Raw genomic sequence first — 1,059,324 nt, 5'->3', positions numbered from 1 at the left:
TTTGGTAAAAACATTTGATTTTATGCAAGCTACAGCTGTATAGATTCCTGTTTCTTGTATTCATCACACCTGTCTGCAACCATTCAGGTGTACGAGAGGTGTCAATTTTTTTGTTCTAAAACATCTGAGTTGACAGCAAATGAGTGTTTGTGGAGCCTACAGTAACAACAATGTGAAGCTGAATGCTGTGCCAAGTCCTTATCTGAAGAGTTCAGATGCAAAAGCCTCTAAGTGCCATCTGAAATTTTCTTCTAGAATGATAATTTTTATCAAGCTTGTATATTTAAGTTCAGTAATTTCACTTAAATGATAATTAATAGGTAATTTTCATTGCCATTTAAGTGAAATTACTGAAATGAAATATACAAGCTTGATAAAAATGATAATTCTAGAAGAAAATTTTAGATGGCACTTAGAGGCTTTTGCATCTTCATCTTAGAATTCTGTGCAGATATTCTGTATATCAACACATAACTTCAAAATATAAATTTTAAATGAGCAAACCAAAAACTTGTGATTTTTCCAGTGTTAATCTACTCAAGAAAAATATGGTGCTTTAATACTAACACACTGGTAAGCTTCGCATTTAAATACAATTTCAAATGTTAGGGCTGTTTGACATAATATAGGCAGAATACAGGAAAAGTGGGATATTTATGCTTTTATTTCTTTTTCTCCATTTTTTCTTTCTATAGTATAGTGGAGGTCTTTACTACCTTCCAAAGGTAGTGTTTTAGGGTTGGAAAGAATTTTTTTTTTTATATAGGTTATGCTCTCCAAGGTTGTATTTATTATCCAATTTTATATATAATATATATATAAATATTATTACAATTGAAAATAACTGTTTTCTATTTTAATATATTTAATATTTTTATTTGACTTCAAAGCTGAATTTTCAGTAGCCATTACTCCAGTCTTAATTGTCACATGCTCCTTCAGAAATCATAATCATATGCTGATTTGGTGCTCAAGAAACATTTCTTATCATCATCAACGTTGAAAACAGTTGTGCTGATTAATATTTTAGTGTAAACCGTTATTCTTTTGTTTTTGGTCTTTTTGTAAATCTACCCGAGGCGAACTTTCGTTTAAAAGCATAATTAGAATGGAAACGCCACTTTTGCCTTTTGAATGTTAGTGCTTGGGGCACTACAATGATAGTATCAAAAATCGCTATTTTTAAAACACTAAGAAGGCTCGACACAACATGAAACTTTGCTCAAAGTATCACTAGGGGCTCTACACATGCACTCGAGCATTGAGAACATTGTTTGTGTACACAAAGTTTACTTAAAAGAAAGGTTTTGAACAACTCACTGTCTGTGTTCGCCAGCATTTTGACAGTCAAAAATAGTCGATGAAGTGCCCCAAGCACTCCCATTCAAAAGACAATTTGACCGAAAATGAAAATACGGTCAAACTTAAAAGTGGCGTTTCCATTCTAATCATGCTTTTAAACGAAAGTTTGCCTCGGGTAGATTAACAAAAAGACCCTAGGTTGCATTTTGGTGAGAGTTACCCTTTAATTTTACTTATTATATATTAGCTAACACGCACGCACGCACGCACACACACACACACACACACACACACACTACGTGTAATACAATAGAGACACAATCTACATACTTTTTAAGTGTGTAGTCTTTGAGTTAAATAAAAGAAAGGAAAAAGGATGAGGCCAGCCAAATCATGCTCCCATGTTTATTTTTTATGTTGTTGTTTCTTCCAAAATTGCATTTCCCTGAACAACTTAAACTGCTCTCTAACTGGCTGTTAGACAGTGTGCATTTAATATGCTGTGGACCGAGAACCAGATTTCAAGAATTTTGTTGCATTACATATGGCTCATAATGTTGCCACGACAACCCATCTGCTTCTATTAAACACATATTTCCCTCTATCATGTTTCATACCTCAACTCGTTATATATATATAATAATCTAAATATACAGTACATAATGTATTCATGTGTTTTACATGTGACTTCGCCCCTACCTTCTCTGCATACGATTACATTTCTAGACTATTTTGAGTGTCAGGTTTATTTTTAATGTTCCAGTGCTCTCTCACTGAAAAGCATTTTCTATATTTAATAAATGGCACACTGCTAGCAACAACACTGACAGATGGGACACGGGCTGACAAGATTTGCAAACATTACATGTTATAGCATGCGTTTCTATTTCTAAGGCATGGCCTCCACGTTAACCAGGCACGTGTTACCTAATTCCAACCTCTTGACTAAACTTGATGATAATAATGTTTGGTCAAGCATTTAACTAATAAATACATTTTAGAAATTATTTTAAATTTTTAATATATATATACATATATATATATATATAATTTCCAAATTAATTGTTGGGCAGGACTTGATTATAATTGGAGATGGATTTGGTGATTAAAAGTGGACGTTACTTGCCTACATTTTAGAAATTATTTTAAATTTTTAATATATATATACATATATATATATATAATTTCCAAATTAATTGTTGGGCAGGACTTGATTATAATTGGAGATGGATTTGGTGATTAAAAGTGGACGTTACTTGCCTACTTGATGTCAATGAGAAATCAGTTATTCCATTTTGATACATTTATTTTCGATTTCACATTAACTATATAGTTTTACATTAGAATAAATAAATGTCTAGTATTATGCCATCCTACTTTGCCTGTTCTCATCGCCCTCTAGTCAACACAGGGAGCTGCTAAGGCTTGCATTTCATTTCTTAAGCTGTTCAGAACTTTTCAAGGGTACAATGCAGTCAGGATGAGTTATTGCTGAGAGAAACCACAAACCCTCTCTCTCTTTCTCGCTCGCTAATGGAGGAGCAAAGGAGAACAGCACAGGGGCATGTCTAACTGGCTACAGCAGACTCAGTTAACTGGAGGTCAGGAGGCTTTACTCTCACCGTCCACTTCAAAAATGACTGTTGTCACACTACACTCAGACACACCAATCAACATCCATCTACTTTGAGTAAGTGTTGCAGATCACTTGTAGACATTGCTGATTGAAAAAAGTGCGGATGGCGACTTTTTACAGAACCACCTTAAAGTGATAGTTCACCCTAGAATGAAAAGTAAGTCATCTTTTACTCACCCTGGCGTTGTTCCAATGCCCTATGTCCTTCTTTATTTTTTCGGACCACAAAAGAAAAATGTCCTGCACACGCTCCTCCATCTAATGGCGATGAATGGCAACCAGGCTCAAACTGTACAAAAAAGACACAAAAGTATCATACAATGAGACGTGTGCCATATATAAAAAGTGTTCAGGACGCATTTATACAGTGGGTACGGAAAGTATTCAGACCCCCTTACATTTTTCACTCTTTGTTATATTGCAGTCATTTGCTAAAATCATTTAAGTTCTTTTTTTTTTTCTCATTATTGTACACACAGCACCCCATATTGACAGAAAAACACAGAATTGTTGACATTTTTGCACATTTATTAAAAAAGAAAAACTGAAATATCACATGGTCCTAAGTATTCAGACCCTTTGCTGTGACACTCATATATTTAACTCATATGCTGTCCATTTCTTCTGATCATCCTTGAGATGGTTCTACACGTTCATTTGAGTCCAGCTGTGTTTGATTATACTGATTGGACTTGATTAGGAAAGCCACACACCTGTCTATATAAGACCTTACAGCTCACAGTGCATGTCAGAGCAAATGAGAATCATGAGGTCAAAGGAACTGCCTGAAGAGCTCAGAGACAGAATTGTGGCAAGGCACATATCTGGCCAAGGTTACAAAAAAATGTCTGCTGCACTTAAGGTTCCTAAGAGCACAGTGGCCTCCATAATCCTTAAATGGAAGACGTTTGGGACGACCAGAACCCTTCCTAGAGCTGGCCGTCCGGCCAAACTGAGCTATCGGGGGAGAAGAGCCTTGGTGAGAGAAGTAAAGAAGAACCCAAAGATCACTGTGGCTGAGCTCCAGAGATGCAGTCGGGAGATGGGAGAAAGTTGTAGTAACTCAACCATCACTGCAGCCATCCACCAGTCGGGGCTTTATGGCAGAGTGGCCCGACGGAAGCCTCTCCTCAGTGCAAGACACATGAAAGCACACCTGAAGGACTCCAAGATGGTGATAAATAAGATTCTCTGGTCTGATGAGACCAAGATAGAACCTTTTGGCCTTAATTCTAAGCGGTATGTGTGGAGAAAACCAGGCACTGCTCATCACCTGTCCAATACAGTCTCAACAGTGAAGAATGGTGGTGGCAGCATCATGCTGTGAGGGTGTTTTTCAGCTGCAGGGACAGGACGACTGGTTGCAATCGAGGGAAAGATGAATGCGGCCAAGTACAGGGATATCCTGGACGAAAACCTTCTCCAGAGTGCTCTGGAGCTCAGACTGGGCAGAAGGTTCACCTTCCAACAAGACAATGACCCTAAGCACACAGCTAAAATAACGAAGGAGTGGCTTCACAACAACTCCGTGACTGTTCTTGAATGGCCCAGCCAGAGCCCTGACTTAAACCCAATTGAGCATCTCTGGAGAGACCTGAAAATGGCTGTCCACCAACGTTTACCATCCAACCTGACAGAACTGGAGAGGATCTGCAAGGAGGAATGGCAGAGGATACACAAATCCAGGTGTGAAAAACTTGTTGCATCTTTCCCAAAAAGACTCATGGCTGTATTAGATCAAAAGGGTGCTTCTACTAAATACTGAGCAAAGGGTCTGAATACTTAGGACCATGTGATATTTCAGTTTTTCTTTTTTAATAAATGTGCAAAAATTTAAACAATTCTGTGTTTTTCTGTCAATATGGGGTGCTGTGTGTACAATAATGAGGAAAAAAAATGACAAATGATTTTAGCAAATGGCTGCAATATAACAAAGAGTGAAAAATTTAAGGGGGTCTGAATACTTTCCATACCCACTGTAGGGTTTTGCGAGAAAGAAACCGCATTATTAATTCAAAATACTGAGCTCGGCCGTTACTTTGTGCGTGTTCCTGAGAGTGCGTGTGAGCCGACAGCGGCCTCTCACACATAACTCGCATTGTTGTCATGACAACCAGAATATTCACCCCACAGAACACAACACAGTTATACCAAAGTCCCTTTAAGACAAGTCATTTCACTCGGTGGCCATCTTTGAAACGCCTCGCTGGCATGCAACTGTAGCTCCTATCTCTTTGAATAGGGAAACATCAAATTCTCTAAAACTTTTCGCCAAGCTTACGATTCAATTTCATTCTTGAAATCACCAATGAAATCTGACAACAACTGTCTCATAAATTTTGTTTCTAAACATGACAAAAAACTGCATTTTTCAGGCTGGACCAAGTTAATGTGCATCCGCAGTCCTAAGCGGGTGTCTCAGAACACTATAGGAACCGGAGCTTCTAATGGCAGCTGCAGTGACGCAATGACTTTACCAATCAGCGATTGGCTCTTTTCTTTTTTGGGACTTATTCCATATATATTGCATGTTGCACTTTCTCCCATTCATAGTAATAAGAGTGCATCATCTTTCTGTGTATCAAGTCTTTGGTTATACACAATGTACTGACAGTAGCTTCTGTCTGTACCACTGCCTCAGTCTCTTCCATCTCTCTAAGCTCGATTTCAGAATTTCTCTGGTTCATACAGATACGGCTGAGCCAGGCCCGGTTCCAGAATCAAATCACTAAGGGGGCTCTAGTAAAGTGCAAAACAGGAAGTCGTTCAAAGCAGACTCAATGAGCGTTTCCCGGCGGGTCATCGACACTCCCCCTTCACAACGTTTCTCCCCGATCTCCACGGTGAGGCATAACCTCCACTGTCTCAAATCATTCGAATGTGAAGGGACTGCATGAACATGGTTATGAAAAGATGCCCCGGGTTGTAGAGGTCTCTCATCTAGCCGTGCCAGATGTCATCTAGGCTGGTGGACAAGGCCTATGTGGCAGCAGGTAAGGCTAGTGGAGCCCTATTTACTAGTTTCAGGAGTAAATATATAGGCTGTAATCTGTGTTTACGCAGCTTTTTTGAAAATGGCGGGTGGTGGTGTTTCGCTTGCGTTCGGCCAATCAGCGCACACTAACGTCACTGGTAGTACTTATAGTGCTGGTTTAGACCCAACTCTGAAGTAGGAGCTAAATTAGTTCCTCCAAAAGGTTCCTAGTTCCTGCGGTGCGAACACGCCAAAAAACGGGTACTTACGCCAATAGTTCTAGGAACTACGAAAAGGTTCCTCTGGTGCGAAAGCCCCTTATGGTTCTACTATGGCTGCCACAGAGAGGCATCTGTGGTTGAACCTCTCGAGGTTAAAGGAGAAATCCTTCCTCCTTGATTCCCCAGTCTCGCCCTCTGGCCCTTGGATCTTAGGGATCTTAGGGATATCATTATGGACCGCAGGTCTGAAGACCTCTCTTAGGTTTCCTGCACCCCCCAAAAAATACAGCAAAAACAGTAATATTGTGAATTATTATAAAACAACTTTTTTATGTAACAAGTTTTATGTTTTAATATTTATTATGTAATTTAATTTAATGTAATTCATTCCGGTGTAGGACTTTTTAAGGTACTTTGATAAATAAAATACAGTTTTATTAAAATTATTAAAGTCTTTACTGTCACTTTTTGTCAATTTAATGCATCCTTGCTGAATAACAGTAAGGATAAATTAATTTCTTTCAATTAAAATCTTAAAAAAAAAGAAAATCTGACTAAAAAAAAAACTTTTAAAGTGTACATATATGGATACTGTTTTAGACTAGAATAATACTAGAATAATACAGCTGTAATTTTTGGGGGCCAGGGGTTTGAAGATTTTCATGGTGTGTTCTGTTTGTCTTGTCTGTGATTTACCTGTAGGAATGCAGCAATGCTGGGTTTGGCAGTTTCATTCGGAGATAGCAGGGCAGGCCACAATCCTGGACTCAATGAAGCTGGCAACTTTACAAATTTCTTCATAATCAGCATTTAAATGTTTCTCAAACACAGAACCTTTGGAACACAGCTGGGAGAGAGAAAGGAGTGATAAATTAATTGAGAAATATAACTGAATAAATAAAATCTTGCTTTTCACAGGTAATTTTTTTCAAAGTGATTTTTTTACAGATTTTATTTGCGAGTAGTGCTACAGGTTATAATATTTTTATAAGATAGTTGATACATTTTCAAATTAAATGTAAGAAATATAATGAAAGAGAGTCACATCACTGTCACATTTCAAGAATCTGCTCGATGCACTTCTGTGACCTGAGCTCAGATAATTTAAACATGAATGCAATGCACAAAGCCAAATACAAAGAATTTTACCTTGAACCCTGAATTGTTTTTTTAAGTACTGTCAGCTCAACAATAAACATACAGCTTCACTTTACAACAAAGCATGTATAAATATTCTCCTGGTGGCCTTTACCTCATTTAACCTCATGTATTGTGCGACGACAAATCGTATTAATCTCAGTGGATAGAAATGAAAAAAGAAAGAACACCTGTGATGTTTAAAGTCCCTGTAAAGTCAAAATTAAGTATGTGTTCTGAGTTTGTCATACCACCGAAAAATGTGTTATTAGCCACTCAGCCCAATTTCAATGATTAAAAAAGCCGCCAAGTAAATAAAACAAGCTATCAAAATCTCGAAAAAATGAGCAGCAGTCAGTCTCAGCTCTCAAACGCTGGGGGCGTGTCCGCTGGCTGCGCTGAAACCACGCCCACTCGCGGGAAATATGACTCGCGCACAGCTCGTGCATGTCGGCGCGACGGGAGGATGAAGGCCGAAGCGGACAGCGGGAGATAGTCGGTTCGGCCCCATTCACCAGTAACAGCGGATTATCAGTGAATTCCAGTTGTCTCCAACGAAAGTAAACTATCCTGATCTCTACAGAGGCGGGTGTGGTGGTGATCATCAGCTCTCCATCAAGGTAACGTTAGCTCTTCACAAGATAAATCCACCTCTTCTTGATATGATCATTTTTCGGAAATTTAAATAAGGACACCGATCTGTTTTCTAAGTGATTGCATCCAGGGAATACGCATTTACATGACGAAGGCATAGCCAGAGCCGTGGGCATAGTAGCTAGCAAACTGTAGGCTGTCTGATTGTAACTCGCGATTGAGCGATAGGCTTAGTGACTCCGTGCGTCATCAAGTAGGGGCCCAATCAAGCTCAGGGGGTCGCAGTGCGTCATCGAGCCCCCGTTTTAGCCCCGCCCAAAAAATCCGGCTCACAGCAAGGGTGAAAAACTGTTAAACGGTCTAACTCCACAATTTAGTACTTCACAGTTCTCAGTCTTTGTAACATGTTTTAGCAATACATTTCTAGCACTTATAATGTGTTTAGAATTTTTTTGTAGAATTGCCTTTACAGGGACTTTAAGACTCTGCAGATCCACATAAACGCATTTAGAGTCTGGTAATGTGGGATCCAGGTAACAGCAATAACAGGTCAGAATTATGATAAGAGCCTTTGAGCTCCAACAGTTTGTAAACATTAATTAAAGCTCTGCTCCGTGCCTCATAATATCTTCAATAACCTTTTGTTAAGGTGACATAGAGAGCAGCCGAGTCAGACGTCATTTGATTAATAATTTTTTAATTTATTTAACTGTGCATCTGTATTTCCCATATTTTTTTTACATTTAGATTAGACCTACCTTTGCTGCCATCTAACATTTAATTAAATCATTTAATCAATTAATAACACTATTATATTTTAATATCGGACTTCCCTGGTCAATTCAACAAGACTAACTACAGTGAGAGTACAATGGTATCAGATGGGAATGTTACAGTACTTTGATAAATACCATGGTACTGAATGATTACCTTATTTAAATTACCATTGTACTCTCACGGTTATTTCTTTTGTTCAGGCTTAGTTTTTAGGCATTTGAAAAGCATAAGATATTAAATGAATGCATTAATCGTCCTGCCTTATTTGATACCTTAAATCGTGTGTTTTGTTGAAACTAGGTGTGCTATCACTTTTTTAAGCAATCTTAAGATTATGCTTGCAATCAACCCGAACATCCAAGCAGATCCATATAGCAAACATGATTTCAAGCACCTTAGGATCCCCATAACATGTGCATTTTCCAGAAATGTCAGTGTGTTAAATGAACATATAAAGGCCTGTAGGTCGGGAAGCCGGTGGTAAAATTTAAATATCGAGTACCTCTAGTGCATCAGTGAAACGGCTGGCTGCAGTGGCATAATTCTTCAGTTGGTAGGACGAGTTGGCGTCCTGTAAAGCTACATCGAGCCATTTGTCAATTTGAGGCAGAAAGCTGAGATTAGGTCCACTCGGAGGCCCTCCTATTTCAGCCGCTTGACACATTAATTGTGTGGGGGTGCAGGCCAGGGACTTGTGGGTAATGTCCTGTTCGTCACCGAACACTAACTTTGTCTCAGCCTCCATCAGGTCTCTTAGAGAAATGCGAGGGGGTGCAGAAAGGGGGCTTCGTTTATTATTTGCCTCCGCACAGTCGTCCAGCAATCCATCTTTTCTTCAGGTGTCATTCTTCTTGCTCCTCTTTGGGGCACCGCTGTCTGTCCTTTTCTCTTTTCTCTTGTTTTGGCCCTTTTCCTCAGGCTGCTTTGACCAGATGGTGGCAGGCATTGGGTGTTCTGTGTTCTCGGGGAAAAAACGTCTGCTGTAGTCCCTGGAGCCCTGGGCTTCCAGTCGAATTTGCCATGATGTGCCTGAAAGAGTTTTAAAATTAATGCTATGCTTTTCATGGCTCAAAGCAGTCAAAGAAGCAATCACAGAAAAATTTGGAAATAATGGACACCTGAGACGCAGGACATCCCATTCATATGGGTTACGCCCCATGAATTCAAACAGCCCAGGAAATATGCGTTTTACATCCCAATGAAGGCCTGCTCTCCGCATACAGATAGAGTTCAGACAAGTTCTCAATTCTCCAAGCGGGCTGAAACTTTAATACATTCGCTGCTATTATTCTTCTGTAAGAGCGCTGCTGTTAGTGTACTGTTGGAGAAGTCACTTAAATAATGTAGAGGGCTGGGGTGCTGATTCACTGCCGCTCTTGAGATGTGCTTAGGAAAAGGTCACTGTGACATATACACCTGTTGGCAACAGGCCGAGCTCCTGCTTTAAGAGTAGACTGCAAATTCTACCATCTTTATGTACGTGTGTTACTACAGTGTGGGGAGAAAGAGAGTTTTGTTCTTTATAAATACATTTTTGGTACAATAGGCCAAAATAATTTAAGAGATGTGGGCACTAGATAATGATTCACAGTAGTGCCCACTAGGTGGCAATGAATAAGTTGATATAATTATGAAATAATTTTTAAACACAGTAACTATTGATGCATCCACTATATGTGATGCCTTGACTGGAGGAAAAAAAAATTGGACAAAAAGACAAAGGTAAGCCTACAAGACGGTGTGCTTAACGGCTTCACGAGGGAAAGAACTACGATCCCCTGAAGCCAATGACATATCGAAATTAAAATGATGGATAAATATAAATCTATTGATTTAAACATGCTGAGTATGTAGAAACAATTTAAACATGCTGCATATGGAAATAATTTATTTTATGTTTAGCCTATTACAAAAGATGCATTTGATACACACAAATATTTTAATATTACATAAAAAAATATTATTTTAACTTTATTTTGCACATTGCTTCTGTTCCTTCTTCCTTCCATTGAAAAATGGCTTAAAGGGATAGTTCACTTTGAAATTAAATTTTGGTATGTTTCAGCTTACCTCAAGGGCATCCAAGATGTATGTGTCTTTTTTTCCGCAGTAGTTTCAATTTTGATATTTTTAGGTCAAACCGTTCTTGTCTGTCAGTCATATAATGCAGGTCGATGGTCACTGTCTCAAAGAGCATGCACAGAGTCCAAATTAAAACAATTCCCCATCGTCCAAATTAAACAATTCCCCATCGTAAGTACACATTGATGGCCCAAGACACGAAACGAGCCGTTTGTGTGAGAAAACGAACAGTATTTGTATAGTTTTTACCTCTTGTACACAGCTGTTCGTTTTCTCACACAAACGGCTCGTTTCGTGTCTTGGGCCATCAATGTGTACTTACGATGGGGAATTGTTTAATTTGGACGATGGGGAATTGTTTTAATTTGGACTCTGTGCATGCTCTTTGAGACAGTGACCATAGACCTGCATTATATGACTGACAGACAAGAACGGTTTGACCTAAAAATATCAAAATTGAAACTACTGCGGAAAAAAAGACATCTACATCTTGGATGCCCTTGAGGTAAGCTAAAACATACCAAAATTTTATTTCAAAGTGAACTATCCCTTTAACCTGCATCTAATAAAGTGTTTACCTAATAGAGTCAGGTTATTTATCAAAAGGTTCTTATCCTGAAATAATTCTCCAACTTATATTTATGAACAAATATCGAAGTAGTTTGAGAGTGTAGAGAGACTCTATTACATCATTCACAGTGCTTCATGGGAGTGGGTGGACACTAAATAGTTCTTTTGCCATGATTTGTTTGTTCGATTTTCTGATTGGTGGAGTATTTATTTATTTATTTTTTAGATGAATCCTGAGTAAAGTAGTTTTTCTACCAGGAATTTCACTAGTAAACATAAGTTGACATTATGTGGGCTGATGGCAAATATCATTAATTAACAACCTTGTACATCACAGTTGGTCTGTTTTTTTTTTTGGTTTTAAGTAATCATTAAAAATCACTTCCTGTAGAGAAAATGAATGGGATTTTTACATCCGGAACCCCACTGTTGCTCTCTGTAACTCATGATAAATTCTGTGCTTTGATTGGTTGAAATAATTAGCCAAATTGACAGTCAGATATATGTGTAGTGTCAACATTTGAATCAGTTCTTGCCCAAAAACTGATGTCCGCACTGTTTAAAATTAAGCTTGTTATTGAAGATGGTTGTCAACTTCAGGCATTTCTCATTACTGATAATGCGTTGAATACAACTCTATCTACGATCACTGACAGCTTGCCGACAGATGCGGAGTGCTGTCTCAAAGGATTGTCTGCCAGTTGCTTAAAACAACATTCATTTATATTATAGCCTAATATATACATTACATTACATGTACAGTATAGTATTCTAGACTAATATATTGACATATTTAGGGCCTAATAATTTGCTAGCTTCCTACTGCTGTCTTTTCAGTTAATTTCTCTCAGCTACGAAATATGACTCTATGTTTATAGTTTAATGTGATGTCAAAAGAACAGGTACCTTGGTACCAGGTTGATACTAAATAATGAGAGTCTTACAGCAGTACCGGTTTTACAGACTCATTTCGTCTCTTGCGCGCTGTCGGATTGATTTCAAATGCTCACATGCTCATTTGTGAGCATTCTCTGTGAAGAGCAATACTAAAAAGCCACGCACTTTGTTTACCAACTTTAAAATTAGGTTACTTTACATATAGTTACTGTTTGCCTGTCTTTTTTTAAGCAATTTTTACTCCTACTTTATTGGAAAATTATTTTTAATTTTATACTTATTATTTTTAATTTGATTTAATATTTAACTTTTTAATAGTTAAAATAGTTAAAGGAAGTGTGATATAGAGTATGTTATTTTTTTTATGTACAGTTGAACAGACTTTCAGCTGTTTGCAATGAACAAATCAAACACAAGTAATTGAAATAGCTCTACACAACAAATGTTTCAAGTGGTTTCTCCAAATTAAACTGAAACTTTTAATGATTTCTGTGGTCTCAAAATTATTCAACCCCCTGAATAGAACCCCCTCACAATAGCACAAATCTGCGAAACAGGTGTTGTCTCTATCACACCTGTTGCAACTAATCAAGGGCTTCATTAGTTGCACCAGGTGTGCTTGAGCTAGAACACATAAAATATCAGAACTGGCTAGGTTTGTTGAGTGTCACGTTTGACAAGTCAAAAGAATGGTCCAAAAAGTTAAGAGAAGATATCATCACCCTTCACAAACAAGGAACAGTATACAAAAATAAGTAAAAACACTAAATGTTCCTAGACACACCGTTGGAAGTATAGTTTGCAAGTTCAAAGTTAAAGGAACAGTGGTTACACTACCTGGACGGGGCAGCAAAAGGAAGCTATCAACGACTGCAACCAGATTTCTGAGAGGGCAGGCCCACTACAGACCCCAAAACACAAGAAAAGTGCTCAAAATCATATTAATAAACCACAGAAATTTTGGGATTTTGTTCTGTGGAGCGATGAAACAAACCTGGAACTTTTCGGTCCAGGCTGGAATGTTTGTTATTGTTTTGGTCTGTGATACTGCATGTTGCCAATTTGCTAATTGTCATTGTCCATTGCGCTCGTTCCTGTTGCGTGTGCTCAAACTGACAACCCGTGTGAGCGCCGTCCAGTCTGAGGAGCAGGTGGCGGGAGAAACGACGATCTCCGATATTTTGAATTCGACTGTCTTTCTTACATACTGCACCTTTAAAGAAGGTGGTTGCAGCACGCAAACCCAAGAATAATACTGAACTGGAGGCCATTGCTCATGAGGAATGGGCTAAGATTCCTCAGAAACGCTGCCAGAAGCTGGTGTCTGGTTATACATCTCGTTTGCAGCAGGTCATAACAGCAACAGGGTGTTCTACTACTAAAGATGCTTGCCATGAAGGGGTTGAATAATTTTGAGTCATGAAAAGTTGCATTTTCAGTTGAATTTGGGGTAACCACTTGAAACATTTGCTGTGTTGAGCTTCAATACTTTTGTTTGATTTGTTCATTGCAAAAGCTGAAAGTCTGTAAATTTTGCCAATAAACCTGATTTGCAACAGGGGTTGAATAATTTCGATTACAACTGTAGTATTGAAACTGGTATCAACTATGGACTCTTTTATTATCAGTATTATTTATTGTGCTTCTGTACTTATGTCAAAAAGTACATATACATCTGACAATATATAAAATTATGCAAAATTACACATGAGCATTTTGGCAGATTGCAGATGGTTATTTCTCATTCTTTATTCATTAGAGTGACACCTGTAGTCTGTTATACTCAATTAAATATGTCAGTGTCAAACGATTGCCTGTATTGGTTTTATTTCATTTTTATTTAATCTTTCTTTCTCTTATATAACCTAGACATATGCCAATGGAGTAAAAGCTAAATAGTAATCAATTTAATAATAATTGCTCACAGATTCTCTCTACAGTTGTTCACCGGGTGTGAACTCACTATATAGCTATTTATAACATATCCTAATCATTAATCATTTCTTTTCTCCCCCAGCAGCCAGACAAATAGCTATATGCTCTTGTTTTGCTGTGCTAAATCTTCATAAGACTGTCTGTTTCGATTAACCTTGACAATGAGCATCGCTCAAACAGCATGTCAATTGCTGGTAAGGTGACGATGAGGTAATGTTTTCTTCTGACAATAAAATACTTGTCTCTCATACTCCGTGAGGAGGACAGCAGTCCCTATTGGAATGTCAACTTTATAAAATAAGACTGTGTGTGTATGGGCTTCAGAGAGAGTGTGAGTGTGAGTGTGTGTGTGTGTGTGTGTGTGTGTGTGTGTGTGTGTGTGTGTGTGTGTGTGTGTGTGTGTGTGTGTGTGTGTGTGTGTGTGTGTGTGTGTGTGTGTGTGTGTGTCTGTCTGTCTGTCTGTCTGTCTGTCTGTCTGTCTGTCTGTCTGTCTGTCTGTCTGTCTGTCTGTCTGTCTGTCTGTCTGTCTGTCTGTCTGTCTGTCTGTCTGTCTGTCTGTCTGTCTGTCTGTCTGTCTGTCTGTCTGTCTGTCTGTCTGTCTGTCTGTCTGTCTGTCTGTCTGTCTGTCTGTCTGTCTGTCTGTCTGTCTGTCTGTCTGTCTGTCTGTCTGTCTGTCTGTCTGTCTGTCTGTCTGTCTGTCTGTCTGTCTGTCTGTCTGTCTGTCTGTCTGTCTGTTTGTTTGTTTGTTTGTTTGTTTGTTTGACAGCCTGGGGGAAATAAACTGTGTCTGCGGATGCGCCAGAAGACGATAAACCTAGAAGGGACTTCATATGTGCAAAAGGAAAGAAAGAAGAAGAAAGAAAAAAAACAGTAAGAGTGAAAGTGCTAAAAAAAAATTACAAATATCTAATGCTTTTCTATGTCAGAGTTTACTGGGTGTTCAACAGAGCCCAAAGCTCATTGGATTTCTGCTGTCAATGAAAAAGAAGAGGTGAAATCTTTTTAAAATTCAGTTTAAAACAATACGATTTTGACAAAACGTTTGTACCATTTTCAAGAAAATCTTAAATGCAATGACTCCAAAAATAATGAAGTAAAAAAAAAAAGAAGGTTATTTTCATAGTGTATGTGAGTTTCCACATTTTAATCTTAATTTAAAAAAGAAGTTTTAAAATATTTTCATGTTTTTTTTGTGTGTGTGCAAATATTATTAATTCATAAATGAGGCTAATTAGTTTTTTGCCTCACATGACATTTTACAACCTATTATGACCTTGTCTTAAAAAGTTCAAATTTGTAATATTAGTTTCTGCACGTTGGTTGGAGCAATTTATTTTTTTCTCCAGGGTAAGGCTAAGAAGATGCGCTTCCCCTTTAAAAACACATTGAAATTGATTTCCATGAAATAGTTTCAAGTTACATGTCGTCGCACAAACTAAACACTGCAGCATATATGCTCCTGATAAACTAATTTGTTTTTAAAGAGTCTGCGTTCACAAAACACTCTTCATTTTACCAGAAAAACAAGCATACTGTATGCATGATTTGGCAAGGCGGAAAGCGCAGAAAGAGCACTCCCTTTATAGTCACTAAAAAGCTGTCACTCATCTTAGTTCATTGCGACATCACAAAGTTCAGTTATAATCAATAAAGCTGACTGCACAATGAATCTCTTATTTACATAATTGTTATAATGAGAGAGGATTTCAGGATTTATTTTTGTTCAGTGCACATAAACACCTCTGATTGGCCATTGCATTCAAGAAATCAACAGATATATTTGTGATTGGCTATTGACCAATGCAAAAACATGTTGTAAATAGAAACCTTTGATATTCTTCAGAGCGCAAACACAGATATGCACTGGACTGTTTGCCAATATGCTATTTACGGAGAAAAGCTGCCCATATGTCACGATCAGCCACGCACTACATTTCCCATAATTCACTGCCTGGACTCATCTTCACTGATTGCATTCACCTGTGTCTCGTCACCTTGTTAGTCTCCCTAGCCTATTTGTACCCTGTTCACTCATTCACTCTCCGCAAAGTTTTGTATGTTGTTACACTGCACTCCTTTCCCGTTTCCCGTTTCCCGTTTCCCGTTTCCCGTTTCCCGTTTCCCGTTTCCCGTTTCCCGTTTCCCGTGACCCCTACCTGTGTTTCCTGGTTTGTTTGTTTGTTCGTTTGGACTCTTTACCTGTGTTTTCGACCATTGCCTGTTTCTTGGATTACGTGTCTGGATTAACCCTAATAAAGCTGCATTTGGATCTCAACGTCTTGTCTCTGAGCAGTTGCGTAACAGAATAACTGCTGATCAGTTTTTCCTTTCTAAAAGCTAATTCCATAGTGTCAAGTCCGTGGTCAGTGGAAGGCTAAAGCCCAAAGTATACGTCCACGCACCGTCTCCTTGACGTAATTTTCGTCACCAGGAGGGCCGCACACCCTTGACCCTCAGCCACAAACTATTATGCAAGTAAACATTTCATATTTTATTTATTTTATTTTATTAGCCCAGAGAAAGTAAGGTTAAGATGCAGTTCACTGTTATACAGATGAATAGTTGCGAGTTGTCTGTTGCGGTATAAATTGGGTTTAGTTTATATCTAGAATGTCCAGCATTGATTTTCCAACATGTCTGAGTTGCTGCAATTGTGTACATTATCCATCACACACACACACACACACACACACACACACACACACACACGTGCGCAATAAGACAAAGCCAGCACCTTTGAATTTATTGGGTTCTCCTGCAATAAACTCTACGGACATCAGTGCACGTTGTCTCAGCGTCTGGCCTGGACAATCAGCACTGGATGACAAACACACTCTCTCCTTTTCACCCTTGATGCATATAAATAGCTGCTTATTCGTTTATCCATCATGTACCACTTCTGCTTTTCTCGGCAGACAGTGATTCCACCCGGCGTCGTCAACAATTTACGAAGACCACAGACCTGAGTTATTAGTCTTCCACTAAAGGACGTCTTGAATAGCTTCAATGTGACCACAGTGAAGTGGAACATTTGTAAGAAATACTCTCATTGAGCAGCTCAGCCCTCTTCTCTCTCTCTCAGCACATTTTTTTCTTATTTTTAAGAACATGCAGCATTTCTCAGGAAGGCTTCTATTACAAACAGTCTTGCTGTCATGCACCACACTTTAAGGAAAAGCACGGAGATACTGCACCACTGTTTTCACGGACCGCTTTAATATCCCCCATCTCTCACTGTTAATGAGATGTCTCATCCATATTAATCCAGATTATTTCTGGAACCTTGAGAGCCTGTTTACTCTTGGCTGGTTCAAAGTGAAAAATGTAATAGAGAGGCAGTGCAGGGGAGTAAAAAATAAAAAGAAGAAAAACATGAATAAATAGATTGTTTTGTGACTGAAATAAGGCTTTAAAGTAAGCACCTCTTAAGAAAGACATGATATGATTTGGGAAGTCTTGACACTGTCACCATTGTGTCCACCAGTGAGTTTCGAGATATTTTTCTCATTTGGCTTTTGTAATCGGATGATTTGTTCGTTGAATGCACAGGCTGACAGGATTCTGTTCTTGTTTCCGTACTAGGCTACGGCCCAATGATGTGAAGCGCTTTAGAATTTGCATTAGTTTAACAGGCCAATTGTCATAATATATTGACAGAGAGAGTTAGTTGCTCTATCAAAGCATTCTTGCCATTGTGTGTCTCTGGTGCTTTTAATTAAAGTGTTCTCGCCTCTTTAAAATCATAAAATAAATAAATGAAAGAAGTGGAGGGGAGAAAGGAAAAATGTTAAGAATATTTCCTGAGAAAGAAATGTACAAGAACTGATCAATTATGTAACTATCTGGACTGGAGGTCATTGCTGCACACAATGGTTAAAAGTGAAGCTCACAAACCCTAAGGGAGTTATGAGGTCTTCTACTGATGCGCGCTGTGTGTGTGTGTGATTGTGGATGGAAAATGAAAAGCAACATCCATGGAATTAGCTCTATGTTTTTAAAGAAATTGCATTAGCTCATTCAAACTCTGACTATTATCTCTTTCTTATGTTTACTCTCATTCAGGCCTGAAGGCTAAAATCCACTGGGCTGAGCTACACATTACACTTGTGGACTCTCATTATGCCACTGGAATCTCATAGGCCCGGCTTTAATCATAAACCTTAACTATAAACCTTACACCATGCCAATGCTTAATCTCATCCATATGTCAGCTCATTTATAAGCGGATAAATCAGAGCAGGATAAGTATCTGCTCCCCAGATTAATAGACCTTGGTGAGGAATAAAAGTGGATTAGAAAATGTTTTAGGGCCACGCTGAGAGACCCACAATCCTCCACTCCATATATTTTCTCTGCAGGGAAAGACTTGGTTAAATCTTCAAATTTAAAGACGGAATAAATAAATGAATTATTTAATGAAGGGAATAGAAATCTTCAGATTTTGATTTATCTCTAATTCTTCAAGGGATAGTTTATCGGAGAAAAGAAAAAGAGAATAAGTTGTCATTATTTGCATTGCATTTTTTTTCCGAATTATTTTATTTTTCCTTCCTCATGTCATTCCCAAATTTGACATTACTATATTTTTACTCTCACAAAATGGAGAATTAATGTCAAATTTAGGTCATTATTCACTGATAATCTTCTCTTCCAGTGAACTTTTAGTGATTCCTCCAGTTAACTGGAGAATCGCTGGAACTGGATCATTGAGTCAGTGAGTTGAACTTGAAAATATAATTCAGTCTGATTTGTGAACTAATCATTCAGACCAGTTTTGCAAACTGGATCATGTTCATTAATCTCAAAATAATGATTTGCTCTCAAATTGGACATCACTACTTCTCTCATGAATGTTTAATAAAGATTCCGGGTGGAAATCAAGAATTTCAATGGTCATCAAACAATATTTGGAATACAGAGCAGAAGTAATATAATAACTACTTTCAATAAACTTTTATGGTGACCGTGCATCATATTTTAAACACTTAAGCTCCAGTTTCATTTCAGCACTTCATATATAACTTTTTCATTTTAATTAAATGTTTTTTTTTTATTAATCTCATTTTCATATTTAATTTTTTTTTTTATTAATTAAAAAGCTCGTAAACATACTTTATCAATATGGGGAAAAAATAATTAACCTGTTAAATTGTCTCATGCAATTATTTAAAGTCCCCCTGTGGTGAAAATCAAGTTTTTAATGTTGTTTATATGTCTATGTGGTGTTTTTAATATGCTTTGAGACAAACCATGTGCAAATTCATAAGTCAACACCATTGCTGAGTATTTTCTCTCTAAAACTGCAGTGAACCAAAGACAGTCTCAAAAACGCGGTTTGAAATCGTTGGTGTTTCTGACGTCACAAACTACCTTATAATCAATCACGTCAATGTGTGATCATCAACAAGTGGATCTCTGAGCTGGTGTGAGTGAGTGGAGGTGGGGCTAATTTGCATATTCATAGAACCGTGTATAATAAATTAGGCAAGGGTGAAGAGTTACATTCAAGCTATTTTAAGGCATGAATAAGGGAAAAAAATTTAAATATGTAATTTTGGTGATCAAAGATAAGTTTTAAGGGAGACAATGATTGACTACAGGGGGACTTTAAAGGGGTGGTTGATTATGATTTCACTTTTTTAATTTAGTTAGAGTGTAATTTGTTGTTTGAGCGTAAACAACATCTGCAAAGTTACAACACTCAAAGTTCAAAGCAAAGGGAGATATTTGCTTTTAAATAAATAGTTTTTTAAGGACTACAACAAATGGCTGGTAGGGACTACAGGACATTCCTCCCGGGTTAGTTACATCACTAACCCTAATATTTACATAAACCCCGCCCCCTGAACACGATTTATAGATTATCATGACAGAATATGCTACTCGATGACTAGAAGATAACTACACATAAACTACATCAATTCATCAACTAACCATTCAGAAATATCCTGTTGCATTCTACATGTTGTCACTTCTTCTTGAGTCTCTCCATAATTGTCTGAATCCGGTTTGAACATTGACTTTGATGACTTTCATTGACATTGAATTTTTCAGTGCATGTCTGTGTGAGGTACAAGGACACAAACTGTTGAAGCTCCGCCCCCTGTGCTGGGAGCAGCAGCTCATTTGCATTTAAAGGGACAGACACAAAAACGGTGTGTTTTTTCTCACCCTCAAAAAGTGGCAATTTTAACACACTGTAAAAAAACAAAACATCCCCAAGTCAAAAATTTCAAGTGACCGATAACATCTAAATTTTTCAATTAGTCTGACGTATTATTTCTCATTGAGCCAATGTTAACAGACTATTGCAACAAGAATTTCACTTGGGCCAATTGAAAAATGTAGATGTTATCGGTCACTTGAAATTTTTGATATGGGATGGTTAGAATTTTTTTACAGTGCATGCTGTATAAAAATATCTGTGGGGTATTTTGAGCTAAAACTTCACATACACACTCTGAGGACATCAAAGACTTATTTTACATCTTGTGAAAAGGGCATTATACCACCCCTTTAAGGCATTTCTCCTTATATAGCAACTTTTTGGCTATATTTTTAAAAGGGGTTTTAAAATTGACTCAAGAACCCAATGGTTCTATATAAAACCCCATTGAACCTTTTTTCTAAGAGTGTATGGAAAAGAGTGACCAGTTATTTTTTTTATTTTTTTATTTTTTTGTGTTCTATAGAAGTTCATTTTTATGGAATTAAAATCCTACACAATACATTAATTACATTTACAATGTTCACACACTGGTTTCTTCACAGATAGTCAGGAGTATTTCATCAGTGATCAGCTCTATAGGGACTGTTTTAAAGCTTGAATGCACCCTTTGCATTTTTGCATCTATAACAATCTTCCTGCAGTGCCTCTGGTGGAACTGTGACTACAAGCTAAATCCTCCAAGAGACTGAGTTGGCATTTCAAACCTCTTAATGTGCAAATGTGCATGAAAGAAACTTCAGTGCAACCTCAGAGGAGTAGAGTAAACAGGCACTGAGAGACAGATGGACATTAAAGACAGACAGAGTCTCGGACAGATGGAGGTAAAAAGCGCAGTCACAATCACTTCTATGAAGTGGATGAGTTTCAAACTTTTTTGTATATATATTAGGGCAGTGTTTTTTGTGGGTCAGCGGGGCTGCGACCAAAATATGGGTGCAGGTCTGCTAATATTTAAATGTAGTTCAAATTAGTTAATTTATTTTTTAATGTCATATTTGTTATTATACAGAGCATAAATAAGCCAAATATCTCTTACTATGCTTTCGCTTGAAAAGCTTTTGCTAGAGAATGCAAACATTTTGTGCGAACATGCAAAGTTTCTTAGGGGAATGCAAAAGTTTGAGAGTGATTGAAATATATTTTTTCCTCCCATTTAAATATTTCCCCTCCTCATGCATGTCCCTTTAGGCGCTCCGTACTCATATGCTTCTCAACTTACAAGATAGGAGTAAATGATTTGCTTATTTGTTGTTATTGATATCAAAGGTCATGCATTCAATCAAACTCTACAGAAATTTGGTGCAAATCTGTCTGTTTATAGAAGCTTGTCAAATTACACAAATGCGAACATGGTTTGCATAACATACCCTCAAACCATAAAATAAAGAAAAGAAAAAGAAAATATAAACCACAATAAAATAAAAGTTTGGTACCGTGTTGGGTCATTACTGTACTTTTAATGTCCTGAAGCAAAATCGGTCGTGAGCTACTATCTAAGTTTGTGTGTGTGGAATTACTTAGTGCAACAATGCGCCATAAGGGCCAAATATAGCCTTGAGAAGTTGGCTAAGGTTCAGATGTGGGCAGGGTGGAAGTGGTGAAAATATTTCTCAACTTTTGGCCCTGACTATATTATAGATGGCCAGCGCATACATATTCCAAAGGTCTTGATGAGATGGAATCGATCTCTGTGGGTTATGGCGGAGGTTGACAGCATTTTTCAAATTCCAAATTGTGCTCATATACAATAGGTGGAATTTGATAGCCGATAATTCAGCAACCGCTCTTTTAGAATGGAATAATCAAGTCTGTTCTGTTCTGTTCCTGGATTTGTCACAGGATTTGTTTCCAGCAGAGCAGTAGTAAACAGGGGAGAGGAAAGTAGGTGGCGAAAAAAGACAGGGCACTTCATAGAGAAAGAGAGCGAGCGAGATAAAGGGAAGGAAAATGTGTTTGAAGGGAGAGACAAAGTGAGAGAATGATCGAGTGAAAGACAAGAGGACAAAAAGAGTTCAAGAGAGAGAGGCACTGCAAGAGCGCTCTGATTGTGATGTCAGAGTGGATGGGGCATTCATCATCCTCTCTGTAGATTGGGGAGGGTGCCACAGAGGGACTGACAGCTCTGATGCTTCTGTCAGAGTTATAGATAGAGCTGTAGGCCGCCGAGTCTACACTGGTGCGGTGAACACCGCTCGCTCTGGGCCTCCTGAGGGAAGCTAATTACTGGCATGTTAAATGACTCTATAGACCAATTCACTAGTGCAATAATGGATTGGGGTGTGGTGTGTTCTCGATTGGGACTCTTCCATCATTGCTGAGGATTATAGAGGAAATTGCTTATTTGGGTCTGTGAAACTATAGTGTCATCTAAGGTTACAGAGAGGTCGTTACTATATTTGATCATGCTAATGGTACTAAGGTAAAATGAAATTTAACACATGCTTTTCTCTCGTTAGTTGAGATAACTGGATAAAACTGGAGAGTGGACAGGAAAAGCAAAGGAAAATGCTGCTGGTTTTGTAGCTCATTTCTTCCTGTTGCATCCGGTGTTTGGGTGCTTCTTTGAAACTGGCTTGTTAAACTACAAGCTACTCTAAAGTAGTTACAATTTTTACAGTTTGCATCTCACAATTCAGACTTTTTTCTTCAACATTATGATATAAACTCACAATTATGAGTTATAAAGTCAGAAATGCAAGATATAAACTCGAAACTCAGAGTTATAAAGTCAAAATTGTGAGACATAAATGAGAATTATACAGAATTCTGAGATGTAACGTCTCTCAAACTTGCAATTCTGAGAAAAAAAGTTTATATCTTGAAATTCTGATGTTAGAATTCACAGTTTATATTACAATTCTGAGGGGGAAAAGTCAGAAGTGGGAAATGTGAACTTGCAATTGGAAGTAAAAAGACAAAATTGCAAGTTTATGTTTAGCATTTCTGACTATTTTTCAGAATTGACTTTATATTTATACTTTATATCTTGAAATTGTCACATAGTAGTGATATAAACTCGCAATACATGTTATAAAGTCAAAACTGTGAGATATAAACTCAAAATTGTAAGTTATAAAGTTAAAATTGTGAGTTTATGTTTAGCAATCCTGACTATTTTTCACAAATTTATATTTTGACTTTATATCTTGAAATTGTCACATAGTGGTGATATAAACTCGCAATTACGAGTTATAAAGTCAAAATTGCAAGATATAAAGTTAGAATTGCGAAATATAAACTTGTAATTCAGAATTGTAAGATATAACATCTCTCATATCAACTTTTGTCTCGGAATAGCAAGCTTATATCTCGCATTTGCGAGTTTATATCTCACAATTCTGAGGAAAAAAGTCAGAACTGCTAGATTGCTAGATTGCAATTGTAAAACAATTTCGAGAATTTATTTATCAGAATTGTGACTTTATATTCTGACTATTCACAGAATTGTGAGATATAAACTCGCAGTTATGAGTTATGAAGTCTGAAATGGGGAATATAAATTCACAATTGCTCTTTTTTCTGGAATGCATATACTGTAAATAATGAGGGTGTTTAAATTGATTAGTGACACCATTAAATTAAAACAGATAAAATTATATATCTGCTTAAATGTGCAATAGGTGATTCTCTTCAGATTTTTTTTTTTTATACTGGTTGAAAGTCTCCTCATATCCTGATAGCAATCACTATATTAAGCGGTCTAAATGTATTTTTTTAAATATATATTATCTGTGGAAGGCGTAGGACCATAAAATGTTTGTTCAATCATTGCATTAGGTCCGAATGAAATGATAACGTGTTTCCTGTCAGTCCACTTGTGTTCGCATACCACTGCGCAGCCTGTTCATGCAGACATCATTTGTCATCAGCACGTTTCACGTACGCTGTGCAGACAGAGCGAGAATGGCAGGCAAACAGTGTTTTATGTTCGTAAAATTTTCTCACCGGTGAATGACACATGATGTAATCCAATAACGTTGTCTCTGGTCGACTCGCTTCTGGTCTGTGCGCATTCATGTGTTTTGGAGGAGGCGTGGCTGGACAGCGATTTGCAGGAAGGTGGGATCATATGCTTTCAATGCTAGCAGGCTAAAGTTAGCATTTCCCAAATCACCTTTTGCACCTTTAATATCTGTAAACACTTTATTTGGATGGCACCACGTACATTCTACTGACTATAAGTAACTTTGCAACTATGTAAACTTATTATATTAACCCAAACCCTAACCCTCTAATACTCTAATGAGAGTTAGTTGACGTGTAGTTGCAGTTACTTATAGTTAGTAGAATGTATATATTGGACTCGAAATAAAGTGTAGCCAAAATATTTTTTGTCTCATCACAATCAAGCACATTTTCCTCAACATTTCACTTTATTGTAATGCATTTGTTACTTGTTTACTTGTTCCTTTTATTCTCATTATATTCTCATGATAAATTTTTTTTAATTAATTTACTTTACTAGTGATTTTTTAAATTGTATTTGTTTATTTATTCTTTTGCATCACACACAACTGTTGAATAAATATATCTTTTTAAAATAAACTTCAACTATTTAATTTAATTTAATTCATATTGTTCTTTGATATTGGGTTGATATATGACCTAGACAGGCTCTTGACAGGTTTTGTGAGACTCACCTCAGTCACGCATCTGCTTATCAGGAGTGACTGGGTTGATATGGAACTGGATTGACGTTGCTGTCTACAGGTTATGCATGCCCATAATGCAGTGAACATTTGGCTGACTGACAGCGTTGAGTCTCAGACACACTATCAGTCCCTCTGTTAGACCTCCTGCATTCAGTTTTCTATTGATGCTTGCTGTTACACCTAAAGGTTCCGGCTGTGCTGTGTTCGGTATTCAGTACTACTACCGTTGGTGCTCTTAAGTTCACTTCAAGTAGTGTCTTCATGTCTAAAGAAGCTTTAATTGTGATTCATGCATTTATATATTTATATACATAGTGCCATGTTGGTATTCAGGTCCTCTCAGGCATTAAATCACACTGTCTGTCATTTCTCCCTTGCATGGTTTAACAACCAAAACAGAGCGATGAGATTCTGATTGGCCCTTATGCCTCGCGTTCATTTTAATGAAACTCACACCATTGTGCAGCCATGAGCAGTCGAAAGACATATTTCACCGCAGCACTCTGCTCTCACAATTCACTTATTTCTAACTGCTTTACACCAGACAGATGGGTACATAAATTTCCGCACGCAGCAAATATAAATACCAATAACAATAAATGCTGCTTTAAAAATGAAGGACTTCGCGAGAACGCGCACGTCACGTGGCTCGAGAGATGAGTAGCAGCTGTACAGTCACGCACGCTGCGTGTTGATTTCTGACTGACATGCGCGAGAATCAATAACTTAACAGCGCAGTTGAACAACAATCTGTTTTCATCTCACCTTTCAAATTCGCTCATAGTTGTGTTCTAAAACTTTCTTTTTGCTTAAACTCCATTAGGATAACACTGTCAAATAGGGCTTGCCAACTGTATATCCTTAAATAAAACTTCAACAACCCATTTGCCAAACAACGTAGTTACTGCTGTGTGTGGGTTGTAATCTGCGGATCAGAAAACATGCCGGCCAAGTTGTTGCCTTTAATATTTCTAGATAAAATAAAAATGTGACATTCCATGCCTTGACCTTTATAAAGTAGCTTTGGAGTTTACATAAGCATGTACAGTATGAGAAACCATCTGCTTTTCTTCCCATTGCTGGATGTTATTCTACTGAACAGCTCACAGACTACAGTGACCCTGTTACATCTGTAATGAGGTGATCTCAGCTATAAATGATGGTGTGATTATTTATTTACCTGGAAAATAGCCCTCATGTATATGTTTAAAAGCGATTCAGCCATCTTTGAAAAGCTCTGTATGCCTTTAGGGGAAAAGAAACAATAAGTAATGGCATAGTGGGAGTAAATAAATACAGCATTCAATCAATGAATATGGTTGTGTGTGTGAAGGTCAGATACTATGATGGCTGTTGCAATGAATGAATTAATGAATGAATGGAAGAGTAATGAAATAAGATAGTAAAAAGGGGTCTTGAAGGTCATGAAGATGCTTGAAGCTAAATTATTGAAAGTATTTCAGATTCCTTGTACACGTAGACATCACTTGACACACACACACACACACACACACACACACACACACACACACACACACACACACACACACACACACACACACTAACTTAAACACGGTAGCCAAAACTATTATTTAACATTACTGAACCAACCTACATAAATCAATTTATGCCACCAAAACTAATTTTTATGAGTTAAACCAGAAATAGATAGCTTTTAAGGTAATCATGGCAGGTTACCACTTTTTACAGTCCAGTCACAAACCATTCAGTGTTTTCTATGAGACTAAAAACCCTTGAATGATCAGCTCACGATAGCTGATTGCTCTTTGATCTTTATGAAGATGGACCACACACTTTTGACCCATATCAGTCAGCTGTTTAAATTGATTTCATCAACCAAACTCAATAGACAATTGATTAACCTTTTTGCACAGTACCACCGACTCTATTACTGGACAGCGTGGAGACAGAAGAATAAGAACTCACGTACATCTAGCCACTGAACAACTAATATTGGATAATTTGTTCAGAACAGCCGATATCTTATTTTCAGTCTTGATTACACTATTGATTCAAAGCACCCTATATTACACATTTATGCATCAATGTCATAGTTAACCTTCTAATGGGACTGCAATACATTAAGTGACAGGTTAGTACTTTTTCTCACTTACTGATACTAAATTGTAGCTCTCTAACCATAGAAATATATGCATAGATTCCTCATTAGTGGCTGTACCTATGGCCGAGTAAGGCGTTTGCCATATTGGAACGGTCAAAGACAGTACGTGAACACTCCAGAGCAAGTTGACCGTATTTCCACAACCGTATTTATACGCATGTTTGAATATCTACATCTGCAATATAGACTTCAGCAGATAATTTTCATAGGATTTAGTTTATCATTAACATGATACAACAAGACGAAGGCGTAAAATAGGAACATTAAATAGGAACCATAGTTTAAAAACCTGCGATATTGAGTTAAAACATAAAAACACAAACCAACACATTCTCACCTGTGAAAGGTTATCCCATTTCTTTGGAAATTTTAATCTCGGCAGTTTTTGCGCAATGCTGTGGCATCTTGGAAAACGCATTGATTTTTACTTTGAGATATTTTGACCGTTCCAAGATGGCAGATGCGTCGACATGTATGGAAGCGTTTGAAAGTAGCATCTACAGATTTAGCTGTTGTCATTCAGGAAAATAGTTGATCATTGTGGGCAGTGATATAGAATATTTGCTAATTTGTTTGATTTTCAAACAAGTGTTGCATGTTGAAATAATTTTATAGAATTTTCTATTTCTACTTTTTATTTTAGCATCTTTATTTATTTGAAAAATACATTTTATTTAGGCCCTATGTAATGCATTCATTCATTAAATATTATTATTTATTATTTATTCTTTTTTTTTTAACCCATTGCAGTGTTTTAAAACGAGTGAATTATTTAAAAAGTTCATCATTGGCTGTCAAGTTAATGGTAAAAATGCACTTCCACTATACTATAAATGCACTAACAATACAGTATTAACCTAGCCCTAAACACCTTGTGCGTCACTCCCTCATCTACGCAGAGGTTTCCGCAGAACCCCTTACAGTTCTTGGAAGGAGAGAAAGACGCTGTGTTTCTTCATGGTCGCTCATCTGAAGCGTCTTTTTTATTATAAATTGCAAACTCAATGCATCATTTATTCTCTCATATCCGGCTACGGACTATAGAAACAACACTGAGTGCCTGCTATCGTCAGATGTGCGCTATATCAAATCCGGACACCGTCAAAATCATCGACCGCTGGAGCACTGAAACTTTAGAGAGAAAAGATGGTTTGAACTGAGACTTGGCTAACGTCTCGAGACTCCACAGAGCTTCAGTGAGGACATGTGAACTCGCCCTCGTGAACGTTTCACGGAATTCTGATCCTCTCATCCTCTCCTTTCGTGCCGAAGCTCATTTGAATCAACATCACGCGATTGTCAACATCGTGTGGCCAACGTTTGGGATTTTTGTCGCGCTCACCGAATTTCTTTCAAATACTCTTAAGGATTTAATGGGCCACGAATATGTCCTATTGCAAGCTGACCAACATCGTTCTGTCTTAACTAAAAACTGAGGTAGGTTTGCCATTGATATGTTTTAGCATTTATGCCGCGTTTTAAAAGAGAAAAGTGTGCTGTTGAAGTTATTGTTGAGTAATTCAGTCAAATAATGTATGAATGCATCTGTGTCAGCATCATTTGAATTCCCGGATCTCTCGTGCTGGATGAAAACAATTATCCAGGATTGTTTATTAGGAACGGAAATCGTAAGCAATTGAACGATTCTGATACATTAGAAACGACTGCGGTTCCATTAGTTTTAGTACTTTTGAGGAAGACTTATTTGGGATAAAATAAATGCTTATTGCATTTATTGTCCTCAACAGTTTGTTGTCAAATGATGAGATAATTTCAGATTTAAACTGAGTTATGAACATTTTAAACGACTTTTCACTTTTTGTGGCTTTTTAGATAGCATTAATGCAATCCAATAACTTTACCATCACATCGTCAATATTGCTATATCGACATTGATTTATAACAAGCTTAAGTAAAACATACCACAGTATCAGTCTTCGATTTATGACTCGCGCTTAGGTTGATACAGTAACTGTGACCGATTCATATGTGGGTTTGATTCCCTTAAAAGAACCATCTCAAGGACTCATTCGTTCAGGAATCTGACTGCACTGCTCTTACTAAAGAGAACCGACTCATAAGAGTCGCATTGTTCGTTTGGAAACAGGACTGCACTGTTTGCACTGTATGTTTTCTGAATAGGGCAGGAAACACTTTCAGAGTACGTCTGTGCTTTCAGTTAAAGCAAGCTATTTGTATGGGGGGGTTTTTCTCTCTGGAGAATTCATATTGAAAAGGGTTAACTTTACTAACTTTCGCTGTTGTTGCGGCCGAAAACTGGCGGCCTCTGTCCATGGTGCTGAAGTACATTAACCACTGTAGAAATAGCGGGCGTGGACTTGCAAGCTATAACCTACTTAGCTTTCTTCTTCAAGCGAGGACAGTTAGGATATTACTGACACAGGTGAATCTGCTCCTCACAGCAGACCTCTGAGGATTTCCTTTCCTTCACCACCCACCCCTCGAGTTCTACTCCTGTAGATGGCAGTGTAAATCAAATATTTACGCTCAATTTGACGAGTCGTCGTGATAAGTTCCTGTCAGGTCGCTTGTGAAGCGAACCATCATTGTGGACTAATACGCAAAATTGCTCTTTCTGGCACGTTGAGAACCGCAATCATGTTATTTTATCCTTCAGTAGCGCGGGATCTTTCTCACAAAGAAATTATTTATCTACAGAGCACCTTGAAAGCATCGGGCTATAGTGCTAGATGTAGTTTCCACTTGCACAGGCATGTTGATGGTTATTTCTCCGCTTCTATTATTGACTAATGAAAGGTGGAGCGAAGATATATTACTCTATGTACTGCACATATTGTATTTGTTCTATTTCCAGCAAAAGAATGACTCACTTAATCACTAAGGATTTACTTCTCCTCTTGTTGTTTTAAACATGTAAAAAAAAAAAAAAAAAAAAAAAAATTGTTATTAGAAAAAGTCATAGTAGTCATTTCACTTATGTAATTTCTTCTTTTTAGAAAAGTGTTCTGTCTTTGTTTGTCTGTGTTTGGTGCTCTGGAGCTATGTTAATTCGCTCATGGTTCTGACCCCAGTGCCCTCCTCGCCTGAGGTTTCAGAGATCAAAGCCTGAGCAGCAGACAGCTCCTCCTCCACTTTTGACTAATAACGTCTGAGAGCACTTGTTTCATGCAGAACATCAGCATCATCAGATAAATGATCCCAGAGTGAACAGCTGGGCTGCCTTAATATCTATTACCACCAGTCACTGGGTCAGGCCTTCTGGATGCCACTGTGTCCCAGTTGCCCTGTGCAAATATAACTTTGTCCTCGAGACTTAAAAAACACAGAGTTTTCTCATCACAACTTCTGTGCCTTGGTTACCAGTATCTCTATCTATCTATCTATCTATCTATCTATCTATCTATCTATCTATCTATCTATCTATCTATCTATCTATCTATCTATCTATCTATCTATCTATCTATCTATCTATCTGTCTGTCTGTCTGTCTGTCTGATTGTCTATCTATCTATCTATCTATCTATCTCTATCTATATCTATCTATCTATCTATCTATCTATCTATCTATCTATCTATCTATCTATCTATCTATCTGTCTGTCTGTCTGTCTGTCTGATTGTATATCTATCTATCTATCTATCTATCTATCTATCTATCTATCTATCTATCTATCTATTTTGAATTAATCCATCCATCCATCCATCCATCCATCCATCCATCCATCCATCCATCCATCCATCATTCCCTGTGAGAAGAAATTAATTCATTACCATAGTGCTTAAATGCCCTAATTCGACTTTGACTATGTTCGTGCATGTGTGGGTATTTCATATGGTCTTTGTATTATTATTATTATTACTATTACTATTATTGCTGTTCAATTAATCATAAATCATTCATGTATTATGTAAAATATATCATTCATGAATTATGTACTGCCAGCAATATTGTTTTTTTTAATACATTTTTTAGAGCTTTCTTTAACTTTTACTTGTGTTGCGAAGAAAGGCACAGATGGGAAGGTAGGGAGAAACGGAGTTGCAGAAATGCATGTGAAAGTTTGTGATAATACAGTGATAAATTAAGCCAGTGCACTTGTTTTCCGGTTACTGGGTGAAGGTCCATGCAAGTACGGTGCAAAAGTAGCAGGTGGTCATCGGATAAGAAGTGGTCATTCTGTAATGGTTCCATTGTGGGCATGCGATGTATACATTCATGAATACAGCTTCACTGGAGGACAAATGAGATGGTCTTTTCAGTGAATGGTGCTTGTCTCTGTATTAGTAGGTGCTCTTGCAGGCTTTTGTCTCTGCTAGTGAGTTGCCCAAAGGCAAAGCACGCTAAACTAAACAGCATCTTGTTTGTCTCGGAAAGGGTCATTGCTTTTTGTCTCAGTTAAACAACAATTACATTTGCCGTCCAGAATGCAGTATGCTGATTACAGCACAGCTGTTTCATACAGAGACACTCATGCTTGTTCCACGCATCGTCCTGTGTCTTAACTCATGCGAATCTCTTCCCAATCTTTAAGAAGACATCAACAGAAGATCTGCGAGGGACATGGTAGGCGAACGTGTTTCTTAGAGACAAGGCTGGAGTGTGAATGTCATCTTTCCGGTCTCTCTTTCTCTCATAGTGGCATGAAAGTGTCCTGCCCACTCACCATGGCTGACTAATAGTGAGTGGCTGCCAGTCTGTTGGACAGGTTGTGCCCAGTCACTGAAACATTTAATAGCTCATATTCCTTTTCGCTGTGACGGCCCACACAGCACATGTTAGAGAGCTCTTATCAGCACGACCGCTGGTAAATACAAGCGAGACGAAAACAAATGACCACGGGCCAGTTGTGCAGGTACTTTGGTGAGTAAGGGCACAGTGAGAAATGGGCACAAAAAGGTTGATATTTTTAGTTTGTGGCATTCATAACTTGGTTGTTTCTGAGTGAGTCTAATGGGACTTCCCACTTCCTTTTTTTGAAGCTAAAAATATTACAATAAATTAAATGTAATATTTTAGTTTTTTCTTTGAGGTGAAATACCATATCAGATCAATTATATTTGAAGCATATACAAAATTATTATTATTATTGAAGATGTTTACTGTATAATCAAATTGTATTTGGTTTTACGAAATGATAAAAATAAATAATAATAATAATTAATTAATTAATTAATTAATTAATTAATTAATAATTGATAATTTCTGAGTGATTCTAATGGGAATTTCAATATCATTATTCAGTATATTATTCATTATTATTATTATTACATATTAATATTAATAATAATAATTATTATTATTTTATCCATTTCATCCAACCATTTGATGAACCATTTCATCGTTCCTTTTATGAAGACAATTTAATTTATTTTATGAGGTTTATTTGGGGGTAAAATACCATATCAGACCAATTGCATAGACACTGATGATGATGATGATGATGATGATGATGATGATGATGAAGATGATGATAATGATGATGATGTTGATTATTATCATTATTGTTGTTGTTGCTGTTGTTATATATTTGTGACATCCATAACTTGGCATTTTCTGAGTGATTCTAAGTGGACTTTCCTTTTATGAAGACCATCATATTTAATTACATTAATTAATTAATTAATTAATTAATTAATTCATGATATGGTGATATGGTATTGTGGGGGTAAAATACCACAATACCATATCAGATAAATTGCATATAGACAGCTTATTATTATTATTATTATTATTGAGAGTATTTTTATTATTATTTATTATTATTAGAAATCAAAAGAAAAAAAAATCTAATTAAAAGGTGTTACATGTTTAAATAAACCTTGAGCTCTCTTTAGTTTTGTGAAAGTGTCTCCTTTAGGGACACCAGTTAAATTGTTTCCTCCAGTAAACAGTTTAAACGAGATGACCGTCATCTATTTGCTGACAGATTTTTTGGGTCCTCCACCATTAGGAAGACACGAAGGCCAGCTGGAGCTCATTACAAGTTGCAGACAGGCTGGATAAACTCCTCGATCGCCTGTGGGAATCTAGCGCTCTCCAAGGACGAAGGGAATTTACATCTTTGTGCACTGTAATTGGTGTCGTGTCTCGTTATGCTGGTTGTGCTTTTTGGATTTTTCCAAATTTAGTATCCCTCCATAGGTTCAAGAACATTACAGGCGCATTAGCGTAGATACACACACACGGCCCTCCTCCGTTACTCCTGGCATGAACCATAGCAATTAGCGCATTACTAAAATCACCATCAGGGGTATTGAATGAGGTGAGAGAATTGCCCCCTCTGAGCTCTGACTGAATTATGTAACATTACTCTGATGACATTTGGCAATGGCATTTGGCAGCAGTGAGCAAACTGAACAGGAAAAGCTGCATTCGAGGATCTTCAGTTGAAATAGACACTAATGTTGTATGCTGGATTTATACAGATTTAGATTTTTCTCACTTTCAAAAGTAATAGCACGCCTCTCTTCAACAGAGGCGTGCAGAGCATGATTTCAGCTCTCATTCATGTGCAACCTGTGCGGGATGAGTTGCATGCTGGAATTTAATATTTGGGTTTTGGGATTTGTTCAAATCCCCAAGCCTATGTACAGTATGAGCAATAGTAAAAGGAATGGTTGACTTGGCAAACGCAGCTAATTACAATATTTATCAAGTGAGATGAAAAAGAACAGTTTCGGTTCTTGGGAGGGAAAGCGAGTGAAAATATTTTGTTAAAGTGATTATTGAGTTCCTGCCTAAATTATTAATTATATCCATCTGCACTGACATTTCAGCAGCGGTGTGGATATCTGAAGAAAGATTTATTGTAAACATAATTTCTCCTTTGCAGATACGCAGAAACATGCAATTTCTTGCAACCCTACGTGACTGCTTAAGCACTGACTAACATCCACTGAAGACGTTATTTGACTGTATGTTTTATTTTTTTTATTTTTTTTAAGAAAGCTGTTTGCTCAAGCCATAATGTCTGGTTACACTATGTAATGTAAAGTGTAGAATATCTGCTATATTAACAAAAAAAAAAAAAAAAATTCCTAGTCCACATTGACGCTGAAATTCTACAGTAGATTAAATGGTGCAACACAATCATATCCAATTTTTTTCCAACATTATATTTATCTGTATTTTAGTTGGCTTTTGTACATATTTTGTTTTATTTACTGTATGTACATACAATGTATTAATATTGGCTACTGACAACTAAACATAAAAACACAGAAGAGAATAAAACAAATCAATTATTAAACTAATTACAATTTAAAGAAATTAATTTAATATATAATCAAAATTCTTTTTTACAGTGTATGTTGAGTAATATTTGTACGTTGATTAATAATATACATGATTAATAATACTATTTTTATTACAATAATGTTTACTTTATGTTTTTATGCGATATCAACAGCATACAAATAGACCAAGTCACATGATTTTCTGTTATTATTTTATTGATTTATTTTGGAAGTCATTGTTTTGATATAAGATAAAAATAGCACCAAACCATTTTCTTATAAAGCATTCAGGACATTTTACTGATGTGACATAAAAAAAAAAAAAGTTAGTAAAGGTCCATTACAGAAAAGGAAATTTCACTAACTCAAAAAATAGTAAAACTATATCTCGGTTGCACTTTATTTTACACTATGTGCTCTTACATGTACTTACAGTGTACTTACCTAAGAAAGTACTGGTTAATATAAGGTAACTATGGGTTAAGGTTAGGTTTTGGTGCAGGTTTAGGGTGTCATTGTTACATATCTTAGTTAATATAGTAATAACTATTAATTATGTGTAATTGCATGCAACTAACCATACAGTAAAAAATACACGTAGTTTCTTAATATTACTCAGTACTTAAATGTATAATTACAGTGTAACAAAGACAACTTAAAATAAAGTGTAACCGTTATTTCCCGGTTATTAACTATAAGTACACAGTATGTACATGGGAAACAGGACTGTAAAATAAAGTGCTACCAAAGTCATTGAACGTTCAATTTCAAAGTTTATGATCTTTAAATTAAAATCTTGAGATTAAACTCATGTATGCTTCCAAATGTTTGTGGGAACGTTAGAGCATGTAATGCGTAAGTGTGTGATTTATTTGCTCTTCTAGGATGTTGACATTGTTGCTGGTCTTTGCTGCCAAAAGGACAGTGACGGCTGAACGTAGTGTCCAGTGCTGTACCAGAGCGTTGTCCCCCAGCTTCAGCCCCCTCCTCATGGTTGTGTGTGTGTTGGACTGTTGACTGTATTGAAGAGACATTGAGAAATCTTGACCTTTCTGCCTTGAATCCATGCATTCCGTCAAGCAGACCGGCTCTTAAAAGCAGAGCTGGCCACTACACTAGATTAAACGCATGGCTCGGGAGTAATATGTTGCTGGGTGCACGTATACATGGGTCGTAGATCTTTTCACTGGACCACTGTCAAGGTTACTTCTCGTCTTCAGCCGGTACACCACTGCAGACGTCACACAGCCTGTCCCACACCGACTATGTTGGGAGTAGGATCTTAAACCCCACTATAATTTCACCATCACCATGTTCCTTTAGTTTTTATTGTGCATTTTAAATTTAAAGTAGATCTAAAGGGGTCAAATAATGCATTTCTTTTACTTATGGGGAGTTTACTTATAATGTCATGGTTGTTTTGTGACTATTTTGCACTTTCTATTGACCTTGAAGCAGAGGTGTAAAGAGTACCTGAAAACCTTAAATGCTTAAGTAAAATACAGATACCTTCCTGCAAAAATGACTCCATTACAAGTTACAAGTCACCAATTCCAGTACGACTTGAGTAAAAGTCTTAGTATCTGATTTTAACAGTACTTAAAGGAATAGTTCACTTACAAATGAAATTTCTGTCATCATTTACTCACCCTCAAGTTGTTTCAAGTTAATTGGACCCCATTGACTTCCATAATAGGAAAAAAAAATACTATGGAAGTCAATGGGGTCCATCAACTGTCCACCGACATTCTTCAAAATATCTTTATGTTCAGCAGAAGAAAGAAATGTATACAGGTTTGAAACAACTTGAGGGTGAGTAAATGACAGAATTTTCATTTTTAAGTGAACTATTTCTTATAGTATAATTTATTCATAATGTAGGCTCAAATATGCAATAGTCCTCAACACTTAAGAGACAAGGAGAGCATTCACATCAATCTCCGAGGAGAGCAAGCTCATGTTTTTTTTTCCTAAAGTCGAAATAAAACTGAACACCTCAATATAGCAATCGAAACAACGACACAAGCCTCTTAAACGTCTCTACAAACACTCAAGTCTCTGTTAAGCTCAAGTGCTCAAAAAGGACATTAATAAACCAATATCTTTTATAAAGCTCTCTTCAATATAATGGATGAATAAAATAATGGTAACTAAAGCCTAAAAAGTCAAAGTCAACCTCATCACCGGCTGCAGTCATTTCCTCATATATGAAACACCTGCAATTCTAAAATGCTAATGCACTCGCATTCATGTAAAGTAGCCTTGTTGAAAAGTTTTGGTGAGTAAGGGCAAAATCATCCAGTAGGCAATGACATGTAAATATGGGTGTATGGGTGGTCATGAGTTTATATGCTCAAAAATAAACCTCTTTCTGACTTCGACAAGTTGGTGTACGTTCACAATGAGTCATTTTTGGAGTTTGATAAAGTTATCTAATATACTTGAGATTAAATAAATAATAATTATTATTTCTTATTATATGGCTCCTTTATCTTTTTTACTGAGTATAAATCTGAAAAGGATGCAGGTGCAAGATAGCCTGGAAATCCAGACCTAAATCTAAAAGATTAATGGTCTGGTGTCGGTCAATGAAAATCGGCCAGCTCGAGGGGCGGCACCAAGCATGCATTTGAAAATCTCACTGCACGCAATTGGATAACACTATGACCAATCACAACAATAAATCCCATACGCTTAGCTACCAGCGGAGCTAGCTGGTAGATTAGACTCTTACCGTATCCGGTCGGCAAAACAGCAAAAACGTCCTTCTTTCAAAGGAACGATTCGAGCGGCGTCTTCTGTTCCTCTTTTGGGAAAAAGCCAAGTCTAACTCGTTCATTGTAGCGGCCAAAGCCGTTTCAAACCACTGCTATTCATCCATAGGCATCTTGCAATGTTTACTAATGACTTCGACGTCACAGCGCTGTCGTCATCTGTTTAGCTCGCCTCTGGCCCGCCTATATCAGATAACCCGATGTGATTGGTGCAGCTCAGATCGAGGGGCATATTTAATGAGCTCCATTGCTCGACACCAGAGTAACTCGCTGAGCAAATCCAACTTGTGCTCTCGCGAGAACTCTGGTTTACCAGGGTAGGTGCAAGATGCAATATTCCTCAGTTGTTACTGTATATCTTGTCTCAGTAATCTTAAGCAGGTTCCAGGGATACTAATTTAAATTTTTATTATATTAATATAAAATATTTTATTTTAAGAAAGCACTATAAATTTAAATAAATATATTATACATTTATATTTGTAAATTAATAAGAATATATGCGCTAGGTGTGAGTGTCAGGGTCACGTTATGTTTCATTGTGTTGTTGTTCATGTATTTCCTGTGTTTCCATTCAGTTTAGCTCCCTGTTTTTCTAATTAGGTTCACCTGTTTCTCATTTATTTCCCTCGTTTACTCTTGTTTATAAATTCTCCCTTTTCTGTTCAGTCCTTTGCCCGTTCTCGTGTTTGTTTAAATAGCTTGTTTTCCCCTGGCTATTATTTTTTTATTAAACGCTCTGATTTTGGATATTCTTCATCCTGAGATAAGGAGTTTATTTTTCACCCATTTTTGTAATTGACTTTATATGATATCAATTATACTATATAATGTAATTATATGTAATATTTTTTATTTATAATATAATATTATTTCATTGTATATTATATGATTTTCTTGATTAAAAAAAATTAAGGAAAATTAGATTTTCGCATTACACGTCTCCTTTATGTTTATTATTGTTAGAAAGCACTTAAGGAACCTGGTGTATAGATAACAGGCTAAATGTACAACATAAGACAACACAATATATCCAAAAGTATGTGTACGCCCCCTTCCAATTAATTCAGACAATTCTTAATACTAGAAAATTGTGTCCTTCTTACAATTTTTTTGCAGCATGCTAATATCCCTCTGCACAATGTTCATAAAGTGATGATTATGATATGGTTAGGAAACACTTGACTGATCTGCATAAAGTCCAGCCCTGAATTCCACCGATCACCTTTAGAATGAATTGGAACAATGAGCCAGACCCCATCAGCCAACATCAGGGCCCACTGCACTGATGCTCATGTGTCTGAATGAGACCAAAATACTTACGTTCTTGTTTCAATGTTTAGTGAAAAAACCTTCCAATAGGAGTGGAAAGTATTAATACCCATGGGTTTGAAATTAAATGTTTAACATACCCGTACCAGTGCGCTCAGGAGTCCACATACACTTACAGTGTATAAACTCTCAATCTATCTTATGATGAATGTACAGACCTAATTTCTCTCTAATATAAAGCAACTAAGGGTGTAGGAATGGGTAATGAAGAATATTATCATGTAGCTTAGCTTTTTAGTGTCCCCTTTTTGTATAATGAACACTAATGGGCTTAGACTAAGAGCAAAGAGTTATCAGTCCAGTTAAGGAATGAGCTCAGAGCTGGAAATGTAATTATTTTAATTGTTTACTTTCTAACCTCCTTTCCTAAGCAAAAAGCCAAAGTAGCAAGCATTAATCTGTTCTCTCCCCAGCCACAGCCTACATGTGTTCTTTTTCATTGTTTTACTTGTCTTTTTATTCTTTCTCTCGGTAACTTTCTCCTGTACTGCTTGTGTCAGAATCATTTTTCTTTGAGGTTATGTTTAGAATAGCAACTTTCATACTCTTTCATACTATTTCTACAGTATGTACTGTGCATAGTAGTTTAATTAGATTTTATTACACTTGCCAGAATGTACATTTTATATATAGAAAACATATTCTGTGCAGTGTGGTATCCCACAATGCTAACTTGACCTTCAATTGCCAGTACGCAATCTTCCTTTTTAACTCAACATGAAATAAAAATGGACAATAATTACTTAATTAAATGGTTTGTTCTCCTAAAAATTAAAAGCCATTTACTGAATCTCATGTTGTTCCAAACCTGTATGACTTTCTTCCGTATAACATAAAAGAAGATTTTTTAAAGATTTTTCAATTTTTCTAAGTGAATGGGGTCCAACCCAATATTGGACCCCAATGACTTTCATGGCATGGAGAGAAAAAAAAACAGGCGTTTTTCAAAATATCTTATTTTGTGTGTTCCATAAAAGAAAGAAAGCCAAAGTACAAAGCGCGAGTTAATTTTAAGAATTCTCAGACACATTCCTGGTCTATTCTTAAATGTAAAACGTTTTACATAATGTTTTACTGAGAAATTTGTCAAAGTACAGAAGTAAAATGGATTGCAAGTGCTGTGTCATGTTGACTCAAAGACATTTTTACACAAAGTTAGATTAAAAACATGAAATTATGTTTTTATCTCTCAGATGATGACTATCAAATATATCTAAATATATATATAATTCATATAAATATTTATAGAAATTATGTTTTTTATGCATTATGCATAGCTCATGTTTAGTTCTGGTTCTCTGGTTCTGGTTCTCTTTTGCTCTCTCTTCCGTCCTCATGTCTCTCACTGGTTCTCTTTCTCTCTGTTATTGAAGGCTTCTCGCAGCTGTAGGTTACTCCATCACTCGTGGGTTTTCGCTTTTGTAAGAAAGCAGCAGTTTAGCATTTTATTGAGCTGCAGAATTAAAAGTATCATTACCGGCTTCGGTATATCTTAGTCGACTGTAGTTAAACAAAACTGTCTGTTGGGGCCTCCATTAAGCCAGTGGCCTGTAAGTCAATAGAACTGCTTTCCTGCCCTGAATCCAAAGCTACGCTCATTCACAAGCAGTACCTCCAAAAAGCATTTCTCTATTGCCTACACAGTTAACACTACTGGCAAAAATCCCGACCTCCTATAAAAGGCCAACTGCCTGCAAGGTACAGCAATCATATCCTGACTGTATTTCAGGGTAAGAACGTTGAGGCCATATTTATTCCCAGTCACCAAGCAACACAGAATCAGCCCTTAAAATAGAGCAATAGCAGTACAATACTTGGGCTTCTCACAGGTTGAAAATGAGTCTATACATCCTATTATACAACAGTAATTCCCAATTAAGGGAACTACAGGTTATAAACATAAATAATTTCATTTTATGAAATTTCAAAAGTTGATTTTTAATACATCCCAAACTGTTTAAAGGTTTGGGGTCAGAAATATACATACATATATATATATATATATATATATATACTGCCGTAGCTGAAAACTGAGGCCATCTTCGTCCCGGAGCCAGAGAGAGTGTGACCAGGTGCGTGACCTGGAAACAACGTCCTGTGAGGAGGGTATTTTAGTGGAGTATGAGGGCATGGGATGGAGCCCTGCCCATACTCCTGCTGCTGAAGATATAGCTGTGCCAGATTCCTATTTGGTTTGAGGAATTGAAAGCGATAATTCGAAGTCCGATAGAGTTTGTATAGATGTGTTGGTGCAGAACATGACTGGAGGAAACCAAATCATCACTCAAGATGGATTTTGTTTCGTGTAGATCAATACTTAATTCCTTAAAGCAACAGTTCACCAAAAAATTAACATTCTGCCATCCTTTACTCAGTCTCTGTGTGTTTCTTATTTCATACCAAATATACGAAGGTGAATGAAGTGTAAGCATGAGACTTGAGTTTGAAAAGATATAAAAAGGAGTAAACAATCTCAGAATTGTCATTTTTGTGTTACTATCACTTTAATTGTCTTGATCGAATTAAGGATGATTTAGACTTACTATCATACAGTTTCTAGTTTCTATAGTATCGTAGTTTCAGTCTGACGCAGTTATCATTTTCACGTCCTGGCCACGTTGTTTAAATAGCAAATGCATTTGCAACTGACATTTAAAGGGAATGGGAGATGACTCTGATTGGTTTAACGCACGTAAATCCCAAAACACACCTATTACTCATTATGAGAATAGGGACAACCCTATTAGACCATGTGCCTGGCGCCGACCACCAAACTAGAAAAAGTGTATTTGGACACGCCCTTAGTGCACTTGCGCTGTGCACTTTAGACCATGCACTTAGATCGTTAAAATAGGGCCCTTAGTGTCCTTATTGTTATTCTATATAATAATTAATAATGGATAAAAGGACTGTATGGTTTTCCTCCGGCTTTCAGGCAATGGCTAGAGGAAAGGATTTGTTATAGATCACAGATTAAGTTGGCTTAATTTGCATGTGGTCTGTTCTATGACACATTATTTGGAGTAAATCAGCAGCAGCGAGTGGATCCGTCCCTTATTAGCTACGCGAATCCACTCTCTCATTGTGACCCCTGAACATCTACATACCACCGCAATTAAAGCGCTTAAATCAAAGCAGCTTCATGTTAAATAACAACACAGAATAGGAGCCGATCACTTCATCTCCCAGATTATGGGGTCCAAGAACCTAAATGACTGCTTTACTCTGGGCTTTTCATACCTTTAAAAAAGACACACACTCCCCCTGAAATTGGCTGCCATGGTTCTCTCGGCTTTCATAAACAAAATTAGCACCTTCTTTTACTGAGTGCACCAAAAAAAAAAAAAAAAAAAAAAAAATGCACTGCTTCAATAAGAGCAGTCTGGATTTTTGTTTGATAGACGAGCCTTGTTGTTTGTGGGCTGTCATTACCGCTATCACGTTATGCTTACTGTATTCATTTCCCAACTCTCAAGTGTCAAAAATCTCAATGCTTATTAAAGAACAAAAGACTCCTGAACAGCTTTCAAATTCCTACATTGTCATAAAATCATTGTTTTAGCCTCATTGTACAAACACTCAAAAATGCTAGAATGACCTGCTCATTATCATTTTGACCGTGTTGTTGTTCAAATATCACAGTCAATATGTCAAACCGTGCCACAGATCTAGAGGAATATTACCAAGACTTTTGTTCAATGTTTTGCCATCCTGAATGTCAAGAACACAAACACTCTTAAAGCAGATAAGGGTTCTTTGAGAGTGCCAGGAAGTGGTGTGGTTGGGCTTGGCTTTATGGCGCCATTAGTATTCTGCATCTATACAGTAATCCTCATGTTTGTCGTGATATCCTTCTGAGTGCTTTCTGTTCAACACTGACCCATAGTTTACTTGTCCTTGCAAAAATTACCCTGGAGGCTGACAAAATGCACTGAGAAGCTTTTTTTAAAAACTCCCCTGCCAGCAGTCCTCATCAACAGTGCATCACATTATTGACAAGGGGCCTTGTTTTGAAACTTACAAAGTGACAACTTTATTTATGATATTATGACGTTTTTTTTTAAAGCTGCAGTCCGTAGCTTTTTTGGGTTGAAAATTATCCAAAATAAATTTTTGAGCAAATACATAACCAGCCAGTGTTCAAAACTATCTACTTGCCTTAGCTCGATTCAAAATGGTAAGCTTGTAATAATGATTTTAATTCCAGTGGTACTGGTGGATTTCCGCGGGAAATTCGAGCATGTCTTTGCGTCATTACGTCACATCTGTACACATAAAGAAGGTGTCTCGGCTAGTAGGCTATATTGCCTGTGAGGATGTTGGTGGTGGATATTTATAGCCATTTCTCACAGCACTTGATATATTTAAACTTAGCAATTTGATGGCGGACCAGAAAGATTCAAAAGACAATCACCAGTGACAACTGGAGATTCACCTGTTGTAAAACGCAAAAGACTTGTAGTCACGCAATTCTGATGTTGTTAACATTAAAGGGGTCATATAATGCCATTTTTGTACAAGCTAATATGATTCTTTAGGGTCTAAATTAAAAGTTTGTAATATACTTTAATTAAAAATTCTCATTAGTATTGTAAGAAAACACTAATTTTACCTGGTCAAAAACAGCTCTGTTTTCAGCACGCCGTTTCAGTGCATGTGTCTTTAAATGATAATGAGCTTTGCTCACCCCGCCCCTCTGTTCTGTGGGTACACCGTATTAGACATTCTCTGACCGTATCTAACACAATAACCACGTGTTATTCGTTATAAACGTGGGATTATGAATTATATTGAGAACGTCGTACATAGAAAACATGCCGTAATGTACCCTGAGTGTAAACCTTAGACGCATTCATCGTGAAGCCTGCAGCAAGGTTTGCAAATTTCGCAAAGATTAATATAAATACTAATATAAAGGTTAATAAAACATTACACTCACATCTTCTGGAGGTTCAGCAGGAACACGTTGGTACCGATCCGTTTTTTCTCGTTTGTGAAGCTGTCTGGTGTGAAATGATTCGCGCAAACATGAAAGCACAGATCGTGGGGAATCCCCGTGAGGGAATCCCCGCGTCAATCCTTTGGGCATATTGCTTCAAAAACAAAACTCAGCCACTGCTTCTTCAACGGCTCGGATTTAGGAACATCCAAATGACTGCTGTGTTCCTTATTACATCTAAGAACAGAACACCACAATCGCTTAGACGCCATTCTACTCCAGCATATCAACAATGGCGGACTACAATGACGACGGCTGTCACAGCTTGCTCAGGGCGGGTCTTGTGTTGAAACACGGCTGTCAATCACAATAGCGGGAGGGGCGTACGATCTTATGACGTCACAATATCGAACGGCTTGATTTCAGAGATGGTCAAACATATAAGGAGATTAAAACAAAACCACTGGATGGATTTTTATCATGATAGGATGGTTGTGTACAGGCACTGCCAACAGACATTTCAGTGCAATCAACTTGTAAAAGTGCATGTACCATTATATGACCCCTTTAACAATTTGAGAACAACGTATAATTTGCACGGTTTGACGTGATATGATAAGCGATCGTTAGATTTAATCAGCGTGATTTACTGCAATGCTTTTTTCCCCTTAGTTGGTCAGAACAAAACTGGATGTTACTTACTTGTTCAGACGACATTTTCCGGTGAAAATTCTTATGTTGGTCATACTTCCAAAAAGTAGAATCTGTGATTGCGAATGACAGTGTCCACACCACCAGGTGATTGACAGCCGCACATTCTCCTCAAAACATTGGATTCCTCCGCGCCATGCCGAGGCACGTAAAGTTCATAATTCCGCGAATAAGTGCAGTTGCAGATTTCGAACAGAGATGGCGACAAAGAGGAAAAACTGCAGACTGCAGCTTTAACAAATGTATTTAAAGCATATATCTAATGTGAGACCAAGGATCAACGTTAGGTGAGTTAAGAATAGGCTCGGTCTACTTCACATCTCAATGGATGCGACTGAGTCTCATGTTTCATATTAAAGATGCACTGTTTTTCAATTTTATGTCACAAATTAAGAAATTACAGTCACTATAAGATTGTTTGATTAAAACAGAGGTAAAAAATAGAAGCTTAAGCCTTAGACCTTTTAAATGATCTATAGTTTGTCAAGTTAATTACTTTATTTTACATTAAAACTAACAGTAACTTTGAACTAATGTAAACAAAGAATGCTTCAGTGCGCCGGAGCCCTTTCGCTGGTAAATGTCATAATATATATGTATATAATACTGACCTCAAACTTTTGAATGGTAGTGTATGAATATGAAATTAGCTGTATTTTCACAATACTTTCACAATTTTTCACTATTATTTCTCTACAGCCCATATTTGATTTGACCACCTGTCTATTTCAGAAAAACCTGCTCCTAAATGGCACGCCAGTTGGACGGTTGTCAATCAAGTGTCCACTCCTGTCTAAATGGGCTCCTGAATCGACACCGACTCGCTGATGCCTTTATCTAAGCATGCGTATTTACATTTGAATATTTTGGGCCAAGATTTACATACACATGTGGCAGACGGAGTGCTGCTGTGCTCACCAGCTGCACAATCGTTCATTCCTTGACTGCGAAACGCTACCTACGATAAACTACTTTGATGTGGTATTTGGCAGGTCTGCTCACTGTGTGAAACGTCTGGTCTATTGATTTATGACCTGAATGTAAACAGAGCGTCCTGCGGAGCGCTGCCCTCCCCGCGCGCAGCTGAGCAAAAGCCGCGATGGGTTCTGGAGCCGGCGTGAGTCAAGAGCACCTTGTGAGCTTTTCTCTAAAAATAAAGCAAATGCACGCTTGCACATAAAAAAAAACATCATCCCCCTTCTGGGCCAGATTGGTCACTCGCAGACAAAATGAATCAATCGAATGTATGCATGAGACGTCAACCGAATCTCCCTAAATGTCTCTCAGGAAGTTCCTGTTTTGGACAGAGAGGACTAGGAAAGGGCATTTTTCTTTTGTACAGGTCTTTCATTCGGCTCTCCTGGATTCTGTCTTTCTCTCTCGGTAGACATGGAGCCTTTCATGTCTGTGTGGCGGCTGAGGAGTGAACTCTTCATCGGTTCTGACTGGGCTCTTCAGGGGCGCTGATGTTTGTTTGCTCTCTTCTCGTCGGGGGGGAATGAGCGTATGTGGCGGCTCTCCAGTGAGAGGGATCGTGGGTGCTGCCAGCACCCTGAGGGCAAGCAATGATTCACTCCCAGCTTTCTGCTGTGTCCAGACTTCTGAGGCACAGGTCTGGGGCAAGATGAATACTAATATCCTGTGCTTGCCGAACATTCAACTATAAAGCAGGGAACCGTTGCTACTCACAACACATACGGCACAGTCATAAAAATGAATAGCACACTTGCATTTTTAGGGTAATGGGATTTATGTGCGTTATATTTTATATTCTGTATGTGCACATGAATGGACATTAATTATCTGGTATTTTAATAATTATGGGGTTCATCATTGCTGCTGCATGCAGAGCCGCCTTAACCTAATGTTAGGCCCCGGGGCTGAGAGGTTTTGTAGGCCCCCCATCCCCTCAATTTAAAGAGTCTCATTTAAAAAAAGTGTAATAGCCTATCTATAGGTAATCTACATCACAAAATGCATTAGTTTCTTTCGAGACCTACAACAGTGATTTTTTTAAATATTGTTTTTCATTTTAATATTGTTATTAACATATCACTGAGCACATAAACACACAAGACACTTTATTTAACAACCACACAGCAACTAAATTTTAACTTTATGCAAATGAGAAGCGATTTTCGCGAGCGACGACCAATAGGAAAGAAGCCTTTCAGTGGAGCTCAGCTCCCGTCACCGTCTCGAGTGAAATTGCATGTGAATCGGCAAGACCGAAGAGTTCAAGGGCGATTTCACTGTTTTATATGATTTGACTGTAACTAACCACAAACATGGATATAATAAAATGATGCATGGAAAAGAAACTGTCGACAGTCTCAGTGAGTTTAATTCATACATTTATAGTTCGAGTGTTGTAGTTTTATGATGCAAGTTTAGCACTGCTGCAGTTCATTTTACAGTGCATTATGTTGACTATTAGGGACAAGAAAATGTATTAGCCTATTTGTCAAATTCGGATGACGTTTTAGTAATTGATGACAGTATGAGTGAGTTTAATTTGTAGATTGATCGATCGTTAATCTAGTAAAGGATTTAATCCCTGAACACTGCTGTGTGTAATATAAAAACACTCTCCCAACAGCATACTGTTTCTTTTGAGCCTAATTCCTAGTCAAATTAAAATGATATAGTTGTATAATATCACTTGTGGTGGTGTTTTGTATAGATGTGGCCAGACGAGCAGTCTCGCCTCATTCGCGCCGCGGGACCTCTAGACGCGCGTAAACGCGTCTTTACAACACTGAAATCACTCGCGCCAGACGCTCTATTCGCGTTTGGTGTGAACGCACCTTAACAATAACATTAGCGACAGCACTACCAACGCCCACAAGCGACTAGCGACATACAGCGACAAAAATCTGACAAGTTAAAACAATATGACCTTTTCAGCTCATCATGAACCTGAACATGGGAGGCCCCTGAACTTGGGAGGCCCCTGGGCTTCAGCCCAGGTAAGCCCGTGCATTAAGGCGGCCTTGGCTGCATGACATTACATAATTATTGTTTTAGCTATTAAAATGCTAGTATAAAGAAAAAAACAAAACAAAATATACATGCCAAAAAACAACGTGACATATTTGAGAATGAAAATGAGATTTGAACACTAATATTTAGTTAATTTTGCTTTGTTTCTTATGTAATGCAACGTAGCTTCTTTTTTCTTTTTTTTGACAGCCCCTGATCATTATATGCTTTAAACGGATAGTTCACCCAAAAATGAAAATTTTGTCATAATATATATTATATATATACTGTATATATGAAGAGTTCAGATGCAAAAGTGCCTCTAAGTGCCATCTCAAATTTCTTCTAGAATGATCATTTTTATCAAGCTCGTATATTTAAGTTCAATAATTTCACTTAAATAGCAATGCAAATTACCTATTAATTGTCATTTAAGTGAAATGACTAAACTTAAATATACGAGCTTGATAAAAATGATCATTCTAGAAGAAAATTTGAGATGGCACTTAGAGGCTTTTGCATCTGAACTCTTCATATATATATATATAATACTGACCCCAAACTTTTGAATGGTAGTGTATGAATATGAAATTAGAAGTATTTTCACAATACTTCCACAATTTTTCACTATTGTTTCTCTACAGCCCGTATTTGATTTGACCACCTGTTATTCCGCTGTCTATTTCAGAAAAACCTGCTCCGAAATGGCACGCCAGTTGGACGGTTGTCAATCAAGTGTCCATTCCTGTATAAATGGGCTCCTGAATCGACACCGACTCGCTGATGCCTTTATCTAAGCATGCGTATTTTTGATTATTTTGGTACTTTCATTCCATACCTTTCATTCCACACCTTTTCATTTCATGTCATTCCAAACCTGTATGAGTTTCTTCTGATGAACACAAAAGAAGATCTTTTGAAGAATGTTGGTAACCAAACAGTTGATGGACTTCTATAGTAGGAAAAAATATATAATACTATGGCAAAGTCAATGGCTACCATCAACTGTTTGGTATATATATAATCAGTGTCAGAGTCACTGATTTAAATTATAATGAATTCAATATTATAATTTCTGTTGGGGGACCATCAAAATAAAGTGTTAGCAGATGTTAAGCCGACAGACTACTAATACTCTAATGAGAGTTTGTTATGCAGGTGGAACGTTTACTTATAGAATGTCTAATGTCTAAAGGGGACATTCAATATACTGTGTTTACATATAACATAATATAATATAATAAAGTGTTATAAATATACTCCACAGGTGTACTGTATATGGCTATTGTCCTCACTAATTCTGTGCAGTTATTTTATTGGCTAACAAGACTAGGCCTATATGCTACCATTTCCACAAAGCAGCTGGTCACATTATAGTTTGGTTTTTAAAGTTGAGTTGAAGGTCTCAGAAAGATGTCCTTCTAAACATGAGGGACAGTCAACACCACAGAGAATTTAACGGCTGTCATGCTCAATAGCGAATAAAATAACCTCGTGTCAACACCCCTGCCACTGCACAATATTAAGATTTAATTTACGCAAAATTGGTTTCACACCAAAATATAATCTCATTAAGCAGGCAAATAAATTACATTCAGACAGCATTGCGTTCTTTGTGTAGTTGACTTTCAAACTTGATATTTTTTAAGCATTCACAGAGGTCTAAGCACATGGGAGCACTTGTTTATATATTGTTTTCCTCTGTTCATCAATGTGTCAGATTACAGGTAGGGCAGGTTGATAGGAAGAGGAGTGTTCAGTCAATAACACGATTATTTTTTGCTGTTTGCGCTTGCAAAATCACTCAGAGTTCAGGGCCTTTGTACGGTTTAGGTTGTTGTTGTTTTTCATGTGTGTGCGAGCAAACGATAGTGGTAAAGGATTTGCATTTTTGAGCACAACTCTTGGCAGGTTAGTCAGAGCAGATGCATGCGCGGGAATGAAATTGGGGGGAAAATTTTGTTAAGTGATTTGCACCAAAGTGTTCTGAGCAGTTCTGAGCTAAATTACCAGGATTGCATTTGTCGGTCATTGGGATGTCAGATTCAAGCAGCCTCTCTCAACCCGTTAGGGACAGCGAGAGGAATAGAGACGATGAATTAAAGAGATAAATAGTTCAGCAAAAAAAAACTAAACAATGTCATTATTTACTCATTCTCATGTTGTTCCAAACCTATTTGATGCTGTTTTTTTTTTGTTTTGTTTTTTGGGAGAGAAATGTTATGCTTCTTTTTTTTTTCTATGACAAAATTTGATAGTGTCTGTAAAGCTAAAAAAAAGTACCAAAAGCACCATAAAACTTCCATGCAACTCATGTGCGATATTCCAAGTCTTCTGAATTCTACAATTTTTGTGTGAGAATTTTAATTACTTTTGGATAATCTTTTTTTTCTCTATTTCTGTCACGTCACCTTTTGACTTGCTTAGTTGGGGACACTTAATAAATGGCAATATTATTGACTTGAATGCTCTGACACTATTGGATGAGAACTAAGCTGGATGGTTTTCCCCAGAGCTGGTTTATAGCTGAATTGAACTCATTCCATAATTGATGAACTTTACACAGTAATTGAACGGAACTGAATCAACACTGAACTGAATACAACTGAATAATGACTGTTTATTGTCATTTTAGAGCTGCTTTACAGCAGAATTGAATTCTGTTTGCATCATTGAATCGCTATTTTCCAATTTATCCCTGTAAAACTGCTTTAAAAATGTTTTGTATTGTATAAAGCGCTATACAGTATAAATAAAGGCGACATGATTTTGGCTTAATCTGAAAGGGTTCACCCAAAAATGAAAATTACTCACCCTAATGTTATTCCAAACCAGTAAGACTTTCGTTCATCTTTATTTGCAGAATTTGTATCTCCAACGTGCGTTCACGAGAGCATCATGACGCATATGTGACCCTGTATCACAAAATCAATCTTATGTTGCACGGGTATATTTATGGCAATAGCCAACAAAACATTGTATGGGTCAAAATTATAGATTTTTCTTTTATGCCAAAAATCATTATGCCTAAATATTGTCCTATCCTAACAAACCATACATCAATGGGAAGATTATGTATTCAGCTTTCAGATGATGTATAAATCTCAATTTAAAAAAAAATACCCATAAGACTGGTTTTGTGGTCCAGGGTCACATATGTGTTGTGCTGACGCGAGAGCAGACGTTGTTTCATTAACATGCATTGGAGATTGATATTTTGTAAATAAAGCGGTAAATTATGGGGGTTTTTTTGCACAAAAAGTGCTTACTCACGTTGCATCATAAAATTGAGGTTAAACCTCTGGAGTCACGCGGATTACTTTAATGATATCTTTACTAGGGCTTAAAAGTGTCACTTGTGTAGCTGGCAGTGGCGGGACAGAAAGATCAGATTTCATTAAAAAGATCTTCACTTGTGTTCCAAAGATAAACGAAAGTCTTACGGGTTTGGAACTTTTTGGGGGGTGAACTAACGCTTTAATGTTAAATCAAGAACTTGATCATTGAGTCAGTTTTTCGAATATGGTTTTTCGAATATTCCCTTTCATGCAGTGTGAAACATAGCTTTTTTTTATGTAAATATTCTGCAAAGTTGTAAAGTCTAAAGTGCACGATAGATAAAGTTATTATCTCCCAAAAGAAAGAATCGACTCTGAACCGCCAATACGAGTTGTTTTTTATTTGAATCCTTCTACTTTACTAGATGATACATTTGCATAATGCCCGCCTATATTGTACGTTTTCCTTCCGCGAACAACTTGACCAGCCCACAACACATCATTTTACTGACCTCTGCTTCTCAAATCTCGGAGTTCAATGCGAGATTCGCAAAATGCTTGCTCTAGAAAGATGCGTCAGTACCCAGTTTGTTTGGACCAACTTGCTCCTCAGAATCACAACCTTTTTCAATGACGTCGATTTTACCATATCAATCCGAGTGCGAGTCCAATGATGAAACATTGGAAGAACTAGTTATTCAACCCGAACATAGCATCGCAAGGACGACTCGAGCAGGACGTTTCTCAGTGATACGCTACTCAGTTTGACATACATTATGAGATGTTGCAGCTGTAATTCCTCACCATCAGCATTAAAAAGTGTTTGTCCATCAACAAAACGATGTGTATATTTCTAATTTATTGCGGTGCACATGCGGGAACTGTATTAACTGTATCAATAACAGCGCATAACTTATATTAGCTTAGCACTAACATGAATGACTGATGTAACAAACGTTTGTAAAAAATTATCTTGTTCCATCCTTTATCTTTACTCAAAGTAGAATGAACGACAGACAATCTGCATTAATAGACACAGTTTTAGGTAAAAGTGGCTCACAGTTGCTTAGCAGAAGTAATTCAGTAAGACAGCAATAACGTGAGTTAGCCGGTTAGCCGGAAACGTACACAATTATAGTTCAGAGTCGATTCTTTCTTTTGGGAGACAATAACTTTATTTATCATGCACTTTCGACTTTACAACATTGCAGAACATTCACATTCACAAACAGCTATGTTACACGCTGCATGAAAGGGAATATTCGAAAAACCATAATAGGGCACTTAAAAATCAAAAAAGTAACAGCATTCAATTTTGGATCAAGTGTGAATAAATGCATAAAAATACATAAAAGGTCTTTTTTTTTAGATGATCTGTTCTTTTAAGAAAAAATGAAAATCTAGTGAACAGGGTAAAAATAACAAGCCCAGTTGGATTGTGTGAATAAAATGATCATTAACAGACTTGTTTGTTGTGCGATTGGATCAAGGCAGATTAATACAGCGATAGCGATAGTGGCTGGCTATTTATACATTTCTTTTTGCTGAATAGAACAGTGAAGATTTGTGGCATTACACATGCCAACGTGTGACAGCGGCAGAGCTTTACAACCCCAGAGGCTCCAAAACAAACAGTCAGACACAGCAAAAGCAAGTAAACACACCAGCTGAGATGCTGCCTCTCTCCTTCTAATCAGACAAGCGAAAAGTTCCGCTTTGATTTCCCATCATGTCCCTTTAAATGCCTTCTTTGCAGGTGTCCTGAATGTCCTGAAGGCCTCACTTTAAACACACATTTTGTCAAAATTACTCGTCATTTGCAGTGATCACTGTGAGGTCAAACTGCCAACTGACTCGTGTTAGGTTTTGGTCCTGTTTCTATTTGACTTCTCTATGTCACTTTGACAGAATTGTGAAAAAGTATGATACATGATCTGTATGTACCGTTTTGCCCTGTAAAAAGTGAACAGTTGACTTAACTTAAAAAAGGTGAGGAAACCCGTTACCTTCAAATTATCAAGTAAATAAACGTCATGCGTAATTGAAAAAAATAAGTTACGTGGAATTGTCAAGTACACATAACTTAATTTTTTCAATTATGCATGAAGTTTATTACTTAATAATTTGAAGGTAGCGGGTTTCCTCCCTTTTTTTAAGTTTTAGTCAACTGATCACTTATTACAGTGGCTAGCATTATATCATCATTTACAAGTCCCGTTAAACAGTACTTTTACCAAATAGTGAATTTAGTTGTTGTTGTTGTTTTGTAAAAGCTAGAAAAAAATCTTAATAAACCTAAACTTTTGAATGGTAGTGTATCGTAGCAAATTTCAGTCAGATAGGCTAATTTGTGTGAAATTGGGCAGGCGAAAGTTGGTCATATCAGTTTTTTTTCCCCTTCACGGTAGGTCAGGAGTGGCTGATTCGAAGACAAGTTTTCTCACAGATCTTCAAAGTCTTAAGATGGTACAGATGATTTCTAATGGAAGTTTTTCTTCTCTCTATCCTTTTAAGTTTTAATTTAAGTTTTAAACAGTTCCTCATTTGCATCGACTGCAGAGTTTGATTTGCTGGAGAATTTCACAGGGAGTATCAGTGAAGTGCCGAGAACATGTGAGGATGGGGCTGAGAAAAGACAACACTCTTGCATCTTACCTCCAAATTACACTGTCAGGGGGTCTTTTTTCTCTCGAAAAGTCACGTTCAAATCTAAATGTAGAATTGAGAAAATGTGAGTGATAAGTGAGATCAGTGGGTTCTACTGTTGACCTTGCTCCCTCAACTGTGATGTAGAGTATCAGATTAATATGGTCGTGTGACATGTTTAATGTGCTGTGCTGATAAGCTGTATGGTAATGACACTATGGTTGATGGAGCAGACAGGAAGTGCAGTGCAATTTGTTCTGCCCTATGTTTTCGTTATTCAGTTCAGTGTAAGGCCAAAACAGGATCTGACATGTAACAAACTGTAAATGGACTAATTACACATTCACAGAGGCATTACATTTTAAGAAAAAACATAATAAATTTTTTTTAAAAAAAACATGAAAACAATTCCTCAAGCACCTGTAACATTTAATATCACATTGTGGGCATTTGCGGAGATACTGAAAATGCAGAAATATATTACATTTAATCTGTACTTTTTGTTATGTATGTATATATATACTGTATATATATATATATATATATATATATATACATACAGTATGTACATAATGTCTCTCTCTCTCTCTGTGTGTGTGTGTGTGTGTGTGTGTGTGTGTGTGTGTGTGTGTGTGTGTATGTGTGTGTGTGTGTGTGTGTGTGTGTGTGTGTTGAAAACAATCATGTTGCTTATGTGTTTTTGTGGATTCTGTGAAAAAAAAAGTCTTTGCTTAATAGAAAGTTCAAAAGAACAGTATTATTATATTATTACAGAGTTTACATCTCGCAATTCTGACTTTATAACTCGCAATTGCAAGTTTATATCACGCAATTCAGTCAGAATTGCGAGATGTAAATTCGCAATTGTGAGATACAAACTCATAATTACCTTATTATTTTTTTATTCTGTGGCGGAAACAAGCTTCCATAGTTTAATGCATCCTTGCAGAATAAAAGTATTATTTTATATATATAAGTATAATTTTGCAGTTTGCTGAGAGGACGCTGGCGTGTATGTCGCCGCTTCTCATGCTCACAAACAAAAAATCGCTAAACTACAGCTATTCTGCGATTATTCTTCTGTTATTTCAAGCTCCTGCTACAATGGACAGGCTATTTTATCAATCTTGGCTACTTTCTGATGATTCTAAAACTGCTAACAGCAACTGCTAACAGCAGTAATTCATCTCGGTCAATGGCAGTAATTTTTACCTCTGGTAATGGCTTGATTACCTTTGGTGTTCTCTGTTGAAGTTCGGACGTGTTACTTTCTGGTGGATGGTTTTGTGGCTTGTAAGTTGAGCTAACGCTAGCGGCAAGCTAGTGGTCTCCTGGCCATCATGGCTTTCCTCAGATATTGCGTTATGGAACTCAAGAATCTCAACTCTCACATCGTACCGAGTACTGCCAGCCTTGAGGTGATTAAATCTCTCCATCTTTTACGCCGCCCTCGCTATGTGCACAGGGCTGCGCGACATAAGTTTGTTTACATGGAGACATCACAAGCTATTCCTGTTCTTCGGTCTCTCACTACTCAGCAACGACGTCATCAGAACGAGCCGCGCCTACACTTCTTCAACCTACGGCCCATAGAACGGGCTGTTGATGACGTCATCTCTCATTCTAATGCTTCTGTTCTGATGTCTGTCTCATTTATGCTACTGAACACTCGCTCACTGAATAACAAAGCACCACTCATTCATGACATTATAATTGACAAGAAACTTGATTTTCTTTGTCTAACTGAGACCTGGCAGAATCAAATGGATTTTCTTGCACTTAACCAAGCTACCCCCCAAGGCTATAGATACATTCAAAGGCCTCGTAGTTCTGGACGTGGTGGGGGACTGGCTGTCATACATCATGCTGATTTCAAGATACAAGAAATTCCAGAACATGCCAATTCATTTGAGTGCATTCATTTTGCTCTATCTGGGTCTCTGCAGCTACAAGTGGTTCTTATCTATCGCCCGCCTAAAGCATCCACTAGCTTCCTGCCTGAGCTCTCTGATCTTCTTGCTCTGATCTGCCCAACCTCTCCAGCAACCATCTTACTTGGAGACTTTAACATTCATGTTGACTCCAAAAATGCCTATGCAACAGACTTTTTGTCATTATTGGACTGCTTTAATTTTACACAAAATGTAATTGGCCCCACACATACTAAAGGTCATACACTGGACTTGGTATGTTCCTCTGGTATAACCCCAACCCATCTACAAACTATGGACCTGGCTGTTTCTGATCATTATGCAGTCATGTTCTCTGTTACTGTTCACAGCACAAACAGGAAGTGTGCGAAAAGGATCATTACATATCGAAACATCAAACAAGTATCCATTCAAAACTTATCAAACATCCTTGAAGGCCATCTGATCAGCTATCCTTCAAACTGTACAGTCGATGACTTGGTTAATGACTATAACCTGGCCTTGTTGCGTAGTCTGGATTCTGTTGCCCCTCTCATCACTCGATCTGTCTCCTTCTCCTGCCCTGCTCCCTGGTTTACTGCTGAACTCCGCCTTATGAAGGCCACAGGACGGAGGCTGGAGAGGTATCATAAAAAAACTGGCCTCACTGTCCACCGGGAAGCCTACAACGACCATGTTAAGAGCTACAAAGATGCTCTGTCCAAGGCCAAAAACGACTATTTTTCTACACTCATCGGCAACCAACAAAATCAACCTAAACAACTCTTTTCCACCATTAATCGCCTACTCTGCCCACCTGACACGCTTCTGCCATCTGACGTTCCTGGCTTATGCTCCAGATTCCAGGATTACTTCCAGGGAAAGGTAGAATCTATCCACCAGCAATTGCAGCAGTCCAGCTCTTTGCATTCAACGACACTACCGCTGCTTGACACAAACCTCACTACTGCCTTCACGCTGGAGGACTCCCTTTCATCTTTCTCCATGCTAAACACAGCTCAAGTTCTTGAGCTGGTGTCAAAGGCAAAGGCTACAACCAGCAAACAGGATCCAATGCCGACTGCACTGGTTAAGGCATGTCTTCCAACTCTGGCTCCCACCCTTGTCAACATCATCAACACCTCGTTGTTTTCCGGTGTGGTCCCCACCAGCTTTAAAATTGCTGCAGTGATCCCTACACTTAAAAAGCCTGGCCTGAACCAAGATGATCCAAGCCACTACCGCCCAATCTCTAACTTACCATTCATCAGCAAGTTATTGGAAAGGGTCGTGGCTTCCCAACTTAACGATCATATGCTACAACACAACCTCTACGAGCCATTTCAATCTGGTTTCAAAACACAGCACAGTACGGAAACTGCCTTAATTAAAATCACAAATGATCTGCTCATGGCAGCTGATTCTGGGAATGTCTGCATCTTAATACTTCTTGACCTCTCTGCTGCCTTTGATACGGTCTCCCATTCCATTCTTCTCACTCGACTTTTAAATCTCATTGGCCTCACTGGTACTGTGTATTCCTGGTTTAAATCCTATCTCACCAACAGGCAACAATACATCACCATTAAGGATATTTGTTCAGAACTGGCGCCAGTCTCACATGGCGTGCCACAAGGATCGGTGCTTGGCCCACTACTATTCAATGTCTATTTGTTACCTCTTGGGTCGATCATCCGGAAGCATGGATTACATTTCCATTGTTATGCTGATGATACCCAGCTCTACATCAGTACTAAGCCTTCCACTCCTCTTCCACCATTGACACTTATCAACTGCCTGAAGGACATAAAGCTCTGGCTGGACAGTAATTTCCTCAAACTCAACAAAGACAAAACTGAACTCATGGTGTTTGCTCCACAGTCACTTCTTAAAAAAGTTGATGACTTTATACTGGATGTGGATGGCTGTTCAATATCAGCATCTTCCCAAATACGCAACCTGGGCGTCATCATGGACTCCACTCTCTCCTACCTGCAACACATCAAAAACATAACTAAAACAGCATTTTTCCATCTCAAGAACATTTCTAGACTCCGACAATGCCTCTCCAACTCTGTAGCTGAGACCCTCATCCACTCTTTCATCACTACCAGACTCGATTACTGCAATGGTATCCTGCTTGGTCTGCCCAGCAAAGCTACTGACAGACTCCAGTACGTACAGAACTCTGCTGCTAGGATGCTTACCCACACTAAACTCGGATCTCACATCACTCCAATCTTGAAGAAGCTTCATTGGCTCCCAGTTAAATCACGGATCAAATATAAAATCCTCCTCCTGACGTACAAATCGCTCCATGGACTTGCACCCCAGTATCTCTCTGATCTACTCCACCCCTACAATCAAGCTCGGTCTCTGCGGTCCTCAGACAAGGACCTGCTCGCTGTCCCTAAATCCAGGCTACGGACGTTTGGTGATAGAGCGTTCTGTGTGGGTGCACCATCACTCTGGAACAAACTTCCTCATGCCATCCGCTCTGCACCTACCCTGGCAACTTTCAAAGAACAGCTTAAAACACACCTCTTCGCTGAGGCATATGGGCTATAGCTGCCCTGGTTTTACTCCCCTTTATTACCCCCCCCCCCCCCCCCCCCCCCCCTTTGCTGTTTGTTAAGCGTCCTTGGGCTTTGTGAAAGGCGCTATATAAATTAAAGTTATTATTATTATTATTATTATTATTAACTTCTTTAAAAAAAAACTAAAAAACGTACTGACCCCTGACTTGGAACGGTTGTGTATATTGTATATCATTTTTTATAATAGTCGACATTGACAGATTTATAATTGCTGATATCAGTCGCAGTGGTTGTGTTCACCTGGAGCAGTTACGGTGTCTTCACTTTGTCATATATCAGCATGTGTTCAACTGTGCATTCACATGCCATCAATCCGTTCCAAGCATTAAAAACATGAGCCATCCCAGCGGCTCACTTAACATGCACCTCACATCTTGCGGTTAACCACAACTGTTACGAAGCAACCCAACACTGTGACAAATCAACAACAGACAGGCGCCCAGCTAATTGAGTGGGAGAATTTGGTGCAAAACATAGTTTGCCTTGGGTCACAACTGAAAATTGAGGCAGCAGCAGGAAGAGAGAATGAAGGGAAAAACAAGAAGAGAAAAACAGAATAGAGAAATAAACAGAAGGCTAAATTAAAAGAGAAAGATGTCAAGGACAAACAGATGGGTTGCCACATCGGGGTAAAGTTGATTAGATCACATGGAGAAGATTCTCGGCCAGATATGTGAAATGAAGTCTGAGCTGCTCAATGCCTAAAAACAAATCCATATATGACTGGCAGGGGACCTCCACCACCTCCGTAACGCCCTTAAATACTGAAACCTCATTACTTCATTATCCGAGTGAGTCATGGAGCAGAAAAACATCATGGTTGGTCTCCTACTGAGATACGAGTCTCAGAATGCATTTAGGAAATTACAGTAAAGCAATAACAGCATTTGCGAAATCCGCTTGATTATTAACGGTTTATTAACACTTAATAACACATTAATAACACGTTAAGTAATGGATAATATACATCCAGCTGGTTATCACAAAATAAACTCAGACAGGATGATCAGGATCTTGTATTACCCTGATGGGCTTTATTTTGTGATAACCAGCTGAATGTACATTATCCTGCTTATTACATGGCTACTTGCCCCATAAGTAAAAGATAAGTCACCAAATATTGATTTGAGTTGAAATATTTTATTAGCTGATTAAACGCAAAGCTTCTGCAAAAGAAAACAGGTCTTAGCAAGCAGATTTGAGCCTAGAGGAACCAAAAAGTTAAACAAGATGGACATATAAGCGATACTATCACTTATTACACACTTATTACACGGCTCTGTGGAATACTTGATTCTGATTGGTCAATAGCACCATCCAGCGGTAAATTATTCCCAGATAACACCCGCTCAAAACAGATAACGCAGGCTCATCCAGGTTACTGAAGTCCTGCTAGGAACGGTTTTTCTTCTTGGAACTTTAACGTTTAGCGTTAGCGTTTGATGAGCTAATAAAATATTAAAACTCAGTCGAATCAATATGTTGTGTACAGTTATTTAATTATGCCATCCAGGATCGTGGACTCGCTCTCTCTTGTTTCATACAAGCACAGCTGCTGTCATTTTGTGACTATTTTTTTGTACACTATCATGAACAGGACTCACAACAGTGGTTACAGGTAACAATACTTGACCAAGACACATGGCAAACAAGAGGGCTTAAATACACACAAGACTAATGACTAGACAAGGGACACCTGTGAACAACGAAACAATGAACCAATGACAACATGACACATCAGACAAGGGAACACATGTTAGGATCACATGACTTACAAGGGTCACATGACAGACAAGGAAACATGACATGACAGAAACATGACAAGAACAAACCCCATTCGTGACAGTTGGATTATGAGATACAAACAGGTACGATTTTTAATCTGAAATCAATCTTATCCCCATAATTATTTATGTGGTGAAATGCTGTGTAATTAGTGATATAAATGACTGTTTACCGTATCTCTTAAATGTCCATTTAGTTTGAACTTGCCGCTGCAACTGCTCTCAATAAAATAGTTCAACTATTTTCAATATTTCATGTCTAATTATTTACTTATGTGGCAAGTAGCCGTGTAATAAGCGGCTTATTCAGGCTTATTCAGGCTGATCAAGACCTCTCCGCTTCACGTCGGTGTCCTCATCACGTGTCAGGGGTTATTTTGAGAGAACCACCGGCTGGATGTACATTATCCCTTACTTATAACACAGCTTTTCACTATACACTCTCAGAAAAAAGGTACAAAAGCTGTCACTGTGGTGGTATATTTTCAAAAGGTACACCTTTTACCTAAAGAGTGCAGATTAGTCCCTCAAAGGTACATATTGGTACCAAAAAAGTGTACATATTAGTACCTAAATGGTACATATTAGAACCCTTTTGAAGGGTATCCCAGTGACAGCTTTTGTACTTTTCTTTCTGAGTGTATAAATAATGATGGGGACATGGAATATTGATTTGAGAAGAAACCTGTTTATTATTTTTCCATTACAGTGTACAAAACAATCATTCTAGTAACAAGACAAACTCTTCAACAATATTCCCACAGGCCTATTATTAATACTGACGTTCTCTGGTTTAATTTTACAATAAATACAGTTGATAACTGAGGTGCACCAGCTGCATTTGAATGAAAGGAGAGAGAGTGTGTCCGTTGAGTAATATAAGATATATGAAATAAGCACCAGCCTAAAATACCCAGATGAGTGGTCTTTATGCAGTGTTGCTACTGTTTATCTGGGAATAACTGACCTCAGAATGTTGCGACTGACCAATCAGAATCAAGCATTTCAGAGAGCCGTGTAATACCACATACAGTGATGATTGAACTCCATTGGTTGACACATTTAAAAAAAAAAAAATCCAGCTGCAAAAGTAGAGGTTAACGAATCAAAAAGTAGTTTAGATGGTTTGCAATCTCAATTTCTACAGTGGTATATAATTTATTTGGTCTATAATTCCAAATTGAGGTTGGGAGTATGAAGCAGTACTCGTCTAGATGAGTGAAAAGGGTTAAATTGCAGACTCAGGATTTAGTATTTAATCTCGGGCACTGAGACTGAACTCAGCAGGCTAGCTGGCTCTGTCTTCACTGCGACAGGGCTGGGTGATTTGGACCAATCTGAGCTCAGTGATTCTCCAACAAGACAGACACTGAGGAGCAACCGGGCATGAACTGACCATCACATTAAGCCAAGCGAGGTACGGTTTGGAAATGTCAGTCTCCTCACTTGGGGACTGATGGGAAGTTGGAATGCAATAAAGTGTGGTGGTGTGTGTGAGATAGAGAAGTAGGATGAGTGGGCATTGCCAAAAGTAGCCACCGGGGCTCTGCGATCATCCAGACGGCTGGAGTTCCCTTCTGAAAGTGTCAGGAGAAGGACTTCGACAGTTCGGAGCTTTATTGAAATGGATCTCGGAGGATGGGGTGAGGGGTTAGAGGGGAACACTGTGTTTTCTGATAGAAGAACAAGATGGAAAGTCTTCCACTAGCAGCAATTTTAAACAAGACATGAAAAGACATGCAGGCGAGGTTTGGACTGCCTGTGGACCCCCAACATGTAGGAACAAGGTGCACTGTATCTCAAAGTCTGTGGTGAAAGTAGCCTATTATTTAGAAAGTGCAGTGAGGCAAGGTGAAGTGTTAGAGAATACATTACTTTTGAATGGGTTTGCACAGCAGAAACTAAATGAAATTTCGGGATAGAAAGAAACTTTACTTTTTTTTACCAAGGCATTGACCCTGGAATCGAATACTTGACGTCAGGAATCGGATACTTTATATAAAATAAAAATGTTGATTCCTCTTATCGATTCCTTTGTGAGCATTTCAATATGACTTTAAACGAGACTAAATGTGAATGATATCTAAGTTGCATTTTTACCTTATTGGAATCAACATTAGGAATCGATTAGAATCCGAATTGATAAGCAGAATCGAAATCGGAATTGGAATCGTTCAAATTCAAACGATATCTAACCCTATTTCTGAAGGATCATGTGACACTTAAGATAGGAGTAATGATGCTGTAAAATTCAGCTTTGCCATCACAGGACTGAATTGCACTTTAAAATATTCAAATAAAAAAGTTAAGTTGTAACAATATTTCACAACTTACTCATTTTACTGTATTTTTCAGCCGTCATGAGCATAAGAGACTAATGTAAAAATATCGCTGATCACATTTGTCACATCTTACGCTTTTATTCACAAAATAAAAGCCTGAACTTTCAAAAAAATTTAACATTAGCAACTGAGTGATTATTTTTGTTAAAATTTATAGAAATTTCACACAAATAGTAAAAAAAAAAAAAAGAAGTAATCGGGGCACTTTGAAGAATGCACAGATCTTTGTTTGCGACTTTTGTCTGTATGACCATTTGATTCAAATCTTTAATCCAAAAAAGACGCTGAACTTGATTCTGCACATTCGGAATGCATTGTTCTATGTGCAGTACCTCCGCATAGGCGTGCTCCTATTGACTCAGGCAAAGATATTCTTCCCTAGGTCTGAGAGGGCATTAGGGGCTGCGGTAGACGGCACCGGTGGCTATGAGCAGCATATGATCTAATTTGTTTCTGATAGTGCTGCATTAACCGCAAAGCCTCTGATCTTATTGCATAGGCTCTCTGCTGCTCAATAGTGCAGTCAAGGCCAGTCCCTTCCTAAATGGAGACCGAACTCTCTAGCTTCCAGTGGAGCCGGACGCGCTTGCAAATGGCACGCATAAATCATGCATCCCACACCGCAAAGCACCTGTTAATAATGGACCTGTTAAAAATGCATGTGGTGAGGTACAGCCCATCCTCCGGGCGCATGCGGTGGGAATGGGAGGTTGCGCGGGGTAAAAAAGCAAATAGGTGCATTCCTCTCTCGCTTTCATCGGCGGCATTGCCGTAAGTGATGAATAAATGTCTCGTCCTTTCAAAGCAGTGGCTTAAAAGGCTGTTGGGATGCATAAACAGCAGTGAAGTTGTCATTAATTTACTTCCCCCCGACAGCAAATGACACGACAGGCCACGGCTGTGTGTTATTGTATCTCACGCCTGAACAGAGTGATACTAAGTGAGTCATTTAGACTTCTGCTTCATCTACCCAGCACGAGGGGGCGGCTCCCTCGCTGACCATTAAAGGCAGCACATCAATTGCGAATAATGAGTAAGACTAACATGAGGGTTGTAATAGCAGATCCCTGGGTCCCAGGCCTGCGTGAGTTGTGTAACGGTGCGGTGGGTTCATAATCCGTAGTAATACAGGAAGGTGAGGAGGTCCAGCGAAAGACAAGCAAGGGATTCAAAGCTTCTTCTTTTTTTTTTGGGACTGATATACATGTACCTTACAATTTAATATCACACTCAAAATGAATACTTATGATTGGTTGATTTGTTTGATCAATCAGTTGATTTATTTGATAAAAAAAAAAAATCAGGATTCCTTGATGAATGGAAAGTTCAGAGGAATAACATTTGTTTGAAATAAAAATCTTTTGTGACATTATAAATGTCTTTACTGTCACTTTTGATCAATTAAATGCATCCTTGCTGAATTAAATTATTATATATATATTTTTTTTAAATCTTACTTACCACATACATTTGAATGGTAGTGTATCATTTCGTTCCCACAATAATATAAAGCAGCTCAAACTGTTTTAACATTGATAAGATTAAGAAATGTTTCTTGATTAGCATATTATGTGTCAGCATATTATTATTATAAATCAGCATATTATGTGATCATGTGACACTGAAGACTGGAGTAATGATGCTGAAAATTCATTTGTGCATTTTAAAATGTTTTCAAACAGAGACAGTTCTTTTCAATTGTAATAATATTTCACAATATTACTGTTATTATTTCATTTTTGATCTAATAAATAAATGCAGCTTTGGTGAGCATAAGATACTTCTTTCAAAACAATTTAAACATTAACAAATTTTTATGCTGTACATTGTTATGCCAAAATTGATTGATTTTCATTTTATAATATATATATATATATATATATATATATATATATATATATATATATATATATATATATATATATATATCAATATATATATTAAACAGTTAAACTGCTGGATTATTATTTTGCATATATATATATATATGAAATAGTAATACCACAGCAGTTTAACTGTTTAATATATACATACAGTATATATATGTATATAAGTGTATATATATTGGACAAGACTCCCAACAAGCCTCTCTCACATCTACATAAAAGCAATGTCTTAGTCATAACATCTGCTACACAGCTGCAAGGACATGTGTCTTTTTATCCTTGATAGGATCAGTCTTATAGGAAAGTTTTCCTCAAAATCTGTCTTCACTATTAGGTGAGGAATCCAAAATTATGGTTGAGGCTCTAGTCATGTGTCCTCTCTCACATCTAGATAAAAGCAACGTCTTAATAAAATAGAGTCGGCCATAACAGCTACAAAGGACAAGTGTCCACATTCCTTTCTTCTCTTATAGAATCAGCCTTATGAGGAACGTTCTTTTTCAGACCATTTGGTAAGGAAGCTGAAATTATGGTTGAGGCTCTATTCATATTTAAATATTTGTGCCCATTATGTTGACCAACTATTGAAGATTTGATCGGAAATAGAGCATGATCCCTCCCTTATATTTTTTCCTGTGCTCTTGAAGTAATTGGATCTCAGCATGATAGAAAAGAAAACAAAAGAGAAAATTGGCAAGATTTTTGTTTTGTTTCTGCAAACCATGTCTCCATGGTACACTCGGCATTCACTTATTTAGTTTTTTTTTTTATATATTTTTTTTCTATAAAGAGGCTTGAGGTTTTCAAAATCAAAATCTTGTTTTCCCCCAAGCAGCACATCAAAGGAAGACATGAGAGAACAGTATCTAAATTGGCCCCTAAAAAAAAGCAGTGAGAGGGTTTTGAATAGCTGTCGTCTTGAACAGAACACACTGTACTGTAAGTTCACAGACCAGACACACATTATGAAGTCTATGAAATTCAACCCTGTGTTTATGTAGTAGTCTAAGGTTACAGTATATATACCAGGGATGTGTGCCCTTCAGAATCAACTGATAATGCCCTTTAAATTTCAGTTTAATTATTGAATTTGAATCGAGGTACCAAATACGATGCAGAATTTGAATTTGAATTTGAATGTAAGGAAGTAGAATTAGAAATAGAAGCAGAAAGTGCCTCTATTATGCTTTTTTCTGGATATTACCATCCATATATGTGACCCTGGACCACAAAACCAGTCATAAGTCGCACGGGTATATTTGTGGCAATAGCCAACAAAACATTGTATGTGTCAAAATTATTGATTTTTCTTTTATACCAAAAATCATTAGGAGATTAAGTGAAGATCATGATCCATGAAGATATTTTGTAAATTTCCTACCTTAAATATATTAAAAAAAAATTTTTGTGAGTGGATGCAGCAAAATCGCCAACAGAAATGGACAACTTTAAAGGCGATATTCTCAATGTTTTGATTTTTTTGCACCCTCAGATTACAGATTAGTTGTATCTCCGTTGTCCTATCCTGACAAACCATACATCAATGGAAAGCTTATTTATTCAGCTTTCAGATGATGTATAAATCTCAAAAAAAAAAAAAAGACCCATAAGACTGGTTTTGTGGTCCATGGTCACATATTGTGTTATATAAAGCTCTAAAAACTTCCAAAGATCAAATTGCATGATAAATGGAGTTATTGCCTCCCAAAAGAATGAACCAATTTTGAACTGCCTGAAATGAGTCGTCAGTAATTCCATTCTTACGTTCTGCTTGAAGCTACATAGGTTTGTAACACATTTGACCTGCTTTCAAAAACTGCAGTAGTAGCTGAGGCCTGAGTTTGGTTTGTGTTAATGTGTCTCAGCACCCGGTGACCCCGCTGTGTGACTTTACGTGGTCTTCCGCTTCGTGGCTGAGAGGCTGCTGTTCCTAAACGGTTCCACTCTCCAATAACACCACTTACAGTTGACCGTGGAACATCTAGCAGGGATGAAATCTTCACTGCTTATTGCAAAGGTGGCATCGTATCACAGTACCACTCTTGAATTCACTGAGCTCTTCAGAATGACCCATTTTTTCGCTCGATGGTGTTTTAAGCCCCCAATGGCTCCTTAGAGGCAGCTAACCCTACCCTCAACCTTAAACCTACCCATCCCCTCACTGCCTGGAAGGCGCCGTTGGGGGCTTAAAACACCAAACACCCATTTTTCCCCCCTAATGTTTGTAAATGCAGACTGCATGACTAGGTGCTTGATTTTATGCACTTGTGGCAATGGATCTGATTGAAACACCTCAATTAAATAATTAAGATACGTGTTCCAATACTTTTATTCAAATAGTGTAGCATAATTGGGGACTTTAAAATGAAATTCAAAGAAATGTATGTAATTTTTAACCAGATGATCCATCCATCTATCTATCTATCCATCCATCCATCCATTGGACAGACAGACAGACAGACAGACAGACAGACAGACAGACAGACAGACAGACAGACAGACAGACAGACAGACAGACAGACAGACAGACGGAAGGACTGATGGATGGGTGGATATTTGGATGGACGGACGGACAGATACACATTGAATTAAACAAAATGTTGAAATATAGAAAGACTGAAATAGTATTTCTTGTAAAACATACTCAGGAACACTTTACAATAAGGTTCATTAGTTAACATTAGTTAATGTATTAACTAACATGAACATTTGTTACAGTATTTATACATCTTTGTTAATGTTTGTTAGTAAAAATCCAGCTGTTCTTTGTTTGTTCATGTTAGTTCCCAGTGCATTTACTAATGTTAACAAATACAACCTTTGATATTAATTACATATTAGTAAATGTTGAAATTAACATTAAGTATGGTTCATTCTTAGTTAATGTTAACTAAAGTAGTTAACTAATGTTAACTAATGAACCTTATTGTAAAGTGTTACCACATAGGCTAATATTTTTTACAGTGTAGCTGCACTATAAGTGAACATTTTAATGCCGCTCAAAGTAACAAAAGAAATCTTGTTATTTGCCCGTGTAATGAGCACTGAAGGTGTCTTATGAACCTTTAAACTTTTGTTTACCACCAATTTAGAAGTGCTGAGGTGAAATAAATCCTCTGGAAAGAACAATTGGAATAAATCAACAAAAGATATGCCGGATCTTAAAGCTACATGTGGGCTGCTTATTCTGAAGCCAACAGCATGTGCTTTCAGCAGATTAATCATGAGAGTGCACAGCCCGGACCCCTTCAAACATCAGCAAAGCTTCTTTTTAATGTTATTTGTAGCTGCATATATGTCTAATAGTTGTCTTATGTAATCGCTAAAGTGTCAGCATGCCTCAGCAGTTAGCCTTGGGTTCTCGTCGTCATCCAGTAGCACAAATCTAGTTCTGACAGGAGGAGGGAACACTGCCTGGTGGGAATTATCACACCTCACTGGTGTGGCTTGCTCCTCTTTCTGAGAGCTTAGTCAGACTATCCTCACATGAAGAAAAAACTAAACAAAAAAACAACACACAGACCTGACATGACCTGCACCCGACATCTAAATCCTAATCCTTTTTGCTGGGATTGTGCAGTATGCATTATTTAGCGCTACAGGGTCATTTAATCAGTATGAGTCTCACTTCAAGCTTCAGTGGATTGCAAAACGTAGTCGTTCACGGTTCTGTAAAAAAAAAAAAAGAAAAAAAAATCTTAGGTAAAAACAGTGGCATTAGCAAAAATAAATACTGTAGAGGAAAAGTAGTCAAGGGATTTTCTTTTTTTTTCTTCTTCTTCTTTTTTTTGTTGTTTTGTTGCAGATTAAGGTTGTTTATGAGGAAAACCTCATTTTGACAAGAATCAAAATGTTCTGCGCTTTTATTTATTTTATGATTATTATTTTTCTATATATTTTTTTATGAAGAAAAAGGGCAAACGTTTTGGAAGGGGTAAATTTAAATCTCGAAAGATGCTTATGAAAAGGTAACCGGAGACTGAGGATAAAATAAATAAATTAAAAACAAATTATAGTGAAACCACATATGTGACCCTGGACCACAAAATCAGTCTTATGTGTAATTTTTTATTGAGATTTATACATCATCTGAAAGCTGAATACATAATCTTTCCATTGATATTAGGTTTGTTAGGATATGACAATATTTGGCCTAGATACAACCATTTGAAAATCTGGAAACTGAGGGTGCAGAAAAATCGAAATATTGAGAAAATCTCCTTTAAAGTTGTCCATTTCTATAGGCGATTGTGCTGCATCCACTCACAAAAATATATATTTTTTATATATCTAAGGTGGGAAATTTACAGAATATCTTCATGGATCATGATCTTTACTTAATATCCTGATGATTTTTGGCATAAAAGAAAAATCGATAATTTTGACCCATACAATGTTTTGTTGGCTATTGCCACAAATATACCCGTGCGACTTAAGACTGGTTTTGTCTTTTATTGACAAATATTATGTATTTATGTATTCATTCATTAATTTAGGTTCATGGTTTATTCTGAATGTATTTTTAACATTAGCAACAACAACAACAACACTAAAAATAATAATAATAATAATACAATATTAGCCAATATTCAAGATTTTGATATTGGTTGGTGTTATAATTGTTGGTGGTGATTTGGCTTCTAAATGTTTCATTTTATGAAACTCCAGTAGAGTGTCTAAATGTTTTCATTGTTCTTAACTCATGCATCAAGTGGCGTTTGGGAAATACTTTTGCAGAGTTTAAAATAAGGGCTTTTTAATAAAATAAGGGCTTGTAAAAGACACTTAATTATACACCAATTTTAAGGGCCAGATCAACAGGCCATTAAAAATGTCACTTAGCAAATTTAGAAAGAGACACTATTAACATAGCCATCAACATAAACTTGAAATATCATGAAGGGGCAGTGTACTTTCTTTTCCAGTCTGAGGAAAGCAATAAATCGTTTCTTAATGGATTTTTATTTTTTTTGGCTAATTGTGCAAACTCTTGTTATCAAAAGCTAGTCAATTGTTTTTTGAAGGAACTATTAAAGTTTCACATGGGGTGTTTTTTTCAGCTGTTGGAAAGATAGAAAAAGAAGGAAAAAAACAACCAAAGGGCTTCAAAACCATTTAAATGGTTCACTTGAATGGTTCATTTTAGTGGTGTGAGCAAGTGGCTTCGATTTCCTCAGCGCTTTGTCTGTTCTCTCGTGCTTTTAGACTTTAGGGTGATTGCAATTTAGCTTCAATTGTTACCTTAGCCCTGGTCTAGACTGGCGCATTTAATATTAGGCTTTGTCAAATTGCAGAATTACAAGTAATGCCAAGTGTGCTTAATCAATGGATATTTTTCCCTTTTTTTCGGTTTTACCCTTTGGGCAAAAAAACCTGTTGTAGCAAATTAGCTCAAAAAGGAAATCTGAATAATTAATTATAACTTGTGATAATTCGTTATAAATATTTGGACCAGTTAATTAATTTGATATAGCTGAATTAAAATTACCGTCAATTATTCTGTTCGTCCAGCGAACACTCAGTATTGATCGTCTACCAATTCTCAGAAAGGATATTTTTGGTGGCCACATAAAAATAACTTAGCATTCAGTTGTGATTGCACCGTTAAAGGGACGTTGATTTACAAGCAGTGACCAGAATCAAACTCACATGAATAATAATGTGTGCAAAAGTTTTATTTAACTTAATCATGAACACAAAACTAATCTAAACAAACACATACACACAATCTTGCATACATGGGTGAAATGGAAAGTGAAAGTAAGAGGAAATGAAAACAGAAACAGGAAAATGAAGCTATGGAAAAGAGTCATTTAACCATCTGAACAGAACTATCATTTTCTTATTGCAAAGCAAATTGTTAACAAGGGGTCTACAGCTTATACTTAACCTCGGTTTAGTTAGGTAAATGTACGCTACTTGCAATGCCTTAGCCGTTGAACGAGCGTCCCGTTGCAGTCTCAGGAGAAAGTCTTGATGGTTCAGTAAGTCGATGGTTTTGAAGTTGCAATCAATTTCTTCCGTGTTGCATAAAGAAATGATGATGATCTTGCGATGTTAGCCTGACTCACTCGTTGTCGAGGAAGTAACAATAGTTGAAGCCTCTCCGGCTGTGCACCGGGGGAAAGGTCCTGTGGTCAGACTGGATGTCTTCAGTCTTTTCACACAAACAGCAACCAGAAGAAGGAGAAGGAAGAAGAGGGGAGGTCACTCCAACAGCGCTCTTTTACTTCTGTTGAGGTCACACCTCCAGTGGGTCAGTGAGCCAATGGAAACCTAAACTTTCAGTGGGAAAGTTTACAAACCTTTGTCTTTGAGCATGCTGGTTTGCCTGTGTAACAGGATGGGGTATTGAAGGAGAAACTGCAGATTCTTGTCATTTATATGTTGCATAGGTATCAACATATAACATAAATGATCATTCAGATCATTAAAATAGAAATTCATAGATACCAAACATGGTATAGGTGAGGTTACATGAACTAGTGATTCCATCATAAAACATGCATAAAACAGTATACAATACAAAATAAACCATACAAGTAATTATCATACACACAATGTCCTGGAGATATGCATGGTCATTCATAGAAGGTTTGCCTATGAATTAATGGAAATTAGTCCCTTTCTATGGTCCTTATGTGTCTTTCCTATGGCCTGTGCCTTCCACATTTACGTCGTAAACCAGTCTTATCACGCTGGCGTGCCTTGCTGCCATGGTAACTAGGGGCCTATTCTATCTTTTTTTTTGGGGGGGGGGGGGCACCTTGTCACAGGCACCTTGTCACAGGCACCTTGACACAGGCACCTTGACAACTTGTTTTGTGGTTGTGTGAAGAGGGTTTCTGGGTTATTCATTAAATATAATGAATAATTGTGTGTCTGATTGGCCCTGCCACTTAACTGTTGCAAAGCAGTAAATCCACCATTACTGGCATAAATAAATATTTTGTATGTGATTATTTTGCAGTATTCATGCTATATCAGCACACCATTAGTAATTCTGAGCATATGTGCAGATATGAGCATATGTGCATTTAATATCACTCATTTTGAAAAGAAAAACATACTATATGATTAGTGACATTCAGATTTTCAAATTTTTTCATTCTTTAACACTTTTTAAAATTGAGAGACCCTCTTCCTAAAATATAAGAAGTTATATATATATTTTTTTAAAGACCAGTTTATATTGTGTGAGAAATTGAAGCATGATATTTAAAACAATGGCTTTTATATTGTCATTATACTAAAGCTAAAGCAATATATTTAATAATTACTTTGTATTAAGTTAAAGTATCCTTTTTATCCTTGCTATTAGTGTGTTTTTTTTTTGTTTTGTTTTTTTTAATGGTTTTAATTAATTTCAAATTAGTGAATCACTTTTGTAATGATGAGTAAATATTGTTTCAGAGCAGCTTAAAACAGCTGTAATTGCGGGGGTAGTTGTGAACACTCACTAACGTGGGATGTGACCTCACCTCAAAGAGGAACTTGGCAGGAGTGTCTGTGGAAAAAGCCACAGATGTATAATTGGCATACTGTAGTTCACTGTCCATTTGGCATGTTAATCAGCCACGGTTCCTCTGTCCACTTCATTCTGTCATGTCAGCCATACGGGCTGACTGCAATGGTCAATTACTTGGTATCCCCTGCAGTGCATTGAGAATGGCGGTGTAATAAGTCACATGCTTCATTTGGGCATTTAATGAAGGCTGACTGAAAAACAACTGAGTTTAGATCAATTACGTTTAGAATGGCATATACAGCTTCTTGCTCTTTAATTGAAGCTTGAGTTTAGTCTGACATTTATTGTAAGTGAGTGTATTTGCAGTAGATGTACATATGTGATGTATTAGGTGTGTATATGTATCTGTATCTAATGCAATGACAAAATTAGCTGTAAATCTATAGAACTGATTTTGGGTGAGGCTTAAGCCAGAAGTCTGACTGTGAAAACTGAAAGTCAATATTTAGAGTTTTCCATTTATAGTTTCCAATAATAATAATAGTAATAATTTATTAAACAATTAATTAATTATTCTTTTTATTACAACATTTATTTAAAATGTGTCACAGACTGCATTTCCATTCATCCATCCTGGCAAGTAACCATGCACACCTGGAACTCATCTAGCCTTCATCACTAGCACTACTATGGAGCACACACAACTCCCTCCGTGAGGTTTTGTCTGATGCTACTGACTACTTGCCTTGCTATTTACCTGCTTAATGTTCCTGACTACCTTGCTTTCAGTCATCCCTCATCTTAACGTCGTTCCCTTGTGTGTCTGTGCTCCAACGAATTTGTGAGACAAAGACTCAAGGTTAACAGTACAAGTCTATCTCATCTGCTAATGATCTCAAGTATCATCTCTTACCTGTTTATGCCTTGTTTTCCTGCCATATCTGCAAATAAACCTACCTGTTTGAGTTTTACCTCAGCTCTGGTCATTGCATCCAAGACTGAGCGTGACAAAAGGTCAGACCAAACAAGATGAGGACAGGAGGATTTTCAAATCATCTTCTCCTCTTCCTTTCACAAGATGACCATCCCCTGGAAGAATATGTGGAGAAGTTCCTCGAGCTCTGCCACCTGGTGTCCTGGAGCGATGGCACTCTAAAGAGCTGTTTTTGGAGTGGGCTGGATAAACACCTGCTTTTAGCCAGCAGAAGCTTCCACCTGCATGCTTGCACAGTACATGGATTATATGCTGTGGCTGTGTGGCTCGCCATTCACAGTTAGAGATATTGAAGATGAGGACATCATCACTCAGCCACAGTGTCCGTCCTGGAGCTCAAGCCTGAAATAGTGTTTGTCCTGGAGCTTGAAGATGCACTCACCATGAGCATGAACCATAAGCCAGAGCCAACCGCAGACCCAGAGCCGAAGCCTGCCAAATCTGACCAGGTGTGTGAGCCAGTATTGATGTTAATCCCTGAGGGAGTGCTGGTGTCGGAGTTTGCCATCGTGGAGTGGAGTTCCATTCATCCTAATACCCCTGAAGTCTGTAACTCCTCATGTGAACTCCTTGATTCCCTGACTCCCTCCTCCATTTAAGCCTTGTTGCCACCATTGGTTCAGTCCAGTCCCAAGTCGTCTTCGTTGCCATTGGCGCTGCCCAGTTCCAAGTAATCCAAGTCGTCGCTGGTCAAGCTCAGCTCTAAGCTGTCGCTGGTCAAGCCCAGCTCCAAGTCTTTGTTGCCCATCCTCAAGTCTCCTTCATTTCCCTCTCCCTCCTCCGCTGCCAAAGACACCAGGTCCTCTGCCCCGCTTCCGCTGTCTCCCTTCAGCCCTTCGGCTCGTCCAGTGGTTCCACTGTGGTGCTTGTATCTGCCTTGGGCAACCCAGTGGTTAACTCCCCCTTGGTGTGTGGATCCCTCAGCTCCACCTCTAGACTTCGAGCCCCGGGCTCCACCTTGGCTCAACGCTCCCTCGTCTACACTGTGGTCCGTCATCCCTCAAGCTTCGCAAGGCTCCACCGCTCCTTTGGTTTTCTGTGACTCCACCTTTGTCCTCACTCTCACTGGCTCCACCCCATCTCCGCCTCAGTCCCGCAAGCCTGCGGTTACGCCTCAACCCTCCAGTCCATTGGTGTCACCCCGGATGTTCGGCTCTGCCTGGATCTCCACCTCTATCAACTCCACTTTAGTCTGGCAGGCTCCTAGCTCCTCCTTGGCTCTTCCCTTTAATCGGTTCTACTGTGGTCCTTTGTCTTGATAACACTCTTGATCACATTATGGCCCCTCACTCCTTCAACTCTTCCCTGGATCCTTCCTCCCTCCACTCCCCTTTAGACTGTTCTGTCAGCCCTCTCCTGTTTAGTGACAAAATTAAGTTAAAACGCTAAATATATAAGGTAGGTTTAAAACATCAACATAGACATTGAAAAGGTCTATGAACTTTTTAACAAATGTACAAATAATTGTATGAATAAGAAAATTATATCAAATCTGTATTGTTTTATACATTATATTAATTGTTTAATTATATTATACTTATTATTATATGAATAAAACTGCATTTTTATATACTTTATTACTCATAAAATTATTTCTTATTTTATTACAACCTTTATTTAAAATAAAGCAAAAAAAAAAAAAAAAAAATTGAATGAGTGAGTGAGTGAGGCAATGAAAAGGGTAGGTTTAAAACATTAACAGACATTGAAAAAAAGTTGAAAATATGTATGCACGTAAATACTCTTGACCATGTCATATTTTCAATCATAACATTCACACATTCACCATTGCATTGTAATTCCAAATGTTTGTTTTTTTAAATCTTTTTGTTAGAATTCATTATTCTTTTTGTCAATATTTGTTCCTTTTTGAAGTTCGGCTTCATGCACATCCCTATGATGCATGGCTGTGTGTGAGAGAGAATGTGTAACTGAGAAAGAGAAAGCAAAGAGAGTGGCATCAATAGCCATTTTGTTGCCATATTCTTTGTAGCTTTGAATTCTTCAGAGCATTTATATGGAACGTCACAATGCAATGTTCCTTTATGTGTCACAGCACACAGGTCTAGTCGAAACCTCATCTCTTGCTCTCTTTCTTCCCTAGAATGCATGCTGCGATGGAATGATGAATTAGAAGGCACCTATATAACTACACCTGCTCACCCGCTCCATATATCATAGCTTTCTGGTGCGGTTACAGGAAGCGTCTTATCTGCCTTCCATGTAGTTCTCTCTCCCCATAAAGTATTCTTACACTGCTCTGCATAGCTGCCCACTCACCTCCTCACCATTGATTTTTTTTTTGGGGCTGTGTTCACCTGCCTCGGAGTGCCAGAGTAATGCATTGATTCAGCAGCACTCTCCTAGTGGAAAGGCCATGGAGTATCTATGGCAACAGCGAACCCAAAGCTCTTCATAGCAGTGACAATTTTCTTCAGCTTTAGTTCCTCCTCTGGCTCTCCGTGTCTCTTTCCCCGTGTATTTCTGCGTCCCGTCCAATATGTCAGCTGGCTCTCCCGTCTCCCGGTCTCGCTGCCAAATTCTCAGCCTCGTGGGATTTAATGGGCTCATCAAATGCCAGGATACCTGTTGCTGTCTGCTCACAAAACCTACCGCCATCATTAAGATCAAACGACGGTTCCACCCGGAGGGGTCACAATGCTGAACATTAAGAAGGTAAAAGAGGTCTTTGATGAGAACACCCCCTCCAAACTCGTTCCCTTAAAGCAATATCCAGTTGGCTGGTGGTCGAGGCATAATAGGCTATGGAGTGGATGTGAAAAGTCTGTAAAAAAGTTGTAATTAGATCTTTCAGGGCTCCAGAGAGATGGGCAGGATGATGGAAATCAAAACTTGGGTTAGGCGCGTATATCTCCTCCCCATTACGGCCACGTTTCATGAGGTATACTTCCATTAAAGACATGAATCTACCTGTAAATGATCAAATGAAGAAAGATTAGAGCTCTTACGCATTGTAGCACCTGCTCACCAATCCATTTACTCAGACCAATTACGCCCATAAAAAGTCGAGGAATCTAATAGAAAAGTACGGTTCCCTTGTTCTTCCTGGCTCCAGGAGCCATTACAAGAATGGAGGTTGTTAGATATTTATCACATTTCACAACACAGAGCAAGAGATCTTTGGCTAAAAGGCATCTTTCTGAAGGCAAAATCCATTCGAGATGTCGAGTGCTCAGGTTATTCTATCCGTACGTTGTTGATTTTTCACCGAGTTTAAACTCATTATGCTACCCGAGGGGAGCTCGGAGCACTGTGCGGTTGATAAATTCAACCTCTTCTCCAAGGCTTTTCTCTCCATCTCCTACGCGCCACTCTGGCAGGTGGAAGGAAAACGCGCAAAGTTCTGGGGCCGAGCAGTTTTTCCTGCCCTACGCTGTCAGAAAACGAGCAAGAGATCTTTTTTTACATCAAAAAAGTGTGTTTTGGAATACAAATGAAGCGGCCACGCCATCCAGAGATGGTTTACCTCTGGCCTGCAAGGACGGAATGTGATTTCAAAGTCGTTTGCGATTTTTTTTTTTTTAAAGACAGCCTGCAGAGAATTCCAGAACCAGACGGATCTGCTTGACCTTGCGTCGGATGAGAAAAACACAAGCTCCGCTGCGCTTCCTGTCGCATTTTGTCCAGAAATGTATTCATCAAATGTAAAAATGAGCTGAACTCCTCCCACTGCCTGCTCACTTTCACAGCGCTGACATATTGGGATATCAGCCGGGCCGTGCGCAGCGGATACAGGTGGCAAACGCTCATTGATCAGTTGGTTCACCAGGGTCAGAGAAATCTAGAGGGGCCAATGCAAAAAGCTCTCTTATTACTCACTATTCTTATGAGTCAGGGTAATTTAGCTCTGAAAACATAACACAACAAGTGCCAAATTACGGGTGCATGTATAGGCTGGTTTGTGTGAGAGAGAGTAACATTTTATTTTATTTTATTTTATTTTATAATGTATATTTAATAATATTACATACATTTCAGAGTGATCATTTAAAAATTATTTTAAATATATTATATATATATATATATATAATACATATTTAATAATAATAGATTTAATTATCTGCAATGACAAACATTATTTATTTGTTAAAATAATAAATATAAACAATATTTTCAGGTTAGCAAATAATTTTTAATCACTGTAATATTTAATATATTATATTTATATGTAGTTTCAAAGCAATTACTTAGTTTGATTTTTTAAATATAATAATGATGACAATAATAATAATTATTAATATATAAAAAATCGAATTATTTATGTAATTGCTTTGAAACTACAAAAATATAATGTATTAAATATTACAGTGATTAAAAATATTTGCAAACCTAAACATATTGTAACAATAATAATAATAATATTAATAATATACGATATTCAGTCAACACATATCACTCTCGACAATAAAGTCGAAATGACTAAGGAAACATTTGCTAATATAAACATATTGTAATAATAATAATAATAATAATTATTATTATTATTGTTATTTATTAATACTATTAATTATTTATTATTTAATTAATAATAAAAAAAATATAATTTTTTTCCTTTTGTAACTTGGGTTGAACACCCATTGCAGCCAAGTAATCTAAAAATGTTTAAACTGATTATTTACTTAAAGTACATTAAATATCAAAAAAAATATTAAGACGTTAAGACGAAAATAAAAAAAACGTTTCAGCATTAATTTGTTGATAAAAGTTGTTCCTTAAAATCACTGCAGCATTCACAGTGCTGCTTCATTTCATGTTGAGTGAATTCATTGAGGATATATCATACAAAACATCTTGGTGAGGGTTACCATTTCAGCACCACGGACAGGGCCAGAAAGAGGCAGCCCAACTGTGCTGTTTTGCTGGTGCCAGGAGCCTGCTAGGAGCCAGTCGACCCCTGTGTGACAGCATAAACAAGATTTAGTAGGAGCTCAATATATGCCATGCTGCCAGTGTCTCTCCACCAGTCATGTGTAATTAAAAAAGTCTCTCTGTGTGCTGAAGGATCTATGCTTTTCTAAAATAACTGGGTAGTGAGGAAGTCTTATCGTCATATAACTTTCTGATCAGCACTTCTATTAGAGGCTTCTTCATTTGAAATAATATTGCAGGTGTGGCAGGATGATAGGTTTTACAGTAGCTTTTGTGAAATGCTTTGATTTTTGTGTAAAATAAATCATCTTTAAAGCAGTATTACACCCTGTTTCCTTAGCCATTTCGACTTGGAGTATATAGTCGTGAGTGAGATGTGTTGACTGAATATCACCATAGAGTTCGCCCCTGATTCAGTCTCAGTGTTTAGCCAAGGGAGCTGAGAGCTGCAGCTTCAGAAACCTGTTTATGGTCGCAAAGGACGCTTTTAATTTCAGAACTCTCTTCTCTCCCAGATTCATTACAGTTTGATGATATCAGATGATTGGCCCCCACTCCAAAAACAATAGGCTGCTGACTCCCCGTGGCATCAGATCCAAATCTGATGTCTCACTCCTGCAGAAATCGATATGAGTCACTTTGCTGGAACATGTCTGACTCTAACCCATATTCTTTTTGAACAAGAAAGATGCTCTCTGGTTTCATTCAGAGTTACGATGAAAGGCACTGAGTGGAAAACTATTCCAGAAAAACTCAAAATCCGGCTCACTGTTCCTTAGGATTCATTTGCACTTCTTTTACTACAGACTATATCCAACAACCACTGAGCCCTGATACAGAGCGGACACTTTTTCAAGTTTTAACAGCTCGCTTCTGGTCTCCTATCTGACTATTCCGGCAAATAAACAAGACTGCCCCACCTTTTGGCTGCCTATGGATCACCCTATCTCTGCCAGCCTGACTCTTATTGGTTTCATACATTTTAATAAGATGCCAGCGTTGCGTTTTCCCGTGTTAAATGTGTCAGATCCTCTTTCTGTCTTATCATTTTCTTATTTAAATCTGACATGGCTGAATGCGCAGCGCTATACAGAGAGGCAACAGTCTTTAAGGTGATTTATCACGCAGCAAAAGCAAACTCAGCCAAAGGAAGGTGAGGACAACAGAACAAAAGACACACGTCAACAGTCTGAATGGAGAGATTTCTTTCACTCTGCAGTACGACTCTCTTGCAAGTACAATGTGACTCGACTGCTGCACATTCAGCTGCCATTTTTCAAAACGGCTCTCAGCCTTTTGCAGTTGATGCACCAGGTGGTTTTGGAAGGATATTTGGTTATATGACAGCTACCATGGCGGGGTGACTACATCCCCCACCCACCTTCATCCTCATACAACCCTGGACACACACGGGACAGGCTTTATGCAGTGCTGGAAGCAAACAGTAATCACAAATGGAAGCATTATCATTTTGATTAATGCCACGGTGGATTACAACTTGACCCTTTCACTAATCACCCAGTCTGTGTCTGTGTACCCGTGCCTTTGCCCCAGGCCTACCATCCACAGTACCCGTTAGAGAGCGCCAGGTTGTGGTCGGATTCTTCAATATTGATGACAATATTTCTTCAATATTTCAGATTTTTTTTTTGTTGTGTGTGTGTGTGTGTGTGTGTGTGTGTGTGTGTGTGTGTGTGTGTGTGTGTGTGTGTGTGTGTGTGTGTGTATATATATATATATAAAGTCAAGATATACAAACATTTCTATTTCATCAGCAACCAAATCACCCTATTATAATGATTTTTCTGAAGGATCATGTGACACTGAAGACTAGAGTAATGATACTGAAAATGTAGCTTAGCCATCACAAGAATAAATAATATTACACAATATATGAAAATAGAAAAAATATATATATTTTAAATTGTAATAATATTTAACTATGTTATTGCATTTTTTATCAAATGCTGCCTTGATGAGCATTAGAGATTTCATTCAAGAACATTTGAAATATCTAATCGACCCCAACCTGAATTTGACATGAAAAAATAAAAATGCCACTGGATAGCAATTTAAAGCCATTAACCATTATTACATGACCAGTTAGCACATTAACAGCCCTAAAATGCCAAAACTATAACTAAAATAAAAATCTGAAATTAGAAAATAGTGAAAACGGTAACACTTTACAATAAGTTTCATTAATGCATCAACTAACATGAACTAACAATGAGCAATACATTTGTTACGGTATTTATTAATCTTTGTTAATGTTAGTAAATAAAAATCCAGCTGTTCATTGTTTGTAAATGTTGTTCACAGTGCATTAACTAATGTTAACAAATACAACCTTTAATTTTAATAAAGTTTTAGTAAATGTTGAAATGAATATTAACTAAGATTAATAAATGCTGAAGAAGTAGTGTTCCTTCTTAGTTCATGTTAACTAAAGTAGTTAACTAATGTTAACTAATGAACCTTATTGTAAAGTGTTACCGTGAAAACTAAAGACAAGATAAATAACAAAACCAAGATGAATTGAAATATAAAACAGAAGCTACAATACAAAAGCCCGGCTCACAGCAGATATACCACCTGTAAGTTACCGCAATTAGCATTTGCTCAGCAGCAGGTACAGTTACAGAGTGCCTATTAGTGTGTGGTGTTTGTTATTTATAGCCTGCCCCCCTTTACTCCCTCCTACTCTAAAGAAATGTTCTCACCGAGGGATGAAAAGAGGAAGTCGCAGGGAAAAAGTGAGGGACTGCAGTGACCCCTGGGTGCCGGGAGCAGGGCCGCTTCTCAAAGCCTGCCGGAGGCGTATTGGTTATTACACCAGCGTCTGCCTGGCATGCCACACTACACTCGGGGGCGATGCCGGCACATGCTGTAGCCTTTCATCTGAAGCCTCTCTGCGTCTCCCCAAACATCTGGCCGCACGTTTGTCCTACATCTCGCCTGGAAAACGAACAATTTGCTTGCCAGTGGCTGCCTTTGAGTGACGGCAAAGACAACATATGGCGGGAAGATCTAACAAGCCTATTTAATGTGCTCACTACTGTACAGAACCCCAGCAGAGATGTGCCTTTGAAAGACAGTTCGGACTGTCATCGCAACAAGCTGTCATCTACAATAACTGTGGTGGTCGATACAGTAGCATGTGTCATTACTACGGCCACCGTGATTTCAAGTGAGATTTGTGAATTGTGGCATTTCTTCTATGGGCTTGAATTGTCCAAGTGAGGAGAGCGAGAGCTGTAATTGACATTGTTTGGAGCTCTTAGATGTTTGAAGTTGAGGTGGTTTCGCTGAATGTTAAGCTTTCATCATGCTTCCGTTCAAATGCTTTTAGTTGCTGTGGATGGAATGAATCACCGCAGAGGTCAGGTCAGTGATTCACTTTTAATGACTGCAGTGTGTTAATGTGAAAAGTGCATTAAAAACATTCAAAGGCTCATCCTGCACAAAATAGAGCATGTCAATTTACACGTGCTGTGTTTTTGAAAGGATATGAGACGGGATGACATGGAGTAAGATTAGCAAAGACGATTCTCGCCTTTGTGAAGAATTTTTTTTAAAGGAATTTCACAGTTTATTTACAAGCATGTCATGTGATAAGATGTGACAGTCTATACTTTTTTAATAGTTGTAATTTATTTGATTTTTCATAGAATTTTTTTATTTATTTGATTTTTCACTTTCAGAAGTGTATGAAATGAAATAGGTGCCGGAACCAATTTCTCATGTGCCGGATATGGGTTATCTCGGTATCATGAACAATTCGGCATGCCTGTTCAGTTTGCCTAGGACCCCAGGGAGTAGCTATTTGTAATGCCTAATAAAAAAATTATAAAAAAACAAAAAAATTTAATAATAATTATAGGCCTATACGTATATATATATATATAATTGCAACATTTACGTAGGGTATGGGATGTTTATTTATATTTATTTATATATATTTATATATTTAATATCCTGATTGGGTGCTGAATAATCATTTCTTATTATTATCATAGTTGAAAACAGTTGTGCTTCTTAATATTTTTGTGGAAACCGTGCTACGTTTTTTGTTCATTTGAAATTGAAATCACACAATGTAAAAGTCTGTCACTTTTGATCAATTAAATGCCTCCTTGCTGAATAAAGGTATTCATTTCTAATCAAGCACTATAAACAGACTACCCGTTAAAAATGCTTACAGCCAATGGAATGCTTTTGAGTCCAAGGGAGGACTGATTCGACTGGTGGACCAATTTGCAGTGGCATCAATTTTATATTTAACTCTCTCAAAGGGATATTGAGGGCATTAGTACAGTAAATTGCCTCTCATCAAGTGATTCAGAACATGCCATGGCTTGTGTGGAACCTGCCCAGCTGTGATGCTGCAATCACATGATTTAGATGACAGTTGGGGTCTTCCTACTGGTAATAGATGCCACAGCATTAATATTTCTTCATGCAGCAGCTACTGTTGCATCTAGTAGTTGGATTGCATCACAAAATGTTAAAAGTGTGTTCAACGAAGCCTAAAGTGAGTGAATGTAATTTTTTTGGTTTTGCTGCACAAGCAATGAAAGAGAATATTAAATAACTTTTTATTTCATTGGATATGAGTGTGGAAAGTATTTGTTGGGCAATAAGACAGCCAAAAAATAAGTAATAATGTTGAAAGTTATGTCAGGCTGAGCCGACAAATAGAAGAAATCTGGATTCTGAAAATGTAATTATGATAAGGTAATGCACTTTTTATTGTAAAATTATTCAAATTGTTACACTTATTTATCAGATTGTGTGCCTTATGAGAGATGAGCATAGATGAATGAAGAGAGTATAGGCTCTCAGTGGGACAGTAAGCGCTGGCTTAGGGTTTCATTACACTGCAGGGGAGGGTCAGTTGTTTCTACTGATATAGACATAGACCTGTTTGCTGGAACACTGACATATTCCCAAGAGACCTATTAGTAAAAGCCCATTTCTGTGAGTATAGTGAGACTGTGGAAAGGATGTTTAACCAATTAGAAATGTGCTAGAGGAGTAAAATGAGGAGTAAAATCACAGTCATGTGACCATTCTATATATATATATATATATATATATATATATATATATACTGTATAAGTACACTCCATTCTCAAAATGTATTTAATAGTACAATTCCATCAAATTGAATTGCATAATCCTTACATAATTTAATTGAATACATTGAACAATCCTTAATCAATTATTCAATTAAATTACGTAAGGATTATTCAACACATTACTGGAATTTTACTATTATTATTATTATTATTTTACTTTTATTTTTTTGTGTATAATTTCATGCCAATAAAAAAAAAGAAAATCATGATTGACCAGTAGGCTACGTTACACTAAAGAGTTTATCGATAAGTAGTACATTTCTAATTCACTTTAATTTGAAGCAGATGAATATGGAAATATTATATCAAAGTTTGAGACTCATTATGATAAAAAAAAACACACAAAAAAAAAACAGTTACAGACATTTAAAAAAAAAAATATATATATATATATATTATATAATATACACAACACTCCCTGATCTCTGCTAGTTACCAACTGAGCATCTAAATGTCAGCATTCTTCATCAGATTAGATAAAAATCACAACCTATGAGACTGAAATACCATTAATGTGGTTTAAACAGAAGCACTTGGGAAAGATTTTCTTATGTCCCTTTAAAAAATATCTCCAGCAAGAGCGTTGCAGTTCCTTTACCTGCCGCAAGGGGCGTCTTTGCTCCACTTTTGGGCGCTCACACATTCAGTTCCTCTCCGTACTGAGGGCAAGTGGAGATATCGGCATTTTATCAACCCGCGAACCCACAATCGTGAGGAACGAGGGTAAAAAACCCCTCTCTGGTCTTTTACCTTCATTGCGACACCTAAAGACTGCACCGGGATGTGTTTTTTTTTTTTCCTGATGAGACGACGGATTGTGGATTAACATCAGTCTTAAAACTGCATTAGGGAAATCATGCTGTTTTACTCTGCGAAATAGTTGGACCGAATCATGTCGCTGTCACAAATGTTTCTTGCTTGAGCTTTCCCTTCGTTTGGATTGTATTTTTTCCCCTCCTCCTGCCTTCATTAGTGGGAGACGCACTCTGGAAATGTAGGAAATGGCAAAGAGTGTTGGAAATAGAGCTTCATGGTAATTATGTGGATCGTTTTATCTATCTCGCGAGCTTCTTGTGTTGTTTGTTTGTAAACGAGACTGTCGTGTTTTGTTCATTATATAATGGAAAATATAATTATTCTAACATGGAAGAGGAGAAAGGGAAACTTGTGCATTTGGCTGGATTGTGGGATATTAGGAAATAAAACTGCTCTAAATGTGAAATTATACAGAACAGTTACCTTATAATGCTCATAAACCGTGATCATCAGAAAGAAATGGACTGGGCTTGAGACGTGCTGTAACTTAAATAAGAATTTTAATACAATCTGCAACCCTTAAGGATCAATTGGCAAGAGTCAGGTGTATTTAAAGTGTAGCCTACACTAATGTGCTCTCCCGTCAACTTGTATATGAAAATTAATCTGTTTTGATTAAGGTGATTCTCATTTTACCCCCCTTAATTATAATTAATCCGACAAATTAGTCGAGCTTATATTAATTGACTGATAATGAGGTCTTGAAGGAACCTCTGACTCAGACAGCTTTGACGTCGTGAGTTTGTATGGAAACGCGCAAGTGCATCGCCTATTTGGGGATTATTTATTTTTTGGGTTATTCGATGCGTATCATTCCAGTGATGGAATGGCATTTTTGGATATCATTGTGCAATAATACTGCACGATCGAGAGTAGAGGGGGTGATTTGGTGGGCAACTTGTGCAGATCTCAGGCGTAATGATAGAAATGCCGGCGTGATGATCAAGCAAACTTGCCATTCATGGTAGACACGACTGCGTTTGTATCAACGGCTGAAAAATCGCCTTATTCGACGCTAGATGTTTGGACGAGACACGTTGAAGTTCGAACGCTTTTTAAACATTTCTGTATTTTAAATAGTGCACTCAAAAATGAAAAATATCATCATTTACTCTCATGTTGTACCAAATTAATGTGACTTACATTCTTCTGTGAAACTGGAAATAAAATGTTAGTCAGAATGAGTCTAGTCGCCATTCACTTTCATTGCGTCTTTTCTGCATACAATGAAAGTGAATGGTGACTAAATCTGTCATTCAGTTAAACGTCTTTTCTGTTTTACGGAAGAAAGTCATAAGAGTTTGAGACAACGTGAGGGTGAGTACATGCTAATGATTTTCGTTTCGTTGAGGTGAACTGTTCCTTTCAACGTTAGATAGCCTACCAAAATTATTTCATGATACCCCAGCGTCAAAACTGGACGACTTATCTCTTTTTTAGACCAGTGCTTCACATAAAACTTGTCAGTTGTCGAGCCATTTTGGTGAGTTCGGTTTAGCTATAAAATATTTCGAAGTAAAGACGTCGTCTTCGTATTCGAATATGGTGAAATATCGCTTTAGGGAAATACATGTCTTAAAATAAAGGGCGTCCATATTGTCATGCATAGTTATAGTGTCAAAAAACTAACCGTGCAGTGGGAAGCTTTTTTTGTATTTCTCCTGCCTGTCTGAAAACCAGGTACCAAATGTGTACAGGGGAGGGAGCCAGTCCATAAATAATGTAGGTTTTGACTCTTCCTGCTAATATTGCTTCATGGCTTCTGATAAATGAAGACAGCCGCCCCCAAGGCCCATTTGTGTCTTCACACGAACACGTTTTATGTACTCCGCCATCCTCAAAGTTTTTCTTATCCCTTTGCTACAAATTCTGTGTAAAGACGCAATGCCACATTCAAAGCAAAGTAAGCTCTGAGGGTCTGATGCTGCTTTGATGAAATGCAGCATCAGTGCAGCCTAAAACTTTTCTGATGTCATAACAACAAAGTTGATATTTGATCATTTTTATTAGCCTATTTCATATTTCTGTTCTTTGCATGTTTCTATATGCATACTATATTTTTTACGCATTTCTGAAAATGTATTTTCTGCATAAATCCATTAATGGTGTCATAAAATAGCGTGTAAATGCTTTTTTTTTTTTTTTTTGGTGTATGCAGATGTGCTGCCTTTGCAGCGTAAAGATGGCACATATCTTTTAAGTACTTTAAATGGATCATTCACCCAACAAATGTAAATTCTGTCATCATTTACTCACCCTTATGGTGTTCCAAACCTGTACGAGTTTCTTTCTTCTGCTGAACGCAAAAAAAGATATTTAAAAAACTGTTGGTGACTAAACAGTTGATGTTAGCCACTGACTTCCATAGTAGGGAAAATCAATACTATGGAAGTCAATGGCTAACGTCAACTGTCTGGTGACATTCTTCAAAATATCTTCTTTTGTGTTCAACAGAAGAAAGAAACTCATACAGGTTTGGAACAATGTAAGGGTAAATGATGGCAGAATTGTAATTTTTGGGTGAACTATCCCTTTAAGCTTAGTTGCTGTCAAGATGCTTAATGGTGTCACACTAAAGTTTACACCGAGATTGGTTTGGAAAGTCTTTCCATTTACTGAGTTGACATTAAACCTTTGTCGGTTACATGGTGATTAATTACCAGGGCTTTGTTCTGCCTTTATTGATGCTCTTCATTATGTGATATGAGGATCACTTCATAATCAGCAGGCAGAGCGTACGTCACTGTTCGAAAGCTTAAAGGGGAAAGTGATGTGTGAGAGTGTGTGTATGCTGAGTGGTTGTCTCCATAATATTCTTACATTTTTCAATGGCCATCTGGGAGTTGTGTTGGTTTATGGTCTGAAAGTAAAATTGAGTCGTGATCGTGATGTCAACTGTCCGATTTAATTTCTTATATTGTACGTTATGTATAGATATTGAAGGTCTGCTATTATAAACGCTGTGATTTCCCACTGAGATTTATAATCATCTAAGACTGAATAGTAGCTTTTCAGAGAATATCATAATTGCTATTGTATGCCTAGTTGTTTTGACAGAAGCCACCACCACAGTTAGAACTCCCTCTCTCTTTAAAGAGAGATGCAGCAAGATTGTATATGGCAGATAATGTGACGACATTGTCTGGTCACACTGTGTTTTTGCTCTTTACTTTTAAAGGTGCACTAAGTAAAAAACAATTTTATACCTAAAGGAATAAGCAGTACGTATGACAAATATGTTTAGAGAATGTAATACTTGCATTAGATGAAGACTCCAGTCATATCTGTGTATTTAGAAAAAATATATATAGCCTATACTCCACATAACGGTGGTTCATTTTCATGATGACTATACTGTTAAAGAATGAATGTCCAGTAACCTACATTCATGTATATTGTTTATTATTGATGTTTGTTTGTTTGTATATATATATATAAGTCATAGATTATGTAATGCAGTGTATAGTTTAGTAAGGGGTGTATTTAATTGAAATTAATTTAAGTAAAGATTTATTAGTAGTGTTCTTAGCATTAATTTGTGGACCCAATATCAATGGACGAATAAAGATTAAGTAAATATTGATAAATATTTGTTTTAAACCAATTTCCAGTCTATTTTTCATGGTAAGATCACATGACCAGCTGAACTTTATCTCTGTTTTAGTCCATATTCAACTCTTCAGACCATCTTATTCAACAATGATGCTTCTCAGATGCTTCCAAATCCTGCTGAACTCTCAACCACATTGGCACGCGTAGAATATTAATTCACAAATCGTGGGCCATTAAATGTGATTAAGGCGATGTGATTTGTCTCCTTGCATACATCCTGAGTGGAGCATGGCACCCGCTGTCTTTTAATCTGCTTTATTGTGCAGACGAATGCCTTTCTTTGACTGTCTTCGTGCTTGTTTTGTTTTTTTCTACTGCAAGAAAACGATTATTTTGCTGTAATCATTTAGACATGGCTGACATCGCTGTTCGCAGCAAGCTGGAGTGAAACGACAATGGTTGCCCTTTGAAGGATACGCAGTGCTGTGTGTTTCACATATCTGTGCTGTCAGGTTCAGGATTTGCATTGCATTTGATGAGGAAGGCATTAGGCCCGCTAAAGCCTTGTTCACCTTTCATTATTCCCTCGTGCCTTGATCCTTCGGCACAATGCAGTTTACCAACTTTTTATAGATGTAAACTTGCGTAGTGCTGCTAATCTGATCATTTGACATGTGTGCGCTCAAATAATTTGTTAAAAATGGCTATCAGGTGGTTGAGACGTTAAAGTCTAAAAGCGATTGTGAGCAACAAAACAGCATTTTCAAGTTCACACAAAAAATTTAAATTGTCATAAATTACTTATCCTCATGTTAATCCAAACCCATAAGACTTTCGCTCATTTTGGAAACACAAATAAATATATTTATTAGAAGATATCTGTCTCTCCATTGAAAGTCAATTTCACCAAAACTCTGACACTTCAAAAAGTTTATAAAGACATTGTGAATGGGGCTGCACACAATATATAGTTTTAGCGTTGATATCGTGATGTGCGCATTTGTGATAGTCACATCTCAGGATGTGCGATGTATAGTATAGTAGTTGATCTGTACGGACCAGGTACCACGGTTTGAAATGCGTGATTCTTTGATTAATTGCATAGTTTAACCATCAGAGCGAAAGTTTTTATCTTTTGAATCTTTTACATGTGTTTTAGGTCTGGTCAGTTTAAACATTCAAGTGATTTTAAACTATTCGAGCGCAAGAAGAGGCAAAAGAGAATTCCATTCAGAACTTTTGCATGGGCACAGACAGGACACGGAACACTGAATTTCGTTCTCTTCCATGTCTATTTGTGCTTGAATGGACCCATGATTATCATTATATCAAAATATCGCAATGTCCCAAAATCTTGCAGCCCTAATCATGATAGTGTCAAAATATGAACTGAGCGGTTTAATCCAAGTCTTCTGAAGAGACAGTATCACTTTATTAGATGAACACGTTTAAATTATGCTTTGATTTGCATATAAACATAGATCAACACACATACTTGGAGCCCATCGAATATGCTAAACGGAAGCTCAGACGTGCTTGTGTGACTTTTTATTTGTGTTTTGAAGATGAAGTCTTATGGGTTTGGAACAACATAAGAGTGAGTATTTGATGTCATAATTTTAATTAAAGCTGCAGTCGGCAAGTCTGGCAGATTGAGTGGCCTTAGCCCAAATTTTGAATGTTTACAACTCTCATGCCCCTCTCCCACTACCACCGAGCAATCTCCCATCGAGTTCGTGCTCGTCTGTGCGTGTGCACCAGATTTTCTGTGAACGCGTCCGTCTCTTCAGCATCAATCAACACCATGGACTCGGAGGTAGGCTGCCCTGGCTAATCTACCCATAGATAGCAATAACCGAGGAATTGGAAGCTTGTTAGTAGATTTTCTCTCCGCCATCACGCTTCGCACAATCCAACACACCTGCGAACTTCAGGCGTGTGCATGTGATATTGTAACGTGCGCGGGGAGGGGGGATCTGTGGCGTGTGCACAAACTGTGATTGACAGTCAGATCTCACACAGCCCTGCGCTGATTGGACCAGAAGAACCGGGAGCGAGTGGATTTTTGCAAAACAAATAACAGGCTCCAGGCGGAGGTAGAAGCGCGGGTTTTTTTCTAAAACCGGCTGATTTATGTTGTTCTGTCAGAGCATAGTGTCGGTTTCAGTGAATATGATCAAAAAAATCTTGCCGACTGCAGCTTTAACTAACCTGTTAAGGGCCACAATTGACCCTTCGCAGGGAGTTTGATTGACAGGCGATCTGACCAATCATAATCCGCCATCCGCCGAAGCCGCCATTTTGGTCCGACAAAGCAGTCAGGAGAGTTAGTAGGTTAACGTCGGTGGATTTGAACTTGAAAAACGGTGTGTACTGACGTCTTTCCACAGTTGAAACAACATTCCTTCTGATGTTCATTCATGTTTATTTGACGCTATAAATGAACTAGAAAGAAGAGATGATCGGTTCACGAGCAGCTTTAACTGAGGCACTACAGCGATCTGTCACGACACATTAAAGAGCCACAAAACGGTATTTTTTGTTTAAATTTCTTTAAAAAATGACCAAATTTGAAAGTTGAGACTTTGTTTCATATCAAAAGTAACCTGCTCTGTCCTGTCTGTCACTGCGTTGTCAGTGTCCTCTCTGCTCCGCAATGTATTTTTCACTGTGTTTGAACATGGTGTGGCGTGAGAGCGGTGTGGCTTGTCGGACATAGCAGCAGTAACTAAAGGGAGAGTTGTCTTTTCGAACGGTCAATTATGTGGTTTGTAAAGAAACAAAGATACTTTTCGTTTAAAGACTGTTGAAAGTGCACTGCATGTAACAGACTCTCAAAAGCCACAATCCTGAGAATCCATTAGCAATATTCTGTTCATGACATTGTTCCACTTATGGGCTTTGTTTTATGGCAGACAGTTATTATGAGGCACAATGGGTTGCAATGTCTCTCTCTCTGATCCCCTTTTCAGAACGCACTTGGTTTGATCCATTAGAAATGCAGCTTTCATCATGGCTGAAGTGTTCTTCTGTTCTCCCGTGGTTAGCTCCGCCTTGTCCAAGAGCCTTGACCTTTCTCTGTCTGTGTGTGCGCAAACTGGCCGCCATTTTCATGGTCCCTTAAGACTGCAACTTTTTTCTTCGGTGGGAAAGACATTCTCTCGAAGGCAGTGGAAGTCAAGCACAGAGTGTTCTGAGTGCAGAAAGTGCCAGACAAAGTTAAACTGTCTAAATGGACTGGTGCGTCTGTTCCGGAGAAGAACACAGTTCTGGGAAGCAATTGGCTCCCACCCCCTGTCGTTATAGCAGTCAAAATTCCACTTCCCACCTCTCCATCGGCAGTGGAGTGTGAGGACGGTTTGGATCGATGGGCGCCTTGTCATTCTAAAGGTGTGATAGGTAGGCAGCCGTGTGTCCTCTCCCTCCCTCCGTCTCTGCCAGCTAAAGCCGGTGTTTACACTTGGACACCTGTCTACTCTTCACACTCGCTTCAGACAAAGGATTCAACGTAGGCTGTGAAACGCTTGCCAAATCCCAAAACAAACCTTTTGTGAAGACTACATTTGCACAAACACTGCATGTGTTGCTATTAAGCGTCTTTGTTTCATTCTAGTCTTTGTTAAATCAGGGTTCAGGCAGGTCAAGGTTGGATCTGTCCCCCCACCACACACACACATTTGAATGCTTCTTGATGTTTATCTTCGCCACATGCTCATTGACCAGAGGCTAATGTGACATTTCTGTGAGATGAAGACCTAAATGTCCCACATGCAATAATCAGGCTAAATCTGTCAAGCACTTTATGGGTTTTGCGGATTGCTTTTCAAAGCCTGCATTCAACGCTCCTCATATTAAGGACGATAAAGATACAGTTGGTTTTTCACGTCCGTGTTTTACAGGCTTTGTAATTTCGCTACCTTCCTAATAAATCTCCCAATTATTACTTTGATGACAACGAGTGTAATTGAATCTTCTACACGCAGCTTATTTGACTAGGTGCTGCATGCTCCCTCCCTTTTTTCAGGACCTGTTAATGTAGCTTATGTAATGTAGAGAACGTCATAGAAAGCAGGTCATCGAAATATAATGCAATCGGCATATTTCATCTGTTAATCCAACACTCGCAGCATTTAGATTCATGATCCTGATGCCTGTGCAAAAGTGCATGTGGGAGGAGATGTTTGCTTAGAGACAGCAAGAGCTTTTTTTGTTTTTTACACATCACAGTGGTAAACTGGAGAACTTGCACAGCAGATATCACTAAAATGGCAGTATGGTGAATGTTATTAATATCTGCAAACATGACTTTACAAACCTAAACCTTTTTAAAGCGTGGAAAAAATGTGTATAAATATGTATGTGTGTAATAGTATGCTGTTGTATCAAAAGTAAAAATTAATTATTATATATATATATATATATATATATATATATATATATATATATATATATATATATATATATTAGCACGTTTTTTGCTTATATCACCACCGCTAATTCAACATTTCCACACAATTATGTATATATTACACTACTGTTCAAATGTTTGAGGTCAGTAAGATATTTAAAATACAAATAGATATTTCTATTTCAAATAGATGCTGTTCTTTTGAAACTTTCATTCATCAAAAAATAAAACACATTTCCACAAAAATACATTTCCAGCACAACTGTTTTCCACATTGATAATAATAAGAATGTTTCTTCAGTGCCATATCACAATGATTTCTGAAGTATCATATGACACTGAACACTGGAGTAATGAGGCTGAAAATGTAAAAAAAAAATTATTGTAATAATATTTCACAATATTACTGTTTTTAACTGTAGCTGTTCTGTACTGTACTAAAGCATAAGAGACTTCTTTTAAAAACCGACCCTACATTTTTGACTGGTTGCGTAAATATAATTATAAAAAAAGAAATCTTTGCAAAACACATTTGTTGCCAATAAAGTGGATTAATTTGGACACATTTTAGATCATCCCAATTGTTGTAAGATCATGAGATTTAGCCATACCGTAAACCAACTATTGTTTTTAGTTTGCACAGTTGTTGGAACCTCTTTACTGTCACATGGTATTACCGCAAATTGAACAGTATTTCTACCTAGAATGCACTTTGTGTTGGTCACTGGTGCCGGATATGCCCAGAACTTCCTTATCTCGAAAAAAAAAAAACTCTTGTTTAGAGTTGCCTGAACAACATTAAAGTCTACGTCTTATTTATATAAATGGGATGTGTACGCATGTTCGTATATGTGAAGAAGTGAGTGAGTATATTTGTGTTGGATGTGCAGATATGCCTCTAGCTGTTGTCACTGTGATTTTGCCAAGTGAGACATGTTCCTGGGTCAACATATTTTGTTGATCCTGGAACAACATTCCTGTCCGAAAATGTTGTCCCTACCCTTAAACCTAACCCTACCCATAACTTATCCTTAATATCAGAGGGAAATAATAGGTGAATAACACTGACGTAGAATCACCTGGTTGTAATGCTAAACTTGACATAAACTGTAAACTTGTCCCTCTAGCTGTACCGTTGTTATGAATAATGCAAAGGCCCAGTGGTGGTCGTACACCTCAGCATTTCTGCCGGCATTCGCTCTTGCAGGTGCTGGGAATGAGTTATGCGTAATTGTGTATGTTTTTGTGACAGCATAGGCTGTGTGTGCACATTTGCATATACAGTATGTGCGTTTGTGTGAGTCTCACAGAATAGATTTAAAATATTCTCATGACTAAGTCGTCATTGAAAGCGGTCCACTTGAGTAAGATCAGCTCTGCTGCAGCAGTCTCTTTCTTTCTGTCTTTCACTTGGATTGACGGCTGCTTACACGTTGTCATCTGAGGACAAGAAGTTCTTCTCCTCGTTTCAAATCGGCGTTTGCTTTCTGTCAATGCGTCTTCACATGCAGCTCTCTGCAGTCTCGGGAGATGGACGTGTTCTCATTGCGCACTATTTTAACGTGCATTTATTTATGTACGGTCTCATCGGAATATTAAAGCAATAGTTCACTCAAAAATGACAATTCATTATTTACTCACCCCTTGTCGTTCTAAACCTGTATGTTGTTTATGTAGAATGTACACATTCACAGTATTTATGAATCTTGGCATGGATTCCATAGAATCCAACGGAGGATTTTGCAGTATTTTAAAATGATCATTTATTAAATTAGTGTGTTTGAGATGAGCTATTTTAAGGTCATACAATTTTAAGGAGGCTAAAGGCATAGTTCACCCAAAAATGGAAAATTCTGTCATGATTTACTCACCCTTATGTCGTACCAAACTTTTGTGACTTTTTCTTTCTTCCATAATGTCCATTATGTCCATAAACGATGGAAGTTAGGAACCAAAATTGCACCAACACTCTTCAAAATATTCGTTTTTCACTTCAGATAAGAAGCATGAAAACATAAAGTGAAGAAGAAAAGATTGTTGTAAAGAGAAGTGTTTTACAGAACAAACAGCATTATGGTTTGGAGTGACATGAGAGTGAGTAAATAATGACAGAAACGGTTTCACTTTATTTTGATGGTCCCTTTAACACATTCTGTTGACTATAAGCAACGTTATTTTACTAGCTCTCATTAGAGTGTTAGTAAAGTATTAGTAGACTGGTAGGGTTAGGGTTAGAATAAGTTTACATGTAGTTGCAAAGTTAGTGATAGTCAGTAGAATATCTGTTGAAGGACCATCATAATAAAGAGTTAGCAGATATTAAGCAGACAGTCTACTAATAGTCTAATGAGTTAGTTGACGTGTAGTTGCAAAGTTACATTTTTGGATGAATTATTCATTTAAGCTTTGCAGATTTTTAATTGGTTATCTAAAATTCAATTTTCCCACACCATATTCATTGTGAGTGTTAAAAAAAGACCTGATGTCAACTGTCACTTTGTTGTACCACTCCTAAAAATGTGTGAGTGGCATTACTGACTGGACTGATGATATGATGGATCACTCTGTCATGCAAATTATGGTTAATTTTAAGTGAGTCTTTGATGGCAGCTCTAATAAACTCAGGGTCTTCTCAATCAGACTTTAGATTTCCCAAACTCCATATTCGCCAGTGCGACCATTCTGACCTGCAAGCTAAGCATATCCACACATAATCATATAAGCTTTGGCCTATAAATTTCTCTCAAAGTCTTATTGCGGTTGAGATGAGATCATTAAGGTGAGTGTGAGCTTGTGCGGGCCTTAAGCAAACACTGATGAAATGGCCTCAGATTTGACCGACTGCTGCAGTAACTCACTTTTCTGGCCTGTGTTCACAACTTCTGACGGCATTCGCTAAAATAATCAGCCATTTGTTTTCCACTTCGAACCACCTTTGTAATTGAGAACCATGCTCCATTATTCTCAGATGCCAGTATGATGGAAGTTGACACTAAGAAAGTTGAGAATATTGTCTCCTCAACATAGAATGTTTGTCATGTGTTCCTCATGTGGGAGGTAGATGTGTATTTGAACTAAAATGCATTATTGTTGCATATAAAGCATCCATCCATCCATCCATCCATCCATCCATCCATCCATCCATCCATCCATCCATCCATCCATCCATCCATCCATCCATCCATCCATCCATCCATCCATCCATCCATCCATCCATCCATCCATCCATCCATCCATCCATCCATCCATCCATCCATCCATCCATCCATCCATCCATCCATCCATCCATCCATCCATCCATCCATCCATCCATCCATCCATCCATCCATCCATCCAGTGTATTTTGATTAAAATGCATTATTGTCTCCATCCATCCATCCAGGTGGTAGATGTGTATTTTGTTTAAAATGCATTATTGTCTCCATCCATCCATCCATCCATCCATCCATCAAAATGCTAATTTTATAAATATACAAATATACATTAATGTTCAAATTAAGTTTTTTTTTTTAAGAAGCTTTTACTTATCAAGGCAAAATTTTTATCAGCCATAGGCAGCCGAGTGTCACATGGACTTATTGTATTCGCTTGTCAGAGAAAGGTTTAACGACAGTATGAACGGAAGGCAACATCTATGGACTTTTAAGGTAATCGGCAAACCTAGCTAGTTCTTTTTATTGTTGCCATTTTATTTATTTTTTTAAATATCTAAATGTTTGTGAGAAAGAAAAAAAAACATTCAAATTTAGTATTTTTTACCACAAAAACACGTTCAGCTGACATTTTGCCTTGTGCATTTGATTTAACAGCAAGGTTTTAACTGAACTATGCATGTGCATTTTATACACTTACATTATGTTCTTGTTCCGTACATTCAATAATTGTACGTTCTTAAATGCGTGAGGTTTTCTAGCGCTTTTCAACTGCTCATGTTGTACATGAAGATAAATTAAACTCTCCCTAATTTGCTCCTTGATATTTCTGCCCATTTTCATTCGTGTGATTTTCAGCCTCTGCTTTTCTGCTACAGACTGAAGCACCTCCTGAGTGTATAACATGCCGCGCCGTTACTTTCACTAATAAAAGAAAAATAGCCTTTTACAATTCTCTAGTGCTATTTTTTTTTATTGGTTGGGGCATTCCACAGACCTACATTAAAACTTTTCAACACACAGTCTTGTACAGAGATTACAGAGATTCTCTTAGTCTCAGATTGTTTTAAAACAATGACCAAATTGTAAAAAAAAAAAAAAAAAAAAAAAAAAAGATTATCAAGATCTGTGCCTAAATTCTGATTGGGTGGACATTTTCCCATGCCCAGATCCGGTCCGACTGTAACTGAGATTCACGGACCCTTGCTTTAAGAGCTCTCGGTCTTTAACTGGACAACTCACAGCAGGAGCTACAAGATAAGCACTTCAAGCAGAAAGAAATACAAAAGACAAAACAGACTAAAAAAAAGAACTTCAAGAGAATAAACAATCAAAGAATTGAGACAAAAATATCACACCCACTGGGGAAATATGTAAGAATGTTTTTGCTTTATATGAAATAATATAAAACTAAGTAGCATTTATTCCAAAGAAAGACAGCAAAACATTTCCCAAACAAATATTTGTGGTGGGTTTTAAGTGATGAAAGAAGAAGATTTAGATTAATGTATTTTAAATTGAGATGTTTTTGCCAGATTGTATTTATGTATATTTGACCACATGATAAATGTGTCCTTAATACTTAGAGGTATTCATTAAGACAAATTTGCATATGTAGTTGTTCATATCTATCAAAACTTTGGGTGATGTCATGAGAATGAGTAGATGTACCTATAAGAGAACAAGCAAAGGCATACCATACGAAAGGTTGAAGTAGAAATTCAAGACTGTGTATATTCTATGGAGATATACAGTGTCTGTGCTGTGGATTCTTTATTTGTCTGCAAGGGAACACTGTATTAAGATCCCAACTGAGATTGTTACGTACTGTCTCAGAGGAGGCATATGTCTATCTCTCAATTCAGTTCCTCAGGCCCTCTTTCTATCCTTTGAGACAAACCTGACCTCATTACAAACACACACTCTCTCCTTCTCTCTCTCTCTCTATCTGTCTGTCTATCTGTCTGTCTGTCTTTTACTTAATAGTTCACGTCACTTAATTTTGTGAAATAAAATTTGACGTGTCTATCCGTGTTATATACAAAAATATAAATACAATGAGCACATGAGCATGGGAAGAAGGTCGTCTGGTCCGATGAGTCCCATTTACATGGGGAAGTGATGGCACCAGGATGCACGGGGGACGACGACAAGCTGGTTGAGGGAGTGTGATGCTCTGGCCAATGTTCTGCTGGAAAAACTGGCCATTCATGTGGACATACATTTGCCACGTGCCACCTACCTAAACATTGTTGCAGACCAGGTACACCCTTTCATGACAACGGTGTTCCCTTTTGGAAGTGGCCTCTTTCAGCAGGATAATGCGCCCTGCCACACAGCACACATTGTTCAGGAATGGTTTGAGGAATATGATGAAGAGTTCAAGTTGTTGGCCTTGCCTCCAAATTCCCCAGATATCAATCCAATTGAGCATCCATGGGATGTGCTGGACAAACAAGTTTGATCCATGGCGGCTCCACCTCGCAACCTACAGGACTTGAAGAATCTGCTGCTAACGTATTGCTGTCAGATACCACAGGGTACCTTCAGGGGTCTAGTAGAGTCCATGCCTCGGCGGGTTGCCAGCACAAGGAGGACCAATAGCAGACATGGAATAAAGACTTGTAGTGTGGTGTTGGAGTTCTCTCTCTCTCTCTCTCTCTGCTCTATTGTAGAAATCTCCTAGGCGATTTTATAGGCTCATTAACAATACAGTACACAATCAATGCAGTGGATTTCTCATCTTGCGTCTGTGTTTATCCGTTCATCTAATTATGCGATGGAACAGACTGTTTTGCATCTTTTTGAAGCCTGTCATTGATAGGCTACCGTCAATAGGAGCAATTTGTTTTGAAATATGAAGTGAGGGGAGTAGAAATGTCAACTGGGCCAAAGTGAGATTGACTAATCATGGATAAATAAAACACTTGAGTTAACACATTCAGTTTTGCAGAGTGGGGTTTGTTTTTGGCATGTTTCTCTGCAAGACTGAACTCGAGTGCAACTTACAAGAACCATGTGATATAGGATGAAACCAAACATTCAGTATTGTATTTGACAGTTTTAAAATTGGTCAATGAAAAATATGAATGTTTTATGTATTGTCTGTTTTAATTATTATTTAATTTTTTACAGAACTTGTGTATATGCACAGCTTATGTATGTATGTATGTATGTATGTGTGTGTGTGTTACACTTAATACTATAGTAATAACAGCAAATAATGGATAATTAAAAGCAACTAACCCTAACCCAAAACTCAATTATATAATAAGTACATATTGTTAATTAATATTACTCAGTACTTCTTTGTATAATTACACTGTAACAAGGGCACCTTAAAATAAATTGCAACCCACATTTTATTAAAAGATAAATTAGTTGTAAATAGACATTACTAACTGACTATAAGTTGTTGAAAAAGTAGGAGACCATTGTGATCTATTTCTAGTTACAGCCCTGCTCCTAAAACCATACAATGGAATGTCTGAAAACCTTTTGAATTTAATAAAATGCTGGCAGTTTCTGGTTCACCATTAACAAAATGCACAATGGCAGAGTTATTACCGAAATCGGTCCATTTCATTACAGTAGATTAGACCTCGGGGCCAAATATTGTGATCAGACAGAACGGAGGCTCTTTAAGCATTGTCTGTGGACGCCATTACATGGCGGGTTGAAGAAAGGTCAGTTCCAGCTATTCCATTCAGCCATGTCTGCTCCCTGTCTGTCTGTGTGGCACTCAGACCGGATATGCTGACTCTTCCACGGCTAGTCATCATGAATGATCTGGTTGTTGGAGGGAATTGGGCAGAGGAGGCTGTGTGTGGTGGTACAGTAGTACTCAAGACAAATGCCCCATTATAGTGGAACATAAACCCTATTGTAGAACCATGGAAGCAGAAGTGCTTTACTCATTTACTGCGCTGAGCGAAAGCCTGTTCTGAATCCGCTCGTCACAGCGTCCACTGGGGAAGACTCGCCCACGGTTATAAATGAACCCTCTATTCCTTATTAAGACTTGTGTTCTGGGGGGATCTAAATATAGTTTTTGCACATTTGCAAGGTTGTCTCAGAAGTGAGGATGATGTACTAAATGGATGTGCAGGGTTTTGTTGTGCTGTTCTTCGATATTCTATTTCCTCTTGACTTATTTTATCACTACACTTTGTTGAGTTCTTGATGTAATATATCTGAATCTTTGCAGTAATGGGAATGAAAAGCTATTGTCTAATCCAACGATGATCACGACAAACAACAGGACATTTTGTTGATTCATTGGTTCATCAATGACATGACGTGTGTGTGTGTGTTTGTGTGTGTGTCCACCAAATCACAGTGATGTGGTGCTACCAACATGGACAAAAAACCCATAACAGGAAATAGTTCAACCTCTTTATGACAAGACAACTTCAGATTGTAACATTTATTTCTGAATAAATAATTTACAATATTTGCAAAAAAAAAGTTTTACCATTTATGATGTATGACGTGTGAGATTTCCCCCTGACTAAGTGTTTTTCAATATTGTGTCTTTAGTACTGCTTTATTATATGACCACTTCAGCCTGTGAGTGTATTGGAGAAGTATTTGATTTGCCGTTGGCTGAGATTCCTCTTAACTGACTCTGGGTCTGTATAATAGATGCTGTGTCATGCCAGTGAGCTGTGATCCTAGAACATTCTGCTTGATAACAGGCACACAAGATCACAGACGCCAATAAAGCTCCGTTCTCCCATCTGCCTCACCACTAATTTTTTTTTTCTTTTTTTCAGCAGGATATAGACCAACCACTGCACCGGGCTTGATTTATCTGTGGACAACCTGCTGCAAATGCCTCCCCCAGCCCTGCCCCGCACGTAGCCAGGATGGAAAGCTACGTTGTCAATAGGATGGGACCTGACGAATAGCTGGCTTTCTGATAAAGATGTTGCTTGGATCCGTTTTTAAATCCATGTGGGAATACTTGCCATGCAAAGAGGCTTTGAGATTTTTGACAGCTTCGCTCTTGGAACATCTGGCATCTTGGGTTTGATCGTTTCTTTTGTGCGAGTGGATATAAACTAGTGTCGCCGCTGTTAGTGGGACTAGTGTGAAGAGGATTGAACATGCCCTTCCAACGACCAAACCGCCTGGGTGGCGTCTGGAGGGCCATGTGTCCGCGGCTAGGCCTCAGTGCTAGCCTGGACCTGCCATTTTTGTGTTGGATATTAGGCTTAACCCTGCACGCCCATCTCACTGCCTCACAAAAACTGGACGAGACGGACCCCGTTGTCACTATGACTTACGGCAAACTGCGGGGATTCAAAAAAGAACTCAACAATGAGATCCTGGGGCCTGTCATCCAGTTCCTGGGCGTTCCCTACGCAGCACCCCCAACAGGCGAAAGGCGCTTCCAACCTCCTGAGCCCCCTATTTCGTGGTCAGATATCCGTAACGCTACTCAGTTTGCTCCCGTTTGTCCCCAAACCCTGCTGGAGGGCAGGCTACCCGACGTTATGTTGCCAGTTTGGTTCACCAACAGTATTGAAGTGGTGTCGTCCTACGTACAGGACCAGAGCGAGGACTGCTTATTCTTAAACATATACGTGCCAACGGAGGATGGTGAGTTTATGTGCAGGCAGGACGGAGAGACCTGTCTTTGTCATCTCACTGTGTCAGTTTCCTCTGTGCAGAATGTAGTGAGTGCAGCGAAAAAAAGAAGCATGATCTCTGCATGTCCGATGCATGCCACTGCTTAATGTGTGAATGTGTGTGTGTGTGAGTGAGGCTGTATGTGTGTCCTAACCTTCCCACCATCCCCTGCACATGCAAATCTTTCTGTGTGCTGCAGCACGTCCATTTTAGGTGGTTGGTTTTCTTTTTACCCCCCTTTACTTGTTAGTCAAACACAGCTTTAGTGTTAACAGCCCATAATGTTTCAAAATGAACTATAAAAGGGGAGCATTTTTTTGCAGTACTTATGATGGTGATGATGATTTAAGTTAGAGAACTTCTCGTTAAAATCTTCTCTTCCTCTTTCAGTCTAGTTTTGCTGTTGCATGCACCTGATGTCCATAATGGACTCCCATGTTATTTTTTAGTCTTCTATTCATTTTGCAGTAAAAAGAATATCCAAGGAATGTGCCAGAAAACCCGGCAAGAAAATTTGTAGAAAAGGAGGTATGTATCCACCGACATAAATCCCAAAAGAGAACAGGCAAAGATCTCCCCCCTCTCTACAGCACCAGTCCAGGTCTCGACTCTCTGAGGTCGCGTGTCAGAGAAGAAACCATAATTGATTCCCACCATGAAGAGTCAACTGGGGAGACCGAGCCGTCTCTTAAATCAGATGGGCACACTTTAAACTTGCAGAGTCTAATCTCAATTAAAAGAGATGCTATCTGGATTTCATTGGCTTACACTGGCTGTATTGATCACAGCTTCATCAAGATAATGTCTCTAGCTCCCCCACCCTGACGTACCCTACCTTGGCCCCTTCCGAGCATTGGGTTTGTTGACAGCTCGCTTTATATAAAGTATCCCGTTAATACGCCCTCCCTGCCGACAAGAGTAATCATAAAACGTTCCAGCTGGAGAACATTATCCTATCTTCTGCTGGTCTGACATGGCAAAAATCAATGAATGTATAAATACAATACATTTCCCCCAAAACCTCCTGTTTGGCATACTGTGGTTAACTGGATAGTTCAAAAAACTAAACTAAAAAACCTGTCATCATTTTATTGACTTTCTTTCATATATTTTGAAGAACTTTTTTGGTCCATACACTGAAAGTCAGTGGGGTCCAAAACCACCAACTATATTTAGAATGACATGAGAGTGAGTAAATAATGACAGAATTTTCTTTTTTGGGTGAACTATCCCTTTAAGGTGATCCATCTGGCATTTCAATGATTATTCAAAGCAGATGAAGGTTGAATTATGTTGCAAATCAAATCAACATTGATATTCTGACATTGTTTCAACTTAGTTACTTTTTCTATCTTGTTAAATTTCAGTGTTGTTTTGACAGTTGATTTTCAATCATTGTTTCAATTTTAACACTGAACCAATGACTGACATTATTTTAACCACATTTAAATGTCAGTGATTTTCAGTCACTGAAAATCTGGCTTGGGAACTAATTTCCATCTGCGTTAATCTACAGGCCAAACCAAAGCAAATCCAACACCTATCCATTAAGAAATTAAAAAATTAAATAAATAGCAGCTAAAGAATTCAGTCCATTTGCACACATCTAAGTAGGTGAAGGCCAGTGAGGGCACAGATAGCATCTTGCTCTGGGTTTAATATGAATGTTTTTAAAATGTTGTAAACATGCTGCCATTGTGTTATCGCTGATGTTTGCAGTTGAAGCTATGTTTCCAGCATGCTGTGTAATAAGACCCACCATCATCGCAACTGGGATTGCTTTAACGGCAAAGAACAGTTGTCTCTTCTGCCTGCAAAAATAATGGAGGCAATTTTTAGTAAAATTGCTACGTTAGATGGAGTGGCTTTGAGAGGCGCGAGTGAGGAATTTGCTCAGATTGAGAATTTCTGGGTAAATGATGTAAAAGCCCTTCTCTTTTGCTATGAATATCACACTTGATTCATGTCTTGATTCATTGTTTATGTGCCGTTAGATCAATCCTTCGCTCTAGTTGTGTGTACTGAGAAATAATTGTCAATGATACGTCGTTTTGTGAACAAATTTCAATTCCATTTAGGATTCCCACAGGCTGTTTCGGAAAATGTGTGCTTTGTGCTTTCTCGTGGGGGGAAATGCAGTGATGAGATTTCATTTTGGGACCCCTGACTCATGCTTTAATTGGATTAGAAATTCACACCTCTACATTTAATACTTTTAATTGAAACCTTTGATACCTAATTGCATTTACGCTTCTGATAGATAAGAACGGCGTTTATTGGTTTTCAGCAGCACGGTGTTGTCTCGATATCTTTGTGTAATTAAATACCTTAAAACGGCGTGAACGGACACAGCGGCATTGCTAACTCAAGGATGTTACTGTCAAGGACGATCTCAACGTAACATTTAATCGGTGCCTTTTTTATTCAAGGTTTTTACCGCATAGCAGACTGTCGCATAAATCAAAATGTTTGTTGATAAAAAGACAACAGATTAAGCCACGGTAAGCTATTAAAAATTAATTCAGAGCTTGTAACAGGGGCTTCTGTTAATGAAAATTTAATAGTGTTGGTTTTCGTTTCTAGTGTGACACTGTCAGATGATATTTAGCTGCGTCACAAGAATTGAGTGTCCGTCAATAAGCTCTCTCGCTCTCTTTCTGTCCCAGTTTTGTAATGGTTGATGGTGGTCCTAAGGGAAGTGCAATGCTTGCTTCGCGCTAAGACAGGAATGGATTTGCAGCCTCAGTGCTTCGCATTCATATTTTTTTCTGCCTCCTCTCTGCACCCTCCTTTGAGATGGTCTGTAAAACCGAGTTGAAATTCCCTGTATCTTGGCTGGGTGGATGGCGCGCGGAGGAGCCAGGGTTAGTGGCGAGGGTGGAGATGAGCGCAGACGTCTGTTTGTATTGAGGCCGGGGGTGGTGCTCGCAGAAACTCTGAGAGAAACTTGATCGTCTTGGCAGGGCGTAGAGTTAGAGGTGTGAGAAAGCGAGGCTGAGTTTGTGTCTGTAAGTAAGAGGTTTGTCACACTTGTTTTGGAGGCTTGCAGTAGATGGCGGAGCGTGGGCGGAAAGAGCCGCAGTGTGACAGAGCAACAGGATTCCTCTGGTTCAGGGTTGTCCAACTCTCAAAGGATATCAGATTGGAATCATACATACATGCGGTGATCAGAATAACCTGGGCTGCGCTATAACTCGCTGTGACTTAAATCAAAATTCTCTCTGTGGGATATGCGATGTTTCGAAAGTCAGTCTATTGAGAAAGGTGTAGAGTTCGGTATATAATAATGTAGTTTTGAAAGTCTTTTATAGGAACATTTATCTTTATATAGGCTATGGTGTATTGCAATCCTGGGGCTTAATCAAGTATCAAGTAATGATTTTAGATAAAGTCAAGTCAAGTCAAGTTTATTTGTATAGCGCTTTTCACAATACAGATTGTATCAAAGCAGCTTCACAGTATTAAATTAAAATAATACAACAAAGTTGTTTTTTTCAAGAGGAATTTATTGATTGATAAAATTAAATTAAATATCCCCAAAATATCCCCAACTGAGCAAGCCAAAGGCAACAGTGGCAAGGAACCGAAAAACTCCATCAAGTGACCTAATGGTGTCCTAAAACTCCATCAGGGGACCTAATGGAGAGAAAAAAACCTTGGGAGAACCCAGGCTCAGTCGGGGGCCAGTCCTCCTCTGGCATTTATGAGCTAGAGGACGGATTGTAGTTTGATCTGTAGGATTATATGAATGCCTGGCTGAAGAGATGCGACTTTAATCTAGTTTTAAACTGGGAGAGCGAGTCTGAGCAACGAACAGTATCAGGAAGACTATTCCAGAGTTTTGGAGCCAAATGTGAAAATGCTCTCCCTCCTTTGGTGGTTCTGGATATCCTAGGTATGACCAAAAGCCTTGAATTTAGTGATCTTAAAGAGCGCGATGGATTATAGGGTGATAGAAGATCCGTTAAATAGACTGGAGCTAAGCCGTTTAGGGCTTTATAAGTCAGTAGCAATACCTTGTAATTAATACGGAACTTTATAGGTAACCAATGCAGTGATGATAAAATCGGTGTTATATGATCATATTTTCTTGATCTCATAAGAACTCTAGCGGCGGTATTTTGGACTAACTGTAGCTTGTTTATTGAGGATGCAGGACAACCAGCTAATAAAGCATTACAGTAATCCAGTCTCGAGGTCATGAATGCATGAACTAACTTTTCTGCATCAGAAACTGATAGCATATTACGTAGCTTAGCAATGTTTCTAAGGTGGAAAAAGGCTGTTTTTGTAACATATGAAATATGATTTTCAAAAGACAGGTTGCAATCGAGTATAACACCCAGGTCTTTTACTGTAGAGGATAAAGTAACAGGACATCCTATGATGTTAAAGTTGTATTGTGTGAGGTTTTGTGGGCGTTTTTTTGAACCGATAAGTATTACCTCTGTCTTGTCTGGATTTAATAAAAGAAAATTACGCATCATCCAATATTTTATATCTTTACATAAAGATGTCTATGTTCTATTCTAGCAGAAAACACCTTACATTATGGGTATTATAGGTAGTTACTAGGTATTATGGGTAGTTACAAAAGCCCCAACACCTAGGTCCTAATAGGTGAAACCAGACAAGAAATGTCCAGGTCAAATTTTACTCTAAAAAACGAATGAAAATCTGCATATTTTGGTTAAACGAATAAAAATTTCAAGATTCTTTGATTATTTTGTTGTGACATTATTTGGGCACATTTAATCTTCTCTCAATATTTTTAATGAAGAAAAACAAAAAAACATTTAGCAATATTTTGCATATTTTTCATTTTCTCATTTTTTTATTCATATTCATAACACTTATTTATAGTGACTTACAGTGAGCTACAGCACATGCAAAATCTGTTAATTTAAATGTTGGTACTTTAACAAATTCCATAATAAAATAATAATTTGTATTTTATATATTTAATTTATATATGCATTTTCCAACACACACACACACACACACATCACATGCCATATTATATATACAGTATATGAGATTCACCTTCATAAATATGAGTCTGATTAACGCCCTTTCCTAAACAAACCACATGAAATTAGGTATTGTATCATTCGTCTCTGTAAAACAAAAGGTTAGCAAACACTACTAATTAACAATTTAGTAAGAAGTAATTTGTTGTCTGTATACATGATGTTTTAAAACCGTTATGGGTGGGTGCAAAAATTCCTCTTATTTATCCCTGTTCTAACTTACCATGCATTTTAATAGGCTTTCTTTAGCAGTCCCAGTGTTCTGACTCACAAATCTATTTGTTCAGAGTCTATTTGAATATTGAATGTGTGTGTAGGCGTGGAACAGAGTAATATTACTGTAGGTTATGCTTTTCACCGTTGTTTCAGAATAATTTTCTGCTCACTGTGCTTTTGTATGAACTTCCTGTGTGACATGAGGGCCATGTTGTGTAGGTGATAATGTCTCAGTTTGAATCAATAATGAGGGAACCGTTTCACCATGACTGATGAATACTAACAACAGACTGTTGGATCATTTTGTATCAGAGAAAATCCAAATCTAATCACTGATTCAGTCTCACTCACTCACACACACTCATCCTCAGCCTTTACCAAATAATTTTCAAAAAACAATCAATAGTCTATTGTAGTCTTAAAGGGGTAATGAACTGCATAAAAAAAAAGGTTATCTGATGTCCATAAGATTTTAACATCAAAAAACATCCTAATTTAGAAGTAGTACGGATATTTAGGATATGTTCTATCCTGTTTTTGACCCTCTCTTTCGAACACTTTGTTTTGATTTCGTTTGACAATGTGAAATATTTTTGTGTATTACATATGCTTTATAAGCCTTAGTTGTGGCAAATAAAGTTTAAGTACTTGGAGTTACTACAGTTATAATTGATAAAGGATGCCAATCCTCGGTTCTCGGTAAGAACTCTGTGTTTAGTGTAAAAGGAATTATGAATGAATGTACCATCGTTTGTTACACTGTCGTTCTTATAGGCTATTCGTAGTTCATCCAATTTGGTAAAGTAAAAAATGTATACATTTTTATTAGCAGTGTCGTGTTTTAAATAAAATGAAACGTGGTAATGTCCTACTGATGACGAAACAGAAGATGTCGCTCACTGAACCTTTTATTCAGGATTACAGCGAATGGCTTAGATCAGAACAATAACAAAACAGTGCTCTCTATATACGTGCTTTTTTCCATATCCGATAATCCAATGCATTAATTATCACAGCTATTCAGTTTGACTGAGGCACTACAGTATAAATACAATCTCAGTACATATCAATCTATATCAGACAAAGCAATAGTGACATGGTAAAAACATTGTTACTCACACTTGTGTGTTTTGACATTACTGTCAGATCCAATGTAGTTGGCACTGCATCATCTTTTATTTTCACTCTCTCCGCAGTTAATGAAGCGAACAAACGAACAGTGTAAATCTTACTGTAACTTTGTTAAAAATAAAGTTCATCCACGCTTTCTTAATGTTAGGATCACAAGGATGTAGTGATGGGAAGTCCGGTTCTTTTCCGCGAACCGGTTCTTTCGGACAGTTTGTTTCAATGAACCGGTTCAAAAAAACGGTTCACCAGTTCTTTTACGTCCACACGTAATGAGGTCAATTCTATCATCCCGGCGGATAAAAATACATTCAAATAAAGGCATTTGTAATCATAACTTCAGTTAAATAATAGTAATCATCGTCATAATCATCTTGGAAAAGTTTCTTACATTTACGTTTTGCTAATGAACCCTACAGGCGATGAGCAAATGCGGATGTTTCACATGTCTTAAAGATATAAAGTGAATAAACTGGTCTATTTTATTTTATTTGTTATTAAATAAACGTACATTTCGCAGAATTCGGCCCCTCATTTAAGTCCTCAGTTTACCTGTGCTCATATATCAGCACAGCATGCAGTTGGCCAAAAGAAAGTTTGGTTCAGAGACGGTGCTATATCACACATGCGCAGTATCTCCAGCTCATTGGTTCTCCGTATCGAACGTGTCCGAAAGAAACAGTTGTCGGTTCTGGTGATTGATGGTGCCTTCACGTGCTATGGAAAAGATGATATTTTCCACTTGTGAACTGGTATTTACCAGTGTGTTGTGTTCAAGTGCTTTTGTTGTCGTAATGTAGGTAAAAAAAAATGGACTCACAGATCCAGACCTGTTATTTGGCTAAAACAATTTTAGATAGCTTAAGTCAGTAAATCATGGTGTCGCTGGCGTACACTACAGACAAAATACATTCACGTGAGTAAATTGCCTGACCGCTCATTACTAGGAGGCTCCTATTGACTGCTAGCTAGCATCTGCTCTGGGTAGGTAACAACAAACCAAACTGACACTGAGTGTTAACGCATTATATTACAATTTTTAATGACACAATATTGTATAGGCTACAAAAACTATCCGCTAACAGTAGCAAAAAAACGTTTAGTTGTGTGCAATGCTTATTCATGACTCTTGCGTTGCTCTCCGCCATTTTGAAAAGGTCAAAGGTTATCTCATCTCGGCAACTCGTGCATCAAAATATTCTACGAGTTGCCCAGTGGAAAATACCACATGAGGGGGTGTTCATGTGCATTTTCCACGTCGGCTTTTGGTATTTACCATAATTACCATAGCACGTGAAGGCACCATGAGAACAGCTCCACCTGGAGCTGAATCTCAGTTCAGTGGAATGTTGGAGTTACTAGAGTAACATATACTCCGGGATATTGTTTATTTCGAGTCGGAGGAACTGTGTCAGGCATGTCCAAAAGTGAGTAACCTTAGTAACTTGTGGATCAGCGCTGACGCAAGACGCGAACTGTTTTGAACGATTCAGTCCGATTTAGTGTACTGGTTCGACCGGTTCACTAAAAAGAACCGGTTCAAAAGAACGATTCGTTCACGAACCGGACATCACTACAAGGATGGCAATGCAAAGACTGTTTTTCATCAACTTGGCACTTTAATAACGTCTTGTAATCCTTAGAAACATCTCTATCGTTTTGTTGCTGGAGTAATCCTGTGTTTGTGACTCTCGTATTTATTCTCTCGTAAATTGGTGGGCGGGGCTAAAGAGGCAATGATGTAGAAGTTGATCTTCTGTAGAGGTGGTCTTTCTTTGCACTATGATGTAATAATGTGACAAAATCTGAAACGAGTGGTTTTCTGAGCTTGGTTTCATTTAAAGCTGTTTTTTTTTTGTTTTGTTTTTTTTACTAACAAGAAAGTTTTGAGTTCTGAAACGTACGGGATATTTATATAGTACAATGGATAGTACAATGATATGTCTCTTATATGTCAAAAGGTCAAGGAAGATTTAATTTCTCAATTCATGACCCCTAGAAACTGCCCTCACCAGAGGTCTGGGAAACCAGTCTGTCATCTGACAATACAGATTTACATCTGAGAGAGAACGGACAAAGCAGAGAAAAATAATTCCCCTTTTTTATGGGCTAGAATAGATTTTCATGCTTGACATTATTTTTCACATATTTTACATGGTTGCAGAACCTCTCTTCCCAGTCTGTTTAGTTCCTGTCTCTATGAAGCCCTCGCCCACCCCCCTCTTGTAAAGCGTAATGTATTCTGATTGGTCTGCTGGACCAGTGTGTTGATTGGTCAACTGTTTCAAGTTGTTTTAAGCAACCATCAAAGATGCAAATACAACCTGAGTGCACCTGATTTATAATGAGTTCAAGTCTCAGTTTCACTCAAAGTCAGTGGTAGACCATAAAAAACTCATAAACCTCCCCATGGACATATGAGATATACTATTAGTGTTTTTTAATTCTAAAGAGGCTAAACTAAATAAAGACATGGATGTAATAATGCAGTAAAAGCAAACTATTTTCCACTCCAGAGCTGAGACAGATATTTGTTCCAACCTGGCACTCTCTAAATTTAGATTTCCAGTAGATTTGGGATTTCTGGTTGTATTAGTGGGATTAGTATAATTTAGTTCTTGGCTGTTTTGCTGATTTATGACTCGTCCCTCGTCCTAATTTTGCGTACTCGGTTTTTAAATTCCCACCCGCCCCCAGAAAATGTCACTCTGTCCTTTAAGTTTTGGCATAAAAGTATTGCTTATGTAAGGGAAAATCTCATAAAACTATAAGGAAAAAAATAACTATTTCAAGCAATGGCGTTGTGTTCTTCAGCTTTTAAGCCATTGGTCTGAACTGTAAAATTCCTGTGCTAAGTGTAGTGCCAAGTTGCGTTAATTACAGTTTATGCTAAAATGGAGCGTATTAGAGGAAACAGACTGGCGTGTGGCACCTGGCGCTGTTCCCAGATCAGCTCAAAGCATTTTCTCATAACGTAGATGACAACAACTGAACCTTGTGGAGAGGAAAAAGCAGAGAGGAAGGGAAGGGACAGACTGTCGCAGATGGTGCGTGTGCAGGGGAGATTGTCTAAATGCTTCTTTCACCTTGAGATGACAATGAGAGGCTCGCGTTTGACCTAGAGTCTGGCGTTTGTTGAATTCACAAACAAATCACATACATACTGTCTTGAGCAAAAGAATGCAGTTTTTTAAATATGCTTTTGGACAATTGAGTTTTTTCCTACAGTATATATACAGAGGTGGGTAGAGTAGCCAAAATCTGTACTCAAGTACATGTACAAAGTACTTATGGAAATATTTACTCAAATAAAAGTAAAAGTAACAATGGTAATAGTTACTTGAGTAATGGCTTCATTACAGTAGCGTACTCAGCCAAAAATCCCAATTCAGCTGTATTGAACCTGTACTATAAAACACAAAAAGGTTAATAATAATTATAATTATAATAAATGTAGATCAGCTTTGTCATAATATACAACTTAAATGCTGTGCATATGTTTTGGATTGCTTGTTCTCCGTGTTCCCTCTGGATGCGGGCGAGTGGAACAGTGAGTTCCAGCGGGTCTGATTGGGTCGCACAGTTTCAAAAGCCAAGGTTGATCTGCTGGTTTTGTTCCACAGTGCACTGCGTTTTGCAAAAGCTGACCGTAAAAGTCTCTTATATGCATCACTTCCAGCTTCTGCTGCTGAAGCATCAACAGTAGCAACAAGATTAAGTAGATGGCATGCACATTTTTGATATCTGGGAAGTTGGTATTCCAGGCCACAGTCCCCATTTAAAATACCAGAAAGCTCTTGTTACTCCATCTCTGATTCACTTTCGTCAGATTCATCATCAAGTATGAAGTCTCCCTCCTCCTGTGCATCATCTTCTTTCTCCTCCCCATATATTCGAAAGGCCTTCAGAAAGTTTGAGCCAATATCTGTAGTCGTCCTTGTAATTTTCCCTCTGCTTTTGTACTCTACATGTATTTCCTCTAAAGCTGCAGCAATTACATCGAATGTGTGTGATCCTGTCATCCGTCTGCAAGCCAAGGCTGCTGAACATCTCTTGAAAGATGTACTGTCTATCCAGTGGCAGGTCACCCCCAAGTAACTGCGCCGCCTGGCTGACCAGCAGTCTGCAGTAACCGAGCTTACTCCGAGCATGTTTGAAAATATGTCTAGATTGCTTCTTTCCTTTTATCTGCAGCACTTTTTCTGAAAACTAGTTAATGTTAATGGCTATTGACGACAAAACCCTTTGGGAAAAAATAATAGAAAGCTACAGTATTGTGTTATATATGAAACTATGTTGTCAGCATTTTCAAAGGTGATACTGGAAATTGTTGTTGTGGCACTTTGTCACTGTTGTGCTTGTTTTGAGCTTCAAATCTGAAGTTTCACAACAATGTTTTTATTAATTGCCACCAGCCTACACAGACTGTGAGAGTTAGCAGCTTGAGGTCCCAGAACAGGGCACTATTATGTTGTAATTAAATAAAATGAATGCAAAACAAAACAAAAAGATACTTTTGAAACAAATGTTTGGTCTAAAAGTGTGCCAGTTGCCAACTACATTGTGCACTCCCGTTGTAAAGATATGTTCCAAAGCATAACCGGAATTATGTTGCACTCTAAGATACCTTATGCATCTGCAAAAAACGCCTACTGTTAGGACCCTTATAATATTTTGCATTCTGACATCATTTCATCCCAAATTCTCATTACTTTAATGCATCTGGTATTTCTTTATGATCATTTTTAATACTGTAATTACTGTTTATTACTTTCGTATTTATGTATTTACATTTATTTATTGTGATTTTATCAATTGCAACTTACAATGAAAAAAAATCACACACAAAATCAATGAATTGTATTTACTTTTAAGCAAGTACAACAAATTCAACCATGATGTAATATTCTTTTTGAAACCGAAAAGCTTAATTAAAAAAAGGTGGCAAACACATTTTGTGTTCCCATTGTGAGGAGATCGAGAACAAAACAGTCTTCATTTAATCGACTAGGAACACTCAGGATATCGCAGGGGAACATATAAACACAACCATGTAAATTTAGACACAAATGAGACTGAACACATAACTGAGGAAAGTTAAGGGCTTAAATACATTGGAAGAGTAATCAAGATAAAACAGATCAGGTGTGTAAATTAATTAGGAACAATGGAAACTCAGAGTATGTTTACATGACAACGATATGCTTAAAACAGATACGTTTTTCCTTTGAGTTTTTTGTGTAACGGAGGCCAGCTAGTAGTCGCTGTGCGAGTAAACCTCACTCCTCTGATCTCAATAGGCGCTCTAGCGACAGACGTTAGGGGCTGCAGTCTTTAGCCTCCTTGTTTAGAGCGCCTGACCCTCATGCCGGAGACCCGGGTTCAAGGTCCGCACAGAGCGGGGTGAGTAGGACCTGGGTGGAGGGGTCACATTGGTGCCGTGACCTGGGTGGGAGGGAGGTTTAGGTGGGTGAATGTAATGGATGCCAGCTAGTAGTCGCTGTGAGAGTAAACCTCACTCCTCTGATCTCAATAGGAACTCTAGCGACAGATGCTAGGGGCTGCAGTCTTTAGCCTCCTTGTTAGAGTGCCTGACTCTCACGCCGGAGACCCGGGTGAGTAGGACCTGGGTGGAGGGGTTACATTGGTGCCGTGACCCGGATGGGAGTGAGGTTTAGAGGGGTGAGTGTAACAGAGGCCAGCTAGTAGTTGCTGTGCTGCTTAACAACCATAGTACGATGCGTCGTTGAAAAAGTCAACTAGTTAATCACAGCTGTTTCCCGAAACCGTGATGTCCCAATTTTGTCGTTCAACCACACTGGTTAATGATGTCTCACAGGTGGTGGAGTAATAACTTTTTTAATTGATCCGTTTGAGATCTAATTAATACTAGATTTAGTAATTTTTTTGCTATAAATTATGGACATGGAATCTGAGGACTAATTCTTACTTTTCTTATGGACTAGAGCATGTACGCACATGCACTCTTTTCAGAAACTAAAAGACTTAAATTACATTTGTATGTATTTGAAATAAAATATATAGATTGTACTGAATGTCAGCTTGTGTATTTTGTTTAAGATAAGGATTTATTAAGTCCACGTCATGCAAACAAGAAACTATGCTTCTAACCACTGGCCGAGTGCTGTCGTTCCAACCACACAACCTTGCGATGCTGATTGCGAACGTTCATTGGATCTATGGTTTCGGGAAACAGAGACTCGTTGCACTATGCTGATGACAACGGAACTTGTAACCATAGTTGGCTAACAATGCTTTTTGGAAACGCAGCCCACAACAGGGAAAACAGAGCCAAAACACAATTAAACCAAACCACACATAACAAAGATACCTTATTCTTAGTCAATTTCAGTCAGTATCGCTCGCATGTTTCAAGTATAAAACAATTCCAGAATGAACTGCAACAAGCTTAGGGAAGAAAAAGAGTAGAAAGATATGTTGGTAATGTATATACATTTTTTTTTGTGCTGAACAATATCAATAAAAATAGTTCAGTCTATTTAAGAAAAAATTTTACCCAATATTTGTGTGTATTGTATGTTTTTATGCATTTAACGCTTAATTAATTGTTCTGTTAACTTAACAACATTCTAACGTAAAATTTTATTGGAATCCATTGTGAGTTTCAGTAGCTTATGCACGCGGACACCAAAACATTTTGAAATATTACCTGAGAATGTTTGTTTTAGGGGTCGTTTACACTAGGGCAAGGCGATGTGGCCAAAACAATTGTATCTTGGTATTGGTATCTCGTTTGTTTTATTTATTTTTCACATCCTACCCAATGTTTTCCTACAAACAATGTTCATATTGAAGGCTATGAAAAAAAAAAATGAAAAAAATAGTGAATGTAACCATGTAGGCTCTGGTATATTGTGTGCAAAACTATTCTAACCAAAATGTATAACATTGTAACTTTACAATCATAGCATCTGATGGAGCAAAAAAAAAAATCTAAATCAATCTAAAAACAAAAATAATGATTTTATTTTTAAAATTCACTACAATAAAAATTAAAATAAATACAATCAAAAGCACAGACTAATTATCTTACATTTGATTACCCCATTACAGTAGTCCCCTTAGGGACCCCCACTACTGTACCCCATTACAGTAGTTCCAGAAGAGATCAGATGTGCTCCTACAGTGGTCACATTCAAATCCAGACTCAAAACACTTCTGTTTAGCTGTGCATTGACTGTTTGTACTGTACTGTATTTTATTTTATTTTTCTAAACTGTCTAAACTGTTTTAATTATTCTAATTTCTTTTTATTATCTTAATTTCTTCTATGTAAAGCACTTTGAATTGCCATTGTGTATGAAATGTGCTATATAAATAAACTTGCCTTGCCTTGCCTTAGAGTAACTGCTATCATAAAAATACACTTACTTGTAGGTTTTTAAAATTCTACATATGGCACATTTATTGTCCAACAACAAATATTTTATCAATATGTATTTTTTAGTCAGAATTATTGTGCTCCTATTCTATTGCACTGTCTGTTTGGCGCATGGCTGAGCTTGCTCACGGAAATATGTGAAGTTTAGCGGAGATTCACTCCTGACAGAAAAATGGAAATATTTGCATGAGCTTCTAACATTTACAAATGGAGAATATACCTGTGAAATGTAAGTTTTGCACCGATGAAAGCACTTCATCTCTAACACATTAAACATCGCAAGTATCTATCTGTCAGCACATGTCAGAGCATCTGACGGAGCAAAGCCGCTTTTAAACTATACGTGTTAAATCTTACCAGATATTTTAAAGCCCTTAATATAAAGCATGGCTCATGCTTAGGTCAAATTGGAATGATGCACTTTCCCTGTGCTGTGTAGAAAGGAGTTGAAAACAATAGAGGACGTTTCAGCCTCGAATAAAAAACCCGTTAAAAGTTGTAAAGAGTACAAAATTGAACAAAACAATATAAATGCAAAATTAGAATTCATGAATATGTAACGGTATCCAGCCTTTTAGTAGTTTTCACAGACCAGTGTGAATGGGGATCGTTTTGACAATGTTGTCGTCTGTACGTGAAACTGGAGATCTAAAGAGTCGTGTATGTGCTAATTGGAAAAAAAATTGCCTATGGACACCAGATCGAGACAGAATCTAACCTCGACCGGGACTGAAAAATCTGCGTAGAGCTCTTCCTACAGGCTTTTGCCGGTGGGAATGGGACAAAACCTGAACGTTTCAGGCAGGAGTGGGATAAAATAACACCTTGCATGCAACATTCTTCATTCCTTCAAGAAGACATATTTATTTGTATAAATTATATATAGATAAGTCCTATTAATGTTATTCAGTCAATAAAATTGAGTGATTTTTCTCTTTTTCATTTGTTGTTTGATTAACATTACTGACTGACAGCAGCAGGTTATTAGACTGCTGTCACTTTAAGGCTGAATGCAAGGATCCAATACACTGATACAAATCCAATTTTCTCCCAACTGTCTAGACACAGCCGACTGTGTTTACGTGAATACTCACCAAAACTACATAATTATGTGTGTATATGTCTATTCAAGCGAGAAAAGATGTGAAAGAGAGCTCTATTCAGTACTCGTGCGCTGTGGTCTTTGCACACAGAAAACTGGACTGAAACGGTCACGCTTTTTCATATTTATCCATATGTCTGCACTTGTCTCTCAGACGTTTACATTTTTGAACATTTTATGAGACATGCAGCAAGTGTGTGCCAGCTTATGTCCCGCCGGGAAGATCAGCATGTTACAATTCAAATCAGTTCTGACTGGATCTCATCCCAAATCGTCCCTGCCTAACGTTTTCGTCAGTCATAGTTTTTGTCATTCATAACTGGTTTAGTTATCGTCTCGTTTTCGTCAGTGAAAAAGTGTCGTTGACGAAAATTATGACGAAATTAACAATGTGTCTAAATAGAATAGACAGCAATGCAGCTCACTAGATTTTGGGACTGAGCTAAACAAACCATTATCAGTCTGAATCTGAATTGAAGAATGTCTAAGCGCTTTCCACATCCCTAAACCTTTCATTATTGGTTTTGAAGTTAAGGCCAGTAATTAGTTTCACTGATCCTAGGAAGTGTAACTAATCAGACCAGGCCCGTGCCAGTCAAGTAGAACAGTAGTTATGTGCCTGTGCTCTTCCAGGCTGCAAAACCCAAAGTCAGTTCATCCCAACACAATCAATGACCGTCTTTGTGTTTGCTGTCACCGCCATGACTGCCGCGGACACTTCTGGACCTCTAATTAGAGCGGAGACATCAATAACTCATCACTCCCTTCATTAAACATATCGGCGGGCACGCGGGCGTCTCGGGGCGGTGTCACGGCAGCGTTTTGCTGCTTCAGTAGTTTGCCACGTTCTCCGCCGTCCGTCTGCGGTGTATGTCATTACTGAAGAGGTCATTTTAATCACAGAGAGAGATCATAACAAGCAGAAAGAGGCAAAAGTAACACACGTCCTGCAGTCGGCTCCTAATGCCCAGACACACAGAGAGCCTTTGAATAATGAATGAACAGGAAATCGCATTAACAGGCCACAAAAAATTAGGGATGGGCCGGGAAATCGAGTACAAATCAATGTTCTTGAAGCTACTTTGAAACTCTAGTTTGTCAAGTTACTCAAAGATGCTACTAAATTGCAGCAATTTGAGGACAATATTGATGCTGTTTTAAAATATATAACTATCAAAAGTTATATTTTTTTTGTCAGAGTAGCGCTTATCTGGCATAATAACAATTATAAATAATTTGGGTGATGAAGTGTTTAGATTTAGGGCCAGATACTAAACAGGGCAAATTCCAAAAGATTTCCGATTGGATTTTTATTTTTTATAATTATGTAAAATATTTAACAAATAATGTATATAACTGAATTAAAAACAGAGAACACATGAGCACGATTTAATACAGAAATACTTTATTATTTTTCTATTAAATATTATTTTTTATTTTTTTATATTATTAATAATTTTTGTTGCTGCAAAAAAGTCTGAGTAAATCAGTTATTTTTTGTTTTATTTTATATTATATTATTTTTTGATGCAAAAAAGTATTAAGGGGGTATTTCTTTCTTTTTCTTTCTTTCTTTCTTTCTTTCTTTCTTTCTTTCTTTCTTTCTTTCTTTCTTTCTTTCTTTCTTTCTTTCTTTCTTTCTTTCTTTCTTTCTTTCTTTCTTTCCCCAGTTTATTTTTTTAAATACAAGTCTTGAGCGAACAGCTGTTCTTCTTTCTTTTGTTTCTTTGTGAGATTTTTGTTGTGTTTGATCATGACCTCAGTTCACTCAGCTGCAATATTACAAAACATTGGAGTGTTGAGTTTATTATTTATTTATTTGTAAAAAAAAAAAAAAAAAAGCTGGTTTTGAAAACAGCTGAGGTACTGTCACACTACTGAACAATGTAATTAGGTTAGTAGTGCTGCTACTTTACTCCCCATTATGTAAATAAAAAATGCAAAAGGAGTGAGTGCAAGAGGAAAAAAACTAGGCAGAAATAGTGATGGCACACAGAAACAGAGAGAAAAGAGTAATGTGTGGCTTGAGCTTGTGAGTGGAGGGTCAGCTAAACAGTGTTGGAGACTGAGAGGGACTTCACCTTGAATATTAATGACGGTTTAAGCCCATCAATTCTTCACTGTGGCAGTTCTTGTAAGTGCAGACCGCTGCGGCCACTCCATCTACAGCCCTTTGCAATTATTTCTGTGTGACAGGATACACTGTCATTTAGAGCAAAATTAGATGCATGGGCACATCTAGTTTTAAACCAAATAAGTTTAATGCTGATTTTTAATGCTGATTTTGCTGAGGAAACTGTACCCCCTAAAGCGCTGTGAAAACTACAACCTACTTCCAACTCCTAATTAAACCTTCTGAATGATGTCATTTTGCCTTATACATATTGAGCTGATGATACTTCTTGTTATTTTTAAAGTGCAAATCATCTTTCAAAATTAATGTGTGATGTTACACAGAGCAGGGATAAAAATGGGTGAGAGAAAGAGAGAGAGATGTGTTAGATCTCAGAGGTGTATAGTCGTGACAAACAACAGTCTGTAAACGAGCTCGTTTTGTGTCCCTCACCATGTGTCATGAACAGCGATGGGAGTTGTTGTGAACCACAGGATAAAGGGATTATGGCTGGGCAAAAGAGCTGAAAAACATGTTTATATTTTTCAACCTTTTAGCATTATTTTATATATATATAAATGGTTTAAATATATATAGTTTATTTAATTGTATTATTATTATTATATATTTTTATCTTATTTTGTTCTAGTAAATAAAATCCTGACAGATATTTTGTTTATTGTTATGTCACCCAGCCATATTGAGCATGGCATTTCAATAAAGCTTGCTTGAGGGTAAAATATGGCCAAGATTAAGCTCTCATATACTGTTTTACATCATAAGAAATCCAAATGAATGAGCCTTATTCATTATATGAATATATCCTGTCTGATAACGTGATGCGCTCTGTGTGTGAAATTTCCGCTAAATTAGCTGTTAATAATTATACACCAGATTCATATCCAGCCAGATGCCTCTGTAGTGCCATCTGAGGGTGCAAAATGCAATTAATAACGTTATCGATCTCATTATGTGGCAAAATATTAGCTGATCTACAAGAACTACAAGAAAAGAAAAGAAAAAAAACCTTTACAGATGATTGACATTCACTGATGAGATCTTTTAGCCAAAAGCAAGCTCTGCACATTTCCAATTCCACCTACACATTTTTATTTATTTATAAGAAATAGATGTATATGAAATTTGTGCAAGACATTATGTAACCCTGACCATCACAACAATAGAATGTAAATCTTGCTCTCTGGGCAAATACTGTACAATAAATATAGCTATAACTATGGGAGCCAATTTCCACCACATAAGAAAAAGAATCATGCTTTGGTGAATCATACATATTTCATGTATGATTATGATAAAAACTCTTAAAATCCCCCTGTAGTCAATAATTGTATTCATTAAAACTCATTTTGGATCACCAAAATGACATATTCAAAAGTTTTTCCCTTGAAAAAACAATTCTTCATGCATTAAAATAGCTTAATTTAGTATACGCGGTTCTATGAATATACAAATAAATCCCGCCTCCACTCACTCACACCAGCTCAGAGGTTGATGTGATTGGTTACAAGGTAGTTTGTGACGTCAGAAACACCAGCAAATTCAAACCGCGTTTTTGAGACTGTCTTTGGTTCACTGCAGTTTTAAGGAGAAAAAACTCAGCAATGGTGTTGACTGATGAATTTGCACAAGGTTTGTCTTAAAGCATATTAAAAAAAAAACATCACATGGACATAAAAAACAACATTAAAAGCTTGATTTTCACCACAAGGGGACTTTAAGTATGAGATTGAAAGTTGAAACGAAGAGATACCGAGTTTTTGACAGCATTTTGACGTAAAAAGTCAAAAGTATGACACATTAGGCCGATCTTATAATTTTGACATGTCAATTTTGACTTTTAATCTTATAATTTTCTCACAAATATAAATATACTGTATGTGTAAAAAAAATGCTTTCCATAATGTAACAGTATTGGCATATTCTCTCATCTTACACAAAATCACCTTTTGAAGTTTAAAAAAGAACAACATAAATGTGCCATTTGAAACTATTTGAGGTCAGTGTTACTGCAAATATTGACTGTTCAGTTCTCGTTCATTTACATCACACTGCAGATTCTCTTGGAATGTAATCACAAGCTTCATATTCAGACAACGCCTTGCAGTTCCTGCTGATTTCCATTCAGTATTTATCATGCAACATGGTGCAGTATGACAGTCAGCAACGTGGAAACAAGGACACAGAGAGACAGGGAAAAAAAGAAATAAGGGAGGGAGAGCCACTTTGAGGGGGAACGTGGTGCGCCGAGACTCTGCTCTGGGAGTCGGGTGTGACAAGCTCCCTTCCACTGTTATCCCTTTGTTTTAAGAGCGCTCCAATGGAGCAGCGGCGTGTCTCGACCATGCGGTTTGGACCCCCTCCGCAGTCCTCTAGCCCCATGCTGCCTCTGCTTCTGCACAAGAAGACGCAGCAGTGATGAAAGGCTAGCATAGACTAGGTCTCATGCCACCAGAGCTCTTGACAGATTGTAGCTGCAGGCTTCCACAGCCAAAACAGCAGTGTGTCACCATCAATATTAATATAATCAGAAGACACGTGGTAAGGCAAGATCTAAAAATAATAATAAAGCCATTTGTGTTTTTGGTCAAAAAGAGAAGGGATTTAATTACAATTCCAAAAAATATGGAAATGTATTTGACTTTAGTACAGAGGAATTGAGGTGGGTTCCTCTCACTGTGGTCCCATAAGACCATAAAAGCCCTCAACAGGAAGTTGCTTCCTTTCAGCTTCCTTTCGATCTCCGCCAATAAAGCAGTGTTTTCTCTGTTGAATATGTTGACGGTCCCATGGATGTGGAGTTTTTTCATGTCAGACTGACTTTTTTTCTTTCTTCCTGAAATGAGATGCAGCGTTTTGTTGTTGCCGGTTTGTAGGTGTTCACAGCAGTGAGGAGCGGTCATGAGAATTGTTATCCACGTTAGATTTATCTCAAGGGACGTTAATGGTAGGTTTCAACTAGGTTTTTTTAATGTTTTTTGTACATTTCTTTAGAAAATGTGAGCGGTTCCTGGTGGTTTTGGTTTTGTTATGCATTTGCTGTAGTGATCTGGGGGATTGCTATATTGTTGTTTTGTGTTTGCTAGCATGTGATAAGGTGTAATTGTGTGATATAAAGTCGCAATGACGAGAAGTGACAGTTTTGAGAATTTTTTATGTGATCTGTATATTGTCACAATTTTGAGATACTAGTCTTCATAGTCTATATAGCCAATTTTTATATACAAAATTCATGTACAGTATAACTTTGATAAAAAGGTTTTGATCCACTTCAAATGTTGACTACTGTATGTTGTTGCAATTTTGATATGCTAAATATGTCAATTTTGGGAGTTAAAAAGTCACAAATGTTAAACATATAATTACAAGTACAAGAAATAAAGTCACAATTTTGAGATATGTTTGGAATTTTGATATACTGTACTGTGCCGAACATATAGTCACAATTTTAACATACTGTATCATTTTGAGATACTGTATAGACTCTATCTTACATGTTCACAGCTGCGCGTCGGTGTATCTATTAGCATTAGCAAGTCCATATTTGCTCTGCAGCAGCAGCGGCACAGCAGATCTAGTCCGGCAAGACCAAATGCATTAACATTTCCATTTTCAACAACATGCTCAAACTATTTTGAGAGTTGTCATGATTGAAATAGTCACAATTTTGAGATATAAAGTTGCAAATATAGAAATAAAGGTGTAATTTTGAAATTGTCACTATATGTAGTCGCAATTGTGAGACATACATGCACAATTGTGATAGTCGCAATGGTGAGAAAATAAAGTCAAAGTTACATGTTAAATTATGATAAATAAAGTTACAATTACCTTTTTAATTTCAATAATAACATACCAAACTTAGTAATCTTCAAAAACAAAATAACTCCACAAACAAGTCAACAGTCAATACACCCACAGAGATACAAATGAAAAATTAGTCCCAAGACATGATGGACACTATTTTTAAAAATTATATGATATATGATCACGATAACTCGGGTGGAATGGGTTACCCTGTATGCATGGCCTGGGAAGCTTCCAGAAAGCTGTTTATTTTTGTAATTTGGGCATCATGTTGTGCCCCATCACTGTGAGAAAGGCCACCTGATCCTTGATCAGCAGAGCTGGAACAGACACAGGATCCATCTGTCCACCTGTGCAGCTAGAAAGAACAAAACACACAAGGGTCAGACCAGGTACTTTATCACAGTATCAAGCCAGAGATTCTAGATGGATTTTTTTTAGCTCTAATGAGAAAGAAAAAATACATGAATGAAAGTGATGCATAGAATTTAAGGCTCCTATCAATTCACATGATTGATAGGTCATACATACAATAATCTTCCAGTCTTTATTTTATTTGACTTTCACACACCATTTGGACTTTGTTTTTCAGTTTCATCATTCAGTTCAATATCCTTAAATATTAAGGATCTGTTAAAACACCTTGTTTGCCAGTGTGGTGTTCCTTTGTTTCTATTCATTGCGGTCGGGATTCATCTATGGTTGGATTGCTGTTCTCTTTTTGTGGATATACCTATGGATTTATTAAAGACTGCCTGTTTATCGTCATCTTCTCGTTCGTGTGCATTTACAACACAGCGGTGTGACTTTTATGTTACGGTATGTCATGTTATGTTATGTTGTGTATCAAACATTTTTCTATAGAGTTTCTCCTCTACAAGACACAATATTTATATCTAATGAGTAGAAAAATAAGAAATGCTGTCAAGACTTTTTTCAGTTTGTCAAGCTAATGACGTGCAGTGAATGTAAACAACAATCCGGGGGCTGTTGGCAATCTTTGCCAGTTAAGAGGTTATTACAGAAGTAAATATTTTCAGATTTAAGTATATATTATAACAATATAAACGGGGATTTTGCCATTTATAATACTGCTGTTTTCTCACACAGTATAAATGAATCTGTTCTGTATACATAAAAAAATATAATGCTGTCTTTATATAATATTTAAGGGTCGTTGGCAACAAAAACACTGATGTAAGACATTATGCTAGAGCCGTTCACAGGCTTTCCACACTAAATCTGTCAGTGATCTGAACCGTTGCTTCTGATTAACCAGCACTCTGGCATTTAGGAAACCCCTCATGACAAGCTTGGCTAATTCTGCTCCTCCTTCCTCCTAAAAAACAGTAAAAAAGAGAATGGTCACATCCCATAACAGTCTCTCCAACCTTTTCTACCCCTGTCTGCGAATTTGAAATACGCCCCGAGTCGCCAGCCATCAACATTTTGTGGAGCCGTAATTTGAGTCATTGTGGTTTTGGCTTGAGCCTGCGAGTGTTGTCAGTGTGTTGTGACTGTTTCTCTTTTTGTGCTGTCTCTTGGATTGTGTGTCTTATCAGTCCCTGACCACAGAGACGTGAACTTAATTGTGCCGGGCTCTCTTTGTTTCCGATTCCGGAAAAGCCGTGAAAGGATTTGTTAATTGGTATTTTTCCTGATAAAAGCAACATCTAAAATTCTCAAATCTTCCCAGATGCTAACAGCTTACATTTCAAATATGTATTCGCAGGAAGCGGTCTCAGGCTGATAGAACGTGAAAGGGTGGGAAACGGGGGAAAACGCAGATTATAGCAGTATTACATTTGCCACCGTGTGATGATTTCCAAAATTGCCAGCCACAGACGAGCTGGAGGCTTTAACACGTCCTCCTGCTTGTTTGCTTTTCGTAGATGCCAACTTCATGGAGCAGTGTTTGTAAAGCTGTGGACTAAATATGCACACTGAAAAGTTTAAATGGTTCTGCACTAATGCACCCCGGTGTAAAAGCTTTAGAAACGTTGCCGCGTTCAACATGTAAAAATATCACTGTCGCTCAGTAGGTTATCATCAAAAGCAATTTACTGTAAAGGGTGTTATTTTATTCCAAATGTTTCTTGTGAAGGAAAGCTCATTCTCAGAATCAGAATCAGAATCAGAATCAGAATGAGCTTTATTCGCCAAGTGTGCACAAACACACAAGGAATTTTTTGTGGTTTTTACAGGAGCTCTTGGTACATACATACATATATGACATTAGAACAGGCATTTAAATGAGAACATAAATAAATAGAATAAACAATAATAATAGTTCTAGTATACATCTGAAACAGAAGACTTATGTACAGATTTGTGCATTGTGTGTACAGCTCTATAAATAAAATTTGTATATGTATTTACACAAAAAAAACCTCTTGCTTCTCTCTCAAGTACTGAATGAGTTATACAGCAGGTGTTAATGGCTGTTTTAGCTGTTTAAGCTGGAGATAGCATGGGGGAAAAAACTGTTTTTGTGCCTAGATGTTCTAGTGCGCAGAGATCTGTAACGTCTGCCTGACGGCAGAAGTGCAAACAGGTTTTGGCCGGGGTGGGAGGGGTCTGTGATGATGTTCCCTGCCCGTTTCTTCACTCTGGCATTGTACAAGTCCTGAAGGTTGGGGAGGTGTACACCAATGATCCTTTCAGCTGTCCTAACAGTCCGTTGTAGTCTTCTTATATCTGATTTGCTGGCTGACCCAAACCAGACAGTTATAGAAGTGCACAGAACCGACTCAATAACAGCTGAGTAAAACTGAGTCATCTGCGCTTGTGGTAGGTTGAACTTTTTCAGTTGACGAAGGAAGTACAACCTCTGTTGGGCCTTTTTGACAATGGAGTCAATGTGATTGTCCCACTTCAGGTCCTGAGAGATGGTAGTGCCCAGGAACCTGAATGACTCCACTGCTGTCACAGTGCTGTCCATGATGGTGAGAGGGGGGAGTGCAGGGGGGTTTCTCCTAAAGTCCACTATCATCTCCACAGTTTTGAGCGTGTTCAGCTCCAGGTTGTTATGACTGCACCAGACAGCCAGCTGTTCAACCTCTTGTCTGTAAGCAGACTCGTCACCGTCCTGGATGAGGCCAATGACTGTGGTGTCGTCTGCAAACTTCAGGAGCTTGACGGAGGAGTCTTTGGAGGTGCAGTCATTTGTGTAGAGAGAGAAAAGCAGTGGGGAGAGAACGCACCCCTGGGGGGCACCAGTGCTGATGGTAAGGGTCCGAGATGTGACTTTTCCCAGCCTCACTAGCTGCTGCCGGTCTGTCAGGAAGCTGATGATCCACTGACAGATGGAGGAGGGCACCGAGAGCTGGGTTAGTTTATTCAGGAGGGTATACGGGACGATGGTGTTGAAAGCGGAGCTGAAGTCCACAAACAGGATCCTTGCATAAGTCCCTGGTTTGTCCAGATGTTGGAGGATGTAGTGCAGTCCCATGTTGACTGCATCATCCACAGACCTGTTTGCTCGATAAGCAAACTGCAGGGGGTCCAGCAAGGGTCCAGTGAGGTCCTTCAGGTAGGCCAGCACCAGTCTCTCAAATGACTTCATGACCACAGATGTCAAAGCAACAGGTCTGTAATCGTTAAGTCCAGAGATTTTAGGTTTCTTGGGTACCGGGATAATGGTGGAGTGTTTGAAGCAGGAGGGGACTTCACACAGCTCCAGTGATCTGTTGAAAATCAGTGTGAAGATGGATGACAGCTGGACAGCGCAGGCTTTTAGACAGGCTGGTGAGACACCGTCTGGGCCTTTGGCTTTCCTTATCTTCTGTTTCCTGAAGACTCTGCATACATCCCCCTCACTGATCTGAGGTGCAGGCTGAGAAGCAGTAGGGGGGAGGGAGGGGGGTGTTGATGGTTGTGTGTAGAGACGGTCAGAGCGGGTGTGGGGTGTGAGAGCAGGCTTTTCAAATCTACTGTAAAATACATTGAGATCGTCGGCCAGTCGTTGATTCTCAACAGTGTTGGGGGATGGTGTCTTGTAGCTGGTGATGGCTTTCAGGCCTTTCCACACTGATGCAGGGTCGTTAGCTGAAAACTGGCTTTTCAGCTTTTCAGAGAAGCTCCTCTTAGCTTCTCTGATCTCCTTTGTCAGTGTGTATTTGGCCTGTTTGTACAAGGCTCTGTCCCCACTCCTGTAGGCATCCTCTTTGGCCTGACGAAGATGTTTTAGTTTTGCAGTGAACCATGGCTTATCGTTGTTATATGTTATAAAAGTCCTAGTGGGGACACACATGTCCTCACAGAAGCTGATGTAAGATGTCACAGTGTCAGTGAGCTCATCCAGATCAGTGGCTGCAGCCTCAAAAACACTCCAATCAGTGCAGTCAAAACAACCTTGTAAGACCTGCTCTGTTTCGCTGGTCCATCTCTTTACAGTTCTTACAACTGGCTTAGCAGATTTAAGTTTCTGCTTGTAGGCTGGGAGAAGATGAACCAAACAATGATCAGAGAGTCCCAAAGCTGCTCTGGGGACAGAGTGGTATGCGTCCTTTAAAGCAGTGTAGCAATGGTCCAGTATGTTAGTGTCCCTGGTGGGGCAGGTGATGTGCTGTCTGAATTTAGGCAGTTCACGGGTGAGATTAGCTTTATTAAAATCGCCGAGAATGATAGTGAAAGAGTCCGGGTAACTTTGCTCCGTGTGTGTGATCTGATCAGCCAGCTGTTGCAATGCCGCGCTCACACACGCATCAGGGGGAATGTACACACTCACCAGAATAAATGAGGAAAACTCCCGCGGCGAATAAAAAGGCTTACAGTTAATGAAGAGAGCTTCCAAATTAGGGCAGCACATCTTCGTCAATACTGTCACATCTGAACACCAGCCTTCGTTGATATAAAAACATAATCCACCGCCTCTCGTTTTCCCAGTTAACTCGGCGACGCGATCCGCTCTGAACAGCTGGAAGCCCGTTAGATTTAGCGCACTGTCCGGTATGGAACCGTTCAGCCATGTTTCTGTGAAGCAAAGAGCAGCCGAGTTTGAAAAGTCCTTGTTTGTGCGGGTGAGGAGTAGTAGTTCGTCTGTTTTATTTGCTAGAGAGCGGAGATTTGACAAGTGAATGCTCGGCAGCGGAGTCCTGAATCCGCGCTGTCGAAACTTCACGAGCGCGCCCGCGCGTTTCCCTCGTTTGCGTCTTTTGAAGCGCTTGTACAGGATCGCAGCTCCGCCAACTAGGATGTCAAATAAAATGTCGGAATGCTCAAAAGTCGGCAAAATTTCGTTTGGTGTGTTGTTCCTGATGTCTAGGAGTTCGTTCCTAGTTAAACTGACGGGGAAAAGGTTACATAAAACAGGACAAACAAACAAAAACAGTAAAAGTACTGAGGAGCTCAAAACCGAAGCAGCCATCCGCGGCGCCATTTTGTTCTCCATGTGGTCTGGACAAAGATAGCATAATGGAAGCTGCTTAGTACTTCAACTTAAACACATTTCAGTTAGTTGCCAAGGCAGAGTCAATTGTATTTTATTTTATTCCAGCTTTATCTAAATCAACAGAAATTTTATAACAATAACAATACCCCCCCTGATTATGATATTGACCCCCATTAGGCGCTTCACGTCTGATGTGTGACACACTTAACAAAGTGCAGTAAACGGTAAAACAACTGCGCTACAAATTAGTGTGTTTATTAGTACGTTAATCAATTAAAGTAATTTGAAAAGAAGTACAACCAGCAGCATAATGAACTGTTTTTGCACAACTAAGTGATAACTGCTGACACTGAAAGCCTCACACATTCAAGTTTAAAATGGCCACACCCGCTCTTATGTTATAAATAAGGTGGAAAAATAGTTTTTAAAATATGAATCATTTCAGTGGCTCTAGTCTTTGCATCTGTTTGAAATTTGAATCAGGTCTCCTCTGTTGAAGTAGAATTGGCTAGATGGCAATGTCACAAAACTACGATATTGCAGGAATATATAATATATTGACCATGAGGCAGCACAGCTTATTTTTTATTAAAGAAAAGAAAGAAATTTGGCGTTAAAAAAAAGACTGTCAGCATTTACTAAAGACATGCAGTGAAAAATTTGATTTGAAAACAATGATTTAAATGAATCATGAAATGTGATTTACTAAGGTTTGCGCTAGTCAATTTACTGGTATTTGCAGTATTATTTACTGCCCAAAAAATCATGTCTTAAACCAGACGCTAATTTGTGCTGCTCTTGGTAGATTGCGTTGGTCATTATGGAAATGATCCGGCTGCGTCTGTGTTCCTTCATTTGCGCGTCGTCAGTAGATCACGCACAGAACTTTCCACTCCCATCTGCACTTTTTTTGGAATTGCGCTAATTTGCCCTGTTTAGTAAATCTGGAGTGAATGAAAACGAGTGAGCGAATTCAGACACTGAGTGTGCCGGAAGTGCTGCGTAGTTTGTACTTTCTGTTTAATAATTATTTTGAAACTCAGCAAACTGGCAATTCCAGTAGTAAGATGAAAAGATTTATCTTGAGCTCTGTCTTGGAAACTATGTATAAACCTTAATTACACAATTTATTAATCAATTAAAAAGGAATTTATACCTGTATGATACTACACTGTACCCACATTGTACCAGCAGTTTGGAAAATGGATAGATGGATGATTCAGCTGCGGTGTATTATGGGTATTCTCTAGCCATTGAGCATACATCAGTTGTACACTTATCGCGGGTCATTGTGGGATTGAATGAGTGCACTCGATAACGTCCACTAGAGTTTTGGCCACCACTACAAATGGCTGTCCCCTCAAATAGTGCACTATTTAAGGGTATAGGGTGCGATTTTAGCACATAGCCCTAGACTCTTTAGAACTAGAAAAACTAATTGGCTGCCTACCTAGACATAATTTTTGGGCACCATAGTAAGGAGCCTTCATAGTGGAACTACCTGGAAACTAATTAACTCTTTATTCTCACATGACTGGGTCAGTTGTAGTTGTTGCAAGTACAGATTTAAGATTTACTTGAGAGAGTGTACGTATGTGCAAGTATGCACTATAAACTATATGTATCAGGGACATAACAGAATGTCTGCACCCTTTAGAAATTTCCATGATTGTCCCTTTTACATTTTAGGAAACAATCATTGTATTTGGAGAGCTTAGTTTTGCGTGGCAGCATTGTGATGTAAACATTTGAGCCTGCCCCACAAAATGGTGGCTTTAAGACCACACGAAAACCACTGGCAACCGCTTGAATCAGTAGTCGACTGACTGAATGAACGTTTAATCTGCCAACTTATCTGCTTTTCAGCCAATCATTGGGACTACTGGGCGAACATTGCATCACCTTAATATACAAGAGCCCATGATTACATACTTATTTAGAATCATTGTTTCTGCTCATCGCTCAGATCTTTACTAGTATAAGTAATGCAACAGATTTGTGGATATTGTAAAAAAATATCTACTGTCTCAGACGTCACTGACATTACAGGCCTTCCTGTGTGACCTGCTTGACTATAGTCCCCGGGGTCCCCGGGGGGTTGGCACACATGATAGCGTTTGTCGTCGTGTTTAGTATTTAAGAGCTGAGAGGAGAATAAATGGAGATTGATGTTTTGATGGATAGTCATTGACTTCTCACCTTTCTCCCAACATCTCAGATGTGCAGAAGCGTGGAGAGATGGCAGAGGAAATTTGCAAAGCTATTACCTGAGTGTCTTTCTAAATCATATGCCTCCGAGAGGAGACACTGCAGTAATACCTGCCATTTACTGGCCAAATTATCTATTATATTCCTGCCTGATGGGTAGCCGAGGTCAAACTCACTTCGGATGTTTTTAGGGGGGTGGGAGTGGGTTGTGGTGAGGGTCATTTTTAGACCAAATGGACCTCTGTGTTTGTCTTTTGGATGTGCTGTACAGCTTTTTGGACTAAGAAAATGTCATAATCATGGACTTTCTGAATTCATTTCCTTGGGAAAATGTGCATTTTACTGTGAAACTGACTGGCATCCAGAATTTTTTTCTTCTCTTTTTTACTGACATTGACATTATTTATGAAGAACTTGTTGAAGAAATGTGTCAAAACTTAACATCACAATGCTAGGATGTTCTGAGTGGTTGCTAGGCTGTTCAGGGTAGTTGCTTACTGGCCCAAGTAAAAATCTCACACTTCCCAGGTTTCTGTGATATTCTGCAGGTTCTTCTAAGTGTAAGTTTCTTTTTGTCTGCATTATCATCCTGCAGGCAAAAATAGTAATATCGCAAAATAGTTAATTTTGCTTTAAATAAGGTTTTTATGATATCTATATCTACATCATCATCTATTTCAATATCACAAAAGAAATACCCGAATACACTGATCTAATATACTGATACATGAGCACTTTCTTTCTGTTTACTGTTTACCTTTACTTGAGACATAAATGACTGTGTTTACAAGGATGGCCATTTTGACACACAAGTATGTGTATTTGACCGTTCAAACCCAATAAAGCTGCAAAAAGAACATTCGTACTTAGTACTGCAAAAAGAAAGTTCAGTTCTTACGCGCTGTATGAGCAATGACTTTATGAGCGCGTGTCTCTTAGACAGTGCTCAGAAATGATTTCTCTTGCACTGCTTATTTCACTTCAACTGTTAAAATCACTTGTTTTTAAACAGCAATGCATAAAAACGATTGCAAATGTTAAGTTGTAAAACCTTACGAATGTGAGCGGAGAGGACCAGCCTGCCGCATACCACATCCTGCAGGGATACCTCCTTATATAATAAGGCTTCTAAGCCGCCATACGCCTGTCCTGGTCTACAAGCACCACAGAGGAAACGTGCACCAAAGGCACCCCTCCCACTTGAGACTCCCACTTCGAAGGTCCCTTCTGACCGGAATCTCAGAGGGAGTCAGCTCGGCCAGAACTAGTAGTACACTTATTCCTGCTACTAGTAGTAGACTTATTCCATCCCGGCGGACCTTCTTAATTGGGTAATTGGGGAGAAAGGTATGGACGTAGCCTCGGCCATGTCTATACCACAACGTCCAGCCCCAAGGAAGCTGGGTGTGTGAAGGAGAAATAAAGTGGACAGTGCGTCGTATCCTGAGACGCGAACAGATCCACCTGTGCCTAGCCATAAACCCCCCAAATGTGCTCCACCATCCGGTGTGGAGCCTCCATTCCCCGGGCCTCAGCCCCTGCTTCAACAGGATGTCTGCTCCTACATTCTGATGCCCCAGAATATAAACTGCTCTCAGGGAGAGCACCCTAGGGACCACAAGATAATCTGGTGCACCAGTTTGCATAGAGGACGTGAACGCAGATCCCCTTGATGATTTATATAGGAGACCACCGATGTGTTGTCTGACTGGAGAAGCACATGATGGCCCCTCAGGTCTGAGAAGAAGTGTCTCAACACATTGAAGACTGCCATCATCTCCAGACAATTTATGTGCCACGAAAGATGATGACTCCTCCAGAGACCCTAAGCTGAGCGGCCTTCCATCACCACTCCCCAGCCAGTGAGGGAAGCATCTGTTGAGAGCGCAACTCGATGGAAAAGAGCTCCTAACACTGGACCCTGGGATAGGAACCAAGGTTTCCTCCATATAACCAAGGAGCGGAGATACCGCCACGTGATCTTCATCAAACGAAGTGGATTTCCCCTCGGGGAGAATCCTTTGGTCCTGAGCCACCACTGCAAAGGTCTCATGTACAGCAGGCCAAAGGGTATCACATTGGATGCCACTGCCATGAGGCCTAACAATCTCTGAAACTGTTTCACAGTGCGTGACTGGCCTAGCTTTAACTCTTCCGTGGCTGTGAGGATAGCAGCTACACGAGCGGATGATAGAACAACTCGCATCGTGACTGAATCCCAAACCACACCTAGGAAAGTGGTTCTCTGTAGTGGAGAAAGCACACTCTTCTTGGCATTGAGTCTCAACCCCAATTTCTGCATGTGTGCGAGGACGACATCTCGATGCCGAACCGCCAACCTCCCCACCCGTAATGAAACCATTTACTGACACTCTATACTGTACAGTGTACAAGGAATTTGTTAATGGCTGGGGCTGCTCCGCCCAGCATCCCCCCATTTATGCCTTACCCACCAGCACCAAAGTGGCCTGGAGGGTAATGCCGAGTCTTAAGGGGAGCCTAAAGCTGTGACAGGACTGTTAGCTCGCAAGCGTCTGTTTTGCCTTTGGCTTCGGCCCATAACCAAGCTCTTTCAGCAACCCTTTATTAAATATATATTTTGAGAACTGAAAAACCGAGCTGAAAGGGTTTGATCCGGGATCTCAAATTTTATTAGTGGAGATCGGGAAAAACTGGAAGGCCCTGAAATGGAAGTTAAAAACTCTAAAAACTCGTGATCCCAGAGAGAGAGTGCTGGATCCCCCGGGTGAAGGCAGAGAAAAAGGCGGAGCCCGTCTCTAACCCCTCCGTGAGATCCATTTGTGAACCCCACAATTCCAGCTTCCGTGCTGCCTCGGCAACAACGGGGCCGGTACTGCGAGGAACGCAAGCCTGAACACCCTCCTCAAAGAGTGACAGGCGGGAACAGAGCGTGTAAAGTGAAAGTAACTCACAATGCTCATAGTCAGTGCCCTCAAGCTCTGATAGAGCATGCTCCGTTTCAAACAAACAACACATAAATCCCCACCCGTAATGAAACGAGGACAGGGAGGAACACATGATCTAAAGTTTGTTTGTTCACCATAATATCTATGTTTGTGACAGATATAGTGACAGACAATAATAAATAAGACAGACAGTATGAAGCGCTTGCTGAGGCACAGAAGCTAATGCCGGTCAGACCGGATGTGCTTTTATCCTTCCCTGGTTGTGACGTCATCCGCCCGGGACGCTTACTCTCGCCATTGGACTAGTTGGACTAGAAATGAACTCTTAGAATAAACAGAATGCTTTGGTGCATTGCTGTGGATGCTGATGTAGTTATCTTTATAGTTATCGTTGTTGGTGTGAACGAGCCTTTAGCGTTATCAGTTTGTTCAGATCCCTAACCCTGAGCGATCATAATAACAATTCTTGCCTCAGCAAATGGTGCTAAATATACAATTATTTACTTACAGTATGTAAACACTACCAGGCTTAGACAGAAAATGCTAAGTCTTACAATCATAAAGGATTAATGCTGTTAGATTTAATATCCTTTGATTTAGTATTAAATTACAGCAGAGTTATGTCTCATAGTTCTTTTTCCACTTTCAGAGGCAAAGAAATTCTTGGCAGAGAGTTTAAGTGTGTGTAATTAAGGAGGCCTTGACACTCTAACACCACCACATCTGTCTCGTGGTGCTGGTTGCTAGGTTGAGCCACTTTTAATGACTTTTAGGTATTCATGCATTAAAAGGTAATTAGCTGATCTCCAGTGATCATCCCAGTCAAGAGTCAATTAGTTAAGGTTTTTGTTAATGTGAAGAAGAATACTGAGATAGTATAGACATGATGACAGATATTAATTACCCAGCAGCGATAGCTAAGAAACTAGAATACATCACCATGAGTGCTAGTGCAGATACACAGGGTCATATTAAAGTGAATGTGACCTAGCGGTTTGTGTGCTAACCTTTTGTCTTTAGTGTATGTTAATTCTACGGTATCTGAACCGGTTTAACACTACTGTCTTTAATAAGAAGTTTCACAATTCTTTGACCTTAATGTGGACCTTGGATGCATCCAGATATTCTTACAATATCATGCAGAGCTATTCTGTCCTTTTATATAAGTCTGTTAAAAAGACATAAAATAAGTAAATTAAAACTGAATTATATCCAACTGTTATTAATTTAGAGCTCTGCGACACTCCAAGTGAAGGCAGATGGGCATCATAGTCATTAAATCTTTACAGCTTATTGAGTTTAGAAACAGTGACAGGAAAGATAAACTTCTAGCGTGTGGTTTACTCATAAATACCATTTGACGTGTGTGGGAGGAATGTGAATAGTTTCTGAATTTTTGGTCCTCCATCTTAGCCATGAGTAGAAACACATTTTACCTTGTTAAAGTGTGCCACATTTATTTGTGTCTACAACTAAGTGGTTCTGAAAATGGGGCCTTATTACGAAAGGGACGTGGACAAATGGAGGGTTGGAGCTGGGAAGATGAGAGCAGGTGGCTTATTCGTCACACCGTTGTAAGACAAGGGTGAGGCAGAGTGATCCGGCCTTTGCATTCACACCTCTGAGAGTGGCCAGTTTTGTCGAAAAATGCCAAGCTGTGTCTTATGCCCTGGGAAGGAGAAAATGGGAGACTGCCGTGCAGGGAAGTGTACCAACAGCACGTTCCAAAGCCAGTCCAAGAATTCCATATGGCTATACATTTCACAGCCATGTCAGGCGTTTCCCTGCCAAGCGTCAATGCAAAAACTCCTGTCATATTAGGTCAAAGCAGTCTGAAGGTTAGCGAGATGCTAAATGCAAGTTAGGCAGGCAATCTGGCAACATCTCTTGCCAAATAGAAAAAGGCCACTCAAGGTGTGCGATGGGATAGCTTTACGGTCTGTGTTTTCCGGTGGTCTAACCAATAAGTTCTATAATGGGAGCATGTGCGCTATACCCAGCAACACTCTCTTTAACATTTACAAGGTTTTAGGATTTAATGAGGAAAGGGGCGTAAAGGCTCTCTGTTTAATTTGTTGGCCTTTAAATGGACTGCAGGGTTGTCTTATGACTATTTGCTAAGAAGGGGGAGGTGGGAGGGGGGATGGGGGTGTAAGAGGGTTTATTGGTATCTATGCTGTATTGACAGACAGGATGGAACGGCCTATTGGCCAGTCCATGTGCTTTTTCATTATTGTTTTGGATAAGGTAGTACTTTGGCTTTTGACCAGTGCTTTTTATATTTTGTTAAGCCCATCACAAATCCAAAAGGACTTAACATTATGACAGTGTCCTTCAAAGGATACCACTTACTTATTCTTTGATGTCATTACAAGCAGTGCAGTATATTTACTCTTTATTTTCCAGCTCTAGTTTTTATGGATGCATTTTAGAAGGAAAATGGCTTGTTAGTTCCAAAAGGGGAATTAACTTTGAAGTCGGCATTAAATCGAAATTGACTATTTACTTTCTTAATACATGTTCCTATTTGACTCAGTAATGCATGGTGTTTCAAAAATCCCATCCATCCATCCACCCAATCCATCCATCCATCCATCCATCCACCAATTATATTGGTATATTTGTTGTTGGACTTTTTTTCTTCTTTTTTTGTGTGCAATTGTGTTAAAACTATCCAGCCACAAATCATATACTAAAGAGTAAAATCTCGCCTGAGAAATGGCGGATTATAACAGTTGTCGTTGCAGGATTGATCAGAAACATTTTAAGGCAGGGCTCAGCATTTGCTCCTCATCTGAAACAACTTACAATTTCATCTGACATCACCAAGCCCTCTCATTTTTCCCCTTCAACCACCTGTCATTGAGAGATCACTTTTCACCATCCAATCAATTACATATTCATATCATCATTGTTTTTTCCTCTCTTGAATATCTTGTTTTACTTCAATAAACCACAATATGAGAGTAAAATGGCTTGCTAGCACTGTTTCATGACATTTTTAATGCTTTTTGAAATATTTGTAATGCTAACAGTCAGCTCACTGCCCATATCACGGCTCAGTGAAGAATGTAGAATCCAGGCATTAGCAAAAGTGTAATTGGACATATATTCCCCAATTTAGTGTCTCTCTACTTTCTGTAGAATAGAATGAATAACCATTTAGGGATGTTTACCCTCAGGGGTCCTGTGGCCATTTGTAACCTCTCTCGAGGTTAGCTAAAGAAGTTTATTACCATTAAGCAGTAGATATAGCTTTGTGTTTCTGCTCAATGGACAGTCATGAACCCTGGATGCTTTGGGTCTTTAGATGCAATTTGCACAGTGTATCGAGCCTCACGGAATATATGAGGCAAACGGTTTAAATTTAGAACCTGTTTTTTATCTCCTCTGTCTAATTAGGTGCAGTGGAGACTAATTGTTAATGGCATGGCTGTTATTGCTCTGGGTTTCTTTTTATTCTAAATGGAACAGACTGCTTTTGTGGGGTATAATTAGGTTTTATAGCTCAAATTCTAGCCAGGCCTTCTTTTTGTGAGAGTTCTCACAATTTTTTCTACCCACTGCCATTTTAAAAGCAATTAGCAGAAGTCCGGCTTTTGTTCCTCAAAGCACTGATTCAGGCTTCTCTTCATCTCTGATGGAGAAAACCACAGTTCTTTGTAGATGGCCGATTTCCTCAGATCATTGGATTGATATTAGTAGAATGAGCTACAGGAGGCACTTTCCGGCAGTATTGGGTACATCTTCTAATCTTACCGCCGACGGAGGTCCGCGAGAATTCCACATGCACTTGATCATTATATCATTACAAGTGATAGTACCGTCTAACTCAGTCTGAGTTGGAAAATACTGAAAATACTATAATGTGCTCTCAGCATAGGCTGAAATCATATATTTAAAGTCTGGCTGTTCTGTTGAGCTAGTGTTTATTCGTTGAATTATTCATTCTGGAGTCATTCTTTCTCCTTGACAAGTCTCCACCACATTTACACCCCCACAGGTCTCCCTGCATTCACATTTGGGTGCTGTCCAAAATGTTGTTTCCGGATTTAGTGTAAAAATGGGGTCGCTCTGAACCAGAAATGAACCTTGCGCATTGTGTCAGATGAATAATTTATCGCGCAGACCCATATATGCTTATAGGTCATTAGATGCAGTGAGATTGCTTATCATTTCTACCTGCAGGGCAGCGCAACATCAGTAATGCACATGCATAATTCTGGATCAGAGTGTAATTGGCTGTATGAGAGGCTGAGCTGTATCCTTCTCACAATCTCTACATTTTTAAGCTCGGTTTAATGAATGTTACATCAGAGGTCACATTCATATTTTGCAAACTTATCTTTAACTTTCAACAATATTCACACACAGATCGTAGGGTCTTGATTTTCATGATGGTTCACGTCAAGTCAAAATTCACCAGTGGGTGTTCATAAATGAAACATTGAATTAGTGGTCCTCCAATTTGGGTTGAAAATACAGGGTGGCTAATATAGTAATATAGTAGAAGAGTATTTATTTATTGTTTTAGATTTTAAAAAATGCTACTTATAAAGAGAACTTTTAAGAAGATATTTAAGATTCTGCACTATTTAGATCGCTAATCAAAAATAAAGGGTCATAGTAAAAAAAATAAAAAAAAGTCATACTTTACTCACCCTCATGATGTTCCGAACCCGTAAGACATTCGTTCATCTTCGAAACACAAATGAAGACATTTTAAATGAAATCTGAGAGATCGTAAAACTAATCCATATGAATCAGGCAGTTTAGTCCAAGTTTTCTGAAGAGATAAAGCTAAATTAACAGATTTAATTTAGGCTTTTATTCACATATAAACATTGATCAGCAAACAAAAACAGAAGCACAACCGTACTTGATTGATGCACAAAAACAAATCTCATTGGTTCTTGCAGAAGCTCAAATATGCTGTGTAACACACACATCAAGCAAACATGATTGAGCTTCCGTTTACCAAAACTGATTTGTGAGTTGATGAATGTTTATACGTGAAAAAAAGCCTAAATTCAATCTGTTCATCATATAAAGTGATCAATCCATTCAATTAAAAAAAAAATTTGACTAAACTGGGCTGCGTTTCCCAAAAGCATCGTAACTTAAGTAGCACTTAAAAATCATTGTAGATCTACGAGTGCTCTGGAGTTATCGTAAATCCCCAAGTGCATCGTAAGAAGACAGAATTATGAGGTCACCTCCAGGACAACCGGCAGATTACACCTTTAACTTTATTCAAATGCGATGTGATTATAATATAAGGTTTTGATTGTACTTTATTGTACACTTTATTACTATTTTTTTATTTATTTTTTATTTTTTATTAATCTATAAATTAAATAATTAAAAAGGTCGGAAAACAAAACAAAAAAATTGAAATAATTTAATCTAATAATTTTAATCAAAATTAAATGAATGAACAAAAAAATAAATAAAATAAATCCTTTAAATCTGTTTAAAAAAATACATCTTTGTTTCGCTCTATCTCCTCTAAAAGGACATTAATTTCATCTTTTCTGTATCTTTTCTTTTTCTTTTTTTTTCAGCAATTTTGTCAGTGCCTCCGCCTGTAGGTAGGTGCTCTATATAGTTTTGTCTTGATTGCTAATCCACAACAGATGACGATTATTAGGTTAAACGTTCAGAATACGATTCCATATAAGGTTATATTTCAGCACTTCGCAAATGGACAGCGACTCTTAAGTAGCACGTAGAACGCGTTCTCGCGCGTTCATGTTAAGTGCATTTTTGGGAAACGCGCGTGGAATTGCGGCGAGCGTTCGTAACCTTGCACGTAGAGAGCGCTCTTAAGAGCTAAGATACATCGTTATCGGGAAACTCAGCCCTGCTCAATTCATATGGATTCATTTTACAATCTCTTTACAGTATATACTTTTTGAAGCGTCAAAGTGATAGTTGCAGAAACTGTCAATGGAGGGACAGAAATCTTCATTTGTGTTTCAGGTCTTACAGGTTTGGAACAACATGAGGGTGAGTAAATGATGACAGAATTTTTTTTGTTTTTTTTGTGAACTATCCCACTAAGCAAATTTGAAATATTGACCATGTGGTCACAAATGGTTATATACTATATAGCAAAAATGATGTCAAGAGGGGATAGTTGTTTTTAATGATGCTACAAGTTTGATTAAACCATCAAAACACATGGAAATATTTACATTTAAAAAAAAAAAAGTAAATATGAGGGAAGAATAAAACATTAAACTTGTTCAAGGTATTTATCTGACAAAATTATTTGGCAAAAAAGGCAAACTACAGCTAGGTTTTATTTGACTACGCAGGAAAATGCATAGAAAAACAAAAAGCTCACAGAGGAAAAAAAAAGCATAGATTGACTACAACATAATCAGTTACTAATATGTCGTTGGTTCTTTCTTGTTTGTGCATGTGCTCATTATTTCTTTGACTGACAGCTTGGCCAAAAATTATGTCCGCACAATTTGGCATGTTTCACTGCTTTATCACAAATAAAACAATTGACTCCGCGCAACCACAAACGCAATATGCATACAAAATCTATAACAATTTTTTATTTTTATAATATTTGGTGAGGGTGTCAATTATCCTAGTCCGGACATCACTTTTGGCCTCTACTGTATATACAGTATCTATACATAGCCACAATAATTCACCATGATTTCATTGATTTGGCCTAGTAAATAAAAAGTTCTTTATAAGGAATTAAAGTGGATTTGAAAGCTAATTCCAGTTAACAGTCTATAAAACGTATTCAGCGAATACCCACAATCCAAGATCATTCATCAGTTAAATTAAACTACACGGGTGGTATTCCTGGACATTGTGCTCTATATTCTGTGAGTGTTTGTACACCATAATTACACCCATAATAAAATGTCATTAAGCTGTTTCATTAAACATTAAATTGGGAAACAGCCTCGCAATTTCTCTTGGGTCAGAATACAAGGACGATTCGGCTTTCAGGAACCTGAGCACGGGCTTATTGCTTGTGTGGGCACGTTGGCATTTAAGTAAAATTGATCACATACCTTGAAATTCCCCTGTCAAGATCATCTGCCTTTGTCATCGTTTCTCACTTGTCAGTTCTTTTATTGACGTAATTAATTCATCTATTGATGGACTCCTTTGCCTGGAGGTTTCGACTTAAAAAACAACAACAGTTTTAGTCTTTTAATGAAGCAATTGTTTGGATGATTGTTTATAATTATTGAGTAGCTTGTGATTTTTTTTTTTTCTCACTCTAATTAATTGATCCTAACAAACCTGAATAAGTGAGACTTTAATTGAATTTGACAGGGTTTGACTGGTTGCTCTCAGCAATGGATTACAGTAATGGTAAATTGCTTGATAAATAATAGAGTTTGTCAGGTGAGGAGCACAATAGTTCAAGTCAAATATAATCACACATACACACACATTATCCTGTGCATATTCATCAGTTTTTATTAGCTGATTGTCATGAACCTGGACTCTTATTTTGAAATTTTTGTTTAGTTCCTGTTTCCCTGCTCCTTTCAGTTTAGTTGACTAATTATCTCCTTGTTTGTTTTGATGGTTAGGTATAATTATCACATGTCAGTCATTTGGTTTGTCTGATATTTAAATTCCCTGTTTTGTGCAGTCCCTTGTCGGTTATCTCGAATTAGGTGTCGTGTTACTCCCGTGTTTTCCAGTAAAGACTATTTGAAGTGTCTCTAGTTGTTTGTATTCCTTATTTTCTCGATAAGAACGTCACACTGAGAGTTGTTGCTGTTTTTTTGTTTGTTTTTTCCACCTGAAGTGGCTTTCTTGCACACCATGGGTGCTGTTGATAGTGAGTCTATTTCCAACCGATTATGTTTTTTGTATAAAGAGTGCTCTTAAAGGGGCTTTGAGAACATAACACGGTAATACATTGTCAAAATTCAGAGTATTTGCTATTCACCTCAGCTATAGACTTTTCAGTAAATAAAATGTTATATTTAACTGAAGCTGGTTTGAGTGAGAGATGCAATGTGACAAAGTTAATGCTCACATAGAAACCCAAGGGATACATAGAAAAGCACCATCTCTGTGCTCACCGGAGCTTTTGTATTTACCAAATTATTTTGTATTTGTAGGTCCACATTATTCTGTATGCTGTGCTCTTGATCCATGGCAAATTTCCTGATAGGATAAATCTTTTCTTTAAAAAAAAAAAAGAAAAAAAAAAGCTCATGCAGGTTCAGAAAGCGGGAGAATGAATGAATTGGATATGTAATTGGATATGAAAGTCATGACTACAATGCCAACATAAGACTGAAGCGGCCTCTTCCCCCGGGTCAAGTATGGCCTTATGACTGGCATCAGCATTGTTTTGAGAGCCAGCGTACAGAATGCTGATATCACCGCTGAGTTCAACTCGAACTAACTAAAAAGAGGTCCATTACTGATTTAGCTACATTTTTCTATAACATTAAATTTTTTTAACCCAAGAAACAGTACATTTTCTAAAAAGTAGCATGTACCATGACAACAAATTACATCACATTTCATAGTGTACTGTGCAGACAGCTTTACCACTGAATGAGCTGAGGTCATAATCAAATGCGCTCACCAAGAAAGTATGTAGCATTGAAGCGGTGTTATATATTTGTATACTATTATAGTATTTATTAATATTTTTAATTACTTTTTTGTATTGTCAGTTTTCATTTCCATTATTTATATATATATATATTTTTTTTTTAGCTTTCATATTTTTTCAGTTTTAGTGAATTTAACTTTTTTTTTTTTTTTTATATATATATATTCAGCTTTATTTCAATTAACTAAAGGGACTTTTAAAAGTTTTAGTTAGTTAATAAAGTAGTTAGTTAATAAACTACATGGCCTGCCCTGTTGGAAAGTCTGATTCATTTATAGTAACAAAAATGTATTAGTTATTAAATTGCATCAGGTGTTTTTGTTTTTATAACAAAATGTAACAGCTGTTCATCACTGGTTTCGATTTATTCATATTGCAGATTTTGTTTTACATTTTATTTTAAATGTTGATTTATATGTTAACATTTAATGCTTTCACTATTATTAAGATTTATTAATTCAAAATCCCCTGTTTTTGAGTCAGATGAATATTGCTCTGATTAAATATTCTATTCTATTATCTGATATTACTTATTATTTGACAGCTATATTTTTAAGTAATGAGGTATTCAAATTTGCATATGAATTAATATTACTATTTAGAACATTTCTATGCAATTACAGGTTTATTTTTTATCATTATCAACATTATTACAATCAACTGTGATGTTCTTCAGGGCTTCCTGTTTGGACCAATTTTGTTAGCAATTTATATGTTACCTCTTGGATCCGTAATGCGGAAACATCATAATTGGAAAAGCTTGTAGAAGTCCTCCAAGCATGCTTAGCTGATATAAAAAATCAGATGCACGGCAAACCCTAACGCTCAAAATAATTGATTTGAGCAGGGCAAACTTAAATTAAACAAATTTGTTCAATCAAATAACTTTTTAGAGTAGCCTATTTAGAACTTTCTTTTTCTTTTGAGTTCACAAAACAGACACATTTTAATCTGAATTGTTTCATTGTTTCGAGTTTTATGAACTTGTTTCTTTTCATTTAGACAAACTTAACTTTAGCTGAAACTGGGCTGGGATTTCTATTTCACAGCATGCTTTGCCATAGCACTCAAAAGGGAGAATAAATGTTACATTTAAGGGTTATGTTTTGTGTGTGTGTGTGTGTGTGTGTGTGTGTGTGTGTGTGTGTGTGTGTGTGTGTGTGTGTGTGTGTGTGTGTGTGTGTGTGTGTGTGTGTGTGTGTGTGTGTGTGTGTGTGTGTGTGTGTGTGTGTGTGTGTGTGTGTGTGTGTGTGTGTATGTGCAATATTAATATCAAGTGAGAGATATAGCAGTGTTTAATGTTTTGCTATGCTAATTTAGAAGAGTTTCAGTAATGGGTTTTTTGGGGGGTTAGTATCATGGTGATGAGTAGCGCATGATTATGTTAAATTTTCTGTATTGCCATTCTCATTCAGCAATTGTTATGCTATGCTAATGCTACCAAAGCATTGTGTTACCAATTAGCAAGTTAGCATTTATTGAATTAGCTAGTAAAATATAAACAAGTTTTTACTACTAAAAATATTTAAGTTGAGATTACATGATAATTTTAAAGTCCCCCTGTTGCCAATAATTCTATCCTTAAAAAACTCATCTTTGATCACCATATGAAAAAAAAATATTTCTTCATGCTTTAAAATAGCTTTAATGTAACTCTACACCCTTTCCTCATTTAGTATACGTGGTTCCACTCACTTACACCAACTCAGAGATCCACTCGTTGATGATCACACGTTGACCTGATTGGTTACAAGGTAGTTTGTGACGTCAGAAACACCAGCAATTTCAAAGCTCGATTTTGTCTTTAGATCACTGCAGATTTAAGGAGAAAATACTCTGCAATGGTGCTGACTTATGAATATGCACATGGTTTGCATATTAAAAAACACCACATAGACACATAAACAACATCAAAAGCTTGATTTTCACCTCAGGGGGACAAGTTAAATGTATGAGTTAGTTTACTCAAATATTTCAAGAGTAATTAAAATGTTTGAGTACAAAATGAAAATCTGCAAGTTCTGCTTTCTTAAACTTTGAATTTCTTAACTTGAATATTTTGATGAAACTGATTGATTAATTATTTTTATTTATTTTTTGGCCAACTTATTTACAGTGTGGTTTGCAATTTTCTGCAAATAAATACTGATAAACTGAAATTGTGATAATTGTTCTGGGCTCTAATACAAGTCAGATTGAGTCAGCTCTTAATAGAGTTCCTTAATTTGTATCAGGTAGTGATAAATTTGTGTTTATTTTGACACTTATTTGAATTTTGAATATCACTTTAAAGGGGTGGTATAATGTAAAATAAGTCTTTGATGTCCCCAGAATGTGTACGTGAAGTTTTAGCTCAAAATACCCCACAGATATTTTTATATAGCATGTTAAAATTGTCAATTTTTTAGGGTGAGCAAAAACGCACCGTTTTGTGTCTGTCCCTTTAAATGCAAATGAGCTGCTGCTCCCGGCACAGAGGGCGGAGCTTCAAAAGCTCTTGTCCTTTTACCTCACACAGACATGCACTGAAAATTAAAAAAACTTTTAGCCTTTTATGTTCAAACCTGATTCAGACAATGATGGAGTGACTCAAGAAGAAGTGACAACATGTAGAAGCAACAGGACATTTCTGAATGGTTAGTTGATGAATTTATGTAGCTTATGTGTAGTTATCTTCTAGTCATTGATTAGCATATTCTGTCTTGATAATCTATAAATCGTGTTCAGGGGGCGGGGTTTATGTAAATTTTAGGGTTGGTGATGTCACTAACCCTGGAGGAATGTTGTGTAGTCCCTACCAGTTTGTTGTAGTCCTTAAAAAGCAATTTCTTTAAAAGCAAATATCTCCCTTTGCTTTGAACTTTGAGCATTGTAACTTTGCAGATGTTGTTTACGCTCAAACAGCAACATCACACACAAGCTAAAGTTAGAAAAGGGAAATCATAATCAACCGCCCCTTTGAGAAGTTGGTGCAGACATTTTTTTATATCAGTTTAGAAATATTTGCAAGATGAGAGATTTTAAGAGATTTTAATTAGATTAGAACTGTTTTAGAATTGTAAATGTTTAATTTCATTATTTCAAAAAAGGAACTTTACTGTATTTAACTACTTTTTGTTAGCATTTAGCATCTAACACTGCAGCTACAAACTTTTTGACTTTGACTGTAGTTTAACTACCTTAAATTATGTGAAGCATGCTGCAGTTTTAACGAAGTTTCCTCAACACTGTCCAGGAGGCCTTGGTGAAAAGTCACAAGCAATGAGTATCTCTAAAAGATTATGTAATAAGAAGCTTGAAAAGGTGACCTTAACAGCAAACCCTGAAGGCTGACATGCCAAAACAGCTCAAACAAATTCTCGTCTTTGTGACGAATCATAGCCCAGATCTCCTTCAATCTGACACACTGGCTCACCAGCATCTGAGGAACCTTTTGTGACTGTGTGGCATTAGACGATTTGGCTGATACACTAGCTAGTTCGTTGTAAAGCTCAAACAGGACTGATGATAAAGTTTTTTACGCTAGCGGAGCAGAGAAGGACAAAATCAACATTTCTAAGTTCCCTCATCACACACAAAGACGGCTTAATGGCTGTATTTGTCTTTCATAGCGTAGAACATCAGTATGGGATTCATTAAAATAATTACCCAGCTAGATGCAATGAGAAGTAATGACTGATGAGTAGGCAATATTTCCATAACACCTAACTGAGCTGCGGTGTGTTTAAGAAAGTCATTTTTCATCTGGAAGAACTTAAAATCTTAATTATATCATAGAGTGGGCTGGAAGCATAGAGCATATGTAGATGACATTGAGACTGTAGGTGGATGGAAATGAACCTAATCCATTATGTTAAACAAATGTTACAGTATACTCTCATTTGTGAATATGATTTATATTATGTGTACACATCTGTATAGGTGAAAGTGGGGTTATTTGCCAGTCCAAGCCAATCTTTGCAGTTTAATGTTAACATACCAGATACTTTCCTTTATTTATTTACTCTCAGCACAATATCCATCCATCCATCCATAATTGTTATAAATATTTAAATAATTTAAAATAAAATTATGAATGTGCATTAACACTAGAAGTGCCAAAATTCCATAACTACTAGAACTGCCGCAAGCGGTCATTTTGACCGCTAGATTCAAAACTCTATATCTTTAATGATAAATACCCAATTGAGAGATTAATGCATTTATTGTATTAGGATGTCTTTTAAAAACAAAACAACACCAAACTGTACATTTAAACAAGTTTAATTATACATCTATCAATAATAATATCAGTAGATGTCCTGAACAAAATGAGTAGCCTGTTTTCATGTTTACACTCGATCGCGTCCGCGCCCGCCGACACACAAACACACACACGCACACACATACACACACACACCATATTCCATTGCAATCTTGACATCGCAGCCCGTTCATTACAGCCATAATAAAATATAATAATAAAATAGCCTAGTCAACCTAACATATAAAAATTCCACTGCTCGATATAGTCAGTAGCCTAGGCTACAATTCGTACCATTTTGCGCATGTGAAGGATGATTTTTTCCGTCGATTTTGGAACACGAGTGAAGTACAAAGCCTATAATAAAGAATAGTTTACCATCCAAATACATCGCATGTTGAAACATTTTAATTCTAATTAGAGAGTTACGTGAGCGGCGCTTACTTTCACTTTCGCTTGAAAGTAGCCAAACCGATTTCATTTTGGCTTGTTTATGGATTATTTATTTGTTATTGTTCTGTTCTGAATATCATTACATTTAAATGATTTGTTGTAGAATATGTTTTGTGTATTTTTTACCACTTTTTATTGTTGTGTATATTGGTATATGTATAATAATACCGCGAAATTCAGTGCGGTCAATATGACCGTCTATGGCCGAAATAGGTAAATATGTTCATTTGTTTTTTTGCCTTATGTGTAATTTATATGAAAAGCATTTTAAATGAAAATACAGACACTTTTAGGAAAAGTCAGGTACCAGCAGGATTTTATTTATTTTTTCAACAAAGTTATTGCAGATATAAAATTCAAAACGGTCAAAATGACCGCCATGGCAGTTCTAGTGTTAAGAAAGTATATATATATATATATATATATATATATATATATATATATATATATATATATATATATATATATATATATATATATATATATAATGAAGACTTCAGATGCAAAAGCGTCTAAGTACCATCTGAAATTTTCTTCTAGAATGATCATTTTTATCAAGTTTCCATGTTTAAGTTCAGTTATTTCACTTTAATGGCAATGAAGATTACCTATTAATTGTCATTAAAGTGAAATTACTGAACTTAAAGGTATAGCGGAGGATCTTTCCAAATTTTAGATAAGACCCGCCCTCTCCACTTTTTGAAAAGTTTGATTGATTCACCAGAATGATTGACAATTAGGAGGACCAATAGTTTAGACTACCCACCAGGAAGTAAAACATCCTCCGCTATACCTTTAAATATACAAGCTTGATAAAAATACTCATTTTAGAAGGATATTTCAGATGGCACTTAGAGGCTTTTGCATCTGAAGTCTTCACACACACATATATATATTTCTTGTTGACTATAAAGCTTTTTCCCTCGACCCTGTAGAAGATAAAGCGGTTTGGAGAATGGAAGGAGGGATGGATAGATAGATGTAACGCTTTTGAATGTGTGTATTATCTGAAAGAACAAATTTTTTGACTGCGTATGTGCTGTGTTTATGATAAGCATTTTTAAAATGGACGGAAATAGGTAGTGTTGAATTGTGGGAAATGCAGCTGTCTGAGATGGTCTAAATATGTCAGACACTTTTATTGTTTTTTGACCGGTCTCACCGCTGTATTTGTTGTGGTTTTCTTGACGCATCTTTTCAGTTACTCTCTCTCTTTCTTATAAAAGTCTGTTGCATCAGTGTGAACCAATTGATACACAACAAGCTTAGTTTAACAACCTTGCTCGTTTGGGCTTTTTGGGACAAAAACAGCTTGTAGCTTTTTTCTTTCACAGTTTTACCCTGCTGCCAGCGTTCGGCTTCATATCTTTGGACTGACAAGGCTGGTTAGGTGAAACTCATGTTCTTTCAGTTTGCAGTAACAGTTTTGGCCATTGCAACTAATGCTTTGTATACATAAGGTTGAGAGTTGATCCCAAAAATAAAATGTTATGCCGAATGTTAAGAAAAAAAAAAAAAAACCTGGAATAGCTGTCAATTTATTTCTTTTCAAACTACTACACATATACTACAAGAGCTACAAGGAATTGATTCATCCCATTTACTTGATTTTTTTAATTCAGTTTACCAAAAGACTTTTGATTCGACTGGTTCATTCAGTGACTCTTACTTGTAGGTTACATCATTACACCAGTAGGTGACAACGAATGAGTACTATGAGTGATTCTTTCAATCATTCTCTCAGCTGATTTGTTCAAAAACACAAATAATTCATTGCCAAATCATAAATTAATAAAACAAAACAAATTTTTTTAAAGGACGGCTACTATCTTGATAGTCTCGTATACCCAGACCTTCAGAATGACAGACTCCATCACAGCTTTCATTGGCCAAGGACCGCCCAAGAGGACGCCTGACTGACATGTAAAGCAACCAGCCACAGTTCGTTTTGTTCAGCGTCATGTTTAGGGGTATGCAAATGTACAGCTAGTCTCCCTACAATAACAGTCCAGTGTGTAAAAGTCTTGGACATATTTTAAAGAGTCCATGGCATGAACTTCACATGCTTCACGTACTTTCGTAAAATCTACCGTTTAGTTGATCATGATAAGCACTCATTGTCATGGTTGTAAACACAACAACTTTTTTCATCCATAAGGGGGTTTGGCATCACGATGGGTTTATTTCCAGACCGTTAAAGAACGCGACACACACGTCTTCCGGAAATCCTGTAGAATTTAACTAATCAGATGACGACTTTGAAACTCCTGAAGTGCTTCCAATTTTGTGTTCCATATATATCAGGTAACAGTCCATGGACGTTACTTCTGAGGCTGAAACTATACTATCTTAAAGGGATACTCCACTTTAAAACGAAAATGATGTCATTATATACTCACCCTCATGTTGTTTCAATCCTTTATGAATTTCTTTCTTCTGATGAATAGAAAGGAAGATATTTAGAAGAATATCAGTAACCAGACAGTTTCTGGTCTCATTGATTTCCATAGTATATTTTTTTCCTACTATGGAAGTCAATGAGACCAGAAACTGTCTGGTTACTGACATTCTTCTAAATATCTTCCTTTCTGTTCAGCAGAAGAAAGAAATTCGTACAGGTTTGAAACAACATGAGGTTGAGTATAATGACAGAATTTTCATTTTAAAGTGGAGTATCCCTTTAATAATTAAGTATTTATTAAAATATCTCTCTTCACCTCCCCATTTTAAGAATCAAGAAAATTAGTCCAGAATCGATGGAATCAAAAAGCCATTGTCTTACTAAATCAAAAGACTCCTCAGAATTCGTCACTCACACTCATGTCATTCCAAACCTGAATGACTTTCCTTCATCTGTAGAACACAGAAGGAGATATTTCTCATGTCTCAGTTTTTTGTATACAATGATAATCAATGGGGTCCAATTTATTTTTGACTGACTTCCATTATATGGACAAAAACTGGTGACATTTCTTTTGTATTCCATTAAATACAATGTGTTTATATGATGATTTCATTGTCATCTGTATAAGATAATGTGCTAAATTGCTCATTTGTAGGTCGTAAAAAGACATCTAGCTGCTATAAGGCCTAACTAATTGTATATGCATCATCTCTGTATCAAATGTGTGTTTGAAAATAAGAAGCTTAAAAAAGAGCACAATACTTTTCACACATCTGAGTTATCATCATGTCCATACTTATACAGAAACAAATACGTGTCCCTTTCTACTCCGGACCAATTCATATCCTGCACATCCAACTTCACCAATGCTGCCGTTTGGTCAGTGCCTTGTTGCCATGCCAACGGAGTTAGAAATAGGCTTGAGGCACTTATCTTAGTTTTAACAAATGTTCATGCCTTCGTTTTGACAAATAGACATCTCATGATGGAGAGAGCATGATCCGGGACCTCTTCTTAAAAAACCTTTATATAACATTTTTTTACTTGATCTGTATTTTATCTGTTTACTTAACATAGAAGACACAGCACAGAAAAGTGGAAAGTTCTTTCTTAACTAGCTAACTTCAATCTGATTGGCTGACTTTACAAAAATTTGGGAGAAGATTAGATAGATAGATAATAGTAACCATTGACAAGTAAGACATGTTCCTATATCAATATAGTTTGTTGACATCACTGTCTGAAAATGTAGTCCTACCTCTATCCCTAACCTTACCCATAACTTTTCCCCTAAAATCAGAGGGAAATGAAAGGCGAATAACACTGATAGGAGCACCTAAACCCTGGTTGTAAGACTAAACGACATAAACTGTAAACTTGTCCCTCAAATCTGATTGGTTGATTGAAATGTTGCTCCTTGAACATGTTGTACTTGGCGAAATCACATATATGTATTGTTCATGAAAATTACGGTTAGATTCGTGACTGAACGCCTTAGTATTTTTCCTTATTGAAATTGTCTTTTCGTCACGTTTGGCATCGCCGACAATTAATCAAAAAAATTCACCACCCAAATCAGCTCTTTGCTCCTCTATTTAGACTGTTGGCTCTGCCACCGCGTGTGGATTGTTTTGAAATTGCATTAACCGAATTACAATTTCCATAATTTGCTTTATCAGACACTTCCAATTTGAGTAGCCGTGGCATAATTTGCATGGCAATGGCGTTGGGCACTCACTTATAATGTTTAATATTGGCCTTAATATACTTCTTATTAAACTTTGAATTGCTCTGGGTATGTGCTGCAATTTATTCTGGTTTGAGACCTCTTTGTCTGCCAGACTCTGTGAGAGGGCTGAGGGCCGAACGGCTAGGAAGAGATTAGCATTTAATGGCAATTTCAGGCTCATTTTGAGTTAATATCTCTTGTCTTTGGTTCTGCTTATGATGGGATTGGATAAATCAGGAACTGAGGAAAGGCGTAATGGCTGTCTGAATGCACAGATTTGAATGCAGAAACACACACCTTATAATTATAAGGCTGATACTTGAGTGACTCATGTCATGTTAAGGGTTTCAGGATCTTTTATGTTTAGACGGCTGCTTTTTCAAGGCAGTAGCATATGCCACAGACCTGTCACAAAGGATAAAGATGACAAATGTCACTCTGATTACTTTCTCTGGCATTTTTTTATTTTTGTATAATGGTTGCAAAACAATACCAAGGAGAGTTGAGGTTCTGTTCCATTGAAGACCAGTCAGTAGCCGATTGACTATATGGCAGATTTCAATTAGCCATTTAAATGAACGGGAATTCTAGCAGTTAGCTTTATGCTTCCTGTTGTACTTTATGCGTATCTTATGCTTTGTCACCAGAGAAAAGATGGGAGGAAGTGCACTTCAGCAGCGGCACATGAACATAGAGATTGAATAAGTTTGACATTGCCCTTCAGGTCCAATGGGAGCCAATCTACATTAAATTGCTTAAGATTTCTAAGCAGTTCAATTTGGCAAGAGGTCACGGAGCGGTAGAGACTCTGGTCTCCAGAGAGAGCGGTCCATAGCAGCTAATTGGGAATTTCAGTGAAAACAATCCTCTTGTGGTTTAGAGAAGGAGACTTGTTAGCCTGTGGACAAGAAGGAGCTCAGCGTACCCATTGAATGAATCTCAGGAAATCTGTCTAGGTTACAGTCACATTAAGTACACATTAAATTAGTCAAAAGAGACAGGAAAGACCTTTATAAAGTAAAAAAAAAATAGTAAAAAAAAATATATATAAATACATATATATATCCTTTAAACTTTCTATTTATCAAAGAATCCTAAAAAAAAAAAAAAATTATTTCCACAAAAATATTAAGCAGAACAACAGTTTTTAGCTTTGATAACATTAAATATATATATATATATATATACAAAAAAAAAACATATATATTGCAATTATAATAACATTTCACAATATATTTACTGCATCTGATAATTTTTTTTATCTATAATATATATATATATATATATATATATATATATATATATATACTGATGCAAGGCTGTCGATAGATTGAAATTTGGCATACATCATTTATTTTGTGTAACATTTATTTTGTCATCATTTGCTATATGTAGCAAAGTAATCATTTCTGCAAGCTTTTTCCAAGGTAAATGTAGGTGCATTTTAAAGGACACTTGGAGACTCCAAAAGGACACCTAATAACCAAATGATATAAAAAGTCCATATAATTCATTCATTTATGCACATGTGAAAAAAAGAAAGAAAAAAAACATTACAGAACAAAGCTTTTCAGTGTACAGTGCAACAGCAAAGAGCTGGTTTAGAGCTTTTTAGAGCTTTTTGTAGACATGTCAAGTTGCAATACTGAACAGGATCACATGGAGATGGCAAAACAAAAAACTAAACCATGACATTTATTATGTGTTTATTTGAGGATTGTTTTAAGTTCACTTAAATTAAAAGTTGTTATATTTTTGAAGCCTAATAAATGTATAAAAAAAAGAAAAGAAAGAAAAGATAGCTTTCAATTACACTGTAATGTTGAATGACTATAATTGATGTTTAAAATTGGGGGGAAAATGATTTTCCTCGAGACATCAGTAGCTGTATTAATAACAGTGATACTGGCCTTCATTCATAAAAGGATGCCATTTAACAAGTATTTTTAACACTTTATGTTGTTGTTTCTACATTCATTTGGAGATTAACTGTGAAATGATTACATTATAAAATATATAAAAAAAGTGTTTTTAATCGCAATAAATCACAGAAAAAACGTGTGATTAATCTAGTTAATTTTTTAATCGATTGACAGCACACACACACACACACACACACACACACACACACACACACACACACACACACACACACACACACACACACACACACACACACACACACACACACACATATATATATATATATCAAACAAGAAATGTCTTAATATGGGCTTTATTTTATTCATGTCTCATTACATTACATTACAATTACATTTTGGGGTGAGATATGGCCTAGACTTGTTTTCATTAGATTCACACAAGTATTCTTTTTTTCACCTCTGTGTTAGTGTCAGCAGTGTTGTGTGTGAAGGTGTGCAGTAGTGTGATAATTGTGTGACAGTCATCAGTGCAGACAGTGTGTGTTAGCAGCAGGGAGATGGTCAGAAAGCTAGCTAGCTCAGCTACTCTCTCAGACAAATGGAGAGAACCCTGCAACCAAACCCTGATTCCTCCCACCAATCACTGTCTCACATGGTCAGTATACTAAAGCTCAGCCTGAGGGAAGACACAGACACACACACACACACACACACACACACACACACACACACACACACACAAACGCCCTCTGCTCACCCATTTGCTTGGTGTTTTCTTTTGGCCTTTTTAATCTTCTTTCATTCTCTTGACGAAAGTCACATCAAAACCCGTTTTATACAGTTCTTCTTTCTTAACTAGGCTATCTTTCTCATTTTCCATTCTGCCCTCTGACATTTTCCTTTCTGTTTGTTTTCTGATTTCTCTTAAATAGCCAGAGTCATGTAATGGTGTTATGATAAACACATAAAAACTGACGCAAGCGGCAGATGGGTTTTAGTGCTTAGGTAACTAGTTTTGGTGTCCATCTACCTGCTCTTTTCCTGACCTGGTACATTTACCAAAAAGGAAAGTAAAAGAGGTTATTGAGTGGGCAGGTGAAGTGTGCTACTATGGCAACCGTGAACTTACCTGTTCTTCTGTGTGGGAGGTGTATGGAACCATTGTTGCACACTCTCTTGGGGAGATTTGCACAGGGTTCTCTTATGTTCAGGGAAATCTACACTATACTGTCAAACAAAAGCACCGTCCTATGGATGAGATGTTAAAACGAGGTCCTGACTCTCTGTGGTCATAAAAAAAGAAATCCTGGATGTCTTTTGAAAAAGTGTTGGGGTGTATCCCCAGAATCCTGGCCAAATTTGCCCATTGGCCTCAGTCCATCATCATGGCCTCCTAATCATCCCCATATATACTGACTGACTTCATCACTCCGTCTTCTCTACACTGATAAGCTGGTGTGTGTGGGACGTTCTGACGCAATATGGCTGCCGTTGCATCATCCAGGTGGATGCTGCACATTGGTGGTGGTTGAGGAGATCCCTTCCATACTGTACATAAAGCGCTATACATAAAGCTCTTCCATACTATACATAAAGCGCTTTGAGTGCAGAGAACAGCGCTATATAAATGTAACAAATTAATATTAGTATATCATATTAAATGTATTATGACAATAATTTGACATAACTATGCAGTAGTAGTGATTAATAATTATTTTAAATGTTTTTTTTTATTGTAATACTACTAATAATAAACATTTAGAAAATGTTATTGATAATATTAAAATGTTAAAATTGTAATTGTTAAAAATAAATGTTTTTAAACATGAAAAATAATTTTAGCATACGTTTTTGTTTGTGTCGATCAAACTGAACGAACGGATAATTGAATGAATGAATGATGAATGAATAAATGAATAAATAGTAGTAGTAACAAAAATAAATAATTATTATTATTATTATTAATGATAATAAACATTTAGAAAATGTTATTGATAATAATAAAATGTTCAAGGAGGCGTAGCACCAAACACTAGTCCCAAACAGATGAATGTAATAACTTCTTTGCGGTGCGTAGATCCAAAAGAACTAAAAAATCTGAAAAAAGATCCGCACACATATTAAAATGTAAAAATTTGTATTGTTTGAAATTAATGTTTTTAAACATTAAAAAATTATTTTAGCATACCTTTTGGTTTTTTGTCCATCAAGCTCTACAACAAACAAATCAATAAATGATTGATGAATGAATGAATGAATGAATGTATGAATGAATAGTAGCCTAGTAGTATTAGCAAAAATATATTTTCATTAATAATAATAATAATAATAAACATTTATAAAATGTTATTGATAGTAGTACAACATGTAAAAATAAATGTTTTTAAACATTAAATATAACCTTTTGGTTTGTGTCCATCAAATCCACAAACAAATAGTAGTAATAGAATTAACAACAATATCATTATTATATAATGTATTATTTATTTAGTAAGTTTGAGGGACACAAACCAAAAGACATGCTAAGATTATTCATAACTAATGCTAATTGAGGTTGATGCAGCAATTTCTGGTAGATATGGTGAAGTGCAACTCCAAAACATGTCTTATTTTCTTAGATTGGGCGCTTGTGTTGATGGATTAGTTATTGTCATCTACAGCCTAAATTTGTTAAATTGTTTGTAATCAGTCCAGATGTGAAATCATACATGGTTGATGTGAACCAATGCGATTAAGATTCTAGCACATCACATTCAGAGTGTGCCACATTGAAATGCATTGAGATGGATTTTTTTTTGCTGGTATTTTCGTGTAGCTGCGGGCTCCTCACTGCCCCGCTGTAGTTCCACCCCCTCACCGGTACAAACCCTTAGAAATTATGATCACTTGTTGGGTATCCACCCCACAATCTATAGCTCCGCATATGCTTAACGATTTCCTGCCAGCTTTTTAATGTATCTATAGGACAGGTCGATTCCTCCGTGGGAAGAATTCTATATTTTCTTGTGATGAACTACTTAATCATTTGCTTCGGCCACTTGAGTGAGAAAATCTATTTTCATTTTCCTTTTGTCTTTTATTGGTCTGCTCTTTTCAAGTCATCAAAAAGATGAGGTTAGAGGTGAGCAGATAAATGGCCAGCCTTCAGTTTGGCATACTTTGATACTAATTAAAGCTTTCTGGGCCTAATTTACTAGTTCATTAGCCTTCACTGGTGTAGCACTGTGTGGGCGGTTACCTGCGCAAATTGCCAATGAAAGTCAAGACTGCAGGATCTTTATGGGAGGAGCCTTTTTTTCCCCCTTTATGGTTTCTTCCATCCAATTATCACATTCACTGGCTTTCTAAGCCTTTCACATACTGTCTTAAAGGGACAGTTCACCCAAATATCATCATTTTCAACATCTACTGACTCATGTTCTGAAACTGTTTAGCTTGGAGTGAAGATATTCTGAAAAGTCTCTAATATTGTCTCGATATTTGGACCCCACTGACTTGACATTGTATGGACAAAAACAGTTGAAACCTTGAAAGCTTAAAAGTTGAAACCTTCCTCTAAATATATATATCAACATAATATAATCGGCAACTGGTTTTCTGAATCTCAATCTATTGGGCTTGTGTTGTCATTTCTACTTGTGCGTCTGAGAGAGAGATTTGCGAGAGCCCAGAGAGGATAGGACAAGACTTAACATATTTTTCTATTAAATCTGTCTGATTCCCTCTGCAACAAGTCTATGTACATGTGTCAGTAAGAACTCATTCTCGTCAGCTGCTTTTAATCCCCGAACAAATGCTGGAACGACTAGAAAGCAGAAGCTCCTGGCCCATAATGCAACATCACTTAGTCATCAAAGCTTGTATCTTTCAACTGTGGTTTTACTATTACATTTTATACTGAATGTTTATTGCTATCTATTTAAAAGCACAAGCCACTTCGTTTGGGTTTACTACATCCTAATTCATATAAAAGTTATTTATTTTTGCAGGAAGTTTGGTCATGCTTTTGTTAGAAAAAGCTTCCTACATTTTTATGATAAATTATGATAATTTTTATAAATAATTAAAAATTATTATTATTATTATTATTATTATTAAATGTTAAAGGTACACTATGTAAACTTTTTTTTTTTTTTTTTAATTAACAACATTTAAATGAGTCAATACATTATCAATCCTTCTTCCAAAATATGCTTTTTAGACTGGAAACATGTTTTTTCTTGGTAAATTGCGTACATACGTCTCTCACCCATCCGTGTCTCATCTTAAATAGAGAAAAGCTGCTCTGGCTACGACAGAGAAATCAGTCACGATGAGCGAGAAAGGTTGACATGGAGCTAAATCTTGAACCTCTGGAGAATCACCTGTTTTAAATAAAACATCAAAAAGAGATGAGTCTGCTGGCAAAAAGAGGACGTGACAGAGCTCGTAATAAAACAAGAATCAACATTGGCTTGGCTTTTCGGATAGATGGCGAGAACTGAGGGATTTGAAATGTTTGTAAAGGCGACACAGAGATAGTGTTTTTATTACTGTCCCAAATGGGTGAGTAAGGTATTTTATTGAACATGTAAATTGTCATATGTAGATCTCTAACATGGTTCATTGTAAAGCATTATATATTTTGAAGGGTCATTTCATTATGGTTGTTGTAGCGCTGTGCTGGAATTTGTTTTCGAGGAAGTACTGTGTCTATTAATGGGTACACTGTAGCTATAGTAATGTCCCAGCTAGTCGGCTTAAAATCCTTTCCATCTATACATTTTAAGCTTAGTAGTGAATGTTTTATGAACAGTAGGATAATCTCTCTCTCTCTCTCTCTCTCTCTCTCTCTCTCTCTCTCTCTCTTTCTTTTAAGGTGTGTTCACGCCATACATGTCATAATTACTGCAAGTATGTGATTTCCACTTGTAAAAAGCATTCACATCCTTGTAGAGCTCGTAATTACAGATTGTAAGATGGGGATTGTTTGAGAGCTCCTACTTGTACCATGTGACTGCTGTACCACCTGATCACTGCAGATTCATTTAGGAATTGACAGTGATGCCTAGAAATGCATAATTCGAACAGCTCCGAATATGACGTCACATGTTGTCATCTAAAGACTACGTTAATTACGACATGGCGTGAATGCAGCATATGTAATGAATAAAACATATTCATCCACACAGTCACAAAGAGCCGAATCACAACCAAAACAATGTTCTTCCACAAGAACTATAGGAAAAATTTGACATAGTGTAGCATAATAGCACTATAATAAAATACATTATTTTACCTTGTTTTGTGTAACTGTTCACTGAGATTGCAACTAATATTGTTATACTTACTCTCAGAATTTGAACAATTTATTTGATAATTTATTTAAATGCATATAAGAGCTGATTAGATAGGTCTGGTTAGAGAAAGCTCACGATGTTCTGAAGTTGGCAAATTAGTAAATGTCTGGTCTACATAAACCGAAAGAGCTTCACATTGACCCGAAGCAGAGAAAGATCATTCAGAGAGACTGAGGTGCCCATTTCAGCACAGAAACCAATCTCTAGAGGTTCTCATTGATCAGTTGTTGAGCTGCTTGAGCTGTGCAAAACATGCATGGAAACTTCTCTACAGGTGCTATCAATTCGCTTTGATTTTTCTTCGCTTTTTCGTGGACTTGTTCCTACATGGGAGAAATCTGGCTGTTGCAGTTTGTCATTTTGTTAAAACTTTTAGAAGGAATGGATTTCTGACTTCACAGACAGAGAGACATCCGTTAAACTCACGGTGCCGTGTTCTTTTCTTTTCTTTAAACTGACCAGCAAAAGATTCAGATCAAAATCACCTCAGAGAATTTTACTCTTTTACTAATTCACTTGTCTCTCTGGAAAAAAAAATGAAAGTTCACTAATAACCTTCTGTTCCTACTTATTCATTTTAGTTGCCTGGGAAATTGCCTGTCTTTTAAGATGATCATGATTTTAAACATCGCTTTGATAAAGCAGAATTTAATTCGGAGAGGGAGAGGGTTTTGACAAAACCCTGCCATTCTCAAACGTGACAGAAACTCTTGACTGTTTTCTATGAAGCCATCAAAGTTGATTGAGCGATATTAATCTGTGTGTGTGTGTAAGTGTGCAAAAAGAGAGATCTTAACATCGCAAATAACAAATGACAAACAAATCCTATAACAGTACCCCATAATTGCAATGCATGCTGGAATACATTCTTTGTTCAGACAACTTTTTATTTTTTTCTAACTATCATAGTTCATTGGTGGAATAATTCTATTTTTTACCACTGGTTTCTCTTAGGACCACAATATTTTAATGATCTTGAGAAAGAGGATGTTTTCACCCCTTCATATTCATGAAAACATTTGAATACAGCGTGTTTTCCTGGCGATTTTATCTGCTGGCCCTTCGTGAGTTAGCCATGCACGCAAAAAGAGCTGGAAAATGAATTATTGATTAAAAGCAAAATTTGTAATTTGCTGGTTGGTATCAAAGGCGCCCCTGGGCGCACGCGGATGGTAGCGGCGGCGTTTGAGTTCATTTGTGCGGAGAGACGCTCTATAATTCTGCTGACATGCTGCGGTTGATGAGGGGCCGGGCTTAAAGGATGTTGATGGCGGCCTCGGCGCGAAGAATGCTCTTCACTCCTTTCATCCCTGCTGCTCGCTAATGCAGCACTTTGAAATTGAAATGATGGGGAAATATAATACAGTGGCAAATTAGCCCGTTTGCTGTCCCGCTCACACTGGAACCTCTTTGAACAAGCCTCACAAATACACACACATTCAACACCCACTAAAACCACATCCCTCGGGCATTAAAACCTTCCGCCAGCATTTTCTAAAAGCCCGTGTTTTCATCTTCTTCTTTTTTTTTTTCTTTTTTTTTTTGTTGGTACAGGCAGGGCCCACCATAGTGCCAGCTTAGCATTAATCATCAGTGCCAGGCTCTTTTAGCCACACTGTCCGTCTCGCTCATGTTCTGTCTGCTCTCTAAACCTATTAACACATATACCACATCACTGTTCACTAAAAAGATGTCAGCTGCCATGTGTATCGCAGTAATGAGATCAGGGGCCAGTTTGCCTCAAACTACTGACAGTTTAAACTTTGCTGCTAGTCTGTGTTTGAAGCCTGCTTGCATTTCTCGGTTGTAGTTATCTGTACCAGATATTAATGCACGATAAATTCAGAGGCATGGGCATATTGGGAAGATCTAGCTTTTTTATCCAATTCGGATCCAAGTTTCAGTAGTAAATGTCGTTTAACTCTTTCCCCGCCAGTGTTTATATATATATACGCCAGCCACTACCAGCGTTTTTGATAATTTTAACTAAATTGTTCATGGTCCCCAGAATATTTTTGAAATTGCAATATGTCAAAGTAAAAAAAAAAAAGTAAAAAAAAAATTTATTCGGGCTTCGTGCATTCCTTTTTTATCAATTCTTGAATGTGGAAAGTTTCATTAAAAAAGCAACGTTTTGAGCAAAAAGCTGAGAAAATAAAGTTTTTTTTCAAAGACTACAGTACATCCAGATCGGATTGAGAATGATGATCAAAACATAGATGGAGTAGATCGAGTCCATCAACACCCCTAATGCTTGAACAGTCCTATAGCTCGTCCTGGGTCGACATTTCATTCTATAACGTTTGTCAGTTTTGATTTAGATGCTACTTTAATGTTGGTGATACATATGCATATGATTACATCGCTTTTTTTCTGCATCTTCCTCACACGTGTTTTGATCAGGAGATTCAATACTTTTTCAGAAGATGCGTAATAGCGCCCCCTACTGTATAACAGTGAAAACAGGGAAAGCTCGATAAATTTCATCAATGACGGGGAAGCGTTTTCTCTCAAATGACTGAAATTTCCGTCAATGGCGACAGAGATGGAAACGTAAAAAAAAAGATAAACTTATCTTAAAAATTAGGATTTCTTAAATTATTTTTATTGATATTATTACAATGATAGCATTCTTTCACTCTCCAAACATATATTTATGTGAAATTGTGTCTTCTTGTGTTTAAAAAGTGATTCATATGCATGGATATGCAGTTATGTGTTTTTAAATGTATGTAAACACAAAGGTATTTACATGGATACAGTATGGCTTATGGAACATTAAGGACTAATCGGATGCAGATTTCATGTAGGGTGTATGAATTGGATTACTTTGGAATTGGAATTCTGAGATCACCAAAAAAGGAAGAGCAGAGACTGTTGTTTTGAATGGAAGTCAATAGAGGAGATGCTTTTGTGCGGAAATAGCACTTCACTTATTAAGTTGACTGCCTCGTTGCTATTTTTCAGCATGTTCAGCCACAATGTATTTATATGAGATAGCTAGCCTATATTTAGAGTTTTCCACCAAAACTAGCTGCTTTATAAGATTAGTCACAATTTTGCATCAGGTAGGTTTCATTTATGGCACTTAACTCAGATCTTTAGGCTACTGACTACTATTCACATATAAACATTGATCAGCGGACATAAATAGAAGCTCAACCGAACCTGCATGACGTGTGAGAACAAACCTAAATGGTTCTTGCGGAAGCTGAAACGTGCTGCGTAACACACAAAAATGAACCTCATTGGTTCTTGCAGAAGCTCAAACGTGCTACGTAACACATGAGGATGAACCTCATTGGTTCTTGCAGAAGCTCAAACGTGCTGCGTAACACATGAGAATGAACCTCATTGGTTCTTGCAGAAGCTCAAACGTGCTGCGTAACACATGAGGATGAACCTCATTGGTTCTTGCAGAAGCTCAAACGTGCTGCGTAACACATGAGAATGAACCTCATTGGTTCTTGCAGAAGCTCAAACGTGCTGCGTAACACACGAGAATGAACCTCATTGGTTCTTGCAGAAGCTCAAACGTGCTGCGTAACACACGAGAATGAACCTCATTGGTTCTTGCAGAAGCTGAAACGTGCTGCGTAACACATGAGGATGAACCTCATTGGTTCTTGCAGAAGCTGAAACGTGCTACGTAACACATGAGGATGAACCTCATTGGTTCTTGCAGAAGCTCAAACGTGCTGCATAACACATGAGAATGAACCTCATTGGTTCTTGCAGAAGCTCAAACGTGCTGCGTAACACATGAGGATGAACCTCATTGGTTCTTGCAGAAGCTCAAACGTGCTGCGTAACACATGAGAATGAACCTCATTGGTTCTTGCAGAAGCTCAAACGTGCTGCGTAACACATGAGGATGAACCTCATTGGTTCTTGCAGAAGCTCAAACGTGCTGCGTGACACACCTCATTGGTTCTCGCACGTCAAGTCAACATGCTTATTCTTCTGTTTACCACAACTGATGTGTGAGTTGATTAATGTTTATATGCTAAAAAAAGCAATTCAATCTGTTCATCATATAAAGCGATCAAGTCTCTTCAGAAAAATTTGGACTGAACCACTCAATACATATGGATTAGTTTTACAATATCTTTATGTAGTTCTGTAGCTGTAAATGGAGGGACAGAAATCTCTCATATTTCATCAAAAATATCTTCTTTTGTGTTCCAAAGATGAACGAAAATCTAACGAGTTTGGAACTACATGAGGGTGAGTAATTAATGACAGAATTTTCATTTTTGGATGAACTATCCCTTTAAAGGTGGTACCTAATGAGCAAACAAACTGTATATTTCTCCCATTCCTTCTGCTTCCCTTTTTTTCCTCCTACTCGTCCTCTCTCTCTCTGAACATGAAAATCTGTATTACTGGCTGAAATGCAGCATAGACTATTTCGAATCAGCAATCATTTGCCCCCCTACCAGACAGAAAGTGCAAGATAGCTAAAGTAGGAGACTTGATGAGGTGTGAGACAAAGAAAGAAAGCAAGAAAGTGAAACCAGAAGATGACCATCTATGATGCACCGGAGGAATCCCGCTGTTAACATCCAGACAGCAAAAGAACGCAATTAATTCCGCTATATCGCATAACTGCCAGAGAGGTCTATGCCATTTGTAAGATAAAAAGTCTGCATACTGTGCAGTATCTTCCATTAACAGGTGAAGTTGGGCAACTGAAATCTGATTCAGTAATATAGCACTGATGAGATCTTTGACCATGCAGTCATAAATGATTCTGTAATATTTATTGGTGTAAGAGTGGTTTGGTTACACTGATATTTTACTGTAGGGAACAGATTATTTGTTTTTCAGTGGAAAACTTCAAACCGTCTCAGTGACAGGAGCTTCAAATAAAATTTGAATATGACAGTGTTAGTGTTCTCTCTGTGTGCGCTCATAGAATGAATAATAGCTTCAATGCCGTTCAGCTCTTCAGGAAAGGCCTTCAAGCTTTCTTTATTCTCCCATAATCCTCTGGGGCGAGTGTCAAGGGTACATCTGAATACCCTTAATCAAATTGTGCCACCTTTTCCCCCTCTCCTCTCTCCCTGTTGACTCTAGGTCACTTTTTTTCTGACTCGCTGGACCTGTGATGATGAATTAATTCTGTATGATGATATTTTATTACTTTATCCCCCTTTTCTCCAAATTTATATGCATCAGTCACCCAGAGGCTAGTTCGCATGAAGTCACCTCTCTTGTCTGAAAGACATAGTCCAATGTTTGAAACTTTTGACTTTCAATAGACTCTATGGACAATCCTTTCCGCATATAGCCTTAGTGGCCACTGCAACTCCAAGGGCAGTATAGTGTATCGAAATTGTGAGAAAATTAAGCACAAAATTAAATCTTGTGCAAGTGCCCAGGGCAAAGTAATTTTGATATGATTCACCTTTACACTAAAGGTGTTTAAAGCTTGTGAAACTCATTACTTGCATGATATGTTATATACAGTAATATACAATTATATGTATGGTATTGTGATCAACAGTTATTAAAAATAAAACACAAAGAGTTTGCTACCCCCACAGTTTTAACACCATGGGCTTCTGGGCATGATGGGTCTGTTACAAACCAAAAAGGGTCCAAAATGAAGACTCTGCAAGAGCCAAATGCAAGTAAAATTGGCTTTGCCATGTAGATTCCTTTTTTTTTTTTTTTTTTTTTATTAGCATTTATTGAGAACTGCAACAATACAAGTTTTTTAATCACAATGTATGAACAGTAATACGACCCTCATGTACAGTAATTGACATAAGTGATTCAAATTAGCCAGAACTCCATATGGTAATCTGCATGTAGTGATTGTTCATGACATTTCACTTCCTCTCTAGAGTTCTCAAGAACAAAGAATAGAATAGAGTACATATGTGAGCTGTTTGCCTGTCTCTTATATGTACCTTCTAAGACATCATGACTTAAATGGAACCTCGTAATGGACTGGTTTGGCTCTCTCTTCATTGGTAACAGCTTTATTATTGGCAAATCACAAGCAGCACACGAGACACCAGAGAGAGACTACATAGCAGTAAGTTAATGGCTCAAAACACAAAAATAGATGTACAATTGGGTAAAGCAGTGCATTTCTCATTAGATGTAACTACATCAGAATGAAACTGTGTTTCAGTAGTCAGAATATATTTACAATCGACATTTCCCTGGTAATAAATGTTTAATTCTGGGTTTGCCTTATTGGCAAATGCAAATGCCATAGATTTCGGCAACAACATCTTATGAGTCACCATTATGCTGCCTAGTGTTTGGATCAGCCTTGTCCTTGAAAATACATCTATGAAACAGAGCAAATATTTATCACCACATGGACCATGACTCTGCCATTACCAATTGCACCCGTAATGTTATACAGGGTCAATCCCTTCGGAGCAACCTGGGGATAAATGCCACAATCAAGGGCACAATAATTACCGTTTTGAACCTGCCACCCTAGCAGACTCTATCTTTAACCACCATGATATACCACCCTAATGGATCACTACAGCGATGACGTATTTTTGTAGGCTATCATGGATGTTGGGGTGGTGGTGGCGCAATGGATAAGACACATGCCTTTGGTGTGAGAGACCCGGGTTCGAATCGACTGTGAGACACCAATGTGTCCCTGAGCAAGACACTTAACCCCTAGTTGCTCCAGAGGCGTGCGACCTCTGACATAATTAGCAATGGTAAGTCGCTTTGGATAAAAGCGTCAGCTAAATGAATAAATGTAAATGTAAATGTTGACCACCCTGGTTCCCTCGACAAACAAAAAACCCAATAGGATTTTTCCATTGGCTTTTATATTATTGCACTAACTAAGATCTGTGACCAACAAAAGATTATGATTCTTACACGTTTTGTTCGTCATGATAATCTTCACAAATGTGCACAGCTTTTGAAGCTTTTGAAGCCTAAATACAATCACCAGAAGTAAAAAGCTAAACGAAGGCTATAAACGAACTACACCTCGGTCGCATGATTTCAACGGCACCAACATTAAGCTTCTGACAGCTCTTTCAGACTTTAGTTTAAAACATTTTCCCTGAAAGTTTGGGTTTGAAAGTGAACAAGTGCACTGTAAAAAAAAAAGTTGATGCCTTAAATATCCAAGCTGATTGTACTTAAAAATTTAAGTCATTTCAACTTAAATTACATTAAACCGACTTGAAAAAATTGTTGAATCTTGTACAACTGAAATACAAAAGTTGAAAATTGCTTAAATTATATTGATGAGTTAAAGCAATGTAAAAACATATGTTGTCATAACTTATTGATAATATTTTTTTTTTTACAACATGAGTTGATTTACCTGTAGGTTACCTGTTTAATGTGGTGACGTTTAATATACCGACAACCTCTGTAGTTCCGTTTAGTCACTTGTTAGCAAACCAGCTTTTTCAAGACAAACAAAAGCTTAAAAAAAAAAAAAAAAAAAAAACTGTTGTACTTTATATCATAGAATAAATCTTGAAAATATCTTGAGCTTGTATAACCATAGTCCTTATTTCAGGTAGGCTATTTAACCAAAAACCTATTTTAAAAACCCATTGACTTCAGGACAATGGAACTGCAAGTGCTAAAATGCTAATTCGTTTTTGGGTTTCGGCCTACAAAAATACGTCATCCCTGTTGGCAATAGGTTTGCTTGAGCATCCCAGCAGAAGGCTTTATTGGCATAGGATTAAATTAGTCATATATATTTGCATATATATTATAAGGGGATTGATTAGTATATTTAACATAAACAACGCTCATCTAACAAATACCCAGCTAAAGCCAAGCATGCATTACATTTCCTCATAGGGAAGTTACCTCTAAGTTCTGTCCTGTAGACTCCTCTTTACTCCCTGATGGGTAGCCGGCTCATTACGAGCTTTGTCATCTCAACTGTTATGACTTTGACAGCTCCTAATGAAATCTTTCCTCACAAATGTTACCTGCGTTTAAGTCCTGTCACTCTCCCTCTCTAATGAGCAGCACCTCACAATCTGAGGCCGCAGTGACATTTTGGTCCCCCCTGCTCTCAGCGGGGGCTCTCGGAGAAAATCATCCCCCGCTCATGGCCTGGATATTGAAATTTCCGTCAGTAGTTTCAGCTCATTGTGACCAAGTGGCAACTCTTCACAGAACGGCAGCCATGTCGAAGGGAACAAATGTTCACGAGGGCTTCTTGTGCAGGAATGTCATACGCCCACCATGTATTTCATTGTCTCGGAGGGGGAGGCATCATTCATAATGCGGTGTTATTGAAGGTTGGAATTATATTTTGACAACGGATTGAACTTTGATGCTGCTTTTCCTTGTCTTTTGGCTGAATTAGAAAACGGAGTGAAAGAAACAGGGAAAAATGGGGGGGAAGTGTAAAGACTGTCAACATGCTGCTGTCGTGTTGAACAGTGTTGCTGTGCGGCTGGGGTGGATGCTTCTTTGACACGGTCGCCACATGGGAAGTCGACGCATGCATGCCTGACAGTGCCTGCTAGAAACACAACTCAATCCCTCGCAGAGAAACCCGCTTCGCTTCTGCTAACGCAATAATATAAGCCGTCAGTGTAGGTGGATGGGTGGATAAAGAAACACATCATTGCATTTAGCAGATTCACTTTGTTTGTTCACTTTCGTTGTTATTTGTACTTTCCACGAATAGACTACAAAATAAGGTTCTATAATTTATCCAAAATAAATTCTTGAAGTTTTTTTTTTTTTTTTTTTACAAATTGTCAGTGAAGTGAGGTGCTTTGATGTCAGAAAGCAATGATTGTCAGCCTCAGGAAGAACAAATTATTACACGATTTTCTGTTTGTTTTGTACAAGATTGGAGCAACCTTGTTACTAAAATTTGGGCCAGTAAAATTCTGATTTGCATGCATTTTAGGTTTCTGTCAATATACATTACATAACAATATTGAAATTAAAATTGAATAATTAAATTTTTTATAATAGGCTATGTATAAATTTACATTCATGCATATATATATATATATATATATATATAAAGAACAAACAAAGCAAATCTGCTTATATGTATATATATATATATATATATATATATATATATATATACTTATACATATTACAAATCAGCAATAAGGCTCAACACAAGGCCAGTGTGTGTTGAGAACAAGGCAGGGTGAGACCGAGTCAAGAGCAAGACCAGACCAGTTGTACTCCCCTTATTCATTTAAAATATCCACTATTACTGCCTGAGAAATGTCTTTTATTTAATCAATAAAAACAATTAGAAATAAAACACTAAATAGAGCTGTTACCAATCAAACGAAAACACTAAAAACAAAATTTGTCTTTGCATTGCAGATGTGGCACAGAAGTTGTATCTGAATTGTTACAATAACAACTGGATAAATAATGATGAATAAAATCAATATGTTTGCAATCGCACTCATATTTGTGAAAACGGCTCTCTTTGTTTTGTGATAGACTATTGCTTAATTATGTTATAATATTTTTTTTTTAAATAAACAAGAGATCATACAAGGTCTATTTTAAAAAATATATCTCAAATTTTGTGGGCATATATATTCATTTTGGTGACATCCCCCATATATTTCTGACCTGACACAACCGTAACAAAATAAATCACATTAGAAATTAGTTATTGATTGCATTTAAAGCAGGAAGCTTTACATCCAATCACATGAATGATGTTAACAAATAAATCAGACAGTGCACTGGCAATTTAGTAATGTCCCCGCAGTTGTGGTCTTAACTAGACCGGGTAAACCCAGCCTGATCTGCCAGCGATTTGATTTCGCCCTGCAGCTCAGGCTGGAAACCTTTACATTTATCTCTGCTGCTTCCTTTACAAATTTGCGGGAACCAATCACAAACTGGCTTATCCACCTGGCGCGCTATTGGCGGGTTTAATCCAATCCAATTATAGAGCCCAATTCCTTTTAACTTCTCGACGATGCTCAATGGCTTCTTTTTAGCATACAAATCGCTTGAGTGGGTGTAAATACCACTAACTTTCATGTATTTTTTATTTATTTTTTTCATAACTTCTGCAAAAATCGCTTGATTCCATTGCTGCTTCTGCAGATCGCTGATCAACACGTTTGGTTACACATTTCCTGCCTGGAGTTTTCGCGTCGCTCTGCAAAGTACGTCAGCCGGATCGTTGGTCTGATTGGTTGAAGGACTATCCAATTGCGTACAGATAGTGATGTAGTACTCGAGTCCGGTCTTGAGACCGGTTTCTGCTTTCTCGGACTCGACTCGGACTTGTTCCTTCAAAGACTCGGTCTTGACTCAGACTCGACCCTTCAAAGACTCGGTCTTGACTCGGACTCGGCATAGGCGGTCTCGTCCCCAACTATGATTAAAAAAGTCAGGGTGGGCTTGACGTGTTGATGACAGAGCAGCACTGTTGAAGCAGTTTAGAAAAATAGGCAGAAGATGATGCATGTGGTAGGGATTTTTTTAATGATAGTAAAAGCATAGTCCATATTAAGACGTTAAGACTGCTCCTCTAAACAATTGATAATCTAGCTTAGTCTGTAGACCTAACTGTTGAATATTAACTGGGGTGATATTAAATCATGAATATGAAAACTGACATGTTTTTATGGTCTTGGTCTCGACTCCTAAAGACTCGGTCTCGACTCGGACTTGCTTCCTCGAAGACTCGGTCTTGACTCGGACTCGACTGAATTTGAAAACCAACGGACTCGGTCTTGACTCGGACTCGACCCTTCAAAGACTCGGTCTTGACTCGGACTCGGCATAGGCGGTCTCGTCCCCATCACTACGTACAGAGTCATTTGAACTATGCCCGTTGATCACGCCTCTTGTGCAGTAAAAAATACATAGCAGACTCCTAGCAGTCTGGTGATAGCCAGACTAGGTCTTGACCGGTCTTGAGACAAAATTCAGAGACTGAGACAAGGCTGAGTACAAATGCGGGACCAAGACCATCAAAAAATGAGGTCTCGAGACCGGTCTCGAGTACTACAACACTATAGTTTTGTTTAAGTTAATAAATCCGGTCCTATGAGGACCACTGCCCTGCAGAGTTTAGTTCCAACCCTAATCAAACACACCTGAACAAGCTAACAAGTCTTCAGTGTGAAGACTGAACAAGCTGAAAAAGTCTTCAGTGTTACTAGAAAATTGGAGATAGATGACTTTGATCAGGGTCTGAACTAAACTATGCAGGACAGGGCCGGATGTGAGAAACCCTGTTCTAAAATAACAATAAAATATATTTATATATATATTTATATACAGACCCTTTCCAAAAAATTAGAATATCATGGAAAAGTTTATTTATTTCCATAATTCCATTCAAAACGTTAAACTTCCATAGATTATAGATTAAGGGACCACAACTTAAACGATTTCAATTATTTAGTTGTTTATTTGTTCATAATTTGGGCTTCCAGCTCATAAAACCCACGAAAACAGGATTTCAAAAAAATTGAATATTACATGAAATCACACAGTACATTCTGTCATTGAACCAGGTTTTGGTTCTTTTGGCAGTGTGGGCAGGTGCAAATCCTGGGCAGCATCTCCATAAAGCTTGTCTGCTGAAGGAAGCATGAAGTGCTCTGAAAATGTCCTGGTAGACGGCTGCGTTGAGTGGACAGCACAGTGGACCAACACCAGCCGATGACATGGCTCCCCAAACCAACACCGACTGTGGAAACTTCACACTGGACTTCAAGCATCTTGGATTGTGTGCCTCTCCATTCTTCCTCCAGACTCTGGGACCTTGGTTTCCAAATGAGATGCACAATTTGCTCTCATCAGAAAAGAGGACTTTGGTCCACTGTGCTTTATTAAATCCAGAGTCAACGCAGCCGTCTACCAGGACATTTTCAGAGCACTTCATGCTTCCTTCATTTTCCAGCAGGATTTGCACCTGCCCACACTGCCAAAAGAACCAAAACCTGGTTCAATGACCATGGTATCACTGTGTAATTACTGTGTGATTTCATGTAATATTCTAATTTTTTGAAATCCTGTTTTCGTGGGTTTTATGAGCTGGAAGCCCAAATTATGTACAAATAAACAACTAAATACTTGAAATCGTTTAAGTTGTGGGCCCTGAATCTTTAATGTTTAAAGTTTAATGTTTTGAATGGAATTATGGAAATAAATAAACTTTTCCATGATATTCAAATTTTTTGGAAAGGGTCTGTATATATATATATATATGTATGAATATATATTCAAACTAAAACTATAAACATAAACAAAAAATATAAAACAAATGACCAAACACAACAACTAAAAACTTTAAATAAAAATGTAATTAAAAACAGAAAAAAAGAAAGAAAAAAATTCGAATTTATAAGTATAATAATATCATTATGTTTTTGATAGATAGATAGATAGATAGATAGATAGATAGACCTTCTGACCAACTGGTCTTTCTCTCTCTCTCTCTCTCTCTCTCTCTCTCTCTCTTTCTCTCTCAAGTATATGGGAGCGGCTGCTAAAGCTTTTAGCTACATGATGCATGTTTTCAAGCCTGGGGCTTGTTTTGCCGGGATTTGTGAGAATCCTTGTACAGGGATCGGGGAAAGCACTCGTATCACTTTGTGCCCTGGTATACATCCCCAAGTGTGGCTAGAGGATGTTTTCCTTTGAGAGAGTCCTCAGCCTGCTCTTCTGTCTGTGCTGTAGGAAAACAGATGAGAAACAAAGAGAATCTAGATCCAAGCTTGTGTGTTTCATGACATCAATAGCAAGAACCTTCAAAAACTTTGAAAGAACAACTCATGGAAGAACAGCAAAACAGGGCAGCTTGTCTCGTGTAACAATCACCAGTGAGAGTGCCCGGGATTACCATCAGAGGGCACTCCAACCCGGACAATCACCACACATCCACAGACTCCATTCCCCATAATCCTTTGCCCAGACTATCATCCATTATCACATTAACCTGTGTCTCATTATCTTGTTTACTCACCCTATATAAGCCTGGTTCTTTCTGTCATTCCCTGCAAAGTCTTGTTTAGTGTCTCTACTGCATTTCTGAGCGTGTTTGTATCCTGTTTCTCCCGTGTCCTGGTTCTCTTGATTCTCTGCCTTTTCCCTCGGATTTATCTCTTTGCCTCAGCCCTGGTCTGTTATTGTATGACCCTTGCCTGTTATCTGGATTACATCTTTGGATTACCCTGTTCAATAAATACTGCATTTGGATCCTCAACCTTTGCGTCTCAGAGCAGTACGTGACATCTAGCATATGTTTGTTTACCCTAGTTTTTTTTTTTTTTTTGTGGACCGTTTCAGTGGAGATATTTTCATTTCACACAGACTTGAGTGAATCTCACAAAAGTATACATCATACTATTTTCTTTAAAATATGCACTCATTAATCATTATCAAAAACATTAAACGTGCATTAAGAAAGTAGTCAATTTAGACTCTTTGAAGAAAATTAAGCCTTATATTTTGCATGACAAACATATGTCCCTGTTTTCATTAATGTAAACAAAATGTAATCCTTAAATAATATAATTGAAACATATTGTAACATTATATATTATTGTAACATAAATAATGTAACGTTATGTAAAATATATGTAATATATTACATAAATAATATATATATATATATATATATATATATATATATAAGTATTTATTCATTATGTTTTATCTAAATAAATAATTGCATTGAGAATCTAATCACAATTTAAAAAAAATAAATTACAAAGACAATTTTTTTTAAATAACATTTCAGGGAATTTATTGAGAATTTGGTGCAGAAATGTGTTTAATAGTCATAAACATCCTTAAATCAGGCTTTAATTCATGTAAAAATGCAAACAGCCTGTATCTTCTTTTTTCCTTTTGATTTTATAGTGATGTTTTTGTGAGATTTCCTCTACTTAAACGTAAAAAAAAAAAAAAAAAAAAAAGTATATTCTTTCTGTATTTTCTATTATTTATTCAGAAAAAAAAAAAGAAGAAAAAAAACCTTGTCTTTCCCAGGCCCTTCGGTGAGTAAACTACCCGGGCTCATCGAGTTAAATGTGTTCCCAGCAAAGCATTCATACATCATACTAAGATCTCAACTGAGTGTGTGATTATACTCATCAGTGCTTATTGCGTTCTGCCATGCAGGGCACAGTCAAGGCTCATGATACTAATACACTTTTAAGCCATCCTCTTCAGTAACATTTACACTGGAATCGACATTGAGACGGTCTCGTCAGATACAAGTGACTCCATATGGCTCTAAATGCACGCAGATGTCAATGGGCTCAATCTCAACTCAGTCCACCTCCAATCATCGATTACTCAGTCAGCATCCCGGAGTCCCGGCGGTCGGGTGTATCCTACCGGAGCACTGCATTAAAGAGTGGCCGGGCATGAAGTAGCAGTTTATCAGTCAGAGGTGAATAGCAATCGATGCGGGCGTAAGGACGGATATGGAAATGCTTTTGTAGGCAGAGCTCGCGAGTCAGTGGCAGTTGAACGATGATAAATCAATCTAGCGTGTTATGACAGGGAAAGAGCGCATGATTGTGGAGTCTGTTTGTGTGCGTCGCTTCCTAGTGGACACACGATCGGTTTGCAGTAGCTGTGGTCACACAGTGGATTTGCAGCGAACCCTGATGCCTTTGATCAGCAGACTGGAACCTGGTGGAAAGAGAAAGAAAAAAGAGAAAGAAAGAGACTGAGGTGAACCCAGCTGTAGAGGTCACACCGACGGTTCCAGCAGGGGCCGTAACCCCTCTCAGGGATGAAGTGACAAGCTGGTGAAGGGAATAAATGCCTCAAAACATTTCCAGGCTTCTAGAGAACAGAGACACAGTGTGGTTTAAGTAAAAGCTCGGCTCATAATGGATCGATTTGATGATATATAAATACAGACCTCCTGTTATTACAGAACGAGAAGGGCTTTTACATGGGGAGTTGATTGCGTTTTTAAAAAACGAGAATCCATTTTGCAGAAAACTTAGCTTTTAAACCTTCATTCAAACATAAATGCAGATACGGGGAACGGCGCTTTATTGGTATTCCTCTAACATTCCGCTAACTTGAAGTATTAAACTTTGGAAATTAATTTGGCCCAAAACACTTAACGTGCAGATTCAATTTTTATGAAGAACTAAAGCCCAAAGCCTTTTTAAGGGAACTTTTGTTCCCTTAAGACTACTAATATTTCCTTCAAGAAATGTAAATGTAGTAAATGAAAGGCATTTTATAGTTGATGTTATTCTGTGGAGTCTTATTTTGACAGCTTTTAGCTGTCTGATGGAAACATTAGGTTCACTAAGTAGCTTTTTTATTAGTGTGACATGCGAGGTCGAATGACCTGATTCATCGCACTAAATATGTATATTTGTGTTTAGCCACCGTTTTTGTATGCAAATACAGTTTTCTTTCCCCCCAAAGAAAATCTGAGTGAAGAGCCCAACATATTAATAATGCTTTTTATTCAAAACAGAAGCTGTCATTTTCAACTAATTTCTGAATTTACAAAGGTCGTAGCCAAGACCAGAAAACATACTGAGCGCACTGTCCTCTCCTTCCCTTAAAATTAATTTGACCCAAATATAACGTACAAATTCCACTTTATGAATAACTAAAGCCCAAAACCTTTGCTTACAACTGTTTTTGCTCCCTTTTTGTTTTGTTTGTTTGTTTTTGGAATAGTTCACCGACAAATGAAACTTCTGTCATCATTTACTCACCCTCAAGTTGTTTCAAACCTGCATGAGTTTCTTTCGTCTACTGAAAACTAAAGAAGATATTTTGAAGAATGTCAGTAACCAAACAGTTGATGGGCCATATTAACTTCCATAGTATTTTTTCCCCCACACTATAGAAGTCAATGGGGTCCATCAGCTGTTACTGGTTACCCATATTCTTAAAAATATCTTCTTTTGTTTTCAACAGAAGGTTGATGCGGGTTTGGAACAACTTGAGGGTGAGTAAGTGAAGACAAAATGTTCATTTTTCGCCGAGCGATCCCTTTAAGAGTACTAGTATTTCCTTTAGGAAATGTACATCCAGTAAATGAAAGGCATTTTATTGTCGATATTCTTCTGTGGAGTCTCATTTTGACAGCTTTTGCCCATCTGATGTAAACACTAAGTTTCCATAGTAGGATTTTGAGATTTAGAGAAAGTCAGTCTTCGCCAAACATGTTTTGTTCTGATGGCAAGATTAACTCTAAGCCAGGCCTTGGTCAAGCCTGATCTCTGCCTTTGCCTGTCTGCTTGCTCTATTCACCCCTGGTCCTCATGTCAGCTAGAGTCTGGGCGGCGCTCGAATTCTCCACCCTATATAATGAAGACTGCTCTCAAAGCAATTATCTACTGATACAAATCATTCTCTGTAATAAGCTGCAGAACTGTGAAGCTGCAAGACAGGGATATTGAGGTCATTTTCATTATAGTTGGTGTTATTGTGTGAGCTTATTTGTGCAAGTTGTGTTGTCAGACAAGGATTTAGTCTAGTTTCTTTTTTCTTTGCAGGGCTGCTTATGGTGATAAAAATCACTTAAAATGACTTCATAGTCATCAATGATGCTTTTCCTAACTAACTTTTACTAACCTAAAAGTGTATTTTTATATTTAATTCTAAGAAATGTATGCGTCTGGGTCAACTTCAGTGAAAGTAATTATAATACATTACAATATGCATTCAAATTAACCTTAATTTAAATGTTATTGTTGTTATCATTACTGAATCTACTTCTGAAGGTTACATTTATTGCATATTGTAACATGGACACATGGGGTTGTGGAATCTGTCATTAAATAGCCATTAAAACAAGTTAGTGAAACAGCAAACATAAGTATACAAACTTTTTTGTTTTGTCCAACAAATATTCCACTTAATCATATTTTAGAAAAATATTAAATACAATGAAAACTTGCCCCAAACTGATATTTATCTTCGATTTTCACTGAATTTGCCGCAATGTTTTGTTTGAATGCAAAAAAATTCACTAATCACTTATGATGGTATCGAATGCATTATTTAATCTAATCAAATGTTTCACCTTGTCTCACCACCTTCTCCATTCTTTTTTTAATTTAATTTTTTTATGTAACACAGGACATCAAATGATCCGATTTGTTGGACTGAACATTTACCTCTTGTGTTTCGCTACAGTTTTTGTATGCAAATTCACAGTGTTTATTTTTTTTTCCAGAGACAATCTGAGTGGAAGAGTCCCAAATAATAACACAGCTTTTTATTCAAAACAGCAGCTGTCTTTTTCAACCAATATCTGGAGTTACAAAGGTCGTAGCCCAGACCAGAAAACATAGTGATTCACCAAAATAAAATGGACGCAATGCAGCGCACGGCCCTCTCTCTTCCCCTGTGTGGTCCATTAGAATGTGTGGGTCATGAGTTTTGGCCCCAGCTGTCTGATTAAATGGACAGATTGACTTTTGGCTGAGAGAGCTGCTTCATCCCCCAATCCTCCTGCCTCTCTCTCTCTCTCACACACACACACACACCATACACACCCCTGCATGAGCAACTGAAACCTTTGGCTCGGTGCTGGCTTATTTTAAATGCGCTTCCTGCATGCACAAGTCCATCCGTGTTTGTTGTACGTCTGTGCGTGTGAGTGTTTCCTGCATTGTCTGAAACAATATTACTGAAAATAATAAGCCAGAAAACCATATTTATCTTCACCGGCCTCTGACTTGCGTTGTTATTTTTGCGTTGTTTATTTCTGCTGTGCTTCTCTGTGTTATTTTGCTGATAAAAAAGCAAACAGTGAGCATGTAGATATCTAACCCCTTCATGGATATGATGCTCTTTAATTAATTCATTAATTATTTTTGTCTTATGGTAGTTGCAAACCTGGTACAGTAATTTCACAATTAGATATTTCCTTTAAGAATCAATTAAGTGTGTAAAATACCAAGTTATGATCTGTATAATGACCCGCAGATCACATCTGGTGTAAAATAACAACGCAGTGCATCGGCTGTTGAATGTGTTTGGAAAATTCTGTGTATTATTTCCATGCAAAAACTAGGGAAACATGTTTGAACATTTTTGATTGTCAAAAACCAGAGTTGTTAACCCTGTTGAAAACAACACTTGCCCCCTTGATAAGTAGGCAAGATATATTTTTAAACTTGAAATAAATATCTCATTTTGAGTTGTTACATAAATAAGTAAGGCCCAAAGCTTCTTTTCTATCTTACACCTTTGTAGTTCTACAAATGTTTATTTCATTTCAGGTTTAGCTTATATCTTCCCTTCTGAATTTTTTTTGGTTAAATACGGTATCGTTTTTAAAACCAAGGATTTCAGTACGAGTTCTTTGTGTCTTTGAAGCACTTTTTGAAGGCTTGTTTGCTCTTGTATTTTCTCTCTGCTCCATCTTTTCCATTCTTGATCCTAGGTCCTCTTTCAAAGAAACAGAATGATGATTTAGCTGATAATGACGGTGCTGAGGATGAAGGTATTTTTTTGATGCCAAACTGATATGCATGACAAGGAACCCTCCGGTTTTTTCTTCTTTGTTTTTCTTAAATTTCTTGTCCTTTTTTGAGAGTGGAGATTTTTTTCTTGCTCGTTTTTTGCTGGATGTGTTTTGTCGTTTTTGCTTGATGTGACCTGTCTCCCGTCATTCCAGATACACATAATTGTAAATAACCCTTCATAGGCTCTTGCTTGAATATTTTTTATTATCATTTCCTTTTAATTTTATATGTTGCATCTCACCTAAACAAACCAGAAACAAGCAAACAAAAAAAACTAATTATCCTAATATTAATTCTTAGCACTTTTTTGCATGATTTTTCAATCCTTCTGCCTTTAAAAAAAGATATTCTGAGGTAACCCCCTGGTTTAAAAAAAAATAAAAAAAATCCCAGATTGGTAATCTTCCGAAATTTAACCGGAAGCCCCCTTCAAAAATTTCCTACGCAACATTGTATGTTCCTGGAATCCGAAACGCCATGTCTGCATTTCCATCAGACTGTGCATCAATAGTCATTACTGTCCAGCCGTTGAGACGACTTTTAATTGTCCGATGTTTAGTGGACGTGCAAAAATCTATACAGATGCACAACAAATTAACACATCGATTAAATGCCTGGGCTGCAGACTGTAAAAGAGGTACAAAATCTAATGATAATAATCCCTGAGTGACTGTATGTGATAAAAGCATTTCCTTTCGTGTTCTTGTCAGAACTGAAGCGCAGTGAAGACTGTCTCCTGTATAATCAAATGAAATAAGAACCAATTAGAGCAGGCTAAAACCAGGAAAGAGCCTGCTCGCTTTGATCTGCACATCAAAAGATTACAGCAACACAAATATACAGTGAGAATCCCGCAGAGTATCTCACATGAACTCTCTTGAAAACCGACCGAATAATCCTCTTAAGCATGCCCGACGATATACTGGGGAAACACTCATCGCCGACATCAGACTCGGACTTGGTGTCTTCAGAGGCCTGGTTTGAATTTCTCTCTGGACACTCACAGCCACCCATCTTCTTATTGGAGAATGCCGAACATCAAGCTACAATGGAAAAGTCCTCTTAAAACCAAGAGCTTCCCAAAAACTGCAACAACTGTGAATCTATTAGGACGTCTCCAGTGATCGACAGTTCCTTTGATGGTAACAACAGTGTGTGCACGTGGAAAGCTCCCAATTCTTCTTTGCGAGGATATACTCAAACTCGTAATGTGGCAAGCTTCCAGCCTTAACCTTTTTTGCTGTACGTACAGTTAGGCTACATCAATCTGTTTTGAAGCCTTATCTTGTTAGTTACTCAATATAGTTAGCTACTACTAAAAGTATGAATGAATGCACTATTGAACTTGAATGGATAATTGAGCAGATCTACTCTAAACAAAACAAACTATAATTTACAGTATATAAAACAGTCATGAACCACAGCTAAACTCGCTAACTTAATATTTAGCTATATAAGACCTAAATCAATAAATCGCTTTTGAATGCTACATATGTGACAGAACAGTTTAGAAGAATATATTTGATTGTTACCACGGGCCATTCAACAATACAACGTGACGTTAATGATTTAGCATTTTGCTATGCTAATTGTTTTTGTTGTGTTTTAGCTTGCGCTAGCTTGTTTACTAAAATACATCATGCTAACATGAAACATGTAACTGTGGCTTCGCTAGTAAGTAAAATGTTAGTGGCGTCGCTAGTTTCAATAATTTACTTGTTAACAGAATTCAAACATTCACTAAAAGGACTTTAAACAGAGAAACACAAACCCAGTGTGTCAGAACACTCCAAGGTTATTGTAAACTGACAAAGTCTGCTTTCATCACAGTTCTTAGCTCTTTGCAAATCAGGTGACGGTTAAAGCAAACTGAATCTGAAGATCTCCGAATCAGACAGTAGTTAAACAAGCAAAATCTTTACTCTTGACAGCCTACTTAAAAACAGCTTGATTTAAATTACCACAGTTGTATCATGCTTCACTTGAAAATGCCTCAGTAGTGCTTTTCAATCGAATGTACGAGTGAATTCATGATAAAATGTACCCAAACGAGCGTACATATAAGTAAATACGTTTATTTAAATTCCTGAGGCCTATCTGCGCATGCTTTTTGCTAAGTGGAAAGGGGCCGCCGTTTGGCTCTCAGACAGCTGTAGCTGATAGGGCTGAGAGGAGACACAGAGCGCACATTAATTATGTAGACATAACGCTACCTTATTACTGCACACTGCTTATACCAGCTACCGTGGCATCGGCGACAGTTCTCGCCAACCAGCTCCTCTGATTTTATTTCATAGATCCAGTAATTGGCTTGATCACATCAGTGGCCCACTCACAGATATTAATATCCATTCTAATTAGTTTACATTTTTGTTTTTGATATAAAAGCTGCATACGGGTCGTATCCCAGGATCATCAATCATATAACAACTTCAAATGCCAAGGGATTCTCCAGATATGACTATTTGCTAGAGATTTACTAAAGCAAACTATCACCAAAATCAATAGCCACTTTTGACAAATTCATTAATCTGGTGCTTTAGTATGCAGCGTACAACGTTTATTGACTTCGGTAAGCAATCGGTAGCAAAAGGCCCAAGAGACAATGGTCTTAGATTGTGCCAGATCGAAAATCCGAAGAAATAGGATTTACAAAATGAAAAGTCTTACACAGCTAACCTTAAATTTGAAGTAACCAGCTTTTAGTTTCACAAAAATTGGCATTCCAAACTCCCTTTTCTGTGGAACACATAATTACATAATTTGAACAATTTTGTCCATTAAATGGAGGTCATTGCGGTCCAAAACAACATTGGACCCCATTGACTTTCATTGTATGAACGAAACAAAAAAAAAGTATTCAAAAATACATAGCTTTGTGTTTGCAAGTCAACATTTCAACAGTGACAGAAAACTCTGTTCATGTTATCGTTTAGGAGTGACGTTTTAGAGAAAGGCCACGGTACACTGCACTTATTGTTGACATTTGACGTATGACATTATAAAAGACTGAGGAAAATACAAAAGAACTGGTGTGTGCATACACGCATGAACTCTGGCCTGTGGATGAAGAGTATTTCAGTCTGAATGAAGACTGGGATCAATGGAGTATTCATTTCTCTGAGGAATCACTTCCTGTCTTTCCCTCCTGCTGGACACTGAGAGACTCACTGGGCTAGTTTACATTCTTCCGTGGCTCATGGGTCATTCAGTTCATTATCAAACAGATTATAAGATATTAAAACCTAGTTAATGCTTAATTTAAATACAATCTTAAGGGCAACTGAATCTTGAGATTAATTTTTTTAATTTTTAATTTTTTTAATGAACACAGCTTAACAAAGCACTCAATTCATTCACAAAGTCACAACACTGGCAGGAAGAGAAAAGACGTTAACAGGAAGTGGTGAGACAAGATATGATGAGAAAAGAGAAGAGACATTATATGGCCTGATAATGAAGAACCATTGAGTCCAAATCTGACATCTGAGGATAACAGAAGATATGCTACAGTAAGGAACCCAGCGAGACAAGATGAGACGAGACAAGACAAGACAAGACAAAAACTGTTGTGAGCAAATCTCACTTTTAGCATTTTCAAAAGAACAAAAGGTGTGAGGTGAGACGAAATGAGAGAAGATGAGACATTACATCTCTGATTAAAAGGAGGAGAAATGGGAAGGGAAGCTGAGAGAAGGGGAGACGATGAGATGGGACGAGAAAAGAAAAGAGATGAGAAAGACATTAGGTCACCTGAATAAGAAGAACACTGTTCTTTGAGCATTTGGCAAGAAGAGACAAGACGGGCAGGAATGGGCATAGCAAGATGAGACAATATAAGACATTACATTGCCTAAAAAAAGAAAGATTTTGTGCAAATCCTACTTTTCAAGAGGTGAAAAAGTGGGATGGGACAGGAAAGGAAGGGATGAGAAACACTTTGGAAAGAGAAGAACAAAATAGATTGGACAGGATGAGGTGAGAGGACATGAGAGACGACGAGATGAGACAAGAAATGACTTTGCCTGATGATGAAGAAGAATGACTGGGGACAGGTGAGAGAAAATGAGATTGGAGGAGTTGAGACCAGACGAGACAACAAAGAGACATAAAGACACACGTGTGTTTTGTTTTGAGCATTTCGCAAGAGGAAAAAAAGAAGAAACGGAAGGGGTGAGATGAGAAGAGAAGGCAATGAGAATCACCTGATACAGATAAAAACATCTCACTTTGAGCATTTTACAAGAGGAAACGAGAAATGCCAAGAATGAGTTAACTGAGACAAGAAGAGAAATGAGAAATTGCGTTGACTGATAAAAAAGAACTATTGTGTGCACATTTGGCAAGAGATGGTCTTGTTTAGGGGCCTTAAGAAAATTGTTTTGGAAAATGATTGCTTTTTTCATTTGCTTTTTTTCACTTGTTACGAGACCTCCCGGAAGCAGGTCCCTGCCTGCCCAATAAAATAACCGAGATTTATGTGAAGGCTTTGCAACCATGATGAAATGGCACTCTCCCTCAAGCAAGACGAAAGTTATCATCTGCATCGCATTTGTGTTTTGAAAATACCTCCCTCTCGGACAGAGACCATTTGCCAAAAGTGGATTACTTTGCCTAAGCCATGTATGGAAATTTAAAAAGCGTGCAATTTCCATTGCTAAAGGAAAAATGGGATCTGAGATGATGAGGTGAAGCGCAGGCGGATCCTATTCAGAGAGCGCGGACAAGGTCCCCTTACTTTAAGTTTGCCCACCTTCTTTCTTAGTTATGTTTGAATCTTTAGTTAATTCAAAGGATTACTTCAGAAATTAAAATGCCCATTTTAATTTCCACGTTTTATTGCTGGCAGGCCCTTCAAGAAAAACAAAACAAAAAAAGGCAATCATATAAAATTAAAAAGTGATGTGCATTTTTCGATCACCAGGAACATGACATTCATATTGCCTAGGAAATTTCTAAAATCAAGTCTAAAAAATAAAGCCAATTTGAGCAAAATGGGAGCCCTCAGCTCTGAATGCATTTCCAGCTGTCTACAGTAATTTGTCATTTAATTGTTTCTATCCTCCTTTTTCCAGACATTCGTGAAAGTGGGAGCCCCAAACCGGTGATGGTTTTCATTCACGGAGGATCATACATGGAAGGAACGGGAAATATGTTCGATGGAAGCATCTTGGCCAGTTACGGCAACGTCATCGTCATAACCGTAAACTATCGGCTTGGTGTGCTTGGTAAGCCATTCAATTTTTGCTTAACTTTACCCATCATGCTTCAAGGTTTCCTGGTCGGTGCCCCATACGATATCCTCGGAATGGCTTGTTCTAGCTTTGTTTCTCTCCACAGAGGTACAATTTTCCTCCAGTGAAAGATGATTTAGTTGCTTGTGAATAGCCTCAAGCTCATAAGCATAAAACGGGTGAAGTGGCAATGCTTTCCACAGCGGCACGCATGCATGAAAACTTATTATAGAAAAGTTTGCTGTAGTTGTACATGATTTAAGGTGATAGTAAATACTGGAACTATCAAAACTTTATGACCTTCCAGTTTCAATTGCAATACAACAACTCTAGCCTGTGTGCGTCTCTCTCTGTCTCTTTCCCCATTGCTATGCCTCTCCCTCTGTCAGTTATCATTTTTCAATGCAACAGATTTGTGGAGAGAGATAAAATTGTGTATTTTTTTTACTTAATGATTGAGATTGCCTCGAGCAAATGGTGCTGGATTCATTAATAAGCTTTGGAGAGTTTTTTCAAAATGAGGTGCTTTCCATATTCCAGTTGTCTAGATATGAAGCATCGGTTATTAAGGAAAGTTAAGTGTTATTTTAGTTACGTACAAATGCAGTTTAGCACAGAAATATTCTGATGAAGTATATTTTGCTGCTGCTGCTGCTTTTTTCAGATTGCTTCATCAGTATTTGTCTGCGAGGTTCTTATGCAAATGTATCATTGTGTTCATGACAGATCCGTCAGTGTTTTCATTACATACAAATTCCTCAGTGATTGACAGTTATTATTTCAGATTAAAATGATGGAAATCATAGATGAACCCATATGATTCACTGTGCTTAACATCTTATGCAGAAATGCATCTGTCTCCAGAGTTAATGCACAATGACTAGAACAAATCCACAAAAACCTTTGTTGCTTTTGCAAACATTCTTTTCTAATCTTTGATGGTAGCAATTCACTTCTATAAAGACATGACACTGATCATCTTAACACCCATCTGTGCTTTTAAGGGTCATTTGACTGCAACTTAGCAACAGTTTTCAGTCTGATCAACATCCTAAATATGAAAATAGTGCATGTTCAATCCTCCGGTTATTGGAGGAAAATGTGTCAATTGTGATGCTGGGTCAGTTTGATCTTCAGTGGTAATAGCACGTTATGCAATGGATGTCTGTCAAAGTGATGACTTGTCAATTGAATAAGAGTCATAGGTCACTACAACTCATGTACTTATTAATTTGTGGGGCGTTTGTTCAAATAGACTTGTTAAAGACACATTAGCAGCTGCTGCCAGTCTTACAAAGGGTTTTTATTGCCAGTTTAATTAAGTTGTTCACATCTGCACAGTATAAAGGCCCGTTCACACCAAGGACGATAATGATAAAGATATAGTTCTAAAAATCATTCTCAATATTAAATAATAGCAGAGTTCACACCACAGCTACAGTATATCGATAATGGCAGTGGTGTAGTCTAGTTTTTTGTAGTGAGTATACTGTAATTCACCCCCCCCCCCACCCCCACCCCACACACACACACACACACACACACACACACACACACACACACCCCGCCTCATACTCGCCCGTCCCAGAGCGTCACCCCATAAGCACCACCACACTCACTAATGCATACAGTATGCATCGACATGTAATTGAGAGCATTATGAAATACTAAGTGTTATCAACATGTCAATTTATTATAAGAAACACAACTCAGCCAGTTAAGAGCTACATTTAGCCTTAGATGTTACATGAATATGGTCCCTGAACCACAGGTTTTATCAGCTGACAATAAAAAAATAAAAACATTATACAAATACAAATTTGCTTTTAGAAATGGTGTTTTTGAAAAAAAAATGGTGTTATTGTTTTGGCAAGTTTACTGTTGAAAAACTTTGTGATATTCCCTTAAAATAACGTTTTAATAGATTGTATTATTAGTATTATTATTTAAAAATACATTTTATGTGCAATTTCTTTCTAATTTCTTTGAGTTGGACCGAACTTTTATTTTGGTGGGTTGTACACATTTGAGTTTCTGTGTGTTTTAATAACCTATTATTATTATTATTATTATTATTATTAGGCCTACTTGAAGTATACTCTACTGTGCAATAGTAAAATATTTCTGTTATAACTTCTTCACGTTATACCGAACTTTTATTTTGACAGGTTGTCGTAAAGACATTGCAGTTTCTGTGTGTATATGAAACGAATGAATGACGATAGTTTTATTATATGAAATGGTGAAATTCTCGTGAAGTGACTTTCATGAAGTGCACATATGTAGCCTACGTCATGTCTCAATTCACCACGAGCGTGAGTCACGCGTGCTTCAGTATGTATGTGTGTGTTTGTGTGTGGAGCACACATTGAGCGCTCATTCATTCCCAGAGACGCGTAGAACTATTGCAGTCTCTTTTAACTTTAATATTCACAGACACTAGTCCATATCGAGATTTGATTCATTGTACAGCCCTACTTTTGATTTATTCATTCAAAAATAGCTAAATTCTGTGACTGGATTCCGCGATTCTATCCGTGTCGCTTCGCAAACACAGACGAGGTGAATTTATGAATGAAAGTGTGAAAGTTCTGACACAAAACGAAGTTGCGTATCCTCACGCTTTTTTTAAGTGGGTATACGGAAATCCTTGGCCTTTTCTAGTGGGTATACGGCGTATACCTGCGTATCACGTAGACTACACCACTGGATAATGGCACAGAGAAACGATATCGTTGGAATCACTTTCAGGATGATTTTATCCAGCTGATGAACGATAAAAACATTGACAGCCAATCAGAATCCATCCTAATGAGCTTGAGTATTTAAAGCGGCAGACAAGCACGCACTTAGAAACAGAGCTAATAGAGTTATCTTTATAGTTATCTTTGTAGTTATCGTTCTTGGTGTGAACGGGCCTTAAGTCACCATTTTGACCAGTATTAGGGTGCTGGCAGATGCTCATATGCTGGTGGCATGAGGCATCTGTTAGTGTGAGTCGTTAGTCTATGCGTCATAAAAATATTCAAGAATGAATGCATGGATTCTGAAATTAGCATCAGTTATTTGCATCAGAATCTTCACAGCATATCTCTCCGTTGGTAAATGAGGCTCAGAGTTATCTTTCTCCCTTAATGATTCAGTTCGCAGCCATCTTCCCTCAGTCGCCCTTAGCTTTTTTTTTAACAAATCCACTGCTGATTATTGGCTATTTTTTTTCCTAGCTAAGGCGCACAGATCCATTAGGGGGTTTAAGCATGTGCCCGCATGCCACAACCCTTAATTTATTGTTGCTATGTTTTTCTCATGGTTGTCTGGGGTTCGGCTAAGCTCCGGAGCGGCCTCTGGGAAAGGTGCTGTAATGGTGAGAGGGCCTAATGGATTATAGAACTGCACACAGTCTGAGTGTCATTATCAGAACTGTTGTAGATTTATGGAGCGAGTCGCTCTCGTCATGCCCCCCTGAATAAAACCGCTCTGCGACAGCTAATCAGCTGGCATAAGGGCCTGTTTCACCGAGTGCCACCATCATATTTTTTATTTATTTTTTTGGTAGTGCTGGTGTCCCAATCCTCTTTAGCAACTATCCTTAACCTTAAAAAGCGCCATACCTATTAGGAAAATATTACTGTTTCCAGAGTGAATGTGCAGTTACATTAGCAAAATGTAGGCGATATTTAAAGTGAAATATGAATTTTTGCTGAGCAATGATAAGTTCAATTCAATTCAATTAAATATTCTGTATAATGCTTGTTTCATAGTAACAATTTAGGAAGTATTCTGTAACTAGCCAAAGATGAGTGTATCAAATAAAATGTCCTTATGGCAGCAATGTAACATTCATGTATTCAGTTAAAGGAATAGTTCACTTCAAAATTCTGTCATCATTTACTCACCCTTAAGTTGTTTCAAACATATATACATTTCTTTCTTCTGCTGAACACAAAAGAAGATATTTTGAAGAATGTTGGTAACCAGACAGTTGATTGACCCCATTGACTTCCATAGTAGGAAAAAAATATACTATGGAAGTCAATGGGGTCCATCAACTGTTAGGTTACCGACTTTCAAATTATCTTCTTTTGCGTTTAGCAGAAGAAACTAATTCCTACAGGTTTGAATAAATGATGACAGAATTTTCATTTTGAAGTGAATTAATCCTTTAAGCAGACACAACAGAGATGTTAGGCAGCAATTGCAATTTGCGTATATAATGATTTCAATATAAGGATAATTTTACAATATAAGGATAATATTTGACAGTTTTTTTATGTTGATCCAAAGTTGGTGTCATCTAAAGTCTTCATACGTTCATACGTGACCTTTTGCAACCCTTTTGCGAAATCTAGTAAATAAGATCAGATTTTCACAGAAACCTGCTAAAAAACTACTTAAATGGGTCCAAGTGGCTAGTTGGTCTTCCAGTGCCTAAAACCCTTCTAAAGCCAGCTATGGTCAGATAAAACCACCAAACTAGCTTAGGCTGGTTTATGGTATTATTTTTTATCAGGGAAATTACCCCTAAACTTTTTTTATTGGGAACAAAAAGATAATATTAAGACCACATAATGTCATAATTTTTGAAGGAGCGTCGCTCTCTGCTCGCGAATGACTCACTGAGTTACAGTAAAACTGTTAACCAGATCTAAATTGATTTGAGTCATCAGCACTCGTTAGTCAGTAAGTATGTGTGTGGTTGGTTGGTTGGCTGCTGCGCTGGTGTAAAGCAGATGCAGTCGCCGGCGGAGGTGTGTGTGCTCACGTGCCGGTTAGTTTGGTTGTTTACTTCTTTGTCAAGACTTCACCGCATTGCTCACCCTGTAATAATTGGTTTGCTGTTTTGCATCATGCTTATTAATTTTCTTCTCCCTTGAAACAAATACCCATGATGTTTCAGTTTCATTAGTCTTTTGCTTTCTCCAACCTCCACCTCTCTTGCTTTCTCTCCACGTTTTTTTGCCTTCAGCATCTTCTATCACCTACTCTCTCTCTCTCTCTCTCTCTCTCTCTCTCTCTCTCTCTCTCTCTCTCTCTCTCTCTCTCTCTCGTCCCCCTCAGTCATATGCTTGCTTAAGTGTAAGCCCGCCACAGGGTCTTTAAGGAAGCATGTATGATGTCTGACCCTATTCAGGAAGCAGTGTGTCTGGGGAGATGCTTCATTGGAGGGTGTTTATTAATCTTAACAAGCATTTAACAGCTCTGCAGGATCGTCCCTCGTCCATTATTTTGCCTCTCCAATGCTTGCTGCTAGTACTGGCTGTTGTTGAATCGGGTGGTCAGATCTTTTATTTTTATAATTTTTTTTATATATTTTTCTTCTTCCTCCTCTTTTTTGTAAAATAATTTGTAAAGCTTAGACTTATGATGCTTTCATACTAGCACTTTTTGTGCGCAAAAGTGGGATTTGATTGATGTCAGAGTTCGGTTCGTTTGGATGATGTGAACGCTGTTTTCCAAACTCGGGTGGGTGCCATCTACTGTGCCTGAATTCATGTGAACTCCGGTACGGTTCACTACTGATATGAACACAATCGTACTAAATCGCGGAAGAGATACGCTTTTAGTGACGTATGATTTCAAAAACTGTGTTTTTGAGTGTTCATACTCACTTTCCTGATAAGCGTGACTGATGCACTTCAAGCAGAGAGAATGTATATCTTGTTTCTGCTGGATTCCCGCATTATTGGAAATATTCTCAGTACATTTGCAGCAGATAGATGCAAGTGGCAATATGTGCTGATGCTTTGAATAGAAATCCAAAGGTTTAAAAAACAAAATATAAAAGTGAGGTGAGCAACTCAATGCAGGGCCTAAAGCTAACTTTTTGTCACACCTGCCAATGGCCGGTGACTTCAGAAAATGTTTGAAACAGGCAGTAATGACACCAAATTTTTAGATAACAGTGTAAATTCACAATTCTGTATTCCAATTTCAATATCGCAGTTAAAAGTACTGGCCTAACTAATATAAATTCAAAATATTATTAAAGACGAGTAAAAAAAAAAAGAAGAAAAAAAAGAACAAATAATCAAATTACAAGCAATAGCACAAATAAATACATCAAAACAAAGATACAAATGAAATAAACAGTGCTTATCAGGTTTTTCTGGTAGGTCTAACAGTAATTATCAATAAGTAATCAAATGTAAAATAACACTGCATGTAGTCTTCACTGTACGTATTAGATGTGTTTTGTTTTTTTTGTCAAGAGCAGTAAGAGAAGTTTTTCACATGTCACATTTGTTCATGTTCTCACAACATTGCATTGTTAGGATTCATAAAAATGTTACCAGCTAACTGTGGATTGACACCGTGTCATATACTGGCATTTGGTGCTAGGTGAGTGTTAATTTTAGGCTCTGACGCTATGCATTTGGCCACCTTCTCCTGTGTCATCGTTTCCAAGCAACAAGGGTAAACAGCTGCTGCTTTGAGGATGCAAGTGTACCGTGGTTCGGACCCAAATAATATAATGTGAACACAATCCAGAGGGGGAAGGGGGAGGGGGGAGCAATCAAACATGGGTTCGGACCAGGCAATCGAACCAAGTGTGAAAGCTACCTTACATAGACAGTGTATGATATGTGTTTGTTGTAATTTGTCGTGCTTTAGTCTCATTGGTCGTGACGGGTGGATGCATTGGTAGAGGGCAAAAAGGCAAGCGGCAGAGTACAGAGGACATCTGCCATCAGAGAGGCTTTGCCCTGTGAGCGCCGCTAACCGAAAGGATTAGTTCAGCCTGCAAGAGTGCAGCAGATGTCCATGTGGGCCCACTCACTCACGGCTCCTCCTCCTCTTCTCCAAAGTCTCTCTCTCACTTCCTTTTGCTGTCTCTCTTTCTTGTATCCTGATTTTGGCCTGGTTCCACTGACATGTGGATTGCCCCAGGCTAGACTCAATGTAGATATTAATAACTAGTCAAATTTGGTGTGCTGTTGAATCTACAATGGAATTGCATAAGAATGGAATCTTCATGATTTCATGCATTCCTGGACTTAAAGCATTTCCTCTCTGTGGAGTATCATAATCCCTAGGGATCTCGGGAAGATACAAGGCTGGATTTACACTAGAACTTTTAGTGTAGATGAGAGTCCATTGACATCAGACTTATGTTTGTTTCTGAATGATGTGCACCAGCAAACCATACACTGAGTTAAAGCAATGAGTTAAAGCAATGTAAAAACATATGATGTCATAACTTATTGATCATATAATTGTACTTTGAATGTCAAAGGTTCAGATTCGTTGCACCATTCAGAAAGATTCAAATTGCTCAATTTAAATTGAGGTAGCGAAGAGAATGCAGAATGTTGACTTTACAAAGCCTTGTTTGAAAGTTTTGAAATAAGTTATAAAAGTTTTATAGTTTGGAGGTTCATGAATTAAGAATATCAATATTTTATAAGAATTTTCTTTGCTGATTAAAAGTATTAATTTCTTTAAAAAAAAAAAGTAACTTAAAACTTAAAACAGCCCAAACTTTTGACCGGTAGCGTTTAGGACCCAAAGTAGAATGCAAAATGGAATTGTACTGTAAGGTGGAGCGGACAGGAATTAAGCTCTGGACCACACAATAAAATCAAGAGTAGCTTGGGAAGGGAGTTTCATTTTTGAGGGTGAAATAACTACCTGTTGCCTTGGTGTTTTATTTACTGGATCAGGGAGAGAAATTGAACTCAAACCGAGTTGCATTTGAAGCTCCAGTAATTTACGACCCAGAGCTAGCTAGAGTCGTCTCTAGCGTCTGGGACTTGTTGTCAGGATGACCACCCTCACTCCCAGCTACACTGCAGGGTCTATTAGGCAAGAGGGTACCAGCAGATGGATGCGTCCATGTGCCTCCATCCATCTCTGCCATGGAGCCAGAGATTAGCCGGGTCCGCTCGTGGGCTTTTCGGCAGGGAACAACTGCCACTGCGGATGATCAAGGTGCTCGCCGGGATTCACGCAGCGCTGTAGCTTCTGCCGGGGGAAAACAGATGGACATGTTTAACACCTTAGAAATGAACTACGCTGCAGGACCAAAGCCAGGGAACCCTCTGAGCCATGATGGATTGCGTGTAAAACTCTGAGGGTGGAACAGATCTTTGGTTTGGTGCTTAGGTTTTTACCTCCCTATGCATTACATTCAATTACAATCCCCATGGAGATTCCCTAGAAATGCTTTCCCCTTCCACCTACTGTAACTGGTTTGGCACATTTATGTTTATGGGATAGTTCATCCAACGGGATTGTTCACCTTCTTACTTCTGTGGAACACAAAAGAAGATATTTTGAGAAATGTCTGTGTACTGTGGAAATCAATGGTATCCAATTAGGGCTATTAATGGTCAAATAATCACAGTTATTTTGCTCAAAAACTATAATTGCGGTTATCAACTGTTTTCATTTGAGAAATTTAGAATTAGTTAAAATTAGAATCATTGCATTTTCAGGTAAGCACACATTAAGAAAACATCAACTCCTACGCAAGTTTTATTTGACCTTTTTTCTCTTAATTATTCACTGCTAAAACTGGTTAATTACAATATTACAATAATTCAAAGTTATGTTCATGTTTTTCTTTTAAAACAACTAAAATAATGTGTATTCTTGCACAGAGGATGCAAAAGTGCATTTATTCCACAACAATGTAATCAAGATTCATGTTTGGATAAATTGCAAATATGTCAGGCAGTTATGCTTAAATAAATGAGAGAAGCAGAAATCATGATCACAATTAAAATACAATTAAACGTGCAGCTCTGGGTCCAATGCCCATTTGTTTTAAGCCTATTGACTTTCATTAGATAAAAACTTGAAAGATTCAAAATATCTTCTGTGTTCCACATAAGAAATAAAGCCATACCGACTTGAAACAACATGAGTAAATGATGATAGAATGTTAATTTTTGGGTGAACTATCCCTCTATCAGTGGTATTCTTTTGGGTGGTGTAAACCAAATGTTCCCGTAGGTCCTGTTGCCTTGCAGGCAATGTTTCTTGCCAATGTGGCTCTCCATATTGATTTACCAGTCTTTTAACTCAAATACTCAGTTTAGAGGTCAGAACAGGGCACACTTTTGGAAAAGAATGTTTTTTTTGCTGATTTTCTGTCAGCAATTTCAGCCGGACTTTTATCAGTAAGGGCAAGACAGGACAAGGCACGTTTGTAGGGAGCAGTCGGGGTCGTGACTATCTTGGGGTTTTGATATTCTCTGTCCTATGTTCTCTGGAAGTAAGAGATAAGTGAAATAAGCCTTTTCTACTTAAAAAGGTCTGCACATAGATCTAGGGCCCGTGTGTACAGTCACTTGTACGCCTAACATCTCATGTTGAGATTGTAAATAGGACTTTAGATGATCCCTCTGCGATTTTGAAATACCTTGAGGTTTGATGCTCTTTCCATCTTGTCTGTTTATGGATCTTGTGTGGACTGAAACATGCTCGATTACCAGGATTAAGATCACCACATACTAACACATACACATAGAACCTTGAAGTAATTCATTCTGGTCCTTGTAACTTGCCTCAATCCTTCACTGAGATTCATTTATGATTTGGTTGCTGAGGAGATCCACAGCTGTAAATTTCCCCCAAATGCAGTTAATCAGAGGTTAGCCTGTAGCCCGAACAGATAAAGATTTATATCTCTAGTCACCAGCCCCAAGCTTCTTGGCTCTTGTAATTTCGTTTATTCTCTTTGGCCTCAACACAATCTTATTTACTCCACTGGTTTCTGAGCTACCTGCTTTTTGCGTGTTTGAAATCTCCAATTCTAAAATCTTGTGAAGTTGTATTTGGTTCAGGACACCCCTATTGCCTCCGTTGGTGCTCAGGGCCCCCTCATGGCGTTGTGAGCCAATTATATTATGGCTAGTGTATCTAGAATGATTTTTTCCTCCTCATACAAGCTGCTTCAAAGCAAGGAAAGTTTTTAGAACTTAGCTACATTCTGATTTTAGATTGAATTGCTTTAAAATATAATTTGGCCTAACCATCCAGTAAAAGTGTGTGTAAACAATCATTATTTTCTAAATTTATATATATATATTTTTAATATATTGTTATATTGTAATAATTTCACATTTAAACTCCAAATTAATATAGAAACAAAATAAAGACAGTACCCTATATTTTAAATATTTGTTTAAGAAGGCATCACCAATACCAATACTGCTACCTCTATGATTTTTTTTTCTTTTCTCAATTGTAGACATTAAATATAGCCGTTCAGCATTGCAGTATAATTTAAAGCTATCAATTTTAGCATTTAATAGGCTTTACATGCATACAACAACTTTTAATTTGAGTGAACTTAAAACAATCTTTACATAAACCCATTATAATAAATGCCACATTTACCTGTGCACCTCAATCTTTTCTATTGACCCTGTCAGACCGTTCGTTGTTTTTGACCCATGTTACCTTGTAAACAGTGCTTTAAGATTTTCAGCTATAGGTCTAACAGGTAAGATATATACAGAAATGTAATAAAGTTATCAAACACCTCACAGTCTTCACTGCATAAATTATAAATGAAATATAGACTAATCCTTTTTAAAGCTACAAAAGTTATTCAGTCAAGTGCAACAATCGCGCTTGAATGATTTAAAAGCATTTGTATGAATAAGAGTGTGATCATATAACAATTGCTTTGTCCCACTGACCTAAATAAAGGTAAAAGTATTGAAGACAGGGCTAAATTGCCTACAACATCATTGTCTGTCTCCATCAACAGTAGTGTTTTACCACTGATACAAACACTCTACATGATGTCAAGTCAAGTCAAGTTTATTTGTATAGCGCTTTTCACAATACAGATTGTATCTAAGCAGCTTCACAGTATTAAATTAAAATAATACAACAAAGTTTGTTTCAAGAGGAATTTATTGATTGATAAAATTAAATTAAATATCCCCAAAATATCCCCAACTGAGCAAGCCAAAGGCAACAGTGGCAAGGAACCGAAAAACTCCATCGAGTGACCTAATGGTGTCCTAAAACTCCATCAGGTGACCTAATGGAGAGAAAAAAAACCTTGGGAGAACCAAGAGTTCGGGGAGAAGGTCGGGGGCCAGTTCTCCTCTGGCATTTATGAGCTACAGGCTGGATTGTAGTTTGAACTGTAAGATTATATGAATGCCTGGCTGAAGAGATGCGACTTTAATCTAGTTTTAAACTGGGAGAGCGAGTCTGAGCAACGAACAGTATCAGGAAGACTATTCCAGAGTTTTGGAGCCAAATGTGAAAACGCTCTCCCTCCTTTGGTGGTTCTGGATATCCTAGGTATGACCAAAAGCCTTGAATTTAGTGATCTTAAAGAGCGCGATGGATTATAGGGCGATAGAAGATCCGTTAAATAGACTGGAGCTAAGCCGTTTAGGGCTTTATAAGTCAGTAGCAATACCTTGTAATTAATACGGAACTTTATAGGTAACCAATGCAGTGATGATAAAATCGGTGTTATATGATCATATTTTCTTGATCTCGTAAGAACTCTAGCGGCGGCATTTTGGACTAACTGTAGCTTGTTTATTGAGGATGCAGGACAACCAGCTAATAAAGCATTACAGTAATCCAGTCTCGAGATGTCATCACTTGTGTGTGGGCCCTAAGATCTGTGTTGTGATGCAGGTTTAAAACATACAGGGCTGGTTTCCTACATCAGCTGAGCTTGTCATCAGTAAACCATGAATCTTTTACCCTATAGAGACATGCGGGTAATGTCTGCAGTGCGCTGTGAATCCAATGACCCATGAGCGTTATTATTGCCCTTGAGTCCCTGCGTTCGCTTTTCTCTCTATTACAAATATTTTGACTGCTGTCCTTGAGTAACGTGTTATTTTAGTAAAGGCATCCAGCATTGTCTTAATACCTCAGAAAATCCAGAAATCCCTTTGAAGGTCAATCTCTTTTCCCCTTGCGGCACAGTGATTATTAGTCAGCCCTGCTAGGGAAAAATTGTGCTATGAAGGATTATGGCAGGAGAGCTGTGGGGTGAATCAAGAATGGTGCCAACTACCCCACTAGTGGCAAATATATAAATAAATAAGTATAGAATAACGGAGCGGTAAGCTGAAAGTTCAATATACAAAATGTTAAAACTGACGACGCAGGTGTTTTAGGCGCTACAGCTGCTTTACATTCTGCCCTGCTGGTTCTAATTACAAGACTCATCAAGAATAGGAACGTTGGATCATTGATATTAATCTCTACGATTATTACTCATTCTCTTTCCCTGTATCCGCACAGGAACGTGTCGCTATGGTGCAGGGACATCAACATCCATCTTCATTCCTGCAGCCGTGCGAATCTGTAGCACAGCTTGCAAAGTTACGGGTGGAAATACCTGTTCAAGTTTTTACCAAGAGGGGGATTTATAAAAAAAATATATTATACTGCCCATACAGGCCTATAAGTGCCCTTTCTGGATCAAGGGGGGAGAAGAGATGTGCATTTGAAAACCAAGAGTGCATTTTATGGCCCGTTTGAGAGTCATATTCTCATATGTATAGTAACTGTCCCCTTTAAAGACGACTGACTTTGGATAGAGAGAGTGTTCTACTGCAGTACTGAGCTGCATGTATGTATACATTTACATCAATTTATAGCCTTCATTAGCTATCATACAACATATTTTGCTTTTGCTCAGTCTTAGTTTTTCCTATTACAAGTCCTCAGGGTGCAGTGTTTATGAAAAATTAATAAAGTGCTTAATGGAGGCGGGTTACCTTGTGGTGCTGTTTGGTGCAGTGCCTCTCGAAATAACATTTAGACCAGTGTGAAACCAAGCTGCCATCCTGTATGTCAGAAATGACTTAAGATTCAGTAGTGACACACAAAGATTTGATTAATTTTGATTAACAGGGCAAGTGCTTTTAATTGTGATAATGTTTCTTGAGCACCAAATCAGCATATTAGAATGATTTCCGGAGGATCATGTGACACTGAAGACTGGAGTAATGATGCTGAAAATTCAGTGCCATCACAGGTATTAATTGCATAAAATTCCTGCAAAAGAGACTTCTTTCTAAAACACTAAGATACCTAACCTCCCCTAAACTTCTGAATCACAGTGTAAAACATAAGACTGTTGAAAATGCATAATTTATCATGTGATAGGAATTTTCCAAGCTAATAAAAAAAAGATTCTTCAAATATTTGAGAAAATGTATAATAAGACAAATGGTAAAGAAAGTAACAATTAACTTGTTAAATGGATATTCACAATTATGACCAATGACACAGCAACACATTTCCGGGTTTCAAAGACAAGGTTTAAGACTAGTCCCAGAATAAAATGTGTTTGAGCTGTTTTAACTGAAAGCAACTTGCAGTGACATATCTTAAAACGTGTCAGTGCCATTGTTTTGTCTCAAGATGCACACCAGTAATGTTTTTTCTAAGGCACATTTATAACAATACCCCAATTGAACTACGGCCTAATCCTGGCTTAATTTAAGCCTTGTCTGTGAAACCGGGTAATTTGGTATTATTTTAAAGTCATCATAATTCAATCAATCAATCAATCAATCAATCAATCAATCGAATTGACTTTTTTTTTTTTTTGTTATTAGTACATCACAATTGATATCCCTAATAAGTCTTAATAAGACTAATAAGTCTCCCCAGTGTCACTCATTGAGAGTGGATGAAGGATTTCTCAAGGACAGAGCCTTGACTCTGCTGAGACTCCACATGGGATTGTTTGTGGCAAACGTTTCTGCTACAGAGGGTAAAGAAGCTGTTGGCTGGCAGGACATCAGCCCTGGCCAGTGGACAGATGTTAAGGCTCTCCACAGATTTCCCAGCATCCTTGTTTGCATTTCTCCAACACATAGAGGGCAGAGAGCTCAAGTACTTTCCCCATGCTGCTTGTTTCAGCAGCTTGCCTCTTTTTATCGCACGGAAGCATCTCTTTATCGTGCGTACTTTGTTCTGCCAGTCTTTTCAGAGATTGGCAATCACAATTTCTTAAAATGTAGATAGTTATTTTGTGCCAATGCACGATCACAATGACATCGGTATCCTGCCGTACTCCTGATCCAGCATCGCTTTGTCAATCATTCTGCCAGTCATCCTCGATTCTGAGAGAACAGGAGTAAAACGCTGCTGTTAGGACATACTGCGTCTTTTTTGAGGTTAATACATGACAAGACAGCACGGAAATTTCTTCCTGCCTACAGACGAGCCGTTTAGCTGTCTGCCAGTCATAATTTTATTTGTCAAACATATTATTTTCTTGCCAAAGCGCAATGGTGATGTCGGAGATGGCATCAGTGATGTCTTTTGTACGCGGAGACAATGTGCAGAGACAACCCATAGGCTCACGGTGACATATCCTTGATTATTTTCATGTGCCAGAGCTTGAAACAGTCATGTTGCATTCTGTTTATGCAGTGCTACGCATTCAAAAACAACTTGCTCCGTAATTTGTCACCCATCAGTGTTTTTTCTGTTTGTGCATTCTGCTCTGATCGTTGACACATGAATAGCGGTTCTTCAAGAAGGAACAAAAAGCGAAATTCAGCCAATGTGAGCAAAACAAAACCTACATTTTCCGACAAGCCTGAATTCACGGTGTTATTCCCAATGACTGGCAGCTGTCCCGACTCAAGAAGCCAATGTAGGTGTGGGACTTTATGTATGTTTCATGCTTTGCACGCAATTCACATGGCATTTTATTAATTTTCGGTAATCCGTTTATGTGCATCTTCCCAGTATGCCTGTGTTTAAACCTCTTGAGGCAAATCCACAGCTGGAAATTTTCAGGTTGATTGGGTTAATCAGGTTAATCAGATTGTTATACTTGAACACCCTTGAACAAGTTGTTCATTTATTCATAGTTTACCAACATGATTTACTATATTGGTCTTGTTCCTCTGTAAACATCACATGAGTGAAATGGTTACACATTCAATTAACTATTTGCAACTACATGGCAACTAACTCTCATTAGAGCAGTGTTAGGGTTAGTAGAATAAGTCAACATGTACTTTCAAAGTTACATTTAGTCAGTATAATGTCTAAAGTGGACTTTCGAAATAAATTGTTACTGTGAAACTATGGTTATTTTATTCTTTATAATGGTATTTCCCTCTGTTCTGTACTCATCTGTATTAGATGCGAGTTCTGGCAGCACTACTGTGGTGAAAATGTTGCACACCTGACTAGGGACTGATCTCATTCCATCATGGGATCATTTTAGGCACTAAATGCTAAACAGTTACCTATGCATGAAGCTCCTAGGGATCTTTATTATGCAAATCCAAGGCATTAAGATTGAATCATACAGCTTTTGTTCCCTTTTTAATGTAATTTTCAGCTAAACAGACTCTATTCAGTAGGCACACTTGCATCACCATATTATTTATTTATTATTTTTTGTGTATATCATTTAGAGGTATTTTTTATGCAAGCTTGAGGGTTCTGTTCAAATTTTAATGCATATTACCTTCTGGAATAATTGTGCGATTAACAAATTTACTGAACTGAGGAGTATAACCAATGAAGCAAGAGTTGTTTTGGCATAGATATGCTTCTGCAATTCATTGTCATTAACCGGATTCATCAGAGGGAAGGCAAGCAGAACAGCTCTGATTTTTTTTTTTTTTTCTAGTGGGAAGAAATCAAACTCCATATGATCCCAGACACAGAGAAGCAATAACACTGGGAAACTGTGGGCAGCAATGCAGTGAACTTTGTGGAGCGTTCTCCTTGCCTCTCCTCTATCTTGTGCATTTCATCAGTCAGGCCCTCTTGGTTTATGTGTTTTTTAATGTAATTTCTCCACACAAATTTAACCGTGAAAGATTGTTTTCATTAGCATCTGACAATAACTGGGATATTTAAACAGATGACCGGGTTTCAATTTCATACCCTTGTCACTGAGACAGAATTGTACTATGGTGCCAAATCAAGCGATTTAAACTTTTCATTAGCATCTTGGAACAGGTGATGAAGAGCCCTGTTCGTGAAGAGAGATGCGATGTGTTTTTACATAAATAAGACACATACGAAAAGCAAGTGTAAATTGGCCATATGTTACAGACCACGAAAATAAGTAAATATGAATGTGAAAAGATCTATATCTATATCTGTGATATATTCTGAGCATTGCCCAGTGTTAGGAGTAGAATGTAATGAGGCAACCTGAAAATCTCTAAATCTTACAGGTTTGGCAGATTAATTGGGTGTATCATGAAGAGGAAAAAGAGGAAGGGTTACAGATTGTTACTACAGTATATTGGTTATTGGTAATTATTCATATTTAGAAATGCTATTGGTCCATATGGGATGTTTTGGCCAGTATTTGAGTTACAGCAGGAGTTGAATTTTATCGTACACATTCAATCACAACATAGTATTCCCATATTAATATCAATAAATACAAAATTGGATAATGGATATTTAATAGTGCATTCTAATTTATCCTATTTGTATATTTAATTGGCTTTATATTTATATTAATTGCCTATTATTGCCTATATTGTTGCCTAATTAACACATTTATACTAAAATAACAAATCTCTAAACCAATTTCAAAATAGATGTCCATTTTTCATAATGTACATTATAATGTTGAGAAGTCTAGATTACATTAATAGAATATAAAACAATAGATTTTTTTGTGATTTTAGTTTTTTTTCTAATTTATTTAGACATAGTAGTATACAATTTAAATATTTTATATTTATATTTATATTAAATATTTAAATGAAAATTAAAATCCCAATGACATTTTGCAAGTTCATTGATCTAATCGATTATTATAATATTATTCAAACCTGGTTCACATAATGTTTTATGCATGTGGGAAATAATTAATAGATGCATCAATTTATGCACATATCGCAATCTCCACATATATCCCAGTTATTGAAACACCTGCATGTGATTTCTACATTTGTGCTTGATGACAAATTAAGGGCAGGGAAGGTGTGACAAGTTTGTGATTCCTTTTCACGGGCTGGATTTTGAATGCTGATGGCTTTAAGCATGATGGATAGAGTTGTAATGAATGAAAGGTGAATTAGAGGCATGGTCTTCCCGTCATAACCCAGCGAGACTAATCAACGGCTCCGCGTCTCTCTTTCCAAGCCCTTCATTCCAACTCGAAGAATGTAATCCAAGGATAGATGTGCCTCAATTACATTGGAATAGATCAAATTTCACACCCATTCATTTGCTAGCAATGCGGTGCATGATAAACATTGTATTGCTTCATTAATAACCAGACGTCACCCTCATTAGACCCCTTTTGAGCTTGACTAACAGGAGGAATCATTAGTCAAAACTAATATTAACAGGTACATCCGATTTTCATACCTCCCACCTTATTAACAGAGAGCCTACCCAAGTGGCCATTAATCACCCGCTGCTAAATAAGCCATGCACGAATGCACGCACGGGCAGACCTGCTGTCATATTGCCTGACAACGTTTCAAATCAAACAGAAGCAGCAGAGAACACAAATTCTGATATATTTACATGCATTCTTGTGGTCGCAGATGAAGTCTTGATATTTACTGTCAAATTCTCTCTAGTGTTTGCATGCCGACTCCAGACATCGGGAAGCAGAGGATTGAGGAACATCTTCCTCTCCTCCATCAGGCCAGCGGGTCCAGTGCGGGCCTGCTGACATGGCACAGCCAGATCCCTTACCAGCCAAAAAGAGCTTTTCTGTGACCATTTGGGGCTTCAAATGGGCAGAAGCAGGGGCTGGATGATTGACAGGTGGGCACTAGGGCTTAATTCCAGAGGAATAACTCCAAAAGCCTGAGTAAACAGCCCGCTGTATTAGGGAGTCCAGTGGAGATGAGCCACCGAGGCGGTGCTGGCCACCCCATAATCCCCTGCAAGTACATCCAACATTGCTCTTTTAATTTAGTTTACACCCAAGTGAGTTTAGCTGTCTGCTGATGGTGAGTGGATCATTATATTCAGACACAGGGCCCAGTGGTCTCATTCTAAAGTGATCCGGTTCACTGGAGCTCACTTAAGCGTTCAGGCGTAAGAGAAATACGCACCTCTTTTGAGTAAAATATTATTTCTTTATTGATCTTAACATGATGTTGTCTTGAGTGAAACTTCATCAGTGGCACAACTGTGTCATACTTGCTTGATTAAAAATCATTTAGCACAATTTTTTGCCAACTGAAAGTTTACTGAAAACACAAAGAAAGGGATTTGTTTAATTTCACAGTTATTCATATTCATTGTGACGTATATGCAAGTGAAAACGACTATATATATATATATATATATATATACATACACACACATATATATATATATATATATATATATATATATATATATATATAGTCGTTTTCACTTGCATATACTTGCATATTCATATTCATTGTGACGTATATGCAAGTGAAAACGACTATATATATATATATATATATATATATATAAAAAAAAAAAACGTATTACAAAATGCTTCAAAATAAATTCAGTTTAATAAATACCAAAAAACACATTAAGAAACCTTTAAAAAAAATGATTTACAAAGACGGATAGTCTCTGGCACAAAAGTAGACTTAGTAACATTAGTCATACACTTAATACTTCTGAAACGCTTACCTGAAGACATTATCTCAAAGTGTCTTCAAGGGGTGCATGCTATCGCCCATAATACTCCAGGCTTTCCTTATCACTTGCCGCTCATAAAACTCAGTTAAACTCCGCAGAGGCACGCTGGTAATTTTGAGAATACTCTCAATAAAAGTGCTATGGAAGGATTTCAGTATAAATCTTTTTATGAGTTCAGTTTCATTAGAACATCGATTCTTTGATGAGCCTTCGTGGTCTGCTGAAACTTAAGTGTAGTATCACAAAAAGGGTTAGGGTTTTCATTTGCATTTTCCCTAAAATGTATTAATTGTTTTAGAGATATTTAGTTGCAACTCTGCTCCATTGCACCAAGTAATAAACTCATGAAGTGCGTGACTATCATCATACTCCAAACTTGATAGCAGGGATAGAAGAACTATGTCATCTGCATATTTAACAACATGACAATTATCCCGAGAATTTCAGCACTCATCTGTATAAAGTATTAAGAGAACTGATGACAGTACACAACCTTCAGGAAATCCAATAGATGCATAAAGTGTATCCGATAAAACAAACATTTCTTCTATTTTATTTCTATAGTAAAGTTTGTCACATCTGATGGCTCTTTTAAAACCTCCTTGCTTATTAGGTTTTTTCCCTCACTGATCCCAGATAAAAATACAGTAAGACTTAGGAATAATAGCGTCAAGACAAAGGGTGTAGATAATATCCTTTTAAAACTTTGTCCATAGGACATTGATTAAAATCCCCCAAAATGGATTTAGAAGAATCTGGGGATGTAGCGTCCAGTTTGTGCAGAGTGTCTATCAATACATCTGTTGCTGCATCCATTTAGCCCAAGGATGTATATACACAAGAAAGTATAATTGAGGGAACTCACGTGGTAGATAGAACGGGCAGGGAGAAAGAACAAGCATTTTAATCTCTGAAGTACATATTTTATCCCGCCTTGTCACGTTGTTACACCAGCTCTCCTTAATGTACACACACACTCCACCTCCATGTCTTTTTTCCAGTAACGTCTTTATCTCTATCTAATCGTACACGGGAAATCTGCTTACCCACAGACTGTCTTCATCCACAGAGTTATCCAACCATGTTTCAACACTAACATGTGCGCATTCCTGTACTTATGTAGCAAAGTCACATTCACCTGCAACTCATCCATCTTATGATGAAGTGAGCGAACATTGCTCAGTATAATATTTGGCAGCGGGTTAAATCTTTGATTCACTTTTATCTTATGATTTACTCCTCCACGCTTACCCTGTTTCCTTTTGGGGGTTTTTCCGAAGGCCAGGCTTTTTCAACCCTTAAATGCATGAATGTTTCACCAATCATTATCACATATTCGGGTCTTTAGCGTCTCAGATCTATGTCTGACACGGATGGATTTCTATACCTGTCGCAATAATATAAAACTCCTAATATTAGAGTAACAATTACAGAAGTATATTTTGTTACCTTTTGGTTGGAATCTTGGAAGGGTTGAGTTTGAACAGATGTTTTACACCATCATCACTGTCCTTGTCAGAGCTCATTTCCCAGTACATTTGGCATCTGGCTCATATTTGAGATCTCAAACAAATTCTCAAAACTATTTTCAACATCTTCAAAATCAACATTTTGAATGCTTCCTCACCATGTTCACCATCAAGTTTCAGTGACACTAAGATTTGATTGCGTTCAGTATTGCTCTGCAGTAAATCGCTGAGCCATTTCAAGTTTTGATGATACTTCCTATTCTTTTGTTTTCTGCCTGCATTAACTATAAGTGAAACATCACTTTATCATTGTGTACCGCCTAGTGGAATAAAGGTGAATTGCACTTATTCAGTCATCAAAGATTCAATTACTGTTGTACAGAAAAAATATACTCACACTCTTACACACCTTGTGTCGTAAGCGACCCTATACAATTTTTACAAAAAATGAATGGGATTTTTGAGGAGTAGGAAGGTTCTAAAGACCTGAGGTATGCGTTTAAGGGTTAAGAATCTGCAATATATCCACAATCCTATAAGAACTTCTTCATAACTCTGCAGGAATGTCCCACGCAGGATCAACTGAGTGCAAACTCAGAATAAACTCCCTAGTAAGCATTGAGGCGTTCACTTGACTTTGTTGCATGAAAGTGCACGCCGCTCCTCCCAATAAGAAAAGCAGTGACAAAAGTCTTTGAGGATTAAACATATTCGTATACTCACGCAAAACAAACCCAAAACGACTTTAAAATAAAACATCTTGCAGATACGTCTTATGTTAAAAAACTAAACGCTTAAACAAGACAAAAACAAAGAAATAAATGCTCATATAAGACGCCTCACAGCCCTGCCGGCTCGCCACAAGATGGTTTGCCTTGTAGGATTGACTACCCTGGGGTGGGTTTCCCGAAGCCAACTATGGTTGCAAGTTCCGCCGTTACCAACGCAAATCAACAGAACTTCCAACCATAATTGGCAAACACACCCCAGCTCATGGCATTAGGATCATTCTAACTGTATCTCATTATCCAACTTTTAGCCCTCTGTACATGGAATGACAACAGTCAAATTGCAGAATAGAAGTCCTGATTATCTAAGAATACCCTTTTCTGTCTCCCGCACAATGATGTTGGCTTTCTAAGAGGTCGTTTGGTGTGCATTTGTGTATGTCTGTCTAGTTTTCCTCTCTTCATCATTACTGGTCTGCCATTAAACAGAGGACGCCAGTGAGCACATTAGCATCTGCCTGACTCAGCCGACCCCGTGGAGGACTGGAGGCGAGGGGAGGGACGGGACGTACTCTAAATTTGTGCTCTTGACTTGAAGAGATTGTTCGTGCAATTATCGGAGGACCTTTTCGGGGTAAATCAATACAAATGTAACAACCCCGGGTTTGCAGTGCAATGCCGTGACCTACTTGATGAATGATTTCACCAGTCTCTTCCATAAGTGACTTCACTGGAGAGAGACCAAGAGTAGATCATCCTCTTCAGAAGACATCTTCAGGAAAATACCCATGTCAGCTTCATGAATGTTTATTTTCAATTACAGTACTCGTGCAATGGTTTGAGTGAACAGATGGCTGTCATAGTCAAACAAAAACTTTAAGCTTCACTTGCTCAGCATGATTTCCCCACCTTGTTACTACTCAGTTCTACTGTCAAAACTTTGAAGGAACCATTTTATATTAGGATGCTAATTAGCCTGAAGGTGCGGTCACGTTAGTGAAATTTTATGAAAATTTGCAAACAAAAAAGGGTCCATTGTCTATGGCCAGTAGTGTAGAGATGTTTGAAGCAGAGCTTACACAGAAGTCACTTTCAAACCAAGCAACTTTCTGTTGATCAACACAGTGAATTTACGTGACCAACGTGAACACTTTGCGAAATCTGACATCGCCCTCGCACAAAATTCCCAATTACGTAGATTTATATTGAAATAACTAGATATTTTTACGCAAAAATTCGGCAAACAACAGTAAATGTGACCATCGAAATGTCATATGTCATTTAAATTTTACATTTTATTTTGGTTAATCATGCAGCCATTGTGTTATGTAATTTAAAGACATTATTTAAAAAGATAATGAAAATTACAATTCTGTCATCATTTGCTCACCCTCAAACCCTTAAGACTTAATTTTGTCTTCTGCAAAAAAAAGGAAAACATGTAGAAGATATTTTGAAGAAGTTTCCGGGTATGTGTATATGTATATATATATATATATATATATATATGTATACAGTATATATATATATATATATACAGTATATATATATATACACACACAGTTTATATATATATATATATATATATATATATTTATATATATACACAGTTTATATATGTATGTATACTGAACAAATATGATTTTATGACACTTTTAAGACATTTATATAGTTGGGAGATTTTCACCCTCATGTGAAATTCCAGATCACGTGAATTATTATTGAAATTACTTCTTATTGAAAGGATTTTGAATGCTAAAATTCCCTGATGCTAAATGTGACTAAACCTTAGTATTGTGGCCTGCTGTGTGGTCTGTCATGTGACCACTCCCCCTAAAATATGACTTTTTTTAACCAATCAGTGCACATAACAATGTTAACCAGGGCCACTCACACCCACCACAGTGCAAGCTGAGTGCTTGGCATTTCCCATTACTTAGCGTAATTATGCGTGCTAATTATTTCCCCATTATGATTACACAGTGGGATGGCTCTTATCAAAATAAAAGTGTCGTTTTCCCCCCCAAATAGTTGCGTTAGCTGTTTCTTCCCCTGTTCATTGTGATAGTGACAGCAGTACTTATGTGGTTTGTACTGATATGGCTTTTTTTCCCCACTCGTTTCTATCCCTCCTTTTTCTCTCTCTGACAGTGGTGCTCCAGGCCAGGTTACTGAGTGTAACCGTAGCAACTGACTTTGTGAATCCTGTTATAGGCTATGTGGCTAGCGTTTATGGTGAAGGCGATTGTCTGCCTGCCCCTCCTCGCTGATTTTAATTCCTATTATAAGGAACCATGTATTCATGGGGCTTTGGGGTTATTATACAACCCTCAATAGACTGCAGAATATGGTGGTTATACTCACTTCTGCCCCTTCACTTTCTGGAGTAGCTGGAGGATTTTTGATTATTATAAATATTATGGTGTTTTAAGTGTTAACGGTTGAAATTAGAGTAAATATTTATGTTCAAATTATGTTAATACATATTACATTACCAGTATACCAGTGTGTGATAGTTATACTGTATGCTTAAAAAATAGCTAATTACTTTTTCAAAAGGGTAACTTGACTGTAGTTGATATACCATTATTAGTAGCTTGTAATTTGTTGAATAGCCTCCCCAACATTGCTACACATTACTAGTCTCAGCCTCAGATGCCACACACACGGTTCCAGAAATGCATATGGCACACAAAATTGGAAACACTTAAGGAGTTTTGAAGTCGTAATTTTATTGTGGAATTCTACAGGATGTCCGGGAGACGTGTGTGTCGCGTTCTTAGCGGTCCGCCTTGAAACTAAGCCGACATGGTGCCAAACCCCCTCATGGAAGAAGAAAGCCATCCTGTTTACAACTGTGACAATCAACGCTTATCAGAATCAGCTAAACGCTGGATTTTCAAAAGAATGTGAAGTTCGCTGCTCCATTGTTGCAGTAAACTTGCACAACGTTCTTGAATGAATCATTTATTAGATGCACGCCGGTCTGTTATCGTAGGGACATCGACTTTTTCACACCCCTAAACATGACGCGGGAACAAAACGAACTGTGATCGGTTGCTTTAGGCTACATATCAGTCAGGCATCTTGGGCGGTCCTTGGCCAATGAAAGCTGTGATGGAGTCCAGACCTTCTGAAGGTCTGGCTACGCGAGACTAACACAATACTGAACAGTGAGATTGACAGTAAGTGTGATTTCCTCTTGGTAAGGTGAATCAGTTTGATTTGGTTTATATTGACCTTCAACATTCATGTTACCCCTGTTCTTGGCCCTGAGTTGAGGATATCACATGAGAGGAAAAAGGCGAGAAGGGGGCAGGAGCCAGCTGGCTGGCTGAGCTCATTAAGTGGGTCGGCAAGATGTTTCAGTCAACTTCTTCTGACATCAAACCCCTACAATGTCAACTAAGCACCTGCCTCATACATATTGGGCCTTTTATCATAAAATGACAGATAGCAGTCTAGGAACTCTCAAGGCCCATTCACAACAAGTCTAATGGAACTAAATGATGTGACAAATATCCACATAAAAACAATTCACACCAAATCCTTTTTTTTTTTTTTTTTTTATTACTTGTTTTTGTTTTTCATGCCCTGAATTCAGACGTGATAGGAATAGTCCTTATTTTCATGTGCATACAAAGATCTGAATAAAAAAGTATTCTGTTTTAAGGAGCCAGTTTTATTTTCAGTTCTGGTAGTTTTGTTCAAAAGTTCTTTGTTTATGTCGGTGTCAGACTCACATTTACTCCCTTGTGCTTTGGCTTTTGTCACTTGTTGGCAGTAAAGTAGCTGCGTGATTGTTTTTGTTGTTGTTTTTCGGGTTTTTTGCGGCAAGGCAGACATCACAGAGTGAGTTCCAGATATGTTGGACATGCAGGACAGATTACCAGACTGATGAGAATGGGTCTCGTACCAAAGTGCTTTGAGCGGAGAGGGAACATGTCTGTCAGTTAGTTCCCTTCGGACATAGTCGGGTCGGATTGCCAAAAGGCACAGTTTGACTGCAGACCCAACACACCTATCCCGAGTTCCCGACAAACCTGGAAATAATAGCTTTTATGGCTGTAATGGCCTTTATCTTCTAGTCCATTTGGTATTTTGAGCACAGTAAGCCAACAAGACCCAAACCACTTTGGTTGTGCATGTTGATTTAGATTATTTTCTCCCTGTAAACACACAAAATATACATGATTTTGTGGATTACACATTGAATCTCACAGCTCAACAGTAAAGGATTTGCTTTGCTGGCTTGGTTTGGCCAGCAATTGACTTTTTTTCTTGCCTTGCCATCATTTTCCCTCACCCCAACAAAACTTTGTATTTTTGTAGTTGCTAGAGAAATATATATATATTCAAAACATTTTATTGAATGTTTATTATTTTATTTATTTTTATTATGTATATATAAATCAGGTTGCTTATTTATTTATTTATTTGTTTATTTATTTATTTTAATTAAATGTTGTTTTATTAAACGTATATATGTTGCTTATATTATGTATTTATATATTTATTTTAAATAAAACATTTATCAAGAAATTGATTTTAAATAACACAAATATTATATAAATATTTGATAAAATTTAATTTAAATTTGATAATTGTTTTTAAGTTTCCATATATATATATATATATAGATAGATAGATAGATATAGATATATATAGATATAGATACTTTTTTTAGTATTATTATTTTTATTTGCTTCAGTTCTCGCTGTATTGATCACTGCCTGTAACCTGTAAAGGTAGAGTTGACTTGCAACAGTGATGTAGCCTAGAATTGCCCTCCATGAGAGCCGGATGACATTCGCCATCTATCAACATCACCAACCCCAGCAAGAGACTGAAACATGTGTGTTTGTGTGACAGGTCTTTCACATTGATTAAGCTTTAGGTCCATACAATAGAAACCAACCTTGTGCTCTTTGACACTCTACCCACCATACATCTGCCAGAGATACAGTAGTAAAAGAAGAAAGAGCTATATTCATAACCTTTATTGCATTAAGTACATTTAGAAACTCTTTCCTGGATGAATGTGGAGTGGATCAGAGATGGTAAGCGGCTCTGTGTTGCATTTAACTAGAACTGCAGTTGAAGGTATTGACTTCCACATGGAGGTCAATCGAAGTTCATAAGCCCAAGCTGTATTTACGACAATCTATAAAAACAAGAATTTAGGATCCGAGCGAACTCCAATCAAATTAATTGACACTAGACTCTCTCTCCTTCCCATTTGAATTCTATTGGCTTCTGGTCTAATTTAGATTATTTTACAACCATCAAAATGGTCAATACATCAATTTTCATAATCTTATTTTATTTGTGTTTTACATATGAACTCTGACCCCTTGTTCTTTAGCCTCTCAAGATCAAACAGTGCTCTGTGTGTTCTTTTAGCTCTGGGATGTTTGCTTGGATTGTCTTCCTCTGTGTGTCATCCACAGGGGTCACAAGTTGGGTTGTCTTGTTTCTATGACAACAGTTTTTGACCAGACCCCCTTATGTCACTCTAGAGAGCATTTTGTCTCTTAACAGATCCTTATGATTGACTTTCCATGAATACCCACAAATCCTATAGTTGCAGTTGGCACCCTGATTGATATATCAGGCCCATATAGGCCATCTTTTTTTTATTTTTCTGTATATTGGTATAAACTGATGTTGGTTATTGTATTAATATTATTATTTCTGGAATACTTTCATAGACATCTTTTATATATGGGACTTTTATTGATTATATATACACTACCATTCAAAAGTGTAGTGTCCTGTAAGATTTTTTTTAAATCTCTAATGTTCACAAAGGCTGCATTTATTTGATCAAATTGATCATTTTATCTTATTATTAATTTTGAAAACAGTTGTGTTTTCATATTTAAATATTTTTACTTAAATATTTTTGTGGAAAATTATACATTTTTGTCAAGATTCTTTGATGAATAGAATGTACAAATCTTCAATGTATTTACTGTCACTATTGATCACTTTAATGAATACTTGCTGAATAATATATAAATACATACATACATACATGCATACATTTAATTAATTAGTTATGGGGGGAAAAAAGATTATAAAATGATTACCCTCATGGTCATTAAAGCCTAAAAGTTTGTGTGTAATAAATTATGTGTTGAATATTTTTTTTCTCCCTAAAGCTACTTTTTGTAATGTATATTTGATGCCTTTCTCTTATAATACAATCATTTCTTTAAATTATGTTTTTGGAGGTAATTTCTCAGTCTAATTTGCGATTAATTAGATTAATTAATTGCCACATCATGTACAGCCCTAATAGATAGATAGATGTAGCTGTCTGTTATAATCTAACATCTAGTTTTGTTGTGTCAAATGTTCTAAAATGGGATTCACAAGGCCTCTGGGCTTGTTTTCCATCTCATTGTGAAATCAAAGTGTCTAATATACATCAGTAAGTTGCTAAATGTTTTCCGGTGTGTCTAATTCTTTACTTCAACACCTTAGGTGGAAAAAAGCGAGGTGTCATCACAGTGTAAGTTAAGGTGATTATGAGGGCTAATTTTCCGTGCCTCACATTAGGCAGACTTGTACATCAGTTAAGCTCAGAAGCCCCTGTAATCCCTCTCGGTTTGGCCTGAAACTCCAGCGTTCGCAATGAGCTTTAGAGGTGACTTCGTTCTCTGGAGGCGGTAGTTGAGGGTTTGAAAGGGTAGAGGCCAGTTCTGTTTAAAAAGTCTGCCGTCGCCCCACAGGAGACGCTAGTGGGCCTCAGCACCCTCCTGCTGGAGTCTAACACCTGAACCGAACCACTAACCTCTATAACCTCAGAGCACCAGGGCCTGTGGGACACCCTTAACCTAAGTTTATCCTAACAAATGTAAAGCACCGCTGTTTAAACGAGAAAGAAAAACTGAGTATAGGCTCATTAATCTCCTCAGCTTTTCTTTTGTCTGTCCCTTTGCCTCTTTTTCCCTTTTGGCAATGTCATGGCTGTGTTCTTCCCCATGGGTCTCCATTCTGGGAAAACTCTGTGACAGTTTTGTATGTGTTTCAGCGAGTGTGAAAGTGTGCCAGTCTCATGCTTAGAGTCCCTTTGATCCCATTCCAGTGTTATTTTAATATCATTTAAATACTATTGTAATTTCTATTAATATTTTGAATTTCATTTTATTTGAATATTTTCTGTTTTCATTTTAATTTTAGTTTGTTTTATGTAATTTTATTGTGTTTCTAATCATTTTTTGATTTTTTTTTTATATAGTTACAGTTGTGGTCAGAATTATTGGCACCCCTGGTAAAAATGATCAAAGATGGCTGTAAAAAATAAATCTGCATTGTTTATCCTTTTGATATTATTTGAAATAATTTGTAAAAATCTAACCTGTCATTGAAGTAAAAGAATTGAAAGTGGGGGGGTGGGGGGGTGGTCACATTATGAAATATATGTTTTTCTCCAAAACACGTTAGCCACAATTACTGTATATTTCAGTTAATGTTTATTTTAAGTACACTGAAAATATTTTTCGAAGTTGTAAATAAAAAATATTATTTGATTTATTTTACAAGAAAATACTATTTCAGTCTTTCTACTTCAACATTTCACACTTAATCCAATGTGTTACCGTTTCTTTGTAATAATTTGTGAAATTTACTAGCAATTTCTGAGTGAAAATTGTCTCCACCAATTTTATTTTGTTTTTCACTGTAATGATTTTAAAAAAATGGTTTTAGTTAACAATAATAACCCTGTCCAATCCCTGACTTTATAGCCATACTAGGTCACAGATGTGTGTTATTTGGACACTTACTTAAAATATATAAAATCTTCTCAGATCCGGTAGAATGTTTCGGATTCCAATTTCCAGATTAAGTATCGAGCTAAACAGAAACCCTGTCACGGAGAGCAAGCTGTCTATATTTGTTTAGCTCTTGGCAAATAAAATTCGGAGATTTCCCCTTGTAATTGCCCCTCGCACATGTCTTTGTTATGATATCCACGCACACAGAGACTGGCATTTTTGTCTAAGCCGCCCAACCGCATTGATCTTTACGTTTTATTGTGGCAGATTGAAGTCTATCTGTTTTTTTCAGTGCCATTTAGATCAATACTTTCACCCTTTAGTATGCTCTCTGTGTAACCTCTCAGAACTGACAGGTTGACATCAATTCCCCATGACAGATGACAAAATTCTGCCATGCTGCATTCGTCTTCCGCTACACTCAGGAAGGGACATTTTAGGTAATGGGCTCAAATAAACCCTCTCCGAGTGCTGTGAGGATGATTCTGTCGGAAAAAGGTGTCTGCCGCCACCATTTAAGCAGGAATGATTCATAGATGGAGGGTTGAGCTCAAGTAAACCATCGTAGGGAATAGCTGCAGTATCAATCCACAGCCGTGGCGACAAATCCCCCACTTTCATCCCTGTGAATGGAGGACTTATTTTTCCCAGGCAGCTTAGGGAAGTATTGTTCAAGGAGGTTACTGTATTATCATGTATGGAGCTTGCAGCATCCGTGCCCTCTGTGTTTTTATGGAGAAGAGACGCTGCGTTTGGCCGCAATGGGAACTGTGTGATTAAATCCCGATTTAGGGATTGGGGTGAAATCCACGTGGAGGATTTTTGCAGATTTCCGGCCACACTCTCATTCACTAATATAACGGTCTCGAGTTGATACAGGAAGGCCTTGTGCAGTGCTACGGGCCTCTTGAAATCCCATGTGGAGGTTTTTGGAAGAGTACAGGAAATGTGTTTGTACTGTAGGCTATGTAAAGGCAAAATGTTTTTGTTTTTTAATGACAAGCAAGACTAGTAACTGGTTTGGAACACATAGGCATCATCACTATGCAGGAGACTCAAGTCATCATTGATTCTTTTGCTGTTAGCATGTTGCTAAGCTAACGCCAGATACTCTTAACAAATATGTACTTAAAAATAATACTCCACAGACAAATATTGCATAAAATAATACATTTTTAATCACTCTGAGTTTTTTTTTTTATAAAAATTTTTCTCACTTTGGTCTCAGTCTCGGATTTGTTTCTTCTCTGAGCTTTTAAGTACCCTTAAATCAGTATGAAATGAAAATTACTATACTTTTCACTTTATTTATTTTCTAAATGCATTTTATTGACATTATTCTGAGCAATTCATCCATTCATTTTAATTTTGACCTCGTTTAACCCTTAGACGACGTAAAGTACATGAATCTGATCAAACTTTATGAGTTTTATCGAGTTGATGTGGGCGTTGACAGGTTTGCATGGATCACCTCAGATCATTTGATCATCGTTTCAATAGCGCGCGCTCTCCGTAGGCGTGTTCACATTAGCAGAAAATTTGTTGCCATGAGAACGAATGACATCTCTCTCTTTTCATACAGATTACATAAACAAAGAATATTTGTTTTTGTTTTTGTTGTGCGACTAGTATTCGCTGAGTTTTGTTTAAGTTGTGCTCCAGAAAAAAAGTTCACGGAGACGAAGAGGCAGAAAGTACACCCTGTTTATTTTCTTTATTTTACAAAAGCACAATGTTTTGTTTCGATTGTAAGTGGACACATAAAAAAAGACATTTTACAGTTTATTGTTTTCATATTTCTTTAGTCTGTATGACCATAATTGACAGAGTATTTTAAGTCTATTTTTCTGTTATGTGAAAAAAATCCAGCAAAACGCGCTGGCGCATTTGTCGACCCCAGAGGGTTAATCATAACTCGATCTTTCAGTGAAAAGACATACTTTTCTCTCTTTTTATGTGTGTTGGACACATTTCTTATAAGCCAACTCTATCCAATGGACATGACCAATAGATAGAACCAATTCCCTGCCCTACATTTGTTGGTTACACTTTATTTCGATTGTCCACTTTGGACATATTACTAACTCTATGGCCGCATTTTTATTACATGGTTCAAGTAACCCAATTCTGATTTTAATTTTTTTCTCCCATGTGGCATAGATCGGATATGAAAGCAGGAACGTGTAAACGGGAAAAAAAAGCACATGGATTCCAATATTCTCTGATCGGTTTCAGGCCTCATTCATATGTGGAAATAAATCTGATATGAATCGGAAATGTGTATTTGCATCTGCAATGTAAGCAGACAGATTGGATATTCTTCTCAATGGGAGTCATTGAAAAGGCGACGGTGGCGAATTACGTCAACTCAGATGGACACAAACCGCGATCACAAGACTCTTTTGAATGGCACAATGGAGGACGAAGACCCAACCCACTTAAGAGAGCAGTGTTTTGCTGACCTTTAAATATGGTGCGGGAAGCAAAAGCTTGTATTATCATTTCATCTGTGTCCAATGCAATTTGTGCATTTTTACTTTTCAGCCAAAGCTGTTAGGTAAGGGCTAGTAGAATAATTGTCATGTACTGTAGTTGCAAAGTTACTTATAGTCTGAAAGATGTATTTTGGGGGATCATCAAAATAAAGTGTTTGCAGATTTTAAATTCATACATTGAGCAAAGTTACTTGCAGTTAGTAGAATGTCTAAAGTTGACTATCGTGTAATAGTGTTACTATAACGTGTAATAATCCGTTTCACTCTGATGTATGTCACAATATGAAACAAAAGATCGGTAGTTACTTCCAATACATCACGACTTAAAAGCATATGTCTATTCTATTCTCTCTTTTTTATGCTTTTGAGAGATTTTTCCTGCGCACTTTTTTTGTCTCTCTCCAAGTCTTAACAATTTTCTTTCTGTTCCTAATTGCCTTTGTTTCTGTTAAAGCCATTAACTCTATAAATGGCACGTTGTAAATTTATGCCATGTAATTAGCTTCTACAAGATGCTATTTGGAATTTTTCATTCTCGTAGTAGTATTAATGCACTGAGGGTTTATTGCAATTTATTATGAGGCAAACAGTGTTTCTTACCTCATATTTTAAACATATATAATAAAAAAGTCATGTTCTGATGTAGTGTTTCTATTGTTTATATTAGCAAAGCATTGTAAAATGAATTTAATAGCTTGTAGAGTACGACAGCGAGTAGTTATTAGCTTTTACTAAAGCATTAACATAATGTGACACATCAATAACAATTAGGGAATTGTTATTCTCGCACTGCGTCAGAACGCTATGGGGAATGCCTCGAATCTAATCACGGCAATCCTATTGGCCGGCGACAGCCTATGACATCATCACTAGTGCGACCCGGAAGTATATAAGGGGAGCCTGGAGAACATGTCAACAGCTTTTTCGTCTTCAGGGACTGTTTTGTTTGTACACTTCAACCTGAAAACTTCAAAAAGGTAATCATGGCTTGTGAAAAACGCTTCAGGAAGTGTGTGCATCCGTGTCTTAGATATTGATACTTGATGACACACAACTTGTGTGTTTATGGTTTGGGCTCAGAGCATGCACTCTGTTCCTGAGGGATCTGCTTGTGCCTCTGTGAGTTTTTTCCCTTGAGAAAACGCCACTCTCGTCTACTCTCTTCTCGAGGGAAGCGGGACGGGCATCTGTACCAGGCGATTCAGGTCCCACTCGCACTTTGGGAGAGCAGAGACTGGAATCGTGGGGTTTTTCAGATGGAGCTCACTGAGGAGGTTGAGAGAATTGTTAGCTGTAGGCCTTACGGTAGTCATCCGCGATAGTCCGGTAGCGTAAGATTGTACTCCCCTTGCTTTAAAGGGTTGATAGCACTTCTGCTGAGTACACTGCCTGTTGGCAATGTGAAATAAGTATAACCAGGCCCACAGAGATGTCTGTAAGAGCACCTGACTTCTGTGACTAGCTCTGCTAACAGTCCCGCTATCAAGTAGTTAGGCCTTGACAGGCCCCCTTGAAAGTGGATCCCCAACAAGTTGGATGCTTAGCATTGCAAAGGCAAAACCTAGCCCAGAGCCTGGTCAATACTTATCAGGTTTTGAGTATAGTGTTCCAGAATCTGAGGATCATTCTGTATGAATACTTAGCTCCCTTAGTTTGGTCGGAAGGTCGAAGGACTCTCACGAGGCCTCCCTGTTAGATCAGCCCTAGAGCTGGAGGCGCTCCCCTATTAGGGTCCCTTTCAGAGTGCCTAGGCTCCACATGGCTTTGAAGCACTGTGTGGATCCAGGATTTGGTAGAGTTACTCCCCTCATTCGCAAGGGTTAGAAAGCGCTGTGCTGAGTTTTACTCTTCAGGATGCCCGTCTCTAAGATCCGGTCTGTGAGCGATCACTGCCACTATCTGCAGTCCTCCCTATCGGATGCCTCCACAAGTGAGGCAAAATATGTTACAGACTCTGTTTAGGAAACAGACAGGTTGTTGGCAAGACTAGGTCAATAAATTAGACCAGGTCAGCCTCCCTGGTGGCATGTGGGGTTGACTTCATGTCCCCCTCAGAAAGTGATTGGACGGGTCTCCTGTGGACCCCCTGGCCATATTCCCTTAAAGGAACCCCTTCCATGGAAGTTGTTGGTTCCAAAGCCTTTGAGCAGCCTTGGTAGGCCTTCATTGTATCGGAGGCCCCTTTGAGGCTTATAGCTTGGGCAGTGGCCATAGGGAATATATGTGACCCGAAGGGGGAGTGTTTTTGGCCTTTCAGTGAAACTGCTGTGTTTTGAAGTTTTTTGTCACAGCCATGCACTCCTCTCAGCATGGCAGCATGGGTAGATCGTTCCCTATAGCGTTTTGACGCAGTGCGAGTTCCCTTTAGAAAGGGAACAAGACACTGCATCTTTTCGCCATGCCTCGGGGATGCCTGCTGAACAGTCCCATCAGATGATAAGTTGTTGACTTCCGGGTTGCACTAGTGATGATGTCATAGGCTGTCGCCGGCCAATAGGATTTCAGTGATTAGATAAGCGTTTCAGACACCGGTTCATGCGGAGATGTTCCCCATAGAGTTCTGACGCAGTGTCTCGTTCCCTGTTCTCAGGGAACATAGGTGACAGTCGTAACCTGAGACGTTCTTCTTTTTTTGGTTCCAGCCTTTGTGGTTATATTAATGAGTTCCAGCAAGTTGTTATGGGGTCATTATTTTTTACTGATTTATTTTTGTTTGTGTGTGAAGAATATGATAATTAGGTTTCTATTTTTTTTTTTTTATCCTTTATGAGGTAATTCTTAACTGGGTCACCTGTCTGATATTCAACTTCGTTGAAATAATAATATAACAGGATTGTTGGTTTCTTCCTCTGCTTAGTGTGTCTGAAGTGGGTCACAAAAGTTATATGCTGAACATTCTAGCTTAGTGTGCCCTGAAAACGAACTGTGCTGTCTGTGTTGGATGCATTATGCTTGTTATATGGAAATCAATGTTCTCCTGTTGCTGACAATGTTTCATGGATACATTTCTTTCTCCCCCTCCACTCATATTGCTGCTTTTTATTGATTTCTGTTATTGCTATATTTTATGTTGTCATATCAATCCATCTCAGCCTTTAATAACATAGAGATTATATTCACATTAGTGATCAGACTATAATAAAATTGTGTTTGCAACCCTCCAATTTTTTTTTTACATATATTAAATGCTTTTTTAAAAAAGTGCACACTTTTGTAATTTGACTTGTAGTGGCACGTTTGAATATGCAGAAGTGGGCAATAAAATATTCGTGATTTTAACTGTGTACCTCTCCGCAGTTAAAATCACAATATAAAAGAGCACAAAAGCCCATGTTGAAAAAGCTCAGGTGGAGATTTCTTTCAAACGCAAATTTAATTTGTGAATATTGTTTGTGTTCTCAAATGAAATTGAGTCAAAAGGATGTTATTCACAAGAGTGTCATGTCGAGCTCATGATTGCAGTACAAATGGGCTTTTGTTTTGTAAGGATGGATTGGATTGGATTTACCAATAACAAATCTTCACTAATAAAATGCCACTCTGTTTTTACTAGTTATATTCAAGTTCAGTTAGCCCTGCATTAACGCTGGTGAATAACACTGAATCCATCCAGTTTTGTTTCTCATTGTGGCACTGAAACTCAGGCTTTGTCAAAGACCCAATGTTTTTGGGAAATGTCCCCTTAGTGGCAGAACAATTGTATGCGAAGCGCAGAACATAGTTCATACAGAGCTTGTGATAGCTGTGCAGATGCATTCCCAGTAGCATTGTATGTTTGGAATCAGCCCTACTGTGTCATTAGAGTGCTATTAAAGAGCTTTTGCATTCATACAGTTAAAGAGAGCCGCATGCAATTACACCTGGACTATTGCTAAAAGCAGCACAAGGGTCTCAACATGCATCACCGATGTCCCCGGTGCTAATGAATTGAATTACAGACCTGTGCCTTTATCAGGGGGACTAAATTGCTGATCTCTCTGGAGAGCCAGGGCACTTGACTGGCCATATTTTAATGATTTCCATTGAGAATGGCCAGACGTACCCCCAGTAACTATTAAACCCCTACTCAAAGCATGTCTGCATGCAATGGAGGACCCCGGGGTATGAATTTTGAATACTGTTATTTCAGATCAAACAGCAGGGTTGCAGCTCGGTTAGAACCTGGATGGGAGAACTCTTGGGGAAACCAGTTTGCTGCTGTAAGAAGTGTTAGTGAGGCCAGTAGGGGGTGCTCACCCTATGGTCTGAGTGGGTCATACCGCTCCAGAATAGTGACGGGGACACTATTCATGGGTTTCATCAGGTCCCTTTCCACAGGTGTATAAAATCAAGCACCTAGATTATGAATGCAGACTGCATTGTGCTTGATTAATACACCTGTGGAAAGGGACCGGATGAAATCCATGAATACCATAGCAAGCACCATCCTTCGGATGAGACCGAGGTCCTGACTCTCTGTGGTCATTACAAATCCCATGGCACTTCTCTTATAAAGTGTAGAGGTGTGACCCTGGTGTCCTGGCCAAATTCCCTCCATTGGCCTTCATCAGGCATGGCCTCCTAATCATCCCCATCCTTTAAATTTGGCTCTATCACTTTCTCTTCTCTGCACCTATAGCTGGTGTGTGGTGAGCACACTGGCGGCATTGTTCTGTGGCTGCCATTGGATCATCCAAGTGGTACATAAAGTGCTATATAAAGGCCTCATTCATTCCTTCATTCATTTACATTGTTGGGACCTAACGCATTACAAGTAACTGAGTTACATAATCAGATTACTTTTTTCAGTTACTTAAAGGAGAACTTGGTAACTTTTTTAACTTAATAAAACTGTCTAGAAATCATTTGGATGGTTAAACAACCTGTTCTGGTGATATTGGTGACTTTCCCCGCTCCCCCCAGCGTTCCCAGGTGGAAAACCAACCTTGCAACTTGCAACACTACCGTCCCGGCAAGTTAGAAATTGGAAGTCTCGTGAGAAGCAAGAATTAGAACGAGAACGAGCGCGAAACACAAATTGCTTTACGGCAATTCGACATAAACACACACGCATGTATGATGTATTACCAGATTACCCACCTCGGTAGACATAGCTCCACGCGATACAGTTGGCTAGCTCCGATCAAAACAATGAGCACATGAGCAGCGGTAGAGAGGGGGAGGAGGCCGCCGCAAATTAGTTTTTTACGACTGTGTTGTGAAATATACGCCCCCCCCCACAGCTGTAGGGGGAGCTCGTGGGGAAAACATGCGACAACAAAAGGGAAAATCAGCGAAGAAGTGACTAGAGTTCGCTAGAGTTACCGAGTTCTCCTTTAATCAGTTACTTTTTTGAGTAAGTAACGCAAGTTACTTTGTTTTTCCATTTATTGACTGACAGCTCTCCTGTCCCTATGTTGAGAGAAATAGTAAGTGCAGAGGCGTTGTGTGCGTTGTGTTATTTTCATTCATTCATTCATCACGTTTGAAAATAATGTACCAACTACACTAAACCATAAACATACCCGATATTGTTAAAGTTCCTCTGTGGTGAAAATCCAGCTTTTATTGTTGTTTATACGTATGTCTATGTGGTGTTTTTAATATGCTTTATGACACACCGTGAGCAAATTCATGTCAGCACCATTGCTGAGTATTTTCTCCTTAAAACTGGAGTGAATCAAAGAGTCTCAAAAACACAGTTTGAAATCGCTGGTGTTTCTGACGTCACAAACTACCTTGTAACCAATCACGTCAACATGTGATCGTCAACGAGTGGATCTCTGAGCTGGAGTGAGTGAGTGGAGGCAGGGCTTATTTGCATATTCATAGAACCGCGTATACTAAATGAGGCAAGGGTGTAGAGTTACATTCAAGATTTTTAAGGCATGACGTGTTTTTTTTGTTTTTTTTTAAGAAAAAAACTTTTAAATATGTCATTTTTGTGATCAAAGATGAGTTTTAAGGGATACAATTATTGACTACGGGGGGACTTTAACAAGAGCAAACGTGACATAATAACGCATTTGCTGATGCAACCATGCCATTTTAGCTTGCTTCTACAAGTTTCTGACATATTTTGGTCGTGTCTCATGTTTCATGGGACTCGTAACTGTTTGCACCGCATCGCAAGTGCAATGCTGTATCAGGTGAGCTACTGAGCAAGTTTACTGCATCAGAAAAGCTATACATATGAAGCTGGTTATGTGATGCACACGTCAAAATGTAAATGTAAATCATGCACTATGGTAAAAAGTGTTTTCCGGTCATAATATATAATATTGTGCAAGGAACTTCGTGAAAATAAGTCGATAATATGCCCCTGTAATAATAATTTTGTATGATAAGGATTAAAAGTGCTTGCTGTTTTACTACATCTAGTGTTCATTTCAGCTGAAAACTGCAGTGATTTATATGCATTGGTATGTTTTAGTTTTTTTTGTGTTTTGCAAAAATGTGTTGGATAATTTTGTCCATTTATAATGGTTGCAACAACATCTACCAGCAGAGGCTAACTAGCCCATGGCTATAAAACAGTTAGAGGTACTGTAAAGAAAACAACTTCATGGACTGCTACTGATCATTCTATAGAGACATAACCAGTTTTTACACACAAACGCCTGGGTGCCCTTCAATATGATAATTCCTGTCCCGGAGCAATCTATTTTCCTGCTTTACAGTGCGATAGATATAAAACAGGACAACAAGAGGAGCAACACAGTTATAGTTTATGATCTGCTTATGGCCAATCCTGCTTGAAGAAGGTTTTTATTTTTTTATTTTTTTTTACACTAGAATTAACGTTAGTATAATTTTTTTTTTTTTTATCCTCATAGCATGCCTCATCAAGTTAAAGGTAATAATGAGTACCATAATACTGAGAGAAACTGAGCCTGCAGTCAATCATATTCTCCATCTGTAGTAAAGAATATTGTATTATACAGTACTAAGAACAATTGATTAGAAATGTTACGTTTTTCTTTCCACAGGTCAATCAATCTAATGTCTAATCTATTTTTTTAAATACCAGATTTAACTATCTATTGAGCCATCAACCTCATTAAGGCTGGTTTTCAGTGAGTAATAACTAAAAATTCCACTTGTTCCTCACATAAAGCTATTATATGGCTTCAGAAGATTTAGACTACAGCACTATACATGAAAGCCTGCATTAAAGAGGACCTGAATGTAGTGTATTATTGGAATATCTTTTCTAGCTAATCAAAGAAGCTTTCTTTAACCAGTTAGCGCTTCGCTTATAATGGTTTCAAAAGTGTAGTGTTTTCAAAAATGTATTTTTCGGTACATATCAAAACGATTTCAGTACTCAGCAGTGCTTTCTCTCTGACAAGTTGACAAACAACATTGCATTTTACTTAGATAAGTATATAGTCTGTTAGCATTTTGTGTTTCAGAGCAAAGTACGCCACTACTGTGTTCTTACACTCAAACAGCCCCACTTATGCATGCTGTGAGTTTAATGTGTATTTGGGAACTCAACAGGCACCTGTTACTTTTATAATTCCACATTCCCATAATTTCCGACATTTTTGAGGACAGATGATTACAGCATTTCACTAGATTTGTATTGAGAACCATTTGTAAACATGTTGTCAGACATTTAAAGGTCTCCCAGCAGTTTTCCTCTAAAATAAAATCTTGCAAGTGAAGTCATAAGTATAGTCACAATATATAAATGATAGTGCAGTTGTTTGACAATATGTCTCTTAGAAATAAAATAATACTACTACTACTACTACTAATAATAATAATAATAATAATAATTATTATTATTATTATTGTTATTATCATCATCATTTAATCCCAATCAGAACAAGCCTGCAGAATCTCAGATAATTTGACAATGGCCAAATATGACTATGGATATTGTTTAAAATGCATGGCCTTCATTTTATAAAAAAAAAAATCCCGTGGTATAGAAAATAGTATCAAATGTTGGTAATTTTCAAGGTATTGTATCAAAGTTAGAAATGTTAGTATTGTGACAACACTAATGTGATGTGTAGCATGCAATTTAAAAGTTATACATTAACATATTTCCATGGTTAAAAATAAATACACCATAAAGCAATTTTCAATTGTTAATATATGGCCACGATATACTCCTCCCAATATGTTATGTGATCCAATCAAGAAAAAAAAAAAGATTACATATATTTATTTGTGTTCCACAGAAGAAAGAGTCATTTGGTTTAGAATGACATGAGAATGAGTAAATGATGATAGAATTTTCATTTTCAGATTTCATTTCTTTGAAGGTGTCCCTCTCTCTTTCTTTTCTCAGACACTCAAAGGCTGAACGCATTGACAGGACACTTTGTCTTTATTGATTGAGCGGAGATCCAAATCTCTGGTCTGAGTCCTACCGGTGCCTGCAATATCCGACAAGAGAGAAAACAATTCGTAAATGTACGATATTTAGCTAAAATAACTGTCCGTGAAGCAGCAAAGGCACAGTGGCATTATTTATTTGAGCTTTCTCTATCTCTCTCTTTCATTTCCGTTCTCTTAATGCATATTTCAGCTGTGTGTAACCATTGGTTACGACTCTAATAAGGATTCCTCTGTTTGCCCGAAGCTTTGACACCCTGAAAGTTTGCATGTGTGGCTCTGAACTCAGCACTTCACATATCTTACTGTGTAATTCCTGCTGTCAAATGGGTTGTTGCCGAGACGATGGTGCAGTGGCGGAGGGTTGAAGATTACCAGTGTTGACACTTGTGTCACTGTGATTAGTGAAGAATTAGCCGAACCGCACAACAGGGGAGAACTGGACACAACCGGACCCGAGGCTCATCAGCCATCTCCAGAGAGAGAGAAAAAACGTCTCGAGAAAATAGATGAATAACGTTTCTCCCCTTAGTCTCACTGCTTTGTAGAGTTCGCCATTGTGTCGAAACAGCGAAGTTGTGTGTTCGACTGTACAAAGAGGTCTGGTTTGTAATTGCAGTCTGTATTTCACTGATCCCAGGCCAATGTGTATCCACTGGTTCTCTGAATTGTGTGTCATCGTTGAGAAAGAGAGCTTTGTAGGCCTGTAACCAATAGCAGTGGCGTGTTTGTCCTGTTGAATGTGAATCAGAGAGGGCAGACTCGTGCCCTCGGCGTAGACGGTGGCTTTAAAGTGACAGACAAAGCCCTGGGTTATACACGTCAGACGTGCTGAGCCCGGGGTTACACGCATGACCTCACCACTCAATGTGACATTTACAGAGTGTTGCTGTCATATGAGAAAAGTGTGAGGTGCAGGACATGCTATCTGAAACAGGTATTTCACACATCAGTCAAGACTATAGGTCTATTAGGCGTGGGGGGGTGGGGGAATCGATTCTTAGATGCATCGTGATGTGGATGTGGACGATTCTGAATCGATTCACAAATGTAAAAAATCGATTTTCTAAATGTTTTTTTTTACTAACAACGTCATATTGACGGAACGCAAAAGGCGGAACTCTGAAGTGCGGAAGTGCAGTGCCAGTCTATGGCGTGCGCATAACAGAGACGCATGATGGCTCCGAACGGCACCCTCTCTGTTAAAAGCTAACGTATGGAAAATTGGCATAATTTCATTGTGGATTATTTAGTAGTTTTGTATGAGAGCTGCTTTCTGTATTGTTTAGTTTTCACGTCAATATGCTGAAAACAGATCTGTTATACGTACAGTACGTTATATGTAGGTTTACTGTACTGCCCTCCACAGTCACAGTGTGTATCAGTGCGATGCCAGTCACAAAAAGTTACATTTTGACTGTTTTCTCCGCAGATGGTCATTTACTTTTTTTGTAAAAGCTCATTTTGATTGTGGTATACAGCAACAATTTCAAGTCAAAAGTCTTAGACTCTTTATTATTTATTTGTGTATAAGAGCAGCTTTGTATGTTACTTATTATTCATGCGTAAGTCCACAAGCATTATTTTTGTATGAGTGCTGCTGGTACATCATTCTATATTTTTTGGGATGAAAGCTGTTTGTGATTTTGCTAAAGCAAAATGATTTTTGTTTTGTTCTGTTTTTTGTCTGAAGGGTTATATTGCTCATTGCACATAACAGGAGGATGTTGGGGGGGTTAGAGATTCAGAATATGCTGAAGTTTGTATTCATTTACTACAAATATGCTGTCAGTACAGGCACACATTTCTTTTCCTGTTGGTTCTTTGCAATGTTTGGACATATGCTGGCAAATGTTACCTTACAGTTGACTTGGCAAATCACTTCCATTTGTTTTATTAATAAAATATATTGGAAGTAAATTCTTTATCCTTATCATTATAAATACTTTGCTTTAAAAGTACCAAGTAGTCACACACACACACACACACACACACACACACACACACACACACACACACACACACACACACACACACACATAAAATAAAATAAAAAGATGCTTTGATAATCGTTTTAGCATCGCATTGCAACCCTCTGAAATGTAATCGAAACGAATCGTGAGATACCTAGAGATTCCCACCCCTAAGGTCTATACACTACACTATTCACTAAGTTTTTGATTGTTTTTAAAAATAAAAATAAAAATAAAAATTGAAATCTCATGCTCACCAAGGCTGCATTTATTTGATCATGACATACAGTAAAATAGTACTATTATTAAAATATTATTGCAACTGAAAAAAACACAAGGTTTAAAATGTCACATGATCCTTCAGAACTCATTCTAATATGCTGAGTATGTGCTCAATTGATATCAGTTATTCTTTGTGCTCAATTATTAATAATGGTTCTTCTTATTGTCAGTTTTGAAAAGTTTGTCCTTGCTTAATATTTTGTGGAAACCAAAATAAAAAAAATATATATTCAGGGTTCTTAAAGTTCAAAAGAACAGCGTTTAATTAAAATATAAATCTTTATTTTCTTCTTCTTCTTTTTAAAATATATTATAAATTAACCTTTACTCTTACTTTTGATCAGTTTAATGCATCCTTGCTAAATAAAAGTGTTAATCGTACCCCAAACTGTTGAATGTTAGTGTGTCATGGTTTAAAAATCATATAAAATAAATAAAAATCAACATTGGCAATAATAAGAAATGTTTCCTAAGCACCAAATCAGCATATTAGAATGATTTCTGAAGGATCAAGAAAAATTCAGCTTTGTCGTCACAGGAAAAAATTACATCACTCACATCTTGTTCCCTTCTCAGGGAACTGGGTTAAATAATGTACGTAACCCCAAGACGTTATTTTTGTTATAAGATTTCACAGCATTACCGTTTTTACTGTATTTTTGATTAAATAAATGCTTCTTTGGTAAGCATAAGACACTTCTTTCACAAACATTAAAAAGTCGGTAACAATTTATTTTAGGGTCCAATTTTCACTATTAACTAGTTGCTAGCATGCATATTACTAGGATATTGGCTTTTTATTAGTACTTATAAAGCACATATTAATGCCTTATTCTGCATGACCATATTATACATCCCTTAATCCTACCCAATACCTAAACGTAACAACTAATTTACTAACTAATAAGCAGCAATTAGGGGTTCATTGAGGCAAAAGTCATAGATAATAGTTTGTTAATAGAGAGAATTGGACCCTAATCTAAAGTGTGACCAACAATTCTTAATTATTTGTATTTGATTTTATTGATAGGAAAGAGAGATAAGTACCAAATGTGGCGGGGAAAGAAGGAAAGAACAGGATTAGTAAAGTTGCAAGCCAGACTCGAACCTGCATTGCCAATATTAGCACTATAGATCAATATTAACCACTAAGCATTTGTCTTGCCTACTGAACTATATTGCATTCTACACTAGATAAATAGTCATTAATTATGAAGGCATGAAATAAAATACCATCACATGCAGACTGAACCCATTTGATGGCTGCCCCATAGAGTGATGTATCTAATGAAAGTGTGCAGGCTGAGCTTCAGGTCCATGCTGTGACAGCCGGGAGGACAGAAGACGGATTGGTCGGTTTAAGACTCGACAGCGCTGATGCACTGCAGGGATTTTTGAGCCTTGGCCCCACCATGCTGAATACTCCATGAATTCATAACTCCCAGCTATATACACCAGGACACGTTCTTTATTAAAAACCAGCACTGCTTCATTCTCTATTCACATGCTCACACCAGATGACTTGCCTACCCAGGTCATAAACATTTTGTAATCAACTCCAGGGTCAGGAGATGTTATATTTGCTGTCTTTTCCCAACGTTTTATCTGGTTAATTATTGTTTGGAGATTTGGTTGCTGCTTCAATGTGGGTTATAAGCAGGTTCACTTGAGGGTTTTTTCAACTTCAACCAGTAAGATTAGCGGTGTTAGGGAAAGTTACTTTTAAAAGTTATGTGTTACAATATTGGGTTAATTTATATAAAAAAGTAACTAATTTACTTTTTATGGAAAATAATGCGTTACGTTTCTTTTGCCTTACTTTTTCTCACGTGGTTATATTATAAAAAGTTATATTTTTGGCAAATGTAAATAATTAATAATTTTAATAATTCGTTACATTTATATAGCGCTTTTTCTGAGACCTCAAAGCGCTTTACATAGAAGGGGGGAATCTCCTCAACCACCACCAATGTGCAGCATCCACTTGGATGATGCGACGGCAGCCATATTGCGCCAGAACGCTCACAACACACCAGCTTACTGGTGGAGAGGAGACAGAGCGATGAAGCCAATCAGTATATGAGGATGATTAGGAGGCCATGATAGACAGAGGCCAAGGGGCAAATTTGGCCAGGATGCCGGGGTTACACCCCTACTCTTTTTCGAAGGACATCCTGGGATTTTAATGACCACAGAGAGTCAGGACCTCGGTTTAACGTCTCATCCGAAGGACGGTGCTCTTTTGGCAGTATAGTGTCCCCGTCACTATACTGGGGCATTAGGACCCACACAGACCACAGGGTGAGCGCCCCCTGCTGGCCTCACTAACACCTCTTCCAGGTGGAAGAGGCCCTTTCACACCAAAAGTTAAATGAATAAGCCTCAAGTGGAGGTGCAAATTCTCGTCTGTATGGTTAATTTATTGAAATTAAATAGTATATGTGTTATCATATTGTGCTATTATGTTTTTGTGCAAGTGAGATCAGTAAATACTGTACATGATCGCATTTAGTCTAGAACTACAATAACCATCATTAATACACAACGCAAACAACGCCTCTGCACTTACTCCTGATTTAGGAGAGTTGTTAGTCCAAAAATGGAAAAACAAAGTAACTTAGATGTTTTGTTGTAAATTTAAAAGTTATGTGTTGCTTAGTTACTTAAAAAAAAAGTAATCTGATTACATAACTTGCGTTACCCCCAACACTGGAGATTAGATATCACTGAAAATGGGAAAATAGTAAGATGTGTTAGTCTGTTTAAAATATATTTAGTTTTACATGTTTATAAATATAAAGGGGATGGAAAGGCGTAGTGCCAAACACTAGTCCCACACAGATGAATGAAATAACTTATTGTGGTGCATGGATCCAAAAAAACTCAAAAATCTGAAAAAAGATTTGCACAAGAAAATTGGCCAAAAAGCTCACAAGATTTTATTGTCAAGAGGCCAAAAATAAAGTGCAAAAAAGTGCATGGTGCGCAAAACGGTTTCATCAGTGCCATGTGTTTCCAAGCATACACCTGCGGTCATTTACAAACGTATTACCGTAATCAATGTAATATACCGGAATCTGACTTCATCCCATAGAACATTTTTTACATAAATAGTTTGCTTTTCGGCCAATTTTCTTGTGTGGCTCTTTTTTTCAGATGTTTATATATATATATACAGTATATATAGCAAATTTGCAGCTGAACAAAAATTTTTGAGTGAAATTTTGAATAATAAAAAAAACAGTAACTTAATAAATTTGTGAAAGTTTCTCTAGGGGTTCTGCACTCACAGATCGCATGTGGACATGGTCACGGGTGAGTTTTTATCAGCACTGTGCTGCTTATCTCACCAATATTTATGCACAGTCCTATGGACCGTTAAACCAAATGCCCACCATCTGTGCATGGCAATTACAATGCTATATAGAGTCACAGAGATAGTTTTGCGTTATAAAAACATAGCTCTAAATAGGCATGTTTTATTACATGGCTCGAACACCTCCTGTCACTTAATGTTGTGGGACTGAAATGGAGGACAGGGAAGTCAGCCAAGCCAAAGGGATGCAATTCCACCCACGGCTTTGCACCTTTGTCATGTTTCACAAATCATTGAACGCCGTTCTCCGAGCAGGTGGCTGAGTCCTCACCTGTTGTTCACACTACAAGCTACGGCTTGATAAGTAACCAGATATAAATAACCAGATCTGCCTCAAGACAAGCATGAGGGCCCTAATTAAACACCGTAAAGCAGTTAAACTATGCTTATAGCAGGCATAATGTGCCTCTTCAAGCTGCCAAGTACCTGGGAGATCGTCGCAGGAACTAGATCCAAATATGGAAGGCTGGAAAAGCTCGGAGCAGGCACCTAGCAGGACGACTGTGTGAGCAGAATGCTACGCTCCGACAGGCTAATTTATCATTGTCCTGTTGCCAGGGCAACTCGGAATCATGTGATCCCCGGGCAGTGTACTGGTAACTAGTAGAGAGTGACTCTGGTTTGAAGAGAGGCTTCCTGTGAGTAGAGAGGCGAACTGACATTTCTTATAATAATCAAGCGTCCCGGGCGTTGAAGGAAAACGACAGCCCGGATTCTCCTTCTGTTTGTCTTTCTCTCTTTCGTGTTGTGATAGTTGCACAAAACACCCATGCCTTCCTCCTAATTCCGCTTATCGAAATGAGTCTGGAGTTGTTTGTTTGCTTCTGTGTGCGATTTGTTTGTCTGTCCGCGCGTGTGTGTTTGCCTGTCGGCCGCTGATGAATTTAAATGACGTTCGCGAGAGCGCTGCCGCCGAGCAACACTTTCTCTTTGTGACACGCTGGCTGGCTGCCGCGTACATGCTCGCGGGGCTCTGTGTCTAATGATGGAAGGGCTGGGGAGCAGCCAGGATTCCTGTGGATCTGTGGTGTAGGAGAGCACCCCACTCCCTCCGTTACCCCTGCTGACAGGCCCTGTGAGATGAGCTCAGCTCATTTGCAGGATTTACAGAATTTCTATTGCAGACAGACTGCAGGAGTGGCAGCGCTCGACCAGATTTCTCAGAAAGCAGCCTGCTGTCTTTTCGCTTTCCTGGCCTCTCTATCACTCCAGCCTCGCTCTCTACTAACGTAGATCGGTCTTTCTTCGACAATGGGCACTTTTAGTCCTGGCAAGGGATTAAAGTGCCTTCAGATATGCTTTTCAAATTCATAGCTTAGTAATTTGTCTAATAACAACAGTGCATATACTGAATTTTTGGATTATAATGGTGGTACTTGACTGTACTTGATCCTACATTTTTCCAAAAACAACAAAAAAACCCGGAAAAACATGTATTTGAAAAGTATTATAATAATGGTCCTTTACTTATCCTTTTATACTGGCTGATCTGTAAATCTTTTTACTATCCTTTACATGCAATCTGCAAACAATCACATCATTACCACTTGGCACAAGCTGATTGGCCTCTGCTGATCCTGCAGCCAATGAGATTGCTTCAACAGTCTGGTTCAGTGTTTGCTGTAGGCTAGTCCTGAAGTGCTCTAGAAATCCTCCACCTCCCCCAGCTCCACCTGCCTAGAACAGCTACGGGATTTATGTAAGTCTATTTATGCAGAAGCATATCTTACATGCTCACAGCACTGTATCTGTGTATGTATTGCTGCAGCATAACAGATTAAGTCCATCAAGACCAAATGCATTAACATTGCCATATTCAATAACATGCTAAAACTATTCAGAGGGGTGTCATGAATATATATATATATATGTATATGTGTGTGTGTGGCTGTCAACTCTAACACATTAACTCAAGTGATAAATTAAAATGTGGTAAAATAATTCAACACAAATAACACAATTAAATCTCTGAAGCATGTGAAATTGCATCATTAACGTAATTTAAATCACATAGTTCTTAGAAGTTGGGAGTTTATCACACTGAGCACTTACAATGGCGCATACACCTATAACCCTGGTTGGCGGAAATTTCTATTCTATTCTATAATGTCTGGGGTCTAGTCTGTTTGGTGTCTATCACGATCATCACAAAACCAAGCATATATATATATATATATATATATATATATATATGTTTAATCTGGATTTTCATATTCTAAGATACATAAAAGCCATTTGAAAAGGAGGAACCTGCCTGCATTAAACCTGGATTATTACAGCAGAAGGACCAGTGCACGGCCTTTTAGTCTCTTTCTAAACCCCGTGTGTAAGTTGCATACATACACACACTCTCCTCCTCCTCTTCGTTCTCCACCTTCCAGCAGCGAGGCGCACGGTGAGATCGCAGCCCTCTTTGACCTGACGTAGAACATAAGTGGCTTTCTCAACAGAGCCCAAAACAGACTGTTTTCCTCCTCTGCAGGTCTGTAATCCGGAGGGGTGTCGAAGAGCCTCAAAGAGCATTATTCATCTCTGTGTGCATAATGCTACGCAGGAAGAGATTTTATAAGGGCTCGCCCGGGGGAAACAAAGAATGTTATGCTCCTGCTCCACTGGAGTAAATCTGGTCAAATCAGCGAAAAGCCTCATAAAATAAACCTTTTACACATTGATCTAACAAAATGAATCCAGCATTACACAGTTTATAATGTCCAATATAATTACAGTGACGTGCAAGTTCTGAATGGTGACACTTTATTACATGTGTGATAATGTTAAACAGGATCTAAGACAGAAGAAGAGAGGAAACAGATAGATTAAGGAAATTAAGTAGTATTTAGGTTTTAATCTGTTTTAATATTAAAAAAGTTCAGTTCCACGCACTGACAATATTATACCACACTTTTGTGCTATGTAAATGTTTTAGGTTATTAAACATTATAGGAACTTGTAGGTTTCTATATACTGTACGTATATGCCTTTTCCACTGTTCCTCCACATTCTCTATTTTTAAGATACAGGAAGGAGATTTTCTTCTGAAGCAAGTGCACTCTACAAAAAAAATATGGAAAGTAGGTCATCTTTTTTAAGCGTCATTTAATTAGATCAGCAACATGGCTTTTGTGCATGAAGTTCACACCAGGGTCACACTTTTGGTGTTTGACTACTAGAGAGATTTTGTCAACTTTGTTACTATGGATCAAGAATTATTTTATTTTATTTGATTATTTTTAGTCAATTTCTAAAAGCAGTAAAAAGTACTTTGTACTTAAATACTACGTTTGATAAAAAATCATATTTACATTCAGGGCTCGACATTAACATATTTTGCTCACCAGCCACTATAGTTTTAGTTTAGTTTTATTTTCACTGGCCACAAAATTATGTTTTGTATAATTAAAGTTGACTAGGGTGTGCTAAAACTTACTTACTTACTAGATTTACCCTTTTTAATGTAAATTACCACTATACACACCCAAATCAAGACTACATGAAATGTGTAACACTACAGGTCATTATCAGATATTTAGCTCTGTTGAAGTTGTGTGATAAGCTCCTTTTTTTTAATGAAAATATGCAGTCTATTAAGACATAAAACAAGTAGCTTCTTATTGCATAAATATACTGTAAGTGGTGCAGGGGTGTATAAGATTCATTTAAAAAAGGGGAAAGAACTAAACCAAAAAAACCTTGACAAAGAAACACTGTCTGTTTAAATATTTATTAGCAACAGCAGTAATAACAATAATAAAAATAATTAAAAAAAATCTATCACTATGTTGGAGTGAATCAGCCGTCTCACCAACGGACATCTCATGGTCCTTTATAGTCTCAACTTTATGATTGGTTGTCCCAACCACAAAAGTGACCCCCTTCACCTTTTCAATGCTGTACGTCCTACAATCTTGGCTGGGTCATATAACAGCCATTATCAACCTGACTTCCACTTTTTGTTGAACTTTCTTTTCTTTTTCTTTGTTTCCTCTTCCTTTTTATCATCAGGATCTCTCTTGTCTGTTGTTTACTCTCCGGGTTTTGTAACGCTTTTATGTGCCGCATAGCTCCCCAGGATCACTGTTCCACAAGAACGTCTTTGTTACAGTGTCATGTGACAATAGCGCATGAGGGAAAGGCAGTAGAAGTCGCAAATGGACCATTGAGCAAACACTGAGTGCAGGTAGAGCTCATGGGAGTTGTAGTGTCAGTTGCAATTCATTTATTATCTCGGACGCCTTTTGAGAAGACAATTCATCCCGCCAAATTCACCCACATTTGGCAGGTTGGCGGGAGTTAATGTCAAGCTCTGTTTACATTGCTTAAAGGTTCATGTTGCATATCCTGAAGCACAATACTATAGCCAGTGGAGGGTGTATTCTGTATGCTAGAGTGTATTGTTCATTAGCCAGAAAGCTTCATTATATATGTTTGTTTTTATCTGTTTAAGAGGCTGATCTCTCTCTCTCCCCCGTTCTTTCTCTTTGTCTCTCTATCTCTCATTCACTGTGGGGTGTAATTGGATGTTTTAATTGGGTTAGATTCTACAGCTGCAGTTCAAAGCTGCGGGTGTAATCTGGGTTTATGCTGGTCTGACATTAATCAGTTTTGCATGGGCATCCTGGGAGAAGCCGGGCTCCTCCAATACTGTGCCAGTGTTGAGATGCTCTGTGGAGCTCTATTGGCTGCACAGACCTGGACACGGAAAGAGGATAGAGAGACGAGAGAAAAAGAAAAAAAAAACAATCCGAAAAAAGAAAAGCCATACAAAGGAAATGAGGAGAAAAAGCCATTCAAAGCTCCTTCAATTAGCAGATGGTTTATGAGGCTGCACTAGAGCATGATGGATTGGGCCACTGGAGTGGTTTGGATAGTACAGCATGTCCCACATTAGAGCTCAAGTACTTCTTCTCCTGTATTTGGACAGTGTAACCTACTGTAACACAACATATATGTACAGGAAATAGCACTTGCATAAAATGCACATTTTTATTTTTAAACAACTACTATTGTCAACCTACAGGTTTCATTTGCAATTGTTAATATTGTTTTTACAAAAATAGTTTTTACATTTTATTTTATACATCTTATTTTGATTTGTAAATGCATTTTGTTTTACATAAAAATAATAAGTGTTATATATATATATATATATATATATACAGTATATATATATATATATATATATATATATATACTTTAAACAACTACTATGGTCAATTTACAGTTTTTCCAATGCAATTTCAAGTATTAAACTATAGGCAAAAGTTTTTTTTTTTTCGTTTGCTAAAATAAATTTGCGTGACGGCCCTTTCTAGAAAAGTCAATTTTGTTGGCAATGACTGAAATTAATCTGGCACTTGAGCAGCCAGATTTTTCAAACCTAAGATAGTGTAACACATTTGCACTGTGAATTGATTTACAGCTGGTGGTGCTTTTCTGATTTAAATAAAATCCATTTATAGGGTTTTTATGACAACAGCCCACACTATTAGTCTGTTTGACATTCTAAAAGTGTTTCTTTTTTGAAGACTGATATCAGAGAATATGTTAATGCTGTCCCTTTTTTTAGTCTGCCTTCCCCTTTATCTCTGCTGAGGATGACCTTTAGTTAGTTCCTACCCTTTCATAAAACATAAATATAAAAAGAAATAACAGCGTTTTCATACTGTCTCGCCCGGCCGAGTGGAAACCTCGGCCAATTAAGTGGCAGTGGGTGGGCAACCGGTGGACTTTGTGATAGTTCACTCTAGTCTGACAAATAGAAAGAAAAAGGGAAACCCGAAAGAAAACGTCCGAGCTGTAGAATTCATTTTCAGACTGATTAGTACGCAAGCTTTTTTTTTTTTCTCGAAGTCACAAAAGCGGTTTTGCGGACTCTGGACCTGATATGCATAAATTGCTATCGCCGCTGCATCTTCCTCTTAACCGTGAGTGACAGTGGGCCTAATCATATTCAATGGAAATGAAGTCCAGGAAGTTCGATCACGGGTCACAGAAAAAGGTTTTCCTGTTATCAGCGTGCAGAATCAGCATGCTAAATGCTAGCAGACAAGCTGTTTCCGAGCATTGTGGCAATAACAAGAGGCTCCACGCAGCCAGAAAGAAATCGGAGTCTCTATGCGACAGTGGGCCTGTAATTTGTAAGCTCCTTTTCACCTCAGTTAATTAAAAGCCATACAACAGAGAATGCCTGCACTTTACCGTAAAGCAGGTTGCTGGAATTAGATGAATAAGAGATGAGGGTTGACATACAGCCTCTTCAATTTCACACAACACAAATAGCTTTGGGTTAGCTGTAATTATCTGCGGATGTGTCCATTAAGGTTGGGGATGAAGTTTTAATCTGATGTTATTATGCAGAAAGGATGAAATCATAATGCCTTGGCTGCTCGGGGTCTCAGCACAGTGTCTAGAAAAGCCTTTGAGGTGCTCTGAGTCCCGCAGGTGTTTATCCTTGGATGGAACTCAGGTGTGAGCTAAAAGCAAGATTCATTAGTGTAATAAGTTTGTGTAGCACACAATAAATTACACAGATTTGATTGTGACCTCTCCATATTTAAAGGCGTGCGGAATCGATATGGACGGCCGAGAACAGCTTTCATTTTCATTAAGGAGCACTTTTGGAGGCTATGGCCGATCAGCAGGGGAAATGACAGCGAATGCAAACTTATTTTGAAAGACAAGAGGGTCAGTTTAATTACTGTTCGTCGGCTTTGTAATTACTTTGATACTCCTAAGTTGAACGTATGCACTTGGTGTTTCCAACTGACAACTTTGTAGGTTCTTTAATTATCTATTTTATAGACATTATCAGTTCAATTGCCATAATGGATTGTGTATATGTCCTTCAGAGCTATAACATTAGTAACTTATTGGCTCAAGATCAGGGATGGTAATCCAAAGTTTGTTGCTTCAATTGTTAGATGGCTGTATGTGAATTTGGAATTACGAGGATTGAATCGTTGAGAAAGTTACGTATTGCCAAGTTAGTCTCGATGGACTGTTCTTTTAAAAAGTTGCTTTTATTGACTATTTTCACTTAGCCAGACTAAAAGTGCAATCTATCCATCCATCCGTCCTTTCTGGTAGGCTTCAGGCAAATTCAGAGGTTAGTTCTTCAGTTGTTCTGTTTGTGTCAGTGTGGTACCTTGTAAACATGATTTTGTTTCCTGTACAACTGAACGACCAAATTTTCAACACTCTCAAATTTCTTGTGTAGGTTTAAAATACTGGTGTGTTACTACCCCAAATGTTCAATGTTATTAAAAATGCATATTATGTATTTTTTTATGTCAGGCTGTTAGCTTAGCAACATGCTAACTTGAAATAAACAACAAGTTCGAGTCAGGAGATATTAGAATTGTTCCAAATCACTCATTTCAGAGTTCACGGTTCAAGAAGTATTGTTCTATTATTATTATTTTAAATATGGATTTAAAAAAAAGTCTTTGTTAAAGTGTTAAGCCATGAACCAAACCAACCAACCAACCAACCAACGACGAGGTGAATCACAACATTACAAACATTGATTGGAATCTAAAAAGTATTTGAAAATCAGACCAAAAGACAAATGTACAAGACTGAATACTTAGCAACTTTAATGATGGAAAGAATATAGTTTTTCACCAGGATTTCTGCTGTTAAAAAGGATTATTTAAAAAATAGGTTGAAATAATGCATGCTGATGGCTTCAACAAAAGCATATACCATCGATTAACAACCTCCTACCTCACAGTAGGTCTGTCTTTAACGGTTTATAAGTAATCATTAAAAATATGTTCCCCTATGGAGAAAATAAATGGATTTTTTTTTAACTTCCGGAACCTGACTGTTGCACTCTATTTCAGTTAGGATCCAGTCTTGGAAGGCAGCACCCTATGTATTCAGTGAAAAGCTAACTAGGATTTGGAAAATTGCTAATATAATATCTCAAAATAAGAAGAAAATAAATCATGAAAAGGTCTGTCTCAAAAAAATCAATACCGTAGGTGGCCTTGAGTTGGAAATCTAAGTTAATGTTCTGTTGGGTTTCTTTTGTGATTTGAAAAACATATTCCATGCAGGTTAGTAATTTTCAGAATCTTTTTAAAAAACTGTAATTAACTTTATCATCACAGAATGAGTGATCGTGAGCGTAAATGCCCACTGTTAGCTGTTTCTCAGAGCTTGGCCAAAACTTCCTCTGATCTAGAAATGAGCAGCACAACAAGGGACATAATGACATTAAAAGGAGCCGCCTAACTGGCATATCAATTACTCGAAGATCCGGTGCCCATGCTAGACACCAGATAATAAATTGGGAATCCCTGCTGTTAAAGAACATTGGAAAGAGACCTATAAAGAACGTATGTCATCAATGTGGCATGAATAGCAGACAGCCCTGAAATACCAAGAGGGTGGCATCTCATGATCAGAAGTCAGCGAGAGTTAGCGATTTCAAGGAATTTTACAAAATAAGCAATACAAAAGAAAGTCATAAACCAAACTTCCAGTTTGATTTCCACAGAAAAGGAATACGTTCTCTCCAGGGGCACCTCTATATTTCCATCTCTGTCCTTTTGTCTCCATCTCATTTGTTTTTATATCGGCCGAACGCAGAGGAGAGTGATGCATTAATATCGATGGAGGGGTACATTCATCTCCATGAAGAACATAGTGACGATAATAAATTATCGTCAGTGCCTTGACTGACTTATTCTGACAGCTATTCTATTCAGCAGAACCGGACTCAATGCATCAGACACCGCCCCAGGTATATTATAATAAGAGAGATCCAATACGTCTATGGCTATATCGGCTAGATAGGTATTGACAGCTCTTTGCTCCAGGGGTGACCATCATAATTATTCCGCACAGTCTTGACCGTGACATCCCACGTTATGGGAATAAGCATTTTATTATGACAGTAATACACATCTCATTTCCAGCTGCAGTATAAAAGGGGTCCCGGTTGCATCATCATTGCTGAATTTGAGACATTTCGGCCGTGCTGTGCCTTAAAGGACGATATGGTAGAATGGCTAGGGTGATGTCTGCTTCCATTAAGGCTTATTTTTGGTTCTGTGAAAGGAAGACTTTTCTAAAAGGAAGAATTTAAAACCTGCCTCGGACAATTTCAGCTTTTCCCTGTGTTGAAAGGTCAATTTCAAATGGACGGCTGCGAAAATAAAGGCTTCTCTGTCTCTGTCGGTGGAATTTGTTTCGCACAGGCACGAGGAGTGAGACTAAATGGGGTTTTATTTAAATACACTGCCCTCACTTGACATGCTAGCTCTTCTCTCAGTCAGAGACTTCAATGTTATTAAACTCTTCAGCGGGTCATCGTCGCTTCAGTCTCATGTGGTCCAGGCTCTGGTAATTTCAGACAAATAATGTCTGTTAAAGGAGTTACTGTAGGTTCTTTCTAGGCAAATTAGTCCACCGTTGAAGACTTGCCACACTTTAGAAGACTGGCTAGTGTGACATCGAGATATTGATGAGTTGTAAGAAACAGTGAGCTGTGAATTTCGTACAAAACATCAAGCAATTTTTGCAGTGGCTCTCAAGTACGCATAGATGTCCTGACCACATATGTAAAAGAGGTTGCATGCACTCTATTTTTATGCTTTACGCTGTTAGCTTAACAACATGCTAATTTAATTTTCTATGACCTGCAAATTAAGTTAAACACGATCTGCGAGGGAGTTGTTACCAATGCAGCACATGCTAAATCACTCACTTATACGTTTCCATTTCAATTAGGATTCTGCCTAAGAACACAGCTGCCTATGTTAGCTCACTAGCTGCTAATAAAAAGAGTCGAAACCACCAAAGTAATAAGGAAATGCTGTTTTGCATATTGTAAAATCCTTCTGATAACAAGCATCTCTTCCTCATTCTATCTCTCGTTGCACATATCTCTTTCTCCAATCCCTCTTGGGCTTAGTTTTGGCAATCTAGCTTAAAGAAATGTTGAAAGGGAATGTCCGGGTCTGCTGGCCCAGAAAAAAAAAAGAGGTCATCTGCTTTTTTATTCATGTATGAATAGCTTGTCTCAGCTTGTATGTCAGTAGTTAAAGAAGTCTCCTCCTGCACCGGATATATTTGCCCATTCAATTGACTTTTCAAATTGACTTTCATTTTCCCCGAGAACACACATCAACTGACCGCTGATGAGCAGCTATGGCCAAACACAGTTCATTCCTCAGACTCCGACCTGCAAAATGGAGGGCAGTGCGGAGGTGATTTTTTTTTCTTCTTCTCTGTGTGTCCTGGTAAAGTGTCAGAGATGATGAATGCAGTGAGGCCTCTCGGCGGGAAATTCCACTTTTTCTGTAATTGTCATGCAGTAGCTTGGAGCGACGTCTCCTAATGCGGTAACCAGTCTCAACTCAGGCACTGAGCTTGGCTCTCATTCTAACCTCTGACACACGGTCTACAGACCAGGACGATAGCCAGCCTCATTTATTTTCCTTTTGGTTCTAACTTCTGTATTTTAATCTCCTATGCTCTCTAGCTTAATCTTTCTTGCATCATTGTTGCCTCTGTGAATACTCAGCTTGGATTTAATCAATCACCCAAAAATAAATAAATATACATACATACATAAATGTATGAAATGTATAAAGTTACTCTTCATTTTTGGGGGAACTATTTCTTTAAGATGGTGTTTGGAAGAGCATCAATCACTATATACTGGAAAAATGGGAAATATGCATTTTTTTATTTTTTTATTTTTTTGTGACAATTTAGTGATGGCAATTATAAAACGTCTTGCTGGGTATAATAGTGTTTTAATGAAAACGGTTTGATTAAAAGCTAAAGCAATGCAAATTGCTGTATTTATTTAGATGTGCTTGGCACAGTATATGTGCATACATTTTCTACTTTTTATTAATACCAGTAGAAATAGGATAATAAGTTATTTAAGACCATTTCTTAATATCTCAAAAAATAATCCTAATATTCAGTATTTACTTTATTTATTGACATTCCTTTTTTTATTGCGTATAATTTATCAGTGACCATATTTTCTAAAAGAAAATCATTATTTCATGATTTATTAAATGTATTTTTCATACTTATTACTTTTTAATTTAACATCAAAACAGCATTTTATAAAATCTATTAACTTGCTCCAATTAAGGTCTTTATAGTGTATAGTTTAATTTAGCTTGACATGATATGGTTCAACCCAGGCTTATTGGAAATGTACAATTCTGGCTACATTTCTGCAAAACCTAAAATAAGTTATAAGTTATATAATTGTTCCCCCTCTACTGTAGATGCGAGTTTATTAAACAGTCCAGTTTAATAAAAAACCATTTGCCTGTGGGTCCATTTTTGCTAAATATTGCATTGCTTGTATAGCAAATTTTACAGCAGTGTAAAAATCCAATGAAATGTCCAATGACTGGCGCTAAATATCGTGTGCAATTCTCTCAGAAACAATTAAACGTGACTGTGGCAATATTTTATTACTTTGGTTAATTGCACCTATCACGGCATGGTCATGGCATCAATCCCTACCCTAAACCTAACCGATAATGTGAGCAGAAGCAAATGTGAGATAAAAATGCAAGCTACCATGTCATTTCAGATTTATTTTTCTGAGCTTTGAGCTCTTTTATGGAGTGTCAAATCTCATGTTTCACAGGACATGTACATGAGCACTCTGCATCGTAATCAGAAAAGCTCAATCAGAAAAGCCATACATATGGAGCTGGTTGGCTGAAATGGTTATGTGATGTAAACGTCAAAATGTATTAGGTTGTGAATCATGAGCTATGTGTTTTGAGGTCACAACATAGTATTGTTCGAGGAACCACACAGAAATAAGTCCATATTAATCCTTTTTACATGTAAGTTAGAAATATTCTAGCTGAGGCGCCGACTGTATTTTTGAATGTATCACCTTTATTCATTATTTTCATGGTGACCCGTCAAGCTTGTATGTGATATGTGACTCTGAAGCTAATGTGACTTAATCTAGGCGTTCTCATTCACACTCCTTTTTGACCTTGTGCAACAGCCATATGGTGAATACTGTTTTAAGTTTTTAAAGAGTTTTAAAAAGAAAAAAGAAAAAACAAAGCAAGAAAAGCAAATGTAACTTTTTTAGGCCTATCAATTATTATTATTATTATTAAATCATATTAATTGCATTACGTGGTATGGCAATTAATTAATCAAATTAACCAAATGGATTAATTTATGAATGTTTTTTTTTTTTTTCAGATTCAATTTAGATTACTTTTCCATCATCACACACTTAAAGATTTCAATAGAATAGAAGTCAATACAATTCAAATCTCAAAATGAATATGCATTTTTTCATGCAGTACATTATATTATTGTACTTTATATTGATGTTTACTTGATTTTAGTTTTCAGCGTTTTATTTTTTTACAAAATAGTATAGAATTTGAATATCTGCCTTTTATCGACCATAAAAATATATTATTGTTACTGGAGTTTTAGTAACAGTGCAATATTTTTTTTCAATAGTTTCTTTTCGTACATATGCAGATGGATGTCCACTGCATCGCATCTCATTGTTTTTCACCATCTGACGCAATGAGTGCCAGGTTTTATTTTTTTTTCTTAATGGTGTAAAGTGTTATAAAGAGTTCAACGGGAAAATCAAGTCGCGTGACACACTGCTTTTAAAAAAATAAAAATAATAATTAGATTTTTCGGTTACACTTTACAATAAGGTTCATTAGTTAACATTAGTTAACTACATTAGTTAGCATGAACTAATAATGAACTGCAATTATATAGCATTTATTAATCTTTGTCAATGTTCATTTCAAAATGTACTAATATTTTATTAAAATCGTATTAGTTAATGCACTGTGAAGTAACGAACAAACAATGAACTGCTGTATTTTTATCAACCAAATATTAACAAAGGTGAACAAATACAGAAACAAATGTATTGCTCATATTCTTTGCAGCAGAGTCACATATTTCCAATAAGCTTGGGTTGATATTTTTGGCCTTTTTGACATTTATAATAGATAGGACTTACAGAAGAGTAGACATAGGTCAGGAAAAAAAAGGGGTGCAAGCTTAAAAAATGTTGGAGCACATGCATTGAACACTAGACCCCGGCTTTGACAGTTATTCTGCTTTGATTTGCATTGCGCTCTAGGTGTTCTCTATGCTTTTCCAAGTCACTCTCTCTGATAAATTGCCATGTTCATGAAAAGTACACTTGCTTATGAGTCACTTTTACTAAAAGAAAAGAAAAGAAAAGTGTCTGCTAAGGACGTCAGTGTTAATGTGTAGTTGCGGCACAATATTTCTGTTTTTGAGCGTGTGTGGACAGTGGCATCTGGAGCCGTCAAACTGTGCAGAGTGAATAAGCCACTGTTTGGGTGCTCGGGATACGCTGGAGAGCCAGGAGCATACGGGCCAGCATCTGCGGGGTCTCCATTAGCAGGACCCTCGCTCCAACGTTATTCCGCCAGCCCATTTTAAAAGCAAATTAGCTGCTGCCTTCAGACGTGACCACCCTTTTCCCCTCCCACCCAGCGGGTATTCATAGACCGAAATGTCAAAGCATTTAAGACAAAGAAAGGGGTTCGTCCATTAAGGCCATCAGCTGGAATGGTGATTTGGTGTTTAGCTTGTATCAGTGGCACTGGCACTAGGTCCCAATACTGAGTGCTACGCTCATGCCCTTATAAAACCCCTGGCTTGGGAGCAGATGACAGGCTTATTTACCACTTTGGGAAATAAGAGGTATTGAGAGGTATTGATTCATGCGGTTATTACAGATTTAATTGCATATAATTGGTCCCATTTTGGTCGTACGCAGGGGCAGCTTGTTTGTGTGTGACTGAGAGCGCACAAGCGTGTTTGTTTGCTTGAGTCCTGTGTGACATTTACCCAGATAACCAGCAGAGGGAGTTGGACTCGGCTGAGCCTTGCGGTCTCTGCGCCCACTCAAACACTGATCTGAGAGCAGAACAGAGGGCACTGAACATTCCCCACAAGAGCGGGTGCCGTCTGCAGCATCAGAAAGAAGCATCACAGTTCAACTCCCCTTCTCTGATTGTTTTGAAATCTGTGCATGACTTTGATTTGCATGAGCGTTGTGTTTTCAGAATGACTAGCATATGTGTATGCAATTAAGCTAATAGGCGTTCTCATTCACGCTCCTGTTTGACCTTGCACAACAACCATATGGCGAATAATTTTACCTTTTTTAAGGGTAGTTTTAAAATAGGGGGAAAAAAGCAAGAAAAAAGAATGGAACTTTTTTATGCCTCGCTTTTTTAAATTTATTTTTTTTAGTTCAACAAAAAGATAATTTTTCAGATAATTTTCCATAATAAGGAAAAAAATATACATAATAACCAAAAAAGGTGTAGGCTGATGCCTATGCTTATCATGCCTACCCTTTATACATAATTATTTAATGAGCGTCATTTGTCTCTCTGGATTTGATTCATACAAAATAAACAAATGGTTACATAAGACAATTTCCAAATATTACATACATGATTACAAAGGTACACATATCAGATATTATTGCAATAGTATATGACATACACAGATTATTCATATTGAGTTATAGAATTATTTATCACCTTGTTTTTAAACATTTTCTTGAATTTACAGAGTGAAGTACACCATTTTACATCTATTTTTTTGTATTAGTTCTTGCCCTTACTTTTTAAACATATACATTCTTCGTAGTTTGACTTTCTCTTATTTCGAACAGCCTCTGAGTACAATTTGGAAGTAAATTATTATTATTTATCTGACAATAAATATCAAAATATATTTATTTACGGATATTTAATGGTGCATATTTTTTTCCAGATTTAATTTAGATTACTTTTTCAACCATCTAACACTCACTTAAAGAAGTTAATATTTAAAAAATCTAAGAATGCAATAGCACTGTTAACTGTAATCTGTAGCAAATTTCAGAATGAATAATCATTGTTCATGCAGTACATAACATTGTTTTACATTATATCGATTTTTACTTGTCATTTAAAAGTGTCATTTAGTGTTTTATTTATCATTTATTTAGATAAAATAATATAGAATTTGAATATCTGCCTTTTATCGACCATAAAATAATAATCAGTTTATACTGGCCAGAATTTTAGCAACATTGCAATACATTTTTTAATGGTTTCTCTTCGTACATATGCTAATGGTTGTCCTTTGCATCACCTCTCTGTGTTTATCAGCATCTGATGCAATGAGTAAAAAAAAAAATTAATGATGTGAAGTGTTATAAAGAGTTCGACGCGATAAATCAAAACCCTTGCATTTTGTATGTGACCCCAACTATTTTTGAATGCAGTGTTTGCAAGTAAGTCTGCTTGGAAAGTGTGGTTTGGTGCCTTTTTGCTGCATGGGTTGCGTTTAACGTACGGGTCGGGGGACATGATTAATACGGTTCATTTTTATCACATTATTTTATTGTAATTAATCACACTAAATAGATGTTAAATTGACAGCCCTAAACTTTAAATATGCCAAGTTTATTGTAGCGTTATGAATAACGCATGACAGCTGTTTGTGATATCTGTGTGCGGTAGTGTGTCTAGAGGTGAGAGCGAGAGAAGAGAAACCATCTTTAATTTATGACAGGTCTTCCACTCCCCCTTCAGCCCTCTCAAGCCGTACGTTAGGACTCGCTCTCTTCTCTAATGCTCCTATCTATAGCATTCCCAGCCCTCGCTAGCTTTGTTTAACTGATCTCTGAGACTGAAATGGATGGAGGAGAAAAAAAAGAACAAGAGCAGTGTTGCATTTCTCCATTTTTGCTTTTATCTAAAAAGCCCTCCATGCATATGTCCATGGGACCTTGTGTCATCATTTATGTAAACGGCTTCTCGCAGGCACGTAAGAGACAGTGAGAGTGCACTGATAGGGCGAAGTATTGGAAAAGAGAGAAAGACCAAGAGCCTCCTCGTATTTGATGGCTATTTATGCATTTTCCTTGCCAATAAGTTTCGATTGTTTCTGTAATATTCAACAGGATTCTAAATCCTGATCCTATTTACTTTGTCCTCATTCACACACACCATCTCCTTTAATTCATGAGAAATCACTTTTGTGCAAATTCCCGGAAGAGATCTCTCCAGCTGGAGAATAGTTTCCTCTTTAGGATTCCACCCATGTTTCAAGGGGTTTTCACTCTGTATAGTGTCTCTCACGCTCCTTCACGTACTGTATGTTCCCTTTCTAAAATCGCATTGGCTTGATTATCTGTAGTTTAAGCTCACTAATATAATCTCTCATGATATAGCATAATTCTCTGGAATCAATGAGGTGGAACTAATCTGGATTTGATCAAATATGTGGATGTGTGTGCCGGGGGAAAATAATGGTTTATGTATTTGATGTATTACTCTTTCTTTTTCTCTCTCTATACAAATCTCAAAAGACTAAACACAGCCTGGGCTTATGTACCCCATAGTCGCCTACACGATTTGACAATTTTAACACCTTTTTGAAGTGTGTGTGTGTGTGTTCTTTTGTGTGATGTTAAAGGGATACTTTAATAGATTTCATTGTCATGCAGCAGAACACTAAAGAACAGACAAAAGTATATTACAGAAAACTATGATTGTTGTCTTTTTGGAAAATAAGTTTCATTCAATTAGACGGAAGTTTTGCGATTTTTTAGAAGTCCACCTTAAAAATGTCCTAATGTTCTGAAAAATCCAAACGTCATGATGTTTCTTTTGTCCGGGAGAATGACAGGTCTGTTCGCGACTGTCGCATGAGTGCTGAGCTTTTCCCGCGATGAATGCCGCTAGTTGAGAAATGTGCGTCAAATCAGGGTCATTCAAAATGTGTTTTTTTTTCTTCCCTTTTCTATTCTCACCTTTAAAGAAGGACAATAAAAAGAGAACACAGTGATTGCTCACTCACTCTAGTAAAAACATCTCTCTTACTTGGATTTTCAAAGGTGCACACTACAAAGAAATTACAAAAATAGCAAGAGAAAGAAAGCACGTTTGGGTTGTTGCTGAAGTGATGATTCAAATGTTGCAGGTTATGATATTCAAACCTTTTAATGGCATTCCTCCTTATCCTGCCTGAACAGTAATCATGTAATTGTTACTTTACTGATTCATTCATTTCTAGAATACATATCAGCCTCTAGGATCAGAAGAACAATACAAGGATAGACACCAAAAATATAGAAAAATGTAAAGGGCATTTTAGTCATTTTGTCAATTTTGTATCATTAATCTGCGTACAGATGCGTCAAACTCGTTGTTTTTTCAGCATCTGCCGTCATGAGCAGCACATTTTTCAAGATGCCTTATGGAGTTAATAAAAGTTCAATTCATTTTTGCTCCGACATTTTTGGGTTTAGATTTGAATAATTTTGGCTCAGTATGAAATTATACATTTGTTAAATTATTATCAATCATTACTGTTACTCTGGTGGTTGTAAGGTAACTTACATTTTTACTGTATTTTTACCGTAACGATCATAAATGTAAAGCAACAAGAGTGTCCTGTCCTGACAACAAGTGACTTGCATATAAAAAATTTAAAGGGACCTCAAGTCATTCTATATGCAACTTTTTTTTCTTTTTTTTTTTTGCTTTAATGAGATTATTTAAAAACAAATAAGTAATAGCCTGGTGTACAATCGATTAACAATGTATTTTCCATGAGCTCTCTGTGTGCCGTAAACAAGCTCTCTGAGCGTAGTCACACCAGAGGATTGTGTTGAAGAGTGTTTTAAGACGTCTGGTGCTATTATTTGTAGTTCAGAAGGACATCCAAGACACTTGAGGCTTTTCAGGATGAAGTTGTTAATGTAGAAGTTAGCGGGAAGAAGACGGTTGAAGGGGAATGAGTGTCCTCTTAGTTTTGTCTTTGGGACGAAGCACAATACTTGCTCAAATCAATATATCATGCTGTAGTGGTAATTAAGAGGCTGAATCTGCCCTCGAGGGGCTTACAGACAGTATGGAGTCCATTTTGAAGCCTTTCTTTCCAGTCTCATGATAGACTCAAGCGGGAAGCAGTTGCTAAGAAACAGTAAGTGTGGTTGGAGGTATTAGTTCTTTCTTTATTTTTCTGTCTTTGCTTTTTACTTTCTTTCCTTATGACAAGTTCTTTTAAAAGCGAAAGAAAAATCGATGACTTGTAACAGATGTCAGACCTTTTTTTTTTCTTCTTTTTTTTTGGTTGTTGGGATGATTATGAGATGTTTGCTCGTTTTCTCGAGTAGCTGTGTAGATTTAGGGGATTTTAGAAGAATAGGTTATGGTTACGATGAAGAGTTCTTTAAAGAGTTATGTATAGTCTGAGAGTGTATATGAAGAGGTCAGATGCAAAAGCCTCTAAGTGCCATCTGAAATTTTCTTCTAGAATGATCATTTTGATCAAGCTTGTATATTTAAGTTCAGTAATTTCACTTAAACTATAATTAATAGGTAATTTTCATTGTCATTTAAGTGAAATTACTGAACCTAAATACACAGGCTTGATAAAAATGATCATTCTAGAAGAAAATTTCAGATGGCACTTAGAGGCTTTTGCATCTGAACTCTTCATATACACTTGTATTACCAGTGGTGGAAATGGCTGAGATTCGCTTTCAAAAAATAAAATAATTACCTTTCAGATGTATTTCATCTTCGATAATCTATAATAGCATTAAACATATTTCATGTTTCTGTAAACAATGTTCTCTTGTTTATCTACAAACTTTTAATAACTGTGTGTGGCACAAACACTATTTTATTTGTGCGCTGAATGACACACTGTTTGGAGTTGTGTGCACTGAAAACTCACACAGTGTGCGAGTGCCGAATTAAGTTTTCTTTCACATCTTTTTGCACTTGAATATTTAAATTAAAAATGAAATATTTTAATGAAGGCTTAAAAACATGTGCAAATGATTGTGTGATGATGCAGCACTGGTTCGATCGGGACGGTGACAGTTCTGTCAAATGTCCCGTATGTCTTTCAGTTGGCCTGGGCCATTGGCCAGTTTTTGCTGAAAAGCCCTGAGATTAAACCTGGATAAATTCAGATACATACGCTTTATCCATATAAAATGTTTCGTTATCACATCTGTTAAAGTAACGATTTAGTTTTCTGAAATGTAATGCCAAGGTATTATAACAAATAGTTATAAATCTACACTAATTAATAATAATAATTAAAAATCACAGTTATGTTCAGTTAGTTTCACTTCCTGGGACTTTTAGTTTGTTTATCGTCTGTTTCCTGTTTTCTTTGTTCTAGTTTTCCCGCCCGTCATCTGTTACCTTTCATTTAATTATCACAGCTGATCATTATTGAGTTTGTTATCATTGAGTATTTAAGTTCCTCATTTCATTTCTGTCTTTGTCCGGTATTGTTGGTGTTTGCTTGGCACTCTGTCTCAAGTTCTTTGCGTTTGTTAATTAACCTTGTTACTATTTTGAAAATCTTAACCTGCCTTCATCTCTGGACTTTAAATGTGACACAATGTTAATATCTGTGGGAACGTGTCATCACAGTGTAGGAAAAAGGTCAGGTAAAGCAGTTGGACATATGTATCTGACTTTATATAAAGAGCTAGGCAATGATAGTTACGTTTGCTACAAAATAAAAAAATCAGGCAGTTGACATTTGTTCACCCAAAAAATGAAAATTATGTCATCATTTACGTGCCCTAATGTTGCTCCAAACCACTATGACTTCCTTTCTTCTGCAGAAGACAAAAATAAAATATTGTAAGAGAAAATCACTAATCAGGATCAATAGAGATGCATTTAAGAGTTGCATATGGCTTCGTTCATTCATCATACCATGATGGTAGTTGAAGTTCAGATAATGGATCCTTGCTTGTAACTCAATATTTCATGCATCTTGTCTTTTTAAATGAAATGTGAAATATAGGCCTAGGCCACAAGGCTTTACATGTTTAGATGATGAGAGCCTGAGAGGGAGCTTAAAGGGTTGGTTTTGTGTTTGACCCTGTACGAGTTTATTTGACCATGTCAGTCTCCAGGTCCAGCTGTTCAGAAAGAGAGCGAGCTTTGACAAACCGTTATTGTATAGTGCACAGTTGTCGCTTTCTTTACCTCCAGTCTCGGTTAGATTTACCAGCGGAGAGAAAGCAAGAAAGCAAGCAGCAGTACACGACAAGCCTCCTTATAGATGTAGCGAAGGTGCTTTTAGTGTCAGCTCTCCCAGATAAGACAGAGTGCCAGAGTGTGTTTGCTGCTGGAGTGTCAGGCCACTGGCTGAAGCTCAGCTTCCTTTGAGTGTCATTCTTAATCCTGAACTGAGCCAAACACCCACCGGGCCAAAATGGCGGTCTGATTGGGCAGAGGGAGCTCACCCATGAGGCGGGAGGAAGCACTGAGAGAAAATCTCTCTCTCCAGCTGCAGACTGAACACAGGCTCCTGGATTTGGGTCACAGAATATCAGCGGTAGCCAGGAAGAGGAAAAAAAGGAAAACTTTAATCAATGATTTAATGGTAATCTGGTGCTCAGGTTGTATGAGGATAGCCGTCTGTGTAGATGAAAGAGAGAGAGAGATCCAGCAAAGACACTGAGATGATTACGTGTTATTTATTTATTTATTTTTGTGCAGGTTCATTCCACTAATAGGGTACTATATATATATATATATATAGTAGTGGTTTTATTTTCTATTAAATCTTTATGAATTATGTGATTTTAATAGTTTATTAATATAGTGTATAGTGTATTTATATTGGGAACATGCTATTATGACACCATAGCTAATTGATAACATAGGATTTGTGCCTCTAATGCTTTAAAAAATAACTGTGGAAAGTGCTGACAGCTGTCTTTTTTTTGAACAGCTCAGATGGCATTTGAAAGAGTACAAGATGAGCTGTTATCGAAGATGATATTTGTTAGAAATGCAGGTGCATTCATACGGGGCTCATTTTTGAGCTTTTTAATAGTTTTTTGTCAGTATTCAACATTTAAATGTTCATTCGTATGTAAATGTGTTTCTATAACGTTATGATTGATAATTAATAATTAATAACAATGTAAAAAAATAAATAAAAATATATATATATATATATATATATATATATATATATATATATATGTTTGGTTCTGTTGTTTGGTGCTATCAGGTTGACTGATAAAAGGATATTAGACAATATTTATCTCCTTAAAACTACAGTGAAAATCGTTGGTGTTTCTGATGTCACAAACTACCTTGTAACCAATCATGTCAACGTATGATCATCAACGAGTGGATCTCTGAGCTGGTGTGAGTGAGTGGAGGCGGGGCTAATCTGAATATTCATAGAACATCGTATATTAAATGAGGAAAGGGTGTAGAGTAATATTTAAGCTATTTTAAGGCATGAAGAAATTTTTTTAATTAAATATTTAATATTTAATTTTGGTTATCAAAGGTGAGTTTTAAGGGATAAAATGATTGACTACAGGGACACTTTAAAAAGATGATTAGTGAAGTTGTCTGAAGTCCAATGTCACATATCAAGCATTTTCTATGTTTGCATATTATATAGTATTTTGTATTATTTATGTGTTAGTGTAGAGCCCTTTTAGTTACTTACTATAGGCCATAACTCTAGTCTTGTCTTCATCTGTCTTTACCTCTCGTCCTAAACCAGCTGTCATTAATGGACTCCGCCATGAGTTCCTGTCATTCGTCTCTTGACACATTCACTATATCCTGGGCCCGATGCTGTGAATAGCACGTTATGAAACCGGTCATTAGCGTGAGAAATAGGTCTCAACTTAAAGGTATAGCGGAGGATCTTTCCAAATTTGAGATAAGACCCGCCCTCTCCACTTTTTGAAAAGTTTGATTGATTCACCAGAATTATTGACAATTAGGAGGACCAATAGTATAGGTTACCCACCAGGAAGTAAAACATCCTCCGCTATACCTTTAAGCTTGTGACACATCACAATCTTGCGTAGTCTTGCATTAGCTGATACTCCATAACACTGTGGATGTTTCTCAGTGCTAAACAGGAACTCATACACTTTCAGAAATACCTGTTAATGAGGCGGCCCTTTCAAAAGGTACACCGTTGTACCAAAATAGTGCATATTAGTATACAGTCATGCTCAGAATTAATCATACCCCTGGTAAATATGATCAAAAATGGCTGTAAAAAAATAAATCTGCATTGTTTATCCTTTTGATCTTTCATTAAAAAAACTGGCAAAGATTTATCCTTTCATTGAAGTAAAAGAATTGAAAGTGGGAGGGAAATCACATTATGAAATAAATGTTTTTCTCCAAAACACGTTGGCCACAATTATTGGTACCCCTAGAATTTTTTATGAATACAATATCTCTGAAGTATATTCCCATTAATATTAACTTTTTTTTTTTTTTGCACACCAGGGTGACTAGGAACATGAAATTGTCCAGCTATGACTTCTTGTTTCTCAGGAGTTTAAATATGAGGAAACACAAAGGCCAAATTCCCTTAATCATACATCACAATGAGTAAAACCAAAGAATATAGTTCTGATGTGCAGCAAAAGATTGTTGAGCATCACAACATAGAAAGTGGCTGTAAGAAAATAGCTAAAGAATTGAAAATCCCCATTTTGAACATCAGGGCAATAATTAAGAAGTTATAATCAACTAAAGATGTTACGAATCTGCCAGGAAGAGGACGTGTGTCTATATTGTCTTAATGGACGGTGAGGATGAAAGTTTGAGTGTTCAAAGACTCTTCAATAATCACAGATGGAGAATTGCAGAGATTAGTTGAGTCTTGGGGTCAGAAAGCCTAAAAAAATAAAAAAATAATCAAACAACCCCTACATCCCCACATGTTGTTTGGGAGGTTTTCAAGAAAAATGCTCCTCGCTCATCCAAGAACATATTATATAGGTTGTTTCTGGCACTGCAAAGGGATCAATGAGTGATTTTGATTAATAGATTCCGAGCTTAAATATGTGTGTACTGGTGTCGTCGCCTTTTCAAATGGAAAATTACAGAAACATCTCCCAGCTGTTAAACTGTGAAATAGGTTTATCTAGTAACTTATTCATGCACATTTGCATTTCTTCTCTCTTGAAATTAATTTCTCGCAGCAAATAAAGGCAATTAAAGCGGGAGAGTTTAGGAAAAATGAGGGGTTTTCCTTTATCGGGTAGTCTGCGTGAGCACGAGCCGTTTCCTCGTGCGAGAATAGATAAGCGGGTCTTATTTGCAGTTGTTGTTTCTGGATCTCATGTAAGAAAAGCCTGGAGGTGGTGTTTTAAGAAGCGCTCCGTCTGACAGGCATGTACACACACTCTCGCATGTACCCAGAACGACAATGTGTTGCAGACGTGTACGATGGTAGAGGCTACAGGGGATAATCAACCTGGATGGGTGATTAAACATGGCGTCACTCCTCTGTGAAAGATGTGGCCCAGTGGCAGATGTCTGGCCCTTTGCCAGGGCACGCGAGGTTGGATGGCATCGTTAACACGTGCCACGCTAAAAATAGTCTTGTTAGGCCCACGTTTTCATCACTGAAATGACATCTCTGTGACTGGGAATATCACTCATTTCCTGAGACCGGATCATCAGCGCTGCATTTAAAGTAGAGAATTATGCACCCGGTGTGAGTTTTATCTGGTTTTAGATCACGTTGTTGTTCTGGACATTTTAGTTTTTGGTCATTTTTGTCGTTTCTCATGTTTGAATCATTGATGTAATTAAATGACAGTGTTCTTCTCTCACAGTATCATTTCATTCTCCTTGTTTCCTAGGGAACTGTTTCTAAGGTTACAAGTTTACATATTTTTTTTATCTTGCTACAAGGGGATGTTGACAAAAAAAAGTGACAAAAAGTGCTTTTTTTTAGGCTGAAACACCTGTTCCTAAAAGATTGTTGAAGATCTGTGTGTCTTTATATTGCCATCAGGTTTTTTGGATCAAAATACATCTAGAAGTTGATATTAATCTTGATTGCTGTTGTAATTAGACACACATTTACACTACTGTTACTTATGCTCACAAAGGCTGCACTGATTAAATCAAACATGCAGAAAAAGAGGAACATTGTTAACTATTATTGCAATTAAAAAAAAAATCTGTTTAATGTAATTTAGTTATTTGATGAATTTTCAGCACCCATTACTCCAATCTTCAGTGTCACATGATCATTCAGAAAGAACAGCATTTATCTGAAATAAAAAATATTGGTCACACTTTAGATTAGGGTCCAATTCTCACTATTAACTTATTATTGACTATGATTTTTGTCTCAATAAACTCTAATTACTGCTTATTAATAGTTAGTGAGGTAGTTGTTAGGTATTGGATGAATTAGGAATGTAGAATATGGTCATGCAGAATAAGGCATTAATATGTGCTAATAAAAGTACTAATAAAAAAACAATATTACTATGCATGCTCACTAGCAACTAGTTAATAGTGAGAATCGGACCCTAAACTGAAGGGTTACCAAAATATTTCGTAATATTTACTGTCACTTTTGATCAGTTTGGCAGTTTGGCATCAGATAGTCCTTGCTAAATGAAACTATTAATTTCTTTGAAAGGAAAAAAACAACATTGGAAATGCCTGACAGCTTGGAGAGTAACGACAGCTTTTTTTTGGTTTTTTTGCTAGGTGTTTAATTAGATATACTATAGTTTAAATGGTATGGTTCAATCTCTACCAATTAACATGTTTCTGCCGTCACATCACACCTCCTAGTGGCATTTTACTCGATTAAACTCAGAAATGTACTGTTTCTTGACACAGTCATGGATAGATCTTTGACGAGACAGATGTCCAATAAATGTCGCCAACTTTTCTGTTCATTCCCTTGTTTTCTCCCTTCTTCCCCATATTGAAGCCTCTCTGAAATGTTAGCGCATTTGAAATGTGATCCTAATATCTCTCAACATGTGTCAGGTTAATAAATAGCTTTGGAGGAAAGAGCAAGAGGGGTGGTCTCTTCTTCAGCGTACATTAATCTTCCACCCCAAACTGCTTATTTTCACCGTCATAAGGGAACAACAGACCTCCCCGCTCTCTCTGCACTTCGGGGTTGGTTATTGAAAAATAAGTGGCTTGGCAGTTTCTCGCCTGATGTGACTCAAGTGAGCCATCTCGCCATTGATCGGTCGGTTTGCGAGCATGCTTTCCAATCTCTCTTTCAGAGTGTACTGTGTCCCTTTCTCTGATACACCTGTAGGCAAAAAAAAAAAAAAAAACATTTGTGAAGGAGATCAATTAGTCTCACTTGAAGCTAATGGAAATCCATTGTCAGCTTAGAGGGTGCTTTTTTGTAGCGAGAGGACATCAAGAATGGGCAGACGCTTCCTTTTGTGCCGTTATGCCTGTAGTCTAGACCCCTTCTGCTCATATCCTCAGGTGACTGTCAGAATGTGTTATGTTAAATCAACACTTTGCCTCAAATGCTGTTTGATGGCTGGTATGGAATGAATAATTCTCCATGTGGAGGCCTGGGTACATATATAACAGCTGGATCTCTTCCATGAATCCCAGCACTGCTTAAATGACTCTAAGCAACAGTCCCAAAGTGCCTTTAGTGCTTGTTTTATCATATTAGGTTTATTTCAACAGTTAATGTTGGGTTGGTTATTTTTTCATGTTGTATTTATGTCATTTTTATTGATTTATACTGTATAATAAGTGCAGGGAATATTTTGCAGAAAAGGGGCGAAAATGACGCAAGCCGGACTTGAATTCAATTTCCCCATATGAGCACCAAGGCCGCTAAGCCACAGCTCCAATGTGAGTGTTTTAAAACTCAGGGTAATTATTGATAATTTCTCCCCAAATTGTTATTTTACTGACGATCTTTGAAAAAACGTCTGCATGACTATGTTCAGATATGTCTGTGGTATCCCAGAAATCAATGAGTGATCAAACGGCCTCTTTGTTCAGCCATAGCTCTTCAACTGTTCCATTCCTTCTTCTTTTTTTTTTCTTTTTCACACGGCCCATCTCGGTTTTTATTTCACATCAAAATGTAATTCAGAGCCCCTTTCATGCTCAAATGGTTGTTTGCGTAACTGCCTGTGCTTTGGAAAATTGAGATTTCCATTTGTAATACACGGGCCTTTCATGGATGAAGAGAATAAGCACTCGGTGCTACGGCAGGAACCATCACACCTCTCTTTGAGTTTCCCCATATATGATTCCATTTAAGATCAGAGACAAAAGGAATTCTGAAGAGGTAAAACATGATCGTTTGACAGGCACGAATGATAAATGATTTTATCAAGGGATACGCCGACCATCCATAAAAAAAAAACAAGAGAATAAAGTCATTGTTGGTGCTCGCAGTAGGCGCCGCTTTTTTCAAAATGTGAAGTTAACCAAGAAAAAAAGAACAAATTCTGATTGAAGTCATCTGATGAGATTAGAGCTTGGCTGAATGGTCATCACAGGGGGGATAGCAGATGCCGCCCACGCAATTTCTCTTTCATTTTTTAAAGACGCAGCATTCTGTGGTGCCGCAAATGAGGCTTCGTTCATACTAGATTGACCTTTTGCCTTGTTGTGACAGGGAAATTGAAATTGACTTTAAGATTCATTTAACCCAGGGCTATTTATTTTTTATTGCGCACTCCTTTCTCACACTTCTTTGATCTTTATCTGTTGTTAGACTGCCGTCGCTGCTCAGAAAAATCTATTTCGTCTGCCACAAATGACTCCGGCAAGCCCTTCTAATTAGACGCTCTACACATCTGATGTGTGGTCTGACTAGCCTTTATGAGTAGTGACCAGGGACTTCCGTGCGTTTTGTTTCAGGTTAACTGAGCAGTATTTTGTCGATTAGGCAAAAAACTTTAGATTCCCTCTTGGCGCTTCTGGTTTTTAGGGGAAATTGTAATGATGCCTTGATGCTTTTTTTTCCCCAGAGGTCATTGCTGGGTGTCAGTCCAGGAGCAGCTCAATGGTTGGATATGAAAAGAAGCGCATTGTTATCTTAATCATATTTTTTCCTCAGATGTTTCCTGTTTCCAAAGCGTCCCTCATCTCCTGCTGCAGCCCCAAGCGTTACAACACAAAGGCAATTTGTTCATATTTATTCCGACCTATACGTCAAATTCTCTTTGCAAAGGGACTTAATTGAATGAACTTTCATAAAAGAAAGCCATTACTGTGTCTGAGTCTCGAGATGTCCATATAAATTTGTAAAGGCTTAATTTTGTATTAGCAGGCAAGGCGGCTTTCACCCACACAAATGCTAATTTTAATGGTGAAGCTCAGTTTAAAAGTCTATGAATGTGTTCTGGTACAATTGCTTCTCTTCCAAATCACAATCGCACATATTGCCATCTTTTCCCTGGCTGTATTTCAGCTCTATGGCAGTCCCAGTCTGTTACACTTCAAATGAAAAAACAAAGCAGTGTGTTCATGATTTATAATGGCTGCTTTCCCTCTTCATCACCAGCATTCATTTGAATTCACTGGAAATTCTATTAGTCTGCTGGGGGAGGGAAATAGTGTCTTGAAAGACTTCTTGTGGATTGAGGATCTGCACATTTTAATAGGTCCAAAAAGCATTAGGAGACTAATTTCATTAACATTGTCAGTGCATAATCACCCCGTCGATAGATAAAGGACCAAGCCAATCGGCCTTTGCTAATCTGGCTCAGAAATAATGAGCAGGTGATGAGGAAGATCTGCCGTATGCTGGAAGCAATGTAGAAGAGCCACTTTGGCGGACAATACGTTATAGAGTCATGTAGAAATGATTAGCAAACTGTCACCTTATCCTGTTAATTGTACTGGAGAACATACAGTAAATCCTGTAAATGTGCTCCATGGATTCAAGGGAGGAAATATATTACTGTGTAAAGGGACCATTCGTATGTGAAAAAAACACACACACACACACAAAAAACTGCTTATTCCTCTTAGCTGGTCTTCCAGCCTGGTCAGGCTGGTACAGAGCACTGCTGTGATAGAGAGCACGCATTTTTCAAGACAAGTAAATGCCGTAAATAACCTACAAGAGGGTATTACTGATGTACTTGATGTCGTAGAATAATACATACAACTGTATTTAGCTTGTTAACAACATACCTTATTTAAGGCCAATGGAACTTTTGATCTATTTATCTATCCATACATTCGTCCATACATCATGTCAGATATTTATGGAATATACAGTACATGCATGTCTGACAGATTTTGATCATGTGAACACCATGTGAATGCTCACGCGACGAAAGAATGTAAGTTATAAAGATGAAAGTTATAAAGAGTTTGACAGTTTCACACATATGCCAATTTGCTTAAATCAATAGGAAATTTAAATCTGATGTGAATAAGAAACTAACTGTTCAAAGATACAAATTATTGTTTTATGAGAAAAAATTATCTTTCAAGAATTGTACCAAAGCGGTTGAGAATGCACATTTGCAAATGAATGGCTATTTAGATTTGAACCAATTAGTGATGAACAAAAGCGACCTGTGCCAGTATTTGAATTTTAGCCAATCATATCAGAGATAATTTGCATTAGCTTTAAAGGTACAACAGCATGTTTAATGCTAAGGGTCAAAAAGAGAGTTGAAAACTTGGGTCTTATAAACTGAGGGTACGTTTACACGACAACGATATGCTTAAAACAGAAAAGTTTTTCCTTTGAGTTTTTTGCACGTAAAGACGACCATTGTCAAAGCGATCCCCATTCACATGGATCCGCGAAAACGACTGAAAACGCTGTACTCTGCTGCCAGGCCATTATATGGTGATGAAACACCATAGACTGAACACGTAATACGCATGTGCACGACGTCGTCTTCAGAGATTCACGTTTTTGTTTTGTTTTGTTCGTTTTCAGGGACCCAAAATGCCGTTGTTGTGTAAATGAACTGCCAAAACGCATTAAAAAAAAAACCTTAAATTATGTTATGTTGAACCCTTCAGGGGTAAAAATAAGCCTGTGGCCAATATGATACAGTTCTTTTTTTCTTTTTTTGCTTAATGAAGGAACGTGCATGGTGGACAGAGAGGAATAAAAAGACAGTTGATCAGCGGTGGCTTAATCACAGCGATTCACCTCTATCAGCTCTCAAGGTGCCATTAAATAAGTCACCCATTTACTTTTAATTATTATGTAATCAGCCACGCCTGACGTGCACGAAGCTTTAATTAAGTTATTAATTAGTTGAGTAATGTGATTTTTCTCTGGTACAGAAACCCAAGTCACCCGCTCATTTCATAAATGAAGGTGTAATTAACGCGTTAGCCAGGATATACTTTTACGCGGATGCTTGGGAGATGGAAAACGACACGTGTGGCATCTTAGTCAGAACAGCTGTGGCCGAGCAGCACATTTCAATGTAAATATCAAATCATTTCAATGCAAATATTATGCGTCAGAAATGCAGGGCAATGTTGTTATATTGTGTGTTTATGTATGTGTGAAGTATCCGTGCTTTGGTACCGCACATAATTGGTGCTTGTACTAATTTACTATCGAGTTTAAGTGCTGTATGGTAGAATTGTTTTAAAGTTCAAGAGGTTTGTTGTCGTTTGTGACCAATATACCATAGTGCTATCTAATTCATATCAAGTACTCCCAGTGGACTTAACACAACAAAATGAACAACTTTAAACAAAGTAAATAAAGTATAGATAAGCAATGAAATGGTCAGTGAAACCAAAGCAATGCCAAACTATGCATACATACACTTATTTAAAAAACATTACAAAATCTATACACCTCAAACTTTTGAACAATAATATATATACGATTTTGTTATGTTTTTGAAATAAACATTTTATGCTCGCCAATCATTTGTTTGATCAAAAATGCAGTGAAAACTGTAATCACTCTAATGTTAATTTGGTGCTTAGGAAAAAAAAAATATTATTATCACTGTTGAAAACATGTTGCTTTGATCAGGAACTACGATACAATGTCTTTCGGGATTTTCTGATGAAATGAAAGTTTAAAAGAACTGCATATTAAATCTGTATTAAATATGCTATAATGTAATGGTTTAAATAGCATATTGGTTTTTTTTGGGGTTTTTTTGTATGAAAATAGTATATAAAAAATTAATGCAGGATTTAAAATGTTTTACAAGACATGAGGGCACAAATTTGGTAGAAAAAGTGACCTTTCTTTGACCTTTTTTATTTTTTTTACATCGTATATTAAGTCACGAGAGGGAGTCGTTTGCCGGGCACTGCGTTGGCTCAGTACAGAGTAGGTTGGTATTCAGTAGGAATGGTCGTGATTCAGTGTGTTTTCCTTAGTTATTGAATTTCAATTTATCATCTTCATGGTAAATGATTGTGTTTGTGGAGGTTGCACAAACTCCAGCCTGTCAGGACATCGAGTTCACTGGTGAAGAGATGGGACTTCACTTCTGCTTCGAAAAACGCGGTAGTGTGAAGCGTTCACTGTAGAGCGGAGAAGTTCAACATATAGCACATACAGGTTCAGACAGCAAGCCTCAAAGACTGGTTGATCAAAGCTTATTAGTTTCTGTTATTGGTAAGTATCAATACTTCTAGATGACCAATACTAGCTTTGCTATTGCCTGATACATGATAATAATCTGTAGAATATTGTGATCTGAGCATAGTGTTACATATCGTCAGCTAACGTGTAAATATCTATAAGCATAACACTGGTCTCTCACCAAGACACCAGCCCTGTTATCCACTGGTTCTCTTCACACCACAACTCAATTTGTCTCCTCTGACCGTTGTTCTGTCAAATCCTGACTCTCTTGGCTGCATAGCAGGCTCATAATGGCATGGCTGTGGTCCGTCATACAAGTAAACATTTACAATTTCCTCAGCGTCCGAACTTTCATTGCGATCCTTTGTTTTCCTATTGTTTAAATTGGCCGCACTCCCTCCCGTTACATCACTTCCTGGTTTGCCGTTTTTCAGATGCGAAAGAAAATTTCTCACAAAAACGACTCCAGAAGCCTTAATAGCGTATTTATATGTATATATTTTAAGAAAATCGAATCCTACATTATTTTTCTACACATTGACTCTAACCTGCAATATGCCTTTTAAGCACCAAATGCAGAAGACACTGATTTTGCCATATTTTGATATTGCACCTCACTGTTTTTTGCCTCTTATTAGCATTAAATCCACTGTTGATCCCACAATCCCCACATGAAGTGCAAGATACATTATATACTTATATTGTGTATTTATAACGTCGCTGCTTTTGCAGTTGTCTGCATTATATTGTGGAATACTTTGTTCTGGGCAGATGTTTTTGATTTTCTGGCCTGTTTTGATGATTGTCTGCTCAGGTGGCTGAATGTGTTCTGAATCAAACCAGATCGTCATCAGCTAGTTAAAGCTGATTAGTAGAAGGATACACAGCTGCTCCAGGCATGATAACTGTAAAAACATCACACTTGTGGTTGAGTCTTGCTGAAGGGTAGAGCTTTGAATCCGTATTGTACTAGGTAGAATCACCTTCGAGTGTCGCTCTGGAGCGACAAATACAAATAACAAATGCCAGACTGAAGTAAAAAAGATTTGAAGTAGGGTATGATTCAGAAAACTTTTTAGTGCTTACAGATACTTCTGTCTGGCCGCCATTCAAACCTCAAACAAGAGTCAAGGTCACGGATATAATAGTGTTTGCAGAGAGCAGAGGGCATTTATCATCAAAACACAATGCTCTGTTCATGATCGCAGAGACGTAGATTAAAAGCTCACAGAGAAGTGGACAAACAGCTTTATCCAGCAGTAAAAATTCTGAAATGTTATTTCTGTTATCACTTTCTTTCTCTGAATGTCCTTTCCACACACACTAACGTATTCGATCAGAGAATAATGGGACGCATCTGAACTGAATGAGGAACTTGGAGCGTGAATGATCAGTTTAAGTTCATTCTCTACCACTCTGCACTTTCTGCTGACTCTGTGTGTCAAAAATCTGTGTGTTGTTGACCTTATTGAAAGGCCATTTGCACCGCATTACACTTATTCAACAAGTGTACTCAAATCTCTCTCTCAACCTGACAAAAAGAAATGCGATCCGTTCACTTTGCAAGAAACTTAAAAACACTACTCACTCAACTCTATATTCTACAAGCTTTGTTCAAGGTAAATTTTGGTGTCTTTCCAAAACAGGACACTTCAAGACTCCAAAAGACCCTTTGGTGAATCGTGGTTTGTTTTTAAAATCATTCGTACGTACATTTCACGCACAAATTTGTTCGTACGCATGCTTAGTGAATGAGACCCGTTATCCTGATTGAAGGATTGGAATAGAAATTTCCGCCTACCAGGGTTATACTGTAGGTGCATGTGTGTGTATATATATATATATACAGTATATATGGATGTATGAATATTTTCTGAGTATCACTTTGTCAGTTTATATTTTATTTTATAAGTTTTATTTTTTATCTGTAGTTGTATCAAAGATGCTTTCATCAACAGTTTCTCTCAGGTACTTTTTATACAAGTTAATTTGAGGATCATGCCATAGACAACTTGCATATTAAGTCCATTCAAGCTGCAACTGCTCTGATTGTTGAAGAGTCTGTCATGGCCTTGACCTGTTTATTAGCGTAAGTGGCTCTGAATCCGTCCTATGAGTCATTAGACAGGTAGACGGACAAGTAATGAAGCCCTGCTGTGAATGTGTCTGGAACGGTAATACTGAGCAATAGAAATAAAGAGGAAGTTTGAAACTCCTTATATCTCAAGACATATTTCATAAATCAGTGGTTTTTCATTCATTAGCATTATTCATTTTGTGGGCCTCTCTCTGCAATGCTCTCTGCTCCAAGCTGCAATTCTTTAGATTTATGATAATAAAAGAGATTTCTGATGGACGCTGTCCTGTCATGGATAAAAGATGCTACTGTCTGGATTTGGAGAGTCAGAATGTGATTACAAATTCTTAGTGTAAGAAAATCTAGTATTAGATATAAGCACACTGAGTTGTTTCCCTGAAATAAATGAAGCCTTTAGCCTCAGACTAAATCCTGTCTAAAGATGATTCCCTTTTTGATCCATCTGATTTCATTTTCAGAGATTTGAAAGTCAGCCCATTTCCCAACTGTCAGCATCCAATACTACATGTTGATTGCTCAATACAGCATTTCAGTTTATATTATATTATATTATATTATATTATATTATATTATATTATATTATATTATATTATATTATATTATATTATATTATATTTAGCTAAAGTTAATTTGGAAAAAGTCCATTTGATTTATTTATGTATTTCCATCAAGGTTTTGGACCCCACTAACTTTCACTGTATGGAGAAAAATAGTAAATTTTATTTGTTTGTTTGATTGTTTTTATTATTTAAGTTTAAATTATACAGGTTTAGAATGAGGGCTATGACAGAATTTTCAGTTTGAAGTTAACTGTCCCTCTGAAGGTAAAATATGTCATTTGTGGACTACTAGCTTCACAAGTCATTTTAAATCCGAGTCTAAATCCTGACCAAATGTAACGTGTGGCTGAATCTATAAGCCGAGGTCTCTCGATTGGAGTCAGCTTAGCATGCCGGGTCCAGAAGTCGGGGCTCCAGCGACATGTTCAACAATGAAAGTTCTTGTTTGCTTATTCTGGTCTGGTTTCAGCCCTGGTGCCATGTTGTAAGTTTTGGTGGTCCGGTAGGGCCTGGCTTAGAGTTGCTTGCGCTCAGAGTGCACCATTCAGCTCAGAGTAGCATTATCGGCCTGACCCGCTGTTTTAAAAACATGCTGTTTTAAAAATTTCCAGGAATTGGCCTGTGCTTATTGTTGGTGTGCAGAAGGAGTCTTGAGTAAATGCTTTTCCCCTCTGCAACATGCTTTGATTAATTGGCCGAGGCCCAGACTGCTGTTTAATCCTGCTGGGCTTCTCCTTCTACTTCTGGAATTGATTCAGAATGGGCGCACTGTGAGGCTGCAAGGCATTGTGGGAAACATTTCCTTTTGTGAAATAAAAAACGTTTTAATTTTCAACATAACATGTGCATAATGGACTTAAATCTGAGATTCAGCTCTGTGTTTTATTTTAGTTTTAACTGAAGCGTGTAATGCTTTATCTGGTCATATAAAAGCTGTCGGCTCAACTAGTTTGGTTTGCCAGAAAAAGTGTAAACACTGTGGCTCTATAAAGAGTTTGAGTGGCCTACACAAAAATATTGGCTAAAGCCATGGGAATGAAGTATAAATCATTTTAATTTCATAATGTGACATTTGCAAGTGAAACATGTACAACCACAACAACAGCAAAATGTAAGACATATATATCATATACTCAAGCCATTCGTGGACTCGCTAATTAATAATAACACTATAAATTCCCTTGTTAGATGTGTACCATAAAGCTTACATCATCAAATATTGGTACAGTAATACAAATGCAACTGTCCATCATTTATTTATTTGCCAAACAACTGTAATTTTATTTAAATCTGTTCCAGATACGGAGGGTTTCGGGTAAGCGAATCCACAGCAGCTTTGGCGCCTACGCTCTGTTGTTATGTATCGTCATAATTTTCCCACGTTCTCATTGGTTTGCTTGCATATGGGGGATTTCATGCGCAGGAAAAAGCTGTCCGTGAATCGTTCGCCCCAGCGGAAAAATATGTTGTTGCTGTTAGATCTCGATCAACAAAAATCACATCATATTTGATTCAAAACTAACTAGACTAAATCAAATAAAAAAAATATTACAAAAATAGTCATAACTGAAATTATTCATTTTCTCCATAGGGAAATTCAACTTTTTTTATGAAAACTTAGTGTTAAAGACAGACATAGCCTACTGTAAGTAGATCTACTGTAACTATCCGAGATTGTTTATCGATAGTCTATGCGTTTGTTAGTCAACAGTTTAGATTATTTCAACTTGCTTAGATTTGCTTATAATACTTACTATCATAGGTGGCTACTAATATGTATTATATTATACTTATTTTTAATTCTTAATAAATAAATAAAAATACTTCCAAGTTCCAGCATACATTTAAATTGACACGAGCCATGGTTTTTACTGTTGTGTGGTGTCCTAAGCTAATGTGCTGGTGTTTAAAGGTGAAGTATGTAGTTTCTGTGACACTAGTGACACCTAACAGAATTACAAAAATATGGCATATTTTTTCAAACGCCCCTTTCACGTGTTGTGCCTCCCTCAACTCAAACATCACAAATACAGCTCATATGGGTGCTTGTGTCGACATGTCTCAACAGGTAAATGTAGGCTCTTCCAATAAAAGGTCCAGCATATTAGGAATACTTTTAGCTGTTTTGCTATGCGTCATAAGAATCCCATCCAACGTGCCCGCACATTTTTTGAAATGACGCACCACCCAGCATACCCGGTTAACAAAGTAACCGTTCGCCATTGATTATACATTACTTTCTAAATATGCATTCCGAGACTTATTGTGGATGGTTTCCCCCATAAAAATAAATAGGTAAGTTAGTATTAGTTCATTAATACTTCATATATATCATATATACTCGGAATGCATATTTAGAAAGTAAATAGTGTCCATGTAAAATAGCTTGGAAACCTTAAGCACCTCATGATGACCATCTAAATAATAAGATACAAATGCCATGATAATCGAACTACTTCAGAATGTCACATCTGCTGAGTCTAGCCACCGTACAAACCCCTCCTCTGGCCTGATTTGCTGTGTCCTGCTTGCTTTTGAGAAGGACAGAGTGATAGTGCTGTCAGAATTACAAGCATGCTGAAGTGCTGTATCTGGTGTAGATGCGGGCGGCCTTGACTATACGGGACTCTGCGTGTGGATTACAGGGCAAATAAGATTAAGACTCTTCCACAGCGAGCTGGTCAAACGCTTTCTGCCTGTTCTGATCATCCGCTCCACAGCCTCTCTCATCCAGCTGTACAGACAAAACCTCCTTCACCTGTGGATGTGGAGACCGCATTCAGCCCGGCTAAAAGATCTTCCTCACCTGTGGCTTCTGAGGGGTGTGTGTGTGTGTGTATGTGTGTAATATACTCTTTCGTTTAGACTTGCTTTAAGACTGTACACCATAGACAGCATTTTAAGGCATCATAAGCAGTAGCATAGTGCAAAAAAAGTTACATTTAATTAAATAGAACCGTTTTATCCAGTGCAAAAACAGTGTTAAAAATATATATGATATTAATTAGTTAATTTTGTCTATTCTATTCTATTAATATGCTTCTGCGCTCAGGTCCTTGCATTTGTAGTGCTTTCAAAATAAAAGTCACGTCTGGCCAAACAAAAATACATATACCGACAAATGCAGATAATAAAAAAATAAATAAAATGAAGCCAATTATTGGCTGATATACTTGCCTTGGCGATATATTGGTAAACCACTAGTCAACTTATGAAAGTCGCCATGTTTGTTATTATGCTTATTCAAGACTATCGCTTTGGTTATTCATTTATACAGACAGTATTTGAGCTGTTCCTTTAAATTATTTTATTCAAGCATCATACCTGTTAGTAAATTCAGTTGTCGATCCCAAACATTATATGAGTAATGTTTTTGAACAGAGCTTATATAACCTCGTTGCATTTCCCAGTTGTCTGTTAACATAGATGGTTTTGGATTGACTCGTGCGCTTAAAAATTAAGCTAGTATGTATTGCACACATCTCTCTCAGACATCGCTGAGGAACCGCAGGTAGATATTTGGTTGGTTCCCTCCTGCCATGAAACAGCCTTGTGGGACTCCGGCAGCCTGCTGCTGTCCTGAGGGCAGAAAGATGTCAGAATATTCAAGAACTAGGAGAGAGACAACTGCTTCACCTGCCTTCCTTCACACACACACACACACACACACACACGCACACACACACACACACAGACACGCACACATACACACACACACTTATTTGCCAGAAAAATCTGACTGTTAAGATAAACTAGCTGCCAACAACACACACATACACCTATTCAGGATATTCAGTGGCACGGGACATCTGCATATGTTTATACATAACAAAGAGTTTAGTACAATAGCTCAAATCACTTATAAACTAGAGGACAGATGAGGGGGCGGAGTCAGCATTAGAAGTAGAAACAATAGGATGAATTACCCGTCATTCCGTCCCCTCGTATGTCGGTACATTTATTTAGCAGAGCGGTGTTTCGTTCCTCCTTGCATCTCGTAATTTATTGGAGAGGATGGTACGCCATTTGTCTGAAAGCTTTTTATGACGAGCAGACCTTGTTATGCTGGAGCGCCATCCATTTTGTGCTATGTGTGTTATATAGACCCTTGGGTTGCGAAAGGGGGAATCTCTGCATTATTTATGCAATGACATTTCTAAGATGCAGAGCAATGGGTTTTGTATGTATTTTCATTATTCTGGGGGGGGGGGGGGGGTTGTATTGGTAGGTGTCAGTGACACAGTTTGCGTCAGGTTACCACGGCAATAAAAAAAAAAAAAAAACATATGCCTTCCAAATGCATCTCCATATTTATCCCTCTTTTGCCGCAGTCACAAAAGGAGGGCTTTTATTGAGATGAAGTCTCCACCTCACTTGAGGTGATATTACCGAGCGGTACCTGTCTGCTGATGGATGGCTCTATTGCCTCTGTGTGCTTGTTGAAGTTCGATTGTGATTTTAAAGACTTTCCTTTTAGTCTTCCACTTAAGCCAGGAGGTATCAGCCATTTACCAAAAGATGAAGTGCTACATGCTTGCAAACTGCTTGCTCAGAGGAAGAGAACGTGAGAGGGATGAGAGGACAAGAACTTTGGTCTGTTATTGAATAATTAATCAGAGACTTGAAGGCATCAGGTTGAGAGTTTTGGCAACAAATCACACCAGTCTGCATTTGCATGTCACTATAATGCATTGAAAGCAGTTTTAGGGCTTTTTTATTTTTTTATTTATTTACCCATTTAATGGGGAATTTTTTGACATTATAGTCATCAGAAAGAGAAATGATCTGAGTCAGGCCCCATTGCCCAGCATGAGCGCATGACCTCACGTTTTTAATGTGACTTTTAGAATGTTGCATAAATAAGTGTTGGATGGAAATACCAAGATTCACATCTAATTTCCAAAATGTGTTTAAAATGTATCTAAAAAGTAATATCATTATGGTCATTTTTTTTCACCCTTTTTTTTTTTTTTTTTTTTTTTTTTTGCATAGGATAAGTGTTTGTACAATGAGGATTCCTCTTTAACTTCTCTTTGCATTTGCATCATGTTTGAAATCTTAACAGATCATTAATAGTAACATGGTAATACCATGGTACTTTTATATGGTACTCCAATATATCATAGCTTTTTATTTGATGTAATTTTATGTAATGTATAATTTTAAACTACTTTAAATAATAAATAAATAATTTGTTAAATTTTAAATAATACTTTCATTTCCATGTGCACTTTGCAGTAATTTTGCTGGAAATTACCATTGTATTCTCTTTAACACACTATTAAACAGTAATGTCGTAATTATAGGCAAGGTCACACTTTAGATTAGGGTCCAATTTTCACTATTAACTAAATATAAACTAAACATTTTTGTCTCAATAAAATCCTAATGACTGATTATTAATATTTAGTAAGGTAGTTGCTAAGTCTAGGTATTGGGTAGGATTAAGGAATGTAGAATATGGTAATTAATAAGTATGTGCTTTAAAAGTACTAATTAACAGCCAATGCAAGCTAATAATCTACAAATGCCATTACCTTTTACCTTGAACCATGGTAGCATCATGTTATTGTTTTTTTTTTTTTTTTTTTTTTTTTTTTTGACTGGTGTTCCATGTAAAATACAATGACATATGAATATTATAATTGTTCATAACCTTAGTAAACATCTAATCACTGTCTGAAATGTCTGAATGATTTAATCCCTTTGTAGCTTCACACTTTTTTGTGTTTTAGTGCTAAGCGACCAAGCAGTCAAGCTTTGTCCTTTCTGCAGCTCTAAATGTTGGATTTGAGTGTGCCACCTTTCCAAATATACGTTGCCTTAAAGCCTCTGCTGCTGTTGGGAAGTGGGGTGAAATACCAGGGTGCCCTTGTGTCAGAAAGAAAGAGAGAGAGCTGGGGAGAGAGAAAGCACTCTCGAACATTTACAACTGTCCTGCAAATCTCATTGCCGGGCCCTGTTGCTGAGGTATGATTTTATTGCGGCCCCCACCGGCGTGGAGATAGAGGTGATAACCTCATCTCTCCTGCCTGAGCACTGAGCTGCAAACTCTCTGATTCCTGCCATAAATTGCATTTGTGTCCCGTGTGTGCGTTTGTGCTTGTGGGTGTGTGTTTCTTAGGATATCTGCGGAACGGACAGAGGGTTTCTGCCGTTCCTCATCCACTGGGTCAACAAGAAAAACTCAACCAACACATAGGCCTCGCATCATGTTGCTTTATCTGAATAATAATTATATATGTTGTGAATGAGTGTAAGTGTTTGCACTCTTGCATATTTTCATCTAGAGGTTTCTGAAGCTTGAGTTTGCGGTAGAAGAGGTTTTGGTTTTGTTTACTAGCTGGCAAGTGGACTGAGTGGGTGGGTATCAAATGGTTCAGCAAAGTGCTCCAACTTTAAACTACTACAGAGAGTGGATGTGAATTTTATAGTTGTTTTTTTGGCAAACAAATGTTTGTACTAGATTTGTCTAGAATAATTCCTCTTTGACTGATACTGTGGCAGTACAGTGATGGGATCAGATGGTAATACCACGATCATTTAATATGGTACTTTAAGGTACTTCAAACATAATTTACATTGTTCAAAAGTTTGGAGTTGGTATTTCTGGTTACACTTTATTTTAAGGTGTCATTGTTACGGTGCAATTATATATTTAAGTACTGAGTAATATTAATTAACTACATGTACAGTACCTACTATAGGGTTATGGTAGGATTAGGGTTTGGTTGAGGGTTAGTTGCATGTAATTATGCATAATTTACTGTTATTACTATGGTAAGTACATGTAACATATGTAACAAGGACACTGTAAAATAAAGTGTTACAATTTTTTTTGCTTACAGTAGCGAGGCTGTATTCATTTGCTATTTAAAAAAAAATATTTGTTACAATAAAAAAGTGATATTGTGAAATTTTACTACATTTTAAAATAACTGGTTTCTATTTTAATGTATTTTAAATTGTAATTTACTCCTGTGACGGCAAAGCTGACATGAATCTTGAAAACAGTTGTGCTGCTTAATATTTTTGTGGAACCTGTGAAAGATTTATTTGAAATGGAATTTTTTTTGTAACATTATACATTTCTTTATTGTCACTTTACTATCAATTTAATGCCACCTTGCCAATATACTGTATATATAAATTATTTATTTGGGGAACAACTGACCACACACTGACCACACAATTTTGTACATTAGTGTACTTTAGTAATTAAGTGAATTTAATTATATAACAATTAAATTAAATAGCAGTAAGTTAAACTAAAGTAAAATACTTTAGTTAATTTAATACTTGAAATATGTATTATTATTATTAATACTGTTGATAAAAATGCATGCCGCCCTTTTCTGCCCTTAAACGTGCCTTACAGCTGTGTTCTGTTTCCAAGCCAGTTTTTAGAGTGCCATGCAGAGTTTATACTGAAGCATTACCTACATTTTTAAGGTTTGATTGCATTTTTGGGCAGGACAAGCTGCTTGACCTGCCAGTTACTGTTTGTCATCCCTGCTCACTTTAAACAGCTAATTCCTTCCACTTCCCGGTCACCTTCTGCGTCTGTGAGCTAGGTGATCTGGGGAGTAATAGACTTGGCCGGGGATGGCAGCTCCTCTTCCTGCCCAGTTTGCTGTGTGGCTTGGCTGCGTTCTTGGACACAGTGTGTATATCGCCCAGATTGTGTTTGGTTTGAGTGCTTGTCTCCAGGGTCCATGCTTTCATTGGTGTTATAAGGGGTCCATGTGTAGGAAACGGCCCACCTTCTCACACCGGCCCTCTGATGTGTACCTAATTAGACTTGGCATGGGATGGAGCCACATATTTCCACTCCTAAGTACCTTTGAAGGTCCTCACAAAGCCAGTCTGGACCACACCGGGCTGTTCTGGGAGAGGCTTTTCGGTGAATTTGGCACATGGCTGCCTATCTTTGGTTCCTTTTATGTGCCATGGACTCCCTTCCCAACTAATGTTGCAAAACGAAAAGTTTTTAGGTTCTGTCTGTGAGGCGAGGACAACAACACTGCCTGTTCGGAGAGTTTTATGCGCTTGGGGCTGGATGGACTGCGTCTGTTAAGCAAGCCATTTATCAGTTGATCACTTCTGAACGCCTAGACGAGCACATGCCTCCACTTTCCCTAGATAGAGGGATAATTAATGAGGAAGATGCACTGTGAAACGGCGAGGGGGCTTTTGTTATCACGAGCTTGATGCAGCTGTTCTCTTATGTGGAAACTTAGTGCAAGCAAAGCTTTACTGACTTCTGTTTTCTTCTCTTTCTGTCGGCTTCACTGTTACGTAAGGCCTACCTGCCAGCACCCAATCAGCTGTGTTATAAATGAAGTTGTTCTGTCAGTGAGACAGACTGCCCCGTTCTTTTTCTCTCTCTCTCTCTCTCTCTCTCTCTCTCTCTCTCTCTCTCTCTACACTTTTTTTCCCCTCTCCACTGGCTTCCATTTTCCAATTTCCATTTTAGCTCAATGCTGCTTTGTCCTGGTTTGTACAGTGGCAGATGGAAAGAACACCATCAGGTCTGCTTATCCAGAGATGGGACACAGGACAACTTCCAGTTCTATTGAAACCCACTTTGTAGATTAGACCACTTTTGTTGTGCCTTCATACAGTATAGTCACGATGTTCTTGGCATGTCACTGCAACGTACTGGCCATTTGTAGTGCATGACATCATTATAGATGCTATAATAATCTTCATCTGATGTTTAGGCAGCATTTAGGATATAGGACTTGAGGTAGCCCACCTCTGATATATTAAGAAATATTAATGTTTTCGCATTTGTTATCGTTTGTGTCAGTTAGGCCTTTTGTCTTTGGGATTGCATGACTCTTTTGTTTTACACTGGAAAGATTAAGGTTAAGCTGAGGACATTCTTTATACTCATTCACAGAGGAGCTGAGAACTCGGGGGAGGCCATTCTGAAACAATCGATCGGCAGAAACGTTGCATTTCTGTAGAGGTGCAGTTGGACACAAGGTCAGAGATATTATCAGACATGGCAAAGAAATGGAAGTGGATTTGACTCTGTCATCGCAAGATTCATGTACACTCTCATGTACAATAAATGTTTCACTAAATATGTCAGAATATCTTCCCTAGCATTAAAATAAGTATGTCTCAAGAAAGTGTGGGCATTTTAATTTCTTGTTTATCATAATTCTTTATTTCCATCTTTGCAGTGACTCACACCCTTGAAAACAAAAGTAGCTTCTATGAAAAGCACACTCCTTTGACAGTCCGGAGATAAACCTACATGAAGCATCTAAATCTGGCTGGATTCTTGTCCAGGATCCCATGGTGAAGGCTTGTGTCTTAATCCATCTCCTGAGCACTTTGCCGGAGGGGTTCACAAAAAAGGATGACAGAGGTTATGTGATCAGAGTCATATTGAGACCCAACCGTGGATATGACAGCCTCCTTTGGGTGCTCTGGATTGGAGATTTCTTTGAAAATAGCTTCCTCTGTATTTTCTGAAATATTGGGACCCATCCTTTGAAAATCTGCTTTGAGTAAAGAAGGTTTATAGACGTCCTCCAGTCACCAAAAATTTAAAGGGATAGTTCACCCAAAAATAGAAATTCTATCATCACTTACTTGCATTAAGATTAATCCAAACTGTCTGACTTTCTTTTTTCCTCGGTGGAACTCATAAAGAGACATTTTGATTATTGTTTTCCATGATCTTGAACATTAAACTTTCAGAAAGAACGCAAAATCACTATAAAAGTGAAAATCATGCATGTAGTCCATAAGATCAAATGGATGCTTGTTTCCTCCACGAAATAAAAAAAATGTGCGCGTTTATATCTCGCAATTCTGACTTTTTTCTTTCTCAATTGCAGGATTATATGCCACAATTCTGACTTTTTTCTCTGAATTGTGAGATATAAACTCACATTTTTTTGTTTCTCAGAATTGCGAATTTATGTCACAATTCTGAGGGAAAAAGTCAGAATTGTGACATATAAACATGCAATTCTAAAAATATTTCTCAATTACTCGTTATAAAGTCAGAATCAAAAACTTGCAATTACCTTTTTTATTATTATTATTCTATGGCAGAAACAATTTTCCATAAATACAACAGTTTTGTGTGAAAAACAAAATGGAATTTAAATAATTATTCACTGAATCTTGACACTTGACCATGTTCATGTTGATGAGATAAATTAACAATGTCCGATTCATAAACGAATCATTATTTTGTGTCTTATTTTTTTTAAATGAATAATCTCATCTGTTTTTTCGTTTATAAATAAGAATTATCTGGTTTCTCACACAAACTGTTATGTTTTCTTATTACAAGGAGAAAGCTGTATTGAAGATTGACATTATATGTTTTGGAGTGTTACTGCGGGAGAAAACGTCCTTTGCTTCATTAAAGTTGTCTGTACAATTAACAGCTTCCACTTGCTCGTGCAATGACCTCCTCGAGGAAGTGACAGACGAGCGATTGCACACTCACCCTACAGATGTGTGGAATCAGGGGTCAGGTTGGGAATCTCTAATGTGCTGTCATATTCTTCGACAGAAGGACACAGCAGCGACATGTTGGGGAGAGGCTGTGTGCTTTTTAAGATCTGAGGCTGATCATCCTCTTGTTCTTAAATAATATTTTTTTCCTCACAAACACTCCAGATCAAACTCTCATTATCTTCACAGGATGATAATTAGCGCCCCTCATGATGCAAACTAAGTTACTGAAGCTTAACTATATATAGATTTCTCACACAAAACTTAAACATTCTATTTGTAAGCTATTTGTAAGTTACAAGATGTTGGTTTCTGAACATTTTTCTCTTTTAATTTGATATACACTATTGTTAAAAAGTATGAGGTCTGTAAGATTTTGAAATGTTTCTTTGTTTCTTTGTTTTCTTATTATTAATGCTCAGCAAGGCTGCATTTTTTTTAAATCAAAAAGTAAAACAGTTCTTTTAAATTGTAATCCCTTCCATTTAATTTACGGTTTACTATTTTAATATATTTAACGCTATCTTACGAACAATTCGAACGAATTCGTACGAGTGAGTATGAGGTGGCTAATTCGTACGAATTTGCATGATTTGTCCAAACCCCAGTGATGGGTAGATTTAGGGGCGGGTTCAGGGGTAGGTCTTTCGTACGAATTCATACGAATTGGGCAACTCGTAAAATATGTAAGATTTAGCAAAAAAACAAACGAGTGAGGTCAAATTAATTCCTACGAATTAGCTACCCCGTAAAATACGTATGAATTGCCGTGAGATCGGGTTGATATATTCCTCATTTGTCCAGTCTTAAGTGTCACATGATCCAGAAATAATTTGAATATGCTAATTCGCCGCTCAAGAAACATTTCTTATTAGTATAAATGTTGAAAACAGTTGTGCTGCTTAATGTTTTTGTGGAAACCATGATTTTCTTTGATAAATAGACAGTTCAAAAGATCTGAATCAAATCAATTCATCCTTGCTGAATAAAGTAGCCTACTTGACAACGTTTTGCCATTGCTATACATAGTATAATGCAAATGAATCAGGAAATTATTGTAGAAAGAGAAATGTTGAAAGCCAGACTTGAAGTGTTGTCCACAAGAGCACCAATGCAGTATCCACAAGCTAGATAGTTCAAACGCAGTTTGATATCTGAGTTCTGTTAGATCTTTTTTTTTTTTTTTTTTTTTATCCAAACCAATCCCTAACATATGAGCCAGCAGAAATCAGCTTGATAAAGTTCCTTCCGGGCACGAGCATGCCATCTTGCTCGACTGTACGTTTTGGAAATCACAGCTGAGCTTCCAAGGAGGCTCGTGTGGCAGTTTTCCAACTTTTAAAACAATGCATCTGGTAATAAGCTGCGAACAGAGACTGTCCTGAGTGCTTTCGGCCTGCTTTAATCCACTTAGTAACTTCCCACTCTGTCTGATGTGCATTCGGGTGTTAGAGTTCACCTGTGACCCCCCAGCTACTCACCTTTATGTTATCAGCTTAAAGACGCCTCTTGTAGTGTGTTGGAGGGCTGTTCTGTGCTGCTTGAGTCTCGAGACTAATCAGCTGATTGTATTGTGCTGGAGGTGGAGTGTTGCTTCTGTGCTGACAAGCTGTTAGGGCTGAGAGCTCTGCACCTAATGGACAGCTAATATCATGAGTGAATGGTAAAAGTGGAGACTGATCCTACGGCAGATGGAAAATCAATAGTCTATTAGAGTCGACAGGGCAGGACGTAGGGAAGGAAGGGGAAGGGATGAGGAAGACCGCTGCTCGGGCCGAGTCTTCTTTAGGCCTACCTGTCTGATTCTCTGCTTCGTTTAATTTTTTTCTCTCTCCTGACCTGTACTGGAGACCAGTACATCTGTCAGAGCTCTCTGAGATGAAATAGATATAGAGAAATGGAAAGAGCGTTAAACTGGGAATGTTCTTCATCAAAGAAGTATTGGTGGTTGCTTCTCAGCCTGGATGATGCAGTGGATGAAACTTTGTTGGAGATATTTGCTGAAGAAATTGAATTGTGTTTGGTTCTCTGGACCAGATTTTAACTCATGGTCATCAAATCAACCTGTGGTCAGTAGCATAAACAGCTTAGACTAGTTTTAAAACTTAGTCATAAAAAGATAGATTGGTCTAATTTGAATCAGAAGAGTAAGAATGATTACCCTAACTAACTTCTAGATGGTCAAACTGGTTGTTAAGTTGTTATTTTTAACATAAATGCTATGTTAATGCAACTGGCCACTGGTTAAACTTTGATACATTTTTAAACAAAAGTTTCAATTCAGTGACTAAAATGTAACCTTTAAGTTAAAAAACGACTTTCCTTGAACCTTAAATACGTGAGTTTACACAACTTAATATTTATTTTCATGGAGGTTTTTTACAAGTATTTTAATACATACATGCATATTTCTTTACTTGCATATTTATGCACTTGCATATTTCTGTACATTGATTTCTGCATATAGTTTTACAAACCATAATTTCTTAGTGCAATTCTTAAATCAATTATTTATTTATTACTTTTTTTCAAGAATGTCATCCTTTAATAAGGCATTTTTTTCCTCAAATCAGGACATTTGTATCACCTTATCATTTTTTGACTTTGCCCAAATGAAAATCATTTACATCAAAATGAAATTTAATTCAGACCTTAAAAACATGTTCATCATAGAACATGTATATTCAAGTGATTATATAAATGAATTCTAATTTTAACATACACTACCATTTAAATGTTTGGAGCCAATAAGATTTTAGTAAGAAATCAGTTAATAAAAGAATACTTTTATTCAAGGATGCATTAAATTGACCAAAAGTGGCAGTAAAAACTTTTACATTGTAACAAAAATATTTCAATTTCAATGAAATGTTGTTCTTTTGAACTTTAAATTCATCAAAGAATCCTGGAAAAAAAGTATCACAGAATTATTACATTTATTTTGTGTTTCCACAAAAATATTAAGCGATTAAGTGATAATATTAATAAGAAATTGTTCTTGAGCACCAAATCAGCATTAGTATAATTTCTGAAGGACTGGAATAACAATGCTTTGCCATTACAGCAATAAATCACAATGTTTATATATATATATATATATATATATATATATATATATATGTTTTTGGGGGGGGAATAATATTTCACAATATTACAATATTTTCTTAAGATACTTGTTTCAAAAAAACACATTAACAAAAAAACGGAACTTTTGAACAGATGTATTTTTCTTGAATTAATTTGTGAAAGTGTTGGGGTAGTGATAAGTTTTGGAATATGTTAGATCTTACTAAATGTTGTTCCAAGTCTAAATAATGCTCCTTTCATAAGCACTGACAATATGTTCCCAGGCTTTATGGTCATAACTCCTGTTCATCTGCCAAGTTTTGCTTAGACTTTTGTTGCATAGAGGTTGAAATGAGGACATCGCAGGAAAAATTCTCTGAATGTGACACCATCTGGCTCGCATTAAGAAACCTCTGAGGGTCTTATTCCTCGTGGAATACAGAAAAAGCACTCAGGCTCGAGAAGAAACCTCGCTCGCTGACAGATGCCTGCACATTCTCACCTTTTTCATGTGAAGATATATGAACATAAAAATGTTTGCTGCATTCCCTGGTTGGAGGTCTCACTCGTGCACTAATGTTCTTCCATAATCAGCATACAAATTTGACCTTGTCGCATCGGTTTCTGCTGAACGTTGTAGAACCTCCTCAGGCAAGATGATCCTTCACCTTTGTGACTCACTGTAGTAAAGTAAAGGTAAAGGCAACCGACCCGTGTCACACGCGCCGACAAGCTCGGGCTCAGGCGTGACCTGGAAATACTTTCGCGTGGTAAACTCTGGAAATAAGAATGTCTGCATGCATCTGTGACAAGCAACCGCTGGTGTTACATAACCGCTCTCTCCGTATCTCAGAATTGAATAGCATACCTCAGTCTCACCTCAGTTACGTGAGCAAATTAGAAACCTCTCATATGCATTAATCGCCTAATCTCTGCCATCTTTCCCTGTTGAGATACGATTTACTCTCAGCTGCTGAGCATTTGCATATGCATATGTAAAATGGCAGTCATGCATATGGTGATTTTAGAGTTTCTGCTCCTCTGAACATAAGTGTTGGTTCCTGTCGAGTTACAGTACACAGAGGTCTGGTCAACCAAGGATGTTAATGCTGGAAGGCAAAGGTACAACGTGTGATTCAGTGGTTGCCACGGCAACTCTGTGAACATGACTCTTGTTTGATCTCATGCAAAACTTTCTTCATTTACTGAATATTATTACTTGCAGTACTTTTGTTGGTGTTTTTATCTTAGTTATATTGCTGCTACAATTGATTTAAAGGTACTTCTTTTTTAAACACCAGCTAATTGGCACACAGTTGTTTTGTGTGTCACTGGCAGTAATTGGAGAGCTGCTGGTTTGAAACATGTTCCTGTACACCTGTGCACTATGTTCAGAAAATAGAAAATGTACCCCTCAGCCAGGTATGAAATTTCTTGGTAGGGTTGCACCAGCCAGTTGTATGTTCTTACTTAAATTTATCTTGCATTAGGGGGGTTTTAACTGCTAGTTTGTAACTAAGAACTAGTTTGTTCTTATTTTATTTGCATCACTTGTTCTTTAATGGATAGTTCTGCCTTCATGTACCCGCCTTCATGTCGTTCCAAACCTGTACGACACAAATGAAGATATTTTGAAAGACTGAAAATGTCCTTAAAAAAATGTCCTTTTTTTTGTCCTTGCAATGAATGTCAATTGACCCCATTTAGTTTTCAAATGTTTTCTTTTGTGTTCCGCAAAAAAGCAAGTAACTCATAGAGTGTGGAACGACATGCGGGTGAGCAAATGATGACGAATTCAATTTTTTTAATGAACTATACTTTTAAGGTAGCTATATTCATATGATGATGTTTACCTTTATTAATCTAATAAGCAGCCTTAAAATATAAATAAAAAGTGTGATGGTTCTTATTTATTTTGCCTTATAACTGTCAGCAGTAAAATTTTATATTTTTATTTACATACAATTAAGGAGCTATATCTAAAATCAATTAGGAGCAATACATTAAAAACTGATAAAGGAAATATATGTAAATTATGTAATGAAAAATTGACAATATTATGATTAACGCCGAAAAGGGATGTTTATATTGTGCTTCTTTGTGTGTGTGGTCAGTTATTCGCATAATTCTCTCTCTTTTAAAATCAAAACTAGTGTAAATGTCAAAATCATCATGTTTACATGTTTGAATTCTGTCTGTTGAAACGAGCTCACTGGTGTAATTCAGTTCACATTTGGTTTATACATACAATTACATGTCAGCAATGTTTTATGTGGATAGTGTGTAAATTGTAAGATATTTGCCTTACTTTTGCTTATTCAAACCGCCTTGGACATGATTTTGCCAATACTTTTACCAGTAGCGTTACAGCAGACCCACATTTGCAATATGAATGTTTTACTTCTACTATAGAAAGCCTCATTTTCCCCAGACACCAGGAGCTGGAGGAGGTGACATTTATGCCACAGATGAAATGCATGTCACTTGTTCACAGCGATGTGCCTTCCTAATACAAGATTAATAGCAGCCATAAAAGCTTATATCACATCCCATTCTCCATCCCCCATCATTATAAAAAAATATATAAAAAAAAAACCCGAGCACACCCAGGCCATCTTGGAAGGAATTTTATATCTTCTTTTCGTTCTTTTAGCCATCTTTCCAGCTCCCACGCTCAAGAGTGTCTGCTCAGTTTGCATGCATATATCTGGCTATGCTCCAGAGATGTTTGAATACAGGTTCTGTGGCAATGCTGCCAACACCTGGCCCTCTACCTGTCAGGCCTGCACAGTGAAGCTTGTGTTGAAATATTAAGCATTGCCCCCGGCTCCTCCTTTGCGCTCTGAGCCATCTCCGGCTCCTCGAAGATGAGAGCGAGAGGAGGAAAGCATTAGGTTTTTGAACGGGTCTTACGCCAGCTAGTGCCACCTGCTCACCTTTCTCTAGGGCCTGAACTCGGAAAAAAAACTCGAAACAGTTCGGCAGTGTTGCGTTTTTGAGTGGAACCGCTTTTGATCGAATCTTCGCAGGGCTGAAATGATGCATACTGAATGTTCTCTTGCAGGCTGTAATATTTAATGCTGCTTTAAGGCGGAATGTTTTCATGATAATAACATGAATGAAACATTTCAGCTTAAGGGTGAGTCTCTGAAATGGATCTGCACCAAATGTTCGTTCATAAAGTCACAGAGCATCGGTCTCCTTTGTCGGCTTTCAGTTTCTTTTTCATCTTTTCGTAATCACACGTTCCTTCTAAAGCAATTGTGTTTTGATCAAACAGCCGCCTTTCGGACTTCTACGAGCCCCAGAGAAGCTAAAAACTCATTTTATCCTTCAAAGAAATAAAGTTCAACACTGCGCTCATAACATGGTGTTTTATTGTGCAAAAGTGCTTCTTGAGGACGTGACTTTCGGCTAGCTGTTCTGTTTATGGTGGATATTACAGCCGGTTAGGACGGCTTTATGTGGTTCAAATCCTCTTCCTTCATGCTCGAGTTCCTCCAGGCGAACCGTCACAGCATGGGCCGTCACTTCACAGCATTAAACACAGTCTCATATGGCGCAATGGCTCAATTTCAAACAAGAAGACCCTTGAATTAATACCCAGGCCAGGATTGGATAAATATGTTGGCCAATTTTGCATAAATATTTTATATAAATTAACTTGCCTTGCCTAAAGACAACAAATGACAATAACACAACTTGATCTATGATTGTGATATTTACTTATATTGCAATTTTTGTATTTTAATATAATTTTCCAATGGCTTTTTTTTTCTTTCTTTTTTTTGCAAAAACGTTGTTCTCCCTAAAATGTGTACATGTGGAAACTGGTTTTGCTCCCTGCATAAAAATTTCAGTGATTTTTCAGTCATTATCAACTGTAATGAGCCTGGAAGTATAGGAAGTGCAGACAGCGGGACAGTCTGATGGGAAAGTACAAGGATGAAAAAGCTAAATAGAGAGAGAATGTATCAGAGTTATCAAGCAATAGACTGTAAATATCCGGATGAAAAGTGTTTTTTTTTTTGTTTGTTTATATTTTCCTTTCCGAGAAAATAAAGACATTGGCCTCTTAAAAGAGGTGTCGCTCTTACAATTAGTACCCTCGCATCTTGCAGAGCGAATGAGAGCATTTAAATGAAAAAGGTAAGGAAAAAATTGTGAGGGCATTTCACATGGAGATTTTCTTAGAGAATTATTGATGCCTTGCTTCAGAGAGTGTTGAGAGTAAATAAGACCAAAACACATGGCAGCTGTAGGGTAATTAAAACCCAGCCGATTGGATGGGCACAGCAAAACATGGCGATGATAAAACATGAGCGATAGGGTGAGGAACAGGCCTGAAAAACATGTCTTTCCCTAAAACAAGCCCAGACCAGTCTTCTTATTTGTTCATTTCTATGTGTTGTTGTTGTTCAGAGCAAGAATTGTTGTTCAATTAAATTTGTGCAGTGTTGTGCCAAATTCAAATGTAGGGATTACCTTTTTGAGTATCTCAGATGATTTCCCCTTAATTTCCCAACTGTGGGGAATTTTATGTTGTTTGTCTTGTTCACCTATTTCACTGTAACTTAATGTAAAAAAAAATTTGTTACTTTCATTTTGGCTTTACATTTTTTATCTCTCTTTTTTAATGCTATTATACTGACTTTTCTTTTTTGTTTGTGTTTATTTATTTAATTTTTTGTTTGGATATTTGTTTGCTGTAGGACTGGGTAAAAATATTGAAGTAATCACAGCATTTGTTTAAGCAAATCGATTATGATTCTTAAAATCCCATGATCAATCATGATATATTAAATCTTTTTTAGTAGCTGAGTGAATTCTTTGTAATGTGCCTCCCCGAAGCAGCTCTAATTTAAGTGATCATTTGTTCATATCATTGGGTAAATTTTTGAGGTGTTGAAATAATGGTAGGGTCCAAGTTGTATATTAAATATAAATTGAATGTATTATTTTATATTGCATTTATATTGAATTTATATTATAGGCATATTGAGAATAGCAGAGGGCCTAAAACAGACCCTTGGGGCACTCCATACTTTACTGGCGGTAACTTCTCCATTTACATGAACAAAATGTCAGGGCCCGGTTTCCCAATAACGTTGTCTCTTAGCGCGCTACGAAGACTCGTAAGGTATAACTTAACTAAAGGTATACCATTACTAGGCGTGTTCCCCAAACTATACCTTAGAAAGCTGCTTAAGATATACCTTCTTACGTGCGACGTTACCAGGTGCTGTCTGTGGCGATGGTGCTGAATCTGTTGATATCGATGACTCGAGAATCAATTATTCTCTCGTGCAGGGGCTGTTTCACTGTTATATGCTAGAAAGTGGTGTTCTTTATAAAAGAAGCACTTCAGAAATAGTTGAAATTACATTTATTAGGACTATTGGATATTATTAAAAAAATTATCCAAACTATAATAGCCTATAATAGCATAGCCTACATATTTTAAAATTGTAACATATATTGCTGCCACAATAACCATTTCAAAAAATTTTACGTGCTTTAATCTCTTTCCCATTTTTGTTCGCTGAGGTGGAGCTGCGATGAAATATTGTTCTTGTAAATACTTTCCAGCATTTCAGTAATACAAGTTTACATCTTATGTACGGTGCTCGGCAGTGATCAAAAAGGATTTAAACAGTGAATTTTGAATCTCTTCTTGTAAACTCAGAGATGTGGATTCAGACGGCAATTAAATTAGCACACGACCTGTTTGTCAAAAAACAGTAGGTACTAATCTGGCCAGGGATTTTTACGCGGGTTGGGTGAGAAAAAACACTGATATTATGGATTCGGACGACACTAAAATCACCGACTTACCCCTGTAAATGTTTAAAATACCGGACGAGCCCATGAGAAACAATATTAGCGTCCGAATAGAACTTAACAGCCTATGCTTTCACTGGCCTTTAAAAGCGCTCTTTTATTAAATTAATAATATAATATATAATAATAATATAATTAAAATTCTAACAACAATCAGTGTGATTGACAATTTTATTACTTGCATGAAAACACTTGAATTAGCCTAAATGAACTGTTTGTGTGTATTAAAACTTGAGAATTATTTTCATATAGACCTGCAACAGTGATAAGGTAAAGCTAAGAGTGGTCCAGACCAACCTTACGAAAGTGTGACTTACAGAAGATATACTTAGCTTACGAACGTGTCGGGAATCGTGCCATAACGTTAAGAGAGAGGTTAAGGAATAGGTTAAGAACTACTTAGCGATAAGAACGTTTTGGGGAACCGGGCCCAGATGGATAAACCATCTTAATGCCTGTCCCTGAATACCAGGGTAATTCTGTAATCTATATAAGTGTATGTCATAATATATGGTTTTGAATGCAGCACTACGATCAAGTAAAACTAGTAGTGAGATGCAGAATCTAGACTGAAATGTTTCATAGATACCATTTTATCATAGATATAATTATTTTTACAATTATTATTATTTGCCCTATAATGTAATATTTAATTGAAATATCACAAATGCGTTGTTTTCAAATTGAATCCAGTCATTGAGCCTCGTTTTCGGTTGTAAATCATATTCCTTCCTTTTCATCTCAGGAATTCAAAAACCTCTTAACTCTTTAAAGCAGACACTCAAAACAAAAGGTTCCTTTAGAAATAAGCACAGCTACTCAATATACAGCAGTTGTTTCTTGTAAGGGTCTCTTTATATGTTGACGATCTTACATATAGTTCCATTTAGGCACTCTAGCTGCACACTTGCCGGTCGTCCTTGAATTCTGATCCAGGATGAACGCTTACAGAGCCCTGCATGACTTGACGATGTGCATGTATCTTACCAGTGAATGGAGACGAGAATGATGCAGGGGCTCAAGTGGCTCTTCTTCATAAGATTTGTTCTAATGTGTTTAGACCCAACACTACTACTATTAATAATTGAGAATCAGTAATAACGTCTCGGTTACATATGGTAACCCTCGTTCCCTGAGGGAGGGAACGGAGACGTACGTCGTAGTGACCGAACGATAGGGAACTAGTACTAGCATATTAAATTGATATCTGAAGGATCATGTGACACTGAAGACTGCCATCACAGGAATAAATTACATTTTAATATATTTTCAAATATGAACTGAACAAAAAATTAACTTTTATTTTAAATTGTAATAATATTTTACAAAAGAACTTTTTTTTTACTGTATTTATTTAAAAAATAGCCTTGGTGAGCTCAATAAACTTAAAAAAACATTAAAGAATCTTAATTATTCCAAACATTTGATTATTCCAGCTATTGATATATAGCCAGCTAACCGTATACATACTGGGAACTATATTCTCAGAAGGCGAAGCACTGCTACTTGGGCGGAGTGATTTGCTCGCAGCACCTGAGAAGCCCCGTGGTGAGGAGCAGAGAGTTTGCTCAGAGTTGGAGTAAATCACTCCGCAGAAGTAGCAGTGCTCCGCCTTCTGAGAATATAGTTAGAAGATGGCTGTGTCTCATGTGACCTTGTTATTTGTACACGCTGTGACTATACAAATCACAACATGTAAATAGGAAAATGTTGGCGTTATTTTGTCACTTATTGGGAGCAGTTTGCTAGCTGGAGCTGTTTACCTCCAGTCTTTGTGCTAAGCTAGGCTAGCGTTGTCAGATAGAGTTACGGCACGCACGGAGATGAAAAGGGTATGTATGGACTTATCTAACTCTGGGGGATACGGTGAATAAGCTAAAGTCCCAAAAGGTCAGCGTGTTCCTTTAATATTACTCTGTACTTATATCCATAATTACACAATTGGTCTGTTTTTGTGGCATTATGGATGTTTCATTTAACTTTAGTCACTCAGACAGTCAGAAAGTGTTTCTTGACCAGAATAAGTTTCCAGACTTTAAGGAGGATCAGACTTCATGCCAATAGTCAGAAGTTTAGTTATACAATGTCCTTTTTTTGTCATTTGATACCTTTAATGAGAATATTTCTTATTATCTCAGTAGTTTATTATCATTTATCACGCTATGATGATATATTATTTTTTATTTTTTTAATGATGACTCAATCTTTCATTAATATTCGTCTGCTCTGACATTTCTAACGGACACATTTTGCAATTGAAAAGTTTCCCCTGCATTCTCCTGGTTTACATGCAGTGCGTATTGAGCAGTGTTGTATTGTGTGAGAGTTGAGGCAGTGTGCTGGGGAAAGCCGGTCAGTCAGCTTTAATGAATCTGTGGCCGGTGCCAGAGCAGTTGTGTGGAGATGAAATTGCATTGGCCTTTCTGGATTCTGAGTTAATTGGCTGATTGTGGCACTCTCTGCCTGTTCTTAATTTATGACTCTCTGCATGCAAGTAGAACTGAGGAGCTGCTCTTGACCTTCTGGAATGAAAGCTGCCGCTATTTGAACGTGTGTATGTGTGTGTGCATAACGGAGCAGGTGAGGGGGACCCAAAGCCGGCGCCAGACCACAACTAACAGGGGGACAAGCGGCTCCCAATGGGAGGGCACCCAATCAGCATCATTAACTTGCAAAAACAAGGCATAAAATCTACCACATCAGTGCAAGCACACACTCATACAACTGCCGGCTCATTTTCCATACAAGTGAACAAGAATAACACAAACTAATCAATATTACCACAGTCACAACAAAAACAACAGGTTGACAGGTATATGATGTAATATACTGTAATGCTCCTTTCTAATAACCAAGAATGGCATTTAGACTTGCATAAAGTAAACAAAACACATAACTTTTTAAAAAGCTGAAGGTGGCAAGTGCGAACATTAAACCTAAAACCATTCGGTGGTGCATTTTCAAGTAAGATCCCTCTCAAAGTAGTCGGCTAGTAGTGAAAGCAGCGGCAATCCACCTGTCACTCAAGTGGCCACGACCCTTAATTATGCAGAACTTTAAGGCTTAATATAATTTAAAACGAAAGAGTTATAAAAATAAATAAAAAATCACAAAAAGACAAAGGACAAAATTAACTATTTTTACCAAGCTGTAAACATATTTTTTTCTGCTGTAAAGTTGGGCATATTAACATGGGGGTCTATGAGATTGACTCTCTTTTGGAGCCTGTCTCTAGCGGCCTGTCAATGAATTGCAGTTTAAGTCACTTCCGTGTTGGATTCAAGACAGAGACTGGAAAGGTTGCCGCTTGGTAAAAACATTGCACAGAAAGGAGAAAAAATTCTCACTGGTTTGCTGTAGAAGCGCCGAAAGTCAGAGCATGTTTGACCGCAATCAGTACACTAGGCATTGTTTGCAGAGCTTTGTAGTGCTTGGAGAGAATGAATCTTGTGTTCCAATTTCCCCTATCTGTATTCGATTCCTTTTGCAACCTCAAAAAGGGTTTTGATTTACCAATCAACAATTGGTGATTGTGTCAGGTCCATGACATGAGACTAGTCTCATTGTCTTCATAGGTGCAGATGTGTGTTACATTCACCAAATCTGATCCATTTCTCCAACCACTGAATCCAGTGCTGTAGTAGTCTCTTGAGTTCTGTTTCTATGTCATCCTGTCCTTGACTCGTTGTTTTTTTCACCAAGTAATCGATCCATATTCTTGTTTGCTGTGCGTCTTCGCTAGGGTTGTGGATCTCGACAGTGTATTGGCAGCAGCTGTGGCTTTCTCCCACACTTTTGTAAATCCCTCATCACAAGAAAGTTTCTGCACACACTCTTTTGCACTGGCCACAATACACAAACCCGTTCAAAGGTCAGTGTCCCCTCTCTGGAGAAGCTTATTTGGTGGATACAACAATGCGAGCACTTCATGCACAAGGTTTGCAATGAACAGGAAGTAGGGTGCAGTAATCTCTCTCAGCAGGCCAACAGCTTCCATTCGTAGCTCTGGATCATGGCCTCTTACAGAATCAATTTCAGTCAGAAGAAATTTGATCTCATTGATATTTTCTGAACGACGGACATGGAAACTAAATGGCCTGTCCACCTTTTTTCAAGAAGACATTTGAGGCACTCACCCTTGTAGTGCACAGCTATTGTGGACTTCTTCCAATATTTGTACAACACATGTTAAAAAAACAATCCATCAAGGCTGCCTCCGCTGACATTGTGTGGACTAAAACCAAATGAAATTGATGGTTAAGGCAGTGAACATAAGGGATGTCGTTACGTTTTTCCTGTAACAGCTTCTGGACTCCACCAACCTTTCCTGACATCAGGGATGCACCATTATATACTTGCTAAGGATCTTTGATGGGTTAAGACCAGCTTCTATGGTTAACAGGCGCTCTGCTACTTCATAGGACTCGTTCTCTTTCACAAAACAAATGACAATTGAAATATATTCGCAGCCTTTGGGGTTGCATACCATCTACCTTTAATGTGTAATAGGAGTTTCCTACTTCTTCCACGATAGCTTCAGTCACCACATAACTTAGTAACCTTATGAGCTCATTTTGAATATCATGACAGCTATTAGTGGTATTTTGAGGAAGTGTTTTCACTGCATCAGTGAAACACTGCAACAATGGATCCTTTTTGATTGAATAATCCGGCAAAGAAAAGAAAAGGCCTTCCTCCCTCCGCCATGTTGTCAAAAGCATCCAGTTTCCCCCTTAAAGGTCGCTGATTTTCCACAAGAAAGCCAACAATGTCTATTATGAAGGACACTTAGTACATGTTCTTTTGCAGCTGGTCTGCGTTTAGGAGAGTTGAGATCTCTTTTCCAGTGCTTGCACGTCTTTCTCGCTCCTTCCACATTGTGTATGAAGAAATATGCTCTTTAGAAGTTTTGTGTTTGTGAATTCCTCGGCCTGTTTTACTGGCATTTTTCCCGTTTTCCAGTAAAAAAGAGAAAATCTCCAGCGAGTGCCAGTTTTGTGGGTGAAAATGCTTTGTTCATGCCAGAGGTCAGAGGAGAATAACCAGACTGGTTCGAGCTGATAGAAAGGAAACAATAACTCAAATAACCACTTGTTACAACCAAGGTATGCAGAAGAGCATCTCTGAGCGCAAAACACGTCGAACTTTGAAACAGATGAGCTACAGCAACAGAAGCCCACTCCAGGTGCCACTCTTGTCAGCTAAGAACGAGCAACTGAGGCTACAGTTCACATGGGCTCACCAAAATTGGACATTGGAAGACTGGAAAAACGTTGGCTGTTGTGATAAGTGTCGATTTCTGCTGAAACATTCAGATGGTAGGGTTAGGATTTGACGTAAACAACATGAAAGCATGGATCCATCCTGCCTTGTATGAATGGTTCAGTCTGCTTGGTGTAATGGTGTGGGGAATATTTTCTTGGCACACTTCCTTAGTACCAATTGAGCATCATTCAAAAGCCACAGCCTTGAGTATTGTTGCTGACTATGTCTATCCCTTAATGACCACAGTGTACTCATCTTCTGATGGCTACTTCCAGTAGGATAACATGCCATGTCACAAAGCTCAAATCATCTCACAATGCTTTCATGACCATTACAATGAGTTCACTCTACTCTAATGGCCTTCATGGTCAGCAGATCTCAATCCAATAGAGCACCTTTGAGACGTGGTTGAACAGGAGATTCGCATCATGGATGTGTTGCCGACAACTCTGCAGCAACCGCGTGATGCTATCATGTCAATATGGACAATTTTTGGAGCTGCAATTTTAGTGTGCTGACATTATTTTTCATTGTTTATTTATGAACTTTTCGTCCATGTTGGGAAAACACACTCTTTCTGTACAACTTAATTACAGCAAGAAACCACAACTAATATTATAAGTGGACTTCGGGTTCCTTCAAACATGCATGCATAAACCGAAGTGTGGTTTAAAGGTCAGCTTGGCTAAACTAAGCCGTTCTGTCATAGTTGACTAATCCTGCGTTACGTGATAAAGCATACATCGGCCTCACAGGTCATGCTCAAAGCCTAATGTGTCCTCTTCACCTATGAGCTGTCTCCTCCAAGCTAGACGTCCTTCTCCGGGAAGGTTGTCGTTTGACAGCCCAGGACCGGCAACCTAATCATACGGCTCTGTGTGAGAAATAAAGCGTCTGGCAGATCCCAAAGAAACCCCTGACAGTCTGCTTTTTCCTCTAGTTCTCCACATTATTACATCTTCTGCTTTCAAGCCTGCCGTCTGTCCCTCTCACCCCCACAGTCCCTCCCTTGTCCTCCTTGTCTTTTTCTCATTCCCTCTCTCAGGAGGAATGTTGTCTGGCAAAATAATCATTTATTGTGTGTGTATTTCTCTTTTGTTTGCTCTCTTTCTCTCCGCCTCTCTCCATCTCCTTCCACACTGTGCTGACGTTTTATCCACACACACACACTCGGCTCCCTCATAACAGGCAAGAATGTCACTGCCGCTTGAATTCTTGCCTTGTGGGTGACTCACTTCTCTCTCCCAGTCCCAATTAACCTTTCAGAGCAGGAAACGCTAAAAAACTCTGAGAAGTCCACCAAAATTATCTGTTAATCTGTTGCTTTTGTTTGCCAAGATGATTTATAATGACTTGGTGGGCACTAGCTCTTTTCTTCCAGTTAGGTCAAAATATGTGTGTGTTGAACTGTCATGCTTGGTCATGTCACAGAAATTGTGCTTTCCCCCCAAAACACACTGATGTGGGTAGAAAGGGTGTATAATGTATCAGGATAGGAGCAAATATTTACTTAGAGGGTCACTGAAAACATATTAGAGTTAGACCCCATGTCTGTGCGATGCTATGCTACACGTCACAACAAAACTAGATATTTGGTGAATATTCTAAACTGGAAATGAGTGTCTTCAGTTGTTGGATGTTCCTTTTCTTTTAACATGCTTTAGTGCTAATGCAGCCACTTTTCTAAGGCTGTTTTAGAAATATTTATGTTAATTTTAATTGTGCAAATTAATTTGGATTTTATTGTTATATATTTTTTCAACTTGTGCTTTTTCTGGTCTACCAATTTAAATGATTTTAATGTAATTTTTAAATGAAATTTTTAATTGCCTTCACACCCTTTGACGAGTGCCGCCGATTGAATAATCACTACCTCTTAATTAATGGGTAATATTGTGGAAATATTGCACTCAAAATATCATTGTCGAGATCATCCATCACAGTTGTCACGTGAGCCTAATTTGTCTAGCCATTAGGATCTATTCATGTTAATGGGTAAAGCCTTGCTTAAACTTCTCAAATAGCTCTATTAGATGGTCCAAAGCTTAGATGTAATGGCAGGAAACTCAGCACGCCGCCTTGCATGTTTTATGCCTTTTGTTTATTAGCATTAAATGAACGGACCAGATAGTTTGGCCACAGCTGGACGTAATTACTCAATTAGAGTATTTCCACTGTTTTGAACGTATGACCTCCGAGAAAAGATTATATGAAGAGACACGATTTGCTGAAGAACTCTAACTGGGATTTGAGATATTACACAATAGAAAATTTTTATTTTGGCTTATTATCCATGGCCTGTTGTGCCATTTTTGTTCTGTATACTCTGTTTTTTTAATTGTTTTTTTTGGGGGGGGGTGAGTATTTTTTCTTGACAGTGTTTTATTTTGTCCCTATGGTACAACATTTTCAATTAAGCTGACCACATTAGACTGAGCATTTTCTACTTTGCAAAAAGGCTAATAATGTTTATTCGCAGCAGTAAGGCATTCCCACCTGGCTGTGTTTTGTTTTCGTGCGTAGGTTGTCAAGGACATGTAACGGTTTGGACGTCCTGCCACAAATTTGTCGCCTTCAACAGCAGCAGGTGTTCAGCGGAAGAATTTAAAGCTGCTGTCTTGCTGTGCGTGAGTGTGTGGTTCTGCATCCGTCCGCTGTGTTTGCTTGTTGCCATGTTCCCCCATAGGAAGTGCAGTTGTGAACCATGAACTAAATTTGCCGACTAAAGGAAACATGGGCAATGGGAGCACTGAACATTACAGTGTGGTTGTAAATTGGAATGGTTTGCTGTGAAAGCGCCATGCTGTTGGTCAGCTGGTGAAGAAAAGGACATCTCTCCTGGCTCGCTGGAATGGTTGAGATGCATCTGTGCTCTTTGTTCCAGGGACTGAGAGCCTTTTTATGCAGCTTCCTGTTTGTTTAGTGGGTTTATTACAGAATGGTAAACATGACAGGCCTATATCTGAAACAGTGTTTGTTGCAATCGGCCTGTCAGACTTTACTTTGTTGCCCAAATATCTCTTATTTTTTAAAGGTTACTAGAATTCATGGCAAACTGCGACTGATAAAGGACCATGGTACCAAAAAGTGTTGTTATTATATTATATTATATTATATTATATTATATTATATTATATTATATTATATTATATTATATTATATTATATATTATAAAACACCTTTGTTAGTTTGTTGATCCATGAGATTCATGAAATGTGGGAAAAAAATATTATAATATATATTTTGACATTTGACATTATATATCTTTTTATTTTTTATGAATCAAATTTAGAAGGGATGTTTAGCAAAAAGTACACACTCTATATGGTGATGATTTTACAGCACTAATATATATACATATATATAATATATGTGTGTGTGATGTTTTCAACCTGTGTTCCCCAGTTTTGTTCCATGTTTTGCAATCCATTGTTATGTTTAATGATGTTTAATGATGATTAGTCTCCCCAGCTGTTTTTTTTTTATTAGCCACGCCCCCCAAGCTTGTCTGTCTGTGTATTTAAGCGCTGTGTTTAGTTCAGTCTTTGTCAGTTCTCATTGTTGCACTATAGTCTGAGTCTGAGTCTGTAGCTTAGCTCACAATAGTATATTCATATACAAAACACATATTATGCATCTAAATACAATCAAAATGTATAAGTTTATTGTATTGTATAGCTATAAATTGACTATTAAAAGATTTTAAGCTTTTAAGATTTTTGGTTCCTCAAAGAACCTTTTAGTAAACAGTTCTTAAAAGAACCAATTTTTTAAGAATCAAAATAACCTTTTTCCACTATAAAGAACCTTTTGTGCAATGGAAAGGAACCGTTCCATGGATGTTAAAGGTTCTGAATGGAACCATGCCAATAAAGAACCTTTATTTTTAAGAGTGTACTATAGCTGTCATGCAATATGAAAGTAAATTTTGATTTGGTTAACTGTATGTGTTAATCCACGGTAGTAAACACTCCTGAGGTAAATAAAGTAAAATGACAACACTTTTACTTTGCCATAATTATCCATACAAATAGAATATGCAAATGTAACATTCGTCGCCATAATGCCATAAATACTCTAGTTTGTATAATAATAACAACATTGGCCAATACTCAAACTCATATGTAAACTCCCCATCGCAGAGCTGTTGAAAAACTCTTCCAACGGCTCACTCTATTGTTAGTTCTGACTGGTGACGTGGTGCACAATGATAGTTGGGTAATTTTCCCTCTCCACTTCCTGTGAAGTGATGTATCAATATTCCCTTAATCCCTATGCGTTTGCAGTGCCCTTTGAACTGAACATGTTCGCTCCCTTCATCTCACTTAAGATGGCTGAATACCATGTGGTAGTCCACTTTGCAGTCCACTTTCGGTAGAATGGAACGCATCTATTGTGTTTTCTACATACTCTATGTATGCTTATATTTCGCAACTTCCGGCAGCATGATATTCTCCTTAACATAATTATGCATTGAGTTTAATATCCCTGGATTAATCATCATTGTATTTGTCGATGTATGTGTCTGACCTACACATTCTCCTTTGTAATTGGACCCCAATGTCTAAAGTTAATTAAATTGTCTGTGTACTTAAGACTGACTCATCTATAGACTGACAGTCGGTCTGTGCATTCACTGCCTCTGACCTTTCCTCCACTCAGAACATTCTTTATGATACCGGCTAGAATCAGCACTTCATGCATTTTCATATTTGCACATCAGAACAGGATGTGAGATTGCATGGGTTGAGGGAGGCTAAGTCAATGCTGCCGTGCCAGTTTGTAAGAGCATATGGGAGACAATTAGCTCACTGGTGTTCTCTTTCACTCTCTCGCTCCTTTAAATCAACATGCTGTGGCGTTTCCTCTACACAAAACTTTGGCTGGCACCAAGCCGCCGAGGCCACCATTCAAAGGCACGGTCGCCATAGTCACTCGGCATCCATTCTGTGAACTTGAATGAAAGGGAGGTCAGCGGGATTTTCTAAGGCCATAAACACGAAGAACTCGGAAACCGCTGTTCAGAAATGTTCAATTAGGACTTTGTAAACTTAAATATGTTTGTGCACATTAAAGCATTTTTATTTTTAGTAGTGGTGATGATTTTGATTAATAATTTTCATCGAAAACAAATAATGTTTACCAGTGATGATAATATTTATAATATTAGGGATTTTGCTGCTCTCAATCTCATGTAGGCTATTATTCAACATGAAATGCAATAAAAAAATAAATAAAAAAAAATGTATTCATGTCTGTGAGAGAAAACTCTCTCCAAGCACAAAAGCCTTTTCATCATCAACTTCCTCACGCTATACCTGAATCGACTGCCTCTCCTCTAGTAGCTAGCCCTCGATAAGGAATATGTCATTTTAACTTCTCTGCGTTTCTAGCATTCATACTAATCATAAAATCATATGGGATAAGATAGAAAGTAGAAGAGGGGATTCTGCCAATCCCAAGGCTTTTTTTCCATGAATAGGAATGTTAGTTCTTTGAACCCACCTTTATCCATTATGGATTCAGAGTGCTCATGGATTACATTTTATTTCCTCATAAACACAGTAATCTTTTCACGTATAGCCTGGAGAGAATTATTACCCTAAAGTTGTTTGCTCTCTGCTCTTTCCCCTCTTTTTCAAAAAAAAAAAAAAAAAAAAAAGGTTTCTAAATCTTATAATGGTAAATGATAATTGAAGGCAATTCAAAGCCTTTCCCACAGTAACTATGGGCAATTGTTTTGCAGGATGTTGGCATCCTCAACACTTTGGCTAAACAGCCAGTATCTGTTCTTAATAAGCTGATCAAAACCAAAGCAGCCTGTCTGGGCGTCACAGGAAGCCTCTGAAAGTATATATAAGCCTGAAATTGGCACCATTTTTTGTACGTTTTTTCATAACAGAGGGCATTAATGGCCAGTGGGATTCCAGCGAAGGCCAAGCAGGGGGCTTGATAGATCTTGAAGGCCTGGCTTGCCTGTTTTTGGCGTCAGATCATGTTGCTTGCTTAGTCTGTGTGGTTTTGTGAACCTGAAAATGTGCCCCAGGAATAAAGCCTGTCCTCAGACCCTTCATCTGCATTTCACCAACGGCCCAGCTACCTCAAAGATTTACTGACCTTTCTTTGTGTCATTTTTCATCCATCAAGACGTTTTAAGGTGACATCGTCCTTTCCCCACAGCTGGTTTTGTATCATTCCTGGATGCATCTAGGGGTTGGGGCAGTTGTCCCGGAGAGTGAGATTTGTTTATAGACATGTTGTGTGATGCTTTTTTGGTGAGGAGTCCCCTGTGAGCACTCGGAACTGCCACATCATTGAAAGATGCCAGTCTCCCAGCTGTACTTCTCGTATCGGCTCACCATATGACTGTCAGCATTCTCATTCCGACAAAGATTTGGTCACGCTCAATGAAAGCCATGAGCTGAATCTAACAGTCAATGTTAATGGTCCCCTCATGACCCACCCCAGCACACATTCACCCGGTCATCCTGCTGTTTTACAGCACCAGTAAAAATACAGGCCAACTAATGAGGCATCTGCTTTTGTAAAATGATGTCTCTGTGGTTTAGGATTTTATGTTTGTATGCTTTTTAAATGAGCTTGTGTGAATAAAGATGAGGCAGTTAATCCGTTCACAACATTTAATGCAGAGTGCATGTCTTTCCATGTACATTTTGACTAATTATTGAAATTCTTTATTATAAATAAAATTATATAAATAAATAATATATATTTATATATAAATAAATATTTGTATTATTTTTTAATTATTTTTTTTAATTATTTTTTTTATTTTACTTTATATTTTATTTTATATTTCATATTTGTGACCCTGGACCACAAAACCAGTCACATGGGTAAATTTTTTAAAACTGAGATTTATACATCATCTGAAAGCTGAATAAATAAGCTTTCTATTGATGCATGGTTTGTTAGGATAGGACATATTTGGCCGAGATACAACTATTTTAAAATCTGGAATCTGAGGGTGCAAAAATATCGAAACATTGAGAAAATCACCTTTAAAGTTGTCCATTTATGTTCGAGATTGTGTTTCATTCACTCGCAAAAATAAATGTTTGATATATTTACGGTAGGCAATTTACAAAATATCTTCCAGAAATATGATCTTTACTTAATATCCTAATGATTTTTGGCATAAAAGAAAAATAGACAATTTTGACCCATGCAATGTATTGTTGGCTATTGCCACAAATATACCTGTGCGACTTATGACTGGTTTTGTGATCTAGGGCCACATTTAATTTAATTTAATTTCAATTCTTTTTTCTTTTTTTTCTTTTTTCTTTTTTTATGAACTACCCATACACATCAGACATACAGCATATGGGGATTTGTCTTTTTGAGTAAAAAAAAATGATCCGTTCCGATCTCAGACTGCATTTTACAGTATTTCTTTCAGTGAGTTATAAAGAGCTGGCCGACTGCGGCGCTCTGCGTGTGCATCTGTATGATGTGCAGAGGTGTGTCTCTGTGTGTGTTTGTCTGAGGTAATAAAGCCTAGATCTGCTGTTGTCGGGGTCTGAGAGCTGAGCCTTCAATGCGAGTTGTTTGTGTATCTCACATATTAGGACAGGTTTGACAGGCGGTCCCAGAAGAAGGTCTCTGTCTCTGTTTAAATTTTCAAGAGCCTGCTTGATTTGTGCATTTCCAAGCCTGCCTGAAGTCTTTTAGATGGGCGCCTTTGAAGCAACAGAATCCATCAGAATCCATCCATTTTTGCAATACTAATACAATCAAACGGGAATGGCTGCCTTATGATTCATTTATGATGCAAGAGCAACACAAATGTGAATTTGTGATGCATCTTCAAAGAGTGGCAGGAGAAAGCATGCTTAATTGATAGATGTTGTTTTTTACTCTGCGACTGTTCTTTCAGGCAGTGATTTTTCAGGCGGTTCATTTTGTAGTGCGTCTGTTTGCTGTTTATATCTTTATACATTAGTATCGACTGTTTTCAGGTTTGTGTTTTCTCTGGATTGCTTGAAAGAAGATTTGTAGCCATTTAAGATGAGTTTCCTCGGCCAGTGAGATCAGAATATATTGTAGATGTTTATTATTAAAATGATATTTTTTCTTTGTAGAGGCATTTGATTGTCAGACCAAAGTAGTTAACTTGTCAAAGTCTTTAGTGGCAACTTGTGACTTTGGCTGTTTAGGTATTCGCTGCCAATACCTACTGATACTTGTTTGGCATGAATAAGTCTTCCGTTGATGTTGTTTTCTGATAGAGATTTGTTTTGGCAGTGATGTGCTTTTATTTTGCCCTTATCAGTTCCAGATCTATGGGCAAACTGTCTCTGTTCGTTGCGTGCATTGACAGAGATAAGAGAGTAACAGAAATCGTTTGTGAAGAGGATTTGTCGGTTATGGGTGTTGTAATTCAGCATCCATTACGTTAATGACTCTAGAAGTGCAATACAGAAGTCATTTCTCATTTATCAGTCATCCTTTCGTGTCTGTTACACATTTATTGATTTTTGTTTTTGTTACAAATAGAGTCATTCTATAGAGATGTGTTGGATGCTGTTGAACAACAATTTTCATTGATGTAATGGTTGATACATCAGCAATGGCCTGCTGTGTATTGAAGTGCTTCTTACTTGGAAAAGAAAACTGTACTGAGGTTCTTCTTTCAGTTTTTTTAGTTTCACTGATGTATCGCTTCAATAGCATTACATTCATTTTCGTTCTTATTTGTTAATTTACGTAAAAATACATTAAAAATGCAATTCTTACATACAATGACTTGAATACACTTCTTTGATGAGCATGTTTTTATGATTTATTTTCTTTCTCTTAAGCCGGAGTAAAGAGTGTCTCAAGGTCATGTCTCTTAAAATATTTGATAATTTGACCTTTTTTTGATAATGCAAGGTTAGTTCTTGATTTTCATGGTTTTGTCATTTAATATTAAAATAAGAAAACAGTTAACATTTTTTTTTAAATGTGTTTTAAACTAGGTTATTTTATGTCTGAGAAAAGAGTGTGTCAATGTCAACAAGTCTCTAAAAAATTATTTGACCTTTTTATGTTAAAGCAAGGTTAGTTTTAGTTACTTAATGATTTCCATGATTTTATAATTTAATATTAAAATAAAATAAAAACTTTTTATCTCAATTTTTTTTTTTTTTTTTTTAAACTGTATATAATAGAAAATATGTTATTACTTTATACTTGATGGTTACACAACATGACATTTTTAGAATTTCTAATTAAATGAAACTTTTCTTGAAAAAGGCAAAACATTTTTACAAAGACCTAAGAACTTGGTACTAGTTTTTATTTTATTTTTATTTTTTTAATTGTTGCATTTTTGGGGGGGTATAAAATACATTCTCTATAGAGGACAGTCCTGAGACAGGAGGGCAAAAAGACAAAGATAATCAGGAGGCGTCTGTGGCACAGCAGTGATGGGTCGATAGTCATATCCAACTCATGAGTGAAGGACTGTGGGGCATTAGGACCCAGTGACACTCCGTGACATTTAATCTGGGAGGGTGTCAGAATGCACTTGCACTCTTTTTCGGCGCTTCACTGGCCGCAGGTTCAGGCACGGCCAAGAGAGTTCTGATTGGCTGGAGCGACTCAGGTACAGGCTTGAGCCGCTGCAGCTGTCAAACATGGTTAACCGCTGTGCCCCCTGAGATAGCATTCAATACTGTTCCCTTAACGTCTTGCATGCCCTCTCTGACACCTCATCTCATGTTTTTCTGCTCTTTCACCAAAAGCATCTGACAGAACTGACAGACAGGAGTCTCTCCACAAACGCCGCTTTGCCAAACTGTGGGGGATGATGTCTGGAGTTCTGGCATGTCCTGCATGGTTGTGTGTACAAATAACCAGGGATCATCGTTCTGGTCTGCTGACATATCTAGGCTGGTTAGTTTTTTGTTTTTGTTTTTAACGCTGATGCAATCCTCTAGTTTAATAATCTATGTCTGATTTAATCCCTTAAGTGCAAAAATGTGTAGTTTTTAAACTATTAACAGGAGTTGCGAAGATTGCCTGGAATACTTGATACTTGATTCTGATTGGTCAACCATAGCATTCTGCAGTCACTTGACGCTAAACTTTCGCTGCGTCTGAAATCGCGTACTGAGTAGGTACTTCGTTTGAATTTGAATTTACTTTGCGACCGTTAAAAAGTATGCTCCATATTAAATGAATATGGGTAGTATGAGTCAATTTCGGACATACTACATCTGCCATTTTGTTACTGTCATATGACATTCACTTCCATTCATAAATCTCCTCGTGGGATAGTAAAGTGTCCATCGAATGCGCACTTCAGAATCTCAGCGGAAGTAGTTGTTCATCCAAGGACTTTTCGCCTACTGTTTTTGAACACTATGTATTCGGACAAACTACTCTTTTGGCATATTGTTTTTTGCATACTATATACACTGAACAAAATTATAAACGCAACACTTTTGTTTTTGCCCCCATTTTTCATGAGCTGAACTCAAAGATCTAAGACTTTTTCTATGTACACAAAAGGCCTATTTCTCTCAAATAGTGTTCACAAATCTGTCTAAATCTGTGTTAGTGAGCACTTCTCCTTTGCCGAGATAATCAATCCACCTCACAGGTGTGGCATATCAGGATGCTGATTAGACAGCATGATTATTGCACAGGTGTGCCTTAGGCTGGCCACAATAAAAGGCCACTCTAAAATGTGCAGTTTTATCACACAGCACAATGCCACAGATGTCGTAAGATTTGAGGGAGCGTGCAATTGGCATTGATGGTTCATTTCTCTACCATAAGCCGTCTCCAAAGGCATTTCAGAGCCTTCCCCACAGTCTGGTTCTGCAGAGACTGTAAACTTGAGGATGCAGGCATAGTTTTGTGGCTGACTGTCCCATTATTATGAAAGATAGTAGTGTAGTCTGAGATCAAAGCTGGTTTTGTTTGGTTTCACTGCAGTCTGGCAAGATGATCAAGTCAACATAATAAGATCAAAAACATGTTGAGGTTACTGCTATAAGTGAGCAGAGGAGATTTGGGTGCTAAAACACGTCCCTTAGGACACCCAGATCCTAATCTGAGTATGAATGCTTCGGTTTTTTTGACTCAAAACTAAACATTTCTGATTGTTTGTAATTACAAAATATATTTATGGAGATGTTCTCAGTATCCAAGCTATGTTTAATGGCTCAAGGTGACAAAGTCGTCCACATTATGTTACATGAACTCCCATTTTGTTCATTTTATTTTATTTTATTAATTTTTGGGCTCAGAGAGGATGCATTAATCTCCAATGTTATAGATTTCCATGAAATATTTTCAAGACAAGATTGCAACAACCTACACGTCCCAGCATAAACGCTCCAAACAAATGATTTGTTATTAAAACGTCTGTACGTTCACAAACCTTGGGCTCAGAGAGGATGCACGTTCTGTACTTTCACAAACCTTGGGCTCAAAGAGGATGCATTAATCTCCAATGTTATAGATTTCCATGAAATATTTTCAAGACAAGATTGCAACTACCTACACGTCCCAGCATAAACGCTCCAAACAAATTATTTGTTAGTAAAACGTCTGTACGTTCACAAACCACTGTTGAGGGTGCTTCTGAAACGAGTGAGGGTATTTGTCTCGTCCTTTGCTATGTGGTTATCACTGTCAGTCATCGCAATTTCGAGAGTGAATCCTGCATGGGTGGGCCTATGTTTTAAAGTGTGTGGCTGCTTGTCAAGCATGGAAACCAAAATTGTATTCAAATTCGGAATATATTATATTAATTATCATGTCGCCTAGACAGCGTGCAAATAGCGCTCTCTTTACAATCTCTAAAAATCTGTCTCTCATTCATCGAGATCTCACAAAGTTCCTTTATATTAATTATTGAAGCTGGCTACACAATGAATCTCTTATTTACATGTTTACAGTTTGTTAGAGAGGATTTGCGCGCGTGCAGAACTCAGCACTAGACAAAAAATTGTAACTGGATTCTAACTCAAACACAATGTGGTTGAGTGCCATTGCGTTCAAGAAATCAACAAACATGTCTGTGATTGCTCACCGCTGTGAACACACGTTGTAAAGAGAGCAAATACATATACGCACTGGATTGTTTTCCAGCTCTTTTTCGCTAATATGCTATTTTTACGAAGAAAACAGTTGGTTTGGGCAGTCATGGGCAGCTTTTCTCTCTAAAAGCAATCAGAAGCAACAGCAGGCAGTGGTTTGAGTGAGACAAAAATCACAGGCTAGTATCTAGTCCGTCTCCCTCGGTCCAGAGTATCCTCTGTGCCTCGGTTAAACAGCACCCATAACTGCAAAAACGTTAAGAGGCATCATGATTTTCTTCCTTTTACTTGTTTATTCCGTGTCTAAAATGGAAAAAAGAAACTTGGAAAAGCCCATTTATTCTTGGTTTTGTTTGCTCAGTGTCAATTTTGGACCCTAGATGCGAGTCAGACTCCAACTCCTGCTTGATTGCCGCTACACAACTTATTGGAACACATTTCTCCAACCTCTAAGTAACTGCCTTTTTTTTTTTCCTGAAGTGAGCTGATATGTTGTGTTGACAGACAAAGATCGTCACAAATGCAGTTTTTTTAAACACATGGTGTTTGGCTCAGCGGTGAGCCGCTTTGACTGCAGACGGCACGGTCACCACTGCAGAAGTGAGATGACATTTTCAAAGCTGTGCGTTTGTTACGGGAGGGAGTGGGCTATGGGACTCGTCTCCACATCATCCCCTTCTTCGTCTGGGCTCATTAGTGAGACCTTGCCTCCAGGTTCCATGCAGGATTCTGAGGTCATGTATGGGTGTTTCTTCTGCTACGGCCACTGGGGTAGATTTTTTATTAAAACTAACAGATTTCAACTTTTGTTTTGAAAGGCGAAGATCACATAAAAACTTTCTCTATATTTTGATGGTCCCTTTAACACATTCTTTTGACAACAAGTAATGTTGCACCTTACATGTCTACTAGCTCTCATTAGAGTGTTAGTAGAGTATTAGTAGACTGGTAGGCAGTGCCGGCCCGAGCCTTTTGGGGGCCCTAAGCAGAATTTGATTTGGGGGCCCCCTCCCACCACACAGAGTCACCTGTGCTTGACGATTATTGACACAATGTCACGCTATAATGTTACATTATAAATTAATACAATGAGGTTATGTATTAATACAAAATAAATACTTAATAAAAAATAGATACTTAAAAAAGTTTTAACTTTTTCTTTACTCTTTTACTAACTCTTGGAAACTTCTGAAAACAAACTGTCACAAAACATACTAAAAAAATTATTTGCAAAATATCCTCCAACGTTTTGCAACACTTTGCAGTTTGAATGATGTCTTGTATGACCATGACGGAGTATGTTTTTTTATGTTTCCACTGTTCGATCGCGCCCGCGACTCACACACACACACACACAAACATATTCCAGCTTTGTAATCTTCCACTGTGATGTTTCCAAGCACATTTTTGCGCGTGTGAACAGGATGATTTTTTCCGTCGATATTGGAACGTGAGTGAAGTACAAAGCCTATGATAAAGAATAGTTTACCATCCAAATCCATCGCGAACGTTGAAACATTTTGATTCTAATGAGAGAGATACGTGAGCCCAACGCTGCTTACTTTCACTTTCGCTTTAAATTATTTCGTTTTGGCTTGTTTATAGTTATTTTTTTATTCTTGTTCTGTTCTGAATATCATTACATTTAAAGGATAAATCATTGATCAAATCAAATTTTTGTGATATGGCTTAACATTACCGTGATTTTGCGCACAAATTGTCTATGCACGCGAGGTTATGCGCATCAAACACTGGCAGACTCAGCAGCAGTTGTAGGCAGGTATATTGATCATGAAATCAGAATTTTCTTGTCTTGAATTATTAATCCTTTCATTCATTTATGTCACTTGTTTAAGTTAAAAAAAAACTCAATTGGGCGAGGGGGCCCCAAGCAGCCGCTTAGTTCGCTTATGCCTCGGGCCGGCCCTGCTGATAGGGTTAGAATAAGTTGACAGGTGCAAAGTTACTTATAGTCAGTAGAATGTCTGTTGAAGGACCATCACAATAAAGAGTTAGTGATGAGAGCTAGTTGACATGTAGTTGCGAAGTTAGGCTATTTAAAGTCAACAGAATCTTCAAAAGGGACCATCAAAATAGTGTTACCACTTTTTTTCGTGCTTTCATCATATATTTTTGCTACTTTTTAAATGCCTTTTATGAATTTTACCTTTGTTTCCACAGACTCTGTTATCTTGGAATTCATGCACTTTTGGATACTGATAGTAGAGAAATTACATGAACTACTCAGTTTGGAAAGTCTTTCAAAGAGTTTACAACTCCAGAAGTTGAAGAAACACCCATATGTCTCTATCGCTGAATAGGGGAGGCTTTTAATAATTATCGACATAAAGAGAAATAATCTTAATAAAAAAATATCTGGATGTACTCTGTTAGATAAGAGTGCTTTCCACCTGGAAGACAGCACTCAACTGCACTCTCTTGCTCTCACACATGTCAGAGGAGAGGAATATTTCCAGGATGTGCACTGGAGAGGAGCAAGAAGGAAAAAAGATGGAGGGCTATCTTTAGACTCTCACTTCTTATGAAAAGGTTTTATTCTCCCGCTCGCACTCACTCACTTTCCCCATCCTGCTAGGAGTGTGTGTATGTGTGTGTGTTAAACCCGCAGAAGGCTGTTATCTGTATGCAAATGTTGTTCTTTTCTATGGAAAGGGAGCTGGTTAACAATTCAGATCAGGTTTTGAAGCAATGCAACTACCAAGAAGCACATTTCAAAGAAAGCCGTGCTGCATTTTGGGGCTTTCATGTATGTTGCATGGCAGTATTTTAAGAACAATTATTGCATCCTGTTGATGTTTGAACTTAGAGATTGTGCTCTGCAATACGTACACAGAGCTATTTTGTTTTGCCACCTGTGAGGCATATGAATGACATTCAGATTCAAAATAACTACTATACAAATGGATTATATTAAAGCAAATGAAAACTCTGTCATTATTTACTCACATTTGCATGCTGTTGTTATTTATTTTAAAAAATTTTCAGAGGAACACAAAAGGAGAATCTCTGAAGTGTCTTTTGTCCACACAATAATCAATACATGAAAATAATAGCATACAGGAATTATTGCTTCAAAATTTACATTTATGGACCTTTAAGAAACATGGTACGTTGTAATTATACATCATTTTCAACAATTATCATTAGCATCATCTTCAGTGCTAATAAAAACCTGCTCGAATTTCAACTAGTTTCTTGCTGCGGAGACTGGTCAGAGATTAAATGTGCAAAAACACGTCACAAATAAAACCTCATCAAAGCGTTCCAATTACCGAAAAGGGTAAAAACTGGCTTGACAGATAATGTAACAGTTGAATAACGTGTTGTGTGATTGTGGTACTGTCATTAAACTCTTTTCTTCTATAATTTAACTCAAACAAGCTCTTGAGAAAGGTGTCCACAATAGCAAGGTCTTCAAAACTGCTTGAAAATCTAGCTTTTAATGTTGTTTATATGTCTATGTGGTGTTTTTAATATGCTTTAAGATGAACCCTGTACAAATGCATCATTAATTTAGTAATTTGCTTATTCATAGAACCACGTATACTAAATGAGGCAAGGGTGTAGAGTTACATTCAAGCTATTTTATTAAGGCATGCAGAATTTTTTTTTCTTCAAGGAAAAAATATTTACAAATGTAATTTTGGTGATCAAAGATGAGTTTGAAGGGATACAATTATCCCTTATTATATATCCCTTATTACAATTATTAGCTACAGGGGGACTTTAAGCACCTGGCGACCAACAGTGGCTCATAATAGTACCTGATACTTTTAAAAACCTGATTAAAAAGTCCCCAAATGTGTATTTTCATCCTTGCTGGATGCATGGGGGCTGTTTAATCCCTTCAAAACCTGAACTTGTTCCACAGAGGGGTTTTTTTTTTTTCTTACCTTGTAAAGGTTTTATTTTGAAAATGTGTAATTTATGAGGTTTCATGTTTATTCAAAGCCATATTTTATTTAGCCTTTAAATTCCATTCACTTGTCTACATAAAATAACAACTCAATCCATACAGACTGCAGGTTGGTGCGGTTTGTGGTGTTGGCTGGAAATTCACAACAGTTGTTTGGCCCTGTCAGAAGATGCTGTGCATCCCTTAAGCAAAGTTAGCGAGGTGGAATAAGTGAAGTGCAAGTATTTACATTAGCCTTCATTAAGCTCCCCATGCTACTCAGCAAGCACCTAATGTAATTAGCACACTACTGAACCCTTAAACGGCACTCCCACATCAGACCATAGGCTCTACATGCCAACGAATGTTACGTCATGTTATGTTACGTGCTATGTCTGAATTATTGGTAGCACTTTATTTTACAGTCCTGTTTCACATACTGTATACATACTGTATTCTTATTGTAGTAATTACAATAACTGCGTAATAACTAGGTACCAGTCCTGAATATACCCCTAATCCTAAACCTAATCTTAACCCATGTAGTTACCTTATATTATTCAGTACTTTCTTGGGAAGTACAGTGTAAGTACATTGAAAGTGTATGTACTGTAAAATAAAGTGCAACCAAATTATTTTATATTAAGTGCAACATCTTTCTTATGTTATGTCTGAGTTCTGTTTGTTTTTGTCATGTTTTATTATGTTATGTTTACTGTACGTTACTTGATGTGGTTTATGTAGTTACTTTATCTTGATTACATTATGTATAGATTATGTTTGAGTTTTGTTATGTTATGTTATGTTATGTTATGTTATGTTATGTTATGTTATGTTATGTTATGTTATGTTATGTTATGTTATGTTGTTATGTTACAATGTTATGTTATGTGTCATGTCATGTTATGTTCCATTACCTTATGTTATGTTATGTTATGTTATGTTATGTTATGTTATGTTATGTTATGTTATGTTATGTTATGTTATGTTATGTTACAATGTTATGTTATGTGTCATGTCATGTTATGTTCCATTACCTTATGTTATGTTATGTTATGTTATGTTATGTTATGTTATGTTATGTTATGTTATGTTATGTTATGTTATGTTATGTTACGTTACGTTACATTATGTTACGTTGTTACGTCATGTTACGTTATGTGTTGTATTATGTGCTACTGGATTATGTTACTTCTGGGTTATGTTACTTTATATTCGTTTATTTACTGCATCTGTGCTACAGCTAGTTTATGTCTGAGTTGTGTTGTATAATAGTATGTGAATTTACATTTTATGATACTTTGCGACATCTTAATTGCATTAATATGTCTGAGGTATGTCATGTCATGTTATATGTTGGTTTGTTATGTTATGATTCATTATACTTTTTATTCTTTTACAATGTGTTACGTGATGTTACGCTACATTTTGTGACTAAAATGTTTATTGAACTGAAATTTCAGTATGTTCATCCAAGTCAGCTAACAGTGGGCCTTACCTATAGAAGTAATTTCGTTTACTCAAACTCATCCTCCTTGGAGAGGAGGAAAATAAAAGGAGATGGATTTTTTTTCTAGAAGAAAGTGGGTTACTTTAATGTAATATCCCTATGAAAAAATAAATAAACGTTTGAATAAAATTCTGTGTATTTCGCCTGGAGCAGCGGTTTTCAGGTTTCGGATTCTGCATATCAAAGCAATGAAGACGGGAATAGGTCTGTCAAGTCAAATTCAGTCGGGATCCTGGAGTGGTTACTGTTGTTAGCCTGTGCCAACCTTTAGTGTATTAATCTCCTTTGACAGAGACAATGCTCAGAGCCTGTAATTCATACCATCTGTGGTCACTGTACATTACTTCTTAATTATCAGCATGCAGTACAGCTAATTACCACTTGAGGCAGTGGTCTTGCCATCATTTTAGTGACTGTAACCTTTTCAAATCAACTTCTGGCAGTTCATTTCATCGCCTCTTGCAGTTTTGAAACTTGCGTTCTCAGGTGCCAGCCCGTGGTATGGGAGCAGATGGCATCTGCTTTTAGTCTTGAAGTCCTTGAAATGGATGATAATTCTGTGATAGGAAGGGAAAGTACGAAGGTGTTGTCACACTGTAAATATTTTTAGGGACACAAATACAACAGGAGGGCCAATTTGTCTCACAGCCGGGTGAGTAGAGACAGAACAGACAAATAAAGCGCCATCGGTCTGGCTGCGACATTTCTTTTTTTTTGGAGAGAGACCGAACTGGCAAATGTTCTGATAATGCAACATCTCTGGGACTGATCCTATTGCTGCAGCCTCTCTTTATTTCTAACCCTGAAAGGAATGTACAGTAATGCCTTTTTCTTTTTTTGTCACTTCTCGCATTGCTTTGGGGGATCCAGTTTTCCTTCTTTTATTTCGTTGATCTTGTTCTCTTTTACCTTTTCTGGCCTTCTCAAGTCAAAACCGAGATTAATTTAACATCTCAAACCTTCTGCTAGGGTTCCAAAAGGAATTAATTTAAGTACATGGCACTTGGAACTAAGCCGCTCTGTTGCTTTTTCATCTATAGTTCTGATTCCACTTTGTGGGCAAAGCGATAGCATTCTGATTCCATTTTTATTTATCTTTTTGGACCATTCCCAATATAGCTTGCACTATAGGGCTTCAGGTTCTTGTAATACACACATTGATGTGTTTGAAAACTTTGCAAAATGACCCTCTTTCACTTTTTTGATGTTTTAAAGATGTTACTTTACAGTATTTAAATTTCCTGATTTCTGTTATGAGACGGAGTGGATTACACCCTATTAGCATATCTATGAGAGGGTGGTTATCATAGACCAACAACATCCAAGGTTTAACACTGTATTTGAGTGTTGTTATACTTGTTATACAGGAATAGCTTAAATTTTTTTTTTCACTTTTTATTAAGTGAGTTGTGCTTCACTTTTGCTGTTTAAATTTTATGATCATCTGAGGAAGGAACTGTGAAGTCATCAGAACTTTGTATTTTGAGAGGATGGATGATATATTCCATGCTCCATTGGATATTCTATCCAATTTATATAAAATTAGATTTTTTCCCAAATCATTTACAATCTGCTTTCAATCTTAAATAACCAAGAGTATTGTGCATTCCTAGTAATATTGTTGTATTTCCCAATCCTGCTAGCAGAAACGTTCTCAGAACTTTAGCTAACATTGTGGCAAGGTTATCTTAAAGTTATGAATAAACGTTTTTCCAATAATTAAAGGCAGGGCATTTGATTTTTTTGTTTTGCTGGTTGAAAGTCTCTTCCCATCCTGATAGCAATCACTAAGATATATATATATATATATATATATATATATATATATATATATATATATATATATATATATATATATATATATATATATGTATATATATATATATATATATGTATATGTATATATATATATATATATATATATGTGTGTGTGTTGATGTTAATGTTAATGTTTTTTTAGTGATGTTTTGGACATTCAGAGAACATTCGGAAAATAATGTTAATGGGAACGTCATAACTTAATGGGAACGTTAGCAAAACGTTCTTAGAACATATTTTTGTTAGCTGGGAAGGTGCCATGGACAGTGTTCCACTGACCCTGAATCTCATTGAAATGAGCCAATAACGCTTATACAGCAAATCCAGAGCAATCCTCTCGTTGACTACGGTGATAAAAATCCATGATTATTGCCGGTCTCATTAAAGCGCATTGTTGTGAATCTGTTTTCTCCACATTGTACCAAATACACGTCCATTCACAAGCCCTGGCTATTCACTGTCCGAGCCGAGGGAGGCCCTTTTGTTCCCCGTGATTGGATTGCACCTCTCTGCATGTATGAGGATGGAAAGCAGGCCGCCGCCTGCCTGTGTTAGCAGCCAAATGTGCTCACGGCTCTGCGCCGCAGGCATGAGCACCTGACAGCCTGCCATTTGATTGCTAATCATTTTCGAGCCTGTGCCTGGTCTTTTTGATTTGCTCTGCACACTGCCTTGGCTAAATGGAATCAATTAAATGTGTGCTTGTATTCGACGGCCACTTCCAGGAGATCAACTTCTTGATGTAGCAACACAACTAGATTAATTAAATCCAATAAAGAACTCAATTAACAAAAGGAAGGTAGCTGAGGAAGGGTCAGATGGATTTGTGTGTGTGTGTGTGTGTGTGTGTGTGTGTGTGTGTGTGTGTGTGTGTGTGTGTGTGTGTGTGTGTGTGTGTGTGTGTGTGTGTGTGTGTGTGTGTGTGTGTGTGTGTGTGTGTGTGTGTGTGTGTGTGTGTGTGTGTACGTGTGTGCGCTTTTCGGACTGTTTTGTTTCTAGTCGTCTGCGACTGTAAATGAGCTTTCTGTAGAACACTTGTTGTGTGGCTTTATTATTTTTCATGTGTTCTGGGACTGCGAGGGCAATTACAAGACTCAAACAGTCGTCTATTCACTGAACATACACACAATCAGTTTTCCACAAGCACCCTCAGGATGTACATATATTCCCAGGATAAGCTACTGTAGTGAAGTAGTTAGTGACTAGTTTTCCATTAAAACGCACCACTGGGTTAGTTCTGTGTAATCAAAATTTTTTCGCTGACATTTGTAATATATTGCTACAAACTATTTTAATTTGAATGCACTTAAGTGGAAGTCAAGGGGTAAAACAACAGTTGTATTTTCAAGTGACCCAAGAGAGCTGCGGTTCCACTCGCTGACCAAACCTAGGAAGATCAAACCATAGCAAACTTTTTAAAGAAATATATAAAAAAATACAAGCAGGGTTAATGTGAAACCACAGCAGTGTAATGTTGATTAATTTAGTTTATACTTAACTACACAGCTAACATACGGTACAATAATAATAAACATAGTGAGTTGCCTTGTTGTCTAGTGCCTACATAGGCAACTACCCTCTAAGGCAGCATCCTAACTGAAACAAAACCTTGCAGATGACTTGATTTGGAAAGGTTTTTCATGTTGCAATGTACTCTGTATGTCATTCAAATAGCAATCCTCACACGAAGCACACATGAGTGTCTACTCACCACTGAGTTCAGTGGAGTTTGCTGTTAGCATGTTGCTAAGCTAACATAACAATGAACTATAATAATAGCATACAGGAGTATTGGGTAAAATACTGCACTTCTAATCAGATTGAACTTTTTTTTTTTTTTTTTTTTTTATCTTGTTTTAGTTTGAATGGGTTTATAATTGCCATTCATCTATGGAAGTAAAATAATGACAAATGTTTTTGAAACCAAAAAGTTTGTTGAATTGCACTACTTGAAAAAATATGCATTGCATTAACCCTGCTTGCATTTTAATGCATTGTATTTTTAGGTCTTGTATTTTTATGGGCTGAAATTCAACATGGTTGATTTTTTTTTTTTTTTTTTTTTTTTTTTTTTTATGTGAATATTTCATTTCAACACATTTCACGCACGTTTTCATTATTAAAAATCCAATAATTCATTCTGTTTAAAATTACATCCTATAATAATCGACAGACAATTTTCGGTCCATTTTATTTCGCTTCACAAATTCGCTTCAGTGGTTCAAATTCGACAAAAAAATTCAACATTTGAGACATCTGGGAACAGCAGGAATATCAGTAGATTTTTTTATATTTAATCAAATAAACTGACAAATCATGTGTAAATATTGCTATTTTTTCTGTGGGCCTTACCGCATTATCTCATATTTATTTTAATATCAACTATCTAAAAAGTGTGCATCATGCCCATTGACTGTAAAAAAGATGGACGACGCCCCTTCACTCTCTTCCATTCGTGAAAAGTGAATCCGCCAAAGTCCTAATATGGCACTGAAATCTTGCGCAGATTTTGGACCTGCTTCTGCGCAATAGAGAATGCGGGACCCGAGTCTGCGCAGTGGTGAACAAAGCCGCGATATCAAGGTCCCGCCCTCACTCCCGCAGAAACGGTTAGTAGCCTACAAAGTTTACTGTGTTAAAAAACAGTTATGGACATGTAGAAATTAAAGTTGAAGCTCCAATCTCCTCCTGAAAATCAAAAAGAAAGTCCATTGGTGCCTCAGTGACTACTTCGCTCAGAGAAGCTGTCAGTCACACAGATGTCAATCATGACATCACATTCACATTCAATCAGCGTGATAAAAACTACCTAAAATGACAGCAAAAAAAATTATTTGAAGTGTAATTTGATTGTTTAGTTTCCATCGCGTCCATTAGATTTCATGGGGAGGCAGGCTTTATGAGCTATACTGGGACCAGCCACCGGGGGGCGATCGAGACGATTTGGCTTTACTTTTCAGCACTTGTGTGGCACGTTTGATCATGCCTGACACCTACATGAACAATTTACAGTTGCTTTTATGACTGCAAGTCATTCCCTTCAAATGCTATTGAAGTTAGAAATGTGTACCAATGTTGTATGTAACTTTAGAGACGGTCCCTTAAATGTGCGAATATCGAATATCCAGTGTCAAGACAACTTTATGCCAGTATTTCACTGGGAATCGCTTAGCGTGAAACTTTGCGCGTTACGTTCATATTCTGAGTCCGCTTGCCTGTTCCTATATCTAGTATAGCTTACATCCCCAATAAGGTGAAAGTTTGGTCTTTTATATCACTGTATTAGTCCATTAACTGTCCTGACCGCAGGGGAATCCTGGAGAATGAATCCCCAGTTCTGCAGCACAGCGAAAAAGTTAAGAAAACTAAACAAACGAGAGAAATATATGTCTACTACTTCAGATTGAACGTTTTATCTGTACATCAGCATCGGAAAATAACATCATAATCTCGTTCACGATAGAGAAAGCTGTAAAGACTTTGTGTCTTTATCAGATTTTCCATATATATATATATACTTGCCCTGATAATCATCACAAATACCTACCTCTTGCTCCATTTCTGTAAATCCGCTTTCATGAATGAATGAGTCTCTCACCCGTTGCTCTATAGTTTTCTTCGTCAACAGCCGCTCGCACCCCCTGCTGGTGAGGTCGACTAACAGCTATGGAGATTATCAATCGGCAATCCACTGATATTCCTGCCCTTCCCGGATGTCAAATTTTCTGTCGAATTTGAACCACTGAATTTGTGGAAGCGAATTTGTAAGGCAAAATAAAATGGACCGAAAATTGCCTGTCGAATATTAGGCTATAGGTTGTATTTTTAAAAAGAATGAATATTTTGGAAGTGAAATCTGAAAGGTGAATATGGATTATTGAATTTTTAATAATGAAAACATGTGTGAAATGTTTTGAATCGAAATATTCACAGCTAAAATATATGACCATGTTGAATTTCAGCCCATAAAAATGCAAGCCCTAAAAATACAATGCATTAAAATGCAAGCAGGGTTAATGCAATACATACTTTTTCAAGTAGTGCAATTCAAAAAGCTTTTTTGTTTCAAAAACATTTGTCATTTATTTAACTTCCATATTCATCTTACTTCATCCTCTAGCTTAGATTTTTTCAGAGTTTGTCACATGTGCATTTTGGGATTGCCTACTCTGCAAAGGATAAATGTAATGACTTAGAATTTGACCAAATAAAGGTATATATCTATAGTCCACTAAAATGCAAACTACATAGGGTGTTCTCTAGGTTTTGGAACAGAGCTTGAACTCCGTAAATTCTGTTTATTTGATATAAAAAAATTTTTTTTATTTTTTTTATTTTATATAGGCCCAAAATAGTCTATAAAATGATTCTCATTCAACCAAAAAATATTGACTGAGCTGTCTTCCAGCGGAGGAGGAGCCAACTGTGATATACAAGAAATAAACAACTATTAAAAACTGTTTACATAAGCTCTCCGGAACAAGTGTGATAACATTTCATGGATGTTAAAAAAAAGCTGTTTTTTTTCTCTCCTCGTTTCAGAAATTTGTCAATTTCTCTGACATATTTTCAACTGCATTTTGCTTTTGAATATTTCAATAGCTTTCTATCCTTTTATGGGTTTAGAGTTGCACAGCAATGCATACATACACTGATTCGATTATTTTTTGTTTCTGCAGGTTTTTTGAGCACAGGAGACCAGGCAGCCAAGGGAAACTATGGACTTCTTGATCAAATCCAGGCCCTGCGCTGGACGAGTGAAAACATTGCATTCTTTGGGGGTGACCCTTTACGCATTACTGTTTTTGGATCTGGGGCAGGGGCCTCATTTGTCAACCTGCTGACTCTTTCCCATTATTCTGAAGGTAACCGTTGGAGCAATTCAACCAAAGGTACAATTCAGAGGTTTTAACTTTTGACCATTTTTGTCTGCATGCTAAAGCTGTTTGTGTCATGTACTCATATAAAAGGTATTGTCTGTTGAAATGGCTAAAGTTCATCTTCATGTGTTTTTTAAAAATCTGTGTATTCATTTAAAAATTTAGAAAGCTGTGACAACCGATAGCTATTTATTTAGAGTATTTCATTAACTGGTCAAATAATAATAATAAAAAAAAAAAAACACTGATCACTTAGCCTGGAAATCCAGACCTAAATCTAAAAGATTAATGGTCTGGTGTCGATCAATGAAAATCGGCCAGCTCGAGGGGCGGCACCAAGCATGCATTTGAAAATCTCACAGCACGCAATTGGATAACACTACGACCAATCACAACAATAAACCCCATACGCTTAGCTACCAGCGGAGCTAACTGGTAGATTAGACTCTTCTGGTCGGCAAAACAGCAAAAACACCCTTCTTGCTAAGGAACGATTCGAGCGCCGTCTTCTGTTCCTCTTTTGGGAAAAAAACAAGTCTAACTCGTTCATTGTAGCGGCCAAAGCCGTTTCAAACCACTGCTATTCATCCATAGGCATCTTGCAATGTTTACTGATGACTTCGACGTCACAGCGCTGTCGTCATCTGTTTAGCTCGCCTCTGGCCCGCCTATATCAGATAACCCGATGTGATTGGTGCAGCTCAGATCGAGGGGCATATTTAATGAGCTCCATTGATCGACACCAGAGTAACTCGCTGAGCAAATTCAACTTGTGCTCTCGCGAGAACTCTGGTTTACCAGGGTACTGATCACTGGGGCTGGACTATATATACAGAATGTTCACATTAATATATATACATATATGATATCACTTGTTTATGGAAATTATATTTCCCTGGGTCGTTTCATGTTCCCATCTTTATTTAGTTGAGTCCATACAAATCACCAGGCACGCCATGAGCACACTGTCCAAATACACCATTTACCTTCCATTGGCACAAAAAGGGTAAATACATTAATTCCATTTGGAGTCTCTCTGCTTGGAAGATTGCTTTGTGAAGAGGTCTCCTGGCACAGACCTGCTTTAAGGTTGTCACTATCATTCAAATGAACCCAGAGACACTTTTGGAAGAGACTTTAGTGTGCCATGCGATTGCTTTGCCCTGAGGCAAACCGTGCACTGCTTAATCTTGAATAATTTTTATATATTTCACATATTTTCCTTTTCTTTTTAAATTTTAGCAGTGTATCCATTCACAAATATATTTGTCTGTTCATCCAAAATTGTCACCGTTTCATTGAATTGCGAACTGAAACATCCCCTTATCTCCATTTCATTTCCATGTGTGTTTTTATAGTTTTTGTCTTCTTTAGTAAGAACATGTTTTTACTCATAACTGCACTGTTAAGACTGAGATCCCAGGGGTTGTCATGGTAACAGAGTAACTCAATTTTCCTCTCTCTTGCTCTTTCTATCTGTCTTTCTCACAAGCACACACTTTCTCTCTTGCTCACTCACTTGCTTTTTTTGTCTTTACGTTTGTGCATGATATCTGCTTCTCTTCAATGGTATGGGTCAATTCTTGATGTCTATTGGTGAAAGGGGTTTACAGAGTTCAAACAGCTATTTACTGTTAATGCGCTGTAATCAAAATTCTTGAAATAGTCACAATTCCCCATTTAAATTACACATCAAAATAAAATATTGATCAGCTCTGTGTACAATTCAGGTTCATCAGCATTAGCATGTTGACTTGCATGGCCTCTTTTCCCAAACCATTTAAGATTTGCATAAAAACAGTTGTTTTTGTGTGTTTATTTGCTCCAGATTGCATTCGGAGGAGCACATCATGTGAAAATAGCCTACTGTGGGGTCCAAAAGTCTGAGAGCACATTGAAAAACTGCAATTTTTTCCATATAAACCTGAAATTAAAGCTTAATGTTTAAGTTTAAGATTTAGAAGGATAAAAAATAAAGTGATTATTTTTATTTTATTTAATATTCCTTGTCTTATATATATACAAAAACAAGGAATATATATATATATATATATATATATATATATATATATTTAATTTAGTTTCATTTAAAATTCTTAACTATTTCTTGACTATGTAAAATGTTATTTAAAAGTTTTCAATAATATAATTTGTAAAGAAAAATGTTGTTTTAAATGGATATAAACAAGTGGTCATTAGTGGTCTCAGACGTTTGGACCCTGTGGTGTGCAGTGATTGTTCTCTTTGTGATTATGTTTTGTTTTTCCTGTACAGGTCTTTTCCAAAGGGCCATAGCCCAAAGTGGCACAGCCTTGTCCAGCTGGGCTGTAAGCTTTCAGCCGGCCAAGTATGCCCGCATGCTAGCCAAGAAGGTGGGGTGCAACCTCAAAGATACAGTGGATATGGTAGAGTGCCTACAGAAAAAACACTACAAAGAACTATTGGAGCAGGACATCCAGCCTGCCCGCTACCACATCGCTTTTGGGCCCGTCATTGATGGTGATGTAATTCCCGATGACCCTCAGATCCTTATGGAGCAAGGGGAGTTCCTCAACTACGACATTATGCTTGGCGTCAACCAAGGCGAGGGGTTGAAGTTTGTGGAACCCATTGTGGACAATGAGAACGGTGTTCAAGCCAACGATTTTGACTATGCCGTGTCAAGTTTTGTGGATGATTTATATGGTTACCCTGAGGGGAAGGACATCCTTCGTGAGACCATTAAGTTTATGTACACTGACTGGTCTGACCGCCACAACGCGGAGACCAGAAGAAAGAGCCTGCTGGCACTCTTCACGGATCATCAGTGGGTGGCACCAGCTGTGGCCACAGCAGACCTCCACTCCAGCTTTGGCTCGCCTACTTATTTCTATGCCTTCTATCATCACTGCCAGACGGAGCAGGTCCCACCCTGGGCTGATGCGGCACATGGCGATGAGATCCCGTATGTTTTCGGGCTGCCCATGATTGGTCCAACTGAGCTCTTCCCCTGCAACTTCTCCAAAAATGATGTGATGCTTAGTGCAGTGGTAATGACCTACTGGACCAACTTTGCCAAGACTGGGTAAGTCTCTAGGCAACAGTGCATTATTTCTGATCAATTATCCTTGAAGCCAACAATACAGCTATTAATTAGGATTTTGAAGTGATTTTGAATGCAAGTTTGTTTTGTTGTAAGACCACCATCGCAAACATCTCATAATTCAGGAACTGAATTTGCTATTAAGGTACAATACCTTGTTGTTACCAGGAAACAGCGCTACATGGTTCCTAAGGTTTAATCATTGCTTAATTGTTTGCTAATGCATTCTCACTCACAAATACTTGTTAAGATTCCCAAGGTTTTGCTACATTAAATTTATGCAACTGCTTTTTACGCAACAGCAATTTAGTTTGCTTCAATTTAGGTGTAATGCAGTGAATAAAGTAATGCTGATGATCACTTAGAGTGAGTTTAGTGTTTATATGACATTGCGGCCTAGACATATAATCATCTCATGGGAGGACAACAAATCAATTTGTGTGCAAATGTGTAATTTCTTCTCTCATATATATTCTCGTTAATTTTAAAAGCAGGTGCCGTTGTCAGGAAACCCTAATGAGCACTGAGAGAATATAAGGGGTCTCTAGGCACTCCCCTAAGACTTGACTGTAATGGTTTGTGTGATATTTGTCTTATGGAGTAAATTTCCATGTGCAATTCTGAAAGAGGAATTGTAGAAATTATCTTTTGTGTGGGGAGTACTGAAATCTTCCTTTTACCTTTCAGTGACCCCAACCAGCCAGTTCCACAGGACACCAAGTTCATCCACACCAAACCCAATCGCTTTGAGGAGGTGGCCTGGATGCGTTACAACCAAAAGGACCAACTATATTTGCACATTGGCTTGAAGCCCCGTGTCAAGGAACATTACCGTGCCAATAAAGTCAACTTATGGCTGGAGCTGGTGCCTCATCTCCATAGCCTCAATGAGGTCACCCAGATCATTTCCACCACCACCAAGTTGCCTCCACCCGAGGTCACTCCACGTACACCAAAGAAGATCCCAGTTAACACCAAGAGGCCCTACCCTACGCCGTTTCCCACCGAAACACAGGACAGCCACAACCAGAACCAGAACCAACCTTTCCTAGTGGACCAACGGGACTACTCCACCGAACTAAGTGTCACCATTGCCGTTGGTGCTTCGTTGCTCTTCCTCAACATTTTGGCTTTTGCCGCACTCTACTACAAGAAGGACAAGCGAAGGCATGAGGTCCACCGGCGTTGCAGCCCGCAGAGGACCACAGCCAATGAGCTACCCCATACGCAAGAAGAGGAGATCATGTCTCTACAAATGAAACACAGCGATTTGGAGCGGGAGTGCCGGGAGGCTATGCACCCGCACGAGGTGGTCCTGAGAACTGCCTGCCCGCCCGATTACACGCTTGCCATGCGCCGTTCACCGGACGACATCCCTCTCATGACCCCCAACACCATAACTATGATACCCAACAGCATGCCAGGCCTCACCTCCTTACACCCCTTCAACAGTTACTCCAGTGGACAGAATAACACCCTGCCCCATCCACACCCTCATTCACACTCCACCACTAGAGTATAGCCACACACACGTTCTCACACACAAACACGAACATACACACACACATACACTCCCGCAGATGTGGAGTACGAGTGTGACAATGGACGGAGGTGATGGCACTGAGTTGAGGAATATCTTTACTCCAGGTATTCGGAGGAACAGGAAATAACAATGCTTTTGTTCCTAGAGATCAAAACTATCATTTTATATTAAAGGCGTGAACAAAAAAGACAAAAAAAAACCTTTCTGATGTAATGAAAAACAAACAGAGATGATTTTTTACCCTTATATTGTGACAAAACCAGGGCCATTTCCTGGAAACAACTGTCAGTCTGGGATTCTTTGAGGAATGGTTTGATTCGGTTACCCGGAGAGGAAACGACGGAAGCACAGAAGAGATGACGTGTGGGAGGGCCTTTGTAAACAAAAGGAAACATATTGTTTTCCCGGGGCGCTGGATTGTAGATTACTCTCTTCAGAGCAGACGGGAGATGCTGCTTACCTAATTTAGGCATGCGTTCTCCTTCTGGTGGAGAATGTGGAATACTACGGGGAAAAAGGAGAGAATGAGAAATCCTCAAGAATATGCACAATAGAGACATTCACAGAATGTCTTTGAATTCTTTTTGTCAATTTATTTTTGGGGGAACAATTTTATTGTATAGGACCTATTTACATATCTAGATATGTACACAAAGCACCCATGCTCTTTAAGCCCTGGCTGGGGGCGCTGATACTGAGGAATCTGCCTCAAGAGCGTAGCGGGGAATTTATTGGCTTCCTGGCAGATACAGCTTCATCACACAAGTGCTGTCTATACTGAAACTGGTGGACTCAAAGGGAGGCTGGATATTTTTAGCACGACACGCATGACAATTTATCTGCTTGGTGGCTGTTCTGCTGATTAAGTCATTATTTAAAAAAAAAAAAAAAAAATCATTTTCTTCCCCGTTTGGATTTGTTTAAGGAAATACTGCTCTGATTGGCTAACGGGAGGAATTGGAATATGCTGACGGGGGCGGACATTGTGGGTTCTGGAGATGGTGACGGGAAGGGGTGGGGATACGCTAACTAGATTGCATTTGCAAATAGCTTGAGTGAACCTGGTTATAAGGACTAGTTTTGTACATGTGTGTTGGTAAAACTTTTTAATAGTGGTGAATCACTTGCTGTTTGAGCTCCCATGTGTGGGACATTAATGTACTTTTTGATTTGCTCATTGGTCTCAGTTATAATACACTGTTTTAATTTTTTTTAAGTTGCTAATAGTCAAACCACCCTACCTTAGAAAATTTCTTACTTGTAATGTTTGATTCTCATTTCTTTATTTTCGGTGCTTTATGAGGCAGTCCCCCATGCAGCTTTGAACAACCAGTGACCGACGCAGGGATTTATTCTGTACAACTTGGAGACTTGCGTTGGTATCCCCTCATCCAGAACTTTCTGTGAATCCCCTGAACGATCATCTTGAATGAATCCCTCACTGGAGACAGGAGGGCCCCTGATGAAAGAGTGTATTAGGGGGGCTTCTGATGTTACGAAGCCCTTGATCATACTGCTTAAAGCTAGCTATAGAAAGAAAGAAAAGAGAAAGACAAATGGAGAAACTTGCAAAGAAAGCAAAACTTTTGTCAGTTCTTACCCAGAGATAAGTGCTCAAAGTCATTAGCCTTTGTGCTAAAAGCCAGTTTCACCTGTAAATCTCTCAGTAATTGCTAGTTTTATCCATCCTTGATTATTTTACTTTTCTCAAAGCCTTGTTACGTAACATGCTATATGCTAATTATCAATGCCAATGAATCCCTGACTAAAGACAGGACACCTGATGAGAGAGTCTGTTACGGGGCCTTCTGATATTAAGAGGCCATTGAAGCTAGCTAGAGAAAGATAATCAATAAACATTCATGATTCATTTTCTCAGAGCCTTGTTACATTACATACTACATGCTAAAATGGCCTGGGGTGCTAACCCATTGTTCCCTTTCTAGTCACTTCAGTGTGACAGTTCCTGTGGTGACAGTTTAGATTTCTTGTGAATCCTTTTTACTCATGGTACATTTGATTGAACTCCAACATCAGTGAAAGGGAAACTCCTACTCTTTTTTTTTCTCAGCATGTTGCGTATAAATATAGAAAAACAGAAATAGATTGGTGATTTGGTTCTCCCAGATCAAGTCCTCCTCTTTGCTTTTGTGCAAACTCTCTTGGTCACCTACTCCATGCTAATGCTGTGTCCTAACCAGATGCGACACAATAAAGTGACAAACGGTAGAAACTATCCTTTTTGTGTGTTGTAAATCAGAGTTTATGTCCTTGACCATGACAGGACATTTTGACGTTGACTTTTAAAATACTGCTCTACATAGCTGAATATTAAAGATCAAATATGTTCTGATTGGCTGTGTTTGCTTTCAAACAACAAAATTACATGGAGATGGAAATGGAGTAATGACCAAAGCGAATACATTAGATGTCATTTTACTAGCAGCACAGCCTTTCACATATTAAGGTAATTAATTAATAGTTGGTGTGGAAAACATTGGGATAAAACACAGAGTGAATACCTGGGCCCTGGTGAATAGCTAGAGGCAGAGAACGAGGGAAGCCAAGGAAGGGAACAAGATTGAAAGAATCGTGCTGCTCTTTTCCTGATCAGCCAACTTGTGACACACTCTGTCCCCAACAACATGTTCCCATTCAGGACACAATCTCCTCTGGGCTTATCCTCTCTGTTCTGCCTTCACCCATGACAACCAGTACAAACAGGCCAGAGAGAGCATCACTTTTCTGTCTCCCAATCCAAATCTGCAGGTATGCATATGCAAAGTCAGCCTGCCCATGTGTACCCCTGCAAAGGAAGCTCCTTTGAACGATATTACAATTTAATGAACCGTACACCGGTGGGGTGCGCGGCGGATTCATCTTGTGCATGCACATTTACCAAGGAGAGAGATGGGATTCATCTGTAATTGGGAAGATCCACCGCTCAGTATGTTTCTTCACACACATGCACATATGTTCATATACACACATGCCAGGACAAGCCTTGTAACTGAATGTAATGCAAGACTGAGGGCCATTTTCTTACAAACAGCAACCAAATTTCATTGTGTTTATTTTCTACTGGCTGACCTTGAAAGAAGATCAAAATGGCTGTTGAGAACTACAGAGGGTTGTTGTGATGTAGATTATTTGTCATTTGTCTTTCTTTCTGGTTAAATAGGATTTAATCTTCTGGAGCACAATAAATGATTTTATCAAGCTCAACTTACATTGGTCTTTCTTTACCACTCGTTTGCCTAAATGGTTGTATCATGTCCAGACTTTTGCCAGTCAACACTCAGATATAAGATCTTGGGTTAATTCACTAATGCTGAAAATGTGATTGCAGACATGAGCATTTGGTCAATGTGGTAGCTAACATACCTCCGTTACTCCAGGGGGCGGTAGTTACTTTCAAATGTTACATTCAAACCATGTGTGGTGTTTGATATTCAGGTAAATTGCTCTAAACATTTTTAATTCAACTAACTTGCTTTGTAATATTCTCATAAAACAGTTGCTCCGCACTGACAGTAGTGAAATCTGCAAAAGAAAACAGTAGTGAAATCTGTAAAAGAAGACAGTAGTGAAATCTGTAAAAGAAGATAGTTACGCTAATACCATTGCTGAAGCCTTTGGGTATAGCTAAGCATCTGTATTCAAATGCTTGCATAGCATACAGCGACATTCATTTGCATGCACTGTCTGCTTTGTTTTTGCACTTGCATGCAAACCATGCAAACATAGTAAATAAAAAAGTGCTGGATGCAATTTATATCTACTGTTTAATTCACCACCTTTGGGGCCACAGGCTTCCATAATCTTCCATACTTTACTAATAACATAAATATTGCAAGATAAAGTTGAGTTTTATGATTATTGCAAGATAAAGTTGAGTTTTATGAATAAGGCCACATCAATAATAGGCCTAATTCACATAGAAAAGAGCAATGTTTGCACAGAACAGAATGACAATGACAATTTAAATACGGCGCATCACATTTATTGTTCCGCCTGGTTAAACTAGATTATGAGTGATTAGTAAATAAGATTCAGGTTGTTGCACTGAAATACCATGCATAAATGTGGCACAACCGTTTATTCGCCCCATGCAAACACAATCGTGGAAGACAGTCACCCACTAAAGAACTGTTACATTGGCACAGTTACCCTGTCTAGTTAATGTTGCCTAAAACTTACATACCGGTCAAAATCCTTATCCAGTTGTACTGCATGAGCAAATCCTTTTACTTCAGAAATCTTACCAAAGAATTCAGTCTGTTTGACTATATCTCGGTTTACTAAGGAGGGAAATTCAGGACATTTATTTTCTTCATTTCCTTGTTTCATGTTCAGATCTCTGGTGTAACAATAAGGTGTCTTTTTCTTGCAGGTATGCATATTGCAGGTATGCACAAGAGTTTTTTGCATTTTAAAGCAAAATGATTCTTTGAATGATTATACAGTATACTGTAAGCTTTCATTTAGGTAACATGGGGTGTTTTTTCATTGTGTTAAAATGTTTCCAGTTTCATTCTAGTAAATTCTTACATATTTTACATAAACCTCTACTCTAAGGCTGCTTTGCCACCTGCCTCATTTAGTTCGGTTGAATCGCACTAGAGTTCGCTGTCCCTGTTTGGTGTGGTTCGCTTGGGCAGGTGTGCATACAGCAATCGCAATCGGGTGCGCACCAAAAGCTGACCAAACAAGCGTACCGAGACCTCCTTGAAGAGGTGGTTTCGGTACGCTATCAAACGAACACTGGAGCGGTTCGTTTGTGGTGGGAACGTGACCTGACCTCGAACAGACCCAACTGCCTAAAGAACTGCGCATTTTTGGACTAAACCAACTGCCGTAGTCATTCTTGAAATCCATAGTTTGCCTAAAGTGGTGTATACAAACTATGTAGTATATGATGACCAGGGATACAGTCAGCTACAAATCTGCTGGCTTTTCCTCCTCTCTTTGTTTACTTCCTGGAGTTCTGTTGGAATTTTCCTTCACGTTAATTCTGACCAGACGGAGAGCAGTTTAGGAAATACGTTCAAAGACACATCTGGCCAACGAGTGATGTGGATGTTGTCACGTGACTGCATTTTGGTACGTTTCACCAACTCATCAACTGATTCGGACCAGAGCAATCAGTGTGGTGTGAAAAGGAACCAAAACGGCTGAAAAATGCTACAATGTATAATTTTTTGCCCTTGGTCCGGACCAAATTAACCGGACTACAGATGTGAAAGCACTCTAAAAGTTACCAACTTCAGAATTAAAAAGGTACACTCTTTCAGAATTCATAATAACTATTCAATAGATACTGAGAGATGTTAGAAGCTTTTTATACAAACCTGGACACACAATGTTGAGCATCTACATGAATTTAATGAATTGAAAGAGATTTATAGCCTTGATTATTGGAGTTTACAGAGAAATAGTTGGGGCTTTAGGGACATTTTGAATACAAGGTTGAATTGATTTGCCTTTCTTCTTTATTATTATGCAGCGTTGCATCAGTCCACCAATCAACTGATCTGAAATGTTCAAATACACTGATTAGAGACTCTTCCATAGGCATTTTTACATTCGTGAAATTCTCTGTGGTTAGAAGATATTAAATTCAAATTATTAACAGGCGATAGCCTTGAAAATTACTGACAACTCTGCGAATTTGAAGTACTATTGAGATAGGAACGAGTTCATCATGCCATAAATGACTTTAATTCAAAAAGTTTGTGGCGAAGGGCACTCACATGACCTTTTAGAGTAATTTCAACCCTTGTTCGACAGCACTTTGCCATTTCCCATTATAATGTACTTTTCAAACATCAAACAGTTTACCTCTGATAACCGCTTTAATTTCCTCGTTCTGTTTGATCAGCCGTTTCTCTTTAATTTTTACATTCTATTTTCATCTACGTCAGCTCCGTCCCTTCATCAGTATCAAAGACGCTGAAAATGTCATCCATGCATTTGTACATCACGTCTTGATTACTGTAATGCCCTTTTCATTGGTCTATCTGCTAGCTCCATTTCCAGACTGCAATACATTCAAAACTCTGCTGCTAGAATACTTACCCACACCAAGCGTTCTGGCCCATAACACCCCAATTTTGTACGATCTTCACTGGCTTCCAGTGGCTTATCGTATTAAAATTCAAAATCCTCCTGCTCACTTTTAAATCACTCTGCAATGCTTGGCTCCCCCCTATCTTTGTAACCTGCTCCACCCCTACGCCCCGACTCGCTCTCTACGATCCTCTGACTCGTTGTCCCTCGGCATCGCCTAGCTTCAATGGGGGGGGCAGATCATTCAGTGCACCCAAACTATGGAACTCTCTCCCCCGATCACTCTGTTGTGTTAATACTATTTCTGAATTTAAAACTATGCTCAAAACTCACTTATTTTCTAAATGTTACCATTCTTAAGTTGTATTACATTTCGTTGTGTGTGATTGTATTCTGTTGTACAGTTTGCTGCCCCATCTACATAATTCTCCTTTACTGTACTTTTCCTCTCATCTAGGCCTACCTACTGTTGTTTTGTTTGTTATCATTGTCCATTGCCATTATTGTTGCTTGTTCATTGTAAAGCGTCCTTCAGCCCTGGAAAGGTGCTATATAAATAAAACATATTATTATTATTATTATTATTCTAATTTTCTCTGTCTCCAAGTGTTTTATGACCTTTGATAATCACAGTGTATTTAAACAAGGTTGTCTGGACGGCTCTCTCCTGATTAACACATCATCACATTGTTTTGTTAGGATATAATTACAAATGTTCACGGCCGTGAAACTGGAGGATGTCAAGTATTCAGATTGAAGAACTTCTTGTTAGCTTTTCTAAAATAATAACCAAAAAGCTTAACCCAAATATTTTTGCCTCACAAAAAAAGAAAAGAAAAAAAGCCCTTGTCAGCCCTTTGCGTTTGCTTGGACCACCACACGCATTTCTCATTCCGTTAATAAATATTATCATGTTTTTTACTTGTTTATCCATCTATCCGTCTAGTCATGACCTTGATGAAATGTCACTCCAAACCAGGAAAGTCTGGTCATTTTGTTTCAGTGAATCTGATAGGACTCTTTTCATTTGGTTTGTAACTTGCTGTAAAACATAAGTATTGTGATTATATGTCTGATATATATTCAGTTAAGTTAGATTAATTAAAAGGGACAAAACTGGAGCCTCTTTCATCCAAATCTCATGAGTTTGTAAAAAACAACAAAAAACAACAACAACAACATTGTCTTTCATGTCCATGGTGGGTAGGCCACAAGTATTTAAAACTAAACTAAAAGTATGTGCTTGTCACCTGTAATAATTAGTATGAGTGGTAAATTAAAGCACAGTGATGAATGCACACAATAGTATCTCTGGCTTTCGAGTGCCAACCGTGTGCTTCTGAATCATTCATAAGAGCCTCTGTTCATCTGCAGTTTGTTAAATTTAATTAGAATTTACATGTTCACTGTAATCTCCAGCAGAATTGCTTTGGATCCCAAGGTAAGGAAATTAAAGCAAAGAGCAAATTCAATATTTTTTTTTCTTGGTGAAGTACAGGTATTTCTTTTCATCTACAATTGCATAAGAACATAAGCATGACAGCTCTCAGTGATCAAAGAGAGCTCTTGAGGTGCATGATAATATGAGCATTGACGGTTATGACGTCTACACATTACCTCTTTTGCCAGAAAACCAAACACTGTTGTTGAGATGAAAGAAACGGCACAGTCGGCAAAATGTATGTGCTTTGTTTGATCCGGCCCTTTAAATTATTACAGGAAGTTCATAATACAGTGGTTAAAGGTTGAATTTAACATTGTTATAATATTCATTTCAGTGTGAAAACACTGAGGTCAGTGTCAAAATGTTGCATTTATTGTACAGCATGTATACTTTAATATCTAGAAACAGCTTCACAGTATATTAAAAAAAATTGTTGTTTAATGTTTCTCAATGTATAAAATATATTTTGTCAGGTTGCATTAAATATGCTTCAAGTGGTAATGTCTACTGTATATTAGTGGTTCTCAACCAGGGGACCGGGGCCCACTAGGGGGCCTCAGCAAACTTCCAAGGGGACCACAGGACGACTTAAAAGTATTTATAGTAAAAAAAATAAAAAAAAATAATAATATATATATATATATATAAATTAAGATGAAAAATGAGGGTTAATATGGTAAATGAATGCTCCTAATTCATGTTAATAACACAAATTTACATGAAAACCAATAATCTGTATGGTCTTATGATTTTAAGTAAGAACTAAATTTTATATATACATATATGTATTTCACATTTTTGTTATATTTCCTCATTTCCCATATTTGTTATTTTTACACACACACACTCACACACTCAAAGTCACAAGTTTTCCCTTGGTTTCGAACAGTACATTTTGTTCAAATGTTAGATGTTAGAGTTACAAAAAGTTTGATATACAGTTTACTTTTTTATTAATTAAAAAAATCACACTCTCCAGTGTGTACCTGTTTCATACTATGACAAGATCCACCTGTCAAGACTTAATATACTCCCAATGTGTCAAGCTGCCAAGGAATCTGACAGCAGCATATAATAATTATGAATTTAATAATTTACCCACTTTAAAGGAACTGTGTTACATGGATGGCACCATAACTAATCAGCTCTATGTGTCTACCTCTGGCACTTCCTGTCTTCAATGCTGTAATTTGAGAGGATCAGGTGATTGGACGGCCCATCAGATATTCAGATAAAGGATGTCATCTTGTCACCCAGAGTTGGAGGCCTGCAGGGGTCTGTGTTGTCAGGTAAAATCCACCCTCAATCTCTTCCTCCCCTGCAGCAGATTATGTCTGTTCTGTGCTGCACTACATGATGGACTGCTTCCGTCAGGATGTGTTTCCAAATGGAAATGTCTCACTTTTCTTTTTTTTTCATGCATTTTTCATTCTCTTTGTTGCTCAAAAATCTAAATATATTTTCCCATGATGAATTCACAGATAAGCTGTTATACATAATATGCAGTACGTATATGTTGTACATATGTATTCATGGATTTCATCAGGTCCCTTTCCACAGGTGTATTAATCAAGCACAATGCAGTCTGCATTCATAATCTAGGTGCTTGATTTTATACACCTGTGGAAAGGGACCTGATGAAACCCATGAATAGGAATAATTGAATTATTAGAAAAAAGAATGCCCACCCTTGGCCGTTACACCTCGGCTGGGATTATTTTTCAATAATTCAATGGCCCAAAGTCAATTATTCCGCTTATACAGCAGTTACCACACCTCAAAACATTCTTCAGATCACGTATTTCAAGACTTTTGTCAGGTTTTTGTCCTTAAAATGCACTTGTGTGTGGGACTAATTTCTTACGCATCTCATCCCAAGCCTCCGTTGCTAATTCCAAAATGTCATTTTAGAGCTAGTAACACTTGAGTCGTTGTTAGCGGACAAATGCAGTTATTATTAGAGGGAGAGATTAGGCGTATCTGAATTACCTCAGTCTGTGAATCTCTAATAATAGCGAAAAGGGAGTTTGTGCTTTCCGTAGGCTACATAATAAAAATGTAATTTTGATTTTTGTCATTTTCATTCTATTGTTTACTATATGGCGAAGTGATATGGAACTGTAATGCGGTCAAGACCTGCCTGAAACTACTTTAGCCGTGTTTCCATGAAAATAATTGCACACCTTAGAACGTTCGTCAATGGACAATCAAATTCAACCATTCAACAGCCCCGTAGTATAATAAAATAAAACTGATGTTAAAATCCGTTTCTAAATAAATTAAAAATAACACTAAACTAAAACCAGTCATTTATTTATTTTTACATTTATTATTTTTAAATTAAGCACCACAACATTATAACGTACAGTATGAACAGCTGATATTCATTTTGAATCTGCAAAAGATTACTGTACATTTAAAAATATTATTAAATTATTGGTAACACAATACAATAAGGTGCTGTTAGTTAACATTATATAGCCGCGTTTCCACCGAAATTACCCGGAACAATTTGTCCCAGGAACTTTTTTCCCAGGAACTTTTTTTGCCCCAGACCGGTTGCTTTCTGCGTTTACACCGCGGTCTAAAGTACCGGGAAGGTAAACTGCGCGCAACTGCTCCTCCCAGTCTGCGACGGACAGTAATCAGTTTTGAGCGCCACATTTATAATAAGTATGGAGGAGATTCAAACTGTGCTGCAGTTATGTATTGGTTTACTAACAAGGTAATACACAAAACAAAATACGAGCACTGATACTAAAGCGTGTTCAGAAAGCTCGTATGCGTATAAAATTAGACATTAACGTATCAGTTATTGTGAGATGCCTGGGACGAATGCGCAAAAATGTCCTCTTTCGCAAATACGCTTAAAAAAAAGCCTTAACCCCGTCTATCAATCATAAATAGTGACAGTCTTGTAAATAGTTGTTTGTTACTAACCTCAAGTTACTAACTATTTCAATCCTGTTATAGTAAATTTGTAACATGGTTTGGAGTGCCTTGCAATAGATGACAATGTGTAAACATATGACTTAATAATAAAAGCTGTGGCAGAAAAGAGACGAGCACTGAAAGCGTGTTCAGTAGCTCGTAATGCTAACGTTAGATATAAAATGTGTATGTTATCAGCTATTGCGGACATTGAACGTGAGATGGCTGGGACGAACGCGCAGAAAGTTTCCTCTTCCACAAATACCCTTAATAAAGCCTGAAACTCGTCGCCAGTCCACCAGTTTTTTAAATTAAATTCCATATTTGCAGACAGACAACTCTTACTGCATGAAGCCACGACACGAACCACAATAGATTTTTTTAAAAGGGAGGTTAAAAATAAATAAATTCTGCGTGGAGTCATCCAACCAAAATGCGGCGTGAACACAACCAATCAGCTTGTGCAGCGCACAGGTCCCACCCCTGAAAGTTCCTGAACTTTGAAAAAGTACTACCTCATGAGCAGGGACTATCGGAGGGGGAAATATTTACCCGGAACTTCATTTAGACCCTGGTTCCTGCGGTGTAAACGCATCGAGTAAAAAACTACTTTACTTAAGACACGCAGTGAAAAATTAGAGCTGAATATTTTTGTGGCTGACCTTATTGCATTTGTAGGAGTTACCCTTTCAGACGCAAAATTTATGAGAGGAGAGTATTTCAAATGATTCATGCAAGGTGATTTACTAAGGTTTGCACGAGTCAATTGAATGGTATTTGCGCTCAAAAAATCATGTCTTAAACCAGATGTTAATTTTTGCTGCTCTTGGTAGATTTCGTTGGTCATGATGATTCGGATGCATCTGTGTTCTTTATTTTGAAGTAGATCACGAGCAGAACTTTCCACTCCGATCTGGACTTATTTGGAATTGCGCTCTCATGATAATTTGGCCTATTTAGTAAATCTGGCCCTTAGTGAGCATTGGATGATGGCAAAGATAACCTAAATGAAAAATTAGAAGGGAATTTGCATGAACAATTAAATATTCAATATCAACCAATATAATGAACTGAAACAAATCTCTAACATCAATGAGTCTGTTGCCCATTAGTTACAGGAATGTTGGATTGTGATGGATTGTGGATCCATTGCACTGGATTCTGGTATTGTGGCATTCATTCATAGGATACCAGAAGAAGAAGAAGAAGAAGCTGCTCTCCAGATAATAAAAGATGTAATGGTCTATCCAGGTCAATGTGTCAGCCTGGAGACTCCACTAGAAGACTCATTGTTTTCCATTAAACAGGGTAACAAGACAAGACCCATCCCTCACTCTAAATTTAATCTCAGATGGCATCTGTTACAACTCTTCCTTGGACCAGGAATGCTGAGGACATCCTATCTGCAATCTTTGTGAAAGACGTTTCAAGACCGAAGGTTGAAAGATCAGGTATCAGCGAGGGGATAAGAGATGATTTACACATGACTGGGGCAATACATTTATTGAGGTGAGCCTGTGCTTTTGGAAGAAGACAATATTTATTGCCAGCATATTGCACCAGCAAATTTCTTTGACAAAAGGTTGAGAAAAGTGAATGGTGCAATGGAGAACAGAAGCTTTGAATACATGTGTACTAAATTAATTTATTTAAATGCAAAGGCCATAACTTTTGATTTGACAGTGTTTTAGACATATTACATAATTAAAATGAAAATACGGATGGACATACAGACGAACAATACAAAGCAGAGGAAAATCTGCAAAGTTACACAGTTGTTGAAATGGATGGACGGGACGGGACGAGACAGGATGAGAATGTTAGATTGATAGATAGATAGATAGATAGATAGACAGACAGATAGATAAAAATCCACACACCTCTGTAATCTACCACTGGATCCACCTACCTGTTTGTCTTTGTTAATACCGTAATACCATTGAGCTGATCAGGGATTAGAGCGCATTCACCTGGGCTGGGCTGATGGGAAATGGGTATTTGAGGCTAAGCTGTGAACAAAACAGTGTGTTGCATCCAGCCCTGATGCTTGAACGTAAGCCTGCATGCTGATACTTCAGCAATTTCCTCCCCATAAAAAACAATGTTTTGTTCTTAACTTGACATGCCTGGACTTATTATAGGAAATATTTATATTAACAGAGACAGATGAAGGGAAAAGGCAATATGAGTGAATAAAAGCTTTATGGTGTAGTAAGATTTGGAAATTTGGAAAGGGACACACATTTATATATAACTTGCACAGAGCCAAGCTTTAATGAATGGTAAACACTTTAAAGCATTGGCTTCATTGTAATATGGCTAATAGAGAACAGCATCTGTTCCATTTAATATAAAGGACATTATTCAAAAAGAAATGGAAAGAATGGAAAAGAAGACAAATTTGGTTTTAAAGACAGATTTTAATCATTGTTCTTTAATATTTTGGGTTAAATTCAACTGAGCTTTTGTTGCAGTATACACTAAAGGTCAAGGTCACACAGAGAAGATTTCACAAGAGCTATGTACTGTTACGTTTTATAAAAAAAAAAAAAAAACAACACTGTCCCAAAATGGGGGTAACATGATATTTCATTGCAAGAGGCTTTGAACTATAGTAAGAACACACATGTGGCATTTGCACTTCGAGTCTAAGAGCCCCACCTCTTATGTACACAGCAGACTTATTCACAGGTGAGTGACGTCATCTGGGCTCTTTCTTAATTTTGTCAGTCAGTATTGTCCCTACTTAAATACCTAACATTCTTACCCCCTTAAAAAAAATGTAAACACACCACCCACCCATTTCACTTTTCTCTTATTTTTTATTTACACATCTCATTAAAACATTACATACACAAATTGTAATCATCATCATGTCTCATGTCCTGAGACATTCAATCTCAAATCATATCATTCCCTATGCTCCTAACCCCTATAATCTTTAAAATGTACAGGCATCCTAGATAAGGTATCTGCCATAACATTATCTCTACTAGCCACATGCTGTATGACTAAGTTATATGTCTGAAAAAAAGAGACTCCAACGGAACATACATTGATGAGATGTCTGAAACTTAGCAAGACAAATCAAGGGGTTATGATCTGTACACACCACCAGGTCTCCCAGTGCACTAGATACATAAACTTGAGGCGAACAGCCAAAACAGAGCCTCTTTCTCAATGGTGGAATACGATCTCTGAGGTTTTTTCAGCTTCCTGGAAAAATATGCAAGGTCTATCAATACCAGACTCATGGCACGCTGTCATGGCACATCCCAAACACCTGCATTAACTCTCGATGAGTCTGTGGACTGGGGAGATCCAAAATGGCTTGACTATGTATCACCTTTCCCTGACCTACTTCATGTCCCAAATAAGTAACCTAGCCCTTTTCCATCTCACATTTTGGTAGATTGATAACCAGTCAAGCTTCATGAAGTTGAGGCACTATATACTGTAGCCACATTTGAGAGGCCAGCAGTTATTGGATTCATTAGTCATTGAAAGGTGGCAGGTGCATTTTTCCTTCCAGAAGGGAGAACCTTAAAACAGTTTGGGGTGTCAGGTGTCACAAAGACGGAGACTTCTTTCGCCCACTCTGATAAAGGAACCTGCGAATACCCTTTTAACCTCGGCATTGCCAATCCGATCAATGGAGTCCTCTAGTCATGGTATAGGAAAAGCATCAGTTTTTGTGGCCTGATTAACTTTCTTATAATCAATAATTCAAAACCCCATCACGCCAGTATATGCCTTCTGTTAAATCTTTATTCTCTGCCTAAAAGACAGCATTTTCTCACAACAAAGTTAACCCTGGGTCCTTCCTCTAAGCCTCAACAAGAGCATCTCTACTGAAATTATTGCAACTCGCCTCACAAAATAAGTGGGAGAACAAGATATTACCCAGGCTTATGGGACTCCTTTCAGGCTGATGGGCCCCATCTACTGCCACTAGCACAAGCAGTTCCTGCTTATAATGATGTAAAAATTGTCATTTTGCGTCATTCTAAGCAGGAAGTCCCATATATGTTTGTAGAGGGGTTGAGACTACAAACACTCGTTCCTCATTTTTCCAGGGGGTGGGACCCACTCACGCTACAGACCTATTACAGATCAGTGGGTGGGACTTCATTGCAGAAACTAAAATCAATATCCGCCATCTTGTTTGGAAGCTAAGCTAACTGGCGCTGTGGAGCCAGATGTGAAGTTACGACAATGGCGGAAGGTACTCAATACGATATGGAAGAAGAGGATTTCGAAAGTCTGATGCTTGAATCAGATGTTCGTGGCTATCTTTACGAGCGCAATATAGCGAAGAGCAGCTGAGGCTGATGGAGGAACAGGAGGCGGCTGCTGCGGCTTCTGCAGCCGAGGCAGAAGACTTTCCTGTCGCGGACGAGGAGCCCGGACTGGCTCGAGCTGGCACGGACAGGTGGTGCCTGTGCTCTCACTGTGCGCCTACAGACACAGAGATAGAGTCCGTCTGCTGCAAAGAATTTCAAATGATGCCAATTTCTCCTGGACGAAATCTCTGAATCAGACGAGGACACAGACGTTTGTGTTGTGAAAATGAGTGGATATGGCTTGCGGAGCTGTGCAATGTGGTGCGTTGTGGGAATTGTTGTCTTCCACATAAATGCGCCCTAAAGTTACTTTCTGTCTTTCGTCTGTCAAGAAGGCTCCAAATTCGAAATTTTTGTTAAATTTCGACTACATACATGACCCACCATGACGTTTAATGTTCCCATGGGTGAAATGCTCCTTTAAGTATCAGTGACTGAGCTGCCCCAGTGTCTCTAAGAAAAGTCACAGGGACTTCCGGCTCACCTTCAGCAATGGAAACAATACCCTCAGAGATTAAACTCTTAGAAACAGATGATTCTGCCCTTTAGAGTCTACACACATCCACTGTTCTAAAGACTGCAGATGCTAGCACGCCTCTTGAGGCCAGGGGAGCCAGGTTTACATGCAGATCTCCTAATGGCCTACAGTACATCCATTACACTCACCCCCCTAAACCTCACTCCCATCCAGGTCACGGCACCAAATGTAACCGGTCCTACTTGACCCGCTCCGAGCGGTTTTCGAACCAGGCTCTCCGGGTGAGCTGACAAGGATTCTAAAGACCGCAGCCTCTAGCATCAGTCGTTACACACACAGCTCTTACTGGCCTATGTCCGTTACACCTAGCCGTTTCAGCAGTCACATCAGGTACAACAAAATACAACAAAAGCGCATTAATTAACTCAACTTCATCAATTTCATAGCACTGTACTATTTGCAGAAACTGGGCTTTCTTAAGTCTGGGTTCTGCCTCGGGGACGATCCTATGCTATGTCCGTACTGCTGGCGTTTTGAGGTCAGTTCTTCAAACCAAACAAACAAACCAATCAACTAAATAAACATCAGGTGAAAATGATAATCAAACAATGAGTAACCTATGAAACTAACTTGAAGTAGGAAAAATTAACAAAGGAAACAGGAAACAGAGCAAAAACCAACTCATAATATAACTCAAACCTTATAAAACAGGTCAAAACCCTGACAAGTACTAAATTATGAAGTATAAAAAATATTGGTGTGCTAGCTACTTAGGTGGAGACAGACTGAGGGAGAAAAACACTTTTTTATGCTTAGATGTTCTAGTAATGCATTACACCCAAATAAATGGGAGAAATTTTGAATAAAATGTGAAAAGTAGCCTGTTCTATTTATAATTTTTGTGTAGTATTTGCAGTTTTTCTCTTAATTTGTCCTTAATTATGATGTTAACAAACAAATTGATGGGTATTCTTTCTAACCCACCATAAATCCCCAACATTCCACCTGCATCTCAATTTACCAATATGTGCTAAACTTTTTGTCACTAAATACAGATGATTTTAGAGCAGCATATTACCTTGTTCTTAATTGCAATCAGTAAATAATTGTTCTAGAAGGTGTCAGTGTAACTCTTGAGGGTAAGAATTATGACACGTTGTGTAGCATGTGTAATCATAACACATTTCAATCAGTCTTTCTCAAGCCACCTTAATCAGCAGTTTAACTAGAACCTTGGGGCCCTACAGCCATAAATCAGGAGCCACCAGGAACCTTAATTCCACACGTAGAAGCAGTAGATTATCTGACCTCCACGTGGTCTTATAAAAGATCCAATGTCACCCGCTCTTTCACTGAGTGAGAGGGAATGAGTTTGGTTGCAGTAATTTCTTGAAAGTTGACAAGTTTATTGTGTTGTGATCTTGTGTGGCCTGACAGATGAAATGACACAGAGGCTGTAAAGCACCCCTGTGGAGGCTTTCTGCTCACCTTGTTAAGGTCGGGCTGAACGAGAATAAGCTGCATCTTCAGGTGCGGCCGCCCCGCAACCTCCCATGTTCTCTAACCTTTGACAAATCATCAAGTGTGACATATGGTGAATCCTGTCTAGAGATAAAATGAATGCTTTTATGAGCATGCTTTTCTAATTACTGTTGTACATTCGGCTTTGATGAAAGTGAGACGGTTGTACTTCATATAAAAATCACAGTTTTTATAAGCAAAGGAATGTCAATTCTTGCTAGATAAGAAATATTTGATTTGTGGTTTAGCATGAAATGCACATAATATATTGATGGAAATGTCCGTCATTTGTGAGACAACGCTTCCCAGCCATTGACCAAATTGTCCGGCTTTCCGTATTTTCACTTTTATACAGTAGGGGGTGCTTTTACAAATCTTCTGAAAGATTACTGAATCTCCTGATCAAAACACATGCGAAGAAGATGCAAAAACAAGCGATATCATATGTAATCATCGGTATACATTATGTAAAATAACGCAATGACCAACATTAAACAGCATATATATCAAAACTGCCTAATGTTACTGAATGAAATGTCGACCCAGGACGAGCTATGGGACTGTGAAGCTTTGTGGGTGTTGATGGACTCAATCTAGTCCATGTTTTGATTATCCTTCTGAATCCGAAATGGATGTAGTCTTTGACAAAAATGATTTTTTTTATGAAACTTACTTACCCACATTCAATTGTTGATAAAAAAGAAAAGAAAATGCATTAAAGGTACAATATGTAAATATGTATATTTAGACAAACTTCGACTTGACAGAGACACCGGTCTTGCATGTGCTTTAGTAGACAGGTCAGAAAATGTACATAAAACTAATTAATGTAATATAGCTCAACATAATGAAATGTTAGATTATGATCAGTAAGCTATTCTAATGTTGATCTAGCTTACTGCTAGTCTCATACAGCCAACAAACTAACACATAGAATAACATTATAACTTTCAACACACTCAAATGCAGTTCAGTGTGATAGTTTAGAGCAAGTGAAACAGTGCTGCGTTACCTCACAATTTTAAATGAATGGAATGAAGTTTCATGTTCAGATATTCATACAACAAAATATTCTGGGGGCCATGATTTTTTGGTGAAAATGATGAAAACCGCTGGCAGTGGCTGGCAACTTTTTAAAAAATACAGGGCCGGCCCGAGGCATAAGCGAACTAAGCGGCTGCTTGGGGCCCCCTCGCCACTAAGGGGCCCCCAATCGAGTTTGTTTTATTTATTTATTTATTATTTTTTTACATATTAATTAACTTAAACAAGTGACATAAATGAATGAAAGGATTAATAATTCAAGACAAGAAAATTCTGATTTCATGATCAATATACCTGCCTACAACTGCTGCTGTGTCGGCCAGTGTTTGAGTCATGCGCATAACCTCGCGCAAGGGCGTAGGTTTGGCCTCAGCTTTGGTGGGGACATCCCCCTCCCCCTCCCCCTGCCCCTGGAATGAGTTTTCTATATGTAATTAAATAATGAACAAATGAATAAAATACACACGTATCATAGTATGCATTCAACACAACAAATCCATTATTATTATCTATTATTATTATTATTATCCATGATTACAGTATTCCATTAATACTAAAATTGTATCTACTATTCTATATCAAATTCTATTGATATATTTTATTCTTAAATATTAAATTCTTAGGCTACACTCACTCACAAATACATTACATAAATAGAATGTAGAAAGGAAAAATGTCTCAGATCCACTGTTTATGTTGACTGCAAGATTCTAAGTTAAGGTCAGCTAATTAACATTCAGTGACTTGCTAACGTAGCATTCTATCATGATAGCGTGACTTCTATGAGTCTATCAGTGCTGCACAGCCTAATCAATACTCTTAACCTTAGTTGAAAGATTGCTGCTGCTAGGTTTAACTGTAACAACATGGTAACACATACTATCACCAATCAATACTATTTTCCACAGTCGAATCTGCATTTGAAAGCCTGGTCAGTCACTACTACTGCTAGTTTATTTGTGTGGCTAGTTATTTTGCCTACTTACACTCTGATTTATGAAAAACCTTCGTATGTTATGGCGGCAAATCAATGCCAATAATAAACGAGCGCACAACTGATGCGGGCGCGCGCGGTAAATGACATACGCGAGAGGATAACAGATCTACACGCGAAGAAACGGGAACTCGCGAGCTCATTCAAACCCTGCGCGCGCGCATGACATCATCTCTGCACGCAATACAAGCCCTCGCGTGCGCGCATGATCATTCCCCACGCGCTCGCGCTTGATCTGCTCTCGCCTGCTGCTTTTGCTCGCTCGAACACTTTTATTTTTGGCAGTCGAGGGGCGGGACTTACTGTTTTAATAACCTCAAATGTCATTGGTTACTTTTCCCCTTTTCCAGAAGTCAGTTGCGATTGGACGCCTGTCCAATGACTCGTAATTCACTTGACTTGAGACATGAGACATCACTTCATTTGTTTTATTTATTGTGTGTAATGTGATTTAATGCATTGTTAATATAGAATAGATTCTTACCAGATACTTTATTAACAGAAAGTATTATTGCATTGTGTTGTTAAGAGATATTTAGGCTACAGACTATGACGCATTTCCATGGTTATTAGCATTGCAAATTGACCCAAATTTGTATAAATTTTTACATTTTATATTTATAACACTGTGATTTGTGATATTGGCATTAAAATATCTAAAATAAATTGGAGAAAAATGGGAATATAAAGTCATACAGGTGAAACTCGAAAAATTTGAATAAGTTCATGTGCAAAAGTTTATTTATTTCAGTAATTCAACTTACAAGGTGAAACTAATATATAGACTTGTTACATGCAAAGTGAGATATTTCAAGCCTTTATTTGTTATAATTTTGATGATTATGGCTTACAGTTTATGAAAACCTTTTCACAATATTCTAATTTTGAATTTGTTTCTATTTTTGAACTTTTGCTCGATGTTCTAACTTTTCGAGTTTCACCTGTATTTGCTGTATATCACCACTACATTACCACTATACTCTCATTCACCACTATTTACGTTTACCCAACCAAAATTATATTGGTTCTGAGAACCTCAGAAATGTAAAACGTGTCCATTAAATAGTTGCAAATATAACAAGGGCTTTGGGTGAAAGATACATTACTTGTTTATCAATATTCAAGAGTTGTTGTGTAAGCTTTTGTTATCATCCTGTGTATTACTATTATGTCAATTTTGAGTGGTTTATTATATTTTCTATTAAATGTAAAAGGGATTCTGGCTTCTCAAGTTAAGATACAGTACACAGCATAAATGATTACACCCCTCTGAAACCCAAACAAATTCAGATTTTTTTCTTTATCTAGGGCTTTTTTTTTTTTTGAAGATATGTTATGTTCAGATGGGGTGTAATCATTTATACGGTGTACTGTACTTGCCTCATACTTTCTCTTATTAGGTTATTAGCTTACAAAAAGTTAGATGGTTAAGATCACTATATAATATTTTAATATCTAATTTGCTGGGTTTAATTTTGTTCCTCTATATTTTGTAGCAAATTCTGAAAAGGCATTTGTAAGCTAATTCATGCTGTGTACTGTATCTTAACTTTGAGAAGCCAGAACCCCTTTTGCATTTAATAGAAAACATAATTAACCACTTATATTACCTAAAAATTTATAAAAGATTTGGTCAATTTGCAATGCTAATAACCATGGAAATGCGTCATAGTCTGTAGCCTAAATATCTTTTAACGACACAATGCAATACGACTTTCTGTTAATAAAGTATCTGGTAAGAATCTATTCTATATTAACAATGCATTAAATCACATTACACACAATAAATAAAACAAATGAAGTGATGTCTCATGTCTCAAGTCAAGTGAATTACGAGTCATTGGACAGGCGTCCAATCGCAACTGACTTCTGGAAAAGGGGAAAAGTAACCAATGACATTTGAGGTTATTAAAACAGTAAGTCCCGCCCCTCGACTGCCAAAAATAAAAGTGTTCGAGCGAGCAAAAGCAGATAGTATGGAAGCAGATTAGTCTCAAATATAATTCACGCAAAAAACATGATTCACAAATGCGTAGACAATTTCACATGCATGAAACCTAATTCACGTGCACACAAAAAAAATCCACGTGCGTGAAAAAAAAATATATTCACAAAAAGCAATTCACATGCGCAAAATAAAATTATATACTCATAAAATACATTTCACAAATGCAAAACACAATTCGTAGATATACAACTGTGCACAAAAACCTTTGAATGTTTAAAATGTACGAGTGTATCCTTGCATTTGAATGTGCAAATCGTCATTCACGTACGAATCGCCTTAGATATGTGTGTGTGTGTTTTTGAGACTTTCCTGGCAGCATAACACTCGTAACACAGAGCAGTCGTACTCTTTAGCCAATCAGATTTAAGCTTATCAATCGACCAATCAGTATCACGTGAGGGCGGGCCTACCTACATGTTACGTCATCAGCTTTCGACCAGTTCATGGCTGAGCAGAGGTAAGTGCAGTTAATCGTTCATTTCTGTGTTAACTGAAGTTAATAAAGTTTGAGATCAGTTGAAGCAATAGTTTATTAACTGCTGTTTAGTCCACATGTGAATATAAACATTTATTTTTAGTATTGATGGATTTTCATGTCCTGTCCACCACACATTCAACCTATGATAATGTATGTAATGACGTGCATATATAGGAGACATGTTTTGATCTGCATATATTATGTAGTTTTATTGTTTCAGATTTCCAAGACAGATGATGTATGAAGTTGCAGACAACCAGTACTGTGATCTTACCATTTCTACTGTAATTCTTTGAAAACAGTCATGTTGCAAGCCATCCATTTTGACAGTTGTTTCAACAAGTGGTTGAAAGTGATGCATTGTTACTGTATTAATTTGTCTCCTGCGGACTATATGTACACACTTTAGGAATAAAGCCTTGCTATGCATGCATTATTAAATGTTCTTGTAAGAATTAAAAGATTCAGACATAGTTCAATTTGATGTGCACGTTTTATTAATTTGAAAGTTTCTGAATCCTTTGGGAATAAAATATATCAAATGACTTGATCATGATTAATGTTCCTGTTACATATGAAGATCATGAACTGACAGTCTAAACTGTGAAGCACAATATTCAGTACAGAGAAATATACGTCTCTTCAGGAGTTGTGAGATCCAGTCAGAGTGTACTTTGCTTTTAGAGTATATAAATATAAGTGCAATACATCAAGTGAAAAGTTAAAAAATGAATTGTGTTCAGTCCGGTCATCAGTAGACCTCTCTGTTAGGACATATAAGATTTTGTCCTGATATTTAAAGTACTAAAACCCTATAGTACAAGAGTTGCAGACAAGAGGACGTGGGGAATTAAGTGATGGTATTTGAATAGAGTTTACTGAGTAATCTTAGTCGCATAATCTTAATTGCCTCTCTATGATAAGTACCTTTGTCTCATCAGCATAAAATCAGATTTGTCTATTTTACTATAGGCAAAGTAAAATTAATGCTTCACAATATTGTCCTGAGACCTTAAGATGACAATAAAAAACCTTATTTAAAAACCTTGCGATGACAATACAGCACAAAACATAAGGAAATGCATGTTGAATATATTGCTAACACTCTACAATAAGGTACAATAACTTAGTTAACATTAGTTCATGTATTAAATAACCATGAGCAATACATTTGTTGCTGTGTTTGTTAATCTTTATTAACGTTAGTTAAACATACAGCTGTTCATTGTTAGTTTACAGTGCATTTACTAATGTTAACAAGATTTTAATGAAGTATTAGTAAATGTTAACATTAATAAAAAATAATAAAGGCTGTTCACGTGCAGTTCATTATTAGTTCATGTTAACTAATGAAACGTTTTAATAAACTGTTACCAATTAAGACATAAATAAAAAATAAAAAATAAAGTATAAAAGAGAATTAAGAAACAACATGAATTAAGATGTTCGTGACTGCTATCCAGATGTCACACCAAAGGTGAGTAATCCTGATAAAATGCAGGGAAACAAGTGTTAATAATAATTTAACATCATACACAAATGGCAAAAACACCGGGTGCTCATTAAAATAAGTCTATTCACTATTTAAAGAACAATCTCGATGGGTATTGACCACAGATGATTGTTTTGCAATCATTAGCGTGATTGTAGCTGTACTGTGAGAGCTGTCTGTACCTTCATACAACAAAACAAGCATCATTCTTCTTCATTTTTGACACGATATGGGACATCTGATTACAACAACACTTGCTTACATCAGTTAATAGTTCATAAACTATTGCTTCAACTGATCTCAAACTTTATTAACTTCAGTTAACAGAAATGAACGATTAACTGCAATTACCTCTGCTCAACCATGAACTGGTCGAAAGCTGATGACGTAACATGTAGGTAGGCCCGCCCTCACGTGATACTGATTGGTCGATTGATAAGCTTAAATCTGATTGGCTAAAGAGTACGACTGCTCTGTGTTACGAGTGTTATGCTGCCAGCAAAGTCTCAAAAACACACACACACATATCTAAGGCGATTCGTACGTGAATGACGATTTGCACATTCAAATGCAAGAATACACTCGTACATTTTAAACATTCAAAGGTTTTTGTGCACAGTTGTATATCTACAAATTGTGTTTTGCATTTGTGAAATGTATTTTATGAGTATATAATTTTATTTTGCGCATGTGAATTGCTTTTTGTGAATATATATTTTTTTTACGCACGTGGATTTTTTTTTTGTGCACGTGAATTAGGTTTCATGCATGTGAAATTGTCTACGCATTTGTGAATCATGTTTTTTGCGTGAATTATATTTGAGACTAATCTGCTTCCATAGTAGGCGAGAGCAGATCAAGCGCGAGCGCGTGGGGAATGATCATGCGCGCACGCTAGGGCTTGTATTGCGTGCAGAGATGATGTCATGCGCGCGCGCAGGGTTTGAATGAGCTCGCGAGTTCCCGTTTCTTCGCGTGTAGATCTGTTATCCTCTCGCGTATGTCATTTACCGCGCGCGCCCGCATCAGTTGTGCGCTCGTTTATTATTGGCATTGATTTGCCGCCATAGTATGTCCCCTTTCTTCTTCTTGGGTGGCATAGCTGATCTATCTACAAAGTACAAAAAACGGCAAAAAACGGAATATTAAAATGTTTTACTCTAGCCTTTGTATGTGGCAGAGAGACAGCCCTGGTAACTTACCGTCGACGCGCGCGCGCGCACACACACACACACACACACACACACACACACACACACACACACACACACCACCCGCTCGCTGCCAGTGCAAGCACAAAAGTAGTCCCGGCCCGCGCGTGTAGCCTGTCAGATACACCGCCGCCAATCAAATTACGGCGTTTCTTCTACTGTCGTTGTTTTGGCCGTTGTTGGCATCGATCCAAATAGCAGCGCAAAGATCCAAATAGCAGTTCAAAGGAGCTTGCTAAATATTGGTGGGGACAAATTTGTCACCTCAAAATATTGATTGGGACTAGTACCTAGCGTCCCCCCCTAAACCTACGCCCATCCTCGCGTGCATAAATAAGACAATTTGTGCGCAAAGTCACGGTAATGTTAAGCCATGTCACAAAAATTTGATTTGATCAATGATTTATCCTTTAAATGTAATGATATTCAGAACAGAAGAAGAATTAAAAAAATAACTATAAACAAGCCAAAACTAAATAATTTAAAGCGAAAGTGAAAGTTAGCGGCGTTGGGCTCACGTATCTCTCTCATTAGAATCAAAATGTTTCAACATTCGCGATGGATTTGGATGGTAAACTATTCTTTATCATAGGCTTTGTACTTCACTTACGTTCCAATATCGACAGAAAAAATCATCCTCTTAACACGCGCAAAAATGTGCTTGGAAACATCACAGTGGAAGATTACAATGCTGGAACATGTTATGTTGTGTGTGTGTGTGTGTGTGTGTGAGGCGCGGGCGCGATCGAACAGTGGAAACATAAAAACATACTCCGTCATGTTCAAGACATCATTCAAACTGCAAAGTGTTGCAAAACGTTGGAGGATATTTTGCAAATAATTTTTTTATATGTTTTGCGACAGTTTGTTTTCAGAAGTTTCAAAGAGTTAGTAAAAGAGTAAAGAAAAAGTTAAAACTTTAAGTATCTATTTTTTTATTAAGTATTTATTTTGTATTAATACATAACATCATTGTATTAATTTATAATGTAACATTATAGCGTGACATTGTGTCAATAATCGTCAAGCACATGTGACTCTGCGTGGTGGGAGGGGGCCCCCAAATAAAATTCTGCTTAGGGCCCCCAAAAGGCTTGGGCCGGCACTGAAAAAATAGCTGGCGGGTGGAGTTTAGTATGCTAGATCTTTTTTTATTTAGGCTTTTGTATGTCCAAAACAAATTTTTCTGCAAAAATAATGCATTTCTCATGTGAAAACAATAGATTTAAAGTGTAAGTTCACAGATTTTTAATCCACTGTGTATTGTTGCAATCATTACAAACGGTAATGTAAATATTGCAATATGTAAAGTATTGCAATATTTAGCCTACTCTTTCTCTGTGTTACCTAGACAGAGAAATTCTTATTTATTTATAAGCAAAAGTCTGCCAGATGACGCAAAACATGTCTTTTGGCAATATCAACCCTGGTTATCCACAACTTTCCCCAACTCTGACCTTTCCCCTGATCGCTATGGCAACGTAGAACAAGCCGGTAATGAACTTCCGGTTTACGTTAGCCTGAAGATACTGCTATCAGAGAGCCTCAACAAGCCCAAACAACTTGCTTGGGTAATGACGAGTAGAGCTTAGATCGGGCCCAAAAAATCAAGCCCAACCCTACCGGAGCCCATTGTGTCCGAGCCCGGCCCGGCCCGGCCCGGCCCGACACATCAACTGTAATTATGAGCCCGAGCCCGAGCCCGATATAGACCCAACCATTTTTAATACGTGGGCCGTTATAACCAGGGGCGGCGCCAGATAATTTTTTAACATGTGCTGAGGGGGTGCTCAAAAGTTATGTATAAATACTTTTAATAAATGAGCAAAAATTGGCCACTTAAAATTTGATATTCAATTATTTTAATGATCACAATTACAAAAAAGTATACATTTTATTAAATTGAACAAGCACAACATTCGGCATTCAATCAAATATTATTAAAGATTTATTATTATTAATAATGTTATTTCAACACAATATCTCGTTATTTCGACATAATATGTGTGCCGAGTGTGCGTGCAACAAGCAAGATGTGCATTTGTAAATCCGGTGACACGCGTGCATTGATTTTTATTAATAAACTAGTCTTTTCTGTCAGTGTCTGCTGAAAAGATGAAGTTGACGATCGCCATCTCCGTAGTGAACGCACCTATAGCCAAGAGAGAAATGCACATCTTGGATTACATAATCGGAGAGTAGCCTATTTCTTTTCATTTTGAAATGTTTCATTTAAAGACATTTAAAGCTTTCTTTAGATAGGCTATATTTCTCATGTCTGAGTTTCGGTTAATTTATGATGAAATGCGCTCCTGTTCACGTGCAATGCAAGTGACCGCGCCGGCGCCTCCATGTCATGATTTATATTGTCTGCTATATTTTATTTAAAATTTTATGAAAAATGTATTAAAATTAAGATACAATTTATACAAAACGAAATTCACTTTAAAGAAAGGTTTTCTACAAAACAAAACTTAATGAAGAAAATTAAGTTTAATCATGTCTGACCCATTAACAAAATCATGTCTGACCCACTCTATGTCTCCCGATGCATCCTATCATGGTCTTCACTTTTCATAATCAACATAGATGGAAAAAATTACATAATATTTGAACAAATATAAAACTAAATTCTCTTATTTAATGGCTACAACAAATATAGTAGGCCTACATACTCTCTATTTGTACAAATTGCTGCACATTCAAGTTAATTCTTGAATTAATTTTCAAATTATTGAAAACAATAAACATACCACTTAAAAAATAAAAGTACTTAAAAGTACTGCTGTTTTTTTCTAAGTACAAGAAACACTCTTTCTGCGTGGGTCCGTGTATGTTGGAAACAGGTCCCATTCATAAAATCCTTCAGTTTTCGCGTGTTGTTTGTGCACACGACAACGGTACAAGTTGAGCCACAAGGAGCCATTGCTTAATCTGTCAGCATTACTACTTGTCAGTAATCAGTTTCACCCATTTGTACCGCGATGCGAGTATCGCTTGTGTTAAGCGTTAGGCTAAACCGGAACTGAGATACCGTCAACAGGAAGTATCGAGTGTCATGGCGACGCCCATTAAGACTCGCAGGAAAGTTGTGGATATCAAGGGTTAATTAACAGAATTGTAAGAGTTAGGTTTATCACTGAAAATTGTCTTGTACTTTGTCTACTCTTTAAACAATATTATGAGAAAAATAAAAAATAAAAAATAAAATACTGACAAAAACCTTCTTACCGGCACACAACAGCGTTTTACTTCAGGGGGTTGGGAGGTACGGTGCTCACCACTACTTTTTTTCCTAATTAACCAATGGAAAAACAGTTTCTTTTAGTTGTTTTTTTTCCCTTCCATTTGGCCTCAAACACTGTGATTGTAGTGATTCAGTTTAAAATAGAGACTACAAAACACAGAGGTTTTTCCGGTTCCCTTTCAAGGGAACTCCCGTTGCGTCGAAAAGCTGACGCTATGGGAACGCTTTGCGTGATGACGTCTTGAAGCACATGTAAAATCAGTCCAATGGTGTGGCGGAACGTCAGAGGCGGGTGACGTCACGTACCAGGAAGCTATAAAAGCCGGCCCGAAACAGAAAACGAAAGCTTTCTGAGTCTTCAGTTGCGCTCTGTGTTGAATCTGTCCTTGTTATTTGGTGTTGTCTGTCTATATTATATATATATATTCAGTATGGCGAGCAAGCAGCAGTTTAGAGTGTGTGTCCATCCCTGCCCGCGTTATTTAACGGGAGGTGATACTCACACTCTTTGTGTTGTTTGTTTGGGTGAGGAGCATGCCCAGTCAGCACTCGAGGGTGGTGACTGTGTGCATTGCGACGCGCTTCCATTGCGCACGCTCCGATCCCGCTTGGCTCGGTTCAATCCCGATCGCGTTCCCCAGGGCTCGGGTCCCGCCGCGGCTGAGGCTCGGCGGCGATCTCAGACCTGGGGTTCGCAAATGGATCTGTCAGTGGATGTTGAGACGGGCTCTGCCTTATCTCAGCATCAATCTGACAGATCCAGTGCCTCTAATCAGGGTGTGGAAGCACGCATTGCGGTTTCTTCCCCCCCGATAGAGGCACCAATACTGCAACTGTCCAGCTCTGAGGAGTTGGATGTTGTGAGTATTGAAGCTGAGTCTGAGGATTCGCCACCTCAGTCTCATGCGTTTGAGGAACTGCTCGATGTTATTACTAGAGCAGTTGACAGACTATCTATTGAGTGGCCAGAGGATAGGCAGGACGTTCGTTCGAAAAGTAAGCTCGACGAACGCTTCCTGCCATCTCGTACACAGCCTCAGCGAAGAAGCCTTCCGTTTTTCCCCGATCTCCACACCGAGGTGTCGAAATCGTGGGGAAAACCGGTTTCATACAGAGTGTATGCACCACAAACATCCCACTATTCTTCCATTCACAAATATAAAGAATATGGTTATGGGGAGATGCCGAAGGTGGAGGAGACGCTTGCGAGCTATCTCTCTCCAGCAACGGCATCTTCCCTGAAAGCTCCTTCACTTCCCTCTAAGCCAGTAAAATTCACATCATCTCTGGTTCATAAATCGTATGCAGCCGCTGGTCAAGCTGCAGCGTGTCTGCATATGATGTCTATTATGCAAGCCTATCAGGCAGAATTATTGGGGGATTTAGAGGAGGGCGGGGGAATTGGTCCTGACACAGTGGCTGAACTACGCAGAGCCACAGATCTGTCTCTCAGGGCCACCAAGGAGACCGCTAAATCAATCGGGCGGTCTATGGCAGCCCTGGTGGCCACTGAGAGGCATCTGTGGCTCAATTTGAGCGATATAAAAGAGAAAGAAAAGCACGTTCTCTTAGATGCTCCGGTTTCCACTGTTGGTTTATTTGGTGATGCAGTAATCAGTGCGGTAGCTAAATCTCAGGAAGCTGCTAAACAGGCAGCTGCATTACAAAAACTTCTCCCCCGCCGTTCTTTCATTGAGGCTGCTGAGCGGGAGCAGCCTCACTCCTCTAAAAAGAGCGCTGAACATCGTGCCACTCAAAAACAGAGTGTGTCCTCTCGTGCTCCCCCACAAAAATCTCGGGGACACGGAGGGCGCTCTCAAACCCAGCAGTCTTCGAGGGGTAAAGCGGATCTGCGGACCGTTATTACCGCCAAGAAGGCTGCTGGGAAAAAGTCCTGATGTCTGAGGGCTCAGGACAAATGAGGGTAGTCCCCCCGAAGCAGAGCGGTTAACACCTCTTTTCACGGTGCCCGTCTCTCTTCGGTGCCCTCAGGGGACCGTTCTGCCAACCCTGCCACCTCTGGTGTTACAGGGCGCAGCGGTCTCCGGCGAGCACATATCTCAAGGTCCACCCGGAAACGTAGTGGCCTCGGGATGCCCGCCCCCTCTGAGGAGGGTGCTAGAGCAGTCTGTTTGGTCGTTCCCTGCCGGTGCGCCGTTACAGGGCGACGAACCGACTACTCAACAGCAGGAGAAAAATACGGTGCCGTCTCTCTTCGGTGCCCTCAGGGGACCGTTCTGCCAACCCTGCCGCCTCCGGTGTTACAGGGCGCAGCGGTCTCCGGCGAGCACATATCTCAAGGTCCACCCGGAAACGTAGTGGCCTCGGGATGCCCGCCCCCTCTGAGGAGGGTGCTGGAGCAGTCTGTTTGGTCGTTCCCTGCCGGTGCGCCGTTACAGGGCGACGAACCGACTACTCAACAGCAACAAAATCCAGAAACCAGTCTCGAGAGACTGGTACCTCTAGTAGAATCTTTGACAGCGTGGAAGCTACTGTCAAATGTTTCTCGTTGGGTCCTGCAGACCGTGGAAAAAGGGTATTAGATACAATTCTATTAACGCCCACCGCGGTTTATGGGGGTCCTGCCCACAGTGGTGGGCCCCGAGCAGGTTCTGGTTATGGAACAGGAAGTAAACACTCTGTTAGAGAAAGGGGCCATAGAATTTGTACCCCCCTCCAACAGGGAAACCGGGTTTTACAACCGGTACTTCATAGTTCCAAAAAAGGACGGGGGATTGCGTCCCATTTTAGATCTTCGAGTTCTGTACGAGTACATGCAGCTCAAGTTCAAAATGTTAACCTTGAGACAAATCGTGCCACAGATCAGGTCCGAGGACTGGTTTGTCACGATAGACCTCAAGGACGCATATTTCCATCCGTCCGTGTCATTGGAAGTTCCTGAGGTTTGCTTTCGGGGGCAAAGCATACCAATATCGAGTTCTTCCATTCGGCCTGGCTTTATCACCCCGCACTTTCACCAAATGCGTGGATGCAGCTCTGGCGCCTTTGCGCCTCCGGGGTATTCGCATCACGAACTACATCGACGATTGGTTGATTTTAGCTCAGTCGCATTAGATGGCGGTTCAACATCGAGATGTTGTTCTCGCCCATATGAAAGAGTTGGGGTTACGGCTGAACGCCAAGAAGAGTGTGCTTTCTCCATTTTAGAGGACCACTTTTTTAGGCGTGGTTTGGGATTCAGTGTCGATGCAGGCGCGCCTGTCATCGCCACGCTTCGATTCCATCCTGGCAGCTGTGAGAAGTGTAAAGCTAGGCCAGCTACTCACTGTCAAACAGTTCCAGAGACTGTTGGGTCTCATGGCAGCAGCTTCCAACGGGATACCTTTTGGACTGCTGCACATGAGGCCCCTGCAGTGGTGGCTCAGGACCAGAGGGTTTTTCCCCGAGGGGCAACCCATTTCGCACAATCAAGGTCACGCGGTGATGCCTACGTGCCTTGGTTATGTGGAAGAAACCTTGGTTCCTGTCCCAGGGCCCAGTGCTGGGAGCTCCTTGTCGTCGCAAACTGCTAACGACGGATGCTTCCCTCACGGGTTGGGGAGCGATCCTGAGGGTCGCTCATCTCAAGGTCTGTGGGAAGACCATCATCGTTCCTGGCATTCTATAGCCTAGAGATGTTAGCTGTCTTCCGGGCTCTGAGGAGCTTTATCACAGGTCTCAGGGGACACCATGTGTAGTACATACGGACAACACGTCGGTAGTCGCCTATATCAAGGGGGTTTGCGCTGGCATGCCATATCCTCTTGTGGTCCCAGGGGAAGTTGCTGTCACTCAAGGCAGCCTACATCCCCGGGGTCCAGAATATAGGAGCAGACACTCTGTCGAGACAGGGGCCGAGGCCCGGGGAATGGTGGCTCCACCCCCGAGGTGGTGGAGCTGATATGGAAATTATAAGTGGATCTGTTTGCGTCTCGAGAGACGTCTCACTGTCCACTTTGGTTCTCCTTCACGCATCCAGCTCCTCTGGGACTGGATGCTATGGTACAGACGTGGCCGAGGCTACGTCTGTACGCCTTTCCCCCAGTTGCTCTGCTCCCGGGAGTTCTGGAAAGAGTTCGCAGGGACCGGGTTTGCCTGCTTTTTATAGCCCCGCGCTGGCCGGGCAGAGTATGGTTTCCCGATCTTGTGTCCCTCCTCGACGGGCATCCTCTGGAGTTACCCGTCAGGAGGGACCTTCTGTCCCAGGCAGAGGGCTCGATATTTCACCCTCGGCCAGAACTGTGGAACCTGTGGGCTTGGCCTCTGAGGGGGCCCAGCTCATAGAGTCAGGTCTCTCAACCGAGGTTGTTGAGACCATTCTACAGTCCAGAGCTCCCTCCACGAGGAAACTTTATGCCCTGAAGTGGAGAGTATTCACTTCTTGGTGTAGTGACCGTCGGTTGGACCCAGTCCACTGCCCAATTGGTACAGTGCTGGAGTTCCTGCAGGAACGGTTCACTGCAGGTCTGACCCCGTCCACTTTAAAGGTCTATGTGGCGGCCATAGGTGCTTACCACAGTCCTTTGGGTGGAATGTCTGTGGGGAAAGACCCCTTGGTTTCTCGTTTCCTTCGTGGCACTTGGAGGTCCTCCTCCCTTTCGAAATCGGACCAGGAGGCGAATAATTTGCTTTGCCCTGTTCGGGCGTTAGACGCGTATGTCCACAGAGCTGCCCTGTGGCGTAAAAGTGACTTTTTCTCCCCTAACAAGGGAGGTCCAGTGTCTAAGCAAAGGATGAGCAAGTGGGTGGTTGAGACTATCTCACTGGCTTATGAGGCGGCTGGACAGCCTTCTCCTTTGGCTGTCCGGTCGCTCTCTACTAGGAGTATGGCGGCCTCTAAGGCCCTTATATCAGGAGTATCGTTACAGGACGTCTGTGATGCGGCAGGCTGGTCCTCACCGCACACCTTCGTCAGGTTCTACTCTCTGGATTTAGACTCTACTCTAGGGTCTCATGTTTTGTCTTCTTAGTGCTGCTCACATGATTACACACAGGACAGACATTTGTAGCTATGGAGGCGTTGGTATAGACGTTCCCATAGCGTCAGCTTTTCGACGCAACGGGAGTTCCCTTGAAAGGGAACGCCTCGGTTACGACTGTAACCTCGGTTCCCTGAAGAGGGAACGAGCGTTGCGTCGCCTTGCCATATCTCCTTCATGCCTGTCAGCGCGACTTCAGACTTTACGAAGCTTTCGTTTTCTGTTTCGGGCCGGCTTTTATAGCTTCCTGGTACGTGACGTCACCCGCCTCTGACGTTCCGCCACACCATTGGACTGATTTTACATGTGCTTCAAGACGTCATCACGCAAAGCGTTCCCATAGCGTCAGCTTTTCGACGCAACGCTCGTTCCCTCTTCAGGGAACCGAGGTTACAGTCGTAACCGAGGCGTTTTCTGTTGTGGTGTTCTCTCCATATTTACAATTTTTTGCAGCCTTTAGCTACTGCCTACAATGTACTGGATCCTCCTCTTGAAACCAAAAATAACTCACTTTCACTATTTGAATTGTTATGTTGCACCCGGGAACAACACAAATTGACATTATTGTGACTAAAAGTTTGCCAAGAAGTATTTCCTGTTGGTCGGGTCAATCCAATAGGAGCAGACTGGGAGTGGCCTTGGACAGTGAATTAAATTATATATTAATGTGATTATAGACAAGCGTATAACATAAACATTACTGTGTTCTGTGTATGAATTTGTTTGATTGACGGATGGTGGCCAACAGGGTACGTTTATATCTCTAATGCAAGCCTATGGTGTTTTTATGAGGCTGAGAGCCGTTATACTAAACTGAATGTACTTTGTCTGAAAAGGGGTGGGAGGTAATGGGCCGGTGCGAGCCCCTGATGGAAATATTTCAGAATAATGGCTTTTAAGGGGAAGATTTACAGTGTGCCAAAATGGATCAGATATTTGGCACAAATACTTTTCCTCAATCAATGTCAGCACTTTTCTCCATGGCATGTCCATTGAGCAATAAAAACAGTGAAAAAATTATCATTTTCAGGAATAATATTTCTATATTTCTACACTTTGTTTAAAAGATTATAATGCAAGAGCAACTCGCTGTAGATGCTGACTCAGATACTTGAGTACCAGCCAGAACACTGTCCACTAATCTCATAAATTCTTTTGCTTTTACAATTCCATAACAAGGCTATTACTCTTAAAGGTGTGAGAAAAGATCATCCAAATCTATCTATCTATCTATCTATCTATCTATCTATCTATCTATCTATCTATCTATCTATCTATCTATCTATCTATCTATCTATCTATCTATCTATCTATCTATCTATCTATCTATCTATCTATCTATCTATCTATCTATCTATCTATCTATCTATCTGTTTACTTTAAGTAAATAATGTTACATGTTATTTATACACTAATAATACCAATAACTTATAAAAAGCAAGTGTCTGGTTAGGAATATCCCACATTAATAAAATTAATCTTGTTTACAAAAATGATGGACCATTGTAATCCAAACCAAATACTTTAACATATCTTTTTTATTATTATTGCTTTGGTGTAATTTTCACATGGTGGATATTTTCAAAACTCTTAGTACAGAAATCCAAACTGATCACACTTGCAAAACATCATTCTATCAAAACCTGATCTCATTTTGTTAAAGTTATGCACATTTTTAGTCCACATAATCAGTGTTTCAATATTTGTTATATGAAATTACAACATTTGGTTTAATCACTGAAACACAATAGTTTGATCTTTTTCCATTTTTCAATGTATCAATCAGTTCATTTAATAGAAAACAATGCAAGATCCATGTTTCAAATCAACCTTGTTGCTGAACTAATTGCAGTAATACAGGCTATAGATGTCACATCAGGAAATACACTTATATTACCTAACTTATGTAACATTAAATCCATAATGTTTGTAATAGTATTTATTCAGTATGTTATCAAAAGGTGATGACGTATAAAATGGTCATTAGGTTTTGTGCTAGAACAGTTTGCTGATAATACAGTAAATGTTCTCACTGTGCCAAATAACTGAATCTTTGTAGTTGACCTTTATAAGGGTGAGTGACAGTAATGTGGCAGTTTCTAACATGGTAATTTGTTTACAATATCACATGGCATACTGTAATGTAAAATGTTGTATTTGATGCCATCTGTCTCCTTCTTCTGATCTCCTCTGATCAATCTGATGTAACACAGTCACTGACTGTTTCCTCTCCCTTGTACTTTATCCGATTCTATGTTCACATATTGCAAATATCTCTGTCATACACACAAAGTGGTTATATCGAAGATAAATCGCCTATAATGTAAAAAAGAATTCATTACAATTGGTGATCCTTATCGGAAATGGCAAACACAGTAGAAACTAAAGCTATAGAATCTGTACCGTAGATATACCAAATGATTCACTGATTAACCATTAATATCAATTGGATTAAATAATAGACATGTGAATTAAACTGAACGAGAAAAGATGCAAGTGAAAAGTTTGAAAGCATTATGCGTTTCTGTGAATGAAACATTTATACACATGAAACACTTATTTTGTGGATATTTTGTGATTTTGTGTATTGTACTTACACAATTGAAAACATGCTGAAATGTTTGAAAAAAGAGCAATTTTGATGATCTGTTGTGATATTACTATGAGTTTTGAAAATGTACCACACACAAGTGTTTCATAATGTGAGTTTACTTGTTCAACCTTACAGTACCTCTGGTTATAGGGTTTGTTGTAGTTTGCTCTCCCAATTTTAAAAAGTGAGAACCTTAACTATAAAACAATATTCCTTATATGTCAGATCAAGTCATTTATATAGCACTAGTTTGTACAGTGCAGCTTTTTTTCAAAGCAGCTTCACAGGAACACAACACAATCAATAATCTAAACTTCATCAAATACGTGACAAATAAAAATTCTGCTGTATAGCAGCTCAATAGTGTCATTATTCAGCTCAAGTCAGTTCAGTGTTGTAATTATCGTACCGCACCAACATACCATTGAGATACAATGCAAGACATCATTCACTTTTTCGATAAACACATAATTTATTTGATGTAATGCAGATTGGATTTCAGCAGTGATTCAAGGGTTCAAATGATCTTAATCACTGATTTATTTACTTTGATAATGTCATTAAAGATGCATGCAATATAGTTTTTGTTTATGTTGCGCTTGCCATTATGACAGTTGTCTTGGACTGGAGATAGCATCAGTTATTTCAGTTATTGATTCCATTATTAAAGGTGCACTAAGCGATGTTGGGTGACGTCACTTCTTGTTGACATTCGAAGTATTGTCACATAAAACAGAGGCTAGCTCGACCCTCCCTTCCGTGCTTCCTGAAACAGAAACGGAAACATTTCCGATGTAAATTCGTGACTTTGTGCGTTCGTCCTTCTTTGCTATTTGTTCATCGGAATGTCGTCTCTTTGGTCGTGTGTCGGCCATATCAAAATTCAAGAGAATATAATTCTAACGTTAGCCGTTGTCTAGGACATCTCTCCTCTAGCTAACTTCCCTCTTCATGCTTCTCTCTCCTCCACTCCCCACACTTCATGTGCACGTGCACTAACCCCCCAACCCCCAAATCATTATTGTTGGTTATTGGCTGGAACACTGTTTGTTATGTTTCGTGGTGCAGGTTGGCCCAGTTTGTTTTTGTTGCCGTTTGTGGAGCCTGGGCTGTCTACAGAGACCGTGTTTTTTTACAGTGTGTTCAGGGGACAGGTAGCTAGCGGATAGTGAGGAGATGTTTGCTGTATGTGACAAAAAATGTTTCAGCCTAAAAAACATGTGACATCGCTTAGAGCACCTTTTACTGCTATTTGCAGTCATCATCACATGTGACTTCGCACGTTTAATAAGCCACTCGAGTATTGATTGAGGAGATTTTATAAACATGCCTAAGAAGGTCATGCCTAAGAACAACCTTTACCTGTGGGAAATTCGCTGTAAAGAACAGCCTCTCATGGCTTATTGCATAAGTAAAAGCATCTCAAAAATAACGACTGCATTTTATCAGCCAAAGTGCAGAAGGCGAATGGAATGGAGGGGCCCAGACAGTGTGCAATGAGAAGAGAGGGCATACGACTCAAGGCTGGGCACTTAGACATAAATAATTGACAGGACAGAGTCAGTGTCACTGTTTTGCTGCTTGGAAAGAGAAGAAGCCTGTCAGTTGTGACAGTGAGGTAAAAAGAGTGATAGAGGGGTCAGAGCAGAGTCTCCAGAGAACCACTGGCTAGCCTGAATGTGCTTTACACACATATTTTAGAGACAATGGAGTACCAATTTGTCTCATTGTGGTTTTAATAGTGAGTCCTTAACAGAGTTTTAGATCGATAAATTATTCCTTAAAATCACCATGAAATCCAAACCGACAATTCTTTTTTTTATTTTTTTATATTGCAGTATTTTTATCTGTGCAAAAATTGAGAAACCATTTTTACATGGATATACGTCACAATAGGAAATAAAAGACTATCACAACTTCCGCTTCATGCTGACTGAATATACAGTATAGTCCAAAAGTCTGATATGACTAATACAAATATTTCTATTTAATTTAATACATTTTTGACATTACAAATTGTATCATCAAATCTTTGTACAATTACATTTACACAATCACATATTTGCTTTAAATAAATATTTAAATATCTAACAATTAAATTAGATTAATTCAAAAATGCTTCACAGCATAAAATGAATGCCAGAAGTGCAGAGCAAATTGCTTTTCCATTCACCAAACTGCATAATAAATAGGCTACTTGAATTTTGTTTTCAAAGTTCGTGTTTAATTCATTTTAATTGAATACTTCACATTTATTTTGAATGTATAATGCGTTCACAAATTAAGAATAATTTAATGGACATTTGACATACGCATAAAAACAGAAAAGAAAAAATTCAGGCACATTTACATGTATCAATATCTATAAGAACAAAGACTTTAGAGTTCGGAACAAAACATTACCAGGTACAAATTGAAGATGTAGAAGGTACAACCAAATCTTTTTAAACCATCTGATTCATTCTTTTAGGTTTCCTCAGTTTGTTCTTCATATAACATCCTCCATACCACAGCTTGAAGCATAGTGTTGTACGGACAGGTTTTTGGCCTCTTCCCCAAGTTCTTTAGCTTATGGATGGTCGCTCCAATGGTCAGGCGAATCAGTACACGAAGTCTGGCTGCTCTGACCTCGCCAGAGGGGTAGCAGGAGAGAGCTGACCTCAGACTCTCACGCCACATGCCGCCTGCAAGTAAATCCACTTCACGTTCAACTAGAAAGGTAAAGAGAGGAGGGAAGTGTTTACCACTGTCCAGAGAGAACTTGAAGACAAATTGATCAAACCCTGAGCTACTATTCATTACAGCTGTGTTTCTCTACCTTTTTGAACCACCACAACCCTATCCATATAATGTTTTATTGCTAGTCTATATATAGTGCTGGTGGAAAATACGGATTTCTCGATTTTAATTGTGTTGATTAAAAATCAAACAATAGGCCTTAATTCAACATTATTTGTAGCTATAAGTTTTGTGCATTGTTACTTTTATTTGAAACAAAGTAAAAAATGTAAACAATAAATACCGTTTTGGTGCTCTTTATTGTGACGTCATAGGTAGCTGTAGCATAGTTCAAGTGAAGTGGCAGCGCGCATGTAAACCGATAATCTCTTCTTCTTTAGTTAAGATATTACATGAAATAAACATGAATGAACATCAGAAGGTATGTTTAGATATAGCCTACAGCAGAGCTTACCAAAATGTATCATATCTCATTTAATCGCTCAGTCAGTATTTTAACCGCAGAAGGACATCAATAAAACTGCTGGTAAACAATGTCACGTAACATTAACCTCAGAAAAGCCATCCAGTGTCCATAGAACGATAGTTAGCTAGAAAAATTAACTAGAGAGGAACATTTTGTTAAATAGGCTATATTTTTTTATTTAACCTGTTTGTCAGTAGGCATATTTGCTTACGTAAGCCTTATACGGCCTTATATTTAACCCCTTGAAACTTTACTACAATGACAATGGATAGAGAATATGCCTCTCAAGATATAACAAAATCCGACAGCACTGATTGGATATTAGCTATAAGTAAAACTACTGCCCTATTTTGAAAAATAAACTTTGGAGGCAGGCTCATTTGTTTGTGAGAATATTAGACATATGTATACGATCATAGGCCTATACAGTTTTACAACAAAGTGTGCTCAGATTGCATCACTTCTTGAAGAACAATGATGAAGCGCAGATCGTTCAGGTGAAATCTGAGGTAAACAATGGACAATATATCAATATTTCACAGATTTAACGCTTTTGTGGACAAAAAGTGCTGTTGTTTTTCAAAGGACGCAATTGTCATAGCCATTTTACCCAAGTGTGACGGATTGCAATCGCTAATATAATAATTATGAAGGTATAATTTGAATATTATTATTTAAATAAATAATTGTTTACTTTAGGGCTGTCGATTCCTCGATTAAAATTGAGTATTCAGTTTTTTTTTTTTTTAAATCCTCAATAAAGTTACACAGCGACATACCGGAAGTGATGCAATCTATGAGCCGCATTATAAGACCGTTTTCTAGGCTGCACGATGTATTAAAACCATTCGATAAGCATAGTGATATTATGAATTCACAAAGACTGTGGTTCAATTAAATAAACATATGTCCAGCGGGTTTAATATGCGCTTTAATTATTTACATGCCGTTACGTTGTTCACTGATCCACGTCATCACCTGTTATCATTTACATGCGTGGAGTGAACTGTCCATCTCTGGATGCTGTGTGTTTGGTTTGATTATAACGTTTCATCTGGGAACGCAATGTGCGATATTTCATCAGATTTGTAAGGTAAGTAATTTATAAACCTACGCAAATGCAGGAGAATATATCAACATGTTTTCAAATATGCGAACTTTTCATCGCGATTTCAGAATAAAAGTTTAAACCCTCACTCTAAGTTTGCATGTTTTGATGTCCACAAAACTATCCACATATTCTTGTTCAAGAAATTACAGTGGCTGTAGCATTGCTTTCATAAAGGAGTGACCAAATATGAAAGATTAATCAAACATTTTAATTAAAGGGCGTTTGACCAATATTAAACACAATCTGCTGTAAAGTGCAACAACACCATGCCGTTGGCGCCCTCTTTAGGCATTTGTTATAAAATATAGTGTACATAAGAAGATTGTTCATGCAAGTTACAGTATATTAGGCCTATGTATTTTCACAGTGTTGTTCTATAAAACCTTATGTTTATTTGCTTTTGATACTTTATTTGAACCTAATTGTTATTATTGCCTCACTGTTATGTATTTTAAAGACTGTTCATTTGCTTGGGTCCATTTTTATTACCAAAATAATCGCCCAATTACCAAAATAATAGTTAGTGACAGCTCTAATTTACTTATCAATAACCATGGATTTTTTTAAGGTTTTAAATTGTGTTTCTTATAACGTTAAACAAAAAATATAAGAATTCTCACACCGATCTGATTGAAATGCATTGGAATACATCACATATGGTTGGCGTTTCGCATACGGCGTAGTCGACAAGTTCAAATTTTTTACCGCATCCAAAGCTCAAATCAAATCTGAAAATTCCGCATCTGCACATGGTCTGACATACGTCATAAAGGATGTCTTTTTTCAGAACAGTAACCATTATATAATGGACTGTTATTCCTAGTGAAACATAAATTGTTGTAATTTCTTAATGATTTAGGAATGTAGTGGTCAGTTTACTGAAATGAAGCAGCCTCAGTGGTACAGAGGTCACGTGATACAGGTATGAGCTCTCCGAAAATTCCCATCTTACAAGCTGTAATTACGAGCTTTACAAGGATCTGAACTCTTTTTACAAGTTGAAATCTCGTAATTATGGCAATTACAACATGGCGTGAACGGTGAAATGATGAAAGGTTAATCTGCAGTTGTCAGGTGGTACAGCGGATGTGGTACAAGTCGTAGCTCTCAGAAAATTATGAGTTTTAATAACTAATTCTACAAGCACGTGAAGGCTTTTTACAGTTCAAAATCATTACGGTAATTACGACATGGTGTGAACGCACCTAATATGATCCCAGAGCTTCCCAGTGGTAAATATGGCTTGAGAGTGCGTTCATGTCCAATATTTCACTATAGGAAACTCGTATTTACGAAAATTCCGATAACATGTGAAGGCAGCATATCTGCTATTATGTTCCTTACTAGAAGAGAGACTCTCTTCTTGACCCACAAATCAGATTACATATCAAGCAAACCTGACAACTGAGTTGAAATGCTAATCAGACAGAGATGGATAGTAAATGTGACGGGTTCTTTGGCATAATGCTAGTGCGCTCCACCGCAGGACTTTAAAAAACAGCCATCTGTTTTTATTTATGCCAGCACATCACAGCGACTTAAGAGAAAAAGGGAGATGTTTCCAAAAGATGCAGTATACCTACTCTTTAATCCTTTTTTTGAGTGTGCTCCACTGAAGTGTAAAGAATAAAAGCGAGAAAAAAAAGTTCAAAACCTCTAAGCACTACTGATTTACATTGAAGACCCCATTAAATTAAAACAAGTCTTATAGCCTCAAAGCTAATATGCTAATATCTATATGCTAGAGCACTCCTATACATTGATAAAATGAATTTATAGCAGATCCACTACCATCCAAAAGTTTGGGGTCAGTTTGGGGACGCATTAAATTGATCAAAAGTGTAATTAAGCAGCACAACTATTTTTTTTTTAATAATAATATGATAATAATAATAAATGTTTCTTGCGCAGCAAATAAGCATTAGAATGATTTCTGAAAGGATCATGTGACACTGAAGGCTGGAGGAATGATGCTGAAAATTCAGCTTTGCCATCACATAAATTACATTTTAAAATACTAAAACAGTAAATAATAGTTATTTTGATTTGCAATAGTATTTCATAATATTACAGTTTTTATTGTAATTTTGAATGAAATAAGTGCAGCCTTGGTGAGCATAAGAGACTTCTTTCAAAAACATTTAAAGTCGTACCCCAAACTTTTTAACGATAGTGTATAATTACAGTAAAATAGGCTTTTCTGGGATTTTTTTTTTTTAATGACTTGTACGTTCTTCTGTTAAGGTTATTCTAATCCATGGAAAAAAGAAAGTCATACAGGGTTTGGAATTACATGAGGGTGAGTAAATGATGAGAGAATTAATTGGCAGAATCATTTTTTGAGTGAACTTTTCTTCTTAGATCAAGTTAATTCCAGAGTCATTCAACTTTTACTGTTTGATATATAGGCCTATATATTTCTGTGCTTACAGACTACTGTCTTTATAAGGAAGTCCCTTGTGGAGGACAAGGGTGAGTAGTCTGTGTGAACTCAATGAACTTGTCTCAATTCTCCTGTGAACAACTTTACGCCATATGCGGCTGGAAGGGTTTATTCAAAACACTAATGAACAGGGGTGTTTTACTTTCAGTTCTTAAGATGGATGGATATATGGACAGAAATACGATGAGGGTTGCATAGGTGATTATTCAGTCACTGGATCTTTTTAATCTCTTCTTTATTTTGTCTCATTTGTAAACCCTTTAGATAAACAGTGTAATGTGTTTACAGCTTACATTTTAAATCTGTGATTTAGAAATTGTAATTTTCCTTAAACATTCAGATAAATAAAAAAATATATAAAACTGCTTAATTCAACTTTGGTTTTAATTATTTGCTATTAGTTGTATGATTACCAGACACAGCTGCCAGTATTATTCCAGAAATAAAAGGCATTCCTCATTTAAATTTAAAACAAATATTTTTCTTTAAGACCCCATTAAGAACAAGTTGGCCTACAGTATTTCTTAATGTTATTAGGATTACATTGTGTAAGTTAATGTGGTTATGATTTCTCTCAAAGTTATATCACATTGTTTTGAAATTAAGTAAGCTTCTATACTTACTAAATACATATTTCTACTAAAACTTCTGCACCTAAAACAGTGCAGTGATTGTTACATCTACGTTACTAAATGAATTGCTATAGTACATTTTTAAAATAGGTCAATTACACAGTGAGTAGATATTAAACAGTATGTGTGTATATAAACACTGAGTATAACGTTTTTCGGTTACACTTTATTTTAATGTGTTCCTGTTACAGTGTAATTATACATTTAAGTACTGAGCAATATTAAGTACATGTACCTACTATAGGGTTAGGATTTGGTTTTGGTTTTATGAAATTATTATATAATAGTTATTACTATAGTAAATACATGTAACTTGTAACAAGGACACATTCAAATAAAGTGTTACCAGTTTTTTATATTAAATAAATGTTTCCAGTTTACAGCTTTTGTATTTAAAGGCTGGAAATAAATAATACATAATAATATATTGAAGTTATTGTGTCTGTATGCTTGAAATAACAAACTCGGTTGTGTCAAATCCGTCTGACTTTTTGCATCAAGTTTTTAAATCAAATATACTTTGCAAATGTTCGATTTGATATTCGCATATCTATTTCTGTTCATCAGCGCAAACTATTTAAGACTCTTGTTTCACATTAAATACGGGACGGTGAGAAAAGTGTCAGCAATGCTGTCTGGATTTAGTTTTTTATAGGGTTAACGTTTACCAAATTACTTGTGTGTGAGATTGAAAGTGAAGGGCGTGCTCCTGGCTGAGGGAAAAGTGTGTGAGCCTGGCCCTAATGCGGAATCTCATTAAGGCAACTGTCAGGATTCTTCTATTTTACTCTCACCTCTCCTATTCCGTAAGAGCCTGAGTGTCGTTTCGAGTGAGTCTGCCGCCAAAGAGGCATTTACAAATAAATGAAAAATGTCACAATTGATTTTACTCTTCGCAGACTACAGCGTGTCAGCTTTGTCACAAACTGTCTTTGTTGTTCTCTGTCTTCCAGGTTCAGCACCCGCACGTGGTCGATAGTTACTGACTGGTTCGGGCCCTTTCCTGCCTCGGCTCCGGTAAGCCCTCAGACAATGACCTTTTATTTGTGTTGCTTTTATGTGTTGGTGTCTCATCCTCTGGCTGAAAATACCTCACTGATCAGCGTTCAGGAGGGGACGGCGGGGCAGGAAGCATGGAAGCGGGGGGAAATAAAACAGGAAAATGGCGTGGCATGCTGATAGGAGTGAAAGCGTAGTACGGTTTTTAACCCTTGTGGTGAAGCATGTCTCCGGAAATGTCGAAGCAACGTTGCTCGCTGTTAGGTGCACCAGTTATATCCTAAAATCCATGCGATTTTCATTTGTGTGACGGAATTCTTGAATGGCCGTGTCGGTACCTGCTGGTTGCAGAGAATCACACTGCTTCAATGAGTGGTGGAATTTTCCCTTTGTGACAACATGCGATACGATTGCTAAGCTTTTCCGTCAATCCAAGCATATTAAATCCTCACGCAGCTGTTGGCGACCAATCGATATGATCTGTTGCAAGACAATTTCATCTCAAAAACATGTTAGTACGAGACAATTTTAAAAGATCCGCACGTGCCGGTACTGCTTATTGTTTGTCTACCCCCGATTTATGTCTCTAATACAATATTCAACACATTAAATAACAAATCGATGGGATTTTGGGTTCGCTCTAGAATTTTCCAGTGCGTTATTTTTCGCGTTACAGAAAAACAGCGAAATAAGCGAACATTTGAAACTATTCTCTCTGGTTTTACGCTGTCATAACCGCAAAATCCTAATAAAACATATTTTATGGGCTAGAATTTGTCCATTTTCCATACTGTCTCCAGTCGCCATTTTTAAATATTCTGCCATATAACTGGTATGCGTGGTTTTAAATGTAACCAAAATAATTATTCATGACACATATATCAGCACAAAACATTTTACACCACACAATTCCCTTACAGCCAGTCGACAACACTGGCATTATCCGTTTTTGCTGAGCGCAAAGCATTTCGCCTTTTTCTTTTGTTCATTATTATCCAGCGTATATATCTATTATCATTTACTGTGGCATCTTATGACCAGCTGTCATGGTTATATCTTGCGCTGTGGCTCCAGAGGTACTATATTTCAGTCTTGTTCTTAATGAGACGACAGACAATAAAAAAGCTTGACTTGAACTGATAAATTCGACATGCTAGTCTTGTCAGGGCTTAATAGTCAGTTCAACACTTGTCACATGACATCAAGAGCGACACATCACACAGACACAATCTACTTTCCTTCTAACCTGAGACAGCGTTCTAAAAGGGTTCAAAAGATCCCTTTAAACCGAACATAACAATGGTAAATTGTGGATATTCAAACTCGCACAATGCCAGTGGGATGCAATCATTTACAAGTAGTACTATTTCGTTACATACCTATATGTTCAAGCCAGGACCACCAGGCTCTAAGTTCCTTAGTGTGAAAAATAGCAACCACTCGGGACACTTACTTCCCTGCTCTGACCCTTGTTAGACAGGGGAACTGGACAAAAGCTGTTAAAAAAAGACCTGCGGTGTTTGAGTGAAGAGTGGAAATGGTGCGTTGCATTCACCGGGGTAACCATGGAACACAGCCAAGCACTCTTAAAAGGAGACAGCATGGGACACCTGTTGTGACCTTTTCCTGCCTGCCGAGCCACAGCAGAAGGCTGAATAGGGTATAGTGAATTAGAGGCTAATTCCCTCCGCATTTCAAAGATGGAGTTTGTGAAGGGTTTGTGGAAGAGGCTTTTGGCCAAAATTAGGTCCATCACAGAGCATTTTACAACAGCTTGTCTCGCCCAATCCGTAGGCAGTCCGTATAAAATTTTATAAGCCTGACTGTTCCTTTGTCAAAGGAACATTTCAGAGATTGTTTTGAGAGATTTTAAGATGCATGCACAAACCATTCTGAAGCTCTTGATTTATATTTGACAGCTGTGGTCCTGAAGGTAATACCTCCCTTAACCTGAGCTACTTTGAACTTCTGTTCTGTTTCATAAAGTTCAGACTTAGGATGCTTTCAAATCTCAGGATGCAACATATTTTCAGTGTTACATCAGATACCTTACATTGTTTTGACTTTTAAAGGAATTGTTCACCCAAAAATGACATTTCTGTGATTATTTACCTGCTGATCCAACCCCGTATGACCCTCTTTCTTCTGTAGAATATTTAAAAAAGCACCATAAAATATCATACAAGTGGTTTAGACTCATGCAATATATTCTAAGTCTTCTAAAACCATACATTAGCTTTGTGTGACAAAAAATAATGTCTGTTACTTAATCTTAACATCCACTCGAACTGTCCTTGGCATGGTCATAAGAGTTCATGAGAGAAGTAGCGACGTCAAATTGTATCACTCTGTCTCACTCATCGAAACACATCTTTTCAATGAATGAATGGTTCGTTCATAAATCAGACTGATCTGGTTCATATGTTCAACTCACTGACATAATTATCCTGTTTTATGATTTAATGGGCATTTATAGAGTTATGTCCTTTTTTTTTAAGCTTAAGTGCTCTAGTCCCCATTCTCTGTAATTGCATGGTAAAGTAATATTAAAAAACTCCACCTGCCACTGGTTGAGCCAATGCTATTCGGTGGGTCGCTCAGTTAAACATTGGAATTATACCAGTATATTTCTGCTGAAATTACATGCTTCACCTTTAACTAATCAAATTAGCTAAAGATCTCAGTATAAACTCTCTCATTGGATATAAACTACCCTTTCTAATGAGATTCATTGGTACAACAGCAGAGATTTTGACATATACACTAGCACAGTCTCATTTTAAAGTGTTGACAGCATTGTACATTTTTAACCATCACATTCAACCATGTTTACCTGCACATTAATGATTTCCTCTGGGTGCTGATGGTTGTGGAACAATCTTTAATTTTGTTCTGCTGATACAGTACATTTTGATAGCTGTGAAGTAACAAGACCACTTCAACGACTGAGGGTCATATACACACAACCAGTCAAAAGTGTCAACACATCTATTTACTCCTAATCACTTCATTATTATTATTATTTTCCACTATATTTACATTAATATGCCTCATAATCCTAATTCTGCTTCTTCCCATTTTTTTTCTGCAAGGAATGCAACACCAATTTATTGTATTTTGTAGATTTGTAATTTGTAGATTATCTCATCGAGGTAATATATTTTGGTGTTGTAAAAAATTTTTTAAAGAAATTTTAAAGCACAAGTTAAAGAAAATCTCTCGCTTTGACACTGATAGAGTATCTGCCATTCACAATCTGCCAGTATTTGCTTTCTGAATTGTAGTTGGATGTTTTCGTTCCATTTGCAAACAGAGTTGTTGTTGGTGTTTTCTTTATTACATCTGTTCATCTGTACATCTTGTGCTGCCTTTCAAACACTTGCTACAGGAAATGCAAATCTAGTTTGTTGAGCTTGTTTCAACAACAAAGCAGAAATATTAACTAATTAGCAGATATGTGAAATATAACACCTGTCTGTGTTGAAGCAACACTTCGCAGCTCATATGTTAAAGGGTATAGTAAATGAAATTGTACTGTGGTGTGGTGGTACTAGTGATTAAGATTTTCCGGTATCCAAATATTTCTAATTGCATTTACCATTATAACTTTAGAACTCTTCAGGCAACAGTTTGAGCACCACGTGGATATATTTTTACAAAGCTTTCTTTTTTTTTGTCTGTGTATGACAAGTAGAGGTATCTGTGCAATAGTCTTTGTGACAAATGCTAGCTTTGCATTATAATTCACTTGACATTTGAAGTGATGAACAGGGACCGTCAGTTTACAGGTGGAATCGCCAGACACCACTCCTGCGGCCCCTTATCAAGCCCAGCACAACAAATAATACAGCAGCTTCTGACATAAATGACAGAAGTGACTTTTCACTGCCTCTTTGACGACCAAGTTGTATATAGAAAGTGTTGGATAAGTCATACTAGACAGACTCATGGGCATTTATTTAAGGGTAAAGAAGCACCAAAATGCCCATACTATAGTACCAGCAACTTGTCTATAAAACATATACTTTTGGCCTGCCCAATTTGTATTGATATGAGACAGCGCTTTTTTATCAGGACAAACTTTTAAGGACTTATTTATGGATCTTGATAAACTTAAAATTTTTAGCACAATTACATTTAAATAATTTTGTATTGAATTGTACATGTACTTATTTTTGTTTGTTTTTTGTCTTAAGTTGAATTTTATAAAATTTTTGTTTTCATTATACTGTATGTATGATATTATGTTGTTTAATGTTTAATTTTTTATATGGATCTGCCATGTATTTGGCGGGGATGTTGATATGGCAATAATCTTAAATACTACTATTACTGCCACTTTGCTTAGATATCTAATCTTAATTTAGTTTTCAATTTCTTTAACTCAGAGGTTTTATACTCAAACTTTGATATAATATTCCAATATCGATCAGTTACAAATATTAAAGTTTCCCTTTAGTCAATAATGTTATCTTAAAACTCATCTTTGGTCTCCAAAATGAAATATTTAAAAGTTTTTTTCATGTGAAAAGAATTTCTTCATGCCTTAAAATAGCTTGAATGAAAATCTACACCCTTGCTTAATTTAGTATACACGAATTAATTGATATGCTAATTAGCTCCGCCTCCCCTCACTCACGCCAGCTCAGAGATTCACTCAACCAACTTACTGAGGTGAACACTGCACAATGGAATAACTCTTTACAATAACGGTTATTAATACGATTAGCGTGTTGCTTGACTACATTGTCAAACAGCTAATAATGTGTTGCTAATGTTACACAAACAATGTTCCCGTTTGCCATCTCAGAGAAAGACAGCTGCCTTTTAACAATCAGCATCCTTAGAAACGCTTTGAACAAATCAGAGCGTCAGTGGAGAAAGGCATGTACTTCATCATAACATCGTAATATACATCATACTTGCTACATTATATTGCTAAATCTACCCGATTTTTCATATCAACAGAAAAATATACCGGGATATATACCTTGTCTTGAGACGCCACTGCTTCAGAGCGGTCAGTTAATGATATGCTAAAGCGTGCCGGCATGTTGTGATTGGTTACAAGGTAGTTTTTGACTTTAGAAACACCAGTGATTTCAATCCACACTTTTGAGACTGTCTTTAGATCACTGCAGTTTTAAAGAGAAAATGCTCAACAATGGTAATGACATGAATTTGCACATGGTTAGTCTTAAAGCATATTAAAAACACCCTATAGAAATATAAACAACATTAAAAACTTTAAGACCTATAACATGAGCAATAATGTTGTTCCAAATATGGCCAAATAAGGTAATGCAAGCTTATATTTACATCACATCTTGACTACAAAGGTGTTTTTTAAAACAGTCCAATAAGTTGAAATTAAATAATTTACATTTTAGATACATTGCCTGTTACTTTTGTCTATTTTTTGCTCCACCAACGAAAATAGTTCTAAACAAGTATAGGAAAAAAAAGAAAAGAAAAAAATATCTCTGTGACACATCTCCGGAAAAAGTAACCGTGAAGAAAAAGTAAACATGTTTGAGTTTGTAGCATGAAGAGTAGGAAAGCAGAGAGAAAAACAACAAAATATGACGTGTGTGTGTGTGGTGCATCCAACGATGAATCATATATAGCTTTGATCCTAACCTCAGCAAATTAGGCCGTTATAAACCACTGTTATAAGAGTGAAGGACTTTTCAAGGACTTTCAAGTGCGTCACACAATTTTTTCCTGCACTTCGAAACTTACAATTTTTAATTTGTCAACTTTCAAAGGTTGTCCCCATTTGTAAACACTAAAAGTTTCACGATGTGGAGGAAAACTAACACTTTGTGAAAACTAACACTTGGTGGATTCTCACAAACGGTAACGGAAACAACTCTGATTGGTCATTATTATCAACAGAAATGCCTGTGATTGGCTTCAATACTCAACACTACATAATCACGTAAATTTGCAGTGCCATTGAACTCACGTTGCACGAATAATTGAATAGTTTTTTCTTTTATTAAACAATTACAAATTATATGTTAGATGTAGTAATATAACTCCGTAAATCCTGCAATAAACATTGTAGAGAGGTTAGTTGATGTGGCAAGCAGGACGAGGCCGAGAGCCGTGAGAACGGAGCAAGGCCAGTGGTGCGATTGCTCGTCTTGCTTGCAAACATTTATTATTTCGCAATTGCATTGACCTGACCAGGCAGCCAAGGAAAGGCAGTTGCCATACTTTGCCATATCCAATTGATGCCCCTGATGTCAATCCTGTCACAGTTAGCATCCTCATACAGTATGCACACACCACATTTTATTTGGAGAGAAAGCAGCACGTTGATCTGCTAGTCGTGGCTCTCTCATGTTGAGAAATATGTTCATGTTTTTTGCATAATGATACATTTAATAGTTATGGCCAAACGTTTCTGTTTTGCTATTCCTCTCTTTAAAACAGTTCAGATTGTTGCTGATTTAGTATAACACAGATAACATTACATTTTCATGTTTCATTTTACATTTTCATCAGTTTAGATATTGATTATTAATAAATCAAACCCCTTTCAGGGCACCTGTACTTAGCCAATGGTCTTGAACCTCCCCTGTGTTTGTAGTGTTTGTGATTTTGAACCGAGCACAGTGAGTTGTGGGCAGTATTAGCTGTTAGAGTGTGCACGAATCCACAATTCGAAAACCTACCGGAAATAGTAGATAGTAAATAGAACATCTGAGGACTTTTGGCATACTCTTTTCAACATACTTTGCTTTGGTACACACTTATTCTAATCTTTCATGCTTTTTAGAAAGAATAGAATGCACAGTAGGATGCAGGGACAGTTTGTTTGAGTCGACACAACGATTTTTGAATGAACTGTTCAGTTACTCACTTATCGCCACCTACTGGCGTGAAGTTGTGGTTACCATTTACCGTTGCTCTGTGAATTTTTGTGGGCAAAATCCAGTCAATTCATAGTAATAAACTCAGCAAAAAAAGAAACGTCCTCTGACTTTCAACTGTTTTTACTTTCAGTAAACTTAATGTGTGTAAATATTTGTATGAACACTAAAAGAGTCAACACCATAAGACATAAACTAAAAATGTTTCACAGACATGTGACTAACAGAAATAGAATAATGTGTCCCTGAATGAAGGGAGGCTCAAAATCAAAAGTACCAGTCAGTATCTGGTGTGGCCACCAGCTGCTTGAAGTACTGCAGTGCATCTCCTCCTCATGGACTGGACCAGATTTGTCAGTTCTTGCTGTGAGATGTTACCCCACTCTTCCACCAAGGCACTTGCAAGTTCCTGGACATTCCCTGGGGGGAATGGCCCTAGCCCTCACCCTGCGATCCAACAGGTCCCAGACGTGCTCAATGGGATTGAGATCCGGGCTCTTCTCTGGCCATGGCAGAACACTGACATTGCTGTCATGCAGAAACTCACGCACAGAACGAGCAGTATGGCTGGTGGCATTGTCCTGCTGGAGGATCATGTCCGGATGAGCATGCATAAAGGGTACCACATGAGGGAGGAGGATGTCTTCCCTGTACCGCAAGGCATTGAGATTGCCTGCAATGACAACAAGCTCAGTCCGATGGTGATGTGATATACCGCCCCAGACCATGACGGACCCCCCACCTCCAAATCGATCCCGCTCCAGGGTACAGGCCTCGGTGTAATGCTCATTCCTTCGACGATAAACACGAATCCGTCCATCACCCCTGGTGAGACAAAACCGTGACTCACCAGTGAAGAGCACTTTTTGCCACTCCTGTCTGGTTCAGCGAAGGTGGGTTTGTGCCCATAGGCGGCGTTGTTGCTGGTGATGTCTGGTAAGGACCTGCCTTACAACAGGCCTACAAGCCCTCAGTCCAGCCTCTCTCAGCCTATTGCGGACAGTCTGAGCACTGATGGAGGGATTGTGTGTTCCTGGTGTGACTCGGGCAGTTGTTGTGGCCATCCTGTACCTGTCACGCAGGTGTGATATTCGGATGTACCGATCCTGTGCAGGTGTTGTTACACGTGGTCTTCCACTGCGAGGATGATCAGCTGTCCTTCCTGTCTCCCTGTAGCGCTGTCTTAGGCGTCTCACAGTGCGGACATGGCAATTTATTGCCCTAGCCACATCAGCGGTCCTCATCAGCGGTCCTCATGCTGCAGCATGCCTAATGCACGTTCACGCAGATGAGCAGGGACCCTGGGCATCTTTCTTTGGGTGTTTTTCACAGTCGGTAGACAAGTCTCTTTAGTGTCCTGCGTTTTTAGAACTGTGACCTTAAATGCCTACTCTCTGTAAGCTGTTAAGGTCTTAACGACCATTCCACAGGTGCATGTTAATTAATCGATTATGGTTAATTGAACATGCATGGAAAACATTGTTTAAACCCTTTACAATGAAGATCTGTAAGGTTATTTGGATTTTTACATGCAATGTGGAATTTCTCATGAGGGCAGAAGTTTTCCCCACGCAGATTTCGCAACAAGTTTGAAAGTGAATGGTGCTCCTCCATGCATCGCTTTACTATTATTGAAACCTTTTCACATTTCTGAGATTCTCAGAAGCTGAAGGCATCATAGTTTGGGTAAACTTATATAGTGGTGAACAGGAACTACAACAAATATATTTTTTGCATTCCCATTTGCCAAAATCCACAATAGCGTTGCTATGACTTTCCAAAAGAGGAATAGGACAATATATATATATATATATATATATATATATAAAATAGGGATGCACCGATACCACTTTTTCCAGAATCGATCCGATACCAAAAATTCTGAGTATCGACCGATACCGATCCGATACCAGCGCAGTTTTCTTTTTAATCAAGTACAATTTCTATAACTCTGTGTTGAACTGATAATCACTATTTTGTGTGTTAAACACAATCTACTTAATACAGACAACTTCATTATAAAGAAAAACAACAACAACAAAAAAATATATGATCATAATCTGACATAAATGATATTATAAACTAGATTAGTGGATAATTCAGCAGTAAAATTTAGTCTAGAAAAATCACGAGTGAAAAAAATGTTTAGTGGGGAACAAATTAGAGACATTAAGTGTAACTAAATCTGGTAAAACGATACACATTGCTCTTTGTATCGTTGTAAAATACATTCATGAAAAACAAGATAACAAAAATCAAAAATATAAATAATTGTATATATAGCCTACTATAAAATGGAGACATTTTTTTAAATGTATAGCACAGCTGTTTAATGAGGTAGCAACATATGATAGATAGGACAGAACAAGAAAGGCTATTAATAATCTTTCATTGCGTCCCTGTATTATGAAATGAAAGGCTCCAATACAGTGCGGCCCACAGCGCTTATGCGCATCCCGAGCGCAGAATGATGCGCTTGAAGCAACATGAGTCACAGCGCGCAGCGCGTCGAGTCCGCCTTGAAAAGTTTAAAGCACAAAGAAAATACATTGATGCGTAGTGTATTATACAGTATCTATCTATGCAGTTGTCTATTCAGCATTTTCTTTTAACAGTTTTAAATTTCAGTTACTGTGCGCGTGAAGAACAAATAGTGCTCTGACTTTACTTCAGTGTGATCCTAACAGACACCCGGTATAAAGTAACATGATTAAGGTACAGCAATAAAATCCAGCAAGATAAAGTTGTTTTATGCGAAACATAGACCTTTATCTACAGATCAAGTATAACAATAGTAACACTGAATCATCTTGGAGAGAGTTTCATCGTGTTAAGTGTCATAACCGAACGCGACGCGCTGGAATGCTGAATGAAGAATGATTGACAGCCGCAGCTGAGGGAAACGTTTACATGAGCTTGAATTTAACGACTTAAATATTAATTTCTATCTCACATTATACTATATAATGACTTCAGAACACTTATAATATTATGCACGAAAACTTATGGTGCTTTATAATGTTTGTGTGCCTTTTGTGGGGCTTAACAATAACACTGAATAGTATACGCACAATATCGGCCTCGTCTGACCGATACCCGATCCGGCAAAAATTGCAGTATCGGAGCCGATACCGATACTGAGTATCGGATCGGCGCATCCCTAATATAATATATATATATATATATATATATATATATATATATATATATATAAATATAATATAATATATATATATATATATTATAGAGAGAGAGAGAGAGAGAGAGAGAGAGAGAGAGATTACATTTGTCAGAAGAGATGTCAAATTTGTCCGTCACTTCCACAGCCGTTGTATTAAAAACACTAGCAGCATTAACCAGTTTTCTGTAATTTGAATACAGAAATGCATCATCACAGTCTGTGAAAAGGGTCCATATTTTTTTTATTTTTTTTTTTTTTCGTTTATGTGACCGCACCTTGATGAAAATCTACAGAAAGGGTCACTTAAGAGCACACTTAGAATGGCGCTCGACCAGTCAAATTTAAAAACCGCAGCTAGCCTAACTGTTGTTAAAATCAATTAAAATCAGCACAAATCAAATAGTGTTATTTTGTCTTGCTTTAGATTATTTGTCTCTTTTATTTTTAAACAGACTTCACTGTCACCGCACATTCCTAAATGAATGATAGCAATGCTAATTTTCAATTGGTTAAACTGATGTGTTACAACAATCCCCAGTCTACCTTACAATCTTTCATACTTAGCTCCTCAGATTAGATACAGGCTGTTGAGGGACATAGGTGATTAGATGCATTCCTGGAGTTGATGTACTGTATAACAGTAAATAACTGGGTAATAATAAGAACTAACCCTGAACCTAACCCTAAACCTAACCTTAACCAATGTAGTTACTTTATATTAACTAGTACTTTCTTAGGTATGTACACCGCAAGTACACGCAAGTGCACATACTGTAAAATAAAGTGCAGCCTACTTGTCCTCATATATAGAAGGTTCTGATCAGAAATGCTTGATAAGCAGGGCTTACAACTATAGTGTTTGAGTTGCATCCTTGAAAGCCCTCAGAGATAGTGTGTGTTTGTGCACTGCAGCTGTTAATAATGGCTTAGTTCCACATTAGACTGTTGCATTGCAACCTGTTCAGAGATTGATCGCTTAATTAATGAGCACAGGCTGATGATAGACTAACAAGGGCTAATTAATGTGACAGCACCTTATTTTTCCAATATTGCAATAAAGGCCAGCTGTCAATGATGATTAAATGACTGAAATAAGTTTGTGAATGAGAAATAGTGACTAGTTTTCCTTTCAAACTATTTTTACTCCATTGAATCTGTCCATGTCTAACCATATACCTTTAGTGGGGCATGTGATCAAAATGGGTACCATTTTAGACCGGCCACTTTATTTGGTACATCCTGGTAGTACCGTGTTGGACCAAATTTTTCCTTCAAAACTTGCAAGGTGCTAGAAACATTCCTCAGAGATTCTGGTCCATATTGACATGATCAAAAATACAAAAAAGTCTGCACATCCAAAACCCAAATTTGGCTCAGGTGCAGGACAAGAAGATAACAATAAATAAACAACATGGTAGCGTCATGCAGTTTCTGTAGATTTGTTGGCTGCATATCCACGATTTGAATCTCCCGTTTTACCACACTACAAAAGGTGTTCTTTTGGATTGAGATCTGGTGACTGTAGGCCATTAGAGTACAGTGAACTCGTTGTCCAGTTCAAGAAACCAGTTTGAAATGATTTGAGCTTTGTGACATGGTACGCTATCCTGCTGGAAGTAGCCATCAGAAGATACACTGTGGTCATAAAGGAATGAACATGGTCAGCAGCAATACTCAGGTAGGCTGTTGCGTTTAAATGATGCTCATTTGGTGCTAAGGGGCCCAAAGTGTGCCAAGAAAATATCCCTCACACCATTACACCACCAGCAGCCTGAACCGTTGATACAAGGCCGGATTGATTCATCTTCTCATGTAGTTTATGCCAAATTCTGACCCTATTTGAATGTTGCAGCAGAAATTGAGACTCATCAGACCAGGCAACGTTTTTCCAGGCTTCTATTGTCTAATTTTGGTGAGCCTGTGCAAATTGTAGTCTCAGGGCGTTTTTCCACTGGGTTCGTTTGCTGCGGTCCGAACCCGAGTGCGCTAGTTCCCGGCGCCCCCTGCAGCGTTGGTCTGGTTTCACACTCAATTAGTTGTATCGAACCCAGGCCAGGTGCGTTTGCAGTGATCTTACGTCATCGCAAACGCACACGGAAAACGCATGGAGAATACAACTCGACTGAGCATAGCTGTAATTTGTCTGTTTTTTTGGTGCTATTATGCACAACATAGTGAGAGACAACTACGTTTATGTTCATTACATGGTGTAATTCAGCACATATCCAGGGGACGCCGTGTTTCTGCTGCTCGCAGAAGATTTTTTTTTATGTATGGTTTGTTTTATGTATGGTTTGTATGTATGGTTATTGTATGGTTTGTTCTTCCCAAATTTGAATGAGGCACCTCACCTCTTCAGTGTCCCACAACGTTCCCCTGCCACTCATGGTTGTCGTGTGTGAGGAAACAATGATATCGACAGTGATACGCATGCGCGGGATACTATACTTCCTGAACAAGCGCGCACCCGAGTCCGTGTTGCTTGCACATTAACGCGAACCGCGCCACGGTTCGGGAGCAACCGAGCTCAGACCACCTCCTCCAGGTAGTCCCGGGTTCGGTACTCTAGTGCGCACCCGGGTCCGATGACAGCGTTCACATTAGCGATTTTTCATGCGAACCGTGCCCCGGTCCGCACTAAACTGCCAGTGTGAAAGCGCCCTCAGTGTCATGTTCTTAGCCGAGAGGAGTGGTCTTCTTCTGCATACCTTGGTTGTAACAAGTGTTTTATCGAGTTATTGTTGCCTTTCGATCAGCTCGAACCAGTCTGACCATTCTCCACTGACCTCTGGCATCAACAAGGCCCACAGAACTGGCGCTCACTGTAGATTTTCTCTTTTTTGGACCATTCTCTGTAAACCCCAGAGATGGTTGTGCATGAAAATCCCAGAAGATCAGCAGTTTTTGAAATACTCAGACAAGCCCGTCTGGTAACAACAACCATGCCATGTTCAAAATTACTTAAATCACCTTTCTTCCCCGTTCTGATGCTCAGTTTGAAGTTCAGCAGATCGTCTTGACCATGTCTACATGCCTAAATGCATTGAGATACTTGCGTTAACGAGCAGTTGAACAGGTGTACCTAATAAAGTGGCAGGTGAGCATATTTGTATTAAGTAACATTAACAAAGATTAATAAAGCTGTAAAAATATATTGCTTATAGTTAGTGCATGTTAATAAATGTATTAACCAATGTAAAACATTTTTTTTTTTTTTATAATTGACCTTTTTGCAAAGTGTTACCATATAAACTACACACAACTAGACCCACTTACGGTATTTCCGTATTTCTTAAGATACTGTACAACACTTATGTAAAACTGTGCTGTTTTGTAAGTGTATTTCCTCTGTGTGTCATGTTTTCTAAACGTTATCATGCTGACAGTAACTCTCTATACTGGTGTTTGAGTGACAGGAATTGTATTGTCCTGCTGATGCATCATTCTGTAGACCAGAGATGTAAGAATCAGTAGTACAAGTGAGATTGGGGCATTCAGTTCCGTCAATACATCAAGAGCTTCCTTTATGAATAAAGCCAATGATTAGATGCTAAGAGGATTGGCTGCCCATGATTGTTGTGTAGGACAAGCAACCGCTTTTCAGGGGAAAACGAGTGTAAGATAAAGGAGAGAAAGAAACAGTGCAGCTATTGGGGCTGTTTAGACTGTGATTAAAAAGATTATCTTCTAGCACTTTTTATTGTCACCCCAAACCCCGCTCTCTAAAAACACCCCTTGCTTTAGGCAAACACTTAAACCTATATCAGCAATCCAACGAGCAACTTCCTGCCCTTATAACGCTTATTATTTTAAAACCTCCAAATATATAAAAAGAAAAACTTTTCAAGAATTATTTTTATTTCTTTCATGTATTTTTGTTTGAAATTGTTCTTTATTAGAAAGGAATATAGTATATAAGCAGATGAAGTTTATTTTTCAAGTATCTAAAATATAGTTATGAGTCACAGCAGGCCTTTTCCCCTGCTACTTAAAACTAAAATGTTTACTCGTACTGATTTGTTATTACTCACACCAGAACTGACAGACAAAGTGGGGGGAAAAAAAGAAAGGAAAAAAATATATATATAGTACGACACTTAAGGCTATGATTCTACCGTGTTTATATATGATATATAATTTAAATACAATTATTCAGTATACAAGAAATTAATGTAACATATTTTACAAAATATTGTTGATTACTCTGTGTATTTTGCTTCACTTACAGAAATATTTCCAAACCAAGCCACAGAAGAACATACTGTTGCATCTCCAAAATACATTTTTCAGTCCTGAATGAACAAATCAGATGAACGAATGATTCAATGACTCACTTATTTTGAAAGAATTGGTTGAATTAATTAATCAATGACTCACTCATAATGTTGGTCACTTGTCGCCACGCAACAGGCATAATGATGTAACAGAAAAAACATCACTGGTCTATTACTAGTAAAATGGCAGACTGTCTGGATGCCCAAAAACAGACTAGCAGAATGATACAATGATTGTCACATACATGCTGATTACATTTACATTAAATTAGACAATATCAAAAATCCTTCTAACTAAACCGTCTTTTCTAAACAGGCCGAATTCAATCCGACTGGTTTATTTCACTCAGTGCTTACTGTTAGTGGAATCATACAAAAGTATCCCATTGATCGGTCTTTCTGTATTTGTGGCTACTTTTCAAAGAAGCTCTGTTTGAGCGAGTTATTTTTTTTTTTACTCTTTCATTCTACATCTAAACATGCCTTAATGCATCTTTTGCAGAGCTGTAGAGATGGCTGTCCATGATAGAGGTATTGATCGAGAAAGATGCAGGACAGAAGAGATGTTCTCGTGGGGCTTTTTAATGGAAACACATTGTGATGAATCACAAGCTTCCATCTCATGACTGATAATGTTGCTTACCATTTACAAGTCACTCTCCCCAGATAGCGCCCAGGATTATTGTATTATTGAATTGCACATCCTTTCTCCTCAGAAAGGGAGAAAAGAAGCGGAAATATGTGTTATTGACGTCAACAGGTTAAAGGGAAATCAAGAGAGCATGGAATGATGGCATAAATGATGGCAGAATGTGTTCTGTAACGTGTGTGTGTGTGTGTGTGTGTGTGGTTTGAGATCTGTTTTTCTCATTTAGACATTTGCAGAAATCTTTCATCAAATGGATTTGAGGTCTGATTCATTTGGGAGCAGATGGTAGTAGGGACATGAAAATGTATTTCTAAGTTGAAGCATGTTGTGCATAATAAAACTGATAATAGGATTTAACTGTAAAGGTCAACTCTTACAGCGTTCTCTGCAGATTAAAGCTTCTTGATAATGTTGTACGTTATTTAGTTTTATTATGGACCAACGCCTGTTTATAAACCAGCACAAAGTTAGTAACTTAGGCCTAGTAAATTAATCTTATTGTTATGGTGGCTGTCAAGCCCAAACACCAAATTTTGCAGATAAGTTCAGGAGTTATTTGATAACACTTTACAAAAAGGTCTCATTTATTAACATTAATGTATTAATTAACATGAATTAACAATGAGTAACACATTTGTTACAATATTTATTAATCTTTGTTAACGTTAGTTAATAAATATACAGCTGATCATTGTTTATGTTATTTCACAATGTATTAACAAATACCATTTTGGTTTATATTTTAATGCACTGGGAACTAACATGAACAATGATCAGCTGCATATTTATTAACTGACGTTAACAAAGATTAATAAATATTGTAACAAATGTATTACTCATTTGGTTGTTTTATATGTACTAAATGTTGAAATTAACATTAACTGAGATTAATAAATGCGGTAGACGTATTGTTCATGTTAAATAATGTAGTTAACTAATGAAACCATATTCTAAAGGTTTTTTTTTTAAACATGAATACTATTCAGTTTTCTAATGTAGGTCAAATGAGTCTTATAATTATTAAGAATATAATTATAAAAAATATATAACATTGTTTTAAAGTAGATATATTTATACCAACACATATAATCTTTGATATAGATTACATTGGCTTTTCAATAGTAAAACAGTATTCAAATTTTTGGTTTTGGGGAACGTACAATTTAGATGTATCTAATGATTCGGGAAACCTGAGACAAAATAGCTATATAGCTTTTGTACTGATTTAGGTAATTGTTTAAACTTGGCATTGTAGACTACAAATACTGTTTTGTCTTATGACAGATCGCTTGCAGTGCTCTCATTTGTAAGTCACTTTGGATAATAGCGTCGACTAAATGTATAAATGTAATACTTCAAATGTTTCATATCTATCAATTATTTAGAATGTATTACTCCACTGTTTTGAAATGTCAGGTATCCTACAATTTTTCATTGTTATTGACATTTAGAGGAGTACTGAGGAGTTTGGTGATTTTATTTGAGTGATGTTGTCAATTGTTGAAGAAGAACACAATGGATGTGAAGAACATTTCAGAGACCTAATACAGCTCAGTTTATAATTCCCACAGAGACTCATTATAAAGCCAAGACTGAGGGAAGTGATTAATTCAGAGGGTTTTGATATTAGTTTTGAGGGGGCAGGCAGTCTATTGGAGCGTGAAAGCAAGATCTGTGAGTGGAGGATGGAAGGGAAAGGACTGAGGTGACAGGGCAGGCCGTTGTTTTAAGTTACCTCTACAGTCACCACTGAACTACAAAGTGAATCCATACTGCTCTGAATTCATGCCATCCTTCTTATCTTCAAGCCATCTCTGAAACGGAAGGCTGCCTCAGAAAAGAATGCTGGCTCTTTATTCTTTATTCTGGCTCTTTATTCCTCTCTAGAATTTTATGTTTTAAATATGTGAGTTGGTAGTTCCAACTTCTTTTTCTTTCAAATACAGTCTTTTAGTTGTTCTATATAGGTTCAGTTTTAAAATTCTCTTTTTAATGTGCTGTCAAACACAGGGCTCCTGATAGTTCAAAAGTAGGTCCTGTTACTTAAATAGTAACAGGTTTTATTTTGGGGGTACTGGGTGGGAAACTAGTTGTTGTAGTCCATGGGGCAGACTATCTTGGAGCCCTCACTAGCTCTACTGCGCCCCACGAATTTCCAATGTAAATTTGTGGTTAAAAATGGAACTGCAGAGCACTTCTCATAGAGAGCCATTGGGGCAGATTTCTGGCTGCCTCGCTTATTTTCACGTGACCTTATATAAACCTCGCTCCAGACCAAGATGATATCAGCCCGCTTCAGCTATGTGTCTGCATCAGGGTAGTAACTAGTTGGCATGTCTGTTATTCTGGAGTAGCATATCAAATTGATGAAAGAATAAACCCTTCAGTTTAAACAAGCTTATTTGAATAGCTTTTATATACAGTAGTTCTGTTGTGTTTGTTTTAGGTTTGTTCTGAGAATAGACATGACTGTTTTCCTCACTGGAATTCCTAACTTGCAACATTCTAAAACAACATTCAGATGCAATATATACATTAAGACAATTCTTAGATTGCATTCTATGTGTTTGTCATGTGTACTAAAGTAGGCTATGTCAATCATCATTAGAGCGCCACCCGCAGGATGAATAACGCAAGGACATTAGAATTTGCCAAAAGTGTGTCTGATGTGTTCAGTGATTAGAATATAAATCTTACAAAATGTTTATCATAAACTAGCGCTAAGACCCAGAGTCTGCACTACCTAAATTTATGGCCAGGAGCCGCTACTGAGTTTGAGCATTATTCACTACATACATAATCATTTAAAGGATATCTTCACTTATTCGATGGGGGTATTTGTTGCCATGGTTATGGTTTTAGCATGTTTAGAGTTATGCATTGTGGTTACCCTGGATTTCCCATTATTTCATTCTCTGGAAACAGTATGGATATGTGATTAGAATGATAGATATATTCATCAATGGGGTGAGTCAAGTGCAATAACCCCAGTCATGCAAATGCAGAACCTCAGATGGAGGCATTGACAGTGGTGAAAGAGAAAGGCTACACTTGCCTACTGATAAAGCGCTTGACAAATGCAGTTTTCATTACTTGGTTGATATATTTGTCAATGGATCATAGTTTCTTTTAAATAGCTAATAAGCTTTAGTTTACATCATAGCTGTGATGCTAGTCAATGATAGGTGGCATGTATAGTGGGAGGTAATGCTGTTATTAGAGCACATTTGATTGGACCGAAATAAGTGTCAAAACTGTGAGGCAATCAATATATTTCCATTAAAACATTACTCTTCAAACACTATTTCTGTATTTCTGTATATTCACTATTTCAGAAAGTTCCAAACAAGTGCCGCTAGGGTGCTAAATGGATCCGTTGTATGTGAGTATCTGGCATTTCTAGGGGCTTTCACTCAAACAGCCTTTAGAGACATTTTGAGAAATACTGATAAATCAGTTCTGACAAGGTCACTGTGATTTTGCCATAAGTAAGCACAAGAAAGACATGTTTTGGATCAACATATTTTGTTCAACATTTCTGTCCAAAAATGAAGTCCTAACCATATCCTTACCCCTAAACCTAACCCTACCAATAAGTTACCCCTAAAATCAGGTGTATTTGCTGCCTTTTACTGCTAAGAGGCGCTACAATCAGAGACTTTGAAAAGTGTCAGTTTATTCTCTCTATTGCGTAATCTGCCGTGGCTCATTGAGAACTGGTAGCAGATAAATTCAAGTGAAACATTGTAGTTAAACGAATTCATAATCCCCAATACTGAAATCACAGTACAAATTTAGAACTGAAACAAATGTAGGCTTCTATTTTTGCAGCAAATTTAAGCAAAGTAGGCTAAACGTTAACATTGCGTTAACATTGTGTGCCCAGTTTTTCTGTTGGCTAATTTAGAAAGGCTATGCATGTCAAGGTTATGTGTCTTATACTTCGTGTTATTTTACTTTTTTAGTAGGCCTAGATTTATGAACTGAAACATAGCGAATAAATTAAACAAAATTATCGTAAAATTAAAACATTGCCAGGACTCGCTGTTAACCGATGTTAGTTGGCAGCATTTGTGTTTTAGCATAATTAAGAATTAAATAGGCGTAAAGTAGGTTGTTATGATTAGAAGAATTTTCTTTAATAAATGCTGAAAATATTTCAACATAATACATTGCAGTAGAAAAATGTCACATCAGTGAGGCTTTGCGTAAGCATAAGAGGTTAAGCTCAAGCTCATAAGACAGCGTTCAGGCAATAGATGTGTGGTCAAAGCTTTAACATGTGCGTCGCGGAGCTGCAAGCAATCTGAGTACCCGGCCAAAGCAACGAAAGAAAATTTTCAAAACAGATCCATACATTGAACAAATCAGAAACAAGACTGATTTTGTTGACTTCTAAAAAAACAAATAGTATTGCTTTCAATATAAAAAATGAAAATGTAAAAGAACAGTCGGGACAGTTTATTTATTTAAAACAAGTCGGGTTTAGCGTTTCCATATGCGATGCAAAATGAGAAATACAGAATCTTATTCTTGCGACATTTTTAATTTGTATTGCCAGAGAAATTGCAGCGTTGCTGTGTACAATTAAAAGAGTACAAAATGAAAATGGTAGCCTAGAAATCAACATAAATTAATATGGGCCGTTTTTCTTTGCCTCTCTCTGGAGGACGCGCTGGATCTCTTTTTAGCAAGTTTCTTTTGTCTCCCTCACTGCACGCGCCGTGTCTCTATTGAAATTAAATGTTTCAGGGTAGAAACACATCATACAGCTGAAAATACTGTAAATGTCGCTGCGTGTGTCATCCACACCAATTACAAAAAACAACTGTAACAAATGATTTAGCCTTTTTTGCTTCAAAGAAAAATAATGCCTTGTTGAATTCACCTTAGGCTACAATAAAACTAGGTTGATTGCGAATTAAAGCGTTCTGTATCGTTTAGTTGGCATGAACGCGTTTCGTCAACAGTTCATGTTTAGATAATGCCAGATTGTTGACAATCATACACATTGCTCAAGCATTCTAAAACTCTACAAAACCGGTTGAAACAACTGGATTGAACACTTCAATTGATTTTTATAATGAAAAACCTTTAAATACTTTAGCTACAATATTTATAATTAAGATAGGGCCTATTTGGACACATCGAGAGATTTATTCTGAAAGGAATTTTGCCTTTGCCTGTACTGTATCATCAGGCTGGCTATCCAACACTCTCCACATGAAAGACGGGACATTAACACCTTTATTGTCCTGCACCCCCACGATAAAGCCACTGAACTGCCCCTCCAAACCCCCCACAGGCTCTGAGAGAAGCGTCTGAGACAAAGAGAAGTCGTAATTCTTAGACATTAGCATTATTAAAGTGTTGATAATGAAGGAATTAAATCATTTAGGCAACATGTAGTTATATTTCTGTCATAAAAAAGTTTATTAACTAAATATTTCATTATTTCAATTGGCTGGAATTAAAACGCTAGGCCTACTTCGGTTTAGGCCAGCTTTTTCCAAGCAAAACGAAATACAAAGTTCAAACTGTTCAAATGTTCATTCGTTGTCGTGAAAAAAAAATTTCAACGTAATATTAAATTCCACAGGAATCTTTGGATCCTTAAAACCAGGGTGTGATTTGTGAATTAAGCAGAGGGTGGTTATTTTTATTTATTCAAATAAATCTCGAACCACAGTGGGTAGGCTATTTCGTGCTGCTGTTAAACTAAATAACATTTATAGAATAATTATGAACTTAAATGAAACAATATCGCAACATTTCGACAAAGAAATGATTTCATCCGTTTTTACATTTGAATTCAGGGCGATTCACGTTTAATTAGAGTGAGATTTTCACTGTCCTTTCCTCATTGGGACGCGCTCAAACACATTATAGCTAAACAAGTTTGAGTAGATCCTCTGTTTCTCTCGGTTTCATATGGATTACATAATCAGATAACATTTATTAAATATTTAGACATTTAAAGCTTTAGACATATTTCTTATTGTGAATGAGTGGAGACAAGTGGATTTCGGTTAATCGGAAGTTCCCAGAGACAGAGACCATAGAAAATGTTTTGCGGCTAACCTATTGTGAGTGTCCAAGAATAAAAGTTTAGAGTTTTGAATGATGTAGGCTACTCTTATCTGTAAGATAAAAAAATGGCTGAGTATATTAAGTTCTTTTAGCTGTTATGAGAAAAAGAAATATACCAGAAGGAAATCCCCGTCTCCCCTGGCAAATCGCACCTTGCTTACAACCATGTTTTTAAAAACTCTTTCTGTATAGGGAACCCCATAATTTTTTTTTTTTTCTATTTTTAACAGAACTGCTTTTGAAATTACGATTGGAATTATTATACAAATGTAAATTCAGTCATTCTGTTGGATAATATTTGTTCCTTAGTGTGAAATGGAAATGCATGGTGGTCATTTTATTTTATAAATATAAGCAAAAAAAACAACAACAAAAAAAAACGAAATGGTGTAACAGAGTTTTAGAACTAGACAAATCTCTTTGCATTAATAATAATAATAAAATTAAAAAATACTGTAGCACGTTTGTTCGGGATTTGAACCCGTGTCATCTAAATCATTGAAACCGAAGTTCTACCACTCGACCACGATTTTACTAGAATGCCCACAAGTGCGGTTATCCATCAGTCAGTGTGTGCACGTACACGAGAGAAAAGCGCTCTTCATTCGTCTCATTCCTCAATAGAATAGTAAAAAATAATACGTGTCCTTGCACCTAATTTATTTTCACTGACTGCGAGATAGGCCCATGATGGTCTTTTGGTGTATTTTTTTATTTTTTGGGGGTTTGTTATCGCGCTGCTCCCCCGATGAATAGGCTTCTGTTGCCCACCGACATCTCCAATATGAAATATAAGCTATATTGTTGTCGTCTCTATTTTTAACTTTTGATTCTATTTGTCTGTTCTAAAAGTTTTTTCTATTGTTTAAAATGTACTAATACATATTTACTATACATGCAGACTGGTGCATAGATATATACACACTAGATGTCAACTTATCTACTGCAGTTCATTGGAACGAATGTCTTTAAGGCGACATCTAGTGTATATATCTATGCACCAGTCTGCGTACACGTCAGATCAGATCACTTCGACATGGCTGCGTATAAGAGGTAAAAACGATATAAATACTGTTCGTTTTCTCACACAAACCGCTCGTTTCGTGTCTTAGGCCATCAATGTGTACTTACGATGGGGAATTGTTTAATTTGGACGACGGGGAATTCTTTTAATTTGGACTCTGTGCTTGTGTTTTGAGATAATGACCATAGACCTGCATTATATGACTGACAGACAAGAACGGTTTGACCTAAAAATATCAAAATTGAAACTACTGTGGAAAAAAAGACACCTACATCTTGGATGCCCTTGAGGTAAGCTAAAACATACCAAAAATTAATTTCAAAGTGAACTATCCCTTTAAACCTTTAAAATGGAGTTTAGGAAGCTGTATGTAACCACAGTCGTTAGCTTTGGTTAACTATTGAAGCCTTTTCTCTTGTCAAAAGTCTCAACGCGACCGCCGACTTTGTTTGCGTGCAGATAAATTTTCGCCTATTTTAGACAGCCTAATATTTTGGTATTGCATCACTCATATCTCTTAAACGTTTAAAATGGAGTTTAGGAAGATGTATGTAACCACAATCATTAGATTTGAATGGCTCTTAAAGGAGAAGTTCACTTTTAAAAAAACTTTTGCTGATAATTTACTCACCCCCATGTCATCCAAGATGTCCATGTCTTTCTTTCTTCAGTCGAAAAGAAATTAAGGTTTTTGATGAAAACATTCCAGGATTTTTTCACATATTATGGATTCCATTGGGACCCAAACGGTTCAAGGTCCAAATGACAGTTTCATTGCCGCTTCAAAGGGCTTTAAACGATACCAGACGATGAATAAGGGTCTTATCTAGCGAAACGATCGGTCATTTCAAAAATAAAATAAAAAGTTGACGTTTTATAAGCACAAATGTTCGGCTTGCTCTGTTCTGTGATGCGCGTTCGTGACGTCACGTAATACGCAATTACGTTGAAAAGGTCACGCTTGAAAAATTGAAGAAAATGTTCTTTTTGGCTTTTTAATATTAAAACACTCAGGATGCGCACACGAAATGGGCATTTTAAACGATAAACTGACACAAATACATTTGAAAATGTTTATATGGTCCTCCTTCCGCACATTTGTAAACACATCAAACTTGACCTTTTCAACGTAATTGCGTATTACGTGACGTCACGAACGCGCATCACAGAACAGAGCAAGGCGAACATTTGTGCTTATAAAACGTCAACTTTTTATTTTATTTTTGAAATGACCGATCGTTTCGCTAGATAAGACCCTTATTCATCGTCTGGTATCGTTTAAAGCCCTTTGAAGCGGCAATGAAACTGTCATTTGGACCTTGAACCGTTTGGGTCCCAATGGAATCCATAATATGTGGAAAAATCCTGGAATGTTTTCATCAAAAACCTTAATTTCTTTTCGACTGAAGAAAGAAAGACATGGACATCTTGGATGACATGGGGGTGAGTAAATTATCAGCAAAAGTTTTTTCAAAAGTGAACTTCTCCTTTAAAGCCTTATCTTTTGTCAAAAGGCTCAATGCGACCGCAGACTTTGATGAACACTGCTGACAGCAGCGATGTCTGTGTCCGTAAGTTACCATTCTATCAGTGACAGCGTAACCTCGTATCTCCCTGCTCCCAAGTCATAAATCTCGTATCTCCGATTAAACTTGATTTTGGGGAAATGTTGTGTTAATGTTGGTATACAACAGTATATGATAGCAATATAAGTAATAATACCAACTTTAACGATACAATGTTTAATAACTCAAAAAATATGCAGGGTTTTTTTATTTCCTGAAAAATAATGGTTTTGGAGATACGAGGATTCCGCCCGACAGCGACGATATAGCCTACAAACAGAGATATATAATAGTTCACTGTTCGTTCAAATAACAGTCTATGGGCCCTATTTTAACGATCTGAAACGCAAGTGTCAAAGCGCAAAGCGCAAGTAACTTTGTGGGCGGGTCTCGGCGCTGTTGCTATTTTCCCGGCGGGATAAATGACTCTTGCGCCAGGCGCAAATCTAAAATGGGTTGGTCTGAAGTAGCTTCATTATTCATAGGTGTGGTTTGGGCGTAACGTGAAATAAACCAATCAGAGCGTCATCTCACATTCCCTTTAAGAGCAGATGCGCTTTTTCCATAGCGGATTGCTATTGTAACGGCGGATTTGCCAGGCGCGCGCCAGCAGCGGTTCACAGCCAAGGAGAGCAACGCTCTCGTCACGGCCGTAAAAGAGAGAAGTTACATTGAAATGGAGAAACCCACCCAAATTAACTTCGGTTAATTTGGGTAAATGTGTAAGCTAGATGTATGCTTTTATAATAAATTGTTTATCTATCTATCTATCTATCTATCTATCTATCTATCTATCTATCTATCTATCTATCTATCTATCTATCTATCTATCTATCTATCTATCTATCTATCTATCTATCTATCTATCTATCGTAATAATGTATGATTTGCAAAAATGAAAACTGCTGCTTCTGTGTAGATGAGAGAATCAAAGTGCGCGTTGTGCACACGCTACATTGATTATGGCCAAGCATACGCCCTTAAAATAGCCTATGAATAACATGCGCAACGCGCCACTGACTTTAAACTATTTTTTCCTGGTTAGTGGCGCAATTGTTTTCTAAACCTGCAAAATAGCAAGAAGGAACGTTTGCACCGGAACACGCCTCCTCTTTGCGCTGATCCGCCCCCGGGAGCGCAAGTGTATTTCTTAGTTAACCGACGTGCTTCTGTGGAGGGAAAAGTCCGCTTTGCGCGGGTGCAAAATAGGAATGATACATGCGTCGGTGTACAAAGTCACTTGCGCTGGGTGCAAGATAGGGCCCAAAATGTATTGTTTGTTTAAACAACATTAACCAAATTTTCTTTTTTTATTTAATAATACAATTATTACTATAACATGCAGTTGCAGCTGTACCAAACATTAGGTTGTTTCATTATTGTACAGCAAAAGTCAATAGCGTTTTTATTTTATTAATTTTTTATGTTTGTTGTAGGCTTATTTGGAAATTACCATAGTTGTAGTATTACATTTACATTTATGCATTTGGCAGACGCTTTTATCCAAAGCGACTTACATTTATACATAGGTATGTGCAATCCCCTGGGATCGAACCCACAACCTTGCGTTGTTAACGCAATGCTCTTACCACTGAGCTACAGGAAAGCCTGTATTTCATCCTTAGGCTACTGTTAATTGACATTCTCCCCACTTACGTTTCAAAATGCGGCAATTGCAACTGTTTTGCAAAATGTCCCTTTGCGCCGACTGGTTTATTTTTGCCGCGTCGGTAATAGGCATTCTGGTTGACTACCTACTGTATAATTATTCTCTGGGACATTAATAAAGCAAATCTCTCTTGTGAACTGCCAAAATACAAACAGCACGTTACATGTCCTACCAGAGATAGTAACATACTAAACCTCTGTTACACCTCAATTAAGGATGCATATCACTCTGTTTCACGTGCAGCTTTAGGGCTCTCTTTTCACTGTCTGGTTCATCTTATACCGGCCTACAGGCAGAAACTTAAATCATCTAAACCTGTAGTAAAGACTGTAAAAAGATGGACCAACGAAACATAGTGGGCCTGTTTCAACTGCACTGACGTGAGTGTTTTTAAAGCTGCTGCCACCGATCTGGGGCCTCATTTATAAAACTTTGCGTAGGATTTGCGTCAGAAGTGGCGTACGGATGAAACATAGGACGTGCGTACGCACAGAAATATTCGGATTTATAAAACCGTGCGCACGCACATCCTACGCAGTTTTCCCTTAATAAATCACAATCAATTCTAAATGTAGCGCAGCTTTTGCGGCTTCATGTCACGCCCGTAGATGCCCATAAATAGTCCGTGAAACGCCCACAAGTTAATATTCATTGATTGCGAAATCATGGCAAACACAGAGAGGAAATAAAAAAAAAACGTAACTTCACTCAATGTGAAGTAGAAGTTATCGTTGGCGAGGTGGAAAAGAGGAGTAAAATGTTGTTTGGAGGGCACAGTGTGGGCATTACTAATGCCAAAAAGGCACTTGAGTGGCAAAAGGTTGCAGACGGCGTAAATGCTGCAGCCTCACAACCTCGACCGTGGCCGAAATAAAGAAGAAATGGTCGGACATCAAAGTTGAGGCAAAAAAGCGTCTAGTGCATCGCCAGAGTTGAGGCATACGTCATACGTTATTTTATCAAAAATAAAACAAACTAAAGGCATATGCATGAATACCATGATTCCGTAGCTGATGAAGAAATGTTTTACTATGAAAACAACTTTCCCCAGTGGACAATTAATACATCTATCTATTTATCTATCTATATATCTCCCTAATTATCTATCTATCTATCTAATTGCATCTATCTGCTCCGCCAGATGGACACATTGACGAGAATATCAGTTTTGTACATTATTTCGTTCTGTTTACTATATTATTTATGAGGATGAATTGCACAACATGCCAATATTATTGCAGAACATATTTCACTTTTCTTTTTGCAAATATGTGTTAATTAGCATTTCTGTTGTAATTTTCGTTTGATTTTGTTTGTTTTACACTTTGATCGATCAAACGGGTGTTCGTGTAGGCTGTTAATTGTAAGACTTGCTTTGTAAAGTCTTCATGTTATTTATGAGAGGCAGTATTGTCATTTTTTTTACACAACGGTCTAAAGTTTCACACACTTTCACGTGTTTCTTCCGTCTGCCGACGGTGTCGCCATTTCTCATTTCACCCGTTTTTGTGCGTACGCCTGGGTCAGAGCTTGCGTGAAGGACCGCACATTTTCCCGTCAAGTTTGCTTTTTATAAATACCAATTATTGCGTAGAGAGCGGCGTACGCCTTCTTTTGTGCGTACGCAACGTTTATAAATGATGCCCCTGGACGAGACGTAACATCAGTTTCTGTGAGAATATGTGCATTCCTACCAGGACTTATTTAACCAACAAAAATGACACACCATGGTTCACAGACAAATTTAGAGAGATTTGTCAGGCCAACGAAGATGCCTAGAGGAATTTGGACAGAGTCTTGTATAATCAGGCCAAAAACACACTGACAAAGGAGATCAGAGTGGCTAAGAGAAGCTACTCTAAAAAGCTGAAAAAACTGTTTTCAGCCAACGACCCTGCATCAGTGTGGAAAGGCCTGAAAGACATCACCAATTACAAGGCACCATCCCCCAGCACTGTGTCGAATCAACAAATGGCCGATGACCTGAATGAGTTTTATTGCACCAGGCCCAGATGCCGTTTCACCAGCCTGTCTGAAATCCTGTGCTGACCAGCTGGCCCCTATCTTCACAAAGATCTTCAACAGATCACTGGAGCTATGCAAAGTCCCTTCCTGCTTTAAATGCTCCACCATCATCCCCCAAAGACAACAGAGCAGTACTTGTAAAAGACTGCAAACACTAGGGTTGTATCCTTTTTTTGTCTTTTTTTTGTTTTGATCTGAGTCTGCAATTGTTGTTCCTTCTTTCCCTATTTCTTAATTCCTGCGACACCTAAAGAACAGTGAGGTAAGGATGGACTAGTGGATGGGGAAGGCCTATGATGGAGTCTTCACCGCAGGGTGGCCCCTGAAGCCTGTTCTTCCCTGGGCTCCTCACTGGTCCGTGTCCTATCCTATCCCTGTAGGTGGGGGGAACAACTTTACAGTGTGACACATGAGTCCAGGTTTTCCTTCCCTGACACAACACTGCAGCTGCTGTAATCAACATCACTTGATGTGGTCCGTGCCACTTAGGTTCTAATGGCTTGTTTCTGAATGACTTTATCATGACCCATTGACCTGGGATGATTGCGTGTCCACCTTCTGGTTGAGTCTGCCAACACGACGCAACTCTCTCTTTGGCACTCTGTACTGCCTTTGTGAGGTTTTCACAGTAAGTGATCAGGGCATTTGAGGCAATGTGCACATCAGTATTTCTAAGATCAATCACACCTGGCATCTGCATTGGGCGTCCAGTAATAATCTCATGAGGGATCAGTCCTACTGATCTGTTAGGTGACGCTCTCATACTACACAGTACTGCTGGCAGCACTTCGACCCATCGTACTCCTTCCTGATGCATTTTGCTTAGCCTGGTTTTGATTGTTCTGTTTGCTCGTTCAACCTGTCCTGATGCTTGTGGCCTGTATGGGCAGTGAAGATTCCACTTAATCTTCAACATTCTAGACACTTCCTTGACTACCTGTCCTGTGAAGTGTGTACCTTGATCTGAGTCAATGCAATCTGGTAATCCCCATCTGGGGATGAAATCAGTGATAAGACATTTAGCAGTATGTGCAGCTGTAGCTTGCCCTGTTGGATAAGCTTCTATCCATCTTGAGAACTTGTCAATTACTACCAAAACGTCAGTTTTTCCCTTACAAGGAGGCAAGGTTATGTAGTCAACTTGCAGGTGACGAAATGGTCCTCGTGGAGCTGGGGTATGTGTTGCTTGCTGTAATTGCTGCTGGCACATCATTATTTTTCTGACATGTAACGCATCTCTTTACTGTTTCGGTGGCTACCTTTCTGAATTTTGGATTCCACCATTGATTTGAGAACCTGTGATTCATCGTTGGTGGACCACTGTGACCCAAATTGTGCATTTGTTGAGCCAAATATGGCAGCAGTGATTCGGAAGCGACATACTTTTCCCTTTGGTCCAGCAGTCGGATGAATCCACGGTGGCTCCTTTGTCTAACCATGTCCATGCTTCATATAGAGCAGTGGTTCCCAAACTTTTAACAGGCATGTACCCCCTGAGATATTATAGATCTTCCGGAGTACCCCCAACACCACCAGTTGTTAACAAAAAATGTTTTATATATTTTTGTATATATTTATTTTTATCAATTTTGTCGAGAATAGTGAATAGAATCATAAACACATGATACAAATCTCATCAAAAGTCAACATATGATACAAATGTGCTGAATATAATGATTTTAAAAAGATAGGCACCCAATCTCACACACAATAGGCCTACAACACATATCCAACATCTCATTAAAGCTATTGTTAACTTTTCACATACTGATAAGTATTGCTTTTCACATATGATAACATTGTATATTTTCTTAACTTCTCTGCTGTAAAATAATAATAAAAAAGAGAACACATTAACAATAGTAAACTAAATAGTAAACAGTAAACTAAATTGTAGTAAACCACACAGAATAGGCCTACCACCTCTCCATCCACATCACCAGTTTAATCAATGTGAGGGATGTGCCTGGATGTTCTTAAATAATGCAGCGATGTTAGGCCGAATTGGGGACAGTTTCAGTCTTAGATCATTTTCCACAAACAGTCTGTACCTATACTTGGTCTTAAGAAATAGAACAGACGCCTATTTTTCACGCGACACGCAAGCGTGTTGGAAGCGTTTCCAGGCAAAATAGAGTAGGAAAAGATGTATGTTATATGTTGACGGCAAAATAGGCTATAGAATATATTTCGTTCTGTATTGACAGGTGCAGTATTTGAAAATCGATAATATTTTTTACATTACATTTATATTTGCATTTATGTCAAACCCTAGACACTTTCAAACATCAAAATGACATGATGTATTAATATGTATTCGTGTCAAAATGACATATAAACATCTTTTCCTATTCTATTTTGCCTGAAACGCTTCCAACACGCTTGCGTGTCGCGTGGAAAATAGGCGTCGGTTCTATTTCTAGCACGCACGCGTTTGAGACGCGCGTGTCACGCAGGCAGTGTGCAAGCTCTAACCTTTTAACGGGAGCCGGAATAAAAACGGACACGCCACGCAGCTGAGATCGACACTCACGCCACGCATCCAGTGTGTCTCCGGCCTTACCCCTCATTTACACTGCACACGTGTGCGGTGCATTACGTCTGCGACAAGGTTTTATTCCGTCCTCCACGCGGTGCCAACTCACACCAGGAGCATTTCAGAAGCGGAGCGACTGGATGCGCGAGACCACGTGATTTGCCTGTCCGACGTGGTTTTTCTTGATTTTTGGGTTTCTACCATACAGTCTATGGTTTCTACCAAGGATATTGGTGTGTAATACGTTTGGGAGTGTGCACAGGGTGTTTATTTTGAATTTGACAATGTTTTTTTTACTTTTATTTTGTATACCCGGTGCGACTTGGACGCGAGTCCGTCAAAAATAGACCTGGCGCCTATATTTAGCGAAGCGGCGCGGAGAGCCACTTCTGGGAAGCTTCTGAAACGCGCCGCGTCGCGGCCGGTGTAAACACAAGCATTGACTAGAATGGGCGCGATCAGCTCCGGTAGCCGTGTCGCAGCCGTAATGCGCCGCAGATGTGTGCAGTGTAAATGAGGGGTTCGATCTTTTTTCGCGTACCCCCTGAAATCAGTCCACGTACCCCTGGGGGTACGCGTACCCCAGTTTGACAACCGTGGATATAGAGGAACGAATTTGTACAGATCAATGATTGATTCAGGAGGCAGAATTGTCTTCTGTGCTGTACTAACTGAACACACTTGTACAGTTGCATAGGAACAAGCCTGTTTAGCCGCTACATCAGCAAGAGCATTGCCTTTAGCTTCCGTAGTATTAGTTGTGAGATGTGCTTTCACTTTGATCACCGCTAATTTCTTTGGAAGTTTCATGGCAAACATTAGATCTTTCACTAATCACTGGGGGATCCAGCAGAAGTTAGAAACTGTCTGCTTTGCCAAATGACACCAAAATCATGAATTACCCCAAAAGTATGCCTGGAATCTGTGTAGATATTTGCAACCGATCCTGAAGCTAGCATGCATGCTCTAGTTAAGGCTACTTGTTCAGCTTGAGCTGAAAAATTATCTGGAAGGCGACCTGAAGGTGGAAGTTACTGCATAACCTGCTCGTCTGTTACCTTCAATGACTTGAGCTGAACCATCAACAAACAACTCATATTCTGCATTCTCTATGGGAGTTTCTGTTACTTCACTCGTAGGTGTGTATGGAAGCATAACACAATCGTGAGTCATTTCTCCTTCATCCTCTAACACAACTTCAGTCACTGCAGACATCATACATGAGGACGGGTTCATGACTGGCTCACACTGTAAAACAATGTTCGGGGCTGTGAGGGTTGTTAACCAATTTCCCCAACAAGAGGAGATGACAGAAGTGACTTTTACTTGATTCATTAGTGCTGACACTGCATCAGGGCATTTTACGTTTATAATCTGTCCTAACACCATTACTGATTAAGCCTGAAGAGCTAGATGAACTGCCTGCACTGCTTTAAGACATGGGCCCATACCTTGAGCGACTATGTCAAGTTTACCAGAATAATAATGAATTGGCCGTAAACAGCCCCCATGATCTTGCATTAGACATGCAGTCATAGGCTATGTTCACACTTAGCGTCTTTTTTCAAACTGCCAGCGTCTGTTCTACATTATAACCCTATGGAGTAAACCGTTTTTTCAAAAAAGTCCTGAGCGCTTTTTTAGACGCCACCGCCGGCGTCTTTTTCTGCAGCTCAGAGCGTCTTTTTAAGTTGAAAAAAGTTCAACTTTTCTGAAAAGAACGCCCTACGTCAAGCGCCTTTTTGACAGCTGACCAATGACAAGCGAGTAGCGAGACCTGTCGTTTCCATAACAACAAGAACAACTGTCTGTCGTGCACCCACAAACGTCTTTGTGAACCGACATTCTCCTCCCCGGTAACTTCAAAAGCCAACGCAAGAGCCAACTTTCTCGACATTTTTTGCATCACACAGCACTAGGCTACTGTTGCAGCTCTTGTTATAGCAGCCCGGTCTCACCCCAAAACGTCATATACTGACGCGTCTTGACCATGCGTCAACATACGACGAAAAGGGTACCCCTTTAACGTCAATATGAGACGCAGACAGAAGCGCACCAGCAGCGCCTCCTAGCGGTACCCTAACGCATACCTAAACCTACCCATAACCCGAATCGTCACATATGGACGTTATGGGGGTACCCTTTTCGTCGTATGTTGACGCATGGTCAAGACGCGTCAGTATATGCGCCAGCCACAAAAGACGCGCTCGGCTGCTATTAGTAACCGAACGCTGCCAGCGTTTTTTTTTGCTAAAAAAACGCCGTTGTCAACTTTTTCTTGTCAAAAAAGACGCTAAGTGTGAACATAGCCTTAAAGTCTAAGTGTTCATGGACATAAAGCACAAAGGGTCTATCAAATTGTGCAATTCCTAATGTTGGTGCTTGACATAGTGCTCTCTTCAAATCATTGAAAGCTTTGAGATGAAGTTCTTCCATACAAACTGTATCGGAATCTTTACCATGGCCTTTCAACAAGTCATAGAGCGGCTGAGCAATCGAGGCATAGTCTTCAATCCAAGGTCTACAGTAACCTGCTGTTCCTAAAAATGATTGGAGTGTTTTAATGGTAGTAGGCGGAGGTATGGAAGCGGCTCAATCCTGTGTAATGGATCTATTTCCTGCACCAATTGTTTGACCCAGAATCATGACTTGTTTTTTAGCAATTTGAGCTTTGTGATAGCTGTGTTTGTGTGCTCTTATTTGCAAATAGTCCAACAATGCTGCCAATTCAGTTTTCTGTACCTCATGATCTGTTGAGACAATCAAAATATCATCGACATATTGAATCATAGTGGACTGTTTGACTGGACATTCTGGGTCACACGAATCACGTCTTACAGCCTGATGGTACTGTATATGGTCGAGGAATTCTGAAATCCCTGTGGCAACCGTGTCCACTGGTATTGCTCATAGTCAACTGTGAAAGCTAACCATGTCTGGCTGTCAGAGTGTAAGGGTACAGAAAAGAATCCATTAGACATATCGATTACTGAAAAAAACTTACAATCTAATGGTAAGCCATTACAAATTGTAGATGGATCTGCTACTAGGGGGGTGATTTAATCAATATGTTTATTGGCAACTCTGTAGTCTATGGTGAGTCTCCATGTTCCATTGGATTTCTTGATGGGCCATATGGGTGAGTTACAGGAACTGTTGGTTTTAACTAGCACTCCTTGCTTCAGCAACTTTTCTACAATAGGTTTGATTCCCTGAATAGCTTCCTTACTGATCGGATATTGTTTGGTAACCGGAGGTGGAGTTCCTGTCAATTTGACTGTTTCTATGCCTGTCAAAACCCCGCAATCATCCTTGTCTTTAACCCAAATTGGAAGATTCTGTAAGAAAGCATACTCTGGAGGGGTTGCATTATTGGCAGAAACTTGTGCTGAGGACATTTTTATGCCAGCAGATTTTGAGGACATGTCTAAAGTTATTTACCTGTAAATAAGTAAATTGTACAAGCACTTAGCAATTTTGTAGTCAGAGTTTTCAGGCCTAATTGTACCTCTATGGGCGGGGTTTCATACAAAACAGAATTTTCACCTATTACGCCAGTTAAACAAAGTTTAGTTTTCTTGTACGGGAGGTTTGAGCCTTTAGCCAATTTTGTAGGAATTACTGTAATTTCTGCACCTTTATCAAGCAAAAAATCAATCTCTTTCTCTTGTATGCTACCTTTCACAAAAAATATTTTGTTATTGTGATGGAAAGGTAGCTACTCACAGCCCCAACAATTAGTTTTTTTTCCTGTTCTTGTTGTGCTCTTAGAAGAGCCTGAGTGAGATGTCCTAAAGTTTCAGTGTACACTGGCAGAACTACTTCAGGGTTGTAGGCGGGCTGAGAAGAAGCAGAATTATGCATAGTATTTCTTGCAACATCTTCCAATACTCTTTCTTCCAATGTCCTAATTTTCCACAGTAGTTGCATTTGCCTTCTCTTTTAGGCCATCTATTGTCTTGATTCATTGTGTTAAACATAGCTGCTGCTACTCTCACTTTGGCCTTAACATCAGCATCTCTTTCCCATGTTGCTAACCTGTCTAGGTTACTTCTGAGAGTTCTGTTAGACCAAGTAAGATCCAGGAATGGCAGGGCTCTTCTGTACTCGGCTACAAGGCCATCTGACCAGATGCGGACTAGGGGTCCCTTGTCATCTAGCACACTTTCAGGATCATCAACTATTCCACTGTAAGTTACGGCTGATTGACGAAACCTTTCAGTGTATTCACTCACAATTTCTTCTTTCCTTTGCACACAGTTAGTGATTCTGGACCAGTCTATTTTGGGTCCCATGATATTCTTTAGAATTTTCAAAACACTTTCTCTCAAATCGCCTCTACTGGCATTTTGTAGTTCAGAAGTAACAGCAGACTAAAAACTGTTGAATTCAGATTCAGTTAGAAGTTGTGACATCAGCTGTGTGACTTCTGCTAACGACATGTTTTTGCTGATCAATGCTCTTCTAAATTCAGAAAAAATTGTGCGTGCTGAGGGTAAGCTCTGGGATAGTCTCTCTATATCTTTAGGTCCTAGCGCTTTAGCAACAGTTTGTATTTGGACATCAGAAGAGTTGGGAGGAACACTTTCAGTTCCCTCAATTCCCTGAGATCTTCTCCTAGCGCCACATACCTTTACTGAGTCTACAGGGTCATCAGTTACTGATTGGATGGCTACATCTGTTTCAAAGAAAGCTTGTAAGTCAGGATAATGTTATCAGACTTACTAACTTCTTCCACATCAGTTTTTACTGCAGCTTTGTTGCGGTTTAATTTCTTAGTCAAAGAGGATACTCTAGCACGGAGCTCTTTGTTCTGTTTCTCTAGCTCTGAGTTACGCTGAGACTGATTTGTAGCTAGTGCTAAACCAAATTCTCTGTGGCAGCAGATAATGCCTTTCACATTGTTCTTGCGAACACTTGTTCCTAGTACCTTTTTACACTCATCTACCGACCAAGTCTTGTCTGGATGAATCTTTTTAGTTAGTTCTTGTCTAACTCTCTCAGTGACTATTAGGCTCATTTGTACTCCTAACAGTGATTTGAATTCGCTATCTGAGTCGCAAGACCACCTTTTTCAGTTGTGGGGATCAGTCTAGCATTTTTTCTAAACATTTTGTGAGTTTCTTTGTTACCACACAATCAAAAACACTAAAACGTCTCTGATCAACAGAGGGTAGACTTGTTAACACAGATCAACTATTGTTAACCTTCCTTGGCAGAGCAAAGGATAACACAAATTACTAGCACTTTACGCTAATCTTCCCTTCTGAAACAGAGGGTAACCAATTCTTCTCTCCCGAAACAGAGGATAACAATATATTATCACGTGATGCTAATCTTCCCTGCCTGAACAGAGTATAACCAATTCTTCCCTGCCGAAACAGAGTATAACCAATATTAGCACGTAATGCTAATCTTCCCTGCCTGAACAGAGGATAACCAAATCTTCCCTGCTGAAACAGAGGATAACCAATATTAACACGTAATGCTAATCTTCCTTGCCTGAATAGAGGATAACCAATTCTTCCCTGCTGAAATAGAGCATAACAAATACTAGCACGTAATGCTAATCTTCCCTGTCTGAACAGAGGATAACTTTAATCTCTAAAAGAACATTTTGAGGATAACTTAGTTAACCAAACCCTACAGCTGTCAGTTAACTCTTCTCTGACGGTGCGGAGGATAACAAATTTGTACTGGTCTTAAAGGTTATTTTGGATAGAGTGGCACTCACTAACCCTTGATTGTACAGAAAGATTCAGTCTGGAACGCAGTCAGATCTTTGTTGAGCTTGAAGTTTCAATCTGGATTCAGGTGAGGAGCTCGATCCGGGTCACGGCACCAGAACTGTTGTAAACTTTTTCTTTGTCGAAGCAGAGACCAATAGACGTTGGGATATCTTTCAAGCAGAAGTTACTCTTTATTGAGAACTCGCTGTGCGTCGCTGTAGTCATCAAACCCCCAATTTCCACCGGCTGCGTTACGGCTCCGGCACGGCGGCGGAGTCAATAGGTTTCCATTAAAGTCAATGAGTGTATTTCCACTGAATGCGGTACAGCTGCGTTCCGACTCCGGCAATCCGCAGCCCTCCGTAGCAGATACGCAGAGCTTCTATTTTTGCCGGATGCCGGAGCGCTCCGCAGCACTACAGGGCAGAGTACGCAGGACAGGAAGTCGAGTGACAAAACAGAACAGCCAGAAACGAAATAAAAGATCCGTTTAATTTTCAAAATAAAATACACCGCGTTCATATTTCCCTACACTACACCTTGAAAACGTCATAATGGGCGGAGACAGGCTTGTTGAAGTTTTAACATCAAATCTGTGTGTGAATCAAAATCCACAGAAAAGAGAGATCGGTAGGTAATTCAGAAAAGAGTTCTATCCTATACTCCTCCGGATGGAAAACTGTTCCTGGTTTGGTAGTTCTGTTTATAGAAACTACATATCGCGCGATCAGACCAGAATTCGCGAGATTACATGGGGCCTCGTGACGTCAGCTGTCAGTCATGACCGCAGCCGTTGCGCAACAAATCCGGACCTGGTGGGTATTGACGGACGACGGAACACGGAGCTGTCACGCAGCGGAGCCGTTCCGCAGCCGTTACGCATCTGGTGGAAATTAGGGGTTAGTCTGACTATAGCTCAGCACAGTAGAGTTTATACCTTTCAAGGGGGAGGGATTACATAGAGGTGGAGACAATTTGAACAAAGCATGCAAATGCATTACAGGAGTCAGCCGGTTACCGGAAAAATCCCCAGCACTGATCTCATCAGCATAACAGTGTCATTCAAATGCATAGATGCTAATCCAATCAGCCTGACAGTATCGCCCATACCTTCACATTATCATAGAGACAAATGCACAGCTGTGCACTGAGCTTAACTTGGGACACTGCCCCAATGGTCAGGAGGTGCATAAAGACAAAAGGTTAATGTCAGACACCTGGTTTGCTTGACTTAATCTTCTTTGAATTTCATCATCTATACCTCAAATGTAAAACAATGTACATAACTTTCTCAGTTTATATACTATTGTATTGGAACCTAGATTTAACATTTTATAAATTTGTAGTCCAACAAGTACACAAACAAGTTATTTTTTTCTCTTGGTGAAAATATTTTTCCAATATTTTTTGCTTTGTTCATAATATATCACATCTAGGCTTGCTGTATTGATAGTTTCTTGTGTCTCTGGCTCTTCATGTGTGAAGTGAGTGTTGTGCCAGATGCTAATCTCACTAACCTACTTGTCCACATGTCTATAAGTGTAAGCATCTTGAAACATCGATTGGTGCTGCGATCCCATCACAGCAGATTATCAGTGTAACAAGTGACTGCGGTGGTGATGTGCTCCCACCCGCTCTTCCTGCTGAGAGCATTAACCGTGATACAAACATGCTAATGGCAGCAGCTTGAGGTAAATACTAAAGAAAACCATGCACTTCCTTAATACCTGATGTGAGGTACTAGTGCAGGTAAAACAAATTATTGACATATTAATTTGCCACCTAAATGAACAGGAATGTAGGGCTTTATGAATTTACTGCTGAAAAAAACAAAAAACATCTTAAACCAGCTTCAGCTAGTTTGTTGGCCTTATCCGGTCTCCAAGCTAGCAAAGGCTGGTCTGTTGGCTGGTTTTAGAGGGGTTTTGGGCTTTCTTTTATGCCTAGTTAAACACTACCATGTCCTGGTCCTTGGCCACCTGAATTATTGCTTAGGGGCCACAGAATGCATTTTTTTTATTAATTTTTTTTATTCCACTGAGCTACTTTCTATTGTTTTTCAATGTATTTAACCTCTGCGCTAGCATCTCGTCCATGACACAGCATTCTAAAAACTTGGCGCTCAACTTTACAAAAAGTAAGAAAAATATTAAACCACTTCTCTAGACCTTGCACTTTTTGTCTTTCCACTGATCTGCGTCTCTCTTCTCTTGTTGCCCCTCGAATAAAAATTACAACCAAAAGCCGCACAATATGACATCGTATCAGTATTTTATTTTCCGAGTTGTGTTGCGGTAAAAAATAGCAATAGGTAGCACCAGTAGCTCTTCGAGTGCAGCCATTTGACGCCATCGATGCAGAATGCATTGCACACCTAAAATAGCGCCCCCCTTTGTCCAAAGTATGTATAAAACAATGTGAATTTTTAAAATAATGTAAATCTTTCATGTGTTTTCTACTACTTATTTGAGTAAGAGACATAATTTACATTATATTAAGCCCTACAAGCCTTAATACCAGGGGTTCACTTTAAAGTGCTTATGTTGTTGATGTTAAAGTTAACTTTATATTTTGAAAGCTTTTGCATTGTTTGAAGAAGATCTTATATACATAATTTTATGCTTTGACAGTAGCAGTTTATATAATGGTAAACATTGTTCTCATTGTGGTATGGCTTTTAATTACACATTGTTCAAGTAATTAATGTTGTAAAACATGTTTTTACATTTTTATAGAATATGCTAGTTATGCCATTCTGGATAATAGATCATACATTGTAATACTGTGATACCAGAGGGCACTCATCCCAACTCCTGGCCTTTTCCATTATGCCTTGTGTTTTCATTCTCACTTTGCATAGTCTTGTTTTGTGTTACACTGCTATTACACAGCGCCTTCATCCTGGTTTCCTTGGTCTTGGTCTTCTGCCCATTGTCCTGGATATCCTTGTTTGCCTGTGTTTTTGGACTCTATCGTACATTTGGATGGTTTACTCTGTGGTATTGACCTTATGCCTATTATATGGATTACGATTCTGGATTGTTCCAATTAAGCTGCATTTGGATCTTCAACCCAAGTCTCTGAGCAGTTCGTAACAGATACTGTTTAAACTCAAATAATATGAAATGTTTGCAATTCTTAAAATTAATTCTTAATTCTTTCTTTGTTTACATGGCATGAGAATCCATTTTATCCAAATATCTGCTCTAATCCTGGAAGTTTATTCTACGGAACATTTTCATTGTATTCACTTATGAGGATTTTTTCATACACAAGACAAAAGTGGATAAAAAGTCATGAAAAATGATAAATCCAAATGCCCTTTTCTACTGTCCACTTTGTATCCTCTGTTGCATAGATGAGACAGCAGAAAACATTCTTCTCCTGCTCCTTTTTGTGTGGTAAGCTCTTAATCATAATTACGGGGCTTTGGTGAATTCAGTTTTTGTGTTCTTTCAGTGGCCTACAGACACAGCCAGAAATAAGAGTCTCAGTCTCTAAGCTGCTATTGATTTATTTTCAATGAGTTAGTGTTATACAAAGTCCTAGAGGGTGAGGACGATGAGGAGGAGACCCAGGTGATGTTATTATCAGGTGTATCTAAACATTAAAAGAAGTTGGTGAATATGAGCCAAGTACCCATCACTTAGAAACCATGGGAAGTAACAGGAGACTGATGTAGCATCCCTATTCAACCGGCCTCTGAGATTCCCATCAGGATTTGAACAATGGGCCCACAACAACTGGCCTGAATGTTGGGCCTGCTAGTCTTTTTTTACCCAGCACTCTGTGAATGTGTAACATAATAGGGGTATGCATGTATGTTGGGATCTTTGGTGTGGTAATTCAGTTATGTTATTCACGTTGAGAGCATCTTTAAGGTGTATGCGCAGTGAGTGATGCCATTTTTCCAGGGAATCTGATGGATATTGAAAACGGGTTGTGTAAACCGAAACCTCTTCACTTTATTAAACCATAGACCGGAGTAACCCATCAGTCTGATGCATGTTTCAGAGGCTGAGCAGTCCTCAGATGGGCTGAGGAGAGGAACGGGTGCCATCGCACACTCATTAGACCCAAGAGCCGCTCTGTGGACCCTCTTGTTAAAGCCTTCACGCCTGGCCTGTTTATGTGGGTGGCGAAAAGATTTGCATTCTGCAGATCAAAAGATTTCCATATTCCTCTTAAAATGCAGTTTAGACTCAGACACTCGAGGAAAAAAAAAAAACGTTTCTCTCTATAATGAGCAACGCCGTGTGTGGACCAGAAAGTCAACTTTGCAATTCATAATTGTAGCTGCCCACTGAAGACGATCGGAAGAGTTTTGTCTCACTTTTGTGAGCGTGCACTACTCAACCATGAACATTTATTTAAATACAAAGCCATACACAGATACTTTGCCCTACAATGAAAATTCTGTCATAATTTACTTACCCTCATCTCAAAAAAGAAAAGGAAAATAAATACATATTTTGGTCCACATATTAAAAGTCAGCGAGGTCCCAAACAGCACTGGGCCCTCTGACTTTCAATGTACAGCTATAACATTACATGAGGGTGAGCAAATGAAGACAGAATTCAAAACATGATTCCAGCTAGGGGATGTCAATTTTCACAAATTCCCATGATCGATCGTCTTTAAATTAACAATCAATTAGTCGATTAATCGTTAGCCTTAATACTGCAATATGCTGCAATAACGCCGCCTCAGATGCGTTCTATTCAGAATGTGTACTCCTGTTGTGGCAACTAAACCCAATGAATTCCCAATGATTTAATAAAATTGTGTTCTAATATGACAGTCCCAATCATAGTTAGTCGTGCATTGCTGTTTGAGCTGCGCGGGCTGAAGCGCTGAATGAACACTGGCAAACTGGAGCACTTTGCTAGCGGGTTATTTAACTCAAAGAATATGATATCCTATATGACATTAAACAGATATACAAAATAAACATAATATTACAAATTATATGTTCACAAAATGATGTAAATGCACTATTGAACTTTAAAATAAGTTACGTGCCACAAGTCATGTTGTGGTTTCGCTCTATCTGGAGCAACGCGATGAAACAGCAACTAAACCCAAATAATTCACAATGTTTTATTTCAATATTGTTCTCTTTATAATGTTATGTAATATGACAGTCCCAATCATTGTCATTATTAGTCGTGCATTGCTGTTTGAGCTGGGCGCGCTGAAGATAATCAACACACGCTTTACTACAGCGTTAATTCTCAAACCAAATGCATCCTATATGAGATCAATCAGATATAGATAGGCCTACACAAAATACACACAATATTAAAACTTAGCCTACATATGCACAAAACAAAAGGCTGGCAAACTTATAGTCATGATGGTGTAAAATGGTCCCAAACATAACTCTGGCGCGCTCGCTTAACATGTTTCGGGGTTGAGCAGCACGCACACGCATGAACCTGCTTAATCGCTGATCGATTACGTTTTATTGATTAAATGTATTATCGACAATTAATCGATCGTCGATTGATTGTTAACATCCCTAAATCCAGCTAACAGGGAACGTTCTCAGAACTTTGGCTAACGTTCTGTCAAGGTTTCTTAAAGTTATGAACAAACCGTCTTCCAGAAATATTCTGGTCTATAATAATGTTCTCAAAATGTTAACATAAAATACATTCTTTATATGTCGTTCAAGGAACTGTTTTCTGAAACGTTTTTAGTTGGATGTTTGTGTAAAATTTTTTAAAGGTTACTACTTCAGTAGTTTCAGAATGTAGCTAAAGTACATTCGAAAGTAACGTTGCCATAATGTCTGCAAAAAGATCAAATTGAATGTTCCCTTAACTTTTGCCTAACATTTTTTTTTTACTTAATGTGAGTGTTAGCAAAATGTTCTTAGAACATATTTTTGTTACCTGGGAAGTGTTGTGGAAATTCTTGTTGTGTAGTTGACCTAGGCCTCTTTTAGCTATCAGTAATGTCAAATTACAGGGCTTGATAATGGTGCGTTTCGTTTGTCATTTTCAGCAAATGAAAGTGCATCACATTAATTAAGCAGTCTAGTTATTTTGAAAAAAGCGACTGTGGTTAAATCACATTATTTGTTGACCTTATCCATTAATCATTTATAAAATCACATCCAATTTTTATGACGACAAAAACAAACAAAACAAACAAAAAATTTGTGTTTTCTAATATCTAATTGTCATTGTTCTATCAGAGCCATTTGTCATCTTTTGTGCTGCATCAGCCTTATGAAAGTAAATTTGAGGACTAAACAAAGCAGAACGTGGATGATTCATGCTGTCGGGCCATTCTCTGCGAGTTCCTTGCGAGTTCCACTCCTCATTGGCTTCATTGTCGTATCTGCTTACAAGGCAAAGATAAAGTCAGAATGGGGTTTCTATTCCCTTTAGGGGAAAAGAAGTTCTAGGCTTATAGTTTTTCCTTGTCTTCTCGTCTTAAAATTGACATTTAAAGTCGCAATTACTTCAAAGACGGTCTAAAATCTGAACAATAAAAAGCTCCGGCATTGTTGCGTCCCAGGAGGTGTAACTGAATCATTTCTTTGGATCAAGTAATTGTTCTAACATGCAACTAAGTACATTTTCAGGCCAGTGTGTCCAGTTTCAGCAGGTGCATGCGGCACAGCGGGGCGGAGGAGGCGCCAAACAGGTTGGATGAGTACAGGTGAGCCAGGAAGCAGCTTATGCTAATTTGTTAACATGAGAAGAAATCCTCCTTAGAGCCGCACTTGCGAGAGGGAGACAAAGCTACATGGGAACCTATTAGATAACCAATTCTCCTGTCAGCCGCCTCACAGGGGGAGAGCGAGCGAGCGAGCGAGTGAGGGATAGAGAGTGTACCTGCGATGGTGGACACACAGGGATTCCATTCAAACCCAGCCCTGCAAGGTAAATGTTTATATTGCCAACCCTCTTATTCTCCATAATGAGCACGATGTTGGTTTTCTCACTGCCCTGTTTTGAATTGGTGCTTCGGCAGGTGCAACAGGCTCCCTAAGTTGTCTGTTAGACTCACTCAGAGAACCGTTTCCGGTGGTTTTGGCGAAGTAGCCTCCTGGGTTTCCTTATGTGTTGTTCATGATGAGATACATGAATCAAGAGAGCAGTTGTATTTCAGTGTCTTTTTTGCTGCAGAAGCATTATAGGTGGACGGTGTTTGAGTAAGCTGAGTTTGCACATAGTTTAACTTACAATATGATGTGATTCAGCTTATCATTTTGGGTTTAATGTGAAAAGCAAATATCTTTTTATTTGCTTAATGTCTCCATAAGTCTTCTGTCAACACAAACCTCATGTTGGATGTTGGTTTTAGTTAAAAGAGAGAGGAAAGATAAAACATGACTAATAAAGTTTCAATAGTTTCTATCTATTCACACATAATTTATTTAGTGTAAATCTGATGCAGAAATTTGTTAGTTATAAATATTGACTCTCTTTCTGTACTGTATATTTTTATATTTCCAGGCCTATTAGCAGTGGGTGCGTTTTGGTATGTGAGTTTGTGTAATACCACCGTATTATGTATGTGTGTACTTCAATATTTATCACTCCTAGTGTGATCACTCCAACATGTATAGGCATGCAGATGTCTGTTTGTGCAGAGAGTGTTAGCATTCCCGTCTCAGTGGCAGTGGCTTGGCTGGCAGTGAAATTAGTAATATATACAGTTCAAAAGACTGGGGTTGGATATTATTATTATTAGTAGTAGTAGTATTATTAGTATTGTTGGGTTTCTATTATTATTATCTTTTAAACAAAATTAATACTTTTATTTAGCAAGAGTATGCATTGAATCTTTTAAGTGACAGTACATACATTTATAATGTTACAAATGCTTCTTTTTTTTTCTATTCAAAAAAGTATCCTGAACAAATTAATGTATCACAGTTTTCTCAAAAATACAAAGCAGCACAACTGTTTTCAACATGAATAATAATAAATGTTTCTGGAGCAGCAAATCAGCATGTTAGATTTCTGAAGAAACACGTGACACTGAAGATATAAAGTAATGGCTGTTGAAAATTCAGCTTTGCCATTACACAAATTAATTGCATTTTTAAATAATTAAAGTAGAGTTAATTTTTATGTTGTAATAATTTTCCTACATTATTTCTGTTTTAATGTATTTTTAATCGAATAAATTCAGCTTTGGAGAGCAGCAGGTGTGCACATAACTTTTTTGGTCTGGTTCTCAATGGAGCACCTGAAGATGCTGCTTGGTACTCACACTTTGCGCGGCACACTAATCCTACAAGCTGTCGTCATCACTTTCCTCCTGACTGCTCTCCTCACTACCTTCTTTACTCTCGAACATGGTAGATGATGATGTTTTTGTTTTTTTTATTAACATTAATGACACAGACAACAGCAGGAATATTAGGCTGCTGTCACTTTAAGACCGGCTGTGTGCGCAGATAACTGCGCGAGTCCCGATTTTCACCTCTTCTTCCGCATTTAAAATCATTTGAATGTGTAAATTGGCAAGACAAAACACATCCAAATGATAAACTTTCACTCTATGATGGTTACACTTAGCAGTTAATCCGCGAATCACATGCGTGCCGAACCGTTGGGCCTTGTCCGTACGGATCATGGGTCAGCTGCGATCGGTTGCACCCCTCCCGTAAGTAAATGTGTTTCTGTCCCCAAAAATGTTGGTACTCAAAAGCACTTCCCTCCACGTTTTCTGGTGCGCATCATTTATTTTTACCTCGCATTTGAACCAGTTATGTGCACCCCTGAGCACAAGAGATTTCTTTCAAAAGCATAGCAAATTCTTAGCTATCCCAAGCTTTTGAATGGTAGTGAATTGTTGCTTGATTTTTTTATTTCCTGAGATTATTTAGCAAATTTTTATTGAACACCAATGGAGAAAGATGCTTTTTGGCAACATAATGGTAGTTACGGTATCTAATAGCAGAGGGTAATTGCTAATGCTAAACAGCCAAACTCTGAATCCAGGCCTTTTAATCTCAGAGGTGGACAAAAGCGTAAATGTGTGTGTGTGTGCGGTCTTGGCTTTGCTTTTTATAGGTCATGTCACCTTGTCCACGCTTGTTATTTTGATGAAACACACTCCTCTTCATGTCTAGCCCTAAAGGTCAATGGTCAAAAGGTGTACACCTGATCGGTTTTAGCAATCATATTAATTTCCTGTGTAACTGTATCCCAAAGAAGAGACATAAGGGATGACTCTTCAGATATGAATCATCTGCTTATCTATATTTAGTACCCTGTTTTGTTTGTTGTGTCGAATATAAGGAATAGACACACAGCTGGTGGTGGGGAAGCATTGACCCATCCTTGCCCATGCCTTCTACATGCTGACACACTGCTAAAAAGACCACATCATCCCCACCATACACATCACCCCTCTTTTGTTCACCCCTTCCTTTTGAAACTTGATCTTTTGAATTTCAAAGGCAGAGAGGAAACCAATGCTCCATCCTGGTATCTATACTCTTGTGGGACGTCCTTTGTTATCTGTCCTCAGAATGGTTGTTCATTGGCCATTGATAAGCACACCTCAGGACACCTTTGGTTTACAAAGGGGTACATAAATATACCTTATTTCTTCTGCATGTGTTTCAACTCAGTCAGCACATGGAACAAAAAGATTGGACGTCTACGTGGGCTACAGTAGGTGCAACATGGTGACCTTCTTAGTTCCTCAAAAAAGATAGGTAGATATAGACTTTCTTGTTTTACGCACAGAGAGATTGAGAGTCATTCTTTGAATGGAGGTATTTTCCATTTTCCTTTTTTTATTAAATTTAAATAAATTACATTTAATTACATTTAGATTGGGATTAGATGTGTAAGAAATTAGTCCTACACACAAGAGCGTTTTAAGGGCAAAAAACTGACAAATGTCTTGAGATACATTATCTGAACAATGTTTTCAGGTGTGGTAACCGCAGTATAAGCAGAATAATTGAATTATACGCTTTGCATCGTGGCCTCTGGCATTACCACCTCGGGTGTGCATTATTATTTTTAATAATTCAACGGCCCGTCGTCAACTATTCCTTACTTAACGTAACTTGCAAAACACTTAAATAGCAGACATTTATGTTTAGTGCACTTAAGAAATGTATACAATACATATTGTACACAAAACTGTTCTTAGCTTTATTTTGGGATCTGACGTGTGTTCAGCACAGTATTTGTTCTGTCTGGTTCCGCTCAGTGTGTCCATCTCTGTTAGAGATCATTTTTAGAGTTGTGCATTATCACCACAATAGTCCACCAAAACAATGTGACTCAATTCACACCGTGTCACCTCACATTTCCCGCTCCACTCTCTTCCGGAGAATCAAACAGGGAGAAACATCCTGTTCAGGCCGGTTGTACTTGGGACAGGCCTGGCAGGACAAATGAGATGGTGTCTACTATTTCAATGGAGCAGCTGTAAATGGTTGTTTGTTACGTTACAGTTAAGCTCTTAGCATGAATCTTCTGCGTGACACTTCACAACTGTCGTCTTGAGTGCCTGATTTATTCATGATATTGCTTCAACCGTCGGAAAGAAAAATAATGTACCTCCCCTCAACTTTTTTTTGCGGATGAAAAACCCTCCATGGGTTCGTAACGGATTTGTCAGGTCTGTAATGGATTTTGAAGGCAGAAAAAGTTACCATGAGACGTGGAGGCAAAAAGCAAACAATCTTTCAGCCGTGCGAGTGTGAGGAACATCTTCCTCATCCATAAAAGAAAAGTTAAACTGCTTTTAGCTGTGTTCTTCCTATTTTTTTTATTTTTTTGTGCAACCCTGTGCACAATACAACAATTTAAATAGATATGAATGCAAAGAGTGCTTCAATAGGCGTAATCCGCTCAGACTTAGTCTGTGTTCATAGAACCTACCTGTGTTATCGTCTGAAGCACGAAGGTCATTTTCCTCTTATGGATGTCAGCGAGGAGCACAAAGATATTTTAATGAATAGTCATTTAAATGCCTGAGCTCACCCATTCAGAGGAAGCCAATGAACGATTTGGCTCTGCTCAATTTGTCAGCTAAATAAATGTAACTGAGAGCATTCCACTAAAAAAAAAATCTCTAAATGTTTTGACTGTACAGAATGTACACTCTGCTTTTCATCTCTGGCTGTTGAATTGGGTAATTTCCCCTTGGCAGATTAAGTTAATTTATAATTACTACTTTATTTGACTTTCTTACTCAGTGTGACCCGGTTCATCCTCAAGCATCAAACAGGTTATGGCTCAAGTGTGCAAGTGACCCTCCAATGGTTCAGGATGTGCAATAGCTACCCTTTCTAAGAGTCTTTTATTTCTGCGTTTTTGGTTTTATTTTACAAAAGCGGTTGAAATATGATCACAAAACAAACACTACTGATCAGACAAAAAACAATAAATGATAATTTATTCAATAAAGTATATTTTTAAATTAATTTTATTTTCAAATGAAGAATAATATATTTAACACCAGAAAATAAATTTATTTTTTATTTTATTTTAAAGTAAATGTTGACTTTTTCAATATGGTGCTGCCTCTTCTTACTGTAAAATTTGTCCGTTGACCCCCCCCCCCCCCAAAAAAAGAAATAAAAACGTTTTGTATTTTCAGCAAGTTTTTCTCAATGATAACACTAATGACAGGAATTATTTACTTGAATTATGACTTATTTTGGTTTACTTTAACACTTATTAGACATTGCTCTAATGCATAATCCCTAAAAACAATAGAATTACTAAATAAATGTCAAACTGATACGGTGGGCAGGTGAAGGATGGATCTCAATGCAGCAGTATACTTTTATTCAGCAAACCAAACAAAACAAAGACAGAACTCCAAAGCAGAGAAAAATGTAACAGCTTTGCTGCACACCAATATACACAGACAATATAAGGAGCCAATGGAGGGGGCCACAGCTGACATATACCCCGACAACGCTAGAGGTCTGAAGGTCCACTAGAGGTCTGAAAGTCTGGACTAGAAGACCAAGGTGGAGTCGAAGGGATGAAGGACATGGGCGGCGTTGCAAGCATGGAGGACCAAGGTGGAACCAGAGAGTTGGGAGACCAAGGTGGAACTGGGGACTCGGAAGACCAAAGCAGAGCTGGTGGGAGTAAGGATGAAGGAGGAGTCAGTGACAAATAGGAGCCTGCTGGAGGTAAAGCTAGATGCCTGTAAGTCCGTGGCAACCAAGGTGATGGCTGACCAAGGCGGAGCCAGAGCTGAGGAAACAAGAACTAACATTAGGAAAACAAGGAGATACAAACTAAAAGTCCATGGAACTGAAACTGAAACTGAAACAGAGCTTAAACATTACACACAAAAACACAGCAGAAAGTGTTTTTTACAGCATCAAATTAAAACAATTTTTTTTAGAAATTGAATTATACCATTAGATGGAGCCACTGTTTGCCACATGACTGAAAATTCAAGGAACATTTTTGTCACTGTACTTTGACAATTACTCACTTGAAATATTGTATTTGCTAGTAGACATTTTGCTTATGGGCACTCTTTTAAACCAACCAACTGAGCTATAAATGCCATGTGACAGGAAAATGATGTCATGAAAATGCTGGTTGGCTGGTGGCCACAATAACTGCACCACAAGAAAACTCACTGTCCAAATCTGTCAGAATTTGTATCATTTAAGTGCCCATCAATAAAGCAATATGCTTTTGGCAGCATGATAGTGTAGTTATGACATTTAGCAGCAGAGGCTATACTTCACAAACACCCATTTAATGTGCGCACAAAAAACTTGGCAGTCCATTGTTGTTACACACATATATTTGTGGATGTGCTTCTGCCTGGATGGAACAATTCTGGAGATGGCAATTAAGCTTTGACTTTCTATGACTTTCCATTTATGAAAGTGTCAGGAGAGACTGCATTACCGGCTATGACATGCTTGATTGCTAATAGAGCTTGGGGTTTTGGGGTTGTCAGAAAGCAGATTTGCCATTTTGGCTTATAGGAACCGACCCTGAAAGAGATTCAACTCCTAACAAAACAGAAGGAGCCTTCATTAAGTATGTCATGATGAGGAGATTTTATGATTGATGCTGCATGGATAGTACAAGCACACCATGTATCTCTATTATGATACCATCTTCTCAGGAAATCTCAGTATACAGAGACTTCCTAATTGAAGCAGCCGATGGCCATTAGTCAGACTCAGAGATGAAGCTGTAGGACGATGTTACAAAATATTTCAGAACCTGCTGATATCAGAGGAAAAGGAACAGTAAGATTTTAAGTGCTTTTCCTCACACAGAGCTCTTATTTAGTTTCCGGATACTTGGAATCTAGAACATTTGTATTGCATATGTACTTGTACATATTGCATTGTATGGACTACAGTTGAAATTTTTACTTGAAATTAATCTTTTGTTGTTGTTGTTGTTGTTGTTATATTGTGATCCTTTTTGGAGGTTGATCACCACCAACAATATCAGAATGAGTTTTAGATTGCAAGGTTGTCAGATTATATACAAAGACTAAGTTCATAAATATTATCTTGTGATGAAGTTACTCATCTCCAGTCATGCTACTTAAATAATATTCATGATCCAAATTATAATATGTATGAATTGATGATGTGTGCGAGTGTTTTTTTTTAAATTATTTGGCCTTGTACACATTTCACTGTGTTTGACATACAGTATCAAACTAGTTTTACCGTTGCTCTGATATGTTTATAATTCGTTTTAATTAGGTCTGCACGATTAATTGAAATTAAACCCAAATCATGATTTGGCTTAGTGCGATTTTTTTTAAATTAAATAAATAAATGCACTGTGTGTTAGTGAAGAGCGGCTCTGTGATCAGTTGTAAATGCTGCTGTCTCTGAAAGCACTGCGACGTCTTACAAAACTTGTTATGCGAAGCATTCATAAACCTTTTGACCAACAAAAGACAACATTTAATAACATGTTTACTCCAAACTCACTACATAACGTCTGTCAACTGTTTGAAATTTCTTGCTGAAGAGGAGAATCTAAAGCTGATGAGCAGCTGATAATCATTGAATGAGGCAGACAATAGACCCTTTTACTGTTTGTACACAATGATGCCGTATGCGCGCGCACATTGGCAACGGAAGTATGGCGAGAATCAACAGCGTGTCAAGCTACGCGAGCGGATTAAACAACAGACGCAAGCATTTTTTATTATGTCCTCGCTCCAATCAACACGTTTAATCGCCTGCAGCCACTCTTCTGAAACGGCCGTGATCCTGTCGGAATAATATACAACTTAAGCCCCTTGGTGGAATATCGATTAGGGCAACCGTAAAGGCAACAACCAGACATTTTGATGCTGGGAAACTGTTTTGATAAACTTTCGGAGTTGCTAACACGTTAGAGCCAGTGGGGAGAAACACCACTTCCGTTGCCAAAATGCGCGCGCAGCTATTTGATCACGTGGGCTGTAAAAGGGTCTATATATCATTTTTATAGTATTCTATACAGTGATCAAGGTTCGATGTCGATTAGCATTGGATTATAAATATACTTTATTATGAAAATACCCGAGAAGGCTCGAAGAACCCAAATACACCATATACAGTATTGAGGCAGTCGTGTGTTTCTTTAATCAGTCAAAGTATTACTTCTTTTTATTCAGCTATAGCTTTATTAGGGATGCTTGGAACGTCGTTGTATTACTTCTGTGAGGCATATTTGGAGTTTCTGTACAAGGGTGCACTCCGGCGTCCAGTATAATTGAAACAAACGCTCAGAAATGCTTACTCCATCCTATTTTAGGTCAAATCATAACAATACGAAACTGATATTTAAAAATTGTAACATTAAGATTTAATTTAAAATAAAAAATGTTGTCAAAAATTAATGAATTGGCCATTCAACAATATCTTCTAAATGTACGTTCATAAAGGCCAGGTGGAGTGCTTTTTACTGAATTCATGGGCACAAATGAATATGTGGCATATTTTAGCATTAAAGTTTGTCCTTAAACATGGGCTAAATATTCTTTGAAAAAAATATGTTTTAACATCAAATGATTACCAAGAGAAAGAATAATGACTGGTTTTATTTATTTGTTTGCAGTGTAGAAAGTTCCTGCGTTTGTTCAGGAAATACCAGTCACACACTATTGCTGATGGTTACACACCTAATGCTCTTTTATCAGGTGACCTTTTCTCTTGCTGCTCTATTGTGAGGTGAAAGCCTTAACCAGATAGTCTTATTTATCCCCCCTTTGTAGTGGATGAGCTCTTGTTTGGTGAACTCCACAGCATCCCTCCCAGGAACCCTCTTTCAGCCTATAATTATCATCCTAGGTATTTTTTCCTGACTGATTTTTGTAATGATTTTTTTTCTGAGCTATTGGGCTGACTAATATTTGAGTTCAGCAGCTGAGACCTATCCTCAGATCACATACAATTAAAAGTAACCATTTTCTTTGTAATTAAAGTAATTTATTAATCTATCTATCTAGCTATAAATTACAGGAACGTCTTTCTGTCTGTCTGTCTGTCTGTCTCTGTGTGTGTGTCTGTTATTTGCATATCTCTTGAACCGTTAGTCCGATGGATTTCAAACTTGACAGGTATCTTGCTACGGGCACGAGTAAGTGCAGTGCCAAGTTTGACGTTGTTTGGATTAGAAATGCAAAAGATATCGGTAAATATACACTCACCTAAAGGATTATTAGGAACACCTGTTCAATTTCTCATTAATGCAATTATCTAATCAACCAATCACATGGCAGTTGCTTCAATGCATTTAGGTGTGTGGTCCTGGTCAAGACAATCTCCTGAACTCCAAACTGAATGTCAGAATGGGAAAGAAAGGTGATTTAAGCAATTTTGAGCGTGGCATGGTTGTTGGTGCCAGACGGGCCGGTCTGAGTATTTCACAATCTGCTCAGTTACTGGGATTTTCATGCACAACCATTTCTAGGGTTTACAAAGAATGGTGTGAAAAGGGAAAAACATCCAGTATGCGGCAGTCCTGTGGGCGAAAATGCCTTGTTGATGTTTCAGAGGTCAGAGGAGAATGGGCCGAATGATTCAAGCTGATAGAAGAGCAACTTTGACTGAAATAACCACTCGTTACAACCGAGGTATGCAGCAAAGCATTTGTGAATCCACAACACGCACAACCTTGAGGCGGATGGGCTACAACAGCAGAAGACCCCACCGGGTACCACTCATCTCCACTACAAATAGGAAAAAGAGGCTACAATTTGCACAAGCTCACCAAAATTGGACAGTTGAAGACTGGAAAAATGTTGCCTGGTCTGATGAGTCTCGATTTCTGTTGAGACATTCAGATGGTAGAGTCAGAATTTGGCGTAAACAGAATGAGAACATGGATCCATCATGCCTTGTTACCACTGTGCAGGCTGGTGGTGGTGGTGTAATGGTGTGGGGGATGTTTTCTTGGCACACTTTAGGCCCCTTAGTGCCAATTGGGCATCGTTTAAATGCCACGGCCTACCTGAGCATTGTTTCTGACCATGTCCATCCCTTTATGACCACCATGCACCCATCCTCAGATGGCTACTTCCAGCAGGATAATGCACCATGTCACAAAGCTCGAATCATTTCAAATTGGTTTCTTGAACATGACAATGAGTTCACTGTACTAAAATGGCCCCCACAGTCACCAGATCTCAACCCAATAGAGCATCTTTGGGATGTGGTGGAACGGGAGCTTCGTGCCCTGGATGTGCATCCCACAAATCTCCATCAACTGCAAGATGCTATCCTATCAATATGGGCCAACATTTCTAAAGAATGCTTTCAGCACCTTGTTGAATCAATGCCACGTAGAATTAAGGCAGTTCTGAAGGCGAAAGGGGGTCAAACACAGTATTAGTATGGTGTTCCTAATAATCCTTTAGGTGAGTGTATATCGGTAAAAGAGGACACATTGGGTTTTGCCACACTAGCCGCTGGCCACTCCCCCTCTCACTCTGAGAGACAGAGGGTCGATGAAAGCAGCGGAGCTTAAGTAGCGTTTTCTCAGAGTTCACTGTGTAGCCTGCTCCCTGAATCATCTCTATTATTCATTTGTGGATGTTAACTGAATCTGTAAGGGGCCGATCACACCTGACGCATTTTTTTGCAGTGAGAGGCGCCTATTTTCAATTGCGTTTTTGAAGTAAAAAAAAAGCAACTCCGAGCGGAAAAAGCGCCCGACGTCATTGCGTTTTTTTCCACTGTCCAATTGAATGAATGGAGAGGCAGGCCTTTCGTTTTAGTGATGAAAGCTACAGTTGCTTGAATGCCCGGAGAGTGCGATGATGGAGGATTAACTTGTGGTGCTCTCGTGGATTACCAGGAGCTTAACAACTTCACGAACCGTAACTACCACAATGTTAACAGAAAGTAAATAAAGTTAATAAAAGGCTGATTTGGCGTGTTCTTGACTGACAGGACAGCTGTTACAGTGGTTGCCGAGCAACATAAAAAACACAGCGCACTGCTCGTTCTGTGTGATGGTAAGTGCTGTGCACCTCGCGTTTTCGAACCTGAAAAACGCGTTAGGTGTGATCGGGGCTTAAGTCAGCTACACTGTTTACTTCTGAAAATTATATTTTATTCTGGTGTGCTTAACGTTATCGCTACTGTGTAATAGTAGCCTATGCTATTCACCAACTAAACATATTCTATGCAATGCGTTCAGTCTCTTTCACGGCTATCATTTGTAGTAGCCTATTCACAAACTGTTTGCTTAAGCGTAGCGTTTTCTCGGAGTTAACTGTGTAGCCTGCTCCCTCAACCATGTAGTTCAATTTTCCATATTTATTGTATGTCATTATTATGTCAGTATCAGTATTTGCTTTCTACCATGCACAAATAAAAATGTCACTGAACTTTTGCTGTGTAATTGTAACAATGAGCACTCAAACATACCAAACCAACAATTACTAAAAACATACACAAAAACTGATTTTGGACGGGCACTGCACTAGGATTTGTCAATGTAGAACAGTGTCTGATCTGCCTTCTTTCAGTTGTTTGCTTGTAAATGGTGAAAAAGCAGTTCAATAAAAATGTACCCTGAGGATCAATGGAGAGGCATTAGCAGAGAAATACACTGCTGGATGTGCCACAGTTTTATATTTATTGTATTACAACACTGGATTTCTGAAGCCTTGTTTATACTTTCACCTGGCTCCGCACCATGAGCCTTCGCTGACTGTGCGCGCTCCCTCTCCAAATGGTTGAGGCGTTTATACTTGACCTACTCGCCATCGTATCATTGCATTCGGTTCAGTTCGAAGTGTCATATTCATTAAAAACTATTTCATACATTTTCATAAATGCATAAATAAACATACGAAGAGTTCAGATGCAAAAGCCTCTAAGTGCCATCTGAAAATTTCTTCTAGAATGATCATTTTTATCAAGCTCGTATATTTAAGTTCAATAATTTAACTTAAATGGCAATGCAAATGACCTATTAATTGTCATTTAAGTGAAATTACTTAACTTAAGTATACAAGCTTTATAAAAATGATCATTCTAAAAGAAAATTTCAGATGGCACTTAGAGGCTTTTGCATCTGAACTCTTCATACATAAACATGAATGGCAAGTGATATATATATATATATATATATATATATATATATATATATATATATATATATATATATATATATATATATATATATGCATATATATAAATGCATGTGATTGACTGCCCTAATATATATGTGCCCTAATACACACAGCAGCTATTATGATTTTTAATTTCATCCCATTTTAATGAAATTTATTTAATTTCAAATGCCTATAATAGAGCCAGATATTTGCTGGACGTCCTCACAATATTCCATAAAGCAGAGAGCAAACACGACCAACCTATATTAATGGTGGTAGAAAAGACGTAAAATGTTCACTAATTCCTTTGGGGCTTTACCTTTGCTTTTATCAGATCTTTGTTCACAGTCTGACATTATCAGAAGTGATTATCCCCTGCCGTCCAGAATGAATAGTCCAAATGATTTGATTTAACCTGTTGTGGAAGGCGCTTTTATATAATTATGCATAATGTCATGACTTTAAAAAAAAATCATTTGTGAGCTGCTTTAGTAAGAAAGCATCTTCTAAGAGCATACATGGGAACTATATGTATATAATAAAACTGAGTATGAGTTTTATTAAGTAATTATATTTATATTAAAAATCGAGTCCTTTTGTGGTCTTCGAAGATGAAATGTGTCTTTTATTTCAAAGGAATGAGGAAGGCTCTGGCCTTGGCACAAATAATTGAAGGTGACCATTATAGCCACAGTCTTTTCTCATATCAGCCTGTTTAATGGAAATATGGGTCATCTCACTCAATTTTCCAGCCTCTCTGTTCTCACCCTCCTCTCGGAAATGCGTTTTCACACTCCAATCTTGAAGGACATTGGGTGAAATATGTGTCATGTATAACTCAACAGGCAGAATTTGAACTGAATTTAGTAGTGAGTGCAACAACCTAGTGAGCAGCGTCCATAGACATGATTTTAAGGCATTGAAATCGCGCTCAACTTTGTTGTATTGTAATATTTCTTTTGAAAACAGAATGAAACTTCCATCAAGCAATGAGTATGTGATCTCCAATTAGTGTCTCACAACAACAGTTGCTTCAGAAACAAAAAAATCTCTGCGGGGGTTATTTTTGTATCAAGAAACTGTAATTTTTTTTTTATTAAAGTGTTTAATTAGTTTTTATTTTTATATTTTCATTTTCATTTTATTTTGTGTTTTTTGTCATTTTTATTAGGTTGTGTTTTCAAAGAAATGTCTATAGTTGTTATAATTTTTTGTCTCATTTTTAGGTTACTTTAATACATCATGAGAAATGTTGCCTTGGCAACTAGCGGAAATACAATAGTTTTATGGATTTTTAATATGATTTTTTTTTCAGTTAACCTTTTATTCCAAGTAAAACATATTTATGGTTTAAGTTTGTTATAATAATTAACACTAGTATAACCCTGTCTTCCAAATGTACTATATGCCTGTGGCACAAATTATCTTCAGCTTTTTTAAATTTATTATTTCACTTATGTATAAGAGAGGCATTTAACAGTTGTCTTGATTTTATTAGCTTTAATATCTAACCAAATGTTCTATTCTTCCACAAGCTCTTTTCTTGCTCAATAATGGATCGCTTAACTTGACATGGATGTCATGTAGATATTGAAGACAACCAGCCCATCTAAATTGTTCAGCTCCTGCTTGCATGTTTTATTTAAAGTAACTTATTGAACTCAACGGTTTTCTGTCATGTGATGATTTGTGAGCTGTCAGCTGTTATTGTCTTTGTGTGCCTTGTACGTTTCAAGTAAAAGCCAGTTTATTGTATTGTTTGGCACCAAGAATAGACATCAGCCCATAATTAAAGATGACATTGATTTTCAGCACCATTTTCACATGTCAGTTTTGGAATTTGTAGATTGTCCCTAGATCTGCAGCCTCAGTTTGTCAATGCTCCCTAGTCTTAGAGCTTCAGAGCAATGGTGAATAATGCTTTTGAATGTGTGCATTGAACTGACAGACCAAAAAGTCTAATTCATTTATGAGAATTTAAATGACGCCACCAGCACTCAAATTCAGCAGAGCTGTTCATTCATGGTGCCAATTTGTAGGCCAACACGGTTCACTGGGGGCTTTAGATTTAGAAAAGTTGGTTTAGACTACAACTACCACAAGGATGTTTTTTTGTTTTTTACTTCACTTCACACTTCAATTTACTTCACTTCACAATGCACTCAAAGTTTCTAAACAGGGTTTTCGCAGTGATGCCATAGAAGAACCATTATGGGTTCCCCAAAGACCCTTTTGGTGGACAGTTTTTATAAGAACCTTAGTTCTTAGTGTGAGGAACACTTTAATAATCTAAAGAACCCTTTTATGTTATTTTTTATTTATTTTTTAAATTGTGCAATGGAAAGGTTCCATGGATGTTAAAGGTTCTTCATGGGACCATAAGCCGCTTTTCCACCATTGGGCCAACCGTTGGCATGTAATACAAATGTGTCAGTCGTTGCCTTGGTATCTCAATAGTCTGCAGATGGTATGAGATGTAAATAACGACCGCATTATGGAGGATGATCAGGTGTTTTTTTATTATTATGAAGTTGTGTTTACTTTGCTCCAATAGCACGGCCAGCAACAGAGTAACTGGTAGCCATTCAGCGGACAACTGACCAATCCTGATTGGCGACGCCACACTCTACTAATTCAGGAGACCTTTTGCCACAACTTACTTAAATGCATGGTTACAAGTTAATAATTCTAATTTATTGATTAAATTAAACTTTTTAAATTACAAGTTCAGTTGACGTGGTAATGTTGATCATGACAGTAACTTAATATTGTGTGTAACTTAAACTCAAATATCTGTGTTAATCAATTTTTGTTAAAAATGAAGTTAAATTGACAATTAAATTATCTTTATATCTTTGAAAATTGGGCAGTGGATTTCTAGTTCCCAGCATGCTCTACATAGGACTGGGTAAGGGGAATAAATGTTGAAATAAAGTTTTATTTTATTTGTTTTTTAGTGAAGGGAAAGATCTGTTAGTGTTTAATACTGTAATGTTTGACAATAAGAAGAGTTTCTGTTATGTTGATGTTTTTGTGCTGAAGACTATAGACGACATGAAGGTAAACATATTAACACTATAAGCAATGACTAATAACTATAATACATTATTCATTAAAGGGTTAGTTCACCCAAAAATGAAAATTATCCCAAAATTGACATATCCTCAAGCCATCCTAGGAGTATATGACTTTCTTCTTTCAGCCAAACACAATCAGAATTACTGTATATTACAAATATCCTGGCTCTTCCAAGCTTTATAATGGGAGTGAATAGTAACTTAGATTTTGAAGCCCAAAAAAGCGCATTCATCCATCATAAAAGTAATCCATATGGCTCCGGGGGGTTAGTAAAGGCCTTCTGAAGTAAAGCGATGCATTTTTGTAAGAAACATATCCATATTTATAATGGCCGTATGTGACGCGTTCTAAATATCTGAAATATAGTGCTGCTGAATGTCACATTCCAGAAAGCCGTGTAAGAAAGATGCAGGGATGAAAATGTCAGGTCCTACAGTTATCACAGGTGACCTCTGACTCTAATCTGCTGGCTGTCAGATATCTTTATTCTTCATTTAGGTCTTGAGAAAAAACAGCTTTGAAACTTCAGCCCCATGCAAACTTTCCATTTGAGCAGGGGGACCGAGATGATTGACAGTCTCTGTGTGGGGAAATGTGTCTCTTCGCATATTTTGAGCAGGATCCCTTAAAATTCAGGAAAAGGACAGGGCTTATCTTTCCCTAACACCTGTGCGTGGCCTACTTTACTATTCAGGGTTTCACACCTAAATATGTGACAATGCTATTTGTTGTGCTTTAAGAGCTTGCTAAAGAGGTCAGATAGAAACAGCTTTTGGCATTGTGTCGGGCTTTTTATTTTTTAAATTTTATTTTATTTGTAACCATTTTCCTCTCCTGAAAGAAGACTGCTTATCTTAACCCACTGGCTTTTTACGCACATTATGCATCACCTCCTCTTCTGGCACGCTGCTTTTTAAATGCTGTGCAGGGTTGAGGGTCACAGCTCCTGGTGTAATACATCGGAATATGCACTTAATTGAAGGGCAACGCGTCAAACACAAGGTCTGTTTCAAGCTGTCTGATGCATCATTTCTCATGAAAACTTGAGAGGAATTTAGCTTGGTCAGTCTTGGTGAGCATAGCAAAAGTCAGTAACACTTTAGAATAATGGTCTGTCATTAATAAGTGACTATGCAGGAAGTAATGCAGGACTAATGAGTATTACTACATTAACACTTCAGCTTCTACTATTTACTAAAATAGAAACAAGCTTAACTAATCAGTAAGTAATATCAAATTTAGGAGATAGTTCCTTATTAGGTAATCAATGATTACTTAATGAGATTAGCCTCATTAATAACTATTTACTAACTGACAAATTATTAAGAACATTATCGTGTGTCTGAGACGTAATCAGTCATAATTTTTACTCTGAATATAGTCATCAAATGCGTCACTGATTCTTCAAGACAATCTTCAAGAACTACTAGTGATCTGGACCATTATCACTAGTTATGACCTTATTAGTGGTTATGCCATTATTATGACCACGCTGAGAGTAAAGAAAGACACTTGCTAACGTCTCAGACACGTTAATGTTGTGATTAGTAATTAATTAGTAATTCTTTATAATTTGTCATAATTACCTATTAGTTGTTGATGCCAATCTAATTAAGGAATTATTGATTACCTAATAAGGAACTATCTTAGTCCTGAATTCAATATTAATTACTGATTAGTTAAGCATGTTTCCATATTATATAATAGTAGTAACTGAAGTGTTAATGTAGTACTACTCATTAGTCCTGCATTACTTTCTGCATAGTTACTTATTAATGATGGACCATTATTCTAGTGTTACCCAAACTTCTTAAAAAATAAATAAAATTAAAACTTTTGAATGGCAGTGTACAGAAAATAAGTAAGTACATAAATAAATAGATATATTTAATCCTTCGAAAAGATAAGCTATTTGTATTTTCATATTTTTCAACATTTTTGCACTGATTTTTGAGCATTTTAGGGTTCAATAAACTACAGTTTTAGGGGTTTGGGTTAATTTGGTGTTTTAGTTCAGCACTGTAGGGCGTTAGAGCTCCTGTAATCTTATGCATTTAAGTCCTATAACATGCAATCTACATGGCACTTTTGAATGCACGTTCCTCCGATGTAATGTAATTAAGATGGTCATTAATGCAGGATTTGAAATGTTATCGGGAAACCCAGCCTAAAGCAGTATCTGAAACATGGCAGTGTTATTTTATCTGCACCTCATATCAGTTTGATGAGTTATTTGTGCGGTTATCAACACCATTAGTGAAGTGAAGTGTCTGTAACATGCTCATGTAACATGCAGTTCAATGGCCCAATGAATTCTTAATATGTCAGCTGGAAAATCAAATGAATACTGTGCAAAGAAACGGAAGACAGTTGGTGATACACAGTTTATGAATACAGTACATAAGTGATTTAATTATTTGTGTTAGGCCTTATAGCATCTTGGCCATGATTACAGTGTGTAATCCTGGCTTGATGCAGTTGATGGGGTGATTGAGTTGAGAGACGGCGCCATCCTTCTCTTTTTGAAAGCCCTTTTTTCTCTCTTCCTCTGCTGTCCACATCACCCCTCCTACTCTCTCCATCCCTTATCGGGTCACCACAATCTCTTTTTATGACTTGAAAGTGACTAGGTCAAGCATGAGGTCTAATCTAAATTTAATTCACTCCATCACAGTTGGAGATTATAGTATGGGAAGAGGGGGGCTGAATACATGCCTCTCATCCTTGGCCGCTCTCTTGTTCAGCCTTTCTTTCAGTCATTGTCCTTGTAGGCCACGTATCAAACCCTGGCTCTGCCAAAAATGGCATGCTCAATCACTTGTGCTGCACTTGGGCTAACTGTTTAGCGCTGTTCCGCGATCTATTGCTCTTTTTGGTGTGTTGCTCTTTGGCAAATGAAAGGGGTTAAAGCTCTCCACTCAGGCTTGGCAGCTCCTTGTGGAAAGCTGTTACATGGGCCTTTAACTTTTAAAACATGTCATGTTAGAACATGGTTTTATGGGTTTGACTTGGATATCTGACATTAAATGCTGTCTGGGGATAATTCAAGCATTGATGTGTACAAAATGACAGTAAAAAGTAATATGTTTTTTTTCCTCCCTGCTCATTTTAATGGCCGCTGGAAGGATGTCCTTTGCACTTACCTGATACTTCACTCCAGGATAGAGAGGAAGTGAAGATATTGCAGCGTTTTTATTGAGAGGATGACAAATAAAGGGGTCCTGAAAAGTTAGACTCTGAAACAATGTTTAAAAAATTATTTCATTGCATTTTATTATACACAAAATAGACTGAATAATGGACAAAATATCTAACCAAGTGGTTTCGGTTCAAAATAAAGACACTCAATTAAGGCTATACTTTTTTTTTTTTTTTTTTAAGTTGCTTGTGCGAATTTAAGAGGAACTGACTTTATACTTCCACAGAAATGAAAAAGAAAATTAAAGTTTGTTAGAAAGGGTTTTGCATCGTTTGTTTGATGTTTTGTTATATAGCAATTCAATTTATACATTTTACAGACCCCCTAAAGGGTCATGGTGGTGGAAAAAGTATGGGATGGGAGGGGGAAAAAATTCAAAGCTTTTGCGTTCTCTTGCAAAACATTTGCGTTCTCTCTCAAAACATTTGCGTTCTCTCGCAAAACTTTTGCGTTCTCTCTCAAAACATTTGTGTTCTCTCGCAAAACCTTTGCGTTCTCTCTTAAAACTTGTTGTGAGCTCGGACAAACACTTCCTGTTTCATGTCCCGCTGGCAGTGTTTCAGGTTGCTCCGTATGTTAACAATAGAGCGGTTCATAGAGTTTGAACTTGGACTTAAGTAGGCTATAAAGAAATACGGCCAGTGCTTAGTTGGCATTATATTCACAGATTTCAACTTCCCGGATCATTGGGAAGCATAACAAACATTGTTAAAACACAAATGACACATCTTTCCAATCATAGTAACATAGAAAACTAATTACGACCTCATTTTAATCATATAAATTGATCTATATGAGAAGTCTATGAGATGCCGAAAAGCGTCACTACAAAAAAAGTCATTAACTTCTCAATGTTACGCACTGTGTCACCAAATTCAGTTTGCACATCCATGGTCTCCTACTGGTCATACTACAACACTTTGTTTGATATAATGTGCTTTTGCATTATTTTTATGACTTTTTATTATGAAAAATATTCGAGAACGCAAAGAGTTTTGCGAGAGAACACAAAAGCTTTGAAAATGATCTTTTTCTCCCTTCCCATATTTATTTCATCACCATGTCCCTTTAGGGGCTCCAGACATTTTAAATTGTCTTAAGTGTCCAAATGCATTGATTTGATAAAAAAAATACAGTAAAACAGAAATATTGTTAAATATTATTACATTTAAAAAATAACTGACTTATTTTAATATATTTCAAAGTGTATCTTGCTCCTGTGCTGGCAAAGCTGAATTTTCATCATCATTACAGTCTTCAGTGTCACAGGATCCTTCAGAAATCATTCTAATATGCTGATTTGGGGTTCAATAAATATTTCTGATTATTATCTGTTGTTCTGCTTATATATTTTTGCAGAAACTGTGATTGACAGATTATTTGGTGTATATAATGTTCAGATTTTGCAGGTGCTATAATTTGACCTAAAATATAATTCCCTTTTATCACAGATGTTTCAGAGTGTTCATTGAAATTAAATCAATGTAGGCCTACACAAACAGTTGTTTTTGATCATTTTTGGCTGGTAGGAAGCATCACCTAGAATGATCTGCTTTTGATATCTGAAAATAGGATTATGAGAAAATCAAGGCTGTGTAACTCATTGCAGACTCATGCCAATTATCTACAGGAAATAGTTTATGCTAATAATAAATATCCAGCTAGGAAAAAAGGGTCAGTGGAAATGGCTTGTGGGCTATGTAAGAGATGAAATTGTTGGATGTATGTATCAGAACATCTAATCACATCTTTTTAAGAGAAAAATAAACGACAAAAGAGGTCATTTGTCTGAATGGAAAATTGAGTTGAAGTAATTGCACTCTCCTAATACTTTAGCCTAATATCTCTAAAGTCTAATATCCACTATGGCTGGTAAATAGACAGAGTATTGACCCTTGTTCAAGGGTTAGCACCTACTGGTCTTCCACAGCACTCAGCCATGTAATTGGTTTATAACTCCTGCGCAGGTGCAAATTAGCAGCGGTAACCTTAAACAAGGGCAGGGGGAGGAACGTAGGCAGAGACACACTCAGGAAATAATTCTGCCCTCTCTTACACGCTGCTCAATGTAATTTAGCCTGTGTGCATCAACTGTAAAACAGTTCCTAAAGAAATTGTTTTAGTTTTAGTTTTATTCTGACATTTTTTGTTGTGTGTGTATTAACTAGCGACCCACACACTCGCATACACGCACGCACGCACGCACACGCACACACACAAACAGATAGCTAATACATTTAGTGCATGTGCATTGCAAAATGTTTAGTTTTCAACGTTGTGTGGCTTTAGTGACGATGCAATAGATTGACCAAAAATCAGTTTGAAACCATCCTGTAGGCAAGGCAAGGCAAGTGTATTTATATAGCATATTTCATACACAATGGCAATTCAAAGTGCTTTAAATAGAAGAAATAAAAATAATAAAAATAAATAAGAATAATTAATACAGTTTAGAAAAATAAAATGAAATACAGTACAGTACAAACAGTCGGACGAACAGTGGCACAGTGCTCATTCATTAAATGCACAGCTAAACAGCTGTAGTCTCAATTAAATTGTTAATTAAAGTAAATGTTAGATTTGTTAACATTTATGAAGAAGCACAATTTGTGAGAAGCAGGAGGTTGCACGCCAACACACTGTAGATGAATAGACCTCGGAAAAACTTTTTTCTTTTTTGTGCGTTTTCTTTTTTACAGCTTTGTAAGCTTTTTTTTTTTGTGTGTGTGTGTGTGTGTGTTTTTTGCATCCCAGCACTAAAGAATTAGTGTTACGTCTTTTGTTTGGCACCCCGTAAATCATTATAATTTCTATGTAAATCAGTTATTAGCTTTATAAACAAAGAACAAAGAGTGTAATTACTTAATTACTGGGAAGAGGATCTAAAGTACATGTGTCTGAAAACCTCTGCGGTTTCATCACTCGCTTAATTTCGGGCATAATGTACATGTCGCACTACTTCAATTACAGAGGAGCAATGCACGATGAGGTGGAGCGATAGAACTTCCCTTCCTCTGCTTTCATCCTTCTTTCGTCAGACTCGTGAACATTAATGCACCGAGGAGCCGTGCTGCTAAGTACCCTGCAGGGAGTGCTGCAAATATGACATTGGTGGCAGTCGTGTTGGTAAGCAGCCACGCACACACTCTGCATCAACAATACGCTGTTGATAGTGATTAGGCTAGCTGGCGCCGGGCTGTAATATGCCCTGGGAAAGCATTAATCTTGTGGGTTCCTGCCCTTTCCCTAAAGAGCTCTGATCAAAGCATGACGCCGGGGCTCAAGGACGGTGGAGGACTTTGAGGGAGGGTGGGGACAGGAGGCAGGTAGCACCAGATGGAAAGTTCAGACCCTGCTTGTTTCACCGAAATGTCAGAACTGTAAAAAAGGTTTTATAAACCATCAATCATGCGCAGCCGCCACTCTAGAAATTGTCAAGAGGCAACAGATATAAGACCCCTCTGGTGAATTGTGGAGGTAATTACTGAAGCTTGGCTTAGGTGACTTCCTGTTTTGGGAAGTCACCTAAGAATATATTTTTTAATGAAATATTGCAGTATTTATTCTAAATGAGTTGTCTGTGCATTATTTAAATTTTTTTTTTTTTTTTTTTTTACATACCCTCATAATCTTCAAATTCCGTGTCATTGCGACTTTAACCCCTTAACCGCTTGGCTCTTTTTTTATCGCCTTTTTTTAATATCATACATTTTAGTAATCACCATAAGTTTGGTGTCATTCGAAAGCTTACAAACTCAAAATTTAGCCAGTGAAAACTGTTTTGAAATTGGATACTGCGTTGCCATGGAAACGGTGCTTTCAATTATTTTAGTAGCTCCTCCTCTAGTGGGCGGTGCATGTTTCATATTACAACATTTATATTTAGTACTTTATAATCAAAACCTTTTCTAATCTTGACAAAACACAAATTGTCGGAAAGGTTCCATATTTTGTGATAGAAGTGATATTTGGACAAAAAAGTATTAATTTGTTAACGGAAAATTAAAACTGGAAGATCTTCACGGCAAACCGTCCAAAAAAAAGCTTGGTTTAACTTTAAGAATTTCCGACAGAAATATATCTCTACTGTGTACTACTTCTCAAATGAATAATAATAGGTTTTTATGTATATTATACTTTTATTTAAGGTGACAGTTACATTGTACTTCCTCAAATAAGCACTGAGTAATATTAATTAAAATACTTATATGTACTTATAGAGTTATGGTTAGGGTTTGGGTTAGGGTTAGTTATTTGTAATTATGCATAATTTACTGTTATTACAATAGTAACTTCATGTAGTAAGGTGTAACTACGTCACCTTAAAACCCAATATTATTATTTCTAAGGAATATCATAGAACCAAGATATTTTTCATCCATGTTTTAAATTTATACGGTTTGGTTTTGCAGCATTTTATTTGACAAAAAATACAATACAAATTGTTATTTATAAAATTGTAATCATAAAAAAACAGAATGTCATAGGTAAGAAATGTGTTAGGTAATGCAGGGTCCAAAGATGAGACAGTTTAGAGTTTAGAGCAGAGAAATACACTCGCATATTCAAAATAAAAAATAAAAAATATTTGCAACAACTATGTTAACAGTAATAATAAGACATTTCTGTTGTAAGAACAGCTAATCAGCTGATGCTGTGTTGTCATGGGAACATTTCCAGGTGAAGATAATGAGGAAATTACGTTGTCTTTCATTGCTCCCTTAGCCAAGTGTGTTACAAACGCCCACACAATGGCACTCAAGTGTCCTGCTCACTCCAAAGTCCCCACTTCAAGGGCTCTACCCTTCGAAGGGAGTAGGACATAGGGATGCTCACTTCCGTTTGTAATTTGCCCCATGTCTGATGCTCCTCTTGTTTTATGTGTCATGTTATGATTGGTTGATCGTCTTTATCGTTCACAGATGTTTCTTGTTAGTCATTAGTCTTGTATAAATAGCCCTCATGTTTCCATTGTACCTTGTCTAGCTTTGTTTGTGTAACTGCTTAGTCTTGTTCAAGTTCATGTTTGTTTATTGCCAAGCCATGTTCATGTTTAGTTTTCAACTTTACATTTAGGTGTTAAGTTTCTGTTTTTTGCCAATAACATTTGGGTTCATCACAACTCGCCTACAGTGGATTTATGTTTCAACCTCATAGTAAAGTGCATGGATGCACCCTTCAGACAATAGCTGCTGTCATGCTACAACAAAATTTAGTTAAGTTAGTGGTATTGCTACTAGTTAGCATCTCCCTAACAACAAACCAGCCCAAGGACAGCAGTTTAGAAGAGCGAAGGAGCAGAGGAAAGATTTCCCTCACAATGACTTGTGTGTGTCTGCCATAATTTCGTGCACAAGTGCGCTTGTGTCAGTATATTTCTTTTATGTTCCTTATCTTGCGGGTGATGCTCATTTGCGTATGTGCCAAGCAGGGAAATTGGCTCTTTTCCTGTAGGCACAATATGTTCCAATCTTTTCTGCTGCTGCTTCTGCCATATATACCGCATCAGGGCAATTTACTATTGCATCAGTGAAGGAAATGATAGAGAACTCTGTGTACCTTTGTGACTAAGTGAATGGCTTTACTGTTTGTGGAATATTTATTTCACCGCAGTACAAATTTTTATATGACATGCAAAGTGTCCTGCCCACTTGCTTCAGAGGCAAAATATTTTACCTTGACTTTGCAAAACTGTGGCACTATCATCTTTTATTAGAAGCTTGTGCTTAGGTTGATTAAGAAGGAGATCATAGTATGCGATTTATGATTCTGAATTAGACGCCGAGGCTATGGGTCTGATTTAACATTCAGAGGAGGTGGCGGCTGCTTGTAAAAGATAAAATATTCTCGCTCTCCCCAGCTGTTTATTGGGATGGTCCATGGTTTATTGAAATTGTGGAACCCGTGTTTATGCACCTACCGTCCCCTTCATTTCTCCAATGTATTAGATTGGTAACAGGTCGCTCCGTTTCTAGCTTGCAAACCACTGTGTACATTCATAGAGTGGTCCCAGAAAGTATTTAGACGCACTTAAAATGCATGAATTTCTAAATTTATACAACAAACTCTCATTTTTGTAAATAAAAACAGCACAAGCACACTTTTCAAGTAAAACAGTTTGTCGGGGTTTAAATGATAAAACAATAGTTCAAAAAAATAAAATAAAAAAAATCTCTAAAGAAGAATTCAATATGTCACCTTTGCTAAATCTAAGTCGGTGTTATGGGGATCTTATATTGTTTTGTAATTATTACTCTATTCAAAAATACATCAAATATGTTTCTAAGATATATTAATGCAAGAATATTTAAGGTTTAATTCACACACACTGTAAAAAATTTCTAACCCTCCCAAATCAAAAATTTCAAGTGACCGATAACATCTACATTTTTCAATTGGCCCAAGTGAAATTCTTGTTGCAATAGTCTGTTAGCATTGGCTCAATGAGAAATAATACGTCAGACTAATTGAAAAATTTTGATGTTATCGGTCACTTTAAATTTTTGACTTGGGGATGTATTTTTTTATATAGTAATATATATATTACTGTACTAAAACATTAAAAAACATTTTTTTGCAGATATTTTAGTAAACATGATAAGTTCACATACTTGTTTCTTTGAAAAACAATGTTACTGCCAGTTATGCTACCTTGAAATGTGCTTTTGAAATGTGGGAATGTCTGTTTTTGTTTTGGTCTGTGTGATCCCGCCCACTGCCAATTTATCCAATATTATTTCAAACACAGTGTATTGCAGCAATAGAAAACTAGAAAGCAAAAAAAAAAAAACTGGGTCAGAGATCACAGATTCTACCGACCTAAAAAAACTCAGCATCCATATTAAAAGCTCTTTGACCAGAGACATATTAAAATGCTGACAAATCCCCTCATCGCCTTCCATTGTTAATTGCTCCCATTCCTGTTGTCTGTCCTTAATTTGGCAACCTGCGGGGGGGGGGGGGGGTGTGGAAAACAACTGTGGATGGGGTGTATCCCCAGAATCCTGGCCAAATTTGCCCATTGGCCTCAGTCCATCATCATGGCCTCCTAATCATCGTCTTCTCTCCACCAATAAGCTGGTGTGTGTGGTGGGCATTCTGACGCAATATGGCTGCGGTTGCATCATCCGGCTGGATTTGTAATCCCCTTCCATGTAAAGCGCTTTCAGTGTTGAGAAAAGTGCTATGTAAGTGTTACTAATTATTATTATTAACTCTCTCCAATATTTTGAATTTGGACTGCAGTCTCAACCACTAGTTAATATTACATATCCAAATATTACAAATCCAAATACTTTGTAGTGCCCTTGGTATAGGCATACTTTATATATAGCATTGGATAGGCAAGCACACTATATTTGGTATTCACATGTAGCTCACTCATAGCATTTACATATTAAGTTTATTCACGCTCATTAATTACTTTCAGTGACTTTGGTTCTGCCACAAGCATGTTTCATGCACAGCAGGTGCACTGCCCTTGTGCGAGTTAGAGGAAGTCAACCCTCATAATGACCTTCATGAATCAGACAGAGGTGGCATCGTTAAAACTGCAGGCACATGGTTGCAAGAATCACCCGGCAACTCGCTCTGAGACGAGCTGACGATGTTATTCAAGGGGGCCAAATGCTAGGCAACACTTGAGAACTGTTGCTATGTTTCTTACAGAACAGCTACAGTGAAATGTTACTGCACCTCCACATTATTACTCCAATAATGAGTCACTTCCAAACCAGTCAGGCCATGTTGTTTTGATAGAGCTGTCATATCAGTATATCATATCAAGCTATATAATAATAATAACCTACATAACACAATAACCTACAACTTATTCATTTCCATCATTTTAAATGTTCATTTCTGAGGAGCGTCATTATAGGAATTCGATTTACAGCTTGACAGATAATAGACTTAAAGAAAACTTTGAAATAAAGTGATGACAATATTCTGTCTCTTAAAAATAAAACTTGCATATTCTTGCTGATGTCTGTGGGGAAAAAAAGAGCTAACAACGCCCACTAGTTGACTATCATCTTTTTTTTTTGTTTTTTTAAAACAACATAAAGTGACAAAGTATATAAACTGCCTCAGGATTAATGTCAGAAAAGATTTCAGAATTGAATTGTTTGTTATGTCTGTCTTAAAAGAACAGTTGAAAACTGGGTCATCGTCCATGCAGGTTATTCCAAACTTAATGCATTAAATCTGTGAAAAGTGACAGTAAAGACATGCATAATGTTACAAAAGATTTAGTTGAATGTTCTATTCACAAAAGAATCCAGAAAAAAAATTTATTAGTTACTTTAAATTTGTAACACTATTTCGCAATATTACTGTTTTACGGTGTTTTTGCTCACATAAATGCAGCGTTGGTGAGCTTGAGACTTTTTTCAACATTCAAAAAAATTGTTGGTTACACTTTATTTTAAGGTGTCATTTGTTACAGTGTATTTATGTATTTAAGTACTGAGTAATTATAATTAACTACATGTACTTACTATAGGGTTAGGTTTTGGTTGAGGGTTAATTGCATGTAATTATGCATAATTTACTGTTATTACTACGGTAAGTACATGTAACACATAACAAAGACACTGTCAAATAAAGTGTTATAAAAAATTATATATATATAAAGGGCTGGGAATCGATAAAAAAAATGTATCTAATTAATTGCACAATTTGCTGTAAATAATTGCAATTAATTGCATTTCCCCCAAGCTTGTAATCATCACTATTTAAATTTAGATTCACCTAAATAAATTAAACACAGGGAAAAAAAGGAACAGAAAATAGCCCTATATTAAAATAATATTAAACATCAGTGTATCAATATATTATTCTTTTTCAATATCAATCAACATAATCAATTTAACAGATTTTTATTTTTATTTAAATTTTTTACTAATTATCAAAATAAAATATAGTCCTACAAAGCTATTATTACCAGAGCATGTGATAAGAGCAGGTCATTTTACCATTGTTGCCCAGCATGACTATCAGCTCAGCAAACAGAAGTCTACTACTGAGAAATTTCACGTTATTTGAGCGGACTTTGCTTTTCCAGTGCGTGATCGGTACATGATTGGAGCGTTTGTGCCGTTAACGACAGAGCAGAACGCGCAGCGCAAACACGGAGCGGAACATTGAGCAGAGAGCGCAGCGCGCCGTCACACACACACACACACACACACACACACACACACACACGGAACGGAGAGCGCAGCACACACACGGAGTGGAAAAGACCCGCTCATGAAAGCTGCGCGAAAATGAAACCTGATCGCCGAACACGGAGGGGCGGGACGGCATATTTTTGGCCTTTTCAATAGCAGCCGCAACAGGAAATCAAAAAAGTGCTGCGTTAATTGCGTTAAACATCTTAAATTAATCGCAAAGATTAACGCGTTAATTCCCCCAGCCCTTATATATATATATATACACACACACATATATGTATATGTATATGTATATGTATTTGGATTTGAACACAATGATAAATGAGATTTTAGAGCTTTGGTAGAGGACACTATTAACAGTGAACACTAAACAGATGTTGTGTGAAAAAGAGCTTTTTAAATGTTCTCCTTTGTGTAAAGTTTTGTGTTATTTGTGCAAATAACATTTGTATTTGTAGCAACATGAGGGTGAATAAATTATTAGAAAAGTTTTATTTCTGGTTTGTTTTGGTTACTCAAAACAAGATTTTTTATTCTTATGATAAAAGGCCGAGGGGGCTACTTTGGAGACCTTGTGGAACTTTGTACCAAGACCTCCATGAATGTGCCTTAATGAGTATCAGAGCAGACTTCCGTAGCTAATGATCCTCCAATTTCAAAGATCATTTGTCACCATTGCAAAGATAACTACTTTATTTTTAGATTCGGTGCATGCATGTACCTCTGGTTCTCTTTTTCTCTTACACTCTTATGGGTATAAACTGTGCCATCTTGTGAAAAAATAAGTGGTTGGAGAGGGGGCGTACCCAGCAGCCTCACAATATTCAATATCAATATTTAATAGCTCTCCATTTTGTGTCTCGGGGGTATAGACACACTCCTGGATGGATATGTGTTGGAGAGTGGCTGTGAGTGTGTACAATAAAGACCAAGAGACCATTAGAAAGAAACAAAGAGAAATAGAGAGCAAGAGTGTCGTTGTCTGTGGTTTTGCAGATACGTGACCTTCTTGTTTTCAAAGGAAGGATTAGGCTTTGCTTTCACACAAACACTTACCTGATGAGCCTTAGAAACTTGACCTTGCAGGAGCTTCAATACAAACAGTACAAACTGAAGAGTGGGGGTAGTCATCATTGAATGTAAATTGGCTACTTCTAAATGTGTTTTCATTTGACCTTTATTTCTTGAATACACAGTTCTTTCTTTATAATTTATTATTATTATTATTATTATTTATGTATTTATTGGGGAGTGGTGATGTAACAGACTCAATTCTGTTATCATGTTTTTTTTTGTTTTTTTTTACTACACAGCAAAAGGGGTTGCTAGTATACTCAAGTGTAAAGTTGGTACATAGCAGAGGAAGACAAATTTGTTTGGACAAAGGAAAGCATGGCTTGCCTGCTGCATCGACTTAATTCAAGATGTCCTGATTGAGAAACTTTTAGTTTCCTGCTCAATCAAAGTAGGATATTTATTTGTGTTTTTTTTGTACAGTGTAATTCCATGTTTGCTTTCTGTTATTTTATGTGTTTTCATAACTATTGCATTTGTGTTTACTATCATGCTATTTTGCTAATGTTTATAGAAGGACTGCGTAAGACATGTTTATGGACTTCTTACTGTGTAATTCTTGGAATTAGAGATCAAGTGGATTCCTGTTCATGGTCTTTGTTGGCTTCGCTTGTGAATCCTGTTGAATTTGACATACAAGGATTAAGATCAACTTCTTTCTTTGTGTTTTTTTGATGGATTATGGTGGATTCTTTTTTTCTCTCTCTTTTTTGCATTTCTCTACGTGAACGGATTTTTGCTTTATCTCGATTACGAGGGAAACTTTCTTTCAATGATGGACTAGCTCAAACTAAGGCTATGTTTACACGGAAACGATCTGAATAGAAAACGCAAAAGTGGCGTTGCGTTATCACTTTTTATTCTGCGTTTAGACAAGCGTTATGGGGGGGAAATCTGCGTGCATATGGTGACGCAAAAGTGTGTGGAATTCGATGTAGTATGCACTCCAGGTGGCTGGGTGGCAATGTGAAGCACTGCCACACAACAACACCAAGTCTGCGTGCCTGCATACAACCTAGCAGTCTAGCAGACTTTAGCGTTTTTACCCTTTAGACGGGAACGCGACTGTGGAGCGTTTTTAAGATTTCCACTCTGGAGGGTGGTTTTACTTTTTTGCGTTTTTAAGCCCCAAAAACGCTGTCGCCGTCTAAACGAAAGGCTCATCTGAATTCCCCCGGGTGCGTTCTCGTGTAAACAGGGCCTAAGTTTATTGCATTCCTCATACTCCCAATATAACTCATTATTTAAACTAGGTCTATTCTTTCATTGTTTCAAAGATTATTTTTATTTTTTTTATATTTTTTATATCCATTGCTGGTTGCTTATATAAACTATCCATCATGCTTAATTGTTTTGGGCCAAACTAAGTTAGAGATTTGGGTAACACTTTACAATAAGGTTACATTAGTTAACTACTTCAGTTAACATTAACTAAGAATGAACAATACTTCTACAACATGTATGAATCTTAGGTAATGTCAATTTCAATAATACATTAGTAAAATATATTTTTTTATTTCTTCACATTAGTTAATGCACTGTGAACTAACAATAAAGGACTGTATTTTTATATATATGTTATGGTTTAGAAGGAGAGAACCCAATCGCAGACCATTTGCAGACATCTCTAGGGTTTATTACAGAAAAAACAGGGAAAACAAAACCCACGAGGGGGCAAAACAAGACAGGATTGACAAACAAGACTAGACTAAGACTGACAGAAAACTGAACAATAAACTAACAGCTAAGACAGGATCAAAACACTTCACAAGACTTCTCAACAGGTTACTCACAAATGAATCTTCACATAAAGATTGGCAATGAACCGGCACAGGACAGCAAACACAAGGGGATTAAATAGGGAGAAACTAATGAGGGAAACAGGTGACGGCGATGATACAATAATGATAACAAGATGAGATAACAAGGGGGCGGGGTTACATGACGAGACAACGCAAGCACACAGCCAAACAAATGGCCATGTGCTTACACACAAAACATGGGCCTGTCATGATCCTGCCTCAAGACCAGGGAAAATCAGAGACAAGAAGGCAGAATCATGACAATATATGCAGTTTTACTAACTGCATGTTTGAGCTGTTTTAACTGAAAGCAAATAGCACTGACATATCTTAAAATATGTCACTGTCATTGTTTTGTCTCAAGATTCACACGAGTAATGTTGTTGATTTTTGGGGGGGATTTTTTTCTAAGGCACATTTATAAAAGCTACTTAAATGCCCTAATTGAAAAACGGCCTAATCCTGGCTTGATCTAAGCCCTGTCTGTGAAACCAGGCCTTATTTAGGATTAAAATCATAGTACTGTTACGGATCTATGAGAGAGAACTCAAGCGCAGAATGAGTGTTAACGGGTTTTGTTGAAAGACAGTTGACAAGACGAGATGTTGGGTGAGGAGGTGATAACAGTCCAAACAGTAGGCAGGGAACAAAGCACAATGACAGGCAAGCTGAGAGGGTGGCAGTTGATACCAGCCCAAGGTGAACACACTGGTGTTCTGAGGTAGATGTGCAGCACAAGGCCGACGGAGGCAGCAAGAGTCAGACAGGATAATACAGCACACGTAGATGGACTCGCAGGGCATGATCAGTCACTGCAACGGTCTTGCTGCTTGGTAGAGAGAGGAAGCAGCCAGCTTGCAGGACTGGAACAAACAGGGAACACAACAAACACAAGACAAGGTATCCACTATCCACAACTGGAACCATGAGCAATAAGTAACAGGTAGCACAACACACTCAATCATAACAAACTGGCTAAACATGAGGGCAAGAGAACACATATAAAGGGAGCTGAGAACAAGAGGAACAGGGTAGGGTTGCACCAGCCGTTCGTAAGTTCTTTCTTAAATTGGAACGTTAAATCCACACTAGAGGCTTAGTAACTACTAGCTAGTTTGTATCTTACTCTGTACTTTATTCCGTTGCACCATTTGTTCGTAAGGCAGAACGTAGCTAGTAGGTCGTAAGCTCTCTGTAAAGTAATGCGTAGTCGCATAATATGACGTTTAGCCTCGATGATCCAATAGCAGCCTTCAAATGCGTGAGCAGATGTTGTGTTGAAATGCCGTGAATTTCAGTTTATCCTTCATTCTTTTGCCTCACGTTACTAAAGGTAAAAAATAAGTTTCCATTAAATACTATACTTGATCATGAATAGCATAAGTGTTTTTATATGTAAATAACATTCAGAAACTGTATTTGAAATTAAATTAATAAGGATCAATAAATAAATATTGATACAAAAAAACAATGATATTTGACATGCACAACATGGACCGATGCACACAGCGTCGTGCTGTTTAGGATGGGTTTGTGTTAAAGATGGCCGCTAACAAGGTAATCTTTTCACATAATGTTCTCTCTCTCTTAAAGTTTAAGCGAGTGTAAATGTCAGCATTATCATATATGTCTAAAGAATTGAATATCAGGTAAAAGAAGAGCTTATTGATGCAGTTTAATCTGTCTGATATTTTATTCCAACCGTTACTCCTGATCGGAGGCTGCCGTAAATATTTAGTTTATACGTAGAGTTACGCTTCAACTAAGTTTAATGGTGCAACGCAAAAATATTTAGAAGTGCGTAAGTCGTAATTTAGTGTCCATTTACGTCAAAACTAGGCTAAGTTGTAACTTACACACAGCTGGTGCAACTGGCCCCAGGTGAGCACATTCAGACAAGAAACAGGTGAACACACTCAGGCAAACGAGGACTTAACAAGGGAGCAGAGAACATGAGGAACAGGTGACAACACTCAGGCAAACGAGGACTCAACTAGCCAAGGGGGCGTGGTACAGGGAAACAATGAGGCAGGAACAGAGGAGCACATTGCCAACACAAACAAAGACAGAGCCATATGTTCAAGCACAACACAAACATAGAGACATGAAACAAAGACAACACAGACAAAGCTGCCAGGGCAGAACCCTGACAAGTACACTAAAAATATATATACGGTACAGTTTTGTTATTGTTACCCAAATCATTAAAGGAACACTCCACCGTTTTTTTAAATAGGGATTATTCACCATCTTCCCTACATTTAGATTGGTGGGCAAACGCATTTCTGTCTCAGTGCATGCATTGTTTAGTTTGGCAACGGAGCCGCTAGCTTAGCTTAGCATAATGAATGGAATCCTTTGTTGCCAGCTAGCTTGTTGTGAGTAATCAAAAAGAAATGACTTCTTGTGGCCTGCGTATTCACAACGAGTACAAATAGCAATGCAGATTAAGACTAGGCGATTTCCTAGGCAGATATTGACATGGGACTATATTGGGGTTAAGCTTAGGCGAAGCACTGCTACTTGGGTGCAGAGATATCACGCAACACCTGAAATCCCCCCACGTTGAGCCTGGTCATCAATGGCAGTAACTTGTCCCACTCGCCACAGCACAGACACTCTATTTCAGTCGGCATAGGTTGGCATATTCCCCCACACTCACCCCACCAATTCGTGTTGGCTCTCATCCTCACGTCCTCAGGCTGTTGAGCGATCGCAACCTCCTCCTCCTGTATTTCTATTTCCAAAGCACGCAGCTCATCTTCTGAAAACTCTGGTTCATAGAGGTATGGTTCTGGATCTTGACTGTCTGAGAAGTCACCCTTCTTCGTCTCTCACAAAATCCGCCATGTTCATTGCCATTCACTATGTCTACTGTAGGAAAAATAGACAAGTTGGGGGATTGCGCCCAAGTAGCAGTGCTTCGCCTGTGCTTCACCACAATATCACCCCATGTCAGTATCTGCCTAGGAAATCGCCTAGTCTTAATCTGCATTGCTATTTGTACTCGTTGTGAATACGCAGGCCACAAGAAGTAATAAGGTTTTTATTTTATTTATTTGTTATCACTTTTTTGCTCACGACATGCTAGCTGGCAGCAAAGGATTCCATTCATTATGCTAAGCTAAGCTATCGGCGGCGCTGCCAAACTAAAATAATGCATGCACTGAGACAAACATGCGTTTGCCCACCTATCTAAAATAAAGGAAAGACGGTGAATAAGCCCTATTTCAAAAAACGGTGGAGTGTTCCTTTAACTATTAAAGTTTTTTTTTTTTTTTTTTTTTTTTTTTGGTTGTTTAAAAAACGCTTAAAAAAATATATATACAAAATACAAATATTGGATGACAATTTAATGAAAATTATAAATGATGAGAAATAAAATAACAGAAATAAAATAAGTTTTAGTTGAGGTACTAAAATTACTAAAACTTAAAGTGAAATAAACATAAATAAAAACTAAATAGAAATGGAACTAAAACTAATAAAATATGACAAAAGCACAAAACAAAGCTTGAACTAAAATTAAAATGAAAACGGAATATTTCAAAATATTAATAAATACTAGAATATTATATAAACACTAAAATAAGTTTAAAGGTGCTATATGTAACTTTTCTTCTAAAATGAATCCTTTTTTTTATTGCCTGTGTGTGAAGGGGTTGTAATCACACATTACAATGATCCACTTGTCGTGTTTTGCTATTACCTCTGAAGGCCAGTATTCCTATTTCTATGTGAAGTCTCCGGGTCGGATTTTCTGCGAAATCCATCGGATGTGACGTGCATGCGCGCTCCCGAGCCTCTCTCCTTTTTATATACAGTCTATGCGACGGCACTGCAGCTAACGACATGGAGTCTGATAACACCCAAAAACGACCTGCCTCCAGCACAATACAGACTCCAACACAAACTCCCAAAAAATATAAAAAACTAAAACAAATTTTATCTGCTGAAGCTCGTCAGGCAAACGTCAATCGGATCGACTCAGGACGAAAACACGGATCAACATCGGCAGAGCGTTTGATTTATGGAGAGACCTCCGCTTTGTTTTAGGTATAGAAACAGACCCTGAGTTGGCTTTCATCCTTTTGGACAGGTAAGCTAACATTACTTCAAAGCATGTAGTGAGTGCGCGCTCTTGAGTTCGAGCATGCACACGAGCACGAGTGCTCTTGTTGCAATCTGAAACATCACCGCTAGAGGCCGCTGGAACCTACATACAGCACCTTTAAAATATGTATATATTACGCTATCAGACACATACTGTCCTCAATTGCTTCACTACATAGTGAATGTCACAGTTGGTTATACTAGATAAAGAGTGATTAAAATGAATCACACATAACAAATATATATATACACTCACCTAAAGGATTATTAGGAACACCATACTAATACTGTGTTTGACCCCCTTTCGCCTTCAGAACTGCCTTAATTCTACGTGGCATTGATTCAACAAGGTGCTGAAAGCATTCTTTAGAAATGTTGGCCCATATTGATAGGATAGCATCTTGCAGTTGATGGAGATTTGTGGGATGCACATCCAGGGCATGAAGCTCCCGTTCCACTACATCCCAAAGATGCTCTATTGGGTTGAGATCTGGTGACTGTGGGGGCCATTTTAGTACAGTGAACTCATTGTCATGTTCAAGAAACCAATTTGAAATGATTCGAGCTTTGTGACATGGTGCATTATCCTGCTGGAAGTAGCCATCAGAGGATGGGTACATGGTGGTCATAAAGGGATGGACATGGTCAGAAACAATGCTCAGGTAGGCCGTGGCATTTAAACGATGCCCAATTGGCACTAAGGGGCCTAAAGTGTGCCAAAAAAACATTCCCCACACCATTGCACCACCACCACCAGCCTGCACAGTGGTAACAAGGCATGATGGATCCATGTTCTCATTCTGTTTACGCCAAATTCTGACTCTACCATCTGAATGTCTCAACAGAAATCGAGACTCATCAGACCAGGCAACATTTTTCCAGTCTTCAACTGTCCAATTTTGGTGAGCTCGTGCAAATTGTAGCCTCTTTTTCCTATTTGTAGTGGAGATGAGTGGTACCCGGTGGGGTCTTCTGCTGTTGTAGCCCATCCGCCTCAAGGTTGTGCGTGTTGTGGATTCACAAATGCTTTGCTGCATACCTCGGTTGTAACGAGTGGTTATTTCAGTCAAAGTTGCTCTTCTATCAGCTTTAATCAGTCGGCCCATTCTCCTCTGACCTCTAGCATCAACAAGGCATTTTCGCCCACAGGACTGCCGCATACTGGATGTTTTTCCCTTTTCACACCATTCTTTGTAAACCCTAGAAATGGTTGTGCGTGAAAATCCCAGTAACTGAGCAGATTGTGAAATACTCAGACCGGCCCGTCTGGCACCAACAACCATGCCACGCTCAAAATTGCTTAAATCACCTTTCTTTCCCATTCCGACATTCAGTTTGGAGTTCAGGAGATTGTCTTGACCAGGACCTAGTGATGTTACATATGACACTGAAGCTTCGATGCGCGTATCACACAAGCGAAACAATTTCTAGTGAAGCCCCGTATCGGGGTGTGTATTGGTTTACTAGAGTCACGTGATCGATGACAAACGAAGCCTCACTTTCTCTCCAGTCACGTGCGCGTTTCGCTTTGGGTGTCAGAAGGCTCGAACTCCAGATCGTATGTAACGAGTCGTTGCCTCAGTCTGGTTCATGTGTTTGTGAGGAGAGTGCTGTAGCCTACTTTGAAAGTTAAACAATATATTACATTTAAATAAGCAAAATTAATTTTTCGATACTTAGGCTATTATTTTTTGTTGTTGTGTCTTTTTGTTTTTGTAAAATCTTTGCACTTTTTGGTGATTTTAGATAATTTGGTGTTGGTATTGGGGTTTAGGGTGGGATTAAGGGAGAGGGGTGTTGGTGTTTGGTGAAGGGTTTGTATTTAGAGCAATGGCAACATCCAAAAATATAAAAATAATTAAAACTTTATCAACTTTCTGTCATTCCATACAGTTGATTAAGCACTATCAGTAACAAGTGTCATAAGCACATTTAATAACAGATGATCCTATCAGACAATGTCCTTATTCATTGTGTGTGTGTGTGTGTGTGTGTGTGTGTGTGTGTGTGTGTGTGTGTGTGTGTGTGTGTGTGTGTGTGTGTGTGTGTAGAGAGAGAGAGAGAGAGAGAAATATATATAGAGAGAGCCTACATTAGATCTTATTGAATCATATAAGCTCATTTTATATTTTAATTGTCACACTTTAATGGGTAAAATAATTTATTTAATGAACAAATCAAACACAAACATGTAAGGTTTTTATTTGTACACATAACATTGAAACTATGGAGTGTGTTGTGGTTGCTTCATCTGCCAGAGCTTCTAACACAGGCTTCTGGCTGCTTTATTTTAAATAACCACCAGATGGCGCTGCTCTCGGCGCTGTTCTCGACACTCTCGAAGCTTTGAATCTTTTCCCGGAACAGTCAGGGGAAAGCCTCAGTGATTCATGAGACTTCATTTCCCCATCCCTACCAGGACCACACCCCTAAATGCATTGAAGCAACTGCCATGTGATTGGTTGATTAGATAATTGCATTAATAAGAAATTGCACAGGTGTTCCTAATAATCCTTTAGGTGAGTGTGTATATGTATGTATGGATGTATGTATGTATGTATATATATATATATATATATATATATATATATATATTAGAGGTGGGCATAGATTAATTTTTTTAATCTAGATTAATCTAGATTAATTTTGAAATTAATCTAGATTAATCTAGATTAAAATGGGTCATTTGAATTCTGCCGAAGGCATTCAGAATATGTGTGCTACCCAAATAATGACTATAAAAGTAAGTCTTTGAGAACGGGTTTCTCAAGCCAGGTGGCGCATTAGACCAGGGGCTCATCTCCTGTTTCCAAAATGCATCACAAACTGCTTGAGAAAGCTGTTCTACTCATAGACTGTAAAAGGTTACTACTGTACTGTTACCATCCGTAGGCAACATTAGGTAGGCCTATGTTATTATCAACTACTATAGGCTATCAATTAGGGATGGGCGATATGGCCTAAAATCTATATTGTGATATACATTGCAGCCTCTTGCGATAACGATATACAGTATATTATAATAAAACCATTTCAGAACAGATTACACAGACCCATGCTAAACAACTGCTAAATGTTTTTTTTTTTTTAAAGGGTGTATGTAGTTTTGAGAACATATATTGTGCAAAACTGTAAGTATACAACATCATTTTGCAGATAAATAAAATGTAAGTACACTAGCTGCAGAGACTTAAGTAGGTCTAATGTTTATTATGGCTTGGAGCTTATGAAACCCCAAATTTAAAATGAGAATATTGTCTAACTGATGTCTTTTCAGTTAAAAAGAAACACAACAACGATTCTTAAAATCGAGATTATGTGCTACACCACTAAGATATATTGGAATGGGAATAATACGCGCGCGCTGGTATTCAGTGATATCATGTTTCGTTTTGAATTTGAGGTGGTCGAACGGATTAGTCGTGTGTTAACTTACCGAACTGTTACCCCACACACTCTGTATTTAGTTTGCTGCTGCTCGTCTGACGGCTTAAACCCGAACCAAGTCCAAATAATGGATGTTGCACCGATCTTTTTCACCAGCTTTCACTTTCAGCCGTGTTTACTTAAGATGACGACGAATATGCGTTGCAGCCGGGTTTACCTCGCGGCCGCGGGTAGATTGCGTCATCATAGCTTGTGTAGTATAGAGCCCAGTGTTGCCAGATTTTGCGAGACAAATAAGCAACCAGGCCAGTGAAAACAAGCCCAAAACAAGCGACTTTTTCAATGGAGCCCCCCTAGGTTCCAGGAAGAGAAAAATAAATAAACTGTGTGCCGTTGGGACTGATTTTAAACTGTGGCTACAGATTGTCAATTTACATCCATGTGGACAGATTGGTTAACTGTGCGCAGTTTTGCAAAACTGTACACATAGTACAGTTTATTTGTTTTTCTGTTTATTTATTATGTTCTGTGAACATACACGGAGCAATGACATGGTTAATTAATGTGGTGCATTTTGATGTCTTTGTCGCAAGTTGAGCAAATTATTGATGAAAATTACTTTTCTGTGCTAGCATGTTGTACGAGGTCCGCTACATACTCTGCAGAGTGCTTTTGTCATCCCCCACGACAGGTTGAATCCATTCTTTTACGTTACTCCTTTCTCTTTATCCCAGTCTTTGTTATATTATACACTCCGTGAACCCGTGAACACTCAGTGTTAATTGTTTATTAATTCTAAGAAATGTACATTTCCGGGGCATGGGAAATGTCTTTATTACTTTACAGTACTACTAAGAGCAAGTTGTCAAGATCTATAATTAGGGACTCCAGATATGAGCTTGAAACACGGACAACTTTACGTGTGACATGAACGAGACTTTAACACGCAAACTACCCTAACATACACATACATACAGTTTACCAACGGAAAGAGAGCTGAAGCAGTATACAGGAAAGCTAGTTATAGCTTTCGCTCACTTTGTCCCGGGCATCTGTTCCTCCAAAAACTCTCCTACAGTCCATTCACCATCAGTCGCGGCTCGCGCGTATTTTCATTTAAACGTCACTCACTGATGTTTTCCTAATCATAAAAAAAAAACAGATTGCCCTGCTCTGCCTCTGATTGGCTAGTACTCGTTGCCATCTGGGTCAGAGCCAATTAGAAGCAGGATGTGGGTGGGAAAAAACTCTTTCTCCTGTGTGTATGGGAAAGGGGAGGGACAGAGGGAACAGGCAAGACAAACTCCTACGTTTAACATATAGACAATATCTGCTTGACAACTTATTATGAAGCTGGGAACAAGCCCAAATAAGCAACTACACTTTAGAAACAAGCCCAAAAAAACGCAACCCGCGACTACCAATATTTGTAAGCGACTTTACAGAAAAACAAGCCCAAAGTCGCTTATAATAAGCGGACTTGGCAACACTGATAGAGCCATCTCCCAACCCAACTTGGAGAATAGATTAACGGCGATATTTTTTTTATCGTGCGATAAGAGTCTCGCGTTAACGCAGCACGTTAACGCCGATAACGGCCCACCACTAATATATATATAATTCTTGAACTCTCTAATTCTGAATTTTTTGGGAAATCTTAAAATCTTAAGATTTTCACGCATAGTGGTCACTACAGTGGACAGCTATTAAAAAAGCATTTTCTTGAATTTGCACGGGTTTTTATGGCAAAGTTGCACATCAATCTCTTCATTGGACCCTGGTGCATCATCCTATAAATTGCAATCAAGTGGCAAGCCTTTGTGTTTCGATTTTTTCCCCCTCCAAACCAAGATGGCCAAGGGTCAGTCAGACATGCCAAGTTGCTCCAGAATATCCACCCATTCCTTCTATCCTAGGAGACTCTTGTAGGTAAAAAAAATATTGCAGCATAAAGCAATATCTAATGAGTCATATCACAGTAAAATTTTCCAAGTTTTGATTTTAGATTGAGAGAAAACTCTGATTAATCACATGTCCACTGTAGTGGACGTCATGCATGCAATGGCTATATTTCAGATACAATTCATAATTATAATGTGAATATTGTTTTTGAAATTTAAAACTTAAAAACTTAATATGCATTGACTTTTTCTACTGTAAATAAATGTATTTGTATTATTAGAATGTAATTTTCATTGACATCGAAAAAAGTCATGTGATTACATAATGTATGACACTTGTAATGCATTACTTTACTTGTTAGATCAAAAAGTAATCTGATTTTATAATGCATGTTATTGTAATGCATTTTTTACTCATAACATCAAAAAGTAATCTGATTACATAATGCATGTTACTTGTAATGCGTTTCCTTTCTCATAACATCAAAAAGTAATCTGATTATGTAATGTGCGTTATTGTAATGTGTTTTTTTACTCATAACATCAAAAAGTAATCTGATTACGTAATGCATGTTACTTGTAATGCGTTTCTTTACTCGTTACATCAAAAAGTAATCTGATTAGGTAATGCATATTACTTGTAGTTAATTACTTGTTAGATCAAAAAGTAATCTGATTAGGTAATGCATGTTACTTGTAACACATTACTTTACTTGTAACATCAAAAAAGTAATCTGAATGCGTTATGCATGTTACTTGTAATGCGTTACCCCCAACACTGATCATTTCAGATGAGATTGAAAAAACGTATCGCTAGGTTTTCTCAGAGGAGGGCTATGATAGAAATGTGCATGTCCATCTTGAACATAATCAGAATTATCAGCTAATAAGGGTAAATCTCCATACTCTGGTGCACTGGAGGGAGCATCTGAGTGGTTTCCACAGTTGTACCTTGACAGGCTGTAGAAAATTCTGATGGAATCACGTCCTCATGTTCTGATATCAAAGATACGCAAAGTGCAACTTGTATGAAGTTGTATGAAGCCATTGCAATATTTTGCATTTATATTTTTTGTATATATTTTATAGTTTTCACATTATTTGATATAATTGCATTGATTAGTTTGTTAAATTCACATACTTTATCTGTTTGATTATTGTCTTATATTTAATACAGTATATCTTCAGTTTAAACCAACCGCATGCTGTCCACTCAAGTGGACATCTGAAGATCTCTTTGAAAAATTTGTAAAAAAATAAAATAAAAATCAATTCTTGTTTTTCATGCCCTAAGAGCAATAAAAACACATAGGAAAAAAAATCCTGACTGAGGGTATCATAATTCATGCATGAAAGGGTTAATACTCTTTTTATCTTTATCATCTTAATAAATGAACATTAAGATAAAATAAAAAAAAATCTGATTTTAATCTGATTTCAAAGCACATAATGGATGTGGTTTTGATCTGAATTTAAAAAAATCTAATTTCAGAGAAAGATCAAATCAATAAAAAAAAAATCAAGATAAGATATATTTTATGTGTTTTGAACTCCAAAAAGTAAATGCACATGAGTCATACTAGCATAAAATTAAACTAATCTTAATTAAATTAAATTAAATTAAAGTTAGGCCTGCGAATAAGTTGTTACATCCTGTCTATTCTCCTGCCTAAAATGATCTGTTTTGCTTGTGTGTGTGTGTGTGTGTGTGTGTGTGTGTGTGTGTGTGTGTGTGTGTGTGTGTGTGTGTGTGTGTGTGTGTGTGCAGTACACATGGAGACCTACACTCTGTGACATTGTTAAAGATCACTGGAGTCTCTTTACAAGTGCTGCATTTTTCTGCTACTTGTTCAAATGTTACTTTCAGAAATATGTAATTTATGCCTGTAAACCAATAAATGTATTCAGTGAATTTTCACCTGAGTATTTCAGAGGAGTTGTTTGGGTGCTGCAGGGCTCAGTGAGTCAGGTATTAGGATGGCGGATGCTTTAGAACAAAATGACACCATAGCAAACACTTCCTGCAGCAGCGGAATGTTGCAGCAAAGTTATTATCGGTAATGGGCAAGACCATGGCTAAAACTTCTGAGACGTTCCCCGGGGATGTAATGTGAGAACAGTGAGCCTAACTTTCTGCTTTCAACTTGATTGTGCATAATGCAATTAGCTTGATCGTTTTAGTGAATCACTTTGTTCCAATAAACTGTAACATATATCATATTTGACTTGCCATGTTATTAGTCTTAGACTCAGACGACACGCCCACAGACTGCACACGGTCTGTTCACTGACTGACCAAAAACTGGACACCACTTTCTTGCTCTGGCAATCTCTAGTCTGATTGGCTGACCTTATCCATCTTCCGTACATAAGTCAGCAAAGTCGAATTTACAAGGTACCTTGTTGATTTGCCTAAGTTTGCTAGATAAATGGCATCAAATCCTTGAAAGAAATAGGCGCTTAGTAGCAAGTAAAGAAGGTAACCACAAGAAGAACGGTATGTTCTGCTTTGTTTTTGTCTGTGCTAAAGTATTTTTGAATGATCAGAAATTTGAATTGCAAAGTCATACACATTTTATTTCTTCATAGAGACTGCAGCACAATTACTTCATTTTTAATGTTTATTATGCACAATATTTATCTGTTTATTATTATTATTGGTTACACTTTATTTCGATGGTCCCCCAACAGACATTCTAATGACTTTAAGTAACTTTGCAACTACAGTACATGTTAACTAATTCTCATTAAAACAGTAGTAGACTATTTAGGTTCGGGTTAGGTGTTTGTTTGGGTTAGTAGAATAAGTTGACATGTATGAGAAAATAAATAAATTATAATAAATTATAATAATAGGGCTATAGCAGCCTGGTTGCTGACTGAAGCTAAGAAGGGTTGACCCTTGTGATGGTGACACTATACTGTCAAAATCACCATCCTTTGGATGAGATGTTAAACTGAGGTCCTGACTCTGTGGTCATTAAAATCCCAGAATGTCCTTCGAAAAAAGAAAAGGGGTGTAGCATCCTGCATCCCAGCATCCTGGCCAAATTTGCCCATTCGTTGACTTCATCACTCCGTCTTCTCTCCACCAATAAGCTGGTGTGTGTGGTGGGCATTCTGACGCAATATGGCTGCCGTCGCATCTTCCAGGTGGATGCTGCGTGGTGGTGGTTGAAGAGATCCCCCCTTCCATGTAAAGCGCATTGAGTGTCGAGAAAAGTGCAACATAAATGTAATGGATTAATATTAGTTTAAACGTATGACATATTTTATAATCTATTTCAGATAATCTTGTCCCAAATTTCCATATCTACATGGTTCTTTTTCAGGAAAAAAGAAAAGAAAAAAATGCTGTGTGGACCAAAGCTTGACAGTTTTTCAAAGACAATGTCCTATTTGATGAGTGTTACACGTCATAATTTTGACCGTTCCACTTCGCAAATTCGCCTTCAGGCATCATGCACAGGAAGTTCATGTGCCGTCAATTTGCTGTGATGTACTGATGAGTGCTTACTCACTCGTAACATCTGCACATGCTCACTCACATCTCAACGTCCCAGCATCTCCTTAATGCCACTCAAGGCAAATGACTTAATCATTCCATTACCTTTTGCTGCTGTTAGTCTCTTTAGCAAACCAGGAAGATGGCTGAGATGTTCGGAAGGTCTCCTGGTAGGCCATATTGCAAAAACTATGGTGGGTAACTGGCTTGAGGTTTGGTTGTGATGCATAGAAGAGTCAATGGCTTCCAGTAAATGACTATTTCTCTCCCTCTGCCCCACCTCACCTCCAATGATTGACGGAGAGGTGGAATTAGAGTGCTTTGAGAGATTGGTGTGTGTGGCTTGCCTAGAAGCATCTACATAATTGTGTGTGTGCGTGTTTAGTACATGGTTACTTTAGCATCTGATCTGAGCATGCTCCGTGAATCAGGGGCCTGAAAGCAGTTTGTGAAGGCTCACATCGGCTGAGTTACCAGGCCGTGCACTACGTGTCTCCACCATGATTTATGGTCCCCAATTCAGTCAATAACGGCCTGGCCGGAGATGCAAAGCTCCTTGAGATTAGATTGCTCTGCTGTGGCCTGCACATAGGGGTCTGTATTAAGAGGTGTCAGCACATTGGGCGATGCGCCGTGTGCTCGCCATTACGTCCTGAAGAATTTGAAGTTGACGGCTTCGGTGCATCAGGTGCAAGAGTCAGTCTGCTTTAGTCTGTTGGGTCCATGCATTCTCTAATGTGGGTGAATCTTCTTTCTTTTCTTTTTTTTAAGTCCCCCTGTAGTCAATACTTTTAATCCCCTAAGATTCATATTTGATCACCAAAGTGACATATTTAAATGTTTTTTTTTTTTTTGAAAACAATTCTGCATGACTTAAAATAGAAATCCCCAATGTTAAAATCAAGATTCGGCCAATTTTGTGCCAAAATTTTGTGACCCACCAAATTCTGTGACCCTAATAGGTGCTGTATTGAGCTAATCCGACCTACTCCTAATCCTATCCCTACCATCACTACAGTGCCCACAAGGGCCACATAAATCAGCACTACACCGGGACTCGAACTCGGGTCGCCCCGAAGCACATCTGCACTCATGGCCGCGGGAAGTAGGGGTGCTGAGGGTGCTGCAGCACCCCCTGACGACAGCTGTTTCACTACATTGGAATTTAAGATGACATGACTTTAAATAACTTTTTGTTTTTCGCCATGTTTTTTAAGAACACTTTCTACCTTTATAAAATTACTCTAAAGATTATTTCGTTTTTATATGTTGTCGAATAGGGTTTTATGACTCTAAAAGAAATTAATATATCATTAATATACCATCATCTCAGATCTGATTTGACACTCTTTTAATGCATGTTCACTCAGACGTCGGTGAAAAAACGAAATATAGATGTATTGATTAAAGCATTCATCGGCATTAGGGGCTTTTCACACAGAACGTGTTTTTCCATTCCACTCTGCTACTTTTCCATTGTTTTTCAGTGTGAACGCACTACATCTGACACAGCTTTCTCAAAATGCAGCACCAACTAAAACATGCCTCGAGACCTTGCGTTTTTCCCTAGTTCCACTGCCCGCGTTTGGCGTCTTGCGTTTTCGCTTTGAAAGTTTATGCTTTCTGTGTGAACCGGCACTCCTGAGTATCATAAGGTAATATGCAGATTTGTGTGCTGTGATTTTTAAAATGTATCATGAGTTCTGAGCATTCTCACATAACTCTATCCTCATTCATGTTCATCTTTTTGTTTGGGCTGTTTAATATTAGGATTTTGTTTTAAAATCCTCTACCATAGCACCGCCGCGCAATGTCAAGCCCCGCCCATTAAGCCCCGCCCCCAGCACCCCCCTGATAAAATATGTTCCTGCGGCTATGTCTGCACTACATATTGAGGCACTGCCTACAAAGCCACCGGCTCCGACAATTAGAAGATATTTAAATAAATGTTATAATTATAATAAAAAAATACTTAATTTAATACAAGGCATGTTTATTAAATGATAACTACGAAGGAAACAGAATTACATTTAAAACGGTCTTTTAATTTCTCCCTCTCACTCTCCCTCCCCGCCCAATTCCGTTTTTTTTAATCCAAATACAGATACGAATAATTTTGATATTGTAACATACAGATATGGCTTTGCTGCACACCCCTAATAAACCTTGTATAATTCATAAAATGTCGTGTATTTTCAGAAATGGAAATATAACACCAACAGTCTAAATTTTTAATGCCACAACATTCATATTTTTCTAGTTTTCTTTACCTGTTTTAGAAAGAGACACTGAAGCTTAGCATATATAGTTGCTAAAAAAAGAAAAATTTATAAAAATAGATAAATCAACATGTACAAAGAAAAAAAAGAAGAATTTTATATATAGTGTATATTAGCATTTTATACATAGTGTATATAGTATTTTAATTTATTGCTATTGAAATCACGCTGTCCTCATTTTCATTTGTAAAGTTCACATTTAATTATACTGGCTTCACAGGATCACAATTGCGTTGTAATTTTTGATATGTTCATTAAAACATCACTTTATCCTTGGGTTTAATAACTCTCATTACTTCCTATAGCAGAGCAAATGCCACAGAGACATTGACCTCAAAAATGCATGTCAGTTCATGTCCCCAGAATTAATGATCAAAATGAAACTGTCATCCACAAATAATCAAAGCTTGTTTTACAGTGAATGTGTCATTGTTATGTGTCTGTGGCACTTGTGCTAATCTGGACAATGTCGCACTCATTGTTGTAATGGTTCTGTAATTGCTTTAATCTCTTATGTGAAGCAACATTCGGTATAGTAAAACTCGAGGTTCAGTTGTCGCTGCTGGCATTACGAATACTGAACACATGTGAGGAGGTGATAAGAACCCTGGTAGCCTGGTTATAGCAGCTGTTACCTAGATAATTAAATTGGTGGTGACATGTTGAGGTGTACACCACACTGTCCTCCCTCTTTCTGTCTAATGATGGTTAAATCTAATTTACTGAGCAGGGATATACGCTTAGATACTTAGTGTAAACCTCCAGGAAGTTTGTGAATGTTATGACAGGCAACAAAGTTTTTAAAACGCGTCCTGTGACTGTCAGGCTGCCGTTAGGGAATAATTTATTTTGTGGTGGCGGTGGCATGTTTATCGAATTTCAATAGCAGTGTTTGCGGCTGTGAATCTCGGCTCTGAAGGTATTGTTTAGTTGTTTCTGTCAAAATATAATGATTTTGAGACTGGTTTAAAATAGTTCAGAGTTTTTACTGCCTATCAGGTAAGTATGTTCTAATATGTTATAATGCGGTAAAACTGATTTTATTAGTATTTTATATGATGTTTAATGTTTTATTATTTTGAAAATATTTGTGTGTGTGTGCGCACGCGCATGTTTAGTTGTTAGTGTGTGTGTGTGTGTTGTGTGTGTGTGTGTGTGTGTGTGTGTGTGCGTGTGTGTGTGTGTGCGTGTTTGTGTTTGTGTGTGTGTACCTAGTAAACCCTATGTTGTGAGGACAAAATATCCCCACTATACCAGTAATGTTTCATATTATTTGGTCCCCATGACGAAAAACGTAAAAATAATTACGCAGATTGAATGTCCTCATAATGATAATACTACCTGTGTGTGTGTGTGTGTGTGTGTGTGTGTGTGTGTGTGTGTGTGTGTGTGTGTGGTAAACCCTTAGTTGTGGGGACAAAATGTCATCACAAGGGTGGAAATAGACATTTTTGGTCCACATTAGGAGAAAAAAACCGTCTAAAATCATTCTAAATGATGTTTTTTTAGGGGGTAGAGTACACAGATTGTACAGTATAAAAATCATGTGTTTAAAATGTTTCTTAAGCATGAAAGCGGCATATTACAATGATTTCTAAAGGATCATGAGACACTGAAGACTGCTGAATATTCAGCTGTTCCATTTCAGAAATAAATGGCATTTTAATATTTTTAATATTTCACGATATTACTGTATTACTGTTTTTACTGTAATTTTATTAAATAAATGCAGCCTTGGTGAGCATGAGACTTATTTCAGAAACATGAATAAATCTTATCCCCAAATGTTTAAATTGTAGTGTATGTGTATCTACTGTATCATATTTAAGTATACATTTATGTATAAATAATGAGTTCAGTAAGTTCCCCGACACTGCTTGTTACGTACATTTGAAGCTTAACTGCGGTTATAAAAGCTTAAAATGTTCATGTAGAGGTTTCCCTTTGCCTCCATTGCTGTCAATGTATGTTATCATCACTGGCACTGGCTGTCTGTTTGTGAACCCAACCCTGAAACCAAGCTCCCACCATCCTCCTGACTCTTCTTCCATTAATGTTGGAAGTTCATTACCCTGATCTGTCTGTCAGGTGGGAAAGGAGGGGGCGGAAGGAAGAGAGAAAGAAAGAGGGGGGAAGAAAGGGAGTAGTGAAAGTATTGCAACTAGTGAAAAAAAAAAAAAATCCCATATGCAGGGGTCATTCTAGGGCAAGTGGATGTATGGGGCTTAGACTAGACAACATTGGTTATAAATCCGGAGTCATCCATTGTTGTAACATTAGATTATGATAGACGTTTAAATAAATGTTTGAAGTATGCAATATTTCAATATTCTGAAATAGGGGAGGCTGGGGCTATTCGTCATATACAGTTGTTACAAGGACTATATCTCAGTAACTAGGGCACATTTATGGAATGTTTTATGTTGATTTCAAAGCCCTCGTTCAAAAGTCTCTTTATTTTGTAGTCCAAACAAAGTGTCATTGATTTTTTATATTGGGCAAGTTGTTGCATGTGTTTTATATTTTGTAATTATACATATTGTGTGTGTGTGATGTGTGTGTGTGTGTGTGTATACGTATACATATACATATACATACTGTATACACACACACACACACACACACACACATTACATGTGAGGAATTTCGAGGTCAGGGCAACTCCTTGAACTGCTCATCATGTTCCTCAATGCGGTTACAGTGCGTTTTGGCAGGGTGCATTATCCTGCTGAAAGAGGCCATTTAGAGGGAACACCCTTGTCCTGACGGGGTGTACCTGGTCTGCAACAATGTTTAGGTAGGTGGCATGTGTCAAATATATGTCCACATAAATGGCCAGACCCAGGGTTTCGCACACTACCTCAACCGGCTTGTCGTCGTCCCATAGTGCATCCTGATGCCATCACTTCCCCACCTAAACGGCACATACTTACACAGCCGTCCACATGATGTAAAAGAAATCCGGACTCATCGGACAAGGCGACCTTCTTCCACTTCTCCACGGTCAAGTTCCGACGCTCGTGTGCCCATTGTAAGTGCTTTCGACGGTGGACAGGGGTCATCATAAGCACTCTGATTGGTCTGTGGCTACTCAGCCCCATACACGGCAGGGTGCGATGTACTGTGTGTTGTGACACATTCCTCCCTTAGCCATCATTACAATTTTCTGTGACTTGTGCCACAGTAGACCTTCTTTTGGCAAGGATCAGACGGGAAAGCCTTTTTTGCCCTTGTGCATCAATGAGCCTTGGGCGCCCAAGACCGTCGTCGGTTTATCCCTCCTCTGACCACTATTTGTAAATTAAACCCCAAAGCCTTGCCGTTTCAGAGATACTCTGACTCAGGCGGCTTGCCATAACAATTTGGCCCTCGTCAAAGTTGTTCTGATCTTTATTCCTGCCCATTTCTCCTGCATCCAACATGTTGGTTACAAGAACTAATTGCTTTTTTGCCATTTAATCTACCCAGACCTTATTATGTGGACTTGTTAGGAGAGGATCAATGATATTCGCTTCACCTGTGACTAGTCATAATGTTTTTGCTCATCAGTATGTACAGTATGTGTGTGCATGCGCTTCATTGTGTTTAACTGCATTTCCTCATAGAATAAGAAATTCACCAGACTTTGTTGATGACAAAAGATAGGTTTAGTTACTAGAGTATGTCTGAAGTATACAGCATAATTACAATTTCGGTGAAGATAATTACCAAGCATGAACATGCAAGTAATGAATACAAATGCAAGAAAAGAAGAAGAGGGGAAAAAAGCTTTCCCAAAAATTTGAAATCCCACCATTATTTAATGGTTATATACAAAAACAAGAAAAACACTTCACTGGAATTATTTTTTATTTTATTTTTTTTTGATGAAACAACATTACATTTGCTTTTGAGTGTTTTCCACATGGGTGGCAGTAATTGTAGCCCTTTTATTTATGGGTCACGCTGACCTTTAGCCAAGGCGAAATCCATGCTGCCGTGCACTTCAGACATACTTTCAGCTCAGTCAAGTATTATGATCATGTGTCTGGAGAGTCGTGTGCATTTCTGGGGTTGCCCATCCACACTGCTTACTTATTCATACTGTCTATCACACATGAACTCACAAGTATGTGTAATTTTTAGCTTGAAGATGCACGGGGTTTTAAAACCTAGAGAGCCTCTTTGTGCTTAAATGCAACTCAGGAAGCTTGTCTAGAGATTGCATGCTAGAGCATGCGGCCAGTAAAGCATGAAGAGTACACTTAGTCCATCTAAAAAACAGAAATTATTCAAGATGTCCTTCAGTGGTTGGCAAATTTAACACCAGGAACTGCAAGGGATCTGTAAAAGATCTACTTGGTTTTCCTCCGATGCAAAAGCTGCTGTTTTTATTTGGGAGGATGTACTCTAGCATGTTTCCTTGTCAGGTCGAGTGTTTATCTGGAATTATGCACTCGCTTGGGATGACAGATCATGTTTTGCGGCTCGGGGGTGCGGGATTGCTTGGTTGTGCTTGTGGCGTGTCTTTACTGTGCGGGTCACTTAAACGCAAGCAAATTGATTTCTTTTCCTCGCCCCCTTCCGTTAAGCCTCAACTCCGGTGCAGGCACTTCTCGCCAGGAAACCTCTGTTTGACAGCACAACATAAACCTACATCAGTCTTACATCTCATGTGGGCATTATCCCCTAAGCCTGTCATTTTACCAAAGTGTCACATGGACTGTTGACAGCAGTCAAGAGTTGGATGCGTGAAGCGCTAATAAATCAGACCTCTCAGTGCTACATATGAGAGAGAGGAGCGTTATGGGTAAAACATAAATCAGAAAATGATATCATAGAGAGGACCCCTGCAGACCCTAATGATTGTGTGTCAAGGTCAGTAATCTTAAAATATCAGATAATTTACATCAGGTTCTAAAAATGTCATGTAACTCACCAAGAACCTAATGATATTTATTCATTCATAATTCATAATATATGGATTAGACAAACAATATGTAATGTTTGTAATATATAATATTTATAAAAAACAATCTTTTATCTTGGGAAATATATTGAGAAAACTTCAAAATAATTATCCCTGTTTTTATCTTTAACTAAAAAAATAACAAACAAAAAAAGTAAACTTAATTGAAATAAAATTAAATACAATATAATATAAAAAATAAAAGATAATAAAATAAAAAAATGTTTTACATGAAAAACTAAACAAAAATTGGAAATATTGCCTTAGCAACTAACTGAAATGAGTTTGTTGAAGTACTAAAATTAAAAGTGAATTAAAATGAGTTACAACTATTTAAAACTATTCAACTTTAAATAGGTTTTACTTTATTTAAAAAATAAAAAAAAAGTCAAAAGCCCATGAATTTACAGAAATGTACATGAAATACAAGCTATAATAACTGTAAAACGTCTCAGGTTATGAATGTATCCTTGTTTCCCTGAGTAGGAAAACGAGACACTGCATCCTAGGACTCTAATGGGGAATGCCTCTGTCATGACTGGTGTCTGAAGCACATCAAAACACAACAATAACATTGGCTGGGAACAACCTATGACGTCACTACTAGTGTGACCAGAGTATAAAAGGGTGCCTGTACACGTTATCCACTTCTTGTCTGAAAGAAAATAACAATAAATACTGTTTCATACGAGTTGTATTAACTCACACTACTCAGACTGCTATGCTGCACCTTAGGGCAGGGCGGAGATGATTGTCCCAATTGACATTACGATTTATTCATGTTTATGTCCCAGAGCATGCTCCTCACCAAGCAAATCACGCTCAGATTTTGTGTATCATCAGATGTTAAATAGTGCTGGCACGGATGTGCACACTTCCTGAAAGCTTTCGCTGCCATTACTGCCTTCGACACATCACAAACAAACGGCTCCTGAAGGCAAGAGGATGATGTGTACTACTACCCTTTTATGCTCTGGTGGCACCAGTAGTGACGTCATAGGCTATCACCAGCCAATGTTATTGTTGTGTTTTGACACGTGTTTCAGACACCGCTCATGCCGGAGGCATTCCCCATTTCGACGTGCCGACATGATTGGGATCCCTATGGAAAATGCCACGGTTGCTGCCACCTCCAGCGGTCTCTCAGACCCCCAAGTGACTGGGGCGGAAGACCTGCGTAGAGAGAGTTGTACTGCTGTTCTGTATAACCCACACAGTAAGACTCTTTGGAAAACACTGGGAAAGCGTGCCCCTTCCAGGGGAGAGGTACGCTGCAGAAGCCACATCCTGCCCGAAGGGAGGTAACATGTGGAGTTACATATATGGACTGGGGAAGCACACGGGAAGAAACCGGCTCTACATGCAGGCTATAGAATCTAGCGAACGTGTTTGGTGTTGCCCAGCCCACAGCTCTACAGATATCTGCCAGCGAGGGTACGTCTCGGGCAACGCAACACTCCCGGAAGGAGGTAACGCAGCCGAGTCTTCATCCCCAGAGAACTGAAGCTTCCCCTCCGATGCTGCGACCGACATCTGGTCATCAGCGGGAGCCCCGAAGGAAACGACTGGTCATCCATGCGAAGGACCAGCGCGCTCCACCGGCTGCTGCGTTTGTGAGGCGTGAGGGGCCCACGGAGATTGGCTTGGTGGGGAAGCCCTCACGGTGATCCTCAGGTCACCCTGGCTAAGCGCTGAAGTAGCCCTATTCTTGGGACCAGAATAGGAACTAGATCGGGGCATAGGCGAGGGGACTGCGCCTTCCTTGAGGAAAGCAAGTCTCGACCTTAACGTGGCAATAGTCGGGTTTCCGCAGTGAGAACATTAGCTATTTACAAAAGCAGCCTCAGTGTGCTGAATGCCATAGCATGAGAGGCATCTATTGTGACCGCCAGCTAGCGCCAGGGAACGACCGCACCCAGAAACGCACATGACATCCTGAAAAGGACGCAGTGTCACACCTGTGTTGCTCTTTTAGTATAAGTAAAACTCTTTTAAAAGTTTTGAGACACCCAGGGATGGCCGCGGTGTAACAGCAGGAATGAACGAGGAATGAGCCTGCTATACACTCTCAAAAGGGGAAACGCCCACCGAACTGACAGAAAAAAATGCTGTGAAAACAGCAGTTTTTGAGCTTCAGAGTGCTTGCGGCCACCGCTGATCGCGCCATCACACCAACACTGGAACAGAGTCTTCAATCTGCAGAGTCTCTTGCAGCACTCGTGGAGAAGTGTACACCACTCAGCTCCTAAGTGAAAGACAAAGGTGCGTGCATCCACTTCCGTATTTATACCCGCGCTACAGGGCGGGACACGAGATGCAAAGCTTGCATGCCAATATGCATTGGATCGTTCTGTAGACACTCGAAGAATAATAGGGTTCCCGTAGTGATCTCGATTACGTTGGCACGTCGACGTACCATTGAACGTGACCGACTGAAAGGGAACAGAAGGCTTAAATACACAGAGGATGGCAATCAACAGAACAGGTGTGAGCTAATCAGAAGCCATAGTGAGAAATGACTGAGAACTCAGGCGTCGCATCCAAAATCATCTGAGTAGGTACTACATTTGATTTTGAATTTACTTCACAACCATTAAAATAGTATGTTCTAGTATGAATATGGGTAGTATGAATGAAATTCAGCCATACTACATCCGCTATGTTGTTACTGTCATGTGGCCTACCAGTGACAGTTGCTTCACTTCACTGGCATTCATATATCCTCTCCCGTGGCCTCATGGGATAGTAAAGTGTCCATCAAATGCACACTTCAGAATCTTGGTGGTAGTAGTAGGCCATCCGGGTACTTTTCTTTCACTGTTTTTGGAATACTATGTATTCGGATATCATACACTTTTAGCATACTCTTTTTCGCATACTATATAGTAGGAAGCAATGGCAAATGACAGTGACAATGAAATACAATGACTATAAAGTAAACAGGGCTGCGTTTCCCAAAAGCATCATATGCAACTGTTCTGCGATCAATTTAGGCTAATGATGCTTTTGGGAAGACAATGAAACTGAACGTGACAGAGACAATGATATTTTTCTAACTAAATTTAAACTTCAAAAAGTCATTTGAAACCAACAGGAATATAAAGAGTATATTTCTAAGAACTTGGCACATTTGATTTAAACTACATTTTAAAAAGCTTTTCCTTTTCTTTATTGTAGACACTATTCACTAGAGACTTTACTGAGATGTGATGTGAAAGGCAACTAGGGGAATTTTTTTAAAATGTATTTCTATTTTTAGATACTGCAGAAAATAAATGTATAGTCTTCTATAATATGACGTTGTTAGCATAATGTAAATATGTTGCTTGCCAAAAATATATTTTAGAATACAGTTAAATGACTGTCAATGGAGAATGTTGCTTTTAGAATGTTACATCTGCCAACAGGTACTAACGGGCAATGTTATTAATCTAATTCCTAAATGGGATGATAAGATCAGAAGTCAGGCTTGTATTAATGCATTCTAGTCCATGATGTCACTGATATTATATTACAGTTAAATGCTGTAGTTGTGTGGCACTGTAATCTGAGGCCATAAGTCTATGTAATGATGGTTTGATTGTCCCCGATGTCATGCTAATCATTAGTATACTTCTGCAGGGACCATGACTTTCGCATGGCTCTCCATCCCACAGGACACACTCATGCACATTAAGTGGAATAATTAGCACCCCACATGTATCTTTTGCCGAGGTTGCACTGAATCACAGCGATTTCTCCCAAAATATTTATAATTCACGAGCTCGTTCACGGTTATGTGGCAAAGCCGAGCCATATGGAGACGCATTATAATCCACCTTGTGGAGCCATCAAAATGACAATATGGGGGTGATTTGCACATGGCAAGGATTAATATCCACGAGAGCACAGAGCCATCAATACAGAATGCAGTTTACCCACTTAATCGCAGACCCCTGGGTGAGAGGCAACATATTGGGATCTTGAGGACGGCAATTAAAATTTTAATTTCTTCCTCTAACTGGTTTGTCTTCATTAGTGAGGCTTGGAGTGATGGTGACTGTAGACCTAAAACCATGTTGGCCAGTGGCACCAGAACAAGTTTTTGAGTGGAGAGGCCAGAGGACAGGCAGCTTCTGATGTCACTGTATGGAGGAGGCTAAACTCATGAATATTAATTAGTTTGTGATGACGTTGCAGATGTTTCACTCATTTGGATATATTTTGATATATCATGCTAGATTTACATCAGCACAGATTGTAAAATGTATTGTTTTTGGTTCTGTCATGTTTGCCTGTGTGCTCTGTCATTTAATGCAGTTTCCCAGTGTGTCTGATTGTTGTATTCAGTTCACCTGTTGTCTAAATAATTATCTTAATAGTTTCTCGTTTAGGATAGTATTTATGCTCCTTGTGTTCCTGCAGTCTTTGTCCTGTCTACGTCTATGTTAAGGTGTTGTGTGATCCGTTTCCCAGAGTGTTCCTCAGAGTTTTGAATTAAATACAGTTTCCTGATTTATTTGTCTTTGTGCGCTTCTTATATACAACAACTGGTGACACCATTATTGTTACATTACTTTTTTTATTGTTAATTAATAATTAATCAGGGATCAATTCTGTTAAACAACAATTACAGAAAGTCACAATTTAAATATAAGTTGGTGAAGTTTGGTTGAGTGGGTTTAAAGTGGAGGCGGCTGAAAGCAGTTCCTGTGCCCCTAATGTTGACCTCTACTACTGAAAACTTGGTTCTTTTGTTTGTTGACCTTTTTAGGAAAATGTTTGGATCAGTCATCTCTGAATTTAGTTACCCTAACTAAATGCAACCTTTCTCTCCCCAACAACACAAACTAGTTTATAGTTTTTATGTAATTACAATTTAAGTTTATCTGTCTTTTACTGACATTTTGTATCTGGGTAGGGGGAGCACAAGATTATCCGCAAATGTTTTATGCTGTCAGGATGAAACGTGTAGAATATCACAAAAATGACTAGGAATCGAATTGCTCTGCATCTCACTTACAATCATTGTCAGTTCCACTTTAGATAGATTCGCTATCCAGAATCAATTCCCCTCTCCACTGGCATGCGGATTGGGTTGAGAAATGCAATCAAATTACAAGTAAGTGCTCAAGGAATGTGCCACAGACCTTTCAAAGCTACAGCTAAAATAAATAAGGTATGACATACAATGAAATTTTTAGGTTTAATGGTGAAGTAGGAAATCAGTTGCTCATGTATTTAGGGAAGATTCTAGGATTACAATCTTAGGAAATATGGCTTGGAGGATTTCTTATTTTATTCTTATTTAATTTTTCTTCTTAATTGTCTTTCTTGCTTAATTAAATCTTACTTTACTTTTGATTGATTGATTGATTGATTGATTTACAAATTTAAATCTGACATGTTTGTTAGCACATGTTGGTTGAATTTTATTTTGGGATTGTATTGAATGAAATGAAATTCCCCAAAATAGAAAGTCTAACTGTGGCAGTAGTTATTAGTGACTCGATTTATAATATATATATATATATATATATATACTGTTGTTTAAACGTACAGTATGGAATTTTTCGCCACTAGGGGTCGCTAACCTATTTACAATAACAAAGGCGTAGTTTGATGACGCAACATTTGCTAAGAATTATGGATCTTGTCGTCAACGTCAAGCCGACCGATCTAATCTATGGATCTAATAGTGTTTATGGATGCCTGAATACATCGACGCTTTTATCATGACTGTGATATGAAGCAGTTCGGGATTGCTAAGAGACAGCTATCAGCTCCACACGCGACGTGATATGGACATTTTATTCTACTGAACTAATGTTACACGCGAGTGCAGAATTACTACTCACAGTCACAGGTCAGTTTATTAGACAAATTAAACTTGTGAGGTAACGCAGCGTTCTTTCACTTGGTCTAACATTACACTATCACACTAAACTGCATTTGAATGTGTTGAAATGTATGTGTTAGTTTGTCTGTATGAGACTAGCAGTAAGCTAGATCAACATTAGAATAACATACAGATCATATTCTAACATTTCATCATGTTGAGCTATATAACATTGATTAGTTTTATGTAAATGTGCTCACCTGTTTAATAAAGTACATGTAGAAGCGGTCGAAGTCTCGGACGTGGAGCTCTCGTTTATATACTGTCTATGGGAGCTCTAGGCCTCTCGAAAACACCGCGCTGATATTGATTCTCGTTTAGTTCTCCTTTTGTATCCAAAGTCTGCTTGCCATGGTCCATAATGTTTGAACGAAACAACAACAGCGTGCAAATAGACATTGCGAACTACCGTCAGTCGCTTTGGTTACTATCAGAGGGCTCTGAGTCTGGTGGTTCATAGCTCTGGTTGCCATGGCAGTACGAGCGGAAACCAGGGACAACGCGGATATGACGCCATTGACGGCGACAAAACGGAAATAAAGAAACGGGACGTTTCTCGAATTAAATTACAAATTTCTCCTGGTTTGAAAGTTGTTGGAAACAGTCGGGATAATGTAAGTACACAACTAAAAAAATATATATAACATAGATATAGTGATTTTTGCCATTTTTAAAGCAAAAAAGTTACATATTGTGGCTTTAACTGTGTATATATATATAATTATTTTTCCCACCACTGTTTGCACTTCTGTCATTCGTATTATAAAATCACAATGTCAGTTTTTCGTAGAGTTGCAGACCCCAGCTTGTTCATGGAGTGATATGGACAGTGGGTGTTCTGGGCAAATTATCAGATTCAGCAAGTCATTAGGGTACGAGTTAATACACCACAATATGCAAACTTGCATACATTTGCTTATTGGTTATTAAAAACTCAGACGCTTGTAATAGCACTAAAGTATATATGAATCAGTTCCATTGAATTCTGTCACATTCTTTGGCATTATAACATTAATTTGCAAACTGTCTCAAAGTAAGGAGGGGGTGGTGGGGTTTGTGAAATAAACAGTTGTATGTTGATTTTTCCCTGGCAAAACCTGATAATGACTCTGCATGATTAATGCTTGTAATTTACTCCTTGTCGCAAAGAGTCTACTTCAGCACCCTACCACCAAAAGCATCTAAGATTGGAAATCCCTAACAAGTAGAATAGATGAAAGGCCAAATGCTCAAAGCAATTAAGAGATACTGCCAATTGTGGATGTTTACGGTCCGCAGGTAATGCAAATTTATCAATTTGGCTATTTAAATTAATTTACAGTGTTAATTTCCCGTCTGCTCTTCTGGAGTGATGATATGTGTCCATTCTTTATGCAAAAGTCTATTATATGTCAGAGCACTGTCTGAAAGAGACTTTTTTGGGGGGAGTTTCAAAGATCCAGGCCTTTCATTTGACACTATCACTAAGTTTTGAGTGAGGAAAACAAGATGAGTTAAACACTCAAGTGTCTGAGGCAATTGCATTTGTCGCGGGGTCTCTGGGGTTTTCCATCTGGCTGTGCTTGGGTAGGACTTACGAAAAATTCACAAAATGGCAAATATAGGAAATGGATGGGAGCGATTGGCCGGGGACATGGTAGGGAGAGATTGTAACAGTTTTTATGGCATTTCATCAACATTCGGTTCAGCTGGGGTGTTTTTTATTTTATTTTTATTTATTTTTTGAACAGGGAACAAAAACAACATGTTATATCTGAATGCGTTTGTATCATCATTTTAAATGTACTGCTCAAATCATTTAATTAATATATGGGTTGTGACATACATGCTATATGAAACAAATAAAAAATTGCCTTGGGAGCTTGTTGCTTTGCGTTCTCCTGTTATCCAATTAGCGGTCTCTGTTTATGCACATTTCACATTGATCTCTTTCTTGATCTTCAACTTCTATGTTCTCCTTTCTTCACCTGTCACACCAGTGTGGTCTCATTAGTATTTAGGTGTTTCACATAAAGTGATGTTCTAACACATAGATGATATAATATTGAGTTTATTTTTATTGTATTGGGTCAGTTTGATTGAATGCTTCTTTTAGAAATTCTAGTTTAAACATGTGCAAGTTCTTTGAAATGTACTCTTTATACTTATGTTGGTTTTATATGGCTCTGAATGAAATAAAATAAAACATCTACATCTTAATCATTATTTTAAATATATCAGTCAGTAAATCAGTAAAAACAAACAAACAAAATTATTAATAAATAATTCAAGGTAAAAAATGTATTATATCGCAAATTACTTATATTAACATCATTCATAATGTATTCACTCTTTTGGAAGAGTAGCACTGATACAAAGCAGTGTTGATAACGTTTTTTATTTTTTTAAACAAGAATAAAAGATTATGCAACACAACATAAGAATGTTTTCTGTTCAAGAGTTTAATTATTTTAATGAATAATTTGTTTCTTCATTGTGACATTAAGACGTTGTATCACCTTGACATTTTACCAAGCAATCAATTAATCAATCAATTAATCAGAAATTAAAAACATACTCCTCATAGAAGATGTGTATTCAAGTCATTGTATAAATTAATTTTTTTAAGAAAATTAATGACAAAAAAGAGCATCATGTAGATGTAGCCTAATTTACCCAATTTTATTTATAATAAATACGATTAATTAAAGGTATAGCGGAGGATCTTTCCAAATTTTAGATAAGACCCGCCCTCTCCACTTTTTGAAAAGTATGATTGATTCACCAGAATGATTGACAATTAGGAGGACCAATAGTATAGGTTACCCACCAGGAAGTAAAACATCCTCCGCTATATACATTGTCATATTAAACCGTTTACTAATTGAACTAGTTAATTAGGATTTGTAAAGATTTTTATATCTGGAGTTGTAAATATGTAAATGGGTTTTTCTTGTACTGTATGCTATCATTACATTGATATTGTGTGATTCAGTGACTGCCAAAATGTATATGTACACTTCACGTATGAATACCTTGGTCACAGCTCATTGGGCTCTTTGCAGTGGGATTCTGTAGGGTTTCATTAAGACCATAAAAGTTGAATTCTATAAGAGACGCTGATGCTAAGAACAGTCGTCAGTCACACCCTGTGGGGTTTTGGCTGCCACACCGCAGATGAGGGGATGATTCATGATTGACTAGCACAAGAGGAAAAGAGTTATTTATCAAGAGCTAGGCGCAGAGCGCAGCCAGAATGCAAATGGACTGTTAATTGAGTGTTGGATAGATTTGAGTAATGGGTGGAGATTTTCAGTCATCAGTGCACATCACCACTAAAGCGTAGAATGAATCTAGAAACATAGACATGCTGAAACACTGAACAAAAAACAAAAAAAACCTGTTTGAGTGCTCAAGAACATAAAATATCTTGCACTGAAAAAGTGAGGTTTTTGGAGAACAATAGCCTTTGTTGGTGGAATTCATTTATTTAATTATTTGTAATAATAAGTATCACAAATGTCTTGACAGAACTTAAAATGTCAAGTTTCCATGATTCTACAATAGTGCGTTGAGTGAAACTATCCCCCATGTGTGAACAGGACCTTTTCAAAAACACTGGTAAATTGGTTCAGGCAATTTACCAGTAAGGGAAATTGTAACATTACCAGTAAATTACCAGTATGATGCTTTGGGCCAATTATAAAGTTATTATGGAGATGAAGTGATCACTCTGTGCTGTTTACAGTAAGGTTTTCAATAGTTTTATATTTAAATATGCGCTAGATTATCATCTTTGACTGTTGTGCCGTCAACATTCTCGCAGCTTTTTCAAAGTGTCGTGCTCGAGACCCAGCCTTCTTCTCCATTCATCAGCGCTGCGGCTCTGCGTTCTGTTTGATAATCCCCTTTCAAAAAAATTGAACAGATAGTGAAACAACTAAAGTGCTTCTCCTCGCACAGACAGATGAAGACAACGGTGCACTGTTTAAAGATCATTTCTGATGACTGACAACACAGAATTTACCAGTATTTTGCTGCTTATGTGTGAATGGTCTCTTAATGGTAAAAAGCCTGAACGGCGTTGCTTGTGTGAAGAGCCAACCCGATCTCACGGGAAAACGTACAAATTCTACGAGGTGGCTTATTCGTACGAATTCATACGACCTGACTCGTACGAATTAGTAGATTTTTGCAAAATCGTACATATTTGACGAATTTGCCAATTCGTATGAATTCATACGAATGACCTACCCCTGACCCCGCCCCTAAACCTACCCATCACGTGGGTTTAGACAAATCGTACAAATTCGTACGAGTGAGGTCGTACGAATTAGTACGAATTAGCCAACTTTTTATCATTCGTACGAATTCGTACGAATTGGTCGTGAGATAGCGTTGGAAGAGCATATTTGTGTATTTACCGGTGAAGTCAATCTGGTAATTTTACGGTATTTACCAGGATTGCTGTGTGAAAGGGGCTATTGTTGCATTGTAGTTTGTCTTTCCTCTTTTGTTTAATTGCATGTTCTGCTCTATAGAATTAGGCCCAGTTGCATTGTAATATCTCATCTGGCAGCATCTGAATATAACCATCTCTTTTTGACCACGTTCACAGCTATTCTCTTCTACACAGGAATGTCAGTTCTCCATTTCCATCTACATGATGAGAACTCAAAGCTCTTCTTTCTTAAGCAGCTGGTCTAGAGGGATTTAAATGCGTATGACTCTGTTTAACATGCTGAGCATTTGCATTCAGAGAGAGGGGATGTGGTGGCTCTGAACTGAACATGAACTGTAAAAAAAAAAAAACTTTTAAAAACAAGTGATTAAGATTGAAAATGTGTTTTATGGAATATTTAATTAAAATCTTGTACATTTTAATAATGTAATACATTATTTTATGTCACATTACATTATTTATTATTTATCTATCTATGAATGATTAATATGATTAATAATACTGGCTAATAACAATAATACTAATAATAGACAAGAAAGCGTAATGGCAGAACAGATGCTGTTTATTCATGTCATGGAACATCTGGCAAACTCTTTTGTGCCCCTCAGAGGAGACTAATGAACTCATTAGGTCTGCATCATTAAAGGAAGGACTGGGAAATATTAGAAAAGTCATGCAAACCTGATGATTTCTCTTAATTATGCAGCACCATTCCATTAAACGATTTCCTTTATTGGCCACTGGAGGAGCAAACGAGCTGGAATCTTTCAGTAGTGTTACTGCACACCGTGGCATGTCATAAAGCGTTCAGATGGAGACTTTGAAAGACACAAACACATCCACACATCAAACTCTCTTTCTAAATGGCTGTAATGATAATGAGTAATGAAACTGATGGAGTAGGTTGTAAACACAAACACTAGAGTGGAATATGATGATGCATGGACAGAAAGCATTCAGTTCTTATGTAAATGAGCATGTAAGTCATTTTTTGAATGCATCAGGATCCCGAGCAATGCTTAGTATTCAACGTACATGAGAATCCTTATGCTAACCATTGATATTCTGCCAAATAATTTAAACAAATTGGAATCAATGCAAAAAAGGCATTTTCACTACAGTAATGTGATAAACACAAGCGTTGACAGCCTGTCAATTCAGATTAGCAGCGGTAATCTGGCCAACTACGTTTGCTGAAAGGTAACTGCCGTTGTTCTCAGAGTGATCATTTCCCATTACGTAATATTGAGTTAGCTGGATGAGTGTAAACAAAACAAATAGAACTACTGAGATTTACTTCATGTTGCAATGCATCGCTTTAGGTCTGCACTTCTTCACTGTGGCATTAGCGACATCTGGTAAAGTGCTAGAACAACATGATTTTCACAAGAAGAACATGTTCCTGGATCAATTTTATGTTTTATTCCTGGAATATAGTTGCCGTCAACCCAATCATAGCCCTGTTCTGATATCAGTACAATGAGAGATCAGTGATTAGCGGATAGGCATGCTGTTCTAGAAACAACAAAAGTGGATGATCCAGGAACATTTGTGTCTTATTTGAGTAAATGATGTTCAGCTTAAGGCCTATAGATGAAAAGAAAGTGGACTGGTATTGAACAATGCTTCACAGCAGTGATTCTCATATAGTTTATCTTCAGGACCTGGGTTTTTCATTGTACATCAATTAGAAACCCAACATACTCAACATAATGACCTTGGTCAGTTATGGAGCCAGATTTACTAAACGGCAAATTAGCATGAGACTGTAATCTCATAAAAGTGTTGATGGGAGTGGAAAGGTCTGGAGGTGATGGTGATCTACCGACGATGTGCATATTAAAGAACACAGACGCAGCAGCTCATTTCCATTATGACCAACACAATTTACCAAGAGCAGTGCAAATTATCGCAGGGTCACAAACAAACAGAGCCAATGATAATCAGGTGTGGGTAATCAACTAAAAAACACAGGCGCAAAAAGTTAAAAATATTGTGGCCTTGTAAGCGATATGTTTAAATAACGTATTCCTCTGGCATTTAAAAAAATAAATAATAATGAACATGACTGTAGAAAATTATCTTCCTTCTACCATGTGCTCTCTATTCTCTGAGCCTCCTTCTAGCAGCAACTATTGCAGCCATGTCCAAAATGGGTAAAGACATGTTTTTTTTAGGGTGGTAAATAATGTCACAAATACCAGTAAATTGACCACCACAAAGCTTTGTAAATCATTTGCATGATTTATACTCTCTAAAATACTCTCCTTCCATAAACTTTGCGTCTGAAATGGAAACTCCTATAAAGGCATATGCAATTAGGTCAGCCGGAAAAATAACTGTGCGCGCCTTTTCATCTGTTTTCATCTGTGCGCGCCTTTTCTGTTTTTTTTACTCTGTCTCTTTATTAAATCCTGACAGTATTTTTCTTTCTTTTATATAAGGAGGGTTTGCACTGGCACAAACTGTTAGTGAAAGCCCATTATGTGTTTTGTCATTGGATAATAGTAATACAGTATGTGAATTTATTTTATGTTGTAATTTTCAAGGTTTTTCAAAGATTATATTTGTCAATTGGGGGATATTCTGGACACAGTAATCAATTTAGATTTGTATGGTAACAAATTGTATTTTGAAGTGAAAAGCTAAGCTAAAGTGAAACACTTGGGGTAAATTATTTAATTTAATAATTATTATAATTAATGTAGTTATTATATAATAATTCCACTAATTAGATCTTCATGGATCATCATAACCTATAGACTACCTGAGTGGAATCATTAAATCTGAATTTATAATGTAGTATGACAATTATTTCAATAAAAAAATATAGTTAATAGTAAAATGTATTTATTTAAAAAACAACAACAACATAAAAACATATAGTTTACTTAGCATCACACGAGGCACCAGTTATGTAGGTTTTCTCACATGTGTTGCCAAAATGTGGTTTGTGTTTTGGTAACACATCACCTATGTGAGCGTGAGAGTGTCAGATGATTTTTACCTTCTCTTATTGCTAGCAAAACTATGAACAACGATAATCAACAACTAAATGGATATCATGAATGATAAAGGAATAAAGTGCATAAGATGCATAACACACAAGTATTTAAATTGTTTGTTGGCAGAGTTAAGTTATCTTATGGAAAGGTTAACTATTGTTTCTTTTGAATGATAAATCTTATAATGCATCAAACAAATAAATGAGAGATTATTTGTTATTAACTAGCATAAGCTATATAACTCATAATATAAATTAGAAAACCATATACTGATAATATAAAACAATGTCAAAGTCTCTGGAAAGAGGTTTGGTTAAGTGATATTTACGGTCCACGTGGTCAAGTGAGCAGTCCGATGGTAACTAATAAAAAGTGCTATGGGATGCTGTTCTCATGGACCACCAAACTGGTCCTAAAATCTGGAACATGCAGATGAGGTCCTGACATAAATACAGAAGTTCCTTAACAATCTGGAGCAAGCAGACGAAGGTACCTTGAAGTTAAGGTTTACTCGCCGGAACTTAACCTTGTTGCAAATGTATCTGTATGTCTTCTGCCTCTCTGGGTCAGAGACTCCGAATTTGGTCGATTACTTTTTGTCTCTCTGGCATGGAGACTCAGCATCTGTTATTGTCTCTCTGGACAAAGACTCTGAACATAGTGTTTGTTAAAGTCTCTGGATACTCAGAATGTGGTTGTATCTGTTCCTTCACAAGCTGTAGACTCAGAGCACGAAATCTGTTAATGTATTTTCCTTTACAGAGACTGCGAATGTTGTATCTGTTAATGTCTCACTGAACAAGAAGTGTCTGTTGAAAGGGTACATTTATCGCTTCCCGATGAGGAGATTGAAATTTGGCGCTTCTCCATTCCAGTGCTGTGATTGGCTGCTGGCATCAAATGGGGCACACACTCTTTCCCCAGTTGAACTCATTTGCATAATCTAAAGGACACAGTTGGAACAGTGTTTTTGAAGTTCTACCAATCCAGAATACTTCCCAAACCACCACAAGAATATCATTGGCTATGTTCTGAACACATGATGGAAAAAGATTGAACTGTCATGCATTCATTCATTCATTTGTATGTTAACATCTGAAGATGTTGTACTACAAATAGTTGTCACTAAGAATACTTATTTCACTGAATAAGTATAAAATGGATGTGTTGTAGTTTACAACCATTTTAATGGTTTCCAAATATAGTTATGAATGGATTTGAATGGATTATCATGGTCTATCTTTGCTTCAGCCACTGCATCCAAATGGTCCTAAGGAAATTGTTTGGTGTTCTGGCCCTAAACCTTAACAATTAGTCTCAAGATGGGTGAAGGGCATAAACTGCTTGTGGACCAATGAGAATTCATGTACTTCACCGGGCTTGATACTAGGGGTCTTCTTCTTGCCCTTTAAGAGGTATCTTGACAGTCTTTCTAGCATCCTTATCTGATGGCCTTGGACATTTGTTTGTGCTAGTCCACCAAGATCTAAAAATTAAGCAAGGATTCACACTTATTACACCTTTTATATATATATATTAAAACATAACATCATATGTATCTCATATACTGCAACAAAAATAAGGTGACAGTTGATTGCAATGGCTGTTTGAACACAAGGCCTTTGACATCAACAACTACATGCTGAAAAGCCTATTTATTTTTCTGGCCTCCTAACCATAGACGATTATTCAATGCATATAAATTCCATTTTATTATTTGCATTTAAGAGCCAGGAAATTCCTCTTTGGTAATGTAGAAATATTAACAGGAATTGTTCTACTTTGCTCGAAAGGAAAGATGTTCACTACATAATGAATGAAGTGATTCCCTTTCCCGTCAGATCTGTCGACTCCTTATTGCTAACCTTGACTTAACACTTGGCTCAGAGTTAAGAGCTTTCTTTATCTGCACGGTGAAGTTTGGTGGCTTAGCACAGCGAAGAGAATCAATTCTTTGCAAGATTTGGCAATAACTAAATTAGCGAATAGGTTCCAGCAGGTGTGAGAGAAAATAACTGCATGCGATTAAAGTGTCCAAATCAAGGTCAAGTCTGTCGTGAGACCAGCCCCAGGCGTGGTAATAATGATTTAAATGCTAAAGATTTCCCATATGAAGAAGTACATACAGAATGTGTTACATGTGGCCCTGTGCGTTGGACCCAAGATGACTTTCTGAAGTTTCATTTTGGGCCAATTGGTTATCATGACACTTATATTCTGAGTTTTATAAGTTAAAGGGCTAGTTCATCCAAAATTTAAAATTCTGTCATTAATTACTCACCCTCATGTCATTCCAAACCCATAGACTTTCGTTCGTCTTAGGAACACAAATTAAGATCTTTTTAAATAAAATCTGAGAGATTTCTGTCCCTCCATTCCAGTCTATGCAACTACCACTTTCAAGCCCCAGAAAGGTAGTAAAGACATCATTAAAGTAATCCATGTGACTCCAGTGGTTTAACCTCAATTGTATAAAGTGACACGAGTGCAACATCATTTTCCACTTTATTTACAAAGTATTAATCTTTAATGCGCATTCACAAGAGCACCACGAGGGTTGCGTGTTGTGTTGACACGAGCAGACATGGCACATCAGAGATTAACATTTTAAAAAAACATATTTTTGATTCAAAAGCTTTGAGATTTACGTTGAGCTTACAAAAGCAGTAATGTGAAGCTTATAATATTATAAAAACATTAAATCAGCAGTTAAAATGTGTGTTATTTGAGTTGTAAAGTTGTTCCTGTCATCTGCAGAGTCTTTCAGGATTTTAGGCATTGCATTTTTGTATTGTCCATTCTGCTTTGGGCTCGAGCGTTTAAAGCAACATATGACATGAGCTGCAGCATATGCTTAAAATGAGAATAAACATTCGCTGGTGATGCTATAGTTATCGTTATCTTTAGTTATCTTGGTGTGAACAGGCCTTAACTTAACTTTTTTTGAAGAAAGGGAGGGAGTTAAAGACTGTAAAAATAGTACTGTAAAAATCTGTTAATTTGTAAAGTTCCCTCACTATATATGGTGAAACATATATAAATTTAACAGGACATTTAAATACTGTTACGTTTTTGAAAGTGAAAAAGAAAGAGTACAAATTTTATTTTCAGAATTCCCTGTGAGACACTTCCCATTTAAAAGGTTTTCTTTGAAATAATCTTAAAATATTTTGTTCACTGTAAAGTTCTGGCGGCTCCTGTTTTTATTTACTTAGCCTACTTATTTTATTTACTTATTTTTCAGTGTAATCAACATGCTGTCAATTAAGCTTAACTTGTATTGAAACCAAAATGTTCTTTTAAAAGAGCAGTCTGTGATTCGCAAAATAAGGCCTGGGGTTTTGAAGACTTCTTCTCTCAGGTATCTATTTAGCTCTTTATATCTTCAAAGTTGGATATTAAACTATAATCCTCAGCTTTATAAAACACAGCTGATAGAGCTAATGTGATTTTTGGAGATTGTGGTTGGGGAAATATTTGCATGGAATTCAAATTATGGACTTGTTTTTATAGCCAGACAGAACATCTGTCTAAGAAGTAAGTGAGATACTAGAATGTGTTATTTGATGAGAGCTTCATCCCAAATATAAAATTTCCCCCCTCTATATCCTCTTTCATCACACATTAATTGGTATCTCATTCCCCCATATTGCACAGATGTCATTGTCTTTGCTAGTCATCATTTGGCTAATACTTCTGAAATACACACATGCGTGCACGCATGGCTCAGCCGTCTACCCATTGTCATGGCAACAGCTGCTGAAAGGCTGAAAAGGAGATATGACAGGTTCCTTATCAGCACAGTGAAATATTAAAGCTACCAAAGATCTGATCCACCCCCCCCCCCCCCCCTGTTCCCCATCCCCCATCCCCCAAAACACTTTCTTCCTGATCCATTTTTCATAAACACTTTCTTCTTTCTCTGCTCCTTACTTCAGTGACGTCTTACATTGATTTAAAGCAGGATTGCATTTGTCCTCTGTCTGTCTCTTTCTCAGTTTGGCCTCTTTTTCCTTCTGCATAAATTTGTTGTCTCAGTCGTGTCCCACTGTGTATTGTCTGCCCATCTTGATGGATGAATTCTGTTCCTGATTACGTATTTGTTTCCAGTCAACATCATTTACCTTCCCTAAACACTTGTGCTTTTTTTTGTTGTTGTTGTTTGTTTGATCAGCAGAAGCTCTGGGTGGATTTTTGAAGCTCTGGGTGAACACTGAAACTGTGGAGAAAATGATAAAGAAAACAAATGACTGAATCAGTTTCAGTCAAACCGATCGTGTGGCATGTAGACATTTATAACTCGCATATAGTGTGGCCTAGAAGTGACCACACTGAAAATGTGTTTTTTTACCTGGAAATACACCGTTTTTTGAATTTTGAAAAATATTTAGGATTTAATTTTTTAAATTTTTTTAATTCTTTTTTTTACTTAACTTTAGTTATTCATTTGGGTAAATGACGCATATGCCTAGTCTAAAGTAAAGGAACAATCTTTTAAAATCTAGTCACATGTGCTATGCTCTTAGAAATGTACACTTTGTATTCAGGTTGGTTTAATGTGGTTTTAAGAAACTTTTATGTATTTATAAAAAAAAAAATCAATTTAAAGATATTAAATAAAATGTTACAATTTGAAATATGCTGTGTAAACATACAGTAACATACATTTTCTCTATAGTGGGTGGGGGGTGGATAACATAATCACCCTGATGTTTTTGTCTTAATATCAAAATAAACCACATCAAAAATAATTTTTTAAATGCGCTTTTAAATAAAAAATTATAATTGACTCTCATACATACAGCATTCAATCCACTATGGTAAGTTGTTCAACAAGCCAATACTCACATCTGTTAGCAAATACGCTTGTCAATCCCAAACAGTGACAGTGTGAACATAGCCGAAGTGCCGCTCTAACACTTATAATCTCCTGACAGACTCACAGCCTCACAGGTAACACGTTAACATGAAACAGAACTAAGCGACAGTGTCTGTGTTTAGCTCCAGCAACACTTCCCTTCACACGTACCATCTATCAACAGATCCAGCCTCACAAGGTTTCTCACAATCAAATGCCACGCACCGCTCATTATTCCCCCATATTAGCTGAAGAGAGGTCTCAATCTCGCTGTATTGTGTCTTTTAGTGCAGCTAGTCTTCTGTGAATAAAGTCAGTGGAGTTTAACAGTGACTGATGGTTGCCAAGTGAATGGTCTGTCTAAAGGGACGGTAAACACAGACGAGCTCCCATGATGCACTGTGGTGCTCTCATTGCAGTGAAATTGAGAATAAACGTGTTGAGGCAGATGACAAAGACCCAGGATGATTTAGAGACTTACCTAAATATTCTGTGTACCGTGCTTCTCTGAAATGGGATAAAATCTCCCCTTGAAAGCAGGAAAGAGAATATATACTTGTCATCTTTTTCATTTTACCTGTTTACTTGTACTTTCTTTTTGTGGAAGTAGACATTATTACAAATCAAACATATTTGAAGATATTAGGTTGTTTCCAGTAGGAAGAAAAAATGCTCAGAAAGAAACACAAGGTAACGTGACATTCTCAGTGTACAGTGATGTGACATAACTGCCAGATTCAAGCTGTGCTTTCGTGCTATGGCTATCGCTGAGCCAAAGACAGCTTGTCATATATCACAACCATTCAGTGTTTTTAACCACATAATGTTTATTTTAGGTTTCAGACATTTAAATACATTTAATTTATAGCAAAACAATACATTTATAGTTTGTAAAATACACAATGGTGTCTATGCAGCAGCAATAACAATCCATTAAAATATATTTGCCGACGTGTTTTATTCATATCAGATACACAGTGTAACTATCTATATAGTTGACTCTTCTTCTCCCAGTTTACCGGCCACTTACTTTGATGTATTTCGGGAGAAATTGTTGAATTCACGTGCCGGCTCAACATCGTGATGTCTGTCAGCCATCGTAATGGACGATGTCATCGTTTATTGGCCCAACCCTAATGTTCTGCTGGAAAAACCATGGATCCAGCCATCCTTGTGGATGTAAATTTGACACATGCCACTTACCTAAACATTGTTGCAGACCAGGTACATCCCTTCAGGACAATGGTGTTCCCTCTCAATGGCCTCTTTCAGCAGGAGAATGCACCCTGCCAAACCGCATGCATTGTGCTTGAGGAACATGATGAAGAATTCAAGGTGTTGCCCTGGCCTCCAAATTTCTCACATGTCAATCCAATTGAGCATCCATGGGATGTGCTGGACCAACAAGTTTGATCCATGGCGGCCCCACCTCGCAACTTACAGCAGAGTCCTGCAACGGGTCGGGTACCCGCATAAAAGTGGCTAAAACGGGTGGATTGTGACATTCCTAAAATTCACGGGCGGCGATGCGGGCGGATAATGAACTCCTTGTGGGCGGGTAGCGGATGAAAAATATGTGCAATATTTGTATGTCTAAATTACCATTACACATACGCAAATATGTGTTTTAGTCAGGCCATCCTTAAAAATATTCTTGTTTGCCGTAACCCGACCGACCCTGTCATTTTAGGACTTACCCAATAAAAAATGTTTCCCCCTTTTAGTCCGACCGACTTGCCGGTTGCTAAACTTGGGTTAAGACCAAGTTTTTTTTTATTTTTGTTTTTTTTACTCTTCAAACAACTAATACAATGCAATAAAATGATATTAATTATATTTTAGTAAGTATATAAATTGCCCATATATAGGCCTACATACAAACGTAGGATACGTTCTTTTTTTTTAATAAAAACCCATGGCGTCATCTATGATTGTAAGGGCTGTAGGCTATATGCGAAATGAAACCGAAATCGCCACACTCTGGGCCACGAACCTATAGTTAAAACTTTCACAGTGATCTCAAACCGGCATTTAAAACACCAAATATTAAGAATTGGCATATCAAGCAAAATAATGTTCGACGATTGATCGAAAATCGTATCTCTCCCCCCACATGCTCACCGGCAACGCTCCGACATTAACTGTAGGCTAATAGGCCTATGTGTTGTTGTAACCCAGTCATTAAAAAACGATTTAGTTTCATATTCATGTTTAAATAAAATAATATATTTTTTTAAATATCATGTTGATTATATGAAAAGTGAAAAGCATGAATAAGATAAGATGATTCCGAATATCGGGAGACAAATTGAGTGGGCAGACATGATTTTGACCACTTCATTAAGTTTGTTTTTGTGGAAAACCTTTCTTTAAAGTGAATTTCGTTTTGTATTAATTGTATCTTAATTTTAATCAATGTTTCATCAACTAATTTCCTGGATTTAATAAATAAGAGGTAAATATAGCAGGCAATATAATCAGGACACGGAGGCGCCGGCGCGTGGAGCTCATCGCTTAAATGAACCGAAACTCAGCGTGTAAGGTACTTGCCTCACAGACCTGAGAAATAGAAATCATGAAATGTGTACTTTTAAACAAAACAATTCAAAACGAAAGAAAACAGACTGCTCTCTGCTTATGTAGGCTAATCCGTATGAAATGTGAATTTCTCTCTGGTGCGTTCACTACTGCGAAGATCGCGAGTCAGCATCGTCAACTTCATCTTTGACACAGAAAACACGTGTTTATTAATAAACAATTGTAATGTCTCCTTGATATATTTGACATATTAATAATCATTACTTTTCCCAGTTCTTTGTGACAGCTTTTAGGTGCGTTATTGGTAGCGCACCCTTAGGCTACATGTTACATGAACGCGTCACCAACGCTCAATAGATTTTAGCTTGTGTGTGATTTATCGCGGGCAGGGGCCGGGTAACGGGCCAAATATTAACGGGCCTGGGCGGGTGCGGATTTAATTTTGATATTATCACGGGTGACGGGTCGGATCTGGTGCTGAACTTTGCGGATACGGGTGGGGGCGGGTCTCCAAAAATGGACCCGTGCAGGACTCTGACTTACAGGACTTGAAGAATCTGCTGCCATCGTCACAGTGATGTGGGCACAATTCCACTGCTCTGCTTGTCCATTGTTTTTCTATGTGAACATGCACTAGGCGGACATTTTTGACAATTGTACTCGCATATCACGTCTTTTGCAGCATCTCGCACAGTCTTAAAATACAAGCCCTCAAGTTCAAAAACTATTCATTCCAATGCTGTGCATCTTGCATTTTTTAAAGGAAAAACACTGTTCTGTGTGAATGGCCTTTTACACCCTTACATTTGAACACATTGTTGTTGTTTTGTTTTTTTTACGTTGTGAGAATGCTGGACCATGAACTATTGTTTTCTTTTTTTGTACTTGCTTTAAATGCCACACTCATTCATTTTCCGATTAATCATACATTTGTTCTGTCTTATAAATTTACCCTGTTTTGCAGTGCTGTGTTCCTATTACAATTTACCACATCCAATATCTTTTAATTGAATTTTCCTACACATAATTTTAGGTCTTACTTTTAAAAGCAACGCTAATAAAAGGCGGATAAACGAAAAGGGAAAAGTATTGAAAAATGTCTCAAATAGCCCATCTGTCCCTTTAGTTCGCTTCGGCCCCCCTGGACAGTAAATTGATTGTTTGCAGTTAGAAGTTCCCTGGTTTGAACCAGTGGTCCCTGTCTTCTGCATGAGTCAGCAAAACGCTATTGAGTGAGCAGTTACTTTTGTCTATAAAGTTAATAAGGGGAATATTTAAATCACAGCAGCAGAGGCGCCAAGATATTTGTTCGTGATTGGTAATAAACCGGGTGCAGTGTTGATGCGTGATTAACAACATGTATTTAATGGCGGCTGTATTACAAGACATGAACCACCACAGAAGCTTGTTATATCCTCTTTTTTTTCTTTTTTTTTTCTTGTAAATGCTGCACTTGACTTATCACTGCTAAATGTCAAGTACATGCCACTACTAGATCTGAGGAATGAGATATAGGACTTAAAGATGTTTATCTGTTCACACAGAGCTGATATTGCTAAATACATTTGGTTTTCAGAGACTTGACACTTCAGAAAGCACTAAAATTGTCATAAAAAATGAAGCTGAAAACCAACGAAAAAAAAAAAGAATCCAATAACTATACTGTTAAAAAAAGGTTATTCAGTCCAACCTGTAAGAGTGAATTTTTTTTCAGTAGAAAACAAGATACATATTTGTTATAAATAATTGTTTTTGCCTTTCAATAGTCACTGTGGTCTAAAAAGCTACATTTTTGGTTTAAGTCAGCCAGCATTTTTTTTTTTTTTTTTTTTACTTCTCAACTTCTTTTAGCATCAAGCCATGGTTGAATATCAGACGTGAGGTCTCAGCTGTAGGCAGACAACCGTGAAAGTCTCTTAGCCATGGCTGCTTCAGTCAGGTATTATAAACATCACGCTCCACTTTTCCCATACCTGGGGCGTACACCTCAGATCGCAATCTACCCCCAGACCGCAGCACTGCGGTACAGTATACGCTGGCCTTTCTGCTGCCGACTGCCATGTACACCATTTCAAACCTCCTACTGCTGCCACGCTGAGTTCTGGTCTCTCTCAGTGACCCATTTGAGCTTTGCAGCCTGGTGATAGCGAACCAATTTGTAAGCCCCCCTCATGTGTCACAGCATCTCTTTTGAGACATGTAGATTACCTTCACAAGTACATTTTAGAGGGCTTTTTTCCCTCATCTAAATCCACAATTCCCGGCCTTTGTTTTGCATAGAACAGGGGTCACCAAACTTTTTTCTCTGGGGGCCACATTATCGTTCCTGACTGTGATGGGGGGGCCAGGTCAGCTATATACCATAGAATTGTATGACCCAGACCAAAATGACCACCAGCAGGCCTCATTGTGTAGTAGAGATTACTAGTCTGGCACAGCCATCCCCACTACTATATCCACACTACTATATCAACACTTGATTCCTGGCACATATTTGTTTATCTTTACTAGTGGTTTGCAAAAGTAGTAATCGAGTCTTGACACTTTGTTTTATTTAAGTTATTCTTCACTTTAAAAATAATCATTGGTCCACTGTTCTTTGAAAACTCTGCACTCTCTATTAGGGGTGGAACGGTACACAGAAGTCGCGGTTCGGTTCATACCTCGGTTCAGACCTCACGGTTTGGTACGAGTTCGGTACAATGGAGGGAAAAGCAAAACAAAAATGCAGAAGGCTTGTGCATGTCTCAGGCTGTACCACCAAAGGAAAATAAATTACTTAAGCCTTGTATTTTTTTAAATAAGTTTTATTAATAAAGTAAAGGCATAGAACCAGTTTATTTGTAGTGCACTGACAATAGTTTTATATAATTAGTTTATTAATTAAATTAATACAAAGACAAAAAGACCTTGAGATATGTTTGGTAATTGTACCTGAATGAATTGAAAATTAATTTGCTACATTTCAGATTAATATATTTGTTTTCTTTAAAATTTTAATTAACAGTAACTTAAACACTTTGCAGTTTGAATGATGTCCTGTAAAAACTAAACGACGGAGTATGTTTTTATGTTTCCACTGTTCAATCACGCCCGCGCCTCACTCACACACAAATATCAGTAAACACTGCGACTTTTCGATCGCACCCACACCTCTCTCTCAACATATTCCAGCATTGCAATCTTTACATCGCAGCCTGCTTCAGAGCTTCAGTAGTGGGGGGCAGAGGGGCTGGGGGGCCAGTCAAAAGGGGGTGGCGGGCCTGAGTCGGCCCGTGGGCCTTAGTTTGGTGACCCATGGCATAGAACATGTATGTATACTGTAGTTTGCATACACAAGTATTTGTACTTTAAGCAGTTTAAAATGCACTTAAAGTTTGACAATGGGTCATGGTACTTTTTGTTAAATTCTGAAATTTAAATATATTGATTAGTTAATATTAGTTAATAATTGTTCTTTTTGTGTGTGTGTGTGTGTGTGTGTGTGTGTGTGTGTGTGTGTGTGTGTGTGTGTGTGTGTGTGTGTGTGTGTGTGTGTGTGTGTGTGTGCGTGTGTGCGTGTGCGTGTGTGCGCGCGTGTATGCGTGTGCCGTGTGTGCGTGTGCGTGTGTGAAGAGGTCCACTATATATATATATATATATATTTTTTTTTTTTTTTTTTTTTTTTTTACATGACATATGGCATCTATTACCTAAAGCATCTGCGACCTGATCACAAATAGATTAAGCAATATGCAGTAGTTTTGATACCAGAATTAGAAAAAAAAAATGATTAGCCTAAAATCTATATTGCGAAATATTTTTACGACTTTTAACTACCCTTTCATTGTAGATTTCCCACCTTATGAATTCCAACACAAATGTATTTATTTGTTTATTTATTTCACTCTTTGGAGGCCTTTGTTTGGGCACAATTAAATTTAATGAATCATTTATTAGTAAGTGTTCCATTGACAATTTGAGGGGTTACAATTCTAGACAAAGGGTAGGCATCTATGTATATGCTTTCCCTTTGTGTAGAATTTTGCTTGAGAAATTAACTGTATGAAAGTTAAGGAGCCATGAAATTAAATACTATGGTTCCCTCTCTATGTTCACAGCTCATTGAGACAGATGCTCTGTATTTTCAAACGAAAACCCAAAGCTTTAGGTCTGAAATGATAATATAACACTGTTAGATTTGGCCATATGATATTACGATGGGTTTTACACCAGGTTAATGCAAGATGACATTTTTTCAAACATCCAGTAATTACGGCTCTTGTTCATGCCATCATTATTACTACTGTAATAAAAATGGTCATTGTTGGGGGTAACGCATAATGTGAGTTACGTAATCAGATTACTTTTTTAAGTAAGTAGTAAAGTAGCACTACTTTTAAATATACAACAAAATATCTGAGTTACTGTTTCAAATAAGTAATGCAAGTTACTTTGTTTTCCCACTTGACTGACACCTCTCCTGTCCCAATGTTGAGAGAAATTGGAAGTAAGGTTCAGAGGCATTGTGTGCACTGTGTGTGCAAACTCAGAATATTAACCAGTGTCTTTGCTGCTGACCTCCGATGATCCAATTCAATCATACTGTACCAATGAGCAAACATGCCTTTAGATAAACGTCACATTTGTCTTTCATTGTGAGTGTTGAACTATCTTCTCCCGTGGCACAGAATGGCAGCACAGTTGAAAGTTTTGTTTGAATTGTACAGTCATGAATTTGTCATTTCCTTCGCCGGAAACTTGTTCAATTCACTTTTGGTGTTTAAGGCGTAATATTCTAACGCATTAATTTTAAAAGTAGCTTTCCCCAACACTGATTATGGTTACCTTTGACCCCTCGTATATTACTCAGCAGCAATGCCCTAACGTCTACACCTTTTTTATATGACAGAAACATATTATTGTCAGGATTATGCTTTGTTTCATTGTTTGTTCCTGTCATCCTAAATTGACTTATAGGGGCCTTTTACATGACAGTGTTTTCAACTAAAAACGGAAAACTTTTTATGCGTTTTGGCCGTTCATTTCCTCAACAACAGCGTTTGGTGGCCTGAAAATGCAAACTTTTGAAAACAAGTGCAAGTTTTTGAAAACGATACCGTTATCGTCTCAGTGTAAACTAAAAAAACGTGAATCTTTGAAAACAGTGATGGCATGCACATGCATATTGTGTGCATAGTCTATAGGCATGCACATTTGAATGAGTAGTGCACAGGCACATAGTCTTTCTTTACAAAGGGACATCGCCAACTACTTGTCTGGCATGTATAATACAGCGTTTTTAGTCGTATTCGCGGATCCGTGTGAACGGGGAAAGTTTTGATCGTTTCAAACATACTCTTAGTTTCCAAGTCTGTACCAGTTTCATTCAGTTCACCTCTTGTCAATTTATTTATTTATTAGTTCCTTTGTTTAGTTCTGCTATAAGTTTTGTTCAGTTCTTTGTCCTGTCTCGTCAATATTAGTGGACGTGTTTGCCTTTTTTCCTGTGTTTTCCCTGCATGGAATTTTGGATCAAAGACTGTTCCCTTGAATTATTCATGTTTTGTGCTTTATTGTACTACAGCTACAAGTGATAACTATTTAATGTTGTAATTTTTTTAGAATTATTCAAATAATCTCAAGTAATCTCTATAAACACAATTTAGCTGTACATTAGAACAATGTAAAAGCTATGATATTCATCACTTCCACATTAATCACAGTGTAGAGGTTAATTATAAAACAGCCGCATTGATACGTCGAACAAGAAGCTCTCGGTAGCAGAGATGAAATATTTATTAATCTGTTAATCAATTGCATTAGATTCAAGCTCATTTTCAAACGCACTAATTGTTTTTCATTGCTTGCAGTTGAGAGAAGTGAGCTTTTTGTAGCGCTAATTCAATTTATTCCCATCCGCAGCTGATGATTAATGGAGCGAGGTGGCTAAAATCTATCACACATGCAGAGGTGATTATTGCATTATGTACTTCTGAATAAACGCAAGGTCAGTGGAGCCCCATGGCAGCTCTTTATTCCCACTGCCGTCTTTCATTTGCACAACATGGGTTTATTGCCACTCCAGCATCTTGTTTAGTCCTTGGGGGAATTAAGAAAAAAGATAGAGATTAAGGATTTGTCAGGATTAATTAATAGAGTAGATATGGTGCCTCACTGATTTTTTTAAAGAATATATCTCGTGTGGAAATGAGAATAAGAAAATATTCCTCAAAGTTTTGTAGTTAGTGAAAATCGAAAGTAAAATAAGAAATCTTATTTTACAGACACAGAGCCCCTAGCGGGAAAGGCCACTTGAGGTGACCCCACTGCCGCATTTCAAAGAGAACCTTGAAACAGATAGGAAAACTTCCCTTTGCTCGGGACTGAAGACAAGAAGAGAATTTCCTGTTCCAGGGTTATTTTTTTATAGCTTCAGCAGATCTTTTTAGTTTTCAATTTTCTTTTTAAAGGTGCTCTCAGTATATTTTGTTCATTCAAAAAGTTTTACATGACAAGATGAATATTACTTTTGAAAGATATATTTAAAATGATATACTCTCATGAGATGAACAGTAAAGTCAGATCGGCAGCTTAATAAAAGCTGTTTTACTTTACATGTGAGGTCTCCTTGTGAGGGCGGCCATTTTGAGATCACATGACTTGCCCTGATCTTTGACACCCATGTTGACGGCACTTTGTCAGAATAGATTAAATTCGGCTAATTTCCAAGCAGATATCTACAGTATAATGACATTTTGAAAACTTTTGATTTTTCATGATGCTACATCTACACCCCTACGTGACAAGATAAGTCCAAGAAGCCATAATAACCAGCGCAACTTAAAAGTACTGAGTGCATCTTGAATTTTGACTAGTCTAGCAAATATTTTACAGGTGGGAAAGAAATATGTACTAAAGGTTATGTTGTCAGGTTACGTGCAGTATGACACCCATGCAAACATTTCCCTCAGAAGAAGATAAATACTCCAAGGGGGTTCGTGCGCAGGAAGTGGCTGCAAGGGGATTATTTGCTGAGAGAGCTCTCTCTTTCTCCCTCGGGGGAAATGCTTCATTCCTGCAGCAAAATGAATGGCCAGAGAATATAGATTTCTCTAAATGATCCAACACTCTTCACCCAGAGAGGAGCTATCAGCTCTCACTGCACCTGACACTGGAGCTTCAAATCATGGCTTTCCAAGCAGAAGGACTATCCTCATGATTAAAGACATGTTTAGTGGTCTGAAATATGACCGTCCCCTGTATCATTCTCGATCTCTAAGAGTATGAATAGAGAACTGTGACACAAGAGGCTTTAGAGGAGTGATAAAGAAAAGCCGTACGTTCCCTACAGGGCCCTCTCATACCACAAAGTATTTGTCATTGTTTCGTAATACAGGGTAGTTTTGCAAATAACAAAACCTATTGATGGTTCTTGGGAGTATAGTGCTGTAAACCTTGTTTTTAAGTGAAATACTCAGCGGACTGGTCTTTTTTCCAGGAAACCGTATGAAAATGGTGACCATGTTGTTGCTTTGTAGCAACCGGGCTGGTCTTGCTAGTTTTAAGTAGTCAACTGTTTTCCAATCCTGCTCCTGGAGAATTTACCCCCAACACACTTGCCTTTTAATTTGTTTATGTAATTCTAAAGACCTTGCTTGTTCAGTAGAGCCCTTTGATGCAGAATTTTATTTTATTTATTTTTAGCAAAAGATGAAAGGAATTGTTCAAATGTCATTTGATTACATTTTACATGATTAATTAAATTGTTAAAGTTGTATGCATTAATTTGATTGCCACAATTTCTTTATAATAATTTTGGTCACACTTTAGATTACTGTGAATTGAACCCTAAACTAAAGTGTTACCATAATTTTGTATTAAATCATAAAACAGAGAATCCAGAAAAATTCAAACACAGAATTTCTGAAAAATAAAACGCATCTCATAGGGCCATATTTTTCTTTACATTTTCATATATATATTTTTTTTAAGTTTTAGGAATTCAATTCAAACATCTGTTTGGGTCATTACAATTAAAATTAAATAAAAAACTGAATACAGAAAAAAAAAAGGTTGAAACAGAAAACATGTGAACTTCAGAATCAGTATCTGCCTCTTATGTGAGTGCCTGTTGACTCTGAGCCATTTTTCCACTCTGCAGGGCCGATACTTTGTATTTATACCCTAACGATGGCATAATCCATTTAAGAGTTTGTCTTGGGTCATTATTACCTGCTGCAGAGCCATCTGTTGGCAAGGTCTGAGGGAGATGGCTGCCAGGTAGCTGGAACCCTGAATTGGATTGAAACACAGGGGTCTGTAACGCAGGGCAAGAGTAGAAAGGGGGTAGAGGAGGGTGCCCACTAACCAGATGGTCAGGGACTCCAGCCTCCTCACATTGCCAAATGGCCCTGAACATATTTAAGAGTACATTTTCAAAATATAAATAAAGAGTCTATTTAAAGCAGGAGCTTTTTATAGATAGGTTGCAACTCTTGTGGTAAAAAAAGCAGAGCTCAGAAAAAAAGTAAAAAAAAAACAGAGAAAATCCTATATTGTACTACTGTTTAGAAACTTAAAATAACACTTTTTACTATACACATAGATTTTCTACCATTTGTAGGGAACTACTATGATCTTTTAGTGGGAGATAAAGTACAAATCAGTTGAGGACAACTCATTTGAGTCTGAGTACAGGCTGAGACTTGTGTTATAGCCAGATATGACAGCTCCACAGCAACACGCATCATCGCAGATGAGTATGAGTTTGCCACAAGTAAATAATTAGACACGAAATATTGATCTGAGTTGAAATATTTTATTAGGTCTTTAAACGCAAAGCTTCCGCGTTATTTAAATAACATGGCCCGTTATAAGATTTCTAGCAGAGGTTGTCAGGTTTTGATTTGTTATCGGTTGGTCTTTGATCGAATCCATGATGCCATGTATCTGTATGTAGGAGGTTGCAAAAAGTATTTAAAAGGGGGCAAATAATTGTTCCCAACGTTTTTTGGAGAAAAACATTTATTTCATAATGTGATTTTCCCCCCACTTTCAATTATTTTACTTCAATGAAAGGTTAGATTTTTTTGCATTTAAACTTTTTTTTTTTACAGCCATTGTTGATCATATTTACCAAGGGGGCAAATAATTCTGACCAGCACTGTGTATATGTATATGTATGTATGTATGAATATATATTTAATGCCAAGATATTTATTTATTTTGTAAGTAGCTGTGTATAAGTGCACTTATTTAAACAAATAAAATAAAATAAATTAGAAAATAGCATAAAATAAAGTTAAAGTTAAGATGCTTGAGAGACATTAATGTGTTGGGCCATTGATGTTGTTGCTCCGTTTAGCCTCATACAATTCTGGGACATGTACTGTATACTCTGACGGGAAGACACACGAACTTGTCCGATCTCTTCATCAGACCCATGGAATTCCATTCTCCAGTGAGCGCCGTGAGATGACGGCCAATTACACCTGCCCAACACATCACAGTTGAGTCAACAGCCTGTGTGTCATGTCCATCATGTTTGTGTATACTTCTGTCTTTGTGCTTGATTGCCCGGGTGTATGATATATTTTTGTTGTAAAAAAAGCCCTATAGAGGTTGGTCTTGCTGAATCAAAAAGCTCCTTCATTACTTCTGTATGTTTTGCCAGTGACGTTTGACAGGCTCTGTGTCCATCTATCAGTGTGATACAGATGGGAAAGACCTTATTTGCAACAAAAGGTGACTTCTGTTTGTGTCAGGGTAGGAAGATAATGACTGATCTGTGTACACAGGAACAGCGGCGTGGTTTTGTCTATATATAGACACTCTCTCAGTGGCTCCGAGTGACTTTAACGAAGAGGATCTTGATAAGACTCGAATAATTGGGGAATGCAGGCTAAGAAAGTGATGTTCTCTTTGATCAGTGGTCTATCTATGATCATTAATAAATATTCAGAGATGATATCAATTGTCGAATTGGACTCGATTGGGCGAGAGGAAAGGAAGCCACGTTTGTCTTCTATAAATGCCTTCACATCAAACCTGGTTAGACAAATCCACACTTGAACCAAATTTATGTGACAAACCAGGCTGGATGACAAATTAGCCATCCATCCTTCGCTATTGAGTCTCGAAAAATCCAGTGCTATCTGACTATAGGTTGTTATCAACTAATAAGGCTTTTGAGAATAATAAGCAATATATGGACTATAGCTATATCTCAGAGATGCATACAGTACGTGTAAGCAATTTGTAAGAATGAAGCCCCCAGCCAGTGTCCATTTGTCATGTATGGTAAAGATCAAACACTTTCTGACTGAGCCGGGAATACGACCTTCAGATTAAATGGGATTCAAGGTCGCCATTTCATTGTTTGGTCAAACATGCTTGAGTTTGTCATTCCGCAAATTGTTGCATAAGGAGGTTTGTGCTATGACTAGAGATACTGTCACATTCAAAGATCACTTTACTTGATTGTAGATCTGTCATAATCTTTCAGTGTTTGGTCAAATTACATAGAAATATTTATACATGCATATATCATTTATTCTCTGTAATGTATTAATTATTTATTATCATTATTTGCTTATTTTTTTAATTATGAATTTTTTTATTAAATGAATTGGATTTATTTGTCTTTTTTTCTCTGTAATATCAGGGTACAGCTCCGCAAAATAAATAACTGTATTTACGTTTTTTTTAATGATCATTTAAAGAGAGTCTTCAAGTTCACGTTTTTCATGTCTAGCAACATTTCAGCACAGAATCAATAATATGCTCTTTTAAAACACTGTGTATCATAACATGAACACAATTAATCCTGTAGGAGTCAGTGGCTTCCTAAAAAGTAAGGTTAACAAACATGCGTATACATGCTTTGCATCTCTATCGACGCACTGGATTTGAGCACTTAAAACAAGACAGTCGACAGCTTTTGGAAAGGATTTTTATTAATTTTTTCTTAGTTTACATTGTATATTTCTTAGACTTGATAAATTATTCTGTTTACCAATTGCACATTACCAGATAAACACTTACTAAATCTTTCCTTTTAAGTTGTGTGCACAAGCTGTCATTTCTAAGGGCTAATTCTTAGCCCTAGCCAGATGAGGTGTTTAAAAAAACAGCTCTCATCCTTTTGTGCCCCTTGATACTAATTAACTAAACAATGGCTTTTTACTGTTTGTTTTTCAAGGAACACTTGGCGACGGCAATATCCTATAAAACCCTAAGCCCATAAATGCGTCTTTTCAAATTCCCAGTTTAAGTCTATGTTTCTAATAGGTACCAATGGGAGAAAGTGGAAAAACTTTGAGTCTCTGGATCACCTGGTCTTAGAGGTTGTGCTTTATGTTCCAGTTTACAGTGCTATTGATTTCACACCTACAAAACAGGATGTTTGGTCTTTCTGCCGTCGCCATTAGCAGAGTGCCTCTATGGAGGACAACCATTCCTCCTTTCTGCATTTCAGAGAATTTTAATGAATGATTGTTAGTCTAATTCTGGCTTTAATGGTTTGAGTGCTAGCCATAATCCATTTGAAATAGTACAAGCTGGATTGCCTGCCTTTTTTTAGCAAATGTGTCTGATCCAGCATTTCAGCCTATACTGGCAGATACAATATCTCTGTGTTTAGTTTAGTGTGATAGATGTCCTCAATAACGCTGATGCTACTTTCGAGCCATTCAAAAGAATTCTCCCTGTCTGTTTCTTCTTCTTCTTATGGAACGTAATAGACTTGGGTAATTGATTAGATGCTTGGGGGCCGATGTGTTTTCGCAATAAGTGATTTGGCTTTTTGATTTGGCTTTATCTTCATTGTTTTAGTATCCGTCTCACCTGTGTGCATTCATCTGAATACACAAATGACACCTTATTCACATATTCACCGCTGGGCAGCATTAGTTTTACTGGTGCTATCCCTCGTTTTAAAGAATATTGCAGAATAACGCAACGGCATCTATTTTATCTTATGGTATGCCATTTTAGAGCGATCCCATTACCATTTCTAAGCATTCTTGTAACATTTGCACATACATTTTCACACAATTGGATGGACAGTGAACTCATCTCGGGTTACTAAATGTAACCTGAGTTCCCTGAGAAGGGGAACGAGACACTGCGTCCAATGGGGAATACCTCCTGCATGACAGGTGTCTGAAGCATGTGTCAAAACACGACAATTACATTGGCCCGGCGACAGCCTATGACGTCACTACTGGTGCGACCAGAGTATAAAAAGGCACCTGTAGTACACGTCATCCTCTTTCTTGTCTTCAGGAGCCGTTTCTGACACGTGCTTCAGAAACCAGTCATGCTGGAGGCATTCCCCATTAGCGTCCTAGTATGCAGTGTGAGTTCCCATTCAAAAGGGAAACAATATCAGAAGGTTTGACAGCATTTAACATGCAATTGTTTTTGTGTATATACAACATTCAAAGTTTACAAAACTTCTGACATGAGGGTAGCACTGAACAAGTTCAGTATGTTGAATATGTTGAGACATGTTTTCTTAATCAACAGAATGCAACCATTATAAAAGTAATGAATGTGTTAAATGTGTTTAATAAATAGATGCTGTTAAAAATATTAAATTAATCTAATTTATTAATAAATTAACATAATCCTGTAAATTCCCTGATTAAAAATTCAATGAACTTTTAGTATTGTACAGCTCTAAAGTTATACATAAAGTGTTCACATTTTAGATAGTTTAAATTGTATCTTTCAGCGTCTATGCAAAGTATGATGATGGTTGTGTGTTAGAACCATATTTTGTGTAGAAACACATATGAATATAGACCATGTCTGCCAGGAGGAGCTGTTTTGATGAGCTGTCTATTCTAGTATATACTAGCAAATTCCCCTCAGTACTACAAATAATATCTAATTTATCTCCATTTTTCTCTCTCTTTCAATTTCCTCTTTGAAAACATAAAACATGCATAAGTGTTGTTTTAACAGAAATTGCTGGAGGAGGTCAACAGTAAAGCAATATTTAACATTCACCTTGCAGTTCAGAGGGAAAAAAAACAATCTGCCCCTATATCACTGTGGACTTGTCTGACCTCTTGGAAATGCCTGTATATTTTAGAATTTAATGTGAATGAGGCCTGTGAGACATGTAGCATGTACCCCTGAGGATGCATATTTTATTCATATGTCATGAAAATAGTGCTTTTCAATGCTGTCAAGGGCCCGGTGATGCTTTTGGTGGCATGGCCTATTTCTGCCACAGGCTTATGTTGTGTTTCACCTTGTATGAATTCAGAATGATTTTTGTAGGATAATGACGACACGTCTCTGTAAGTTTCGTCTAGCTCTGGGAACCTGTAGAATTGAAATCCATCAGCTCTGACATGATAAAAGCCATCGTCCTTATAAAAACTGTCCGAATTTTAAATCTGGGGTTTCTATGAACAAACTCTGTTAATCTAGTCTGGTACTTTACTTTATTTCCAAGAAATTCCTTTGATCCAACTATTTTGTAAAATAAGTGTTTTGTGAGGTATGTTTGAGGATGGAGAATGTCTGTTTTCATTAGCTGCAAACTTATTCTTTTTTGGACTTGTGTTGTTGGCCCGATGCAACATGACTGACAGCTAGTTTCATGCCTTCTAACTAAGGTAACTGACAAGGTCATGTCAGAAGTGAAGACAGGTAAGCGAGACAACACTGTGAGATGTCTCTCTTCTCATTTCCTGCTCGTTTTTCTGTACTTTCCCTCGTCTTCACCCCCTGTGAAGACAAAAGAACATGATAATAAACACTGAGCGCAAAGACATCTGTATTTTTTTTTATTATATTTTCTGTGCCACTGCAGTTTACTTTTGTTATGTTTAATTAGTGCGGATACAATATCTATTTCTTATAATTACCAGCACTACAGAGCAAAACATCATAGTCTTAATGAGTATCTTTGTCTTGTTTACCAGTAAAATCTGTCTAAACATCCATAAAACAAGATGAATTTACTTGAGAAGCAAAACTATGTAAGATGATATGGCTTGTTTTCAGAGAACAGATATTTGCACTTCTTTTAAGCATAAACAAGATTTTTTTGGACTCGTTCAAAGTTTGATAATCCTGTCAAATGATCTATTGTTTGTTTGTTTTTTATCTAGAATAAAAGAGAAATATAATCATTAATAATATGAATTAAAATGATTTGTTGTCATATTAGATTTAGATTAAATCCGTGCTAATATGATTTTCTTACAATATTATCTACATGTGCACATAGAAAGTGGCGTAAAGCTATTATTTTAGATCTAATAAGTCTAATGCATAATTGATAGCGAATTCAGCAATTGGTTTAAAATTACATTTGACAGATGTATCGATTTTTGGCTGTTCCTCGCTTCTAGTGCAGCAGATCATTTTAACTCGATGTACAGTGTGCTCTGTGCAGGCAATTTGCTGTAGGTCTAACAGCTTGTGACATCCATGAGGTGCCCATGGTATATTAGGGCTTTGTAATGGAGAGGACACCATCCATGCTGGAGAAATCTTGTGGGAGTAAGGCCAAGAAACTTCTGGCATCTTCTGATAGGTGCCATTACTCTTGCTTTTCCCTGCATGCTCTCTCGGCTGCCCCAAGCAGTACCTGGGCCTTCCACCACTGGGGGTGACATGATCTACTCAGCCTGTCTTTACCTATTCCAGGGAAACATAAATGCTGTTTTGACGGGTTTCATAAATATTGATAAGATAAATCCAGAAACACAAGGTGTTTGCTATCCACTGGCTGTAGTTCAGTGAGTAACAGTGTTGGTCCTAGCATAAATCAAACTCTAACAAATAAAATGAGGGCCTGGACAAAACAATGTGGTTATGGTCCTGTTGTGAATCCAGCTGAAATGCACTTAAGTAAGGGAACTGTTAAGCAATTATTAGTCAATGACACTCGTTGTATCATCAATATTGCAATGGGTGTATGATATATAAGAGTGTCCATGATGAATAAAAAGGAGAATGTTTTTTTTTTTTTTATTGTAGATTAAAACATGCACCAAGTTCTTAGAAATGTATGTATTCATGTTGGTTTCATATGTTTTTTTAAAAGTGTAAATTTAATGACAATAAAAAAAAAAACAATCTATCTATCAATCAATATACTGTATGTGATTGGATGGATGGACGGAGATCCGTCCGTCCGTCCGTCCGTCCATCCATCCATCCAATAAACCTGACATTTTTCACTTTATGCTCCTGCTTCCACCTCACAATTATATAATAATAAATCACAGAAATAGCATTTTTGACCTGGCTCAAAAAATTTGCATCATGTCATTGAGTACGTTTACATGCAGCCAATAACCCGTTCAAAACCATATTAGCAATAACCCGGTCGCGCACGGCCATGTAAACACCGGCAAAAACCCGAATATGCTCATATCCCGGTTTTTAAAAACCCGGATATTATCCCTGGGGTACCCCTTTTCTAACCCGAATATTTGGTCATGTAAACGTGTATCAGCATATCCCCATCAAAAGGAACATTGATTTGTGTTCTGCGCATGTTCTATTCGCAAGGAATCTTGGTATTTTGAGTAGAGACGGCGCATACAAAAACCCGCGTGCAGTATACCGGAAGTAAACAAGAAGTAGAGGTAAACATGGCGAGAAGCAGCACAGCACCACACTTTTGGAGCGAGGAGGAAATCGCAAACAAAGGCGATCGCTAGCTGCCCCGAACTATTCATTATCCGCGTGCTGCTGCTGTTGTTGTTGCCTTTGGATACAGGAAGAAGAATCGGAAATGACGCACATTGCGTCTTAACGTTGTCCGTACGTCCAGACGCTAACCGTGCGTCGCCGTTTACATCGGGATATTGCCAATTGATTACAAATTCCATGTATACAGGAGTAACTCTCTCTACTCACGCATGTAAACGGGTTATTCTGAATGTTTTAGAAACCCAAATAGTGACCTTAACCCGACCATAACCCGATATTTGACAGCATGTAAACGTAGTCATTGACACATTAGGTGCATGTTTAGATTGGAAGCAGAGCATGTGAAGAAGCATCTTTTCCACTTTCATAGTAACATCAATCACTGAGGAAAAGCCATAGACGGTGCATTCCCCTCTACTTTAATTGATGGCTCTGTTGGGTAGTCGAAAGGCGTTAAATTACTGATGTTTCTGGTGATTGAACGTCAGCTGTCAGTCTGTGAGCAAAGAGCCGGAGGCACGGGTGTAGGAGGTGTGCAGAGGAGATGAGGGTTAGCGCTGTCCTGAGAGTTTGACAACCCATATCATTGCCCGGGTCAGAGTGTAAATGAAGCTCCGGTGTGGATTGCTCCTCTTGAACGGCGGCCTAGAATAATGGAAGTTTTGTGGAGCACTGAAGATTAATGTTGAGAGACAACAACACATCATTTCCACCTTCTCTCATTCTGTGAGGCCTATTTAAAAGTGAACGCATACAGACAAAATCATTCCCTTCATTCCTATAAAAGATTGAGAACAGAAAAATTCTGTACTGCAAATGATATAAAAAGACAGGGGTAGTGCAAATGCTCAAAGTGAATGTGCAAAATGTGTTGCAAAATCCTTGGCGGTGCCATTTTCGACGAAACGTGTATAGAATGGTAATGTTTAGTAGTTGCGGAGTTATTTCCCTCTATCAGAACAGATTTCTCCCCACCTCTAAATGACTATTTTAAGTGTGACTATCAAAGGGTTCTCCAGCTCCCTTCGCTTTGCCTAGTGCCGACAGCAGATATTTCTCTCTGTAATTTTTTAAAGGCAACCTATTTCAGGGACTCAGTTTGACTGGATAATGGCCCTGTGTGCAGTCTGGAATTTCTGAGCGGTTTGGAGTTTTGTCATTATCGATTGGGCTGTTTTGAGTGTGATGGCGTTGTCTGTTAAAGGGATAGTTAAATTTGATGGTACATAGAGACAATGGATTCTCTTTTATGAATTTGAGCCAACCAAGTCATCACCCTTAATGACCTTTTTTTAGCAGCAACAGTCAAACTGTGAGCTTGTACATCCCTCCCTGAGAGAGTTCTGTGTCTGTGTAAAGAGTGATGTGTGTCCAACTGGCACAAAACACTGGCTAATAATAATCATGGCAGCAGAGTTTAGTGTGCTTTGGAAATCTGGGATATTTATGGTTTTATTTAAAGAAAATACTTGTTTTCTGCAAGATACATTGAATTGATCAAAAGTGACAGTAAATACTTTTACATTGTTAGAATAAATAAATAAGATGTTGTTCTTTTGAAATTACTTTCATCAAATAATTTAGAAAATCCATTTCCATGGTTGCCATCACAGGAATAAAGTACATTTTGAAATATATTAAAGTAGAAAACAGTTTAAATTTTATTAATAGTCATTTTGCTGTGTGTGGTCCTGGTAAACCCTACATTTTGGGGACCAATTTATATATATATATATATATACAGTATATATACATTTTGTTGATGATGATTTTTATTTTTTATTTGGTCCCCATGAGAAAAACTTTTTATCTCACAACTGCACGTTTACATCCCGCAGTTCTGACTTTTTTTCTCGCAATTGCTACATTTACATTTAGTCATTTAGCAGACACCTTTGTCCAAAGCGACTTACAAATGAGGACTAAATTAAGCGAGTCATCGTGAAGAGGCAAAAACAACGCAAGAAGTTCTCAAAATACAAAGTTCAGGCATTGCTCAGAGTAGCATAAGCCAGACAAGGGAGGATTAAAGGAAAAGGAAATATTTTTTTTATGAGGTTAAGTGCATTGAGTTTTCAGTTGTCTTTTGAATGTTGTCAGGGATTCTGTATTCCGGATAAGGGTGGGGAGATCATTCCACCAGCATGGAACCGTGAATGAGAATGTTTCTGGAGAGTGATTTTGTGGCTCTCTGTGATGGAACCACAAGCCGTCGCTCGTTGACCGACCATAGGCTTCTGGTAGGGAAGTAGACTCGTAGGAGTGAGTGAAAGTAGGAGGGAGCTGACCCTGTGGTAGAGCTTTAAGCAAGCGTCAATGCCTTGAACTTGATGCGAGCAGCGAGTGGTAACCAGTGCAGAGAGATGAACAGAGGAATGGTGTGGGCCCTTTTTGGCTCGTTGAAGACAAGACGGGCTGCAGCATTCTGAATCATTTGTAGAGGTTTAGTTTCACATGATGGAAGTCTAGCCAGAAGAGCATTTCAGTAATCAAGCCTAGAAATGACCAGGGCCTGGACGAGAAGTTGTGTTGCATGCTCAGTTAGGAAAGGCCTGATCTTCCTGATGTTGTGCAGTGCAAACCTGCATGATCGAGCTGTCTTTGAAATGTGGTCTGTGAAGGTCAGCTGGTCATCAAATATTACTCCAAGATTTCTGACCGACCTAGATGGGGTGATTGATGATGAATCTAGCTGGATAGTGAAGTCGTGCTTTAGAGACGGATTGGCAGGGAGGCAGAGAAGCTCAGTCTTTGCCAGATTGAGCTGCAGGTGATGATCCTTCATCCATGCCGAGATGTCCGCCAGACTGATTGAGATCTGTGCAGCTACTGTGGGATCATCTGGTTGAAATGAGAGGAAGAGCTGTGTGTCATCAGCATAGCAATGGTAAGAGAAACCATGTGCATGTATGATGTGTCCCAGTGATGTGGTGTAGATGGAGAAGAGGAGGGGTCCAGTAACTGAACCCTGAGGAACCCCTGTGGTCAGTTGATGAGCTTTGGATGTCTCACCTCTCCATGCGACCCTGAAGGACCTACCTGTGAGATAGGACTCAAACCAGTGGAGGGAAGTTCCTGATGCCCAGTGATGAGAGGGTAGACAGAAGGATCTGATGATTCACAGTGTTGAAGGCAGCAGACAGATCCAGGAGAATAAGAACTGATGATTTGGAAGCAGCTTTTGTGATCCATAGGGCTTCTGTGACCGACAGTAATGCAGTCTCGGTTGAATGCCCTTTCTTGAAGCCATATTGGTTGACATCCAGCTGGTTGTCAGAGACAGGGAAGATTATACTTGGTTGAAAGCAACTCGTTCAAGTGTTTTTGCAGTGAATGGTAGGGGAGAGACAGGTCTGTAATTCTCTACAAGTGATGTGTTTAATGTTGTTTTTTTAAGCAGTGGAGTTACCCGAGCCTGCTTGAATGCTGTAGGGAAAATGCCAGTATGGAGGGATGCGTTGATGTGTTGAAGTGTGGGAGAGATGGCTTGTAGAAGGTGTGAGGTGATGGGGTCTAGAGGGCAGGTGGTAGGATAACTGGAGAGGAGAAATTTAGATACTTCTTCCTCGGTTAGTGGAGAAAAGGAGGAGAGAAAGTTTTTTGGCTGTGGGAGAGGTTGGTCTGGGCTGCTGTGTGTGTGGAGCTGAGAAATTACTGCTGATAGTTGTTGTTTTGTTGGTGAAGAAGTTAGCAAAATCATCAGCCGTTAAAGAGGAGGTGGGTGGTGGTGGAGGTGGACAGAGCAGGGAGTTGAATGTCTTGAAAAGTGATCATGTGTTAGAGGCGCTGTTGATCTTGTTGTGGAAATATGAAGATTTCGCGGCATGAACATCAACAGAAAAGGAAGAGAGCAGAGATTGATACAATCTCAGGTCAGATGTGTCTTTTGATTTGCGCCATTTCCTCTCCGCTGCCCTGAGTTCGGTCCGGTGTTCACGAAGATCCTCAGATAACCATGGGTTAGAGGGAGTAGCGCGTGCTGGCCTGGAGGAGAGAGCGCAGATATTGTCTTAAGAAGAAGTTAAAATGGAGCATAAGGTATCCGTTGCGGTATTCACATCCAGAGATGAGAATTGTGAGGGTGAGGGAAGAGAAGATGACACAGCAGAGGAAAGATGGGAGGGAGAATGTGAGCACAGGTTTCGTCTGAAAGTAACTGGTAGGGGGGTTGGTGGTACACGGGTAGTGAGTTGTAGATTAAAAGTAATGAGGAAATGATCTGAAACGGGGAGAGGTTTCACCAAAATGTTGTCTGTGATGCAGTTGCGTGTGTAAATCAGGTTCAGTTGGTTGCCTGATTTGTGAGTACCTGTGGTGATGAGCCGTTTGAGATCGAATGAGGCTAGGAGAAAGTCTATTGCATACGGCATACTGTTGCAATCTGGATCTTAATGGGAGTGGTAAGTGTAATAGCATGATATTCAAACGAGTTGTTATTGCAAAGAGAAGAGAGAGTTGAGTATTTCCAATTGTTAGAAATGAGAAGACCTGTACCCCCACCCCTCCCAGACTGGCGAGGGGTGTGAGAGAAAGATACATTTTTAGATAGAGCAGCAATAAATAAATTGCTAGTTTATTTCTTGCAATTCTGGCGACTTTTCTCAGAATTGTGAGATATAAACTTGCAATTCTGAGAAAAAAAGTCAGAATTGCGGGATGTAAACTCACTATTGTGAGATACAAAATCCTAATTTACAAAATTGTTCTACATCCTTCCCAATGTTGTCCACCGCATCTCCAAACATGTGCAATTTGAAGGCAATGGAAAGAAATATAGTCAATATCTGTGTAGGCTATATGCAATAAAAACATCATGTGTAATAAAGGGGTTCCCAATTTAAACTGATTGCTTATTTGAAAGTAGAAGTTAAAATCACTAAAATAATCATGATAATAAAGAACAACAAAAGCACAAACTAGTAAGAGGTACAGGAACACAAACTCATGTGAACATGTTCCATTTATTCTTTATTCATTTACAATAGTCCCTTTACTGTTACTGCTGTCATAAAAACGGATTTCCTTGTGTTACATGTAGAATTTTAAACTTATATTCTATGTTGGTTACACTTTATTTTGATGGTCCACTTTAGACATTCTACTAACTATAAGTAACTTTGCAACTATATGTCTACTAACTCTGATTTGAGTATTAGTGGACTGTATTAGATTATTAGGTTAGGGTTAGGGTTAGTAGATAAGTTGACTTGTAGTTACTTAATATTTTGCAAAGTTACTTACAGTCAGTAAAATGGGGAGCATCAAAATAAAGTGTTAGCAGATATTATGAACACAGTCTTCTAATACTCTAATGAGAGTTAGTATCAAGTTACTTAAAGTTAGTAGAATGTCTACAGTGTATCATCAAAATAAAGTTTTACCCTAAAGTTAAAGAAAAATACAAATAAAATAATGCTATTGGCGCCATTTGTCTGATGTGTTGAAGTCTAAGTTTAATGGAGAACCACTTGTCGTCAGTACAAGCCTGTTTGCAAAATGAAATTGTATGCGTGACTGTCTAACATTTAAAAATAATGCAAGTTATGCACTGAGGAAAACGCGTCTCAAAAATGATTAAATAGCACACAAACACATTCGTGAAAGAACATGACAGGGCAAGCAACATTACACTATTTGCTTCTGTTTGTTTTGTCATTCTCATTTTTAGGCTGCTTGGTTTTTGCTCTTTTCCTCCACTCTTTTCCAGATGTGGTTTTTTTTTTCCATAGAAATGCTTTATTCACTTGTAAAGTGACGTGAATGGATGTTTTTCATGCATAGTAAACAGATGCGATTAACCAATAATCAAAATCATTGCCGATTTATTTTCATTATCAATTTTATCAATTAGTTATTGCAGCCCTAGTATAGCCAAGAATTAAAGGTGTCAACACAGAAATTACATGTAAAAATAAACTAATTCCATTTATATCTGTGTATGTTTCTAATGTCTCTACAGTAACAGATATGGCGTATAGGAAAGTGCGTGCTGGCCACGGTTCTCTCCGTGTGCGGGATCTGGAGAGTGTGGAGCTTCACACAGCTTCCCTGGAACTGGAATGGGACATGGAGAAGGAGCTGGAGGAACCAGGCCTGGACCGTTTCCAGCTGGAGTGTGTGGAGCATCAACCTGTGAGCAGCTCTTCTGGCGGGGGCATGGACCCAGACCTGGAACCAATTCAACCCTCCGTTTCCCCTCACGGACGTTTTGAGCGTCTCCAGGAGGACCCTAATTACGTCTCTCGTTTCAGCCGAGCGGTACCCAAGGGCCAGAGATGGAATGGGACCTGCCTGGCTAAATACCTGCTAGCAGGGCTGGGTGTGTTTGCTCTGGGGCTGCTCATTGGACGATATGCCTTCAGCAGGGAGCAAGTGAAGGTAGAGCCAAGTGCAGACACAGATGTGCTGGAGAAGATTGTTCAGGGAATCACAGCAGAGAAAATACAAGCACTGCAGAGGTAAATGTTCCGTACTTTCCATCTATTGTCAACACACAGGTTTTTTTTTTTTTTTTTTTGAATGAAAGTGGAAAAATACAGTGGATCTTTTTACAGTAATAAATAAATAAAGGAAATAAAGGTTTTGCAGAAGGAATTAAGGAAAGGATTTGCACTATAGTTTGCTCAGCAACAACAGATGACAACAGATTTAATATCAACATCATAATATATGAACATATGAGGGTGTTCCCCTGGCTATGGGCTTTTTAAGCACTGAGATGTGTTTTACAGAAGTTTCATTTCACTGATTAAATTGTCTACTAATATCCAACAGTGGATACAGTATACTTGCTCCACAGGACAATTCAGTTATTTTTTTATTATTATTATTATTATTATTATTATTATTATTATCTTGGTAATTTGAAGCAACAAGTAGACCAGTAATAATAATAAAAAAAATATCTTTCACAAAATTTTACATTAAGCTTTTTAATATATTTGGATTATCCTTATATATCTATCTATCTATCTATATATATATATATCTATATATACACTGTAAAAAATGTCTAACCTCTCCAAGTCTGGTAACATTGGCTCAATGAGAAATAATACGTCAGACTAATTGAAACATTTTGATGTAACCAGTCACTAGAAATTTTTGACTTGGGGATGTAATTATTATTATTTTTTTGTGTATATCTCTCTCTCTCTCTCTCTCTCTCTCTCTCTCTCTCTCTCTCTCTCTCTCTCTCTCTCTCTCTCTCTCTCTCTCTCTCTATATATATATATATATATATATATATATATATATATATATATCAGGGCTCTACACTAACTTTTTGAACAAGGAGCACTGGTGCGCCTAAATAAAAAAATGTAGGAGCACAGACAAATATTTGGGGGCACAGTCATTTTTGTTGTATAAGTTTATCATTATAGTTTTATTATTAGAATTATTCAACAATTAAATTTACAATGCTCATTGTAAGGTTAAGAACATCAGACCAAAACTTTCAAACAAAAGATTTTCATTAAATTTTTATCGTCATGTAGATTTCATTTATCATTGTATGTAGGCCCTATGTTTCACATTTTATTTGAAATGAAGATCATGTCTGAGTCACTTGGCCAAGCTTTGTAGCCTGGTCGTCTTGACCTCTTTCCAGCAGACAGCCAATTTTCAGCACATTTTGTAGGATCAAACAGTTCCAGGGAGGGCCCCTCTGTGCTGATCCGAATTAGTAGGGCCCTATAAAATCCATTTAATTTTTTCCCAAATTCCGTTTTATTTTTTCCCAAATTCCGTTTTTTCCGTTTTAATTTTGGCAAATTCTGTTTTTTCCGTTTTAATTTTGGGGAATTCAGTTTTTTTTTTACCTTTTACTGTAATTTTAGTCGTAAAAAGAGTGTTTTTAATGTTAATGATTAAAATTTACACAAATAAAATAGGAATGACCCTAAATTTATTGAGGTAACAAATAAAATTCTAATTTTAAGAGATGTTAAATGTGGTTTGGTTTGTTTACATTAGTGAATGTATTAGGCTAACTAACATGAACCACGAGCAATACATTTGTTACTGTATTTATTAATCTTTGTTAATCTTAGTTAACCCTAACCCTGTATTTTTAATGTTACTTCACACAGTGCATTAAGCTAACTAATGTTAACAAATACAACTTTTCTTTTAAATAATGTAGGCTACTAAATGGTGAAATTAACATTAATAAAGATTAATAAATGCTGTAGAAGTGCAGTTTATTAATAGTTAATGTTAACTGATCTAGTTAACTAGAGTTTAATAAATGGAACCTTATTGTAAAGTGTTACCGATTTTGTTATACACCGAACCGATTCAGTGTTGGACAGATCAGTTGTTTTAACCATTCATTAAAGTGAATCGGTTTAAAGGAGTCATTAGTTCGCGAATCGGACGTATCATTCATTAGCAGACTTGTACGCGTTGTGTGATTATTCCGGCAGTTTTAGGACATCGCACAAGATTTGTCAACACAGAAAACATTTCATCATTGGATAGGTTTTGTTTAGTTTATTGAAAGTGTTTTTTATGTCAGCTGAATGGGCGGAACGCTTTTCAGAGAAGAAGGAAAGGTAAAAAAAATTTTTTTTTTGCACAATTCACACACAGCGGTAGCCTAATTCAGGGAAAAAAATATCCGAATGCTCCACGTGAAACCTCGTTCTTCCGATCTTTTACCATTGTGTCAATTGATTTAGATAAATAAGCGCGAGGGAGTGAGAGAGAGCAAGACAGTTTGAAGACGCGCGCGCGACCGGGCCTTTCTCTCTGCTCGTTCTTTCAGTAATATACGATTTTCCTCAGACATACGTTTTTCACACAAAAACAGAATTTTATTCCAAATATGTAAAATTCCGCGTTGACACTAGATTCCGCGTTAATTTGCCAATTCCGCGATTCCGTCCGCGATTCCGTGATCGCGGAAATTATAGGGCCCTAAAATAGTTCGTGTGTGGGCACTGTAGTTTTTTTTTATGAGGCTACAGGCTAGCTACTGAAGATTTAGGCCTAAATAACTGATCTCCCGGTAATATAGTGTCCTACTCTGCCCCTCCTCATGATGATATATTTGCAGCTGTTTCTATAGAAAAATGCTGTGTCACTCGCACGAGTGGGCCCAAATATTTTTTGACGTTCGCACGCCGAAATATTTACTCGCATGTGCGAGTGAAATGGGAGCACTGTAGAGCCCTGTATATATATATATTATATTATATTATATTATATTATATTATATATATATATATATATATATATATATATATATATATATATATATATATACACATATATATATATATACATATATATATATATATATATATATATATATATATATATATATATATATACAAATATATTATATTATATATTTTTTTATAATATTTATATATATATATATATATATATATATATATACATACACACACACACACACACACACACACACACACACACACACACACACACAGGATACGTGGATTATATATAAATACACATACACACACCACCATACACACATTACACCCATTATTGGCTGATAAGAGAAGATATTTTCAGGGAGCTGAATTCTATAAAGTTTTACGGGGGGATCAAGATATTTTAATAGACATTCAGAGGGTGAGGTGAGGAATCAGACAGAAACTTCAAGGGCGTTCCAGCCAGTGAGGAGAAGTGAACCATACTGAGGAAGCAGATGCAGGGACAGTGTTTCAGTGGGACAGGCTCTTTGGGACCTTCATCTTTAAAAAAAGAAGTCCTACAGCCAAAGTTGTGCACAGCTTATTCCCACTAGTGACAAAGCTGCCTTGTTCACTCTGAGCCCAGCTGTGTAGTCTCTGACAGGCAGACTAAAGTCGCAAGCAGGTACTGATGTTAAAATTAAATGCAGACAAACCTCAAGCGATAACACATTGTTTTTGGAGCACGGATCATGGCGAGCATGTATATTCGTGTCAAAAAAGATAACTCGGTTTCCTCTGAACCAAAACCGCCTGACTCCTGAAACAGGCTTTGCGGTAGTGTCAATTTATAATTTATTTTGTCACATTTATATTTCAGACTGCAGCGCCAACAGCTCATCTCAGATCCTTTTTCGAATGGGGAAGAGCAGACGATATTACAATGCGGCGAGGCTGCAAAGACGAGAAGTCTAAACATTTTGATGGCTTTATTTACCCCACATTCATGCAGCCTCTTAATATTCACACTGCAGCTTGAAGAAATAAGAATATGTGTGAGGATAATTTAATTATTTACTATTTAGATGAAGCAGAAATTGTTTCAATGGACTGTGGAAAATGGTTGCCCTATAGGAGGAAGCTCTGTGGCGTGAAGAGATTAAAGAAGATTGTTGAATTATACTCCAAATCTCACTGTAAATCTCTTTGTCCCTCGTGTTAAGCTGAGGTCTCTCTTCAGCCTGCCTGAAATGGAGTCCTGGGAAAGTCTTTGCTAACTGCTTCAATACACATTCTAATAAGCTTGTTGGAAAATATATACACTCACCTAAAGGATTATTAGGAACACCATACTAATACTGTGTTTGACCCCCTTTCGCCTTCAGAACTGCCTTAATTCTACGTGGCATTGATTCAACAAGGTGCTGAAAGCATTCTTTAGAAATGTTGGCCCATATTGATAGGATAGCATCTTGCAGTTGATGGAGATTTGTGGGATGCACATCCAGGGCACGAAGCTCCCGTTCCACCACATGCCAAAGATGCTCTATTGCAGCAGGGATGGGCAACTTCGGTCCTGGAGGGCCACTGTCCTACAGAGTTTAGCTTCAGCTAGGGGTGCAACGGATCAAAAAACTCACGGTTCGGATCGTTTCTCGGATCAGAGTCACGGATCGGATCATTTTTCGGATCAGCAAAAAAAAATAAAAAAATGTATTAACACTTTTAAATTATTAAATTAAAATATATAAAATCAACTTAAAGTGCACAAGGCATAATATCTTCTTTTTAACATAATTAATGAAAAACAACTTAAAGTGCAACATAAAAAGGCATCTCCTTCCTTTAAACATGGACCAATGCTTTATGTGTTTCCACTGTCATATAGGGCTGTCAAAATTGCTCAAAAATGACGTTCGAATATTCCCTCTAAAAAACACATATTCGAATTATTCGAACATCTGGTTGCGCATTTTGTCAATGACGTGCATTAGGCCTATGTCAATAACAGGACAAATTAATACAAAGAGACATAACTACTTGTATATGTAGTTCATTTAAGTTTAAACATATTTGACAACGTATTACCTTGCTCGCTCGCACTCGCAGGCACTCTTTCTCTCTCTCTCTCGCCGTCACCCATGCTGCGTTCACACCAAACGCGAATAGAGCGTCTGGCGCGAGTGATTTCAATGTGAAGTCAATGTAAAGACGCGTTTACGCACGTCTGGAGGTTTTGCGGCGCGAATGAGGCGTCACGCTCTCTGCGGTTCATAACGCTCGCCATGACCACGCTGTGTGTGGACTGAACATGCGCACAACTTTTTTTTCATAAATCAATCCGCGGATCACGTGAGTGCCGAACCGAAGATATTGATCCGAACGGATCACGGATCAATGATGATCCGTTGCACCACTGGCTTCAGCCCTAATCAAACACACCTGAACAAGCTAATCAAGGTCCTCAGGATTACTAGAAAATTACAGGCAGGTGATTTTTTCAGGGTTGGAGCTAAACTCTGTAGGACAGTGGCCCTCCAGGACCGAAGTTGCCCATCCCTGCTCTATTGGGTTGAGATCTGGTGACTGTGGGGGCCATTTTAGTACAGTGAACTCATTATCATGTTCAAGAAACCAATTTGAAATGATTCGAGCTTTGTGACATGGTGCATTATCCTGCTGGAAGTAGCAATCAGAGGATGGGTACATGGTGGTCATAAAGGGATGGACATGGTCAGAAACAATGCTCAGGTAGGCCGTGGCATTTAAACGATGCCCAATTGGCACTAAGGGGCCTAAAGTGTGCCAAGAAAACATCCCCCACACTATTACACCACCACCACCAGCCTGCACAGTGGTAACAAGGCATGATGGATCCATGTTCTCATTCTGTTTACGCCAAATTCTGACTCTACCATCTGAATGTCTCAACAGAAATCGAGACTCATCAGACCAGGCAACATTTTTCCAGTCTTCAACTGTCCAATTTTGGTGAGCTCGTGCAAATTGTAGCCTCTTTTTCCTATTTGTAGTGGAGATGAGTGGTACCCGGTGGGGTCTTCTGCTGTTGTAGCCCATCCGCCTCAAGGTTGTGCGTGTTGTGGCTTCACAAATGCTTTGCTGCATACCTCGGTTGTAACAAGTGGTTATTTCAGTCAAAGTTGCTCTTCTATCAGCTTGAATCAGTCGGCAGAAAAGGTTTAAAGGAACACTCCACCCATTTGCATTAAGCTTTGCAATGTTAGAAACCCAGTCATACTATTGAATGGTCGTGCAACATTTTCTCATTTTCCCCTGAGACGAGAGAAATCTGTATTTACCTCTTTGTACTTCCTCCTACAATGACGCAAAAATCGTAATTTTGCATCATTGTAGGAGGAAGTGTAAGAGGGGGGGGATTTCTGTTAAGACTACAATCACTAGTCCCCAGCCCACCCTTTCAAACCCGCCCATAGGGGGTTGGACCTAATGCGCTAACAGACCTATCACAGATCAGTGCCAGTGCGTTTGATTTCACCGGCAGAAACCTGCATGTCCGGCCGTCGAGATCGTCCAAAATCTCCGGGATTTGGCTTTGCTTTCTACGGTCGCCATTCATTGATTACATGCACACCTTTTGTTTCAATCTAACTGAATTCATTCCGATTGGTGAATCTGAATGTAGTGTTAACATGAACGCTAAACAAGTGATCGGTTGTTGTGCGTTTTACCATTGCTAAGAAAATACCCGCTCCTCCGTGAGAGATAGCCCACAAGACCGGTGCGTCTCACAGGCGCTCATCAGTAATCACGCCACCGGCTTTTGCGTTCTACAGTCGCCACTCATCATGTTTACTGTGGCGAGCAGGACGAGGCTAGGGCCGCGGGAGAAAGACGCGAGGCCGGTGGCGTGATCGGTTGATGTGCGTTTTACCATTGCTAAGAAAATACCTGCTTCTCCGTGAGAGATACGAGACCAGTGCCTCACAGGTGTCGGTCATCAGTAATCACGCCACCGGCCTCGCGTCGTTCCCCCGCGGCCCTCAGCCTCGTCCTGCTTGCCACAGTAAACACAATGAATGGCGACTGTAGAACGCAAAAGCCGAATCCCGGACATTTTGTGCGATGCGATCTCAAAAACCCGGGCAGACTCACGGAGACTAGTAACTTAGCTTAGCTTTATTGTTTACAACTGCTCTCTAACCGGTAGGCGTGGCTTGGGAGTGGCCTCGTAGAGCAGCGAAGCAAGTGCATTCTGGGAGATGTTGTCTTTCATCCACATGAGCCAAAAATACATTTTCTGGCTTTTCTCAGTCTAGAAAGCTCCAAATTCAAAAATAATTTCACATTTCTTCTACATAAATGACCCAATTTAAATACACATTCATCTTTCCAGAGGTGGAGTATCCCTTTAACTCTAGTCCCAGACTAAAATGCATGTCGAGCTGTTTTAACTGAAAGCATAAAAAGCATCTTAAAATATGTCAGTGCCATTGTTTCATCTCAAGATCCACTTTAATGTTTTTTTTCTAAGACTTGTATGAAACCAGGCCAATATGTCATTTAAAAATACGAAACAAAATATTTTCATATATATACAGTGTATATTATTTTTTTATATGAATATGTATTTTATTTAGTTCATTAAAAAAAAAAACCCATCTGAGCACTTTAACCAGCATCTGTATAAATTCACTCTAACATGTCTAAAGTGACAAAATATTATTTATTTATTTTTTACAACAATTAGAATATTATATTAATATAATATTATAGTTTATCAATTGTCAGACAATTAAACTGACAATTATGTGCGGCAAATTTGTGTAATTTCCGTCTGCAAATCAACACCACCTTTAATTGCGTGTCAACATGTTTCATTCTCACAATTTTATTATTGTGTGACAAAAGTATGAATGATTACATGTTTTCTGCTGCATAATGATTGCATGTAAAATGGGAATGTAATAAGAGAATATTTCTGACATACATTTGTCAGAACTTTAGCCTGCAGTTGCATATCCTAAGATTCAGCCACGCTATAGTCTTTTTGATGTGCCACCCCATGATTTTTAATTATTGTCCCCATCTGGCCGCCCCATAAAACATTTCCTGGAGGTGCCACTGAGAGACACACTCTAACTTGTATAGCCATTGTGCTGGAACTGAAAATCATCCCTTTTAAGTCACATTCAATTATGGTGAAGCAGAAATTCTGTACTCATGCCATTTGTTTTTCCCAAAAAATATGCTCTGCCAAAGCCTCCATTTTCTTTTGGCTTGTGACCGTGTTTATTTCTTCGATTCTGGCCTAATTTACACATCAAAGGTGAGTGCGGGGGAAGAACAGTTCCAGTAAAACAAGATTAGCCTAAAATCCCATGAAGAAGAAGTGTGTTTCCCACTGTTCGGGTCTCTCTAATGGTGCTCTTTATCTCCTGTTGACACTCACTCTTAATTGCTGGACGTAATTGATAGAGCCGGACTCTGGATACGCATTCTTATCCAGGACTGCTTAGATCTAGGGTCCTAGAGGTAGGTCAGATTTAGGAGCGTGCCATTGAGGGAGTCCAGCTGAATCTCTGTGATACCGCCTTCATCTTGGGTCAGGTTCATCATTTTAATCCCAACCCCAGTCATTAGGGATAAAAGCAAGTTGACTGGAAGAGCATTGTAGGTAGAGATGTCCCAATATCCATACCTGTGGTCTTTGCAACTGACCACTTGTCTACTTGGCCGTATTTGGTGCAAATTTGGGGTAAACACTGTTTATTATCTGATGGGACACACTTACAACATAGTGTTGCTTTTACACGTGGTTGTTTTCAATACTTTGCACTTTAAAATAAACTTCTAAATGAGGATTTTTTAGTCCTTATGCAACAGATGACACAATGTAATTGTTGTGCTAAAATGTAAAAACATTTTAGAAATTATACACATTTCTGAACGAATAAAATGTGCAATACTAAGTTTTACTACCAAATTTATATTAAGTGGCTTTAAGTACTATGTACTTGCATTGAAATTAATAATTTTATTCTTTCTTCAATTTTGTAATGACTTTAGTAATAGATAAAAGACAATCATTTATCCAGTCATATAAAAAAGTGATTTTTCCCCACATATTTTAATCACTGGCCCTTGAATTTATTTGTACTGCAGCTTCTATGCATGATTTAGCACATATACTCTTGTTGGAGGACAGTGAAAACCCTAATACAGGCACTAGAGAATAGAATCTGTTTTGGGTCTCAGCCAAATTGAATTTATATATGCAATCATCCTTTAATCAATGCAACTTAAGTCATATTAACATTGCTGGTGGGATGCCAGTCACTGATGAAACAGAACAAAGGGCTGCTTTTAGAAATCATTATATCACTCTAAAATGTGGAATAGACACTCTACAAAACTATGGTTGAGGTCACGAGGGCATGTTAAAAAGATGTTTCGCATCTTAATGAAATTTATACAGAAACTTTGAGAAAATGTGATTGTAAGATAAACTAACCATCAACTGATGACCTTAATAATGTGTATTTCTTTAAAAGGGAATGTTTATTTCTGATATACTCTACAATTCAGTTTTTTTTTTTTTTTTTTACCCTTTAATACTATTATTCAACAAAGACACGATAAACTTCAAACTATAAACCTTCAAACTAAAATTTGCCAACTTGCTGGTACTTTTTTTGTGAATTGTTTTATTTTTATTTGCAGCTAAAGAAGCATAAATGAAAATCCCATCACAACTGACCTATGACACAATCCATTAAACTGTTTTATATAAAAAGTATGTGCATTTGCACTGCAATAAACAACAACTTGAATATTCATGCTGCAGAACAATTCACAATTCAACAGATAATGCCTAGTTTTACTGGATCGTGGGTGATTAGAAAATAAAAAAAATGAAATGAAGTGTTGTTTTGTGAACTCTTTTGAGTTCAGCTGGCTTTTGAGTATGCTACTCATGAGCCTTTTTTTTGTTTTGTAATTGTGATAAAAAATGCGTTATAATCTCACTTTATCATCACTTGAAATATAATACACACAGATACACATATAGCCACAGGTGTGAAAAAAATATATATTTATCATAATTAATCATAACCTCCAGCCTCCACAGAGCGGTTATCACCTTTCCTCCATATGATAAAATTCTCCCCTCAGAATGACTTTCATAAAGTGAGATAAACTGCCCTCATCTGTAAGGAAAATATGGAACACCTCTCATTCTAACACAGACTAGAAACCTCAAGAAATAACGCACACTATAACACCCATGACATTATGATTGAATGCTTTTGAATAAATAGCGCCACACACCATCTTGGGAATATTGTGCCCAACTTTAAGAATTGCTGCCGCCTGCATTACTTCTGTCGGGAAACACCATGGGAATTGAATAATGATACAATTGGGTGTCAACATGTCCCGAACAATGCTATTATTGTGTGACAGAAGTATCAATGCATGTTTGCTGTTGCGAATGATTGCGTGTAAAGAGGAAATGCAATAAGGGAACATGTAGATATAGCCGGTGTGGATTTCACAAGCAGTGTGTATGTGTATCAGGCTGGATGATTGTGCTGCAACATTATCTTGTTTATATAAGAGTATGTCTTTGTTTTCCTTGCATTTCGCTGACTCTGCAATAGGCCTTTCTCTGAAGGCTAAGTCCCATCATTACGATGTGTATGCAGCGGTAGAACAAAATTGATATTCCCTGAGGAGGAAATCAATATTAATAACAGTGCGCTACAACAGCCATCTAATAAGTAGCACTGTAACCTCTTCCCATTGTCACTTCTCGGGAAAATAGGATGCTGGTCTCCCTGTGTTAAAGGTGGAGTTAAATTCAAATGGACAGCTGAATTATGCTTCATGGTTGTGGCTCTCACTCGTTTTAACCTAGCAGGTTTGATCCTTTCCTAAGTGTAGTCAGCTGTGAAATAACAGTGGACTACTACGTTTTCATGTCTTGGTCGTCTTCTGGGTGCTTTCTGCCTCTTTTACAAACCTCTGAAGGGCAAGAAGTCTTGATGACTGTTCAGGAGTTCTCGACATTGTCCCGGTTTTTATCAGACAGGGCGCAAGGATTGATTTACCAAAGTAGGTACCTGTTGGTCCTGGAACAACATTCCTATCAAACATTTTTTATTTCAAGTTTGTGTTAAAGGATTAGTTCACTTCAGAATGAACATTTCCTGATGATTTACTCACCCCCACGTCATCCAAGATTTTCATGTCTTTCTTTCTTCAGTCGAAAAGAAATGAAGGTTTTTGATGAAAACAGTCCAGGGCTGGGTTTCCCGAAACCTTCTTAACACTACGTCGTTCTTAAGTTACACCTTAAGCCGTACCTTTTCGTTAATACGTGTTTCCCGAAACGTTCTTAGTTAGTATACCTTCTGTAAGTCATACGTTCGGAAGGTTGGTCTGGACCACTCTTAGCTTTACCTTATCACTGTTGCAGGTCAATACGAATATCATTCTGAAGTTTTAATACACCCAGATGGTGTTCAATTTAGGCTAATTCAAGTGTTTTCATGCAAAGAATAAAATTGTCATTATATGGATTGTTGTTAGATTTTTTATTATATTATCCAAAGGTACATCAGCTGGCGAACCATTAAAGGCTTAAAAGCCTATTTAAAGGGAATGATTGTGGTGGGGAGTTTGCTCAAACTATGGCAGCGATACCGCGAATAGTTGTTCTAAAAGACGGCGCCGTCCGCGGAGCGCTTTTAAAGGCCAGTGAAAGCATACTGTCAGTTAAGTCCTATTCGGACGCTAATTGTTTTTCATTAGCCCGTACGGTATTTTAAACATTTACAGGGGTAAGTTATTTTATTGCCGTCCGAATCCATAATGTCAGTGTTTTTTCTCACCCAACCCGCGTAAAAATCCCTGGCCAAATTGTTTTTTGACAAACAGGTCGTGTGGGAATTTAATTGCCGTCTGAATCCACATCTCTGAGTTTACAAGAAGAGATTCAAAATTCACTGTTTAAATCCTTTTTGATCACTACTGAGCACCGTATGTAAGATGTACACTTTTATTACTGAAATGCTGGAAAGTATTTACAAGAACACTATTTCATCGCAGCTCCACTTCAGCGAACAAAAATGGGAAAGAGATTAAAGCACGTAAAATTTTTGAAATGGTTATTTTGGCAGCAATATATGATACAATTTTAAAATATGTAGGCTAGGCTATTATAGGCTATTATAGTTTGGATTATTTTTTATAATATCCAGTGAGTCCTAATAAATGCAGTTTCAGCTATTTCTGAAGTGCTTCTTTTATAAAGAACACCACTTTCTCACATAAACAGCCTCTGCACGAGAGAATAATTGATTCTCGAGTCATCGATATCAACCAATTCAACACTATCGCCACAGACAGCACCTGGTAACGTCGCACGTAAGAAGGTATATCTTAAGCAGCTTCCTAAGTTATGGTTCGGGGAACACGCCTAGTAATGGTTAACCTTTAGTTAAGTTTTACCTTTAGAGTCTTCGTAGCGCGCTAAGAGACAACGTTATCGGGAAACCCAGCCTTGGATTTTCTCCATATAGTGGACTTTAATGGGGTACAACAGTTTGTTCCAAATTTCTGTTTCAATGCAGCTTCAAAAGGCTCTACACGATCCCAGCGAGGAATAAGAGAATCTAGCAAAATGATCTGTCATTTTCGATAAAAAAAACACACAAAAAAACGTTTATATACGTTTTAACCACAAATGCTCTTCTTCCACTAGCTCTGCGATGCGCCACGCATTACGTAATCACGTTGGAAAGGTCACGCATGACATAGGCAAAAAAGGCGGAAAAAGTTTTCTCCTCTAACTTCAAAATCGTCCGACATCGTTGTTTTACCTTTTATTTATTCATTTATTTTTGTAAATGGCGTCTGACTTAGTCTTTGCACGTTCACTTTGTAAACACTAGGTCGGTTCTTCCGCCCACTGTATGTCATGCGTGACCTTTCCAACGTGATTACGTAATGCGTGGCGCATCGCAGAGCTAGTGCTAGACGAGCATTTGTGGTTAAAAAGTATGGAAATGTTTTTTGTTTTTTACAAAATGGCAGAACGTTTTGCTAAGACCCTTAATCCCGACTGGGATCATGTAGAGCCCTTTGAAGCTGCATTGAAACTGCAATTTAGACTTTCAACCCGTTGGTCCCCATAGTCCACTATATGGAGTAAATTACTAGAATGTTTTCCTCAAAAACCGTAATCACTTTTTTGACGGAAGAAAGAAAGACATGAACATCTTGGGGTGAGTAAATTATCAGGACATTTTTATTCTGAAGTGTACTAATCCTTTAAGGGTTGAAATGTTGTTCCAGGACCAAGATTATTTCATAGGTCCTTATTGCAGCTCAGTCTAACCAAGAACTGCACAATTAGACAGTAAGAGAACATCTGGCATTAATATTTATGTGTATCTGTCACTCTTCGTAATTTAATTTCTACATTTAACACAAAATGTACCTACTCACTCTTTTACTGTGTGATTGAAGTTAACAAAATGCTTTCCAGTCTACACATTTAGATTTAATACGCTACTTTCATGAATGGAGTTAGACATTAAATAATTACATTAAATCATCATCCAGAAGTTAAAAAAATATGGTGACAATATGGATGTTCTTATGGTGTCGTACACCGTGCACATCCTGTCCCGATCGCAATGACTGTTAAATGCGCGGGTATTCAAAGACCTTGGGTGTCTCTGTCTCTATCAGCAAAAAAAAATTTTTTTTTTTAAAAATGCCTGAGAACTGACACTGAAGTTTGATAATGTCCTAATATTAGTGCACATTAGGCTTATATCTTTCTTGCTTCTAACAATAAATTGGGGGATTGGGGAGAAATTAATTGCAATGGTGGCGTGTCAGTTCAGTCAAACGGTTAAAAATAGCTGGAAATATGTAAAGGTTTATAGGCACTCTGATTCTTTCCAGTATAAGTGTTTCGTTTGATTATGTTGGATTATTCACACAGAAATCTACACAGAATCCTGGTTTAAATGGAAAAACACAACTTTTTTTCACAAAGAAAACAAAGCAATATACAGCCACTAACCTTGCAAACTTACTCAAAATGCTCATTATATGAGCCCAGTTTCTTCTTAACACAATAAATACACTATGACTAGTCAAATATCCGGGTAATCGTTCTGCGATAATTATTCAAAAAGTAAAAAATACTACTCGATTTTGCTTTACTCCTTGTGTGAAGCCAGACAATCAGAGGTGGCAATTTTTTAGCCAGAGCTTGGCTTTGTTTCTTCTTCACCTTCAAAATGTGTCAGATGAACTGTGGGCTGAGACAGTGCTGATGGTGTGAGTTCAGGGGACTGTTAACCACAGCAACAGAAAGCTTTTTCATTTTTAACACTAATCAAAGTATATTTGACGGGCAAAAACACAACATGGCTGAATATGCTGCTTTAATAGGAAAAGTCATTTTTTTGAGGGATGGAACATTTGGACCAATTTGTAAAATTGCTTTGAAAGAATCAAAATCTTTTTTCAGTCATACACAAATAACCTGAGAAAACAGAAATGATTGGTTAGTGACTTTCTGCACTTATTAAATTAGACGATAAGCCCACCCTCTCACATTTCCTCACATCTCTGGCACAACAGTGCAGTTGATTTCCTTCATATCTTGATGGCTGGCAGCCTGGCAGGAGAACAGCTATTTTAAGTAATGAACTTTTTAAAATTTTATCTCTGGAGCAGCAGTGCGAATGAGCCTCAGCGTGAGGCCTAAACCAAAGCGTTTCTAGTCCCCCCCAAAAAACGTTTAAAGTAAATTTTTGTGACATGTCTGGAGTGTGTGAGGAGGTGTAATAGTGCAATGTGGGCCATCAGAAGTCACAGACACTCTCAACCACCCTCTGCTTGTAAGACACATGACATTTAACACTGATTTATCTGAGGATTACCAAAGTGACTCTCTCCAGGTCGTGGGAGTTATTAAGGAGGAAGGTGACACACAGGTTCCAAATGGATGCCACATGCAGGCAAATGTCCCATAATTCATGTTGGCCTCCACAAGTTCTGCATGCTACATAAATGTAAACCAATGAAGTCTGAGGGGAAAATTCACTAAACATCCCTTTTGTATCAGTTATAGGCTCATATATACTCATTGCAAAGTTCTTTTTCGGTCTTCGCTTAGAGGTAGAGAGAAGTTTGAAATACCTTTGAAGTGGTATACTGCATCCCGGAGCCGCTCATGCTACTGGGAGCTGCGTTTAGTTGAAAATGTAAATATGTGCTGCACGTTTTTTTTCTCAAATAACGCCACACCAGTTCTTCGATTTAGCTTGAAGTATATCGGAGCCTTAATTCATGGCACACGTTAAAAACTGTCTTATTCACTACTTCACTCCAGCTTAACCAGGCGGTATCTACTCATAACTATGTGCCAATTCAGTCATTGTCATTTATTTCAGCACATACATGCCTTCTTTGTATGTAAATTTCGCTCATTATAGATTGTGCCTTATTCACAATACAATACAAAACAAAACATGACTGAGGGGCCATTTACACAACACCGTTTTCAACTAAAAACGTTTTATGTGTTTTGGCCTTTCATTTACATGACAACAGCGTTTTGGGGGCCTGAAAACGCAAAACTTTTTTGAAAACGGGTTTCAAATTGAATTTTTCTTTTCTTTTTTTTATTACCGTTATTGTCTCCATGTAAACTATAAAACGCGAATTTGTGAAAACAATGACGTCATGCGTATTATGTGTTCAGTCTATTGGCGCAAAGTGTTTCTTTACAAAGTGACATCGCCAACTACTGGCCTGGTATAATAGAGCATTTTTAGTTGTTTTCGCAGATCCGTGTGAACGGGGGTCATTTTGATATCGTTGTCGTCTGAATGCGAAAAATGCTTCCGTATTTAGGACATCGTTGTGTAACACATAAAAATGAACAGTAAACAGTGCAAATCAAACAAGATCACAACTCACAGAAATCTCAAACCCAAAACAGACATTACACTGTGAGATTGATTTTATGGGATTTTCAGGAGAAGAAAAAATTGATATTTCTCTTAAGGTTTAGCATCCAGCATTTTGTTCATGAAAATATATAGTTGTATAGGTTCCCGCAAGGGAATCATAATCCGGGGTCCGTGGCATGAAAAACATTTATATAAATCCTTGGCTTAAACAATAAGGCTGGGCAATAGCAAGGTCATGGGTTTGATTTGTAGGGAATGCATGAAATGTGCCATTACCTGATTTTTTATGAATCGTGTACAAAAACGAAGCAAAAAAATGCTGCTATCTTCAGGTGCATGCTTTCAAAGTGCAAGTTTTTTTAAACTATTCCGTTATTGCCTTTGTGTAAACTACAAAAATAAGAATTTGTGAAAACGGTGACGTCATGCGCATTACGTTTTCAGTCTATAGGCGAGTAGTGTTTACAGTGACATCGCCAACTACTGGCCTGGGATGCATAATACAGCATTTTAAATAATTTTCGCGGATCCATGGGAACGGGGATCGCTTTGACAACGTTGTCATCTGTACACACAAAAAAAAACGTAAAAAAAAACTAAAGGATTTTTAGGACATCGTTGTTGTGTAAACATAACCTCAGTCTTTGTGAATTTCCTCCAGACTGTCAGAACTTATTTGGGTTGCAACCCCAGTGTTGTAGGTTTATCAGAATAATTTAACCAAAACTGACATATAGACGACCTAGACCCACTATCACCCTAACTAAATGTATGTCCTTTTGTGCTCCTTGTCCCTTTTCCACCCACAAGAATATCTAAGATTTTTTTGTGGTTTTCCTGCAATCAGAAAAAGCGATGAGATATGCAATGTTCTGATAAGGGGAGCCTCTCAAGATCAGCCCGGGGCAATGTCATCACTATACTTACCTCTTTATTTAGCTGTGGCCACAGATCTAAGATATAGAGAAGAACAGTTGAATGTTTTCAACATCATGAAGTTATCTTTTTCTCTTTTATGACCTTCATATTAAATTAATGCCAGTTTGACACTTGTATCACACAACACATTTCCTGTCTATTCCAAATTGTTGTTGAATTTGATTGTTGGAATGTTGCCATTGAGCCATTGAACCATCAATAAGCCATTGAACCATCAATGAGCCATTGACATTTCTCAACAAATTATTTGTTGTTATTTGTGTGAATTAAACAGATTTTATTAGGAAGCCTTGACCCTCAGGCTCTGTAAAAACCTCAAAGTGCAATGGAAATGGAACTCGCTGAGATATCTTTTTTGATCCTACTGTGAAAACACACTCTTGTGGTAATTGCAGTTTGTTTAGTGAGAGCGATTCAATTGTCCTTGACTAAATGTGGATGTTTGTGAGTGGAGGTTTTTCAAAAATAACTTTTTGGAATTGCACCAGTTCTCTTGCTGTGAAACATCTGTTTACGCAGGTGTTCGTCTGTGTGTGTGGGGGTGGGTTTGAATGTGTGTGTCTGTGTAATGCAAGTTAGGAGTATAAATCTTGGTTGAAGAGTGTAGCATTTGTCAGCGTATGTAATGACAGACCATATCTGAGAACCAGAGAGACATTCTGCCTGGTTCTGCGTCCGTGTTTGTTTGAATCAGACATGCAGAACAAGAGCCTTTAGACTCATAAATGCCATTTTATCACAGTTGATGAAACATATGATAGCCACCAACTATGAATTTGGTTGTAATCTAGCCTCTTCTAATGTACTGAATGTACGATTTTCACATGGTGGACGATAAAACAGATAAAAAAAAACTAAAAAAACACTTACAATGAAGGAGGGGCCCAAGACTATAATACAGATAAATTAAATGTATGTATAAGCTGTCAATTAAATATTGATTTATTTGCATTTAATTAATCAACATTTCATTGACTGCAATTGAAACTTGCCCAGACAGAAACATTGTGTCGGCCCAGATCCGGCCCACATCTGGTACGCGTTGAATCCACATGTATCAGGTGTGGCCCGGATCTGGGCCGACACTATGTTGCCGTCTGGGTGAAGTACATATTCACAAGATTATTTGTAAGATTGTTTTCAAGATGATTTGTTATTGATGTTATTAAAAAAAAGTAAAGCCAAATAGCTTAGTCCCTCACACAATACCATAACTAATATTCTAAGTAAACCTGGGGACCACAGCATCCTCACATCAAACAGCAATCTCTTATGATGAAAGATGGCAGCGAGCTGGTTGTGTAGTTCTGATCACACACAAGCTGAGCAACTGCCATTGAGAGGAACAGAAATGCCAATGAATAACTTTCTCCAGGTATTGTCGAGCTCTTCTCTAAAGTTTGGGGCTTGCAGGTAGCTTGCTTGAGTGTTGTTGACTGGTCTGTTTGTGGACCAGTGTGAGCAGTTGGTTTTAGGCTATTTAAGAGATTCTGTGGGGGATTTTCTTTCAAAGCCACCTGCGGGACACATCACTTCAACTCAGCTGTCTGCTGGCCCACGGCTCTGACCTTTTGTCTGATGCCTGTCTGTCTTGTCAAGTCGTAACAGTGTTAGAGAACAGGGGCTATGTATGGTTTGACCTGACAGAAACGAAGGCACGTGTGTGTGCGTGTGTGTGTGTGTGTGTGTGTGTGTGTGTGTGTGTGTGGGTTTGTGTGTGTGCCTCCATGAATGACGGTATACCTTGGAGGAGGGACTCTGATGTAAAATCTGCAGCTTTTAATTTTTAACACTCAGACTGAATCAGCAGACCAGACACACTTTCTTGCGAAATAATGCATACATAAAGAAAGCAGTTAATTATCTGGATTCCAGCTGGTCACTAGAAGTTTGATCAGCCACCATGTTCCATAAACCAGCTTGTCCTACTGGATTTTCCGCCAGGGAAAAGACAGCTGGGGTTTCCTTTAATTTCTCCCATTGGTAGTGTGAAAATTAAATGGATACGCTATGTTACTGTCTGTCATTCGAATAAAACCTGGCCTTTTTCTTTGATAAACAAATACATTTAAAAAGAGCAATTTGTTTTACTATGCAGCGTCAGCAGCTCGTCTACAAATGTAACAAATTCAGGTTAAAATGAAACATGCAGAACGTCAAAATTAACAAATAATTGATGACCTAGACTTACATTTAATTTACCACTGCCACATGAGCACATCCAGTTAAGCAAGTCAGCAAAAAATTGAGTTAAGATAAGTGATAAGCCATTAGAAATATAATATAATATAATAAGATTAACAGTAAGAAATAGATATAGTGGTAGAGCTTAGAAACGCAGCTTCTATTGCATTTCATTGGTGCACATTTTCACTGGATTTGCTGATGTTAATTCAAATGTTTAAAATACACTAAAAGCACTTAAAGGCTGAACTGTGTGCCTGGTCATCCTGAAATATTTATGCACATTCACAATACTCAGTTATAATATGACTAGGTACAAGCTAAATTTGTGCATAATGATGTGTGACACTTTTACAACATTTTAGCAGTTAATGCAGTCAAGCAGCTTGTTATACACATACTTTTGTTTATACACATACACATGTTTAGAGTTTTGTTTTTGGTCATAATTTGGTTAGTTGTCTCCTTGCATCGACGGTTCACTCTATAGTGATTTTTTTTTTTTTTTTTATGCACCATCAAAACATCACTTTTGTGCCCTATTTTAAATGTATGTCTTGTGCCTTATTCAACTTGTCTTAGATGATTGCACTTTACTCAAGGTTAACATTTTTGCTTTTTTTTGGGGGGGGGGGGGGGGGGGGGTCTTATAATGCATTTTAGCAGGTAATGCAATCAAAGTGTCATCTGACTGTACTGTACATAATAAATGCATGTTTATGAATTATAAAAGTGAATTTATAAAAGTGAATTTTGCATAATAGGTCCACTTTAAATCTCAAATCAGGAAGCATCACTCTACTGACTTTTGTCTTGCACTATCAAAACGTCCCTTTTGTGCCAATTTTCAGATGTGCATCTGGTGCCTTATTCAAAATGTCTCAGCCCAGACTGACAGATACGTCAAATTAAACGTGAATTTAGGCTACTTTAGTTTTTTACACATTGTCATGTTAATTATTATCAAATGCATTTTGTTTTATTGACCACAATATTATCATTGATATTTGTTTGAGAGAGGCATACAGAGGGAGCAGATGAAGACACCAGGACAGCATCATTTCACAAACAGAATCACAAAACTATTAGGCAGAACAACATTGATAATAATAAGAAATATTTTTTTCAACATTGATAATAATCAGAAATGTTTCTTGAGCAGCAAATCAGCACATTAGAATGATTTCTGAAGGATCATGTGACTGAAAATTCAGCTTTGCCATAGACAAGAATAAATTACATAAAAAAAACATGATATTAAAATATTTTTAATATTATTTTATATATTAAAATAGTAATTTAATATATACAAATATATATAAAAATATTTATTTTAAGCTGTAATCTTATCTATAAATACAGGAACATCTGTCTGTCTGTGTGTGTCTGTTATTCGCATATCTCTCGAACCGTTAGTCCGATGGATTTCACACTTGACAGGTGTCTTGCTACGGGCACGAGTAAGTGAACTGCCAAGTTTGATGTTGTTTGGATTAGAAATGCAAAAGATATCGGTAAAAGAAGCACACATTGAAGATGTTTAGATGATGTTTAGAAACTTGTGGTTTAAAAATAAACATTCAGACATTAGAGGATTGTGGTTTAAAAATAAACAATCTGCCATAAACACTCTGCCAGCTAAACATTAAGCAGCTACAGTGTTACTTCTGAATATTATATTTTATTCACTGCAATCATTTGCTGTATATTCACAAACTGTTTGCTCAAGCGTTCACTGTGCAGCCTGCTCCCTGAATCGTCACGCTTATTCTTTTGTGGATGTTCACCATCTCTTTCACGGCCATCATTTTTGTGGATGTCAACTGAACCTGTGAGTCAGCTAAGTTATGCTGTTTACTTCTGAATATTATATTTCATTCTGGTGTGCTTAACGTTATCGCTACTGTTTAATAGTATGCTATTCTCTCTTTCACGGCCATCATTTGTAGTAGCCGATTCACAAACTGTTTGTTCAAGCATAGCCTGGTCTCAATGCTAAGTTATTACTGTGTCATGCGCACTGAAGTTAGCCTGTAACTACTGTACCTGTATGTGATGTTGAATATGTATATGTTAAATAGTTGCCCTGCCTATTCAACAGGATAGCTCTTGTAGGCTATGCAGGCTTAAACAAGCTTAACTCTCCTCTTACCAATCGTGACGGCAAATCCCCATCTTTCCAGTGTAAGCCATCCTTACTTTTCATCATTGAAACAACCAGGTTAGCTGTTTATGTGTTCTCCTTTGTTGTGCTTAACGTTGTTTTATCGGTCGTTAACTGGATAGTAGTCAACAAGTCAAACATATTCTGATGATCTCAATGCTAAAACTGGCTATTATGCTCTTAACTATTAACTGATTTTGCACGGGCACTGCACTAGTATTCATAAATACTGTGTGTGTGTGTGTGTGTGTGTGTTTGCTGCTACTGTAGCCATTCAAATAGTTGAGATATTCATAAATACTGTGTGTGTGTGTTTGCTGCTACTGTAGCCATTCAAATAGTTGAGATATTCATAAATACTGTGTGTGTGTGTGTGTGTGTGTGTGTGTGTGTGTTTGCTGCTTCAGTAGCCATTCAAATAGTTGAGATATTCATAAATACTGTGTGTGTGTGTTTGCTGCTTCAGTAGCCATTCAAATAGTTCAGATATTCATAAATACTGTTGTGTGTGTGTGTGTCTGTGTGTGTCTGTGTGTGTTTGCTGCTTCAGTAGCCATTCAAATAGTTGAGATATTCATAAATACTGTGTGTGTGTGTTTGCTGCTTCTGTAGCCATTCAAATAGTTGAGATATTCATAAATACTGTGTGTGTGTGTGTGTGTGTGTGTGTGTGTGTGTGTTTGCTGCTTCAGTAGCCATTCAAATAGTTGAGATATTCATAAATACTGTGTGTGTGTGTTTGCTGCTTCAGTAGCCATTCAAATAGTTCAGATATTCATAAATACTGTGTGTGTGTGTGTGTGTGTGTGTGTGTGTGTGTGTCTGTGTGTGTCTGTGTGTGTTTGCTGCTTCAGTAGCCATTCAAATAGTTGAGATATTCATAAATACTTTGTGTGTGTTTGCTGCTACTGTAGCCATTAAAATAGTTCAGATATTCATAAATACTGTGTGTGTGTTTGCTGCTTCTGATTCAAATAGTTGAGATATTCATAAATACTGTGTGTGTGTGTTTGCTGCTTCTGATTCAAATAGTTGAGATATTCATAAATACTGTGTGTGTGTGTTTGCTGCTACAGTAGCCATTCAAATAGTTGAGATATTCATAAATACTGTGTGTGTGTGTTTGCTGCTACAGTAGCCATTCAAATAGTTGAGATATTCATAAATACTGTGTGTGTGTGTTTGCTGCTTCTGTAGCCATTCAAATAGTTCAGATATTCATAAATACTGTGTGTGTGTGTGTGTTTGCTGCTTCTGATTCAAATAGTTGAGATATTCATAAATACTGTGTGTGTGTGTTTGCTGCTTCTGATTCAAATAGTTGAGATATTCATAAATACTGTGTGTGTGTGTTTGCTGCTACAGTAGCCATTCAAATAGTTGAGATATTCATAAATACTGTGTGTGTGTGTGTTTGCTGCTTCTGTAGCCATTCAAATAGTTGAGAGTTATAAATGTTCTGACATCATAGAAGAGCTTCATCTCTAAACTGCAGCTCTGACTCTGTTCTGCTGTTTGTGTGTTATATTGTAGTGAACAGATCGAAAGGCTTTCGGGACTTTCTGCAGATATCGACAACAAATATTGAATTGACTTGCAACAATCGGTGTCCATTATGCCGCTGTTCAGCACTATGTGTAGACAACTGTTCGAGTGTTTCACACACTTCTTGCCTCAGAGAGCGGCGCAAGAACCAGAGAAACTTCCGGAGGAGTGTGAGGCCTTCACTGTCAACGACCGACGCCGCAAGGTAACGTTACCTGAGAAGAGCCAGCATGAAGAAAGAGAGGAGGAAAGAGGAGTAGGAAGACATAAAGATGAGGCCGAAACAGACAAAGAGACACTTGAAAAGATGAAGATGAAGAAGAAGAAGAACAGACGTGTGCATCAGAAAAAAAGAGAGAAGCCCAGTCTGGAAAAGCTGATGGATGGAGGAACTGAGCTTAGAGAAGCTGCAGCAAAGAAAAGGAAGGAGAGAAAGACAACGGTTCTTCTTGTGGAGGTCAAACCTCTGAATCCAGTGAGTTCTTCCCACTTGATGCCAATAGAGGGAGAAATCCCGATGTTTCCCAGTGTCTCCGAACACGTCGCTCTTCCAGCTGCTCGCTTCAAACTCCTGCCGCCAGTGACAAAGCCACACACTCATCCTCAGAAACCAGTTCCCGCATCCGAGGAGGAGTTTTCCCTGATTCAAGCGGTTCACGATGAAGCTGTTTCCCTCAAACACTCCTCATCCCGAGTGTGTCCTTTAAAACGTGTTCCTCCACGTCAAACTCCTGCACCGGATGAGCTATTTTCCCTGCAACGCTTTTCATCCCGAGTGTGTTCTTCCGAACGTCCTCGCTGCCGGAAGCCTCATCCGTTCCCTTCTTCCCCGTCTCCACAACTCGTGCTGGTGAACATCGAGGATGAGAAGAACGAGTACGTGGATTTCACCGGGAAAACCTTCCGGGAGAAAAGGAAGGAGAGAAAACGGAAGACAACGGTTCTTCTCGTGGAGGTCAAACCTCTGGATCCAGTGAGATCTTCCCACTTGAAGCCAATAGAGGGAGAAATCCCGATGTTTCCCAGTGTCTCTGAACATGTAGCTCTTCCAGTGCCGCCAGTGACAAAACCACACACTCATCCTCAGAAACCAGTTCCCGCATCCGAGGAGGAGTTTTCCCTGATTCAAGCGGTTCACGATGAAGCTGTTTCCCTCAAACGGTCCTCATCCCGAGTGTGTCCTTTAAAACGTGTTCCTCCACGTCCAACTCCTGCACCGGATGAGCTATTTTCCCTGCAACGCTTTTCATCCCGAGTGTGTTCTTCCGAACGTCCTCTCTGCCGGAAGCCTCATCCGTTCCCTTCTTCCCCGTCTCCACAACTCGTGCTGATGAACATCGAGGATGAGGAGAACGAGTACGTGGATTTCACCGGGAAAACCTTCCAGGACTCACTCAAACGCTCCCGAACGCCGGAGGCCGAAGTGAAACCGGTAAAGATGTTTGCTTGGATGGAGAAAGAGGAGGAGAGAGAGCTGCAGGAAGAAGAGTGGGCGAGCGAAGTGGTGGAGATCCAGGGATTTGAGGAAGACGAGGATGATCCCAGTGAAATGGGAGACTTCAAGGTCATACAAGGCCATTCCTTTCCTGACATTCCCAAGAATGAGATCCAGCGCGATGTGAACGTCCAGGAAAAGTGCACAAGAAAACTCCCATTTTTTCTGTTCACCTGCAAGAGAAAGGAGGAGAAGAAAACAATCAAGGAGAAGGAGCGAAGAGAGAAAGAGTTGCTGCTCGAACGCTACAGGAATGATCCGAAACTGAAGCACTTGTGGATTAACAAGCACAACCACAACTACAGCTCCTCCTGATGAAGATCATCATCATCATCATCATCCCTTTAAAGGACAAGTTCGGTATTTTACACTTAAAGCCCTGTTTTCAGATCGTTTCTGATGAAATACAACGGTTAAGATTGAAATTTGGACAAATGCTGCTGGCCCGAGAATTTTCGGTTCCCCCCACCTCCACAATGGCTGCATAGGTGCACTGGAATAATCCCTCCTAAAACGCATTAAACTTTCGTTTACAAAGACGTGAAACTCACCGAGTGGTCAGGGGTGTTCACTGATATGCTCACACAAAAATCGCTGCAAAAGATGCTTTCCAACAGGTTTTATCGTAGTTTTTGTCCAACTCCATTGACTTGTATTGGATGAAAAACTACAATAAAACCTGTTGGAAAGCATCTTTTGCAGCGATTTTTGTGTGAGCATATCAGTGAACACCCCTGACCACTCGGTGAGTTTCACGTCTTTGTAAACGAAAGTTTAATGCGTTTTAGGAGGGATTATTCCAGTGCACCTATGCAACCATTGTGGAGGTGGGGGGGTGCTACCACAGAAACCGAAAATTCTCGGGCCAGCAGCATTTGTCCAAAGTTCAATCTTAACCATTGTATTTCATCAGAAACGATCTGAAAACAGGGCTTTAAGTGTAAAATACCGAACTTGTCCTTTAACCCGTGTAAATAAAACATCCTCTTCATTTATTACCTGTGTAAATAAAACATCCTCTTCATTTATTACCTGTGTAAATAAAAAAAATTGCAAACTAAAAATGTAAAGATCCATGACTTTTCTTGACTATTGAAACATAAAACGCGTGTATTATGAAGTGAATCAATTTGAACTAATTTGAATGGAACTGTTTAACTAGGAAGGGATTCATTCAATTCAGTTCATAACAGTGAAGTTCACAGGTCAGTAACAGATCAATATATTGACATATACAGTATATATATATATCTTCATCAAGGTTGCATTTATTTGATCAAAAATACAGAAAAAAACTGTAATATTATGAAATATTACTACAATTTAAAAAAATTGTTTTCCATTTTAATATACTTATAACCTTTGATACTTTTTTAGGATTCTGAGTTTAAAAAGTTTAAAATAGAACAGCATTTATTTAATAATAGAAATATTTTGTACCAATATACACTACTGTTTATTTAAAAAAAATAATAATAATAATACTTTTATTCAGCAAGGATGTGTTAAATTGATAAAAAGTAAGTAAAAGAATCCTGAAAATAGTATCACAGGTTGCAAAAAAACATTAAGCAGCGCAACTGTTTCCAACATAGATAATAAATCAGCATATTATAATGATTTCTGAAGGATCGACACTGAAGACTGGAGTAATGATGCTGAAAAAGCAACTTTGCATCACAGAAATAAATTATATTTTAAAGTATATTAAAATAGAAAACCATTATTTTATATTGAAATGTGTAAGCTGTAATTTGAATCTTCTTCAAAAACATAAAAAAAAAATAGTAATGTGACCAAATTTTTTGACCGGTAGGCTACTGTACATACTATAAGGCTATATACTATTACTGCATAATTATCAACATTTTGAAAATACAAGTCCTTTCACGTCACCATTTCGCGTGTTGTTGTCAGCCTACACTTCACATAATAGGCTTGAAGGCTTGGGCTTCATTAACCAACTATGATAGTTTGATCAAATGGTAAACAGTGTATCAATATAGACTAAATACAAGTGACTTGAATACTTACCATTAATTCTACTCTTGGTGCTGGTTTTGTGCAGTGTTTTGTACTCAATTAACATCCATTGTTTCAACGACGCAGATTTAGAATTTCAGATCGCTTCATAAATGCCCTGTCCATGTAATTTGCAAACAATTTACAAACAGACATCAGTGAATTATGTAATATTTTAAAATATGTAATATGTGGATTATTAATTGAATCGACGCATACCCTTGATTATTGAAAAGAAAAGTTTAAAAATGGTTTGGTTTATTTTTTTTTCCTTCCGTCGGGCCATACTCACTGAACAAACCATTTGGCTCGAGAGCATCGGTTCGGTGATCGGTTTGGCAACGACACCCCAGACCAGGGCCGGATCTACCATATGGGCAATCTGGGCACGTGCCCAGGGGCCCTTGCGCAGAGAGGGGCCCTCCGTGATCGGAGTTTTTTTTTTTTTTTTTTTTTTTTTGCCACGTTCGCTGCTACATAAAAATAGTATACACAAGGCCTCGATCTTGATAATTATCCAATCAGAATTTTAAAAAAGTGTATATTACATTATATGATCTCTTATTCATGCAAATGCTTTTAAACAATTCATGTGCGACAAGACAAAAGTCTGACTGTGACACACACACACACACACACAGACACAGAAAGACGCGCGCGCGCCGTCTTCATAACATAAGAGCTGTCTTATGATGAACGTCAAGAGTTGTGAAAGAATAAGGCGCGTGCGAGAGCCGCGTCTCCGTCAGCTGGTCTTAAAGAGACAGCAGCCAATAAAGCTTTCTGTCAGTAAAGTTAATCAAAGAACAAAAATAACAGAGAAAATGACTCACTGCTGTTGGCTAAAGGTTTTTTTTTTTTTTTTTTTTTTGCTATAATAAGGATTAGTCTATATTTAATTTATAATTTATGCAGTGCAGTTTGACAATTTCGTTATATGTCCTAGGTCTACCTGTTTGACAGGCACAGGTAAATATGACATTTATTTTTTACTCTTGTATTATTGAGACAAATAACAATATTGAATTTATTTTAATTTGAAAACAGTGCATTTAGTTGTTTCTAGTTTGAGTTGAGAAATGGGCTGCAAATTTCAGCATTATCACTAATCTGTGTGTGCATTTTACTTGAGAAATAAGCAAGTTAACTCATGAAACCATTTGTTTACTATATCGCAATATTGACCTCAATAATCACAATATGACATTTTCCCCAAATCGTGCAGCCCTACTTTTCAGAAATTTTTTTTTCGTATCATTGTCTTGTGAACTAGTCATTCAGCTTTTGATCAATAGTGATTGGCATGTTAAATCCCACACCTGGTGGGCCACCTGTGTGTGTTCCTTTGGAGGGTGTGGTTGTCAGGTAGGGGAGGGGGCCCATGAGCTTCAGTGCCCAGGGGCCCCTGGGGGTACTAATCCAGCCTTGCTCAGAGGATTGCACTTTAAACAAGATTTGATGGTTGCAAATAACCCTTTCATAACTTTTTTTTTTTTTTTTTTAAACGCTTGATAATATCTGAAGATTGTCAAGCTTTTGAAAGAATCCTCCATTCTAAGGTAAGAATGTCACAGGAGCAATGTTTTGGTGGTCCAAGATAAAGGTCGCTACAGTGACATTTATCTTATGAAATCAGTGTCCATTACTTCCCTGAAGTTGACAGCCCTACTCGCATCACCCCATTAAATCCTCACTGGGAGATTGAGAGATGTCTGGTTCAGAAAATGGACACATTGGATTTACAGTTCTCTACTGATTACCCTCTTTGGGATTACAGCTGCCTGGGGGAAACACAGGTTAAAGGTCATCCTAATTGAATCATCACTCCCTGTCCCCAGTGAGTCAGCTACATGGTTTTGGTGGTATAGTCTTAATTAGGTGGACACAACAAGGTTGCTGAAGAAGAGTAGGATCTTCGCTCTCTTCTATTTTTTTTTATCAAACCAAGCTTCCGTTGTGCCACAGAGCAGGGCGTAGGTGCCCTTACGGAGATGACAGAAACAAGGGACCGGTGGACCTCCGCCAGCAACAAACAGATTGTGTATCCATTTTTCATTGCTCCTCTATGTCAGCCGAATCGCTGGCTTGTCATATTAACAGTTGCCGAGCCACTGCACCCAGCCAACGTGCTCTAGGCCAACACGCATTTATTACATTCACATAACAGCAGTCCGCTAGTATTAACAAACTCAAGGCGTTTCACTTTCTTTTTTTTCTTTTTCTTCATTTCTAATCCACAGATGTCAATTGTCCCTTTATTTAGCAATTCTGATTTACGTGCAATGCTTGTGGGGTGAGAAAGTGTTTTATTTCCTAGTACATTTAGGATATTTAATAAAATTAGATGATTTGAATTCCATTATTTTCCATGGCAATTGTTATATTTTTCTTGTTTTCCTTATAACGTCAAAATAGAGGGAGATAGCAAACTGTTTGCACACTAAAAATGGTGGTAAATTTGTTCTACAGAGAAATCTCAGGCATGCCATAAAAGCTGTTTATTTATCATTCAACAGTCTCGTGGCAGGGTGCATGTCTTAATCTTTATTAAAGTTCTGTGGAGCGGCTGAGTTCTGCTAATTAGATCTCACAAAGATGCAATGTAATAATTTCATTTTCTGTTTGCAGGAAAGCTTCATGTTAAGGGTTTGTATAAGCCAGTCCTCAAGGGCACATTCTGAGGATCTAATTAATGGTTATTTATCCTAGATGGATTATAGTTATTAATTGGTATTTTAGTCAGCACAGAATTCTGACTTAACATGTTGTAAAACACATGTTGCTTTTAAATATACATGTTCTCAGAAACTTATGCCCATGTTCCTTGTGTATGCAGCATCTCTAGTGCCCCGCATTAGGCTTGTGAGCTTCAATTTGAACTGTATTATGTGGTAAACTCACTAGAGGGCACTATGGTGAATCCTGCAAGGGATATTTTCTACTGCAGATGTGTGCTAGCCAGGGAAATGCTTATAAGTGATACTTGTGCAATTCATGTTTTCGTGAGTGCTGGTTTTTGGAAAGAAAGAGATAGATTTAGTGATTTGGATCAAATTCTCTATATGCTGTTTTGGAATGGAGATTTAGAGAGAGAGATTCGGATATCCCCAGAGCCACTGCTGTGAGATGCGGCAGGACAGAGTCTGATTGTGTTCCGTACCTGGGAGACATGAGGAAGAGTATAGGCATTGTCTTGAGAAGATGCGGTCTTATATCGGAGCCTGAAGGATGTAAAATGCTACTTGAGAGGTTATTTTAGGTTGGTTTTTTTTTTGGTTTTTTTTACACGGATTCGCTCACACAAAAACACACTTGGACAACTCTTAAGCCAATTGGAACAAATACATGCTATGAATTAAAGAAATAGTTCACCCAAAACATCTTGTTCCAAACCTTTCTTCTGTGGAACACAAAAGGAAATATTTAGAAAAATGTGCTAGTTGCTCTTTTCAATGCAATACAGTGAATTTGGGACCGGAGCTCTCAAAAAAATGTCATGAGAATTGGTTGATCTGATTCTCAAAAAGCATTCTGAATGTTTCATTCAAGAATCTGATGTCTACTGCTCTTGTGTTTAAGTTCATTTTACTGACTCAATGAACTGTTCACAACGGTTCGCAAGTTAAGTTCTCACAATTTTCAGTGAATAATTAATTAAATTTCAGTCTTTTCCTTCTTCACATGGAATAATATTATGCGTGAGGCATAAGCACCAATTTTATAATACTTTTATGTTGTTTTTGCATAATTTCTGAAGCTTGAAAGCTCTAGTCCCTATTCATTGTAGATGCATGGATAAAAAAGCGAGTGGCACATCCTTCTAAAAAAGTGTTTCACAGAAGAAAGAAAGTCTTGGTTTGGGAAGACATAAATGCAAGTTAACTATGACATACTTTTAATAGTTTATCTATTTAATTTTAGTTGTAAGACTGCAAGAATACAGGAGGAATACGTGCATTTTCAACATTCGCAGAGCTGCTTTCCACAAATGGCATTTACTGATTTATTTTTTTTTAACTTCTCCATAAGTGCAAAGACTTACAGAGGATGCAAAAAAAAAAAAAAAAAAAAAACTCGCCCACATCATGTATGTGTGTGGAAGGTTGGGATCTCTGTATCTGCAGAAAATGTTGTTAAGGTGCCTGAAGCGAATGAGCATCTTGGTTGTTCTCTTATTTCTAGAGAGGCAACCTTCACCCCAGGGCCTGAATATCCTCTGTGCTCCTACAATGACAAACCCCATGTAGCGCTCTCGTTTGAAGTGTGCATTGCTTAAGGGCTGTGGAGATTGATAGCGATTGCCACACACAAAAATATCTATCTAGGCCATCAAGGCAGGAAGTATTCGCTGCCTTATCTTGTCAAATAAAGGGCAGCATTGCTCATTTAAATAAGACGGAGGGTGTAAGCATATGCTTAAAAACCTGTTTGTTAGAGATAGGATGTATAATTCAGATTTAAATAATGGACCTAAATCACTGATCTATTTGACTGGATTGCTCATGACATCATAAAAAGTGAAGCTGCCGCACCGCCATATTGATATTTCCTCACATATTTCCGCAACAGTGTCCACTGATTTCAGCAGCCTTGCTGCCAGAAGTATAGCTTATTTCCTATTCGCTGTTTCCCATAGGGATAAAAAAAAAAAAAAAAAAAAAAAAATTAAATAAAAAAAATTAAAACTTTGTTTAAGAGTTATAAGCCATGAACCAAGCCAACCAGTTATGAGGTGAATTACAAAATAACAACATTTGATTGAAGCAAAACAAAAAATGCATTTGGAAATGTAATAAAAAGACAAAAATACAAGACTGTGTACTTACCTTCAATGAGGGAAAGACTTCCATGAGGCATTGCAAATGACATAATCGGATTAAAAAAAATATATAAATATAAAAAAATGTATTTAAATATTTTGATAATAATAGTTTACTGCAAAATGTTAATTTTGTCCATACAAATATTTAAGTAGTTTGAGAGTGTAGGGAAATTGGGATTTCTACTTCCGGAACCCAACTGTTGCACTCAATAAAGTTTGATGTTAGCATGTTGCAAATCTAATTTAATGACATTCTCATAAGGATAAAAATATGTAGCACATACAAATATTGTATCAAAAATCAAATCAAAATATTGTTGCAATGTTTAGTACGTGCACTTATGTGTACTAAAATACTGGGTAATATAAAATAACTACATGGTTTAAGGTTTAGATTCGGGTTTAGTACCTAGTTGTTACCCAGTTACTGTAATTACTGTAATAAGTACATAATATGTGCATGGGGAACAGGACTGTAAAATAAAGTGCTACCAAAATATTCCACCACTTTATTTCCACCCTTTTTGGATTTATTTTTTAGAAAACATGGGATGCTACCTTAAATTGTAGCTTGTGGAATAGCTTTGACAGTTAATTTGATTATTCAAAACTACAGACAAGCCAGTACTTGTTCCCTCAGCAGCCCAGATTTACTCAAAAGTCCTTTAATCAAAGTCACACTTTCGGTACGCTTACAGACTAAGAAGTGTTCTCCTTGTTATAATTAGCCCAAGAAAGCATGCTTTCATCCAGCCTTGTACGAATTCAGGGCGTGAGTGATCACATACAAAAGGCATAATGAGGTCGAGACTTTACCTCTCTGTGTCATTTTAACAAGACTTACGCACTAATGGCTTGTTACATCACCTAGCAGACATTTCACCACCCTTGTTGTTGGACAGAACCTCCCATAAGTATTCTGATTCTACAGTCCCATGTACGCGCAAAAGCATGCAGTGTTCCCACATACATTCCCTAACTGCTCCCCCTCCCTCTAAAACATAGCATGAGTACAGTATGTCTTCTTAGATACCACCTGACCTTTATTTCAATGGGAAAAACATATTTGTGATGGAAAGGGCGCAAGCAGGGCTCAAGCGGGAATGCTTACATCCATGACTGCAAGGGAGGCTGAAGATGAAAGAGTGTGATTGTAGAAGTGGTCTAGCGCTCCAGAACTTACCTCATTAGCACGTAGGTGCTATTTCATATAGGCGAAGCTATAATAAGCGTGCAAGGTATTTTCTAGTGCCTTGGACCTTTGACTCACTGGTGTTGTTTCTGTAGTTTTGGTCATTATTGAAACTGACATAGAAGCCTTGGGGATTTTATTTTTTATTTATTTTTTAAACAGGGGACATATTTGCTTTGTTCTGAAAGCTAGCATTGGATTGGAACATTCATATACATTGGAAGCTGCCTTCTGAGAAAGCATCCTAACCATTGTGGAGGTCAAGTAATTTATTTGGAATGTTAAAGGGATGAACAAATGGCAAACTGCACAGATTCACAGTTGATTTTAAACTTCTAAAAGTACGGTTATATTAACTGTTGCCTGGCAAAATTTTGTAGCCAAAATCAAGTAATTTCAATAGGAATCAATAGAATTTCAATAGACGCTATCCGGAGTTCCGTGTGTTGGCAACAATTTCCTCACAAAGATTTCGCTCATGTTTAAGTTGGTCATGCGAATGTAGATCAACTGAAAGCTGTTTAATTTCAAAGGGACTTCTGTGTGAGCTGGTTCATGTGTCGCTATACTATTGATAGTGGAAATGGACCTTTTTGTGCCTGCAAAATTTTGCCAACATTTTGCACTGCATTCTGGGATTGCTTTCAAGTATACATGGCATGCTTAGAATAAAGAATTTGGCTTAAACAAGGTAAATGGGTACTATTTTAATTAGGGATGTCCCGTCGGTATCATGCCGATACTGGCCCATAACGCTAGATCGGAGATCGGATATCGGAGGGGAGAAAAAAAATTATCCGATCCGATACCCATTAGGGGTGGAACGGTACGTATTCGTACTGAACGTACGTTCGGTGCATGGATTTACACAGAGAATACACGGTATAAAAATAAATAAAACTCACGTGCACAATAATTAATGTAATACGGAAATAACGTTACTGTTATATACGCGCATATGCGGGTTCTTATAGGGACAATCTGTAGCCCCGCCTTAGCTCTGAACGCGCGTCTATATCGCTTCAAACGCTCACTTTATCATTATACGCGCGCGGCGCGTCCTATTCACTTTGGACGCGCGAATGGATTCAAACTGTTCAAGCATCGAACTAGACGCGAGTTTGACGCTCTATTCGCGTTTAGTGTGAACGCAGCAAAATGAACAGGCTGCGATGTCAAGATTGCAATGCTGGAATGTATGTGTGTGTCAGAGAGAGAGAGGCACGGGCGCGATCGAACAGTGGAAACATAAAAACATACTCCGTCATTTTCATACAGGACATCATTAAAACTGCAAAAAGTGTTTTAAGCCTTATTTGTGTAAAACACAACATTGTGCTTTTGTCAAACTGTAAACTCTTGTCAAACTGTAACTGCCACCCAACCAAAAACAAACACACACACACACACGCTGTTTAAAAGCAAAAATGATCTAATCTTTTGGACATTCATCATATTGCATTGGTTTTCATTTCTTGTCCTAAAACAGATTACTGATCTGTTTGTTTTTAAGTTACACATTCTACATTGAATAAAAAAGAAAATCAAATGTGTTTTTAAAAGTAATATTATTTTATACAGAAATAAATGATTTATAATTCAGATGAGAATAAAGTTAAAGTTAATAAAAATTTTAAGGAAACAAATATATTGATCTGAAATATAGCAAATTAATTTTAAAGTTACCAAACATATCTCAAGGTCTTTTGAATAAAGGGTGGCAGGCAGTCTTTCATTATCAACTGTTGTTGTGGACTATATACTGGAGAAGTATTTGTTCTCCATTTGAGTGAGATGTTTTTATGTGGCTAATTGAGCAAAGTGCTTCCATATATTTTATTATTAGTAGTATTAGTTCAAGAATAAAATAAAAATATCGGATTGATATCGGTATCGGCAAATAGCCAAAGCTGCGGCATCGGTATCGTATCGGAAGTGAAAAAGTGGTATCGGGACATCCCTAATTTGAATAAGCATCTGTCGGTAGCATGCCTGTATGCCTTAAATGCTGCCTATGGAGGCAGCTCACAATGTTTTGGGACAGAGAAATTGTGTTCATAACTAACCGTAGTGAACCCTCTATCCCATTCCCTATATCTCTGTATCTGGGCTAAACAGTTACCTTTTGTAGCCCTGGGTTTTAATTGCTTCCCCCAGATGATGACATTGATTAATCCTCTGCAATGCTGGAACAGGTTCCCAGAGGGTTCTGAGCAATTGTATAGTGTGCCGCAAACCCAGCCAAATGAGTTCCTTTAAAATGATGAAGAGATTAGCACACAGTATGTGGAACTAATAGAGGCGTTTGAGCATACGAAAACAAATACGAAACACATTCTATATGAAATGCACATTTATCAAGAAAGTGTTTCTTTTAATTGCACAAAGTGCATTACCTTGTGTTTATTCTTTTAATTACGTTATAATACATCTCAATAAACATTATAGGAAGGCAAGGTTTTATCTATTTCAGAGCCGTGAACTAGGGTTAGGTCTAGATATTATATTTACATTGGCTGTTATTAAGGTGGGTCTCCTAATGCCCACAAACCACCCACAGTTGTTTATTAATCATCTAACGCATATTGAAAACAAAACTGGCAAGCACTATCCACAAATCAAAAGTTTCAGTCTAGTGGCTTCCACACGTTTACAACATACCAGTTGTGCCCTTTTGATTAATTAAGAAACAATCAGTAAATTTGCCAAACTTTGCCAGATTAATAGCATTAGTTCTTGGAAAGATATTCAGAGTTTTGTTTGAGGCACTAAGCAGCAACAATAATGCACAATAATATCTGTGTTCTGAGTTATGTCTGTGAAATAATACTATGAATGGCCATATATTCAGACCACAAAAGTCTACAAATAAATATATTGGTTTTTAATACTATGCTTAACCTTGGGTTAACATTTAACATACAAACACTGATCAACGCTCATAAATAGAGCGCATTATATACGGTCAACGGAAGGTCAAATGTGCAAAACCAGCTTCATTGGTTCTTATGTGTCAAGCAAACATGTTTGAACTTTTGTTTACCATATTTGTATTTAATTAATATATACACGGATGGATGGATGGATGGATGGATGGATGGATGGATAGATAGATAGATAGATAGATAGATAGATAGAATTTCAAAGAATGTTTTTTTTTTATTATTATTATTTTTTCAACATATTTGAATTTCATCTCCAAATGTCTCTTTAACCCTCATTTTAGAATTTTAGTTCAGAATCCTGGCCAACTGATTTCTGTACTCACATTTAATAATCTTCAGCCTTTCCTACTGAGACGGAATGACCACAGACACACACTCACACTGTATAGTTTAAATGGAGTGTCACTTCCACACTTTAAGGCCCTTGGGAAGACCAACTGTGAGTTCGGGGAGAAATCTGGAGACCTCTCCATCCTCCCGCTGCCCTCAGAATCTAAAGCACTCAAGTCCCGTTGCTTTTCTGTCAGTCTCAGTAAAAAACAGTTCTGCTCTTAGTCAGTTCTTTGCAAATGATCTTACGCTGATCACAAAGACCGGCGATGTGTGTCAGGAGCGATAACGGTGACCCCTTGTACAGGAAGTTCCTCACCTGGTCGTTTAATCTCCACCACCATTTTGTGTTTACACTGTACCGCATCACAACTCCTCTGTTTGCCCCTTTGAAGTGCTAATAGTCTCACAAATCCCATTTTGCATTCATTGATCCATAATGCATTCTCTCTGTTACACACACCGGGTTTAATGTGGCCCTTGGTGCTAATGCGGCAGAATGCGGGAAAGTGAAGACAATTACTGCATACTTGCAGTGGAGACCTGTAGTTAAGGTTGGAAAACAGAAAAAGGAGATGGTGGCAAAGAAAAGGAAGGTTAGCAAGAGTTCTGGGAAAGAGGGAAGGAGGGTTGTCAGAGGCTCAGATACATTGCTGAGCCGAGGATGTGTGTTTATGGCTGGGTCTCCAGGGCATCACACACAGGGCTATGGTTTTAAGACCATCAATCACTCACACACACACACACACACACACACACACACACACACACACACACACACACACACACACACACACACGCACACCCTCTTCTACCGCATTAACATGCAGTGGGAGCCTATAGAGGCATCAACATGCACCAGACGTGACTCCTCTTACCACAGTCAATTTTCAGTGTTTCCTTCCATTTTGTTTGCACAATTAAGACATAATCATAATGTTAATAGGAACTTTTTTTCTCATTAACTCAACCATTGATCACACTGCTTATTCCCAAGAAAATACATGATTAAGAATGTGTGAAATGATTTATAACATTGTTTGCAAGTTTATGCATTGGATTCTCATCAGCACTTCAGCTCTCTGAGGGTTTGATGGTGTAACACATTCTGTGCATGTGGCGCTTTCATGGATTTCATGATGATGAAGTTTGTTACAGTTCTCGATGGCACACTTCTGATAGCCTATTTTATAATTTATGACCGTTATTAAAGTATTAATGTAGTAACTTAGAAATTACTTGATTTTCTGTGTAGGGCCACTAAAGCGTGAGCCTGCTGTTGTAAATATGCTGATGCAACTCTCACGTTATCTATGAAGATCTGTGGTTGGATGAGTATTTTTTCATTTAATTTTTCCTCCTTTACCCCATCTATCCCCTTGTGTGCAGCACAGTACAGTTCTCTGTGATTAGTGGCTGAATCTACTGCAAAGTTGCTCTAAAATTAAGCCAATTACACAATTTTCATAAAGATAAATGGAGATGTAGGTAGGACCGATTGTTTTGCTTACAATTTATAATAGTAATTAGAGGCCCAAAAGTTTTGCTGGTTTGACGGTTATTTTATTGATTTGCATGTGTTCCTGGTCGCTGTGGCTGAAGCTGTGCCAGATATCTGTTCTAAGAAAATAAACAAAGGATTGAGCTCTGAATGTTTGCATGGATGGTGTAAAAGTATTTTTTTTTTATGTATCTATTTGTTCAGTTAGTATTGTCACATGATGGCAATGAATTATTTTTAGGGATAAAAACTGAAAACATAAAAAAAAGAAAGAAAAAAAGAAACCATGATCATTGTGCGGACAAAGCCAACCTGTGCAGATTGAAGGCATAGTTAATTATTTACTCGTGCCGTTTCAAACATGTATGACTTTCTGATAGGTTGAAGAATGCTTCGTCTTTTTTATTTCCTTATTATGAAAGTCAATGGGGTCCAAAACTTTCAAGCTCCAAAAAGACTTAAAAGTAGCAGTATCACTTTGTATGATGAACAGATCAAAATGTAAGCCCTCATGCACTCTCAAATTGATTCATTGATCATTGCATCCATACAAAAATCAGACATGATGACATGGCCATTAAACAACTCATTTTAAACCTCAGCGGTTATTGTTTAAAGGGATACTCCACTTTAAAATGAAAATTCTGTCATCATATACTCACCCTCATGTTGTTTCAAATCTGTATGAATTTCTTTCTTCTGCTGAACAGAAAGGAAGATATTTAGAAGAATATCAGTAACCAGACAGTTTCTGGTACCATTGACTTCCATAGTATATATTTTTTCCTACTATGGAAGTCAATGAGACCAGAAACTGTCTGGTTACTGACATTCTTCTAAATATCTTCCTTTCTGTTCAGCAGAAGAAAGAAATTCATACAGATTTGAAACAACATGAGGGTGAGTATATGATGACAGAATTTTCATTTTAAAGTGGAGTATCCCTTTAAGTGTGATAAAAATATTGTTACTGACTTCCATATTATGGACAAAAATGTTCAGATTTTGAGGGAGGTTTTCTACTCTTTCACCTCTACACTGACATGACCTCTAAGTATTTCTAACCATAGTTTCTTGTTTTTACTTTTAATGAACAGATAATAAAACTATTATAAATCTATACTATATAATATTCTGTGTCTCAAAATACGGTTTATACCTTTCCATTATCCGATCTTACTGTTGGTGTTATGGATGGCCGGACACAAAATGTTACCATTAGAAGGATATACCGCTACTGAAGGACACTGAATCAGAGGCCCAATTTTACTAGCCAATATACTGAGACACAGTTGACTTGATTCAAAAGCTTCCGTGAGAGTTTCACAGTGACAAAATGTAAGCGAAGACTTGAAGGCATGACAAAAAAAGAAAGTAAGGCTGAAAAGAAACAACTTTTCTTATAATTGAAAGATATTTTGTCCTTAAAACAATATGCTATATATATATATATATATATATGTATGTATGTATGTAAGTATGTATGTATGAAGAGTTCAGATGCAAAAGCCTCTAAGTGCCATCTGAAAATTTCTTCTAGAATGATCAAGAGAATTTCTAGAATTTCTTCTTTTTATCAAGCTCGTATATTTAAGTTCAATAATTTCACTTAAATGGCAATGCAAATTACCTATTAATTGTCATTTAAGTGAAATTACTTAACTTAAATATACAAGCTTTATAAAAATTATCATTCTAGAAGAAAATTCCAGATGGCACTTAGAGGCTTTTGCATCTGAACTCTTCATACACTCACAGACACACACACACACACACACACACACACACACACACACACACACACACACACACACGGACAAAAGTATTGGGACGCCTGACCATTACATCAACAGGGACTGCAATTCTAAATACATAGAAATCAATATGGAGTTGGTCTCCTCTTTGAAACTATAACAGCTTCCACACGTCGGGAATGCACGTTTCTATTTTCTATAATACTTGGAGTGTTTCTGTGGGAGTTTTTGTACATTGATCCAAAATCATTTCACATTCATCCCAAAGGTGTTTGATGGAGGTTTGAGGTCAGGGCTCTGTGCAGGCCAGTCAAGTTCTTCCACACCAAACTGACCCAACCATGTTTTTATGGACCTTGCTTTGTGCAATGGGGCAGAGTCGTGCTTGAATAGAAAAGAGCCTTCCAAAACTATTCCCACAAAGTTGGAAGCATAGTATTATCCCAATGTATTGGAATGCTGAAGCATTAAGATTTCCCTTCACTGGAAGAAAGGGCCTAGCTCAACCCCTGAAAAACAGCCCCATACCACTATTCCTCCTCCACTACACTTTATAGTTGGCACAATGCAGTCGGGAAGGTAACATTCTTCTGCTTGGCATTGTGCTTATCATGATTCCTGTTTTGTGTTCCATTGTCTTGTGTTTAAGGAAGTTGAAGTGTTTTCTGTTCCTGTTGTTTCCCTGTTCTATTCCTGTGTTCAGTTCCTGTTTGCTTTTTCCCTTGTTAGTTTCTTTAGTTGTTTGCCTTCATAGTTGCCCAGATTAGTTCTCACCTGTTGTTCCTTAGCCCTGTGTATTTATAACCCTGTGTTTCAGTAGTCTTTTGTCGATAGTTGTCTTCACATGGGTTTTATACCTTGTGTAAGATGTTGCATTTTTCCCTGTTTGGATTACCTGTGTTTGTGTTATTTTGAATAAATTTGTGCTTCCACTTGTATTCTTGCCTCTCCTCGTCCTTTCTCTCCCATAATACTACTTGGTGATGTGAGGAAAACCCATACCATGAAGCTCCCACCGCACAGGTGTTTTTGCTGATATTAATGCCAGTGGAAGTTTGGATCTCTTCAGTAATGGAATCAGCAGAGTATTGGTGACTTTCACGCACCATGGACCTCAATGACTCTCTTACTTCGTGGCTGAGTTGCTGCTGTTCCTAACGCTTCACCTTTCCAATAATACCTCTTACAGTTGACCGTGGAATATCTAGCAGGGATGAAATTTCACAAACTTACTTATTGCAAAGGTGACATCCTATCACAGTACCATGCTTTCATTCACTGAGCTCTTCAGAATGACCCATTTTTTTAACAAAAATGTGTAAATGCAGACTGTATGGCTTGGTACTTGATTTGTATACACCTATATGGCAATGGGTCTGATTGAAACACTTGAATTCACTAATTAAGAGGTGTGTCCCAATAATTATGTCCATCTTTCCATGAGTGCAGTAAGATTTTTGTTGAATGAAATTAATATTTTTATTAATTTATTTATTCTTAGAAAGATTTTTTATTTTATTCTTTTGAATTTTCTATTCCTCAAATTCCTGACAAAACTGTGGCATGGTTTCCACAAAAATATTAAGCAGGTTTCAACATTGATAACAGTAAGAAATGTTTCTTAAGCACCCAATCAGCATATTAGAATGATTTCTGAAGGATAATTTGACACTGAGGGCTTGACTAATGGCTGCTGAAAATTCAGCTTTGCCGTCAGAAGAATAAATTGCATTTACAATAAATTTAAATTGTAATTATATTTCACAAAATCACTGTTTTTTAATCAAATAAATGCAGCCTTAGTGAGCAAAACATATAACCGTCCCCAAGCTTTTAAATGGTAGTATGTATGAATAACATGTATGCTGTACATTGTAAAACTGATTTAAAATGTTTTAACATATAAAAAAAGTAAACAGTCACTTTTTTAAAGACCCATTTTTGTTACGACTAAAACATTTGTTGTCGATTATTGACATTATTGATTACTTGTCTATAAAAACAATATGTGGGAGAAAGTGAGAGAACGTGACAGACAGAGTAAAGCTGCGAGCCAAAGCTTGGCCAGAGGGCAGAAGCTCCAGTAATCCTTGGATCAGGGTCTGTACATCTCTTCCTTTCACACACTGGCTTGTCTGGTTGCCAGTAAAGGCTGTTCTTTGAGCATCAGTGAGATCTGTGTGAAAGGGCAGCGTCTCACTGAAAACTGATAGCTGTGCCAAAAGGAGTTTGTGTGGTCAGGTGAAGAGGCCACGGTCTGAAACACTCTCACAGTGGCTTTGTTGTGTTTTTAGCAAGGCCTTGCTCTCATGTTCAGAACATTAGATGTAATTTAAAGACACTTGCCGTTTAGCTGCTGTGTAATGGTGGTATTGGGTAGAGGAAGGTCAACATAAAACTAGTAACTGTCAACTGCCAAGAGAGCTCTGAGTCTCATACATTATACTGATCACATCCAGACTTTATCTTCTTACTTCACACCGTCCTTTACTCAACATCTAATCTCCTTTTCTCTGTCCTTTTTTTTTTATTGTTTGACTCCTTTGTATTCTTGTTTGTGCTTGCGTTAAGCTGTTTTGTGAGTTTATTCCCCTCTGCTTACTAAGACACTCCAGATGAATGAAGACCGTAGGTTACTTAAGTTGGTATAAGGAGGATTCACTAAGAATGAATTATGTCAACTGGGAGCTCATTTATTTTCACATGCTGTTTTAGCTTCTGATTCACTGTTTTATATATAATTCAAATGAAGTACTGTGGCAAAACACACATAAAATCCCTTATGAACACAGTTTGCATAGTTGTGAAGGGTGTAGTATTTATTTATTTATTTATTGGGGGTTTGTTTTATTTATTATGAATTATTCTTATTATTTAATAAATTAATTGTAATTATTTATGTATTTATTTATGCTTTTTCTATTTTTCTAAAACTAATATATATCTTCTTGTTCTTTTAGCTACTTTCTTTGAAAAGTTTCTTAAATAATCATGTTGATGGTGAGAATGTAACATCTAAATATATATATATATATATATATATATATATATATATATATATATATATATATATATATATATATATATATATATATATATTATTATTATTTTTTTATAGCAGGAATTGGCAAAACGTGTAGGTCCTACTTAAATGACTCCCATGAGATTTTAAGTTAATATTTCAATAAAAAATTTTTTTTTTTTACAAAATGTGCCCTTTGGCCAATGTTCAAGTCAAATGACATGCAGGTAAACAAATAAAATATTTAATCTTATTTTAAGTGTTTTGTTTTGACTGCTTTTATATTTAAATAATTTATTTTAATTTAGCATTTTTGAGATTTAATTAATTATTAGCAATTCTCTCACGAGCCTTCAGGGGTTTTCCAGTACCAGTTTGAGAAACCCTGCTTTATACAAATCACTAAAACCACTTTGAGCCATTTCAGATTACATGTACATATGTGTACTTTTTGTAGTAAACACAAACCATACGTGCCTTTCTCCATGCATTTGTTGACCGCAGAGAGGCTGTGGAATTGAGTAGGTATTTTAAAAACAATGACTTAAAATGTACAGTATATTCTCAATTGTTGAAAACTACACATTCCTAACTGAAAAGTGTCCAATGTTTATTCACTTCACTCTCCTTTCATCCTACAGCTCTTTGGAGCCCTTGGTTGTAATTTGTTAAACACATCTCCCAGACTCCCGGGGCTGCTAGCTTTGTCGTCATAAACCCAGTTTTATTTCACTGCTTTCTTTAGGATGGATCCACTTGGAGAAAGGGAGTGATCGCAGATGTACTTGAGCATCGTTTTGCATTACTGATGCAGATGTCTTCTCTGTGTTAGAAATCCGTTCAGGGCCTCCAGCTTGCCAGGCAAACATGTCTTTTTATCTCCTTTCTAAGTTCAAGGAAAGTTCAGCATCTTTTGTTTTCCTCCTGACTGTGGAAAAGTCAACAACAGTGTATTTTAGGAGTTGTTTAGATGTCGTGCTTCATTTTTGGTGTTTTAGATGAGATAATGTGTTAAATGGATGTCGAAGAGTCACTGACCTAAATGCATTTGTAAATGCTGTTTCTGCATATTCATATTCAATTTGCCTTATAAAAAAATTAAACTGTGTATTCTTTTTTCTTGTTTTCCTGCCATGCTACAGGAACCGAATATTCCCAGCCATGAAAAAATAAATAAATAAATTTGCATCACACAGCATCCAAAATAACCCCTTTTTAAAATAGAAATTTGATCATTTTAAAAGGGTCAATACAATTTTTTTAATGTTTTTGAAAGAAGTTTCTATGCTCACCAAGGCTGCATTCATTTGATAAAAAATGCTAAATGAGTAATATTTTGAAATATTACTACGTTAACTCTTTCCCCGCCCGCGTTTTTGAATTACGTTGCTAGCCACCACCAGCATTTTTGATCATGTTATTTTACATATGCATATGATTATATATGATATCGCTTGTTTCTGCTTCTTTTTCAGATGTGTTTTGATCAGGATATTCAGTACTCTTTCAGAAAATGCCTAATAGCGCCCCCTACCATATAACAGTGAAAACACAGAAAGCCAGAAATTGCCGTTCTGCAAATTGAATGGCGGGGAAGCATTGTCTCACAAATGACGGACATTTCTGTCAATTGCAGGGAAAGAGTTTAAATAACTCTTGTATTTTAGTATATTTTGAACATTTCATTTATTTCTGTGATGGCAAAGCTGAATTTTTGGCATCATTACTCCAGTCTTCAGTGTCACATGATCCTTCAGAAATCATTCTAATATGCTGATTTGGTGCTCAAGAAACATCATCAGTGTTTTAATGTTGTGGCTGATCATTGTCTTTGTAATTGATATACCACATGCAAATTTGATTTCAGTTTCTCAGGGACTGAAAGAGCAAATCAAATAGATTTTTTATATTTTTTATTATTGATCCAATCCAACCCCCACCGCGTCACACCTTTTGAAATGTTCTTTTGAAGGACAGAAGGGTCAGACATTTTCAATGGAGTGAAAGCTGCCACAAATATCTCCTATCTTTCTCTTTGTTCACCTACCACGCTACGGCCCCTTCAAGGACCCTGGGGGACAAAAAAAAGCCAAGCGCCTTTATATGGTGGGACTCAGTACCGCCACTATTATCATCCATAAAAGCACCGCCACAGTTCAATAGTCATCCAGGCGGCACGCTAGCTTCACCCCAAGCAAAACCCAGGTGACAACCTGCAGGCTTAGACAAGATACATCAGCTGTCAGTCATCTCCACTCAACCGTATTTAATTAAAAAGGGGATTCAGTCCTCTACTTGTATTTGCTCAACATAATCGCTTGCACAAAAGCACAATTTAGAGGTATATTTCTAACAAAGGGAATTATAGTAGTTTGACATCAATATATTCATTCTGATAGCAGAATTGCTTTGAAGCTTGGAGAAATAATGCCTCATCTGGCGGCTTTGTTGACAGGCTTCCTGTGTGGAAATGGCTGATTTCTGTTCCTTGACAGGAGAGCAGGGCTTCTCTCCTGATGTCTGTATTAGTCTCCATAACAGATGGTGCTGAGTTAAGGATCTGCAGTCGCAAGGGTTTGCAGACTTCTCTTGTTCCTGGCCAATAGTGTCAGCTGTGAGCCTGGATTGTGTGACGTAGTGATGAGACAGATGGAAGAAGCAGCATCAGTCATTGGATTGTGCTGTGGAGAGCATGAGCAAACATTGCTTGACAAGAGATTGGATTTGGTCAATCTGTGACCGGTAGGATCGGTGATTATCTTCACCATCTTCTGATCTGATCTCTTCTGGGATTGGTCAGTGGAGAGACAGTAGAGGTTGAGGATATACGTCTTCATTACAGACCCAGGGTTAACTGGTTTGACCTTTTATTGAAAATATTGAGTTAGTAATAAGGTAACGTAGGCCACCATGTGTTATGGATTCACTCACCTGATTTGTTTCAACTGTATGAATCCAGACAAGTATATCCAAAGCACATTTAATAGGCTCACTCTGAAGAGTTTAAACTAAATAGGAAATACTTTTTCGAAAAAAGGGAATCGCCGGTGCAGCACAGATGTCTACTTAATAAACATTTTTTATATATTTTTTATTTAAGGTGCATAACAATGACTTGACTAACGTTTCGATGTAGTTACATCTTCATCAGAGTCCTTGGAGAGAATGAGCAATGCAGCCATTAATAAGGATCATCACCTGGTGTGATAAAGGGGGCGTTGGCCACCCAAACATACACCCATCTAAACCAAGGTGCCACACTCACAATCAGTCATTAAAGGGCAAGTACCCACACACAGGTTAAAAAAAAAAAAAAACGAGAAAAACAAAACAAATATAAATATAGACAAAGTTCACAATACAATGGGAATAAAAGTATATTCATCTTAAATACTGAATTTTAATATGCTTAAGTGTTTAGAGAAAGCATGTTAAACTCAATTCTTCATTTAAACCTAGAGGTTCTAAAGTGTTAAGTGTATGTCTCCAAAACGCTTCCCTACATACAGTAGGAGTTTATTGATAATATCACCACCTCTGGGTGAGGGTGTGATTTTCTCAATTCCCCAAAACTTCAATGATGCAGGGGAACCATGATTGGCCTGCTTATAGTGCCTTGCCATGGCATATGTTAAGTTCGAGGTACGTATTGCTGTTTTGTGTTCAGCTATCCTTAATTTAAGTTGACGTTTTGTTTGACCTATGTACACCAGTCCACAGGGACACTTTAGAAGGTACACTACGTGAGTGCTGTTACATTTAATAAATGAAGAAATAGAATATTTCTTACCAGTGCGGGAATGTGAAAAGTCTTTCGCATTGGTCGAATTGGAGCACTGCGCACAGTTGCCACATTTATAGAAACCCAGAGGTGGGCTGGGAAGCCAAGTAGTCGAGGATGGGATAGTCATATCTGAGTGGACCAATCGGTCGCGAATGTTACGAGCGCGTCTGAATATGAACCTAGGCGGCTCAGCGCAGATGTCTTTAAGTGTCGGGTCACTGTTAAGAACATGCCAATGTTTGCGAATGATGTTCTTTATTCTTCCTGCTGCTGGAGTGTAGCTAGTGGAAAAAAATACTTTGGATGTCGTATGAGGCTTAGGTTTTTTCTTTAATAATGAGGCACGGTCTATATTAAGAGCCCTATCCCATGCTTTAGAAATGTCCGATTAAATACTTTTTCTTTTAGATATTTACCACAAAGCCATCCTAAAAAATGTTCTTTGATTTGGTTGATGGAATAAATGGTAGACATGTAACTATGGCAATATAGATTCATGTCGAACTTGGTTGGTTTCATGTTAACATTAAAGTGTGGCGGTTCATTTTCTACATCAATTGTTGCAAGACTTGGAGGTTGCTGTTTTGATATTTCTCAATCATTCTGCTCAGGTTTGTTCTAAACCTTTTTCTCTAAGTATTAAACTTCTGCTATTAATTTAGTCTGAATCACTTACCATACAGACTGTATTAAAACTTCATATGAGAGATCTGTTCTCACTTCTGTAAATTTAAATAAAGCTAAAATAATTTAAAATATAAATATTAGCCTCCGGTTTCACAAACAAGGCTTAAGCCTAGCCCCAGACTAAAATTCATGTTTGAGCTGTTTTAAGTGAAAGCAACTTGAACTGACATATCTTAAAATATGTCAGTGTCATTGTTTTGTCTCAAGCACACAAGTAAGGTTTTTTTTATTTTTATTTTCACATTTATAAAAGCCACTTAAATGCCCCAATTGAACTAAACTAAATAAATAAATATATATATATATATATATATATATATATATATATATATATATATATATATATTATTTGTATTTTTATTCAAAGATCAAATATTACATTTAATGCTTAACATGCCTTTAACTGCAAATATACAATTAAACTTGAATTTATATATTTTAATGCTGTATGTATTCCTATTTGAATTTATGATCTGTTTTAATTTTTGCATTCATTTGCAGACAATTTTATTATTTGAAAGGTATTGCAAAAATGTAATGATAGAAGTTATTCCATACTGATTCCATTTTATTTTGCACCAAATCCTAGACTAATTCACCACAAAGTGACATTTCTTTGTAATTCGTTTCGAACTGGTCACTCTAAAATTGGTCACACAATCATTTGAAGAAACAGTTCCTCCATAAGTAATGTCTTGGGTTTCTATTTAAGTCTTGTGCCAGCTGTAGTGGGGGTGGAGGTTGGAGAAGCATTACCTGAGAGAGGTTAGGAATCATCCTCTCCACTCATGCAGAGCACGCTTTTAATTAGATTACCCAGGCACCCATGCACAGCCGTGAGGGATTGGACACACTCTGTCAGGTCATTTTGCCTCAGTGCTGGGCTGGACTGCTTGTCCGCTCTCTTGAATCGCTGGATGTGCTTGAGAAGCTAGAAGGAATCTCAAAAAACTACTTTCTTCTGTAACGGTGGCACATTTTTGAACAGGAATAGGGAATTTAAAACTTTTCTGTCCACTCCGTCCATATGAAAGAACATTGTCAAGAGTTTATCTAGAAAAAATGTCCAGACAAATAACTCTTTATATGAGGCTTGTAGATGACTATGTTAAATGTCTGGTAGAATTAGTCAAAATCACGTCTTTGTATTCCATATGTATATAAGACATTTACCATCTGAAGTTATATATTTGTTTTCTTGAATGTTAAAAAATATATATTCTTAAATAATATTGAAAAATAACCAAATGGAATTTTTCCCCAGTAATGCCTAACTATTGTTTTTTTTTTACTTTCATGAACAAGGTGACTTCTGCATGCTGTTTTGTTTTATTGTTTTGTGTTTAGTTTAGTTTAGTTTAGTTTAGTTTAGTTTAGACTAGTCTCGTTTAGTCTCATTTTGTTTAGTCTAGTTTCATTTCGTTTTGTTTATCATTGGTGTCTGTGTGTGACCCTACAATATATTTAATACATATGTATCATAGAAACACTAGATAAATCATTTACATACTAAATAAACTAATTTACATTGTTTTTTTTTATTAATACAACTGAAATACTGTTATTGTTACTCAGTCTAAATAATAAATTGGTCAAAGTTCTAAAAAAAAAAAAAAAAAAAAAAAAAATATATATATATATATATATATATATATATATATACTTTTGTAAATTAAGTTAGCTTAAAACACATGAATACTGTTGCTTTCATTTGTACAGAGCCCCTAAAGGGACATGGTGAAGAAAAAGAAAAAAATTATAAGTGGAGGAAAAAATTATTTGTCAATGCTTTTGCGTTCTTCTGAGAAACTTTGCATTCCTTTGCCAAATGTTTATGTTCCGCCTAGAAACTTTTTTGTTTTGTGAGCAAACACATAGTTTCTCGGGGGAACACATAACATTTGTGAGAGAACGCAAAAGCATTGACTTTTATTATTTTATTATTTTTCCTCCCATCTCATATATTAAATTTTTTTGTAGGTTCAATGAATACCTCTTTTTTTTTTTTTTTTCACAGTGCAATTTGCAAGTAAACAACACAAATACAAAACAGATTAGAATTGAATACAGAATATTTGTTGTGCATATAAAACATCTCAGCATGAAGCGTACCATACACTGTTGATTTAGTGTGTACTCTTCATATTAGGCAGTACAAATATGCCAGGATGTTCTTGCTTTTCTTTTTGTGCTGTCAAAATCAGAACTCTTTTAAAAGATTTAACCTCTTTCACCTGAAAAAGTAGTATAATGAGAGGTTTGTTTTTTCAGCAGAGAAGAGGAATAATCTGTCCCAGTTTTTTTGTTTGGGTTACGGATATTGTTAGCGTCATGTGGCAATGATCAACGTCTGCAAATTCATCATAGAGGATAAAGGGGAAAAATGCAGTTAAATGATTTATAGTCTCTGGAGGCTCTTGGCTTACTTTTACACTTCAATTAATTTTGTTTTGAAGATTGCGAGAATGGGCAGGCCTGCTGTGTTTCTCCCATAAAATCACAGAGTGAGCTTTGGCATGCTGATGGGCTTGAGAGCTCTCAAAGTTTTCAAGTTACAAGATAACAATGTATTTCTCTTTGTGCCTTCCACGTGCCGTGACGGGTAGGAAATAAGCGAAGCCGAGCTGCCAGAGCACCTTAGCAGCGCTTCATTTCTCACTCTCATGTTTAACCGTCTGTTGCTAATTTACTTTCTCTCCAGGCAATCCTTTTTTAATAGTGCATCCGTTTGTTCAGGAGACAATTGATTCCCTGCACCGCCATATTCATCAGTTACATTAACTGAAGCTTGTCCGGAATATGAATTATGGAGGCCCTCTCTCCATTTCTGTCCCACATTTCTAGCTGCAGCTTTATGTCAATAGACCATGTAAATACCTTTGAGGAAAACAAATGTTAACCTAAAGTCAACAATGTGCTAATTACACTAATGATAATGAGTCTTGCACATATTCATCAATGCTTTAAGTGTCGTCTTGTCGTTTGGTTGTAAAGGGGTGCCTTTGCAAAATACTACATGCATTTATTGATGTTTCTTTCCTGTTGCGTCTGCTTCGACACAGGGACTTTGACAGCTTGTCCGATCTCACAGAAGAGTCCAAGGTCAAGTACATCGCTCAGCGGTGGGAGGAGCTCGGATTAAAAGACGTCCGGGTTACTAATCACACGGCTCTTCTGAGCTATCCCGGACCCGCCCTCAGCACGATCGTGGATAAGATTGGAAACCACTGTTACCTGCCCAGCGGAGCGAGGTGTGGACAGCCATCCACATCCACGACTGAACCCTTTGCCTTTGCAGCCTACTCTGCTGTGGGAAGTCTAGTGGTGAGTTACATTGTACCATCAAGAGATCAATACCACACTCACAATTGTACTAGAAATATCAGATATGGGTCTATAACTTAAAACATTATTGTGTGATAATGTTGGCCAACCAAAAAATGTGGAATGTGCTTTACATGGTAATCAACCTAAATGCATTTTGGATATGCCAACACAACCTAAAACGTGAAAAAACGTGCAGTTGTAACCTCAAGTATATATTTCTAACTGGCCTAATCTTTTTTTTTTTTTGTCTGTGTAACCTAATTTGTCAGATTGATTTAGTCAAATTAGTTGACATTTTTACCATGAATAAAATGTAGTTGTTACCACTTAAAGTAACAATCAACCAATCACATGGCAGTTGCTTCAATGCATTTAGGGGTGTGGTCCTGGTCAAGACAATCTCCTGAACTCCAAACTGAATGTCAGAATGGGAAAGAAAGGTGATTTAAGCAATTTTGAGCGTGGCATGGTTGTTGGTGCCAGACGGGCCGGTCTGTGTATTTCACAATCTGCTCAGTTACTGGGATTTTCACGCACAACCATTTCTAGGGTTTACAAAGAATGGTGTGAAAAGGGAAAAACATCCAGTATGCGGCAGTCCTGTGGGTGAAAATGCCTTGTTGATGCTAGAGGTCAGAGGAGAATGGGCCGACTGATTCAAGCTGATAGAAGAGCAACTTTGACTGAAATAACCACTCATTAAAACCGAGGTATGCAGCAAAGCATTTGTGAAGCCACAACACGAACAACCTTGAGGCGGATGGGCTACAACAGCAGAAGACCCCACCGGGTACCACTCATCTCCACTGCAAATAGGAAAAAGAGGCTACAATTTGCACGAGCTCACCACAATTGGACAGTTGAAGACTGGGAAAATGTTGCCTGGTCTGATGAGTCTCGATTTCTGTTGAGACATTCAGATGGTAGAGTCAGAATTTGGCGTAAAAAGAATGAGAACATGGATCCATCATGCCTTGTTACCACTGTGCAGGCTGGTGGTGGTGGTGTAATGGTGTGGGGGATGTTTTCTTGGCACACTTTAGTGCCAATTGGGCATCGTTTAAATGCCACGGCCTACCTGAGCATTGTTTCTGACCATGTTCTTCCCTTTATGACCACCATGTACCCATCCTCTGATGGCTACTTCCAGCAGGATAATGCATCATGTCACAAAGCTTGAATCATTTCAAATTGTTTTCTTGAACATGACAATGAGTTCACTGTACTAAAATGGCCCCCACAGTCACCAGATATCAACCCAATAGAGCATCTTTGGGATGTGGTGGAACGGGAGCTTCGTGCCCTGGATGTGCATCCCACAAATCTCCATCAACTGCAAGATGCTATCCTATCAATATGGGCCAACATTTCTAAAGAATGCTTTCAGCACCTTGTTGAATCAATGCCACGTAGAATTAAGGCAGTTCTGAAGGCGAAAGGGGGTCAAACACAGTATTAGTATGGTGTTCCTAATAATACTTTAGGTGAGTGTGTATATATATATATATATATATATATATATATATATATATGTTCTTTTGACCTTTTAATCCGTCAAAGAATCCTGTGGGGAAAAAAGTATCATGGTTTCTACAAAAGAACAGCTGTTTTGAACATGATTTCTGAAGAATCATGAGACACCGAAGAATGAAGTAATAACAATAATTAAAAAAACTATTATTTTAATTGGTAATATTTTACAATATATATATTTTTTTTTTTTTACTGTACTTTTTATCAAATAAATGCAGCCTGGATGAGAATAAAAGTAGCAAATGTCTTAGTGACTTAAGTCTGTTCCTGTTTGTTTGTTTGTTTTTTATTTAATTATGTTTGAATTTTTTTACCCACCATTGAAAATGACTGCAAATAGGCCAAAGCATCAAGCTTTGCAAGTTTGCAACACATGGACTGGAACAGAATATGTGTGTGGAACAAGAGCAATTTTAATGCTTAAAGAACTCACTGCTGTTCCATTCCTGGTTTTCCATTTCCCACCCACTGGTGAGTGAAACCCTGATCCGAGTGATCACCCAACCACTCCACACTACAAGTGAAACTTTGACATTTTTGCTCCTCACTCTAGGCACACACGCTTTACACCACTCACTGTCACGTTTGGTCTGTGTTTTGCTTGAGTTGAACTGTTTGGTTTTGCCCTCTTCCCAGTTCAGTTTCATGAGTTAATTCATCTGTTGCCATAGTTTTTGATTTGCCCTCATGTGTTACACCTGTGTCTAGAAGTTAATTTTCTCGTTTAGCCCCAGTGTTTCCCTGTGTATTCATAGCCCTCATTTTCCGTTGTTCCATTTATTGCCCATTTCTTCTGCAACCAGTGGTGACACTCACATAGGCCTACTCTGGTCTGAAACACCACAGAAATAAATATCAGTTATAATAACTGATTTGAATGGCCTCTCAGCCATTCAAATTCACAAGGACTTGAACTGAATGTAGTAACTTATTCATTTATAAATATAATCATTTATAATACATTATCAACAATCATTGAACATAAAGTTGCTTATTGACTTTTTATATTGTCAACTTCACTGCACTATAAATGTATTGCATTGGCAGCGGCAGCTGAATTAGCATCAGATATTTTTATGCAAACACACTCTTACTTTCACAGCGCTGAATGCTTCATCCTGTCGGAAGGTTAAAACAAATCCATTATGCAAGACTGAACCCATTTCACACACGTGTGTGATATATTCTCCAGTTATTTTTAGAGGTTATGCTTTCTGTCTCTGAAGGGAACAGGAAATGTCGAAGGAAGATGCATTGCCATTAGCCGTTTCAAGACAGACACACTGTATCTAACAGGGATAAGCTTCAGTAAAAAGTTCTCAGATTTAGTCACAGTCGGTCTTTCATGTCGTCCTCCACAAGGGGGGTCAAAGTCATCCATCATAACACTGCACATACTCAAGGCTCCGATGTAAATTAAACTGCATTTGCAATGTCTAAAAATCAGCAGGGAAAAACAAATACGACCGGCATGATGGATGAAATGCTCAGGGATCTCGTGCTGAGGCGTTAGGGATTCATCCGGCTATCCTGAGCCACTCATGGGTCACTGGGCATTTTACATTATGTACTTTTACCAACTCCCAGCTCCACAGCTGGGCTAAAATATTCACCTTCTTTTCCACTGAAAACATACAGATGCACAGCAATATCATTTTTTTTTCTATTTTAAGAATGTGTCATGATAGTTTTCATTTAAAGGGTTAGTTCACCCAAAAATTTAAATTCGGTCAGTAATTACTCACCCTTGTGTTGTTCCAACCTCGTAAGACTTTCATCCATCTTCAGAACACAAATTAAGATATTTTTGATGAAATCTGAGAGCTGGCTCACTCCTTCATAGGATTCTGTATATAATTGATATCTGCCATCCCAGAAAAGTTAGTAAAGACATCGTTAAAATAGTCCAAGTGACAACAGTGGTTTTTGTGCGCAAGAAAAACCTTTAATTTTCTTCTGTGTGGGCCTCTGAGTGAGTTCACGTAATGTAACAGCTCAGCGCTTCTAGGTTGTACTTCAGAACGTAGGCTCACTATTGGCCGACACTGGTCATGTGTGTGATGCTGGCCAATAGTGAGCCTACGTAATGACGTACAACCCAGAATCTCCACCTAATTCACAAAACGTGCATACGCACATTACATTTTTCTTAAAATCATTCTGATGTTAGTGAATTTGGAGTATTCTAAATGAGCGACCACGTGCATGAGGTTAGTCATTTGCATAAAACACGCCCAAACCATCTCCATATAAGGGCTTTCCAAGTACTCTTTCCTTTACATTCTCAAAACCAGTTCACACAATAAACACATTTTTATACAGACCCAGATTACAGGCCTATCATTAGCCAGGTGTACATACGTGTGAATCTGCGTTATTCCAACGCAATCTCACAGCAATTCGTACGTATTTTACGAGGTGGCTAATTCACATGAATTTCGTACGACCTACACTCATACGTGTCTAGACTCCAGTGATGGGTTGGTTTAGGGGCGGGGTTAGTGGTGGTCCTTCCTGGTGATGCTTTTTTGAAAAATCGTACGAGTGAGGTCATATGAATTTGTACAAATTAGCCACCTCGTAAAATACGTGCAAATTGGTGTGAGATCGGGTTAGTAATTCAGAGAAACCTCGCAGTTGAAGCTATAATGCAGCTTTTCTTACTATTTCACTGTAGCCTATATGATTAAATATATTTAGGATTAAATTCAATTGTATTATATAATTTATATAAATTAATATAATATAATATATTATTATTATTATTATTATTATATTAATATTAGTCGGGTTAATATGAAATATAACTTTACAACACGATTATGCAGCACAGAAAAAGTGTTTTCTGCATAAGTGTAGTTTCAGTTGTTTTTTTGCGAATTTGGAATACATTTTAGTTTGAACGTTTTTGGTGTATCATTTGTGAAAACGTTGGTACAGCAATTCCACGCACACATTTCTGCATGTGCATGAGACCCATTGAGTCTTCTACACTTATTATTCTGCTATAAATAATACTTATTATTTATTATATTATTGATTTAGCTCTTATTTGTTTGCAGCTTTTTAGCTTAAAAACGCTTTTCACAACCGATTTTACTTCTGTAACTGATTTATTTCTGTTTGTCTGTCTGTCAGTCAGTTTATTTGTTTGTTTGGTTGGTTTGTTGGTTGGTTGCAGGAACCACGAGTTACTGCAATTAACAAGTTTTATGAATGGTTGGTTGGTAATACCAGGAATTTGTATATAAACTGGGACTGTTTCTACCAATGTATATCTTTTATGTTTTCTACCCAAAACGAATTATTTATGCATTAGCACAGATATTGACATCTTCACTGAGTCAACCATTTGGAAACAGATAATTGTCAATCAAATGATGCTGAAAATGATCACTTATACCAACAAAGAATGCCCTTTTTATATAAAGCTCAATCAACAAAGAAATCCCATGGTGCAGTTTCATTTCTTCAGAGAATCTATAAATGTCACTCTGTCCTAATCATTTTGCTCAGTTCCGAGGGCCAAATCATTTTAAAGTCTAAACAAGAAACAAACACCAAAAAAAAAACCTGCAGGTAATTTGATGGTTTGTGGTAAATTCAGTGGAGGCTTTACCTCTGGTCAGTAATAAGTTTGAGGAGGCTCCCGAGGCTAATTAGTTTTGATGAGTTAAATCCTCCATGCTCCCTGGCTATTTCTCTCCACAGCATATTAGTGATGATCAGGTGCAGGCGCTGGGCAATTACTGCCCTTAATTTCTTAAAGAAAGTGAGGTCAGGCAGTGAGAATAAAAGTTCCATTTCTTTTCCTTTAGTTTCAGAATGTTTGTCTCTGGTCTACTCAAAGACAGGAGTTTTCTACAGGCTGTATTATACATTTAGTAAAACTACCAAATAAAATATTTCAGCATAGATTAGCTTAGATTTGATTAATTTCCATAACTTTCTCAGGTCTAATACATTTTTAATGAGCAAGGGACATTGACTTTAGCTTTGGTTGATGCTATTTTATTTTTGTTGAATTATTTCAACAAAAACTTTAAGATCAACAATAATCAGAAACACCCTGCAGCGCTGTCATGAACTTCTCTTCACTAAGCCTTTTTGATAAATAAAGAATTGTGTATAAGTGTATCATATTGTTCAGACTTCGCAGTTTTAGAACATATGAGCCATGCAGTGGATTTGATCCCATAGCTACTCTTTGGAGAGAGGGGGAAAAAATGCCTATTCTATATGTGTTGCATGAAACGCCTTGATGAGTGTTTCCTTTGATACGTGAGCTATACTGTTGGGAGTGGTCATTTGTATTCATTTAACATTGATTGTGTTATATAAAAAATAAAGCGGTGAAATGATGAAACGTTTCTGCAACACCTCGACAAAGCTTGTGTGTTAACATAGCTTGAATTGTAATCTTATTTGTATATTTACATAAAGTTCAATCAAATGGACACAATGAGGGCATTTTAAATTTCAAGAGATTCTCACTGTAATATTTGTCTCTGCTGCCTCTTTAATGTGGAATGCAAAAATTAAATTGAGCATTGAAGGAGTGTTGAGTTTTTATACACAGTGGACATGTCGCTGCTATCCCCTCTAATGGCACCGTGTGATTGGGGTGTTATTTAACATTCTCCTCAAAATAATGTTTAATTACGAGGCGCTCCTCAATCACGTAGATGTGAAAACAATTGTTATTTTCCTCTAGCTGCTTCGAGTGGCGGGGGTGAGATGACTCGTGAAACGAGCCGTCGCTCGTATACAGGAGCGATTTGTTCTCCACTATGCGTGCCTTCGTTAATTTCATTACCTTAATGACAGCCTCTCGGTGCAAATCTCATCCATTCCCAATTTTCTGCTGCTTCTTTGGGGTTAGACGGAACACTTTTATAATGCAAATGCAGACATTAGTGATAAATCCCATGTCTCACTGGTCTTGTGGTTTTGTGATACTGGCGAGATGTTTCATTTTCCTCCAAGCCTAATGAAAAATGAATTGAGCACAGGTAATGCATTTCCACTTTGTGTCTCCGGGCCTTAAATAGCATTTAGTTTGACCCCACCTCATCAACCCTTGTCACTTGAACGTACTCACTTTTCTTAATCTCACGTACCGGGTTCTGGTTTAATAGTGCAAACGAAATGACAAAAAGGATGCCACGGCCTGCAGCTGCCATGAATCTGCCTTCAATTCCTTCAAAGCTGTGACATCTTTGCTGTGTTGGTGTGTGATTTATAGTACAGTGACTAATATATGTACTTGTCCCCCATTATACACCACCTGAGATGTTCACTTTGTTTTTACTCATGCTTTGCTATCTGTAATGAATGTGACAAATAGCTTTATGGGGTGAGTTACGTGAGTCACTACATTACAAATCAGAGGCTTGTTATTCCACACACAGAGACAGCGAGTGGGGTCAGAACGCTGGGGGAGACTCTACCCTCAACCATTTTAAAAATGTAAATGTTTAAAAAATGTTTCTTTTTTTTTTTTCAGGCAGAGGTGGTGGACGTTCAGTATGGGAGCCCTGGGGAGTTGAGACGAGTCCAAAATAGTACAAATGTGACCAATAAAATAGCACTGCTAAAACTTGGACAAGCACCTTTGCTTTATAAGGTATGTTGTTAAATTAATGTGTGTATATATATATATATAAAAATCAAAGTACACTACCATTCGAAAGTACTTTTATTCAGCAAGGATGCATTAAATTGATCAAAAGTTACAGTAAAATCTTTTACATTGTTACAAATTGCTGTTCTTTTGAACATTCTATTCATCTATTCATATTCAAGGAATCCTGAAAAAAATGCATCACGGTTTCCCCAAAAATAATAACTAGCACAAGAGTTCATCATTGATAATAAAAAATGTTTTTCTGAGCACCAAATCAGCATATTAGTATGATTTCTGAAGGATCATGTGACACTGAAGACTGGAGTAATGATGCTGAAAATTCAGCTTTGCATCACAGGAATAAAATACATTTAAAATATATTAATAATACTGTTTTTACTGTAAGTAAAATCCAACTTTTTCTCCACAATAAAAAAATCTTACTGGCCTCAAACTTTTGAATAGTAGTGTGTGTATGTGGAATTGTTTGCTGCTTATTGACCCCATTAAATCAAAACTTCAAATACCTATGTTTATGTATATATGACAAATCACACAACTTTTAAGAACAAAGGAATTAACAATTTTCTGACATTCATTCTTGAAAATTAAGTGGATACATTTAATCCCTTCAAAGAGATTTCATTAATGACTAAATTAGATTGACTTAACCTCATTAGACCAACAAATAACCAGTATTATTAAAAGGCATTTAATCATAACAGAGATTTAAGAAAGTTATTTCTTATAATTAAATCACTGTGCAGCTGTTTGGGAAATCATTATATGTGATTAATGCATACATAATTATGGTACAGCTCAAATCATATCTTTTACAATGTCGCTGTAAACCTTCACCAAGACAATTACTTTAGAGTAATGGGGATCACTGATATTTATTAGTGGGTAAAGCACAGGTAATGTCCTATAATTTGCTTATTCAAAGAAAGAAACCTGTTGGTTTTGTTGTCTTTGTATTTTATGTTCTCCCCTCAGTAGTTTTCAGGAGTTTAGCAGGAGTTCAGCAGGAGTTCTCAAAGTCTGTATTGTAAATGTGACATCACTTGTTCTCAAACCTCCTTCATTTGTTGATGATGCAAGTAGCGTGTTTCTTCTCCACCTTCTTGTCCTTATATAGACTTGAGTGTGCACTTTTTGAACGCAAGATTGTGAGAATACGTGTTTGAATTGCGGCCTGTTTTTCACACAAAGTAGTCACATGACTTCAAAAGCCTTGGAATAGAGTTGATTGGAACTGTTATGGTAGTTTATGTGTCTTTTGGTGCTTCAGCAATTACAATCGACATCCTCTCATCTTTATGTTTCATGGTTGATAAAGTCATATGAGTTCGTACTGACATGAAGTTGAGTAAATGACAAGATTTTCCATTTGTGCAAACAAACACTTATTTTCATATTCCTCCTGCAAAGCAGTGTAATAAAATCCACTGAAGGCAAGTGTAGATGAACCCAATTGCAACTTTATTAAATCCAAACGTGAGCAGATACAAAAATAAACAAAGACTTGGCATGGTACAAAACATTAACTTAAATATGAACAAGAAACTCACCAACAGCAGTTACACAGACAAAGCTAGACAAGATACAGTGGAAACATTAGGGCTATTTATACAACAAGACTAACAAGAAACACCTGTGAACAATCAAGGCAATCAACCAATCAGAACATTACACATAAGACAAGGCAGAGAATGTCTAATATGGCGAGAAGTTTCACTCTCAGTACACTTCCGGCTTCTGAACTGGTTGCAGTTCCACTCTGATTCCATATGAGGGCGCTCACAGGACGAGTGCAGAATGAATGGAGGTCTATGGAGATATTGCTCTCAAAATCCACTTTTCTCAGGATATAATTTTTTGTCGAGTAATTTGAATGTTGTTTTCGAAAGGGGATGCAAAGAAATTACACATTGCTGGGTGTTAGATTTTTTTTAGTCACTTATTTGCTTTAAAAAGTCTTTTAAAGTGTCAATGACGTCATACACATCGTACGACCAGAGATACTGCTTTACGGCAATCCTTCAGTCACTTTGGTGCTTCGCGCTCTGCACTTTCTTTTCTCTCGAGGCATCGACAACACAGCTGTCACAGGTAAATACAAGTGCTAGAAGAGTTTTTGTTTTGTTTGTTTCTGGTCCCGCTTCGGATGCCACGATGCCATCAAGCTGTATCTCTGGTCGTAATCAGCCCTTCACTGACCAATCAGCGTTCATTAGCAGAATGCTAGCGTGTTATGGGCAACAACAACTCAACCTGTAAGAAATCGAAAGGACATAAGTACTCGTTCATTCAACTTTCGACCTATAACCCATGTTGAACTTGCAAAACCTACAATCAAATCTGAGATTTCTCAACGGCAATCGGGTGAAAGTGACAAATTTAGCCGTCTAGCCCCATAGACTCCCATTCATTTTGCACTCATGGCGAGCGCCCCCAGTGGAACTCTGGTGGAACTACAACCAAAATTCGGTACAATAGGACTTAATAGGGAGTGGGCAGGCTCTCCGTAGACGGGCTCTGGACAAGGGAAGCACAAGAGGGCCAGTGAGTCACATGACCAAAAAAAAAAAAAACAGGAAACATGACTTTGAGAATTTCAAAATAAAAGCTGTGAACACAAACAAAACCCAAACCAATGTGACAAGCAGTATCACATTTTATGTATTAATTTGTTTAGGATATTATTTTCAGTGAAGAGTGTAACTAATCAATATTCTCCTGATTTGATTATTCAACAAAATAATCAACAAAAAGAAAGTTTATCAATATATTTTTTTATGTTATGGAATTCAGCTAAATGAATACATGTAAAGGATATAAGATTTGAACTCAATGTACTCAACGTCACTCACAAATGTGCTTTCCATCTTCAAGGACGCATGAATAAAAGCATTTAGAATCTGAAAACAGACAAGAATCTTTAGACGTTACATCTATAATTTCCAGGGCTGTACTGTCCCAGTCGATTAGTCGATTAATTAGTCGATACGTTCTGGTTCGACCAAAATTCTGATTGGTCGATTTTTTGCCGCGTTCATTTCATCAGTTTTGCCGCGCTGAGGCGCGCTCATTTCATCAGGTGGAAAGCACTAACTGCTAATGGGGGTGTTTTCAGAGTACCCTTGTTTCACTGTAACAGTCTGTCTTCAGAACACCCCCCTTGTTTTCACCTTTTTTGGATTAGCCCAACCCAAGAGAGAGCGATAACTATAGAAGTTTTGATGCTGAATATTATTTATTTAATTGTGAGAGCGTTTAATAGTCAGTCCTCTTCTAACATGTCAACAACAAAGAAATCGACAGTGTGGCAGCATTTTGTTAAAATTGATAACAGGAAAAAGATTGAATGCAAAGTTTGCAAGCAACAGTTTTCCACAGCTCGACGACAAACATGACATATCATCTAAAGTGGTAAGCTCACTTGTCTGCGTTAGCTTGCCCTGTCTGTTTTGAGTAGGCTATATGAACATATCAGAATTTGCATATTTCAATGTTTTAGTGTGATAACCTAACTTTTTTATTTTTTATTTGGAGCCTAATGCGCAATTGCGCTGTGCTGTTGGTTGTGTTAGTTTTGAGCCTAGGATGCTTTATTTTTCAGTTATGCACTTTATTTCGTTTCTGCTCTTGATCTGGTTTGTTTAATAAATATTCTTTTTTTATTAAAGTGGACGTGCCTTTTGTGTTTATTAAGAGTAAAAGCTTTAAGTTAATAGTCTATTCGTGTCTCAGCTGCGAAGCTGAGCTCATGTTCAGCCTCGCTCGGTGCGAGGACATGCACGGTGAAATGATAGTGTCTGACAGTTATAACTTATTATTATAACATCAAAAATAATTGTCTAAATTATGTTGCATATTCCTCAACAGTTCTTGTGATGATATCACTAGTTGACAACATAGTACTATTTTCGGAAATCATAAGCTATGATATTGCGCAGGTGCACGTGATGCAACGCTGTCAGAGCCGACAGACTCGAGTGTCAGACTCATTTCAGTGCAAAATAATTAGGTCAAAAACGATTTAATATACTGCAAATAGCCTACTAGTTTTTTATGTTTATTTATAATTAATTTAGGCGGACAACAAGGCTACCAAGTACTGCGACAGTGCGCATCTAATTAATTTAACGTTTTTAGTCGATTTTAGTCGATTTTTAGTCGAAAATTTCAGGACTTCAGTCGACCAAGATTTTCTTTGGTTGAGTACAGCCCTAATAATTTCCTGTTTTTATGATTTTACGTCTTTACATGAGTGTAGCAATGCAATACAGTAAGTGTCCATGACTTCTTTTGATTTAAATAATATCCCATCTCAAATAATTAAACCACATAATTCATGAAAAGATGTTCTGATACATTTATTTTGCAAAACATGCAAGAGTGTAACATGGAGAACTAATGGGTTTATATTTGTTTTAGTTTTCATTAATATTCACTGAATGTTGACAGAAAGTGCCTTACGTTCATCAGCATACTGTAGATTCAATTGTTATGACTGTGTGATGAAGGTAACAGTGACTTTTGGGACCAATAGACTCTTGATTTGAATTCTAGCCCTGTATCAGGCACTCTTAGCTGTCATTTGTTTGGGAAGAGTTATTGATTTTCTTTAAAGCGAGTGCTTACTCTCAGTCTGCGAGGATCAAGCTTTTTGACTGCTCCTCTTCAGATAATTAGCCTAGAGAATGATGGCACTTTTGATCCGAGACCTTAATCTACAATCTCTGTCGCAATGCACACTCCTGTGCTGACACAGCTCGCTCTCACACAATCCAAATGTAGATAATAATGCAAATTTGACTCGCAGCATTCGGCTCAGTTTTGGCAGACACATTTTTATTAGATTTTGAAAGGTTTATAGGGTACTTTTTTGTCTTCCTTCACAGTAAAACAAGAATTATGGCTCATGATGTTTATGCTTTGCAGCATGCGACATTCATAACAAACAGCATACCAATATCTCAAGTAGCTTCAAAAACCCTTTCAATTCTCAATCCTGATCTTAGAATTGTACTTAGAATCCTTAGAATATAGTCTCAAACAGCTATATCACATATAGCTGCAAAACAGGCTGTTTAATGCGAGAAGTTCTGTAGTGTATGTGTGCAGTGTAGGTTTTGAATGTGTCCATTGAGTAGTGAGATGCTGTCATTAACATAATATGATCAACAAGTGTACACTTAGCAGAGAACAGCCTTTTCCAACGTTGCTGTCTTGGTTCTGTTGGTTTCCTTCTATTTGCTTCTCTGTTTTCCCTACTCTTCAGCAGATTTCCCCAGGGTGCGCGGATGTTCCTGTCCTTCCCTGAAGGTGCTGAAATGGAAATATTTTAGGAGTATACACATTTCATGTATTTTCACGTAAATGTCTCCCCTGAGTAAATCAACAGATATGAACAGATTTTTTTTTCTGATATAACGCTAATGTCACCCTCAAAACTAGATTTTGAAACAAGGCTATAGAAAGTAGGCCTACATGTAGATATATAGGACAAACTCTTTACTGGAACAAGAAAAGTTTATTTATTTTTCATTAAACCTCAAACAGGGCAACAGCATTAAACTTGAAACAATTTGCACTAAATGGCACTAAAAACAGTAAAAATTCCACTTTGAAATAAATTAGATTGAATCAGTAAGTGGAATATATACTGTATAGTCCACTTACTGATTTGATATGTGACCCCTGCTGGCAAAATGAGTCACATCAAGCAATTTTTCAAAGATGAGTTATTGTTATTTTCATCCTTCATTTCATGCTCTATAAAAAATAATAATAATAATAATAAAAAACTTCAAAATGATGTATGATTTGTTGGAATAAGACAAAACAAAATGACTGATCTACATCTGTTTGAAGTCGATAGAGTCAGCAAAGTCAATTTTGAGAAAAATTGGGATAAAGTTTTCTGAAGGTTCCAAAACAAAATCTCCTAGCAACCATACCTTAAAGGCCCACTGAAGTGCCTTGAAACGTGCAGCTTTGTATGATTCGTTGACGTCATTTCCACTGAAACAGGAACCTAAGGCAGGACATATTGAATGGCTCCTCCCCCCCCTTTTCATATAGCCAATAGCGTTTAGTTTACCTCACAGACTGCAAGTCATACTTGACAGCAACATGGATGTAAATCCGAGTGCTGGTGATACGTTGGATTCAATAGTAGAGGTGTGAATAAATTCTAGTAATTTAATTCCTAACCAATACAGTTGGGAATAAAAAAACACACAATAAAACTCGAGCAATCGAACACACATCTCCAACCAGTAGCATAATTTTATGTACAATAATAACAATGTTCGGAAAAAATTACATTACGATGTCCAGAAATCAATTTCAGTAGTACATTGGGTTTAATTTGCCATTAATGAGATCGACTGTATGTTAGTGCCGAGAATTTTCATGTGAATAAATCCATAGATCCCGCGACTGTAACTTGTGTGCTTTCATGGGCTAGTGGTAATACTTGTCAAAAGTTCATTTAAGACAGGGGTCTCCAACACGTCGCTCGCGAGCTACCAGTAGCTCGTGGCCTGATTGGAGGTAGCTCGCCAAGGGCTGTTCACATATCGTGTCTTTTGCGCGCTCGAGTTCGTTTTTTTTTTTTTTTTCAGGCGCAGCGAGATGGAAAAAATCTCAACTTTTCAGAATGCCGCAAACGCACCGCAGGTCATGTGACAAGAACCAACCAATCAGCTTCACCCTCTCCGTAACAACATGAAGGATGGGGGTGCACCCAAACACTACGGGTGTTTTTCCTTCAAAAACAAATAATTCTTGTAGTAGAGCTACAGCAAGCGTTTTTCGGTGGTGGAAATCCATTAGCTACTAAAACTTCTTTATCTTTGTGGAGAGCGCAGTGCATGGTTGCACAGCAACGACAGACACCACGGGAAAATCGGACCGAATTTTACTATTAATAATAAAAGATAAGCTAAAGTGCATTGTAAATGTCAGTAATTTATCTTTCTTGACTCATTCTTTTTATAAAAATGATTTAAAGGCTGAAATATGCGAGGTTTATCTTTTTATAAAACCTTTTTTGTCAAAACTTTATTTGAACTTGTACATGTTAGTACTAGATGCAAGGCCATCGTTTTTAATGTCATTATTTTAATGTTTATGTAAACAAAAAGTGCATATTGATGCTAATTTTATTTGTTATTTGCTGGTTTTCGACATAAAACTTGGTGAATTGATTTTATTGTGTAGTATTAGTACTTTTTAAACAGGATTCTGTGATAACCGTGATAATTTTGGTCACTATAATCATGAAATGAAATTTTCATGCCATTTCATCTCTAGTTATGATGCACTATAAAAATCAACAATAATTATGTGTTTTTAGAGTATAATATGCAAAGTACAATTTTCAATAAATTTTTTTTTTAAATCTCTGACATTTAAGGGTGACATATATAGGCCTACAATAACTCTTTTAGGACTAAAACAGTTTGGATAGTTGTTAATATGAGAGTTATGAGACATTATTTAAGAGATTTAAGTATTGTATTACATGAGTAGCTCTCGGCCACTTTCATTTTTAAAAAGTAGCTCTCAAATGAAAAAAGGTTGGAGACCCCTGATTTAAGACATAACAGATCGAGCGAAAGGTACTCCTCTCAGAAAATGTACAGATAAAGTTACTTTTTGATGTTTAATTGCTGTTTGGAGCATTGGGATGGTTAGGCGAGGGCTTAATGAGCTCATTTTTGTGAAAACCTCAGATTCTACCAAAATTGAAATTTTTCACTTGTTTTGCATGTAGCTCATAATTAGCCTGTGGGCATTCCGACTTATTTTGCCAGCACGACACACACACACACACACACACACACACACACACACACACACACACACACACACACACACACACACACACACACACACACACACACACACACACACACACACACACACACACACATAGTGTAAAATAGAAATTGAAAATAATTGTGTAAAATGTATATTTGCACAATGTATTATAAAATTCTTTGTTTGTTAGATTACCTTAAATAAAATGTGTATCTATATGTATACTATTGGTATTTTTATTAATATTCCTAAAAATTCATATTTTAAGTTTAAAAAAATATGAAATTCATGAATTTCATATATTTTTTACTTCAAATATGAATTAAATATAACATGTAAATTAATGAATTAATTAAGATTGTGGTAAAGACTTACATTCACGCAAAACAAAATTAATACCCGTGGCTCCTGACGATACATTGAGGTCTTATGAAGCGAAACGATCGGTCTGTGCAAGAAACATTATTTACATCATTATTACCTGAAATTCACAGCCGCTGCAAACGATCCTGAGCGCATTCACGACAGTCTGAAGCACGAGCTTCCTGTCACATAATGACATGTGCGGAAGCAAACTCACTCGTGAGCTGATGCGGTGTTTGTTTACAACTGAGAGGGAGGACGCATGTGTTGTGTTGTTCATCCAAATCATACTTAATTGTGCTTATCAATGATGCATCAACCTATATGCGTGATCTCAATCGGGAAGATTGACTTTTCAAAGATTCTCAATGTTTGAGCTCCCGCACACACGTCATTATGCGACATGAAGCTCACGCACGCTTTCAGACTGTCGTGAACGCGCTCAGGACCGTTTGGCGAGGCTGTTGATTACAGATAATAATTTTCAATTTCTTCAACAGTATAATTGTTTCGGTTAGTAAGACCTCATAAATATGTACATATTGCCTGTAAATATTTATTTTTGACCCTCAAAGTGACGGTAGACATTGACTTGAATTAAATACGAATCACCAAGGATTGGTGAAATCATGGTTTCAGCAAAAAAAATCTTCTTATTGTTCAACCAAAGAAAAAGTCTCCTACATCTGGGATGGCCTGAGGGTGAGTAAATTAACAGCAAATGTTTTTTGAGGCCTTTAAATGTAGTTTGACATTTATAAACATACTCGTTTGCTGTATATAATTTTAGTATCTTTAATAATTTGTTTGGGTTGAAGTAATTAGTGAGCAGTTGTAATTACAGGTTTGGGAAAAGCAGTAATGGAACAAATTAACATGAACGGATTTAATTTCAGTGAATTTAATAATGGCAACCCTACAAAAAAAAAAGTAATTAAAAAAAATTGTGGCAGGAAGATTATTGGCTAATTTCCTCTTGATCCTCTTTGAGACGCTGTGTGTATTAGAGACTGTAAGTAAATGTCAAGTGCTGTGTGTTTAGTTGTGGTCCTCTGTATTCCCATGAAGGACAAGTTGTTGGCTCTTGTTGGCATTTAGCAAGAAGCATGATCCATGGCAGCATCATAAGCTGACACTCCCAAGCAACCGAAATACATACAAGGTGTTGATTGCTATCTTTGAACAACACCCGCATTGAAAAGAAAAAGATTTCCAAGCCTGTTACAAGCCTAATTATCTTTATCGTGCATGGGGACTGGGGACTGGGTTCTGGCTGGCTTTTCATATGGATGTCAGGTGCTAGGGAGTTTCATTTGCACAACACCCAGTGGTGCATCTGCCTTCGCACCAAATGTGCCCGTCTGTTTGACACAATCTAACCGCTGACACGGCTGGCACGATCAGCATAAATGATGTGCCGCTGCGCATATGGTATACGCCGTCATTAGTTAGATTGTCGACTAGATGTTCAAGGCAAACAGGGACCTTTGAACAGTGACTCAGATGATATAAATGTCTGCCATGCAAGACAGAAACATCCTCATTCTTTACCCCTGAAGAAAGGAGTATGCAGTTCAAATTTAGTCAAGTTGGGAATTATTTGCTCTACATTGAGGTCATTGATTTTTATGTGGGTGTTTCTTCAACTATGGGCACTTTTGGCCCTGTGGACTCTTAGAAAATAAACTATCTTAAACACACTTTTCACTCTCCCTTGTTTATTTCACTTGTCTACTAACAGTGGATATGCAGGCATAACAGGAAACCTCTGTAATCTTTCTGAAACATGAACATATCCACATCTTAAATTGTTTCATCTATAATGGCATTCTGTAGAAGTGACAGTTTTAAAACCTTCTTCATCTATTAAAAAAGTAGTATTTTAGCATTTTCGAATTACTTACAGAATATAGAATAATATTTCCATCCTTTTTGCATAAAATAAAATATTATTTTCAGATAATATATCAGATAAGTAATACTTAGTTTGCTTTCCCACATCACATGCCTCATATTTCATCATGGCCATCACTGACACTGTTGTCGTCTCGGTGTGTGTGTGTGTGTGTGTGTGTGTGTGTGTGTGTGTGTGTGTGTGTGTGTGTGTGTGTGTGTATATATACTGTATATATATATTGGAACAGAGGAAATCTGTACAAATCTGTAAATCTATATGTAAATATATATTGTTATATTGTGGTTTTCATAAAGATACATTTGAATTCCTCCATTCCTGACTAGTTGAGGTGATGTGATAGATACTGTGGTTTGGCTAATTTAGCAGAGCTGTTGGAAGCTGTAGTGAGAAGAGCTGCCCAGCGCTCCCAGCTGTTACGCCAAACACACTCAGATACTCACACAGACTGAGATGGCACAGATAGATCATTAATTACTCTTGCTATTATGATATTGTCCACCCACACCAGGGGCCAGAGAGAACTAGTAAACTCAAGAGACCTTGACTCACTGACTCCCACTAACTATCTGGATTGCACACTATTTCTGAGTCGAAGCACAGTACCAAATGTTATATTCATATCCTGTGGGGTCCAAATGTCTACAACCAGTAGTGAAAATGCTTCTATAAAATAGAATATTAATTTTTTTTCCCGCTGAAAATTCAGCTTTGCCATCACAGGAAAAAAATACATTTAAGAATATATTAAAATTGAAAATTCTATATAAAATAGAAACACTATGGAACATGGAATCGTAATAATTGGAGGGGGGGAAAAAACTCTATTTACTGTGTTTTTGTTTAAATAAATGCCTTGGTTGAACATAAAATACTTTAAACGCCCCCAAACTTTTGAACAGTAAGTTAAAAACTGGCTTGTATTTAGAGTTTCCCATCTCTCCACAGCTCTCTTTACTGGCAGAGGTGGGGTTTGGTGGCTCTCTGCTCTATGTGGATCCCTGTGATGCCTCGTTTGGGAATAAGACCTTTGGGGTGACCCTGAACCCAGGTGGGAACCCGTTTTCTCAAGAAAACTCCAGAGTTGGTAAGTGTCTACAACAGTGTCTCTTGTGAAACTGTAACCTTTTTAAGATCGTATTAACACTTTATACTCTAAAAACTACCTTTATTTTTATCATCCAGAAAGTAATCAGGGAGTGTAATGCATGCATGATTAAGCTGCAATGAATGTGGAGAGAAAAATATGTTTGTATTGTATCACTTTGCTTGACAGTGCAGTAATTAACTAATTTCCAGGGTGGTTATGGAGAAACTCATGAATCAATAAAATAGTTTCCCGTTTCCTTTTTACGGTAGAATCTTTCTTCAATATTAATAACAATAAAAGAAATCACATCTTTTTTTCTCAACAAGAAAGAAATCACATCAGGAAACAGTGAGTGAGTGATAGATAATTGCTGTTTTTGGACGTCTTTGGTGCCGTACACTTAGAATACCTCGACGCTAATTAAAAATGATTTTATTTCAGACTCCTTTTTTTTTTTTTTTTTTTATGAAAAAATGGACACAACTAGTTTATGAAATTTAGAATAACTTAGTCTATTCATCTAAAAACAAAAAATGACCTACTGATAACAATGTACCTTTGTGCAAGCAACACAGTGTGCTGTCCATGGTGCTGAAAGTCAACTATGTTCATGCAGCTGTGGTGCTGGAATCAAACGTCCTACAGTTAAAAGAAGTTTAATGTTTTTTTCTGTATTTAAGCATTCACTGATGACAAGCATCAATCAAGTTTTAAACTTATAGTGTGGGCGGTCCATGATGCTGAAAGTAAAATGTGAATGTGCGGCTGTCCGTGGTGCTGAAAATGAAACTACTGTATTTAAGAGTGCTACTCATGACAGACGACCTCAGTGCAGCCCTGGCTGACCCTGGCTCTCTGCAGCGCAGGATCACTGGGACGTGTCATTACTGGAGTGATAGCGTGGGCTTACAGCAGGCCACGGAGTCAGGGCACAATGGGGCCTGCAAACAGATGTCTTAGCAGATGTTTCGCGCCTGTTCTCTCTTCAGAAAAGCCCTTTGTCAGAGCACTCTGCAGGAAACGAGAACCTGGTGAAGTTGCTGAACACTGTGATGTAAATTATTCAGCTGGACTATTGTCCTTGCAATTGTTTTGTTTGGCAATGAGAGAATATATGCAATGTGCTCTGGTGAACCAATACACAGAACAGCAGGGGTCAGACTCATGTTATATTTATGCTGTCTTTATGATCCATAACGTAAGTTTACTTGTTGCTTAGTACTTTTGGACTTTTGTGTGTCTGTTTGTGTGCATATTATATATGCTGCAGACCATGATCAGTGGCTGTCGATGCGAATCCATGACTTTGTTGCATTCAATCAAAAACAAAGTTTCGTCATAGAGAGGTTCGATGGATGTTGATAAATAATTTCTGAAATATTGCTTTCTTGGTTTTTCCAATATGAATTAATTATGAATAATGGTTATTCAAACCCCCTACTGGTAAACATATATCTAGCACATACCTAGCTCGTGAAAGTGTGGTAAAAATTCGGTTTGTAAGAGCTCATCTTTGGTTTGTTTAGGCCTAATTATCCGCTGTACAGTGATAGCTGTGTTGTTTGCATTTTAATTTGAAATCTCTTTGTTGTACTGGCACACTACCTACTGAGACAGAAGTAGTTAAATTAAAGTAAAGGCCTTTGATAACATATTCTTACTTAGTCCCCTGCTAGATAACATTATTGTAACTCCATTGAGATGAATATTTACTGTGGAAAGAATCAGCTACTTCTGCAAAAATTAGCAAAGCCTTAAGCCAGACACTTTAAGCGATAGCAACTTAATTGATAGTTTTGCCTGTTTATTTGTCACTATTCTTTTTTATTTTCTCTCTCCCTCCTAATACTCTGTAATTTGTTGAAGTAATATTCTGAGTTCAGTACAACTTAAGCTCAATGCACAGCATTTTTAATGTTGATTACCACAAAAATGTATTTTGACTTGACCCTCCTTTAAGAAAAGGCTCAAATCTGGATTACAGTGAGATGCATACAATAAAAGTGAATGGGGCCAATCCTTAAATGTGAAATTACTCACTCTTTGAAATGTATAGCCACAAGACGTTGAACAATATTTATGTTAACATATTAACATTATTGTGCAAAAATCGCTTGATAACCTTTTCTGTGCAGTTCCCTTTCAAGTGGAACTCAACGCTGCGTCATGGTCTTGACACTATGGGAACACTTCACATGAGCCGGTGTCTAAAGCATGTTTCTATACACACTAGGGCTGTGTTCGATACATCATTACGACGATGTATCATCACACACTACTTGTCAAAACGAGAATTGAGACAGCTGCTTCTGTATTGATCCCTGCAGCACGTGTGCAGCAGTGGACACCGCTCGATTTGAATACAAGAACATCATTTAAAACGGAGTGAAAATGTGCTGAAATTAATGAATAGAATTTAATTTATAGGCTAGAACAAGTTTTAATCTGACCCGCAGAGGAACATAACTGGGGTTGCCTGATATCAAGACATGTAATCCCTCAATCAGAGCTTCACACTTTTGCAATACGGAAATATCTGCTAAGTGTTTTACTTACTTTTCTCAACCTGGCAACCATGTGCACGCGCTCTGTCTCTACTATGGATAAGTGCTGGCTTTCTGAAAACCAGTAAGCTTGCATTTTAGTGACCTCTTGTTCGATATTCTATTCACAGAAAAGTGAAATACATCAAGTTTGTGTTTATTTACGAGCCTGAGAGAGATTACCTATATTGTTATACAGTGCTACAGATGCCCTTTTTAATACAAAGTGCGACTGCCTGCTCTGCCTATAGTTATCAATGACCCTTTAGTATGCAGTGTTTAATAAACAGCTGTTATACTCAATTCTGCTGAGGTGAAATTTATTGCAGACCCATATCGTGATATGGTATGGTGGCCTCTCTATCAGGATACGTATCGTGACTTAGTTGCGATACACAGCCCTAATACACACCAATCTATGATTGGCCAAACATATACATGGGTTTCATCAGGTCCCTTTCCACAGGTGTATTAATCAAGCACAATGCAGTCTGCATTCATAATCTAGGTGCTTGATTTTATACACCTGTGGAAAGGGACCTAATGAAACCCATGAATAGATGTCGTGACGTAGCGTAGTGCATCGCATCACAGAGACCGTAAATAGACGAATTGCATGTCGTCAGCTTCGTATGTTTGTTGAGTGCGTGTCTGTGAAAAACCACAAAATTGTAAACTTATGTGTCAATGACATTAGTGACAGGAGTTAATCTGTATAATCAGAATATAGAGAGCGTGTGATGATGTGACACTGCTTTATTATGTGGATGATTCACAGCGTCTCTGTGTTGTTTATTTGGGAGCAGAGCAGGCTCAGTCAGTTCTTGAGGGGGCTGGCTGTGTTAATGTGAGCGTATCATTAATAAGCTCCTCTCCCGTCTGGCTCTCATCTCGAGGGATGAGGTTCAGACATCTGTGTCCTGTGATTCGATATCCCGTGTTTGCCGAGGCAGTGTTGTAGATTTTGGTCATGTGGATTGCAGTTTAAGTTAAAGAGTTAAGCGGAGCTTGAGACGGGTGGTCCCTTTCTCTCACTCTATATCCCAACTCAACATTTTGGATTCGGAAAATCGCTCTCTGAATTCTTCTGATCCAAACAGAGTCCTGTTTATAAAAAATAATAAATAAATGCAAGATGTGTGCTTCCATGCGTGCCCTATTGATGTTGCTCCAGTAGGTGTGACAGATTTCGCACAAAATTATATGTGTATTATATTATAAACAGTGGTGCACAGGTGCGCATGCATGGACAAATAAACGATACACAACAGAAAATGTGGAGGGAAGCGCTTTTGAGTGCCAAGATTTTTGGGGACAGTTCGACAGTGCTTGAGCACCGAATTGATTCCTCTATGGCGGCAAATTAATGCCTAAAAGAACGAGCGCACAACTGATGCTGGCGCGTGCGGTAAATTACATTGGTTACTTCCCCTTTTCCGGAAGTCAGTTGTGATTGGACGCCTGTCCAATGACCCGTAATTCACTTGACTTGAGACATGAGACATCACTTAATTTGTTTTTATTTAATTTATTTATTGTGGTTTATTAATGTGTAATGTGATTTAATGCATTGTTAATATGGAATAGATTCTTACCAGATACTTTATTAACAGGAAGTCTTAGGGGTACTAGTGATTGCATTCTTGTGTTGTTAAGAGATATTTACAGACTGTAATGATGCATTTCCATGGTTATTAGCATTCGACAAAACTTCGAGTGTCACACAAATTCGACAAGTGTCACACAAATTGCATGCACACAAATCCATCCTATAGCTTTGAGATCCATCAGGAAAAGCCACTCTCTTCATTATGCTACATGTTCATGCAGGGCTTATCTTTTTTTGTGTGAAGAAGCCCTTTGCTGGAGATGAGGTAAATAGCATTGCAGACAACATTAGCGAATCCATGATTATTTGGTTATCGATTACATTTTTATCGAGCTATCACGTTTTTTAATTTTTTTTATCCACTGGTCACAATTGAAAGCCAAACTCAGAAATATATGAAGAGTTTGGTTCCAAAACGCGATAAACGCCATTTAAAAAAAAAATTAGTTCCCGCAAAGATCTGTATTGTATAGGGTCGGTATTGAAAAGTCCATTTAAAATTTTACGTAAAATGCGATATCCGCCGTGTTATTCTCTCATGTTTTCTCCCTTTCTTTCCAAACCGCGACAAATGCCAGTCTCCTTTCTCTGCAGAATGCGATAAATCCGCTCAACCAATCACAGCGCACCATTCCACGCATTGCAAACAGTAACGGCGGCGCTCTGAATACACCCGGCATCCTAGTTTTTCCTATCTACTTTGTACTTTTTGATCAACAATCAAACAAAAATGTGTATAATTTTGACGCCATTGAACCTGTGGTGGTTTCTGCGATAGGGAAGAAACGTAAGCCATCGAAATCTAATCATTTACGTGAGGAGATTAAGAAGACGAGGCACGCGGGAGGAGGAAAAATGCCGGCTGTTGTTTGTTCTCACACGACACGAAAGCATCAAACTTCAGTCACGCTGACACGTTAACCCCTGGGGATCTTTTGAAAAACTTTCAATTGTTTTACTCAGTCAACGAAAACCGAGCAGGACCAAGCCATTTTACAGATTATCGCCGTCAAAAAAGTTCAGGAGGTATTTCCTAGCGATGGCTGATTGTATGTATTTTTAGTCCAGTGCCTGTAATAAAATATTGACCGAGTTCAGAGGCTGTCATATGTGGATCAACTTATTTTGTTGTGTATTTTCAACAGTTTCAATATGAAAAATAACTTTTATATTGATTCAATGGATTAATTGCATTTTGAAAAAAAAGTGTCATGAATTTATTGCATTTTGGGGAAAAAATTATCAGTTTTTATAATAAATCTTTGAAATCAAAATCTGGATTTGATTTTTTTTTTTGTTATTATAACCTAAAGATGCTATGTGAACGTTTGAAACAGAAAATAGTGGTTTTCATCTTGCCACATTCTTGGTAAAGAAAACACATTTTTACTCAAATTAATCAAAATGGATTTATCGCGTTTTGGAACCAAACTCTTCATATAGTATCCTAACTTTATTTACTTTGCTATTTATCAGGAGCAGTTTCCAGAGGCAGGCAACAATAAATCAGTCAGCAAGACACAGGGATTTTTCCTGACACGTTAATGCCGTTTACATTCGGGTCCAGTCGGGTTCGAAAATAAATGCTGTTGGGTTGGACTCAGGTCTTCTCGGATCGGGTTTTTAAACAATATGTATTAGGGGTGTAACGATTCATCAACTAGATCGATGTATCGATTTATATTCCTACGATCCAACTACATCGATCTGTGCTCGGCAAGTTGGCCTTCCGGACGACATATATCGATCTAACATCGTTTTAAAAGGTAATGAATCGATTGTATCGATACTAGGAAATACCGCATTGGATTTAAGCATGTCAGACTTTATATGGATGTTTTTTCTTAGCACTTTTAATGATAAAGGCGTTAAACGTTACTTGATTCAGTCTGCCTATCTGTGACGTGATCGCCATGCGTGACGCGGCAGCAGCAGCGCGACAACAGTCAAGCAGCGCTAGTCTCTCACCTGAAAACGGACTTTCCTGTCCTCTCAGCCGCTATACTGCAGGAGCGCGCACTCTTCAACTGCACGCGCAAATGCGCCAGCGCGCGCTGTATCACTTCACTAAAGCGCAAAACACATACGAGAATGCAACGTCGTAAATTAGTAAGTTAAGAAATAAAAGTAAAATACCAATAAATTACGTTATTGGTACGTCATGTGTGTTGCTATTTATCAGGAGCAGTTTCCATGTTTCTTTACCAGTTCTTCTAAGTATTGTGTATCACCATGGTAGCCTAACTGTTGTTTGTTTTCATAACAAAATGCCACTTACTGGTTATTTTGTATATTTTTATATGACTGTGGTGGCTCATACCAAGATTGTATTAACAAAAACTAGTTTGGGATTGCTATTTAATAGCTCAACCTCGCAGTGCCTACTGTTTATCAGTATTTGACATATTCTTACAATTTTTTTTGTATGTTAAGTAAAGGGGGACAGAACTTGTGTGTCAACAATTTTTGTGTAAACAAATGTATTATAATAGGCCTATATAATTCCTAAAAAGGTGGGTCGTGGGCTTGATGACCATGGGGAAATGTGGGTCCCATGGCCAAACTATTCAAAACATAATTCAATGTTGTGATAATCGTAATTAATAATCACAATTACAAATTCAAGGGAATAATCGACAGTTATAATTTTTGTCATAATCGTGCAGTCCTACTTTATTCAAAATGTGAATGCATTTTTGACATTAATTGTTTACTTGTTTGTTTATATCCATAATTAATTGATACCTGATTCCCTTACAATCATTTTTGGCTAAAAAGTCACTGAATCGATTTCAAGTCACTGAATCGTTTCGGATCGGATCGTTCTAAATGAACCAATATCGTCCTTGAATCGTATCGACAAACATGAATCGCGATACGAATCGAATCGTTGTTAAAACGAATCGTTACACCCCTAATATGTATAATTATGCACGTTTGGTTCGGGTAAGAAGTGATTCTGGTCAGGTACATATTTAAGAGTTCAGGACAGTACCAGAGAAGCAGAACTGAGCACACCAACACATCCATATTAGGACAAGACCTGACAATGAACACAGAAAACACATAAAAATACACAAGATAACAACAGGCTAACAAGGGACAGGTGTGGGTAATTAATCGCTATGGGAACAACAAGGGTAACTGTCAACAAACAAGCCAGCTAAGGAAACAAAGGAAAACTGAACTGAACACAGGTAGTGAAACAACAGAACAATAGGAACAGAGACAACACTTCAACATAAGAGTCCTTAAACACAAAAAAGTAAAAAAAACGAGACCATAATTGTAACAAATTTTTGCCTCTGCAACTGACTGTTGAAGCTGAAGTTCTAAAATTACTACAATTGAAGCTAAATAGAATAAAAAAAAACTAACAAAAGCACATAACACAATTACTAAACATATTATTTTTAAGAAAACAAAGGACAAAGCAAAAATTTATTTTATGCCACAACTGCGGTCAAATGAGTTATACTATAGTAAGAGTAAGAGACAAGTTCCAGGTTTTTACTGATGGCAAGAACCCTCCCATGTGATCCTACATGCTACAGCCTACTTACTACACCTGGCTCAATAAATCGAAGTGACAGCCTTGGTGACAACATAAACAAAACTGTGTGCACCTGTCTTTAGATGTCAAGATTCATTCCAGGATCTTGTTTGCTTATGATTTGTGAATGAAACAAAACAAATAACATGATGCCTTTAAGGAAACATTTGTCTCTAATAGCAAAAATAGCAAAAGAGGAGGCCATCCGCATTGATTGAATCAGAAATGCTTTGTGTACCTAAATTGTGGCCTCTGGAGAACAAGTGCTGTGCAGTTTTATTGAGCCATGACTCTTTCTTATTTATTTTGTTTATTTTGGATAAATTCTCCCATCCTCCTGGTTGGGAAATGAGTCTAAAAGGTGCTGAAGGACATAAAGGGAGTGCTGACGTATAAAGCATTGTTTTCTTTATTAGTCTCTGCTCTGCTGGCTCGCTGCATAAAAAAAAAAAAAAATGATTACATAATTTTGTTAACCTTTAAAGCTAGGCACATATCTGAGGAAGAGATATGAAATATGTGGGCAACTTCAAAAAAATAATTTTACATGTTAATTTCAAGTTGCTGACAGGTGCTTTTATTCACATGGAACAAATTGTGTCCCCTGTGTTTTTTAGAAACCTTGTTGAAGTGAAAAGAAGCCTTTGAATGGAAATGTAGTCATTTGCATATTTATTTAAATACGCCACTGCTATGGGACCCATGTAGGAGTCTTTAATGAACAAATGCTTGCCACTGCTGTCAGGAAGAAAAACGTCCTCTGTGCAATGTCACTCAAAACCATCACAATGTGTCCCAACTCTCCCCTCGGTCTAGCTTCTCCTGTGGGTATCTCTGTTTTACGCCCTCTTTCTTTCTCTTTATTTATTTTTACATGTTGTCATTTCCCTCTGCCCTCTGCTTCTATTCATGCAGGAGTTGAACCTACAGTGTAAAAAAAAATTAAAAACCAATAGATGTAAACAATGAACACTGTCCTACAAGGATAGCAGATGATTTGTTTGAAGAGAAGCTGACAAGGTTACTTTGAGAGACAGCAAAGAAAGTGTTTTTTTCACTTAGTCTTTAGCTTGTTTATTAATGTATTGTCTGTTCATTCATATTACCAGTAATGTTGTGCTCCAGCAATTCAATTTGTTCCAAACGAAGCACCAGCAGCCCTTCGGGGGAACACACAATTGTGGCGTTTTGTTCCTGAATGAATCAGTGCTTTTGAATCAATTGCTTTGAGTGAATGATTCAATGACTCACTCATAAAGACAGACTGGTAACCTGCAGAAAATATTCATTTAAAAATCCAACTAATGCACAGACTTGACAGTCTGAGTGGAGCGAAGCGGGCTGTGTATTAGAATTTAGAGTCAGAACTATGCATTTTATAGTAAATTTCATTATCGTTCAAAAGTTTAGGGACTACGATTTTTTTATTATTATTTATTTGCTTTAATTGAGCGCTAAATCAGCATATTAGAATCACTGAATACTGGAGTAATGGCTACTTTGCCATCATAGGCATAAATACAATTTTAAAATACATTACAATAGAAATATTGTCAAATTTAATATTTGTCAAAACTGTTTTACAATATTTTTGATCAAATAAATGGTCATGGTAAGCATAAGAAAAATGTATTTAATAAAAAAATTAGAGATGCACGATATATCGGCCACCATATCGGTATCGGCCGATATATGTTCATTTTTCATGTTATCGTTATCGACCCTATAAGAACATTTGGCCGATATATTAAAGCCAATGAATAATGGATTATTTCCTTCAGCTGAGACACTTCAGATCCTCACTGTTCACCATGATGGTTTTAAATTGCTTGAAATATGATTGTAATCACTTCAAAAATGGAAGTTAAGTGCAACGTGCAACGCAAGTCTGTCATATAGGCTACATAAAATTATAATGAGAACATTATAATTATGTGCTTTTAATGGTTTTAATGGTGAGACTTTTGTTTTTGTAATCAGGCTCTCAGAAGTTATATAAAAAAAATGGATTTAGATTTATCGGCCAATATATTGGTTATCGGCTTTCAAATATAAAGAAATATCGGTTATCGATATCAGACAAAATTTTCATAGATGAAAAGATGAGTTTGTGCCATGAAAATACAGCAGATTTTTTTTTTTTTTGTCATATTTACATTTTTATTCACTAAAGTTCCAGCTTGCGACTTCATGTTACAGTTGCCCAGTCTTTAACTTAACTCATTACGCATTTGATCATTTGCATCCATTAGTACGGCCCTATTAGGTACTTTTTTAGCATCCGTGCAGAAACACGCAAAGCATCACAACAGAATAAGAATAAAGTGCTGCGACGTATGATTACATTTGAGGAACTTCTTTGTATAGTAATTATACTTCAAGCGGTGGTTCGTTTACTTGATGAGTAGCTTGATTACTTCGGCTCGAGGCGCTTTTTAAGGCAGCGTTCATTAAAGGAATGCTTTACTGCAGTGACGCCCTTTTCTGCATCTTGGAGTTGATCCTCATGTGTTCTCTTTCCTTTCTACCCCTAAAACCAATGAGCATTTGGAATGCACTCAGGCTGAAAATTGCCTTTTCTACCATCGCTATCATTTGATTGGTATTCCAGCTAATAGACATGCAAATAAAACAGAGGGTGCATCGCACTCCAGACAGAAATGTGGCACTTGGTCAATAACATTATGGAAATGTTGCTTCTACTTCTTCAGCTCTTTGTGTTAACATGATAGCGTTGTTTCCAAAGTGCACAAGGGTCTTAAGTTGAGGAAATTACTCTGCCGTCTACATTTTCTCAATAGCGGCACTTCTGTCCATTTGGCGTGATTAATATGTCAGTCTCATGTTGAACGGCACGTCCTGCCGTCATCGCCAATGTAATGCATTTTTGAGTAGTCTTTTTTTATTATATATTTCTCTTCCTCGAGGTCTGAAAGTGGTGAACATGGGGTAATTCAACGTATCATGGGGATGTTTTTAAGGTTTCTACTGAAATAAAGGACTGTCACTCACAGCATTTGAGAATTTGTGAATGACATTTTGGAGGTTTAGATGTGTTTTTCATGGAGGATGGGTGGGCAGCAGCACTGCAGGCCGTAAGCTTTCTGCCATCTCTTTCAGAAGGTCGGGGCTGCCCCCTGCCTGGGCCGGCTAGGACTGTCTTATCTCATCTGCAGAGGGTGGGAGGGATGCTTAGTTTGTCCTGTTGCTCAGACCCCTGCTGTTGAACACCGTGCCAGAAACGTGACCCCAGTCAGGTGGCTGTAGGTTTGCCCTTATTGCACTGAGAAAGGAACGTAATGAAATATAAATAGCTGTATTTGGCACAGAAAACATGGACACAGTTCACATAACCAAGGCTTTAAATGAATCCGGATCCTCTTGTGCTGCTGATTTGCTGTAGGGGTACACAAGAAAATATTAGTAATGACGGAAAAAAATAACTCTCATAGTCTGTTTGGACTCCGTTTACTAGCTCATAAACACACTTTAAGTTTCATTGAAGTCTCATATTGTTTATTTATGATTTTTCCTCATCTTTTGAAAACTGATTGTTTGTTTATCAAAGTTGCCATACTTTATTATTGTAAGTGCCTATGAGTTTGGATTTAAGTTTTTGTGAAAGAGATGAGAGAAACTAAAATAATAATGCAAAAAAAAAAGACTATTTTACTATTGAATGACTAAATTACTATTATTTTCAAACATGCAGCATTAGGATTTATTGGATCTTTAACATAAAGAACATAAAGCTAATTTCAACAAACATGAGGGTTAATATCTTTGTTAATATTCATTTACCTTTTTGACATGCTCTACTTGGTCAACATTTCAGTGTTTGTGTCTTTGTAATGAGAATTTCTGCAGCCATTCAAGCACCAACAATTATATTTTATCTTTTGTTCTTTTCAGTTACAAACACATCAAATAGCTGAACGATTTAACAGTAATAGGTCAAATGTAAAACATACTGACCACTATTACTCCTCAGATTTTGGTAAGAATTCAGGCCAAAGTCCAAATGATAATTCATTAATCAATAATTGATCAATATTAATAATTTATTTAATTGTTTGTTTGTTTTTTGATTGGTTGGTTGGTTAATCGGTTGGTTGGTTGGTTGCAAATTGCATTTGGTTATTAGAATTAAAATTCCCTCTGGCTGATGGGAGTACAAAAAGAAATGCTTGGTTGGAAAGTTTGGGGAAACAGCTTTAGTGTTATAAATCTGTGAGAAAGACCTTGTGATTTCTCTTCATCACAATGTTTCTCTGCTTTTAGTGAACCGCAAAAGTCAGCCCAGTATTTATAGAATTACCTAGTCCTAATGTTATTTACTTTTGTCCAGCACTGCTGCTGTCAAGCCGCCTCTCACTCATGAACCTTGCCTGCAGGGCCCGGCCCTTTCCATATATCCTGAGAGACATGGCCACAGTTTAGCCTCTGCAAATAGGGAATAATTTTACCAGACAAGAATTTACAGTTTTGCCTCTCTGCGAGCCCTCTGGCTCTGAATCCTGAATCCATTCCTCTCTTAGCATGCGGAGTGTGTGCGGCGATTATGGCTTTAGCCGGAAGCCTCTACCTCACAAAATGGGCAGTAATGAAGAAGGCAGTGTGCTCACTTTGAGCAGAAATGTGTGTGTTTGTGTGAAAGAGAGTGTGTTTTAACAACATTGTTGTGAGATGTGCAGCCGACTGGAGACTTCTTGTCTGATGCCCTGTGGTCTAAAAACTCACTTTCAGTTCATAATGCAACTGCTTTTTTGCCCCTCAAGAGCAGCTGTATTCACCAACATTTATAGATGTTAGATTCAGAGGTCGCATTAGACTTCTGCAGTGTCCGTGACGGACAGGGTCGTAACAATTTTGTCATAATCTATTATTTCCTGTTAGTTTAATTTTAATTTTATTTAGGACAAGCATATAGGGTAGATTATGCATTTATTTATATATGAATACGTCACTTTTCAGGTCTCATTATGAATGTTTGTCCAATAAATCACAATAAGCTTTGAGCTTTGTTACTTTTTATATGAAACAAAGTCCCAGCTTTCAAATTCTGTCCATTTTGTCACAAAATTCAAACAAATACGGTTTTGGCGCTCTTTAATGTGGCGCGAGAGGTACTGTAGCGAAGTGAAGCGCAAGTGAACGTGATCATCCCTTCCTCTTTACTACGTTATAGAACGAAACAAACATAAATGGACATCAGAAAATATGTTGAAAGATATAGTCAAACTTACCGAAATCCGTATCATGTCTGTCATGTAATCGCTCAATCAATATTTCATCCACAGAAAGACTTTAATAAAACAGCCACATAACTCAGAAAAGCCATTCGGTGACCATGGAAGTGGTAGCCAGATCAAGAGCGCACTTGATAGTCAGCAAGAGCGTACTTACCAACAAGTGGACAGGGTTGAGAATTACAGTTAAAAGTTACAAGAGATCACCCTCAGCGTCATCTGTCAAAATGACAGACAGCTTTCAGATTTTTTGTCACTGCTAAAATAATTCTGTCAATTTTAGGTTAACGCATCCTCTGGTTAGAATGTATATCCATAAACATGTACAAGCATTTGACAGGCAGGACATCATGTGACAACATTACTTATATATATATATATATATATATATATAAAAACAGTCAATACCCTTCAAATGGTGTCAGTAAGATTACTTTTATTCAGCAAGGATGCATTAAACTGATCAAAATTGAGAGCAATCATAATGAGAAATGTTTCTTGAGCATCAAAGCAGCATATTACAATGGTTTTTGAAGGATCATGTGACACTGAAGACTGGAATAATGATGCTGAAAATTCAGCTTTACCATCCCAAAAAAAATTATTGCATTTTCAGGGCTCGAATTTCGGCGCGGGATTGCGGGTATTGCGCATAATTTTAATCATTCCCGCAGGTCTCCCACTTATAATGCAGGAAATTCCCGCAAACATTGATTCACTTTAGCATGTAGGTTGTATTGGTAAATTAATCCACACAGATTATAAAATCAAATCAGTCATTTTAAAACTGTCTGGGAGACGCAATTTCAGGGTCGACAACAAACAGCGTGAGTGATTCAGTGGTGCTGCGTCTTCTATCAGCTCGTTAAGCGCGCTGCAGGCGGCGATAATACACTCTCGCGTTTCGGGAGTCGGGATAGACGGAATTGTCACTTGCATAATCGGGCCAGCATTGCATCATGAATAACTAAAGTTTACCATTTGCACGTCTTTTAAAGTTTTACCAGTTTAAACATTCACGCGATTTGAAACTATTCAGTACTTGCGCGCTGTCTGAGAGATGTTCTCTTACGAGAGCTTCTCTCGTACTTGCGTAATATCTTACGCAAGGGGAAAACCTCTTTTCCTCGAGATATTGAAGCCAAAAATTTTCCTTAATTTTGTAATAATGTAAACTGCGTTGCAGCAGCATGCAGACATGGGCGAGACAGCTCGCGCGCCCATTGGCTGCTCTGCGGCAACTGCACTAGCCTATCGATAGAGGCCCCTCATGACGTCATAACCAATGAGCAGGGTTCGTACGTTTTGAAAAAACCTGGAAAAGTTATGGAATTTGAAAAATGCAAATTCCAGGCCTGGAAAGGTTTTGAAAAAATAAAAAGACCCAGAAAGTTTTGGAAAAGTCATGGAATTTTTTTTTAACACAGCATAATATGTGATTAATAGCAAAACTGTTTAATAAAAAAAATATTTCGCGTTGTCTTAACGTCCTTATATCCGGGCGGCATAACGTTCAGTTCACTTCCGATTCACTCACTTGTTGCGATGTTGCCTAAGGCGAAGTCGGTGCTGACAGAAATTTAATTGAAATGCCAGGAAAGTGGCACGAGCATGCTAAAGTTTTGCAAGCACCGGTGGGTCGAGAATGTTAACGTAGCGGAAAGAGGATATACTCAGCATAAAAGCCTACGTCTGTCTCCTGCACGCGAGAGGAGAGAAGAAAACGAGTAAATGTCAGTTCAATTGTAAGTTCATTCTTTATGTGCCTAGGTGTGTGCGATATTGTCTATGAACTATGATATTGTAATCATTGTTTAACTATGTACGAGGCACTGCGAGTGCGAGCTGACATCGCGTTTGTCTCTCATGCTTGCTTTCACTGTGTGATGTGTCAGTGCAGTTATAGATGTCCCCAAATGAGTTTTTGTCTTATATTTAGGGATGTCCCGATCAGGTTTTTTTGCCCTCGAGTCCGAGTCCGAGTCATTTGATTTTGAGTATCTACCGATACCGAGTCCCGATCCGATACTTCTATAATACATAAAAAAAGAATAAAGAAGAGCGAAAAAACAGATCCAGGATGTTCCTTATTTTTTTATTTAATTCACCTTATTTTAACATTCAACAACTCTGTTAACAAACAGAGCACTTCTGTGAGGTAGCTTGAACAATCAAGTAATAAATAACATAAATTCTTCACTTTTGGACTTTAGTGCAACAGTAAATATAAAAAAAGTATAATATATAAACAAATAGCACCTCAACTTAAAATACCCGGCAGGCATGTAAACAAATAAAATATAAAAGTGCCACAGTGTTTGCAAAGCCAGTAATGCGCTGCTTTTAGGAACTGCACTCGTTTCACACTGCACGCGTTAGCAGAGCGTGCAGCGCGTATTTTTTTCGCCGCCCATGTTAACAGATTAGAGCATTCACACCGCACGCAGAGGTAGCGCAGAGCAGAGCAGAGCAGCAGTGCCACGATCGTTTCGGCGCCGAGTCTATTTTTGCTGCGCCGCTTATGCTGAATTAAAATGACAATGCATTGATCATGGCCAAAATACACCGCAGTTTTATCCAAAAAGTGCATTGATGATATCTATTGTGTTTTAAACAATCAATCAAATGACCAACAGCAATTTAAAAATGTCCAAAAACAAACTTGTTGCCAGAACAATAAAAACAAAGATGAACCAAAAGTTATATAAATGAAATTATTAATAAAATAAGCTTCTTGACAAGTCTTTTCTCTTAAATGTATTTGAAAACGAAAGAAAGCAATGCCAACTTATCCATTATAGAGTACTCTGCTACACACGCCGTGGTTCAGCCGCGCTTGACAAACGCTGCCAGTGTGAAAGCAAAACGCGCGTGTCCTGCTCCTGCTCACCATACGCACTGCTCCTGCGCTGCTTACGCTCTGCTCGCGTGCAGTGTGAAACCGGCGTAACTCTGTGGCACCGCATAACTATAGATGTGTTAAAAAATAATGAGAATATATATACATATATATCCGAGTCCTGATCGGGAGGTAACGTCCGATTCCGATCGAGTCTGAAAACACGTGATCGGGCCCGATTTCCGATCACGTGATCGGATCGGGACATCCCTACTTATATTTATATCATATTATGTTGTTATATTAGAATATCACATGAGCAAGAGTGCCGTTTTCCTGTGCATAATTGCAAATGTGCCATTTATTTTATACAACAGTTAAATTAACAATAAAGTTAACATTGTGAGTTACTTTTTGGACACAATATTGTCAATTTTCACTTTATATCGCCGACGAGAATTTCATAATGAAGCCGTGGTCCAACAGACAGCGATGATTTTTTAAAAATGTATTTAATGAAATCCGCGTTTTGAACGAATCATTTTAACGATTCAATGAACAATCACTTGTTTTTCTGAATGAATCAGCCGTTTGAACAAATCGGTTGAATAAATGACTCCAACAACTCGCTTATTAAGACAGTGACTTGCCGCCACCTACTGGTGGTTTTAGTTTCATATTTAAAGTATCCTTTAATACTGAGGACACTGTACATGTATTTTATCCTGTGTCCTTCAAAGATCTTGCACTTTATTTTGGATTGTACCACATAAATTGTCATCCATTTTATTGTTAAACCTCTGAGGGTAAACTTTAACACATATTTTTATTCTTATAATGTCGACTGACATTTTCAGGAATACATAGTCATGGAAATGTGCCGAAAAGTCATGGAAAAGTTATGGAAAAGTCATGGAAAAGTATTGGTTAAAATGTGTATGAACCCTGAATGAGGGTGCTTCGCTATGTCATGTCCCGCCGAAAGCGGGTGGGGCTGGGGCTATAAATACGGCCCGAGAGGCTGGTTTGGTCAGTTTTTCATCTCTTCAGCGAGCCTACGCATCGCTGGATCCTGAGAGGAAGCCGCGCCGTCTGATTCAAGCACTCAGCGGGATTAGTTCTGCATCTGAAGCTGCCGGTCGACAACTCGGCGTTCCTTCAGTCGCCGTTCCTGCTCACGCTTTCCGGCGTACATATCCTTTTCTCTGCTACTGTGTTTTGTGTATGTGTGTGTTCGCCGCCGCGACACACACTCTCATTGCACTAAAAGAGCCGGGCGTCTTTTTCAAGACGCCCCTTTCCTGAGGACACGCAGCTCTCGCGCTCGCTGACGGCGACTGCCCTCACTGCGAGCTAGTTACTGCCTATGGTGACTCTGCGGACTCACCTGGCATCCTTCTCCGAGACTGCTCCTCCGCCCCCCCCCAACCCGCAAAGCTCGCCGGTTCGCCCGCTTGCCTTGCCTGCTTGGAGGATGATACCTGCTCTCCCTCTGTTCGAGCCGCGCAAACCGCGCCGTTCACAGGGGATGTCAGGACCGGACGGTCACGGGGCTAGCTTTCTCTCTCCCTCTGTTCGAGCCGCGCAAACTGCGCCGTTCACAGGGGAGGCTGGAAGCGGACGGTCGGGGTTAGTTTTTTCTTTACGTACAAGAAAGCTACCCTGCCCCTGCGCCCCATTCACGCGTCACTCACCGGCGAAAGGAGAAAAGAGTGTTTATAGTCCCGCCGAGGCTGGACTGACCTGAATTTCTCACACATTTCTCAGTTCCCTGATCAGGCGACTGGAAATATAAATATTGCAGCGCCTGCAAGCAAACGCCGAAGAAAACATGTTGACGCTCTTATATGCTCGTGCGTCTGAAAGCCTTTGTGTTCCCCCCTGTGGCTCAGTGGCGGAATCTTTGGTTTTTCACACGAGAGACCGGTGTTCGAATCCCGGTCTAACGGCAGATAAATTATGCCTCCAATGCTTCGCTCTGTCAGTTCCCTGAAAGGCGACTGCAGATGTGCATTTTGCAGCCAACGAGCGCGTTGTACAACCCGCTCGCCTGCACCCAAACACCGTTTCTATGGTTCCCGTGCGTCACTGGCGAAAGGAGAAAAGAGTGTTTATGTCCCGCTGCGGCCGGGCCGAATTCTATTTCTCACACATTTCTCATTCCCCTCTGAAGTTCAGGCGACTGGAAATGTCAATACTGCAGTGAGCGAGCCTGTTGTAATGCACGCACACCTGCAAACAAACGCCAGCATGTTGACGCTCTCTGATAACATGCATTCGCTCTGCTCAGGCGGACAATGCTCTCAGTGTTGTAAATGTGCCTGCTATCCCACGCCCACATTCACACATAGACATGACAGGTCTTACGGGACTTGCCCAGTCCTCCCCTCTCGGTTGACCACCGCAGAGGAGTCGAGCGCGGGCAATCTGCCCGCTGTTATCAGCGCGCCCCCTGCCTCAAATGTCATAAGCGCAACGCTTATGTTGCAGCACACTGAAGCCCCTCTGTCGCTGAGCGACCAGAGCGCGCTTCGCATTCAACCCCTAGCCATTCGTGCAAACGCATGGGCAAGGCTACCCGGGGTTTCGAAGTGGGTGCTAGACATTATAGAAAGAGGCTATTCGCTACAGTTTCGCCAACGCCCTCGCCGCTATGCGACGCGCGTCGAAACCACGGTAAAAACAGAAGTAGCACACCTACAGTACTTCGAGCCGAAATTTCGAAACTGTTGAGCAAAGGGGCCATAGAGCCCTTATATCAAGCTCAGAGCAAAGGAGGGCTATACAGCAGATACTCCCTGGTACCGAAAAAAGACGGGGGTCTCAGACCCATACTAGATCTAAGGCAACTGAACAGAGTGCTTGCGAAGCGACAGTTCAGAATGCTCACGACCAGAAAAATCCTCGCGCAGATTCGCAGAGGAGATTGGTTTGTGTCAATAGATCTGAAAGACGCATATTTTCAAATACAGATAGCGTCACGTCACAGGCGATATTTGAGATTCGCCTTCGAGGGCCAGGCATATCAGTACACAGTCCTACCGTTCGGCTTGTCCCTAGCACCCCGTACATTTACGATGTGCATGGACGCAGCGCTCGCACCCCTGAGACTACAGGGCATGCGAGTATTGAACTACTTGGACGATCGGCTGATTCTAGCTCAATCTCACTCTGTGCTCATAGAGCACAGGACCATTTTACTCGATCACCTCGAGAATCTGGGTCTCAGAGTCATTTGGACGAAGAGTTCTCTGTCCCCCAGGCAGATAATATCTTTTCTGGGCACAGAACTGGTCTCGCTGTCTATGATAGCGCGACTGTCAGCGAGCTCTTTCCGCTGCGGCGCATCTGTCCCGCTCAAGAAATTTCAGAGGATGCTAGGTCTCATGGCCTCAGCATCATCAGTACTTCAGCTGGGCTTGCTTCGCATGCGCCCGCTACAGTTCTGGCTGAAAGCACGAGTGCCGCGCCGAGCGTGGGCTTCGGGTCTGCTTCGTCTCAAGGTCAATCAGAAATGCATCGCAGCTCTGAAACCTTGGAAAGCAAACGACTGGTACCGATCAGGTGTAAGCCTGGGGACTTCCCCGAGTGTGAGGGTGGTGTCTACAGACGCATCCACCTCGAGATGGGGAGCGCTGCTCGAGGGCAGACCGTTTTTCGGCCAATGGTCAGAACGGGAGAAGCTTCTGCACATAAACTGCCTCAATGTTGGCAGTAGATAACGCGCTGACACGTTTTTTGTCCCCAAATAAGAGGACACCACGTCCTGGTCCGTTCGGACAATATGTCAGTGGTGGTTTATATAAATCACCAAGGAGGTATCAGATCCAGAACCCTTCACAGGCTGACGGAACGCCTCCTGGTCTGGGCTCAGCACAATCTGCGCTCGCTCAGAGCAGCGCATGTGCCCGGCCACCTGAATGTGGGACCAGACAGACTGTCCAGAAACAATCTTCCGGTAGGAGAATGGTCTTTACACCCACAGACAGTCAAACTGCTATGGAGGACATTTGGCAGAGCGAAATAGACCTATTTGCGTCTCAAGAGAACGCTCACTGTCGGGAATTTTTCCCCAAGAGCAGGGATGCGCTGGCCCACGTCTGGCCCCGCTGCCCGCTCTATGCGTTTCCCCCTGTCATGCTCCTACCCCAGGTGTTAGAGCAAATCAGGAAAAACGGATGCCCAGTGCTACTCGTCGCCCCCATTATGGACGAACCAAGCCTGGTTTCCAATCCTGATGCAGCTGACGAGTACCGCCCCGTGGCCGATACTGGTGAGGAGGGATCTCCTCTCGAAGGCAAACGGCTCGATCTGGCATCCTTGCCCGGAGCTTTGGTCCCTACATGTGTGGGCCATCAACGGGTACCCGTTAACCTCCCAGCGGGAGTGTTAAACACGATCACGAAGGCTAGAGCTCCATCTACGAGGTGGCTCTATTCCTCAAAATGGTCTGTGTTCACTAGCTGGTGTACAGCGCGTGGCAAGAGCTTCTGGATAAGGGCAGAACCCCATCCACGCTCAAAGTTTATGTGGCGGCCATAGCAGCGTTCGCTGAACCACCGCTCGGCCAGTCATAAGGAAGGAACGATCTGGTCATTCGCTTCCTCAGAGGAGCTAAGAGGCTGAATCCTCCCAGACCTCCCTCGGTTCCCGTTTGGGACCTTTTCCACGGTTTTGGAAGCCATGAAAGGTGCCCCATTCGAACCAATACAGTCAATAGACCTGAAACTCCTGTCTTTCAAAACAGTGTTTCTTCTGGCTCTCGCTTCAGTGAAGCGCATAGGGGACTTGCAAGCGCTTTCAGTGAGCGCGGCGTGTATGGAGTTTGGGCCTAATGACTCAAAAGTCATACTCAAACCAAAGCACGGATACGTTCCTAAATCCCTCAATACACCGTTTAGGGCACAGGTGATCTCCCTGTCAGCCCTGCCGGCATCTGAAGAGGAAGGGGACGCGGGCTTCCTTTGCCCGGTCAGGGCGTTAAAAGCCTATGTGTCTCGCTCATCTGTTTTCAGACAGATGGAGCAGCTCTTTGTTTTGTTCAGCGGACGTTATAAGGGACTAGCTGCGTCAAAACAGACTTTATCCAGATTGGATAGTTGATGCTATAGCGCTAGTTTACACATCCAAGGGCCTGCAATGCCCGATAGGTGTCAAAGCGCACTCCACGAGAGGCATGGCCTCGTCGTGGGCTTGGTCCAGTGGGATTGCCTTACAAGATATCTGTATGGCGGCAGGCTGGGCCTCTCCGTCTACATTTATAAGGTTTTATAACCTCGAGGTTCCCGCTTTACAAGCTAGATTGTTCTCGGTCTGATTTTTCAGTATTGCCTGCCCGATGCGATCGGCTCAGGATGCTGAAACTGAAATATGTGGAAATGTGTGATTTTGAGGGCATGTAATGATCTGTGTGTTGTGCAAGGCTCCTGCAGGTGAGAACACAAAGAGAGAAGCTATTAAGCTGTCATTAAAACCCAATCATCATTAAACAAGAATTTGCCGTCCCCCAGGTCTGCTGATACTCCAGCAACTAATCATAAAAACATAATAAAGGTCAATTATGAAATTATGCCATTTTAAACACTCGGATGCCACAGTGAGGACCAGGACAACTATTTATTTATTTATTTATTTTTGGCCCACACGTCTGCGGTGGGTTACTGTGGATTTCTTGAGTAATTTTCAGTCTGCATGGATGCCGTCTGTGAATTTCTCATCTGACGCAGAGCAATGGAGCTACACATTCACTGAATATTGTCTAATGTATAACAGGCGATATATAGTATATATTGGTTTGGTCATATCTAGAGTGTGATTTTGTGACAGTGGAAAGATCTAAAGGATGATCTGAACAAATGCACTCGCATACATTCATCTAACAAATAAAACTTGGTTTCAGCCAGCCACTGAAGGTTTTGAGGGTATTTTGAAACACAGCATTATTCCATAATGCACTGTTGTGTCAGATTGGCCATTTCCTTTGGGAACTTGACCAGCAGGTCCAAGGAGATTGGAACAATGTCACCTCATAACAGGTTTCTTTCGGTCGAGAACATTGTGGTATTTGCTGGTTCCAAATTTCTTTATCAGCTATTGAACTGAATGTCATTGACTGTCTTGAGTTCTGTGTTCCCGCCCCGAGTGTAAAGCAAAACGTTATTGGTTGTAGCGAGAATGTGGTATGATTGGTCAGCGCAACGTGGCCGTTATCTGATTGGCTTGAGTAAACGATGAGTGGAGTCCACTTATTTGAGTATTTGTCCGCACATCTTGATGCTAGAAGTGTTTCAAAAACACAAATGTGTGCGATTCACAAATGCAAAGGAAGAAATTTGCAAATGAATGCCAGGCAGAGTTGTGTTTGTGACGTAAAACACATTTGTATTTTTATTTAGCAAATCTCATTTTAATTATTTGTGAAATGTATTCATTTTTGTAAACTCTTTAGATTTATTTGTGGATCTTAATCTTTAAAAACAATTAAATTCTTTTAATACACTTTTTAAATGCATTTAAATTTGTTTATTTTTTGTGAATCTTTTTACATTTATTTGTGAATCTAGTTTAAAAAAAAATTTTTTTTTTTTTTTAAACATTGTTTTAAACATTGCACGTTGCATTTGTCCCTCATCTGTTCATTTATGTAAGTGTGTCTGTGTGGCCTGTTTCTCAACACACCCTTTTACAATATGACTAATGTGTCTCTCACACACTCACTCTTCCTCTTTCTGTTTCTTACTTTCTCAAGGACAGCTCTCTGTTGTGCTGAGAAATACTGACTGTTCTTAAACATAAGAGAAAGTACAATGGCAATAATCTGCATCTGCACATCTTGTCTCTTTCAACAGCTCTGTTTTCTAAAGGTCCTTGCACACTGAGTCAGAATTTTTCGTATGTGTTTTTTTTTTCATATTCGTCATTCGGTGGCTCTGATTTGTCAAAACTAGTGGTCAACCGATATATCGCCGAGGCCGATATTTGAATTTTTTTAGATATCGCCATTGGTCAATAAATCTTTCCATTCGGCCGATACAGTTTGTGACAGTGCATTAGTGCTTTTTTCAACTGGCTCGCTCTGCTCCACCCAGTGGACACGCACTGTAGACAAGCCACTCAGCTGTGAAGCAGACATCTATAGCAGACAGACAGTAAATGACCAATCATTATTCACTTTTTTACCTGACGCTACATTGTGTTACACACAAAAACACTCCGGCATGCAGCGAAGTCTATTCAAACAGTACCGTGATATGTTAGATCCGCAGCCCAGCGGTAGCTCCAGTAGGGGACACAGATGTGATTTATTTTTTAATTTGCGAAAATTTCGGACGAGAATTTCGGACTCAGTGTGCAAGGACCTTGAGTCTAGTGAGCTACTTTGCTGCTTAATACCTACATAGGGAACTACCTTCTATGACTACACTCTCCCAACCATGGAAAATCACAGAGATTTGATTCACAACCGAGTCTAATAGAGTGGATGTTAGTATGTGTCAGTGCAATACTTCAATAAGCATGAAAATACACTGCACACACAAAATAGTTTCTAGCCTGGGGGAAAAAAGATCCTGGGAAAAATGTTCCTGGGATAAATTGTTCCGGGTCATTTCGATGGAAACGTGGCTAATGTGATTGTCCCACTTCAGGTCCGGAGATGGTGGTGCCCAGGAACCTGAATGACTCCACTGCTGCCACCGTTCCAGTTTTGTTTCATCGCTCCACAGAACATAATCCCAAAACTTCTGTGGCTTATTTATATGATTTTGAACATATTGGAGTCAGCTTTTTTTGTGCTGCGATAGAGACGCTGTTCAACAGGCGGCTTTCTGCCCATGCGATCAGAGATGAAATACAGACAAGTACATGCTGCTTTGGGTGTGCACTTAGACAAAAACATGCAAAGATATGTCAAAATGTCCGTCTTCAGGACTTTATATTCTTAAACACATTGAGTTAAGTCTTCAGTATGTCTATCAGCTGGGAAAGTAATCAAATGCTTTTCAGTGTATTAGGTCTGTGCATTTGATCTTAAAGGTGACATTATGCCCCTTTTCACAAAATGTAATATAAATCTATAGTGTCCCCAGAATGTGTCTGTAAAATTTCAGCTAAAAATACTCCCTAGATCATTTATTATAGCTTGTCAAAAGCCGTTTTTGTGTGTGTCCCTTTAAATGCAAATGAACTGCTGCTCCCCGCCCCCGTTCAGAAGACCAATCCTTTACACGAGTTTCGGATACAATAACAAAACACGCAAATCATCCAAAATCTATTTTTTATTTGTTCTATTGTTTTTATATATATTTTTTTGTATTACTGAACATTTCAACTCACTGGTTGACAGTGAAACTGCTCTGAAAGAACAGATTAAGGGGTTGGGGTTGAGTCTCTCTCTAATAAATAAATACAAATCCTCCTGTAAAGTGATTTACTATCAGTCTTATATACATTAAGACTATTATGAGCTTCTTTTCTATAGCTTCTGTCTTAGGTGCATTTTAAAGAAAACGAAAGCTTTGATCATTGGAGCTGATCTCTGTATCTCCGTTATAGACGCCTCCACTTCATGACTATGTCCTTTGCTCTTTCTTCTTTTTACTTAACCAGTCACCCATTCTCAAATTAGTACCTTGAATTCAAAAGAACTACAGTAATGCATAATTCCTCCTCTCAGCTTTTTTCTAAGATGGATTGACTTCCCTGAGGAGAACAGAGCAAGTTTGGGGCAGAGCTTAAGTTGCACTGTCTTTGCATATCAGAATTATTTTTATTTTTTTTAAAGAGTAAAATGTGACACATCTGTCATATACTCTACTGTTCAAAAAATCTATGTTTTTGAAAAAAGTTTCTTATGCTTACCAGTGCTGCATTTTGTTAATCAATATTACAATTATTTATTACAATTTAAAATAACTGTTTTCTATCAATTTGTTCTTGTGATGTCAAAGCTGCATTTTCTGCAGCTATTACTCCAGTCTTCAGTGTCACATGATCCTTCAGAAATCAGACTGGTTTATGAATACATTATACATGTCTTTACTGTCAATTGAATGCATCCTTGTTGAAGAAAAATATAAATTTATTTAAAAAAATAAAAAATAATAATAATAATTTGGCCCCAAATCTTTGACCAATACTGTATCTCATTTACTTTAGTCTTTTCTAACTGACCACATCATTAACATCACAATTGACTAACATGAAGACCGTTTCAATTACTGTATGCAGCTTTTTTCGATAATATATTCAAACATTATCAATATTATGCAACAAGTAGCTAAATGTATAAAAGAAAATATGCTCAAGAAAAAAGCAAAGAGAGGAAAGATGTTATTGATGAGAAGCATCTCCACTAAAGCATAATTAATTTGTTATTCAGTTTCCAGGAAAGTATTTTACAACGTAATTTACCCATGATCTTATACTAATCTTTTTATAAGTGTTAAGCTGCTGTAGTCACTGCAAAAAGCTGTTCAGAACAGTGAACAGCAAATTTATGGTTGTGTGACCTCAGGTTTAAAAAAAAAAGAAAAAAAAAGAACAACTTGAAGGGATGTAAGCAAGACTGTATAATCAATTAAACTCAAGAAAGATGAGTAAGTTCTCTTCATGAAAACTGCTGACATTGTTCTTACGGCAATGAATTACCTGCTTTTTTGAAAATCTATTTGCATGTAAATGTGCGACTCCATGTCATATTTTAAAGTGGAGAATTTTTTTAAGGCGAGATCAATTTCATTTGCTTCAAATGACTCACAGATCAAACATAAAGTCTGTATTCGTATTGTTAATAAAATACTGTAGGACTGCTTACTTTAGTGCATACTGTGTACTACATATTTATACAATTGATTTTGAGCACACAATATTCTAGAATATAATGTGTGTACGTACACTTGAACTGCATACTAAACTTTTTATCAAGTGCAGTTCCAGTAGTATGTTAACATGATATTTTCAACACAGATAATACAGTTGTATTCGAAATGATTAAACCCCCATTGCAAATCAGGTTTATTGGAAAAATGTACAGACTTTCAGCTGTTTGCAATGAACAAATCAAAAAAAAGTAATTGGCATAGCTTAACACAACAAATGTTTCAAGTGGTTTCCCCAAATTCAACTGAAAATGCCACTTTTAATGACTTCTGCAGTCTCAAAATTGTTCAACCCCTTCATGGCAAGCATCTTTGGTACTTAGTAGAACACCCTTTTGCTGTTATGACCTGCTGCAAACGAGATGTATAACCAGACACCAGCTTCTGGTAACGTTTCTGAGGAATCTTAGCCCATTCCTCATGAGCAATGGCCTCCAGTTCAGACATTTTTTTTATGGGGTTCTAGTCAGGTGACTGTGATGGCCACTTTAGAATCTTCCAGGACTTCTTTTGCAACCAAGCCTTGGTGGAATTGGAGGAATGCTTGGGATCACTGTCATGTTGGAAGGTCCAAAGACGCCCAAGCTTCAGCTTTCTCACTGACAGCATGACATTTTCTCCTGGGATTTCCTGATACTTCAATGAATCCATCTTGCCTTCCACACGCTGCAGGTTTCTAGTGCCAGAGGATGCAATGCAGCCCCAGAGCATCACCGAGCCCCACCATGCTTAACTGTTGGGTTATTTTCAGCAAATGCTTCATTCTTCTTCCTCCAGACATACCGCTGATCCAAAGGGCCATAAAGTTTTGTTTCATCGCTCCGTAGAACAGAATCCCAAAACTTCTATGGCTTATGTATATGATTTTGAGCACTTTTCTTGTGCTTTTGGGTCAGTAGTGGTGTACATCTCGGAGTTCTAGCATGGAAACAGCATGAGTTTAGTACGTGCCTTACTGTGCAAGCTGAAACATCATTGTTGCCACCAAGTCTTGATGCAGGTCTTTTGCAGTCACTCGATGGTTTTTCTGAACCCGCTTTCTCAGAAATCTAGTTGCAGCCGTTGATAGCTTCCTTTTTCTGCCCCGTCCAGGTAGTGTAACCAATGTTTCTTTAACTTTGAACTTGCGAACTATGCTTCCAATGGTGTCTCTAGGAAAATGTAGTGCCTTCTCTTTCTGGATCCTGTTCCTTGTTTGTGAAGGGCGATGCTGTCTTCTCTTAACTTTTTGGACCATTCTTTTGACTTAGCCACATTTCTAACATGCAGTCAAACATGTACACTCAACAAACCTAGCCATTTGAGGAATTTCATGTGTTCTAGCTCAAGCACACATGGTGCAACTAATGAAGCCCTTGACACCTGTTTTGCAGAGTTGTGTTGTTGTGATGGATTCTATTCTGGGGTTAAATAATTTTGAGACTGCAGAAGTCATTAAAAGTTGCATTTTCAGTTGAATTTGGAGAAACTACTTGAAACATTTGTTGTGTTGAGCTATTTCAATTACTTTTGTTTGATTTGTTCATTGCAAACATCTGACAGTCTGTACATTTTGCCAATAAGTCTGATTTGCAATGGGGGTTGAATAATTTGACTACAAATGAATGTGTGCGTGAAGCTCTTACACTTCATTCTTCAAAATGAAGAATTCTACCCTGTTTTTTATTGACATGAGCTTGTCTTGACTACAGTCATTCTCCGAGATTTGATTTGTAACACATCGAGACTGAATGAAAAAGTTTGCATGTGAGCTACTGAAGTGTTTGTAACCTGAACACTACACATATGGCTCCACCGCAGGCGTGTAATATATATCTCATGAGCATATCTGTGTGGAGGGAATGAGTCTAAGCCCTGTGGGTAATCACACTTCAACAAATAACTCTTCCTGGCAGGCTTGTTTGCTCAAAAAAATGTATGTTCTCACAGTTATTTTGGATCATTTTCAGCACTTTTTTTTTGTGTGGAAGTGGTGATGTTTGCACTGTATTGTACAAGTGTGACTCTGTATCCTGTTAGTGCTACCTTGACTTCTACTTTAATTATAATGACGTTAGTTAATCATTGTCTAAATGAATCTTGCTTACCGGAATGTAATGAAATATACTAAAATGACACGTATGCATCAGCAGGGAGGCATCTATAGCATTGAGCATGCCGTATCTAATTGATTTGTGATATGAATCTGTGTACTGCACAAAGTTCACAGGGAGATCAGGTGAGTAATTCTGTGTGGAATAAGGGAGCTTTGTTTGTGCTGATTACATTGATGAAATAACCTTAAAAAAGATGAAGTGAAATACAAGATGTCAAGATGTTTGAAAGTGTCTGTGTGTCACTGTGTATGCATATTTTAAAGTTTTATTTCATCAGGGGAAATATATCTAGATCTTTTTTTTTAGAGAGAGAGCTCTGCATTTTACAGTTAGTGCATTCCGAAATTTTATGTAATACTTCTACTAATACCACAACCAAGTAAAAAAATAAAAGCCCATTTTGATGAGTTATTTGCAGATTTGTAGGTGAAACGGAACAATAAGCTTCATACAGGACAATAAATAGACACTTTGTAATTAGGGGGGTGGTAAACAGATTTTAGCTGTGCAGGTGTAGCACAGTATTACATTGAATATACTGTTGTAAATGTAGACAGATCCAGTATTAAATATTTGGTGAAAGTGTTATGGTGATGTAAGAATTACATCCAGATGGACTGTTTGTCTGTGCATTAATGGCAGGGATTTTTCATTAACTCTTTCTGTGGGTTTCATTATTACGGCATTAAATAAGTGAATTGTTCAAAACACTGATTCATTCATGACTTTAACAAGTGGCTGGTTTTGCGTGAGCCAGTGATTCATTCCTTCAACCAATTCTTTCAGAAACACAGAACCATCACAACTGTGTGTTGGTTTTTCAATGGATTTGTTTGGAGCTATTTTCGTTTAAAATGGAGACAAAGAACAGAGAATCAAATTTATTTTAATAATCAACATTCAAATACAAACTGAGTTTTATATAAACATTTACATTGCATAAAAGGCAGTTTTTATATCAACTTTTTAGTGATATCCTTTCTACTCCAAGTCGTTGTTGATTTATGAACATTTCAAGAGTTCAAAAAAGTTTTAATGAAAGGTTTATTTAAAAATACATTAATAATGAAGTAAAGATTTAATTAATGCATACAGTATATTTAACAAAAGTTGAGCTATGGGCATTGAATGGCTTTCTTGAGGTAAATGTAATGCTCCATCTGTTAATAATGTCCATTAATATTGCATTTTTATCAGCATTAGGTTCATTCCACATAAAAATAAATAAATAAACAAATAGGTAACACCAGCACAAGAGGATTAAAAGACACGGTCCCTCGTAACTTCTGCATGCTGCAAACATCTGTCCTCTGGAGATGGAGGGAAGAGCGTGTATGTATTTCACACACACTGGCACCATGAATCATTCTTACCCTGAGACTAGCATGTTTAGTTGACATAAATGCTCCTCTCATACACTCCTGTAGTATGGACTCCACTATATCAGTCGTCTCTCCTCTGTACAGTATCTACAGGCTGAAAAAGCGAGTGCATGCTCTCTCCTGGAGTTCATCAAGGTCAGCGCTCCTTTATTTCCAGCGCTGTAATATTTTTTGGGGGGGGTTTGTTCATTTTTAGCTGTACGACAGATATAACTAACAGGAAAGGATGAGAGCTATTGACCACAACCTTGTTCGTGTTTTATTTATCTAGACGAATGAAAGCACTTTTAGGCTGGGAAGAAAGAAAGAAAGAAAGAAAGAAAGAAAGAAAAAAGTGAGTGCTCTAGTCATGTCCCGAAAGTATTAGACGGAGAAGTCACTTTATATCTCTCGGTTTATGCAGTTCACTCTGCAGCCATTATCAGATTCAGGTGTGTCTGGATATGCAGCTCTACAACTTCAGTTCTGCACTGGACACCTCCATGATTTTGACCTTTCGATTTTAATTGAGGATGTCTTTTAATCTCTAATTTAATTTACGAATTTGAATTGAGATAGATAGATGGATGGATGGATGGATGGATATTGAGTCACACACACAGTCATTTGGATTAAATCACATTTAGAAGGTAAAAGACAATGAGTTCAGATAATCTACTCTCTCTATACAGAACCTTGACCCCTGTGACCTTCAAGCAGATAATTGCATTTACCGTGTTACTTCAAAAGCACCACTTGAAGCTCAATAATCACTTCCTGTATCCCCTATGAGAGAAAAAAAAGAAGCTTATTTCAACGGGACCTTCCTCTGTGTTCATTCCCACATAACTGCTGTAAAATAATTGTGGCTTGTGAATACGTTTATCTGTGGAAGGAAATAGAGTGTTGTGTAACAGAAAGGTCTACTGATTGTTATTCGTGGATGACTGTACCCCATCCCACCGGTGCAGAAAATTGAAGCTCCTAAATAAATTTGCTCCTAAAGCAGGATTAGGCTCACCGTTTCTCCGTTTTAATGAGGCTGAATCAATGGAGCATTTCGTCCATATAAATCCCCATTGGCTTGCTAGAAACCGTTTCTTCAAACTTAAAATCTCCGGGCCTATTAGTTTGCTGCCCGTGAGCTGCAATCAGTGCCGAGGAAGGGCTTTGATACGTCCCTGCCTTGCTGTGCAGGTACCTCTCAGCGCTCTTCTTTCTCTCTCTGTCTGATTTATAGCGCATTACGAACCTCCTCGCCCGCCCCTTCTCGCTCAGCTTACATCACTAGACGCATCTCCACCTGGCCCCACTGCAACTATATTTATGCAGCACGTAACGGACTAATGCTGTTCATCTGGCCTCCTAGATGAAGATGTGTGAGAAGACTCAGTGGAGGTGTTAAACAATAGGAAAGCTATTTGATTGGGTAATTGGTTTGTTCATGTGTTGCATTAAGAGCCCCATGACGTGCTCTAAACGCTCACAAAATCTTGATCAATAAAAATGGCACACTGAGGGGGAAATTCTGGGGATGGAATGATGTTATTAGTGTTTTAGTTTTGATATAGATGTTCTAAAGACTTGCTAAAACAAGAAATATGGTTTTCTTTCTGTTTCTGTTCCCTCATTCACAGCTGAGAGAGACAGTCGCTACAACCTGACATCGTTGCTGGTTCAGCCCATATCTGCCTCCTTAGCGAAAATGCTGCTCTCTGCCCCCGCCATGGGGCAGGGAAGACCCTGTGTCCCTATGATCATGCCCTCAGCCGCAGGTAAGCCCTAGGCCAGAAACGATGCCTTCTGCGCTTACTGTTACTATACTATACTGTAACTTACTATAGACTTACAGCAGTGTTTTCAAATGTTAGTACATTATAGACCAGGGCTAATTGTTACAGTGAGTAGTTATTATTGATCCATTTTTCTCTGAAATGTAATTTCAGGGCTAGTTGTGTTTAATTTGTTTTATTAATAATACTTATTATAATAAATAAATAAATAAATATATTATTGTTATATAAAATACATAATTTTTATTAGATATGCATATGCATTTAGCATTTTATTTCTTTAAATTCTTTATTTTTTATTTAATATTAAAAAATATATATTTATTATGTTCTATTTTGTGTGGTTTATCTATAAATCTTTTCTGTTGGCAAACTAATGATTTAATATTTGTGTGTCTTGCCTTTACTTTTTCCTTGAAGTTTATTATGTTTCATCTTTATATTGTCAAAAAACCTATAATAAATAGGCTATTTCATGGCAGCCAGGATCCCATTGTGAGCTTTTATGTGCCTATGCAAAAATAACATTTGAAATATCCTATGAAATATCCATTATAATGACAAATATCCCTCATCTCCCTTAAAATGCAAAACAGAAAATTAGTATACATTTAGAAATGTAATAATTCTAATGTATATGATCTACTAGTTGAGGTGAAAAAAAAGAAGAAAGGAAAACCTGTCATCTACTCACTCGTGTCATTTCTTTCTTTCCTCTGTGGTATTTTGAAGAATGCTTTAACTGTTCAACTGTTTAATGACAATCATGATTGCAGATTTATATTATTTCAAGAAACCGATTATACTTCCATCCTGTTAGTGTCTCTCTCATGCTTTGTGATGTTCTCTTTTTCTTGCTTATGTGTGTTAATCCTTATGTCTCCACTAAGCTCTGAAACAGAATCTTTTGTGCCTGAGATATTCATTATTCTTCTCAGTCTCATGGTTCTTTCTGGGGATTTAACCATCAAAAGCAGCTCTGAGCACATGACGTCAGTGTTCCGCCTGCTGGTGGCAGATGGTATCACACCCTTTGGCTCCAGATTAGAAGGTTGTGTGCTCAAAGCCAAGGCTGGTTGATTTATGCTCTGTGGTGCGGGTGTAACTCCTGAGTGTGGTAAATTACACAGGTTTTACACATCATCTTAAAGTTGCCCTCGCTATGGACGCCCATATCCAAGGCCATTACACACATCAGTCAACGGGTGCCCATGGGACCTAATTGAAACCATGAGAGTAAGGCTGGTCAGCCATCTTACAGCACTCTCTCATGTCGAGCTTTCAGGGAGGTCAGATGTAACGTTGAAGCCACGGTAGATGTGCTGCAGGCTAAATAAAAATGACAGATGGAGAAGTTGACATGTATGAGAAGATAATTGAATTTAAGTGAACAGACCTCCAGGGAAAGGTCATTCAAGTGGGATGATGTTTTTTATCGACCAACAAAGAATGCACATATGTAGTTTTGCTTATTGACCTTCATCTGAGAGTAAAAGTCTTTCACATGTTCAAAATTAAAGTGAAGATGCCCAAAGTTTTTATGCAACTTTGTTATACAACAGTTACATAACTATGTTTTCTGCATCCTTGATGTTTTCTGTCTCCTATGCACATGTTGCATTTGTTTTTAATATTTGAAAATGCTTGTTTATGCCGGAATGCATTTTAACACTTAATCTTTAAATTGTGCAAATGTCTTGAATTATGTAGCAAAGGGTTTTAAATATTAAAACAACAGATATACTTTCCAAATTAAAGACAAAAACTATTGTTACATTTTCTGGTAGTCAAAGGTTATTGGGATATGTTCATAGTCTATATGATGAACTACACCTGTAACACATCTGTGAACTGACTAAAAATCACACTGAAATCAGTTTGTTAAACTAATTGAAACCAAATTTGTATATTTTTGTTAGCAAGATTTTTTTATAGACCTACTTTTATTCAGCAATGATACCAAATGCGACAGTAAAGTAATTTATAAAGATTTATTTGACACTTTTCATTAAGTAAAACTTTTCAAATATATGCAGCCTTGTTGAGCATTAGACATATCCTTAAAAAAAAGAAAGAAAAAAGTCCAATCCCAAATTGGCTGAATGGTTGACTTGTGAATGTTTTTTTTAATACATTTTTGCTACTTTTTTTATTACATTTAAAGTTTACTGTAGCTTAATTAAATATCTGAAAGCATTCCACTACTTTATTTGACTTAAAGACAAGCATTTAATATATAATACATTTTAAATTAGACACAACATCAGTTTCTGTTTCAGTGATGAAATGATGAAGCACACTGTACAACATGCTACCAAATGGAGGGAGATGTCTCTCTGCCTGACGAAAAAGTTTTCTCACCGTTGGATTTCTGAGTTATGAGATACCAGTATGACAATTAGTGGCACTATTCCAGCGAATGCTTGTGATGTTTCCTGATGTGTGTGTATATACAGACACTCGTGTGTGTAAGCTTCATCACATCGTGATAGGTGTCAGAACCTGCCATTCTCTCCATATGGAACATGCACATGTGCGCACAGTCATTATCACAGTCCGCCCCCACATGTGCACGCAAAAACACGCTGAGCTCTGAGTCGGCTCTCAGTCTCTCCCCTCAGCTGCGCATGTGTGTAAAGCCACACTTTCGCTACACATTTTAATAGGGGCTGTTAGTCTCTAATTCCTGCTATTGAGTGAAAATCGCTTCTTATCTTTGCATGGTCGCCCAGGAGACCCCGTCACTGTGGCTGAGCCATTGTCTTGGCTTGATAAGTAAAGGATTTACAGCCCCTGGGACAAAATAAAAGGAAATGGGCTTAAAGACAAATCTTCAAGTTCCAAAACGCATATTAAAGGGATAGTTCAACAATAAAGAAAACTAATGTCGTCATATACTCACCGCCATGTTGTTCCAAACCTGTATGACTGACTGCCTTCTGTGGAACAATAAATGGGTTCATTCAAGCTTCAAAATGGACTCAAAAGCACTTTATAAGTATCATAAAAGTGGTGCATATGACTCATAGGATGTATTCCATATAACGTCAGGACCTCCCTATCTGAGAGTTGTCCCCTCCTAAAAATATAATTAAAATATGTGTATTGTAAATAATATAATGATATATACTTAAAATAATTGTTTAAGTAGTAAAACAATAAAAATGCAAACGGGGCAACAACAAAAAAACGTTTTAACATTTTGAGTCCCCCTCCCTTGCCTCACAGTGCTTTGGTCCACTGCCTGCTCCCCTTTTACCTCATCACAAACATAGTGGGAGAGAACAAGGTTTTTCAGTTGTGAAACTCCAGTAAGTCAAGGCTATTTTATTCACTTTAAACCTCAGATGAAGTGATTTTTTTTTTTTTTACTTTAAAAAAATAATAAATCATTTTTTGATACTGCGTCATCATTTATTAATGACGCAGATTATGCTGCGTCATTAATAAATCATGACATATTTTTTTTATGAAAACCAATGTACTTTTGTCACCGATGTAACGTTAGTCCGCCTCGCTATGTTGGCGATTATAACCTTGTTTTATACAGTCTGTGCGTTTACCGCGATTGTTTAAAACCGTTCCCTCACACACACCCATAAAGTGTACGCATACACTATGTGTAACGTTAGTTTTGTAGAATTGTTAGACAAGTGCGGGTGCGCATTTAGATTTTCACGCTTTCACTGTGTGATTTAGTCAGTTTATATCATTTAATATAGTTAATCTAATATAATATCACACAAAGAGTGCAGTTTTTCTCCAGATATTAACATGATAATAAATGTGATTTAATAAATTGATAAATGAAAAGTTTACTTTTAGACACCATATTGCCTGTTTTAACTCTATTTCGCCAACGAAAATAGTTGAAAACTAAGCCAAAGCACTGTATTTGCGTCTCGAGAAACACGAGGGATTTCCATAGACAGTATGGGTATTTCCTTGCTGAATTATGAATCAGCTTTTTGAACGAATCAGTTGAATCTCAATGACTCACTCATTAACAATGAATTGCTGCCACCTACTGGTGGTTTAAATTTCACATTGAAATTATCTTTTCATGTTTTAAATCATTTTATATATAAATATTCAACGTTTTATGTTTTAAACAAAACATTATGTCTGTGTAAAAGCATCTAAATGCCATTTCAAATGCAGCTTCTGTGTTTCCTCTCCATTGCAAAGATTTTGTTGATACTTATTTAATTTGATTGGTAACAGCCCTATTGTGTCTTATTATTATAATTTAATTTAATTAAATGTATGAAATTGACACAAAAGATGATGCATGCATATAATTAGGTTTAAAAATACATTTATAAAGGTAAAAATGCCAATGAAGGTAAAAACCTATTGACACTTATTGGAAAAATGATGGACCGCCACACAGAATATGAAGAATATAAAAAATTGTAGGAGTCGGTTGTCCACGGCAGTCCTAAACATGCCAAGTTATCAGCACAATAACACACCCAGCAAAATAGTGTCTAATTATCGTTATCGATAAAATCCCTGAAAATATAGAGATCATTTTTTTGTCAATTTCGCACACCAATGAAGAATATTTTGGTCAATTTAGTCAGCTTTTTCAATGAACCAGAGAGAAACTTTGAGTTGAAGGATAATGGCACGGTCTCCATGCTAGCTACACTAATAATAGTAGTAAGGCTTTCCTCTGTGTACTACACATATCCATAGAAAGTACAATTTTGCCTGTATTATTGGTGTCCCCTTTAAAAATTGCTCTTGAGGAAAGTTATGTTAATTGTCCCCCCCAACATTTAGATTAAATTTACGCCCCTGCTAATAATCCGTATCGAGTCATTGAGTTGAACACAAGAACTAGATCTGTCCGATTCATAATTGGATCATTTAGACTGGTTTTATGAACTTGATTCACCAGTTTAAAAAACCTGACTCAGAAAAATAAATAAATAAATAATGAACCATTGCCATTTCTCTAGTTAATTTTTATGGTGTTTGTGTGTAATTTTTGATGCTTGAAAGCTCCTGTCTCTATAACTAACTAGTGCAATATTAAAAAAATTCTCATATTCCCCAGAAGAAGACAGTCATACAGGTTTGGAACAACATGAGTGTCCATGATTAATGTTTTTGGTAAACTTTGAGAATATTGGGGTGACTGCAGGCTCATACCGCACTGTTTTGCTTTACTAGATTAAAATGTCTTTCTATTTGCTAGTGATCGCTGAAGATATTCAGAAAGGTAATATATAGGCATTCAATCATATTGCAGTTATTTTCATGAGCTAACCTTTGTTTTGGTAAGTTGGTGTTAGAGTTAGGATAACCCTACTTGATAAGTAGTAGTCTCCTTTACATATGATTAGCACAAATTATCACCTGTCTTTCTGGGAAAGAAATGGAAGATCCAATTTCATTTGGAAAATTAAAGTTAAAATAAAAAGTAAAAAAAGTAATAGTATTTAGAACAATTTTAAATAAAACATGTTATGATCTAAAATGAATAATAAATGTATTTGAAATATTTAAAATTCGACACTATTTCAAAGTAAGGAGACATAAATATTTTTTTTAATTCATGCAATTTTTTTTTCTTTATCAATTGAACTTTTCTCTTAGAGTTAAGATAAAACAAAGTAACCTATTAGAAAGATTGTTAATTATAAGCATACTTTTGGATCTTAAATTATGTGTGTATATTATGATGTTAAACAAATAAGAAATATTTCTGAAATATTTAAGTGTCTGCACTACAGCAAAATAATGCTGTCTAAAATTCATGCTATTTTCTCAGTTAAAATTTTCACTTAGATTATTATTATTATTTATTTTTATTAACAGAAAAAAAATGCTAACTATAAGTATACTTTTGGACCTTACATTATTTCATAAAGTAAAGCGAATAAGGAATTTTCAGTTAAACTTTTCACTTAGAATTAGAAAATACATCATGGGCTCTACATTATGTGTATATAAGTGTGTGTGTCACTCTCCGGGCACTGACTAGAACATGGACCGCTACAACCTGTCTTCTGTCACCAGCCCAATGTCCAGCGATCAATGTTCGCCGAAAACCTGCAGTGGCAACACGAACGCCATCGATCCCGCAGAGAGGGAGGGCCGCCTCCCCCAGGCACTCTCCCACCCCTACCGTTCTCTTCACGGTCTGAAAGCTCCCAGCCGTGACCCGCTCCAGCCTGGTCCCAAGCCTGCACCTCTCTTCCATTAACCGGATCAAACGCTTCGAAGCTAGTAATCTGTGCTCTATTGATTGGGCCGAGCTTTGACCACTCCAGAGGTTTCAAATCATTTGTTTCCATCTGTCTCCCCTCTTTCATTCCATTCCCTTTCAATTAAAGCTCACTGTATCACTCCAACGTGCTCTAATTGCACCAGCGTCTCCCTGCCAGGGAAATGAGACATTAGCCGCAAAAGTACGTATATGAGCCACAAACTTTCCCACATCTTTTTGCAAGCTCTTGCATTGTACCACCTATGTTTAGGAGAGTGGTAATTTCATTGTCACCGGCTTTGAAAAGATCTTGAATGTTTCTCTATAGTCCTCAAGGGTATTTATTCATTATTTTGTGTGAGTGTGTGTTTTGTTCCAGTGGATCAGTTGGCCAGATTCATCATCCATTTATTCACCGTAAAGAAATCTAATCGAGAGAGAGAGAGAGCGAAAGGGGTCCAAATACATTAGTACTTTCTATGAACGTCTGTGAGCTTGTGTTCCCTCTCCTCGCTGTGCTCCAGATGAAAACTCATAGTATAATAAATTTCTATGCAATTACAGCTGGCTGGCAGAAAACTGTGTGGAATAGCTTTATCGAAACACACCCGCTCCTTTAATTATGACGCTATTGATTGTAGGTAACCCGTCCCATATCGGTTTTGGTCTCTCCATTTCCCACCTCATGAGAAATAAAACACACTCACGCAGTGATCTGAACTCTGAATTATGGTGTTATGGTATGAAATATGGCATGAAGTAATGTTCTGGACTTTAATAATAATAATTTACTTGTTGCGTGCTGCTTTTGTTAGGGTAGATAACTCAGCGTAACTGAGCTTGAAAATACCTTACATTCATTCATCTTTTGCATCCATTTTGAAGCCAAACTTTTGGTTTTCTGTGACGTAGTCTTTACTTTTGCAAATTCTGTCACCAAGCTGAAGCTGACTACAATAGATTAGGTTTTGCCAAAACTGATACTATGGCTGCAGTAAGAATGTGTTAAACTACAAACTAGTTAAAAGTGTTATAGTACTCAAGACTGGTCTTGGTCTCGACACCGGTCTTAAGACCATTTTTTGAAGGTCTTGTTCTTGTCTCGGTCTCAGACTTAGATGACTGAGGATTTTATCTCAAGACCGGTCAAGACCACAACTGTGAGGATATCACCAGATTGCTAGTGCACTGTCTAATTTATTTGTTTACATCCTTAATATGATTTGATTTAAAACTTGCTGCTTAAAATGCAATCAATAACTTATTCCTAATGTGATTTCTTTTGTTACTGTGGTGCTGGGTTCGAAATCAATGCAGAATTGTCTAAAAAATGCCCAAAATTAATATAAATGCCCACAAAATTCAAGTTATGATTAAAAATGTACTTGTGTGAGATCTTGTTTTAATATAACATAGGATATAATTAAGCAATATCACAAGAGCAAGAGAGCTGTTTTCACGAATATGGGCACAATAGCAAATGTGACATTGATTTTATACAAACGTTCAATAAACAAGAAGTTAATATTAAGTGACACAATTTAGACACAAGTTTGCTTTTTCTGCAATGTGTTTCGCTACTAAATGAATCAGCTGCTTTGAACAAATGGGTTGAATAAATGATTCCGTGACTTACTCATTAAGTGTTTCATATTTAAAAGTAGACAATTTTTCCATCACAATTCTATATTCATAATTTTAATTTAAAAATAATAATAATCTGAACATTATTTATGTAGGTGTACCAATTCAGATGCAACTTCTGTGCCATCTCTATAACACAAAGATTAATTTTATTGTTAGTGATTTGATTGGTAGCAGCTCTATAGTGTCTTATTAGTCCTAACTGTATTTATTGATTAAATATAAGACATTTCTCAGACAGTAGATGAGTGCTGGTCTGTAGAGATGCGCGGTTTGCGGTTACAGCCGCGGACTCCGCGGATAAACCACGGATCGGGCGGATGACGTGACAAAAAATAATATTTTAATTAAATTCGGGCGGGCGGTTGAACCAATCCAATGAAAAATATATGTATACACCAATCAGCGGATGGCGGGCGGGTGCTGTTTTGAAAATTGGTCAAAAACGTTGGTGCGGATGGATGGCGGACGGATGATGAGTTTTGTTATGCGGTTGCGGATGAAATAATAGCCCATCCGCACATCTCTACTGGTCTGGTCTTGGTCTTGATTCGGTCTCCCTCTGTCTTGGTCTTGGTCTCAACACACATTACTAATGTTTTGCATTGCATGACATCGTTTTCTAGAAGGGTGTTTATACATTTATAGTCACATTATAGTTGGATAATTTCCAGCTTGTTGCTAATCCTAACAATCCATGAAAAATATAAGCATATAGCAAATACTTTCATTGTTACAATTTAACAATGAAAGCACTGAATGATGAACAGAAAAGTTTAAAGGCCCAGAATAAACCCGTTCAGGCTGATGCAAGACCCCTCTTCTTTACGTCCTGATCACCTTGTCAGGGTTTATTCTGCGATAACAACTGGATGTACATTATCTCTTACATAAACATTGATCAACAAGTCTAAAATACAGCAATTCAAAAATAGTACTTTGAAACTCATATCTACATACGTGAAACGAGAACAAAGCACTTTTATCTACACACGTTTGAGCTTTCATTTACCGTATTTGATGTGCTCTAGCCACATTGATCTGTGTTTATATGTGAATAACAGCCTAAATTAAAGTCTACACATGTAATTTGAATTTATATTTTTAAATCATAATGTCTGATTTATAGGTTTAACAGATTTCAAAGTTTTTTCCTCTGCATTTTTTTTTCTTTCTAAATACCCCATATAACATGTTTAAGTAGGACATGGTGTACATATACCCCTGGTTGTGAATCAGCTTCCTCTCTGGTCCGTAGATCATGTTCTTCATGGTATACATGCTCTTTTTTTGTACAGAATATACCTCTAAAGAACATCTTATTCAGGATCATTTATAAAACATGAGCCACTGCAGCTGTCGACTTCTTCATTCTTTTCCTACAAGATCACTTTTTCACTTTGCTCACGCAGAGGCACTCACCTCTCTCAATAGCCGGTAACCTCTCATACCTATTGATGATTAATGGGCAAATCTGTCACACCACGACCTGTGTGCACAGCAGCACTTTTAAACACTCCCTTAGAACTGCATATACATCCTCTACTCTTTACCCAAAGTCATTTGTGCTGTTGTCAGGGGTGATAAATGGAGTTTGGGGGACTGTGTGAAGCCTACAGAATTTTTTAGGTGAATTTGATTACTCGCAAAGAATAAAAAAAAAAAAAAACACATCTGTACACATCAGCGGCACTTACATCTTTGTACAGTTGAGGTAGAAAACCTCATCTTTACTTTCTTCTGATATTCACATCTCCAGGAACTAATAAAAAGAACTCCATACACCACACTCCAAGGCCGACACATCTGTCTGCGATCCCGGGGGTTTCTTGAAAAAGAGTTTCCAATTACATTTCGGTCTTAAACAAGGAGCACGTCCACTGCGGGATTTCCACACCTCCACACTGGCTCATCGATGTTGCTGTAAGAGCGAGCCAGAGCAGAGTGGCTTGGGATGTGTACCAGGACCAGGTGTTTCTTCTTTTTATCTGCTGGGATATCAGCCTCATTGATATTCACTCCATCACACTGAGCCTTTATGTGTAATTGGTAAGAGTATGAGCGAACAGTGGCGGCACCTTTTTAAGCTGTGGCTTTGAGGATCTGATAGTGTATGCTTTTTCTGCAACACGCAAACGACCGGTGAAAGCAAAGGCTATATCCTCTCCGTTCTACAGTTCCTGTACATATAATGGGAGGTTATGCCAAGAACTTACAAATTCCAACTGGAAAGAGGCTTTTCTCAGTGCCCAAAGCCTTGTCAGTATCTAAAACACTGTTGTTGGTCTTTATTTGTTAATCACTGATATCATTCATTCTTCGATTATTTCTGGTAGTGTTCCATATTCACTTAAAACTGCAATAATAAACTCCTGTACTCAAGAAGCCAGGTGCTGACCAAAGTAACTTTGATAATTTCCGTCCAATTTCCAACTTGCCATTTTTATCTAAAATTCTGGAAAAAGTTGTTGCGACTCAGGTACATGACCATCTCTCTGATAACAACCTGATTTCAATCTGGCTTTTGTTTGCAGCACAGTACTAAGACTTCCCTTGTTACCATTTTTTAATGACTTACTGGTAGAGGCTGACTCAGGACTTCTATCTATATTAATTATTCTTGATTTAACTGCAGCGTTTGACACTATCTTGCACAATATCCTACTAGATAGGTTGTAATCTGTAGGAATTGTTGGTACTTCCTTTGCTTGGTTTATATCTTGCACTCAATTTGTGCAATTATGGCAGTTTCGAGAAAAGTCATCCCAAATCCCTTCCGGTGTCCCTCAGGGATCAGTCTTGGGCCCTCTGCTATTTATTATTTATCTAACACTTGGAAGCATTTTCAGAAAATTTGGCATTCACTTTCACTGTTATACTGATGACACCCTGCTCTACTTGTCCTAGAAGCACACTTCTGTTTTACCTGTTTCTCTAATTGTCTGTAATTTTCTTAAACTTAAGTAATTTTCTTCAATTTAATAGCAGCAAAACAGAAATTCTTCTCATAGGTTAAAAAATTATCTGGCAAAGTCTAGTGGCTTCTCTGTGTATCGATGATTCTCCAGTCTCCCTCTCTATGCAGGTCAAAAGCAGAGATAAGGTATTATCTTTGGCAATACTCTGTCATTTGAAGCACACATTATCAATGTTACTCGGACAGCCTACTTCCATATATACATAGCATGAACTGTCTCCTTCCTGCCCTCTCAATGAAGAATACTGCCATTATGGTCCATGTTCTAGTCACATCACGCATTGTAATGCTCTAATACTGTGATGTTCTTCTTTATGGCCTTCCTTTTAAGTTCTTGCATAAACTTCAGTTAGTCCAGAACTCGGCTGCATGAATCATTTCCAGAAGTTCTTCGGTTGAACACATTTCCCCTGTGCTCCAACAACTGCACTGGCTCCCTGTTAAGCAATGTATTGAATTGAATATTTTGCTCCTTAATTATAAGGCACTTCACAACTTGGCTCCTTCTTATTTGTCTGATCTTCTTTCCATATACACTCCAACCCACACTCTTAGAATGTCTTCTGCATGCACTTTAGTTCTCTCACACATGCATATGTCTTTCATGGGGTCTCGAACTTTCAGCTTCCCTGCCCCTCATCATTTGTGTGAAATTCGCAATAATATGGTAATTTGTGGGGGATTGTGTCATGACAGGAGGAGGAGCACCAGGCTGGGAAGAAAATGATTTGTTATGATAGCGGCTGCAGGCTGAAGAAGTTAATAAACTATAAGTTCCTGCAAGTAATGGACTTGAGTAAGAAAATACAACAATCTATGGAACTTGCTTCCACTGGATATCTGAAATTGTAACGCTCTTTCTGTTTTTAAGTCTTGTCTCAAAACATACCTTTTTAGACAGGCCTTCCAGTGACTGTGTCTAAAAATTGTTTTTGGTGTTTTTAAGCTCACATTCAGGGCTTCTGTGTTTTTTAGGCCAAACTGATGGTGTTTGGTTATTTTATGTTTTATTTGTTCATTTGCTTATAAGATGTCCTTGAGTGTCATGAAAATTTATTATAATATACTTCCGTGGTTGAGTTTTTAAATGCGAAACCCAGTTAACAGGGAATGTTCTCAGAACGTTGGCTAACTTTTGGGCAAGGTTCTCTCAAAGTTATGAACATATGGTCTTCCAGTAACGTTAATGGAACATTTGTTTAAAGTTATCTAGTCTTTAATAATGCTCTCAAAACCATTAGCACAAAGTGTTATTTATACTTTTCTTTTTAATGCTTTAGTTGGACCTACATCTAACATGTTACTACTTGTTTCAAATTGTTCAGAGAACATTTAAAAGTAACATTTACAAAATGTTTGCAGAATGATAAAATAGAATGTCCCGCCATCTCATCTGATTTTTGCAGATTAATTTAAATTTTGAATTATTCATTGTATTATTATTGTTGTTTTTTACATTTTAAGTAATAGCTCAATTTATTGTAATTTTTTTATGAATTTTCATTTTATCAATTAATTTTATTATTTTTATTTATTTTATTTTTAAATAAAAATATATTTATAGTTGAATTCAGTTACAATATTTTAAAATTGAAAAACAATGACACACTTAATTTTTCCTTTTTCCTTTTGGATTGATTGAAGACACAACCTAAATCTCTCCATATTTTGCCATTTTCTAAAAGCTATGTTTAGAACTTTTTTTGTATTTGTCAATGTTTCATGTCTCTGACTAATTCTTTTGAAATTTCTGTTTGTTCCTCAGCAAGAAAAATAATAAATCTCACCGTTGAAAACCAAGCATCTTTCAAGACGGTGCACAATGTTATAGGATATCTCAAAGGCAAGACCAATCCAGGTAGGTCAGCACAAAACCAAGACAGCACTTATATAAACCGAATTATCATTTTACAAACCCAAAGGGCTTTTTGTCATTGATGATGCAGGATTATTTAATTTAAATTACAAATTACATCACATTTTAACTGCACAATATTGCCAGTGTATCCTAAACATTGTCCTAAACTGCGGTGCTCTTTGGTCTGACATAACAAAGACACCATACTTTGTCACAGTGCTTTATTGTATTCATTATAGTAGAGTGAAACAAGAGTGCAATCTAAGCATTCTCTCCTTCATCCGCTGAAAAAGCGAGAGTCCGGGGGGCGAATAAAGCCAAATCTGAGCCCACGTGCTGAAACAGCCCTTTTTCCTCCATGCACTATGACAAACTAATCTCTTAAAACAACGTCTGCCACCACTGTCCAAATGCAGGTCACTTGGCTGCCGAAAATAGGCTTTTAATTACGGACCACTATTTTCACCTTCAGGATGATTTGATCATACGTCTGATGTAATGAAAACGTTTTAATCTTTCACCCCCGCCCCCATGACTGTAAAAGTCACTGTGTCTATGCATTTAAGCCCTCCGTGATTTACTTTTGAGATTTACAGCCCTCTTTTCCTGTCATAATTGGTCGCCCAGTCACTAATTACGTATCACAAATCATACGGAGGCGTTCTTCTCCTTGACTTTTGTCTTTTTATAATGTGTTTACCTTTCATTTATCTGGCAGTTGGCTGTCTTGTTTATCATTTGATGTAATTTTAATAACTTCCCTTAAGACCTCTGCAGTATTCTTGAGTACAGGTGGGATGCAATGTTCTTTAGTTCTTGCCTCTTGTCAGTTTGATGAGTCTCTCTAGCTGTCAGTCAAAGGTGACCCAGTGCCGCTAATAGCCCACGGCTAATTACATGAGGAATTGCTTCTTTTCTGGTCTGGATGTGTGTGGGGGATTTGTGTTTGGTGTATGTGAAGGCAGAGTGTGTGTAAATCAGGAGAAAGTGTAACCTTGCTCTGGCCACGGGGATCATGTGTGTATACAGTATACATTACATACAGACTCTCTGCTGCGCATACAGTAACTGCTGATCTAGGATCCATTTCCATTCCTTAAATCCTAATCTAAGGTAAGTTAACTTTAAAATAGTGGGAACAGACAACTTCATCTTATGCCATTTGTGTGTGCTAGAGAAAATATCTGTATAAAATAGTTCAATATGTGGATTCAAATGTAAAATATAGTAGCAAAAACAATAAAAAGAGTAATCTAAGTAAACTACCATTCAAACGTTTGGGGTCAGTGAGGTTTTTTAATGTTTCTAAAACAAGCCTCTTATGCTCACCAGGGCTGCATTTGTTTGATTGAAAAATATATCATTACAATTTAAAATAACTATTTTCTATTTTAAAGGTTTACTTCACTGCTGGCAAAAATGGGCTTTCAACAAAACTTGGCTGCCCGACTAAAATTGGTGCTACCTGATTAGAGAAAACAAGGCTGTTGTCTTCCCTTTTGCCAAATAGGTGAAAACTTCAATAGCCACAATGTACTGGCCATGTTGCTGTCCAAGGCCACTCCCACCAGTCTGCTATGGATTTGTGTACCAGAGTCAAAGACTGTATTTGAAAAAACCCTCATTCACTATTGCCTTCATTAGTCCACTAATATAGTCCCCTTGAAGGAGTGAATAAAAACTTAGCAAACTTGAAGCTCCAGTAGTAATGAAAACATTTGTCTTAAACTCTGTCATGGAAACTATGTACAAACCTTATTTAAACAATTGAATAATCAATTAAAAGGGAATTTATAATTCGTGCCGCCTCCACTCACTCTCACCAGCTCAGAGACTTTGTTTGATTGGTTAAAAGGTAGTTTGGAACGTGAGAAACACCAGCGATTTCAAACTGCGTTTTTGAGACTTTTTTCACTGCAGCTTTAAGGAGAAAATACTCAGCAATGGTATTGACTTGTGAATTTGCACATGGTTTGTCTTAAAGCATAATAAAAACACCACCAAACTTGATTTTCACCACAGAGGGACTTTAAGATATTTCCTATGGAACATAAGAATCTAGATGACAGGAAATCATCTACAAAAAAAAAAAAAAAAACATTTTTCATACACTGCACATAGTCTTTACCCTGCAGTTGATTGACCTTCCACCTGTGTGAACATGTTTGTTGGTGCGTGAGTGTTTGTTTGTTTCTTGTTTGTGTGTAAGTGTTCCTCCTCTGTTTCCCCCTTTAGATCGATATGTACTGGTTGGCAGTCGTCATGGCAGCTGGTACGAGGGTGGGTTGGCGGACTGGAGTAACGGCTCTGCAGTCATGGCTCAGATCATCGCCTCCATGACGGCTCAAACCCGTGGGGGCTGGCTGCCCGACCGCACCATCGTCTTCTGTTCCTGGGGGGGGACCTCATTGGGCAACATCGGCTCCTATGAGTGGGGGAAGGTAATATTTAACAATTGCAACCCAGGCTCTTTGGAAAAACATACGTATGGCGACATTTCCGCTAAATGATATCACATTGCTTCCTCCACATTTCGCTTAATTGGAAGTGCACTACCGACCTCGATGTCATGCTGGATGATATTAGTACCGGGAGGAACATTGTTGAACAAACTCGGGAAACTATCGATCAACTTCATTACGTCTTCTCGCTGTTCAGGCGATAGATAGGATAGTTGATAGGGAAGCGAAGATAAAACTTCAGAGTTTTCAAAACATCCTCCTTTTAAAGCTTCCATAGACACATTCAACCTGTCATCCTGTGTCGGTAGGCAAAATATAAGTTAGCAATGAAACATGCTCAGTGGTCAACTCAGTCACCGGTTCACAGACCAAATTCTCAGTGTTCTCTTTTGGTTCAACACGACATAAATATGGCTTCAACATATTCACGTGACATAAACGAGTTTTTCGCCTCCGTTCTGGAGTGTGTAAAATATAGTCAGTTTCACTCAACTTACTTTTTATCACGTAAGGACCGGAGAAACGCGGAGAGAGAGAGGATCCAGGAATGGGAAACAGCACTAGAACTTTCTCTCCTGGCAGAAAATTACGCACAACTGCTTTCCTATCGAAATGTTTCTTCGTTTTCTTCTGTGACAGAGAAAGTGCTTCCTTCGCTTCAGTACAAGCATTGTGCAAACGTTCACGAGTACGTGATACAGAATCAAGGACGTTGAGCTTCGCAGACGAACTGTTACAGAGAAATTCCTCCTTTAACATTTTCAAAGGACCACGGACATTATGTCCGAACACAAGCTCTGACGGGCTAAACCCAAGCGAGTCCTGTCGCGCCTCACGCACCGCAAATAAAACCAATGGAACTCCATCATCCCACTCGTTCCCAGTCTCTATACAATACTTCCGCAGCGCAGATTTTAATGTTTGGTGCCACCTCTCCAAAGCTCCTTGCGACTCAGGGTGATAGGCACTTGAAACAACGTGAGACACCCCAAGAGCCTTTAACGATGTACGGAAAACGCGCGACACGAAATTTGAACCCTGAACCGTTTGGACAGTTTTCGGTAGCCCAAAAGTTGTAAAGAATTTCGTTAAAGCTTTAGTTACCGTCTTAGCCGTTATATTCCGTAACAGAATGGCCTCTGGAAAACGTGTAGCTACGCACATGATTGTCAACAAATATTGACAACCAGACTTAGCCCGAGGAAGTGGACCCACACAGTCAACTAGAACGCGCTCGAATGGTTCGCCAACTGCAGGAATAGGACAGAGAGGAGCAGGCGGTACCACCTGATTAGGTTTTCCACTGACCTGACAAATATGACATGTTGTACAATACCTCACAACATCAGATTTTAACCCTGGCCAGAAAAAATGCTGGAGCACCCGGTTATAGGTCTTAGTTATCCCTAGGTGTCCAGACCAAGGATGGTCATGAGCCAAACTTAAAACATGAACCCGAAATGTCAAAGGAACCACAATTTGATGCACCGCATTCCAATCTTCCCGCTGCTCAGGATTTAACGATCTACTCCATTTACGCATTAGCACATTATCGTTCCAGTAGAACTGGTGGTTACGCAGCGACATTTTGTCATTTTCAACACTCGCACGACATTTGTCTAATGATAGATCATTTCGCTGAGCTTCGATCAGAGTCTCACGCGAGACAGACAGGTCAGCGGTAAGATCAAAGCAAACAGATGACCTTAAAGTCGTTTTAGACGAGTCTGGAGAGTCAGGAAGAACATCAGTTTTCAAAATCTTTGAAAAGACAGAATCGCCGAGAGTATCACTTTCCTGAATGTTACGATTCGCTTGTGCTCGCGTCACCACAGCACTAAACACATTTGGCAAATTTTTACAAAGTGCATCAGCCTGCGAATCAGTACACGGGACATCAACCACTTGCATAGCATTACCCTACCTCCAGCTATGTCATTTCCCATGATAAAATCAACACCTTTCACAGGTAAAGATGGACGAACTGCAACCTCAAAACACCCAGATGCTAAATCAGAAGAAACGTATACGCGATGAAGCGGAACAGGCACAAAACCCATTTCAATACCCTGCACAATCGCGCTTGTATTACACGCCGAGTCAGCACAAAAATCCAGAATATCTGATAATATAAAGGACTGAGACCCTCCGGTGTCACGGAGAATTCTTACAGGTTTTCGGCTTTCGACCTTCTCATTTAACGACACAAATCCATCGAACACGAAAGGCTGAAAACAACTATCAGGGGTCGCAGGAGAAACCGAAATCGACGGAGACAAAGTTCTCACTAACACAGAACCTCGAGGGTGAAAAGATGAGGAATCTTGTCGCTCTTGTTTACATTTTAAAATACGACACTCAGCCATAATATGTCCCATTTTATGACAGTAACCGCACTCTCTATTAGACTTCGGACTGGTAGGAACCCATTTAGTTCTCGAGTCAGAAAGATCTTCATTTTCGTTTAATGAGGAAACCCTAGACTAAAAAACACAGTTTTGTGCATTAATGCATACTCGTCAGCTAACACAGCACCCTGTTGTACCGTGCTGACTTTTTGTTCGTTTAAGTACAACGCAGTACGTTCTGGAACACAGTTTTTAAACTCTTCGATCAGCAACAGTTCTCGCAATGAATTATAATCAGTTACCTTGCACGCTTTGATCCACCGGTCAAATAAGATGCCCTTTTCGCGAACGAATTCGACATAAGTTTGAGACGTAACTTTTTTCGTGGTACGAAATCGCTGTCGATAGTGCTCAGGAACTAATTCATGTGCTCGTAAAATTGCAGTTTTCACGGCATCGTACTGCACGCTTTCCTCTAACGAGAGAGATGCACATACCTCTTGTGCCTTACCTGATAGTTTACATTGCAACATTAGTGCCCAAACCTCATTTGGCCATCTTAATGCAACCGCAACGCGTTCAAAAGCTTGAAAATACGCTTCAACTTCCTTCTCACGGAAGGGTGGAACGATAGAGATATTTTTAGCCACATCAAAATGTGTAGAAAATGGCGCTACAAACTCAGATGCAGTATCAGACGGCACAGAATTAATACCCGAATTTGATGGACCAGCCGGTGTCTCGAAATTACTCTCCAGCCTAGATGTTTTAACAAAAGATTTTTTAGGTACTGGAGCAGCCTGCAGCTCTAACTCTCGTAGTCGCACTTTCGTTTCAGCATCAATTCGGTACATTTCAATCTGATGCTTCAAATCATCTTGTCTCGCCTGAGCTCTATCCTGAGTTTCTAATTGTAACCGTGCTAAACGCACCTTTAAACGTGAGTCTAAATGCAAACCTGGTGATGCCTCGGTGGAAAGCGAAAGAGGTTCAAACCTAGGCATTGAGAAAGACGGACCTACCTCCGCGCCAACCCCAGTCACTGGAGTCACTGGAACACCACTCGACACACGTAAGGACGAACTTCCTGCAGCTGGTGCCGCCAACTCCGCTGCTGGAACAGTCTCAGAAGGAAATACCCCCTTAGTAATCAAACTAGCCACTAAACAAGCTTTTAACTCTGCTTTACGTAGTGTTCTAGAGACAGAAATCTCATAATGTTGAGCAATAAGAAACAAATCATTTTTTTGACATGTCTCTAATACCTCAACACTAGGTTGATCTATAAATTGATTTAACTCAAACCTTGCCATCTTTACAGAAAAGAAAATGCAAAAGTAATCAGGATAATCCACACTCTCTGGACCTACCTACCTAACCATTACTCTAACTATACCCTACCTAATCTTCAGAGGGTACCGATTAAGAGATCGCTCTCTCCCCCGGAATACCTCCAAAAACAACAAACTAAAATAATAAAGAAAAACAATAAACAGTAAACCGTCGTCAGGACTGGCGCTAAGCACAGCCCCGCTGGCTTACTCTTTCTAACCAGAGAATATGGATCACCTGAATCAAATTAGATCAATCAAATTACTAGGCTACTACTCAGACACATTTCCTGGACCACAATCCGACAACAAATTCTGGACGAGCCCCCATTTATGTTACGAACCCCTGTTGTTAAAATGCTCGTATCAAAAGGGTTCAGCAACATAAAAGGAGACGCAAGGCAAAGAGCAGTTTAAAACATTTATTATGGGACTAATAAATGACTGCACAAACTCACGTCTCTCAAGTTTTCTCTCTCCACATGTAACACACATTTACTCTGCACTAAAGTCAACATAGACATAACAAACACTAACAAATAGAACAAAATAGTAGCACAGTACAAAGAACACAGCTTGAGTTGATCAACGGCTAGGCATCATGACGCGCACGGAGTTCACCGTTGCGTGTCTCACCCTCCTTCACACTCCACTTATATGCTCAGCACGAGCCATCAGAGCAACGGGCCACAGGTGCGCAAGGGCGGAGCCTACACTCAAAAAGAGACTCCAATTAGAAGACGAGACAAACACACACAAAAATACACAGGCAACACCCATAAGGCTGAGGCCGTAACAATTGAACAAATGAACGAAAGTGAAAAACCTCTTGAAAATAGCGTACCACCAGTGGCGTCAATTCAGTATTGCAGACTCTGATGACATCATTGTATTTGTTATACAACAAACACAAACAATATTACTTCTGTCAGGACCACTATCGTCATATATGATTGACAATTAGCATACAATTTGGATTGGCGGTATGGTTCCGTTCTGGGCGAGAACTCCCTGCGCATCCATGCAGCCTAGCATGGATAAGAGCAGGGAGAGCAGCAATAACCCCCCTTGGGGTAAACAGAACAGAACCAACATGAATGTATTGCAGATATCCTTAATTCAAGATTTTAAAGTACGACATAATTCGAGAATTTATTCTGATTCGAAGGGATTCAGAATGCCAAATCCTGACAGGGCGAGAGGAGGAGCTGGGGATGGAGGAGGGTAATTTGCTCCTGAGAAACGCAATAGTTGCTGATAATACTGAAGCAGCTTATATATGTATACGGTGATAGGCGTCGTATTCCTATAGGTAGATGTGGATCAGCTGATAGTCAGCTGATGCGAGCTTGACTTAACGTGACCTGCCAGAACTAACGCTACGCTTGATATAAAACACAAATATGAGATATATATAAAAAATAAAAATAAAAATTGCAGTCAAATGGAATATTGCACTAATAAGAAATATATTGCACTAAACCAGTTGCAAAGTGATGAATGAAAAAGCACCCTGCAGACTGTATGTGCATATGTATCAATGTACAGTAGCAGAGAGGGATCAGTGCATATTAGAGTTCATGATGGTTATGGGAAGAAACTGTCCTTGAATCTTTTTGTCCTCGTTTTGATGGACCTGTAATGCCTGCCTGATGGCAGCAGGTCAAACGATTTAAACCCGGGGTGTGAGGAGTCCTTTAAAATGTTTTTTTAACCTACTGAGGCATCGAGAGTTGTACATGTCCTTCAGTGATGGAAGGGGACATCCAATGATCCTCTTTGTGGTGTAAATTATCCTCTAAAGCCCCCTCTTATCTGCCTCAGAGCAACTAGCACACCACACTATGACACTCTAAATGGAAGAACGATAGAAGTTCACCAGCAGCTTTTCACCCACGTTGTTTTTCCTGAGAAGGATGAGGAAGTGTAGTCGCTGCCCATGCCTTTTTGATGACCACTGTAGTGTTTGCAGTCCAGGAGAGGTCAGCAGAGATATAAGTGCCGAGAAATGAAAAATGTTGGTCCATTTCAACACAGTCCTCATTGATATTATGGGGAAACAGATCCACCTTATGCTTCCTGAAGTCTATGATGAGCTAAGTTTCCCCTATTATTCGGTAGAATTCGTTACTTGTTTTGAAGCCATTATCTGTGCCTTTCGCGAATAAGCTAGGCTAGGCTATTCGGCTTCGGGCACATCCGTAGTTCGCCGCAAACTCATTGAGTGTGAAAACTCCCGTTTTAATCAAATGAATCTGTCAAAACTCTTTTACCATTACCCACGAATCATGATTTACAGGACTCATAGCCGAGTGCTGTGCATCGCCGTGCTGTACAAGCAAGTTTACTTAGTCAGAAAAGCCGTACATATGGAGCTGGTTATGTGATGCTATGATAGTTTAAAAATCATGCACTATGGTTAAAGTGTTTTGAGGTCATATCATACTATGGTGAAAGGAAGCACGCAAAATATGTCTTTCATAATCAATGATATGCCACTGTAATCAGAATTTGTGTAAAAGGGATAATAGTTTTTGTCGTTTCGCCGCCACTAGTGTTCATTTCAGCTGGAAACTGCAGTGAATTGTATGTGTAGGTAAGTTTTTGCAGTTGGACTATTCCACCCACAGGTATTTGAACATCTTCAATTAATTTCAACATGGAAATCAGCGTGTTATCGCATTGCTTCAGTAAATCCCATCGCATTGCTTCAGTTATCGCATTGCTCCACATAACCAGCTTACTTGTGTAGTAACAAGACAAATGAGAATGTGTCCTTTATGACCCCTACATGACATCCGGGTCATATTGTAGTCTACAATTTATGTATATAAGCTGCATATTTTGAATATAGATGTAAGAATGATGCTTGAATTTTTTGATACAACATAAACAACATAGCTTATAGAAATCCCTGGCAATGCTAAAAGTTGAGTTTACCAGGAGGTCAAAAGCACTTCCGTTTTTCTCTTCCTGGGTTTGACAGCTAAAATGAAGGAGGGAAAACAAAAATAGTACAGATTAGCCTTGAGCAGCCATACAAAAGCTTGCTAACATGATCAGCAAGCCATGAAGATTCAATCAGACAAATGGATGATTTTGGAGTGTTAATGAAATTATTCTCTTCGGCAAAGGAGTTTATTCTAATCAGTACAATACCAATGTCATCATTAATCTTAAGAAGCCCCAAATAATGTCACAATTAAATGATAGTTTTTGAGTATGAAGAAGACAATAATGGTTGCTATTATTCACAGTGCTCATTTCACAAAATTGTAGTGTCTCACTGGGGGTTTCTCAGGCTTTATGTCAAAATGTCAATCAACGATCTGACATTTCATCAGTTGGTTGCAGATGGCTTTGTTCTATGTGTCTGTACAGGAGAACGCAGTGGTACTTCACAGCAGGGCAGTGGCTTATGTCAGCCTCCATAGTCCCGTCAGAGCCTCTGGATCCCTGCAGTCCACAGCATCACCTTCTCTTCTGCAACTAGCAGCTGAAACCCAAAAGGTATTTTTATTTTTATTTTTTATATTCTTGTATATCCACTCATATGTTACAGAACAGTTGTTGAAAACCTACAGAAAACCCAATCATCACTACCCATAATGACTGTTGCTGGAGAGTATCTTTCTAGCTGTTTGGCTTTCCTATTATTCAGATCTACCCTTACTACAAATCTGAGCACATGCCCCCCAATAAAGTCATAGAACTGCTTGAAAACACAACATCCATCCATTCATTCATCCATCCATCCACAAAAAAATATTTGTTTGTTTGTTTTTTCAATTGGTTGCTTTTATTGTTATGGTCTAAGAAAGTCATTACTTATATGACAGACTTGCGCTGCACATGTAGCACTTTACTGTATTTTCCTTTTTGAACTGATTCGATTTCAAGCAATTCAAAACCATCATGGCGAACAATACGCATCTGAAGTGTCTCAGCTGAAGAAAAAAATCCATTATTTATCGGCTTAAATATATTTGCCCAATTTTTGGTAACACTTTATTTAGGGTCCGATTATCACTATTGACTAGTTGCTTGGGGTTCCGGTTATGGCGAGGTGCTAAGAGGTTGCAACTTTTTAGCTCTGCTGCTAGCATGTAATTAACCCTACAATACCAACCAGAATGGTTCTTAAAGCCAAGCAACACATATATAAATAGTACAGGGAATCAAAATGTCATGTAAAGGTGGAAAAAAGACGAAACGAAGACGAGGGTGAAGAAATTAGCGACCTATTGGCAACTGTGGAAGACAGCCGCGATGAGGGAGATTGTGAAGTTGTAACTTCGGGCAAAAATAACAACCTGGATATCATGAAAGCCATAATGTCCTTGAAAAGTGGACTTTATAAGAAAATGTATGGTGTGCAAACAACAATTGCCGAGGTAAGAAAGGAGATACAGGCATGCACAGGGCGCATAACACATGCGGAACAACACATTTCTGATGCTGAAGACAACGTTTATGGGCTAATATCCAAAGTGAGCACATTAGAAAGCACCGTTAAAACTCTTTCAAACAAAGTGGAAGCTGATGGAACAACGTGAGACTGGTGGGCCTACCGAAAGCAGAGGGCCAGGACATGGTTATATTTCTGGAGAAGCGGATACCAGAGGGTCTAGGAATGGAATCGCGTGAGATCTTGGTGATTGAGCGGGCTCACAGAATCAAATAACGCTCTCTGACAAATATCGACTCGCGCATGACACGCCCGAGGACACCGAATATTGAAGTTCTAGAACTTCAAAGACAAGGAGCAAGTATTAAAGGCAGGCACGACTATGACAACGTGCGAAAGAAGCTGCGAGATAAGGGGATTCATAAGCACAGAATCATCTTTCCAGCACGGCTCCTGCTGACACATGGGGAGAGATCCCTATACTTTCCAAACTCTTGATGAAGTGGACAAATTTGTCCCGTCTCGTTGAAGGATCAAGGCGAACCTATATATGGAAGAGGCTACTCCATCAGGAAAATGTAACTGCAATATTGGTTAATCCATTTTAAATAATTTTCACAAAAGAGAACATGACAATTATTTTTGCTTACCATTTTCCGTTAAATATGACTACGTCTCGTTTTGTTTTACATTCTCATGGCCAAAATAAGTGTTTATTTTCATGGTTACAAACAATTAAAAACTAGTTGCTTATTAGCATGCATATTACTAGGAGTTTATTGAGGCAAAAGTCATTGTTAATAGTTAGTAAATAGTAAGAATTTACCCTAATCCCTAGAGATTAGACCCTAATCTAAAGTGTGATAAAATTTTCTTATTGGGCCGATAACAATTTGGTGGCCAATATATCGTGCATCCCTACATATTTTCTTCCTCTTTTCTGCTATTTTTTAGAGCAAAAACAAGCATTTTAACAGGAAGGAAAATTTAATTATCTTGGTAAAGGGTGCCGTTTTGTTTATATTTTAACTGACATATGATTGACTGGAACACTTTGCAGTTGTAGGGAATTTCAGTTTGAATATTCCCACCTGTGAATGCAGAATTGAGACTTGTCCTAGACTGTTAATTCACTCAACAAAGGGTTGGTATTTGAGGAGTGTGCACCCCACGTCCTGCATAAAACCTCTCTGCTGCATCTCATTCGCAATGTACGCCGAGTCTGAGTTATGCATTCATATGGCATTTCCAATAATGTGAGACATAACTCATCTAACTTATTTAACCTTAATATAGCTCTTGTGTTCTGCTCAAGTTTCCAGATATATAGAGTGCCTTACTCATTCTGACAGGTTCATTTATGATTTGTGTGACTATATTGTAGTTTGTCTGAAATTATGAATAAACTGTGTAACACATCAGGATTGCCTTGCTTATTAGCTCTGTGCAAATTTAAGGCAACTTTCGGTTAGTTTTAACTCAAACTGACAGCGTCTTTAGCGTCAGGTAAGATGCAAATGGAGCCACAGAAAAGGTTAATATATTTAAATATTGCCAATGTATCGTTTGCTTTGTATAGCATGCTGTAGGTCAGAGGCCGTGATCCGATGACCATGTGCCCTGTTATTTTTAACCAGACAATAATTTTCTTCATTAACCTAAATGCCAGTCCTCCTGTGACATTTCAGCCTAATAAAGTAAGCTCTGACCTGCACCGCTGCCACTATCGAAATCTCTCCTGCAAAACTTCTTGGAGAGAAATGGCATAAGTTCACTAGAATAATTATTTCCCTTATCATCAGCAGTCTGGTCATAATGTTTGGAAAGTAGTTCACTGGAGGAAAAAGAAGAACTGATGAGACTGTGATTTGAAGTGAATAGGCAGAGAGGACTCAGGATGGAGTTTTGCAAAATGGCTTCGGTATGCTTTGCATAACACTAAGCTCATATAAAAAATGTTATTGTACAGTTAATATCTATGGATTTTTTCTTAGCATGGACATATCTCAGTTCGATTTTTCAATTGTGGAACGCAAGTATTCACTGCAAGTAAGTAAAAGCAAATATTGTTTTTTTTTATTTCATTGGCATACTTTCTGAGTCACGGGTTTGGAGTCAACAAAGTTTTCAAAATGTTTCTAAAATGAAGTGTTGAAGTGCTCCTTATAAACTAACTAAAGAAAGTTTTTATTTAGCAAACATATTTGGTCCATTTACTGATTCTGTTAATTTATTATTGCATAATCTTGTGTTGTAGTTTCAACAATCCACACTCAAAGTACATTCATTGAGACAAATCTGAGATGTTTTTGAATGCTGGAGCATTTTTGATGGTCGTGTTTATTCACCTCAGGTGCCATTGAAGGTCCATAAAGCCCTTTTGAGGTTTGCGATAAATTGACAGACAATGCTTGAATGACCAAAATAATAAATAATGTGAGACTCCCAAGATCATTTAAGAAAATGTATATATTGATCAAATCATTGATCATATCCTACATCCAAAGCACCTTAAATGTGAATTCACAACCTCCTGTTTATCTGATATGCTAATTCAATCCCCTATCCTGTAGTGTGATCACAACAAAGAAGAAAACTGTTTAGCATCAGCACTTTTCCAGACTCTTTTCATTACATTCCCACATTGTCTAAAAGTCCACCTTCGTGGCCCTATGCCTCCCACCAATCGTTTTCTGTCCCTCAATAAATTGATAATGGCTCATGCTTTGACGCAAAGAGACACAAAATGCCCTCATTAGCATGCTAATTGAATGGAATACCATCCAATCAAAGATGCATAGGGACTGTTTGTGGATGAATGACTTCCAATTGAAAGGCGTGATGAAAGAAAGGTTAATTTTTATTTTTACAAAGTGATTGTTTCCCTCTTTTGTGTTGATTTGTCAAACTTTGACTGATTAAACGGTTACAAATTAAAGATTTTTTTATATATCAACCAGCTTTTATTCTGCCAAAATAAATATTGCAGGCTTTTATCCCAGTCCCACAGTGCTATATTATTAACCAAATGATGAAACGTGAAGATTTTCATTGGAGTCGTCACTTTTTGTCCTTACGTGTCATAAAATCTATCGCCTGCGCTCTGTTATATGACCTCTTACCTCTAATTGCACATGCAGTTTTTTCAGTCATCTTGGATTGCTGGAATTGTGCAATTTATCTTTTAAAGATGCTGTGTTGAAGGCATCAGGTATCCACAACACTTTCAATATTTTGAGACATTTTAACAACACTATAAATCATGTTAGAGCTATGGAGGTAATACTTTCCACTTATCTTGCTTTGCAGCTGTCTTTGGAATAGAGATGCCATTGCGGTGATGTTTTGAATGGGTGCTCTGGAACCAATTATAATAAAGGAAGTACTTCTTTTGGGATTACAGAGTGAAACACAAAGTAAATTGAGAGACTTTCCATTGTTTAATTGGGTATTGTTGTAGCAACATGTGCGTGTCTGTCTATTTTAAACTGAAATTACTCCAAGAGAAAAGACAAACGATAAGGTATACGTTTTTGTGTGAGAAAACCTATGAGTTTTGCCCTGATGTGGATTGGTGTAATTTGATTGTAATTGGGAGTAGTGAAAAGCAAATTTTTCTTAAGGTTTGTCTTTAGCCCAGTTGTTCCCTAAAGGCTATGGTTTATCCCTGTTAAGTTAATTGTTAAACTAATATGCTTTTTATCTTTAAGAATTGAGATTATCAAATTTATTATGAAAATGCCCTGTCTAAGAAAAGATTTACACTGACATTGATCTCAATATTATATTTAATCTCAAACTTGCCATAACAGCTATCATAACCAGACTCTCTTACGTAAACTTCTTTTATTATTATCATTGCCGATTCGGTGTTTTAAAACCTATTAAGCTTTGAGTAATCCTCTCTAAAAATCCATGTCTATTGCACCCAAGTAAAAGTCAGTAGTCTCTTTCGTATAATCATTTATTCAGACAGCACAGGAGTTTGTAGAGCTGGAAATGTAGGTCACATTCACATATACACAACTTTGCCACAAACAGAATTTCATTATGTTCTTTTTTCGAGTTCAAATCAGATTTTACTATGATTGTAAAGGTGAGACATGCTAGATGATGATCAAGGCACGTTTTTTCCCCCCTTTTTATTATTATTCATGTGTCCTAAGCATTATACATCAACACATGCCGTTATCTCTGACAGATAAAGGACGCCACATCTTGTGCTCTTAGTAATAACCTTGGGATTTTGTTTAGGCTCACCTTGTATTTCTTCCCACGCTATACCTCATATTAGTTCACATAAATCTGACCTATATAAAATCTGACAGCACAATTGTATTCAGGGCTAAAATATATTTAGAGAAAATCAGTATAGCATGTAATCCTCTTTGAAAAAAGTCCATTTTGATTATAGAGAAATCCAGATTGCTACACAAGCAAATGTGTTTATAAAAATTAAGGTTATCTTTCAGTTTGGAAATCTTTTTTGCTTTTTTGCATGTAGGACCTCTACTCACTAGGATTTACAATAGATGTCGCATCACAACGACATGGTGTAAAAAAAATAAATTTAAAAAAAATGCAGTGCAGTGACGATCCATAAGTTGAAGGCTTAATTTCCACTGATTTCAATTTCACCTCAAGTGCAGCATCAGAGCCAAAGTCTCTTTCAAAGTGAGTCTGTTCACTCTGCGACCATCTTTGGAATGCACTCGGACAGCTATTTTTAGTCATGCAAGTGCAGCTCCTATGTAAATTAATTGAGGCTATCCATAATTATTTAAATTTGTTTTTAAAAGAGCGAAAGCTGAGCACAAGTTTCACGATGGTAAACATATTACTGCCGTTTCTGTCTGGAGCTGTGTCATCAAACAAGATCAAACAATGACTTTGCAGATTGATGATTGGCTCTTTTATTTGGAAGGCGGGGTTTGCTTTACTAGAGCAGCCATGTTGGGTTTTATTTCTTCCTATTTCTCCCATTCATTGTAGTAGCACATCTCTTATTTGTCCTTCATCTGTAGTGTGGATGCCTGTTTTTTTTCTCACTGGGTTTACAAAGTGCATTTTGTTTTATTGTAACTTTTGTAATAAAAAAATACAAAATAAAACGTGAATTGAAAACCAAATGTGAATTGCTGTTCTCGGGTAATCATCTGCCTCTTCACATATAATACCAACAATATTATATTTGCATTTTAACTCTGCAGAACTGGCATTCAAGCCACCTATATGTGTGGCATTTCATTTACAATCAATGCACACTAACTTTATTTTTTATGAAATACTCTTTGAAAGGCTCTTTCCCCAAGATGAAAAACATTCAAAGTATTTACGCTGTTTGAAATGGTCTGAAAAACTTGGCTTTGCCTCAGACTCACTATAAGTGCTGGTCAAAACATCTCGGTGATTGACTACAACAAAATAAGAGTAGCTGAAAAACAGGGGTCTGACATTCTTGGAAACCCTGTGAATGATAGATTACTGACCTTAGCAGTGCCGTGATCAATACTGTAAAAAAGCAATCGAAAGAACCAAGGATTGTGTTTTAGACTCACCCGCATCTGATAACCCCTACATCTGATAATGCAGCCCAGCATGCTTTTGTCATTCATACTGTTTCCTGAATTCCTCCTCCTGCATCGACCGAGAGCTGCTGATCTCACTTGAATTTATCTCCCAGTATAGCCAATCACACACACACACACACACACACACACACACACATAAACAGGAACAGAAGGCAAGGCCACTGAGGGTGGACTCTTCTGTGACAATCATGTGGCAGGACCGAATGCGCAGTTGCCCCCTGCAGTCCATCGGGCTGTAACTCTTCATCCTGTGGCGCCACGGTTCTGTCACTCAACACTTCATAAAAACCTGGTCGGGTCCCCAGCACAATAACATCATCCACCATTCTCTAGATTAGACCCTTTTCGCTGGGATTTCATCAAGATAATGCATGTTTTGTGTGCGTGCCATGACACGCTAATTGCAAGCCATTAGTGAAATCATTTGGCAAGCTTCAGAGGAAGGCGTCTTATGCATACAATCTTAGATTTCTGTAACAGTGAGTTCATTGTTAGCCCACTCTGTTCAACACAAATAGGGCTTTCTGTTACCCACAATTTATCTTCCTGTATTTGGTTTTTGAATGAAAGGAAGATAGATTACTCTTTTGTGATTAATGGACATGTTTTTATTTTATTTATTTTTTTATTGCTTACACACTAAAAGTGGTATTTGAGGCCCACTCAGTGAAACCATTCACTCATACACCTAATACACCAAAACTACAAGCACATTATCTGCTTTATACTCAGTTTGAAATTGAAAAACAAAACATTTTGAAAAATGCTAAACAGTTCTCTACATTATACACTCTTTCAAAACTATGAATGCTCTTGTGTTTCATTTGGAAAACACTGCCATTTCAATGCCACACTCATTTACCGATTACCTAGACCCAATGAGCATGTGTGAAATCACTTATACCTAATTTGTTCACTTAGAAATCAATACTCTGTGTTTTGAGAATGAAATTATTTCTATCCCCTTGCATTTCTGTTTATTTTGTAAATATATACTGAATATGCATTCAAGTCACCTTTATTACTGTTGTGCTTTATACAATAAAGAGTTTCAAAGCAGCTTCACAATAGTAACAAATTCAAATTCTGCTGTAAATCAGCTCTCTAACAAGCCATAGGGCCCTATTTTAACGATCTAAGCGCAGGGGCAAGTGCAGTTAGGGCGTGTCCGAATACACTTTTGCTAGTTAAACGACTGGAAAAATTGTCTAAAAGGGTTGTCCCTATTCTCTTAATGAGTAATGGGTGTGTTTTGGGCTTTACGTGCAATAAACCAATCAGAGTCTCATCTCCCATTCCCTTTAAATGCCAGTTGCGCTCGCGCCATGGCGGATTCGCTATTTTCGTAAAAGTGCGCAAGCAGACCATCTACGGGACAAGCCGGATTCATTCCAATAATAATCCTTTACATTGTGATCCTTTATTTTTAATATTTGGCATGTTTGTGTGCCGCTGGGGGTCCCTGTGTGTGTAATAAGCAGAGTGTACGCACTTTGTGGACCTGCCTATAGGCACACATTACTAACGCAGCCTTTAAATAACACAAAGAAAATTGCGCAATTGACTTTAGACCAGGTTTCAGTTGGTCAATGGCGCAGTCTATTTCAGTTGCCTCAAAATAGCAATGTGCCAACAATGCGCCTGAACACACCTCGTTTTCAGACCAGCACGCCCATGGGCGCACAAATGGGCACAAATGCATTTGCTATTTAAACAACGTGGCGCAGGACGTGAAAATGATAACTGTGTCGGACTGACACAAGCAAAAAACACTTGCGCCGCGCTTGACGCTGCATTGCGCCAGGTGTAAGATAGGGCCAATATTCTGCTCATGTCTGTTAAGTGTTGATTCAGTTCAGTTCAATAACTGTAAAGTTCATCAATTGTGCATACATACTTTATATACAGTGTATATGTGCGCATGTGCTATGACCAACTCCTGTACCCTCCACTGCACACTGAACATGCAATAGACTGAAGATAGTAGTGTTTTGCATTTGTCATAGCCGTGTGTAGTTTGGTGTGTAAATGGGTAATCATTTGATGGATTGTGTGTAGAGTTAAATATGCAAAAAGCAGTTTTAGAAGAGTTAAGATAGTTTGAATTGCATGTAGAGTTTGTGTGTAGAGTTTCGAGAAAAGGAGACATAGTTTCAGAAATTGTGTAAGCAATTTAAAAAAAGGAGCTAAAATTAACACTATAAATTACTATAAATTCCCTTGTCATTTGAGGAGTAACATAAAGCTTATAAAATGAAATGTTAGTAATATAATATTTATGTAACTGTCCGTCACTTATTTATTTGCCAAACAACTGTAGTTTTCTTCAAATCTGCCAGTTACGGTGGGTTTCGGATTCCACAACAGCTTTGGCCCCTTTAGATGCATCGTCAACATTGTTTAGCATTCTCATTGGTTTGCTGGCATATGGGTGATTTCATGCCCAAGGAAAGCTGTCCACGAATGTGCTGTTGCTGACAGATCTCGATCACCACAAATCACGTCGTATTTGATACAAAGCTAACTAGACTAAATCAAATTTGAAAAAAGAGTCATAACTGGAATGATTTTTTGTAGTATTTCAGTTTCTTGATAGGGACTTATTACTATTATTACTATTATTAATATTTACAAAAACGTATGAGCCATTAAAGACAGACCTACTGTGACTGAGTTGTTAATCACATAATAGCATTTCAGTCATGACAACTCTCGGGATAATTTATAAAACATTAATGCAAATTAAATGTACATAGGTCTGGTTTTGGCGTACTAAATCTGCTATGCTGCTGCTGGAGCTAAGGGTGCTGCTGCAGAGCAAGTATGACTTGCTTCTGCTAAATGCTCGGAGCATAAATTAAAGGAAACATGTTGCTGCTGCTAAAGAGAGGGACACCCCTGAAGCAGATCTAGGCAGGTGGTGCTGGGGAGGTGGATGTCTAGAAAGAGAACTCTCTTAGCACGCAGCGACAGTGCATTCGTTTGGATGCGTTGAGGTTATATAGGGACATAGAAACACAACTTATTGAAAAACTAAATGAAATTGATTGGCTGGGAACATTACATTTGAATGAACCAATCCGAACGTGGATAATTTCATGGCTGAACTATTCATATGTGTTTATATATATACATATATTATATAAACGTGTACATAATGTGATTCTTTTCAAGTCTACAAGAGTGATGAGCATTGCAGTATCTCAAATTATTGAACATCTGGAAGCCTGTCTCGACTTCACAGTATGATTGGTCGAGTTCTACCAATAACTCTGAGGTATAGTACTCACAAATATAGTTAGTTGAAGTCTGAACATTTCGCTTGCATTCCCAATCATGTCTTTTATGTTTTAGCAATTTTTTTTTTAGTAGTTTGAGAAACAGAGTTTGGGAGCACAGCAGTGATTGCACACTCCCATTTCGCCACTGGCAGAAACATAACATTTCTTTCATGTAAGAGTTTCACTTTAATGTCTAACTTCACTTAAACACAATCCAGTGCCCATTTCACAGTAATAAAAAGGAGCTCCTGCCCTCTTTGTCTCTTATATGTGTTGCAAGCGCTAAACACTAAAATGTAGTCATTAAACCATGGGGTTTTTCCTTGCAGAATGAAATGAAATTACTGTACTTCTGCAGCTCACATTGTGTTATATCAGTCATGCATTCACTCAGATTTGATTGCCTACGTTCACTGTAATCATGACTGGGCAAAAAAAAAAAAAAAAAAAAGACATGTTTTACTTCTATAATGAGTTTTGTAGCAGTTTGTGGACCATTTTCCAGCCAAATGCATTGCATTCGAAACGCCACAGTGCCTTTCACTAGATTAAGTAATTTACTTGCATTAACCATCTTAGATTTGTGCTTAACCACACAGAGATCTCATCGATTGAATAAAGAGCAAAGCACAGGTGATCACAGATGTTGGAGAGCATTCATCACCATAGCATGTGCGGAACGGCAGGGCTCTTCTCCCACACCGGAGGCCACAATGTGATTTCAGGCGCTCCATTCCTGTATTAGTGATGCTGTCTGCACAAGCACATGGTTTATCACTTCAGCTGGCAATCAATTAGTTCCCAATCAATAGCCTCTCACTGGCCAACAGGCAACAAATTAGCGGCCTCTCTCCTCGCACTACACTTGTTTATCCCGTGAACTTGTTTTTCATCGGGAATCTAACCTGCTCCGCTGGCAGCGAAAGCTCAAAGTTTTGCCACGTGCATCCAGGTGTTTAAGTAAACAAATATTTTATGAGAAAACATTTAAGCCTTTTCAGTACTAGACAAATGTATGTTTGTGTGTTAAAAAAGGGTCACTTAGAGGGAGGCACAAAAACAGAGTACACGCTAAAAGCTGTTAATTACTGGTATTCATTTAGAAAGCAGTGATGTCCATTTCTGTCATTTGAAGTTAATGTCTAGTTGCTGTACAACAGAACTGTAGCATCAGGATTATATTTCAAAAGTTCTTATTCAGTGGTGGTGTTTCACGAAAACCTGGGATATGGCATAATTCCCCCTGGCCATACAACAAAGACATACCCAAGGAACCACAATATATCTAAACAAAATGTGTAAAAAAAAACCACCATACTAAAAGACTCCACAACATGTCCATGACAATTTTTGGGACCTTTAAAAGGTGTGTTTAAAGTTTCTTTGTGTCCTTTAAGGTCCAAAGTTTTCGCACGTAAAAAAATTAATACGACCTCACGTTGTGTCAATCACATTTACACACTGAGGGCCCTATCTTGCACCCAGCGCAAGTGACTTTGTACACCGACGCATGTATCATTCCTATTTTGCACCCGCGCAAAGCGGACTTTTCCCTCCACAGAAGCACGTCGGCAAGTTAGGAAATACACTTGCGCTCCCGGGGGCGGTTCAGCGCAAAGAGGAGGCGTGTTCCGGCGCAAACGTTCCTTCAGGCTATTTTGCAGGTTTAGAAAACAATTGCGCCACTAACCAGGAAAAAATAGTTTAAAGTCAGTGGCGCGTTGCGCATGTTATTCATATGCTATTTTAAGGAAGCATGCTTGGCCATAATCAATGTAGCGTGTGCACAACGCGCACTTTGATTCTCTTATCTACACAGAAGCAGCAGTTTTCATTTTTGCAAATCATACATTATTACGATAGATAGATAGATAGATAGATAGATAGATAGATAGATAGATAGATAGATAGATAGATAGATATAGACAATTTATTATAAAAGCATACATCTAGCTTACACATTTACCCAAATTATCATACGCCTGTTTAACCGAAGTTAATTTGGGTGGGTTTCTCCATTTCAATGTAACTTCTCTCTTTTACGGCCGTGACGAGAGCGTTGCTCTCCTCGGCTGTGAACCGCTCCTGGCGCGCGCCTGGCAAATCCGCCGTTACAATAGCAATCCGCTATGGAAAAAGCGCGTTTGCTCTTAAAGGGAATGTGAGATGACGCTCTGATTGGTTTATTTCACGTTACGCCCAAACCACACCTATGAATAATGAAGCTACTTCAGACCAACCCATTTTAGATTTGCGCCTGGCGCAAGAGTCATTTATCCCGCCGGGAAAATAGCAACAGCGCCGAGACCCGCCCACAAAGTTACTTGCGCTTTGCGCTTGACACTTGCGTTTCAGATCGTTAAAATAGGGCCCTGAATCCAAAACTTTCGTCCGTCATAAGAAAAATCGGTTAATTCAAGTGCTGAATTAATACTCACACAGGTCAGTTTATTAGACAAATGAAACTTGTGAGGTAACGCAGCGCTGTTTTACTTGCTCTACACTATCACACTAAACTGCATTTGAGTGTGTTGAAAGTTATAATATTATTCTATGTGTTAGTTTGTCTGTTTGAGACTAGCAGTAAGCTAGATCAACATTAGAATAACATACTGATCATATTCTAACATTTCATCATGTTGAGCTATATAACATTGATTAGTTTTATGTACATTTGCTCACCTCTACATTTGCGCGTCTCTGTCAAGTCGAAGTTTGTCGCGGACGTGGAGCTCTCGGCATCTCGAAAACGCCACGCTGATATTGAACCTCGTTTTAGTTCTCCTTTTGTCCCAAAGTCTGCTTGCCATGGTCCATAATGTTTGAACGAAACAACAACAGCGTGAGCGTGCCGCTAGACGTAACGCAGTTGTCCACGTCTGTCGCCATGGTTACTATGGGAGTACGAGCGGAAACCAGGGATAACGCGGATATTACGTCATTGACAGGCGACAAGTGAACAGGGACGAGCCATTATTTTAAATTGGAATTTCTCTGAAATTAAAAATCTTTGGGAACTTTTGGGATATTGTAAGTTCACAACTACAGGAAATATATCACACTGTGCAAGTGATTTTTGGATATTTTATTACAAAATTCTTATATATTGTACCTTTAAGTGACTTTAGTATGTCGACAGCTAATCCAAAAAGACACGTGAATTAACTGCGAATGCGCAACAACAGTGTTCCAAACTGGAAGTCAAATCTTGATTTATTCACAGAGAAAATTCAATTTATATATAAATTAATAAATATAATTAATAATAGGAATTCTTTTATGCAATAATGTATACATTCTGGCTTGAGGATCGACGGTGGATGTGATTGTGTTTTTATATGGTCATGTAAAATCTGCCATGTGATTTCTACTGTTTTTTTTTTTTTGTTTTTAAAAAAATCCAATCTGAATCCAATCAAGAGAAGTCACCGTTAAGATCGTACAGCAGCACCCATCATGAGAAACCTCACATATTTCTATAAATTATTCCTAGAAACCTACCAATGTTCAGATCTGTACCACAGATCTTAAAAAAAAATATTTGGATTTTCTTTAATGAGCATTCTCATGAGCTGTTTTTCCCCCTGTTTTGTCCCCCTGAATACCAGGGTATGGCAACTTCCATACTTGAACACCACCCTGGTCTTATTTATGTGTAATTGCCACTGCAGATACTTTCAGACGATCTCAGTATTATTGTTTGAATTTAAATTGGATGCATTAGGCAAGAAAGTTGCTCATCCATTTGTCTTTCCTCTCACGTTAAAAAGCTCCAGTGCGCCACCATCTGTGCAGCAACTGCAAACCTCTCACATTATCCACAGTGACACCCATCTTGTTGTTTTTTCTTAAATAATCTCAGTCTTATTCATCTATTTTGTCTCTTCTTTTTATAAATGTATCAGCAGTTCCAATTCCACTTCTCTGCAAATGTAATTTCCAAAGGTCACCTTCTCTGAGAATAAATTATCTCCACAATGCAAGGTCATTCTCCGTCTTTCAGAACGAGATAACAGTTTTGTTCACATATTTGCCCCCCCCCCCCTCTCTCTCTCTCTCTCTCTCTCTCTCTCTCTCTCTCTTTTCTTCTTCTTCACACAGCATTCTCTCTGTCCGCTGTCATTTTATCTTCGTACTGTGAGAAAATTCAGTTTGATGGCATGTTTTGTCAAATACAAATATTCATTTTGCAGCTGTGCAATTATCTCAGGTTCCTCTTACTCTATGCAGTGATTTTGCCATTCATTGATTCAGAAAAAAAGAACAGCTTTAGCACACAGCCTCTTACTAAAATAACTGTATACAGTGAATAGTGGGAAACATTTAGGAAAGTGTCTAGCCATTCTAGGTGTTATGGACTATGAACAATTTTAGGAAATGTATAAAATAAACTCTCATAAAACACTTGTGTTATTTTAATTTATCCCAAAATCATGACCAGCAGTGCTGTACATCTGGAGAATTCTATATAGACAGTTTATGTGAAGACATGTAATTTTTTAATGGTGTAAAAATATTAAATTAATTATAATACTACAACTGATGATAATAATACTAATAATAATAATAATTATTATTATTATTATTATTACATAATATTCAGTTGTATTATTTATTTTATTTTTACAAAGTTATAAGCTTAAAATAACTGGTAAGAACAATTGTCTTCATTAAATTGCCCTGAAATGCTAGGACAAAAGCCTGTTATTGAAGAAACACGGTCTATGCCTCTGATCTTTCTCAAATTATTGTGCACATGTACAATCTTTTTTTGCTACCTCTGATCATGTGCGGGTGGCATGTAATAGGATGTGGACGTTCTCAGTCATGGGGTCACAGTGATCACAATGGCATGGTAAAAGCCTGCTCATTTGCTAATGGTCTTTAGGCAATGCTGTTTGTTTCACATCAGCTGAGTGGACGAGCAGCTTCATTTGCTGTGGCTGTCTGCCAGTGCATCTCTCTCTCCTCACATACCCACAGGTCTATTCAAGCTCAAATATATAAACAATGATTTTGCCATCTCGTTATCATTGCAGACAGAGAAATTAAATATTGATTCTCCTCACGGGGAAAAGGAATTGCAGTGCAGAAATTACCTATTCTCCCTCTTTCTCGCCGCTCCCAAGCTGTTTGCTGTCACATTTTACCTCAGGAATTTGTGGCTAATTTTGACTTTAATGGCTTTTGCTGCCTATGAAGATGAAGGAGTCCACTTTTTTCAGAATGAAGCACCGAATGTTACAGTAATCCATGCACAGCGCAAAAATAGACACACAAGGGAGAATAATGTGTTATATTCTAGGATAGGTATAATTATTGTGCAAATCATTTTGCCACATAATTTATATGAATGAGTCAAGCTGATAATGCATTTTATTATGTTCTCCACCTACTTTTCAGGCCACTATGTTCCTGTGGACCTAATCATGTATGAATGAAAAATAAGTGGTATGTTTAGTCAGGCAAACTAACTATTTACAAGAACATACAACTATAACAATCATAAGGTGCATCATGTTATCTACATCTTATTCATCTCATTCTTATTTTTTTGACAATAGCAATACGTGAGAACAATAGTAACTTTGTTATCGATTGCATTATTGGGCTTGTTCTCTTGTTTATTGTATATTTGTGTTTGTTTGTTTTTGGTTGGTTGAACATTGAGGCATGCTAAACTGATTGGGAAAGCTCCTATATATATATATATATTAGGGGTGTAACAATACGCGTATTCGTATCGAACCGTTCGGTACGAGGCTTTCGGTTCGGTATTCGGTACACATTACGTACCGAACGGTTCGTTGGACCATTTTTTCTGCCGACCAAAATTTCGTTATTTCAAATGAAGGTGCGTCGCGGGTGGCAAGTGCGCTCATAGAGGCTGGCGCGACCACAACATCAACTGGCAAATGCAATGTAAGGAACGAAACTGAGCTACTCTTATTGTGTTTGTGTGGACCGTTTATCAGTTTTGACCTGTGAAGCGGGACTCGCGAGCCCTATGCGCGAGCCTGATCAAGCAACACCACACAGCGCTAAGAGATCCAGACCAGTAAATAAAGCATTTGAATTTCAAATGCTTTTTGAATTCGCCACTGAAGTAATAACATCGCTGCGAGATCTAGTGAGAAACATTCACATTTCTCTGTTATTAACGGATCAAACAGCGCTGACGTGGAAACCAGGAAGAAACATCGGGCCATGAATGAACTGGCCGGTGTCCACAGATCAGCAACATTCACCGTGGAATGGATTTACTGTAGTAACACTAACTGCAAGGTATGGAAGTTTGTCAGGAATTGTGGGCTATAATGCTTTCAAGTAACATTACGTCGGTTTTATTTTGACATTATGAATACAATTGCTGCCCTCAAATGTTAATCTGAACTAAAATAAATCTTTGTTTATAACTAGCCTACTACTACAATAATAGTACATTTCATTTTGTCCAAGGAGCTGTTTTGTTTTATATGCTCATAAGAAGAGTCAAGTATAGCTCCATTATTGCTCAGTAAAAAAATCACAAAAAAAAAATAAATAATAATAATTAAAGGAAATTTCTCTGGCATTTATTTATTTTTGCTGTAGCCTATGGAAAACGTACCGAACCGTGACACAAGTGTATCGTATCGAACCGAACCGTGAATTTTGTGAACCGTTACACCCCTAATATATATATATATATATATATATATATATATATATATATATATATATATATATATATATATATATATATATATATATATATATATATAATAAATATATATAATAATAATAATAATAATAATATATATATATATATATATATATATATATATATATATATATATAATAATATATTTGTTTTGTCTTAGTACAGTCTGTTTTTTTGTAATATGTATAACACACATAATTGAATATAATTGGTAACACTTTATAATAACTGCACGCTACTAATCATTAGTTAAGCATTAGTAAACAGTTAATTCATCATTTATAAAGCATTAATATACATTAATAAGCAGTTTATAAATACAGTTATAAATGCTGTATTCTTGATTTATAAGCATGTCTATAATGTGTTTAATAATTGTATTTTCTTAATTTATTAATGATCACTTTATCATTTTTAAATGAAGTATTGCATTATTTACAAACCGGTTATTTAGGAGTTGTCAGTGGCTAATAAGATCACTTAGAAAGTGTAAGTAAATGTAGTAGATTCAGGTAGTTATAAAGCATTTAGTAGTGGTCAGTTAACTATGTTTGTGAGCTAATCTAAAGTGAGGACTAGTTATGCTTTGTAAAGCATTTATAAAGGAGATTTAAAGACTCAGTTTTCTTCTAAACAGAAAAAGTAAACAAATACAACACAGCGATACAGAACATAAAAATATTAACAGCCTTTAAATCTTCTTTATAAACGCTTTACAAAGCATAACTAGTCCTCACTTTAGATTAGCTCACAAACATAGTGAACTGACCACTACTAAATGCTTTATAACTACCCGAATTAACCCTGAATTACAGTAGAAATACATGTTAATAAACCATTTATTAACACACTAAGTAACTATTACTATATGTCTGAATAATAATATGTATTTAAACAGTTTATTAATAATTTACTTACACTTTCTAAGTGATCTTATGAACCACTGACAACTCCTAAATAACCGGTTTGTAAATAATGAAATACTTCATTTAGAAATGATAAATTGATCATTAATTAAGTATGAAAACACAATTATTAAACACATTATAGATATGCTTATAAATTAAGAATACTGCATTTATAACTGTATTTATAAACTGCTTGTTAATGTCTATTAATGCTTTATAAATGATGAATTAACTGTTTACTAATGCTTAACTAATGATTAATAGCGTGCAGTTATTATAAAGTGTTACCTATAATTATAGAATTAAACTATGTCAAACAAATCTATTCTGGATACAATGTGTGTTTGTCTGTGTGTTAATCGTTTTTTGTTCCTCAGCGGTAGATACTGTAAGTCCAGCAGCTGCTGTTTTATGTTTTTCAGGGCCTGTCTGATATGAATTACTCTGATGACTGTTTTTGGTCACAGTTGATTTTGTAACACTGCAGCCTATATTTTCCCTTCCATTATGCTTTCAAACTGTGTTTGTATAGATTTACATTGATTTTGGCTCTGTCAGTCATCATTTGCACTTGTTTGAGGTTTACGTAGCTGCATGTATTTCTGTTAACGTTGACAAACAGTAATATATATACTGTAGCTCATGTCAGTTGCTGTACAACAGCACAGAATCTGTTCATTTAGCAGTAGTTTTGCGATCAATACAGTTTAATCTGTAGGTCATTAAATAGCCAAGGGCCAGTTTCAACCAAAACAGATTAATCCTAAACCATCACTCAATGAGAAATCAATATCAGTTTAGGATTTAGGCAGGGCTTTAGTGATGCACAATTATATGCAACTACAAATTAGATTTAAAAGCACATTAGTATTGTTGTGTTGAAACAAGAACAATCCTACAGGTGGGCTCCTACAGCTATTAAATAAAAAACATATTTAGAATACCTTAATACTCATGTTTTGTGCTCATCATTAAAAATAATTAAACACATTCAAATCACATGCCAGTGAAAAATACTTTTCAATCCCATTCATGTACAATCCCAATATATCTCGTAGTGATACTTTTTTAATAAAAGCTCCTCACTTAAATGCATTCCTCACATATCATTCTATAACATACTTCATTGCTGTATTTATCTCTGTATAAATCATTGTAGAAGGCCTACTGGAGTCATTCTGGTCACTATAGTAATATAGTAGGCAACATGATCGCATTGTAGATTGCTGTAAATCCTCACAAATTCAAATTGTTACCATGCATGTGTGTTTATCTTTCAGAGACATTCGATGAGTTGCAGTAGAGGAGGTGGTTGTCCTGGTCCGAATGTTAGCTCACTGCAGACACCTGGAGATACCAGCTTTTTCTCTAACCAGCTTGCTGTCCCCACAGTGGAGTTCACATACTCAGAATTCCCTAAAATAGAGGTACATGCACACACACATCCAAATGTGTGCAATATAAGCACATTGATAATCCAATCATTCATTAAATTCACTGTAAGTTCAGATGACGTTAACAATGAGCAACCATTCCCTGCACAAGTGTCCTCAGATAGGGAAAATGTTTTCAAGAGGCTGACAAATAATAGCCTAATGGACACCATACGTTTCAAATGCTCAACATTTTCCCATACACGAGCACTAGCTTTAGACACCAAGATGAGATGTATTTGATATTTTATGTCTTGATATTTTATCATATAATGTGATTCATATCATATATTTAAAAATGATGATTTCATGATAAATATAGTATGGTGATTATCTCAGACATCCAATGTAATACATTATGTTGAGCATTTGAATCTAACCATGTCATCAAATGGAAAAGTCAGCCAGTTTTTTATTATCACATTAAACATTGTGCCTTTAGCCCTAACAGTAGATAAGTGCTTTTTACCCCAAATACCATACTTTTACAGATTCTTTAGTCTGTACAAAATTAATGTCTTAATGTATGGTAAATTTACCATTCTCATTTGCTACATAAACCTGTAACATAAATTAAAAAAAAAAAAAACTAAAAAAAAACATTGAGTATCATATCAACTTCATGTCAAGGATCAGCCAAATATCCACTCGCATAGTGAAATGTGGATGTTTAGAAACGTTTTTGTGTCATTATTATAGAGTACAAATGTTTGGAGTAAAATTTTATCAAATGAGCCTTTACCACTGTGTGCTTTTTGCCACATATACTCTATGAGAAAAAAAACCCAGAAAAAAAAGACATAAAAATCAGTATTGAAACCCTATTGTTTTATATGTATGTATACAGTGGTGCAATTATTGCTTTTGACTTGAGTGATCCAGTCCAATTGGATCACTTTAAAATTCAAATAGGTTTCATTCAGACATCTATCCGGAGTTAGCAAGCATTCCCAGAGACCTGCAAGAGGCCTGACCCTAATGCTTTCCTACACTTCAGTGTGGATTCTTTGGTTTAGCACAGGCTGTCACATCGTTCCCCTGCACCCTCTTTGCCTCATTATGATACGTGAGGAGCAGTTTCCTGTCACATAAAATTACGTTCCTTGTTCCTCTGTCTCACAGAAGCACGGTCAAACCCCAGGACTCCTTTACAAGCGGCTTCAGTGTTGCGTTCCATCTGCCACAGCCCTGATGTCTTATCCGTTATGTCTTTTCAGATGTCACATGCGAGTGTGTCCCAGGAGAAACAAGCTCTCTCTTCCTTTAAAATAAACACTCAGGAAGCTTGTCAACTCAAATTGCATACATATGTCCCCTCATTTTTTCATTGTACTTCATCTTAAATGTTTTTATGGTGCATTTTTGTACTTCCTCACTACAATGGAGATGTAAGAGTTAAACATTTCACACACAAAGTGACTCTTTTCCTCTCTCTGGACAGTACATCTTTCAGGCTCTGTCTCACGCTGTGGTGGTTGACACTTTCTGCATGCTGACTTGTACATCTGTCTCATCCAGCACACATGCCTGGCTAAGCATTTGCAGTGCAATGCTGGTGTGCTTTAAACTGTGAATGTAACCTTTTCTTGGCATTCAAGCCATCAGGCTGCATTAGCACTGGGGGTGGCTGGTGTGTTTTGGAACAACACGGTCTGTGCTGTGACATCCAGCTCCCAGCATCCCTACTTCTGCTCTGTGTCGTGTGCCTCCGCCCCAGGAGCCGTCGCTCTCCCTGCTAGCAAAATCAAAATGACGTGTGGGCCTTCATATGCTAACTATACTTGCAGTGCCCGTGAAAAGAAAAAGACTCTTTAATGTCAGTTAACTTAAATGTAAGTGAAACCAGGGTCATTATAGTGCAAAACACATAGAACAAAATTGTTAAACTTTAAAATGAAAATGAAAACGGAAAATACTCAAATAAAAACTAATTCAAAATATTTTAAGAAACTATAATAGAATCTCAATTTGACTAAAATAACCCAGAGTTAAACATCTCTACAGATGAACTGAATTACAATAAGAAAATTTAAATAACTTATTTCAAAAGTATTCACCCTCCTTAAAGTGTATACACTTGTTTACACTTGTTGTCATGGTTATTCATTGTATCATTGATTATCACACACCTGTTTCTCATTAAGTTAATTTCACCTTAGTGCCAGGTGCAAATCAAACAAGAGAGTGAAAAAAACAAACAAAAAAAAAAAACCCGGAGGGAGACTCAGTGTCCGGCAAACATTAGATATACGAATCGCTGAACAGTTGTGTAAATACAACATGATTAAATGTGGAGATGATTAACCCTCTGGGGACCAAGCTGTTTTTGGGGCCCTTGAGATGTTCTGACATGCTCTGACATTTGTGCTTTTTTCAGTTATTTATAAACATGTTAATGGCAAAGGTGTAAATTCACTCTATATAGCACAAACAGGCCTACCATAATATGCGAGCAACATGTATGTAGATGTTTGTATTTTTAAGAGAATAATGTTTATGCGTGGTTATTTAAAAAAATAAAAATGAAAGTTGCTGAAATAAGACCACAAAACTCATACAAAATATGTGCCCACAAGACTTTTGACTAATGGATGTTGTCCCTTTCAGTTCTAGCTTCAAAATTATGTGAAAATAGTCTTGCTTTATCGTTCACAAAAAAAAATACATTGATTTAAATGGTGTAAAACAGGTTTTGCTTGGAAAGCCAATATGCGAGGGGGAGGAGTAGTTTACACCTTAGTCCCACCCACTCTGCATAATGACTCTGCATAATTAGCCATTCATTCAGGTGTGACACTGACTGAGCCACAATGCAAAGACAAAATATATATTTTGAAGAAGACTTATATTGACCATTTAAGATTTTGCTTACATCTATCTTGTAAATATGTTTTGCTATTTTATTAAAAAGGTTACAATTACAACAATAATTACAATTTCAGCAATATTTCTGCAAAAAAGTACTCTTTCTTTGTAAAAAAAAAAAAAAAAAGATTATAGGCCTACATTTTATCATATGTATTCATTAGTTTGAATATAGCCAACATTGGAACATCTTAGTCTATGACTTTATTTTTGACAAAATAGTATTTTATATATATTCAGAAAAGCTTATTTGATGTGACAGTATATTCTACAGTAAAAACTGTACCCAAATCTAGTCAACAAAATGTTGTCTTTCATACTTCGCCTGACTGTAACGCAGTAACTGTAACTGTAAAAGCAGTTTATTCTTTCACACACAGACGCGCGATTCATATTTAGGCTAAACACTCTTTACAAATAGACGCGCGATTCATATTATAGAAACGCGATTCATCTTTTTGTTTACATAAGCCTACAACGTTATTCCATAACGTTATTCCACATTAACACTTGAGAAAGGATAACTTAGCCTACCTCACTCCTCAGCGGGATCTGCTCCTCATATCAGCACGGAAAATTTTCTCCATAAGGTAGGCTATATTATGCCTCTTTGTTTACAGCTGATGTGGGGGCGTTTCACAGACTGAAATGGTTCTCAGAATTTGCGTTTGAATAGCACGCGCTCTCCGGGGCGTGGTCAAATTACTTTTGAATGGCTCGTAATGAGCTCGACTGGAGTCGCTCTCTTTTTATACAGATTACAGAAGCTGATAATATTTGTTTTTTATATAAATTACTTCATTTAAAAGCTGCGATCTCAAGCTTTATGCCCGTGGGTCTGTTTGCCTGTTTGACTGAATTTTCGCGGAGTTATAGATAATTTTCGAACGCGTTTCAAATGGGAGTTTACTGACAGAGAGAAGGCAGAAATAGCATCATGTTAGTTTTTCTTTATTTGTCAAAAAGCAAAACACTTTATTTGTATTGTGAGTATACAGAAAAAAAATAGAAACTGAACAGGATCGATTGATGTATTACACGAAAATGAAAGATCAAAATTAACAGAGCATTTTGTGTTTATTTTTCATTGCTAAAAAAAAAAACGAGCAAAACGCGCGGGCGCGTTTTTGGTCCCCAGAGGGTTAAAGCAGCATCAAAACTTTTTTTTTTTAAATCATGTATTTGTTATATACAGAATACGTCACATTTATGAACGTCACCCTCAAATGTATCTGACATCTGTAAATGAGCTCACAAAATAAGGCACAAATTAAATGTAAGATTTATATGTAATTTAATGGACAAATAAATGTGGTGAGTCCTGTTCATTTGTACTCGAAAACGGGGACCATGTTGCATTAGTTTGCAGAGTTCAAATGGAAATTGATCGCATTTAATTATGTATAAAATTACAGATTTTACATTCTGGCATTTGTTTAATGTACTATCATATTCACATTGTTGCACATGGGGATTTAAAAGAAAGCATATTCTTTTTCCTTTGTAATGAGTTAAAGTATGATAGAATTGTTGCAATTAATTTATTTTGGCAACTAATTGAATGTTTAACATTCATAGTTTTTTTGTATTTTTTTTGTATTTGAAACATATCTTTCAGTCTAGGATTAAGAAAACAATGTCAAATTCACTCAGTATTACTTGATCTATTCCACCACTACCTCAATTACATTTATGTACAATTAATTGTATTCAGTTTTGTTGTAGGCACTAAAACAGTCCAGTATTTTACAGTCAAACTCAATTTTATGTTTGAATAACGAACATTTCTTTGCCACCCCATGCTGCTATGAATATCCTGGCTCTGCCACTGTTCTTGTGTATATGTGCCCTCAGTTTCAGTACCTCGTTGTCTAGTGTTGTCTATACATAGCACATTGTTAATTTTGTTGTCCTCTTTGGATTACTCTCTTTTGTTTGTTAAATAAAGTCTATGCTTCTAAATAGATCCGTTTCGCCTCACCTCACCTCATCTTCATCCTCAGCCAATTCGTCACAGAACGTGAGACCGCCGAAAGAATAAGTAATTTATCGCCATTTATCATTTTTTAACGATGAGACTTTGAAATCATTATACTGGGTTGGAGTGAATTATTATAGCCCTTTATATCTACCCGACATGAATGAAGGAACATGGAGGGAAGCTATTCTCTGGTGTCTGGAATGTTCTCACCCCCTGTTGATTTCGTCAGTCACGACCACCGTAGATTTTTCTGATGACTTCCAGTGCTCAAGACCTTCCTCCACTGCTGGTTACATCCAGCTTCAAGTCTTCTTCGTCACTGCTGGTTACGCCCAGCTCCATGTCTTCTTTGTCGCCGCTGTTTAGACTCAGCCTCAGGTCTTCTTAGTCACCACGGTTCTGCCCAGCTACAAGTCTTCGTCTTCATTGATGGTTCAGACTACTCTCAATTGTTCTTTGTCGCTGATGGTCCCGCCCAGCCTCCCATTCTCTCCTCCGCCAAGTAAGCCATCCAGTTCCTCAGTGTCGGCTTTGTTCGTCCCATTCAGCTCCTTGATCCCCTGGCTTCAACTCGGGCCTCCGAGCCCATTACTCCACCTCGGCCCGTCGACCAGTCGGCTTCACCTTGGCTCCTCCCTTCTCTGTATCCACCTGGAACTGTCATCTTACAGCTCCACCAGGCTCCCTTGTCCCTCCGGCTCCACCTTGGACATTTGTCGCTCTACCTCCACCACAGACTTCCAGGCCCTCGGCTGCACCTCGTTCCTTCACCCATTCGGCTCTGTCGGGCTCCTCAGTCCTCACTCACACCAGCTCTGCCTCATTCCTCCTGCACCCTGACTCCACCTCAGGCGCTCATCACCGCGGCTCCACCTACGCCTCCTTGTCCTTAAGTGTCGCCTGGTCTCCACTTCCATTTCCTCCACCCTGGTGGTCTCCTGCTCCATCTGTTCCAACTTGGGGGTCTCAGGTTCCATCTGCTCCGCTCTGGTGGTCTCCTGCGCCGTCTGCCTTGCCCTGGTGAACTCTTCTTTCGCTGGTCCAGACTTTCACCCTCATTCTATGGAGATGTTATGGCATAATGTCACAATCTGTTTCATTTTCAAGGACTTTTAGTTTGTTTTCAACATTTCCTGTTTTTCCATTGTGTTTAAGCTTGTTGCAATGGTTATTCATTTTATCATTGATTATCACACACCTGTTTCTCATTTATTTCATTAGCTCGTGTGTATTAAAGGTGCGTTTATACCATGTCATAATTACCGCAATTACGTGATTTCAACTGGTAAAAAATGCTCACGTCCTCGTAGAGCTCATAATTACAGCTTGTAAGATGGGAGTTGTTTGAGATCTCCATTTGTACCATGCTGCATATTCATTTAGGCACATTGATAGTGGTGCCATAGAAACGCATAATTCCTAGCCTGAGAACGTGAACAGCTCCGAATATAATGTCACGTGTTGTCATCTTGAGACTACGGTAATTACGACATGGATTCAGTTCCTTAATTGTTTGGTGTTGTCTGTGCATAGCACACTGTTACTTTCTCATTTGCATTACTCTCTTTTGTTTTGTTAAATAAAGACTACGCTGATAAATAGATCCATTTCACCTCACCTCACCTTCATCCTCAGACAATTAGACAAGGACGAAATATAGTCCTTTTAGACAAACCTGATACGAATGAAGGAATATGGAGATAAGACAGTATCCCGTGTCTGGAATGTTGATTTAATCAATCACAACCATTTTGTTTTCATTTATTCCGTACATAAGAATATGTTATGTGTGTTAATATATTTTAATATATTAATATAATAAAATATCATTTCATATTTAATTTTTTTATAATAAAGATCCTTGAAAACATGAAAACTCAATCAGGACGTGAGTACTTTTTATAGACACTGTATTGTTGAGTAGATCATTTGTGTGATTTACCTGAAATAGCGGTGCATTTTTTTTTTATTGAACATCTGTTGAATCCACATCAAGCAGAGTGAACTAAACAAAGGGAACTAAACTAGACCAATACAGATTATAGCGGAAATTATCATTTTCATAACTCAAACGTTTTCACAAATCTCTTTGATTAACCTACTCTGGTCTTGGACACTAAAGATGGTAGTCTAATGCAGAGTGACAGATCTGGGAGTCTATCTCCACACATGCTAAAGCAACTCCCTCGCCAGATGGTCTTCATGTCTTGTTTCTGTCTCCAGCCCTGCGGCTGAGGGTTAAAACTGATCGCTAACTCAGAAATCTGCCTGGCCATGCAAAAATCTGTCACCAGTTATTTGCTGGGAGCCTTCCCCACCCAGAGTTACCATCCGGCTCTTGTCCTGGAAAGTCAGAGGTTTGTTGGCTGTGAACAGGCAGCATGTTCAAGTTTTTTGGCCCGAGGTGGTGTATTAGTGTCTGCACAACTAATCTAATTAGCAGTGTGAAACAGCGGCAGCTGGATGTGGTAGATCCGTAGGGTCTCTACGCTTCGAAATCATATGGCAGTTCCCTTTGCTAGCTAACTCTGCTCACAACTGACAGCTACGCAAGGCTTGCCTTAGCCTACACAAGCCTACCATCTGGTTTCTGCCGTTGGCGGTGGCGTAACATGCACATGCATATAGTAGAGCCTCTTCAACATGACATCTATATGTACCAGTAGTATCTAGGCTCTAAGATCAAGTCACATGAAATGAACAATGTATTATTTGCCTTTAAAGGCCTAAACATTGTTTTGTGGGGGTTGAAGAGAGCATTAGGAGACATTAATTAACACTAGAGCTCTTTCCAAGGCGCTTAATTAAATAAAATTAAAACTTTGTTTTAAATACTTCAAGTGAATGTAGGCAATACAACATTATAATGTACAGTATGAAAAATTGAGATTTAAGATTTGCTAAAGATTACATTTACAGTGTGGCACATGGGGATTTAAAAGAAAGCATTTTTTTCCTTTTTAATGAGTTAAATTATGACAATATTGTTGCAGTTAATTTATTTTGGCAACTAATTGAATGTTTAACATTCATTGTTTAATTTGTAACTTTAATAGTGTTTTTAAATATTAAGAAAGATGACAGCAAAGGTATAGGGTAATATATTTGATCAAAAGTAACAGTTAAGACAATTATATTAAGATATAATATATATAAAAAATATTAAGCAGTGCAACTGGTTTCAACATAGATAATAAGAAATGTTTCTTTAGCAGCAAATCAGCATATTAGAATGATTTCTGAAGAATCATGTGACACTGAAGACTGGAGTAATGATGCTGAAAATTCAGCTTTGCCATTAGAGGAATCAATTCTGTTTTAAAATATATTTAAACAGAAAACAGTTATTTTAAATTGAAATAATATTTCACAATATTACTGTTTTCAATTTATTTTGGTCAAATAAATGCAGCCTTGGTGAGCATAAAGAGACTATAAAAAATATGTAAACAACCTTACCGACCCCAAACTTTTGAATGGTAGTGTATATAAACTTATTTGTAAATACAGTTCTCTGGATATAGTGACGAGATACACTGTGTCTTTCAACATAGGTGTCTGGGGAATATTTTTTTTTTTTTTTTTTACATCCTGTCCTCATTTTCCACTAAGGTCCTGTCTTTATGGATGAGTACTCAGTCTGTCAGTGCAATCCTTTCAGTAATAGGCTACTACAATTTTTCTCATTTGAAAGTGCTTTTCGTTCATTTTCTCCCTTTTCTAAATTGTGACCATTTCGCTGAAATGATGACAGTGATCTGCTGGCACGCATACAAAGGGGGACACTGATGTTTGAGAGGCTAGTTTGAGAGGAATCATTATGTTATAGCTGAGAGAAAATAAAATCCATACAAAATTGTGTTGGCAAATGAATATGTTGTGTTGAATATTTCAAGTCAAATTGAATGTTAAAAGTTCTTGTTGAATGTTAAATCTTTTGTCCTTTGGAAAAGTGAGAACTTTGACTTTGTATATTGAACCTGATGCTTAAGTTGCTTAAACTACAAAATCTGAATGTAAACCTATTAGTTAGAATGTATTGCAATCACATATGCAGATGTGTTAGCCTGTTGGTGTGCTCGTCAGGTGCTGTAAACTGAGAAAGACAGATGTTGCATTAGTTTCAGCTAGAGCCAAGACTTCTGATGAGGAAAACTGCTCTTAGATGGATGCTAATAGTTTTGGCATTTCAGTGTCCCAAGTGGAAATCTCATTTGTACATTTGTGTGTGCACATCTCCCTATAGGTTAACTCTGCCTTATATCCAATGTAGCTAGGATCAACTTTCATTTTTGTATATTTGAATAGACACAGCTGCAAATCATTTAACCAGCATCTGTCAAACATCATTTTGTGACCATGCAGATGTCCTGGTCCCTCGGGTTGGCTGGCAATTAAATTAGCCTTATGTTCAGAGTTACTATACTGTCTGCAACGATAAAGTTGTATCCTCTATCTCATTTGTCCAGGACAAGTTTGGATGTATCTGTCATTCACAGGCAGAACTAATTCAGCTCGATCAAGCTCATTCCAGTTTGTAAATTGTTCTTAGAAAAGGCTTTTGATTCTTCCAAACCAATAAAGGGAAAAGAAAAGAGAAAACTACTTTAAGTCTTTAAGTTTTAGGATTTATTGTGTTGTCGACGTTTGTAGAAAATGATGTCGAGATCTTGACAAACAGCACCTTACGAATCCTATGAAGACTGATCCAAAATAAGATTCTAACACAGGTGACTGATAATAAATAGTCAATAATTAAATAATGAACTCTAGACCAAAAAGTAAAACCATAAAAAATGTTACGTGAAATAGTATGTGTTATATGAAATACATTTTTTTTAAAGTCAGCTAGTCACCAAGGTCACATTTCTCATTTTAATTTAGTTTAAAGGCCCCCTGTAATCAAAATGTGAGTTTGTTTAGCTTTTAGAATATGTTAGCGTTAAGGTTATGAATAAGCTGGTGTGTTTTAAAACAATGACAAAATTCGCATTTAGGAGATATAAGTATACAAAACATAGTCTCTCACTTCCGCTAAAATGGATCATGGATTTTTATGACATTCACCATCTCATCACATCTTCTGTCCAATCAAATGCTCTCTAGAATCTAAAGCGTCCCGCCCCCTATATGCTATTAATACCACCTGGCCAAAGCGACCGTTGACACGTCACAGAGCAATATGGGTTGGAGATGTGTGTTCGGTTGCTCAAACACTTGAGTTTTATTCTGTTTTCCAACTGTACGTTGGTTAAGAAGCCATAGCCTTAGCTTCTCGTTTCAGTGGAAATTACATCAACGCATCATACAAAGCTGCGTGTTAAGGCACTTAAGTGGGCCTTTAACTTGATGTATTAAAGGGATAGTTCACCCAAAAATGAAAATTCTGTCATCATTTACTCACCCTCAAGTTGTTTCAAACCTGTATGAATAAATTTTTTCTGCTGAGCACAAAAGAAGATATTTTGAAAAATGTCGGTAACCAAACAGTTGATGGACCCCAATGACTTCCATAGTAGGAAAAAAAAATACTATGGAAGTCAATGGGGTCCATCAACTGTTTGGTTACAGACATTTTTCAAAATATCTTCTTTAAAAATTCTAATTATTAAAAAATATATAAAGATATTTAATTTCACAGCAAAATTACTAAAACTAATATCACCTAATAAAATTCTGAAAAAACAACAAAACAAAAAAAACACTGACATGACAAACAAACATTTAGTCTTTAAATGGATCTGTTGAATAATCATCACAGCTCAAAATATAAATGATAAATATTGATGTTGCAGTGTAATATTGACGTGTGTTTTACTCATGTTTTGTCACAATTGTTCCAACCAATCTTTAGAATTCACACAAAACAGAATAATATTAACTGAACTTAATGTACATTTTTAAAAATGTAATTTAAAAAAGCAATTTAATTAATCCTAATGCAATAAAATAAACCTATAAACACAATTTAAATTATTATTTTACTTGTTTACATGTTGTTTTGATATTGTATGTTTTGTAAAAATATATTTTAACCACAATTTACATTCAAATAATATTGAGATAACATTGATTTAGCAGCTTGTTCATGTAAAGTATTGTGTGTAGCACTTTGATACATTATCGCCATTTATCAGAATCAAAAGCCCCACTCCGGCTTATTCGATAATGGCACCCTGTTTCATCTGTTCCAATAGAAAATCATTTGAAATGCTACACTTTCACTTCTATTGATCAGATAATAAACAGTTAATAGTCCTCTTTGATGGCGTCCTGCGGTCAGATCAGTTAATGATTTCAGTTCCTTTGTCAATTTCCTGTTTTATCACTAGGTTAAAAAGCACAAACGCAGCAAGTCTTCCATGAAGACGAGCAAAATCAAAGAGAGCTGATTTATTTCAAAATTCTTCACACCCACGTTCACAACTCCTGTGTGATTGAGCTAACAGGCTTTTAATTAATTATGATTAATTAGTATTTATGAGAGGCTAATATAATTGCTGCAGCGTTTAGATGAAAGGACCAAACATCTGTATTGAAAAGCATTAAGAATCCGCTATTAAAAGTGTCTGTTTATGAAGCTAATAAGTAATTCAGAATTTATTCTGAGTAATTCTAAACTAGCAAATGTTCAAATATTGTTTGTTGGTTTTAAAAAGCTTGTTGGTTTAATTGCTTTTCCTCATCAAATAGGTACGTTTCATCAGTTATCCTTCCCTCGCAGCATTGCCAGATCATCCATTTATCCTTCATTGCTGCAAAAAAAAAAGAGCAAATAGATGCATTTGGCAGCAGTGAACACTTTGTTTCCCTGCAATGATTTGACTGACTTTTTTGGTTTAGGTTGCGGTTGTATTTTCACTGACAGCAGTGGATTCATTTGCTATTTTTTTTTATGTTAAATTTTTTTACTGAATGTATTTCTGCAAGAATATATGGGAATTAGCTGTACACTAACTGGCGTTTCCAGTGTGTCCTCTACAGTGAAATCCTTCCATCACCTGAGCTTCCTCAGAGGTACATGGCTGGTTAAGTCAGTGATAGATGTGTGAATCCGCAGCTGAGATCATCCTCAGCCTGTCGCTGCATTTTACTGTGTCTTATTATCGCTCGCTCATTGTTAATGAATATTCATATTGCTCCTTGCCAACAATGAACCATTAGTTCTGGTTACTGGGAGATGATGGCACACTAAATAGCTCTGAACCCATTTGGAGAGACTGTCCCGCACGTCAGGGCCGGGCTTTTCAGAGAAGGCAGATATCCAGCCACACGCTGATTACTGCATTCAAAGCCTCATTTTCCAGCTTACATAAACAGCGTGTGTCCCGCTTGCCATGACAGTGAGACTGTGATTATTTCTTTCTGCTCCAGCTTTCTGCCAAACTAGTCCTCTTTCTATATGTTTCTCTCTTACAAACACACATGCACACACACAAACACACACGCACACAAGTTTTGGTTGTAATCTATGTGATCTAACTGAAAAATTAGTAATCCCATCAATCATTTCAATTGTTTATTTGTAAATTCTGGATATTGTTACATTTAATACATTATATTACAAATAAATGTACACTAGCATTCAAACATTTGGGGTCTGCAAGAATGCTTAAAAGAAGCTCACCGTGTCCATGTTGATTTAAACAAAAATATAATACAAATATATTGAAATATTATTACAATTTAAAGGGATAGTTTAAACAAAAAGGACAATTTTGTCATGACTTACTCACCCTTAAGTTGTTCCAAATCTGTATGAGTTTCTTTCTTCTGTTGAACACAAAAGAAGATATTTTGAAGAATGCTGGTAAGCAGACAGCTGACAGAAGCCATTGACTTCCATTGTAAAAAAAAAAAAAAAAAAAAACTGTGACAGTCAATGGCTACCATGTAAACTATCTCTTTAAAATAACAGTTTATTCTAATATTAACTTCCTGCTCAGCTACTGTTCGGACGCTCTTGCTTACTGCTCCGCGTTTTGCTCTATCGCTTTTACATTTTATCTCCTATTTTTTCTATATTTTATTTCCTTTATTTTATTTCCTTTTATCACCTAATTTTAACTTCAGCAAATCAGCACAGTGCTCATACGACAAAGTTTGGATTACTACAAAAATTGAGAATTCTTTTACCCGACCAGCTTACATACCGGGAAAGGAAAACACAACTGCCTACAAGGATAAGAGAAAATGCCTCTTCTGGAATCTACTTGCTGCACTAACTGCCACAGACTTGTGGGGAAGAATGATATTCATAAAGAGCAGTCAGAACTCCTTAAGAAGGATTTCAATAAACTTTTTGAAACACTTAAAAGACTGAAAGTTCAAACATTCATCAGTGGACCACTACCAGCAAGAGGAACAAACAGGTTTTCACGGTTGCTTGGGCTAAATACATGGCTGCAAAAAACCTGCAATATAAAAGCAGTGAACTTCATTGACAATTTCAATCTTTTCTGGAGTCAACGACAACTGTTTCATCGGGATGGCCATCACCCAAACAAACTTGGTTCAAGAGTGTTAAAGGACAATATCTACTTCTCCCTAAATCATCCTTCTGCGGTTTGTGCCAATCCACTCAATCTGAACGGCACACACACATCTGGACACAGCATGAATGACCACGGGACTTCACTTCAGCAGCAAAATGGACATGATAACACCACTCCGCCACAACAACCTCTGCTCACGGACACAATCTCAGCTGAGCCCTGCACACAGAGCTCACCACAGACAGCCATATCAGAACTGCTTGAAGATTCTGCACCCAAGGACGACTTCCTGGAAAACAGCCAGGGAAGCCAGGACAGCATATTACAGCCTCCTATAACACCAGAGCAACAGCCCCTTTCACCAGATACTTTCTCCCTCTCCCCTGCTACGCCACTACTGTGCTTCTCACAGAAAATGGAAGAACTGGTGCATGCTGGAACCAGACTATCCCACTCTTTTGCTGCAAGCCCCCAGATACCAACTAAAAAAAGACAGGCACCACTACCACCAAAGCCTGCGGGCCCAGCTCGCCCTCCCCCTCCTCCTGTGAGAGCTCTTCGGCCTCTGCCACAACGCCAGGGCCCACACCCTCCTCCATCTGCTCGAGGTGAACCAAAAACAACTGATACCAGCTCTCAGTGATATGTGTCGGGTCCCCGTTTTGATAACAGTAACTTTCTCAAATGTTTACAAAACAAGCGGGAACCCAGTGTGCCTGTATCTTTCTCTATTGCTGTTCTATTACATGATAGAAAGTCTAAGGCCTTCAATAGCCGTACAGCAAAGCCAACTAATCTGGTGCCTATTACACGTCAAACTAATATTGCTGTGGGGAAAAGTAAGTCTGTTAAGTTAGCTCTTTTAAACATTCGCTCACTTAAAAATAAATCACTTCTAGTCAACGACTTAATAACCACAAACAACCTGGATTTTATGCTTCTAAATGAAACCTGGCTAGAAGACAGCTGCAGTGCAACAATCCTCAATGAAGCAGCCCCTCCTAACTTTACTTTTATGAGTGTCTGCAGAGCTGTTAAGAGAGGTGGGGGTCTAGCTGCTCTTTTTAAAGATATCTATCAATGTAAGCAAATATCATTTGGGAATTACTTGTCTTTCGAATATCTGGGTATTGTGTTAAAAGGTGCTCCACGCATTTTACTTTTCATTATTTACAGGCCTCCAAAATACTCTCCAGCCTTTGCTGAGGACTTTACAGAACTGTTATCAACAATTACCTCAGAGTTTGACTGTTTTGCCATTGCTGGAGATTTTAACATCCATATAGATAATGCAGAAAACAATATGGCAAAAGAAATCAAAACTGTTTTAAAAACTTTTGATCTGACTCAGCATGTACATGGACCCACACACAATCGTGGACACACTTTAGATTTACTTATCAGTAAGGGTCTAAACATTTCATCGATTGTTACTAAGGATGTAGCACTGTCTGATCATTTCTGTATTTTCTTTGATATATTGATCTCTCCTGCCACTGAAGCTAGATCTGTGTCTGTCAAGAAGAGATGCTTAAATGAGAACACTAGTGTCCTATTTATGAAGGCTATATCTTTAACACCAAGCATATCTGCAGACTCTGTTGATTTTCTCCTTGATTCTTTTAACTCAAAAGTTAAAGGTGTAATTGATGATATTGCTCCTGTGAAAGTCAGGAAGAAGAGTGGCAGACAAAAGGCACCTTGGAGAAACTCAACAGCAGTGCAAAATATGAAAAGACAATGCAGAAAAGCAGAGCGCATGTGGCGGAAGACAAAACTTGTAGTCCATTATAACATCTACAAAGACAGCCTTCATGCTTTCAATATGGAACTAGGCAAAGCTAGACAGACTTTCTTCTCAAATATTATAAACAGTAATTTAAACAACACACGCACTCTTTTTGCTACTGTAGAGAGACTGACAAACCCCCCAAGCCAGATTCCCAGTGAAATGCTCTCAGACAGCAAGTGCCGTGAGTTTGCTTCTTTCTTCTCTGAGAAAATCAATAATATCAGAAAGGTGATCAGCACATCCTTGACTTGCGCTGGGGTCAGACAGATCAAACCACCTGAGAAAGTAGTTACTATGTCTGTTTTCAAAGAAATTGATGGCAAAATTTTGGAAGAAACCGTACAGCACCTTAAAACATCAACCTGCGCTCTTGACACACTTCCCACATCGTTTTTCAAAAGTGTGTTAAACAGTTTAGAAGCAGATCTTCTAGAAGTGGTAAATGCTTCACTTCTCTCTGGGAGTTTTCCAAACTCCCTAAAAACTGCAGTTGTCAAGCCCCTCCTGAAAAAGAGCAATCTGGATAAGACCATATTAAGCAACTATAGACCAATCTCAAATCTTCCTTTCATAGGTAAGATCATTGAAAAAGTTGTCTTCAATCAGCTGAACAAATTCTTATGCTCGAATGGATACTTTGACAATTTTCAATCTGGTTTCCGACCGCACCACAGCACAGAGACAGCGCTCATAAAGATAATAAACGATATTCGCTTAAATACTGACTCAGGCAAATTATCAGTGCTGGTACTACTCGACCTCAGTGCTGCATTTGACACTGTCGATCACAACATACTTCTGGACAGGCTGGAAAACTGGGTGGGGCTTTCTGGGATAGTCCTAAAATGGTTCAGGTCATACTTAGATGGGAGAGGTTATTATGTGAGTATAGGAGACCATAAGTCTGAGTGGACATCCATGACATGCGGAGTCCCTCAAGGCTCAATTCTTGCGCCACTCCTGTTCAACCTGTATATGCTCCCAATGAGCCAAATAATGAGAAAGAACCAAATTGCTTACCACAGCTATGCAGACGACACACAGCTCTACTTAGCCCTATCGCCTAACGATTACAGCCCCATTGACTCCCTGTGCCAATGCATTGATGAAGTCAACAGTTGGATGTGTCAAAACTTTCTTCAGTTAAACAAAGACAAAACTGAAGTCATTGCGTTTGGAAACAAAGATGAAGTTCTCAAGGTGAACGCATACCTTCACTCTAGGGGTCAAACAACCAAAAATCAAGTCAGGAATCTTGGTGTGACACTAGAGTCAGAGCTTAGTTTCAGTAGTCATGTCAAAGCAATAACTAAATCAGCATACTATCATCTGAAAAATATTGCAAGAATTAGATGCTTTGTTTCCAGACAAGACTTAGAGAAACTTGTGCATGCTTTCATCACCAGCAGGGTGGATTATTGTAATGGACTCCTCACTGGCCTTCCCAAAAAGACCATAAGACAGTTGCAGCTCATACAGAACGCTGCCGCCAGGATTCTGAGCAGAACCAGAAAATATGAACATATCACACCAGTCCTCAGGTCTTTACACTGGCTCCCAGTTAAACTTAGGATTGATTTTAAAGTATTATTACTGGTATATAAATCATTCAATGGCCTAGGACCTCAATACATTGCAGATATGCTCACTGAATATAAACCCAACAGATCACTCAGATCATTAGGATCATATCAGCTAGAAATACCAAGGGTTCACTCTAAACATGGCGAGTCTGCTTTTAGCTATTATGCCAGCCGCAGCTGGAACCAGCTTCCAGAGGAGATCAGATGTGCTCCTACTGTAGTCACATTCAAATCCAGACTCAAAACACATCTGTTTAACTATGCATTTACTGAATGAGCACTGTGCCAATGTTCGTCCGACTATTTGTACTGTATTTTATTTTTTATTTTTCTAAACTGTTTTAATTATTCTTATTTCTTTTTATTATTTTAATTTCTTCTATGTAAAGCACTTTGAATTGCCATTGTGTATGAAATGTGCTATATAAATAAACTTGCCTTGCCTTGCCTTGCCTTGCCTAATACATTGAATTGGTGCTCAAGAAATATTTATTAGTATTATCAATGTTGAAAACAGTTGTGATGCTTAATGTTTTTGTAGAAACCATGATCCTTTTTTTTTTGGATTCTTTGATGAATAGAAAGTTCATACCAACAGCATTTTTTTTACATAGAAACATTATATTATAAAAGTCCTTACTGTTACTTTTGATCAATTTTTTACATCCTTTCTGAATAAAAGTATTATTTATTTATTTTTTAAATCTTACTGACTTCAAACTTTTGAACAGTAGTGTAAATGTTAGACTTCAATTTTGTTTTTATAGTTTCAACCCAGTCTCTGTTGTCTTCCCTTAAAATATGGGTGTTTTTTTGTAGATAAATTGTGGATAAAATGGTGGATTGTGATCTAACTGAATTTAAACAGAAAAAACAAAAGCAAAAAAAACAACAACACTACTATTCAAATTCATTTGTTTATTTATTTTTCATTTTAAAAATAAATTAATAATATACATGAATTAACTGCTGAAGCAACACTGCATAAGACTGAAGACTTCATAAATTGTATCTTAAAAATAATTGTATTTTGTCAAATGTTTTCACTTGTTTATTAACTTAAAATTTCCCAGCACAGTAACACAAAACACACTTGTGTTAAAGATACATTCTTAAAAATAAAAAAAGTGTTAATATCTTATGCAATGCTGGTGTTTCAAAATGTATCAAGTTTCAAGGTTTTAATTTTTTAGGCATTTTAAATGGAAAACCAGACAAAAATACTGTTTTACTCTACTCTTTACTCAAAAGTACTGCACATCGCGTGCTCATCTGTTATTTGTTTGTTTGTTTGTTTGTTTGTTTGTTTGTTTGAAAGCAGTACAATTTAATTTAAGAACCTATAAGACCTTCAGCACAAACTAAGCTAATTTAAAGTAAAGTTTGGGTGTTTTACCAGAGATTAAAATAGACCCTAGTTTACATATTTACTGCTGTTTGGGTTTAATGACTAAATAAAGATATCCAGGAATTTTTATTATCTTATTTGTGAGAAAAGCGTTTTGTATAGCAAATTACGTTTTATTGGGTCTCTAAACGGTAATATGAGGCTGTTGAATTTTAATTGCTTGTTGCAGAATTGCCTGTGGACTGGCCACTCCACTGGTAACAAGGTCGTTTTGTGTGTGTAGAATAAACAGCAAGCGTTTCCCTGGCTTATGGTAGCTTCAGCTGGTTGGGGTTTGACTGTCAGATCACATTTAAACCTGTAGACTCTTCCCGAAGTGAGCCTAGAGGTTTCCTGCTCGCTCAGTCAAGAGGAACCAATTCACCTGCCTGAGATATCATTTCTGAGTAACCCAAGCACAGCCCCATTCACATGTAGCCATGGTCTGGAAGTTAGGTTATTATCCTGAGAGCCATGTGTTTATCTATTTGAAGAGTGCCGGCCTTCTGTCAGATATCTGAGCAAAATTGCTGGGTTCTATTCAAATGGCTACATGAAAAGCCCAGCTTGCCGCCTTGTAACTGAACACCCATATTACAGGACCCAGTTTGTGTGCATGACTTCTGTTCTTTAGGCTAGTGAAGAGTGGTGAAATACAGACGAAAATGATCTGCATTCGCATTTAGCTTGTGCAAGCTCACCTCAAACCAACTTACTGGAGATGTTGCCACACAATCTCCGATGTAATAACCCCTAGCGAGGCTACCGTGCTTGAAAACAGCAGGATCCGCTCTCAAGTGAGGTGAAAAGCTGTGTGGGAAGACAGGCTCTGGGTGTAATGGCTCTAATCTTCAACGCAAATCAGTCTTTGTTGTGCCTCTCTGTGCATCCACTACAAAGAGAAAGACACAAACAGCGGCTATCAAGTTGACGATGCCTCATGACATTCTCATTTTTGGCTTGCATGCATTTCTCATTTTCTCGATTTTTTTTCTCTGTGCGTGTTTGTGTGGTTCAGGTAAACCCTGAACCTCAAACAATATGTCCCCGCAAAAATGCCAATATCCGAATTCCTTGTCCTTGTGGTGACATTTTTTGGTCCCCATTACAACGTCTATACCGGACGCGAGTGGCGCGATGCATAATGATAATAGAACCCATTAAATTAGCGATGTTGTTTACACTGGATGCGACACAACAAATCCCAGACAGTAAACTGATGCATCGTTCTGTTAATGACGTACTTCAAGCACTCGCGATATTTCTTAAAGGAAGCACAAATGGATTTGCAATGATCGCTTTGTCCAGTGTAGACAGCTAAGGGTAGGGGATAAAATATACAGTTTGTACAGTATAAAAACCACTACGCCTACGGAATTACCTCAAAATGATAGGTGCACCAACCTTATTTTGTGTGCGTGCGTGCGTGCGTGCTTGCGTGTGTGGAATTTCTCAGTTTATTAGTTATTTGTATCCATAGAAGCCCAATAGATTTCTGCATAAAATGAAAAAATAAAAAAAACTGGATCATTACTGTTGCTAATGGCTGTTAATTTTTCAGTTCAATAAATTTTTAATAAATGAATTGAATATTCATACTTTACATTTTTTTTATTTACATATAGACTGTGTTGGGAGCAAAGCCTGTTTGATCTGAGTGCAAAACTCCTGACGAGTTTTAGTGATCATGCCTATTTTAAGTTTTCAAAGAGCAATACGTTTAATCTTTGTCCGTCTTTAAAAGTAAGAAAATATTTACAGAGTGTGTAGATAAAGGCTATTGCTGTCTGTCAGATCTTTAGCGTAAGAGGTGCGATTTTGATGCCATTTAAAAAAAAATCAAAAATCAATACCAGAGCCATCTGGCCCAAGGGCTTTCCCAGTAGGAAAGCCTATGATTGCAACAGGTATCTCTTGAATAGTCATTTCAGATTTCAGTGCTTCCTGTCCAGCTTTACTTATATTTGGAAGGGGAAGCTTATTGAAGGAAGACAGACATTTCTGCAGGCTGAGTATAGAGCTTGGATTCAAACAGTCTTAAACAGTCAATGATATCCTTGGGATTTAGTGTTTTGCCTGCCTATTTCTTAATTTTATGACTTAATCTGCTGGCATCTGTTTTTTTCCCCCACAGCTCGAAGTGTTTTTTCCTAACTTAATTAGAATATATCTTATTTTATTCATATTTGAGTGTCATTTTTTCCACTTACTCAGGGCTGCTTTATCCTTGTATTTTTCTTTACCTACAGGGATACAGCGGCTCACAGCATCCTATGTGACTTTACACTAATTAAGCAGAGGGTAAACAATAACAACAATAAACAAAAAACACAAAGCTAGTTCCTCCTGACTTTTTTCTCCAAAGGAAGCACAGGACTTTTTCATTAGTTTCCTATGGCCGGTAAATTTTGACTGCGAAGTGCAAACAGCCGAAGTGTGATTTTTTTTATTTTTTTTATTTTTTTATGACCACTTAGACTCATCAAATAACTTTTTTTTGGTCATATTTAAAAAACAAACAAACAAACAAATAATTTCTATAAAAATTAAAATGGTCAAAAATTACCAGAAATCTTTCAATCATTTCACATTGAATAAAGTCATCAGCCAATTGTTATCCAGCCATCAAATGGTCAGTGCTATTTGGAAGCTTCTATTATTTGTGCTAAAACGTTTCTGTGACCTTCAAACATCAGAGTGTGTTTTACAATCATCCGTGTTAGACAGAAAACGTGACTTTAATAGACATTTTCAAGGATCTACTATACTTCTATTTCAGAAGTGTATTATGACAGTTAAGCCTACCTATTTTGACAACCTTGTATGGGTGTATGTTTTAATTTTTATTCTTCATGTTTTTTGTCTCCTTTTTTTTAAACCTAGAGAGCATGTTTTCTCTCTGAGGCCTTTTTCCCTCCTGAGTCTTCATTAAGAGAGACCTTGGATCCAGCCTTCAAACTCCACGAGAATATTGCCAAGGTAAGACTATCCTCCTCCTTTCACTACAAAAGTGCATTAGTGATTATTTCGTTTGTTGTTGGCTGGCTGGTTTATCAGGTACTGCAGTGTTGAATGCCTATAACTGTTATTAGGATTTTGTTTTGAGTGGAAGTCTTTCTTGCTTAACTTTCAAGTGCTAATTGCACAGCTACACAAATCATAACTCAAGAGACAAATGCAGTGAGGAAGCAAAACAAATAACTTCAAAAGTCATATTTTCTGGTTATTGGCAGCTTGTTTATGCTAAATCTTTTTTGCATTTTCAAGTGTATGCGATAAACAATCTTTTTTCTTTTTCTTAAACCTTCCTTTAAGATGTTCCTTTCTGTTCTCCAAACTATATTCTCTTGATACATGTCTGCATTTTAATGTCTAAATGCACTAGACATTTTGTTTATTAATTTTAAAAGTTTATATGTGATAATTTGTGCACTACATTAAAGGCACATTATGCAAGATTTGTACCTTAATATAACAGCTTTGAAATCATTTTGATGGTAAACAAACTCGTAGTAGGGTGAATCATCCCGATAGCAAAGCGGGGAGGGGACGCTGGCAAAACCAACAATGCAGGTTTGAGAGGTGGCGCCCCGACAAATCTCGCGAGAATCACGACTTGCTTCACGGCACAACCTCACATACATCAAAAACATATGAAGCAGCCTCTATGGAAGACACTAGCATGTATTTCAGACGTGAATCATGGCAGAGTCAACGAAGAAAGCGCGGTCGGAAGAGTGCAGAGACGGCTCTGCGTGAGTGGTATATACGACAGTAACGTTAAATACAAGTACTCCACAGCGACTCTAGGGGTCGCTGTTTGAGAAAAACGGAAACTGCATAGTGTGCCTTTAAAATAATGTAAAGAAAGATGTCACTTATCGATAGTAAAATGTGACTCTATAGAATTTATTTTGGTGTCTGCAATGTTACTCCCAAAAGCCACTTCTTAAACTACCACTAACCCTTGAAAGTACTAAGTCAACATGAATTCCGATTTGCTAACTGTTACTTGGGATGAATTTAGGTGTAAATTCTTTTCTTTTCTTTTTTGGAAATTGATTGGATCACACATAAAAAAGGGCATTACATACTAGAATGAATCCTGACTGAATACTATTTGGCTAATGGTTAGTGTTATCCAGTAACTCATGCTGTCTAAGCAACTAAGTAATTTGTTGCACAGAAAGAGGAAGTGAAGATAATGAATCATTTACATTAAGATGAGGAATGTGTATGAAGAAAGTACATTTCCATTTTGATTTCATGTTCCAATCCACAGACATTGATTGCATGGCTTCTGACAGCCTGTTCCCCACCCCGGCAGTCTGTAGAGGAAAAACATGCATGCTTAGATTCAACAACAAACCCTGTGAAAATGTTATGAAATATAGATGAAACAGGCTGGATATTTTATCTTAAAAAAAGTTCTCTCTCTCTCTGCCAGTTATGGCCACAGCATTAACGGCAGAAAGAAATATGAGCATCATTAAAGTTCCTCATCACAGTCAAGGAGATATTGTTCTGCACCATGAATTATTCAGGCCGCTTGAAGACAAACTGGCAATGACACAAAGAGTTGTGGGACAACAACGCATGCTACTATAGATGAAAGGCTTTCAAAGTGTCCGTTCATTGTCTTGTCTCTTCCAACTACACATTCAAAAGAGTATATACAGGAACATTATATACGGCTGTAAATATTTAGTGTGGTTTTGAATTCAGCGAGCAGATTTGGAAGTGTCAAAATATCATATTTCTCAGAACAATGGGCAGAAAGGTTGGGAAACTTCCCTGAATAACAAAACAAGATAGAGAGGGTAAGATCTCAGGCTGTGAAAAGCATTCAAAGACACACACACTCTCACACACTGGTTTCAGAAAAGGGGGAACAGTGTACAATAAAGTTCATTAAGTATCATCAACTAACAATCAAACTAAATTTGGTAATGTAAGTTTATTTTAATTACATTTTTAATATAGATTACTATATTAAATTAGTTTATTTGTTACAATGTTTATTATGTTCACAAAACATAAAATGTTATTTTACGCAACTTTATTAAATTCACCTAGATTAAAACAATTCTCCAAAAATATTGTTCTTTGTTATTTCTATTTTGACTAGAGTTTAGCATGGGACTAGATATGACACTGTAATGCCGTGATCAGACTACACGATATCAGTCCGATTTTGGCACAGTCTGTTTTACGTATAGTGGAGTAGTGGTTCATAAACAACAGTTTTATCTCGTATAGTGTGTCATATAGCGGACGATAACCAACACCATGTCTGCGATGCTTCACAACGTCATGACTTTAATTTTTTCGGTCCTCCTCAACGAGTTCCGTCACATCTGTGACATTGACCAATAGGAGCACAGCTTTCAAACATGGCAAAACGATGGAGCGACGATGGTATTGGTTTAGTCTCGTGTAGCCAGTCCTTCAGGCTGACGGCAGGAGGTCTGGACTCCATCACAGCTTTCATTGGCCAAGGACCGCCCAAGAGGCCGTCTGACTGACATGTAACGCAACCTATTACAGTTCATGTTTAGGGGCGTGAAAATGTAAAGTTGATGTCCCTACAATAACAGACCGGTGTGCATCTAATCAATTATTCATTCAAGAAATTTGTGCAAGTTTACTGCAACAATTCACATACTTTTGAAAATCCAGCGTTTAGTTGATCCTGGTAAGCGCTCATTGTAACAGTTGTAAACACAACGCTTTCTTCTTCCACGAGGGGGTTTGGCATCATGGCGGTTTGTTTCAGGGCGGACCGTTAAAGAACACAATACACACGTCTCCCGGACATCCAGTAGAATTCAAACCAATCAGATGACGACTTTGAAAATCCTGAAGTGTTTCCAGTTATGTGTGCCGTATGCATCAGTCGTTCAGCAATTGGTCCGTGGGCGTGATGTCTGAGGCTGAGACTAGTAGGTGGAATTATGCCATGGATGAAAGGTTCATGGAGCTATGGCAACAATACTCCTGCCTTAATGATGTTTCCTCGAGGGCTCTACCATGGCAGAGTGAAAAAAGATTCATAAATGCTGGCGAATGATAGCAGAGGCACTTCAGCAACCTGGTGAGAGTAGAGGTCTACACAGAGCAACATATTTTAAATGGTCAGCCAGGTCTGGGTCGGGTCCCAGGATCTGTTTAAAATTGTGTGTAATACCCGAGTCGATCGGACTCTGAGAACACCCGGCCGTGATCAGAGTCAGTCAGCGCTGCTTGTTTGTTTTTTGTAACTTGCAACTTGTAAAATTAGGATAAGAAAAGTGTGAGCTGGGAGATAAGGTTAAAAAAACACAAATTGCGTTAAAAATCTTTTCAGGTTGCTCCAGGCAGCTAAAGCGAATGTGCAGTCTCAAGCGTGTCATGTTTCTATGGCAACCAGAGCTTCTGCAGTGACACAATGACTTTACCAATTGACGATTGACTCTTTTACTTAAAAGGCGGGACTTATTCCGCCAAGCCGCACTTTACATTTTCTCCCATTTTTATAATAATATGAATGAACCATCTTGTTTAATCTTAAAGTTTTGGTGGTCAGACCCGGCGCAGAGAGCACAGAGATGATAGCAAATAAATATTGCTAACGTCAGCAGCCATGGCACTGAACGATCGTTATTATTGTTCAAAAGTGCAAACAGTCAAAGTTATTATGCGAGTTAACCCGAGTCGAAATGCAAATCTGCAAAGTTGCATTTGTCATCGGTTACCGTGACATCAAGTGGACTTTTAAAGCTGAAACAATGAGTGGATTAAGCATGCTTGGAATAACAAGAGAGGAATAACATGGATAGAAATTTCTTGGCGGAGGTTTGTAATGCATCACAGTCAGGTACGAAGAAGGGATACGACGGCTACTAAAATTAGGCAAGACAAAAAGTTGTATTTTTCACAACTGGTTTATTGACTTGTTAATAACAATTTAGTGTGGACGATGCTTGGGTGAGGAGCAACGTGTAGTCTGACATATTTCTTGTCCACAACACGACAAGAATTTAGGAGTCAAATTCGCATAATCTGACACAGTGATTATTGTAAACAGACAAAAATATTGTGTAGTCTGAACCCCAAATTAATATATTTGGTCTTGCTGAATAGATCTGCTAAGATACTGCTGCTGTGGATGATGATGATGATGATGATGATGATGCTGCTGTTGATTATTGCTGCTGATGATGCTGCTGCTGCTGCTGTTGATTATTGCTGCATATTCAACCAAAACTAATCAGCTGTGTAGTTAACAATGTTTCTGTCAGGACCACTATCGTCAAATACGATTGGCAATTAGCATACAGTTTGGATTGGCGGTATGGTTCTGTTCTGGGCAAGAACTCCCTGTAGCATCCATGCAGCCTAGCATGGATAACAGCAGGGAGAGCAGCAATAACCCCTCTTAGGGTAAACAGAACAGAACCAACATGAATGTATTGCAGATATAATTAATTCAAGATTTTAAAGTATAACATAATTCGAGAATTTATTCTGATTCAAGGGGAATCAGAATGCCATACTGACCTGCCAGAACTGACGCTACGCTTAATGATTGTCAGAAGGTTGCGTTAAGGACCCGTCAGCCTGCGACATCTAGAGTTTCATGACAGAACTTGGTATTTCAATATATTGGATACAATACCGTGTTCAATACAAGTTAAGCTCAATAAACCGCTTTGATGTTTCTTTATTACACAATTACTACACATTAACTTCCACTTTTCTTTAAAACAAGAAGAAATCTGCTTTTCATGAATTTAAAATAAGCACTCCATTAATAAAGGCATCTTTACACAGCCTAGTTAAGGCTGCTCTAAAGCGGCTCTGTTTCTGCTCAAAATTCTTTGTAAAGACGCAGTGCCACATAAAAGCCGGTTTGACACACCTCAGCTCCTTGAATCAAAGGCGACTCTGATACTGTTCAGTGTAAATGAACGCGAACTTGTGCCGCCCTAAACGTCATTGTAAGAAATTAGAAAATAATTAACAGTACCACAGAATTATGACTAACAACAAAGCGTGAGATATAGGACAGAGAGGAAATAATAAAAAAATGAAGAATTTTTATTTATTTTGAGTTTTGAGTTTATTTTTTCATAATTTTTTTATTACACTTTATTTTATAACATTTTGTTAAAACTGTAGTTTTAAAATAGTAATGTTCAAAGCATCGTTTCCCACAATTTTAATTCCTGTGTAAATGCATTTATGCCGCTTCAGAGAATCATTAAACACTCTGTGTAAATGCACATTTTCTTGATTTTATCCCGCTTCAGGATTTATGCCTTAAAACATGTAGCATTTTGAGTCGATTCATTGATTCGTTGATTAATTCAATGTGATTCTGACAATTTAACTCAAACTGTACATTAAAAAGATCATTTGTAAATGTGTGCAGTGATTTGTTGATACAACGGAGTAGGCTACTCTTTGGTGAATACAAAAGGAAGGATACATGATTGTTTATAATTCATAATTCTGTCATGTATGTTATAGAGAGTAAAAATTGGATTTATTCTGCCGACGTGCAGAACTTTCACACTCACAGTCACCTAATCCTCTAGAGTACATCTTGTATAAATATGCCCTACTTTCCAAACAGTTCGAGTTCTTAGTCACATTGGCCCTGTAATGATGCCGTAAGGGTTGCCGTTTCCTGCCTTCCATGAGCTCAGCGTGACTCTAAAGCTAATATTAATGAATCCTAATGCCTCTTGAGAGTTTCCTTAATATCACGTGACCTGCAGTCACCTGCCAGCCTTTACCAAGTTGGCGTTCCAGTGAAATAACAGCTACGGACATCGTTAGTTTGAGCTAGATTTCATACGAAAACTAAACTCAAGTAGCCCCCTGATGCCAGCTTAAATCTGTGGAGGCAGACTTGAATTGATGGGGTGTGAGAGTTGGGTACCAGTGCTGTCTGATGGTCTCCAGCTGCAGTACAAGCACACTTGAAATCCCCAGGTCCCTCTGTAAGGCCAGGGCTGTTGTATCTGCGGTGTCACGCTTCTCTACGCCTCCAGGTCCCGTAGGACCTCGGGCCCGGGCCGAACTCTCTTTTTCTGCAGGCTGAGGAGCCTTGGGAGTTCGTTCCACAAAGCTTATCACATCCTCTGCTCATTTTTCAACCCCATCTTTACAACCACAGCTGGGCTGGGTTGACGGGAGGACAGAGGGGCCGAGTAGTACAGGGTGCGTTTGAGTCAGTTCCACTCAGCCTGGCACGAAAGCCTGGCATCGATCATTTGAGCCACAGGTATATGTACACTCCATCACCCTCACAGGGTCCACATGCAGCATACCAACACTCTAGGGCTCAGAGCCTCTGTGCTGACTACCTAGAGTACCGCTTTAAAGATCGCTCATTCCCTTAATAGGTTAGTTTGCCCTCCTTTTAGAATGTGTGTTCCATTTGCAATATTGTAGTGCTTTGAATTGTTTGCCTTGGTCCCCTTTTCCTACTTTTTTATGTTATAAACAAGACAATGCCTAGTCTGGCGATGCAAGTTGTAGAAACTCTGTTATATATATTTTTTTACAGAATGCGCAAATGTTGGAGTAAAAACCTAATAATTGGTTAACCTTTAAGTTACATTACAATGCTGAAAAAGTACAAATGGTGTAATGGTACATACAATTCTATAAATGACATTCCCAGAAGTTTCTGCATGTAAATAAATAGTTACATTTTATTAAAATAGTTTCTGATATACACTATTGCTATTTTTTATTTTTTATTTTTTTTGGTCAGTAAGGTGACTCCGTGACAATAAGAGGCTTCAAAAATATTTTTACTATTTTACCGTCCCCAAACTTTTGTATAGGGTTAAATTTTTTGGTCCATTTATTCCATTATTTTAGTGTCTTGCGTTGCCCTGATGGTGTTTTGTGTTTGTGTTTATGACCCTGTCCCTTAATCTATACTCTAAAGGGGGTCGCACACCGGACGCGCAGCTCGGCGGCGCGCCGCGCAGCGCCACGTCTTTTAAATTCGAACACACTATTCTCTATGAGAGTACACACACTGGCGGCTCCTTTCGGCGTCTGTCCGCGGCGGCTCAGGACCGTGTTTTCAAAATCCTGCCGCGCCACAGAGCGCCATTCACATAGTTTTATATAAAATGTACATGTGTGTGTCTCAAATCGTAGTTAATGTATATACGGACTTCACCCTGTGCTGCAATATACATTTAGTTTTATATTTATTTACAGAAATCAGAAAATTGCTGATGTTATCGGATTTTCAGGTGACAGTTGTCCTAGACGTGGCGCGGCACGGCGCTGAGCTGCGCGTCCGGTGTGCGGCCGCCTTAAGGGAACTATACTATTTTTCAGCAAATTCAGCAAAATTAGACTTACCACATGCATACCACATACTTAAACTGAAATGCTCATATATATTTGCAGTGCATGATGGGTAACATTTGATTCTTTGACAGTTCACTATTCATCTCACCGTGGATAAAATGCAAGTGTCTCCAGAACATGAAAATGAAGTTTTCCAGAATAGACCTTTGAGTATGATGCCCAGCAGAGCATTCACTAATGGAAATGGGTTTGCAGATGCGCGTGTAAGAAATGTGCCTCTGTTTTAGGCAGAACTTACAAGAGAGATGGACTCATACCACCCAGAGATTCTTTCAAAATGAACTTGCCATGCGTCGCTTGCCCTGGGAATCAGCCAGCCAGAAACGGCGGAGGAGTAGGAAGCATGAGAGAACACGAGCTGCCAGAGAGAGGAAGCTGTGAGGTTGAGAGCAGCTGCTGGTGTGATTGAACGTCCCAGGACAGCCATTGTTATGTGTCAGATGGAAACAGTGGTGGCGGTGAAGACTGAAGGCTTGGTATTGTACTCTGACAGCCTGAGTGACACTAGCCGGGCAGGGGAAGAAGGGTGAACGAAAGATTCTGCCAGCTTTGCTTACATGGCACCTGGAAGGGGCAGGAATCTGCTGATGGACTCCATGGGGAACGTCTACCTGAGAAGCATCTCAATTTACAATCCCTGCCCTTGAATCAACTCATCTGTTAAAGGGCACCCAGAGATCCCCATCCAGAGACCTTCAGACGAGCGAGTTATGAATAAGTGTGGAATTTGGGAATGACGTTTGGATCGCATTGTCCCGAGTCCATCAGCACTAATGCGGTGGCACGGGATCATCAGCTGTCTATTGTCGGAATTCACCCTCATTTCAGATCTTAATGTTTTAGCCTTTTAATTGCTTAAATGGACCATCTGCTCTCTGTAGTTTTATTAATATGAATTCACCATTTGGAGGATAAAGAATCACAGAAGAATTGCCCGAGAAATATTTTCTAATACAAGGTCTGAAATGATAAGATAGCACTAATTTCCCAGAAATTACTGGCTTTGACTTATCTTATAGAATTAGACTAGCAAAAGATTTTGAATAAACTTCAATTAAGCCGTACTATTGAGAATTTGGGGGTTTTAGAACACTAGATGTACAAAGAGGCAAAAGTGGAATTAGCTGATCTTAAAGGGATATTTCACAGAAAATTAAAATTCTGTCATCATTTACTCACTGGGGTACAATGTGGTAATTTTGAACCCCATTGACTTCCAAAATATGGACAAAAACAGTTGAAGCATTTATCAAAATACCTTCTTTTGTAAAATTTTCATCTTTAAACACCAATAGTGTGAAAAGATCTGGTTCTTTAGAAAAGAGCACCGTAAATGAATGAATTACATATGGAAAGGCTGCAGCACAGGACATGTCAAAGCTCACCGAGGTGATTTAATCATGAAAGACAACGTGCCAACTCGAGTCCACTGCCCTGAGCCTCAGCCTCAGCCGTCCCTGTATAGCTGCACTCACTCTGTGTGTAACAGATGTGGCTTTTGTCCACTGGGATGAGAGACAGGGAGTGAGAGACTGAGGGAAGATGAAAAAGATGAGGTGATGAGGTAATGGAAAGATTCCCAACACTGCTTAACACCTCAGTCAGCCAAGCTGAGTTTTTCATAAAGTATCTGCTGTTTTAAACTGGGCTTTTTATTTCCCACAGGAGAGACAAATAACAAATGAGATCTCTAATATCTCAATCGAAATTTAAGTCATTATTTGCTGAAAAATGTAGCTTGACAGACTTTGTCGCCATTATGTAAAATATCTTTAATGTGTGCCCCATTGCAGGAACTAATGGCTGTTTTTTCTACTGTAGAGTTTTTGAATATATATATATATATATATATATATATATATATATATATATATATATATTTAGATTCTTGTATGACACAAATATAGTAAACACACTGTAGACTAGAGTGGGCACAAAGCCGGATACATCAGTCTTTCACTCGTGTGCTTTGGCTACTGTTAATATGGGACAGCTGCTCTCCTGGACCACATTTGCTGTCATTAATTGGTTTCTCAATCAGGGCGACTCTGAATAGTTAGACACAAATGAATCTCACACTTGACTGTGCTTTCCCCTTCTTTTTGTACAAAGAAATTGTTGACTTGCAGACGAACTAGATGTGTTAAACATTCTTTTATAAATATGATTGATTTCTTCTTTGGATGTTTATGAAAGAGCAAATTAAAGGACTTGCCAATTTTTTTTTTTTTATATATATTTTTTTTTATTACCTTTCTCTTTTGAATGTATTAAAATGGATGTTTTGCAGTAGCTAATCTAGACCATTTGGAGAAATATGCATTTTCGAGTCATCGGTGAGTCAAGGAACCGCAGACATTTCCATGTTATCTCCCCAGTCGAGGCGTGTTATTGGTTCCCTCTACCTCCTCTGCACCCCAACACTGGCAGGATATCAGGAAGAGTTTATCGTCGCCTAATACATAACATGACGAGATGTCAAGGAGTAATTTTCCCAGACACTCCTGGGTTTAACTCTGTTTGGATGGCGCTCTCCCAGAGATACTCTTTTATCACCTGGCTAACACAATTGGCATCTCATTGTATGAGAGCTGACGCGAGTGTCGTTTGACACACATTTTGAACAGGGGAGTGTGATTTGTCCATGGACCGAAGGCTGTCCGAGTGTCTCTGCTTCACATTTGCTGGTTCGTCCCAAGTGTGGTGAGGACTCTTAGCTCATCCATCACTGCTGCTGATTAAAATGCCCTCTGTACTTTTGAGGCCTTTTTGCTGAAAGGTTGAAAACTTAAAATTGAGACGGCACAACATCTGGGAGCATGCCTGACATTTTCTGAGGACAAATTTGCCCATCCTTTGAGCATGTTATCGCCTTGACTGCCCCCATTTCACCTGATTTCCTTTCCAAAAAGTTGGCTAATGAATCGTAAATGTGTATATGTATATAGGAATAATATGTATTATATAATAATATTTAGATAGATAGATAGATAGATAGATAGATAGATAGATAGATATGGATAGATTTTTTAAACAGAACTACTTTGGATCAGAGTCTCTCAGCTTGGCACATCTTGACTTGGAAACATTTTCACTTTTCTTTGCAAAAACTCTCCAGATCTGTTAAATTATGTCTCTATTAAATCTCATGTGAAAACTGGAAAACTGGGGGGTCTTTTAAGTTGAAAATGCCCACATTTTTCACATTTTGTTCCAATATCATCATCTTTTTTTTTTCTTTTTTTTTTGTCCTTTAGAAGCAACAGAAGATACTTACATCATTCCTGGACAAATTAAGTACAATTTACCTTGATATTCAGATTCAAAAAGGGGGCAAGCGGTTCACAAACTTTCATGCAGCACTGTATATTATATACTAATTACATATATATTTTATTATACTACTTTTATAAGTGACTCATAAGTTATCCTAAACAGAAAAAAAAATATATATATATATAAAAGAAGGTAAAAATTCTAACAATACTGACAGTGCTGTCAAACAGTTCTGGCTAGAGGGACGTTAACAATTGTCAGCATAGTAACTTTATTGCTGTTGACAAGCAAGTTCAGTTTCAATACTGTTTAAAAGTAGAAACTCAGGAAACGTAATCGGTTACTAACGTAACCTCGGTTCTCTCTAGAAGAGGGAACGAGTATTGCGTAAGTTAGCTTACGCTACGGGTAAAGTCATCTTTTCTCGAGATATGAAGCCAAAAAATTATCCTTAATTTTTATTCATTGTCAACGCAGTGCAGCAGCTAGCAGACCTAGAGCAGGCTATCTAGCGCGCTCATTGGCTGCTCCGCGGCAACTGCAGCAGCCTACCAGTGAGCCTGGCGTGACGTCACGCCCAATGAGGGCGCGTCACAGCCTCCCAGAATGGGAGTGGCTTAGCGTATAAAAGGAAGGCTCGGAGGCTGATACCCTGGTTTTCGTCGACTGAAGCGGAATGAGCTCGTGGCGCGAGCACGGCGGGTTACGCAATACTCGTTCCCTCTTCTAGAGAGAACCGAGGTTACGTTAGTAACCGATTACGTTCTCTTACGAGAGGTTCTCTCGTATTGCGTAAGTTAGCTTACACTACGGGAACCCCTTGTCAACGCCGTGCGCGCCCAGCATCCACTACATGAGTCCCAGGGGAAGCCCGGGGAACACTGAGAAGTGGGAAACAGGTGGCCGACAGAGTGGGCCAGCACATGTTCATAAGCACACATTAGGGGGTGTAGAGCGGCTCGGCCGGTCTATACAGATACTGACACAACCCTTTCTAGTGCAGCTCAACCAGGAGAGCTAAATCGAGTAAGTAGCCCGCGCACAAAAGTCTGGGCAGGGCATACACACGACTTAGACTGATAGAAGTTTAGCCTGCAGGGCGGGAACTTCCAGGTTATAAAACCTAACAAATGTAGAGGGGGAGGCCTAACCTGCCGCTGTACAAATGTCATGAATGGAAATCCCGCTGGACCAAGCCCACGATGAGGCCATGCCTCTGGTGGAATGAGCCCGGATGCCCAAGGGGCACTGCAGGTTTCTGGACGCAAAAGCTGCCGCAATAGCGTCCACTATCCATCTGGACAGACTGTGTTTCGAGGCGGCGAGACCCTTGGTGCGCCCTCCAAACGAAACGATAAGCTGCTCCGAGCGCCTGAAAGCGGCGGAGCGCGTGACGTAATTCCTCAGAGCCCTGACAGGGCAGAGGAGGTTACTATCAACCTCGCTGACGGATGCCGGTAGGGCTGAGAGGGAAATGACCTGCGCTCTGAAAGGAGTGACCATCACCTTGGGGACGTAACCATGTCTCGGTTTGAGAATGACTATTGAGTCATTAGGTCCGAACTCAAGACACGCCGCGTTAACTGATAACGCGTGCAAGTCACCTACGCGTTTAACTGAAGACAGAGCTATCAGAAAAACGGTTTTGAACGTGAGGTACTTCAGATCCACAGTGTCCAAAGGTTCGAAGGGATAAGCTTTCAGGGCCTCTAGGACCAAAGACAAATCCCAAATCGGAACCGAGGGGGGCCGCGGGGGATCATCCTCCTTGCTCCTCTGAGGAAGCGGATGATGAATTCATTCCTTCCTAATGCGCGGCCGCAATGTGAGCCCTGAGCCCAAACGAGGAGGCTTTCCGCCAGTGCGCAGAGGATTTTGGATCCTGACGGTTCACGTAGGACACCACTGACATGGTGTCCTACGTGACACGCCCTAGTACATGGTGTCCTCGCAGGTATGGGAGAAAATGTTTCAGTGCATTCTCGACCGCTAGCATCTCCCGACAGTTTATGTGAAGGCATTTCTCCCGGTCTGACCAGAGGCCATAGACCGGTCTGCCCTCGAGAAGCGCCCCCCAACCTAGGTTGGAGGCGTCTGTCGAGATTGTTTCCCGGTGCGAGATAACTCCCATTGTAACTCCCCGTTGGTACCATCCGGCCGCCAGCCAGGGCTGCAGGGCTGAGACGCAGCCCTGATTCACACTGACTCGCGAGCCGCCGGCAATCCACGCTCTGCGGGGCGCTCTCGCTCTCAGCCAGCGCTGAAGCGGGCGCATGCGCAGTAAGCCCAGCTGAAGCACCGCTGCAGCTGAAGCCAAGTGGCCCAACATCATCTGAAATGTTTTCAGGGGGAAACACCTGCCTTTCTGAAAAGACGCGGCGAGATGTCGAATACGGCGCGCGCGCTGTGTCGACAGTCTGGCCGTCATAGCCACCGAGTCCAGCTCTATTCCCAAAAAAGAAATTGACTGACTGGGTATTAATGAGCTCTTGGTCCAGTTGACCGAGAGACCCAAGCTTTTCAGATGGCTGAGAAGCGCTAGTCTGTGGGATATGAGTTCTTCCTCTGACTGCGCTAGAATCAACCAGTCGTCCAAATAGTTCAGAATTCGCATGCTCTGTGTTCTCAGGGGAGCGAGGGCCGAGTCCATGCACTTCGTGAACTTACGGGGTGCTAAAGACAGGCCGAACGGGAGGACAGTGTATTGATATACCTGACCGTCGAAGGCGAATCTCAAGAATGGCCTGTGACGGGGTATAATCTGAATCTGAAAGTATGCGTCTTTCAGATCGAGAGAAATAAACCAGTCCCTCGGGCGGATTTGCGCGAGGATTTGTCTGGTTGTGAGCATTTTGAACGGCCGTCTCATGAGAGCTTTGTTCAAATATCTCAGATCTAATATGGGTCTGAGAGCTCCGTCCTTCTTGGGAACGAGGAAATAACGGCTGTAAAAGCCCGTCTCGGTCAGAGAAGGATGCACTCGTTCTATCGCCCCCTTGCACAATAGTTTCGCTATTTCTGTATGAAGCAGATGGGCTGCTTCTGTATTCACTCTCGTCTCGGTCCGTGCTCGAAAGCGCGGGGGACGGCGAGCGAACTGCAGCGAATAGCCCCGTCTCACAATGTTCAGCACCCATTCTGACACGCCCGGGATAGCTTCCCACGCTTCCGCATGCATAGCTAGGGGTCGAATGGCCTCTGGGTCCCGGCCACTGCACTGCGCGGAATAGGGAACTCGTAGCAGAGGAATTTGCGCGGTGCGCGCGCTGTCGATGCTGGGGAACGGGAGCTCGCTGATAGCGATAACTGGCTGGACAGCACTCAATGACTCGGTCACTTGGGACGGAGAACATTTTGCAGTGAGAAACCCGTGACGCGAGAGCGGCGTGGGTGTTAATGTGTTTATCAGTAAGTGTGAGCGCTCGTGGGCGGGCACAGGGCTTACATTCATAACACGGCCAGTGTTGGGGAGCTTTATGTGATCTAACACCCGGGGCAGCTATGTGACAGAGCGGGCAGTGGGTAGGTGTGAGCACTGACTCGTGGGCACAATTCCTACGCTTATCACTCGAGCGGCGCGTGCCCGCTTTGTGAGAGTGAGCTCTGTGAGAGACACAGGGGAGATCGTGCTTGTGTGTAGGGGTGAGCACTGGGCTGTGGGCACATTTCCTACACTCAAAACAGCCGAATAACCAGAATTAATACTCTTTTTCAGATTTCTCTGGGTCGCTGTGCGAACGGCGTTTGTGTGCAGGCGAGCGAGTTGTGTAACTGACTCGTTGGCTGCAAAATACACATCTGCTGTCGCCTTTTTAGGTGACTGACAGCGCAAAATGCTTTGAAGGCTCAAATGTTTAGACTCTCATAATTACTCAAGCACCATCATGTGAGCGGGAGGGTGCAAGGGGCAGGTTCACTTTCTGCATGTGAGAAGCTGGCCGCGAGCTCGGAGCAGCGAACAGCATAAAACACTTTTTTTTTTTTTTTTTTGCCAGAGCCAGACTCGAACACGGGTCTCTGGCGTGAAAGCCTAAGATTCTGCGACTGAGCCATAGGGGGAGAATACATAGGCTATTGGTTCGCGCGAGCATATGATAGAGCGTCGTCATGTTTCGTGTCGGCGTTAGCTTGCAGGCGTGCGTGTATTGTAACAGGCTCGTTTACTGCAATATTAATATTTCCAGCCGCCTGAACTCAGAGGGGACTGAGAAATGTGTGAGAATTGGAGATTGGCCCGGCCTCAGCGGGGCTACAAACACTCTCTCTCCTCCTTTCGCCGGTGAGTGAGGCACGCGGGGTGCTGAACATTGCTCGTGACCGTCCGCTCTGACATCCCTTGAGAACGGTGCAGTTTGCGCGGCACAAGCAAAGGGAGAGAGCGCGGGAAGCGGGGCGAGTAGCCAGAGAGCGTCATCATGTTTTGCAGGCGTGCGTGTACTATAAACAGGCTCGTTTACTGCAGTATTGATATTACCAGTCGCCTGAACTTGGGAGGGGACTGAGAACTATGTGAGACATGGCGGTCAGTCAAGCCTCGGCGGGACTCACACACTCTCGTTTCTCCTTTCGCCGGTGAGTGACGGGCGCGGGGGCGGTAGCTTTCTTGTAACGTAAAGAAAAACTAGCCCCGTGATCGTCCGCTTCTGCGATCCCATGTGAGCGGCACGGTCTCCGCGGCTCGAGCAGAGGGAGAGAGCGTGGGAAGAGGGGCGAGTAGCCAGAGAGCGTCATCATGTTTTGCAGGCGTGCGTGTGCTGTAACAGGCTCGTTTACTGCAGTATTGATATTTCCAGTAGGCAAGGCAAGGCAAGGCAAGTTTATTTATATAGCACATTTCATACACAATGGCAATTCAAAGTGCTTTACATAGAAGAAATTAAAATAATGAAAAGAAATAAGAATAATTAAAACAGTTTAGAAAAATAAAATAAAATACAGTACTTTTAAAAAATAAAAAAAGAATATTATTATAGATCTTTCCTTCAAAGGATTCCCTTAAGACTTAAATCTTTCAACCTTCTTTTAACCTTCAATCTTCTTACGACTTCCATCTATCAACTTTCCTTTAACTTTCTTTTCTCCCTCATTTACTCACACGTTCTTTTCACTTTCTTTAGCACTTTAGCACTGCGTTCACATTCTTTCTCAGACGAAAACTTTAATATCGTCATTTAAATACTGTTCTACTTTCAAACCCACATTAATACACGTCACTTTCACATTATCACCTTCTGAGTGGGCATTTACAGTTACGGGCTAAATGCCCTGCTGACATAGGAGAAATTAAAATAATTAAAAGAAATAAGAATAATTAAAACAGTTTAGAAAAATAGAGTAAAATACAGTACAGTACAAACAGTCGGACAAACAGCGGCACAGTGCTCATTCAGTAAATGCACAGCTAAACAGAAGTGTTTTGAGTCTGGATTTGAATGTGACCACTGTAGGAGCACATCTGATCTCTTCTGGAAGCTGGTTCCAGCTGCGGCTGGCATAATAGCTAAAAGCAGATTCGCCATGTTTAGAGTGAACCCTTGGTATTTCTAGCTGATATGATCCTAATGATCTGAGTGATCTGTTGGGTTTATATTCAGTGAGCATATCTGCCATGTATTGAGGTCCTAGGCCATTGAATGATTTATATACCAGTAATAATACTTTAAAATCAATCCTAAATCTAACTGGGAGCCAGTGTAAAGACCTGAGGACTGGTGTGATATGTTCATATTTTAGTATGTAGTTCAGTAGCCTGAACTTAGTGAAAATATGTGTGAAATGGATGTGAAACACTCTTTTCTCCTTTCGCCGGGAGACGGGCGCGGGGGGCGGGGTAGCTTTCTTATAACGTAAAGAAAAACTAGCCCCGTGACCGTACGCTTCTACAATCCCTTGTGAGCGGCGCAGTTTGCGCGACTCGAACAGAGGGAGAGAGCGAGCCCCGTAATCGTCCGCATCTCTGACATCCCTTGTGAACGGCGCAGTTGCGCGGCTCGAACAGAGGGAGAGAGAGAGCGGGGAGTGGTGCGAGGCATTTGAAACAACGCCTCGTAGGAAATTTCTCTTTTAGAAGCGAGAGTATGTGTCGCAGCGGCGAACACACACAGCAGTAAAAGGATATGATGCCGGATAGCGTAGCAGACACGGATGGCTGAAGGCGGCAAAGAATCGTCCGGCTTCCTCAGGCGCTGTCCTCTGCTTGCTCTGTCGCTTGCTTCGACGGCGGCGGCTTCTCTCAGAGATCCAGCGATGCAGAGAGCTTCGCTGAAGAGACGGAAATCAGGGTATCAGCCTCCGAGCCTTCCTTTTATACGCTAAGCCACTCCCATTCTGGCGGGCTGTGACGCGTGAGGGCGCGCGCGCCCTCATTGGGCGTGACTTCACGCCAGGCTCACTGGTAGGCTGCTGCAGTTGCCGCGGAGCAGCCAATGAGCGCGCTAGATTGCCTGCTCTAGGTCTGCTAGCTGCTGCACTGCGTTGACGATGAATAAAAATTAAGGATAATTTTTTGGCTTCATATCTCGAGAAAAGATGACTTTACCCGTAGCGTAAGCTAACTTACGCAATACGAGAGAACCTCTCGTAAGAGAACCTCACTTGACCTTCATACTGAGTTCTGGTCTCAAATGTAATTTTCAAATTTTTGGGCTTTGTTTCAAATGGAACGATATAGCATTGCATCTTGTATTTTGTCAGGTCTACCAATATATTTTTTTCATCCTGTATAAATAATTTCTGAGCACAGAAGCCCTTTGAAGCAAGCAATCGCTTGTCTTTTCTTTCAAACTAAAACTTTTCTGTCTTTTTCTGCTGCTCTTTTTTTCTTTGTTAGTCATTTTGGAAATGGACCCAGCAGTGTTTTTTGAAGTCCCACAAACACCAATTAAGCGCATATGATATGCATCTATAATGAAGCAAAATGGCACGTAATTTGAAGTTGTTAGAAAACAAATGCAAATCTAAAATGCATTCATGGGTGTACGCTCTCCGTGTATTCCGTAGGGAGAGCAGTTTCTCACTGTCTTTACAGCTTTGAGGTATGCACAATTTCTGTAAACATCAGTAATTAAAATTAACACATCATAACAATCCAGCTAATCTGTGCCTTTCTAATATAGATATTTTTTTGGTATCACCTTTTACCATATTTCCCTATAGTGAAACAGGCTCCATCGGTGTACAATGCATACTGTCTTACATTATATGTTAATTATAGTATATTGAGCAGGGTCACAGCAGTCATAACAGTGAGGGTTGGTTTATGATTTTACCATAGAAAGTTCTATATTCATAACAAAGATTTTGCCCCCCTGCCCAACACATTTTCAAATTATTCATTAAACCCTGGATTTGAGAAATAAGTTGGACATTAAAGGTAGGGTAGGTAATAATTTTTCTAAAAAAAAAACATTCCAAATTTGTTTAAACTGTCTTTATATACCAATACATAATTAAAATGTAAGTACTCTGAAAAAGAAAATATAAAAATCGAGTGACTGTAGACCTTTTAATCTGCAATAAACACAGCTCATTATTTCCATTCACTCCACCCCCTCCCTTCTGAGCTCCTTCCAAAGCCACGCCCCCAAAACACATGAACGCGCGACGCCAAACGCTCAGGCTGGAACAAGACGCATTTATTACCTGAGACGAGTGGAGAGGAAGGAGCGCAGTACATACAGTGACATCATGTCAGAATCACATGTAATAAACAGTAGCGTACCGTGGGGTTTCAGTCAGGGCCTTCAGTAACGATCTAACGCCCCCCCCCCCCTAGATGCATTCTAGCGCGGAAATGTGTTGTTCAAGCTGAGTGCTCGTTGCCGCGGAAACAGTGTTCTCTTGTGGCTCACGCACAGTTTTCACTCAGATGCGCGCTTCAATCTATCGCCGTTGCGGAGACTTTCTATTTGTCATATGGGGTGGTGGGGTGGTGGTGGTGTGGTGGGTGGTGGTGGCGCAATGGATAAGACACATGCCTTTGGTGTGAGAGACCCGGGTTCGAATCCACTGTGAGACACCAATGTGTCCCTGAGCAAGACACTTAACCCCTACTTGCTCCAGAGGCGTGCGACCTCTGACATATATAGCAATTGTAAGTCGCTTTGAATAAAAGCGTCAGCTAAATGAATAAATGTAAATGTAAACTGTTTAGTTACAAGCATTCTTTCACATTTGTTGAAATCGTACAAAACAAAATGCACACAAACGCCCTGCTTGATATTCAACCACTGATGAACATATTCGAAAAAAAAAAGAAAAAAAAACTATACGAGTGTGGATTCGTACCCAGAACCTCTGACATGCTTGGCAAAAGTTCTACCACTAGACTATCACAGTACATGAAAGTTTTTAAGTATCAATGCATTTAGTCACGTGGAAATTCTCGGCACTAACAATATTAGTAGATCTAGAATGACAAATGTACCCCAAATGACCCAATGTACTAATGAAATTGATTTCTGGACATCGTAATGTTATTTTTCCTGAAAATTGTTATTGTACACAAACATGTATTGTATCAGCCCACCCACTCGATGACATCAGCGCGGGCTAGCCGTCGACACATCGCTGGGCCTCTGGGGCGTTCTGTCATACGCTTCACAATTTGATTGGCTGATAAAACACGTCAGTCAAAGTTATGATCAAATGGAAAATGGCAGCTTCAACGGAAGGCTAGCTATACAACTAGTGCTGGTCCACGGAGCTGCGTTTAGATGACATATGGAAAATCCAGCTCAGACTCACAAAAAAATAACCATATTCTTTCTGGAAATATAATCGTAACGTACTGATAGACATTAATTGAATTTAGACATGTTCAGACACACATTAATTTAATTATAGAAATTTTTTATTTTTTTTATTTTGACAGGGCCAGCAGAGAAGGCCCTGCTGGCTCTGACGGCACACCACTGGTAATAAAATACCTAACTTTATCACTATGAATATAAACAAATAAGATTTCTTTTAGTACTCACTATCAAGCTAGCATATCGATAATGGTAAAGTTTCATTCGGTAACGAGCAATATTTATAAGGCAAAACTAAAAACAGGTTGCATTGATACACGTTTTTCCATTACCATCAGTTACACTGTGATGAAGATGAATTTCGTGTAAGATTCATAACATATACGGTGTTTTGCATGTAAGAGTTTCCATGATGAAAACATTGTTGACTCTAATGAAGACTAACGTACACTCCGAGTCCGGAGACAAGTACCGCATCGTCGGTTCGAGGACAGGTCCGGGGTTGAGGGCGAAGCAGAGGAGGTCGTTCAAGAGCGCGGGCAGGGTCCGAGGAAGTAGTTTTTGCCTTGTTTGCCTTCGCTGACTGCATATGCAGGTGCTTTGAGCTGAATATTTCCGGGAACGGTGACATGTGATGAGTGCACGCAGGGCAGCGCGCGCAGTGGGGCTCGGGGCGGGCACGAGACATGAAGGCATCTGATTGGTTCTTTACATTCGCACCGAATGGCAGTGATTGGTCAGAGTTTTTACTGTCCTGCAGCTGCTACAGAGGTCTGATTTTTTTCATTCCTTTTTCTAAACACATAATGTATTGACTACTATCAGGATGGAAGGACCATTTCACCCAGTATAAAAAAAAGTGTTTCTGAACAGGATTACCTACCCTACCTTTAATTTTATGATGGACAGAAAACATGAATAGCATGGAAATATACTGTAAGAAATCATAAATAATATTAATAATCATTCATCATCATTTTCTTGATCAGTGTCGTTCTTGATTTCCAGTAAAATGATCATATTACTTGCAATAAAAATAAGAAGATTAAAGTTTAAATAAAATTTATTTTTACACACACACACACACACACACACACACACACACACACACACACACACACACACACACACACACACACACACACACAAAGTATGTGCTGGCATACAAATGTTTATAAATATTTGGTTACACTTTATTTTATGGTGTCCTTATACAGTGCAATTATACATGTTCTGAGTAAAAGTTATATTAATTAACATAGGGTTACTTACTATAGGGTTAGGATTAGTATTAAGATTTGGTTTAGTTTAATTGCATGTAATTATGCATAATTTAATATTAAGACCTAATTTCTAAGAAATGTCTCAGAGATGTGTATTAAAACTGTGACACTTGTATATAGTTAATAAACAAATACATACAGCACATTTAGTTTATTGATGAACCAGTCCGATCAAGTCCATTCTTATTCTTTAAATCCAAACACAGCACTCCACTAAACATATGCAATGCTCTAATTAGCTTTTAATAATCAAAGACATGCTTGCGGAATGGGAAAATTGTGAGCTTGTAAGTTGAAATGAAACTTTGATAGCAGGAAGCTTAATTGGTTCCAGCATCTGGCAGATGTTTGTCATGAATTAATCTCTCCACAGTTTACTGTTCATTAAACACACACACACACACACACACACACACACACGTATACATTTGCACATTCCTCCTTTTGCTCAGTGGTTTTCCTAGTTTTCCGCTGGTCACTGCTACACTCCTTCAGTCAAGACCCTCATTGTGTGTTTGTTGAAATTTTGACTGGCTGAATAAAACATTACTTAAGCTCCTTTTCAGTCCCTTATAATTACTCATTTGCATATGAAATCACAGAGCCTCAATTCATAGGTGACAATTTTCATAATCTGCCAGTTCCTAGCCAAACCGAAGGCTTAATGGCTGAATTCATGCACAACAACATGGATGAATGACCCGCCAGTACAACAGGCTTAAAACAAACACGCTTCTGCTGTTTACAGCTTGATGATCATTCCGGTCATTGGGAATTTAGGATAATGTAAATCAATAGTCACATACAATTTTAAGACTCATAATACACAATAATGCATGTTAATAAGTCCCTGTTGAATAATTGTTATATGTATAGTGGCTTTCATAAGTTTATATGTTAAAGATTATTCAAGATTATACTCTTATACCCAAAGTAAGCATATTTTATGTTCACATGAGACCTTTTCTACCTGCATGTTGAGATGTTTTTCGTTCACTGTTAACTCTTGACACATGATACCATCTGGAAGCTTAATGACAGAAGCAGAAGGCTGCTTGATGAGAGATTTGTCTTCCCAGACATATTGCAGGAATAAATTTGACTGACAGTGGTCATTAAGGCATTGATTCATTAAATGCCATGTGGTCAGATTTGAGTTTTAGTGCTTCATTGCTGTGCAAATCTTTAAGAGCTGCTTGAATTGTGAGGGTCAGTGAGGCTGTTCTTTCATAGGAAACAGTGGGAGGAGAAGCTCTTACATATGTCATGTTGGCTCATTGTACAGAGAAGCAAAGTGTTCTTTTTAATTTGTTATTCTCAACCATGCAATGTTTTAGTTTAAATCTGGCTAAAATGGTATGTAATTTTAGTTAATGAAAACATTTTAGTTGACATGAAAGTGCAAAATAAATCAAATATTCAAACATTTTATATAACATGTATCCACATTTAACAAAAACGTGCTTCTGAAATAACATGATGATTTCACTATTGTGGTATAATAAATGTGTATGTAGTTCAGTCGTGAAACTCTAGATGGCGCAAGCTGATAGGTTCTTTACTTGCATTCTACAAGCAATTACACCATTAATACATGGCACAAGCTGATAGGCCTCTGCTAATTCTGCAGCCAATGAGATTGCTTGCTCAACATTTAAATTGTTCAGTGTTTGCCGTAGGCTGAGAGTTCCTCTGAAACCTTCCACCTCCCCCAGCTCCACCTGCCTAGATCTACAACAGGATTTAAGTATGTTTATTTATGCAGCAGCAGCATATCTTACATGTTCACAGCAGCCTGTCTGTGAATATATTGACAGTTCATACTTGTTCTGCATCAGCAGCAGCAGCAGCAGTAATCGACAGCAGCAGATCAAGTCCGCCAAGACCAAATATATTAACGTTGCCATATTCGATAGCATGCCAAAGCTACTCCAAGTGTTGTCATGATTGAATGTGAATATTTGGATGATCATCTGTTTAGGTTCAACTCTCACATCTCACTGTCAGTTGCTGACAATATTGACTGGATTATACAGTATACAATTATGTATTTTTTCTTCAAAAACATTGCTAGAGCATTGTCAATATCTTGCAGTGTTCTTTTTTTCTTTTTTGTATTTTTGTCAACAGGATGTTTTTAATTAAAATCATTTAACTATCATCATAATGCACATTTTCATCTGGTCTTTGTTATCATTGACCAAAAAAAATAAAATAATAATTAATCAGTAATTTCATTAATTAGATTAAAACCAATCTTAGCCATGTTTAAGATGATTTACATGACATGGATATTTAATATCATCGGATTAAATTAAATGAAAATGTGGGACTCACATTTTTACATTTTTAGATTTAGTGACTTAGTAACCTTGAGGGATCTTATTTGTAATACTTTGTGAGACCTAATTAATATAATTTCCTGGCTTTCATTAGAGTCTGATGCTATTAAATAATGTAGGTCCTCCAGCAGATTATAGTCAGGGCTCTACACTTTCATTTCTTTTTAGTCAAAAATGTAGGAGCACCTTCTGATCAATGACAGAAATTAACCTTCCCATTACAGGGTGATATTTGACTCCTTAAATTGATTTCCAAAGGTGTTTTTTCTAACCTACAGTAGTTAAAATCATCTTTTATATCAAATTCTTAAATTTATATTTACAAACTATATACATTTTTTATTAAAACAATAAATTCTATCAGAACAATAAGACAAAAGCAGGCAGAATAAGTTACCAAAAGTTACATCAAATGAAATCAGAATCAACAAAATTCATCTTTGCACTGCAGAGGTGGCATAGAAGCACACAAAATTGACATTTAGGTATATTTACAGCCTGTTTAATGAGGTGGCTTGAATTCATTTAAATTTATAATAACAATCTTATGAGGTTACTGTTTTAAATATAATGTTTTGAATATAGAAATATTAAATGATTAAAAATAACTGAAATTATACTTTTAAATGGAAACTAAAACTGCCAGTAGGTGGCAGAATTTCACTGAATCATTCATTCAATTAATTCAGGAACAAGCAATAGGAATATACATAAGCTCCTTCTGTATTATCAGCAGCTATCACGTTTCTCATGAGCTAATTACCCTCCGCCATCCCCAGCTCCTCTTCTCGTCAGTCAGGATTTGGTATTTTGATTCCCCTTGAATCAGAATAAATTCTCAAATTATGTTGTATACTTTAAAATCTTAAATTAATGATATCTGCAATACATTCATGTTGGTTCTGTTCTGTTTACCTGGTCCCGACAGAACTGTTCAACATCACATTTGTAATCGTGCTGTTATTTGGGGAAAACAGCAGTCTTGCACATGTGATAGTGTTTAACTACATCATATAATACATTTTAAAAACAAGAACTCAAACAGGGGCTTTTTTGCACCCAAATATCACATTTTGGTGGCATTTATATGAATTTTGAGTAATTTATATGTGGAAATTTGTGGAAATTAATTAGCTCAAAGTTGCTTAATTTCCGACCCAGTTTCTGATAATCCAGTATCTAATAATAAGATTTACTAGATTATACGATTTACAAGTTATTGCTTATAATTGCAACAGCATTTCAAAAATATTTTGATACGAGAATTCTAATATTTTTATATTAATATATTAGTCTGCATTTATATTGCTTAATCTGCACATATTTTTTTGGACCATATTTTTTCCCCATCCATTGCTATGTTTATCACTATGTTGTTACTGCAATTTTGAACGTGATTCTCGCATTTATAAATGTCATTTCAGAAACTTTGCAGCGTGTTAGTGGCCGTTGGTTCCCTCAGCAGCACGAAAAACAAAACTTCTATCAAAATTCTGAACGGATTATATTTAAACTAGAAACTGTGCAAAGAGCTCTCCCTTTACAATCACTAGAACTGTGCAATCATCTCAGTTCATCGCGATCTCACAAACTTTCGTTATAATCAAAGAAGTTGTCTATGCTGCACAATGAATCTCTTTTTTACATCTTGTCCTGTTATGAGAGGATTTGCGAGCGTGCAGCATTTAACATTGGACAAAAAATCCTGCGATGAGTGGATTTTGACTAACTTAAACAGCTCTGATTGGCCATTGTGTTCAAGAAATCAACAGATATGTCTATGATTGCCTACATTGCTGAACGCTGCAAAAAAACGTTGTACATAGAAACCTTTAACGCTATCCAGAACGCAAACATAAATACACACTGGATTGTTTGTCAAATCTGTTTCGCTAATATGCTATTATTAGTTTCAGCTGAGATGGACTGTAGAGCTCTGATAGATGTCCAAATCAGCACAGACTTCTTTGGTTTTGATTTATAGACCCTTTGTACTCTAAAACAGTAATTCAAGCCTGAATCAGAATGATTTTATTTCATTATCAGTGAAGTAGTTTCATTTGGACATTTTTGGACACTTTTACACATTGTGCAAAAATGCAGCGGACATTTTATTTTTGTCCTAAATACTGTCATCCCTCCCACTGTGTCTTTGTCATTGCTGTGCTGTACATCCGCTGCACATCCGTGTGTATTTCCCCCTCAATCAGCTTTCAAATCTTCCTCTAATCTGTCAAATCTGACAGGCAAATCCCACAGTACGTGTGCACTTCCAAATCACAACATGCTTGACTCCATTGTTAATACTCACCCCGCTAACAGAACAACATGACACGGGAAACAAATACCCTTCAGTCTGGTGTTCAGATCAGACAGAGGCCTGTCTCTGTGCTGTGAATCCGTGTTCAGCGATTCATCAGTCTGGTTGAACCGCTCAGAGGGAGCCCTCTGCTGTCAATAACCCCCCGCCTCCAATGCACCCACCTGGCTCTAATGTACACAAATATATTCCCCTGCAAAGCCCTGCAGTACCAACATATCCTGGAGCAAAAGGCAAGCCAGAGATTGAAAAACAAGAGTGCATACCCGTGCACTTATGTGCTCACTCACACATAAATACACATTGATAGTCTTTGTAAAGAGATTACAGAGGACGAAAAGAGGTTCTAATGCAAAATTTAAGGAGGAAAATGCTGATAACTCTCAATGAAAATTGGAGTGTTTATGTGAGATGTTGGAATGATTGGGTTTTTCTTTAGGTTCTGATTTCAAAACATGAACAGATGTACCGGTATCTGCAGATTGAATCAGCTGCCTGTCAGAATACCATTCGAGTTGTTTTCATGCAGAGGAGAATCTGACTAATGTATTTGGGTGATGTTTTAGTTTTGCTTAACTGTTTATGGCCTTAACCCAAAAAAGAACACAGTTTAAGGCATTTACATGACATTGCATATAATTGGTGTAAAATCAAAAATACACTTGATGATAAGTGCACCTGCAGATATGTAGTGTAGTGGTTTATTTCTGTGATTTCTGTGGTATTTTAGAGACATTAATAATACAATGAAATGTATACCTTAGGGATATCTGAGATATCAGTGGTATCGAAGTGACATTACTGATAGAATTAGATATTTTTTGTAATATCTATGGTACTTTAGAGGCATTATAATAAAATAAAATAAATATTAACTTAAATAATAATGAAATAATTTCATAAAATTAAATAACAATGGTGGTACTGTAATGACATTAATTATAAAATATAATATTTTTGTGATATTGGAGATACATTAATAACTTTGTGTATATTCCTGTTTGCCATAAAACATAATTAATACATTAATATTAAATTAAAAGTAAAAAAAAATAACTGCTTTAAAATCATGAAAATTTAAAAAAAAAAAATCTGTGATGACTGCACTTTAAAAAAATTATTAAATACCCTTAATTTAAGCGAAGAAAAATGTTTTTGCACATAATTTAATTTAGATCATTCAAAATAAATCAGTTTAGTTGGTTTTGGTCAAATTAATTTTGGTTGCTTTAGGAAAAGATGTTTGATCGGGTTGATCATTATATCTTTTTAATCTGCTTGCTGTATTTGTGTTTGTTCAGGATTTGATCAAATGGATACGTTTGTTATACACTGGAGCTTTTTGTTCGGTTAAGGTAAGGGATGGCCTAAGTCTGCATATTTTGGTTTCAAGGGGCATTAGACAAGGATGCCCTTTACCAGGGCTATCGTACAGTATTGCTATTGAACCATTACTTTTTAATATAAGGAAAAGTCTAACTGGTTTATCAATACCCACAATGCCTCAGCATTTAAGTACTTCAATTACTGCTTACGCTGATGATGTCATTTGTGGGATGTCTTTGTCAATAACAATAATGATATAAAAGAGTACTTGGTATGTATGAAAGGGCATCATCAGCAAAAGTAAACTGGGATAAGACTGAGTCTTTCTGGTCAGGTCAAATAAATTTGGCCTGACCCAAATAGCATTGGGTCCGATCAGCTTTACTTTTTTGCCAGTGCAAGAAGTAGGGCAAGGTCTTGTAGATATCAGATCTAGACTTGTAGCGTTTCGTCTGCAAGCTGCTCAGAGACTGCTGTATAACAATGACATCGCTTGGTCTAACACTACAGTTGCACTCTTGAGAAAAGCAGGGAACATGGGACTTGATAAGCAGCTCTCTTTATTGAATTTGAACGAAACAACTGTAACAGACTTGACTTCCTTCTACAGATCTGTAATGGAAGCCTGGAATGTTTTTTCTGTCTCAAGACCTGCTGGAATACATGCAGGCTTTTGGCCGATGGAAGAGCCACTTTTTTTTTTCTTCTAGACACTTATGCTCTGCCAATTTGTCATCATGGCTGATAGCTGCTGGATGTGTAAACCTTGGCCACATTTAAGCATCAGTTTGGATACCATGGGTGAGAAAACTGGGATGAAATCTATTCTATTTTTTTAAACAGCTTACTGATAGTGCTTGGAGAGCTAAATTTTGATCAGTGACTTTTTAATCAACAAAGACAATACAGGCAATTACTCCTGACTGTGAAGATAATGGTACACCCCCCAAATTGTATAAACATCATGTTGCATGTTCACCTTAGTTTTTCATGTGATGTTATGTGAGGATGTAGGATCAGCAGATCTTAAACAGATTCTTAAATCTGTAATCCCACACTTACAGTGGAGGATTGTACATGGTGCAGTAGCTACGAATAGACATGTGGTGAACCTCAATCCTAATGTAAGGGTGGTTTGTCCATTTGTTCTGAAAATTAAAAAAATATATATATATTTGTTTGTGCAATGTGTACGTTTGGGTCATTTTTCTTTTTTATCTCAATGGGTATCATCTTTATGTGAAGATCTATCTCATTAATTGTTCATTTTGGGGCCCAAAATGTTCTGTTAGTCGTAAAAATATTTTGGTTTATATTCAATTTTGTGTTTGGAACTGTCAAACTTGCTATTTGGAAATCAAGGAAAAATAAGATGCTTTAGATACATTAGATCCTTTGTTGATGTTCAAGGATTTGGTAGCTTCAAGGCTCAGGATAGAACATGCATATTACAAACTGGTAGGGTGCTTGCGAATGTTTGTGAATACTTTGGCCATAAATGGAGTGTTATGTACAGTTAATGAAAATGAGGATCTACTGGTGACTTTTTAAGTTATATTGTTGTAATTTTTGTTGTTATTATTTTTATTACATTTGTTCCTTCTTAATTGAGATTGTGGAATATTGATGTTCAGTGGTAAAACAGACTGGTTTTACCTATATGTTGTAAATAAAGGTGATTCAATCTCTCTCTCTCTCTCTCTCTCTCTCTCTCTCTCTCTCTCTCTCTCGTTACGTAAAGTCACTGGCAGCAAACATCCTTCTTAACATGCGCATCTGTTCAGCACCTTAAAGTGTCGACAGATAACAACTGATGTTTTACATGATGAAATTCTGGAGTGAAACAACATCAGAATTATAACAACTGTGGAATGTAGATGTGTTATATACAAAATATGTATGTTTCATCTGTTGGAATCAGCTGAAAGTGTGATAGTTCTCTCGCCTCTTTGGCCTTTTTTGTGTTGGGTATTAGTTTCTGCCACCCAATAGAAAGAGAGAGCAAAAGAACTAAAGAGCAACTCCAGAAATGAGGCTATAAATAAAAATTCCGCTTTTGTGTTCAGGCACATTCTGCAGTGCTGATTAATGCTCTCTCTGCTGAAATCAATGCTGGAATCTCTCAGTCTCTGATTGATTCCACATCACTTCAACTTACACTTTAGGGCTTTAATAAGAAACCAAAAAATATGTTTAGAAAAAAAGAAAATAGGAGAACAAGAAAATATACGATTTTGATGTATTGCAGTTATGGAATATGTCAGGTGTTTCAGCATTTAGAGTTTGGCTTTAACATTGGTAGGAACATTTTTAAATCAAACAAAGTTGCACTACACATTGTGCACTTAATAAAATCATTTCAACAACATACTGAAGATAACTTTATTTAAAAAGTAATAATAAAAATTATTATAATAGAATCCAAGTCCTTGCTCTTGTTACTACTACTGTTACACCTACCTGAAAATCCTTATTTTAATACTGACTGTTTACTTGTCTTTAAAAGTATTTGAATTTTGTGTTAGTTAAGCTAGTATAAAAATTTGAATCGAGAACTGTGAAATTTCACTGGTACTGTATGTAAAATGTTGGTATCATATAACAACCTTATTTATTTAAAGAGAAGGTTGCACGGGTCAACTATATTTTTTAATCATTTCATCCCCAGAAAAAAATTCCATTCAATAGAGACATCGATAGACATATTAGTATTGGTGGTACTGGCCTTCATTCATAGTACTTAGTGCATATGCTATTAAACACATGTTTACACAGGTTATAAAGTTGATTGTATCTATGTGGCCGCTTAGTTTATTGTGCAATTTGGCCAAAATCTCATGTTATTAAAGATGAAGTGTTACGCACAGGCTATTTACAGTATTGATTATGGCTCAATGACAAATTCTAGATTAAGACACTCTTCTCCGCTCCTCAAATACATAAAACATTAGCCTTTATATATATATGATTCTAGTGATTCTTGAAAAAGAAAATGTTGTACTTATTCAAAGCACCAGTTCATTTACCCTTGCATTGCAAACAAGCAGAGACGATCCAAACTGCATGTGGCATTTCATTCACAATAGATGCAGGGTGGAGTTATGAGGTTTTATGGACAGTTTGAGGATCCAATGGAGTTACGAGGTTTAGTCCCAAGTTCTTATTAATACTTTTTGATTGGTTAAATATTTGCTAAACCCACAGATAGATGTAAAGGGTGAACAAAAGTAATGATTTACGAAAAAAATTATTTGAAACGAAATATGGAGATACAAGATTTCTGCCTGACAGCGGCAGTATAGTATTATACAAGAGCTGACCTGTGTTTGCTGTATATTTTATCACTGAATGAGATCCTGATCTCATGGGAGGCCAGCAAACTCCTGCCCTGGGGCTAATTCGTTTAGGCAGGGTCAGTGGTCAGACACTGAATCCTCCTTTGAGGCGTGCGTTACGGTGAACTTTCAAGTCCGTCCCGAGAGGAAGATCACCCCCACATTGCCAGCCAGCAAACTGTAGTTTTCACAAAGTTCAGGAGAGGTCAGGCAGAAGAGACACCATATGATAAAACCAGATGATATGTGTTCATGCTACGCAGTCTCCCAGCCCGTGTGTTAACCTCATGCAGAACATGAAAGGACATCAGGAGAATCTATAATGTTTGATCCGTGACAAATGTGGATGCAGGAATAGTTCAGTACGGATCTTGCTGTCTGCACAGTTACAATGACCCATCAGATGCCAATGTGGAGTGTCTGGGGCGGAAAGCAACGGAATCCAACAAGGGAGTGAAAATCAATGGAGAGGCAGAAAGATAAGACAGAATGCAACCAATAATTATAGTTCAGCTTTGAAGGACTGGCAGCTTAAAAAATGCTCTTGTTATCTGAGCCTATTAGAAAGAAGCATTGCGAGCACTCACGGACAATTTCAACACTTAAAACATGACGTTTGCTGTAGTACAATCCATTGCTAAAACAATGTCTCATGCAAAAGAATAAGAAAGTTGGCCTAAAGTGCCAGATTTGTGAGCCAAGTGGATGGCTAGATGAATTGAATGAATAAATAAATTATTTAATAGTATCTTCGATTAAGTTGCATAATTATTGTAAGTAACAAGATCAACTTCACCCTCATCCACACTTTTTATCCAGATTTTTTCTTCCTGTCATAGGTGTCCTTTTCCATAAAATAAAGATATGTTGTGATCACTGACTATCAAGTTCAGTTGCAATTTTTGCTTCTTTTTTTTTCAACTTTGTGAGATTTTTAATGGTTTTTAAAAACTCACTAATGCTCAACAAGGCTGCACTTATTTGATCAATTAAAACAGTAATATTGTGAAACATATTGTGTAACATTATTACAATTTAAAATAACGGTTGTCTATTTTTAATCTGTTTTAAAATGTATTCTTGTGATGACAAAGTTGTCAGTGTCACATGATCCTTTAGAAAAAATTCTAATTGGCTGTTTTGTAGCTCAAGAAACATATGTGCTGTATAATTTTTTTCAGGAGTGAAGGATGAGTAGAAAGTTCAAAAGAACAGCATTTATAAAAAAAAAAAAAAAGCTGCATGATGTTTGAGTTAAATAGGAGTGTTTTATTGAGATGTTTTTGCAACAGCATTGATGGTAACCTTTATAAATGTACTACTTATGTTAGATTTTTCATTTTTATGTTATTCAAAGAATAAGGATCCAAACTGACTTGTTAATGGACCGTTTTGTCTTTTGCCGATTTAGATAACAGCTGAGGCCATCCTGCGACTTGCTACGGATCCCGTTCTTCCATTTTACCCTTTGGATATCGCACTGGATGTTCAGAACAAACTCAAAGGTAAGAATGCACCTTTCATAAGTTACTTTACAATTTACAGAACAATAAAATAAAATAAAATGGTGTTCCTCGTCAATTTATAACTGGCAGGACTTTTCTGGAAGTTTGTTTGAGGATGTAACTCAGCATTACAGGCTAGGCCAGCTCTGTGTCACCACTCACTCCTCCCAAAGATGATTTATGGAGAGATCATCTGTTTGGGTGGACATATCGATCTTTCCATCACAGTTTACCGGGGCGTTGGAAGAATGACCTTGATTTCTGCATTTGTAAAATACAAATTGGTGCAAATCATTTCTCGGCTCACCCGGTGCTCAGATCAAATGGGATTATAAGATTCAGACCCGACTGGCCATCAGTCTGGTATTTTTCACAAAAATCTTTAGGGGGAACAAAAATGGAGAACATTCCCACTAGAGGAAAACACTTTATACTTCATCAGAGCAAAAGAAACCCAGGGGTAGTAATGAGCTTTTGACTGAAAATGTACAGAACATTCAGAAATTAAAGCCTAAGACTTGCAGAACTGGATTTTAGAGATTCAAATACCATAAAATTATTATACGGTGGCTTGCAGGTATTTCACCTCTGCAGAGAGACATTCAAAGCTGCCCCTCTGAATCTATTCTCTAACGTCGTTAGAGCGTTGCGCCTTTGTGTTTAAATATTCATGAACGCACAGAAGAGGACAGGTGAGAAATGTAATTGTCACATAATCTTGCCACATGAAGACCGACTGCAAAGCCCTTAATGCTTTGCAGTATTGATATTTCATCAGACACGCACCAAACACTTGTGTCCGATCTTTTGTTTTACTGTATTGGATGCAGCGGCATTGCATGCCTGAGAAAATCCCACATCATCCACAGATGCTTCGTGAAGTCATTTTCACTGCCACTGTTTGGAAAGGAAAAAAAAAATCCAAAATATTTTTTTATCTCATTATTTCGCATACTGGTGATTGGCACTCCCAGCTGTTTCCTGACAGAAGTAACAGTTCTGTTCAGTCTGTTCTGTATAATTTGAAGATTGAAGGAATGAAGTCTACTCCAAATGTCACTGTTATGGTAAAACCTGTGATGTCATTGTACTGGCTTTCTTTGTCAGTTTAAGGGGTCGTATGATGGTTCTAAAAATAACTTTATTTTGTGTATTTGGTTTAATGTTGCATTAAACCAAATACACTAAATAATGTTCTTTTTAGACACACGTGTTTACGCGGTTTACACGTTTACATGTGTTTACGTGGTTTTAGGTTAAAAAAAGTCATTATTTTTCACACACTGTACTGTACATTATTGTTGCTCCTCTATGCTCCGCCTTTCTGAAACACGTTGATTTTTACAAAGCTCATCGTTCTGAAAAGCGCGGCTCTGATTGCCCAGCGATCCAGTGCATTGTGATTGGCCCAAAAACCTTAAGCGTGTGACGGAAATGTCACGCTCCCATATTTGAAACATCAGCTCCCAAAGCAATAATGACAGGTGATATTGTCGGGTACTACCTTATCAATTCGAGCTTGAATCTGAACCGGAAAATGCAGATGACCAAGCTGATCGATCAACTTTGCCGGCACGACTGGACCAGATCGTGTCAGATTTCTAAGGTTTTATTTCATTGGGGACATAATTACTGATTATGACTTATACTGTCTTTTTACGCGTCGCGCCACGGGTGTGAGAACACTATGTAAACATAAAACTATGTCTGCATTTGTGATCGTAGAAACGACAAGCAATCGCTACTCTATACTGCTCAAAACTCATGTTTGAATAGTTAGCAGCAAATTCTTAAAATATGAAAACATGCTTACAGGCTGTGTCTGTGAGTCAGAAGCGCCAGGCTGTATTTAGAATCAGCCTTTGTGCACAGCCGGCCTTGTACTCTTGCAGGTTCTGGAAACAGTCCTCGCGCAGCACACAGTCAAAACTTTTAGTTGTACTGTTCTGGAACAGTGTTGTAAATAAAGCTTAAGCACTGTTTTCTAATTGTGTCCTCTTTTGAAAGTCCAAACAAAGTAGTTTGGCTTTCGCAACGACACAGTGTCTCCACGACATGGCGGCAACAATAATACAGCGAGAATAAAAGTTACGCCTTCTTTCTTTGTGTATACATTTGGGCGGTGTTAAGGCTGATTTATACTTCTGCGTCGGACCTACGCCGGAGCCTCTACGCTGTAGGCAACGCGTTGGTTTTCATTTATACTTCTGCGTCGTTGTCCGCGTTGACGCGCAATTACACTTGCAGAGGGAGCGTGTGAAACCTGAGGGACCGGTCCTTGCAGACCAATCACAGCGCTTGCGTCCGTGTAGAGTTGACGCGTTGTTACATTTTTGGAGAGGTGCACGTCAGGGTACGCCGAAGGGTAAGCGCGCTACACACAGCCTACGACGTAGCTACGGCGTGAGTTCGACGCAGAAGAATAAATTGGGCTTTATGAAACTCTGCCCCCACACACTGACGTAGATTTGTGGAGGCATGTTTGAACGAAGCGTTTTAGGAAGGCATGGCTAAGCCTTAACTTTTATAAAGAATACCTCTTTAGGTTTGACACTTTGAGCTTTGTAACTCTGCAGATCTTACACTTGCACTAACAGTTACATAACACACTAAAGAAAAAGGAAAACAAGAAATCGCATCATATGACCCATTTAAATGCAGTGCTTATGCAGTAGATTCATCTATAAAGCCTGAGTGTTCATGGGCACCGACTTAATCAAGAGTGGGTAGAGGCATAACTAGAATTCCCTGACCATAATAAATATTAAATACACTGTATCATTCAAAAGTTTGGTCATTGACTACATTTACAAGCTGTCAATATTCAGGTTATGGTCGGGTTAAGGTCACTATTTGGGTTTCTGAAACATTCGGAATAACCCGTTTACATGCGTGAGTAGAGAGAGTTACTCCTGTATACATGGAATTTGTAATCAATTGGCAATAGCCCGATGTAAACGGCGACGCACGGTTAGCGTCGACGTACGGACAACGTTAAGACGCAATATGCGTCATTTCCGATTCTTCTTCCTGTATCCAAAGACAACAACAACAGCAGCAGCACGCGGATAATGAATAGTTCGGGGCAGATAGCGATCGCCTTTGTTTGCGCTTTCCTCCTCGCTCCAAAAGTGTAGTGCTGCGCTGCGTCTCGCCATGTTTACTTCTACTTCTTGTTTACTTCCGGTATACTGCAGCGGGTTTTTGTATGCGCCGTCTCTACTCAAAAGACCAAGATTCCTTGCGAATAGAACACGCGCAGAACACAAATCAATGTTCCTTTTGATGGGGATATGCTGATACACGTTTACATGACCAAATATTCGGGTTAGAAAAGAGGTACCCCAGGGATCATATCCGGGTTTTTAAAAACCGGGATATGAGCATATTCGGGTTTTTGCCGGTGTTTACATGGCCGTGCGCGACCGGGTTATTGCTAATATGGTTTTGAACGGGTTATTGGCTGCATGTAAACGTAGTCAGTGTGCTTTTCAAGAAATGTATACTTTTATTCAGCAGGAATTCTTCTTCTTCTTCTTCTTCTTCTTCTTCTTGTATTAATATCTTGAGTTTGCATTCACTACCAGTCAGTTAGACATACATATTTCTTTTTTATATTATTACAATTTTCCAAATTTTTATTCACAAATCCTACAAAACTACTAATCAACAAATGTAAGTATGAGAATAATGCAATGACCACAAAGAAGTTAACAATCGTATTAAAACATTCAAAAGATTAAAGTCTTATATTTGAGTTTCTTCCATCTATCCTGGTCTAGACAGTTGACTGATTCTAGAATCTACTACAAGTTTCCAAAATAATAATAATAATAATATTTATAATAATGTTTCCCTAGTAAATTTTAAGCATTTAGATATAGGTCTTAACCCTCTGGGGACCAAGGTGTTTTTGGAGCCCTTGAGATGTTCTGACATGCCTTGAAATTTGTGCTTTTTTCAGTTATTTATAAACATGTTAATGGCAAAGGTGTAAAATCACTCTATATAGCACAAACAGGGCTACCAAAATATGCGAGCAATGTGTATGTAGATGTTTGTATTTTTAAGAGAATAATGTTTATGCGTGGTTATTGGAAAAAATAAAAATGAAAGTGGCTGAATTAAGACCACAAAACACATATTAAATATGTGTCCACAAGACTTTTGTCTAATTGATGTTGTACCTTTGAGTACTGGCTTCAAAATTATGTGAAAATAGTCTTGCTTTATCGTTCACAAAAAAAAATACATTGATTTAAATGGTGTAAAACAGGTTTTGCTTGGAAAGCCAATATGCGAGGGGGGCGTGAAGGAGTAGTTTACACCTGGGATGTCCCACCCACTCTGCATAATGACTCTGAATAGCCATTCATTCAGGTGTGACACTGACTGAGCCACAATGCAAGGACAATGTATTTAGAAGAATACTTATATTGACCATTTAAGATTTCGCTTACATCTATCTTGTAAATATGTTTAGCTATTTTATTAAAAATGTTACAATTACAACAATAATTACAATTTCAACAATATTTCAAGTGTACTCTTTCTTTGTAAAAAAAAAAAAAAGAAAGAAAAAAAAGATTATAGGCCTACATTTTATCATATGTATTCATTAGTTTGAATATAGCCAACAATGGAACATCTAACATCTTAGTCTATGACTTTATTTTTGACAAAAATAGTGTGACTAACGCCTGACTAACGTTGTTTTATTGAAATATCAGGGCATATAAATGTTCATTTACGTTGCTAAATACAAATACATTTTATTTCGACATATTCCAGTCGATTTTACTCATCTCAGTAGGCTATAGCAAAGCAGTTTATTCTTTCACACACAGACGCGCGATTCATATTTAGGCTAAACACTCTTTACAAATATGTACCCTTCATTCATCTCACAGAAACGCGAGTCATATTATAGAAATGCGATTCATCTTTTTGCGGTTTACATAGGCCTACACTAACGTTATTCCATAACGTTATTCCACACTTGAGAAAAGAAAACAGCCTACCTCACTCCTCAGCGCGATCTGCTGCTCATATCAGGAGATATTTCTCCTCATCAGCACTAAACTTTTCTCCATAAAGGCTATAATGTCTCACTCGCGACGCGCTTTGTTTACAGCTGATGTGGGCGTTTCACAGATCTGAAATGGTTCTCGGAATTTGCATTTGAAAAGCACGCGCTCTCCGGGGAGTGGTCACATTACTGTGAATCATCTCGTAATGAGGTCGACTGGAGTCGCTCTCTTTGTATACAGATTACAGAAACTAAGAATATTTGTTTTTTATATAAATGACTTCATTTAAAAGATGCGATCTCAAGCTTTATGCCCGTGGGTCTGTTTGCCTGTTTGACTGAATTTTCGCGGAGTTATAGATAATTTTCGAACGCGTTTCAAACGGGAGTTTACTGACAGAGAGAAGGCAGAAATCGCATCATGTTAATTTTTCTTTATTTGTCAAAAAGCAAAACACTTTATTTTTATTGTGAGTATACAGAAAAAAAAATAGAAACTGAACAGGATCGATTGATGTATTACACGAAAATGAAAGATCAAAATTAACAGAGCATTTAGTGTTTATTTTCATTGCTAAAAAAAAAAAACGAGCAAAACGCGCGGGCGCGTTTTTGGTCCCCAGAGGGTTAAAGATCAAAAGAAACACATTTAGTACAGAGTTTGATTTGTAGTGTACACTAGTGTATAGAGACTGGCGCAAGTAGATGAAGGGTGCTTGGTGGTTGGGACTTTCTCTCCTTATGCTGTGTTGTGGTAGGAGTTTCAGAGGCACATGAAATGACAGAATTCATGAGGAATAATTAATTGAGTGAGATCAAAGAGTCATGACTAATTGAAACCTTTGAGATCTTTTTTTCCCTTAAGATTTAGACAGCTCATTGATGTTCAGATTCTTTTAGAGTGACTCAGCAATGTGAAGAATGAAGACTGCCAGACATCATCTGAAATCATACAAATGACTTGCTTGCTGCAAGATAAGTTGATGAGGCTGTTATTGGTGAAGGGAGGCTACTTTAAAATGTAGTTATCACTACAAAGTTAAGCTATTCTCTTTTGAAAAGGTAGTTCACTACATAACAAGCTACTAACAAAAAGTCAGAAAGCTCAAGAGGGAAGAGCGATTATGGCCAGATTCTGCATTCACACTACCAGCGACTTTGTCGCTACATGTCGCCAGTGGCTGGCGGTGAGGTCGCTATGGGAGTTCCCACTATTGGTTGCCTAGTAACATTTGTGAATGACATTCATGGATGTTACTCTATGTTGTAGACAGCAAATCAGTTTTCTTGCTGCTACAAAAAAACATTTTGGATAATTGTGGTGTCAGGTGTCAGAAAGCTGGGACACAGAGGCACACACTTCTTGAAATGCTTGCTAGGATTCTTAACTACGCTCTAGCTAAACAAATGGCTCCTGAAGACAAAAAAGCTGATGCAGTGTATCACAGGCGCCCTCTTATACTTCCGGGCACTCCGCTAATGACGTCAAGGAATGTTGCCAGCCAATAAAATTGGAGTGTGTTAACATGTGCTTCAGACACTGGTTATTCTGATGGCGTCCCCATAGCGTCGATCGAAGATGCAGTGTTGAGTTTAATTTTGAAAGAGAATTATTGAACACCTTAGTGTGATCAGTGATAAGTATATTTTGATATTTTAAGGTTAAGATGGATATTTTTAGAGGTGTTGCTTCAATTAGCTGACAACCTGTTGCCCTTTGCCTGTAAGATAGTTTGCACAGTAAAATCCTTTGTGAAAAATAAATCATCTGTTGTAAAACACCACTTTTGCAGCCACACACAATCAGACAGATGTTTTTGGGGTGTTGCATCACGTCTCACACTGTTTTTTAAAGCTTTTTCTGAAAGCATTGCATTTTTAAAACAGCGTGTCAGTACATAGTCCAACTTTTTTAAAAAAAGCATCTTGAGATCCCTGCATTCAGATCCATTCTTCTGAGCTCCGTCAAGCTGTTTGTAAATGCCACCTAAGAAACATATCTGTAGTATACACACATACACACACACACACACACACACACACACACACACACACACACACACACACACACACACACACACACATATATATATATATATATATATATATATATATATATATATATATATATATATATATATATATATATATAATATTATATAACCAATGTGATATAGTATGTTACAGTAATTTCATACCTGCATGTGTGTCTTATAGTTACTTTCCTACATCTCTCTTGCAGTGGTTGTCTGCAGCCCTTGGCACAAACATACACACAAGCATTGGAGTGATATGTATGTGAAATGTTTGGCTTTTGTCATTTGTGAAAATTGTAAATATCTGTTGGGTTCATGTCATTTTCACTGGGTCCTCTTCTGTCTGTGTTACACTGAGTGATAAGTGTACCCAGCACTCCTGCAGGGAGTGCTTTTCATTCTGCAAAGAAAAAAAGAAAGAAAAAAAAGTGTGTGTTGAAGTTTGTAGAAAAGTTTTTTTCTTTTTTCTGTGTTTCCTGAGTTTTGAATATCCTCCAAAGAATCAAAATAAGCACATATTCTCAAATGATGCCCAACACTCTGAGGGTGTTTAGCATTTTTGGGGTGAAAAAATATTTTATTTTATTTAATAGGTATTGATTAAAAATACTTCAGTGTAATTAAAAATGCATTATTTTATCCAATATATGTGTGTATGATGTATTTGTACCCTTGTGAAAAAGAAGTACACTTTAGTATACTTTAGAGTAACTTCCTTTTTTTAAAGTGTCCTTGTTACAGTGTAATTATAGTTCCCTATCAGTCAGTCACGTTTGATGCTACGTAAGAACTGAAATTACGAATTGGGATCTCGCCTGAGAGCCCGATCACCTTTGAGTGTAAACTAAATGAGCCAATGCACATTGGCGTGCAAGATTTGCATCGCACACCCTACCCTGCAAAATGGGTATATAAAGAAGCGTGCTTGCATAGCACATTCAAGCTTTCTCGCCAAGTGTTTCGTCGATTCATTACGATAATAACGTAACTCATTCATGTTCATTTTTATTTATTTTTTATTATTATTACAAATGTAATTACATAAACAGAAACACTGCACAGCAGTTAAACATTGGTGCATGTAATGGCCGGTGTGCCCTTCTGTGCCTCCGCTGCACGATTGTGATGTTGTGATTTAATGGGTTGAGTCATTTTTCCCACCGTGTCGATATTTAAATCAGTGCGACACACTTTGCAAAAGGCGTGGGCATTGTCGATATGGCTTCGAGATATGAAATAAAATTCTTCTGTCCAGCTGTTGTTAAATGTAGATGTATATTTTGTTTTTTTCGCCGGAGCACCACCTGAGTCTTCTCCTCCCATTTCAATGCTTGATTCATCTTCCCACGTCTAATACCTGCACAGATATCAACAGCGCAACTGGGTTGTAGGTTGCCAGGTTGAGGTCACAACTGGGTTGAAGTTTTTATGATGTGTCGAATGTGTTTCATACAAGATCTGGCAACTAGACAACCTTAAAAAAAAAAAAGTTATTATTCATATAACGAGGTTTGGGTCATACAAATTACGGGAGTTTCCCAGGAGAAATAAGAAAACGGGAGGGTGAAATACGGGAGACTCCCGGGAAAAAACGGGAGTGTTGACAGGTATGGTCGAGACTCGAGTACCTCAAATGAGATGGAGTCCCCTCTGCTATGCCCCGATCTAGTTCCTCTGCCCAGCAGATGGCTACTTCAGTGAATACACAAGGTGACCTGAGGATCACAGTGGGGGCTCTCCCGCCGAGTACATCTCCATGGGCCCCCCACTCCTCTAGCGCATCGCAAGCTGTGGAGCTTCCAGATGAGATTGCTGGTCCTTCTGGTGGGACTTAGTGTTTCATTCGGGGCTCCGGCAGAGGATCAGATGTCGATCGCTGCATCGGCTAGAGTCCTCCGGGGATTAAGACTCGGCTGTGGGGCTCCCTTCGGAGAGAGTGGCGTTGTTCGAGTCTGAGCCAGAGCTGACACCCATGCTTTCCCGGGCCGCTGAGAGCGTCAGGCTTGAGTGGAGGCTTTCACCGTGTCCCATACGCTCAAGGCTGGAAGATTGATATCTCGGGGCAGCGCACGCTGACCAACAGCGTCCCGCCCCAGTGCCTTTCTTTCCGGAAGTGCGCAAAGAGATTACCAGATCATGGAAGGCACCTTTTTCTGCCCGAAACCGAGCTGGTGCCTCCTCCGCTCTCACTACCTTCAATGATGGGGTGGCCAAGGGGTACGTGGAGATCCCCGTTGTGATACAATTGTGTCTACAAAGCTCTGCCGTCTGGCGGGGTAATCCACATCTCCCCTCCAAGGCCTGTAAGTTCTCGTCCGTGCTTACGACCAAGGCTTACAGAGCCACTGGACAGGCCGCCTCCACCCTGCATGCCATGGCCCTCCTGCAAGTCTACCAGGCCAAGTCACTCAAAGAGCTGCACAAGGGTTGTACACAGCGACGGACCTAGCCCTACGTGCGATGAAAGTTACTGTGTAGTCCCTTGGGCAGATGATGTCCACACTTGTGGTCCAGGAATGCTATCTATGGCTGAAACTGGCAGATATGAGGGAGACCGACAAATATCCATTTCTCGACTTCCTGATCTCCCAGGCCGGCCTCTACACAGCACGGAGCCGGCCACAGGAAAGTGGTGCAGCCCGTCCCAGCCCCTCCAAGCGTCAGGCCAAGCGGCGCTCCTGAGACGGGCGACCCAGTGATGCTCCTGTCCTGCATGCAGAGATCGCAGTCCTACTGGCGAAGGATGTGATAGATCCGGTCCCTCCAGCTGATATGAAGTCAGGGTTTTACAGCCCATACTTCATTATACCCAAGAAATGTGGTGGGTTACGATGGATCTTGGATCTGCGTGTTTTGAATCGGGCCCTTCACAAACTCCCGTTCAAAATGTTGACGCAGAGACGCATTTTTGGATGCATTCAACCCCAAGACTGGTTTGCAGCGATCAACCTGAAGGACGCGTACTTTCATGACTCAATTCTCCCTCAACACAGACCGTTCCTGTGCTTTGCGTTCGAGTGTCGAGCATATCAGTACAAAGTCACGCGGTACGCACTTCATCCCGACCTGACGCCAAGCCCGTGGTCAGACCTTGCGTTTTTACAGGCAGGAGTTCCCCTTGAAGTGTCCAGGCATGTTGTTGTCTCAACAGATGCCTTCACCACCGGCTAGGGGGCCATGTGCAATGGGCGAGCAGCATCGGGCTCCTGGACATGACCTCGACTGCACTGGCATATCAACTGCCTCGAGTTTCAAGCAGTATGGCTTGCTCTGTGCCGCTTCAAATCGATCTTTTAAGGCAAGCACGTACTGGTCCGGATGGACAACACTGCAGCTATTGCGTACATCAACAGGGTGGTCTACGCTCCCGTTGCATATCACAACTCTCCCGCCATCTCCTCCTTTGGAGTCAGAAGCATCTAAGGTTTTCCTACGCAAGTATGCATTTCCCCCAGTGAGCCTTTTCGCACAGACACTGTGCAAGGTCAGGGAGGACGAGGAGCAGGTCTTGCTAATTGTGGGACCTGATGCTCTTCTCGACAGCCCCTCCCTGGTGGATTCCTCTGAGGAAGGACCTACTTTCTCAGAGACAGGGCACGCTCTGGCACCTGCGATGGACTTAGGTGATCTACCCCCAGCGGTTGTAGACACTATAACTCTGCCCGTTCTGCCGTCTCTGCTAGTATTGACTTTTGGTAGGGATCCCAATTCGTCACTTCAGTTTTGATGTAACGTCGAACGTGACTGACTAACTGGGAATGTCTAGGTTACTAATATATCCCCCGTTCCCTTAAGGATGGAACGGATATGTTACATCTCATCACCACAATTGCTGTTCCACTGCTGAACGGCCGGGACACACCGTCTCAGCTAATCAGCGGAAAACTTGAATGTGCGATGCAACCGCACTTCCTTATAGGCGGGGTGCGCGATGCAAATCTTGCACGCCAATGTGCTTTGGTACAAGTACATGCATTTACAATAGGGTTAGGGTCAATAAAATCATCTATGTTGTAAGTGGTTAAACTTGATGAAATTAAGCTGTCAACCTCTTGAAAGAACTGTGTTGGATTAACTTGTTTTAAGTCAATTGAACAAGCACCAACATTTTTTTTTTGAAATACTTGTTTGAAACATTGCGTTTTCAAGTAACAGAATGCAATCGTGTTTAAAAGAGAAACCTAATACATTGGTGTTAAATCAAAATAACCTTTGCACCTTTACAACAACAACAACAAAAAACACAGATTTTCACATACTCACGAGAAACTTTTGCGTTCTCACAAGAAAATATTCTGTCCATATGGGAATTGTTTGTGTGCTCGCGTGTTACAATTTCCGGTTTATGTATACTGCTTTGTGCATCTCTGCCATTTACTATGCAGAAAATGAGAGCATGGGCATGAGTTAACAGAGATCTACTTTGTGTAGGCCGAGAAACCATGCCGCGAAATGGGCTGATGGCACAATACGGCAGTGTAGATTGTCCTACTGTATATGTATAGTTTAATGGTTCATGAACAGTAAAATAGTGCAAAAACTTTGAATAATCTGCCTTCAGAAATTGGATTTTAAAGGCCTGGTCTCATGGCCATTTTAACATGAAATATTACTGAAAAATAATAATAAAAAAAATTATTATGGGAGAAAATGTATTATTTTCAATGGGAAAATACTAATCATAATTATTGCATACATTTTAATTAGTACCATAAAATTATTCATAAAATTATTCTCTCTCTCTCTCAAAAAAAATACATATACAGTATATATATATATATATATATATATATATATATATACACACACACACACACACATACATACATATATATATGTATGTATATATATATATATACACATATGTATATATATATATATATATATATATATATATATATATATAACATTGATTTTAATAAAAAATAAAAAGTAGTTGAATTTCAGGTGTTTGGTCACTTTTGACCGCAAAGAACACAAGTGTGACTCCCAAACGACGAGCACAAGCACAATGATTTACATTTAAAATGAGGCTTTATTAAAAAAAAGTGCACTTTTTAAATGTACTGATCTGTGTTAAGAAACTGTGTCATGAAAGTACACTTAGTGGCCTTTTTATTTCATTGATATTACATTATCTGCAAGTAGATTTTTTAAATATACTTTTAACATTTGAAGTACAATACAAGCCCACATTCAATACAATTAAGCGCATTTCTTTTTTAAAAGGGTATGCTTTTTAGAGTACCACATGTTTAGCTTAGCAATATACAAATGTGAAACTGTTGTCTCAAAAATCTCAAGCGAATTATAAATTATTATTATTTTATTTTTTATTTTTTTTGTGGTGTGCTGTCTATGTATAAGCAGAATGGCTACCCATAAGTGAATATAGAATTTTTGTTACCAGCAAAATTCCAATTTTAGTGAAAGTCTCTTCCGTGTGAAACAATCTTAAACTTTGCGACACGGTGAACTAGCATTTCATAAGTGTATGTGCACAGAGTGCTTGTGTGTGTGCGTGAGTGACTAGGTGTGTCGGTGTGCATTTTATATGTATTTGTTTGAGCATTCAGTAGTATCAGTAATATGTGTGACTAGTATATGTGGATGCAAGTGTTTAATGCATGTATGTGTGATTGAAGTTTAATTTAAGCACTAGACGGCGCCTCATACTAGCCTGTTTAAATGTACACCCACCTGTCACAGCTCTGGCATTATCTTCGAGAAGATGTACAGTTCTTAACAGCTCCAGCTCAGCACATGATTAATGCATGCTTGAGTAAGCAAGTTGAAAGACAGAGCAGAAGCATGTCAGAATTTTTTGATGTGTTCTTTTGAAATTCAACCTCCTTAAACTGAGGATCAGTTTAACCCACAATAGAGGGGTTAGAAAGTTTGACTCATTTGTTTAATTCTGAATGTGGGCATATGGAGGTATGCCTGGAAGTGCGTCTTTATTTAGCCCAAAGATTTTCCATTAAATACTAGACTGTTTCATTTTGAGGGCCAGAGCTCTGCTGGAGTTTTGAGGATTGCATTTAAGCTGTCAAAACAGTTAACAGCTAACAACAAGTGAAGTCAAGTACAGAGCCGAGGGGTGTGTCTGAGACGATTAGGTTCATGAGGATGAAGTGAAATTGGATAAAAGCTGCTTTGAGTGATGGAAAGGTGAGGTTAATAGCAGCTGCAATGCATTAAGCCCAATTTGGCCGTCTGTGTTATTCTACCTAAAAATGACTAAAATTATGATGTCCAATGCCTAGCAATTGCGCCAAACTTTTAAGAATGCATTAAATTCTTCCAAAGTGAAAAAGACTTTTGCATTGTACCAAAATTCCTCAAAAAACTTGAGGATTTATCAAAAACTTTCTATTTATCAAAAATTCCCAAAATAAAAATTGTAATGGAATTCAAATAATTACATTTTAAAATAGAAAATATATAGACTATATTAAAGGCACAGCTAAATTTCATTAATTATAAGATTGTTTTAAAGGCACAAGATATAATAATTTTGGATTAAAATTAAAAATAGCAAAACCACTAGAACAATGTTATATTTTTATTGACTTGTATACTTTCCAACAATGTTTAAATCCAGATAAATCAGCTATTTTAACCAGTGTAACGTCCCTTATCATTGTGTCACCTGTCAATGACGTCACATCCATGTTACCCTCAATTTCCGATTTTATTTCCATAGATACCATGGAAACACCAAAGACTTTAATATATTTTGTGTTTTATTAGACAGGTGATCAGCTGTTTGGATACCTTTATCTACAGAAAACATACAGTTATACAGTTATTGTTTGAATGTCTTGTTTTCTTGATTTACTGTGTTTTGTACCCAAAAGGTAAATCTGACTATTCAGTCAAGTGTCTAAAATAAGCCATAGTCAGCAAGAGCGTTAATTGTAGTTACAGTAAAACAGCATTTTCTTCACTATTCAAAGTTTTTAAATGAATTGCATTCCGTTTTAGCAACACAAGTCATCCAGCTTTTATTAATATGATATTCTAATATCGATCTAGCTTACTGCAGTGTGATCATGTGATCAAACGTCACTGTAACAAAGGAGGCGAACATGAAACATTCATTTCTATCAATTTCTACCTCTAGTGGCTAAACGTACATAATGTGCCTTTAAGTTCACATAAATTAAAAATTATAGATCCGTTTTCACAGACAGGGCTTAAGTTAAAACAGGATTTGGCTTTAGTACATTACATTAATTTGGAGATTTAGTGTGAAAATATGTATTACAATATAAAACAATATTACACATTTTAATGTTTGGTGCAATTAATCATGATTCATTTCAGAAAAATGTTTGATTAATTAGTTTCAATGGATTGACTGCAGTAATTAATATATCATTCATATGTCTTATTTTTTTTAGATGACCTACTGAGTCGGCCGGACCTGCTGAACCTGGCTGCATCTTTGAGGGACAACTCAGCCTTCTTCCAATCTGAGGTCATGCGCCCTGCCAATGACCCCAAAGAGAGGGATCCAGCCCATGTACGCATGCTCAATGACGTCCTTCGAGATCTGGAAAAAAGCTTCCTTATCCCGAATCCTTTGCCAGGCTTTTACAGGTAATTGTTTTACACCTGTGGCTTTCAAGATCACAAACGTAAGAAAGCATGCTAAAATATTTATGAATCCATACATTTTTACAACATAAAGTCTTTCATGTAAACAACTAATATATTCATACAAAGAGCCCTTACGTTTCTAAGCAAGTGAAAAGTGGTGAAACATAGGAGACTTTGATATACCTGAAAACAGAGAGATATCAATTATTGAGGGTTTGGGGTGAATGAAAGCTGAATAAAAAGTATCTTGTTAGAAGAGAAAAGAAAGCGGTGCTGAAAATGCCAATTTATTGTCACATCACTTTAAGGAAAACAAAAAAGCATCAAATATTGCACACACCTTTTTTTCAGAGGACTGACTATCCTACTTTTTCCCCCACACAGTTTTACCCAAAAAAGTTTGTCATTACAAGTTTGTTGATCAATACTTAAAGGGTTAGTTCACCCAAAAATGAAAATTCTGTCAGTAATTACTCACCCTCATGTTGTTCCAACCCCGTAAGACTTTCGTTCATCTTCGGAACACAAATTAAGATATTTTTGATCAAATCTGAGAGCTGTCTCACTCCTCCACAGGCTTATGGACACTATAACTTGCTGGCCCAGAAAATGTATTAAAGACATTGTTAATATAGTCCAAGTGACTCCAGTGGCTCAATCTTAAGTTTATAAAGCGACGAGAATACTTTTTGTGCGCAAAAACAAACAAAAATAACGACTTTATTCCACTTTTCATTCCCTTCTCTCTGGGCCTCGAGTCTTTTCACGTAGTGTAATAGCGTAGCGCGTCTGACGTGCAACACAGACGCGAACACAGACGTTTTTCTAAGAATTTAGAACAAATTTAATTTCAGTAATTTCACTTAAATGACAATTAATAGGTAATTTTCATTGCCATTTAAGTGAAATTACTGAACTTAAATATATGAGCTTGATAAAAATTATCATTCTAGAAAAAAAATTCAGATGGCACTTAGAGGCTTTTGCATCTGAACTCTTCATATATACATTTTTGAATGACTTATATTATGAGTTAAATGGAAAGAATGTTTGTGTATGTATATTGGTGCATCTCTCAGATGTCGATCCATGCCACCTGGCCTCAGTGCCTGCCGTGGGAGGGGAGTTGAGTTGATTAAGATCTTTTTGAAGCTCACGTCAGAGTTTGGAGGCGTTTCTGTTTAACCTCTGCCATGCCACTAAAGTGACAATGGGGCAATTTGATGCAGACTCATTGGCGCTAGGCCTGTGATTTACATGAATGAGTCCAATAGGTTAAAATCTTTCTGAAGCTTAGAATGAATAAGTCATCGTGATTTTGTCCAGATGCTACATTATAATACAAAATAATTATCTTATGGGTTATACAAATCATATTTGTTTTAATTAAAAATACGAAAGGGAACAGATATACATTTAAAATTGTCTTCTCAAGTAATTCGACAAACTTCCAGTTAAAGTCCCGCCCACTCACGGTTTTACTCAAATACAGATAAGAATAATTTTGAGATTGTTACAGATCCATAACCAGATATACAAATCCAAATATTGGCTCTGCTGGAGTACAGCAGCTACAGTGCCTTTCTTTGAAAACAGTGACCATACTTATGTATTTTGGGACATTGGACTGCATTTCTGATCAGCGTGCACCTGGCAGTGTGGTAGACTGTTTATCTGAAATGCACCTAATGACTTCAAGAAAAAAAAGCCTTTTTTTTTAGGTAAGCTATTCCAAAAGCAGCATTCTTGTGCTTTCCTTAGGGGGTCAATGATGACATCACTTTCCCATCTACTGGGACAGACGATACTGAGAGACATGCTAATTTGCATCTCTGTCAAATTCTTTTATCCCAGACATAAGTGCCAAGAAGACATCCTGAAAATGAAACATAAAAAAAAAATGTAAACAAGGAAAGAAAATCATCTCCTTCCTCTCAGAGTTGCATTATTATTCAGCTATACAGTATAGAAATGCTAATTTCTTAGTATGACAATTATATTGCATTTAGAAAAGGCTGCATTGGCTATTTATAGTGTATGTGTATTGTACATATATAATTTAATGAAGAATTTGCCTCCAGGTTTATAAAAAATTAATGATCATAAAGATTATTGGTTGTTCATAGTGAAAGACCATAATTAGATTATAGTAGGAATCTATAGGAATTTATTAGCCTATATAGTCCCATGATTCCCCTAAGGGGGATTTGTGGGTCGATGGACTGAAGTAACCATCATTTAGCGATTGTGCTGATGTCATCAGCTTTTGCCATCACAGAGAACAGCACTTGGGTTCCATGATTCAGCAATGCAGGTCAATACACAAAGCCAAAATCAAGAATATTTATATGTACAAAAGCATCTAAGGTCAGCAAATTAAATGAACAAACAGATTCTTTCTTTAAATCAAGTGTTCCTGGTAGTTTCTTCTGACAACGGCCATGATTAGGGGCATGGAAATGCAAAGAAGAGCGAAAAAGGGTCAAACACAATATTAAGAAGTTCAGGCCTGTATTGCGCAGTTAATGGTTTCTTCTCAAAACTGCAGGACTTTGGCCAGAATAATGTGCTAAAACACTATTGCAGGTAATAGAAGTAAATCCATCAGCTGACTGTGATTCAGTCCTCAGCTCAACAGAATAAAGTGCTGATCTTTAGCCACTGTCCTCACACACTCCTCAACTGCAGGGATTTACAGATGTGCATCTAATGGGAATTGGGTTGCAGCTGGATCCATAATGGAGTGGCCAGCAAAACACTGTGCAATCAAAATGGATGGATGCTCTGATTATTTCTCCTTTTTGTGTTTAGGGGAAAGCTAGTTTGATCTGTCAATCAATCCTCAAGGTCTACGACACATCCTGGGTGCTGCATTTCTGCTTTGACTTTTCTCTTGATGCCGCTGTTGACGTCTGTTGGTTTTGCTAATCTGGTCTGAAGGAGGCCCGTTATTATCAAAGCGACATGCAATTGTAATCAGCGGCAATCAGCGTGTCCTGGAGTGGTTTTTATTAAATTAACAGAAGAGGAAGCAAACGGATGAAGTGCGAGAGACTCGTCAGGGTACCTGCTCATTATATCTCTTTGGGTTCTGGCCTGAGAAGTAACACCCTCTTACTGATTCCCATTGTTTCAGCCCCTGTTTTAAACACTTGCCTCTCTGTTTATTAATCAGTTTTAACCAATGTATTAAATTGGTGCAATTGAAAATGGATTGGAAAAAGATTAGTTCTCTCTGTACGATATAGGCACTCACAGAAGCAGCTTGTAAAGTGTCAAATGAGCCATTATGAGAACCCGAGTTTCCACCAAAATTACAATTTTGAAATCATTTATCAAATTTAGCAGAATGTTCTTTATGTTTTTTAGATTTTCCATACAGTGACTATGAATGTTAACCAAGGCCTGTCAAGCTTCAAAAATAATTAAAAACACCATAAAAGTAGCCCATATGACTATATTCCAAAACGATTTGATAAAAATTATAACAAACAGATACAAATTTAAGTCATTATTCACTTAAAACAAACCTTCCCCTTTACTGTGTCACGCAGTGGATGACGTGGGGATGAAAAAGAGTTGGATTTAGGTGCGACAGTAATTTATTAAAGAACAAAAATCAAAATCACAAATTACCCAGAATACTTCAGAAATCTCCAAAACCACAAATAGAACAACCACAAAATACTGATGATAGCGGACGAACTTAAGCACAAACTGAGGGCTAGATGTACACAAACTAATGAGGGGTGGAACATGACAGGTGTGATTAAATCAAAGAAAGAACTAACAACTAACCATGGTAACTAACAATAAGTGGGAACAAGTAACGAAAAAGAAACAGAACAGAGAACAGTGCAAAACCATCCATCCATCCATCTTCTTCCGCTTATCCGGGGCCGGGTCGCGGGGGCAGCAGTCTAAGCAGGGATGCCCAGACTTCCCTCTCCCTAGACACTTCCTCCAGCTCTTCCGGGGGGACACCGAGGCGTTCCCAGGCCAGCCGGGAGACATAGTCCCTCCAGCGTGTCCTAGGTCTTCCCTGGGGTCTCCTCCCGGTGGGACATGCCTGGAACACCTTCCCGGGAAGGCGTCCAGGAGGCATCCGGAAAAGATGCCCGAGCCACCTCAGCTGGCCCCTCTCGATGTGGAGGAGCAGCGGCTCTACTCTGAGCTCCTCCCTAGTGACCGGGCTTCTCACCCTATCTCTAAGGGATCGCCCAGCCACCCTGCGGAGAAAGCTCATTTCGGCCAGATGTATGCGGGATCTTGTCCTTTCGGTCATGACCCACAGCTCATTACCATAGGTGAGAGTAGGAACGTAGATTGACCGGTAAATCGAGAGCTTCGCCTTGCGGCTCAGCTCTTTCTTCACCACGACAGGCCGGTACATCGACTGCATTACTGCAGAAGCTGCACCGATCCGTCTGTCAATCTCCCGTTCCATCCTTCCCTCACTCGTGAACAAGACCCCAAGATACTTGAACTCCTCCACTTGAGGCAGGAACTCTCCACCAACCTGAAGCGGGCAAACCACCCTTTTCCGACTGAGAACTATGGCCTCGGATTTGGAGGTGCTGATTCTCATCCCAGCCGCTTCACACTCGGCTGCAAACCGTCCCAGTGCATGCTGAAGGTCCTGGTCTGATGGGGTCAGCATGACAACATCATCCGCAAAGAGCAGAGATGAAATCGTGTGGTCCCCAAACCTGACACCCTCCAGCCCCTGGCTGCGCCTAGAAATTCTGTCCATAAAAATTATGAACAGAACCGGCGACAAAGGGCAGCCCTGCCGGAGTCCAACATGCACCGGGAACAAGTCTGACTTACTGCCGGCAATGCGAACCAAGCTCCTGCTCCGGTCGTACAGGGACCGGATAGCCCTTAGCAAAGGGCCCCGAACCCCATACTCCCAGAGCACCCTCCACAAGATGCCGCGAGGGACACAGTCGAATGCCTTCTCCAAATCCACAAAGCACATGTGGATTGGTTGGGCAAACTCCCATGGACCCTCCAGCACCCTGGAGAGGGTATAGAGCTGGTCCAGTGTTACACGAACGGGACGAAAACCGCACTGTTCCTCCTGAATCCAAGGTTCTACTATCGGCCGTATTCTCCTCTCCAGTACCCTGGCATAGACTTTCCCGGGGAGGCTGAGAAGTGTGATCCCCCTATAGTTGGAGCACACCCTCCGGCCCCCCTTTTTAAAAAGAGGGGCCGTCACCCCAGTCTGCCAGTCCAAAGGTACTGTCCCCGACCGCCACGCGATGTTGCAGAGGCGTGTCAGCCAAGACAGCCCCACAACATCCAGAGACTTTAGGTACTCTGGGCGGATCTCATCCACTCCCGGTGCCTTGCCACCGAGGAGTTTCTTGACTACCTCGGTGACTTCAGCCCGGGTGATGGACGAGTCCACCTCCGAGCCCCCAGCCTCTGCTTCCTCAATGGAAGACGTGTCGGTGGGATTGAGGAGATCCTTGAAGTATTCCTTCAACCGTCCGATGATTTCCCCAGTCGAGGTCAACAGCTGCCCACCTCCACTGTAAACAGCGTTGGTAGGGCACTGCTTCCCCCTCCTGAGGCACCGGACGGTTTGCCAGAATCTCTTCGTGGCCGACCGGTAGTCCTTCTCCATGGCCTCACCGAACTCCTCCCAAGCCCGATTTTTTTTGCCTCCACAACCACCCGGGCTGCAGTCCGCTTGGCCTGCCGGTACCCGTCAGCTGCTTCAGGAGTCCCCCAAGCCAGCCAGGCCCGATAGGACTCCTTCTTCAGCTTTACGGCATCCCTTACTTCCGGTGTCCACCACCGGGTTCGGGGATTGCCGCCTCGACAGGCACTGGAGACCTTACGGCCACAGCTCCGCGTTGACAATGGAGGTGGAGAACATGGTCCACTCGGACTCAATATCTCCAGACTCGGCACAGGGAAGCGACCCTCTCGTTCACCAGGGTGAACTCCAACACATGGCGGCTGAGCTGGGGGGCTATAAGCAAACAAGCACCAGCCCGCCGCCTCTCACCATGGGCAACTCCAGAGTGGTGAAGAGTCCATCCTCTCTCAAGGAGTGTGGTTCCAGAGCCCAAGCCATGCGTGGAGGTGATCCCGACTATCTCTAGTCGGAACCTCTGAACCTCACGCACAATCTCAGGCTCCATCCCCGCAAGAGAGGTGACGTTCCTCGTCCCTGGAGCTAGTTTCCGTATCCAGGGATCGGGTTGTCGAGGCCCCCGCCTTCGACTGCTGCCCGATCCACTAAGCACCGGCCCCTTACGGTCCTTCCTGCAGGTGGTGGGTCCACGGGAGGGCGGCCCCACGTCGCTTCTTCGGGCTGAGCCCGGCCGGACCCCATGGGGGGAGGCCCGACCACCAGGCGCTCGCATACGAGCCCCAACCCCGGGCCTGGCTCCAGGGTGGGGCCCCGGCTGCACCATGCCGGGCGACATCACGGTCCTCGAATTTATTGGCATCATAAAAGGTTTTTGAAAATAGCAGTGCAAAACCAACAGTGTCAAACTTGAATTTTCGTGGGTGAAATTCAGTAATTTCAATAGCAATCCATGTGATCTGGGATTTTGCATGATGGCGAAACATTTCCCCAGACAGATTTCACAGCGGGTTCAAGTTGGTCATGCAAATTCATTGACCAAGAGAAAGTTTAAAAGTGACTTCTGTGTGAGCTGTGCTTTATACATCGAATTAAAATAACCTGTACATGTGTATGTGTATGAAAAAGTGCAGAAAAGAATGACAACTCAACAACTATACCGCTTATACAGTTGAACGAAATTGTTATATGTTTAATAACTTTCATTTGCAAACAAATTTGACTGTATTTTGCTTATTTTTCTGATGAACAAACTAAAAGCACTATGGCCAAAACTCGCTGCAGCCAATTTTCAAAGTTCTCTCTCCTCTGCGCTTTGATTAGTTTTCTTCTATTTTCCACATATATATCTGTCGTAAGCACAGTGGTGTTGCTGAAATCTCAGCTGGTGATGGGCCGCTGTTTGGCGGGGGAGCTGCAAACCTCAGACTGCAGCTCCACATTTCTCATAACTGAAAGATATTGTGATAGGTTCCTTATAACTTGCACATAAACAAACAGTATTGTTACGGTCACTAGCTGAAGTGCCCTTGAGAGCGACCAGAGGTGCCCTTGAGAGCGACCAGAGGGCACTCCACATCAGAATATTGTCATTCCCTCACAAACTGCACCACGTTGTTTAAATAGCAAATGCATTTGCGCCCATCTGTGCGCCCTTAATTACTCATTAAGAGAATAGTGACAACCTTTTAGACCATGCGCCAGGTGCGCCGTCCATTTTTCACGTCGTTAAACTAGCAAAAGTGGATTGATACATACCCTAAGTGCACTTGCGCCGTGCGCTTTAGACCATGCGCTTAGATCGTTAAAATAGGGCCCAGTACCTCTCAAGTCTCCTTCACATTTCTGTACATTTAAAGATACTCAACATGTGTTATGCCATACTTTTCACAACATAAATGTCAAATTCCGCTGGCTCTCGTGTGTTTCATAACCAATCATGACATGGAATTGGAATATGCACATATTCAAATTATATTTGATTGCTATGGCCAACGTTTTAGTTGTTTCCTCAGGATACATGGAGTCTAGCACACAGGTTGTATGGGGTGTAGTTATTGTATTTTTGCCGCTTTTTAGAACTTCACGGATGTGTCTTCACTTTATGTCACAAATGCTACAAATAAAATCATATGGGTTTAAATTGTCATAAGAGTAAGTAAATCAAGAAAAATTAATCCTTTTGCCTATTTTTTGTTGTGTCATTATTGAACGTGCTTGTCAAATGTAACTGTTCCTCCAACAGTCAGGCATCAGGTAAGAGTTTGGCCTCATTTGGCTGAAAGAGGAAGAATAGCACCCTCAAACACTCTGGAGGGTTTGTTCCTGCAGATAAAACAAATGCCAATATTCGGTAGACATTGAACAGATACTGTTGATCATACCTTACTGATACAACGACTTGTCAGTATTGGATTATCTAAACACACTATTTGTTGGTTTAATAACTATCTCTCAAACAGAACTCAATGTGTACAGGCAGAAGGTTTTATCTCTGGTTCACTCCTATTTACTAGTTTTAAATGCTGATAAAACAAAATGCATGTTGTTTTCTAAATCAAAATCAATCCCTCATAATCTTCTGCCTATTACTACATCCCAAGGTCCGGAGATTGAGTTTGTGTCTCAGTATAGGTATCTTGGGATTTTAATTGATGAATTTTAATTGTTTGTGTCTCTCTCCTTTGGCTCTCATGTTCAGTAACTTGTGAAAAGATTGAAAGTGAAATTGGGTGTTTACTTCAGAATCAAATCCTGTCTTTCCTTTGAGGCAAAAAAAGAGGCTTGTTGCAGCCACTTTTATGTCTGTACTGGACTATGGTGATGTTATATATATATATTCACAGTGTTTACATGCTTTAGACTGTAACGTTGAGGCAGGAACGAAGCGGAGAGAGAATCCACATGCAAGCACTACTTTAATAAAACAAACATGTAATCCAGGGCAAACAACGGAACTCAGGACAGGAACATGAAATAGGAAACAGCTACAAGCTACAACGACCGAACCACCAACAACAACTGAAGCACAGAGGTTTAAATACACAGGCAAACAAGCTAAACAAGATAACAAGGGGGTGTGGTTAATCAGAAACACCTGGGGAGACTAATAAACAAGAAAAACTACAAAGGACTACAAAACATGGCACAGAACAGGAAATGACAAAAGTGCACACAAGACAAGGGGAACACAAGACAGGAATCATGACATAGACACTGTTTATCATGGTGCACTGAGGTTCATAACAAATCTTAAAACCCCTCACTCATCATTGTGTGTTGTATGCTCGGGTTGGATGGTCTGCTTTGTCCATCCGAAGACAAAAACACTGGCATGTTTTTATTTATAAATCTATCCTGGGTCTACTTCCTTCATATCTTTATAACTACATCTGTAAAAAGTATGTTTGTAGCTATAGCCTACGGTCCCAGGAATTATTCTTACTGTCTGTTCCAGTGGTACGTACTGAATTGGGGAAAAAGGCATTTAAATTTGCTGCTCCCTCTGCCTGGAATAATTTGCAACATACGTTGAAATTTAGGGAGCTGGTTTCATTGGACATTTTTAAAGTCGTTTTAAACGATTTGGAGAATGAAACATCGGGCTGTAGATGTTTTAACTAGTTATGTATTGATATTGAAATTTGATTGGATTTTCTTGTGTGTGTGTGTATATGTGTATGTATTGATGTATGTTATCTGTTAAACTCAAACGAACTGTGTCTGTCAGTCTTGGCCAGGACGCTCTTGTAAAAGAGATTCTTAATCTAAATGTGCTTCTTCCTGGTAAAATAAAGGTTATAATAGATGATATCTGGACCCATGCGGGGGACTCTGCTGTGTACGCTAAACTCAATTTTTTGGAGAACTCTTTCTCCATTAAAAACAAAGTAGGTGGTGTTACCAGGGACCCCAGATCAATATCAAAGATTCCGTTGAGAGATCTATAAAAATACCTCCAGCAACAGTTGGTGTAAAAAGGATATGACTTAAATCGTAAAAAAGGACCAGACTTGAACATAATTTAACAACCTGCACAACTAAATAGTGTGGACCATTAGTTTAACAAGTCTTTTGTTGCATCTAAAGATCAGGATTGTGGAAGTCGTGCTTTTGGTAAAAGTGTTTTAACTTCATTGCCATTACAACGTAAAGTCATAAAACCTGTAAACCCGGCAACTTGGATGGATGGAACAAAGGAGGGAGGAAATGTAACTTGCAGCTGTTTACATAAAACAGTAGTCCCTTGTGAAATGAAGTATGCAACACAGCACATACAAAGCAGACGTTTGCCTTCTTAAATATTACTACCACACAAAGTTCCCAGGTGTAGCTTCTCATCATAGACACGACTCAATTACTGATTGCTTAATCATGATTAGACGAGACGTAAGTCTGTGTAAAATGATACATTCGATTAAGTGTTTTGCAATATTAACAAATCCATCATCACCATCTAAAATAGCAAAAGACAAATTATCAAAAGTTACCAAAAATTTTCAATGCAATAAAAAGTTATTTTTAACCCACTTTAAAGAGGCTACATGCAACTTTTTCCCCCAAATAAACGTAACAATAGCCTTTTTATTTGACCATTTATGACTCAAACATCTCCTGATGAGCATACTGACACCTTGTCAGCTCACAGTGGGTGCACCTATAAGCCTGTATCCTATTTTTCCTATTTTCTGTCGGGTCGGATTTTTCGCGCGGATGTGACGTCAAGCGCGTTCATGTTAAACGTTTCAGATCACTCTGCCACCACCGCTAGTCAGCAAACAAACTTAGTTTCTCAAACAATATATGTATTTGACTGTTCTTACCTCTGTAAACATAATGTTGACTTCTTTGCAGCGGATGACTTGTGAAGTGTGCACGTACGAGAGCGAGCAGAAAGGAAGAGCAGTTCCGTTTTTTGGCCACAGGTGTCAGTCGCGAGTTTAAATTTCAGAAAATCGCATGTAGCCTCTTTAAAGTGTAACTTCACCTATTTTCTACTCGCTTTGTATTGATACAATGTCGGTAGTATATGTAAATTAACAATGTTTACTCGTTCTCTGTTTTACATAGACAGAGAAATTCACATTAGGACAAGCAAAGGGGTAAAAAACAAAAACGTTTTTTTTTCATATTTTCCATCTCGTCATTCTCTCCATATTTATGATTCTTTGCCGCCTTTAGCCTCGGCCTACAATGCGCAAGATCGTTTACTGGAAACTGAAAATAACTCACTCCCTCTAAACATTTACTCTTTGAACACTTGCTCCCGCAAACAATACAAGTCGACGGCATCATGACTAAAAGTTAGCTAAGCAGTATTTCCTGCTAAAGCAAGGCGGTAGATGACACCGGTCAAGCGTATCCATAGCATACTGGGAGTGGCTTTGGACAGCAAAATGCATTGTGCATTATGTGTATTAAAGTTTTCCTACCTATTTAGCCAAAGGGAAGACAACAGCCATTTTCTTTGTTTTCTCTAGTCAGGTAGCACTGAATAAATAAATAAATAAATAAATAAACGCCTTTCTACTTTCTAGGCAGCCAAAGTTTTATTGAAAGCCCATTTTAACAGCAGTGAAGTATCCCTTTAAGTAGGACTTATGTACATCTGTATACTATGAGTGAGTGAGTGAGTGAGTGAGTGAGTGAGTGAGTGAGTGAGGTATTCAAAATGTAATTTGGTAATCAACTTTCAACAAATGCTGAGTTGAACTTGTATTGAACCCAGAACATTCTTATAAGAATGATGGAGAGTCACTTTCCGAGTGATATGACTCGCAGGCCAAACAAAAAAAGGATAACCATTTCCTTTGGGAAGAAAGAGAAAGTGTTTGAGATTTGGACATTTCAGTCTTTCACTTTAAATATATCACACAGATGAAAGGCTCCAAGGCCTTTCACTGTACTGTCTTTTTAAAGCTTCATAATTCTGCTAAAATGATAACAAACAATAAGCTAACATATTTCTTGCAGCTCTAAATGTATCACTTGGTGAAAGGAGAACGAGCTCTGTTCTCATGCGATTTCTACCTTTCAGTTAGCAAGATAGACTTCATGATAAGGATTCCATATAAGCTTTGGTCTCTGAAGGTCATCGACTCATTCCCGACTTTAGCTGACCTGTTTACAGATAAAGAATTGCTTCGTTTATTAAGGTTAGATGTGTAAAGCCGGTTAAAACACTCCAAAAACAGAAATCAATGTGTGACCCTGAACCGTGAAGAAAATGGCCCAAAGTCTGTTGATCGTGATGATTGTCATGCAGGAGTTCAGGTGATTTCTCTGCAGATTACAGTTGAAAACATGTGCGGTTACTCCAAGGTTGTTATAAGACACATTGGTATTGATTTTGTGATGTATATATGCTCTCTGTTATATCTGAACATGTGCTCGTAGGTACATCCTCATCCTCATCCTCATCCTCAGAAGAGCTTCCTGAAAGCAGCATTTTTTAAACGGGTTTACCGACCCTCAGAGATCTGTTGTAAATAAATAAAGAGCACAAATAGCAAAGTAATTTTGTGCAGATATATAACTCATGATTCAATAATTCATAATGTTTGAGCATTTTTAACATGCACATTGTGATTTTTGAAGCATAGACTAAATCATTTTTGTTTTATTTCAATTCAATTAATTTTGTATTATTATTTTTTTATTATTATCAGTATTTATAATAATTTACTAATAATTGTATTTATAGTTAATATTATTAATATTGTTATTTTAATTTATTTACTTTTTTATTTTTGTTTTATTTGAATTCGATTTTTTATTTATTTCATTTTGTATTCTAACTATTATTATTTTGCTTTATTTTAATGTATTATTTTTTATTCATTTTATTAATAATGCCATTTGAATTTCAATCATTTGTATTATAACTTTGTGTTCCATTTGAAGAGGTCAGTTAAAGCCCAACATATCATTTCAAAATATAGGCCTACTCCAGTTGATAGCATGCACGAACGAACGCAGGCGGTCGACACGTGCTATGGAAAGTTTCATTTTTGTTCAGTTTGTTTGTGATATTTTTATCCAGAAGTTATGACCGATACAAATGTCTTTGTATTCTTTTAAACTAAAGTTACGGCTATCTCATAACCCCCCTCACACAAGTGCTTGTTAATGTGGGCGTCTGTCGTTGTTGTTGCAGTCTCCGGTGCTTTGCTGTTGTTGTTCCGTCAGTTTAGTTCTGTCAAGATCATTATCATCAGAGATGATTGACAATCAGCATACAGTTTGGATTGATGTTATGTTTCGGTTCTACACTGTAAAACCCAATAAGTTAACTCAACTCAAACTGATTGCTTCAAGCCATTTAAGTTTAAAAACAAATACATATGAGTATTTTGAACTTATATATATTGAGTCATATTCACTCATAATGTTGGTTTAGTCAATCATTTTGAGTATATGTAACTTGAATATTTTAAGTTCATTCCATTAATTTAGAGCTAAAATAACAAATAGGTTATTCATAACTTATTCGGTTTAAGTTCTGCTTAATGCATTGCAGTTTTTTAGTTAATATCAAATTTTTTATTAAGTTAAATTAACTTTTCTTTTTAAATAAGTTAAATGTACTCGTATAAATTAAATTTCGTTTAGTGACTTTCAGTGTTTTCAGTGCAGGCAAGACCTTCCTGCCTATCCAGCTTGGCATGCATAAGAGCAGGGAGAAAAGAGAAAACCCTTAGGGTAAACAGAACAGAATCAACATAAATGTGTTGCAGATATTATTAATGTTCAATGATTTATGTACAACATAATTCAAGAAAAATTAGTCTGATTTGAAGAGGAATATCAGAAGGCCAAGTCCTGACTGGACGAGAGGAGGAGCTGGGGATGGAGGAGGGTAATCAATGTGATAAATCTGCTGACAATACTGAATGGACCTTATATATATGGGATGCTGTGATAGGCATTGTATTCCTATAGGTAGACGTGGATCAGCTGAGAGTCAGCTGATGCGAGCTTGACTGACGTGACCTGCCAGAACTAACGCTGAGCTTGATTTTTAGTTTCAACTTTGAAAAAACGGACCAGGGCCAGTGTTGCCACCTTGTGGAACAATGGACTAGTGCAAAACAAATTTAATGCGCGTGCAACCTGTGCGTACAAAGTAAGCGAGGTTAGAGAAAATCGGGCAGTGCTCGTACAGAACGCGCATACTATTCTGGTGACGAAATTTGCATCACGCGCACTGTTCGCACTCTCGCGTACGCGTAAAAACCGAAGTATACTTAGGGCTTAAGAGACAAGTATTCTGTATAAATGCCTCTCACCAAGAGCCATCCACTCACATTAGGAGAAATAGGTATGTGAACCATTTGTGGATGTTAAAAGTTTGTTTAAACACTTTGAAAAACCCTGCTCTCTCTCTCTCTCTCTCTCTCAGGAACATTCTGTATTGCTTGAGCAGACAAACTCCACGCTTCTCTATCCTGAAGGACGCCCTGGAGGTTCCCTGGCACAACAGCGTCAACCAGTCCCTTACTCTGGTGTCCAGCGCCATCAGTTCAGCTGAGAAACTCATACAAAGTGGACTCGACCTTTTTGAGAATGCAAATGAAAATCCACAATGACATCTGGAAAGAGATCGCATGGTGTCGGAATATGACGCAAACCCTGGGATCCTCTGACCAACACACGTTTCAGAGGGATCTGAAGACACTTTGAGAACTAGGGGATTTCATTATGAAGTGCACTATTTACCTAATGTTCACCAGAAGAATTTCTTCAGGCCATTACTAAGTTATTGTTTTTGTTCCTCTAATAACATAAAAAAAAATGGTTCAGCCTTTGTGGTTTCTAACATCAGGCTAGGAAGATTAATGAGAAAAGAGTCAGGGAGCTAAACTCTATAACTCGCGGGGTCGAGGCTTTTTGTTCTGAGAAAAAAAAACACCAGCAGGTTTATCACCAACGTTTCCAGTCACATAAACCCCAGAGGACGACTGGAAGTCAGGACTCAAAACAGGGTTTTTTATTGAAACAACTTGATGTTTGAAACATGTTTCAAAATATTTTAGAATATATTTTATTTGCTAGTCTAGCCCACCATTTTACAGATGGGAAGCAACGACCTTGGGAAGTGGTGTGATCCACAATCAACATGGAGTCGGACTTGATGATGCAAAACTTACTGATAGTAAAAAGGAAGGAAGCAGCAGCGGCGTGTGCTACTGTGAGTCTCTCAGGGGCGTTTGTTTCAGAATCTAGAAAAATAGTAATGGAACAAAATATTTGTTTCAATAATGTGTGTACTTTTTTTTTTTTTTTAAACAATTAAAGTTGAACTAAGACAGGTCAAGTCGACGAAGCAAGAATTCAGGGTAATGATTAACTGAAACTCTTTGGCAATAAAGTAGTGGTATAATTAGAAACATACTAATAATTTTGCGAATGAAAGTCAGTCATGGGGTTAGAATGCAAGTTTAAAGTCCATAAATCCAAGGCAAAACAGAGACAAGTCTTCAAGAGGTGTGAAATGAGTCTGATTGGTTGATTTTCCACTAATGAGGAGCCAGGATGGTGAATATATAAGCTAGACAAACAGTGCAGGTGTACTGAATGTTGTCATAATGGAGTGTGTGGGGTCATGGTAATATCATGTTAACGTCTTTTTTTTATTCTGGCGGCCAGTGTATTTGTTGTCAGCATTTGCACTAATGTTGTTCCTCTAGTAACTATTTTGGAGAGAAATAAGAGTTTTGTGAGCAACTAATGACTTCCCTTTTACTTTAGATACTTCACTTGCCTTTTAAGTATGAAAAACAGCTCAATTAGAAATACAAAATTCAGGGAATCTAGTTTGACCCAGCTTTAATTTATTTATGTGCCTTTAAATGAGTCATACATGCTTTTAGAGCAGCAATTTGCACTCAGAGATTTAAATACCAAACATTTACCAAAATATTTTGTACTGTGGTTGTGCTTATTTATAACTTTTAAGTTGTGGAGGTATTATTTGAAAGGTTTGTAAAGTTAAAATGATTTTCTTTCTGCTTTTTTATTGTTTCTAATCTGTTTAGTAAGCCCCTGGAACATATTTTTAGAGAGCAGCCATTTAAAACTGTGCATCATTTCTGCATTTAACAGAGTTAGCATTTCCTTAGTTATTATGACAATCCTTTTAAACAGATACTGCATTTGCACATGGATAAATTCTGTGGACTCCTCTACTGCTGGATTACTACACTAAACAACCCAGAAGAGTCCAGCTCATTTGCATTGCACTAAAATGAACTCTTAAACTGTTAACCTTCCTGTGTGCTCTTTTATTTATTTATTTTATTATCTATGTAAATACTGATAATTTAATCTGGCTCTTATTTTTTGTTGGCCCAAGAGAATTTTCAGGTTCAGTTATGTCTTGAATTGCAACCGTTTGTATTGTGGAGCATTTGTATGAATTTTATATCATGTGAAATCTTTTCAAACTGCAGCTGCAAGTTGCATGTTTTTATTTAGATTAGAATAAAGAAGTTAGACTTATTTAGATTTAGAATAGTAGGCGATTCGTTCTTATCGAATGTCAGACACTGAAATTGCACATACTGTTGTTTCTCAGTGAAATCTCACAACCGAAACACTAACTGCATACAAGCACACATATAAAAGGGGCTATGTAAAATCAACCAGCAGTTGTCACTAAATAAACCCCAATAGGGCCATCAGGACCCCTATGTGGAGAGGAAGGGGTTTGTTTTGCGAAAACGACTGGCCGACTATACGTTGTTTCCCATATTACACGGCTACTCTGCAAATATATAAATAGATGTTCGTTAATTATTAATAATATTAATGTAATGATGTAATTTTCACTACAACTGAAAACTAAGACAGAAGATGGCGCAAGTTTTGTTTGCATGAAAGTGTCGCTGGTTTAAGGTGCAATAACTTTTACCATTGTTCGCCAATTTCTGAAATCCATTCATTTCAATTGGAATCCATGCGATTTTGCATGAGGATGAAATATATCCCCACCCAGATTTCACAGGAGGTTCAAGGTGGTCATGTGGATTTGCCACAAACCCTTTATTTTTTTATTAATTTTTTTTGCTTATTACAGTTATGGTAAAATTATAGATATTTTCTAAGGCAAAACTAATCTATCATTATTTCAATAGAGAAGATGAATGAAGCACCACTAACACAAAAATTGTGACAAATTTGCATGACCAACTGAATCCATTGCAAAATTTTTATGGGGATCGCTTTTACACAAAATTCCCGATCGCATTGTTTCTTATTGAAATGGCAGAATTTTTCACATTAAAATTTGCTGAGCGACGATAAATGTTACCACACCTTTACTGGGATGGGTGGACTAATATTCATACAGCGTTGCTATAGGTGAAAGGAAATATCTGACAGCTGATGCCAATCAGAATCGAGTATTCCAGAGAGCCGTGTAATAAACACCCATGTAGTGTAGATCTGTAAACAGTTTTTCCCAGTATTTTTCCATGTTTGGCATCACTTTATACTGAAATGAGTACTATTGTAAATGCAGTGCATGTTAAATCATTCTTGTATATGGGATGTCAAAAGCTTGAGAACACCCATTTTGGAGAACGACACTTTTGAACATAATTCATGCGAGTGTGCTTGATGACACGTACTAAATGACATTTTAGTGCATTCAATGTCCTACACTAAATGACATTTATGTTTTGTCTCAAAGGACTACAGAGGTTGAATCCAGACTTTTTATACCCAGTGGGGCATTAAATATAATTGTGTTGTCTTTAGTTTGATGTCTTGTGGACCCACATGGGTCAGAAAGCACCTAATGGATGGACAATGTGAACACGCTCTCGCTGTTTAAATGGGTGGAAGGTTTTATTCAATTCACGGTATGTTGGAGAAAAGAATATTTTAAATGAGGAGCGATATATAATGCGATATTCAAAATGCACTTAACTGTAATAAAGGGTACAGAGGATTTCAAATGCATGTTATTTTTTTCTGCTTAATTTGTATGCCACTGATCCTAAGGCAATAAATACCAGTGCTGAAATAACATCTATTTGATCATCAATCTCTTTTCATTTCTCACTCAGACTATTTCACTACCTTGAGAATGATAAGCTGCATTTTTCTGTCAAGTATATATCTAGTAATGAGTAATGTGATTCTGATGGCAGCTGTGGATAGATGGATACTCTGTTTATCACACACACACACGGACTTGCAGGAGCACAGAAACATGTCAAATATTAAATATAAAAGGATTACAATGTAAAAGATTGTATATGGTGGAATCCGGCTTGTCCCGTAGAAGGTCTGCTTGCGCATTTTAACCTCGTGCACAAGCAGATCCGTTTCCTCTCTGGAGAAGCGCTCAGTTTCTCAGCTTGCAAATTCCGCCATGTAAATAGCGAATCCGCCATGGCGCGAGCGCAACTGGCTTTTAAAAGAAATGGGAGATGAGACTCTGATTGGTTTATTGCACATTACGCCAAAAGCAAACCCATTACTCATTAAGAGAATAGAAATAACCCTTTTAGACCATGCGCCAGGTGCGCCGTCCATTTTTCACATCGTTAAACTAGCAAAAGTGGATTGAGAAACACCCTAAGTGCACTTGCGCCGTGCGCTTTAGACCATACGCTTAGATCGTTAAAATAGGGCCCCATATAAGAGCCAAAATTAAGAAAACTTTATAATAGTATCATAGGGGCACTTTAACATAAGTAATAATGACCCCACACATATGCTGTCTTCATAAGTGTTTAGGCTAAAGCAATCTCCTTCATTTTCCTCAAGAGTTCATTTGTTTCCTATTAGGAACAAGTCTTAAAATTGCCTTAATAAGCTTCTGACACCCTCTTAATGATAAAATCTGTCTTGTAATATCTGTTTTGACATGCTGGCTTCAAGCCATTTAGGTATGATTATTTAGATAAAGACTGACTTATTTCCATGCAGCTGCTCTGTTATTCCATTATATTTGTTTCATGCGCATATAATAATAATCACTAGTTGTTATTTGACAATCCTGGAGAGAGTTATTCTAATCTCTTTTGTTATAAATGTCTTTAATCATTGCAGTCATAAACAGAAAAGGGAAAAGGTCACCGCCTTCCCTAAAAACTCTTTGGGGAGAGTATTAAAAAACTAATGCTGACTTGTAAAGCTCTTTGATTTAACATTCTAATTGCTCTGATAAAAGGGTAAAGTTTATTATCAAGAGAAATCAATGAAATAAAGATGAAAGCATGCTCATGGAATATAGATGTAGCTCATGTACACAAAAGTTTTTAAACACTTTATGATGACTTTCAGGAATGCCACTCTCAATTACTAATATGAAACTCTCCTAAAGTAGGATATTTTTTTTTAACGTCTGTTAATAAATGTGAATAGACATTTATTGTGGGACTACATTTAAGTGCCGAAATACATGTATTAATTGTTATATCTGCAGTAAATCATGACATACAGTATCACACCATTTCTATATTCAATGTGCATTGGCATATTGTATATATTATGTATAGTTTTAAATGAATAATTATTATTATTATTATTTTTAATAAGCAATTATTCATTAAAGTTATTCCACAGCAACTGCATAAAGAAATGTTTCAAAACAATTTAATTTAAAAGATTTCACCAATGTTTGCGTTTTATTTTAATTTCACTTTTCTGTTATTCTTCTTTTTCCTTAACATTACAGTATTGTAATACAGGGTTGAAGTCGACGCGCACGCGCAGCATCACGCGCTTCCAGTAGGAATGCACGCGAGAGATGGAATATATAAATGCAGTGATGGCGACAGCTGCAGAGGAGATCTCAGTAAACACTGAGACACCAGTATCTTTCAAAAGCGCAAGGAAAAACCATGCTAGACCATGGAAACTGAGTCTAATTTATCTGCAGTGCTGTGAGTATTTGGGGAGAGATCGATGTGTGATAGCAACGCAGAGGTCTAAAATATCCACCCCGCACTATATCATTGGATTGAACGTTTAACACCATTTTACATCATGTACAGAGCACGTTTTATCTTTATAACACTCCTGATTTGCCTTCAGGTCTAGATCAGAGATACAGTAACAGTATGACGTCATTCTCCTCTGCTGAACGCTCCGTTCACGTGCACATCACACACATATTGCATGGGAGAAGCATGTTTTCTAGTTGTTTAATTGCAGAGGAGTTATTATTTGATCTTCTTCAGTGTTATCTCAATGCATTTGTGAATTTGTTTGTTGTTGTCACAGTGTAAGTTAAACGAATATGTCAAGCATCTTATTGGATTTATTAAATCCAATCATTGAGACATTTGAGTAGCCTACTTCATCCAAAATGACATTTCTGTCATCATTCACTCACCTTTGTTGTAGTCACTCGTGTGACTTTGTTCCTTCCATAGAACAGAAAAGGAGAAACCGCGAACGGATCAGTGAGTCTGTGTTGAACTCAAGAACTGGATCATTCTGGATCATTTTCGTGAACAAATTCAGATCAGTTTTGTGAACTATCTCGTCCGAGTTTTAAAGAATAATTTTAAAGAATCGACTCAAAAGAATGAATCGTTCGCTGTAAAAATAAATAAATACAAAAATAGAAAATAAAAAGTTGTAAAAATAAATAAATAAATAAAGTATTATTGTAACACGTTTTACAAGAAAATACTATTTCAGTCTTTGTATAAAAAAAATAAAATAAAAAAAAACATGCTATTCAATGTTTCTTTGTAGGCTATTTATTTGTGAAATGTATAGGGCTGTCACTAACGATTTTTTTTGGTAATCAAGTAATTGGTCGATTATTTTGACGATTTATTGAGAAATCAGTTTTTTTTGTGGTAAGAAAAATAGACATAAGTGAAGTGAACAATACCCTTTAAAATGACTTAAAATACACAAACAATGAGGCAATAATAATTGGTTCAAATAAAGTATCAAAAGCAAGTAATCATATGGTGTTATTGAATATCCTGTACATTAACATAATCAACTTATGTACTTTACATATTATAACAAATGCCTGCAGAGGGCGCCAACGGCTTGGTGATTGTTGTTGTTGTTACACTTAATACTGATTTCACGCAGCCGTTATTTTGAAATCGAAAGCGAGGCTCCGGTGGGGAGAAAACCGGAAGTGTCTCCTTAAATCACAGGAGAGTCGTGAATGCGATGGCGTATTGTTGTGTTTTATGTATAAAATTAGTTATTCTAGAACTGTACATACATTTCTTTCATACTTTAGACTATATACAGTGAAATTCATTTATAAAGAATTTTTTTTTTATATATATATAATTCAGAAAGTAAAAAAAGAAGCAGGACTATATACATATAACATATAACTATATACATATCCTATATTGGATATTAACATCCAATAGTGTAAATCGCGGCAGCAGCTTCAGGTTGGTAGTCCAAGGCATTGTTGTTTATCTTTACTTCCGGGGTTCTTCCCACCGGAGCCTCACTTTCGATTTCAAAATGGCGGCTGCGTGAAATCAGCATATAGCATGATCAAATCTGGCCAACATTTAACTCAAATGTCCACTTAATCTTTAATATTTTGAAAAAAATTGATAATAGAAATGCTACAGCCACTCAAATTTCTTGAACAAGAATATAAAGAAATTGTGATTGTGAAATTGTGAAATTTTTTTAACAATTTACGTTACAAATCTGGTGAAATGGCGCAACTTGCGTTCACAGGTTGCGTGAATGCTATTCAACCCAAACTCACAGCAGAGTTTTTAACTGAGCTGCTGAGACGCCTCCAAATGATAAAAGTGCAACACTTTGCTATGAAAAACAAACCGCGACTTCATATGCGTTCCCATATGCGTCTTTGAAAACCCAGTCAAACTGACTAAGACTGAGTGTGTGTGGAGCAGCATTTACTGTGAATGAAGCCACGTAACCTGCACACATGTAAATAATGAAAGCGCACACACCATTACTATATTACTCACCCAATTCATTCTCAGCACCGTATTTGTGTGGCATCTTCACCGCATGAATTTGGTGCATCACTTAAATTAGTCCGTGCTTGTCCCCCCAAATATATGCACAGTTCCTCCCCCCACCCCGTTTAACCAGAGCTCAATGCCACATCCACCCTCAACTTATTAAATCATCGTCCCGATGATTCACTATGTACATTTCGTAAAACAAAATCTTTAAAAAACAACATTAACCACCTCTCATCACTCTTTTTAATTCATGCACCACTTGCAGCAAAATATCTAAGACTGTCTCCATTGCCCCCATCTTAAGCCATCATTTAACCCTGTGGGGATTGCTGCAGCTTCCATACCCTGCACCGATCGTGACTCCCTAAAGGGATTACTATGCTGGCCAGCTGTAGCCCTCTGGGAGCGTCGAACAGTAGAGTCTGTCCCAGCGGTTATTGCTTTCTCGTCATCGCTGAAAGCTACCTCTTCTGCACTCATTTCCCTTTCAACCCCCGAAGACTGGTTCTCTGGTACTACCACCCAGAGCTCCTCCCAATCCTCCTCAGACTCTGACGGTGCCATGCTTGTACTTGAGTCTGTCCCTTGATGCTCCCTTGACCATACAGGCTCCTTCTGCAGAGGTCCACAACGACGTAGCTCCAAACGATGCACATTCTTTTGTGGATGCGATTGATCCACTGGAACTACCTTACACACTGCCTTGTCAGGGTCCAATCTTTTCAACACACAGTGAGGCAAATCCTCCCAAATATCCTGGATTTTATTTCTTCCTCTCACTCTGCAATTACGCAGATAAATCAAATCCCCTGGATTCAAACTGGCATCTTTGATCACCCCTTGTCGTCCTTGTTTCCGCTTGGCCATACTCTGCAACTGTCTCCGTGTCAGCCTATAAGCCTGTTGCAGTTTGTGCTGATGTTCAATCACCCAGGTCTCCACCATGCCTACTCCTCTCTTTTCCACTTTTCCACTCCTCAACAAATGGTCAATTGGGAGATCAAGGCTCCTGCCATACATTAAAAAGAATGGGGAAAATCCAGTCGTAGCATTTTCAGTAGTATTATATGCAAACAATACTTCATGCAAGTACTCATCCCATCTCATTTTCTTTTCAGGAGTAAGAGCCCTGAGGAGATCATGTAAAGTTCGATTAAAATGTTCACACTGCCCGTTACCTTGGGGGTGAAATGCTGTTGTTCGGCTCTTCTGTATGCCATACACTCTACACAACTGCTGCACAACTTCAGCCTCAAAGCACCGTCCTTGGTCAGAATGAATCCGGGCTGGAACTCCATATCGATGAATTCACTCCTTGACCAGCACCTTTGCCACTGTTATGGCCCTCTGATCATCTGTAGGTACGGCTACTGTGAATTTAGAAAACACATCTGTTATAATAAGCACATTTTCTTTTCCACTCTGGGAACGTTCCAGCAATGTAAAATCCAATGCCACAACCGCCAAGGGTTTAGATGATTGAATGCTGTTCATCACTGTTTTTACTTTAGGCTGAACATCCTTAGACACAATACATCGAAGACAATGTTTGCAGAACTCCTGAACATCCAGGTACATCCCGGGCCAATAAAAGCGTTGACGTGCTAGCTTAAACGTTCGGTCAATCCCCTGATGACCTTGATGGTCATGCAGCTGACTAAGAACTTTCTGCTTTAAGACTTGAGGTAAGAAAAGCTGTTTTACCCAGTCCCCTCTAGCATCTGCAATGACTCTATTAAAGATGCCTTCATGATCTTCCACTTTATCCCACTGTCTTAACAGCTCCAGTGTGTCTTTTAACTCCTCTTTTCTTTCTTTCTTACCTGGCCCTTCCCCCTTACTCCAATAAAACTTGATCCGGGAAATAGCAGGATCCTGTTCTTGCTAGCTTTGCAGATCTTGTGTCTGAAACTCAGGGGAAACAGAAATAACATCCACTGTAGTTACAGATTGTGGCAAAATACTCCCATTGTCTCCATCCTCCAGTCCACCACCACCATTAAATGTGGGGGTCACTCCCTCTGACACGGCCAGCTGTCGTCCTCCTGCCGACTTTTGTCGGGACAAAGCGTCAGCATTTCCATTCTTCTTCCCAGGACGGTACAACATTTCAAAATCGAACATGGCCAACTGCGAAGCCCATCGCTGCTCCAGAGCCCTCAATTTGGCAGTCTTCAAATGACTCAGTGGGTTATTATCTGTAGACACCGTAAACTTATTCCCAATTAAATAGTCCTGAAATTTCTCTGTCACTGCCCATTTAAGGGCAATAAACTCCAGCTTCATTGTACTGTAATTATCCATATTACGTTCAGACACCCTCAGACCTCTACTAGCATAGGCCACTGGCCTCCGCTTACCTCCCGCGTCCTGGGAGAGCACCGCTCTGAGTCCTGTATGGCTGGCATCTATTTCAAGAAAAAAAGGCTTAGAAAAGTCAGCATAAGCTAACATAGGAGCAGATGTTAATTTCCTTTTCAGTGTTTGGAAAGCTTACCCTTTGGTATTTCCCCAACAGCAGCCAACTGATGTAGTGGTGCTGCTGCAATCCTGGCGAATCCTTGCATAAAACGTCTGTAATAGCTTGCAAATCCCCCAAAAGATCTAAGCGCTTTTGCTGTCTGAGGTTTCGCCCATTCTGCCACTGCTTGAATCTTCTCAGGGTCTGTCGCCACCCCCTCACTAGAAATTACATGACCCAAGTAACGTACCTCTTGTTGGAAAAAAAAACAGCATTTACTGTGCTTAACTTTGAGACCATGATGTTGAAATTGTTGCAGGACTTTCTTCAATCTCTCCAGGTGTTGCTCCACTGTTGACGAAAACACAATCACATCATCCAAATACAAGAGCACTGACTGAAAACTTTCATCACTGAATATACGTTCCATTAAACGTTGGAAAGTACTTGGCCCATTGGACAAACCTTAGGGTAAACAATTATATTCAAACAGGCCAAATGGCGTACAAAAAGCAGTCTTTTATTTATCCTTTTCTGCCACTGCCACTTGATTTTATCCGCTTGCCAGGTCCAGGGTGGAAAACCAACACGCTCCACTCAACGCATCTAAAGATTCTTCAATTCTAGGCAGTGGATATGAATCTTTTCTTGTTTTAGCATTAAACTGCCTATAATCCACTCACATCCGAATTGATCCATCCTTCTTCTTTACAATCACAATCGGTGACGAATATGGGCTGCAGCTTTCCCTTATTACATTTTGCTCTAAAAGTAACTTAATATGAGCTTTAACCTCCTCATATTGAGTAGGGGGCAACCTCCTATACCTTTGACAAACTGGAGCATCATCTACCAATGGGATCTGATGTTCAATCAAATCAGTATACCCCCCCCACTTCCTTCAAAAAACACAGAGGCATATTTATTCAATAACCTCCTAGCCTTCCCTTCATGTTCCACAATCAACAGAGGACAATTAAGGGTCCAAACTTGTTGAGCGGCTGTTACCCCTGACTGTGACACATTACTTTGCTCAATAAAAACCGTACAATTTTGTTCTTCCTGTACTGGGGTAAACTGAATATCGAAACCCCCTCCACTGACCACCACTTCAGCCCTATGTACAGACTCTAGTCGAACATGTGGGTACAAAATAACCTCAGTAGTCCCCACATTCATAATTGGGACCAGCAATTGTGCTTTTTCTGGGGACACTATTGAACCTATAATTAAAAGGTCTGCTGGTAAACTCCCCTCACTCTCTATCAGAGGCTCTAAAAGTAAAGACTCCTTTTGCATGAGTCTAGTGTACCCACTTGTTGCACAAACCAATTGAAGAGTACCTGCTGGCACCTTGACTGGACATTGGGCCAACAGGTTTACAAAAGACTGATTTTGTGTATCATACAATTGACAGATTTCCAACGCCTGTTTCAAATAAGCCTCACATTGCTGCATCATAGAACTTTTTGAATATTGAGACCCAAATTGTTGCTTTAAAAGGTCATGACAATTTTGAATTTCATTCATACCGATTAATCCAGGAACCAGTTTCTTTCTCTCCCTTGTCTCTGTGTCAAATGTGTCTTTCACCACCAACTGTTTTGGAAGAATTTGGTCAAGGATATTAATATCTAGCTCTAGATAACCCACATATGGAATATCGATATCATTTGCTGCTTTTAACACCAGCCACCCACACCCAATGCATCTACATCCTTTCCTGCAATGTGCTGTTTAAAAAAACTCTCAGTTATCATGGAAACCATGGAGCCAGTGTCAATCAAACAATTTATTTGAACAATTTATCTGTACTCTGTTTTGCAATCACTGCTTCACTATCTATAGTACTGAGGTTCTCAGACCCAAACAATGTTTCATAAACCCTCACCCCATCACCAGCCCACTCAACAGCTTATTTGCGGACATCAAGGAATGTTAAGCTTGGTTTCTGTCTAATCATTCTTTTTAACTCTCTACAGAGTTCCTTACTTCTCACATTCTCTGCAAACTGATCCCTAAGCATTACATCCTCTTCCGACACACCCCTTGGGTTACAACTTTTTAGTTCTTTCAACAAAGCCATTAATGCATGTGAGAACTCAATGAGTGTTTCAGTTTTCCCTTGCCTTTCAAAAAACTGTCTCTGCAATGCAGTAAATGATTGGGCACTTCCAAATACTTCAAGCAAAGCTTCAAAAATTCCCTCTGGCCTGGACCATGTTTCCTTAGATCTGTACTTAATCTCCTGTTTTGCCTCACCATATAGATGTTCCCAAATGTAATCAACTGCCTGGTCTGGTGTAATGTTACGGGACTTAAACATACTTTTCAGGTCCTCAATCCAATCACTCAGAGGTACACTTGAAGATTTACCAGTATAAACTTTACATCTCTTCTCTCTGGGAACATAAACCACCTCTACCTTTGTTGTGCTTTGTTCTTGCCACACAGTCCCAGTGTCCATAACACAGGGTTCCCACGGGTCCTTGAAATCCTTGAAAGTTTGTGAATCTGAAAAAAAAAAATCAAGGCCCTGGAAAGTTTTTGAAAATAAACATACATAGAGACAGGTCCTTGAAAGTGCTTGAATTTATTTTGTGCAATAAGTTTTCTGGAAAAAATTCCAAATTCACTCCGGTCCCCTAATGTGTTGTTTCGCCAACACTTCATGGCCTATGCATACTAGCTTGCTTGATTTACACTAGTTGCGTTAAGTGTTTCCCACGTGAGGTACTTTGTGTTGTACGTTGCCATGACGTTCACGCGCGCATGAAACTACGATGGTACCTCAACATTTGTAATGATTTTTATTAATGTAATTTGACGGCACATCTGTATTTCATATTTTCCTAATGTCTTGTACCATTAAACATGTTATCACGTGGATGAATAATCATATGCAAATGATATGCAGATGAGGATATGCATAGTAAAATGAGGCATTGTAAGCTCCATATATGGTTATTTCGGGGAGGAGATGCATGTGCGCTCATTCTCAATTACCATAAATCCCGCCCATTAAATCCGACTGACAGCTATATATGGGCATCATATTATGACACCAAACGAAGGATTTCAACATGTCTTCTCAAAAGCGAATGAAAAAGAGAAATTTCTCAGATGCAGAAATTGACGTTTTATTATCAGAAGTTCATTCAAAACGCCACATTTTATTTTCAAGCATACATAGTGGCGTATCAGGTCCTAAAAAAAAAGGAAGCTTGGCAGCATATTACAGATGCAGTTAATGGAGTTTCATCTGTTAATCGAACAGTCCCAGAAGTGAAAAGAAAATGGTTCGACATGAAGCTTGACTGCAACACTTGTGACTTGCGGACTTGTGTTCCGTTTGCAGATGCTATTACTGGCTCTCATAATAAAAGTAAAAAGAAAAACCGTATGTAATTAGGCCTACTATATATAATATTTTTTCAAAATGCTGTGTAAATGTACCCGATTAAGGTGAATTAAAATGCAGCCTTATTAATGAGCAAAACGTTCGGATGTTAAACGCACTATTTACGCGTGGCTGGGAGCAGGTGTAGATTTATTTCGTACCAACTAACATTTGGAAAATACGAACATTTTAATGAATCTGAAAATTTACACCAGAACCACTTTACACAAGATTTACACAAAATCAAAAAAAAAGCTGTGCACACGGCCAAGCGAAATGGGGTCTTGCGCACCCAACGTGCATGACCGCCCACACCGCAATGACGTCATTTTTGCAGCGCGCACCTTCACGCTCGTGTGGACACGTCGAGTATAAACCTAGCTTTAAAGGGCCCCTATTATGGATTTTTGAAAATTACCTTTCATGAAGTGTGTAAGACAGCTCTAAGTGAATGTAAACATCCAGCAACATTTTAAATCTGAAAGTGCACCTTATATAAAGTTATTATCTTTCAAAAGTAAGAGTCGACTCTGAGTCAATGAAATTAAGTTATAAGCCGTTTCGTTGTGACGTCAAGACGAAACATTAGCATATTGCCCGTCCACTTATTGCGTGCGCAGATCATGTAGAGAAGACGCTGTGCTCTACAGTGTGAAGGTAAAGCCAGTTGTTGTTTTTTTTCACTGCCCAAGGATGAGCATGTGAAGAATCAGTGGTTAAAATGTATCTTTATCATTATATCACAGCAGTATAATCCTAAACTTTTGCTGTGTTCCCTTTATTTCACTGACGACTGCTTCTCAAATCTCGGAGTTCAATGCAGGATTCGCAAACCACTTGCTCTTGAAAGATGGCGTTCAAAATACTTAGTTTTGAGTTTTATATTATGTAGGTCTCCTGCTAACTGGCTAACTCACGTTATCACTGCCTTACTTAAATACTTCTGCTAACTGTGTCTATTAATGCAGATTTTCTGTCATTCTCACTACTTTGAAACATAGATTAATCATAGAGCAAAATTTTTTTACCAATGTTTATGTTACACAAGTCATTTACATCAGTCATTCACCCTAGAGCTCGGCTAATGTATACATTGCATACATGCACTGTTATTGATAGTTTCCATGTGTTCACTGCAATATATTACAAAAATACTCTGTAAATAAATTAGTACAAGTAAAATAATTGGTTTGTTGATGGACATGCACTTGTTAATGCTGATGGTGAGGAATTACAGTTGCAACATCTCATAATGTACCTCAAACTGAGTAGTGTATCACTGAGAAACGTCCTGCTTGAGTCGTCCTTGCGATGGAGGTTCGGGTTGAATTACTAGTTCTTCCAGTGTTTCATCATCGGAGTCGCGCTCGCATTGATATGGTAAAATCGTCGTCATTGTTCGTTACTGTCTTTAGTTTACAGTGTAGGAAGCCTCAGGACAGCTGACGTTGTTATGGCAATGGGCGTTTTTGTTTTTGACGCGCGTGTTGTACGTGGTAAACCAATCACAACAGACTGAGCTGTCTGGCCAATCAGAGCAGAGTAGCTTGCGGAAAGGCGGGATTTAGAGAGATTGATTCATTTGTCGAGTCGTTTGAGAATCATTGAAAATGCGGTGATGTGCAAATGTATTTGATGCATGTAAACCTGTTGTAGAAGACTCCAAAACAACATTAGGAAACTTTAAAATAGCATAATATGGGCACTTTAATATTTGTTACATTTTATCTTTGGTTCAACACAGGAAAGACAACCATACAGGTTTATTTGGGGGTTTATTTTATTTTTGAACTATTCTTTTAAATGGCAATATAAAGTAACCCTGCTTTGTTTCTGGTTACAGCTTCACATGCTGTTGTGTTGTTTCAGTAGAAAGCCAGCAGATGTTGTCTTTGGCAGTGTAGCAGCATTATGTGACAGCTGCATAAACCTTTTAGGCCTATTTTATGTGTAAACTGCTTGAATTTGTAGCTTGATCCGGCCATCAACTAGAAACGTGTATATACTGACAGTTCCTGTTGTTTGTACAGCATCAGGCATAATTTTCATTGTGTCTTCGATTTTTCTCCTGTTTTATATCCCTAAGTGGATTTTAGCAAGCCAATAACACAATTAATGTCTGCATTGTGATTTCCTGAAATGAGGTTTATAGTGCAAGTGCATAAAATTTCAACAACCATCCATTAATCAGACCTAATATGAGAGACCTGAAGGAAAGCACGTTCTCCTGCAAAACTAGTGATATCTAGATTAAATGTCTGTGCAAGAATGTTACTTGACTTGGCCAGTTGCCAGAGCGGCTGATATCAGTGTCATTAAAATGCCATCATAGTTACTTTGCTACTTCTGTACTTACTTATTGTCATCCATCATCTTGACTGTGAGTGTGGGCGTAATTTAAATCTGCAAGTAGCTGCCCCATAATTCTGCCCGCAAAGATTGTATACAGTATTTCAGGCATTTTGTCAATTAATCAAAGTTGTCCATTTACGAGCTTTACCGAAACGAGGAGGACTTGTTCTTTCTGTTATTTACTAGCTTACGGCATTGACGAACCTCTTTCATCTCTCAAATTTCATTTCCCGGTGTGTCATATTATCATACAAACTTATAGCTCTGAGCTGAAAGTTCATTCAGGGGCCTGATGATGGGCCATGCTGCTTTACTGATAACAGTATTTTTGTGGGGGGGTTGTTGTATAAACAAATATAAACAGTATATTTATCGGACGGGGGGTTATATTGATCTTTTTTTAGACTCGAAATGCTAATATCACTCCTCGTCGACGAGAATACCTGGTTTGTTGTACTTCGAGGCAGATAAAAAGCCTTCAAGGATCATTTTTCCATTTTAACAATAAGTGTTTATTCCCCGATGATATTCGTGCATCTGTAACTAATCCTGCCCAAACATTTACACTGTAATTGGAAAATCAAATGCTATCTGTAGTGTCAGCAAAGTCAATTTGAACTTTTCAGTTTGGCTTCTCATTCGTGACTGCCGCTGTTATTTCTCTGTGAGAGGCTAATCAGAAGCATCTTATTAATATGCATCAAAGAGCTGTGGCGTAATTTTTGTAATTAGGCGAGTGTTTATGCTTAGGGTTTTTTTCTCGTCTACGCTGCACAGTTCTATCTGGTGATATTCTCTCTCATTATACCGTACAAGTGCACACATGTAAATCTTGACTGCCACCTCAGGTTATAGCTGAAAAAGTTGAGCTGTGATAAGACAAGGAGACATTGTGATGGTTTGATAGTAAGGATGTTTTACTCTATCAAAGTTTTTATACCTGAATCAGTTTAACTTTACACCACACAAGGCACCAGTTTGTAGGGGTTTTCACATGTGGCTCCAAATATGTTTTGCGATTTGGTCACGCTTCACCTAAGGTGTGCGTGAGAGTGTCAGATGACACTGTTCTTCTCTGATTGCGGGGCACCAGCCAGGAATTTAATCATGACAGTACAGGCCAGAGACTCAGAAGAACAAGGAGTGTCTGTTAAAAGGGTACATTGATCCCTTTCCGATGAGGAGATTGCAGTTCTTGCATTCCTGTGCTGTGATTGGCTGCAGGCATCAGAGGGGACACACAAATGTGGCCTACCCTTCTTTCCCCCGTGGAACTCATTTGCATAAAAGCAGGGGTTCTCACACTTTTTGGGGCCAGGGGACCCTTAGAGGGCAGAACATTTTCCAAGGACCCACTCATAATTATAACAGTGATTAAGCATATGGTTGCTACAGTTTGTACTCTTGTAATAAAAAAAGCATGCCTATTGAAATTATACAACATATACAGTTTAATAAATCAAGTTAAATATGTAGGGCCATATGAAATCCGTTTTATTCTGTAATTTTTTCCCACCCGTTTTAATGGTTGAATTTAATTTTAATAATCAAGAAGCATGTCTAATCCATTAAATTTATAAAACTTTAACTACTTAAATTTTTTTTTTTTTATTGCAATAATAGGGCCCTATGAAATGTAAAAAATTTTATGCTTTCTATTTTTATGTATTATAAAAAAAAGGTGGTAATGAAATGAAGGCTAATCTTTTAAAAATGTAATCTTTTTTAAATGTAGAAATTGAAATGTAAAAATGTATTTTTTATGTGCTGCACAGCAGTTTACTGTTAAAATTAAAACATGGAAGAAAAATTGGGTTTATTTAATATATATATAACCGAACTTTTATTTTGACGGGTTGTCGTGAGGAGGACCTTTGATTGAGTGCATAGGCTATCTATGATGCATCGTGCATGTATGATATGACGATAGTTTTATCAAATGAAATGGTGAAATGCTGAAATGTTGAAAAGAGCAGGTCTGGAGATAAAGTCCATGGCTTTATGTTCTCATATATTGTGAGACGGCAGACGAAGAAGAACAAAAACACCACGAGCATCTCGTGCTTGTTTATAGACGAAACGGTTCGCGTGCTGCGTTCATTCACATAAGCCCCTTTCACACAGCGCTTTGAACCCGGCAAATTGCCAGAGCGCCTTCTGTGTGAACGCAAACTCGACCCGGGATTTAAGCCGGGATCGATGCCGGGTCGGGACCTAGTAACATTGCCGTGTTCAGTCCCGGAACGCGCGCTGTGTGAACAAAAGCCGTAACAATGCCGTGTCGTAGTGATGACGCTGAAGCCGGGCTCGTTCTCCAGCTGTGAAACGGTATGTAATGCGCAAGTTTATGATCGAATCAGAGAAACAAATGCACAGGCGTGGTTTCTCGAGAGAGAGATCGCAGCTCATAAGCAAACTTAAGACGCTGCTGAGATTACAAGTCACATCGATGTCACGTGTCTTTACGGCATTTTTACGGGTTGTGTGTGAACGCACTCTCTGATTCCGGAAAATCACTGGCAGTGTGAATGACCAAAATCAAACGAACCCGGGTCAAATCCCGGGTCACTTTATCCGTGTATTTTCCGGAATCTCTGTGTGAAAGGGGCTATAGAGACGCGCTGAACATGCAGACTTCATGAGCTTTAATATTCTATTTAATTTAATATTTCTTTTTGAGCTTTAATATTCACAGAAGTAAGTTCACAGTCCTACTGTTGATGTATTCATCCAAAATTTGCCAAACTCTGCATTATATAGCCTAAATTAAATGTTTATGACTGGATTCCACGATTCCGACCGCTAGGATAGGATCTGGTCAAGATAGGGTGACCAAATGCCCCGTCTTTAGCTCAATCTGTTTTCAGATTTTTCAGGTGCTTATATTTTTAGCACCCAAACTGAAATAATACCTGTATACTGAAAATGTATAACTAAACAATACTACTAAAATCTGAACTGAAATAACACTACTGTTCAAAGGTTTGGGGTCAGTAAGAATTATTTAAGTAGCCTAATTATGCTTTAAATTGGTCAAAAGTCTGAGTTAAACCATTTATAATTCAAATAAATGCTGTTCTTTTGACATTTCTATAAAAAAAAAAAAATGTAATCACATTTCCACAAAAATGTTAAGCAGCACAACTGCTTTTAACATTGATATTGATAATAAGAAATGTTTCTTAAGCTGAAGGATCATGTGACACTGAAGACTGGTAATAATGCTGAAAATTCAGCTTTCAACAAAAAAAAATTTATCTGACAGAGTATGACACTATGTTTACCATTGGCAACAAACACAACATATAGATCAGATAGATCATTGTAAAATTATGTGATTCATATAATAAAGTTTTAAATAATTTCTGTTAATATATTCAGCTTCCCTGTTATCCACAGATGATGAGTGTTACATACATTCATTTAGTTTTCTTATATTCAACATAAATAATACATGTTATCTCTCCACAGATTTTTTAACAATAGCTACAATACTGGGGACCGGGATCCTGGGTATGTAAAAGCTCAGCCTGCAATTCATAATATATGGCATTATGCTGAAATCTCATTGAGTCAGTAATTTTTTTGCACAGCACATAAGACAGATGTTTACTGACTTCTGATCCACTGCAGTTCAAAAAAGAAAAGAAAAAGGGACTGCTGAAGATTTTATTTTCTTTAATTAACTATTGGAATGGGAAAGGAAGGAATAAAATCCATGCATGAGACCATTAGCAGGCAAAATGAAGTTAAACATAATTTCTCAATGGGTTTTCAGCAAGACTATATTCTGTTTCGTTAATGATATACCCAGGCTTTATGGTCTGAACAGTAGCAGATATATATATTTATAAGACACCGCAATTACATGGTGCATTGAATTTAACTGTTCTGTTTTCAGTGAGATTTAATAGTTGTTAAAAAATACATTTTTCTTTTCATTTCCTCCTATCTGAGTTAAATCATTTTAAAGTGTTCTTCTAGCCATAATAAAATTACCACCATCAAATAATTCAGTCTAGAGATAATATCTGATATGAGTGGCTGAATATGTTTGCGTTAATATAAGGCCTTGCAGATAAATTCAGAATACAGCAGATTCTGCCATGACAAACTATTCAGATAATGTGCTTTTTGCAGGACTGCCGGTAACGATTGCTCGGGCGGGTCTGGTGCCTTTCCTGATCTCCTTTCTTACAGGCTTTCTAGTGCAGGTAAGAAGTTTGTTCTTTTCCCCTTATTGTATTTGTTTATTCTGACATTGTTTGGCAGTTTTGCAGTTTTGCATTCTTGGCTTAATTTCACACTGGTTTAACATTTCAAAAGAGACATGGTTTCATGTCTCAAAACAGCTCTGTTTCTTCTGGAAAATATCAGATGGCTCCTTTTTCTATTCCTGTTTTCATCTTCCTCTTTTATTGAACCATTTTCTGACATTTGAGTTGATTTTGACTTCAAAGTATAGTTCTTAAGCAGATATTTCATTTTGATAATAACATGACATTGTGACTGACATTTGTCTTGTTTGACATTTAAGAGAGACTTATTGTAAAATATGTCTGAATTAAAACGCTTGCTGCTTTGAAAAACTTCCTTATGCTGCTGTCTTTGATTCTTTTCAAAATACAGTTTCTCTTTTAGAACTTTTGTGCTCTTTCAACACAAATAGTTTGGTGGCAGGTTAATTGTAGAAACAAAATATGTATTGACTCCAAACCAATTCACTCTGACTCCAAACCAATGGGCACTGAACTCCACAGAATGTTCAGCAGATTTGGAATGACAACTATTCATAAAGACCTACACATACATTTAAATGAACCAGTCAGCCTTTAAGAGCACACTGGCTTTAGCCCCTTTCACACAGAGATTCCGGAAAATACACGGATAAAGTGTATAAAACCCATAAAAATCCCGTAAAGACACGTGACATCGATGTGACTTGTAATGTCTCAGCAGCGTCTTAAGTTTGCTTATGAGCTGTGATTTCTCTCTCGAGAAACCACGCTTGTGCATTTTTTTCTCTGATTCGATCATAAACTTGCACATTACGTACCGTTTCACAGCTGGCGAACAATCCCGGCTTCAGCGTCATCACTACGACACAGCATTATTACGGCTTTTGTTCACACAGCGCGCGTTCCGGGACTGAACATGGCAATGATACTAGGTCCCCAACCCAGCATCGATCCGGGGTCGTGTTTGTGTTCACACAGAAGGCGTTCTGGCAATTCATCACGCTGTGTGAAAGGGGCTGAAATATTTTTATTTTTATTTTTTTTATTAATGGCTTCAAAACTTACAGACATTTTTCGAACTCATTTGTTTTCCAAATTTTCTCTCAAATTAGATAACATTGTGTCTGCAATGAGTGATTCACAATAAATGTTGATTTTTATTTCTCTTTTAGGCACTGCTTATATACCTGTTTGTAGATTTGCTGCAGCAATGCCGTTTAGCCCAACTTGATGCACTGAAGGTAAAAATGATAGTCAGTCTTTATAAATGTACACTACTGTTCAAAGGTTTGAAAACTGTAAGATTTTCTTTTTCTTTTAAACAAATTCATATTTTTATTCAACAGGGATGCATTAAATTGATCAAATGTGACAGTAAAGATATTTATAGTGTTTCTATTACAAATAAATGCTGTTCTTTTTAACTTTCTGTTTATCAAAGAATCCTGAAAAAATGTATCATGGTTTCCACAAAGATATTAATAATAATAAAAAAATAAAAAATCAACACTGATAATAAGAAATGTTTCTTGAGTAGCAAATCAGCATATTAGAATGATTTCTGAAGGATCATGTGACACTGAAGACTGGAGTAATGACTGCTGAAGTGTCAGCTTTGCCTTCACAGAAATAAATTAAATTAAAAAAAGATAAGTTATTTTATATTTTAACAATGTTTTAAAATATTAATGGTTTTTAAACATGTTTTATTTTTAAACATGTAATTGGTAGTGTATATGGATTAGTAGCTTTGTAAATACATGATAAATCTAATTGCAATCACAAGTTAGGCAAATGCATAATGGCTAGGTTACTAATAGAATAATAATGTCAAATCAGTTGAATGTGTTGATGACGATAATAAGGTACTCTGGTGATCTGTGCTAGACTGCAGAGACGGAGAGGATCTTAATGGAGGAAGTCTGTTCTGAAGAACCTCCAACACTTAATGCAGGAGAGGAAGAGGATGGGGAGGAAGTGGAAGAGGCAGGTATGTCAGATAAAAATATATATTATAATAGTATAGATGTAGTTCCATGCACTGTTGATGCTATATAAATATTAAGAGTGGTGCTGTGGGTGAGCTGTGCACTGCTTTGCGACAAAGCCTCACATTGAAATGATCATAATCCTAATCAGCATGCACGCAATCTACTGAATCAAATGGATAAAACACATGGATAAGGCCATGTGTTTTTCATGAAGCATAGCTTAGTGATGGCTTGGAATGAAGCATCCAACCCTAAGAAGGTTTTTATAATGACTGTTCCCTAAATTATTTTAATTTTTTTAGGTAACACTTTATTTCGATTGTCAACTTTAGACATTGTACTAACTGCTGTATTAGTAACTTTACAACTACATCTCAAATACCCATCATTAGAGTATTAGTAGACTGTCTGCTTAATGTCTGCTAACACTGTATTTTGATGGTCCTCCAACAGACATTCTATTGACTATAAGTAACTTTGCAACTAACCTAACATCTAACCCTAACGTAACAGTCTACTACAGTCCACTATTACAGTCCACGGGGCATACCCCCGGACCCCACCTAGGGAGAGCCCCCCACATAATAAATCACAATTTAACCCCCGTATATATATATATATATATATATATGGGTGGATGACATGACATGCAATTCTACCTGTCCATGATGTCTATACTAATACTATAGTAATAAAAATGGGTATTTGTTAAAAAATATATACCTTTATGTTGTTCCTCTGACAAGATATTATTACTGCATATCATAGCTGTAGTTGGTGTATAAAGACCTCTACTTCAAATTTTATGTGTGACCTTACTAATATGACAATATATCTCAGTAAAGTATAAATATTTGATAGATTTACAGTTTAGCCTAAGTAACAGAATTAGGCATTTTTAATGGACACAAAGTGTTGATGTCTGTGCATGATTTTAAAGCAAGTTCTGGCCAAATACATTTTGTCCGTGAAATGGGCGTCATATGGTGTGACACTGCAATCTATATTTTGAACTGGGAATAATTCGGACATCATTATGATGAAGAGGTCCACACTCAACCAGAAAGTTTGCCTCTGGAGTGGTTTGGAAAGTCAAGAGGTGAGTTCTGACTTTTGAATTAAAAAGCTCTGTATCTGATATGCTCTCTAGTGGTAAATGTTTTGTCTTATGGTGTGACATTATTTACACACAATTATTTTTAATTTTTTTATTATTAATTCTTAGAAATCATCCCTGCCATGTGGCAATTTACGAGCTAAGTATAAGCTAGATGTTTTTAGTTAACCAAGAGATGAGCTTAACTGAACAAAACGTCATATGGTGTGACACTGTATCATATTGTGTGACCGTTTTTCCAAGTCACACTATACGATATATTTGTCATAAAATATTACATATTATATCTTTTTTAGCATAAATCTAGCTTACACATTTACCAAAATTATTATACGCCTGTTTAACCGAAGCTAATTTGGGTGGGTTTTTCATTGTCACTTTTCTGTCTTTTACGGCCCTGACGAGAACGTTGGTCTCCTCGGCTGTGAACCGCTCCTGGTGTGCGCCTGGCAAATCCGGCGTTATAATAGCATCCCGCCATGGAACAATGTTGTTTTTTCTGTTCCGGTGGATTCTGAGAGTTTTGCTTCCTTTTTTAGTTTTGATAATAAACGTACTGCTGCATCTAAATCTAGCTCTTTATTTCACATTGCTTCAACCTCACTGGCTATGTTTACATACACACTTTTTGTTTCAATTGGAATTAATTCATTTATGGATCCGACCGTAGTGTTTACAATGCTAAAAAAGTGATAATGTGTGCATTTATATGTAACAAGCTTCTAACCAGAATTTATTTTTTTAAACAGTCATTTATGACATTATTTAACTGCAGCTGGTTCTTTGCATCATATATCATACGCCATTTCTATTTCATTGCATATACGCAATCCTTTGCAGTTTCAGTTTTCAATTCGATCAAGTGTTTAGTCCTCTCGATCAGATTAGAAAAGGAATAAACCATTCCTTCCAATCCGATTGAAATTTCATTCGGATCGAGCTAACGGGTTCACATGAAGGCTTTTCAGTCTGTTTGAGCCATCAAACCGATTACTAACGGATTATTTGGTTGCATGTAAACATAGCCACTGTGACAGAAGAACGGACTGATAACACTGATTTAGCGTTTGCTTGGGCCATGAGCGACTGAATTGAGCATATAAACATAGAGCGGAATATTGAGCCGTGTCACCGCTCTGCTTCGCTCACATGCTCTGATCCTCATGTTCTCCATCAGTAATCATCAGAGGGGGTTGACTGCCCAACCTCTTCTGAGGTCAAAAAACTTTACTGAGGGGTTACTCCCTACACGGTAGCCCTTATCGGCTGATGGTTGCCCATTCCTACAGTTCTAGCAAACAACAGAGAGTGGGTCACTAACTGCGACTAAGTCCACCATTATGCTCTGTCCCGATTCACGAAGAGTTTTAACTTAGCCCCCACTATGTCCACACTATCACCTCCAGGTATAGACCGAAGGTGCGATAAAATTTCCATATAAGGAAACAGATTGATGCAGCCTCCAATAAGGAGGGGGCATCAAATAACTGCTCATTCCCTTTACATTTAATAATTCCATTTAAGCAATAGTAGCAATTAAACTGAAAATAGGACAACAATATGCAAGTGCTGTGACCCTTCCCGGTTTAGTCTAATGCAGTACACGCAAATTATTATAATTTTTTTATAGAAATGGAATAGAATAGAAAAGAAAGTGTTAGTATTAATAGTATGATCCATATCAAGTGTTGCCGTAAAAGATACGTCTTCAGCAGTTTTTTTAAAAGGGCTACGGACTCAGCAGCTCAGGTTGAGTTTGGCAGGTCATTCCACCAGCTGGGAATAGTCCAGGTGAATGTCCGTGAAAGTGATTTTTTTGCCTCTTTGAGATGGCACCACGAGGCACCATTCACTTGCAGAATGCAAGCTTCTGGATGGCACGTAAGTCTGGAGTAATGAGTTTAGGTAAAAGGGAGCAGAGCCAGTGGTTGTTCTGTAGGCAAGCATCAGTGCCTTGAATTTGATGCGAGTGGCAATTGGCAGCCAGTGCATTTTGTGAGGAGAGGTGTGACGTGTGCTCTCTTCGGCTTGTTAAAGACCACTCTAGTTGCAGCATTCTGGATCAGTTGCAGAGGTTTGACCGTGCATGCTGGAAGGCCTGCCAAGAGAGCATTACAATAGATCAGTCTGGATAGAACAAGAGCTTGGACAAGGAGTTGTGTAGCATGTTCCGATAGGAAGGGCCTGATCCTCCTAATGTTGTATAAGGCAAATCTGCAGGACCTGGCAGTTCTAGCAATGTGGTCTGTGAAGTTTAATTCATCATCAATCACAACTCCAAAGTTCCTGGCTGACCCTGATGGAGTTATGGATGATGAACCTAGCTGAATGGAGAAGTTGTGGTGTAGTGTTGGGTTGGCCGGGACCACAAGCAGCTCTGTCTTCTCAAGGTTTAGTTGAAGGTGGTGGTCCTTCATCCAGCAAGAAATGTCTGTCACGCAGGCAGGCAGAGATGTGAGCAGCTACTGCCAGATCCTTTGGTTGGAATGAGAGGTAGAGTTGTGTGTCGTCAGCATAACAGTGATAGGAAAAAAAATGTCTTCTGAATGACAGATTCCAGTGATGACATGTAGATGGAGAAGAGAAGTGGTCCAAGCACTGAGCCCTGAGGCACCCCCGTAGGTAGATGTTGCGACTTAGACACCTCACCCCTCCACGACACCCTAAATGACCTACCTGAGAGGTAAAACTTGAACCATTGGAGTGCGGTTCCTGAGATGCCCTTCGTCTTTAGGATTGACAGGAGTATCTTGTGGTTAAACGTAGCAGACAGATCCAGCAGGATGAGAACTGTGGATTTGGAAGCTGCTCTTGCCAGCCACAGAGCTTCAATAACCGAGAGTAGGGCATTCTCAGTTGAGTGCCCGCTTTTGAAACCATGCTGGTTGTTGTCCAGGAGGTTGTTCTGTGAAAGAAAGGCAGAGTTTTGGTTGAAAGCTACTCGTTCAAGTGTTTTTGCAACGAATGGAAGGAGAGATACCGGTCTGTAATTTTCCAGATGTGCTGGATTTAGAGTTGGGTTCTTAAGCAGTGGGGTTACCCGAGCCTGCTTAAATGCTGTGGAAAAGGTACCATTGTGAAGAGAGGTGTTGATAATGTGAGTAAGTGTGGCTACAACTGAGGAAGTAATGGTTTTATAAATACAGGCATTATAAATCTCTGGCATGGTGTGATACACTTTCTAATGGGGCAGTCATGGCCTAGTGGTTAGGGAGTTGAACTGGTAACCCAAAGGTTGCTGGTTCGATTCCAGAGCCGGTGGGAAATGACTGAGGTGCCCTTGAGCAAGGCATCTAACCCCTAATCGCTCCCCGGGCGCCACACAAAGGCTGCCCGCTGCTCTGGGTGTGTGTATCCACGTTTGCAGTGTATGTGTGTGTTAACTACTCACTACTCTGCTCCTAATGTGTGTGCATTAACTTGGATGGGTTAAATGCAGAGGTCAAATTCCAAGTATGGGTTACCATACTTGGCCGTCACGTGTCACTTTCACTTTCACTTTCACTTTTCACTTTTCACTTTCACTTTCACTTTCACTTTCACTTTCACTTTCACTAAATGGCCTAGACATGCTTTCTTTCTCCTTACCACACACAAACCAAAAAGCACATGCACAGACAGAAAAATGGTTTCCTGAAAAAAAAGAAGCTGATGACGTCTTCATTAGGCACTCTTTTATACCCTACCGGTGTGCTCATGACATCACCTGACTGCGGTAGCCAATCAAGATTGGCGTGTAACACGCGCTTCAGACACTGGCTCATACGGAGCGTTCTCATATAGTGTCAACTCCATGACGCAGTGTTGGGTTCCACTTCGAAAGGGAACTCTTTTTGTTTCATTGTGTTTAAAAAAAAAAAGTAAATAGGCCCCATCATACACCCGGCGCAATGCGGCGCCAGGCGCAACGCAGTTATCATTTTCAGTTCCTGCACCATGTTGTTTAAATAGCAAATGCATTGCGCGAATGCATTACAGAGAACGTTTTCAGACCAGCACGCCCATGGGCGCGCAAATGGGTGTGTTCAGGCGCATTGTCAGACGCCAGGTGCGCCGACAATTTTTCCCATCGTTAAACTAGCAAAAGTGGATTAAGACGCCCTAAGTGCACTTGCGCCGTGCGCCTTTGACCACGCACTTAGATCGTTAAAATAGGGCCCAATGTCTTGACTGAATCAGTAACAATCAGCTAACTGATCGTTTTGAGTAGAGGACTAATCCTTTCTTGACATCAGAAGTAAATGTGACAAAAATTAGCAACAGTGTAAATTAAACTTGTGAGCAGTCAAACAAGGCAACTATAATTGTGGGAAAATTAGACAATCACAGAACCATGGTTGCTCAATATTAAGTAAATCTAATATTGTTTTATTGGCTGCATGATTAGATTTTTACAACTGTTTACTTGGTCTAATAATATTTTGATAGCCTCAAAGTTTTTAATAAAAACTTTATTCAATCTCCACTTGTATTACTTTGCCATTGTTTTTTAGAGACCAAGGCTTAGTGGAAAATGTGGCGCTGGCACTAATTTAAAGTAAACATATTTGTATTTGTGTTGTATTTGCCTTCAATCTTGCTGTTTTCCCCGCTGTTTAACTGGTTAGGCAGGAGGTGGTGGGCCACGTAAAACAGTAGGAAGTATAGCAGGAAACAGATGGCAGCTGTATTGTTTCTTTGCTAAAAGGACTACAGGGACTGTTAATGGAGCCAGATCGAAGAGAAACACTGAAATGCATCGGTATTAGCGCTAACTAATCAGGGCTCTTCTTGGCCCACGCAACAGAGACATTAAGTATTTTTGACATGAGATGGAGGAAATAGACAGCTAATGAAGATGAATGAGGCAAAGAGTGGGGGACGTCCTGTCAGAAGGGATGATGGGCGAGAAAAGAGGCCTTCCTGTGAACGTCAGTGGGAATCACAGCCATCTGACACAGACACACAATTGAAGGCTCATCTCCAAGTGACTTTCCCACATGTTACTGATGTAAAAAGCTGACAAACGTACTGTAAATATCTAACCATAACTTGGTTAAAAAAAAAAATTGTAACGTGAGACATCAGAAAGAGGAAACAAGATACCTTCAGATCAACTTTAAATGGGTAGCTGATTGATATGAACATATAAAGGAATAATGTATGTAATTTAGGTTCTGTTTCACCTTTTTAAACCACCTTTTTTGCATTCACTACTAAATTTTAAATATAGTTATGCAGTGACAGGTCAATTTCTTAAAGTACAAATATTCCATGTGTGTAATTAATATGAAGTCATAAACACTGCATTCATAATAAATAGGGTGACCCTGATTAGCCCTCATACTAAATGGTTTTATTTTTAAATAAAATTAAAATATACAAAGCATGACCATTCTTGTCTCACAAATATTGAAATGATTTAAAATGATTTATTTTATTTACCTCTTAACCACCCATAATGTAATTTTTCATTAATTTTGTTTTCTGTGATACCACACACCTCATGTCAGCTATTAGCTTTCATCATTCAGTCTTTAAATGATGCTGGAAAACACAGCATCAACATGCTTATATATCAATATGAAGTATTTATGTCCACCTCAATGAATTGCTCTGACAGTTTGATAGCATATGGCCTCATTCTCTGAATGGCAGTTCATATTTAAAGGTGCATTGTGTAATATTTAGGAGGATCTGTTGACAGAAATGCAATATCATATACATAACCATGTTTTCAATGGTGTATAAAGACCTTACATAATGAACCGTTATGTTTTTATTGCCTTAGAATAAGCCATTTTTATGTACATACACCACGGGTCCCCTTACATTGAAATAGCCATTTTGCGCCGAGATGTTTCTAGAGTAGCCCTGAATGGACAAACGCGTTTCGTCACGATGGTGTTCTCCATGCAAAGAAGCTAGCTAAAGTCAGCGAATAAAACACTGACACAATGATGAACAAGTAACAATAATATTCGCAAAAACATATCGTTTTACTGAAAAATTAAGTAAACATAATTTCTTAATTTATCTTTGAAAAGAAACCTCAATGTAACTGGCTACTCTATGCTGTCTCAGACGACGACAACTTTTCCTGTCGGCCACCGTAACTTCTGTTGGTTGTGATTCGCAACCTCACCACTAGATGCCGCTAAAAATTACAAAAATTAAAGAAGATATTTTGAAAAATGTCTGTAACCAAACAGTTGATGGACCCCATTGACTTCCATAGTGGTTTTTTTTTTTCCTACTATGGAAGTCAATGGGGTCCATCAACTGTTTGGTTACCGACATTTTTCAAAATATCTTCTTTTGTGTTCAACAGAAAAAAGAAATTCATACAGGTTTGAAACAACTTGAGGGTGAGTAAATGATGACAGAATAAAAATTTTTGGGTGAACTATCCCTTTAAGTATAACTATGTGCGGACAAGCACAGAATAAATTAAGCCATTCTTACATAAATTGTTGCATTACAAATAAATATGTTCACTTGTGTTTTTATAAATGTGACCCATGGTCTGTAAAGTTGAAACACACAAGCATTGGAATTGTTTAAAACTGGAGTATGTATTTTTTAATTTTTTATGTTATATAGAGATAATGGCTTTACTGTACACCCCTAGTTCATTTGCAAACCTACCCAAGACATCACTGTATTCTCTGTGGGAAAAGTTAAACTTTTCCTATTGCATAGGTTCCTTTCCATATTTTTGCACTCTGTTAACTCATATATAATTGCTTTGTCTGTGATATCCCCCAAACATCCGCTTGCATAGAGGTGATGAAAGTTCCCATTAGACTTGTTGTGGTTTTCTTTGAAGAGAAGCAGACCTCGATTATAGTGTTTCATTTGTTTGTGCTGAACTGCCTTCAAATCAGCAGTTAAGTTTGAAACACAGTAACTGGAGGAATATCATTCAAAATGGATTGGTTGCTCTGAATATTTTTTTTCCCACTATGCTTAAGGAATGACTTCAAATGTAAGGCAGTCAGCATTCCATCAAGAAAATCTTTTGGGAAAACAAAGCATTTTATGATTTTACACAAGACTACTTGACACTTAGAACACACAGACAACCATTTTGTTGTGCACTTTATTCAAAATGCAGACAGCTAAATCAACAGAAACGCTGTTTGCTTCTTGATTACACACTATACACCTGAACCTAGCAGTTGAGGACTGGTGGGTCACAGGTCTGTTTATTAGGGGAAAAATATGCTAAATGCAAATAATAAAACACAACTGACCATGTACAGTAACTGTGCATACAGTAGTTATTGTAACATAATGTTGCAGCAAAGGAGAGTAGTGAGACGGAATCTGATCGCAGCAGTTACTTTTATTTACACTTTAATCAAAATAACTAACAGGAGAACATAGAATAGTAATCCAACATAACACTGATAAGAAACAGACAAAAACCAACTGAAAATGAGGGTGTTGGAAACTTTTCCTTCATCAAAGCAGAGACCAGGAGACGTTGGGATATCTTTCAAGCAGAAGTTACTCTTTATTGAGAACTCGCTGTGTGTTGCTGTAGTCATCAAGCCTAACTAGGGCAGTAGACATTGTAGTTTATATACATTTCAAGGGGGAGGGATTTACATTGAGGTGTATACACTCTGAACAAAGCATGTAAATTAAGTACATGAGTCAGCTCGTTTCCTGATCTCATCAGCATAACAGTGTCATTCAAATGCATAGATGTTAATCCAATCAGCCTGACAGTGTCACCCATACCTTCACATTATCATAGCTTAACTTGGGACAATGACACTGTTCAGGAGGTGCATACAGACAAAAGGTTAATGTCAGACACCTGGGTTGCTTGACTTAATCTTCTTTGAATCTAATCATCTATACCTCAGTGTAAAACACAAGGTACAGAGCTTTCTCAGTTTATATACTATTGTATTGGAACCTAATTTAAACATTTAATAAATTTGTAATACAACAAGGGCTATTTATACAAAGGTTAAGGGAAGGGAGAAAACAAGGAGCAGGTGGAATAAATAAATTAAGCAATGTGTAGCCATAACAACAAATGAGAACATTGTAGAAACCATGGCAACTAATGAACAGGAACAAAGGATACAAGAACTAATGGGTAAAACAGAAACTTCATGTAACAGATGTCAAAATTCAGCTATCCAATTAGTGTTAATTTCATTAACGAAGTTCATGATGAAAAATGTTCGCCGACAAGCTTTTTTTCCACATGACTAAGACAAGATGATGATGATGAGATGACAATAAGGTCATAAAACGATAACTGTGACCAGTGCTCAAAGTGGGCCGGTATGGCCCGGAACGCAGTACCGCCACTTCTGTATTTTAATCTGTAGCGTACCCTCACTTTTTCTTGCGTTGTGACAAATTTTAACTGCCAAATTATTATCCCCTTTGTTGAGGCCGCTACCTGGTTACCTAATCCTAACCCCACCCCAAAAGTGTGATAAGATTTGCTTAAACTGTTCCTATCACGCTGCTGGTGATAAAATGTGCAACCCATTTGAACTATATTGAGAATTTACTATACAACGCTATAGAGAAAGTCAAACATGATCTAAAACAGCCACATAAACTAAAAATATTGTTGAAAAGATGGGAAAACATCATCCTGCACCAACATAAATTAGAATGCTTTTTTTTTTTTAAATACATGACAACCTTTTACTATTTTATCTCATTCTATTGTTTTTATTATGGTAAATTTGGACTAATTTTTTTAAAGAATTTATAATAGATTTAGCAGAATTTTGAATTTTTTTGTAGAATTTAGAAAGTTTTTCTATAACAAATTATATACCGTAAAACTTTAAATAATAGCCTGGGCTTTTATTTTCCCAAATCGCCGAACTGCTCCGACTTGTATTTGAGACAGGCATCTATATGAGACAGGCCTTTAATTTAGTGTTGAGATGAGCATGACAGTAGGAGGTTACCTAATCTGTGTTTGTGTTTAACAGATCAGTTAATGTAAGAATTAGCCTACTATATTTCTGTATGTCTAAAAGGGGTCGCACACCAGACGAGAAGCACAGCGCCACGTCTTTAAATTTCGAACACATTATTCTCTATGAGTGTACATTGTCTCAAATTGTCGTTAATGTACATACTGACTTAACCCTGTGCTGCAATATACATTCAGTTTTACATTCATTAACAGAAATCAGCTGCTTGAATGAAAATTCAGTTAACGGTCGCTCTGAGGTAAAGTGAATTCAATTGCATTTAATTGTACAGTACAATCATAACATAGTACAGACATGATCTTAATTCCATAATATCCTTAAACATAACTATATTGCTGGCCATAAACTGACAAAGTGTGCTTCCCGTGTGCGATACCTCGAGTTGTCATAGACGCGCCGCGGCGCTGCGCTTCTCGTACAGTGTGCGACCCCCTTTAGATTATTGGCAGCATAAAAAAACGAAACGATGTGACAGCCATGGGCTGAACAATACAAGTTACAGGTAATATCCATCAAGCCTCTGAACTAGTTGCCAGAAACACATCAACAAGAAAGAATGAAGGCTAGTACTGTAAAACAACTGCAATCATGTGATACAAAAGGACCCTACTAATCACTATCATTATCACCGCAATCCTCAACTACAAGTTCATTGGCGAATTCCTCCTCCTCGTCGCTCTCCTCCACTTCTCTCTCTCCGGCGTCTGCTAACTCTGCCTGCCTTGCTTGCGCTAACAGCTCCCGCCAAGATGCGCAGGGCTCTCTTGCGTGCGCAATCTGCTCCATGGAACTGGCTTAAACAGACGATCTGACGGGTTTAGAAGATTAAATACAACCTGAAACTAAAAAACAGACCGGGCCTCTATTTGAGACCGGCCTTTATTTATCCAAACCTGTAGCCACACCAGGCGTGTAAAAGAGACAGGCGTCTATTTGGGACTCGGCTATTATTTGAAGTTTTACGGTAGATGAAAAAGAAAGAAAAAGTTGACATTGCCCTAAGCATGGTGGAGCTATCAATGGCCTTACCTGCAATTATATCCTATTGTAACAAATTATTAAACAATTATAAGAACTATGTTACTTTTTCATAAGGCCAAGTACAAGTTAGAATCAAGAGCTTTAAAGTATGGACCTTATTGAATTGTGTTCTGCTAATAATGACAGATATTAGGAAAAACAAAACCTGGCTTTCAGATATTCCAAGAGATGACAGGAAATGAAAATTTTCAGTATTTTAAGTGAAGAAAGATTGAATTCACATGGCACTTTGTAAACAAGTAATGATTAGGCTACTATTAATTTATAACAGTTGTGTTATCAACCAATTTTGCATGTGTATATGATACCACAAAATACCATTTTGCACAAATAAATAAGCAAACAAACAAATAAATAAACCTCACAAAGGAGCATGCCCTGGTACCCTACTCCCCCAGTGGTTTCCAGATGTCAAGAGTTTAAATCCCCCAATCAGAGCTTTTCCGTTTAAAATAAGGATACATTTTCTTCCTGGTGTTCTTAACATCTTTACAATCTAGCAACCATGCACACATGCTGACTCTACACTGCTATGATCTGAAAACACCAAACACACTGACAAACAAGTAAGCTGGATATTCTGCTTCAATGAAAGTCTCATTTAGCTGGTCTGTGTTTCTTCACAAGCTGTTTGCTGCGACTAAATCTGCGATCAAACCTTCTCAGTGATGAACTGTAATAAATCCAAACATTAATCTCGACTATATTGTTTGCGATTGTGGTTGCGTAATAAATGCACTTACTCGTAGAACTTACTCTGTGTAACACACATGTTCTGTTTAGTTAGTTCCTGTTGTGTATATATGATTTCTCGTTAGTTTCTATGCAGGGGTGGGTCTACCAGGCCAACTGCCACCCTAAGCAAAAGCCCATCTGCCACATCTGCTATTAAAAAATAGCTGTCAAAATTAGCACTACATCCAATCAAACAGTGCAGTACTGTGACAGAAATATTGGAATGATTTTTTTTTTTTTTGCTAACACTTTTTGATGGCCCCCCAACAGACATTCTACTGACTATAAGTAACTTTGCAACATGTCAACTTATTCTACTAACCCTAACATCTAACCCTAACCTTACAGTCTACTAAAACTCTAATGACTGGTAGTTGAGATGCAGTTGCAAAGTTATTCATAGTTAGTAGAATATCTGAAGTGGGTCATCGAAATAGTCACCTTTTTTAGTTAGTTTTCTAATAAGGCATACACTTCAACAAATGTGAATTCCAAAAAGAGAAACAAAAGTACAGCACATTTGGTGTTGCATTGTCAGATTCTGAGGTCTGGTAAAGGTTTTTAGAGAGAGAGTCGCTCATTTCCTTGCAAATCTACCTTAGGCCCACACTGAGGCCAGCAGTATATTCTTTTACCACACGATCAAGGTGCCTTTCATGGCCATCTATGCTATTATACTCATAAAATGCTTGAAATTAATAACCTATCTGTGTTAATGCACTTTTAAATAAAGCATTAATGCTAAAGATTTGCTTTATTACTGCAGGCTGGGTGTGTAGAGCACTATTTTCTCTTAGAGCCCTGCTTAATTTATATGCCAGGTTGACAGTGTCATCAGATAGGTTTTGCAATGCCCTAGCATTCTATGATTCAATTAGGCTTTGATGCCTGGGCTGCACGGTTGGCTCGCTGGCGTTTGATAAGAAGCCCATTAAAAAGATAGATGTCTCTGAGCATAGAAATGCACTGTAAATGATTCCACACCGCTATCTGCTTAGTGCTGAATATGAGACTGTGTGTTCCAGAAAACATGATAGAGAGCCGATATGCATTCATCATGGAGGAAATTTAACAGTAAAGCCCCGTTCACACCGCCAGAGACTTCGTCGCTGTATGTCGCTAGTCTCTGTACTGTGAAGTCGCTTGTGGGCTTTCGTAGTGCTGTTGCTCTAATGTTATTGGTAGACTGCACGTCTAGCCATATCTATAAAAAAAATACCATCACAAGTGATATATACAACTATATAATTTTAATTTGACTAGGAATTAGGCTTAAAAGAAACAGTATGCTGTTGGGAGAGTGTTTTTATATTACCACAGCAGTGTTTAGTGGATTAAATCATTTACTAGATTAAAGGTACAATATGCAACATTTTCATAATGACATGCTTTTTGTGGCGAGGAGGGGCGTGGTTCAGCGCGGTCTGTAACGGGAGAGATAGAAACAAGACGAGCGGGACGTAAGTAGGTCAAGTGCAAATGACGAACACCTGTGTCTTTTTGCAGTATTATTGGCGTGGAGAGACCGTGCTGGAATCAGAGACTGGAGAGAAAATTGGACGCAGAGAAAGAAAACCGGTGGATCCGAGCTCTCATTTTTGAACTGTTTTGTCTGTCATAAATTACTAAAACGTCATTCGAATTCGGCAAATAATACATTTTCTTGCCCCTAATAGTCAACATAATGCAAGGGAAACTGTAAAATGACCTGCAGCAGTGCTAAACTTGCATCATAAAATTACAACACTTGAACTATAAATGTATGAATTAAACTCACTGAGACTGTTGACAGTTCCTTTTCCATGTATCATTTTACTATAATCATCGCGAAAATCGCTACTCATTTGCATAAAGTTGACATTTCTGAACTTTTGTCGCGTGTCTCGCGTTGCTTGACACGCCCACATTCCGTCACCAACGGTCACTGTCGCTCGTGTCGCCGGAAGTCGACAGCACTCCATTGAAATGAATGAGATCGTGACGCTTTGCCGCTGCTTGTCGCTGGCGGTGTGAAAGGGGCTTAAAATTTCAGACAATTTTCTGCATTCCCTGCCAGACATGCAGGGTTAGTTTAGTGTGATCAGCTGTGCGACTGACTTTCATTTTTGCCAATTTGATTGATCTTTCGGTAGCTTAAATGAGTTAAGATTTACAGGGGCTGTTTACACCTGGCCACTTCATGCGTTTTCTCAGATCGGAGAGCTATCTGATTTATCAAAACGATTCCATTTACACCTGGTCACATAAATGTGTTTTTGCAAAACAGATTTAAATCCGATCTTCAATTCCCGCGCTATATGCAGATTTAATGGAGTGCACGTCACCAAAAGCTACAGATATGAGCTGCATTTTATTGATCATCATCTAAAATTTCCGAATCAAAGACCGCAATAAGAGAGATCAATAAGATCATTTCGTTTCTTTACTTTTAATGATAATGATTGTGTGTTAAGCGTCTGCGACTTACTTTCACTTTGATTTGCGATAGTTTGCACATTGGCCTAATGAATAGATCCTCAGCTTCTCATCTGCGGTGACGCGTGTTCCAGTAGCGTCGTCATATCTGGCTATAACATTACATAACCTATAACACGCTCTCACACGTTTATTTTTTTTATCATTTTTGGGAGGAGTACAATTTACATATGTGGTTTCAACAACCAGATGCATTTACACTTGTCCAGTTTCGTGTGGAATGCGGCCCAGACCACCTCCTGAAGTGGTTTGAGCGATCGGATTCAAATCCGCCTCGAATGCGTTTCGGAGGGCATTTACACCTGGTCTTTTCTTAGAAAACACATGAAGTGGCCAGGTGTAAACAGCCCCACAAGGAAAAAGAGAATGAAGAATAGCTGCTAGTCTGTATTTAGTGTCCATATACTGCTTAAAATCATAATTTAAACATTTGCATTGAGCAAATTCGTCCAGCCTGACCCGTTGAAAGCCCTGGCTCGCACTGGCCCAACAGTGAAAAAGCGGCTAATGTGTACAAGTGCTTGTTTCTTTATCACAGTGTTGCTTGGTTACCTTTGATGAAACTTTGGCTATCATTTTTGTCATAAAGTGGTTTTATGATTGCATTGACCTTGCCATATATCACTAAATGGCTCAACAACTGTGATAGATTCTAAGCAATAGTAAACTATTTCTAGTTTAAAAGAGACAGTTGTGCTCAGCAAAAATTCTGAAAGCAGACTGTGTCCAAAAGTAAATGCGGTGGCAAAGTGCCATTTGCTTGATCACTCCCACTGGACTCTTTATTGGACTCGCCACTCATTTTCATCTATATATCAGCTAGTACGCTTGGTAGAGCTTGATGAGACAGTTAATATTCACAGCATATTTACAGCGGTTTTGCTGATGAAATAAAATATCACACTATTTTCAAAGTTCTATTAATTTTTTTGCAATCCCTCATTGTCTTGTGACTTGCAAGCATTACAAGCATCATGACAAACCCATTTATTCCACAGGAAGTTTAGATTATTCCATACTACATAAATACTATTTATGGTCATATGATCCTGACCTTTGGACTTCTAAGCACCTTCTAAGAATATGTTTTCACAGAAACCTTGAAAGAAATCCACCTAGACAAGAGGAGCTTTGTTGATGATCTGGAAGATCAGTGTTATATTCCACGAGAAGCATCTACAACTCTGATGCAATATATATCAAGTTACAAAGCTCTTTTTTTAGATAGACAAATTTTTCTTTCGCTCTCCCACTCCTTCTCTTGCTCTTCCTATCACAGTCTCTCCCTCAAGACTGGCTGTCATCCTACATTTTCAGAGATAGACGTGATGACAACTGTTTTGAAATATTCATGTTTCTTTTTTTTGGTGTGACTTGCATGTTACTGTTTCTATCTGCAAAGGGAAATATTGTTAAGTCTTGCTCCAAGTTTACAGCTGGACATTGATTCAGTTTTGTAGGGGATATTTCTGAATAATTTGTGTGAAGAACTTGAGTTTTTCTAAAAAATTGCATTCCAGATTTGACTGATGGACAGTAAGTAGACATTAGGGGCAACATTTGGATACTGAATCCCTCAGCAAGCTTTGAAATGGTTTAACAAATATAATGTTCTTTTCTGTGTTGACATTTCTAATTGAAACAGGACATTGGAACATATCAAAGGCTTTGTTCTTCTCTTTAAATAGCCAAACGCCTAGTTTATGTCATTGCACAGTTCACGTATGCTGGTAGAGACCATGTCTACACCATCTGGACACAAAAGACGCCATTCTCCTCTGACAAACAGATGTATTCTGACAAATAAAAAAAATAAAATAAAAAGTGAACTTATGTTTTCCTGCTGCCTTTTATGTCACAGCTCAGGAAAGTCACTAGTAAAGGATATATGAGAATGATTTTGGTCCATATTCTCAAATGATAAAAACTGCACATTTGGACCAATTTCACATTTCTGGGGTTCTCAGAAGCTGATGTCAAAGTTTCAAATTGTCACAATTGTTGTCTTTACATTTTGTTAACACTTAACACTATCCATTGTTTTACATTTTGAAGCCTAACAAACTTTTTGTTTTGATATTAAATGAAATCGCATTCAATCATTTTTAATAAATGTATAGTTCTCCCCAAAATGAAAATGCTGTCATCATTTACTCACCCTCATGCTGATTGAACACAAAAGATGTTTGGAGAATATCTCAGCTGATTTTGTTCATACAGTGAATGTTGTGGTGGGGTATGAATGTTTCTAGCTCCAAAGACATCAATAGGAACTCCAGTTTTGTTCAGAAGTGATATGATCACTTTAATGATGTTCCAAGATGAACAGAATGAAATTTAAATCACTCACAAATCAAATCACTGATTAATAGCCCAAATCAAATATGGCAACACATTAATAACATCAAATGTCATTGATGATTTGATGTTTGGCATTAAATTACGTGAAACATAAGAACCAAAAGGGTTTTCACAGAAAAAAAACAAAACAAGTGTGGAATGACATGATGGTGATGACAGAATGTTGTTCTGTGAAGAATTTTTGTGTGAACCATCCCTTTAAGTGTGTCAAAATTGTTAAAATACTCTTTGGGGCATCTGCATCTCTTAAAGTCAGCATGAAACACAAGTTGTGATAGTCTTTTCTTCCCTATTGTGACGTGTACCTGAGTGAAATGGCTTCTCAAACAAGAAAACTGTAGGGGGGGGGGGGGGGACATTATTTTGCCCATCAGGAATTGATTGGATCGTTGTGGTTTGCTGTTGCTGTGATGTCATGTGAGTGACAGGTTGTCCCGCCCTCGTGCAAGTAAACACGTCATCAGAGAAGAGAAGAGATGTTGCGAGAGGGAAGTTATTTTAATTTAAGATTATGAGAGCTCATGAATTTAAATGATGATGATGATGTGCACAGATAAATCATTTATTATAAATACTGCAACTGAAAGCGACTAAATTCCAATTTTTGACTTTTTGGTACACAGGTGCTTTGAGAAATGGCATATTAAGATATTTGTGTGCGGGTTAACCGAGCTTTGCGCTTCTCTAATCGTTCTCAAACAGTAGGTGGATGTCTGACCACGCTGGCAGTATTGGAGACTGTTGTCATGATGTAGATTCACCCTCAAAAGTTCACCTCTAGCATAGTGATGTTTCTGTGCTGCTCTCTCTCTCTCTCTCTCTCTCTCTCTCTCTCTTTCTTGTTCTCTCTCTCTCTCTCTCTCTCTCTCTCTCTCTCTCTCTCTCTCTCTCTCTCTCTCTCGCTCTCTCTCGCTCTCACACACACACACACACACACACACTCAGAGCTGCAACGTATCCTTGACAGGTGTTGAGCTCTAGCAGCTCTCGATCCTAATTACTTGGCCATCCCTTTCTGCAAGCAGATGGGTCCCTCTCAGAAATTAATGTTCTAGCCGGCTACTCACCACAGCCCATTCCCTTGTCATTTGTGCCGTACAGGTACAGTAGTCTTAACTTAATGTAAAAAATCCAATCAGATTGTGTGCCAAAGCATCATTAGGGAGATTGGTGGCTGACTGACATAAACGATTTGGAAAGTGATTCGTCATCCTAATGAAAGGTAGAAACTCTGCGATACTTTTGAGCGCTCTGTGTTTTTAGATGGAGTTAGAAACGCATCCAGATGAATGTTTTCTGCACCATATATTTATCTAATTCACATCTATTTCTGACTCAATATAATCATATCAATGGTGCTTGTGTCAACAGAATTATATGTAACATCTGTTATGGGTCTGTGTTTGTTTTTTCCCTCGGGAGATCAGCTCAGACAGGTGAATGTAATACTGAGCGCAGCACCATTTATTACTTTCCAAAAAAGGTTTTTTTGTTTTTCTTGTTATCTTTCCATCAGTCTCCTCTTAAGTGGAAATTTTGTGGAGAGTTGTTGTGTTTATATATAAATAAATACCCCCCCTAAAGAAGTAGGGATGCACGTTATATCGGCCACCATATCGGTATCGGCCGATATCGGTTCATTTTTAATGTTATCAGCCCAATAAGAAAATGTGTCTGATATATCAAAGCCGATAAAAATAATGGATTATTTCCTTCAGCTTAGACACTTCAGATGCATGATCTGTTCACCATGATAGTTTTGAATTGCTTGAAATATGATTGGAATCACTTCAAAAAAGGAAAATTACGTGCAACGTGCAGTGCAAGTCTGTCATATAGGCTATTAACATAAGAACATTTTAATCATGATTGGAACATGGCTTTTACTGGTGAAACTTTTGATTTTGTAATCAGGCTCTTAACATTTTTTATTTATATAGATGTATATATTAGATTTACCAATATATTGGTTATCGGCATATCGGTGCATTCTTATAAAGAAGGCTTGATCCCCCTGAAGGACATCAAAACAAGATGTTTGGGTCAAAGAAAGTAGTCTACATCATAGTGTAATTCGCACTCTGTATATATATATATATATATAAATAGTGGAGATTAAATCATTTCCTTTTTTTATTTTCTCCATAAAATGTACATAAACCCACCTTGAGAAATATTAATTATATTAAAAATGCTGGCAAATTGCCTTGGTCTCCTCTCACTGTCTCTCTTCACCTCTCTGTGTTTTCCACTTGTACTTGACGTAATCTGCTCTTGTTATTCTAGACAGCATTTAGACTCTCTTGATCACCAGCGAACAGAACAGAGCTGCCTTACTGATAACTTGGGGGGTGTGCGGCATAATGGGTGTGTGAGTGTTGCTGAAGAGTTTGGCTCTGTCTGCTCCTGCAGGCTGCTGTGTTGAGGTCTGAAGGGGAGTGCAGTGGTATGAATTATCCCTGCTGTTCCGATTTGATTCTTCATTGCTGAACACTTCTCTTATCTCTGTCCGTATTCATTCACTTCTGTTTTCCCTCTGTTTCTCAGACTTCTCTCTCAAAAGATTCATTATTTAGTGTGTCAAAATCATACAGAGGGGCACTGTGTTGTGGTATTATGGCAGAACTTTGCATTGGGAGTGATGTGTGGCACCTCAGAGGGGTTGATGGATGGTTCTGCTCATCTGTTGCAGACACAGGGGCTTGTCAGGCCCATCCGTTCTGGCCACTGGGCAGCAAATGCTGTCAACTAATAAATGTTTCCTATGGGAAACAAAGTGGCCTTCCTCAAAATGCACGTCCTCATTTTGCCGAGTTAGATGCGTTCCTGGATCGACATATTTTGTGGATCCTGGAACAACATTCCTGTCCGAAAATGTAATGCTAACAATATCCCTACCCCTAAACCTAAACCTATCCCTATCCCTACCTATAACTTATCCATAAAATCAGTGGGAAATGATGGATGAATAACACTGATGTAGAAGAACCTAATGCTGGTTGTAAGCCTAAACTAAACATTAACTGCAATCTTCAAATCAAATCTGATTAAAGATGTTGATCCAGGAACATGTTGCACTTGGTGAACTCAGGTTCTGTGGATGCTTATAGGTCAAAGTCAATTCTTAGTTAGTATTTGTCAAACATTAAAACACAAAAATAGTGTTTATCTTAATCTACTCAAAGATTGTCTCCTGAGATGCAAATGGAAATCAACACCTACCTTTCTCGCTAGAAAATAATATAAAATGCTCTATCCTGTAATCTGAAATAACTGATTTGTCAAAAAGAAGTTTGGGTTCAGTAAAAAAAAAAAATAATGAAAGAAATTATTACTTTTATTCAGCAAGGATGCGTTAAAGACAATTATAATGTTACATACAATTTCTATTTAAAAACAAAACAAAAACAAAAAAAACATCAAAGATTTCTGAAAAAAAAGATTACTGATTTTCATAAACATATTAAGTAGCATAATTGTTTATTATCATTGATAATAATAAGAAATGTTTAAGCACCAAATCAACATATCAGAATTATTTCTGAAGGATCATGTGACACTGAAGGCTGCTGAAAATTCAGCTTTGTCATCACAGGAATAAATTATATTTTAAAATATATTAAAATATAAAAGTTATTTTACATTTTTTATCATATTACTGTTTTTACAGTTGTTTTTTTAAATCAAATAAATGCTGACTTGGTGAACATAAAACTTTTTAAAAAATCGTTCCAATATCAATCTTTTGAACGGTAGTGTACATAGCATATAAGATGATATAGGTTTCTCTGTCTCCTATATATAGCTATGTCTTGACTTTTATGTATCTGCTGACATCAGGACACTAACTGTTTCATGCTAACTGAAATTATGCTGCCGTTTCCTCTGTCTATGGTTATGTATCTAAAATGGATGCTGTTTTTTTCTGTAGATGCAGGTCTTCTGCAGAGGGACATCACAGCACGGAGGCAAGATGAGGACCTCCAGCCAAATCTGCACGTGCTGGGAGTTCTCTTCCTGGGCAAGCACACCAGCCGGGCCTTCAGCTTTGTTCTGCTCTTTCAGTTGTGAGTCTCATTCATATCTTTTTGAGGACTAAAAAGCATAGCTAACCTCCAGCATATGTTGTCTTTTTGGTTACTAGTCTCTGCATAGCATGATTTTGGTAAAGCTGCTTAACAAGTTTCACCAGAAAGACAATGTTCGAAGAACAGTTTTACTACACTGTAAAAAGTGGTAACCTGCATTTGTTAACTTAAGGCAACCATATGCTTCAAGTGAAATTGAAGAATGAACTGGTGTGATGTCATTTTAAACAAAATCATGCAAAAAGTTAATTTGGAGTTTGTTGCAGGAGTTCAAAACAGCTTTTCAAAGCGAACTTCCAGTTGGTAAACATTTTTGAGCTTCAAACATCTACCATTGGTCCATGGCATTTACGTAATATGTAGGTGTGGCTCTGAAGCTCCGCCTCCTTTGATGTGAAAAACTTCTCTGAAAATCTTTTTTGATGTGGAAATCTTTCTTCTGTTCAGTCTGTCGAGGTCAGATGCGAGTAAAAACATTAACACACTGCTTTATAGTAGAAATTTAAGTTGTCATTTTAATTGAATGTGATGCTGACACTGTTTGTCCTGTTTAATACTGTAAAGCTGCTTAAGTTGCATCCTAAATACTAAACTAAAACACCCTTTTCGTTGTGTTTTTATACAGTTTCTGCCCTATGCCAATTTGGGTACTTATAGCCTTGAAACACTGGACAGCATTCATAAATTTCATGTAGAGCTTTGATACTATGGGTTGTAATTTGCCATGTACTGTAAACTTATTGTACTTTTGTTGGCCTCTTAAATTGTGTTGTAACATGATGTTGGCCTTGTGAGCTCACGTTAATGGTGAACTGGCTCCGAGTCAAAAGCTCTTTTTGTATAAGAGTGCCCTGAGGTAAACAGACAAGATCATTAACTCATAGAGATGCTGCTTTAGGGAAAGAAGCAGCGTGTATTTTCCCTATTTATTTTCTGTGCTCTTTATTAGTAAAAGGAAAAAAAGCTTTGAATAAGTGTCATAAATGTTTATGCATGAGTCTTTCTAGGATATATTCAAATAAATGCAAAAAATCATAAAAAATAAGAGTACAGTTTTAAAAAAAAGAATCGCATATAAATATTATATATAAATAAACATTCCTCTGACTATAATATAGATGTACAAGATGCAGCAAAATATATTGATTTTCAGTGATAATCATATAAATAAATATAAAAATAATAAGGCTTGTTTATTAATTTAGTAACAGGGGACATGTCTTACTAAAATAGCATCAAAATGGTTTGTACTCTACATTGGTGTTATTATAAGTTCTTGAACTTCATCAATCTTTCTTTCTCATTGCCTTCCTGTTTTTCTATCATTCTATTTTTTTACCAGAGGCAATAATAGATGTTTCCATAAAAGGCTTGCAAACAACAACAGAAAGTATAATAAATCCAAATTATGTTATACTTTCAAAGTCTTTTTGGTGAAAAAAAAGAACTAACAGCCGGTGCCACATGACCTCGGTCATTCTCAGATCTTTGTGTTCATTTCAGGGTTCGCTATAAAGAAGATTCTGTGAAAAACACTCTCATAAATGTGTCACAAACGCACTCCTCTAAAATGTCACTGAACCCCTTCAATTAGTCTGAGGAGAGCATCTCGTTCAGTTTTTGATCAACAAAAAAGGTTAATGAAGTCATTGGGACTGAGAAAGTAGTTAAAAGCTGCTCTCTGCTGAGGAGGTACATGCACAAACATCCTCTCTGGATATGAGCGTTAAGTAGGTTTTAAGTTATGCTCTCTGGGCCGCCATAAAATGTGGTGTTATTTATATGTGAAATGTCAGCAGCACTGCCCCGAACAACAGTTTTAACATTTCACCTTTGGAATAATGGTCGACCACTTTTTGTACTAGTCGCCAATATGGCCGCCCATCTGTCTGTCTTTAAATGAGTCGTTATTAATTACCAGATGTTAGATGTAAATTAGCTCTCCCCCCACTTATTTTTCATCTTTTTCTTTACTTTAGTCAAATCTAAAGTTTTGGGGTACTTTTGAAAGACGTTGAAGTATTTTTAACAAGCATAAATAAATTTCTTTGATAGATTTTCAAGCAAAAATTGATTTCTTCTTGTGACAACTATAACGGTGTCCTCTATGTGAATGGTATTGCAAAACTAAATAGAGAATCCAAAATGCATGAGTTTTGTTGGGATTTATACTGGGAAAGAGCACTAAGGGCATCAGTGGTCATTACTGAGAAATGCCTTTGACACTTAACACGGCATCATTTGTTGCAATGCTCTGCATGCTCAGTCATGCAACTGAATGGAAAAAATCCTTGTTATCAGCATTTAGACAGGTTTGGCTAACACACATCCAATTGATTCTCTCCTCATTGTGTTCAAGAGGCTTAGCCCTCGATCAATGTGCTTCCATGACAGATTGCGTTCTCTAACCAGTCAAGGAGCACAGATCCACACAGCATTGTCCAGTATGATGGTGCAAGTCAAGGTTTCTATTTCCCTATCTTTTTCCATCTGTAGTTATTTCACACAGACAGCTACATGTTTTAGACCGACTGATTCAACATTTAACATTCAACATTATACGTTAGTGCCTAAATGCAAAACTCAAAGATTCTGAAAGGTCCCATTTTTAATTTGTGACTAAATTAGGAGATCTTGCTTTAAATAAATAAACAAATAAATAAATAGCTTGCTGTCATTCTAGTTTAAAATGTCTCTTTAATTACCTTTTCCTCATTTTGCCAAAATGTATTAATTTTTTATGTTTTGGTTGTGTGTATCTGAGACTTAAAATGCTCCACTAATAAATTTTTTTGTTAATTCTTTCTGAGTACAATTTGTATTTTTTATAGGTTTTATCAGTTAATTAACTGCTATCTAACTTTTATGTTAGCAAGCCCAAGGCTTATCTAACTTTTCTTCAAAAAAGTGGACAACTTCATTACCATCACACACGATATCAAATATCCAAACCATTACATATGATACCAAAATTCACTTTAAGGTTGATCTTTTTTCCAGAATGTGATGCATGTTTTAACATTGATGTTTAAAGTTTGAAGAAGTTTCATAAGTTTCAATAGTCAAAAGTACAATGAACAATGACCCTTACGAAGATTAAATATCTGGCTTTGTCCAACTTTGATTTGGAGCAATGGAAGATCCTGTTTGATTTGTCCTTGACAGCTCCTCATTAATATGAACTGTCATTATTGTAATGAGTGCTGATAACGAACTGTGTCTTCAACAGTGTGTCCATTGGAATCAGTTACGTCCTGGCGGGAAGTGAGGCCTACGCTGCACTTTTTCATACCAGGTGAGCTGCCTTAGGTTGTAATCTTTAATGTAACATTAATAAATGTTCAGAGCAGGCTTGCACACAAGATCTGTTTTTGTTCAGTCAGATTAAATAAATGCACATGCTTTTCTTTGATTTATACTTTCTTTAAAAAGGGGGCCTTTATTTCTTTATTCTTACGTTATCTCAAAGACAGACACCAAGTCAATCATATTGTTTATTCTCTAGATGTTCAATTTCAAGCCCAGATTTTCTATTCTCTGCTTGTCAGTCAAATCATGGGCTCAGTTTGAGTAATGTTTATAAATGCAGTTACAGCAGGGCTGGAAATTCTCTCATTATATTGTGCCTGTGAGGTGTTTGATCTCCTAATGCTTTTCCACAGCAAAAACACAAGCAAAAATGTTCTTCTCTGTGATGTATTGTGAGAGAAACTAAACAACTTTTGATATCTGGAAAATTGTTGAATAAAACCCATTTCATATTTATTTTGGCAGCCAAATGACCAGGTGGCCTGTGTAAGCAGCATGGCTGTGTGTGTTTGTGTTTGTGTTTGTGTGTGTGTGTGTGTGTGTGTGTGTGTGTGTGTGTGTGTGTGTGTGTGTGTGTGTGTGTGTGTGTGTGTGTGTGTGTTGGACTGTAGGAAACTACAAACCTACCTTTAGCGCCACAGATTATTCCAGTATAATTTTTGATGAAGCAACAAGGAGCGAACTACTCACCCATTGTTTGTCATTGTTTTGATATTGAGTTTCACATGCAGTGACAGGACTTTCTGTTCTGTAAATCTGACTGGTTTTACAGTTTATACAAGTACTACAGAAGTTTTGTTCCATGTAGATTAGACTGGATGTACATTACAGTTCAAAGGTTTGGGGTCAGTAAGATTTTTTTATGCTTTAGAAAGTCTCTTATGCTCACCAAGGCTGCATTTTTTTGGGGGGTTAAACATACAGTGAAAACAGTAAAGCTGAATTTCAGCTTACTCGTTTGCTCCAGTTTTGATCCTTCAGAAATCATTCTAATATTATTTTTATTAATGTTATTTGATGAATAAAAAGTTTTGCAACATTATAAATGTCTTTACCATCACTTTTATCATTACAACTTTTTCCCTTCTATCATTTATGAGACAATACTTCCCCGCTATTGACGGAAATTTCCGGTTTTCCGTGTTTTCACTGTTATACTGTATATCTCCTGATCAAAAAACTTGAAGAAACAGAAACAAGCGACAGCACATGTAAGCTTGTGTATGTGTAAAATAATGTGATCATCAACATTAAACAGCATATAAATCAAAATTGCCTAATGTTACAGAATGAAATGTCGAACCAGGACAAGCTATAGGACTGGGTAGCTTTGGGGGTGTTGATGGAGTCTTGTGTTCTCAGCTTTTTGCTTAAAATTTTGCTTTTTTTTATTAAACTTACCAACATTCAAGTGTTGATTAAAAAAAGAATGCAATAAGCTAGAATAATAAAAAAAAAACTATATTTGCAGAGGCTCTCTTCTTTCTTTTATTATAGTGTATGCCAGATATTCATTCATAACTAAATATTCTGGGTGCCATGACAAATTTGTGAAAATGATCAAAAACGCTGGTGGCGGCTAGCAACTTTTTTCAAAAACGCTGGCGGGGAAAGGGTAAATGCGAATTTGAATAAAAGTAGTAATTTCGTTGAAAATAAATGTAAGTAACAAGTCAAAATGAGGAGGGAGGGAGGGAGGGGGCTTTAAAAGAGGATGAGGGGCTGGCCAAGGGTTTGACAGAAGAGTAGATGACGACGAGAGAAACCAGGGTGGCAATGATAGTTGGAAGAGATGAAGGCAGAAGGTGGACCCTGATAAAGCCATAGGGCTGGAGGGACGAATTGCAGCTGAAGGCCAGGATGTACGTGGCACAGACAGAGTGATGACTGACCAAGGCGAAGCCGAAGTGATGAGGGAGCTTGGTGAAGCAGTGAGGATGATGGCCCCAGGTGGCCCCGAGAGGGAGGAGCCAAGGTGGAGCCGACTGGTTGACAGGGCCGAGGTGGAGTGACAGACTCAGCGGCCCGAGACGGAAACGGATCCTTGTGCCAAGGTGGAGCTGGAGATGATTTGGAGCTGGGCAGGACCATAGGGGACAGTAGATTACGGGGAATATCCTCTTCCAAATCCTCATAATATTTCCCAGAGGCCAGCAAAAGAATAAGAGTTCGACCAATCATAGCGCTGGGTAACTGGGTTCATTCCCCAAATAGCAAGCGGGGATGATTGACAGATGCGTAAGGCCTATCATTTAAAGAGACTGAAAATCGACACCAATAAAGAATCCTGCTCGATCCCCCTTCCACTCCCGCGGCCCGCCGACTGACTGATTTCATAAGCGAGGACAGTACAGTAGTCACGGTACTTCTGACTCCTGAAGGTCAACGGCCTGGGGTGGATGTGGAAAGTTAAAATATTGTATTGAGTTAACTTAATCCTATGGATTCGATGAACACACGGATCGCATGGATTATCTTAAAATACTCCGTTATTCATGGTCACTCAGAAAAGAGGAAGACATCATTAATAAAATGCTCAAGTAATGCTGAACAATAAATCTTAATAAATTTGTAATCGCTATGGCTTAGTGATTATGAAAGTGATGTGATTTGTGGATTACTGATAAGCGCGAGTCTGGAGAAACGGGTGTTTATTTATTCACTCTCAGTGTTGAGAAACGTAGCCTTCATGTGTTACGTTATTGTGTTAATAATAACTAACGTACCTAATTATGTTACATATTTATTTTGTATGAAAACTAGCGCGTTAGTTACTTATGGATTAAAAAGTAGCCTTGCTTGTTTTTTTCTGTCAAAATGTCAGAAAGCATTTTGTATTATCCATCCGTGTTTTTAAAATTCGTTAAATGACGGACATTTTACAGTTAACACAGCCCTCATTTTATGTCGGATTCGTCTAACTTATATTTGATATTCTTTTTAGAATAAGTGATTCGTTATGCTATTATTGGACTCCTGTCTATTCATTGTCAACTGTTTTCTATAAATATGTTTGTATTGGCTAACATTTATCCTGTTTAAAATGTGCAATGTTCAAATCCAAAGACAGTACGTCACAAATAGAAGCCCTTTTCCCTGTGTTATTTAGTATCATATTTGGATATTGAAATATACAATCTTAAATGTACACAATGTTCCTATGTGTTTTTTTATTATAATTTTTTTTACTGTTTTCTAGGGGTTTCTTCATTTTAGAGTAGTTGACCAGCACACATTATATGCAATGCAATATAATGCATGTGTGTCATCGTCGTCGTCCCCAATGCATTAATACAAATGACCCATTCATTGAGTGATGAAAAAGATTTGAGAAAACTTATGTGAACATTAGTATTCAGTTCTAGAACTGGTAGTTAACATGAAAAATTACATAAGCAGACACGGGATCCTCTCCAAACGTAGCATACGGTGTCATAATTCAATTAAAAGATGGTCATAATTGCAACCTATTCAAATTTGGCTGTTTTTCTTTTCAGTAAGTTTTGTTTCTTATGCCTTTATCTTTTGTAAAATATAAATTCAATTTTCAATTTAAAAGGTGTAGAAAGATAAATCAAATTGGCTTAATCAAGATCAAAACTTCCTACACTGAAATGAAGATAGAAAAACAAATTCATTCTCAAATCCTTGGATTATTTCTAAAGATCAGATAATGGTCTTGAAAAATTCTGATTGCATTTGGAACAATAAAAATATAATTACATTGTAAGTGGAACACAGGAAAAACAATAAAATAATGAATGCAATGTATGATAGGACACCTTTAAGAAAATAATGAAAATATCATTAATATATTAAAAACCATGCTGTAAACAAGTATTTATGAGATACAGACCATCCATCCTAGTCATAACTTTTCTATACAGAAATGATCCTTGGATTCAAGCCACTGTTGCTGTATTCTTTGCCCTTGAGCTATTTGAACCTCTTAACCTGATAGTTTTTCATTTTAATTAAAACACACCACACTCTTAAAAAAAAGAAAAAGGTTTATCATTCAGTGCTTTATGTGAGGAATGAAATCAATTTATCTTATATATTTCTTAACCTTGGACATTAAATTCCCCCCCTCATAAATAATGAATTAGTGTTTAAAGTTAAATTAATTACATATTTGTGCTTTGAGAAAGATGATCATCAGGATATAAATGATGCCTTTACAGTCATCATGCTTTAGATGAACTTTTGAAAGGACTCTTGGGACCATAATTTATACTGGCAATAAAGTGAAGAAAAAGCTTAGTTTAATGATTTTTTTTTTTTCACTTACCTCCCTCTGCCATATGCAAATTTGGTGCATTTTGATTGGTTCTCGTGTGTCGTGTAACCAGTGACATTGCATAAATTGCGTCTCTTTGACGTGCCATATTTTAATGTGCAAACAAATTGTAGATTATCAGTGAATAATGAATTCCAATTCTTTCTTTCTTTTTTTTAAATGGCTTTCAAAGACTTGAAAAAAGTCAAACACAAATTTAATGATGCTTTTTGCTTTCAGAGTTTGAAAGCCATTGGTCACCAGTCACTTTTACTGAAAAGAGCAGCAGGAACATCTCCTTTAGGCATATGTTTTGAATATCATGAGAGTGAGTAAGATCATATAGGGTTGCATCAAACTACATAAAATTGCATTATAATAAAATTGTAATGTCAGATAGCTCTCACGTTTTTGTTTAAGGAGATGGAGCAGCTTTATTTGAGAGCATCAAAAGTAGTCTCATTGTGCAGAGAATCATATTTTCATTCTGTTTTATTTTGGCTCATGATGTCGGGATGGTGGGGTGGGCGTCTCCAGACTGCTGGGAGTTGGATGTCACAGACAAATGTGTGCTGTCAGTACTCCCATCTGGGGCAGGATACTGTCATTCTGTATTTTTCACTCTTGCTTTCTTTCTACATCTTTCCTTTTTTTCAGTTTTTTCTTCCCTCAGCAGCTTTAAGACTCATACCATAGTAAGAAGCCATTCCCACATCTTTCAGGGGCACATCAGTGCCAAATCCACCCTAGCAAACGTGCTAATGAAGTTCTCAAAACTTCAGAGAATGCAGAAATGAAGTTTATCGATTATTCATTTGATCCTCTTTTTGTGGTATTAAGAAAACTATGGGCCGCAAAGTTGACTGACTGATGAAAATGGACTCGGTCAGCCAGAAAAAGGTAAAAGCCTAGAATCTTAAATATCAGAGGGCAATATCAATATGTCAGAAGCATTAGAAATTTATGTGCAGTTGGATACAATTTATTGTTTTTTTTTCTGTTGTGAATTCCTCTTGCGGGCCGAACTCAAGTCTACGACTTGTCAATAGAGTAAATAGAAGTTCTGATTGATTGGCATCTCTGATTGTGTTCAGTTCTCTGAGCATTTTTGTTTACCTCAGATCACACATACCTAAGATACCTCAGACATTAGATATACAAATGCATGTAAGTTTAATGAACATCTGTGCCACATTTGTGTGTGATTATTTCAGTGCTATTTCATGCAAATAAACAGCTCTAATATTTGGTGCAACTTATTTGTATATATTATATGAAAAAATACATTTAGTATTTTATGTTATATTATATTTATTATATTATATTATATTAACAATAATATTAAATTGTGAATATGGACTTTTTTGAAGTATATTGTTAATCACCTGTTCTGTTTAAATGAGTTTTTCTTTAAAATGTCTAAAAATCATTAAAACAAAAATATGTAAGCATACTATCAAGTATAATAATTGATGGTGATCAGCAGAAAACAGATTTTTATGTCCACTGCAGAATTTCTGTGTAGTTGCACTTATTCCCACAAAAGTAATTTATTTTGCATCACCCCAGTAAATACTTAACCTGAAAATTATCCACTCAAGGCGGCCTGCACCACATCGATGGCTGAATGCTTCATTAAGAACACATCATAGGCAGATGCATGTGACCAAGGGTAGAGAAAGAGAGAGACAGAGAGAGAGAGAGCGCGAGTGTGTAAAGTGATCCTGCAAGGACAAATCAATAGGTTATTTCAGCCCTCGTAGAGTATTCACAGTTCTCTTAATCCATTATAAAACCCATATTTATCTGTGGGATATGGTGGTCTTGCTGAATTGAGTTCATAAATAAGTTTGCTTTGCTTTGGGACAATAGAATTTGACCTCTGTCCACAAACATAGATAATAATGTTATAAGACGACTGGTGCAAAACTCTCAAAATACTTAATAAAGTAGCTGAGGCCCTTTGGGCCATAGTTATCCCTCCTCATAGCAAAGAATGTGTTTACCCTTATAAAAATGTATTCTATTATGGAAGCTAGGAAGATATTATGCAACTGGAAATGTCCCAAAACCCTACTGTAGATTTAAGATTGTATTGATGAAACAATTGAGATTTCATCATATGAAAGCATGCTGGGAAGATTTTGAGGAAATGAGGAAATAAAAAGAACATGTAATCATTTTTGGCTGCATAAAAATGGAACGGTTTTGTAAAAATGTATCTATATGCTAACACTTTATTTTGATGGTCCCCCAACAGACATTCTACTGGGGGGAATGGGATAATTTTTGGGGGGTGAACTATCCCTTTAAACACTGTAGTCTTGCATTTGAGTTCCTGTCCCATGCCCTTGAGTTCCCTTTGTGATCATGCATATATTTCTTGACAGTGTTAGTCTTCTGAGCATATTTTTACAATGAAAGAATAATATAAGCATTTGTGAAGTTCACTGTATTATGGAGCACTGGATCAGACAGCACTCTCATCAGATAGAGACAGACACTTCAAAACAATTACCTGCCCCCTGTTGTTTTCTTTAGAGAGGAGAAATGTGTTCTCCTCATTCACGATGTGATTTGGAGAGGCTAAGTCTATGTTTTGCAGGGAAATTGTAAAGAATACTTGTCTTACAATTGTATTGTGCTGTTGTCATTTCCTCTCACTGCAGTCTGTAATTTTTTGAGAGGTGGTGTTTCGTATTATTTGGAGTTACTGAAGCTGTAATTTAAAACAATGGGGGACAAGATGACTGTTTGCCTGATTTTTCTTCTGCAGTCATATCTACGTGATCCCTGCATTTACATGGACGCTCTCATTGGGTATTATCCTGGCCCAAGTCATCATTCAGCCCATCACGTCACTGCTGACGCTCCTCAAAGGAATCCTGCTGGTTATTACCGTAAGTTTAATATTCATAAATGGATTTATTTAGCCTTTTATTTAGCTTGCTTGTGCTACACATATGAAACAACTTTTGATATAAAATGTTGATTTGTTTTTTGTGCTGACTTTTATTGCAGTTTTATTCTTTTGTGTGATTAATGAAATCTGGAAATTGTTATTTATATACATTTTTATTCATTGGTTTATAGATTTCTCAGGTGATTCATACATTTCTTAATTGATTTCTCAATTATTGTGTGTCACATTTGGGCCACCATAAAAAAAGTGAAAATCACAACTCATGTGATATGATATCCACATGCATGTATCTACGCTACTGTTCAACAGTTTCAAAGGTTTTTTTTTAATGAAGTCTCTCATTTTCACCAAGGCTGCATTTATTTGATCAAAAATACATAACTTCAGTATTGTGAAATATCATTGCAATGCAATTTACATTTACATTTACATTTACATTTATTCATTTAGCTGACGCTTTTATCCAAAGCGACTTACAATTGCTATATATGTCAGAGGTCGCACGCCTCTGGAGCAACTAGGGGTTAAGTGTCTTGCTCAGAGACACATTGGTGTCTCACAGTGGATTTGAACCCGGGTCTCTCACACCAAGGGCATGTGTCTTATCCATTGCGCCACACCACCCCATTTACGATTTACAATCTATTTTATTATATTTTAAAATGTTATTTATTGATGTGAAGGCAAAGCTGAATTTTCTGCATCATTACTCCAGTCTTCAGTGTCACATGATCCTTCAGAAATCATTCTAATATGCTGATTTGGTGCTGAAGAAACATTTATTGTTAATATTATTATTATTTTAAATATTCACATATTTTACAAAAAAAACTAGTGTTTATTTAGATTTTTCTGTTATTATTGGTAATTATGCCCACAGAATGAGTTTCTTATTAGTCTGTGAAGGAGCCACAAATGACAAAAAATAATTAACTGAAATATTTGAAAAGATGTGACACTGTAGACGCAATGAACAATAATTACGAAATGATAATGCTTTCTGAAGAGCTGTTTCTGTGTGTATATGTGTGTGCGTGAGACGTTGCATGTTCTTTCACTCCAATAAGTCCAGAGGAGAGTGTCACCTTTAATATACTGACTCTGATCTGTGAGTGACACCTCACACTTCAAGAGGTTTTATTCAAATGTAGAACTGCAATAAACAGGTGCATTGAAGTGTCTTGGAGGGCAGGAATAGGGGGATTATTAAAACAGGAAAAAAATTGTTTATTACTATACGTATCATTTTTAATACTGAGATGGTTTAACCTTTTCAGTGCAATGTCTTGAGAGTTCTCCACCATGGATGTGTTGTCCTTAAAGACAAGGAGCTCTGGGGTGTATTCAGTGAGTTGGTGACCTGTTTACACTAACCTCACGGGACAGCAGAAAACGATCCCAGCGCTCTTTTCAGCTAAAGGGAAGAACTAACAGTTTTCCCTTGATAATAAGCACATTTGAACCAGCAACGAAATAAAAAGTTAGAGCAAACATGTTACACTTCAAATAGTTTTAGTCTCACATAGCCAGATTGGAAGTGTGGTCCACATTACAGCTCATTCTCTTGGACAGGAAGAGACTGTCTGAGCAACATATTGACCAACCACAGTTTTGGTCACAGTTATGTGACCAACCACAGTTTTATTTTAACATGGCCTTTAATTGGTGGGTTTGTCTAAAATAGTGGGTACCTGCTTGGAAAAAAATGACTTCTAATTGCAGCATCAATCTACAATCTGTCGTTAAGAAAAACACAATGGAAATGGCTAAAATGTGTGTACATGTTGATCATAATTAACATTATTTCACAGTTATACATTATTATTCAAATTTTTTAGGTCGGTACAATGTTTTAATGTTTTTGAAAGAACTCTCTAATGCTCACCAAGGCTGCATTTAATTGATTCAAAATACAGTAAAAATAAAATGTAATATTGTGACATTGTGACATTATTACAATTTAAAATAACTGTTTTCTATTTCAGTATATTTTAAAATGTAGTTTATTTCTGTAATGGCAAAGCTGAATTTCTGTCTGGGTTTGCATGTAGTAAATCCACACGAGAGTCGCGTGACACAAAATGAATGATGAAAAAATGAATGAGAGCAATTTGCATAGAAGACACCGTCTTCAGCGTCACATGATCCTTCAGAAATCATTTTAATATGCTTGTTTGGTGCTCAAGGAGCATTTCTTCTTATTATTATTTACAGTCGTGCTGAGTAATATTTTTGTTGAAACCATGATATTTGATGAATAGAAAGTTAACAGCATTTATTTGAAATATAATTTCTGTAACGTTAATGTCTTTACTTTCACTTTTGTTGAATTCATTGGATTATATATTTTTTTTAAATTGGATGTCTAGTTTACTTGGTAGTTACATTAATACTTCAAACAAAATGTATCAGGTTTCGACTGTAACCATGGTTCCCTGAGAAAGATAATGATACACTGCGTCTTGGATTGACGCTATGGAAAACGACATCAGCATGTAGACACCTGTCAGTTACATCGTTTTTTAAACTGCAATTACACTCCTCACCACTAGGGGTATTAGTGAGACCTCTGTGCTTAGATAAAGAGACAGGTGAGCACTGAGCAGTAGAAGAAATTATCATCTCAACAAAGTCCTGGTTGGGAAACATTCTGTTTCATGCTCAACTGTAAGTAAAATGTATATGTTCATGTTGATGTTTTATTTACTGGTGAAATGTTGTATTTGTGCTTATTGAATATAGTGGATTTATGCAGATAAATAACAGGAGGCATGTTGTGTTTTGTAGAAGGACTTTTCTGTATCTGCTGAATGAGTATTTGTGCCAACGTTGTGGTCCTGGTTGGGATTTTGCCACATTGAGTACTACTACGAGGTTCATGGTTGGATGTAGCTACAGTTTTATTACTGCTACGGACTTCCTTTGATGGGAAATCTATATGTTTGATGACGGTCATCTACTTCATTGGATTTCATTTACCATCAAACCTCCACATCATTTGACTCCTTAAAGACAGTTAAGACTTGCATCTGACTTTCACAGTCACCTTAACTTTTACACAGTGATCGTTATAAAGACCTTATCATATATTGCTGGAACTTCAACCCATATACAGAACCATATATATATATATATATATATATATATATATATATATATGGTTCTGAAACGTGTTTAAACCAGTGAGTAAATAAAAACAGTAATGTAAGCACCTTTTGTGACTTTATATAAACACCAAAATAGACTCAAAACAAAGAAACAACATTCAAAAAGTATTGCAAAAACACCCAGCATACATATGTGTGTATATATATATATATATATATATATATATATATCTTTGTGTGCTGGGTGTTTTTGGAATACTGTTTGAATGTTGTTCAGCTCTCCCGAAAGCCAAACGCACTCCCATTTAAAGGCTAGATTCTTACTAGTCTCTTTCATTCAGTCTCACGTATGCATCGAAATGAGCACATCCAGCTTCCTCGAGGAGTCGAACGCGCTCCACCAGGGGTATTTAGTCCTACACGCACATACAAAAAAAGCGTCCCCTGAAGACAAAAAGTGTTGATGCCGAATATTCAGGCACCCCCTTTATACTCAGGGCCGCTCCGTTATGGACTGCCATCAACCAATGTTTTATTGGCGTGTGTTTACACACGCTTCAGACACCGGTCACACTGATGGCGTCCCCTGTAGAATCAATCAAAGATGCAAAGTTGAGTTCCACTTCGAAAGGGAACTATATAAGCACAAATTATATATTCGCACCATGTTGTTGTTGTTTTATTTTTTCATTGTATTGGGTGATAATGGACAATTTATTGGCCAGTCACTTCCTTTTAGAGTGTGGCCCTGAGTAAATTTTTTGTAAAACATACAACAAACTTTATTATTGTTATTTTTAAAATGCACAACTCTTTTTTTTAAATCACACTAGAGTTGTCAAAGTAACTTTTTGTCAACTTCGGTACCAAGTCGGTAATGAAATTTTAATTTTTTTGATCCAATACCTCTGATTGGCTATTGTGTTCACGCGCTCATTGGATATGTCTGTGATTGGCTACAATGATCAACGCACGGGAGCATTTGAGAGCACACGGAAGTGTTTGAAAGTGTTTGGAGAAAAAAAACAGGTGCGGGACCGTTTGAAAGTACAAGCAGGCGTCTATCAGCGGACCGGTCTGCTTTCAAACTCTCCCGTCTGTATCTGTGTAAGCGCTCGGTGAAGAGATGTATCATTGATGTATCACAGCGCTCAAAGCGTCACATTTAAAAATTTCAGTACCGACTTGGTACCGAAGTCAGTTCTTTTTGACAACTCTAAATCACACACATAAGCTCTCTTGTACTGATGCCCATCTGATGGTATAGATGTATCATATAAGCTTGCAAAAAGCATTTGTTGGATAATACTTTTTGAAAACATTATCATTTCCATGCAGCCAAACAGATTCCTACTTCTGATTTTCAGAGAACCTTTTACAGTTTTGGACTGCAAGTGGTCCGTGGGCATCTCATTTGGGTCAAATTCACCTTAAACTCCTCTTTTTACTCTTTAAGCTATGCTGCTAGGCTGGCGCTACACTGCAATGCTTTGTTCAATCACAGCAAGCCATTCATCAAGTGCCACGACTGCCCCCAGGCTCTGGTCAGTAAGCTAGCTGACAGTAATTCTCAACCCCGTCTCATCAGTGGTCAAATTCCATCCCATCAATCACACTTGCTGATGTATTATCCCTGTTTGAAATGTCCATGCTTATCTATAATTTGGGCGGTTATCATTTATGAGTTAGTGTTTTATGGTGCGTGGACGGCCCCTCCTGCATCACGCTGTGAATCATGCCACCTAGACGCAGCAGAAGAGCCACTGATGAGATATCATCTGTGACTGGCTCTTACGTTTAACAGCGGGCGACATATTTTCATGACACTCCCAATGCTACAGTGATCCATGAAATGCCCTCCACCAAATCTCCAGTTAAAGTCGGTGTAATTTAACGCTTTACTATAAAGTAGCAGATAATTGCTCTCCTTCTGCTCAAATGAGGCCAGGAACGATCACGTCTCTTATGTGGAGGGGTTGATTGTGTGCTAATTGTGGGGTGTGGCTGAATTATGCCATTGGCCAGTGAAGTTTGATAGCAGAATATTGGCCTACCTGTTTAAATGCTCCATAGTGTTGGAATGACAGTATTAGTTGTGGCTTCATTATGTGACCAGTTTGGGCGTACTGTTAGCATTCCCATTCATCTCAGTGGTAATTGCCTAGCTGGTGGATGTATGGTACAGTATGTGACCTGCATGTTGTCATCTTTGATACATTGACACTCATTTTATTTTATTTTTTTCTGGATTTATTAATTTATACAAAAATAAATGTAATATGTAATTTCTGCATGCAGTGACTTCAATTTAACATTCTAGAGTTCAGTTTGAATGAAAGAATGACCACACCAGTTGACTATCTTGTCAATATATTATGTAACACTTTATTTTGAAGGTCTACTTTAGAAATTCTACAAATTATTTGTAACTTTGCAACTACATGTCAACTAACTCTCATTAGAGAAATAGTAGACTGTCTACTTAATATCTGCTAGTACTTTATTTTGATGGTACCCCAACAGATATTCTACTGACTATAAGTAACTTTACAACTACGTCAACTACTACTTCCCATTCTTCATGCACCCCTGCTCTCCTCATTGTATATGTATCTCTTATCAGTTCAGAGGTCCATTCAATTTGACCGTTAGTGGCCTTTGAAGTGGACTTTACAGGGTTTTTTCGCCATCATAAGTGAGATTTCAATCCGAAAGTAGCGTACATGTTCTGTTCAAAGCGCACTGCTAAGTGCATGGATACATCGATACGTTTTTCAAAACCATATGAAACCAACATGAACACAAAGAGTACATTTCTAAGAACTTGGCAGATTTTTTAAATATTTTTTTCTTTTTCTTTATCATGAATACTTTTGTTTCTCATTAACCCATTTGCTTCCTTGGCATTATGTCCTGGAGCCAATTATCTGAGCCGATATATAATGACAACCTCTGCCAGCAAGGGCTAACCATGAAAGTTAATCATCCGAATTTTGACCTATGGCCTTGACTATTAAGATTTCCCATGGTTCCTTTATGTGGGGGTCAGCAGTGATGTTAAATAGTTTTAGAAAGTGTGTGCCAAGTTTCCATTGCGATATGAATAAAAGTAAAAAAGCAGACCGGCAGTAATTAAGAACAGGTGTAGCGTGCGTGTGTTGGGATTGTGGGCAGTACGCTGGAGGATGTCAGATGCTGTTCCCTAATTGCCACTAGCTGAGGATTTATTGTTAATGTTGGACCAACCTCCTTTAACTCCTGAGAGAGAATCGTAACCTGAAATATAGATTCATTAAGGATGCATATGGCATGCCTTTCAAATGGGCCCATGAAATATTTCATCTGGAAGACAATTCCTGGCTGGCGAACGAACAATTGTTGTTAAAATGATTCATAGTGCTAGACTAGAATCAGTATTGAGAGAGCATTACATATTTTAGCTTTCGGGTGCTTTTACCATCACCAGTTTGGTCTCGCTACATCTCTTTGTGGAAGATCTTCATTATATGTAGCCTATAATATGTATAAGCATCATCATCACAACAAAAAGCTGAAGAAAAGTCCACTGGTTTGTAGGCCAGGCCTCTGTGGCACTCTCGCAAATGGCATTTTGCCGGCTTGTGTTGGCTGATGGGATATAGCCATTACCTCTAATCAGTTTGCCTCTGTGGTGGGGTTTCTGACACAAAGAGTGCTGGGAAGGCATGACGGATTTTGCACAGGCTCTGCCTTTTTCAGGTCACTGATTCTTTGCGTCAACGTTCGTGTCAGGGGCATTAGGAAACAAAGCTAAAAGCATGTGGCATTGCAGGGCTGTGTGAGTCTGTCGGGCTATTATATTTCACTGGCTCACGATCCATTAATACCTTCACTCTCCCTAATGATCATTTGGGTGAGACGCCTTAAGGATTGTCGCACACACTCAGACATGATACGTTTTACTACAGTAGCTCCTCCTTCCATCTCCTGCAAATGGAAACAGTATTTGCGGTTTGCTTCTGAAGGGCTGTTGAATATTGACCATGTCTAGTTTTTTTGTGGCACAGCTGAGTATTTAAAAATAATGAGTAGGAGATGAGTTTTGAACATTTATATGACATATAATTTATAACAACAAAATCAGAAAATCCATATATATATGATATATATATATAAAATGAATTAGCCAAATCCAATTTAAATTACATTCGTTTTGTAAGGGGTAGTTTGAAGATTTTCCAATCCGTTCAATAGCACATGTAAACACTTGATCAGATTGAAAACTGAAACTGGACATGTGCAATGACATAGAAATGGCATAATGATGTATGACACATAGAATAAGCTGTTGTTGTTGATGAAGGAACGATTCTTCTTCCACTCATCGTCTGTTAAGTGGTGCAGGACAACCACCAGTCCCACCAGTTTAGCCATAATGCCACATATAGCCACATTATCCAAAAACATATTAAATAGATATGTTTTAGCTGAGTCTAGAAGGTAGACAAAGAAGTATAAGTATTGTAAGTGTAATTCCATAATTTAGGAGCATTAACACTAAATGACATTCCACCTACAGTTGACAACCGAAAACGAGGCATGGACAAAAGACCAAGTTCAGATGATATGAGGGACCAGTCAGGGCAGTAAGGGTAAGAGTAGATCAGACTGATATGGGGGTGCAAGACCATTTAATGCCTTAAATGTTAGAAGTAATATCTTAAAGTGAATATGTGATGCCAAAGGGGTAGCCAGTGAAGATCATACAGTAGAGGAGTAATGTGAGCAGAACACCTGTCATAGGTGAGAACTCTTAATGCTGAGTTTTTAATATTCTGTAATCTTGCAATAAGTTTTTTTTGGGACAGATTATGGACAGATGAAGAAGGCTTAACATGAACCCCATCAATATCAAAGGACAGGTCCATCATTTTGACTGAGGTAGCAGAGCCAATCATCAATATTTCAGTTTTAAGGAAATTCAGGGACATCCAATGCTTGATATCCCTGATACATGCAATGAGTGAGTAAGGCAGGGATGACCTATCAGAGCTGGTGGTAAGGTACATTTCTGTGTCATCAGCATTGAAGTCCATGCATGATGTCACCAAGTGGATATATATATATATATATATATATATATATATATAAATGATGAGCAGTAGTGGGCCAAGAACTTGAACCCTGTGTAATCGGAGCAGTGGCAGTTTTATACCCTTGTGTAGTGATATAATACTTTCTGTTGCTGATGTAGGAAATGAGCCAGGAAAGAACTGAACCAGTGACCGATTCAGTCTGATTTGGCTATCAGTTTGAATGAAAGAATGACACACTAGTTTACTTTCTTGTCAATATAATATTTGTATACTGTATGTCCCATTGTAATACCATGTTTTTGTAGTTTTTTTTTTTTAATACATGTAATTGCCAAGGTATAGGAATATGGATTCAGTATCATGCTATTAGCAATAATGTACTATTGTATCACGACAGTACTTCTTTGTAAGGGATGCGTTTCTCAGTACAACTAACTACATGCTATTGTTCAGTGACTGCAACTACTTCCCAGAAGGGAGCGGTATAAGGCCCACCCTTGTAACTTCAACATGGGCCCTGCATTAGGCCAATACAATTTTTTTTTTTTAGATGCTGAAAATGAATTGATTTGTAACAGAGTCTGTATAGTCTATGATTGCCCACTCTGTGTAGTTAAATGCATTATGAAGCAGGGTTAATCAAGTTTGTCTCATGTCAGAGATGCTGATTACTTATGATTCTTTCTTCCTCAAAGTTCCCAACGATTTTTTGATTTCACAATATGTCAGGGAAAGACAGAGAGAGAAAAAAAAATCAATTTTCTCTCTCCATGATGATTTATTTATTGTCTCTGCTGAAGAGCTCCACTACTCCATCACAAACACACTCCAGGAATCCATAAGGTTGTAACCTCATCATAACAATTCACTGCCAAGCTGGTAAATCACTTCTCCTAAATGTCGCAGCTAGCATGAGGCCTGACTTTTGGGAGGCACTATCTAGCTAATCAGCGCAATCTGCTTCGAGCGCGTCTTAGAATAGCTGGCAAAATCTCCTCTAATCATGTAATTCATAAAACCACAATCAAAAGTGCCTCTCAAAGCATGTAAATGTCACCCTGTCGGCTCACGGCCCGGGGTTTCAGGACACAGCAATTAAGCTCAACTACCGCTTGTCTCGCTGCCAAACACGAGATCTGTAGGCGATGTGCTAATTCCTTCAACTAGTAGACTTTCCGTCTGCCCCATCTGTGCCATACATTCTGCAGACAAAAATAAGAATAGAAACAATAAACCTGTAATATGAAAAAGCAATAGATCTATCCGCTGCTTAGCTTTACACAAGGGAAGCCGCTGTCGAGACAATCTGAAATCGATCATTTTCATTATTGAGGTAATTTTGAAGGACACAGACAGAGACACGCAGAGGAAGAGTGAGGCTCTATTATGATACTTATCCCTGACTAACCCACACAGTTCACTTGCTTTTTAAAATCTACTGTACTTAAAAAGACACTTCTTTTCAAGGAAATTAGATGGGATTTTCAAGTTGTACATTGTATTCCTTCCAAGTCTTTTAAGTTGAGTGAATGAATATTAAAGTATTTTTTTATACATTATGTTATGTTGAACTGAAAGTTTTAATATGTTGTCTTGTTAAAATTAAGCAATAATTATAATATATCTTAAAATATGGAGACATTTTCTGCAAATGTTGCTATTATCATTCTTTAAATTAAAGTTATGGTGTCATTCATCTATTGCGTCAGTGAATCACATGGTTATGTGTGATTTTCGCATTTTGTCAGCAGCACACTTCAACACCTAGAAATACTGAAGAGCTAGAGGTGATACATGGCTGTCAGCGAACACATAGTGTATGGAGTGCAATTTTAACACCACTGCGAGATGCATCAGTAAATAATCTAACCACATTGGAATTTAAAAGTGAAGAGAGATTCAGTGGAAGTCTGGCAAAGTACACATTTCTTTTTGATTCTCGTTTCAGACAAGCAAGGCCATTTCTAGATTTTTTTTTTTGATTTTTTTTTGTGTGTTTTTGGTAAAAGTTTTAGGTCAGTACGTTTTTCAAAGAAACTAATACTTTTAAAAGTGACAGTACAGACATTTATAATATTACAAACCTATAATATAAAATTTTCAATAAATACTGTTCTTTTGAACTTTCTAGTCCAATAATCTTGAAAAAAAATTATCATGGTTTCCTCCCCCCAAAAAATATTAAGCCGCACAACTGGTTTTAACATTGATAATAAAATTAAATGTTTATTGAACACCAAATCAGCATATTAGAATGATTTCTGAAAGATCATGTGACACTGAAGACTGGAGTAATGAACACCATCAGTGTTACAGTGGTGCAGGCAAGGAAGAGGAGAAGGAGAGGTGGATCTGATCACAGCCAATTTACATTTTAAGCAAAAACACAAAAACAAAGCAGGTTCTCCAATAAAGAACAAGGCTTAGACACAGGAGAAAATGTAACAGCTTTGCAATGTAGTGTAGACAAAGATCTGAACAAACCTGAGGGCTTAAATACAAGGAGATTGAAGGGGTGGAAGGCTGCGGCACAGCTGGAGGTCTGGAAACCTGTGGCGATATCAGGGTGAAGTCTGACCAAGGCGGAGCCTGAGGGGCAAGGGAGACTGGTAGAGCCAGTGGCATGACGGTTCATGGTGGAGACGAGGGAGCATGGAGCAAGGAGGAGCCGAAGAGCTGAAATGGGGCCGGCAAAAGCAGAACTGAAGAGGTCGGCGGAGCCACCGTAGGCAGAGCTGAGGAGCTGAAGGAAGCCAGAAGGTGAGGAGCTGGAGGGACTTCGCAGAGGAGGAGGGAGAGATGGGATATCGGCAAGAAAGTAAACAGGAGACTTGGTGAAACCAGCTGCAATGAAGGAGACAGGAGACTGGGACTGGACCACCGGAGACTGGACACCTAGTGTAGACAAAGATAATACTGGACAAATCTGAACAACACTGAGGGCTTAAATACAAGGAGATAACGAGGAAGGGCAGGTGAACATAATTGTTAACTATAATGACAAATGCGTGGCGGGAAACAAAGGCAAATTGAATACAAACACAGGAAAACAAGGAAGTTTGTCCAGGGACATATACCATGATGGTAGTTGAACAAACTCGGGGTTACATGATTAGTTTCAAGTTGACAAAACCAAACCAATTCATTGACGCTTTGTTGCTACCATGATGCTGATAATCAACTTTCTCTGTCAACTCTTTGCCTTTGATCCTGAGTTCATGGAGCGTGTGCACATGAAAGTGTCACATCACTAGTGAACAGTCAATCACATGGTATAGGCCCTAGGAAACATGGACAAACTGGAAGTCCATGAATATATCATAAACATTAACATAAGGGCTGAAGCCCCAGGGCCAGAGCAAGGATTGGCTATGGAGGGAATTTAAATTATTCTCAGATTGACTGGCCATCGGGAGCACTAAACTTTTTCCGGTGGGCAGATCGGCAAAACCCCACCACACCCCGACTTAAGTGCTGTTGGACCGGTGTCTCCAGCGCAGCGCTGAAAAAAACTTGCTTGACTCTTTCGTCACTCTATTGAAGTGATAATCAGCCCTAGACGCTTGACCCATTTGAATTTGACACAAGCACATCATGATATGTGAACAAGGCTCTGTGGTGAACCTAGCTGAAACCAGATTGAATAGTTCTATGTAAACTGAAGTGCCGAGGTACTGTACACAATGGTAATTACAAAGTTTTGATCCAGAGAGAACCACATAAAACTTTACCATATAGTTACTAACACTGTAAAAAAAAATGGCATTATGGTATTTAATATTAAGTATCTTTATATTTAATATTGGGTAATATAAGAGCAATAGAAGTCCCTTATATTTCCTCTCTGACAATACAAAATAGTATCTGAAAAATATATACATGATGCTATTTTAGAACTGTACATTAAAAACGATTCAGTAAATGCATAAGACGTATAAAAACTTCACCAAAATGAATCAAAGGTGCTTTGTATCGACATAAAGCAGTTTATGGATTCATTAGGTCAGACTGGTATGCTGACATGGAAATCTATGAAATGTCCCGTTTTACCACTCAGTGTCGCGGTTGACCAAACCAGAATCAAGTATTCCAGAGAGTAATGGTAAGTAGTAAAACTCGAAGTGGACACTTTGATACTATAATTTTTTTATAGCTCAAATAAGAAGTCCAAACTAAACTATTATTTATGGCCAAGAACTAAGTTGATTTTACATGTATTTGCATTTTTCTCTCATTGATTTGTGCTGGTTTTGGAGCGAAGACAGAAGCTCTGCACATATACGGTTCTGTAGAGAGGACTACAGAAACCAAACAGATCAGTGTCAGGAGACCAGACTCTCCGCTGTGCTGTCAGCTGTCTGGCTCAGCCCACGTGCCCCCAGTAGATGTACACCCCTAGTGTTTCTCTGTGCAGCTCTATTAATAAAACATCAAAGCCTCCAATGTGCAATAGCTGAATTGCTGTCCTTTAAAACGGACATCCGAAAAGTTCACTACACTTTTTTTATTGCGTATTTTATCATGCGAAGGGATCGGAAATGACCTCTTTGTCTGAGAGCTGCACACTCTTTAGTATTGCCTCTCTCAAAAACTCAAAATAACATCCACTCTTTTCCTCTTACCTGTGGTTTGTGTCCCATTTTGCAAGATGGTCAAGAGAGTATTTATACCTCACCCTTTGAGAGGCAGAGATAAAATAGGCCATTTACACTGCATCACTGCCTCAGCGGGAAGCCACATATGTTTTTCACTTTTAGATACAGATTTTTCTGCTCTATCTCTAAAATATTAGCTAATTATTTGTATTGGAATATAATCAAGCATGATATTGCAAATCAGACAAAATGACCCACCTCTTCTATTCATAAAATAACCTGATGATCTGTTACAATAAATTTGTTGCTTTTTCACTTGTAAAAAAATTAATAAAATAAAAATTGGCTTGTAAACTTCAGTTTAATTGAGTAATGAGCTAGACATAATCCTTAAACATTTTGTCACAACTTTAAAGATCCCCTCTTGTGAAAATCAACTTCTTAATGTTGTTTAAATGTCTGTGTGGTGTTTTCAATATGCTTTAAGACAAGCCATGTATAAATTCAAAAGTAAACCGCATTGTTGAATATTTTCTCCTTAAAGGGACAATGTGTAGGAATTTCTCCCATCTAGCGTTGAAATTGTATTTTGCATTCAAACGAAGAGTGCTCTACAGCGCCTCACTTTTTCAAATGCGTGTTGCTTCTACGGTAGCGGTTATGTACCAAGAAGCTATGACAGGATATCTTCTAATAGCACTTCATCGATTTTTCCTTCGGGTGAACAGGTTTGTTATTTCAAACAAACTGCAACTTGACACAACAAACAAACGGATGTTTGATAGAATTGAAAGTTTCAAAAGGCAGAGAAGCGACCAAGCAATGAAAAAAAAGCTTATAATTTAGACCGTAACATTGACTTACCTGTTGAGAATAAAGCAGGCAAGTTCAGCGTCTCTTTTGAAAGCTTTCTCCTTCATCAACTCTTTCCACCTGGAAAAAGCTATCCCGACATTAACTCTCAAATCTTCTTGTCCGGTTCAGTTGTTTTCAGTCACGTGACGCTGGCTCTGAACGAAAACTAGTACTTTTTGTCCCTCTCTGCTATTATAGTTTTTCAAGATGGTGGAACGACATGGAAGCCTCCGTGGACCTACCCGTCCCATGTATATAAAGATAATCAATTCTTTGTTTACGAGGATAAGTCAGATCGTTGGCAGAGGTATTTGTAAACCATTGATGACATATTTATGAATAAAAATATTGATTTTAGATAATAAAATACTTAAAAAAAATACACATTGTCCCTTTAAAACTGCAGTGAAATAAAGACAGTCTCAAAAACACGGTTTGAAATCGCTGGTGTTTCTCGCGTCCAATCACTTTTAACCAATCACGTCGATGTGTGGGCTGGTGTTGATTTTGAAAATCATGCTTTCCCCCGTTATGGTTGAATCATGGAAGCTACACCAGATATTTTGCTAAGAGATTTCTATTTATTATTTTATACATGTATCAGACAGAGAGAAACAGGCATAGCAGAATAAGGCTATAGGTGAGGAGGTCTTCATTCCAGATTTCTCTGTTCCTCATTTCTCTATTCCCCATCATGCCAGCTGTAAATGGTTTCTCTGCGTTTCTCCTTCCTCTCACTCCATCATGCCTTGAAGACTAAAATTGTACTGTTTAGTGTTACTTTTTAGTTAAATTTTTCTTTATTCATTTTCTTTATAATTTCATAATGTATTTTGTGAAGTCAGACTATGTTTGCACTTGTGTGCTGAGCAGAGAGCTGGTGGAGTTATATTTTGCTTAGATGTATGCAATGTTCACTGAGCAGAGATGCTCCAATGATGATGATTCTTGAAATGTGTACAGTTGGTTTGCTCTTTGCAAGAAAAGGAATGTTTCAACTGATGCAAATGTACCATTTCGTGAGCTTAGAATTATAAGGTTCTATCTCCGTTTAGGGTAGTTCTGAGATATTGAGCATCAAAGTTTTTACATCCCAGCTGGCAATGGAGAGATGGAAACTTTTTATTTTATTAATAACTACTAACACAATTTTTTTATTTTTTTAAATAACACCACACAGGCATTAATAAACACCTAATGGATCAGATTGTGTCAAACTCAATTTCGACCAAAAGTGGAGATAGAACCTTATAATTCTAAGCTCACGATATGTATACCACTAATGCATTAATGTATACACTGAGAAATAGTTTCTTAATGTGGATAGTGGATTGTACCATGTGAAAGCATTGGGTAAATTCCATTTTTAACCATAAGCATTAGGTGTTTTTGCTACCTTACAAGGAAGCTGTAAGTCTCTCTGTAATGTATATAAGCTCAATCTTATTGTACCACCTCAGAGAAACATAAAGGCATGAGGGTGTAAGAGAGAGGTAACAGACATGTAGAGATGATGGGGTGAGAAGATAGAGGAACAGATAAATCTAAAATGAAGACCTCTCATGTAGCCTTATATTCTTAAATGCCTGTTTCTCTCTGTCTGACACATGATACATAATAAATAGAGATCTCTTGGCAAAAGTAACTGGTGTAGCTTCCGTGATTCAACCATAATGGGGGAAAGCATGATTTTTAAATCTACATGCCTCTATGTTTCTCTGGGGTGGTACAGTAAAATTGAGCTTGTATACACCACTCTGGGACTTACAACTTCCTTGTTAGGTAGAAAAAATATGTTGCTTATGTTTAAAAATGGAACGTATACCTCATGCTTACACATAGTACAATCCACTTCTCATATTAAGAAACCATTTCTCAGTGTATAGACCTTATGTAGCCCCGCCCCTTTTCAGCACTGCGCTCGTTGTCTTTTGACTTCCGGTCTGTATTTTTACAGCGATTTTGCGTGTTTATTAATGAACGGCACTTCACATTAAGTAAATCCACTTCAAAAGCTAATTACTCCTGGACAGCAGCGCCATAGAAATATACAGAGCGACCGCAAAACGGAAGTTAAAAGACAATATTCTAAAGATGGCGGCGCCCTCGTTTCTCTGGCGCTTAAGATCTATACATTTGTGGTACATTTGCATCAGTTGAAAAAATTCCTTTCCTTGTAAAGAACATATCAACTGTACACATTTGATGTATCATCATTATTGGAACATCTCTGCTCAGTGAACGTTCCATTGCACACATGCCTCTAAGCAAAATATATAACTCTCCCAGATCTCTCATCAGCACACATGTACAGCATACTCTGACTTCATAAAATACATTATGAAATTATTATGAAAATGAATTAAGAAAAATAATACAAAAAAATAACATTAAACAGTAAAATGTTTAATCTTTAGCGGGCTTTAGCATATCATTAACTGCTGTGAAGCAGAGGAGTCTCAAGAGAAGCCAGGTTATCCTGGTATATTCTTCTGTTGATATGAAAAATTGGGTACATTTGAATTATGAATTGGGTGAATAATGTATAGGCCTGTGATGTATATTACAATGTAATGAAGTTAATGCCTTTCTCCACTGACGTTCTGAGTTGTTCAAAGCGTTTCTATAGAAGCGTTAGAAGGCCGCTGTCTGACTCTAAGATGGCAAACGGGAACATGATTTAGAATAGAATAGAATAGACTTTAATTGTCATTGTGCAGTAGAACCATACAACGGAATTTGCTTGTGCAGCCTCTAAAACAATACTCACTTTCATATACACACTCACACAATAAATAAAATAAGAACATATTAAAAAACATTAGCAGGGCATCCAACATTACACTGAAGTCCCATTGTATAGAGTCCCTATCTAGAAAGTGCAACTGTGCTGACTGGGGGGTGGGGGGGGGGGGCATGATTGTTCAGTTCTGTGATGGCCCTGAAAAAAAAAACTTTTCTGCAGCCTGGAGAGGTGCATGCTCTAAAAGCCCGATACCGCCTGCCGTATGGAAGCTGTTGATTTGTGTAACATTTGCAACACATTTTTAGCTGTTTGATAACGTAGTCAAGCCAAAGGCAAATCATATTAACCGATATGTGTACGACGTAGAGAGCAATACGCATTACCATTCTGATACATCGACTTGTAGACGACCTTGTATGAGTGAGTGGAGACGGGGCTCATTTGCATATTCATTCTAGTCTTGTTGTACAAACCTAAATTGTGTGAAAACATTTTCCTCATTTTAAATAGTTTTAAATCAAGATTTTTTTTTTTTTGTAAGAAATGAATATTTTTGTAAGAGATTTATGAGCAAATTATGGCAAAATGTTAATATTTGGCCGAACTATTCCTTTAATTATGAATTCAGTTTATTTGTGATCACAGGTGAATGTACATGTGCTATTTCACAACAGTTTTGAATAAATCTCAGATTGCAGAGTCAGAACTATCTATTTTATATAGGAGTTTATCTTTCACCTTCTTGGCATTAAAAAAGAAATACACAACCAGGATACATTCTATAGATTTATTGTGCTGTACGATATAACTCTTTTGGAGAGGGTTATTATCACTTCACAGCAGGCTGTGTTCAGCCGTCAGTACAGCAAAGCAATGTTGAACTTTTTAGCGAGTGCAACTACTGTAATTTGACTTGCGAGATGAAGAACAACTTCTGTTGCCCCGGTCTGTCAGGGTGTATATATCAGCTCGGCTGAAGAGCAAAAGCATATTTCTGTCATGTTTTCTCTCGCTCAAAAGTGTGCAGACAAAAGACGTAGAGAAGATTGCAATGTAGCAGACCGAGGGGGTTAAGATGTCAGCTTCCCCAACCACCTGTCCTCTTTCTCCTCCATCTCTCCCGCTAGTCTGATGCTCTGTGAAATGGATTCACTCAGTCCATCATCTAGTCCCCTGTGTGCATTAGAAGATTGGAGCCGCTGGAGTGGCCTTCATGCATTTAGAGAGGATTTGCTTTACTTAGAAAGCGCTAAAGTTGTTTGGTCGACGGATGTGTGTGTTGTCTGACTATATCAGTTTGTGTACTTTGTGTCTATTATCATAGTGAGAGTGAATGTTTGTGTATTTATGGATGCTATCTCAAACAGTGAAGGAAATTGCATTCTTGTCTTCCACTAATCCAGTGGTTGGGAACCATGGCTCGTGAGCCAAACCTGGCTCTTTGACAAATCGTGTGGCTCTTCAGGTCTCTCACCCTTTACCAACAAATGATCAATAAAACAATTAGACACATCACTGGCGATGTGCAGAGACTGCCGAAAAAGCAGCCAATTACAATTCCCTTGTGCCTAACGAAGTTAACTCTTTCCCTGCCATTGATGTAAATTTCCGTAATTTTTGAGAAAACGTTTCCCCGCCATTGACCGAAATTTCTGGCTTTCCGTGTTTTCACTGTTATACGATAGGGGGTGCTATTAGGCATCTTCTGAAAGAGTACAGAATCTCCTGATCAAAACACAGGCAAAGAAGCAGGAACAAGCGATATCATATGTAATCATATGCATAATGTAAAATAATGTGATCATCAACATTAAACAGCATATAAATAAAATATTACTGAATGAAATGTCGACCCTGGACGAGCTATAGGATTGTGAAGCTTTGGGGGTTTTGATGGACCTGATCTACTCCTGTGTTTTGATCATCGTATTGAATCTTATCTGGATGTAGTCTTTGACAAAAACACGATTTTCTCAGCTTTTTGCTCAAAATGTTGATTTTTTATTAAGTTAATAAAGCGACGAGAATACTTTTTGTGCGCAAAAAATAAATAAAAAATAACGACTTTATTCCACTATTCATTTCCTTCTCTCTGAGCCTCGAGTGAGTTCATACGTCACACGCATCACACACATGACCAGCGTCGGCCAATAGTGAGCCTACGTGTGACGTACAACACAGATGCGCTGCGCAGTTATACTACGTGAAAAAACTTGAGGCCCAGAGAGAAGGAAATTAATAATAAAGTCGTTATTTTGGGGGGGTTTTTGCGCACAAAAAGTATTCTCGTCGCTTTATAAACTTAAGATTGAGCCACTGTAGTCACTTGGACTATATTAACGATGTCTTTAATGCATTTTCTGGGCCAGCAAGTTATAATGTCTTAGAAGCCTATGGAGGAGTGAGACAGCTCTCAGATTTAATAAAAAATATCTTAATTTGTGTTCCGAAGATGAACAAAGGTCTTACGGGGTTGGAACAACATGAGGGTGAGTAATTACTGACAGAATTTTCATTTTTGGGTGAACTAACCCTTTAAGTACAGTATATTTGATTCACTGTAAATTTAAACTTCCATAACTTTTTCATACTTTCATTTTTTAAGTGTTTTCACTTCAGCAATAATCTGCTGAGTGACTTCTTTAAAACAAGACCAAACTTAGGTCTATACCCAAAATAATTCTTGAATTACATCCATTTAAGTTTGAATAGTGCATTTTAATGTCCATTCTCAAAAAGGGGGGTGAGAGTTAAGGGGTTAAAGTACAATTTTTATGGTAACGCAAGGTCCGATTTCAAAACAGTTTTCACAGGCTGAATCTTGAGTTCGTAAGCTTTCGAATGATATATCATTTGTCAACATTAGATCAGAAGAAGTATAGGATATCATTGTTTTAAACATGCAGTGTGCAAGTGGGCCAGTAACAGTTAACAGATTTATGACTTGGTCCTTTTTTTATACCCTAATCAGGCAACGTGACCTGGGAGTCACAACTCATAAAATCCAAAATATATCAAATATTAAAAAACATCTTTTGGATATGTTTTACTTAAGTCCAGATGATATAAAAAATTACATGAACTGATTTTTTGCTTATCATTTTCTACTCTTGCCTGTTTAAGGGTTAAAAAGAGCAACCTCTGAGCAATAAAATATTCCTATAATGGAGTCTTAAAAGAGATTGGAGCAAGACAATAAAGGGATGTTCTAGGTTTCTTTTACCACATTCTAAGTTTTTACTCTTTTTCTCTCAAATACTTCTCAGGCCTCATTTGTGTCTTTTATTTCTCCAAAGGAATTTTAGGCAGGTTTGGTCCGATTAATACTAGGGTTGCAACTAACGATTATTTTGATAATCGATTAGTTGGTCAATTATTTGTTCGATTAATCGGACTAAATAAACTTTTATTTTATTGACAACCTATTGCCCAAAGCTGTCCATGCCAACTGAATGCTATGTAAACATATAGTGAATATATATTTATTTATATATTGCTATGTGCAAAAGAGCTATAAAGCAAAAGGACAGTTTAAATCCCTACATTAAAAATGAAGATAATATAAAGATAATAAATAAAAATAAAAACACAAACTCTGTGTTAACTGGACACAGTATACTGTTACTGTCATTTCTTTATCCTGTAAATGTAAGAAACGTCTTACATTTATATCCAATTACACGCTGTTATCCCTTTACAATTACCACTCTCATAAAATACTTGAATTACATGTTGACTTTTAAACCTAAATTTTACGTCCAACAACACATATTTCAGCAAAATTAATATTGTTGCGCTGAATTTTAATTGTCTCCCTCTAATGTTTGACGTGCATGCGCGCACCGGCGCTCATTCAAGTCTGAAGACAGGACAAGCCTTCATGCCGAGTGGAAATACTTGCATGAATTTGTAACACTTACAGATAAGGATATAACCGTAAAATGAAAGTTTTTCGCTGAGGAAACATATCACACATTAAACAGCACACGCATCTGTCAAATTGCCAGAAAGGGCAAGCCATGTTAAACATTACGCTAATGCATTAGCTTGAAGCTTAAAATAAAGAATTCTCATATTTTGGGCAGCTTGGATTACATACCTTTCCCGCAGCAGTTTACTCTGTTTCCTCCACTATTTTTAGATGCATTCTGTCCATAGAAATGCGTTATTCAGTGCTGTAATTAGATGTGACTAGCGGAAGTTTTCCGTGCACTGTGGGCAGACGCGACTAATCGTTAATGACATTCATTGTCGATGATTTTTATTATCAATTATTATCGATTTTGGTTTTTGATTAGTTGTTTCAGCCCTAATTAATACGAACTCTGGCATGATTGTTCTGTTAGTACGGTTGTAATCCGAACCCTGGTGCGCACCAAACAAGCGGACCGAGACCGCTGAAAACATGGAGCTCTGTCTGCTTCCAAACAATCTCTGGTGCGGTTCGAATGGAATATGAACACAACATGGACCAAATATATGTAAACAAACCAAAAACGGGAAGATGAGATTCATATTCATGATGTTGCCCAACACAGTTCGGTACAGGCATCAGAACTGCGTCTCCTTGCACAAAGAGTGTGTGTGTGGCGGAGGGATCCCTGTTGTTTTGACTCCTTTACACATTTTATAAGCTCTTCACGAGTTCTCAGCTGGTCTAAATACCATCATATGTAGGCTACGCACATTCAACGAGCGCATTTAGCCCAGCACACAGCATTGTTTTGGATGTTCGTTAAGTTCCATCTCGAAATATAGGGTATGTCATAAAAGCTGACCAATCAGGTTGTGAACGTATCCCTATGCCTTTAGGTTCGGTGTTAAACATGCCAATATGAATGCTAAGCAGACCAGAACTTCTCCTCTGGGAGAGCACCTCTGCCCTTTCCCGCCCTATTCTCAGCTCCAGCAATGCTCAAAACAAAAGGAATGAACAGAGAGAACAAGGAGAGATGCTGCAGGGTTGGGTAGGACACTCTCAGACAAAGCTATGAGATTTGAGCGAACAGCCTCTGTTGGGTAATATATGCTTTTACACTTTTCACATTTTCTTTGATCTCACTCAAGATTTTTGACAATGTCAAGTTAGAAAGAGGCTAATCACAGTCTTTGCTTGGTCTCCCTCCACAATCCAGGCATTTTAAAAGGAAACAGAGAGCCACTTTTATGTGATCGTGTTTTTTTTTTCTACCTGAGCTCAAAGCCACACGTGTGCATCTAATGGAATGTCTTCTCAGTAATCCATGTCTCTCTTCCCTGGTCCTTGAAAGCGGGATGTTTACTTACAAACAAAAGATACTCTCTACATCAGCTTTTCCTCTTCTGCTCATTGATAAACTCTCTGAATTACAATTTCACAGAAAAAAAGCTTTTGAGAGACTCATACAGTACTACACATTCATGCTTGTTCTGAAATGGTTATAGAAATATCTCAAAGAATCCTGAAAAATGTTAAAGTTTTCCATAAAAATATTAAGCAGCACAACTGTTTTCAACTGATACTACTAAGAAATGTTTATTGAGCACCAAATCAGCATATTAGAATGAATTCTGAGGGATCATGTGACACTGAAGACTGGAGTAATGATGATGAAAAAACAGCTTTGTCGAATAAATTACATTTTAAAATGTATTTAATAGAAAACGGTTATTTTAAATTGTGTTTACACTATTAATGTTTATTTTTTATTTTTTTATATACAATAAATGCAACATTGCTGCCCATTACAGACATAAAAAAAATAACAAAAAAAAAGGATTTTAAAAGGTAGTTTAAAAAAAATATTAAAAGTGTATATTTTAAAAAAGTATAGTAATTATATCAAATAACATGAACCAAATAAAATGTATATAGCCTACTTTGTTAAATGCGAAAGAGCGAACGTTTTGGACACACACACACACCACACATTTTTTTTTTTTTTTTTTTTTTTTTTTTAAGACGTGTGGTGTGTGTGCATCCAAAACGTTCGCTCTTTCTGAGCTTTAGAGGGAGTGAGATGTCTGCCTTCATTGGGAGTAATTTCCTGGCCCTGCATGTGTGGGCAGTGAGATGTAGGCAGGCTGTTTCTGAGGAGCTTCTCGTTGCTCTCTCACGGGCACGTAGTGCTGCAAAATTCCATTAACAATCTCACAGCTCGGACGCGACTGCACACTGAGTCTGGCCGCACAGGTGGGCTGTCATCTCCCGATAGAAGAGCAGCCCCTCTCTGCTCAGTACTACCGTCCTCCCGTGGCCAGCCGTGTGGGATATTCTGGCAATCCGACTATAGTGAGAATTGGGGTTAACACAACAGGAAGGTCCTGTGATTTCCTGGAACACAATAATAACAGCGCCGAATAAGATCTGAATCTCCCATTCTGCCTATCACCGGAAAGAGATGCATTATGAGTGGTCTATTTAAATTAGAATATTACATGAATTCACACAGTAATTCCACAGTGAGACCATGGTCATTGAACCAGGTTTTGGTTCTTTTGGCAGTGTGGGCAGGTGCAAATCCTGCTGGAAAATGAAGGAAGCATGAAGTGCTCTGAAAATGTCCTGGTAGACGGCTGCGTTGACTCTGGATTTAATAAAGCACAGTGGACCAAAGTCCTCTTTTCTGATGAGAGCAAATTTTGCATCTCATTTGGAAACCAAGGTCCCAGAGTCTGGAGGAAGAATGGAGAGGCACACAATCCAAGATGCTTGAAGTCCAGTGTGAAGTTTCCACAGTCTGTGTTGGTTTGGGGAGCCATGTCATCGGCTGGTGTTGGTCCACTGTGCTGTCCACTCAACGCAGCCGTCTACCAGGACATTTTCAGAGCACTTCATGCTTCCTTCATTTTCCAGCAGGATTTGCACCTGCCCACACTGCCAAAAGAACCAAAACCTGGTTCAATGACCATGGTATCACTGTGTAATTACTGTGTGATTTCATGTAATATTCAAATTTTTTGAAATCCTGTTTTCGTGGGTTTTATGAGCTGGAAGCCCAAATTATGTACAAATAAACAACTAAATACTTGAAATCGTTTAAGATGTGGGCCCTGAATCTATAATCTATGGAAGTTCAACGTTTTGAATGGAATTATGGAAATAAATAAACTTTTCCATGATATTCAAATTTTTTGGAAAGGGTCTGTATGTTCTCTATTATTTAACTGGCAAATAATGGACTATAAAATGTCTCACGATTTGTATATCCACTGCACTTGTGTTTCATTAGCGGTGGTGAATGGTGATGTTTGTTACTTCTGTAGGGGGCGGCAAGAGTATTCTGGGTCAATCATTGAATTGTTCACTCATATTATTCATTCACACTGATTCATTCAGGAACAACACATGGCTACTACGTGCTAGACACAACAGTCGTTTTTGCTGTGGCTTTTTGGAATACTTTGGTTGGAGCAAAAATAGACAAAGGTAACTGGCAATATTTAATACTCAATAAATATTCACTTCTTGCATATTGAAATGCTGTAGTAGGCTTTAATAGGCCTGGCCTAGCAGCTAACACACTAGTGCTGTTTTTCTTAAAATCGCGTGGTGTGCATAGTGATGAAATGTGCTTTCTATTTACATATTATTTTTCCTAACAAGAGTACCAGAAACATTTCCTAGTATCCCAACTCAGTAGTATACGTATGAACGTTTTAAGAAAGAGTTAGACAATAATTTAGTTTTATAGCGTCGTCTTCAGTAGAAAAATTGCGTTAGATTTGGAGAGTTCGATTCATTAATGTGAATCCGCTCAAACTGTCCGTTTTGATGAATCATTTTAGAAATTTGGTTAGTTGCATTGCCAACCTAAAATTTAAAGTTTCCTTTTGTCATGTTTTAAATATCAAATTTCGTGTATTCAATTATTTTTTAGTATTAGTATTAGAAAAAAATGCATAAAAGTTATTGTTATTATTATTATTTGTGTAATATTGGTGCGTTAAATTATTAAATATTTATTCAGTAACAGTTTGGAAAACATATGCAATCATTATTTTAAACAAACAACAACTGCATTGGTTCCTCTGAAAACAATAGCAAAAAAATAAATACATACATAAATTCAAAGGTGAAAAAAATATCAAGATTATTTTTAATCAAGATTTTTTATTAGCTGTATCATCCAGCCTTTCTAGTAGCTCGGCCGCATAAATGAATGCTTATTTTGTGAGTTCCCACATGCTAAACAAATAGATTTAATTGTACTGGATTAAAATTGCACTGACATGTCAGTGTCACCTCAAATAATTTAGCTAATAAAAATTATCCCAATGATGCAGCATGTTTATCGCATAGTGCCTGTAAATATTATTTCAGCTGTGAGCTAGACATGCACCACAAATATCCAGGTCAAGGACTATTGTTCTCTCACACTCACATATACACCCTCTCTCTCTCTCTCTCTCTCTCTCTCTCTCTCTCTCTCTCTCTCTCTCTCTCTCTCTCTCTCTCTCTCTCTCTCTCTCTCTCTCACATTGTATCTTGTATCACATTGTACATTGTATCTCATCTCTTTCTCAATTTCAGTGGTCATGACATTAAAAACTATCAATTTGTGGTAAAACACTTTTTGGTTGTGCTCCCCCAAGGCATTTCCACAGTAACCCCTGACAGAAACTACCAAGACATTTGTCATTGCACTTTTTCTTTGCTTTTGTATATCCCTGCAAATGTCATTTGAAATGAGAATCTATTGGTGGGTTGGATTACATCGGATGCTCTGTGCCGTGCGTCTTACAGCCTGTCATAATTTCTTTGCCCCAAGGTGGCCGTGACATTTGTTGTGGGTTCAGAAGTTCACCAAGAGACCACGAATGACTTCACCCAAATCGGGAAACCTTTTCTAATGGGAACAGTAGCTCTCGGTAAGACAAACCTCTCTTATTGTTTTCCCCCAAAAAATTTATTTGGACACTTACGTCCCACTCAAAAATGCAATTTCATTGCATCAGAAACAAAACATCAAGTGACACATCACCATCCAACAAATGATGCTGTAGCTTCTCTCGGAACAAACTTAATTTTTAAAGTCACCACCATCAAATAAAATTTTACAAAAATGTTGCAGTGTTTATGATAAATTATTTATCTGTGGACATCATTTTCTTTAAATGTTTTTCTTTAACTTACTTCCCTCTTGCAACGGCATCTCTTCTGTGATAACTAGGCAATAATCCCTCCCCTCCAGCAACCTGTCACTCACATGACATCACAGCAGTGTTATTTTAGTATCAATTCAATACTATTATAGTTTTTGTTAATATTTTATTTAGATTTTATTTTAATGTTTTGTTTTCTGTTTTCACTTTATTTTAGTTGAAGTATTAGTCATTTAGTTGTTTTTGACATTTTTATTAGTTTTTTTAATGTCTATAACTTTTACTTATTAGTGTTAGTTTATTTAGTTTTAGTTATTTTAGCACGTTGTTAAACTAAAAGCAAATGAGAAATGTTGTTTTATTTTATTTCAGTTAACATTTGTTTTGTTTGAAGTAACGAAAATGATTTTTCATTGTTTAATTATTAGTTGTTGTTCAAAATAATAACCTTGGATCAAAAACAAAAAAAAGTCTCGCCCTACAGTAGGTCACAATAGAGAAGAAAAGCTGATTGCAATTTCCGTTTCATGCCAACTTAACCAACTGGCCATGAAGTCAATTCCATTTGCATTAAGTACTTTTTACTTAATTTTGAACAATAAGTCCGTTGTTTGGCATGTTTAAACCAAACAAACATCATTTTTGGGACTATTTAGCTTGAAATGTGTGTTTGTGTCTTAAAATGAATGGCCCTTGGATTTGTATTTTATGTAATGGAATGGTATTCATACATTTTTAAGTTGAACTGAAGTGTCCAGATGCTTTCTGATGCCAGTGTATTCCAGGATGAAGAATATTTTGTTTCTCTGTTCGTGTAGTGTGTGGGCAGTGGCAATGTCAGTGTGTTTGGGTTTAGTGAAGTGAAGTGAAGAGATTTGGAATCTGTAGAGACACCAGTGTGTGTTCATTGCAGCTGGTGTGCTGAGCAGTTAATGAAAGTACCTCTCGAACCTTATCACTGTGACAATGTAGATGTTAGCCAGGAGTCCAGGGAATTCTCTCTCTGTCCCTCTCTCTAATCCTGTTAATTGGCTGCCACACTCAGAGCTGTAAGGTCCTGAGGCAGCCAAACCTTGCTGGCCCGCAGGAGGCTCCTGTCAACAGAACAAACAAAATCCGCCTGCGAGAGTCTCACACATCGCCTTGCTCTCATTTACAGCCAAAGCCACTGCGACACCTTTGAATAGACAGCTGCTTGCTCTACGGCTTTTTTAAAGGGCCCAGCACACGCCCCTGTGGAACCTCCAGGCACCTAATGGGCGTCTGCTTTTAAGGAGTCACAAGGCCAGGCTTTGTTTATAGTGACAGCTAGGGGAGTCTATCTGTCTCTGATCCAGCTGACAAGAAGGGAATAAGATGGCCCGGTATCATACAGGAGCACTTTACAAAAAGAAAAAAGGAAAAAACGCTTATAATGCATGTCAGCATACTGTGCGGCGGTTACAAGGTAGGTTGTTAGTATCTGCTTGGTTAATGCAGATGCTGTAGAATAGGTACAAAAAGTGGAGCAGTCTCACAAGGGCCCACCGTTTGGTTTATTTGTCTGAAATCTGGTTTTGGGCTCTCGGGAGCATCTGCAATTACAAGGGCTCTTACCTTTCGCTGTGTGCCATCTGTTGTAATGTACTGGGTTTAGTCCCCTGCTCCTCGTTCGTATTTATCTTACTGATGATTTTCATTTGGTGCAAGAGAAAACACAGTTGTGACTGTCAGCACTTTTAAGAGAACATTTATAGAGCTGCTTTCAATTCCCTAGATTTTTTATAAGAGTTACTAACACTGAGGGTAGACTTTTAAAATGGACCGTTTCATTTAGACTAGTTCTGATTGGATCAGCCTCATTCGAAGCCATTTTAAAATGCAAATAAACTCACAACCGTGACTGCACGTTTTAAATTAATGCGGCAAGTTGATATATGGAAACTGTAAACAGCCTATAGTTAGTCTAATAAAGAATATTAGGCCTACATGACAGGAGAATTTTTAATTAAATTTATAAAATAAAACATAAAATGTATTTGTTTGACAAGCTTTTTTTTTTTTTTTTTTTTTGGGGGGGGGTATTTAAAAAATAATAATATTCACATGTCTAAAAATATTCTTTAACAATTCCTCTATAAGTATTTCATTGCTTACTGCTTTAGTTACAAGTTTTTCCTGAAAAGCTTATGTGGTTGAGGGAATATTATAGTGTCCTTTTTTTTTTTTTTTTTTGCATTTATCAAGCCAGCCAGAGGAATGAACCTAAATGGTGTTTATTTAACACTTTTCAGCCATTTATTTAATTTGATAATTCACTATAAATGTGTTTCATGTTGTGACATCTAAATTATCTGGTTTTAATAAAACAATAAAAAAATCTCTTCAGTGTGATTGAATCAGCTTGAATAGGTTCTTACACCATCAAAAATAATTTTTAATGGTAAGTTTAGGTAGCTCATTAAGCTATAAATTGCATTTTCAGTTAACAGTGGTTAATAAATGTCAACATTATCTTGACTAATATGTTTCTTCCAATCAGGTGGGATTGTCAACGTCATGCCTTTTTTATTTTCTGAAATCTCCCATGTTAAAACACAGGTAATATTATGATAATTAATATCATATTTATCCCTTTTGTTGTGCATTAAACTGTGTCATGAGGATTCTACATTGTAATGGAAGTATTTTGGACAGGTCTTATGGTTCAGAAGAGCTGTACTAGGGGGACTTGCCACATGCACAATCTTAAATATATTATGGTAAGTTTTAATTTTTTGATTTTTTCTTACAAATATATGAGCTTTTTATTATTATTATTATTAAATGTAGGACATTTAAAGAAATGGCTAATCCAAAATGAAAATTGTCTCCATGTGCTCACCCTCATGTCATTACACACATATGACTTTCTTCTACACAAAAAGGAATATTGACAAAGCTTTCATTCCATTCAATGAAAGGATATCCAAAAATGACAAAAAGCTCCATATAATTACCAAAAAAGCAGCCCACCTGTGCACTATATTCCAAGCCTTTTAAATATAGCACTATATTTTTGTGTGAGGAACTGACCGAAGAGATTTTTTCTGTGAACAATCCTTTTAATGCTTTTTTAATATTATGCACAGTCAACTAAATTGAGTCAACTTCAAGTTCTCTTTTGTTACAAAGGTGATGTGTCCTTCAGTTTAATTGAAATGTAAGACTACTGTCAAGTTCAAAGTTAACAATACAAAGCCCTCCTTGCTCCTTTGTCACAGCAAAAGCACTTACCGTTTTTAAAATAACCCAGAAAGAGCTGAACCAAATGACTTCCATCTCAAGTACATTCAGACGTCCGTGGCTCGTCTCCCTCCTGAGCTGGCCGCTTGTCCTCCATTCCTGATGTCTCTCTGATTTTAGCACACCCTGAAAAACTCTCCAACACACTGACGTTTCATCTAATCATCTGGAAAGAAGTTATTGAGTTACCAATCAGCACTATGTTACTCAGGAGACCCAAAGCAATTATGTTGGAGCAGATGAGATGAAAGGAGACTGATACAGTAGATGAGATCTCATGTCAGCCTCTTCGGAGACCCAGAATGCACTGCTGCACCCCTGCCACTATGGCAGAACTTTGTCTTTCTCTCATATCACTGAGATTTACACTCATCCGCTGATAGAAGACTGTGTTTCAACTTGTGTTTGGCAATGGAAAGCATCATCTTTCCATTCCAGCTAAATCGATTGTTATCTGAAGATTTGTTTCGACACATTGTTTACTCAACAGAGACAGGATTGTCCACTTAGTGTGTTCACACTTGGCAGGTTTGGTTTGGTTTGATTTGATTAAAACAAACTCTGGTATGATTGCTCTGTTAGTACGGTTCATTTGAATAAGTGTGAACGCTGCCATTCAATCCCTGGTGCGCACTGAAAAAGTGGGTCTCAGTCCACTTCCAAATGAACTCTGGTGCGGTTTAAATGAAATATGAACACAACAGACCAAAGACATGGACCAATGTCACAAGATGCGACCATAAAAAGGACATAATGCTCAAGCATACCTGTTTTTTTTCCCCGTCATAGGAGCCATGTTGCCCATTGCAGTTTCTATACAGGCGTCGCAAACAACATTTCCTTGCAGCAGATCTTTATTTGTGTGTGTAACGGAGGAATTCCTGGCACTGTTTTGACTCATTTACACATTTAATAAGCTTTTTTGAGTCCTCAGGTGGTGAAAATACCTTCATATCTACGCACATATAACAATCGCATTTGGCCCAGCACACAGCAGTGTTTTGGATGTTCGGTAAATTCGTTTTTTCTCTGGCTTGCTTCTTCAGGCCTAATTCTGGTACACAGTTTGAGCCACCACAGTAACAGGCTATTTGATTCAGCTTCCCATGTCCTGGTTACATGAGCTCCTGCTTCTTTGTAGCTTTATTTGATTTGCTGCATCTAATCCAAACGTATTTACTCTTTCCTCAGCCAACATGCTCGTTTGATTTAACTGCATCCGGTGTCACCCAATTTAACCGACTGAACTCTCACGCCATCATTTCTGGCCAGATGCGCTTAAGGCCCATGTTCCAGCACCGTGCAACCTCTGTGAAGGTTTTATTTATTTTTTTACTTGCCATCCATTACATCCACTTTCTTCTGAAGCTTGACAGATTCAGCCCTCCTCCTTTATGGCTCAAATTGGCATCATGTGGTCTTTTTTTAGAGATATTAGACAGCTACTGCACATCTCGTCTTTCTATCAGCCTTTAGATGTTTCTTTTTCTAAACAGGTGTGGATATAATCATCAGATCAAGCCCAGAATAGTATCTTACAGCTGAAGTGTGTAATTTTTGATGTTACTTAAAATACTTTCTCTTATCCAAGCTTAATATGCAGAGACATTGTAATTTGTTGGTTGATTCCTGTGAGATGTGTACAAAGCAGCATTTAAAACAAATCTTGTTTGTGTAAAAATATTGACAAGCAAAACTGCATAATTATTTTTAGATAACGTCTTGTTATTTATTATTATTTTTGAAACTTTAGTGGTACATTTTTTTGTCTTATCAGGACTACATTTAGTGAGTTAACATTGTATTAAGGTTCAGGAAACTTGTTTGTACATGGTAATTTTTTACAATTCCACTTGGTAACATTAGTAGTGCAGAAATAATTTACTTTAAAAGGGTCCTATTATGCTTTTCCACTTTTTCCACTTTAGTTAGTGTGCAATGTTGCTGTTTCAGGATAAAAAAAAATCTGTAAGGTTTCAAAGCTCAAAGTCCATTCCAAAGGGAGATATTTTATTTAACAGAATCCCCTTTTCAAGAACTACAACAAACGGCTCGTTTGGACTACAAAGTGATTTTAGTTTTTTTTTTGGCTTCAAAAATGCTCTTCAGAAACCTTTGGGTGACGTCACGGACACTACGTCCATATTTTTTACAGTCTATGATATTTACACTAGAGAAGAACTCGCAGTTATGGAGGGGCGGGACATTTCCCGTACACACGCTAATCGCTGCCAGTCACAACACTCTGTGCCAGCTAATCAAAGCACATTTCGGACAGAGGGCCTTCATTAAAATTGGCGCGTTCGAGTCAGACAGGGGAGAGAGGTGCTATAACAATGTAAAATATGTGAAAAATATGTGTGTTTTTTTAACAATCAAGCATGAAAACATATTCTAGTACACCCCAAATACAAACTCAAGACTTCATAAAAGGGCATAGAATTCAAACCCCTTTAAATGACATTGTGTAATGTAATACTGTACATATACACTGCATAAATTATTTCCAAATTCTTACATAATTTCAACAAGCAACAGCTCTTTCTAGATCAATTTTACAGATTGTTTTTGTTCTAACCTCTAACCTGTTCTGAAGCAAAAAATGACTTGGCCACAACACTGTGGATTCATTTCGGCATAATTTGCCTCAATATCACACACATCTTCTAGATATCCCAAAGAAATTTAACTCCCATACACTCATTGATTGGGAAATCTGCCCTGTTTAATGTGCTTTTGTCAGCACTTTGCATCAGTGCTCTCAACCCAACCTGTCAAGTGCAGAGCGATATTCCTTTTTCTTAGTTTGACAGCTCATAATTTTATCATCTAATTATCGAAATGAGCATAATTTTATTTTGCGTCTTCTATTGAGAGAGCAGAGGAGGAGAGCTTCACTGATTTGCATTGAGATCTTCTGAAGCATAGCTTGTTCAGATTAGAAGATAAATCTCCGGTGGCCGCTGGAGAGCGAGGAAAACCGTTTTATGAAGTTGACTGTTGCCTTTTGAAGCAAATGCTTTTCCTTTGATTTTTGTCAACTTTTTTCAACTTTTTTTGTCAGTCTTTGTTTGAGGCTGATCTTTTATCTTTTTTCCTTTTTATCTACAATCACAATATCAACCTAGTTTTACTTGGGCACTGATTCTTAACCAGGGGTGCATCTACCCCGAAGCGATACTTTAGGAGGCTTTAGAGGGGGTGGGGGGCTGTCAGAGGTTAAAACTACTGATGAAACTGTTTGTAATTACTAATTGTCGGAACAATTAGTTCGGAACACAAATGAAGACCTTTTTGATGAAATCTGAGAGCTTTCTATCCCTGCATAGACAGCTATGCAACTACCAATTTGAAGCTTCAAAAAGTTCATAAAGAGATTGTAAAACTAATCCATATTAATTGATTTAGTCCAAATGTTCTGAAGAGACTCAATCGCTTTGTGATGAACAGATTGAATTTAGGCTTGTATTCACATTTAAGTATTTATCAGCAAACAGAAACGCAGCCGAACCTGCTTGATGCGCGAGAAAGAACCTCTAGTTTTAAGAAGAAAATACTCAGTAATGGTGTTGACTTATGAATTTGCACATGGATTGTCTTAAAGGGGTCATGAACTGCATTCTTTTATTTTAAAATGTTTCCCGGGGGGGCACTTATAATGGTAGTATGATTTTACACAATTTTTTTTTCAGCATTTAGAAAAATAAAAAATAAAATGAATACCCTGATTTTAGCCCTCTGATTTGAACGCTCTTTTTGAAGACCGTGTTGGCTAACATCTTTGCATATGAAATAGCTAAGTATTACATGTAGAACAGTGGAATTCTCTTGAAAAACTTTAGCACATTTTTACTATTACAGCTCTCAAGGTTAACTAATCATGAAAAGTGTTGATTATAACAATTATATTTAGATCTATAGCATTATATTTAGATCGTGGCATGAAAGGTTGCAGTGATGAGCATGTAGCCAATAATAGACATATTATGCTATAACAAAAGCTGTTTTTGGACTAACAAGTTTTCAGTTCTGAAACACAGGATTATTCTGTTAGTATGATGACCTCTAATATGTCAAAAACTCAAGGAACATTTGATTGCTCAGTTCATGACCCTTTTAAAGCATATTAAAAACACCACATAGACATATAAACAACATTCTAAAACTTGATTTTCACCACAGGGGGTCTTTACTTATGTTGTTAACCCCAAAGTTTTGGACAGTTGTGTAAACGAATATTATAGAAAAACCTTTTGATTTTTAGACATTTGACCTAGTCAGCAGGACTAAGCAGCATTCGTAACTGATAAACCTGCCATATAGCTCATCTACAGTGTATCGTCTCATTTCTGTGCCCTGGCAGCATTCATGCCACTGTTTCATTTAGAATAGAGTTTTGAAAAAGACCCAATGTTTTACAAATAAAATACATTTCTAAAATACTTTTGTTGAAGACCACAGATTAATTTTAATCTGCTTTGAGGACTGTAATTTGTAATATACAATTTATATAATATGATGTATACAATATGTGATTGTATTTTACATCGTGTTTTATAAATTGTATGTTCATTTGTAATATATACAGTAGAGTATCACTTACTTTCACCTTAGGTCATGGCTGCTTCGATCCCCAACTAAACCTCGAAGGAGGTATCTGCTCTGAAACAGTTGTTTCAGTCAGCCGCTGATGTCATCCTCTGCGATAGGGCCTATCGAACGTATACATCACCACCGCAGCGCCTCTCTTGTCAGGCTATGCGTTACATATCGCCATTCTGACATTTAACAAGTCACTCTTTTGTCATCTCTGAGGAACGGCGCTGCTAATGTCTCCTGCTTCTGATTTAGTTTGCTTTGGGTGGCTGCTGTCCTATTGTAATTGAGTCATCAGTGACGGAGCGGTCGGAGAGGAGCTGGCCTGCCGGCACAGCATTAATGAACCCTGCAGCCAGTGCAGCTTGGGCCGTGATGACTATGACTGATGAGTGATTGCTGGTGGATCCCGCCATGCTAGATTTGTCACCAAAATGAGAACCACCCACCCCACCCCCCACTCTGACTCCTGCGAGACAGAGCATCAAGAACGTCACACAGCCTGTTTGTCAAATGATTGAGTCTTCAAAACAAGCTCAAAACCATCAAGCTGTGACGCATCACGTCTGAGGAGCACCATAAATCGGACGACGTTTGGAAAGCGACACCGCAATTGATATGAATGCATTGCCGCATAAACGCCAACATAGTCCTGATGGAAGTGCGAGGGGGATGAATGGCGCCGCTGTCATTATTAACGCTCGTTAGAGTAAGCCACGGCTTGTAATCATTTCTGGTCGTGTGGAGTGTAAGGACTTTGTAAATCATCCAAAACTCATGGAGTGTCATTAACCCTGAGTGGCTGTGTTAGCAATCTAGACTCCATGATTGACAGACTACTTCACCATCAGGTAACTCACTCGCTCTGTCTTTCTCAGAGGGCCAGTTGAGATACTCTGAGTTTTTCAGATATCAGTTATTACAAACCTGCTCTTTACAGTTTCGCAAAGTTCTCAAGATTGTTTTGCTTTGCTTCAGGAGAGCTGACACACATTATCATTTTCTCTACATTTCAATGTTTATTTATTTATTTGAAAAGTTGCATATTTGAAAAGTTTTCCCCAACTTTTTTTTTATTTTTTTTTTATCCTCACCACCCTGCTAAAGAAACCAGCTTAGACTTTGTATAGAAGGTACTGACCAACTTACAACCAGTTAAAGCCATAAAATATTATTTTGGGACATTTTAATGCAAGTAACAGGCCTGCATTGCCCATGCTTTATATTTGTATTTCTCTATTTTATAAGTTATGTTTTTTTTATAACCACCACACACCAACATGTCAGCTCACTATCATGCTGATGAAACCAGCCTAGACCTGGTTTAGAAGGTGATGACCAGTTTAATCCTGTTTTTTGCCAGTCACCCGCTAAGGCTACACTGGTCAGGGTGGTATACCCACAACAATAACAATCTAAACCAGGGTTCCTCAAAAATGGTCCTCTAGAGCCACTGACCTGCAGAGTTTAGTTCCAACCCTAATCAGGCTCACCTAGTTAGTAAAGGTCTTCAAAGTTACTAGAAAATAGCAGGTAGTGAGTTCGATCATTGTTTGAGCTAAACTCTGCAGGACAGTGGCCCTCCAGAGCTGGATTTGAGGAACGCTGATCTAAACCAACCTGATCTTATGAGTAAATGTAACTATTTTACATTTTGTAGGATGTAATTCATTTGGAAATAAATGATTTTTAGAAAAAAATGCAAGCATGAAGGTGTCAACCCCTAAACCTAACCGTCAGTGGGTGTAAGCAGATCACACAAATTCCTATGAATTAGCCACCAATTCGTCAAAACGTAAAATAGGTACGAATTTCCATTAGAGTATGTTTTCTAGACCAGGTAGTGCCAGTAACAGACTACAGACAGTAACATTCCCACACGGAATGCACATTTCGAAATACAGTAGTCAACATTTGAAGTGGATCAAAACCTTTCATCGAAGTCATACATGAAATTTGAAAAAAAAAAATTTCTTGTCTTAGAACAACTTTAATTAACTTTTTTGATCCACTGATTCTTTGACTACTGTAGAATAACTGGCTGTAACATTGTGTTTGTCAACAACAAAAAATAAAAATGTTTCCTAAATATCTGCAAACATATGCATATTATGGTGTTTTTTTATGCTTAAGTACAGTCCAAAAGGAGTCTCTGACAAGATTAAAGTGCGATGACTGACAGGACGATGGCAGAGGCAAAAGCGCAAAAGAACTTTTGTTAATAACAGTTGCATTTCTTTGTTTAATTTAAGGGAGTTTCTCTTTGTTTTATTGTTGTTGTGTTTCCATTAAAAATAATAATGATCCACAAACTAAGCATTTGTTTTAAAGTAAAGGGAAAATTCAAAGACCTTTATTTAATTTTTTTGTTACAATGCAGCTATACCATATCCGTTTTACTCGTTTTGTTATTACAATTTCTAGACTATGTAATAGAAGCGAGTTTGTCATTGTACTATTTTATTGTTGTTTTTTCATTGAGTAATATTGAATCAACATTAAGCATTCGTTTTGTTCCAAAAAAAGGAAAGATCTAATGTTAAAGATCAAAATAAGCGCTACAGATCCCGTGCGTCTTCGACAAATATATTTACCTGTAAAATATGCGGTGTAATCGGTTACACCGGTGTTGTCAGAAGTTTATTAATCGGTGGAAAAATGTCCTCACCGGCACATCCCTAGTACGCTGTAATATAACCTTATAGAGTTGTCAAAAGTACCGGCTTTGGTACCAAGTCGGTACTGAAATTTTTTAAATGTGACGATACCAGCATTTCCCTCTTGCAATTTGAGAATGATAATAATGTTAAAGGCTTCCTAAGGTCAGCTCCACGCCACAGGGTGCTGCAACAACCTTAGCACCCCTACTTCACATGGTACTGATTGTGTCACCAAATGAAATAGCAAAAATAATGACTGGCTAGTCCTACTCCAAACTCTGGAATTGGATAAGTGAGTAGTGTTGTGTCAGGTTCAAACAATGGCACATTTACACTTAGAGGAACCACTCTAATGTGGTTATAGTGGTCTATGTATTAACTTGAGATAAGTAGTTTAACAGAGAAGAAATTACACATGTGGCTTCAATGATTTATTTATTTATTAATTTATTTTTTAACTAGGAAGGTCCCGTTGAGAACAATATCACTTCTACCAGGGAGTGCTGGTCAAGATAGGCAGCACAAGACAAAAAGTAGTACATAACACAACATAATAAACAAACGCAAAATACCCATATCTAAAAGGCAATACAAATCCTAATCAACTATTAAAAAATTTACACCGTTCTATAAAAACAGACTTTAGGATGTTCCATGCATAAGGAGCATAATTAGAAAAAGCTGATCTACCCATTTCTGAATGGAAAATTGGGATCTTGAGTAAAAGTGTGTCTGTTGATCTAGTATTATAGATACTAGTACAGTATGTAAATAAACAAGAGATACTGTGGTAATTTACCCAGTAAAGTTTTTAAAATAAAAATAAACATATGATTGTTCCTCCTCAAGCACAGAGAAGTCCATTTTGTCATTTCATATAAATTACAGTGATGTGTACGAACACTTAAACTAGTAACAATTCGTAAAGCAGCATGCTCACATGCGTAAACACTATTGCAGTAACGTGTTGCATCCTCAAAATAGACCTTTTGTCTTTTAGTCTTTTAAAAATATTCTGTTGACGTTTTCTACAAGCTAAATCAATCTACAACCTGCTTACAGAGACAATTAACTTCATAATTGAAAACATAATGGAAAAATGTGTGATGTTTAATACTACATTTTGAACTCCAGTAACCTGTTTTTACTCATCACAGGTCTTGACTGAAATACACAAGGTGTAGTTTATTTCAGACAGTGTGGTGATATCGATTCATAGCCTGACCCCATCCTTGAACTCTGCACAGCGGCGGATAGTCCTGTAAAGCCGGCACGATTGAAAGCGTAGCAGCCACCATGGCTTTATACTGTGTGCCATCATTCTCCTCAGTCATAGCAAGGTCTCCTCTGAACTGACTCCAAAAGCCTCTCTGTGCATTCAGACAGCAGAGTCGATCTTATGTTTATTCTCTTGAGACCCTAAAAGAGCAGGACAGAGAGAGAATGAAAGAGCAGGTGTGGCGTTGAAGGAAACAAAAATGGAGAAATGAGACAGAAACAGAACCAAATGATAGAAAGTGAATGCCAGTGAGAGATATATAAAGTGAAAAATGGATATGGAAGAGAAAAAATACTTTTCCAAATCCTAGTGAGCTACAGGTACCACATTTAAGGCATCATAGGCAAACATCTAAGATATTTTCTTTTGGCCAAAATCTTAGGCAGCATCAAATGTTTTCTTTAAGAAGACGGTAATCCCAGAATGCTTTGCTATGAAAAAGTGTGGTGTTAAGTGAAAAAAGAAATCTGTGATGGCAGATGCATTTTTCAATTTTAAATAACGATTCTATTTGAATATATTTGAAAATGTATTATATTCCTGTGATGGCAAAGCTGAACTTTCAGCAGCCATTACTCCAGTCTTCAGTGTCACATGATCCTTTAGAAATCATTCTGATATACTGGAAACGGTTTTAAAACTGGAAACTGATTTAAAAAAAAATGTTTCTAGGATTATTGGATGAATAGAAAATTTAAAAGAACAACATTTATTTGAAATATAAATTTCAGTGTAAAATACGTTTCCTGTCAGATGTTAAATAGACATTTAGAAAATGTCTTTAAGATGTTTATGATTTAGAGTGTAAACCTGCTTTTTCTAAGACGTTTATCAGATGTTTTCCAGATTAGGTGCTCTTTAGCATACATCTTAGACACGTACTTGTGTTTTCTAGCAACATGCTATTATCAAACCAGAGCTATATTTAATGTTTACAAGAATGCATTAGCTGGACAACCTTTATGATGTTGTCAGATTGTATTTGTGATTTGAAATTTGTTCTGGGAAACAACAGTTTTGCTTTTTTCATTCAAGTAGATACCATGTTTTTGCATGCATATTGCTAATGTGGCACTAAGATTGAGCCACTAAGAAACTTTGATCTAACAAATCAGTTGTGAGTCGAGTCTCCTGTGTGCTTTGTGTGAGGAGCGTTATTTGTGTGGCGCACATTAAGAGGGTTCCAAAAATAAAGCTGCTGCCGACTAGACAGTAGATATTGAGGCAGCTCACTAGGTTTTGGAACAGAGCAGTCAAAGAGAATGAGCGTGCTTGTTTGTGTGAGAGAGAGAGAGAGAGAGAGAGAGAGAGAGAGAGAGAGAGAGAGAGAGAGGACCCTTGTGGGCCAATCTCATCTGTCACAGCCAAGCTTCATCATTAATATGCAACAGCAGCCTGCTGATGCTTGGCATTGACCCATTTTCTCGCTGAAATATCACCGCAAGGTTCACGGTGTGAGAGAGACGCAGACCTGCACATAATCGGCTTTGCGTGGAACACCCAGGTACAGGGGGTCTGCTTGAAAACACAAGCACTCATATCCTGGGATAATGACTTCCTCTTTGTCCGGCATACTTTTTGATTATGAGAGCTACAGGAGTTCAGAAATGCCTGTCCGTCCTCCAAAAATGATAACGACGAAATCCGAAGTCATTACACATTTAAACCAGGTCCCCTTGCCACATACGTGGCCAGCATATGAAATGTACTAATAGCAGGAAGTCACCTGATGGAACATAACTGCAATAGTATTCATTAGATTCACAGATAGTAAGAAGGGAGGGTGCAGTTGGATTTAGTGCGTATTTAAAGTGTCAAGATGTTAGTATTCACATGTTAATATAATCTTTTAAGTGGATAGAGGATGGACAGATTTGGGTTGTGGTCCATGATGGAGGGCTCAAGAATGCTTAAAAATGTAATACAAGTGGGGTGGAGAGATTCTGCAGGAGTTGTCACAGGAACGATCCTGTGCAAGCAACCGATTATATATGCGTACACCTGTCTCGTGATTGGCAGGATTAGATGAATACGCTTCCAAAACTTCATTAAATTGCGAAAACATGTTTGGATGCACGTTTATACATATTATTTAAATATGTTTATACATATATTATTCATATATCTTGACAAATGCCACTTGTCGTAATAATAAAATGTGCTCGAGAGTGTGCAGTTCTGTTTTCTTTTCATTAAGGATGCACATGTTTAAGCACAGAGCTTTTTCTGAAGAGTGTGTTGAGTACTTCAGCATTAATAATCAAAGCATTTGAGGGAAAGATGTTCTAACTGCACGAGCACGAATGGCTGTAGCGACGTCTTCCTGTATGATGTATGGAATTTTTTTTCTTCCACTAGCATGTAATATGCATTTGTGGCATGAAAACATGGGAAATAGATAGGTGCATCTATGGACATATGTTTTTTTGTTGTTTTGTTTTTTTAAAGAAGTCTCTTATACTTATCGAGGCTGTATTTATTTGATGATAAATACAGTAAGTTGTGAAATATTACAATTACAATTTTTAATTTTAATATATTTTAAAATGTAAGATTTGTGATGGCAAAGCTGAATTTTCAGCATCATTACTCCAGTCTTCAGTGTCACGTAATCCTCCAGAAATCATTCTAATATGCTGATTTGATGCTCAAAAACATTTATTATTATTATCAATGTTGAAAACAGTTTTGCTGCTTAAAACTTTTGTGGAAACCATGATGCATTTTTTTTCAGGATATTTTTGTAACATTATAAATGTCTTTTACTGTTTACTATTTTGGGAAATGTAATGCATTCTTGCTGAATAAGTTTTAATTTCTTTCCAAATAATTCACTAAGTGAAGAGTAAACAGTAAGAGGATTGTTTGTTTTTGTATATTTAGTATATGTATTTTATAGTGATTGTATGTTTTATTTTGTGTACTAGTATATTGACAAACATATTTTTCATCATTCGTGTCACTTGGCATATACAAACATATATTTTGCAGGTATTTTATGTATTTATACCTTTAGTATAACATAACGTGTTATAGTACATAACAATATAACATATATATGTATGGTTTGAAAATCTCAAACCATACATACATACAAATCTCTCTCTCTCTCTCTCTCTCTCTCTCTCTCTCTCTCTCTCTCTCTCTCTCTCTCTCTCTCTCTCTCTCTCTCTCTCTCTCTCTCTCTCTCTCTCTCTCTCTCTCTCTCTCTCTCTCTCTCTCTCTCTCTCTCTCTCTTGCAGGTGTTGGGCAGTTTTAGAGATTGTTCCCCAGATGGCTGTGGAGACACTGCTGGAGGAGAAACTCTTAAATAGGAGTGCAGGACAAACAGAGGCGACTCATCCAGTACACACATTTATCTACTCCAACATCTCCCTCGAGGAGTGAGTGCATACATACACATGAACATACAAACATCGGATGCACATGCATTGAGGTTATTGTACAATGTCTCAGGAGACGTGTTTTCACATGTTGCTGTCATGATTCCCTTACTTAGTGTACCAGGTGCTGTTTTTCATGGGCCAAAGTCTTTTTTAACAAATGCCAGTTCTAGTTTCTCTGTCTGTGAGAAAATAACTCAAGAAAATCAAACATCCGAGGTTTGCTGTGCCACTTTAGCTCAGTGGGATGTTGTATTCTACTGTTATACATGTGCGTTTAAAAGCATATCTTCTCCCTGTAATGCAAGATGGCAGATAACGAATTAGAACGCGTTCGGTTCCAGTCACGAAGAATTACAGCTCAATAAAACAAGTCGCACAATAAATGACAACGCAAGTCAGTCTGAATGTGAACATCGCTCACACTCTTTTAATCGCTGTCTCCTTGGCTTCATCTGTGACGGGGGAAATGGAGAACATCCTCGGCAGGAGTCTTTTTTTAGAGATTCATACATTACAGTACTTGTTTATGTATGAGGCTTGTATTAATATTTAAATGAGCTCCGTTCAGATGGGTGTCATGTGTAATACAACCAGATAGATTTCTGGCCCTAATGATTCAGAGTTGTTTGTGTGACGGTGGATAGAGTAGCATGATTAGACACGTCAGTCAGCGCAGAGGTGGTTTCTTTGCTCCCAGATGCTTCCTCGTGCAGCCATTTTCACCCCGGCACACACCTCGAGTGATGCGCGGAGCATCGTATGATTGACTAAGCAGCACTTAAGCAGGTGAGGACCCTGTAAATAAGCTTTTCCCTCCGAAATGATCTCGTTTTAGGCCCCTCCCTCCCATCTCGAGCCCTCTGCGGATGGATTCTGCCACCTGGAGATTGCAGAGTTCTGCTTTTCTGCATCCCCTCCCATCCGGTGTTTATATCAGCCGGGTTTGTTGAGGTAATCCGGCCAGCTCCAAACTAGCGGAAAGATGGAGTTAGGGAAATGGATTTCTGGAATAAAATGAAAGTGAGTTTTGGGCGTACATGTTACTCAGACGTAACACTTGACAGGGAATTCATTGAGCCGCATAACTCTGTTCAATCATCCTTTGGGGTTTTTGTCTAGTAAAGCTTTACTAGACTGCAATTTTACTGAAGGTCCTCCTACTCTGTAATTTACTTTGAAAGCCATTGTTGGCGCTCTTAAAAGAATAATTGGTGAAGACTAACACTATTTGAACTATTCAAGGAGTATCTAAAGGTGATGTATCAGCCGTAATTTAGAAAACACAACATCAAGGGGAAAATTGAAGGCTTGCTTTTAAACATGCCCACCACTTGATTTTTATTTCACACAAAATATTTCCTTTATGTTCGCAGTGAAACAGATTTTCATGTCAGTATTTTGACAGTTATTTAATTTAGCTGTCTGCGCACCTCTGCTTTTTGAATATGTGAATGTTTTCTTAATGACGACAGGTGTCAGGGGTAGTTATGAGAGGGAATGATGGGACTCTGAGCGAGAGATCTGCAGAACAACAGTGGCCCCTGGAGGTTAAAACATGTACTGCATGAGCCTGGTCTGCTTAAGCTTCATTATCAGGTGCATAAATACCTTGAAAATAAAATCTGCTGAACTGCACAGCATATGTGATCAATCTTGTAAATTATTGCTTGCATGTAAGTACGTTGTTATTGCTTATTGCTTGTATTAAGCATGTAGTATAAGATGCATCTGTGAATGCATGTTATCTTTCTTCCAATTACACATAAATCAATGTGTAGCTGCTTGCTTTCAGGTTTCAAGTGCTTGTTTACGAGTTTATCCTGGAATAAGTACCTTATTCATCATCTGTCTTTCTTTACTATGGCCATATCCCCTTTCTTTTGCTCTCTCTCTTGCTGTCATTCTCACTCTCGGCACCAAACCTACAACTCGCTAATGAGTAAAAGCCTCCCCTCAGGGCTGCCATGTGTAGTGAGATTCTCTAGAGGCTCTCCAAAAGCTCTAGTGGTAGGTTTCATCTCATGATAGGCTTCACATTCAGTTTAGGCTTTCATTTGCTCATTCGATTCAATTAGCCGTTTCATATAGTCCCCCAACAGCAGAACGGTCTGTGCGTTTGACTCCTTTGCCTTATTCAAATGTGCACACAGTTCTCTAAGTTTTTGCCTGCACTACAGAAATGTCACAAAGACCTGGGGACAATGCGGTCCACACCTGGGTGTGAGGACGCATGGGATTTCGGTGGGAAATGTGGGACATTCTGTCTCCCGGCAGAACTGTTGAATTTTTTGAAAAATGGAGGTCAGAAAGGAAACGTTTCACACGATCCTCTGGCTGCAGAGAGGAGGACTCCGGGGGAGTGGGAAGAAAGAAATAATTAAAGCCACAGTTACAGAGAATGTCATTTCCACTGCATTATGCGTCTCTTTTACAAAAGCCGGGGTTAAATATTTTAAAGGCCTGACTGGCTCTCATCTGGCAGCCTCCATTATTGAAACCGAAATATACTTAAGCAGGCAGAGGCATTACCCCCACAGCTAGAGGGTCAGCCTGCCTCAGACATTGCCTTTAAAAGGCATTGCGTTTGATAACCTCTGGATTCATTGATTATATACTGCTGATGGATTCTAAGCACTGACTCAGAGCTTTGCTTTTTCAATTCAATTAAAGCACTATAGGGGAGCTACTCGATATTTCTTCCACGCTGGCAATTATATTGTCAGCCGTGCGATTGATTTGTCTACAGTCGTTAAGACTTTTTTACAACCAGAGCAGAGGTATTTTCTATAATTATTTATTATTTTTGGACTGAATTTGATAATTCCATTGCTCGTATTGATCTGCTGTCCTTACCTTGGTTGTTATATACGTGTGTGCCAGTTTATATAGTCAAAGAACTTAAGGATGTATTGGGTGATTAAAAGGGTATTAATAAAATACTCCTTTTCAAGGTTTAGCTGGTTTAGCACTACCTATAATTTTGCTATTCAAAATTTGCTTTGTATTTTGATGAAACAAAATGGTTTGTAATGTACTGGATGGACGTATTGACAACATTTAAATGTAAACATTATTGCATATTTACAGCTAAAGAAAACTTAAAATATTTACGAAACTTATGTCATAACGATATTTGTAAAATTGCCCTATTATCATTTTATACATACATTTTAGATCCCTTAACCCTACCCCCAAACCCAAACAAAGCTATTTTATAGAGAATATAAAAAATAAGATATAAATGTAATGGGTGAAATTGTGTACGAAAATACGCAGTATTTTATTTATTATTTATTATATTTATTATATTGTGTACGCAGCATTTTTGTCAATTATAACAAGTATGGGAAATTAACGTTTCACAGTTTCTGCTAAGAATGGAGATGAAGATCGCTTAAATTTGGGTCTGTTCCTCGCAAACATATGGATTCGAAATATTTGGATTACAGCACAAAAATAAAACGTACTTTTGTAAATTTGTAAATACTTTTGCATTTTTCGTGTATTTTATGGTTCTATTGTCAATCACAGGCTTTGTACGTCTGTCAAGTTTTTCATACATAAATTCACGTTGTAGTGCTGTCAGTATAGTACGTTGCATTGTCTACTGTAATCTAAGTAAATGTGTGTGTGGTAGAACCACACTTTATGTAAAAATGCATACGAATGCTCAGGAGATCATATTAGAAAGATACATTTTTATTATTTATTATTTGTCTTTTAAACCATTTAAATTTGCTAGTTTATTTTTTCAAAACAATTTTTCTAGTTTTTTTTTCTTTCTTTTTTTTCCTAATAAACATTTAGTTATGTAATAATATTATTATTATTTTTATGTTTATGTTTAATCATGTTAAAATTTTCAGCAGAATCTAGTGTTATTCTTTTTTTAATGCTGGCCGGTTATAAAGGTTTCAAGTGCTATATAATATATTATTACAGATTGTAACAGTTTTTATTACAGACTTCTTCTACGGAAGGATAGAGCAGTGAGTTTCCATTGTATTATTTGACATGCATCTACCCTTTGGTTGAAGTTGAAACGTGTCTGAGATGAAGTGAAAGCATTAAGTCAGTGCTGTCCCTCATTTCTGGCCTGAAGCAAAGCACTTGCCAAACGATTTTCTCGCCAACGAGGAACAAAACAATGTATTTAAGGGTAGTTCTGCCATTTTTACCATGTATGTGGTCAAATCTCTACAGTTCCGTTCCGTTTTTTTTTTAGACGTAACCTTCCTGATGATTTGAAACTGGCCAGACATCAAGTGTTACTGCAGGCTTTCTCTTTCCAATAGCAGATTAATACCTCTGAAATACAGCCCTCTAGTTACAAAGCCACCAAGAAAAAAGACAAAAAATGATTTGAATTTCAAAGACACAGGGACTGAGCCAAAAGCAAGGACTTTATAAGACACAACAGTGAATGAAAATGGAATGGAGAATCAGTCCACACATTCCCAGAGGGGTGACTGTTTGAAAGATCGGAGGTATATTTTACCCTGTGGACCAAACCTAGAAAAGTTTTTAACGGAGGCTTGTAACGGATTCACTCCATGCTCCACATGTAGCAACCTTTTGGCCTTTTTGCCTTTAGGCTTTTGACCGCTTAACTGAATGTTCTTCAATGTGACTGGAGTGATAAAAGAACTGAATTTTAGTGTTGTAGTCAAAGTAGCGCTCATTTGACAGTAATACACATTACTACGCTTACACCACACTTATAATAGTGTTACCGGTCACATCTTATCAGATTATTTCATTCTTTTTATGCCTCTCTTTCTTTGCAGGTCAGAAAAGGCTGGGGAGATCGCGACGATACCACTAACCAAGGTAAATGAAATCATGTTCTTTTCAGAATCTCGAGTCCAGATTTTCTGACCTTGTAATCCGGTGAGAGAGAAATGGATTGAAATGTCTGTAGTGCTTTGCATGCATGACAGGCCAAGAATAAGTAAATATTAAGATGCTTCTCCTGTGTTTAAGCCATTGAGTGTAGGGGCTTTCTGATATCATGTGCTGTTAGAGTGCTTTTTGACTTTCAAAGTTCAAGTGTTTTGCAAGTACTGTAAGAGAGGCTACTACATGGCTTGAGATGCTATAATCAGATGCGTATGTGATGGCTTCATGTCTGAATCACAGATCATTACTGACGTCTCCTGTTGACCTTGATTTGTTGAAGCTGTGTTTCTTTTGAACTCTCTCTCTTCACTTTACCAGAGAGTAGCATTTAGATGGCATTTATATGCTGAACATCTATATGTAGATCATGTGAAGCATAAAAACAAACCCACCCCAGTTTTATATTATATCACCTAAATTCAGCTAAATATTAAAATTATGTTATTATTCGAATGAATCTCATAAAACCTGTCAATAAATGTTCAGCTCACATTTTTACTGCAATTTGCATAAATAAATGTCTACTGGTTAAAAAGTCTACTGTTAGGATGCAGGAATGTCTTTGGTTTGTGATATCATCAAATATGCACAATATACTGTGATACATCTGGTATTTTCTTTCTTGTTATTTAAAGGGCACCTATTATGCAAAATTCACACCTACGTATGTTTGAACATAAATGTGTGTTAGCAGTGTGTGTACACAACCACCCTATAATGATAAAATTCCACCCAGTGCTTTTTTAAAAATCTCCATAAATCATAAGCGCTGTCTCAGAACAAGCTGTTTTCAGATTCGGGGCAATGTGACGTACTTTTGCACAAGCCTCTCCCACGACTGTTGACGGACACTGCAGTTTTAGCATAGATATTTCGACGCCGGAGCAGGTGTAGACAAGAATGTCTTCTAAAGTGATTTAGGTGTTTTGTTGTTGGATGTAAGAATGAACATGGCAGTCTTCATTTACTCTCGCTGTTACTCTCGCATGGATCTGTATCAACTGTTCGTGATCCAGCTTACAGTCTCCGGAGATAGGCCTAACGTTACTGATCACGGCAGAAATGAAAGGGCACACTTTATGACAACTCATTGAGTCATTTTAAGGATATAAAGTTTACCAGTTTATTAAGCACCGACTGAAAATTAGTTGTAACGAGTGTTTTGTGTACTTCGGGAGAGTGAGAGAGAGAGAGAGTTTATGGATAAGACTTTAATGCGCACTTCTTAAACTGTGTTTATTCAGCTCTTACAGTGATTTTCTGGAGTAAAACTGACGCTTCATCTTTTGTGTGATGTACAATAAACTTCATTAAACTCATTGAAGCCATCATTCGGACGCGGTCTGCTACAACAGGCTTGTACTAATAGTGGATAAAAGCAAGATGAAAAATAAGTTATAACCGTAATTAAACTAGACTATACCTGTTCTATTTCTATACACCATATATTATGTGATTCTGTGGGCATTATTGTCCTGCTCTGGGTCGAAATGAATACCGCTACTGAGAGTTTCTGTTTTTATATTATTCCATGAGTTGAGATTGTTATGGCAGTTTAATTCACTAAACAATCATCTTTGGCGTAAGAGACAGTCTGGAATCAAATGATCATTAAAAAGTAATTTATTGTCTTGCAAGAGGCCCAATTGCCACACAGAGGTAGACAGTACAGTCTGTGAAACAAGTGCGACCAGGAGGGAGGGGCAGGCCAGTCTTTATACTCTGTTATTGTTATCTTCCAAGGTTCTTTAAACTCCAGAGATGGATAAGACACTCCACCAGTGATCCTATTATACACTGAACTTTAGTTTAGCTTAACTTACAGTCTGCAAGTCCTAAATTGGACAGGCCTTTGACCTTAGGGGTCAGGGCTTCGGCCTTCAAAGCTCTCCCCCTCTTCTCCTGCTTCGCAGGCGTTTCACATCAATCATTATATCACATAGTCAGCAGCACACATAGAAGTCAATCCTGTGTATGTTAATGAAAATCAAAGTAAGTAATGAAAATCAAAAATCTCCCATTACAAGATTGTCCTGACATTGAGCACAAGCTCGTGAGGCTCAGCCCTCTGTGCAGGAGCAGCAGCTCATTTGCATTTAAAGGGAGACACACTAAAACTTAATGTCTATGTGGTGTTTTTAATATGCTTTAAGACAAACCATGAGCAAATTCATAAGTCAACACCATTGCTGAAATATAAAAAATGTGGTTTGAAATCATCTGTGTTTCTTCACGGCAACATGCGAGCGGGCTTTAGCATATTATTAACTGCTGCAAAGCAGGGGAGTAAAATTATGTACATTTAACAATATAGCTGGGGAATTATGTATATGATGTATATTACGATGTTATATGCCTTTCTCCACTGACGTTCTAAGTTGTTCGAAGCGTTTTTATGGATGCTGATTTTAGAACGCAGCTGTCTGACTCCGAGATGGTTAACGGGAACATAGTTTGTGTAATATTAGCAACACATTATTAGCTGCTTAATTCACAAATCGCACCCTGGTTTTAGGGATCCAAAGATCCAGCCTGATCTCATTGAAGTGCGTATCTATACCACAAATTTACCTTCTCATGCCATTTATACGGCAAAAATGTTGTTTGTGTGCATGTGATACGCACTTTATGGCATATAATACACACTCACTCTGCACCCCTAATCCTACTCAATGGGTTTACTGTGAAAAAAACATTTTTTGGCGTATAAATGGCACAAGAAATAAAATTTGTGGTATAGATTTGCACTTTCATGAGATCGTGTTGAAAGATCCCTGTGGAATTTAATTTTCAGTTGAATTTTTTTTTTCATGACAACAATTGAACATGAGTTTGAAGTTTGTATTCCGTTTTGCTTGGAAAAAGCAGGCCTTAACCGAAGTAGCGTTTTAATTCTTCAATTAGCCTATTGAAATAATGAAATATTTAGTTTATTAACTTTTTTATGACAAAAATATTACCCTACTACATGTAGGCTTGCCTAAATAATTTCATTCCTTCATTATCAACACTTAAAATAATGCTATTGTCTAGAATAACGAGTTAAGTCTGAATTGCGACTTCTCTTTCAGAGAAGGACATGCTTCCTGCTCAGCTACTGTTCGGACGCTCTTGCTTACTGCTCCGCGCTTTGCTCTATCGCTTTTATATTTTATCTTCTATACTTTTATAATTTTAGCTCCTTTTATCACCTAATTTTAACTTCAGCAAATCAGCACAGTGCTCAAACGACAAAGTTTGGATTACTACAAAAACGCAGAATTCTTCTACCCGACCAGCTTACATTCCGGGGAAAGGAAAACACAACTGCCTACAAGGATAAGAGAGAAAATGCCTCTTCTGGAATCTACTTGCTGCACTAACTGCCACAGACTTTTACAAAGGATTGCAGTTCTTGAAACAAAGTTATTTACGGGACCACCAAACCAGACGGAACACACAACAGAGCTTCGTCATGGACGCCCTCAGCATATAGCCGGTGAGTCCCATGAAACTAGTGCTCCTCGACAGGTAGAGAAACAAGCCGATCGACTTACAAATCGATGGCACAAACAGGGAGCGAGACCCAAAGACACTCGAGACATCAGATTGTCACGAGCCCCACATATTGCCGCAGTAGCATCCTCTACCCCAGATACAGCTCTGACAAAGATTGCAAACACTGGTCTCCTACCAACACCTATACATCTTGAGAACAGATTTGAAGTACTAATGAATGTAAATGAGGAATCCCCAAACGTGATGAATGTGATCAAACACAGACTGTATCAGCCAGTAGCTAACACTGATGCTAACTGGCGCTCAAGGTCGAGCAGACAGCGGCACTCTGCTCAGAGCGCAGCCGAGCCCAGGACTCTGATAGTGGGGGACTCCATAATCAGAAACATTAGCTGCAGGGATACAACTACGTGCTGCCTTCCACAAGCAACAACTTCTGATATAAACAGGGAACTTCAGAACATTCTAATGAAACATAAGACTGCAAATCGACTCATCATTCATGTGGGGAAGAATGACATTCATAAAGAGCAGTCAGAACTCCTTAAGAAGGATTTCAATGAACTTTTTGAAACACTTAAAAAACTGAAAGTTCAGACATTCATCAGTGGACCACTCCCAGCAAGAGGGACAAACAGGTTTTCACGGTTGCTTGGGATTAATACATGGTTGCAAAAAACCTGCAATATAAAAGGAGTAAACTTCATTGACAACTTCAATCTCTTCTGGAGTCAGAGACAACTATTTCATCGGGATGGCCATCACCCAAACAAACTTGGTTCAAGAGTGTTAAAGGACAATATCTACTTCTCCCTCAATCATCCTTCTGCAGTGTGTGCCAATCCACTCAATCAGAATGGCACACACACACACCTGGACACAGTATGAATGACCACAGGACTTCACTTCAGAATGGACATGATGTTGACATATCACACAAGGACAATGATAACACCACTGAGACACAACAACCTCTGCTCACGGACACAATCTCAGCTGAGCCATGCCCACAGAGCTCACCACAGACAGACACATCAGAACTGCTCCAAGATTCAGCACCCAAGGACGACTTCCTGGAAAACAGCCAGGGAAGCCAGGACAGCATATCACAGCCTCCTATAACACCAGAGCAACAGCCCCTTTCACCAGACACGTTCTCCCTCTCGCCAGCAACTCCACTTCTGTGCTTCTCACAGAAAATGGAAGAACTGGTGCATGCTGGAACCAGACTATCACACTCTTTTGCTGCAAGCCCCCAGATATCAACCAAAAAACGTCGGGCACCGCTACCACCAAAGCCTGCAGGCCCAGCTCACCCTCCCCCTGCCTCTGTGAGAGCTCTTCGGCCTCTGCCACAACGCCAGGGCCCACACCCTCCTCCATCTGCTCGAGGTGAACCAAAAACAACTGATACCAGCTCTCAGTGATGTGTGTCGGGTCCCCGCTTTGATAACAGTAACTTTCTCAAATGTTTACAGAACAAGCGGGAACCCAGTGTGCCTGTATCTTTCTCTATTGCTGTTCTATTACAAGATAGAAAGTCTAAGGCCTTCAATAGCCGTACAGCAAACTCAACTAATCTGGTGCCTATTGCACGTCTAACTAAGATTGGTGTAGGGAAAAAAAGTAAGACTGTTAAGTTAGCAATTTTAAACATCCGCTCACTTAAAAATAAATCACTTCTAGTCAATGACTTAATAACCACAAACAACCTGGATTTTATGCTTCTAAATGAAACCTGGCTAGAAGACAGCTGCAGTGCAACAATCCTCAATGAAACATCCCCTCCTAACTTTACTTTTATGAGTGTCTGCAGAGCTGTTAAAAGAGGTGGGGGTCTAGCTGCTCTTTTTAAAGATATCTATCAATGTAAGCAAATATTTGGGAACTACACGTCTTTCGAATATCTGGGTATTGTATTAAAAGGTGCTCCACGCATTTTACTCATCATTATTTACAGGCCTCCAAAATACTCTCCAGCCTTTGCTGAGGAATTTACAGAACTGTTATCAACAATTACCTCAGAGTTTGACTGTTTTGCCATTGCTGGAGATTTTAACATTCACATAGATAATGCAGAAAACAATATGGCAAAAGAAATCAAAACTGTTTTAAAAACTTTTGATCTGACTCAGCATGTACATGGACCCACACACAATCATGGACACACTCTAGATTTACTTATCAGTAAGGGTCTAAACATCTCATCGATTGTTATTAAGGATGTAGCACTGTCTGATCATGTCTGTATTTTCTTTGATATATTGATCTCTCCTGCCACTGAAGCTAGATCTGAGTCTGTCAAGAAGAGATGCTTAAATGAGAACACTAGTGTACTATTTATGAAGGCTATATCCTTAACACCAAGCATATCTGCTGACTCTGTTGATTTTCTCCTTGATTCTTTTAACTCAAAAGTTAAAAGTGCAATTGATGATATTGCTCCTGTGAAAGTCAGGAAGAAGAGTGGCAGACAAAAAGCACCTTGGAGAAACTCAACAGCAGTGCAAAATATGAAAAGACAATGCAGAAAAGCAGAGCGCATGTGGCGGAAGACAAAGCTTGTAGTCCATTATAACATCTACAAAGACAGCCTTCATGCTTTCAATATGGAACTAGGCAAAGCTAGACAGACTTTCTTCTCAAATATTATAAACTGCAATTTAAACAACACACGCACTCTTTTTGCTACTGTAGAGAGACTGACAAACCCCCCAAGCCAGATTCCCAGTGAAATGCTCTCAAACAGCAAGTGGAGTGAGTTTGCTTCTTTCTTCTCTGACAAAATCAATAATATCAGAAAGGTGATCAGCACATCCTTGAGTTGTGCTGGGGTCAGACAGATCAGACCACCTGAAAAAGTAGTAACTTTGTCTGATTTCAAAAAAATTGATGGCAAAATTTTGGTAGAAACCGTACAGCACCTTAAAACATCAACATGCGCTCTTGACACACTTCCCACATCTTTTTCAAAAGTGTGTTAAACAGTTTAGAAGCAGATCTTGTGGCAAGTGGTAAATGCCTCACTTCTCTCTGGGAGTTTTCCAAACTCCCTGAAAACTGCAGTTGTCAAGCCCCTCCTGAAAAAGAACAATCTGGATAAGACCATATTAAGCAACTATAGACCGATCTCAAATCTTCCTTTCATAGGCAAGATCATTGAAAAAGTTATCTTCAATCAGCTGAACAAATTCTTAAGCTCGAATGGATACTTTGATAATTTTCAATCTGGTTTCCGACCGCATCACAGCACAGAGACAGCGCTCATAAAGATAATAAACGATATTCGCTTAAATACTGATTCAGGCAAATTATCAGTGCTGGTACTACTCGACCTCAGTGCTGCATTTGACACTGTCGATCATAACATACTTCTTGACAGGCTGGAAAACTGGGTGGGGCTTTCTGGGATAGTCCTAAAATGGTTCCGGTCATACTTAGATGGGAGAGGTTATTATGTGAGTATAGGAGACCATAAGTCTGAGTGGACATCCATGACATGCGGAGTCCCTCAAGGCTCAATTCTTGCGCCACTCCTGTTCAACCTGTATATGCTCCCAATGAGCCAAATAATGAGAAACAACCAAATTGCTTACCACAGCTATGCAGACGACACACAGCTGTACTTAGCCCTATCGCCTAACGATTACAGCCCCATTGACTCCCTGTGCCAATGCATTGATGAAGTCAACAGTTGGATGTGTCAAAACTTTCTTCAATTAAACAAAGACAAAACTGAAGTTATTGCGTTTGGAAACAAAGATGAAGTTCTCAAGGTGAACGCATACCTTCACTCTAGGGGTCAAACAACTAAAAATCAAGTCAGGAATCTTGGTGTGACACTAGAGTCAGACCTTAGTTTCAGTAGTCATGTCAAAGCAATAACTAAATCAGCATACTATCATCTGAAAAATATTGCAAGAATTAGATGCTTTGTTTCCAGACAAGACTTAGAGAAACTTGTGCATGCTTTCATCACCAGCAGGGTGGATTATTGTAATGGACTCCTCACTGGCCTTCCCAAAAAGACCATAAGACAGTTGCAGCTCATACAGAACGCTGCCGCCAGGATTCTGAGCAGAACCAGAAAATATGAACATATCACACCAGTCCTCAGGTCTTTACACTGGCTCCCAGTTAGATTTAGGATTGATTTCAAAGTATTATTACTGGTATATAAATCATTCAATGGCCTAGGACCTCAATACATTGCAGATATGCTCACTGAATATAAACCCAACAGATCACTCAGATCACTAGGATCATATCAGCTAGAAATACCAAGGGTTCACTCTAAGCATGGTGAGTCTGCTTTTAGCTATTATGCCAGCCGCAGCTGGAACCAGCTTCCAGAAGAGATCAGATGTGCTCCTACAGTGGTCACATTCAAATCCAGACTCAAAACACTTCTGTTTAGCTATGCATTTACTGAATGAGCACTGTGCCGCTGTTCGTCCGACTGTACTGTACTGCATTTCATTTTATTTTTCTAAACTGTTTTAATTATTCTTATTTCTTTTTATTATTTTAATTTCTTCTATGTAAAGCACTTTGAATTGCCATTGTGTATGAAATGTGCTATATAAATAAACTTGCCTTGCCTTGCCTTGTCTTGCCTCTTTGTCTCAGACGCTCCTCTCAGAGCCTGTGGGGGGTTTGGAGGGGCAGTTCAGTGGCTTTATCGTGGGGGTGCAGGACAATAGCCTATAGTCGGCAAGTCTGGCAGATTGAGTTGACTTAGCCAAAATTGTGAATGTTTACAACTCTCATGCCCCTCCCCCACTACCAGCGAGCAACCTCCCATCGAGTTCGTGCTCGTCAGTGCGTGTGCACCAGATTTTCTGTGACATATCCGTCTCTTCAGCATCGATCAACACCATGGACTCGGAGGTAGGCTGTCCTGGCTAATCTACCCATAGATAGCAATAACCGAGGAATTGGAAGCTTGTTAGTAGATTTTCTCTCCGCCATCACGCTTCGTCCAACACACCTGCGAACCTGCGGCGTGTGCATGTGATATTGTAACGTGCGCGGGAGAGGGGGGATCTGTGGCGTGTGCACGAACTGTGATTGACAGTCAGATCTCACACAGCCCTGCGCTGATTGGACCAGTAGAACCGGGAGCCGTGGATTTTTGCAAAACAAATAACAGGCTCCAAGTGGAGGTAGAAGGATCCCCCCCACCCCAATTTTACCGCTGCCGGAACGGCGGCGGTAAAAGTATTATTCTGGTTGAGTATCAACTGTAGCTGAGCAGAAATACATAATCATGGTTAGCTTCATGTTTCGGTCCCTTCAAAGTTGCTTTGGATTTTCTCCTCAGCGTAAAGGTTAAGAGGCCCATCTATCACTGTTTTTCATGTTCGTAGAGTTAGTTTGTGAGGTTATCTGTAATCTGTGTGTTTACACAGCCTTTTTAAAAATGGCGGGTGCTGGTGTTTCGTGTTCGTTCGGCCAATCAGCATACAGTGGGGAGAACAAGTATTTGATACACTGCCGATTTTGCAGGTTTTCCTACTTACAAAGCATGTAGAGGTCTGTAATTTTTATCATAGGTACACTACAACTGTGAGAGACGGAATCTAAAACAAGATTCCAGAAAATCATATTGTATGATTTTTAAATATTAAATTTGCATTTTATTGCATGACAAAAGTATTTGATCACCTACCAACCAGTAAAAATTCCGGCTCTCACAGACCTGTTAGTTTTTCTTTAAGAAGCCCTCCTGTTCTCCACTCATTACCTGTATTAACTGCACCTGTTTGAACTCGTTACCTGTATAAAAGACACCTGTCCACACACTCAATCAAACAGACTCCAACCTCTCCACAATGGCCAAGACCACAGAGCTGTGTAAGGACATCAATGATAAAATTGTAGACCTGCACAAGGCTGGGATGGGCTACAGGACAATAGGCAAGCAGCTTGGTGAGAAGGCAACAACTGCTGGCACAATTATTAGAAAATGGAAGAAGTTCAAGATGACAGTCAATCTCCCTCGGTCTGGGGCACCATGCAAGATCTCACCTCGTGAAGCATCAATGATCATGAGGAAGGTGAGGGATCAGCCCAGAACTACACAGCAGGACCTGGTCAATGACCTGAAGAGAGCTGAGACCACAGTCTCAAAGAAAACCATTAGTAACACACTACGCCGTCATGGATTAAATGACGCACGCAAGGCCCCCCTGCTCAAGCCAGCGCATGTCCAGGCCCATCTGAAGTTTGCCAATGACCATCTGGATGATCCAGAGGAGGAATGGGAGAAGGTTATGTGGTCTGATGAGACAAAAATAGAGCTTTTTGGTCTAAACTCCACTCGCCGTGTTTGGAGGAAGAAGAAGGATGAGTACAACCCCAAGAACACCATCCCAACCGTGAAGCATGGAGGTGGAAACATCATTCTTTGGGGATGCTTTTCTGCAAAGGGGACAGGACGACTGCACTGTATTGAGGGGATGATGGATGGGGACATGTATCGCGAGATCTTGGCCAACAACCTCCTTCCCTCAGTAAGAGCATTGAAGATGGGTCGTGGCTGGGTCTTCCAGCATGACAACGACCCGAAACACACAGCCAGGGCAACTAAGGAGTGGCTCCGTAAGAAGCATCTCAAGGTCCTGGAGTGGCCTAGCCAGTCTCCAGACCTGAACCCAATAGAAAATCTTTGGAGGGAGCTGAAAGTCCGTAGAGAAGGTCTGTATGGAGGAGTGGGCCAAAATCCCTGCTGCAGTGTGAGCAAACCTGGTCAAGAACTACAGGAAACGTATGATCTCTGTAATTGCAAACAAAGGTTTCTGTACCAAATATTAAGTTCTGCTTTTCTGATGTATCAAATACTTGTGTCATGCAATACAATGCAAATGAATTACTTAAAAATCATACAATGTGATTTTCTGGATTTTTGTTTTAGATTCCATCACTCACAGTTGAAGAGTACCTATGATAAAAATTACAGACTTCTACATGCTTTGTAAGTGGGAAAATATGTATCAAATGCTTGTTCTCCCCACTGTATATTATGGCTGTCACTTTTGAGAAAAATCTAATTCGAACGGATATCAAATAGCAAGCAATGTATTCGAATATATTCGAATATCTACAAAAAACAAAACAAAACAAAAAACACCGTAACGGAGATTAAATCACAAATGTATTAACAGTCTGACAGTCATAAACAAGACTGTTAATAATTTGTAATAATTGTCTGAAATTTTTTTTGACTTAATTTTTGAAACAGCAGGTTATCTACTTAATCTATATGAAATGCCACTATGCATAGCCAATCATGGGAAAATAAGGTGTCGACCGTGAGCGCGAAGATTGAATGTCGAGGATGCGTAGGTAAACCGTTTTTTGCAAATTCGGCAAACTACCTTATCTTTAACGGTTACTTCACCATCTACGGTGTAGAACCTAAATATTTCCAGACACTACTTTTTAGATGAGTTGGGGTCGTAATTGTCCGCTCAGGCTGGCCATTCTGTGCGTTATCTTCCATTTTCAAAACAGGGTGGCTGTTGGCTATTATTTGCTTGATTTGGTCATAGGCCTACTCTACAATACATTTAGAAAGCACCTGCTACTGGACGAGATGGCAAACAATAAAATAAAAACAAACGGTCTAATCATAGACTGTAAAAAATGCGCTACACATGGCACTTTAAAAACCAGATCGTTTATTTATAGTTTGATTCTGGATATTTCACGTCATGTTCGAATGTATATTCAAATATAGAATAAAAAGTGACAGCCTTAGCATATATTAACGTCACTGGTAGTTCCTATTGTGCTGGTTTAGACCCTACTCTGAAGTAGGAGCTAAATTAGTTCCTCCAAAACGAGTTCCTAGAACTAAAATCGTTACTAGTTCCTGCGGTGCGAAAGCGCCAAAATCCGGTTACTTCCGCCAATAGTTCTAGAAACTATGAAAAGGTTCCTCCGGTGCGAAAGCCCCTAGAGTAACATTCAAGCTATTTAAGGCATGAATAATTTTTTTCACAGGAAAAAAAATAATGTTAATGTAATTTTGGTTATTTTTTTAGGGATAAAATTGACTACGGGGGACTTAAATTAAATATCATGTTGATTTCCTTTCAATTAAACAAGCTTAATTGTCCTGAAAATGTCACAATGCAATACTTAATAAAGTGACTGATTTTCTGATTTGAAATCTAAATGCTTATTTTTTTCTGTGACACACAATAATATTTTTTCATTTGTTAATTTTTTATTTGTTTGAATATTTATTCTGCCAAAAAGGACATGTGCTTGAGCATGACAGCCCCTGGTTAATATAAACTATTGTTCAACAAGCTGCGTAATGATTTAATAATGTATACATTTGTATTTCGTTCCCAACCCCTCAGGAAAAAATCCAAAATCCAGCATGTAGGGTCTAAACAACATGAGGATGAGTAAATAATGGCAGAATTTTAATTTTAAGTTGAACTATTTCTTTAAATAATGCAACCAACTAAAAGACACAACCTTACCCTTAGGGAGAAACCCTTCTCATGTGAACAGTCTTTGGCAATACTGTTGCAACTCAAGTGTGAAAAATCATTCTGCTGTGTCTCGTGCCTATGGCCGGTACTCTGGAAATGAGCTTAGAGGCAGGAGAGGAATCACAATAATGAATAATGCATGACTAAATATTTTCAAGCGCACTCTTGTATCTTGGCGCTCCTCTTGGTTTGCTTGAGTCTCACCAACCTTGTAATAAGGCTAAATATTTCCATTCCAATCTGTTAGCATACAAATATCCCAGCCTCAACTCAAGACGTTCTCAGAAGCTTCCCATGTGGTGTTGTGGGTAATGCACGCCGTCATAACAACTGTAGAGTTCAGCTCTGTGTTACTATATACTAGCTTCGCTGGCTGTTTTCCAAATGAATCTTTCCCATTTGGAGTATGATGGGTGTAATGCTTTCATCATTCAAATCATTAATTCTCAAAACAGTAGGTTAAAAATGAAATAAATTAAATGGGAACAGGAATGTTTTTATCATCAGCTCCTGCCGTAGACGGCGCAGGGCCGCCCTGCTTAAGGAAGGAAGGGGCTCAACAGGGGGTTCATCACCCTAGTTAGTAAACCTTGCTCTTTTTATGCTGTCACATTTGGGTTGGCAGAACACACACTCTTTTGAGGACGTTTTCAAGCTCGACGTCCCCGGTTTCCCTGTGACATTTGCATTGCTCAGAGTGCAACCTTCATGCTTCGCCTCACAGAGATGTGCTGTATTACAAGGAGCCTTTGTGAGGAAAGGCTCCAGCTCTACTTGTTATGAAAATGTACACGAAATAGTGGCTGGCTGTTCATGTGCTGGATATCACCTCCAAAGCACCTTCTGTTTACATTAGCATAAATATCTCTTATCAAAGAGTGATATGCAGTCATCTGCCCCAAAAAGTGACAGCAAGATGCATTACATGTATTAAGAATTCAGTTTAGTAATGGTTAACTGCAGTGCAAAGTAATAAAAAAAATGTGTTACAATAATAATTAGTGCTGTAAAAATGAATGCATTAGCGCATGCAATAAATGTTTTCAGTTTAATGCGTTAAAAGTATTTAATGCTGCCGACCAGATAGGGCAAAAGTTTAATCTATCAACTAGCTCCGCTGGTGGGAAAACGCTCTGGTTGGTTGTAGCGCTATCCTATTGCGTGCAGAGGGAATTTGAAAGACAACCGTTTATCCCGCCCCTCGGATTGAGCCGTGCCAATGGTGAGTTGCCAGACCTAACATCTTGATGTAGGTCTGGCTTGCCAGGCTACAAAAACACACAAAATTATGTCAAAATTGCCTTTTTGTCGAGTATCCTCGTAAGCACAGTCTTAAATGAGTTAAAAAGTGTTAAATGAAATCAAAGAGTTAGTATGTGTCAGATCCGGGTCATGTTCGCCAGCTCTTAAAGTGACAGCAGCCTAATAAACTTATGCTGTCTGTGATTAATGTTAATCAAAGAACAAAAGACAAAGAGAAAATCCCTCACTGCTCTTGACTGAATAACGTTTGTATCTTTAATAAGGATTAATCTATATTTCATTAATAATTTATGCAGTGAAGACAAAGTAAGTAATAACAAAGCTATCAACAGCTGTTTGATAACTTTATTCAATTTCTGTATACAGTATATCCTACCTGTTAGACCTACCTGAAAATCTAAAAGCACTGTTTACAAGGTAAACAGTTTGGTCAAAATAAATATAGGTTTATGTGAAGATTGTTTTAAAGGGATAGTTCACTTTGAAATGAATTTTTGGTATGTTTTAGCTTACCTCAAGGGCATCCAAGATGTAGGTGTCTTTTTTTCCGCAGTAGTTTCAATTTTGATATTTTTAGGTCAAACCGTTCTTGTCTGTCAGTCATATAATGCAGGTCGATGGTCACTGTCTCAAAACACAAGCACAGAGTCCAAATTAAAACAATTCCCCGTTGTCCAAATTAAACAATTCCCCATTGTAAGTACACATTGATGGCCTAAGACACGAAACGAGCGGTTTGTGTGAGAAAACGAACAGTATTTATATCGTTTTTACCTCTTATACGCAGACATGTCCGAATGATCTGATCTGACGTGTACGCAGACTGGTGCATAGATATATACACACTAGATGTCGCCTTGTCTACGGCAGTTCATTGGAACGAATGTCTTTAAGGCGACATCTAGTGTATATATCTATGCACCAGTCTGCGTACACGTCAGATCAGATCACTCGGGACATGTCTGCGTATAAGAGGTAAAAACGATATAAATACTGTTCGTTTTCTCACACAAACCGCTCGTTTCGTGTCTTAGGCCATCAATGTGTACTTACGATGGGGAATTGTTTAATTTGGACGACGGGGAATTGTTTTAATTTGGACTCTGTGCTTGTGTTTTGAGACCGTGACCATAGACCTGCATTATATGACTGACAGACAAGAACGGTTTGACCTAAAAATATCAAAATTGAAACTACTGCGGAAAAAAAGACACCTACATCTTGGATGCCCTTGAGGTAAGCTAAAACATACCAAAAATTCATTTCAAAGTGAACTATCCCTTTAAGTTCACTTCATTTAAATGTTGTTTTATATTTTATATTTATATACAAATATTTTTTAAAGCCTATTAAATGTTAAATTGATAGCTTTCAGTTATACTGTAATGTTGAAATGGAGGGTGGGTAATCCATGTAATAGAGACATCAGTATTGGAATCTATGATACTGGCCTTCTTTAAAAAAAAAGATAACCTTTTAAACAAATATTTAAAATATACTGTTTTTATGTTGTTTCTACATTATTTTAGAGTTTAAAATGTGACAGTATTACATCATAAAAATATATTAAAAACTGTAATGTTAGGTGTGATTAATCGCAATTAATTACAGAAAAATGATCATTTTTGTGTATAATCGATTGACAACACTTGTAATAATAATAAATAATAATAATATAAAGGATAAATATTCAAAATTTAATTTGCTGAATAAAAAGTTTCTGCTCAAAAAAACAACTATTTTAGAATGAAATATTGGGCTTTGCTGTATTCGGTTGCTAAAGAGTTCTGTGTTTTAGCAAGCTGTTTTTGTTGGCTGCTATGATGTTTCTAGGTTGTTGCTTACTGGCTATGGATATTTGTTTACAGCCCAAATTAAATGCTGACCCCCTAGATATAGCTTAGGTTTCACTTTCTATGAAAGTTTGTTTTGTTTAGTTTTGTTTAGCCTATTTTATTTTCCATGAGGGAAAATTCTATCTTAGAAAAATAATATAACATTTCTGCTCAATAAGTCAAACAAAATGATATATCAATATTATTCATGCATCTGCCTTGGCTAACACCAGTATTAATTACTTGTGATGTTCCTTAATTGTAAGTTGCTTTAAAAAATAATTTCACCCTTGGAAATACTGACACTTATCTGGTGATGCTTAAAAATGTTGCAGACACCAAATTGCGTGATATTTTAACATCTACAGTGTCAGATGACACTTAATTTATAATAAATTTCCTGAAGTAATCATTTACCAACACAAGCATTTTTTATTAGAAAGCAACCACAACATAATTGTACGTGATCTTTATACAACAGTTTACTTGACACCCTACCAGCAGAGAGACGGGTAAAGAGAGGAGGTTTTGAAGCGGTGAGTGTTCCAGACGAGTGATGTACCAGAGTAGCGTCTTAAAAGAAAAAAATCTTATAAGAATTCTCTTCTGCTCACCAAGGCTTCATTTATTTGATCCAAAATACAGTAAAAACAGTAATATTGTGAAATATTTTTACAATTTAAAATAACTGTTTTCTATTTGAATATATTTTAAAATACAATTTATTTCTTTGTTGGTAAAGCTGAATTTTCAGCATCATTACTCCTGTCTTCAGTGTCACATGATCCTTCAGAAATCATTCTAATATGATAACATGTATTATTATTATCAATGTTGAAAACCATTGTGTACAATGATGGAAAGCTTTTGTAACATTATCACTACCACTGTGTGTGTGTGTGTGTGTGTGTGTGTGTGTGTGTGTGTGTGTGTGTGTGTGTGTGTGTGTGTGTGTGTGTGTGTGTGTGTGTGTGTGTGTGTGTGTGTGTGTGTATATGTATATATATGTATAATATATATATTTATATATGTGTGTATATGTATGTATGTGTGTATATATTCTACATATATATATACATTAGCAAGCTATATATATATATATATATATATATATATATATATATTATGTATATATATGTATATATATTATGTATATATATGTATACAAACACTTAAAATACACTTTTTATTTATTTTTATAATAATAAAGTTATATGAAATTATATAAAAATTTAAATGGTGGCTGTCATAAACTTTCCAGATTTATTCAAACATGCATTAAATATTGAAGAACATTAAAAATGATAATGAATATGTAATATGGTGCATATATTTAACAAAATGCTCCTCTCTAGAGTAAATTTTTCTAGCTGACTAACGAGTTTATGGTCACTGGATATGTTTTTTTTCTGAGGTAAATGTGACGTTACATGACATTGTTTCCACGGTTGAAACACTGATTGAGCGATTCCATGTGACATGATACGGACTTTGATAAGTTGTACTCTATCTTTTAACACACTTTCAGATGCTCATTCATGTTTATTTCGCGCTGTAACTGGTATTATTAAGGCGGAAGAGAAGGTCATGTGCTGCTGGTTCTCTAGAGCTGAGCCAGAGCGATCTCACGCCACAGCGCCAAAACGGTAATTGTTTTGGAATTTCGTAAGAAAATGGACGTAATTTGAAATCTGAGACTTTGTTTCATATCGATAATAACAAAGCACAAAGATTATTGTGATTTATTGGATGGGATGACTAATCGATTCTTGGGATTTAAGAATCGATATCGTTTCGTAAAAATGAGAATCGCTTAAAATCGAGAAATCGATTTTTTTTTTTTTACCCAGCCCTAGTAGCTTTGCAGGAAGGTTTCTTCAAGCATCTTGGAGACATTCCCGCATTTAGTTTGTCTCGGTTTTTTCTGTTTCTTCATGTAATCACATGAAGAAACGGACTCGATGATGGTGAGATCAGATCATCCTGGCTGTTGTCAGATTGGGGGGATATTAACATGCCTAAGACTTTTGCACAGTACTGTATATATATATATATATATACACAGTATATAATTCACACACACCCTCTGAATAACTTGAATTAAATGTTATTTAACTATATCCATTATTTATATAATATATTCGTAATCATTGTACAATGATATATGTCATTGATATATATATTTATATATATTCCAGTGTGTTTGTGTGTGTGTATATAAATTATATAGTTATGTTCATTATTTAATTAATAACTGTGCATTATCAGTTTATGGCAGATATTAGACTTTGGCAGTTCAATGTTCTTTCATATATATATATATATATAGTTCTTTATTTCACGATTTGGTGATGCTATTAAACTGGACAAAAACAACTCTCAGCAGCCGATGGCAGCACATTCATTGAGGAGGTGGTTACTTAAAATGCAGCACAGATATTCAGATTATTTTTCTCACTTTTAATTGTGTTAAATATTATGGATGCTCGAATGATGAAATGAGTCAGAATCAATGACGGTCGCACATTGCCTCCCTGGTCACAACAACATTCAAGAGCAGAAATGCTGCTACCAAACGACACAATTATCCTGTGCAACAGTTTTAATGAACACACTGTTCCATCAGGTCATGAATTAGGGTAATTCATCAGTCCATTGTATAGTAATGGGCAGGAGAGATTAGTTTAACCAACAATGAAGTTGTAATTGCTGCGTCCAAAATTGCTCACTTATTCACTGTTCCTTATACAGTGAATGTGCATAGTGTACTGACCACAATTACTGAGAAAATTCCAATGCTTACATAAATATCCTTAATCATAGCAATACACTAATAACAATTTCACTTTGTAATATACACTACCAGTCGGTAAGATTTTGTAATGTTTTGAAAGAAGTCTCTTATTTCCAAAGCTGCATTTATATGATCTATATTTATATCTATTATCTATTTATATGATATGCAGTAAAAACAGTAATATTGCTAAATATTATTAAAACTTAAAATAACTTTTCTATTTTAGTATATTTTAAAATGTAATTTGTTCCTGGTTAAGCTGAATTTTCTGCTTGTCTTCAGTGATCCTTCAGAAATCATTCTAAACATTCCGTTCTGGTGTTCAATAAACATTTCTTATAACATTTCTTGTTAATACTGAAAACAGTTGTGCTGGTTAATATTTCTGTGGAAACTGTGATTCATTTTCTATTTATCAAAGAATCCTAAAAAATGCAAGTCAGTTGAATGTGTCCTTCCTGAATACAAGTATTAATTTCTTTTTTTTTTAAATCTTACCCCAAACTTTTGAATGGTAGATGTATTTTTTTTTAAATTAATATTATTATATTAAAAAGAGTGCGTATAAAAGCTATAGAGATTAAGTTGTTCACTCAGAAAACAGCTCTTACTGAACATAATATATGGAATAGAGAACAATATCGAAAACAACTCTTGCCTTTTTTCTCATCTATATGCTGTCACAGTTGAACATCTATTAGGACAATTTTCAATCAATTACAGTTCTAACTGCCTTGTCAACTTGTTTTACCTTTGCAAATATACAGCAGTTACCAGAACCCTTGAACTATTCATTATATTTCGGCTAAAGAGAGTTTGGTTGCCTGTGCAGAAGTCAATAACAATCACTAGTTCCTTGAGGCCTTTTGGTTGTTTTCACTCTGAAAAACAGGTGTTCAAAAACAAGTTAATGCTCAAGTTGTGCTGAAGGAGAAGGATGCAAGCGGTTTATTCATCTAAAGCTCTAATTGCTACTTGAATCTGACTAACAAAAAGTCAAAACTCAACAGTGGCAAATTCGGTAAGCCTTGAGTGTCGGTCCTGGAGTGACGCTGTCCTGCAGAGTTTAGCCGTTTCATCCTCAAACATTCTGTCTGATGGTATGATTCAGCCGTTGGAGACTTGACTGTGATGGAAGGCATGAGTCTGCTTATCAGAATGTATTAGGAATTCTCTCTGTATTACTCTGGTCAATATTTGTCAAAATCATTTGAGCGCTGCTTAAAACAGCTGAGATCCATTCATTATTCAGAGGTAACGTTGAATGCCAGAGTCCAGGGGAAGACAAGATGTTAGTTGAAATGGATGGATGTACGAAACCTGACCTGCCTGCTTTATTATTGGATTTAAGGTGACAGGGAGAGGAAATATGAATGGACATTGGTAAAGATGAAATGTGTGTGAGGGGCCAGATATCGATACGGCAACACCTTTGCACTCGAGACCGATTCAGTGTCAGATAAGAAGCTCAGGCGCCACCGTACAGTACGCGCAAAGAAAAGGTGAACATTTTGGGAGGATGTTCATTATAAGAAGAAGAATGAATCAATGCTGATATCAATCAGAGAAGAAAAAAACAGTTGCTTCCAAGGAAAAAATGTGGTCTGAATCCAACAGCATTGGAAGAAAATAAATCATATTACAGTTGAGACTGAATATGAGGCTCCTCTCATTGCATTACGGATTAAAGCAGAGGTAGACTAGGAAAATCCATTTTCACAATTATCGTACTATTATTTATGATGTTTTGTATTGGTTTGGGTTATAAAAATGATTACAGTGCAGGTCTACTCCAGAGACTAGTGTAAAACACTTGGACGCTGCGTGTGATTGACGGCGCAGGCAATATTTTCTGCTTAGTGAAGATTATAAGAATCTTTGCACTCCCATTTTTGTAAGTTTTCATACCATAATATATACATCAGAATGTTTGCAATAACAAGCTTCGTCCATCTTTATATTCTTACTTTTATCGAGAGTAAATGAGCACCACGTCTTCAAACTTTCAAATGTCAACATCTTCAACCTTAAGGAAGCTGAAAAGCCAACTTTTGAAGTACTTTCACGAAAGTGAACTTTTGTTCCATATTCAAATATGAATCTGCAGAGCACCGGTCTTTTGAAGCAGGTGGTGACTCAGCACTATTTTCTTCAGCAGCCTTCATCTTAAGGAATATATTAGATCCTTCTCATTGGACGTTATGAGGAACTGCATGAGCAAGACAACAGATCAGCTGCCCTGTAACCACGGTCTTGTGGACCAGACATGTTGGACAAACTCTGATGTGCTCATTTGCATGCTGGTTAACAGACAGGCTCTCGTAGGCTAATGACCGGTAATGTGCTTGAGTCAGTGCCAGCCAGCTTTGAGATTGATGTAATTTTTGGGAGCTGGTCTTTTCTTGAGCGACACCGTATGGGCAAGGATTATGCAGATAAGCCAATGAATCCCTAGAGCTGAAAGCATTGGAAGAGAAAATGATGGCAGCACGGGTACGGCAAGACAGGTGGAGGAGAAACTGACAGAAAACAAAACACGATGGCATTAGGAAGGAGTGGAAGCTGTAACAGATTTTTCATTTTTCAGAAAACAGCTGACAGAGCAACCAGATGAACATGTACGTAAAAGAAGGTTGTCAAAGCTGACAAGACTGAATTTCCCCCTGGAATAGTTTGTAAGATATTCTGAAAATACACAAAGAGGGGTTCTTTATATTACAACATGAATCTTCAAATATGTAATAAAATTAAACATGTTTTAAGGCTCGTTTCAAGTGCTTAAAGGGATAGTTCACTTTGAAATTCATTTTTGGTATGTTTTAGCTTACCTCAAGGGCATCCAAGATGTAGGTGTCTTTTTTTCCGCAGTAGTTTCAATTTTGATATTTTTAGGTCAAACCGTTCTTGTCTGTCAGTCATATAATGCAGGTCTATGGTCATGATCTCAAAACACAAGCACAGAGTCCAAATTAAAACAATTCCTCGTCGTCCAAATTAAAACAATTCCTCGTCGTCCAAATTAAACAATTCCCCATCGTAAGTACACATTGATGGCCTAAGACACGAAACGAGCGGTTTGAGTGAGAAAACGAACAGTATTTATATCGTTTTTACCACTTATACGCAGCCATGTCGAAGTGATCTGATCTGACGTGTACGCAGACTGGTGCATAGATATATACACACTAGATGTCGCCTTGTCTACGGCAGTTCATTGGAACGAATGTCTTTAAGGCGACATCTAGTGTATATATCTATGCACCAGTCTGCGTACACGTCAGATCAGATCACTTCGACATGGCTGCGTATAAGTGGTAAAAACGATATAAATACTGTTCGTTTTCTCACACAAACCGCTCGTTTCGTGTCTTAGGCCATCAATGTGTACTTACGATGGGGAATTGTTTAATTTGGACGACGGGGAATTGTTTTAATTTGGACTCTGTGCTTGTGTTTTGAGATAATGACCATAGACCTGCATTATATGACTGACAGACAAGAACGGTTTGACCTAAAAATATCAAAATTGAAACTACTGCGGAAAAAAAGACACCTACATCTTGGATGCCCTTGAGGTAAGCTAAAACATACCAAAAATTAATTTCAAAGTGAACTATCCCTTTAAGTTCCTGCTGGAGTTATACTATTATATTTGCTCGACTTTAGCACCATGCATGGTGGAAATACTGCATTGTAACATAGTTAAACATACCAATGAAATTTATATTCAGTATATAAATACATTTTGTATTCGTGCATACGTAAATTTTTGGATGATTAAAAAAATAAATGAATACAATTATTTTATATTGCATAATTATTTATATTGCAATAAATGCCATTGAATATGTAATTAATGTTTTAATTACAATTAATTAGAGCCATACTGTATATACAGTTTTGTCTTGTTTTCCCCAAAAACTTTAGAGGTTTTTCAGATGCTGAGGTAACTTTTGTTTGAGATCACACAGTAAAAGAGAAAATATGCATGTCCTCTGTCCTCTAATGTAATTGAAAGCTCCATAGTGTTCAAGGATGCTCTCCGTTTTAGCAAATTAATCAACACTGCATATTTACAAACATTTATCTCAGCTCCAATTGTATAATTAATAATAATAATAAAAAATGACTCCTCCCTCTGCATGGGGCCCAGTCAGAAGTGCATGCATATGTACTGCTTTAGAGAGAATGATGATGAAATCGTTTTTTTTCTTTACTGTGCTGAATCATTGTTTCTCAATTTAATATCTGGCTTATACAGCAACATCTTATACAATGAAATAGTCTAACAAATCCCAGGGGCATATCACCTATGCCACCCATTCTGTATAATCCTGCTTTTTTTGCTTGCCTTGACAGATAATGCACCATGCAATGGGGTCCCGCGACATACGTTCCGGGGGGAATATATATTTGAAAGGTTTGCTGCGACCACTTTACATTCCCAGCCTGGAACTGGAGCTCCTTAATTCAGAGGCAACCATTGAAGCAGATGATTTTGCTGAGCAACATCAAACAGCATTAGCTGTAGTTGAGACTCTTAATGTAAACATGATAAGTTGGGTGTCAAGAAATATGGGCTCTCCCATTGATCACTGAACAAGTACAGAGATTTCGCTGGGTCTTGACATTCCCAGCACTTCATCAATTATTCAGGCTCTGCTGCAGGCGTTTGGGACACGCAGGGCTGTTTAGCATTATGCTGTAACTCTCAATCCCAGGTTCTTTGCTATGACACACGCTCCGTTGTTCCTCTGCGCCTGTTGGACAGGCTCTGACAGGCTTGCGTATCCACTGAGGACTACTTACTTATCTATCTATCTATCTATCTATCTATCTATCTATCTATCTATCTATCTATCTATCTATCTATCTATCTATCTATCTATCTATCTATCTATCTGTCTGTCTGTCTGTCTGTCTGTCTGTCTGTCTGTCTCTGTATCTATCTATCCTATCTATCTGTATAGATATATCTGTCTGTCTCTCATCTGTTTATCTATCTAACTGTCTCTCTGTGTCTATCTTTTTATCTATCTGTCAGTCTGTCTGTCTCCATCTGTATGCCTGTCTATCATCTGTCTGTCTGTATGTCTGTATGTCGTTTCATTGTTCTATCTATCATTCTATCGCACATCCCTCAGCTGAACTTTCACATCTACAGTGTAAATTTGTCCAATCAGTATCCGATTAGCATAATGATGAGCTGGCTCTGACCTCACAACTGCCATCAATCAAAACTCCTCTATCTGTTCAAAGCTTTGAACTGACCTTGAGTTTGGCTCTGAACTAGAACCTTTAAGATGTCATTTGAATGCGTTTAAACAGAAGCGATAAGAATGGATGGCATATAAATTATGACTGTTTATTGGAAATTTCAAACAGTGATTAATGATAAAGGTTTCTGTCAACAGGACATGCTTCTTTTAATCTATAGGTCATCTCATCCTTGTTAAATTGTGTTGATTTCTGTTGCTGCCGTTGAAATTTTTCTACACTGAAGCAAAATAGGTTAGCATTGCCTTTGAGTCATGGAGAGATCAGAAATGCTACAGTTTTCTGTAATCCTAAAATTTGTGCTGGAACAGTGAAAATGTGTTGTGCTTTTGCTGCTATTGAAACTTTATCTTTACTGTTATGTATATTTGTCACAGAGCTGTTGCTGTATTCTTCTGCAATCCTATGAGGCTCTTGGAATTTTACAGACCCATAAATAAGAAATGCTCTGTCTGTGCATTCATAAAAAGGTCATGTTATGCAAAAGGTCATTATTTACTTATGTTGTTCCAAACCTGTGTGACTTACTTTCTTCCATCAGCACAACAGGAGAATTTATTACTATTTTACTAGTCATTTTTTCTCATGCATTTGAAATGAAAGGGAACTTAAGCATTCAAGCTTCACCAGAACAGAAAAGCAAAGTAATGGTAGTCCATAAAACTTGTGCACTGTACTCCCAGTCTTATGAAACGATTTAGTAGTTTTGTTTGATGAACAGACAATTTAATAGAAATTTAAGTTCACTTAAAATCTTGACCCCCCCCACCCCCCCCCCCCCCCCCCCCCCGTCCCACCCCCCTCATAAATCTTCCTGTTCTTATTCATTGTTCTTTTGAGTCGAATCAATGAGTCAATTGGTCCAGTTCGCAAAACCGGTTTGAATGATTGATTGATTGATTCATTAATCAGACTGATTCAGTTATTGAGTTAAATCATGAATAACATTAAAATGAATAACACACAAGTCTGGTCCTCAAACATTCAGTATGACTATTATATGACTTTCGAAGACTTTGAATATATGATTCATATTGAGCACTTTTATGATGCTTTTACAGGGACCATTTTGTGGATTGACGTTAGGTTGAGTACATAATTATGTGGTTGAATTATTTCTTTGAAACCAACTATAAACTGCCAGGAGCATTAGCTAGTTTGAAGGGAATTGGCAAGTTTATTTACAAGGTTTATAGTAGCATGTTTAATGGAGGTCAAGGCATGAGGTTATTTATGAAACAAAATAAAAATATATATGAAATACATAAAGTATAAATACAGCTTGAACTGTGTTCTGTGATGCCTGAAAGTTAGTCACGACCAAAGACATGCCTGTGGTTTGTAAACTTCAGCAAAGTTTACAGAGAATATCAGAAAAGTTGTGATCATGCTCTGAGGAGTACCGTGGCAGCGGTCTTGTAGCGTGTCTGCTTGTTTCTATTTATATGTAGACAAGCACTTTTCATGGGTTGCCTGAGTGTGTCAAGCTGACAATTTCATCGAGGATATAAATAAAGTCTCTCCTCCTAGGGGCGAGATGGAGAAACTTTAGAATCCTAATTTGCATGGAAACATCTCAAATTTATGATGCAGTGATTTTATATTCCTTTAATGTGGTTCAAAAATTTCAAAATTGTCTGTATCTATATGTTTTTTTATTGGTTTGTTTTTGGTGTAGATCATGTTTTATTTATGTTAATTTCCAGCACACTAGATTACAACAATCATCAGATTATCTATGATTGGTTCTGTTAATAGGTGTTTGTCTAAATAAATAAATAATGCTGACAGCAGCCACGTTTTGCATTTAGATATTTAGAAAAGAGTTTGTCTTAAAATGAAAATTTAGTCATTAACTCATCCTCATGCGTTTTCAAAACCTTTATGATAAAAGTTTGGGGTTCGGTAAGATTTTAAAATGTTTTTTAACAAAGTATCTTATGCTTATCCAAGCTGCATTTATTTGATCAATATTTAAATGACCATTTAACATATATATATTTTGAATGTATTATAAAATGTACTTTATTTTACAGTATGTGCACTTACGTGTACTTACAGTGTACTTACCTAAGAAAGTACTGTGTAATATGAGGTAACTACATGGGTTAAGGATAGGTTTAGTTGTAGGTTCCGGGTTAGTACCTAGTTATTACCCAGTTATTGCCATTACTATAATAAGTACATTCATGGTAGCACTTTATTTTACAGTCCTGTTCCCCAGTGTCAACATCATTACTCCAGTGTCACACGATCCTTCAGAAATCACTCTAATATGAAGATTTCATGCTCAAGAAACATTTCTTATTATTATCAATGTTTAAAGCAGTTGTGCTGAAACTGATACTTTTTTTCAGGATTCTTTGATGAATAGAAAAAAAAAAACAGCATTGATTTGAAATAATGATTTGCAACAATAAAAATTTAATGAATCGTTGCTGTATAAAAGTATAAATGTCTTTTAAACAAATCTTACTGACCCCAAACTTTTGATCTGTAATGCATATTTAGCAGACTGTCCTTACAATAGAAGCAGAGAGTGACCAGGGACTGTCAACCTCCAAAAATCATAATAAAAGTGGTCCACAGTTTATTCTCTATATTCCAAGTCTTTGTTTAACAAACAGACTGATATATTTTGTTATTTGCTCTCAATATCACTGCACATATTAAACCCGGCTATAGATTTCTTCTTTTGTGTTCCAATAAAGAAAATAAACCGTACATGTTTAAAAAAAACATGAGGGTGAGTACATTTATTTTGGCTGTGATATTGTTTTATACAAATGTCAATCAATGTCTGCTGTTTTTCAGATTTTTCCTTCAGTCTTGACTAGTGTATGGCCCTTTAACTCTGTTGACTTGTGAATGTGCTAAAATCCCTGTGTGTGAGAGCATTCGGTGGCAGCAGAACAGAGGCAAAGTATTAAACAATAATGTGCAGTCTTTTGCCTGAGGGGCCAGTGTTGAGACTGTGCCATGAGCGAGAATTTGTGATCTAATTTAGGGGCAGTGAGGCGTTGAGACTCCTCTCTGCGGACTTTTGGCTCCCTATACCACTCCATTTGCTCTCTTTTTTTTTCTTTTTAAGGCTGACCCTCGAAACTTTTCCAGAGCAGTTGACCAGGGGCAGCAGAGCTCTTCTAAAGGATTGGACTTAGCCAGTGGCATCTCTTGGCATACTGCATATGGTGAATGTACATGAATATTCTGAACTGGGATGGCTAAGGAGATTATACTCAGAAGAAATGATTCAGTACTTTGAACTTGCTTTATGGTTGAGGACTATCTAACAAAAAAAGTATTTAAAAATGGAATTGGAAATGCGTTTGGAAATTGGAATTGGAAAATGTGTTTTTATGGAAGTTTGCTTCCGCCACAGAATAAAAAAAGTAACTGTGACTTTTTCTCTCACAATTTCGACTTTTTCTCAGAGTTATAAAGTTAGAATTCTGAGATTTAAAGTCACAATTGCATGTTATAAAGTCACAACTGCGTGATATAAAGATATAAACTGAATTGCGAGAAAAAAATGTGAGATGTTAACTCTTCTTTCACTGTAGATGTAAACTTTTTTTTTTTTTTTTACCGTAGTATTCCTAGAGGTAAATTGGAGTATAATATGACATATGAATTCCATCCATCCATCTCAAAGCAAATATTGGTTATATACCATATAGGTATATCACGAAGTACAACATGTTCCTGGAAAAACATCTTTGTTGATCCTGGAAATCAACAATCAACTAATCATATCGGAGGGACAAGTTTACAGTTTATGTCAAGTTTAGGCTTACAACAAGGGTATAATTTCCCTCTGATATTAGGGATAAGTTATGGGAAGGGTAGGGATAGAGTTAGACAAAATTTTCTGACAGGAATGTTGTCCCAGGATTAACAAAATATATTGATCCAGAAACTTGTCTTGGCAAAATTATGGTGACCACCATACCATACATTTGCTGTCAAATTATATATATATATATATATATATATATATATATATATATATATATATATATATATATATATTATAGAACAAAAGGTTGAAAATTATGAAGCTACAACTTTTTAGTTTTATTGTTCAGCCCTACTACTGACAAAAACTACTTAGTCAATTTTATTATAAAGATTTATCAAAGTAATATGAGCCAGAAGAACCAGATTTGGCATATCAGAGCAGAAATACCAAAATATTTCTTACCATGCAGAGGCGATGAAGAGAAGCACATGAAAAGAGCCTTGAGATTCCAGAGACGGGCTGAAAGATTGAAATGTCAGATATGAGTCAGAACCGCCAACCACAAAGAGATCAGGGCACTCGCACACGAATAAGAACAGAAGACAGAAAGACTATACTTGGAGAGACCCAAATTTCCTAGCCCACACAGAGTTTGAGTTAAATCCTGTTTTATTGATGGGCAAAAAGGACTTTTTGAATCAAAATATTTTCCTCAAGTTGCGTTTTTCAATGTGCAGTGCCTTTGCCCCCGAGCTCAAAGCCCTTTTGAGCACAAAGTTCTGGCTAAAAACAGTTTTGTTTTGTTCTGTTAGCCCAAAAATATGGCATAATGATGACCTTTAAAACTTCACCTCTACAGTAAATGTGACCTCAAGCACACGAGCAGCTCCTCAGAAGTGATTCTTCTGGAAAGGTGAGAAGAAGACGGGGGTCTTTAAATGTCAATAGGGTTTGCTCTTGATCAGATATATATGAGTCGCCTTGGCTTGGTGGTTTTTGTGGGATTGTGGATCACATTGCGTTTTTATGATTTCTGATTATTTTAATTGTGCGTAAAGGGTTTTATTATCTTATTATTCTTTCTGTTTTCTGTTAAACACCTACAGACCTAATGGTGCAGATGAACTGCTACAAGCTCAATGCAGTCCCTTAAACTCCATTTACCAGTTCAGTCGTGCTCAAAAAGACAAATGGTGTCATCTAGTGGTGACCTGGTGGTATAACAGCTTCAGCATACACTAATTCTTCACCGTGAGCATTATTCCACAGCTGAAGTCCATCTGCTGATGAGTTGTTGCTGGTAATTGAAATGTGACGTGGTGGTGTGTTTTTCCACAGGTCATAAGACAGAGGTACAGCCGGTTCTCATGGGTGGCAGAGCTGATCCAGATCTTCATCACCATCAGTGTAACTGTGAGCTTCCTTGTGATGGGCACAGCCATGAAGCACACGAGTGAGTTCATCATTATATGCCTATCTATTTAACAGGACCCTGTCATTTTGTGTGTGTGTGTGTGTGTGTGTGTGTGTGTGTGTGTGTGTGTGTGTGTGTGTGTGTGTGTGTGTGTGTGTGTGTGTGTGTGTGTGTGTGTGTGTGTGTGTGTGTGTGTGTGTGTGTGTGTGTGTGTGTGTGTGTGTGTGTGTGTGTGTGTGTGTGTGTGTGTGTGTGTGTAAAGATCTAATCAATTACTTCTGGGGTAAAAATGTTATAAGGAACAAATAATGAGTGCATCTTTAAAATCACAACCTGGCTGCATCCAAAAGCATATTCTTCCCTACTATACAGTAGTTGAAAAACAGTAAGTGGCAAAAGAAGTATGTCCGAATTCACAGTGCTCATAAAAGAGTAGGTAAAATGTGTTCAGATGACCTGCTACTTCCAGCGAGATTCGTAAATGTGCATACGATGGACACTTTAGTATCCCATGAAGCCACGGGAGAGGATTTATTAGCAGTGAAGCGACGTAACTGACGCTGGTAGGTCACATGATAATGACAACATGGAGAATGTTGTACAGATTAAATTCATTCTACACACACTCATACTATATAGAACATACTTTTTTTTTTTTTTTTTTGTCATTACTTATTCACAATAAGTACTATTCTAGAGAGTATTCGATTGTGGACGCAGCCTTTCTTCCTTACTTCATTGGACAAGTGAATTTCGGATTGTTTGGATTTCGAAAAATTTGTGTTTGACAAAAGTTAATTCTCAAGTAATTGCAAAGACAAACTAGACATTTTGATGAAATATTACAAAGATGATTATGTATTTAAAATAAGGAACATATATAAACAGGGATCAGAACATATTGTGAAAGCAAATAAGGGTATATTGTCTTCATACATTTTTTTAATGTCTTATTTAAATGTATATTTCATATGCAACAAATATATTGAAATGTCTGCTTCTAAAAAGTTTAAATAAAAATAAATAATCTGTGAAACAATTGATCAGTTGCCATTGAGTAGCATTATTATAGTTTATGGAGTCCTAGTCGTCAGCGTGTCCTACACATGAGCACGGCCTCCACTGGAGGTTATGTGTGTCCTGTCCTGACTCTTGGCTCTGTTACACTGTCTGCTGCATCTATCAGCCTGTTTCTGGGCCCAGTCCAGCAAAGCTCTCAGCCGAGGGTGTCAGTGTGAATTATGTCCAACCCATGGCTCACCACGGTATGAATTCAAATAGCCTCTGTAACACATTACAGTGAGTTGCATGTGACGTTTCCATCTGTTAGTGTTGAGTGAGTGTGATCTCACATCTGGAGATTAGTTGCTAGTGTGAAACCGTATTGTGTTATCAAGTAACTATGACGCTGCAGAGCAGGTTAAATCAAAAGACTAATTATTCTTAACTTGAAAAATAATATTAATGTCAGAGAGAGAAATGTAGCCATGGACTAAATATTACCTGGAATGAAATCTGATTTAAAACATCCTAGTCAGAATTCATGATGCAATATATATATAAGTAAAAAAAAAAAATATATATATATATATTATTTCTTTTTTTTTATATATATATAATATATAATGAAGAGTTCAGATGCAAAAGCCTCTAAGTGCCATCTGAAATTTTCTTCTAGAATGATCATTTTTATCAAGCTCGTATATTTAAGTTCAGTAATTTCACTTAAATGGCAATGCAAATGACCTATTAATTGTCATTTAAGTGAAATTACTGAACTTAAACATACGAGCTTGCTAAAAATGATCATTCTAGAAGAAAATTTCAGATGGCACTTAGAGGCTTTTGCATCTGAACTCTTCATATTGTAATATAATGTATTGTATATTGACAAAATGCAGCATCGGTGGCTAAAATGAGACTTATATATGAATATATATTAATGAAAAATAATACATTATAAACAAATAATACAAATGTATTATTTTATTCATATACTGTATATATATATATATATTTTTTTTTTTATAAGTCTCTTATGCTCACCAATGCTGCATTTTGTCACCAAAAAAAGAGTAATATTGTGAAATATTACAATATGAAACAAAGCTATATATATATTATTGTATATATATATATATATATATTATAGAATAAATGTTCTCTAATATAAATACACACACACACACACACACACACACACACACACACACATATACAGTGTCTCACAAAAGTGAGTACACCCCTCACATTTCAGCAAACATTTTAGTATATCTTCTCAAGGGACGATACTATAGAAATGAAACTTGGATATATTTTAGAGTAGTCAATGTGCTGCTTGTATAGCAGTATATATTTACTGTCCTCTGAAAATAACTCAACATACAGCCATTATTGTCAAAATAGCTGGCAACAAAAGTGAGTACAGCCTAAGTGATAACAGCAGTACGTCGTTTAACCATGTAGAGCCACATGTCCTATTCATCATGTTCATGTTTTTGTCTGCTTGACAGGACCATACAAATTTGTGTATTTTGTATTAGAGCAGTTAAAATTCTTGATTTGAGTACAATTCTCTTCTACTGACCACTGGATGTTCAACATGGCACCTCATGGCAAATAACTCTCTAAGAATTTGAGAATTAGAACGGTTGCTCTCCACAAAGATGGCCTAGGCTATAAGAAGATTGGTAACACCCTGAAACTGAGTTACAGGCCAGGGTCATACAGAGGTTTTCCAAGACGGGTTCCACTCGGAACAGGCCACGCAAGGGTCAATCAAAGAAGTCAAGTCCTCGTACAGAAGCTGGCTTCAAAGAACAGACGCATGATCATGCCAGCATTGCTTTAGAGGTAACAGAAGCGCCAGGTCAGCTTGTCAGTGCTCAGACCATACACCGAACACTGCAACAAGTCGGTTTGTTTTGCAGGCGTTGTCCCAGAAGGAAGCCTCTTCTGAAGCTGGCTCACAAGAAAGCCCGCAAACAGTTTGCTGAAGACAACCTGTCCAAGAGCATGAATTACTGGAACCATGTCCTGTGGTCTGATGAGACTAAGATAAACTTGTTTGGCTCAGATGGTGTCCAGCATGTGTGGCGATGCCCTGGTGAGGAGTACCAAGAAAATTGTGTCTTGCTTACAGTCAAGCATCATGAACTCCCTTCAGAAACTGGGCCGAATGGCATGATACCGACCCCAAACACACCGCCAAGATGACAACTGCCTTGCTGAGGAAGCTGAAGGTGGAGGTGATGGAGTGGCAAAGTATTTCTCCAGACCTGAACCCTATTGAGCACCTGTGGTGATCCTCAAGCGGAAGATGGAGAGGCGCCATGTGTCTTACATCCAGCAGCTCCGTGATGTCAATATGGAGGAGTGGAAGAGGATCTCAGCAACAACCTGTGCAGCTCTGGTGAACTCCATGCCTAGGAGGATCCAGTGCTAGATAACAATGGTGCTCACACAAAATATTGACACTTTGGACACAGTTTTGACATGTTCACTTAGGCTGTACTCACTTTTGTTGCCAGCTATTTTGACAATAATGGCTGTATGTTGAGTTATTTTCAGAGGACAGTAAATATATACTGCTATACAAGCAGCACATTGACTACTCTAAAATATATCCAAGTTTCATTTCTATAGTATCGTCCCTTGAGAAGATATACTAAAATGTTTGACAAAATGTGAGGGGTGTACTCACTTTTGTGAGATACTGTATGTATGTATATTAGAGGATATTTGGTCAGAGACAGGGAAAAAAAATACACATTTCCCAGGTCTGCGGCCAAATGTTATCTGCTAAAGGGAAACTAATAAAAACCTAATAAAGTATTTCATGATTGTCTCCTTGTTCCCGCAGTGCTAATTTCATGACCTAACGTCTCCTTCTGTTTCAGTCGATGGTCTCGTCGGCTCACACTGGGCGGAGAATGCAGAATGGATGGCGAGAATCAGCGCGAGGCTATTGCCCCATAGCTCACAGCGGAGGACATTAGCCCAGAGCTTACAGCACTGCAGACGGTAAACTCTGGACTCAGCCCTGGCAGATCATTTCACACACCATTTCTTTAAGCTTTTACAGCCCGTCACTGCTCACACAGCCAGCATATCCCTTTACTCTGCTAATAAAAAAGGCTTTCGGTGCATTAAAAACACTGGCTTTGATAAATCGCAATAACTCCCAGACTCCACAACCTCTCTGCTTTCCTCTCTTCCAGGTTCTTCAGCAGTTTCATGTCCTTTCTGACTTTTGGCCTCATTTTTGTAGTTTCAGCTTGTGATCCGAAGGTCGGTACTCATGTGAAGCTGATATTTGGAGTTTATACTAATAATATGTGATTATGATCCATGTGTGCTGAATAAATCTAACAAAATTGATCAAGCAGCCCCCTAATGATTACAGAGAAAGTAGATGGTAGTAATATGTTAAAATTTTAATCAGTGGCCGGTTGCATAAACTGCTTAGGCTAGTTAGTCATCTAACTTTTTTCAAGGCTGGTTATAACTTTGTAAAATCAATTACATATAAACGTAAATTGGTCTTATTTGAATCGTAAAAGTAGAACTGAATAGAACTGACTAATTGCTAGTTGGTCAGACTAGTTCTTAAGGCACAGTCTTAACTCAGCAACTGGCCTCAGTTAGCAGTATTATTTTAGTATAATTTTATACTATTAGTATTTATTAATAATTTAGTGGTGCTTGAAATTAGTGTGCTTTTATCATTTTTATTAGTATATACCGGTATATATATATATATATATATATAAATGTATATTAAATGTATCTTTTATATTTTTAGTATTTTAACTTTTTTCCCCATTTGATAGTTTTTCATTTAATATTTATATTGTACTTTATTTCAGCTTTATTTCCATCATTACCCCAACTCTAACTTATTTCAGCTAGTTGCTAGTTAACTGAAGTATTAAAAGAACTAAAACTAATTAATAAAAATAAAAATAAACTTTTTTTAAACATTTAAACAAAATAACTAAAATTAAAGTGTGGAAAAAAAATCTAACTAAAAATATTAACAAAACTTAAATGTATCTCTTTATTTGTACTTGTATACACATAATTTCTATGGTAGTAACAGTAAATTATGCATAATTAGCAGTAACTAACCCTTAAACCAAACCCTAACCCATCACTCTATAAGTATATACTGTATAGTTACTTATTACTACATGTACTTACTATAGTAATAACAGCAAATTATGCTTAATTATGTGTAACTGTCACCTTAAAATAAAGTGTTTTCCAAAACTAAAAGTTTTTTTTTTAGTTAATAATAAAGACACTGACTTCAACCTTGTACATGCCATGGACTCTAATCCTGATTAAGTAACTTTTCCATCCCATTTTCTGTTGCACAGGGATTTGTTGTGATGCTTGACAAAGTGGTTTCGTTCTCCTTAAACACAGAGGTGGGTTTGTTCATCTTCCTCATGCTGAGGTCCTCCAGATCTGAGCGCTTCAAGTGAGTAGATTTGAGCATCTGTGCTTCTGCATGTGCATCCGTTCTCCTGTTTCACCGCTTCTTCATGTTTACAGGCATCTGGCGGTTCCTCTGAAGGCCAGCGAGAGACTCTTCAGGCTCCACTGGCTGCTGCCCATCTACTTCCTGTTCGCTGTGGCTTATGACATCTTCCAGACCATCGTAGAGATCACTGAGAATGTGTCGCTCATCCTCCACACCAATTCTTCTCTTGGATGAGAGAGACTGGATATCAGGTGGGACAACAGCTGAGATCCCTCAGGAATGGACAGTTATTACCTCACACCAAACCCAACACACCGCTAATGTTTTCACTACTGTGGATGGCAGTGCGTCAGTAGCACACACTGATCACAGAACAAGCCTCTGGCGGTCATTTACAAAACTGCTATCGTGATGACGTCTCACGCAAAATATTTACTATAACCCCTCATTCACGCATGCTAAAAATATATTTCATATCCCTCCACTTCATTTTAATCCAGTAAATTGCATGCGCTCTGTGAGTTATGGAAGCATTTTTTGATTTAGTCAACAATGCCCGGTGATTAAGTCTGCAGTCGCACGATCAAACCATAGCAACGTTCCCAGAAAAGCTGCTACTATTAACAAAGAGATCTTTAAGGGAATCATGGGCTATTATTGTTGTCCAGTAGATCAATTTGTGATTTAACGAGCAAGGCTGGAGAGCTTTGACAAGGAATAAACCGCAGAATAAAATATAGTGATTTGATTCGAGAGGTCTGAGATGTTTACGCATGTATAAATCACGCCGCTTTAGTTTATTTATACATATATTTTGTCTGTTTTTAAAATTGTTATTATTGCTATAATGTAATAAATGGTTAAATATACTTTCTTGGCAAAATTAATTGCATCTAATGATAAAGCATGACTATTATTAAACTATGGCTTCTTATGGGAATAGTTCAACCAAAAACAGGAATTCTGCTATTGCTAATATTAATATATGTATGTGTGTGTATATATATATATATATATATAAAATTACACACACACAAAAGTTTGGGGTCAGTACTGACACTTTTAATAAATTGAATGACATTTTTTTTAAAGATATTTTAGAATATTATAAAAGGTTCTTATTTAATATAAATGCTGTTCATTTGAACTTTTTAATTATTTCTATTTCTATTTATCTATCAAGGTTTCCACAAAAATAATAGTAATCAATACAACTATTTCCAACACTGATATTAATATTAAGCATGATTTCTGAAGTGATGTGATTTGTTGTCACAGTGATGTGACACTGAAGACTGGAGTAATGATGCTGAAGAATCTGCTTTGCCATCACAGGAATAAATTATATTTTTGGATACATTATAATAGAATGTAATAATTGTAGCATTTCACAGCTACAACCCCATAATCTCACTGACCCCAAACTCAAGTTTAAGCAGCTTTTCTTCGACATATTACAGTGGAAAAGCGATAGCAATATCTTAAATGCCTAATTAGATGCCCTTCTTGTTAAGAAGTGAAGCAAGATTAACCAGATACAAACCAATACTGTTAGGAACTACTGAATTAACATAACATGAGGGTGCATAATGGATTTTCTCCTTTGTCTGAACTGCTCTCTTAAGTCACTGTATCCATTTGGGAACTCTGGAAGTTTATTTACAGCATCACTTCATATTAAATAGACAAATCAGGAAGAAAAGAAAAAAAACACAGGCGTAATATCAAAATATACTTTATTTTGGACTTCAGATCTGATTCAAATGACAAAACAGATCAATGCAATGCAAGGGGGAATTTTTGCAACCAAAATGTTTGACTGGGGAAACAAAGGTGTGGGGACATCTGAGAACGCGTGGGACTCAGAGTGAGCAAAACTGAGGTCTAAGCTGTACACCCTCAAACCGACCTCCAGTAGTTTGTTGGGGTTTCTTTTTTTTTTTCTCTTTTTTGCTTATTTCTTTACTCTTTTTATAGCTACAAAGAAATATGAATTACAAAAGTTTTAAAAGAGTACAAAAAGTCCAGGAGACACAGACGTAGTAAGAATAATGATTAGAAATGACACTGGGGAACTGAAGGTTGCTGTGGGCAGGCAGACGCTGGGGCGATTACAGAGAAGAGCAAACACCCTTCTGTTGTCATAGGCTGTAATAAATAGTGTTCAGATGTGTTTTTTATCAGTTTTATACAGACCAAATACCACACCCTTGTTTAAAATTCAAGGTTAAACATCATGTGATGTCCTAAAATATCTGTCTGAGGGAGGAAAAAGAGATTCAGAGTCTCTATCATGGGACAGAGACAGACTTTTGCACTCTTTGGGTCTGTGACTACTTTTTCCCCTCAATGGAAGTTTAACGTCTAAACACTGAGAAAAACCAAAAGCACATTAGTATAGACTGTCCTCATGCATGCAATTACTGTAAATGAACATCAGCATCTCACATGGTAGTGCAGAAAATCCCAAAATGTCGTTTTACCTTCAAAAGCATTTAAATAATGTCATTCAGATGTTTGTTCAATGTTCTGAGCATCAGACTTGCTTTAAGTTTTGAGTTCTCCAATAAAAAAACATGCTCAATGTTTAATGTAATGTATTTTTAACTGCCTGGAGTTGCAAGACAAAGTAAATAATCCAGTTATTAAAATGTTTGAAAATAAGCTTGATGAGTTTAATTCGAAATACTGCAAACCTAAAGCAAGTCTTTTGTTTTTAATCTGCATGCATGTCAAACGGTCCTCGGCTGCTCAAACGTCTCGACCTGAGGAACAGAATTGTTGGTGTTAATTTTAAGGGGAACTAAATATAGTACGTGTGAACAGATGTATTTCCTGAAGATGTGCGTGCCTGTTTTTTTATGTTTTGTGGTTAATGTACCTCATTTGGGGGGGAACGGGGTACGAGGGGGGATAACAATTACACCATAGCATAAAAACTAAAACCGAAGAACAAGAAAAAGATTGAAAATAGTTTTTTTTTCATGTCCCCACACTGTTGAAATCACAAAACATCCAGTACCAAAAGACTAAATAACTGTACTTGTGTCAAACGGAGGAAAACATGAGTCCTGGAATCATGCAGCTGTGACGTCAAATCAAATGTGTGAAAGAAAGAGAGGGGGAAATAAAATAAAACGCTTGATATGTCTGCGTACTGAAACGGAAACTACCAACAAAGATTAAAATCCTTTCGTTTGTTTATTTTGATGAGATTGGTTTTGAAGAACAAATAGTAAAATATCTTCCAAATTTGGTACATACACCAGTCCTCTTGTCTTTCTTCTTCCTCGGCTATATTGTTTTGTTTTTTTTCCCACCTTACAAAAGTCATTTGAATGTCTCTGGTTGGAATCACATCCTCTGCGCTCGGCCCGTGGCGTCAGGGTGCTTGTGTTTGTTTGTCTGTAGTGGCTGGCCATGGTTCACTAGGGGACTGTAGCAGTTTGAGGGTCAGGGACAGTCATTTTGGCTATGTACACATTCATAGTCGGTCCATGGCTTCCAGCAAGTAGCGCTATTTCCGCAGATCTAATACACAAACCTACAATGAAAACAAAAAATATTACATAAATACAGGCATTAACACATATCCATAACCTTTGCTTGCAGCACAGAGGAAGCTTGTACTTACAGAGCCGTCCGACGCACTTGCTCCTACTTTGTCTCCTGCTGCATTCCAGCAAACTTCAAAAATGCCCCCTGTCCCTCTGTAGCTATGGACTAAAGCACCAGTCTGTGGAAATGACAGACATAAGAGTTCTGATCGTGCTACGGTGTTTGCATCTGCTCTACATCTGCTGAATCAGAAAAGGTCCAGTCTTACCTGTGTGTTCCAGATGTGGACACACTTGTCGAAAGAGCCGCTGGCTAGATGGCGTCCGTCAGGGCTGAAGGCCACGCTGTACACGGGCTCCTGGTGTTTGGTTAGTGTGTGGATGCAGATGCCTCGATCTACGTCCCAAAGCCGAACAGTGGAGTCAAAGGAAGCACTAGAGTTGTCAGAGAATAACACAATCAGCTTGTGTTCAGGTTATTTATGGCTTTATTTAACAGCACACATTTTTATTGGGGATGCAACGTAAAAAAATCTGGCAAATACCGCTAACCAATCAATGGCAACATGGAAACTTATTAAATTTAAAAATAAACTGTTAAATGCTACAAGTGAAAGATATTAATTTTGAGGTTTGCTAAAGCTTATATTTAACAGTATTCATTTTTATATGCCAGCAAAGGTAAATCAAAATATAAAAAGTAGAGGAAATGTATAGACAAAATGTATAAAATTCATATGGATTTGAACAGACTGGTCGACTTTAATGCTCTGTTATGATGCTTAAGCTTGACGTCGACTAGTCGCTGATCATGGTCTATAGACGGCACAACAGAATAAGAAGCCTTTAAAGTTCACTTTTACATGCATTTTTCAACAGTTAAAATGACAAATAAATGCATACTCTGGGAGCGCTCCACAAGATATGTTTGATTATACCATCTGGATGTTCAAAATTGATCAGGTGAATGCACGTTTTAAACAGCTTAGAGTACAAGCAAGTTGATCGGCGTTCTAAACTAATGCGCTGCTGCATTGTAACACTCACGTGCAGATTGCACGCACACAGTTACATTCAGAAGCGCAGAAATGTATTGTTAACAGTTCTGTGATTTATCAAGCTTAGCAACTGAAAAGTTTAGCATATATTTCTTAGTAACTAAAACCCAGGTGCAATTCACACGAATGCGTTCATAGAAATGTAATCTTTACTGTGCTACTTTATCTGTATCTGATTTAGAACGAGCAGAAATCTGTGAGAAATATAACGACCCAAAGACAAAAGAACTGATACAAATAAGCTGTTATGCAGGAGCAATAGCCTTGTGGGCAGCGCTGTCATATGCCATATCTGTGCGTCGGAGTCTCAGCTCGAGGTTCAAGCTTATTTGTTCATTAATAAAGTCATCAGCGACTACTCAACTTTAATGACAAAAGTTGACTTTCAAAAAAGGTTGTTTAACCCCTAACACATGCACTTGATCTGGCAACAATACATCATACATCTCTTGGGAACACATTTGGTGCAGTAAATCATTTTCACAAAACTTTCATAGATCCCAGACCCTGAGAATATCTGGGAATACAATATAACCATAAAAAGAACTATCTTCTATCGCTTGTTTCTGCTGCTTCCCTTGTTTTTTTGATCTGGAGATTCTGTACTCTTTCAGATGATGTACAACAGTGGATGGATTGCGGGAAAATTCTGTGCTATTTGTAAATGGTAGTAGTTATTATCATAGAGTAGCAGCTGGTGAATTGGATATTAAAGGATGGTGACTCTACCTGGCCAGCATTAGATTGGCATTGGGGTTGTTGGTTCCTGGACCTGTGGGGCTCCATTTTATAGTGTAGATTTCTTTGCTGTGAGCTTGCAAATCATGAACACAAGTGTCCTGTTTCATACTCCAGATCTAGGACATTGGAAGAAGCAATGATTTAGATCACAAGGACAGCATTTGCATTTTCAAAACACCTTATGAAATGTACAGTGCACCATGTACTTGCACGATATATCGATTTTTTTTGGGGGGAATGAGGCAATACCGTTTATATTGAAACAGTAGTTTGATACGAGCACATCTGAAAAATAGCGGAGGACGCAGTGTGAGCTGCTGCAGTGAAAGTGTAGTACAATTTGTCCTAAACATGACAAGCTTATATTAAGGTCTTCAAAATAACTGGTAGGATATAGTTGACAAGTTTAAAGCATCTTGCTCTGACAGATACTGTTGCTGACTGACAGATAAATACTTGCGCTGTTTAATGCGTTTGAGATGTTTCCTCAGTGCTTAACTTACATTTTTACAGGTATATTCTTCATCTGTAAATGTTAGAAAGTCAAACAAATATGTCCATTTCACTGTCAGGAGAGGACGAGCCTTCTGCAAGTGAATCTCCGCTAAAATTCAAGCGCCAAACAGACGGAGCACAATAGAATAGTAGCGCAATAATTCTGACTAAAATATACATATTGCTCAAATATTTGTTGAAGACAATAAATGTGTAATATAATTAGTTTGTGCTTTTGTTTTCATTTTTAGTTTAGCCTTGGACTAAAGGTTTTTGCCTAAAACAAAAGCATTATTTTTGTTTTTAGATTGTAATGTTACAATGTTAGAATGTAATGTGATTTTAACCACCTTTTTTGCACATAATATATTGCATAGCCTACATTACATTCACTGTATTTGTTTCCATATCCTTCAATATCAACATTGTTTGTAGATATCATTAGGCGGGTTGTGAAATATTTTTTTTCTTAAAATACAGATTTTCTTTATCCAAATAGAAAACCGTAGAAAGTACAGAGATATATATTGTATATCGCCATTTAACCAAAAAAGACAGAGATATGATTTTTTGGCCATATCGCCCAGCCCTAACTTGCAGTCATCTTGATTCCACAATATGAAAATATGATTCTGAAATTCTATATAGTGTAGCCAGTGTGGTAAGGACTTTTACCTTGAGAGTCATATCATCAGAACACGACGCCAGCAGGTTGCCAGTCGGATCCCATTTGATTGCATTAACTTCATTCTGGAGACAGAGAAAAACAGTTTGATATTCATCCCTTTGGCAGACTGAAAGTGTAGGAAACAGCAGGATGAGCAGACAGTTCTTACTGTGTGTCCTTGGAATGTCTTAATGGGTCGGTCCTGGCCCAGTTTGCACACATGGATGCACATGTCTGTGCTACAGGAGGCAAACGTGTTGTTACTCTGCCAGTCTACGTCCAGAGCGGGTGCTGAAGTGAGAGGGAGAAAAGGCCACAGCATAAGAGCATTTTACACAACATTAGTATAATATTATGAAGAATAAAGTGGAATCTCTGTGAACCTGAATGAAACGGGAACTGCTGTTTGGCTTCCCCTGTGTGAGCATCCCAAATGATTGTTGTCTGAAGAAAAGGAGGAAATATTAACTCATCTGTGAAAGGGTAGACTAATATAAACTATTAACTAGGTTAATTATTCACTAGATACTTACATTTTCTGAAAAAAAAAATGTGGGTAGTGGATCTACAGAACTACAATGCTAGTGTCCTAGGTCAGGGATTCCCAAACTTTTTGGTCAGTCGAACCCCTATAATGTTTACATGAAATAACCCCCTAAGATTAAGTTAATATTTCAATAATTTTGCATGTTCATGGTTCTCTGATTTTGGTTTATTACCACAAGACATGCAGGTAAACAAAATATTTAATCAGATATTTTAGTAACCCCAGTTTGGGAAACCCTGTTCCAGATTTACTATCGTTTTAGGTGTCAGGGTGTTGCTATGCGGTATTGCAGTAGTTTGTAGCATGTTGCTATTGTTCTGAGTGCTTTCTTACTACACTTCACAGACTGTTGTTTCTTTCTCGTACCTTATCAACACCGGCGCTGAGGATAAAGTTTCCTTTTTTGTTCCATTTTAATGCGAAAATTGGACCTTTATGTTGCCCCAGGGTACTGGCCAGATTACCTGTGAATGAACACAGTACTGTCATGACAACTCTCAGAGTGTTTGGCATTATAATGGATATGACAATGTTGATATATTTGGTCTTGGCGGAATAGATCTGCTACGCTGCTGCTGCTGCTGCTGCTGCTGCAGAGAAAGTATAGGAATTTCTACTGCCAATACATACACAACACTCTGCGGTGGGCAAGAAAGACATGCTGCTGCTGTACAATATAGCGTACATGAATTACACTTAGCATATCTATACAGGTGGAGCTGGGGAAGGTGGAGGCTTTCTGAAAGCGCGCTGCACTGCTACAGCAAATGCAGATCAAGTATTTGAAGGTTGAGCAGCAAGCTTATTAGCTACTGAAACAGAAGGAACCAATCAGCTGCGCCCTATTCATGGGTTTCATCAGGTCCCTTTCCACGGGTGTATTAATCAAGCACAATGCAGTCTGCATTCATAATCTAGGTGCTTGATTTTATACACCTGTGGAAAGGGACCTGATGAAACCCATGAATAGGGAAGGATGTGATTGTAAGCAGATTGTGTTAAGGACCTATCAGCCTGCGCCACCTAGAGTTTCATGACAGAACTCTGTATTTATCAGACTGCTGAATAGACAGAGAGAAAAGCATATTGATACAGAAGGCAAATAACTTTGCTTACCATCTTTAGTCCATATTCTTGCAAAGCCATCATAGGAGCCTGTAGCTAATAGTGTACCTTCACTCTGAAAAACACAAGGTGAAAACGTTAGTCTTTCAATATACACTGAACAGAGAGAGCGTTGTCAGAGCTGAACTCACGTTCCAGTCTAACGATGTGACGTCTTTGTTGCTGGGCACATCTTGGCCTCCTTCCCGTATGCAGTGCCTCAGGACGAGCTGTGTAGAGCTACTACTGCTGTTCTCACTCAGATTCCAGATGCGTGCCGTTGAGTCTCCAGACCTGTGGAGAGCCAGAGTATTAAATAACTCTTTGACTTCCCTTTCATCTACAGATGCACCAATCACACTCGTTCTTTCCCAATAACGGATCTGTTGACAGTTTCTAATCTTGTTGTTTATATAATGTATTCCACACTGTTTGGAATGGATTGGTATTTAAAATATAAACTATAAACTGCTACTACAAATTACAATTTATGTTACTAGAGTGCCAAAGTAAACTTTTGGATACTTGTATAGCCTTTCTGGAGCTTAAAAGTGCAGGGTAACACTATGACTAACCCAGAGTATTGACACATTTGACAGATACCGATCCATTTAAAAAGGTCAGTATTAGCACCGTTACCAATCCAGGTACTGGATCAGTGCGTTCCTGTTGTGTACTCCGTAAGGATGAATGGATGAATGGATTCAGTGATGGAAAGAGACCGTATAACTGACCCAGAGGCGAGCAGGTCACTGACGGGGTTCCAGGCGCAGATGAAGACCTCCGACTCGTGACCTCTCAGGACCATGGCTTTATTCTGAGGGATCTCCACATCCACGTCCACCTCCATCATGTCTGCATGGTTATCTGCACATGATATCACATGACGTCTATCATTAAGAGGAAGGATGCAACAGCTCTTTGATTTACAGCCACAGTTTACTGAAAGCTAGAAAATTTGCACTAATATGTAACATTTTCAAAAAACAATCATTAAGAACAATGATAAACATGTAATGTGTTCCAGAATTATTCAGTGACTCACTCGGTAAGGCGTGAGCACCGTTCTCTTCTCCGTTTGCGGTGTTCTCTCCGTTTTTGGGGTTACCCTGCATGTTGGTGCTGGTTGCAGAGGGCGCTGCGGCGGCCTGTTGCTGGGCCAGTTTGTCTCGGTACGCCTGCTGCCGGGTCTGTACCACATCGGGCATCACCGCGTCAATCAATGACAGAGATTCAATTGGCCGCCCGTCGAACAGTGTGCCGTCCTGCGGACAGAAATCAACATGTCAGCCAGGCACTCATTTCACGTTAAAGGGATTGTGTGCATCAACCAATATCATTATCTGGGTGAACCTCACAGAAACATCTGCAGGGTGGACTTCAACCCAAATAAACAAATAAGTGCTGTCAGTTAAACGCGTTATTAACACTATTAACGCAAACCTATTTTAACGGCGTACATTTTTTTATTGTGAGATTAACGTTCTTTTTGGCCTAGCAAACTTTGTAACGACAACTAGTAACGTTAGAAAAACTACAACACCACACCAAATCTAGCTAGACCGGAAACAAAACAACAGGCACGCCGCACACACTTGATTGGGCTTGCGAGCCGGCCAAAAAGTAGTAGGCTAACGTTACGTTTTGAGTGGATGGCGAGCGCGAGACGCTGAAATGGATGCCAACAAGATTCTGAATGGAAAGTTTACTTTTAAAAAGTTGTCAAATGGTTCCATTGACAAGACCAAAGTGATCTGTGTGTTTTGTCGTTGTGAACTGAGCTATCATCGCAGCACGTCCAGTTTGAAATACCACTTGATGGCCAAGCACACAGCTGATGCGAATTCTCTGATGCGATTATTTGCTCCAAGAGAGAATGTTAGTGTGAAATTGAACACTACAGTATATGCCAATGTTTTAAAAAAAAAAAAAAAAAACACTTGCACAAAGCAAGCCGATCCACTTTTCCATGTTGATACAATGAGAAAAAATAATGGGACAAAAAGAAGTCAAGGGACATTTAGAATAGATAAAAATGTGCGATTAATTGCGAGTTAACTATGAAATTAATGCGATTAATCGCGATTAAATATTTTAATCGTTTGACAGCACTAAAAGAAATAAAATAAGAAATTATAATTTTACATTATTAAACTGAAACCTATTTTTAGAACCACCGGAATATATATATATATATATATGCATTTATCAGTATACAATTTACGTCAAAGATAAGCTCTGGACAGTTTTACTCACAATGGATTAATCTAACAGCCTATCAGACAGCAGAAATAAACGTGACAACAGCCAGTCAGTGCATGTTGCTAATAAGTGATGAAAATCACAGAATTTAAGGTAACTTAAAATGTTGCTAATCTGTTAAATTAAATTATAAACAAACAAGTTTACATTCATTCTCAAGGTCTAACAAATATGTGGAAAACATTTCCTTCCCCACTTATGGTAAATGAGTATCGTGACAAATATTGATATCATATGATATGGAAAAAAATATTTGGATAATATTTTTGGCTCAGCCCTAGTGTGTGGGCCTTTTTGAAGTGTTTCCCTATATAGCCTATAACAAATGTATAATTTTTGTAAGATTCACTAATCTGCATAATAAATGTAAATCTTAAATATGCAAATGTGATTGTTAATTTTTTTAAAAGCTCCATGATTGATCTGTAATTGAAGCTGTGATATCACCTCATTGATGCTGACTTCAGCCTCCACGTACTGCAGGCCCTTCTGGATGATGGAGATCAGGGCAGCAGGGGGCACTAGGGCGCCGTTGATGTTAGACTGACTGATGTGGCTCTCAATGCCGAATGTGAAGGCCGAGTGGGAAAACCCTGCCAGAGGGAATGATAAACACTTCAGTGTGACGCTTGCTGGATTAACTTTCTCTCCAGCGGAGGGTATCATGTGCACTGCCTTAAACAACGGCCTGACTGTGAACAGTCCTAGTGTTCTACTATAATCATTGCTGATAACAGCTTGTGTCCCAAAACTCAAAAGTTATCACATTCTTATGTTTACTTGACAGATACGCAAGTGATCTGCAATAAAGAGTAAAAGGAATAGTTCACTAGCATATGAAAAATATATGAATGCTGAGGGTTTTTTCCCCACTTAATACACAAGTAGATATTATATGAAAAAAATGTTTATGCAATTAATGCCATAAATGAGCTGTCATGTGGATTTAAGAGATGGGGACTGTTTCGATTAATACTTTGTGATATTTTGGTCCTTTTTGGATCTATTAACAGTCTCCTGGTCATTATTAACTGCCATGATGGCAAGAGCTGTATGAGTTTGTATGTTTAAATACAATTTTGGGATGTTTCGTTTAAGCAGCACTTACCTGACTCCTGCAGGTATCTATACACCAGGAAGTTGACCTCATCGCTGCTAATACTCATCTTCACACCTGCTTACACCATGAGGTCAGCACACAGGACACAAGCCTGAGAGAGAAAGGACAAAAACAACATCAGAAAGCCATCTCACAGAATGACACTAAAAATGACAACAGAAGAGGTATGAAGAGGCAGCCAGGCTTTCTGCCTTCCACTCAAGAGTGTATAGAAAAACCCCTCTTTTACAGTGAAATAAGGGGGTAAAAGCTCTCTTTGTCAGCAGGAACATGAGTGTGTACTATGCTGCCAGAGGTTACCAAGGGCTCCACAGTCCTGCATGACTGAATAACAAGTTGTAGTACCTAAAGTAGCCATTACACTGTGGGGGCGCTGCTGCACTAAACCTGCAGAGCAATAAAAACATCTGCCACTGAAAATGTTTACATGAGGGCTACTACAAAATACCTTTGTTTACTTGAGTTTGACACTTGGATTCATTGTGACTGGCATTACAGAGCTGTCAAGAGGTCAGTTTACACTGACAGATGTGTTTAATTTTGTAGCACAAGAACATTTACTTGAAATTAAACCTGACCTAGATTTGACACTCTGAAAATGTTGGTCCTTACACAGTTAAATTGTTCACTTTATTGTGATTTAAAGCAAAAAAAAAAAAAAAACACCAGCACATTTGATTCTCAAGGACACTGCTAAACTTGCTAAATCATGTACAATTTTGGGTGGTTTATTCAAATAATACGCTCTACATTTAAGCCTCAATTTCAAAATGTCCGCTCAGCATTGGACCTCCTCCAGAAAAGAGCATCACTAAGCACAAACATTTTCAGTTTCACACCGAAACGCTGCGTAACCACAAGCTAATTCTGAAAAGTGACCCATTTCCTCACGACCTCTGCGTCCGTCATTCCATATCACATCCTCATTTATACAGAGAAGTGAAGTGGAAAGTGTTTCCCCGTCGCTCTCCGTTTGCAGTTATAGGATGTGGTTTGTTTGCAAGAGGGATGGTTTTCGTCTCCTCAGGGTTTTTGCTTGTGATCATTTTTGAGCAATGAGGTTTTTGTTCTATTTCTAGACGGTCCCGTCATGTGATGTAACACCTACCTGTTCTCTTCTTAACCAACTACAGCTTGTTTTGGAGACATTTGGCCTGCTGATGAACGCTTAATTAGCTGGCTGAACTTCTCAGAGTCGCCTGCCTTGCGTTCGTCTCATAAATGATGCAAAAGTATGCAAATAGGAGCATCATCAAAAGCCAGTGTGTCAAAGCCAATCAGATAACAGAGATACTGCAGCATCCAATCAAATCAGGCCAATCGGTGCCACCGAATCGATGCTTTTTATCTCACAGCATAGCCAAATTAAATCCCTGCAACAGTGCAGAGTGCTCATCTATATAATCGAGCAGCCGCGTCGATACCAAGGAGGACCGCTACCTTTCAATAAATCAGGCATTTGAACTCCAGGCATTTACAGTCCGCAACATTAGTTCAAGTAAAGAAACCACAGGTGGGGAAATTCCCTCATAGACGTGACACAGAAAGAGCTTTTATTGAAACGGGTCACAGCAAACAGGGATCTCTCCATGAGATAAACCGCCATCTGCGCCTCGTAAAGCGCCCTCAGGAATGCAAATATCATGATATGTCCTCTGCCTTGGACAACATTTTGGTGTGCTGGAGGATGCTTAGTGTGTAGAGTAATCTTCATTGTATAATCAAAGGCGGTGTGTGTTGCGTAACAGTGGAGCGCCAGCACTCAGGGTGAGGGAGTTTGTACAGTGTTATTCAAGGCTGAGGGGGAAGTCTGAGAGGAAACACTATTTAACTGGTTTGGGTGAAAGGTGTAACAGACGGCTATCGCTTTACAGACTGATAACAGGCCACTTTATAGCAATAAAGTCAAAGAAGGCCACGCACAGGGGAATTTACAAATCGAAAACGGTTATCAAGTCATTTTCCTGCTGCTCTTTAAGTGGCAAATAAGAGAATCTATAACAAAGAAATTAATAATAAAAAGTACACAGTATAAGTTTGTTTTTTTTAAATGCTGAATCTTTAAAAAGTCTATTTAATGACTGGAAATGTCATGTCAAAAATCTATCAAGTCTAAAAATGTCATGTAGTGTAGCCAAGTAAAAATATTTTCGACACATCTTTATTATTTTCTAAAAGTTTTTTAATATATTTTTCAAGATATTATGATTTATTCATTAATAGATTTAGCAACCATTTAATTAAAGTCATTTAATTAAATATAAACATTATAATTAACAATAATATTTTTAAATATATATATTTAATGACTCTTAAAACATCATGTTAGTTAAAAAAACGTAGTAAAAAAAAAAGTGCGCAACCATCTTATTTACAAAAACCATTTTTTATTTTTTATTTGTCAAGATGAAATTATTAATTCACAAATATTAACATACATAAAGTCCCCGTGAACCTGAAGTTGCAATCGACTTCAGTGTTGTGACGTATTTCCAAGTGAAACGGAATTTTGAATAGATGGAGGGGTTTTATTTTAGCGCACCTCCTCTCCATCCCCCGCTCATAGCAGACTGACGGTTAAGAACATTCCCAAGCCGTCAAACTGACGTCACGTTGTTTCTGTGTATTAACTTGCACGGACTAAATGTTCACCACAAGACTAGTAATGTAGTAAATAGTAAAGTAAATAGTTACAAAGTAAATAGTAGGGCTTCCCCCTAATAGACGTCTAACTGTAGTCCACTAGAAATGGCTTCTTAGAAGAGAAAATTGTATTAGTCAGTTAGATGCAGAAAAAAAACTCCACAGGAAGTGGCGAAATCACACAGGCTGTAACGGACAGATCATTAACGGCAGGAAATCCAAACATTCGCCCATCATTCATCGACCTCGAATATGGCTTGTCACTTGAAACATGCAAGTAGTAGCAACTTTACAAGTCCGCTCACTCTAATGCTAACCTAGATAAATGTTCTCTATTATTAGGCGCATATCTGTGTTTGTCTGGAGAGCGCGATTACTGCATTTAACTTAAAATACTGTCATTTTTGGTCATACAGATTAGAGTAATGCAAACTAAAGGGCTTTTCCTAATGTCTGCTTTTGATGAACACATAAAAAAAAAAGGAAAATAAATATTCTCAGATTATGTAATCCATATGAAATGCATATAAGCATGTCCACTATTGCACAGATGATGAGTCAGCATCGTCGACTTAATAATCTGCAGCCGAAAACACAAAAAACATTACCAATAAATTAGTAAAAGGTTTAAACAGTCTCCTCCTGTTTTTTTTTTTGTTGTTGTTTTTTTTCACAACACACTCATAATCATTATGTTTTCCTGTGCGCTGTGGCAAGCTTTATGCGTGGGTTTGGGCGCTGATTAGGCTATGAATTTTATATAGGCAATTAAAGGCTCTTTATTATGATTTATGGCTTATTAATTTAAATGCTCGATTAGTTGACTAATCGCTTAAATGAACGACTACTAGTCGACTACAAAAATCTTTAGTCGAGAGCAGTCCGGTACATAGGGTACAATTTTGGTTTCATGACGACTTTAATATGTCAGGCTAATGATGCAAACAGCAATATTTTGAAAGCAGCACAGAGCCACAGTTTTTACACTCTTCTGTAAATCAACATGCAGATGGCTTACTTACAGTCGTCTCATTGAACCAGGAGGAGAAAGTGTTTTAGCACTGAAAATCTACACACTGTAAACTACAGAAGAGGCTGATTACACCTTTCGGTGTGTGTGTGTGTATGTGTGTGTGTGTTTGGCAGTGGTACGTTGGGCTTTTCACACGACTCCCTTGACAACAGTGAACTTGATCCTCTCAAACCTCTTAGGGCCTCAGGGAACAATGCGAAGCCTGGAGAGTTGTGTTCTTGTGTAACACTGACTGCAAAGAGTGTCTTGAGGAATTTGCGTCCAATGGTCAGTGTTCATCTTCCACCAATTAAGCACAAAGGAAAATATCCCAAAAGCCTAAGCATTAAAAATCTGTCTCAAAAGTGTCATGTTTGACCTGTTTTTTAAGCAATATTACAGAGATAAAGAGCTTGGTGGAGTGTAATGTAAATCATTACTCTTAAAATTCAGTCACAATCACAGCATATTGGAAGGACCAAGAGATAGTCTTGCCCCAAACTCCTGTTAATTCTTGAGCCAATGTTGCGATGTCAAACATTGGATCTAAAAAAAATCATTCTAAAATGTCAGCATTTGATACCAAAAATATTAATATTAACCATCTCCATATGCTATATCCACCACCAATATGCTAAAATATTAACACTTTTAACTGTTACATATACACGTTGTTATTATTATTATTATTATTATTAATGTTTATATTTAATAATTAAATACATTAATATTATAGCATACTGGTTGCTAAAATTGATACTGGGTATTAATGTTATTGGTTAACAAAATATTAAAAATGATAATAAATTATATTTATTAAATGTTATGTACCATTAACGTATTGTATGTCAATAAGGTAAACATTGTTTCACATTTTATGTAATTTTCGCAAAAAATTTATTAAAATGATTGTGAAATAGTTAAACACCAATATAAATATTAAATATTATAGATGTGAACATTAAACATGTAACCAAGTATTGTAGAGGGCAAACATTGCTTCACATTTACAGAGCAATTTTCAAAATTCAAATGCACACCTAGGTTCACAATATAACCATTTACATTTTTATACAAATTTTCTAGCCTTGTTATTGTCAAAAATGGCATCTACGCTATCGACTACAGTCTTCCCCTCAAATGTGAAGGTAACAGAAGAGCTCGGAAGCAGACGTGCTACCGCCACCTCACATCCAGACAATTGTGCCATTTTTCTTCCTCTTTTCAAGGCAATTATGTCAACACCATTTTCACCAGACGCTTTTGGAGAAATCAGCATATGGCTCACATCCCTCCGTCAGCATTGAACAATCAGGTCGAGTTCAAAGGCAAAGCAACCCAATCAGTCCGGCAGGAACAATGACCGTTGCCACACGCTAGTGAATGCTGTCACAAGACATTAAGACAGATGCTGGCCTAAACTGCTTGTGATGCAACCAACTCTCTGAAGGGCGGGAAATCAAATCAACTTGGACCAGGGAGATTAACGCGTCCCCTCACCTGACCTACTTTGAGATCTGGATCCATCAGTGTCTGTGTGAACATGGTGGGGTGGGGGAAATATGACACACCATAAATGGATCTCTTCCTCTTTTGTGTGAAGTGTCTTAGAAGTAGGTCAATGGATCCCACTTGCTGTGGTCAAACAAGTACACATCCACCGCAGGCCTCATAGAGCGTTCTGTTAAGGATCTTTTAACCGCTGTCCTGCAAATGACATTGGTCTGCCATTGTGGATCCTTCAGTTACAGTTACAACGCCACAGTGTTTACACTCTTCAGCCTATGGATGGCTTGCATCTAGTTATCTCTGCACATTAAACTGGGAAAGGAGAATGTATTTTAGCTTCCAGTCCACCTCCTGTAAAGTGAATAACCACTGGCACTGTGGGATTGTTAAACTTTCTTGTTTCAGTTCCAATAAAGCTGGATCAAAGTCATTCTGCAACTTCTCTGAAAGGACTAAAGACTGCACATTTCCAACACTGTTTAAGTAGAAGCATCTGTGAAAGATGACTCTCGTTTACAAGCAACAAAAAACAAGGCAAGTGCTGATTGACAGCTGTCAACAGTCATATTTCATCCATCAAAATTGGTTTTCAGTTTTCTCATCCAATTTTCTCATCCAAAATGAAGTTTGAATAATGTAGGTATGAATAGGGAGTGTAGAATAAGGTTAAATAATGGCATTTAAATGCATACATGCAGCTTGCATCTTTACTTAAAATTGTATCTTTTTACGCCATCTATTTTATTAACAAGAATTTGAAATACTCCAAGGATTCATAGACACTGTTAAATCTAAAGCACACGCCACATGGCAACTTTTGAAAACAGTAAAGTTTGTGAGTGAAAGGACATTTCAGGGAAGGTTATCAGCACATGCTGTCACTTTTCAGTCTGAGGCGGATGTTCACAGCATTTTTGTAATGAAATGTTGACTATCATATCAATGATTTTATCTTTGGCGCACAGGTGGGAGTCGCTCGGAAAGGAGGCGACCTGCTGCTCCAAACCAGGACTTGACAGAGGGCAACAAGAATGGGTAATATGAGGACAAGACCTAAACTGCCTGGATTGCTGGAGGACCATGGGCTTTGCGTAATGTTTTTGCCCTCCTCTGAGAACTCTGTTTAGCATGTCATTTTAAAAGACAACAATGTGACTTGTGTTTATAGAAAAAAAGAAAGCATTTAAAAGGAAATGTGTTACAAATGATACCAGCTCCTTTCTAGAATTGATTAAACCTGAAAAAATTAAAGAGAGAATAATTATCTATAATAATTATCTATAATTCTGTTGCCTATTAGCATACCTACACGTACGCACACTGTGACTATCAATTATTGTAAATCTACGGTCACTGACAAGCATGTTGTTTTTGAATCTGTGTGAAAAACAATGTTCCCAACCTGTAACTGAATGATCCCGAGGGCTAATTTCATGTGCTGAAGCACAGACACACACGTGCTGAGGATGTTTAATCAACTCATTTGCCTCTGTTAATGAGTGACACTAAATATGGCCTGATTGCCTGCAGATACAGAGGTAAACTATGAGTAAGCCAGATAAAGCCTATACAGCATTCCTTTGAATCACTAAATTCAACACCATGTTGGACCAAAGGTGAGGCATTAATGTGCATGTTAAAGGACAAATGTGTAATGAGCTAAGTGAAAAGAGGAACGCAACGCAGAACCTCAAGGGAGCATCTCACAAAACCTGTCCAGAAAATGTGCTTAATACGGATATAAATGCATGTCACAAAAAGGAAAAAACTTCATTTTCTTTATGCATTACACGAATATTCAAAAGTCGGGGTCTGTAAGATGTTTTTTTTTTGTTTTTTTTCATGTTTCCCAACAAACTCTCTTATGCTCACCAAGGCTACGTTTATTTGATCAAAACACAGTAAAAACATATTACAAATAGAGATGCACCGATCGACCGGCCAGGGACCGGAATCGGACGATTTTCCACATGATCGGCCAAACCGGTAACCGGACAGTCTTTCTGATTCTGAGCCGGTACACTTTGTTGCTAGCGACACAGGCAATAATGTCAGCTGCGCGTTCTCACTCTCTGACACACACCCGTCTCCTCTCACTCACGCCTCATTCACTCCTGTTAAAAAGTGCTTTTATTATTCACAACTGATCTATATAAATGGATCACACAAGCCGCCTCTCAGTCTCAAGCAGCTTATGAGTTGCAAGCACCAAAATGAGTGTCTTGCTGCACTTAAACGGTCAATGCACACAAAATGTCAAAATGCCCATCTTGGCGAGTTAAATACAGTCAGTTTTGCAACCCAATTAGTTGAGAAACATAACGCGCAATGTGTAACAGAATACTGGATCCGTGCATAAACTCTTAAAGTGACAGAAGTCTAATATTCCTGCTGCTGTCTGTCATGTTATTCAAAGTCACTTCGTTGATATTCGATCTGTCCGTGTAAAAACAGAACTGACTGTAATGTGTACCATGACTGATTTTGAATGCAAAAGTCCCGCTGATCTCATTGATTTCGTTCAAAAATCTGTGTGAGAGCATGGGTCAGCTGTACACATGGTCATGTGGCGACTGTCGCTGTGTCCACTGCTTCTGTCGAGCAGACACTCTCAGCCCTAAAGCAAATTAAAACTTATGCCAGAAATACGACGGGACAGACTCGACTTTCAGCATTAGCCTCGACTGAAACGCACAGATAACCTGTGCAACCAAGTAATTGAAGTCTTTTTGAGGAAAGAAATTAGGATGGATTTCGTGTAAAAAATAATCAGTAGTTTTGGTGTGTATAATAGTTTTTTTTGCCCCCGTTTTTTCCGTGGTGAATATGATTTTCTTCTTAATTTTTCTTGTAAATGTATGATCAAAACTTCTCTTTTTTCAAACATTCACACTATTGTAAAGTCTGACGAGGCTCCGTTTCTGAACTTGTAATCGGAACGCAAGAACAACTGAACACTAACACACAAGCCGAACTCACTCGCTCGTTTCTCTCTGCCCGGCCTTTTCTGAACTCACCGCATAAACCTTATAACGGTGCAAAATAAAAACAGCAATTTCACAACAATTATAGAGAGTCTGTGCGCTGCTACATTATTAAAAGTAATTAATTCAGGTAGGACACCACTGAAGGCCTAGGTATGAAATGCACGGCCAGCCACTGCTATATACCCACCTGAAAAACGTAGTCAGGTTTATTTCATATCTCTCTCTTTATTCTATTGCATTTATTTGTGCTGTTGTTTGAAATTATTTTATTTTATTCGTTTTTTTTTGTTTGTTTGTTTTTTTTACTTGAAAATAAAATGTTGCATTGAAGAAAAGAAGATTTTTGTTTGCATATGCTGTCAATTATAGTTCTTTGAAAGAAAATCAGAATCTGCAAAACTGGTTATCGGCAAAACCTACAAAAAATTACTCCAGTCTTCAGTGTCACATGATCCTTCAGAAATCATTCTAATATGCTGATATGGAGCTGAAGAAACCTTTCTTTAACACTTTACAACAAGGTCCATTATTTAACATTAGTTCATGCATTAACTAACAATGAGAAATATATTTGTTACAGTATTTATTTATCTTTGTTAATGTTTATTAAAATAACTGTTCATAGTTCATGTTGTCATGTTAGCTCAGATCCATTAAATGTTATTAACAGATACAACTTTTGATTTCAAAAATATATTAGTAAATGTTGAAATGAACATTAACCAAAATTTTAAAATGCTTTAGAAGTATTTTCACAAGTATGTTTACTAATGATAACAAATTAAGCCTTATTGTAAAGTGTTACCAAAATGTCTTTTATATATATATATACATATATATATACATATATATATACATACATATATATATATATATATATATATATATATATATATATATAAACTCTCACACACTTATCCTTTTGATATTGGGGTGACTTACGAGCTGGATGTGGGTTTTTGGTGTTTTTTTGGTGTGTGTGTGTGAGAGAGAATCACATAGTTACCTACAGAGATCCAGAAAACCAGTATGTGACAAACCGCAGTGGATAGAGAGTGATAACTGACCGAGTTTAAAAAATGACTGTCATCAACACTGGAGCTCAGAGAAAGCCAATAATCAATACCAGATTCGTTTAACCACCCCTGGTCAGATGCAAGAGTTATTCATCTGCATGTGAACCGAGTGCACTGACAGTGTTTCCAGGAACTCTATACCGCAACTCAGACAGCAGAAATGAATAATGAGTAACATATTCAAGGTCTGTGGAGACCTGGTTAACAGGGAGGGGGTTGTTATCTACAATGTTAGGGGAACTATAGAGGAATCTCCCCTTTGACCGGATTCTGCTGTTGGTGTGTGTTTATACACATGTAGAATCTTCGCATGGGCTGTTTCTGGTGAATGTGGGACAGGCACTGCCTAAAGGTCTGCTGGAACATGATCTGGCTGGAACAGTTCCGAAGGGTTACATCATATCACCACCTGCCAAAATCACTTACTATAGCCAGAGTGCCAGTACACACAGACTCATTCATTATTCTGATTTGAGTGCATTAGCATTAGTGATTACGATAAGAAGCTTTTGTTAGTTCTCAAATCGCAACAAAGGCAACTTGGGATAAAATTGTCACCTTTGGCCCATTATAAAAAGCAGATTGTTTCATTTATAAATTAAATCCAAGGAACCATCTAAGTTTATGATCTACTGACAGTCTTGCGCATAAGACAATAGTTGCCTTCACATAAACGCTACTACAATGTGTAGTTATTAGTGGGAAACGTGGCTTTCTGGATCTGTGGTGTATCGGTCAATGAGTCATGATAGGAACCAACTGGTATCGGTTATAATTAAGTTTTTTATAGAGTAATTTTTTATAATTAAGACTATGACAACACATAACTCATACAAATTGATGAAGAATAGCAGTATGTGAAAATAAAATAAAAAATGTATTTGGCATTCAAAGAGTGCTGATAATTAGTAAGATAGCATCTGAGTGCTTTGCTACAAGCAATACTTGATCCTGCTTCCGATTTTTTTAGAACCATTTTTGATGATGAAAGGGGAAAAATTCAACTTCTAATCCTTTTCTAAGCAAAGTGAGGAACACTTTGTCAGGAAATTAAGAAGAGAATAAAGAATATTAAATTGCTTAATACATTTTTGATTGATTGATTGACTGGAGAAATGAATAGGCTACTTTTATTTAGGAAGGAAGCATTCAATTGTTCACAAGTGACAATAAGAACTTACAAAAGATTTCCATTTCAAATAGTAGCTGTTCTTTTAAGGGTGCGACTCGAGATTCACGAATAAAACGTTTTCGATTTGTTTCAATAATGATTTTTGGAAATTCGGATCAATTAAATTTGAGACTGTTCAGAGTATGATTCAATTTGATTGATTTGATACTGCATTTTTAAAGTGCATTCATAGGATTATTCAAATGGATTTGTAATCGATGCATCAAGAAAACTAGTGAATCATTACACCCCTATGTTCTTTTAAACTTTCTATTTAATCAAAGATTGCTAAAACAAACTGATGAACAGTAGTGTATATAGTGTTTGTTAAATCTGAAGTCTAGTTTGACTGTCCATCCATTTGCTAGTATAACGCTTTGATTTGAATTTTACATTCACACAGAGCCAGGATTCTCACTAAACTGCGTTGATCATTGTTGAGGAAGTTACAAGGTGCAAAAAAACCTAGAATAGTAGTAGAGAACAGTTTGTTCTGAATGTTCCTGCTCAAAAACAGTCTCTGAAACACCTGTAACTTTTTCCATGTCCTTTTAAAAAACAGAGTGCAGCTAAAAAAGTTTTTCCATTTTCCTTAAGGAGAAAAAAAGCCATCTTAGCACCAATATGCATTTATACTCACCACACTATCAGCTCTATTTCAGCAAGGCAAACGCTTTTTAAGGATCCAACCCAAGTGTTTCAGCACCTGCAATAACATTACAGAAAAGGTTGAATGAAGCAGAATTTGTCAAGCATCTGGACTTCACCTGCAATGTACGCTTCAATTAAACCAACCTGTCTGAGGTCAATGAAAGCATGTTTGTGGACTTTGCAGCAACTGCTAGTTTAGATGGATCTTTCCCAATTTTTCTGCTGGGAGACTCTCTGTCTCTCTATTGTTTTCTCATCTCTCCAGGGTAAGGTAACAGCCTGAATGAGTGTGTCTATTGACTTTCTTAAAATGTCCAATAAATCTCAATGTCTCCCTGTAATTTTCTTTTGTGATGAAAAACGTACATTTTTCAAGACAAAAATACCAGAAGGAATGTCTTCCTTGGAAATGAACCGTCCACACTCTGCCTTTGATATTTAGACAACAGGCTAAAAGCTCATGTCGACTGACTTTAAAACAGGTGTATATCACAAATTAGGGCTGGGCGATATGGCCCAAAAAAAAAAAAATCACGATTTTTTTTTTTATATCAGTCGATATCGATAATTATCACGATAAAAGTCAAATCTTTATTTCTTTCAAGTTTAAAGGCAGATTTTTGCTCCTAAGTGAAAGTTGTAGAAACCAGAGCGTTAACTGTGGTTTTAAACTACTCTTTATTGTAAGAACATATCATGACAAACACTTGCCAAACAGGAGAACATTTCACAAATCTGAGGTAGAACATTCAAACATTTGTCATTTTTCCTTAACAAAATTAATATATTTATTGGATAATTTCTTAGTTTCTGCATGTGCAAATTTTTTTTTGGGTAAAAAAAAATTTCTGACTGTTTGAGTTTTATTAATCTTAACCATTGGTCATCCAGTTTCATGCATTTAGATCATGACAACCACAGATGAAACCAGGCATACCCTGTAGCACCTCACTATCATGGCAAAATGTAATTTTATGGTTTCTATGGTATTTGTATGAAAAACAGTAGCCTAAATACATTATTAAATACTGTAAAATATATTATTAATAATATAATACAATTCAATATGTATATCCCACATTTCATGGTGCAGTTAATATTACTAGGCTAACATAACTAGCAACTTATTTCACAAATTAGTATTTTTCCGTAAATCCATGGTAAATGATGGGAATTTGTAGACGGAAAAGCCTTCTGACTGTATCGTTGCGCACAGTGTTTCTCCTGTTTGTCAGCTCTGTTTCATCTGCTTTTAAACTGGTTTAAATCACGGAGACATCGAGTTCTTCGCTGAATTCAAGCGCTTCTCACTGGATTTCGTGACCGAAACCGATCAGAGTAAATGCATCTGCTCTAGTGAGCTCGCGCTGCGCTGCCGTTTGGACTTTGAGCCGAGCGGATAAATGGTCCGTGTGGCGCGCGGTTCAAATGAGTTTAGTTCCGCTTTTGGCGCATAAACATTATCGAACATTTATCGACTTCTTGATATCGTTTTATCAAGAAAAATTATATCGCGATAATTATCGTTATCGTTTTATCGCCTATCACAAATGTATGTGTAACTGTCAGCATTACTATGTAGATGAATATTTTTGCAGCCACCAAAATGAATGTTTGTGCCTTTAATTGAGCTTTTTAGCCAATTGAGTGTGTGAACACAATGTCCAATCTGATTTAAGTTAGTCCGAATCTGCTCAAAACGGCAGAGTTTTTGTTCAGTGCGAGTTCTTCGTGCTCACAAATCCTTTCATTATAACCAACAAAGTACAAACACAATGTCAATAAGAGATGAATTGCACAGTAAAGCAGCTTCATTGATTATAACAGAAGTTTATGCAAGAGTGCAGCTTTGTGTACCTCACATTGTAACTGACAGCTCCAGTAATTATAAGGGCAGCGATCTTTGCTCGCTTTCTGTTTGTAATATATATATTTCATGCTGCTAACTGCACATTGCAAAGTTTCTGAATTGACAACCGTATTTAAATGCGCAACTGAATCCAACTGACTGTGATAACAATAGCAATGGACAGAAAACAAAACAATTTCATACTGTATGTAAAACGATCTGTGAATTAAGTCTTGGAGTGTAAATGCAAAATAATATACCTGTCACTTTTTTATGTCAATTTACTTTGTTGTTCAGTTTAATACGAACTCTTCAAATCAGTCACTCAGTGTTAAGTGATTTATTAAAAAAAAATTTGCCAATTAATAGTATTAGTTTATATTACAATGTTTATTTATTGTAACATATTACAATGTTTATTTGCATTTATTTTGGATTTATTGTCAGTACTGGGCTCGCAGTTCACATGAGTAGGGAACTGTGTGTGTGTGAATGACTGTGTTCATCCGCCACCACTAAAGAACATTTTTGACCCAGAAAAAACCCTGATATACATTTTAAACTTTTAAGGTAAGTGCCTACCTAAGCCTACAACAAAGAGGTGAAACAGGTTCCACCACTGTCGGGTTGAAATAAAAAACCATTGTTTTGCCCTACATTGCTTTTGACTTTCAACCTACATTCATCATTGTTTAGACTGACACACACACACACATACATATATATATATATATTACTAATTTGCATCAGAAGAAAAAAAATCACATTCCCAATTATAAAAGGACTAAGATATAAACCTTAAGGTAAACTGAAATTGTTTATTGCCTTGTCAAATGGTTTTGCCAAGAGAATAAACAAATTATAAGCATGCACTTTTTAGCACTTTGAGCATTTATACAAAGGTCCATTTCATCATCAAGAAAACTCGCCGACACCTCACCAAAACATGGTGTCTGAAATATGACTGAAAACTTGCCCTGCCACATACCCACAGCTAAATCAGGCCTAAAAGTAAAAAAAAAAAAAAAATCCAGGGCAGTTTTCCCAGGTGCAGATTATGCCTGTGTCTGGAATTAATTTCTGCATTCATGAATCACCATCTTGGGCTCACCCTGAGTGTGCTGTAACTTTTCAAGGGCACATGTGTTAGTTTCCACAGCCAAGCAATGAAACGCATGTATTGACATGGCTGTTAAGTTACAGCTATTGGCGGGTTTCAGTGGTCTCTTGTCTACGAAGTTTAAGCTTGAACAGAGATGGGTGGAAACTACTTCCTTCGGGCAGCCTGCTCCCAGTCCATGTCTCGTGGGTTTGTGAGACTTCTTTGTGCTGTTGCACCTGCTGCGTCTATCTGTTTTCCAGAGCAGCCTACATTCCAATTAGCTCAGATTATTGGCATGCGCTTGCTAAGCAAAGTAGCAGGTGTCGTTACAGTGTTAGGCCAAAGAACGCCTGATCTGAGAGAAAAGGGACGGCCAAAATGTGTTAAAAACCAACTCGGGAATTAATTCAGTTAGTAATCGGTTCGATTACATTGCCAATTCAAATAAAATGTGAAAATGTTTGTGGAAAATCCAATTCATTGGAAACATTTACATAACTCATTCTGAGCAATCGATACATTAACTACCACATAATACTTACACAGTTTTAAAATGTATACAGCCTGTTGCATTAGGACCGAAACATGCACTACAGCAAGCTCAATTTACCACGTTGTTATTAAATGTGTCAGACTGCAATTAATAACAGAACTCAAGCATGTTGCATTCTCAGAGTCGCTATAAGTGCTATAGCAGACATTAGTGTAATTAGGGTTGTACAGAGTAGTATCGCAATGCCCAAGCCTCAATATACTGCATTAAGTCCAATGCAGAGATGAAGTGCAACAGAATGAAACAAGGTGGGAATTCAAATAACTCCTTTTCATTTTACAGCATCTTAAATAGGGCTGCACGATTAATCGCAATTAATCGCAAAGTAACTACTAAAAATATCCATCTGATGCATCTCTATTCAAAAATAGTAATAGTGCTTGTGGAAAATAAAAGTGAAAGAACTTCCCGTGATGAGTGTGATGGGCTTCAGAGAGGTTTGAGATCATTTGTAATTGTAAAACTCACACTCATTATTGAAAATTTGCTATTGAAGTAAACTTTATATTTTAGCTTTACAAAGCAATGCTGTGTAATTATGGAAGCTTGTTTCCGCCACGGAATAAAAACATTTAAAAAATAATTACGACCTTTTATCTCACAGTTCTGACTTTTTTCCCCTCACAAGTGCAGCTTACATCTTGCAATTCAGACTTTTATCTCACAAAGTCAGAATTGCAGGATATAAACACAATTCTGAGAGAAAAAAGTCAGAATTATGAGATATAAACTCGCAATTACCTTATAATTATTATTATTCAGAGAAATTATTTTTTTTCACTTAATTATTCCCAAAATTCATATTATATTCCAATTCTAAAGACATTATTCAAAATACTAGCAAACACCAGATTTTTTAAATCAATAGTCCACAAGAGTTCCTAATTATTTAATTACAAAACAAATTAAAACACAAAACACGCATGAAATGCATTCAGAACTACACTATATCTGTAAAATAATAATTCAGTGTAGTTGTAGTAATAATAAATATTTGTGCAAACTATAAATAATGAATACAACAGGAAAGTAATATGCATGATACATTCACACAATTAATTCAGGTTTTGTGATACTTTAGCTGTTATAGTACCGTGAGACACCAAAAAGGAATCGTGACAACGCTACTACTCACACTACAGTCAGTTTTCTCTTTCAGGTCAACTATTGTCAGAGCAGATAATGCCAATAGCATTATTGAAAACAACAGGTTACTATCAATGACAGTTAGAGAGAAGATTATAATAGGTTATCATGCAAACTGTGGGATTAACTTGGTAACATTATGTCGTGGTGTTGAATCACCTTTTAGTGGAACAAATCACCGTGGCAACTTGTATTCTCGGGTTTAGCTCAGGTGAACAATTATTCTCTCATTCTAAGCCTTTAAGCCGAGACCTTTGTTTAAACCAACAATACCGCGTCCAATACTTTACCGAACACACCAGAGTGCAATCTTCAACCGACAGACCCTTAATATCAACATCTGCTTTCTACTGATAACTTTAATCAATACACACTAGTAGCCTTTTCGTTTGTTTTTATCTAGTGAACGGAAACAGGTTGTTGTTTGCGGTACAGTGGTAAGCAGGGGACCTAGATTCACACTGAGAATGTGCGAAAAGAAAACACCCTTTCTTCAGAAAGTCTGCCAACGAAATTGAAACTTCATATACTTGAGCACACGAAACATTTTGGCCAATCTTCACAATACTACCTAGCTAAAAGGAAACAGATGTCACGGTTTCCTTTCAGAGAGCAGTTAGTTAGTTTACTCCTACACACAGTGACAGTTCAGTGGAGTATGGAAGGCTGTTTCCTAAAGAAAGATGGAGGCTCCGACAGACTCTTCCCCTCCCCCATCAGTCACAATAAGGTAATGAGGGGGGTGTTCGTTAACAACTGTTGATGCACCTGCTAGATAAGCCAAACACCTTCTCTATTGTTTGGAGGATCTTACATCAGACAGGAAGCAGGCGGATAAAAAAGGCAGTAATCAAGTGTGATTTAGATCGAGCCGCAACAGCTCAGGCACAAAGGTTAAGGTTTGCATATGCATCACTAAATGGCGGTTGCCTTGACAGTAATGCTAAATAATCTGGGGAGGTGATAGCATCTATGAATCAGGGACTGTGCTTAAAAGCCAGACATAAGAAGAATAAACTAGGGATGGTCCAGATGGTTGACTAATGAGAATGCTGTTTTTTCTTCTTTCTTTTTTTTAGCTAGTCCACATTTTGTAATTCTTCTGTCCTTTACATTGTTGCTTGTCAGTTTCTACAATACAATCACGATGAGTAGGGATGCACCGAAATTACAATTCTGGGATGAAACCGAAAAATCCCTTTTAAAAATTATTTAAATTAATAATGTTATATTATTAATAATAATTAATCATTTAAATGATCTAATTTATTATTTTAAATGAGCTTTTTTTGTATAGCTGTATTAATATTACAGACCTGCCAACCTTGCAAATTATTTTTGCGTATCGACGACGGGGGGGGGGGTATTGTATGGGCGGTTTGGACGACGACACACATGCGTTATATAATTGCATTTATATAATGTGTGCTGGTCAACTAGTCTAAAATTAAGAAACCCCTAGAACACAGTAAAAAAAAAAAAAAAAAAAATTTACAAGATAAAACATAGGAACATTGTGTACAATTAAGATAGGCTAATTAATTTATTTTCCAAAATCCAAATATGACACTAAATACCACAGGGAAAGGGGCTTCTATTTGTGACATACTGTCTTTGCATTTAAACATTGCACATTTTAAACAGGACACGCATTAGCTGAATAAATGTTAGCCAATACAAACATATTTATAGAAAACAGTTGACAATGAATAGACAGGAGTCCAATAATAGCATAACCAATCACTTATTCTAAAAATAATATAAAGTAACGTTATAAGTTCCGAATCCGACATATAATGAGGGCTGTGTTAACAGTAAACGTCCGTCATTTAACAAATTTTAAAAGCAGGGATGGATATTACAAAATGCTTTTTGACAGAAAAAAAAACAAGCAAGAACAAAATTTAAATTTAGCCCGTCAATTTTTATTTTACAATGATCTTCTCTCTGTGTGCGCGCGTCCGTGTTTGTGAGAGAGCTCGCGCAGCACTGATACAACGGTACTTTTTAATCCATAAGTAACTAACGCGCTAGTTTTCATACAAAATAAATGTGTAACATAATTAGGTAGGCCACTTTAGATATAATTAAGACAATAACGTAACACATACGTTTCTCAACACTGAGAATGAATGAATAAATAAACGCCTGTTTCTCCAGACTCACGCTTATCAGTAGGCTAACGTTAATCCACAAATCACAGCACTTTCATAATCACTAAGCCATAGCGATTTCAAGATTTATAGTTCAGCATTACTTGAGCATTTTATTATTTGCATGACTGAATAATGTCTTCCTCTTTTCTGAGTGACCATGAATAACTTAACGGAGTATTTTAAGATAATCCATGCGATCTGTGTGATCATCGAATCCATAAGATTAAGTTAACTCAACAATCAACTTTCCACATCGACCCCAGGCCGTTTACCTTCAGGAGTCAGAAGTACCGTACTGTACTGTCCTCGCTTATGACATCAGTCAGACGGCGGCCGCGGGAGTGGAAGGGGGATCGAGCGGGAATCTTTATTGGTGTCGATTTTCAGTCTCTTTTTAATGATAGGCCTTACGCATCTGTCAATCATCCCCGCTTGTTATTTGGGGAATGAACCCAGCGCTATGATTGGTCAAACTTTTCTTCTTTTGCTGTAGCTTGATTTGAGGACAGCGCGTGCACAGAGGCGTTACCAGGTTTTTGCGTAGTTTAGAGTGACAAATCGTACCAGCGTACTTTGAAGTCAAAATGTGTATCCGCTACGCAAAATGCGTACAGGTTGGCAGGTCTGATATTATACTTTTTAATGAAATTCAAACATTTTAATGATACTGAATTTAAAAAATACAAGCCAATAACTTAAAAAAACAACAACAACACTTATTGAAAATGACACTAAAATTGGACAGAAAATATATTAATATTAAATATCAATATATTATTCTTTATAATATATTATTCTTTATTCAGTTATATGCAACAGATTTATTTTTTGACCAACCATCCAAATAATGTATAGTCCAACAAAGCTATTATCAGAGCATGTGAGCAGAGCGTAGCGTGGAGCCGACCAGTAAACGAGAGGGTAGCATCATTTTACCAGCATTGCCCAGCAACGGCTATATCACACCATGTCACAGCACAGTAGGGCTATTGCAAACAGAATGGACTTTGCTTTTCCGATGAGCATGAGCGATACATGAGTGGAGCGTTCACATGGTCCGTGAGCAACTGAGCTGAGCGCACATGCATAGAGTGGAATATTGAGCAGAGCGTCACATGGCGCAGTAATAACGGCCAGAGCGAGAGTGAAACCTGAGCGCTGAACACTGAGGGGCAGCATATATTTTCGGTTCATATTTCCAGCCAAAAAACGAAAATGCCATTTTCTAGGACTTCGGTTCATTTATGAGACGAGCTCCAGTTCACGCGCCGGCGCCTCCGTGTCCTGATTATATTGCCTAGATTTAGATTTAAGCATTTTGCTCCTATAGTGTGTGGTATGCCATGATGTGACAAAGACAGCACACCACACACGATTTCGGTTTCATATCGCATATCGTTACAGCCCTACCATTTTCTGCCGATAATTTTTGGTGGCCGTGATGCGCCGCAGACATGTGCAGTTTAAATAGGGTAAGTTTCCCAACCCCCATAGATGTAAAAGCTGTGGAAAAGATCAAAAGTGTGGCTACATTTCACCAGCTTCGATGCCAACAGCACGCTATGCAACATTTGCGACAAGATAATTGCTGCCAAGACCAGCAACACGACAAATCTGATGAAGCACTTGACAGCGCACAAAATAAACTTAAGAGCATAAAGTTGCTCCGTCTTTGACAGCAAAAAGAACAGCAGTGCGTCACATAAATAAACCGAAACTCAGCATATAGGCTACTAGCCTCACAGACATGAGAAATAGTCCTATGGAAAGCTTGAAATGTTCTAAATCACATTGCAAGGTGCATTTCAACATCGTCAACTTCATCTTTGCAGCCGACACTGTTTATTAATAAACAATTAAAATGTCTTGTTATTTTTACATTTATAATCATTAGGCTACTTTTGCAAGTGCTTTGCGACAAGCTTTATGCGTGTGCTTGAGCGCAAGGCATATATTCCGCCCCCCAAGTACCATATGAGTCTTTGAGTCTGTAAAAAGTCAACAAACAAACAAAAATATCGAAATAACGAAGTTATTTTATTTTTTTTTATTTTTTTTTAGGTAATGTTAAAACAGATTTCATAAAATTGGTATTGAAAAAAGTATCGTTCAGAGACTGGTATCGAAGTCAAGGTATCGATATAAAATAAAAATAAAACGATACCCAGCCCTACGCATGCAAGACTATGAAATACGCTACCAACCAAAAGTTTAAGGGTTGGTCAAATGTTTCTTATGTTCACCAAGGCTGCAATTATTTTGATCAAAAATATAGAAATTTCAGCAGTTTTTACTCCTTTAAAAATCATTCTAATATGCTGATTTGGTGTTTGGAAACAATTCTTATTATTTTAAAACCAGTTGTGCCACTTAATATTTTTATTGTTTGATATATATATATATATATATATATATATATATATATATAGGATCTTTTAGGATTATTTGATGAATATAAATTTCAAAAGAACAGCATTTATTTAAAAAAAAATGTTACATTATAAATCTTTTATTATAAAATAATATAATTTGTTACATTATAAAACTTTTGATTTCAAGTTCCGATCTCTCTAACATGCCAAATATAAACTGTATCACACAAACCAAAGCAAGCTCTTTTGTTAATTTTGCAGAAGCTACCTAGAAAAGAAAAGAAAAAACTATTTGGAGTTGCTTAGTTTGTGGAATCTGAACATGAAAGAAATAGCACTTTTAAAGTTTTGCCTTAGGCTAAAATTCATTGTAAAGGCTAATTAATTAGTCGTTGGAATGTTAAACTAAGCAATCAAATCCCTATGACACATTTGCACAGACAGAGATCGGAGATCGACTGGACCTACACTTCTTTGGAATCCAACTGCTCCCATTAGTAGTCGCTACTCATTTGCATGAAGTTGACCTCTACTCAATGCTGCTACTTGTTCCCCCTGGAAATTGCCAGCTCTCATTGAAAATGAATGACATCCGCTTGCATTGGCAAGGCGAATCGCTGTTAGTGTGAACCTCTCTTTTGGCAGATGTGTGGCATCTTGTGCTGTTTTTTTACTGTCATGCCATGAGCGCTATGTTAAGACTGCATGTCAAATCTAAAAACTGTTCAAACGCGTCCCGATCGGTCACGTTGGTCAACAGAACCCAAAACCAGCCAAATTATAGTTAAGATCAATTTATGACCTATTTGAAGTGTCAAAGTGGTAGCTGCATGGACATAAATATCTTCATTTGTGTTTTGAAGATGAACGAAAGTCTTACGGGTTTGGAACAACATGAGGGTGAGTAAATGATGAATGAATTATACATTTCACTTTTTAACCATTTAGTTCCATAATAAACACATCAGACTTTGTACAATAAAAAAATAAAAATACATTAATATGTATTATAGGCCTATTTCATTACATTTTTGCTATCCCTACATGGAACATGTTCATTTGGTAAACGTTTTGGTATCCCTTTGTTTTTATAAAGGCAGTGAGTCTTAAAGCATCGACTAGGTGCCCTTTTCATGGTCAAACCTCTAAAAGATTAAACGGTTAAAACATCCCAGACACAGATAAGCCTAACTTTGTTTTCTAAAGCTGGTGCAGTAACCATGCAGGGTACTTTTTTGCCCAAAGCCAAAACATGGAAATTGAATATTGTTGAACAGCCCAAGTCCTGAAATTGTGGACATCGATTACATGATGGATGCAGGCTACACTAAAGCAAACTCCTCTGGCTCCAATCCTACACTGCACCTTCACAACTCGAAACAGATGCATATCTTTGCTTTGAAAGCACAATAGCTTGGCTTTCATTACATTTCAGATATTTTCAGATAAACTTCTGAGAACCACATGACAAATATGTCCAAAAATGGGTATGATAATACGCAAAAGCCTTGCAATTCATCCACACTGCCAGTGCAAAAGTAGTTTTTCTTAGCCCATCATGTTGTAAAAGGCCTGAAACAAATACAGAAGTTAAGAGGCTTATTAGAGGCCTCTATTTTCTTCCTTTCTCCAACAGCTTAGAGACAAACCAATCTCCGCCTCAAGACTAGCCACTCTATACTCAGTGTTTCTGTGGCAACACTCAAGACAGCCTGACAAAAGCGGTTTGGGCTAAAAATAGCATTTATTGCGGTTCAACATTATAGAATTTAGGGATTTCATAATGAACCATAATAAAACCAAAAGAAAAAAAACTATTCCACATCCAAAATTGCTTTAGCATAAATTAGTTTAACTTATTCGAGTCCATCCTGCTTCAGTTCTGAATGCAGCTTGGTTTTGAAAGTGCTCAAACTCACGCACCTTGATCCCTGAAACAATACACCCTGTTGGAGAGGAATTACCCAGAGAATAGTCAACAGACAAACTTATCTGCAACTCTTGTGAAGGGTTTGGGGGGGGGGATTTGTGAAGTGGTCCTGACTTGACAGGTTGGACTGACACTGCCAGACTAAATTACAGGTAATTTCAGCTTCAAAAAAAGGCAGTCAAAACTGCTGTCCCTTAAAGCACTCAGTTAGCTCAAGAACTCACATTAATAAGCATACATAATTATTTCTCAAACTATGCACGGCAAGCTCCAAAATCATGGTTAAATGAAAAATGACAAATAAAAAATTAACACTGAAATCATTCATTTTAAATGCTAAATTAAATTAAAACTAAAGTTTGACTGAATAGCTTTTGTAACTTTAATAATTATTCATCTTTATTTAATTTATACAGTGAAGATTATATGCAATGTTGTTTTACATTTGATTACTGTATTAGCACTGTTTATTTTATTACTTTAGATTTAAAATAAATACTGAAAACTGAAACTGGTCGTTTTAAATGTTACTCAAATAAGTCAATTATTTTAAATGCTACTTTAAATTAAAAATAAAATATAAAGTAAATTTAGAAAATGTATTTTTTTTTTTAATTTTGAGATTTGCAAATGATTACATTTAACAGTCTTTAAAAACAATAATAATTTAATAATACTGAGTTTAAATGAGTGTTAAATGATGGCAAAGAGCATCTAAATGTTAGAAAGTGGAAATATCAACTGATACAATTGATAAATTAAACAACAAAGTACATGGTACCGTATATACAGTGTTATAACTGCTTTTTGAAGCTGCTGTATAGTATTTGGTACAATATCGCTGTGCTTTACAAAATGTATTTTGCACAAATAGTGCAGACATTTCGGTTATTTTAGACATGAAAAATAGGCGAATCACTGCCAGAGTTAACCTTCAGCCATCCCATGATTCAATTACAGCTCGTCAATTATCCCGAGACCACGTGTGTGCGGGACTCAAGGTGCCTTGATGTTGACAAAAAAGGAAAGAACAAGAGAGCTATTTCTTGGCTTACCATGTGATCAGTTCTTGCTCCGATGTGAACCTTGCAGCGGAGGAGTCTCTACAGTCTGGACATAAAGAAAACACAGAACACAACTGTTACTTAGTGCCTTGTAGAAATGAGAGGTCAATAAATAAATCATGTTTTGATTTTAACCAATAAATTTGTTTCTCTTCTTTTTTCTTTTTTTTTAATGCAGAAGATGAGACACTGTTTTGAATTTCATGTGAAGATCATAATGATGAGTTAATGTGACATTAAGGTTTTTCTAAATAAAAACAAGGCTATTTCAATATTTGTGGGTACATTATCCCATCAACAACAATGCTGTCAAAAAAATAAATCAATAAAAAGATCACAGATCATAAATGCCCCATGCATGTGTAAGCAGGAAAAAAGCACATGGATTTCAGGCCTCATTCATATGTGGAAATAAATTGGATATGAATCGGATACATGCATTTGCGTCTTCCATGTAAGCCGACAGATTGGATATTCTTCTGTCAATGCGAGTTGTACGTCATTGAAAAGGCGACGGTGGCGAATGACGTCAACTCAGGTGGACACAAACCGGGATCACATAACTCTTTTCAATGGCGCAATGGAGGACAAAGGCTCAACGCAATGTTTTGCTGACCTTTAAAGATGGTACGAAAAGCAAAAGCTTGTATTATTTTGTCTATCTCTGTTGCAGATCGCACTGTTCTTCCTTTTCGACCAAAGCTTTTCCAGTATGCCTACCTTGGATTGTTTCGCCAAATGTATAGTGTGCAGATATTGGATATGGGTCACTTTTGAAAAAAGATGTAAGCTGGTCGTTAAAAAAACAAAAACAAATCTGATATAGTCAACAAATCTGAATTGGACATAAAGACCCGCAGTGTGAATGCGGCCTTAGATGGCTGTGACGAACAAAAATGTGTCTGCATGCTAGAAGTGCATTGGTAATTTTCACATGCTGCAATTTGTCTTCGATCTGGGAGTTGTTAGAAAATTGAAGGCAGTGCAAATCATTGCAAAAACAACCTCTATTCCTAATTCCTTGCTATTTGTCGACATGCTGTGCACAATTTTTGTGAGACTTCAGGACTTTAGCTTCAGAAAAACAACCCTGAATTTAATACAGAACCTATGATTAGTTGGTAAAAATGTGCAACAGCACAACAAGAAATGAAGGCTCTTTTCCCCTCAGGGTTTTTTCTGTACTGAAAATATTGGTAACACTTTATTTTAAATGGTCCCTTTTGAACATTCTGTGTACTATAAAGTAACGTTGCACCTATGTGTTAACTAACTCTCATTAGAGTATTAGTAGACTGTCTGCTTAATATCTGCTAACTCTTTATTGTGATGGTCCTCCAACAGACATTCTACTGACTATAAGTAACTTTGGAACTACATGTCAACCCTACCAGTCTACTAATACTCTACTAACACTCTAATGAGAGTTAGTAGACATGTAGGTGCAACGTTACTTCAACAGAATGAGTTAAAGGGACCATAAAAAAAAAAGTGAAACCAAAATATTTTGTCAAATGAACCATTAAGTCTTCGTGTACATGCAAAATAATAGACCTGACACTTTTGCAATGTGTAATGTTACTTTGTTGTTCATCTTATTACTAACTTTTCAAATCAGTCACTCAGTGACATTTTACATATACATTTGCAGATTTTTAAATGTAAAATAGTTATAAACACTTTGTTTTATGATCTGTCCTGGCAGTGATTATTTTTTATTTCACGAATAAACAGCATAAGGTAATATAACAAACTGTTTATTTGCATTTAATTTGGATTGATTCGAATGAACTGCTGAAAATGTTTTGCCGGCCGCGAAAACTAATTTTGTCCTGCCAAAGCCTTATTTGATCAGTTATTGTGATTTATGAGTGATGTAGATGACTGCTGCACTTGTGACAGGCCACATGTTAACTGAGAGAGAGAGAGAACGAGCAAAGAGCCCCTACCTAGTCTTTGCCCTCTCTCCCTCGCACATATTAATCAAAATCAGCAATGGTAAAAGGTCGGAAATCCGAATCCATGTTGCACGTGGCGCATTCAGAGGATTTTTTTCTGAATTACTGCTGGGTGTGAATTGTCCACTTCACGACCAAATGACTCCATTTACCATTCATTAAAATGAATCGGTTCAAACAACTGATCTGTCCAACACTGAACTCACAGAGACGTCACAGTCTGAATCAGTGTATAACAAATCATTTACTCAGAACACCTCTGAAATGAGGAGAAGTATGCTTACCCCATTTAACAAAGATTTAGCCTTAATAATCCACAGTATTTTCAGGTTATTTTTATATTGACAATGTGTAGTAAATTACCCATAAAATCATTTAGTTTAGAGACTGAAGTGAGGTGAAAACAGAACAAAGCACAAAGCAAGTTGTTGTTAGCTAGCTGCTAATTCTATTCTATTGTATAAGGTAGAAAATTAGACTATTAGTTAAAATAAACTTTTTAATGCTACTTTTTAATATTGATATGATAATATACCAAATTAATTATCAGGTCTAGCAAAGAAGGATCTTATCGTACAAAGCTATGAAAACCATTGGGGAAATCACAGCTTTATTTTTTGCATAGAGGGCAAGAAAGGATGACAGTGATGATGAAAAAAAATTAATAAATTGAATGAGCGACCATGAGTAAACAATGAGGAACAAAAGAAACCAACATCAAGCTAAGAGACAGAATTAAGAGATCATACATAATTTGAGATATCAAAATAAGATAAACAAAATCACAAACTGTTTTATTGCATTTAAATGTATTGTCAACATTGGGCTCGCAGATCACTCGGGTAGGCTACTTTTTACTGTGTGTGTGTGTGTGTGTGTGTGTGTGTGTGTGTGTGTGTGTGTGAGTGTGTGTCTGTCAGCCACCACAAAGACCATTTTTGACCCAGGAAAAACCCTGCCTTTGCCAAATCGCGTGCATTTTATTTTGTGCATTTATTAATCGTGCAGCACTACTGTAAAATAAAATAATAATAATAATGAAAATCCAACTATAAGCAACAGCAGAAATAAATAGGCCTACAATTGAGCAAAAATAGAAATAAAATAAGTAGTGCTTTTCAGGTTATTTAGGTATCTAACAGTAATTTTCAGGTACAGAAATGAAATACAGCAATCAAATGTAAAACAACATTGCATATAATCCTCACTGTATAAATTAAATAAAGATTAATCATTATTAAAGTTACAAAAGCTATTCAGTCAAGAGCAGTGAGTTATTTCCATGTCTTCTGTTAGACATGGAAACACATACAGACAAGCAGGAATATTAGGCTGCTGTCACTTTAAGACATAATGCACAGATCCAGTACTGAACACAAGCGTAATCTTTCTCGACTGTTTACGTTCACTTAAAACATAACCTACTGTTTGCTAGGATATTCGACAAGACGGGCATGTTGACAATTTTTTGGTGAATTTGACCGTTCAAGCACAATAATAGAAAGAGAAATCAATATTTGCACGTTGGTGGACACCGGTACGGTTCGATTTTTTTACGAGAACCCCTGGGCAAAAAAGAAAGAATAAATGTGCAAACCCCAAAATGGCAAAAAACTAAGCTTTTAATTGTCTTAACCACAAATTATTGGTCAGGAAATTAGCTAAATTTAAGCAAATGCACTACTTAAAAAACCATTGCTGTCTCAAAAAACATCAGAGACAGAATTAAGTTTTTGGCAGAATATAGGAAGTTGTCTGTGATGAATCACAATGAAACACAAGATGCATGGTGTTGCTCCAGAGTGCCGTCTCTGAAAATCTGCTGAGAAATATAATAATAAATGCCGCTCTACCACAGTGAAGCATGGAGGAAGAGGTGTCATGTGTGCGGAGTATTTTTCTGCTGGTATTGGTGAGCTACTTCACTGTGAAAAGTCATTTAATGCTTTGTAAACATTTGAACATTACAGAATGGCTTGCTTCCCACAAATGAAAAGTTGTTATCTATCAGATGATATTTTTCAACAAGACAATGCTCCAGGCCAAACTGCAAAGACAACCAAGAAGTGGCTTGAGAACAAGTCCATCAGTCTCATGTTTTGAGTCCAGATTTGAACCCTATAGTGAATATTTGGTCTCACATTAAACTCAAACAAACTGGGAGACATTTTTCAACTATCATGAACTGTTTGAAGCCATTAACATTGAGTGAAACAACATTGACACTTCTTCCAGTAAAAAGCTGCCTGCAAGTTTTACCTAAACGGAAAGGGGAAGGCTATTCCGTGCCAAGTTACTTTATCTGCAGTATTTTCTGTTTAAGACCATTAAAAATGTTGGCCCAATACTGTAGGCCTATATATATCTTATCAGCCATTTGCGGGTACTTGGAATGGAAAAGTTAGTGCTGACCTGCAAGTCCAAAACCGAAAAGTTTTTTAGCAGAGCATGATGTGAATATATAACCTTGAGATCATCTACGGCTCTTTAAAATGACTTCATGGCTTCACAGGAATGACATCAGCAATTTCATCTGATTGATAATGGGGTTTTATTAAACTTTCAAAAACATCCATTCAAGCCTAAACTACCAAACACGTGCAGTGCTACAAATGGAATATAAAACTGTATTTATCCACTGGGTGAATTCTCAAATTAATCATTGAGAAACTTACATTTTAAACACATTTTCTCTGAGACAAACACAAGTGTCTTGGCAACATTAGAGAACGTAATCCTCACCCTGTGGGATCTGGGATTGATTAGACTTTGATAGAGGAATCCTATTAGACGTGTTTCTGTTACTACCACCCATTTACAACGGACAGGCCGATGCGTATGACGGTGTCTCCATTTACTTTCTGGCTAGACTATCATTACAGCATATTTTTCTCGTACAACAGCATTTCACCATGGAGATGCCCTTTCCTGAACCTTGACTCTAACCCTTTTAGCGGTCCGGACTTGAGTCCGGTGAGAGCGGCGGTGCAGAATGAGAGAAAGAGTTTAATTGGGTCATCTGAGACCGGCAGAAGAGACGTGTGGGACTGATGAAGGTCAACAGAGGCAAAACACGATAAGGTTGCATGCGCTAAAAACTGCTTGTCGGAGGGAAAAAGAGTTGAGGAGGCACAATGGTCGAGAGGCCAGAGAGAAGTGAACAAAGGCCACAAAAGAGAGCCGAGGACATAATTATTGCAACTAATTGGACACAAAGTGTGAAATTATATCAAAGCGTGTTCGCTGCAACAAGAAACTGCAAATGACACCTTGAAAGTTTGGCTTGTATTTAAGAGTGAAAATGGCGGCGCCCAAGTGTTTTTATATATTAAAATTAGGTGTACATGTGAGTGAATTATGATACCTGATCGAACTAATGAACTATGTATAGCGACATCAGAATAAAGTTGCACAACTGCACTCTTAAATAAAAACATTAGTATAAAAGCTTTAGGAGTTGATTTGACTTTCAGAATCAGAATCTGGCATCTTACTGACTAAAGATGATTGATTTTCTGTGTTATACCAACACATGAACACTTGATTGAAAATATGTGACCGGTGTTCACACTCCATTTCATGCACATGCTAATGCTTGCAATGATTTTGCACTGGGGAAATACCAAACTCTCAATCAGTAAACATACTGGGGAACTGAGCCATTTGGAATAGCCTGAGGGAGATACTGGATCTTGGAGAGAGATAAGTCAAATCACTATTATGTTTAAGGAAGCCGCTCACAGAATATATTGTTTTTCCAGACCATGTGTTGGTATTGGGTGCAGGAAAGCAGGATTTCAAGATAGAGAGATGCCATTGACATGTGTTATTCCACCTACAGGCTAAACAAAAGAAACATTCATGTCAGAGTAATGGCTGTTAGCCTGTGAATGAGCTGTGATGGTGCAGTGGCACTAGTGATACTCCACAATGGAGCAGGGTTTATTATTTTCTTAAATAGACATCATGTCCAAAAAAAAACAAAAAAAACAAGAGTCTCACTTTCTGGCACATGCTGTACTGCAATGAAAAATCATGGTAAAACTGAACAGCAGATTTTCTGTACTATAATTTATTGCAAACTTAGGTTATAATTACAGAGGTTATAGATTAATTGAGCAAAACTAGATGCACCAACTATTTTCTCATTGATAAACTAAACCTGCGCTGGAGGAACACCTTCCTGCAGAGTTTAGCTTAACCTTGCTCCAACACACAAGTCTGACAGTTTCTAGTAATACTGAAGACCTTGATTAGCCAGTTCAAGTGCATTTAATTAGGGTTGGAATAAAACTTTGTTGGATGGCGTCCTTCCAAGAGCAGAATTTTACACCATTGATTCGACTTTAAACCTATTTTTGCTTTAGCTGTAGAATTTTTATGTGGTTAAAACTTAAGGTGATACATAAAAGACAACTTCTTGCAGAGACTTTTCAGCTTAGCATCTCTCCAATAAGTTGCATCTTTAAATCCATACCCTTTAAAGTATCATCACAGCAGCCATTAAAGCACCACTAGGTATGTGATCAGCTTAAGACAAAAAAAGAAGGAAAACCCCTATGATCCCTGGCTAGCATGCTATGGATGTCCCGCAGATGGCGCTGCGCTCAGTGCGCTGACAGAGGTAATCAGTCTATGAAAAAAAAATAATATTCCAAAATGTAACATTTTGCAGTTTTAGTAATTGTTTAAGACCATTTCATAATACAGTATTTCAATCATAATACAGTAACGGAAAAATCACATTTTGTGAAATATTCACCAACTTTCAACAATAATTGTAAAACAATAACTGTCAGACTGACCGTAAATTGCCAGAAAAGCTAATCATTCAGGGAAACGACGACTAGCCGATTAGGAAAATATGTTGATTACCAAAATCCTTAAAGGCCCACTGAAGTGCCTTGAAACACGCAGCATTATTCAGTATGCTGATAATTTCCACTGAAACAGGAAGACAGAGTGGGACATATTGAGCAGCTCCTCCCCTTTTTTTAAAATAGCCAATAGCGTTTCATTTATATCTCAGCTCGGTCAGAGCCGTTGAGCTTTGGCAAAGCTGCATTTGACAGCTTATGACAGCCAGATTCCCCTTTTAGATTTAATATGAAACTGTTACTAAAGCAAAACAGCTAACGTAATCATGCTGAGAAAGTGTAGTTTGAAAAGTGTGTCATTTATATTGGCACAAGGCTGTTATCTCTTCTACTCATCAGTGCTGTTTCTAATGATGGGTCTGTCTAACCGTTTCTCCTCCTAATCTCCTCCATCGCTTTAAAATATGCCATTCCGTGCAGAATTCAAACGGGTCCGAGTGCGATATGTTTTGTCTGGTCTGTGCCAACTAGCGCATATGATTCGGTCTGTGCTGTCGCGTCTCTGGAGCGGAGCAGACTGTGTGCGCCCTTGTGTGACACTAACGTGAAACCAGACTTCATTCGCCCCAATGGAAAGCATATTTACACTGTCTGGAACATTCACTATCCCCTATATAGTGCATTGTGTGCCATTCACCATTTAGAAAATAGTCAATTGTGTGAACAAGTGACCGATATCAGCCGCAGCTTCATCGTCTATTTATAATGTAGGGGGCGGGACACTTCACATTCTAGAGATCATTTGATTGGACAGAAAATCTGATGAGAAAGCTGAAGTAATGCGTGATGTCATCAAAATCATTGATCGAATTTCTTCATTTTTTTGGAGCAAACTAGCTTATAGATAACCTTAAGGCTAACATTTTCATACTAAAAGTCAAAACCCTTTTTTTCCATGGGCGGGATAAAGTCATTCCAATCATGTGATCAGAAACTTCACATTCCTGATCGAAATATTCCTAGATTTCGCAATGGGTCCTACATGGATTCGGCATGATGAACGAAAAATGCAGCTTGGTTTAAAAGTGACGTCTGCGTGAACTGTGCTTCATACATAGCTACTCTATTGACAATAGACAGTGGACATTTTTTGCCTGTGAAATGTCATCAAAATGTTGCTAACGTGACCACACCTTCACTACAAAACCACAATAACAATTTCACAAATGTCAAAAATTTTAATCATGCTGATCATTGAAAGATCTGACGCCATGCTCTCTTGCCTTCAGCAAAATATATAATTCCTCCGTCCTGATGCCACGTGACTGATGTGCTTGGCCCTTTTACTCTCAGAGAACAGATACTGTGATCTCAACTTAGTAAGACGAGGTTTCCCGTTCCCTATACTGAGTGCAAGTACCCTAATTATATAGCCTGTCTATCCAAGCATTGGTCTAATGGACAAAAGTAATTATGCTAAGTGACAGTGGTCCTTCTTCACAATTGTTAAATGCATATTTGGTCTAGACAACATGGCTATCTGACAGATAATGGTCTAGTCAAAATGAGCGATCAACTGAAAGAAACATCTTGACAGTGAAAAAAAAAAAATCATAAATAGAAAAAACTCTCTTCAAACAAGAAGCAGACAGATAATGTGCCATCTCTGTCTGTCTACACTGTGTGTGCCAGAGAATAATCTCTCTCTCTAAACTTACTGATAAAAACTAGCATAATAAAAACACATGCAGATACCGCATTACTGGAGTTGTATCAGATGAAATCTCTGAAGAAAAAGGGTGGGTTGCACATTAAGGGATTTCGACAAATGACAAAGCCGTTTAAGTTATGTCTAAGCTTATATGATCACAATATCGATTTCATGATTCCGTCATTTTTGTTTTAAATATGATTTTTATATCAACAATTCTCATCACCACAATATCACACAGAACTTAATACTAGCCTAACTAACATAAGTAAAAAAAAATATTCAAAAAAATAAAAACAAGCTCAGCGATAAAATGGGAACAAAGAAACTAATTACAAGCATTTGGACCAAAACTACAACAGAACAAATGAAATATTCCTAGAGCTAGAAGTTTTTCAGGTAGGTCTAAGAAATACAACAAATTGTGTAAAGCAGTGGTTCTCAAACTTTTTAGTGTCGTACCCCCCTAACATCCTTCTCTCTCGCTGCAGTCACACCTTTTTCATTAAGGGACAAAAATTTCCCCCTTAAATCTATTTTTTACCTTTATGATCACAATATCGATTTCATATTGTGAAATACACAGATTCGTTCACACAGCGGTGAACGAATCTGTGGCTTTGAACATTTTTGTTTAACATTTATTTTAATAAATGTTAAACAAAAATGTTCAAAGCCACAGATTCGTTCACCGCTGTGTGTTGCTCTTTCATTGGAACTATTATTTTGTTGCAAAATAGAGCAAAAAACAACAATGAAAAAAAATAGTTCATCAAATGAAAGGGTAATATTAAGCGTTTCATTTTAAACAATATTGTATAAAATCATTGTTACATTTGCAATCATGTGGATATTCGGGAAACATTGCATTCTTGCTCGTATAATATACGATCAACATTAAAAACAAGAACTCACACAGGGTATGTTCTTTTATCGAAGAGGGTTTGAATCTTAAATCGATCTCTATGCACAGTCTGTGTCTATATTTGTTCTTTATGCTAGTAAGTGATAAATCCCCACTTTTACAAAATGTACATCCGATTCAAATTGTTTCTTTGAGGTCATGATTCGATTAAAAATCGATTCTTGATTTTGAATTAAAGTTCAATTCAATATATGTAACGGATGCCAGCTAGTAAGAACTGTGCAGGTAAAACATCACTTCCCTGATCTCAAGAGGCGTTTTAGCGACTAAAGCTAGAGCTAGCGGTCTTTAGCCTCCTTGTTAGAGCGCCCGCCTCCCACGCCAGAGACCAGGGTTCGAGGCCCGCACAAACCGTGGCAAGTAAAGACCTGAGGGATCACATGCCCCACCAGATTAGATTGTAGTTTACCGTTTTGTGTCACTTTTCTTGACTGCGGTAGACAGTTTAATAGGTCTAGAAGAAAAATTAGGTATCGGTTCTGTATGGATTCCGCAGCACGGACGCAGCAGTTCTTCGTGTTTAAAATAGATTGGAAATGTGCTGAAATGAATGAATAATATAACATATAGGCTAGACCAAATTTTAATCTGGCCTGCAGAGGAACACAACTGCGGTTGCCTGATATCAAGACACGTAACCCCTCAGTCAGAGCTCCACACTTGCGCAAAACAGAAATATCTGATAAGTGTTTTACTTATTTTTCTCAACCTGGCAAACCTGGCAACCACATGCACACGCTCTGTCTCCTCTGTGGATAAAAGTGCTGGCTTTCTGAAAACATCAGTAAGCTTGCAGTTTAGCGATCTGCAGTTCGATATTCTATTCACAGAAAAGTGAAATACATCAAGTCTGTGTTCATTTACGGGCCTGAGAGAGAGATTGTGCATGTATGAATTACCTCAGTCTGCAGCATTTCTCTATTAACAGTGAAGTGGAGAGTTTAATTGCTTGAAAAAAAATTGATGTCACGAACTCCTTGCAGAGAAAGATAATTTAGCTCTTCAGTGGTGAAGCTATTTTATTGATAAAAATCGCAGGGCAGTGTTGAGAAGTTTCTGTGTTGATGATTTTTTCTGTGTGCGTGCAGCGCGATCTGTGTGAGTGACTGTGTGAGTGTGTGTGCGTGAGCTACAGTGAAGAAAGCACATTACTTTACAACACTTCTAATTTTTGAACAATTTTACTTAAATGTAGATAGTCTGTTAATTTGTGCAATGATAACCTACAAGCAATTATTTTAATTAATATATTAGAATGAGTAAATTATTATTTATGTACTAAACAAGAAGAAAACAATCAGAATATCGTACCTGGTGGGAGTGCCAAATGTTAACATGAAACCTATATTGTTACAGCAGTGTTTCCCCTACAATGTAGATTTTCAGCGCCGCTGCAAAATCTTCACATGATCAGTAATATCACGAGACATTCACGCCTAAAAACACTGAAACATCATGGCGACCGGCGGCACTGCTAATGTGATGGCTCTGAATCCATTTGTGCCATCCACTGAATCCACTGAATCCAAAGGAGGAAAGAGCAAATGGAAATATTTTTGATTAGGCTAATGTCACGTTGCCATAAGGGGCCGTTCACTTCACGTTCACGTGCAAATATTTCAAATGTGGGCGCGCGGCAAGCGCACTCATATAGAAGCGACGCGGCGCGCTCGCTTTCTCAGGCGCGCCTCTCTTCATGGTTGCATAGCAATGACAGACACCACGGGAGAGCGAGTAAGCGCTTGTGGAAAGGAGAATGCGGTACGAACTTTTCTCCGTTGAAGTCTATGGGGTCGCTGTGTCCATTTTTTTTACTGTCTATGGAAAATATGCCGTCCCGCCCCTCCGTGTTCGGCGATCAGGTTTCATTCTCGCGCAGCTTGTTTAGTAACTTCACGTGCGGGTCTTCCGCTCCATGTTTGCGCCGCGCTCTCCGTTCCGTGCGTGTGTCCGCGCACTGCGCTCTCTGCTCAATGTTCCGCTCCGTCTTTGCGCTGCGCGTTCTGCTCTGTCTTAACGGCCCAAACGCTCCAATCATGTTGGCTACCGATCACGCACTGGAAAAGCAAAGTCCGCTCAAATAACGTGAAATTTCTCAGTAATAGACTTCTGTTTGCTGAGCTGGTATAGCCATGCTGGGCAAGAATGGTAAAATGACCTGCTCTGATCACATGCTCTGGCAATAATAGCTTTGTATGACTATACTTTTATTTTGATAATTAGTCAACAAATAAATCTGTTAAAGTTGCATAGAACTGAATGAAGAATAACATATTGTTTTATATTTTAATATAGGGCTATTTTCTGTCCAATTTGTGTGGACATTTTTCTTTCCCCCCCCTTTTTTGTGTGTTGTTTAATTTAATTAGTGATTCTACATTTAAATATGAATGATTACAAGTTTGGGGGAAATGCGATTAATTGCGATTAATCATAGCAAATTGTGCGATTAAGTTATTTTTTATCGATTCCCAGCCGTAATATACTTCTTTTTTTATTTTATTTTTTTTTATTTATTTTTACTTATTGCCCCTTTCTTACATTTGAGCCCCTGCCCCTGATGAACTCTTTGCACTTCCCTGGAAGTTAGTGAAGTAAAATAGGCTATGCAAGCTAGTCACCTTTTAAACTAATGAAAAGTTTCATTTGGATTTTAATGTTCAAAATGTCTACAGGATAAAATAAATGAAAGTACAGGTTACATGATGATGTATCTAAGTGCTAAAGTGTGTTACAAAAAAGATCAGTAGTGCAGGTGAGGGAGGAAAGAGTTTCATTTTTCCACTATCAATTTCTACCTTACATCTGAAAATTAACACAAAAGAAAAACAAATAACAATAATCCTGTCCTAATCCTGTTTGTGACCAGTTCAAGGTACGTGCTGCAATAATCATGTCTCAAAATATCCATTTCTATCCACAAAACTTGCCAGAAATCATGGTTTAAGGGGTAATAAAAAAAATAAAACAATCTTACGGGGATACATGCCCCCGGACCCCCCGCGAGCGGCTTGGTAACAACCTCCGGCATGTAACAGCACCGCTGCTGAAAAAATGTATAGGGGAAACACTGTACAGTGTTACAGAGGCCCTTCATAATGCAGAGGGGAACTATAGTTAGCAACGCTACTATAGCATGCAGTTTTTAAAGGAGCTGTATGTAAGAAATGTATTTCAATTAATCATAAAATGGCCCTGATATGTCACTAGACATTAAGAAATCATGTTCATTTCAAATACTTATATCACTGACAACAGTAGTCCGGCCAGGATATTATCATTTAAAAAGTGAAGTTGCAGCCCTCAGCTGATGTTGATGTTGTCATCTTGTGTTTTGGCCTGAAGCGCCACCCTCCACCTATCTACCAATCACAAAGTCAGTAGTGTTTCAGCATCCGGGTTGCCAGCTCTGCTCTAGTTACCACAGCTGCAGCTACAAACGTTCCTGCTGGATCCTGCAGCCTATCTGGCAACCTCGAGTCAGGGGGGAGGGGGAGGGGATACACCGCTCTACAGTAATTTGAAAGTGATTGCAGTACCAGTTTTGGCCACAATCTTACATACGGCTCCTTTAATAAACAGCTGTTATACTAAATTCTGTTGAGGTGAAATTTAGTGCAGACCCATATCATGATATATATTGTATCATGGCCTCTGTATCAGGATACGCATCATATTGTGACTTTGTTGCGGATACACAGCCCTAGAATCGAGTAATCAGTCGATTATTTTGATGATTAATCAAGTGATCAGATGATTTTTTGTGGTAATAAAATAGACTGGTAATGAAATACATATATAATGGCAATGAGGCAATAATTATTAGTTCAAATAAAGTATCAAAAGCAAGTAATCATTATGGTTTTGTTGAATAACACTGGAAAATACATAATGTAATATACATAAAATACACGTATCTTACTGTACATAATGTATTATAGCAAATGCCTGCAGAGGGCGCAAACGGCCTGGTGACTGTTGTTGTTACACTTTACTGCCAATCAAATCCTTGTTTAATATTGAGCAATCAACATTTAGGCTAATTCAAATGTCCACTTAATCTTAACGATAGAAATGAAACAGCCACTCTAATTTCTTGAACAAAAACATCAAAACGAGGGTTTAAACTTTTATTTTGAAATCGCGTTCACATATTAAGAAACATACTGATGTATTCTCCTGTGTTGATGTAGGTTTATATGATTTACGTTACAAATCTGGTGAGCAGAGATGGAGTTTGTTAACCAAGCTGCTTGTATGCACTCCACGCATATAAACGCATTACTTTGCTATGGAACACAAAACGCATCAGACTGTATATGCGTTCCCAAATGCACGCTATTGGAATCCCCGACAAACAGCACATAGAGACTTAGTATGTGTGGAGCAGCATTTACTGTGAATGGAGCCACTATGGGACGCTGCAGAAACACGTAACCTGCACGCATGGAAATAATTAAAGAGTTACGCTTCACCCATTTTGATTTCACAATAGCACTATGCTATATTATAATTAGGGATGGGGCCGATCCGATCCAGTATCGGTATCGGGACCGATACCAACGTAATTCACGTATCGGATTTTCCCGATCCAACCTGCGGAGATATCCGATATCCTTGAGTCATGTCTGCGCTTTAACGTTGTCTGCTGAAATGACTCCAAAAGTGATTCCCGCCGGCTAGTCTGCTAGCTGGCTGCAAACTGCGGAATGGATTTCCTGAACGGAGGCGCGGCTCAATGAGACACAGAGTTATGAGACACGCCACGGCTCAGGAAATCCATTCCGCAGTTTGCGGCCGCTGTGTGGAAATTCTTCACACTGGAAACACCGCAGAGCAAGACAGCAAAATGCAATGTTTGCAAAGCCGTAATTCAGAGCTCGTTGAAGCTCCCACGCGTCGTACAACACAACGAATGCAATCAAACATTTAAAAAAGCACCACGTTACTGTGCGTTCACACCAAACGCGAATAGCGCGTCAAATTCGCGTCTGCCGCGTCTAGTTGGACGCTTGAATATTTTGAATCCATTCGCGCGCCCAGAGCGAAATTGACGCTCGTAAAAAGCAAAAGTTTGAAGCGAAATTGACGCGCGTCTGAGGCGAAATCCGCTTGTCTGTTTGCACATGGCTGATGTTGATCGAGCATTCATCGAGAGAGTTACAGCATCGGAGCGAGGATCACCCTTTAGATAGTGTGTGTGTGTGTAAGATGTTTACACTTGCACTTTTCTTATATTTCAAGACTCAAGTATTTGACATTTTGGGAATGTAATAAATATTGACATGACCTACAGTTGCATATTTGTTTTCAGAATGGGATTTTTCCTGTTAACAGGATTTACTGTTTTTCTGACTTCCTTTTCTGACCTTATACTTACCATACATGCATAAATATGTAGGCCTACATATCATACTTGCCTGTTGAGAGGAGTTTATTTCAGCATCATATAAAATAAACAATAATGATAATAATAATATTAAAGCAAACACAGCTCTGGTATCGGAATAGTATCGGTATCGGCCGATATCCAAATTCAGGTATCGGGATCGGATCGGAAGTGAAAAAATGTGGATCGGTGCATCCCTAATTATAATGTTTAAATGGGTTTAATATTTCGTGCAGCCTAGGGGTAGGCGATCTGACAAGTTTATATTGTGACTGATCCTAAAGATGTCCAAAATCTACTTTTCAAGCGAATCATAGAGATTGTGATCTTTCACGTCCTCTTTTATGATTGTCGTCCGTGGAATGTGCCACTTCTGGTATTTTGTCAGTTAATCGACACAGGTAAATAGCACAAAAGAAAATTCTAATTTAATCAAGGAATCAAGACAGCCCTACAGAAATGAGATGCTCTTTTGCTGCTTATAGCGCATGAATGGTCTGAAATAAATTGTTTTGAATCATCAAGGCTTAAAAACACATTCAAATGATAAGCTTTCGTGACTGCGCAGCACGGCAATGTCACGTGAGGATAACCACGATAAGAGACAATAATGCAAGATCTCTACTGGTTGAAAAAGTTCTACCGGTTTATCATGTCTACTGGTATATCGGATATATAATTTTGGATATAGCATCAAACCCTTACAAGTTGCTCGACAGTCCCCCCCCCCTTTTTGGCCACAATGCAATGTATCCATAATAAAGCAGCAGCACGGTACAATAGATCATTTAACTTTAATGGTCATTCACGGTCAACAGAAATGCATAGAGATATTGAAGGAAAAAAAAAATATTTACTTCAATCAAAAAAAATTATCTCCCAGGATTCATGTTCATTTCATTTTTTCCCCCTAAAAACAACCAAAGCTCATTAACTGATCATTAACCGTTAACCGACAAGATTGTTAAATTAGAATTAAATTAAATTAGAATAGATAAGTGTCTGTGTCCCATTTGTTTTCCAGGGATTTAGTTTTACATGCGCAAATAGCAGCATTAACAACAGAACATGAGGATTCCCACACTGTCACATCACGCACATGCAGCGCTTCTGTTAATGGACAAAAGCAGAGTAAAATAATATATAAAAGGAGTAAATAGGCCTGCACACAAAATACATTTCACTTAAATAATTAACAGATTAACAAAGCGAAAAACTGTGCAACAAGTAATATAGCCTATGCACTCTTGCATTCCATGTAAAAAGTCTGGCAAGTAAAACAAAAACAAAAAATACTAATGGCGACTGGAGCTCCAGTGTGGTTGTATGAGCATCCCTACTCAAGCTAGCTGAAAAAAGCACACTCATTGATTGCTTTTCACTGTCTTTTATACTCTAATCCATGCTGCTCATGAGATTTGAGAAATGCATCAATAACTCAAAACCTGAGCCAGAGAGATGAATTAACCACCTTGATCCAATTCTTTTCTGACATTAGAAATGCATTAGAAAATCCTGTGTGCACTGCAAAGAACCCATGAGGTGAATGTATTCAGAAGTAAGAGATAAGAGTAACCAATGATCCTCCACCATCCAGACCGGCCAACAAATCAAGATGCATCGAGTCATACTACGATTTGTCTCAGGCTCATGGGAGTGTGTCAATGCACAGGAAGACACTTCCAGGGATCTCCTCCCCCACCTCTGGTAACAATGCAGTGCTTCTTTCAGGGAATTACACTGTTCTGTTAGCCGTGCTGGGTTTGCCATCCAATTTAACAAGAAAGCCACTTTTGATTTGCAGTTTGCTGGCAGAATTTCAAACTTGAACTTTATAGCATATTCATTCCCTGGATGGCATCCTTGAAGTTTTAAAGCAAATGTCGCTTTGCAGCATCAGCAAAATATTTATTCTTGCAGAGAACAGCAATCGAGACAAGAAAGAAATTACATGGGGGGAAAAAAACGCTGTAGCAACTAGGCTCAAAAACTTTCACAGGTCTCCCAGACCTAATCCAAGTACCATCTCAGACCGCATCAGAGGAGACCCCAGGCACTTCTGTATTATTATTTGAATACATGCATGAACACACATAGTCCTATCCCAGACACTCTAAAAATAGAAATGTGTGTCAACTGCTGAACTTCCACATTCTTCATTTGATAAAACCATGTATGGGTCTGGTTCATGAATGCATTAAAGCAAAACTAGGTTTACAAGAGTCTGATGGATGTTAAAAGGAAAGCTACACACGCCAATGGTTTGTCTGTAAAACTCAAAAAGGATAAGATTAACATATTAGTAGGGATGCAAAGGATGCACTGATCCAATATTCAGAATTTTTGCTGGTTTAGGTATCGATCAGAATGATGAGTGCCAATCCAAATCCGATACTGTGCATACTTGGGGTGCGATGCAGTCAATGATAATATCATAATTGTTGTTTTAACGATATGCGATCTGACATTAGAGAATATCTCACTTTACAAAAACACATCCAGAGAGCGCACGCATGCTCTACGTGATGTATTCTAGTAGGTTAGAGTAGTGCGTGTGAGCATAGAGTGCACGCTTTCACTGTGTGATTTAGTCTATCAAAATGCATCTATAATGCCCCCAAGATTCAAGATAAGGGGCAAAAATGCCCCTGTATGACTTTTATATTTATAGAATTTAATATAGTTAATATCACATGAAGAGTGCTCTTTTTTTCTCTCCAAATATCAGCACAATTACAAATGTGATATTGATTTTAGACAACAGTTCAATAAACAAGTTGTTAATATTAAGTGACTTACATTTTAGACACAATATTGCCTTTTTTTTAATCCATTTTGCCAACGTACATAGTTCAAAACAAAGCCACAGGACTGTTTTGCCTCTGAGCAACACACGGCGGTGAATGACCGAATCGTCTGAATGAATGATTCAATGACTCACTCATTAAGACAGTCAAATGCTTTGTTCCTGAATGAATCAGCTGTTTGAATGAGTCAGTTGAATCTCAATGAGCACGTTTATATGCACACCAGTATGCTGATAACTCACAAAAATCAGCTTATTGAAATAACCTGTTATCCGGGTTTACATACAAACCAAGAACCCGACAACGCAAGGAAACCGCGTTTACAAGACTTTATTAATAAATCAGGTTTTTCCCAGTAGTGAGACGTCAAAACCTAACATTTTGCGTATCTGACTCAGAGTATTTCATTTGTTTAAATAAAGCATTAAAAACAGAAGAAGAATATTGCAATATGTCAGCGGAAAACTTACGGCCAGTGCCGGCCTGAGCCTTTTGGGGGCCCTAAGCAGAATTTGATTTGGGGGCCCCCTCCCACCACGCAGAGTCACCTGTGCTTGACGATTATTGACACAATGTCACGCTATAATGTTACATTATAAATTGAATACAATGAGGTTATGTATTAATAAAGAATAAATACTTAATAAAAAATAGATACTTAAAAAAGTTTTAAGTTTTTCTTTACTCTTTTACTAACTCTTGGAAACTTCTGAAAACAAACTGTCACAAAACATATAAAAAAAATTATTTGCAAAATATCCTCCAACGTTTTGCAACACTTTGCAGTTTGAATGATGTCTTGTATGAACATGACGGAGTATGTTTTTATGTTTCCACTGTCCGATCGCGCCCGCGACTCACACACACACACACACACACACACACAACATATTCCAGCTTTGTAATCTTCCACTGTGATGTTTCCAAGCACATTTTTGCGCGTGTGAAGAGGATGATTTTTTTCCGTCGATATTGGAACATGAGTGAAGTACAAAGCCTAAGAATAGTTTACCATCCAAATCCATCACGAATGTTGAAACATTTTTATTCTAATGAGAGCGATACGTGAGCCCAACGCTACTTACTTTCACTTTCGCTTTAAATTATTTCGTTTTGGCTTGTTTATAGTTATTTTTTTATTCTTGTTCTGTTCTGAATATCATTACATTTAAAGGACAAATCATTGATCAAATCAAATATTTGTGACATGGCTTAACATTACTGTGACTTTGCGCACAAATTGTCTATGCACGCGAGGTTATGCACATGACTCAAACACTGGCAGACACAGCAGCAGTTGTAGGCAGGTATATTGATCATGAAATCAGAATTTTCTTGTCTTGAATTATTAATCCTTTCATTCATTTATGTCACTTTATGACAGTTAATTAATATGTAAAAAAAATTTTTTTTAAAACTCGATTGGGGGCCCCCTGGTGTCTCACTCATTAACAGTGACTTGCTGCCAACTACTGGTGGTTTTAATTTCATATTTAAAGTATATTTTCATTTTTACAATAATTTCAAATATCAATATTCAACGTTTTATGTTTAGAACATCAAAACATTATTTATGCATTTGAACCTGCAGGTTAGGCTAAATGCATTCATGTCGCCTCTGAGCGGCAGTAAACAGTGTAAAAACAGTGTGCAGCTTCTGTGTTTCCTCTGCATTGCAAAGATGAATTTTGTTGATAGGGATTTCATTTGATTTGTAATAGCCCTATTGTGTCTTATTACTCTAATTGAATTTATTGATTAAATGTAAGAATTTTGATACAAAAGATGATGCATACATTTAATTAGGTTATAAAAAATGGCTTTATAAAAGGTAAAATGCTCATAAAAGGTAAAATTCTATTTTAACGTATTGGAAAAGATCATTTCACCACCGCACAGAATATGAAGAATATCAAAAACTTTAGGAGTCAGCTGTCCACGGCAGGCCTAAACCTGCCAAGGTACCAGCACAATAACATACTCAGCAAATTATTGTCTAAATATTGTATTATAAATAAAACCCCAGAAAATAGAGATATCATTTTTTGTTAATATTGCACACCCCTAGTGCATAATCATGTTTTTCGCTGTCAAAGCTCCACAAAGGCAAACAAAAACATTATAAAGCACCACAAAAGTGTTTGTGAACAATATTCCAAGTCTTTCAAAGGCTAGACTTGGTCTAGATACTCTAATGTAAAAGACAGATTAATATTTTAGTTGTTAAATTAAAGTGGATGGAAACTCTTCCCTCTGCTGCGGCTGTCAGTCATTTTCCATTCAGCATTCAAACAGTGTGTCGCGTTCGGTTACGACAGTCAGCATTGTAAAACTCTCCCCAAAATGATTCAGTGTTTCCATTATTATTCTTGATTTGTAGATAAAGGTCTGTAGATTTGTATACAATGACGTCTTATCTTGCCTGGAGTTTATTGCCATTTCTAAATGATGTGGCACACGCTACTACTACTACTATGATCACATCACTGACGTAGAGGACTTTGAACTGAATACCAATTTCTTGATTTTCGATTCTCATTTTGATGAATCAATAGCGTGCCTCCCATCCAATAAATCTCAACATGTTTTGTGCTTTGTTACTTTTGATATGAAATAAAGTCTCAGCTTTCAAATTATGTCAGTTTTATTATGAAATTCAAACAATGATTACCATTTTGGCTCTCTTTAATGTGGCGTGACAAATCTCTGCAGCAGAGGCATGATACAGAATCGTATCGGTTGTGAAAAAGGGTATCGGTGCATCCCTACCTTAGCCCATTTAAAAGCAAAGCGTGATGACAAACACTAGGCTGAGCAATACAGCTAAAAAAAATAATAATTATATTTTAAGGGTGCTCCAATCAGGATGTAGCCTAATGTTTAAGTCCAATGATGAAGTAGTTACAAATAACGAACATCAGCCAACAACTCGAAACAGTGTGCCATGCACAAACAAACACCAACAATACCGGACCAAGAATGAGAGAAGCCGAGGAACCTAAATACATATGGTGATGAATTAAATAATGAACAGCTGTGATGATTCAATGAATATCCATGGAAACTGATTATGGCCGGGAAAAGGAGAACAGAGGAACACAGGAAAACAGGTGACTGAAAAACAAAAACAAAACTGAGCATAACTGTATCACAGGATTTGTGGGGCCGATCCCTGGAAACAGTATTGGCCAATACCAATCACAGATACCGATCACCAAAATAAATAATCGGCCAACTATTCTTAACAACATTGTATTTTAAGTATAAAAAAATTAAGATGAGAAAGTATCATGAATTGACAACCCTTTATGTATTGGCAAGCAACATGTGCAACATTTTCCATTCACTCTCTTAGAGGTGATTAGAGAACAGCTTAGAGCCTAACAAACATAGCATTCCTGTGAAAAAATAAATAAATAAAATACAATAAAAAAAGAACACTCTTTATCAACATAAAGTAATTAAACGTAAAACAACACTGCATAGTCTTAACTGTATAAATTAGATTAATCCTACTAAATCTACTAATGATTTAGAAGTTATTTTCTTTGTCTTGTTTGATTAACAGTAAATGACAGTGGGCAGGAATATTAGGCTGCTGTCACTTTAAGATCTGCAAGGGTCCAATATACTGTTATGCATTCACTTAAAACATAACTGAATGTGTTTACGAGGATATTTAGCCATATTTTTGTGTGTATTTGTCCGTTCAAGTGCAAAAAGATGCGAAAAAAAAAAAATCAGTTTAGTCTTGCGCATTATTCAGAATGAGAGGTGGCTTTCTGTGTGCATGTTTTGGATGTGTGTGCAAAGCACGGAAAAGGTGCGCTGATCTTCTTGCGCTTGAATGGTTTAAAGTAATATTAAAATGCATACAAAGGAATCGATAAGAGGAATCGAAATTATAATTTTATAACAAGTATCCAATTCCAGAACTGGAATTGATTTTCGATTCCCAACCCTAGTTATGGTAAAGGGGTGTAACATTTGTAGGGTTGGGTACCGAAACCCGGTTCCAATAGGGAACCGGTTCCGACGTAAACGGTAGTAACCAGACCGAATAAGAACGAAACTTTCGGTGCCTGATTTCGGTGCCTGACTTTTTTCACCGCCCCCTATAAAACATCTCGCGGCACGAATGATCCAGTAACAAAACATCTCCAGTTAACCAGCAGAGCATTCATTTCGTTCGTTTGTTAAATAAGAGACGATCTAGCCTGAAAATTCTTTTCTCTTGTGGCTCACGCACACCGCACTCGTCTCGGACGCGCGCTTCAATACGTTGCAGAGATCGATCTATTTATGAGGCGCCGTCTATATGAGTAACGTTATGTGCTTGGAGAGTTTGTGTGTGCGTGCTCGCGTCTCAGATGAGTATGTGCGCGAGTTTGTTTGTGTGTGTGTGTGTGTGTGTGTGTGTGTGTTGCGTCTCAGATGAGCATGTGCGCGAGTTTGTGTGTGTGTGTTCAGATGAGTATGTGCGCGAGTTTGTGTGTGTGTGTGTGTGTGTGTGTGTGTGTGTGCTCGCGTCTCAGATGAGTATGTGCGCGGTTTGTGTGTGTGTGTGTGTGCGTGAGCGACTTTAGATGTGACGTTGTGCATTTCATATAGTTGGAGCATTCAGCAGTATACAATGTGTGACTACTTAGTATATATACGTGTATGCAAGCGTTTTATGTGTGCGTGAATGAAGTTCGATTAAAGCCCTAGACGGCGCCTCATATCTATTCGTTCTGGTGAAATCACAACATATAATGCACACAAAGTGTCCCTGCTTGATATACAACCACTGATGAGCATTATCGGTTTAAAAAAACTACGCATGCGGATTAGAACCCAAGACCTCTGACATTCTTGACTAAAGTTCAAGTTCAGCTGCAGTGTTCCTCTTCGGGTAAGTCTAGTATTTTAATACCAACTGCAAATCTTGCATATCAAGTATGAAGTAGCCTATATCAAGTATATTTATATGAGGCTATACTTTGTGTGTTAAATATTTCTGCTCAGTGTCAGATATTTCTCTGTTTTGTAAAAGTCTATAATATATAATATGTAATATAATTGATATATAATATATATATATAATATATATAAATAATATTAGAAGACAAAATTTTTATCTTAACTTAAGTGTTTTCGGCTACATCAGCACAATTTTTAATTTAAACAGAAATCAGAAAATCTTTTTCAGAAAACACACAGATATAATTTTTTTTGATAAAGTGTGTGCAGTTTCGTTTTCTTAAGTACCGGTTTAAGAACCGTTTAAGCACCGGAACCGTTTGAAAAATACCGAGTAGGTACTGGTATCAGATAAAACCCAACCAATACCCAACCCTAAACATTTGTGAAGCACATTCAAATCGTTTGACCAATCACAACAGACTGGACCAGCTGACCAATCAGAGCACATTGCGCTTTTTGGATGGAGGGGCTTCCTAGAGACAGGAACTAAACAGCGTTATAGACAGACTGCGAAGAAAGTTGCTGCAATGTAAAATAAGTATAAAAATAAATAAAAATTAAACAAGCATGAAAATCTATTCTAGTAGACCACAAAAACTAAATCAAGACTTTGAAAAAGGGCATAATATGATGTACGCAGTTTCTGCAACACTAGGGGCATCTAGAGGAATTCCAAAAAAGCATATTTTCAAACAAACTTGCAAATGCCCCTTACACTCATTATTCACTCCGGCATTTAAATACTGTTGTCAATCCAGAAACTTTGCAGTGTACTTAGCAACATGGAAAACAAAACTTGTTTATTTTCAGTAAAAATTCAGATTGTGAATGGGTAATGAACAATCACGAAGGCTGTCAATCTCTAAAGCGCAAGCTAACTGAATTCTGCATTCTTGCGAAAACTCCAGTTATAATAAAAAAGCTGTCTTAATGGTACAGTGGATCTCTTATTTATATATTATACATGGTTATAATGGAAGGATTCACAAGTTTGCGTCTCGTGTTGAACAAAACAAAACCTTGTGTGTTTTTTCAGTGGTGTCAAGCAGATTCTGATGCCAACTTACTTACTAGCACCTCTGATCGTCCATTGTGTTCACGCACCAAAAAAAAATGTTGACGTTCACTGCATCAATGACTACATTTACATGTGCACCAATAATGTGATTATTTCTAATAATCAGAGTAAGGTCTTAATTGCAGTAAGATGTTTACATGACACGAGCAGAACTCTTCACTCCAGGCAGTTTACAAGCAATTTTCATTATTCTGATCAAGTATAGTTATACCACACTCAGATAGACATACTATCTAGACATTGTTACCGACCATTGTTGTTGTAATCTACTCATACTAGGGCTTTTTTTGAGAAAAATCTAATTCGAACGGATATCAAATATCAAGCAATATATTCGAATATCAAAAAAAAACAAAAAAAAAAACACTGTAACGGAGATTAAATCACAAATTTATTAACAGTCTGACAGTCATAAACAAGACTCAGGCCACAGCCTGTCTGAAAAAACTTTTTGACTTAATTTTTGAAACAGCAGGTTATCTACTTAATCTATATGAAATGCCACTATGCATAGCCAATCATGGGAAAATAAGGTGCCGACCGTGAGCGCGAAGATTGGATGTCGAGGATGCGTAGGTAAACCGTTTTTTGCAAATTCGGCAAACTACCTTATCTTTAACGGTTACTTCACCATCTACGGTGTAGAACCTAAATATTTCCAGACACTACTTTTTAGATGAGTTGGGGTCGTAACTGTCCGCTCAGGCTGGCCATTCTGTGCGTTATCTTCCATTTTCAAAACTGAAAATTGACTGGCTGTTGGCTATTATTCGCTTGATTTGGTCATAAGGCCTACTCTACAATACGTTTAGAGCACCTGCTACTGGACGAGATGGCAAACAATAAAATAAAAACAAACAGTCTAATCATAGACTGTAAAAAATGCGCTTCACATGGCACTTTAAAAACCGGATAGGCTAGTTTATTTATAGTTCGATTACGTATATTCCACGTCATGTTCGAATGCATATTCGAATATCGAATAAAAAGTGACAGCCCTAACTCATACCAAATTAAAAATAAATTTCGAAATTATTTGGCGCCGTGATGCCGGGTTTGTCTACGCTGCCGTTGTGTTCTTCGTGCCGTCTGGATGAAGATACAGAGCAAAGACTGTGCAGCGAGTTGTGTTGACAGAGTTCAGCGATTTGGAGAAGAGAAAACTTCAGAATAATGTCACACAGTTAATTCATGAAGTTGTTTGAACAACACACGGCATCCATGTAGAACCGAGCACACACGCTCAGAGGAGCGTTTCCCGTACAACGACGTAACCGCTTCACTACCATAGTATGATGCATCGTTGAAGAAATCAACTAACTAGTCATGACTGTTTCCCAAAACCGTATTGTAGCAAATTGGTCGATCAACCACGTTGGTTAATGATGTCACGCACGTGGTGGAGTAATAACAACAACTTTTAATGAATATGTTTGAGATCGAAATTAATGCTATATGTTTTGCTATAAATTACAGACATGTCATCTGAGAACTAATTTAGCTTTATTTCCAGAATCAATCATAGGCTCTTGCTTACGTACTAGAGCACATACGCACATGCGCACTCTTCAAAAACGAGACTTTAAATCTCGTCAAACTAAAAGACATAAATAACATTTGTATATTCTTTAAAATAAAAAAGATATAGATTGTACTATGTCAGCTTGCTTTTTTTGCTCAAGATAAGGATGTATTGAGTCCACATGTCATGCAAACCATAAACTAGGCTATGCTTCTAACCACAGTATGTGATTATGGGTAACACCCCAGAGCGGTAATAATACGATTAAGGTGTTACATCAGGGATGGAAATTAGCACCCGCCACCAGCCAAATGCGGGTGATTTTGTGTTGTGGCGGGTAAACTCGCTTCACCTACCGGCCACCGTGGCGGGTAAATAAAAATATACTATTTCACACAGACGGCGGACACTTTTAGAGGACATAAGTGTACGCTGAAATAAAGTCTTTCACCTCAGAAAAACGGACTTTCTTGTCCTGTCACGTCAGCCGTTATCCTGTGCTCGGAGCGCACACTCTTCAATTGCACGCGCAAATGCGGCGGCGCGCGCTGTGTATCGCCTCACTGTATATAAAGTGCACAAGAAACTACGAGCATGCAACGCCGTTACGTTGTAAATTACACAAAATAAAAGTAATGCAGGTATGATTTTCATTCTGTTCACCAGGAGCAGTTTCCATGGTTCATTAACAGTTATTGTTAATATTGTGTATTCACCATGGCAACTGTCGTTTCCATATTAACCCCAAAAATGCCACTTTATTTTTCTTTGTGTTATTTTTAATATTTTTAAATGACTCTAGTGGCTCATACCAACATTGTATTAACAAAAACTAGTTTGGGACTGCTATTTAATAGCTTTAGCATAGGCCTAATGTTTATTTATTAGTACTAGTCTTTACTATTAGTCATATTCTTACAATTTATGTTAAGTAAAGGGGGACAGTACTTGTGTGTGTGGAAATAGCCGGTTTCAATAAAACTACTTGTGACATGTCATATTTGGCTTTGACTGAACATTTGCTCACACTTTGCGGAAAAAATATCGGGATATATATCGTATATCGATATTCAGCCTAAATAATCGGGATATGACTTTTGGTCCATATCGCCCAGCCCTAGTTTCATTGTTGGGACTAAAAACCTAAAACTGGAAGCCATAAAAGACCACGAATCATTCAAATGCCACATCCAGGTAAAAAAGAGAAATATATATAAGAGAGAAAGAGAAAATGTCAGTATTTCATTGAGACTTGAGATTAAATAAACTGCTTAAGTATTGTAGATCTTGTAGTATTAATTTTCACATGCAGTTACACATTGTCGGTTAAAAACAAGAAAGTGGCTGGTAAAAACATTGAGTGGCTGGTAGATTTTGAAATCCACCAGCCACAGTGGCCGGTGGACAAAAAAGTTAATTTCCATCCCTGTGTTACATGCCTGTTTATTGCGATTAAAATTGGCATACGTCACACTGTTTAATGTGAGTATGGTTACTACGATTACGATCGAATTATTGCATTTATATGAGGTAAAGTTTAATCGCAATATTGTCAAAATCCCATTATAATCGTGCATGTAAACACACTCAATGTCACAAAGTGAACTGAAAAAGTTTCCTGACAAACTGTCATGCCTTTGAATGTTTCCATAATTCTCAAAAAACATGTGCCCTTTATACTAGGAAGAGCAAATTTACATATTGAACTGCAAATTTACATGTTGAACTTGACCTTCAGGTCACACACAACAAAAGTATGTGGCCGTGTGGGTGGGGGGAGGGGAGCTACAGAGGTTTTATTAGTCTGAAAGAGAGCAGGAAGAGACAAATGAACAGCTAAAGCACGGGTCAGGAGTACGCCCATCCCCCAAACAAGAGCAAGTTTCAGCTCTCGCTCAAGTAACCTTTAATCTGGGAAACAAAACCAACATGATCTGATATATGACTGCCCCCAAGGACCTCTCTGAGGAACGCTGCCCTAACACAACATATTTGCATATCACCCATAAGCTGTTGCATAACAGTTATCTGGCCAGAAATGTTATATTAGGTCATCCCTAATAGACATCTTAAAAAGCTAGCACATGGCTGAAAGAAAATGGGTAAGGAGATCATTCTACTGCCGATTTATCATGAAATAATCTGAGAAACAGAGAGATGTTATGAGAAAACAAGTGAATCGTGTTACTCGTTGGCAAAGAAAAGGGGAAGTTACTTTCTGAAATTTTACTTCCACTTACGATCACATCTGTGTTTCACAGAACCTGAGGCAACATAGACAAAGGTAAACAGCCAGAGGTCAGACAGCATAATAAAAACAAGATTCATTACTGTGGATCATATTATAGTTGAGTAAAACCACTCTGAAAGCCTTTACTTCCTCATATTCGTGCTAGTTAGTAAACGAGTCATCATTTTAGAGTCCCTAAATGGTTTACAGGATTAACTAATGTTTACGATTTATTTAAAAACATATATTGCATGCATTGAACAGATAGTCCCACCCAAACCTTACACAATGCTTTCGTTATTTTTATCTTTTGTAAAGCGTCTTTGAGTACCTTACAGTTTTCTATAAATAAAATGTATTAACATTATTATAGACACTATGTAATTTATTCAATATGCATCCCTGCATGTCATTAACTTATCCTTCAGACTGTATTCCTCCTTAGCCTGAATTATGAAAGTGCTGTGCTATTTTTTATGCTTTCACAACACTGCAAAACTATGTATAACAGCACATTTGAACTCGCTGTAACTGATATCTAAATTTAGTCAGCAAGCAGTTTCTGGGAATCATTCACAGAGGGAAGCTGACCATGGTGAAGTCAATCACACCAGGGACCGTCCTGCACGTCTACAGCGGGACGCCTCTTCCCCCCCCCCCAAACACACACGCAGAACCACAAAATGAGCCATGATAACCCAGATAGACGAGGTGCTGAAAAAGGCTTCATCAGATCAGGAGTCAAATACAACCATAAACTGCACTTACTTTAAATGTAATGCCATTTTTTATACTTCCATCTATATAAAATTCATATTCAGAGACAACAATAAGTAAGCCATTCGATGGCCGATTCCCCTGAAAAGTGTCGGCCTATCCAAACAATGAGAGATAACCTTATGATCAGATAACCTGTTTTAAAACAGGCATGTATACTATGTACTATTGTATTATTGTACTATGTATCATATTTTTTTAGGGGTCAGGGGTCCTAACTTAAAAACACAACAAACACCCATGGTTGATGCTCAAAAACATTATGAGACCTGATGCAACAGCAAATTACGTCAGTCTGAACGCATTTGGACGCAAGTATGGTGTTTGAAAGGGGATGAACGTAAAAACACTTTTTGGTCAACCATTTAGGGCTTTTCACACATGAAATAGTTAACCCTGGGTAAACAGAATCCTGAGTTATCTTACTTTATGTTTCACACTGCTCATATTTTCTGAATGGACTTTTCAGACTATAAAGGTAAGAATGAAACTGTCTCTTCTTCACTTCCATTGACGCATTTTCCATCACTGTTTGACATTTTCCCCTCAAACGAAAACAACGCTGTTTACCAAGAGCAGTATTTCCGTGATTGTCCAAAGCACGTGAATATGAGGCACACGTGAATATGAGGCGCACGTGAATATGAGGCACACGTGAATATGAGGCACACGTGAATATGAGGCACACGTGAATATGAGGCACATGTGACACGATTTGGTTGTCGGTTGTTAGTCGTAACATTGTAACCACATCGATTCAACTGTACACGACTGGCACTGCAATGTGGGGTTAACAGCACAAAAGCGGTGCTAACACAAGTGTGAAATGCTAGCCAGGGTTAAAAATAGGGTTTAGAGCGACGATAACCCGGGGTTAAGTGCAGTGTGAAAAGCCCTATTGTGTCTTTAAAACCTTCATTTTAATATAGAATTTTGAAGTCGGAAAGTATTAGCTAGCTTTATCGAAAATGTAATATATTAACACAACAGACAAAACAGGCTTTTGTTTTACTTGATATTTTTACTAAAATCCCCAGTCAGTTTTTAAAAGGATAGTTCACCGAAAAATGTCTGTCATTAATTATTCACACAGTTCCAAACACGCAAGACCTTCGTTCCTCTTCGGAACACAAATCAAGATATTTTTGATGAAATCCGAGAGCTTTCCGAGACAGCAACGTCATAACCACTTTCAAGGCCCAGAAAGGTAGTAAAGATATCATTAAAATAGTCATTATGTGACTACAGTGGTTCAACCTTAATGTTATGAAGCGATGAGAATAACATAACGACTTATTAAACTATTTTAATCAGTCACATACGCTGTTCACATTGTAAACGCAGTGCAGCGCTTCCGGGTTCTACGTCAGAACGCCGGCTCAGTATTGGCCGACACTGTTCACGTGAGCAACCACGACGCATGCGTGCCATGAGTCGGCCAATAGGCTGATTTCACGCAGCCGCCATTTTGAAATCGAAAGTGAGGCTCCAGTGGTAAGAACCCCGGAAACAACAATGCCTTGGACTACCAACCTGAAGCTGCTGCCGCGATTTACACTATTGGATGTTAATATCCAATATAGGATATGTATATATCTCATTCCTGCTTCTTTTTTTACTTTCTGAATTATATATAAAAAAAAAATTTATTTATAAATTAATTTCACTGTATATAGTCTAAAGAATGAAAGAAATGTATGTACAGTTTTAGAATTGACACAACATCATTAAACACAACAATACGCCATCGCATTCACGACTCTCCTGTGATTAAAGGCGACACTTCCGGTTTTCTTCCCACCGGAGCCTCGCTTTCGATTTCAAAATAACGGCTGCGTGAAATCAGCGTATACGGTGTCACATTTCAAAACTAATTTGTATTCTACAGTATCCACCTAATTTTTAACATAAGAGCAGACATGGCCATTTTTACCTTGAATGTGCAAGGCTTCAGTCGCTTCCAGTTATTTTAGCTGAACAAACAACACTATGATGTTCAGCTGCTTGATATTGCAAACTGCTTTTTGTTATCATATTATATTAATTTGTTATCAGGACCATAAACGTCCTGGTTTGTAGGGCAAATAGTACTATCATTTACTGCGCTTTGTTATTCTTCTAGTTATTTACTTACAGCGGCTAATGAATCAGTCTCGCACATTCACAGGAAATAGCATACTTCCGCATCAAAAAATAAGGTGGAAATATTGATGCAGAAGTCTGCAGTACAGTGTTATTTCAAACATAGCATGTGATTGACAGATCTGATAGCAGGCCACCAACCATATAATTCACAAATCGATCAAGAAACAGACCCGAATCATTTTAACTTGACTCATACTCCACGTTAAACAAACAAAGCGGTAACACTACGGCGTCTCCTAGGACAAATGTTCATAGAAACCAAAGAGATAATGCCAAATTGAGTTTGTTTACTAGTTGCCCTCCATGTTTGATGCAATCACTGTGTGCGAAGTGCGAACAACTGCTAAAAAAATCGAGACGCAGACTTTCCCCATTTAAAAATCCACTTTAGATATTACCAGTCAGTTTATGATCAATTACAGTATTAATACTGGATTGAATTGCATAACTACACAACAGTTACAGCAACTGTGTGCTTCAATGACCTTGCAGAAAATAACACAGGCCTTGTTCAAGAAAGCAGACCACGGCAGGCATTTTCAAGCTCACACCACCATCTGCCCATCTCATCTCAACCTTGAGGCTCAAGAGAAACAGGGTCAACGGCATCGCAACAGAGCACAGACGCAAACGTCACGTTTCAACACGCCGGCTGGCCCACTGCGATTCTGCTCCATGAGGGAAGGAAAGAGGGGGGAAGGGAAGAGGGGGGGGGGAGCGCAATAGATCAGATCTGTCTGTCCCATCCCCCACATCTTGCTTCAATCCACTCTCAGTCAGGCACAAGTTACATAACCGTGCCACTCTTCCACTTAGAGAGAGAGATGCAGATTTCAAACAAAGACTCACTCTAAGAGAATCTAAGACAGAATGTACTTATAATTTAAAAAGCTTTATTTGTATTTTTACTGCATTATTATTTTTCATAGGCCTAATTTCGGAGGAGGTTGTGTAAAAACTAGCTAGGTTAACCTAACACACAATACTAAATGACTTTAGGGGTTGGTGATCTAAATACGTTGCATGTGAGCCATTACAATGGGAGTTTCCAGACACACATGGCCTTCAGATTACACACACACACACACATTACAAAGCTCCCCACCCCCACAGTAGACTTAACACTATGATCCAAATACCACAAGCACACACATTGTTCTAATATAGACCAGCATTTTACACTCAAAATACAACTGTCCTCTTTAAATGACTGCAATGTAAAAAAAAAAACAAAAAAAAAACAACAACATAAAAAACTAAACCACAAGTCATATCTTATCTTGGTGCCATATGCATTGCATGATTTGACAATGACAGTGTATATAATCAGTGTGCATACTAAGAAATATCACTTTACATGTAAACAATTCTAAATGTATGGTCCTGTCATTCAACACACACACTCTTGTTTATCCAAACACTGAATGTGAGTTGAGCTCCCCTCCCCCACTCTCATAGAGTTAGTGCATTGCCCACAACACTGTCATGTGCTCGTACTGATCTTCATGTAGTCTTATTATAAACATGGATTATAATATACATTATGTTCAAATGCTTTGTCTTTAAATAAAGAACAAAAGACTGTAACTCACAAATCATCACAAGTGTTTTTAAGAGGTGCATCACTTTAACAGAATAATAGAAGTGTATTTCAGCTTAGTAGATTTTATGATGCACATCAGAATAGACGTTAAAAAATAAACTTATATTAAATTATATTAAAATACACCAATAATGAACATAACATTAGATGCAAATAATTAAATGTAATGCATAATTTACTTAAAATAATGTCAGAATTACATAGTAATGTCTTATGAAATTGTTTTGCACACATCTAAACTACCAAACAATCTGAAGTGGTGCTGCATTTACGCGCGCGCGCACACACACACACACACACACACACACACACACACAGCTGCCCATCCCCCACCCAGTCAGATCCTCCAAAGAAATGTCCTTGCCAATTATAAATCACTATGTATTATTATTAAAAACACACCGAGGTACATTAACGCACATATGCTTCTATACTATCGATATAACGAGTAAAAATAAAGAAAACACTCACTTTAATACCCGGATGAGCGCGAGGACTGCCTTTCAATGCTTGTGTGGAATTTCCTCCTCCTCGACTATTTTGTCAAATATTGCTCAAACAAAGCGTTATAAAGCTGCTTTGAGGCGCCAGATCGTCAGATAAATTCCCAAAAAAGCGTCCGGTCCCGTTCGCATCGGCGTGGAGCGGAATAAAATCGTTTAAAAATAGATTTAAGAGCGATTGAGGTACATTGTGGGGCTGTTTGCTAGTGGAGAAAGAGCCAAACGGTTCAGGAGCAGCCAACGGCTTCAGACACTCAAACACTGGAGAGGTGACTTTCCAAGCGAAAATGGGGGAGGCCTGGGCGGTTGTCTCTGCAGCTTTGTTGAGAGAAACTGAAGGAGGAATATCGCAATAACATGCCTGTTCGTTCCATCTCGATCGGGATTTTACCCTAAACTGCGACACAGGTGTATAATTTAAGCGAGGATTATCCCTCCCATAATCTACGGGACTGTTTCTGACACATAAATGGCGATGTTTGTATATTGTAATAAGACAATAAAAATGATTATACTATATTGTGGTGTTGATATATATTGGTATTTTTTGTTATTTAAATGGTTTTTCATACAGTATTTTTGTTAAATGTTTTATGTTGTCTTAATGTGCCATTTTTGTAGTCATTGTTACAATGACGATTCATGTTGTTTTGTTTGTTTTCATGTACATGCTAACTTACTTATACTGCGATAGCTGTAATGATTTGTTTGCACAACTTAGGTCGGTAACTTGAATTTATGATAATTAACATGTAAATGCAGCTTTTTGGTAGGTTCAAGTCATGTTCTTAAAATGTCAATAAATAAAGTTTACGTTGTCGTCAAACTTATAATTAATAATTAACTTGACCATTGTGACATGTAAAATAGCGACAAAATGGCAGCAATCTTAACAGTTAAAGGGACAGTTCACCCAAAAATGAACTGCTGTCATCATTTACTCAAGCTCAAGTTGTTTCAAAACCTGTATGGACGTCTTTATTCTTAACAGAAAATAAGATATGTTGAAGAATGTCGGTAACCAAACACTTTGACTTCCCCATTGACTTCCATAGTATTTTTTTCTTCTTCTCCATACTATGGAAGTCAGTCCCTACCGTCAACTGTTTGGTTACCCATATTCTTTAAAATATCTTCTTTTGTGTTCAGCAGAAATGTTTACTGGTTTGGAACCACTTGAGGGTGAGTAAAGGATAACAGAATTAAACATTTTGGGTGACCCTTTAAAGGTTGTTTTGTACACATATTTCTGTTTGATATACTATTTTATTATAGCCACTATTACCTGGTGTGCTTTTTTGTTCTTAAACATGTTGCACAAACATTTAAAGGGGAACTAACAAAAATGTAGTGATTAAATATTTTGCTGTCAACAACAACACATGGACCCATTTTGGCCCTGTGAGTGTTGCCATAGTAACAAGTCATTCTTAAAAGGAGAATGTGAACAGCTCTGAGTAGAATATCATGATTACAGAATTCAAGAATTGAATAATAATAATAATTCATTACATTTATATAGCGCTTTTCTCGTCACGCAAAGCGCTTTTACATAGGGGGGGATCTCCTCAACCACCACCAATGTGCAGCTACCACCTGGATGATGCGACGGCAGCCATATTGTGCCAGAACGCCCACCACACACCAGCTTATTGGTGGAGAGACAGAGTGATGAAGCCAATTAGTATGTATGGGGATGATTAGGAGGCCATGATGGACATAGGTCACTGGGATCCCAATGGGATTTTTTGTGACCACAGAGAGTCAGGACCTCGGTTTTACGTCTCATCCGAAGGACGGTGCTCTTTGACAGTATAGTGTCCCATTCACTAAACTAGGGCGTTAGGACCCACACAGACCACAGGGTGAGCACCCCATGCTGGCCTCACTAACACCTCTTCCAGCAGCAACCTGGTTTTCCCAGGAGGTTTCCCATCCAGGTACTAACCAGGCTCAGCCCTGCTTAGCTTGGGCAACCAGTCTTGGGCTACAGGGTGATATGGCTGCTGGTTGAACAGCATTAATCCACCTGCGTGAAGTTGGCCCCCCACCCAACGCAAAACGTCGTCAAACTATGCTCAATCGTTTGTGCTCCGTTTGTGCTGGTTTGTGCTGTAAAAATTTTCGTTTGTGCTGTTTCAGTTTTGTAGATATTAAAAATATATTTTTAGGTCATTCTGAGGTCACTCAGCCCCCCCACATGCTCCAAATTCACCCAAAATAGTCTTGTTCGTTTGTGCTTCGTTTGTGCTGGTTTGTGCCGGTGAAATTTTCGTTTGTGCTGCGTCGGGTTTTAAAATATCAGAAATTGAAGTATAGACGATGACGTCACCAGCCCCCCCACATGCTCCAAATTCACCCAAAATAGTCTCGTTCGTTTGTGCTTCGTTTGTGCTGGTTTGTGCTGTAAAAAGTTTTGTTTGTGCTGCTCCGGTTTTTTAGATATTAAAATAATATTATGTGGTCATTCTGAGGTCACTCAGCCCCCCACATGCTCCAAATTCACCCAAAATAGTCTCGTTCGTTTGTGCTTCGTTTGTGCTGGTTTGTGCCGGTAAAATTTTCGTTTGTGCTGCGTTGGGTTTTAAAATATTATACATTCAATTATTGTTGATGATGTCACCAGCCCCCCCACATGCTTCAAATTCACCCAAACTATGCTCAATCGTTTGTGCTTCGTTTGTGCTGGTTTGTGCTGTAAAAAGTTTCGTTTGTGCTGCTTCGGTTTTTTAGATATAAAAATAATATTTTTAGGTCATTCTGAGGTCACTCAGCCCCCCCACATGCTCCAAATTCACCCAAAATAGTCTCGTTCGTTTGTGCTTCGTTTGTGCTGGTTTGTGCCGGTAAAATTTTCGTTTGTGCTGCGTTGGGTTTTAAAATATCAGAAATTTAATTATAGACGATGATGTCACCAGCCCCCCCACATGCTCCAAATTCACCCAAAATAGTCTCGTTCGTTTGTGCTTCGTTTGTGCTGGTTTGTGCCGGTACAATTTTCGTTTGTGCTGCATCGGCCTTTAAAATATTAGACACTGAATGAAAAGCGAATTATAGACGGTGACTTCACCAGCCCATTAAATGACGGTGACTTCAACCAGCCTGCATCTTCGTGAACGCACTACAGAGAAATGCACATTTCATACATACGCAGAGAGCAGTCTGTTTTCTTTCGTTTTGAATTGTTCTGTTTAAAAGTAGACATGTCTGTGATGCAAGTAGGCCTAGGCGCTGAGTTTCGGTTCATTTATGAGACCAACTGCAGTTTAGGCGCCGGCGCCTCTATGTCCTGATTATCTATTGTCTGATATAGGCCTATTTACTTCTTATTTTGCCTATTAAATCCTGTCATTTGGTAGATGAAACAATGATTAAAATTAAGATACAATTAATACAAAACGAATTTCACCTTAAAGAAAGGCTTTGTGCTTTCTATTTGAGGTCTCTGTGAAAGTTTTAAAGCAGTCTTTTAGTGCCGTTTTTAGAGCGGTGAGTCCGTAACGCAGTTCTCCGTCCGTTACATTGTTTTTTCCTCATAAATGCAATCATCCGGTAGGTAGGCTAGTATTACTTTTGGTTTGCGCAGTGTAATTCATAGAATTACAACAAAAAAAATTACGCACATGCTATTTCCCTCATAAATATAAAACGCATGAGTAGACTGATATTTTTCTAATGTCTGGACTCCTTTATTAAGGGAGAAGCCTATGGATATATAACAGACGTTTCAATATATTGGTATTAAGTGCATTTTCTGATAATTTATACTTCAAGTTTTGACTTGCAAATATCACGTCCATAACGCTGGAATTGACCAATTTTAAAGAATTTATCCTCAGCTATTTTTGTGGTGTAAGTCTATGTATTTTATAATGTTAACTTCAAATAATAGTGATATGAAGATGTAATAGCATTGGATCTGGACTCTGGAGTTGGAAGGGGTGTGTCGCGATTCTGCCTTCTCACACCGCAACACAGGTTCGTGGATGGAGCGTCGGGATTTCGGTTTCATATTGCATATTGTCGTTTTAGAAATGTTAAGTTCTACTTCTGTAGTTATTTTGGTGAAAGTAACTGGAGTAGCTAATGCATTACAATTCTGAGACAGCCTTTTTTGTAAGGTAAATAATTACCTTTAAATAAAAGTAATAAAGTAATCTGTAGGCCTAATGTATTACAGTTTGGGAGTGCTGCTGATATTGTGAAAAATGATTAGCCTATAAATAGATATTTTCATATAATTAATATTTTAATGTTTTAATATAATTCAAATGTAATTTATTCCTGTAATGTCAAAGCTGAATTTTCTGCATCATTACTCCAGTTTTCAATGTCACATTATTCTTTAGAAATCATAAGATGTTGATTTTGTGCTCAATTATTATTGGTGCTCACTGCTCAGTTAAGAAAGGCTCTTATTTTGAATTGTATTTTGTATTATTTTAATAAATATTGCGTGTTTTATTTGTGTGTTTTTTTATGTTTAATATTTTTTGTGGAAAATTAAATTTTTGATAATTTTTTCACTTTGGATTAATTTAATCCGTTTCGGTCTTACCTTGTTACTTCAACTAGCTACTGTAAAAAAAAAAAAAAAATTATATATATACACGTTTTGCAGCACACACGAAGACAAACGATTGAGCATGTTTGGAGTGAATTTGGAGCAGGTGGGGGGCTGGTGAAGTCACCGTCTATAATTCGCTTTCATTCAGTGTCTAATATTTTAAAGGCCAATGCAGCACAAACGAAAATTGTACCGGCACAAACCAGCACAAACGAAGCACAAACGAACGAGACTATTTTGGGTTAATTTGGAGCATGTGGGGGGGCTGGTGACGTCATCATCTATAATTCAATTTCTGATATTTTAAAACCCAACGCAGCACAAACGAAAATTTTACCGGCACAAACCAGCACAAACGAAGCACAAACGAATGAGACTAATTTGGGTGAATTTGGAGCATGTGGGGGGGCTGAGTGACCTCAGAATGACCTAAAAATATAATTTTAATATCTAAAAAATCGAAGCAGCACAAACAAAACTTTTTACAGCACAAACCAGCACAAACGAAGCACAAACGATTGAGCATAGTTTGGGTGAATTTGAAGCATGTGGGGGGGCTGGTGACGTCATCAACAATAATTGAATGTATAATATTTTAAAACCCAACGCAGCACAAACGAAAATTTTACCGGCACAAACCAGCACAAACGAAGCACAAACGAACAAGACTATTTTGGGTGAATTTGGAGCATGTGGGGGGATGAGTGACCTCAGAATGACCACATAATATTATTTTAATATCTAAAAAACCGGAGCAGCACAAACAAAACTTTTTACAGCACAAACCAGCACAAACGAAGCACAAACGAACAAGACTATTTTGGGTGAATTTGGAGCATGTGGGGGGGCTGGTGACGTCATCGTCTATAATTCAATTTCTGATATTTTAAAACCCGACGCAGCACAAACGAAAATTTCACCGGCACAAACCAGCACAAACGAAGCACAAACGAACGAGACTATTTTGGGTGAATTTGGAGCACGTGGGGGGGCTGAGTGACCTCAGAATGACCTAAAAATATTTTTTTAATATCTAAAAAACTGAATCAGCACAAACGAAAATTTTTACAGCACAAACCAGCACAAACGAAGCACAAACGATTGAGCATAGTTTGACGACATTTTGCGTTGGGTGGGGGGCCAACTTCACGCAGGTCATTAACCTTTGTTATGTGTTATATGGGATGGGGGAGGGGTGCGGTTGCCTCCAAAATAAATGCTAAATGTCATGATTATAAGATTATTCAATTAATCACATGACCAGATGTAAAAATAATTTGGTTGCCATAGCAATCATGTTGGCCGTGTATGAAAAATGCTGTCAGTACACAGAGCAAAGCTTCAAGTTGCCTTTATCTTGTTGGTTTTTAAAGGCAGCACAGACCGTTTCTGCGGTTAGTGTAAAAAATAACTATCCATATCAGTTTTTTAAACCGTAAACATAACTTGTAGTCATTGAATATTCAACTGGTTATTGCTAAAGCTGATTTGAATTTGTTGTAAATCACTATTGATGTTATGGCGCCTTGGAGGTTTTATACAAAAACGCTGTCTGTTAAGTCATTGAGCGACTGGCCAGAAAGGCTGGTTTTAAATACAGCCGTTGTGTTCTTTGGCTCTGTTGACACTCACTTCTTACTCTCGTTCTGTGTCCTAACACAATCACAGTGTTTAGGGTGGAGGGTTTGTGTCTGTTTGGTTGTAATCTTATCAAACCTCGAAGTGTGTAAAAGCCTTGAGCAGAAGGACTCTCCTCCTATCTTCTCTTGTCCTTTCGCCTTTTCTCCTTTCCTTTCGAACATCTGTTTATCACAAAAATCACTTTACACTAGATGAGGAAATTTGGTGGTTTAACTGAATCCTCAGCTAAAAATATGAAATGCGTCAGAAACCGCACACTGTCTGACTAGGTACTATATTTGGTTTGAAACTTGCTCCATGTCTGTAAAAAAAATAAAAATATATATATATATATATATATATAAATATAAATATAAATATAAATATAAATATAAATATATATATATATATATATATATATATATATATATATATATAGTATGATTTTGTGTAGTTAGTATGAATGAAATTTCTGAACATGTGGTCACTGTCATGTGACCTACAGTGTCAGTTGCATCGCTTCACTTCCATTTACAAATCCACTCATGGGATAGTATAATGTCCAGTGGATGCACACTTCAGAATCTCACCAGAAGTAGTTTGCTCTTAAAAATAAATAGCTTTTTTCGGCTCTCTGATTGGTGTAATTTTCTGCACAGCATCATGGGTAATGTAGTTTTTAACCAGGAATTTCACTGTTAAACATGATTATTTTTTAAAAATAAGCCGAAATAATGCGGGTTGATGGCTTCAGCAGACCTACCATGGATTAACAACCTCATAGCTCACAGTAGGTCTGTCTTTAAAGGTTTATAAGTTATCGTTCAAAATCAATTTCCTTATGGAGCAAATGAATAGAGTTTTTACTTATGGAAGCCGACTGTTGCACACTATAATGGTTCCGTGAAGAACCTTTATAATCCATGAAACCTTTTTCATTACACAAAATGTTCATTATAGTGGAAAAGGGTTCTTTAGATTATTAAAATGTTCTTCACACTAGAAAAAAGAGGTTCTTTTAAGAACTGTTCGCTGAAGGGTTCTTTGGGAAACCCAAAATGGTTCCTTAATGGCATTGATGTGAAAACACCCATTTTGAACCTTTATTTTTAAGAGTGTATAGTCATTGGGGTATTTTGTCAACTGTTTATAAATATTTTAATTTGGACACTTAAATATCACTTGTCTCCTATACTGTTTTTCTCCGACTATATAGTGTGGAAGCAGGCATATTTGGACCCAGGGATTGATTCTTATCAAGAGAATATTAATACAGCAGCATGAGGTAAAAAAATAAATTTCATATTGATTCCCCCACCCCCACCCCTATTGAATACCAAACACATTTTTCCTTTTAAAGGGTCAGAGTCACTTCATCCATCCATCCATCCATCCATCCATCCATCCACAGTATCTCTCCATCCATCCATCCACAGTATCATCCATCCATCCTTCCATTCATCCACAGTATCCATCCATCCATCCTTCCATCCACCCACCCAACCATCCATCCATCCATCCATCCATCCATCCATCCATCCATCCTTCCATCCTTCCATCCATCCATCCATCCATCCATCCATCCATCCATCCATCCACCCACCCAACCATCCATCCATCCATCCACCCAACCATCTATCCATTGTGCTTGAACTCAATTTAGTTGGTTTTTAAATTGAATATTCATTCTCCTACCCAAACTTTTTATCAGTAAACACTGATGATATATAAACTAAATAAAATAATAACGAATATTTCTGCTGTGGAGCTGCATACAACAAGATGGAGACTGGGACTCTCTCCCATGGCTGAGGTTTCAATGGCTGCACTAACAAACAAAGCTGCATCCGAAGCCTTGAAAACAAGAGCAGGGCAGCCATCTGGTCCTCACAAGGGACACTGATAAATTTCACCGGATTCAGGAGGAGAGAAAGACAGGGAGGCCGGATCAAGAGCGATTGTTCGAAGCGTGGCACAAAAGAAACTCCTCTGTGAGCTGCTGGAAACAAAGCAGGGAGAGGATGGGTGTCAGTGTTTAGTGTAGGGCTCTGGCTCAGGGACTGCAGGCTTCAGTGGCCATTAGTGTATACAACGTGGGAGGCAAAGGCAGGAGAGATTAGTGAATATTAAACAAATCTGTGTGTGTGGGTTTGCTGCCCAGGAGCATCTATAATTAAAATGCATGTTTGGACCAGAAAGGCTGTTTTGGTTAAAGGTGTTTGCGTGGTATATTCTTTCCCCGGCAAACTAGTTGTTGCCCAGTGGAAATGTGAAAGCAATGAAAGCTTGTCACCGTGGGACAAAAAGGCTCCCCGTAAAAGCCTGATTAGAGGTTTAGAAGGTGCCAAAAGTCAGCATTTGACAATAGTTGTAGTCTGTCCGGGCCTCAAAAGCACATTGACAGGTTTATTAAAGGTTTTATAAAAAGCCTACAATAGAAATACTTTATATGGCTCAAATCCACCTGCTGAAAGAAAAAAAAACAAAAAAAACATTGTCGATTTTAAAATACTAAATTAAATCCCTGGCAGGTAAAAACTACAAATTTGAACATTTTACAAAAGACATAGCATAAGCACATTAAAACAAAAGAACATGCTGGGAATTGGTATCGTAGAATTGTGGTTCATTATCATGGAGTCAAAACACTAACAGAGAAAAGATTAAAATGGTACTTTGACACAAGAACTACTCTCTAGTAGTTCTCTAGTACACTCACTGAACCCCTCTGTTTGCTTTAAAAGACAATTATATCTCAATGAAACTAATGCACCGGAATTTTATACAATCAAGTGTTAATATATACACCTTAATTTAGTGATCTTTGGAGGACTAATGGTGATACAACAAACTACTGATTTATTGCAAATAAGCCAACAAAAATATAATATTACTATTAACATTATTACTATAAAACCACATAAGATTTGACATGGAGTTTTGTTTCTAGATTTTGGTTGTATGATCTCTGCCGCCTATAATTCACCAAACAAAACACATTGTGGCCATCATCACAAACAACATTTATTCTCATTGAAAACCTGTATTTACTTTAGTCTAGGTAGTATTTGTAAATGGTTTTCAAGGTCTTCCTGTCTAATTTAGCTAGTTTCTACCTAACTACCAAATTTGTGCCAAAATATAGTTTGATTAGATGTGTGTGTGTGTGTGTGTGTGTGTGTGTGTGTATATATATATATATGTGTGTGTGTGTGTGTGTGTGTGTGTGTGTGTGTGTGTGTGTGTGTGTGTGTGTGTGTGTGTGTGTGTGTGTGTGTGTGTGTATGTGGGTTTGTATACAGTATATATATGCACAGACATGAAAACATACACGCACACACACACTCTCTCTCTCTCTCGCTCTCTCTCTCCTTCTCCCTCTCTCTCTCTCTCTCTCCTTCTCTCTCTCTCGCTCTCCTTCTCTCTCTCTCTCTCTCTCTCTATATATATATGACACATATATTATAAAAACAACAAGGTTATATGTTAGACGCGATTAATCGTGATTAATCAATTTGATAGCAATAATAGGCTATATATATAAAAAAACTAAATATATTTAAGAAATATTAGGTATACACACACAAAACGTATCTGCATTTTTCCTCTTCTCTAGCTAGCTTCCTAATCTAGCTGTCAAATAAACCTGGCATTGTATATTACAAATATTTTTATTTATTTATTTTTTATTAATTGCTTTGTTCCTCTCTTGTAAAAGAATAATCCTCTATATAAATAAATTTTTATTTATACCGACCATAAAATTTCATATTTACTTTATATATTCCCTATAATTGATATTTTCAATGTTTTAGAACATGCTTTTACTGCAGTAGTCGCTGCAGTCATTTCCCCTCAAAATGGCAGTAACACAAATACAGCGTCATAAAAAAAAAAAATCCACTCAAACACTCACATGTACCATTTCCGAGATATATCGCATTAATATTACAGAAAGAATTACACCCCCATCAGCCATAAGTTACTCATAATGGCTGGTGTGTGTAATATTTTAAAGAGCACCATTAGCGTATGTGTGTGGCGTGGTGGGGGCTGGGCACAAATGTAAAATCTTCCCCACCCCTTCCCTCCTGTTATTTATACTGTCTCAGGCAGGCCTGCGGTTTTGGCAGACACAGAATATTTCCTGTTGAAAAACCTTGCATAATTCTGCACTTTTTTAAATCCAGATTTTGCCTCTTTACCCCCTACTTTCATTAAGATCCCCTTCAGAATTCAAACAATGCATATTCTGGAAGTCAAAACGTATTTCCGTCATTGAAAATGCAAATGTATTCCTCTGCCGACTGCAATGGCGGCCCCTCCTTGCTGTCCTAATTCGGTTTACATCAGAAAAATGGGGCGAGCGCGCCGTAAACTAGAGAAAGCAGCGCAGCTACAGTTAGAGATGATGTCTGGGGCTGTGAGACTCTGCAGAATCCCACCCATCCCCCACACTGGCTTGTCAACTCATTTTTGCCTGGCTGGGCATTGCCTGCAATAGATTCCACCCCACCCCCACTCCTTTGCTCAGTCATTCAGACTTGGAAAGTCAATAACAAGCTGACATCATCATTGGTTTTATATTACTCTGGTGCTCTCAGACCAGCTATCTACTAAAAGAATAACACCTTTGTTTAAGGAACAGGTATGGATTAAAATAAATAAATAATAATTAGATGAAACAGGAAAAGCATGAAGCTTTTGTTTCAGCAAGCTGACTTACTTCCTGACCTTCACATTTTACATGTGGTATCATTTTGACTGGTCCAATAATCTAGTAGCGGGTGAATTGCCTCAGGGTGCAAGATCAGTTACTTTATAGTGACCATAATTTGCAGATAAAACAGGCGGGACATTTTCTCAAACCCTATGTGACAGTTCAAATATTCATCTCAGCCCAATATTATGGGTACAAATGCCTGCGATTCTAGCATCGACCTTGAAGTTTCACAAAAGTGCATTGCATCATTTTGAAATACGACGGGACGCTACCAAATAAAGGAACTGTACGCATCAATAAACAATGTTTCTGTGATATATTCTTGGCTTCAACTAGCGTTATCATGGCCACAGGAAATATGTAGTGACATAACAGCACGAGATTATCACTGACCTACTTTTATGATCGTGGCCAGAATTGAACTGGGAAGCTTGTTTATGTAACGTTACCTAAATGCAAAGGCTGCTGGTACAAGACTGACAGGGAACAAAGGCTACACCTTTGAATAGTAAATTATTTTCCCATGACAACTTAAAAAAAAAATCACGGTCTGTAACCGCAGACAGGATGGGGGAGGGGAGTGTGAGTATATTTTGCTGTGAGACAGAGACATGTCGATGAAACAGCAGATTTCTCATTTCTGTTTAGCTTATATTGTCTGTACAGAGCAATTGATATCAATCGTAATGTTTAATTAATGTTATTTTTGCTTTTGTTTTTTTCACAGACCCAGATACATGATTTTATTATACAGTTAATTCCGGTTCTCAAATTTGATTAGCAGAGCAAACAGCACATTTGGTAAACATGGTGTGGTAAACTGAATTACATAGGTGATTTTCTTTTCACAAAAAGATTTTGATTCTAAACAAATATGATTTGGTAAACAGAACTAGATTTTGCTAAATAGAACTATTTAGAATGTGACTTTTCTTATTAGATTAAATAGATTGGTGACATGTTGTCATTTTAATGAGACCTACCAGAGTCAGTTGTGTCGCTTCACTTTCATTCACAAATCCTCTCCAGTGGCCTCATGGGAAACTAAAGTGTCCATAGTTTGCACACTTCAGATTCTCGCCAGAAGAGGTAGGCCATCCGGGTACTTTTTACCTCCGGTACTCTTTTATGAATACTGTCAATTTGGACATACGTTTTTGTCACATACTGTTTTTATTTTTATAAATTATTTGGACTTCAACCCAGCAGGAATTATTTATTTAAAGAAATTAATCCTTTTACTCAGCAAGGACGCTTTCAATTGATCAAAAGTGATAATAAAGACATTTATAATGCTACAAAACATTGCTATTGCAAATACATTATTTTTCATTATGTATCTTTCTATTCATCAAAGAATCCTGAAAAAATCTATCATGGCTAAATGTGCACATTTGAAATACTGATGCCATGACCTCTTCACTTCAAATGTTTCATATTTGATAGTGATGCTCAATTTCAAATGGGCATCATGCATACTGTATTTATTGGATTAGATGTGAATATACAATTTATTATTACAGAAGACCTATTGACTATCACAAACAACTTCCATCCCCTCTACAACATGTTTGTTGGAATAAAGAACACGTTTAGCTTTAGGCTGATCTAACCAAGGTGCAACTGTAAGATTTTACAACACATCTACAATATGCTTGAGCAGAGTCGTTGTGGAAGATGTATTGATATTAAATATCTATCTATCCATCCATCCATCCATCCCTCCATCCATCAAATTCAATGTGATTGTTGATTACATTTTTAAATCTTTAAATCTTAAAGCTATATTTTACTATACTATTTATACATTTTACTAAAGACTTATTATACAACTGAATACAAAGAGGAATGGATTGAGTCTGTATCTCCCAAAAATAACAAATCTTTTCAGTTTTGTCAATGACAAAATTTCCAGTGGGTTTTTCAAACAAAAACATGTTGACACTCTCGACATGAGCAGCCTATTACCCTGGCAACATGAATAGTTCACCGGTAGTCTTGTGTTCTTTGACATCACCGATTCAGCTGAGGCAATCCACCTTTACGCCAGCCGAATCTTTTAAACGGAGTCTCATCTCGAGCATTGGGAATGCTCGTTTCCAGATGCTATAGCCTGTACAAAGCCTAGGGCTGACACAGCCCCTGGAATGTGATTTAACACGGCTTATTTCAGCCGGCCCAGTGTAGACACACATGGTCAACAGAATTCCAATCAATTAGGCACAGTGGGGCTCAACATTCCAGTCTTTTGGGGTTGTTTTCTCACTCGAGCAGCAAGCAGGGGAGTCTTATCCTCTCAACCCCGCCAGAGCCAGAGACGCCAATACATCAAGAGGCCCCAGTCTCGGGAACACCTGTTTAGGGCTATATTTAATCCTTTGAAAACCAGACCTTTTATTTCATTTAAAAAAAAAAAAAATTCTGAGGCTGAAATGCTGTGACACTCTCCCCCCTATTTGATCTAATTGCTAATTGCTCTTCAAAGATCACCTCAAAGTCCGTCATAGGCCGATCTGGACGAGGTGGTGCGATGCTGCCCATTGAAAAGCATGAGAAATGGCTGTGAAATGAAAGGTGTTGCATGCATTTGTAGATGTAAAAAGAAAGAAAGCTATCTTTACTTTTTTTCTCTTACCTCATTGTTTAAAATACTTTACAGTAAGCTCCAATTTTTATTTAGTTATTTAGCAGATGATTTAGTCGTAAGAAATGATGCATAACATTGTACAGTAGGGAAACACACTATTGAATCACACTAGGTCACAGTAGCCAATCAATAGTTAAGAGATCTCTTAGCTAAAGGCCTTTTGTCCCACCTCCTCCATTACATCCACATGTCTCTTCACAATATGCAGTAAAAATATTGCATACTAATTGGAGAGTGTTGGAAATGTCAATATTGTTTGTCTATTTGATAATTGCCCGTTTTATCTCAACATGGATCACAAACAGAAAGGGGAGGGTTGCTTTCAAATGTATTCCGGTAAAATTACTAAGTACTTACTAAGGAGGTAATCAGTAACCTGAATTAAATATCACAAAATATCTGACTATTATAAAGTCATCACCTAGATGTATTTTCTTGATGTCTTCTTCTCTAAGCCAGTAGAACTGGCAAGAGAAAACAATGGAGAAATTTTCACCCAATGAAAGCTATTTTTTTCCTGTAGTTGGCAGCTGTAATGGTTTGAGCAATGAGCATGTTCTGCTAATATTTTCCAGAATGTTTGTAAAATCAAGGACATTTTTTGGAATATTTTGAACATTTAAAGAATGCTTGGAAAACAACCTTTCCATACCTTAATAGAAAATAATTCATAGAAACAGTATAATAGTCTAGGTTTCTTTACAAAGTGACATCGCCACCTACTGGCCTGGCATGCGTAATGCAGCTTGTGACCAGGGATTGTTTTCACCATTTCCGTTTTTAGTACATTGACATTTTAATCATAGATGATTCATTAACTGTGGAAAGGTCAAACTGTTAAAGAACATTACTCTAACAAAATATGATTATTTTCATGCTAACATTTTGAGAATGTTTATCAACCATAGTAACGTTAAAAGAATGTTCTATGAACGTTCTAAATGTAAGCGTCTATTTTTGGCCATATACTGCATTTAAATGAATGTGTGTGGTGGTATACAAGACTATCATGAGATAATGCTTTTGGCTAAATTGTTTTTTTTTTCTTCCTTTGAGACATTTGTTTATTTCCAAAATACACATACCAGTTTTTCAAACATTATAAAAAAAAATATTCTCTGACCCTAAAACATTTGGTCCTATTTGAGGACAGCTATCCCACCCTGAGGAAACCGGCCTCTTAAACAAGCAAATGTTGCACACTCCCAGAATTAATGATATGAAAATACAAACACAGGCAGACATTTGTGTGACAGGCCATTTGGCAGGACGAAGCCCATTTTGCAAGTTTAAACAGGGCAACCCAGAGGGGACTATTGGTGGGATGGGGATGTCGTTGACTTGGATCAGATTTCATGGATCCCTGTCGAAAGCACCAAGCGTGGCTACACGGACCCATCAAATCAAAGGGCTTCTTGCGATTATGCAGAATGGGGCCTTGCTGGGGAAGCGTGATGCATGAGCTGTGGAGGGGGAGGGGAACACTTCTCCCAGATCCCATCATCCTCCAAAGTGGGGCAGGGGGGTCAGCAACCCTCCTTGTCTATCACGAAGGAGATGGAGGATGAAGATTGAAAAGCAGCACTCTGCTGGCAGGCTTCCAGCTCTGGCCATAATGGGGTGATGCTATCTCTTGTGTGGGTCAGTGTGTGCATGTACAGTATATCGTATTGGCATATAGTGTACTGTGCATTCTGATAAACCTCTGATTTAAACTGAGCAAGAAATTAAAATAGAATACAGGAAGCAGAATTAATTAATTAATTAATTTGGATTTGATAATGACATACATGATATATAAACAATAAACAGCCTTCAAAATATTTAGACCAACAGCATAAATGAGAGTGTGATATTGTTTTTAACCGGTTCCGTTTTTTTTTAAGTTGCCAGCCAGCCAGTTAAGTCTGCTTATCTTTTATTATTTTTATTATGCATGGCCCCTAAAATATTTTGACTCATGAACATCTGAACATACAATATATCCAAAGAAAGACCAGAACAGAGCCAAGAAAATCGAACTTCATGCATTCTTAACACACTTGAATGTGGGCAAGTTTCATAAAAAAAGCAACATTTTGAACAAAAAGCTGAGAAAATCGCATTTCTGTGAAAGGCTTTGTCCGGATCAGATTCAGAATGATGACCAAAACAAAAGATGAGAAGACTGAGTCCATCAACAAAGTGTCGTTTCCGTTTACTAAATGGATTGTATTTTTGAATCAGTTGAGTGAATGATTCAGTGGCTTTGTGACCGTTAAAAAGGTAGTAGGTCATCCAGGTATTTTTATGAATCCACTGTTTTATGAATACTGCCAATTCGAACATAGTACTCTTTTCACACACTGTATAGAAGGGAAATGTGTATATTCGGATAACTTAATTCATTCCAGTGTTTAAACAAATCAGTTGAATGAATGAATAGTTCAATGACTCACTCATAAAGTCACCTGTCACTTGCCACCAAACTACTGCCGTAACGATATAACCTGTACCATTTTTGATGGTACAAACTGTTTTGACAGTACAGAAGTCAAAATTAACAATGTAATTTTTTTGTTTTAACATAAAATTTGTCTCAGACTAATGCAATTTATTTGCTGTGTGAATTTTTTAATTCCCCTTCTAGTCATTCGTATTTAAATTCCATTTCAACATCCTGTGAAGATCCAATTCAAATTCAAACTTATGATTTGAAAGTGATTCCATTCTTAAATTGTTTGTTTCTGTATTATAGTGCTTTCTGAGCAAAGCTGCTTTGAAAGTTTCAACCGCGTCTTGCTCTATATTAATAATGATACAGTTTGAGGCCATGTTATTCGATCATACTGTCATTCATTTTTCATTAAGCCTGGCTGGCAGCTCACACAATATCTATCGCAACAGTGACCACGGCAGCCTGGCTTTAAAATGAAGCATTTATATTACAGCGCCCACTTTTCAGTTAGCTGCTGAGTAAGCTACATGAGGAAGGCTGGTAATTTCATGGCTGACGGATTCAGACTACTTGCTGTTTGCATACTTAGGTTTGGAGGCCACAAAAATAAGCCCAGATAAACACTGACTGCTGCAACAGCTCCGGCGGGGATTTGCGAAGACGTCGTGACGACGGCACGGCACGCTCCAAATGCGGAGGAAACCTCAGACAGCAATATGAATAATATGAATTCTGCCTTGTAAATTCACTGGACCACAATCATTTTCTGCTTAACAGGTCATAGCCTGCGCAGTTACGTAAAGCTCCGTATACTTCGTGACAGCAGAACTGTGATGGGACACGACTCGTCTATATGCAAACTGAAATCTCCACAGATGGCATTTCTGCGCTGACCTAGTTAAACAGGATCTGAGAGTGTGTGAGTTCCCATGTGGCTCCTCAATTAAAAACCATCCTCCGACTACTTTTCTTTCCAAGGCTACAACTTTTTATGCATGTGTGTGTGAGCTTATGGAAAGACTGGAGAGTGAATGAGACAACTACGTTTCAGTTATGAATGTAATGACAAAAATCTTGCAATGAAAGAGAGTTTGAATGGTTATCATCCTTAAACTTTTCGGCATTATATGAGATATATAATGATGCAAATGTATTACAACAACTTTGTTTATATAACAATACAAACGCTTTGAGTTATTGCATTGTTTGCACTTATTATTATTTTTTATCTTAGAATAAATTGTACCTCTAGGGCAGGGGTCAGAATCCTTAGAGTGTTTGTATTGTCGAAAATACATAAAATGAAATATATATTTTTTATTATAAAGGCATTCTTTAAAAAAGTTCATCCACCCCAAACTTGTTGTATAATTTACACACTGTCTGCATTCTAAACAGCAAACACATTTAAGCTCTCTTACAGCTTTCAAATCGAATAAAAATACAATGTATTCAACATTTCCTATTGTAGCAGTACCAATTGTCAGGAGGAAGTCTCATCTAAAGAGTGAGCACCACGTCCAGCTCCCAGAGTGCTTTCTTCAAGTTGATTTATGTCACCCTGAGAGGAACTGGGCGTCATTTATCTTGAGAGTGTGAAGGAGATGAGAATGTGAAGATAGACAGAACCCCTGCTGAGTTGTGAGACAGGAGCATCAAATATATACTGACGTTCTTTCACATGTCTTCAGTGTCTCCAAACTTTATCTGCACCAATGCCGCAAAGCCACAGACTAAAGCAAAGTATTCAGGTGGAAACAAAACAAGCAAGCCAAACACAAACGAACAATCGACATTGGCCAGAACGGAACTGGACCTCAAACTGTCCCTGGTATATAGTCAGTCGGGGTCTTGATTTCTCCTCGGCAACAATACGCATGGAGGAACATTGTGTGACCTCAAAAATAGGGATGATTCTGTTTCATCTGCAGGCTGTGTATGAATTATAAATGGAGCCTCATCTGCTCCAGAGGAAAGATCCAAAGCTGGATAAAAATACCCTACTTGTCTCGTGTTGCGTGCAGGAAAAAACAAAAGGGAAGGCGTGTGCCACCGTGTCAGACCTTTCAGTCTGAATAATTGACTCTATAAGCAAAGCCTGGCAGATTGAGACTCGTATGTGTGTTTATTTGCTGCCTTTTAAGGGGCAGAGGGTGGAGCAGAACTCATAGATGTGTCCAATGTCAAGGTAATGTACAAAAAAATAAAATAAAAATATAAAAAAATATTAAGTACTGGACATGAGACAAGAAAAGCCTTAAATTTAGTTACTATTTCAAATAACAGAAGTGTTACTTTTATATTTATCTCATTTATTTACTGACAAACACAAGTGAAAACCTCTCTTTTCATAATGTTGGTAGAAAGCGGAGTATATTCAAGGTGCAGAAGCACTGTAGGAGGTGTTGTAGTATGTGTGATGGGTAATACTAGACGAGTGTGTGGTATGCTTATCAGTTACTTACAGACTGCAAAAACCGCAAACTTTGTTTTTGCTTCAGAAACTTCAAAATACTGCTGATAAACGAGAATAAATCTTAGTGGAATCCAGTCAAGTCAAGTATAGCGTTTTATACAATAGACATTGTTTCAAAGCAGCTTTACATGGATAAACAGGAAAATAATGATTCAATGATGCAAACAGAGTTCAATTCTGCTGTAAAGCAGCTCTAAAAAGACAATAAACAATCATTATTCAGATGAAATCAGTTCAGTGTTGATTCAGTTCCCTTCAATAACTGTGTAAAATTTATCAATTATGGAATGAGTTCAATTCGGCTATAAGCAGCAATTATTATTTGTATTAATCGCATGCGTTAACACATTAACATGGACAGTCCTTATGTACTATCATAATATATTTATATAAATACTGTTTTCAATGATAGTGTGATGTTGCCTTAAAATAGTAGGTATACTCTCAGCCTTTCTGAAATACAGCCTAATTTTTTTTGACATAGCATAATTCACTCTTTCACATTTTACATTATGAAATAATTGCCACATATTTGGTTTTCATTGATGCAAGACGTGAAAAAGCAGAAGCGGTTTGTTGCATTTTCTTGGCCTTGTCTGAACGCTGGGACAACACAGTGAGCGCATTGAATTCTTTGTGTTGAGGAGATATAGCGAGGCTTTAGTTTAGCCTACAGCATGTTCTATTTCTGAGTCTGCATTCAATTAGCTGCGAAATAAACCAGGGTTAATGGAAAATAATTAAAGCCATATTTTTCTCAATCTCTCCATGATATCTCAGCGTTATTGCTGCCTTGGGTAACAACATAACCTCATATTTTTCACTCTTGGGAAAGTACAAAAACCCAATGCAGATGCAAGGCTTTATACCACATAGGTAAGAAAAACCAATATTGAACACATGTAGTTCTTCATGAAAGAATAGGCCAATTCTAATTCCCATCTCTGCTATCATAAACTCTATGAAACAAGCCATGTTTCATGTAATCATGCCTCCATTTGCTGTTACGCAACTGTCATAAACATTTGTAAACAATGCATAAGGGATGATATTTACACACTGTAAACAGTGTAATGTGTGTGGGCTGATAGATTGATTGGCAACCATTACACACAGTAACAAAAAATACAACCCCCAAAAACCTGAGAAACTGAGTGAAGCCAAGACTAAGAATATTTATGATGCTAAAAGATGCAGTTGGATTTATCCACAAAAAAACAAGACTTCTTTCAGGTGTCATTTTAGTATCAAAAGCAAAAGCTTAATAATAATTTAAGAAAAAATCCACTGACCTCTAACCAACATAAAATAGTCCATATATATATATTTTATTTTTTATTTTTATTAGGGCTGTTAATTTAACATGGTAAGTTAGTTTAATTAATGATCAAAATTAACCAAAAAAAACCTATTAACCTCATAAAAACATGAAATTATACTTTTTTTTTTATGGCTGTCAATTTGAGATAAAAAAAAATCCACTGACCTCATTACATCATATTTTATATATTGTTTTTACTGTATATATACAACTTTTTATTATGCTAATTTAGTGCAAATAATTAAAAAATAACATTAAAGAAGTTAAAGATTAAAGATGTTAAAGAGAATTCTGCCTTACCAACTAACAAAAATATGTTCTAAGAATGTTTTACTAACGTTCCCATTATGTTTTAAAATGTCATTACTAAATGTTCTCTGAGTTATTATTAATGAATAATTCAGAACATTCAAAAGTAACATTCCCATGAAGCAAGAAAATAAATATTTGCAATTTTTTTTTTTTTTAAATGGAACATTACAATTTTTTTTTGCAAATATTTATTTTCTTGCTTTATGGGAATGTTACTTTTGAATGTTCTCTGAACACTCTGAAACAAGAAGTAACATTTAAATAACCTTAAATAAACGTCCAAAAATACTTTTTCATGAACAATGTATGAATAACGTTTTTGTTAACATTTTGAAAACATAATTAAAAACCACTTTCAACAAACATTTATTTAATGTTACTGGAAAAACATTAGTTCATAACTCTGAGAGGACCTTGCCAGAATGTTAGTCAAAGTTCTCAGAACGCTCTCTGTTAGCTGAGTTAGAGTTTGGTCAAACTGGGCTGTCTTAAAACCTCAGCATAACTTAGCATCAGAAATGCACATATGATGCCTTAAAATGCCACCTAGGCAGCAGGTTTTATAACAAAGATAATAAGCTCCACAGAAGTATCAGACTCAGACAAAAGAACACACTGTTTACATTGAAAAAAAAAAAAATCACATCTAGGTCAGAGGGGAAAAAAAGTCCTTCGGTAGATTAACCCTCCACCTTCACAATCAAGGCGGTGACACTGAACTGTGAAAGAATCTGGGGTTGAGACGCAGTCACAGGCAGACATGTTGAGTGCACTCCCGGGGCAAATGGAGAGATGAGACAGGCGAGATGTTTTCCTGCTAAAAGCAGAGCACACAGGACCCCAGGGGGAGAGAAAATGGGGTACGTGTACGGCCCTCTTCCTCCATTGCCAACCCTCAGGTCACTGAATTTCCACTTAATTACATTCCAGCGCAACACGGCGACGCATGTTCTTACAGTGTCCTCGCTTCAGTATTTCTGGCTGCTGTGTGATGGAAGAGATGAGTAGAGTGTTCCACAACCATGTTTTACTGAAGACATTTTTGTCTTGGATGGGCTGGAATGGAGAAAGAGTTCTTGGCAGAACAGCAATCAAACAATTTTTTCCAGGTTCGCTTGCCCACATTTTTGTCTTCCAGATTTTGAAAGGCTTAAAAAACTGAAATCAAGCACAGATATATGCTTTTATTTTTGGGACAAAAGCAATGACTTTAATTTAGCTGCATGTTAGTCACGCAACATAACATTTTCCCCTTGTTTGAAAAATCAAGAGGCATTTCTTCTTTTTTTCGACATCAGCAAGAGGGTTTTTTTTTTGTCAGAGATGGGTGGAACTAAGAGAGATGTGCCAAGTTTCCTGTGGCCTGATGCAAGATTAAATAAAAAAAAGGAAAACGTGGGAGTGCCGCAAGATAGCACAGAGAAAACGTTTGCTTAGAACAAGGGCGGAGGGTTAAAGTCCTGAAGAATCATAAAGCTGATACAGCTACAAAGAACCTCTGGATTTTTTCACCAAATCTGATTTGAGCATGTATTTTACAGTTTTTCCTCAAACGCTTTGGCACATTTTTCCAAACAGTCTTAACATTCTCTGAACTGTAAGTGCAAATGCCACAACTGTTTGCTGGAACATCAGAACTCTAGTGCATGTCTGAAAAACTCAAAACATTGAATTCAAAACCTAGTTAATGTGTCAGTAAATTGGCCAATGCCTGCAAAATAAAAAGGGTTTTTGTCATCATGTGACCCACACTGGTCAAAATGTTTTCTACTTCTAAATTGACATTTTCTTCTACACAATAACACTGTAATTTTGTCTAGCTGAATGCTCTTGTGTATCAGTAAGCTTTTTAGATACAGATTTCAGCAGTAGGTAAAAACAAAACTAGGAAAAGTCAATACTGTAATACACAAAAAGAAAATGGACATTTGGTCACACTTTATAGGTGTCCTTAACTACTATGTACTTACATCGAAAAATAAGTACAGTGTACTTATTGTGTTTATATTGTACTGCAAAACACTTTTGCTGCTATTGAGGAGGGATACGGGTAAGGTTAGGATATGGTTTAGTGGTATGGGAAGGTTTATGGGTGGTTTAAGGGGTAAGGGAAGGGTCAACAGATTTAATTACAGCTGAAACTACATACAGGTATTTTTTTAAACAGAAGTACAATGTGAAAATATGTATGTACACAATAAGTGCATTGTATCAAATGATTATTTTAAATGTGAGTACATAGAAGTACATAGAAGACACCTTATATAAAGTGCGACTGAACACTTTTATTTATACAGCACATTTATTTTTGTAGAAATGTGTTACATGTACTAAAAAAATCATTTTTACATACTCTTATATCTTCCCCTAACATCAAACATTCTTACATATCTTCTTATTGCTCTTCCACAACAAGCAACAGTGAATTTTCAATTTACATGTAACACATTTCTATAAAAATAAACTGCTGCTATTGTTTAGGGTGAGTAAACTCCATATAGCCTATACTGTATGCTTCCAGACTTGACTGGTTGATTGGTACGATCATGATTCCTATTTCATTACAATGTCAGACATTCCAAACATTCCATGCCATAGGTATTTATGGAATATACATGCATGTCTGACAGATTTTAATAACTGAATGGATTTTGCCTTGTGAAGGCTCGCGCGATGTTTAGAAGTTGTGAAGAGATTGACATTTTCACTGAAAATCAACTCATCAGTTTCTCATCACTCATCGACTCATCACTCAACAAGCCATTTGCATTTATTTATTGTGCAAATTGTTCTTTTTTTCACACGTGCCAAAACAATCAATAAGAAAAAAATCAATAAGACATTCAAATCGGATGTGAATAAGAAACTAACTGTTCAGAGATTTTGAACATTGTTTCGAGAAAAAAAAAAAAATCATTCGAGAACTGAGCCAAAGTGATTGAGAAAAACTGTAAGACAAAACCAGAGAAGCAGTGGCAGGGTGGTAAAATTAGATTACAACAAACAAATGAAAGGAAATTATGAAGCAGAGAGCACTTTTATGGTGATTTAGGATTCATAGAACTTCAAAGAGATTTATATTTAATCACAAAAATAGGAATTCAACACATTACAAGCTTTTTAGATTGTTATGCCTGGCTTTGAGCAGGAATGTAGGTCAAATGCTACAAACATGTAGGTGTTTTAGAAAATAAAATTAACATATACATGCTTATTATCTCGGCATTATGCTGTGTTCAATACAGCTTGGAATATTCAAGATGAAAAACAACAACAACAACAAAATCCTTGCAAATATGCATGCAATGCTGCCTTAGAATTTGGTCACACAGAGGTTCTTGTAAGGCAGAATAACTTCCACTATATGGGACAGATTGTGTGTCAGAAACACACCAATGTTGGCTTAAAATTTCAAAAAGTGCAACTCGTCACCTAGCAAATGACCAGCTTGGACCACTTAATGCCCAACCAGAAAACCAACCAAAAAACATTTCTAGAAACTATATGTCAAAACTAGCTTAAGCATGTTGTTTATCCTCCACAATCATGCTCTTTTGTTGACAACTGAACCACTATATTCTACTAATGGATGCCATTTTTTTTTCTTATAGAAAAACATCAGCATCAGGCAATGGAATATGGAGAACAATGAGGCGAGCCCCACCTAAAAATAAGAACCAATTATCAATTGGATTGAATTAAAAATGTGTAAACTTTTGGTACCAATATGTACCTTTAAAATATTAATATGGACTTTTTAGGTACAAAGGTGTACATTTAGAAAGGGTACCGCCTCAGTGACAGCTTTTGCACCTTTTTTTTCTGAGAGCGTACCATATTTTTAAATGTATATTCATTTAAAAATATAAATTGATAAATCACTTCTCAAAATGACAAATAAATAGACATAAAACTGTTTATTTAAATCGTACTGTGTTTCCAAAATCACAAATAAATAGATGTATCTTAAGCTGTTTATTTATAATTATTGTTTAAAACAAAACAAAATATTAATAACTAATTAAAATAGCATTTTCTTTTTTTTCCCACATCAATTTATTATTTATTAATGTTTTAAATGTGTTTATTTATTTGTCAATTTGGAAAGTAATTAGATTGATAATTTGTTCCTTTAAATGGAATGCGATGTTACTCCATGCTGTATGTGTCATATTTTGTATTAATTGTGGCTAGTACTGTATGGCCATTTGTGTTTCTCAGTATTACCATTTCAATGATTAGCAAGGTGGCCTTAGAGAATTGCTGGTGAACTTGAATGAAACAGCAGTGTATTAATGCTCCATAGGTGTCTTCTTCTCTTTCTCCTCAAAACATATACCTATCATCTAATGGATCTTCATTACTGTCTTTAGAAACATTGCACTGGTCTGCTACTGCTATTGTGAGATACATAAATTGACTGTAATGGAGAGAGACCTCTGGGGAGAGCGTTGTGATTAGATGCTCTTAGCAGGTCAATTTTTCATTATTGCAAGGAGAGAGCTGTAGACTGGATGAGAAGCAGAGCGAGGGGATGGGGTGGGATCTGTGTCCCAGAAGGGGTATGGAGAAAAGCTGAGGAAACCTGATGTGGGTTTTCCAGTCATTGAGTCTCTGATGTCTCCCTAAATTCAATACTAAACACACACACACACACACACACACACACACACACACACACGCACACACACACACGCACACACACACACACACACACACACACACACGCACACGCACACAGAAGAGTAAGTGCACTGTTTTTAATTAATATATTGCTGGTAATGGTGTAGGTCTGGTGGGGGAGGTTGAAGGGGACTAAACATCTGCTCCTCTTTAACTTTAAAATGTCAGACATCCAAGCTTAGGCAGCTGTTTTTTAAATAAATAAAGAAGAACAACAGTATAAGAAGAAACAAGGGAAAAGATCCTGATCATGTGGTTAGGTGCTAATTCACTGTAGCAGAGAGATGGCCTCATCAAGAACTTCTCAGCTAGTTTTTCCAGTTGTTTTGACTTGATGCGAAATCAGGAAAACTCAATCAAAAGCACATTATATTCTAAACTAAGTCTTTCCCGACAGCATAAAATGGTCTACTCTTTTACCAATGGTACAATATCTGTTGCCATTAGATTGCATCAGTGGAGGAGAAGCTACCAGGAGGAAGCAAATAGAAACCAGGGTGATGGAAATATTTGTGATTTAAGTGGTATATGTGTTCCTGGACCAATATCTACCATAAATTATTAACCCTAGACACCATCCAAGTTAATCTCGTCAATCAAATTTCTGATGAAAATGTCCAAACAAAGCAAGTCGAAAAAGAGACATTATGATGATAATGGATTAATAATGGATAATGTATTTCCATAAGCTTCCAGTTTAGAGTTCTCCAATGGACCCTTTTCAGACTTCCACGATTTTCAGAAGCAGGAGTCGTCATAGATGGGTAATTTCTATAGGGGTGAACAGAAACTACAACAAATATAATTTTACATTCTTATTTGCCCCAATAGCAAAAGAAAAAAAGAAAAAAAAATCCACATTAGCTTTTCTACGACTTTAGAAACGCAGGTCAGAAGAGAGAAGAATGTCAAATTTTCCATCACTCCCTCAGCCGTTGTGTTAGGCACACTCACGCAGCAGAGTTAAGCAATTTTCGGTAATTTAATCCCAAGTTTAGCACAAAGTACCGTGGTATTACATTTTTTAAATAAAAATGTAAAAAAATAAATTAAAAAAAAATGGCTAGATTTACTAGGTTAATAGGAAACACGTCATCACAGTCTGTGAAAGGGTCCATAGCAAACTGTGGGAGTAGCAAACTATAGTCCTATTTGTTGATCATAACAAATGATAATATTTATATAATTATAATTTATATTATACTATAAAAGAAACAGAGTTCCAGAAGCTTTAAATACCTTTAGCATAAAAAAGTGGATTGTTTTAATATTGCTTTGTCCTGTTGTGTGACACTTCCTCAAGATTTAACTTTGTGCTTAATTTTCTCACAATTTTCCACACACTCCACTGCACTGGAAGCTGTGGTGGCCACTACAAGTCTAAATGCGGAAGTAATCACGCAGAGATTTTGATGAAAACATACTGTTTATAATTAGGAAATTTCACACCCGCATTAATATTCAGAACATCAGCTTGATTGCAATGATTCGCAAGAGTGATATTTTATATAGCAACTCAATAAACAAAAGGTTAATAGTGACTGAGCAACTTACATTTTTGACAATATTATCAGCCCTCCTTTGTTTTCTTTCTGAATGAATCGCTTGAGTGAGTGATTCAGGCCCCGTTTACACGATGGGAAAACGCAGATATTTCCCTGCGTTTTGGCCTGTCATTTACACGAAAACGCCGTTTTTATCCCAGAAAACGATTATTTCTAAAAACTCCGGCCAAAGTGGAGATTTCTGAAAACGCCGGTTATGTGTTGCCGTGTCAACTGGGAGAAACGGGGTTTTAGGTTCTCAAACGTCACATTATGCGCCAGAAAATGCTTACGTCATGTGAGCGCCCTATGTTTAGAGTTTGTTCCATACTGTCTATGAGTTTGTTTGGCTACTATTTGATCATGGATGCTGTTAAAGTGGTACTCATTTTTACTTTTGTGAAAACGCTTTTGGCCTGTTTGCATTTGCTTCGCTGTCTGTCCACACGAACGAACCTCGCGCCATGTATATTGTTTTGAAAGGAACAGGAAGTCGCTCGTGCTATTCGTCGTTGTCGATTTTGAGGATTCTGATTGGCTTGCATGGCTTTATCCTTCTCCTTACACTGCCGCCCCTTTGTATTTATGCGGGTTGATGTAAACGACAACTTTTTTTGAAAACGATATTGTGTGCACGATGTTATTTTTGAAAACGGAGGGGGAGAAATATTCGTTTCTCTAAATACCCGGCTATGTGTAAATGTGGCCTCAATGACTCACTCATAAAGACTTGTTTCTTTCTGGAATGAATTAGTCTTTTGAACGCATTGCTTGAGTCAATGATTTATTCAGAGACTTTTTTCTTTCCTAAATGAATCATTGTTTTGAATGAATTGCTTGAGTGAGTGATTCAATGAATGGTTTAAAAGCACTTGAATGAACGATTGGCTAATAGGCCTACATGAATTTGATTTGAAACCATCCTTGATCGGCTGCTCTCTTGCTTCGCAGAGCTGGGGAGCGAAACCCAGGTAGTGTGACCATGTACATTTTACAGTAACATAAATATTAAAATGGGGTTGGGGTGGGGGGTCCTTCAGAGTACCGGCAACAAGTGAGAAGTGCAAGAAAAAGTGAGGGTACGCTACAATCTAGAGGTGCCGATATCAGTGCGTAGCGGCCCACTTTGAGCGCTGTATATATATTGTGTTTTCCCCCATCCAGCAGGGTTCTGACTCAGTGACCAAAGCTAGAATGATGACCACAGGCAAGGCCACATAAAACCTCTGTCCCAGCGGCCCAAAGCAGCTGTGACTCACTTCTGTTGACCAGCACACTTACTCCCATCCTGAACACCCAGCATACTAATTCACACAAGTGCTAAAAGGCCCAAATGGACGGGTTAGGGATGTTGGGACGCATAAGGCTCACAGCAGGTGGCATGACACATCGCACCAATCATTTCGCTGAATCAGTGTGGGCGTCCCACGGCTCTCTCCGAGCTGTCATCGCTCTCCCCACATGGGTGCTTTTTTGTTTATGAAATGTGAAATTATCTGAATTCTGGTAAGTGGAGCAGAGTGTGGCTTTAACAGATAATGCCTGCTTCCTGAAAGACAGAAACTCATTAGAGGAACGATGACAAGCCGTATGATGCTGCAGTGGGACAGTGACTCTAATTTCAGTGGTTGTCTTCCTACCCTAATCCATCCCAATGCTTTTGACAGAAAAATATATGTGGTACGGCGCAGAGCTAAAGGTCTGGAATTGAAAGCACCAGGATTCTAGAAAGAGAAAGTGTGTACTAAGTACACATCTCAGCGGTTTACTCTAACTATAGTGATTAGTGGGAAAAATCCCTCATGACATGAGTCTGATAAAGCCTCTCATGGAGGATGAGGAAAAACGGTCATGGGGTCTGGCCTGCTGTCGGTTGAGCAGTTTGAGAACTGTTAGACTAGCGGCTGTAATCAGTAGAAAAACGACACAATCTGCTATTTTGTCTCGGCTTAAAAAGTGATGTAGAAATATGGAGCATTTTATCATCGACATAAAATTTTTCAATGGGATAAACTCAAATAACGTAATACAGATTAAATTTCACTGGGTGCCGAGACCCAATTTGAGATTCAACTGAGATTTTTCCTCCCATTTGTGTTCAGCAAACACAGCAGCTTAAGGTTTCAAGCCTGGGATCTCTGCCCTGACAAATGGAAATGTATGGGGGGGGAAAAAAGTTGATGTCACTAGATTCATCACAAGGATAGTTTTTAATCCATTAATCTGTGAAATGTGCAGCCTGATCTCATCCCAGACAGCAACATAGTGTCGGCCCAGATCCGGCCCACATCTGGTAAGCGTAGAATCCACATGTACCAGATGTGGCTCGGATCTGGGTCGCCACTATGTTGCTGTCTGGGATTATTATTCATAGTATATACTGAAAAGTGAAGTATAGATCGACTGACGACATCTAAAACGTAAAAAAAAGTATTTACCTATGCACAGTTTTGGCCACATAAAAATCTTTCTGAATTATTTATATTACAAATTTGTTTGTATAGTTAAATATTACTGTTATATATTTAAATATAATAAATATTTAATACTTTGAGGTCCTGTGTTTTCTGTTTCTCTGCCAATTATGATTAAGGGTGAGTTATCTGTCTTCAGGACATGAATAAAGTCACATCATTGGCTCAGAATGGAGGAAAGAAGTCGTTTATCCGCAGGACTATTCCTACATCTCCGTCCTTCTGTTTCTGTCTCGTTCTGTTTCGATGGCTTTCTTTTTAGGGCACAATTCCTCTGTGGGCCATAAAACTGTCTGTTGGAGTTTAGTTGACAATGTACTGGAAAAATGTATATTATTTAAGAACAATCAATCATCTGGTAAAAAGGGCTAAGCCATGATTTTACACACTTGTGATCAAATAATGCTAAAAAAAGATTTACTTTATTATTGTTGTTTTTTAGTTCGCTCAGTATTGCAAAGTTCTAACAGTTCACAACGGTATAGCATCTCCATGCTGTGTTTACTTCACTCAAACCAACAACACAGCAGGTGAGCTGGATTGATTTTTTTTTTTAATTTTTTTTTTTTAAATAAGCCTCAACTGAAAAACTTCCATTCCATCTCTTCTCCCATAATATCCTGTTTCTCTGTACACATTTCTTTAGGCACATAAGTCAAAACAATCATGCTTTTGTAAATCGTAATTATGACACTGACATTTACACTAAATCATATGACATAAAACGTCAAAAATATGATGTAGGCAACAACAACAAAAAGACAAAAATGACTATTTCTTAATATCTTATGGTTTTGACATTTCATGTTATAATTAAGTAGCCTGGCTCCGCCCTCCTACGTACTTCCGCTCAATTTTCATTCTCCTTCAGTACTCGGTCTGGGTTTGTGGTATATTCGTGGGTTTTCTCCGGCCAAATTTTTACCGGTCCAATCAGCGAACAGAGGGAGTGGCTGAGAACGATGACGTTGAGGTCGTGCGCTAGTTTGAGTTGTAGGGTTACGTCACGACCAAACGTTAGCGATTGGTTATGGCAGATCCAGAGTGGCTCTGGGAAGATCCAATAGTTTTAAACTTCAACAGAGTACCCGCCTTCAAGGAGTAGTACTCTGTACAAATAAAATGTACGAGAGTCTGGTAGGACCAGGCTAATAATTAAGGCCTTTTTATATCCTAATTTCACATTTTGTCAATTTCATATTTTTATAATTTTGACTTTTTATCTCACAATAATGATTTACCAAAGCATGATTTTTTATTTTTTTTATTTTATGTCATGGAAATTGACTTCCATACCATCACAGAAAACATTAACCACTTAAAACCATGTAAATAAAGTATACAATTTACTGAAAACTGTTTTAAGTCATTCCCTACAGGAAATGGTTAGTCTTTCCTTCAGAGCATTCTGGAAGAAAATGCAATATTTGGATCCAGCTCTTTAATGTGGTTCCATCTCCTGGGTTCAACAGGAAAACAAGAGCATTGAATCAGCTATTGACTGTTTCCTGAGACCAAATCACAGTGTGTAAAGTTCTTTGTAATTATATATTAATCACAAGGTGAGAGTTTAACCATGTGATAACCCATTGATTACACATTTGTTTCCATAACATCATTCATTAAACCACAATGTAATTACAAGAGATGCTTTGAGCAGGTTGTGCTCCCTGTGCAGTTTCAAAAGAAGCATGATCACTGATTAAGTTTTTGATAAATATGCACAATACAGAGACACTTCCGCATAGAAATTAGGGTCCAAAATGTAAGCCAAAATAAAATAATACAACTTTTTGTATGTAAATTCATTTTAGACCTACCTTCTTTTTAACAATCCTAACAATAACAAAAGGTTACCTTAAAAGGCTAATCATATGCAAGATAAGAGAAACGATGTTGGTGGGTGTTGCATATTTGGACCTTGTTTACACCACCGACATTGAGATTATTCTGTAAAAAATGAAGAGCCTCATTGACAGGATATTAAATGTGTGTGAATTTATTTAGGAGGGCCAAAAGAAAAGAGTGAGTAAAGGAAGAAACCTGGGCTGAGAGAGAAAGAAAAGGAGGCTTAGAAATCTGTATCATTTGCATTCATCTGATGATTTATCTCAAGAGCTTTCAATATTCCGCAATCTCACATAAGTATTTACAAAGTGACTAAATCCAACATCACTTATTTCAGCGCTGCAATTAAAGGATCAATGTTATCTAAACATTTATCCATATTGCCATAGCTGATTTACCTCTCCTCTATGAAATCTGTGCATCTTTTAGCTGGAACCAGTGACGGCTGGATCTTTTCAAAAGAGAGGAAGTTATCTACTTACTTCATTTTTATTTGGCTGTCTGCAGTGTTGCTCCCAAAGCAGCTAAACCACTATAAACACCTAGTAAACAACTCTGAAACCAAACGTTCCAAACAAAAATAAATGAATAAACTAACATTTATTTTTTTAATTATCTGAATATGACCACTGTCCCCTAAATCTGGTATACTTCTATGACAGTTTTTCCCCCTTTAAGCCTTAGTTTAAGATCATAGTGTAAGAACTAATGTGCAACAATGCAAAAAACTAAATTAAAATAATAATATACACAAGTGTAAGAACTAATGTGCAACAATGCAAAAAACTAAATTAAAATAATAATATACACAATGTTTATTGTTGTTATCAATGTTGAAAACTGTTAAAAAGATCAAAGTTAAGTCAAGTCAAGTTTATTTGTATAGCGCTTTTCACAATACAGATTGTATCAAAGCAGCTTCACAGTATTAAATTAAAATAATACAACAAAGTTTGTTACAAGAGGAATTTATTGATTGATAAAATTAAATTAAATATCCCCAAAATATCCCCAACTGAGCAAGCCAAAGGCAACAGTGGCAAGGAACCGAAAAGAGGAAGAAGAGGCTGCTTCATGTAATTTATGCATGAAAGACTTTTCACTGAAAGACCATTTTCACTCAGAAATTGGCAGTAATACATTGAATTAAAAATTACATTTAAAGTATAAAGATGGAAATATTTTTTGTTTGAAAAACATACTCCAATAATCTGTTTTATTTACAACCTTGAAAAAAAAATTAAGTACAATTTATTGATTTTAGTCTGATCAGTGGTGTTTGTTTTAAGATGAGATTTTGTCAGTGGTGTTATCGTTAATTTAAAAGTTAATTTAAAATGTATTTTTGTTTTCCACCCAAATAGCACTTATAACACTTTTAAGATAACATTTTGTCTTGTGCAATACTGTGTTCAGATCCTGTTTCCTTGGTTGCCATAGTTACACATTGTTTCATTGATTAGTGTCACCTGTTTCTCATCATTCGGTGTCAGTTATCTTCTGTTCTTTGTCTTGTTCTAACATTTGTGCTGGTGTCACTATGCATTTTTCCTGATGTTTATTAAATGTGATTTCATTGTTTTTCTGCATCAAGAATCTTTGTTGAGGATTGACAATAGGAAAGCATTTGTATTCTCCAATTATTGCTTCAATACAATCAATGAACGGCTTTCATTCCTATGCACATTCATGTAGATTAAACAAGATTATTAACTAAGAATGCAGAAAATCCTTTTTATTTGCTAAAATGCAGCTGTCATGTAAGATTTATTGATATAAATATATTTGAATTGAAATTATACGGGGAGTGCTGTGTCTCATGTAGTCTTAAATAAAGTGGAACAAAAATATAGATAATTTCAGCGATATCTTGCATCAAATGGCTCCGGAAAATGTCTTTGAGCCCTAACAGTCAGCAGCGGTTCAGAGGAAGTGCTTTCTTGCAAAAAATATGCACAGCCTTTAGAGGGGTGTTCTGCTCTGGCATCTCAAAGATAAATCCAGCATGGGGCTTAACGTCTCTGGGCTCACCACGCTGTCTTTGATCTTCCCTTGCAATTATCTCCGCCCTCATCTGTGCCACTTTCAAATGCCTAATCAACAAATCCATTTGACTCGCCATTTTGATTTCGGCAAGGTGACGGCTCTTCAGGTCTTCTCGAGTCTTTTCGGAGATCGGGTTTTGTGCGAGACCCGAGAGCCTCAGATGTTGTGTACAGACACATGAAAAGCACGCCATTCTTTTTGAACTTGAAAGTTTGTACGCCACAGGAACTCTGATGCTGCACAAGGATTTCGGAGAAAGGACTAAACACAGGACACTTTATTGAAGAGAGTTCATGTGCTCATTTTATTTCTTTATACTATAACGATGAAATTATTATTTACAAAAAACAACAACACTGTGGCGACACTTGTGGGTTCTTCAGGCCCTTTAGAGATATTTTTTATTCGCTTTTCATTTAATTTGAGCTAAAAGTGACCAAAAGCATTTGGACTTAATATAAATTTACATAATTTCTCTGCAGATCAGGATAGACTGATGCAAATTAGGATAGACTGATTTTAACTAAAGCACAACCACGGTACCAGTATGACGAGCACCACAGGCTTTTTTGAAAGAATATGAAAATAAAGTGATATAATACTGATGTAAAAATGTCTTTGAATTTCTTTTGAATGTAATAAGTAATGTGTACAATCAAAACCAATAGTTTTATTGAGCTTGATTCATGGTGAAATGTGTATTAAAGATACATCGCATATCTGCTGGTGTTTTTTTTTTTTTACCTTTAATGTTACGTCATATCTTTGAGGGTGCATATATTCAACAACTTGATAAATGTCTGACAAGTTTCAAAAACTAAAGTTGAAACTGATCAAACAGGAACCTTTTTTTATAATAATAAATAATTATATTATAACACAATTAATCGCATCTAACATAAAAATATATAATACGTGTGTCTATATGTGCGTGTATGCATATAAATATATAAATAATATATAAATATATGTGTGTGTGTATATATATAAAAATAAATATTAATCACAATTAACAGATTTGACAGCACATATTATATTATTATATATTATTATATTATATACACATTAAATACGCATTATTTGAGGTTCTAAGGAGCAAGTTAACTAGACATCTGTTGCTTCTGGTTATAATTTCATGTTTGGTTGCTAGATGAGGGGGTGTATCGTGTTCCTCTTCTTCTCCCGATGGCCTCCTGGCTTTCAGTGGAGCTCTTACCACTTTCAAATCATCAAAGGCAATCGATGTGTGATGTTTGTGTTGCCTTGACAAGCCTGAGTTCCTGAAAGAGCTTTGAGCTTCACTGGCTGAAATCCTAAAGACTGTTTCATAGGGGTGGAGTGGAAGAGGATGGAGGAAGACAAAACATTACTTCACCGAATGGGGATTTCACTAAGATTCACATTTATATGGACACGCTGTCTGCATTGTTTTAGCATCTGATTCACTAAATGAAGTGCAAAAGTCACGTACATGCCCACAAAACACAATGTTAACAGAATTTCACAACATTTTACTTTACTGTAGCGCAACACTCCAACACTGCGACCTGGACACCTGAATTCAAAATGTATAGAATTTTTTTTTTATTATTAAATGTATATAAATGTAATTATACAAATACATATAATATTTACAAAAATATAATTATTATATAAATTATGAAGTATATAAATACAATATATAAAGTACACAAAAAAATATTTAAGATTTATGTATTTGGGTACCATTTTATATTGTGGAATCTACTACCAGTGTACTGACATTTAAATTAATCATTTGATACAATGTACATACATGTTTTTACATTGTACTTCTGTTTAAAAAAATACCTGCGTGTAATTACATCTGTAATTAATCTCTGTAATTAGATCCTAACCTTGCCCGTATCCCATTTCAATAGCAGCAAAAATGTTTTGCAATACAACATGAACACAATAAGACATTATTTTTTGATGCAAGTAATTAAAGACACCTAATATAAAGTGTGACCCATATTTGAATTGCATATAGCCTACAATTTCTACCACAAGCTTTTACTTGATGCATATTTGTTAGTCATAGATAAATGAAACGGGTAGTATAATTTCTGTAATACAACTGAATGTGTTTTAAGTACATAATAACCAGGTTCAAATATTTATCACCAGATAGTTCAATTTGTTTCAGTCATACATTTTAACTAATTTTATATTGCTTGTTCCACATCTAACCATATTTAACCATGTTCATACTTTTTAACGTAATAAATGTAATTGTTTTTAAAATTAACAGATTATTGCTGATTATAAGCAATTTGAATAAATGGATTTTAAAATTATTTAAATAAAATCAAATAGATACATATAGTTAATAAAGCTTTTTTGAGTGCAGAAATCTTTCTGTTTCTTACCGGTTTCATTTACTAATGACTGACAAATATAATATAATTAAATTTTTCGTTTATTTTGTTAAAACTGTGCAATTCAAAAAGATGGAAATTTTATTCAATTCAAAAACACAAATCTTAAATGTAGTCCTAAGTATTTTTGAGTGATACATAATGGGCCTTATTTTAATGATCTAAGTGCATGGTCTAAAGCACAAGGCGCAAATGCACTTAGGGCGAGTCCAAATTCACTTTTGCTAATTTAACAATGGGAAAAATGGTCGGCGCACCCGGCGCCTGGTCTAAAAGGGTTATTTCTATTATCTTAGTAATGGGTTTGTTTTGGGCGTAACGTCCAATAAACCAATCAGAGTCTCATCTCCCATTCCCTTTAAAAGCCAGTTGCGCTCGCGCCATGGCGGATTCGCTATTTACATGGCGGAATTTCCAAGCGGAAAGACTGAACGCTTCTCCAGAGAGGAAACGGATCAGCTTGTGCACGAGGTTAAAACGTGCATCAGACCATCTACAGGACAAGCCAGATTCCACCATATCTTTATATACTCAATATTAATCTTTTAGTTTTACATTATAATCCTTTTATTTTTAATATTTGGCATGTTGCGGTGGCAGGTGTATGATAGGGCCCAATATGTTTGTAATAGTGCCATGCTAATTACACTAGGAAAATACAAATTTATTTTGTGAATATCTAACCATGTAGGGCTATTTGACTGGTTTAACTGGATTTTGGGTGGTTAGTGAATAAGACACAGGTATGAAATAACACTTGTGAAAATAGAGCAACTGTTTAGTGAAATTAATGTGCACAAGTGTGTGTGTGTATGTTTGTTTCAGTGGTGTACACAGCTTGTTGGATAATGATCATGGCATGTTGGAGCCAAACTCCTGAAAATGTGTGTGTGTGCGCGTGGAAACACGGCATCGTGTTCTCTGCCTGTGCAGGCATGTTGTGAGGTACTTGGCATCAACCCTCCACCAACATATGCCAAGTTCATGGGTTGGTGGAAACACACACCCGCAGACACATGCTTGCACACAAAAGCTAAAGGCTGTGTAAATGGGTTCACACCATCGGCTGGTAAATATAGAATTAATATTACTAATTCTGTCTCATGATAAGAAGGCTAGAGTTCGCAGTTTGTTTGTTTTTATCTTTGTCAGCTTCCTCACACACTGTGGCTCATTTATTTTTAAAACTTGCGAGGAGAGGAAATGTCACATAAGATGGAGTTTTAGCAGTGCAGTGATGTGTTGATGCCCTGGGAGAGAAGGAAAGAAAGTCCAAATGAAGGCAGAGGAAAAGAAGCAAAAAATACTGCAGCGTGACACACACACACACACACGCAATCATCTCCCAAAACTACCCACGCATACAGCGCATGCAAGATACAGCACTAGATTACTCATTCAGTCAAATAGCACATCTGAGCGCGCTCAAAGCTCTTCAACACCCACAAATGAACTAATTACCTATACAAAAAAAAAAAAAAAAAAAAAAAACTGTGAATGTATGACCATAAATTAACATTGAAATTACATAAAACCTGCAAACTACTACAATGATATGGAGAGAAGAGCTCATGAACATTCAAACATTATACGCTCTCTGTGACAGATGACAGTGGGTGCCAAATAAAGTGACTTTAGAATATATATTATCAGGAATATTTGTTATTTATTTGTATGCCGTTTATGCCAGGGGTTTTCAGGGGTTGTAGGGGATCTGTGGAAAAATATATAAAATTTGCTAATTTATATATATATAAATGTAGTATTTCTAGTTTCTAGTAGTACTCACACAGTATAAATGGGGTTTTATACATGAGAAACATATAGCTCTATATTTGCATGTACATATATGCGTACGTGTAGGTGTGAGTGTGTTTATGGCATGTATATATTCAAGTAGGGCCTAAATCTGATTAAAGAATAATGTTTATCTAAGAAAAAGTAAATAAAAAAAGAGAAATATAAAGCTGCCTTTATATCTTTAAATATCACTACATTTCATTTCTCCATAGACAATTTATCCAATCTCTGGAATTTGCACCCGCATACTGAGAAAGACACACTGAATCACCGGCAGGCCTTTTATAGCGATACCAAGAGCACTTAGGACTTAAAGGCTTACTCTTTCTCTTTTTCCAATTAAGGACATAATCTAATGACTCTATGAAGAACATTCTTGATCAGTGACTTATAAAAGCAAAACCTGTATTGTGTTACGACTAAGTGAGCTGATGTGGGAAATGATGCCCACAGATGGTTAACTCATGAGGATCAAGTGCCGAGTTCTCGTCAGAAAAGGAAACAGACTTTTGTGCGTAATTTATGTCTTGCTCTATCTGTTGTGAGCAACAAAGCCATCCAGAAGGTTTTATTTGGACTTTTTTCCATTCACAATGGAAATGTCGCTGTCATAACCTGGCAATGCTCCGTGAATGACCTCCCTGATCTGTCTCCACTCAGAGCACAATTCACAAGGATAAGCAGGCTTTGTTTCCTAGAACAAAATCCCAGAGTCAGTTTGACATTTAAAGATATCAGAGTATTTCCATTCAGCCGTAGTGTGTTGCCACAAACACTGTGTGGTATCAGATTCAATGTGCATAAACAGTAGATTTTACTCAAATGGTTTACAAAAACCAGTTACATAGATTATTTGACCAAAAATTTAGTTAACAGCAATATTGTGAAATATTATTGAAACTTAATACACATTTTCTATTTTTATATACATTTAAAAATTTATTTGTATTCCTGTGGTGGTAAAGCTGAATTTTCAGCATCATTGATCCTGTCTTCAGTGTCACATGATCCTTCAGAAATCATTCTAATATGCAGATTTGGAGCTGAAGAATCGTTTCTCTGTATTATGTTGAAAATGTTGGGATCCTTCTGAAGTCTGTACAGAGACACAAGCAAGCTGATTAAACTGGACGCATTAAAGATAGCATTTTTTCACTCTTCCATTTGTCCTGTTGTCAACACTCAAGCGTGTGGAGTACTGTACGTCAAACTGAACGTGCATCTGTACTTACTGTACACAGTTTAGACATTGTCAGTGATTATAATGGCTTTCATTTGCTTTTGACGTGATGTGACGCTCACATCCAGTGTACGCAAATGTCAGTTTAAGCGACTGAATGTCAGTGGGAGGGGCCTATGGTGTGATGATGTATAACTATTTATTTGACGATGTCTTGCTCTGGAGGCAGTCATATACAAGTGTATTTGCCCGTGTGATGTTTTAAGCTATGGCACTTGCAGAATGTTTTAATGGAACAAAGACATCTTACATGCCAAAAGATCAAGACAAATTTGATTTCTCATGTCATGACCCCTTTAAGGATTCTTTGATGAATAGAAAGTTCAAAAGAAGAGCATTTATTTGAAAAATAAATATTTTTTTCACATGATAAATGTATTTTTATCCATGTAATGTGTCGTTTGAGAGTAAATGTATTATTTAAAAAAAGAAAAAAATGACAGTGAAATGTTTTGAATGGTAGTTTAGTATATTTATACGTGTATGTAGAGACGACTATAAATAAAGGTGTAAAGGTGTAAATGCTAAATGCTGTGAAAAGGACTATACCATGTTAAATTTGTCATGAATTGCAAAATCAAATTTTCCTTGAGATTTTGACATAGGCTATAAGAGGTCATCATACTATAAGAATATCCTATACGTTTCAGAACCGAAAAATTCCTTGTTAGTCCAAAAACAGCTTTTATTGTTGCCAACGACTCGTTGTGAGATGGGCTTATCTGTCATCTAGATCGATGAAAGACTGTGAAGTCAATTTTGATTTCATTGTGACTTTAAACTATGCCTTAAATGGAGTACTTAACATTATTTTTTTACTACATTAAAGCAGACATATCAGGAAATTACATTTCAGGCGTACCTGATATGTTGCCACTAGCACATTTAGCCTCCCCTCTCTTATATAGGGAAAGCTGGTATTATTACTGCTCATGGGGAATGCAGGAACCATTTTGAACCACATAAGAAACTAGTTTGAAAACAGTCATTATTTTTTATTTGGTTTGCAGAAATCACACATTTGACCTATAAAAAGCTATATTGTCCTAAATTGGACGATTCCACCAAGTAAGCCATATAAGAAAAGCAAGACAAGCAGTCATCTAATCACAATTTTACAGTGTACACCAGTAGCTGATAAGCTCAACAAATTTACTTTAATAAGCAAATTAATATCACCCCGTGTCCTTGCTTGATTCTCAATCCACCCTGATGTTTTTACGGCAATAAAGCAGCTGGTTCACACACAACATCCATATCACAGACCCCAAGGGCTTTACTCCATTTAGTGATCATATTTGTACCATCTCATCTGGCAGTATATTACTGAGATGAACAGTGAATACACAGAACTAAGCTTCAAAGCACAAGTTTTTTTTTTTTTTTTCTCCCCTCCCCCATGCTAGTGCTAGTCTTGGCAGCCTCCGGGAGCTCGCAGCGGTAATACATCATCTATATTTTAAAGCTACCGGTAGAGAGAAGGCGGGGGAACCTCCATCTTATGGTACAGCAGACTTCTCGCTGACCCAAATTCTTCTCATAGTTCCCAAAAGCTGAAAAGAGCGAAGATGAAACAGTGCGTCTGCTAGGATCCAACCCGGCAAAACAAAGGTTTTTGATATGTTGACGTTTATGCTAACCTCCTTAGCGGGTTTTAGCCCCATCCGTCTCTACAGAGAGAGAGCTCAGGTTTCATCCTGGAAATAAATCAGTGTGAGTGACTGATAGCTAGCTCAGGCAATTTAATCTGTTAATGCAGAGGCTTTGAGTTAGCAAACACTAAGCTTACTGGAAATGTTAATTAGCGAAGTCCTTTATGCTGTAAATACAAACAAAGCATATTGTTTCTCAAAATAATCCAATTAAAATTCCCTAAAACAGACACTTTTGGCTTTCATAAACAAAACAAAATAAATGTAAAAAAAAGTCAGTAATATCAGTTTTGATTGGGTCATTTGAACATTGCGATTCTAAACCATTACCAGTAAACTAGCTACATCCATTATGAAAAGGTACTTGTATTTCATGCTTAAAAAATACAAAATTATTCAAGTGTGCTATTAGTATCAAGCTAAACATAAGATAGTATACTTTCAGTCTACTTTTCACATACTTATCAGAGATATACTTTTACATGAGTACACTTGGCTTATACTGGCAAGTATACAGAAAATTCTAAGTATATTTGGGCTATACTTGTACTCGAGATATACTTGAGAAATATATGATTAAGGGGTACGAAACAATTGTTTTTATTGTTTTACAATGGGTACGTTTGCTGCGGTCCGAGTCCGAGTGTGATTGTTCACGGTGCCATTGGTCTGGTTTCACTCAACTTGATTCTTTCGAACCCCGGTGCATTTGCGTTCATCTTACGACATCACAAACGTGTACGCGTATGATACTACATCCGCCATGTTGTTTCTGTCATGTGTCTTGTTACAGTTACATCACTTCATTGCCATTCAAAAATCCTCTCCCGTGGCGTCACAAGATAGTAAAGTGTCCATCGAATACGCACTTCAGAATCTCACTGGAAGTAGTAGGTCATTTGGGGACTTTTCACCTACTGTTTTTCGAATACTATGCATTCGGACATACTACAGTATGTTGGCATACTGTTTTTCACATACTACAAGTACTTGATTTTTGATCTTTGGTTCGGTACCCAGGTGCACTCCCGGGTTTGCATGACAGCTTTCAAATTACCAATTTTTCATGCGAACTGTGCCTCTTTCCAACTAAACTGCCAGTGTGAAAGCACCCTAAGTGATACTTAAATTGCAAAAATAATATATAAATAGTAAGCTAAGTAAGATGTTTAGTTCACTTCACTTTACACAATAAAAGTATATTTTCAGTGTAAATACTGTTAAATACTAGTAGTACATTGAGAGAGTAGCTACTTCAAAGTGTAATTTCATAAACTAAACTAGAAGTAGGCCTATCTTGCTAGTGAACTAACCGTATATCTATAAGTTAATTTGTAGTAAAGCAATTCACAGAATAGTTGCAATACAAAATAAAACCTTAAGATGTAAACTAGTTGTGTACTCAGTTTACTATTGTTACATTTAAAGTACACTTAGAATTAAACTTTTAAAATGTAAGCTAATTTAGTCCTACGAAGAATTAAAATAGTACACATGAATACATTGATATTAGTATATTTAATAAAATGAATTTAAAGTACACTTATTTTTGTAAGGGTGCTAATTAATTGAATTGCTTTGACTTTTTGATTGTCTTTCTTCAATAATTTTGTTAGCATGTATATTTATATTTTTAGCACCCGATTCACAAATAAATCACTAATAAACGTAGTCATCCATTATCAATCAGAGCTGCACCTGATAGCTCACACATTTTTTTTTACCACTTGATTCACAAATAGGAACCAGTGTGATCCAGACACTAGAATCGACTCCTAATCAACACCTAACCTGTCGAAATTTGGTTCACTACACCTCACAGTCAGATATGATAGCCAGATGTGATGCTTTTCCACATTATTTGATACATTTCTGCTGCTTTGATCGATAGGAAACATTCACATCTTGGATATCGGGCGGTTAGCAAATAAGTTGCAGGTTTTTGCGCTCCCTAATGTTATACATCCACCGCACTAACCACCTCCACCTCTTCCTAAGCCATTTCCTTCAGCAATATCACGCTCTGTTTTCTGAGTAACCATGTACGATATGGATCTTCACTGGCAGGCTTCAATGGGAGTATTGTCTTAAAGGAGGAAAAAAGAAAAAAGACTTATCAGCACATTTTCCTGCAACAGAACACAAAGTCTATCAAGTCAGACAGTAAAAGCAGCCCACATTCCCCAGTTATGCTGTTGGAAAAACAAGTCTACGATATCTTTCCGGACCGCTGGAAGGTGGAAACACAGAACCGTGGTTAATCAGATGAGGGTAGGCGCTCAGAATCAAAATATTTTGGGGTGAAATCTAATGAAGATCAGCGAGCGCTGCTTATTTTTGGTCTCACAATGAGGCTTCTTGTGGAAATACAGGACAAAATGTCTGGGTGTGAAGTGACGGTGAAAGTGTAAATGAGATTCAAAGCAAATGGAAAAGAAGATGTGACGGAAATGTTAAAATGGTGATAAAAATTAGTCGGATTTGTGGTGCTATGCTGAGACAGGCAGAATTGCCTCAGCGCACATCTTGTGTTTTTCAGTGCACTTAGACACAAGCGTTTGGCCAGGCAGGCTCATCACACTAAGTGCTCTGGCGAAGCGACACACGCTGCTGTCACCCTGCTGGAAGTGTGTGCGTGTGCGTGTGTGTGTAATGGAGGCTGACTAACCAGTGGGGGAAGGAAACACACGCCTCTCATCCTTGACCTTGAGATTGTGAACAAGTCTGACACACACACACACACACACACACACACACACACACACACACACACACACACACACACACACACACACACACACTTTTGAAGGTGGCAGATTTCCATAGGGACTTCACCTTCTTTTACTACCTGCTAAGGGCTGCCAGGCGGCCTGCTGACAGCCTTCATCTTATTACATTTGTTGAATTAGTTTTGGAGATTAAACCATCAAAAAGTGCAGCGTTCTCTCTTTTCATATTAATTATGTGGTAAGTAGGCACTATGCATAGTAGGATTATAGCTTTGTTCATGTAGTCATAATGAAAAATAAACTTTGACAGGGTGATCAGGACCCTGATGTACCGCCCTTCCAGCTGACAAATATATGTTTTAAGAACGTTTTGCTACTGTTCTCATTAAGTTATGAAAACGTTATTTCTGGATGTTCTCTGAACATTCAAAACGTCCAGTTTTTTAAATGTTTTAAAAACGTTATTTTCTTGGTTATACAAACGTTAAGAGAACATTCCATTTGATCATTCTTCAAACATTATGAGAATGTTACTTTTGAATGATCTCTCAACGTTCTGAAACAAGTAGTAACATAAAAAAAAAAATATTAAAAAAATGTCGCTAATGTTTTGACAACATTATTAAAGACCTGATACTGGAAGAAGGTCTGTTCATAACTTTGAGAGAACCTTGCCAGAACATTAGCCAAAGTTCTGAGAACATTCCCTGTTATCTGGACTGAAGGCTGTTATTTTACGACAATAATTTGCTGACTTTATATTTTCTCACTTATCAAATGGCTATTTATCAATAAATAAAATCAATAAATGGACAAATCAAAAAGAAGGTTATTTCTCAAGAGTAAAAAATAAATAAAAAGGTAATTGTGGCTTTATTTCTTATTATTGGGAGTTTACTATTTTAGACCTATTATTTTTCACTGAGGCAGAAAGTAATATTTAAAAAAGTGACAAGGTTATTATCTAAAATAATAAATAAACTCACAAAAGTATTCCCGAGATCTATGGTTGCTACTCTCCTGGCATTCATCAATATTTGAACATTTATTTTAATGACAAAACAATTAGAATGGAAGAAGATTTCTTGATTAGTAGAACCTAAAGAGATAGTCAACGCAAACATTTGAATTATGTCATCATTTACTCGCCATCATTTCATTCCAAACCTGTATGACTGACTTTCTTCTGTGCAACACAATAGAAGATATTTTGAGAAAGTTTATTTATTTTTTTGGTCCATACAATGAAAGTCAATGGTCACCAAAACTTCCTCAAAATATTTTTTTTTAATGTTCCGCAGAAGAAGAAAATAAATAAATAAATAAAGTCATACAGGTTTAGAACATAATTTGCATTTTGGGGTAAACTTTGAGGCATCAGATTGAACACAAATATTGAAATATTACAAAGTACTGTGTTCTTTTTTACAACAAGAGTAAAGACTAATCGTGTGGGCTACCGTGCTACATTTATATTCTTTCACCCCTTCTCGTGACTCATGATCGCTTCTCAGGCATTACTGGAACATAAATATGCACGCAGACAGCCCACAGAAAGCGTGGGTGTACTGCCAGACCTGGAAGGAGGACGGGTTAGAACATCTCTTAAAAAAAAAAAAAAAAAAAAAATTTGCCTGAATCTGAGATGAGACCCTGAGCAGAACATGAGGTAACTCAGAGTGGGAGTGTTGTTTCCTCTGCAACTTTACTCACTAACTCATATTCATTGAGACACAGCTGGACAAGAGGGCTCTCCTCATTTAGAGAATCTGAGTGGAATTAAAGGCATAGTTCAGTCAAAAATGAAAATTCTGTCATCTACTCAATCTCATTTTGTTCCAAACCTGTATGACTTTCTGCCTGCTGTGAAAACACACACACACACACACACACACACACACACACACACACACACACACACACACACACACACACACACAAAAAGATCATATAAGAAAGATATCTGTTTTTGTTGTCCATACAATGAAAGTCATTGGACAAAAACAGTTCAAACATCCTTCCACAGAAGAAAGACAGTCATACTGGTTTGACACGACATGAGGGCGAGTAAATAATGACATTAAGCTAGTATTCCTCCATGTACAGACTCTGTGTGAGGTTCTGTCCATAAGTAGACATTGACATGAGAGGCCTTCTCAGTTCCTCTTAGATCTTGTCTATGAATCACGACGCCTTGAGCGAGGACTTGGAATCTTTCTACAGAGCAAAAATAATATGTCAATGCTAGACTGCTTGGATGCTTTGTTTGGACAGAGATACGAAAGCCTGGAGGTGTTGTGAGGTGAAGGCTGTCCTGAAAATCCCCTGATCTGTACCCTAAAAAAATCTTGGTTTAAACCACAAATCCATGTAATCTGTTCTTGGCTGTGCTGTAAATATAGAAAAGGGTCCATCTCGATCGAGAGGTGATTGTTTACGCTGTATTTGCATCAGTCGTTCTCACTGACCCAAAAATGTATCTTAGGTCCATTCTAGATAAATATATTTGAATAAATGTAATTTATGAAGTAATTATTAAATAAATAGGTGTAAATTTAGGGTGGTGGTGGCGCAATGGATAAGACACATGCCTTTGGTGTGAGAGACCCGGGTTCGAATCCACTGTGAGACACCAATGTGTCCCTGAGCAAGACACTTAACCCCTAGTTGCTCCAGAGGCGTGCGACCTCTGACATATATAGCAATTGTAAGTCGCTTTGGATAAGAGCGTCAGCTAAATGAATAAATGTAAATTTACTTTTAAAAAGGCAGAACACTACTCTTCCTCTTTTTGTTTTCTTTGTCTAAACCAGGGGTGCCCAATCCTGCTCCTGCCGATCGACTGTCCTGCACATTTCATCTCCAACCCTAATCAAGCACACCTGCCTTTAATTTTCAAGTGATCCTGAAGACCTTAATTGGTTGTTTCAGGTGTGTTTGATTAGGGTTGGAGATGAACTGTGCAGGACAGTCGATCGCCAGGAGCAGGATTGGGCACCCCTGGTCTAAACCAACACAGTAAATCATACTTTCAATGGACCATTTGCAGGGTTTAATTAATTAATTAATGCATATGTGCACTATTATGCATTAATTCATTAATTCACCACCGCAAATGGTCCATTGAAAGTGTGATTTACTGTGTTGGTTTAGACAGAGAAAAATGCTCTCCTGGCATTTAAGTCAAGTCAAGTCAAGTTTATTTGTATAGCGCTTTTCACAATACAGATTGCATCAAAGCAGCTTCACAGTATTAAATTAAAATAATACAACAAAGTTTGTTTCAATAGGAATTTATTGATTGATAAAATTAAATTAAATATCCCCAAAATATCCCCAACTGAGCAAGCCAAAGGCAACAGTGGCAAGGAACCGAAAAACTCCATCAAGTGACCTAATGGTGTCCTAAAACTCCATCAGGTGCCTTAATGGAGAAAAAAAAACCTTGGGAGAACCCAGGCTCAGTCGGGGGCCAGTTCTCCTCTGGCATTGGATAGAGGCCGGATTGTAGTTTGAACTGTAGGATTATATGAATGCCTGGCTGAAGAGATGCGACTTTAATCTAGTTTTAAACTGAGAGAGCGAGTCTGAGCAACGAACAGTATCAGGAAGACTATTCCAGAGTTTTGGAGCCAAATGTGAAAATGCTCTCCCTCCTTTGGTGGTTCTGGATATCCTAGGTATGACCAAAAGCCTTGAATTTAGTGATCTCAAAGAGCGCGATGGATTATAGGGCGATAGAAGATCCGTTAAATAGACTGGAGCTAAGCCGTTTAGGGCTTTATAAGTCAGTAGCAATACCTTGTAATTAATACGGAACTTTATAGGTAACCAATGCAGTGATGATAAAATCGGTGTTATATGATCATATTTTCTTGATCTCGTAAGAACTCTAGCGGCGGCATTTTGGACTAACTGTAGCTTGTTTATTGAGGATGCAGGACAACCAGCTAATAAAGCATTACAGTAATCCAGTCTCGAGGTCATGAATGCATGAACTAACTTTTCTGCATCAGAAACTGATAGCATATTACGTAGCTTAGCAATGTTTCTAAGGTGGAAAAAGGCTGTTTTTGTAACATAAGAAATATGATTTTCAAAAGACAGGTTGCAATCGAGTATAACACCCAGGTCTTTTACTGTAGAGGATAAAGTAACAGGACATCCTATGATGTTAAAGTTGTATTGTGCGAGGTTTTGTGGGCGGTTTTTTGAACCGATAAGTATTACCTCTGTCTTGTCTGGATTTAATAAAAGAAAATTACGCGTCATCCAATCTTTTATATCTTTAACACACTCTGTCAATTTGGAAAATGTAGCGTTTTCATCCGGCCGTGATGAAATATATATTTGAGTGTCATCAGCATAACAATGGAAACTAATTCCATGTTTCCTTATAATATTTCCAAGTGGCATCATATATATTGAAAATAACAGAGGGCCTAATACAGATCCCTGCGGCACTCCATAGTTTACTGGAGTTATGATCGATTTTTCTCCATTTAAATAGACAAAATGGTAGCGGTCAGATAGGTATGATTTAAACCAGCTTAGTGCTTGTCCTTGAACACCAGTATAATTTTGTAGTCGATCTAAGAGTATTGTGTGATCTATAGTATCGAACGCAGCACTAAGATCAAGTAAAACTAGTATTGAGATACAGCCTTGGTCAGAAGCTAAAAGTAAATCATTTGTGATTTTAACGAGCGCAGTTTCAGTGCTATGATGCGGTCTGAATCCAGACTGAAACTTTTCATAGATATCATTTTGTTGCAAGAAAGAGCCCAGTTGAGCGGACACCACTTTTTCTAATATTTTAGACATAAATGGAAGATTTGAAATGGGTCTATAATTTGCTAGATTATTATGATCTAATTGTGGTTTCTTAATGAGAGGTTTTATAACTGCCAGTTTAAATGTTCTTGGAACATGACCTAAAGATAAAGACGAGTTAATAATATTGAGGAGAGGCTCTTCCACTACAGATAACACTTCTTTCAGTAGTTTAGTTGGTATAGGATCTAATAAACATGTTGTTGTTTTAGATGAAGTGATAAGTTTATTTAACTCTTTTTGTTCTATAGTTGTAAAGCACTGTAATTGTTCTTTCGGGGTGATAATTGAAGCTGAATTGTAAGGCGCGATTGAAGATTGAACGTTTATAATTGTGGTTCTGATGCTTTCTATTTTCTCAGTGAAGAAGTTCATGAAATCATTACTACTGAACTGTAACGGGATATTTTGTTCGGGTGACGTCTGTTTATTTGTTAGTCTAGCCACGGTGTTAAATAGAAACCTTGGATTGTTTTGGTTGTTTTCTATTAGTTTGCGGAGGTGCTCAGCCCTGGCAGCTTTTAGGGCCTTTTTATAACGTGACATACTGTCTTTCCACGCGATTCTAAAGACCTCTAAATTAGTTTGTTTCCATTTACGCTCTAAAATACGGGTTTCTCTCTTTAAAACATGCGTAGTATTGTTATACCATGGTGCTTTATTTTTCTCTCTGACCTTTTTTAATTTAATAGGTGCAACCACATCCAATGTTCTAGAGAGAATGGTGCTCATAGTGCTAGTTAGTTCTTCTAGTTCATCTGTTTGTTTGGGTTCAGGCAGAAGCTGAGACAGATTAGATAAGCAATTTGAGAAATTATCTATGGTGGATGGGAGGATTGTTCTGCCTGGTTGATAACGCGACGCCGCATGACATATTACAGCAGTACGTAATATGCAAGTTACCATGTAGTGATCAGTGACTTCATCACTTTGTGGAATGATATCTATATCGGTTGGATCGGTTCCGTGTGATATAATTAAATCGAGTGTATGATTAAGACGATGAGTTGGTCCGGTGACGTTTTGCTTGACCCCAAATGAATTTAATAAATCTGTAAACGCAGCTCCTAACGCATCATTTGGATTATCTACGTGTATGTTAAAATCTCCAACAATTAATGCTTTATCGACATTGACTAATAGGTCTGAGAGAAAATCTGCAAACTCTTTTAGGAAATCAGCGTAAGGCCCTGGCGGTCTATATACGGTAGCCAAGGCTAGAGATAATAGGGATGTTTTTCTAACATCTAAGAGCGTAACATTTAGTACAAGTACTTCAAATGAAATAAACTTATAACCCGTTTTCTGAGTAACATTTAGAATATCTTTATAAATGGTTGCAACACCTCCGCCACGGCCAATCAGACGGGGCTCATGCTTATAACAGTATCCAGGAGGAGTAGACTCATTAATACCGAAATAATCATTTGGTTTAAGCCAGGTTTCAGTAAGGCAAAGTACATCGAAGCTATTATCTGTGACTATTTCATTTACAATAACTGCCTTAGGTGTGAGTGATCTAATGTTTAGAAGACCTAGCTTTAGAAATAGTTTTTGTTTACTAATAGCAACATTTTCTGTTTTAATAACAATTAGATTTTTCCTAGATCCTGCATTAGATTTATTATTTGATCTCACTAAACGAGGAATAGACACGGTTTCTATGCAATGTTCTACACTAGTATTTATATCAGTTGAATTGGTGCAGCAGAGACTATGATTTGGACTTTTGGTTACTAGTCAAAGGGTATTTAACATTTTGGAGATGTTATCTGACAGAAGATCCGCTCCGAATCTGCTTGGGTGTAAGCCATCAGCACGGAAAAGCCTAGGACGCTCCCAAAACAGATTCCAATTATTTACAAAGAGCAGTTTCTGCTCATTGCACCATGACATTAACCATTCATTTAGCGCAAATAATCTGCTGAACTTTTCATGCCCTAGTCGGTACGTGGGAAGCGGTCCTGACACAATGATCGTTGTTTCAGGCGATGTGCTGCGTACCGTATCGAATAGATTCCTGAAGTCTTTCTTCAGAATCTCCGTCTGGCGCAGCCTGATGTCGTTCACTCCCGCGTGCAGGACCACAGTTCCGACGCGCTCGTCACCGTTCAGGATCTCGGGAACGCGAGCAGCGATTTCAGAAACACGAGCACCAGGGAAGCAGTGACTTTGCACCTTACTTGTACCTAACGTAGCGTGTACGTGCCGAACGATGGAATCGCCGATGATCACAGCATCGCGTTCTGTTTCGCGTAGAGGGGAGAAGCGGTTTTGTGTCGATAACTCGAAAACCGGGAGGGTCGGAGAAAGTCTTGGTCTAAACGATCACAACATACTTCTTGACAGGCTGGAAAACTGGGTGGGGCTTTCTGGGATAGTCCTAAAATGGTTCAGGTCATACTTAGATGGGAGAGGTTATTATGTGAGTATAGGAGACCATAAGTCTGAGTGGACATCCATGACATGCGGAGTCCCTCAAGGCTCAATTCTTGCGCCACTCCTGTTCAACCTGTATATGCTCCCAATGAGCCAAATAATGAGAAATAACCAAATTGCTTACCACAGCTATGCAGACGACACACAGCTCTACTTAGCCCTATCGCCTAACGATTACAGCCCCATTGACTCCCTGTGCCGATGCATTGACGAAGTCAACAGTTGGATGTGTCAAAACTTTCTTCAATTAAACAAAGACAAAACTGAAGTTATTGCGTTTGGAAACAAAGATGAAGTTCTCAAAGTGAACACATACCTTCACTCTAGGGGTAAAACAACTAAACATCAAGTCAGGAATCTTGGTGTGACACTAGAGTCAGACCTTAGTTTCAGTAGTCATGTCAAAGCAATAACTAAATCAGCATACTATCATCTGAAAAATATTGCAAGAATTAGATGCTTTGTTTCCAGACAAGACTTAGAGAAACTTGTGCATGCTTTCATCACCAGCAGGGTGGATTATTGTAATGGACTCCTCACTGGCCTTCCCAAAAAGACCATAAGACAGTTGCAGCTCATACAGAACGCTGCCGCTAGGATTCTGAGCAGAACCAGAAAATATGAACATATCACACCAGTCCTCAGGTCTTTACACTGGCTCCCAGTTAGATTTAGGATTGATTTCAAAGTATTATTACTGGTATATAAATCATTCAATGGCCTAGGACCTCAATACATTGCAGATATGCTCACTGAATATAAACCCAACAGATCACTCAGATCATTAGGATCATATCAGCTAGAAATACCAAGGGTTCACTCTAAACATGGTGAGTCTGCTTTTAGCTATTATGCCAGCCACAGCTGGAACCAGCTTCCAGAAGAGATCAGATGTGCTCCTACAGTGGTCACATTCAAATCCAGACTCAAAACACTTCTGTTTAGCTGTGCATTTACTGAATGAGCACTGTGCCGCTGTTCGTCCGACTGTTTGTACTGTACTGTATTTTACTCTATTTTTCTAAACTGTTTTAATTATTCTTATTTCTTTTAATTATTTTAATTTCTCCTATGTCAGCAGGGCATTTAGCCCGAAACTGTAAATGCCCACTCAGAAGGTGATAATGTGAAAGTGATTAATGTGGGTTTGAAAGTAGAACAGTATTTAAATGACGATATTAAAGTTTTCGTCTGAGAAAGAATGTGAACGCAGTGCTAAAGTGCTAAAGAAAGTGAAAAGAACGTGTGAGTAAATGAGGGAGAAAAGAAAGTTAAAGGAAAGTTGATAGATGGAAGTCGTAAGAAGATTGAAGGTTAAAAGAAGGTTGAAAGATTTAAGTCTTAAGGGAATCCTTTGAAAGAAAGATCTATAATAAATATTCTTTTTTATTTTTTAAAAGTACTGTATTTTATTTTATTTTTCTAAACTGTTTTAATTATTCTTATTTCTTTTCATTATTTTAATTTCTTCTATGTAAAGCACTTTGAATTGCCATTGTGTATGAAATGTGCTATATAAATAAACTTGCCTTGCCTTGCCTAAACCTGACTCGCGTCTTCCGCTGCGGAACCACCCAGGCTTCGTGGTGGCGTGTTGGAGCCGGAGTGAACGAGACCATGGCTGATTGCGACCGATGCTGAGGAACGCACGGAGTAGACGCGGTCGGAGTCAGCGGGTTAGTAACGTTAAACACTGATTTGTGTGCGTCGGCGCGTGATGTTTCAAGAGCCAAACACCGGTCTCTCAGCTCGGCCTGTCTCAATAAAAGGTTGTGGATCTGTTTCTCAACAGCTTCCAGCTCAGACAGCAGTGCGTGAAGCTCAAATGTGTCCTCACCTGCACCAAGCGGTAGACTACTTACATCTTACTACTTACTACTTACTTACTTACTACTTACTTACTACTTACAATATTTACCAATATTTGAACATTTATTTTAAATGACAAAACAGTTGGAATGGAACAAGATATCTTGATTATTAGAACTTAAAGGGATAGTCATCATCTGTCATCGTTTGCTCACCCTTATATCATTCCAAACCTGTATGACTTTCTGTCTTCTGTGGAACACAACAGAAGATATTTTGAGAAATGTCTCTGTTTTTTTTTGTTATTGTTGTTGTTGTTGGTCTGTACAATGAAAGTCAATGGTCACCAAAGTATATTTTATGTGGAATATATATTTTTTATATTCCACAGAAGAAAGAAAGTAGGACACTACTCTTCCATTTTTCTTCCATTGTCTAAACCAAGACAGTAAATCCCATTTTCAATGGACCCTTTTCACATTCGCAGGGTCCACAGAAGCAGAAGTCATCATAGTTGGGTAAATTCTATAGTGGTGAATGGAAGCCAATATATAGTTTTGTGTTCCCATTTTCTCTAATAAAAAAAAAATAAATAAAAAAAAATCCATGATAGTGCTTCTATGCTTTTCCAAATGAGGAAAAAAATATTGAGAGATTGATTATAGTGGTCAGAAGAGGGCAATTCAAATGTCAAAAAAAATGTCTAATTTACCGCCACTCCCTCAGCTGTTGGCTAAGAAACACTTACCCAGCAGGGTTAACTAGTTTTCTGAAATTGAATGGCAGGTAAAAAAATTACACAGAGTATAGTGTTACAATGTAGTGTTTTTCTAGATTTACAATGTTATTAACTGTGCGAAACGGCAGAAACTGATTTCACCAAGTGCAACATGTTCCTGGATCAGCATCTTTGTTAATCCTGGAACAATATTCCAATAATTCAATCATATCTGAGGGACAAGTTTACAGTTTATGTCAAGATTTGGCTTACAACCAGCATTAGATTCTTCTACATCAGTGTTATTCATCCATAATTTCCCTCTGATTTTGAAGTCTACTAATCAATATCAATTTAATCATATTAATCAATATCCATTTCTGAGTTTAAGAACAATTTTGTTTGCTTTTGTTTGATAAAAAATGTGTTCTGTGTTGGCTCACCACTTGATGTCCAATTGTAAAATAAAGGCCCTGAAGTAAAACCAGTTGAGAACCACTGTAATAAAGTGCCCATATTATGCTATTTTAAAGGTTCCTAATTTTGTTTTGGAGGTCTCCTACAACAGGTTTACATGCATCAAAGGTAAAAAAAAAAAAAAAAAAAAACGCTTTAATTTTATATCAATAATTATTCATACTTACAGGTTGTGATTCTGAGGAGCAAGCTGGTCCAAATAAACTGGGTACTGACTCATCTTTCAAGAGCAAGCGTTTTGCGAATCCCACGTTGAAGGGCGGGTCAAGTTGTTCGCGACGCGAGCAGACAACATAGAACATAGAACGGGCATTATGCAAATGTGTTAGCTAGTGACGTGTAGCCGTAACTAATTGGGATTCAAATTCCTAATGACTCGTTTAGGCGGTTCAGAGTCGATTCTTTCTTTTGGGAGACAATAACTTCATATATCATACACTTTCGACTTTAGAACTTCGCAGACCGTTTACATTCACAAACATCTATATTACACACTGCATGAAAGGAAATATTCGAAAAACCATAATAGGGGCACTTTAAGTCATACTCCACTCTTACATAACTGTACCATATATGATAAAAGGTTAGCAAATAGTAACATCAAAACATTTCAAATGAAAACATCAAAGGAGTTTGGTTCTCTGTGCTGCTCTTCGCTCATTGCGTGATGTTGTAAAGAGCAGCGATGATGTGAACTGTCTCACTGCCTAGATACAACTCAACCAATCAAAACCAGAGCCATGGTTTCCTTAGCAACAGTGTCAGAGCTCACTCTAAATGAAATGAGTCATTCTCATGAAAATCAGGAGCACAGGAAAGTTCTACGAAAAAGAAACCATTCAATGTTCATTTCCAAATGTCACTCAAATCTGGAAAACTAAATCCAAACACATTAATTAACTCCCAGCATGCAACAAGTTGGACCAGCAAATGAACAAAAGCATTTTTTTTTAATGTTTTTTTTTTTTTTTTTACCTCACATCTGGTAGTGAGGACAAGACACCCATTAAATGAAAAGCTGTTAACTGGCTCCGTGTATTGAAGTAAATGACAAGCCAGGTATGTTTGTGCTTTATCAAACTGCTTCTTGTTGAAACATGCTGTCAGTAAAAGGCAATAATGAATGACTGAAGTGAAAGATGGAGCCAAACTGATTTTAGCTCCACTGAGCAAATGGCAGTGAGACTGTGTAAGCACAGTCCATTTTTTTTTTACTGCACACATATGTTGCAGTACATACTGCACTAATTGGTGGTTCCTATAGGTGGCAAATCTAACAGCCGAACCATTGATTTCAACAACTAGTTGAAAAAGGAGCTGAAAAGTGGCCATAAAACAGCAGATCAGTGTTTACAATTTTAAATGTAGTAAATATTTCATCATCATTCATTTTAGTTTGTTTCACACAAACATTTTCTAGCCAGTTTTACGGCACATTCAGAATGATAACGATAAAGATAACTATAACGATAAGTATATTAGCAACGACACTAACGCACAATGACGTCCTGTTTAATATAAGTGCACTGTGCCATTAGGTCATCTACCTCATTAAATGCTTGAGCTCTTTAAAGACAAATCGCTTTGGATTGCCTGTCAATTTTTTATAATCCATCAGCTTGAAAACAAATCGTTCTGAAAGGGATTCCAACGATATCGCTCTTCCGTGTCTTTATCATTATAGTTGGTGTGTACTTTGCAATTCTCATTGAAATAGCGCATTATATTAGCGCATATTGTTATACAACAGTTATTGTTAAAGTTATTGTTGTAGATAATGGGCCTTTTCTCAATTTTATATATTATACAATTTATATATACAGTATATTAATAACAATGCCTAACAATGTTTAGTTATTGCACATTATCATACATTTTTCATTGTTGTCACAACCAAACAAAATTTTATCTGTAATTTCGTTGACGAGTATAAAACTGCAGCTGATATAGTTGGAACTAACGACAATGGATGTGTGAGTTCAGAAAATACCAGAAATTGTACAACTCGAGTTTAAATAATGTACAAAGATGACAACTCTCTGTTGTCCTCTATAGGACAGGTAGAATATCACAAGGCATCAAAAGCATCCATACAGCTCAATAAAAGATACTTTGAAATACTTCCCCAACAGCGTCCCAAACGCATCTTTTCACGCACACGGCAAAATAAGTATACTTTGCAAGGCTTGCGCGCTCAACTGTGCACGAGACGGAAAATGAAAATTAAGTCTACTCTGCCCTTTAGACTTTTGGGAAAATCCCTGATACATGACAATCGTGTTATGACGTCAAAGAGCAGATTCTGCTTAATAACCACACTCATTCTTCATGGAAGAGGGTGCAAAAATACTGCAGTGCTCCAGGACAGTGTAGACAGTCATTAATCATGAGGAATGTTTGCATTATGACGAACACAGATAAACATCCTTGATTGTGGTGTCACGATCTGTTACAGACAACGCATACGTTTGATCGATTACATTGCTATTGAAGCCAAAGGCAATCCTGGATTCATTCTGTTTACGCAACCCAAGGGTGGGTTTTAATCGGCAAGTTTTGGATGACTCAAAATCTTCTTCCTTGTTCTGTCGGGGCTTGTTCCTCAAATAAAAAGTAGTTTGACATTAACAATGTTACATTTCTCTTTGCAGTTTTTTGTGTGGGGATTCCTGAAAGAATGATTTCCTTTGTTGGAGTACACTCGGGCCATGTGCCATGAATCACCTTGTGCAGACAAACCTGTCAAGTTGCCTTCAGTAAGAACTAAAATCACCATGATCTTTCCTTCATGTTTTTCATCAGAATACCACACATTCCCCTCCCCCTCTCTTTCCTTCCTCTGCTCGTGAAGCGCGCGAGAGAGAAAGCCCTTTCACCTACATTCAGCTGAGCCTGCTTAATGTGGCTGTGCAGCACGGGGCGGTGCAGGGCCTTGATCGCTGTGATGTTTGAGTGCTTCCTAAAGCGCATAACGCTCCTCCATCTGTGCGGGCCGTTTATTCAAAACATGCACACATGCGTGCCCATTCAATCAAAGTGACCGAAACGGTTTGAAACATTGTAATCGCCATTTCCCTGTTCATAACGGTCTGAATTTTGTCTTGTGTTGTTAACATTAGGCTCAAACTATTTATATCTAATGTTTGATTCATAGGTATCTCATATGTTGTAATAGCGTAGTAGCAGCCCTTCCAAATATTATGCATTAGCTAGTCTTCAAAGACACAATTTATGGAGCAAAATAAACAGTCTCCATGGAAACCATAACCAATTCTCATTACATGAGAGATAAGTCGATGCAGCAGCCAGTTCCCTCCATTAGTATATACACTCACCGCCACTTTATTTGGTACGCATTGCTATTAATGGGTTTATGCCGCTTTTGCCTACAAAACTGCCTTAATTCTTCATTGAATTCAACAAGGTGTTGAAACATTCCTTAGAGATTTGTCCATATTGACATGATAGCACCACACAGTTGCTGTAGATTTGTTGGCTGCAATCCACGATGCGAATCTCCTGTTCCACCACGTCCTAAAGGTGCTCTATTGGGCTGAGATCTGTTGACCAGGGAGGCCATTTGAGTATTGTGAACTCATTGTCATGTTCCAGAAACCAGTTTGAGATGATTTGAGCTTTGTGACATGGTGTGTTATCCTGCTGGAAGTAGCCATCAGAAGATGCACTGTGGTCATAAAGGAATGCACATGGTCAGCAGCAATACTCAGGTAGGCTGTTGCGTTTAAATGATGCTCAATTGGTACTAAAGGGCCCAAAGTGTGTCAAGAAAATATCCCTCACACCATTACACCACCACCAGCCTGAACCGTTGATACAGTGCAGGATGGATCCATGCTTTCATGTTGTTTACGCCAAATCCCGACCCTACCATCTGAATGTTGCAGCAGAAATCGAGACTCATTAGACCAGGCAACGTTTTCCAATCTTCTATTGTCCAAATTTGGAGAGCCTGTGCATTGTAGCTGGTGTGTCTTCTGCTTCTGTAACCCATGTGCTTCAAAGTTTGACGTGTTGTGCGTTCCGAGATTATCATCTGCAGACCATCTTTCTTCTCCATTCTGATGCTCAGTTTGAACTTCAACTTTAACCCGGATAAGGACATTTTGTTTGATTTCTTTGTTTTTATTTCTGCATCATCATGCTGAGTTGCCCCGCCCACTAATCTTATTGGTCCAAAATCCTGCTCCACATGAAACATCAAATATTCCAATTGGTTGTGTTGCATCACACAACAGTTTGTTCATAAATTGAAACGGGTAATTGTTTAAGCCTGTCATTGATCACGTTTACTTTTATCAACATCTTACAACGCCTCGACATGACATTATTTTGAGATCGTGATGCATATTGACATTAGTTGCATTCACATACACCAATAAAGACAGACAGTATTCTGAGAGGGGTTTCCCCAGTTAATGTGATTTAAATACTGCAAGCATCAGGTAACCAGTGACTGCAGATTTCATCATCAACCTTGAGTTGGTCCACAAGCACCATAATAACCTGTGAAAAATGGACTCGATGATGGATCACGGCAAAGCATGTTATTTCTGGCCATCTGTGTGGAGGAACTGGCATGTAAACCTTGGCTCCACAGCCCTTACCGAGGCGGTAAAGCAGGTCATTATGGACTCACAGAGCGGGTGATGGATGGAGAGATTAGGGCACTGCCTGTGTCCCTACACGCTAACAAGGATGGTGTGAGTCAGCATTTATTTCCCCTCGGGGGCTCATTCCATTGTCTAGACCCGACCAAATAGCCGCAAAACAACCAGCAGCAAGCTGGGTCCGCAGAGATCACCGCACACGTCACAATGGTTCTGCTGTAGTGTGATTCAAAGTCATTTCCAACAAAACACATCGGAGACTCACCTCTGTAATTTCCTGAGCTACATCAGCATTAGGTCATTAAACATCTTATATTCAATGAAGCCCGTGTAATGAGGCATACTGTGATTCTAAACCATCCAGACTCTTGATTTGTTTTCCTGGGAAGGTGTTGGTGAATTCTCACCTCTCTCGAAATTCATACTTCTAGACCCCAATTAACACCAATGGTCAGTGACATGGGAAACCATAAACCAAAGCCAGAGCCTATAAATGGTTTGTTTGCATTTTTATTATATGCAAACTGTTGTTATGGCTGGAGAAAGGCTATGACTTATCTAAAGGTATCATCTTGCGAGACAAACACATGTGGTCTAAATGAAAACAATCTGACATATAACAGACTGTGCCTTTAAGAAGGATTTTACTCCTCCGTTGAGCTAGAACAGCTGCAGTGACAAAGTAGAGGCATGTGTCCAAACCACACTCCGCTTTTTCCTGGCAGACATTTTTTTTCCGTACACCTGCAGAATCTCTCTCTCCCTCCACTGCTCCACTGTTGCACTCAGTATCTTTTAGTTAGATTTTTTTTTTTTAACACTTGATATTGTTGATATAAGATATTTTACAGTGTTACTGTCAATTGCCACCCTATTAAATTACTGTTATTTTATTATCATTGAGATACTATAGCTTTTCATTTCATTTTGAATGAATTGTTGTTTTTATATTTTGTTTTAATTTTAAAGTTTTGAAGTTCTTGCTAAAAATTTAGCAGTTTTGTTGTGTTTTTGTCATTTTTAATAATTTTTATTTATTTAATATGACTATATCATTTTTATGAATTTTTATTTCAGCTTTAGTTTTAGTTAGTTTAGTACATCAAGTTAAGTTAAATTAAATAAAAATTTGAAATGTTGCCTTGGCAACTAGTTAAAAAATGTTTCTTTAAATATTTTATTTTATTTCAGTTAACGTTTATGTAACGTGTTTTAACTAACTAAAATAACTAATTTATACCAACAATGGAAAAAAGCGTGGTTAGAACCAAATTACTAACAATTATGTTTTTTTTTTAAATCGCTAGTTGTAATGCTAACACCAACATGTATTAGCTAACCTTGGTTAATACATTAACTGACATGAACTAACAACTGTTCATTGATATGTCATGTTAGCTCAGGTCCATTAGATAATATATCAATTTTTGATTTTAATAATGTATGAGTAAATGTTGAAATGAACATTAACTAAGATTAATAAATGCTTTAGAAGTATTTTTCATTGTTAGTTTATGTTAACTAATGTAGCTCACTAATATTAACAAATGGAACCTTATTGTAAAATGTTATGGTTGCAACTATTTCTTTAACTCAGCATTAACAAAATATTATAAAAACAAAAGAACAAAAAACAAATGGCATGTATCTCTACATAAAATACAGAAAGGAGGTTTTATCAACAGGACTGTTTTAAAAGGTCACATATTTGAAATAGTTGCAAATCACATGACAACGTCAAAAATTTGATGTATGAATCACTCATGAAACCAGTTTACATATGAAATACTACCTGAGGGAGAGAACTGAATATAGATCAAGGGAGAAATGTAGCTTGAAAACAAAAACAGACATGCCTCAGAATACAGAAAGAGAGACACAACTGAGCTCAGGTGAAGAGCAGCAGAAACAAAATGATGAGATGAGCATAATTTACAGTCCTCTTTTATCCTTTCATTGAAGAATGCGACTCAGCAAAACCTGAGACGTTTGAACTGACCAATCAGAACATTTGAATTAACCACTCCTGCCCCAGAGTTGTGATGGTGGACTATGTATAACTCCAATGTATAAACATCTAAACAGACTTTGAAACAGAAATGTATACCTTATTTATTTATGTATTTCCTTACATTGTATATTGCTGCAATTATGTGAGCAAAATATATTCAATATTATATATTTTCAATATACATTTTATTCAATAGAGCCAATAATCCTGGAAATATCTAGATCAGTCATGAACTCACTTTAGAGGGCACAGGCTGATAGATCCTTTACATACAACCTGCAAGCAATCACATCATTACTGTTTATTATATTACATGTATTAGCTGATCCTGCAGCCAGTGAGACTGCTTGCTCAACATTCAATAGTCTGGTTCAGTGTTTGCTGATTCCAGTTTAAATGTGCATTTTTTGTATTTAATTTTTTCCCACAAAAATGAAAAACATTTCAGCGGACATTTATGGCTTGATTTAAATCTGTTTCGATGGCAGTGTTGATCATTTTGACAGTAATGAACTTGGGTTAGAAAAAAATGCAAAACATTTCAGCAAAATGATGTTGCTTTTTGCATGTTTAACGACACATTGTTAAATAAATTGTCCAGTGAGTGGTGTTTAAATCGTGTTAAATTTTCTCTGAAACAAATTACCATGAAGATGGCAACATTTTATGATGTGGTTTGAAAACAACTTAGCACCTATACTAAATGCTACTACCGAACCGATTGTGTTAATAAAAGCAAATGTGAAGATAAAAATACATTTGCTGAAACAACCATGCAACTTTAGCTTGCTTCTACAAGTCTTTGAGTTCTTTTATTGTGACTTGTTTGACAAAACTTGTACCAGAGCGCTCCAGATCGAAATTCTGTACCAGGTGAGCTTACAAGTAAGTTTATCAGAAAAGCCATATATTTGGGGCTAATTGTGTGATAAACATGAACGTGTATTAGTTTACAAATCATTTGCTATAGTAAACGTGTTTAGAGGTCATTACATGGTATTGTGCAAAGAACCACACGAAAATAAGTTTTTATTGATCAATAATCCACCCCGTAATCATAATTCAGATTGAAACTGCTGTGAAGTTTTAGGGGTGATGTAAAAAGTAGGTATGGGCACGTCTTTCCAATGAGCCAGAACGTGACTAATGAAATTCCTCAGCTGAGTGACTTTCCTAAATGTCTTTGAATTGCAATACAGTACATTCTTCTTCCTGTCATACCAATTCAAATTCCATTTCAACTTCCTGTGAGGTGTGAGCAATTCAATTCAGATTCAAACTTATGAACTGAAAGGGAGCCAGTTCTTATACGTTCTGAATTTCCGCACTGCTATATGGAGATTTACTGTATACGAAAACTCACTGTTGACATTTTGGCTTGATTCCTGTATTTTACGCAACACTAAAGTTTAAGCCTCTGGCGATGGATATTAATTGGCAGAGAAAGACCACTTAGAATGATTATGCCCAACACAGCAGGAAGAGACAGAGCTCACAAATACACAAGGTAGCAACTGTTACTAAGGAGGGAGGAGGGATAAACAGCAAACAACAGAGCAAGACAGAGTAAAGGAAGAGAAAGAGCACAACAGAGAAGAGAGAGAGAGAGAGAGAGAGAGAGAGAGAGAGAGCGGGGGGAGGGGAGAAAGAATGAGCTCTTTGTGCTCAGTGAGGGTGAATAATGAAATGTGACTATGTGGAGGTTATCTGAGGGCACTCTGCCTCTATAGACAGGGACCTTGGCTTGCCAGTATTGTGCATGCAGCATGGCCGTCCATTGGATGCTTATATAAATAAGTCAGATAGTTCTGTTAAGTCCCTTCTTCCTTTCTGAGTGCTGTTGATAGGCTTTTTGTGTAAAGGCACAGGCAATGACTCAGTACGAAGAGCTTGCAATTCAGGTCACCGTGAGACGTGGTTAAAATGGGAGGTGGATTTCAGGGAGGAATTGGCTTTTTATTTGTTTTGGCTGCATATTAGAGGAATTACAATTGTGGCATTTTCAATCCAAGACTGTTTATTCTCTCTCTTTGTGTTAAAGAAATATTCAGAATTCAACCGATCAGTCGGCAGCATTTGTGGCATATTGTTGATTACCAGTAGCCTGGGAAAACCCAACTTCCGGCAAATTTAGATTTGCTCTGCAAGTAGTCTGGCAAATAGCTCATTCAAGCCCATTTCTAATCCCTCGAAATCGCGGCACCAATCAGAAACGTTGGGGCGGGCTTTACACGATGACGATCGCTCTGATTGGTTTTAGGCCTATCCAATTCCGCCCAGAGGCATTTGAGCGACGTCCGTTGGTGAGGCGCAGCAACTTTTAAATGCATATAAAAATTGCAAACACATGAGGACAGTCTCCATGAAAGACCCACTGGCAGATGAACGTGCTACTACATTTCTCTCCGAAACGGTAGGAAATGAAATTAGATTTAATAGAGGATTTTAACTGTGACAAGATGATTGACAGGGCAGTTTAAGTGACAGGACGCACGCGACAGATCCGTCCGATAAAGATGACGAAGTAGTATGTCCCAAAGCTTGCCTACTTTTTTGCTACACATTCAAAAGTAAATACCTTTTCTTCACAAAAAGAGTACATACTTTTATGGCGTAGTAGTGTAATTTAGGCGAATTGGGACGCAGCATATGGCTTTACACGATGGCGATCGCTCTGATTGGTTTTAGGTCTATCCAATTGTGCCCAGAGGCATTTGAGCGACGTCCGTTGGTGACGCCCCTATGGAAATGAGTTATTAATGAAGCTTTGCCAGACCATAACTCAGTTACTACTGAGAATGGTCTGGTTTTAACCAGGCTAGATTACCACAAAAATAAATGTCCATCCTTTTCTTAAAAAAAAAGAAAAAAAGAAGAAGCAGCAGCAAAAATCTGGGTTATAGTGAGGCACTTACAATGGAAGCAAATGGTAATTCAATAGCACATTATTTGGTAACACTTTAGTTTAGGGTCCAATTCTCACTATTAACTAGTAGTTGCTTATTAGCATGTATATTACAATGATATTTGCTGTTTATTAGTACTTATAACGCACAAATTAATACCTTATTCTCATGAACTTATTCTACATCCCTTAATCCTACCCAATACCTTAACAACTACATTACTAAATATTAATATGCAGTAATTAGGAGTTTATTGAGGCAAAAGTCATCGTTAATAGTGAGAATTGGACACTTTTGAGCTTCAAATTTTTGCATTTGAACCCTACAAAAATTGGCACAATTTACTTCCATTGTAAGTGCCTAACTGTAACCTTGATTGTCACTTAAATTAAAAGATGACGAGGGACGAGTTGGAACTTTTTTTGTGGTAATCAGCATTATTCAACGAATGCTGTCAATTGAGCTGAACTTGTATTGAATCCAAAACATTCCTTTAATAGCCATGTGTCTATGAATATCCAATGGTAAAACGTTTACAGCATTAGGCATGTGATTGCAAACTCTAACATGCCTTTATCAAACAAAGTTTTTAAAGTGCACTATGGTGGAGTGAGGGAAATGTGACTCCATTAAAAGAAGATTGGATTGGGATTTCCTCCAAGCACTTGTTAAAATGAATACTGCAGCAAATACCATGTTGCCAGGGAGTTTGCCCTTCAGCTCAGCAGTGCTAGAGGACAGGGCCATGACAGGGGAAAACCCAAGACAGATTTGGTTTATTTGACCTCATTTGATACTTCGGTACTCAGAGGGCCCTTAATGACCACCCATGCAGAGGAAGCAGATTACTAGGGTTAGTTATTATACGTTTTTTTTTTTTTTTTTTTTTTTTTATGAGACAGGTAAAATCACTTAATTTGGTGATATCACTTACTTTTTATATTGTATATTTTGGGATAAAAAATAAATAAAATATGAAAATCAGTATTTCTCATTTTTTAAAATTATATAAAGTTTCCAATTCAATCAGCCTTTGAGTTGTTTAGAGGAAAATTGGTGTAGAATGAATTTTCACACTGAAATTGCTATTCAATTTCTCAATTAATTACAAAGAAATGGCAACTAACATATTAAAGTAAAAAGTATTCCAGTAATATTGCATTTCTGTACAAATATCAATAAGACGACCATCAGATGGCAAAAACGTCTTACACATGCAAGCATGCAGTGTCTTTAAGGCAAGGCAAGGCAAGGCAAGTGTATTTATATAGCACATTTCATACGCTATGGCAATTCAAAGTGCTTTACATAGAAAGGAATAAAAATAATCACAAAATAAAAGCAAGGAAAATTAAAACAGTTATTCAAAATGCTTTACATAGAAAGGAATTAAAAATATCACAATATGGCAATTCAAAGTGCTTTGCATAGAAAATAACCACAAAATAAAAGCAACGGAAATTAAAACAGTTATAAAAGGAATTAAGAGATAAATGATACAGTAATAAAATGAATTAGAGTAAAATGAATCAGAGTAGTTAAAAGATGATACCTAGAATAAACTTCTCATCTGGCAAAACACTGGTGTATCTTATTTTGCATATAGTTTTACTCTTACACGGTGTCTGTGGTGTTTATTCGGCGCACCTAAGAATTCCATTGGACGTCTCCGATGGACCCGATTTTTCCCTAAATCGGACAGGAGGAGCTCTAGGACATCAATAAGATGACTTTATGCACTTATATTCCACTATGCGTGTCATACTAATGACTTTACAAACCCAACAATTGCACATTCTTTTTTTCAACTCAGTGCATTAGCATGAGAACTGAAGTTATGAGATAAACGGAAATCATTGAAATTCAATTACTGAAACTATTGACAGCTGTAGTCTCATTTCGTGAGTGCACTAATGCTGTTTATTTGTTGACTAAGGTATTGATGTATGGTACTATCAATATTGAGTTACAAGAGAGGCTGCTATCTACCAAAACCAAAATGTTGGTCTCAACAACACTACCATTTGGCAAAGGCTTCTGCCTCTTCTTAAAGTCATCATTTTATCCACCTTATTCCTGACGACCTTACTGCGTTTTGAATTATGGGTGGCACTTCCGGTTTGGGGAACTTCCATTCAAAAAGGCTGAAACGAATAATTTTAAATCATAAGATTGCCCTACAAATAAAGCTGATCTGTCACTGGATGAGCTGTCAATTTTCCTTCTTGATTCATTTTTAAGACATCATGAGATTGAGAATAACGTTATACTTGGTATTTTAACGTGACATGTTATAACAAGAACATCTATGGCAAGAGCTCTTTTCAGTCGCTGCTTTCTTTTCCTCGTGATTATTTTCTTTTTTCCCTTTGCAATCCGCTGTAAAAGTATGAAAAAGGTCAACATATACTGCACATTTGTGGTTTGTTCTCCCGAATTTAATTTACGATATATTCCATTAATAATTCACTAGAATGCACACAGAATCTCTAGTTATTCTCCTCAAATCCTCACGTCTCTTTCCAGTTTTGTTTTCACAGGTATATGCAATTTATAATCTGTCAAAATGACGGACATCACTTTGAAATAGTATCACGTAATGCTGAAGTTAATGAACATTTTTGATTAAAGCAACATAAGTTACATAATACAGATAACGATATATATTACTACAGTGATATTTAACCAAAGACTCGTGCTTTTGGGGTTATTTGATCTGTTGAAAGTACCTTGTTGATGCTTTTACACTTTTAAATTTCCTTTTAATGTTCGATGGTTGAAGGGTGAGTAGATTAATGTCATCTCATTGTGTCATTTTTTAACGTATTGCGTTCACAGAGCGAGCCTTTCACTGATCATTCACAGCTTAACGGAAGTTACACCCATAATTCGCGCAAAGCGTCATGGGGCGTAGGAATAAGGTGGATACTACCAACTACAGTGTTTTTGCCTTTGCACGATATAGTTATAATGGTTTATTTGCCCTTAACCATATAAAGCCTACAGTAACATATTTGATATGCATATAAGGCCTCTAATTTATGATCAAACATTTGATGAAAAACCTGCTGTAAACAATCGACTGCATGCCTTCTGTCATTAGATTGATAGTTTAGACTTCAAGCAAGTAAAAGGCCTTTTAGTGTAATTCTCCAAATGTCCAAAATGTAAAACAAAAGGTTGTGGTAAATGTGTCTTTTTGCTTTGAAACCGATTTTTATAAAGTAAACATAATAACTTTTTTATTTTTAGTAATATTTCAAGATGAACACTTAACTAAAGCAACTTAGGTTCACAGAATTTTCCATACATAATTGATAAAATTCATGTTAAAAAGTCGTCATGCTAATATGATACTGTGATGATTAAGAGGAAATTAAGTGATTGAAGCACACGCTTGGTCTGAACGAATGAATGGATGTGTAATTAAATCAATGCGTAGGGGAGAGTGGGGTGAGTTGTGCCAGTTTTTACTCAAAGTGACTTTAAAGTGAGGCCATGGCAGTAATGCCTTCAACTTAAGGATGTACATATATTTCAGGATGTGGAGCATTCCTGTGTGCATCTATTGGATGCGAGCCCGTCTACGTGGACCTGTCGAAACTGAGGATTTCCGGTAATCCGCCCCTCCTCATCGGACGGGAGCTGGACTGTTTCACGGGACATTGTAATCAACAACCAAAGGGGGCTAACATGTTTGTTTAAGAGCCTATCATGTTTTAAGATTAATAAAGAACTTTGTACGTTTCACATACCATCCGAGTGTGTTTGATCTCTGCCTCCCTAGCATTTTGTTCGGTTGTTACAATACTGTACATCAGGCTTTTGGTGCTTGTGGATTTGATCATAAAACTAAGCATTTAAATATAATGTAACAAAGCATATTTTTGGGGATACAGAGTGGCAACTGATATTTGAATGGATTTATGTAGCCTGCTATGCTGTTATAAAGATATCATTGATTTACATAAGCTATCAGAATTTCATCTTACTTAAAGCAACTGCACCATATAGCATGCTTTTGCTCACTCTAGGCTCCTGAATAAAACTGAGATGTGTTTCCCTTCTATTCTCCTTTATCATAGTATATTATCCATACCAAAAATGAAACTCATCAAAAAATATATGCAAACTTATTTTTTCAATAAATTGTTCCATTTCAAAAAATTATATTTGTCTGACTATTATTTAATATGTCAGGATTTAAAGGCTAAAAATGCCAAGAATGAGTATATCAGCATATTTTATATCACATTTCAGGTAAAGAAGTTAAAGAAAAGGCTTTTGCTACTCTTCAGACAAACCCAAGTAAAACATGAAATTTGGAGAGATTATTTTAACCAGATTGATTTGTACCCGAGAGAGTGAGAGTAATTCAGACGTATGGCACAGAGATGGATGAGAGAAGATATTGAACTGTCCACTGTCCACCACAGGAGAGAGAGAGAACTGAATTAAAACTGTGTTGAGCATGAATACTTCATGAGCTCCTCATGTACGAAAGAGAACAAAGGTTTGGGGAAGACACACACACACACACACACACACACACACACAAAACATTACTTACACTTTTAGCAGGCCAAAGGTTGATCATGTTACCTGGAAGCAGATAATTGGCTTACGTCGAATAGTAAAGTGCTAGATGTTTGAGTATGTGGTGGATGAGCATTAGAGATGAGATGATTAACCTTTGAAAAGACAAATATAAATCTGTCCTTTCTTATTTTCAGAGAATGGATGGTAAAAATGAAAACAGCTGAATTAAAAACTCTAGACTTAAAGGTGCCCTAGAATGGATTATTTTATTATTTTAGAATGTTTCCTGGGGTGCCCTTATAATGTTAGTATGTTTTTTAGATCAAAAGTTGTTATAATTTAGAAATAAAAGGCATATTTCCTAGCCTGATTTCATCCCCTGATTTGAACACTCTGTTTGAAGGGGCGTGTCTGCTGTGAGACTTCAATGTAAACGGCCACTGCTGTGATTGGCTGACATGCTTGCATATGAAATCTGGCATTCGAGCTATCTGGAAACCTTTTACTATTACAGCTTTTATACGTTTTTACTATTACAGCTATCGGGATTAACGAATCATGAGAAGTTTTTTAAGTATTTAGATCTATTCCCATCACATAAAAGGTTGCAGTGATGACCATTGAGCAGATGACAGCCTGTTGATCGCGTGAATGAAGATCTTATCACTGCAACGCGATTTACTGATGCATAAACAGTGTTGAACGACTTTGAGAGAAAGATTATCTGTCTGAACTTGAACAATTACACATCAGAAATTCACATAACCCACTGGTTCTCCAGAGGCACGGATGAAGGAGCTAAACAAATATTTTTGTGTTCATTTGTACATCCAAACACTGAGCAACTGCCATGCTTCGTTCGCTCGTTTGCAAGCCACGATGTCTCTCGAGGAAAAAACAATATCGCGCTGGATCTAGATAACACAGTGTAAATTATCGTTAATAAAATCACTACTTACCGCTTGCGGGAATATAACGTTAGTTGAAATTGCCCCCTTCGTCCGTTTGAGACGCCGAGAGAAGCCTGGCTGCTTGATATTGTTCCAGGTTAGAAAAACAGTCCGTGGTGAAATGGGCAGAGCAAACTAACAACTTCGAATTAAACTGTAGCGGTATCCGATTATAGATAGATAGATTAGAGATAGATCTGCCATTTTCCCTATGATCCTTCACCTGCAGAACTTCTGATGATTCGGCTGCGCAGTTTCGCCTGGCCTTGAACATGGGCTGGCATATGCACATTTTTGGAGGCGTACATATTAATGATCCCGACTGTTGCGTCACAGTTGGTGTTATGTGGAGATTCGCCTGTTTTTCAGGGGTGTTTTTCAAAAACGAGATTTAAATAAGAAAGAGAAAACTATGGTGTTTGAGACTTACTTTATGTCATGTCCATGTACTGAACTCTTGTTATTTAACTATGCCAAGATAAATTCAATTTCACATTCTAGGGCACCTTTAATGTCTAAACTACTGTATAACAGCCCGGGTTTTCATGCACCACCAAAATAAAACAAACACCCCCATTAATATAAACTATTCAGGGATTTGTTCATGGTCTAAATACACTGCATAATGTCTGAGAGCAGATTAGCATTGAAACCACAGAAGAGCCGAGCAGCTTTGAATGGAAACTGAAGCCCTGCTGCTCTAAAAAGCTACAAAAATGTGTCAGGCGCGGCCTTAAATAAATTTCAGCTTAAAGTAATTCGCTTGTCTTTCTGTTTGCCGTGAGCGAAGGAGACCACTCTGAATGCAAAACAGTTTGAGCCAGTAGAAAATGTCATCTTATATTGCAATGCTTTCATGCAAAACAGATTTTCATATTTGGACCAAATTTACTTTTTTTAAAACTCCTGAAAGTCCTTAGATTCAATATTCTCTTTGTATAATAATGGTTAGCGAGGCATACTATTCTTAAATCGGTATTCATAAAACGCTGCTGTTTTCAAAGAACCCTTTAATCTAAAAGGTATTACCAAATAAAAAGGTTGTTTTTGTTTGAAAAAGAAAAAGTAAAAAAAAAAAAAGTTTTCCAATTATCATTCATCATTTGTCATAAATAAGCTTTTGTACAGGGGGAAAAATGGAATCATAGCAAATGGTGTTCGCAACCCATTTTACTTCAATAATGTGACATATTTCTGAGTGAATATACACAAGTATCTTTCCACAAAATATATTTTTTACAGCTATATTAAGACAAGTTATATGAAGATAAGAATAACACGATTTAGATGCACACAAGTATTTCCATTTTGGAGAAGAGTCAGTTGAAGACAAAATGGATTTATCTTTGCCAGACCTATTCTTACCTTCCCCATTTACTGCCTTATCCTGATAGCTTTGCTCTGTACTTTGGGGCCGCACTCCAAAAATATCCTAGAACATACATTTTGTGGTGATGTGGAAGTGGTTTGATATTTAGCTGTTGGAGGAGACCTGCAATTTAGAAGCCAAAATGGCCTGTCGTCGACCGAAAAAAGTGCACGTTGACAAATGTCTTCATAGACAAAATAATTCATTCTCAAAATGGCTGGAATTAGCTGGCAGAGATTTCTTTTTTTGTGTGTCTTCTTATTAAAAGCTCAAATTAAAGATATACTTAAACGTCAATGAATCAATAACAGACAATATGACAAATATTTCCTACCATTCAAACATCTTCAGTCAAAGCATCAGTTACATTGTAAGAATGTAAGAAATGTATTGTAAGAAAACAACTAGTAGATAGTATAATATAATATTAACATGGTGGCTATAAAATAATTAAATTGTTAAGTACAATCAACTTGGATGTTTAAATTATTTCAACTTAAATTACATTAAACTGATTTTTTTTTTTAAAGAGTTGAGTCTTGAATAACTTATGAGTTGAAAATTGCTTAACTTATTTTGATGAGTTAAAGCAATGTAAAACATATGTTGTCATTATTTACTGATCATACAGTATATCAATTTATATATTATTTTTACAGCATTTTTCTATGAAAAAAATTACATACATGGTCCCTTTATAACCCAATTCTAATTTATTGTTAGAATTAGAATTAGATTATAAAGGTTTTTAGTTTAATAATAAATTCATCACTCCGAACTTCTTTATAGTGTGTTTGTAATGCTGAAGATAAAAATTACATAGTGATCGGAAGTGACCTTGGCATTGAGGTCACTGCAGTCTCAAGCTAACTGAACGCTGAGAGCAGAAAATCGATCGCAATGGCACGAGAGGGATCGATATTTGTAACACAACACTGAAGCCCAGAGAGCATAAGAGGGAGAGAGAGAGAGAGAGAGAGAGAGAAACAGAGATGAGAAAAATAAGGGGGACACGTCACACATGTCTGCAATCTACAACAATTATGTCATTCAGTAGACCCTCGACACACCACTGTCAAGCGGCAACAGGAGATTACGGTGTGATGATTTAAAGTGCCCCTATTATGCTTTTTCGAATATCACCTTTCATGTAGTGTGTAATATAGCTGTTTGTGAATGTAAAAGGTCAGCAAAGTTTCAAAGATCAAAGTGCACGATTAATGGAGTTATTGTCTCCCAAAGTAAAGAACGGATTCTGAACTGCCTGAAACGAGTCATCAGTAATTCTAGTCTTACTTCCTGCATGAAACTACATACTGTAGGTTTCTAACAAATTTGCATAATGCCAGTCTATGGTCTTTATTGGCTGTCCACGAACAACATCTACTTTGACCCATCCTCAAACACTGTAGTTGTAGCTGAGGCCTGGAAGAGTTTGGTTTGTGTAGTCAACATGTCAATAATATACTGTTTTCGGTGCTGTGAAAGCAAATCCACTTTGCATGCACTTCCAAAGTATGAGGACTCGAGGTCAAATTGATACCGTAAAACCGATGCCATTGTTTGTATACAAGTGCAGAGGATAACTTCGGAGCTGAAATTCAGATATGGCAATGGGTGTTTTGTTTTTCTCAAAGCACTGTAAGCTGTAGACCAATCACAACAGACTGGGCCATCTGACCAATCAGAGCAGAGTAGGCTCTCGAAAAGGAGGGGTTTAGAGAGACCGAATCGTTTCAGACACAATGTGTTTTTGACATTGGACGCATGTAAACCTATTGTAGAAGACCTCCAAAACAAAATTAGGAACCTTTAAAATAGCACAACAGATCAACAAAAAATTGACTACTAAAATTATACAGACTAACAAATGTCAACCCCATTGAAACTGGGAGCTACAGCAGATCTAAGACTGTCGATTTGGCCCTATGATGACAGGAATCATTTATTCATTCGTCTCAGATGGCAAAATTGTAGGGCTGCTCAATTATGGAAAAAAATTATTTTGATTATTACGATTATTTTGGTCAGTATTGAAATTGCGATTATGTAACACGATTATTTCACATGACTTTGGGAACATGTTGCATTTATTAAAAGTACACCTTTCAACAAATCTTAATTTTTTTAAATTTGAACATTTATTGTAATTTTTTAACTATTAAAATAAATAATATAACAGATAATACTTCAACAAGTATTTTAATTTTCCCGCAGGTCTACCACTTATAATGCGGGAAATTCCCCCACAAACATTGATTCACTTTAGCATGTAGATTGTATGAGTATCCTAAATTAATCCACACAGATTATAAAATCAAATCTATCATTTTAAAACTTCGCAAAGACACAATTTCACAAACCGCGTGAGTTTTCAGCGGCGCTGCGTCTTCTCTCTCTCCGTCTCTCAAAATGGGTTGGACAAAGCAAGCGTCGACTACACTCTCGCGTTTAGGAGTCGGGACATTACGGAATTGTCACTTGCACAATAAGGCCAGTATTGCATCGTAACCAAAGTTGATCATTTTCACTTCTTTAAGTCTAATTAGTTTAAAAATTCAAGCTGAGAGAGTTTACGGCTTCGGGAGGGGCAGAAGTGCGTGTGCGCGTGTCATTCAGAACACAAGACAAAATAAGAGTGTTCTTGCAAAACAGAACATGGCAAAATAATCGTTTTTACTCGATTGTACTATTTTGGTGATCGTTGGGAGCCGAAATTCAAAATGCGAAATTCAATTAATTGCACAGCCCTACAAAATTGTGGCAAAAATATTTTCCCATCAGTGTGATGTCACCTCTTGTCTTCCAGTATACTGTTAGAGAGTAAAAGAAGAGCTATTTAACAAGAGCTTTTAAATGAGAGCTCTAGATTTACTGTAACTGTTCACATTACTGGAAATGAATTTAAAATGGGGACAGATTGTGTTGATTTACCTCTCTGTAACTTGGAGAGGAGTCAGCATGAAATGTGGTCCTTCTCCAGATGTCTGTTGAAATGACAACAGGAAGAGGCCCCTGAGAGCTCAAACACGCATTGTCTGGAGTCCACTAAAGTCTCAAGTACATCAGAGGTCTGCACACGCAAATGCTTGCAGCAACTCTTAAGGCTCCGATATACTCACGGCAAAGGTCTTTTTTGTTCTTTGCTTAGGGGTAAAAAGAATTTCGAAATACGTTTGCAGCTGTTTACTGTTAGCAAACATCCCGACGCCACCCACGCTACTGAGAGCGGCAAGATGAATATGTAAATATGCATGTTTTTTCTCTCAATAATAAAATAAACAACAAAAATCACAGCGGTGACAAAACATCAGTTAAGAAAGCATCTGATCACAGCGATGTGCCTTTGTTTGCACCAGCTCTGCAATTCGCCACTCCACTCCAGTCAAGTCACGTCACGTTTATCATTATATGTTTTACAATCTATTCCTTTAAAGCAAGTAGTTTTACGCTATTAAACGTGAAAAAAGCCACTTTTAAATAGAAGTACAACTTCAATTTCCAGTGCTGTCCAGTGTATTTGTTTTAACTCGATGAACTGAACAGAAGAAATGAACCAGAGAAGATTTCCATGTCAAAGAAGGCGGAGCCCGTCAGAGCCACACTCACCTATTATGCAATCGCCTGAAGCGAACTTGGTTTTGGTCTGATTTTGTTTGAAATTACGTCACACCAGTACACTCTTCGATTTTGCTTGAAGTATATCGGGACCTTTACACAATAATATGAATGAAGTGACACTTTTCCGATGTACATTATACAGTACATGCATTAAGAGGATGCTTTTATCAAAAGCAACTTACATTGCATTCAGGTTACATATTTTACTAGTTCATGCATTGCCTGGCATTCGAACCCATTATCTTTGTGTTGTTCGTCCTATGCTCTACTGCTCTACAGAAATGCCGGCAAACTTTGTTCAGTTAAAAGGTTGTCATTGTGTTGGAGATAAATGTAAAAAAAAATATATTTAAAAAGCAGGAAATGGATCCATATTTCTATAGGGGGTGGCATCTAAAAATTGTGTGGTTAATCATAGCTGACCTTGACCTTCAAATATGCAATGATCAGAATAGAGGTGAAATATAAAGACTCTTTCAGTGTTGTACAAAAAAAAGAATATCTCATGATGAGAATGATCCATTCATTGGCTCTGACAAAGGCAGAGTCAGAGTAGAGAGGAAAGGAGGGCTCTTATTAAAGCACATTACAATCTGATTCTTATTCATATTCATAACCAGGGTAGAGCTGAACAAAATAGAAGAGCAGACTGCAGTGTGATGGATACATTAGTGCTTGAATGAGACAGTCTATTCTCTGTCTATTCATTTATCTCCATCCATCCATCCATCCCTCCATCTATAATTATACTAATTTATGAATATATTATTTTTATATCTATAAACTTTGATGAAATTTGCTAAACTTTGCTAAGCTGCAGTGTGACACACAAGCCCAGCTTTCTCTTTAGACAAGGTGACTGTAAATGATTTGAAAAGTGGGGACCAACTGAGTTATTTTTCTTAATGGATAGTCTGCGCAAAAATCAACTCACCCTCATGTCATTCCAAACCTGTATGACTTTCTTCAGCCAAACTAAATTAACATATTTTGAAAAAAATTAAGTAACTACAGCTTTCCTGTAGCTCAGTGGTAAGAGAATTGCGTTAACAACGCAAGGTTGTGGGTTCGATCCCAGGGGATTGCACATACCTATGTATAAATGTATAGGATAACGCAATGTAAATCGCTTTGGATAAAAGCGTCTGCCAAATGCATAAATGTAAATGTAAATGTAACTAAATGGTTTTGGTGACCATTGACTTTCATTGTATGGATAAAAAAATACAATGAGACATATCTCAAAATATATTATTTTATGTTTGTCGTAGATTTTTCCCTGAACCTAACTACGTCCTATAATATTTATACTCTAGCGCGTCTACAATTGACATCGGACGAGTCTAACCCTATACCCTAGCGCATCTACAGTCGACGTCGGCCGAGTCTAATCCCATACCCTAGCGCGTCTACACATCGACGTCGGCTGGGTGCTAATACCTGTTCCCCTAACTAGCTTACTTCCTGCGCAGGAATAATCGACAAACAGACTTCAGCAAATGTCCTCTAAATGCTTTAATCACGGCCGGAGGATCTCTCGAGCAGTTCTCAGAGAATCTCCCCCAAGAAGAACCAAGGCCGGACGATCTTAGACAAATTCCATTGAGAATCCCACCAGCTAACACGAATACAACAGTTTTTTTTATAGAATAGGGAGGTATGGCAAAATTATATTTGATATTATAATTTGATTGGTTCTTCATATGCAAACCTTTCTGTTACTAGGTAAAGCAAACTTTGTTTTAATGATTACTTCATTATTGATCACAAGGTTCAAACTTCGTCATCTGTTTCATTTATCATATTTGTTATTTTTACACTCACACAACCAAAATCAAAGGGGTATGGCAACACAACATTCAAAAACACAGGACAGAACGTTTTAGTACATTGTGTTTCAAAGTGTTAGTTTTGTTAGGCCTAAAAAGAGAAATAAGGTTAGATGTTAGAAACATGGTTAGTTTAATATACAGTTTACTATTTTATCTATTAAAAATCCACCACATGTTCCACAGAAAGACAGGTTGGGACAACAAGAGGGTGAGTAATGATGACAGAATTGTCATTCCTCTTTAAGGATGTAATTTGACAGTTGAGATCCTTGCCAGTGAGAACCTACAAAAAATGTTTATGGGCCCCTGGTGTATGAGATTATGTCATGAGGGTGGGGGGCGGCTTGAAAGAGAAGGAAAAGAATGGAGAGAGAGAGACCGAGAGAAAGAGAGACCTCCAGCATACTCACCGGCAGATTTGAAGTGTGTGCTCAGCAGGGCTATTTTTAGTGTGAGGAAATGGGCAAAAGTCACGCAGGAACACTGCAGAAAACAGAAAAAAATGATACGCTCTAATCTGCCATTACAAAGTGTCTGATTGCCTTCTAAATGGAGATGACTCTATCTGTCCTTCTTTCTCTCTCTCATTTCTCTTCCCCCCCATTCTGTTTAGGATGCAAATAAAAGACAATTATGTTTAATGCTACATTTGTTGTGCCAGTGTTCCTGGCTGAACGCTGCATTGCATATGCCTTGTGGATGGCAATATATGAGTATGAATAACAGATGCTACAACATCCAGCAGCCGTCTGGACTGCAGTAATATGAGATCACCATTGCATAAGCATCTAATGGGAAAATGGGTCTCAGAATTCTCTCTCTAAAATAGGATTGAGCCATTTCACGGTGTTAAAATTCATATTGCCCAATAACTATGGAATTCATTTTATTGCTCTGCTCTATGCAAAATCAAACATGAAACTCAATCATGTAAAAACAAAAACAAAAAAGAGTCCAGAGATGTGCAGGATTGCCAGTAGAAATGCTACTCATTCATCTAGCATAGACACAACATAAAGCTTAACTGTAACCATAACTCTATCTAAACGTAATCATGTGGTATTAAAAGCTTCTGGAAGGCATGCGACAAAATAAAACAGAAAGCGTGAGTAAGCATAAAAATTCAATCATTTCTTCCCACCGCAGAACAGATTGATCTGTGTTTGCTGGACACTTAAGAACAGATCTATCAATATTATTATTTGTATTATATACAGAAGAGTTTTATTTATGAACCTACATTTATAAATAATAAATCACTTTCAGACTACAAACAACAACAAAAACAACATGGATAAGTACTTGTCAGCACTGTGGCTTTAGAGAACTGCATGACGAAGGAGTAGCAAAACAGTCTTTAAAGGGGTCATATAATGGTACATGCACTTTCACAAGCTGATTGTACTGAAATGTGTGTTGGCAGTGCCTGTACACAACCATCATAAAATGATAAAAAATCCATCCAGTGTTTTTTTTTTTAAATCTTCTTATATGTTTCCTCCCATCACAAATCAAGCTGTTCGATTTTGTGACGTCACAATATCGACGCCCCTCCCACGATGGTTGATTGACAGGAGCGTTTCAACACAGACCCGCCCTCGCGCCCTCGTGAGCGAGCTGTCAATCATAGCCCGCGCAGACCAGCGCGTTCAGTGTTGTTGATAGCTGGAGCACTGAGTAGAATGGCGTCTAAGTTATTGTGGTGTTCTGTTCTTCGGTGCAATAACGAACACAGCAGTCATGTTGATGTTCCTAAATCCGTACAGCTGAAGACGAAGTGGCTGAGTTTTTTTCGAAGGGAATATTACTCACGATCAACGTCAATGCTTTCATGTTTGCGCGAATCATTTCACACACCAGACTGCTTTACAAACGAGGATCAGTAAAAAGCTGGTTATTTGCTAAGAAGCTGCTCCTGAAAAAGGATCAGTACCAACTATTCGTGTTCCTGCTGCACCTCCAGAAGAACTGAAGTGAGTGTAACGTTTTATTGACCTTTATATTAATCTTTATATTAATCTTTATATTAATCTTTGCAAATTGCTTGCACGCTTCACAATGAATGCTTCACTATTTTTACACTCAGGGTACATTACAGCATGTTTTCTATGTATGACGTTCTCAATATAATTCATAATCCCATGTTTATAATGAACAACGCGTTATGGTTATTGTGTTATTGTGTTACAAACAGTGTACGCACAGAACAGAGGGGCGGGGTGAGCAAAGCTCATTATCATTTAAAGACACATGCACTTAAACGGCGTGCTGAAAACAGAGCTGTTTTTGACCAGGTAAAATTAGTGTTTTCTTACAATACTACCGTATTTTCCGGACTATAAGTCACACTTTTTTTCATAGTTTGGCTGGTCCTGCGACTTATATTCAGGTGCGACTTATATATCAAAATTAATTCAGACTGAGATGAACCAAGAGAAAACATTACCGTCTACAGCCGCGAGAGGGCGCTCTAGTTGGCGGAGTTGTTCAAAAGCGACACCAAGGATGAAGAAAATGATTTGGAATGAGATTGCGGGAGCTTGGTGAACTTGTTTACTGGTAACTTGCTTGTTGGACTCGCTGGCTTATGTTAATTTAGCCTATTCAGCCTCCCAGGTATATGTTCTTTATGCTATTGTGTAGCTGAATAACTGTTAGTGTTGCGTTAACATACCGGACACCTATTCAGCCTGTTGTTCTGTGTAGTTGAATAACTTGCCTTTCCAGATTAAATGTCTGTTCTTGGTCTTGGATTTTGTGAAATAAATTTCTAAATAAATGCGACTTATAGTCCAGTGCGACTTATATATGTTTTTTTCCTCTTCATGACGCATTTTTTGACTGATGCGACTTATACTCCGAAGCGACTTATAGTCCGGAAAATACGGTAATGAGAATTTTTTATTAAAGTATATAACAAACTTTTAATTTAGACCCTAAAGAATCATATTAGCTTGTACAAAAATGACATTATATGACCCCTTTAATGAACAAAATCCAAAAAGGAACACACAGGATATAATCCAGGAAATAACTCACAACCACTTAAAATGAAGACAACACTGAAGAAAGAACAGAGGAACTAAGGGCTAAAATACACAAGGGAGGCTAATCAACAGAAACTGAAACGGGTGCATAACTTAATCAGTAACCAAGGAAAATGAGAACAAAGGGAACAGGAACAAACTAAACCAAACTAAAATACATGTGGCAGTATTTCTACTACGTAGGGATGGGATGATTACCGTTTTCACTATAAACCACGATAAAATGTACTGACAGTTAGTATTATCGTTTAAAATTGAATTATCATTAAAACCGTGTTTGATTATCGCGATTTTAATAACTCACTGTAAATCCTGTCCAGCCAGCAACAGTCTGGCGCCGGCGCAGCGTGCAATGGTGTTGTTTTTTTTGAGGGAATGGCGGAAGGTAGTGACCGTGCTTGGGAGATTTTTCAGCCTTTTAAGAGGACCAAATCTGAGGTGTGGTCACATTTTAGCTTTTACAAAAGTCCTGAGTGAAACTTAATCGAGGATGTTCACTACAATAGGGGGGAAACACTTCAGATCTGCCGAGTCGTCTTGTGTGACCATTACCCACTGTTTATAGCGAACGCAAGGCAAGTTAACTTTGACCTCAATACCAAAACTGGTCTGGGAAATAATTGGGCACAAAATGTTGTTTTGAGTTGAATTATTTTATCTCACTCACTTGAAATAAACGTGAAGCTTCCGCAAAGAAAAGTTCGCAGCAAGTGGCTTTGAGCCAAAGACGAACCAACAAGTTCAAACAAGATAATAATGTATATCATTGTGCACTTATTACACTTTTTTTTTTTTTACCACATAATTACGGGAACATATTGAATTGAGATTAATGTTTTAAATGTTACCTGTTAATAAATCCATTTTGTACAGCGTACAAAACAATCATCCAGACAAGATGATCACAACAATATTATCAAACTCTGTAAACAATAAATCAACTCTGATTTCATTTTAAATGCAATCAAAAACGGAGACGCAAGACGGCAAGTTGTATTGGAATGAAACGAGAGGGCGCGTCCGCTGTCACACATGGATGTGCGCTGTGTTATAATGCGTTGCTATTGACCACGGTCATTATAAGGAAGGAAATGCCACACAATAGAATCTTGCTTAAAAAAGTGCATAGAGCTGCTTGTTTTAGTTGTTGTTTGTTGATTTTCAAATATAAAACTGTCTTCAGTGTGAGCATCAGTTCTTTTTGAACACTTTCATCTCGTTTGAACAAAACCGTGATAATATTGATCATCACGTTAATTTTGGTCACTATAATCGTGATATGAAATTTTCATACCGTCCCATCCCTTCTACCAGTAGTAGTAATAATAATAATAATGACTAAGACTTATCTGCTTTTTATCATTTATTATTATTTCTGCTTTTTGACGAATACCCTTTAAACTACTATAATAAAAAACACATTAAGATTGTGATTATTATGATAATAATAATAGGGACAATTATCAACAGGTTTTGGTATTAGCAGGTTTTCATTATATTTGGGCATGTGTGCATCACTGCTCCAGGCTTTTCTTCAGTGCCAAACATTATAACAAGCATTGACTGGGACCGGCTAACACAGGCATCTTATTCCTTTCTGCCTCTCTTAGACCTCCAGCCTTTCACAAGGATACAAGTCTTAATTACTCTAAAAATAACTAAGTAGAAGAGCCCTGCCAGGGTGACAAATACAACATGCTGACCCAGTTCATCCATGAATACTCCCAGAAAAATGGGGGAAAATAATATTTTCTGAAATCGTTTTAAGAAAATATTTCAAATCAGAACTAAAATCTGATAACAATGGTATAATACTTTTTGCTTCCATTCCTACAGCTGCCATATTGAGTGTTTCTATTTCTCCAATACATTTTCTACAAATGGTCTGTCTCCTTCCCTTATTAAAGTCAAAGTTTTATTGTCTATAGAGGATTACAATATATGATCCAAAACATTATCTCCAAACAAGTCACATATTAAGGTCTGGGTAGATTAAATGGCAAGCAAACAATCCGTTCTCGTAATCAACATGTTGGATGCAGGAGAAGAGGGCAGGAATAAAGATCTGAGCAACTTTGACAAGGGCCAAATTGTTATGGCAAGGCGACTGATTCAGAGTATCTCTGAAACGGAAAGGCTTGTTGCGTGTTGCTCCAGGTCAGCAGTGGTGAGAATTTACCAACAGTGGTTCGAGGAGGGACAAACCACAAACCGACGACAGAGTGTTGGGTGCCCAAGGCTTATCAATGCACAAGGGCAACCTGGTCCGAGCCAACAGAAGATCTACTGTGGCACAGCAAATTTGAATGGTTATGGGAGGAATGTGTCACAACACACAGCGCACTCTGCTGCGTATGAGGCTCATGTGGAAGACCAATTATAGTGCTTATGATGACCCCTATTCACCGTCAAAAGCACCTGAATTGGGCACACGAATGAACTCGTTCAAGTGTTTTCGCAATGAATGGTAGGAGAGAGACAGGTCGGTAATTCTCTACCAGTGATGTGTTTAATGTTGGTTTTTGTTGGTTGGTTGCATTAAGACAACATAGACACACGTCCACTTCCTGGCAGATTCGTAACATCTTTTGTTGATTGGAACTACTTAATTATTGCCCTGATGGTCAAAATGGGGATTTTCAATTCTTTAGCTATTTTCTTACAGCCACTTTCTATTTTGTGATGCTCAACAATCTGTTGATGCACATCAGAACTATATTCTTTGGTTTTACTCATTGTGATGGATGATTAAGGGAATTTGGCCTTTGTGTTTCCTCATATTTAAACTCCTGAGAAACGAAGTCATAGCTGGACAATTTCATGTTCCTAGTCACCCTGGTGTGCTAAAAAAAAAGGTAAATATGAATGGGAATATACTTCAGAGATATTTTACACGAAAAAAATTCTAGGGGTGCCAATAATTGTGGCCAACGTGTTTTGGAGAAAAAAAAGCTTATTTCATAGTGTGATTTCCTTTTTACTTCAATGAAAGGTTAGATTTGTGCATTTAAAAAAATATTTTTTTATTTTTATGAAAGATCAAAATCATATTTACCAGGGGTGCCATTCATTCTGATCACATCTGTACCTGTAGACTCCATCTTGTGAATCCTATTCCTTCCTTTTTGTATTCACTCCAGAAATGTTTCCTGAGGCCAAATCATCTTCATGCTACAAGGGAAAGCCACACAGGGACTTGTATATTCATTTTCTTTATTCCTTTCTGACTTTACTTGGTATGCTGGTTTAAAGGCAGAGGGAGCAGAGCCAGTTAATTTCCCAATGAATCTGAGCTCACTGACAACTCACAGAACACAAGCGCTCATAATAGAACCAAACACTTAGCAAGTGTGAAAACCCTCTCCGACTTCAAGTTCTCGCCTTTTTTGCTCCCTCTTGACACCATAATGTTAGAAAGGTTTCCTAAGGTCCCACTAAAGAGCTGTTTCACATGCTATCTGCTCTATTCTCAAACCCTTCCTGCAGCTGGGGAATATGGAGCGTGTGTTTGACTTGGCCAACAATACTCCACTATGGGCCTGCTGAGCCAAAGGGGCTCTTCAGTTCAGTTGCCACACAAGTGTATGCACTGTAATTCTAAGCACGCTGGGGCTCAAAACACCAAAAGTATAGTTCTTGGACCAAACATGGATATATTTCATCTTTATTTAATGCTACCAAGAAGTTAAACTTTATTTCAAGTGGCCCAAGGAGGTGCTTTATTGATCAAGACCAAGAATAGCAAGCTGAACTCTTTCTGTGTTATATGTTTGATACGATATACACAACCGTTCAAAAGTTTGGGTTCAATAATAAAAAAAACTAATATATATGCGTCTGAAATTATCAGTTTTTAAGGGGCGGGTCTTTTAAGGCTTGTCAGTAAACGGCCACTGTTATGATTGGATAAAGTCATTGCGTTGGAAAAAGTCTCAATGCCCACCCGCAATTATCGATTACATATGGAAAACATTATCCATATAAAATCATCATAGTTTGTGATGCAGCTGCTGTCAGATCCAATACAATTGGCCACTTCATTATTCAACAAACATTTCTCTGTAAAATCTCCATTGCCATGTCTCGCTTAAACAAAATGCTCAGAACAAACATATAATAACATATAAACCATCCAACTTGTTTCCGACACCGGGATCCTTCTGTACAGAGACACAAACGTGCGGTTTAAACTGGACGTGTCAAAGCGAACGTTCTTTCACTCATCCATTTGCCCTGTTGTCGACAGACTCAAGTGTGTGGAGTAAGTCAGAAACTGAACACACATATAAAATGTATACTGTATAAATTTTAGTCATTGTCAGTGATTATAATGGCTTCTATTTGCTTTTGACGTGATGTGACGCTCACATCCTGTGTAGGCAAATGTACAAGAGTATTTGCCCGTGTGACGTCACAGATCACGCAATATCAAAACGAACCATTTTTGGAGCTTGGTTAAATAAATGCTTTGTTTATAATGAGGAGGACGTTTTGATGATGTTTTAATGGTACAAAGACCTATTAAATGTCAAAAGATCATGGCAAATTAGATTTGTTTAATGCCACGACCCCTTTAAATTGATCAAAAGGAAACTTATGTAATGTTATAAAGAAATATATATTTTCCTATCTATCAAATAATCCTGAAATGTATGAACTGTTTCCACAACTGTTTTCAAAATTGATAACAAGAAATGTTTCTTGAGCACCAAATCAGCATTTTAGAATGATTTCCTAAGGATCATGTGACACTGAAGACTGGAGTAATGCCATCACAGGAATACATTACATTTTAAAATATATTAAAATAGAGGCGGAAAAAAACTATTTTAAATTGTAATAATATTTCACAGTTTTATTGCTCTTTTTTATATTTTTGATCAAATGTATTGCATAGTGAGCAAAAGAGATGCAAAAGAGACATCAAAAAATCTTACTGACCCCATGGTATTGTATAATGGATGTTTACATCAAATCATTGACACTGACTGGGGAAACAATTCAATAAGCTGTGCTTATGTGCTCAGTGTAAAAGAAATACCAATTGTGCGGTCATTCAGTTTTGTTGCAATCATTTTAGCCTTTTATGTGACAATGAATGACTCTGACAGATCTAAAGGTCAAAGTAAAAGTGTTACCCGAGATGATGTCATATCTGAGCTGATTGATGAGACTTTTAGGCACTGGGATGACAGGTCCCACATTGATTCTCACACCTCTGTCCTAGAACACATTTGTAAAAGAAGTTCAATAACATATCATGTGCATCATACACAGTGCGATTCAGTGGTGTTCTGGAGTGGGTGTTCGGATATAAGGTGGGAAACTTAAATCAATATGAGAAGAAGTAAAATTAAAATAAAATGTTACCAGGAAAAATTATTAAGCCATTTTAATTGTACAAAACACTACTATTACAAAGCAAATTGTTCACTTGAACAATTGAACAAAATCGGTCAAAATCGCATTACAGCAAAATATGCTGTAATGATGCTATATGCTAAAATGTGTAAAACCACCACTTAATTCAGCTAAAACATTCAACAAAAACGGGTATGCAAATTATATTGGTAAGATGACACCTCTTCTGCTTGTGACAGTAAAAGTTAAATGTTTTCCTGCCGTAATAGTTTCTGAATTTCTCCAAGTACCAACAATCCTGTATTTTATTCCATGAATTGTAAGCACAACCAACACATTTTTTGCAACAAATGAGCTAAGTTGCATTCTGATGATCATGTGTGGCGCTCATGTTGTGAGACCCAGAAGAAAGAAAAAACAGTTACACTCAACAGTCAAAGATCTAGCCTAGGGCTTATTTACATAAACCAACAATTTAGAAATACCACAGATGGAATACAATAACAAGTACATCCTATGCAGGAATACATCCTATGCAAACGTTATATTAGTATAACTCAGACTGACAAACTTGAATTGCTGGGGACTGTAAATAAATATGGATATTAACTAAACAACATGCAGACTTCTATAGACTTCTTTTTGTAATGTCTATTCAGTGATTTACCTGTCTGACACAATAACGCAATGTCTCTATTTGGGGCTTCTTTTTTTTTTTTTTAACAAACATTAATATATTTGATAAACCATGATTTAATTGATTGACAGCCCAAGCAGAAACATGTTAAAACACTCAGATGGACCAAAGGGGAACGCTTAGTACCAAGGAATATGCAGACAGGGAACTAATTATTCTGACTTTGCATTCAATAGCTATGTGCTTTGAAACCCAAATATGCAAGCTGGAAAATCTGAATAGACATGTTCTGGAAAGAGAGCCAAACCCTGTTCTTTCTGCTGACAGAAATACATGCACATTCTTGTATGTCACTTTGGTAAGGAAACGTCTGGATAAAGAATATGTGTAAACACAGAGCTCGTTGTTCGATCCAGATTTTTTTTCTTTGGTTAGTTCATAATGTTTGTGTTTATGTGAATTTAGTTAGTGATTGTGTGTATGTCGATGGGTGGGTACAGTGTTTATGTAATGACAGTTTCAAAGACGGATCTCAAAACAAATAGAAGCATGAAAAACTCAGTTAATGAATCTGCTCCAAATATGTCATGGAAAAAAAGTTGTAATGATGGGGGATTTACATTGTGCAGGAAAGCTTTGTAGCTGATGTGGCACCATTTATCTCAGAAACAGATGGCTCAAGTATGACAAACACAGGCTCTACAGTATTCTACAGTATTAAAGTATTCACCCCATTGGAAGTTTATACCTTTACACTTGTTTTAGAACGATGAACCACCAAATTCCTTGTTTGCAGAACTGCATGGTTTTCAATTAGCCTTTTTTTTTAAGTTCAATAAATTCCCAATTAGTTACTATCTGGACTCTTTCATAGCCACTCAATGACATTAAAGTACCCCAATAATGGTTTTCCGGATATCACCTTTCATGTAGTGTGTAATAGCTGTTTGTGAATGTAAAAGGTCACAAGATTAAAGTGCACAATAAATGATTATTGTCTCCCAAAGTAAAGAACTGATTCTGAACTGCCTGAAACGAGTCATCAGTAATTCTAGTCTTACTTCCTGCACAAACCTATATAGGTTTGTAACAAATTTGCATAATGCCAGTCTATGGTCTTTCATTGGCTGTCTGCGAACAACATTTACTTTGATTTGCCCTCAAACACTGTAGTTGTAGCTGAGGCTTAGAAAAGTTTGGTTGTGTTGTCGACATGTAGAGAAGATGCTGTTTTCTGCGCTGCGAAAGCAAATCCACTTTGCATGCACTTTCAAAGGATGAGAACTAAGCTTGAATTGATATAGTAAAACAGACGCCAACGTCACAATTTCTATTACTGCATAAGTGCTGAGGAAGTCACCGGAGCTAAAATTCAGATATGAATTTCAGGATGTTTAGTTTCCAACATGCGCTGTAAGCGGTAGACCAGGCACAACAGATTGGGCCATATGACCAACCAGAGCAGATTAAGATCTCATAAAGGAGGGGTTTAAAGAGACCGGATCCTTTATTGAACCGTTTCAGACACTGTGAGAAAAGAGGTGATGATGCAATGTATATTACGAGAAAAATAAAATGTTTATGCCCTTGGATGCATGTAAACAATTGTAGGAGACCTCCAAAACAAAATGATGAACCTTTAAAATAGCATAACAGGGGCACTTTGACATTGTTGCACTAACTTAAGCTTTTGTTTTGGGTCATTGTCATGCTAGAAAAGAAATTGTCTTTAAAGTCACTGTTGCATCGTAGATTCCATCAGGATTTCCACCAGGATTTTGCTGAATTAATTTTGCTCTCTGCTTTCAAAAGCCTTTCAGGGCCGCTGTGGAGAAGCATCATGCTGCCACCACCATGCTTCGCTGTGGGGATGGTGTGTTTCTGATGACACACAGCCTTTGGTTTATGCCAAACATGCTGTTTACTCTGATGACAAAACGCTCAATTTTGGTCTCATCAGATCATATAACGTTCTTCCAGCTGGCTTGAGAGTCTTCTGCTTGCAGACTCTACCGGAAGTGTTTTTTCTTTGTTGCTTTTTTTCTGACAGTGGCTATTCTTTGCCACTGTATCATAAAGCTGTCACTGGTGAAGCAAGCAGGTAACAGATGTTGAATGCAGAGTCTCTCCACTCTCAGTCACTGAAGCTTGTACTGTAGAGTTGGCATTGTTCTCTTGTGGACTCGCTCACCAGTGCTGATTTAGGTGTGTCATATTACGATGAGCTCTCATTAGTAATCATGTATTTATGTGTAAAGTGTGGATTTAGCACAGATATTTTTTTTTTTTTACATTCCTGAAACATACTTTAAAGGGGTCATATAATGCCATTTTTGTACAAGCTAATATGATTCTTTAGGGTCTAAATTAAAAGTTTGTAATATACTTTAATTAAAAATTCTCATTAGTATTGTAAGAAAACACTAATTTTACCTGCTCAAAAACAGCTCTGTTTTCAGCACGCCGTTTGAGTGCAAGTGTCTTTAAATGATAATGAGCTTTGCTCACCCCGCCCCTCTGTTCTGTGCGGACACCGTTTGTAATAATAACACAATAACCATAACGCGTTGTTCATTAGAAACGTGGGATTATGAATTATATTGAGAACGTCGTACATAGAAAACATGCCGTAATGTACCCTGAGTGTAAAAATAGCCGCATTCGTGAAGCGTGCAAGCGATTTGCAAAGATTAATATTAATATAAAGGTTAATAAAACATTACACTCACTTCAGTTCTTCTGGAGGTGCAGCAGGAACACGAATAGTTGGTAACTTGGTATTTATTTAAATCAATGCCATTTATTTAACTTGCACCAAATTTGGCATTAATAGCGTAATTTCTAGTGCCATATTCTACTTGTTTAGATAGATTCCATTACTATTATTACATAACTTCATGGTATGTTTAGAAAAAACAATCTAGGATTGTGCTTAAATTTAGTCCAGCTGAGAGAACATCTTTGGACATCTTCCTAACTTATGTTATCCATCAGTCAAGAAAGATAATTTTTTCCAGGTGCAGTAATTTTGCTCTTAATATACGTGGTGCGTTTGACTAAATCCAGGTAATTCCAGACTGCACATGGCCTTTAGACATCAGCAATCCTGATTAACGCTCCCAACAGGTCCTTGGTGCCTGAGAGATCTCCAGCCGGTTTTATTCTGAGCCCCAGGCACCGACAATGATAAGCATCTACGGGAATCATTGAGCACTTATGTGCTTTAAAATGGTAGGTGGCTAATGACTGTTTTAAGACATTGATGCACAGGGTGCTTTCAGCATCTGCAAGGTAAAGAAAGAACATTACCATATTAAACATGTAAAATATGACTCCTGCTAACCGTCAGGGAAAATGAAAGGTGCAGTCAGTGGAATGAATAAGAAGTCTGCCCAAACCAGCCAACGCTCAATTATTTATTACCTCTTAAACTATTCAGTGCAGTTGCCCTCCTTTTTATGGACTAAATGTGTTTTCAGGGAAGAGATCTTACCGAAACATCTATGTATCATTACTCAAAACCATGAATAGCAATGCAGAGCTGAGACAAAGCATGTTATGATGTCATATACTCTTAAAAATAAGAACGGTTATATAAATGAAAACTTTTAGGATTGAAAAGGTAGGTTAATAATAATAATAATAATAATATATCCAGAAGGATAAGAGAAGAAGTGACGACAGTGGAAAACGAGACTACCAGCCCTGGACTGTGAGGGGCTGCCACTTTACTTTCATTTTGTTGTTTGTTTATTTTTGGATTAGAGTTGTGGTGCTGGAGCGATTTAGCAACAGGTGGGACGGAGAGCTCGCTGCCGTGCTCCTGGGTCAAGGAGGATTGGCTGCCGTCCGTGCCGTCCCTCTCTAATCGAATGGGACGCAAGCCAAACGCAAAATGTGTTGCGTCGTGCACGTTTCACAACAGTTTCAAAGTGAAATGTCCAGTGAGTGGCGCTAAAAGTGTGTTTAGTTTATTCCAGAACAGAGTTTGTATGCATCACCGCAAAGTTCAAATGACCGGTGTGTGGTGCTATTAGGTCAATGCTCCATTTTAAAATAACGTACACCTACACTGAACCCTAAACCTACCCGATTGTGTTAATAAAAGCAAATGTGACATAAAAACACAATCATAACCATGGCATTTTAGCTTGTTTTTGAACTATTGTCTTTGAGCTCTTTCATCATGACTCGTCTTTCACGGGATTCATACCCGAGCTCTCTTCATCACAAGTACAATTCTGTTCCAGTTGAGCTACCGAGCAAGCTTAAAACATCAGTAAAACCGAACATATGGAGCTGGTTAAGTGATGCAAACTCCAAAATATATTAGTTTACAAATCATGCACTATGTTAAAAAGTGTTTTGAAGTCATAACATAATTGTACAAAGAGCCACATGAAAACAAGTCTTTATTGATCCATTACAGCCTCTGTAATCATAATTGTGTGTGAAAAGTTATTGCTGTTTTACTGCCTCTAGTGTTCATTTATGTTGGAAACTCTAGTGATATGTATGTATTGGTACATATTTGCGTTTTGCAAAAATGTTCCCACAGGTACGTTTTTCCAATGAGCCTGTGTTGGACTCGGGCTCCAAATAACATAATCGCCACACGATATCAATGGCCATTTATGTGATATTTTGGCTTCAATTTTCTACAATGGAATGAAGTCTATGGTTGGAACTGGGTTGGAACTAAACTCTGCAGGACTGTGGCCCTTCCAGGAACTGAGTTATGCTCCCCTAGCTTATAGGCTTGCTCTGGTAGTCGGAGAGTGTAAGACGGTGTTCGGCCATACACCAACTTGTCCACTGCAGCACATCCCCCATTGTCATTTAGTTTTTTGTTTAGAAATAAAAACCATTTAGTTCAGTTGGACAACGGATGCTACAGTTATAAACCGAAAGTGTCTGCTCTGCTCCATATACACGAGCTGCAGAGTTGCAGCACAGTGTAGCAGGAGTCAGATTTCTCTTATCACTTGACGAGACTAAGGAGAGATGACTGACAGGACAATGGCAGAGGATTTGGTGCGCAACAGATCCTGAGTGTCAAATAACCTTACCTATCTTGTGCAGTCAGTACCGCTGCTCCCAATACACAGAGTAGCCTACATGTGATCGCGAATTCAAAAGCAAAAGTAAAAAGCGAGCTAGCATTTAAAAGCAATTTCAATACCAAATTACAGCAAATTATAGTCCTATATACAAAGAGTACACATGATCACATGACAAATTTAAAACTGAAAGATATTGATAATAAAGCCATCAAGGTTTCCCCAGTGTCACGTATTCTGTCCCTGAAGAGCATTCTGTGGACACCACAAGGTTATTCAATTTTCTTTTTTTCTCTCGCTCCCAATTAAAATCCAGCCCAAGGCTCTGCTAAAACAATCAAGCCAAGGATGAGGCTTTTGCCAAACATTGAGTGTAGCTACTTTCCCACTGTTTTGCACTAATAGTGATTCAGTGAAAGCTGAATACCTTCTCCAGTCTGCATTATTGCAGCACACGCTTCATTGAAAGCCACTGTGGTTTGGCTGACTGTGGCCTTTTTCCATCCTAGTTAAATCTTTTATAAAAAAAAAAAAAATCAGCCTCCTTGTTTTTGCCAAATATGAAGAATTATTTAGTGGAGCCAGACTCTTAAAACAAAATTTTAAAACCCAGAATTGAGAAAGATTGCCTTTTGGACAGTAATATGTGCTGAGTGTCATTCCCACAAATATTAATTTTGGTAGTAAGTGTGTGAAATGTGAGGGACAGAGGACTCCGCTGGGGCCTGTTACTCCGAGATATACTCTTATTCAGGCTCCAAAAACAACCAGAAAGGGCCAGCAGATGTTATTACACATCACATTAGACCCTCTTAACATTTTAAAGTGTTCATGAGGAATTATGTGATATTATACAGTATAATCGGCAAGTTCTTACTTGGATGCACATACAGAGATAATACAATTGCATTCTGTTTAAGGCTTTAAACTTCAAAATTAAAGAAATAGTTATTTACTCATCCTCATGTCAGCCCAAACACAAATGCTATTACGTTTTTCAATGGAACACAAATATGGTATAATTTAAAATAATCTTTTCAGGTCAGTTTTCAGTGAATAACGACCACAACTTCAGTCAGTTTTTTATATCTGCTGTTATGTTGTCCTTTTTTGACCTGTATAGACATGATTATTATGGACTGTCATTAGGAAATGATCTCAATGAGTTAAAAAAACTAAAACAAAACACATGGGTTTCGGAGCAACATGAGAGTGAACAAAACCAAAACAATTTAAATGTTTAGGTAAACTACCTCAGTTAAATCCACTAATCAGTAGCTGGATTTCTATCCATGTATGTTATGAACTGGATTGTGCGACCTGATACCAGATATTGGAGAGGAAATGAATGCATGCTTTTGTGTCTGAGCATTTCAGATATGAACCACTGCTGGTCATAGTGGCCAAAGCTTCTTCTTTTTTGCACAATTTAAATAAGAAGGATGCAAAAATAATAAGAAAAGCAAAAACAGATTCTGTTATTTAAAAAATGTTTTACTCATTTTACTCAGATTTGAACTTTAAAGGAACACGCCGACTTTTTGGGACTTTAGCTTATTCCCCGTATCCACCAGAGTTATACAAGTCCATACATACCCTTTTTCATCTCCGTGCGTGCCGTAACGCATATCACATCCTTATGAGAATATAGTTCCCAGTATGTATACGGATAGAAGATGGCTGTGTCTCATGTGACCTTGTTATTTGTACACGCTGTGACTATACAAATCACAACATGTAAATAGGAAAATGTTGGCGTTATTTTGTCACTTATTGGGAGAAGTATGCTAGCTGGAGCCGTTTACCTCCAGTCTTTGTGCTAAGCTAGGCTAGCGGTGGGTGCGTCAGACAGAGTTATGGCACGCACGGAGATGAAAAGGGTATGTATGGACTAGGGGTGACCCCGAATAGTCGAAGATTCGATGCTTCGATTGGAGGAGCCTGATTCGACTACCGATCTCACGGTCGAATCTTCGCAGGGGTGTTATGAAACGAGGATCATGCCACTTTGGCTATATGAGGGCGCTCAATGTCTGATTTCACATAGAACTACCGGTTTTCTGTCAATACATTAATATGCAGCCTATTATGATAATGTTGTATATAAAAATGTGCAAAGAAAGAAGCTTTTAATAAATATTTTTTAACGTGCGTGCATAATATCCAAACACCCCGTGACAGATTTAAGTTTCACTTTCAATCCGTGACCGACAGAGGAGCGTCTTAGCGGCAAGGATTTAAATCTTTAACAATGTCTGGGATAAGAAAATCTCAAACGACTTAATCTCCTAAAATAGTTAAATTAAAAATGTCAAATTATGTAAAGAAGTCCTCCTTTACTATAGGCCACATTAAGCCACGTTAAAGTGCCTTTTAAGCGTTTTAAAAGCTTTTTTCACGTTAAGCATTTTAGAATGTCCCGTGGAAAATCAACGTGTTAACGCTGGCTGGCAGAAGTGCGATCATGGTTTTCCTTAATTTAGCTATTTTAGGAGATTGAGTCGTTAAACGTTTTTCACGTTAAGTGTTTTAGAATGTATTTTATCCGCGCGCACAAAAGACTCCAACGGATACAGACAGAGTGAAAGACTGGATTTGTTCTCTCGATCAGGTAGGGTACAAGTGATTTCAAAACTTTTCAGCCGGTTCTAATTAGATTTTTGGATGCTGTGAAAATTTTTAGCTAAAAAGACTGCGACTCCAGTTTAGCATTTATTGTTGTTTCTGCAGTTAAAAAGACAAAGTTGAAAATTCTGGCTACTATCGTTATTTTAATCATTTCTTTATTATAATTGTATTTATTGATCTGTCAGGGTTATCTAATCTAACTATTTGTGGCTTGTGTTTTGAATATATGTTCCCCTGCACTTTAGGCATTTTGCACACATTTGCTCATCTTGTGACTAGACATGTGCCGGTATTCGGTAATGCGATAAATCGCGGTAATGAATATGCACGATATTGTTATCGCGGGCACTTCAAAATACCGTGAAAAATAATAGATCAGAATTTATATTTATAGAACGCGCATTAGCTTATTTTCCATCAACCGCTTAAACAAACATATGCTGCGCGAAACACGTGCGCACTCTGATGTAAACAATCCCCACATGTAGAAGCACTAGGTGTTTCTCAATGTCAAGGATACTTCCTTGGCAGGACTGGTCCTTCCAAGTCACTTCCTTCAGAGGCTAGGCGAGGCTCCTCTTTAGCATTCGGAGAACACGTTTTTCAACGGCTCTGGAACAGGCTAGCAAGTGCACGTCATTACGTCAGTGAAAATGAAAAACAGAGCGTTGCTATGGACGCAGTTCTGTTCACTCAGGAATATAATCGTTTTTAAATCAATAAACTCCTTTTTAATCATATTGATTCTTTGACTGTCAAGTGTGTTTAAACAGTGCGGGTATATTTGACCCATAACATAATGGATGTAATTATTTTTTTAAACAAATGTTTGGTAACGTAAATATACTTACATCTGAAAGCATATTGCCCCGTTAACGCTCCGACTCCGTTAACGTCCGACATTTAGAATTTTTTGAAAAAGATAGCAAAGCTGCACGCATAGGATTGTGGGTGATTTGAGAGCGCGAAGGCTACACATATGCATCCTTTCCCTTATATGGGATATTTTTCGAACGAAGGACTCAGTCCTTGGTTGAAATTCCGGGGATCCTCGACATTGGAACAGTCCTTCGACGGATGTCGATGACGTAGCATCCTCGAAGTTCTGGCTTCCGAGGATCCTTCCTTGACATTGAGAAACGGCTACTGTGTGCATGCCGCCGTGCGCACTCTAGTCTAATGTATTGAATCCTCACATGGAGAAGAAGCATGGCGGAAAGAGGAACGCTGCCGTCGATTTATCCCCCTTCTAAAAGCAGGGCTGCCAACTCTACGCATTCAGCGTGAGACTCACGCAATTTACACTTTTCACACGCTCTCGCGCCACACATCCATTTTCTCACACAGAGAAAAATCACGGAGTAAAGAGGACACTGACTCCGACAGACTAGACAGAGCAGGTTACTTTTGATATGAAAAAAATTCTCAGCTCTCAGGTTCTGTCCATTTTATTACAAAATTCAGACAATAAATACCGTTTTGGTGCTTGTAAATGTGACGTGACAGATCGCTGTAGCGCCTCAGTTCAAGTAAACCGATCATCTGTTACTTTTTATTTAAAGATACAGTACAATTTACCGAAAGGTATTTATGCCTCATACATAATATCGATCAGTTGGTGTTTTTCAACCACGGAAAGAGGTCAATAAAGCTGCATGAGAAAAATTATGTCACAGAACGTTACATTTACCTCAGGAAAGCCATTTAATGACCAGCACGTTAGTTGACTAGAAAAAATAGCTATAGAGAGGAGTATTTTGCTAAATATGTGCACTATATTACATTTGTATTATATTTTTACTTGTGTCATAATTTTATATTATGATGAAAACCACATTATATTTTATTTAATTTGTTTAATTTAATTTAATTAAAAATATCGTGATAATACCGTATACCGTGATAAAAGCTCAATCAATTAATCGCAGCATGAAAATGTGATACCGGCACATGCCTACTTGTGACTTGATTCTGATTTATTTTGTTTTGTATTTTTATTTATTAGAAAGGTATATTCTGCTCATATTTAATTAATTGTTTATTTTTTTCGGTGCATCGATGTTGTGCTGTACTTAGAGCCTGCTCGCACAGGTAATTTAGCCGATTAATTTTTTTTTTTTTGCATGTGAAATGCAAATCCTGTCTGCAGTGTGGCCTTTCTGGAGTTATTAATGTTATTTCTTAGTGTTATTGATCCAAAATGTTTTTATACATTTTCTTCTATATCTTTGTGTGATTTTCTGTACATCGCGGCTTTGAAATGTTAAAGCCCCGCCCCCATACACATGATTCGACTATTAGTCGACTATAGGCAAGACTTGACGATTCTGATTCGACTATGAAAATCTATAGTCGGGGACAGCCCTAGTATGGACTTATCTAACTCTGGGGGATACGGTGAATAAGCTAAAGTCCCAAAAGTCATTGTTTTTGGTGTGAAAGGGCATTTGCATTTGCCAAAAATAGAACTTTTGTTATTTTGTTATTAAAAAACAGTCCAGCCCAGGTAAGAAAAAGTAACTCAAAAGTAACATAACACAGTACTTTCCATAAAAAGTAACTAAGTGACACAATTAGTCATTTTTTAGGGTGTAATGCAATATTGTAATGCACCTTCTTTAGAACACTTGCATACAATTCACGGATACAATATGGTAAAAAAAAAAAAGTGATGCGAGCAACTCTATCCATTTTGATGCCATCATAGAAGTTACCTAGCAGCATGGGTTGATTAAGGGTGTCACGATTTCGATTTTCGACCCAAATTAAGTCACAATCTCGAACTTCGAAATAAAAAATGGAATCGTCGATGCTGCCACGCCCCCATGTCACGTCCGGTTGGCTTGCAAAGCTGGAAAAAAAAACTTGGTTGAAGTGCTGCGAGTCAACCTCCTCCAACTTAGCTACAGCCAGTCAAAAGATAGCATGGCAACTGCAGATGCAGGAGACCCATCGACAGAACTTGAACCCCCTCCTCTTTCACTGAAGTCGCCGGTGTGGAAGTATTTTGGATTTCCAGTGAGTTATGTTGACAACGTTCGCAGACATGCGACCTTATTCGGTGGTGGAAAACACTGGTTTTAGGCATTTAATTAGCGTGCTAGAACCACGCTACGAAATTCCAAGTAGAATGCATCTCACAGCTACGGTGATACCCTCCATGTACAATAATGTAAAGGAGAAAGTTATTGAAGATCTGAGCAGTGCACATTTACCTGTGTGGTATATGTTCAACTGTTCGGAAATAGTTTAAGACACTTAATTGTTCAGAGAAGACTATGGACATGGCTGTTTTATTGTTTTTGTTTGTTTTGTTGTGAACTTGAATGTCATCTTCTGTGAAGAAGACTGCAGTTACAAAAGAGAAACTAGATGGCAGGTTATTTTGCTTAAGTTTCCAATTGACTGAAGATATAAGTTACATTATGTTGTTAATAAATGTTTTAAATTTGACAATGTAGTGTGGTACATTGCGAACAAAGGTCAGATATTATATTGCATAAAAGTCTGTCTAAAAATGGCATAGCAACCTGTGCTTTAAAAATAAACAAATGTAAAAATCGAGAATCGAATCGAACCATGACCTTAGAATCGAAAATGTAATCGAATCGAGGATTTAGAGAATTGTGACACCCCTACGCTTGATGAAACAAGAGTATCACGGTTTGGGCCCAAATTATTTAATGTGAACAGAGACCAGCGGGGGAAGGGGGAGGGCAGAGCAATTGAACCAAGTCTGAAAGCTCACATATTATGATGCAGTTTTGGGAAGCTAAATTTATATGAAGAACTTTTTTTTCTTTCTACAAAACAGGACAAATTTCTACAAGTTTTCTACAAAACAGTTTATTTAAACTAAAATAGTGTGTGACAGACATTTTGCTTGCAAATATTGTGCTGCAAACAGTTCAGATACTGACTCTCCCTGTTCGATTACTTCATTGAACAAATTCCTCAATAACCTTTGACCATAAAGGATGTTTCATTGCATTACATCAGCCACACCTTTTGATTTCCAGCCAAACGGGTTATTGATAGTTCTGCAGGGGAGTGAGATGGATGCTTGAGAGCACAGGGTGAGTCCAGATCAGTGTGTGAACATCACACACTCACACATAATATTAGAGATCGCACTACCACACCTCTAGGGGACTACCTACAGAGAGAGGAGAACAAATGTGTCTCCTGATAAAAGGGTTTTTCAGGAAAGTGCTGATACACTTTTACTCGCACACAGTCGACACCTGTCTGCTGGTGGCCATTTATTCCTCATCCATCTCTCAAGTTTGACCCCTGACAGGTGGTAGGCGCTCACCTAACAATAAACCGATCCCAGGGTGTCTTTTCAACCTCAAACACAGCCCTGCCACTGAGTTATTCACAAGATGTCAGCACAAGCTGAGGTCAAACACTTCCACAACAGGAAAGACAACAGATCTCTCTAAATAGCTCAAATGTTGCTGCAGCAACAAAATCAGACCAAAAAAAAAAAAAAAAAAAACGAAATATATATTTTTTCCCAGATAATGTTTTAATAATATTTGTTTTTCAGAAAAATGACAATATAAAAGTTAATTACTTAATTTGGGAAATAACTAACCGTTTGCATTTTTATCACACTTATTATTTTTAAAATGATATGTGATAATACACTACCATTCAAAAGTCTGGGGTCAGTATGTTTTTATTTTATTTTTATGAATACTTTTATTCAGCAAGGACAAACAAATCCAGTGAAGACAAAATGCTTCAAATAAATGCTGTTTTTTTATTTATTTTACTTTCTATTCATCAAAGAATCCTAGAAAACATTAAACATGTTTTCAACATTAATAATATTAATAATAATAAAACTGTTACTTGAGGACAAAATCATCATATTAGAATGATTTCTGAAGGACCATGTTACACTGAAGATGATGCTGAAAATTCAGCTTCGCCATCACAGGAATAAATTACACTTTTTAAATATGAAAATATTTCACAATATTGCTGTTTTTACTGTATGTTTGATCTCTTTAATGCAGCCTTGGTGAGCATAAGTAGCTTCTTTCAGAAACATAGAATAAAATGAAAAATCTTTTTTAATGTTTTCAAAATCTCAGACCCATAACTTCCGATAGTGTATATCTGCCTTTAAATATTAGAAAGGGAGTCCTTCACAATTGATTCACCACATTTGGGGGTCCTTGTCAAATGATTTAAAAACCACTGCTATAGAGTTTCAGACCTCAACATAGTCTCACATTGTGCTCAGATCTAGCAATTTACCAAAGTATAGAACCAAGTCAACGCTTTCAATATTACCTTGCTGAACAAATTGGTGATGGGCTCTCTGACAACCATTCAGAATTCCTTAAAAACTGTTTCCAGAACACCCTGGTCTAGCATTGTCAGACAAACACCAATCACATTTTATTCAGAAAATGTAAAAATTGTTATGTACAGTGTAAGAACAGGGAGTTTATTCAGAAAATGTCAAAATAGTTATGTACAGTATAAGAACAGGGAGTTTATTTAATATGCTTACTGTATTTCAAACATTTTCTATTTTTATTTCTCCCAATATAATTTGAGGAGAAACATCTCTGACAGAACTAATGTTTAAATGAACCATCTGAGATTAGGTCTCCTATTGGTCTCCTGTGTGAAGAAAAATCAAGAGCAATGACATTTTCCTTTGGGTCCTGTCAGCTTTAAGATATGAATAACTATGCCTTAATAGCTTTCATTTGACAGTGACATGTTTACTGATCTGAGCGCTGCATTTGCTACAATCACCAAATGAAAATAAATCAAGTATTTTTATCTCAGATTTGCACTGCATCTGAATATTACCTCAATGGCTGCCACCTCTCGTATTTCATTACATGTGAGAAAATTCCACAGCTTCAGATAAAATATGACACCTAGAATGAGGCAAGAGGGAGACGATGAAGATCTAAAATTAGCAAGAATCTGTTATAATCACTGAAGGGATAGAGAAATGAAAGAAAAATTCTTTCCCTAGTTCCTATATGTTTGCAGGCTGTTAGATGTGTACAACACGTCACTAAAGGGGTAGATAATCCGAAAATGCAAATTATATTATAATTTACTCAACCTCATTGTCGGTCCAAACCTCTATGACTTTCTTTCGTCTGTTAGTAGTACAGAAGAATGTTCTAGTTGCCTTTTCCATGCAATTATGATGGGGAATGCAATAACACTTTAAAAAGGATGCAAAATACCATAAAACTATAAGTGTGAGAATTGTGATTTTGGGGGAACTCTCTTTTCAAGCATGTTATTGCAACCTAGGCTTATTGAAAAACGTACTTCTACCTAAACTCCAAAAACGTATTACATACAATTAAAATCACTGTGGTTTCCAGTCGAAATGAACACCAGTGGCAGTAAAACACCAACACCTTTTCGAACACATTATGATTACAGGGCAGATTATCAATTAATTTGATGACCTCAAAACACTTTTACTACAGTATAGTGAATGATTTGTAAACTAATACATGTCTGTGTTACATGTACGGCTTGTAAACTTGATCAGTAGCTCACCTGGTACAGCACTGCACATATGTAACATTTCAATGGTATGTTTGCTTCAGCAAATGCGTGTTTTATCTAATGTTTGCTTTTGTAAACACTATCAGGGTAGGGTTTAGTAATTGTGGCAAGTTATTTTCAAATGCGATAAACTTTAAACATTTTATCGCTACTCACCTGACTCATCTCCAAACTGCGCAACAAAAAAAGTAAAAAACACGTATGTTTTGGATAAAACTGAACGTGCTTTTAGTGCCACTCACTGGACATTTCACATTGAAATTGTCGCAAAATAAGCAAGAAGCCTGGGTTGCATTATTGCATGCGTGTTGAAACTTGGTACCTCAAGACTGACATCCAAATGTGGAATCTAGAATTACTAGATGTTCAACAAAGTGACAAGGTGGCACATATTCAGATATTCATTGGTTGCTTTTATCCAGAAACACCCCTCAGGGATAGAGATGGGGGACGGGAGCGTGGAGTGTCTGGGAGTCTGCATGCATGCACGGAGAGAGTTCTGATATAATTGCACATGGCAGATCCAGGGCATTTTCCTGCTATCATAAAAGAGCACTGAGTGATATTGATCCTGCTGGGTTCTTTTTATTCTGCTTTCGCTCTCTTGGTTACTGAGGCGTTACAGAGCACTAGGCACCATGGGAACTGAAGAACGGAAACATGCCTGATTGTCCTTGCTGGTATTTGGACTGTTTCGGGCACAATGACTCAGAATATTTGTCCATTCTCAGAGTAAAGAGCACTCTGCTATTTTGTTGCACAACCTTTAGCAAATGGCTTTCAGATAATCAAATATGTCTTGATATTTTCTAGTTGGGATAAAACCCAAACTTATGTTGTCAAGTTGGAGAATCTTAATTACTCCAATAACATCTCCAATGAAATGGTCCTGGTGCCGGTGCTTGGCCACCGATGTCTGTGAATTTCTCTCAGTTTGGCGCATAAGTCAGTGTGGGTCCGTTCTATGATGTAAATTGTATACTAATACAAAATCTGCTCATAAACAAACAGTGCAGTGTTTAATCCTAAAGGGATAGTTCACCAAAAAAAGAAAAGAAAAAGAAAATGCAGTTATTTACTCACCCTTGTGTCTGTATCTCTTTAAGGCTGATGTACATGGTACACAACAACTGCAATTTTCCACTTCATTTTCATTAAAAGAGGTGAAAGTGGCAGCAAAGCATTTGCATTTTGTTCATTTTCTGGATATCTTTATCCAAAATGATTTACATTGAAGGCATTATCGGTTAATTCGGTAAAAATCAAATCCATTTGCAACTGCTAGTGCCATGCTCTACGGTTTTGAGTTCTATGAACACTTAATGTTCTATTCTTCTTCTATTTTGAAAAATAGATTCTATATTTTTGTGGCTGCCACATGTCATTGACCAATCAGATGTGATTTTAATTACAACCAATCAATCTGCATTTAGATTATATGTGGTAAGAACAATATGAGGAATATTAGCTGTTGCAAATTTTCTCTTATATATTGTTAATTTTTGTTGTTTTATTAGCAATCACTTAATACAACAATGAATATATAAAAACCAGCAGGTTTAAGAACCCACATTGGATTTTTCTCATCCCAGGAGAGTCTTTTCTTTAGTCGAAACACATGGAATGGTTTTAAAATGGCTTTGCGTTGGTGGAAAGGAGGTATCCGTCTCGTTTAAGGTCAGCGTAAGTCATCTGTCACTGCTGCTTAAGTCTGTCTGCTAATTACTATTATGCAATCAGCTTGTTGCCGCTAGGATACAAGAACATTATTAAAACTATAAATATCTCACCAGAATTGTTCTTAGGGATTAATATTCATTGCACACAGACTACTGAGAATCTGCTGAGATTTCCTGAAGAGTTTGGTTTACATCAAAAAATATTGATCGATCCGAGTCATGAATCTGTCGATCTGTCATGCATGTTTGAGACTTTACTACCCGTTCAACCGTCAGTATTTGTCCAATCGAACTGATAGCATTTGGAGGCAGTTCAGCATGAAGAGTTGTTCATCTCTGGGGACAGACAAAGGAGAGCTGTAGTAGGGGAAACCAAATGAGTTATTCTCTGCCTCTCTGTGTCTCACTCCCTCTCTCTCTGACTCTTCCCTCACTTCCTCCAGGGCTACTGTCAATTACTCAGACATTTAATCACCCCTCTGCTCTGTGGATGTGTCCTTACATTACACCCAGTGCTGGCTGGCAATGTCAGCTATAAATAACCCACCACAGGGTGCTAAGGGCCATAACAGCACAGCTCACTGCTTCTGCGCTTTTAGAGAGGCCGAGTTACACTGGAAATTTAGAACACAAGCGTAACACATTATTGTTATCATCCCTTCCCGTCAGCCAATCTGAACTGCAGTAAAGTTGCTTTTCAGATCTTCCAAATATGTTGATGTAGGCTTTGCGAAGCAATGCCTGATTTGTTTTCAGTTGCAGTGGCGTAGATTTAATTTGAACAGACTATAACAGACACTGAACGCCAAAAAAGTTATATTTGCTTGTATTTAGTTATTGATATTCTTTTCAGCAGAAAAGCACAATTCATAAATGGTATAGTCCAATTTGTAACGAGTTTAGTTAATCAGCCTCCAACCAGTGGATTTGGTTCACAAGTTCAATTCAATTCACATTTATTTGTATAGAACTTTTCACAACACATATTGTTTCAAAGCAGGTTTATAGATAATGCATGTTTGGCCCTTTTTACACCTAGTATTAAATGCATTTTGGTAGATCGGATCAGAATTAGACGAGACAGACTCATTCCTGTTTACACCTGGTGTTTTAATCTGTCTCTTTAGCCCATTTTCAACCACTTCTAACTTGGGACTTCAGCCGACAAAGCTTAAATCCCGTCTGGCCAGTGCGGTTCCCATTATGTTTACGTATTAGTTAGTTCAGTAGGTGGAGAGTAGGCATCTTTTGTGGTTGTTTGAAGACATTCGACCATATAAGAGTCTACACTATGAAAACAATCCAGTCAAATGTGTTTGACTACCTCTGGAAGTGGTCAAAATGTTTTAGACCCTGTTTACACCTGTATTTAGCATCATCCACTTGTGATTCAATTGACCAAAACACATCCTAATACCAGGTGTAAACAGGGCTTCAGATTTAATTGGATTGATTCCCTTCAACATTGGATTTAAACTCACTGACTAAATGATATTTCTTTTCTTTGTGATTTGGGCATTTACCAGCTGGTTCACAAATTGTAATTCATGCGATTCATTATGAATAATTCATGAAATGGGCTGATTCATTTGCAGCAAACCAGGTGTGAATGGATCATTCATGAGTTGAACTCATTGATTTGTGAAAGAATCAGATTGATTCAAGAAAGAATCATTAAGTTTGAATAGCAAATTGAGTAAAAGGGTAGCCTGGGAAAACCCAGACAACTTCCGGCAAATTCAGATTTGCTCGAGAAGTAGTCTGGCAAAGAGCTCATTCAAGCCCATTTCTAATCCGTCGAAATCGCGGCACCAATCAGAAACGTTGAGGCGGGCTTTACACGATGACGATCGCTCTGATTGGTTTTAGGTCTATCCAATTGCGCCCAAAAGGCATTTGAGCGACGTCCGTTCAACTTTTAAATGCATTATTATATTCAAATGGCAAACACATGAGGACAGTCTCCATGAAAGACCCACTGGCAGATGAACGTGCTACTACATTTCTCTCCGAAACGGTAGAAAATTAAATTAGATTTAATAGAGGATTTTAACTGTGACACAATGATTGACAGGGCAGTTTACGTGACAGGACGCACGCGACAGATCCGTCCGATAAAGATGACGAAGTAGTATGTCCCAAAGCTTGCCTACTTTTTTGCTACACATTCAAAAGTAAATACCTTTTCTTCACAAAAAGAGTACATAATTTTATGGCGTAGTGTATTAGGCGAATTGGGACGCAGCATATGGCTTTACACGATGACGATCGCTCTGATTGGTTTTAGGTCTATCCAACTGCGCCCAGAGGCATTTGAGCGACGTCCGTTGGTGACGCCCCTTTGGAAATGATTTGTCTATGGAGCTTTGCCAGACCATAACTCAGTTACTACTGAGAATGGTCTGGTTTTAACCAGGCTAGTAAAAGGGTTAGTTCACCCAAAATTGAAAATCCTGTCACTAATTACCCATGTTGTTCCAGACCAGTAAGACTTTCGTTCATTTTCAGAACACAAACTTAAAAAAAATTAAAAAAAAACTTTTTGGTTAGTGCTCTTTACCTGGTTATAATAATTAAAATCAGGTGCAAACCAGTTCATCTGGTTCATACTGTAAATAAGATTTCAGAATAATCCATAACCTCACTGATTCAATTATCCAGTTGCAGTGGTTCTGGTCTTAATGTCACACTGAAGAGGAAGATTATCAGTGAATAATGATTTAAATCATTCCATCAGTCTCCACTTTGATTTTTTCAGATTTTCATTTTTATCGGAACTCTCTCTTTAAAGCAGGAGGGAACTGCGTCTCTCGGTTGGCAGGATATAATGGGAATGGCATTGGTCCAGAGCTCGTTCCACACTGTCCTTCTCATTTACAGGTGAGGTGAAGAGAGTATGTTAATAAAACAAATCAACAAAACAGGGCACAGGCAAACAAAACTGATTATCCCCGAATTAAAAATATTAATTCAAAATATTGATAAAAAGCAAATAGTGATGCTACACTGGTGAGCAGTAGATCAAGTGTTGTTCATTAAAATTAAAACAACAACAGAAAAATGTCTTGTTTTCCTTAGATATTCATTAAAGCTCAAATATATATTCAGTGATCAAATTTAAATAAAGTAAAAAAAAAAAAGGGAATAAAAATCAAAACCTGGAGTACACCAGCAAATATGCCTGTTTAAAGTCCTGCAAGCTAAATATGATCCATAACAGCATGGCATGTTGTGTTGCCTAAATTAGAACAAATAAATTCCATTTTATCTTCTGTATATTTCATAGTAAGCAATGCATGAGGACACCAGAGACCGCAGCGATTCCGCTGATGTTGGTACAAACACCAGCTGCTCACCAGAAAAACATCTCAACATAGACAAAGAACTTTATAATGCAAAAGTGTGTATACTGGAGATGCAATCTAGGTCTAGGGCATTGTACTTTTTATATCCGAACATGTCAGTAAGTGCAATGGATTCTGGGAACTCGGCCAGATGACTTTCTGCGGCTAACCTAGCAGATCTTTTATACAACAGCCAAAATAACAAGCAGCTTTCACAATGCAGCTCCTGTGTTTGGGTGTGTTTGTTCAGAACGGGGACAATTTCTTCCTCTCGCACAAGAAAGGCCGTGATATACTACAACAAAACATCAAATTGGTGGGTGGAATATGCACATGGTGGTGCTCGTAACGACAATGCTGTCTGCTTTCAATGTGTGTGTGCTTTGTGGCTGAACATTTCTGAGGTTTTGGACACGGCTAAAGGAAGAGGTTAACCGCTTTTTGTACTGCAAGGTTTCCCCGCCTATCCATTTTACTCCTGTAAAGGAAATACGCATGCTGCCCAAACCACTGCGTGATATATAAGCCATTAGCCAGTGAGATCCAAAGGAAACATCAGCACAGTGATTTACAGCTACATTGAATAAACACTAGATCATATTAGAAATATGTATTGTGTTTACACAGCTGACAGATTCAAATGAGATGAATTCATTTTTAAACGTTTATTTTTATTTTTTATGTGCGACTTCTAAATTAACTCAAGCCAAATGCATCTATTATCAAAACCTGCTTTATGTTGATCAAATGTTATTGCATTTCAAACTAGCAGCTCATATTTGATTGGGAATGTTCAAAAACGAATCAAAATGGATGAATTGTTCAACCACGAGGACACGAAAATGGTGCTTTCGGGTCTTAATCACTTGCACAGCTCTCATTGGATGGCGGTGGCATTACATACCCAGTGTGTTGTGCTTTCATGACAAGTGTTTCTCTATTCATTAATGCTAATGAGGACCGACATGGAGATTAACACGACAGCCCTAGGGCTTTGGCTGAGAACCAAAGTCTTAACCCCAGAACCAACACCCTTAATCCAGGGGTCCGGAGAGATTCCCCAGCATGTACTGGATCACGGAATCTATGTTTTATCAAAGTCTTTTTTTAAAGAGTCAGGGTACGGCAGCCATTTTGGGATCAGCTCAAGGCAGCTATTTCCAGTGAAGCAAGTACAGCTCCTGCCTACTTGAATAAGGACAGTCTGAAATACCTAAAACCGTTTGCTAAGTTTACACTGCAAAAAATTATTCTTTTACTCTGTATTTTCGTCTTGTTTTTCTGTACAAATATCTAAACATTCTTAACTCAAGATACATTTACTTGAGGAAAAAAAAGACAAAAGATTTTAAATATTGTTTTGAAAAAAATTTTTTTAGCAAAATGAAGTGAGTGTTTTTGCTTAAAACAGGAAAAAATATCTGCCAATGGGGAAATAAAAATAAAATTGGTAACATTTTCAATAAGGTTTTATTTGTTAGTTCATAAAGCATTAATTAATGTTAACAAGTGTTAACATAGATTCAATTATTATTTTTTAAAGTGTATTTTTCTTACCCAATTAGTAGATATTTTTTCTTGTTTTAAGCATAAACGTAGTGTGACAATTTTTAGCCTTTGTAAAAAATAAATAAATGTGATGTGTAATAAGATATTAGTTAATATATTCAAGATTAGGAATGCATTTAAAGTGATTATCCACCATTTATAAACCGGGACTGAAGAGTGAATTTCTTATGGAGGTGCAATTTCAAATGTTCATTTAAAGATGTGATCCCAAGAAACAATTTCTATCTTAGTGCTTTAGATGTAAACTCAAGACAATTAACAATGTATCTTATGTGGTTCATTTCATAGTGACGGATGGTTGACAAAAAAAACAAAACCCACTTTTAATTGGTAAAGTCTTCATGTGTTATCACTGCAAACAACTATGGATAGTTTGTATCTCTATAGCTCAGCTTAGGATAAAACCACTTGAACATTTCAAGCTCTTCAGGTCTAGGTTACTTTTTGTCTGATCCTTTGTTTAAATTATAACCTTCAATTAACAGTACTATTTATCCTTGGCTCAATGTTTGGACATACTAAAACATATATATATATGTATGTTTGTATGTTTCCAACTTGGCACCTGTTTTGATTCAAGGTCTCATCACTTAGAATTTACTGAAAGGCAGCATGAGCTAAACGACGTGTTCTCGAAAAAGGAAGCTAAGGATTCATCATGCTTATGAGAGCAAGATTCAAAGAATGAGAGTCAAACCAACACACACACACACGGCAGTGAGTGGGAATGATTGGTTTGGCACTATGTCATTACGGATTCTTGGTCGACCATATGTTCAGCATGGCTTTGCATGTTAACTCATTGATTATTTCCCTACACTAACACACTCACAGCAAGAAACCCAGTCTGTGTGAGTAAACCTTCTGCTGCTGTAGATGCTTTAAACTGAATAGGTTAAAGCTTTGAGACCTTAAACAGAGGGAAGGGAAGAATATTGTTATTTTAAAGTGAATAGGAAAAACTGTTTGCAAACCAATTTTACTTTCATAATCTGACAAATTTCAGAGTGACACTGGAAAATTCATCAAGAAAATTTTTACTTTGGACTTGGAACATGCTAACTGGTATCTTTATTGGAATTAATTCAATGAAAATCTATGAAGACAAGTATTTTTCTTATTTGGAATAATACAGTATGCACCAATTAATCATTCACAATTATACCAGGAATGTGTTTTAAGGAAGTAAATAGGGTGCATTTTGCCTTTATGTTGACTTTAAGACCTTGCATATAATATAATATAATATAATATAATATTCCACCACCATTGAGAGAGACACATATCTGACTTCAAATCATCAGACCTACAAAAATAAGACATTTAAATATCTAGTTCAGTCATGAAACTCTAGAGGGCGCAGGCTGATTGGTCCTTTACAATCAATCTGCAAGCAATCACATCATTAACACATGGCACAAGCTGATTGGCCTCTGCTGATCCTGCAGTCAATGATATTGCTTGCTCAACATTTAAATAGTCTGGTTCATTGTTTGCTGTAAGCTGTTCCTGCAGCGCTTTATCAGAGTTCCTCTGAAACCCTCCAGCTCCACCTGCCTATATCTGCTACAGGATTTATGCAAGTCTATTTATGCAGCAGCAGCAGTAGCATGTCTTACATGCTCACAGCAGCGTGTATCTATGTCCATACTTGCTCTGCAGCAGCAATAGTGAACAGCAGCGTTGCAGATCTAGTCAGCCAAGACCAAATACATTAACATTGCCATATTGAACATTGTCATGATTGAAATGTGTTTAACTGCACTTTCCAAACTAAACTTAGTTCTCATATATCACTGAATGAGAGAGTTGTGGGAAATGGTTAAGTAATCAATCCTGTGGTGATTCTGGATGGTGTCAGTGCACCTATAGCAGGTCAGAACCACAGAGGCAATTTAACCATCAGCAGAGCCCACAATGTGACACTGCCGGACAACGAGTCATACACCAGCCCCCTGGTGCAGATACGGCTCACACCGATGCTGTTTTTCTCCTGCATGTTGATTTACTGCACTCTTTTTTCCCCCTCTCTCTTTAATTTGTTTAGCCCTGCCACCAGTGTGCGTCATAAAATGGAGCTGCCTCTGAGAACATTATCAGTAATTATAGACTAAATGAGACAGCCAGGAAAAGTGCGCTCTCACTGGAACGTTGTGTTCTAGGGCCGTTAATAGAGGAGAACAGGCAACAAGAGTGGTTTGTTAGAGCTGCTACTGTGACAGACTCAGTAAGCTGAGAGATGAGAGGGTGTTTTATACAGTATGTGCTTGAGTATTTATTTAAACTTCATGAGGTACACGTGGGATTTGTGATTGTGTGTGAGAGATACAGTAGCTCAGACAGAATGGTTTGTCGAGCTGTGGGTTTTCTGTTGTGGTTTGAATGGGTGCAATGCTTCCTATACCTTATCCTAACCAGATACAATTTGATAAAGTGGCAAGAGATAAAGGTTTTCTCTTCCATGTAAATCATCTTGTACTAGCCAACTACAACAGGACATTTTGTACTGCTTGGTTTCTTTTCTATGTGGGTTCATGCTAGGTAGGTATACACACACACATTTACAGTAAAGTTTGTGTGTATACATTTTTTATTATATAACTTAAATTTTTATGATTAATTTCTGTTTCGTACATACACACACCGCGCAGCATGTAATAGTATGTAATGTAATGTGGTCAACATGATTTTTGTAACATGGTGGCTACTCAGCAAGCTAACAACCACCTTCGACCTGCTAATGATCAGCTCAGAAAACTAGAAACTATAGCTAAAGTTGTGCAAAATACAGCAACAAGTTAAAGGACAAGTTCGGTATTTTACACTTAAAGCCCTGTTTACAGATCGTATCTGATGAAATAGAACGGTTAAGATTAAAATTTGGACACATGCTGCTGTCCCGAGAATTTTAGGTTTATTTCGCTCCCCCCCCCCACCCCCACCCCCACAATGGTTGTCTATATGCACTGGAAGATTCCGTCCTAAAAACACATTAAACTTTCGTTTACAAAGACGTGAAACTCACCGAGTGGTCAGGGGTGTTCACTGATATGTTCCATCAAAAATCGCTGAAAAAGATGCATTCCAACAGGTTTTATCGTAGTTTTTGTCCAACTCCATTGACTTGCTGTGAGACCGCAGCACCTTTACGGTATTACTCCGCCGCTTCTTCTTCTGCTTCTTCTGTGTATTCAATGAAATGCCCGTGGTTTGCTTGCAATTGGCAAAGGTGCATTATCGCCACCAACTGGGCTGGAGTGTCTATTATTCAAGCTCTCAACGGAAGAATCACGGGTGTGACGCGTTTGGCAAAATAGGTCCACAAAAGCGAAATAAACCTAAAATTCTCGGGACAGGAGCATGTGTCCAAATTTTTATCTTAACCGTTCTATTTCATCAGATACGATCTGTAAACAGGGCTTTAAGTGTAAAATACCAAACTTGTCCTTTAAGTGGTCGCAAGTTCCGTCGTTACCAACAGAGTTTAATGGAACTTGTAACCGTAGTTGTCTAAAGATGCTTTTGGGAATCATCGTCAGACAGACTCTGCCCAATGTACAACTCTAGTTTTGTTACATAACCTGTAGAAAACTCTTTTAGTGTTGGTCTTTCACATAAAATAAAAATAAAAATAGGCTGAATCTGTTAACCGTTCAAGAAATCACTGATGTCTAGACAGTCTGTCCTATTTTAGAACTCTTGGTCAATTGTCTGATAATTGCAGAGTTTGGTAGAATGGCCTGGTATTTTATTTCTCTTCAATTCTGTTGCAATGGATTTCACTTTTTCTACCACAAATGTGCGTAAAACCTTCCCTAGAATTTCTCATCTTGATGAAAGCAAAACTGACCTACTCTACCGTTTTAGTCAATAATCTCTACTATGAAATCAAGGAAATGAACACAAAAAGGAAAAGGAAAAACACAAAAAGGAAATAACATAATCATATAGTTTTAACAACCCAAATTGTAAGTAAAGCCATTAAAGGTGTCATGAACTGCATTTTATTTTTATTTTATAATGTTCTCTGATGTCATCTTATAAAGTTAGAAAGAGTTTGAGTAACGGGCTATGTTCTATCCTGTTTTTGACCCTCTCTATCAAACACTTCATTTTGATAGGCGTGCCGAATTCAAGACTTGGAAGTAAATGTAAATATTAATATTAATATTTATTCCCTATGTATTAATGAGGTAGTTATTACATCAAATTAGTGTTTAAATGAAGACGCTCTAGTTACATGGTTGAAACATTTGGCAACTGTGTGAAAAATGTATGTGTATTACATATGCTTTATAAGTCTTAGTTATGGCAAATAAAGTTTAGGTACCTGTAAGACAAAGGATAACTTACGGCGTAAATTAATAATGAATGAACGTACCACTGTTTGTCAGTCTTTTCTTCGTCGTTCATCATTTCAGTAAAGTGAGTACATATCAAACAATCTGTGACAGACCATGCAAAAGTGACATCTTAAAAATGTATCATTCCATCATCTTTTATTTTATTTAGTCTCTCTGACAAGCCTGCGTCGAACTGTGCCTCGTTTCAAAACGAATCCGCAGTAAAATTAACAGATGACCAGATTGACAGTAAATTAAACTCTCTCTCGTATTTACTCACCTCCTACTACATGAATTGGTGGGCGGGGCTAAAGAGGCATCTTTCATCGTACTATGACGTCATATTGAGACAAAATCTGAAACGAGTCATTTTGGCAGCTTGATTTCAATTAAAGCTGTTTTTGGACTAACAAGGAAGTTTCTGAAACTTTCAGGATATTATACAACAACCTCTTATATGCCAAAAGATGAAGGAAAATTCATGACCCCATTAAAGTCATTACAAGCCTGAAGCTTGTCGCCCTGTCATGTTTTAAGTCTTCGACAAGTCTGCAGTAAGAGGCTCAATACTAATTCACCCTTAATGCATCGAAATGGAATATTTTGTGATATTCTATTCCCATCGTCAACTTTATGTTCACATTTTTGTTTGCAAAATCCACTATTTGCCAGTCTTTGCTTCAACATAACTGTAATCCTTCATGGTCATGCCAATAAAGCTTACTTGATTTTGTGTCTGATAAACAAAGGCAGAGCGAGAGAGGGAGAGAGAATACTGAACGATACACAGATTGTAGTGAGAGAGGTTACTTAGCAACCACAAGTTAAAACAAACCATAACACCACTCTGAGATGGTGTGATTGAATTCAGAGATAATCCCCCACAACAGATCTTCACCCAACAGAACATGTTGTACGTGAACAGAAATGCAATGTGATATTAAAGGTAAATACTCCAAGGTCTTTCAGTCAGATGTTTGCAGCACCAGGGGATAGAGTAGAAGCTGCATCTCATTTTGGCTTCCTCGTAGGTGAGAAATTAATTATTCATTTGATGTTTGCACACCTACAATCTGGAGGCAACAAAGAGCGTTGCGTTGTGAAAGTCACAAACTAATAAAGCTAATCTTACTGAAGCGAATCAAAACACAAATTAGAAAACATCTGATTAATCTACATTAAAAAAATCTTTATCCATTGTACACAGTGTGCTTACTTATACTGATGCCTTCATTAAATGTAGGATTTATAATGTAATATTGTATCAAACAACCTGAAAATAAAAATAAAAACACTGAAGGAAACATCAGGGAGATTTCATCAGTGAAAAGGAAAACTCAGAGATGTATGACATTTTAGTTCCTCAACTCAAAACAAGCACAATATGCTTCTTGAAGTTTGTTTTCAACTTAAACAACACTTTCTTTTATAATTCCTAAATAATGTTTATCTAACATCTTACCAACATAATTCCAAAGGCATGATGGATGGATGGATGGGATTGGATGGATGGATGGGTTTGGATGCATAGATGGATTTTTTGAGCCAACTTAATACATTTAAACTTTAAACTTAATAAGTTCCTGTGTCATACTAACCAGACACGTCTTTAGCATATACTGTGCTATCGCAGGCTAATATGACAGTTCAACTTAAATTCACAATTTTTTGAGTGCAGTTTCATTCATTATTATATGCAATATACTGTATATGATTAACAAACAAGAGACTAGTGTCATGACATGCATTAGTATAGTTATTACTAAAGTGAAGCAACTAAACTCACACCATAACAATGGTCCAACATAACTGAACATTAAACATTAATTTTCCCATTACTGAAAAACACATGAAATAATACTAAGGGCCAGATTTAAACAGGGCAAATCAGCGCAAACACCAGTAAATTGACTAGCGCAAACCTTAGTAAATCACCTTGCATGATTTATTAAAAAACTCTCCTCCCATAAGTTTTGCGTCTGGAAGGGAAACTCCTACAAATGCATATGCAATAAGGTCAGCCGCAAAAACAACCCTGTCCACACCTTTTCAGCACTAATTTTTCACTGCATGTCTTTAGTAAATCCTGACAGTAATTTAACGCCAAAAGAGAGTTTGCGCTAGCGCAAGCTGCTAGTAAATCTGGCCTTAATCTCTAAATGTACTCTCATAATGCAGTATATATTTCAGAATGCACAATCATTCCAATAATTCATCAGCAAATCATAATTTGAGTAAAACTTTCTTGATCGACAGTCCTAAAATAAATACAAATAGATAAGTTGCCATGTGGACGAGTGTATGTGCTGGTAAACCCAACATTATGGGGACAAAATGTCCACACAAAGATGGCAATATCCAAAATCCTTGAGGGGACGTTTTTTGGTCCCCATGAGGAAAACAGTTTCAAAGATATACTGTTTACAAAAGTGACGTTTTTTGAAAATGTAAACATGCAGAAAGGTTTCTATGATAGGTTTAGGGTTAGTGTTAGGGGATAGAATATACAGTTTGTACAGTGTAAAAATCCTTATGTCTATGGAAAGTCCCCATAAAACATGAAAAAACAACGTGTGTGTGTGTGTTACATCAGGAGAAGTAGGTCACCCCCACAGCCGGAAAATTATGCAATGCAGTAAGAATGTGCCTTTAGCTGAAAGGGAGCTGTGAGAGAAATAGTAGCTCTCACATTAATAACAGAGGGAAGGATAACAACTGATCCGGCAAGCTAATAGATGACAAAGACAAGCTGGGCTGCTCCATTCATATATCACGCAATCGACCAAATCTGCCTGTGCCATTAAAATACTATCAGTACATATGTGAGAATTTGTGTAAATGGATATGCAGGTTTACGAAGATCAAGGTGAGGCGTTGACATTAAATGCAAGGCAGTATTTTGTAGGTGACTGTGTTTTCACAATTTTGTCTGGAGAACCACAAAGGCAGCTGAAGTGGGTCTCTGCACCATTCCCATGGCAACTGATCACATGGCTTCTGGGAAAAACCAACGAGGACTGTGTGTTGTTTCGTTATGATATGAGTGTGGTGTTTTCTTTCTCTCCTCCTCGTCTCATACATGCTCAGTGTGCAGGGACGAGAGACCCAATCCTGCCCACCCGCAGTAATTGAGAATGTCATGGGCTTTTACCGGAATAGGGGAATAAAGATGTAGTATTGCTGATTAAAGTTATTTATGTGACATGAAAGCTGCATGTAATAATGAGTAAGTGGATGGTTAGAACAGTGCTGACCGTTTCAAAGTAAGAACAACAGATTAGAGTTTAATTGAGGAGGACCCTTGAGAGTAGAAAATAAACAGCTGTCTTGACAGCACACCAATTTACATCTAGTTAACCAGTCACTCTCTAACCTTATGTTTGTGATAACAGTGAACAGGTTATTTTGGCTCAATTACGTAATATGTCTTACATTGTAAATAATACTTTGTGGCCACTGATGGCGTTGTTTATTTGCACATGCTGTCTGCATTGTTTTAATGCCCAGTTCACTTAAGGAATTATGCAAATTTGCTAACGCTGTTAATAACCCCAAAAATGTTGGTCAGAATAATTCTTGAGGAATTCTTGAAGCAGCAGCAGATTGCTGCAATTTAGTGTACTTTACTAAAGTAAAGGTGAGGGCACATTTACTGTTGCTCAGCGAAGTTTTGCAGGCGAAATTGTTCCCCATGCAGATTTCGTTCGCGTTCAAGTTGGTCACACAAACCCCTTGACCAACATAAAGCTGCTTGGTTTAACAATGACTTCTGTGTGAGCTGTGCTTTAAACATCTCAACGTTATTGACAATGGACTCCAGATGCCTGAAGTGGGTCTTTAAAATAAGTTTACATTACGCAAGCATGAAATACTGAAAATGCGCTTGACTATACTGCGTGTGTATCTCTATGCCTAGACTACATTGCCATACATCATACGATAAGTGACTGCTGCCACGTTTGCTGAAAATGTAACAAATTTCTTTTAATAACGCAAATTAATTGTGGCAGGTAAATACCATGAATTTTGTGAAGGCGTAATCTACAATAAGTCAAATTTACATAGAAAGGAGACATGTTTGTGCTGAAAAGAATGACAATGGCTATGAAATTATCATAGATTAACACTATTTCAGCGCAGTTGTTAAACTTGATTAAGTGTTGTTGGTAAGTAAATAAAATCCATGGTTTTTTTGCGCTAAAATTCGATGTAATCTGAGTACTCCGTGAATAAACCATTGAATGTTTAACAGTGATTTTGTTGTTATAATCTTGCTGGATGTCCTTAAAATAAATCTCAGATACATTAATTGCATTACTGTCATTTTGAAATCAAAACAATGAATCATGTGTCTGAAATGTAAGTGTTTGCATACTTGCATATTAACTGTAATTCTGTTGAACTGCAAAACATATGGCATCGATGATTCAGTTGTGCAGAAAATTGTGTAAAGGATGATAACATCTGCCTGTAACTGAGTGTTTGGCTTTACTTCTTGCCAGTTTGTTTCACAGAAGACCACCAGGAAACGTCCCAAACAAGGCACATCTATAGCTATTGCAGTAAGATTACTGGAAAAGGGACTAATCACTGTGTGTGCATTTTTTGTAATAGATGAATAGTTGTTTTTATTAGACCCATAAGATTACTAAAAAATTCTGCAACAATGAAGTCATTTCAAGAGATTTCCCCAACACCCTCCCGTCTGCCATTGGCTGACCAAATAGGCCCAAATTCACACCATTGGTTGAGCCAATGTTGGCATGTCAGGCTGGTCGGGATGTTAAAACAGCAAGAGCCACAGTGTTACAGGATTTAACATGGTTGGCTTACTTTTACTGTAGTTTTAATAACATAAAAAAAAAAACACACACACTTGAGCTTTATAAGACAGAGCCCCTGGGTCTATGATTGAGTCGATACTCACTTCTCTCATTCAAGTTCTCCTTGAATATGTGTCATGTAGTCTGACATGTAGAACAGCAGATACATACTGTATAGCAGCATCGTCTATGCCACAGAGATCCAAACTGCAGTTTTCATTACCGCAGGATACTACACACACATCTACGCTGACACACTGTGCCCCAATAGGTTTGCTTTGATAACAGCAAGGGCTTGACTTAGTTGCCATGCCAACAGGACAGAACAAAGACAGTAGCCATTATGATAGCAGCAATAGGAGATATGAGAATCACAGCTTCATGCATTTATATTCACTGCCGTGATACAAATTAAGCACATAAAACCTAATTTTCTGGGTTATACAAAGTCTTTTTTGGCATTAGTGATAATGAATATTTTGATAATTATAATGAATTTGTCGTCAACAACCTGATATGCTATGTGCATGTAATACAACATTTTTATTTTATTTTTTTCATCCTTAAAGAAATAGGTCACCAACTTGCATCACTCTCTGATGTGTGGTTATTATTACTATTATTACACATACTTAGATGGAATTGAACAAACCCTTAAGCATTAAACATCAGTGAGGATGCGGATTGAAAAGTAGCCTTTTCTAGGCACCACAATATACCAGAGAAATTGTCCGGGTGTGGGTCAGTAGGCAACAATTACCATGCAAAATATCCTAGATATTTGCAAACTATTTGCAAAATCAGATACCAGTAACAGTTCCGTGGATATTCTGTATCATAGTTCATATATAGCACATAGCACCAAAAAGAATTACGCGCCGCCGAAGCGCATTCAAGTGCATGCAGCAAGCTGACATACGGCCTAAATGCCATAGTTACCACCCAGTACACCCTAGCAACTGCCCAACATATAATCAGAATGCCCTAGCAACCAACCAACATCATACACTATAAAAAGTTGCTGCCTAAAATGTTTAAGTGCAATTAACTTTGATGTTTAAGTCATTTCAACTTTACATTAAACTGACTTAAAAAAAAATAGTTTAATCTTGTATAACTTATAAAAAAGTAGACAATTGCTGAACTTATTTTGATGAGCTAAAGCAATGTAAAAACAAATGTTGTCATGACTTAATCATATCATTTTTAACAGTGTGTCAGCGACCACCCAGAACACCCATGAGACCATATCTTAAAAATGTAAGATATATCAACTAACCTGACTGCCCTAGCAACCACCCATACATCATATCAGTGACCGCTCAGAACACTCTAGCAACAATCTAGACACCACATTATCCTAACAATACCCTAAAAACCACTCAGAGCACCCTAACAACTGCCTAGAAACTAACAAGAATGCCTTAAGGCCAATTTATACTTCTGCGTCGAGTGTACGCCGTAGTGTACGTCGTAGGGTACGCACGTAGGCGACGCCGTCGTGAACATTTATACTTCTGCGAATGTCTGTGTTGCTCTGCAGTTACACCGCCGAAACGCTAGTTGGCGCGGGTGGGTTTTAATGTTCCAGTTCCACTGTGTTTACATTCCTCGCGGCTGTTTTGAGTTTAGGTTTCTACGAGCAATGGCGACTGAAGGAGTCATACAGATGGCTGTATTTCTGCACTTCTTCAAGCAATCTCTCGGTCACTTGGTCTATTTCCATGGCTCTTCACTGATCTTCGGAATTTAAAAATGGCGGGCGGGCGGTGCAGAGTGCAGAAGATCATTCCGGAAATGCGTAGGAGGAAACGCGATGCTATCCAGCCGACCAATCACAGATCTTGCGGTCCGCGTCGCCGCGACGCGTAGTTACATTTTTGAGGAGGTGCGCGTCAGGGTACGGCGAAGGGTACGACGTATGGTACACGTCAATGCGTATGCTACGCCGTACCTTCTACGCGAACCCGACGCAGAAGTATAAATTGGCCTTTAGTGACATAATATCTTAACAATGCCCTAGCTGTCATCCAGAACACCCTAGAAATCAACCAGTATGTCGTAGCAATTACCCAAACATTATATCAGTTATCTTCCACAGGCAAGCACTCCATATAGTTGTTATTGTTATGTTGCAACTACATATCTATAGTGGTTGCTATTCTCTCCTTGGACTATTGCCACTTTAATACGATGTGTGGCAGCTCTCGCTCTCTCTTCTCTATGACCCCTTTCTTGATGACACATTAGCACAGCCGAATCCTCTACTCCACATGATCCAGCTTTACATTCACCTGCCTGTGATCAGCACAGTTTCACTCCGATAGTTCATTAATACTAACATGATAGGGCACACGGCTGCAGGACACGATCGGATCTCTTAGGTGTGACAGGATGAGATCATATCCATATCGGCTCAAATGGACTGAGTTCAGATTGCGCTATAAAGCCTTTGCATGTGTCAAATCAGCTGGCTATTTGTAACTGCTCTTTGTGGTTGGGAGTCTGGTGGGATTTGTAGATAGTGGCTCTCTCCTAGTCTAGGCAGGAAGACTGCAGGCATGATGAGTAAAGACAGAACTAAACGGATTGATCCTATCTTCCCCACCCCCACTCCATCTCTTCCTACCACATACTCCCTGTTCCTTTCAGTCTGGAACGATTGATTAATCCCTTCGATTAAAGACCCCCACGGAGCTCCATTATCTGTAGCAGGTACGATTTCAGCATATCGCGAGGATTTCGTAGATTGCACCAATTAAACAAAACACCCTAGAGATTTATCGCTCGCTCTCTTGGGTACACCATGTGGCCAGAACGATGCTATTTATTCTAAGTGAATGTGTAATGTAAGTAGCAGGTTAGGAAGGCTACCCCCTCCTGATGTAGCAGCCAGACAACTGGACCTGATTGAGTCAGTCATATAGATTGAAACAGACTCCCATTGAGAAACACAGTGGCCGCCCCATATATAATAAATTCAATATATACAATTTCCAGGTCAACTTTAGTGTATTTTGTTATTCAAATCACAAAGCTAGAAAAAAAGGCAGGTTACAGATGGTTTAAAGACATGATTAAATTAGTGTGATGTTGGCATGCAAAGAGATTCTACCTTTTTTTTTACTATCTTTGATGACTGTATAACTACATTGCTTTCAAATAACACATTTTTCAAAAGCTTTGCTCCCTTTCAATGTTAGAACTAGCTGTATCAATCTTAAATATGTAGCTTTTTAAAAACTGCAAGGCCAATGCCAAGGGAACATGGAGATAAATAAAGACAGACAGAGGAAGAAAGAGAATGTAAACATGAACTTCAATAGGTTTCTGTGTGAACAGAGCCACCCAGTGGCTGAATGTATATGTGTGTTCTGTACACATACATTCAGTGACCAAACAAAGCCACAGTATCTATACAGTACTTCAGGAAAATCACTTGTCTCAGTCAAAAACTGATCTCGGTCGAAGTGATAAACATCTGTGCATAACATCCAACAAGCAATCACACAATGAAATGCACATAAAAAGAAGCTTCTCTTAAAGGGATAGTTCACCTAAAAAAATAAATTAAAAAAAGTTCTGTCATCATTTACTAACCCTCATGTCGTTTCACATCTGTAGGACTTTCTTTCTGTGTAACACAAAATAATATGTCAAGGAAAGTCATACGGGTTTGAAACAACATAATGGTGAAGAAAATAATGACAATTTTCATTTCTGGTCCCTTTAATGAAGCATTTATTAGTATTAAAGTATTAATACTGCCCACAACAATCTAGCAATACCCTAAAGACTACATTATCCTAATGCCCTAGCTAACACTCAGAACACCCTAGCAACCACCTAGTAACTAACTAGAATTCCTTGGCAACACCCTAGTGACCATAATATCTCAATGCACTAGCTACCGCCCAGAACACCCAAGCAACCAATCAGAATGCCTTGGCCTGTACCGAAACACGCTATCAGTGATTTTGCACAGGCACATTATTAACATATGTACATGAGTTAATATTTCTCAGGAAAATGACCAAAACACTTAGACTGGATTTCTGTACAGTTCACACAGACATATGAATGACTTCATCCACAAACACTCTAGTTTATAATTCATCTCATTCCTATGTTCAATCATTCACATGGCAATCATTGGAAATGGGGGGAAAACACAAAAACACACCTATCCAGACATCAAGGGCAAATGTAAGGATTTGATCCCTGTGAAGAAGTCCCTGTGCAGATGTGTATTTCTGTTGTTGTAGACTATTGTTCAGAAGAAGTCTGTGGCTCCCAGAACTGCCGCCCTCACTCTATCAGAACTGACGGAAGTGTTACGTACTTCCTTCAATTCTTTCCTCTTGGGACTAACACAAAGTGCTCCGTCTGAGAACAACACCGCACTGTAAAAAGACACATGAAAAGACCTATGAGAGAACAGGGGTAAGGTGATTTTTCCCATTCAGTTTTTTCCTCTTTTACGCACTGTCTCTAAAAAGTAACTCGCTTTACTCGTTTTTTCAATATTTGATTTGTCACTTTTTTATCTTATGATGCTTTGAATTTTCAAGTCCATCCAGAGGTTATTGCAAGTTGATAGATCATTTCACAAGCTCACCCTTACATATAATTGGATATAGGAAAAAGTATGCATATTTGGGATGCTGATGGAGGGGAGGGCTCCAAGCTCGGAATTTGGCCCGAACCCAGAATACTCCCCCCATCCCTGGTTGGGATAGGAAATATTTAAGAGTGAGGAGTTGGGGTAGTGGAGGGATGCTGGAAACTAGAGGTAGGTTGGCTATGTATATATGCCTCCTCTTGTGCTAATATAGGTTAATTATATGAACGTGCTCCTCCCAAACTTTTTGAAACAATTTAACCTTTAATAAAACAATTTATATTTAAGTTAATTTGGCTAAATTGAGATATTGGTGATGTAAGAATGAGTCAAACATAAATACAAAATAAATCAATAAATCACTGTTTTAACCACTACGTCACTTTTAAGGTTTGAGTTTGTGACAGTATGTGCAACTAGAGGTCTCTAACACTAGATGACAGCCTAGTTCAGCAAACCTGAAGATATCTTCAGTGTATGGGTGAAAAACATGATCATTCTGCCTAAATGATCTCCATAAATAATAGTTTACCAAAAAAGATACTATGAAAAAACACAAGCAACTCTGACTCTGCCAGAAAGTAAATACTACATATAAATTAAAATTAATGTATTTTAATATCTCCATAACCTCTTAGTGTTTTACTTTCAGCCTTTTTTTATTTCCCTCCAATAGGTGAAATGTCTATAACTTTATCATAATTCTAGTTTTATATAGTTACAATTTCAGTTTTTTTTTTTATGTAAAAGGTGATGTAAAAGTCAACATGAAACAACCTGTCAATCACACGAGATCACAGCAATAGCAAACAACAACCATACCATCAAATCATGTCCCGCCCTATATTTTCTTCTTGTTTGACAAGCTGTTTCACTCGGATATAAATCAAAATTAGAGATGCACCGATTGATCGGCTGGTGACCGGAATTGGCCGATTTTCACGTGATCGGCCGTGACCGGCGACCGGCCGGTCAGTCTGACAAATACAGATTTTATGCCGATCAAATGGCGACTCGGGCGCCGCATGATTAACATCGTGCAACATCAGCATCACACGTGCACACGGAACACACATGTAGGAAACCTCGTGAATTACGTCCGTTCAGACCGCAAGCGCGTATTTTTTTTCGGCGTGCATGTTAATCAATGAGTGCATTCACAACGGGAGCAGGAGCAGCGCGTGAGCGTCAAGCAGGAGCGTCGCGAGCAGTGAAGCGCGTGTTTCGGCGCCGAGTCTATTTGCTGCACTGCTCACGCTCAATTAAAGGGAAAGCACACTTTTGATGGACAAAATAGCCTAAATAGGGTTTCACAAAAAAGTGCCCAAAATGCACAGAATTTGCGTGTTTTAACAAGAACTGGAGTAGGCAATGTCAGAAAAGAAAACGAAGACTAATATTTATAGAAAATGTACCCATTTAAACTTGTTTTATTATTCAGTTTGTACAAGTGATTGAAATAGGCCTGTGTGTGTGCTTTGAGAAATATCTTTAAACTGCAAGGCTATATTTATTAAAATTTGTATTTATATATTATTTTATCGCCATTCCCTGTTTTCATACAGACGTTTAGTTTGCTAAATACATGTATAAAAAAATTATTGGATATTGAATGTGAAAAGGAAATGGTTCTTCCATAACACTACACTTTAGATGTGTGTGAATTACCCACACCTGGAGTCATTTATATAGTTATATTTTATAGCGTTTATCTGTAAAAAAAAAAAATGTACTATGCAAATTGTAAAATGATCTATTACAGAAAAGATATAAAATAAATGTGTGTGTGTGCTGTAAAGTGGTTAGAAAAAATGAAATCGGAATCGGCTAAAATCGGAATCGGCAGGTCAAACTTAATGAAAAATCGGAAATCGGAATCGGCCCAGAAAATTGTAATCGGTGCATCTCTAATCAAAATAGGGAAGAAAAGTATTTCACAACTTCCATTTCATGCTGACTTTAATCATCAGTAACAACAAACAGGATGAAGCATCTGACCTAACAACCTAACATCTGACCTAGAAGACAACTTAATAAAACAAATTCAGAATACTTAAGTACATGTACATTGACAAGCATTTTACGATTTAAAATAACTGGTTTCTATTTTCCAATGTAATTTATACTGGTTATCGCATAGCTGAATTACTCTAGTCTTCAGTGTCACATGATCCTTTAGAAATAATTCTGATATTGTAACAGTCATCAGCTGGAGTGCCCTTGAGAGCCACCAGAGGGCACTCCACATCAGACTATCACAACAACATTTCCCATATCTCACTGCCCGGACTCATCATCCCTGATTGCATCCACCTGTGTCTCATTACCTTGTTAGCCTCAGCCTATTTAAACCTTGTACACTCATTCATTATCTGCAAAGTCTTGTTATTTGTTTCATCTGCAATTCTGAGCGTTTTCCGTTGTTTTTTCCTTGTTCCTGGTTTTCGAAATCTGCCTGTGCCCTGGTTTTCCCGTTCCTGTCTCACCCACTGGATTTGTTTGTTTGTATGGACTGCCTGCCTGTGTATGACCCCTGCCTGGATTTGGATCATGTCTTTGGATTACTCTGTTTAATAAACTGCATTTGGATCCTTTACCTTTGCGTCTCAGAGCAGTTCGTGACAGATATGCTGATTTGCTGCTCAAGAAACATTTCTTATTATTATCTTTTTGTTGAAAAGGAGTTATGATTAATGTTTTGTTTTTTGTTTTTTTTTGCAAACCTTGATACTTTTTTTCAGGATTCTTTGATGAATAAAAAGTTCAAAAGAATAGTAATTATTTGAAATAGATGTTTTTTATTGTCACTTTTGATCAATAAGTCCTTATGAATGTCCTTATTACAGTGTAATTACCTATTTAAGTACTGAGGAATAATAATTAACTACATAAACTTACTATAGGGTTAGGGTTAAGATTAGGCTTTGGTTTAGTTCCATTTAATTATGCATAATGTATAGTTATTACTATAGTAAATACATGTAACGTGTAACAAGGACACTAAAATAAAGTGTTACCTTAATTTCTTTCAGGAAAAAAAAAAAAATCTTAACAACCCCTCATTTTTTAATGGTAGAGTACTATTATAATTCAATTTTTTTCCCTTGATAGACTTTGAAGTACCATGTCGATACTATAGTATTTGAATATGGCAATCATTCAGTACCATGGTATTATAAATCATAGTAGTCTTGCCATCTAATGCATCATGCAAGGGATATTATAATCTACTTACAGAAATGTTCACTTTCAAGACAACTACTTGTTTCTTGGCCATCAGTGTGTCTATGTTCACATACAGACATTAGTTGAGAGAGCAAGTGAGTCTATTGTGCCTGTCACTCTTGTTGCACCAGCAGCTATCTGAAACATTTAGAGCACACAGGCTTACACTCAGGGTTAGCACGTCTCTCTTACTAATAATGCTCCTCACAAACGGGCTTAACCAATAGAACACCTGCAGAAAAGTTTAAACTGCCACCGACAGACACAAACGCCTGCTGGGAATGGGATTATCGGCCAGGTAATCCAGAAAGAACAAAGACACCTGAAGGTAAACACAATTTATGTTTGTCAAACGCTTAAAGGAGTTTGATTCGATCCATGATGCCAATGCTTTATCTAGGATAAGTTTGACTTTTTACTTTCTTTTAACATCTATAAATGGATTTGCTTTAGTGGGCGGCAGTTCGTTTGAGGGGCAATAGTGGTTAGTCGGTTACTGAGAGAGAGAGAGAGAGAGAGAGAGAGAGAGAGAGAGAGAGAGAGAGAGAGAGAGATAATGCACTTGAGTAAACATCCACAGAAATTGAACTTCCAGCCTCAAGACACTGAGGCGTTTTCCTTTTCTTTTTTAAGTCGTGTCTTGTTTGTTGATCAAACTTTATTGAGTCTTTGAAAACAGCTATGATTGCTTGACTATTACAGCAGACCCTTCGAGCAATCCATGGCTTTTTTTTCTCATATAAATCATATAAAACAGATGACTCTATACTGTTACGTTGGTTTATTTGTGTGTAGTTTATCATCCAGCTGTAGCAGCAGGGTATGTGAATTCCTGCCCTGACCTCTTGACCTGTATTTGGTGAAGGCCCACTGACTGACCTTCAGCGAGAGCCCGCAGCCTCTCTGGTGCCGCTGTTTTCAGACACCATATCAGATCCAAGCCAGCAGGCAGCAAAGCCACGTCCCATTAGCACTGCACACACATGGGAGACAGAGGCACTCGCTGAGGGTGTGTCAGGGCTCCATCATGCTTTCTAACTGGCTGTGAATCAACGTTACTTTAAAAGACAACAGATGCACCATGGGTGTAGATTTGAATTTGGATGACCCTGGCAAAGTTAAGGGACTACTGAATAATACCAATATAACGATTGTAGTTATATATAGTGATTAATCAGACAGACAGATGAACAGACTGATTAATAGATAGATAGAATGACAGACAGACAGGCAGAATGACATATAGAACAATAAATACAATAGAAGGAAATTATAGAATGATAGACACAAAAGACAGACAGGCCGAATCGAACAATAAGGCCCCGATTTACTCACGCAAAGATCTTTTTTCTTCTTCGTTTAGGGGTAAAACGAAGTTCGAAATACGTGAGCAGCAATATACTGTTAGCGAACATCCAACGCCGCCCACACTGCTGAGAGCGACGTTTATGTGCTTCCCTCTTTTCTCTCAATAACAAAATAAACACAACAAAATTGAGAAAACAGCAAGCATGTTTCAATAAAGCATAAGAAAAGCATCTGATCATAGCAACGTGGATATGTTTGCATGAGCTCTGCAATTCGGCACTCTAAAGCACTATTCCAGGGTTTCTGCAGGTTTCAGTAAGTCAAATTTAAGACCTTTTTAAGACATTTTAAGACCATAAAGATTGAAATTTAAGACCTACACGACGCATTATCCAAGTTAGATAGATAGTTACCTCGGGATCATTAGAGTATCTATCTATCTATCTATCTATCTATCTATCTATCTATCTATCTATCTATCTATCTATCTATCTATCTATCTATCTATCTATCTATCTAGTGTGTGTGTGTGTGTAAGAAAGGGAGAGGTAGATATTTTTTAATAGAAAATTTTACTTTTGCATATTATACTGTTAAAACACAATTATTGTTGATCATAGTTTTAGTTGATCATAGTTGATCATAACTAGAGAGGAAATGATTAGATGTTATCACAGAAGCCAGTTCAAAAAGTACTAATACTACAGAATGAAGTCAATTCAAAAAGTTTTATGTCGAAAAACAGCAAATAAAAAATTTATTAGCATCAATATGCACTTTTTGTTTACGTAAACATTAAAATACCATTAAAAATGATGGCCAGATTTTAAAAGAGTGTCTTGCAAATAAAGTTTTGATAAAAAAAACTCATATTTCAGCCTTTAAATATTTTTTTATAAAAAGAATGAGTCAAAAAATATAAATTACTCACATTTACACATTAGCTTATATTTATTAGTAGTATTTGGGTGCACCCCCACCCTTCATGTTGACTGAGCTTTCAATGTTGTTATGGAAAGGGGTGATTGGTTGGTTCCTGTCACATGACCTGCAGTGCGTTTGCGGCATTCTGAAAAGTTTTTCACATCTCGTTGCGCCTGGCAAAAAAATTAGCGCGTCGCTTCAATTATGAGCGTGCTTACCGCGCGCCTACATTTGAACAAACTTGAGCGCGCAAAAGACGTGATATGTGAACGGCCTCTGGCGAGCTAGCTCATATCAAGCCACGAGCTATTGGTAGCACGCGAGCGAAGTGTTGGAGACCCCTGCTCTAGGGCTCCGCTTTGTAGGCTACAACTCGATACTTTTTTGCTACTTTGTAATAACTTTCTGGGGCCAGCGTTTCTGGAAATGAACGAGGGTTAACACTTTTTTAGACCTGACTAAATTAAATTTAAGACCTAGGATGAAAATCTGGCCGTTTTTAAGACTTTTTAAGGCCTTAAATTTAAAGTTCAGAATTTTAGACTTTTTAAGACCCCACGGAAACCCTGTATTCGGACGGGACTAGTTTTCCAAACGACGTGTGAGTTACAATTCGTATCAACCTACGTCTGTGATTTCATGTACGGATTCGGACGGGACTAACATCTCCGTGTTTATTACCGAGGTAGGAGTGTCTATGTTTTACATGTGGGCATTGCAGAAGATCACGTGTTCAGTTAAAATTAAGCACTTTGAAATATAAAGTAAAACGTCCTAACATATTTAGTGTTTTGTAAACATTTTTATAAAAATTGTAGTATAAAAAAACTAAACATACATTTATCATCATGATTTTATAGAACTGGGTTCTTATAATAAACCCACTAGAATAAAAAGTTTTAACTTATATAATTTACACGTTATGTAATTAAGTGCAGAAATGAAAGTAATCTTACCTGAAACTGATATTACAGTAGCCAGTCTTAACAGTTTACGTGATTTGGCTCTTCTTGTTGATTTAATATTTTTATTTCTTCGCAGTGTACCGAACACATCTACATCCATTATCGGTGCGCAAAAAGCAGAAACTTGAATACCGGCGCGATAGCGAGAGATTGTACGGTAGTTCACGTTGACCAAAACACACAAGAAAAAGCGTTTTGGAAAAAAACATTTTCGGCAATCACAGACATTCGCATTCGGACGGGATTCGATTTCTCTGAGGACCGCCGAGTTTGAAAAACAGTATGTAATTTGCTCTGGAATTTTTACAGAGGTCGTGTGAGAAAAAGACAGACATGGCAGATTCGGACAGGATTAAAATCTCAAAGTACATCTGTGAAACAGAAATTTCTCTAACGTCCCCCTGTGAAACTAGTCCCGTCCGAATAGGGCTTAATAGTCACGTCACGTTTATTTTTATAGCACTTTATACAATAGATTGCTTAAAATCAAGCAGCTTTACTGTATTAAATATGAAAAACAGTGTCAGTGTCTCCTTTCATCAGAAATACAACTTCATTTTCTACTATAAAACAGCTCCTCCAGTGTGTTCATGTTTTCACTCGCGGACGTCTGAACTCCACGGATTGAACAGAAGAAATGAACGGGGAAGGATTTCCACGTGAAAGAAGGGAGAGCCTCCGCACACACCTACCTATTACGTAATCACCATGGACTAATGGTAGCACAAAGGTGTTTACCAGCCGTAGCAAACTTTTTCGGAAAATACGCCTTGGCAAGCTGTTTCGAACTCCTAAAACAAACTTTTTTTTGAAATGATGTCATATCAGTTCTTTTTTTTGATTTCGCTTGAAGTACATCAGGGCCTTTAGAACAAAAGATAGACAGAACCTTGGAACGATAGACAGACAGAACATTAGAACAAAAGACAGATGGACAGAACATTAGAACAGACACAACATTAGAACGACAGACAGACAGAACATCAAAAGAACATTAGAAATACAGAACATAAGAAGGAAAGACAGACAGACAGACAGAACATTAGAACGACAGAACATCAAAAGAACATTAGAAATACAGAACATAAGAAGGAAAGACAGACAGACAGAACATTAGAACAGACACAACATTAGAACAACAGACAGAACATAAGAACGACAGACAGAACATTAAAACAACAGAAAGAACATTAGAACGACAGACAGAACATTAAAACAACAGAAAGAACATTAGAACGACAGAACTACAGACAGAACATTAGAACGACAGAACTACAGACAGAACATTAGAACTACAGACAGAACATTAGAACTACAGAACTACAGACAGAACATTAGAACGACAGACAGAACATTAGAACAGACACAACATTAGAACAACAGACAGAACATAAGAACGACAGACAGAACATTAAAACAACAGAAAGAACATTAGAACGACAGAACTACAGACAGAACATTAGAACGACAGAACTACAGACAGAACATTAGAACTACAGACAGAACATTAGAACTACAGAACTACAGACAGAACATTAGAACGACAGACAGAACATTAGAACGACAGACAGAACATTAGAACTACAGACAGAACATTAGAACTACAGACAGAACATTAGAACTACAGACAGAACATTAGAACGACATTAGAACTACAGACAGAACATTAGAACGACAGACAGAACATTAGAACGACAGACAGAACATTAGAACGACAGAACTACAGACAGAACATTAGAACGACAGACAGAACATTAGAACTACAGACAGAACATTAGAACTACAGACAGAACATTAGAACTACAGACAGAACATTAGAACGACAGAACTACAGACAGAACATTAGAACGAAACAGACAGACAGATAACAAAATGATGGATAGAGCGACAGACAGAACAAAGAAAAAACATTGTGCATTTGCATAGTTTGATATTAAAATGTCACTCATTCTTTTGTGGAACAGGCTCTCGTGACAAACACACAGTGTGCTGCATCTTTAAGTGGTGCAAACTCACAATATTGTGACCTTACCGTCCTCATCATAATAAAAAGTCACGCTGTGATCAGCTAAGCAAATTTAAATAAGCAGAGCCTTTTATTACAGCCAATGCTTTGTCTGGATGGACACAGGCAGCTTTGAAGTGCCAGCTGATGCCAAGCATCTCTGCTCACACAACACGGCTACTCATTCACACACTTTGTCGGTTTATTTGGTTTGGGGAACATTTGGGGATAAAGTCCATCTGTAAACATCTAAACAAGGTTAAAAAAAAAAAAAGTTAACTCAAGGTTATTTTCTACAGTCACAGCGACGTCAAGGAACTTTGACAAATTACATTGTTTGACCATGCAACATGGGGCTTTCAACATCACAAGCTCAACCGATATTGTTTTGCTTGAAGCTGGCACTGTTATTGAGTTTTAAGCCGTGTAATTTTCCATACCCCAGTGCATTTGCAAGCTCATACGGAGACCCATTGATCAACAGAATGCTATAATTATTTTGACCTTGGGCCAAAATGTTGGAACATAAAAAGCTAAGTGTGTACTCAGTCAGAAATTTCCACCTGACCCAGCCAGGACTTGTCAGTAGAGGTCCATTAGGCATCGACACACTACTCTTTGCAGCATGTATAGCTGGAAGTTTCCAGATTCTGACAGCACCAGAAAGCCCAGCATGACACATAACATACCATGACTTCCTAGAAATCCTCTGGGTTCTTATGAGACAGCAAGTGCACAGGCTCATTTACTCATCTTAGGTTACATGATCTGCGGGAGCCGGGTGTTTCTGGTCCCCTAGAAAAGCACCCTACAACCTGCACAAAGCAGATGAGCATTCTTTACAACGTACGCACTTTTCGCCTGCCGTTGTTTGTCCAGACATGAGGAGAATGTGTTTAATAACAGATGGCTACAAGGTTACCTTCACCCGATGCAATGAAGTGACCTTTACTGGGGTCGAAATGTTTTTGAATGAAGAGTGACTGCTAAAATAAACAGGGCTGTTACGTAACGTAATACAGTCCGGTTGGCTGATGTGAAACAATGAGTTGGTGATGTTATGGAGTGTTTTTTGTTCATACGTGTGGCTGTGGCAATAATTCAGACGGGGTTATGAACCTTTTGTGTGTTTTGACATAAGCTCATGGTTGTTTACACAAGGTTTTTACACTTTGGCATCTCTCTTTTGGCCGTTGTGCAGACATATTGAACAGTATTGTAAGGGAGTAACTGTAGTAACATTACAAAAAGTGTATTGTGTTGATGTTAGTCTGTTAGACCACAATTTAGCCTGTTTAAATTTTTTTTATGAATGTACAGTAAAACATACCTGGCAATAAAGAGATGCGTATTGTAGGGAATGTTACAATTTAACTTAAAGGAATGGTAATATCCAAAATGACAATTCTGTCATCATTTACTCACCCTTGTGCCATTCCAAACCTGTTGGGAAAAGTTTTCTTTTCAATGAAATGAAAGCATATTTTGACCCAGGACTTTTAAGCTCAAAAAGGCACAAAATGGTTTGGGATGTTCAGTGAGTAAATACTTCCATTTCAGTCTTTTCTTCATTAGAAGATTTGGAATACAGCACCCAAGTCACATAAATGGCTTTTGTGGTGCTTTTTTGTGTGTCATTTTTGGACAGTAAAAGCCCCAAAAAGAGCAGCTCAGACATTCTTCAAAGTATATTTTGTTTTCTATAGAAGAACGAATGTCATTCAAGTTTGGAACAAAGTGAGGGCTATGAAATAATTTAACATTTTAGGGTGAACTCTCTCTTTTTCTGTTTTGCACAGTCATTTAATGGCTGATCTAAAGGATTGGTCTCACTAAACCAGCTTTTACATTATAAAAACTCTCTAAAGTCCAAACAGGGCCAGAGGACAAACAGGACATCCACTACAGCAGAGAAGAGTTGGATTCTCATTTTAAGATAACATTGGGGTTTTGGCAGCTACATGTACAAAAGTTCTGTACACACAATGTTTCTGTAACTAATGCAAGACTTTGAAAAGCTGTCGACAGTTAAATGTGATGATTCTATTTTAGACTTTAGCTTGATTGTTCAGAAAAAAAGAGCAAATAGTGGATAAATATGTTTTTTGATTGTAGGCGAACTCTGATTGCATTAATCAGCATGTGTTCTGACACGTATCAAATCAGACAATCAAATCTCTGAAACCTGTTAACTGAAAGGTGCACTCAGTATTTTATTATTAAAAGTCCGTATTACTTTTAGATAAAAGTAATATGGACTTTTTACATGGAGCAAGCACTTCATGGAGGCGGACAAGTAAATGACTAACATAATTCTTGACCAAATGAACAGATGTTTGGGTTGTCAATTTAACATGTTCATTTAGTATTAATTATAAATAAAACTCTGCATCTGCAAAAATAATAATGCATAAAATAACGTATTTAGATCAATAATGCTTTCTGGACTATATCAAAATTCTCTATTAATTTTGTTAATTGTCTATACACACATTTACAAGAACATTCAAAAGTTTGGGGCAAGTAAGTTTTTTTTTTTTTTTTTACTTTTGATCAATTCAAAGATTTTCGAACTGCTACAAATAGAAACTGCTCTTTAGAACTTTCTACTCTTCCAAAAATATTAATCAGCACAACTGTTTATGATAATAACATTGATAATAATAAGAAATCTTTCTTGAGCACCAAAAAGCATATTCTAATAATGCTGAAAAATAAGCTTTGCCATCACAGGAATAAATTACAATTAAATTAAATTGTAATTCAATTTCTAAATATATTAAACTAGAAAACATTTATTTTTATTTGTAATAACATTTCAGAATATTACTGTTTTTACTGTATTTTTGATCAAATAAATGCCAACTTGAAATAAAGTGAAATCTTACCAACACCAAAATTTTGAACACCAGTATACACACGTATACATACACAAACAAATAAATGAATAAAGCACAATTTTTTTGCAACATCTATTCTTTTTGAAGCATTTCAGAACAAATATTGATATGAGTTATGAATTATCCAATTAGTAATGATTCAATTGATTTCTTAATCAGCATATCACTTAATTCACAGTCCAAGTAATAATGTTTGCATTAATGTTACAATCACATCTGAGTGTACCACTGTAATGGAGTGCAAACAGTAAAACAGATGTCCTATCGGTTCCTGGTTTTGTTCAAATTTAGCAGCATGACTTGTTTCCTGTGCTCTTGATTTATCCCTGTTGTTTAGGTGTCATTACCCTGCGGCTGGGGCTTGAGTGAGTGTGATTAACAGTCTGCTGACTGGATCTCTGACCAGTGGCAGAGCTGGAGGAAAACAGCAAGTTTTACATTCACCAATTGATGGCTGCTGTCGAGAGCACTCCGCTTTCTCACTCGAAATGGTATTGACAAACGGACGGGCTGCGCTCTCCCTGAGTGGCATGTCAATCTCTCACGGCCAGTCAGTCTGCTTTGTTAAATAATCTACTGGCACATGACTGGCCTCATGTTATGGCTGATGCTGAATGCGACGGTTGTCATACCTGCCGGGGAAGCCTTTGTGATTTCAGGTATTTCTAAACGCAGCGCAGCAGACAAACAGCTTGAAATACAGACGAAGGATTTATAGTCTTGATGTGGAAAAAGGAAATTAGCTTTGGTGCCCACTCGCTCAATGCTGAGCAAATATTTGCAACCTGACCTGAAGTTGATGTCTTTGGTGGTAGGTAGAGTGTGGTGTAGTCATCTATGATGAATTTTATTTGCTAAGCAAGCAGGGAGATCGGAATAAAATACAATGTACAACATGGGCACCATCGTTTCTTCTTGATGTGCAAATTCTGTATGAGAGAATTGATTCATCCATTGATTCATCTATTAACACACATAAGGTGTGAGAGATAATGTGAGAACATTGTGCATTTAAGAACTTAGCATAAATCACTCATAGGAAAGAGCGATGTTTTTTCTACAAAAAAAGACGAATCTTTTTTTTTTTTATAGCAAAGATTTAAAATATATAGCAAGACTGAGCTGACCAGTTGAACAATCTGTTCCATTTTAAATCTTTGCTATTTGAAAAAAAAAAAGGCTTCGTCTTTTTCTCATTAGGGTTAAGATGATCGTCTCTGATCATTGCAAAACTCTTTTGGGCCATTTTCCGTTTTGAAGTTTGATGTCGGTAAGATTAAATTATTATAATAATTTTTTTTTAAGAAGTCTCTTATGCTCACCAAGGCTGCATTTATTTCATAAAAAAAAAAAAAAAAAAAAAAAGTAAAATTGTGATATATTATTATAATTTAAAACAATCTGTTTTCTATTTAAATATATATTTTAAAATGTAAATATTTCTAATGGCAAAGCTGAATTTTTAGCAGCCATTACTCCAGTCTTCACAGTATTTTTAGAGCATTTATTTGAAAAAGGAGCATTTATTTATTTATTTTGAAACAAAAGTATAAAAGTGTTTATGGTTACTTTTGATCTATTAATGCATCCTTGCTGAAAAAGTATTATTATTATTATTATTATTTTTATTTTTATTTTACTCCTACTGACCCCATACATTTGTAGGCCTACGTTAATGTTCAGTTTGTTGGTGTTTTTTGGTACGTTTACATGACAACAATATACTAAAAACTGAAAAGTTTTTCCTTTGTGTTTTTTCGCCTACAGACAACAACGTTGTCAAAATGATCCCCGTTCACATGGATCTGCGAAAACCACTAAAAACGCTGTATTATGCTGCCAGGCAAGTAGATGGCGATGTCACTTTCTAAAGAAACTATGCGACTATAGGCTGAACACGTAATGCGCATCACCGTTTTCACAAATTCGTGTTTTTGTGCTTTACACTGCGTTTTCAGGCCCCCAAAATATTGTTGTCATGTAAATAACTGACCAAAACCCATAAAAAGTTTTCCGTTTTTAGTTGAGAATGGTGTCATGTAAACGCCCCCTTAGATTTGGTTTTCCCTGCCTGTGGTCCCTTGTTAGTTCCTTTGGTTACTGATTAAGTTATGCACCTGTTTCAGTTTTCTGTTGATTAGCCTCCCCAGTGTATTTAAAGTCCTGAGTTTGGTTCTGCTCTTTGTCGGGTATTGATTTGTATATTTTCGTACAAGCTGTTACGCTATCACTTCCTGGATTGTGTTTTTTTTGGGGGGGATTAAATTACTTTTGCTTCATCATTGCCTTAAACGTGACAAAACAATAGTCTATGTTAAAATATATAACCAAGTAAATAATCAAATTAAAAAATAATATTATAATTATAACATTTGACTCAAAAAGTGAATGTAAAAAAGGAAAGTTAAAACCTTAAGCATTAATTATTAGAAAAAGGTCAATAATTGGGATTCAGTAATTCATTAAATGCATAGCAACATTATAAGCGTACAGTATAAACAAAACATAATCACTTTGAAAAAAATAATTATAATAAATCCAATATTGACCGATAAACTCTAATATCACTTGGCAATAAATCTACAATCTAGTTTTGGCCAACAATAGAAAGTTGAACATCTGTGTTTAACTCTGGGTCCATGTTGGTCAATTCATTTGAAGATCTGTAAATATATTTAAGGACCTCCTTAATAAAAGGCATGTTCAAATAATTACACTTATCACAATGTTCATCTAAATTCTGCTCTTCTTGAATCAGGATCCTAAAATAGCATCCAGCTGGTGTCACACTTGAAATACCACGTTCCTGAAGTGAGTAAGGCAGTTACTTGGATGTGTTTACTGGGGTAATAAATGTTATCATCTAGACACCATCTTTTCAACACGCAGCTCTGCAAATGACCCATTTGCCCTGTTGTGACACACAATAACAATGAACCCAAGTGAAGACACAGTTTCTATTTTGTTCTTTCAACCTCAACCACACTTCTCAGCCAATATTTACAACCCAACAGAGAGTTCAGCAGAACTCGCTCGTCAAACACGCCCACTGGCACCGGATTCCACACCCCCCTCCTTCTTCCCACTCATACTTTTAAAGCTAATTGTGGCGGCGATGGCTGTAAATTTCGCACAGTAAAATGTGAAGCATGTCTCTGTATTGCTGTGGTGATGTCAGACTCCAGTTGCTGTGGAGCCTTGAAAGAGACGCTGACCTTCTAACACCAAAGTCTTCAGGATACGCACCCTGTTCATACACAAGGCCTGTTCAAATTTCAACGCTAACACACCTAATACTGAAAAGTGCATTGAACTGACATGTTCCCTATCAGTGGAGAAATATTCTACAGTATGAGCCTTACATTCATGTACTGTTGGCCATTTAATGACTTAAGTGGCACGTCCTATTTAGACTGTGCATTGTGTTTTCATGCAGTAAACGGACTCTTTTCACAGACTGTGATGACACTAGGGCTATTAACTCCTTCCCCGCCAGTGTTTTAAAAAAAAGTTTTTGATAATTTTCACACAAATTTCATGGCTCCCAGAATATTTTGTTGTATGAATATCTGAACATGCAATATATATATATATAAAAAAGAACAGACCCTCCGCTTAAAAAAACCCTGTTTTATTCTAGCTTCATGCATTCTTTTTTTTATAAACACTTGAATGTGGGTAAGTTTCATAAAAAAGCAACATTTTAAGCAAAAAGCTGAGAAAATTACGTTTTTGTCAAAGACTACATCCAGATCAGATTCAGTATGATGATCAAAACATAGATGGAGTAGATCAACACCCTCAAAGCTTCAAAGTCCTGTAGCTCGTTCTGGGTCGACATTTCATTCAGTAACATTAGGCAGTTTTGATTTATATGCTGTTCAATGTTGGTGATCACATTATTTTACATATGCATATGATTGCCTATGCTATCGCTTGTTTCGGCATCTTCTTCGCATGTGTTTTGATCAGGAGATTCTTCAGTAATCTATCAGAAGATGGCTAATAGCGCCCCCTACCATATAACAGTGAAAACACAGAAAGCCAGAAAATTCAGTCAATGGTGAGGAAAGAGTTAAAGAGTTGAGGAATCGACTCCCCATTAGTCATTCACTTAAAGTTTCCAGCCAACTGGCTGATAATAGATTTGACACGTCAAATTTAACTCCCGTTTGGCATTGATGGGTGTTAATTTTGGACGCTCAATACACCAATTGCACAGCAGAGACACAGCAGAGAATATCCAAATTATATTCACTGTCTCTCCAAGACAATCAGCATGAATATCTACAGAGTCAATTTCTGGAACTCTTTATTAGACTTGAAGCTCTGGGATTTTTTTTTGTCTGACGATCTATGATGAGGGTTGAATGTACAATTAAAACTACAACTGTGGCCGTTATCCAATACAATTATGCGATGTGTCATGCCAGAAGATCCAATACTAATTTCCGAGAAAGGCACTCTCCAAATAAACCTTATTTACCCCTGAACAGTTTTATTGACCCCATATAAAACATCTTTATATCCCTGGTAGTTCTTAATGTAAATGGTGAGGGAATTTCCTCAGGAGCCATTTACATGTAGTAAATTATTCATTCAGCTTTATAAATAGACTTGGGTGCTTTGGATAGTCACCAAATCTTGTTTTAGCAAGCAACACTTGTTTCCATAAAGCCTAGGTTTTTTGGATTCAGTTCACATATTTATGTCATAAACTTACACAGTTTGAGGAGTAACGTGATGTTGTTCATTTTTTAGTTGGCTTCATCAATCACTCGTCGCCATCCCTGACTATCTCTCCAGTTTGTCTGCATGCATTCGCATCTGCTGTGCAAAGTAAAGCATATTTATATTCCAACGTTCGAATTCTGGCCAGCAGCACTGAAAGATTCCAAAATAAAAATCTCATTAGAGTAATAGACCTGAAAATGCTCCATTAAAAGATAATTATGTTTGCTTGATGAGAGCAGTAAATTAGCTTAAACAGTTGTCAAGATCTGAAACAATAACCGAATGGAGTTTTCAGCACAAACAGAGATCTATCCGACCCTGTAAATGGCCAATGATTAACCAGCCGTGATTTTTTGACATGTTTGGGTCGCATTCCTTCAACCTAATTAAGTTTCTAAACATCAGCAAATAAGAATGTGATTTGCCAACTTTAAAATGTGTTTGATCCCTCCCAGAATGCAACATTAAAATACATTTGATTGTATTTTATAATATAAGTCAAGTCATTGTTGCAAAAAATAACCCCAATATGCGTGATCAGGACCCATAGAAATCTGCCAAGCAACAAGAAAATTGCAGTAATATTACAGCAATATAATACTTCAGTCCAGCAATCGATATCTGAGACGCAAGAAGGCACCAGCTGCGTTTATATGAAACAAGAGAGAGTGAGTTGGCAGTGTGATACGAGAGAAATGAGCCAGTTTCAGATGTCTGCATGAATGTTTACATTTACATTTATGCATTTGGCAGAAGCTTTTATCCAAAGCAACTTATATTGTATTTCAAGGTACACATTTACATTCTTTTCAGTTCTTGCTTTCCCTGGGAATTGAACCCATGACCTTGGCGTTGCAAGCACCAACGCTCTACTGTTTGAGCTACAGGAAAGAATGGACTGATATACAGCATAGCCATGAATGAAGGTGAATATTTGGAAATATTACACAGCTGAATGTCGCAAACAGAAGAGTATTCCAGAGAGATGTATAATAGGAATTTAGATGATCCTGTCACTCCACACACAGGTTATACAAATACACATTTAGCTTGATATTATGTCATACCTTGTAATCCAGGTAAAAATACTCTATATTAGTTTACGTTACTATTGTCTTTCCGATCTTAATTTAACAAATGATGGCATATCTACATGGGCTTGATGACTGACACATTGTTTCAGTCAGCTCTGAACATTTAATTTAGCTTGTCTTTAACCTTATCGGTGACGTCGTCCTTTGGAGTTTACCTCTGTTTTTGTCATTAGAGCCATCATTTCATGCAACATTAGGTGTGTAATTGTGTGTTAAATAACAAGGGTGAACAGAGATCATATTGCTAATGAATGCAACATGGAGAATGATACACAACACACACAAAAGCAACTTGGACAGTAACGCTCATTCTCTTAATGCTAATGAAGGAAATTACATCCTATACCATCTTAAAGACTTAGAAATAACTGTTAGAAACGCATTTGTAAAATGTAAAATGTTTGCTATAAATGGAAGAAAGCAATTGAATAAAGTGCTTTAATTCTGGTTTTAGTTGTAGTTGTTTAGCACTGAGACACCTGGGCCTCATCCAGGCAGTTGTGAAGTGAAAGAGCAATAATTATTTATCATTTTAATGTGTCAGGCCTCCAGAAGGCAGCATTAGCATGTCATTTAGCTAAAGACAGAGGAGCAGCCCACCCTCAAACAACACATTCACATGCTAAATGTGTGAGCCATTGCTCTACCATGCTAAATGGCTTAAAAATATCATCTCATAAAATATAAAAATCCTTGAATGTGTCATATGGACTTGAATAAGTGATTCTAATCTAATACATTATCAAAAACCAATTAAAAAATAACTATTAAAAAACTACAATTATGTTTAAACTAAATATAATTGAGATGAAAAGCAGTAATAAATAGCAGTGTTTAACTAAATATTTTTTTTTGCTATAAAGCTTAATTCTTCAAAGGCACCTGAATCAGTGAATCACTTTCTGAACTAAAAAACTAGAATAATTCTTGTAAACAATTTAATTGAGATGAAAACAGTAAAAAAAATAGAAACTATTTACTAAATATTTTTGCTACAAAAAAAACTAAAAGCTGCAATGGCACCTGATTCAGTGAATCATTTTTCTCATTTCACTGATTCACTAACTAACCAATTTATAAATGACTAAAAAACGATTAATCTCTTTTAATTGAGATTAAAACAGTTACAAATATCAATGTTTAACTAATATTTTGCTATAAAGCGCTAAAGCTTGATTCAGTGAATCATTTCCTAAACAGATTCCTAAAAATACAACTAAAATTCAATGAAACATTTGAAAACAGTCATAAATAGCAGCGTTTGACTAAATATTGCTCTGCAAAAAAGATAAATAAAAAGCAGCACAGGGACTTCGGGAAATCAGTAAATCTTTTTCTGAGCAAACAGATTCACTATAGCATAAGAACCTGTTAGATTATTTCTTTTGCTTGTTTGTCTGTGAAACTCCACATACAATAATAATAAAAAAAAATAAATAAAAAAATGCTACATTGCTATTGGTAGTAGTTTGTTACTAGACAAATTTATGTTTTGAAAACCGGTAAACTATTATCAACATACTGAAAAATCACTACTTTTAGTAATTTGCTCTCCAACACTGCTTGAAGCCAGTCTGTTCTTCATGATTTTATTCCAACCAAACTAATGTAGAGTATCAACAATGCCTCATAAGTCACTGCAGTGACAATATGGGTTTAGTAAATCCCATCATGCGTGGACACATTGGATGAACATTCCAGCTGTTTTGGGTGAATGCCAGATGTCTGTGTTTTTTGCAACAAAAAAGGCCCCTGTAAGGCTTTATTTACCCAGCTAAGGTGACCGGAAGGGCAAATACCAACAACTGTCCAGGACATACCAAGCTTTTTAAAGACAGCCATATGAAAAATACTGGAGTGGTTCTCCTAGTGCCATTTTGCCCTGGGATTTTTTGGCAGGTGTTTTATTGGGTGAGGTGGGGACAATGGGTTTCCTTGGGTCAGTGTTTCCTGTCTACCTCAGTCTCATATCTAGTTCATCATCCTGTGAGCCGCCTCACTCAGCATAGGAAAGAGAGTCAACATGCACAAATATGATATGTGGCATATTCCCATCATTGACGTTTACAGCTCTCCACTGCAGGGCAGAGATTTGCTCACTCTTGCTTTTCAGACTTTCATTTGAGATAAAATGTTGCTGTGCACCTTTGAGGGCAGGTCAGGCAGAGAGTGGAAATTGCTCAGTCAGTCAAGCTGAGCGCTAATAAAACATACCACAATTTACCGTGGTAATACAATTTGTTTTGACATGGTAAGTTTTGACATTCTCATGTTTTAGGCTAGTAGGCTACAAAGGAACAATTAGGTAAAACATGATACATTTCTTAATTCATTTACAAAGTAAGTAAATGTTTCAATGTGCTTGCGTAACCTGTTGAAATACATCAGTGAATTATTAAATGTAGTTTCAAAAGTTTTATTTTTAAATAATTTGATCACACTAATGTGGTCACAATATTGACAAAGTAAATCAATCCACATATTATCACTGTTCCCATTTAGACCCATCTAAAAATCCACCTTTTCTGATGTTTTACCTCGTGTAATTACTCGATGTAATATTTCACTAAGCACTTATATGATAAATAATTAGCCAAGATTAAATGTTATGATAATATATTACTATTATTTTTATATCTCACTGTAATTTATTTCATGGTTTTATCTTCAAGTAAAAATGTTTTGCAAAACAACATGAACACATGAGTTACATTCCAAAACATAGGTTTTGCTTTTTGCACAATTGATGATTTTAAAGAATAAGTTGTCCAAAATGTAAGACCCTGAAGAATTGTCAAGCAGCTGCACTCATATATAATGCTTTCAAAGGCTGCATGTATTTGATCAAAATACAGTAAAATCAGTCATTCAGTGAAACTCACCTTGTGTTCCAAAAAATTGGAAACGACATGAGGCTGAGGAAACATAATGTGATCTTTTGAGTGAATTAACACTTTAATGCTTAAAAATAAATAGTGACTAGCACAATATCCCACAACCCCAAGCTGTGCTGGACTATAACATCAGCTCTTCGAATCACATTTATATTTCCAGTTAAACGCTTGTTTGACTCTGGGAACATTCAACGACACACATGAGCCATGTACTGGATAGCATATGAGGGCAGGAGTGTGCAGTCAGTCAGTCAGTCAGTCAGTCAGTCAGTCACAAACGTGTGGCCCAAAACACCTGTGTCACCTTGATGCTACAGGACTCTCCATCATCACCAATCATCAACAGGGTGCAGGGGAGGAGGCGGCTTTGAACGCCACTGCCTCTCCCTTTCCTCTCTCTCTCACTCACTCTCTCCACCATGGCAGGAGGAAGGGATCAATGCAGTGAATGGTCCTCCTCTCCTTGCTCACTACTCTCATTATTATAGCCCATGAATAGTCAATAACAAAACAACAGGCAGGAAATGAAGGAGAAGATGCTTCGTTCAATTCCTGGTGTGAGTTATTTTTATGGAGAACTGGTTCTAACCATGTGAGACGGACTTATTTCGTTGCTGAGGATTATAGAAACTTACTTTTCCTCTATTTGGATTCTCTTTTTGGACTTACTATGTTTATCAACAACCATGGAGCCATTGGTTTAATACTGCAGTTGTAAAATTTCACCAACCTGTGAGGAGCTGAAACTCAGTGGGGAAGCCAGAACATTCTCTGAAGGCTGCGTTATAAATATAAGACCCAGCTTTTCGTTCAGGAACAGTGTGCAGACGAACCGGTGTGGAGGGAAGCACATGGTCAACTAAGAGTGTGTTTTTCCGTCAGGTCGTCCCTGCAGTCTTTTGCGAGTGCTTCAGAGAGAGCTGCACACAGTGGAATAGCTGGGAGAATGTTTCTCTGGGCTGGAAGCAAAGGAGCTCAAGGATCTGGAAGTGAGAGAAGGTAAAATACAATGACTCAACTAACTAACTAAACCACATGTGACAACACTATGCTAACCTTTAATTATCTAGAGTCTCTATGAGGATGCTGCATGTTTGATTTTATGTTGACTAAGTACAGAGTGAAAAATATTAGGAAAATAATTAGAAAAAAACTGATTATAAATGTTTATTATAATATATTATATTATAAATAAATATTTGTATTTACTTCAAATGTGTAGATATTAAATTATTTCATTTTACAGCCGATAACTGATAAATGGCTGATCTAAAAATGTGTCTAAAAAAAGTTAAAAAATAAAACCTAAAGTTTGTTGTTTAAAATGCTACAAGTGTTACTTAAATATTAACTATAAGTGAATAATGGATGTAGTTACAAAAGCAATATAAATGTAAAAAAATGTACATGCACAATTAAATATCCAATAGTGACTTATTCATTTACAACAACAGCAACAATTTATTAAACAACTAATATCGGCCAACAATTGCATCCCTAGAAAATGTGCAATGTTTTCTGAATAAAAATTACTCTCATTTAGAACCAATACATCATAGTTTATTTAATGCAAAGAAATTCACCCACTATTATTTGCAGTTTTTATTACGTCTAACTTCTGTTTTGCACTGATTTAGCAGTTTAATTTAGTGTCAGAAAACATACATTTTAATAATCTAACTAATTCTGACGTAAACTAATGACAGGAAATGGGTTATTATGACTTTGTAATGCTTTTGACCACTGTACTCACAGTAATTATCAAAAGGTCACTGATAAAGATAGACAGGTTAGACAGCTTGCCTTCACACCCATGCATAATCTTCAAAAGCAATATGAACTGCTGTCAAAATATGATTAAAAAATCATGAGCTAAATATTTGGAAAGGAACTAAATATGCATATGTAATAGGACAGTAGCATGTATCTGTGTCATGGGCTAAGTTTCTGAACCAAAACTAATTTATTCTGGCCCTCCAATCTTTTTTTAAGTGATAAGGACTGTTAAAATGATTCTTGAAGCAATATTTTGTTATATTAGGTTTGGCACACACCAGGTCTTCATTAATCCATGTGCATTTGTGTGTCTTGGGACTCTTATGTTATGTCATTTAAGCAGGACCATTTATCAGAAGATTCGTGGGTATGATATTTTGGAGAAGAGGAGGACGGTGACAGCGCTGAAGGCTGGAGAGGACAGAGCCATTCTCTTAGGCCTCAGCATGATCCTTTGCTCTGCCATGATGTACTTTGTGTTGGGCATCACAATGGTGCGCTCTTACTCAGACAGGTAAAAATGCCCAGACACCCTCACAGGAACAAAACTGTACAAAAGTACATTGAAACCACAGAACTAAAAGGTACACTCAGTAATGTATCCCCATTCAAAAGTTGTGTTAAAATGAATAGTAATTGAGTTATAAGTTTAAATTCATAATTTCTGCAATAGTAACAGTAACTAAACTTTTGGGAAAAACAAACAAAACAATGAGTACACCTTTAAACAATCAAAATGAAAGAATAAATATGTTAATGTTCCTCAATGTCATCGCTTTAAAAAACATTTGGAACTTATTTTTTAAGTGCAATGTATTCCTTAAAACCTTTGAATATATGTTTCTCAATGTATTCTATTGTATTATATTCCATTCTAATTAGTGTTATTCTATTCTGTATGTGAACTTTTTTTTATATCAGGCGGTTCTTAAGTCTTCTACTAAATTCTATTTTTAATTTGATTGTTTTGTTTTTTCTAAATGCTTGTGATTGCAGTTGTTTATTTATTCTTTTCTACTGTATTGTATTCTATTCTAATCATTTTTTTGTTCTGTTCTATTCTGTTTATGACAAACATCTAACCAAAAGCATTCACAATGTCTTTATTCTATATTAATACCTACTCTATTTGATTTTGTTGTGTTCTGCTCGTGAATGCTTTTCATTTCTTCTTTAGAACCTTTTCACTTTTCTGAGATTGGGGCACAGATGTGAACTACAGCAGGGTAAAATTCTATACAGCATATATTATTTTTGCATTATAATTGGCTTAAACAGAAAAATTCCCAAAAATATATTATATAAAATGGTTTAATTTTATTTTGATGGTCCCTTTACCATTTTGTTGACTATAAGTAAAGTTGCACCTACATGTCTACTAACTCTCATTAGAGTGTTAGTAGAGTATTAGTAGACTGGTATGGCTGGGTTAAGAATAAGTTGACATGTAGTTGCAAAGTTACTTCTAATCAGTAGAACGTCTGTTGGAGGACCATCAAAATAAAGAGTTAGCAGATATTCAGCAGACACTCTAATGAGAGTTAGATGACAGGTAGTTGCAAAGTTACTTATAGTCAACAGATTGTTCAAAAGGGATCATCAAATAAAGTGCTACCAAAATTAACAGTAACTCCATCAATAATTGCACCTCATGGCAGCATTCACACAATGTTTTTTTTTTTCTTTTTGTAATTTAATGTCAGGATATTATAACAAAGTACAATGTTATAAAATGTACATTAAATACAAAAAAAGTTGTTGCTAGATTTGTTAATTGCTGTGTAAATGGGTCAGCAGCACAGTCTCTGAAAAGGGTTCATTCTATTATGAACAGAGGCATTTTTTCAGCATAATTCATATTGTTTTCCTCAGCTGGTTATGAAATGTTGACCATCAACGTGTAAAACACTAATTCTACTGTCCACACTGATACCACGCATTAACAGATCCCATCCTTGATTGACCGTTAATCGCAGATTGGCTAACATTACAGCTTAATATTCCAAATACCACTGACCTACGATAGATTGCACACAGATAAGAGCTGGCATACACTGCAGTCAAAGGCAATTAGAGGCAGCTGAGCCTTTGGAACAGCCAAAGAACACAAGGCCTGTTATTCATAGAGTAGGAGACAAGAGCCCTGGCACAAAGACAACCACTAACATGCAATTGGCCACCACATCAGAGGGCCAAATTCAGCCAAATCACCAATATGTACCCTTAGTGCATGAAGGGTGTCCCTGATGTTCAAATATTGTGCTTGATGTGAAACAGCTAAATATAAAAGCAGCTTTAATTACAGAACTTGTTGCAAAGGGCAGTTTATGTTTAAGAATATATTATCAAAATCGTAAAAACTTTGACAGCTGTGTCCATTTTAGTAGCATTTCTGTCTGGAAATATTGCCTGCTTTGATTTCAAGGTGACTTTAACTCAGATATGCCCTTCAACAACTCACTTTTCACCGGTCACTCTCCACGGGTTAAGGTTCACATTAAGTCAAGTGTGCTCCATCCTTCTCCTGGAGATCTACCTCCCTTTCCATTTCGTTTCAACTGTAATCAAACACACTTGAACTAGCTAATTAAGGTCTTCGAACATTTGAAGACATCCTGTGTGATAAATGCATTTTATGCAATTACAAATGATTTCTTAACTTTTTTGCACTTCTGTCCCTATTTTTTCTCTCTCAGCGTTTGGACAGAGGAGTCAAACTGCACAGTACTGAACTCCGGTATAGTTTCTGAGATTAACTGCAGCTACAGTTGCGGCTCAGAGTGCCGGAAGAGCTCCAGGTATCCCTGTCTTCAGGTATACGTCAGTCTGAACTCCACTGGGAAAGTTCTGCGACTGTCATACAACGAGGAGGCCTATGAGGCCAACCCTGAGGTACAGCACCTCATATGTATTAACTATTGGGATATATCACATTAACCTGCATGGGCAGTTCTTCTGTGACACTATGATGTAAAAGCACACATTTGTCTTAAGTATCTATTTACCTAATTTGAAGTCAATTATTTTTGTTGGCGTAACCCAGCGTGGTCAGGCTGATTGTCCTTGAATAAAACCAGTTTATTTAGATAAGTTACCACATAAATATACTGTTTAGGTTACTCGAACAAAACATTGTGTACAGGGTAAAATGATCAAATCACAATTTGTCCCCAAGAAGATATGACAGTGTACTTTCTGAGCATGATAAATGACCACTATACAGTGTAGTACACAAACTGAACTGGGTTGAACTGAATTCAAGTAAATGCATTTCCTTCTTTCCCATCAGTGTTTTTACGTCCCAAAGTGCCGCAAGGATCACACGCTGATGCACACTATTGTGATGAACATCTCCGAGCGACTGAAGACACACACACAGGTTTTGTGTTACTACGACCCCTCAGAGCAGCAGGACAGCGTCCTCCTGACACGTCTCTATGGCCGCGGGGCCATCATTAGCTCCCTCCTCTGGCCCACGTGCACGCTGGTGGGAGGCACGCTCATCATCGGAATGGTCAAGCTCACTCAGTACCTGTCCTTCTTGTGCGAGCAGATCGGCCGCATTAAAAGGTGAGACTGACGGTGTGCAGACGGATACCTCAGACCAGTGAGGCCGGTGCTTTTGAGAGAGATCTAATCGCTGTGTTCCTTGCAGGATGGGGCTCTACCCCCTAACGAGAGCTTCTCACATCAAGGTCTGCACTGGGAAGTTTAATGGCGGCATCCAGGATGGGGTTTGAATGTGAATGGAGAAGGCAATGTGCGAATTCGTCAATGGACCTGTTTTCTACCAATCTGTATACAGCAACAAAGTGTTTTCGCTTTCATGTGCTCTTCCTCTGATGCTCCATCCGCCTTGTTAACCTTTCCTGGTTGTGTTGACAAGGCTGAAGTAATGTTGTGAATGAGAACTTCCTGTAACATTGAGAGATCAATAGAGCCCCTAGTGGTCATAGTTGGAGCTTCCTACAATCAGACTGGGTCAAGTCCAATCTGATGCTCAAGGGTCAAAATACACAGTCATGTTGTGGGGTCTCGATTACACTTTCTGACCACCGGATCGCAGAGACTCCATTCCAAGATGCTACTGTGTAGTGATATGTCTCAACCACCTGACACTTATGTAATTTCAGAAATTAAAAGTAGTATACACTACTTCCTTCAGCGGAGACTGCTGTCATTTATGGCTCTTTGACAAACACCTGTGGAGCAACTCAAAACCAAAGCTCATTTGTTGATTGTTACTGTATCTCTTAAAGGGATAGATCACCCAAAAAATGAAAATACTGTCATTATTTACTCACCCTCATGTTAAACCTGTATGAATTTCTTTCTTCCGTGGAACACAAAATATATTTTGAAGAACGTAAGCACATGAGGACAAAACTTTCATTTTTTGGTCGAGTTTTTTTAATTTTTTTTATGAAATTCAGTTGTTCTCTCTAGCTAGTCAGCATTAAGGCATTATAAACACAAAGTGAAGGCTGTTCTAAAAGTTAGGTGTTGTAGTAATCCCAAATTGTAATGGGTTGTTCAGCCAGGAAGTGTTCTAAACCAGCAAGACACAAGACCGTGGCATTGAACAGAATGCAAAATGATTTTAAAACTTGAACTTCTTAAAGCCTCTTTGAAAAAAACATGACACAAATATTCAAGTCATCCATCTCTTACATTCATATAGACAAGTAAAACAAATGGTGCAAAGGGGAAACAAACACTGTATGTGAATGGCACCCAAAGCAGCATTTCAGGAACATTGCTACAGCGTTTCTATTTAATAATTTATACTGTAACTTCAGTTAAGCACTGCATTCTGTGTTTGTGTACATCGTTTTTTTCCCCAGAGAAAAATCATTTTTGTTGACCATTAACCGGGAAATCATGGATTGTCAGTTGTAGATGTATGGATGTAATTCCTCACTTGCACTGAATGATGGTGGACTGAATGATTTGTAGGGTTTTGCACAGAGAGAAACAACAGTGCCTCATTTTTTAGATGCGATCTACAGTGAATTAATAAATTCAGTAGCAGTTCTCCAACATATGTATCATCTGATATTATTCTATGAATAGGGGGAACTGGGGCTAGTTGTCCTGAGGGTTTTTCATTTACACAGATGCTTGTATTCTGTAGCAGTGGTTTTGTATGTTGGTTTCAAACATCTTGTTTAAAACCCTCCAAAGCTAGATTATTTTAATTTTTTTGTAATGTTTGTAGAACAAAATGTTATATTTCTTATAGTTACTGGGTAAACAACTAAACAATAAAAACACAATATTTTAAGGCAAGATATAATAGATTTTAACAAAAAGATTAACCAATGATGTCTGATTGGGGCAATATGTCATGTTTAAAATGTTTAATGTTATATATATATATATTTGTGTTTTTTTTTTAGTTTTTTTTTTTTTTTTAGCAAAACCAGCAGTTTGATATTTTATAATTGTCATATTATTATTATTATTTTAAAGCTTACAAGTAGTAGCAGGTTCCAATGTGACAACAAGCCCCATAGAAGGAAGAAAAAAGAAACGTTCCCTAGGAAAACAAGACATTTCTTTTAACATGCATTGTGTGACAACATGCCCCAATAGGAGAGCATGTTAAAAAAAAGAATCTGTTTTACTGGCCATCAACAATTAATAACTTTTTTGTAGAAAATATTTTAAGTGTTCAGGTAAATAATTACTGGAGTAAGTGTGAAAACTAGCCTTGGCCTCCTATATAAAACATACCAACCATCCACAGTGCCAATCATAAACATCAATGTTGTTTTTAGAAGCGATGAATATGTCGAAAGATGTCAACATAACACACGGATACTGGTCGATATAGGCTGTTTTTATTACAGCTTCAGCCACAAATGAGATGTGTTTTATGCTCATTGTTGTCTAACTTAATTCATGCCTTTTTCTCAAGACAATCTCAGTTGGTGAAATGTGTTTCAGTGTCAATATGTTTCAACGAATATTAAGATTTATAAGGAAAGCAGCAGAAACTGTCATTACTCTTGGACTTGGCTGGATTATTAGCATACAGTCTCCAGGTCATCTTGTGTGAGTTTGTAACCAGCACATGGAGCAGCGGAGGAACTGATTTGACTGTCCTTGGGAGATGGATTTGGCCTGAATACCTTCTTGAGAGGAGCACCTTTTTAAAGTGCAATCAGGTGACTGGCTGTGATGAATCAGACTGTCTGAAATTAATCAGTCCACAGCCCTCCTCAACCCCCTACCCGCACACACTTACACACACACACACACACACACACACACACACACACACACACACACACACACCTTCCAACCCTCGCTGACGACATCCTCATAAATAGACCCTTCTAATGTTGTTTACCCACCAAAGGAGGGGTTTTTCTTTTTAAATAGATTGAACTTTTAGGAAGAGATCAAAGGCGTGATTGAACACCATCATGATGTCTATTTTTTTGTGTCCTATATGCTGTTTTCTAAGAGAATGAATGATCCATTAGGGACAAATAAGCCAGTGTGGTAAAACCCAGATTATGGTCGTGTGTTTTTTTTCCTTTGTCTGATTTGGTTTGCAGTGACACACTATTGTTCCTCCTCGGCCCAGGCTGATGGGATGTGTCTGGTGGAGAGTTTTATTGGTAATGTGAAATGAGATATCGCTCATAACTCCAGAGTAACTGCCAGTCAAAATGATGGGTTATGGAGATGAAATTCACTAGGTCATTAGCTGCTTTGAAGATGACACATTATTTAAAGCCTCCTGTCAAACATTTCCACATTATACATAAATTGAACATTTTAGTCGGCATGAAACACAAGTTGTTATAGTCTTTTCTTCCCTATTTTGATGTATATTCGAGAGTAACGGCTTCTCGAACAAGAAGAAATGTAGGTTGGGAACTGATTGGATCGTAAGTTGGGCGTTACTAATTAAATGGAGGCAGATCTGAATGTTAGTTTGCAGTCAGTTGTGGAGGATATTCAGTCCCACCCTCCATCAAGACAAACGTAAAGAAGATAACAGATGTCGCTTTAAGGGGAAGGTCTGTCGTTTTTTTACTTAAAGAATACGAGTGCATGTGGATTTAAAAAATAAATAAAAACATGCACAGATAAATCGTTTCTGAAATGTTTACATTCTGTTAAAAGAATAAGAAATGTCAGTTTTAATTTCATCGTGACTTTAAAGGGCCTTAATAAAATGATCAATTATATATTTTTACCTTTTTAAATACAACTTATTTGCGCAGTATGCAGCCATTTGCAATTGTCTATTTTTGGTAGCACATTATAGTTTGTAGATTGTATTTAGACACAATCTTAATTATTTACGGATTTATCATAATTATTATTAGGAATGCACTAATATTATTCTGGCTGACATGGATAAGCAAATAAATGTCCAAAATTTAAACCACATAATATTTTTTCTTAATAAATTAAATATCAATCAAACACTAAAGAATATATATAATATATATATATATATATATATATATATATATATATATATATATATATATATATATATATATATATATATATATGCTACAAGTGAATTTAAGCATCATGACATTATAATGTACCGTATGAAAAAAAATGTGTCAAATATAATAAAATATTTATTTCAATACAAGCTAAATGTTACATTTAACATTGTTAAATTGTTAAAATTATCTTTAAGTGAGTATTAGATGATGTTAAAATGTAATCTTTATGTAAAAATAGGGGAAATGAGCATATACAATTAAATTATAAGATATTGATAAATGAAAGATACATCTCCAATATCGATGATATGCAATATATCATGCACCCCTATTTCCATTTCTGTTCCAGCAATCAACTTAGGGTTAGTGATTGAACGAGGCTCACACCTGTGCTACAGACATGAATGATATCTCAAATCATGTGACAAGTGGAAGATTGTGGTTGGAAGATGTTATTATTATTATTATTATTATTATTATATGTTATTACTATTGCTTTTCAAAGTGATCAGACTTATTATTTGTGCTTGGCTGAGCATAAAACAGGCGGGGGAAAAAATACCTTTTCAATATAATGGCATAAAAGGCCCGCCGCATCAGCACATCAGTAGATCGATAGCATCCAGGTATGATGGGTCATCTAATGTAAAGTGTGACTTAGAGAAGCCATTCAAACAACAAAGAGAAAATGAGCTTGCTCTTAGTGTTCCTTCCAACTGCCCTCTTTCACCTCAGCACTCAACAAAAAGGGTCTCTCTTTCTCTCCCCCCTCTCTGGGAACAGGAAACCCCACTTCCAACTGTTCCCCTGGCAACAGAACATAGTCCTGACCTGACGGACACTTCCTGTGCTCAGGTCAGACAGCTGTGCTGTTTGTTAAAAAGGACATCTGTGGGTTTTCTTATGAAGGGCTGAGGACACAAAAGGAGGAAGCAGAAGAAGAAGCAACTGGAAATTACAAATTGCTATTGCTCATACTTAGGGATCAAAACTGGATCTAAGTATTAAACTGTGGCACACCTCAAATCGTGTGACTTGCTGAGGTATGCAATCCTTTTCTAAGAGACTGAACTTGTAA

The 1,059,324-nt window shown here is 37.7% G+C and overlaps 5 protein-coding genes and 3 long non-coding RNA genes across 24 annotated transcripts; 5 read left to right on the top strand and 3 right to left on the bottom strand.

Moving 5' to 3' along the window:
• The first annotated feature begins 82,706 nt into the window (after nt 1-82,706).
• On the top strand, nt 82,707-314,108 carry nlgn1 (neuroligin 1). 4 transcript variants are annotated; one of them, XM_082156233.1, is made up of 8 exons: nt 82,707-83,073; nt 98,744-99,572; nt 100,071-100,130; nt 174,014-174,073; nt 179,171-179,323; nt 306,064-306,276; nt 308,539-309,328; nt 310,034-314,108. In XM_082156233.1, exons 2-8 carry the CDS (start codon nt 99,077-99,079, stop codon nt 310,866-310,868), a joined length of 2,607 nt encoding a protein of 868 aa, XP_082012359.1. In that variant the 5' UTR covers nt 82,707-83,073; nt 98,744-99,076; the 3' UTR covers nt 310,869-314,108. The 4 variants fall into 4 exon arrangements, with proteins under 4 accessions (XP_082012359.1, XP_082012357.1, XP_082012356.1 ...); XM_082156231.1 differs by lacking the exon at nt 100,071-100,130 and having other exon boundaries at nt 98,747-99,572; XM_082156230.1 differs by lacking the exon at nt 100,071-100,130.
• A 33,948-nt stretch (nt 314,109-348,056) lies between these two features.
• LOC309488144 lies at nt 348,057-355,626 on the bottom strand. The gene is made up of 2 exons (XR_014202042.1): nt 355,491-355,626; nt 348,057-348,432 (listed from the first exon to the last, which is right to left on the bottom strand). It is a non-coding gene; the product is annotated as an uncharacterized lncRNA (long non-coding RNA).
• Nucleotides 355,627-396,395: 40,769 nt separating this feature from the next.
• Nucleotides 396,396-714,387, top strand: naaladl2 (N-acetylated alpha-linked acidic dipeptidase like 2). 4 transcript variants are annotated; one of them, XM_082156237.1, is made up of 14 exons: nt 396,396-396,631; nt 489,104-489,602; nt 538,743-539,004; nt 546,047-546,166; nt 557,229-557,331; nt 588,136-588,273; nt 600,898-600,990; nt 603,226-603,431; nt 610,513-610,641; nt 629,303-629,449; nt 650,442-650,537; nt 681,985-682,078; nt 696,550-696,748; nt 710,758-714,387. In XM_082156237.1, exons 1-14 carry the CDS (start codon nt 396,589-396,591, stop codon nt 710,942-710,944), a joined length of 2,316 nt encoding a protein of 771 aa, XP_082012363.1. In that variant the 5' UTR covers nt 396,396-396,588; the 3' UTR covers nt 710,945-714,387. The 4 variants fall into 4 exon arrangements, with proteins under 4 accessions (XP_082012363.1, XP_082012362.1, XP_082012364.1 ...); XM_082156236.1 differs by having other exon boundaries at nt 396,398-396,631; nt 557,229-557,367; XM_082156238.1 differs by lacking the exon at nt 396,396-396,631 and adding an exon at nt 398,704-400,346 and having other exon boundaries at nt 557,229-557,367.
• LOC309488214 lies at nt 523,627-529,603 on the bottom strand. The gene is made up of 3 exons (XR_014202057.1): nt 529,518-529,603; nt 528,228-529,415; nt 523,627-527,870 (listed from the first exon to the last, which is right to left on the bottom strand). It is a non-coding gene; the product is annotated as an uncharacterized lncRNA (long non-coding RNA).
• A 1,721-nt stretch (nt 714,388-716,108) lies between the features above and the next one.
• On the top strand, nt 716,109-862,543 carry LOC309488176 (uncharacterized protein). Of its 2 annotated transcripts, XM_082156257.1 has the most exons (19): nt 716,109-716,254; nt 729,994-730,035; nt 730,663-730,736; nt 731,933-732,001; nt 732,648-732,750; nt 753,375-753,510; nt 756,761-756,826; nt 763,896-764,019; nt 789,171-789,270; nt 792,026-792,084; nt 792,181-792,245; nt 804,546-804,686; nt 809,477-809,519; nt 837,849-837,963; nt 841,824-841,947; nt 842,145-842,214; nt 843,306-843,409; nt 843,484-843,663; nt 861,093-862,543. In XM_082156257.1, the coding sequence occupies exons 1-18, from the start codon at nt 716,119-716,121 to the stop codon at nt 843,644-843,646; spliced, it is 1,734 nt and encodes a 577-aa protein (XP_082012383.1). In that variant the 5' UTR covers nt 716,109-716,118; the 3' UTR covers nt 843,647-843,663; nt 861,093-862,543. The 2 variants fall into 2 exon arrangements, with proteins under 2 accessions (XP_082012383.1, XP_082012382.1); XM_082156256.1 differs by lacking the exon at nt 861,093-862,543 and having other exon boundaries at nt 843,484-845,464.
• Nucleotides 845,132-910,867, bottom strand: tbl1xr1a (TBL1X/Y related 1a). Of its 2 annotated transcripts, XM_082156261.1 has the most exons (17): nt 910,583-910,867; nt 878,176-878,230; nt 866,002-866,067; nt 854,952-855,054; nt 854,291-854,436; nt 852,627-852,846; nt 852,316-852,448; nt 851,734-851,875; nt 851,594-851,657; nt 850,844-850,941; nt 850,314-850,374; nt 850,100-850,221; nt 849,939-850,013; nt 848,757-848,884; nt 847,239-847,404; nt 847,047-847,148; nt 845,132-846,956 (listed from the first exon to the last, which is right to left on the bottom strand). In XM_082156261.1, the coding sequence occupies exons 4-17, from the start codon at nt 855,007-855,009 to the stop codon at nt 846,930-846,932; spliced, it is 1,542 nt and encodes a 513-aa protein (XP_082012387.1). In that variant the 5' UTR covers nt 855,010-855,054; nt 866,002-866,067; nt 878,176-878,230; nt 910,583-910,867; the 3' UTR covers nt 845,132-846,929. The 2 variants fall into 2 exon arrangements, with proteins under 2 accessions (XP_082012387.1, XP_082012388.1); XM_082156262.1 differs by lacking the exon at nt 866,002-866,067.
• LOC309488213 lies at nt 904,790-909,769 on the top strand. Its single transcript, XR_014202056.1, has 2 exons — nt 904,790-906,994; nt 907,046-909,769. It is a non-coding gene; the product is annotated as an uncharacterized lncRNA (long non-coding RNA).
• A 117,796-nt stretch (nt 910,868-1,028,663) lies between the features above and the next one.
• s100p (S100 calcium binding protein P) lies at nt 1,028,664-1,054,929 on the top strand. Of its 9 annotated transcripts, none has more exons than XM_082156294.1 (7): nt 1,040,605-1,040,926; nt 1,042,035-1,042,110; nt 1,049,872-1,049,988; nt 1,051,109-1,051,279; nt 1,053,462-1,053,657; nt 1,054,055-1,054,335; nt 1,054,421-1,054,929. In XM_082156294.1, exons 1-7 carry the CDS (start codon nt 1,040,851-1,040,853, stop codon nt 1,054,503-1,054,505), a joined length of 1,002 nt encoding a protein of 333 aa, XP_082012420.1. In that variant the 5' UTR covers nt 1,040,605-1,040,850; the 3' UTR covers nt 1,054,506-1,054,929. The 9 variants fall into 9 exon arrangements, with proteins under 9 accessions (XP_082012424.1, XP_082012423.1, XP_082012427.1 ...); XM_082156293.1 differs by having other exon boundaries at nt 1,051,106-1,051,279; XM_082156298.1 differs by lacking the exons at nt 1,040,605-1,040,926; nt 1,042,035-1,042,110 and adding an exon at nt 1,028,664-1,028,762.
• The last annotated feature ends 4,395 nt before the right edge of the window (nt 1,054,930-1,059,324 follow it).

This window comes from Leuciscus leuciscus (genome assembly GCF_965113295.1).
Source record: "Leuciscus leuciscus genome assembly, chromosome: 23".
Lineage (NCBI taxonomy): Eukaryota > Metazoa > Chordata > Actinopteri > Cypriniformes > Leuciscidae > Leuciscus > Leuciscus leuciscus.
The sequence above is the reverse complement of the archived record's forward strand: the minus strand, read 5'-3'. Positions and strand labels throughout refer to the sequence as shown.

What these genes read in the sequence shown, in the direction of transcription:
- LOC309488176 (XM_082156257.1), top strand. Translation starts at nt 716,119, where the DNA reads ATGGAATATATAAATGCAGTGATGGCGACAGCTGCAGAGGAGATCTCA. An exon ending in ACTGGGGACCGGGATCCTGG is followed by an intron (nt 730,036 to 730,662) that starts GTATGTAAAAGC and finishes TGCTTTTTGCAG; the next exon opens with GACTGCCGGTAACGATTGCT. An exon ending in TTTGTTCTGCTCTTTCAGTT is followed by an intron (nt 753,511 to 756,760) that starts GTGAGTCTCATT and finishes TGTCTTCAACAG; the next exon opens with TGTGTCCATTGGAATCAGTT.
- tbl1xr1a (XM_082156261.1), bottom strand. Translation starts at nt 855,009, where the DNA reads ATGAGTATTAGCAGCGATGAGGTCAACTTCCTGGTGTATAGATACCTG. An exon ending in GCCAATCTAATGCTGGCCAG is followed by an intron (nt 847,405 to 848,756) that starts GTAGAGTCACCA and finishes TGACAACTCTAG; the next exon opens with TGCTTCCTTTGACTCCACTG. An exon ending in TCCACATCTGGAACACACAG is followed by an intron (nt 847,149 to 847,238) that starts GTAAGACTGGAC and finishes TCATTTCCACAG; the next exon opens with ACTGGTGCTTTAGTCCATAG.
- nlgn1 (XM_082156233.1), top strand. Translation starts at nt 99,077, where the DNA reads ATGCCCTTCCAACGACCAAACCGCCTGGGTGGCGTCTGGAGGGCCATG. An exon ending in GAAAATTTGTAGAAAAGGAG is followed by an intron (nt 100,131 to 174,013) that starts GTATGTATCCAC and finishes TCTTGATCCTAG; the next exon opens with GTCCTCTTTCAAAGAAACAG. An exon ending in TGACGGTGCTGAGGATGAAG is followed by an intron (nt 174,074 to 179,170) that starts GTATTTTTTTGA and finishes TCCTTTTTCCAG; the next exon opens with ACATTCGTGAAAGTGGGAGC.
- s100p (XM_082156293.1), top strand. Translation starts at nt 1,040,851, where the DNA reads ATGACTGGCCTCATGTTATGGCTGATGCTGAATGCGACGGTTGTCATA. An exon ending in GGATCTGGAAGTGAGAGAAG is followed by an intron (nt 1,049,989 to 1,051,105) that starts GTAAAATACAAT and finishes ATGTCATTTAAG; the next exon opens with CAGGACCATTTATCAGAAGA. An exon ending in GTGCGCTCTTACTCAGACAG is followed by an intron (nt 1,051,280 to 1,053,461) that starts GTAAAAATGCCC and finishes TTTCTCTCTCAG; the next exon opens with CGTTTGGACAGAGGAGTCAA.
- naaladl2 (XM_082156236.1), top strand. Translation starts at nt 396,589, where the DNA reads ATGGTGGACACACAGGGATTCCATTCAAACCCAGCCCTGCAAG. An exon ending in TAGCAGCTGAAACCCAAAAG is followed by an intron (nt 610,642 to 629,302) that starts GTATTTTTATTT and finishes TTTATCTTTCAG; the next exon opens with AGACATTCGATGAGTTGCAG. An exon ending in CCTTTGCCAGGCTTTTACAG is followed by an intron (nt 696,749 to 710,757) that starts GTAATTGTTTTA and finishes TCTCTCTCTCAG; the next exon opens with GAACATTCTGTATTGCTTGA.